The sequence below is a fragment of the Ischnura elegans genome, chromosome 5 (genome assembly GCF_921293095.1).
Source record: "Ischnura elegans chromosome 5, ioIscEleg1.1, whole genome shotgun sequence".
NCBI classification, from domain to species: domain Eukaryota; kingdom Metazoa; phylum Arthropoda; class Insecta; order Odonata; family Coenagrionidae; genus Ischnura; species Ischnura elegans.
Genome location: NC_060250.1, coordinates 63500513 through 64331175, shown reverse-complemented (window position 1 = coordinate 64331175; position 830663 = coordinate 63500513). Strand labels below are relative to the sequence as shown.

The 830663-nt window shown below is 37.5% G+C and overlaps 5 protein-coding genes across 7 annotated transcripts; 3 read left to right on the top strand and 2 right to left on the bottom strand.

Annotated features, from left to right (window-relative positions):
* The first annotated feature begins 32547 nt into the window (after positions 1–32547).
* On the top strand, positions 32548–54292 carry LOC124158981 (snRNA-activating protein complex subunit 4 homolog). Its single transcript, XM_046534432.1, has 14 exons — positions 32548–33010; positions 36643–36845; positions 41084–41276; positions 41487–41749; positions 41844–41951; positions 44684–44890; positions 45663–45910; positions 46127–46280; positions 46384–46506; positions 46792–46957; positions 47052–47270; positions 47360–47666; positions 50275–50409; positions 51408–54292. Exons 1-14 carry the CDS (start codon positions 32872–32874, stop codon positions 51622–51624), a joined length of 2682 nt encoding a protein of 893 aa, XP_046390388.1. The 5' UTR covers positions 32548–32871; the 3' UTR covers positions 51625–54292.
* Positions 53674–67841, bottom strand: LOC124158982 (isovaleryl-CoA dehydrogenase, mitochondrial). 2 transcript variants are annotated; one of them, XM_046534433.1, is made up of 10 exons: positions 67755–67841; positions 67179–67427; positions 67013–67102; positions 62780–63001; positions 62511–62672; positions 60771–60936; positions 59511–59604; positions 58047–58137; positions 56717–56885; positions 53674–54736 (listed from the first exon to the last, which is right to left on the bottom strand). In XM_046534433.1, exons 2-10 carry the CDS (start codon positions 67323–67325, stop codon positions 54603–54605), a joined length of 1275 nt encoding a protein of 424 aa, XP_046390389.1. In that variant the 5' UTR covers positions 67326–67427; positions 67755–67841; the 3' UTR covers positions 53674–54602. The 2 variants fall into 2 exon arrangements, with proteins under 2 accessions (XP_046390389.1, XP_046390391.1); XM_046534435.1 differs by lacking the exon at positions 67755–67841 and adding an exon at positions 67518–67613.
* LOC124158983 (40S ribosomal protein S5) lies at positions 67833–71317 on the top strand. The gene is made up of 5 exons (XM_046534436.1): positions 67833–67945; positions 68189–68349; positions 68679–68888; positions 69706–69834; positions 71073–71317. The coding sequence occupies exons 2-5, from the start codon at positions 68191–68193 to the stop codon at positions 71238–71240; spliced, it is 666 nt and encodes a 221-aa protein (XP_046390392.1). The 5' UTR covers positions 67833–67945; positions 68189–68190; the 3' UTR covers positions 71241–71317.
* A 17859-nt stretch (positions 71318–89176) lies between these two features.
* LOC124158980 lies at positions 89177–101585 on the top strand. Its single transcript, XM_046534431.1, has 5 exons — positions 89177–89330; positions 97328–97560; positions 97791–98019; positions 100525–100676; positions 101387–101585. Exons 1-5 carry the CDS (start codon positions 89210–89212, stop codon positions 101396–101398), a joined length of 747 nt encoding a protein of 248 aa, XP_046390387.1. The 5' UTR covers positions 89177–89209; the 3' UTR covers positions 101399–101585.
* An 8848-nt stretch (positions 101586–110433) lies between these two features.
* LOC124158979 (diuretic hormone receptor-like) lies at positions 110434–643225 on the bottom strand. Of its 2 annotated transcripts, none has more exons than XM_046534429.1 (12): positions 641058–643225; positions 537014–537100; positions 443671–445035; positions 265046–265241; positions 257143–257236; positions 253920–254013; positions 242280–242360; positions 221246–221313; positions 151441–151581; positions 147178–147363; positions 118540–118700; positions 110434–110989 (listed from the first exon to the last, which is right to left on the bottom strand). In XM_046534429.1, exons 3-12 carry the CDS (start codon positions 444197–444199, stop codon positions 110716–110718), a joined length of 1824 nt encoding a protein of 607 aa, XP_046390385.1. In that variant the 5' UTR covers positions 444200–445035; positions 537014–537100; positions 641058–643225; the 3' UTR covers positions 110434–110715. The 2 variants fall into 2 exon arrangements, with proteins under 2 accessions (XP_046390385.1, XP_046390386.1); XM_046534430.1 differs by having other exon boundaries at positions 118594–118700.
* Between the last annotated feature and the right edge of the window lie 187438 nt (positions 643226–830663).

The following is an 830663-nucleotide window of genomic DNA, read 5'->3' as shown; positions in this document are numbered from 1 at the left end:
TAAAGCTATTCTGTGAGTTTTCTGGCTGTCGCTCTGCAGTGCACTCTTGGCAGGAGAATCTATTGAGGCAGTGTAGTTAAGGAGATTGCTACTAAGCTGGTTTCTCCCAGCAACTGCAAGATGTCCAATGGACGTTCATTTGACTTCCAGAAGTCTCTTATCGACATCCTTTGGATGTCAATCGGAAGCCATTCAAATGATATCCTATGAAGGTCACTACTGGGACATCTATACGGAAGACATAGAATGATATCCAATGGACACAGGGGCGGATCCAGGATTTCTTTCTGTGGGCTCACGCAAGGCCGTATCCAGGATTTTGTTCTGGGGGGACACAAGGATACCTCGTAATACAAAGCAAACGCAAAAATCTAGATCCGCGTATGAATGGGCATAATGTAAAGTAAGTGGTAAATAGTATAAATTAATGAATTCACAATTTCTAATTGGTACAGAAGCTTCGTAAAAACTGATTATGCCATTTGTTATTTGATTTTCAATTTTTACATTATAGTTGTAAATGGGCTTGAAGTCATATCCAAGTAGTGATGAATGTCGGCTGAATATTGGCTTCAGTTCGACACATCAGCCCCTCATTGCCATCATTCAGCAAATTTTGGCCCGATAATGGCAGCCTGCATTGGGCCCACATCATCTGCTGCTGTCACGTTATGAGTCGTAAATGAACAAAGCTCCGAAAGCTTCTTTTAAAAACTCGATTCATGAACTGAGGAACCTTTTAAACATAAGATTAGGTGAAAGTTTTTTTTGTTTCACATACGATTTTATAATTATCTGTCAACGTTTCACAAATTCTACTTGAAATTTATGTTAATACCCTCGTATAGCGCTGCATCGTCATATTCCAGAATTTGAGCAGTTAATCACTCGATGATAATAATTGACAATACCGTTATCTAAACGACCGGAGGGAGTATCTTTGTGCCTAAAAAATACTCTTAGATATGTGGTTTTAAAACTTTTTTGTGTATCAGTGCATGAGATGTTTCTCCCAGCCGTAAATATCTCTCAAGTCATCAGTGTAAGTTTTCCGATTTTTGAAGGCCGATTTTGGAACTACCGCCCGTGATTTACAGCTATCGATCAATGGAGTATAATCGATTACCGTCGATAGAAGATGTCCACCGGCAACATGTCACGGGGTTCACGGGCACTGTTTCTGGCGTTTCCTCCCTCGGAAGGGTATCAACCGCTGAACGGGTGAGCAGATTGTTTAGTATTAAAATTCATATTAGGCAGAATTTATACTATTCGTAGTATTGTGAACCATATTTTGCCAGGTAGAGTTCTTGAATATGTGTTGCCTACGCAAATATCTGGTAGAATAGGGTTTTAATAATAATAACTAATCGGATGTTACCATTGTACTAAAATGAAAACACGGTCTTAGAATATGAGATGCTAGAAAAGGTGATGAACTGAATGAAAAGCTAGTTGTGCTACCTTAGCCCAAACTTTTTCAAACCCAAGTTATAGCAATGATGGGTACCAACCGCCGACGCTGTGATTCTACGAAAAGTACGCGTGGATTATAATTAGCAGTACTCAATAATTCGTCCATTCAAATGGCTGATTAGGTAGAGAGAGTCGGTGGAGAACTAAGATAAGATGTCAATAATTAGGAATACCTTTACATATTTTGCGAATTGTTAATAATATCCAAGTTACAGGTATAGGAAATCATAGTATTTCCACACCTCGACGCTGTGACTCTACGAAAAGTATGCGTGGATGATATTTAGCATTACTCAGTCATTCGTCCATTCAAACAGCTGATTTCTGCAGAGGGCGCAGATAAGACATTAATAATTAGAATTACGTTTACATATTTAGCGAATTGTTAATTATATCCAAGTTACAGGCACTGAAAATACGAGCTATTCCAGCCCTCGACGACGACTCTTCGAAAGGTACATGTGAATGATAATTAGCATTTCTCAGTTATTCGTCCAGTGGCGTAGTTCGTGGGTGGGTTCAGGGGGTCCGAACCCCCCCCCCCCCCCCCCCCCGCCCCTGACATATAAAAATACAATTATTTTCGTTCATAAAAGAAAACAAAATATTGAAAATCATGGATTTACAAATTATTTATTTAACAAATGAAGTTTTTTCGATAATGAAAAGTGTTAAAATTAGTTTAAAACCCATTACTTGGTACCCTGTTTTTTTAAAATGTCCCCCTACCCTGGTTTTGGACCCTCCCCTCGAACGAAATTCCTGGCTAAGCTACTATATTCGTCCAATATATTTGCTGATTTATTATTATTATTATTATTATTATTAAAATTGTTACAAGTAGGCATTTAGCCTGGTGGTAACATGTACATATGATGAAAAAAAACCACTAGAAAACATTGAAAAAAACAATAGAAAAATTGAAAAAAAAACAATAGAAAACATTTGAAAGAACAATAAAAAACATTATACAAAGCCCTTGGTCCCTACTTTTTCAGCCGGTTTTTAAAACTATGTAAATTTTTCGGGAAGGACTCAAATAGTTCTGCTGGTAGGTCGTTCCAGTCCCTTATGGTCCTATTTAAGAAGGAGAACTGCTTCGCATTTGTCCTTTGTGAACGGCACTTTATCTTGAACTGGTGATCGTTTTTACCAACAAAGCTGGGTTTTGATATGTCCTTCCCAAATTCTTTCCATGCTTTTTCCCCACTTATAATTTTAAACATGCCACATAGCCTGCTTCTTTTCCTCCTGTCTTGTAAACTCTCCCACCTTAGAACTCCGAGCATTTCTGAAACACTTTCCGTTTTTTTATGCTTTCCCAACACATACCTAGCAGCTTTTCTCTGCACCCTCTCCAATTTCTTGACCTCTCCTTTGAAATGAGGGTCCCAAACAAGAGATGCGTACTCTAAAGTGGGTCGTACTAGAGTTGTATAGGCCATTTCTTTCGTGGCCCTGGTGCTTCCTCTGAGGTTTCTCATCACCCAGTGCAATACTTTAAAAGATTTTTTGGTTGTGTGCTCGACGTTTAAACCCCATCCCAAATTCTTTGATAAATGGACTCCTAAATATTTAAAGCTGTTAGATTTTGGAATTAAACTACCCGAAAATTCATAATTTCTATTTCCGCATTTCCTTCTTTTGCTGAAGTTAACATACTTGCATTTATTTGGATTTATTTCCATCCCGTTACTAGATACCCAATCCATTAATTTGTTTAAGTCATCCTGAAGAGTTTCCTGATCAATTTTATTTTCTATTTTCCTATAAATAATACAGTCATCCGCAAAAAGCCTTATATTAGAATTTATTTTTTCCGGGAGGTCATTTAGGTATACTAAAAACAATAAAGGTCCTAAGACGCTTCCTTGAGGAACACCGGACGTTACCCTCGCTGTCTCTGAGCATTCATCCCCTACCTTAACTCTTTGCGTCCTGTCCTTGAGGAATTCATCGATCCACAAGATGACTCTTCCATCTATTTCCATTGGCAACTGCCTCATCTTAAGCATAAGCCGTTCATGATCCACTTTATCAAAGGCCTTAGAAAAATCTACTATTACCGCGTCTAATTCTTTTCCCGCATCTATTAAGTCGGCAATTTCATGGCAAAACCCTAACAGTTGGGTTTCAGGTGAGTGGCCTTTTCTATATCCATGTTGGCGGTTATACAACCAATTCTCGCATTCCCATAAATCCCAAAGGTAATTTGCTATGATCTTTTCTAACAATTTGCATACTACAGAAGTTAGGCTTACCGGTCTATAATTTTCCACTACTAGATCTTTATCTCCACCTTTGAATATTGGTATTACTCTGGCCTTCTTCCAGTCACTTGGTAAGGCATTGTTATTCATTGTAACATTGAATAAATGGTATATGTAATTTGAAACGGCCAAGCCACCCAATTTCAATAAATCGATAGAAACTCCGTCGGGTCCCACTGACTTATTTTTTCTCATTTTTCTAATGTTGCCGAAAATTTCTGACCTCGAAGTTTTAATCAGTCTCGAAATAACCAAATCTTTGTCTTCCTGTTGCCCTATTGTTTGGGTTACATCAGTAATTTTGTCCGTTCTGGTTTCCATCCTTGAGAAAACACTAGCGTACCAATTATTGAGGGCATTGGCCTTCTCTTCGTCATCTGTGGTTATGGTTCCTTTGTCGTTTTTTAAAACTTCTATTGTTCCCTTATTATCTCTCCGCTTCCTCATGTATTTAAAAAACATGTTGCCATTATCTTTAGAAATTGTGTTTTGCAAAAAATATTCTTTGGCAATTTTCTTTTCCCTATTTAATGTGCGTATCAGCATTTTGTAATTTTTTAGCGAATCCGAACTTTCGTTCCGTTTCCTATGACTAATCCTAACTTTTCTCTTTAGTGATCTGATAGTTTTGTTGTAATATTCGGGATCAGTACTTGCTTTGATGACTTTTTTAGGAACAAAGAGGTTTAATCCTTCTTCCATTATCTTCTTAAAATCCCCCCAGATTCCTTCTACGCTTTGACCACCGCTCACCCACTCAGGGTACCTGCTCCTCAAAAAAGACTGGAATCCAATACTGTCCCCACGACTATATTGCCATATTGTCTTTTTCTTTTGTGCCGCCTCACTCTGGGCTTCTTCCCATTTGAGATACGCACACACGGCTAAATGGTCGCTAATTCCCGGAAGGACATCGGCTCTCCTCACCCAATTGTCTGGCCTTAACAGCATGACGTCTAGGGTGTTTTCTCCGCGAGTGGGTTTATTTACGACCTGTACAAAACCCTCTTCATTTATGAGACGGTTGGCTACTTCCTGTGCCCGCCCACCCCCTACTGTGACCTCTTCACCGGACCACCGAATACCGGGAAGGTTTAAGTCTCCTGCTATGAGAATGTGCCCCTCTGGGTTTTCTGAACAAACATCTGCTAAAATGTCGAGTGATCCCATTCCTTCGTTTGGGCTTCTGTACACCGATATTACTTTAAAATATTTCCCTTCTTTCTTATTTTTTACCCGGACACACATCATCTCGCAATCGTTTCTAACCCACTCCAGAGAGCTTATTACTTTTTTACGAACACAAATAAATATACCTCCTCCTCGTCCATCCCTATCCCTCCTGTAAACGCTAAAATTTTGTGGAAAAATTTCGTTTGTCGTAATATGATCACCAAGCCAGGACTCCGTGCCGATCACAATGTCGGGATTACATGCATCAATCAGCGTCTCAAATTCCCTAACTTTATTTATAATACTACGACAATTAACCAGCAAAACTTTTAAGCCCTTACCTTTATTTTCACCAAGCTCGGCCACTTCCCGTGATTCACTCCCTTCACATCTGTCAAGCTCGGGAGTTCCACCTTCCGCACGCGCTACAAGTTTCCCTGATCACAGAGCTTATGTGCAATGTTTTTAAACAAGTTGGCCATAATCTGCGATCCTTTTCTGTTTAAATGCACTCCATCACGGCCGCAGAGGGCAGAGATGAGACACTAATTATTAGAAAGACGTTTACAAATTTTGCGAATTGTAATTAGTATACAAGTTACAGAAAATGCAAATCAGAGTATTTCCACTCGTCGACGCTTTGACTCAAAGAGAGGTACTCGTGGATAATAATTAGCATGACTCACTTCACTTTAGAGGAGGAAGGTGCAGGGGAGGAGGATAATCTTGGGCCGGGGATATTAGATTCAGAAATAGATAGAGCACTTTGTGATACGAAGGCTAGGAAAGCAGTAGGTGTGGACAGTATTCTGAAGAATCTAGGGAAGGATAGTAAGAAAACGCTTTTCGAACTAGTACGCAGGATCTAAGAGGAGGGATATTGGCCGTAGGATATCGTGAAGACGTTTTTAATTCCGCTACCGAAAAAGAAGAAAGCAGTGGAATGCGGAGATTAAAGGACTATCAGCCTAATATCGCATGCGACGAAAGTGGTACTAAGGATATTGAACAGACGAATGGAAGCGAGGGCAAACGAGTATTTGGGCGAAGATCAGTTTGGTTTTAGAAAATGCAAGTCAACTCGTGATTCAATTGCAAATATGAGGTCCCTCGTGGAGAGGAACCTAGAATATGATCAGGACGTATATGTCTGTTACGTGGATTTTGAAAGAGCGTTTGATAGGGTGAACCAGGCAAAGTTAATGGATATCCTCGAGATAATAGGTGTAGATTTGAGGGATAGACGACTAATTCGTAATCTGAATATGGCCCAGACTGCGCACATGAGGATAGCGGACGGAGATTCTGGGTGGACAAGCATTGGCCGAGGTTTGAGGTAAGTCTGTCCTCTATCGCCGCTGCTTTTTACGTATACGCTGAGGAGATGGTAAGAGAAGCGTGGGACGAGTTGGAAGCTGGAGTGAAAGTGAGAGGAATGATGTTTAAATCGGTAGGGTTCGCGGATGATCAGGCGCTGATTAGCCAGTCAGCGAGCGGACTGCAGGCTCTAGTGGATGCGTTGGACGAGCGGTGCGAGGAATATGGGATGTGGATTCATCACAAGTAGACTAAGGTAATGCGGTTTTGTAAAGCATTGCGAGCGAGGAATGTGAGACTCAAGATAAAAGTAGGTGGAAAAAAAATTGCAATACTTGAGCAATGCAACTATTTAGGCAGCACATTAGAGGAAAACGGACACAGTAGCAAGGACATCAGGAAGCGAATTGCACGAGCAAAGGAGGCGTTCATGAACAGGAAGGGGCTTCTGAGAGGATTGTTGTGTAAGAGGTGAAAGAAAAGGTTAGTGAAGCGTTTGATCTGGAGTATTGCTCTCTACGGTGCGGAAACGTGGACACTGAGGAAAGAAGACGAGAGAATATTGGAGGCATTCGAAATGTGGATGTGGAGAAGAATGGAGAAGGTGAAATGGACGGAGAGGAAAAGGAACGACGAAGTGCTGGATATGGTTGGCGGGGAGTGGCAGCTTTTAGATGAGATACGGAGGAGACAGAAGGTATGGATTGGAGGAGTAGGTACTTAGCGGGGAGGGGATGTTGAAAATGGAGTTAGAGGGTAGAATGTTAGGGAAACGAGGGAGGGGAAGGAAAAGGATAGGATTTTTTTTAGATAGATTGAAAGGGAGTAGGCCTTAGAGGGAATTGAAGAAGGCAGTGCTGGAAGGAAAGGGAGGCTCCCAGGTTACCTCTTTAGTACTCCATCGAAACCTACCTTAATTTGTAGAATACTATAATAATTCCCCCATGATTTTGGATCACACCCCCCCCCCCCCCCCCCCCCCCCCGAAATAAAATTCCTGGCTACGTCACTGGCAGACATGTTCCGTTTAATACTACAGATTCAGCCACCCAGGAAATTTAATGAACATTGACCACTCACGATCGGTTTACGACGCCCGTCGGATGGTTCATGCCTCGGTATTTTCGGTCCATATAAGCAAGAAAGAATATTTTCACCTAATTTTGTCGACACAGACTCTTGAAGTTTTTACACAGGATGAATGTACCAATAACTAACACAGCTGATGAGTTTTGATGATTTTTTTTGCTGTCACGCGCAATAAATTGACAACGTCCTCCCTGTTTGCCATCTTCAAATTCACTGGCACTACTGGCGGGGGAAATTCGAAGAGCGGTGAGAAAATTGCCGCTCGTATTGTAGCCACCGCTGCAGCTCACGTGCCGTTCGCCGCCCGCGGCTCGTATCGTAACCGAGGCCTACTTCGTAAGGGCCCCATAGGATAGCAGCATATTTTAAGTGAGGCCTCACTAGAGTCAGGTAGCTTATTTTATTCACCTTTTTTGGGGGATTTACCGAGAATTCTTTTTTTAAATCCCAGTTTATGGTTAGCTTTCCCGCATACTTCACGTATGTGTTTACCCCACGATAGCGACCCACAATTATTTAACGAATTCGGCATTTGATAATGGAAACCCGTTAGCGGTGTACCTCCTTCTTGAAAATGTATCCTTTTCCTAAAAATTCATCACCATACACTTTTCAAGATTTAATTCTAACTTCGAAGTACTGCACCAGTCATTTATGGAAACTTATAGTTTTATAGGCATTTTTGGGAATTTATAGTTATTTGCAACCAGGATGGACTTCGCCATGAAAATGACTTCACCCGTCGGTCGCCTCCTCCGAAAACTTTACCAACACCCACGCCGAGACTCACATACGGAGGTATGACAGGGTAGTTGAGGTTAGAACCAGTGGCGGATCCGGGTTCAAAATTTTTTAGGGGGGCACAAGGGACTGATAGGCAAATGGGCTCCTCATAATTAGCATCTAAAAGGTTCGATAATTATTGTACGAAATTTTCTCTTTATTTTAATATGAAAGTTATTAATATAAAATTAAATAATTTGAGGCTCTGTAAAACACAAAACGAAACGAAAAGAATGAAAACCGTATAAAATATCTCGTCAATTGTCGATGTACATGCGAGTGTGTGCGAGGACTCATCACTCGCGCTCGGACCGTCTCGTTTTCTGGCTTGTCACTTGTTTCAAACATGTGCTTTAATCTTAAAATTGTCCCTGTTGTATACATTAACAACTCGTCAACATTATCCTCTATCTCAAATTTGAAATTTTATTCGGCTTTTTTCTAATACGTATTTTTAAATTCGAGGCACAGGCAAAAAGCTGAAAAATGTGATAGGTGAACACAAGGATGACGGCCGTTTTTAACGAGAAATACGTCACGATAAAAGGAATATAAAGGGCAGTCAGTCTGATTTGCTCTAGTATGTCCTAGTTTTCCGCGTTTATTTTTGCATTAGATTTCAATATCCAGAAGTAACCACAGCGTAATTAAGAAATGAAGCACCATAATGAAATTACTCTAATTAATAGACCTCATGTGGGCAACAATAGTCCATCACTATGGAGAAATATATTGATTTGCTTCGGCGATATGAAATTTTATACGAGCTTGAGATACACGCCAAATGTCTGACGTCAATATCGAAATTAGATTATCTATATTTTCTAATCTCTTTCGGGACAGTCTCGTCCACATCAAAGATTGGTGAAGTTGATTTTGCGCGAAAAGGCGAGCCTCGCGACTTGGCCTTTTACTCGATAAGGATAACCATGGTTACCGGTATGATCGGTGTTTATGTACCTAATTTTTCACCTTTATTGTTTGAGGGCGGCGTGGCCTTGGTTCTGCGCCCCAGTGGATGTCGGAGGATTTCAGGCAGGTGGGAGTTCCCTGAAGTCTTCCGCCCCCCACGGGGACGCGCTCCAGGGAATTCACAACTTGTGGAACCACGTCGTCGTCACCCTTTTCATTTCTTATTTCATTTTCATATCTTATCATAGAAAACAAATAAACACACTGTCAATGCGGAGGTCAACGGATCGAGCCCCGCTGACAACCTTTTTTTTGTTTTTTTTTCACCTTTTTCTCAGTAAAATATTAATGATAAGTCATGGTAGACAATTATATTTTCGAAATGAAACTTAAAGACATTGTTTATCGCAAAATATTATTCGAGATCATGACTGATGCGTTGAAGGAGGTAACGAATTTATAGTCATTTTTTCCTCAGTTTTTCATGTATCTTAAGAAAGTTATCTTTAGTTGTTTCTCAAAGCGGATTTAGTGATTTAGGAACTGTCAATATTCATTGAGCATGGTATCGATGATGCGATCGTGGTTCGGTTATTTGGGTTTTCGGGTATACTCCGTGCACTATGCTCGAGCTGGTCAATTTATGCATCTTATATTTTGTATTTAAAATACACATTTTTGGTATACACCCGTTCTAAAATAAAAAATTAATTTCTAAAATACTTTTGAAGTTGCTCTGATAACACTTCTGTAACATAATGCTTCATAGATTACTTTATTTTCGTTAGAACCGTTTTTTTTTTCATGTTTGCAACTATCCTTAACGTGCCAAAGCAGGTTATATTTTTTTGAGATCTCTTAGTATCCATAAAAATGTATTTTGTTTTTTAAAATGTATTTAAAATAGTATTTTGTGGTTCGTTTTTCAAATACTCAAGTCTAAGGAATTCTGTATTTTGCATTTCAAATACATTTGGAGCGATATTTTGAATTTTGATTTTCAAATATCTACTCGTCGGCCTGTATCTTGCCCAGCCCTGTGAATAGATCATCTTTCCTGTGGAGTGAACTCACAACCCCTCACGGAAGCATGTGATATAAAAAGGTTGCAATTGTGGTCTGGCCAAGTCGGTTTGTCGGCAATCGCTGAGGGCCCCCATAACTCATACGTCTATCGTGAAGCGCGTATGAAATGTGCAATAAAAAAAGACTCAGATTATTGGAACCAAAGTTTTTTTGTAATTATCAAATTCTAAGTGTTCATTAGTTGCTTTATTATAGCATGCTCAGTGCAAACATTTATATAAACAACAAATTAAATAAAGGTGGTACAAGATTAAAGAGAAACTGATGCGTTTTTTGAAAGTGTTATTCCAAATGGTAATTTTTATAGTTTTTTTCGATTTTAGTCCAGTTTCAGGGAAAAATTCACTAAATAGATAATAGAACCGTAATAATCTCTATAGTCTCTGGCTCAACTTTGTGGAAGTTCAATTCAATAAAACGAACAAAATTTGTATTAATCCACTTATTTATTTTCGTGGTGCGACTAATTTCGACGCAGAGGCGTCTTCCTCAGGTACAAAGGTTATATTAAAGCAATGAAGTCACTTCATGAGGGTCAAACACTGTGTCGGAAAGATTAATCACGGTGTTTTGGAATATCTTGAGTGCGTTTTTTTTCGAGGTTCCTTATGGGAGCTCAGTTTTTTCTCTCGGAGGCGGCTCAGTTTTCCATTTATGACTAACCTCTTTTTATCTGTCGATTCGCTGCTTCTCTCCCGCACATAGTCCTCCAATAATGTCCACTCCGTCCAATGAAGGTCGCGCCAAAGTTCTCTATACAGAAGGAATCTGTACACTTCAATGCTGTTCCTTTTTGCGTACCAACCTTGAAGTTCTTTTTTCACCCGCATCCGTTCTGCTGCCTCAACTGCGTGTCTTCCTCTTGATGATCTGGTGTTAGTAGATATTCTTGAGTATTCTGGAATAACTCCTAAGGCTAGGCATCTGCTGTTGAATTAGATGTTCATTGACGCCATCCTTGATTTGATAGTCGCAGTCCGGTAGAGTTATTAAAACCGTAATATATTATTAAATGTTATCAAATTAATTGAAATTATCACTTTTTATTGTATTTTTTCTCATGGAATTGCTATTTTCATAAGATTTAATCCGTTCTTTTATGAGCCAAAATCAAATGAGAAAAAAATCAAAAATTTTTACGAGTCAAAAGCCGTCTCCGGGTATGCAACTTCCTAAAATTTTCCTGGGAAAGGACCTCCGAATCCCTCCGGTAAAGGGGGCCCATAATGAGCCCCAGCCGAGTGCCCCTAGCCATCCCTGCATAGAGGCAGTGGCGGATACTTGGCGGGGCCCCCCCTTGCGGGGCCGCCCATATTGCCAAACGTTGCAGAAACACAATTGCAACCTTTTTATATCACAAGATGACATTGCCTTTTATATGTGTATAAGTGTATAATTATATAAATTGAAACTTTATTTAACTTTGCACAGTGGCGTAGCGAGGGGAGGGGTCCGTATCCCCCCGAAATATAAAAGCATAATTATTTTTTTCATAGAATAAAATATTGAAAAATCATGAATTCACCATATATTTCTTTAACAAATGAAGTTTTTTCGATAATAACAGTGTTTAAATTAGTTTAAACCCCTCTACTTAGAACTCGGTTTTTCGATAATTATCCTCCCTGCTTTTGGACCCCCCCGAACGAAATTCCCGGCTACGCCACTGGTTGCAGCTAGTGGGGGAAAGCCATGCCGTCCGCCTGGGGAAGGGGCTAGGCTATCCCCAAGACGGAGGTAAGTAAGCATTAATTGTTTACTTTAAAGAATATATTTCGGAAGGCCTTGAATGTACTTTGTATTCACACTCCCTTTCCTTCGCCCCAGGATTTCCCCGGTGGATTGGTCCGGCTAGTAGGGGGGCCGCATCCTCCATTTGCTCCAGGAGGTGGTGGTGGCGAAGGAGGTGCTAGAGCGCACATTAATAATAATAATAGGGTCGAATGACTGAAGGAATGTGAGTTTTTTACAATCACTCTATAATAAGCAATTTTTAACCTCAATAATTACAACGAGTTATTCATGCCGCATTTTTCTATCTCCGCAGGGAACAAGCATCCGTCGTATGAAGGCGGCATTTTACAGCCTCATTCGGGAGCTTTTGCGGCCTTGATATCGAAAAATTGTTGTAGTAGAGGATTTCCCGCCTTCCCGCCTAACGGAGACAATAGCCTCTCGAATGAGGCTAAAATCTTTTAACAGGTGGTTGCGTGGGTCCTAACGAGGTAAGTCTAGCTTTGTTTTCCCCCATCACTATGTCTCTGAACATCAGCATTACGATTTCCTTATTAATAACCATAATTATGGGGAGTACTTGTTTTGATTATAAATGTGAAATTCCGTGTTAGAGTGTAAGTCTTCACATTTTAATCTATAACATACGGGCTCATACGTATACGTATTTCGGCAACAAAGTAGCCCTTTTCAGCGTGCTGAAGGAAGAATCAAATGCACTTACAACACGAGGCTGAAAGTGCCTTTACGTATACGGGTTTTCCTCGTCCCCTTGCTGATCCTCGACGACGCTCTCTTGGAGCAATATTTTTTCTCCCGGAAAATTGAAGCCATCTGTAGGTGAGTGAATATGTGGGTGACTGCTTATTGAGTGCGTGTGTTTCCGCCAATCACTGGTTATCCCTAACAGGCCCATCCTGCGAAGATTCCCGGTTTTTTGCGGAGCAAGAATCCTTAGTCGAGGTCCCTACAGCCCCCAAAATGAATCTTGTTGTGTATGTTTGTTATGAGTGAATGTGAGTGTGTTTTGGGCTTTCCGTTTGAGAGGCTGGTGTTTGGTTCCTGCGGTGAATTTCTCCCCCTTCCCGCACACCAACACAGAGACAATTTTGACTTGCAAGGTGGACGAGCCGTGGGAGAATTATACGGCCATTTGAGTATTTTCCTTTCTACAGTTCCGAGGCCGTAGAAGCTCAACCCCCATTTTGCACCGTATGTGTACTAAATTGTGTAGGGCAACAGTTTTTACTTGGTATCCATTTTTAAATTCAAAGAAGGACTGGAGGCGTTTGAAATGTGAGTTTGGAGAAGAATAAAGAAAGTAAAGTGGACAAAATGGAGAAGGGACGACGAAGTGCCGGGCATGGTGGGAGAGGAGAGGCAGCTTCTATATGAGATACCGAGGAGACAAGAGGTATGGATGGAACGAGTACATAGCGTGAAAGGGAAGTTTAAAACAGTGTTAGAGGGAGAATGTTGGGTAGAGGAAGGAAGAGGATAGGATTTTTAAGTAGAATGAAAGGGAGTATGTTATGAATTAAGGGACCTTGTTATGAATTGAAGATGAGAGTCCATAGAGGGAGGGGAGACCGCCAGAATACTTCTTAAGTCATCATCATCACTGGTCACCAATCCTAAAGGCCGTTTTACACGTGGCACGGAATTGCGCAGGTTAGAACTGCATTAATATCTAAAATGGCGTGGAATTGCGCGAATGTATGAACGAAATATGGACAGGGGCTATTTTGCCATGTCACGGCCACGCATTCTCGCATGTGTCCTGGCAATTTACCGCTTTATCGACGCAATTTTGACTGCGCCTTATTACACACGTCAGATTGTGCAAGTACGTGCCCCGTGTTTTTTTAATTAACTATTTTTAACACTATTATAATCGAAAAAACTTCATTTGTTAAAGAAATATACTTATGGTGAATTCATGATTTTCAATATTTTATTTTCTTCTATGAAGGAAAATAACTGTGATTTTATATTTCGGGGAGGAGGGGGGTCCGGATCCGCCTGGTTACGCCACTGTGCAGACTTTAAGAAAGTTTTAATTTGTGTGATTTCACTGATTTGACAATTACAAAAGGCAATGCCGTTTATGATATAAAAATGTTGCAATTTTGTTTCTGCAACATCTGGCAATAAGGGCGGCCCCTCAAGGGAGGGAAGGGGTGCACACTATGTATCCACCAATGTCTCTATGCAGGGGTGGTGGAGCTCATTATGGGGCTCGGATGGAGCTCGGATGGAGCTGGATGGAGCTCGGATGGAGCTCATTATGGGGCCCCGTATACCGGGGGGATTCGGAGGTCCTTCCCTGGAAAATTAGGAAGTTGCATACATGGAGGTGAAAAACTTTGGTTCTAGTAATCTGAGTCTTTATTATATGCACATTTCATACACGCTTCACGATAGACGAATGAGTTTTGGGGACCCTCAGCGATTGCCGACCAACCACAATTGCAATCTTTTTATATCATATGCTTCCATGAGCGGTTGTGAGTTCACCCCACAGAAAAGATGATCTATTCACAGGGCTGGGCAAGATGCAGGCCGAAGAGTATTTGAAAATCAAAATTCAAAATATCGCTCCAAATGTATTTGAAATGCAAAATGCAAAATACCTTAGACTTGAGTATTTGAAAAACTTTTGGGTTTTTACTTTACTTTGTGGTAGAATTACTTAGACTCTGCACTTCACTAGGAATCCATAAACATTTATTTACTTCACATATAAACATTATTGTTGTCAATTACATAGTAACCTGAGAACATATTTACTTTACTCTAACACAAACAGTTTTTTTTTTTTTTTTTTTAATAAACATCAGTAGTCTTATTTCATTAACAATTTCCAATTAAAAATAATATGCTTCATGAAAACAAACATTCAAATGTTCACTGAATTTTTACATTAAATATTTGTTTGATGACATGTGAGAATAGCATTCCTGCATCTCTCAAATCTAATGCTTAACAATGGTTTTGTGAGAATATCAGCCAATTGGTTTTCTGAGGGACAAAACTGTAAATCAAATAAACCTTCCGAATATTCCCTACTAATAAATCTGTACCTCACCTCAATATGCTTTGTTTTTTTTACTCATTTGGCCGGATTGTATCATTTTGATGGTACTCTGGTTATCTATGTTTAAATTTATTAACACCGGTTTGCCTGTTAACTCCTCAATTAAGGCCTTAGCATTTTTAATTTCTTGACAGCATTCAGATGCTGCAATGAATTCTGCCTCAGTTGAGGATAGTGCCACAACACTTTGTTTGTGTGAACACCACAGGATTGGTGCACCACCAAACAGAATAACATACCCTGTTGTACTTTTTCTGTCAAATATATCTCCTGCAAAGTCTGAATCACAGTATGCCTGCAGCTTTATTTGTTCTCCCATTTCTGTTGGGCAGAAATGTATTCCTAACCCTTTTGTTCCTTGAAGATATCTCATTGTTCTTTTTAAATTCTCCACATCTTCTTTGGCAGGGTTTTCCATGAATCTGCTCTCATAATTAATACAAAATGCAAGGTCTGGTCTAGTTTTGCATGACATGTATAGTAAACTACCAATTGCTTCCCTGTATGGATAATCTACCCTTTCTTCTCTTCTTATCTGTTCTAACTTTTCTTTGGTGTTCGGCATCAATGGAGTCTTAACTGGTTTGCAGTCTTGCATCCGAAATCTTTCCAATACTTTTCTTGCATACTTTGATTGTGATAAAAATATGCCATTGCTCGTCATTGATATCTCCATTCCCAGATAGGAGCTTGGATTATCCATTACTGTTATCTCAAATTCTTCTGTCATTTTTTCCAGTATATCATCTATTTGTTTAATGTCCCATCCAATTATAATTCCATCATCTACATGAATTCCTAAATACAAACCTTTTGTTACATCTCTAAATATGCATTGATCACTTTCTGTCTGTATCAGCCCTTCTCTTCTAAAGAATTTTGTCACTCTCTCATTCCATTTTGCTGGAGCTTGTGTGAGGCCATAGAGTGCCTTTTTCAGTAAGCACACTTTATTTTCACTCTCTTTGTAGCCTTCAGGGACTTTCATGAAGATCTCTTCATCTAGTTGGCCATTTAGAAAAGCTGTTTTCACATCAAATGTCTTGATTCTAAAGTTCTCTTGTGCTGCAATTGCAAATAAAATCCTCAATGATGTAGTATCTATTACTGGACTGAAAGTGTCCTTGAAATCTATATTTCCTTCTTTCTGTTGACATCCTCTCACCACCAGTCTTGCCTTGTATCGACCATCTTCTTTCCTTTTAAATATCCACTTGTTTGTTAATATTTGCTTTCCTGCTGCTCTTTCTTTTTCCACAATCTCCCAGGTATTGTTCTTCAATAATGAGTCTTTTTCTTCTTTGAGTGCAAGCTTCCATTTCTCTTTGTCTTCTGTTTCCATTATCTCACTGTAAGTCAGTGATACCTCATCTGATCTCACATCGCATAGCATAGTTCTTGTATCTTGAAGGCGTTCTTAAGTTTACTCTGGGTCTTAAATTTCGTGTGGTTGAATCTCTTTCTTCATCTCTTACTTCTGGTTCATTTCTTTCTTTATTTCTTGTTTCTTCCCTTTCATTATTTTTTCTCATATCTTCATCTATATCTTCTTCACTCTCTCTAGATTCTTCTAAATTCTTTTCTTTACTTTCCTCTACTTCTTCTTTTTCCTTGTCTAGATTTTCTATACTATTACAAATTCTAACTCTCCCGACATCTTGCTGATTTTCACATATATGGCTTTTATTTTTAGTTGGAGATTTTTCAAAAATCACATCCCTAGAGACAAAAACTTGCCTTTTTTCTGGATCCCACAATCGGTATGCATTTCTGGCATATCCAATGAAAATACATTCTCTTGATCGATTGTCCATTTTCTTCAAAGGCTTCAAAACTTTGGCATTGGCTTTGCAACCAAATATCTGAACCCCTTTCAGATTCGGTTTATATCCAAACCACAGTTCCACTGCCCAGACGGCACAGAACCCTCTGTATCTAATTCGTATGTACATAGTACCCATTGACTAAGGGGATACTGTGCCGCTCCGTCGCTTTTCGTCAATGGATAATTTCCATTCGCGACCTGTCGACGAAGCGCGTACGCAGCATGTGAATGTCCGCTACTAAGCACGTACGATTGGATACGAAGCGCGCAGGAACACGGCACTCAGGCTAATCTCAATCGATCAGGTCGAAATGAGATATATCGTAACTCGCACGATCGAAAAATGTATCGAACGCAACACAATCGATAGCTACCGACCGTAGCGAGAACCTTGATACGAATCATTATGAATTGTAAGTTCTCAATAGGTAAATAACACCATATCATGAATTCTAATTACCATGAAAGACTCACGACCGACAAAGTTTTTGTCGGTTGTGAGTTTTTCATGGTAATTAGAATTCATGATATAGTATTATTTACCCATTGAGAACTTACAAAACTTATTCGGCCACTTAAATAACTGCGAAAAATGAGATTCTCAAGGCTAATTCACGCATCCCCAGCATCCAGCATTCTTAAGTGGCTCGTACTTACTTGGAAACCTTGAGATGTTAATAAGAGTAAATTCTTATTAATTTTGACACTAGATAAGACATCACATAGCCCACGAGCATTAAAAAGCTTACCCTAAAGCCTGACGAAATAAAATTTTTAAATAAAAATTGCCGATGAAACAGGATTGCTGACACATCTGCTGTTAGTATGATCGAATTCATCAAAATGCAAGCAAAAATTAACGTATAGTTCAGTCTCAGCTACTAAAACTTACCCATATCAGGCGCTAAAGTATTTGAAAAATTATTTGGGATGAGTAAAAGTCTCCAGGTCACTGCAGTAAATGTATCAACCTATTAAAAATATGAAAGTCCTGCCAAATCACCAGCATAAACACGTGTAAAATAAAACATGGTATCTCTTAGATCACACCTCCGATTTTATACTTACTTTGCATGAAGTCACCACCACAAGAAATTTTAAAGAGGCAGGAAAGAAAAAACCCACAGAAATACAATACATATATTATGTATTTTCTATTGTCAACCACAATAATATTTCCAATTTTCTCTTCTATCCCACATCTAATTTAGCGAAACAATTACTCTTATTCTCTTTCGAATATAAAATTATTTAAAAGAGGACTGGTCGATACATAAAAACTATCTTCAATACTTTCTCCGATGAACGTCCACTATCACAGCATCAACTTGCACAAATCAAATCCACATCCACAAATATGTCACTTCTGCCACAATGTCTGTCTTCTTGGCGACAGGTAACAGTGAAGCAATGGTACCTTCCTTCAATCTGGGCACCTTCAATTCAGCAAGAATTTTCTCCTCGTCTTCTCGTCCAAGGCCACAGATTACTTTCTGATATCACAATGGTGCGATGTGAAGGTCACCCCATGTGGAAAAAATTTCTGGTCCAGTACTGGAATTATACTGGTCAAGTACTGGATTTATACTGGGTCAGTATTAATCCAGTACTGGACCAGAACCGGCCAATACTGGGCCAGAACCGGCCAGTACTGGGCCAGTATTAATTCATTACTGGACCAGAACCGGCCAGTACTGGGCCAGAACCGACCAGTATTGATTCAGTACTGGAACAGAACCGGCCGGTACTGAGCCAGAACCGGCCAGTACTGGGCCAGAACCGGCCGGTATTAAACCAGTAATGGACTAGAACCGGCCAGTACCGGCCCAGAACCGGCCAGTACCTGCCCAGAACCGGCCAGTACTGGCCCAGAACCGGCCAGTACCGGCCCAGAACCGGCCAGTACCGGCCCAGAACCGGCCAGTACCGGCCCAGAACCGGCCAGTACTGGACCAGAAACGCCAAAACTGAGCCAGAATCTCCAGTCAAGATTGGGAAATTAATGCATGTACAGAAATTAAACCTTCAATTTTTGCCATATAATTTTAAAAACATGCTTCAACGAAAAGTTATAAATACACATTTTTAATGTATTTATTGCGTTTTCTCAGAATAAAAATTATCAACAATTTTAACTAAGATCTTACAGTGAATAATACTATTTTACATATTTCTTTCATGGAAGTTTGGTCTAGTGAGGAAGTTAAAGGTTGATGAATAGTGTATTACGTCATCTGAATCATTCTTTCATTTCCATGCGCGTAGCGCATTGTCTTTTGTCATTGAGCTCAGCGCCATCTTGGATTCTCTGGACTTCGAAAAATTTCACTCCCGTACGCTCTCTAGAATAACCATAGAGCGTTCGGGAAAATCACTTTTTTTCAATTTTAGAGTAAATGCCCTATGGAAGCGTCAGTTTCCGGTCCTTATCCCACTCCCACTTTCGAGCCAGCGTCGCTACTTCCGGTGTAGATAGATCGTTCAGTCTCGCTTGTGGTGTGCGTGTGTCAACATGGCTAGGTATCGTTCTCAAAGAAGAGAGGCTCCTCGGAGACCCGTGGAGAAAATCATCAAGGATTGCACTCCCGTAAATATACCAGTTTGCCTTGTGAACAAATTCTTCCAGCTGGAGCTGTAAATGTGTGGGTTGCTGACACCATTGGACCAAAGTTCCTTAGAAGTAAGTTCTTTAAAACAACTGTAATCCTATTAATAGCTGGGCCATATGCCATTACTGGTGCTTCGATGAATCACCTAAAAGGCCTTAGTCTAAAAAACTGCCTTTTATAAGGTCTTAAATAATTTTCTTGGGGCCGATTAAGCTTTGGACAGAGTATAATTACAGGTTAGGTTAGTTATTGTTTCGTTGGTTATTGCATACACAGTAATCTCAACACTAATGAAAGAATGAAAGTCAAAACAATAGTGATAGTAAATTAATGGAGAGGATAAAGATATTTCAATGCTTTTATGCTTTCTCCATCCTTCATTTTCAGACTATGCAGAACACTACGCGAGAGCAGGAAATGTAAAGGTGGGAGATCACAGTTTGTCAAGAAGCAATTGTGCACGAGATTGTGCGAAATTCGAAATGCGGCAAAGGCAAACTTAAATACGTCTATTTAATGAAATATTAATTCTTAATTACTATCTTTTTTGACCATATATCTTTCTATGTAACCGAATTACATGACTTTAAATAAACCTTTAAAATGTTTTTTTTCAATTGCGATTATTTTATTCAAATTTGATTATAGCACTAGGCCGGAACCAGCCCAGTACCACTTGGAGCTGGCCCGGTACAGGCCCAGTAATGGCCCAGAACCGGGCCAGTAATGGCCCAGAACCGGCCCAGTAATGGCCCAGAACCGGCCCAGTACTGGGCCGGTACTGGCATTTTCTTGCCAATTTTGGAGGTATCCCAGTACTGGGCCAATACTGGCCCAGTACCGGGGTTTTTCCACATGGGACACACCTAAAATTAATAAATAATAAAATACCATGTAACTTATTAGGTCAAATCATTTCCAATTTTTGGTATTTCTGCATGAGAAATCAAATTACTAGGCTCGTAAATATTTGTATGCCTGATATTTTTATTGTTTTACACTATTGCATAAGATAATTTGAAATGATGAAAGCCGACGTGTAATACACCATAGGGCAAGCTAAGAAGCAATATTCGATCCTATAAACTTGGCAGCTTATTCCTAGTTTCTCCTTTCAACCACACGTTCACCGAATGAATTAATACAAAAAAGACAACTAAAATGCAAGAATTTTCAAAAGAATTGCTGCTACAATATTTTCAATCACCATTTTTAGCACTGAATAGTACTATAGTACTGAATAGTTCGGGATGTTGATGCATCAACATCCCGAAGCCACTTCTAACTTAAAATTACATCCAAATAATTACAGCGAGAAAGAGTACATACCTCACAGCTTTTCGTAGGGGTGAAATGTTTTCTTCTTATCGCCCAAATTCACTTCTTCTTCAACTCAGGATCTTTTGGAAAGCTAAAACTAGGGATGAGTCGATTCCACTTTTTTTCGATTCCGATTCCAATTCCGATTCCTTCAAATCGATTCCCGATTCTCGATTCCGATTCCATCGATTCTTATTCCTTCTAACAGGTGGGATTTTAATTTATCTGTAGCATGCTATCATAAAAATTTAAGAATTGAATGGAATAAAATAACTAGGGATGGACGGATCCAGGATTTTTGGAGCCAGATCTTTCGAATCGGATATTTTTGAATCCAAAGGCATTTTCAAATTCCTGTCATTAAACAAAGTCATTATTCAAGTTTATTCTGGATACATACAATCAATGGAATGATTTTTAGATTTTCATACACATTTTAATATTTTTATAAGTTAAAAATTTTTTTATGGGATTTCAAGTTTTTTTTCAAAACATCTTTACATACTCAGGGCCTAAACTGTTACACTTGGGTTTGGAAATGAAAATAGGAAAAATCTTAGGATGAACCACTGACCAGTGGCGTAGCAAGAGGACCCCCCAAAATATAAAAACACAATTACTTTCCTTCATAAAAGGAAACAAAATATTTAAAAATCATGAATTTACAAAAATGAAAAATGAGAGAAAAATGTATCTTTGCTAAATGATTTTTTTTCTTTTATGAAGTGTGTTAAAATTAGTTTGAAACCCTCTCCTTTGTACCCTGTTGTTTAAAAATTTCCCCCCTGGTTTTGGACCCCCCCTTAACAAAATTCCTGGCTACCCCCCCTGCCATCGACTGAATTCAAATTTTCCTCACGCACGTTTCCCCCGAATGTTACTTTCTCATCGCATACGGACTTGTGTTTCACCCGAAAATGCTTAAGTATGGTGAGGTGGATTTAGCACTTCCTCGCGATAATTTACGCCACAGTGCACACACACGGTTCGGTTCGGAGTCATATTTTGCTTCAGTGACGTCGCGTCGTTGCCTTGAAAGCGAAGCCGGGCGCACTACGTGATATATGTAGGTAGTTGGCGTTTCCAATCCGTCTCTAATTGTTTGAGGGATTAATGTTGCGCTTGTTTCTTTGAAAATTGTGCTGCTTGTACAATGTTGCATATCAGTAAAGTCTAATAAGATAGAAAACTGAGCGGCATTCAATTACAGCTGAAAAATAAACAGAACTATCGTCAGGAATGCGTCTCGTTTGGTCTAATTCTTTTTTAAATCTCGTGCATGTCATCTTATTGTCGAAGCTATCAAGATATCTTCGGGCCCAGAAGTCACTCTCCTAGCATTTTTCGTCTAGGAACGGAGAATTGAAGCAGGTAGCCCTTAAAAGGTCAGTTGGTGCGACGAGGTAGGGATGAAATACGCGTCAATTGTTTTCGTGTGATTTGATATTTTCCTTAGAAGACAATGATTTATGATCCGTTTGATTTCGGATACGAAAAAACAACAATAGAGGCACGGGCTGATGGACGGCCAAAGGTGGTTTTCTGAAATCCGCGACGTAGTTACTTTTGACGTGGTTATTACGTTATTATCCTACGGCGCTGAGATTCCCCCGATGATTGTTTAATCTCTTGGGAAGAGTCACACTATGTGCCAGTCGTATTTTGCCTTTTTTATTTTCTGGCTGAAAATTCTGGCCACGGCTGAAATTCTACTCGTAACCTCTGCGAGAGCTTTCAAACAAAATGGTTCATGAGTAGGACAAGAATCGCATGCGACGGCGCATTCGAAGAGGGAATCGGAACTCTATCCACCCTGATGGGGCGTTGCATTCACTGAAGCTATTATTTAAAATTTCGGATCCAGATCCGATGTCTTCCGCGACTTTGGATCCGATGTATCCGATGAAGGGCATATATCCGCAGATATTTGGGTCCGAGGTATCCGATCCGACCATCCCTAAAAATAACAGTAGCCGCGGTGGCTAAACAATAATGTAGCGTTCATTACGTCCATACATACGAGAGCAGCCTGGCGGGTGCGCGGTGGCGGCCGAAGGCAACCTGTCGAGTCCGCCCGGAGGCCGCGGCGGCTTATGCCAAGCAAGTATCAACTTGGTATCTCAAGGGTTGCATTGATGAAACTGGGCTATACAAACGCGAATGTCTAAATTTTTTATTATTGACGCAGACGCGTGTTAGTCTAAAAAAAGTTATATATGTAAAACACCCGCTCTCAGCGCGTATTTATAAGAAACGTTTTCACAGGAGAACTCGCTCTCTGCACGTTTTTATTATCATCAGACTACCAATACCATTCAAAATATATTTCGATCTATTATACTTTAAAATTGGTGGTCCAGATGAATTCTCCGAATGTGATTCATAATGCCACTCTTGCCGACATTTTCATGTTTCCGAGGCCTCTTAGGCATGCCCGTCGCAGCACCCGCGTGCCGGGCGTATCCTCCGCGCGGGGAAGGCTGACACCGCGGCCGCTTAGGTGTGTGGCAGCCTTTATGCCCCAAACTTATAGTCTATGCTCAAAACATTTACCTTCCTGGAAACGATGGAATCGGAATCGACTTTAGGCGATCGATTCTCGATTCCGATTCCGTTCCCGAGAATCGGTGGAATCGAGAATCGACATTTGGAATCGACTCATCCCTAGCTAAAACCTTGAATAATGTCCCGGAGTTTCCATTACGTCATCCCGACAATAAACACACGAAAGGCATTTTTAACAAAAATATCTCACAAACACGTTTCTGAAGCCCAGTGAATGGAATCGACATTTGGAATCGACTCATCCCTAGCTAAAACCTTGAATAATGTCCCGGAGTTTCCATTACGTCATCCCGACAATAAACACACGAAAGGCATTTTTAACAAAAATATCTCACAAACACGTTTCTGAAGCCCAGTGAATGAAATTAAAGAATAAGGGAAACTTCACTATTACCAGACACTCTATTTTTCACAAACTTAACCACAAAAATCCCTGAAATGTGGTAAGACGTTACGTAAACGACGCGATCTCCAACGCTCCAACGGCTTGTGCTAGCTTGTGAAGACATGTGATCTTTCTAGGAGGATATGGCACGATGGCACCAGATGGCACCACCCGCGAAAGAAAATAGTCCCAGACCGAATACAGTTTTATCGATGAGATACAATTTTATCGATGCATATGAATTTGCCAGTCCTCTTACATCTTTTTTCGTCATTATAGGAAATAAAGAAACAAAACCTTTTTAGTAACTTCCTAAGCGCGATTTTTTTATCTTGATGGTCCACCCTCGTATTCAGGTACGAAAACTTCCTGTGCCGTCTGGGTGGTGTTCTGTCCACAGTAGTGCTCGGACATCTATTTGTAATGTATGCTGCGGTTAAAATGGCATCTCCCCACATTTCCTTGGGTAGGTTTGCATCAAATATTAATGATCTAGCTTTTTCAAGAAGTGTACGATTCATTCTTTCTGCTTTACCATTTAATTGAGGAGTGTAAGGCACTGTATACTCTAGCACAATACCCTTGTTCTTACACCATGACTGTAACTCTAAAGCACAGTACTCTCTTCCATTGTCACATCGTATCACGCTAACCTTTTTGTTAAATTGATTCTCAACAGAGTTTACAAACTGCTTCAGACATTCAGACACTTCACTCTTATATCTAATAAGAAATACTGTACAAAAATGTGAAAAATCATCTATCATAGTTACAAAATATCTTTTACGATCATGAGTCTCAATCTCAAATGGTCCGCATACATCAGTGTGAATTATTTGTATTATTCTAGTTGCTCTCATTCTTTCAGTTTTAAAAGGAAATCTGGTTTGTTTAGCATTCACACAAACAGCACAAAAATTATTTTCGTCTATATTAGCAATTTCTTTTGGCACACCATCACATAATGATGCTATTTTCTTAAGACTTTTAAAATTTAAATGGCCCATTTTTCTGTGCCAATCCATACCTACATTAACTGTCTGTGTTAACATGGCTTCATCAGTTCCATTGAGATCAACTACAAACATTCCATTTGCTCTTTTCTTACCTTCTATTACAATATTTTGTTTTGGCATAGGTATTTCACCAGTTAATATTTGAACTCTATCCTTAGTAAATAATACGGTTCCATTATTCTCTGTGATTTCAGAAACAGACATTAAATTTTTAGTAAGTTCCGGTACACACAACACCTCTTTTAATTTACATTTATTTAGATCTAGAGTTCCTACTCCTTTGACTGTCATAGTTGAATCTTTTTTAGCAACCTTTACATTTTCATTGCACTTACGCAAATTTTTAACCATTTCGATGGAATTTACCATGTGTTTCGTTGCGCCACTATCGATCAAAGATATTATTATGATTAAGGTTAGCCTCAGAATCCGCAAAAAATGCTAATTTATCTTTTCTTGAGTCCCTGTCTCTATACCTTTTTTCATTATTCTGACCCTTATTTTTAAAAAAACAATTTTTTTCGTCATGATTTGTTTTCTTACATATTTTGCAAGATTTTTCTCGAAAGAAACAGTCCTTTTCATTATGATTTGTGCGTTTGCATATTGTACACCCTCTTTTAGGACATCTGGATTTTACATGACCCTTTTCTTTGCATAAAAAAACACACTGTATCTATTTTATAATTAATTTTACCGTTTTTGTAATTTGCCGCGAATGATACCACATCTGTTTCGTTATCCGTCTTCAGCTTCGACTCTTCTATTTGAAGACGTGCGCAAAGGTCCTCAATTGTTTTATCCGGTCCTCTCACGGAATCCCATGCGCTCGAGAAATGCCGGAAATTGTCTGGCAGGATGGACATCATTTTCGTCATTATCATGAGATCGTCGACGGGTTGTTTTAGTCCGTTCAGTCTATAAGCAATGTTTTGCAGATTGCTCATGTTTGTCATGACGTCCTTCGAACTGTCATATTTGTATGCGTAAAATTCTTGTAGGAGTTGACATTTCTGAGTCTCTGTGTCCTTTTCGTATATTAATTTAAGTTTCTGGAACATTTCTTTAGCTGTTTTACAGGTCATTATATGGTGGACCACGGATCTATCTATTGTTGAGACTATCCAATATTGGGCCTTGGCGTCTTTCATGTTCCATCTCCGCGTCTCTTCTTGATTCATATCTTTTTTCTCCTTTAAATCTTCACCTTCAATTACTTCTATCATTTCCTTGGCTCGGAACAGGATTTTAATTTGGAAAGACCACATAGAGTAAGTTGTTGTGTCCTTCAATTTTTGTATGTGCGTAGTATCTTCGCTTGACATCGCCATCTCTTTTTTCCGTTTTTTTTCCTTCTTTTATTCTTCAAATTTTCCTTTATTTTTACTGCAATTCTTGCCGTGAGCCCATAACCTTTTGGGTTTTTACTTTACTTTGTGGTAGAATTACTTAGACTCTGCACTTCACTAGGAATCCATAAACATTTATTTACTTCACATATAAACATTATTGTTGTCAATTACATAGTAACCTGAGAACATATTTACTTTACTCTAACAAAAACGAACTACAAAATAGTATTTTGAATGCCTTTTAAAAAACAAAATACATTTGTATGGATACTAAGAGATCTTTAAAAAATATAACCTGCCTTGGCACGTCAAGGATTGTTGCAAACATGAAAAAAAAAACGATTCCAACGAAAACGAAGTAATCTCTGAAGCTCTTTCTTTTGGCTATCGTGATACCAAGGTAAAATAATAGGGAAAAAATAAACGAACCACGATCGCATCATCGATACCACGATCAACGGATATTGACAGTACTTACCTAAATCACTAAATCCGGTTAGAGAAACAACTAAGGATATATGAAAACCTTAAGTACCAATACACTTTAAATTCGTTACCGGCTTAAACGCATCAGTCATGATCTCGAATAATATTTTGCGATAAACAATGTCTTTAAGTTTCATTTCGAAAATATAATTGTCTACCATGACTTATCATTAATATTTTACTGAGAAAAAGGTGGAAAAAAAAAAACAAAAAAAAAAGGTTGTCAGCGGGGCTCGATCCGGTTACCTCCGCATTGACAGTGTCTCAATTTGTTTTCCATGATAAGATATGAAAATGAAATAAAAAATGAAAAGGGTGAGGACGACGTGGTTCCACAAGTTGTGAATTCCCTGGAGCGCGTCCCCGTGGGGGCTGGAAGACTTAGGGGAACTCCCACCTGCCTGAAATCCTCCGACATCCACTGAGCCGCAGAACCAAGACCACGCCGCCGTCAAACAGTAAAGGCGTAAAATTAGGTATATAAACACCGATCCTACCGGTAACCATGGTAATTCTACTCGAGTAAAATGCCAAGTCACGAGGCTGGCCTTTTCGCGCAAAATCTACTTCACCAATCTATGATGTGGACGAGACTGTACCGAAAGAGATTAGAAAATAAAGATAATCTAATTTCGATATTCACGTCAGACATTTGGCGTGTATCTCAAGCTCGTATAAAATTTCGTATCGCCGAAGCAAATCAATATATTTCTCCATAGTGATGGACTATTGTTGCCCACATGAGGTCTATTAATTAGAGTAATTTCATTATGGTGCTTCATATCTTAATTACGCTGTGGTTACTTCTGGATACTGATATATAATGCAAAAATAAACTCGGAAAACTTTTACATACGTAAGCAAATCGGACTGACTGCCCTTTATATTCCTTTTATCGTGACGTATTTCTAGTTAAAAACGGCCGTCATCTTTGTGTTCGCCTGTCACATTTTTCAGCTTTTTGCCTATGCCTCTAATTTAAAAATACGTATTAGAAAAAGCCGAATAAAATTTCAAATTTGAGATAGAGGATAATGTTGACGAGATGTTAATGTATACAACAGGGACAATTTCAAGATTAAAGCACATGTTTGAAACACGTGATAAGCCAGAAAATGAGAAGCTCTGAGCGCGAGCTATGCATCCTCGCATATATTCGCATGTAACATCGACAATTGACGAGATATTTTATACGGTTTTCATTTCGTTCGTTTTGTGTTTTACGGAGCCCATATCATTTAATTTGAATTAACAACTATCATATTAAAATATAGAGAAATTTTCGAACAATAATTATTGTATGTTGTTTTTTACGTCAATTATGAGAAGACAGTTTGCCTGTCAGACCCTTGTGCCGCCCCTAAAAAAACCTGGAAGCGACCCTGGTTCTAACCTCAACTATCCTATTATACCTCCATATGTGAGTCTTGGCGTGGGTGGTGATAAAGTTTTTGGAGGAGGCGACCGACAGGTGAGCTCATTTTCAAGGCGAATTTCATCCTTGACGCATATAAGTTTGTATCTTTGCGCATGACTGTGTGCAAAGTCACTTGTTCTATGCAGTGCTTTGAAAATCGTCCGTCATGGTATAGCGACTAAGATGAGTTTATTCTCCGACAGTGGTTTGGTAAGCACGATCTCCATCGCTTATGCCACAGTGTGGACACGACAACGACATGTACGGTTAGCCCAGTTTGAGATTTGCCTTGCAAAAAAAGAAAGGTCTGGTTGTGTGGCTTATAGGATAACTGACCGGCAATCTGTGGTATCGATATAGCATCCACTTTCGATCCCTGGTTAAGTCAATTGATTTTTTCATGGCGAATTTCATCCTTGATAATATGAGCTCACTTTTATCTTCAAAAACTAATCAGATTCAAAAAACATCATGGAAACTCATCTGCTGTGTTAGTTATTGGTACATTCATCCCATGTAAAAATTTTAATAGTCTGTGTCCTCTAAATTAGGTGAAAATATTCTTTCTTGCTTATTTGGACCTCACCGAAAATACCGAGGCATGTGACATCCGACGGGCCCCGTAAATTGATGTGAGTGGTCAATGTTCATTACATTTCCTAGGTGGCCGAATCTGTAGTGTTAAACGGAACATGGCTGCCAATGACGTAGCCAGGAATTTCGTTCGGGGGGGTTCCAAAATCATGGGAGAAATATTTTGAAAAACAGGGTACAAAGTAATGGTTTTTAAACTAATTTTAACACTTTTAAAAATAAAAATAAACTTTATTTCTTAAAGAAGTATTTTTTAAATTCATATTTTTTCGATATTTCGTTTTCTTTTATGAAGTAAAATAATTGTGTCTTCGTGTTTTGGGGGTGTCCGGACCCCCCGGAACCCTCACATGGCTACGCCTCAGGGGAACACGTCACATAATTATGCTATTGCTTGAAAAATAAATATGCACTTGGCCAAAAAACTAAGTTGAACAACGTAATATAGACTGATCTTTTTAATAAATGGGCATTTGTCACTGGAGAGCGAGTGTAGTGGAAAATATCGCATAAACGGTATACTCACAACAGGAGTGATGAAAATATCCAATTTTGAAAAGGCATAATTAACGACTAATGTATATACAGGTCACGCGATTCACTTTAAAAAATACTCCCATACTTTATGTACATGACAAAAGCGATAAAAGTAATCACAGATACGAAGTATAATTTTAATTAATTTTTATAAATCTGTTCTCGAATGGGAACATTGGACTGTAAACGATTAATGTTGTACTTGTTTCGGGTTTTCCACCGGTTAAGGTTTTCATGAGGCTTCTCTTCTCTCCAACTCTCCTTAGGACTTCCTCATTACTAACTCGGTCGATCCATTTGATCCTCATCATTCTTCTGTAGCACCACATTTCAAAGGCCTCTATCCTTGCTTTCTCCGCTGCTGTCATTGTCCATGTCTCACTCTCGTATAGGAGCATACTCCAAATGCAGTTTCTTATAAATTGTTTCTTTACCTCCATATTTAAGTTTCTCGCTGTTAGCAATTCTCTCTTTTGGTGGAATGCTCTCTTCGCTTGGGCTATTCTGTTGATAATTTCTTTCTTGCTTCTCCCGTCACTAGTTATCTTGCTTGCCAAATATTCGAATTCATCCACCTCTATCGGTTTTTGCTTCCCTATTTTAATGTTAGTCTTGACTTCTTTTCTGCTGCGTACCTTGGTTTTCTTCGTCCTTATTTTCAGTTGATATTTACCCATTATCCTACCCATATCAACCAGAATATTTCTCAAATCCATCTTTGTTTCTGCTATGACGGCTATATCATCGGAAAATCTAAGCATGCTAATTTTTTCTCCATGGATATTCACTCCCGAGGCCTTTTCTTTGATTCCATTCATTGCTTTCTCGATGTAAACATTGGAAATTACGGTTGAAAAAGCACAGCCTTGTCTCACTCCTTTCCTAATTCTTGCCTCTTAACAGCTAATTGCTGATTTTATCACCACTATTTGGTTTTTATATAAACTGTGAATGTTTCTATTGTCATTGTAAAGAACTCCAATTTCTTTTCCAATTCCTAGCATTTTGATCCAATCCACGTTTTCCAATCCCTTCTCTTAGCCCACGAACGATACGAGCGTTGGCTTGTTCTTTTCCATTCTCTTCTCTATGAGCGTAGGCGGATTAAGGGGGGCACGGGGGCACGTGCCCCCCCAGACGCTTAAAAAAATAGATGAGATTTTTAATACATGTATTAATAAATGTTATTAATATTTAGATAATAATAACATTTATATTAAAATGAAAAGTATATTTAATAAGGTAATTGTTGCATGCAAGATAAACTGGCGGCGAAAAAGAAATTTCCCTTAGGCAGATTTATTCATTTGAATCTGTGAAAGCTCACCCCTGGCGGAAAACTACATTGGTAGTGTTTCTCTAAGAGTAGGTAAATTTCTAAATCATCTTGGCATCAAACCAGCCTTCCACAATAGAAAGTATATACTAATAGTAAAATATTTGCTTCCCAGTGTAAAAGACGCTGTCAATATCAGGGACCAAAGTGGAAATTATATGCCAAAGTGTGGGGATTGTATGGCGTCTTACATGGGACAGACGGGGAGAAGTTTGAAGGTCAGATCAGAAGAGCATAAGAGGGATGTTAAAGAGAAGGAAGGGAAATCCCAGTTCGCGGTTCACCTCTTAGAAGATGGACACCAAGCGGATTTCAACCCAGAAATGCTGTAACGGGTAAAAAAGGGGGAAAAATGGACATTTGGGAACAATTGTACATTGTTTCGGCCGTTAGTAGGAGAGATATTATTACTAATGACCATGATTTTCCCTTCCATTCTCCGCTCCTTGACCTCCCTCAGCTAATGGGGGAAAAAACCATCCGAAAACCTGAAAACAGTCACCCCCCTCCTTACCTCACCCCATACCAACGGTCAGTTTAAAATTCCCAACCCTCCCTCCTTCCACCCCCACCTTCTCAATTGTTTGTGAGTGTGTAATTTTGTATTTATATTGGTATGGTTAATTTCTTGGTTTAGTCTTGATAATGCTGCAGTGCAGCGAAACATGTCGACTGTAGTTTAATATATTTTTATGTGGAAAGTGCAGTGTTTCACTTAATATCTCATAATGGATCTCCACAAAGTATCTACCTCATCCATTCCATTTAGTACAAATCTTCCAGATATTCCTTCCATCTATTCCCTTTGCCTTCGTTTTCGATAATTAGTTCTCCGTTTTTGTCCCTAAGGGTTCCATCTTAAACATGCTATATGTAACTTGTTTTATATAGCATGTTACACAGTGTAAACGCACCTTTAGGAAGCACTTAGTTACGTGAGGCGTTTCGGAGGGGAGTGGGTCAAGCCGATTCTCTCCTATTCTCACGTAGGGGAGAGGAGTGGTCTTAGCAAATATCACGTAATTTCATTTACACAAGAAACAGTGTAAAATGTGATTCTAGGCGACGATCTTAGTAATCTTAATTACTAGTCTTAATTAATCTTAAATTAAAATAAAAAACAAATTGTCTTTTTAATAAATCCATCGCAATGAAGCATAAATTAACGTAATTATTTAAACTGAAAATACGCATTTTGAACAATCTAACGTGAGATTAGAGGGAGGGAGAGGGTGTCGAGCCAAATCTCACGATATATACGAATAAGGCGGAATGGACCAAAAATCGCCAAAATTACCTCACGTAATTAATGGAAGCCCCTTAACGAATATAATATCACGTGTTCGAAGAGGCCGATGTCTAGTTGTTCTCGATGAGGCCTAACGAATCCACTGCTAACATTTTTCTTGGTTCACTCATCGTTGGCAGCAATTGAATTACACGGTCATCAAATTTTAATCTCTCGCAACTCCTCTGATGTATTCTAATGACAGTTGTGTACGCGGTATTATTATTAGCGTTGCATATCATTATTAAATTAAAAAATAAGCTTTTTAAATTTATCAGTAAGGTTTTTGTGAAATAAAATCTTGGTGGCGATAAGATATTATAATACTCAACCCCGCCACCAGGCGATACGTTTTGCAATATTAGCCGCGTCGTACTACGTATGCAGATTGAAAAAATCATATGTGACTAAATAAAATATATTTTTCTCTAACCCTTATTGCTAGTGATTAACTTGAAATATAGAGGAAAAAATGACACAACCACTGTGCCTTATGTCTGGGACTTGAATTTGTAAAAAGTCAATTTCTCCGTCTATTTTTAATAAAAGTGCATAGTAAGTACATTCAAATTTTCAATTTAATGTTGTCATTTAATTGAAGACTTATGTTACCGATAATAAAGCGAAATGGTCCATATCGGTCGAGAGCGACATCACCGCTTACGATATGTTGGTTTCTGACACCTGCCTTAAAACACTCCCTCCCACACTTATTGTTACTCCGCGGGAAGATCTCTTATTTCATCAAGTAGTTCATGATATCCTATATTCCGTGATATCATAGTTCGCAGTAACATGATCAGCAATATCCTTTTTTTATCCTATTGTATTACAGACCAAACCACTGAAGCAAAACAATGTAAGGTCAGCTTGGGTTGCCAAACTCCTTTGCTGGGTTAAATAACTTCGCAATATGATCCTGTCTGAAACGCGACGCTGTCCCACAGCCGTCGCCGCACAAGAAAAAACATAGTTGCGTCAAGGCGCCCATCAGTCTGTCTCCGTCTCTAGTCCTCCTCCTCCCCCAGGCTGTTGCCTTCGACGCTAGACGCTACCTCCTCGTCTGCCAGTCTCCTGCGGTCTCGTGGAAGGCGTAGAGGTGTTCGTAGTGGTCGAGCTGAGAAGCCTAGTGGAAAGATTGATCCCGCATTGTGTGATTGTGATTTTCGCTTTACCTTCGGCGTGTTTTAGCGGTATTCTGAACATGAAGTCAAAGGAAGTCATGAAGAAAGTGAAAAGTGACTCTACCTTGGAGCCGCGAAAACAAGAAATGGTTATCTCTCCACAACCTGAATATGAGGATTTAGAGGAGTTGGAAAAGGAGCTGAAAAAGTGTTTGGCAGGTTGGTGTGCTTATTCTTTCAGTCACTGTCCTTTTCTATCACTTTCCTATGAACATGTTCACGAATTTTTAATATTATCGATTGAGATGTAGTTTCAGAAATAGGTAAAGACACCCGTATTTTGTCCTTTTTTCGGTACGTCATTGCACAATCTGTCGTATATACGAAGGCGCAATCGAAATTGCGTCGCGTAAAGCGGTGAATTAATTGAACACATGCGAGAATGCGTGGATGCGAGTCGGCAAAATAGCCCCTACTCTAATTCCAAGCTCGCATTCTCGCAATATCGACTCCTTATCAGTGCTAAGTAACATGCACATTGACATACCCTGTGTACAAGAATTCTGAGGGTTCAAGGCGAACCCTGCTAAGGGTACAACGCACCGGGGCCCGGAACCAAGCCCGAGGCTTATACGCCAGGACACCCGGGGAGGGGCTGGAGAGGAAGGGAAAAGGAAAGAGGCGCCGTCGCGATCGGAGCCCGCCGACGCCTCCAGGGAAAGGAAAGGAATGGAAGGGAGGGAAATAGGGATTAAACACTCCAGCGCTATAGAAGCGAAGGAGGCCCTACCTAGCGAAACCAAGCATACGCAATTTTTCTTCTACCAATTCTAGCATAGGCGGATCCAGGGGGGGGGCACGGGGGCACGTGCCCCCCCTAGACCCTTAAAAATATGATAGATTTTTAATACGGTCCCATTATAATTTCGTTTGTTTTGTATAAAAAGGTATCCTTGTGCCCCCCCCTGAACAAAATCCTGGATACGGCCTTGCTTGTGCCCCTCCCAGAAAGAAATCCTGGATCCGCCCCTGAATTCTAGTAGATTTTCCTATGAGGAAGAAAAATCTATCGATCGAATCGGTGTACAGTGGCGCCGACTCCATGGGGCCTGAGGAGGCCCGAGCCCCCTCAAAAATTCTTAATGGGTATGAGGAAAAAATGTGTCAGGCTTGCCGATTTTCCCCGGAGTGTTCAGATATCGAGATTCGAGTTATCAGGGTTCCAATGTTGATCATATGACTCTTCTAAAATGCTGAAAAAACTCAAAACTCACTACTTATAAAATTTCCCGGTACAAGAACCCCGGTTTGGGCCCCCCCCAATATTTTTTGTAAGTCGGCATCCCTGCCCGTGTAATATGGCCTCAAGAAAAAGAAATTTCGGGGACTAGAGGGGGGGGAGAGATTTATTTAGAAAGCTCCGACCTTGACTCCAGTAATGCTTCTTCACGTCTTCTTCCAACGTTTAGATAAGCGATTTCCGACCATGTTCATCAAGGCTCCTAGAATTCGAGTGGTCTTCGAATCCCCCTTGGAATCCTGAATCCCTTGGGCGATCCGCACGTCAAAAAAACTTGAATAGAAAACGATGAATCTTATCCTAGGATCAGGGGCGCAGCTAGGAATTAAGGCTGAGAGGGGTTTTAGGCGCAACTAATACTGGGGTGTCTGGGGTTATGGCATACCCGCCAGGGTAAGCGGGAGGTGCGGGGGCCCTCCACAGAAACATTTTAGGATAAAGAGTGAGTTTTACAGCTTTCTGAGGGATATTTTATGAATACTTACACTATTCTATAAGTTATATTAATAAAATTAAGTAAAATGGATTTAACTTAAAACATTTCTGAGCTCTGGGGGGGGGGGGTTATCCACGAAAACCCTCCCTCGCTGCGCCACTGCCAAGGATAACCCGAGTTTGGGATGGGCTCACTCGGAATGGGAATATATAATATCGTTTACAATCCAAGTATTTGGAAGGGATTTGAACTTAAGGTGTTCGCCGCCTACACGAAACACCACACCGCGGCGCCGACACTGTCATGAATCTGCTTGACATAAGGCCGTGAATCTCTCGGCGCATACTTCGTAGTAGGATGTATCCTGAAGTATGAACCATTTTCGGGTGTACCACTGCTTAAAATGAATAACTCTCAGCCTTTCGTTCCTCACGCTGGGAATTCGCATCGTGACGCGTCGTCAGGAAAATCAGGCTGTGCATTTGAAGCTCATTTCACGCAGCAGCTCCCGCAGCCGAAAATCGTGCATATAATCTCTGCGAAAATAAAAATAAAACAGCATGCATGTTCATTATCCTGATTAATATTTAATCCTAGTTGTGCACTACTCAGTCGCAGGAACTCGCTTTTTTTTGTGACGTATTAGTGCCGTAATAACCATCGACTTAGATGCGGACTTGAACGCCTTAGGATTTTAACTGCCGGCCGGCGTACACGTCTTTTCGACCCCCTTCCTCCCCGTCCCGCCTCTTGCTACCACCGTGACCCCGGATAATAATTATTCATGTCATCCTCATGGGCGTACCCACTGTGGCGGATAGAGAAAAAACTCAAGGGGGGGGGGGCGCAAAATATTTCTTGAACTACCTTTACTTTTATCGGAATGAAAAATAAGTCGCATGCAAAGTTTGAGAAAGTTTCATTTGAGCTGCTTTTACAATTAATGCCATCTTATGATATAAGAAAGTTACAATTGTGGTTCTGCAATGTTCAGCAATGCAGGTGGCCCCACAATGGGGGGGGGGGGCGCGTCCCCTGCGCCTCCCATATGTATCTGCCACTGCGTATCCTGCGGGAGTTTGAGGGGGCAGCTGCCCCACCAGAAGCAAAAGTACCTAAATTTAGTTTAAAATGAAAGTTTGGAAATTTTTCTTTAAATCCAAGAAAATTGGTTTTTAGTATATAATGTGTAATTAACGTAAAAATATTTTTTTCAGAGCAAATAATTTTGAAAACTAATGGAGCGCTGTTATTATTTCTTGAAGTTTTTGTTTCCATAACCTTTTCTAATTTACAGCTCAAATGAACTCTGCTTGCCCCTCTAGTTTTGATCCTGGGTACACCCTTGGTATTCATCCAACATTTTGATATGCGATTTCCGACCATGGTCATTATGGCTCCTAGACTTCAAGGGATCTTTAGATCAGTGACGTAGCCAGGAATTTTGTTCAGGGGGTATGGGGAAAATTTTTGAAACACAGGGTACTAAGTTGATGGTTTCAAAGTAATTGTAATGCCTTCCATAATCCAAAAAATTTCATTTTTCCAAATATTTTGTGAATTCATGATTTTTCAATATTTTGTTTTATTTTATGATGAAGCAAAGTAATTGTGTTTTTCTATTTTGGGGGGATGAAGGGGGGTCCATACCCCCGGACCTTCCCTCGTTACGCCACTTCTTTGGATCCCCCTTGGATTCCTAAATCCCTTCATGGCAAAAAACTTAATTAGTGACGAAGAATCTTACCCAGTGACCTGGGGTGCTGATTTACAAAAAATATTGGGGGGGCCCAAACCGGGGATCTTGTCCCAGGAAATTTTATAAGTAGTAAGTTTAAAGTTTTTTAAGCATTTTAGAAGAATCATATGATCAACATTAGAGCCCTGATAACTTGAACCTCGATATCTGGATACTCCGGGAAAAATCGACAAGCCTGACACATTTTTTCCTCACGCCCATAACAAAAATTATTTAGGGGGCTCAGGCCCCATGGAGTTGGCGCCACTGCCAGTGACCCTGAATGATCAAAATAAAGTGAATCTTACCCCAGAGATTTTCAACCAGATTATTCATCATGAAAGCACCGGATCTAACGCAGATTTTTTTGTTCACAGATCCAAGGATGTCTCCATCCTGGAGCATAGGTACCTTGGAGGGGGATGGCTTTTTTGGCGATGATGAATCCACGCAAGAAGACGATTTAGATGGCTCCAAGAGCCCAGAGCCATCAGAAATGCTGGATAAATTATATATATCGGAGTTGAAAGAAATACTTAGAAAAATAGACAACGAACTGAAGCAACTGAAGGAAAAACGGGTAATTAATTTGCTTAAATAGCGAATTGGGCAATGACCTTCCACAATATACTCAAGTATTTCAATTTTGAGTTAATTTTCAAAAATTAATATGGCAGTGGCAACAGCAAGGGGAGAATCCTTGTACAGTAGATTCCATTTAATTGGTCCACCGGTACTTGGGGCAGCCGCTTAATTGGGGGAGATCTTGAAGAACAGAACCCAATAGAGGAATATCCCAGAGCATTCTCCGCTTAATTGGGACAGCATGCCGCTTTACTGGGCCATGAGTCGGCGACATAGACTCTATACTAGCGACGAAATTTTATTTTTTTGTTTTCAGAATACTATTTTTTTAATTTTCCTCCTTTGATTTACTCTTATTTTTCACAAATGTTCTTATTCTTGCCCTATAGGACTTTTCTTTATTAGGACTAAGTAAAAGGCATTCACTCGGCGTCGCCAGAGGCTGTGAAAAATATTTTTAACTAACTTGTTATGATTTTTAAAAATGATAATAATTTAACTAAACTTGCTGATTTATTAATCAAATTAATGGTTTAAGAAACTTAGGTTGCATTATAAACGTTCTTTAGTCTTCTTTCTACCATTTCAAAGTTCTTTATGCCCATATACGAGAGAGTTCGCGTAATTGGGGCAGCCGCTTAATTGGGGCAAAATGCATAAGTTCCGATATGTCCTAATTAACCGGACTCTACTGTATTTGGTCCCCCATGGTGCCCCAGTTCCCTTAAAATTCTGCCCGGAGTAGATTGATTTTACCAAATCTCGAAATAATGATTATTCCATTAAACAATTACCTGAAATTATGAGGGTTGTACCAAAAGTAAGGTTCCCATATTTTTACCTATACAAAACTTTGTTTATTGATATTAATTTTCACATCGTTGAAAAGCTTACACTTTTGCCTATTTTTCAACGTGGTCTCCATTTTTTTCGACACACTTTTAAAGACAGTGCTCCAGCTTTTCTATCCCTAAGTTGAAGAGGTCTCCCGCCAACCCGTTGAGGAAGTGTGTGACCTCTGCTCAGACTTCATCGTCGCTCTTGAAGCGTTTGCCACTTAAGAGTTTTGTTTCGGGGATATAATGAAATACCCACGCTTCGCCTCCGGTGACGATAGAGACCAGCAACTTCTCCTTGTTGCCCCCCGCCTTAAAATTGTGGAAGAAATTGCGAGCAGTGTTAAGGCGTTTCTCCATGAGTCCGTCAGTCAGCATCCGGGGTACCCAGTAAGCACACATCTTGCGATAACCCAACGTTTCTGTTAAAGTTCTTTCAATTGTGCCATGAGAAGCTTCAGAAATGCATTAAACAAATTCAATAACAGTCACCCTCCGATCTTTGAGCAGCTCTTTGTTGATCTTCTGGACAATCCAAAGCCGGCGGTCTTCCACTCCGTTCCTCATCGTGAACTTCCGTGCGACCCTCAGCAAAAGCCCTGCAACATTTGCGGACGAGCTGAAAGGACATGCACTCTTCACCATAAAGTTCAGTCAGTTGCTGATGAATCTCCAATGGCGGTAACTTCCTTGCAAGGAGAATTCGGATTACTGCTTGGCCCTCACACTTAGCGGGAATGGGGATCATCACTTTCATTGTTGACAGTTGCTAAGCCAATAATGAGCGACACAGTGAATTGCAGACTGGCAAACTCGAGAGTAGAGGAATCACTGTGCACGGCAATGTTGTGGGATTTAGCCTAACACCTTCGCTCAACATTGTAGCTCATTGGGAACCTTACTTTTGGTACAACCCACGTATGTTGGATAATCAAATATTCAACTTTAACCGAGCTCACCTGTTGGAAAGTCAAAATTTTGTTTCGAAGAGGCAGATTAGGGTCATTCTTTCTGTGGTGCCTATGTGGTATACAATGCCTCTGTACAATACCGCAGGTGGATTTTTAGATATTAATCTATTAATTTTGCACTGTTCGTGAAGCAGGTGAAACAAAAACTTTTAATTACAGAGCTGCCACAAATATTTCCATATTTTCAATTTTTCAATAATAACGGATCTTCAGATCGAACCTTTAATCTACTGTCAGTTATTTTACCCTATCTACACGAAGTGCTAAATTTGATCTAGTTTTTCCCCTGCTCACAGATCAGGCTCGTCAAGGGGGTGGAGGAGGGCAGTAGGCAACTTCTCTGGGCAAGGGTGCATTGGCACCAAAGTCACCAGGATTCTCAAAGACCATTGTGTGTGGGATGTAAAAACTTCTTATATATTTTTCAGGAGCTCTTGACCTTAAAAAAACAGTTCATGACAGTATATCAGGAAGAGGATTGTGTCAGCATTGGATGTGCTTAAGAATAGGAAAGAGCTGGTGAAAGGATGTTTGAGTTAAAGTGTAGAAAAATTTAGTCTCATGAAGAATAGATATACATATAATATTTTGAGCTTGGTGATTGAATGGCAGTGAATATAACAAGAATTAGCATGAGAAAAAATTACCATAGACGGAGAATGGAAGTGCAGACCTCAGACTTTCTCAACAACTTTACATATCACAATGCCGTCCTGGTTCCTGAATTCCCTTTTTGTGCCGGGCGTGCCGGCCGGTCGCCGAGAGTCGCCTGCGTTCATTGAAAGAAGGTTGAAAAAGCTAGCCGGTCCAGATCCTCACCTTCATATAATTAATAGTAGCGGGTGTAACTTGGTGGAAATCCATAATCACAGGAATAGAAGGATCAACAACTTTGCTATTTCCACATAGTAATTTATTGACACCGACCATGGTTTCGTTACAAAGTAACATTATCAAGGTGAAAATTCAGGTAAATTGACAGTATATATAGCAGAAGGTTGGGTAGGGAAAATTACAGGGAGCCGTTGGTTAGGGGGAGGTAAGGGTTGGGGTTGGAGCTGGGTTTGGCATTACTGTGGGTGGGGTGGGTGGAGGGGTGGATGAGTAAGGGGGAAAGTGGAGGAGGGGGGGGGCGAGAAGGGTAAAGGTAGTCGTTAACCAGGTATGAGTCCCTGTGGCTTAAAATTTCCAGCTCTTCCAAGGCGTCTAATATCCGTCCTTTCTTCTCAAAGTGCAGAATAGTAGGGATGAAGTCACTAATGTGCCCCATGTCGATAAGGTGTTTTGCAAATTGTGAATGATCATATTGCCTGTCGCCCAGTATGCTTTGTACTATGTGGAATCACTAATAAACCTTCTCGTTATTCAACATATTCTTTCATTAAAATTAGCATTCGCACTAAAACAAAATCAAGTCCTCTTCTGGATATACAGACAGAAAAAGTATGCAAGTACGAGAACTACAGAAAAATAAATACATAGGAAGTGTTTCAATCATACACCCGATGCCCCTCGAGAATCCTGGCAGATAGGATCCCCATGAACTCTTGGCCTGAGAAGTTACAACCCCTCCACCATCTTCAATAATAGGAACAAGGAAGTGTTGGACGAGATGGGTGCGGATAGGAAACTGCTAAAGGAAATGAAATGGGGTGTTAGTTGAATATGTAGTACCTATTAAGGAGAGAGGAAAAAAAATGTGATAGAGGAAAGCTGTGGAATGCGGAGACTACAGCACTATTAGCCTAATATCTCATGCAGAAAAAGAGACACATGATGATTTAAACAGATGAATGGAGGCGAGGGCAAAGGAGTATTTTGGTGATGATCAGTTGGGATTCAGAAAAGCAAAATCAACATGGGATGCAATAGGGGTGATAATGTCTCTAGTGGAGGGAAACCTATAATGTAACCAGGAAGTGTGGATTTTCTAAAAGCATTCAGTTGAGTGGACTGGGTAAAGTTAATGGACATTCTCAATAAAATTGGCGTAGATTGGAGGGATAGACGACTCATTCATCATCTGTTAAGACTGCACAAGCGAGGGTAGTAGACAGAGAATCGGGGGGGTAAGCATCGGCCAAGGAGTGAGGCAAGGCTGTCCAAGTGGTGCTAATCTAGTGGTATCATTGTGCATAGTGCTATCACCATTACTTGGAGTTGGATGACTAAAAATTTTACTTGAAAAAGGTTAAGATTTACTTGCCCTGCATCACATTTTTTATATCCAGTAAAAATCAATATTTGGTTATATACTTGTAATCATGAAGTTAGAAATTATGATAATACCTAGTCTGATAAAGTGAGGGAATATTTGTTTGGTATTTGAGTGGTCTCTCTGAAAAATCCCTCAGTACATACTGCATGAAGCGACTCTCAGACTAATAAAAGCACTCCTAAAATGAATGCACTGTACGCTTTTTAAGGAAAATATTGACAGACGAGCTGCAGAATTGAGTCAGTCCAAGGACAAACAGCCAAGGAAGAATTGGTACCACCTTTTTGGCTCACCGTATTTCAAGGACAAATCTTTTTTTCCTTGCCCTGGAAATGAGGACTTTTATGAAAAAATTTCAAAGAATGAAATTAATTACCATGAGCTACCTCCTATCCACCGGTGTAAGTACTCTTTAACAGTCAGATAAGTAAATCTTGCAAACAGTAGAGCCTCAATTAACAGTCATTCGAATAACCATTAAATAACCATTGATTGGATTATCCTTCTATTAAGTACTAACTTATGAAAACTTCTTTTTACTGATAATTGAAGCTTTATTTACTGTGTTTTATCCATGAAACTTATTTATGACAATTTTAATTCCACTCAAGGGAAAAGAGGTGACCAATCTAGATTAGAAACGGCAGTAAGGCATAATTTAATTGATATTGCAAAGAAAAAACTGAAAGCTACAAAAGAAATGATTCTCAAGAAATTTAAGGTGGGTAATCTCACCCAAGAAGAAGAAGAAAGCTTGTTAACTGAGCTGGATGATAATGAGCAAATGGAGGAAAATGTTGAGAATATGAGCACAACAAAACTATTACAGAATAATGAGAAAGATTTGGACTGGCTTCGCATTTCAGTAGTTGATGTAAGTTATACCTGAAATGTTAAAATAGACCATTGATCATGTCATCTTGGCTTCACTTTTCTACTAGATGATGATTTCTCCAATATGGTATTAGTTTGATGGGCAACGAAGCTCAGAAGAAATCCAGGCAATGTGGGAATTATGCCTCCACCCAACAATATGCCGAAAGAGCTGGACTGATGCAGAGAGCAAAAGACTGGAGGTAAGACTGAAAATTTCATTATTTTATGAATTTATTACTTTCATTAACAGGTATTCATGCATAGAAGTACAAACACATTCATTGTTGATTAGCTGCTCCAATATTCTGGTATTGATAAGGGTGCACAAAGTGAGATCTTTTCTAATTAATAGGGATGAGTATGAGTACAAGAGTATAAGTATGAGTAGCGGACAGAATGGATAAATTTTAGGTTTTTATTACCAAAACCTTTCTCTTGGGTTGCAACCTGCTTGTGATGGAAAGGCTTGCATGTTCCTATAACCCCTAGAGCTGTACTGCCCACATAGCACAAAATATCTTCTAGATATCTAGAAAATATCTTCAATGTCTTGGATATCTTAAATATCTTCTAGATGTCTAGAAAATATCTTCAATGTCTTGGATATTTTAAATATCTGCTAGATATCTAGAAAATATCTTCAATCTCTTAGATACTTTAAATAATATACCCAACTCTATCATGCCTTGAATATTCTTGTGTTGCACAGTGGGGACCTCCCCTACCCCCCTTGAAATATTAAAATACATTTACTTTGCTTCGTAAAAGAAAAAAATCATTAATTTTTAAATTTGGGGGGAGGGGTCCGGACCCCCTTCGACCCCCCCCCACCTAAATCCGAAATATAAAAACACATTTAATTTGCCTCATAAAAGGAAAAATTAAAACAATCATCAATTTTTATATTTCGGGGAGGGGGTGGGGGGTCCAATGGGTCCAGACACCCTCCCCCCCCCAAATATAAAAACACATTTATTTCCTTATAAAAGAAAATAAATTTTAAATTTGGGGGGAGGGGAAATTGGGGGGGAACCGGACCCCCCAGACCCACCCACTTTCTATTCCACTGATTGAGGCTCTTCAATACACAAAATAAAACGATCATAATGATAAACTGTGTTGAAATTCTATCCTAATTTTAAACCATCTGGGGTGGGGCACGTGCCCCCTTCCCCCCCCCCCCTCAGAAATCCTCCTATGTTGGCTGGGATCATTAGCGAATCATTTACCCTGAATTTTCCCAATGGATCCAATTTGAATATGAATGTCTAGAAAATATCTTCTTGAAGATATCTTGTAGATATTGGAAAAGCGGACATTCAGATATCTACAAAATATCTAGAAGATATTACAATATTTTCTAGACATTAGCTGAAGACATTCTAGATATTTTCTAGACATCTAGAATATATTTTGTGCTATGTGGGTGATGGGAGTGATTCTCTATTACTTCCAGTAGGGCTACCCGTGCCAGATAGGTTAAAGGTAGGGCCACCCATGCTAGACAGAAGGTAGTCAATATGATGGTGCAATGTGACAAACACGTGGAATGGAAGTGGAAACCATACCAACTATATCTTCCCTGAAAAAATGGGGTACAATCAAATGGGCCTCAGTAACAACTGTGCTGGCCATGGTGAATGATGAGAGAAAGCTTCTAGGCTAGATACAGAAGAGACAGAAGGTTTGGTTTGAGTGAGTACTGAGTGTGGAGAGGATGGAAGGGCTGGTCGGAAACTTGAATGGAAATTATTAATAAGATGTTGCCTGGCCTCGTAGGATTTACTATTACGTATGTGCCTAGCATTTTATTCAGCAGTGTAATGAGATGCCTAATAGTGTCTAGCTAATTATAATTTGAAGTCATGTGAGATGCCCTGTGGTGGCACACAAAGTGCCGTGTTAAGCAAACTATATTAACGATAGAAGGACCTGACACATCGTTTTGACGAATAACCTCTGCTTACTTGCCTACAATTGCCTTACTTGCATATATTACGTGCAGTTATTCTGTCGCCTTAATTTTCCCTGGCTATTACATATTATTTTTTTACGGTACGTTTTCTGTTAAAATGTAATTTAATTTTTTTCACTTAGAAATGAAGTTATACCACCTGCTTACCGTGAAGGTGGCATTCTGTTTTCTTTTGTAACAGTAACACATGTTTTATTCAGGAAATTACTACTCTATATTAAATCTGGCCATTTTGATGTTTTTGTTAGCATATTTATGCATTTCATATATGTATTCCTTAAAACATTTTGAATGGAAATAAGCTACATCTGCCATACGGAGTGCCATGTGATAGGTCAGTGCAGGGGTAGCAGGAGCAACGTGTCCACTGATCATTTAAAATGTTTATTGTAAAATCATTCATGGAAAAGTACTAAGTTTCATTGATAAGGAAAGAAAAAGGTCATATTTACTGAAGTTATCAATTAATTTTCCTTTTAGGTAGCCGTTCAGTCCCGGTATATCTAGTATTAGTGAAAGGTATATTGCTGTTGGTATAATTTACATTTTGTGCTCCATAGGGATTTGGGGGTTTTTCTGGGCACTATTTCACATCATTAGGCATCCATACAGATAAATGGCACAGAGATCAAAAATCCAATTGATTATATCTGTAGAGTCAATTACTTCATGAATATAATAAGGTAAATCATGTTCTTCTTTGCTTCTCCTTGGCTGAGGAGACATGATAGTTTTGGCAAGGTCCCTTATTGGGGTAGGGCTGGAAGATTGCTTTAACAAATAGTGAGCCATCTTGAGACCCAGTTCTTTTATAGCAAAAAACGTGTTAATCAAATTTGAGGTAAGTGAGAGATACCTGTATACCAATATTTATCAGTGATCTTATTCAAGGCTTTAATCAATTTTGAATTGTTATTGTGTATTGTTGAGAATTAAATAATATAAATAACTTTACAGGAAATCGCTACCAAGTACAATATAGAGGACTGGGATAAGATTGCCAAGGAATTGAATACAAATCGCTCCAGCTTCCAATGCTTTGTGCAATATCAGAGAAATCTGAACAAAAATTTAAGGAAAAGCAAGTGGACAGAAGAGGAAGATATTATGCTGAAGAAGATAATTCAGGAGTGTCGAGTGGGAGACTACATTCCGTGGTCGAAAGTAAGACAGAAATTTTTAATGTGTTATTGACACAAGCTCATGTAAAATTATATACTGTATGGGTTTTGATGTGGAGTCAGGCACTAGGGGTGACCAAAATGTGTTTCATTTTACCTCATCAGGCTAAATATGGCCTATGTCTGACTGCTACAAGGCTCAGGTGGACAGCATGCTGCTACTGCATGATCTAAGGGTCCTATTTTTTCTCAAGGCAATTCGTATACATAACCTACATGATGTCGGAATCACATTGTATTTTGGCTCATGCTTTTATAAGTGGCACATGGATAACTAATATTTTAACTCTTTCAGTCCAATACAGTTGAAATCGCCATTTTCTATTGTATAGGCATTTTTTACTTACATATTTCAAAAAATTCGTGGTTTATCATTAAAATTAAAACAATATGTATCAGTATTTTGGTATTTTAGGGTGCAGTGAAATTTTTAGCACCTCAAATCCATCTGCCCTTGTATCTAAAATCCTCTGAAATCGATTGCATGATTGATGTGCAATTTGAGCCCTAATCGGTAGAATGATTCACCTATCGGTCTGCATTAAATTTATTACGAAGTCATTTTAAGGTAAGCTGCTGATGATTTTTCTTTGTGAATTCTTATTTTTTACAGTTCTCTTCACTTGGTAACTCATAAATTTTATTGCATAAGATTTTGAAAATATCCATCTACATATACCCAATTGAAAATGTAAAACAGTCGCATGATAAATGCTATTTAAACAGAATATGTGATAATTTTTCTTATTACACAGGTGGCTCTTCGCATGCATGGCAGAACCAAGGTTCAGGTTTACAATCGCTGGACTTACTCGATCAATCCCATGATTCGCAAAGGTCGATTTACTCCGGAGGAAGATTGCTTGATAGTGGCCGGAGTTCAGCGCTTCGGGAAGGATTTTGCTCGAATCGCTCAGTTTTTGCCTGGTCGGACCTCAATTCAAATTCGTGACCGCTTCATTGGAAGCCTTCATAAGGTTGGTCCGATAGGCAAATGGACAAGGTGAGTTGATTTCCTATGTCTCAAACATTCATTCAATCTTTATATTTATTTAATATTGGATTTTCAATGGAAGTAGTCTTCTATTGTTCTCTATCTCTATCACACCTATAATTCACTTTTGATATAAACCTGATAATTCTTTTATTGGTGTAATATGTTGTGTGCTCTTATTGTATTAAAACAGAGTGAGAGACTAAGCAACTAGAAAATTTTCAGGGAGGAGGACAAACTATTGCTAGAACTGGTTGAAAAATATGGCACCAAGTCTTGGAGTAGGATTGTTTCCCATTTCAGTGGTCGCTACAGATCTCAAGTTCGCCATCGTTATTTAACCTTAAGACGATGGATGGCTAAATATCCAGAATTGTCAGTAAGTGTGGAAAATTCGGCAAAATATAATGAATTTTTTTATGGTTATGTCCAGTTTATAAGCTAATGATAAACTTTTGTGTTTTCTATTTCACCTTCAACAGGTGCAGTATGCACCCAGCAGATATCATGGAGAATACTGTAACCGCCAAGCAAATATTTGGTCCCAAGTTAGAAGTGTGTTGAGATCTTCTCTGAAGAAACCAGATTTGGGTATTGAGGAGGAGGTAAGAAAAATTTTCACAGAAGTACAAGGCATGTGGACAATGTGGAGTACAGATTATTACTCAAGGGACAAAGATCAATTGATAGTGAGTGCATGAGAAAAATGATGGAAAATTTTTATCGGCCCCTTTCATTCCATAAACACCTAAAATTAGATCAATGTAGATGAACTAGTTTCAAGTGATGTAGCATACTTTATAATTGCAGCCTAATTCATATTTTCATTTTACATTTTATTGAAATTTTCTACTCCTTATAGTTCCCTAATTTAATTTTTTGGACAATAGGATGTCAGAGATGACAGTCTACTAATTCTCAAGAAGAAGCTTAACATGGTAAATCCCAAAAGATGCGGACGGAAAGCAGGCTCTAGAAAGCCTTTAACAGAAGCTGAAATGAAATTGATGGAACACGTCAAAAGCAACCACATTCTCAGATGCGGAAGGAAAAAGTGTATGCATGGATTAAATTACATACCATATAATACTAAGTTTAGCATATGTACTTTCAATGAATTGTATTTAATAATGGGATTTTCAATATCCAGTCAACTTTGATGAAGAGTACCACCAAAGGAGGAAGAGCACTGTGGGACTTCTCTTTGATCTATTGAAAGTACGACTAGCTTTTCCTTTTGACAATAAAGTCATTGAAGATGATGATACACTTGATACTGCAGATAAGTTTGTCCTCCTCAATTTAAAGAGAATTTATGATGCACGCACAATGGGACGCTCCTCAGTAACCTCATCACTCAACAATGGCGGTATGAATCACTCTTCAACATTTGCTCCAAAGATCATGAGATATTCTATTGAAAAAATTGTATATGAGATGTGTATTTGAATTTGACAGGTACCGTGAATAGGTGGATACCTCTAAACTTCCCAGAAGTCACTCCAATTTTCCCAATGGCTGGAGATATTCCTCCATCTGTTGGCACTGTGTTGGGACTTCGTACAGCTTTAGCTGTTAAATCAAGGCTCGCAGAATATCAAAACTCTCCCAAGGAAAAAGTAATTGCTCTTCCTGCTTGGCGACCCCCTAATCTTGGCCCAGGCGAAGAAAGAGTGAAAAGAATTTCTCCAGAGGAGAGTGAGAAACTTTTTTCAGAACGACTTCTTATTTTGTTCAGGTGGACATATCATCTAACCCAAGTGAAGTAAGTAGGCCAGTCCAAAATTTTTTCCTAGAGCGTAATATAATGAATTTTGCTGGTTTTGTTAACACAGGATTCAAATTGGTCTGGGAATTCATGCAAATTTCAAGGAAATTGGGTCATAGGTGCTACAAATTCCTTTTTGGCCACGCAAACATCCACCTGGCAGTGGAAGTTTGCATGGCTAAAAAGGAACTTATAGCACCACTTACAAATGTTTATAGCATCCATGCATTTTTCACCATAAACCTCAACCAATTGCCGATTAATGTCAATAGGTGCCACCTTTTTCTTGGTCAAAAATCGTATGACAGACCATATTTCAAACGTGAGGGCACTAGCGGATGGTGGTTATATATCCAGGGTGTGCATCAGAGAAGATAAACAATGATGAGAAAGGACATGAAGTTCAAATGAATGCTGCTTTATGGCATTGAATGCATTGACAGACTAGGATCCTGAGCGCAGGCAGTGTGAGTGGCAGCTACACCGCTACACTACCTGCGAGTTACTCACCAAATATGCGCGTGCGCACTCGCGTCATGTTGAGTCTGCTAGTCAGCTCCCAGCACCCATTTGAATAGCACATTCCCCCTTCTTACCTCGTCCCACCCGAACACTCTCAAGTGATCGCATAGACCGAAAATGCACCCAGTGCGATGCCACAGGATCGCACGTTTGCAGAGCGTTGAATTCGCCAAGGAGATAGCTGTAGTGTTTGGAGCTCAATATTTCATCCATACGTAGACAGGAGTTTTATCTATAATTTAGAAGTTAAGTATAAATTAAAAGTTTTCTTTTATAATTCATTAATGTTTGGGTGTGCACTGGCTAACATGCGTATATGCATGCGCCGCCACTGCGTGAGGGGAGAAAAAAGGAGAGCACTTGAAAAATAGTGACAATTTTTTAATTCAGAAATATAAAAATATATTAGCTCTATACTTTAAAATATTTTTCTGCAGATCTTATTTTTCAAGCAATTTTGGCATATTTAACAGAAAACTAAAATTCCATGCTAGAATATTGTTTCAAATTGTAATCGACCACTTATGTTCCCTTTACCGAGGCAACGTTTAATTTGTTTCCCTCATTAGTCCGCTGAGGTAAATTAAGAGAAAGTTCCCTTTCTGCATTTGTATTGCGCCCTGGCATGCTGAGGAAATAGGCACTCAGAAATTTGAGAAGGTCTGAATGGCTATCTAAGGATTTATTACAAATTCATAGGGTATGAAAGAAAGGGATAGGAACATATGTTTGAAAAATGATGTGGACAACGGTATAAGAGTATACAAATTCAAAACTGCACCCATTGGTTCTAGCCCTTTTACTGTCAGCCCATTTCAGGTGGGATGTACAAAGACTGCCAAGGCTATTTTCTGGAATTAGCAACATTTTAGATTTAAAAATTTTTCTGCTTCTTAGTATTATTTAATACGTCTAGATTTTTTTCCCAATTCTTAAGATATATTTATTTATCTTGTAACCATAGATAGATTATGGGGGTTTACATAAATTACAGCCATTGGGGAAGCCAGAAAAGGCCACAATCACGAAAAAAAGTGAAATAATATGGGCCGATAAATCGGCCCCTGGCAGTTTTCGCTCAACCAGGGATCCCTGGTTAGGTCCTCGAGGGCCGATATATCGGCCAGGTGGCAGTAAAATGGGTAGTATACCGGTACTTGCCATGTTTATACCAACTTTATGGAGTCACTCGCAATGCACTAATATGTGATATTCCATTTAGGAAAAATCACTCTCCTTGACTGAGATTTGAGAGACCTGGGATTCGATTTGGGATCCTTAGGTACATAATTAGAAAAGGATGTTCTTAAATATCCTTTCCAATTTTTGCTTCAATTTATCGCACTGCAATAGTGTCCTTCAGTGACATGCATTTGTGCCACCTTTCTTCCAACTTTCACTAAACATGAATCTTTAGGTGCAAAAAGGAAACAAATTCACTCGCTACGCATGCAATGCTGTTATGACATCCATTATGATGAGGAGCAAGTTTGAGAGATCCGACTGCGACTGAAGGAAAGAATGAACTGACTGGTCATGAGCAATGTGCATGATCTATGTTTCATTCTCAACTTTACCTTAGGATTTGATGGAAGCAAGCGTTTCTTTTCAAGGAAAGACAATTTAACCCCATTTCAATGGCCATGGCTGGCTTCTCTCCTTGAACCACTGACCTAGCTCTCATATTATTTTCAAGTATCAACATTTTTTATTGAGTAAATTTGTATCTGTATTTTAATGTATGCCTTTGAGGAAGAGATAATATAAGTCATCACTAACATTTACAATCACACTGTAAATTCATGGTGAAGAAAAAATTTGGAAGCTGAGTAGTTTTAAAAATGCGCTAAAGCAAATTACAGTACATAGTGGCACTTACTTGCCACTTGGAGCACTCCTAACCATCTACTACACAAAACTTTTAAAACTCTTTAAAGAGTCTGTCTTTTCATGGCCGTATATTATTATATACATTGATGGTAGACCTTTCAGAGTAGCATATGCATGTCTTTTCTTTCTTTGTTAAGTTTAAACAATCTGCATACTACATAATTGTGAAAACTTCTTTCCTTTTTAAATATAGGCCTCAAATCCATGGAGATGTTTTTGCTAAAAACTTGGAGGCACCAATTAATAAAGGAGGAACTCTAACACAACCACTTACTGTTGCAGCCTCAAAAAATTGTATTCATGTAGTGAAGAAAGTGACTTCTAACAAGTAAGCTATTTTGATTACAGCAAAAATTCTTGGTCACTGCTGAATAACAACTGACATTTTCAAATGGTTTACTCATAAACCCTCATATTTATGAGTGGATAACAACTGATGGTTTCCGTCTTATCCGTAAGTCTAATGTGATGCTACAAATAATTTGATTGTTTTGCATTCAACTTTTAAACAAAAGAATGCATATCACCTAATTAATAATGAAAAACATAATTTCAGAGTATTCAGCTCCTGCTCTATTCATGCACATCAATCAAGCTAATACTCAGTAGATAATAATAATATCTTTATTTGCCCAACGATTTGCAAAAAGCAAATATAGGGAACGTCAAAATAGTAATATAGTGAGCATAGATACATGGGCGTATCCGGAATCAAAACTATGGGGAGATGGAGGGGGACAAAACTAGCCATGGTCATTCAAGTTGTAACTTTTTTGTACAGAAAAGATTAAAGAAACCAAAATTTTAAGGAAATTATGACAGCAATTTATTAGTTTTTATAATTATTTGCTTGAAAAAATAATGATTTTTATTTTAGCTCCATTTCTGTACTTATATAATTTTTCTTCAAAAGGAAAATTAGTTCATAACTTTTGTTTCGAACTAAATTTATTTTCGCTTCTAGGGTGGTAGTTGCCCCCCCTGCCTCCCGCTAGGTATGCCCATGCACAGATAATATTTTTGGGGGAGGGGCAATACCAATAATAAGTTATTAGTAATCACAATAAATGCTTTACATTATTTTTTTGTAGGTAAATTCATAAAGTAAATGAGAATAAATAATAAGTTGGTTCATTCTTGAAATACTTTAGTTATAAAAATTTATTATCCTTCTTACCAAGGTCAATAGCAAATTGCATGCCTAATACATGGCTTAGAAATTGGGGCTCTTACGGATTCAAGCATCTAGATATTTTTAGTATTTTATGGAAGAATGATTTCTCACCCTAATCTTTAATGTAAATACGTACTTTGCTTTCAACACAGGTCACTTTTAAGAGCTAAAAAGAAGCAGTCATCTGAAGAGCAAGGAAAGCAAAGGAAAAGAAAAGAGAAACCAAATGTAGAAGGCTGCAAAACATCTGTAAAGGAACCAAAAGAGAGCAAGGCAAAGAAAAGGAAAATAACAACTGATGAAAATGTGCCTCGCAGGAGGAGTGCAAGACTTTCTAATGGCAATGATAGTGGAACAAATACCTCATGAACTCTGACAAATGGAAAATAATGTCCTTAATTTCAAGCCTTCAATAATGCGGCATTGTCTGAACTTCTCTTCACATCCAATTGCTAAGTACACAATGCTGATTAAAGCAGCATTTATTACTCAATGAAATTTCAATGTTGTAGCTCAACATTAAAAGGTATACTAAAACTTAGATAATGGCTCTTTATCTGAAGTATTAATTTCAAGTGTCATGTTTTTAGTGTTTAGCCCACGCAACAATAAATAAGACTTAAGATAAATTACTTGGTTGTGACTGAAGAAAAATGTAGGTACATAGTAGAGATAGGCTGTCTTGATAAATTTGTAGGTGGTGAACACTATTTTTCGAGAGTCGTGCCATGGTGAATTTGATGACCTGGTGCTGTGTGATGAGGTGCTGGTGGAAGTCTTGCGGAAGTGTCTCTTCGTGCAGTCTAGTGACAAAAGTGTCATCAACATACTTGAGCCACATTTTGGGCTTTCTGTCACGTGCTGCATAGGGGTCCTATATGAATATTAGGAGCAACTTGGAAAATCAGTTCAGCCTCTCTGCAACTGCAGAGCATGCTTGGAGTGGACCCAGCCACAATTATCTTCTATGAGGTGAGATCTATGCATAGAGAGAAATGCTACTAACCCAGATCAATTTAAGACGCTTTGAAATTGCTAAAAAAACATAACAACACGAACCGATAGGCAAGGTATCCTCTCCACCAACCATAAAAGAGTACTCGGAGAAGCACAAATCAGTGTATACAAAAAGGCAGTGAGGTAGGACTATATTAAGACCGAGAAAAACTCATATAAGCACCTTTGACCTGAAGATACCAGGAGGATCTCTGGCAAAACTGTTACCGAAAGGAAATCTGGATAGGGCACAATCCAAAAAATGGAAAATCATGAGTGACTCCACAGAAACATGAGAAGCAACATTACTCACCTCAATGTGGAGGAGACTCACAAGAAAATAAGGTGCCTTGAGAATGTGTGTGTAAAGAAGATCAGAGCACTCTCCTCTCCAACCCTCCTTCAACATTACATTGATTCCAACACCACTCCACCATGCATAGAAATTAAACACTAACTGAAGACCAATGCTGCCAAGAGGATATTACAACATACTTGTAATACATTGCTGAGAGAGAGATCATTTGTGCAGTGAAAATGAGTGAATGTAATTACTGTGGACATTATGGTCAGTTTTAACTTGGGAGTCGTTAGTGACAAACATCCCAATTGCTGAGACAAGAAATCATCAAAGAGCTTGAAACAAAGGAGTAACCGATGGATCTACTCAGCCTGGTAAACTTCTGCCTTTGAAGTTCATTCTTGCATAGGAAAGGCTGTTATTGTGAACGATTTAAAGGGGCAGTTATGAGTTCACCAGAGTTCACCACTTTCACCAGTAATTACGTAAGTTATGACACTTTCGTCATGTAGCCAGAGGGAGTGACATTTCTATGAGACTTTCTTCAGCACCTAAACGCAGAGCACTATGCAATCAATCAATATGCAAAAATGTTGTCAAAAATGGCCAACACACTCGCCAAGAACCCGAAAAAAAGAGGAGTAGAAATCAGCTCTGCAGAAATCTCATTCGCAATGTCAATAAAAAATTAGGATAATGTATTTGATTAAAAATTTATAGTTACCATAACTCAAACGGTTATCATAGCCATTTTTATATTTGGCCAGGACATATGACAAAGGTTTATTCCTCTCACAATATTAAAAGTTCATCAGAGCTATGAATTAAATTTCTGCTCAGACATTAGTTCATGATAAGTAGTTAAATTTTCATGAGATAAAAAGTTATCATAGTGAAGGAAGCAAGGGATTGTGGGCTGATTTCTTCGTGGTTGTTCAAGTAAATAAAGTTTGACTTCAAGTTTATGAAAACTATGAAAAAAATATTCATTCAAAGGTGAAATAGTGTCTGTCCTTATAATACTGATTTTTAATAACTAGGCACAAAAATTTTGCTTCAATGCATAAAAAGGACTAAAAAATTAAGTAAAAACTTTGGTGAAGAGTGGAAAATAAAGCTACTTGGCTTTTATCATGGCTTTTATTTAACAAATTGAAATATTAGACAGGTACAATAGCAATGTAAAAATATTCAAACAGTTCATTAGATCAAATCAAAATGACATTCCTAAACAGATATGTACATAATTGCTTTTACTAGATATACATATCTGCAAGGATGTTTATAGAATTTACCAACTTGATTTTAAACAATGAACCTTTGCCAAGAAAATCATTCTCCCAAACACCGAAAAAATAAAAAATCTACAAAAATGACACCTCTGAAAAATTCATGATGTAATAATAGTATTAGGAATGTTTGTACCTTGTCATGGTTTGAGGCTTAACTACACAATGGATGAACATATTTGATTTCATGTACATATATGTATATGAAATATGTGTATATGAAATTTATTCATGCTCTGAGGCACATGGATGAGTACACATAAATTCATTCACGTTTATCCATTATGTAGCCAAGCACATTGACTCACTCTTGAAAAGAGCATCTCCATTCAAAAAACTCAGTGCAATAATAAAGTGACTAGCTACTGCTAAGCGTCTTAACTCCGACATGAAGACTCCTTCAATATTCTAATCAAAAAGCAATGTACTTAATTATATCTTTCAAAATATCTTAAAAAAGTTATCAATATTTGCATATATGCTCTTAATAAGCCAAGATTATAAATTCATTTCATTTTACTCTGAAAACATTAATGTAGCTGTCATTATTATGTGTAAATATACAATCTACATAAAAACTAATTTCATACAAAAATATCCATCTATCAAAGATCACAATAAAACTTTAGAGGGAAACATCGCTCAGAATATCATTGAGCAAGATTTGTTAGTTACAGCAACGATCCCTTCCACTCACCAAATCATGAGTATTCATTTTTCACGGAATTACATATTTGATAATCACATTGTTTTCAAACCAATTACTTGTACTCTTCATTCAAAGCTCGACCAATTACCAGTCGCCTCACTTCACTGGTTCCAGCTCCAATTTCATAGAGCTTGGCATCTCTTAGGTAGCGACCTGTCGGATAATCATTAATGTAGCCATTTCCACCTGAAAGAAAGGTAGGAAATGAGAAATGTAGTCAAAAGAGTTAAATATCAGCACACCATATTAACTACAAAGATGAAAGTAAACTTGATATTAAAATACCATATGGTTATTAGGACATAGAAGTGCAGTAGGTCACATCTGATTTTTCAAAAATCTGAAAAGTAATAGCTCCACCCACCAAAAATTATGATAAAAACATTCAGGTTCGAATGGGGTGTAATTATCCTAAAGAGGTCCCACATGATCTAAATGACAAGGTGGCTGCAATTGTTGCAATTTAAAATTTTTTTATCACCTTATAAACTCCAGCGTTTAGAGTAGCTTTCTATTGATTAATATTGTGTCCAATGGCAAAGTATAAGCTGTACAAGGTAGAAATTTTAATTTACCACGATTACTTTTCCTTTCAGTGCACCATTTTCTTTTGATAAGGGAACAGAAGAGGCTGTGTATGGTCTACAAGACTGTACAAGACAAGTCTGAAATAACTTTTGGGGGAATTTCTACTCTGAAAACTTTCATCTCAAAACTTAAGATGTGGTAGTGGGCAGCAATAAACTTAAAGTAATACAGGATACCACTCGCTTGCACATTTTTTAAATTTATTTTCCTTGCAGTTTTCTTTTGGCCTATGCGTGACCAGAAGAGCCCAACACATGACCTAAAATATCTTACCACTGCAGGGCTTTCAAATCATCTTCATCACCTGAATCTAATATCATCATCTTATTTGGAGCTCGAGTTGTCCTTTACAAGTCACGTTATAAGCTTTCTACACTATACAGTACGGTGTCTGCATTTTTGTGAGCACATGGAGCCCTTTGAACCAGCCTTGCTGTCTATGCTTACACTCTCCATTGAAATGCCAGTGAATAAAGTCTCAACACATGAAGTAGCCGTTGACCTCATAGCCTTGTATTTAAAATATGATACACCAAATTTATTTTTGTTATCAACATCAATTAAAATGCAATTAACGGTAATTCATTGTATCTTGTAATTTCATCCTTTTAAGATGTTACATATAAATTGAGTGATATAGTGGAACATGTGACCGTTTTTCGTAGTACATGAAGCAATTTATTTAGAGAGACTGTCAGGCACATAGAAAATTTATTTTATTTTTTTTTGTTCAAGAGAAAAACGTTTTTTATAAAAATTTATTTTTATATAGTACATATTTATATTATTTTCATGTTTTCCTACAGTTTCTGTAGCGATAAATCTGTTGATTCTTTGAAGCATACTTTCATGCCATTTACAATGAATTCTCTTGATGGGAATGAAATGTACAATTGGTATAAAATTGTGAGCATCATCAGGGGGTGTATGCTCAAAACCATTTGGTTTATTGTGTGCTGGGCGGCAATTCAAGTGAACAAGCCAATCAGTCGCCCGAGTAGTGCAGATAACTGTGTATTTAAAATAAAAATTGAGTGCCACATAAGATGCATAAGGAAGATAAAAGTAGGTTGCAACATCACAAAAACACAGGCCTTCAGCAAGGAAGCAGACACCAGTTTCAAACACTATCCATTTCCTCGGCATAAAAAAGCAAAAATAATTGATTACACAGGAATATCAACAATATATATTGCCATAGTAATCTAGCCCTGCGGAGTGATGAACTATCAAGCTGTGTAGTGTTGCTTTCCATTTATATTTTTATGATGGCTTACATTTTTTTAATGCTAGGGATTTAAATTATGCAGTAAAGGAGCTGAATACTTAGTTATTCTTATGCTTGTAACTTTGAATCGCATACTTTTTTTTTACTTGTCATTCAATGTTACTTGATAGCCTATTAAACTGGTAAGGTCCACAGGTTTATTCCTGGCCATGTTGGTAACTTAGAATTAGTGTCAACACATGACACCATTTGAAAAAAATGAAACCATTAGGTAGATAGACACGTACAAATTCATGACATTAGTAATAATTGAGGGATAATACAGCTGGAAAATATTACAGATGTCTTACCTAAGCATTGTATAGCATCCAGGGCCATTTGTGTTGCTTTTTCTCCAAGGTACAGAATAACCCCAGCACAATCCTTGCGACTCACATTACCCTTGTCACAGGCTCTTGCCACACTGTACAAATATGATCGGCATGCACTCAAGGTAGTGTACATATCAGCTATTTTACCCTGCAATACAGCGTACATTAAGAGTTAATATTGATTCTCATGCTACAATTACACATTGGATTCAATCACTATTACACTATGGAGTTGTCAACCTGAACCCGAAATTGCAATTAATTAAAATAATTTGTTAAATGGTTGGGAAATATAAATGATGACAAATATAAGGTCTCCCTCATTCTACCATTAACTCCAAGCTTAAAAATTAAATGATGAAACTTTCGCATTGATTTTTTTGCTGTGAATATCTCAAAAAATAAACAACAGACCAAAAAATAGAAAAAAATGTCTACATATTTATTTTTCAAACTCTACCACAATAGGTTAGTTTCCTTCATCACAGAAAATGACAGGCTTCAGCTTTTTTTGCTGTGAATATCTCAAAAAGAGCAACAGACCAAAAAATGGAAAAAAAATGTCTATTTATTTTTCAAATTCTACCACAATAGGGTAGTTTCCTTCATCAAAGAAAATGAAAGGCATTGATTGCAATTCGTTACCCACCATTAGTGCATTCATAATACAGAAATTATTTGGTTTTAGAATTCCCTGTTTAGACGAATGGCAATGGTCAATTTTAACTGTATTTGATAAAGGCCAGATTGGCGCCCATGCGATGCCACTCCACATGATGTCACAGGGACATAGTTTCTATACGAGTAGATAGCAGTTTTACATCGTCTGAGATGCATGCATGAGGCAAAGAGCTCAGGGAAACATGTCTTAATAATCACCTATTAAAACTGGCCATGGTCGGAAAGTTTCCTTCGTTTGATAAGTTTGATAATCCATAATTAAGCCAAGCGCTACCTGCTAGCAGGGTACTCTGCTACCTGCTAGTAGCCTGCATCATATCAGCGCTTAAAGCCTTGCCCCAAGGTCACCTCACACGGTGACAGCGGGAACCAGAATGACGTCACACGGCGTTTTCCCGGCATTCATACTTAGCCATCACGTTTTCGCGCGCTTGAAAATTTTCACTTTTCATTTAATCGCGAAAAATGGATATCGTCATTAAAAAATCTAAAAGCGTGAGATACGTACTCCAGGAGTAATAATCTTTTGATTCAGGCAATAAAAAAATGATAGGAAACCACCCTATTGGCATTTGTAAAAAAATTGCGAACTAGCCCATTATGTCAAAGCAAATTAACATACACTCACCTGAATAAGCTGGAACTCCCCAATTCTTTGATTAAACTGCTTCCTTACATGGACATACTCAAATGCAGTATCGCAACAGGCTTGCATTATGCTAGAAAACCAAACAAAATATGTAGAGTAAGGATATAGGTTCGTTATTCAATAGTTTCCCACCCACTGAAAACAAAAGCATGTTTCACGCAGAAATATGATACTTATATTTTTATAGGCTATTCTTATAAACCCATAAGTTATGTGAAATGACATGTATTCTAAAATAGCATCTTGAAATCTGTGGAGTGATAGAAAATCAAGATTCTTGGTATTTAAAAGGAATATCTTTCTAGGCAGGAGTACTTGTAGTAGCAGTAAACGTCAGTTTCCCAAAGTTCTCAAGAAAATAAAGAGCAAAAACTATTTTCATACTATTGCTGCACATTCATTTGTACAGGCATGGCACTGACCACACTTGGGACTGTCCTACATTTATGCATACTCAATGAGAATCTTGGAAAAAAGGGATTTTTCAAATAAAGGAGTGGAACCTGGACACAACTGAAATGCATGACACACAAAACAGGAACGTGTGCATGAAAACCTCAAGAGTATTTCCACACAGAAACTGGTATTCACTGCTGAATTTCCCCAAAATAAAAAAATTTACCAACAAAACATATGTCCCAGACTTGACGTACAGATCTACATTAAAATAACCCACAAGTGAGCCAAATAATGCTGTTCAATCTCCAAAAACCTTCTCCTCACATGCGGCGTAAATGTTAAAATGAGTTTTGTTGGGCCATGGAGCAGGTACTTCCAGGACGGGTGTGGTACACCCTCCGTAGGGTCGCTAATCCAGAACCCTTTTCTCGACGAACTCACCTTCGCAGGCCCGTCTCTTCGACCCTCCGAGCGAGGGGCCTCCCACCCGAAAAGTGACTGCTCTGACTGCAATTTGAAAATCAACCAATCAATCCGATCATAAAAAAATGATTGTTTGCATCGGTTTCCAAGCAATCAAGTATGTCTTTGAACCGTGTTTCTGTGATGAAAAATAACGATTTTATTAACTTTGCTAAAACTGTGGCTGCAGACCACTGGAAAATGGCCATTTTAGCAAATTTATCAAAAAGAGGAATTATGGAGGGTTAAAGAGACGGGCCAGTGAGGATGAGCTCGTCGAGAAAAGGGTTCTGGATTAGCGACGTTGTCGGTGTGGCCGAAGCTCCTATTGGACTTTTAAAGCTACTTATTTCGGTTAAAAAACAAATTTGAGCTCTGAAAATTGGTCTCTGTGTTTTTCATTCATATCTTTTTGGTTTTAAATAATGAGAACCAATTTTTTATTCCTATTACTCAGTCAAAGTGAGCAAAGAAAATATCATTTTTTCAAGCTCATGTTTCCATAAAAATACAAGGAATTATGCACTTTCCTTGGTTTAAATTAGCTTATTTATAGATTGTATTCAACAGATGTCACATTACCCCAAAGGACCTCCAGCAAGGACCAATCTTTCCAAATCCAGTCCACTAAAGAGAATGTAAATTCCTTTGTTCTCTGGTCCCAAAAGATTTTTAGCTGAAAAAAAAACAAAAATTACAATTTACAGATGCTGTGAACATGAGGAGAGCAAGTCAGACAAGGAAACAAAAACAAGGAAGCCCAAACCCTCCCCTGGCCAATTCCCTCCTACAATGCACAGCCAATAATTTTACCCCAACGGTTAATTAGTAACTCCAGGCAAGAAATTATATGAAGTAGAAAATAAAGAGGATGTTGAATATTTGAATCCTGCAGCATGTAGTGGTGAAATTCAAATTAATTGGCATGGAGAAAAATTTCCAATGGCAATTAATGTGGAAGTGAATGTTGATCTGTAGCTTTAAGAGCAAAAAGTTTTGGAGAGGATCTGAAATGAAACTAATCATTTCTTATCTTTTAGGGTTATGTATTAAATGAATAATTTTGGATAGGATCACATCTCTGGTATCTACTGGAGAAGCCTTAGCCAGTTCCGTTACCAACTACTATTTCACAAAGCTGGATGAAACTTGAAGAAATAAGACAAATCCAAAAAGTTTTTACATTATTTAAAGCACTAAAATAAACTGACCACTTGTGCCCTGATTACATGAAACGAAGTAGAAATATCCCACAATTTAAAATAAACAGATTATACTTCTTGATTTGACCATGCACTGTCTCTTTATATGTGAAGCAATACTTAAATTTGCATTAAAATCATAACCAGCTTACAGTAGCCTTGTTTTTGGAAAAAATTATCTACTTTTCTTATTGTTATTGCCTACCTTTCGTTATATACTTAGTGATATTTTTTTCATACCACCCTAAATTTTTTGCTTAAGCTATCTTGATAGCTGCTAGTTTTTCTATTTTCCTGTATCATTTTTCTACGTTTTCCATTTACATCTAAGCTATTACACTTTCTAGCATTTTTTTAAATTTTTCCCCATGATTGCTAGCGCAATTAATTTTATGTTCTACGGGGGAATTGCCCCAGAAAAATAAAACTATTCTATTATACTCATTTGGATAGTTTTCAGGACTTTTTTAGCTCTAAAACTTGATATTGATTTCACAACGTACCGTACAGCTTTCTTAATTGGTGATTGCATGCCATGCAAGGTTGGCAGTGTGGCATAAACAGCAAGGTACCCATATCTACTAAATACACCTTCATGAGAAATCAACTGCATAACAAAAATCCCACTTTTTGTGCATACCAGGTACTTTGCAGTCCTCAAATATGAGCTCTCCTGTATTTGAACCTCTCATTCCTAATTTATCCAACTTCTGAGCAGTTTTAAAACCTTCCATTCCACGTTCCACAAGAAATGTTGAAATTCCATGCTGAGGCTTAGGAGCAGAAGGGTTGGTTTTAGCATACACCTGAGAAAATGAAGAAGAAAAAGAATAGATTTGATTCTGTAAAGGCACAAGGCACATTAAATTTGCCCATGGACATGGTAAAGTCAAATTAAATTAACCAGTTTTCACATTCCTCAGTACATACAATTACTCAAGACCAAAAAATTTTGATTTTATGGTTTAAGATATCTTGGAACTATTATCACTAATTATGTACATCAATAGAACTGACATAAAAGGATAAAGTGCACTTGTAAAAGTTTCCTCTGGAAAAGTAAGCTGTTTAATAGATCATGGAGCAGAGAATCGAGGAAGAAAATTGTGTAGTGCTACGCAAGAAATGTGAAACTGTGGGTCTTAGTCAAGAAAGCGAATCTAAAGGACTTAAAAGTTTGCAATATCATTAACGAAAAATATGGAAAGATGATTATAGATGAAGGATGACCTGGATTTGGCTTACGCTAAGGAGACTAGTATAAAAAATGAAAGAAAGGAAACTGAAAAGAAGAAGGAAAAGAGCTATCGCGTGAGAGGGGTGCTGACCCTCTCCAGCTTTCTTCTGCCAAACAACGTGTTAAGTCTGATTTTTAAAAGCAAAACACCTTAGACTACATGCTGTGCTTCACAGAAGTGAACAATATTAGTCAAACAATGACTAAAAACAATGCACAGACAACCTATATTAACCATCGCTACCAGAGACTTTAAGTATTAAATTTTTCAAAGAATCAGGTGTATTCTGGAAAAACATGCCTCTCAAGACCACACCATAAAACCTAGAGCCATTTTGGTCAAATGTAACAATGAATATAAATTCCAGCACTACAAAAATAGCCAATTTGATAAGGTATACACTTTTTCACCGTTTATAAATTGATAGTGAATTGCCTGTGTAGGCAACCCACATAACACCAAACCAACCCCTGAGGAAAATTTCTGGTGATGTTCCGCCTATAGGGGCCATTGAAATGCACAGGCCTATGGCACCTTGAAAAGATTTTAGCCTAGTGTCGTCTAGCTACAAAGACAATGTGTATTTATTTTCAGGATTAGATACCCCAGCAAAGTTTTCTAAGGTCATGCGAAGGTTATTCCACATAGTGTTTCCCACCAAAAATTGACAAGTTTTAAGAAAACTCAAAAGACTGTAAAAGAAAAGCTTGATAGAGTTGCATATAAAAATATTTTCAATTTAACATAAAGCCAAGTGTATTTCACACAAATTCTATCAATGAAGACTCCATTTTTTCAGTTTTATTGATGGGTCAATTTCTGTTAATTCAATCATTTCCATGATTATTTTATCATAGTCAGAGCCCATGAAGCCCTTAGGAAAATGGATGTCTCAACCATTGATATGTTGGCAGAGATGTTATAAACTACCCACTGGAAAACCACAGAACCATAAGGCCTTTCCAACTTTCGAATGGCCGAGACATCCATTGTCTCAACTTAATTATCTCTGTGCACTATGACAAAATAATAGTGAAAATTATTGAATCATCGACAGAAACCAACCCAAAAGAATAGCTATAAAAATCTTATTCAGAATTCTGGGCAACACATTCTCAATCTTCAATGTTAGAAACACTTACCACTAAAACATCTGCATCAGGTCCATTGGTTATCCAAAACTTATTACCATTCAGGACATAGTAATCCTTGTGCTTTTCTGCCCTTAAAGTCATAGAGACAACATCAGACCCTGAGCCAGGCTCAGACATTGCTAATGCGCCAATGTGTTCTCCAGAAGTAAGCTGAGAAGAAAAGATTTTAGTGCACATTAAAAATCTGACATGATGGATAATCATTACAGTGAAAATGATTTCATTATAAAAGATACTTTCAAAGCAGTAATCCTTACCTTAGGAAGGTACTTCGTCTTTTGCTCCTCATTACCATTTCTGTGAATTTGGTTTACGCAAAGGTTAGAATGAGCTCCATAACTCAAAGCAATAGCACCACAAGCTCGAGATAGTTCTTCCATTATGATAACGTGATCCAAATAAGATCCATCTGTGCCTCCGTATTTACTTGATATAGTTATTCCCAAGAGACCTAAGTCGCCCATTTTTCTCCAGAAAGACTGGAATAAGAAAATATTAGAATATGATCATAGTAGGGTGAAAGGGATTAGTACCCAAGCTAAAAATGTGGGTGTTATAAGAATAACAATGTAAAAAGAAACTGTGTACAAAGCACTGTGGTTGAAATAGTAATGATTGAAATGCCTTCATCAATACTTGAAACAGGTGTAATTTGAGTAGTACTCTACCCATACAGCACACAAGGTGGAATACACATGTATTGCATCTGTAATACAGTCAAAATACACGAAGACCGGATGCTGTATTCAATTGTAATACAGCAGTAATTTCTGTGTATTTTCACTGTAAATATGCTTCAAATGTCCTCTAGTACACGTATAATACAGTGTAATACATGATGTACACTAGTGTATTTTTCCATGAAAATTACATGATGTACAGTAGTGTATTTTTCCACGTAAATTACATGATGTACAGTGGTGTATTTTTCCACGTAAATTACATGATGTACAGTGGTGTATTTTTCCATGTAAATTACATGGTGTACCAAAATGTATATTTCCATGACAGTTATATTGTAACAATTACATATACAAGCTGCCTTCAACCTCAGTAGTTCATGTAAGTGAACGTCTTTTCCTAACAAATTCACAGGGGATATGAGGTGCAATACTTACTAACCGATCAATACAAATAATTAAAGCATAGCTTGGAAGCTTAACATTTTTGTTGCCTTTCATAAAAGCTAATAATATCTTCCTCATGACCCCTAAACAAAGCAAATGCATGCAGTCAAGAGGAAAATCCATAACCATCCTAATGCCAGGGATTGCTAGTAACGGGTTGTAACACAGCCACCTAGAGATAAGGCTTGTTCCCAAGCGTGTGTGGCGAGGCCAAGCATTTGATTAAACCTGGTTGCATTCCATGCACTTTCCTTGGATAGATAATTTCTTTCTAGCAGGGTAAAAGGTGTTCACACAAGGTCCCAAATGGTTCTATTAATTAAGAGTAAATTCTTCTTCAATTGTTCACTGAATTAGACATTGCATGACAGATGGGCTATGAAAATCTTACCCTAGAGCCTGAGTAAATAAGATTGTTCAATGACAATTGCCAGTGAATCATAACATCATTGACACATCTGCTATTATTCTGCTCGTATTCATCAAAATGAAAGCCAAAATTTACATATAGTCCAACCTCAGCTACTAAAACGTACCAGTCCCAGGCGCTTATGCATTTGAAATATTGTTTGGGATGAGCAAAAGTTTCAATGTCACTTTGCAGTAGATGTATCAATCTAATAAAAATTTGAAAGTCCTGCCAAACCACCAGCATAAAAATATGTATAAAGAATATGATATCTCTTAAATCACATCTCAGCTCTTACCATGCATGAGGAAATCACCACAATGAATTATAGTGGCAGGAAAGAAAAAAACAATTAAAATTCAGATATTTTATATTTTCATTATTCAATCACAATAATAGCTGCAATCCTCTCTTGTTACCATGAAATGCTTTGCTGAAACAAATATTGTCATTCTCTTTTGAACAAAAATTATTTTTAAGTACATTGACAGAAGCCATACTAACTATCTTCAATAGTTTCTCCAACGAATGTCTATTGTCACATCATCCACTTAAAAAAATCCACATCCACCATAGTTCTATACGTCACTTATACCACTGTCTTTCTGTCTTCTGAATGATAGTTTGGTAACTGAAGAAATGGCACCTTCCTCCAGTCTCGGCACCTTAATTCAACACGAATTATCTCCCCATCTTCTCGTGCAAGGCCACAGATTCTTTTCTGATGTCACTCGATGTGAAGTGCAGCTCACACACCTAAAATTAATAAATAAGAAAATACCAAGTAAATTACTTAGTCTTTTCAATTTAAGGCATTTCTGAATGAGAAATATATCTAATGACTTGGCTGGTAAATACAGGAGATAACTACATACCTCAATGATTTTTTTTATAAAAAACTAGATATAAGCATAAGATAATTTGAGATGATAAAAGCCGGACACAGCTAAATTCCGGTTCATTGCATCACCCACGATTGTAAGAGAAAAACGCGTATCTCCATTCACGGCGGTTCATACACACTAATAGCATATAAGTTACTGACGAGACTCAATGAATTTCTCAGCATTGCTTTCCATGAAACTTATTGAGTATCGCTGGTCTTGCGAAATGATACATAAGCTCAAATTAATTCGAAAGCATGAATACCTTAAAAGGTATGTGTTTTCCCCCGTAATATACGGTACTACGCCAAAAATATAATGACTCAGGAAGCTTCATCGAAAATACCCTAGTATATAACTTAGGGCGTAAATAATTCAAACAGCTTTTCAATTCTAAGTTAAATAAGTATTTTTAACTGAGTACAGAGTTTCAGACGCATAACACACCAAAGGGCAAGCTAAGAAATAATATTCGATACCATAAACTTGGCTGCTAAATTATAATTCCCAGTAACTCCTTCAACCACACGTTTACTGAACGAAATAATACAAAAAACAACTAAAATAAAAGAATTTTCAGTCGAATTGCCGCTACAATATTTTAAATCACCACTTTTAGTATTGGAGACATTCATCAACATCTCCAAGCCACATCTAGCTAGAAATTACATCCAAATAATTACAGCGTGAAAGGGTACATACCTTACTGTTTTTCGTGGAGATGAAATTGTCTCTTCTGATCGCCCGAATCCACTTGATGTCCAGCTCATGATATCTTGGAAAGCTAAAAACTTAACTTTGGGTCCACTCCTGGAGTTTTCTTCGCACTCCGGCACTGAACACGTGAAAGGCGTTTTTAACAAAAATGTCTCACAAACACACGTTTCTTAAGCCCAGCGAATGAAATTCAAGAATAAAGGAAAATTCACTATCATCAGAAACTTCAATTTTCAATAACTTACACCACAAAAATCCCTAAAAAGTGGTGAAACGTAACGTAAATTCACTCGTAAACAACGTAGGGGTTTCAAGGATATCACTACTTCGCTCAAAGATGATCTTATGAGTGGACTCATTAAAACCGATAATGTGCTAGGCAATTATTAGTTTTCAGAGTGAATATTAATCCACAAATATAATTTTCCTCGGCAGTGTACTCTCTTATATGTTACATTTATATTTTTGGTCGCTAATATGAACTCACAGGTTTATGCATTATACCGGTATGGATACACCAATATACTTAATGTAAATCCCTACATATAATAACGCTGTAATACAGCAATAATACGTTACAAAATACATTATGTATAGTATACATCAATTTCCTTAGTAAATACATTATGTACGCGAGTTCTTGTGCTGTGTGGGTATGGACCCTAAAGGCTGGTTATACAGTACATTAACACATACCAGTCAATATGTAAATGCATGAACGATTTTGGTGGAACGGAACATGTACGAATGCTTCAACTAAATTAGAACAGGTTCTATTTTTGTTCATTGGTTTGCACATGTTGGGTGGTTATATGGAGTATTTTTGTGTCCATACATTAACTCGTACATGTTAATTCACTGTGTAGCTAGACCTTAAAAGCCAAGTTACACAATATATTGACTCGCGCAATTTAATGTGTATTTGCCTGACAGTTTCAAAGAAAATGAACTTGGGATAAATTCTGGCACTAAATTACAACAGCTCCTATAATTTTTGCAGATTTATTTGCATATATTGGTATGATTAGTCAGTGAGTTTTTGCGCTCATGCATTAGCACATTGAACGGTACAAATTAAATTATGGTGCAACCAGATCTTAACAATAGGGCAAATGACCGATTGAAGTGAAAAAAAACTACTGTTGAAACTGCCCAGCTTCAGTGTTTCTCCAGTACCTTGGTATTCATTCAAACTTTTTAGTAAAACAGTTGCCAGCGCTTACAACCAGAATATAATTTTTGAGTCAACAGAGACACTTCTCGTTCCAACTTTCAATGGAACTATTCGGTAGCTCGAATACCGTTCTCAGCAGGGAAAAATCGATCTAATGATTGCTCTGCAGGTGAACTCACTCGGATATTATCAAATCCATTCTTCTTGTCTATTTCTGCTGCAAAGGGTGCCAATTCTTTTTGAGTGAAGTTAAAAACAGTTTGACGAAGCTGGAACAGAAAAAAGTAAATATGAAGTTAAAAGATTCACGACAGAGAAACAATCAAAAGTGGTTATATATAACACCTGTTGTTGCTCGGGCGTAAGACCAAAGATTTCTTCATTGATAGGATAATACTGCGACATAAGTCTGATTTGTAAATCAGGCTTCATCAATCTGGACAGGCATTTTATATTATGCCTTAGGGATAGCTTTGTCAATAAAGACGTCATTCTGAATAGCACACCTTCACTGAAGCTTGCGCATCAAAGAATGGTGGTAATTTCTTTCCGTCACCGTGGCCCAGTTAAAAATATTGGTACTAGACAGGACTTCTGTGAAGGAAAGAAAAAGAACAAAACCATTTTAAAACATTTACTTGTATCGTGGTAACATCGATAACAGGTTATATTGTACAGCTTTACTTAAAGTCCTATGATGGAACGCAGATTGAAAAACGTCTTTCGGCGAAAAAATAGCCAAAAAATACCGAAGGTTATCGTTAAATTAAGTGACGTAAATAGGCAAATATTTTATCGGAATGATAATAATCAATCATAAAACAACCTTTCCGATAATTAAGGTAGTGGAATTAAAAATTAAAATGGTCAAAAGTTTAGAAAACGAAAATATTAATTAAGCGGACTTAGAAACGCACTTACAATGATTTTGAACGTGATTTTGAACTTCATAAAAAGCAACTCGCGCAGACAGCCTATTTGCAAACGCAACGATATTTTAGTTACAAGAACTAAACGGAAGTAGTAGGTGGCGGACTTGTAGTCCGTCATTTAACGTATGGAAACCCCTTTCCGGTCACGGTGTACCACGGAGGATCACTGAAAACACAGAAGTAAGTGGTAGTAATTGTCAGTAATAAATACTGAAGTATATATCTATATTTTCTGTTTATTAAGAACATATTTTCGAATTGATGTTACTTGAGTGGCAGTTGTGGCTAAAGTTTAATGTGTTTTGAGCATATACGTGACACGTGATACGTATGTTCAAGCAGCATGTTTTCCCTCTCAATTTGTTTGCGAGTATTATTAAGTAATATTGTGGTAATCGTTTAATATTGCAATCCGCTTTATAGCTATGGCAGAAGAAAACTACGAAATGGAAGGCGAGGCCGAGGCTGTGGAGGTAGAAGCACCTCTTCCCATGCCCGTGGCACAACCGGCTGAGCTTCCAGAAATTAAACTTTTCGGACGATGGAGTTGTGATGATGTCGAAGTAGCAGATATGTCACTGCAGGTTGTTATGGGTTTCTCATTTGCTTAATTTGGCCTCCAATTTTCTTTGCATTTAGACGTTCGTGGTCCCGTTTTCACCACGCTGTATAAGTATCCCAATGTTGAGGCTGCTCACTATCTCATTGTCATAATTGTTCAATGGATTTGATTTTACAACAGGGGTTTATTACTGATATTTAGTTAGTTCGCCGTCACTATGTTGCTTGATAGTTTTAATTAATCCTCGTCTGTAGTCGGTAGTAGTGTAATGTATCTGATGATTGCTTATATGAAATTTGTACCTATTGAAATGTTTTTAGGGTCTTTAACTATTGCATTTTAAACTTTCAGGATTATATTGCTGTTAAAGAGAAGAACGCTAAATATTTGCCACATTCAGCTGGACGTTATGCCGCCAAAAGGTTTAGGAAAGCCCAATGTCCAATCGTGGAGAGGTTGACCAACTCACTAATGATGCACGGCCGAAACAATGGAAAAAAACTAATGGCTGTTCGCATTGTTAAACATGCATTCGAAATCATCCACTTACTCACTGGGGAGGTATGTACTGATGATATTATTGTCTCTTAGCGTATTTTTAGTTGTATAAAAAGTCAGAGGGGTCATGATTGATACAATGCAAGTTCAACTTGCCATTGCAATCCATGGGTATTGTTTACTTATTTGCATTAGGTGTACAGTATAATTATATGTGTGGGTGTTCGTATCATGTTGTTTCCTTAAATGTCTAATTTCGATAGACAATAACTTAAAATGCCAGTAAGGCCTATTTACACTGTACGTAAACTCATACAATGTGAATGCGTAAATTATTTTCGCGGACCGTAACGAATTGGAAGAATGTATTAGTCAAATTGAGACAACTTCCTGTTGTGCATGCTTGCGAGTTGGATGGTTACTCCGTGCATTTTCGCCTTAATTATCGTAAGTGGTTGCTCTAAGAAGCCTTGCCTGAAGAATTGGCCGGGCGCTTCTCTTGTAAAACTCATTTAAATATGCAATTTAATTTCTTATATGGTGAAAAGTAAGAATTTCTAATTATCAGAAAACCTTTGATGTCTTAGGTCTTCCGGTTTGTTAAGGTAATACCTTAATGCTAATTTGGCACCTTCAAAATTTCTTTAAACTTATTATTTTTTGTAAGTTTATGCCTAACTATATTTTTTATCATCGTGATAAAAATTTCCAGAAATGAAAATCACAGGTATAAATGAGCTTGGCTGAAAATTTACTTGGTGGATTATTCTTAATTGGAATTTTTTGGGGCTTGCGAGTTTATTTTTATTTTTAAATTATAAATATCTTTTGATGCCTTATCAAATCCCAGTTTCTAAAAGTATTCTAAAATTTTATCTAGAACCCCCTGCAAGTACTTGTTACTGCAATCATCAACTCCGGTCCCCGTGAAGACTCCACTCGTATTGGAAGGGCTGGTACAGTCCGACGTCAAGCTGTGGATGTGTCTCCATTGAGGCGGGTAAACCAGGTAAGATGAATCTTTAATTTATGTCTTCCAAATTCAGAGAACGTGATTCAGGTTGCAAACTGGCCATTGAAATCATTTTTTTATATTGTAATAAATTTTGGTGGTAATTACACTGTAATGGAAGCCGCTAATATGAAAAGTGTTGGTGCACATCTCTTTATTTTAGTTACCTGAATTCGTTCCACTACTGCAAGCGGCCTTTAAAAGGCCTGTTCTAGTTATGCAATATTTTGTTTAGTTAATGTAACATTCACCTGCATTTTCCTAAAAATTGGGTTAATGGTTATGTTGTGGTATCTTGAAGTTTTTACTCACCTATTTGTAAAAGGTCTTGCGTCTTGACAGTCATCTGATGACACCAAATCATCCGATGTTTTTGCACTCGGCACTGAAAAAATGCTGCAAAATAATGTTTTGTTGTTGTACCCTGTAGTGTAAACAAATGACACTTGATATGTGATATCAGGAGTTGAGTGATGTGCATGGAAAAAAAATTTTTACTTTTAAGATTATAAAGTTGGGAGGTATTGTCTTTCATTGGCCTGTAAAAATAGTTAACAACTGAGTTTGTTGTTTGAATGAAATTTTCTCAAGGGAGGCTTGAAACTTAGGAATATTCACTAGATAAATGGCAGTGTGTAACTGAGATCGTAGTATATACAAAGGTCATGTAACCAAGGTTCTACTGTGTGCACTGTTAAAACCTGAAAATGGAAAAAAACCTGATAATGCAGTTCATGAATTCCACATAGTGAGATGTTCATTTGTATGCATGCTGTAGAAAGCTCTGCTTAATCCAAATATGTGCTTAATGGCATTTTGGTTCTTTACGATGGAAACATTCATAGACCCATGGAGTATTATTGTAGTGCTTATATTGAATAGAGTATATTGATTGCTCATCACCAGCATGCCTTATTTTCATGCGGTTAAGGATTAGTGCATTGGGGAAGTTACTTTGATAGAAGTTGGTGTACCGATGGTGTGCTCATGATACATTTGAAGGTTGAATTCAAAGTAGCTAAAATATTCCTTGAAGCATTAACTTAAAATGGCAAACATCATAAATATTTAATCCTGATACTTCCTTATTGTTGTCATAGCTCTTTGTTTTAAAATCTGAATTTGTTGAGACCTATAATCATACTTCCTTTCCTTGAAAATTTTCTGAATTTTCCGGATTACAAAGTAAATGGGGGTATTAATGAGTTAGTGATTGCAACTGTTTTGCATTTCAGGCAATCTGGTTGCTGTGCACTGGTGCTCGGGAAGCAGCATTTAGAAATATTAAGACAATTGCTGAATGTCTTGCTGATGAACTTATCAATGCTGCTAAGGGATCATCAAATTCCTATGCCATCAAGAAGAAAGATGAATTGGAGCGTGTAGCCAAATCTAATCGTTAAAATGAAAGTCACATTTTTTGTACCATCGTGATTTATCATTCCAAGGAATTCCATAATAAAACCTTGGGTCAAAGTTACACTTGTTATTGTCTAATCTACCTGTCTTACCTTTGGAGTAATGGTCTGTGTGTGTACGCATACTATGGGATGGTCACGTCAATGGAGACCTGGAAAGTCAGGGAACATTGTTTCTGGGAAGTCTCAGCTGGATTAGGACTTGTAGTGTACTTAAGTAAATTTCAAATGGTATCAGCTCCTCAGATATCATCTATTTTTCAAGTTTGAAAATTCCTTTCCCTAGTGACGTGTAGGTCACACTGTCTAGGAAGTAGCATAGAAGTTAGCAATCTCAAATTTTACAGGTTGTGAAATGGGTGTTTCCTCCTAACTTCACTTGCTTTCCATTAAAGTCATCTAAATCAAGTCATTGCCGGCTTCGGTGGTGGCAGGGAAACGTCCTTGCTTGTCAAGCAACAGGTCGCTGGTTCAAGTCCCACCTGGCTAGGTTGCCCCAGGGCATGGTTGTTAGTGTACGTTTACTTGTTACATTTGTTGAATACCGCGGTATAAAATGACCAGTGAGAGCTGTGATTTGAGAATAAAATAAAATTTCAAGAGCCTCTGCATTATGCCATGAAGCTAATACCCTCTGGAAGTTGATTCATTTTATAAATTAAATATTATATTTCATTTTTGAACTGCTTGATAATATTGGTGTTGACTGTTACAGGGCTTCCACTCAACTGTGAAAACCGTAACACAGTGAAAAAGCAATGAATTTCGTTTACCGTGAAATAAACCTGGAAATTGCCGTGAAATTCATCATAATGCCTTAAAAATGTCTCAAACTCGATTGTAAAACTCTGATTGACAGATTGATAGAAAAGTTGATATTTGGATCATATTTCAAGGTCGAGTCATGTGCAGACACTGCACCCATTTCTGTGTGTACACGTGTATTCAAAGCGCAATTATTGGTCTGTGCACCATGATAGCACATTGACCTTAAGCCTGTGATTGGAAGACTGGAAACCGGTAAAGTTTTCATTAACCCAGGTGAAAAATTCTTATTCACTTCCCTGTCACCCTGCTCCCTCCATTTTCCCACTCACAACCTTGAGCCAGACCAGAATTTTGCTATCGATTGGTGACGTCATGAGAGCACTTTCATTGCTGTGTTTGCACTCATGGTATCTGTCACGGTTGATAAATTTTTTGTTAATGTGCAACTGGGGATTGTTGCATGATCAATATTTCTGTCTAAAATGCCTAATCTTCGGACCGTGAATTTGACAACATTTAGACCGTGAAAACTTGGAATGAACTGAATTTAATTACATATGAAGTTAGAGTGGGAATCCTGCTGTTAAGAATTCATTATTCAGTGAAAAACTTAATTGGGAAAGAAGTCTGAGAATATCAGCTTGAGGTGTGAGAGGCCACCCTGGATTAAGACATTAGTGCTATCCACATGAAGAATTATTTAATTGCCCATTAGTTTCCTTTTTTACCTTGCCCTGAAATAGATTCCATGGTCTTTTCTTTTCATTGAGTACCTTGTGTATCACATTTTTTGGAGTGTAAGGAAAGTTGAGGAGATTGTGGGTGAATCAAGGAAATTGTCCTGGACATTTCAAAGGCTGTATGTGATTAATTGTAGAAATCGCGAGGTCAGGGAAGGGTATGTCGTACATATTTAGCCTAATATTATAATAATTTGCAAATTTGAAAACTATGTGTAGTTCTCTTGAATAAATTCTGGCTTGCAGTTGATTGCTTGGGAGTAAAGTTGCCCAGGTCAATTTTCTCTGTTGATTTATCATTTGTTAGGGGGATTGAAAACCTAGTGGATAATTTATTGAGTGTAAAACTTGTGATATCGCTCAAGGTCACAAGCTGAAAGATAGCAGATGTTTTGATGTCCAACTCTGTCATTGTCATTTTAACTGATAGTGTGGAGTTGATTGTGAGCTTCTCATTTAGTCACTGTGGTAGTCATGTGTGCATCTGTGTGTTGTTTCTTCATCTGGAAGCTGAGAAATTTTTATGGTCACTCAAACCCACTGATGACTGGATGTTCCAGAGTGATGCATTTTACAAATACATACATTTCTTTGAGTGACCCATTCCCCTCCTATTGGTGACCCCTTTTCTCATGTTCACCACTCTGTAATGGAAAAAACAATGTTGTCTGGGGCATTGTGAATGTTGTCATCGAGTCGTCTCGTGTATTCTCATCTGAGGATGCATTCCTAAACTTGGGTGGCCAGTCCACTAATCAGTGTTTTAGTGAGGTGATAGAGTGTAGTAGTCCAGGGGGTCCGGACCCCCCCTCCCACAAAAAAATAATTTCTTGTGTAGAAGAAAACAAAATATTGAAGTTACAATAGATTTCTTTTGAGAAATGAAGTTTTTTCGATTATGTAAAGGGTTAAAATTAGTTTAAAACCCTCTTTGTAGTATCCTGTTTTTCAAAACTTTTCCACCCTGGTTTTGGACCCCCTTCCCGAATGAAATTCCTGGCTATCCCAGTACCACTAATCCCCTCCTTCGTTTGGATGTACTCATCCAGGCCCATTCATCACATTTTTGTACAACTATCCTTCTATATTCCATTCTTAGTTGTTGTTTAATCTTCCCCTTAGTCTGTTGGACAGGATTTGTGCCCAAATTCGAACGATTCAATTAATTAACTGAATTAGCTTTGAATCAGTTAATGTTCAAGTTTAAGAATGAAAGTTAATTTTTATATAAAGTACCCATTAAATTATAAGTACTGAGTTTTTAACTACTAATTTTAACTATTATAAGCCCAAGTATGCCTGCCAGAGCTTTTGCATAGTGATTGAAGGCCCGTTTTTTAGTACCCGAATGTTGTATCATAATTACTAAGCTATGAAACTCTTATTTGCCTAGTTAGCAGTAGATAATCAATTGATTATGGAAATGTAGGGGTTTCGTAATTGGTTATTGGATGTTTCTATGCACAAAAGTAATATTGTTCCTGAGAATTGCATTTATTCAGGTATGATTAGGTGGAATTAACTATTCATTACGATAAAGTAACATTAATTAATACCTTTTTAATTCCATGGAATCTTGACATGCCACTATTCTGCAACCTATGTGTTGAAGATGATTTTTCATCATCAGGCCCATTGGACATGGAGGAAATTGGAAGTTGCACAGACTTTTTATGGTTGCACAAACTTGTTGATTATGGTTAGGTACATAGACCCCCATTGGAAGTATACCCATGTAAGGGAGGAAGTTGCATAAGCAGGGAGTGGGAGGTGTACAAAAAGTTTTGATGACCACCTTGTCAATACAGGCACTTTCCATCTTCTCTTATGCATCCAGCCTTGGCTTTGCTTTCCACATGCATAATCTCTGCCTAGAAGTGACTGTGGCATCCCCCTTCAAAGAGATGCTTGGCAAAGAAAGATTACAGGTTAGAAGACTGGCCAAATGTTACTATTAATTGAAAACTTTTGTTACTGTTCCTCCAGTCTAATCGACTTGGGTAATTTTGTACATGTGGCTATGAATCCTCATGATGTGGCTGTTTAAAATCTTTTTATCATTTGCCAAAGACTCCTCCTTTCTTCCCCTCTTCTGAGAACTTCGTCATTGCTCTGTTTGTCAATCCGTTTGATCTTCATTTTGTGGTTGCTCTACTTTTTGAAGGATATTTGTGCCTTTCTACATTTTCATCCTTAGCTCCCTGCACCAAAACTCAGAAACATTTTCGAAATGATAATTCTGTTGAATGAATTATATTTCCTTACTTTCACATGTATGTACTTATGATGTTACCTGGTGTATTCTTCTCTTTTTTGGAATCCCTCTGCACCTTGGTTCTTGCTTCATCTATTGATTGTAACTTTGCTTTCCTGGTAACAGAACTCTTTCTCCTCTTATTATTTTGTTAGATTATTGCATGCTAATTACCTTAGCTATTTAGTGATGCCCAATTGTCTTAGCATCAATTTAACCATCTAATACCTTGTGCCATATTAAGTTGCCTCTTATCATGGCTCTCATTGTGACTCGTTGTGGGACTGATGTGTAGAATAATGGAGTAATCCTCACTTGCCATACGTTTCCCTAAATTAAGAATTTCTTTTCAAAATTTATAGTATTACATAATTCCAAATTTTAAGTTAGTCTGCTTAACTGAGGGTTACTAAACACTATGGCATTGATTTTTTAAGGTCCAGCATTCACTTTTCACCCTCGAAAGTAATTTTTATCAATGCTAATACTGGTGCTTGTTTTCCTTCCACCCCTGGCTGGTGAAAACCTTAAACACTAACTCAGACTGTTTAGCACGTTCCCTGCCGTGGGCTTTTACACAACCAAGCGCCGATGTGTTTTTCTTTTTTCTTTCGTTTTGATACTTTGATCCTTTCCATTTGAGTGTTCGTTTGCATTCGGCTATGCACGCCACGTCATATACGCGTCGCTGAAGTAGCTGTGATCAATGATGTGCTATGAGTGGCCAAAAGAAAGGCTCATTCTTCAGTCAAAATGACTGAAACGATGTGGAGACAAAGTACATGTTTCGGTCATTATGACCGAAGCGGCGCTGAACATGTTAAGCTTTTTGATGCACTTGGCACAACTCTCACCCTATTCTCTTTTAGCACTTCAGTGCCTCTTTAAAATCCTATTTCTAGAGCTGTTTGCCTTTTGTTCCTCTTTTCTTAGGGTGATTAATTGTCTGGATTTTGCTGAACATGTCCTGCTTTTTTTTTTGTAATGTGGAAGTATCTGCATGGCTTTTTCTCCAGTTTTCTGCCTTTAAAAGTACATATTATGTAAATTTTTTTTACTTATTGCTGTCATGTTAGGTGGTCTAAGAAAGCCATTATTCCTGTTGTCTTGATTTCTCCTCGACATTGTTGATGATAGTGCTCTTGTTTTTCCCCTCTATTTCTTCAGTTATAACTGCTGATATATGTATTGAGAATGTGGCCTGCCGTCATCTTCAGGTTTAATGATGTCTCCTAAGTTAGTCTCTTGTAAAAATTGTCTGGTGCTTCATGGATGGCTGTGAAAGGCTCATACTATCTGCTCTTTATTCAGCAGTTTCAGAGATGGTTTCCAAGGATTACTAAGTTGATAACCTCTGTCTCTGTTCAGGGTCTGTGGTCTTTTATGCTTTTGCATGCTAGCCGGAGATCCTGGTGAAGTAGTTTGTTCATGGTATTGTGGCTGATAAATGCTAGAGTAATGTCCCCTACTGCTGTAATGAGTACATTACTTTGGTATTTCCTTTCATGTTGTGTGAATGATGCAAGATCTCGAGATTTTCTGTGAAAGCATTAGTTAAACTTTTTTTTGGTTTCCTGCTGGGTATGGCAGTTGAAACTGTTCAGGCATTTGTGCGTGGGTTATTAGTTTGGAAATATTAGGTTCCCATTTTCATGTTCGGTTGTACTATTTACTGCTAGATATTTTTTGTGTTCATTATGAATTGTAAGATAATATTTATCGGAATAAGTTCTCCAAACTTATAGGCTCATTGTCACCTTATCTGTAATTATTTCAGCTTCCTACCAATCTTGATTTTCATGGTGGTTTTACCTGTGTTTGACCCTTCCTTGTTCATGCTGTGAACAACAAGTGGGAGAGGAGGGGGCCCTGGGCCTCCCAAATTGAAATTTTTTGTGATTTACAATATCACCTCCTGCTTAGAGCTGTCGTTGCACTAACCACCATACTTTATGTTAAATACTATCATACTTCCTCATTTTTTTAAATGTCACCATTATTTAAATAAAAATATGGTGCATTCTTATTTAACATTATCTAATCTAATCTCACATTCATCTTGCCCCCATTCAAAAGTTATTACATATCTACATTTGCTGCTATGAACAGTTGTATGCACAGGTACCTGTGTACATATCAGTTATCAATGTGAGAAAAAAGGCCCCTGCATCAAAATTCATTCCCTAGACTTTCAACTTTAGAGGCTGCTTTACAAATACCAACGTGGACACAAAATGCTCATGGACGTTTTATGGGAGTTCAGAGTACCACATCCGATGGCTAAGTTCTAACGGCACGTATCTGAAATTTGGCCGGTTTGAGACTGGAATCTTAATTAAAGTGTAATAACATTACAAAAATAAAATACAAGCAAAGAACAACTCTTTATTCGCAAATGAATGCTTCTTTTTCAGTTTTATGAACTTATGGTTTTTAATTTTAGTGTGCAAGTAAAAGAAATAAATCGTGGTTTTGCTCTCCTGAAAAGTTGCTATTTTTGAGGTAAATGTTGTTAGAACTTAGCCATTGACATGTAGTATTTGGTAATGCTTAGGTGCATGGTTCTAATCCCAGTCTATTTTGAAGGCCTTCATTTTTCTAATGGCTGTAAATGTTTATTTTATTCTACAATAATGAATCGTTCTATGGTAAGTATTTCTCAACTTTTGTAAATAAATATATTATTATTTCCTTTGGCCCATTAAATTATAACTCGCATCTTTATTGCTTTAACAGTGTAATTTTGCTGCAGAAAACGAATGTTCCATTAATGAGCTTACTCTGACTGGATTTCGCTATCACTGCATATGTTGAATAGTCCCTGCAAGTGGTCCTTTAATGTACGGTGAAGAAGTGCATCTCATCTCCTTTCATGCTGTATAATAATTTAATTATATGAAAATGACAGGACAAAAGTTCAGTTCACAGGTGAGTTGATGGCAGTTGAATTATTAGTAAATTAGACATTTTTTCTATTTGAATGATGTATCTATTCAACAATTAAAACTGATATTTAATCCTCTTAAATTCGTGGATTCATCAATCTCTCTTGTATGAGTTTAACTCGTTAATTATTAAAAACTTAACTCTTAGAAAGATTTACAAGGCATATGCATTCATATAGTGTACTAAATAAAGGAAAAAATGATGAAACTAATAAATTATTGGAATCAAATCAGACTTTTATATCATACATACTTTTACAGCATGGGGTTCTCATATGATGTAATTTCAAGTAAATTTACCTTAACAGTAGTTTCGAGAGCTTGAAAGTAGCTTTAATCTAAATATGTTATTTCCCACCGCACATTTAAATGGGTTTACACAAGTTGCTACTCGCCTTGCTGACAAACAAATTATTGATCCGAGTATCAAGGGTAAATATGGTATAATTAGGGGTATCAACCAAAATTTACATTCATGATCATGTGATTTATCAGATTCATAAATATTCAATTCTATTCCTTGCATTTGTAAGCATTATACAGAAAATTAGTGGAAAAAGTGGATCGACATGCACTCATCACCACACTGTGGATATATTTGAAAGCCGATTAAAATGTGACCGAAGTGGCCAAAGAAATCTATGTGATTTTTCAAAGCATCACATTTCTCTACACAGTTGTGTTACTTTTCACATTAACCCTTTCACTGCTGTGGACGTACCTAGTACGTCCGCACGGTAGACTGCGGTGGACGTACTTTTTCTTCCTCCCTGCCATGCGGTCAGCACTTTCGCCGAAGCACTTCGAAGGGACCCACTAATCCAGGACCCTTTCCTCGACGAACTCACCCACGCAGGGCCGTCTCATCGGCCCTACCTCCGGAAAAGTGATCGCTCTGACTACAATTTGAAAATCAATCAATCAATCCGATCGTCACAAAATGATTGTTTTCATCGCACACCTGCCAATCAAGCAATCAAGTACGTCTTTGAACCGTGTTTCTGCGATGAAAAATACCGATTTTGCTAACTTTGATATAATGGCAGTTTTCCAGTGGTCCGCAGCCACGTTTTGTTGCAAAGTTAACAAAATCGTTATTTTTCATCGCAGAAACACGGTTCAAAGACGTACTTGATTGCTTGATTGGCAGGAGTGCAATGAAAACAATCATTTTGTGATGATCGGATTGATTGATTGATTTTCAAATTTTAGCCAGAGCGGTCACTTTTCCGGAGGTAGGGCCCCCGCTGGTAGGGCCGATGAGACGGTCCTGCGAGGGTGAGTTCGTCGAGGATAGGGTCGCGGATTAGCGACCCTTCGGAAGGTGTACCACACCCATCCTGGAAGTACCTGCTCCATGGGCCAGGAAACGCATTTTAATATTTTCGCCGCAGGTGAGGAGAAGGTTTCCGGAGATTGAACAGCAGTGAAAGGGTTAATGTCCTTGTACTTTTTTTAGTTATTTGAGGAAGCTAATATTTTTTTCTGCTTTAAACCGCTACTATCTAATGAGTGTAGTAGTATCTAAATACCTAGGGTAGTTTCCTATATCAAAGAAAACGAAAGGCATTGATTGCGATTCGATACCCATCATTAGTGTATTCATATTATACAAATTATTTGGTTTTATAAATCCCACTTTAGATGAATGTTAATGGTCAATTTTAACCTCATTTGAAAAAGACCAGATTTGCACCCATGCGATACCACTCCACTTGACGTCACAGGGACCTAGATGCTATAAGAGTAGATAGGAGTTTTACATCGTCTGAGAACACCAATGCGTGCACGAGGCACAGAGCTCAGGGAAACATCTCTTAATAATCACCTATTAAAATTGTCTATAGTCAGAAAGTTTCCTTCGTTTGATAGGGTAATAATAATCCTTATTTAAGCCAAGCACTACATGCTAGTTGGGCACTTTGCTCCCTGCTAGCAGCCTGCATCGTAGTGGCGCTAAAAGCCTCGCCCCAAGGCCACCTCACAAGGCAGCAGCAGGAACCAGAAATACGTCACACAGGCTTTTCCCAGCATTCATATGTAGCCGTCATGTTTTCGCACACATGACATTTTTCACTTTTCATTTAACCGCAAAACATAGATATCATCATTTAAAAATGTAGTAGTGTGAAATACATGTTCCAGGAATAATAATCTTTCGATTTAGGCAATAAAAAATTAATAGAAAACCACCCTATTCTCAGTCTGGGATTCTCGCTAGCTATTTTGGGGTTTTCAACTGGGTGTGGTTTTTGGTAATTGGTCCCACTATTTTGAAGGCTGAATCTGCCATCTCCTTTAGGGGTAGAATGAGGAGCGAAGTTCTTGTTGGTCTCTATACCCTCTAATTTCTTTCAAGTGTGCCCTGATTTGTTCTTTCTCAATTGGTGTTGTTTTAGTATGTACATAATGGTTGATTATGCTCTTCCACGTATTGCTTAGCTGTAAGCCTTTGTCTCTATTTATTTTCCTTTCTCCTAGGTTAATTTGCATTGCTTCTTTTATGATGCAGTCCCAATAATTGTTTGTGCAGTATATAACCTATGTAATTATTAAATTCATTCTGTGGCCAAGGTCCAGGAAATGCTCTGCTACTCCTGATTTCATTGGCTAGAACAAGCATAAGTATCTTTCATGTTCTGTCAGCCGTTTTTGATTATGCAGCCTGTTTCCCCAATGTAGGCATGACCTCATTCACTTGCACTGTACTCCCAAGATTTGGAGGACCAAGTCATTTTCTGTATCTCATTACAGATTTTGATCTTGGTGGCAAGTTTATGAATGGCTTCAATGGTGTGTCTTCAAAGTATCCAGGCTTATGCTTGAGATGTCCAGGAGACTGGCTCTAACTATCAGTTTTTCTTTTTCTTCTTTGTCAATGCTATTTGACATGGGTTTCTTTAGAGTCGCCTGGATGTCATGTTGACTGTATTCATTCATTCGTAAGGTGGACTTAGGGTGTGCTACTTCTTTGTTCAAGTGGGCTTAATCTGATATGACTATGGCTCGGTGGAATAAAATTATCAGAACGTCTTTCTTATATCTGCTAGGTGATGATAGCTGGAGGCATTTCGGTGCAGCTCCGTCGGGTTGGCATCCTGCATACACTGTCCTTTATTCCCATTTTCTTTCTGTTTGATGAGGATAAACAAGATGGGGAGCCGTCAATTCTTCTCAACTCCCATTGTGAATTTTATGTGAGGGTGTACACTGTTCATATGCTCCAGGAATTGAGGTAATATCTCCAATCAATGTGGCCACACAATGACTGTACCATTTGTCAGCCATATACCAAAGAAAATGTTTTGGGCATAGTGGGACTGTGTGCAATGCCTTCTCCTCTAATTTCTCCATGAACTGGTTAGCAAAGGTAGGTGAGAGAGGGAAACCCATAGGGGCTCATTCAATCTGCACGTAATATTGCCCATTGCATAGGAAGTATGTTGACTTCAGCACATGATGGAAAAGCTCAACTGTCTTCCAATCAATACAAGTTTTTACGAGTCCCATGGTTTCTTTGAATGGAACCCGCGTGAAAAGGGATTCAACTTCAAAAATGGCTAGTCTATCTGCCTCTTTAAGTCTTATGATCTTCAGCATCTACAACAATTGCTAGGAGTTTGTTACATTGGAAGGTGCGAACAGCAGCTGATGGATATTATGGCAGAAATTTATTGTAGGACAATGCTATTCATAATAAGTGATATCATAGAGTAAGTATATACAGTGGAACCTCGATCTGTCGTTTTTCAGGGGGATGGATGAAAAGAACGATGAATGCGGGAAAACGATAAATGCGGGAATGGTTGTCCGGGTTGCCTATGTCCCAGGATCCGCTGGATTTTTGCGAATTATGACATTCATTAATGGATTCAAACGAGATTTCAGCTGATTACAGGAATGTTATTACTTTATCGAAACACTTAGGTCATATTGTTGATTCGACTTATCTCTCTTTCTAATATCCTAAGGGAACAAGCCGCCTTGCTAAAAAATTTTTGAACTCCACTCGGAATTTTCACTGCTATTTCACTGTAAACATTCTTATCCATCAAATGCCATTTCAAGTACACGTATTTACGCGAGAAATGTGCGTGTTATGCGTCAAACAACTGATTTCGCCGTCGCAGTGATTGGCTATGAGATGGATCAAGAAGACCAAAAATAGTTTATTATTGGAAATGTTCCTTTCTAGCAATGAAATTTTTAATATGATTGAGGCAATGTGGCGTTAATCGTCAGCGGCACGCCCACCTGATCCTCGGCTTCATCCCACTTCTCGTTTTCACCTGGGATTTTTTCGCTCTACCCCCACCCCTGCCGTGATGTGCTACCGGACAAACCGAGGCGTTCTGCAATATTCACGCATTCTAGCCCGGATTCTTTCCTTCATCATCAATTATTTTGAGTCCATCTTTTAAAGTTCTCACTTGTATCTTCGGAAGGGCCATGGTCCGAAGACGAATAAGAATAAAACTAATAAAAATGAAACCGGACTCCATTGAACCCACACGGAAAACACTCGCTGGTTTTAAGTCAACCCACCCCGGAAAGTACGGAATCACTCGTACGAGGTGAAGTTCGGCACTAATGCTATCGCGTACGGCGTAGGCAGAGCTTACTGCAGAGGGTGAATCATGACCATATGACTGCGCAATTAAATTTTTTATCCTATAGAGAAGGCAACTTACCCACTCATTTCTAACAATAAGTAGCGTAGCTCTAGATGAGCAGATGTATTCAGATTGCTAGTCGAGAGAAACAAAATATCCTTAGAAGACATCGCTTCGTTAGCAACTCAGACAAGTGAAACTTGTAGCATAACTCGTAAATTGTAACCAGACTCGTAATTGTTTTCGAAAAAAATCGCATCAACTTCCGTGAAGCTCACTATCAGCTGCGAGGATATCGGTATTCGCCAGAAATCACCATCGTATTATTCCAACTATTTCCTTGCTTACAATGCTTAAATAACGTTAGAAATACGTCGTGTTTGGTATCAATCTTTACTGAATTACGTGCACATCACTAATATCTCAATATAATAAAAGTATAATACCATTTGCCGAAATTCATTTTTAGATACCTTTTGGGCTAATAGGTGATTCATGCAGCAGTTGACCTCCACCTTTGAAGCGAGTCGGCTAAAAAAAAGTTAGCGGTCGAGAGAGGGGGAGGCGTGAAAAAGGTTTCTTTTGTTCTCGAGTAACTTGATATTTTCTTTCGAAGCTAAGGCCCCTTTTAGACGGGACGGCTTTTCGCCGGCCGCCGTCCACGGCTTCGCGCCGTGAAATTTAGGCAGCTTTCAGACGAGACGACTTTCCGCCGGTCGCCGTTCACGACACGGCGCGCCGTGAAATACAGAGAACAGTACTGCGAGCAATCGGCATGATCATCAGCGACATTTATTCACTATTTCTTGAGTCGTTATCATGTACAAAATAATAATTTAAATTATTATAAAATGTTTATCTATGCTGCTGATATATTAACTTTAGTTTAGGGAACCTCGATACAAATATGAAATCTTTTAATAGCCAATGAATAACTCATTTAAATGATCAAAGATCAATTGATAGGTTATTATTATTTACTTTCATTTTAAAAGTATTTATGCTAGCATTATTTTTCACAAAATTATTTTTAGACATAGGAAACATAAAATATCATTAATAAAGAAAGAAAATGTAATAGATCTTAACACTTTCATGTGAAATGGAGAGTACATCATTATGATTTTTTCATTCAGTCCGATTTTAGAATTTTTTATTGTTTACTTCTCAAAACATTATTTATCAGAAATTCTTCCCAGTCCTTTCAAATATTTAATGAAATCAAGCAGGAAGAAAAACAAAAATTCAAAGAAGTTTAACAAAATACACAAAATATTGATAATTAAGTTGAAACCTTTCGCTGCATTCCAAATCCCAAAACACTACCACATCTCTCACAGAATAAGTTGACTGGTTTGACGGCGTATAATTAAGTGATGCTGGGGAATGATTTGATCCTGCTAGAGGAGAAGAAACTGCTCGCGACTGCTCCTCTGCAGAATGTTCAATACCTCGATTTGGAAGTTAACTGTTTCCGCATCCTTGAGGTTATGCAGGCTTGGTAGAATTCCTTTAAAAAAGTTTAAATGACTATCCTCAGGCTCCACTTTTATGTTCATGTAGGATTATAAAATAGGATCACCGAGTTACCTCGAGATATTTACATCACAAATACAACAAAACCTATAGAGAATGATACCAAAAGGAGAATTGCGACCACCCGCGACGCCGATTATTATCTTATATTAGTCTTATTGTTTACTTAATAGAATACACATATTTTAGCCTTTTTTCTCTATTTCTCCATTTAAATAAATGATTAGCTCTAGATAGGCTGATAGCTATTGGACATATCGCTCACGTAATTGTATGACTTGGATTCGGTAGAAAAACAGTCCCTTCCACTTCCATGCTGCAGAATGTCATACCAATCCACTAAGAACAAGAGTTTATTCATCAGTCCAATCGGCAAGCATCGGGATTTCTTTGTAATTATCTGTGCGAGTTCGACATTAATGGAATACTTATACTTACGATATATGTCCATTTTTTCGGCCATTTAAAAATATGGGAACGATGAAATATTATTCACGTCCGTATTTCTTCGCTGATCAAGCAACTCTGAATTCTATAGGAGTACACGGCGGACGGCAGAAGTCGACGCGTCTGAACAGTCCAATACACCACAGTGTTCATTTCACGCCGTGGACGGCGTACGCCGGGCCGGATTGAAATGGGAGCCGTGGATACCACGGCGGCCGTCTACGGTACCGTGCCGTCCACGGCGCGATTCGACTTGTCTGAAGACACCCGCCACCTATGGTTATTTAAAGTCACGGTGCCGTGCGGTGGACGGCGGCCGGCGAAAAGCCGTCCCGTCTGAAAGGGGCCTAAGGTCGTCGTAATACGATCCCTGCTCGAGCTGGGACCTTTTTTTATTTCGGAGAAGAAGAAAGCTTCAACCAGGGGGGGGATGCCGGATCTTGGGAAATGCGCTTATGTAACAACTATCCCACGGCACTCTGCTTCTCCCTATTGCATTTCAATCTCCTGGGGAAGATTCAAACTGTGTCTGTTGTGATTAGCCATAAATAACACGTTGTAAACACTTCGTCTCATTTTTATCAAACGATGAATGCGGGAAAATTATTCGACGGGACCGCGATCTTCAAACGATAAATGCGGGACAACGATACTTCGGGGAACGATAGATGCGGTAAAAAATTACATTGTCTTTATGGAACTTAATTTGGGACCAGGAGCGGCGAACGATGAATGCGGGAAAACGACGAATGCGGGAACGATAAATCGGGGTTCCACTGTACTTACTCTATGGTGATATGTAGCAGGACTGGTACAAAGTTGGTGGAAAAGGGAGGAGGGGAGTGTAAGGTGGGGGAGGTGTAGTGGATGCATGAAATATTACCTTGATTCTGAGAAATGGAGAATGATTCAGTAGAAAAGCTTAGGCCAATATAGAATTATGCGATAAAAAAGTTTTAGACCCAGAGTTTTCATTTTGTGGGCAAAAATTTTGGTTTTTCCTATAAGTCCTATTTTTCTGTAATTACCCCTAATGAGGCACGGGTTAATGAAATATTATTGTGTTAAAACTATACCATTATCATTCTTAACCTAATTGGCAACATTTTTTGGGGTCCTAGGCAGGTGGTAAGGAAAAAATCCCCAATATACCTTGTGACCACCCTATACCACCGACTTATACAATGGTTAAGTCATGAAGACATTTTTAAGCTTTCTTTTAGTTTCTTTTCCAGACTTATTAAACTTTCATAAGGCTGGTTTGTTTACTCTGCCTCGGAAAGATTGTGGCATGAATGCTTAAAATATACTCTCTCACCTGAACCCCCCCTCCACCTGCTATACTCTCCCTAAGGGAGCCTCCTCCCCCTAACTTCTTTCTACCCTATGACCAAAGTCTTTCCCCCTCCCTCATCTCTGTTGACCAATCCGTTCAATCTAGTCAACTTCCTCCTTCCCGCTCCAAGCCTGGTATAAATTGATGTGATGGACCTCCGTAGAGTTCACCTGATGACAGTGGCGTAACTGGGAATATGCTTTTGGGGGGGATGGAGAGGTATGGGAAGGGGACCCCCCAGGCAACGGAGGTAGCGGGGAAATTTTTGAAAAATGATATGCCTGGAAATACATTTTACACCATTTTGGCACTTAAAATTTAACTTTAAGCAGATGCAGTTATTATGCAATAGATAGTTATTTAGATAGTTATTTAGACTATTTATTTAGGTCTTGAATAAATTGAGTGAAAAAGTACCATAACTATTTATTGTTTACAATGGATTTTCACAAAGTAAAGCCTGAAACAATTGAGCTTATCAGTTATTATGCGTCAAAAATAGACAATAGTTAAAAAAAGATTATTTGTGTGAGGGTTTGGGGGGGGGGGGATCTACCCCCTCATAGCTCCCCCATAGTTTTGCCACTGCCTAATGATCAGTGGCGCCGACTCCATGGGGCCTGAAGATTCGTTTGGGGGGGCGGAGCCCCCTCAATGTTTCAAGAAAATAATTAAATTATATTATGCTTTGTGAAATCACGAAAATATATTGGTAATTTTTATTTCCCATGTTTGACAATAGTTACCTTTTAAAATAAATTCAACAATGTGTTGAAACAAATAATTATAAGGTTAAGCAGGTTAACTGAATCAGGTGGTGTGAATCATGATAGTGTTTTGGTGCTGCGACACACTTTGAATTTAACCTCTTCCCGGGGCAAGACCTCGGATATGGGTCCCCCCAATATTTTTTATAAGTCGGCGCCCCTGCCAATGATGACATCTTATGTTGAAACCATGGTGGTGTAAATGTGTCAGTAAATATTTCATGTGAAGGCACATAGTTTCTTCTTTTTCATTTTTTGTAATGAATCACTTTCACAAAGTTACACCTCAAACCATCAATTTGCTTATATTATGTTATTGCTGCCATTTTAACTTTTTTGATGCCTGATTTTCCAATTAGACATGTCCAAGGGAAGGGAGGTTATAGCTTTATTTTCAAGAGGTAGGTACTCAAGGAAAATTATGCTAACCTTAGCTCAGCAAAATTTCCCAGTGTTCACTTTTTCCTTAACGGCGCACAAAAGTTATTTTTTCATCAAATTTGGAACTCATGTTCACTATAGGTTTTCCTTTAGTTTCCTGCCGTTTCCCCTGTATTAAAAAACTATCAACACATCCTATGTAGAACCTTATTTTGTGACGAATTAGCTTTTCCTGATGCAAAGCGTTAGCGAGCAGGGGGGATGTAGTGGTTCAAATCCTCCCGAAATGTTAAGGAGCCAGTGCCAGATTTAGCACTAGGTGAGGAAAGCGGCTGAGGCCTTTGGGGGCCTCTGCCTCAAAGGGGATCTCGCAGGCTAAAGAAATAGAATTGAAATTTAATTTGAAATGCTGAGAAAATTTATTTTCAATGTGGATTTGCAAATGTCATAAAAAATAACTTGGATTGGTGAGGCAGGACAAATTAAAAAGCACACTGTTTGCTATAAGTAATCCGGGAACACAGGATGATGGGGTGGGGGGGTGAGAAGTTTGGTGGAATGGAGGGGCTAAAAGTTTGTTTGGGGGGACCTCTTTGACTATCTTGCTTTGTGGCCTCAATGTTCTAAATCCGGCATTGTTGGGAGCTGTATATGTACTTGAATGTACCCACACAAAATCTGCTAACCTCCCGAAAAGATTTTTCAGCTGCAGCCTCTACCTGTGAATTTAAGATTAACTACTTATTTCTTCAATCAACTCGTGTAGAAATTCCTTTCTTCCAAGCCTCAAGGGTGTTTGGCTTCATATATTGGGAGGGAAGGGTGATAAACCTCTTGATCCCACGTATAATGAGATACTAATCAGAAAAATACTTTTCTGTTACAATGCGACAATTTTGTTTCTGAAAATTTGAAAAACTTTTTGACTCGTATAGAACTTCCTACCCTCTAAGCATCGAGGGTTATTTGGGGCCTCCAAAAAAAAAACAGAAGTTTGAAAGTTGAGGGTGCCTCAATTTTCCTCTGCAAGTGCATGAGAAATTCCTCCAAAAATTCAGCTCAATTGGACAAAATTTGACCCTTTGGTAGACGGAAATTGGTGAACTAAAGAGTAATTTTTGGCAGGGTCAAATTTTGTCCGATCACACTGAATTTTTAGGCCTTTTTTCATGGAGTCACATTGGAAAATAAAAGTGCCCCCTCAAATTTCGAACCTAGGTTTTTTTGGGACGCTCTATGTGGGGGTGTAGAGCTTGTCTCAGGAGGGGAAGTCATGAAGTCCCCCCTCAGTCCCCCCTCTAACCACATGCGGCCACACACTGCCAGGGTGAGAGAATATTTATCTGATACAATGGAGACTGCTATTACATAGGCGTACTCAGTGGGAGGCAGCTGAAAGCAAAAAAAGCGAAGATGGAGTATGTTCAAAACGAAAGTTTTGAACAAATTTTCTTTTTAAAAATAAATTATATTAGTTTAAACACATGGAATTAAAATAAAAATAGTTATTTTTTCAAGAAAATTCTTTTAAAAACTAATAAAGCGCTGTCATTATTTTTTACAATTTTGGTTTCATTAAGTGTGCTAAAATTTTACGACTTGAACGACTACGGCTTGTCCCCTCCCAGTTTTGATCCTGGGTACGCCCTTATGCTACTACTTGTGGTAATGCGTTATTTTAGCAGTAATTCTTTCTCAGTATCTGAATCTCCTGACGAACTATAATTATAATGGAACAATTTTACTCTAATTTTTCATACACTCCGATTTCCGACTCCGAGAAGATTTGGGTCGATCATGAAGCGATGACGCGTTGTTGTTCCCACATTTAAAGCCTGGATTCAGTATTGAAACTGACCTACAAATTCAAGCCGACCCAATTCTTCCAAACATAACTTTTCCGAGGCGCGGTAGCGATCTAAAAGTTTGGTGCAGGTCATTTATGAATTAAATTAACAGTGACGATTCATGATTGCTCTCATCGAGAAGTAGAAGAGATTTTGGCGTCGGGCCGGTAGTGTACGAATCAAGGACGGGGACTTCATTATTATTGACGGGTTTCAATAAGTTCTCGCTCATTGGTTAACCTCTCGTTTGGCCTTATCCTCCTTACCGCGCTCTCGATCACCGACCAATTCTGGGATTGAGGTTTTCGAGACGTCAGTGCATGCACATCTACATCCACCGTCCGAGGCCCAACATGGATTTCCTTAAGGCTGGGCTAGTGATACTTTCCATGCTGTGCCTCCTTCCTTCGATGTGCCGGAGCAACTTGACGTACAGGAAATGTGAGTTGCGACGTTTTATTTCCTCCGGTAGATACATCCACTTCTTTATGGCATGCTGTTTGATCATTTCCTGCCGTGACGTAGAGATTTGGAATTTTTTGACCGGTTAATATCGCTGATTTATGATAAAATATAATATTGCTACAATCCTGTCGTAGTTTAAATGATTTCTCCAGTGTGCGTCATCTGAATCTCTTTTCAAGACTCCCGATTGGGAAATAGCTCCTGACGTCCGTATCGTAGCTAACAATATTGATTTTAACAAAGATATATTTTTACTAGGTATTGATATTTTTTTCCTCTACTTTGCCGGACATGGCTAATTATGTTATATTTGCTAAACAGTGGGGATATTGCGTCGCGACGTGTCAACGACGAAATCTGTCAACTTGTGGGTGGATATAATTGATGAATCCATAAGATGATTTCTTCTCATTGAAGCATTGTCGGTGGTGTTATACGATGAATATTTCCCGAATTTTACCCCGAGAACTCTGCATTATGAGCTGTCAATGCCGGCAAATCTGTGATTCCATGTTAACTGTGCTTTGTGCAGGGATTTCCAGTTCATCCATTGCGCGCTTAATAAGTGATATTGAGTTTCCGAAGAAGAGCTGTTGCGAATAGGGAGCATAGTATAGATACATAATTGGCAAGTGTTGATTTAAAAAATCGGAATTTGGCATTATTGTTTCCGGAATATCCACCGTAGCCCTACAATGAATAAATAAGCGGATCTCCAGAGCGGATGGGTTATTGGGATGAGCTCTCGCCAGCCGCATAAATGCGAAGAGTTTGAGAGTTTATTCTTTTATATGAAGGTGTCGTGTGTTGCCAGTGAAAGATACATATGAGGGGCGCGGAGGGCGACCCCCTCGTCTTGCGGGGCCACCCGCATTGACGAACATTGCAGAACCACAATTTTTTTCTTTTCGCAATCGCTTTTACATCGTGAGATGGTATAGTCCAGTCCATGTGAATAATCAGTTTTCTTTCTTTAACTTTGAATGTAAAATGGATTCATTCTTTTTTTACGATAAATGTATAGGTAGCTCAAAGATATCTTTTGCGCCCCCCCCTCCACCCCCTGGATTTTTTTGTATACGCACGATCGAGTATTTCTATCGCATCTGGTCAGCTTTTCCACCCTAGGTCTGAACTTTAAAAGGAATTAATTAAATGGTAGGTTGTTTTAATAGCAGTTAGAAAAAATCATTATAGCTGTAATTTAGTGAAGATTTTATTACTCTCAATTAAGTTTTATCATCTTTCATTGAACTTTCAATCAATCTTTAAGTCTATAGAGGCCAAGCCAACTAGTTAGAAATGAAGCTCTCTATTTCGGATGCTTGTGTGCCGTTCAGGACATATTTCAAAATATTTCTCGATTCGACTCACCCTTGATGTGGCTTGCTGGTTAAGGAGATGTATCACATTAAATAAACGTGATAAGGAATCACATTTTGGTATGTAGCGAATACGCAGGAGGGAAAGCGGAGCGGAGAAAGGGAGCGGTTGTATAAATGTCAAAAATAGAGATTTGATGCCGCCAAGATCAGCTGACATTGAAGGAAATCCTTCTCTGTGAGAAAATACGTGCGGGGACGTTGTAGGGTCTAGCGTTTCGTTTCACCTTTAATTGTGTCTCCGGAGTAGTGGCGCAGCGAGGGGGGATTTTGGGGGTTAAAACCCCCCCCAGAGCTCAGAGAAATTCTTAAGTTTAATCCATTTTACTTAATTGGATTGGTATTACTAATAGAATAGCGTAAGAATTATTTAAATATCCCTCAGAAAGCCGTAAAACTCACCATTTTGAACCGTCTCTCTTAAAATTCTGCAATTTATTAATCTCGCTCCTACCGCTTATCCTGGTGGGTATTCATACCCCCACACACCCCGGTATTAGTTGCACCTAAACCCCCCTCAATCTTAATTCCTGGCTTGGTCCCTGCTCCGGAGTGAACAGCAGAATTTGTCCACTACTACTACTGTACTAGTAAGTACTGGTCTCCGTACGTGAGTCCTACGTTCGCCAAAAATCCCTGGAATGCTAGTCCTCTTGGATTCGGGCCCTGAGGACTTCACCCCACAGACTCAAATCCTTGGCATAACAGTTAAAGGAAAAGAGGAATTCTCTCCCCTTCATACCCGAATGAAAGTTTTTAATCAGTTCTAATAAATTATTTCCTTGACAGAATATCGTCTATGAAAGGCGTGGCGGATCAACGTGTTCGGAAGCAACCACTAAATGAATTTAAAAATTTAAAATAAGTCACTCGGAGAGCAGTTTTCAGAGTTAAGACAGTCGTCATCTGGGGCCTAATGACGCATTTCATGTTGTCTATTCACCCTGTCTATCCCACCTCAGTTGTTTTGACCCGCCTATAGCAAAAGCATAAATTCTTTCCCTCCTTCGACAGTGATTATTGCAGTGTTACATAAGATCATAATTTTTTTCAAAGGCCAATGAAGCGTGGTTTACACAGTAAACAAGGTTCTATTAGAATCACGTGCTCAATGGGACTGGAGGATGATTACCACCCAATATCTTTGAGGGCGAGTTCTGCAGAAATAAATCTAAAATTGACAGGGTTTGCGGTTAACGTGAGACAAAGGAGGCAGAAACGGTCTACATCACTTCAAACCTAACCAGATCACTTCGTTCCGGTCTACACCAAGTGATTGAAGGAATACTTTCCTTCTTGATATATAAAAACGCTCTTCGCTACTGCATGGTAATTTTCTTTATTGCGACGAGTGATATTAGTTCACCATAGTAAGGGTTTTACAATTGCTGTTCGTTGTACCGTGGAACGGTTGAAATAAAATAAATTTCCCAAGGCCGTACTCTTTGGTGGGCAAAGTGGGGGGTGAGTAACTTACAAGACTGACAGGGGGTTAATACACGGAAAACAAGCTAAAACACAATGAAACTAAAGTACCGTGGAACTTATCCATCCATTATACATGCTTATGTTCAGGGACGCCGACTTGCAAAAAATATTGAGGGGGCCCAAACCGGGGATCTTGCCCCTGGAAATTTTATAAGTAGTGAGCTTTAAGTTTTTTCAGCATTTTAGAAGAGTCATAAGATCAACATTAGGGTCCTGATAACTTGAATCTCGATATCTGGATACTCCGGGGAAAATCGGCAAGCCTGACACATTTTTTCCTCAAATCCGTAACGAATTTTTGAGGGGGCTTGGGCCCCCTCAGGCCCCATGGAGTCGGCGCCACTGCTTATGTTAATTTTTGAAACTAAATCAGCGAGAAAAACCTTACGCAAATATACATTTTACTCTTTTGGTTTCATAAAACTAAGTCAATACCAGTCAATACGTTTCTCTGTGTGGGTAACATTAAAAAATTATATTGGATGTTAATTTGCTATCCAATACCTTTTATTTTTTTAAAGTACGTCTCATTTAGAGGCCTGAAGATGGTCGGAAACCCCGAGCACGTCTCGTCCGTCACCGTTATTGCCAATGCCCGCCTTCACTTCCGTCCGTTGATGCTGACAATCACATGTGATCGACCGCTCCGTCGCGACGCGTCGTTCGGGCTCCAACTATGTTAGGCTAGGGAAGGGGATCTTCTAGAGCAGTGGTTCCCAACCCTTTATGTCTAGCGACCCACCTTTTAATTTTTTCCATTTTCGCGACCCACCCATACCCCACCCATGATTACACAAACACATACAAATACGTATGTATGCATATTGTATTGGTATTCATACACATTTTGTCAATCTTTAATCAATATTTTTTATGTTAAAAAAATAATAAAAATGAAACATGCATAAAATTAAAATTATCTGGTGAATCAGTTAAATTTGGTACATTTTCAAGAGCCACGTCGCGACCCACTGGTTGGGAAACGCTGTTCTAGATTATCGCTTCATTAGTTTTAAAAATGTAATCTTATATCTGTAAAATTTTAACCCGCAGGGCCAGGGCAGTGTGGCTTATTTTCTTCTTTTTTAGTTAAGATAAAAACGTGGGTTTTTAAATTAATTTTTTTGTAATATTTACGACAGTGTAGTGTTCAGAAATTAACCATTTCATTCTACCTGTAATAGAATTATGATTTTATGACTTTCAATAAATTTCTTATTCAAAAAAGTTGGCAAAATCACCTGTAAATATTTCATGAGGAAGAGACAACAATTATTGAAATACCTTAGGTCTATTTATCACTTGAGGCGAATTAGGCGATTTTTGGTCCCTCCCTCATTACTGTGATATCGTGAGATTTGGCTCGACCCCCTCCCTCTAATCTCACGTGAGATTGTTCAAAATGTGTTTCAATGTAAATACGTTAATTTTTGTTTATTTGTAATATATTTTCATTTAAGAATAGTTGAGATAAGTATTTAGGACTACTGAGATGGTAATTTTACACTGTTAATTGCGGAAAAAAATGACGTGATGCAATTGGCAATAGCAATTGCCAGGACCCCCCTTTCCCTTTCGTAAGATTAGGTGAGAATTGGCTGGGCCCCCTTCCCCCTAAACGCCTCACATAATTAATGGATGCCCTCTTACGCGGATAGCCAGACAGCTCCTGCTTCATGTTTAATAACACTATTTCCTTGTCTAATTAGATGTTCGACTACTTTCCCTCTATATGCTCTCTTGACGAAGTAAATAGCTCCCTGATCAAGTGGTTGCACTTATTCCTTGAACTAGGGGAAACATGAACGACTTTCACGTTCCTCAGTTTCAAATCCGAAGTTAGAGAGGTGGAGCCATCAAAGAAGAGAAGAATTTTTCTATTTTACCTCCCATGATTGCGTCAGGCCCCTTGCTTAAACCCCGATTTTGGACGGCCGGTAAAATAGCTGCCCCTCGCTGGGTACACCCATGCCTCTGTAGATACGTGGAGTGCGGAAGGAGAATATAAAAAGGAGTTAGACTTATCGGCGTTAAAAATGTCTTTGGGTCTCTTCCTAGCCAACAAGAAAGTAAAACTTTTCTTCCACGCCTCTACCACGATCACGTCGACTGCCTCTTTCTCCCCACATACTTTGAGATACGTCAAATTCCATTGACGCTTAAATTTCGGATCAAAGAATAGAATGCTTTCAGGGATACCCGTCTTGCGCAACGTATTCACTCAATCCGTTGCCACAAATATAAAAATTTCGTGCAATTAAATTTCAATTTTATTGACGTGAATCCAGTAAAGCTAAGAATTTCTTCCATTTGGATCCGATCCTCATTCAGCTATGGGCACTCCACATGGTATGGTAAATGCGATGAAGATGTCATCCTCAATTCATAGAGCGAAATGTTTGGATAGGGTGGAGAGATTACTCCATGTGGGGATGGGGACAGAGTACCCAAAAATTAGTGTTCATTGGTTGGAAAATGAGCCAATGAAGTTCTAAATACATCGCTCTTCTAAGTGTTTAAGATAACTGTCCACCTGCTTCTCTAAAAATGAAATCCGATATGGAAAGGTAATATTAAACCATTTTAGAGGAAAACATGGAGCTCCCCCGTCATCGGGAACGTAAACCAATACAGGGAGTAATTTGATACGATTTACGAAAGGAAAATTGAGCTCCATCTTCACCACGTGCACTCTCGCAAGTGTAACCCAATACAGAAAGGTAATCTGATGAGATTATCGAAGTGACTATTTAAGCGGAATTGGGACGATGAAAAACTACGATTTTAGGCGCAGACACTCACCACCTTTCGTTCAACTTGCAATGGTGAATCAAATTAAATGCTGAGATTTAATTCAAATTATTGCACACTGTTGTGTAAGGACTAAGCAAGGAAAGCTGGTTGTGTGTAAGGGTTTCTAAGGGTTGTGCATAAGCGACATTTAATTTAAAAAGAGCTGTTCCGCGGATTTTCAGTGGAACCATTTCGATTCGTGAACCGCCTCGGCGGCGGTTCTGAGGGGAGCGCTAAATTTCCAAGCGCTCCTGCTCTGAGCGGAGCAACAGTCAGAGCCGTGCGGGGCGGAACTTCGGGGCGGAGCGGCTTCTCGTCCACTTTTCTTATGGTGGGAACTAGGGGACGAATGGAATGAATGCGGGACTGGGGCTCATGACGGGGCCCTCCTAAAAGGGGATTTGCGGGTCCGCCCCTGGAAAATTTTAGACAATGGCATGCCCGGCAATGGATTTTGACGCTATTCTGACTCACAATAACTAGATTAAAGTTAATAAAAAAATACCAATTTCGTAAGAAAAGATACAATGAAAAATGAGAATTTCACAGAATATAAAACTAATGATGTATTATAGTTCTAGTATCTATTTAGTGAATTGGTCACTTGAAACTGCTGAAATCCTCTGAAATAACCCTTTCGAATAATCCTTTCAAAAAAGCATCAGGTTTTCTTTTCACACCCGATACCTTTATTTATTTTTTATATAAAACTTTGCACAAAATATGCTTTAAAAAATGCAATTTATGAAAACTTGGAATTTTGTAATAGCGGAAAACTTTGGTTCAAGTAATACTTATCTGGGTCTTTTTTATTGCACATTTCATACACGCTTCACGATAGACGAGAGCCCCCTAAGCTCGGTTTTCTCGGCTATTGCCGACCAGCCGACTTGGCCAGACCCGCCAGACCACTCATAGTGGAAACCGTCTGAGTTGACGAGGGCTTTCACGGAGACGTCAAGTTCCCTTCGTGCCCTCCGCTCTGTAGATCTCGGATGTGAACCTCTTCAAATCCCGGAGCGGAACAGTTAAGATGCTACAGTTCTACTTCCTGATTAATACATAAATATCGATGGAAAAATTACCTGTATATGCGAAATAATAAGTTTTTTCCTCAATAATTCGTTCCAGAAGGCATGGGCGTACCCAGCGAAGGGCAGGGGGGAAGGCGCATAGGCGCCGACTCCATGGGGCCTGAGGGGGCTCGAGCCCCCTCAATAATTCGTTTGGGGGGGCGGAGCCCCCCCATTAATTCAAGAAATTAATTAAGTTATATTATGCAGTGGCGCCGACTCCATGGGGCCTGAAGGGTCCCGAGCCCCCTCAAAAATTCGTTATGGGTGTGAGGAAATAATGTGTCAGGCTTGTCGATTTTCCCCGGAGTGTTCAGATATCGAGATTCGAGTTATCAGTGTTCTAATGTTGATCATATGACTCTTCTAAAATGCTTAAAAAACTTAAAATTCACTACTTATAAAATTTCCCAGGGCAAGATCCCCGGTTAGGGCCCCCCCAATATTTTTTGTAAGTCCTGGGAAGGCGGCTGCTCCCCCTTGAAGCAAAAATCGCATAAGTCTTTAAGCGAAATCAGTACTGAATTTAAACGAAAGCATTCAGCAAATTTTCTTTAAACCCATGAAAAATGATATGTTTTAGTACAAGATATGTAACTAAAATGAAACTATTTTTTTAAGGAAATAATCTCATAATGTCACAACTTGGTTTGCCCCCCCCCCCCTAGACCATGGTTTACCCCTCCCTAGACCATGGCTTGCCCCCCCTAGTTATGATCCTGGGTATGCCCTTGCCAGAAGGGTAATTTTCATTTTTTGGGCCCAAGTGCAGACTTCGTTGTAGGGAGTTTTCGTAATTAGAGGTGTTCGTTACGAAAGTTTTTTTTGCGTGCATTGTCCATTGGAAGGGTCCAGGACCAGTGGGGAGGAGGTCCGGGGGGTTCGGACCCCCTCTGAAAAATAAAACATAATTACTTTGCTTCAGAAAATATAACAAAATATTGAAAATCACAAATCTACAAAATATTTTTATGAAAAAACAAGTTTTTTTCGATTATGAAAGGTGTTAAAATTAGTTTAAAACCCTCTACTTAGTACCCTGGTTTTAAAAAATTCCCCCCTGGCTTTGCCCCCCGGTCCCCCCACACCAATTTCCTTGCTTCTCTTTTCATTGTATAGAAGTTTTATTGTAATTGGCATTTTATTTGTTTTCTTACAGGAAGTGTCTCATGCATTTTATTGAGGTCTGACTTTATTGACTATCTATCTTATGTTTACTCTACTTTTTTATTTCCAGATGACATTAGGAACAATATTTGCGATACATTGAAAGATACTGATATAATATTGTCATATGATCATGCAGTGATTCTCAAGTATTCCCTTGACAGCAAGGGACTGGACTATCGTCCAAGCTTCTACTGCAGGTATAAGGTTCTTTCACGGGAAAGTAACATGGGAATCATTGCTATTGTTCAGAAGATGAAGTTTAGAAAGTTGTCTGAAGAAATGTGTATTGATTATTTGAAAGTAAGTCTAACTTTTGTTAACATTTCCTTTCATGGGAAAATTGCATGCTCATTCAGGACTTTTTGAATTCCCTGAAATTAGTTCTCCCTCTCCTGTTATGCATATCATTCAATTTTTATTTTTCTTCATCTTTTTTCTCATGCTGTACTAGCTAGAACTAAATATAGAATTAAATCTGTTTATTGCATAAATTTTAAAATAATCATTTTGGTATTTATTTCCCATTTCAGATAAAAATTGATGGATTACCAACTTGTGGTCATATTTTGTTTGGTAAAACTGTGGACAAAAATGGCAATATTACATCTACATATGAAAATTACATAAGGAATAAGTACTGGACCCAAGGAACTCATATACAAGGAGATAACACCCTAGAAACAGAGATGTCCCTTAATAACCACAGGCCTCAAATAAATGACACATTGGAAATGGAAGTTGCATATACTGGGTTCCGAAGTAAGATCATTATAACTTTTTTTGTTGAGCTTTTTAGTATGCATTCCAGAGGTAATATTTGATAATGTAACTAAGGGTGAATACGATGCTATCATAAATCAGGATGTTACTATCTTTTTTATTTCATATGTATTTTGAATCATATTCCTGTGACCTTGATGTAGGTATGTAATTGATTTTCAGGAACACAACTGTAAGAATGGTTCTTTAAAGCTGGATTTCTCTAATATTTCGAGAATTGTTATCCAAAATGTATTTCTAGATTTCCTATTTCTAAGACATTTTTTAGATAGTATGTGTTAGAAAACCGAAGTTCAGTGTAGTTCAAAATCAGTGTTGGGGCCGGGCTAAGGTTGGATGGGTACCTAACCATTCGTATTTTGATGGTGGTATTATCCCTGTCTCCAAGTGGCACTCAGCTTAACTTGAGGGAATCAAGAAAGTTCTAACTACTGGGGCACCTGGCAAAGGTCTCCCAGCCAATAAGGAACCAGCCCACTAGTTAAAGTCTTGACAGGAATGTAAGTGGTGTTGGTTTTTTCTATTCAGATTGGGATTTCAATCATTTACCTTAATAAGGAGTGCGAAAGATCCACAGAGAAAAAATCATTCGCCTTGACCGGGATTAATAAGGAGGTTTCCTATTATTTTTTATTGCCTAAATCGAAAGATTATTACTCCTGGAGTACGTATTTCACGCTTTTAGATTTTTAAATGACGATATCTATTTTTCGCGATTAAATGAAAAGTGAAAATTTTCAAGTGTGCGAAAATGTGATGGCTAAGTATGAATGCTGGGAAAAGCCCGTGTGATGTATTTCTGGTTCCTGCTGCTGCCTTGTGAGGTGACCTTGGAGCAACGCATTGAGCGCCACTACCATGCAGGCTGCTAGCAGAGAGCAAAGTACCCAACTAGCATGTAGCGCTTGGCTTAAATAAGGATTATTATTACCCTATCAAACGAAGGAAACTTTCCGACTATTGGCAATTTTAATAGTGATTATTAAGAAATGTTTCCCTGAGCTCTGTGCCTCATGCACGCATTGGTATTCTCAGACGATGTAAAACTCCTATCTAGTCGTATAGAAACTAGGTCCCTGTGACGTCACGTGGAGTGGCATCGCATGGGCGCCAATCTGGCCTTTTTCAAATGAGGATAAAATTGACCCTTGCAATTCGTCTAAACCAGTATTTCTAAAACCAAATAATTTGTATATTATGAATTCACTTATGGTGGGTAACGAATCGCAATCAATGCCTTTTGTTTTCTTTGATGAAGGAAACTACCCTATTGCCAATGGCTGATGCTCAGCTTAAGAGTATATTTTTAATGGAAATTTTATGCATACTTTATCATTTTTATTCTCCTTTGTAATATACTACATACTACTGGAACATTACATTTATAGGACAAAAGCAGCATACAAATTAGCATATCCGTATGACATCCTGTCTGCTCCTGGATTTCCCTCATGAATGGTTGTTTATTGGAGGGCAGGCTTTCTCTGGGGTCTGGGAGAGGTTAGGAAATTCTGCGAAATGGTTAGTAAATGAAATAGGTTTTGAGGAAGTTCCATTGTAAAACAGAGGAAAAATATTTTTTGTCAAAATTATAAAATATGGTGCTCTTATAGTTCTTGTCCTTCAGCTGAGGAATAAAAAATATCCTGGAAATCGATAGTCTTACGTTTTGAATAGGAACTTATGGACCTACTGGTCTCAGCTGATAAATAATTATGATTTCTTATAATAAATTTTTCCTCTTAAGGCAACTGTTTAAGAGGTGCATGGTTGTATGTTTTGGTGCATTTAAAACTGAAGATTTTTATTGGCTTCTTTGATGATATTTGCTGTATCATAGTAAAACTGTAGCTTTCAAGAAGGATGTACATAAATGTTATTTTGACCAGAAACTGATGTATCACACATCATAAATGAAATGTTCATGGTAGGCATCTCAACCAACTATTTTTAAGTTACATATTTGCAAATAATGCGTTAGCAAAAGCAAAAGTACCTTTATACCTTAGGGATAAGTTAAAATGTTAAAACAGTTTCCTCAAGTAGGTACCTGGGAAATTATAAATTGTAAAATTTATTTGTATACTGACCTGTATGTTTTATGTCCAAAATTTACTTTTTAACATTGATGATTATCACATTTGACGGTAGTATTTTTCAAAACAATATTTTCAAGAAATTGGAATTAAATACAATATTTTTTGTTGTTACTAGAGAACTTCCCTAGTTTTAATTATTGTGTATCAAAATCAATACAGGCTGTTGGTGGAAGTATGGGCATCCTCACCCAAATTTAGTAGAGGCATATTGCTAGTTCTATACAATCAGAATACATATGTATGTATTTACTGTGGAGTAAAAATTCAAGCATGAGAGATATTGATTTTTTAAAAATCTCTGCAGACATTGAGGTGCGATGCTGAAATTATCAGTCATACATGCATCCATAGGTACTGCAACTATCTTCTTACATTTCTTTCCCAGGATGTTATGAGGGAGAATCCAGTGAATGGTTTGATTGTGGTCATAATGTTTGCATCAAGTCATCTCTTGTCAATGATGGTATTGTCAATTGTCCTTTTGGTGATTGCAGAGATGAGGGGAACTGTGAACTTGCAAGAAGTCAACTCGATAATGTGAGTGTTCAATTGAAAAATTCGAATTGGTTATGTTAATAATTATTTTTTTTCTGTTTCCATTAGTTCTGGGGATGATAAATGCATAATCAGTTCAAGAATTACGGATTGAAATTACTTTCATTTAAATTAAAATTCAAAGCTACAATATCTAGCATCAAAATTGCACAAAACTAATCTTGCAGCGGTTTGAGGAAGGTAGCAAGTATGTATGTACAGGATTTACAGGATCACACATAGAATGCTTAATATTGAATCCATCCCCTCCCCTTCTATATCCACCCTTGATTTAGTGACTGTTATTTTGTCACTTTGGTGATGGAGGTATTGCCTATTTCATCGTAGTTACTCTGGGAACATTGGAATAAATTGGTTCTTCTTGTATGCTGCTTACTGAAACATCTTTTGATGATATATATGACCTATGTTACTTAAGAGTTTATGATACTTGCATTTTTTAACCAATTCAAAATACAGATTTCTTTCATAACACATAATGCATTTTAAGACTGTATTGTAAATGACTTTTTAAATGCATTCATGTGATGTTGGAGTATACCATATTAAATATGTACTCAGTTTTGAGTAAGTGTTTGTGGCATAAATTTTGATTAGGCATTAAAATTAGAGTTCATGCTCATTATTTATAAACAATGATGAATGAGTCCTCCATGTATCTATCTGCTAAAATTAAATTTCCATTCTTTCAGGAAACTAAATAAGAGATGCAGATTAACATATGTTGACTTATGAGATGCTCTTGAGTGATTCTCCGGCTATGGCTTATGAGATAATACACAAATGAGAAATATTAATAAGTGCATCAATTTTGTATATATGAATACATATTTGTGATAAAGATTTTTTTAACCAATATAATTTAATAAATTTTGTGATTATAAAATTTCATTCTATAATCATTCTTGATAATTTTAAGGCTTTGGGCAAGCCATCAAGAATTGTAGAAGTTTATTATTTGGTTTTAATCTTGTCATAGAGTATTGGGTTAACTAATTGTAAGTGGCACTCAGGAAATAAGTTACTACTAGCCAGGGACACAGCTAAGAATTAAGGCCAGGGAGGGTGTTAGGCGCAAGTAATACTTACGGGTGTGGGGGTATTGTATACCTGCCAGGCTAAGCAGGAGTTGTGGGGGTTCTCCTCCGAAATTTTTTTAAGAATAATGGTTCAAAATAGCGAGTTTTACGGCCTTCTGAGGGATATTTGATTAATCCCAACACTATGCTATAAGTAATACTGATCCAATTGAGCAAAATGGATTAAACTTAAAAATTTCTCCGAGCTCTGGGGGGGGGGGGGGTTTATCCCCCAAAACCCCCCCCTCACTGTGCCACTGCTACTAGCTAGCTACCCAGATAGCACAAAGTAAGTGAGTTAACCGTTTCTTATGGTTTTCTTACGGAAAAAATTGATAAGCAGCTTATCGTAAGCTAAGGGACTTATATAAGGCAAGGGTAAGACGTTAGGGACGTTTAGGTAAGGATTGCCGTCAAATATCCTCAGGCAATGTAAGTCACTTCTGTTGGAGCGCCAAAGGCGGCTGAACAGCGTACTAAACATGCTACGCGGCTCATCTTGACATGAATTTAAAGGCTATTGGGGAAATTTAGCGAGTTTTTATAAGGGCTAAACAACTGATAACAGATTTTCCCGTAAATAGAAAAAAATTAATAACTGCAAGCAACCGGCTAGTGAAGATATAAAGTATAGTACAAGTACTCTATCCATGCGGCGGAAAGAGAAAAAAAAATAACATCAGGGTGGAATCGAACGTGCGACCCCCGGAGCCGTAGCACTACACGCTGACCACTACACCACAGCAGTTGTTGAGATGAGGGAGCGTAGTTTCTAATTAAATATCCAATTATGTAAAAAAACTTGTTTGGCATGTGCATGAAAAACTGAATTTATTCAAGGTCCATACATTTTAACATTTATGAATTTTAAATTATGGTTTGATAACCCGATGACTACAATACGTATATTAGATGTTCCTTCCGGCATTTTCATATTATTCTACGTTGGTATTCTTGTGAAATTGTGTTTTTCTTACGACCTTCGTTAAGCTATCAGTTCATAAATGTGAATGATTTTCAAATTATGGTGGTATGATGTTATTTCTCCTCATAATATAGAAGCGCCAATAATAAAAACATTGTTTTAATGCATAAAGGCCTTAATTAACATTCTGTAACGATGGGATAATAACAGCATCTACGGAAGTGCTGAAAGTTTGGCATCCATTTTGCCATTACTCTGGATGTTTGTCGCCCTGGCCGTAAGAAACCCATAACAAGCTTACTTGAGAAGCGACTTCCTTATTTCTTCCTTTCACCTTATCTCAATGACTTATAATGTGCTAGCTGGGTACTATGTTGCAAGAAATCCTAGTGTTAACTGATTATGATGCAGAGTTCCTGGATTTGTAATTTGGGTAGAGTCTGAAGGGAGAGGATCACACGATCATTTTTTTTCGTCGCGAAAGTGATCATTATCGAGATCACTTTTCCCGTCGCAAAAAAGCAATCGCACTAGTGATCATTTTTCTGAATCACACGGTCACTCCCGCCGTCGCTTTTCACATCATTTCCAATATCACAGCTCGTTGTCATGTGGACCCACATCACGAAATTATATAGCGTGTTTGTTTATTTATGTCGTTCCCACAATTGTCAAACGTTGCGATGCAATCGCTCCATAGGGGAATGCGTTCCGAATGGCTGATATGGGGTTTTAGTGACGGTTTTAGCGACGGAAAAAGCGACCGGACGAGTGATGAAAAATAGCGATGGGAATCCTCATCGCGATCGTGAAAAACAATTGCCGGCGACGATCATTTTGCGCAGTGATCGCGATAGTGATCACTTTCGTGACGAAAAAAAATGATCGTGTGATTCAGGCTTCTTAGGAGCTTATTTCCCTTTCCTGCCGGCACTTACAATAGGTAAATGTTTACTGTGCTATGAGTAACATAAGAATATTTGAAACCTCTCTGTGCGGAGCTCTTTTTAGGGATGAAGTTACCCTGGTAGTTTCTTCCCTCACAATTGGGACCTAACTCAATGGGGTGCCCATCCCTTACCTTGGCGACTAGACTATAGTATATAGATAGATATCTATAGATCCTCCAACCCTATCTTAGCACGAATCCATGGCCAACTTATTGCATTACCAGTGGTTTTTTTTAAGCCAAACATTGCATTTGATTTTCCATAATTTTCTCTTCTATAAGAACTACTAACATTTATTTAAGCATTGTGGAATTTTAAACATGTTTCTAGCGTTAATAACAACAAAGTTAGTGAACGTAAGGTACTAAGACTATAGTTCACAAGTCCATTATTTTTAATGCTAAAATTTCGTTTGAAAATTGCTTACACACAGAAAAAAATAAAGAATTCATTTCAAAGTATGAAAAACTTGTAGCAGGTGAAATATCCATAGCAGCTATACACGACGTTAGGTCTTCTGATTATGAAAATGCCCATTGGCTCCACCTGACGTTTGGTGCGGAAAGGTTAAGGGGGTGTAGTGAAATACATATGTGCATATGTCTGTTTCCTCCACTGAATTACCATTAGCAGACCATCCCATCCTAGTATCTACAGGCTAAAGGCTTTAAGAAAACTTTTAGTAACCAGCAGGAGTCCAGTCTTATGGTGTTTATCCTGGGGGTATAATGGAGACACAACTCAGAAGATGTGAATTGGAAAAGGCTCTTCTTCATTCTGAGGAACTCGTACTGCAGTTTGTGAAGGAAAAGATTGGATAAGATTGTCATGAATTTTTTTGCAGAATTATATATACTTTATTGCAAAGTGTTGCATGCAAAAAATTAGTGCAAAGATGTAGTCGTGAAATTTGCAAGGCATTTGTTTTATCAAAAAGCTGCCTTTTTTATCGGCAAACAGAAGTCACTCTGGGGTGGGAGGTCTTCTTAATCATTAGGGGTGAAATCATTATGAAATGAATGTGTGATAGTTGGTATTTTATGATGCTACCTTTTGATGTATAATTGGCCTCATGAGAAAATGATTTAACTTTTCATTTTCTTGTGCTTTAGGGCAATAGAATTGGGTATAGCAAGGTTGATGAAATTACTTTTGATGAAATGATATTTGTTTTTAGTAAACAATATTTATTATTTACTTTTCACATTTACAGTACATAATTGCTTTTCTTTGTGACAGGATGGAAAAAATACATCTGCTTTTACAACAAATTTTGATGAAGTACCGCATACTCTATTCACATAAAGTAGTAGATTTGAACATTAATGAATACCATATCTAGAATTGACCAAGTAACAGTATATTTTATTTTGATGCAACAGTTCACCACATCAATTTAACTGTTAACTTTATTATAATTATCTTCTTTCATGTAAATAAATATATACACATGACTTTACTTGTGGTGACGCTAATTAATCATTGCCAGTTTTTTGCTTTAAACATTCACCAAACAAAACTACTATGATTTAAAAAAATACATATATCAGTAAATATAAAGATTTTCCTAATATGGGAAAGTTAAGAAGTGATTGTACATTTTCACATGAAATGTTTTCATATATTAGCCACAAAAAGCTGTCTGATGTCAACCCTTGAGATGACTTCTCAATCTTTTTCTTTGAAAAAGCCTTTTTTGAAGCAAGTTGCATTGTATCCACTCCTCCATATTACCCGTAGTTTGTCAGCAAATAATTTATGTCCCATGTATCATAACAGCCATGGTTTTTTCTGGCAGAGTAGTACAATACTCTATACCATCAGCTATATCAGCCACTGAAAATTGCTATGGAGTATTAAACATGTTCAATTGGAACCTTTCACTGAATTAGCTGTCCTCTTTAACATAGAGAATACAGATCTAGTTTCTATAATAGCCAATTCACCAGTTGCTGTATGTGTAACAGTTGTGGCCCCATAATAATTTGTTTTATATAGGTATTGATTAGGTAAGCATTCAGTTGTACACTTTTTTCTAGAAGAAATTTCAAGAATAAAACTATGCAATGGGTTCAGTATATATTAGTAGAATATTGCATCAACTTAGAAATATGAGGGGACACATTATGATTTAGCATCAGGCGATCATAACTTGCTACCGCTCGCTGGTCACTTTCTACAATGCAACACCGTATCTCCCTCAGTTGTTTAGGTAATAATTCTTGAGATAGTGAAATTGCACAGCTTGGCCAAAATTTAAAAATTGGTCTGAAAATTGGTTTCTTGATGTATCATTTGGTCTAGATTTGAAAAATGACATTTTTGAAAAAAATCCATTTTTTGACCCCCAAATGCCCTCAGAATATAGAAGCAGTTGGCAACTCTATCATGGATAGATAATCGAAAATTTAATGTTTTATCAATTTTTCCTAGGGTTTCAGATGATTTTGGGGTGGGGAGTCAATTCTATGATTCTTTGTTGTATCTCGCCTTGTTCACCCGAAACATTTATAGGAGTGAGTGAGTCAGTCAGTGAGTGGTCAAAAGTTGGTTTTGTGGTGTATAGATTCAAAACACGAACTTCATGAGAGAATTCAAAATAAATTTGATTCGCATCTTCGGTAGATTGCTGTCAGTGAAAAACCCAGAGGTTGGTGAAGTTTGATCATGATTAGCGGTAGCGTAACTAGGAATATGCTTAAGGAGGAATGGGGGAGCATAATGGGGCACCCACCCTCCCAGGCAACTTGGGTGGGGGGGTTGCACCTGGGAAAATTCTTGAAAAAATGTCATGCCAGGAAATACATTTTTCATCAATTTGGTACTTAAAGTTTGGGTTTCACTCGTAATTTGGTGGGAAACCATCACACCAGGGAAAACATTAGTATACTATAAAATTTGTCTAAGGCTTTGGGGGGTGATCTATTTATTATCCCCCTTATTTCCCCCTCCATAGTTACACCACTGATGATAAGTACTGTTAAAGGTATTCTTGATTCAAGCCCACTTCTTATGCTACTTTATTATGGCACTCATAGGCAGATCTAGGGGGAGGGGGCATGAGGTATCTGTCCCCCCAGACCCTTAAAAAAAAAGCAAGAGTTATAATACAGTCCCGTTATCATTGTTTTCATTTTGTATTACCTTGTGTGCCCCCCAGAAAATTCTGGATACGGCCTTACTTGTGCCCCCCCAGAAAGAAATCCTGGATCCACTCCTGATGGAACTCATGTGAATACTTTTAAACACACAGCTGTACTTCAGTTGTGTAACACACTTCAAAATTACAAAAAGGCACTGACATCTGCAAGCTTTAACTATGGAAAAATGAGCATACCTAAGAAACTATGGCAAATAAAAAAAATTAATTAACTACTGACAATTTGCCTCATCCATGTAAACCTTTGAAAAAATATTTTTCCTCGGTTGGCTTAAAGAGAAAGTTGGTTTAAAGCTTTCTAATCTCTCTCACATCTTTTTATTTTTACTCAGTGTGCATGGTTCAATACAAAATTATCCACATCAGATTAATTCATTAAGTCTTTCCGCAATTAACTGTTACCTAATTCCCCCAAATTAGTTGATGTAAGGATGTTATCAAAAAATTTTAATTCACATGTGCAGTAAATCATAAGTATAGGTATCTTAAATTTCAAAGTAAATGAAAGATTAAATGGGAAGGAAGTGAGAATGGGTCAGCCCCTCTTTCTTGTTGGTTCTTGGTCTCTGTTCTCAGTCCCGTTCTTAATTTGGTAATTTCTTTTCATTGCGTAATGCTCTATTTATTCATATCATCAGGGTTCTATGAAAATTTCTTATTACAAAGCATCAAGTTATCTCACGAGTGATTGGTTCCATAACATCACTCTATGAACAGTATGTAATGCAGATTATACTTGAGGAAATTTTGGTTTTTGCACACATTTTTTGGAATCAACGGTTTTTGGCCTTGGTTCCAATTCCATTTCTAAGCTTGAGAAGCTCTAGAACTGGTAGAATTGAGATCCAGAGAACAAACCTGACTCATCCCTAAAACAGAATTTTGTAAAAGAGTTGTAGCATACAAGTGCATGGTCAGCAGATTTATGTAGACTGTATTTAGGATTGAAAATTAATTATGTCTTCTTCAGTAGTATTTATTTCTTGAGGCCAAAGGGGGATTCATATGGTCAGACAAAGGAGCTTTACCTACGTGAATTCCGCCTCAATACATGGGAGGATTTTTTTCATTTCAAATGGCCTGAGTCTTCGTCGGGTTTTTCCCTGTCTCTACTTATTTCTTTATTTCTCATTCTTTATTTCCTACCTTTTGAATTTCCTTCATAAACTATGGATCATGGTACATATATTGACATCATTCTTCATTGACATCAGCATTAATCATATTTAGAATCACCAAGACATTTTAAGCAATTAATTTTTTGAGTTTCATCTACATAAAAAAGCGGAGAGTTTCAATGTAAGATGGTGTATAAAACCTTAGTCAAAATCCCTCTTTTTTCAAATTCAGATATCAAATCATAATCCATTTTAGCCTAATATTTATGGTTTTATCAACAACTGTTTAAAAAAATGTTTTTGTGTGAAGTAGAAAGTGGCAGGGTTAATGTTGTTCATTTCTCTTCCCTGTGTGTGGGAAATTTCATTACCTTTAGAAGCTAATTTGAGTTGGCTATTTTTTACATGTGCATGCACTTTCTGAGAATGCATTTTCTGCAATTTCTTTCATTCTTTGAATTTGGTCAGGCTTCACTTCTAAGGGGCGATTTATTTCTGGTAGAAATGTGAATTGTCCTTCAGCTTGAGGTCTTCATCATTGAGGTTGGATGGGGATAGGATAATTGAGGGTGATGTATTTTATATCATCAAGGTAATGTTCAAAGTTAAGTTGGTGGTGGAAGAAAGAGAAATGTACCAATTTTAATGTGAACAACTCGATTCAAATGTTCCAACAGAATTGCTCAAAAGAGAGAGTTTAGCCAATATTTTTTTTTAGTTTAAAGTAACGGAATAATAAAATTATGGTATTGGTTATTATTCAAAGGCTTACTTGACCAAACATGAGGATGAGGAAGTGATTGATTTCCAAAAAAGGGACTCAGGTGTGCTAACGAATATTTGGGTTCTACGAGTGTTAATGAGCTCTTCCTCACCTCTTCCTCATCTCTCCTCACTATAAATCTCTCCACCTATAAATTTAGTCTCTCATATAAATGATTATGAAATAAGAGTTTTAATGAGTATAAAATTGATTTAAAAAATGTACTATCTATAATTTAGAAGTCATAGCTTTTGTACATTTCACATCTTGGGTTTTTATAATTGAAGCTACATTTTATATTAAGTTCTTGGTTTTCAAGGCTCTTTTACTGCCTCTTGTAGATTGTCCTTGGGTGCTGTGGCATCCTCTGTAGACATGCTATGCACAGGAAAGAAATAAGAATGGAAACATGAAAAAAAATATAAGGCCATTGTTTGACCTTTTCGTAATTGTGATGGAACCGCTATAGTCACTTTGTGCTAGTCTTTAGTCGATTGGAAGATAATAACACAGAATTTTGATCAAATATAAAACTTAACTATTTGCACTTTTTTATTTTTTGTCACAATCTTTCTTTTTTCTCTGAAGATAAGCCAACTATTACCTCACTTTCTTTGATTTTATGAGAGTGAAGGGGTTACTAATAGATCATTAAATTATTTACCTTATATTTTCTCTCCAGCTTAGAGTACCTATTTGAGGAATAGGAGTTAAAGCAGCATTCATATTCAGAGGTATGGATCTGATTCTTTCAAGTCTCTGATATTTAACTAAATTTTTATTCCAAAGTTGCTTTACTATGAACTTTAAAACCCATGATTTAAAAAAGATGTGCCTGAGGCAATTTTTGCAATGAGCATAGCCCAATTGAGCAGTAAATAGCTAAATTTTCTTCCGTAAAAATGAGGCAAGAGATACAAGCTGTATTCTTGTTCCCTGATTCAACTAGCTACATTACATAAATATAAGTTAAATTGGAAAGCTTTCCAAGGGAGCTCTGACAAGTGTCCCTTAGTAAAAGTATACAGCCAAAGAATCTGAAGTTAGGGCATCCAAGTGGTGATAAAGTGTTCATCAGTAGCTGATCAGTAGTTGTGAAGTTGGATTTTGTCTCCTCATTATTAAAAATCTACCTACCTATCCCAAAGATTCAAAAGATTGGCTTAAGTAGCAAAAATTCTTGATCACCTGCTTGGGTGTAACTAAGGGGGCCCCTGCAAAAATTTGACTAATCAAAAAATCAAAAATTTCAGTACAGTACAAAAATGTTATCAGAAAGTAGGGTTGGTTTAAGTTCTGAGAAGGTTAAATTAAAAAAACAATTGGGGAGGAACACCTCCCCATGAAGTGGGGGTAACTACCAGAGGGTGTGGGTCCAAAGGCTCCCCCAGCCAAATTCTCTGGCTATGCCCATGGTTACCTGTCATCTCTGCAAGCAAACAATCAGTGGGGTTTTGATTAAAGGAAAGTAATTTTAAAAATCACTATACTTTTCCCCTTTGTTGTTTGTAGCAGAGATGGAAATTGAAATGCAAATTCATGACCTGTTCATGTTATTGACCTAGGGTTGCTTTCATCTCAGTGGATGGAAGTGAGAAAAAAATTTCAGAAGAAGTCCCTATTACTTTACTGTAAAAATAATGAGTGCCAATGTAGAATTATTAATGAGAAAGTTGTTTACATGTGATCTAGATGATACCAATGTATGTATGGATCTCATAGTAAAGTTTATAGAATGTCCAAATTCATTTTAGTAAAGAGGCATGTGCTTACATATCTTTATTCACATGTAGGTTGTAGCATTTCAGACAGCTTTACACGGAAATACAAGGAGTACAACAAGTTCATAAAAAATTAACTCTTTCCCATAAACATACCAGTTCTGGGAATCATTTGGTGCTAGCTGGGAACTACGTTGTTCCATGGCGCTAGTCTCTGCAAATAAACCACCAATAAATAGTATGTACTTCACTGTGGTTTAAATCTTCCTCTGTTCATGAAATGTCAATTCTTGGTAACAAGGACTTCAAACAGCATTTTCCTTGCTGAGAAATGGGGTGGTGACCGAGCAGGCTGTTTGACCAGCTGCCGCTGAAAATGAAGAACCTCCACTGACGGAAGTCGTGGGACGGCATTCCAAGCTTATGCTCCCTCCTCCACATCCATTGTTGAAGTTGGTGACTCCGACATACGTGGTCATTGTTGCCTCGCTGGCTGAGGATTCCCTTTTCCTGTAGTGGCTTCCGCCGCCAAAACCACCACCAGCTCCTAGACCACCAACATTTGGTTGACTATAGAGCCTGCAAATAAATATTTATAGAGTGAAATTGGGAGTAGCATTTGCAGTGAAAATGAAATAAAGTAAAAATGTGGTGGAGTTGAAAGTGGTCGAAAATAAAGGTCGATGCACACTTGTCCTAATGCCTTCAACGTATTTCCTTCTACCCTCTCCCTTTGATTTATATCGGTGTGCATCCTGGAGTGCCTACTTCTGGCCATCAAAATCGATAGAAAGAGTTGCAGACAAGCCAGAATTTCTTCATGCATTTTGGGGTGCATTTATTTGTAAGGAAGAATTGCCTCATTTGACATGGCAATCTGTCTAGAATATGGGATTTGCAAAAAAATGTTGAATTTTAAAGTGTGACAGTGAAATTGGTATTTTTTATCTGAAATTGTACATTTGTCTATTTGGCATCCAGATTGAATTGTAGTTTCTCCATAAAATTCACCTTTCCTCAGTTTTTGGTAGTAATAGCTGTCCTGCAAGCCCCTTCTCCATATGTAATCTCTCATGTAATCCTTGTTGAAACAATTAGTTAATATTATCAGTCAATATAATAATGGCTGTCTTGTACAGTCCGTGCTTTGAAGGAGACTTAAGCTACAAAGAGAAACTCACTTTCGAAGGGACCCTTGGAAGTAAGCATATGTGAGAGTTGTTGAAATGATTTCAATATGAGAGACAATTCATTACTAACCAGGATATCAGTTCACCACGCAATTTGCCATGGACTTGGTATGCATGGCTAGTGCCAAGGGTTTCAGATATCTCTCTCATGTGAAGTTTTGTGAGGACAGTTTCAAAAGAATCTTCCCCCAATAAAAACCTCCCCTTTATATTGATTCCTCCTAAAAAAATACTGACTACAGCTGTTTGGGCACCTATGCATGTACAGGTGTGCCCATCCCCCCCAATGCTGATGCATCCCCCAGAAGTAACTACATATCCTCACCCCTGCTGATATAATCCTTGCATTTTAAAATCCCAATTTTTTCTCTCAGAATATTTTTCTATGGCACAAATTGCACCTCGTATCCCTCATGTGGGTGGCCCTATATGCTTATAAAATATTCTCAACCAAAAATCCCTCCGATTGTGGACAGAGTTGAATGGAAGTGGAGTAGTATATGTCCAGTGACGTTCTTTTGGTTTATTTATGCCATGACGTAAAAGGCCAAAATGTTGTATCTGCTGTTAGAGACTTCATTGGTGCTATTAGCATGCATTTATCCCCATTAAATATCTTTCAACCAGATGGAAAAGAGTGGCATAGCTTTTGAAAAATTGAGCCTAACATATATTTCATTTGGTCTAGTGTTGCAATAAAGTAAACCAAGATGGAAGGACATGTGTGCACAGGCCTCCATTCATAACTTAGAGGTGGTGATAACCAGTGACCCTAAATGTCAAGAGAGAAAATACCAATGGATGATACAGGTAAAAGGTCTGTCTTCCTTTGATTCTTCAGTCAAAACTCCTAGCTTTTTTGTATTTTTTTACAACTTTTGAGTGGAATTATTTGAGTATGAAATACACAATGTATAAGTTTGACATACAGTTTCCATGAAGGATTACTATAAATAGTGTAATTATCTATAAATTTGATTTGTTCAATATTTACAATTATATGAAGAACATTCATTTCTCCTTAACCTGCAACATGCTGAGATACTTCTGGACATTAATCAGCTAGGTACTGTTATATTTGGTCATTGTTCTACTATCCTATAAAAAAGGTATTTTGATAGTCGATTTCCTCTTATGGATCTGTATTAGGACAAAATACATATTTATGTTAACCGTGGAAATCATTCTTAGTCATTCAAATGTGGCCCAGTACAATATTTTGCTGCAGGAATTTTTGGGAATTTATTCTTCTGTATTTACACCTGTTAGTTCTGAAATCTATTGGTACAGCAGCAGAGTTTCAATGGAATTTTGTGCTCAATTTAAATGACTTCTAGTCAGATATTTTAAAAATTCAGTGGTGTCTACGTATTGATTATGAGCATGGTGGGATTTTAGTCTATTGGCCCCTTTTTGGTATATTGATTTAATTCCTGATGAGGAATATCAACAGGGGCGGATCCAGGATTTCTTTCTGGGGGGGCACAAGGATACCTTGTGATACAAAATGATCGCAATGATAATGGGACCGTATTAAAAATCTTGCATATTTTTTAAGGGTCTGGAGGGGCACGAGCCCCCTTGCCCCCCCCTAGATTGCCTATGAATATTAATATAATGAAGCATTCAAATTCTCTGATTCTTCTTAAATCATTTTATAATGATTTATCCTTCATTTATTTTTGTCCCTCGTCTTGCCATCTCTTGTTCAATGGCAAAGACTGGGAACTGTTGAAGTTACTATTGGATTTTTAGCTTTTTTAATAAAATAGGTAATTTACATACAAAGGCGGATCCAGGATTTTTTTCTGGGGGAGCATAAGAGTCTGGCAGACAAATGGTCTTCTCATAATTGAAATTAAAAACTACACGCAACTATTAATTTATGAAATGTTCCCTTTATTTTGATGTGAAAGTTATCAATATGAAAATATTAATAAGTTACATAAATAATAACGACAGTTTTTAAATCCCTTTCCTACTTGGGCGATGCTATTTTTTCGAGTGCGTACTAGCTGATGACCAATGACCGGAAAATCTGCCTTCTTGACTTGTGCTCAAGTCTTAAACGATAGAGACTCTGTAATACAGAAAACAAAACAAATTTAATGATAATCATCTTAAATAGTATCTTGTCTATTTTTTAAGTGTCATGCACCCACTCCCTAATTTAGCCTATGTTTACATCCAAAATGAGGTTGTGATTATGCCAAAATCAGCCAATGCTGCTGCGAATTTGGAAGAAAGCAGTGGCGTAACAAGGAATACGCTTTGGGGGGGGATGGGATGGCCTGAGGTGGCGCCCCCAACCCCTCCAGAGAAATCGGGAAAATATTGGAAAAATGACATGCCCGAAATACATTTTACATCGTTTTGTCACTCAAAATTTAACTTTAAGCTGATACAGTTATTATATGTCAAAACTAGACTATATCTTTAAATATTTTTTTTGTTTCTCTCAGGCTTTTGGGGGCGGGGGAGTCTATCCACCTCATCCTCCCCATAGTTACGCCACTGGAAGAAATATTAATGTAGGTACCCTTTTTTGATTGGTTACATTCAAGGTGTGCTGCTCTGATATAAGACCTAGGCATAGATCTAAGATCTTGCCAATTGGATGGCAAACAGGAAGGCTGTATTTGATGACAATGGAGAGGCTTGAGAGTTTAGAATACTGTAAAGCATTGCAGCAAGGCTGACGAGGTCTAGGAGAGGGGCATCTTAAGGTTTGACGTGAGTTGGTATAGTAGCTTATTTACAGAGTTATTTCGGCAGAATTCATAGAATTATTAGCAGTATTACTTTTTAAAATGGTATGATTAAGGCATACTTATCTATAAATGCTTAGGGTAAAAATTATTACAATTGGATCTAGTAGTCCTTCCTTCAGTTGCACAGCTCTTGGCCTAATCACAGGAGAGGGTACTCATCTTGCCATCCCTTGAGAACATATGTGTAATTGCGCATTTGCACCTAAGCGATTGGTTCCTGAGTTATTAAAATCAAAGTTGCCTCTAGGGCAAGCTTGACAATGACGGCTGGGCAGTAATGCCGATGGCCCGGGGCAGCCATTTGGACTCCAATAAATGAGCAGGGGTAAGAACGCTTCGTGCTCCCGAGGGCGTGTTAGTGACCCCGAATTAGCTGCCGAAGACTTACAATTGGAGCCAGTGGTGCAGCGAGGGGGGGTTTTGAGGGATAAACCCCCCCCCCCCCAGAGCTCACAGAAATTTTTAAGTTAAATCTATTTTACTTAATTGGATTACTATTGTTTATAGAATAGTGTGAGGATCAATAAAATATCCCTCAGAAGGCCGTAAAAATCACCATTTCGAACCATTTATCTTAATTTTTTTCCGGCGGAAGGCCTCCGCACCTCCTGCAAACCCTGGCGGGTATGCAATACCCCAAGCACCCCAGTATTAGTTGCGCCTGAAACCCCCCCTAGCCTTAATTCCTAGCTGCGCCCCTGATTGGAGCCAACCAATTAATTAAAATTAAAATTAACCAGTTGCTAATTAGGCTGAGGTTGCAGCCGCCTTTTCCACCCAGAGCGAGAGCAAGAGAGATTAAGCACTATTGGTAGCAATTAAAAATACTGATTTCCAGCTTTCGTAGCGATTGAATACTCTGGATCAGCCAGTTCATGGCACCCAACTTTCACGGAGAGCATTCAACAAATGAGGTACGTTCAAGAGTCAACAGGTTTGATGATTAACTCTCGAAGGATACCATGAAAAGGAACAGGTTTGAAGAAGTACATTTTTACGATTTGGGGACAGAAATATTTATGTGGCGCATACTCATCATCATTGAAACTCCTAGTTTTAATTTCCTTCACCATTAGCGTTCGTAAATTTTTCCTCGAAATACAACAATCGATAGGATCGATAACTTCCATATCAGTCTACAGAATCGAAAGTGCATGATGATGATGATTTGCGTTTTTATGTTGTTTGGTGGCGAAGTTATTGACTCGTTAAAATCCTACACCTTTTTCTTCCATTAAGTGAAGACAGATTAAGGAGTAGCCAAGAACTTGGACCTTGCTTTGAGCTGTTTGAAATCATCCTCACCGTTCTCAGGTAAGTTTGTGTCGAATATGTTCTGTGTCGAGGTAGTTCTGCAGTTTATACGTCGGGAAATCCAGTTTTTCAACGAAATGCAAGAACTTACGTCGGCGGAAGTTTGGGTAATCGGGCCAAAATCGTGTTGTGATGTATTTTGATGAGCTAAGGAGGGTAATTGAGACAACGACTGTGGTCTGTAAGTGATAGGATTTCAGGATAAGCCCGAGGTTAGTGCTTTCTGCTTGTTTGCCACTCACGGACTATGCGTAAGTTTTGGTCGGAAAGGTACCGTTTAAGCAAGTGTCGTCGTTGGCGGACTACTATCAAAGTGAGAATGAGGATGCAGTTATACAGTTTTCTGAGTTGTTGGCTTTTTCTTTTGGAGAGTTTTTATCTTTCTCTTATCTCCCGTGAGACAATTTTTATCGATATCGGGATTTTCGCTCGTGAGCACGATACGATTGTTCGAACGCATGAAGACTTATTCCGTGAAATTCCTAAATTTTCATTTTTTTAGTGTGCTGATAATAGTCTGACTGCGTATGTAAAATGCAATCAGAGACTATAGTCTATATATATAAATATGGGCGGATTTAGGCTTGCAAGTGGCTGCTCTCTTCCCTCAAAATATGACCCATGTGTCATCAAGCGCCTATCACAATATGATAAATATATAGATATGATATAAGCGCCTATCAAAATATATCCTACGTTCATGAGGAATCGAATAACTTGTTCATGGCAAGAACGCGAAAATAGCAATCAAGCAATCGGAAAGAATTTGAGAAGGAACTAGTTCGATAACATCGTTGGGTACGCAACTTTTCATCAGATTTGGAATGTAAAAATACTTGATCAGATAGTGAATTGAATCATGGCTAGTAATGAATTACCTTGTGGAAATTGCTGTGCAGTTTTCTAGTACTCCAGGACCGATGAGGGGCGCCTATGCTTAGTAGCTGACAGTTCAGTTATGCAATAAGTCCGAAAAGGGCACCCCATGGCTCCTTAATGTTTCGAGCAGCTGATGACTCTACGATCTCTGCCTGTGTTCAAAAAATGGGGGTCTAACAGCAGAAAAAGATACCTCCGCAGTTATTTCGATTGCCCTGGGAGGCTATCATTTTTTCCGTGGGTGCCATGCAGAGTAGGCTGGCGCTTATTTCACAAAAAAAAGATCCGATTTAAGGAATCGTGGTCTCGAAACGTGCGAATTGGTGAGAAAAAATTATAAATTAGTTTCAAGTTAGTGCGACGCGGGATAACCGTGCCTTAGGCGCCTAAAGGGCGCGAATGTAATTATTTTAGAGTTTTTCGTCCCGGATGAAACACTTCCTAGGGTAAATAATACATTATAGATTTCTATGGACAAAAATTTCAACCGTTTTAACGTATTATTTAGCCGATTTCAGGCGGCTTGTCATTATTACTCACTGTAGGTCCACTCAACCAGCATGCAAGGGGAAGGAGGGAAGACCCACGGGACGGAGGAGTGTCGCGCGAATAAAGAAACGCGCAGCGCAGCTTGTGGCAGGGAGGCGGGGGGCGTGCGGCGGGCACCTTTGAGGAAGCGTTTCGGCATGAATGAATCAAGATACGTAAAAACGGTTGGCATTTTTGTCCATAGAAATACAGAATTTATTACCCTAGGAAATATTCCTACATGTATTACCCTATATTATTTACCCATTTATTACGCATACTACGTTTCCCATACCCATATTACGTTTCATCCAGGACGAAAACCTCAACATTAAAAATAACTACATTCAAGCCATGGCGCTTTAGGCACGGCTATCCAGCGTCACACGAATCTGAAACTTTTTTTATAATTATCATTCTAACCAATTCGCACATTCGGAGACCACGAATTCTTAAATCGGATCATTTTTGAAAAATATGCGCCGGCCTAATGTAGAGTTGATCCGAATCCATTCATAACATTCAACTGTTGTCACACGTCCTGTGGAAGTTACATTATTAAATCCTGGTTAATGTAACAAAGCCTAATTATGGCTCCTTTTTGGTTATTTTAAATGCCGTTATATTGTACCGATTTAATTCTTTATAATTGCACCCTCATTTTATAACCCCAATTGTTCGACCGGCTCTTGAGTATCCCTGCGGAGCGGGTAGCCTATTACGTAGTAGTGGATAGAGCTATCCCAAGGGTTCTCGATTCAAAGCCTGGTTGAAGTTTTCAGATATCCCTAAAACAGAAACCTCGAAGTGTGAGGAGGCCCAGGGAAAGAAATTTTTAATTGAAAATGTACATTCGCTGGAAATATAGGGCGGGGACATTTTTAGCGAATAGCAGAATATATGAAGTCTCCAATTTTCGCAATTGGTGTCATTTTACGCATCGTATGTATATGTAGCCATGTTTTTAGATGCAAATCACACATTTATTACTATAATATTGATAAAATTTTCCTTTAAACCAGCGATAGTGAAAATAATTACAAGCGATTATGAATATGGTCAGTAATTGGTGTGCTTGAAATGTTATTTAAATTCTATTCATTTTGCGTTGAGTGATAGGAGGATAGCTAATTCCTCTTTGGGTTAGTATTTTGACATATATACTGAAGCGAAGATATTTACACAGGGAGGGGGGTCAGCCGGGTTTTTCTAGAACTATACAACGTCAAATGTGGTGCGGGGCCATGCCAACCATTGTGGACCTCATCTAGCGCGACAACACTCAGCATGCAGACAACGTCGAATTTCCACAGAGATCTAGCAAGAGCGTGGAGGGTTTAATTTTTGCCAGAACTTGGTGATTTTTGGGATTAGCTCATTCCGTTGGCGTTGGGAGGAGAGGTTAGCAAGCGCTCGTCTACTGTTGGAGATGCGCATTGACTTCTACCGAATGCTCTCCGTGCGAGACTTGGGCGACCAATCCTTGCTGTGGCCGTAGTACCTCCGGGAGCCGACGCTGCGTGCCGTCTTCCACCTCTCCACGTGGTGCCGCATAGTGTTTTGCACCTCCGTGTTCAAGAAGCAGTAAAAGAGAGCCACCGTGAAGCCCTGAAAATAAGAGAGAGAGAGAGAGAGAACATTTGAGATCAATCCTAGGCGTCCGGCCGGGAAATCAGAACATACACATATATTTATAAGAAACATAAAAAAACCCCAGGTTGGGCAGAATAACAGTACACGAAAAAAGGTAAAAAACACTCACAGTACTAAATTTTCGGTGGCGTATTACCACCTTCCTCAGAGTTAGGTAGGAGACTGTAGGTAGAGGATGAAAGATAGCTGAGGGAAGGGGAAATAGTGGGGAGGTAGGGTCCAAAGGGGGGAAGGAAAGAGTGTGCTGAGACAGTTAGGGATTATCGGTTGATATTTAAGCCGGGCGGAAGAAATGCTTTAAATAGCAAGAAAGTACTGATAGATCTATAATACTATTATTTCCGTCTTGGCACAGACGGGAAACTGCAGGAAGCACAGAATACACAGAAGATGGGAATTTTATTTTATAGCTAAGCTACATTTTTAAAATTGTATCTGGTAATAATATGTTTACTGTTGATTCAGAGTTGTTTTGAAGTTAAATGACCTTATTCTTTTTGAGTTTGAAACAAGAAGCAATTGGTAATTCCGTCACGTGTTTATTTATGACTGTGATAAACATATTATTAATTTGTAGTTTTGACGAATTGTGTTATCATAAGCGATGACTCAAACATTGTTCAGAGCCATATTAAAAGTTTTCAAATTCCACTTAGATTCACAGAGTTTGAAGATGTTTGACATCATTACACATAAGAGGTTGACCTGGGAGTAATTCCGTCACATTTTAATTTTGGGCATATTTAGAAGGTATTTATATAATTAATTTTGTTTCTGTACATGAAAATCACCTTCAGAAATGTTTTTTGATCATGCACAGATAGAAATTTTACAATTATTATGTATTTTAAAATTTTATCGAAATATCCAATTGCATAGTTTTCTCTAAAGGTAATTCCGTCACAAATGGAATTGCCCAGATGATACTATTGTTTCCGTCTTGGCACTTTCAATTTCGCTGTCGGAACCAGTAGCGTAGTAATAAAAAAAGAATCGAGAAGTAGTCTGTGTGCTATTCATCGAGACTGTATCCCCAAACTGATTGAGTCAGTGGCGTAACTAGGAATATACTTTGGAGGGGGGGATTGGGATGGCCTGTGGGGGTGCGACTCCCCCCCCTGGTAACGGGAGGTCTAGAAAAACTTATGAAAAATGACAGGTCTAGAAATACATTTTACATCGTATAGGCACTAAAAATTTAACTTCAAGCAGATGCAGTTACAATAAAAGTATATACTTGACAATAGTTTCAAATAATTTTTTTATTTCTCTGAGGCTTTGGGGGGGATCTATCCCCTCATTCCCCCTTAAGTACGCCACTGGATTGAATTAATGCAACCGTCCACAAAATTTTGTCCCAGGTCTTACATGTGAAGTTATTTTCAACGCTATTTTCAGAAAGGATGAGATTCACCACAAAAAATTATTTGGATTTCCTTGCTGGGTTTCGAACCCGGGTCTTGCAATTGCCATTCGGTTATGCTCGCGTCTTGGTGGTGCTGCTGGTAGCATACCTGCCCGGTAATAGGAAAATCCGGGGTCCAAATCCCGAATGAGCCATATGATTTTTTTCATAGTGAACTCCATCATTGGCGTGAATAGCTTTGCTCCCGTTCACATGACCGTGTAAAGTAACTTGCTACAGACATGGATTTTGAAAACGTCCGTTATATTTAGGCTAATAGTTGAAACTTTATTCAGTGTGATCTTCTGACCTGCAGGTGCTGGGGGATGGCCGCCAAAACTATCGTCCCCAGACAATAAATTTCGTGGAAAACGAAATCGCATCGACCGTTTGCCTCGAAAGCCTCCGTATCGTTGAAACTTCGGCATAGTAAAAATATGTGTAATTTATGCGTAGACTTCATTTTATCATAACCCAGTTCCGTCCAGTCACGTCTAACGCAATCAACGTTCCACTCATTGTTTGCAGAGGATCGGGTTGGTGTGGCGGCTAGAGTGTTGGCTTCCCACCTCGTGAGCTTGGGTTCAAATCCCGGGGGTTGTAGAGAATTTTCAGGTATAATTTTTTAAAAATCCCTGCTTCACTGTTGTTCGGAGGACATTTCATGCGCAACACTCCGTGTGGTGGTCGTGCTGGTGGTACCTTTAAGCCGTGGTTCCCTGGCCATCTTTCATTAAGAGCAGGCTAATGCCGCCTAGTAATAAATTTCGCTTAACCTTTCCTTCCAAACCTAGTGGCAGTGGCGGATACAGATGGGGGGCGCAGGGGGCGCGCCCCCCCCCATCTTGCGGGTCCTTTTGTATTGCCGAACATTGCAAAACCACAATTGTAACTTTTTTATATCATAAGATGACATTGTCTTTTACATGTTTATAATCACTTTAAATAAAATTTTCATATACTTTGCCCGCGACTTGATCATCTTTTATTACGATAAAAGTAAAGACAACTCAAGATATGTTGCGCCCCCCCCTTGAGTTTTTTCTGTATCCGCCACTGCCTAGTGGTGGATGTAAAGGGGGAGGGATATAGCCTCCCATTGGGTTACCTCTTTGTACAAAAGTATTTAGTTATATTTTCCGACATATTTACCTATTTTAACGAATTGAAATACAAATTAGCTCTAAACTGAGAGCCTATTTTACACGCTCTTGGTTTGTTACAATCCAGTGGCAGATCCAGAGAGAGGCTATGGGAGGCTTTAACCCCCCTTCCCATTGGGTATTCAATTTGCGCTACTTAGAATGGTATCTTTTTCGAACCCCCACTACTGCTGGGAGGTTACCCCCAAATTGTCTCCTCCTTGTCCCTATCCTGGATCATAGAGTAAATACAGACTTACTGTATTTGGATCTGCCACTGGATTGTAATTCACCAAAATCGTGTAAAATAGGCCTCAAGTTTGGAGCTAATTTGTATTTCAATTCGTTAATTAATAGAGTTAAGTACAGACTTACTGTATGCCTGTATCCGCCACTGTCCATAGCCTGCCATCATGACGCAAATGACATCAGCTGACGATCGCCTCCTCCAAATACCATACAGTACCATACCATCATTGTATGCAAGGGGAGCAGCTAGGAATCAAGGCTAGGGGGGGGGGTTTCAGACACAACTAATTCTGGGGTGCCTGGGGGTTGGTATACCCGTCAGGGTAAGCGGTAGGTGCGGGGGGCCTCCGATAGAAAAAAATTAAGATAAATGGTTCAAAATGTTGAGTTTTACGGCCTTCTGAGGGATATTTTCTTAACCCTCACACTATTCTATAAGCAATATTAATCCAATTAACTAAAATAGATTTAACTTAAAAAATTTTCTGAGCTCTGGGGGGGTTTTATCCCCCAAACCCCCCCCACCCCTCGCTGCGCCACTGATTGTGTGCACCTACGCTTTAAACTTCAAATTCAACTGTGTTCGTATGCGATGAGACTGCTTACTCCCACGATCTACGGTAAAATTTCACCTCGTGTAACAGGCGTTTTCCCAAAAGGAATTTTGGCAACTGAAGCGCGGGGATTACTCGTCGGCATGCGTGGCGCAGGGCGCCCTTAGCTCGGGTTCAGCTGTCGTCGCTCACAACCGCGCGCCTTCTCATCCCGTTGAATACGTTAAGGGCTGCCAGCGGAGCTTCATCCGAGAACGCCCTCCTCAGCGCCGCCTGTCCATCATCATCACCACCCACTCTAGTTTCTCTTCTCCCCAAGCTTTTCTCCATGCTCCCAACTCATTCCGTCTCTCTCTCTTTCCCGCGTCGGCTGTTAAATGAAAAAAATAAGAAGGTCGTAAAGCGGTGCGCGTAAATCTCGGCTCGAGACCTTGGGATGGAGGTATTGAAAAGGAAGGTGGTGTGAGATTGAGTGATCAATCGCTATCTAAAACCTCTCTCGCGTCTAAACCCTTCCCGTCGTCGGATCGTATAAGTAGTTCATATTTTTGGAAAGCCACTTATATCTTCATTCGCTTCGTTTTTTTTGTGTAAACTCCTTGGGAAAGTGATAGGATGGTGCGAAAATTCCTGAGGGGGTTAAATAATTCGCCTTGAGCTTGAATGAAGTATGCGTACTATAATCACATTGTCTCTCCCATTTTTGATCTCTTTTTATTACAAGCACCAGTATGCATGCATACTTGCCTATTGGACCTATTCAAGAGCATAGTGAGTGTGTGAGACATAATCTATGGAACATGAATGCCATCTAAAGCTATCCAGAAATTCAGTGGCGTAACTAACTAGCCTCTGAGAAATGAAAAAAATATTGTCTTGTGTTGACATATAATAACTGCATCTACTTAAAGTTAAATTTTTAGTGCCAAAATGATGTAAAATGTATTTCCAGGTATTAAAAAAAAGTTTTGAAGATTTTTTTGGTCCCGGATTTTTTTTTAATTTTCCCGGACCCCGTTGCCTGACCGTTCGTCACCCCAGGCTATCCCATCATATTCTAAGGCTAAGCATATTCCTAGTTATGCCACAGGTATGTAGAATTCCTACCCTTAGAAGCCACTCTCTACATAAGATACATCTAAAAGAGCAGAGTAAGATTGATTCTCGTTGATTATGGCCATTTAGACGATAAGCTCCAGTCTCTAGTCATGTCCACCTTAAACTGAGTTCTGCACTACCCCCATATCACCAACGACATGGGTTCAATGTGTTCGAGTACCAAACAGAATAGAGTAATACCATGGTAATTTCTACTACTTTCATCGAAGTGAATTTTTCGCACCTTTGAGCATTACCACCCTGGAGTCATTTTTTCAAGGCAACAAATCCCACTCAAAGCATATTCCTAGTTACTCCGCTGGAGGAATTATTTATGAAATGGCGATAGTCTTTTCTGTATTGCTAATTTACAATAACTTTTTATGCTTGTGATTTATGACTTACCGCAAAATTTATGGCGTTCTTGTACGAGCAATCAATTTCGGTTTGTATGGATACCGATGTACTAATGAAAGTGTTCACAGCTCTTTCTTGATTTAAATTAGTCTAGCAATATATGTTCTGTTTTACCTTTCGAGCTTTAATTTAATATCTGGTAAAGCCAAAGTTTGGCTATGGCAACTCGAAATTTTTTTTTAATTTATCTGTGAAGATAAATAGCGAAAAAAATCATTCGGCTACTTCGAATTAATATATCACGTCAGAAATGGACTTTGAAATTATTAAAATAATACCTGGTGAAAGGGAATTATAGATGAGGCTAGGGAATGGATGAGATATTTGGAGGAAAACGAAAAGTTTTTGGCAGTTGGGCGGATGAATATTGAGGGTGAAGTGGCCATATGCTGGTCTTCTCAAAAATTTGAATTATAGAGGCGGAATGGAAAAGGCTTTTAAAATGAGTACCTACAGGATAAAATTTTTCGAAACTTCTAGGGATTTTTAATAGCAAAAGTCAAGGTGTAGGAACTTGGGGCAAGAGTACACACAGCATATATGGCTTCTGAAAAATGCCTCATTAACTTCAAGTTGAATTTCTCTTGTTTATATTCATGTATAGCCTAATTATTATTATTATTTTTATTGATACACATGTGAATAAATGGCTAACTGAGTTTAGAATTGTGTTAAATCACAGTGTTATCTTAATGTTTTGGTTTCTTTTTGAAAAAAAATATTGTTTTGTTTGACACTAATGTCACCTTAGATTCTTGTAATTAGTCTGTTATATCAAGGTTTGATTTTTTTCTTTTGTTGAAAATATTGTTTTGCTGCATTGTTTTCATGCTATTGGCGATCTGCAAGGGATGCATTTGTCTGAAATTTTATTTATTTCTTTTCTTCTTTGAATGTACCAATGCTGAAAATGTAAAAAGTTGTAATTTATTTTCTCATGGACCTCAGTGCTCACGAAAATAAACGAAATTATTATTATGAAATCTTGATTCGTCTCTCGAAAAATTGCTTACGTAAAGAATTAGAGGTTTAAGTACCTACGCCGCGAAATATCACGATTAGGGAGTATGTACTGTATGACGTATCGCATCGCGACACGTCGGACGATTGGCTGAGATTTGTTTTACGTTTTAGGTGTTCGGCTTTGGGGAATTAATTTTCAGAAACAAGCCATTTGGTTTGTCAGGATTTATAGGGAAGTTGCTACGGGATGAATTTCTTGTTAAATGAATGAAAGATGAAAGGACCACTAATGGCAGCTGACGTAAACTTTTTTCGCGTAGTAGCTGCTGATCAGAGAGAAGCACTTTCTTCAGGGCACGCGGAAAAGCATCATGGTAATAGTGTTGCTTGTCTTAAACCCTAGACTGCGGGTTGGGAAAAACCTTTAAACGACCGTATTGGCTCTCTTAATTCGTTCACTCTGCAGTTTCATCAAAACAGATGTATGCATTGTTCAGATTTAGCTTCATCAGAATTTCTCTATCAATTTTTAATTATTCCACAATTTTCTCTCATTGTGAACTTGTCTCATGTCTTGCTCTATCGACATAACTTTCATTGTAGGAAGAACTAATGGTTAGTGTTAATATTTTTTAAAATTTTAATAATTATGTGATTTTCCGGGTCGTTTTTGGCAAATGAGATGTCATCAACTTCTTCTGCGAATGGCTTCAACATGTGGTTGGTAATTTACGCAGTGCATTAATGTGAAGAATTGATTCGATTTCGCACCAATTGCTCAAGCCACTGACGAGTACGCGATCAAACGCAATCAGATATGAACTCGTGCATATTAATGTATCGAGTAAACAGACATTTAGCGAGGGCTGGTCACTTAATAGGAGCGGTTGATTAGAGAGGTTTCACTGTACCTGGAAACATTAACAGGTTTGGTAATTGTGCCACAAATTGTCCCAAAATACAAGGAATCATGGAAATCAGCAAAACGATGACCTTTCAGATGAGGAATGATCAAGAAATCTCCCCCACTTACTGTGTGGCTTAGGTATTCTAACGTTACGTTCCTCAGAATGCGTATTCTCACTCTTCACAGGATCCGGTGGGGAAAGCGACCTTTTCCCCTGTACCCACCTTTCCCTTGTCTGAGTTCCTTGCCGAACCCCTTCCCCTCACCGCACCGCTTGTCCTGCGACAGGGCCGTGTTGCTGTGGATGCGAGGGCTCTCGCAGAAAGCTTTTAAGGTAAGTCTCCCTTTGTCCCGTAATAACTTCGTCGAATCTCCCTCGGGCGTTCCTCCCTTCTCTCCCGGTTTTTATTTTTCCAGCCACTTCCACATGCTCCATTTGCCCATCCCTTGTGACCCGCCCTTAATTCTCCTCCCCATATCCTTCATGTGTTCTCTCTCCAGAACCTCATGTTTTTTCCCATCGGCGAAAGCTCGTAGATTAATCTTCCAGGAAGCGGGAAAGGGAATATTTCCGCCACTCTTGCTAGTTCAATTCAAAGACAAGGGTTCAGTTTATTTTTTTTAAACTCCCGGTGAAATAGTCTAAAATAGCTTTTTTTTAACCTAAAACTTATCTTGTGGATGACGAATTTCTTCAAGGCACGCGGAAATGGATCATGATAGTAGCCATAAATAATCTCCTTTGCTTGTCTCAAACTCTAGACCACGGGTTTGGAAAAAACTGTACTCGACCGTATTGGCTCTCTTAATTCACTCACTCTTCAATTGCATCGTGGCAAAACAGAGATACTCAGGGTACAGTTTTAGCTTCATCGGAATTCCTCACATTATTAATTGTGATTATTTCTAAACTCTTCTCTCATTTAGAAGTTGGATATCTGGCACTATCTAAACAACTTTCGCTGAAGGAAAAACTATGTTCATGTGCTCTTGAGTTTTCATTAAGGTTCAGGTGTTGCTATGGATATTTGCTATGTACCGAACATGGTATGGTTTCGATCCTAGGTTGCAGCACTATCAGTGAAGACGATGGGGATCACCAGCACTTAGTGAGAAACGTAATAACTATTCCAATGTTTTAATCTGCTGAAATATGGTGTTCATCCCAACGAAATACTATGTGAGTGTTCAGGCAAGGGATTCTCCTGCTACCAAACGTATCTGTTCATTACCTTATCCGTAATTCCTCATCACTCTGCTCACTTTTTTGGTCGTTTGTTGAACAAGTATCCCTTATTTTTGTAAAGAGTGGCGTCTTACAAAATTTATTCTGACTGTACTTAGATATATACACGTGATATGCATCTATCTGACCTCTCTCTTCACCTTTACATCTTGCTGTCCCCCTAATGCCTTACGTAAAACTTTCGTCTTCTAAAAGTACCCCACATGTATCCACTCAGCAGCAAACTATCTGTAATATTGGCGTAACTTAAACACTTGTAATAAAGTATGTACTGATTTATACTGCATCTTCCTCGAGGCTTCTATGTTATTCAGTTTGCATGCGTAATAGAAAATTCCAGTCACGCGATAGCACGATCGATTTAAGGTTTGGCTGACAATATATTGTGTTTGACCCAGAGAAATCTTTTTTTTGTCTCTGCAACGATGAGTACGGTATCAATTTTGCATTTTTCGGTTTTTTAAAAATTTCCTTTTACGTAAAAGGTAAGTTTTGGTTTAAGGGCACCGGGAATATCTATCAATCAAATAAGGTAATTTTATTTTTCGTTCAAATTGTAATTCATTCTTCCCTTCTTCATATTATCAGCAATCAAAGTTATCTTTCTTTGTCAGCTTCGTTTTTTAGAGGACCCTTGCTCCTTAGTAGCTTTAATATTCTCTCTTCGGCTCAACAACACCACCAATATTGCCAATATCCTCATCGTTCATTATTGGTATCCGCCCATAGCGTCTCCTCAGGGCTCAATTAGAAGAGAAGTGCTGGAGTGTGATGGTAGCCATTGTTTGAGAAATTGTTTCAATGCAGCTTTTCAATTTATTCATCTTTCTTAGCTCTACGACAGCCATCCATCAAGGTTATGTTCTTGTTTATGTTCGTTTTCATGCAAGTATTTTAATTACGCTTATGAAAATTCTATGAATACAAAATATTATGTTCTCTTTTTATTTCGTCATTCATATTCACATACGCTCTACCTCTCTCCATTCCAGCTGGCAGCCTGTTCATCGTGATCTTTTTCACTATCTATTCAACATCCATTCTTCTGTCACAGACTCAAGTACCTCCTCATCCCTCACCATATCTGTTGGCCCCCTACTTCTTCCCATCAATCGCATCTGATGGAGGTTTCCTCTTTTCAACGGCGATATTGGGTGCCTTATCGTTAGTCTCACCCAAATCACTTCCATTCTTCGTCGCACCCACATCTCGAACGCCTACAAACTGTTGTCACCCTAATCTTTCCCCACATTTCCACACCATTTCACGCTAGCTCCATCTTTACCCCTCTGCCAGTCTTTTCTCTTATTTTTTTTTCCGCAAGATGCGACTGCCTTTTTTTACTTGAAGACCCTCATCTGTTTTCAAGTCTAAAATCAAGGGGAAATTCAGAGGAGGGCCAATTTTATCACATAGAAGGCTGATTTCTCTTGCCACTTCGGTTGCATTTTAATCGGCTTTCAAAAATGTCCGCGGCGAGGTGATGAGAGCAATGCGATCCACTTTTTTTTACAATATTTTTCAGTGTAGCAGGGGCGGATCCAGGATTTCTTTCTGGGGGGCACAAGCAAGGCCATATCCAGAATTTTGTTCTGGGGGGAGGCACAAGGATACCCCGTAATACAAAGCGAACGTAGTGATAACGGGACCGTAATAAAAATCTTGCATATTTTTTAAGGGTTTGAGGGGGGGGGGGGGGGAGCACGTGCCCCCGTGCTCTCCCCCTAGATCCGCCTATGCAGTGTAGTTTTTGTAATTGTGAGGAATAGCATTGAAAAGTTATGAATTTGATAGATCACAATCATCATGTGTATAAATTTCGATTAATACCACTAATTATAACTTATTTATCCGTGAAACTCGGATCAATTTGTCCGTCAGCGACAGGAGTGGCAACTTTTTGTAAAAAAATTTAAATTCGTTTGTGACAACACATTTGGAGGCCAACTTGAGGATCCTCTTTTGTAATATTCATGCCTAAAATAATCCTTCCTCTATTATAGCCCATCGGATTCACCCATACTATTCTGAGGTCGGACCAACTTCCTTTTCTTCCATTTGCTGTTCTTTCATGGACATTGGTACTTCTTTAACACTTTGTGCCGTCATCCAATGGCGCAGCGAGGGGGGGTTTTGGGGGATAAACCCCCCCCCCCCAGAGCTCAGAGAAATTTTTAAGTGTAATCCATTTTACTTAATTAAATTGATATTAATATAGAATAGTGTACGGATTAATAAAATACCCCTCAGAAAGCCGTAAAGCTCACCATTTTGAACCATTTATCTTAAAATTCCGCAATTTATTAATCACGCACGTACCGCTTATCCTGGTGGAAATACCATACTCCACATACCCCTGTATTAGTTGAACCTTAACCCCCCCAACCTTAACTCCTAGCTGTGCCCCTGCTGTCATCTACTATTCATTTCCTTTCCTTTGAAATGCTCGCGACCGATCTCAGCTCTTCCGAGTACCTTATTATATTCTCCTGCTATATGGACTCCATTATTCTTCTCATTTTCGCGTGGGAACGGATGAATTGAATCGGACGAAAAAGCGACCTGGTGCTGATTTTGAAATTAATTTTGAATTACGCGTGGGCAAATTTAGAAGTTGGAGAGAAATGACTTCATATGAATTTCGCTCGATTCCTGTAATTAAAATCGCATTTCCTGTCGATATTAGTGAAAAGTTTCGGTGGTTAAAATTAAGTAAATTTTCTGAATTATTTAGTGCACCTGAATTATTTATTCGGTGCATGACAAGCACCAAAAAGATTTCTCAGAATAACCTGCTCTAGCTCTGTGGAAGTATCTTGAAAGTAATGGTATCATGCACAAATGGTATAGATTGTAATAAAATAAAATATATCTGAATGACTTGAGAAAAAGTATCTTGGAATCACAGAGGGAATGTTTTTCTGAAAGAGCCTATATGTACGCACAGGTACCAAAATGGAATAATTAGAGAAGAGCAGTAGCGAGATATTCAGCTTATTAAAACAACTTGTCTGTTTCCACACTATTTTATTTTCACCGACCATGGTTTCGGCAACTTGTACCATTGTCAAGGTACAAGGTACTTGACAATGGCACAAGTTGCCGAAACCATGGTCGGTGAAAATAAAATAGTGTGGAAACAGACAATTTGTTTTACCATTTTCAAGGTACAAGGTACTTGACAATGGCACAAGTTGCCAAAACCATGGTCGGTGAAAATAAAATAGTGTGGAAACAGACAAGTTGTTTTAATAAGCTGAATATCAAAGATTTCCACCGCATCACGCCGGACACTGTATCTTTTATATTTAGTAGCGAGATATTTTATTTTTTGTCGAATGCTGATAAATTCTTGACGGAGGAGAATAATTACAACATCATTTGTAAATAGAGATAGGAAAATGTTTGGTTAAATAAACTGAGAATATGGGAGTTATTAGTACTTTGAAACGAAGAGTCAAAGCGAACATTTAGAGTTATATTTAGTGGTACCAAAGGAAGGAAGAGGTGGAGAGGTAAGGAAGGTTGCCAGGGACGTCTTGCGCAGCTGGCGTATGTATTGGTTTGGAGATAGTAATGGAAATAATAATTGGATGAGATTGATGCACCTGAGATTACAGGTTTATATTTGGAGGAAGGAGAGGAAAGCCTCTGCGTCTGCATAATAATTGAAGAGTGAAAAATACTACTTAAAAGAGTCGATATTAGGTTGTTAATTAATATGCGACGAATTCCGGGAACACTTCCTGTATTCCTTGTATTTTTACAGTAGATATCCATGATGTTGATCACCTTGGTATAAATTACTTTAATTTCCTTATTTAGATAGTGCAGTCATAAGTTCCCGTTTCACAGTTTTAATGGAGTTGGATAAAATTTATTCCCCATGGAATTGGCTTATTGGATATGGGATAGAAGGAAGTATGCCGAATAGTTTGATAGAGTAGGCAATCGATAGCTGAGCTCTGTAGAGGAAGCTCGTTTATCGTATGAACATAACATAGTACAAACTAGTTGAAGTTCCCCTATCCTGTTCCCTCTGAGTCACATATTTGTTTTTTATTACTTCTGAAGAAGCCGGAAATTGAACTCGGGTGCTGGGAAGAGTGCCGGCTCTCCTTGCGAAGGATATGGGTTCAAATCTCTGGGTTGGCAGAGATGCCTTTTAAGGATATGTGTTCCCTACTTGCGTGCGTACAGCATTATAAGTCCATCACTCCGTCCGTCAGATGGAACGTTGAGCTATGGTCTCTTTAGTTGGCTAATACCGACGCTGAGTTTCTCTTTAATATATCATCCTAAAATATCCCCTTGCAAACAAATCGTTGCTGCCGTTGTGTCATGTAAGTAGCTGGTTTTCAGGATTACGATAATTGAGATTGGTCCAGGGTATGAAGAATTTTTCCCGCTATCGATGAAAGGTGCCAAGTGGGCACATTTGTATGACCCATTCGATACACTGTATATTGTAACTGAACGATGTGTATTGATTTGTGTGCTTGAATTTCTGTTGGGATCAGGATTTGGAACGCTGCGAATCCTAGACACGATCCTAGGCTCTTGGAATGGGAAGCTAGAAATCCAGCGATCGAATTAGCCAGATTCCCAAGACTCTTTTCAGTCAATGAATAGAAAAAAAGCATTTTCATAAGCCACACCCAGTGGGATATAGTGAATTCGGCATAAATAAATTGAACTATCATGTAATGGAAGACAAGGTTGTGAAAGGTAATATCATCGGATGTGCTATGCCTCGTTTTAAAAGACTCAAATTATTCGTTGATGATCTTGCGTGGTTTTACTCTATTTCATTCTCTTAAGGCCGATATACTCGGTGAATGATCATAAAAATGATCATGCTGAATGATCATGAGAATAATCATGTTGATCGGTCGTACGAATGAAATCATTCGCCTTGTATAGCGGTAAAATTCGCGGATGAACCGTCATGTGCATGATCATTCAATGAAAATTAGAACATGTTCTATTTTTACTCGCATTATCCTGTGAATAATGGCATGATCATGCAGCATGATCATTCGTATGATCATTCACCGGGCATAGCGGCCTCTAGAAGAGATTTGTATATCCTAAGCTTGTTTCAGGGCTCGTATAGATGAATCATGGCATTCCAGGGGAGCTCTTCGCACCCTGAGAAGGACAATAATTCTTTGGAACCGTTCTCCTAGCTCCGAATAAAAAGATAAGCCTTAGCGTATACTTAAAGGGCGAAATAGGCTCTACATTTCCCGTTGAAAACGCTTTTAGCGAAGGGAAATGTTCTCACGTGAAAAGAAAGAAGAGGTGTGAACTTATGCATGAGGAAAGACGAATGTGGGTACATCTGCTAGTGCTCCCATGAAAGAATGCTCTCGTTATCGAGAAATAGGGAATCCTCTCATATTGCGTTTTACCGTGTGAACTGCAAGCTCGAATATATATTTGCTGTTTCGTAAAAGTATTGTATTCGAGATGCATACACAGTTTCACATTGTAAATCATCTGTTAGAGGTCATTTTTTTATTATTCATCTGTCATGCTCTTTATTTTTTAGTTGTCTATTGAAAAGATTGTCACGAAATTTATTGAAAGTTTTTTGGTGAAGAAACAAGTACAGGTTGAAGGCTGTTCATTTTCTGTCTTATAGATGTAGTTTGATAATTTTATGCTAATCGATTCAATTCACATTAGCTAATAGGATACAGTTATCGTTGTTAAATTCATTTATCGATAAGCCTACAAAAATAACATATTTTGTGAATCCTCCTTGTCTTGTAAATAACTACAGGACGGCTTTGCGGTCAAGGTAACATCCGCAGTTGTGGGCCGATTCTAGTCAATATTTAATTTACTGATTTCATGTGTTCACTTCTACGAGGGGTGCGTATGTGGGAGGGTTTCACTTAGCGGTGGTTCACTTTAGACTGTACTCTACAACGATATGTGGGGGTTTGCCTTTAACCTCTGATTACGGCCTTCATTGAGACCAGGTACTTCCATTACATTGCTCAATTGGACTCAAAATGCAGTCGCTCTTCGAATCATAGGTTTGTGAAGTCAATTTTTGTATTACCAATTCCTGGAATTTCTTTCGACGATAAATGCTAACACGACGATTTCGTTACCACTCAAAATTAGTAATTTTATTCTTGAAAACACGAAGAAGCCGTATCTAATGATTAATATTGTAAGAAGTAATAAAGTGGATAATAAAATAATAAACAAATTCTTGAATAGATATTGTAATACCTTCGTAAATAAAAACGAACTAAATAGTCAGCTGAAGTTAACATGAATCGAAGTTGTGTATTTAATCTTCCTATGTGTCCATGATCCTGTTACGTAATTATTGCGAGAGTGTTTTTAATAGGAAAAATAAAAATATGGAAATTGATTGAATTAACTGTCATCATATGTTTTAAAAAAAATTGTCTCCAGCTGAGCCGGAATGATAAATACGTGAGCATGTATCATCAGATTTTACTGGTAAGGCCCCTAGCATGTGTCAATGTCATCATTTATGTGAGGGAAGCCCTTGAGAATTTTTCACTTGCTGAGATTCATTTGGCGAGCGAGGTCCAAACTCATTAGTTAAGGCTTTTTGGAAATTAAATCGGAATAATTGTCGCGAACCAATCCGTCACTTTCACTCAAAATATCAAATCAAGATTTTCCATTTTTCTGGAAAGGACTAAAACACTCTCTCTCCACCATTAATTCTGAATGTCTCTCTCCTTCTATTCATTGCGATTTTTTTTGGGAAAAATTTATTCCTTAGGTAAAAATTTCCTCCATTACTATACGTTGTCCAGGATGAAATAATAATTGAACCAACAATTAAACGCGATCACTGGGGTAATGAATCATTCTTCTGTAATCATTTTTGAGTAATATTGAAGCTTTTAAAACCATTCATTAATTTCCAAGTGCTGCTTGGACGTCCTGCTGCTACCTCTTGGACGTCCTTGCACTTTTCCATCAATATGTCCACCCGTAATACTTTCCTAATCGCTCTTTGTTATTATCTATGCTTGAATTTTGAAACGTAGTTACCTATGATAATTTACGAATGATAGCCAAAGATATTGCAATGCCTATTAACTTTATTCAACAGCTCACAACACGTATCAGACTGATTGCCGGCGAGTTGACTTTGTGGAAGTCTAATGATAGTAATAATCGAGACAACTATAGTAATTTTCAACACTTTCTAAATCTTCAATGCGCAAGCAACCGGTTGAGCAAGATCAAAAAAGTGCGTAAAAATACTAAAGTTGTCTCAATTATTACTATCACAACACGTGTTTCGATTGCCTTGCAATCATCATCAGGTTCTATAATGACTGCAAGACAATCGAAACACTTGTTGTGAGCTGTTTAATAAAAATAAGTGGGCATTACAGTAACTTTTTTATGTGTCGATATGCTGTTCCACTATGTCTGCGGAAAGAAAGTTGACTCTACCACAATTTACCTCTGATTCCGTCTTCGTTGTCTTCGGAGTCGTGGCCCGAATTTGTCACTCACCGTCGGTTGTAGGCGAACAGGGAAGTGGCACTCGAATGACAAAGGAGACATATATTTCCTTTCGAATGCGAGTGCTTTAAAATGAGCTACGCTTTAAGCGGAGGCAATTCTGCGTGTTCTGCGAAATGGCTAATCGCAAGACGGATTTCGCTGTACGCCCAACCGTGGCGAGATACCTCTTGACGGCGTGTGCGGGCGCTTAATTTTAGATCCCGCCTCTCTGTGCCGAGAGCTCCCGTGCACGTCCAATATATATCGGGTCGGCCCCATCTTGCTTCTTCTCCTTCTCGAGTCAAATTTCCTCCTCGCTTTATTTACCCACTGTGGGCGCGAGGATTGCGCGAAAATGCGGGCTTGGAGTCGTCGCGCCGTCGAAATTCTTCTTTGTCAATATGCAAATGTATGCGTGAGGGTTGGGAAGACGTGTGAAAGGAGCCAGAGGCGGTGCAGGCTGCCTTCCCTCACTCTCCCATCTCTTTATCTTTGCTCTCCATTACAAGGCTGAAGCCTTCCAGAGTGTTTCTCAATCTTTCCTCGCACCACATAGCTGCCTGGGGAAAGTAATGTTATGTTTAACTCTTTACTGCATTTTGTATCATGTATGAGACGCTACACTTATTGCCGATTATTTATGAAGGGCGCAATTCTTCCCCTCTAACGCATGGTGTATCAGATGCGATACACCCCGTTGTTATACTTTTTGGTTCTCGAAGCAGTCATTAAGTGCCAAAGGCGATCAGTTTATAATTATGTTAAAGAAAGTCAGCTCCCCGCATGAGAAACTAGTAGGAGAATTTACCCGAGAGATATCTATTCACGTAATTAGTGAAAGCATGGGCGCCAATGAAAAGTTTTCAATGAGTATGTAGAATGAACTCCTTTTTTGCAAAATTGCCAAATCTGTGATATACATCAATTTAATGTAAATGTTGTCTGTAACCATAATGTGTCATATGTGATAAATGAAAAAAAAATTACTTAAAAATAAAAAATAGCAGAAAAAGTTATTAAAAGTAAGTAATTGAAGCGCTTCTGGAAATATTTTATCAAGAAAAACTTTTTTGGCGCGTATTTAGAAATTCATGCAGTGAAGGGTTGAAGGTCTTGGGTATACATGCATGAAGGCTTTGGCGACGTATCTAAATATCTTAAAATGTTTTGATGTTTAAATGAATCGGTAATCCGATTTAGAGTTTCGGCAGTTGGCCAAATATGGCTTTCTGGTTAACGATATGACGCTCTCTTTCTTCACTCTCCCATTTTTAATCTTTGCTCTCCATTACAAGCCTGAAGCCTCTCGAGTGTTTCTCAATCTCACTCGTATCACAACACTGTCTAAGAAAAGTAATGTTATTGAAATCAACTGATTTTGGCGTGTTTGTATTGATAATGACGCTATAGCTGTCGAAACTAGTCGACAGCAAATAAAAGTTTGTGGAAATAGTACTGGGTTTTTGTTTCACAATGAAGTTAATGTTATATATAGATATATAAAGATCTTGATTATACATGTATGTAGGCTTGGGCGATGTATCTAAATATTGTAAAATATTATGATGCTTAACTATAACGGGAATCCCATTTTCAGTTTCAGCCATTGGCGAAATATGGTTAAATAATCGTGATAAATCGCCCGATTGCACAAATCAATTACAGTGATCGATAAAAATATCACTATAAAATATCGTGATGCATTATCCGTAGTTATTCGATTTCATGATATATCTTTCCATACAGTGGCGGATCCAGGATAGGGACAAGGGGGGGGAGGGGCTAAGTGGGGAGTTACCTCCTAGTAGTAGTAATATTTCATCGGGAGGTCATATTTTATGTTGTGAATCATCGTGATATTTTTGCCGGGCCCAATGAGACGGTGGTTATCGTCCTGACCTTATGGATTGTAACAGCTAATTTTGATGTTAAATAAAGTTAACATTACTGGAACCCTTACTTAGATATCTCAATTTTCAGTTTTATTTTCTCTTCGTAATTTGCCCCGTGCGTGACCAGCAATCAGTGGATCCAGGTTCGAATTCTGGTAAAATAAAATGATCCTTCAACCTTTGTTATGTTATAAATTTTCACCTTTCCGTGACTGCATCTGGAGTCCCTTGATTATGCGGTGCTTTAAAAATTTAAGTTGACTTCCGGTTCTATCCTATAGGTGTCGGTCGGTGCGGAGGTATTCGTCGCTAGTAGAACATTAGCTGTTGTGATTTTGATTCGTAAGATTTGGAGCTGCGATCAGTATATCGTAGGTTTATGAGTGGTCGAGTGAAAATAAAAACCAACGGCAGCCATCGATACTAGTTTCATTTCTTGACCGACCATGATTTTAGCACCGTGTGTTTATTGCCATTGAAGCGATGGATTAATTATCGAAGTCGCTATGTCAGCGACTTCGATTTAAGACCGCAAGCTCCTGCTACAAATGGCCGTCGCTCGATTACACCGAATGCCATTGCCATGGTATTAATCGTACCTTGTTAATGGCACTATAAACACAAACCTTGGTCGGTCAACATACAAAATGTTTTTGGAAAATTAAAGTTGGTTTTTAATAGTGACATGGATGTTACAAGTACCTCAAGTAAGTCTGATAAGGATATGTGTGTAACACAAATTACTTTCCAGTCGTTAGGTACTCATTAAGTTGATAAGTTTTTTATAGTATTTTGTGATTTTTAATTTTTTGAAATAAAAGTTTCATCGAAAGAAAATTTTAACTACGTAATACAGTAATGCCCGATATAGGACCTAACACGAAAGGATGAAAATTGGCTTAGAGGTTCCCAGTGGTGGGCGAGAAAGAGCATGGAAAGAGAGCAATGGTCGTGGAGGAAGGGAAACTAGGAAGTGGAGCGCATCATTGGAATCGAGAGGAAACTTCGTCAGGAGGAGATGAGGGGAAGAGGAAGTAGCTGTCGAAGAGAGACAGAGTGGTGAGGAAAGCAGAATTCTGTGACTGGGGGACGAATGTTAGCGGGGAAAAGGGAGAATGAGAACATGATATTTTAATTGAATGACAAGAGATTGGTAGTATGCTGAGTTGAGGGTTGAAATTAAACTGGGATAAGGGATTATCTTATTTATTACATCGGAAGTATTATTATTTTTCTCCTTTTTCTGAACATATTTTCATAGTGGACTTTATCCAGCTGTGGAATTAGGAAGTATTTGACCTTCACAAAGAATTTCCCCATTCGACTCGATTTCATTTTAAGTTATTATTCCGACTTTCTTTTATCTGATCGTTAAAGGAACTTGTCCCAAGGAAGAAAATGGCTCTGTTAGTGATGATTTAAAAAAAATATTCCCTTTAGATTTGTCGTTTAAGGAATTTCAATAGCGTCTTTGTGTTATTGTGTTTTTTTTCAGGGCCAATGTTTAAAGGATTAATGATACTCGTTTTTCTGTTTCCGAGCTCTCATCTCATTTTCAGTAAAACGTCGACAAAGCGGTGAAAACCTGTCAACATTGCTTTATGCCGTACAACCTAAGCTTCCGTGGAGGTTCGTGAAAATACACATTCTAATAACTCAGAGGAGAAATAATTAGCTCGTGATGGCGTTCGAAATTGAATCATTTCATGAAAGTGGAAAAAAGTAGCCTTAATACTCACCGACCATTTAATGTATTTAGGAGGTCCCATTAATTTCCTCCAACCTATGTGTATTGTGGAAACAGATTTAAAAAAATTATATACGCAAAGGTGTTCCTTTTACAAAATGTCTCAATTTTCATCAAAATTATAGTTGGGTATTGTTACAATTATGAGCTAATGCCATATAATTGACCACATGAACCGCAAGTAACCTACTGCTATAAAGTCAATAGTTTGAGGTGTCACTTAGTGAAATTCCTTCCTTTTAAGGAAAAGCTTTATAAATTTCACGAAGATAATCTAAGCAACGTCGCACCGTAACATAAATCCGGCATATATCTAAGTGTTAATAAACTCTTCCTGTACCTGCCTTTGGCATCATCTTTGCCTGATATTGGGTTTCGGTTAATCAATAATTTTTATCGCTTACACTTACACATTTTGGTAAACTGATGCATTCTGACCTTATAGCCCGAGTGCTTTAGCAATAACACTATTATTTTTGAGAAATTGCGGCATACATGTGATTAGTTAATTTTTAAAGTAATACGATCCGGACAAATCCCGATAACATATTGGAAAATTATTAAAAATTTCCTGCGGATTTGTAAGGTTTCTGGTACAGGAACTAGAAGGCATGCCTTAGTATGTGATGGCCCAGGGTTACATTTTAATGTGAGAGTTGTTTAAGGAAGACTAAAATTCTTCCTCTGATGGAACATTATTTTATCCCTCCCGCCAGATGTGCTCCCTTGAGTTTCAAAGCAAAGTCTCGGCCGTTTTTCGGCAAAATAACGAGCGGGCCTTGTTATTCCTCAGATTTCCTCTGGCAGGCTTACGGTGCAGACCACAAATCCTGAATCTGGGAATAAAGGGTTGTTTTCTTTGGGAAAAATAAGGGTTTGAAGTTCCTTCATGACGCATACCTGATAATGATCATATTGAGTTTTATTATTATTCATTTGCTGTCATTCAATAATGGCGATTTGGCAGATCCCTTGTTTGAATGCCTGTCGCATTGATAGAAGTCGCTGTCTTTCAATCGTAATTATTCGGTTACGTCATCGGTAAAAAAATTATCGAGAAAAACCATGTTGATATTTTTGATAGTAATTTGTGTGAGGCAGTCGCAAATTTTTGTAAAAAATACGATGTTTTTTCCTCAACCGTAGAAATTTCTTAATTCATTTTGATGCGAAATTGAGACTTAGCGGCGTGGTGCTTTTTAACGTATATTTATCGAATCCTTGCGCAAAATATAAAATAAACCAATAGTATTTGATATGCCTGCATAACTTGCTTTTCGAATTTGTTGGTGTCTTACATCACAGTTTAGTCTTACGCTTTCATGCAAAATTTATTTTTATTATTTTGCAAACTTATCTGAGTTTAACGTTTAAGTAATGCGAATCTTGATAAACTTCAGATGTCTCTTACGAGATTAATTTTTTTAGTCTGAACGCAAATCAACATTCTTAAAGCGAATAACTTATTGTTAGACCAAACATTTAGAGAAAGTAAATAAGCGAAAAACATGGTTCCAGAAATAGAGTAAAGCTTAATCAAGTTTATAAACTAAATTTATGCAGATCGAGATGCAACGAAATATAGTACCTGTAGAAGTCACAGCATGTTGTGATTCTTTGTTTGTGATTGTGAGCTGTCGATAAGCAATCTCCTCATTGAAATAAACCATTTTCATTTTCCTGACACCGGTAATCCACCGAAACTTTTCGACACCTGGTTTCCTAACTACGCGACGGTGAAATATGCCGAAACCTTTACTGGATTTATACACTCCAAGGATTTAATTCTCCATAAAAATACCATTTGGCTGAACCGGGAAACGAACCTGGACATCCCGGTTGACAGTCAGTCGTATAATACCAACTACATCACCAGGCCATATTTTTTCACGGTGAATATGAGACTTGATTAACTGAACAAAGCATTGACGTCTCAAATCCACTCTTGTATAATACTTGTATATTTTTGCTCTCGTGCGCGTGACTGCGTACAAAGTTACTTGTTCTATGCAGTGCTTTACATAAGGGTGAAATACAAGGCGGAGTACAAATATACTGATGCTAATGGCGCATTCCATTTCATACTATTGAGCGGTAACCATATGATGATTCCTCAATACTGACAGCTCAGTCCCTCCCCAAAAGCCCCGCTGGCGTAGATATAGAATACGTTTCAAAAATCACTCAAATTTGTCATTCCTTGGTTAAGTTTGAGAGCTCTTTTCGCCTTCGTGATCTCTCTTGAATTCCCCCGTCATTAAAAATGGTGACGGGAAGAGTGCACTTCTTCTTTTTGCATAGCCTTTTCTCATCACCTTATGACATGCACGTGTTGTATTAATTTTGCCATCCACTCGGCGCTCGTATGGTGAGCGAGACAGCCCACATGCCGCCGTGGTCGGTCCCTGCGTGTTCCTATTCTCAGTGTCACTCATGTTCCTGTGCCTCCCTCTCATGGCGCGCCGCCGCGGCGGGTTCGGGTTGAGGTAACGGCGCGGCGCGCCGCGCCGTTACCTCAACCCGGAGATTAGCGCCTGTGCAATGTCTTTCCTCTCGGCTGTCGTTCCTTAGCAGCCAAGGTAACTTTCTCGTCGTCTTTCCCGAGAGATAACATAGAGCTGTGGCCAATAAGTGCTGTCTTGGTTTCCGTACGGCTGGAAATTTCGCGACTCGTATCTTTCAAATTTGTGAGCTGAGAGAAAGCATTTATACGGAAATTCGAGTCAAAATAATTTCAAGATAATGTTGCTGAAGGATGTTAGAAGTATTTTTTCAAATGAAAAATTATAATTTTTGGCACAGAATCCTTTGTTCACTGTTTTTTATTTAAATAAAATAAATTGTTACTTAAATTTCGATTCATTACAATTTCAGTAAAACTTTTAATCTACTCAAGGAGTCCTACCCTGAGCCCTGGACTACTTGTCCAGGAGAGCAGAGAAGGATTATCCAATAATTTTAATAATTCTAATGAGTACTTACAGGTAGTAACTAAACGGTTTGAGAAATCATAAACGGTGGTAAATTCACCAAAATTACAATGACGGGAACGTAAGCATAGAAAAAGCTTCTTGCCTGGAAGTAATTGTGAGAGGATAGGTCTATGATAAATGATGGAACGATGTATTCTATGGTACTATGAATGATTAATTGAATGATGCTATCCTTAGGCCTTATGTTTAATCAGCTCGTTGCTATTTTATCCTGTATTCTTCATATTCTGCTGACTTTCTTCGGCTTTTTTCTGTTTCCGCTCTTTCAGCGATCCGACGGCACCCAATGCACGTTTACTGCTCTTCTCGATGGGCGTGCCACGAGAACAGCATATTTTTATTATTATTATTCCTTTTCCGCGTCATTTTTTCTCCGCAAACTATTTTTCGTATTCCGCGAGTACACTCCTTGCTTCATTCAATTACATTCCGTTGAGTGCTTCTTTCATAAGTCACATCGCGGATATCTTTCCCTACTGCTCCGTGCATGACGTACGACCTTTCACGTCTCCGTCTATACGTGGCCTCTTATGATTTCCCTCCTCTGGTGATAACCGTAACTTTAACTATTCAGGCCGAATGATTCTTTATTCTCCACTATTGGCGAGCACACTTCCTAGTCTCATTACTTCACTCATAAATATTTGGATATTTTTCGAATTTCTCTTCATACAATTACCATTAATTTTTCTCACAACGGTTTCTATCTATATTAATGATCTGACTTTTGTAAAATGTGTTGATTTTAATTTACTTTTATTTTATTATTCCCATACCACCGAAAACAGCACATATTGGCCTTAAACATCGGGGTTTTTCAGCATGTTAGTAACTACATGTGTGCTAACTACCATGTCCTGGATAGGAGAAACCTACCCAGGCGTGACTCGAAACCGTGACATATTGTTTGGCAGGCGAGGACTTAACCCTGCTACCATCGAGGCCGGAAAAATTGGAAAAAAATGTTGATGATGTGTTGCTCGCGTCCTGGTAGGCGGTTTCTTTCGTGTCGATTGAAAGTCGTTACTAGTAATAACCTCAATGATTTCTTCGATCAAATATCAATTGCCGCCGTGAATTCTGATATAGCACTAGTCTATTCTGCAATGATTGAAGCGAACAAATTTCTCTGTAGATTCTCAAACTTGAAACCTATTGCCCAAAACTTTTCCCCCACGAATAGGTATCTCACTTTATTTAATGTCCATTCATACAAATATTATCCAAGCTAGAGCTCCAAAATGATGAAAATATTATTATTCCGAAATTCCTACGTAGCTAACTTGTGCCGTTATGGAAATCATGCATAGGCGCCGACTCCATGGGGCTTGAGGGGGCCCGAGCCCCCTCAAAAATCCGTTATGGGCGTGAGGAAAAAATGTGCCAGGCTTGTCAATTTTCCCCGGAGTGTCCAGATATCGAGATTCGAGTTATAAGGGTTCTAATGTTGATCATATGACTCTTCTAAAATGCTTAAAAAACTTAAAACTCACTGCTTAGAAAATTTCCCGGGGCAAGTCCCCGGTTTGGGCCCCCCAATATTTTTTGCAAGTCGGCGTCCCTGAAATCATGACCTAAGTTTACTTAGACCCCGATTGAAAAGTCAGTTTTCAAAGAATGATATTGTTACCCGGCACTACCCGTTATCTTCTGTCTTACTCAATGGCAATGTGAGCGTAATGTCACCTAACCCCAAACCCCAGCGTTAAGTCTCAAGTCATTGAAATTCGGCACTGTCTCATGTGATTTTCATTTCACTTCCTCAGTATTGGCACCTGACATCGCTCCAAGTTAAGATACCTCGCTGATATGAATAACAAGCACCCGACATCCTCCGACCCCGTCTTGTTTGATATGATAAATCATCAAAGGTTTCCTTCCATGGGAACCCGCCACAGAGCCTTCCCTCTTTCCACCTCAACCTTTCCACTTCTCGTCACTAACTCATCCCCTTCCTCGCTTTTTTGGAGTCCCCCAGACTTCCTAGTTCCCTCAAACGTGACGAAAAGGTTCGCCAATCGAACGTGATAAAAGTTGAGCCAAAGGTCGTTTCGTCGTTGATGGACTGTGAGTGTCCCGAATGGATAATGTATCCTGGGTCAGGGTTGCCGGACGTCCTTTGCTCTCTGAGAACCCTTTTGAGGGTAATTAGAAAGACTTGTACACGCCTGCCTCTGGCCCTCTTTCTCCCCCTCTTCCTGCTAAAGGACGGTTCCTATAGTTACAAGGGGTTTGGGGAATCGGGGGATGAAAGAGAGGTAAAGTGCCGGTGGAAAGATGGGGCTGTGAAGTAGTTACGAGGGTCGTTCATTAAGGCCTTGTTCATGTTGATGCTAAATATACGAATTGATAGATTTTAAATTCCCTTGAAAATTTTTTGAGCAGTTAGCGCCTTTCAACCCTGTTGCATATGTAAGAGTAAATTTCACTCTCACCCATATGCGTGAACAGGTTTTTATATCGTTTGCAATCAAGATTTTATAAATACCAAATATACGTATTGATAGATGATAAGTTCCCTTGCAAAAATTTTCAGCAGTTAGCGTCTTTCAATCCTATTGCACATCTAATAGCATATTTCACACCCATCGCATATGTGTGCATAGGTTTTAGAATCTTTTTCAATCAAGTTTTTGTCACCGCAACTCTGTTTATCCGTCTTTCTTTATCAATTTTAACGGGCGTGGAATTATACAATTATTTCCAATTGATATCTTCTTCTCCACATCCAAAAACTTCGGCTGTTAGTGCTCTAAAAATCTAACTTCGGGAACTGTCGTGGCGTAATCTAAGAGTCTCTAGTTCTTTCGAATCTTATCCTTGTAAAAAGTTTTGAACTCTCGGAAATTTTTTAATTTGCGTAAAGCCAAACTGTGAAAATTTATTAAGAAGTCCTCAGAATTTCCGAGAGATTGCACTATTGATATCAAAAATTAATTTTTCCCAGTGAGCAGCACTTTTAACCTATCAGTTGTATCCATTCCAAAGTTTCATTGGCTTCATGAATACTCGAAGAAATGGCTTGGCAAACAAAGTTTTAAGTCTTTAGGTGACGTTCATCGCCCAAAATAATGCCTATTTTGAGGAGATTCCCCAGAAAAATGCAAATAAAAATTTATTGAGCTTTAAGGAGATAAAGTTGAAAAATATAAAAGAATCCCGAAATAATTTGTTTGTTCCTCTTTTTAAAGACTTATTGAACGACCCTCGTATGATAATACCCAGAAATTATAAATTGAGTTTAATTCCCTGTGTGGTTACCTGGAATAAGGAGTCGAAAACATCATCTGGGTAACTGTGACTCAAACTTGGTACATAGGTAGCCTTTTATGGATCGGTCTCTTCAATATTGCCACAAGAGATAAAGCGATCCGTTTGGCTCAGTTGACATTATCAGAGCGATGTTATTCATAATAAGACATATCAGTTGAAAGTTAAATTTTACCTTAAGAATTGGTTTCGAGTTATTTTACAGAAAGTTTATGTCTGTTTAAAGCCCTATTTGATCAATATATTTTCTGAATCGTAACTTGCACTAATTTCTGGCAATCGAAGGGTTGAAGCCCATAATTGATAGACATTCTGAGTCCATGCGCAAATAGTCGAATGAATGTCCTCTTAAAATATCCTGCTTACCATGCATATGTCAGGAACTTATCACCGAAACGGAGCAGAATCATATAAGTTGTAGGGCGGAAATTATACCAGGAATTGGAGTTCATGGGAAGAGGATAATGGGCTTATGAGCATTACAGCAGAGAAGCAGTATGGAGGAAAAAATATTAACGACACTGTGGAAGGGGAAAACGGCTATTTCGGTGGCAGTTCTTTGGAAAATTACATGCACGAGTCCAAATCACATTGTTCCAAGAATGAGCCGCTACACAGAAAATTCAATGCCAAATAGAGTTTGTAGGAAGTATATTACTGAAATAGGTTTTTCTCTTGTATGGATGGCTTGTGTGTCGCACGAACTGCCTTTTGTTATAACCGAGCTTCTTCATACTTGAATCAATATTTACGCGCTTGTTAGCAACTGGACTAGCTTATGTGTAGGAGAATGAATATTGGCTTAGTGTTATTTTTTTAAGCGTAAAATTGAGGGATCATGTGATACTCGATTTTCAAAAAATGAGAAAGCATCTCATTAAAATTTTTCTCGCGTTTATTTATGGTGGTATTATTATCTATGACGACTTTATTTAGAGGGTTCTCATGAATTTCAACAAAGCCCGATCACGATTGTGCTTTCAGCAACCTCTAAGTAATCATCTTTGTCCATTACGACTGAGGTGTTTCCCTTATCAGATATTAGGGTAAACTTTTTATTTTTAAGTTCGTTTAAGTGTGCCCCTACGTGGAATAAGGAGTACTTACGTGAATTTTTTGTACTAGAAATGTTATTCTCTGTTGAAGATGGCTTGTGTCTACATAGCCATGTATCGGTCTGGCTCACTAAGGGAGACAGTGCTTGAGGCCTTAATTTAGCTAGTTCTTCTCCCTGTGGGAGAAGTGTTAAGATGTAATATGTAAAACATTATTAGACTTATGGGAAGGTAATCTAGTGGTCTTGCATAAGGATTTGAATTTGGCGTCCTGTATTTTCAATTTATTGTTCAGCCTTTATTGTATGAAAATCGAACAAAAATGAATCCACCTTACATAGCCCCCCTTTGAAATAAAATCAGAAAGGTCTTCCTAAAGACGTAGGATCTTGTAGCTGTGTACATTCAAATTTTAATTCCTGTTGTGTTTTATCGAGTTGCCTCTTCCACTTAATTAAAGTATTTACACTCATTTCATTACTTCCAACAGCTGAAACCTTGGAGTTTCTCGCAGCCATTTGTCTTTCTTAATTAATATAAAAAATTAAATTCTAGGCTTACAATCGCCTCCATTTATTGCTCTTCAAACTGACCTTTTATGTAATTTGGTTTGTTATGCTATTTGAGATGCAGAATTCTGAATTTTTCCCGTTGATTTGACTTACGATCTGAACTGTTGATCTGTTTTGAACTAACGGGACTGCCTGGAAACGCCAGAAATCCAAAGTAAAACATCTACTTCCGTGAAAAATATCCACGGTGCATGAGTCTCGGCAAAAGGTGAAGGCCCTTGTCTGCCGTCTAAGCGTTGATTTTTTTCTAGGATGCAACTAAGAAAAAAGAAATTCTCACATTTCCAGTCCTTGTTTTTTCGGGACTCACACTGAGTACTAAGGCGGAAGTTGGGATTTCGTAGAACATTGCCAGCCACCGCTGTAGCCTGAAACCGGATCTTTGGGGCCTTAATGATTTTTTTCTGGTAGTATTAACGACTCATTTGTGAAAGAATACCTTATCACGCAGAGATTTTAGCGACTTGTGTTATCTTTTTTATGTGTGGATTCTCATTATTCAGCTGCTATCGTTTGTTACCTCGTAATGCCTTACAAGCTTCTATTTTCTGGGTATCGGATAGGAAATTGGTTGCCTGTAACTCAATATCGTGGTAGTGGTTATTTATAAGGAGATACACATTTTCCGCGAAGGAAAGTAGGTTTTCTTTGTAGAGATGTGTATTGCGAAAACGATTCATTCAAAATAACTAAATGAATTGAGCCGCAGTTTTCCTTAAAAAATATTAATTTGCCACAGATTAAGCTCGCATACAAAGCTAAATCGTTTCAAGTCAGCGATTAGTATGCTTGAAAAACTCGAGCGTTGATTTTGGGATTTTATTAGACACACGGAAATATTGATTCTCCACTTGGCTGATGAAAGTCACACTTAAATTGTTGAGGATTGCATGCTGATGTCAGTGGTTTATAACTAAAATGAACCATAAGATTTTCAAGACATATTTAACGATTTAACTCTGGAATTAAGAAATGTTAACAATTTATTTTATTTATGTTTTTTTTTGGAACCAATTACACATAAATATTTCTCCGAAGTCCGCCCGAATTCAAAGATTCCGGAAGAATAAACGAAAAATAAATGCATTTAAAAGTATTCAGGGCCATGGAAGAAGTTTTCTACCGTGAGAGTATTTGATGTCAGGTTAGTGTCAGGTGTAGTGGGAAAAATTATTCCATTATTAAGAGATCCGAATCCGGAAATATTGCTAATCTCCCGAATTAGCATGATATTTTTCACGCGTTTGTCCGAATTCATGGATTAGGTTTATTCACGAAAAATTTGGATTCGTGGATAAGGTTCAGTACATTAATGATTTAGCTCTCATAGTTCATTGCGAGCAACGTAATATCTCTTGGATTTTCGAATCATCGAAATGAACTGACATTCCAATCTCTACTCACCTGGGTTGAGAGTAAAAGTGCCCTGATGCTTGCGTATACCCTTGCTGACAGACCGTGTGTTGGTCCAGCGATGACCAGGATGTAAGTTATCCCCAGGAGTGGGATGAGCACCAACAGGGCCTTGGTTGCTTTTCTGTACTGTTGCGTTTCAGCGTTGTTGGCCGAGCGGAGCTTAGTTATGAGAACCTGGAGAAGAGAAGAGAATGATTTAGTTGTCAAGAATCGATTTCGCAGCTTATTGTTCTCTAGAATTGAGTGGTAACCTCCAAGTGGAAAGTTTGTAAGATTTTTTCCTGAAAATCACTATGATTTGAGAGGAAAATGAAGAAAACCCCGAATCGGACTGTCGTGTTAAGTTAAAGAAAAGGTGGTTATAATTTAACGGGTTACGGTAAGTGGTGCTCTTCTTGGATAACCTGGGACTCATCGTGTATCGCTTCGGTCAATACTGAGCTATGGATGATGTAAGCCGGACATGGAGAAGAATTATTGGTCGCGGTGGTTTTATGTTATCGTTGTAAAGAGGTAGAAAAAGAAAAAAATACGCAGCATGATTATTTTGGAATGGTAAAAGATTACTCAGTCTTGCAGACGAAAGGTAGAGCTTTTGACAAATATTAGAACATATTTATTTCAATGACCACTCTGTGGAAGTCTACGGCATGGGACAGGAAATGGCGATGTCTCAGCAAAATTTTAAATAAATGAGAGTAATAATTTGCTTATCATCAAAGAGCACATGCCTGTCCCTAGGCACAAAATTACATGGAAATTCGTGATGGTGGAGTGGACACCACCAGAATACTTGACATTGAAAGCTATGCATCTGTTGCTCACTTAAAAATAATCCTAGCAGCTCTAGTAATGTCTCCAATCTTAATTGGCGAGTAGACTTTTGTATCCCGTGCGATGCTTGTGGAAATAGAAATTAGGAAGGCAATAACACGTGATATAATTTTCGTCTGAAGACTTTCACAGCTTCTTTTATCTATGTTGCTGGTGGTTTTCGGGTATTGCTGTGTAGAAAACATTTTAACTCGACCTTTATTGGTTTATTGGTTTTTTAAATGGCAATTCTCTTGATAACGCTCCCAGTAGGAGGAGTGAAACGTCGAGTTAAAATGTTTTCTACACAGCAATACCCGAAAACCACCAGGAACACGTGATATAGTCTGCTATGGATGTGCAACGGGATAGTTTGGGTTAGTGAAACTTACAGGCAGACGAATCGCGGGTTGACGTCAGTTGTAGCGTGGAAGCAACTCCAGTACATCTCCACTTAATGCAGGAGTAGGGGTAATCGTTGACGTTCAGTTTGACGCTTGTCGTAAACTAACCTCCCATTTTTTTTTGCTCTCGCAAAACCTCAAGTGCTCATTTGGTCTCTATCCCACGTGAAATTGCGCTGAATTTAGACCACTCTCCTCCTGCGGATGATTGCGGCAGAGAAGAGAGTTTTATGACCGGGACTGCGTGATGAAATTGGAAGTGAACATAGTTAAACACTTGGTTTAGAGCGAATTGGGGTTTTAGTTCAATCCACCGGATGGATGTTAGGATAATCAGAAATAGTATTTTTGAGAAAAAATACCGAAATACATCAATTGGAAGATTAATTTGCGCGAAAACAACACCGAAGAAATGATATCGTCGAAAAAAAGGTGCAACCTCGTTAGTTGTTTTTTTTCCGGGGTGTCATGATATCATTTAGCTTATTATTTTTGATGGCTCTTGTGTCAAATTGTCACTTAAATATTTGATGCAGAACGGGAAAGGTTCTATTGCCTAATTAATAAGTGTGAAATATGAACGTTTATTAGTTAACTAATTATCAATTGACAATCCTTAAAATATTTTGTGTATAACAATATCTTGCGTTTTTATTTGATTGACGGGGTGCTATACTACCCCCAAGTGGCAGTCAGAGAGTTATGTATAATTAATTTTTACTCTTCATCCTGTTACAAAAACTCATGTTTGATGAACATGCGTGGTGGAGGAATGGTATTTCTCCTAGGTATAGGGATGCTCCACAAAGTATGTGCAGTGAAAACTTAAATGCTAAAATTCATCTCATAACACATTATTAATGTTATGGTTTTCTTACGTTTTCATTAAAGAATTACAAATAAACTGATCAATTCAAAGGGACTTCAGAGACATCAGTTTTTTTTAAATTGCGATAAGTAGAACAGTTAACAGTGGTGAAATTAAAGAAATGTTTTATTTCTATTTATTACTGGCGCTCATATTGGAAATATGCCTTCGAACGATGCTTTATGCTCGTAAAGAGGTGGGGAAATAGCAGTCTGGGGCAGGGCCGGAAATAGGAGTTTTGTCTGGGGATCGGTTTGCCGCCCCTCTCCCCTGATCTCTCCCCTCTTTACCTCCCTTTTTAGATGCGGTGGCTAAAATTACACTCTGCATGCTTGCTATGAAGAAGTTTTATCAATATTATTCTTAAATCATGTATAAATGAATATTATTTCAAAATAATTTAATTACAAAAATTTAGCTGACTTTTTTTAAAATAAAATTTTCAAATTTTACCACTCCCTGCAATCGTCCCCCCGGATCACGTACCCATCCCCGCCATAGTTCTGGTCCTGGTCAGGGTTATTTGGTTTGGTTTAAACTTCTTGAATACATGAGAACTCCTTTTTATAAAACTGTTTTGCAAAAAAATAGTTAAAAAAATGCCCCGCTACAATTTAGGGTGTTTCTGGCTAATTTTGGGTCGCTGAATCCGAAAATGACCTCCGTTTTTTTCTATCACCCTCCATTTTCACGCAACCCCTAAATTGGGGAAAACAATCCCTTTTCTAAACTTATCGCTTTTCAAGGGACTTTTACTAATGTTATCTGCTTCTGATTGAAAAAAAACTGATGTTTTAAGGCTATCAGGGTCAAGAGAGAGAGACAAACTTCACTGGGGTTGAAAAGATATAGGGGGTGAAAATTGAAAAAAAAACAAAAAAACATTAAAATAACCATTTTTCTTCGTTTTTTATGACACATGATATGGTAGCTAATGGAAAAGTTTTTACGGGATGATCTGATCACCCCCCCTATTTTGTAAGGGATTAATATAACATAAAACATAAGAGTGGAAGGGGGGTATACCAGTGGTATAGGAGGGTGTTTAGGAGGTGGTATAAAGAGCTGCCACAAAACTCTGGAATGTGGATTTCCTTTAAAACAGTGGCATATCCAACAGGAACCGAAGGTAAATCGTGGCCATTGTTCAGTAAAACAACCATTAAACTTGTCTTGCAAACATGGCATGCATTTTAAGCAACGTACACTATAAAAAAGCGTGGACTGAGAAGAACTGCGGTAAGATACGAGAGAATTTGCTCGTCGTGGAGGGAAACGGCAGCATCATAATCAGAGAGAGGCCTTACCGCATTCGGAGCAATCACCGCGAGCATATTCCCTCGCATCTTACCGCAGTTCTTTAGTCCACGCTTTTTTGTATTGTACTTACGTTGATTACTATGCATACCATACTACTTAAATAAATATTTTTGGATAATAATAGATTACGAGCGTGCTGCGCCCGCTCCCAGCGGGCTTCCCCCGCTCTTTTCAATGCAGGTCCACAGAGGGATAGGCGCATTTCTAATTTTAAAATGTAGAAAAAAAGGCAGGGTCTTATGTACAAATTTAATTGGAATGTTCATGTACAAATTGAGGTCAGAGGACCTCTTTAAACACAACATTGGAAGTAATTACACTATCCTCTGTTAAACGCACATGATGACTCATACTTACGTATCAACAGGGGACTTGAATGTGGAATCAGCCGCATTTTGATAAAAGTTATTTAAAGAATGCGAGATATAATAGCAAATGGACAAATGTATCAGTTTGTTCGCCGTTAACGTCAGGAATATTTACAGTTTTTTTTAATTATTTAAAAACCAATTTTAGGAAACAATAGGAATATTTAGGAAGTAAGATATGCCGTCGCATGTTTTCTGATAAATTCTGTGCATTTTGGTACCTCATTTGTAGAGTTTGGTTGCGTATAAGTTGAGGTATCTATACAGTAGAAATAATATAGAAGATGGAATCATAATTTACTCTCTTGTATGGGGATCATGAAGGGGAATTGATGGATGAAATTAATAGCCGGGGGAGGGGAGCAACGTGTAGTCGCAAGAGGAGGATTTTGGGTGTGGGAGAATAGGTTTCTCAGTGCGTGTGAAAGCACTCGAGTGCCAAGCGAATGCGCTGGCTCCTCCAAGGAAGTCAACTCACCCACATGATCATGACGAGGAAGACTGCGTTCACGCACAGCAGGCCGATGACGGGGGCCTGGTGGATCCAGTCGAAGCTGTGCGGACTCATCCACGGGCAGTGAGGCATGAGGGAGTCAGCCGTCGAATACACGGAGGAAACCTGTTGATACAGAGAGAGATAGAAATGATTCATTGAGCCATGCCGTCTGTCAAGCACCGAATCCCCATCCCTTGTTTGTTAAACGTTCCACTTTGCCAGTTCTACGATTGCATTTGTATATTAAAGTCCTTTATACTTACCTCAAGTGATAACATTAATGTATCTCATAAATTTTCTGTGCTTCAGCAAATATGTTGTATGACTTAAATGCGGTTATGTAAATGCTCATTAGATTGACAGAGCTTTTACTCTCTTGAGAAATGGTCATAAATGGATGTCTATTTTTTATTATTTCAGTTACCATTATATTTAAACGACTAAGTGATTGCTCGATTTGAAAATTTATTATTTAAATCAAATTTAAAAAAACTCACCAATCAAATTATAAAGGTCAAATGCAGGTAAATGATCTCAACTGAGGAATATGTTACGTGAATAATTTAAAGAGAATGATGAATTAGGCGTTTGAATATGAATTATGCAATCCTGGTTTGAGCAGGTTTATTAATTAAAGACACGGAAGATTGCAGAAAGAAAAGTGTTTTGTCAAATATTTGGCAATCCACGATGAGAAAGCAATTGCAGTTAAAAACTCTACATGTAATGAAAGCAAAAACAGGAGACAAAGGAATAATAGAGTAAATAAATGAGCCATCAGACTTGGTCCGTAACCTTAAAATTGGTTGGAGGAAGCTCTTCGCTTGATTCTCCTATCAGCTAATTTTGTCACATTGACGTTCTTTCTCGCCAATTGCCTCGATCATATGCGTTAGGAGATATGATCCGTTATTCACTCAACCATTTAGGCATTTAGTCTCAAAATTATCCCGAACCACTAAAGTCACACTTTTTATAAGGATAGTGCATGCACAGCGCGACTCATGAGGCGCGTGGTGCTAGTAGACCTGGGAAAGCCCCTCAGGAATTTTGGTTTTTTAAGGTTTCTGTAGCGATTAGATGCACTATTAGTCTATTTTTCGGGTGTACATCTGCGTGCTTAATATTTAACTCGACGTTTCGTCAGTCTCTATCTTCAGTCACATCTTCAGTCTCCTGATGACGCTCCCAGCAGGAGGAACGAAACGTCGAGTTAAATATTATGCACGCAGACGTACACTCGAAAAATGGAATTAATAGTGCTCCTCAGGAGTTCTTACGAAAAAGTTGTGATACAGGGTTGTTGTGATACCAACATTTTGTCCTACTAATTCATCTATTTTACATGATCGAAGATCAATCATCACCTGCTCCATGTATTTCCTCGAAGGATAATAGCTGGAAGCATATTTCGGAAAGCTAATATGGGCGTTAATAAAAAATAATATTCAAAAGTCAAAAGAAATATGGGAGTATGATGTTCAACGGGCGGGGAAAGAAATATTGCAATGAAAGGTAGTTGCACTTTTCCGCAATAATTTTATAATAATTATCACAATAATAATACATAGTACCAGATGTACTAGTACCAGACTCTGTGGGCCGAAACGCGTCGTACGCATTAAATGATTGTGGAAAAGCGCGTATACCTTTCAGTTCAATATGTCGAACTTCCACTATATCACGCCTGAATCGGTTGAACTTATGAGGCAAGAAATATTTAGGTGTATTAAGTGGGATGAAATATGAGCCAAAGCTAGTCACAGGGCATAAAGAAAACTCTGACAACTAGTTGTTTAGCAGCAGAAAAGTCAGATACTGATAAAGAGGTTTGGGTGGGAGTATGGGTTGACAAAAAGTTTCCCTGGTACCTGAGCTAAGTGGAATATGATGGCGGGTAAAGATAAACACGGTTTTGTTGAAGATTAGGGTCACAGGGAGCAACGTTTGTGGGAAAAGAGCAGAAAGGGGGGGAAAATAACAGATGGGATTCTGTGGAGGTAGCCTCTTTAAGCCTTATACGCGGCAGTAAATGGCCCCTTACAAGGTTACTTGTCGGAGTACAGCAAGGGCTACTCCCTGGCATCAAAGGGCATGAATAATCAATGAGTTTCTCGCACGTTAGTGAGATCAAAGGAAATCTCCGCCATTCACCTTGGAAATAGTGGTCAGATTGTCTAATATCTGATGAGTGGGCGGATTTAGCGTCTTCCTGGTCTGAAACGCCCTGGTGTGATAATTATATCAATGGTCACACGGGGTTATGAGGTCTGCCATTTTTAATTTTGTGAGTTAAAATAGGTGAGAGCTAAAATGCATCTTTTAATGCGATTGGTGCCTACCGTATTGAGTTAATTTCAAAAGTTCAAAGGAGAAGCATATTGAATTAAGTCCAAATTAGGCTACCTTTTATGTGATTAAAGGGAATTAGTAAAATTAGAGCTTTCTGCTTTCTGGTACTTTTCAGAGCATAAATAGCTTAAGAGGATAAAGGATTCGTTTCATGAAAGAGATAAAAGACTTAATGTGTAATTAATAAAAATTATCTAATTGAACTCGTGGAAAAAGTAATTACTTTGCTATGGGTAGTGATAGTTGTAAAATAAGAGATATCACACTCCAGAAATCTGAAAAAAAAATCGTTGAAAAATGAAAACTTTTGTTGCGAGTGAACATTATTTTACATATTTTAAATAAAATATTGAATCTAGTATTCTACTGATGATGATGCGGGGATTTCATTAAAGTCATAGTATCCAAGCGAGTGTTTTACATGTAAACAGCCTGCCTCTCTTCCCCTTATCCGTAAAGTATATTCTTCTTTCTTAATTTAGCTCACTGACGATTTTTTATAACAGATTTCAATTTATACATCCCCATACTAATCGTTGTGCCCTGATATTGTTTACTGTCGTCTTCTCCTTCCCTCTACTGGATTATTTCCTCCCTTCGCAGACCATGCCTAGCAATACTTCCCATTTTCAAATCGTCTATTTCATAGCCAATCTTTTCCACCGGTTCTAATGTTTCTAACGCGTATTACTCGTCTTGGCTTCGTAAAAAGTGACATCCCGCTTTAAACACTTTTTAGTAACTTAATCTTCGGTGTGTAAATGTAATAAATCAATTTCTTTCATATGTATTACATACCAAGCACTTATTTTTCCTGTCAGTAGTTTAGAGCAACTTCTATTCACTCATTAAAGTATTAACTTTAAGTTATTAAAAAAATCCTCATCCGCTTTGTAAAAAAATCTTATTATCATATTACTTAAATATAGTCATTTATCTGTAGAAAGTAAATGCTTTATAAAGATAAATTATTTTATAAGGCGAAGGAATATAAAATATCATTCATTCATGATATTCCTTTCGGATCACAAAATCATTTATCTTTAAACGACTATTATTTATATGAAATAATCTATATAAAATTAATCTACATAAAACAATTTGTCTCTATAGAGGTTTTAATGTCACATAGCTACATTCATGGACACGATGGTTAATTTAGGCCTGGCAGTTTGCGCCACTTTATGTTAACCCGAAACCGTGAATCGTTGAGAGAATTGCCAGTGCTTACAAATATTTACAGGCACGTTTATACAGGTACTTAGGCATTCTTAAAAGTAATACTTCGTTTTGCGGCAAAAATGTAGGAATCATGCTTGTCTCATAGAAACGATGTACATTTTTGGTGTAGAAAGTGTGGCTACGCCCTAATATATTCAGCAGTAATTGCATTAAAATAATTTCCAATTTGAGAGTTCATTATCTAATGCAGGGGTTCCCAAACTGGGGTGCGCGGGCGTGGAGAAATTCCAGGGGGGGCGTGACACCCAAATGAAATAAATAAAAAAATTACAAAAAATATTTCCTCATATCTTTGAAATAAAGTCTTTCTAAGTTTTCATAATTGTTTTTGTAAAGTTTCAATAAAGTTGTAAACTTTATCAAAGAAGGTTACAGGTAATTATATTCGTTTTTCATGTAATACTTGTTTTAATTTTCATCATACGTACAATTATTGAATCTTTCCATTCTGCGTTACCGCATTCAACAGTGAACAAAAAAATCTACCTACTCACCGTATCAAGTAGGCACATACTTGTACGAGTACAAGAACTTGTACCAGTAGGAGTTGGTATGTATGGCACCGTGGAAATAGGGTATTGCAAAATGGAAATCTGATAAGTGTAGTGGGGGGGGGGGGATAAGTGTAGGTGGGGGTGGGGGGGCGTGGTACAAAAAAGTTTGGGAACCCCTGGTCTAATGAGTACCAACGTTTTTTATCTCAAAAATATGCATTGACCGACTGCCGTGCTGGGAATGAGGCTTTAATGGTGACAGATATTGAACTGAAGTTATTTTTAGCATTACCAAAGTACACATTTACCCCATGAATGTCGCTCTGTTGTTCACTAACGTATGCTTTTATGATGAGAACTAATCTCTCCTTAAAATCCTATTAGTGACAATACCCATAATGTTACGTAATGAATGTTTTTATTGACTTCCATTCCAATTTTCTGCTTGCGTTGGAAGCTGTATAATTAGCGCTATAATCGTTTGTGATGTGTTCAAAATTAAGTCAATTAGTTAATTCCAGCTCTCTGCCACTTATTATTAACTGCGGGGAGATTTCATGTTAAGTGAATTTCCGTCGGAAAGTCATTCATAATACAGAGTGAAGGGAATCCGAATGTAAATCCTATTTTTTTAAAATTTGGCCTGTTATAATTTTTCAATTTCTATTCTTGGCCTTATATATGGATCTAGCGGAGTTATGCGCTGCGATTATTTATAATGTTATTAAAAATTTGAAATTAGCTTTTACTTTGCTATGTCAAGTACATTTACCTAATTACACTTTTACAATTACAAATTAAAACAAAAATTCGCCGTGTGCGCTCTAGGGTGCATATTAAAAAAAAATAGCCTCCCGACAATTTTCACGATCTACTTGCTCAAATTTTGACAACTAAAGCTGAGAAAGTGGTGAAAAACGGAAGAGAGATACAGCTAATCCAGGTAAATCCGAAATCCCCCGAAACTGCGCGGAAATGTTCAACTAGAGAGTGTTATCTGTCGAATTTATGTCCAAGGCATTCGATGTCTTCTTTGTCTTCTACATCCAACTCCGTGTGTTTTGTATTCTGTATTTCGCATTATAAGTTTAGCCGTGGTCCCCTTTGCATCTTTCGCATAAACGATGCATCCCTTCTGCTTGACGGTCTTCTTCCGCGACATATTGTTTGCTAAGCACTCATGAAATCATCGTGAACCTTGCAGGGTGCATATAGTAGACCTCTCCTGTATCTCGAGTTAAAAAAATATCAGTATTTTCTCAGATTTAAAATTATTATAATTGAGGTACAGTCAAATGTAGACAGAAATCTACTGTGTGTCCATGATTTCAAATATAGACAACAAATGGTAATCTATACACTTTAATATATAACTTCACTCCCGACCATGGTTTCGATACTACATCATTTTCAAGGTGTCGAAACCATGATTGGTTGGTATTGTACTTATATATTAAAGTGTAAAAATTACCATTTGTTGTCTATATTTAAATCACCGTATTTCCACCACTTCAAGCCTGAAACGATTTCATGCTCTCTCTATTTGTCCCAGGAATTTCAAAATGAAAAATTAAGTTTTGCATGAGTAACTATTGGCACAAAAGACAATTTAAAGATGACGAAGTAAGATTTTTATGAGTTATTCGTCGCGAAAAAAGACAAAACTCCATAGGTCGAGAGGAATTGATACGTTCTCTTAAGAGCAGGCCTAAGCTAACGAAATTTTCACATATACTTGTTGCTTGAAATTTCACTAATAGGGTGTATTGTATATTTTTGTATTTTAAACTTTTATTTACCGTTTTAAATATGTTTGCATCGACGCTAACGAGGGGTTAGGTAGAAGAGGGGACTATTTAGTTATCAACCTCACCCGAATAAAGGCATCTATTATTATTATTATACGATGTCGCTGGTTTTCTCTCATCCGTATCATCCTAACCATTCTCTAAATTACCCATCAAGTGCATTCATTCATTGGATCTCTCCTTTAAATCCAAAACAAGCCAAGATTTATTTTACGGATTGTTCAGCCAGGCAATCATATTTATAGTACCATTGCCTTGTCTATTTTACTTAGGTTGCCAGTAAGTTCTGACATTTGCATATCAGGCTATAAGGTTGCGGCCGCATATGTGTTTGTTGATCCAAAAGTTTCGCTAGATCTCTTGTTGGGCTCTTACTGTTGCTTCAAATAATAAGGACGGTGCCTCAGCCTTAAAGCCTGAGATGTTATCCCAAAAATGCTGAGGGAAACCTGAGATAAAACAATACTGACCCATAGCCCTATCATCTTTTTCTATTTCCAGTGCACGAAGATCTGTTAGAGGAATGCATCAAAGGTAATGACACCATTGGAACATGGACGCAGAAAACGAAGAGAGAAAGAAGACTTGTTTGAAGATGTAGTAGACAGGCGTGAGAAGTGAATTTCATATTTAGTGATCGTGTCTCGCGTGTGAAGTTTTTCTCTTTCCTGTGCTTGTGTTTCCGTGTGCATGAGTTATGTTTTAGTGGAAGCGTTTGTGTGTATTTGTGCCTTTGAAGAAGTGAGGGGATGATGGGAGAAGAGATGAAGAGGATGATGAAGTATCTTCGAGGGCATGTGACGCAGAGGGTCCTAATTCCATCCTTTGGCAATGCAATTTCAGGGCATTCATGGAAAAGGTGAGAAAACATATTTTTTCGTAATTACTACCGTGAAATCGGACGTAATTTATTAACGAAAAAAATATTACGTGAATCTTGCGTAACAATTAATTTCGTAAAGAAATCCTCGTTAACTATGTCAGTTTTTTGACTTAAAAAACCATATTTCCCAATCGGAAAATTTTAAAGAAGTTTGTGGTAAATGTTCTTGCCATTGCTGTTTTTTTAAATCGGGGGTATCATACTCGTGATATAATGTACTTCATCCTTGAAAACGTAGTCTTTAATATATTTGTGTATTTTATTTTCATGGACTCGCTTAATATAAATATCTCTCTCTTGTTTTCCCAGTCGACGTTATTGTTTCAGGCAAAAGGAATAGAGTAGAAGTTTAGTGCTCGCAGCCACAGCTTTATGTATCAATTTCGCCAGTAGAGTATTTTTTATTGCTTGCTTCTATTTTTTCAATTTCACTAGATTGATTCACGTGATGTAGATTAGTCTAATAGGCTAGTGGTATTGATCAGGACTGAGCCCTTCCGCGTATATTCAAAACAGGGTTTAAATAATATTCCCTTGAAATGTGCCTCAAGTTACATATGGAACTCTGGTTGTCGACTAGTGAAAGTTATTTTCGTTTGCCTACTTATAGCCCGTTCAAAATAGACATTGACCCTTGCATAAATTGCCAACAACCTGAAAATTCTCATGAACCTCAAGGATACCTCTCTCATGAAATCCTGAAAAGTCCCCATCGATCCCGTGTGTGCAAAAAATTTTATTCAAGGTCAAATGTCACAAAAATGAGTTTTTTGCATTTTTTGGCCAAACGGTTAGTTTTATGATAAAAATTGCTCAGATCAAAATTGTAGATCAGAAAACTATCTATAAAATTGTTATTTCTATTTTTTCTCTTAGATTTACCGTTTCTGAGAAAAAGCCTTTCGAATGTAGGCTGGAGCTGTACTCTCCGTAATATGTTTGACTATATTGTTGCGTTCTCCGAACATTATTGGAACATTATTCATTATTATTTAAAAGGTTTTTTACTATTATTATATTACATAAAACTAACCGTTTGGCCAAAAAATGCAAAAAACTCATTTTTGTGACCTTTGACCTTGAATATAATTTTTTGCACACACGGGATCGATGGGGACTTTTCAGGATTTCATGAGAGTGGTATCTTTGAGGTTCATGAGAATTTTCAGCTTGTTGGCAATTTATGCAAGGGTACCCCTATTTTTTGGGCTAATTTGACCGGGCTATTAATTGATAGACAACCTTAATGGAAACTAGTATAGGTGTATTTAAAGTATAAATGTTGAGTTAAAAATATTCATTTATTGAAATTAACCATTTCTTCCTCCTTGATATTAAAGATCATCTCAAAGCCTTGAAATGAATTGGCGAACTTGGTATCCTAATGGATAGAGCGCTTGACTGCTCTTAAAAAGGCATGGAGTTGAAAGCCTGGGGCTTTTGGATCCCCTTTAACAAAAATCCTCGAAGTCAGAGAAATTGGTACCCCTTACATGAATGTGGGAAGACCACACGCCTTAGTCCGAGGACTCTGGAGTAATCTCTACCCTCCTAATTAGTCTAAACAACCAAAGGGTCAAGTACCGAAATTGTGTTATCGGTATGCTTCTTTTCAACTTAATGTAGCACGTTGTCATTTAATCCAGCTAATCCCTATGCTTGCGCTAATCTTTTTCTTTGTTAATTTTTGAATGAATGACTCTGTTTTCCTTTACTTCAGGTTTGGGCATCGCTGGAAGTCCGACGATAACAGACCGCAGCGAAGGTAGGGATCGTCGCAAGTGTGTGTCCGAATTAAATTAAAAATTAAAGTCTAACGCTTTTGGTGGAATAGCATATGTTCTTTGGTACATCTTACACTGATCCCGGTGTTGGACGTACCCTTTAAAGCCGATAAGTCGTTAATAGAATATGAATATCTTGTAAATAAGTCAACAATGCCGCGTCAAAAATTACCTTCAAGCCATCATGGGTTAAAACTTCTCGTTTACTATTCCTTGAGGCCATTGTGTGTGGAACAGTAATCTAGGTAAATGGACTTCATGGGCAGCAGGAATAGGGGTGTCAAGATGACCGTAACCATCCCCTTCGACGGCTCCCTCCTGACGTTCCCCAGATAATTTGATTCATTCATGTATGATGGTCAATGTGAAAACAAGAATGGAAGTGAAGAAAGAGATAAGTGAAAGTTGTGATGAAGAATTGGTTGAGCGGATGACTATAGATCGTTGGAGATTGAGCATATATGAAGCGTATTTGACTGGAGTAGTTTGTTTGGAATGAAGCTCCAAGCATGGGAGATAGCATAATCGGTCCATTTATTCTCTCATAATGAGGTTGATTTACTTGGAAGTAAATGAAACGGATCATGGAAGGGTACTTTTTACGTAACATTCAATTGTTATGACCCCTTTCCAATTATTCAAATGCCGGGTGGCCTAAGAATCTTGGCGGTTTTTATTGGGAAACCACTGGAAGAAATATGAAAATGTGACTACCAAAAACATAGCGGAAAACTCATCGAGTAAGTGAATATTTTCGCGCAAGTTGCTATTAAAGTAATTGCGGATGGTAAATGTGTGGTGTGACAATGAAGAAGAGAGTGTATCGACAAAAAAATCCCATCTCAACTATTCAGGTGCAGGGCAATGGCTAATGATACGGTTTTGTTGACTTTTTCGGGATTCCGCGTAATTTTCAAATACTTTTTTTTTGTAAATACTCAAATTTTCTGTCACAATCAATTTGGTGGGTTAGAATTGTCGGATACACTCTTGCTTATCTCCCTCCACTTTTTGCATGTCGTATATTCCATTGTTTTTTTCTTTCCTACCTTTTCAGGTCCACGATAAGCCATTACTCTTCTTCTACATATTTTTTTATCTTCGTGATAATGTTTATTCATTGAAATTCCATTTAAGGGGGTAGGAAGACGCAGAGTTGAACTAACTTTGCGTTATAATCCGTATCGATTCGGAAAATAAAGTTAGAGGGTAGGAACTTACTTGAGTACATACCCGTATTGGATGTATGATAATTTTTATTGGACCAGTTTCATTTGAATTTATTTTCATCATTTTATATATCTTTTGTTTGGCTGTTTTTCTAGTATGTGATGCTACTAATATTTGCCACTATAGTGAGCATTGCTGCCCTTTGATGAGATACATTTCAGGAGAGGTATGCTGGAAGATTTTAGGCGACCTTGGTAACCTTCCTGTGACTGAAAGAATAATGATAATGTGAAAAGCCTTCATGGATTTATGGTAAATATTCCTTTAAATAACTAATATATTCTAAATTTAGGCATTGGAAGAACTAAAAATCCTACTAATGAAATAACCTTACTGAAGAGGATGAGTAATTTTTAAGTAAAGTTTTAGGTTAAATACGTAAGCTATAATTATACTCTAAGCAGAATTTGTGTATTCACTGTGGAGATATGATCTGCAGTGTAATCTTAGCCCTACTCTGCGGCCTTGCTTGTGGGATTAAAAAAATATTATTTCGTGATGTATGAGGTAGGCCAATTAGTTAATCAAATTCACCACGGCACGGGCGTGGGAAGTAAGTGAAAATATGGCTCTATCTTTCAGGCTCACTGTCTAAATTTTGATTTAAGGCTGCCTTTATTCATAGACTATTTGTTGTCGGAGTGGACTGGGTACCTAACGCTGCGGATAAGGTGAATGTCAGAGGGCATTGGTGTAGAATGGTGCAAGTCGGCTTAGAGTCCAGCTGAATGCAGAAATTTCCACTAATTTTTTTTTCTTCTATAGATGCGTGAGCATTGATGGTTTCTCTCGGCGCCAACACATTTTTTCCACATTTTATTAATATTTGCTGCCTTCTTGAATAGTGCATGAACTGTTATAAGTTGTATTCTCCCATTTTAAACAATTACCAAGGCAACGTAGGTGAAGTTGCCTGGTGTTTTTAATTTAATAACTAATTTAAAAGCTAATAAGAATAAAAACGTCACCACGTTATATGTAATAATTTAAGAATTCAACCTGTCAGTATTAGCATATTTTTGGCCTTAGCCGAAGGACCATCAATATCTTCCTTTGGCGTAATGCCAGTTAATGGCTTATATCCTAACTACAACGCGCTTCATTCTCAGGACGACATGATTTCACGTTGAAGGTGAATACTTGAATGTTTCTTCCTTCTTGTGTTTGTAATTACAGTTTCTAATTAAGATGGAATTGATTACATGAGTAATACTTGCCTACACGTCAGTATTTTCTTGTGTAGGCAGCACGTGATATTATGTTACGAGTATCATATCCACTTGGTGTGGCGTCTTGGCCGTCGAAACTCATCGTGAAACCCACATGTCGTCTATAGAGCTCAACTTTGGATGGTACGGCCTCTTGAAAGAACCTTCCTAGGGTTATGTACGAGTGAGCTTTCGTAACGATACGAAGTCGTTTTGAGATTTATTGGGTCCAGCGAGGAAACCTTCCGGGACCTCTTGGTCGTTACAATCCAGTCTTGAGTTACCCCTAATATGGTTTAACTAGCCGTGCATGCTTGGCAAATGGGCCTGCAGCATTAGTGTAATGGTCCCAGACTCATTCTTGGGGTTATCTATTGAGTCACTGCTTCCGGGATATGAAGGTTCTCAGCGACATATGGTAAAGTTAAAGTTTTAAAAATTCGAACGTACCGTATCTCTGCTAATTTTTCGGCTTTACTGAGTAGAATTTCGTGAGGTAAAATGTGGAAAAAGTCACATGACAAATTTTCTCTCATATCGTGATATGAAGGCGCAGAAAAAATGCCATTCAATGTATTTTAATTGGCTGTAAATATTGCTGAAAACTGTCATGCTTTAAAGCATAGACTAGAACGTTGATCCCATCTAACATATTTACTTCTTCATCAATGGCTAAAAAAAAACATATAATACGTGAAAATTATGATACTGCATCTGACTAGTAGTAAGTAGCCATTACTGAAACTAATAAAAATACAGACTAAATGTGAGGTAAACTAATATGTTATTAAGATAGGGTGAAAGTTATCTGTGCTTAAGGTATTGCTGATTTATATCAAATTGGACATTAAACCAGCCTTGCGTTACAATATAAGAATATCTCTTCGTTATTCAGTTATCTCGACTGTGGATGTAAGTGATATCCAATCAAATTTTATTAAAAACCAAAATTAGTGATTCCCTTTGTCTTTGCGTCAAGTGCATGGCGCCTACTTTTTTCTCTGGGGGCACTCCGTTAAACAGATTTTATTTTACTCTTAATTATCTGTGGAAATAATCCAGCCTCTGAGAAAGTTGTAGTTGTTTTTTTCGAGACGAGACGTTCCGATACCATGAGTGACATGCTGTTTCATATCCGAGCCCATAATTGTGTTGTTGCACAGTCCTGCTTGGCATAGTTAATGTGCGTGAAAACGCTCGGACTTGTTTGCATAAACAGTCAATTTGGAGTGATAGGTGCATACATTTCAAAGGGGCTTCCTCATCACTGCCTCATGCGGTGTTTTCGCTGCTCAAACATCCAATTTTGCGAGCTGCGTGCGAGATAATTACCTTTGTTACTCATGCGTATAGCATTTCGGAATGTTTAAATGACACACATGTATCATTTTTGATCGTGACCAAATCCAGTTATTAGTAAGTTTCATGGGATGAAAATATCGATTTTAAAGCATTTTCCTGGCATAAGTGTTTTTTTTCGTTGTATTATAGGGTTTAAACTAAATTTTGAAAGTTCCAAACTAAAATTTTAAAAGGAACCGACTTAGTTTTTGGTGGTTACGCACGCATTTTCGTGGTTGTAAATAATTTATTGAAATTTTATTCCACATAGTACAATCGCGCGAGAGAGTTATCCGTCATCAAGAGCGTATGAAAAGGAAGGGGAGGGAAAATTAGAGGGTCCGACAGTGTCGGAACAGCCCCTTCTGAAATGGGGATAATAGAGAAAAAATGAGCTGTCTTGATCTAAACAATAAATATAATTCAATAAATAATACGCATGGGTATGGATGCGGCATGTCGCGATTGTACTTCCTTTATATTATTGATCATCACCAGTCAACAATCCTAAGATTGGTTTGACGTAGCTCTCCACTCAATTCTCTTATTACTAAATCTTTTCACACCTACGTATTTCTTCTCTTTCACATCCGCCTTTACCTGTTCCATACATATCATTCGAGGTCTTCTAATTTCGTTCTTGCTATCTACTCATTCCTCGATGACTGCCTTCATCAGGCCATAATGTCTCATGATATGGCCTATAATGTTGTTTCGTCTTCAGTTTGTATTATTATTGCTCATTTCTTTATACAGAAAAAAGCAGTGAGATTCCCTTGCTTAAAATGGGTTTATCGAATTACACTGATCTTGCCTCCCTATTATTATTGATCAATAACCTCATCTTATTGCTAAGCATGACACGCGTGAGATAGTGTGATGTATCTCCCAAGGGCCGAAATCACCAAACTAAATACGATAAATATTTCCATAGTCTCCTAACAGGCGCGGTCGCCTACCGTCAGCGAGGTTACGCTCCGTATTTGGGCCAAACCAATATATACAGCTCCTATTGGTTGTTCCCTCTAGGGCGAGTACAAGGGAAGGTGCGTCCTTCTTCCTTGCTCGAAATGAGGATCTATACACGCCACAGTAATTCATCATTCATACTTTAATGATACGATTGGATGTGGAATAACCGCATAATAGTAGTAATCACCTATATCATTGTTGTCATCACTTGCTATGTGTAAAGTACACCGTGAACATTGTGCCGTGGTTTTAGATCTCATCATCACTGGTCAACAATCCTAGGATTGGTTTGACGCAGCTCTCCACTCTATTCTCCTATCAGCTAATCTTTTCACACCTACGTATTTCTTCTCTTTCACATCTCTCTTTACTTGTTCCATATATTTTGTTCGACGTCTTCCTTTTCCATTCTTGCCCTCCACTTGTCCTTCGACGACTGTCTTCAATAGGCCACCATGTCTCAGGATGTGGCCTACAAGGTTGTTCCGTCTTCTTATTAAGGTTTTCATGAGGCTTTTCTTCTCTCCTACTCTTCTTAGGACTTCCTCGTTACTAACCCGGTCGATCCATCTGATCTTCATCATTCTTCTGTAGCACCACATTTCGAAGGCCTCTATCATTGCTTTCTCCGCTGCGGTCCTTGTCCATGCCTCACTTCCGTATAGGAGCATACTCCAGATGTAGGCTCTTATAAATTGTTTCTTTACTTCCATATTTAAGTTTCCCGCTGTAAGCAGGTCTCTCTTTTGGTGGAATGCTCTCTTCGCCTGGGCTATTCTGCTGATAATTTCTTTCTTACTTCTCCCGTCACTAGTTATCTAACTTCCCAAATAACAGAATTCATCCACCTCTATCAGTTTTTGCTTCCATATTTTAATGTTAGTCTTGACTTCTTCTCTTCTGCTGCATACTAAGATCTTGGTTTTCTTCGTGCTTATTTTCAGTTGATATCTACTCATTACCCTACCCATATTAACCAGAATATTTTTCAAATCCGTCTCTGTTTCTGCTATAACGGCTATGCCATCGGCAAATATTAGCATGCTAATTTTTTCTCCATGGATATTCACACCCAGTGCCTTTTCTTTGATTTCATTAATGGCTTTCTCAATGTAAACGTTGAAAATTACGGGTGACTATGTACAGCCTTGTCGCACTCCTTTCCTAATTCTTGATTCTTCACAGCTGGGCCCTGATTTTATCACCGCTACTTGGTTTTTGTATAAACTGTGGATGATTCTTCTGTCATTATATAGAACCCCAATTTCCTTTAGGATTCCAAGCATTGTGCTCCAACCCACGTTGTTAAATGCTTTCTCTAAGTCCACAAACGCAACGAACATTGACTTGTTCTTTTCCATTCTCTTCTCTATGAGCAGTCTTAGGGCCAATATTGCTTCTCTTGTGCCTTTGTTTTTTCTGAATCCAAATGGTCCTCATCCAAGTTCTCTTATGCTTTTCGTTCTATTCTTCTATAGATGATCCTTGTCAGTATTTTCGACGCATGTGTAGTAAGGCTTATGGCCCTAAAATCTTCGCACTTCTCCGCTCTTTTCGTCTTAGGAATAGGGATTATAATGTTCCTCTCGAAGTCCTTTGGTATCTCACCTGTCGAATACATTTTACTAATGATTTTGTATAGCTGGTTCAACGTCTTCTCTCCTGAATTTTTAATTAGTTCTGCAGGAATGTCATCAATGCCAGACGCTTTATTTATCCCGAGGTCTCTTACAGCCGCATCAAATTCCGATCTTAAAATTGGGGCTCCCATGTCATCGGCATCCACTTCCCTCTCGTTTTCGATAGCATTCGTTCTGAGGCTGCTTCCTTTGTATAGATCTTCCAGATATTCCTTCCATCTCTTCCCCTTTTCTTCGTTTTCAATCATCAGTTCTCCGTTTTTGTCCCTAAGGGTATTACATCTTACGCCCCTTTCCTTAAAGTGGTTCCTCACTATCCTATAAGCGGCCTCTACTTTTCCATGTTTAAGATTGTTTTCGACGTCTTCACAAATACTTTTCATCTACGTTTCTCTAGCCTTCCGCGCTTTACGACATATTTCATTCCTTATTCTCTTGTAACGATTCTGTCCTTCCTCTGTTTTCGCAGCCTTGTATTTGCTCCTTCTTCAATGAGATCTAATACTTCCTGCGTGATCCATGGTTTTTTCATAACGACTCTTCTTCTACCAAGAACTTCCTCAGCTGCCGCCTGCAGACCACTTCTAATGGTTTTCCAACTCTCTTCCATTGGTTTGTTGGTCGTATCCTCCCCTATTTTACTTTCTACAGCCTCTTTAAAAGTCAGTTGATTCTGAACCTCCCTCAATTTTTCAACCTGCCATATGTTTTTCACGGCTTTCTTCAACTTTTTAAATTTAAGGTGGCATTTCATCATAACTAAGTTATGGTCACTATCGATATCTGCACCTGGATAACTTATGCAGTCCTTCACCTGGTTCCTGAATCTTTGTTTCACTAGAATGTAGTCGATTTGGAATCTTCTACAGTCTCCTGGCATCTTCCACGTGTATCTTCTTCGCAGGGGATTTTTGAAAAAAGTGTTGGCAACCACTAGCCTGTGCTCCGTGCAGAATTCAAGTAGCCTTTCTCCTCTTTCATTTCGGTTATCTAACCCATATTTCCCAGTTATTATTCCGTCTTGACTTTCGCCGACGACGGCGTTCCAGTCACCTAAAATAATAAGATTTTCTTCTCCTCTTACCTGCTTGATAACTTCCGCTATATCTTGGTAGACATCTTGTGCTTCTTCATCTTCATAATCTGACGTAGGCATGTAAACCTATACCACTACAGTAGCTACGGGTTTAGTATCTATCTTCACCATTACTATCCTTTCATTAAACTGCAGGTAGCTTTTAACACGCATCCCGGCGCTCTTTCTAAGCATTATGCCTACTCCAGCATTACCATTCAGCGATCCTGTGTGTATCATTCTGTAGCTTCCACTCCAAAAGTCTCCTTCCTGGGGCCACTTCATTTCGCTGATGCGTAATACGTCGAGGTTCATTCTTCGCATCTCCACCTTCAAGTTCTCTAGCTTACCGCAGGTACGAAGAGATCTGACGTTCCATGTTCCTAGCCGTAACATTCTATCACCTGTGACCGATGTACCCTCTCGAGTAGTCCCCGCCCAGAGTTCCGAATGGGGGACTAGTTTACCTCCGGAATATTTTACCCGAGAGAATTCCATCATGTCATTATATAAATTGAGTGGAGTAGCTGCGACTCCTCGGGATGATAATGTGCTGGTTTCCCCTTGCCTTCCACATCGCAGTACTACAGCCGTTAAAGTAAATGTTACCACGCCCTTAGTGGACTGTGTGTCGCTGTACCGACCAGTATGGTCTCCACCTTCGCACATGTGAAGAAGAGCTGCTGCCCTCTCCCCCGAGTGATGAGAGGCATAATTGTTGGCGGCCCCCAGTCGCCAAGTCACGGTATCTGGACAGGTTTTGATATCATTTAAATGGTCTACCTTACCCAATGGTAGCCCTATACCCCCTCAGAACACCGCCGCTTTTTGTCCACGACTGCTTATTCGACGAGAGAACTCGCTTATCTCGCAGCTAACCTCTATATCTAAAGGTCGACCCACCATCCGCAACTCGGTGGACGCACTCGGTGGCTTTAAGCTCAGCCGCGAGGTTTTAGATCTAAACTGTTTTTTACTGGTGAGTTTTCCTCCATTGTGTTGTGAATATTTGAAGCATTCATTTAAAGCAATAATGCTGACTTTTTATTCCAATCTGATACGGAGTTACGAGTGTAGTTTAAATTCTCCGCACGTTCACGAAAAACAAGTCTAGTCTTAACCGTGTTACTTTGGGTTATCACCGCTGACGTTGGATGTGGAAAAGAAAGTTTATTTTCCAATTTAGAAGTTGACCTTTCCAGTAATTCTCCCAACTCCCACTCGTTGAGGTGATTATTCGAGGAAAGAATTTCAGTACTCATTCGAGGAAAAAATTATCGAAATCAATTTTTTTTCATTTAAGTGGATTTGTAGTCTGTGATACTGGTATTACGATTTTTTACCTTCATACAAAGTGAGGTTTATTTTGGTTTGAGGGCTCCCGGGTCTTCATATTTTGCCAGACTTATAGAATGACAAACTATTTGCAGGTCTGTATTTTTATTTTCTAAAAAAATTAGGCAGTGGGAACTTTGACTAGGATTTCGACCTTAATGAGAAAAGTTGAGATAAATTAGTGGTTATTTCTTCTATCGATAAGTCCAAATCATGTCATCGAAAGGCAGCTTTTTTCTTCCTCTTCGAAGTTACTAATCGGCTTGACAGAATTAGCCAATCCTAACACCAGCGGATATTATAATTCTAACTCTTGGCTAAGATACCCTCGAGTTACCTTACATTAAAGGATTCACAGGTAGTTGGGCATATTGATCCAAGAGAATAATTTTGTTGCCTACTAGACCAGCGTCATCTAAATGATAAAGATGAAAGATATATGTGAAAGTTGCTTGGTAAATCTTTAAGGGTTTATCCGTCAAACACTATTCATCGCTGCTGGAGGAGTGAGTCTTACATGATTGAAGGAGTGATTATTTGCCGAGCTGACTTAAATCTTGGACGTATATTGATCATTTATCATATATTCTGTGAAGTTATTTCTCTTTATTATGTCTGGCAATCATGGTCAAAATTTCAGTATAATTCCCGGGTAGTTATTTTAGCTACAGGGCTGGCCAACTCTATAAGCGGGAAACATTCTGTGAATGGCAGCAGAATACCATTATTTTGGAATCTCGTTGACCAATTGAATTTTTTTTTGCGATGCATTGAAATTTGACTGTTTCAGGGTCAACAAAATTTCACCGAGTTAGCTTTGAAGTATCAGGGGCAGATTAAGTAAGGTCGAATAGGGGGGGAGGGGCATTACTATCCTCGGCTCCTGGTGTTATGCAATACCTCCGAGCGATTATGTGCCTGATGCCTAATATGCGCAGACAAGTGGCGTTTAGGCATTGATCAATGATTAAAAAAAATACTATTCGTTAATCTGGTGAAAAGAAAGCTTTGTCAGTGAAAATTTTGCTCAGTATTTAAATCGTAAAAAGCGTTTCTGTCTGTGCACAAAATTTTCAAGTTGTATTTTAGTTTAGATTTATTCTAAAATATGACATATTCTGTGGTCATGTTAAAATATGTGCCTGAATATAAAGGAACTGGCCTATATTACCCCGTTGAGCTATCAGTTGGTATTGTTTTTGTTTTTACTCGCAAAATTTCGCGGGAAAATCTGTGCGTGGTCAAAAATTGTCCAATACGCTACAGCTATAGCAAGGATAGGTTCGTACAGGAGAAGGGGGAAATGATCCTTGAAAACGAGTTAAAAAAGGAATTAGTGGTGAGTTAAGGTACGACGGAGTTTACGGGCCGGAACTTGGAGGTAGAGTTCAGTCATTTGGAGGGAAGGGAAGAGGTTTTGTTCGTGGAAAGAGCTACGTAGGGAGGGAAATCGGAGCTGAACGTTTTTCAGATGGTCCAAGGAAGGTCGAAAATTCTCCGGGACTTCCTCTATGGAAGGGGAGAGGGTTGGGGCACCATCACATGGGGTTGAGTTCTCCTTTTTTTTTGTAAAAAAGAAGAAAACGAGCAAATGGCCTGTTGGGAGAGACGTAATAAGGGATTAGGGACGAAGGGTTATGAGCGCGTAAAATTATGGGGCTGAGGTCATCGCCGCATGAGTCAAGGCGAATGAATGGCACAACGTTTTGCATACATAAACCTAATTACCGGTTGAAAAAGGTTATCCTGTCCATGGTAAGGAACCAAATCAGATTTAAAGTTTGAAGCGATGCATTTAATATGAAAATTAGCTGAGGCATACGTTTTAGTTTCTACCTTTTGTTGGTCGTATCAGCTCGGGGTCGACTTTTATCTAACACATGGTTTATAATTATAATTGAAAACAGTGACTTATAAAGCTTAAAAATTAGATTCTCTATCCGTGATAAAAACACAAGTGGAAATTTATCATGAATATATCGAACTTCCATTTAATCAAGCCTGAAACGATTTTATACGTTAGATTTTTTAATTAAAATCAATCTAATCAGTTATGGTAGAATATCGGACGATACTTATATAATATTCATTCCAGTGGCGCTTGCATATATTTATCTACTTTTCATTTATTGCTTGGTTATAACATAAAGTATCGTGTGAAAGTGTTGATTAAAAGAATGTTTACTTTGACAGTCTCGCTGATTTTCTTAAAGCGCAATTGATTAAAGAAATCAGTCTTGCGTATATTATCTCGAACACCTCGTTTTTGATAACATATTTTGCATGGTATATTAATTAATAAGTTATTTTAAAATCTCTCTATTGAAATCTTAATTAATAAGTTTATTTTACTATCACTTAAGGTGTAAGAATATTGACAAAGCGTTGCGGCGCTTTTTTCATGCTTACTCTGTAAACATTTTGAAAAAATATGACTTTCGAGGAAGTTTGAATAGAATCCCCGGTGAGATTTTGGGCGTAATAGAATTTTCATTCCAGTCGATTTGGAGTAATTGTTGGCTTAATTAATCGGTACATCCTTGCACCCTAGATTGATTTAATTTTCACATTAGCTGTAAACTTTTATAGTCCCAGAGGTATTCACCGATATTCATACCTCGTTAAATAAATTAATTTTCTGCAAGCCGTTTAATTACCCAGGGATGAATTGCAGTGATTTAATATTTGATGGCGTCGATAATCAAGGCCTTCTACCTGTCCTAAAGCCGGAAAAATGATCAGTTACCATTATTTGTTCTATTGAGTTGTCCTATGGAAGATCTGCTGATGTATTTCTCTGTACAACTAATTACCTTACCTCAAAGGACATTTTTTTCCTCGTGCAAACAAGAAAAAAATATTGTGTCCTATTCTTTTGATACCGTTTGCCGTTTCTCTTTGGGGTATTTAAAAGTTTTGGCTATAAATTAGAGCTGAATTTCCTTTTATATCTCTGTATAATTAATTCGCTCAAGCCCTCGAAGGATGGATTATGCTTCTGACAAAAGGTCGTGGATTTAGATTTAATCCGAGTGCCGTTTCGCATAGCACAGCATTTTTGCTATGGAGCGGTCGTAACGCGAACGCTTTGAGGCATTCGGAGGACCACCACTGCAGAGATGTTACCAGTGATCAAAGAAAACACATTCGTTTTTGTCAGGATGGTTTGGAGAAAAAACACTGCAATTACTCATGTAGGATCTATAGGTCGCGAAGACCCTGCTATTCTGTGTAACTTGCTGTAAAATTGAAATCATCATGAGAAGTCTTTAAGTTTTCCTTTTTCTCGCCATTTATGAGATATTGCTCTTAGTGGATTTATTAATAATGTATGTGTGTTTTATGCTCTATTGGATCGACCATGATTTGAGTCTTTAGAAGAATCTAAAATATTTTTGCGTACATGGCTAAATAGCTATAGTGGAAAATTTTATTTTATTTATTTTCTAATAAGTCGAACTTTTACATGTGTTTTTGCGGCCGATGGAGGATACCTCATTTAGGTCAAAGTGAATGTTTTATTTGCATTGAATTTTATTGATCTGGGATGTTAATTGGGGTATTATTCTTCATATTCACCGGATTCCGTTGTGGCGGCATATATTTCTTGGTGGAAGAGTGCTCCGTTTTTAGGGCGTTTTAGGAAAGAACATACAGTTTGTGAACTGACCGCATAATGGATTTGTTCAGTCGTTTTGCTTCCGAAATAACCTCAATTTTTCAACGATAATATGTGACTTACTTTTTCATGTTGTATTTATCGTAAAGAGTTTATCTGATGAGCATTGCTCTGAGTTGAAAAGAAAAGACTACCAGTCTTAGTTGGAACATAACGTTGTACCTTTCAGGAAATGATTACGCGAAGGAGATGTATGATAACAGACTAAAGACGTTCGGTATAAGTCGACGTGAGTACAACCTAATTGAAAGGAGATCAGTCTTTCCACCCACTTATTGAGTTTCTTTGCCATCAGAAGAGCCCGTCTATCCTCTTAAGCGACCTGTTTCTGGCATGGCTGTACTAAATTTCTAAACAAAAAATATATTCTTGAATGATCCTGCCGTCATATTAGGATTTAGGATGCGTGAGCTTAGTCACGCATCCCAACCATTCCCTCACCAACCCTCCCACTCCTCCCCAAATTTCCCCCCCTGTATAACCCTTCTCCCTCCGGCCCTGCCAGAATTTGGGTATTTATTGGATTGTCGATATTATAAACAGTTTACTTGAGAATGACGCCTCAGCGTCGAAACGCGTCGTACCAATAAATAATTTTCCAGTGAAAAGTTACCAAGGTTGTGTATTTTCATTTCAACATGGATTTTCACAAAGTAAAAGCCGAATAAATTGAATTCATTAGTTGTTGCCCTTTAATATATTCTCCGTGGTTCAGCGCATAGAAAAGATCCCTATGCCACTATTAGTTATTAGAGCAGGGAGGCACTTCCAAACTTTGATCTCACTAAAGCTATTCTAAATATTATTTTCACTCTTGCCAATGGGGGCGCCGTTACCAATCCGTGGTCAGAAGAGCCGCCTCCGTATCTTCTGCTGATCTTTTCTTCCCGTCTGCTTTATTTCGGAATAAAGGCAAGGAAGTTTTGGAAAAGTTCTTGGGGATTTCTGAAGTTTGCATTCATCGCCGAGTGTGTAGGCGGGCGTGAACAAAAAACCCTTTGAAATGCGAAGCGAATACGCGCCTGGGGAAGAGGGAGGGTATTGTTTTCGAGCGATTAATTTCGAAAGCCTATCCGTCATAATATTTTTGTTTATTCTTCAAAGATATCTTGGCATTCCTTATGCGGAATATTGAAATAGTAGGCGTCTTATGTCCCGGTATATTTATAATTGACCCTAATTAGCCTGATCGCGCTTCTGAGAAACGTGTTATTTAAACACTTGAAATGTTGTAAGAACGTTAATTTGTAAAAGTGCACCGGCGTAAAGTAAACTTGCACCGGTGAAAATAAAATATTCAAATACTGGATACGTACATTATTCATGCGAAAGATAAGGAATCAGTTATATCAGCAAATTTATTGTTATGACTGATCCGGGTTTAGATTCATTTGGCCATTTTAATTGCACATTGTTTGGCCGATTTTTAAGAATATGGCGCGGAATTTCCATCAACCGCTGGGGCAGCTTTTAAATTCCAGTTGCATACCTGGTGTATTTCGAGGGAAAAGGATTCAATGGAAAGGCGTCATGTAGAGAATTTTCTTAGGAAGGGAGGAATTCATGGGCAAGAAAAGGCTGTGAGAGGATCGTGATATGACAGTATAAAGAAAAATCTAGTTAGATCACAGGAGTAGCACTTTGCGATGCGTGAACGTGGACACTAAGAGAGGAGGACGAGAGAGGACTGGAGTCCTATGAGATGTGGGTGTGGAGGAGCAATAGTAAAGGTTAGGAGGACGGATCCCAAGAGGAACGACGAAGTGCCAGACATGGTGGACAAGGAGAGGAAACTTCTGGATGAGATACGGATTAGAGCTTTGAGCGTGACGGAGATCTTTATATCCATTTTAGGAGGAAGAATGTCCGGTAAGCTAGGAAGGGGAAGGTGGAGGATAATATTTATTGATAGAAGGAGAGGAAGTAGACATTATCGTGAATTGAAGAGAGAAGCTCAATTGGGGCTTGCTGAGCTAATTCGGGGAACGCTCCATGAAAAACTACCTCAACTGGTAGAATACTTCGAATATTCGTTGTGTGATTTATTCAGGTCCGAGCAAGTCCTACGATGTTTTTATGCTAGAATTGGCAACTCTAAAATATTACAGTCCCTGCCTTCTCCCTTTACCCTGCGTAAAATAAGTGTGCCCTTACCACAACCAATTTTGGCTTTGTTTAAAAGATATTTTTTGTACGTCGGACCAAAGGTTTTTAATTTGTTACCCCAGTCACGCTTTATTTCAAAGTCTTTGAAAAAGTTTTTGCAAAATGCATATTCTTGGCTTCTCACTAAAGAAAGTGTAGAACAAATATTGTCATAAAATATTGATGTAAATGAATTATAAATGCTTCTTTAGTTGTTTTTTCATGTACGCACTTAAGCTTTGCTAGCATAGATTATCAAGGTAACACAAAATGAGCTACACTATATGTAAAGCATAATGTATTATTATTTTGGATGGTAGCCTCAAACAGGTTATCCTTCGCGGCTACCTAAAATTACTCAATTTTGCTATTTTCATGTAATTTGTGTGTGGAGTAATAAAATGATTCATTATTATATATCGAGTTCACTGTAATTAAATCACAGATAGTATTTGCAGCCGTAATACTGTTTAAATTTGAAACCCTATGCTGGAGATCATTCTGCTGGGTACTTCAATCATATCAATCATAACAGGTGCGAGAAAGCGCGACCGAAAGTAGTAATGGAGATAGCTTTTTCCTTGGTTGTCGGAATTAAATTCTAAAATTGAGATTTGAAAAAGATATTGAGGTACAATTAATTTCCGGCAGTGAAAGGGAGAAATAACATCCTTTAACTTGGAAAAATTTGGCAACGAACTTTAAGAATAAGGCATGAATTAAAAAAAAACATTTGCATCGAGATTAATTCAATTTTTATGCGGTAATGTGCGAAAATTGAAAATTCAACCTGTTATCGGAGTCAGCAGCAAAGTTTTTGGATTAGCGTTTACGCAGAGTGACGTGAGAGGCGCTGCTAGTCTTTCGAGATGTCCTCCATGTCTTCCGAAATCTTCAATCATAGTTTCCTCGGCGAGGTATGAAGTGATATCAGACAAATGCCTGCTGAAATACCGAGAAACCCAAGTAAAACCAAAGTACATGGTTTTTGGCTTAGAGGGCGTCCCGTAATACGAGCTGCGCTAGTGGCATAACTAATGAAAATATGACTTTAAATCATGTGTGAGGTATGAATTTCGTGATCACATTCACAGCACGTTCTCCCATGCGTCGTCTAGCGGTTTGTCACGAATGCATCGTCGTCTCAGGCGTGACTCACCTGGATGTCACGCTTCTTACAACATATTGGTAAGCGAGGCATGATAGGTGTACTATTTCGAGTTTTCCAGCCGGGTTTGTTACCTTAGGGAGAGACGTTTCGAAACCATCGTGCTTGCGTCTTCTGCTCAAAAATTTCAGGCCATCGCAATCGCCGCGGGAACATAAGAATGAATATTATTATTACATATTATATCATGTGAAAGAGAAGAAATATGTAGGTGTGAAAAGAGTAGCTGTTAGGAGGATAGCGGAGAGCTGCGTCAAACCAATCTTAGGATTGTTGAACGATGAGGATGATATCGTAGAGGAAGTTTGGTAACATTCGCAAGCTGACTTTTCTGGCACCAGATAAATAAATACACCAAAGAATGAAGTTCGCCATGAAAAAATATTTGACTCAGCCGGAATTTGAACCCAAATCTCCCGATTGCCGGTCAGGTGTGTTAGCCAGTTACACCTACAAGCCATTTTCTCAGAGTGAACTTTGCACCCGTGCGCGTGTCTGCGTATAAAGTCACTTGTTTCTGCAGTGCTTTGACCAGATGAATACTTATCGTGTGATCAATGATTAATGACCTACTCGATCTCCTTAGAGCCTGCATAGATTATCATATTAGTATCTACACACATCAATAGACGTGTGAAACAAAGAGAGATAGGACTACATTGGGTTTGATTATAATTTGTTAAAGCCCTTTAATGTGCTGTGGAAAAACGAATTCATTTACGGTTCAATTAGGGAAAATATCCCTCGTATATTGTATTTTATTTAGGATCTAGAAATATAATGGGGTTGTAAGATGATGTCCTCCGTGTCGCTCAGAAAGATTAATGTCGTTCTTAATTGCTCATATAATCTAAGACTAGCGTATACCCTCACGAGTCTCTTGCGGCTCCCACCCTAATTCGTCGAAAAGCTGTGTAGCCTGCGGAACGCTCTCCGTTCGAGAGTAGCGGCTTTCGACGAGCCGTGCAGCTTTCCAATATATTTTATAAACTTCATGGCTTAAATAGTAAGACGGGGTTGACTGAATAGGAGTGTCATAGGCATACGAGCATCTTTCAGAGGATTGGTTGTAAATGAAATCAAAGTTCCCCTGTCTCCCGTCTTATATTCTATTCTAAATATGTTGATAGGTTTGAGGCGAGGCTGTGATTTTATCTCGGCATCTGAGATAGCGTTTTAATTTTTAATGGGAACTTCTTTTCCTCAGAAGTGGGGAGGATGCGTTGCTTTTACAGCTCCAGATCTAAAATTCAGCTCACCCTTCAAGTGAGAGCCGGAGGGGGAGAAATGAAAAAAAAACACACACACGTATGCTCGATGGAAATGCGACAGGAAAAATGGAGGTGGAGGTCCCATGGCGGAAGTTGTTTATGGCTTCGAGTCGAAGGACCTTTCGGGAAGAAGATGAGAGAAGCTCTACTCAGCAGGCAAGAGGAAATGAATTATGTCTGCTGGAGTTAACATGTAAATTGGTGACCCTTTTCTTACGGAGTGGTAACGAAAATCTCCTCTGAGATTCTGGGATACTTCTTCCTTATCGTTTTTGCGTCGTCTCCGCGTTTGTCTTCTTTCATTAATGAGTCTAACAATGAAATTATGAATATTCCATCTTAAGAGGTTAAGTGAAATGGAGTTCATTAGTTTTAAACGTGCGATTTTGCTTTTTTGCCGTGGAAAAATAGAGTAGTATCTGCGTGAATACGCATCATGAATACTTTTTCCATGTTGGTGTTCTCTTCTAAATTACTTGTTGTACAAGCCTTGGTGCAGGCACTGCAAAATGGGATTAAAATGCAAGTTATGTTTTTTGATTGGTTGGATTTTGCTAATGTTTGTAACCAGCTATACTTGCGATATGCTAAATAATATCAGCAATATTTCATAAATATTCATCTCTTAATTTTTTAATGCATGTGTAAATCGTAATTTTTTATCGGAATTAGGCCACCCAATACAGTTTCATGTTGGATGTGGACAGATATGGGCGTTTTATCTGTTATTTTTACAACCTACCTGAATTCATGGACCATATTTTGGTAAAAATAGCGAGTTATCATATGTACGTGAGCATTTGGTTTAATATTACCGTGGTTAACGCATCAATTGAGTTGTATAAGTTTGATATTTCACTTTAGGTGGTATTAGGTTTTGTTTTAATATATTTGTCTGAATGTGTTTCGTAGGAATCAATATAGACTGTTTTTTTGTCTGAAAACCACGTTTATTGGGTCATATTTTTCTGTCACCATTCATCAATTTCATCCCGATAGTATAATAAATTTGGCTTTGAAATTTATCCTCTATTTAAGCGACGTATATTGGAAATGAAAGGGGTAGTGAATGCCTTGGGGAAATAATGAATACGGTGAAAATATATTATACTGTGTACCTGGAAGTGAGACACATAATAAATCGTATGGAATTAACCGTAAGCTTTGAGATATTAGTTTGTGGAACTCTTATTTTAATGAAAGAAAATACTTTGTGCTGTTAGATTCCCTCAAAATTAATACTCCATTCCGGATTTCCAGAGCCATTTTATGGGCGTTTTCAATTACTCAGTATATTGGAATAATTGCTTTGAGGCATATATTGAGCGTGTTTCTCAGAAAGTACTTTAATTTTATACATGGTATCTATTTTTTAAACCCGATTATCTGGCCTCATGCATGGATAGTGTCCCATTACTAGAAAAACTGATCTGGGCTCTTTTAAAACATTTTTACCCATAAATCATTATATTTGACTTACATTTGCGTCAATTTCGAGAATATTCCCTTCATTGTCAACGTTTTTACCACCTACACACGGAGAGCAGCCATTGCAATTTGTCTATAAGCTAACCAGCATCATTTCACCAAATTTTTAAACCATCATCAGCCAATTTTTTACGTCATATATTTTAAGAAATTTGCCAAAAGAATTGCCTAATATATCTTTGATCCGTTCTTTCAATTTTTTTCCTTCTTCGAAGGTATAGTTACTCCTCTTATCTTGAAAACACTCCCATTCCATGAATTATTTTGTAAGAGGTAATCAAAATAGTTTCATTACAATTATGTGGGAGGTGAAGAAACTAGCTAACCCGCTAGAAAATTGATTTATATTGACGGAAAAGATATTTTCATTTTGATTATATGAGCACGTTATGATTTCTGTAAGTTGCCAACAAATATACCCTTCACTTCCTTTACTTTTCTCACTATCTAGGCCAGGTAAGATTATCATCCAATGCCAAGGTCTTGCGGTTATCGATTCGCTCGCCATATTTTCTCCTTTCCTACTCGACTGTATTAGGTGTGAAAATCGTTTCTGTGATGATATCATCACCTCTAAACTCTTAATTTACTTTCGGAGTGTTGTTCAAAGAATCATCCGGCCATAGCCTTACCCATGGGATCCTAATCTGTTCCTCCAGGCCTTTTGTCTCACGGGTTCAACTTCATCTCTCGCCTCCGATTCTAGCGGTTGAGTATGGTTTTTATCCGGGCTCTAGATACGGTCGGCTACATTCATCACTTCGGATAAGGCACGGACTGTCATAGAAGCGTTGGAGGGGAGTGAAGGAGATTATATTGGAGGGATGGCTTATTTTTTAAATGCCACCGTGCCTCTGTCCATCGATCGCTTCTGTTTTCTTAATTTTATACCCTTTTTTCTGATGAACAATTTGAGTTATTACAGCGCGAACGTAGACGTTGGAGTTTCTACGCCATTCTATAGGTAAAGCAACCGAATGTTCGCGAACCGGCTAAAAGCTCGCTGTTCAGTTCAATGCGCATTGCCACGATTGGACGCAGACTATAAATATAGGTGAAGGTCATGCAAAAGTTTTTTATTTTGTACATAAATGAAGCCCTGAATTCCAAAACCTCATAGCTTCAAACAGTAGAGTTTTTAGTCAAACCATTTTCTCCTTCCATCTTTAAATCTATCAAAGCCTATAATATCTATGCGCGAAGGAAAGCGTATCAACAGCTATGGTGGCCTTGAATATAAATAAAAATCTTTTACCATAATTTCTGTTAAGTGGACATCTGCTGTTTTGGAAATCAGGCCCTAAAGTGGAAATAAATACTGTCATTATATCGCTTTAAGAAAGTGTAGATTAAACTATAATTTTTCTGGAAAATTTCTGATCCAAAAACCAAACGTTACATGCACCATGGCGATCACTACGCAGCTAGTATGGCACTAAAAACGTCTGTCAAAGGTTTTATGCTCCCTTAAATAACGTTAATTAAACTGCATTACTCACAAGGCTCCTTGTCCTTTCTGCCTACTAAAATGAGCTTGTTTTAACAAATAGCGTGAACAAACGGGGTTATCCGCGACTACCTGAAGAGGCACCTACAAGAAGTGGGAGGTTTTTGAATAGCTACTCAGATGTAGAATATTTTATTGATGACAATCCAGTGTTTAAATTTGAGGAATAAAGGACGTCAAGGGGTTAGTTTTTGTGCGAACTTGTACGTATGGCCTTTTTTTTGTATCCTTAATCCCATGCATGAACCTGCGATGTTGACTGTTGAACTTGGGTAGAGCGAAGTGGCCACACAAGATAAAGGGAAGTGGTGTTAGTGGGGTAACATTTCAATTAAGCTAAAACGTCTCGCTATGAGCTTTTTCTAAGTAATGACTGAAAACTTTAACGGCTTTTGCGTAAACCGTTTATTACTCGGGGAAAACTATAAATGGTGAGGGTGTAGGCGGTCCTGAGCGAAGAATAGGGTAGTTTACTTCATTAAAAAAAACGAAAGGCATTGATTGCGATTCGTTGCCCACCATTAGTGTATTCATAATATAGGATTGCCAAAAGAATTGCCTAATATATACAAATTATTTGGTTTTAGAAATCCCAGTTTAGACGAATGGCAATGGTCAATTTAAACCTTCTTTGAAAAAGTCCAGATTGGCGCCCTTGCGATGCCACTCCACGTGACGTCACAGGGACCTAATTTCTATACGAGTAGATAGGAGTTTTACATCATCTGAGATTACCAATGCATGCATGAGGCGAAGAGCTCAGGGAAACATGTCTTAATAATCACCTATTAAAACTGCCTAAGGTCGGAATGTTTTCTTCGTTTGATAGGGTATTAATAATCCTTATTTAAGCCAAGCGCTACCTGCTAGCAAGGTACTCTGCTACCTGCTAGCAGCCTGCATCGTATCAGCGCTCGAAGCGTCGCCCCAAGGTCACCTCACACGGCGACAGCGTGAACCAGAATAATGTCACACGGGGTTTTCCCAGCATTCCTACTCGCGTTTTCGCACCTGAAAATTTTCACTTTTCATTTATTCGCCAAAAATAGATATTGTCATTAAAAAATCTAAAAGCGTGAAATACATACTTCAGGAGTAATAATATTTCGATTCAGGCAATAAAAAAATAATAGGAAATCACCCTATTATCCTTTAGTCCATTTCGCGCCCGTATTACAGAGAATTTTAGCGCCAATTTCAGTGCAGGAAAATTTGACGATACAAAACGGAAAAAGTGATGATTATTCCGGTGTTGTCTAATAGCTGATCGACAAGAAAAATGCATGTCTGTAGAATATGTTTTTACAAGTAGACTTTTGTGGCAGATATTCTTGTAATGTGCCCAGTTGTCTAAGCCTCTTACTACATATAAATAACCCGCAACTATAATTAACAGGGTATCTTTGAGTAACATGCTATTCATCCCCCGCCATTGACTTAATAATGATAAGAGGTTAAGCGATGCGGTTTTCATGACAAGAATTTTTACGAGGGGAGGGTGCCATTCATAAATGGCATTTATTCATATTCATTCATAATGGCATATATAATGGATTAAAAAAATGAGGCAAAAGTAATTTATGAGACATTCTTTTGTCTATTTTTAATCTTTTTATGATAAATATGATACCCTACCCTAAGAAAAGTACTTCCTGGCTCTAAAACTCGGAAATTACTGAATATATATATATTTTTTTAAAGGCATTAAACGTAGCTTCATCGGAATCTTCTGGATGCCTCTCCAAATTTTTGCCTCTTATGCCTTGACTATTCAATTGAGGAATTTAGGGAACGATGCCAAGTAGGAGAACCAAAAATTTTTTCTCTGGGAGAGGACCTTGCGAGAAAATGGATGTATGTGGTAGGAAGCGGGCGTAATGTAAGAAGGGAAGAAGAGAAACGACCTCGTTTAAAAAATATATATATACGTGCGTATGATGGCTAGTGTGCACGGGAGCGAAAGTGGATTTTTGGCGAATAACGTCCGAACCGGGAAGGAAGTATTAAAAGGTAGAGGTCGAACGGGGGAGATTGTGAAGAGAAGGTTGAAGAAGCAAAGGGAATAGAGGGTGCTCAGAGTAGTGGCGAAGTGGCATGGGATCCTCTACGAGGACCAGCGTCTTCATGCGAAAAAAAGATGCGTTTTATATATTTTTTTTTCTTTTTTTTTCTCGGCCCATCCTCTTTCCGTTTTTTTTCTCCCCCTTGAGGAGGGAGAATTCCTTGCGGAAATGTTTTTTTAGCCCACCACCCTCCCTTCATCTTTTCCAACCGTGGGGAAGGAGGTGGAAATATAATAGGATGACATAAAGCCGGACTGAGTGGAAGGTGATGACGTCCGGCTGGTTGGAAGTGGAGGATGCTCCCGGGAACCTCGAGGGAGGATAGGTGACGCTTTGTGTGTGCGTGGGTTGGGGTGTATGGTGTTAAGGAAATTGAAAATTGTGCTAAAAGGTGTGGGGGAAGAATTGAAGGAATCATTATAAGTGGTTATGGTGTCCTCGATGGCACGGGGTAGAGGGCTTGTCTGCCAAACTCGAAGGTCGCTGGTTCGAGTCCCGCCTGACTAATAAATATGCACCTTGGCCTTATAAAAGTACTTTTTAGGGCTAAACCTCGGAAATTCTTGAATATAGTTAATGTCTTTAAGCATTTAACGTAGCCACATCAGTATCTAGTGGGTGGCTACGTTATCTACCGGGCATGGTTGTTTGTGGTTTTCCATTATTATTTGTAGTAAACCCCCGAATTATTAGCCATATAAAACTGTTTTCGAGGTGATGGATTATTAAAGTATTCTACCGATTTTGGTAGGTGTGCATGGTGTATTTAAGAAGTGGGTACTCTCCTCTCCCTTCATGGACTTTTCTTCTTCAAATCAAAATAAGGCCTACTCCCTTTCATTCTGTCTAAAAAAACCTATTCTCTATATTCTATTAATGAAGTTTGCTGGATTGAGTCCCTCCTGGGTAGATAACGCTGATCAGAGCTGGGTTGTTTGCTGTCTTCCATTGTTATTTGTAGTAACGCCCCGATTTAATGGCCAAATTGTGCTGTTTTTCAATAAATGAAAATACGTACGTAGAGCGTGTGAACTGGTTGGGCAGTAAAGACAGTAAGGCAGTTGGTGACATCTTAGCCCAAATTAAATGGACGTGATTTTGTAGTGTTTAAAGATTCCATGCTTTCCCGGCAGATGGCTTGGGCGAATTCTTTCATTGTGTTCGCCAATGTTGGCCGACGTTTCGTTTGAGTTATTTATTAGCATCCTCAGGGTCGAGGTAAGATGCCGCATTTCTGTCTCATCGGATATTTATCTGATTCTGTATCAACGGGGTCGTCGTTGAATGGTTGTATCCCGGCCAGTAGCGGATGCAGAAAAAACTCAAGGGGGGGGGGGGCGAAACATATCTTGAGTTACCTTTAATTTTATCATAATAAAAAATAATCAAATCAAAGTCAAATTTTAAGAAAGTTTTCATAAAATTTATTTCACGCATACACTAGACAATGTCAGCTTATGATATAAAAAAAGTTGCAATTGTGGTTCTGCAATGTTTAGCAATACGGGTGCCCACGCAAGGGGGGGGGGCGCACGCCCCCTTTGCCCCCATATGTATCCGCCACTGGTCCCGGCCAACCAGTTGCGCTCATTTTAGTAAAATTTATTTGTGAATTTATTGCCGTGGGAAACGCGTTGTCTCTACATAAGTCAAGGAAAAGTAATAGTCAGCATATAAATAACAATTTCCCCGATATTTACTGATATTTAGGAACTGCTCACGGATTTCCAACTAGGTTTCAGTGTCTCATTTGCATCCAACGATTCAGCTGCCGACTCGGGAAACGTCTTCAGGGAATGAGTGTAGAGTGTGAATTACCGGCTAGTATTTATACCCTCTCGTCTTCGGTAGATTCTGCATGATTGGTTGTGGTTTCATTCGACGGTGTGAAATTTTTATGCTCACGATATTTGCGTAGAGTGAACAAGACAGGTTTTCGGGTATCACTTAATGTTAGGCGTGAATATCGCTTGATGCTGTTTTACTCCGAGATAATGACTATGCGTTCTTTCATGAATCGTCCCCAAAAGCCTGAGGAGCGGGTGAATATTTTGCTATTATCATAAATATTTCGCCGTTATTTAATGAAGTTTGGTTTCTACCTATAAGCTTAAATGATTGGTTGTGTAAAATAAAATATGCGCAAAAAAGCTAATATGTGGAAAAAGATGTAAACTTTCCATTTTCCGATCAGGTTTTTACTTATACGCTCCCTTAGGCATACCTTTCGTTCATCCTAGGCTAGATACGTTTCTGAGATGAAATAACCTATGAGAAGATAATCTCGTAGTAACTAGTGGTGTAACTTTTGGTAGGAACTTGCAAGGGAACGCCTTCATCAGAAACAATTACCATCATACACTACGTGGTTACATCCCTACGTACCCTACTTTTTGGTGGTCTCTCTGGACCAAAATATCATCTCATATTTGTGACGTAAACTTTTATTTACTTGGGGGTTTACATAATATCGAGGGGCTTTGCTTACTTTTCCTACACCCTTTGCACCATATATAGTGGCTAAATTCACAGGATAATTGAATCTCTTCTGAATCTCCAGCTTAAGTTATTTGCCTCAGACCCAACGAAAGAGAAAAAATCAAAGAAGAAGAAATTTATCTGGGAATAACTATCCCGGTGCTGGCGTAGGTAATGGCATTGCGTCGGCAAGTCCGAGTTAGTTGTCCCTAAAGCTGTTGAGATTATAGGTATTTTGATTAACTGATGGAGTGTCGAATGGGAATTAAGGGGCAGCATTATCGAGTTAATTCAATAAACATCGTGTTTATAGCTGAATCTTCCAGTATTACTTATTTCCTATTGCCATCAGTACCACTCAATACTTACTCTCAAATTTTAGAAGCGTTATTCAGCAGATCGGATTTATGGCGTAGTCACTGAAAATCACGGTCGAAGTGAAGCTATGCCGATGCGTTTAGTCATTGATGGATTAGAGCACCCATTCTCACGCAAGAGAGGAGGGATATATTGCCTGTTACCGTGCCCATTGAGAATGTCTCGAATGATTTCACGAGTGTTTTCTGTGGAATGGAAGCGATAGCTCTGGGATAAAGTCATACCCGTGTCCAGGCTGAAGCAAAGTTTTTCTCGCTGTCAAGTGGAAAAAGGGAAATTTACACATTAAATTTTATTGATGATCATACGGCACATGAGATCCCTCGAGATCCCATGAGATCCGCTTATCCTATTTCGTTTACTCGTAAACTTATTTTTTTTGAAAAATGTAATTTTTTTTTGTAACTTCGAGTCTCGGTTTTTTATGCGTCACACTGCATATGTTTCTCGTGGATCGATTGGAGCGGAATGATGTCATTGTCATTTTGTTTACTCTTCGTGTGCTCGGGAGTTTTTTCTTATTTATTTATTTCAATTTTTTGAAATGTCCGCGCCGGCGGTTCATCAGCTGGGCTGCCCTCTTCGTTTCTCTCCCTGCATAAGCGAATCGTCCTCATCCTCATTTTCCCCTCTCTCCCCTTTTCCCTTTGCCACATGCGGATTTTGCGTCCGTTCACTGACGAGTGAAATTGAGTTCTCCAAACCGCTCGCTTTTTTATAATCCCTCTCGATACTCTTTTGTGCATCAACTAGTGGTCGTATGGCTTTGCGAAGACGTTAGCGAGCCGTCGGTGGATTGGGCTAAGAAGCATCCCCTACCACACGCTTGTGCGTTTTAAAGGAGAATTGGGAAAATTCAATATGTAATTACGATAGGAAAAATGGTATAGTTGCATGAATCTCAAATAACTTCCCTAAAATGCTTCGTGAAATGTAGTGTTCAGTAATTAAAATATTTACCGTTATTTTTATTAAAGGAGTATTATTATTATTATTATTATTAGGAAAAATATCAGACTTTGATTTCTACAACTCAACCTTTAATTGCCGACTAGTTTCGATGCGCTATCATTTTCAACTTGTCTTGAAAATGATGATGTATCGAAACTAGATAATTATTAAAGGTAAAGTTGTATAAAGCAAAGTTTGTTTTTTTTCCTCACTTCAAATGGAATTCTACAACAATGCAGTGAATTATATTATTTTCCCTAAAGGAGATCTATAGCATGCACATTGGACAGGAAATTTTCATTGTTTGTGTCTTTACTTCCTTAGAAGTAGGCGTATAAAGCAGTTAAAGCGTGGGAATAAGTGAGAATCCCACGGATAAAATTCGATCACAACATTGCTTCCTCTTATGGCACTGTATGCTCTAACTCATTCTCAATCTCATTGTATGGCAAAAGTATGTTGAAATAACATCTATTTCATCGATTGTTTTGAGGTGATTTCAAAATGAATAATTAAGTGTATAAATTGAAGTAGATATTTTTCTTGTCCATTTCTGAACTATCGAAAGTTGAACGGAAGTTAGTACCAATGCTTGAACATTACTCACTGATAAGTGTTGAGGAGTTAGATAGTTATATCAATCACTCCCTAAATTTAATAGGCTCCTTTGCGTAAAATTTACTGCTACAATTTTAAAGCGCTTAATGTGTTTATAATTTCCGAGCGGAAAATATGTTTTATTGGAGCGAACCTTCAATGATTAGTATTAATGATGAAAATTATGGAAATGCGCTTTGAAGACTATATTTGTGGCTTATAAATTTCACGTGAATGATAATACAGCCGGTATTACATAATATTATAATGTAATACTTATACGTTATATTCCAAAAAGGCAACTGAATCACTATTGCACACCGAAGTCGGTACTATCCAATTATACGGTTGTCTGTCGGATTCAAGGAATTAAAGCAAGTATCTTATTATATATTTGCGTAGGCAATAAATTCACCACGGAAAGTCTCATTGTCATCATTTGATGTATTTTTGCATGAATTGCACGAAAGTTTATTATGTGCTTTCAAACGTGATTTTACCTAATTTTCAATCCATCTTTTAAAAACAAGGAAAACATCGGATAAATATTTTACTAGACTAATTCAAAAGCTGCTGTCCTTGTGTGAATTAATAGAATGGAGTATACTTGTATAATTATTCAAAAAAATTGAAAAACGAGATTCATCTGAACAGAAGCGTTAGAAAAAGAATTTTGTTGATGTAGAACGGCGAGGGATTAATTATTTATTCTATGTCATTGTTACAAGGCAGTTCCGTCACCGTAATTAATAGAGTAGAGTTGTATGAAGTATGTTTTTATTCACCAGTACACGCGTCGGTTCTTGTTTTGAAATTCTAGCATGCGTCTCATTTTTTCATGAGGGCCTTTTTTACTTTGTTCAGGGATGCTCACGAGCATATGCGCACCAAATGGACAGCATTGAACATGAAAAGTTTAAGAGACGTTTCAGAAGTTTATTTCCATGAATTTTTCCTCTATAACTCTACGTGAATGCGAAGCCGCAATGAATACAGGAAAATCTTGATTTAAGTACGCATGTAGGTGGAATTCAATTGGAATTGTGTCGTAGGTAAAAATCTATCACCATTTGAGTGCTTCGTTGGAATTCAACTGAAATCGAAAAATTCCACAAGAGCCATAGAAATTGTCGAGAGTTGCGCTCATGACCGAAGCCTGCACGCTATCATGTCTTCCGATCTCCTTTGATTTTATTTCAACGGAATTCAGTGGGTACATTGCAGCATGCCTGAGTCGTTCTGATTGCCACTTTGTGCTGTTACAGAAGCGACATTGCTGTTTGAGAATTGGTTGTTTATGCTGATGGTATTTGGACTAATACTTGAATAGAGAGAATATAGAGAAAGTAAAATATAATTTTGTGGTATATCTATAGGAAAAATGTTACTTAAACTCTCTTGACTCAATTCCGGAACTAAAAATTATCATTATTGATACAAATTAAGGATCATAATTCCGAAGAGATTATTTTCACAAAATATCATTTACATGTTATGTTACCTATATTGATTTTTCCAAATATTTGTACGAAAGTGTTCTATATAACTGACAGGTTTGCATTATCACTTAAATAAAGAGTTGATAGTATTTTACTTGGACGGGATGTGGTGCATTTTAATTTTATTCTTCTGATATTTCCTTCATTATGTATCCGTAAATTACTTTCACGAATCAAACGAGTATATCAAACGAACTTGAATGTGATCATTGGGGAGTTCTAAGATGTTAGGGACAGAGAAATATTTGTGTACATTCAATACACCGGGCCACGAACGCGCTGGTCCCTAATCCTGGAATACATCAGAAGCTAAAAAATTGAATATCAATGAATATTTCTTTTCTTTTTTTACTCTATCGAAATTTATTTTCTTGGTCTTCCATTCTCGTAGTGGAATTATCAACACGAATACCGCGGCAATGGACGATGCGTTTCAAAATCGACATTGTTTAAAGGGTACTTCTGTATAGTACCCTGTCAGTTGCTCCTCCCGTGCGATATCAATGAAGAAAGAGGTGAAAAGGTTGTGTGCGAGTCGATAGAGAAAAAGATTCATCTCAATCATTATTAGATATTTCGGTTTCTTAAATTTTCCTTCGAAAAAACGAATTCTAGAAGCCACCAGCTCTACAGAAATCATTTATGATATTTTTGATTGTTCATAGTGTAGGAAGTGTTACTTTGCCAAAGGTTCATTGCTTCAATGTCACGCTGTTCGTATGAGTTCATTAAATGAAAATATACAGCAATTGATTTTCCGATTCCCTTCGCTTAGCATAATTATATTATTTTACACTTAGGAAAACAGGCACTTTTAGTTCCAGTCTTTTCAGTAGCCTTCAGTTAAATCTCTGCTTACGAACAAACTATTATAGAGTATGCCGCGTTGATTGCTTTTGTTTATCCGAGAATGGGTAAACTGTAGCATATGAGACATCTCCCACGATTATAATACTAGTTAATCACAATAGACAATATGGTTTAGGCATGAAAAGGCTAGGGCAACTTTAAAATTCTTCAAAATCGGTCCCAAGGGTTCTGCTTCCTTTCGAGATGGTTCCCCAGCACTATTTTCAGGGGAGAATGATGAGATAAGCTGAAGGTCGAGGTAGAATGCGGTCAGTGTTTATGCGGGTGAAAAATTGAAAATAGGGAAGAGAGTGTAGGGCCGTGCGTGCCTCAGGAATGGCCCCTCGCGGCTACCGATTCAATCAATCAATCGCTTCTCCCAAAACTACCAGCGGAATCTTGGTGTCCATCGCCCCAGTATAAATTGTCTCCCTAACAAATCGCGTGGTCATAAAACCTCTCTGGGAGGCTTGAAAGCGCTTTTCTTTACTGATGCGGTGACGCATTATCAAATACCTTTATGCATCGAAAGAATAAATTATATAAGTTAAGCCTGGAGTACGCACCTCAGAGTAAACATATACATGGGGGATAATCAGTTACTTCGCATGCCACAAATATGAAAAGGGCTAAATCCGTTATTATTTCATGGATGTGATGGGTATTATTGGCCGACGGCGGCGCGGTAACGTGTTTTCATGTTTTTTAATAAAAAATTTTGAAATTTACAATAGTATTTATATTATTGGTATTATGTTTGCAATTTTTTAGTTCTATTGCAATTTTAACTTTTTAATAACTGCATTTCATCTTTAACGTTTGATCTTTATCTATATAAATAGACATTTAACAAGGCTTCCATAAAGGAAATTTTATGTTGTGCGAACCGTGGTTTTTGTTTATGCTTAATTATTTGTTTGAGGTCTACTAAATGGATATGTTCTATGTCTCGGTTTTATTTTTTCGTGACTTAAAGTGTTCTTTTTAACTTTGTTCCGTAATTCAATGTGACGTCGGGGAATTATATTTATTTTTGAAATATTTTTTAAATTTACTGTAGTTATCCTGAATTAGAAGTAAATAAACCTTCATATGGGACAAATTGCAGGTGACTTTAGCTGCACGTCAATGATATTAAGGGTAACTTGAGTAAAATTTTTAAAAGTTGAAAATCATGGTAAAACCATAAGTTATTGTGTTAGAGCGTAGGTTTCCGCGGCGATGGTCTGATCTCTGCATTTCTCCAGGGTTTTCTTCCGCGTCAGGTTGTTGGTTGATTGACAACAGTTTCGCTGGCTGTCCTGCCAGCGTCTTCAGGTCGAAGGTGTCGAAACTGTTGTCAATCAACCAACAACCTGACGCGGAAGAAAACCCTGGAGAAATGCAGAGATCATAAGTTATTGCTTTGCAACTTTTCATTCTTGCTTTTACTGCGAGATGCTTAGCTCTGGAAACGCATAAAATACCCGAGATGATTGTGATGTGTGAGTTTCACAAAGGACTTTGAAGAGCATTGCCTTTCTTTATGCTTATTTGGGGAGAGATTCCATCTTCACCACACGGTTCCAATACATTTGATATGCTTGAAAAAAAATAATTCTCTAGAGGTCAGTATTTCCGCCGCACAAACATGTTAAGACGTTTCTTAGTTTGTGGCACTCTCATTTTAGTCTTCGAAGTTTTCATGAAGTACTTTAGTCTTCGAAGAGGCTGTTGATAATCAAATTATTAAAATGATAACGTAAACATTTCCACAAAATTAATGGGGATGGATTCCTCAGATTTCATTTTAAATTAAAGATTAAAATTGGGGATGACCGATTCGTTTAGTGAATTGAATATTGGCGTTCATTCCGAGGACTCGTATCATTTATGCGTTTCTCGTTCGCAGAATAAGCAGCGTTTCACGATGAAAAATTTGGGTCTGAACTTTTACGTGTCGATTTGACATTTGAGGTACAGACTATTTGGTATGTAGAATCACGAAAACATTTATAAACAGTGGAAATTATTCCTGATTTAAATGCCCTAAAATAAATTGGCGATCGTATTTTTCTCTCCAAACTTGTAAAATTGCAAATAGGCAGCCACGAATTATTTTTCCCCAACGGCCATCTTTTTTGTATCACAAATTCTTTATAAAATGTATTGTTACTGATGAAAATCAGTTATCATATTACAGTAACATGAAGGAATTTAACTCTTTATGAATGAAATGGTTAATCTATTGCATTTGAATTTTTCAAGTGGCATATTCTTTGAAAGGTGACTCCTGATTGCTTTCTTATTTTGGTACCAGTTGTAGTTATCTTTTGAAAATTCATCCTATTTCATAGATTCATACTTCGGTGATAAACTTATTTGTTGATCTCAATAAGGTTCTAAATGTAGGTACCAGTTGGTCTTCAATTAGTCAGAATTGAGTCGCCTAAAGGCTACTGCTTTAATCATTGCGATGGGTAACGAGCATCAACTCTGTAAAAGCGGTCGCAGTAACGCTACACGCGCAGCAATGTAATTCGAGCATCAAAAGGCAATAATGGTTGTTCAACCTGCGGAAAGTTTGTGCAGTTGGCATGTTGCATACGGCTTCTCTGCATCTCGCACTGCTTGACACGTGGTGTTGAATATCACGGAACTCCTTGTCCACGTGTAAAACTGCTCTGACAATGCCAATTTAGTTGATTAGTCTGATCGTAGTTAGGGGTTAGATGGAAGATGGGACTTTCTAGTCCCAATCCCGCCCAATAAAGGCGAATTATTATTATTAGTATTACTATATTATCCTTGTGGGGGGTTAGGGGCGTATTCGATTGATCTGCTCTGAATTTAGCCGGGATAAGGTGAAGAATGAGGGGTAAGTAGGGCAACGTGGTTTAAACGTTTCATTAATTTGTGTATGAATTATGACTTTTTTCTGTGCAAAGATCTTATATAGAGAATGGAATTGAAAGCTGTTTATTCATTCACTCTCGGAGAAAATTTCATAGCTTAGAATTTGTCCAGCAAAAACAGAGAAGTCCTAAGCAAAGTACAAAGCAAAGCAAAGCAAAGCAAAAAGAAGAAATCAAAGTTAAAAATTGGATAATATTGACAATTTAATGGCCTTAATGTAATAAGTTCAATAAGTTTTATTTTGTGCTTCGTTGGGCAGAGTCTTAAATAATACATTGTGAAATGCATAAATGAAAGTGACTATCTCACATAAAATTTAAATTTTCTAGTATAGAATTCCAAAATTTGGAGGCGTCAATTGAAAAAGCATCACTATCCTTTCAGCATTAGATATAATCTGCTGGTGAAATAACTGATGTGTGTTCATTTTGATGCCTTTTAACAATATTCATTCTTTGAACACCCTCTAGTCTCAACGGCTGCGTTAAAGAAGTAGTACCGTGTGAGACGAGTACTTTCGAATACGTATGCTGATATTCGAACACTGAACCGGAAATAGGATCTTCCCTAATCCTAATTAGCCTTGTGCACATTATCGGAGTAATCGAGGACAGGCTTCAGGAAGTTTGAGGGATTGGATCAGATGTAGGTCATGCCTTAATGTTGTAGGCCTAAAATGCCTACTTATTGCCGGTGCACAGCATTTGTACTGGCTGGTGTTGCCATTTTATTATTGCTACATTATTGCTTAGAAACTGACATTTCCAATGGCTTTTTTGAAGTAATTTGAAATTTTCTAGCTTTGGGCCTTGAATATTTTACTCAATTCATTTGTAATTGTTTTACCCACCTCCAATAGAAAAAATATATAGCATGCGAAGGTATTGAAGCGCTATTTTACCAGCGCTTTTTTTAGTATAAAACAATCGACGACCGAGTAACTATATTCATGTCTATTAAATATTGATGATTAACGTACCGTAGCCACAGCGGGAAAATTTAATTGAAGAGTTAGTATTAGGATTGGCATTCGTCCTTACGGTTTAGGATCTTTTTCCCAAACTCCTAGGTTGGAATTCGGGATAAATTTTCGGGAATTCTGACCTGAGAATTCCTTGTAGAGTAGTATTATGATTTTCTCAGCCTTTTGGTAAATTCTAGTCAGCCTGCGAGTGGAAATGAACTCCCACATATCCGTTGCAAATGAAGTGTTATAAAGTGAGGAAATAGTTGCAAAGCAGCTTAGCGATTGGCCAATCCAATGGAAGCTCAATTATGATTTTGTGATCAATAGGAGTATTTTTTAAAAAGGAATCGTTTTCCTCCGAGTCTAAGTAAAATGCCACATCTCGAGTTCCTTCTTTAGGAGGTCAATTGTTCAATAATATTGCTTCAATCCAATATAAGAAATTGCTTTTGCATTGCGTTCAGTTAATGAGATAGTTTGCCTCTGTACTATGAGAAACAAATAAATTTCTCGTTTGTCATAAAAAATGTCTCGCCACGGTAGACGAATCTTGTTACCAATGATGTGCTATAATTCAAGGTGGTGAAGTTTCACTTACACCATTTATTGGTCATTAAATAACTCAATGAGTAGTCCGTAAATATTGTAAGTGTTAATTTTTCGCGACCCTCAAGGTATAAAGAAATCTTTATCAGTTTTTAGTCAACAGGTTGTACCTTTAATCAACATTTTTTATATCCGCAGACCATTATGCCCATAAGAACTTGTATAAAAAATTGAATTTTAACATCCTAATTCCAGAAAATAATGCACGGAAAGCCTATTTTTGGTGTCCATCCGTCGATGAGGTAAAACTAGCTGAGCATATTTTAAAATGTTTATGACAATTATGTAGGGCTCGTTTCTCCCACCTACCTGTTCGGACTATATGTCAATAATTAATCGTCCGTTCATCAGTAGTCTAGCATTTTACTCTTCAGTGCAACTCTACTACCCAACTTCAGCCGGTGCGTTTATGCGCGGTTGAAACTGTTATAAATCACGCACCTACGTTTGCCTGTTGCCCAGCTAATCCCGCGTATCGACCAGCGTTTTATTTTAAAGGGGATAGATCTGGAGTATCGCCGTCGTGAATAGTTAGGTGTATCTAAGTCACATCCATGTAAGTACCCACCCCTCTCCATCTATCTGCTTCATCCCTTCCCAAGCGGGCGGTGTTCCGAGAATAGACGCCGCTCCGTGGTCGCGAAGGAGAGGAAGGGTCTTTTTTTCCTTATTCCCCTCGGGGGCAAGGGTACATGCTTTTGCGAAAATGGCGGAGTTGGAGGGGATAGGTTGAGAGGGCTTTGATTGTGTGAGAAGGGTAAGGATACTTGTCCAGGATTGGGTATGAGAGGGACTCAAGAGGTGTCTATTCACGCGCAGTACCCGTCCTACCGCCTTAACGGCGATTGACGGGGATGAATTTTTCGTATTCATCCTCTTCACCTCGAGTGTCTGAAACCGATTTTAAAGTGAATGCGTAAAAGGGTTTTTAAGTAACTAATTGTTAAAAAAAGTTTGGTTAAGAGGTCGTGTAAATTTTCCCATTGTTACGGTGGTAGTCTTTAGTTTCAATTATTTAAATTTGATGCATATGAATTCCTTCTAGGGAGCGTGGTGACTACACGTTTGATTTGTCGCACGACTTAAACTTATAAGATAAAGGACTTGGATGCATGGATTCCTACTGCCATCACCGAATTGTAAATATGCTCTATGTAAATCTTTGAGAAGAAGAGGAAGTTACTATATTAATTAGACAACTGCAATTCGGCAACTGCTGACCGATATAATATATCACCAGATAAAGAAAAAGATTTTAACACTATTTCAGCTTTCCTTCATTATACACACATGAGCTGACAAATATTTTGTATAATGAAGAGTGATGATATTACATATACATACTCAACCCGTGGAAAGACATCAAGCCACTATTATGCCTTGTAGTTTTTTGAAAGGAAACCGTAATATATCCCTGCGTATTTAAACTTTATGTTTTTGCCGCGGAGGAGCATATTTAAAGTTAATTTCATATTATCTCAAATCTTTTTTATTGTCAGTTTGCATTAATTTTTTACGGTAAATCAATTCATCATAATCATACTACCTAGAATAGTCGTAATTTATTTTATCTTCATATCTCTATTAGGAATATTGCTTTTTGTCATACAGACCGATACAATACATGTTCTCTAAAGAATTCTCGTTCATCGGCATCGATGCATTGCAATGCTGCTTGAAGAAAACCGGGATAAAAGGTTGCTGTAGGAAACTTCGGTGTTCTCGTGAGGATTGGACGTAGAGACGTGCTCGAGACGTTGAATTGGGAGTCGGGGTATCTTGAAAAATGTGGGGAATGGTTATGGTGAGTGGAGTCGGAGCTCAGAGGTTTCCTCAAGGTTTGAATGAGCGTCCATCAAACACGATTTATAGCGCTGCATCACGGAACAAACAACGCTTTCCATCTTGTAGAATTGGCATGTTTCCATTGAATGAAATAAAGAAAGAACAAGTTCGAATTTTTTATTTGTATAGCGTCAGTACGTGTGAGGAGCAACAGTTGATGAATGTGCCTCGATGGGCAGCCGTATCTCCTGGGATAGGTAGTGAATTTTGCTCTAGTGAAAGGATGCATCAGTGCCTGTGAGCTTAGCCAATTGTAATTGTGAGTGATTTGAAGAAAATGTTAATGTTTATAGCTTTGGGATTCAAATCAGCGTGAAAATTTTTACATGTTTTCATTTTTTTTCCATTAGCCAGGCGTCATTACTTAGGATGAAAGGTAACGGTCTCTCTTAGAGAAAAAAATAAACAGCAAAAATTTAAGTACTTCGTACGAAATTTATTTTCCTCCATGATAAATTTGGATTTAATCCAATAGGCTATGGAAAAAATCAGCTGAAACGTGGGGATAAGCTTTGTCTACAATTAAAACCTTGGGATTTTTTTATATTCCTCGGCTTATTCGTATTCCTGGGATTTGGCGTATGCCTGGGCCACATCCCAGGTATATCACTACCAGAAACATGCAGTATTTACAGTGGATTACCTGTATAACTATACCTACATTTTATTTCCTGCCCTTCTTAATTAATTATATCCTAAATTCTTTCAACTAAGACAGTCTGCGCTTTTTTACATAATCGTGGTAATTAGCTTTGTAATACTTTTTTAAATGGTTACTAATTTTTGTTCTAGCTGTTACATCTCGTTTTATAACTTTGTACTCACTTAAACTTATTTAATTATCGAAGTTTAGGTTGAGTCCGTCGCATATCTCTTATAAAAGACTGGATGTTGGTGGTCAGAATACCTATCCCTTTCCACGTGGCTTGGTTTCCCGAGAGGAACGGAACCGTAAGGGTTCATTGCCGCGAGTTATTGCGTAGTATCACGAAAACCCATGGGATTCAACGCGCGATACATCGCTCCGTGTTTCCAATCTTCGCAAGAGTATGCTCCTTCTTGTCATCTTCCGTATTAGCCGCTTTTCCTTTTGCGTTCAGGTTTGTTAAGGTTATCTTTAGTACCTTCCACTGCGCCTTACTTCGCGGGATACGGGGTCTTACTTGATTTTTCTTGTTCCTCATGATCTCAGAGAATTCACGAGCAATTGTTTCCTTCACATTCGTTCATTATTTCCTCGCTTACAAATTATAACCTCCTCTTTTTGTAATGGGGATGTATTCGGAGGAACTAGACAATAGGTATAACTGAGAACTTCAGGCTTGACTTTATGAAACCTCTCCATATAACTAGTAATAAAGGAGTAAAACTTGGTCAGGTTTAGGATTATATTAATATGGGCACGACCCGGGTTTCGTAACGTAGTTACATCTTACATCTTAACTACGTTACGAAACCCGGGTCGGGGCCTTATTAATACGATAGTGAATCTGACAAAGTTTTACTCCTTTATTTCCAATAGACAATAGATATTTATGGTAATAACAAAGTAATTATGCATTGATAATGAAAATAATTCTGTCGATCCTAAGACTATGTATTTTGAACAAGCAATTTAATAATTTTTGCAGCATTAGGAATTGAAATGAAATTGAATACACTGATACTCGCTATATTGAGTAAGGATTAAGCTTTGAAATGATTTTGCTCTGCGAAAATTCTGAATAAAGATAAAATAATGAGTAGGACCTTTGCGTAAAATTTCAACAATAATGCAATTTTCTTGAATCGTGCAGGTAATTTTTACGAAATGGTATTAGAATGCTTAGTTCGAGGTAAATAAATATACATCACTGTACAAATGTTTACTAAAATACGTGCCCCAAAGGACAGTCATTTGCGGAATAGAGGGAAAAGGACATATAGTTGTGTGCATGGTATTTGTTCTAAGAATTTCCCTGTAATAGATTTAGGATGTAACGGTGATTAACGGATTATAATTTTCTAGATTCGTCCGTACGCCTGACGTCACATAACATGGCCCCTATCACATACCCGGAGTGTATTTCTTGCAATTAATTTCCACTCTAAGTTTCATAATTTTCTTCCTCTTTTTCATACTCCATTCAGTTTTCCAGTGTCACTTCTCTCGGTTTCTGTATTTTTTAATGATTATATTCTCACTAACGTATAAAATCGTATCCGGCTCGATTTTGTGGAAGTTCTTTATATCCATGATAAAAAGAAGAACACAATGGTAATTTCCATACTTATAATGTCACAACTCAGCAACCGACCATGGTTTCAACACGTAAGTGTCATTTTCAAGGTGAAAAATCCAGTACTCTCTCGGTATTTATACCCAGGCCAAGGTGGGAGGTGGGGGCATATGTAATTAGGTGTGGGGGAGTGGGAGGGGAAACGGTTTTGGTGAACAGTGAGTGAAGGACGAGAACAAACATCGAGTGGGTCGGAGTGAAGGTCAGGGTTTTGACGTCATGGGGATGCATTTTAACAAAGGAGAGTCATTACAAAATAAAACATCATTACAAAGTCCATCCGGGCTATTGGCAATTTGAATTTTTCCATAAAATCTAGTTTAAGCCCTTTGTCAATACAATGTAAAATATGTATGTCAAAATTGCTAAAATGGTTACAGAGGCATAAATGATTAGCGAAACAAGATTTCCCGTCATTGTATATAAAACTTCTTCTATGTTCCTTCACTCTGTCTTTGAACCTTCTTCCAGTCTGACCAACATAACAAATTCCACAATCGTCTCATTTTAATTTATACACTCCACTTCTGTCCATTCGATCGTATTTGTCCTTAGAATTAAATAAAATCTTGTCAAGGCTTTAAGTCTGATGAAATTCCAGAAGGAATTCAAACGCCACCTTTTATATGCAAATCTTTTGAAACAGCACTTTTGAATGGTGATATTTTTAACAGCAATAGGTTTTTCTTGCCTGCAAAGGATATTCTAAATTACGTTTTTGTAATAAAATTATTAAAACAATTCTCATTCTGAGGGGATGATGGAAATTTGATCTTCTTTTTGGGAGAGAAAGAAACATATCAGGCGTCCAGACACACTGAGTTAAAATGATGATTATTTGCTCAAGTGTGTCTTTTTGGTCCGTCTTGAATTTAATAAACCTTTTCATATCATGTCCGACTCGCTTCATTGCTTTGCCAAAGGCTTTTGGAGTGAGAAGTCATTTAACAAGGAATTTCGTTGCTCATTGTCTCAAGAAAATTAATTTCGTCTAGTTTTCCTTTCCCTTTTATTTCTCTTTCTGTGCTTGGATCGTTTCAGGCTGTGGATCTTTGAAACTTGTTCTTCGATATAATTGAGTTGAGAAAGATTATATCCAATGACGACTAATTTTATTGGAATTTACTTGCGGAATGAATGAAACTCATTCATAGCTGTTGCTGCTATCTACGTTTGCTGTAATAAATGTACTAGCTATATGGAATAAATAGCCAACTAGAATGACATTTTCAGCTACACGCAGAAGATATTCCTCTCTCAAATCCACGAAAAAATAATTTTTTTGTAGCTAGTAAATATTTTTGAGATGCGGGATGTAATACTTGATGCTTCTAAGTAGATCAAATTGAATAATAAAGAAATCTTCAGATATATTCGAAGAAGTTGTAAGTGCCAAGTCCTGGAAATTGAAATTATCGCTAAGTTTTTGCGTACAAATTTGTGAATTTTTATCAAATACTAGCAGACCACCCGACGTTGTTCGGGAAGGATAGTATCCATAGGAGTGGGAAACTTGGAACTTAGATATTATATGTAATGAATATTTATGTTTTCTCTCTGAACGCTTCAAGAGGTGTGCCTACCCTTCAGGATGTCCAACCGCAGAAGTTGTATGATATGTTCAAACGGTTATGGAAAAATGACGCAAAGGAAGCATCGGACATAATCGTAAGTACCACACGTAAATACACTACGGGGTTTGAGAGCATGAGATGCACTTCTGTAGTGACTATGGTTGCAATCCATCCAGCCGTATGGAAACGCATCTGGGACAGACAATCAGATATCCTCTTTTATGTGTAGATGAATGACCATGACAATAAAAATAAAATGAGGCTTATTTCTCTATTTTTAGCATCAAGAGCGAATTATAGTTGCTAATTATCCGTACCTCTAGTGCATCTTCATAATACCCTGCAAACCGACATATAGGCGTGTGGCAGGGGGTGTTAGGACACCAATCGTTTACAAATAAAAAGGAAGTGCTCTAAGGAAATTACGACTAGCATTTGTTAAAATCCTTTATGGTTCGGGGGAAAAACGAATTCCCATATCTATCCGCTCGGCAAAACATCTCTCTTAATTTATCGCTTCTGTCGGACCTGGAAGTATAGTGAGGCTCTAATATTATATTCTCCGTGTCGCTCTTAAGGATATCCATTCTCAATTGTTCAAGCAATCTAACCCTAGCGCGCAGCCTCCGAGTCTCCTAGTAGATGAAAATGAACGGCGTACCTTCGTACCGTATCACACTCAAGACCTCATCTACCCAAATTCGTACAACGGGGGCTCTGAAACTCCGAAAATTAACTTGTATAAAAGAACTATCATCCTTCGTCCACTGATATTAATCGCTGGGCCTGACTCACCGCCGCACTGTCATGGGGATTTCTGGAAAGTTTTGTCTCGAGTTCTGGAACGGTGGAGCAATACCCACAGTAGCTCGTGGTACGGTGATAATTGCATTGTTCAGCGAGCCACAGTTCTTCGCTCCAAAAAATTGCGAGAAGAGATGGAACTTTATAACGCGCTCTTGAAGGATTCCTCTCCTTCGGCCCCTCCGGCCAAATTGGTTCATCCATCGATGGCACGAATTAAGCGAGTGCGTATCTGCTGCGAGTTCCTATCGCGGAGCTACTAAGTGATTCGGGTGCGCCTTTGCGAATGACGAACTTCATGACACAATCAGCGGTTTGAAGGCGGTGAGGAACAAACTTCGTCGAATCGAATATCCCGTTCCTTCTTCTTCCTCTGTAATTTCCACCTCCTTGTTCAGAAACAAGTTGCGAAACTCGGGATTACTGTCGGTGGGATAAAAAAGTAATTGCAATTTGAGTGTCGAGGCCGTCATTGCCTAATTACTTGAGTGTTTTGTCTTCTCCGTCTTCCATTTAAACAAGAGGAAATTTAGGCTTGATTATTTGTTTGAAAGAAGATGATGGGCATTATTTGATACCACCGTTTCATATGTAAAAATATGGTTAATTGACCAAAGTAGTTTTAAATGAACGTCTATTCTTCTGAATTCGGTGTTACTTTGGCTTTTTCATGTTCGGCGTGGAATATAAATTGAATCGCCATATTTGGTCAGGAAACTATAAAAAAAAATTTCCACCTCCCTCATTAGGCAGTACACCAACTGTGCATTTGGGGAGGTAGAATGAAGCCGTATCCTGGTAGTTATGCGACGAAAATTACAGGGAAGTGCCGTGTGGTACATACAATCCAGGGTAGTAGTGTAAGGCGAAGGTCATTTATGGAAGAAAACTTAACTTTGAAAATCCTATTCCGCCTCAGATTTTATCTTCTAAGGATGAAAGACAACTGTCTAACAACTTAGAAGAACTTAACTAAGAAATTAGAATTTGATTAATTAATTTCGCCAGAAGAGGAATTTTAAGTGTTAAATCATGGAGCATAGTGGATTTTGGGGACTTTTGAGTTCGGCACGGTGAAGTATCTTTGAGTATGCAGGGTGGTATAAAAATACATAATTTGATAGCAAAGATCCTCGAAGAAATTGTACTATCAAAAAATTGTTCTTTATTCGTAATCTCAACTAGGTAATATTATACTGCATATTTTTTTTCTGCAAGCTACTGAAAATCTATTTGAATTAGATTTCTGTCATATCCATGAAATTACACTTTTTCTTGCCCATACTCTTTCCATTTCGAGTTTTTGCGTCATTTATAAAAAAATGGAGGCAGTAAAAGAATATAAATAGCCTTCATATTGATCTTTATACTTGTTTCCCATATTATTGAGCAGTAAATGTGAATATTCTTCTCAGGGAAAATGATGCTCCCTCTCGCATTTTGCTATACCGAAAAAAGAATTTTTTTAGGATCGTCTGCAGAAGTATGATAACGGAGTGTACGGGCTGCGTCGTGTCAGAGACGTATATTTGCTCGTTTTCCTGCTAGGGGAAGAATCCCCTTCAAATTTATTTCTCAAGTGCCTGAAGCATCCTTTTCGGAAAAGGAATGGAGAGAAAAATATGTATATGGGAGGATGAAGTCGAGCTAGGTGAGGTTGGCCCTAAAATTTTACTACACTCTTTTGGACAAAAATGACTGACCAGAGGGATTGCATTTAAGGATTCACAACGGGAATCAAACGGAGTGGATGAATCATGAAGTAGATCATTTTTCGAAATTATTCTCGTGGGCCACCAGAAATTCATACTGAAAAAGGGATAGATATTCGATAATTCCATGTTATTTTTAGGATATCTTCATCTGCTTATTTGTTCGCAAGTTATTTTACGTTTATTTAATTAATATTGTGATTAGGCCACGCAATATTTTCATGTCCAATCCATTTGTAATATTGGGGCTTTATAACATCATATCTTCAATTTTGTTTTTAATTAATCAAAAGAATAAATATTCCATGATGCCTAACGGAGAAATGTTTATGCTTGCTTAATGATTATTTTGAGAAAACTCCCATAATTATGTGATCAATGTGTTCCAAATTTAAGAAGTGGATCAGAATGCACATTTATTGAAATTAATGTTTATTAAAGGAAATGTGATGGGTTTTAAAAACATTCTGAGAGAACATTTTCCAAAATGGGCGGGTCAAGATGCTACTTTGGATGAAATTTTGGATTCTTTTAAGAATATTTTGCTCGAGAGTACATAAAAATTCGTTCCTAGGAGAAGGCTTAAACACAACAGAGATCCAGAGTATTATGATGTAAATATAAGAAGACTTAAAAGGAAGGCAGGGCGTGTGTATAAACAAAGAAATTTAAGCCCTAAAAACCATGAAATTTATATAAATATAATTAAAAGATTTAATATTGAAAAAAGGGAAGCTCGGGAGAGCTATCTGTTGAATATGCTAAGCTTTACTATTCTCTCTTAGACATATAGCCCGGTCAAATTAGCCCAAAAAATGGGGGTACCCTTGCATAAATGCCAACAAGCTGAAAATTTGCATGAACCTCAAGGATACCACTCTAATGAAATCCTGAAAAGTCCCCATCGATCCCGTGTGTGCAAAAATTTTAATTCAAGGTCAAAGGTCACAATAATGAGTTTTTTTTCCATTTTTTTGGCCAAACGGTTAGTTTTATGATAAAAATTGCTCAAATTAAATTTGTAGATCAGAAAATTCTCTAAAAAATAGTCAAATCACTTTCTTCTCTAAGATTTACCGTTTCTGAGAAAAAGGCATTCGAATGTATGCGAGTTACACGTCCAATAATGTTCGGAGAGCGCAACAATATAGTCATGCATATTACGAAGAATACAGCTCCAGCCTACATTGGAATGGCTTTTTCTCAGAAACGGTAAATCTTAGAGAAAAAAGTGAAATCATAATTTTGTAGATAATTTTCTGATCTACAAATTTGGTCTGAGCAATTTTTATCATAAAACTAACCGTTTGGTCAAAAAATGCAAAAAACTCATTTCTGTGACCTTTGACCTTGAATAAAATTTTTTGCACACACGGGATCGATGGGGACTTTTCAGGATTTCATTAGTGTTATCCTTGAGGTTCTTGCAAATTTTAAGCTTGTTGGCAATTTATGCAAGGGTCAATGTCTATTTTGACCGGGCTAATAGACGAGTGATAAGGAATCATTTAAGGAATCAAAGTGGTAATCGAACGGAGTGGATGAATTATGTTACACGAGAAAGGTCAACTTACGAATTTATTGCTGTGGGATCAGTGCTTAACTTCTAAAATTTTAGGTGCTGGAATGCACACCCATCACATTTAACCCACACGTTTTTTCAAATATAAGACCCTTCCATCCCAAATTTTTCCATTTTTAAAAATTTAAATAAAACTTACCATAAGGAAATATTAAAAAAATGATGAAATTTTTTTAACCTAAGCTATATTTCCTGAGAGGTGCCGGAACACCGTTCCGACCGGAATAAAGCCCTGAGTGGGACACTAGAAATTCCTGTTGAAAGAGGGATAAATTTTCGATTTATCCATTGTTTTTTTAGTACATCTTCATATCATATTTATTGCGCGAGTTTTTGTGACGCATATTTTATCAATATTTTAATTAGACAACACTATCTTTTCAAGTCCAAATCATCGATATTTATGGAGCTATTTTAAATCATATCTTCGATTTCGTTTTTAATTAATCAAAAGAAAATATTTTACGATGCATTTTGGGAAAAATTATCTTAACTTGATGAGCGGTTTTAGAAAACTCCTAAATATATATGTGTTCCAATTTTAATGAGCGATTTACGTTGTTTTTCCGAACTATGAATGAATCGTTCGACAATCTGAAAACCCATTTTGTAACCCAACCAATATATATGTATGGTATTCCACCTACACATACAAAGTCAATATGAAGCATATTTCAAAAGTTAATTTTTGCCTTTTCTCTCTTTTCTCTTAGTTTTTTACATAATTAATCTTTGAGAACTTTAGTGGGAATGACTGTTGTCCTTAATTTTTTATAATTACTATAATTACTGTCAATGAAGTCAATAATGAACATCCATCATAGCATTTTTCATGAATCTATCAAGCAGTGTTCTTCATTGACGATCACATATTACCTTTAACGAAATGGAGCCTTCATCAAATTCGGGATCGAGGGTGATGAGGGAACACATACAGTGGAATGTATATTCCTGGGAGTGGAATTTATCAAAGTTCGTGGCGTGAAGTTCGACTTTAAATATTTAGATGCTCAAGTTTATGTGGTTGAAGAAAGGAGGAAGTCACTCCGTCCAAAATTTTATGCTTTTTCTTATAGAGTTAACCTCAAGGAGCATCAAGAACGTTCCACCAGTAAATTTTCATGTATTCCACTAAGTTATACCTTTTTTTTGAGATATTAACGGATATATGAACGTTTTTTTTAGTGAGGAATGGAAATTTTGGTGGGTTTTAATGTCTGGTATGACAATGATAATTCCAGGGTTAATATCATCATCTTAGTCAAACCGATTGGTCGATTACTGCAATTATAAGCATAGTTTACCCGTCAAAGAGATGTTTTAATAGCAGTAGACTATTATGCTCGACTTGTACGTGTGTAGAGTGATTATACTACTCTCTTCGCAATACTTCAGAGTCCCCGTACACGCGTACAAGTCAAGCATAATAATCAAAAATAATAATTGCCAACTTCGACGTGTAAAGCAGGCTTTAATATCTTTGAGTGGAAAGGGTGAGTCCGAAGTTAGTCGGATGTAGTGGAAATGATATTGCCAAGTGGTCCTTGATGCCTGACGGGCAAATGTTTTCCTAACGGATGAAGGTAAAGCGCGTTATTTTTTCTGCAGGTGGGAGGGTTGAATGTTAAACTCAGGAGATGAATGTCTGAGAGCGGCTAAAGGTACCGGAAACGGAAGGACGATGGGGGAAAAATATTAAGAAGGGGAAGAAACGCATTGGCATTGAAGGACCTCGTTTTTGTTAATACTCCCTTCTCTTTTGACCTTCTTGACTTATTCACTCCCTCGTGAAGTTCGTTATTTATTCCGCTTTCCTTATGTCTCAGCTTCCTCCTGCTCTTTCCTTTGCCCAAAAAGAAGGAAGATCCATTTCGCGAGAGACGTCCATAAAATATGTCTTCCTTTTCGCCCGTCTCTATGTCAGAGAGAATGGAAACTAATGCTGAGGCAAAATAAAATGTTTTTTTTTTAACTCTTCGTGCTTTGATACGCATGGAATATTTTTCACGTTCTTGCTACCCGCTGATTACCAACGTAATATTTATATTCTCTAATGTATTATTATTATTACGTTTTTTTGGCATTTGAACCATTTATTACTAATTTTTATGTGCATCTGAAAACATTTTTTTTGTTTTGTTTTGCTTTCTATTCACCGTCGTTTGAATTGGTTTTCCAAGGCCTTATTTTCAACGAAGTCAGCGTTACCCCCATCCAAGTAGCCTTTTTTAAGTTGATATTTGCTCCCCATAAATGTCAGATGATGTTGGGTATGGCGTGCTGAGAATAACAATGATGTTTACTCGAGACAACATTTTTAAATGTCGCAGTCTTATCGGTTGTCATGGAGAGATGGTATTAATATATCAGGAGAGATTATGTTATATGTTATTTGGCACAGTTACGGGTACCCGTGCATGGAAAAATGGATGCTGTGATTGTTACTTGAAGATAAATAAGTAAAAAGTTATCCTAAGAATCCCTAAAAACACAAGAAATATATTATGGTGTAGTAGATTCAATCTGTTGACCTGAACGTTGATGAGGTCAAGGCAAAATGAGTTTATTAGATGAAAACGGCCCTAAAGTCACGTATAAAGCTGGGAAATGTAAGAAACTATTCGTAGACTAATACGATTGATATGTGTCCCAGTTAAACGTTTTAATAAGCGAAGATATTCCATTGAATGAGTACATTTTTGATCCAATGTGCTCGAAAAGTGGGAAGTAGGCGTTCGTTCTGAATTAGGTAGCCGCTGCGGAAACTCCTTCTGGTCGCATCACTTAAAGCATGCTGATCTACGGATCGAGGAGCTTCTGTAGACCTATATTGGGGGATGCATGCAAGGCTAACGAGGAACGAGGAAAAAATGGGTTTATATGTGCGCGAAAAAAGTAGCCGAAAAAAATGCAAAAATAATCAGAGAGTAGTGTCGTACAAGAATAGGCACCTGTAGGCACATGCTGACTTCAATATTAACTCGCAATAAGCGGTAGATTACTTTAAATTATTTATTAATACAAATATAAAAATGATCTCTTGTGATCAGGTTACTTATTTATCGTCTACCGATTTATTTTCATATTAGTTGTCCCTCAGTCTTGTCTTCGCCCAAGTCTATTCATATTATATCCTCGTTTTACTTTTTATTCTTAAGTGATACTATCCGTTAAGTGTGAGCATCTATTTTGTGCCATAAATGTTTAAAAAAAAGTGTTTGCTTTGAATCTAGCATGCTTTTGGATTACGCGTTTGATGTAGAAAGTGGCATATCGAAACATTTCGTACCGTAAAAAAAACCGTTGACGAAAACTGTCTTTTTTCTTCTTCAACTTCCACCTAGTTGAAATGCTTCCGCATTGTTGAAATGTCTTGGAAAGTAACATTAAATGGAAATGGAATAACAAAGACATGAAACCGTGAATTACCCACTTACACTCGTGAATTAATCTAGCTATATCTCGCGACCATTACCTTAGGCCCCACCCTTCGGCGAGCCTCTAGCAAATGGCCCTATTCATGGCCAAGCCTGTTTGCGAATCTCCATCGAGGGAAGGCGTGCCTTCTCTATGGAAGGAAGTGATTTTGTGTGGTTGATAGATTTTACGAGAAAGGGTTTTTGACTTTGAGAATGTTGTTTCGGTTTCCCGAGGAGTAAGACGGATGCGGGCTTTTTTTTTGAAGGGGTGAGGACTAGGCAGGGGCAAGATGGATGGGTTTCGTAGCGAGATTCCTCAAAGGCGTAGATGGGCCCTTCGTTGCGTACGTCGCGGCGTGGGATGTGGGGTAGAGTTTCCCGGCTGTGCTGAATTTATATGCCTCGTATTCTTGGCAGTTTGTGCACTCTCAGAACTTATGCCTCTGTAGTTTGGAGTAAAGGGAAGAGTGGAAGATTTCTCTTGTTAATGGAAACAAGAGAAGGATTAAAAAAGGCCTTGGCAAAGCAAAGAAACTCGGAAATTACGAGGAAACTCGGACAAACTCGGTTTAGAGGTGGGCTTGACATGTAAATGCCACATCAAATTAATTAATAGTTTGAGTAATAGAATAGTGATATGTCCGGTGTATCTTCTTCCATTGCTCAGGGTCAGTATTGATAGATCGTGGTTTCTCTCAGGATCACTTTTGAGCTGTGCGAAATGATATCGCCGCTCTTGAGGATCAGCATTCAGGTTACTTTTTCCACGATGCAACACATACGTATGATTCGCTAACCGTAGTAATGATCTTGGCGGAGGATATGAGAACACCATCCGGAAACATGTGCAGAAGTTAGAAGAGAGGCCGATTTCTCTTGATAAAGGGGACAAGAGAAGGGTGGAGAAAGGTCTTGGCGCTTCAAAGAAACTCGGTCATTAGGTTTATGGGTGGGAATGTTTTAGGATATTGTAAATGCCACGCCAAGTTAATTAGTAATTTGAGTAATTGATTAGAGATATGTCACGTGTTTCCTCTTCCGTCGTCAAGGAACATCAAACAACCTCTATTTGACTGTGGTTTCTTTTAATATCCCTGTTTAGCTGTGCAAAATGAATTCGCCGCTCTTGGAGATCAACATTCATGCAACTTACGTCACAGCACATCGAATTGTAATTTGCAAACCATAGCAATTATTGTGGCGTAGGATATGAGATCACTGAAGCATGAGAAAGAGAATATTGTCAGATTTCCCTTGATTAAGGGAACAGGAGAAGGACGGAGAGAGGCCTTAATGGTGCAAAGAAACTCGGTAATTAGGTTTAGAGGTGGGCGTGACGTTGTAAATGCCATACCAAATAACTTAGGAATTGGGATTTGTCAGGTGTATCCTCTTCCATTGTTCAGAAAAATCAGACAACCTTAAGTGCGAAACAACTTCGCCGTTTTTGAAGATCACTTTAATCACGGCACTCCTACGTATGAATCGAAAACCATGGTAATGATTTTGGCGGAGGATATGAGATCACCATCCTAAAACCTGTGTAGGAGTGAAATAAGCAATTTATGCGTGTATTTTGAAAACAGTATGGGAGAGTGTTGGTCCAAGGCCGTGTATCTGGAGCATCGAATTACTGATCCAAGGGCCCTCGGATTAATTCTTGGATGAAGCCATAGGGCTCCCAGGTCCTGGGAGAAGATCTGGTCCCTCTGCTCTGAATTTGCGAATCACACACGCTTATGGCTTAGCCTGCTGGTAGCTCGACCCTAATCTATCCAAATCAACCTTAGGGTGGAATCAGCGTGCGAGAACATATAGTGGGTGTTATGGGAGTACTTTAACTGTGGCTGAATCTTTACTTTGTCCCCATAGAGTCGTAGCGAAAATTGTATTCCTAAACATATTTGTTTGAGTGTGCATCCATGTTTTTGTACGTAGATTTTCACAGATACTTTTGTCAATGTTGGTGGTTGCTTTTGGGAAATTCTGCGTAGGTAACATTATCTGCTCGTGACGTAAAGAAGTAGAATTATGTAGGTGTTTAAAGATTAGTCGATGGGAGAATTGAATAGAGAGCTGCGTTAAATCAATTCTACGATTGATGGCTGTTTATGGTCAATCTAAAATCGTGTTCGTGATAATAAAAATCTATCAATTTATAAAGTTTCAATGCTAATTTCCTCGAGAGAAGCAAAACATTAAGGCGAAGTCTGTGAATAAATGGTCGCTCCCTCCCATTCTCTTGAAAACCCTCCCAGTAGGAGGAGTGAAACGTCGAGCAGATAATGTTACCTACACAGCATTTCCTGAAAGCAACCACCAACATTCCATCCATGTTATTTTATCTTTTCTGTTACACTTGGAAGAGGAGTAACTGAATCATAATTAGTAAATAACAGGTGTATTGACTTCTAGAACAATCTATTTAATCACCGAACTTGTTTTTGTATTTTATTTGTTGAATTACCATATCTTTCTCGTATCACTTGTTTACAGCTTATTCCAAGTATGTAAGCGTTAAAATTTATCATTGTCCATTTTTTGGTTTGACGAACACGAAACACCCTGGTCACAGCTACTCTTTCGCAATGCATTGGTTTATGGGTATTTTTAACGTATTCAGAGTGTATTTATAAATATGGTAAGTTCGACGGTTATCTATGGTAATATGGGCTTTGGTCAACGTTGTAGTAGATTTTTATATTAAAAAATCGTTTTCAGATGTTTTTATCCCGGACAAATTTGGGATAGTATCTTGTGAGATTCCCTCGCTCAATTGCAAAAGCGAATGTTTAATTGCAGCCAGATAATGTTATTCATGTGAAATAATTTGTACTTAAAAGCGATGAATGGATTTGTGATAGCTGACATTTACAAAAAGTATTCGCAGTTCGTTCGGGCGACATACGATGATGAATTGTGTTTTTGTTTAATTTAATTTTTTGCAATATAGAACTTACTCCGGGTATTTCAAAATTTAGGGTGATACATGACTCACAGTGACATTAGATGTTTTTCCCAAAGCACCAAAATAACAGGAATATTTTACTATGGAGGGAATTATTACTCCTTAGTATGCTCATGCGGCAGCCTGTGAGTGTGGCAGCGGTATTCTTTTGCTTGCCTCACCCTTTGATACTATGGTGTGGAGATATAATCTTCCTTGGCGTCATTGAAGTTGAAATCAAACGCCCTAAAGTTCACTACTGCGGTATCGTGAACTAAAAGTGACTCTATAGGGCGGCGTGAGCTTGCTTTTGGTGCATGAAATCAAATCGTATTGCGATTCGGTCTGTGATGTGCATCTTCCCTCATGTCACGTTGGTGTCATGCATTAATCACTCACATTCTGCTTTCAGTTTAGATTTCGTTGCAATTTTCAATCACTGTGATTCAAATGATGGACTCATTGGTTTGGAAATGGTAATATCTACTGGTCGTCAGTAATCTTGTTTATCATTAATACTTAACGCCTTATTTTTTTCGTCTGGACTTTGAAGTCAACATCTTTTTAAACCATCATATTTGTATTTGTACCACCAAGAGAATTTACATGCCAATGTTATTTATTAATGTTATGCCTATTGATCGATTCGATGATAATGTGTTGAAATATTCTGAAATGAATGAATATGCTATTATATAAATTCCTACATGAGGTTCTAATCTGCCCATAAATACTCCGTTGGTGTAAAAACTGTCCCTTTTTGGTCAGTTAACTAACCATCTCTGTTTCCTAGGACTTTTTAGTTCATGGGAAATTTTTAGGAAAATGTAGGACCTTAGAAGACAGTAATATATGTAAAATGGCATTAAAATAGCGTTTATAGATTAAAATTTAGCTAGCCTATCAGGAAATAAAAGTCATCAGAATTTAGAGTGTAATGTGGTAACTAACAAGACAGCATTGATTTAGGAATTCTTTGGAAATTATCTCTTATGTTTGTTCTTTGTTTGGTTTCATCGATTTTTTTATCACTTAATTTGGTTTATTTTAGATGGTTGTGCATGCCTAGAATTCGCAAATTCGGAACATTCGCAAATGGAGGTTTGAGCGCTAGTTCTTTTCACTGGACATGTCAACGCGAAGATGAAATAATTAGGATAAAAGCATTTCGAGGATATGGCTTTGAAAATAACAATGGATGAGCACTGTAGTTTATTCCGTAATCATCCGTGGCAACTAATCTCGAGGAAATATTTCTCAGATTCTAATACCATTATAAAGAATTTGAGGAATGAAAGAGCATCATATGGAGAAAGCTGATCGCCCTCCAGCCCTTCTAGTTTCATATCCATATGTTTTTGGCTAAGAGAATGTTTATTTCGATTATTCCGGAGACAGTTCTCTCTCTCGTATATCTAATGAATTTTGGGCACTTATCTAGGAGCCAAAAATTATATTTTGTATTCGTATAGTCACAATCATTTTGAGTGAAAGTGCTTTACCGTATTCATGAGTACGAGTGATAAAATGTATATCATTTTTAGCACTTTCGCATAGGAGTTGGCGAATTTATATTTCGTGTAACTCAATCTCTTAGAATAGAGGATTAATTATCAGAGGATCACTACAAATAAAAAAAAAACGGATTACTTTAAATTGAAATCTCATAGTGTGTGTAATATTTTAGCATAAAGTTACATTAAATCAGGCCCATCAAAGGGAGGACATGAAAATTATTTCTCAAATATGCCTCAAGCTATAGTTTTAGTCTTCTTCTTAATATCTAGAGATTGATTTGTACATATTGTAATTTTTATCACCCAATAGGGGATGTATTGAGTGCTTATTTAGTTGCTATAGTGTCTTGAACTTCTAAAAGGAAAGTTTCTAATCGATTCAACCAATGGGATAGCACGATTTTTTCATGTGAGATGCCACGGTAGAGAATTATATGAAGCTGGTTGAGGTATTGGTGCTAGTGACTATTTTGGTTTCTCTTACAAATTTTTTGAAAGCACTATAGGTAAATATTCAGGGTTTTTATAATGGAATAAGTAAAAAAAGTCAGGAAAATACAATCGACTTTTTCTTGGTAGTCAGGCACACAAAGCGTCTTTTTGGGTAAAATTTACTTGCATGGCTGAGTACGACGACGCACATGGTCTCATGAGCGCAGCTTTCAAAATATCCTCTTGATTTAGGAACTCGGTGAAAGGCGCGTGAACTGGACGCGAGATTTTTTCGGCAGAACATTTGTAATTACTTCCAAGTTAAGCTCTCAGTGAACGTTGTTCTTCGGGCACATAATCCCTGTGAATGGGAAAAGGGAAGACTTTGAGCGCCCTTGGCAATCATCATCGCGTCTTCATCACGTCCTCTTCACTTTTGAAGTGTTAATCCGCCATTCTTAACCTCTCTCCCGGCCGGAGAGTGGAGGCCACATTACAGTTGAGTTTCGCGATGGCTCGCGAGGAGGTGTGTGAGGGTACCTACTCTGCCTGTGCCCTTTGCCTTCAGCTCCAGCCGACCGTGCAACCTGCTTCTCTTGTGACAGGGCGATTTCGGAGCACTGGGAAAGGGTCGGGAGAAATTCCGCGTGGTCGCTCCGGAAATTCCGTGTGTGAGCGGAGTTCGCAGATGGAGTTCTACGCTTTTCTCTCTCTCTTTCCGGCCAGCGCGAGGTCGAGTAGTGCGAGGCTATCGAAATGAAAACGGCCCCCCGTATGGTTTTCAAGCGTCGAAGAATTCCCTACGACTTTGAACCGTGGAATCCATGATGTAGAGAAACGGTACCTTTTCGAGATTAACTCCTCTGTCATACGAATTCACGTATTTGTGTAACTTTTTGTTATTTTTCTATTATGAGTTCTATTGTGTTGTGTAACTCCACAATGATCCTTATGGATGAGTCCAAGGACAATAAATCATATTATTATTATTTAATTTTTTCACAGCAGTTTTGCTGGTTTTAGGCGAGGTATGGGAATCACCAAGCACTCTCGTCTTTTTACTCTGTGCTGAAAAATTCTTTGACAATCCGACAAGTATTTAAAATTGGTGTATTTTTATCGTAATGAACAAGTTTTTCGGCAGTCCAATAGTTTGAAGACCTTGATGGATTGAATGAGGCACTACTCCTGTGGCAGAGACAATGATTGGTATTATATGTACTTTATCTGATTTCCACAATCTATTAATTTCATCTTTAAGTTCTTCATACTTTCCCATTTGGTTGGTGTAGGCTGTCGTGATACTATGCGAATTAGGTACGGTAATGTCTATCAAGTACGTTTCATTGCGAATTTAATGATCAGGTCTATTGCTATGGACTGTTTTATCGGTAATAATAAATCTTACAGTGATCGTCTTCAAGGATGGTCTTAGGTGTGTACTTATAATAATTATTGTTATTTATGTCTTGGTATATTTGGTTTCGTAATGATTTTTAACCTAGAGCACGCTTGGGAATGCTTATATTGAACCAAATATTTTTAAGTTACCGAAATATGCTGGGTTCTTGGATTATTTATCTTTTGAACTTGCGATGATGAGCATAATGATGGTAAGAATTAAAAGCTAAATTATTTTGCTAAGACTATGATAAAGTGTTGAAAAATTTCAACTCAGTAATTTGTTAATGTAAATAAGCATATAGCAACGATTACGGCAAGGCGGTGAATTCTTCTTCCAAGTGTTTGTTATAGGCTACTTTCGAAGTGCATTGATGTAGGTAGTTATATATCGATCTCTTAGATACTGAGAAAATGTGCGGTTCTGTCCTAATAACCATATCACTTTGTGTATAGAGAGGCAGGTCAGTCTGTAATTTATCGTAACTTATAGCGTTACTATTCGTCAACTTGAGTATTATGAGCGAGTCATATAAATATTTAGTCTGCGGATAAAAAAATCGGAGTAGCAAGTTATGAAAATTGGGCTATGATCATGTGGGGCTGAAGAGGCAGAGAAAAACTTGAAAACTATTGAGGAAAAGTGGATTTCATTGATTGCTAGTAAATTTGATGACGTCTCGAGTTTTTATATGGCCTGTAAATTCCTTAGAGAAACCCGGTTCATCGTTCAATTTCGGTTACCTTAGAGCAATACCATTATAATAATTCATTTCCTTAATCATTTTCTCTGGTAAACATTGCTCTCTTAAGGATTTTTTGAGTAATATGTACTCTCAAGCTTTGTTGATAATAAAGTTCTGGTAAGTTGTATTTCTGAAGTCATTTTCAGCGATCCAAAGTTTGATGCCGTTAAATTAACGCAAGAAATAGTTTCTAAGCACATTCGCACGCAAATGTAGTGGCAGTGTACTTTGTGGGGTAAACTGATGTAGTGACTCTTTGTATGCATTAAAAATCAGTACTTGTGTGCACCACAGTTGCTATTATATTATAAGAAACCTTCCAAGGAATTGATTTATAGTCGTAAAACGGAGGTCTTGAATAAACGTTCAGGAAGCAATAAATTTTCTGACTTCGTGCTGACCTCTATTTAATCGTTATGGAGGAGTTATCTGTAGTTTTTAAACAATTGAATAGTTAAATCTGCAAAGGATTTAGTTTCTTTTTTTTACAACAGAGGAAAAAACAATTATAATTAATGTAGAGTGGTCATAATTTTGCAAATAGAGGGATATGTGCCGTCTGAGTTGAGAGAGTTGGGTCTTGAGCCTCAAGCGTTTGTTAATAATGCGTCAACTGGAAAGCTCTGTTTTTATGTTCATGCATCACTGCACTGCCTTTCGTAAATCTCATTAATACATCCAATGAACGATTTTGTATCCATTGGAGGTTTAATTCAAATCGAAGGAATGCCTTTTGGAGCGTATTTTACGCTTTGGCTTGTAAAAAAGGCGTCATTCCATTAACTGATAGCGATTTTGATGTGTAGCGTGTTCCGTCGTTATTATGAGCTTGCACTCTCAGATTTAGGCACCTCGTGTGAATTAACGTCGTTGGTAATACTTTGATGTGGAATTCTCTGTTTTTACTTAATTCTTAGCTCCCGGAATCATGTCTGATACATATTTGATGAGGAATTCAGATTAATATTGCGGCACCTGACGTAGTGACGGCGTTTATTAACACGATTAAAAAGTCAGTCCGCCCTGTTACTTTGTTTTTTTTTTATGAAATGTGATACAAAATTTTACATAGCCCGTGGTGTATCAATTAGAGTACCTTTATAAACTAGCACCTGGAATTTTGGTCAGTTCAATCTTGGAATTGTTGCGTTTTAAATATGAATGACGTTTTTGTTTTATTCCTATTAATATGCTTAAACTATGCATTTAATAATATTATAGCATAATAGTTAAGATTGTGAATAATAATGGATTTAAAAATGAAGCATCAATTACGCCAACATTGTGTAAATGACCGTTTCTTCATTCGCCGAGAGACATCGTTGCGGTAAGTTATTTAAGTACAATAAAAAAGAGCTTTAATTATGAATAGGCGTAGAAAGTAGATTTTCCGTCGAAATTATTTCCTATGTTACCTTTAAAAAATACTATGCAGTTTTTCACTCCCTGCCAAACGCCTCTGTTGGTGGCTTGAATGGTATTATGCAGATGTAGATATCACTAATGGGTACAAATGTTTGTCTTTCACTGATTGCTTATCCCGAATGTTAATTTGAATGGGATATGGTAGAGCTCACCCAAAAATAACCTACAGGCGTGTGAAGGCAAGGTCCCTTCTTTGTTCCGCCTCGCAATTGAAAGGTGTTATCTTAGGAACGTCTGATAGCTTTACCTGGGTTTTGAACCAAAGATTGTTTAATCAAGCCTCTACCCACTAGGTCAGCATGGTCTTCTTAACATTTTTATTTCCATTAAACATACTTTTATTTTAAAATTCCTGGATATATAATATTCCCTCGTGAGAAAGTTTTCTTCACGTTACTTGAGTAGTTGAACTCTTCATTTATCGATATTTGCACAGCCTTATTTTATAAATTTGTAACTAATGTATTTTGAAGCACGAGGAAAGGAGTACTACGCCATTTACTGCTGCCATGATGCATCTCTGGCATCCATCTTTGTATAAATAATGGTTTCAGTGATTTATAATGCATATTATTTTCCGAAATTATCCTTGAATTTCAGTCGATATGTATGTCTACTGGGAACGGAATGCTTTTCAAGGCGTTCTTCAGTAATTTTTGAATGGTGAATTTTATCCGGACACATTTGATTATCTCATCAAATTGACCGCGCCATGAGAAGCATGGTCCATCATTAACAGATGAATGCAGTAATTCGTTCATTCTTGTATTCCACCAGTGAATGGATTGCCAAAGAAGCCAACGAAAGGAGTCAAAAGTGAGTGGTTTTTGTCTCCGTGTCGGTCTGTCTGTCCCTCTTTCTTCGACTCGAAATGTGTGTGGGGCGTTGGAGTGTCCCTTTTGGAGACAATTCCTCATTTTTCACGTTTATCTTTAGTTTCTCTCCGTTGCTTAAGTTTTCCGAGCCTTTGCATCCGCTTTGAAAGGCTATTCCTTTGAGAAAGGGAAAGTTTAAAGAGGCTGGGAGAATAAGGCGGACTTTGGAAATTGGTGAAGAGTAGAGGTAGAGTAGAGGTTTGGGTTTATTCCTACGAGGGACTAACTTATGCTAAACTAAGATTGTAACGAAAGAATTTCTTGATTATTAACGGAGTCCTGCAATGAGTAATAGAATAATGGGGCAAATAGGAACATGGATTCTATGATGATGCTAGAGCAATGCCAAACTATATGTATTCATTCATCATACATGTGGTTTTGTTAAATACATGAATCCTCGGATGATTACTTGAATATCCTCGCGAAAGCTTACATTGACCATAAGAGTGGTGTAGATAATATATACCAAATTTATTTATTCATTGTCATTAAATTAGCTGAACATGGAAATTGGCATGGGCCTACCCAGCGGGGGGCAGGAAGGGGCAGCTGACCCCCCTAGAAACAAAAGTAAATTTAGTTCAACGAAAGTTTTGTACAAATTGTCTTTAAATCCAAGAAAAGTGATATTAGTTTAAAACATGTAATTTCCGAGCAAATCATTTTAAATATAAATAATAGATTTTAGTAATAAAGAGCTGTTATAATTTTTTGAAACTTTGGTTTCCTTAACCTTTTCTGTGTTACAATCTAAACGAACTTGGCTTGCCCCCCCTCTAGTTTTGATCCTGGTTGCCATCTTTGTAATTGGGATGAATAAATTCTCAGTATTTTGTAGGACATCGCTTATATACATCTACGTATCCGTTGTGGATTCACTTGCGCAGTTTTGGATCTTAGTGAAATAAAATAAAATAAAATAAAATAAAATAAAAAACCAGGATTCCAGCAATGTGATATATTTAGATCGTTTAATGGACGGAGTTACGCACAGCAGCAAACAGAGCTGAGTGGTGTTGATCTTAAATTATCGACAAAATAGCGTATGGTTAGAATTAAATGCCAAACATTGAAGATCAGACGCGCCAAATATAATGAATTTAATTTAAAAATCAAAATGTATGCTGTAGAATTTAAGTTTTTTCCCGTGCATATATGTTGAATGTATGTTGTCCCTCGTTGGTTGATTTCGGACCCCGTAGTATCCCTCCAATTGAAAAATATAGGTCATCCTAACTGCCGTCCTAAAATAACGTCTTGGAGTACTTGAATGTTAGTTGATAGTACTCGGTTGATACCACTCGTTGAAGCTGATACATCTAAGTACTGCTGGGCATTAGGGTGCCAATAGATGGAGTGAAGTTTGAAGGGTTGTGTCAGAAGCGGCAGGAAAACACTAGAGAAATGGAGAAAGTGTGAGAGTGTATGAAAAGGGTCTGAAAAGTAAAGTTCTCAGAGTACAAGGGGAGAAGGGAGCCAAGTCCCAAGAGTTTTCCGCCGGGCGGCGCGGCGGGAGTTGTAACTTTTGCGAGTTTTGGAAACGTCTAAATTGCGAGAGGAAGCGAGCGGGCGGCTGGTGGCTCAGCGAAGAGGAAGTGAGTGAGGAGGATTTGAAACGGACGCATTCGAGTGGTCTAGGGGCTCAGAAGACGTCCATCAACGGGGAAAGGAGGCGAAGGATTCCAGAAGCTGAACGGAATTATTATTTCTCCGATCCCCGGCGAAAGACTTCCCAAGTTTTTAAGGTTAAAAACCACTCTTCAAGCGTCGTAAGTGCCAAGAGAGTTTTTAAGGCGACTAATTCGAGATGGTCTAATCCAAAAAAGACACGAAATCACGTCTCCTTAATCCTTAGTATATCAATCATGCCATATTTTTGAGTAGATTGTGGTAATGAAATTCGACTTCAATTAATTACTCCTGTATTATTATTGGCAGGTTTCAAACGTACTAAATCATAAAACAGGGAATGACTAATGCAATTTTTGCTATGTCATCATATACTTACTAATCAATAAGGAACAGTTGATTGAACAGCCTGGAAATATCTTCAGTCAACTTTAAATAAAGCCCCTATTGTATTTGTTATAATATTGAATTTCTAAAAATGTGTTGAGGTCAGTGTGAAAATGAAATTATTTGCCCGTGTATCAAGACCAGTATTACTTAACTTTCAGACCTCTAACAAGTTCGTTATTTGAGCCATTTTACCTACTTATTTATTTAATTGCCATTTAATATTTGAGGCATGTAAAATATTTATAAAACAAGCAAGGAAAATGTTGAGTATATACTTTTTGCGGTTTAGAGTTTTTGTACACCGTATTATCTCTATATTTACCTCTATTGCTCTATATTATCATGATGGAGGAAAAGTATCATTCCAGGGAGGATTATTTTTAATCCGTAAATTATTTCTCTTGTTTCAAAGAAAGGCCTCTAGAGCAGCAAGTTCTGCAATATGTGCTGCTGGGACATACTAGTATCTTCCTTTGATTGAGGAAAGATAAAAACTAATGTAAGATATATCGCTATATTCATTACATAATGAAAATCTGGACCAATCTGCTACCTCAAATGACGCCTAAATGACTCAATTACTTAATCATGGGCGTAACACGGAACTCGAGGATTATCCTAATTACACAGCCTACTGTGCCTGCTTAAAACATTTTTCGAGAATTTATTTATTTACCTGGAATATCTATTTACATGGAATTTTTTATCTAAAATTTTAATTAGCTGACGTCGAGTTTGATATTCTACTCTTCAGTGAAAATTTTATTATATTTTTATTTAATAGTTACTTAGAAATGTTCCTCGACGAGATAAACAACATAAAAATACCCCAGGTTGGGCAGAATCACAGGACACAAAAAAAGATATGAAAAACACTCACAGTACCTAACTCTGAGGAAGGTGGTAATGCGCCACCGAAAATTTACTGTGAGTGTTTTTTTATATCTTTTTTTTGTGTCCTGTGATTCTGCCCATCCTCTGGGGTATTCTTATTTAATAGTTTATATTCCTAGATATTACCTTTTATGTGAATACATTCAGTGCGTCTTACCTAACCAATGATACCGTGATATAAATATGCTTCGCAATGCATAATAATTTTTCTGAATCTCACTGCTAATGTAAGGAAAATTTCAGACTTGTTCATTCTTTCTCCGCAAGCAATGCCGTTATTCCTCGAGGAAGAGAAACAATCGGCATCTCACGATTTCCGTTCCCTTTGGGATTATCATTGGATGAAATTAGCTCCTCATTCATCCGAGCGGTGGCTTGCGAAGATGGTTTCCGAGGTGAGAGGTTCGTGGCGCGAGTTTTTTCTCCGCCTCGATATGAGATGAAAGGATGAGGTGGATGAGATATTAGTGGGGGTATTAGCGGAGTCGGGACGTGATGAGGTCTATTCATTTCGCGGAAGAATGGAGGCGGAGAGGAAAAGAGGCTCTCTTCTTTTCTCCGCCACTTTGGTGAGAGGTTCGGCCTCCCTCGTCGTCGAGCGCTTGCATACGGTGGATCTCCTCGTGGCCGTATGTACTCCAGCACTTAACGTTCATCCTCCCAGGGTGATGGGTTCGGTGCATACTTTTCCCGAATGTCACCGAGGTACGTAGGATGTTAATGCTTTCGAAAATATTTTCTTTTCCTCCTTCCCACCTTTTGTGTCAGCGGAGGAAAAGTACGCATTCAGTGCGGAGTTGGGGGGCGCACTTCTTGATTTTTTTAAAATTTCTCTTCGGAAGGGAATTTTAGCGCCCACACTGATGAAAAACATCTTCGTGTTCGCGCATTAAGCGGAGGAGTCGAATTGAAATGCATTCATCAGGAAGCTGAGAATCCTGTTTCTTGGCCTTTTTTGTTTTATTTCGGCCTTAAATGCATGGTATTAAGCATTTTCTAGTTTTAGGTCATTGGGAGTCAGTTGAACGCATTTTTCTGTTTCAAAACTTCCATATTTTTGGTGTATTAAAGTTCCTATATTTTTTATTAGTTTGGAGGCATTAGGAACTTTTCGTGTTTCAGGAAATTACGCGATACATTCATTTTATTTGTTGGAATGAAAATAATTTTAAAGAATTTGCAGTATTGACCTCCAGTTCAATATCACCCTGATAATTTTTCCTCGTTTTATCGTTGCTTGAAAATTGTTGATGTAAACAGTCAATTACGCTGGAAAATGTAGTACATAAATATACTTCTTCCAATCGAGGACCAAAACGGCCAAAATGTATTAAATATAATGTATACGAAAAAACCAATACTTCTTTCGGTTGACGATTTAAGAAGAGGCTCAGATTATCAAAATGAACATATCTGGGGCAGTATATGTTTAAAGTTGGTACGCCCTTTAGTTCAATTATGAGTAAATGCTCCCGTGATACCCTAAGTGTTCTTGGTATATTAGTGCAAAATATCAAGAAAAGTTCATTTGGTTGAACTGGAAAAGTGTTCGAGTGAAATGTTGCCATCACTGAGACAGTGATGAGAACGTTAGAAGTACTAAGCTGTAGACGAAGATCAATTTTCGTAGAAGTCTCGATTCCTTCTTGATCCGTTGTTTCATTAGCCTTTATCAGTCACTTTTTTTAACAACTAGATGCATGTGGTAATTTATCTAATACATTTTATCCAAGAAATAAGGCTCTGCAATAAGGTCACTATTTTAAATATGTATTTATTTACAAATCAAAGGATAGGTTTGAAAATATCGAGCAATGAAGTACCTCTTAAAAATGAGCGAGCTTAAATGATCGAAATTTCTGATTTTTTATCAGCATCGGGAGTTTCATATCATTTCTACGAATTTCATTACTGATACGCATGCTAAAAAAATCGTTAGTCTTATCAACATCCTTCTTAATCCCTATGGTAAATTTATTGTCTTCAATCGTTTTAATTCCCTTGTATGCCAAATGCGTGACAATGGATTTCCCGAAATGGATCTGGTTCCTTAACGGATCCAGAAGGGTTTCGTCATATTCTACAACACATATTTAGGAACAATATTCTATTGCACGTCTTTAGGTATTAGGACGGTATGAGTATGAATAATTTTCTTTGAAAAGTAATATTAAGGAGGTGAGTCGTTAGTCCCGCTTCATTTCTCCAAATTGGGCGGAACCCTTTTCCTCTCTGTGTCCGTTATCCTCGTCTTGTATCTTTAGCTTTGATAACGACGTCTCAAAGGATGAGCCGGTGCTCTAAGAGGCGGGGATGTAATAGCAGAGGAGGTGGGTCTTTGAAAAGCCAATATTTTAAGCTTCCCTCCGATCTTTGTGCTTCCGCTACCAAGGGAACATTGAACTCACCTGAGAATCGGGAACGGGAGCGAAAGATTTGGCCATCACCCATGTTGCCACCACGACCATCGGTACACCTGGAAATAGAGAAGAGAGAATATTAGTTGAGATTAATTGAGGCCCAAACTAGTGGTGTAATTAGGAATATGCTTTGGGGATGGGATAGGGGGGCCTGGGCCCGGGCTCCCCACAGGCAACGTAGAGTCCGGGTACGGGGGACTCCTTGGTCACCGGTCGGTATTCATTTACTCGTCTCACTGCCTTGGTATTAATCAATGATCTTGTCCATAAATAACCAAACAGTATGTTCATTCAATGAAATGCAATCCTAAGATTGCTGTACTGCAGATCTCTATTTCTATCAATTATAAACTATTTCCTTGTTTCCAGACGTTAATCTTCTTTGTGCCATTCTCTATCGGTACCAAATACTATCTCTAGGCCTCTTTCACAGGAATTTCCCTGAAAATTGCCGGCCTCGGTGGCCATGGGGTAAAATCCTTGGCTGCCAAAACGTAGGTCGCGGGTTCAAATCCCGCCTGGGAAGGTGGTTACTATCCAGGGCATGCATGTTTGTGCCATGCGTTTTTAATTCCTGCGTTGTAAAGGCCTCTATGTACTGTTTCAGAGGAAGTACGAAAATAAATTAAAAAATATTCCGTTCAGTGTATTAATCACGTAATTGCTATACGTCTTATGTCATAGCCATCCATCGGGTCCTTCTCTGGCGCATGACGGTCCTTTCTTGTCCTATTTTACCGCACATCTTGTTCCTCTTTCTATCCGTCCATTTTGTCTTCAGCAACAGTCGTCAGCACTAGATCTCGGAGGATTCCATTCTTATCTAATCAGTGATTCAATGGTCCAAGTTTCTTATCCACTGAGTGGCATGGCCCATGCCAATGCTTCGATTGTTTTTACTTGCTGCATCTTTGGTTCCATTCTAATGCTCTGAAAACAGAGGCGATCTTTTTGTCACAAATCGCGTCTAAGCTTGGACTATATGACACTTGATGTCTTTTTTGCCACCTTCTTTACCATCTAATATGAATAGAACGCTTTGGGAGCTAAAGTTCGGTATCTTTGTCAGTAGTCCTATTTGACAACACATCTTATTCGCAGGAAATTTAGGAGATGCTTAGAAGATCAATTGTTTTACTATGAATTTTTAACGAACTAATTTTAATATAACGATACCATCACAGTATTGCATGTAGTGAATTGATGTGCCGCTGTGGAAGCACTAATAGTTACATAAACACCAATCAGATGCCGTTCATTATCACTCATTGAAACTGTGTCAATATAGAGGAGCTAAAACTTACAATTTGAAAACACTTGAAGTCCCCGAAGGATAGGGAAACCTACAAGCAATCACATGTAATACAACTTTGAAAAGGGTGTTCGGTCTGGTAGGATATTATCAATCGGGATAAGTTAAGTAATATTTGCGTTCAGTGTCAGAAGTAATTTGAAGTTAATATTCTGCTCGGTGTGCTAAACGTTTAGAGAATCCGTTGGTTTACGGCGCGATGTGACGTACCTACTGCCTCTACTATTACTGCTCCCACAGTTATCACAAATATTATTTTTTAATCGTCGGTGACCGATTTGCAATTTATTCCATTTATACGGCATATGATTCCTAAAGATAATTAATATTCGCTACTTCTTCGATATATGCATAATTAATTAAAGTCACTGTTGCCCTTTAAACATTAGGCATTCGGCGTGAATGTGTCCTGCGCGGAATAAGTTGATTTCGAAGAAGGTTGTCCTGGAAAAAAATTTATCGAGATCGCAATAATTTAGGAATCTTAAAACTTCCATCATAGGATGATTTAAAGTTTATTCTAATTATGCTTGACACAGTATTTATTATACTATTAGTGGTTATTACAAGTTTTTACTGAACAAAAATAAAATAATGTTTTTGTCGATGTCACCTATGTGATTCTTGATATTTTCACTATGATGAAAGTGGCGTGATGTTTGGAACAAAGACCCTAATCTTGTTGGTATTTAAAAATTTGGCCATGAGTTCGTTTTTAAGTAGGCGCTGCGGTGCGTAGCCGTCGGTAAATAAATGGTTTGCGTTGAAATACCTGAATGTCTGTTGTGACGTTTTATATGTACGTAATTCATTATAAAATTTTGGAATCGAATTTGTGTAGCATTTTATCAACGTAAAGGTCTTTTCTTCATTGACTAGTTTGCAGATTCATATTCTGTAAAATTCGATTGGAATTCCCTCTTTCGTGAAATTTTATCCACGAGGCAACGTGGCGCCCGTCCAACGTCAAAGCAAGCGTCTGTCTACCTAATTTACTGCATAATTAGTATGCTTTTCCGCGCTTCCATGCGAAATAATTTCATTTTGATTCATAGAGTCTGATTAGGCGAGCTGATTATGCCCATAGTTTTTCCTTTGAGGCGAAGCAAGCTCATTCTCCCAGGGGAAAATTTTCAAATCACACCTCCATGCCTCGATTTTCTTTCTACAGTCCCCAAAATCCTGGGGGTTACGTCCCTTCTTTGAGGCTTTTATACGATAGCGTGCAACCTTCGCTGTTAGCATTGTTGATGATTTCCCTTGCGGCTATGTCGCCCAGAAAGGAATGAAATACTACCAGAACAGCTCCAGAAATGGCTCAACAATTTTCAGGATAATAAGTTGAGTTCCTACGTAATAGGGGTCGCCTATTTTCTCATGCTGTACTGTGCACTATTCATCTTTGGGGCATCAGTTTTTGAATTTCTGTTGGTCTTTTTCTTACTTGACGTTTGGGTTATTTAAGTTTTCAATTGTTTTGTACATTGCGAATGAGCTCAAAAGTTTCCTTCCTAAGTGCATTTAATTCTATCTTTTGTACCGAGAGAGCCACGGCTAAAAGTAACGCCAAAACTTTGCGTCCAGACCCGTCCTGTATCAAATTTAAGTCGTATTGCAAGTGATGCATCATCCCTGAAAGTTCGGTAAACTTGATTCGAAAGTTGAAGCTTTTCCTGGGCAACGTTTTTAGGATCCCGTGGCATTACCATGCTTTGTGGGAATCAAAATATCCAAGATACTATCTCCTTAGCATTACTCCGTAGAATCCATATATGAGTTTCCGGTGAAGAATTTGAGAAAATCCTGAAGTCGATGGCTGTCTGCGAGACAAGCAAGTAAGTGAATAAGTCAGTCTGTCTTTAAGATGTGGGGTATCTGCACTTACTAAGCTATAATGCTCTTATGGAAATTCGAACAGAGGTCAGATAAAACCTTTGATGAGGACAAGCCTTGCGAGTGATCATGTATCTATTATTAATTCTACTCTGTGGAATTTCTCTTTGCAACGAAGTGTGCGTGATTTTTTATAATTCTCAGTAAATGTATTGTGAGAGGGCACTGTAGTGCCAGAACGGGTAAGGGCCTTTCCTTTCATTAACAATCAAATTATCTTTTGAAGCAACTCCTTTCTTATATAACCTTTTAGTATAGAGGAGAATGGATTTTACGATATATTTAAAAGATTAAATCTGAAAATTGAAATGTAAGTGTAAAAATAAAGCGTTCCGGTATTTTTCGAAAACTTCGATGCCTGGGAAAAGTATTTTCGCTGATCGCGCACAATTCATTTAAAGCCTAGATACATGTGGTAAGATTCAAGTAAATTTTGACGCAGCAATGACTTTTTTTAAACAACAGAATTTGCCTGATTTTTTCTTGGATGACAGAGTTCAAGTTTGTGACGTCGATCGAAGAATGACCGATTTGTAATCTAATAGATTTATTGTAATTATTCCTTTATATTAAGTTTAGTCCTTAAGCTTTATGCTAAATGGAGTATTTAGAACCTCCAAGCATAAAGTAGGTGTGATAAGTTATCTTTAAACCGTTAAATCTTTTCGATAGAAAATATAGGTTACTAAGTAGGCATTATGTTGGAATATATACTGTTAACTTTAAAGTTTTACCTGGATATGTATTAGATAAATTAAAAAATGCCTAAGATGTAGCGCATTGAAGCGTGACTTGTTTAATTTTATATTCATGTGGCAATTAAGAATGGATTATTAAGTGAAGCAGGGAAACAGTTCTACTTGAAATAAACATTCAGTCACTTAAGGTGGTAGATGAATCCTCATCAGGAGCAAATTCGGATCCAGTTTACATTCGTCCTCCAGGTCAGTAAGCGTGAAATTTGTTGTAAAATTGAAGTGTTTCCGTCATTAGGGGGAAATATTTAATCAACGTTCGTAACCAATTATTTTGCTTTCAAATTATCTTCACGAGGTACTCAAGGAAGCAGAGCGAACGTCAACAGCCACGAAATGACTCTGCGTAATGAAATGTTGATGTTGATTTAGAACCCTCGCTGAGGAAATTTGAGCATTAATTCGAAGAAACGAGGTTTTATTAATTATTTCTTAATTTATGTATTCGTTTAACGGTTATTTTCGTTTTAATTATTCAAAACCCGGGTACGGAGGAAGGGTGTTATTGAGTGATTCCAAAATCTCGTACACTTTGAACTTGATTTAGACAGCCTTATATTTGTAATTATATCCATGACACAGAATTTGTACGCTCGTATGCTGGCGTTATTCTTAAGAAGTATTAAATTTTATATTGCAAGCATTAAGTAATCTTGGCTGTGCCGTATTTATAATATTACTATATGTGTCTCTTTGTTTTAACATCATTTAAGGAATGATTGACATTCAGAGGCATAGAATGAAATGACGCAGCCATTCTTTGCTATATTAACGTGGTATCGTTAGAAAATGCTGAGAATTACAGACGTATCATACGTATTTTTTCATATTTTTACTCCTCATCCTGTTTTAAGGGTGATAGCGTATACTTTGAATGTAACTGTAGAAAAGGCTGTTAGATAGGTACTTCTCAGATCTGTTAGAAAGGCCTTTTTCTTTCGGAAATAAAAGCGTTGTGCGGGAAGCTAACCCTTAAAATGTGAAATGAAAGGAAATATTTTATTGCTGTTTATTTAAAAAAATCCTAATGAATACGCTTTTTGTGACATCCTTCCAGTTAATCATTTTCTCAGAATTAAATCACAATCGTATTCTTTTTTAGTCATTCAGGGTGTAATTCTAGAAAAATCGTTTTGTCATTCGGTAGTTTTTTAGCAAGAAAATTAGGAATCGTTTTGGAGGAATTCTTGGAATTAGATATTGAAGAAATGGCCTAAACGCTATGAACTTCGTAGATTTGCAGGTAGTTATCACCAGTGATCTTGGAAAATTTTATTGAATGATTGTACTCTGGGTACGAAGCACGTCTTTCCTAAATAGGTAAGATTTAATTATTACCTTTATCTTCTGATTAGCATCATCATGAGTGTTTTGCCGTTAGCATATACACATTTTCGTCATTTCAATATTGGTCTTAGGCTAGTTATAGTGCTCTACAAACCATAATTAGGAATATTTTATTGTAGCTACATGTTTGAACCATTTTAATTCAAAATGTATTGGCTATAATGCTTTAAAACTTCTACACTACTACTTCAGGTATTAGCGCATAATTTCTGTTTTCCTCAAGGTGCCTAAAGAGCAACTAGTGTTTCAAGGTTAAAAATTCGCGTTAAACATGAAAATTTTCCTTCTTTTCCCAAATTTTGTTTTAATTAATAAGTGTTGCTTTTCCAACCAAGGTGTTTATTTTAAATACTTTTCATGAAAACCTTCGTTAATACCTTGCCGTAGCAGTCTTTGCCCAACGCAGTCTTCTTAAATTTTCCTGCGTATAAGCATCTATAAAGATGGGTCGTCTCACTTTTTCCTTATGGGCTCCATATCGATAAGGACTCTTATAATATGGCGTATATGGTACTGGAGAACCTTTAATCAGACTGTTCTCGCCATAAACACCATCTCGGCGTGAATAATCTTCCGATGGCCTCTTGTCCCGAACGGGCCAACAATTCGTCGCAGTATTGATTCAAGGCGAGCGTTGGGATAAAGCAATTTTCTTCGCAAGGGTCGTGTTACGCGAGGAATTGGGGTCGGAAAGAGAAAGGGTTTGGATAAAAAGGGGATAAGATGGAATAGTGAAAGAGGTCGAAGGGGTTTGCGAAAGGGAGAGTCATGTAGCAGCGAAGAATCTGGAACACAGGCGATGCGAATATCTGGATGCGAAACGAGAAAAATATCTCGTTACCTGTCTTGCGTTCTCTCAAGAAAGAGCTGGGTACTGCCACTTGTCACATCCCTAATGACGAGCTGGTTACTCGTAGGTCGCATTGCCTTACGCTCCCCTCGCGCCTTAACGAGAATCAGTGGAAGGAGGGAGGAGTTACTAAAATACTTGCGTGGTTTTACATCGTTATAAATTCAGGAGACTGCAGTGCATTCTCTTGAACGGTTATCGCGGAAAGAAGTGTGATGAATGACGCATAAGTATGCTATGTTTTGCCGTGATATGTTTCATTAATATATCAACAGATTCAGGCTTCAATTGGTGGAAGTTAGACATATTTAAATTATTAAAAGATAGTAGCACCTTTCCACAATTTTTTCTACTGCATATAACGCGTTTTGGCTCACAGAGCCATCATCTTATACCAGACGGTGACTCTGTTAGCCGAAACGCTTAACTGGCCACCATGTAGTGTGTGGCTTGCACCAGATGATGGCTCTGTCAGCCGAAACGCGTTGTACGCAGTAAAACATTTTGTACGAAAGTGTTACGATCTTTTATTAATTTAAAAATATCATTAAAATATCATAACTATGCCGGGCTTGGTGGCAGCGGGTTTTAGTCCTCACCTTGAAATCGATGGTTGTGGGTTCGAGTCCCACCTGCAGCTCGATTCTGTAAATGTGATATGGCCGTCACAAGCGGATTTCGTCAATGTATTCACGGCTTTCACGCTGGAGCGATTCTGAAACTTTTTAGTGACGTCACTCTCACTGCCGCGTCCGTGAAAGTATTCACGCCCAAGAGGGCCCGTGGTAGCTTCGTCGCGGCAATGCGCTCTAATTTTTCATTATGAATTTACGCTGTGATTGATAACTAATAGCACATTATTCATTAATTACGATGGTGGCTATTTTATATTGTCACTTCCCATAAATAATATGTATTAAAAACAAATAAAAGAAATGCGTAAAGTTAAATTTACATCCACGTACTATTTTAAATGATTGGCCTTTATTGCGATTGAAGTTGGTGAGAAGTTAAACTTTGCGCTGAGGGTTTGACAATTATCTTATATTTGTGCATCTGCTAGAATGTGGAAGTCAAACACTCTCAACTTAAGCTCATTAATGTTTAAGTTAATTAATGTTCATAATAATTTGGAGTAGAACCAATGGTAAAAGTATTGTACGGTATTGAATGTTAACAGATTTATTTAATATTTGTTTCGTAAGTTCAAGCCTTCGATTTGTTTTTATTAAGGAGAATGGAGGCTCTTTACATAGCTCCGCTACTGTTGCATGAGCATCAATGTCGACGGAAGCAATAGATGGAAGCACATACTTCAGCGGCAGATACGCGATACCAACTATCCCTTCGAGATGCGGGAAGAGGATTTAAGTGGTTTGTCCCGCGTATCTCGAGGATTGGTGATGGATATTGTCACTGAGCTCACACCACTATTAATTCGTAGACGTTTAGGTGGCTTGCCGGGGCATGATTTAGTACGTTAAGGTAAACATTAATCATCCATTTCATCTCTTCCATGCATTATTGCTGCCGACGTTCAGTAACACGACCAGCATGATTCTTTTTTCTGTTGACATAATAGAAATACTAAGACATGTAAACATCTCGTCCTCTAGCAGAAACTTTTAATAATCAACTCGTATTTGCGCCAGAAACATTTTCACCAGTATAAATCGTGAATAGTGGCATGTGCTTGCACAATCAGACACCATGCGCCATTTTAAATGCACCACAGCGCATTTAAAATTATGTACTGAAATGATGAGAACAGCTCAAACGCAAACGAGAATGAACTATTATTAAATAATAAAATAACACTTGTTCTCATTCCGCGTAAGCATTTGCTCCATATTATGAGAAAATTAGTGCTAATTGTGCAATTACGAGCCTGCTACGTGATAACTGGCTCTGGTACGCAGCACTTGGCAACATATAAAAGAGGTAATATACAGTTAATAGCTATAAAGTAATTAAGCAACCGTAACTTACCATTAATAGGTACTTTTAAAAGAAAAGACCTCACTCAAAATTGAGTAAAGAAGTATTATTTACTTTGGGAGTGAATATTCCACGGCATTGTATATGTTTCTCTATGGTAACTGAAGTTGCAGTTGGCCGCTGAAGTAAGTTTGTGTCGTAGATTCTGATTCGTTCCTCGCATCCGCACCGCTACCAACATAAGAAACTGAAGTGATCGTTCGCAATCCGTCAAACATCTCACGACACAGGCTTGCAGGATCGCTTGAACGTCTTTCACGGTGAGAGGCGTGAGAACTCCAATGTGGTTCGAAGCACGCGAAGCACAGATATCACATTTACAGAATCGAGCTGCTGGGCATGGGTGTTTTTAAATGTGCTGTCCAATTATATTAAAACGATCGTAATTTGGAGAACCTGTGATTATCACAGACATTATTATTATTAACTTTAAGAGTCCACGCGTTGTACTGGGATGTAATCTCCGAAGTAATGACGAAAAATGTGCGTGTTTTTGTCAAAACGGTGCAAAAATAATTGATTTTTATAATCACATATTTAGTATTAAATTATTAGTAGTATGAAATTCAAGTATTAACCGTTCTTCAAAAATAGTTTGGTTTGATATTTGGAAGAGGTGATTGACGCGTTGGGGAATTTGAAAAATACATGCTGCAGTGGGCTGGAAATGTGGAGAGAAAGCCGGTGTCGGCATCAACGTGGTCTCAAAGAAAGCTGCCAAGGTGAAGGAGGACCATGGCTTAACGTCCCATTCGACGGACGGAGTGTTGTACTTGTTCGAACGCGAAGGAGATTGATGAGTCACTCTATGGAGTGGTACATTTTGGGAATCTTGCCAGGTTGTTAGCTGGCTAGAGAGATTAGGAGCACTTTACTAAAACTTTTAAAATAAGTTTTATTGCTTACACAGATTCGCAATCACAAACAACCTTCAACTCACTATCGAGCGTAATTATGACTCTCCAAAAAATCCCATCAACAACAACAGCTCCGTTACTAGCCAACAATAGCCATCAATAACCCCTTGTCTGACTGTGGGCTTCCCTTATATTTTACATGCATTTCCTTTGCTCACAATACTGTAGTAGGAGCACCCTCCGCAAAACAGAAATTTGGTAAGCTCTGATAAATCTCCGACATCGCTGGAACTTGAGCACGGGGTAGGAAGCCGAAACTCGAGACACTTTACCAATGTAATCCCTCTAAGCAATTTAATTGCAAACTGTTAAACGAATTTTTCTACAAAATTGACCTTTGGTCACTCCCTTTGGCATCCAAATGGACGGGTGGGGTCAAATTTCAAGGAAGTTGATGAATGTTTTTGAGGTCAGCCAATCAGAGAATCCTTTTTCCGTTCGTTCACGTGTACGTCAATAACAGGGCACTTTGAGGAATATCGCTGCTATCAATCGCTGCTCATCACACTGGCGAGGATTATACTTTACGTTTTCATTACACATGAGCTGCTACGATCGCATCCATCTCCATGGCTTACTCTCAAGGCAAAGTACCGGATACAGCAGGTTCAGGAAACTCGCGACTATTCTTAGCAGGTATGCTAATACTCCAAACCAGATATGAACCATGGAAAAACGAACGCATTGTACTAACGCTGATTGTGCGGGCGCAATGTAATGACGGAACTCATTGTACGGGCGTTGATTGGGTGATGAGATTCCCCTTGAATTTTGCGGTTAAAACTAAGATTTCGCCCATACTTCTCCTATTTTCTTTTCTTTCTCTTAGCCAATCCCGTTAAAAAAATTTATATGCTCCCTTTTCGGCAAAATAAGTAAATATCCCGCAGTATTGATAAGCTTGGCATGATGCTCAGCCGGTAGTAGTGAGTGAGGGCATATCAGACGTCCGCTGTAAAAAGAATTTCCTCGCTCCTCTTGGTATTCGGTGCGTCGCGGCCTTCAAGCGGAGGTATCACGCTGAGTTAACCTCGGGAAAAGAATGCTGAGGAGATGGTGCCTCCTTTCCTGCTATTTTTACGAGGATGGGAGACTGTGGAACGGGACACTAGATAAGGGAATATTAGAATTCCAAACATTCGTGGTCAGATGTTGGCGCACTTTCTCTTCCTTTGTCTACGTCGTATAACACATTTTAGTATTTTTTTTCTTTATGTCACGTTTGGATATATTAAAAAGTGTTGAAGGAGATATTTTCGGATGTATTCCTGATAATTTCAGTATGAATACAAAATTATTTCATCTCCTAATTAAATTTCGGCCTCAGTTAACAAGAAAGTGTCCTTGTCTGATACAGTTTTGGGTCAAGGACAAACCACCTTCTTATACTTGAGTTTTAATTACCCTCTTCTGTCGTAGAGGAAAAAGACGATGGAGTGTTGAAATTGATGGGCGAGGATAGGAAACTTTTTGCAGAGATACGGAGGAGGCAAAGTTTCTGGATGGATCGCGTACTAACCGCAATGGCGTACTAAAAACCATATTAGAGGGGAAAATGATAGGTAAGCGGGGGAGGGTTAGGATGATTTATGGTTGGAATAAAAATGATGCTCAGTTAGCCTTATTGTTAATTAAAGAAGGAAGTCCAATTTGGGAGGGAAGACCGGACGATGTCTCACGCAAAATCCTACTAACGCTGTATAACATACCTTATCTACCAATCTACCGTAACTGGTACAACAGATTGATCAGATTTGTCGGTTAGAAAATTGGTTGTTAAAGTGATTACGTGAGAGGATATAATCAATTTTAACGCGAAAATGTAGAACAAACTGGTCGTAGTTACAGCCCCGAGTTAGCATAGTGACGAGTCAGAAACAATTTAATACCCAATAAAGTACCTTGGATATCGAGGTATGAGTAACGCTGCGTTTATTTCTGGGTGTGTTTATTTATTATTTGTTTTTGGGCCATTTATGATTATTTTTTGGCTTTATTTACCATTTATATTTGTCTTATTTACGGTGAAAGATTTCAAACATATCATTTTTCCGCCTTCTGTCTTTTCGGAAAAGGATAAATTGACCGCGTGGACTTGACAGATCGTTGAATCGGCGCTCTTCTGATGGACCAACATCTCCCCCGCACGCATTGTGCGCGGCAATTGAACTCCGTCTCTCGCTTCCATCTCCGTCATGCGCCCGAGGAATCAAAACCCGGCAGCTGACGTTTTTTTAGCGGCATTGAGTAAGATATCCTCGTCGACTGTGAGGGAAAGTGGTGTGAGCGGTCTCAGTTTTTTCATTCGATCCGCGAGAATCGGAGAGATGGGGGGAAAGGCTTGAGAGGGAGAGAGAAATGGTACTTTCAAGGTTTGGGGAAGATTTTGAGGAGGAATGAGGTTGGCATGCGGGAGAATAAGGTTGAGCGTGGAATTATTGGTAGAGTCGAGGAGGAGGTGAAGGGAGGAATGCATGACGTCTTTTGCGCAGGTGTTCGTGATGGTATATCTATAGCTCAACTTGTTATAGCTGAGTTGTTCCCTTCGATTAAGGAAATATTACTCCTTTATGTTGACTGTGCTAGTGAATTATTGAAAAATAATGCATTCATCGACGACATTTCAATATTCCAAAAAGAAAATTTCAGCTCACAAGGAGTAATAAAATAGTAATTTTATAATATAAAATAATAATTTTATTTTATCATGTATAACTTCCACGAAGTTAATTCACCTGCCATAAACTTCAACAAAGACAGTAGATGAGTCAATGGAAATATTTGTCTTAATTCACTCCTTTACTTGCATTTATTAATTTAATTTCATATCAGATACAGAATAAATCCACTGCTAAGGGAAACAGTTGCAATTTATAATGGATACCGAAATATTATTTTCCCCCATTCAGCCACTTGCGGAATTGACTCCTTGCGGAAGAATGTGAAAAGACATGATTTTGCTGCTAATATGAAAGAGGGGTTGAGTTGACTTTTTTAAAGTATAATGACATTTAGGTTGAGATGGGCGGAGCTGTCTTTAAAAAGAGGCGTGGGCACGCGTGCGTGTGCATTTTTTTCATCGGGTGGGTGTACGTCTCTTTTGAAGCTCGCCTTCATCCAAGTCTCGGCAGCTGGTAATTTAGCGTGTACTACAAGGGAGTGGTTTGGGCCCTTTGAGGTTGCGTAAACGCTCGCTTATGACGGTGCCAAAGGGGATGTGGCCCCACTCCCTCTGCCCTCCATTCATTAGCTCTTCTTGCCTTCGTTTACGCATAGATTGAGTTTCAAAGAGTGATTGGAGGAAAGCTGAATGATCGGCTCGCGTGGAATAAGTTTCGCCCGTTCCCGAGCGTGGTGCTTTTTATGTGACTGGTGGATATTTTCCTTGATAGAAAGTATTATGAAAGAAATGCGCTTCAAGTGATTTTCGGTGTGAATGATCTTTACTTAAAGATTAAGTTTCATATTCGTAATGGAGGGATTCAGTCGGAAATTTCATGATTATGCAAAAATAAGCTCTCATGCTATGGCTGTTTCAGTTTTCCCTATTCGCGTATTTTGAGAAAATCTGCGTCAAACAAGGTAGTCGTAGAATGGAGTTAAATCGATTAAGTATAGTGCTCTAAGTGAGTCACAAGCCCCATTTTAGTGCTCAGAAACCTTTTCACAGCTTCTGCATCAATATGAATTTGAGGAGCCTTTGATTTCAAGAGATATTTTCTTATATTATTGATTAAAAATGTTAATTTTGTTAATTCAAGTATTTCACTCGCAAATCGCGAACTTTCTGTCTCAGATTACTGGACCTTCGTTTCCATATTCTCTGATTTGGGTTCTTTAGTGGTCCTGTTTGCCATGTTTTTCCGTTTTTCCCATCGAAAATCATACCGTAAATATCGTCCCCAGTATCTTTTATTATCCCCATAAACTAGTCGTCATCTAGTCTTCCTTGCCATGTTTCACAAGTCCCGAAAAATATCTCTCCCTAATGTCCTTTCTCGCTCGTATTCGTAATTCTCGGTTATAGTCCGTTGTTCTTCATTAATTTTACTTGTGTGTTCCTTTTATTTACTCTCGGAAGTTTTTTTCTCCAGTCGCTCATATATGAGGAAAAATACTAACATTTTGTTTAAATTGCAATATTGCACGTTGAAGCGGAATCCGCTTTTTCCATCTATTCGGAATTCAACAATATATTCATTGTATCTTAATACCTTTTCAATTAGTTAATTTATCCATCGTAGCAAATGGAGAACTTTAAAACTGAGGATTATCTGGGCGGCTATAGTGGTGTGCCTGAAGAAGTCCTAATATTCAGCACAACTAAATAAAGTCCAAACAATTTGGGCTCACCCTAATTTCCTTTAGGCTTTCCTACACTGTGAAATCGCATATTGTTCAGCTAACACAATATCTATACTTGAGGTAATTAACCAGTTCTTGTAGGTCGATGTGAGTCACGGCTCGCTAATTTTACTCAACATCCGCGTCTATTTCCGTTCCTGAGTATTATAGTGTTTTTTATTTAATTTTGCGTAATGCCTAGATCATTCTTAAATCGTTCATGTACCTCTATCGTATAAGTTTATTTCGCTCATGTCACATGTGTAGACGTAGCATGATAAATCGAGTATTTTGCATAACGTTACCGCGAACAGTTAATTTCGTTGGAAATATCTGATTTAAGTGTATTGAGGGAGGGTGTTTGTTAGCAGCTGCCACCGTACTGATTTGCGTATTCATCGAAAGGGCTTCGATCTTTGTTGGTTATTCCGATCTTGCGCTGTTTTCACCATCATATTTGCATCCTCACCCTCAAGGTTGAGTGAACAGCCGCTGTCGTTGGATGCTGTTGCCTTGTTGAATGTCAAATTTACGAAGCAGCAAATGCTTTGGGCTGAAGCATCAACTGAAAACTTCTGAGTTGGCACGTTTATATTGTTTCTACAGTTGGAACGGATGCAGGCAAGCCCCTAATGAATATAAAAATAATATTTATTATTAGTTCCATTAAAAGATACTGCATGTATCTTGTTGACGCACCAAAATATGAAATATTATGTGGTTATAGTGAAGGTTTTTATGAGCTGACTATTCATTTTTTTTCATTTCCTTATTGTTTATAATAATTGGGGCCCAGGTTCCCTAATCCTTAACTCTCTGATTTAGAATGCAGGTTTTTGTTTATGAATGGAAGTGTATCGTTACCTTTAAATGTTATTGTCCTGCCGGTTTCCTCCAGGTAGTTATCTAGTTTAAGCTTACCTGTGCTAGCTTAGAATTGAATTCCGCGATTAATGAGTTTTGCTTGTACAATTACAATTCTATTAAACTATTAGTATAGGTGTTTGAAGTATTTTTCTGAAAGCGGCATGGAATTTCAGGCTATCTTTGTAGCATTGAAATAATTTTTCGAGTTTGTTTTTGAATATGACGATAAGTTCACGTTTTTGATAAATACTGGCGTCAGTTTATCTGCCGGACAATTTTTCTTCTTTTCTACTGCATATACCACTCTTTCGTAGAAGACGTGACGATGATGTTTTTTCATCATGATTATGCGATTTTTATGCTTAGAATCGAAAGATTGCACATACTGCTTAATTCATAATATGTTGTGGAGTTTTAAAATGATGAATGATTTTTACTTTTCCAATGTATAGATGTTCAACTTTTGCTATTGTCATCCATGCCTTTACTCCCGGTCTTTACTATTTTGACTTCAAAGTTTAAGTTCCCAATGTAGAATGATCCCTATAAAAGTGTACTAGGTACTTTTAATTAGCCACACTGTCTGCTTCATAATTAATAGAATTGGTTTTCGGTGAAATTATCAGAAACAATTTACTTAAAGTTTTTCAATCTAGGAACAAAAATTCGGGCGTAATGGAGTTTCTTGGTAATATTTTTGAACGCTAAAAAGCTCGCCGTCCGAGAGATTAAGAAAATATTCTTTTGAGATGCCCCGTTTCAGTTTTTGAAACTCATTTCCGTCTTCAGATGGGAAATATTTATTTTCATGGAATGCCCCTAGGCAATTTTTTTCTCGACTGACCTTTCAGCTGTACACTTTGGGATTATGGAAATTAGAAGTGAATTTTTTCACAGAAAGTTTCGCAGTCTTCGGGTTGACATCCTCCGAGAGCTCGAAAGGTGTAATGACTGACAAATTATTTTGGATAATAATGTCATGGTATACTCTTTTTGAAGTTCTATGCATAATATATTAAAAAAATTGTGGGAATTGCCATGTTGTTGATTTATAGTTTGGTAGTGGAACAATGAACACATGCCGATGGTGCCATGAGCGTAGTGCAGAACTCAGTTTGCGGCAGACATGACTAGAGATTGGAGCTCATCTTCTAAATGACCATAATCAGGCAGAATTAATCTTACTCTACTATTTTAGGTATAGCTTATGTAAAAAGTGTCATATAAGGGTAGGAATTCTCCATATGAATCCGAGGAAATCGAAAGTTTTTAGCTCTCTGCAAAATAGTTGAAAGCATGTATAAATGGGTAGGCCGAAAAATGACTTTTATTCAGGATCAAATCTGCCCCACGCGGTTAAGTTGCGAACTTATACAAGGGTCTCAAGTAGTATATAAACCGCAAATACGGCTTCCAAAAGGCAAAATGTGAAATACCATACGCAGCCAACGGGTTTTGTGAGCTCAAATTTTTTTATCATTCTCACCCATCGTAAAATCATAAAATCCTTTAGATAAACTTTAAACTTCGTCTTCATAAATCACCACATTTTAAATGTTATATTCATCATTGGTTTTTGGTAAAACGAGCTGAATGTTAGTTATTTTTTATCCATAGGTGTTCGTCTCGAAATTCAGCCTGAATTTCCGCAAAAGTAAAACCTAAGGGCCCGGGAGGCAGTGGTTGACAATATCAGATTTTGAAAAAAAATTCTAATCTGAGACCCTGATATAAGTTCGCAACTTTCCCGCAAAGGGAAAATTTTATCCTGAAAAAAGTAAATTTTCGACCCACCCTAATTTATAGATCTCTGCCGAGAGATGTTTAAAGTTACGCATAAATGAACCGAAAGTACCTACTTCTACACACTGTACATATTTGCTTTCTTTTTATTCTGGCTCCTTCCATCTCTCCCATCATTGAAATGAAGGTCAATTTCTTAGGTTTATCATCATCAAATTTCTTTAATATGAATCTACCCATGTACCTCCGTAATTACCCAGGCACTAGTTTTAGACCGATTCCTTCCGTTATTGGGCGCTGTTTTTGGTCTTCAAGCGGCCCATCCAAAGTGCTTAGATTTTACTCGTTCGTCAGGACTACGCAACTTTACCGAAACTGCCGGGACCATGAGTTCCCGAACTGAGAAACTGGCCGCAAATGTATGCTCGACCTGAGCATCTAAGTAGCGTTACAAGCTTCTCTAGTCGCTGTCCGAACTAACCAGCAAGTTTTAAGTTCACGTAGGAGTTAGTTTTATAGTCCATAGCCACCGCAATCCTCAGCATCTTGAGTGGAAAACCCCACTTCCGAGTCGGGCTTGACTTACCTGTTCGGATTAACCATCCTTGCTCAGAAGGGACAAGTTGCGTAGTTTGTTTTTTTTGGATTACGTAAGCCTTCCTAGATCTTTCCTCAACGCGAGAAATCCGCTCAGCTCCGATGTGACCGTAGCGAGCGGAGGCGGGGAGGGCTTAATCTTCTATGACGACTAGGGCTGAGATTGACGTTCATCATCATTTATATTCTCAGCGGTAACGCAAGATTTTTCGACGTAGCAGATTATTCATTATAGTATACATTGATTGGTGCGATGAAATTCAGTTTCTCTTTGGATTAGTGATATTAAGTGATTTAAGTCGTGAATAGTAATGATACAAACAGCTGTACCAATTCTCCACACTTTTTAATTTGCTCAATCGGTTCCAAAGTTTTCACATCATTGTCAAGAGCTGAGCAAGCGTCGAAAATCAATCTGATTTGTAGTCGTTGATTTCATAACGGGACAAGTCCATTCAGCTAAGCTATTTCAACAAACTATCTTCGAAGCTGCCGAATCCATCACTTCAAATTATCTCCGTTAAATATATTGTACACTTTGTATTATAAATACTTGGAAAAAATCGAAGCCAAAAGCATAGTAGTCCCAATAATGTGCCAAAAGCTGTTCGTCGAAAATCTCACAACAAACTTACTCCGCTGCGTATCTTCGAAGCTGCCGAAGCCATCACTTCAAATTTTCCCTATAAGAATATATGCTACACTATACATTATCAATACTTGGAACAATCAAAGCAACAAATATATTAGCCCTTATTATTCGCAAAAAACAAAATCACACCCGCCTGACCGACTGAGGTCTGCAAACAAGGGTCACTACACCCTAGCTACTGGCGTCAATGGGTTGCATTGCCTTGAAAGAAGGCAAGGGACCCCTTTGTTATATACAAGGAGCGACAGAAGAAGATATTCTGGTCGGCGGTGGTGACGGAGATAATTTCAACTCCATCGTGTATCTCTCATATAATTTACAAAATTAAAAATAGTGTTTGAAAGGGCCTCATGGATATAGCCTTGGGCCTTTTTTCATCTAATTCCGGCCCTAACTTAATCTCTTTTTTTACTCAGCTGTAATGATGTCTATATTAATGAATTATAGTGCTGACAAATGTGCACTCTTTATTCTGAGGGCATTTAAAGGTGATCGCATAGGTTTTAAATGAGTAAACTGTCGCGGAAAAAGAAAGAATCACATCGGTAGATAGCGATCGATGCGTCCTTTCGCCATTCGCCATTCTTGAAAATCACAGCGCGGGGAGGAATCAGAATGTATCTCCAATAGCAAGGGAACTCCGCTAAAAGAGGCTCAATAAAATGGCAGTTGAGCGATGTATCTTTCGCCGTTTCTTGCGCATACTATTCGGTGGCGCCAGTAATATCTCGTTCATTGTGACTTTCGCCATTAACCGTTGTAGAAGTGGTATTCTTTAGTTGACAATCGTCTCGCATTCTTTAAATGTATGGTTTATATGATTTATTGACCGAGTTACACATTAAAACCGTGTTTTAATTAATTGAAAGTAGGTATTTAAAAAGTATAGTTTAAAAGTGGATATTTATATATTCAGTTTTGCGGGTCGGTTCGGATTTGAACCTTTGGTTATGTGAGCAGAACTCTTCGGCTGACCGTCACCTCCCTGAAATTTCTATACTCATTTACTAATAAAACATTATTATGTTTGTTCATTAGTGATATTGGGAGAATTTCTCCTTGTTTTTGTTTTAGGGTCTTAGTTTCACTCTTTTCAGAATAGTGTAATTTTAATTTTACTATCATTTTGAATGCAGTGGTTTTTAGTGGACAATCGTCTCGCTTTCTTTAAATGTATGATTTATATGATTCGGTGAGTCAGTTACGCGGTATCCCTGTGTATCTCTTTTGTAGCGCCGCAAGTAGCGATTTTTAAGTCTGATTTAAATCCGTGCAGAGTGACACAGAAATTACCATGGCGGACTTGAGAATTCTCCACTGTGATATTCCTGTCCGGTAGAGTACGAAAGGCCAGCTAAGCCGATCCTCAGTAGTTTACTTGCTAAGCTATCTTCATGGAGTGGGTGTCTCATATTGAGTGAGTGGCCACAAACCTACGGTTTTGAGCGAAAAATCCACAGAGGAAAAAAAAACCGATTCGGTCAAGGCGAATGATTTTTTTCTGAGTGAGGGAACTTATTTTCTCTGCTAGTTTCTTATTTTGAACGTATATTCTTCCTGGAAGACACTGGTTAAAGGATAAATGAATAATTAAGACTTCAATGCGATTCGATTGAATTTGAATTTAAAAGAACATAAAATGAGAAAGTATTGTTGCTGATATTACAGAAATAAATATGTTTGGTCGCCAATCAACGAGGTCAAAACATTAGCGATAAAGAACGAAACAGAACAAAACTGAAAATTTCAAATGACAACAATTTTTCGCACAATTTGTGCACTGCGGGTGACTCTATTAAGTGTATCACCGTGGCTAGGCCCGGTATAGCACTTAAATACGGTTTTGAGGGTCGGTTCGGTTTTGAACCTTTGGTTTTGTATACAGACCTCTTCGGCAGACCGTCGCACTCCCATAAAACTTCCTTTTTCTGTGGGTCACATGTGTTTTTGTTTGATGCGGAATATGCGTCGGAGGGGCTTGCCTTGAAAAATGCCGGAAGGGGACGATGACGGTGTTAATGAAACCGCCTTAGGTGCGGTGTACATGTAAGAGAGACTTAAAAGGGAGATCTTAAAACATTTCGCTCGTAGCATGCGCTAAGCATTTGGCGGGAAAAATAGAGCAAATGCGCGTTGTGGAATGCATCCATTATTCAGGAACCTCTCCCGCCGACACCGGCAGCCTGCATTTGACTTATGCTTCGGATTAACATGCCTCCGGACGTCTCCGCTTGAAATATGGATATAAGTTTGCCCGCTAAGTGACGTTGCATCTTTTTTCCGCTCGCTTAGAATACCTCTTAAAATTTATAGCCCTGGAGTGCAACATTTCCCTTGCAAGCTTTTGAAAGTGTTTTTCGGTGGAGGAAAAATTATTTTACGTCCCTTGTATGTCATATTTCTCCACCAAGTGCGATGCAATTTTCCGTTATGTATTACGGTCAATCACTTATCGAAAGTCAACACATTCCATTTTATGACTTAAATTATTCATGTATGATCGTGGCAATCAATTTTTGGTTCATTAATGAGAAGCATAATCGTCGTGAGAAAGGGAATTTCTTCGAGTTGTTTAACATCTAAGTTTTTACGCTTTCCCGGTGAGTTGCAGTGATGGAATCTCCTCGGGTTCTACACCGGGTGAGTAAATAAACGTTGTCTCACTATATTTATTTCAGTAAATAAGTGAATATAATTCCGTTATAAATTTATCAGCCCGTTTCATAGCTCGAGAAGAGGTCATGAATCCAAGTTTTTGTTTTTCATTTTCTTAGCAAGATGCCTTTTATCTTTGTCTCACAAATGGAAAAGATGATTTGAAGACTAGATTCATCCTAGAGTATCAATTACGCTGGATGTTACGCTGTAAAAAGTATAGGAAAATTCATTAAGAATAATTGGCAGTATAATTGACCATGTTTTTTTGTCGCTTTATCCTATTACAAACTTTGTACAATGTTAGATTTAAAAATGAATAATGGAATAAATACGACAGAAATCATTATAATATGCGGCTATTGTGATATTGATTATTGCTGTATTTTGCGAAACTTTGTTTAGAGTGGAGTAAGCATTGTGCACAATCACTGAATTATTCGTGGAAATGAGTAATCCCCGTTTATTTCCAGGGATTTTAATTTAATGGGCGTATTGGTACTTTAGAACACGTTTTAAATATTCCTTCTCGTAGGTAATGAGATTACCAACTTTAGAACGTACTCAGTAAAGTGTTAATTTGTTACATTCGCTTTAGTTGTTTTGAGTAACTGTGTTTCGATATTTCATGTTACAAACAGGAAGATGAAATAGCGAAACCGTGGCCTTATGGTTACGTTTTCCTATTAATTGACGATAGTAATATTCAAACACTATCAAGTTGATGATTGGCTGCGTTCAGGTTCTCTCCCGCGCCTGATCGTCTCAGGCGACGACATGTTTCGCAAACTTTGCAGTTTGCTTCTTCAGGTCCGAAGTCACTTGAGAGAACCTGAAAGCAACCACTCATCGACACCACTCCGCGGAAACCTTTCCAAAATTCTTAAGTTATTACTCGTGGTATTTATAAAAATAAAAAAATTCAATTCATTGCACCTACCTGCCTAATTACAACGCCCAACCCGCAATAATAGCTGTAGGTTTGTTGTACAATATAATTAAACCTTTTTTCGTAGTTATAATAATCTCATTTATTTAAAAATGATTTTGGGAAGGTGCCTTCCGCATAGTACTTAAATAACAATCACTTACCCCAGCCAATGATGACGTAGACCCTCAGTTTGATGTTCTCCACCGTGAATGTCTCCACCACTAGCATGTACAGGTACAGTCCTATAAAAAAAGGTGCAAATATTTGAAGTCACTACGTTGTTTATTAAATCAGTGTTCGCTATTCAAGCTTTTACTCGATTATTTGATGCTTCATTATCCTCTCTGAGTGATTAAATTCCCGAAAATTCAAAGTCAAAAATATGTGTACTATAATTTAAATATTATTTTTATTAATCTGTTGTGATGACAGCTGTTCAATAAAAAGTTTGGTATTTCAAGGTTAACCTCTGATAAATTTTGCTAAGCCCTGATGAAAATATCCCTGAGGGAAGAAAGATGCTCGCGAATTACCAGCCATGTCGATAAAAATGGGGAAATATGAAAGACGGAATTTAGATAGATCTGTTACAGTTCCGTGAGCCCAGCTTTTTCGAGTATCGGAAAAAAAACACGGCGCTGTCGTTGGATTCATGTGGAGATAAGGTTCCATGAAGACTTTTCGGCCTTAGTTCTTTGGAAGGCCTCCAGCTGTACAACGTTCCCCATACTCTTAGCCTAGTGGCGGGAAGGGGATCTCGCTGTAATCCTTCTTGGTAAGGGCACGATGCTATGAGGAAAAGAAGCGAAATCCAGGATTAACGATTTAAGCCCAGAGTAGTTTCATGTTTGGAATTTTTATCCTTGAGAAAAATCATTTCAAAACAGGGAAGAGCCACCATTTCCAAATAACTATTGCTACAAACCAGAATTCACCATTATTACTTAGTTACATATACAGGTACTACAAATAAATAGCAATAGCTGTCATGCTATTTTAACCCCATATCGCCAAATTAAAGTGTTTTTCTAACCAATTTTATGTAGGTTTTACTCTATGATAAATCGTATACTAACTAAGGAGTCCGCAATTGTTTAGCTGTCTCAGTAAAGTTGCAAAAAGGTTCCTTTTCCACTTCTGTTAATGGGATAACTTCACTGATAAGGCGCCTTGGGAGGAGGTTATATCTTGCTAATTTAATACACCCAAGTAATTGAATACTGTAAAATTAGCAGTTTTTACTCGATTTGATGACAGTACGAGACCATGATGATAAACATATTATAGTTCCGACATGAATGATAAAATGGGAAAGATATTATTCCTCCGCTCGTGGTTCGTTGATTTTTTTACCATTTTGGGGAATCTGTCCATTTCTCGCTTAAACATTCTTTCTGAGCGTTATAATAAACCAGAGGTTTAATAAATTTACTACGCGAATTCGCGACTTGGGCGTTTTTTTTAAATTCTAAACTTATAAGAGGATGGTTGAATGAGGAGGATTAGCTTTCTCCTTGTAACCTATCTTTGTCTTCCATCTACCGATTTATTTTAACGAATTGCGGTATGAGGTCTGAGTGAACGACCCCAATTTATTTTCTATATTAAAACATTGCCGATTCTTATGTATTAGGGCGTTAACCTCCACCATCATGCTAACATCTTACCTGTCTCTGGAGTAGTTGTAAACCTAGAGCATATGTGAGTGAGGGGTTTAAGAACGTTTACAAAACGACGGCTGACTGTCAGAGAGATCCCCTGTCCTCGGGTTCAATAGCTGGGAAAACCTCCCTTGACCGTTATGAGGTCGAGGGATATCATTCAACTCACCGCTTGAAACTTTCCGGCTTCCCCATTTTAGTAAGAGCTCTTTTCGGCCGTTTTCCTTTTGCATTTCACGTTTGTGAGGTTATTCGAAGATGAAGAATAGTCTTACTCCCTTCCCAGTTTTACGGGTGGATAGAAAGAAGAAATATCTCGCTTGAAATCCTTAAAGGGGCTTGTTTGCATGCCCGCGTTGCCCACGGCGAAGAGCGGGCGCGGAGAAGCGTTATTAAAAATCCCTGCGGAAGAATCCTCGACCCCTGTTTGGTTGGATTCGCCTAAGACCTTTAGACGTGTCTTGTAGGATATTTTAAGCTGAAAGCTTCGAAAAGTTACGACATGTCGCCAAGGTTGGTGAAGTACGAAGAACGTTCTATGATCAGAGATACTCCTCATCAAATACTTGATCTTGGTCGTCTCATATTGTATGTTTAATTGAATTGAATGTTTGCGAAATAATATATTTTAACCGTTAGGTGTGTCGATATCACGTTCTCTGCTGTCTCATTACAAGCTTATTAAAATGATTTCAACGTTATATTAACATTTATCATGTTTTTTATACATTTTTCTTTTTTAATCGATTTATTTGATTTCCTAGTGACCAGTGCAATAGGTAGTTATTTTGTCACAGTAGGACTAATAGATCAATGATGAAATATGTAATTCAAACTTTATACTTCACGACCCCTTATTATATATATATATATATATATATATATATATATATATATATATATATATATATATATATATATAATGTAGATTAACGTGATGGAGTAATACAGTGCATACAATATTTTTTGAAATGAGGGAGAGTTAATAGGATTGTTGGAATTCATCTGTGTCTTCAGCTTTAAACGCTGGTTACCGTCCAATTGGCCATTAAAAAAGCTGAGGGCGGCGTTACACCGAAATGTTCACTATTAAAGCCTTGTGGAATGCTATTTTAATCTTTTATCCTAATATTATAGTCATTCTCTGGCATTTCTCGTCAAAATTTCATCTAACGTGTCTGATTTATTGATTGTTTTATTTAATAATTTTTGACATAATCCTGTGGAAACTGAACTGATTTAGTACACACAATGTACAAACAAACTAAACATTTAGATAGTGGATTATATCAAGTAACTCGCTTTGCTCGCTGGGGGGGCTCTACCCCCCCTAGGTCCCCCTAAAAAGGCCTGCGACCTGTTATGCTCACTGTGGGAGGTCTTACACTTTTTGTTTGCTACTTGTTACTTAAGGATCGTTTACTTTTAAACTGGCTAGCTTAGGTATAAGCAATATTTCGACTTTCACGTAAAACGAGCGCATGGTACGTAGGCTGCAATATGAATGTAAATATTTATATAGAGAAAAGTTTTTCTGAGGGGCTATAAAAGTAAAATAAATTTCTACGAGTTTCTGTAACTTATTCATTTCCAATAAAAAAAACGTTGAGACCACGTTCCACTGTAACACCCAATGCACACGTAATATCATAACATAACGACTTTACGAATTACAATGAAAAACACGTTTATTAATTATTTTCCACAAAACTCAACCAAATTATTGATATACGAATAAGATGTAACAGCTGTTCCCCTTCGTAAGCGAATTACGTAGGGACTGAATATCAATATCTAGAAACAAATGCGCCTTAGCATGAATTGGGGCTAGTATGACGAATTTTATCGAAATATTATTGATCGTGATCGCAAATGATTTCACTTCAGAAATACCTGTATTTAAAGTTTTAATGAATCGGGATACACAAATATCTCAGATTTAATAATCAACGCGATGCGCAATAAATCTGGTGAGTAACGGATTACAGCCTTTGGTGTACAAGACATTGTGAATGTCAAGATTTCGATAATTTTCACAGTTGAATAACTTAGTCACTCAAGGAAACGTGATTTTCGCAAGACAAATAATTGAATAAGAAATACCTTTATTTGCACTTATCTTCTATATTGTATTTTTCACTGCCTATTCACTCCTACAGCTCACGGATAATATTGTACATTAAAAAGGGCATTAACGGAAAAAAGAACGTAAACAAAAATAAGTTATCACCATCACAAAAAATGAAAATAAAATCATTTTTACCTACCTATATTATGTAAGACTTGTTTAAAAGTCTTTCTACTACAATCGTGTATCGCCAACAAGATACGAACTATAGTCAACAGCACGAATCATATTTCTAAATTGGCATTTAGTGCACTTGTTAACTTTGAAATTAATAACCACCACACTTTCGATGTAATATAGCAAAAACAACAACTAATTTCCTACCTTATACTTCTCCGCTTTTCATTTGAATGCGCTTTGATTTAAATAGATGTTTGTTCTTGCGGAAAGAAGACGCAAAGAAATAGACACTTCAAATATTACTTTCTTAATTTCCTTCCTTATATTTATCAGTTTTTTGTTTTAATTCCTTTATCTTCTTTCCCAATTTAGCTCCTCTTGTTTGCATAAACAAATATGTTGCTATGATTGTTCGTTTGTATGACTGCCGCGCCGCCATTGGAATTTGGTGGCCATTTTTTTAACTAACCCCCATGCTCAATTTTATATGAATAGACAGATAAATAATTGTAAACTTAGTGTTTTCATAATTTTTCCTGGGGTTTCAGACAATTTTAGAGGGGGTCTTCATTAGACTTTTTGCCGTATCTCGTCTCGTTCACCCCAAACATTTGTATGAGTGAGTGAATGAATGAATGAATGAGTGGTCGTTAAGGGGCTTTATGATATATAGATTTAAAGTGAAGCTACTTTTTCTTTCAAATTCTAATATGCCACCCACGGAATAAAGTGTGTTCAAGCCTTTTTTTTTCGCTATGGTTCTAAATGTACACTGAAACCAGTACGATGAAAACCAGTACGCTGTCCAGAATTTTCACTTCTTGTGGTAAGATTGACTTTTTTCATTGGTTTCCGTATTGTGGGGATCGAGTTAGTGTGCTGGCTAGAGTGTTGGCTTCCCACTCCATGGGCTCGATTTCTTATCCCGGTGGTTGCAGAGAATATTCAGAGATTTCCCGAATCCTGCTTGAATGATGTGTGAAGGGCAATTCAAGCGCGATACTCCGTCCGTCGGATGGGACGTTAACCGTAGTTCCCCGGCCAACGCCGAGTTTCTCTGCATCCTTCATCACCTACCCTTCCCATTATGGGGCAAATGATCTCAGTTGTCCGTCGCCTCCTCCAAATACCATGCCCGACCACCATTTAGCCCGGTAAAATTAGCCCAAAAAATAGGGGTAGGTACCCTTACATAAATTCCCAACAAGCTGAAAATTTACAGTAATGTTAGGAATACCATTCTTTGAAAATCCTGATAACTCCCTATCGATCCCGTGTGTGCAAAAAATTTTATTCAAGGTCAAAGGTCACAAACATGCGTTTTTTGGCCAAACGTTTAGTCTAACGATAAAACTTGTTAGTACCAAAATTGTAGAAAAGGAAATTATCTAAAAAATAGTTATGTACTTTTCTCTCTACGATTTACCGTTTATGAGAAAAAGCCTTTCGAAAGTTAGCCAGAGCTGCATTCTCCATAATGTGGATCTCTATATTGTTGCGCTCTCCGAACATTATTGAACTGCTCCTGCTAATATTCGAATGGATTTTCCTCAGAATTGGTAAACCGTACAGAAACAGCACACACAATTTTGTAGATAAGTTTCTGGTCCACAATTTGATCTGAACAATATTTGTCGTAAAATTTATTTCTCACACGGGATCGATGGGGACTTTTCAGGATTTCATCAGAGTGATAATAGTAACGTTCCTGTAAATTTTCAGCTTGCTGGGAATTTATGCAAGGGTCGATGTCTATTTTGAACGGGCTAATTGGTTTCCAAATCTTATCGTTATTCCTATTGTTTGGCGAAAGATAGGTTACGGAGGCAATAATTTATTCCTGGTACGCGATGTGAAAAGCAAACCCTCTAATAACCTCAGTTTGGAAAAATAATGTGAAAATTAAGATTAAAAACATGTAAAAATGAGGGCTATGCAAAGGAAATAGAATGACAGTAGAAAATGAGATAACTTGCAAGAGAATGCCATTTGCGTGGAAAAGTTACGGTGCTGGTTTTTCTGATTTATTCAAGGTGACGCTTTATGTTTTGTTAATTAACTTTATTATTCAAAATTACGGCTTCTGTTATTTTACTTTTCCTTTAAGTATAGCTTTGAATAATACCCACCTGGGCGATATGAATGAAGGATGATCTCGAACGTAGTATTTTTTATGTTTGATTTCTTGGTGATTATGTTAAGATGGATGGATTTATGTAGAAAATGTGAGTAAAAAGGTTTAATCAAGCAATTAAATCTTTGGGAAGAAATTTTATTCGATTCTTTTACTGCATGTGTCGAAGTATCTCCATTCCGTGGTGATTATAGTAGCAGTTATAGCGGTGTAACTATTCGAAGATTGGTGTTGAGATATCAATACTTTTATGATATAAGAAACATAAATTTTATGATGCAAGAATTTTTTGGTGAAACATCGTGTTTACGGTTTAAACTTTTAAAATTGAAAGTTCTCGAGAAATTATTCGCTGTTACCGATGTAATAATTGTTTTTCTTAAATTACCTGCTTGTGTGCGAGTAAGTATTTCGCAATTGTATGTAAACATAGGCCAGAGATTTGGTTTTAGTTTGACATGAAATGTAAGCTTTTCAGTTGTAAACCATTGGTAAAATTGTTATTTATACTCTACCTCCAAATTTTTGTAGTTTTTTGGCTCAACCTTCTCTTTGCTAAAGCTATAAGGGAAAGATGTTAGAGGAATATTATGCCGTTCCATATTTTTTCCCTTCTTGGCTGCATATGTGTTTGCCTAATCTAACTCGTGTTTTTCCGTCTCCGCATATATTTTTTCATACGCTTTCGGAATATCTTTTGTTCATTTTGGCGATACTTAGTTACGTGAACACGGCCACCGTGAGCTGAACAGGTTTTCCGTTGCAAAATTAGCGCAAATATTGTGCTAACTCATGCGAAGCAAAAGCGGGAATCTGGTAATGCTTATCATGTCGCCCTTCCGAGCCGTGACACATGATGAAGATTTAGGTGGTAATGTAAATTTTTTCACAAGGAATTATTCAACTTGCGAGCCACACGGTTAGCACATAAACTATTCTAACTTTCTCTACACGAACGCAGGTAACGAACGACCCTCCAGCTAGAACATGCATATCACAGCATGTAAAACTACTCTTGTACTGGGCACATTGAAATGAATAATGCCGAATGGCGGAGGATTACATTGTTTTTAAAATCATCGTCGATGCTCTGGGCATAATATTGTAGTGTGAAATCTCCAGTGTGTGGATTTATGGAACATACTATATTCAGCGAGTATCATTGTATATGTAGGCTCGGTGGAGATTAAAATAGTAATAAAATACCGAAAGTACCATCCTTGCATTTACAGTTTGTTACTTTTTTTCTCACCATCCCCGAAGGTTTAACTTGAAAAATCATGCTCTTTAATTCTATACGCAACAATTGATGCATAGCATTGTGACTTATAGAGTAGGGTTTCATTTTGTGAATAAATTGGTAAGAAATCTTCATTCAGAAAACTTGACCACGACCACACTAAAAAAGTAAATATATGTTGATTTGCGTAACCAGCTTGATGCTAATAATACCGATCTACGTTTTAAGTTAAATAGAGATTAGGGCTGAGTCTCGAGGCACCAATAAAAGAATCTCTCATCGTAAGGTGTTAGGCAAAATTCGTTTGGCTATGGGTCGTACTTGAAAGTAGTTTTTGCGGCATTATTATTGAGAATTAAATTTTACATGATGGTGAATTGACGAATCTTCTAAATGATTATGAAAACGCTCAATAACTTTGAGTATTAATGTTGCCATGGAGGAAAAATAATTAAGTTGCTGTTAATTTTTGACGGGGAAGTAAAGAAAACGAAAGTTCATAATTTTTGTGCGTCAAATATTAGGGGAAAACATAAAGAAAGAAACATAATTAACCGTAAGTAGCGGTCAGAAAAATTATTCAATCGCGAATACGACAGAATGAATAATTTTAAGTCAAGGAATTGTTTCGTATATATGTCTTTTGTTCTTGGCTTCTTTTTTATTATTATAAATACGAGTCTTGAGGTGTTGGTCCTTTAACCTTCGGTCAGGCACAATGGATCTGATAGGCACAGCACGAGTGTTTTTTTTTCATTTCTCCGTGCCACTATGCGGCATAGACTCATGGCGCTTATAGTAGCCGTTCGTTTTGACATGGTCTATGCAGCCTTTTGCTTTTCACATTTATGCCGACAGATCAGTGGCGGATTATTTAGTATAGTAACACAGAATAATGGCACAATATAGCAAAATAAAAGCAATTTTAGCTAAAGAAGTTGGATAAATAAAAAACACTGATCTTAAAAAAATCACATGCTAAAAACATTACACATAATTATACTTAATAGCGTAAAGAGCATGTTAAATCGCATCTTGCTGGATCGGTCCGGGGCCGTATGACGGTGTGTGAAGTGCTATATGCATAGCACATAAGACAATATTTAAGTGTATGACTACACTTATAATGGCACTTTAAACGTTAAAGGTGGACCATTTAGCCATGCTAAGAGTTAATAATGCTTTTTCAAATCTGTGCCTGTCAACCACCTTGAACCTGAAGTCAGCAATTCCAGTATTGCGCCTGACGGGAAGTTAATATAACTAGTAATTAATTTTCCATTTGAAAAGCTTATTGAATGAAAAGTTGAGAGGTAAAATAAATACAAAAACTGGTCAAGTATTAAAACTTAATTTTACAGTACCAAAATATCTAATTAAACATTTGAAATAATAGCTAGATTGAAACATTTTACAACAAATTAAGAAAATGTCTCATATATAACAATATGACGTATAATTTGTATAGTTGTTTAGCTTGTTAGTTTTATGATATAATCTTATACTTATATTTACAACAATTTTGATTTAATAGATTACAATATATTATGCTTATATATAAACTACCTATGTCAGTTCTTTTATCACATTTTTTGTGTATTTGCATGTAAAAAAAATTCTTTAAATAATATCATTTATAAGTCACATTACGTATCTAAAATTTCGGTGCTGTGAAAATCGGAAATGTGGCTTTTACTAATTGTATGACTAGGTCCCGCAAAGGAATTAATGCTGTTTTGAAAAATGATTTTTGTTGTAAAATACTTTTAGGGGCTGAGATGACTGTAATCTGTAACGGTACTACAAAATGTTTTATGTTCTAAATTGCGTGTCATATTTTTAGGGGTTATTGATTTAAGTTTCGTATATAAAAGTTAAGATATTATTTAAAATATTTTGATTCTTATGAGCTATTTGTAGTATTTTTTAACTATCATTTCAGATAACGATTTTTTGCAATTGGGTACTTCCTGATTATGGGGAATTGGATGGTTTGATTTGATGGATCAGTTTTTTTAGTGAATTTCGAGTATGTTGACATAAATTGTTTTTAGAGTAAAGAATGGAATGAAATAGTTGTTTGGGAGAGACATTTTTCAAAAGTGTTTTCGAGTCTTTGCTCGTCTCCTTTCTTTGGTGAAAAACTTTTTTTCTTGTATTTAAAGCTCTAAATTTGAGTGCTTTCGCTGAATTTATTTTGTATTTTAATGGGTGATGAATTTGGAAATTAAACAATTTGGTTTTCTTGTAAATTTCTATCATCCATCAATATATAGAAATGGATCCATCAGGATTTATTTTATTCAGCATATCAAGCGAAGGAAGTTCATTATATTGTTCATATTCTTTTTTATATTGTATTTTGGGTGTAAGCTTTTTCATTGATCCAAAATAGTATTTTATAGCATTCATCCATGTCATCCGGTAGTGATAAGAGCTTAATCCCTTCCACTTCCATTTATTTCCTGAATATCGTGCACCTATCCTCAATTCATTTTTTCTGTGGTTCTTTTTTAAACGGAATGGTAGGAAATGAAATGATATTCTGTACCTTGTAATCAACATAGAACAGTGAAATAAAAAGTATTTATTAATTAATATTGTTCACGAACGAACCCTCTTCCCGTAAGAACATTGAGAACACAGCTATTGCATCTGGTATAAAATTCATCATTCCTTTCAATTCAATATTTCATGAAATGTGAGTTACTTATGTATGTTATTATGGATGTTTTAACATAGTTTAACTTTCAAAATATTTATATCGTTCCCCCTAAATAGTGCTACAATTATGAAAATCTGATGACGAGCTACACTCGAAAGTTCATGACGAGCTACAGCCTTCATTTCAGCGCACGGGGTTAACTCTTTGAGTGCCGGCTGCTAAATTAAAAACCCTTCTGAAAAATCCAGCCAATTTCGCTATATTTGTACATTTTTTAAAACATTAGCAATGGACTTTGCTCTTCTTTATGAATGAGTTGAATAACATTTATTGCTAATTTTTAAACATATAATTTAACAATGAAAACATACTTTTTTTGAAAAATAAAATAGTTGAAACAAATGCTGTACCGCCGTAACATGCCTAATAATTTTTTAAATACGCTAAATTTGAACAATTTAAAGCATGGAAATCATAAAAAAGCATTGTTACAAGCAAAGCATTATAAATCCTGGATGACAAAAAGGGTCAATGCATCCTCAGCGAACGGTCCATTGGCCCAAAGAATTTTCACACTAAGCGGCCTAAGATGAGGATGCCGGTAGCTACAGAGGACTTTTCGTCCTCAAGACATAAAGTGAACTCTTTTTCCATCGAGCAGTTGATTTTTAAAAAACAGAACCCCTAAGCAGTAAACTGGAAAAGTACCACGGGCGAAATATTACGGCTTCACGCATACAAAGCCAATTAAATGGAAAGACGTAATATTACGTAATATTACGTTGGCAATCCTCAGAAGGATTAGCAGGGCGTAATATTACGTCCGTGGCACGCAAAGTGTTAAGTATGCATTATATTTTCGACACGTCGGGATATATGCTTTCAAAAGAAAGGACCCAAACCTCAAGATTCATCTTTATAAAATATAGTATTTCACTGCTTGAAAATGTTTCTCCTCATTACATTTTCTTTGGCCCTTTTCTATAGATTTTAATTTTATTCGTGCTTACCGCCAGTGTAGCCCGTGGCACCAAACCTTGCCGAAACTCTCGATGGCATTTTTAACCAATGAGGATGCTTCATCGGAGTTACAGATGCTGTTCGTGACATTTATTCATCCTGCTGAGAATTCGAATCTCGTTACGCCTTAATGGCGGATGTACTATACAGTGTAATTATGGTTTTCTGTCAATAGTGCCCCCGCTGCTATAGAATTTCATTTTTGTATTGAATAGATTTTGACTCTCTTTATCTGAGAATTCCTTTCAGTCCCAGAGCGAATGTGATTTTCCACCCGTGAATGGTTCCTTTCTTACGCAAATATCATTGAAAACATAAATTTTCAACTAATATGAGGTGCTAAGGGATGTTTAGTGCAGGAAGGACTTGACTTAGTAATCTTTGAGTAAGCTAGATAGTTCTGGTAATTAGATTCGTCAATTATCTGGTGTTATTAAATTACTTTTAGGCTCATGATCGAGAAAATATTACGTGAAGCAGACGAAACGGCTACAAATTACGTTAGTTACATAGCTAATTTCTCGCATATCTCGTTTCAATGGGATAGTCAGGTATTTTGTTCGGGGGAAAGGGGTGAGTCCAAAACCAGGGGGAACATATTTTAAAGATGGGGTACTAATAAAAGGGTTTTAAACTAATTTGAACCCTTTTCATAATCGAGAAACTTTATTTTTCAAAGAAATCTTTTTTCAATTTCAGCCCACTGTGAGGCGTGTTCAAGCCTTGTATTAAAGGTATATTATGATATAGGTATATTAAAAGCAGATGTTTCTTTCCTCATGACAGCTCGCACCAATAGGATTTATGTTTTGCATTTTATATGCTTTACTTACCTTCTACAAACATCCAAAAGAAGTTGGTCAGGTGGAAATAATGAAGGAGGACCAGAAGTATGACACATGACGTCGTATTCGAATGAGCTGATATCTGGAAAAGAAAGAGTTAAAATATTATTTCACTTCGGTGAACCATGATTGTTTATCCTGATAAAAAGCATATCGTAGTGGAATTGATAAAAATGCTACTTCAATTAAGTAACCCGTGCGAAAATTTCGCACTTTCTCTTAGATTATATTTTTAATATTTTTACCTGATTATGTTACGTTTATTTGGCTTAGTTATGGATTTTTACGGATTTTTAATCCTTCTTTTGAAGTTTAGAATAAAAAGATGTACGGAGTCGATATATCTAGAGTGAGTAATCGACATGAAAAAGTCGAAACATTTAAGTCAAATTAATGGGTTGATTGTGAAATTTGAGATTGAGATTATATTCTTCGTCAGAAGCAGGCGATTAAAAGTTTGAAATGATATCGCATTTATCACTATAAGTGCAGTATTAATGGAGGTTATCCGGAATGACAAAAAAAGACCTTTCGGTAATAATGTATAGGATGATCGAGAGAGTATTAGTTAAGAAATATATTTAGAGTTTGGTGCAACCCCCTCAAGTTACTCCGTTGAGTGAAAATTTAAAACTTTGTGAATTATTTTATTTATTTGAAACGATGTCTGTAATATGCTTCTCTAATCAATTTGGGGTATTGTTGATTTGACTTAACTCGTGCCCTTGGATATTAACTCTGCATTTAGGGATGCATAAAGGAAATTGCTAAAATTGTTTTCGGAGGGAAAGGAAGAAAGGTAAGTTTGGGGTTTGGAATAATTTACGAGAAGGGCAGCGTGATTTGAGTCTGTGATTTGGTGGAACGGATATTGTTAATTTGTTAGGAAGTACTTTGCGAGTGGTTGATGGTATGTAAGAAGAATTAAACGTAAATCTATTAGATATTAAGCATAGCATATGAGGTGCATTCAACTTCTAATTCCTTCCATTGTTTTTCTCCAGACTTGAGACAAAGAGAAGCATGTGTATTGTTTTATAATGAGGGCACATTCTTTGTCAATATGTGACAGAGATGACTGAACTGTAGGATAGATAGAACTCCTTCGGAAATGCCTAGAATGGGAACTGTTTTAGATACGTGAAATAACGACGTTTTCCCTACACGAACAGCGTGCAATCATTCGTTTTCTGGATTTTCATGGTATGTAACCATTTGAAATTGATCGGCAGTGTGGATGTGTCGAAAGTGCGTTCATTAGTGCGACAGTTTAAAGAAGGCAGAACATCAATTGTCAACAAACCAATATAATCCAGGAGATTTTTCAGAGGTCAAAACAGGCTCCTAAAGTAGCCTTCGCCGTGGCCATGGTGTCGACATTGTAAAAAATGTGTACATTTTCAGGGAGATTACGTTGAGAAGTAATAACAGTTTCGTATTTTTCGGGTGAGTAGCCAGATAGAAAAAAAATCGGAGACCTTAGACCTTGAATGCCCTTCGTGGTGACGACATGAATCATTCCTTTACTTTAACGTTTCTTGAATAGTTCACTTTTAACTATACCACTAATTTATAATTAAAAGTGAAAAATCCAAGAAACCTTATAATGGAATGCCACACAGTTTAAGAATGAGTTTATGAGTTTCGTTCTTTATTAAAAGCTGAAGGGATGATTTCGAAATTATATTAATGGAATGGTAAGACATGCAAATATGGAATTAGTCTTTGCTATAGCCTTGGTGGTAAAATGTTTAAAAAAAGTAGAATATAACTTAGCGTCTTGACCTGCAGCGATGCTTCAAATTACACGCTAGATATGGGAGTTTAATTATAACCTAAAAGTTTTGGCTGGTGCTTCTTCTCTTAATACTGTATTCTTTCAACCTATATGTATACAATCCTGCTCTTGACTTGCAGTCTATTTCCGACCTAGGCCTCTGGGTGCTTAAACCTTCACGTGGGATTAACTGTGAATCGCTTTGTCTCAGCGCTGACTTCACTGAAGAGTTCCCTGCCTCTGGGCCTCTTCTGTTTCGTGAGCAATGAGAGTTTCCCAGTCACTCGGCATTTGCACCGTATCCTAGAAATCATTTATTCGCGTCAGTGGTTGCGTTTGCCTCGACATACGCTACTTGTATCACAGCTTGTTTTCAGTTTTACGCTGCTTGTTTTTGTTTTTACTTAACTAATCCTTCGTTGTTCAAAGAGTTCCGACGAGTTCCTGTCAAAATTGCGTCACTCACTGATTTAATAAAAACAAAAAGATCAATAAATATGTAGACCTAGTTCATGAGCAACGTTATTCATAGACTAGCTTAGAGACCATAAAATATCGTGATATATAGTACACCAGGGTATCTACTGGGCTTAAAGTTATGGTATCTTTGGGTAAAATATCACGTAATCAACAAACGGAACTGCAGTAATGCATCCTAATGCTTTTGCTCCTTTAATGTATTTAGGAAAAAATGACTAAATACGTTGGAAAAAAACTATCTGACCCTTCAATGAAAAAAATATAGTTATGAATAGGCTTCAGTTAATGAACTACTGTGCTGTTGCAAATATCAAAGAGAGAAACTTCGTTTAAAAGTTTTTTCACTGTCCTGAAATGATAAAAATCCTCACGCAACTTTCCTTATGTTCTTAATTTCGTCCATTGAGTAGAGTAAAACTTTTTCTTTTCGAGGTAGGTGCTAGTAATCGAAGAGAACCTTCGACATTGATAAGAGTAGGAATGTTAAAAAGTCAAAGCTCTCATATTGAAATGACGCTGATCCTCATGAATTTAACCGAAGGCTGTGCCTTTGATTTTCTCCATGCGTCTCGTCATTTACTTTTTTTTCTATGAAATCCCGTCTTCCTCCCCATTTTGTTTTAGCTGCGAGCAATATCCTCACACTCCCTTAAAAAGGATGACTCCATCATCCTTAATTATCCCTCAATAATTATCGCAAACATACCATCACGGAAACGATTTTTCAAAGTTCGAGTAGTCCTGAAAACATTTTTTGAATGTGCATCGTAATGACTCCGTCATAATTGCCTGTAATCAGTGGGGGATATGTATGAGGAAAATGAGCCACTTCGGATAGCATCTCTCTTTGGTCTTAACCGGGGGCGGTGGAATAGCGTAGGAGAAATAGCATCCAGCAGAAGGTTACGGATTGGAAGAACGACCCCTTAGGGCGGTTACCGTTGGATATCTCACCTGCAAAGCGAAAGTCATGATCCACATAAAGTCAGCCAGCATGTAGGTGGACATCAGGTTTGTATGGATCGTGTTGCGTAGGCATCGGAGATCCCTTTGTTTGCCATAGGCCCGGAGGTCATCATGGAACATGAAGAGAATGTATTTATTAGCTTCGGAACAGAACACGTTAATTAATGAAACATTTGTTTGTTTAACTAGTTTTACATCTTAACATTCGTTAAATTTATTTTTAATCATGCAAGATACACATACTCTGGGAGCTCTATGGACAAGTTATAGTGGAGTGATACCCTTTTTCTCATATTTTAATTACTTACATTGAAAGCAAATGCTTTCCCAATAAACACACACAAATATATAAATATATACATACACACGCACGCACTCTCACAAATTTCATTGCTGGCGAGAAAAAAGTTGACTCATTATTATAAGAACTTCCTTCTTATTTTTTGAGGTGTATTGGAGCGACATTACTGGGCTTCATAGTAATTTGCTTGAATAGTTAAAAATTGCTCAATTCAGTTGGAGATTCATTTGTTTTATACACTTGTTTGCCATTAAAATTATTGTAGCTCGTTGGGAAATGGAAATATCAATAAAGGCTAAACAATGGATTATATGTGATTAAAATCTTTGATTTCGACGGCTCTATAGGATCCAAATTTTAAAGTCGGCGGGAGTCATTACATCAGCAATTTTATAAAGTTTTTAATGTGTTGGCATTTGGGACTTGGGACATCGATTATAGATTATTAAGATAAGAGCTACTTTTTTCTAAACTTCTTTTTGGAGAGGCTCTTATTTTTACTGCTCACAACTTTTTGTACGCACTTAAGAAGCTTTGGGAGCCAATAGTATTATCTCTCAGCAAACTTCATTCAAGTCCCATAGTTTCATATCGCAGGTTTGACCCAGTTATGAAACTTGTCAAAATGCGGATTAGTGCTACATCATGGATCTACCTATAGTTTCTTGGCCATGCATTTTAAAGCCTTTTGCAAGATGATATCGTCGTTTTATGGCTGGAAAATCGGGTTATCTCCGTCTCCAGCGATATTCGAAAGCTATCAAGTGTCTGAAATTTGACCCAAGTTCATGAAATAACAGTGTAATTCGTACAGCATTAGTTCTAATAATTTTTACATGTTTTTTGTGGAAGTTTTTGTGATTTATCTAACCAGTTGTAGCCAGTGATATGTAATCAAGTTTTATTTTTCTATTTTAAGTCGTATGCATGTAAGCCCGAGCAGCAATGTGTTTCAATATTAATATAGTTAAGTTATGAGTGCTAAGTATAGCCTTACGTTTTATTGTGTTTTCACTAAACTGTTGTGATGATGTCCCGATGAGAGAATGTTGTGATGATATTATGCGAGAAAATTGCTTCTTTTCAAGAGAATTATTATAGCAGTAATTCGGAGAAGTTGTATAAATCAAGTGTGCAACGTTTAATGATTTACTTTGATTGAAAATGTGTGCGAGCTATGTGAGGTTTGAATAATATCTGTGAGAGATAGAAATAAAATTTATCCCCGGATGTGTTCGGGGAATAAGCTCACTTGCTACGAATTTCGTTCAAGAGCAGATAATCAACATTTCTTGTAGCAAAGTATATCATTTTATTACCTCTTATTTTATCAACTCATAGAAACGCCTGAAGCAAAGCAAAAAAATAGCTGTTCCTGAAAATGGGTCCGTACGTAATGAACTCTCTTTATTAGTGAATTGGTGAACTCGATAAACATTTTTTTACCCGATACACATTTTTTTATACCTTTTCTCCTTATGGAAACCTTACCTCTCTTTCTCATCGTAATAAAATGATACATTTCTAAACATAATGCTTTACTTCGGGAGGATGTCTTGATTTTCTGACCGACTTAGCTACTGGAAGAGGTGCTAGGAAACCTAAGATGAATCCTCTGAGTCAGTGCCTATGAAGTGTCATAATCGCGAATTGGGAGGCTGTTTCTGGCCATGTTAATTCGATAATCATCGGCACAATTGATATATTCCTAAATATTTCCTGTGGATTCTTGGTAGTATGCGTTTTCATGATAGAGTCAGAAAGAGTGTGTTCACCCTTTCTTACGTCGCCAATTGACCTGCTTAATGAAATACGAGCGAAAATTGATATTCGCTCTGGGGAATGCTAAACACATTACGAGCCATTAGCCATTCTTTCGCCTTTTAAGGTATTCCTGGAAATGAGGAATTCGAAGAGGAATGGTGTCGATCGTGTATTCGCTCCACTTATTTTTTTCATTGATTAAATGAGATATTATCGATGAATGAAATTTTCGAGAGACAAATATGGAAGCTATTAGCAAAAATAGTTTCATCTGACTTTTTTCTCGGAAACCTTTTTTTCTTGAAAAATTTTTCTCGGAAAGGTTTTAGTATCAGTAGTGATTTAAGTTGATGGTAGTATAGGTTTACCTGGTTCATAATCAGTTGTGTCGCTGTGGACAGGGTCTCTTTTATACGAATGCTATTACGTTTACCTCATTCTTGCCTGAAAGCCAGATTTGGTGGACTTTTTTTCTTGAGGGGATTTAAAATGATCTAATAATGTTGTTAATGAGGCAAAAACACGGTTTATACCTCACAAGTTTATTTTAAATATTTCAATATTGATCGGTTATATATTTATCAATCGCTATTTAGTGGCCAAAGAATCTTACTCTTGAGAGCTCACTACGCTATAGAGAACGAGCTTGTACATTGTAAGGTATCCCACCGTATTATTCAATGTGAATTAAAATTTCAATAATCATGGGAATGCGTTGAATTATTACTGATTTTGTTTTTGAAGCACCATCAAAGAGAGCTTCGGGTAACGAACCTCTTTGATAGGTGAGGAACGATTCTCGAGGTCTCCACTCTTTGTATTTTCAAACACCAGTGGATATTTCTCTCAATTTATTCAAAAAAAAGTATATTTTAAGCACCTTTATTTGTAAGTAAGTGCATTTTCCCCCAATAGTTTTATTAAGCGTCTTTAAGCGACTTCGAATAATTTATCTTTTGGATTTCTTTTTCATTTTCCTTTGTTGTGGAACTTTTACATACCTAATGTTACATACGTTGGGATCCAGAAATTTGGAATACTACTCATCGCTGTATTTTTGGGCTCTGAATTTAGAAAATAATAAATGGAAACTAATGTAAACGTCCTGTATAGATGAGTACTGTATTACTTAAAACAGTTTTTATATAAGTGTATTTTGACAAATTTTAGGATTTTCGTACTGTATATTTTACATACTCAAAAGTACCATAATAGCTTTACTCTTGCCAAATTTCCTCCGAATTCGCCATGCAATTTCCAATATCTATGTTACTTTTCAGTAAAATTTTAGAACTGTAGAAGTTCCTTGTAGTAGTTGTCAGAAGGTCACTATTTATATAGTTATTCACGTATTTTCTATAAATTTATTATATTTTCTCAGCACTTTGATATTACTTTCACGTTACAAATACCGCTATTATTGCGGTTGACCCACGTTACTCGAATCACTCTCGGCCACAAAAGACATTTAATCCAGCTCTCGAAACTTCTGTCGATTAATTACTTCACTCTAAAGACAATTCAAGTATACTTTACCCGTCAGAAAAAATAATACTTTAATGAATTCATATGCTATCCATGTATAATTCATATACCATACAATGAATATAAATATGTTATATTATAATATGTTATTTATTTTGACATATTAGAATAATTTCCACCTATTAATAATTGTGGAAAAGTGCTATTAATTTTTTCAATATGTCGAACTTCTACTATGTCACTCATCAATCGGTTGAACTTATTCATAATCATTTCCTTCATGAGTCTTAAGAATAGTGAGCACGTTGAAAGGGTTATTATACTGATTAAATTAGTATTGAATGAATAAACTTCGGGCCAGCCGGGATGCTTTTTTAATTTCCCGGCTTGTGGTTAAGCACCACGTGTTATCATTCACTCCGCATCCCGCATCACCAAACTGGAAAACTGATGGATACTTTCTTCCATTAAACTGCGAAACAAAATTTCGTCCCCGGTAATAAAACCTTTATGAGTGGAGAGAAAGTACTATTTGGTTACTGACGACGTCGATTGGATAGCTTATGGGACACTTTCATACCTTGAAACGACGTCTATGGAAAGAGAATGTTTTTTTTCTGTTGAGAGACCCCAGAACCCTTTCAGCCCTGGTACTTTTTAAAGGCATGAAATGCACCGGTACCTAATGCTTTATTTTAGGCCGGTCGTCGTTGGACCGTCGTTATTTCTCCCTTCTCCGCAGACATCCACTTCCTTCGTGGACCGCAAAAAAACCCGAGGTCATTCTCTCCCATGGGCCTTCCGTCATTATGCGACCCTGAACTTCTCAGGGGCTACGAGGCCTTTACTTCCCTCCTTCCGTTTATGGAAACTACTCTCCTTTCCTTAAAAAACTCCTCCCTTAATTTATTTTTTACACGTTTCGCTACTCACGCGGAGCACACTCTCCCTTTACGCCTCCATCTCGCCCAAGCTGATGGTCTCCTCGAAATGCGATTAAACGCTTCCTATGGTGGAAGCTACGCAGAAGAAGGTTTACAATAAAGAAATGCGATAGTTTGCATATTAGGGAAAACTAAAAATATTGGGAAATAAACGTGAGTATTTCAATAGTATAATGAAGGAAATATATGAAAGTAATAATAACAAAGAAAATACACGTACCTAATTAAATGCTTGCGTAGCTAAATTATATTTATTTGCGCAGTATAAAGACAGAATTCATAGAGTTGTTTTGCTCACAACTTTACTGTCTTCCCTCTAAAGGTGGAGATGACAGCAACAATAATAAAATAACTGTTTAATTATAACAGCTGCCACTAATCCTTCCAGCAAATGAATCGTGAAGGTTTAAGGGAAGTGCAATAAAAGAGGAGATTGTTAATGAAGTAGGTGACGATTTGTCGGGTTTCACACCGCGTTATTTTCAGTTTCATACCGCATTAGTTTCCCCATGTGTTCTTCCAACGTTTCAAAGAGCGACTCGCCCAATATCATCAAGAATTGAAAAAGATTAAAATTCCAGGAATCCGATGATCTAGGGTCATATTGGTTTGCTGCAATATATTGTTGAATCGCTCGTCAAACTTTGGAAGAAATATGGAGAACTTAATCTGGCGTGCAACCTATATACTTCACCAGGAAAGGACCAGACATTGCATTACTAGCGTAGATGAAAAAGAGAAAAATAACATTTATTGGACATATCATCAGAGATATCGAATTTATGACATATTCTTCAAGGGAAATTATTAGGAAAGAATGAAAGAAGTTGACTGGGGAAGAAATACTTGAACGAGCACAAAAGAGAAGAAGGATTCACCAGCTATATGGGACTGAAGCAAACGGATAATGACAGAAGTGAATGGTCGCATCAAAAATGCATCAGAATATCAGAAATACATCGTATTTGCGGTGTTGGCGACGAAGACTTTCGGCGATCATCGTACTGGATTAAGAACTTATAAAATTAAGTCAGTAAGTGAGTAATATTGGAAAAAATGGAAGTAAGTAATCGATGTAATTGAAATAAATGACGTAATTATGTTTTGAAAAATATTTATTTTACCATACCGTAGTTTCATAAACATCTTTTGAAGTTTTTTGAAGTGCGGTGATCTAGGAGGAAGAAGGTATTTAACAAGAACTACCCACTATGAAATGGTATTTTGCTGGAAACTGATAATTTATGTTCCCAAATGTATCAAAGAGTGAATACTTTCATTCATAATATCTAAACGGTAGCCCAATAAACTACATTAATCTGAGATACGAGAGAAAACTGTTAACATGCATTTCTTTACCATTAAAAAAAGTGACATTTAAAGTAATTCATTTTCCTTATTTGTTATTTTAATTCATAATGTGAATTGTTATTATTTTAGCTTAATGGATATGAGGTTTACAAAGCTGCTGATATGATTGCCTTTTTATTTTAAAAATTATATGAATGGGACTTATTAAAATTACGGACTTATGTAGATCCGTAGATTTATATGTTTCTTGAAGACTCGTTTTCTTTCTTTTTCTCTGAACTGACTGCATCCTGATGAACTACATGCGATGTTCAGAAGATTATCAGTTGAAAAAAGTTCACCTCTGTGGGTTATCGTGAGGAACGAATATCGGCGGGGTTGATGGTTCATAATTTAACCTGTAGGTCATATAGTCTGGATCTGTCATTATACCTCAGAATTGTATCATAAGCCTATGGTATATATCTCCGGTAGAGGACTGGAACGCTGCGCCGAAAAAAATTAAATATTTATATATTAAAAAAATCCTTTTATGATTTTCCCCTAAATTTTATTATTGGAAGAGTAAGTAAGATGCTTTTAGGCTATAAAATACAATTTTCGCTCAATTCTGAGACTGAGTATTTGAGAGATGGAATTTTTTTCGAGAAACAAACATTTAAATATGACAGTGATAGGAAAAGGCATTTAATGATTTTTGCTCATTCAGTATCTCACAGAAAGTCGCACTTCAAAAATAATTCATCCATGGTGACACTACGGTAATTTAATGGTGAAGCAGAAGGAATCATATACGATTCAAGGAATGATTATTTTAGAAAAAAATACAAAAAATATGAAATGCGCAAAAAATGCATCAATTTTTTCTTTCTCAAAACGGTCTCGGAGTATTTAGTTTGAATTGTGTATATTCATATTCCTTTACAGAAGTTTTCATAAAAAAATTGAGACCCTACGGTGCAAACGTTTGTTGATTTCAGGTGGAGGGACCCATGTAAAAATATGGATTCTGAAGTTGCTATGGTGGTGATATCTACATGCTATTATGTCATCAATGGAATAACTTTTAAATTTAAATGAAACTCAAAGTCGAATGTAAGGAAGCCTGAAGTCTAGGCACACTATTGTAAGAAAGTATTATAACCAATGTCACGATGAATGGAATATTCTCGAGATTATCTCCAGATGAGAAATTAAAGGTCAGTCTTTCGGGTTCTGACTCCTCTCCCATTCTCAGTTGTATTGGAACTAGACAATCTCAAAGGCGCCAAGTGAGAACCCCCAAACGTCGGCTTGCCTTAAAATTCTCACCTGGTGGTAGGATAGGGATAATTTCATTCACATCATTCTACATTAAACAGTAAATCACACTAGGCTATTTTCACACTATCCGATTTTGTACGGCCGATAAAATATCGGCCGTCCACATTCCAATACTGAACAATTGGAGGGCATGGGGGCTTGTACATTGAGCGACCACGCACCGAAACCGATAAAAAGTCAGTTAGCAGCCGTCCATTGCCACTGTGGATCACAACAACCAAGCAAGTGATCGTTCGACCGGCGAAAATTCTGCGCAAGCAGCGCTCCACCGATAAAATATCGGTTGGTTTTTACCCGGCGTCCAAAAGAGGTCACATATTCACCTAAAGCCCAGAATATGATTGTATGTAATTCTTATGCGTTATGAGAGAAAGTGTGTTATGATAGTATGTGTTAAGAAAAGTTATCCATGTGTAAATTACTGTAAATTCACAATCGAATGCAATTGTCAAGAAAACAAATCACTCAATTAAACGAAAAAAATGTATTTTTTTAAATGTATGTTAGCACCAGTAATGTTCTCAATAGTGTATGATGGTAGCCCCAAAACCTTTTCACAAAGGGGTACCTATATATTCCACAATTATTACAGGGTTTATTTTTCTCGATGTAATGTATTGAATATGAGTGGAATAAAATTATATTATTCTGTTATTCTTATATAGCTATGCGAGTCTGCTAGCAAGCCCTTAAGGGGTTCTTAATAGGTTTCGACTAATCTAAGAATTAACAATATGGAATGGGATGGTCACTCGTTACTCACTTGAAATAAATGAAGATGGAAATGGCGGCGGCGAGTGCAGCAAGGGAGATCGCGTATCCGGACAGGTAGAGTGTCGTCGCCAGCTCCACGCCTCCTCCATAAATGGGTACACTTCCTTGCGCCATCTCCTGACAGTCCGTGTAATCGGTGTAAGCCGCCCATGTACCATTTGCATGGCAGAAGCGAGTAGCGTTCTCTGAAAGTATAAAGTATATTGTTAGGGGTTAAAGGAATTACTTCACGTATTTTGAATTGCACGAATTAACTCTTCCAGCAGTAATGGTAACGAATGCCATCATCTATTTAGAAGTTATGGGTTAATGTGATTGCATTAAAAGGTAATTTGATAATGTTTTCTAGCTTTAATAGGAGAGATGTAATGGCAGTACGGTATATCTTACTGAGATATAATCCGATAATGATAATTCATAAACTAATATAAATAATGAAAGCGCTTGGTTTCTATGCAGGAGATTTGAAATATTTTCACCATGCTACTAGAATATATACTAAAACACTACTACTTTACACAATATATGTTAATTACCCATAACCATAGAATAAAAAACTCTTTCGTTATGTATTCATAACTAATTAATGCAAATTTCTGCTTGAGACTTTCGTAGCGCTGGATTGCAGTCTTCACCATTGTTTTCGCGTCTTAGCGTCGCGAAGTTGGTGGTTTCCTATTATTTTTTTATTGCCTAAATCGAAAAATTATTACTCCTGGAGTACGTATTTCACGCTTTTAGATATTTAAATGACGATATCTATTTTTCGCGATTAAATGAAAAGTGAAAATCTTGAAGCGCGCGAAAACGCGACAGCTAAGTATAAATGCTGGGAAAATTCCGTGTGACGTCGTTCTAGTTCCCACTGCCGCAAGTGAGGTGACCTTGGGGTGAGGCTTTGAGCGCTGATACGACGCAGGATGCCAGCAGGTAGCAGAATACCCTGCTAGCTGGTAGTGCTTGGATTAAATAAGGATTATTAATACCTTATCAAACGAAGGAAACTTTCCGACCTTAGGCAGTTTTAATAGGTGATTATTAAGACATGTTTCCCTGAGCTCTGTGCCTCATGCATGCATTGGTTATCTCAGACGATGTAAAACTCCTATCTACTCGTATAGAAACTAGGTCCCTGTGACGTCACGTGGAGTGGCATCGCATGCGCGCCAATCTGGCCTTTTTCAAATGAGGATAAAATTAACCATTGCCATTCGTCTAAACTGGGAATTCTAAAACCAAATAATTTGTATATTATGAATACAGTAATGGTGGGCAACAAATCGCAATCAATGCCTTTCGTTTTCTTTGATGAAGGAAACTACCCTATTGTTATCTGCGTCGAAGTTGTTATCAAGATGAAGTTTTTCGGCCAGTATTGGCCATGAAACGTCATTTTTAGTGTACATTATGTAAATAATGTATCAATGATAAGAGCGAACTTTATCTCATCCGGAAGATACTAGAAACCAATTAATACAATTCCAAAAAAGTCATGGTTTTTTTTTTACAAGCACGCTCTATTTCAAGCACGCATCGGTGGATCTAATAATTATTAGTAATAAGAGTTTTGGTGGTATTTTTTGTCCATTTAACGTTAAATTATGGCCCATGCAGGTATTAGGAAAAGGGAAAGCTCAAAAGTTTTGAAAATATTTTACAAATATTCATTTTAAAGTATGATTAACTTAGATCCCGGGTTATAAAAATATTATTGGCTCACTTATTGATAAAATATTTGTAAAATACTTCTCATTATGTGGTGGTGCCTGTAAAGCGTCGAACGGCATAATCAACAGGAAAATCGTGGTTTACTACGATTCATCATCATTAGTCAACAATCCTAAGATTGGTTTGACGCAGCTCTCCATTTCTCTCTCCTATCCGCTAATCTCTTCATAGCAACATATTTATTCTCTTTTACATCCTTTATAACCTGTCCTATATAACTCATTCGGGGCCGTCCCTAGCCCTTTTTCCCTTCCACTTGTCCTTCAACGATTGTCTTCATCAGACCATCGTGCCTCAAAATGTGGCCAACTAAGTTGTCCCTTCTTCTGCTTAATGTTTTTAGGAGGCTTCTCTTTTCTCCCACTCTCCTTAGCACTTCCTCGTTACTCACACGGTCAATCCATTTTATCTTCATCATTCTTCGGTAGCACCACATTTCGAATGCTTCCACTCTTGACTTCTCTGCTGCTGTCAACGTCCAAGCCTCGCTTCCATAGAGAAACATACTCCATATGTAGCATCTGATGAATTGTTTCCTTGCTTCTATGCTGGTATTTTCAGCTGTAAGAAGATTCTTCTTTTTGTAGAAAGCCCTCTTCGCCTGCGCTATTCTACTGTGTATTTCTTTCTTGCTCCGTCCATCGCTGGTAATTCGGCTTCCCAAGTAAGACGATTGCATCCAATAATTATTTTTAAAGTTTATTATTGCGTTGATAGAGAAGGTATTTTTGCAGCATTTGAATTCCCAGTTCTTTTGCGAATTATGTTTACTAATTCATTAAAATAGAGACGTAGCCTCTATGTAGGAGATTATCAATGTTTGCAAACTTTAGGAATTATTTATCTGAAACCATTGCATTTAGAATTTATTAGTCTCATCCATCATTTCAATTAGCTTGCGTGTTAACATTGTCCCATAAATCTTTTATACAATGATTTTTACAATTTTTCTTTTATACAATCTTTTATACAAGTGAATTGATTTAATGGTTCCATATTTAGCCAATTCGCTGGATAGCTTTGGAACTGCATATTCGTACATTATTGGAAGCACATGAGTGCTGTCCCCATTTTTGTCAGGTGGTATTACTAAAATAATAATGGAAAAAAAGTAAAGAGAATGTCAATTTCATTTGTTTGTCTTTTGTCTCATTTCAAAATCGACAACTATTTAGTGCGTATTAATAATTCCGTTTCATGTCTATCTGCCATGTGTTTTTCAAATAACTTTATGGACATGAATGAGACGCATGTACATTTAGTCTCAATGTATTAGTTTAATTAACGTTCCATATGTCATAGATATTTCATGGCTACGTTTATTTGTATTTCCCTATCTGTTTACACGTATTCAGAAGTATTTGGACTGAATTGAATAAATTGTGGTATGGAATGGTATCATCAAAAAAACGAATTTTATCGTCGCAACATATCTGTGTTTTGGCTCTTTAATTTGAATAGAAATGTTTCGAATTCTCTGTAATTTTTAGATTAAAAAATGTGATGGGTTCCCTAAGCCGAATTTATTCGTAATATGCATCGTTAATTCCCTTTTAGCTGATTGATTCATGAATGATGATTTCGTTGAATACCGAGCGCGTGCTGACGTTGTTTGCTCCGACTCCATCAGGCATGCAATTTCAAATAATCCGGGGGTATTCGTCTGTTGAGAGGTTTTTCGATATTTTGATTGGGCGCTTGTTCGGATGAATTTTCCTCATTCTTATGCTGTCATCGAAATTCTATCCATTTGTGTTGGAGGGATACCGGTTGAATAGATTTATTCGTGTCATTTGACCCAGAGAAGACGAAGTAAATTTCCATAATGCAACTTTCATGAAACTGATACAACGGTAGTTATACCGTAAAATTAACAATAAAAAGAAAATTTTGTATTTACAAGGAACTATTTTTTGAGTTATTATGAACTTAGTGCTGTAATTGAAGATCATTTGATTAAATTAAATGACGATAGTGCTTTGGTATTCACAAATAGCTGAAAAAAAAGATTGACTTGAAATTATTAAGATTTAATAATCCACAAGCTTTGTAATATTTTTTTGCTATTGAACCTCGATGGATGTCGTCAATGGCGGCAAAATTTCTTAAAAATGAACTACTAAAAATAATTCGATTTGTATCACACAGTCAAGTACATAACTACTGTAATCCTCCCAACCATTGTCATGTGAAGTACTACCTTGTGACTGATTTTGAGGCACCATCATGTAAAAATGCCCTGCTAATTGTATAATATTAAAGGTAACTTTGTTGCAGTAGTTTGGTGGTAAAGGTTTTCAAATGATATGATGGGATAGAGGATTTTTATATTTGACATCTCAATTATGTAAGTTTGTATATAGTAAATGTATACCACATTTTATAGACATTTCATTGCTCTTATCTTTGTTTGTATTTAGAAATGAGTCAACAGAGTACGATCACTTTGGAATAGAAGACTAATATCTAACTACGAATGTTTTTTAATGAATTTAAGTATACCGGGACTAGCCACGGTGATAACTTTTACGGAAGTCACCCGCAATGCACAATTGTGCGAAAAATCCACAGAGAAAAAATCATTCGCCTTGACCGGGATTTGAACCCGGATCCCTCGATTTCCGGCCGAGTGCTTTAGCCAGTTAAGCTACTGAGGCGTCATTCTTCCATGTGGAAATTTGTGGACTATACCGGACAAGGTGGTATGGACTGCTGAGCATATTATGCACGCACGGCGCCACAGCCGGAGAGTAAAGTCCGAACTTTGAACACATATAGGTGTTCTCTCTTTGACGAATTTAAGTATACCGGGACTAGCCACGGTAATAACTTTTACGGGAGTCACCCGCAATGCACAATTGTGCGAAAAATCCACAGAGAAAAAATCATTCGCCTTGACCGGGATTCGAACCCGGATCCCTCGATTTCCGCACAATTGTGCATTGCGGGTGACTCCCGTAAAGGTTATCACCGTGGCTAGTCCCGGTATACTTAAATTCGTCAAAGAGAGAACACCTATATGTGTTCAAAGTTCGGACTTTACTCTCCGGCTGTGGCGCCGTGCGCACGATTTGGACTGCTCGTCGCATAATATGCTCAGCAGTCCATACCACCTTGTCCGGTAAAGTCCACAAATTTCCACACGGAAATCGAGGGATCCGGGTTCGAATCCCGGTCAAGGCGAATGATTTTTTCTCTGTGGATTTTTCGCACTACGAATGTTTTGTTGTAACTTTTCCCACGGAATTTTTTCTCGCGCATAATAGTCCTGCTCACCAAATCCCTAGCTTGGCACTTTTTTCACGAATACCATAATTGGAAAATAGCCAGTCACTAAAAATTGACGAGTGATTGTCATATGAGCTTAATCGATCGGTAAGGTGACGACAGTGAACATTAAAGAGAGCACATTAACGTTCAATAGTGGAATTCATGATGTCGTCTCTGGGTCAAATTTAATGGAGTTATTCAACCGGTGTCCTCCCCGCACAAATGGATAGAGCTTCGATGACAGCCTAAGAATGAGGAAAAATCGTCTGAACAAGAGCCTAATTTATATATCGGATCAGCTGGCGGAAAATATTCTTCTGCTTTCAGCAATTCTATTGTAAGTTAAAAAGAAAAAAAAGAAGAATGTTTCCTCTTTTGAAAAATTATTGATTGGCTCAACGTCTCAGGGTATAGTGATAGTAGCGGAACGCTACGTAGATGAGAGCAGAATGGCACAACTTCCCTAGACCCTTTACTTGAAAGAGTTAAGAATGTTGATATTTTTCTATGGAAGATATGAGAAGCATCTATTTGTAATGATCACGGGTCGGGAAAAACGAGGAATTCAAATTTTAACGGAGATTAATGCATCCTCTTGAACATACTGCTATTAACTTTAACTCTTATTTTTACTTTACCCCAATCTTTGTGAATTTTGTGAACTTTTTCCGGAGAGATATCGTGGATCAGTATATCACATGGTACACAAAGATAACGTACCTTCCACTTCATCATCATCATTAGTCAACAACGATAGATTGGTTTGACCCAGCTCTCCATACCTCTCTCCAATCCGCTAGCCTATTAATAACGATGCATTTCTTCTCTTTTACATCCTTTATAACATGTCCTATGCAACTCATTCGGGGCCGACCTTCCACTTAACAATTTAGTAATTTTTACGGTGTAGTGAACAGTACAATATATTTGGTTATCATTTGTGAAAAGCACTGCAGAAATATTATATTTTTTTTCATGGCGAACTTCATAATTTGGTGTATTTATCATTTTTGAAGTCTATTTAAAAACCGATAGTCGGTTAGTTGCAGGTCTCTATTTTATTTACAAAACAACGCTTAAGAATGAAAATAAATTCTATGAAAATAATAGTGATATTTAAGGCAATTAATGGCCAGGAGCTCAGTTTTCGCATATAAATGAGGGGTTAACTTGGAAAATGTGCGTATTTTACGGATATTATCTCTCGCAAACCCTCTTCCAAATGACGAAGGCTGTAAGAGCGGACTGTAGGGCATCAGTTGAGCAGAAATAGTCAAATTTTTTATTCCAACCCAGTCTTTGTGGAGTTTCTATTAAAACGGATAGTCGGTTAGTTGCAGGTCTATATTTAATTTACAGGACAACGCTTAAGAATAAAAATCAATTGTTTGAAAAAAATTGTGATAGTATAATATTTAAGGCAAGTAATTGCCAGGAGCCTAGTGTTCGCATAAAAATGAGGGATTAACTTTGAAGGACATCATCTCTTTCAAATCTTCTTCCATAAGCCCAAATGACGAAGGCTGTGTTTGTTCTGTTCTTTAAAAACGGATAGTCGGTTAGTTGCAGGTCTCTATTTTATTTTAAATTCTATGAAAATAATAGTGATATTTAAGGCAATTAATGATCAGGAGCCCAGTGTCCGCATATAAATGAGGGATTAACTTGGCGGGACATCATCCCTCTCAAATCTTCCCCCATAAATCTAAATGACGAAGGCTGTCGGGGCGGACTGTTGGGCGTCAATTGAACACACATAGTGACTGCATCCGTTTCTTTACTCCGAGATGGTCTCCTCCTTGTTCGTCTTTGCCTCTCACCCCTTCCAACTCTGACTCGTCTCGTAGGACGACTGAGCAGTAATGGAACGGTCCAATAAAAGCGTTGATTACACTTGAAAGGAAAGAGCCACTGTCATCCGTGTGGAGCAGATAGACGTTCGTTGGGAGGCGGAGGGGGGTTGTGACTCTATGATGGGAGCAAGGCTTTAAGTTGCCCGCGGCAAAGAGTCGACATGAAGGCAGAGAAGGAACGGGTCCCGCGCAACAGTGGGGTGTGGGAAGTTTTTTTCCCTCTCTCTCCGTAGCACCGTGGGGAAAGGTGGGAGCAAATAGGAGGTAAATGTAATTTACTCCGTCTGCAAACCTTGGTTTTCTCCAGTGTCTTTTGTGTGCGCTCAGGAGCGGGGGAAACGTCTTTATTCACTGCATCACAGGCTCCCTCCCCCCGGTTGTCTTACGTGGAAGCACTATTCGACGTCCGTGCTCGTATTTTCCTGCCGTCGGCCACAGATAAAACGGACATAAAATTGTTTTCCCCCCCGGGAAATTCGTTGAACTTGGGCTTGGTGACCGTTCAATGCAATGGCGGCATTTGCGGGCAAAAGAAAAGAAGTGGGGTTTGTCCGTGTTCATTCCCTCCGGATCTTCGGACTCTCGGAGTAACGCATTGATCCCCTTCCATTTTGACGTTTCATCCTTCTTCCTCAGCAGCAATGATTGAGGTCTTGAGGGTGATTTCATATCTCCTTGATGCAACTATCATACCGCGGGGTTCACATCTCGTGGAATTTTCATCACTTCATTGCGTCCCGATTTCTCATTTCAGTTGGAATCACTATTTCTAGGGTTTCACCACCGGCACGACGAATCAAATAATCTTAAATATAGTATTTATTAATTGCACTTTCTCTTTGTAAGATATCTGTATGTGTTTTTTGAAGGGAATTTCGAATTAAATGAGGCTTTCTACGATGGAGAAATATAATTCTTCATAATTAATGATTAACGATCTGTGAAAGACATGAAGAGAAATTTTGGAGAAAAAGGTTGTTGGATTGATTACAGCATGTTTTGGAGAAATCGGAAGGAAGGATTGGTAATTGCTTTGAAGTAGCGATAATTTATTTTTAATGGTATTAATGATTCTACCAATGTGAATACGATCGATATGTTACAGATTTAAAAGCATCAATTAATGAAATAAATTCTTTTTCGAAAAGATGCTTGCTGAAACGAGGAAAATGTATATTGCGTTATGTTTTTCAATTATTTAGTCATTTTTATTTCCTTCAAGAGGATTAGCATTAATCCCTTCCATTTTGATTAATCCTAATTTACACTTTGGAGCAGGGTTTGGAGACCTCAAGTGAGTTAGGGTCTGGGGTGTATATTGGCTAGTAATTAACCTGCAGGCTGAATTTTTAAATTGGTAAGGCTATTTGGCTTGATTTTTATTTAGACTGAGACCTGGTCCGAGCCGTGGGAGGATAAGACCATGTCTTCCTCTATCCAAGGGATTTTATGACCTCGGAATATTTACAGTACAGATACTTTTGGCACGCAGGTCTTGATCATAGCGTCGTAGTAGGTACTCGTTCGTGTTCTTTTACGCAGTCAAATTTCTTCCCTTTCTGATCATTCGCGAATTCTGTCTTCTTCGTTTTTTTCAGTTTGACACTTACTGATTGTTATTAGGATAGTAACAACGTGAATGAATAAATTTATAAAGAATGGATTAATGAGGTTATTAAACATAGGTCTCATATACTTGTATTTTCTCAAGATATTCTTTTGCTAATTATAGTGATCCTACCTAACTTTATTAATTCCCACTCTCAAATAGAAAACTCGTCATTACGCGGTTAAAGTTATTGATAAACATCAGTTGTGCGTACCTCATGAAATTGTGTCTGGTGCCCCGTTTAGTTCGTAAACTGCGGGCGGCAAAGGCGAGATCCCTGCTGTAGAGTGAGGGCGAATTTCGTCTTCTATCTGTACCTCAGTGCCTCATTTATAGGCGAATTTCGGCAGAACGTGGGTGAACTTTGAGGCTTCATTTTGACGATTACACTCATTACCAAGGGCGTCAAAGCCTGACCTTATCTAGTTGACTGAACCTTACAGGGGCTTTCAGTTGCCTGTGAACGCCTAAACACCTAGTGATATTGATGTCATCTTCATCCCGATGTCATCTGAAACCCACGCAAGAAAACAGACCGGAATATCCTGTGGAGTCACGGGTGGTTTTATTACCTCTGTTTTGTTTTCGTCACCCTCCTACTGAGCTGCGCATCAACGCGGTCTTTCGGAGAAGTCGGTCGGTTGCTGTCTCCCCAAAGTGATGAATCCGGCGCCATGCTGAGGCGTTCGTTAGAGGCGCGATGTAGGTCACCTCCTCTGATATTCATTCGTTTCCTGCTCTCGTAAGCGGTCTTTAATTCATCGTGAGGGCCACTGAATGTTAGTGGCAGGTGATGCGAGAACCGGACACTCGCTATTGCACACAGATTTCCTGACACTTTTTTCCATGGATTGTTTATGGGGTTATCTACCACTTTAAGCTCAATCCTAATGGAAATATTACTTAATCGCATGGTTAAAAATGGTTATACCTTCTCGCTCCATCAATTAACCTGTTTCAGAATTAGTTTTACCTAACTTTTCTTTCTAGCACTTCTCTGTTTGTTAAAAACGGTCTCTTAATATCTTTTCAAAATCCTCTCGTACCTTAGCCCACACCGCATAAGCAGCTTTTACGTACCCGTTTATTACCTTACGTGGCTGCTAATCACCGAAAACTTGTACGTACTCCAGAGCCGGCGCTGAGAGTACTAAAAATTAAGATTATGTATCTGCCAGAACATAGGCGGATATAGGGGTGGAGCACGGGGGCACATGCCCCCCCAGACCCTAAAAAAATATGCAAGATTTTTAATACGGTCCCGTTATCATTGCGTTAGTTTTGTATTACGGGGTATCCTTGTGCCCCCCAGAACAAAAACCCCTGATACGGCCTTGCTTGTGCCCCCCCAGAAAGAAATCCTGGATCCGCCCCTGTGCCAGAATATGGTCAGCACTAGGATTCAAACTCGATATTTATCTTAGTTAAGTGCGTATTTTTTCTCGAAACTCCGTTTTTAATCGCTAGTGACCAATGGCGAGTGGACGCCAAACGCCGTTAAAAATAAGTCCGAACGCCGTAACCATCAGATTTCTTTGTAAACGCACATGCTTCCTTAAGCATACTGTCGAGCCTTTCTGCCTTTTCGTACATCTTATCCCATGTCCCTCAATGCTATGCATTATGGAGCATGAAGCATATTCTCATCCTTCTTCCGTAGTGTATTTGTATCAATGCCACTTTACGCTTAACTCCATATCAGGATATTCGTCAGTTTTTTGTTTTACCCTCATTTACAAGGCTCTCGTATTTTACTTATGCCTTTAGATTTCTTCAGTGAGTTAACAGTGCCGCAGTTAAAATTATTCGGTTGTTCAAGTTATAAGTCTCTTGCTTTTTTATTTTCATTCGTAATGACTGCTCAACTTAGCATGAAACGCCTTATATATAGAGTTAAATGTATCAGTATGCGTTGGATACAGCAGCATAAGTGGATTGTTTTTATCTATTTTTTTAAAAATTTGTGGGAATAAGTTCGAGTTTTAATGTAAAAATCTCAGGCATAAATCTAATTTCAGACGCAGAAGGCATCAAGAAAGGGAACTCAAACTAAGGATTTCTTGAGAGCTAATTACCTATCTTCATTTAACTATATGATTTAGGTAACGTAAGGAATAAAATATTATCTCGAAATGAAGTTGCTTAGATAATGAAGCGAACCTCTTTATGTAGCATATTCCTGAAGTTGATGTGTTGCCTGTGGCTTATTAACCTTTCGGCTCAAATAATACTCACACATTCTTAAATGCATTCACCTCGTTACTTAATTAAAGTTATTAATATAAATATTCTCAATGACTTTGCCCTTTATATATGTGTATACAGATTTTAAGCGCCTCCGAAGCCTTTATTTGTTCTATTTAAACATTTAGGGGTAACCCCGTTTATTTTCGTCCCATATTTTGTGCCCATGGTAAAATATAAACAGCAAACGGTAATTTCCACACCTTTATATCGGTAGTGGAGTTATATACGTAACGTATACATACGTATATATAACTCCACTACAGACTAAGGTTTCGACGTATTTGAAAAGTTAAAATATCTTGAAAATGACATCGTGTGTCGCAACCGCGGTCGGTAGTGGAGTTATTTAAGTTTTTAAATAACCAATTTTGTTTATATTTGATCATGGATGTATCGTATTTCCATCATATCAAGCCTGAAACGGTTTCATATGCTCATATTCTGTGAATTAAAATGAAATGTTTCTTTAATAGGGCCTCCGTGCGAAGGTATAGGGGAGATGTGGATGACTGCTGCGTTTTGTTCCCAGGGACGGGGATACGGATCTCGGGAGAATAGGTATTTTTCATGAGGTGGGGACCACACGTGCGCGGGTATTGGGACAGGTGGATGCGAGGAAACTTGCTTCTCGGCAGCTCTTGAAGCGGGTTCATTCCCATGGGTAAGGGGCGGTTGTGGCCGCAGAAACCGCGCTTTTGCGAGGACTCGAAAGAGGCGGGATTATGGATGATCACAGACCCTCTGTGGCGCTAATGTGATGCCCGAATTAGAATAGATGAGGAACTTTGGATTCTGTTTTTGGCAGTCAATAGGAGTCAAGGTTACTCTTGGACAAAATCTGCTCTAAATATTATTGCCTTTACGTATAAAATCATTTCTGGCTTTTTTTAAGGAAGTTCGATATATCCATGATAAAAACACAAATGGCAATTTCTGCACTTTAATACAAAACTCAACTACCGACAATGGCTTCAACATATCATGTCATAATGACATTGAAAATGACATAATATGTTGAAACCATTGTCGGTAGTTGAGTTTTGAATTAAAGTGTGGAAATTTCCATTTGTATTTTTATTATGGATTATTCATTTGATCTAAATGAAAATAGTTCACTGAAAAATGTGGATGCATGGGGAATAGTTTTCTTGTACCGGAACGAAAGTTAGATAGTGAGAAAGTTAGAAAGATAGTTCTTGTACCGGGTTCAGAAACACAAGTTGTTTTATGTATCAACAATAAAATTCATGGCTTCGAAAAGGTCGTAGGTTCATAATAAGTATCGAATATACAGGATGGGGAATGAATGAAGGTGATGAAAGTTTTCTAATACTTACCTATTATGTACCTTACCTCACATCTGTCATGTATTTATGGTAACTCTATGATGTCAGAGATGGTAGATATTGGGAGTGACAAAAAACAAGCTTTCGCGTCATATATAGTATACAACGGAGGGAAGGCTGTAGGATAATAATCGAGTGTTCCGAGGTATGTAGGGATATTTAATTTTTGTCGGGCTAATATGATATGCTGAGAGATTAGGTTATAGGATAGGCCAAGGGTCAATCATCTCTCCAGGCTAGTCGTGTTTTTGAGTTACGCCGTTCTATGCTTCCTTTTTTCCACTGGATGTAATGTGATGACCAGTTTAATTTGCGCCGATAATTTTTCAAATTCAATTTACATAGAACAATACGAAATAAATTACGAAAGAATAATAAATAAATTAAGGCTTCTATTTAAGTTGGCCTTAAGGTATAAATTTGTTCCTCCTCTGAGAGCAACTCTGTTTCGTAAACATTTGAAGACGAGCCTATTATTTCTGGCCTGTATTTCCAGGAAATAGTTTCTTGACCTCAAAGCCCTCTTTTTATCTCAGGCACGCCATAGGTGGTAATTGAATTGACCTGCATGAATACACTATTTTTCATCGAGCTCTTATTTATTTCATCCTATTGATTTTCATGATATCTTAACAAAGTCTTTCATCTATTTAAAAGAGAGGCTACAAATTCCCCCCAAAACCACCTCGAGCATCGAAAAATGATTTCTGATCAACTAAGCGGTTTTTCACTGATCCTTGTCATCTCCTTGTTACTGGTGGTCTTTCCTACAGTAGGTCATACTGATACTTATTCATTCGCCCAATTTTCAGTCCAATACGTTTATGGAGGAGTTTGACGTTTTGTAAGATTCCCATTGTTCTGGATACTTAACGATCTGAGAATTAGTCGCGTTAAGAGATAAATTCAGCCTTAGCACTATTGAAGATCTGTTCTTTTTGCTATTATCGATTGATATATACTTTGCCCTCAAAGAATAAGGATAGTATTGTATTTTTGTTTTTAAGTCGCTCAGTTGTTTCAAATGAGGGAAGGTTTTTTTACAGGGACAGATACATAAGAGGTAATAATTTAGTTAAGTTTGTATACCTAATTCTTTTTTTAGTAAGATAACAGCACACTTTAATGATTCCTATAAAGTAAAAATTTTCAGAAAACTTCATTATGTAAGAAATTGAATTCTAATTATCAATTTTGGTTGTAATTTCCAGGTAGCCTTCAGTCCTCGAGTGCGTCAGAGTTAGTATTCCTGGAAATGTAGCATCCGCAATGCGACTTGCGGTCAGCGGTAGTGTAAGGAGGGAATGTGGCGGAGATGTAAAATAAGAGAAAGAAACATGACAGAAACAAAGAATTGAATGCGGAGGTAGACGGCGCGGCGTTAATTTAAAATCTCTCCTGCTCCCACGATCCTTTCACTGTTTTTTACTTAAAACAGCGACACATTTTTTTGCTCTTTACTTACATACTTATTTCACACTCCGTTGTTTGGCTTCCTGTTTCCGATCACCGGTTGCGCATTATTCCCAGTGTTACTTCTCGTTTCCGTATGTCCGCCCTAGACCAAGTCTCCTGAGCGAGTATCCTAGCGTATCCTTCCGGCCTCAATCCTAAGACGAGCCTGATGCAGACTTCCTCCCTATGCGTTACTTCCCTAGTGTACGCGACAGTAAACTCAGTCCAAGTTTTCTCATTTCTCTTGAATAGGCTAGGAGAGGATATTCTAATATTCTTCGAGGTTTTTTCTCACCGTTGTTATTGACTATGAGAATATGTTGTTCTTAATATATACACGTCGGTATTATTTCCGTAGAATAAGGAGTTAAATACTTTAAGCCTCCATTCAGGGAAAAGACCTCGATCTTACCTTCATCGGAGACATCCAAAAGTGCTCATTACTTGCAAACCACTCAAAACTCCACAGAGAATAAAGCATTTACCTTGATCGGCATTCGAACTCAATCACTGTTAAATACCAAATTCAGGGTATCCGAGTTCGAATTCCTGTCAAGGATAATTTGTTTTCCTCTGTAGAATCATCGCACTGCAATGCCAGCTTTGAAAATTTAATATATCCATTACCGTTGATCTTGCAGTCACAAAAAACTCACTTTACTTTCAATATTCGGCCTTTAATTAATGTGACGGTAATGATACTGTATTTTTTATCGGTTCAATTTTCATGAGATCTTGCCTTATTTGTATTGGACACTTTAATTCGTAATATTTATATAATAAGCCAATTCAATATTTGGATTGATACGAAATGATGTTAGTTCTTTCTGTCCACCTCCCCTTTAGAATATATTTTATTCTATACACAGCTTTTTATGGTAGTATTACGCACGCGAATATCATTTATGTCTTCATAGTTGAGTCGTTATAATTATGTCCCTCTGATTAAAACTTTTCAATTAGTCTTTTCAATTAAAATCTTATTTATTTGGTGTTAAGTAATTATTTTTGGACAGTTTATAATCTCAGGAAGTCGTTTTTAAATATCTTGTGATTAAAATTTTCTTGATTGTGACATTTTTTTCTCTACCCATCAATTAGTTAATTTGAGATATTGTTTTCAAGTGTCTCACTTTATAACGGATACGTGTGCGGGAGGGTTTTGATCTTTTGCTCCTTTTAGCTTTTCTAGAGATAAATGGTGATGAGAGCGTCCCAAAAGTCGTGGGCATTCTTATCGAGGTGTTCCTTTGAGTGAGGTTACATCAAAGGATTCATCCAGGTTCTTTCTATAATATCTCTCTTCTTTTGAGTGCATGGCGGCATTTTCGTCCCGAATAACCTGTGTGTATGCAAAAGGCTTCATAAACAAACTCAGAATTGAATTAGGGGCATGGAAAGAGAAATTAATTAATTGATTAATTTACAATTTCATTGGCACTGTTAAAAGGGAGGGACATAAATCATTCGTTTGGTTATTTTATGTCTACATAAGCGCTATGGGACCCCTCAATAGAAATAAGGACACAACACGCCAAAATAAAAATCACCAATATATAAACTGAACTATTTATTCAATTTCAAGAAAGTCTAAACGACAGGACACACAAAAATATTTTGATTTAATTAAAACTCAGTTCACCGTTGCAGGCTTCTCAATTAATGCAATACAACATTATTTTTAAGCTATCTGAATGAGATTGATACAATTTTTCCTACTTTTAAGTTATGATGGAAATTCTCGATGCCTATCATTTGATCACGAGTCCTCGTGGGGTACTATCTCACGGTAATCAGCAATGCTATTTAACGTTACTTGTAGTGTGTTGTTTTCTGAAATTGAGATGATTTTTGTAATCATGTTGCCGTGAGCCAACTTATGGTTCACTCGACCTATCCCCTACTTCACAAGGTTATTTTTATATATTACCCGCACATTACTTTAGGAATAGGTATTTACTTGTAAGAAATTTTAGCGCAAAAGTTTTACAAATATAAGGATAAGTGGTTCATTTATGTTGTACCTACCGTATTTATTATTATTACACATTGCTGCAAGTAGACTATTGCCTGGTGGCAGCATTAGATGTATAGTACACATGAATAACAAATGTACCTATCTAATACAAAGTTTAGAAACAGAAAAGACACCCATGGTAAAACATAATACATCAATTCTAATCTCATACTACTAAGAATTTGACATTGTCTCAATAAACCAATTTCAAATAATCCATTAAATACATTAATTCTAATGTAATACAACTAAAAAATGAACATTTACCCAACTAACCCAACTTCACACTCTCGCTTTTAACCCACTATTTAATTAACCAATTAGTGATGAGCACTTCTCCCTAAAAATTTTCCCATTTTCAGGGAATATCTCAAAAATAACATGAGGTGGGTCGTTCCACTCCTTTATTCCTCTGTGTAGGAAGGATTTTTTCAAAATGTGTTTTCTGTTTTTTTTTAAACTTAATTTTGAATTTTTGATCTTTCCTTCCTATGTAGCAGGGTGAGTCCAGCTTCAGACCGATTTCTTTCCAACCCCGCTCATATGAGCAACTAAATTATAATAACGAAAAAAAAAATCGCGTGAAAATGTCCCTTGAAATACTGCTATAAAATCAAAAGTTTCAGATTACAAAGCGGAATCGTAAACAGCAGCCACAAATGAGCTTTCAAACTACGCAATGAACTTCATTCGGAGGAATGCGAGTTTTGAAATTCAATCAGCATCTCGTTTCGTCGGAAAATGTCGTCGCTGCCGCACGTGTGGCTGTCTCTTAATGAACCGTCATCAGAGGCATTTGTGGAACGAGATTGGTGAATCTAATACCGTCGAGTGCAAAATTCAGATTTATAATCAATGGTGACATGAAAAAGCTCTAGTTGCGTTCTATCTAGAGTCCCAAGAAAAATAGCGGTCGAACGGAAAAACTCTTGAAAAGTGAATATGAGAGGCTCGGTTAGCTGTGGTTTTGATTTTTTTCAGCCACATTGCTCGCCTGGGATCTGGATATTGAAGTTACTGCGTACAATTTTTCTCCTCTCGGAGAAACTCTCCGGGCTGTAAGAAGGCTATCAGGCTGGGCACTTGTAGCATCACTGCCTGGCCGTTCATTCTCTCGTATTCTGTAGAGCTTGATGCAAACTTCTGAAAACTTTCTGAAGGACTTACTCGACTCCACCATCCGCAACTTCTAATCAGATATTCTTTTATTTAAATTATTATATGAATTATTCAAGATAAAAATCGGTTATTTTACCTTCTCCGTTTTTCTGTTTTAATGCATTAGAAGTATTGGACTAATAACTTGTGAATGGTCTCTTGTAATGAATATTTCTTTCGTGGAAACGTATTTAGATCAATGCACTTTTATCATTAGTTTCTAGGCTTATTTGCTGGTGTGCTATTTTATCTTTAAGTAAAATTTGTCGAGTAGGCATTAGTTTACCATTAATGCATGAATTTTCTGTTCAAATGTTGCGTTTTGTGCAACTGAGCCAATGTAACAGATGCTGAGAGGACATGGTTTGAAGTAAAAATGATGAAGTCAGTGGCTTTTGTTAACTTACAATAAGTCCGTCCCTTGTTAATTAACTTAATGAGGTTGAGTAACGCTTTGATTAAATATCAATGTTGTTATGGTATAAAATATAGGTTATAGATAAAGCTGTATCAGACTGAATTTTCCTGCTTTATTAATGTTCAGAACTTAACGAAACCTGATCGAAAGATCTACCTTTTTATGTTTCCATTTGATTTGTAAAAATTATTTTCAGCTTAATTTTATCGCATGGAGAATTTCAGGGGTCTATTTGCATTACAAATCGATTTTTTAGGTATTCTGAGGGACTAAGGGATAAAAATTCCCGTTACTCGCAGCTGTAATTATTTTTCACAGCGCTGCGTCGTTTTCGATCACTCACACCTCTGTCAGGCGCATGCTATATTCCGCACCGCCAAAAGTTCTTCCTTATCTTCCTCCACCCTCTGCCCTTAGCTCTCCATTCCTTTGTACGTGCAGAAAAATTCACAGTCGGTCCTCGTCTCGATATTCTTCATTCCTTTCATTCGCGCCATCCGGAGACCTCTGTGCATCCGCTATACCCGCCTCTCTTGAATCTCCAGCGCGCCACTTTGTAAGTCCCTTTGTCATCTTTGAGTCTACGTCACCGTGGTTTATGTTTTATTCTTTCTGCACCGGTTTTCGGCTTGTATTTTCAAGTGTTAGGACCGTGTCCTTCTTACTTTTTTCAATCACTCTTTCATTCCCGCCTATTTTCAGCGCTCTCTCGCAGCCTCCTACCTCGCAATGCTATGGAAATCAACGCAAGGCTGAGTGACGAAATGTCTCAACTGGAAATTCATTATCGAGGGAAAGAATGCATTGAATCAGGAAAGGATCTCGAAGTTTGACCTTTGACGTGCCTTTTGTCTCTGTTTTTGTCGTCATTATTCGGACACAAAAGAGAATGGTGTGACGGTATGAAAGAGTATAACTTTATCTCACTGGTAGATTTGATACATTCCACGATTCTTTCTACCATTTAATATTGACTTTAAATGTTGATCTGGTGGCTGAGATTTTCGTATTTTCAGTCCGTCCCTAAGTTACTATGGCTTCTTTAGTTGAAGAGGCCATGGAAAATTGTTTGCCAAACTCATCAAAACTGTTCAAATTTGCATTAAATACTCATACCTTGAACAGGTACTTGAACACTGTGTTCAGAATTTTTATATAAGTTTTGACTGAATTCAGAATTCAGTGAACTTATATTCAGCTGCAGTTACTGCTTAAAAATCTTTATTGAGAGGAAGGTTTTAGGAATACGCATGACATGGACATGTTAACATGTAAATCCATTAATGAGAAAAAAAATATTTTTGGGATTGTGGAGAGAGAGAAAGAAAAATTATTTTTGGAAGTCTTTGGTAGTTTTACAATGGAAAAAAATGTCTGTAATGAAAAATGAGTCCACCTTCTCCTTGAAAATGCGTAAATAATTTATGGTGTTGTGTTACATCTCATGTTTTTTTATGATTTTGTGCCGTATAACTTTCTATTTTTAGCTCGTATTCTTTACAATAATATGCAATTGGAAGTTTGACACCTTAATAAGGGCATGTTGCTTAAGGAAAATTACAAGTCAGTCGATTTGAACTAGGGGTACGAAATAATTTCAGACTGGTTGTCGAAGTCATTTTTGAAATCTGCTGACAATCGTTGATCTTGTCGTATGCCTCTCTTAAAACAGCATATAATATAGTTAGGAACTGCTGCAGAATAAAAGATTAGAGTTTCAATGGCTTTTTGCAGCACGTGGCGGAAGTATTGCGAATGAAAAGGGAATTGTTGAAATACCGTAACTCGGCTTTGATTGGCCGACGCTTCTACAAGATCGCTGGACAGACGGCACTGGAGATAATTTCGGGTTCCCTTTTAAAACTTTCACTGATGCTCCCTTCGTCTCCTAATCTCTTTCATGTCATCTCCTTTATTTGGAGCATCTCTCCCATTAGAGAGCGCATTATTTTTATTTGAATCCCCTTCGTCTTGCACTTGCCCTTTTGATTTCCCCGTGGATAGGCGCGCATCACGAAAGGGATCGCGTAAGCCTTTCATTTACCTTTTCATCTTAAGCTTAAAAGGTAGCGCGATATGAATGCACTTCGGATTCTCTGTCGTTATTTTAGCTCATCTCTCGTCCTTGATGTGGCGTGTATGCTATGCTGGAGTACTCTTCTAGAGCTTCTAGCCTAGTTGGGATATCCCAAAATATCGTGCAGTTAAGCCAAGCTAATGGATTTTTATCTTTTCTTTTGAAGAAACGCCTCAAATTAAAGGCATATCTCATGATAATATCAAAATCATTACGGTTTCCGAGTATTCTCTTTGCACAGGTATGAGACGAAATATAATCCAGTGTAACAAATGGCATTTTCTCAAGTTTAATTTTAGTATCTATAAAACATTTTTAAATGTACAGTCTTACATGGAGCCTAGGTAACACAAACTTGGTAGAATTACTATAATATTATGTTTAATACTATTCTATTTTTTATTTCATAGGTAAATAAATCAAGATGGTTTCTCTTCTGGAAAACTTGGAGTCATGGAGTTAATTTTTTGAAGGAAAAGGCTCGGAAAAAAAATGAATCTGGAAATATAATAAAATTGTAGTAAAAATCGAACGGTGATTATTTCCTTGTCACTGTACGATAAGTATCGATGTTGTAGGTATCGATGAATGTCGATATATGAAGCAAATGTAATTACAATAAAAAATCCAAAATTGAATTTTTGCTTAAGAAAACTCTTGAAATTTTACAAATTTAATTTGTAGTTCATAGACTGGATATCCACAAAAATAGGCTTTCCGTTCAACATATTATGGAAATCAAATTTATTACGCATACGTACCTTTATAGAGGATATTATGCCGATATATGTGTTACTATTCGTAATCACACGACATATATTGATTTTTAGTGCAATAAAACTGTCGTTTCGAAAGAAAATGTCATAAAGTTCTTTGTACTTTGAGAATCATGGTAAATGTAAAATTTTCGATGGTCGCTGGATTACTTTTTTAGCTATTGGAAATGAGTGCTGGAATTGAAGCCATATATGGTAAATTGCATGGAAACGGTGCAAAGAGCGACTCAAATAGCTTTGGAGTTATATAAAGATTGAGATATGAGAATCTGTGCCCTGATTTAGTTTTTAGCTTGGTGGAAGGCGTGCCTTTATAATGGAAAAAAATATTTTTAGTAACGCATGTGAAAAGTATTTTTCTTTAATCGTGCAGTCGCGATCCTTCGGCCTTATAGAACGTAATACTAATTTTTTAATTTAAATGGTGAATGAAATAATGATTGTGGCACAGTTTATATCAGAGTTCATCTAGATCACCCTACCATAACCATAGTTGTCACATCCTTTATTGTTTGGCTCATCCCTAATGTCTGACTACATTGAAGCGTAGACGTCGCGTCGGGACGTGTGTGGTTTGTTTACTTTCAAATTTCCAATGAAAATCAAGGGAAACGGACCTCAATTCCTCAGCAACAAGCATTTCTTATAACTCCAGATTTGAATTTAAGGGGTTTCACTTCCTTCCCGAATATCCCATCGTTGTCACGCTTCAAAACTTTGTAGTTATGTTTGTGCGGGCTTCGGAAAAACATCAACTTTTTACGAATGTCCGATGGTCTTCATCCTTTCAATGAACCTTAGGAAAAAAAAACGAAATCTGCCCTTTTTCCGAATTTCCCGGGGCGTCCATTCATTATGTGAGGTGATTTCGGCGATTTTTGGGCAACCACTCCTCCCTCAGTGAGATATCGTGAGATTTGGCTCGATACCCTCTGATCTTCCGTGAGATTGTTCAAAATGCATATTTTCAGTATAAATATGTACGTTAAAATAAGGTAAACTGCGTCGGAATTATTGCAAAAAAACGTTTTGTCTAATAATCTTTACTTGAGATTAGTTAAGACTAGAAATTAAGATTACTAAGATCTTATTGTAGATTCAGAGTGAAAAAATTGAATGTCAATCAGAACAAATGAAATTGGTAAAAGACTATTCGTGCTAATTCAGTCCACAGGGACTCATGTACGGTCTCAGGAGTGAGTACCGGAACCAAAATGTCCATGTGATTTTTAATAATAATTCCTTGCGAAGACTCTTATTTCACTGCGTGAAGAGTTCTTTTCGGATCGCCACCGGGTTGGGCATATCTCCGGGAAATCTTCACGCAGTTAATTCGCCGGGAAAGCACTAAATCTTTGATATTTCTCTGTTTCTTGCAGAAAAAAGTATTTGAAACTTACCAGGATCCCCCGCGTGGGTTTGGGTGAGAATCAGTTTGACCCTCTCCCCCTCCTAAACGGCTCACGTAATTATTGGATGCTCCCTAAGACTCCATGAGGCGTTCAGCTAGCTAAACAGTGGCGGGTACCGTCTTTCCCATTGTGGAAGCATATGCTTGTGAATTGATGACGGAGTAGTGCTGATAGTGTAATCTTGGAGAGTCTGGTTAGAATGAAGGAATCATTCTAACCAGACTCTCCAAGTCAACAATCCTAAGATTAGTTTGACGCAGCTCTCCATTCATCTCTCCTACCCGCTAACCTATTCATAGCTACATCTTTCTTCTCTCTTACCTCCTTTATAACCTGTCCTGTGTAACTCACTCGGGGCCGGTTGTTTATTATGAACTTCTACGATTGATTATTATGAACTTTCATAGAATTACTTCTTCTAAACTTGCTTTTAAAGACAGCGCTACTTTCATAAAAGTAATAGACTTGTTTTAAAAGAATATTTTTCTATAAAATAATTAAAATTTTTAAAAATTTCACCATCATCATAAGTTAACAATTCTATGATGTTCGTTCTGACGCAGCTTTCCATTCCTCCCTCCTATCCGATGGATTTTTTATAGCTACGATTTTCTTCTCTTTTACATCCTATATAACCTGTCCGATATAACTCATTCGGGGCCGTCCCTTGCCCTTTTTCCCTTCCACTGGTCCTTAAACTATAGTCTTTATTAAGCCATCGTGCCTCAAAGTGTGGCCAACTAAGCTGTCCCGTTTTCTGATTAAGTTTTTTTAGGAGGATTCTCTTTTCTCCAACTCTTCTTAACACTTCCTCGTTACACGGCCAATCCATTTTATCTTCATCATTCTTCGGCAGCACTACATTTCGAATGCTTCCACTCTTGACTTCTCTGCTGCTGTCAACGTCCTAGCCTCGCTTCCATATGTAGCATCTGATGAATTGTTTCCTTACTTCTATGCTTGTATTCTCAGCTGAAAGAAAATTCTTCTTTTTGTAGGAAGTCCTCTTCTCCTGCGCTATTCTGCTGACTATTTTTTTCTAATGAGAGAATAAAGTGGATTTTTCAATATATCTGTGTAGTGTGGTCAATTTCTCGTTTTTGTTAGGATCTTTATATTTTTCATTACTCATATTGCTTCTTTTTCTCCTACCATCACGCTTTCCATCTTCAGTGCATAAAGTTTTAGTAGAGAGTCCGAAAAAGCCACGGCGGCGGCGGAAATCTCATCACCGGGCAAAAATACCCCTTCAAATTGACCCTTAGTCTGGGAGGAGTAAGGAATACGTAGGGTCTCTGGAGGTAATGAAAGTTTGGAATTTCTCGCGAGGCAGGCAGTTTGAAAAACTTGTTTATTGCTCGCAGAATTCTAGACTTGGAGGATATGAAAAGAGCCTTTGATGGGGAAACGTGAAGTATATGGAATGACACTTGGTATGGTGGAATAATGAAAAAAGTCTCGCAGAAGGTAAGCGTAGTTTAAATAAAATACACTTAAGGTTTTTATCGTCTGAAAATTACATATTTATTATAAACGTAACTTCTATATCCTAGAAGTAAAATATACCCTTAGTTTAGTATGAAATACTGCGTGCCATCTCGAGTTATTTTGGTTGCTAACTTGAAATTTCATGGTGTCCAGGACATGTTGGAGTGCGTTACATGGGGCTAAGTGTAGATTTTCAGCCAATAAAGATATATTTATGTGTATAGTCTAGGTAGAAGATTGTCATAAGTTTGCGTTGGAGCCTCTTCATTCGTATTTTTCTAATGCTCAGGTAGATTATCGTTATGTGAATATTATGTGAAAAATCGAGTTTTGATTTTTAAAATGTAATCTATGGAATATGTCAGACTGGTGTTTTTATTTATGATGCTCCAATCAGGTGCGCTGATATGATTTAATTTTTATGTTTAATGTATTTGTATTATAGCTATCTGATACGCTTGGTGCTATTGATGCGCCGCTTTCATAATTTCGTCTCCCTTTTAAGCGTAAACCTTTTTATGGTTTGTAAATTGGACTTGATGTGTGGAATATTGTTAGCTGGTACCCCTTGCGTTTCTTTTTGGTAATGAAAGCACTGTATTTAAAAACGTGGACAATGCTAAATCGTTCTTGTGGAACAACTCAAGATCACTTGACTGTATTCGTGACAACCAATTATTTAGCTCTTTATACTCGACTGTCTTTGCCCGATACAAAATTCCAATCCACTACGTTATTTCGCATCGTTTAGTAAGCAGCAGCCCTTGTTTTTCGATCTTGAAAGCCTCATTACCAGTAATTGCCTTTTATTTATCCTCCAATTTGGGATCCAAAATTGCCTGGGTAATTTTGTTTTCCTTTTATCCTACTAAGTCACTTCCTTCAATCGGTTTTCTTTGCTCCTATCTGCCTTAATTATACTTTAAGTTTTCCCATCTTTGTCTGTTTCGGTCAAACGTAATTTTACATGTGGCTTCGGCGTAGCAAGGAACGTTTTACTTGGACTAGATAGGAAAAAATATTCTGGAGAAATGTCTCTCTGAGACCATTACTTAATTTTCCTCAGTAAGGGTTCCACGGACTATTTTAATTGAGTATGCTCTTTTATTTTTCTACAAATTTGATTTGATTACAATTTTTATTTAATAATAGTTTTCTATTATTTTATTCTTATTATATTTTGCAATGGCTTTTTATTCACATACTTTTTTAAATAAATTTTATTCATTTAATAGGGACAAATTTTACAATGATAAATCATAGATAAACTGCTTTTTTTACAAGTATTTTTGTAAGATCTACTGCCGAGTATTGCCTTATTTTCATTGAATAGCAACCCCTACAAAATATTTTGTCTTCTGAGGTGCTTAGTTTCACTGATTTTCTATCTATAAAGATGTAATTTTTGTTCAGTGAAATAAACATCTTTGTTGTTATTATAAATGAATCAACCAATTAATACCCATTGGCAACCTGAGTTGCCAAAACTTTTGCTCGCTTCTGAAAATCCCTTTCTCCCCCAATATGCGTTCTACATTACCAGTTGTTTCCTTTCTTTGCACTCTACACTCTCCTTTATTGAGCAAGGTCGGCATTTTACCTTACCAGTAAACCTGACCGCATTTATGATGAAGAGACTGTGAAGTGTACACAAGTGTCATTCTCGGGCTTGACATTAAAGAGTTACCCCGTGCCTCTCGTGATATATTCCGCATATTTCTAAAGGTTGTTGTGGTATGCGCATACGTAATATACGTTTAATGCCACTGTGAGAAAGTTTTCCTGTTCTTGTATTGTCCTTGTGATTTTTTTAAGCTGTGGATCGTTGTGGCACCTTCAATTGACAGCAGACAAAACATTGTTTCATTTGTGTAATATTTAAGAAATTATTTTCCCGATATAAGGTACCGATTGAGAGAGACATTCTCAATTTTGTGTTGAAAAAAAGTCAAATTATTTCTCTGGACATAAATGGGTTAATAGGTTTCTTTGTAATAGTTTACATGTTGGTATATAGGTTTGTCATTAATTTATTAACAATGGAGAAGCAAAGAAATGATGTGGCCTAAATGATGCGATATTGAATGGGATAAATGAATGGGAAATGAAGATTATAGAAGAATGCGCGAAATTTACTTATACCACGTTAAAAAGGCAAGGCTGAAGGTTCAACGTATTGCGGTGGGGTGAAAAGCTATTTTCTGAATTGCCTCCACAGCGCTCCCTTGCTCGTTCGATATCGGAAATGATTCCTTCTAAAGGCCTCCTGGCCGCCAACCATATTCGTGGCCCAAGAGACTCCCGTAGTCCCTGCTCACTTATTGGTATTACAATGAGTGCGATCCTCGCCAAGAATTATTCGGAGTGGCCCTTCGTTGGAAGATATGGAAAATGATAATAACTTGAATAAAAATCCTGTACTTTTTTTTTAGTAGTACATCATATCATCAACCCTTTTTATGGTGTTCCGTATCTAGTTCTGATAAAGATCATAAGTTTTAGGAGTGGAACGGTGAAGTGAGTTTTGTGCGTACAAATTTTGTCTTAAAATTTTGAGCTCTCAGTCTTTGTAAATTGAATTTGTTTGCAAAAATTATCAATAACCATCGTTTTATTGCCTTAAAGCCTTTACTTTTGTCCAATAAAGGGGACTCTTTTATTCAGGATTAACGTTTTTCTTCGTATTTGGTTGATGAAATGGTAATAAGGATGTACCATTAGAAATTATGAATAATCATTGAAAAAAGGCGGATTATTAACATGATAATGATGTGCGGGACATTGGGATTCGGAGACAGAAGTTCAATTCAAAAGCTGTAGAAAATTTTATAGTTTTATTATTCAACATCACCAAACCTATCCTTCCAGCGAAAATATCGAGTAAATGTTTTTACTGGCATGGAACAAAATTGTTTGCATATATATAATTATATCATTTTATCGATCTCCTTACGAATTAATGTAACATATTCATTGATAATAGCATTATAAATATAGATATTAAGTGCCTGAGTAAGGAATTTGAGCCGGTAGTGGACCTATCCTAGGTGATAGATGTCCAATGAATATAATCATTTTTACCATATCCCTTTGTTCAGCGTTTTAGTATGTTACAATGAAAGAAAAAAGAACATAATATGTAGCTGTGAAATGAATTAAAATATTTTACAAAATGTGGAGGATGTTAATAAATTAAAGCTTAATATTTCTCATTGTTTTTATTGATCCAATACTAGTCACGCTTTGAAAACATAAGTCCATGATTTCATGAGATGTATGGGTTTTCTATTGATTTGAATTAGAACTTTATCATATTCGCAATACTGTTGAAATTTGGATAACCGGTAACCTAGTATACCCTGTTATACATGTTGCGTCGGACTAACGAATGGGTCAAGGGCATTGTGTTATCTGCCAACGTCAACCGAGGACCTTGCATTTTAAATTCTCTTACCTCTCGCTATTGTAAATACATTTGGCTATTCATTCACTTCCGTTCATGTGTGACCCTCGTCGTGTAATTGTAGCTATTATGAAAGACTGCGTCTTTTCCACAGACAGGATACGAATTAGCCTTTTTTGTTCGTTTCACGGCTTTCGGAATGTTTATTTTATGTTGACATTGTAATTGACTGGGAAATTTTGAAGTGTGCTTGATGCGTTTCATGATTCGTGAAAAATCATCAGCGCGTTGCTTTTCTGAACCCTCACCGTGGAGCTGACGTTGCTCCATGAACAATCGAATAAATTCAAGTGATAGTAAGTCTTACATCCGTCAATAAATAAAGCTTTTAAGAGATTTTTTTAAGATTTAAACCGGAAAATGATACCATTGAAGACTAAGGCAAGCGCTAACAAATGGCTGTACCTTAGTCTCTAGATATTCCTGTAGTAATGATCAGTGTAAAGGATCTACCTCTGCGAAGAGTATCTTTTCTTTGTGGTAGATAGTTTCCAAAACACCCGCAAACAATAGGTTTCTTTTGTTCATCTATTCAGTAGCATTATGAACGAATTAGTTTAAATTGTATAGCCAATGGTGTTTAAAACATTCAAATTCTGAATCAGTGTCGGTATTTTTTATGTAGTTTAGAAAGTTTATACATGAAACCACAAAAACTTCGTATGCATAATTGTAAAGTCTACAATAATAACATTATCGATTATCTACTACTGAGAAATAATTGAACTAACACTACGTAAACGCTTGGCTATATAGACTTAAATAAGCTTGACACTCTTATTTTACTGCCAAATAGATGAAAAGTCCTACTAGTTGTCAGCTGTATATGTGATTGCGTATACATTTTAAGTCTGAGCAATAAAAAGATACATTTTGTTAGAAGAAATTGAGAATCCAAATTATTATTTATTAAGTTCAGCAGTATCGATGAATTTCTGTCTAGAATTCTACTGTTAGTTTAGTGGGAAAAGTTCTTGTGAACTTAAAAAATTGAACCGTCCAATATGCGCGTATTTAGCTGGGAAAATCTATTTCAAAAGCGAGGTTGAGGAATTCGATATGTCTTGTGAGCGATAGAGCATATTGACCAGAGTCAAACATTAATGTAGATGTCCAACAGTAATTGTCTTAATATTTTCGTCATCACGCGTGGTATGATCCTAAAAACTCGGATGAATTTTAGTATGGATAGTTGAATTTTCCAAGTTCGTCCGAAACTTTTCCTTTTCATCAGAATGAGGTGTCCCATTGCTTGGGAAAAAAGCATTTCATTTTGTCGTGGAGGAAAAAATGTTGAATTCAAGTTTGAGGGAGCAGAATATAGAATGTCTTTGAAAGGGAGAATTCCCCAGGGGAGGGGGGGAAAAACCTTCCTGAGAACTGAAATGAGGAGAAGCCGGATTGGAAAAAAGTCAAATTTCTGTATTTATTTCCGTTGTTCTCCTTTACGTTTTTCCTTCTTTGGTCGCTGTTCGTGGGAACCACTGGTGGTCACATTTAAGCTAGTGGCCACATTCAAGTAAAAAGAAGTAATGTAAACTTTTTCATAGATAGCATTCAATAGGGAACGGATGGAGATGCGGTCATAAGAAAGGAACCTTTCCTTAAGTTGAGGGAGCATAAACATAACCATTAATGCAATTATGTGATTCGGATAAATTTAAACGCATTAAACGTATATCTTTATTTATTGTTTGAGAATGGAATGCTGACCGATTATTTTGAAGAAGCCGATTGGATTGTTGGAAATCGACAAGCGTGTCGTAAGAGACAGATTTTTTTAAAATGATTCATTTAATCATCCCAGGCATCATTTATCAGACATTGATTGGAACGCAAATTTTTCACGACACTTCGAGGAATAATTGAAGTATTTTCATGATGCAATTTAACGATGGTAATGATTGGAGTTCTATTATAACAGATTTCTTCAGCTAATTTTAAAAATATAAATTGGAATTTATTTCATTGGTTCTTTTCCTCCAACAAAATGCATGAACTAATCTCAATATGTATTATACGAAGATATTTATTTTGTCAATGCTTCTATCAAGTAAAAGTTGTGTCAAATGTGAAAGGTGTCATGAAAGGGGAACAGTTCCATGAATTGTCTACAAAATATTTTATGTGACTTCCTACGCGATACTTAGCCGTAATTTCTCTACTTGTCAGCAGATCTGCCGCTTACCGAATACACTTTTAAGTGGAAGTTGATTTTTTTTATAAATGCGATAATGAAGGACTTCAATTTTACAAGCAAGAGCTACGAAAGCCGATTTTCAATAAAGATTTTTCATTGTTTATCATATATTAAGTTTAATTAACCAGGAAGGTACATATGAATTACTAATAAATATTTAAAATCAGCCATAATGACTCTCTGAGAAAGCAATTATAGGATGCTCGTTCTCCGTGCACATTGAATTAAAAATTCATTTCATCGACATTTAAAAAATGTTGCTTTTTTCAAAGTGTTAAGATTTTTCTAAATTCTGATCGGAAGTCGCGGCATCGAAAATTATTTTATAATACAATAAGGAAAGATAAGTCAAAATTTAGATTCCCAAGTTAAATAACCATAGTAATAGAATCAGTTAACCAATGTAAATATTTTGAAATGATACCGTTAATGAATTTGTTTTTGTAAATTGTTGACTCGTTATTAGTGTAGGAAGTTGTTAATTACTCTCCTTACATAAAATATGTATTTTGTCATAAGTATTATCAGAAAATATTACGATATACACCATTTTATGCTCAAATAAATTACAGGAAGGGACATTATTTGTATAAAAACTAAACTATCAAGTGTTGTTTCAAATCCCATTTTATTTTGATACACTGTATTTTTTGCGGTTTTTATTGAACTGAAAACTTGGAAAAGTGTTTTCGATACAATAATTATATTGTAAAAATGTAATGAAATGGAAATAAACTCATTGACTCATTGCATTGCTAGCTAATAAAAATGAAATAGCAGTTAAATTCCACGGAAGGTGCTCGATATTGTAGGGAAATGCGAGAATGTGAGAACTTAATTGGTGACGGATTTTGAACTTCATTCAGCGTCATGTAAATAAATTAGTATTTTATTAATTTAATGAGAGTGATGTATGTAAATTAATATGATTTTTTATGTCGATTAGAAATATTTTTTAATATTTTCAATGATCTCACAGGAGGTCTTTGTGACGGGTTCTTCGCTTACTATAGAAGACAGATTCAAGGAAATAAAAAGTTAATATTGGAATAAACCCAGTGGCAGTAAATATCACATGCATACATCTCCTATGCCGTGAATGACCTACCTTCTTATTTGACTACCAATGTAAGTAAGATAGTTTATCATTTATCGGCATAGTAACATACAAATAACAATGCAAATGAATTTCGCATATAATTTCTTTAACAACCATTTATTTACTTTGCCTGGAAATGTATCGATGACAAGAATTCGTTTTGTCCTTGCGCTTTTTCTTTACATGACATTTTTGGATTCCGCTGGGCGGCATAAACCGCCTAGGCTATAAGTGTTGCAGATATAAAAATGCATAATATTTACTCGCAATATATGATCAAAAATATAGCCTCATGAGTATATATCCGTGTCCATGTGACTAATGCATGTCCATATGTAGCTGTATGTCCCAATGGTAGCTTGTCTCATGCGCGGAGCTAGCTGTGGGTGGTCCCATCTCACGCAAATGAACCGATTTTCCCACGATTTACGAGTCATAATAAAAAAATAATTATTTCTATAAGATAAAAGTTCCCTTGCACAGTAGTAATTCACTTATGCTTGCCTCTTGGGGGTTGGATATTCCTGAGATAAAGTACGCTGAGAAATTACGTTTTCCCCAGTTTTACAACATTGGTATATTAATATAATATCGATCCCAAAAAGTTTTGACCACGTTACAGCGGCAAATATTGGCCTTTTATTGTCGAACGAGAATAAAATTATTAATATCATGCATGAATAATGAGCAAATTAATTTTTAATGCTTAAGGATATTGATGATGTGTGCTCGGCGTTATCGGCGAAAGTAAAAATATGCTTTTGTGTATTACAAATTGTGCACTTTTATTTTGAAATCTTTCCGTATTGCACAGATTTCGCGCTCAAATAAAGTAGTCCAATCTCTGCCTATACTATTCGAGAATCACGATTTCCACCAAGGTAATGTCCTCCTGCCTTTTATGCTTGAAGATTTCTCTGTTTTAACCCCGGAAACTTCGCAGTAGTGGCATTGTGTTCACTAAATGTGTGAAGTTGTTTTTTTCGTGTATGAATTATTGTAATTCGTTAAGGCATATGAATGAATTTCCCCTCAATAATTTGTCTTCTATACTTGTAGCGGTGAGCTATCAAAAATTATGAGTATTTTCTTTCCATACTAATACTCTGTTTCAGTTTTTGATTGTTAAATACAGTACGCTGCTGTCGTGAAGCCTTTGAAAGCAATCGAAAAGATTGGGATAGGATTGGAGACAGGAGTTTTCCCCTAATCTATCAAGCATTTACATTTTTCTCTATGAGGGGAGCATTGTGTAAGACAGTGAATAAAAGGCTGGATAAAAGTGTTATATAAATCGTAAAACTGTTGGTGAGGAGGCACGGATGCGGAGAAGATAGGATAATTAACTTACAGCTCTCTCGATTGATGGCAAAGAATGGAGGTGAATAATTAGCGGTGAAGGAAGGTCGATGGAGGTACTAGACGTGGTGTATGAGGAAAGAAAATTCTTTTGGTGAATTAAATCGGAGACAGAGAAATGGATGGTACGACTGTCTGAGTTACGTGCAAAAGGGAAGGATGTTTGGTCACTGGTGACGGGTGAGAAACTAGAGTGACGGGGAAATGCTAGTATTACGCAGTATGAAGTACTGTAGAATCAGATGAAATCGCACTAGGAATCGTCACTTTTAATTTTTGCTACCGCACTACTAATTTACCGCATCTGTGGCACCTTTAAAGCATAAATTATTCAGCAACGATGAAATTCACGGTGAAAAAATTATTTTTTATTTAATCCTTGGTGTAAGTTACACCCGTACGCACGACTGTGTGCAAAGTTACTCGTTGCATGCATTAGTTTAAAGTACACCTACCATTTCAGTGAATTTGAGAGAGCTGTATGCGTAAAAGTCGTAGATTAAAAGCTTCTTGTATACTCGGTATTACACTTGAAGGATATATCTTAAATAATTGCTTGTGACCTTGTCGCAAAATTTACTCTGCGATTGCATGTTGTCCCCTCTCCCTCTTGTTCATATTTACGAGGATCTGGATGAAGATTGGTAATTTGAGAAAGTTTTTGAGGAAGCGTGGGTAGAGCTTTTGAATGTCCTGGGATAAAATATCTGGTGTGACCTGCGCACATCCGCAAACTAAATTCCTCGAAGAATGAGTTGGCCCTGGGAAAAGAACTGCTCCTGTAGGTACCTACGTAATTTATTCCGCTTTCTTTTGCGCATAAATTTTACGACCACGGAATAAGGCTTTCCATGAAAGATAGTTAGGAAAAATATTTAATTTACTTATGCGACATTATATTCAGTGGCCTAGCCAGGATTTTGAAATAGGGGAGTGGGTTTAACAGGAAATTTCGGGGCCCTATGGTAAACACCCCATGGCAAAGGTGGGTCCTCCCCCTGAAAATTTTGGAATTTTTGATGCTGAAAAGGTGATTCTTAGGACTCAAAAACAGTAATTTTGTACGAGTATTTATTAAAATAAAGTACGTAATATGTGTAAAATAAAGTAATAAAGGCTCTAAAATAAAGTTTCTAACCCGGAAAACTCCTTGACTATGTTTAATCTTTATCAACTGCTTGCAGAAATTACTTTTTGTTACAAATGCACTTCTACGACGAATGGTAGCCCATCTCAAGTGAACCAATTTATTGAAATAAATCATGAATCAGAAATATGTAGCTTGGTAGTACCGCGTAAAACTTGCTTGATAAGAGAAAAAGTAGGAATTCACGCGATGTTCTTTTTGGAGCGCTAAAAAATTCGCAGAATGGAGTTAAAAATGGAGAGCCTTCAAAGCGGAAGGTTGATGTAAATTGGCCCGTAATCACCTCTCCGTGGAAACCCGCGGTGGATTGTCAGTGTCACGTCAAGAACGCAGACATCCAAGTCGCGTCCTCTTGATGTAATTTTCCCGAGGAAAACCCTTTCTCTCTTTAGGGAATCGCAGAATTGCCGTATCTGCTATATTCCTTCACCATCCATCAGATACGTGCACCTCAACCCCCGAAAAATCAATCCATTTCCACGAGGCACTGGAATGGGATGGTTAAGGGCCTTTTTGTCAGTCTCTAAATGGCTTTTTGTTAATTGGAGATGTGGATAATGGGGTAGTGGTGACCGAGCCATCACAAAAAGTCCAGGGAAGCAGATTTTTAAGGTTTCCACTGAAAAGTGCCCCGTCAGAATGGAAATGACGAAGAAATGCTTGGGGTATCGATGGAATGCCAGAGAAGAGAGTAATAACGGTTGAAATGAAAGGGTACTAAAAAAGGGAGGTAAAAAAAAATTGAATACAAGAAAGATTTTTTTCGAAGGGTAAAGAAATGAACGAGTTTTCTTGCTCCTTAAAGTTGTCGAGAGGAATTTTTGATATCAGTGTTGGAAAAATAACGAAAATATATAGAATACGGAAACTTAAACGTTGCTCAGAAAATTTGATTCAGCGAAAATTTGCCTGAATTAATTTTATTCCTGACTCTTACCTATTGAAAAAACATGTCTTTCTCCTCATTGGCTTATTCCTGGTACAACGATCTTTTAATTGCACTTAACAGTCTAATTTTTGGAGCAATAGTATGGTACGAAGTATGATGCGCTGCTATACTTTGCTTTATATTAAATTAATTCGTTTTTTTATCAAGAGCTGAATATCTCTGGTGATATATGTGATATCATTTATTTTTTCCGATCTTGGAAAACTATTTGATTCGTGTAGTCAATCATTTGAAGATGGTCATCGCTAAATCTGATTCCTCGGAAATATTTTCCTTCGGCATTTGTTAGAGGTGGTGGGATTGCATATATGATAGACGTGAAAGTGAAACGGATGTATTAAATACTGTGTTATCTGTATTTAACCACCGTATTTATGTATTTTAGTGGATGAAATTATCATTATCATCATTTAATTTAAGATGAAAAGAATTATCTGCTACTGTTTAATTTGTTGGTAGCATCAGCTTCTCATCACTATCTATTCCCGGATTCTATATCAATTTAGGCTTTTTAGCCATTATATTTAGTTCAGTAAGTTTTTTAAAGGATTATTTTCAGATGAATGGGTATCAAGGAATGGTCTAAGGTCTGTTAAATCATGTCCACGTTGATAAATCGTATGTAAGTAATCTTCTGGTCTTCGCAAAGTAAAAGTGGTAGATGTATTTAATCATCCCGTCCGAAGATATAAGGTACATAAATGGTAGCTGTTAGAAATTGTGGTAAATTTTGAATACCAATGAGGAACTTGCATGGGTCGTAGATTGCTCTAAAAACTATTTTGAATAAGTCAAATGGATACATTAGGTCGCAAAAATACCTTCTGTTTCTCCATTCAACATCAAAAGAAATAAAAAAATTGCATTTAAAATCGAGAAAAATTTCTCTGAGCCGACCACTGCGCGAAGACACCCGAGCGTTGCCGAGGCCAGGCGTGACGTCATAGGTGCCTAAACAACCGTAGGGAGTAGGGAAATACGCTGAGCGCATGGTGTAAAGTTTGTTTTGAGGGAGTATTTAGCCGCTCATCGTCACTTTATTTTGTTCTGTTATTCTTGGGCAAGTTTTCCTATTGCTATTGTGCCTATATTATTATTTGGGATATTAATAATGCGGCATCGGGATGATGAAGTACAAGCGTTTCACTTCGTGTGTTTTGGTTATCAGAAAAATGGATGATAACGTTGCCACTCGTTCGAATAGTACACCTGAAATTCATCTACGTCTACATAATACCCCGCAAGCCGCCTAAAAGGCGTGTGGCATGGGGTGTTAGGACACCAGCCTTTTTTTAGGACACCAAAAATTGATGCTAGGACCCTCATGGAAGACAAATTATTGCTATACGTCGGCGGCAAATCGAGTTGTAAAAGAAACTTGTAATACTGGAGGATAACGATCGTAAGCTGTGCTGTTGACATTAGAGTAAGCTGTGCTGTTGAATTTGGCAACGCCGGATTAACGGAGAAGGTAGTCCTATCCGCCCTACGGTACGAATTCACAGCAAAACAGTATGCACACAATCCACATGTGAGATCGCGAATCGGTTCCGCTGCCAACACACACACAAGCTACAACCTATTTCAATGATATAGGTAAATCCATAAACAATATACTAGCATATACCATAAAAATATAGTGGGAAATAGGCAAATACTCTTATAAAAAACTAGATGTCACTATCACATTCTTATATTCATCACGTACAACTTACAATAAAAGAACTCGTTATGATGAAAACAACTATTTATTCACTGATTTAAACCCTTAAATTAGCCCACACAAGTGACATTTCTCACTACTATTCGTTGAAATAATGGAATAACAAACTTCACACACAGTTTTTATTTCAAAAGCGTGATCGTGAAATGTCATATCTACGGTGAACAACGGAGATTAGCACGCCACTGACAATTTTTACACTACTGTTAGACATTTATCGATAGCGTAATAGCACTTTTTATAATTCAATCACGATGGAACACTGATAACTCTAATATTTTTCAACCATGTCAAACTTTGTGCATTACAACCACTGGCACTGTGATTATTAGCAGTAGCTTAACGGGAGATGTCACGTTGAAAATAACGCTATTTTGGCACAAAAATGTTCCTAGATGTCTCCAATCAGCGAACAAAAGTTGCATTGTCTGGAATTCACCCCATAATACAAGCACAGACAGTCCTAAACGACGAATTCTCCGGTACCTACGAATAAACGGATGAAGTTATTGTATATAAAAGCTAAGCGGACATTAGTAAACATCAAAATCGTTCTAATTACATACTCAAAAGAATGATATGCCGTCGATAACATCAACTTACAATTGACGTATCCCCCTTCCAATGGACGTGGCTCAGACTCCTACAACGATGTTATTTAGGTATTATCAAATTTTTGGTTTAACTGCTCCAGTTTTATATTTTATGCCCTTACTCAGATATTAATATTATAAATAATGCAAAATACGAGGGCTTCCAAGCCTCTATCGTCGGATATTTATCTTTAAATACAAAATAATCAACACGTCTAACAAACGAAGCTCTCACAACTGCTGGCAACTATTACAAACAATCACAACAATAGCTTCGCGTGATGCTTAGGCACCTTTGACGTCATCGAGGCTTCGTCGGCAGTGGCTTGGGGGGTGAGAGAGTTTTTCCCGCGTTTTAAAATTCGTTATATTTATCATTAAATAACTCGCGAAGGAAAACTCAGATTTACATGCGGTTTTCTTTGTTGTATTCAGAAAATAATTTTCTGTCCGCCTATGAAATAAAAAAAATTCATGCAAGTTCCCCATTTTAGTGGAGATTAAGCACTTTGGTACAAGAGTGTTTTATCGCTATGAAAATTACTGTAACCTGCCGAAATGATCAATTACGGACTCGAGGCGGCGGGTTAACGCCTTTGCCAGCCAACTGAGAGATGGTGGGTTCGAATCCCGACTTATTTGGATGGATAAATGCATGATTTTCGGATCCATGTGTGAGAATGTTAAAACTTCTTAAATGTAAAAACGGAGCTCATAGTACTAATTTCGTAGGAATAATAAAGTCGTCAATTATTATTTTCCCCATAGAGTTTGATATTTGAAGCTGAACTTCGATTTATGGACTGTAAACAACAGTTGTTTGCGCCTCCAGGTTTTTGGTTTATGTACTCCACTTGTTGAATGATTGATGAAAATATTTAATAAAGATGATTTGACTACAAACACTCATGTTATTTGCCATTTGAAACATTAATGAATTGTTGTTGAGTTTATTTCAACCCAGAATATAACAGAGGGAGTTAAAAGAGAATGGCAAAATGTGAGAGTGGAAGGGACAGAAATACTGAAAATGTTTTCGAAGCTGGTAACTGCGCGCTCAGAAAACACGAGTTGACATTTTCCATTATTACTCGAGGCTGTTAATTTGTTGACAGCTGTGGCTAACGAAAGCCGTCATGAGCGCTGATGCGCAAGGATGAACAAATGCGTAACAATTGGAGAGATGATTTGGGATGAGGATTCTGAGGGCGGAAATATATGTTAAGAATCCTGAATTACTTTTTTCACATCCACGGCTACTCGACTCTATAGACTCACCGTATAGGATGGGTTAACGCGATATTTAGATCCCTGTTTTGTTCTTGAAAATGGAAAATGAAATGACAAGGTGTATAGATGAATTTTGAGATTGCTGTGATTGCTGATCAAGTTTTTATAAGGACGCTTTGGTCGCATAATTTAAAATACAAGAATATTTTACGGAAATGGAAGAATAGTATGGTGTTAGATTATTATAAATATTCTTCTCATCATGTTGACACACGTTTCATCGAAAGTTCTCAAGTATCGAAATTTCCAAATTCTATTGAGAGATTTGAAGCACGTTTTAACCACCCATAACGTTTTTAACTGTGCACATGGATTTCATTTTCTTTCATTCCCGTTAACATTACTGCCCCAAGAGTCCCAAATGATCGAGGCATTTTTCTAGGAGTAGTTATAGCCTAATTAGAGCGAAGTAGCTCTATGGTATTGTTTTTTCTGCTCAATTAGGCACGCATAACCGGAAACCACAGGTAGGATTTTGAACTCTTCTCTCGTCTGGTATTTTCAACCAAGGTTGACGCTTTGCGTAAATAATCTCTTCAGTTCTATTCTAATGTTCAATTATTCGACTGTGCACGGTAAATATTGTTCACAAGGTATGCTTTGCAAGTCCTATCTTTTCGCATTCAGGATCATTTTCTACCTTCACCTTCCCTAGGAATTTACTATTGGGTGTTTCATTTTTACCCCTTGTACAAGCTTGTAGAAAGTTTTTGTAGACTAGTTTTGGAAGTATTCTCAAGTGGGAGATAATTAGTCTTTTTCTGAGTAACGGCGTGTATCTTAGCATACTCGTCTACCAGCATAGCAAAGCATCTGTATGGGCTACTGCAGCGATTGAATAACGGTAAACAGACGTTAACGGTAATTAGTTACTATATTTTTTGAAGGCGATTCGGGCTGTGAGAGTTGCCAAAGTTAATTTCAAATCAAGGAAAAATTGGCGAAAAACTCCTGGCAACTGTATCTTTAGGCAATCTTCTTTCTCAAGGATCTGTCAAGCTGGGGCTAGAAAACCGTTGGAGTTTAATCATAGAGGTCTAAAAATTGTTTCTACAAGGGAGTTGTGGTTTTATTGAATACTGTTTAAGCCCATTTAGAGGTTTAAAAACGAATCAATTTATTCTATACCCCACGTTTACTTTCAAATTTGTATTTCGTCGACGTCGAATTTTGATCCGCTCAGCGTGGAAGGGAAATACGATTTAAAGATTTTATTTTTCCGACCCTTTCGGAAAATATTCATTTCCTCTTTGAATGAGTCAGACGATCGGTCTATCCGATTATGTTATGAGATGAATTTTAAGATACATGTGGGGTGAATCGTATTAGAGCGGTTTGGCTACGCTATTCATCGTGCGTATTTTTATCCTGAGCCTTCCTTCTTTCATGATTTTTTAGGAAAATGTTTCATGGGATGATTTTGAATTTTTCTTTACGCCAAGCGGCCAAAAAATGACTTCGCCTTCTCACGAAAAGACTCAATTTTAGGCAAGACCCTGCTGTGTATCGCGTTAGAGGCTGCGGGTGCAACATCCATTTTACTTTGTGGGCAAGAAATACTTTTAACTTAACATTTCATTTTCTTTTTAACTTCTCCATCTATTATCCTTCTAAGTCTTCATTTTATCATGACGTTGAAAACGGTAAACCAAATCGCGAGTAACTATTATGCAATGCTTTTCCTCGAACTTAACTTTTATACATGTCGTTCATAGGTTACTTTAGTGTCATCTCTCGAAATACTCGCTCAGAATTATTTACCGTTGAGTTGCGGTGAATATTATCTTCACCTATAAAATGGCTATCACTGCACTTAGCCGGTATTTCAGAATCCATTCTGTGTACCAATTCTTAATGGATTTAAGAAGGTGGAATATTATTAAGAGCATCAATTATCTCTGAACATAATTTTGAAATTTTCAGAGAGAAATGATTGAAAATGTGTTAATTTTTATAAAATTAATTCCAACGTTCTTAGTCAGTCACGTTCTTAGTCACTTCGTAGGTAATTCAAATGCTGAGAAACGCAGTTATTTATGCACGATTGTTATATCACATACTGGAATAAAGTTTCACGAATGTGAAGTGGTTTTATAAATGATTAATGTGGTTTTTATAAATCTAGGTTTAAAAAATGTACCCTTAATATGTCATTACGCGCTCTAAAATGCAAGTGGCGGCTGTCAAATGACAAAAAAAAGGGAAATATCTCCGCATTACATTGTGAGTCCAACCATGTCGAAACTTAGGCATAATTTATTGAATAAGCATCTAAATGAAGTTACGCTGCCAGAAAAGGGATTACAGGGGTTTCAGCACCCTCTGGAATATTTGTATTGGCATTATAAAATGTTATTTACGGCTACGCTTAACACTGACAAATTATGAAAAAATCGGTTATTGAGAAAATGCTTAGAATCGTCATTGATGTGTGGGAAAATTCATATTTTATGTTTCCCCGTCGCACACGATAAAGATATTATTTTTTTATTGCTGCTGGTATTTTTAGTAGTGTCTTTGTTGCAAATATGCTGGTTTGCGTTAGAAGTAGAGGAAGCTTCTCTCACTTCGTTTTTTCTGATATTCCTCACTTCACTAATTCTCATGGCACGGGTAGTTTTTCTGATATTCTTATAGAAACGATTATCGGCATTAATACTGTTAAATCTTTTTAAATTTTGCCTGTGATCAGTAAGAATTGTTTGATTTAACTATTAAAAAATCACATATATATTTTCTGTTTTTAGAAGTGGATGCTTTCCAACTCATTGCAAGTGTTCTTTGAAATACTTTTTTTTCGAATGAAAACATCCATTAAAAAAAGAATTTTCGTGCTTGTTGCAGATTTGTTTTTAGACGAACTAAGTAGCATAATTAGTTGAAAATTTTTCTTTCTGTTTCATAACTGGACACAGTAAATGGTAACGCGTCCCTTAGAATGGGTGGAGAGATCATCTGTGCCCCGTCCGGACGTAACCCTTGCGTGGTGACGGTGATGCTATTGTCAGCAACTGTCCCTTGTTGGATTGTTAAACTGTCAGAGACTGTCCAAAATCTCGAGGAACGCTTCGAGCGTAGGTGTCATTCGTATTCGGGGAATTTAAGCGGGGATCGGGTAGGGGGTCGACGCCTTTCGTGTCGAGAGCGCAGTGGGTGGTTTTTCAAAACGTCAGGGTGGAGGCAATGTTGGTTGGAGAGGGAAATCAAGCGAAAGGAATGCATGAACAAGGGAAATTGGGATTGGCGGAACGGTTGTCTTGGACCGGAGATGAGCTTTACAATCGATGGAGCGCTACCGGAACCTCCTTGTGCCTAAAGTATGCTCATATCCATCGAAATATGGGAAGCAGAGGTTTTTGAATGGAGCGATATGAAAGGCTTAGTGTCAAAAAAGCTGGAAGATCCCTTACCGGCCCATCGTATGTAAATACAAGTTTCTTTTAAAGCTTCACCGATTTTTTCGTGCACAATTACCATCAATCAAAATTTCTCCTTGCTTGTATTTCTCGTTTCGGCGTAGAAAATTTATTTCGTCCCGATAGTTTTATTGTCAATGTGATAGACTGCTGGATATTTTGAATTCCTGCGGATGAAAACATATTAAATGAAATAATCAAGGGTTTGATTGTATTCTAATGAATTAAGCCAAACCTTTATTAATTTCAGGTTCTTAATATAGTTTTCTCTTTAAAAGTCTGTGTTTACTCGAACAAGCTATTGACTAGCAGTTTGTGGGTCCCTCAACCTTATGGAAACTTCGAAGACAGTTCTTGCCCATATTTATTTTTGATGTGTACGCATAGAAGTTTTCAAATCATGTCTCAAGCGACATCAATTTTGATTGGATGTTGCCTGGAAACGGGTGCTATTTTAAATGACGCATTGAATTCAACTCTTGTATAAATGCTGGGGAAGATAGATTTACCTTGTGAAAGGAACCAAATACTAAAACTTGTTATTAAGAACTTCGTCCTGGGATTGCTACCAAGTTCAATTTCACGGCGTCATTTGCATTTATGTTAAGTGTGGACAACAGGAAAGCCAAGTGGAAGAAAATTCCGCATAGGAAGTGTGACTTTGACGTAGGATGGAATCATGCAAATTAAAAGTGAGTTTATAGGGGTAGTATGACTAGAGAACTGAAGTAGAGTTACACACGCGAATTCAGAGAAATTCAACTACCAAATAAGGTTGGAATGGGGTATAATAATATTACTTCGGAATATAGTGAATTATGTAATTAATGGAACAAATATTGTAGCTGGAATATTTTATAAGTAAATAATAGACACTTTAATTTAAGTTTTGGAAGTATGTTTTAGAGGCAAATAATGAGGAGATCCTATTTTGCCTAAAATTGAAATTTACCGGCGCGTATTAAGTTTTGGGAGTTTGAAGTATTGCTAGATAGGAAGCAAACTGAAGTGGGGAAAATAATCATCTATGTTATGCTCATATTCTTGTACAGTATCAGAATTAACATAAATACGGTGTATTTTTAAAAGTTATTTTCCTTAAAAGCGCTGCATTAAAGTAAAGAAATAGTAAGAAACTTTTAGTATGTCTCTTTACATTATTTTTCAAAAACACTCGTCTGACCTAGGAATTATTAACCTGTATTGTCATTTGTTATTTTAGGTAGGTAACAATAAGCAACATTTCCAGAACCATGCAAGGCTGGGGTTTTTTATTTAATCATAGCTTGTACTTTACCGTTAATATTGTATAGTACGTTGCTCATCCCTTTCCATTTTCATCCACATCTCGAACGCTTCCAATCTCTTCTCGTCTTCCTTCTCCAACCTCCACGTTTCTGATCCGTAAAGTGCAACGATTCTTATCAGAACTCTTCACTTTTCTATCATTCGAACTTTTTCATGACGGCCCTCTTGAAAAATATTTTCATTAACGCCTCCACGAAATATATTCTCGTTCTGATACTCTTAATGATACGCCCGTTTTCCACCGGTGAGCCGCTCTAATGTATTAATTGTTCCACTGCATCCAACTTGTTACCATCTACATGTTTAGCTTGAGAATTTTTGCTATAAATGCTTGACCATCTATATTTATGCTTGCAATTATTTGCTCTCAATGCTCGATAAAATCTTATTTACAGGGCTGATATTTATATTGGATACTCAGCTATTTTATAGGACCGTTAGAAAATATTATTATCCTCCTCAAAATTAGAAATAACCATTGAGATGTCTACCAACAGGACGTTTATTTATTGTGTTTGAATATGAATAACAAATTAGAGCCTTTTAGTGTTGGGCTCGGTTTCTCTGTGACGGGCATTTGATTTGATGAGGTAAAGATCCGGGCATAAAATATCACCGTTATCATCTGGATTTCTGCCTTTGATTGGCTGGTCCCAAACACCAAAGTCATCTCCACCTCCTTCTGTCCAAGGCCTTGTCTTTAGTTTCCTTGTAAATTCTTCCTTCTTGACCTCACTTCGTCGATCTTCTTCAGCCTTCTTCTTCCTCTTCTCTTTCCTCCTTCCTGCCCGATCCAATTCCCCTCTCTCTTTAATATAGATCTCAATATTTTCTTTCCTACTCAACTCTTTCCATCACTTCTTCATTCCTCACTTTATCCTCCCAATTCACTCTCTCCAGCCTTATCCACATTCACGCGTGGGCCACGTCTCAAAAGCCTTCTCCATTTTTTTCCGCAGCATAGTGTTCTGTTTATATATATATATGTCCATTTTTCTATGGAGTACTTAAGAAGTATTCTGAGAGCCTCTCATTCCTTCAATCACCTCCATTTTCAATTCACGATAAGGCCTACTCCCTTTCATTCTATCTAAAAATCCAATTCTCATCCTTCCTCTCTCTCGCTTAACTAACATTCTATCCTCTAACATTGTTTTCAACATCCCCTCCCGGCTAAGTACTCGCTCCATCCATACCTCTTGTCTCTTCCTATCTCATCTAAAGGCCGCCTCTCCTCTCCTCACCCACCATGTCCAGCACTTCGTCGTTTCTCCTCCTCTCCGTAGGAATGTAGTGAGAAAATATAACGGTCTGGAGTGTTGTAGGAAGGATGAGAAGAGTGAGGGTTTCAAGCATCTTGAAAGAGCCTGGCAGTTTATGTATCGCAGCACCATCGAGTCGGCAGAGGTGGAGGAGGGGGGAGAGAGTGAGGGTTTTGGAAGGTGAATCGGAGATGTACGGTGGCGGATGAAGGATTGGAAAGCGCTTAGTGAGTTGAGCGCACCATGGGAGTGACAGGAAGTGATATGAAAAGTGAAATATGCGAGAGGAAATGGAATGCGTACGGAAAGAGAGGGTCCGCATTGATGGCGAGCCCAGCGAGATGGAGAACGACATGACACTTGGTGAAGATCTTTTCCGAGATGAATATCTCGTGAATATAAAAAAAATGGAAGTAGGAATCGCAAATAGGTTAGGATAGTGCTGTGCGGCCCCCTCTGAAGGTGGCTAGATTTTGACCGCCTAACATCGATTTGATCTGGAAAAAAGTTATGATGCAAGGACTTACCGGGACAAAATTATAGCATTACTTCGTTATCACATCAATTTTTTTTAGATATTGTTTGAGTCGACGAGGAGAAAAACTCACCAATCTATGTGCAACCCTCCTCCGTAAATAGTAATTTCTGAGCCCAAAGACTGTCTTGAAATCCTTATACTTCCATGCGGTGGAGAGACGATGAGACGTCACTCGACAACATACTCAGCAGTCGCGAACTCTCGTCGCAAGTTTTGCAAAATGCAAGTAGCTTTCATGCTCCACTGATTTTTCTTATACAATTACCATAAATAAGAATTTCTCCTTGATTGTATTTCTCGTTTCGGCGTAGAAAATTTATTTTATCCTGAAACGTTTTATTGTCAATGTGAAGGAATTTTGGATTTTTGGAAATTCTGCGAATGAAAACGTATAATATGAAATAATAATCAAGGGATTTATTGTATTCTAATGGATTAATTCAAACCCTTATTAATTTCAGGTACTTCATATAGTTTTCTCTTTAAAAGTCTCAGTTTTTTCTCGAACAAGGAATTGACTAGCAGTGTGTGGGTCCCTCAACCCTATGGAAACTTCGAAGATAGTTCTTGCCCATATTTGGCCGAGAAAGTGTCAAATGTAAAATGGCACTCACATTCTCTTCCTAGGTCGTGAAAAACGGTTTTCCCGAATTTCAGGCCTCCACAACGCCGAAATCCCCTTCCTCTACATATCGCCTTCCCTATTTTCCATAGCCATTGTCCCAAATCCCGTGTGGTCTCCCTCCAGTACAGCGACTCATGCCAGTCCGCCAGGCCAGCCATCGGGCCAAGTTTATGAGTGGAAGGGCCACAGCAGCCGTACTTTGAAAAAGCCCAGGTACATAGTTTTCTTTAAGGCTCCCAGTATGGATACCAGCTCGAGAACTCACGGAAATGACGCATTGGAATTTAAACGGCCCAAAGTCTCGGCCGTGTCAGAGCACTGCGGTCTCTTCAGTCACCGCATGAATTCCAGCAGGTCTACGAAGTCTTGAAAGTAAATCAGCGGAAGTTGGTGGTTGTTTTCGGGAATTGCTGCGTAGGTAAAATTCTCTTACTCAACGTTTCACTCCTCCTACTGGGAGCGTTATCAAGTGAATGGGAGGGAAACCGTTCTCGTCCCGATCTTATATACGTTTCGTTTAACGCTACACGGGTATTGGCGAAGACGGAAGAATATCATCCGCGTCTTATACGTGAATCCGTCGAGATAGCGAAAAGGCCAGACAACTTCAATAGGGAGGATGGATATAGCCTCAGCCGCATATGGAGAGGGTTCCTGGCTCAATCTAATGACCAACGGCTATCGCCTTTCGTGGAAATTCAAAATCGGGTCAACAATCGGTTTACGAAACCTATATAAGCTCGGGACGAGAACGGTTTCCCTTCTATTCTCTTGAAAACGCTCCCAGTAAGAAGAGTGAAACGCTGAGCAGATAATGTTATCTACGCAGCAATTCCCGAAAACAACCACCAGCATTGATAAAAGAAGCTGTGAAAATCATCATACGAAAATTAATCAGCGGGCCCTGAGAAAGGCAGCATCAATGAAAATTGTGACGTCGCCGCCACTCTCTCTGTGGTGGTTTACCTTCATCTCTTCCATTCCACGCGCGCGGTATCGAAATGTATCCCACGGAATCTAATCGTTAAATTCGGCAATGTGTCGAAAGTCACCGTGGAATTATTAATCCAATTTTTTGAAAAATGTTTGCACGCGTGACCGGGAGATCTTCGAGCGGCGGAATTTTCGCGATTCCCTGAAGCGCTTCATTAAGCGACGTTCATCTGAGACATAGGCAACTTATATCGGCGACTTGAAGTATGCGCTGAGCAGTGTTGGAAGCAATTTTGATCCACGCTGGGGCGGCATAGCCGATGATTGGCCGTCATCTTGTGCAGTAAAATAAGCGGCAGGCTGACAATATTAAAATGAAGGCTCAAACCGACTCGGAAGAAAACGAAAAAGGATAACTCCAGGGAAGTCTGACCAATCAGAAGTCTCCTTCTTCCTATATGGACCAATGAGAATGACTTCGACCGATGTGTATAAAAGAAGGCCGATATCACCTCTCTACCCTTCATCGACCTGAAGAAGGCGATACCAGTAGCATACAGGCAATAATACAGGCAGAATAATACAGGCAAAACCAGTAGCGTAGCCAGGGGTGGTTCGGACTCCCCCCCCCAAAATATAAAAAAATAATTATTTTCCTTCATGATAGAAAAGAAAATATTGAAAAAATCAAGAATTTACAAAATATTCCTTTGAAAAAATGAAGTTTTTTTCGATTATGAAAAGTTTTAAAATTAGTTTTGAAACCATTATTAGTGCCCTGTATTTCAAAATTCCCCCCCCCCCCCGTCGTTATGGACCCCCTCCCGAACGACATTCCACTGGGCGAAAGTGTTGTCAACATAGAGAGAGCGTGCATATCTCAAAAACAGTTTTCGTTGAAACTTTCATGAGTGCATGTTGCCTCCTACATTTTCCTCGAAACGGCGAATCTGACTCCGGTCAATACCAGCCGTCCAGAGCTAATAAAACCTTTCAAGGATAACTTACCATTTCATTTTACATTGGCGTATACGTTTAAAAATGAAATTCCGAGAAGAGGACAAGGACTTCATTAGCCGTGCCCCTTATCGTCCTTTTCCAGCTAGACTTCTATGGTACGGGGAACTTCGGCCACAAGCAACAAGTGGAGGGGAAAAAATTTTGATACTCAATAGAATCGTCAGAAAAAAATTAATAGATATAAGCAACGGCCGATGGCAAAATCAAAGAGCGTGGAATCCCTGCAAGTAATTAAAGTAGTTTCAGATTTGTATTTTTGCGAATTTAAAAAAAAACTACTCAAGGCTCACCTTTTCTCAGAGCTAAAAATGTTTGAAAACAATTGAAATTGGAAATAAAATCAATATCATCGCTGTATAAAACGAATGAATTTTAATAACATAACGTATTTTATAGCGCAATAATTCATCCTTTGCATGAAGAAACACTACTTTACCCATTATAACCCAATGTTGCTTCTAAGAAACTTCAAAAATGTATAAATTTCCAGCTCTATTCAGGAAATATCTAAACTACGTATTATTTTGTTGTGTAAAGTTTAATGAAGAAATATTTAGCTGCCTCGATAGTTATTATCGAGAGCAATGTTTTCAATTTTTCAAAATGAAAAATCTTGAAATTTCATGTCTCCCAGAAGCAGCTCTGGGTTAGAAAGGGCTAAATTAAAACGTAATGAAAAAGAACTCTTCATTTTTTTCCAGCATGATTATATTTCAAGAAGGGGTGAATTGAGCAATAATAAGATTCCTGTGACTACGTAGATTTCCGCGGTGTTCAGGTTCTAATTTCTCCATGTTTCCGGTGCAACTGCGTCGGTTTGTTGGTGATGACAACAGTTTGGCACTGCTGCCAGCGTCTTCAGGTCGAAGATGATGCCGGTCCACGATTTTCGTCCTCCTTATATAGGGGGTCAGTCCCGCCAGTTGTGGCTGCCGCTCTCTTATTGGTCCGCCTAATGAGCCTCCTCCAATGGGCATCCAGATGGTAGCCGTCGTCTCTGTTAAACTGAAACTGTTGTCATCACCAACAAACCGACGCGGTTGCACCGGAAACATGGAGAAATTAGAATAAGATTCCTACTTAAATAAATATCCATTAGTTGCAACGGAAACCTATTTGCGCTATTAATGTAAGTTTCAAATAAGCTACAGTTTATTTCGTTGCAGTTAGACTGATATCTTCCTTATATCTCAAGATGTAGTCTCTCTTTGACTAATCAATTCATTGTTAGGGTTGAAATAATATCCGGGTCTCTTTTTCTTACTGGGACTGGGACTTACTCACCATTGACAGTACGAATTATACGATTTTTTTCTTGATAATCAATTCCATTACTTCCACTTACTAACACCTCTTGTCTATTTGGTATAATACGAGACACGGTTGACGATGTTTTTTTTTGCTTTCATATCGCACTAGAACCAGTAATATTGTTAGCATAAGCAAAGCATATTTGACACCATTGTAGGTAAGAATGCACAATGTCACACAAGACGCCATGGTAAGATAAAATGTGCGTAAGAATTTGTGTCCACCCATAGTTAATCGCTCCAAAGCAAGAGAGTTATTTATTAATTCATGTCAAATTACAACGTATTATTGAATTCTCACCAAATATATGAGCTGCAAAATCAATAGAAAAAAATTAAAAATTTTGATAATTTATTTTATTGTGTTTGAAATGAAAAAGTCGCGGCACCTGAAAACATAATTTCATATCGAATATGGCCCCTAATGTTAATAATTTCTCCCTGAAATGTAACAAGATAAATAAAGTGACCCAAATGTTTTTGTTGGTGGATGTTTTGACTGTATTTTATGAAAATAAAAGCAATTCAAAATATGGCCCAGTGTGGGCGAAGGGACATCCATAAAATCAATGACAGTGAATAAACAAGAATACGTTTATTTTCTGCCGCGATACAGGAAGAACTGTGTTTTTTCTTTCGATCCATCGAACGCAAGCCGCGGGCCGTTAACACAGTCGAGAGACTGAATGATAGAGGGTGCAAATTGGATCCTAAAAAAATTCAACTGTAAAGATGCGAGAAAGACAACTCGTGTGACAATATTTTTCTGAGGAGCATGCAAAGGGGTAGTATTTACACTCTCGTCTTCTGCAACCACAGCGAAAGCAAGGACCGTATGCGCTAAAAAAAAGACATAAAAGACTCCCTGAATTCGCAGACGTAATAATGAAAAGGTATCTGGATCGTAAGTGATCCAAATGTTTCAACGATTGTAAACACGACGACTAAGGATCACGTATTTGATCACCATATTCAGTGAAGATTTCTGAGGTTTTGCACCGGGTCAGGTCCTCCATAGCTCCTTCCGACTTGGATTGCATTACTGAATCGCTGATTGAATTCCAGCATAGGATTCCTGAAGACCTGATGACGACGGTCGAGTTGCTTGTCGAAACGTTGGAAGGTGATATGGAGGACCTGACTCGGTGCAATATCCGAGAAATCTTCACTGCTATTGTTCGCCGAGAAAGAACCAAACATTACACCATATACAGCTTTTAGCTCGTGATCACTGTGAATAGAAAATCAGACACTCGAGGGGCTTTAACTTAAATTATTACCGTTTTTAATGGGAAGGAAACTTAAAATTTTGAACCTTTTTGGAACTGCGATTACTTTAGCTGCTGAGGTGGAAAGGATTGAGTTTCTTCTTACATGCATAAGGTTGATATTGGAATTGTGGCTCTCATTTAGTACTCGTATGAGTAACCTCCTGGTGAGAATATCCGAGGTACATAGGAAAAAAATTAATGTTCCAATATTAATGAATTATACGGTAGCCACAGTCCACTTTCCATTCTGTTTTATATTGAATTTTTCATGAGTAACCGTAGGGTATTTATTCAAATAGGTGTCTTGTTTTATTCATATCTGTATCTGGAGAAATTTGATCGTATGGAGAATCAAAAATTGTTTCTTAATGATTCCTGATGATTCTGGGCATCATGGCAGTATACCTTTGAGGGAAATAAAATTTCAACTATCAGCTTGTGAATGAAATGTCACCGTGATATCAACAAAGTTGGTTCATTTTTTTTTGTTCGATAAATTTTTAATTGTATTGCATTGTATAACTTCCATTTTTGTTCTTGGCATGACATGTTTGTTGATATAATAATTCTTTGCTTCTTGCGTATATTTTTTAGATGTCCAACGCATCAGCAGGAAGTTAATTGCCAGATCTCTGTTTGTAATTACTCAGAAATTTATAGCACGAAGGTGTTTGCGGAATAAACGCGCGAAGAAAAATACGAATGCATTATTTGGATAGCTGATATCTCTATTATAAATTTAAATATTTTTCAAGCTTTACGTCATTAATAGCTGACTTATATTAACATTAAGTTATATCTTGCCAGCGTATCGGGTTGTTTTAAAAACTTCATCAGGGCTTGACATAAAATTCAGATCAAAATATTTTAAATCTGCAGTTCAGCGAAAAAATCCTTACAAACTCCAATAAACAAGAACAATATTCAGAAGTTAAATTCAGAAAATGGTAACATGAAAAAACTGTTATTATTTCATAAGCAAGCATTAAAATATTATAGAAAATAATGACAAATATTATATAAACATAAAAATTATCTTCTTTTTGGGAGTTTTAGCGATTTTTTTGTTGAAATACCGATGTAAAATATGTTAATTAAAAGTTTCATACCCAACGCTGATGAATGTTAAAAATAAATGGAAACATTTACAAGGCTTAATTTCATCTCAGTTATTGACGTAAACCTCAAAAGAGAATTAAATTTATATTCTATTGAGGTCCATAACCTGAAAATGTAGATAATATACTGTTTTTTTGTAGTTCTTTGCCAATAAAAGGCACTGGTTCCTAATTATTAAGACGTAATAGAATGACATATTTTAATATCAAAATGTGAAAGAAAAGTGAAAATCATCTTCTGATATTATTAGATATTTCGGAACGAAATCCAATGATTGTTTTCTCTTTTGAACGTATAATTCCATTAAGTGTTCTTGTCGTAACTCATCCACCCGAATATTTGAGTGGGTACTTCCAAGAGATTTTTATTTGCATCCATGTGGAGTCGATCTCAAAGGCAACGGATTTACAGAAGAATTCGAAAGTAGCTGAGAAGGAAAATCAGACGAGCGTGAACGGCGCTTGGAAGTGTTCGGAAGCAGAGGAGGGCTCAGGAGAACTGAAATATCTTTTAGGAAGCTATAATTCTCTTTTAGACTGTAATGAGGTTGGATCTTCTTAAATCTTCCGCGTCTTTCTACTTGATTGGAATCGTCTTTTAAGAAAAGAAAAATCTGTGAAGCTTCATTTCCTTTACGAGAAGATAGTCATGTAAGTTCGATTATTTTTAATTTTAAAATTTATATATTATCCATTAAATTATTAAAATCTATCAATTAAAGCCATTGAAATCTTATTTTTTAAAAATAAATTAGGAAAGATTTTCGGACCATATCATATAGTAATACTTGCCCAAGTATGGGGAAAAACGGGAACAAATAGAATAGGAAACTGAAAAAAATTATCATGGGCAAGTCAGTGAAATAAACTTAAGCTCCACTTAAAATTTGATCATAAAAGCAATTATTGCTAATATGCCATGAGGTAGGTATCTTTATATTCATGCGCGATACAATCTCCGAAATTCACGTTCTACTAAGCATAGAATATATATGATACATCAAATGTTCAGCCACTAAAGGTAACTTGAGACTAGCTTTATTTTTCCTTTGGAATTTCGATTTACTTGTTTCAAAAATCTACTTGTGAGGTTAATCTTAGAAAAATTAATTTTTATTTTGGATGTTGAGACTACTGGGGGAAAATTTTATGGTATTTTATCCATTGAAATTCTCATTCAATTGAAATTAACATTGAAATTAACTCTCTGATACCAAGATTTTCGCAAGAAGTATGAAAAAATACTTATACATTCTACTCTTTTTTCGTATATCTCAAGAGTTCCTAGGGAGCACGGCGGTGAATAATTCCATACATTTGATAACTATTCTATGTTCTCATCAACCACACTTCTATTTTAAAAGTAGTTTTTAGGAGGCTCGCATATGATTGAAAATACTCTGGTGTATCTATGCATAATTTTCAATTTATAGTTCGCCATAAAACATTTTGTTTTTTCAATCATATTCCTTTCCCTTTACATTTGATTTTCATCCCGCAAGGGAATATATATCGTATTGGTTTAAAGTATTTAATTAAATGTGTGATCTATCCACATATCATGATGTTGATGTTGCATTACCCGAAAGCTTGCCTTACTGTTTACCTTTCCTCTCTTCACCAAAAGGATAATCATTGTACGTTAAGCTAATTTTTCTCAGCATTTATCTGCTAAAAATGCATCTACGAGAGCGTTTTTTTGTATCCAATGACTTTCAAACAAGATCAGTAATTGAGGAGAAAAAATATTTTTCAAATAGCTTATTAATATTAGCTTATAGTTATGTAGTGAATATTTGATCATGTGAAAATAAAGCGTTTCAGCACGTAAAAATCTCTTTAAAAAACACGGTCTTTTGCCAAAACATGTTTATTAATGCAGTCATTTGTGCCTCAAATTGAAATTGGTCTTCGACTGTAATGACGGCGCTATTTTACTATTTGTTTCTGTGTTTTTTCCCATCCTTTGGCGAGTCAGACTATTTGATTTCGTCCTGAGGGTGATATTTTGTCGGGCGTCCAAAAGAAACATTCCCTTCCTCCATCCACTCTTGAAACAATAAATCATTTCGCGTCCGAGCGAGCGCTTATTTTTTTTCTGTCCCTGCTCCGACGAAGGGGAAACATAAATTAATTCAATCAATTAACCTTCCTCCACTACTCCACTCATATTCTCTTCTTTCTCTCGCGACCTCTGCCTCTCGCATTCCGCTTTATCCCTCCCACCTTCCCGGTACCTGCTTCCCCAGGTCTCCCCATGCGAACATCATCTGCTCGCTCGACCCATCCCGACGATGTTTGCAAGAGCTCCGGGTGTAATAATATTAATCAGCCGTCGGGAGAGAGGGGCGGTGCTCTTTTTGGATAGTGGGTGGGAGGGAGTTTAGGGTAAGGGGGACCCTGGACTCCCTCCCTCTCCTCGCCCGTATTTCGCTCCGCAAATGTACTAAGCTCCGGCACGGCGCGCCTCGAGGGGGTTTCAAGGGAACGAGGAGGGCCTGTGATGTGGAAATCTGGGTAGGAATTGTTTCGGAGAGGATAGTATGGGCCAGCGAAAATGAGGAAGCGGCTCAAAGGTAGGGGTTGGCGGGCCCCGAGGGCCGTGGAGGAATATCGCCGATGCGTCGGAGGGCGTCGATCAGTTTTCCGTATGAGAAGATTGTTTTTGGTAGGTTCTGCGAAAATCAGTGCGTAGGCAAGTGTGCTGTGTCAAGTGGCTATTGGAGTCTGGTATTTTGGTCAGTAAATTCACCTCAATCAACTAGGTTCTTGTATTTGAATAGTTATACTTTACCATGCTTTCTCACCTGCACCTAAGGCGGCCGTTTTCTTTCTCTGTTTTTAAGAGTGAACAGCAGCGCAACGTAATATCGCGAATTTTAATTTTTTTAATTAATATTTTCCATGGTGCTCTTAATTATTTCGCCATAATGAAAGATAAGGAGAAATGTTTGCTATTATTACGATATTCGCTCATTACAGCGTAGGAGTTGAGGGAAAATGGAGTTTTTCCCCAAGTTTCATTACATGTATTTCTGCGGCTTCGAACAAAATAAATGAAGATATGAATAAAGATAAAAATAAAGCTGTAAAAATTGGCCCTTCATTATGAAATGTAAACAGCATTAACTAATTCATCAATGACTGAGAAGATACATTATTTAAAATTCTCACGAATATTTCTAGATGTTCACGGATGTTTCCACGGTGTTATCAACAAAACTCAAAATATGAGTGAATGTATTCTACAACGTACACTTGTTATGTAAATTAAATGATGTAAATATTGAAGATAAATGGCTGCTGCTAATTTTATAGTGTTTTGCTTTTTGCCGGGGTAATGAGTCCTCTTACCAGCACTGTGCAAACTGTGCTTTTAGTTTTGTGTGTTATCGAAATCTAAGTAACACCGCGCGAGTCGGTCAGCGGCAAGGTTGCCAGGTTACTAGATAATAGTTGTGTAGATGGAAAATGGTTGCACATGAAAAGGCCAAAAGCTCAACGAAATGAAGGTTGGAATTGGTACCGGAGGAAAGAACGTGTATGAGACCATTCTTAAACGATTTGGTTAGCTTTGCCACTCCTAATCCAAAGTACACTTTTTCTTTTTAAAATTGTCTTCTTGGACGAGAACACGTTCTTCTTTTTGCATTTAGGCTTTGGCAAGGCATTAATATTTTATCAATTAAGTATAGGTTATATTTTGGTTGCTATTTATGCTGATAACATTGATATTATATTTTCAGCTACTAACCCTTAAATTTACATTTAGAATATATACTAGTAATAAATTAAGTAATCAGATAATTACATTAAAGTTACTCGTTATGAATATAACTTCATGCGATATCTGAGATGGAAATGATGTTCAAGAATTCTGTCTCTCGTTTAAGATTTCTGCCATTATGTAATGGTATCACAAGAAGAACTTGCAGTCATTTCATCTGAAACGCGAGTCTGTGCTCTATCATGAAAACGGCTCATGATAATACTTGTGTAACTGAACCAAACACTTTGGTATCCCTTTTTATTCATTCTTGTCGAACTTGTATTACCCGAATTACGCTTACTTTACTCATTCATTTTATCGGTTATTTTTTAGTGATTGAAACCTAGTAACTTCATATTTATAGTAACATCCTATTTCTCATGCATACGTCTCTTCATCGGCTCCCCATGATCATTTAAACGTCCCAAGGTCCTTCATATTGGTCAGTTTTTGGGAATGGATCTGGAACACTCCTGGCTTTGTTATCCTTCGGCTATATCCCCTTTAAAGATCCCAAACAATTCTTGACTGCCTGAGAGCATCGACGATCGGTCGTAGTCTGGGAATATCTAGGAACGGGCGCGAAAGGGGCTTGTGTGACCGTTCGGGCGAGAACTACCAAAGCTTATACACATTGTTCCACTACTGTTGTCTGTTGCTAGGATACATATTTTAGCCACTTACCAAGATTTGCAAGTGCGCCATACACAGTCGAAAAGAAGCCGATTGTTCCATGCTCTACATTGGTGGCGAACTATTTAGGGTTTTAAAGACCACCCCAGGTTAATGCTGTAATACTGATAAATCATATTTCTGTTTCCGTAAAAATAGCACTGCACTGTTTTATATACTTGGAAATTTCTGTGGTGACTAGCAACATCGAAAAAAGTACCTACTTGGTTTTAATTTGACAGCTCGGCAACTGATTGACGGTTTGCATGAAAGTGGTGTTTTTTTTATAAATATGCACAAAAAGAATGTATTCACAGCAATGACTGGAGAATCAAGTAATATAGAGATGCCTTTTAATGATTTAGGGAAATATGAGAAAAGTCAAGGAATATGGTCCTTGGGCTCAATGGAAATTAATGCCGTAATCGATCGATCGATTGATCGGTCGGCTGTCCAGTTGGGCTTGCATTTTTTTTGACGGATTTACGAGTTATTTTTTCACGTGTGTTACTTGAAAAGAAATAATTTTTAAAAGGATTTGAATATGATTTTAAAAGCATATTCAATTTACTAGGGTATTCCAAAAAAATTATGCAATTATTTAAAGAATAGTGTAGAAAATTCTGGGGAAATGATGATTTTTGTTGGTTAAAACTCTGGTAATGAATAAAAAAATCATGTAACGACTCTAATGAGATATTAAAATTGAGCCTGAGATAATTATAGAAATTAATAGTAAATGTCGTGGCACAGCCTCATAGCATGTTGGGTACTGAAACCCTTCAAGAGCATTATTGGGTTTTCCATTGAGGTAAGTTTAAATCGAGATTTTCAAAAGCTTAAATTGGGGTTTGATATTAGAAAAATCGGGGCACTTGTAAAACATAGTCATAAAAATGTATTCGCGATCATTAGACACTCATTCATTTATTTCTCATACTGTAAATGCTATGAGCAAACGTCTTAGGTAGAGTTTATAGAACTATTCTAAAAAATACCTCATTATCTGGCTGTACCTTTTGTACGTATTTTTACCGATCGTAAATTCTATTTTCAGGTACAACTTTCTTTAGAGTATAACAGAACGGTGCTTATGCTCGTATCATCGTCAGAGTTGATATTTTGTTTGAAACATTTACTCCAAGTGACGCATGGAGTCCTCTATTTTACCCGTTAAAATAACCCTGCGGTCGGACTAAATCTTGTAAAACGTAAAGTATTTGTAGGCAATGGACCAATACTGCATCCTAAGTTGGTATGTAATTTGGATAAAATACTGCGGTCGGTGTATATGGCTGGAAACAGCCGTGAGAACATTATAATCGTCGGAAATTGCCTGTTTTGTGAATAAATGGTCTTTTAGTTACCAAATCTAGTGATCAGTTTAAACGGTAAGTATTATGACATTGATAGGTTTGAACGGATTTGCAATTTGGGTATGATGAGAACTGTCATAGTAGAGAAATATTCCAATAACTGTACTCAAAAGTACATTAGCGTTGGAAATATTGCTCGAGCTGGATGGATGGAAACTGGGTGAAAACTGTATTTATTACAAATATAATTTTCGAATTGTATGCTCTGGATTGGTATTCTATATTTTAGTAGGATTGTAATTTCAGCTCTTCGTATGGACATTTTATGATGCGCTTTAAAATGAATTTTACGGTGAGAATCAAGTGGTTGAATCTATTGTTTGAATTAATGCACATAATCGCAATTGCAGTGGAAATGCCAATTTGAAAAAAAACAAAGGAGCCTTATTTAATAGAGTATTGGCTATGAGTTATTGATTTTAGTAATTATCCTTGCAACACACTTATATCAAGATAATGTCACTGCAATCGTCTGGATAGAGTCTTATTGATACTAGTTCCAATAGATAGGATTATAAGTGCAAAGGTAGAATGTATAATAAAAATGGATATAGATAACCAATTAAATGTACTCAGCCTTGAATATTTTTAATTTTTTAATTGTGAATTGCAACGTTTGAGTATCGGTGCAAGTTGGATAGCTTTTACAATTGAAACTTAGCGATCGAATCTAGCATTCTCAGGAAGATAATAACTTCCAAGCCGATTGGAAGTTCCGAGTTCGTTTGCGTATGTGTCATAATAATTATTACATTCCAAGAGATTCAAGATTTAATTTTTAGCTGACTCGGCCTGTTCTAGCGTTTGGAGTCATCAGCGGAGAACTATCATGCATCCTCTTCTATTAGGTCTAGGGTATTGTATAGAGGAGGCAATAGCTTGTCCTTTCAGCTTTATATATACCGTATCTTTGCACGTTTTTATTGAGTTTCAAAAATATCCGCAGCGCAGCAATGCACGCATAACGATCCATTTCTAGAGCTACAATTCGAGAGGGAAAAAAAATCGGGGAAAATTGGGGAATCTGGCTTCGGATCCCAAGCAAGGCGAATAATTTTTCTCGGAGAAATTTTCGCACATTTTGTGCATTGTGAGTTAAATTAAAGTTATCACCTTGACAGGGTCTGGTACATTTAAACTGTTACATTCATTCCCAATCTATGAAATTGAGCATTTACACTCGCAAAGAAAAATATTGAGAAGCTATGAGTTGAATATATTTTTTCATCCCCAGTATATATTTCGGTATTAGCCCCACGTATATTATGCGTCATCCCAAAAGCAGCACTTTTTGGTCTTTATATCGGCTTGGGTCCTTTGTATCGGCAGCTAATAACAATTGTCGACCACAAAATTCATGCCCGGGTAACTCCGTCGCCACCGAATTGGGCAATATTGTTTACCTATTTATTGTTTATATCCGTTTGAAATTCCGTGTTCCCGACAGCGTCACGAGTGGTGACCTTCTTCAATCCGCTAAAATGCACTGTGGGTGGCATCACATTGAGTGCCCGACCGGAGAATCCTCCATTGTAATATTCCCCGTGGGAGCGCAGTGAGTTCGACGAAACATTGACGGTGGTGCGGGGGCGGCGCGGTGTGGTAGCGGGAAAGTAAATGGATGGTGCGGTGAATGGGGTTAGGGGCGAACTTCGCGCGGCGCCACACTAGGTGCGGTTCTTGATCTAATTTCTGCTCCCTTTCTCTCTCCTCCTGTCCCGCCTCTGCCCTCTTTCTTTACGTGCTGAGGTCTGCACCTCCCGTCTTCTCCCCAACCCATCCACTTCAGTGATCTTTATGCTTCACAGTTCCTCTTCATTTAACCCTTGGTTTCGCTCTCCATTTCTCATTCCGCTTCCTCATATTGCCAGTGGGGAACCTTTTTCGGTCTTGGTACATGAGCGACGGTATCAACTGAGCAAGAAGAAGCTCGATGTTTTCGCACGAAGTGACATAAGATTCATTGAAAATGTCCTATCGGATGGTTTGCCGTAGCTTAAATTCACCACAGAATGACGCCCAAACTTTCTTCGTATTTTTGATGTATGGTTCTAAAATTTCTTAGCATTTCCTACAGCATGTCTTGCATTTTCATTCTTCAAGGAAAGACTTCCTTCGTTAGTAGTTGCCAAGTTTTCCCTTTACACGCATTCGGAAATATGATTTTATATGGCCGTGTGGTCTGCATGTAGGAATCCTCTTGCATACCGCATGCTGGTAATTTATCACCCCTTGAAAAACGTTCTAGAGGTGAAGGATTGATTTTCGAGTTCCCCACCGGATATGGTTTTGGTTAATAGGTTCCAACGTTTCGAAGGCTGAGTCATCCATCGTCTTCAGGTGTAGAATTTGGAGTCAAATAAAGGAAACCCCGGGAAAAATTTGCGAAACACTAATTTTTTACGCATCATATGTATTCTATTTTTAAAATGCGTAAGAGCCTTCACCCTAGAGGTGGCTCACAGGGTACTATGCATTACAGGGCCGCCAATTTCCTCTGTGCCTCTACGTTTTGGCGGCATTTTGGGGGCCAAAAATACGGTGGTAATGAGGAAATTGAAATCACGGAGAAGCTTGTGGGAAAACCAAGAATTATTCCTTAACACTATACGCCGGGAAAAACTAAAATTCTGCAGAGCTAAATGAATCACTTTGTAATATTCCACAAAAAATGTTATTGTTCCAACCCTGGTTTACGACTAGTACATAGTCATTATCAAGGTGACTATATACTAGCCGAAACCCTGGGTCTGAGCAGTAATAGTTTTTGTGGAGAGTTACTAAGTGATTTATTTAGCGCATTAGATACGTGGCTCCACCCAGTGAAGCCCAAGCACGTGATATACAGTAGCGGATCCAGGATTGGGGCAAGGGGGCGGGGGAGCTAAGTATGGGGTAAACTCCCAGAAGTATTGCGAGTCCGAACAAAAATTACCATTCTAGCGTAAATTGGATGTCCAAGGGGGGAATTGAATATATATTTTTAATTTTTAAAAAATATATTTTATATTTATATATAGAATATATACAGAATTTATATGATCTCTGCATTCTATTCGGGTTTTCAACGCGTCCGTTGTGTTTTGGCGACAACAGTTACGCTGACATTTCAGTCAGCGTCTTCAGGTCGAAGGTGAGGTAACTCGGAAAATTTTCCGCCTTTTACAGGCCGAAATTTTCCGCCTTATATCGGCGGCGGCTCCTCATCCCGCTGCTGCTCTCTCATTGGTCGGTGGTTGTCCATCTCTCATTGCTGGTCTCCCATAGGTTGGTGGTCGGAGAATCCTTTTCCATGCGATATGCAGGCGGTAGCCTTGATCCCTGTTGAAATTCGCCGGCGTTTTTGCTATCTCAATAGCGTCTCTGATAAGGCCGAACATGCATAGAATTTATGAATAGAATATATTTTTTTATTTACAAAAGGTTTTTAGCCCCCTTAGCCCCCCCATAGATCCGCCACTGATATATAAAATTCTACACCCCAAAGGTGGCTCACAGTGTATTACGTAGATGTAGTTGAAGAGTACTTTAATAAAACATCTTAACTTATAAAAAAGTAAAAAATCTCCTGAATAAAAACATCTTACTAGGCAATGATTTGAACTAGTTTCTCTTCTGTATTCTCTTCATCCCTCCGTGTACTATTACCACTCTTACCACTGGGCGCACGTTCATTTCGCCTCCACCCATTCTTTATCCTGTTTTCTCTCTTTTCCGCTATCTCTTGCTCTCAACTCTCTCGCCCCTCGTATATTTCTCTTCCCGCCTCATGTTTCCCACCATGCAAAACTCCCCTCCTCTGCTCTTTCCGCATTCCACCCCTTGCCAATTTCTTCTTCCTGCCGTCGGCCTTTCCTCCAGCTTCAATCTTGCATTCTTTTTTTTTATTTTTTCATTTCGTCTCCATTATTTTTCTTCCATTTAACCCCTCTAGTACTTTTTCTCTTCCCTTTCCCCCTTCTTTCTTTCCATCTTGCCTTTTCGTCAACAATACTTATTTTTGCGCAGAAACGAATCGTGAATTCCTCATCCTGTGCCTTTCTCCGCATTTTTGAAACGCATTTGTTTTTTTTCCTCGTCGTTTTCTTAATGCCTTCCTTTGCGTTAATTTGTGAAATTTTATCCATGCTTTCCCTTCGTAATTGCTCTCTTTTTGGAAAAGATAATAATTTTTCTGTTCCTCCCTAGGGGCTCATTTCGTGTCTAAAATTACGTGGGCACGCATACGTAAAAGATTGGACGTATTAACCCGCCAAATTAGGCGGTATTTTGTCGGATATCAGACCTTTTTTATCTGGGTCCTTTCATTTGCTTCATATACACGTTTTTACGCCATGAGAGATAAACTTAGGTGCGACTGGGTCTTTTTTTCGAAGAAGGTGAAGTGTTTATTACACTTAGTTTTTTGTTCAATTACTCTACCATTTTAATTCTAATGACTGCTTTACGGATGAAATATTGTGTGTTAAAACTGAAGCTCTTTGGTCTTCATTTATGTAATTTTCTTTTTTCGATTTCAGTGAATGTGTCAGTGGTTATTTTACGGGACCTTTTTTATGAATTGAACAAATGGAGCATGAAATTGATTGAAAAATGAAGCATGAAAGCAATTTAAAATTAAAGTAAGTATGGAAAAAAAACGGAAGGTAATAATTCATAAATATATGCTATCTATACCGACGTGCATGATTTTATTTGCTATTTGTATTCCCTCGAGTCCTGATGTCTACATCATAACGTGGGGCGCGTGATGCTGCATTGGTTGTATTATTTTACTGTTATCACCCTGCATTCTCGCATACATCTGTATCTGTTTTCGGGTCGTAACAGTGGTTTGAACAAATACAAATACATGCCGATTAATTCATTACAATTTCGTTAGCTTTGGCTCAGCGAAAGAAATGTTTACGTTTATAGACACTATCTACTTTTGGACTTGCAGCATTTATTAGCTGTTACTATTTGGACTTGTAGCAATTACATAATGAGATGAAAGAAAGATTTTAGTGGTATTCCGCAAAGCTAGTGACGCTAAGAATCCGTATGTGGCATTAAGGAAGTTTAGGTGTAGTCCCTGAAACATTGTTATTATTTTTTGACTAGATGAATAACATTAACTCTTCAATAACCTTAAGTTTATAATGTGATGAGAAAATCATAAAAATATGTTGCTTCCTCTTCGTTCGATAGCTAATGGCCTTGAGTGTGGTTGAAATGGCGTGGTGTGATAAGATACGTTAACGGTCAAAGGAGTACCTTGGAATTTAACCAGCAGTTACCAGTTGACAGTAAATAACGATTTTACCTTTCTCTGCAACGAATTTGAAAAATGGTTCAATATTTTTTATTATTCGCCGATCAATTCTCGCTGTTAAGAACATCGGTTGCTTCTTCATTCAAGTTAAGGACTGCTAAAGTTTAATTCCAATATTCCATCCTCTTGGAGAATTCAATTGTAGGTTCTTCTTTTAAGTGACTCAGAAGTACAACAAGAACGAATATTTGTAGGCTGTAATGATTCTCGTAGTGTTCATGAACGTGTGATATATGTCTCTACTCATTTATTTGTAGTTAATTGCAATTCATATACCTGTAATAAAATGTTTCTCAATACTTGAATGATTTTGGCTCTGTTTAATCAAAGATAACATTGATAACATTTAAATACCTTCCTGAGAACCTAATTGAAATATCATGGGAATATTTTCAATTAAGCCCTGAGGATTGACATTTCATGTTCGAAAATTTGGAGTGATTCTTCCATGCTTAAAGAAATTTTCTGCAAATTAATTATGTAAAGTCCATGAAAATTTAGCAATTTATTTTTATTTCTTATTGTATACTGCGAGTGCTTTTTTTGCCGGCATTTTCTCTTGACTTGCGTTATTTGGGACGAAATTTACTTTTCTTTTTCTACGCTAAAAAATGCCAATTTTGCTGCGTTATTTTTTCTGCGCTTGATTAATAGTATCTGTTAAATAATAGGGATAATCTTTTTCAAATCCTGATGAGTATGGTATAAAAAGACGTACGTTCATATTGTTCTTTTATGTTATTATGTGTCTATAAAATTTTCATGCTAGTTTATAATGGGATATGAAGCGGGTTGAATTGCTTTTAGTACTAAAATGTCAAAAATTAGCGAATTTTCCTCTCGTGTGTAAGAAAAATTGAGAAAGCGTCCGGAAATTGACTGTCAGACTTTGAAGATTTTGAATACCCCTCCAATAATTAATTTACGGCTAAAGATTATTAAGATTGACAAACACAATATTGAAGATTTAAGTTCTATTCGTCTTTTTTTGCTGCATAATACATCAGTCATATGGGATAATTGGAACCTCAATTTGGGGCAGAAGTGTGGCCTGAAATTGGAGACCAAAAGACAATTCTATGAATGGTAATTTTTTCTTTGTTAAAAAATTCAATTGCTTGGCTAAAAGATACCTAATATAAATTGATTAACGGGTTATATATTCTTTATTGAAAAAAATCACGAAGGAATCAAATTATTCCCATAATTTGGGTGAGGAAGGATGATATAATTTCTCGTATCACATGTATTTTAGTTCTCACAGCCCTAGCTGGTAATGAACAATGGTCACAAAATGGGAGGTCATGATTTGTGAAGAAAACTTGGCATTAAACCTTGATCGTCCCAGCTTTCTATACACTTGCCATTCCATGGGCTCTACCTCTTGACGATCTGTATACAACCTCATATCCCTTTCGTTTCAAATTCCTTTTTCCGTTTCTACCTCTCGAAATCAAAATTCCGGGATGTTCGATTTCTCAAGTTGAGGTCGGTCCACGGATTAATCTGGAAGGATTTCCGTCGGCTGGCTTTTGTTTTGCGTGGGAATGTTATGAATTCAGGTGGCGGCCGCCGGAAATATTTCCGCATCCATAGCTGTGGGAAAGAGAGATTTTGCTCTGTTACCGAATCCTCGGGAAGTTTGAGGAACAGCATGAGCATCAATGTGAGTTGGTCCCGTTATTGCGGTAAACCGGGAAATATATGCGTGTAGGCTCTCAAAATTACCGACTCAACGTATTTGAATTTGTGTCGTGTATTTGCCGTGGAGAAATTGGTAATGGCTATGAAGGATTTGCCTATAGTTCTACGTAGCTGCCGTGGTAGTTTATTGTTTTTCAGATTTTTTAATTTGCTCTGTGGAGGAAATAAGTGAATATTAAAACTCCTCAAATAAATATTTGTGGCTGCGTGTAACAATTACTTATTTAAATAATTATGCATGTGAAAACATTTTAATTAATTTTTTTTCTAGTATGAAATGGTGAAGATGTAGTCGGCACTTGAAAGAAAAACATCCTAGATTTTGAATATGTATCTTTGTGTATTAAATCCTGTCAGTCAATCGAAAATAGTATAGCAAAAAGAATAATGCCAAATGGAAAATTTAGAAGAGAATTGTGGTTGCAAAAGAGTGTTAAACGGAATTAATATTTATTTCAAGAAAAAACCAATGACTCTGACTTGTATCCGTCAAGATGAAAAATTTGCAATGGAAAAACACATGAAAGGTATCTTCAGTTCATGAAATAAGTCGGAAATCCCTAAGCGAGGGATCATTAGTTTTTCTCCAAGGCTTCTCGTGAAGAAATGAGAAGAGTAATCTCGACTTAATCCCATTTTTCCTTTATTTTCAATATTTTTTCTTCTTCGGAAACTTACCATAAGGCTGCCAGTTTTAATTCCTAGAGTTCAGTTGGCAGTTTTTGTCATTTTCCCCGTTGTTTGCGGTTTCGTCGTTGAAGCCGCTGTCGCAAAAGATACCAAATTTGACAAGGGGTATAAAAAATTGTGCTGTGTCGCCAAACTTCTTTCCTTTTCTTTTCTCGCTCTGAGAGTGGCACCTCGATTGAAAACTTCATTTGAATTAAGGGAAGTGTAGTCGCTGCTGAATTTTCCCTTTAACCTCCGTTTGGAATTCAAAATTTCGCAGAATATCTGAGGTGTAGTATAATACGGGAGAAGTTCGTTGAATTGACATCCATGTAAATATTAAAAAAATAATTTTGTCGTTTTCATTCTTATGAATTAAATGTTGATACTTTTAAGAACATTATACGATAATCTCTAATATCAAATAAAATTTTCTGCACTTTTTTCCGGAACTTTCTTTGTTTATAGTTTCACAATAAGAGGAGGCAGTGACAGATGATTGATGCCAATTGTTACTATATTTTTGAACGGATAGAGTAATTTTATGCCCTTCGTCCAAGAGGAAACGTATCCCCAAGATGCACTAAGGATACACTTAGTGTAATCGGATAAAATAATATTTTATGAAGGAAAAAATATAGTTAGTATGAATTTCCATTAATAGTACGAAACTCCATCAAACCATTTTTTCTGAAATGAACGCTAAAAACTAATATGTTGCTGCTTAAAATAATCATTCTGCAGGACTTAAAAACACGATAATTGCGTGGAAAATTATTACCTTAGGTGAGAGTGCATCATTTATGATAATTGAATTCAGCGTTCATAATGTAATGCCTATCACCCAATGCGATTCGTAGTTGTCTATGTAAAGGTCACTCCTGAAAGAACTCTATAACAAAAGAATCGAGGATGGGGAATATGTGGAATACGGGGAATTACTCTCAGAAATAATGATGGGTGAATAGCTAAGCCTAATTTAAATGCAATATCTCTTTGTTTGAGGTTATGGACTGCCCTAATTATGCAAGAGTATCTTAACGAGTATCTTGTGCTCATGGTAGTTAAATGAGATTAATCATTATAAATTAGAGAACCTATAAATAAAATGGGTTTTCTGGGTAAAGCGAACTAGGAAACTCGAGATTTATGACCTTTCGCTTTCTTCATCTCAGATCCTCTGCGGTTTTTGCGGTTGGTGTTGCCAATTCTTTTAGTTGGATATAATTTTAGTAGATAAAATATTAATATTTCTTGGAGTTTTAGGTCAATGTAAAACAAGTTATAGCCAACGTTTCGATTTATTTAAAATCATCCTCAGGGCTATGAAAGAGAAAACATGAACAATATAAAATACAAAGATGACAACGATATACAATATTTTTACATAAAAACGTTACGATCGCGTTTTTCTGTTCTTATATATACATGTGTATATATATGTATATACTTTAAATTATATTACTGTATAAAAAACGCGATCGTAACATTTTTATGTAAAAATATTGTATATCGTTGTCATCTTTGTATTTTATATTGTTTATGTTTTCTCTTTCATAGCCCTGAGGATGATTTTAAATAAATCGAAGCGTTGGCTATAACTTGTTTTACATTGACCTAAAACTCCAAGAAATATTAATAAATGTATTAAACAAGGTTAAGAATAGAAGAGGAAAAAAATAATGATAAAATTTTGTATTATGGTTTATGACTTCCTTGATATTTAAAGGCGTTTGAATCAACTGGAATGCTGCGTTGATGTGCGTTGTGAAATTATAAGTTGGTTTTACTTTCCAAAATAAGTAGGTTATATAATTATAGCTTGCATACGATATTCATTAACAGTGGATGATTCTCTTGGTATTTCAACACTAACCACCGAATATTTCGCAATGAACACCTAAGACGCTCTCTCATATTGCCGCAAGCTCACGTCTGCAAAGGGTAATTTAATAGGCGTATGATGAGGTAAAATGAATACACGTGGAGCTCTTCCATGAGATTGGTTGAATAATTTACAGGATTGCGACCATGAACCATGCATAAACATCCCAATAACTTCGCAGACGGAAATATGAGTGGATTATCTTTCCCCGTTGTAAACTATTACACAGGTGAGTTGCTACTAAGTAAGCGGTTAGAAAACTTTCCTAATCCATTAATCAGTTACGTCTTCGAGACAGATCGTTAAACATGTCGTTGCTTATTATACAGGGAGAGCTTATCAGATATTATGGTGAGGAGTTGAAATTTCTTCTCAGTTTGATAAATATCCTCCATTTATTATACCTAAACCTTTATTTACTCGCTCAATCTCAAATCTTACGTGATTTAATGAGCATAAACCATGTGTAACATTTATGCAATGAAACAATTTTACTGAATTCACTCATGGGTAGCATTAGCCTTATGCATCTTAGCGATGTGCTGCAGGCTCTCTACTCAGTATTCATGACATACAATTAGAAATTCATTAAAAAGACATTCAATGACATTCATTAAAAAGTCTTGAGGAAATTCGAATAGTAATATCTGCTATATAATGTAGTAGCGGGCGTGACTTGGTGGAAATACTTTAACGTAGGAGTTAATGGAATAAGAACTTTGCTTTTATCAACATGGCCATTTACTTTTCCTAAATAAATGGATAATAAATAAAAAGGAAAAAAATAAGTCACCATGAGGAAAAAGCTAAGTTGTTATTCCCTCAACTCCTCCGATATCTATTATAGTAGTAGCGAAAAACTAACCGGTGATAAAAAGGTAGTTAATGGATAGAAAGAATGCTTAGAAAAAAATGTCAGTGATCTCGAGGTAAAGGCGAAGGTGTAACGCCGAAGTGGAAATGGAAGGAAAGAGAAGGGAAGCGGTAAGGAACACAGGAAACTGATTTCAACTTTAATTAAAAAACTCATCCGGAAAAAGACTGTGGGGAGAAAAAACTATCGTCGATGTTGTTTACCGGAGAGGAGAACATCGGTGGACATTCTCACGTGCTTTCGATTGCGTGGGGAGAATGCAAAGAGGACGCGAGACGAGCCAAAGAGGCTGCTGCAAGAAACTAAGTGTATGTCAATTTCTCGAATGTTTAAAATTAAATTTCATCGACTATGAATATAGAAATTTGGCTTTTTCGTGAACTTTTCTGAAAGTTCTATTTCCAAATGCGCAATTATAAAACTGTCTCAAACGGGAGTGCTTGTTTAAGCATATGAAAAATGTTGATTAAGGTAAGAATATGTTTTTCAATATGAATTAAAACGAATATAATGTTAATTATACTATTTGGATCACGAGTGAGAAAAATCTAGCTTCATAATCGTGTAACTTATTGAGATGTTGGCAGTTTAATACTACAATTGAATTCAAATGACGTTATTTTGGTAATAAATAATGGTGCAATCGTCTCATCAGCTCAAACTGCTGGAAAATGTATCGAATAAACTTGTAAGGAATATATTACAAATATGCTTTTGTCCCGAATTTGCTTATCAACCTCGATAGTCGATGTATTAAACTATTGCAAATTTGTTTTAGGACAGTGAGCGTGAATAAAGTAAATGGATGAGAATTTTGAGAATGGATATCTTTAAGAGCGACACAGAGAACATAATATTCAAGCCACACCATATTTCCAGGTCCGATAGAAGCGATAAATTAAGACAGATGTTTTGCCGAACGGATAGATAATGGGAATTCGTTTTTCCCCCGAACCATTAAGGACTTTAATAAACGCTAGTCCCAACTTCGTTAGAGCAATTCTTTTTTTTTAGCTATAAACGGCTGGTGTCCTAACACCCCCTTCCACACGCCGTTTAGGCGGCTTGCGGGGTATTGTGTAGATGTAGATGTATCTGTTGTGGATAGCGCAGTCGCGAACCCACGTTCTTAAAAACAGCAAAGCACCTGTAGTTCTCGGCAAGGGATTGATCCCCCTGGCCGAGAGGTTAGGAAAGCTATGGTCGTTGGTGATTGCCAATAAAGAGAGCAACGATAGGGTTTGTGCGTGATTTAGAGGCTGCGTTTTAAGGAGTGCGTTTGTTGCCGTAATTTCACGATCACCGGTGCTCTCTTGCGTCACGTCTGTTAAGCGGGGAATGAAACGTCTGACTGGCTCTCGTGCTCGAATGCTCGTGATTTGCCTCGTATTCGTAGCTGTGGTGATTTCGCGTGTGTGTTATCGGCTTGTATGAACGCACTTCGAACTTTCATTAATCGCGTGAGGTGATGAAAATGGGTAAGTTTGGGGGAAAATTCGCGGAGCATTCCGTTGTGTTCAGTTCTCATCTGGCGATTTAAAAATATTTTTATCTGACGAATGGAATTATTGAAATCTTAGTGTCACTATTGTAAATATAATTGATTTAAAATGGCGTTCTATTCAATATCTAATTCGTGCTAATTCGTAAAACTGGCAGGCAATAGATTTTAGGAAAAAATAATCGCGTCAAATTATGGGAACATTTTATTTCCCTCTTTTTAATATCAACGACTACAAAACCCAAATCAAAACTGTAGTAGTTTTACAGCATATCATTGCTCTTAAAAAGAAATATTAATGATTTAACTTATTTTACCGCATTCATGCTCCTCAGAACCTTCAATTCTCTTCCCAAATTATGCGAATATCTCACACTTCTATGTGCAATGACTGACTCAGCCAAGTCGAGACGGTTGTCATTCAGTTGTCTCCTAATATCACAAAGTAGGGACGAGGCAATGGAGTAGTCTATAGTACGTCACTTTATCAGTGGATACTCCCCAATTCGGTCTATGAGTACTAATTGGCCGAAAATTTTAAAATGATCTCCATCTCCTTTTCCTTTCAAATGGTTCTCCTTAACCCACATTACCCCTCCCGACACCCTTAGGACGGAAGAGAATAACTAAATATGCCGATATTTTATAATGATGCATGAAGTGAATACGTTTTGACGGACTAAAGGCACATTGACTTTTGAAATTAATTGGCTCGGGTACACTTGTGCGGAATTTTTTTACTGAAATAGTAAATTATTATTTATTAAATATTCATTGCTGTCATACATTCCGCAATTGATAGATATCTCAGTATTTTTGGCTAGCGCTTCATAATATTAGTGACAACGATATACAATGAATCTATTTTTAAAATTATGAGAAAAAAACGAGTAGTAATAAGCAAAGAGTTAAAAATATGTTGGGCATTAGAATAAAATTATGGCAGTGCACGCATAAGTATGTTATTAGGTGATCAAAGATAGCACCTATTTCCAGGTATTCCCCGGACAGCAAGAAGTAATGATTTTTTTTGCTTGATTTAATGAATTCATAGAATATATTTATAAAAGCATCTAACATGCATGGAAACTATTGCGTAGTTGATATTTATGTTGGAGGCACTCTTCAGTAAGACAGTGGTAATTAGTAATAAATATTCCTGTTGGTATAAATGTCCTTTATTTGGTGTTGAAGCAGTGATAAATTGAATGAATTATGTATTCATTCCATTTACTGTGTTGTATCAATAAGCGTCAAATTGTGATGTAAATGAGTACTCCAAGTACAGTGTATTGATGCTAGGTCATGTTTTGAATAATGAGTGGACGAAATTCTAAATAGATTGAGACTTAAAATGGGCAACCATTTCGGCGAGGGAAACCACCTTTGACATGGCATGGCCATTAATGTGACGTATGCTAATAATGGTGGCAGCATTAAAAATAATATTTTATGCATCAATTTTTTATACTACGAATAAAGTCTAAATTTATTTTAATTTTTTCCCACGCCTGGCGCCAACAAAGCCTCAAAAACCATCCGTGGATGCTCAGTCAAGCTGATATCAACTCTACCTCTTATCTGTTTTATAGTTCGCTGGATTCTGTGGATGGACTGGAATGAGCTGGTTGTTAACAACCCAATAGTGTCTCTTGGGTGGCGCGATTGTCCTGGATGGGAGGCTGCTCCCGAAAACGCCTGGTCACCATCCTCGTCCTACTTAACTTGCTTTGTGTTATCATTCTCGACTGACACGTGTTATTTTTGGAATACCTTGGGCGCCGCATAAAATCGATGGGAAATGGTCATTCTGCCCTCCGAATGTGTTGGGTCCACGGAATTGAGCTCCATATCAGGTAAGTTTATCGCCAGAGAACCATAACCAAACGAAATTTCATGCTGAAGTGTGGAATGCCTTTGTAAAGTATTTGCAGGTGATAAGGGTTCTAGGCGTCAATATGGCTCCTCGTGACAGTCTTAAAAATGCCTGTAAAATTAAGTTTTTGTGCCTAAAAAATTGTGAAATTATCAAGTGCATGTTTTCATAGAAAATTATTGACCATCGGTGCGAAATTTGTTTTAGGTGGGATGAGATCATATCATCATTCGAAACATTCGAATTCATATTTGAAACAGTAATACATTATTGGTGGTTATTTTTTGATGACGGAATAGATAGGCTTTAGGAATAATGAGCCATGTAATGCGGAGATATTTCATGACTCGACAAAATCATCAAAAGCTCAACGACGATGAAATAAAAAAAATGTAGCAAATTAAGATTGTAGTAAATATAAGAAATCAAAGGTTTCCTTTGTGTTATAATTTGGCTGTAGCTACGATCTATTTTATGGAAAAAAGTATATGTGCATGAATGCGATGGTGGGTGGCATATTTTATTTAGCGGAACAGCAAAGTCTTTTTTTCCTACCCTTTGTGCATCAAGCATTTGTGCATCTCGTTACCAAACGTAATATTCTATCGGTTCTTCTTGCTTGCATTATCGCTGATATTTTTTAAATTTTAAGTATATTCTATCTTTTTTTTAAAGGTCTGTATGTAATGAACATGAAGCTAGAAATTATCGTCACTTTCAGTCACCCACCCCGTGCGATTTTTCCCCGCATTCCATTCTACCCTTTGTGCGGGATGTGTGTCACAGTCTTCAGTTTTCGGTGGATGCAGGAGATAGAAGTGGCCTATGTGTTCCTTTGCTCCTAAATTGATCTCTTCTGTGAAGTGTTTTGCACGCACCAATGGCAAAGGTGGAAGTGGAACATGTGATAGGAAAAGGTTAATGAGAGAGGCGACAGAGAAGGGAGAATTGGTTCCAAGCCTTTTTCGGTCCCGGCGCAAAAGTTTTACTCATTAAGGCGTCTAATGGAAAAGGGTGGTCAGTGTGCGGGGGGAGAGATAGATTGAAAAGTGAGGTGGAACACCGCATACTGCCTATTCGAGCCAAAGCACGGACTCATGGCTAGGGATATGTTACGTAAAGAAATACGATTCCTTATAGTCTCTTACTTATTACCCTTCCTTTGGTGCTCGAGCGCAAGATGGTGTTGTTTTTCTGTCACCATTTGAAGTGATAGATTGAAAAATAATCTCTGTTGTTACACACACGGCATTTATTTTTAAAAATCTCGGCCAGTTGCGGCCTTTTCAAGTCCATATTTGGAGTTGAAACATGTGTTTTAATAAATATTATGTGGAATGCAGCAAAGTTTACTTTTTAATTTATCAATTCAAATGGTGACAGCTTTCATACGTTTATAAACACAGAGAGGCCATTTTTTCAAATCTGCCATGTCATAATTCCACCAAGTAAACTCGTAAGCCATTGATTTCATACCAATTGAAGGGTTTGAATGTGCGAGGGTGAATATTATCCTTGAAAGTGCCTTCAAAAGAAAAAAGATATATTATATGTATCAACTTTTTAAACGGCTGTATTACTCTTCCGATATTGTGCCCTAAAAGAATTATATTTAGTCCACTTACAACAGAGCGCACGAAGTGAAAAATTCCCTTCGAAAATATTTGTTACAGGATAAGCGGTCACTGGTGCGCCATTTGGTGCCCTTCTTCATGGGTGTGAAATTTTTCTTTACGTCACCCCTTTGGAATGGAGGATTAACGCATCTTCCCAAATGGTAATGATGGGAGGTAGAGAAATGCATGTTGAGATTAAAAGAAGTAACATTGGCACGTTAAGCTTGCAGTTATTCTATATTTATCATATGTTCAAACTTGAATTTCTATTGGATTTAGTTTTATTTGTAATATTGTTAAAAGTTGGATGCTGGCGGTAAATGAGGAAGTTATGAAAAAAGAACCCGAAAGCAATAGAACTTAGTTTCAAACCAAATTCTTAAATAAATTTAAAAGCTAGAAAATAACGAAGCACAGCAGGTAAATTTCCTCTATCCAGAGTGAAAAAAACGCTGAAAATCGATGGAAAGCTTTTTGAGGTTTTTAGGTATGGCGAGTGAGGGTTTCACAAATCAGGTTTTGACGAAATTACGCCATTCGAATCAAATTGTTAAATATTGACCGTCGGAATGGTGTTGCAAAATCACGGCATATTTCCATACTTCATTCACCTACCAGCTTCGACTAGGCTAAGGCACACCAAGGCGCGACTGAAAAAGATTTCATGCTTTGGTTGCGTTCGATTCATGTGTTTAAATTGATTTCCGCTGCGGGCCCATGCTGAATTTTATTTTTAAGGCTCCGCTTGGGTCAGGCAGATATGAGGAGGATATTACTAGGAAATCGTTGGCAATGTTATGATTTTTTATTTATTTTGCAAAAGGCAAGAGCCTAAAAAAATCACCATTAACACCATTATCAACTGCTGGAAGAGGTATGAATTAACCGGCTGACGGGAATACATTTTCATGGTTACTTTTCCCCATGGAAAAATATTTGGACATATATTTTGCTGTGAAGATTGCTGATTTTGATGCTATAATTATTTTATGAGCTGTTAATTGACAGTTATGATTGAAATGCCACCTTTTGCATATTTTGCTAAAAGCGTTGCCGTTTTGTCTTGTAAATATAATGTCATGGTCTTATATCACGAAATCAAATTCAGATTATTGAATGCAAAGAAGCTGGCAAAAAATGGATATAAATGGTATTTATTGCAGCATACATTAATGAATAATATACATGCAATTTATTTTTTTCCATTAAAAAAGCACACATGAAAAGTGCACTATTTAAAATACGATTTCAGGTAAAATGAGTATTTTTTAAATACCAAATGTATGCGGAACTTTCTTAAAGGTAAGTTTTCCTTCCCTCGCTTACACTGGCATTCCTTCAATGTCATTGCGCAACCCAGAAGGCCACGCCTCATCCCCCGCCTTATTCAGCGTTTGAGCTATAGCCCTCATCCCCTCTTCCCTCCCATTCGTGTTGCCTGCGTGGTCTACCACGCTCCCTCCTTCTCCACTATCTCCTGAGACCATCGATTTTAATAACCACTAAGCATGACTGCTGCGCACTGCCGTCAATCACGCACTGGTTGACATCGTGGGCATTACCTTACTCTGCGGGAACCAAATATTACCGAATAATCAAGGTAATCCTTGAATCCTGAATCTCACTGAGTTGTAACACTTGGAATTTTCGTCAATTTATTTACTTTATCCTCAATAATTTACTTGGTTTTCATCAATTAATTTACCTTTGGGTTGTTCTCAATCATATTTTCCCGATTTATACCATTAAATTTAATGAACTGACTAGATTCCTGCGATTTTTTAATGAAAAACGTATTATAGTGACATATCTTATAAATTAGTCTTTATACACTCATCTGTGTCGTATATGAAAGGCTTTTAGTGCGGTTTATCGATTCATTCCTATCCATCAAAATATTAATCTGGATGTCGCATCAAAGTTTTCTGAGGTGGCTCATTTACGCGTTTATCATTTGTTATCTAGACGAGAGGTAAATTCATAATTTTTTGTTTTGAAAACTAAGAGGATGCACTACAAAACATGTAAATATGCCAAAAAAGATTTAAATGCTGTCTGAAAACCGATTTGGTATGGTAATGGTAATGGCGCAACCTCATAGTACATAATAAAATTTAATACGATATTGTTTGATGACCCTGATAGATTGGGGCATTGTAAGTGGCTAAGTGGGTTATTTAATGCTCCTTCCCTTTACCTTTCCTTCGGTTTGCATCGTAAAGGTCCAGTATAACACCAGTTACCAGGAGAATTAAAAGAAAGCAAATGAAATCGCTTTGTCATCATGGAATCTGGTGTATAAATTTGAATCCTCACCGTTTGTTTACTCTGAAAAGCGTAAAATACCTAAAATAATCCACTCTCAATTTGAATTTGGAATGAATTTCTTTGTTAATCCTCCCACAACTACCTCACAGCGAATTACTTTGATAAATGTCTATAAATGGCCATTATTTCTTTTTTTCTCGATCAATATTTTTTTATAATGGCAGGGCATAACTTTCTTGTTCTGCCCCGTTATAAAAGAACCTTGGAGAGAAAAACTGACTCACTGCTTGCACTAGGGACGACAGCTCAAGTTATTTACAAGCTGGTGACGTCGACAGTTTATCCGTGGAGAGTTTTAGACTGGGGGAAAATTATGGTCCAAGAATCCGTTGCAATTAGGGAGTCTTGCGGCTATTAAGCTGGTGGGTCCCTGAGGAAGAATATCCTCGAAACGCTTGACATTTAATGGAAGTTCCGATTCGGAAGAATCTTCTTCCTTTCTCTTATCTGTCTGTCCTTTGCTTAACCTTTCCCCGAAAGCACGTGAAATACAGCGTTCCACGCCATATTGGTGGCGGGCAATTTTAGCTGCTGTCTCCCCGGTGAGGGTATGGCCAAGACCTTGGGTCGGTAATTCTTGAAATACAACCAAATCGATGCTAATAATTTCGGGTTTTTCCTGTAGATAATATTTTTATCTCTCTTTTTCCATGAGAGTGGTAATAATATGTCAACATTTTTAAAACTCTGAGCTGTTATCTTGGATGAAAACCTGAGGGTCAAACTTACTCGTTTCAATTATTTTACTTCGCTTTCGTTGGCGCTTTCCTTTCGTCTCATATATCTTAATTGATGACTCAAAGTCAATGGCTTGCCCACTATAGTTTTGTAAGCAAATGATTTTCGCAAGTTTCTCATAATGCAATTTCAATGTATGATTTATTAGGTTTGTGTATTAATTTATCCTTCCCTTTAACCTACGTAGCTTTTCTTTACATATGATGTAATGGGTCGAGCAGGTTAAGGTGGTGAAAAGTGCCCCCATATATTTTGAAAAAATAAAAAAAAACACTCTTAAAGTCCATCAAAAATTATGTATTTTCCCTAAGTTTCCGGCCTTGGCAATGAAAATTAACAAAAAAATTGAAACACGATTTTTCGTTTTTTAACCTTACCTCCTGTTTTCATTTTTGTAAAATCGTTTTCTTGATTACAAAATACATATTCTATTACTGTATACAATCCGGATTTTTTTCAAAAGCCTTTGATCGAAAACTAAACTTTTACATAAGTTTGAAAATTTCAAAACTTAATCAAATATTTTAGGAAACAATTGACACGCCGAAAAAATATGTGTTGTTACCCCTATATCAAAGTATAGCTCTAATAAAAAAAATTAAAGTTGGATATAACCATATTGGTAATCAGGAAATAAGTATGCTAAGGAAATTGCGATTGGGTTTTAAATGGAGAATAAGGTGCCTCATGAAGTACTTTCTTTATACTTTTCATAATTCTAAAAAAAAAATCATAATAAAATCTCACTCTTATATATAAACTTTATATTATTCATCCACGTACAATCACCGCATGCGAATTTCGTACTATTATAATTTCTTGTTTTCAATTCCCGTTTATAATAATTATTGAATACTTTCAACACGAAATTTTTATTTATTCGTGATATAGGTACGTAATCTTTTAAGTACCTTATACACCTGTTGTCTCTTTTAGAGAACGTTTAATATAATTCCTACCTCTTAAATTCTATTTTTAATATTTTTGCCGACTTATGTTACATTTCTCCGGTTTAATTATAGAGTTTACGGTTTTCTAAAGATGTGTGGAGTCGATATTACTAAAGCGATTAATCGACACAAAAAAATCGAAACTTAAGTCAAATGAATGGGTTGATAGTGAAATTTGAGATTGAAATTGTATTTTTTGTCCGAAGCCAATGATTCAAAGTTTAAAATAATACCTCATTTATCATTTTCGGTGCAGTATTAACGTAACACATACGGAATGACAGAGAAAGACTTTTCTGTAATAATATATATGATTTAGAGATTTAAAACATTAGCAAAAACAAGATTATAGTATATTGAGTATGCAATTATACACACTAGCATATGATCGTGGAGGATCAAAATATTATTTTAATGGAACTAGGTAGCAGCATCATGGTTTGGATTTGTTTTCCGTGTCGGAGGAAAATACCTAAAAAAAACCTTTGACTTTCTCCTGATAAAGTTTTCTAATTAACAAAAATTTTCACGCCTACCATATTCGTGCATAGTGAATTTATAGCTTTCAATGTACCTGCAAAATCACGTCCATTATATCCGTTGAAAGTAGTAATGGCTTATTGAGAAGCTTTTAGTCGTTAAAGTCGTTAATCGCACCTGTCCTAAGAAATTAACTTTTACTTTACCTCTTTCGGATATTTTCAGTGACTTCCTTAACTTTTCATGTGTGGCTTGAGGGAACCATTTGATTACCTCGTTGAACACCAGCTGAGTTACGGAAGGGCGAAAGTTTCAAGTCTGCGGCGCGTGATGTTACTTGATCCCACGGGAGCAAAGTTTTGGGAAGATCGACCTTGGAGAGATGTTCTTTTTTTGCGTTTATTTCAATTTAATGGCTTCCCCATGCCTTCTCACCCGCATCATCGATCGTTTTTCGCCCTCCTTCCCGTGCTACGATCTCGAGAAACCTTTGCCTCTTGTGTCAACGCGCCTCCACCTAGTCTCCTGAAACTCCCTAAAACCTTGACACGAAATTTGGGGATACAAAAACCACCCACCCCCTCGCTTATCGTCCTTGTATTAACCGTCCTCTTCCCATTTTACGCCTAGCTCGACCTTTGGTGTGAGCTGGGTAACTACTCAGTGGCTAGGGTTTTTATAAATGGTTGACGATATCAACGAAGTAACATGGCTGAAGATTAAATTAAGAAAGAAGAACTTTGTACTTTCACATTAATAATAAATATTAATGTGAAAGTACAAAGTTCTTCTTTCTTAATTTAATTATGAATCGCTTTCACCAAGTTACGCCTCAAACAATTAATTTTATGGCTGAAGAGGCAAATTTTGGGCATTCGATTTCATATGTAACGCATGCCATGCTGACCTTATTTATTAATATACTATATTTTGACATACTGACGGTATTTATAAATAGTGGACGATGTATCGTAAGTAACACGTTGCGTACCGGAGTATTGAAGCCCTAGGAACGCCAATTCTGGGTGTAGGTGTCGAGGTTGGAAATATGTGCCTATTAGGGCGTAATGCCTTTGGTTTAAACATGGTTAAAAAGCTAATGTTTAGAATATAACTTTACCCAATCAAACGTTATGATGCATCAATTCATTATGAATAACGAGCAACAACTGAAAACGTACTAACGAATACGTATTGTACGGTTTAAAATTGTTTCGGTTGACGCGCCTGAATGACGAGAATCTTCGTCATCCGTCCGGAACGTTCGGGAAAAAAATGACGAGAATTCTCGCCATCCGTGCGCAACGTGGTAATATGGCTTAACAGGGACATTTTGGGCGTTCGATTTCATGTTTCACTTGCCATGCTGACCTTATTTATTGATGTATTATATTTTGACATACTGACGGTATTTATGAATAGTTAACGATGTCAATTAAGTATTATAGCTGTACAGGGAAATTTTGGGTATTCGATTTCATATTTAACTCTTGCCGTGCTGACCTTATTACTGTAAATCTCTGCGCCAGTGCTGGTCATTTTCAATACTTTTGTGTTATTTCTAAACAGCAAACCTTTTATGCGAGGAATAGGTGTTTGATATAATTTTAAAGAATTAATTTTTATTTTCTGAAAAAAAAGAAACTTTTGTTTTCTCTACTTGTTAATTAAGAGCTAAGTATCTCTTTCTTAAAAAATGGCAAAATACAATTTTTCAAAAGACGGATGGCGTAATATTACGCCCGTTGCAAAAATTGAAGATTTCACGAGGCGTAATATTACGCCCACAGCACGCCAAGTGTAAATTTTTGTTATATATTTGTTAGTATATTTGTTTTCAGCCTTGTGAAATAAATTTTGAGAGTCAAGGGTTTGAGAGTTATTTGAATCATGGGTTGGCTTGGTTTGCCATTTATTGAAAGTGTATTTACTCATATATTTACCCCTTGTGCTCCTATGTATGCCCTAATCAAAGGTAGGAAAATGAATTTAAAGGAAGGTCCCAATTGAGGACCAAGAAGCCAAGGGTACGTAATTTCAATTTTTTTATTTTGGAGATTCGTGCAGATAAGTGATGGTGGATACAACAGCAATATGGTGATATTGCTGTGGCAAAAGGTTACTAGTGAATCACAGAATCTATATACATCTGTTTATCAACATTTCGCGTTTATTCCTGTGCCATAACAATATTGTGTACCTCACCAAACATTTTCTACAATTATCTTTAAAATTATAGAAATTGCACATCTATCCATAGGCTCCTAGATTCCTCGATTATACGAAAGGTACATCCTATGGAAAGGTAAAAAAAGTTATTTTTTATTTTAATAGTATTAGCAATAGGCAATATTTTTATGATTGGTTGATTAATAATTACAGGATACTGACAGTTCATTGTATTTTCGATTGAGCATTTACTACTTTATAGAAACATAAATGTCCGTTATGGATGGTATCCGCCCATGTTAAAGTCTACTTACCCTTTGAATCTCGCGTTGTAGTACATATTATCTATCGCCGCTGTATGTAAGGTTTTTTTCTGTTATCACCTGCTTTGTCTTCCAATTAAAAAATACTCGGTAATTTAAAATACTTGTCATTCACATGAGATCTTGCTGAGACTTGGGCTGTGTACCTGGCTGTATTACATCTCTGTACTCACCTTGTCTTTGTTAGCTCACATTCAGTCATTTCCGTGGGCATCAAATTATTTGTTGATGAAGACAAGATAGTGAATAATAAATAAAGCAGCAGCATTGTAGCAACTTTACGCTTTTATTCATTCCCTCTCCTTGGTGCCTCACCGTTACTCATTCTTTCCCCGCACATTCGGACGTATTTTATGATTTATGCCCATTGCCCAGTCCCCAACTGGAAATTCCGCTTGAAGCATTCATCAACGGCTCGTGGTTTTCCTTTGAAGCTGCTTTTTTGTGGAACTCTTAGAGTTTTTCGTAAATATTTATGCGGTCAATTAGTGGTGTTGAAGAGATTTTAAAAGGAAGCCTCTAACGCCGTTTCTTTTCCTTGATTTTTTTCCCTCAACCCTCACTGCCGAAAGTCCATAAGCTACACAATCGCTCGCTCTGCTTCCATGATTTGTTACAATGTGGCCCCACAGAAAAAGTTCGTGAAGTCGGCTTCTCTTTCGTTAATGGGCCAATGTATCCCGTTATTTATTGTTTCGTGATCGCTGTACTTTCTTGGTTTCTGCTTTCAACGATGTGTTTCGTCGCAAGTTTCCATTGATTACAAAGGGCGCCCTATATTTCAGCTATTTGAATAATATCGAGCATTGCTTGGAATGAAGTTACTGCGTGGAGAGTACTGAGGGTTGCGGTAGAGTTTTAAGTTTTGTAAACATTTGTCAACGGATGGTGATAATGAACTAATTAATCTCAGTGTAGATTTTCCGTAATTATTTCTGCAGTGAGTGTTTCATAAATTTGTCTTCGTGAATTCTTTATTGGGGATCTCTGACGTCAAAGTTCAGGTATATCCTTTGCGTGCTTGGCGGGTATGTTGACTGATTTTGAGCATATTTTGCGCTCAAACTGGTTAAATATTCCCCAATCTATTCTAGCATCGTGTCTGCGGATAATCATTATTCGTGCGTTGATTGATTTAAACGAAAAAGTTTGCTCGTTTATGCCCAAAGCAGGTGTAACTGGTGTACCGAAAACAGTGTTCTTATCATGTTTAATGTTGGTGTTTTTTTAGAAAATAAATGTGTAAATGTTTCGTTAAAGTTTGCAATGCTGTCCAAGAAACTCCGTCATTCCTTCTAATATGCAAAGTTTAATGGTAGAAGTACAATTTTTTCCTCATGTATGTTAGCTTTATTATAATATGAAGAGTATCGGCGACTTATATCAGTTAATCAGAGGCACCAATTGACATGGGTGTATGGGGCCTAATTACCTTTATTATTGGGAGGTAGTTATAAATTTATAACAGGTGTTTCCAATGTATTCAGTAGACTTTCGATGGCACAATAACTACAATATAAGGCATTTAATTGCTTAGGATGTCTGCGTAAAAATGCTTCGGAGGCTTAATGCAAACCGCGAGCAGCAGTATTGATGAAGTTTGTGTTTTAACGATTTTGTTTTAACCTCTTCATTTTTTTAAAATAATTAAAGGAATGAAAAATACTCAATGTATCATTGTCTTAAAATCAGAGTTTTTTATGAAAATATTTTTGAGCAGGGGCAAAAATTTGGTCTTATAGTGCTGGTTATCGGATTTTTTGTCATTACTCACTCTTAAGTAAAATCCTCATATGGCGGCTTATCATGAAATCTGATATATTAGTTTTTATGGTAAAATATGCAGAAAATGAAAATAAAATGAAATCTTCAAGTCATTTTTGGGACTTCAAGCCACACATGCGAGTTAATAGTTTTAAAACCTGCTGATTGAGGAATGCATTCGATGCAGGCGACAAAATTTAATTTCAGTCAGACTGTCAAGCCTTTCAGTGGAGGGAATACTAGATTTTGTTTACCTGATTAAGAGGAGCTCCCTGTGATTATATCTCCGAAGAAAAATAATAATATCGCTCATGCTCATCATTTTGATTTTTTTATTGAAAATATGCCATCAGTTTGATGCGATGTCAATTGAAATTATGAAGTGCTCAAATGCTATTGGTCTCGAGACCAGAATATGTTTTACAACGAGCGCAACGCATCGAAAATTATACCTAGTCTTTGATAATAATTGAGGAATTTTTTCACGTACCTCAAAGCCGCTATCTTTTCATTATCTCCTCTGCGAAAAAATTATTTTCAACATACGTTCTGCTGTTGGATCGTGACGTTTTATCACCAGAACTAATCAAATTTTAATTTCCAAAGGCTGACGATACCAATAATGAAGCTTAAAACGAAGCTCGCGAATCTTTTGTCTCTTAAAATATTAAAATTTCCAATAGATTGGATATTTGTATTGATTTGACGAAATTGTATTTTGACCTGTACTTGGTATGAATTTTTCTCATTTGAACTCCATTTTCATACGCTATTAACCTCAATTGGCGAATTATATTTAAAAATTTTTGGTAAATTTTATCTTTTTGCGGGCTTACTCTTTTTGACTTACACTATCACTCACTTAAATATATTTTTATAGATATTTTTGCCGTATTTTTACAAAACATTCGTTGAAATTGTGCAAAATAATCAAAAGTATACGGTGTAATCTTCTTTTAATATCGTCATAAAATGCATGGATTACGCAGTATTAGCTCTTTAATTTCTTTAATATTCTTATTTCAAGTTTTGATAATGGTATTTGATCCTACTCATTAGAAAATCACAAGGCAATAAGCCTGTCTGTTATTTTGAGAAATTTTCATTTATGTTCCTTTTTATGCATCTGGGATTAGAAATGAGGGTGCCAAGGTTAGACAGCAGGATAGACATAAAACACAGGAACGTGGCGCGAAAAGCTATTTTGTGAAAACCGTAGAATGTTTTTAAGAGCTTGGATTTATATTTTCACAGTCTTCTATTCAAGCTCGTTGAACCAAAGAAGGCCTGTGAAACGCAATCGGTCTTTCCCAAATACACTCTTTCACTCTTTTTCATTCCGTTGTGAATGCTGTCATAATTTGTTAGAATCTTTCTCAATATATGTCCAAGGAATTTTTTCGAATGAGGTGTTCATGTAAAGGTAGATTGTCACTGAAAACGAGACCCATGATCTTGCGGAATCCTTAATGTAATTTAATTATCTTATCGTGTGTGCCTCAATGTATTATCTTAATGTGCATTTTGAGATGAGTCGTACATAAAGGAAGAATCAAAGAAGATGGAGGGGATTTTTAAATAGAAAAGGATCATTGTATGAAAGGCCTGCAATGATTTCCACCTCTACCAAAATGATTTAATTTCGATGAGTTTCGATACTGTTCGTTCTATCGTTAGGAGTTGAAGATGCTACGAACTGCATGGAAACTTGTTGATGTGAAATGAATTAGGTTTGCAAGTGCAAGTCTCTTGTACATGTTAGACTTCCAGCGAATTAAGTCTGCGAACATAATCTATATGAGGTTTGGGTGATAGAGATTTTGAAAATTTTTAGATTTGCAGTAAATTTGCTGCGGATGAATATGAATTCCCTCGTTGATGAAGGGTCTAGATATGTATGCATGGTTTCGATATTTGCTGGTATTGGAAAGAAATTTATCCAAGTTAGGAGTTGAAGGAATAACAACTTTGCTTTCTCCATGTGGTGATTTATTTTTTCCGACCATGGTTTCTCTACAGCGTAGTATTTTCAAGGAATGTTTCAAGGCATTAGATCTTGAAAAATGTTTCGCTGTGATGAAACCATAGCAGGAATAAATCACCACGTGGAAAAAGCAAATTTACAATTCCCTTAATCTTATCATTAATGATTCCCACCAAGTCACGCCCGCTACTATTTCCTATTTTTCCAATTCTTTCCAATTTGTACGTAAATTTTAGGAGAACCACTTAGAAACCCAAGCTGCTTGATGCTAGATGCAAGAAGTAGGTGTGAAGTGTGGAAAGGAAAAGGGAACATTAGAAAATAATGAAAGATCTTCCGAAAAATTGAAATAATATCGGCGCAAATAAAGGTAGAACGCTGAAATATAAGCATTTGTACAAAATCCTGTTACTAAATAAATCAAAAAGACGAAAATCGCCCCACGGCATCGCACTCTACCAAAACGACGATTTTCGTACCTCTGGTTTATTTTAAGTAAGGGGAACAATATAAAAATTACCTTGCATGAATAGTTTATAAATATTTTTTACGTATAGCATACGTAATTGCTATATTCATTTTCTTTTCTAAACCTCGGAAATTGATATTTAATTTAAAATTTAAAAAACTCAAAGATGGGTAAAATTTAATTTTAAAAATCTACTTGCAATGCAGAGACATCGCTCTCTCTATAAAAAATGCAATAAAGTGCACCAATCAAATGTTTTGCCTGTGACGAGATGGAGAAGATGACCGTTTCGCCGCTCTCATAGTTTTTTGCATGTTCTTCATCACTCTTACGACCGTAGAAGCCAAAAGTTTACGTTTAATTTTTTAAAATGATTTATTGTTGTAGCCGAATAAACAATGCGTCAAACGATGAATGAAAAGACCCTGTGGAGCTTCGGAAGGATTTTTACAAATGAGTAGCGTGGTCCGCAGAAACTCATACGAAACTAAAAACGTGTGACTTTGAAATTTCTGCGTCACCTTGTCCTATTATGTCACCCTTCTCCGTTTGCCTTCTGCGTCCTCCTTTCCTGCGATTATTCGGGCATCTCCAGGTGACACCTGCCACGGCTGTCTGATTCCTTCTTCCTTTCATATTCTCGTTCTCTCGCAAAGAATCAGAGATTCCGGAACCGAAGTCGTTATTTTCTCTTCAGGAAAATGTTCTCGCTTCCCTGTTTGGTCTGCTTTTTAATTCATCCCAGCGAAAATTTGTCCGTCGTGTTCTTCTTGTTGAGTTGAATGAGAAACTTTCTCTTCCGTATTTTGGGAAAAAAAGTTTCGCATTCAATTTTACGGAGATGGGTTTTTCCATCGAGAAATAATGTGAGGGATAGGCGAAGGGAAATCCTGAAGGAATATATCTTGCTACGAAAACTTGCCAGTAGCTGCACAAGGTTAATGTATGCATTATATTAAGACATTTAGTGAATTGATATCTCCCTACTATTTCCCTACTTCCAAGTACATCCAAACGTGACTGACATGGTAAAATCCTGGAATTTTATAACTAATTTCACAGTTTCAATGTAATATATGAGGGTTATTTTTACACTCTATGCGCTAGTAGCTTTAAAAGTAGGTTCTGAACATCCTTATCAACTTTCCTCGCCTCGAAATATCTGCTTTCTCTTCTGGTTGGCCTTTACGTATTTTCTGCTCCTATCTTTCCTGCCATTGAGGCGGCGGCGGTTAGAGACACGAGTTAAGGCGGAAGGGTCAGTCTAGTTCATCCTCTTGGTTCATCTACAGGGACCACTACCGCGATGTGCTTAAGGGAGCACGGGGATGGAATTATTCAACATGTGGTCTCCCGCGAGGTGAGCACGGTCGATGGTGGCTAAATGATTCAGCGATTACAAACTGAGGATTCTGGATCTCAGGCCTCTTTCCCTTCCTAAATCTGCGACCTCCCCATTAAGATTTTCTCCAGGATGCGGAACCTTTCCCTGTCCCCTGGGTTCCTGAGACGTGAAGTCAGACGATGAGGCCCAACGAAAGGAATATCTGCTGTCCGCGGTTGAAAACGACTTCTTTTTCCGCAATCGTGGGATTTTTTGAAACCATAATTCTGGTGCTTAAACATGATAGTCTTAGTTGGAAATCGAGCTGTAGAAGACAGGGCCTTTGAAAAGTGGAAATCTATGTCGTACCATGATTAAGTAATAGGTTATAAAATCATCTCACATTGTCCCTTGAATTTTTGTATGGTCAGAGAATTTTTAGTGGTAAAGATTGTGGTAAAGTAAGTAAAATATTTCTTATGTAAATTTAATAATAAGTAAGTTTCAGGTTGGCCAAAATAACTATATTTTTTATGCTTTTATCGGTTTGGAACTAACATATGTTTTCCCTAACAAATCTTTTCTATTAAGGGTGGTAGCAATGAAGGCAGCAAGAAATAAATATAATAAATTAAGATGCATTCAGTAACCTCCGGAATCAATAATTTTGTCGACATGAGGTGATAAATTTTAAAAGGAATTTTATGTGTAAATTTTAGTTTTTCATTGCATCGAGAAAAATGTTAAAATATTTCTTTAAGATAGTAGGTAATTAGTATTTTTAATCTTGTACTAAATTATTCGATTCACATTCTCGAGGTTTCTGATATTAGAAATGGTTTACAGGATAATTTGATGATAATAACAATTTTCGAGGGGAAATGAGTACAACCATAAATATTTTCTACATGCATTGCATTGTTTATCTTGGAAAAAAAAGTGTAACTCTTTTCAGAGAATCGGCCTTAATGACATATCTTCCAAATAATTTGATACAGTCGGTTTTATTTTCTCTTATCATCCGGAAGATAGAATGTATTTTGTAATAAGACTTCTAGACTGTTCTAGGCAAATAGAATGTGTAATTCAATTTGATCTCCATCGCATTTGAGGATAATGCCTAAAAAAATAAGTAAAAATATTTCAAAGGTGGAATTTCATAATGACAATGCGCTCAATGTACTTAATCATTATTTTTTGTATATACCTGAAATTTCATAATCAAAATCAATACTTTGTGGAAACTTATACCTAAATCCCTTCCCAAGAATTTTTTAAAAGCATCAGGGCAATTCAAAGACTAGTTTTTTAATATTCGCTTACGTGTCTGATGCTTTTTATCTTATTATTTTACGGAGATAAATTAAAATATAGATAATTTCTCTGGCTTGAAGTCGAATTACTTGCAGTTACCACATTTATAGTTACTGTAATTAGGAGCCAAAAGTTGCTCACTGAATGAACATTAAAATACTCTAGTGACAATACGTAGTAACCTCATGCTAACTTTTTAATAATTTCTAGTTTCTCACAAACTGCCAAAGTCTTCGCCATCTTTTCAATTCGCGGTAAAGAGACAATTATTTTCACGATCTAAGCTTTATCCTCAAGCATCATGCCACCTGCCGGCCGTGATTTCAAGAACCCTTTTGAAGGGTTTTACCTTTTCTTTAGAATGGTCTTCTGTGGTAGTCATTGAATATGACCTTAATATTGTATTTACTCTATTTCTATATTAAGTTATTTACTTATCTCGCAATGCTGATTGGCGACCAGCATTCTGCTGAAATCAATTGAGAAAATTCAAGTTCTGAAAATTGTATTCATAATAGATATGATTTAACTTGTGAGGTTTGGAACGATTTCTATAGTTAATATGAAATCGATCCAACGGAAGATAACAGTATACTTGACAAGGATTGGTCATGATATTTTATTTTCGATTAATTAGAACATAGCAATGTAAAATTTTTATTACCTACGTGGCAATGAAAACTTTTATTCATTTATTAAGATTTTCGATATCAGAGAATACCACCTAAGTCGTATATGGTTCATATTCACTTCCTACGAAGAGTTTGAGTGAACTGCATAATAGACCATGTTAAATTTCTACTTCTTCATGGATGAAGGTAATTTATGCGTTTGGCATTTACGAACAAGTTTTCCGTATTATGTTTCACAATATGTAAGAATTAGAAATCACTATACTTGAGGATGGAGCTATTTGGCATCCCTCAGATAATTATGAGAGCATCTCATGATTTTCCTCTTCAATATTTGATCGAGAATGTGAATTCATTCATGTCGAATTAGAATATATCATTATAGATGAGAGTACCCATAGGATGCACACTGTAATTTATCCCATTTCAAAAGATATATTTCAATTGAGAGGGGAAATATATCAGGCATTCTTACCTCTCCCTTTAGTATCCTTGGTTCAATAATTTAAAATCCTACACCATCCCATATTATTGCGCTAGGCATATTGATGCAGAAATTTGAATTACTCGGGCGAAATGGGAGATGGTGTTATTTGTAACGTGCGTACGATACGGCTTTCAATATCTACCGCCGAGAAAAGAGGGGATGGTCCCGCTAGCAGTGACGTTTATAGTATCTTCCCATGATGTCGCCATGGTGAAGGGGAGAGACTAAGGTCTCGGTTGGATGGGGGCTGGGAATTCTCGGGAAAAATTGAAATGTGGATTTATTTATTTTCGGACTCATCTCCCCCATGGCTTGTGGGAGACTAATATAACGTTCTTCAGGTCTCCATGCCCATAATAAAGAAATTTTGTCTTGGAGATTACAATGTCGAGTTCATGTGAGAATGTGATTCTTTTCCTTCATTTCTGAGAAGCGGGTGCCCGGTTAACAATAAAAAGGTGAATGGATCGTGTAGAATAGCACGATGGAAACATATTTAGCACGAGGGAACGAATCCGCATGAAGGGAGAATGGACGAATAATTGAAAAAAACTGAAAAAGTATTTGAGATTAACTCTCGGAACGCAATTAATTGTTTAGCCGCTTTAAAATGTGCTCTTATTTTGCTGCTGAACATCATGTTTAAGCGCGCTCTTTGAAAGAAGAAAATCATTTTGTCTTTTTCACTGATCATTGAATAACCAGGTTAATTTTACATATTATTTCTTAAACGACTCTTTATTACCGATTAGTAATACTGACTTATCATAGCCGTATTTTATGGTAGTTTGCCAAGGAATGGAAATTTTTCTTTGATATGTTGTCTTCATATTCAGAAAGGTTTTCAGTTTAAAATAGGGCTTCGAGTCTCTTTTGGATTAGGTATATATAAATGGTGACGAGTTAGACATGGACTAATATTATGATAGCTAATCTAAATTGAAATTGTGCACGTATTTCTCATGGAGTCATGCCTTGTGTTAGCATACACTGACAAACAATACGTAATCTTTGTCTACCATAATACCATCATGTGTAAACCTAAGTAAAGGAAGTTCAACAATCTAAAAATATATCACTTCTCCCAAACTAGTAACCTGCCATTTAATGTACATCGCCTCTTTTCATTAATTTCTTTGTAAAATTGACTCAGTGTTCTAATACCATTCTCTGCTAACTTGGCTGTTATCTTCACTTTCAATTGATGGATGCAGTGAGTGATGCTCTATGGTGGCTAGATTTTAATCAAAATAGATCCCATGCTGTTTGGAATCCAAATATCTTTTGTTTCACCCCGTCTGTTTCTCTCGAAATACTCGTTCCTGCCAAGTCATTTTTAAATCTCTCTGTTTAATCCCAGAGGCTCGCAGCGTATTTGATATGAGGCCGAGATCGAATTCTCATCCTTCTCCTCTTACTTTTTCCTCGGGCGGGCTTTCCCAAATCTCTTGATTAATCCGTCCCTTCAGCTTGGTGCCAGGGAAATGTAGGATGCTTTTTCCTATGCGGTCGATCGATGTCGGCGTCAACTCCGCATTTTAATTTGCCTTCGTCTCTTACTTTTCTCGGAAGAAGCTGTAGGGTCCCTACGCATACGCCTGATTGAGCGAGAAAAGTTTCACCTGCTATGTGCATGTCTATTAAGAATATTACAAAACTACATCGTTAGGCACCGCTTATTGAGGCAATCTATTAGTTATAATACGAGCCATTCTATAAATAATAATGTACGAATATTCGCTTAAAAGTTGGATGTTCATTCATACCCAAAATATCAATTCATTCGAAGAGTTCGGTAGATTGAAGGGACGGATAAGTTACAACGAAAGTAAAAATAATCACCATTACATTTACTGGAATCCATTCTCCTAGCTATGTTTGAAATAAGAAAACGCGAAAGTTGTTGGTAAAGAGTTCTCGGGCTCACAGCCCTGAGGACGATGACCGAGTCGGACATCGAAACGTTGGCAGATATGGAGTTCCTGACCCGGTGGCGATCCCGAGAACTCTTTACCAAGTCCATTCGCCGGGAAAGCACGAAATCTTTCTTCGCGAAAGTTGTTTCCCACTTTTCGTGAGTTGGTGACGTATTTATAATTCCAGTTCGTTAACTTGTTGAGGGAGGAACGCTCATTCAGGGAGGGGTGTTATGCGCAGTTTTCTGCGAGGGAATTGCCCGCGGTTTGATTCTAGGGCAAGGTTTTCATTCATTGCTAATTAATGCGATTTTTAGCGAAATTCAAGCGGTAGTTTTAAATTAGCCAGCGTGGGTATTTATGAGGGTATATACCCCATCATAATCAGTCGTCAACATTGCTAACATTATTTCACAAAGGTTACCCCTCAATTTCATTATAATTTATGCAATATTTTTTTATTTTACGTAGATATCGATCTTATTTTTTTACGTGTTCAATAAATGTAATTAAATAAATGCATCCATGGCCTTGCTTCATAAATGTTTAAGTCTACTCCTGGGTTTTATGTTTTACAAGATATATTGTGGACGTGCTTATGGTCCCTTATATTCATAGTGGAAAAAAATAGATTAGGAGTGGCGTTATTTTTTTCCAGTCCACTAATGGCGTATAATGTTTAGGGTCCCACTGTGGGGTTTCAGAGAATTACATATATTTTTGATGAAGTTGACCTATATTTTCACATATTCCCTTGTTCATTTTATTTTTCACTTTGATCGATCTCGATTTTAATATCCGGGGTTCAATCTCGTGGTTTCATATCCTGCGCTGAAAATTGTGGAAGATAAAAAGGCTCTTGAATTTGCTCCTGATGAAGAGAAATATGCGATAGGATTTCCTAGTTGATTCGGAAATCGAAATTCATTCGCTTCGAAATACATTGAAGGTACATTAAGTAATGCTGTTGCATTCCTTTGCACTTATTTTTATTCAATGCATCACTATTAGTTGTATCTTTTCTCTTACTGTGAGAAATTTGGCGGTGTGCTACCTTTGAATTTTATTTTGCGAAAATATGGCTTTCTCTGCATAATGCTGCATGTCTATTGGACGTTTTCATTCCCTTCCATTTTTTGTGGATAAAATCGCAAGTACAGGCCCTGAATACGCAAAATTTGGTGGTAACCTGCTGCTGCTGAAAAATAATTAGGATGAATGAGAGATTAGTTTTAAAGATGAGGTATTTCAAGGGATAAAAGAGCATTTTCTAACTCCCATGTAAGACGTATATCTTTTGCAAATTAAAATGTTATCGTTTGTGACACTCAAAGCATACAATTTTTTATCGAAGAAATTAAGTATTATTTCGATGAATAATTAATCCTTGGCATTTAGTCTTTTGGGAACTTGTAGCACTGTATTTGAAGACGAAAATAGAGAATCTGAGCTTTTCCCGGTGAATAGCGTGGATGAAAGCTTCTTGGGTTTCCAACCGGGTCATGGACTGAATGGTGTAGGCCGACGTTTCGTTGGGAGACTTTCCCAGCATCATCAGCCCTGAGGATGTTGGGAAAGTCTCCCAACGAAACGTCGGCCTACACCATGCAGACCCTGACCCGGTTGGAAACCCGAGAAGCTTTCATCCACGAAAATAGAGGTTTTGCACGTAGTCAGTAGATTTAAACTTTCATTCAACTTGTAAAGGTGTGTATACAGTTACATTTTCATTTTTCAAGGGGTAACACATTTGAATATGCTTTAACCGAAATTTAATTCAACTGGATAATGTTTCTGCCCATTTTTCATTCTCATCTTTTTTCTCTCATTGGACGAGCGCCCTTACATGGCAGTACATCTTTTCGTTGTCCTACTTGCTCACAGCGCCGGAAACTCTTATCCGGCACGAATTTGGGAAGCGTTTAAACACTCATGCTTTTGGGTGCAGCTTGAAAAAAATGCGCCTGCTTCCAGGAGTTGTCGCCTTGGAATTCTTATCTTTATGAGGATTTACAACTGCATTTCATCGTCTGCACTTCTGCAGCACTTTATTTATGTCCATTGAGACTGGTCGACTGTTTATTCTGTGAAACTAGTATTAAGGGACGACGGAAGATTGCAACGAAAACTTGCCCATATAAGGAGTAGTCGTCGGATTGGGGTTAGGTGTTCCGAAAAGGGTGCATCCTTGAATGTATGTTAACACAAATGACAGTATAATCTGATCTTTTGTAAGAAAAGTGTAATGGGAACCGAGTTTGAATATGCTTCCTAATTCGTAGAAAATTTCTTATGGATAGCTTCTTCTATATGGATAGCTATTTCATTCCATATTTCTAACAAATTTTAAAGATTTCTACCGATTAAGGTAGCTTTGCATGATGTATTTAAGAAGTATTCTGGCAGTCTCACCTCCCTTCATGAACTTCTCTCTTCAGTTAAAAAATAAGGCCTACTCCCTTTCACTCCATTTTAAAATCCTATTCTCCTCCTTCCTCTCCCTCGTTTACCCAACATTCCACTCTCTACCACTGTTTTCAGTATCCCCTCACCGCAAAGTTCTCGCTCCACCTATACCTTCTGTTTCCTCCGTATCTCATCTAGAAGCTGCCTCTCCTCATCCTCCATGTCCAGCACTTCCTCGTTCCTCCTCCTCTCTGTACAATTTACTTCATTCTTCTACACAGCCACATCTCAAACGCCTCCACCCTTCTCTCGTCCTCCTTCCTCAGTGTCCATGATTCCGCACCGTAAAGCTACGACCAGGAAAGCTACACTCCAGATCAGATTCTTCCCTAGCTGTTTCTTTAAACTCTTATATAACGATCATCTCACAACCTCCTTCCTGTTCATGAAAGTTTCCTTTGCTAACGCAATCCTTTTCCTCATGTCCTTACTGCTGTATCCATTTTCGTCTAATGTGCTCCCCATATAGCTGAAGTCCTCCAGATTATCAAGGTTTTTACCACCTACTTTTACCTTGATTCTCACATTCCTTGCGGACAATGCTTTACAAACCGGTATGACCTTGGTCTTTTTGTGATTAATCCTAATAAAATTCTTTAAATATACAAATATATTTAATACGTATGCCGCACTGGAAATGATCACTCTTGGCGATCACTATCATTACCCAGTGAACAGTGAAGTATGTCTATATTAAAGTGCGGATGGAGAATATTGGAAATTTTCTCTCCCCAGTTCACATGCTCGTGGCTATTGCAAATGGCGAGAGAGAACTTGCGCTTCACCCTTTTTTTTTAGCAGCGTTTCTATTCACCAAACAGAGGGAAATCTCCTTCCAAGTGGTGGTCATTGGTCGGAGTGGTCGAAGTCTTTGCATACGAGTATTGAATATCCTGAACCTTATGGGCACAGCCGTGAAAATCTGGTTTTTAAGAGGAGTGGTCACATATAGGAGTGCTCATTAAGATATGTTTTACTGGATCTTGTTTCTAATACCATAAATTGATATAAGAAGCAAGATACGGTAGTTTAATTATGAAATCGGACAGATTTTAATTCTTACGATACCGTTTAACTAGGAATTTTAAATGGGTTTAAACGTAGAGCACACGGTCATACAATCCTTTTAAATGTTAAACTGGGTAATGAGAAACCTCAGATGAAGCATCAGGACTACTAAAGAGAAAGCCTATAAAACTCTATTACGACCAACCTTAGAGTACGCATCTCTTTGTCGGGACCCACACAGTATAGGAGAAATAACGAGATAACTTAGAGAAGGTACTGTGAAAAGCTGCCAGGCATGTGTTGGGAAAGCACGAGAAAACGGAGAGCGTTTCAGAAATGCTCAGAGTTCTGGGATAGGAGAGAGTACGGAATAGGAGGAAAAGGAGCATGCCATGTTAGATGTATAAAGTAGTGAGTGGGGAAAAAGCATGGGATGAATTTGGGAAGAACAGAATAAGGCCAAGATTTGTTGGAAAAAACGATCACTAGTTCAAGATAAAGTGCCGATCACAGAGGACAAATATAAAGCACTTTCATGAGCAGGACCATACGGAACGACCTACCAGCAAAAAATATTTGAGCCCTTCCCGAAAAAGTTAAATATGTTTGAATATATATCAAAGAAGTAAGTTTCAAGGTTTTCTTATAATGTTTTCAATTGTCTTCATCGTATTTTCTTGTTACCACCAAGACTATGGTCTAACTGTAACAATTTAATGATGTAGGCCTCTCCACCATTGTTTAATGTGCTATTTGCAGCAAGTGTCGGTGCTAAATGGGCAAATTCGCTTTGGGAAATGCATTGATGTAAATTTAATTTAGCATAAAGAATAGTATCTTCTCCGTTCCAAACAATAAGCTGTTCAGTATGTGGAATGAGATAAACTCTCAAACCAGGTTGTGTTTAAAAAAGTCATTATATTATTTCCAGTAAACTTGAGCTGAGAAGGAGTGTAAATTTTGCTGATCCATCGGAATTCAGCCGTAAACTGAAAACTTCATGGGCGTTTCCTTGATAATGATTTTGGACAATATACCATCAAAGTTAGTCATGATGAAAGAAGATATAGATAAAGGAATTTCATGTGATGCTCACTCGAGATCCGAAGGGGAAAGGGAGAAGGGGGGTGACTGGGTAAGTGCCCTTGTTTTATATGTCCTTTACATGAGCTAAATTTATGTGACATAGTCTTGTGAAGCGGACATTTTCATCCTCCTTTCACATGTCAACATAAACAGGAACAGGATGAATATATCATTTTTTCTCTACCAAATATCCGTAAACTATGTAAAAGATAGGAGCTGAGCAGGAAAGTGAGATAGTAAAAGTACCATAAAACCAAATTTTAGTGCCCATTTCCTCCGCTACATTTATCTTCTTGGTGATACTAAACATTAATGGAGCATCGAAGGATTTACTTCACAATAGACTCATTGCAGCATCACGATGTCAATGAAGAGTAATGTGGCAATGAGTTTGATATGGTTTATTTCAAGCCTCCCGCGTGAGATTACGGTGAAATTCACATCAATTGCTATTAGAAAAATTTCCCTGGACCGGGAGTCGAATCTTTGGCTTCCCGGGCCACTTCACTGAATACTACGCCAAAGGTCCGTGGTCCGATTCCTGGTGCAGGGAATTTTTTTTTCTAATGGCAATTAATGTGAATCATTTTCCTGTTCAAGTTTGAAATCTCAACCATTTAAAGGCTCGAATTCGAACATGTAGTTACGTGTCAAAGAATAAATACGTCATTAGACTCTTCTTCAACTGCAAAAATGTTTAGAGGCCGTATATCTGAAAAATAGAAGCGACGTGGATATAATGGGAGATTGAATGTAATCGGAGCATCCCGTTTCATAAAAATTTAAATGTATCATTGAAATTCAACTGGAATTCATTTGCTACGCATGATGTGCAATTGTTCGTGGAAGGTACCCAAAAATAACCGAACGGAAATCACTGCGCGCGTAACTCTAATAGTTTGAGATTCTCCCACTACATATGTGTTGATTCATCCTTACTGAGTCAATGTGCGAGGAGGACTGGCTTTTCACGGTTGTAGCGAGCCCCAGTGACAGTTTGCGTTCGAAGGATTTTTCGATCTCTTCGATTATAAAAAATGGCTGATATTCGAGAGCAGCGTGCAGCAGCGAAATTTTGCTTTCTACTCGGTAAAAGGGCGTAAAACGCGGTTGATATGTTGCCTACAGCTTACAAAGAACATGCCTTGAGAAGATATCGAATTTCCAAGTGGTATTCGAGATTCAAACGAGGCAACATGTCAATCGAAGACATTCAACGCCCTCTCCACGTCCAGAACAGATGATAACGTGAAAAAAATTCGTGTCCTTGTGCACGAGGATATACTGTTGAAGGACTCGATGAACAATCTGGCCTTTTGTGGAGTTAAGGCAGCGCACTTGAGCTGAAGATTTGCAGATGAGACGAATCGCGGTGAAATTCATCCCCCGATTGCTGTCTCCTGATCAAACCGTTTATGGCAAAAAACCATATGGCATTGCTTCCTCACCCTCCCCAATCACCAGATCTCGCGTCGTGTGTTTTAGTTTTGTTCCCTCAGATGAAAATGTCATGAAAAGGAAAGGTTTTTTATGACATTCCGGAGGTGAAAATAGAAACGAAGGCATTGCTGCAAGGTAACGGAAAGGACGAGTACCAAAGGCGTTTCACGTAGTGAAATAAACGTTTGAACCAATTCATCAATGTTAATGGAGAGCACTTCCTAAATGAATAGCGTTTGTAACCCAAAAAAATAAAGTCTGAATTTTAGACAAAGTTCGTCCGGTTATCTTTGGGTCCCGCCTCGTATATTGATTCTTACTACATGACGTATGTATATTCTGATTGTGATATTATAGGTAGTAATATTGATTAAAGGACCCGAGAAGTCCATGTAAATTGTCTGTTATCGACTGAGGAATCGTAAAAATTAGTCTTCCTTAGATGTTTGGAAGTCTTAAAAAACGTCCTACCAATCCGTTAGGACGAATTGTCGGCGATAAATTCATTGAGGAAAGAGCAGAAGAAAATATTCCGTGAGTGGAGAATCTTGTTTATGCACCACGTATAAATGAGACCATAAAATGAGGAAAATAGGAGCTTCAAATTTATATTTGAAAGAATTATACTTTCGAAAATACTTACTTCGATTGCAAATTCAATACAAGAGGACATTTTAGGAGAGGAAGCTTCAGATTTCAAGTCGTATTTTCTATTTTGGTGCACAGATACCCGGTGAATGAAGGAATTGAGGGTATTGAAGGTAGAGGCGTCGCGGCATCACGGTACCTTGCATTTAAAGCAAGAATATAAATGAAATCCAAAGTTTGTATATATCGGTTAATGACAAATGTCTCCAAGGTTTTGCAGCTAAACTTCTCTGCGCAATAAGTTAAAGTATCATATATTATCTTTACATTTGTATCTGTCTTAAAGTTCTGCAGTTATGGTTGGTTCTGGCGGATGAAATCTTTTTGCTTTCTCGTTGGATTTTCTGAGCCTAATTATCTCTATTCCTATAATTTCGTCATTGTGATTTATTCCAAACCCTCCAGTTCTGAATATTGATATTTTCTTGGAAAGGAATTCATATTGTTAATGAGAAAACGGAGCTAATTTTTGCTTCTGTTGACGCGGGAGAATAATGTATATGCAGAGTCCCACACGGTAATAAACACGATTTATAGTTTCAAAGCTCCAGTGACGTCATGGCAAAATTAGCAGTGCCGGGACGCTCTTTCTTTAACTTACTTTAAAAGTGAAATATTAGTGTTTTTTTAATACGAGACATTATTTACATTTCATCATTAGAGTTTTTGTTTTGGTTACGAATGTATGAATTCGAAATTTTGAGGCAAAAAAATTGATGAAAGTTTTATTAGACAATTATGTATTTTGTTAACCGGTGCCAGAAAGGCGTTCCGGCACAATGACACTACTGAGGCTCATGGCATGGCATTTAATTATATGGTGATAAATTAATACTTACTTTATAATATTTTACCTTTTCAAAACGTTTGAAATTACTCAAATTAATTTTTATAATTTAATTTGGTTTCGAACAACGGTAAAAATAGAAAAATTAAAGCCGTTTATTAGGAGGATATACTTTTTTTAAATTTGTCTAAAATAATTCAAATTGTTTTCTTTTCTTTAATTTACGACGCAATATAAATCCAGCCTTACATTTTGATCTTACTGTGGACGTTCTCCTATTCCCTGTGATTTAAATTGTTTCTCTTCTCACGTGACCGTCAGTTAGAGGTTAGACCTTTGCAGTTATTAAGCGCTTTAAATGCCCGCGTGACTTGATTACTGGTCTTGTTTATTTGGCTGATTTGGGCTCTATTCCCGTGGCGCTCTGGAAAATCCGTACAACCCTCTTCATCTCTCCGCCAACGTCCGCCAGATTCTCCGTATCTGCTGGGTGTGGCGTGGTGTAATAACTCTGAAATGACGATTAATCTTCTCCGCATTTTGCCGTGTCTCCCTCGTGGAAAGACGTTCATCTTATAAGCTTCATTTGCGGTTAACGTAATTAGAAACAAAATCTGCTCAGTGTCCTATATTACATTGAATATATTGTCGTAGGTAATTGAAATGAAAATTCCATGTGTCTATATTCTTGACTTAAGTATTAAATGAATGAATTGTGTTCTATTTATTTCCTCAAGCAATTTTAAATATCTTCTCTTCGGACAACGGTCCTCGTATTTTACGCTTTCTATCTCGGAACTGTGACGCTCCTAGGGAATATTTACAATAAGGTATATTGCCGTAGAGAACTGGCATGAATCTTATGGCTCGTTGCAGCCAAAGGTAATTTATTTGATCACAAAAAAAGAATGAAGATGAATGGTACGAATGCCTTGTTTTGACTGAAAGAAGTGTCTAAATGAAGCATTATTGGCGGCTTGTTATGAAAATATGAATGATGGTCCTGATTTTTGTTCAGTGCTCAATTATTATTTCATGTTTATTAATAAGCATGTGACTAAGAATTACTTATTGACGATGATAATAATCCAAATGTTTTTGACGCGTGAGTTTCCGTGTTTACCTCTCAGCCCTGGAATTTCGGTGTTCAATTAGTTAAAATTTTTTTGTTAAATGCGAGCTCAAGAGGTACAAATGGGCCATATTAATTATGCTCACGAATATTATAGAAGAGGATCCTAAAGTCGTCTTCTAAATGTGTCGTCAACTCCCGCGCAATTAAATGGGTTTACAAATGTCGCCTCTCGTGTCGCTGATGGACAAATTGATCCAAGTTTAGCGGAGATATAAGGTATAATTATGTGCATTTCCGAAATTTATATACTCAGGATGATATGTTTTACAAAAATTCATTATTTTTCAATGCTATTACTCACAATTGGATCGCATTGCACTAATCACCGCGTAGCGGAAATTTTTGAAAACCGATTAAAATGCGACCGAGAGGCAACAGTAATTAGTCTTCTATGGCATGGAAATAGGCTTCCTCTATGCAGTCCACTTGATTATGCCAAAGTTTTTTGATGCGTGAGTTTCCGTGTTTACCTCTCAACCTTGGAATGGCGGCAGTAAATAGCTATTCGCTTGATGTCCCCAAGAGGTTACAGGATGGGCGTTTACCCCCACTGACTGAAGTTTAATCTGCATCTTCTCTTATCTCCGTTTCAGTCGCATCACCCAATTTCTCTCCAATTAGGGACGAAATTACGTCTCTCGAGATCCATCGCCATTGCCTTAATTTCCCACTACCTTAGTGCGTGGCTCGATGCGAGCGGAAGAATCGTTTCTAAACTCTGGCGCATTTAACTCTCTTGGGAGCGCGAGCTCAAATGGAAGTTGCCGTGGCACCGCTTCAACAACACAATGCGAGCCACCAAAATCCGCCCTATTTCGCGGGAAACCTCTTCCATCCACGCCTTATCGATATTGTTTGCCCCTCCTCCTCTCCAGAACCAAAAGGTTGGTAGTGCATGCCTCATTAATGCTTGCAGTTGCTTTTTTTCTGGAGGTTTTCAGTAGGGTTTCGCAGGTTTTTCACGCCCATTTTGTGCCCTTTGGGCACATCAAGCAAACTGTTATTTAAAGCCGCCACTCCACGGCTGAGAGGTAAACACGGAATTATACGCACCATAAACTTTAGTATAATTATCATCACCAAATCGTACCCCTCGAGCTCGTACTTAACAATAATCATGAAATAATTTAGCAATGAGCAATAATCGGGAATATCATTTGTATTTTATTTCTTCTTGTTTTTTCTTACTTTCATCTTTTCTTAATTCTTTTTCTTTTCTGGCGTTTTCATGCAGTGGGTTTTTACAATAAAGACAAAATTCAATGTCTTAATAACTTAATAACCCACGTATGTTCACATTTTTTTACACTTGGTAAATGTAACTTTGTTCACTTTTCATTTGTTGTTATTTTTAAAGCATGCTTATACTTATGTGTCTATTGTTATAATTTGCATTTATTTCAGAAGTCACTCGAAAATGTATTCCTCTACAAATATTGATTGTATGACGAATGAAATGTGGGACTTTGCAGTCCTAATGTCTTCTAATAAACAAGAATAATATTAATAATTATAACCTTTAAGGATTTACGACGATGGCACAATGAACATGCTCGTTCACCAATTGATTCATTTTTCAATTGCGATAGTGCTTGAAATATAAAGAGACACAATTCTCCCGTTTTTTGATCTGTCGTCTTCTCCTCGACCTAATCGCGGCGAAAAATCGACGGCCTTAAACCCTTCTCACATAAGTTGATGGTGTCATGAGCACATTAAACAGGTGGAATAGATAATTATTGGTTAATATAAAAATAAACTCTAACAAAGATTCAGGTAAGTTATCTCCCTCTACGAAAGATTCTGATATCTTAATATGTTGTCATTCTCTCGTCTAAAAACCACGAAAGCTGAAAAAATTGCATCTACATGGTGATTGGACCTGAATGCAGCAAGTGGCATGAGTGACTCTAACGACCCGGTTGTTTGATAAAACCATTTGATATCGGTTACGACAACTCGTCTACTTATAACGTATCATACATTACAACGTCTAATACATCAAAATGACAAAAAAATAGAGAAGGAGCTCGTTGATATAATTTAAAGGATGAAGTGTAAAGTGGTCAGTTATGAATTTGAAGATGAGGAGCAAGCCTGTAGCAAGACTGCTCAATGTTTTATCCAATGAAATATTTTCTTCTTCTTGTTAAGTCAAAAATCTCCTCTCTGCTTAAGCTTTAGGGTGTTTCGATGTGAGTAATATCCATCTGTTCCTTTTCTTTACTCTGGATATTTTCGTGTCTAACCCTCGTTTTCAAAATCGATCTTCGAAGGTTATCTCTCAGTCAACAACGAAGATTCTCCCAAGTCAGGTTACTTTCTTCCAAGAATAAATTTATTGTAGAAATCGTGCAAAAAATCAAATCTCTCCTCTTCCAAAAGTTGCTCTCTGAGGCCATTTAGCCACGAGAAATTGACAGTAATTCTCAGTATTCCGGGTGTGAATGAATGAAGCTAGGACTTTTACATTTACATTCCTTGTCAAATTCATATTGAAGACTGCTCTTCCTAACTTCCAGCATTATTTCTAACCAATTCTCTCTTTTGAGGCAGGAGCTCTTTTGCTGGACTCTATTTTTTTATTACGTGATCTATTAATCATATCTTGAGTTCTCAGTCCTAATACAAGAGCCAATGTTTTGGAAAACGTTGTTTATTTTTAGTTCGGCTTACGTTTTCTTTGCTTTCCGACCGCTAAGCTTATTGCCATTGATTCAATATTTGCATGGATTTAATTTCGTATTGTCATCTCTTACCAATATCTCCCCCCACGAAAGATTCTAATGTCTTAATATTTTTTAGTAAAATATATAGTACATGAATGTGTTCGGGGGAGTGGTAAAATACAAAGTACAAGGTTTCTTCCTTTTACAGTCTCTCATTAAATATCGGCTCTGCGATTGAGCTAACTGACGTGTTTGCGACTCCTAGTTTAGACCGGAAGTAATCGTTTAGTTATGGTTGATTACATTTTCAGTGACGTACCTACTTTGAACAAGTATCATTGGCAGTCGAAATTAATGCAAACTGGAGCTACTAGGGTTGAATTACCACGAATTCAGAGAAATATACCCAAATGATAACCTCTATCCTGTGGCTACATCCATTAGCGGCTTTTGTTTCCTGTAACCTATGTAAAGGGGCACAGCGCACCACTCTCTACAAATCTCAGTTTTATACTGCCTGTAGTTGGCCTTATCTTTATTCTGGCTACGTGGGTGTTGTACGGCAACTCTGCTTTGCTTGTTCATATGCACCCCTTATGTATTACTGCCTAGTTTTCTTGCCTACTACCAAGGAAATGGTAGCGTCATGATGCATTTACTTTCTTCCGCACTTAAACGCCTCCACGATATTTATTATCGCAAAATTCTTGGAAATATTGGATGTTCCAAAATGAAAGCGGGGCTTTAAAGCTTTCTAATATGTATTTAGCTTAACCTACAGCAACAAATCATAAATCAAATAAAAGGGCATTTCAATCAGTTAAATATCAAAGCCTACAAGTGACCGATGTGAGCACCATTCGTCTTGCAGCGCACGTCAAGACGATGTGCGATTTCTTCCCAAACGTTGATTAATGTCTCTAGAGTAATTGTTGCAACATCTGCGTCAATCCTTTCCTTAGTAACGGACGGAGGCACCGATGTTGTTATAATCTCGAGGATCACAACCGATCTAAATGCGGAACGCACTTAACTACAGATTCCGTCTTTGCGAAATGTAAAACACTACAAGTTTTGTGTTAAACATCGCCATTCAGTCACCTTAAATTCAGCGATTACATTCTTAAGCGGCGATTTTTCTTCAGCCTGTTCGTTGGCTTCTTAAGACATGTTTAAGAATATCTTCAAAAATACGTCCATTTTTTTTTTTGGGTGGAATGCAATAAAAGATGACCGCCTATGGATGAAAGAAAGAAATCTCTCAACGCGCGTGCCCTTTTTTTCAAGATGCTCTGGGGTCAGGTTGGGTTATATCTGACCCAAGTCCATAGAGCATCGATATAAGTCAGGGCTATTCATTTTGAAACACCCGGTACCTAGTAGCCCCCTATGAGAATTTTAAGAACTAAAAAAATACCACACCTGGTCCTTCTTCCCCTAAAACCTGCAATGCTTCATTTACTCCCCTGTAAATGGCATTTATGCATGAATTTTTAAATTTGATGACTCCATCCAAATAAAAATTCCAGTTATAAATAGGAACCCAACCAATTTTTAATAGTATTAGCGCCAATTCCAGTAAACCGCACATCCAACACTTCCATTCAGCGATGGTATTCTTGAGCGGCAATTTTTCTTCAGCGCGATCGGTGGCGGCTTAAGACACGTTTCAGCATACTCCAAAAACGGGTCCAATCTTTTAAAGGGAGGAATGTGATAAAAGATGACCACTTATGAAAGAAAGAAAGAAATCTGCCGACGCGCGTGCCCTTTTTTCAAGATGCTCTGGGGTCAGGATGGGTTAGATCCGACCCGAGTTCATAGAGCAACGGTATAAGTCAGGGGTCGGGCCACTTTTCCTCCTCCCACTGACCCCAGTAAATCCTTTCCATTTTGGATTTACCGCTCCCGCGATGTTCCCCTCTGACCATTCTCATCTTTTTCGGGGCTATAAAGTCGGGCACGCCTACGGCCTCCGGGGTCGGCGTCACTGACCTCCCGTGGTCTTGATGCAGAGCGGTGGCGGTGAAGTACGAAGTAGTGTGTGCCCCTGTAGGGCCCGTGTTCTTCTGAAAGGGTGGATTTACGGATGGATAGGAGAAGGCATTTTCAGTCTCTCGACGTTATAAAATGCGTGACGAGAATATTTTTTTTCGGAGTTTTTACAAACAATAATTTTAAAAATTTTGTTATCCCATTACAAATAAACTTTTGTCCAAGAAGTCATCTTTGGAATCTTTTTTCTAGTCTTTATTCCTATACCTAATTCGCTTATTCGAGACAATATTTATTTTTATTTTTAGGAGAGTTTGGGTCAATAAAATATGTATTTGAATGATAATATATTTGGTTACGTTTCGGTAATTATTTCTAAAATAATCCTTCGTCATTTCGATTTTGCTCTGAGTGGCGATGTATTAAAATTTAGTCTTGGTTAAAGTAATTACCTAACATTTTAAGATCTCTGTAATGATTGGTCATTAATCATTAATTCTTGTCATGTCTTAATAATGTATTCTGACGTCATACAATGCGTGACGGGAATGATTTTTTTCGGAATTGAAATAAGTACTTAACTTTAAAACTTTTGTTATTCCGTAATAGATACACTTTTGCCCAAGAAGTTATCTTTAGTCTATTTATTTTCTATTCCGTATTCCGATATCTTTTACGTGTAGTTTCGAGACTACTCTGTTTTCGTTCCATGAGAGTGTCGGTCAACAATTAATGTGTTTGAATAATAGTATATTTGAAAACTTTTCATTGGCGCCCATACCTTTTCTAATTTTATGTATAGATATCACTCGGGTAAATTCTCTTACTCGTTTCTAATGTGGGAAGCTGACTTTCTTCTACATAATTTAAAGCTGATCACCTTTGGTGACTGACTGCTTCGGAAACCACAAAGTATAACGGCGGGTTGTATCATATCTGATACACCATGCGTTAGAGAGGAAGAATTGTGCCCATCAGAACTAGCCGGTAATGAGTATATTGTATCATAAATGATAAAAAATGCAATTAAAGGATAATAACCGAGCGAGTAAGCGTACATTTCAAACAAGAGATGCGTAAAAAGGAGAGACTGGCAGAGTGGTAAGAACCGAGAGAATAATGAGTCAGGAAGAGAGCGAAATATTGAGTCATTATCATAGCCCAAAAATCCTAACATTGGTTTTACGCAGCTCTCCATTCCTCCCTCCTATCTACTAGCCTTTTCATAGTGACGTATTTATTCCCTTTTACATCCTTTATGACCGGTCCTATGTAACTCATTCGGGGCCGTCCCCTGCCTTACTTCCCTTCCACCTGTTTTCTACGATAGTCTTCATCAGGCTATCATGCCTCATAATGTGGCCAACTAAGTTGTCCCGACTTCTCCTTAAGGTTTTTAGAAAATTTCTCTTTTCTCCCCTTCTTCATAGTACTTCCTCATTACTTACTCGGTCTAATTTATATTTGTCATTTTTCGGTAGCACCATATTTCGAATGCTTCCACTCTAAACTTCTCTGCTGCTGTCAACGTGCAAGACAGGCTTTCATTGAGAAATGCTCAATGTGTAGCACCTGATGAACTGTTGCCTAACTTCCCTGCTTGTATTTTCAACTGTAGGAAGATTTTTCTTTTTGCAGAAAGCCCTCCGCCTGCCCTAAGCTACGGACTATTAATTCTTGCTTTGTCCATCGTTGGTAATTTTGCTTCCTAAAAACTTAAATAAAATATAGGGTAAGGATAAGAAATGCTAGAAGATAGGCTCTGATGACGCGAGAGAGGACCAGAATAATGAAAACGTTCCGAGGGGTGATGAAATGCTTGATACCGCAGCTGAAATGCAATTGAAAGTGAATGGGAAAGGGAGACGAGGTGAGGTTTATGAATGTATTCGAAGAGGAGATAGGTTTTCTACCTATTCCGATGCTGAAATTAAGAAGCCTTCATTCTAAATGGATGCGTTCGGCTTAGTGGTGTCTAATCAATCAGTAGAAGCTGAGTTGAATGGGTGAGCTGCTTTGAGGAATGTCGGATATGGTTATTATGTTAGACGGTGTTGTATCAAGTGGAAATATGGAACGCTGAATTAATTGGATTGAATATAAGGAATGTGTTTTCCTTATTAATTTGATATCAAAGCTGCTTGATGGAGGATGTTGGTATAGAATACTCCCTTTCACCCAACCTTGGAAGAAAGGATTTGAATTTCAATTCAAGTGAAAATGTCAGTGCACATAAAAATCTTACCAGCAAATCTCAAATTAACAAATTTTATCTCAGTATTCTCTCCTATGTAGAATTTTTACTCTTGAAATAGTCATGTCAACTCTATATGACCTGAAAATGTAAAAGATACCATAGTTTGTGTTATGCATACTTACCCTCTAGGGTTTCGGCACTTTCTTAGTTAGATTTTACGCTAAATTGAGAACATTACCCATCCTTGCTTCACTAAAGATTATCATCTAATGCGTGCTGCTTTATCAAATTCTAGAATTCCATTACGAGCTCTTAAAATTGTGATAATTTTGTCTTAACTTACATCATTAATTTTAATTTTAAGCAATGATTAGTGTGTTCTTCCATTTCCCATTATAAATCAACATTTCAAGTTTTCTCGAAGTTAAGCTCACAGGCGGGAATGTTCACGATTGAAAGTGATGCAGTGAGAATAACATGCGTAAATGGAAGCACTTCAGCTTTTCAGATATCCGTGGTGGTAACAGGAGTTTTAGCTATCTGTAGATACTTTAGGATTGTCTCTTGGGAACGAAGTCATCTGATAGTGGTCGAGGAGGCAGTAGTGTAGGACGAAGAAATTGTACTTGGTGGCTCTGTAAGAATACTTGCTCCCTTTTTCATTTCCTATCTCCTGCCCTTTTAAATTCTGAGAGACCTGAGCGGTATCTTGTGTGGCTCCAGTGTTCAAATTTCCAGGAGACATTCTTACTTATGAACATGCTCTTCATCCTCTCACTTGAGCTCCTCATCCCCTATATGAATGATTTATGATTCCTCTTACGGCTCAAGAGATTGACAAAAAACATTCCATCCTCTTCTTATGCTATTGCGTTTTCGTTAGCGTAATTACTCGTGGGACGTCAGAAAGGCTTTCCCGAAACATTAATATTTAATGAATATTATTTTTAGTACGCCATTAAGGTTTGAGAGGATTCGCTTCCGTGAGATCCTCTGAGAGTATTCATCGTGAAAGCTCCTGGCTTAATGGATGGTGAATGGAGGAGGAGTCTTCTATCTAAATATTAGTTCTCAATCTAATGTCGCTGTCTACATGCATGGTACAATCATGGAGCATTTGAACCCTGTGACTCATAGGCGGATTTCGGGGGGGGGGGGGGGGGGGGGGTTACGTACCCCGGTTATCATTACTTTCGTTTTATTTTGTGTATTACGGAGCCTCAACCATTTAATATATAAATAGCTTTCATATCAAAATAAAGAGAACATTACCATAGTAATTGTGGTATTTTGTTTTAAATCTCAAATATGAGGAAACTTGTCAGATCCTTGTGCCCCTCCTAAAAACAAATCGTGGGTCTGCTGCGATGTTTTGGTGTTGAATTATAGTGGACTGTATTAAAGTTAAGTGCTGGTTTGGTATCAGGATTCTTTTAATGAAATTACACTAGTAAGAAGAGCACAAAGTAAACTAAAGGATCTTGAAAGGATCGGGAACTGTCCCACACGTCCACCCGAGACGATTGCGCGAGGCTGACTGAATCCCTTGGCCGGCCAAAGTGAGCGCATGGATACACAAAAGAAATAGTTCCCCAACAGCGACTACTTCTAAAGAATGCAGTAGGAGGCTTAAGTTTCGGAATAAGTGCTCAAATAGTCCCCGATATGTGTATCCTACTTTTGAAAAGTGTGCATTTCATTGTCATAGCACATGAAGTGGCATGACATGAAGTGTCGGCCTGAGGATGACGCAGTGCGTTTAAACCATGGTAGCGATCTAATAAATATTTTATGTGGAAAATCATAGTTTCATTTTTTCATTCAATATGAATAAATTCCATAAAGTAACGCCTAAAACCATCAGCATGAAGTGGCTATGAGTTATGAAAAGTGTTTTTGGAACTTCTTTTCCGATTATGGTTTTGACTTGAGCGTCCAATTTTTTCGGACGTCATGCTATTGATCTCCGTCTATCAATATATATTAAGCTAGTAGCATGTTAGTCTATCTGAATTTTGTGCAGCAACAAATTAGAATCTACCTCAGTGGTACCAAGTGCCACAATTATGGGGTTAGCGCGTTCGACGCAGCAAATCTGCACGCACATTATAGACTTGTTCCTAGCGGAGTAACTCGACATTGCGCAAAGTTGCAGGCCAAAAACGTGCAAAAAACGGACCAAAAACAGCCTGCCCAAAAAACGGGAGGCAAACAGTGGCAAGCCGCAATTAATTCCTTTGTCCCCACTGCCGTGGTTCTCCTTTGCAAAACCCTAGCAAAGAAGAGCCAGGCACTGGCATGCCACAATATCCCTGTGGCGATTCCTCGCAATTGGCCCGATATGATCTCATGATTGGGTCATGATGCCAAGATGAAATGATGATGAAATAATTGCCATACAACAAGGGAACAGAAAGATCTGAGGTTTTCCCGGCATATGATGTTGTTGAAGTTATTTCGGGTTTCCCACCGGATGAGGTTCTCCATCTCTGCCGACGTTTCGATGGTCGTGTCGTCCATCGAAACGTCGGCAGAGATGGAGAACCTCATCCGATGGGAACCCCGAAATAACTTCAACAACAAGGGAACAACCGGTAGTCCAGTAAGGTCAGCCTGGGTTCAGAGCACGCAGGGGGACTCTGATTGTCGTTTAAGTTTAATTATCAACTTTCATTGATTATTTCTTCTGAACTTGCTTTAAAAGGCAGCGTTACTTTTTGCGTTTTTTTTTAAAGCAACAGACTTGCTTCAACAAATATATGTTTGTATTTAATTATTATTATTTTTTTTCTAATTTTTTAAATATAATTTTTAACTTTCATAATTTTTTCTCCTTGCAGCATTCCCTGCATTCCGATCAGTCAGCATGTGAATTCGAAATTTGAGGTCAATCATGGTCATCTGTGAACCCGTGATCGTTGTCTGCTGACCAGAATTAGAGGTAAAATTATTTTATTCGAACTCAGTGAAGTTTTTGGATTTTTAAAACTTTTTATGCATGCCTCTGTCAATCAATTTTTAAATTTCATTTGAGCGGTAGAAGCATTTTTTTTTAGCTGCAAATACATCTCTACTTTAAATGATACAGAAGTGTGTCGCTATTGGTAATAGCAATGTATGCATGCGCCAACAATTTAGTGATATCAATGTACTATGTATCTGGAAAGAATTATCTTTGTTTCTAAAAAGCGACTCAAATTTTGAAATAATCGTTTCTGTACTAATTGAGCTCAATGTAGAGCAGGGGTTCCCAAACTGGGGGGCGCGCCCCCCTGGGGGGGGCGTGGAGAAATTCCAGGGGGGGCGTGACACCCAAATGAAATAAATTAAAAAATTACAAAAATAATTTCCTCAGATCTTTGAAATAAAGTCTTTCTAAGTTTTCATAATTGTTTTTTTAAAGTTTCAATAAAGTTGTAAACTTTATCAAAGAAGGTTACAGGTAATTATATTCGTTTTTCATGTAATACTTGTTTTAATTTTCATCATACGTACAATTATTGAATCTTTCCATCCTGCGTTACCGCATTCAACAGTGAACAAAAAAAATCTACCTACTCACCGTATCAAGTAGGCACATACTTGTACGAGTACAAGTACTTGTACAAGTAGGAGTTGGTATGTATGGAACCGTGGAAATAGGGTATTGCAACATGGAAAGCTGATATGTGTAGCGGGGGGGGCGTGGTACAAAAAAGTTTGGGAACCCCTGATGTAGAGTAATGGAGATTGGGAGATATTTTCGCACATGATGCGGGAAACACATAATTTCTTTAGTTCTTACCATGCATGAGGAGTGAGACTTAACTTGTAAAATCTGCTTAATAAGAAGCTTTGGCCTGGAGAGTCTCTAAATAGCCTATAACATCGTATAAATTGTATTTATGAACATAACTATGAGTTAGTGTGTGAAAGTTAAAATTCAATCCCAAACCAAAAACCAATCCACCATCCTGTTATACCTGTTACATAAATTTATATTGGTAGTTCAAGCAGTATATTTAAGACAGTCATTGTCCGTTGATTAGTCTAAAATTTAACATTGAATTCAAAATTACTTTCAAATAAAATGATGAATTATTTATATGAACATAAGCGTGGGTTCCTCAAAGGTATTGGAACTACTGTGTTGACTAGTCATCAGGGAAATAAATAAAAACTTCCTGATAAGTCGAGACCAATAGTAGTGGAAGATCAACTTAACATAATTTTAATGGATTACTATGAATTGATTTCCTTCAAAAACTCAAGTAACCAAGCTTAATTATGTAATACATTTCAGTGTTTTCAAGGAATTATTAAAAAAAAGCTTTTGGAATCCAGCTTTTCGCAGATTAAAAACATTGGTTGGGCATTTGATTTCTTTTGTTGGTATAACTAGCGTTCCCTGCGTGAGCGATAGTCAATTTTTTCCTGCGTGGATGCTGAATTGACGTTACTCTGTAGCCGCAATTCCTCCGGGCCTTCCATCAATTGGATCCATTCGGCGTAAAAAAACGTTCGACCGCCTACGTGTTTTTTTATTCCTTTCCCTAAGGATCAAGTGGATGAAAAATTAATCTTGCGTTATATTGGCCGGGGTAAATTGAAAAAGGAGAGCTTTCGAAGATTGAAAAAGGAATGGGATGGGGAAAGTCGAGAAGGTGGAAGTACAAAGAGTGACGGCGATATACTGGCCACGCTCGTTCTCGGAATGCGATCCTCTGGGAAAGGAATGCTTAAAAAGGCGAAGGGAACGGGAAGGAAAAGAATCATGAGATTCCTAAATGACCACGTACATTTACGTCAAAACATTTGTTTCACTTGTGTGGGAAATCTCGCTATCCGCTATAAAGAATTATTAACTAGAGTGTCATTAGACTAGAGTGTCATTTAATCTAGTAGATGTAAACTATATTCATTTAAATATACAAGAATTGCCATGAGAAAAAATTCCCCTGGACCGAGAATCTAACCACGGACCTTTGGCTTTCCGGGCCACTGCGCAGACCACTACGCTATCCAGGTTCTTTAATTCTCATCGCAATTATACCGAGGTACTAGGTGTTAGGCCCTCGCGGTCCATCAAGTATCAAGAGCCTCGGTATAATTGCCATGAGAATGAAAGAACCTGGATAGCGTAGTGGTCTACGCAGTGGCCCGGAAAGCTAAAGGTCCGTGGTTTGGTTCCCGGTCCAGGGGAATTTTTTCCCATGGCAATTCTTGTATATTTCACCGCCGTTCACGCGGCAGGGTTTGAAATATTGCACATATATTCATTTAAGTTTTTCCGGTCAGTCGCAGGAAAATCTTGGATTACTAGGAAAAAAGTTTAGTTTATTTTATTAGATGCAAGCTGTGTTCGTTAAAATTCTTATGATTAAGTTGGGAAAATCTAGGCTCATGTGAAAGTTTTCCTTCCACTAATTTACCGTTGTAACTGATTGAATACTAAGGTCTGAAAACTAATCATTTTTAATTTGACTCGCTATATTAATTGCAACGACCATTTTAAAATCTCATTGACCCGTGATAATTGTCTTGCTCACGCACATATATCTTTCCTTATTTAAGTGCTAATATAGTGGGATGTGGAAATGTAACGGCGAAGTGAAAGAAGTATAGTGATAGAGGTAATAGCCAGCTTACTGTCTTGCATTGTTCTATAGCTCTTGAAAAACTTGATCTTCCGATAATTGTCACAATATGAATACTAAAATATCACTTACATTATAGTTGAATACCAATTTATAAGTGCGTTACATAAAAGTGACCACTTCTCTAGCACTTAACGATGAAAGCCCAAAACACTGTTATCACTGTGTTATTTAGTATTCCATTGCACGAGATATCTTATCAAAGGAGTACCCACGATCAAAGCTGGAGGGGGGCAAGCCGTGGTCGTTAAAGTTGTAACAGAGACAAAGTTAAGAAAACCAACATTTCTATATAACTATAGCTGCGCTTTATTGGTTTTATTCAATTATTTGATCGAAAAAATATATTATTTACATGATTATTACGGAGGCTTCCGCGGTGATGATTAGTTTCCGGGTTATTTCCGCGTCGACTCATTTTTGGCGGACGACAGTTTCGGGGGCGTTCCAGCTCCCGTCTTCGGGTTTAGATGATCTGACAGAGCTGCAATCCGTTACATATAAGGCTAGTCAGGTGCCCGTTGATTTGAATTCCATCGTTGGAATAGCCATTTGGATGATGAAACTAAAGGATAGTCGTCCTCCCTATTGAAGCTCTTTTCATGACTCGCGACTTCTATCGCCTCCCTTATCAGCGGAGGGAAATATTTATTTTCCGTGGCGATGATTTTTGATTCTTTGAATAGTATGACGTGCCCAGGTTCCGACCATGCATGCTCTCTAACCGCAGAAAGGCGAACATTTTTCTTTTCGGTGGCCTTGAGATGTTCATTTATTCTGCATTTGAGGGATGTTTGCCCGATGTATGATAGACCACAGGAACACGCTACTTCATACACTCCTTCATAAATATCGGATCGTCACTCATTCCACACAGTTCGTCACCTGTTCCAAAATTTCGTTTTCAATTTTGACTCTAGAGGGGGCAGCTGCCCCCTGCTGTCCTCCGATGATAACCATTATATGGTTTCAATATTAACTAGTGTGATAAATACTATAGCTAGTGTGATACACATAACCGTTGTTATAGCTATTTAAACTTTCTGATATTTCTTCATCATTATAATTGCGATGGAGAAAACTAGGCGATAGGATGCTGCGAATATTAATTATTGATTTGTTTGAACAACATTAAGCCGAGATGAAGGGAAAATTAATGATTTATGAATGGAGTCATGAATGGATGTGTCGTGCTTAATGTAACACTATCATTACTTTTAGACTACCTCTATTAATTCAAAAGGCAGAATGGAGGTAGCCAGTGAAAAACTCCTGAATCTCAGGAACTGAAATAAAATCGAAGCTGATTAGCAAGCAAATCGTGGTCCATGCATCGCAATTTTTATCCCAACGACCAAAGAAATGTTCTGTGTAGAGTAAAGCAGTGATTCAATACTGTTCTATTTTTGAACGAAACTAAATGAGCACTCGTTTTTTGTTTGCTTTAGGCATCTCGTCATCAAGAGATAAATTTAATCTGTAGTGCCGTGTAAACAATTTTTTGTGCTAATAGAAGTTCACAAAAAAATAAAAAAAATTAAGGTTTTTATTAATTAGCCTCATAAATAGAGTACATATTTTTCAGTGCCTATTAGCCGTTCACTTGTCCTTAATTACAACTAATGATTATCACATGAACACTAGAATATCTACCTGCTTCTTAGCGATCATTAATCATCCCACTCCACTCTTTATTTATCTCTGCGTTGGTTTCATCATCGGCATGCTCTAAATTCTTGCGACATACGAAGGGAGATAAAACATCCTTTTACTCCATTCGCTCTTTTGGAATCCCTGAAGTTCCCCCTTCTTCTGGAACGCGGTATTATTCCTCTTCTATTTTTTCTCGTTACGTGAATCTTTTCCTTTATTGCGTACCATTAAGGACTCCTTTTCTAGAAGAATATAGATTATCCGATGTAATTTGTAGGCAATGAAAAAGTTAATATCGTATACCTATAGTATCGTATAGAGGCTAGTTTTTGTTAATTTCCCTGACAAACTCGAACATTTTTTCCTTTAATTATTTTATGTTACTTTAAAGGAGTATTAGAAAATTTTTATCCTTCCAGGTGAAGGTTTTGCTTTGAAACGTAATTGGTTGTGTGAATATCTTTATATATTTTCCAGCTGTGATTTCTGAATTCAAATGTTTGCTCTTCCGATTAGCATTAATCAACCATGTTATCACCAAGAAGCCTTTATTATTATTTGTAGCTTGTATCTAGGTGTCTTATCGCCTAATATCTATGCACAGATCTTAAATATCATTAACTTACGTCATATATTCTTTTGAAACTTATGTTTGCATGCTTTCGGCTTTTAAGGGAAAGCCTTAAACTATTGAAGATTACACGGTATTATGAATGAATTTGAATCGATACATTTTCAATTCTGCCGCAAGTACATCATCGTTAACATTAAATAAAGCTATGCTTTATTAGAGCTAATAAGGCCCTTTACCTGATGTACTCTCGCCAAATGGCTGCGAATTTGCTAAGTATTCCAGAATTAATTGCCTAAATGCAAATATATAGCGCATGTTGGGAATTGCTAAGTTATTAATCGTTCGTAGAATTTAGAAGCTCTTTCAAGCATCTGCTGTCTTTTATTGTTTTATTTTTTCGAACCTAGAAATATAGTGGTATTCCAGCGCTGTGCGATGATATTACATGTCTTGTTGAAAAAATATTAATAAAATATCAAGTAGAGATCAGCTATGAATTAAGACGGTATGTTTAACCAGGAATGAATCCATTTCTATGCAAGATTTTATTATTATCATCATTGAAATCATGACCAAGTTATCCACCTGACATGATGTTATATAACATGTTAGTTTTAGTTATGTCTTGTTTATTTATTTCGTTCCTTCTACATCCAATTTTGCCCATCAAGTTTTCCAATCTTTTTGCCGGAACTTGAACTAGGGTCGTGATTTCTTCGATTGCTCATACTCATTTTTCATAAATAAGTTCCATGAGAATTGGACTATTACTTAACTATATTCATGGTGAAATAAAAACACAGTACTATTCCACAAACTTATATTTTTGCAGTCTACTAGTTTCGACGTTTACACCGTCATTATCAAGACTACAGTAAGTCTTGATAATGACGGTGTAGACGTCGAAACTAGTAGACTGCAAAAATATAAGTTTGTGGAATAGTACTGTGTTTTTATTTCACCATGAATATTTCATCGTTCCACCAAGTAACGCCCAAATCTGTTGATTTTTTTTACTTTAATATATATTTTGACAAAGTAAATATTTATTTCAACTAATTTTCTTAAAACATTCAAAAGCTGCAAAAATAGTATCGAAATCTGCAATGCATGGGTTGTTGATAAGGCTCTGTAAACAACTGCCATATGCTATCATTGGAGCAGAATGGACGATTGGGAAGAAGCAGTGTGGGAAGGAAAGCTTGGTGTTCCCGAACCCCTTTATTGATTTCCGTTTAAGGATCTTTAAATGCTCCAATTATCGTATTTGAGCGAATTAAATCCCATCAAATGGTTATATAAGCCTAATCATGGAATCCTGGAAGCCATAAGGGTTTCCTATTTCATGCCTGGTACAGTGCCTGTAACGGTGATAAGCTATCCTTGAGGATAATTTGAAAATGTTTCACAAATATACGCGAATATAATTAGAACATTGCTTATTATAATATGAATTTTCCTGGATGTTGATTTAAATTGTTTTGCTAGGATCTATTTACAATTTCTCTAAACCGTAAGGAGATTTTAAATGTTGTACTAAGACAATTTGAGTGAAAGACAAGTAGAATCGGGGTGTAAGTATCTTCAAAGCTTGTTAATTAACAATTGCCCTGAAAATATTTCGTTTTAATAAACATGTCTAAATAGATAGGAGAGTTAAATGTGTTAAACCTTCTGCATTAATCGAACCAATTTTATTATTAAAAAAAAATATTTCATTTCCTCTTAAAAGCTTTGGTAAAAAATTGTGACGTTAATACATATATGATAAGTATATAATATAACGATACATGTATGATATCATAAGTATAAAATAAAAAAAAACCTTTTTGACATTTAGCCAACCCTACTCTGTGGTTAAGTCACGGCTTATGTGGATTAACGTTTCAACGTTACATTTAATATTTTTGAAAGTAGTGCCATTTCAAACAGAGTTATAGTCCCACCTATTATAAATATATTTTTATGTGTATATAATTGATAGACGAATTTTTGATTTTCCTGATAGTTGTATGAGCATGTGATCCAGAGTCATAATATACTTTTCTTCTTGCTGGGTTATAACACATCTCAATGAAAAATGGTCCCTAACTCAATGAAAAATGTATGAGTTTGCTAAAGATCCATTCGCAACTCAAAAAGTATTATGTGAGGTTGTTCACGTAATTGTTGCGGCTGTAGGTTTAATATGAGGTTGCGTATTGGAACAATAAGCAAGTTAAATGGCGTGATAGTTTTGAATCAATTTCCAATAATTTTACTGTAGTTAGCGGTTTCCGTATGAATTCAAATCATCTGTCATTTATGCACGGAATGGTTTGCTGTTAAATATAGGCTGCACATATAGCGCGCGATTGTATTCGCAAAACGACACTCATTACCGAGTGAATTGTGCTGCCCCCATTCCGTCGGGTTTTTCCATGACCGGATGCTGCAACAAACGATATAGCTATGAAATGGAAGGGAAACGGTGGTTCAGAAAGGAATTTTTATCCATTCACCGCCAACATTTCCTGAGATGTTTGAGAGGCGACGCAGGCGGGCAGGGAGAGAGAGAGAGAGAGGGCTGGGAACGAGGCATTCAAATCGAGCTCTTGGAGCGGGTCGTATTGATGTTGACGTTTAACCTTTTCCCGCGAATAGCATGGGGGAGTTGGGCGGCCGCGGAGACATCGCTTCATCTCACGCAGTGTAGGGGTTATGTATGCGTGTGCGGTCTCCCTATTCTTTTCTGCGTGCCAACCGAAGAAGCAGAAGTGGTGTCTCTCTCCTTTAAAAAATGCAGACAAAATTGAATATTGCTCAGGGAAATCCCCTCGACGAAGTAATTTTAAAAATCTTATATCACCACCAAAAAAGGAACGAAGGCTTTTACATTGGTTGTTCTCCATAAAACAGAAAACAAAATAGATAAATTTGAACATAAGAAGGGGCATTATGGATTAGGCAGTAGTGAATGAACAAATCACTTCTTATGTTCAAGCATTTTAAGGAGGATTTGTGAATGAAGGTGGAGGAAAAGAGGTCAAAGGAAAGAATTTTTGAAGCCATGGAGTTAAGCGAGGTGGGGATTCGGTAGAAGGGAGAAGAATAGTTCTGGGAGATATTGAAATGAAGCATGATCTCGTTGTTTCCCGGCGAATGCTTTCTTCCAGTTGAATTCGGGCTGTCCAACGGGTGAAAGTCTCAAATGATGCCAAAGTTTCGAAAACCGAGTAGGTTTTAATCTACTGAGCGAGTGACCTTTCGTTTCAGGGCGAGTGAACTTTCGTTTCAGGGCGTGTGAATTTTTGTTTCAGGGGAGTGAACATTCGTCTTCAGGGCGAAACTCGCTTTTCTCAATTCTCGGGTTTATCAACAGGCTATTTCCCGCATGTCTCCCGACGTTCGAAGATCCGCTGAGAATCAAGTCGTTCCTCGAAACGTCGGGAGACATGCAGCCAATTATCCTTTGGAAAACCCGAAAATTCTTTTTTGCACTTAATACGCCGGGAAAATCTAAGATACAAAATGATTCAGAGGTTCACTAAAATGATCTTCGACGTTACTTTTTCCGCACAGACTTGGTCGCTTTATCGTGAGGATTATGAGATGATTAGCAAGTGCAAAAATGAGGAAAATAACACAATGTGATGAATGCAATGCTGGCATGTGGTAAAATAAGTAATATGTCGCAATGTTGTTATTTTATATCGCCACGTGGGTGTATTGCAACCGACGACAACAATATTTCCGCCATATTTGCCCTAATATCTTCATCGTAAATACAATTCAAGGAATGTGGCCTCTCATCCAGGAATTGAAAGTGTTATTACCGGTCAGGAGAACTCTGGTATATTAATTCAAAGTATCAGGACATGAGAATATTGATGAAGAGACCAACCAGGAAAGATTGTCCCATCACCAACACGGTAAGTTCCGGACGTGGAGGTTTCTAGCCAGATTGGAGAAATCTATCAATATATGGTGCTAGAGGCTGATATTATAATTCCGTGTTTATTTGTATGCTTATTTTTATCCAATGAATATCAAATGTACCCGAAAACAGAAAGCATCATTTAATAGTGATTAAATTACATCGAAATTCACCAATGAAAAGTATTAGCTTTACACAGCGGCCCCTGCACAGGTGAATGGCAAAGAGTTTCTGAACTGAAAGAAATTCATCAGTTCATAATCCAGAAAATGTTTTTGTGTAATCATTAAATATGTTGTGAACTTTCACAACGTAATCCACTTACCCTGTAGCTATATACAGATTTTAAATGAGACTTCGAATAAGATATCTTTGATTTCGTATTTTTAAGATAAATACATCCAATTTCCATTCGCTCCGAATAATTTTGAGTGTTCACCGATTTACACTAATGGAAATGTTTGAGCTAAAATATTTTAAATAAAAATTTCAATTATTTTTTACTACCGATATATTTTTCTCTAATGGTAGGCAGTTTTACCTAAAACATCAGATTTGAAAAAAATTATTATTCCATTGCATTGCGCAAGGCTTTCCTCTCACCAATTTATTAGGCATTTGTCACTAATAATTCATAAGAAAGAGTTTTGATACATTTTGGCTGGACTTGCTCTAAAATCGCTAAATATGTAAACCATGATATAGGTATTTACGTTCTTTTAAGTCCCAGTTTTACGGATAGGACCATTTCAAGGAGCTTCTGTAGGTTCAGTTTGCCGGCGTTATCCGCTAATAGAAGGGTAGGAGCCCTATAGGTATTGGATTTATCAAAAGGAAAGGAAAATATTTGCTGAAGCAAAGAAAGTTGAGTTTGAATATACGAACAAAGAAGCGAAGCGGGAGAATAATGAGGAGAGGAGTGAGGAAACAAACTTTTTTAATGCGGCCATATTAATTCAGACGAAGGGACGGAAAGAAATAACGAGATGGTATAAAGTAGCGCCGCATGATGAAAAAATAATTTAATTTCTTATTATTAATTATTTTTATTTTTTTTCGGTCCAGCAGTTGAAAGACTTCGAGAGAAAGACGCATGTAGTTAGTTGCAATATCGCATAAGAATCTAATATTTTAAACCACCATGACGTGAAATGACCGTTTTCCTGATCGTCTTAGTTGATCGTCGGATGCTCTTTAATCTGTTTTCAAGTCCTTTAATATGCTTTTATATAATAATGAACTTTTTGCAAGAAGTATGTCCTAATATTTTGACTAAGCAGACAAAGTATTGTAAATGTATTGAAATATAGTCTACATCACATGCAATGTTTCAATAAGATTGAGGCGCTTTTCATTTCATTTACCCCATGATGTGCTATTGGATATTTGTGTGATTTTAATGTTTTTTTGTTATTGTTAATTAACACTTTTATTTATCCTGCGTAATGCGAGAAGACCTCCAGTAGATATGAAGAACTCAGTATTCTGTATCCTCACAGGAATCATGCATATTTCCCCATAGGTCACAGTCCAGGGTCGGAGTCAATGGCATAATAGTCGCCATCAGGAATTCCTTCGCATACACGCACAGTAAACCGTTTAAAACGGGGTCATTCGCCTCCCCACTGTCGTACCATTTGCGTCCCCCAATAATTTACGATGCCACATTTTTTTCTCTGCCTTATAAAGGTGGAGTCCGCTCTGCGGCTCGTTTGTCCCCCTGTGCCCTGTTGTCGGACACCTCTCGAGGGCGGGTGAGGTTGCAAAGTCCAGGGCAGAAGGGGAAAAATATAAGCTCCTTACGGAATTGTGTACACGCTTGTGAGGGCGCGACTATTGTTTAATCTATTGGGTGGACCCCAGTGAAAAGAAGGACTGTAAAACAGTGGAGTACGTTAGTTTGGAGAATGCTATCTCAAAGCCCTGGTCATAGGTTGGTAGCTGAGTGATAGAAAAACGCAAACTTGAATATTCTTAAAGAAAATAGAATTTACATTGTGAAAGGCACAGAAAAAAGAGATGATTTGACAACATGGGTCAAAGTTGCTGAATTAACTGAGGCAAATGAGAACCAACGGAATGAATGGTGGTTAAATAAGTTAAGGAGTGAATAACGGACAATATGTAAGCAGACGTAAGCAATATGTAAACGAGTAATAATAACAAGAAGTGAATTTGATAAATTATTATATCTAGCAAAAGCAGACGCTTGTCGGTATTCTGGAATGAAATAGTAGGCCTCCGGAATGTGGGATAGATAAGATCGCTTATGAGATTACTACATATATGTAAGGGGAAACTGGGAATTTGCTAATCATTGGCTATGTGGTACTTAATTGGCCTTTGTTTACGGTTTTTCAAGGCTTTATCTTGATTTAAAACCTTTAAGATTCAATGAGTAGCCAAATTCCACCATTTAGGCTTCCTCTCTCCTTCAAGAAGCTCTAGCTCCTCTAAAAATCCCACATAACCAGTTAAACCTAATTTAAGTATTGAGCTTAGCTATTGACGAGCTTGGAAAGGAATCTGTTATAATCAGTAGTAGGATAAGACGGAAGGAGGAGGATTGAATGTGGTGACAAAGTTTTTGCATTATTTGAGGCAAAAAAAAACTAATGGGATGAATGAAAATTAAACTAGTTACAAAAAAAAACGTGCAGTAATTAAGGTAGCAGGAGACGAGTAACATTACTTATAAGTGAATTTTATGAATTAATGTGTAGTGTAACAAACGCATGTCAGTATTCTGGTAAGAAATAGTAAAGTAGGAACAGGAAATAAGAATGTAGGCTAGGTAAGGGCGTATGAGCTTAATATTTGTTAGGTTGAACTGAGAATTTTCTTATCCCAGGCTATCAGGTTTTCGTTGGCTTTGGTTGACGGTTTATTCAAGGCTAAACCTGGCTACAAAACCTTTAAGCTTCAATGAGTACCAAACTCTACCCTGTAGGCTTATTCTGTCCTTATCATAGATTCCTTTCCAAGCTCTTCAATAGTTCAGCTCAGTATTTCATGGAGGTTTGGCTAAATTCTTGGGATTTTAGAGTACTTGTAGAGAGGAACCCTGAAGTACATAGTTTGGCTTCTCATTGAAATTTTGTATCCAGGTGAAGCCTTGAAAACCAACCTCAGCAAAAACCAACGGGTAAGGGCACGGAATATGCCACGGGTGTATGAACTTAATATATATAAGGGTAAACTAAAAATTTACTTGTCCTAGGCTTTCAAATACTTCGTAGGTTTTTGCTTACAGTTTTTCAAGGCGTCACCTGGATGCAAAACCTTTAAGCTTCAATGAGTAGCCAAACTCTCTTCTGCTATACTCCAGCTCCTCTAAAATCCCACGAATTCAGTTAAACTTCCTTGAAATACTGAGCTGAGCTACCGAAGAGCTTGGAGAGGAATCTGCAATAGGTAGGAGTAAGAATAAGTGGAAGGTGGAGGATTGAATGAGTTGGATACAAGGTACACCGAGGGCGAGGCGGTGGAGGGAAGTGAAGTGAGCGATAAATAGGAAGGCGATGCCGAGGGATCGGGATAAGAATGGGAAGGTCGAGGCACCGAGCACATAAAGGGAGGGAAAACATGGTTTCCTCGCGTGGGGTCGGAGATAAGGGCGGAATTGCGAGGTGGGTGAGCTACCGGCGCGTTTGTTTGCGAGGAAAAAGCGTGCTACGGAGGGGAGGGCTCGGTCGTATGTACGAGAATTGGGTGGGAAAAGGGTGTGGGGGTTTTTGAGAAAGGGGCCAACGTAAATACTCGTGGTGTCACAACTGGAATGAGCGCCACCTGCGTTTCCACATAAAAGGCAACCGAGAGGGAACGGGCAGATAAGGAGGGCGCTTTCTTTTTGCTCGACCGACGGAAACTTCCCAATCACGCCCCCTTCTCTTGCCCGCCCTGCAATTATTTCTCCCTCCCTCAGGAGTGGAGCGCTCGGCAGTTTAGGCGATCGCCGAAGAAGAAGCCGTCGACCCTGCGTTCCCTTTTTTCCTGTTGCTGCGTCCTAGGTTGAATGTCCCCTCCTGATGACCCCGCCTGACTTAGTTTCTGACATCTGTTCTTCGCTCGTGTTACACTTTTATGATGCTCCGGCACATTATTTACTGTCGACGCTTATCGTTTCTCGCTGTTTGTTTCTTCTGGTAATCTGTTTTCGCTGAATAATTTTGTTCTAATTTTTACTCGCCTCGAGAAAAAATTTCCCTCCACCGGGAATCAAACCATGGACTTTTTGCATTTCAGGCCACCGCGTAGAACACTAAGCTATCCAAATTCCTGAATTTCATGGCAATTGTAGCGAGTCTCATGGTACTAGATGTTATGCCCGTTTAACATGGACGTGGAAGGTCCGCGTTCCGGGACCGGGCGCGGACGAAATCCGTCCGCATCCGACTTAATGTCAGCTGTCTGTAGCTTTCCAAGTTAGAAGAACGTCATACTGTCAAGTGCAATTCAAGCAACTGTCGTATACCAGGTTAGAAAAAACGTAAGAAAAGTGCCCGTCAAAGGAGGTTTTGGGCGCACCTTATTGTGGCACGAAGAACATTAATAGCCGCTCTAGTGACCGTATTTACTGAACTACGTGCTGATGAATATAATTGTTTCAATTATTTTCTCAGTATCAATTTAACTATTCTTGGCGAAAAGACGCACTCACACTGTCATCTCCAAGCTCGGTCAAATTCTACTGACAAATCTGCTTGGTCCGCATCAGCCATCCGCGTTCAAGTGTAAGCGCAAACCTATCTCTGTGGCCCTTACACGCCCGGATGATCCGAGGGGCGGAGGGTCCACGCGTGTGGCTCCTCCGCGTGCGGACGGTCCGCACTCATGTGTAAGCTTCCATTAACGTCAGTAGAACGTTATCCGCGCGCGTAGCGCGGACGGTCCGCGTTCATGTGGAACGGGCCTTAGGCTCTCGCGTTCCATCATGGTCTGCCAAATGTCTGTGGTTCGATTCCCTGTCCATGGGCATTTTTTCTCATGTGAATATCAACGCCAATCACGCGGCGGAATCCGGAATAATACATAATTTTTACTCATTCATGAGGAGATAGCCTGTGTTCTATTAGCGTATTCTTAGGGCCTTCTATGTCACTATCAAAAGAGGATTGTTCATGATTTCACCACTTTAGTGCTCATTCCTCCACGAGATCACGGTGGTCCGGTGGGTAGAGCCTCTTGCTGTAGGTGGAAAGGTCCCTGGTTCATATCCCGAATGGAGCCTTTGAACACAGCAAAAAAAACTGCGAAGCGCGAGGTTGCCCAGGGAAAGGAACTCACCCTCTACCCTGAATGTGTGGAATTATGCCATGCGTCTGTGGCATAGTTCAGGGTGAGATTCGCCCACACTTAACCATAACAACCTTAGATTAAAATATTGAGATTTTTACGCTCCTTTCTAAGCAACGATTTCGCCGATTTGATGAACAGTGTACATGGTACACAGTGCGGTTTTACCGATAAATTTCTTTACTAACCGGCTTATCACTATGTTACCCAAGGTTCCTTCCGGTTTTAACCGAAAGTGTCGCTTTAATATGCTGCTACGTATTTACTTTACGACATTCACGGTGAAATATTGTTCTGAAATTATTGTATTCATTTATATAGTTATTTAATAACGGCCAACATGGCCTTTAAATTGAATACAAAACTTATAATCTGCAGCTTTACCAAGTATAAAATATAGAATAAAAACAATAAAGATTCAGTAGAAGACGGCTTTTTGGATCTACCTATTGAATGTATTGGATAAAAAAGACGTGAAAAGTATATTTTATTGCGTAAATAACAAATTTTTGTGAACATAGAAAAGCCCAGCAACAAGACAATTATTGATGGACAATTTATTGCGTAGCAACCCAAAAAAAAAATACTATCCTAATCTTAGCTCTATCTGTTGGAGAGAAATTGAGTGACTTGCTTGAAAAAAAAAGGAATTTGTGAATTATTTCATGCCGCGTCCATGGGATCGATATCATATCTTGGCGATGACCTTTACCAGCTTCGCTTCCGACCTTGGCTCTCATACCACACGATTCTGTTTACGGCATTATTCAAACTTTTTTGCCAGTGTGTTTTTACTTGAATGTTGTGGGTAAAAAAACAGTTATATTCAGGATGTAAATTAAGTTGAATTTTTTTCATTATTTGATTCCTTTCGTTGAATCATTATTTTTTTGGTATCATTTTTGAAGAAGTGCGTGCCGTCAATGGTGGATTGACTTCGGAGCCAATTTGGAGGGAAAGTTTGGAGGTATTCATGGCGGTGGAATTAATCCAGTCAGCGAGCATATGGAGTGGATATGGCAGAACAACGCATCGCCGGCGGGCGAATAAGCTTTTCAGGTTAGTAGAATGGGAGATTAATTACTTAATTTGGAAACGGACGGGGTCGAGTCATCGATTACTCTTCTTTAGCTCTTCCGAATGACTACTCTGAGGGATGACGAAAGCGTACATGAATGCGCTTCAGGCATGGGCGTAGTCCATATTGTAATAATTCCGGCGAACCGGAATCACTTCTATTCGAAGGTTCAGAGCGACGGAACGCCAAGAATCCGTTTTTGGCCTTTGAGCATAAAATCGATTTGGCATTGAATTTTAGAAGGTAGATTCATTAACGTACTTCTTGCAAATGGTATTTTAAAGACGATTTTCATACACAGAGGAAATCCATCGAGGTTCAATCAAAATTAAGGTAACTTGAATTATAAAATTCAATTATTATATTTTTGAGTGAATCCTTATTTTCAGGCAATTTGAGCCGATCACGGCATGGCGTGTTTTTTCATGTAATAAACATGATTCGAATTTTATTGCGGCATAATTTTGTAGATTTTTCAAATATAAATAAATTCAAATTCAAATAAAATGACACGAATAAGTTTTTTCCCATGAATACTTTTTTAATGAGTAACGAATATTTTATCAGGTTTTTGTCAAAATGGCATTATAATATTGCATATAGGTGCAGTTTTAGTAAACCTAGACAAGTGTAATATTCCACACATTATAGATTGTAAAGCACGCTTTTTTTGTGGCCATAGATATATGAGGTACATTAGAAATTGTTTATTTTGAAAATTCGCGAAAAGCACTTTGTATTTCGGGCCAACCTCTCAAGGCTAAAACGTAGGGAAGTTTGCTGTCATTTATGCATCAGTTTAGACCTGACCGGATCATAATTTGCCATAGCCAGAGTCGTTGTTACCAACGGTACGATAACGAAAAAATGCAGTTCTATTTATAGACCTTTTTAGTCTTTTCTTTATTGCAATGAATCTCTTAAATGTCCCTGTCAAATCAATCTATGATTGTGACAGTTGAAATGCTGTTGGTATATCTGTTACTCGTGTAATTCTAGTTAAAGGATAGATTATGTTTTTATATAATTGTTAAAGGACGATTCTTATAATGACTTTAAATGATTCTTTGATGTAATTTTTTATCGTTTCAATTTTTTAAATTTGCGTAGCTTGGAATTTCAATGAGATTTGTCACTTAGCCAAGTCGTTATATTTTGGAAAGACGTAGTAACTTAATTTCCTTTCATTTTGCTGTGTATCACTGTTTCTTCCCTGCATTTGAGTACTTGATATTGTTACTCTTAGAAATTAGCTGATGTGTTTTGAGGTTTAAAGAAGATTTTATCCCGATGAGTAAATAGTATTCTTCAATACTGCTCAATCTGATGAAAAGAGCCGTTTTCAGTCTTATGGCAACTTCGCATTTAGTTGATAATGGTGTTAATTCTTTGTGATTTATAAAATTACTTGGATTCTTGTAAAATGCACCTTACGAAATTATCTTTTAATTAGCTTAGATGATTCGATATCACATATTTTTATTCACTTGGCCTATTTTTGCCCATGAGAATGTGGGTTACCGAGTTTTTTCGTTTTGAACGTATTGACCTGTAACGATTATTATTTTAAGGTACCTAAGAGAAGTTTTAAGAAGTTCCAAGAGTCACAAAAGGAAAAATGCCATATTTCATTAATCACCCTGCCCTTAACTTTTCTGAGGAAAATCTAATTATTCCTCCGCTGTGGCAGGCTGCAATAAGAATGCAAATCACGAAGGCCTTTAATTAACGCCTAGTCATCAGGAATGGGTATTCTTTTAAGTTGATTTTCCATCACAGCAGTGCATAATTAGTTATGCTAATACAGCTTTGAATATTAAACATCACTGTATACGTTAGCCTGATCTCAGAGTCTACCGGAAATCTTGAAAAACCTTTGTAAATCACTGCTTACCTTTTTATTTGCTCTAATAATTTGTTTTTCACGCCTCTTATGCCTAGGATACAGTTAACCATGAGTCACACCTCTTCTTTTGCATGTTTACCAATTTTCTTGTCCAATGCGTCACGGTGTAATCGCATTAAAACTATAGAAATTGTTTCGCAATACATGCTGCAAATGCTTTAGAAATTCTAAGGGTGATGCTCCGAGACACCGAGAAACAAGCACCGAAATACCACCCATTCGGTTTAATTTTCTGGTTGCCATAGGCTTTATTATAGATAGTGGTTAACTTTATTAATGGCCGAAAAGAAGTATTTTTCGAAAAATACAGACCAAACTCCTCTGAATTCAGCGAATGCCGGTGACAGAAATCCAAGGATATTATTGCCATGGTTGCTTTTATAATTGAACCGAAAGAAATACGCAAAATACAGACGACACACTTTAGCATTCCAAGGATATTATTGCGATACTAGCGATTTGCTTTCGATAAAACAAGCATAAATGTTTTTGTTACCGTGAAAATATTTCCTCTCGTGAGTAGACATATGTTTCCTCTTCGTTGTCTATTCAGATGGACACTCTTTCTCTTTATTCACTTAATAAATATTAATTTCTACCGTTGATGCTCCAGGCTTTGTGAGCGACGCATAACTTCATTTTTCAAGTGTGAAAAAATATACCATCTAATATTTCTAAATTAAAATTGTTTATGATTTAAGGTAAATTATTGCATTTGAATTTAGGAATTAACACATGTCACTGACTTATTTTATTTGATAGAATCACATATCCTGCATATTCCTGATTGTTATAAAAAAAGCCCAGCTGTCAAGGTATTAAGATGATTCGTGGCCTTTGAACTTTATTATTTTATTCGAATACACAATTATTCTATGTAGATTCAACTGTTGTGGTTAAAGATCGGGCATTTTAAGGTCATTGAGAAATTTTAAAGTCATGTACCGAAAGTCGTGTTCATTGCTCTCACAGGTGAGCGTCACTGGAATTGACACAGGATATTCCCTGTCATCCATTTTTTTCCGTGTGGGCGGATGACCGTTGTCCATCCCGACCGGGTTTAACAATTTTTTCGACGCTTCGCAGCATTCGATCGCAAGGTCCATTTAACCTTGCCAACCTTCCGCTTTTAGCTTTTCCCATCAAAGCATAAAGCAAAAAAGGAAAAGACTATCCACAGAAGTCAATGCCGAATATCCTCCGTCGCTTCCCACGCTCACCAGCTTGTGAAAGTTACTTTGCTACTTTTTTTCGCCGAGGCAGGAGTAAATAATGACGTCTTCGATTTTCCTTCTCCAGTATGATGCTGCACCGTAGCTTAAAGTTGGATTAACGGCTAAAATTCAGAGCCTCACCTTAGGAAGGATAAGTTTTGGACCGTGCGGATCAAGTAATTATAAAAAAATTCCGTTGTAAGTGATATGGTTAATTCTCGCAAAAAGAATTGGGGAATTTTGAGCTCGATGCATTTTAAAGTCGGTGAAACTCATAGCAGGAAGAGCGATCAATTTTATTTGCGAGAATTTTTTTGAGGGATCTATTTAAGTTTGTTGGAATGTAGACTGTAAGATGTACGGCATACGAGAGAAGTAGATGCATAATTTTCGTCTAAATCTCGATTTGTAGTTTTCTGCTTTCCATTTTCCATCACACAAATCTTAAAGTTTATTCTCATGCCTACATATTAATCATTGGTCATAAATTATCTTATATGTAACTGAGTGTTGTATATGCTGGTGAGTTGGTAAAACATTTGCATATTATTGCCTAGGAAAAAAATTGCTACGTTGAAATTAGCACTTCCCCAGCTCATGAATAAGTGTTATTGAACTTTACAAAAGTGTTAACAAAGTTTTGTGATTGATTTTTATATTGCCTGATCCATAATTATACTCTCACCTCAAATAGCGTTGGAAATTTAAAAAAAAATTGAAATCATGCAAATATGGACTTTTGGGATTAATGTATCCAAGATCAAGAATTATAATAATTTTTAAATTCAAATACGACTATTTATAAAGTGGCATGTTGTATTTTAAGATAGAAACGTTCCTTGCATTAAACCTTGCATGATTACATGGTAAATTGCCACAATTGGATGTAAGTGCGAAAAGAAAGTAAAAACAAGTTGAAGCCGTCATTTACTCTGAGAAAATTTATTGGAAAATGCACTTAAATGTTTTCTAAAGTGTCAAATGTTGATTCAGAGCCACAACTTCATCAAAACTTGCAAGGGATAAAACAATGTTTCTGCTTCAATTTGTCAGTGACATCTTACTCCTCAGTCGCCATTTTGTGCTTTAGCTCAATCGCCCCATACTGTGTCATCTCTATGCCTAAAATATTCGTTTTCCTACGTTAAATGAAATTTATACGAATGAAAATGTATGTAAATATTACCAATAAAGTTCCAAGATATTATAATGGAGTAGCAAATCGCAGAACAGAACATTTCTTTTGCGGACTTCATTGAAATGCTGATAACACATGGAATTCCATTAAATCTCTGAATTTTTCGGGGGATGACCGAAAAATTGATAAGCGGCATTACCTGCTATTTTACTTTTACATTTTTGAAGTTGAATTCATGCACCATTCACTCCTACTCACACTCCTATGGTATGAACACTATATGTATGCATGTCTGGAAGCACAGGCTTAGTAATCACTGAATTAAATGAAATAAAAAGCTTTTTTTTCAATTTATGATTACTAATTTTGAGCACTAGTGGGTGTATCAGATTAACACTCGATTCTAATTCTTGCTTTTAAGGCAAACTGTTGAGTTAGGAAGAGCAATAGATTCGCTCCATTTTTCTTATCCTATCAGTTTTTTTCTTTGATATGAAGATCAATCTCAATTCTTCGGCGGTGGCCGTATGAAAATAGGACATCAACTTAGGAATCGCTATGAAATAGCACAGAAATATGCATTGACTATACACATGTGTAGCTTACGTTATGAATACAATACTAGTTTGAATGGAAGTAAATTATTTGCTTACATTTTGTTTTTTATTTCAAATTAATGCATTATTGGAGATAGAAACATATATTCAACGTTTTCGCTTAAAAAATTTCTTGCACATATAAGGACGATAAAGCAGTGGAATGGGATTGGTTCTTCATTTGTTTTTAAATGCTGTAGTGTTCTAGAAATGTTCTTGGATTGTTCGCTTTTTTTACGAAAGACCATCAATTTCACACCGCTCTACTGTTGTCTTCATCAGACTAACTGGTTCAATAATCGCATAATACAAATCATTTTCACCATTTCGTAAAGGTAAACTTCGAAAATCTAAATAAAAAAGTTCCACTATTCGCTCATGTACCCACGTGGATACATTTATCGTGTAAACGAGGCTCTAGAAAATATCCTATGCATTGTCTTATTCTTTGTTCTTCGTCTTATTTTTTCCGTGTTTAGTTTTCAATTTTCTGGCGCTTCGTTTTCATGGTGGCTAAAGAAGTCGAATCGATAAACGAGTCTGTAGGGTATAAAACCGAGAATCCGTAATGATGCTTCCCCCTCCTCTATTTGAAAGCCATTTTATGTCCTCCAGAAGCGTTCTTCTTTACCAGAAGGCCTGGTTTCATTCTGCTCGATGGTCCTAGAACGGTGGCACTATCGTGAGTCGTAAACGTTTATCTTTTTGTATCTCGACGGCGTGGAAGTGAATCCCAAAACACAGCTCCTGTGCTGGAGTTCAAAGGGAAATGGAAATGATTGGATGGAAGAGCGGTTGTAACAATAAACACAATCACCAAGTAGTAAAAAGTGCAATCATCACTTCGCCGATTTAGTATTAAACTGCAGATTACTTTTTCACCGCGTAAGAGTTTGTTTTTAAATGAATATTGTTTACCGTAAAATAGATTTTGATTCGTTTATTTTTAAAGAGTCGCTGATATTACCCACTCACGCTACGAATCTCAATTCATATCATGGCTGCCTTGATAAGTCCAATTATTAAGAGATTGAGGAAGAGATCTTATGCTGGAAGACCAAACAAAACATAGTTATCGAATTTGATAGATAAAATACCTACGAAATTAAGATGCAAACCCATCAGGAATCGTGTTTTGATATTAACAAGATGTGTGTTCTCTAATACGAGCATATACTCATTGGCTTCATAAATATGCTTTTTCATAAATTCCGTTTCTCTGCCGAGAACTACCTAGACAAGTATTCCGCTCATGTGAGCAGTACTTACCATTAATTTCCATCGAGTTACGTAAAAATCATCTGAATGATAACATGACACCTCGCCAAAATAATTTGATGACGGAGGGGTTTATTTATATGGAAGCTTACACAGTTACAATTTTTGGGCGGTATTTCAGCTGACAGGAAGTCGTCAATGAAGGCCATGGCCCCAATGAAAATCTTGAAATTCTCTTCCTTGTCTCGTTTACATTGATGCAAGCAATGATACTGCGTGAGACAGGTGCTAGGGGCACAAAATATATTAATAAGACCAATGAGCTTATGATCGTATTTGGGAATTCACAACTTGTTTATATAAAAACGTGATACCTAATGAATTTACATCTTGACGTTTTAGGCATGTCATGCATCATATCCGATTAGTATGTTTTATTTTGTCTTAAAGAATAAAATTTTTACCTCAATCTGTTAATAATTGGACTTACCAGGGCATCGTGATAGGTAATGGGGATTCATAGTGTGATTAGGCATTATCAGCGACTCTTTATAAAATACAGGAATCAAAAACTATTTTACTGTAAACAATTCTTAAAAGAAAACTCTTGCGTGGTGGAACTTGTAGGTGGTAAAAGTTTTCTACTACTAAGGCTAATTTCTAAAAATATAAGTGCCTCTCGGTGATTTACTTTAGTTGATGCCGAGCTTAAGATTTTTAACTCGGGATCCACTTGCAAGGGAAACGCGAGATTATTCATCTCCCGTTGATTGCCTTTTGCGAAGTTTATAGTTCCTCCACTGCCTTAATGGAAGCGATTTCACGAGCCTACGCATGCAGGCGAGCGTGATCTAATGGTTCAGGAAAGGCTCACGCCCTGCAGTAATCTCGTAGCTGAACCATCCCTACCCTGTGAATACGCAGCCACTTTAACGCCGCTGTGTTGCGTGAAAGGAAAGTCTACGGCGCGGAGATGGAGAAAGATTTTCGGATTATTGTTAGTTCTCATATAGATTCAGTTCTCATATGGATTCGCCTTAGCGGCGCGCTCGTGATTTTAAAATTATTGTAAAACTGTTCCATTACCATGGATATTTTTGAAGATTTCAGTTGTGCATTTTCTCTTCTTTCTTGATGTACAAATAATTTTTTGTTGGAATTGTATCGATAGATTCTATTTTATTGCCCTCTAATGCAAAATGTTACGTCGTTGGATTTATGGCGCCGCTGCGGCGCCGAGAATTTCCTCTTCGCTCTGCCAGGGACTGCACTCTCAATGCTAATTCCAAAGTTTTTATGTTTCCTATAAAATTCTTTAATCTATTTCCAATCATATCATTTAATGTTTTAAACTTCGTAAAAAATGAAATTGTTTAATAAAAGAAAAATATTTATATACCAATTTTGCTTGGTTTTTTTAGCTAAGAATCATCATATTTGCCTCTTTATGATATTCATGGAAAAACTTCATCTCTTAGCAAGAATTATTCATCGAAAGCTAAGGCAAGCCAAGGATGTTTTTTCCATGGCCTCCGACTTAGTTTTGCTTGAGTACCTTCTCCGCTCCACGTCCCTCCTCCGCCTCCAACGTACCTGCTGTGGTGATGGTCACCTTTGGAGAAATCTAAGGGCCACTATATACAGAATTATACCAAGCTGCAATTCTAAGAAAATTTTAACACAATTTGTTGTACGAATTCGTAGAAATATGCTTCTTTATCTTCGCGTGGAAATTTTTCGTTGACTGAGTAGCTGTAACTTGGCTTCAAAAGGGCATTCTGAGGTTTCATCGATCACCATGAAGAACAACTCGCACGGTTGCTGTCATGCGTCTGGTATCTCTCATCTGAATGTATTCCTTTGCGGATGCGATAGTCTACACCGAATTGCTGGCGTAAATATTTTTCCCATGAAGTTACTGTTTACCATTGGAGTGAAATCAGATAAGTGAAATAACTATTTCTCGCGACTAAACCGTTCATATTCTTCATGAAAAAGTTGTTTTTACGCGAATGAGCCGTTAACCGAATTGCTTGGTGATGGACAGTTCCATTGAATTGGGCTGAAACATTTTGTAATTTTTCAAAAGCACGAAAGGAATATGGATAAATCTAGATTTAGGTGTTCTCAGTTTAGTTTGTACTGACATATCGGGGTTTCGTGGCAAATCCGAGGTTATAAATGAATGACATTTGCCGTATCAAAATATAAGTGGCCAAACCCTCATCAATCCATCTACGGCTTGCTCTATGAAGTAGGAATTTCTATTGAAAGATTTTACCGTAATCTTTGCCAATTATCTGAGATAAAGGTGCAAATCATCACCCTTAGCATTAACCAGCGAGAGAAAAAATCTTTGATAACATTTCTGAAACCTCGCGCAATGAATCCATGTTGCTTATTTCAAATATGTGGGCTCGAATCTCCTCAAGTGTCCTCCGAGTGACGTAAATAAGTGAAGGATTTCCGAGAAGTCTCTCATATTTTTCCCACCGGCAAGCAGGGTTTATTCAATGTAACTCTGCGGTGATGTTGAATTATATACCTTATACCTATATTTTAGTACTGAAGACTTTCATTGCGAACAGTTGGCGAATTAAATGCTAGATATATAATTCTATCGGTGGATTTCGTTTTATCCGTCAGAGGTTGTTTTCTTGAAGTAGTCTGATATTCTAAGACGAATTTGACCTAAATGTTCACACTGCCTTCGTTCGCAGCTCTCTTACGGGCATAAAAAGGATGTCGTAAGGACTTCGGAAAGTTTCTATTTCTTTCAATTTATTTATTTCTTAGTGCTCCTTCGGCATCGTTTCATGGTTACTCCTCAAGCATGGAGATGTTGAGCGGAAATGTGTATATGTTTCACATTTAAAGGGAGTCGTTATGGAAAATGATTTACCTACGACAATTTTATCATTAATTTGGCTGCGTAATTTGCATTTCCGCGTGACAATGCTTAGTTTTGGGGTAAAAATAGGCTTATTTTGTCTTAATGTTCGATTAAATCGGAGAATTTCGTCACCAGTACTTCACTCAACTCTTCCAAGGTGGTATCACACCAGTCTCTTGTCTTAGCTACAGCTCAGAAACTGTTCACGCCTTGAGATAATATAAAGTCCAGAAGCCAGTTGGCAAGCACAAACAAACATGTCACCCCAGAAATTACCGGTATTGGTTGAACATTCGGCGAGTAAGTCATTTTAACTCAAGTGGCACTCTGCCAGAAAGTGTCCGTGTGGTACCGACCAGAGGAGGAAACAGATGTATCTTTTTGATCGAGGTGATATCCAGCAAGATTAACTATATGACACGATGACTAGCTAAGGTGGTACGGGTCATTAAATACAGGTCAGACATTTTACCTACGAGAACAGGCCAAAATATTTCTCTTCATGCTTTTTATACCATTGAAATCAATTACTTTTGGGACGATTTGTATTTTAGTTGATGGAATGGAAAAAGTTTTCTGCTAAATTATACTATGATTTTAGGCTTAATTTTAACGAAATATGTGAAATTTTGTAAATCAGCAATAATTTTTTAATATACTGGTAAAAAAACAAGACGATACAGGCAAACTATGACGAAGAAACATTACGTTACAGTTGTTACTATTTCAACCTGTGTAGAGGTGTTTGATTTTCCAGGTAAATTCTCATGAATTGTACGATATTTTGCGACTGCGTGTGCCACCATCGCATCATGAATGCTAAATGGATTTTTATTGATGAAATTGCTAAATGATATTGATTAAAACCTCATTACTTTTAAGGTATCAATGATGCCAAATATATGCTATTACACGTATTTTGATAAAACTTTTCCTCAAATACAGGCCGCGCGGAAACAAAAGTGTCTTTCCATAAAAATGTAATGAAGTGCCGTTTCGTGGGAATGGATGCAGCGAAGGATCTCCCTCACTTGTCGACGGCACGAAGTTGACCTATTTTTCACCCACTGCCAACATGCGTACGACTTTTGCGGGTGTTTAACTGAAATGGTCGTAAAACGTACGGTGTAAATCCTTTCTCAAATGAAAAAAAAGTCGAGGGAACTGAGAAAGCGAAGAGAACTCGCCTTGAAACCTCGGAGTCCTTATATCCCTTGGCAAAGGCCGTGTATTAGAGCGAAATAAGTACATTAAAATATTGTAGTTTAGGTGTCTACCTAAGATTGCAAAATTCATTTTCTTTAACATTGGATGCAAACTTTAGCCGTCATTTTTAGTCGTACTCTTTTTTCATGCTTCATGTATTTATCTCGATAGCTATTTCTTCATCTGGGATATTGAGTATCCGTATACATCATTGTAAGGTAACCCTTCACCATTTATTATATTATATATTATTCTATCCGTTATATATGCCCAATACCTTTTCTGGGGTACCAGAGCAATATTTTATTTTTTGCCAGTGGTGTTTTTAAGAGAACATTTTCCTTTATCAAACCTGCCGTTGAAGTGAGCTGGAAGTGCTCGGTCGAAAAAATTAGTGTTTTGTACAGGGAGAACAAAACAACCATTACCTTAACTGACAGACCGCGTGGTTACCTCATGTACACCATATGTGTGATGGCGATACTGTCACTTCTTTTTTCATTGTTTTGGCCTTGATGTTGACGTACGCTTCCTACTCCTGGCGCATTTTGCATTGTCCTAGCCCCGTGGGCGATAGAAAACGAAGTAAGGATAGGGTAGGAAAGCCTTCTGGTGCTTATACACGATTCTTATATAAAAATTTGTCATCCATGTGCCCGAGAAGAGAAAGTAATTTTCTTGCTATTCGTCACAGGCATCAACATTTCGGCGAAACATTATGGGTTTTTCGTCGTGCTTTGTATTTAAAGGGAGTCAGATATTGGCAGCGGATGAGTCACATTATCAATGGCATAGGAGAAGATAAGAGAACTCTTTTAATTATCCGCAATTTGAAATTAAACTATTCGGACGCTTCAACGGAATGCCAAAAAATATTAGCGAGAAGAAAGCGATACAATCATAAATGAAAATATTATGTTATTTTCAGTATTGTGTTATGCATTCTAGCTCGTTAACGTATTTTTGAGTTGAAAGTTAGGCCTTGATATTTCGAAATCTTATTGTTTTTAATTCCAAGAAATCTGCGAAAAAATTATTGATTCTGTTTAGAACTTAGACCAGCATCTTGAGGACTAGGGCCAATCTCGTTGGCAAAGTATACGACAAATGCTATTTTATATGGAGAAGCGTGGTGTGCTCTGCCCTGAATGTTTCAAAATCACATGCAATTGGTCTTGCTCTCCCCTAATCTGTCGAAAATAACCCTCGACATAAGAACCGAATGAATATATGCTTGAACCATATGCTTTGCTTTGACAACGGTTCTTCTTCTCTAATTAGGATGCTCATATTCCTAGAAACGTTATTGGCTTTAAAGTGTAACGTTATTATCAATATCTTAGCATTGATTTTTTACGGTACCTAGCTTATTAGTGCCATTTTAAATTCTTATTTATACTTAATTTGTGTGTGATCCACTCGAAATAAACTAGTATTTTTCCTTGCGAAATTAAAAATTTATATAAAACGTATCTTTCGAATGCTATTTGCTTACTTTTGTTTGCAAGCCACCTGTAAAGAAGGAAATTACTTCAGTCAGGTATTCATTGTGAAATCGGATTGTCGAAGACGGTAAGGGTTTGATTGAAAATTTCCCCGGCAAGACTAATGAAACATGAGTGTCCTAATCTTGTGAGCCGCCTTTCCTCTTGAAATTTCACATCTACTAGTCATTTTTGTTTGTTGAATTGATGCTGATGGAAATAATTCTCGCTCACGCGACGGAATTATATCACGTTACCGTATCTTTGCAAAGGGCTTTCTTTGTGGCCCCGTCGTTTCTAATTATTTATCATTCGGGTCCGAGAAGGATATAGGGAAAGCTAAGTAGGGAAAGGAAAGAAAAGGATTAATGGGTATTATGGCTGTAATGAAAGGCTCTAGGTAAGTTAATCCAAGAATACATGTAAAAATACTTCAACCGGTGGACTACTGAGAAATATTAATCATCGTTTAGATAAATTATTGGCGGTCTCAAATCTTCATAATAATTTCAGTGATCGTTTGAATTTTGATTTAACGTTGGTGGGATGATTCGAAGCTCATTTAGGGGCGGCGCATCCAGCAAACTTTCGCTCTCACTGAAAGTATAATATTGCTTTTAATCTTCTTATTGATGGTTTCTCAATTGGTATGCTCGGATGTGATTCTAAATTCCTTCTCTCTAAATTCGCAGGCTCCTCAAAACTTTTGTTTGGAGAACGTTAGACACATTTATAAATATACATTTTAATTATATTTGAACTAAAATTTAAAATTGCCCTTTTACGATTTTGAGTCACGTCCAATAATGTTGCAAAATAACTTGAGCCGTAAATATTAGTAATTGAACTGCACGCACTTCCGTCTAACGGGTTGGGTGATTATTCGATATTTTACTTGGGAGGGAGGTAATTGGCATGCGCCTCTGATGTAAAGTGCTCATGGAATATTCAATTTTTTTCGGCATTGTTTTGCTTTTCGGTGACTTAAGGCATAATATGCGTTAAGATTTTGGGATTAAGTGGTACTACTGTTTTCTGTCGCTTTTTATGCGAAGACTTCAGTGCTCAGCCCTGTTTAAGCTTTTTGCTTTATATTTTTTGGCTTCCTTTCGCATGGATGAAAAATGTATGGATACTGAATATTTTAAAAAGATGTTCGTATATTTTTTATCTTCGAAAAAAAGGAAAAGAGGACCACTGCAATCTCTGGAAAGAAACATCCAACATAGAATAAAACATGAATTGATTATTCTTTCACAAGAATGGCTTCTCGAATAATCCCAGGTCTCTCTGTTAACCTCTTGAGAATCATGTAATATGGCCCTTATGCATTACCATTGCCCTATTTCCCCACTGCATGCTATTAACTCTGTTTTTTTTTCTGCTCCATGAAAGGTTTTAAGTCTTCATATTCTAACATGGGTGTAAAAAATTGGAAAAGAATTATTTCTCTCGTAGAAGATAAAATAACATTATTCATTAAGTGATATAATTTTTTATCCCATGTCATAAAGTATTACAAAACGCAAAAGTGAGCGCAACATAAGATCGATTGACGATCCTGGTGAAACATATCTCACAAACAGACGTAACTTATTTGATTAGAAACGTGAGGCTGAAAGATGAAATGAAAGTTAGCTTTAGTCGTTTATGTCTTAAATTTTAAAGGGCTCTCTAAAATTTTCTGGTGTAGCCATCTTTTATAACCTTTTCTCACGATAAGTGATAAGAAGCTACATCTCTTTACTTGATTCAGATCCTCATTATATGAAACCCTCTGAAAGCGCATCCTCCGAGTTCAATCCGTTTTCAGAATCCTTTCATTCAACCTTTCCAATGTTTTCTAATGGCATAGCGCTTCCCTTATCCATAAGGTAACACCTTCCTTTATTTTACGCTTTTAATAATATCCCAATTTCTTAAAGGACTATGAATGGCTTCCTGTATGCCTAATAAAACGGAAGCGATTGGCTTCAGGTTCGTCGACCTCTTTTGCTTCCAGGGATCAGGGAAGAAGTTATTGCCTGCCTCTGCATTGCCGCAGGAAAGGGCCTCAATTTTCTTTTCAAATCAATATAGGCGTTTTCAATACATCAAATCTTTTGGCAGCGTCGTTACCTTGATAAAAAATTATTTCGATATGTTCTATACAGCAGGCTCAGGTTAACCACGAAATACTCAGAGAAAAAAAATCATTCACCGAGTAAGAAGATGGACTCAAACCAATTTCTGTACCGCAGGTAATCAAACTAGTATTTAACTGAGAATGGTTGCTGAAAACCGTTATGGATATGGGTTAGTGGGGATGAGTATTGTTCTCGCTCAGGATGTTAGACGTTTTGCTGATATTACAGGTGGAATTCCATATAGGATGACGGAGAGCCTGATGTGAACAACAAAATTCTAAGTACAGGGCGTACGTCATCCTAAACCGGTAGAGATAATCAGCTGGGATTTCATGCAAAGCGTCAAATGAAGGTAGGTTGAAACCTTAAAGAGAAGGGCTGCTCAATATAATTACTTTAAGTTGGAAAAGTTGATTGAAAGGGTTTTGAACGCGGAGTGAACACGCAGGGTAGGCTTTTAGAGGGTTGCAAATAATAAGGAGGATCTGAATTAACCCTTAACCTGCTCAAATCGTCTATAAGCGATCGCCTTAGCAGACTGCTCCCATCATCTATTGACGATTTTTATTGATTAATATATTTTGAAATTATTTTTCGCATAATTATAATACATGTCCTAAAGTTCATAATTTGAAGTAAAATATGCAGAAAATTAGTCAATTAAATATTTTTGAAACATTTTTTCCTTAAGTAAAAAGTTATGATTAATAAAATTATGCAAAAAAAATATTATCATTTTTTTGCGCCTGTGGGGAGCTCCATTTCAGCTTATTTGCGCATTTAAAGGAACTGAAATAGAAGCATGCGTTTGCAAACAAAGAGTTGTTTTTTGCATGAATTATATTTTTTATTAACAGCATTAACACTATTATCTCAGACCGGCCAAATTTTAAGATACGTGTTGTTAGAACTTAGCCATCGATATGGATATAAGGATCGAAGAGGCAATTCTTCGGTCTACCTAGGTGTCAATTATTATTTAACTATTTTGTTGATTCATTAGAACTTTTCCGTAAATTTTCACAGCACCTCACAGTGACTGAAGTAACCTAATGCATACTACTAGGCGTCCTTGCTTAAGAAATATCTTCGACGTCGCTCATCTGTTAGGGCGTGTGATATCTTTCAGTTGATCCTGCTGCTATCTTGCGAGTTTTTTTTGTAAGGTTTTGGCCAAATAGTGTACCTGATATTAGCTGCTGTCTGGTGGCTATTTAGAAAAAAATTTCCATTGTAAATCGTCTTAGAAATATTTAAATCAAATGTAAGAGCAGCTAACTCTTTACAACATATAAAAAGTTGGTGGAAATTAGTCAATGAATACTCTTATTTGTCTTGTCGAATGTCTTATTCAAACCAACACTACAAATGTGTTCAAATTCTTTAAAAATCAAGTAATTCCCTCTTCAATTCAAAATAAGGACTACTCCCTTGACATCTTATCTAAAAATCCTTTTCTATGCCTTCCTCTCTCTCGTTTACCCCACCCTCTAACACTATTTTCAACATCCCCTCCCTGCTAATTCTCGCTCAATCCACACCTTCTGTCTCCTCCGTATCTCATCAAGAAACTGCTTCTTCTCAAGCTTTGAAATACCTCTAGAGAAAACTTTTTTAATATTCTGAGGAGTTTTATGCTCAAATAGTTTCCGTGTTAATGATTAACGTAATTTTATTTATGAAAACAAGATCCAGCCATCTTTGCTTCACAAATATCCGCGCAGCTTATCTGTAAGGTCCAGCATGGAAACAGCAATAGCCGCATGTTTGCGCGGAAGCAGGCCTTTCTGCGACGCGGAATACCGATTTCCTCGCCTCGCATACGAAATGCAGACGTGAGTTGTATTCCCGGAAGGTGAAATATGAAACGAGGCCTCTTCTCCTCCGTGTTACTCGGACGTTTTTCGCACTCCCCTGAGTGACCACTCCTTTCCAACGCTATCCACGAGTCCCTTATGCCTACTTTCTTGGACTTCCTCACCGCTCGCGAGCGCTGGCTCCGCTTCTCCGGGACCCGGCGACGTGAAATATTAATGCAGTCACATCAAACGGGGACGTGTCCGGCAGGATCGACCTCGAAAACGGCCGTTAAGAATCGTGCGTATCTCCGTCCGGGTTTTTCGATGGGGAGATTCCCTTCGTTAATCTTGCTTAATGTATTTTGCGATACATTTTCGTTCGTATACCCCGCGGGAGGAGTTTATTGAAATGATGTTTCCCTTTCCTCGTCTGCGCATTGTAAAAATCGGTTGCGGCTGATGGAAATGCTGCAGCAATCGTTTGATGTGGAACAGAAAAATAACTGAGCCCACTGTCGGATTTCGAAGGTGGAGAGGAATTCCGTTTTTTTTATTGTTTCCAGTTATTGAAGATGGTGTTTTCGATCTCACTTTAGGGCTGTAACGATAAATATGACGATTGCCTAGTTATGACAAATATGGGATAGATAGTAGACCGGGATCAATGATAAAAACTGCAAATAGAGATTTTCACACTTCAATATAAAACTTCTCTACCGACCCTAGTTTTGACATCATATGTCATTTTCAAGGCATTATTTCATTTTTGAAATTGGCCTTGAAAATGACATAGGGTGCCGAAACTATGGCTGGTAGTGGACTTTTATACTAAATTGTGGAAATTACCATTCCTAGTTTTTATCATGGATATATCGCAATCCTAATGCAGCCTAAAACGATTTTATAAGTAAACTTAGAGCATCAAAAAATCTCGATGTCTAGATAGCTACTGTTTGTTCCACAAAAATCATTTTTGTATTGTATTTACGGATTATCACATTTCGTGAGATGTTGGATCTTCGATGGGTAATTAATTACTCGATGCAACAATGATAACACGATGGAGAAGAGCTTTTCCCATGTAAGTGAACTTTCAAAATTAACCGCTACCAGCGCGCCGCAGGTTTATTACCTAAAACTTATTGAACTTCCAAAGAATACCCGTATTTCGCTGACGCAATTTGAATTGGAATCCAAATTTGGAAAAGAACAGAATAACCCCCCGGATGGGTTCCTTTGATTGCGTTGACGTCACTAGTACTTAAGTCCTAGCTTAAGTTACTCTTTGCCCTTACCTCATCAAGTCATCAATGTATCAAGGATATGGACCGACTATTAAGTAAAAAAATTACCATAACGTTGGAATCGCGTAGTGTTTTTATTCCGACGGATTACACGATATTTAAGCCTTAATTATATTTAATTAAATCCTTAATAAAGTTGATAAATTCCTATAAAATTTCCTCGCGTTTTTTTTTAGCAGGAATTACCAATCCGTTGAAGTTTCTGGTGAACATTTTCTTTTGGCGAGAAGTTTTAGTGAAGCTACCGACATGTTTTGTAAGATTACGTAAAAATAGGCGTCGTAAGCCTCTTTTCCTAGCGTTGTCAACTTCCGATACTTTTAAATCTAAATAAATTCCGTAGAGAAGAAAATAATTCCGCTTGAACTGGATTTAGATCATGATAAAAGAGTTTTTCTCCATGTGAATTAGTCATTCAAAATGATATCGGCGAACTTCACAAATAAACGATCGATCCTGTACAACCAGTGACCTCAAGCTTTACAATGGGAACCTTTTCCAATTTAGGGAAAAGGAATAAACATTGTAAAGCTCACTGGTCGTAAATGTAACCAGTGAACTGTTAAGAAGCGTATTTTTTCTCTTTACTTCGAAAGTACGTGATGTGGAAATTGAGTTTTTCACAAGGAAAGAGCTGGACAGTTCGGAAAGAAATAATACCCAAGCTTAATCTGCAGAATGGCTGAGTACGCTTAGCAATATGGTGATATAAATGAATGTAAAATGGATTTCCTATTGCTACTGATGGTTTAAACGGATTATAGATATTCTAAATTATTAAAATTTTTAAGATGAGCGTGCGTTATCTTAATAAACTTGGGTAGATAAATCGATGACCATTGGCTTTGCGAGATGGATGAAGCCACGTAAATTGCGGAGTCCAATTTGTAAGACCTTTTATGAAGGTCACGGTGTAGGACCTGAGCGCATCGCTCTCCAGGTTATGGACCCGAGTAAACCAGGATGAAGCATATAGCCTTCTATCCTTGGATTCCGAAGACCCTCTTCTCAGATATGAAGATGAAAAGTGAGTAAAGGCGGATTTATATTTGTAATTACCATACTCTGACACTCTGTAATGACTTGGAATGTTTAATTTCATTTGGCTGAAACCAAATTAACTTCACCATTAATGTCGTTAATTTTCACTGTAAATGGTTAACCAGCTTTAGGGCTTGATATTTTTGTTGATATTTTTGAATGAAGACCAAAGTTTTCACCCTATTTCAATGGATTTGGAAATTAGTGGAGTTCTTAATAATTTGAAGTTTTCACAGCTGAATTTCAGGAACCTAAAATAGTAGCTATTGAACTGCTTATAAATTTATAACGAGCGTGCTGCGCCCGCTCCCAGCGGGCTTCCCCCGCTCTTTTCAATGCAGGTCCACAGAGGGATAGGTGCGTTTCTAATTTTAAAATGTAGAAAAAAAGGCAGGGTCTTATGTATAAATTTAATTGGAATGTTCATGTACAAATTGAGGTCAGAGGACCTCTTTAAACACAACATTGGAAGTAATTACATTATCCTCTGTTAAACACACATGATGACTCATACTTACGTATCAACAGGAGACTTGAATGTGGAATCAGCCGCATTTTGATAAAAGTAATTTAAAGAATGCGAGATATTGTTGCAAATGAACAAATGTATCAGTTTGTGCGCCGTTAACGTTAGGAATATTTACAGTTTTTTTATTATTTAAAAACCAATTTTAGGAAACAATAGCAATATTTAGGAAGTAAGATATGCCGTCGCATGTTTTTTGATAAATTCTGTGCATTTTGGTACCTCATTTGTAGAGTTTGGTTGCGTATGAGTTGAGAAAAATGTATCTATACAGTAGAAATAATATAGAAGATTATTGCTTTAGCACAGCTTTATCACGCCAGTATCACGCACTTTCCTTGTCTAGAGAGTCGAACCCTTTTGGAATGATTATTGACCGAATTGTAGTAGGGCTGTTTTGCTGCCACACCAGGGAATAATATACCTTATAGAATAATTAAAATCCAACGCATTTCAAATCTCCGCGGGAATCTTAATTGCCAAAAAGTGCAAGTGCTCCTCTTCGGGCACTCCACTATTATTCACAATATTGTTGTGGTTTCGTAATTACCGTGTGGTCTCCGGAAAATTATCGAAATGTATGGCTCGAATCAATTTTCACTTAACACTGAGGGATGGAAAATTTAATTGGCCAGAGATATAAGCGAAACCCATTGATTAAACAGCATCTGATAAATCGGATCTCAATGGAAGATTACTAAAAAAATGTAATGGGACGGTGGGGAGCGTATTGGCCTGATGATTTGCCGGCCCCGGTGGCGGCGGGGCAAAGTCCTCGCCTGCCAAACATGAGGTTACGGGTTCGAGTCCCACCTGGGTAAGTTCCCCTATCCAGGGCACGGTTGTTCGTGTACGTTTTATTGTTAAATTTATTGAATGCTCCGATATGAAAGGGCCTATGAGAGCTGTATTCGGTGGTTTGGCAATAAAATCAGATAAATTAGTGCGCTTGGATACTGATCGGGGGAGTTCCGGGATCATATCCCCGTTGAAGCATTTGGGGAGTTCATGTTTTTGGTTAAAGACAACTCTTCGTTCTATTTGAATGGGTTTGGAAATAATTAGATTCGTCTTCTACTCAAGTTTCGCATAAAAATTATTCAGATACCTAAAATAGAATGAAATCAACTGATTTTGGCGAGACCTGGTGGATCGGGGACATATTCATTGTAGAACAGAAAACACAGTACAATTCCACAAACTCTATGTTGCTGTCGACTGGTTTCTTGTTGCTGTTGTTTGTCTTGATAATGACGCTATAGCCATCGAAACTAGTCGACAGCAATATTAAGTTTGTGGAACTTTACTGTGTTTCTTTTCTACCATGAATACCTAACATAGAAGTTACCGAACCCCAACAAAAATATCCGTAACGACGCCACTGTGGGCTAGAATAAAAAAAGCTGGTCAAAACCTCAAAAAAGACTTTTTTCGAGCTAGGAAGTTGAAACTTTGAGTCATTCGTAGCAATTATTATTGATTTTACTTTCTGGTGATTATTTTTTATCACTATTACAACTATTATCCAGATATGAAAGTGAATGAGACCATATTGCATGCCGCGTCGCCGTAAGAATATGCATGCGAAGTTTCAACTTCCTAGTTATAAAAAAAATCGTTTTTGAGGGTTTGGCCAGCTTTTTTCGTTTCTAGCCCACTGTGCGACGGTGTCTACGGAGAAGAACCACGCCTACTCTCCTTAAAATATGAAATCCCACTCGCCTGGCATAGTTCTGAGTGGTTATATTTCACATGAGCATAAGTACTAACGCAGCCGATCTCTATTCGGCCATGACACTTAATTTAGTGCTGTCACCTTGATTCCCTTCCGGATGTCAATAGTCATGTAAAATGATGTATCTCCGGGAAATTGGTCTACATACGCGCTTGTGGATTTTTTAGAAGAGAGCATTACCTTCATCTAATCAAACCAACCTTCAGGTCGAATCACGAATTGTGAGTGAAAGTTAATGAACTGTATCGGCACCCAGCATTACGGCTTTAGGCGTATGCAAGTAATCATTCCCTGCGAGTCCAATTTGACAATAGGGTGAACAATGTGAGTTGATCAGTTCTTTGTGAAGCATCTATATTCATCTAAAATCACCTGATTTGGGATGTGTATCCGGGAAATACATCTACATACGCGCTATAACTGGGTTTCATTTGCGCCCTTTGCCAGAGGGTAAAACAAACACAGGAAAGCGGACCAGGGGGATGGAGATTTGCCGCCATGAAACGATTCCCGGGAACTAATGGTTTGTTTTCAACTCTAAAGAGGATTTATGCGAGCGAGTGTTCGTGCGTTTGAATGCTAACGTTTCGCGTGCTTCGTGATTAGTTATTTTGACCTCTCTCCATCGGTGCGAAAGCCGGCTGAAATGCAATGGCTTTACTCATAGAGACGGTTGGTCAAATACTCCATTAATATTCGATCGGTTAGACGAGCGGAAGATATGACGTTGCCCGCTGGTAATCTGTAATTTAGGCATGCAATGTGGGATCTTAATCCGCGGTCAAAATTTATCTCGTAATAAAACCTTTAAAAAATACGTTTCGATACTTTTTGGACACGATTGTTAGAAATATTAAAATGATAATTTTAGTAAATTGTTCTCCCTTTTTTCCGTTTTTCGCTTTTATTAAAATGATACGAACCATTCTGAGATATTTTTTTCGCAATTTTATCTGTGTTTTTGTATCTTTGGTGTTTTTCTCCTCGTGGACCTAATTAATAGAAGGTAAAGTGCCAAAAAACCATTACGTCGATCAAAAATTGAGGAACTGATATTGAGTTCAAGCAATAATACCTTTTCATGTAGATAAATAAATAAAAAAGCAGATATAATTCGATGCATAGACTAAATATTTTTTCTGCGTCAGTCTTCCTCCGTTCAATGTCTTATAAAGGTCATATTTTCGTCGCGTTCAATTTTATTTCCGACATTTCATCTTTGTATTATTCTTTCTGCGTTATTTCAGTACCGGTATAGCTGGGTTAAAAGGATAATAGGTATCTTAAGTTATATTCTATCTCCAAGTATTAATTCATTTAACTGTTGTAAAAGAACTACGATTTAAGTGGACACGTACTATAAGAGCGTGTTATGACAGACATTGTTCTCATATATGCGTAAAAAGTGGAGATAGATCAATAAAATAAGTGTCATACTATGAAAACCAGTAATTAATGTGATTTATTAATTAAATTATTCTACTGATTAAGGTAGGTTACCCATGGAGTATTTAAGGAGAATCCTGGGAGCCTCCCCTTGTATCAAGTACTTCCTTCAATTCACAGTAAGGCCTACTTCCTTTCATTCTAAAAATCCTATTCTTTCCCTTCCTCTCCCTCGTTTACTAAACAGTCTACCCTCTAACACTGTTTTCAACATAACATCCCCGCATCCATATCTTCCGTCTCCTCCGTATCTTATCTAAAAGCTGCATCTCCTCACGCACCATTCCCAGCACATCGTCGTTTCTCCCTCTCTCCGCCCACTTCACCTTCTCTATTCTTCTCCCCACCTACAGTCCAGCCGGCGAGAGTTGTCCGAAGGAAGTTCAAAAGGAGGAGGGGATAACCTTGCGCCAGCACGGTTTGCAGCCAATCGCAGTCCCCCAAACGCATCTCACACCCTCGCTAGTCATACAACGTTGCCACGTGCATATGAAGTACTGAAACAAGCCTGAGCCACCAAAACAAGCCTTTCTTCGAATCACCAAAACAAAGGATTCTTTCTTTGGATCCTTCATGCTCGTCGCCCCTTATGGTTCCTTTCTTCACGGAACCCTTTTGTTTAAATGTGAGGTGGGCGTTTCCCTTTCTTACCTGGCAACCTTGCCCTCTACCCCCAAGTAGACCCTTCTAAATGTCATCGGACAACTCTCGCCGGCCGGACTGTACATCTCGAATGCCTCCAGTCTTCTCTCGTCCTTCTTCCTAAATTTCCATGTTTCTGCACCGTAAAGCGCTGCACTCCAGATCAATTCCTTCACTAACCTTTTCTTTAAATTCTTACATAGCGAACCTCTCATGAGCTCCTCCCCGTTCATTAACGCCTATTTTGCTGATGCAATTCTCTTCTTTTTATCCATACTACTTTATCCGTTTTCCTCCGACGTGCTGCCTAAATATTTGAAATGTTCTACATGCTCAATTTTTCCCCACCTACCTTATCGTAAGTCTCACATTTTAATGTTAAAGATCATAAAAGATAAATTCGTTAATCGCACATTAACTGACATTCTGATCTAAAAATAAGGAGTAAAAAGGTGTAATTGCATCTTTCGAAAGAATTTTCATTTTCAAGGAATGGTAATGTCAATCCTCTTAAAGCTTAAACAGCGAAATTCCTCACAGAAATATTTCCACATGGAATTGACAGCCAAATTAAAGTGGGCATCATGCGTAGACAACTGAATTTCAGCTGAAAAACTTCATGAATATAGTTCACAGTTAATGCTAGTTTTTAATGAAAATAAGTCAATCAGAAACACGGGAAACCTAATAAAAATATTTTCAAATCAGAAAGAAGGTATTAAAAAAGATTCTTGATTATTTTGTTCAGTTCCTTATTAATACTAGTTGTGGTAAAGAAATATTAATCCGGTTTGTGGTCTGATTTCGAACAATCGGTATTCGAGCTGTGCATTATACTCGTAGTTTCCGGCCACAATATTTTCCCATTTTAGGAAAAAATTGTATTTCTCCAGCACTTTTTATTATATCTGACACTGTGGGTTGGAGTATTTATTGAGTATTTTTCACTCTTGGCCTCCCATTAGGTGAAAATAATATTCGGTTATTCCTACATATTTATTTATTTCCAATATATGAGAAGAATCGGTGTATTTTTAAACATAATATTTTATCTGTATTCTCAATATCCTGATATTGTGATTTAAAGATAGAATTACACCACTGTTGCATGTCAGGTTGCACTTGTGTGTGCGTATTTGACTCAAAGCCCCGGGATAAATTGAAGCTCATGTTGTAAATGTCGAAGTACTGCTATTGAATCCATTTGCTGGAACTTACCAGTCGGTTGCGACGCGAGCTCTCAGCAACGACTAAGTATATTTGCCAATGCCCACGTTGCAACCCACGGTTTGGTGGTCTGTGTGTCGGATAGGATAAATATCGTCCTCCGCGGTTAAGTTTAGCATATATAGGATGCCGACCGAGTCCCGGCCAAGTGGATGTATGCGCTCAATGATGGAGCCCGCGATTCATTCCTGGGCCCATTACTAAACATGAAACCCCTGTGATTAATATACGCCGAGGACAGAGAAGGAGAGAGATAGATGCATGTGAATGGGGGAGGGGAAATGCGAATTAAAAAAGAAAGGGAGGAGAATACGGCTTGCTAAATGTTACAACAGGTGTTTCCGGTGACCGTTCACGCGGCTGATTCGCGCGAGGCCATCCTGTCGGGGGTCAATGCTTTATTCATCAGGGTGCCGAGAGGCGGCCCAACATCCAACGCCGGGTCCGTGCGAATATGCGATCAAGGGGCTGGGGAATAGCTCGAGGCCCTATGTGCGTGGTCTATTTCGAGCTACTCATCTGTGCCCTCCTTTGTGTACGACAGGCTTGGCTGCATTATACGGGAACGATTTGATAAATATATAAGCATCCAGTTGTCTATTATTTTGGCCTTGCTGGCTAATTTATTGGTGTTGAAGGCCTGGATAGATTTTGCCAAATTTTGTTCGTATAATGAATACACGAACCAAATCATCTTGTTTTATAACTCGTACAGTGTCTATACTTAAAAAAATTAATGTTGCATAGGTTGGACGGGAAAATAAATGAAAAGCAACAAGGTTTACGGGTAAACCGTTTTATAGATGTTCACTTCGTTTTTCCAATATTCTCAATGATTTGAAGGCAAGGGATTTCGTTAGCATGGACGCAACGCGGGGGTTATTATTCAATTCTTAGAACAAATAAATAATAGTTGATGGATTGAGGTAACATGTAACTGATATTGCATCCCGAAATTCCTCTGTTATATTAATTTCATGATTTCCGCATTTTGTCCTCGTATATTCATTGTATCCAAAAGCCATGGTGGGGTGACGGTGTGAATGGTATTTAGTTGAACGAGTGGAAATATTGGGAGGGAGTGCTGGCTGCTTGTATAATAATAATAATTTTGTATTTATTTAGCAACCGAATTTCGCACAATTAAGTTGATGGACACGCACATACATCCTGTCTGCCCTGGATGGGAGAAAGTTTTCCCAGGCGAGATTAGAAACCGTCACCCCTGGATTATTAGGCAAGGGCTTTACGCCGCCGCCAACGAGGCCGGCCATGGTAGACAAGGACATAAAGTACTAAGGAAGGTAACCGGAATGGATATAGGGTGTATTGTGTACTCTGAGAAACCTGAGGATAGTTATTGAGAGAAAGACATCTAGATTACCGAGAAAGAAGGGTGGGAAAAGATTCTGCTGAAAACAATTCCTTTATTTATCTTTTCCTATCCATCCCTCTGCCTCAGTTGGGATATTCCACTCGTGCGTGTCTCAGGCCATCTGGAATACAGCTTTTCCGTTTGCGTTCGAAAAATCTCCCTGCTTTGCATTTTGCACCTCACTGGAGTGTATCAATTGCTCAATCATCTCTCTCACCATTCCTCTCCGATACGGCCTAAATGTAAAGTTTGGATCAGGTATTGGAAACGTCCGGTGATGCTGAACCCACGGCGTCAGTATCCATAAGCATATCGCTTCCATCAACCGCTGATATTTTTGCGAGGAGAATGTAGTTGAAAAAGTCATTTGCTGCACCCTAGAATTCAAGCATTTGGTGATTTTCCGGGAGCATAGCTTTATCATGAAAAATTTTAAACACTCCCTGATTGTATACACATAATCGACTGACAGCCAAAAGCCATTCCCATCTATAAAATAATTCAGTGAACGTTCTATTTCTGGAACCTCCCAAAGTGGCCGACCACTATTTCTTTAAAATTAGATAGTGTGCAAAATTCAAAATTGGGATATCAATATTTCAAGTGCTTAAACTATTGCACAGGAACTCATAATTATATTACCAAAATTAAATTTCTGACTGAATAATATGAGCTGAGAAATGATTCAAATTATTGCTATTTCCTTACATGGTGATGTAGGTTTTCTTTGATTGTTGATAATTAAGGGTATGGCCACCGAGTTTCGTGGCTTCAGTGTTTTTTGCCCGCGTGAAGTTTTTTTAAGCTACAGTAAAAGTATAGAAATTCTAAAATTATTTAATTCCTTTTAGCTTTAGCTTTACTGGCATTATCATCAATCTCCAAGGAGAAACATCTAAATTAACCAATGACGGTACTTAATGTTTTCACCAGAGTCTATTCTTTTACACGAGATGAATTTTTTTTAGCATCAACGACATCCTTCCATATTTCTGCAGCCATTCTATTATTTACCTTCAAATCTTTTTGTTGCATGATCTATGCCATCATATGCCAACGAGAAAATTAACGGAAGCGATAAAATACCTTCTAGTATCTCTCTGATATTTCAGTGGTACGGTTTATTCGTAGCAAAAATTACTGCGCGCCCTAAACTGTAATTTTGCATGTCGCTGCTATATATGGCCCTGCTCTGCTTGCTATTTTGACTCTGATTCCATTTGAATCAATACTGCGTTGAAGACCTCTCACAGATGAGCCAAATGGGTTCACTTTTCTCTCCCGGCATTTACTCCCATTTGCTATCTCTCATTTTGTTTTATTCCTTTCCATTACCGCCGTATCAATGCGAACTACTTTTATTTCTGTCCAGTCGTTAAGAGATGGGTGGCATGAAACCAGGGTATATCTGCCTCATTCATTTTCCATTTCCAGTAACGTGGCTCGGGATAAGTGATCAGGTCCTATACGAGTTTTTGATTGCTGCCTTTCTTCGATTAGTCGAACTCCTGATGATATCTGTGAGGAAAGTGCAAGTATTGTATCGTGTTTTTCATTTTTGCTACGTTTATACAAAAATATTTTCGGAATGCAATTGGTGTAGAAAGTTTATATGTGTAGTTTATAAAATATAGTAACTTTTGTACATGATATATTTTAATCGTCGTTATTTGGTTTCGTACGAATGAGTATGATTAATTATGAAATTAGTCTTGTGCGACAGAAGTCGAAATTTTAATTTGATAAAACTTGGTAAATTATGATTGATAAGAAAGAGGTAAAATCTCTAGGTTAGGGAAACTGTTTCGTAGGTTTTCAGTTTGAGATGAATAGGAAATATCTCTGCGAAAGATCTTTGCTCCAGTTAGAAATGGGCTCTTAATTCAGAGCATAACAGTGAAAATAATGATGCTTGTGGACGTCAAGAATAGAGTATCATAGCTATTTCTAAGTATTAAGGACTCCCTAACTTCTCAGCGACTAATAAGATTTCATTAAGTTATGGGAAAACAATTCCTAAACTTTTTTTTGCTATTTTTTACTATTTTAGTTATTAGGAGTTATAATGTATGTCATTGTTTAGGTTTAGGTAGAATAGAAGCTGTTTAGTGGTCAAATATATATCGCTTTTTATAAATTTGCAAAAAGGTGAAATATTCCGGATTCGAGGGGGAATTTTTGGATCATCCTATTTTTCTTGCTTATTACATGCAGAAAATGCATTCGAGTTTTTCAGAGAGTCATGTTTGTGGAATCATTTAAGATGCATTTTTGAATTGCAATCTTTCAATTCATACCCCGAAGACGGTGCTGAAGAGGAGCATTGAATTTCAACTAGCTTTTACATAATGCGTCGGTGAATGGGGCAATAAGAATTTACCTCGGCTGATGAAATTAGCTCGCAGGCGCTTGAGAATAGGCTTTGTAGAAGTGAGACGTTTTGGCGAGAAGGCAGACGGGTTGAAGTGTGCTCGAAATTTGGGGTGAGAAAATTTATGGAGGCTTGAGGAGATAAGTGTTTGAACGGAATAAAAGGGTATGCTGTAATTCTTGCAGGAGGGTAAGATGATTGGTATACAGCAGTTTGAAAAGACTGGTAAATACGGGTTTTGGAGAGAGGAATGAAATTCGGGCAGGGTTTACATAATATAAATATCCTAAATATGCTATTGACTCAGATATAGTAAAATGTGCAGAAAAATGCCGAAAGCATGGTGAAAATTTGAGTTGATTGCCATTATATGATATTATTTTGAAGCCCTCTTAATGAGTAAATCCCGAGACCAGTAAAATGTCAATGAAATACAGAAACACTTATATGATTTTTGATTAAAGTACTCTGATACCTTATGCGCATAACTTCAACATAATGTATAAAATCGTATCCGGCTCGATCTTGTGGAAGTTCTTTATATCCATGATAAAAAGAAGAGCACAATGGTAGTTTCCACTTTTAATGTCACCTCAGCAACCGACCATGGTTACAACACGTAAGTGCCATTTTCAAGGTGAAAAATCCAGTACTCTCTCGGTATATATACCCAGACCAAGGTAGGAGGTGGGGCCATATGGAATTAGGTGTGGGGGAGTGGAGGAGAGGAATAACATAATTGAAAATGGCAGCATTTTGAGAATTTTTAATAATAGTGTGGATAGATTTACTTTAAATATCGTGTTCAACCGCAAGATGCCTATGTTATCAAAATTATGACTGATTGAAATTGTGAACAAACTTACGCTCTTATGTTGCGATTTTCGCAAGTAGCTGAGTTCTTCTGCAGAAGCACGAATATCCCTTTCATAAAATTAATTGCACCTATTCTTACACTTCGCTAGATACCTGAATATGCGTTTTGATTTCGTTTTTAGTCATTATATCGCTTTTCAATAAGATGCCATGGCATGTTTTCATTTATCGGCCACCTAACAGTATTTCATTAGGGTCTGTGCATCTTTCACTGTTCCTCATTGAAAATTTTATTTAGACTTACGATATTCTAAAGCTAGCTGGAAAGGAAGTATCAAGGTTTAAAGTTCCTTATTCATGACCGTGTTCAACTCAGTTTTGATAAGCTATGCCCCCAAATACTTTAATTTTCATCTTTCGTGCGGCTAAGTTTTCTTGCAATACCTCGTGGGAACCTTAAAATGCAATGTAATTGGTACTGTCAAATCTAATAGCCCATTTGAATATCATTTTATTGCGTGATCGTAAACGATATTCATATTCTATTGCTATTGATCTAGTTTATGCCTTATTTTATGCGGTTTACATATTTACTGTTCGGATTATTTCTAATTCACTTATTCTCCTTATGAAAAGTTTTAATAATAAATGCATTAATTATTAGCTCATTCATGCTACAGTTCGCAGACGAATACTAGGTAACATACAAGGAAGGCGTAAAAAACGGACTTGAAACTCAAACAAGTCTGCAAATAGAAAAGTCATGGAAGGCTTGAGTTTATGTTTTTATCTCCTTATCACTGTCAATTGAATCCAAGCCGAAAGCACTAGCAGATCTCACGAACTTACAGGCAATGTTTTTCTGCAAAATAAAATACGCATATGATTGTTTCGGATACAATTATATCGAAAGTCATGCCGAGCCATTTCTTTGTCTTTAAATTCCGCGTTTAATCCTCTTATATTTTGGACGAATAAAAACTATCTTAATAAAATAAGAAAAGTAATTTATCAGGATAGAGACTTAGAGTTGGATATAAATAGTATTTTTCGGTGAAACATCTCGAATAGTGTTTGGAATCCGTTGGTGCAATCAGCATAGTAGTTCGCAATTGACCTCGAGAAGGAAACTCTTCCATTTCCTCGTCTTCTCTATTAGAGAAGGCAAAATTTTCTTCTTTCTTTAGTCCACTGAGGGCTCATGTAAATCATGTGCAATCCCTCTATAACAATAATGTAGAAAGAATTTTATGATTTTTAAATATCGTACCACTCTAGAATTTGACCTAAAATTCAGACGTCACACGTTGATGAAACTTATTTTTTGATGGTTTTGCATTCCGCAATTCAACCAGATACTAAACCCATTTTTATTCATTTTTCACGTGGCTTTGCAACTGACTATCTCCTGTCTTCGTTTAAAATACAGAAGTGTATGCTGTAAAATATTGTACTTAGTCATTGTTTGAACAAAATTACAGATCTATCAGCGAATGTAGTCATGAAGCGTAATGTCAAGGATCCAAAAAGGATCACTAATAGATGGATGTAAAATTATTAAAGAAATCATGACTAATGAATATAATTTTTCCGTAAAAAGTTTATTGTAAGCCTTAGTTCCTTCACTGTATACTTTTATGGCTACAGAAAAGTGCTAGTATCTCTAAGAGACATGTCCATTCTATAGAGTCTTCCTACTGCCACAGAAGGTGCGATGTTTTCTGGCGTGGAGTGGAGTGAGCTGCCATTTCACCTCGTCTGAAAATCGTTAAATGCGAAGGATTTTTTTACTCTGTTAAAGGCTTCTCGTATATGGAAATCTGTTGAGGTTTCCCATGGGCCTATCTTTATGTCCGCAACGGTTGCGGACTGACGATAAACGCGGTCTTGATGGGAAAAGTAGAGTTTCATATGATGAAGGGCGCATGTCGGCGCGGTCTTCGGTCCGATGAATGCCCGCTGGGCGTATTTATGAACTCCGTTAGATGAGGATCAGAAAGTAGCGAGAGAAAAGCCGGGGTCCGACTGGCGTAAAACTTATACTCGTTTTAAGGCAGACGCGATAGATACGGTGTAGAAGAAAGGGGTGACTATCCTCCACATGAATTTTTAACGCCTTATTTTGGCACGTCATGAATTAATAATAGTACGAGGTAATTATATTCGTTATATACCTACCATAGTTTTGAGAACCTTCGTCGAGGTGGGATAACACCGAGCATCGCTTCACATAGCAGAGTAAGATGTATTGTTTTCTTCATTAAAAAGTTGTTGTGTACGCTTTATGATACAAGTTTGTACAGAAAAATTGGTGCGGCCAATCAAATTCGAATTATGTATAGCATTACCATCTGAATTAAGTGCTAAGAAATACCAATGAATTTTATATTTAATAAACACGATTATAAACTGAATCGTTCAAATTGGTATTTTCTTACGCTCATGAAAATTAATTTTAAATGCTTTGTTTTAGGCTCAGAATTTTTTCTTATCATAAAGAATATTAGCATCATTTCTAATTCTGGGTATAAAAGTGACACATGATAATTGTAACTGTTATTGTATGTTATAGGATTTAAAAATTATAATATACATTCAAATTGGCACAGTGAAATTATAATTGAACAGTTTTAGGTTATTTTTCTGTGCATATTACTCAGTGTTTATTTTCAACGAATACCATAAACAGTTTGATGGGCAGGGTTAATCGCAGTCGTTCAAAATGGTCTCTTCATGCCTCATGAATATCGATGTTTTGTTTAAAGCGAGATTCACGTTTCGTCGTATCGAAACCTCGAAATCCACAGCGAAGCGGTGGCTATTTTTAATTCGCCCGTTCTCTCCGCACCTATCATCCAACCCTCGTCCATTGTTGGCCATCGAACCGTTGCGAAAGAGCAGTTGTGGTGGTAGGAGGCGGGTTGGGGGGCGCTCGCTACGAAGTGGCTGAAAGCCGCCGGAAATGGAGTTTATGCATAATTTCGAATCGGAGAGTGGAACGCTGAGGTATATATGTACGGGAGGGTGAAGTAAGGCGAAATTTATTTTTTTCCGAGCACGTATTCGTTTTTTTCTTTCTCGTTGCACGGTCCGGAAAAAGTCGAGCGGAATTGTGAGGGACGACTGTCTCGTTCTCGTGCTTTTTCCAACATTGCCGCCATACGTCCGTGTGCGATTTAGAATGGACGAGGCAGGGTTTCTACGTGTCCATTAGGAGCAGCTATCACGGACTATTATTGTCTTTTTCATCCTCTCGCGAGTCGGGTGACGCGGGCGGTCAGTACCACCGCTCGTTGCTTACTTCCCTTGGGTTGAACGAGTAAAAAATCCGCAAAAAACCCTTGAAACATGTGTCGATCTTAATTTCGGGTCGTTTCCGATGCGTCAGCGAGCGCGTTGACGGATGCGGTGGCTGTGAAAATCACATTTGGGGGTATCAAAGGAAGTTGTGGCCATGTGAAGTATGTACTCTGCCACCGCTATGTTGTAGACGCGTTGGCGCTGAGGTAAATAAAACTTATGGATGCTATGAGTACACACGAGTCCTCTTGATGTTGACGAAATGATGATAGCCATGCTGGTTGAGTCAAAGTCTGTATAATTAAGAAGGCTTTTTATTCCTTGTATAGACTTTCACGGGTTTTCACTACATGGGTGTACAAAGTTAACCGTATAAACTCCGCTTATTATTTGTTTTCAACAGAGTCTCCAATGTTGTAGCAGGAGAATTCAGATCTCATCAGAAACTGAAGGCTGCTACTGCTACGTTGGAGAAATTTTTGACCTTGAACATGAACGTACGAGGAGCGAATAGCAAAAGTTTTGTACGCGAATTAACGTTTTTGCCGTTGTCATTGTGTAGAAATTTTACTGAGATTCCTCACTGATCGAGTTAATAGTGACCAATACCTGAATCCTAGCTATACATTTTATAGAATAGAATGCTGATTCGAATGTTGTTATCTAGTATTTGTTATCAAATTAAATTAGGAAAAAAATGTTTACAAGATCACAACATCGCACAAAACAATCTGTTGCTGAAGAAATGAAAGTTGACGTTAATGTGTTGAAACCTGGTTCTGGTGATATTTATGACATACTGTGCTATTTTAAAGTTTTTGTTATTGTCAATAAAATTTGTGATATGCGTCACCATCAATTTGATATGAAAGTTTTATTTAACTTATATTTAGATATCTCGAGGGGTCTTTGTTTGGTAAACTTCCTTGTGTAACTTAAAAGATGCTGGAGAAAATGATGAAACTTGGAGTTGGGAATACAAAAGAGTGATGGGGTTAATATCAGACAGGTGACGTGACCAACAATGCGGATAGGTCATACCCGTAGACTTAGTCATAATGATTGCAGTAGTATTTTGTGCAGGCAGCTGACAGTCAAGGTTTTTTTACTCCATAGGATGAAAGTATCGAGAAATGCCCAGAATCGACATAAGCTGTCTCTTAAGGAAAGGCGTCGAGGAGGCCATGATTTTTCTTCATATTTGGCGGACGGAGTGCCATGCTTGAAGTGCCCTCCCCACAACCAGCAGAGATCGTTGTATTTCTAAAAATCTCTGTCACCTACCCGATTGGAGTTCGGTCTCATGGGGTTTAAGTGTGAAATAATGTCACCACAACTAATTGTGATTGCTGGGTAGCAATGGCGCAGGTACATTGGCTCACGAAAATCAGGTTCTTTTGGAAGTGATTAACCTAACCAATGATGAGTAGACATTATTTGCAATGGATAGCTGGTACTTGAGGAATATCCACTGGTATACCATATGGAGCCAGTTTCTTTATTCAAGCTTATATTATTATAGCAGCTTAATAAAAAATGCGGCCTTCATTTGAGTGACTCTAAATTCTAACCATTGCTTATTGTGTTAGTTTTAATGCTTATTTATAGAATCATTCCTATTGGAAGAAGTTGAACATGATTGTAATGAATATTTTGCACCTGAACGACATATCTGTTGTCCTACAAGTTATTGATGATGTTGATTTTTCTGACCGGTGAAAGCTCCCATTTAAACTAAAATTGCAGATTAATATTCAGGTATTGGAACCAACTGAGGATTATCTATAAGACACGGTCTCAGGCGTTATTATGTGGAATTGTTTCATTGTTGAATGAAATAAAATAACTTTGTTTTATTCCACACTTTATTTTAAATAGTACGACCCGGGTTTCAGCATCTAGTGATATCATCTGATGATAACACTAGATGTTGAAACCCGGGTCGTGCTATTTAAAATAAAGTGTGGAATAAAACAATGTTATTTTATTTCATTCAACGAGGATTATCTATTTAGGAGTATTTAATTCTCTTCAACAGTTAGAGTGATAACAATTTCTCAATCCAGAGTTATTTTTATGCTTCGATGTTTTGGGTGAAGTGCCTTCCGTGGAACTTCAGATATCCATTATGCTTAAGGATCCATCGAAGGCATTATATAATTTACCTGTAGAGACTATTATGTACACTATAAGCGCTGAATAATTGCCTATAATTCCGTCTTTATGGTTCCAGATGACGGATATCTCACATTGAATTTCAGCATGAATTTTGAGAGGATGAGTTGCCATTTTGTAGTTGTTAAACTTGTCATTGTTGTCTCTAAAGCCTCCTGTTATGAACCCTTGTTTCTTGAATAAATTAGTGCATATGGAGATAAAATGTATTTATCTACTTATAATTATTTATTATTTATCCATTGCGTCTTTTTATTTTTATTTTGTTCGAGTGTCTTTCTCTGCATAGAAAATTGTATTTCCCTTCACGAAAGTGAGTAATGGTCTCGTGTTTAAGGGTTAATGGAAAGTCTTGTTTGTTTCCGGTGCCCAATGATAAGTCAAACTTGACTCGCGGAAGTCCGAATAAAATTTTTTCGCGGGAACCGCCCATATTTTATTGTTTTAAGCCCTCTCTCAGCTCCTGAAAATTACCTCTGTTAGCTCCCAAGGCCATGATTTAAAAGTGGAAAAATAAATTAATCGGTGTGAAAAATCCATTAAGTTTGCTCGGCCTTATCACCGTGTGAAAGCTTAGGGAAAAAACGTTTTAATGTGTGGTGATTTTGCTTTTTCATGCAGAACTCTTACAATTTTATTTCACCGTAGACTTTATATCATTATCTTTCCATCGCATTACAGTGAGAAAGGGGAGTATGGAGTTAATTTCATTTTATTTCGTACGCGGATTAATACCTCTTGTGTTAAGTGTGGATTTAAATGAAATATTAATAATGTGGTTAGTATCGTTCATTCAATCAATTCAATCAATTACTCTGTCGGCTCTCTATAAGTGTGAGTTGATATTTGGATTTTTTTACATGATGAGTGTTCACTGACATTTAATCAATAAAGAGTACAATTACAAGGGAAATGGAGCTTTAGGAAGCACGAGGGATGCTTTTTTCGGTATCGTTTTTGTAGTAAATTCTATCGTCAGCAGTGTGGCTGAGTTCTCAGATTTCTAGGGAAAGTTTTATTTCGCAATCACGGAAATCCTTTGCATGGTGAGGCAGGTTTCTTATTCAGTGCTCAATATCGATGCTTCCAACATTATCAAATTTCTTAAAATATAATTCGTTGTCTCGCGCGTGACTTCATGGAATCGACATAACACCGTGGAAATTAAAAAAATCTTGTAAATCCACATAAATTCACGAAATCACGATCTAGTTTTCGTCGTGGCAAATAATAATTTAGTACATTTGAATAGATTTAACAGATGATATTGTGCCACGTCGGAACTTAGGCCACATTTGAATGAATTTAGGTGGAATTACCAAGTTTTTACTTACCACTATTTCTTAAAATATATTAAGTCCATATTTCCTTGGGACTACAATTTTCCAAGTAGTACTTTTATTACGTCGTTTGAGTTGTTCATTTTTTGTAATGAAACGTTGACATGGAATACTTTTCGTCATACTCACTGATTCCACAATACACCTATTGGGTGTGATATTATAGGCACTCAACTTTGGAGAATATCAAGATTAAGGTTTTCATTCACTCATTTACTCACCAAAATGATATAAATTTCTGAGGGAAGAAGTTTCCATAGTAAAATTACTTTTCAACTCATATTGCGTGATAGTGGGTGATCCAGGCAATCGGAAGGCAGTGTTCACCCTTGAAAAGGCCGCGGTCATGTGTATTTTGCACATTTTTGGTATCAGGTCTGGTTCCTATCTGGTGAAGCCATCGGACGCCCCCAGAAAAAAATCCTCGAAGTGCGATGTGGCGCAGTCGGTGCCAGCTCCAATACCCAGAAAATGTGAAATCCACATGGCCGTGGTCTTTCATGGGCTGAGATCTACTATAACCCATTCATACTAAACTTTGAGTCGAATCCCTGAGAGAGTTAGGGAGCTGTTTTCATTTTTCGTAGTAAAAAACCGCACTGATTCTAAAATATGCCTATTGAGTGTTATCAGACGTACGAATATTTAGAAGTTTCAAATTTTCGCCAACTCATTCCTTCTCCACAATTATGCCACAAAATCCTGGTAACCGAACAAGTCGTATAAAGCTAAATCTTTTTCAACTGCTGCCCCTAAGATGAATTTTGTGGATATGAAGTTTCATCATGAAAAATTGTCCTTAATACATCTTGCGTTTCAAGTAGAGAGCGAATAATTTTGGTGTCGTTTGGTTTTGTAGGAAACCCCTCTTGTTTTTGCGTACTGCTATATTCTTTTTGGATTGCTTGACTCTACATATTTTTCTGGCAGGCACTGTTATCTTCGCTATGAGGCCATGTTTTATCCCTACATAAGTTTTTTTCCTCGGATGGAAAATGTCTCCGACATTTCCCATTCCGTAGATTCTGTCTACCTCATTATCCATGTTAACATTCGCGGCACGTTTTACGTCGCGCTCATAAGGCGTGCCCTGTATATCCCATCTCATATCCTACGCCGCCTCTGAAAGGATCTTGAATGCAGAATGGCTATCATAACCCCATGATACGTCACTCGTCATAGGAGTGGTGCAGGTCACGAATCGTGCTCTATTCATCCGCTGTCTTCTTCAGTGTCTCACACAGCGCGATACGTCAGTGAAGGCAACGGAATGTGGCGGCTAAAGCCTTCTTTCTGCCGTTTTTCCAACACGAGGAATTTTCAGATTGCAAGAGTTAGGGTGACGCTTGCGAGGAGTGATAAATAGTAAGGAAAAAGATGGAGACACTGACTTCACGTCCAGTATCGGAGTGAATAAAAATTTTCATTTTCAAAACTTTTCATCCTTCTCCGATGTGGATACGGATAATTTTAGGGTAAATACCCAAATATATGGCCCTGATAATTGGTCAGAAATCTATTTAAATGGAAGGAATGATGAGGTTTATCTCTATGGAGAGCGAGGTGGGAAGAATTGAGCATTGCCTGGGCGACTGTAAATACTAGCCTCACTTCGCTCGATGGGGGACTTGCCTTCACAGGCCTCTTGCTAGTTCTTACAATTTTTATTGAAACCTATAACGCAGCACCGTGCATCCCACCGTTGTTGAGATAATAGTTCACGAAGTACCTACTGAAATTGCGCGATTTGGTCAAAACTAAAAGTGTTCCGAACGGTCTGGAAATTGGTTTCTCGACTTAACACGTTGTCTTGATTCGAAAAATGACATAAAAACATTTTTTGACCCCAAAATACCTCCAAAAAGTGAAGGTATAGAGAAAATTGGAAATACTGCAATGGATAGAAAATTTAGAGTTTCGATAATTTTTGCTGGGGTTTCTGACGATTTTAGAGGGCGTCAATTATATGCCTTTTTGTCGTCTCTCGTCTCGTTCACCATAAATATATGTATGAATTAGTGTTTTTACAATATATAAATAATATGTATTTTAATCCGAGAAGAGGGCTGTTTTATGAGCCTTGATCGCCTTATTTCCAATGTTTTACCTCATGAAAAGTTCTCGGAACTCCCACGTTTACTACAATTATGATATAAAGAAAATTTATTGAGCTAGTAATTGGGAAAGGAAAACCCACCAGGGAGGAGAATCAATAATGTGGGAGTCCAGAATTTTAACTTTCGTTTTCTAGAGTTGTATGAATGCTAGCGATGCGAGAATGTAGTGCGCTTCGCACTTTATTAAGTTTTTACGTTCGCAATATGACGGGTCGGCCGCGCTGCGATCGCCAACTCGTAACTTTGTTATGGTAACGCGTCAGTTTATGCGGGAATCTCGGGATCACCCTAGAGTCGGCGTAAAAAATCCAGTTTATCTATTCGTAATGCATGAAGTCAGTCGTTTGCGCCTTTAATGCTTGAAAAGTGTAGAGGAGAGAGATATTCGTCGGGACGCTTTGAATGGGTTCTTATTTCAGCAGAAAGCGTAGCTGAATACCATTTTAATATTAATTTTCGTGCCACAACATTGATTCATGGTAACTTTGATTTCACTTTTCAAAACATTTTAACGAAAGAAAGCGTCTGTATTAACCTCGTGGGTAGTGCACATGGCAGACCGAAGGGTTCAAAGTTTCGATCCCGGTTTAAACCTGAGGGCATTCCAACCCAAAAAATCCTCGTCGCTCGTGGTGGTTCAGGGAAAGCAACAAACACCTATACCCTGATTTTGTCTTATGTTTACCCCTTGGAATTAGCCTTGAGTAGTCTCTACCATAACCCTACCAATCCAGCGTTCGATTGTCTTTGATGACGGAGTTATAAAAAAATAAATGTTTCAATGGAATTGCCTTTCCTAAAAAAATTCATTCATTGTATTCAGGCATACCTTTTATCGCTTTCTCATATTTATGATAAAGTGGGAATAAAGGAAAGATTATTAGCCCACAAATTTTGAAATATTTCTGAAATGATGTGGGATCTATCTTTAGCCCTTTCGGCGCGGTTCAGCAAATTGAATTACCTCGAGTAGTGGTGAGGCCCTCTTTTTCTTCGCAGGCGGAAAATGAGGATTGACAGTGGGCAGCGAAAGAATTGGTGTAGATAATAGCAGGATCTGGAGGAAATGCACGCAAGATTTTATTAAAGGAATTATTAATTTACCTCGTAAAACTTTTTTCATTTGTAAAATCGTTATTCTATAGGTGCAAGCAAATGTCGATTGAACTCTACTTAATATTCTCGAAAAATTCTCAAGGTGATGACGCATGTTTATAACAAGTAATTCTTCGCGGAAAAAGACAGGAATTTTGAAGGGAGAAGGGTTATGCGTCCTACCAAGTTAGTAATACCACATATTAGCCTGCTACTAATTTCTTCTGGCGCGATGATTGGTATGTGTAGGTTAAAAATATTTTTAGCCATTATATTTTTTTGATGCGGCGTTATTCCAGTTTTCACATCTTCTGTACAATATTAGTTCTGGTTAAGATTTTGGATGTTCGAGGATTTTCGCGGCGTTGATCAGATCTGCATTTTCTTCGGGTTTTCACCGCGTCCTGTGAAAACCCAAAGAGAATGCAGAGATCATCTTTTTAAGATTTGCTGTCAATTCCATGATTGTGATTGAATTCCTTAGGACTTCATCGACCAAATCCGCGAAAGCTCTTTCTGAATGATCTTTTGTCTAAATCCGTTGTTGTGGACATCCTCTCGTCTTCGGTGACGTCGAAAGGAATGACTTATGTATATGGAGCGATTCTGTAAATATTCATGAATGGGGCGCGCGGAGGGCAAAGATGGAGTCGTTTCGAGGAATTTTCATCTCATTACTACTCTTTTTTGCCACTTGGAGGCAATGCTAATGTGTGCAGAGCCCACCCACCCCCTCCGCTCTGTGTCGTACTCCTCACTTCCGCCTTTCTCTCCTTATTGTCCTTTCTCTCACGAGAGACGGGTTTATTGCTTCTCCTGCGGCTGAGACGGTTTCTCTCTTTTTTTTTCCTCGCCAAGCAGCGCTAAATTGGACTTTTGGTTCCTCAGTGGCCCATCTTCGCCGCCGTCGAGTGGGCTTCCGTGCCAGTTGCTCTCTCGGACCGTTCTGTCTTTCGAATATTATTTTTTAAGCTTCGATTCTCAATGCGACGTCTTCATTTCCCACGAAATTTAACCTGAATATTTCTAGTTTCATTCGCGCCACCTCATTTTTTGTTGTGATGGGTAATTTTCTACGCCGAGTTATTGAGATTTCAAGCAAACTAATAACTTACTACTACCGTAATCACTCGACTCATCATTACGACGAACGTATTCACGTTTTCTTTCGATGTGGCTGTCAAAATTTCATTCTTTCTAAGTATTTAATGTTAGTTAAAGTTTTGTTAAAAGTGATATTAATGATAATACTTATTTTTTTTGGCTTTTTTTCATTTCTATTCCAGTAATTTATTCATTTTTCTATTCATCATCACACGTAGTTTTTGCAATCGTTAGCGGTTTTTACTCATGGTGTAGAAATGCCCATGAAATAATATTCCCAGCTACTATTATGATCGTAAAGTTTATTTTTACTTCAAACAAAGTCACACTTTTGTTATTCTTCATGATTTACCTATTAAACTAATAAAATACTTACGTATTTTTTATGCTACTCGAAAGTAAGAGGGGCATTTTTATTCCAGGATGTATTTTGTACGAGGGGACGTGAAATAAAACTTCTGCCGTTTTGAGTTAGTTTTTAGTCTTTGATCTTATTTCCTTTTTTTTACAGAGTTGCGTTATGTATTCAAGATTCCTTAGATGATATTTACCTTTTATTTAGGCTTTGTTTGATTCCTGATGTCATATTGGTTTAATTTAGTATGCAATAAGTACAAAAGATGGTGCTAAAAATGTTCACAGCTTTACACTTGAAATAACTGGCTTAAAAAATTATGCTCATCACAATCGCCAATGATATTTCAGGAATATTTTGGACCCAATAATTTTGTTTCATATTAAACGAATATTCAAGTTGTACGAATATTTATTTAAAAAATTAAGTTTCCTTACTAAAAATATTTTACACAGCTAATTGGTCATTATTATGCATTAATTCATTCGTTGGATTTGGAAGTAACATTGATGTGCTCAATTATAAATATCTTCATTTTCATTCAAATAAGTCATACAGATTCAAAATCAATTAATTTACATCTGGGAAAACCGGACTGCTCCGACTATGCATTAGTATGGGGCTAATGTGCCAAGGGTGCTGTTGATGATATTAGGGTGTACTTATCCTTGAACTCACTTAGAGGATTGGCTCGTGGGTCTTTTCTATTGACGGAATGACTTATTGTTAGCCATTAAAAGTATTATGCTCAGAAGAGCGTATGGAGGGACGATATTCGATACATAGAATTTGATTTCCTATGTGTCGTTTATTATTTTACTTACACATTAGCTATCCGTTCTCTTTATCCCGTTAACGTCGAGTTTATCTTCGAAGGTAATTGATATAGCCAATTCATAGGTCAAAGGAGGAACAAAATAATGATGTGTAACTGATATGTTGCACTTCTTCGATCTTCTGTGTTAAAAATTTTCCCCAACCTGGTATGGCATTTACACATAATTTAAGATGTTAAAGAATAAACGTGAAGCTAATGGCTCACCCAGTTTGTCATCTTAAAAAAAATATTGATAAAAATTAGCTTGATGGAGCCTAAAAATAAGCATATATTGCACCCTATTTGTGTTATAAAATGCCATGTAAAATATCTCATCCTATAATTGAGTACATACGGTGTTGAGTATATTTTATTTTATTAATTTGTTTCTTGAGGCTTAACCTATCAATTAACTACTTCAATGATTCTACTCGTTAAATTACGTAGTATGAGTTTTAAAAGCAGTCGACGTAGTTCAAAAGGACTCCAGTTTTTCCTCGAGTACCTATTTGAATGACTATTAACTCTACGTAAATATCCACATCCTTCTGCAACTGTATCCCACAGACTTGCTGCAATCAACAAGGCGTCTGTAACAATCCTACCATCCTTTTATCACCTTAATTTTAATTAAGGATACTCCATGACCTACAAAACAACACACTGCTTGATCGAATATCAGTTTTGTAAATATCAACTGTGGGGCCGTAAAGAATTTCCATTGAAAGCTCCTGAGAGTTTTTTTTCTATCAAAGGCAATAAGCTTGAAATTAAATCGCGCTGCTTTATCAACCCTTTCCGGTACCACGTATTAAGTGCAGGTTTTTCATCAAATTGACATTTTGCTCTTTGAAGAATCATTTTTCGGCAGGAAGTGAGACAAGTAGTAATCGGGACATCAAAGGCTGTCAGGGGTGGATAGGGTGTTAACTCAGTCGCCCTTTTGTTTTCCACCTATCTTCGTTTAAGGGTTCCAATTAGTGACCTAGGGGGGGTCCTTCAATTTCCTTCCTCCCCTCTTTTGAGCCCACGCCTCTTTCCCGTCGTCATCCCGGCGAGGCCCTTGCCTATTTGCCCGCGGGCGTCGGGTGGCAAAAGTGGTCGGCTCCATTCGGGTGGGTAAATGCTCGACCGATGGAGTGCACGCACGGACAGCCGCCGGGTCACAGGGCGTGCTCATAGTGTCCACTCTCCCGCGCAGATGGCGGTGATGCTCGTTCGAATCGAGCGAACCTTGGGGGCAAGCGATCGTTTGAGAGCAGCTCACCTCATTCTGATCCATTTAGTCCCGTTAAATTATCCTCCTAACCTCCCATTACCTATTCCCATGTCCATAAAAAAAGGATTCTGGATGATTTTCCGGGAATAAGCAAGATTAAAACCTATCTATAAAGGTATTCCAGTGCGAGTTCTAAACTAGTTTAGCTTTTTTCGACAATTCCAGTGAGAAAAAAATCCTTCGCCTTTACCTGGATGCGAACCCGGATCTTTCGATTTCCGGTGGAAGACTTTAGTCAGTTAAGCTACCATGGAAATTCTGTGGAAATTTGTGGACTACTCTGGGTTCGAATCCCGGTCAAATCGAATAACTTTTATCTCTGAGGAATTTTCGCACATTTGTGCATTGCGAATGACTCCTTCAAGTTATCACCGTGGTTAGTTCCGGTGCACTTAAATAAGATGAGCTTTGTTTCAGGAAACGAGCTAAAATCTATTAAAAACCCTGTTAAACGTATTAAAAAGGCTGTATTTTTCTTTCGGAAGAATGTATCGTGCGATTGTTTACTCATTTTCTTCCAAGTACCCTAACAACTTGCGTGTTTGCCTGCAGCAAATACGGCAGTCGGGCATTTCTACCGATCTTTCTCTTATTGCTTTATTTCCTCCGAAAAGTCATTAACATGACACAATATTATATTTTTTGATAAAGTTAAATTCGCTGTACCTAAACTTAATATGAAATGATGGTTGTAAGTTTATCTTTATGATGTGAACGAGAACCCCGATTCTTTATTATACAATACCAGCGGAATAAGTTCGAGGTCGAAGGAAACAAAACTACAAATCCTGATTTTATTACTAAAGCATTCCCAATTTCAAATAGGTGGGTGTGAAGTGGGAATTTGAATGATGATAATATTAATTAAACAAACTGTCCGAAGAAAAGTAGGAGAGAAGTCTCAGGAAAACCTTGATAAGACGATGGAGCAACCTCAAAAGCCATACTATTTTTGGGCATGTTGGCCTGATGAAAACAATCGTTGAAGGACAAGTAGAAGGCAAGAAGGGAAAAAGAAGACCTCGAATATAGTATATGGAACAAGTAATGAGAATTGATTGGAGAGCTTCGTCAAACCTATCTTAGGATTGTTGACCGGTGATGAAGCAAAGGGTAGAGTATATCGCTCCTGCAATACCAGCGCAATAATTTCGAGGACAAAATATTTTTGGACGCAAGGTTTGTTTCCTTCCTAAACTGCATAACCTGGTTATACGATTAAATATCCCTATTGCTACTAGACGGGTATGAGGCGTACATTTTAAATATGGTAATCTTAACTAAACTAACACCATGGTAGTTCTTTGTATTGGAGTCAACATAGAGAAAACCGATTTTCTTAGTTATACTCAGATGTTGCTGCAGTAGATGTACTGTGGCTAGTGTTGAAAACAATATAGCCCTGGTATTTACACTCTCATTAACTATTCATGATAGTGAAAAATAATTGGTTTTACCTAGTTCAGAATAACTGGAAAGCATAGTTTTGGTATTAATCTACCCGCTTAATTTTCTAACGCGGTATTGAAGGAAGGAGATACTTCAGTCCTGAAATCCGTTTACTCAGTTGTGGTCAAAATTATCCGGAATTTATTTTTAATTTTGTTAACTATAGAATTAGAGGTCCAAATTTGTCTCAGTTGTATTTTATTGTCAAATTCAAAGGAATAGAAGTGTAAATTCACATATTAAATTTAATATTAATTGGTGCAAGAACTTTTAGCAAGCTACGTGTTCTGTTTTACATTTTATGCATGCAAAAAATCCTGGACCGTTTAACTACCAATGCATGGTACTGCTAACGTTCCTCATATAACAGTAGGAATGAAACTGAAGAGCGTGGTAGGCTAGTAAGAATCAGGCTCTTATTTCTATTTCCGATCCGCGAGAGCTTTTCATCATGGTCAATTATTTTATCACCGTTCTCGCGGCAGACTTTTGAAAATGCCATAGTTGCGGTGGTTATAATTGTTAAGCAGACCATGCGGGCATCTGAGCTTCTTTTTCCGTGTTACTCTCTGATACACAATGCATGAATGTTCCGTATTCGAACACATCGCGGGTTCCGAATAACAGGAGGGCATAATTTTGTTTACGAGACACGTGACGATGTCTCGACCGCCAGGAGTAGATCCCCACTTCCTCTTCGCTTCTGCATCGCATTAAAACCTCGTTTTCAGAGCGATATGGTGATTGCATGCATCTACGGATGACGGAAACCATTCGTCGGGGCCAAATAAAAATAGGTACCCGGCGAATTCGAATGTGATTCACAATGGAAAGTCAATTCACTGATCCCGACAATCGAGGGGAAATGCCGGTGGCTCTCGTATCGGGAAGATGTCCTACAATACTGCGAAATGCAAGGGTTATTTTTTACTCTCTCCGAATACGTTAATATTGATATGTTTGTAGGTAGGGAGTCGATTGGTGATTTGATGGGGCTATTTCTGCAAGATAAATGCGTTAATAGGTCAAACTTTGCTCATCCGTATCATACATCTTCATGAGCTTCCAGATGTCTTTAGAGCTACCTCAGTGCACTTGCGGCGACGGGAAGAAAAATGCATAAAATTGAATATTTCTTTGCTCCTTTGACATTTATCTATCATAGGTGTATTATTCATACTTATACAGAAATAATATTGAAAAATATATAGTACCTAGTATTCGCAAATTACTTTCATGGTGAAGCAAAAACCCAGTACTGTTCCACAAACTTATATTTGCTGTCCACTATTTTCGACATAAATATAAAAATTATTCTGTTTGTCTTGATAATGACGCTATAGCCGTCGAATCTAGTCGACAGCAATTTAAAGTTTGTGGAACAATGCTGGGTTTTTGCTTCACCATGAATATCTCATTGTTCCACCCAATCACGCCAAAATCAGTTGATTTCATTCCCAAATTACTTATTTGAAGTAAATTTCTGAGCCAGTGGTACAGTCAGGAGCGGGGTAACAGGGGTCATGACCCACCCCCCCCAAATTTTGTCAAAATCATTTTACTGTCAATAGTTTTGTATTCTTAAATATCTAAATTTGTTCAATTTCATATCCGTTGTTAAGAATTAAAAAGAAATTTTAGGCTCCAAAAATACGTTAAAAATGGTATTCTAAAACGTTTTTCATGAGAGAACGCCCTTTCTTGCGTAGAGTAATCCATACTACGCGGACCCAGGTCATGACGCTAAATCCACCCCTGGGTACAAACAGCGTGGATACTTAGATAGAGGTGGAGAATAGCATTTTGAATATTTTATCATTATTTCATCTACCATTACGGTTTTATTAAGCTTTCGTTGGGTTGCAGTGACATTGAAGGAAGCGATATTTCGGGACCTTCAACCACTAGAATCCTGTTTCGACAGCCTAATTTACTTACACATGAAGAGGATCATTTTAACAGGCTATGACTAGTATTCTAATGTGGAGAATCTTTTATCGTTCACGGCTTGATAGTGGGTGAATTAAGACGGCTTTTTTTACAGAGGCGTGACCAGTGTTTGGATTTACACCTATTTTCTTCCTTGACCTTCGCCCGTGTTGGTTTGAGTGGTGACCCTTTCGAAAAATGACATTAATGCAACCGCCCAAAATGGGTTTTGAATCATTCATCGAGGAACCGGGCCCGTGCTGGTGAGATTCAGGCGGCGGATACATTAGTCTCGGCGACTCGGGAGCATAACGTCCCAAAAATATAGTCGAAATCGTAAAGCGGTCACTATTTTTATTTTCTTCGGAGCGATTTCGCCAACGTGCTCCTGTTGCCAAAAACCAGCAGAGTTATTTGCGCGATAATGCTATTCAGATTGTATATATCAAGCCCAAACCACCCAGGAGTGATTGCTTTGGTTTCAGTTTACCCGTAATACATCTGAAGTAATTTGTATCTACGCAGCGTCAACAAGTTAAATGTGGTGTGAAAGCCTTCATTGGTAAAATTAAGTGGAGATATCAAAGCTTACTTGCCCGAGGCATAGTAAGCACCACGCTTTTCAATACCCGAACCCGGGACCAAGGAGGATATACCACTGCTTTTGAAAAGGTTATCCTACAATTGTGTATTAGTGGAAAAAAGTTATATTTTTATTAAAACGAACTTTTTAAGCACGATGCACAAACTTAAGCAAACTTTAAATCAAACTAACAAAGCTAAATATTTTAACCAAACTTAAAAAGAATGATTTACAGAAAACGGTGTTGTTGTTTGTTAACATCTAATTAACCAGGAAACATGAAATTCAGGACTGAAGGGGGTATTTCACTGTTTTTTAATAGGCATTCTATAATTTTCTTTGAGTGGAATTAAGTTATATTATTATTAAAATAACGTTTTTCACGAGCATGTACTCTTTTAAAGGTTTATTTGTTGCCAATGATTAGATATGCATATACGAACCATCTTGGTTACCATCGACACGTGTAAGTTGACTATCGTTGGTCATACGAAGCATCTGAATATTTCCGGTCCTCTTTTGTGGGGTTATATCGACCGGAAAGGTATTTGCGAGGCTAACAACCTCCTTATGCTCAAGAGAGAAAATAGCCACCTGGACGGCCGTGCAAATTCAAATGAAGGTGGCGAAATATTTTCTCTTTGCCGCCGAACGATTATTCGAACGTAATGAATTCATTATCCGCATGATCGGATCGAATGATGAGAGTATTTCAATGGCTAGAACAGCAATTCATATATTCCCGAGTATTGTACTGAACTCATATCCAGCACGAGAAGCGTTTTCAGAATACTGAGGTTGGAGAAACATGGAGTTTCCTAATGATTAAAAAAATATCTTGAATTAAATTTTAGAAGTAAAAATGCACTATTTTTGAATTTAAAGGGATTAAAGTCGACAAGACCTTGTAAAATTTGAGCTAAGGGAAAAACATTCCAGTTTAACTATCTTAGAATTTCTTGCTTGCGTAAAAACCAGGATAATGATTCGTGTACCTGTTTATTACTGAGGAACTTTTCATGACTCAGTATGGAGATAATACCATGGTTACTCAAATAAAGTCAATGTTTCGAGCTTTGAATGAGGCCTTGTATTTATTTAATAAAATGATTGAGAGCACATGAAAAATTCGCTCAGTGGAAGGAACGACAATACATATTTCCTAATTACCAACGCTTAGTTAAGTAGAAAACGTCTTCGTTAATGATTTATGAAACTACCGTGAAAGCTACTTCTCTCATAATGGCTGAAATGGTATCAAAAAACTTTCAAAGGTCTTTCGTCCAAATTTTTGGAATCGAATTTCACCATTTTCAATTTTAAATTGTTTTCAATGGCCCTGATTGAAAGGAGAGTAGGGAATTACAGTCTTTAGTACTATGTTATGCTAAAAATATTAATTTTGCACATTTATTCGTTTTTCTTGTCATTTTGAGAAAAACTCCAAATCTTTTAGCATCCAAACAACTGAAACAGTTATTCACGAAAATGAATTACGACATGCTTTCCGGAACAAAACCGGATTAAGAAATAAATTTCAAATAATCGAATCACTGTCATGATCAATCGCTTTTTTATTTAGGGGAAATTTCAATATCCCCTAATTTTTGGGCAACAACAAAAATATCTCATTTTTGCAAACGCATATAGGCAAAGTAATGCTAACTGGTTACAATTTATACATGCAATCCAAATCTGAAGATTATTTTCCATTGGTTTCGCTGGCATAAATACGACTGTTGCACTAATATTATATTTTCATCACTTCATTGACCAACCGATAATGCTTAAGTGCGGCGAAACTAGTCGTGAACCTATGCCATACATTAAGTAATGAAATTGTGTATTGTCATTTGTCACCATGTCGCCTTTTATCGAACAACATTTAATATCATAAAAAATTTCCGAACCATTAAATTAATCATCTTATGTTATTGTTTCCAAATTCCTACTATGAAATAGTGAAGGAGAAAGTTATGTTTACTCTTTTTTGATATTTATATTATTTATGCGCACCTTCTCCCAGGATAGAGTTCATTTTTCGATCGGCAATTTTTAGATTGTCCTATTCCGACGCCAATTTTGTTTGATACCTACCTTGAAAGGGTAATTGAAAGCCATTTAACCATGCATAGCGACGAAGAGGTCAGCAGAAAGCTTGTATGTGGGTGTATGTCCTCTGTGCGGACTGTTGGCGGTCGTTTGCATATCGATTTTTGCCCAAACGGGGTGGACTCCGTAAAGTGGTTCATTAGAGAACCGCTCTAACCTCTTGTATAGTGTGTGTCCGGTAAGCATGGATATTTTGTGCCTATAAATTTCACTTTTGTCTATTTTTCAGTTTCTGAAACGAACTCGTTACCTACCAAAAATATCTTGGACGCTCTTATTTATCTCTTCTATATCCAAATCTCTTCGCATGATACGTTTTTGATACCTGTCATATTTAATGATATATTTTCATAATGCATTTAACATAAAATTTTGGTGCGACAAGAATTGCATTAAATTTAAGGATGATGTTTTTACCTTTACAGTGATGTTTTTACCGCTGAAGCTCCCTAATGATCCTTCGTTTTTGTTACAAAAGTTGTGCATTTAAGTAATTTTCAGTAATAAATTTATTACTATACATAGATTTATAGGTAAGTACAGATTGATTCAAAATTAGGTCTGGTGATATTTTGACGGCTGTTCACCCATTAGTAGCTAATTTAGTAGCAATAGCGGTATTGATGGTTTTTATTGCTTGGAGAATTAATTCACGTATTATTCGTGGGACGACAAATTTTTTATTAAGTTTATAGATACTGTGACATTTTTAATGAAGAAGGAAGTTATTCAATAACTGTTCTAAGTTCTCATATTGGTAGCTTTAGGTTTTTCTCCTCAATCCGCTGATATAATGCTTCACTATCGCGAAAGTCGTAGGATATAACGCAACTTCCAGGTGTTAAGGGACATATCGGGCGATTAGATTCCCAAATATATGCAAATATTCATACCCATAGCTGTACAGGTCACCATTAACGGTATTTTAGGTATTTTTTAAAATTTACCCCCAGCAAACGATGTAATCTTTCCCATTCGGGTAGGAGATATCTCACTTGCTTGTGTATGTACATGGTTAGCGACGATAGTATTAGGTGAAGCTTTGAGGCATGACCGTACACCGACCCTGGCAGGTATCTCGTTTCATAGCGGCTGAGCCCGGAGGCTTTCCCCGTACACAGCGTGCTAGTCTTCGTGTTAATCGCCGGGCGCCCATCGCAGCCCCGCGGCTAACGACCGTGACAAGTTTGTGCCCGGGGCTCAGGCATGCGACAATCCCTCCACAAGTGCTTCCCGCCACGGGCACGGGAAAACTCATGTTTTGCGTGTGGAAGTGATCACGATTTTTGGATGTTGAGGTTTCCATCAGAGATGATCGGTTCGGTTCGGTTTACATTGGATGAGATCAAGATAAAATTTCCTATTACCCGAACAAGCTCGTATCTTCATATACCAATTTTGTAAACATGTGAATTAAATACTAGGTGCACTTATGAAGTATTTATTTTTCGATTTCAACGGCTCTACGCTGATAGAGATCGTTAGGCTAATAAGTTTGGAAGAGTACCAAGTCATTCATTAGCATGGTTATTTTTACTTAACTACCCGATATAACTCCATCACTTTGCTAAATCATTTTTTAACACTATACCATCCTTTCCACCCTGACCACTAACTCTGCTTCTATCGAATACTGCACTACTATTTATCTATGGCTCTATCTTCCCAAGCCTCATCTTGTGCCGTTTAATCGAGGGTGAATATGTCCTAGATTGAATTTGATTCTCGGGTTACAATATTTTGCGGTTGGATAGGATTGTTGAATTATTGCCAAGTTTTGTAGCAGTAACCTTAAGATAAAAGGAGTGTCGATTGCTAAACTAAGATGCATTGGTAAGGGAGAGTGGTGTACCGTGAACCTATGCATACCTTGTACCTATGCTGTTTTCAGCAATATGATGTAGGTAAAAGGAAATAATCTGAGCGGTAGTACACGGCCTTGCCACTAGAGGTGACTGTAAGTTGGCGTTTGTCTCGCAAGCCACACATGTTAATTTGTTAAATTAAAATAAAATGTTTATCCTCAAAAAGCAAGTATTTATTCTATACAGTCTGTGCCTTCTATTACAATGGCTCATAGTAAAAAATGGAATTTAAATAATATCTTAATACCACTCTTTTAGGTTATAAGAACACGTGTTAAGATTGGATTTTTAGTTAAGATATAAATTGTGGTCAATAAATAATGTCATGCAACAATGTAACTTAATTCCTGGAGTCATGGTGTACCTTGAGCCTATGTCAAAGGTGGAATGCATTGCTAAATTAACTCAATGCAGTTGGCAAGTTTCTTAGTAAAAAGGAAGTTAATGTTAATGCAAAAATCGACATTTTAGCGGAAGGTGACTTATAATACATTTACCTTTATCATAACCATGCTGACTAGATTTTAAAACAAAATTTTATGTAACATAAAGAAACTTTTGTATTTATTCATTTTAATTTAACTTATTCGTGTGTTTCCTATTTCATATTTATATTATCTTTGGCCCTATAGACTTGTATAAATCAGGCCTTATGCGAAAGCGATGCCCCTAAAGGTAACAAGAAAAGGAAGGCCAAAAGTTGAATCGTGTATTTCAACTGATAAAACTTATTACTGATTAACGCCGTAGTTCAGTTGGTTGGAATGTGTTATTAACTATTTTTATGCTTGCTAATTTTGGAACTGCTATTACTAGCTCCTTCATTTTTTCTCTGTAAGGGTACCGCATAATGAATAATGTATATGCATGAGCAATGGCAGATCTAAGGGGGCAAGGGGGTAATAAAGCTCCCCGCTTGGGTAGTCAATTTACACTAGATAGAATGGTAATGTTGTTCGGACCCCCACTACTGCTGTAGGATACTGATGTAGGATAGGACCCCACTTAGCCCCCCCCCCCCTTGTTCTTATCCTGGATCCGCCACTGCTAATGTGGTAGAGCGTCTTGTCTTCGGTCTTTGAAGATGAGCAGAGAAAGTGGATTATTTCACTCCTTTTCCTTTCTATTCCCAACCTCTGTTCACTCCATTTTCCCCCTCCTTTTCCCTGTTCCCTCCTGTTGTCTCCCCCTTTCTATCACCTCCGTGTCACAAACATATCACCGTGGACTATTTAAGGCTATCAACGGTCTTGACTTCACCTTGAAAGTGACACATCCTGCATCGAGACCCAGTAGGTTTTATAAAATATAATTCTTATTCTTTAGGAAGCATATCATATAATTTAACAAACATACTCTGACAGTTAAATTTAATGAATTCCGTAAGGCCGTGCTTTAGTGGGTGGGCAAGTTAAAGGATTTGGTATAGGGAAAGGTTTGGTAGAAGGAAAGCCAAATAAGGACGTCATTGTGCATAATTCCGTAAACTTTGAATGAAAACCAAGGGAAAAGAAAAATACGCACTCGATCACTCACTCACGTAGAGGCTTCACCTAACAAACTGATTACCACGCTTGTTTGCTTGTATGAAGCGAGCACCTACTGGGGTTTGCGAAGATTTCCCTCACATTTCCCCGCGCAGATCATTAAAAATGCTGAAAATACGAAAGAAAAATTACAGTCCCATCACACACCTCTCAGATAGCTTTAAGAAAAAAATTACGTTTCAGTTTGCTAATTGCTAATAAGGATTTTTAAAACTTTTTTACCATAGCTGTCAATTTTCCCTTACCGTTTCCTACCACCTCAATGGTCTTTACAGCCAGTAGAAAATTGATCACATTTGATCCATCCCTTTTGAGTCATATCCGTGAAGAGCACGCAGCTGAACATGGTGTTAGGTAAAATAATATGGTTAACTTGACAAAACTGCACCAATACTTGGTTTCATACGCTACACAAGTGATAAGTGCTAAATGTAGTTGTGTCGCTTTGGAATCCGGTCTTCTAAGAAGGAATGTAGTCCAGAATATTTGTCCTTTTTTTTGGGTGATTTTTTCCATCGCGTAAAGCCTCTTCACCGAAACATCTCACGAAGAAATCACCTGCCAGCAAGGCGTCTGGATCTCGGTTCGCCGTGGGCGTGGGTAACAAAGCGGAATACGAGGGTGATATGAAGGCAGAGAGCGAGAGAGGATGAAGAGGCAACACGTGGTGGCTCTGCTGTGGTCGAAGACTACAAGGCTACCTTAATGACGTGTCGGCGCGGACGTGTCCTGAATCAACGCCACGCCATCCATCCTTTCCCAGCTGGCTTTTCCTTTCACGATACAGTGTCAAACCACCCCTTCCGCCAGCCTTATCTCCACACCTTCTCCCTTCCGCTAAGGGTTTCTCTCTCCCCCTTTCATTCCGCTGTACCCTGAGCAGCTCACAAGCCTCTAGACTCTCCTCGTAAAGGGTTTGAGGGAATCGCGTGCGTCAGGAAACGCGAGCAACATCCCGTCCTTAGCCCAGATCCCCGAAGACAACCGTTGGAATGTTGTACGTGATGATGAATATGTCCTTATACACCATCTACCGATTTGATCCAAAAATTTTACTTCCTCATAGGAAAATCTACTAAAATTGGTAGCATATTAATTGCGTAAGCTTGGTTTCGTTAGTAGTAGGACCTGCCCGCCTTTGTGACGGTGCAGGATTCCTCGTCCCTTCCTTCCTTCCCCGTCCTTTCCCTGGAGGTGTCGTCGGGCTCTCATCGCGGCGATGCCTCCAATCCTTTTTTCCTGTCTGTCCTTCCCCTCTCGAGAGGCACGGGCGTATAAGTCTCAGACTTGGTTCCCGGTCCTCGAGTTGTATCCTCGCGGGGCCCGCCCTGGGAACCCCGAACCCACTGTCCTTATACACCTTATATAAATCGGAGGGGAAAATAACAAAAAATTCCAGATGCACCGCGTTATTTTTTACTAGAATGTTTTCTCAACTATTGTGCGCGTAAATGAACGTATTGAAAGCACACATGCTCCTCGACCGGCACATGTTTGCCTTTTTATAATGGGCCATTACTTACTTGTAATTTACGTTATCATCTCGAAATCATCACGTTACAGAGAATTTAATCTAAAATGTGAACAATTTCCTCAAATATTATACTGTGATGAAATGTTTATGTTTGATTAAGTTGATCATGTTCCGATTCCCTGACAATTTCCGCAAAATGGCATGCGTTTTTAAACTAGTGTGATGGTAGGGGAAAAAATTCGGGGCTGTAAAAGTTTTAGCAAATTCTGAGTAACTAAAAATATACGATAGATTCTGGGGATATGTCATGCACAGCATGAGCTAAATCAGGTTTCAGCATTTCGCGGGCCGTATGCGAACCCCGGATAATATAACACGTGTATTTATTCTTAATAATACTAATATTATTATTTATTTGTTACAATGTCTAGTTAAAAGGCTGGTATTTCTTTGCATGCCGACTCCAATTTGATTATGAGTGAAGCTCGATCCCTTAGCATAAGAGGTGGGTGTGACTTGTTTATCCCAGACAATGAAAAATAAAGTATTCCAGCCAACCAGTGCGCCTTTTAGAAAATTTCATTCTATTCCTCGCCTTTATTCTGAATTCTTATTGCGTATTTTCAGTTTTTATGGCTACTCTGTACTGTAATGCAATTTGCAAACAACTTAATTTTGTGAATCCATTGAAAATAAATTTCATAACACTCGAAAATATTAAACAATTTTCAATGCGTTGGTCATACTGTTCCCAAGAATAATATCTTGAATTTGTAAACTCTTATGTCACCAACAACGTTCGAAAATAATTGTCCGCCCGTAATTCACTGTCGTTCTTTTTACTAATGATGAACAAAAAAGTGGATGATTTAATGTGGAATACGGCGTATCCATTTTGCTAATTATACTCGCCTGTTCCTCTTATTCTATTAAATTTCCTTCTTAAGCTCGGCAAATTCCGTATTCATAATATCCATGACCCTCATCTGATCTAACGCGTGGGTAGCCTGCTTGCTTTAAGTTGACCGATATTTAAGGGATAAGGAAAACAATGGTGCGAAATGCAGGAAGGAAAGAAAAACTCGGTGGTCGGTGCGGATTAATAAATAAATAAAATTATATCCAAAAAGGTACGAACCTCATCTGATCTAACGCGTAGGTAGCTTGCTTGCTTTAAATTGACCGGTATTTAAGGACGGAGAAAAACAACGGAGCGGAATGCAGGAAGGGAAGAAAAACTCGGTGGTCGGTGCGGATTAATAAATAAATAAAAATTATATAAAAAGAGACACGAACCTCGATCTTCGCATCTGCACACGTCGTCGCACTGCGTCATGCGGTGTGTATTTTTTAAGAAGGGAGAAAGTTTTGGGAGGTTATTGAGAGCGGTCGTGGAGTAGGGGGAAGGAATTGGGGAAGGGTGGAGAGAGGAGGAAGAGGGTGGGTGAACATCAAAGAGATTCGCCCCGAAACTCTCCGAGGGCGCTATGCACGCAAGGAGGTATTCCGCTGAGGGAAGTAATATGGCCGTTCGCTCGCTAGGAAGGAAAGGATGTTTTTTTTAATATTTCGGTAAAGGTGGTAGCTTGGCTTGGGTTTGCTTCCCTCCCTATCTCACCGACCTTGGGTTTGCGCAAGGGTTGGTGTTTGTCTGAGGGTGTGATGGCCCGATAACAGTCGCTTAATGGATAGGGAAATGTTGGGTGGGAAAAGAAAAACGCTGGCCAAAGTGGGTAAACCCGTTGAATTATCGTTTAGGTTGTGATAAAGGGGACTGCATATAAGAGGCCCAATTCCACCCCATAAAAGGGTGATTTCAGTTGCCTCTTCGGTCCCATTTCAATCAATTTTCAAAAACGTGATGGTAATGAGTGCAGTGCGATCAACTTTTTTCGAATATTTTGCAGTTTGGTGTTTGATATTGCGAGGAATAGCATTGTAAAGTAATGAGTTTGATAGATCACATCAGCATGCGAATGAATTTAGATTGATACAGCTTATTATACCTCATTTACCCGTGAAACTCTTTGTCCGTCAGCGACGCGAATGGCGACCTCTGTAAACCCATTTAAATGCGCGGTGGGTGTCAACACATGTAGAGGCCGACTTGAGGATCCTCTTTTGTAATATTTTTGGGTGGTAGGTTTGTTTCTCTCTATATCTCTCCAACCTTGAGTTTGCGCAAGGGTTGGTGTTTGTCTGCTGGTGTGATGGCGCGATAACAGTCGCTTAACCTTTCGTCAGGCGCAATTTGCCTGATAGACACAGATGTGAAAAAACATTATTATCGCTCCGTGGTACACCTTTGGAATTTAAAGCACCATTATTAGTGCAAAAGAACACTTAAATGATATCTTATTTTCTATGTATATACCCCTTCACACATCGCCATACGGCTTCGGACGGATCCAGCAAGGTGCGATTTAACGTGCTCTTTAGGCTATTAAGCATTATTATATGTAATACAATTTAGCATGTGAATTTTTCAAGATCAATTTTAATTCTGCTAACTTATTTACCCTATAATGCTTTTATCTTGCTTTATTGTGTCATTATTTTGCATAACTATGCTAAATTATCCGCCACTGATCTGTCAGCCTAAATGCGAACAGCAAAAGGCTGCATAGAGTGTATCAAAAGAAATAGCTACCATAAGCGCCAAGGGTCTATGCCGCCTAGAGGCACGGAGAAAGATAAAAAAAAACACTCGCGCTGTGCCTGTCAGATCCATTGCGCCCGACGGAAGGTTAATGGATCGGGAAATGTTGGGTTGGAAAAGAAGAGCGCCAGTCAATGTGGGTAAACCCATTAAATTTACGTTCAGGGTGTGATTAAAAATACTTCGGCCAAGTCTCCGTGCCGCTTTCTCTTTCCTCACGGCTTGCGTGTGAATGGCGTTTCTCTGCTCCAACCCATTCCGCGTTAACCTTATCTCTGCTCAAGGACGAAGGATTTTTAAAATGACTTCTCCCTTCAACAGCGGAAATACGTTCTACCAAAATCGTGTTAATTCTTACTTTGAAAACACCGGGCTTATAAAATTGAGAGATTTAATGATAAGTTCGAATTAACATTTTTGTGCACTGTTCCGTTTAAACTCCAGTGTGGCTTTTCGGATGGAATGACTCATGCAATATTTAGTACAAGTACGGAGTTGAAATTCGATTATTTTCATATTAACCATGAAATTATATGAGGGAATGTATAGTTCCAAATAACGAGAGAGATGACGTTAACTCTTTAGCAGGCGATAAATTTGTTAACTGGTTGATATCAGGTGAATCGCTGCTATTTAAACGATTTAATTATGTATTTTGATTAGCGATGAAGTTTGCTTCCTACTGACTGCCAGTTACCACTACCACTACCAGTTGACTGCCAGGCCACGTGCCCCCCAGACGTTTAAAAAAATAGACAAGATTGTAAATGCGGTTATCATTACGTTCTTTTTTGTGTTTTACGGTACCTCGATAATTTAAGTCTTTAGCCCAAGTAAAGGAGACAGATTTGGTTGAGAAGTAAAGTCAAGAGAACAGCAGATTTGTCGGTCATTGATCATTCGGAAGTCAGCGCTCTTGGAAAAGCATCGCTCAAATGGAAAGGGGCTCGTAAGCTATCGTTATTATACATATATGTAACTTACTAATAGTGTCATATGAAAATAAAGAGATAATTTCGTACAGTAACTGTTGTATATTGATTTTAATCTCATATTATGTTATTTGGAGGAGGCAACCGAGAGCTAAATGCGCTATGAGGGAAGGGTGGAGAGAAACCCAGCGTCGGCATTAGCCTGCTCTTAAGGAAAGGCGCTAAGGGGACCACAGCTTAACGACCCATTCGACGGACGGAGTTTTGCGCTTGAAATGCCCTCCTCATACCATTCAAGCAGGGATCGGGCTGTCTCTGAAAGTTCTCCTCCACCGCCGGGATTGGAACCCGAGACCGCGGCTTGCACTCAAGCCAACACTCTAGCCACCACACCTACCCGAACCCCTTTAATGTCAAATATGAGAAGACCGTTTGCCTGTCAGTCCCTTGTGCCCCCATCCCCCAGAATAAAATCCTGTATCCGCCCTTGACCTAGCCATCATACCAACCCGATCCTCGAGAAATTCATCCAAATAGGGTAGTTTCCTTCATCAAAGAAAACGAAAGACATTGATGGTGATTCGTTACCCTCCATTAGTATATTCATAATGTACAAATTATTTGGTTTTAGAAATCCCACTATAGACGAATGTAAATGGTCAATTTTAACCTCATTTGAAAAAGGCCTTTTTGGTGCCGGTGATATGCCACTCCACGTGACATCACAGGGACCTAGATGCTATACAAGTAGTCAGGAGGTTTACATAGCCTGAGATTGCCAATGCATGCATGTGGCACAGAGCTAAGAGAAACATCTTTTAATAATCACTCATCAAAGATGCCTATGGCTGGAAAGTTTCCTTCATTTGATAGGGTATTAATAATCCTTATTTAAGCCAAGCGCTACCTGCTATCAGCATGCATCGTAGCGGCGCTCATAGCCTCGCACCAATGCGGCTTCACACAGCGGCAGCCAGAACCAGAATGACGTCACACGGGCTTTTCCAAGCATTTATACTAATCCGTCGCGTTAAGCGCGCCTGAAAATTTTCACTTTTCATTTAACCGCGAAAAATAGACATCGTCATTTAAAAATCTAAAGGCGTGAAATGCGTACTACAGGAGTAATAATCCCTCGATTTATGCAATAAAAGCGAAATAAGAAACCACCCTACTCTCCTCTAGAAAGGAATTTAAGTTGTAAACAGTTCAAAGATAACTCACGTGTGGTGTCGTACTTGATCCCGTTGAGCTCCTCGAAGCAGGGCAGTACAGCGAGGGTGGAGGCTGGCGTGGTGGGCCAACAGAGGAGTCGGTCCCAGCTGCGGTTGCAGAACACCGAATCTTCCCCTTGAACCCCCTCCAAAGTCTCTCGCCACAGCAGCGTTGGATACGGCTCCACCTCGAACAGAATCATGCAGTCCAGCTCCTTTTCATGCTCATCGCGTGCCTCAACATGGTCCGCTATCGGCGGCGGCGACTCGGACGCGTTGGGGAAGGACAGGGGCAGGGCCACTGGAGGCCTCTGGGGGCCGTGGTGGGAGTGGTGGTGACCGTGGTGATGGTGGCGGGAGGTCCTGGAGAGGGCGTGGTCCCTGTGGCCCACGAGGGCTCTGCTAGCCGAGTGGTGGCGGCTCCTCACTGGGTACTTCCCCTCAAACCCATCCTCTCCCTGTGCCAGCGTGGGGGAGCACATATGTAGGGCTATCGCCACTACCAAGTACGAGGCTATGTTCAGAGAATTTGGCCTCATCTTGCCCCAATTTTCTTTTCATAAACGTCACTATAATTGGGTTTTTAATAACCCAGAAAATTGATTGGGGTATGTAGTCGTTGCCTATGTGAGTAGATAGTTTTCACTTACACGCGAACTTGTCATACTGTTTGTTTTAAAGAGAATATTGACCAACTGCGCTCTATAGACGAGATTTTGTGTTTATGGTGTACTACTCCCGGTCCATGTTCTTTGTTTATGCGAGTTGGTTTCTATATAATACCTGTAAATGTATTAGTTGAATTCGTTCTCTTGCTTATCAAAAGTAACTTCGGATTTATCCTTTTACACTAGTATGCTTCTTGCACTTAATAAATGTACTAACTGCCTAAATTCACAGAGCGTCTGTATTCCCGATGTTTGAACCGTTATTGTGTCCGTTCTGGCCGAAGTAGTCTACATTAATGTGCACACGAAATTTTCGTCACTGAGAACTCTGTACTCCGTTATTTTTTCGAGTGTACATGCAGTCTCTATACACTGCCGTGTTTGATTGTAACTTATGGTTCCCTCAGGCAGCCAAACTGTTTTCTGTTTAACTCTAGTATAGACATTGAATGAAAAATTGGTTTTTAAATGGTACTTTGTTCTGCTTTTGGCACATGTGAAATTATGTTTTCGTCACTGTCCTCTATGGGTGACGTACGTGTCTCCCTTGGGTGAATAAATACTTTGAAGTTTTTGTAAGGGTCAATCAGATAATATCCGCCAGCGACGGATGGAGTCATTTGTTTTCCATCACCCTCTTCCATATTCCTCCCAGTATCCTGAAGCGTTTCGCTTGTCCACCTGTTGCGGGCGATTCATCTGTATACCTGCAAAAGAGAGAGATTCGGGATTAGTCACTCTCGAAAAGAGGCAGTGATTCAAAACTGCGCTTTTAATTATTTATCACCACCTTAAAAATCTATAGGTATATCCTTTGATAGTTGGCCTTTGCTAAAATGAATATTTTATCTACCATTACTGGTATTTTCGCTATGATGATATGGGTACTAGGGAGACATTTTTCTAGGGACGAGACATAATATCTGCTGTTAGAATACCATTTTAAGTGCTAACAGGTATGCCAGCACATCAAAGACGGATGTCATTTTAGAGAAAATCCTGTTAAAATGCAGAGAAATGGTATGCTAAGTATTTTCCTCACTTATAAGGTTAAATAAAAAATCCGTTCATGGAAGTGGCCTCCCGTGTTTCTCTCCAACTATTGACTTGTTACGGTTTTATTTCAAATGTAGTAAGAATAATAGCAAAATATGATTCGTTTTTGATAGAGATCCGTGTTCTTATTTGTATTTAAGGAACGGATTATTTTCTTGGAGTGGCGGGCTAATTCACTAACTGCATCACTTAACATCGCGTAGTCCATACCAAAGGTTGCAGGACCTTGAAATTTAAAATATATGCTATATGTTGTATCACGACATACTGAAACGATTTCGCGGGATTCTATTATTGTGTAATTTTTTGTAGAATTTTTCCTATTTTAAAAAGCATGTCTTTTCACATAGAATTTTTTTGTTTATTCAAATTGATTTCTCACCAAAAAATATTTGGGATGTGCAATTAGTCTTTCATTTTTCTTTTCGATATACCTCTTTAATTTTTTTATTTGCTGGTTTTTAAGTCAAATATCATTATTCGAAAAAAAGACGAGGCAATCAGGGCCAAGAATTTTGTAGCATATGAAAGTCAGGTTAGATAATTATATTTGGATTAGGCTCTCGAAAGTTGATATTTGTTTTTATCTTCCATTTTGATTTTCAACGGTGAGTTCTAGAGGCTAATGCGCACGTAAAAACATCTTTCTCTTATTTAATTTCTATTTAATTTTCAAATGGATAGGCTTCAGAGATTTCTTTGGTGTGTAAGAACTAACGAAAGGTCCTTGGCACATACTTATGCATACACATACATAGTAATGTATAACGAATCCATGCTCGAGTTATCAATGACATCTATATTTGTTTAATAAATGATTACGGAATTGATTATTTACCTTCAATCGCGACCTTAATATTTCGACCGATAAATACTTGAATATTTTCCTACCTACTATTTCGTATTGTAATTTTAGGCCTTAATTTATTCTTGATTACAAATATTTCCTCCATTGCCAAAATCAGGCGCCTTTGTTTAAACTAAACATTGGCGTTTGAAGATGCTCGAACACTATTATTCACATTTTTCTCTTCACTCGATAGGTTGTTAATCATTGTGCTGATGAAATAATAAAAACTGGAGGCTGTCCTTTGTGGGATAAGCCCCATAATTAGCTTCAACAGATGCTACCATATGATTCGATTTTCTTCCATGGTCTTCAGGCAACAATGGTGCGAACTAAGTGGTAATAGCATTTCGAACTTGAGCGGGAGCTTATTAGCGCACTTTGGGATGCAATTCATCATCTTTTGGTAAGGCTAAATGATGAGATTTAGCCTTTTCGCCTAAGGGGTGGCTTAAACTTCTCAATTGTCGTTTTCTCGTATTGAACGTTGAATGAAGGAAGTGTTGTAGCACCAGAAGCTACGTAAGCTAACAATGTTAATCGTACTGTGGATACATTTGAAGTGGCAGGTAACCGTAAAAAACCTCCCCAGCGACGATAAGTCATGCATGCCGTAGTTTATACCCAAATTTAGTAATCTTAAATGTGTTACGGTTGATGTGGCAATTATTTAAAGAATGTTTGACTTTCATTTCCCGATGCAGTATATTAGGTAACATATTTCAGATTTTGCACAATTCAAGATGCAGTCAACGGCGGGGTTTATGAAATATTTTAGGTCGAGAAGCAAGTTATCTTATTATTAGTGATTGATTCTCTTGGTTATTATCAGTGGTGTTTAACATCCAGTAAAATACATTGATTTGATTGTGTTAAGGCGTTGGATATTCTACATGAATTCACATACATTGAAAATGAGCATTTTAAACGAAAATAAATATTTTTAAAATTATAGTTCCCCAAAACTGCTTAACGTTATCGTAGAGAAAGGTTTAAAAAAAATTCACCCATGGCGTTTATATTTTAAGACCAAATTCCCTTATAGTTACCCTTTTACTCGCGCCTACTCAGTTTATATGTATAGATTACATATAAAATTTCCAATACTTAAAATTTTATTCCACGAATCGAAATCCCCTACAATCGAGCAATTAAAAACTAATGGGATATCATGAAGTGAAGGCAGAATATATCATTTGATTTTTCAAATGTGTTGAATAATGTTCTGGTTCTTTGGTTTTCATCCTCTGTGGCCGAGACACATGATTGGACGTTCTATAAACAAAACGTGTGCACAATGAATGGTCAGAATTGGATATTCCTATGGGAGTATTATCAGTTATGATATTATGTTATGGTCAAATGCATTAAGTCCTTGACTCCTTTTCATGCACTTAAAAGGTGTGCTTTTAGTTGCCTAAGAAATGGTGGGAGTCCCCTGAGACTAAAGTGAAATATGGTGCCATATATCACCCACGAGTATCTTATCAGATTAATTCATATGATTTATTAGCGGGCACCCCTGCCATGTTTCCCTGATGGACCATAAAATATTCGCTACCGGAAATTTTCGCGCATTTGGTGATGCTATGCTATTTTTGAATTTCTACCTATGTAAAGTTGCGGCCATAGAAGATGCTGCTTAACTAGCTTAATGGGAATATGTACGATAAGTTTCGTTTGATGAGTGAAATTTTTTTTCGGCTTAATACGGCCAATTCATCGATGGGGTTCGATGTCAGGTATAGGCATCGATTGTAGAGAACTAGCTGGTCCGATGTCGATATTTCTTTTAGGAGCAATGCTATGGAGGGACATGCACTCCCTTTAATTCACCATTGACTTTGTCGTTGCTTGGGTGTCATAATCATCATTTGATATACTTAGAACTCTCGGAGATCGACAACGACTGCGGAAAAAATTTAACGAGTTGCTGATTGCGGATGAAAGTTGACGATAGGAGCTCTTATGGCCAATTATGAAACCTAGCGAATATTATTTACATGAAAATTGACTAGGTGTATGGAGTCCTCATAAATATCACGCCAGGAACATCGAGCTGGCTACAGGTTAATATTTCGAAATGTTTTCTCACTAGTATTCCCCTTTAAATCCGTATTTCGAGATTTTACAGGGAAACAAATTATGTGCTATTATTATGAACATTTCAAATTATTGTCTCCTGGTTGTACTTCATCCACTGACGATAAGAATTGCTGGACGTTCTGTGGTCCTTTTCTGGAGAATGCGTTTGAAATTCATAAATATTGAAATATGATCTTATGGCGGCGATGCCGGTTTGAGATTAGAAAACTAAATAAAAATATTTATAACTGAAGTAAATTGTCTCGAATTGAGGAAGGTGGACGTAATGGCGGATGATGAAAGACGCCAGACATGACGTTCAAGAAAATGTTTACTGTATGCATTTCATAGTGTAGTTTACCAACTGATTGTCATTATAATTGACTTTCCCGGCAAAAATTACTTGAAATTGCATCAAAAATTCCGATTTTTATACCCTGGCTTTTATATAAATGCTTGCCTAAAAATAGGAAAAAGTGTAATTTTATGTTGGAATGTACTCGTTTTTTTGTTAGGAAACCTTAGATGCGTCTAAATGTGCCATGAGAATCTTAATGAAAATAAGACTTTTACGCGAATCGACACTTTTTTGTTCAGTTTTGAGAAAACGAATACTGAAATTGAAGTCAAATCATGTAATTTACATGAAAATGGTTTATCAGTCTCTTCATGAAGTTTGAAAATGCATCAATACATAACCATTGAAATGTCCCCCTTCTGAGGTTATTTTGCTTTTTAATATCGATTGATATCGTGAAAAAAAATCACAGTGAAACCTTATCAAGTAAATTATTCGGTAAAATGTCCACTAAATATTATTAATCACAAATAAATTTACATATCCATAGTATTTATTTAAAATTTGGAAATATATATTTTTCTTTGCACCATATGAAGAAATTCAAATCAATTGGTGTGACCGGGATTTGAACCAACATCTTTCGATCGTCAGTCGGGTATGCTACTAGTAACACCACCAAGATTTTTTATGTTTTCTTCATCTTGTAATTTTCCGTTTGAAGTAATGAATGTTGAACTCTATAATACATTCTTATCCAAACAATTTGATTGTGCCTTAGGATTTTACCCACATAGGAAAAAGTTGAGGCAAGCACGCTGTCCCTTAACGTTAAATAAAGGCTACACGCTAGATTCATATTTAGAAGCTTTGTTTTCTTCGGAAAAATTGGTCGCATCGCCTTTAAAATATCAATCTGGGTTCATTTTCTGGCATTTGACAGCCTAGGTAAAGAATAAAGAGAACTACGACCCTTCGTGTTTAATCAAGTAATTCATTATTTAACTAATTGAGTAACTATGATAACAGAAGAATGTGCTCCAATATATCACGGACGTTTTTCGACTGAAGACATTAATCTTGTTGTTTATATCCTTTTCCAATTTGCCTCAGTATAACATATCAGATATCTCTGTGTTGACTTCCATATAGGCGGATTTCCTATTCATACCATATCTTTAACTCGTCTCTTACCTTTTTTATAGGCTAAATGTGAATGCATTCTCGTACTTTCACTTCTTTTTTTATTTTATTTTGTAAATGAAAATGGGTTTAACGGCAAACGGAAAAATTAGGAGATTTCCTCATTTTTACCTTTCTTGTTTGCTGGAAAATGATTTTAATCCCACCTTTCAGAAAAATGAGATTATAAAAATGGAGAATACAAATATAACCCGTTCCATGTTTTCATTTTCATTAAGTTGTTTTATTATTACTTGAGTTATAATAACATGATTTCCCGAGATAAAATTTTTCGAATTTGCCTTTTAATCTTGTTATCTTGTAGTATGAGACGAGGGCTTGGGAAATTTGTACTCTGACTCTGATTTGAGATGTCATTTCTTGGCGCTAAGGGTAATGTGTTTTACACGGAAAGGACCGAACCTCTACCATTGGGCATGTATTTAATCATTAAGTAGCCCTTGTATGAGAACATACGTTCCATTTTAGGATAGAATGGGCATAGAATCCCATTAGTTACAATTCTTTTCCTTGTGGCATAGGCGGTTGCGATGGTATGCCTTGTTCGTTTTTGGTATCAGAAGGATGCTTTGAATGTTTAGTCTTTACCTTCATTCGAATGACAGAACCTTTTCACAACCATCCGCACTATTTCGCTGTACACTTTGCATTAGCTACTAATTTAAAAATTTCCATGCTTTTCAAAAAATTGATTTTCCAATATTTTTACGTTTACTTAGACTATTTGTTTTTATAAATATATTTTTATAGCTTTTTCACAGTCTTTGACTGACGAGAAATGGCTTAAGCCCCTTAACTCCTTTAGCTTAAGTAGATGAGTAAATAGGTAATCCAAAGCATTGTTTTTCATGTGAACATACTAACTTTGAACCTTACATGCTCCTAATTCTGAAGTCAATTGGATTTTATATCTCTGTAATCGTTTTTGTTTTGTCGTTTTGATTCTTATACCCCTCTCAATTTGCTGTTTATCTTTAAGCTACCGTACGTAAGCAAGGAAATTTGTTGTTCCAATATAGCTTTTCTTTGAGCAACATTCACTGAGAACATAATCTCTTGGCCCATGGCAACCAATCCTAATACCCTTAATATTTATCACCTTGAGCCTCTGAGAAATTTTCTCCCATATATCCGGCGGGGCTTACAAAACCAAAGACCTCATTAAATTTAAATCATGAGGAAGATATTCCTATCTTCTCGGTCCATCTTCATCCCAGTCGGCGCCTTATCCTCATCCTTATTCTATCCTCCATCATGCAAGACGCCTGCTACGTGTTGGTCCCTCCTTTAATAATTGCCATGAAAAATTACGCCAGCGATTCCGTTTTGAACCGGCATGTGATAATACAACCGTAAGTTTCGTATTTAAACTTTGTAAAATTCTGCTTTAAGAGCCGGAAATCATCATCAAATTTCATGCTAGGCCTCTTTGGATGATACAAACGGTTAAATTAACTTCGTTAAGTTTGAAATATTAGTGTTTAAAGAATAATATTGAAAAGTAAATGTCGGTATATCGAGTCTTTAATAGTACTTCAACATTTAATCCGTTTATATTTAATTTTATAAATAAATGCATAATATAATGCATAGTATTGGACGGTTTGAATCCAAAATATCCTTGCGTCACCGTAATAAAATAAATTGTATTTTATCGTCGAAATGATCATTTTGGGTAGTGATAGAGAGGTGTACATGCATTATAAACAACGAATAATTCGCGCTCAGACCTTCTTTCTATCATTAATGCTTAAATTCCAAAATTTATTTCTTCAGCCTACAACGTTGGCATATGTTATTAATGATGGGGTGAAAAGTTACGCGGTATGTTGGACCACAGCCCTTGTTATCAATTCTACTCATGGGGAAGTATTCCCTTCCACTCGGCTCCCCTTCATTTTCTCTACCTCCTATCGCTTCAATCATCTTTCCTTTCTCTACCATACCGTCCGCCTGATGCTTGTTTTGTCGAGCCAAATTCCAGGTCCGAATATTAATACGCGTCGGTTCACGTGTTAGACGGAGTGGAAAGGAAGAATATGAGAAAGTAATAGGGAAAGGGAGTGAGGGAAGACATTGAAAGACGTGCGGGAAAGAAGGTTCGATGTAAAAAAGCAGAAATACGAGGGCCCCTTGGGTTAAGGAAGACGATAAGCGTCAGGGCGAGGAAGGGATGGGAGGAGATTAAGGTATAGATTGTCGGAACGCAGCGGGAAACGGTGAGGGAATAAGAAAGTGGGATAAGCAAGGGGATTTGGTCCCAGTATAAGGGAAGAATGATGAAGTTGGTAGTCTAACACTATACGCGAACCCAATTCTCGTTGCTATTCCCTATGCTCCACATAGCCAGTACCTTTTAGAATGTATTGTAACGTTTGATATTTATTTTTATGTTTAGTTAATACTTCTATTGATTTAATGCTTATGTTAAAATTGATGTTTATGTGCAATGAAGAGGAATGGCAGATTGACAAGGGATTGATGTGGGATGAGAGGGGATTGTTGTGTGAAAGCCATTGAGAAAATATTTGGAAGGATGGAGACGAGGAAAGAAATTGTATTAGAAAAGAAATAGAAAATGTTTTGGAAGAAAAAAGTGTCTGATGTTACAATCTACTTTTACTATCAATCCATCTACAGGAGTTCTGCACGCGTTTATTGTGACCTATTGTTATTATAAATGTTAAATTCTTCTATGATCAATACGCTTTAAAGGAAGCTTATGCGCTGAAAAATTTGCCTATAATATAAATTTAAATCTAATTTATTTCTAGATCAGTAATGAGCGAATACTTTTTTCCGATTACCATGATATTTCCCTTAGTCGAACCGTGGTTAAGAGGCAGTTCTAATATCCAGTAAGATCCTTAATTGGGTATTAATATTTTTATTCTGATTTTGCCGTTCTTTTGATTTTTTAGTGTGATGAGTTTTCAATACCCTATGGAAATTGCATGTATCATAAACTATTGAGTTTTTGTATTTAAGGAGGCCTAAATAATATAAAGCTCAGCAAATAACAATTAATGAGAAACTTTGTAGAAAGCTGTGTTTTGCAAGATCCGAGGGAGCTGAATACATTTTTTTTCTTTTCCCTTTTGCATTGCCTTGTTTTCAGTTTAACCAGGTATTGATTTAAGTTTCCAGCATAAGATTTGTTTTATGTAAAATTCTTTAATTGCATCTAACACCGGTCAAAATCGTAACATCACACAGGCGTTTAGTGTCACTAAAGTGGAATTTTAAAGTAATTTATTTTACTTTACACCTGTTGCATGCGATAAATAGTCTACTTGGTTTTCTATCCTTAATAAGGTATTATTATATCTAAAATAACACTGAAATACGATGATAGCTGTATATTTTTCGACTATTTTTACGATTTAGGTGAATATAACATGATACGAGTGATTGTATGAAACAAAGTTTCCTTACTTTTCAGGCTGAATAGAAATATTGTACACAGTGTACAATCCGTCATTTCCGACAAACTGTAGGAAGAGTTAACTTAGCGTGTCTTGAACGAATTAGAGTTGTACTCGCCATCATATCGCTTTCAAATGCAAAAGTGGCCGGACAAAATTACAAATGAGGAGTTGAAAAGCCAAGAGATATGACTGATTTTCTTTCTACATAGAGTTAAGTACAGAAATTGATAGATGAAATATATAAAAACTTGGTGGCCAAGGGAGACGAGTGAGTGCCTGTTGTGTGCTGTTATCGAGTGGCAAATCAAATGCACTACTTAATATTCAGTCTATATAATATTTTTTCTTTACCGAATTTCTGTACCTATCTCTGTTCAGAAAAAAATCACTTGTCCACTTTGGCTTCCAATCCCCACATATCAGGATGCACAGCTTCAAAGTAACGCGACGTGAGATGCTGAACGACCATTGCCAAATCCTGTAAGTAATAAGATTCTCTTTTCTCAACTTCCTGCTCGTCCTGAAAAGACTTTACTGGTGAAAGGTCTTTGGAAACGTTATTATGTGTTGACGTTCCACGCTATCTTGTCTCTCATTTAGATTATCAGATCTGACTGTAGCTTATCTCCATACATAATGGAGTGCGTTAACATAATGAAGGAGACATAATGGATGGTACGGAACAAAGCTAGAAGTAATTATGGAGATAACCTTTTATTTCACGAAAAATGGATTATATATAAGGGTGGGCAGAACTCCATGGTGTTTTGAAAGATCGTCAATACATTTCATTGATTTGAAATCACCATAAATCAATGGAAATGCTTCAGTTTTTCCCTCTCCGTATTTCAGATATTCGTTTATTTCTCGTTTTCCAAATGTTTTTCGTGTTTTGTTGTCATTATTTTGTTTTTTCTCCTAAAATTGAACAAATGCTACATAACGAAGATTAAACCAGGCCAATTAATTTGGAGGGGGGATTTCTTTTGAATATTGTAAATTGTCGCTATATCCGTGAAAGTTGCTCACGGTTCTTTATATCGTCATTACAGAACCAGGCGAGTTTGAGTGGCACGCAAGGGTGAATACGTATCGATTTTGAACGTTTTCGTGTAGACAGTGCCGTTTAATGTAATCAGAAGCCTTACATAATGTAATGATGTGGTATTTATCTATATTAATTTTTGCTTTCGCAATTATGTCCCATCAACAGGCGATTTCTATCCATTCCCCACATAACTGTGATCGACCGCAAAATCGGCTTCTTTTCTCTTTTCTATAGTTTGAATAGTTCCTACTCCTAACGTTGTCTGGCAATGCAGTAGAAAATTGTACATAAAGTATTTTAGGAGCTATCAAAATCATTCCTATGCATGGCTATACATGCGAAGAACATATTAAAAATTTTATCACGTAACTCTTCTTCCATTGCTCTTCCTAGATATTTATTTTCTGTGATTTTCCCTGTTTTTAATATACACCGTGGAATTTTTATCTATGGAGGGTCCTTCATTTATCCTTGTAGTTATTCCTTCGTTTTGATGCTATGCAAAGTAAATACTTCTCCGAGGTAGCTTCCCAAGAGAGAATCGCTTCTCTATTCTGTTGAGGATCGGTGTTCTGTCCCTCTGCATTTTCATCTTCATCCATGCGAAATTCAAAAGTTTTGTTTACGCATTAGCAAAAGGAAAATAAGGGGAAGGAGATGAAGGTAAGACAGGAGTTGGGATATTTTTGTGTTCGAGGTGGTAATAAACTGAGGGGTTGCACTACTTGCGGGCATTCTCAATATCCCTTTTCATTGGATAAGATTAGTGCAGGAATAGCTACTTATATTTGAAACATATTCATAGGAGTTGCTTGACATATGTGCGGTAGTAGTGTGGTTGGTTAGGTGATGATGTTTCAAAAAAGAAACATTACAATAACGTTCTTTCAGCATTCCTTTGCACATTTTTTGGGCCCGAAAAGTAAAAGATGACGTAATAGCTACAACTTATGTCCGTTATATTTGCCTTGCTGCAATTTTTAATGAACCAACAATTGCTAAGGAGAATTTTATTTTTTTTTTATGCTGTATGCAACCATGAAAAATTTAACCCTCATATGGATTCGCCGCGCCTTTGCGGCGCTCGTGGTTTTAGAAATGATGTAAAATTTTTCCATTCCAATTGATCATTTTGAAATTTTCTGAAGTTTAATTTTTTTCTTTCTTAGCTTACAAATCTATTTTTGTTAGCATAATTAGGATAGTTTTCATTTTATTAGCCCCTATGAAAAAAGTTACGTCGTTCGATTTACTGCGGCGCCAAGAATTTCGCCGTTGATACGTCGGGCACTGCACCCTCAATCCTAACTTCAAAGTTATTATGTTTCATATTGAATGCACTAATCTATTTATAACCATATTATTTATAATTTTGAAACTTTATAACCAAAATTAAATTGTTTAATAAAAGGAAAATAATACTGCACCAATTTTTCTTCGTCTTTTAGCTAAGAGTCATGACGTTTGGCTATTTATTATGTTTATTGACAAAAATTCATTTCTTTGCAAGAATTAAGGCTAGCCAAGGATGTTTTTTCCATGGCCTACGACTTAGTTTTTTTTCGGTACCTTCTCCGCTCCGCGTCCCTCCTCCGCCTCGGCGTACCTGCTGTGGCGATGGTCACCTTTGGGGAAATGTCAGGGTCACTATGCATAGAATTATACCAAGCAGCAATTCTAAGAAAATATTAACACAATGTATTATCCGAATTCGTAAAATAATGCTTCTTTGCCTTCGTGTGAAATTTCTCGTTGAATGAGTTGCGGCAATTTGGCAGGCAATTCAGAAGTTTCACCGATCACCGTGAAGAACACATCGCACGGTTACTGTTACCGTCCTGTGCCTCTCATTCGAAAACATTCCTTTGTGGCTGCGATAGTCTACTCAAAATTGTTGTCGTTAATATTATTTTCGATTATGTCACTGTTTACCGCTGGATTGAAATCTAGTTAAGTAAATGATTGTGCGATTTAAGAGAGTTTCTTTTTCTAGAGAATTAGTTGAGTATTTACGTGAAAAAAATCTTCTCATGGTGAACAAGTAAATAGACCAATTACCACGTAAATATATTTCACCTTTATTTGTGTATGCACAGATTTTTTTCGTCCGGTTTTACCTAACGTGAAGGGGTGAATGAAGAGGAGACAGGTGGGTAATGCTAGGGAGGTTGTTTTGAGGTGAATGGGTGGAGATATATGGTGATGTGTCGACAGCCAAAGATCAGGGATTACCGGGATCATTAGTGGAAGAAAATTTGGCATATTCTTTCCAGCTTCTCTACTCTAGGTTTATACTCATTTATGCAGAGCTGCGTACTTTTTCATGAAAAAATAGAAAAGAAATCGCTGCATTAATTTTTTTGAACTTCACCTATACCACCGATATAGAGAGCATCCTTTAAGAAAACAGGAATAAGAGGTGGAAAAAGTCATCATCTATGGTTGAGGTGGGAGGCTGGACGTATCCGAGGATCCAGAGATAATCTTCAAATCCCCAAAAGGGAGAGACCACGTGATGTAGGGTTCCCGCGTTGTTGTGAATGTGTTGGGCAGAGAGGTGGCACAATATATTTGTCGTAGTGAGAAACCCTTCTGAGGAGTGGAGCCGAGAGGTTCTTTAGGGAGACTAGAGTTTCGGAAAGGACTGACTTGGGTCCCTCCGATCGGAAAGAAATATTATACCGAGGAAACCTTTTTTTCACGTTTGTACCTATCGCTCGGAAATGGATAGTAGGTTCTCACCTTTTGCTAAAAAGATGAATTATATGGATTTCCTCGAATGCTATAATGCATGAGATGTTGAGGAGAACGGTAGATGAGGCCATAGCTGTCATCGCGGGAGAGAAGGGACGGGAAGATGCATGAGAACCAGGCGTTAGCCCGAGCTCTTAACAAAAGAGTCCTGGGGAACCAAAGATTCACCAGTTATCCGAAGGATAGGCAGTGGGCACCAAGGTGGGGTTGTTTTATAAAAGTCATGCTATCGCCAGCATTTATTTTCAGAGCTAGTGACTTAGGAACTACACTATTAGGTTGCCTAATACCCATAATTTAAATGCAAGATTACGTATAGTCATGAACATGTTCAGATGAGTTCGAGAGTGGAATGTGCCACCAAGACGTCGGTGCAGCTGAAGATAATTAATTGGTCCCTGCCTACACCACATGAGTTCATTGAGGGCTCTTGGACCATAGACTCTTGTTATCTAATGACGCTTGCCATCTCCTAGTTCCTCTTTTTACTACATTTCATATTCGAATTTACAACCACATGTTCTCTTTAACTTTTCATTTTTTAGCCTGTTTCCATTATATTATTTAAATACGATTTAAACGATATAAACGATTTTTGTGATAGAATTACTCTGTAAAACATGGAAAGAGCGGGAGAGATTTTAGGATATCCTAGGATTAGGATATAGGGACTGAAATTATTTCTTCTTGAAAAGTCTTAACGGAGCCATTTTTTCAAAGTGAATTTATTTTATTGAAGGTGTATTATTACATTTAAATATAAGAATTGACTCAAAATACCTCTTGTCTCTAAAAAATAAATATATACGTTTCAAATTGAGCTTTTAAAATTAGCGGTTAAGAAAATAATTGGACGCAGTGGGTGAATTTGGATCATTTGGGTGAATGAAGATTTTTTTTAAACACGAAGATTAAGAAAAGGTTATCCTGCGGAATATGTATCCAGATTTCCTGGTATTTGAAATGAGAAAGGAGAACTTAAAGGAATGATTGCCAGATGTCGTGCTTTGCGGTCGTAAGTCATTCACGAAAGTTGAGCGTCAGTAAGCTGGTTTGACCAAGGTCAAGGGTCTCCTCGGAAGAACGCCCTAAAATACATCTGACGGTCGACGGAGCGTCAAAAGCGTGCGAATGAGGAAGTACTTCGTTTAAAAGAATGTGCGTGGAACATGCCGCTATGCGGTAAAGCAAAATGTTGCCAACTGCTGAATGAAAAGGAGGCCTGAGTCAATGAAAATTCGGTCCAGGAGTTATAGAATTGGAGTGATGGAGGTTTACACCGGCAAAGATACCTACGTGATGTTGAAGTTCAAACTCGAAATACGGGGGAAAAGGGAAAAAGAATTTTTTCGACTCAGAAAAGGATATTTTTCGATAGCTGAGATGAATGGAAATAATCACCGGGCAATAATATTGAATCATATCAAATAACAGTGAGCCGTTTGAGTCCTTAGATGCGTCAAGACCCAGCTATGCGTAAAATGTATTATTTTATATCTGATATACCGTGTGAGGTAAGGTATCCGATGAATAATGTATATGGCGGTGGAATTCATTTTCAACTTTACATGCGTAATTCTATGTGGGAAGAGCGTTAGTCAATGGTTTTAAGTACATTGTTCCAAGTAAGCCGATAGAACTCGGTAGATAGCCTTCAATAATATTTGAAACTCAATCATCTGTATTTTCAAAGACATTTTGTAAACAGAATAATTTATTTATTTAAAATTTTAGGAAGGACAGTCCATTTGAAATAATTTTATAATATTTGAGGTGTTTAATAAACCAATAAATAATAATTTCGGTAGCTGCATGAAATAGTTTTGACTCTCGCATTTGGGCAGAGTTTTTTGGCCACTGGTATTAGTGGGTTTTTAGGACATCCCACTTATGTAGGCATAGTAAAATTAGCTTTGACTGAATCATTACTATTCTAAATACTATTTCACATGAAACGAATGGATTAATTTCGAACTATAAATTGAGAATAATTTATTTTTCTCGCCATATTTTGCTCTGAGTTCATTTGAGTTCATCAAAAGTTATGTATCATTTTAAATAAATGTATAGTGTAAGCTTCCAGAAAAAGAAATATTTTGTTGTAAGACTGAAGAGCGAGATAAAAACCACTTATCCTATTGATAATTTCGAGGTTTAAAAGAAGTAGTTATAAGAAGCAATCATTTAATGCACTTTTCCAATTGAGGGAGCTTGAAAAAGAATTCTAGGAAAAAGAATGTGACATATTCTGAAAATGTGGGAAAATGCCACTTATGGTATCTATTAATTCATATAATGTTCATTTTTGTTACCTTGTATTTTTGTCATGATTTTTTCTCAGCTGTGAGCCGAGTTTAGAAAATATTGGATAAGTTTATGTAAGCATAAACTGCACTGTGGCAATGGTGTAAATGGTTTAATTTTATTTTGCAGTGTTAATATTTAAAAAAATGGGTGGCAAATCTGACAAAGAGGATGAGATATTTTAAATTTGGTGCAACACAAGGTTGCTGAAAGTTTTAATAGATGTTTGACAAAAAATTATGCAGCGAAGCCTACGAAAACGCTGGTATCTTATGGAAATCTGGAGGATTCAAGCTATAATAAAAGAAGTGATTGAAGGAATAGTGTTTGACAATGAGGTAAGAACGATTTGGAGTATATTATTTATGGGTAAATTAATGAACATTTTATGAAGGGTAATTATAATTACGTAAACCTGCGGACTTGTAATGACATTTTGGGTGCATTGCTTGTGGCAGTATTTTATTTATTCTGCCAGTAGACTTCGTGTCCGTTCATTAGAATTAATTTGAATTTGTGACTACCTTAACTTGCTGTCATAGAGATCGAAGGAACTGTTCACCAAATAGTTTTATTCCGAATGTGATGTAGGAAACTGCCGCGGTTGATTCGGATTGGATAGCGTTTATTTCCTTGTTTACGCAGAGGTCAGCTTTATTGGGGTATTTTTTCCCAGATGGGCAGAGGTATTTTCTGGGACTGTTAGTGAACCTTTCGTTTCATAAAGCGAATTCTATTCCGATAGAATTGACCACCTATTGTCTAGAATCCAATTGAACTGCACATATTCTATAACAAAGATGTCTTCCGATAGGAATTAGTCGATTATTTAACATTCCTGCTGGGGTATTTTATTAGTTTCCAAATTAACCGGTGCTTTTTATGGCCCTATCTTTTACAGGGCTGTTATTTACCAGTAATAGCTGTTTTTAGATTTGTTCCTGTGACCCTCACCTCGTTTTTCATTCGTATCTAATCGATTCTTTTATTTTATTCCTAAGTGATTTCCGTCGATCCGAGTGGGCCAGGTCACGCCCTTTCACTTTGAACACGCAATCCGCTCCTTTAGAAAGCTTCCTCTCCTTATCGGTGGCTCCTTGTCTGACACGCATTCAATAAACCTATCGCATCAAATGGTATTGATCGAGGGAAAAATAAACTGAGACACTATACAAAGAGCTCAAAAGAATTTCGTTTAATCACATTTAAAAGGAAAAATTTCCAATGAACGTTGGTTTCCGCTGGGCATGTGAAATCCCTATATATTTTAGATTTTTGAACGCATTTGTCACTTCCATCGAATAATTTTGCTACATACCAACCGCGCGTATTTATTGAACTCAACACGGTTTTGCCAATGTTCCAACCGGCGAAATTATTGACATTTTTCAATTTCAATATTTCAGCTCTTAACATTTCAACTTTCGGGTAGGCATCACGCTGCAACGCTGGTGAGGCTATTGTCTCCAATCGGTATCACTACTACTGCTGCGTATTCTATCTCATAGTTTTCTCTGTTCAGTTCTTATCGTCTGCTGTAGGCTTCCCCGTGTTCCCGGGGAAGGCGCTGGTAGTCTCCCGGCGTCTTCCTTCGCGGAGACTCATGGCAAAACCAGAGCAGTTGACGAATAAGTGACCCGAGAGGCAGTCTCGCTTATCTCCCTCCCCGGCGTAGCTGAGTGTTCCGCCGGACTCTGCATGCTGCTCGACTACCCCCTGCATGCTGCTCGCCGTTTTCAACGCGTTCTCACCGCTGCACGGCTACGATTCTCCTGACCTGTATTTTCAGGCTTCTTTATTATTTTTTTTTCATTTTAATTTTTCATTATTTTTTTTAACTTGCTAAACCGCATTAAATGTGGGAACTGTCTTTTTTACCCTTTATACAGTCCACTTGATTATATCTTTTACCCCAAAACTACGGCACCCCAAAAAAATGACCAGGTGAGATACAGGAACTTCGCGAAAGTCTTCCAACCTTCTTCGAAAACGTTATCACTTTGAGTCCGCACCACTGAACTCAGGTGCGTAGTCACACTGGTGAGAGGTTTTACTCCAGCTAAACTCTCTTGAGGGGTTGTAGGGCAGCCATAGCGAGACTTAGTAGACTTTTTTGAGACACCGACACGAAATTTACTCTCGCGAGGCTACTATACCTGTTGTAGGTACGTACAACAGAAAGCAGTGAGAGGAAACATAATAAAGATACACTTTTGTATGTTCCACAGAAGTTTTAATAACCGACCCAGGTTTCGACAGTACACTATGTCATTATCAAGGTGACAAAGTGTACTGTCGAAACCTGGGTCGGTTATTAAAATTTCTGTGGAACATACAAAAGTGTATCTTTATTATATAACCTGTCACCAAGTTCCACCAAGTATCGCCTTCCAGCCTTAAGTTGATCAGTAACCAGTGATTTTCTGATACCCACTTCCTTAAGAAAACCATGAAATTGTTTTGAGTTTAGCGGTCTATGAAAGCGATGAAATAAATATGATCAGGTACCATGCCGATGACGTTCGTACTTCCATATTCCGGCATAAATTTAGTATTTGTGGAAACGCCTTCGGTGATCTCGAAATTGGCCCTTAGAACTGCGGACCGTTTAAACACGTGGGATATCCCGCGAATTTCGATTTTCTTAGCTAACATAATTCTGATGAGAATGCTACTTGGAAGGCAAATTAATATGATCTAATCAGGCAGTTGTTGGTTCTCAAAATTTATTCTCCTCTAAATCATTTTTTGCACTTTTAAGTGGGAGTTGACCTAGTTTGAATGGCCCGGACATTCCTAAAGCCTGGCTTCAATTGCTAACGAGCGCGGTGCATAGCGATCAGCATTCCATTGTTTTGAGTTCAGCGGTATATGAAAATGATGAAATAAATATGACCAGGCCCCCTGCCGATGACGTTCGTGCTTTCATATGTCGAAACAAATTTAGTAATCGTGGATCAATCCATCTTCCGGATTATTACGGTGTTGGTTGTCAAAGGTTGACGACAGTTTCGCTGAGATCCCACCAGGCCTTCAGGTCAAAGTACAGATTTGGAAATTTTGGTTGCGTTTATATAGCCCTCGTTCCTGCTCTGTGATTGGCTGGTTCCTGGAAAACTCTCTTCGAAGAGTTTATCAGATGATATTTGTCTTCCCTGTTGAAGTTTCTGGCATATTGTTGACCTACATTGACTCCTTTATCAACCCGATATAATTTATTCTTTCCGCGATGATATTTGCTTCGTCAAATTTTTGTGTCTTGTACGGCTACGCTTCAGGCATGCTCGGCGGCAGATAATAGGCTGATTTTTTTATTCTGTGTTGATCTCTTGTGTTCCTGTTGGCGGATCTTCATGGACCTGCAAGTCTAGCCGATATAGGTACAGTTCCGGCGAGACTATCGTCAACGCCAATGCGGTGAAAACCCGAAAGAAGAAGAGATCCACTAATCCAGAGCACCACGGAAAATTACGAGCCGTAAATTCAGTATTTTCCCGGTGGCAAACCCGAATAGCTTAGTATGAAAAGGGTAGCAACGGCTAAATTACAATATCTTACTTCACTTTGATATTTTTCAATTTAAAAGCGGATCGTTAAGAAATGCTATCGCCTTCAAGAATAATTTGCCCTTGGGTGAGGAATTCTGTCGGTTTTTTTGTATCCAAGCGTTTCAATTTTTATCGTTATAGCAATATTATCACATTGCTTATTTAGGTACACGCTGCGGAGTGGTAGTGGTGACGATTATTACCTCGAATGACAATAGATTTCATTGTGACAAATATTTCTCGGGTTTGCATCCAGGTTAAAGCTTTTATGTAAGTTTTTTTTTGCTTACATAAAAGCTTTAACCTGGATGCAAACCCGAGAAATATTTGTCAGACGTAGTCACCAGGAAAAACTTAAATCGTTTATGATTTCATTGTGGTTATTTTTAATACGCCTGCGAATATGTTTTTATATTTTAGAATAAATCTCTTCCCTTTATTAGTTTTATCACTCTTTATAGTATTTGTTTATGAAAAATACGAACTAGTTTATGATGACTATTAATCTAATTTATAGAAAAAGTTATAACTCAGCGGTGATTCAATTTAAGCAGCTGGAATTAATGTGTTTTTATTATTGATTATTAATGAATGCACATCGTTGTTTATGTTTGTTAAAATAATAGGTGAAATTGAATTTTTATGCACGTTCAAATATTTGTCGACTATATTTCTATTGGATGTCGTTAATGAAATATGAGGTGAATCTGCTTTACATCAAATGACTTCTCGGTATTGATGGCCATACTTTTTCACTTAATACGTTAACAATAATTGCTATGAGGTGAATTTCTAGAATAATATCTAACTACCTCAAATATTCCAATTACGTTAGCAAAATAAATTTACCACAGCCATGTTACCGATAAAGATTTAACAAATACGCTGCTCATTCTTTTGTGTACAAAAAAACAGATGGATTGATATAGAACTGTAGGGCATGTGTAGAGCATGCTTTTCGCATTCAATTTTATTCCACCTCGAGGGTAAATTCTCGTTTATGGGAGCTATAAACGTAGAGGTACTGTGGAATATAAGTCGCATGCCGGATAAGGTAAACGACTGTCGTTTATAGGGTGTAGTGATATTAAAGTATCATTTGGCTTGAGGTTTTGTATATTTGCGCATTGTCTTGTACTGCAGTATTCAGATTTGATGAAAGGGTTATTGTTTGCATTATTATAAATTATTTAAATAGTTTAAATTATATTCACTTGTTTATTTTAAATTATATTCACTTATTTATTTTAAATTATATTCACTTGTTTATTTTAAATTATATTCACTTGTTTATTTTAAATTATTCATTATTCAGAATGTCATACTAACTTTGCATGCCCTCACGAGCATTATGGTGCTGCATGTATCGTGCGGATAATATTGCCAACCTCATATGCGTATCATACAAACTTCAGCTACATCTACATAATACCCCGCGAGCCGCCTAAAAGGCGTGTGGCAGGGGGTGTTAGGACACCAGCCGTTTACAACTAAAAAGAAATGAAATGCTCTAACGAGGTTGGGACTAGCGTTTATTAAAGCCCTTTATGGTTCGGGGGAAAAACGAATTCCCATAATCCGTTCGGCAAGCATCTCTCTTAATTTATCGCTTCTATCGGACCTGGAGATATAGTGTGGCTCTAATATTATGTTCTCTGTGTCTCTCTTCCTATCGTAACTCCCAGGTACTTCACTTCGTCTGTTGCCTTTATGTTAATACCATCCACTGCATAAACATGGTTAGAGTTGGACGAATTCCGCAGGAAATGTACCGCCATGCATTTGCTCAGATTAAGTTCGAGTCCCCACTCTTGGCTCCACAAATGAACGTTGTTTAAGTCAGATGATAGAATATCATAGTCAGAGTGATCACTAATTTCGCGGTAGATGACAGCGTCGTCAGCAAATAAACGTATTTTACTACTAATGCGGGAGCAGAGATCATTAATGTATATAATGAACAACAGGGGGCCGATTACGCTTCCTTGTGGAACACCTGATGTAACTTTCACAACATCAGAGCTCATTCCGTCATGAACTACTTTTTTTTTACGATCTCTGAGAAAGTCGCGTAACCAGTTTACAACTGTTTCGTTTAATCCGCCTGACTGTAATTTGGATAAAAGGTTGTTGTGAGGTACAGTGTCGAAAGCTTTCATAAAATCTTGAAATAGTGCGTCAACTTGTCTTTTCGATTCACTAGATTTTATAACGTCGTGAAGAAAGAGCGCGAGCTGTGTTTCGCATGATCTACCTTTTCGGAATCCGTGCTGACAGTCAAGGAGGAAGTTACGTCTGTCCAAGAAAGTCATGATATTGCTAACGATGATATGCTCAAGTATCTTGCCTATAATCGATGTTAATGAAATCGGATGGTAGTTGCCTGGGTCATGTCTACTGCGTGGTTTACCTATTGGACGACGAAAATATTGGTGGTAGCCAGTTGGAACACTAGTTAAACAGGTACTGTCGAAGAAGCCAAAATTTTGTAGGAATTTCCCCTGAACAGCGGAGATCTATGAAGTTAAAATTTAATATTGGTGTTTAAGTGGGATTTTTACATCTTCTGAAGTTTCTTTGCCGAAGTCCTCCGGCCATACAAATTCGGAATGTATATATTATTTAATGATTTCACTGTCCTTTAAAAACTATGGAGCAATGACTTCATAGCCATCGCTTTCATATTAATTGTGGTAGTGTTTTGGTGAAAATCCAATATTAGCCGATTAAAAACTTGAGTTCTTCTGATAGAAATTATAACAAAGTTCATGTCTTGGCTAATTCTTATCATCATTCTTTTTACCGCCAGTCAAACCAAAGTTGAAATTCATAGTCTCGAAACAATCCTTGATTAATACTCCAATACCGTACGAGTACAATAGCTCTATTATTTCTGCTTGCAGCAGAATAGAAGCGTTAATATTATGAGCAATGTACGATATCGGTAAAAAAAAGTTAGCTAATCAGTCGTAGGAAAATGATGGACGGGTTAATGATTGCCTTCATGATGGGTTAATGGAAGCGTATTCATGCATCTAAGAATGGTAACCAGAAACATTTTCAGGAATTATTATGGTGTACTATCTAATATGGAATTGTAAATTCTTAAATCATGATTAGCACAGAATAACTCATTATCATCTTACGTCATTTATTTGGTTTAACGAAGCTCTCCATACTGCTAGCCTATCTTATTGACGCATTTCGCACGCATTTGAGAAACCACAAAAATAGTCTTTGGAAGCATATTTTTTAAATGGTAATGGACCTTACTTAATAATAAGTAGTCCCCATGAAGTGGAGGTATTGAATGTACATTTAAGACTGTCTTGGCATGAGTTTATTATTTGTAGGATTGTAAAGATTGATAGTTACGGGAAGTTTAACGAGTAAATGGTGGAGAGAAACCTCACATCGGTTTACTGCTGCAAAATTTGTACATGGAAACTAGGGGTGGAATGCGAATACCTACTCTTGCTTCCCAACCCACGCAGTTCGCGCATTAAACTTTTTAAACAATTTTTGAGGGAAAAATATTATTATCAAGATATGGAATGCCACTACCACCTCGATATAGTGTGGTGAAAATGACATATCTTTCGAGTACATGATTGTTAACCTTATTTTTGAATGTGTATACTGAAATATCTTTTCTAGAAATGCAAAGGTTGAATAGTCGCCTTCGAAATTATGATTAAGGCTCGTTTTCGGGTGCATGGCTTTGCTTTTCTGTTTAAGGTCGTGCCTTAGATTTGATCTTATTTTTAGCGATTAAATAGAGATGCGGGAGGAATTACGAGATTAGGAAATAGAGTGATATTCCTGGGAGACTAGTGGATAAGAAGATTCCATTTGGGTATATGTTACAGTAGTGATATTGAATTTTATGTAATTTACCAGCGTTTTTCATTTGTATTATCGGAATTGACAGTGTGAACGAAACCCTTGGGGCGGGCTCGCGGGTTACACTCCTGGGGCAGGGTCTATAAGCGCGAGCTTTTACCTCTGCACCCAGAAGGGGGCGGACAGAAAGGAAAAGGGATTGGAGGCATCGCCGCGATGAGAGCCCGACGATACCTCCAGGGAAAGGACGGTGAAGGAAGGGAAGGGACGAGGAGTCCCGCACCGTCACAAGGCGGGCGGGCCCTACTATTAGCGAAACCAAGCGTACGCAATTAATATTCTACCAATTCTAGTAGATTTTCCTATGAGGAAGAAAAATCTATCGATCGAATCGGTAGAATCGGAATTGACAGCTTTTACTGTTACTTATAATATTTGTTCGTGAGTAGGAAATCATTTCCACATTAAAACAGCATCTATATCTATAAAAGAGGATGCCCGGTTGTCAGTTATGCTTTTCCATACAGCTGATTGTATTGCGACCAAACTTAGTTGGTAGATGCATCTCGTGCTCCCAAACCCCGTAGTGCTACTTTCGGTTGTGTCCGACGCGTCCTTGGCGTCGTTTTGTTATTACCGTTTGTTACGTCACGCCATACTTCTTTGGTTCTACATCCTGTCAGGTAGAAACATATCTTGACACCCTCAAAGAGGAAAAAGTTGGAATCTACATGATCATGAAATCCGAGTTCCAAATTTCCCACTTCTCTGGGTACTTACTATTCTTCCGAGCAACGCCGGAGGGCCTGCTAGTAATAAATAATAGATAAAATTAATGTTTTCTTTCTTACTTCATCATTATTCGGTATCGAAATGGCTGTAACAGTGGAATGAATGGTTGGTTCTCTTATTTACAAGTTCTTATTTCTACTGAAGTGCGCAATTGAAATAGCTCTTTTTTTTACTTCAGGCATTAATATAAGTCAACAACTAAATATTGGGTTGACGCAACTCGCCATTTTGATCTCTTATTTGTTACCCTTTTCTTATTTTTCTTAGTATGGTTGAAGTATTGAAGAAAAAAATCTGGGCGTTTTGCATGGTTTCTGTTTATAAAACACATCAATAATATATTTTCGCTCAACATGCTACTTAGTTGAATAATGCATTGCAGTTCAATGTCAAAGAACATAAGAATATTTCGTCTCGGAAATCGATTGTAGCGTGACAACGCTTGCCATTTAGGAGCAAAAGGTGTTGATGGAAAGTTCCTCCATTATGTGTAGTGACAATGGCATAAAGCGTTTTGTGAAGAATACCGTACGTTAACTTTGAGCAAGTAAACGATCAGAATTGTATCGATTCTTAACTCACCCATGTTCGTGCATTTAATGTTTCCAACCATGGTCGATGTTCAATATTATTTTCAAGATATGGGATGCCATTATAGCCTCGTTATGGAGTGGTAAAAATGGGATGTTTTTACGAGTACATGTTTGTTAAACTCAGTATCGAGTGTAGTAAATCAAATGTTTTTTTCTGGCTCAATTTCTCAGTGTAGAGCTTGGTATGTTTCACCGAAAAATTCCGCAAGTTGAGAAGCCGCCTTCGAAAATTAGATTGAGGTGCTCACCTACAGTTTACCTTCTGAACGTACCTCGAAAGGTAAAAGATTATATTGATTTATATATAATATATTTTTTTATAATTTTAATATAATTTATATATAATATCCTGTTAGGTTAATGAAAGGCATTTTAAAATAGGATCAAGTATAGTTTTCATTTCTATCAGAATATTTATTGGAATTGAATGCGATTTATTTGGTGACGGTGAACCTAACAATGTGACACATTTTCCTATAAAAGCTAACTAAAATTCCTTGAATGTGATTTATGGACTTGATGAAACTTAATTTACACTGCATAAATCTCCTTTACGTAAACCAATTTTATGATGGTTATCATTACGTTCAAATGGTATTATTCATGCTGCCGCCTAAATAATATATACTTCAATTGTTCACTGCAAATTCTAATGGTCTGGTTCTCAAGGTCTGTCATTTTGGACAAAAAATACTTGTATTTTGGTCTACGTATCGCTGAAATTATAAGTGTGAAAGTTGCTGTCCTTTGCTATTAAACCTATTTCCTGGTCTAGTATACTATATTTTTTGATAATAACTACTTATCTAATAACTTTCATGTTACCTATACGTTCTGTAATATCCCTCTCTTGCGTCAATCTATATCGACCCCAAAATTTGAGATTTAGCTTAACGTTATCATAAGGCTAAAATATAACAATTATGCATACAATTTCAAAAAATTGTTTTAAATGCAGATTTCAGTGCAAATTTAATAACAAAATCGTCGAAAAAGTAATTTTAGCACCGAATGAAAGTCCATATTCATGGTCGTGATGTAAAGAGGTAGCCCAGCTTTCGTTACTTCCTCCACCATGCTTACGTACAAGTGAGTCTACAATGGTCTACCATTTCCGGTGTCTCCCCTATCCCTAACATTTTTCCCAGCCCATCCGTTTCCGAAACCTTGCAGGGTCCTTATCCTTTGACAAAAGAAATGGGATATGGCCCATCAAAAACGCCGAGTCTCTAACCCTGCCTGATCCGTCCGCTTTATGCCTGGACACTTTCCGGGACTCCCCACAGCCCAATTTCGGTGGATTGGTTTTCGCGGATGTCGCTGTTACTTTCCTGTCGACCGGGAAAAAGTTTTCGACCGATATGCAGTGATTCGTAGATGGTGAGTAAAGGGAGCGATCGCTTTTCTCTTCTCAATTAGAATTTTTCTATAGAATTTTTCCATTTTTTAAATTAACATCATTTAAAAAATCATGTCGTGGCCGTAGTTCTTCTCGATTAGTATTCCAACAGACCGCTTTGATCTGCTCGATATACCTTCTACTTCGTATTAATTCTATAGGTATTTTTTAGTTTGCCTGTCAAAGGTGTAGATGATTTAGTTTTTACAACAGTTGAGCAATCCGAATCTGTAAATCCCTTATCCAGTAACTCTGTTTTTATTGAATAATAATCTAGCAATATTTCCATGTCAAACTTCGTAGAAATATACCTTTTTATGAATTACTGTTCTCAACTCCATGCTTTTGGGTACAAATAATGTGCTATAGATAAAAAATGCTATTGAATCATTTCCAGTGATCTGAGAAAAAATTAGGGTTTTGTAGGCGGATGGTTAGAAATTTGTCGTTTTTATTTCTTGCAAACCCTTTTATCCACTTATCCTGCCTAGGTTTTTTTCGTAACCTTGAACATTGTTAGGTATATGATCAAATAGCTTAACTCACGCAGCTTCCAAGACTTAAGGTTTAATTGGGATTTTAAACTTGACGTGCTATTTCCATGGCGAGTTTTAGATAGAATCGGTTTGAACTTTGCCGTAATCAAATGAGAGCATAGAAACTTCTCCTTCGCTGTAAATACCGTGTGAAATAAAAAGTAATTAATACATTTTCATGGCATATCCCTCTAGTACTTAAAGTACTACGTAAGCCCTTGCTAAGAATTTTGGATATCTGCATCCTATTAGAGATTTTTCACTTTTTCGAAGTCGATTAGCATGTGTGTATCCATTCTTAAATAAAATACTTTTTTAAATAATTTATTCCTTGTTGGCATTTTAGAACGATGTGTTATTAGGGTTTCAATTGAACGAATTCCTATTTTTTAAAAAATAAATATGCGTCGTTATGTATATAATAGTGATAATGCTGTATTTGGAAGGAATTCTTGAGTAATCAGTGGATAATATTTTGAAACACGGATTACGTGTTTTTACTGTCACGTTTATTTCAAAACCTAAGAAAAAAATCATTCTTTTAATCAAATATATCATAGAAAAATGCATATGCTTGTAATAATGTCTAATGATAGTAGGTTGCGTAAATTTAAATTGCTAGAAAGACGTTTTTGCTTCTTCTTTCGTCTCTTAGTGAATGGATCTTACCAAAGAGCGGGCAAAAATTCTTTTCTAAAATGGACATGGAAGCCTAATTAGCGCCTACCGAAATATCAGCAGTACCTATGTCGTCAAAGGTAATTTTGCTTTTCTGAGTTTCTTCTAATTATTAATCTTTCGGTGCCCGTTACCTATATAGGAACAAGAGAACATAGGAAGAAGAAAGCATCTTTTGCCGCTTAATGGAAAAGCCTGTAGGCTGCTTGGCTCAGTTTCCTTCTGCTTTATTTTTAAAATGCGGCTAATTTTGCAAGAGGAGTTTTATAAATTAGTTCTGCCAAACAACTTTCACGCATCATGAAGTCATTGTGTTTAATTTTTTTACTTGCGGAATTGTTTGGCAGGTTTTACAATGGAAAATTTATCTTGGTGAATAAAATTCTCTTTTCTAAGGCTTTATCATGGCAATTAATCTATATAGAATTTGTTGACATATTTAGCATATTATGGCAATTTTCTTCTTTCTGCTCTTTTTATAAATTTCTCTGCGATGTTTATTGATTGAAATAGAATGAAGTTTGGGAATGCTGTGGTTTAGTGAAATTTTTTTTTACGCTTTTTCAAATTATTGCTATTTTCAAACTTCATCAAAGAGTGACATCCACTAAGACGCCTAAATTGTAAATAGTTATTGTTCTCAAGGTTTCTAATGTATAAATGTATGTATCAAACGGACTGTAAAAATTCAAAACGGTATTAAATAACCCATAAAGGTTCAATTTTAAATTTCTTTGCATCACCTCAAAAATTAAAGAACATACAAAATACATATTAATTCCTATAAAATTAAATTGCCGGGAAAAAGCATTAGAGAGGGAAATACCATAAAAGTCACTAGAATATAATTTGCATAAATGTGTGAATAAACTAAGGGGAAAACGGATGATCTTGTTTCGCTATTAGGACTAAATTACTGGGTGCAGTGAGCATGAATGACTGCATTTCCTCATCCCATAGCCTCCATTTGAGGAGAAATATTGAAATGAACGAAAGACCGCCAATTCCCTTGGGGAAAGGTTATCCCTTGGTGTAGCGTTGAGATTTCTAGGTGGAGATATGCCGTTTGGAAATGAGTGGGCGGTCGGGAATCTGGAGTGAAATAAAAGCGGACCGAATCCAAGGGTTAGAAAGGGTATCTCCTGAAAATAGGGTACGGGATGCAAAGGGTTTATAAGCTTGGGCGGGGCCGAAGGTAAGGGTTTTTAAGGGGCGCGTTTGGGAAACTCCATCCCCCCTGACGCGCATGAAAAGGCTGGCTCTAACCTTTCGCCCTGTGGAGATTGCTGCGCAGGAGGAAAAGGATTTTTGCGAGGTAGTTTGCTCCCTATGGTAGATTTCGTGGGTCGAGTCGTGCAAATGAAACTTAGTGAATGAAAAAAAAAGAGTGCTGTGTTTTCATTTTATCTTTTAAAATCGACGATACTCTCGGGCTGGATTGAAAGGCGCTGGATGGGTTGATGATGACGGGGCCTAAAGGAGACCTTTATTTAAGGGTCGAGGTGAGATCAAACTCTGTGACGAAGGAGGAGATACGGATGAGGGATTTTCGGTGAATGTACAGTGAGATGAGGAGCGTCTGTCGCTCGCCCTTATTTTCGCCAGGTACGGCGGTATCGTCTGCGCGTTCGACCTTTGCTTCTGGGCGGTATCCCTTGGCTCAGTCCTGATTCGAAGGATTCGGTGATTATCGGCTGCGGTGTGAAAGGGAAAGGGACCATACGGTCGAAAGGCGCACTCACTTAGAGCCATAGTCCACCCTATATATCCGGCCCTTTCAGGGGAGCAGCTAGGAATTAAGGCTAGGGGGGGTTTCAGGCGCAACTAATACTGGGGGGCTTGGGGTATTGCATACCCGCCAGGGTAAGCGGGAGGTGCGGAGGCCCTCCGCCAGAAAAATTAAGATCAACGGTTCAAAATGGTGATTTTTACGGCCATCTGAGGGATATTTTATCGATCCTCACACTATTATATAAGCAATATTAATCCAATTATGTAAAATAGATTTAACTCAAAAATTTCTATGAGCTCTGGGGGGGGGTTTATCCCCCAAAACCCCCCCTCGCTGCGCCACTGGTCCTTTCATGACAAAAGGCCCCTACATGCGTTTCTCAGTCGGCCCTGCATAAGTGGTGGGGGTGATTCCGTCGTCAAAGTTCTCTGAGATGACGTAGATGATGGCGCAGCGCCAATTTTCCAATCTCGTTGCGTAATGGGACCTACTATGAAACTAAGTAAACACGTCCGATAATATTCGGGCGGATTATTAGGGCAACGGCTCAAGGTAAATAAACAATCGGTATCGTCCTCCTGGTCGGTACATTAATTATCGCCACAAATACTCTCATATCGATACAAATACTTCAAAACCGGTCTGTACAAGACAGTGATATGCTCGAGTCAAATATAGTATTGGCGTGGGAACTTACGTTGCATCATCAAGGTTCGTCGTTCACTTTTACTTTCCGTAGTTAAGTTTATTATGTGGCAAATAGTTGCATGAAAAATACGTTTTCCATGGATATATGTAAACGAAATATTGGTTTCTCAAAAGCATACAAAGTGCCAAACGTGAAAAATATTACTATACATTCGCAGAAACAAGGTGCATGTAAACAAATACAATGTACTTATTTTACTTTAGCCAATTTTATTATTTATTTCAATTGATGGGTATAATGTGGTAGTATTATTAACTCTGTGCTGTGTTTCGGTACATTTTAAAATGGCACGTGTGAGCTCGTCTCCCTTAATATGCATTATAGCGTAGATTCTTTAATCGAAGTAATCAGCATACGAAATTTTGCCGACATGTTTTTGTAGGGGTGTAGGGCTGGTTCAAGTACCCTAACTCAAGTAGGGACCATTTACTTCCATAAACGGCCACATGTAGGGCGTGTTATGTCGCATTTAGGGCGAGATCGGTTTCTGTTGGGGCTGATGACGTATCTAGGGTTTGTTGGCCTTACAGGGTCGACTGAGAATACGGTCCTTAGGCTCTGTTCATGTTATCTTTGCGGGTGAGCTAATATGACTAAAGCGACTAGGGAGAGAAAGTTTCTCGACACGTAAAATTTGCTTTGCTAATTAGAAGGCAATAGGCGTGGCCTAGTGCTTCGTAAATTCAGTCGTTCTCAGACCTCCGGGTTTGAGAGAAGAATCCTTTGGAAAATGTTTGAACCCGTACAAGGAAAATGGAGTTTTAAAAAGAGGAGGACGTCCACGCCTAAAATGACCAGGGGTTGTATATGATTTCGGTGGGCTGCCGTGTGCCTCTGTAGCTGACTTCGGCTTCTTCAAGGCTCTAATAAGTAATATCACAAAAGACATGCCTGTGTTTTAGTCTGAGTAGAATTTATTTGATGGTCTTCTATATGAGTTTGTTTCGATCGCTGCTCTCTTATTGTTGGTTGTTCTTAAGTTTTCAGAAATAATTGCGAAAAGTGACCAGACTCCTCCAGCCTCATAATATGACGGAATTTTTACAATGTGTCGAGAATTATGATGATCCGTTGAGGGAATATTTTTTCAATAGTCTGTTGATATCGATACCTAGAGCGAAATCCCACTTAGAAGAAAATCACTGTATCATTTCAATTGAATGATTATCTATATCGGAAATTTTTATTTCCTTTCAAATATTATTTTCGATTTTTATCTTATTTTTCTAATCCGTTTATTTATTTTTTGTAGAGATTTTTGAATTTAAACATACAATATTTTGTCAGCTGGGAAGGCCTGTGGTACATGTTAAATTGAAATAATTTTTTTTAAATTGATGAGTTCATTAACAAAAATATTGTTTCAAGCCTTTCTGAGCAGGTACAGATCACTGAATTTAAAAGGAAATAAAAATCTTTAAAAATGAAGGCATTTTCCTCATCACACGGAGTGTATCGCTAAGAATTTGCTGTTTATATTAGGGTAATTTTCAAGATTTTAGGATTTCACTGTAATAATCAAGAAATTTTATAGAGGAGGACCAATTCCATCCCATAGAAGGCTGATTTCTGTTGCCACATCGGTCTCATTTTAATCAGTTTTCAAAAATGCCCGCGGCGCGGTGATGAGTGCAATGCGATATAATATTTCCCATAATTTTGCAGTATAATGTTTGTCATTGCGAGAAATGGCATTGAATAGTAATGAATTTTATAGATGACAACATAAAAAATGTAAATTTCGATTTATACCCCTAATGATACCTTATTTACCCGTGAAAGTTGGATCGATTTGTCCATCAGCGACGCGAATGGCGACTTTTGTAAACGCATATAAATACACGGTAGGTGAAAACACATTTAGAGGTCAACTTGAGGATCCTCATTTGTAATATTTGTGGTGGTAATTTAGCCATTCAGAGGCTGTAGTGTTGTGCCTGCAGACTATTCGGTTGCGAGAGTGCCTCCCATTCGAAGAATTGATAGTTTCTCTCTTCGTTATCCCTTGAAATCGCACTTCGACCCGATAGAATCGCCGTTATTCGTGCGCTGACCGCCTTTGAGCGCGACCGATTTCCGAGTGCCAGGATTGCACTTCCGCGAGGTGGACGTACGGCTCGTGCGTTATAGAGCGCTCGCTATTTCGGGCTAGCTGTTTCGGTGCTCTGGAGGGAAGAGCGTTGGAGAGGATAAACGATTTTTTGTGCGATCGGAGAGTTGGCGTTGGAATGGGGTCCTCTGCGCATCATAAACCGCCCGTGGCTGTACTGCTCTCTTTTCCACCTGTGGCTAGCTGTAGATGGGGCGATGCAATTAGAGGTGTAAGAGATGGGGCCGCTTTTTTTTTGTTTGCTTCATCTATCGGCTCCGTCGAATCGAAAGAGCTGTCAGTCGGAGATCGACTTGTAACTCACTTTTTCCATCGCCCAAATTATCTTGATGCCATCGTTTTAATTACTACCGTCAGGAAGGTTACGTCTCTTTCCACTGGGGATAAGACATATTTATGTCTGTTCAATGATATTAGGTACGATTGCATTGTATTAACAATTGGCTAAAATTTCACTGACGTATCATAAGTATTTGGGCAAGTATAACATGTGTCGATGAGTGTGCGTGTTAATGCTTTATCTTATTTTTCTTTAAAATTCTTCAAATTTAATTTTGTGGTCTGTTCCTGAAATATAAATGGTCTGATTCTACTTTTTATGGGTAATTAACTGAAATATGAAGAAACTTACCCGAAATTTTGGCCCATTCACTCCTCACCTTGAGTGCTAATGAAATTTCATCTAAGCGCATTTTACATTTAATGATAATAGCTGAGATTACTGTTTTTCTTGCACCATCAAATCAGATACGCTTAATAAAATTCCCTCTTTTTAACTTATACTCCGATGAAAACATGTACGAAGTTAATCAGAAGCACTTGTGTAAATTGGATTTAAATGTTGTTTTTATTTATTAATTTCAATTGAATTTTTGTTATGAGGATAATTATGATGAGGAGCGAAGAGTATTATTTTGCCTGTTGAATGTTTCTCTTCGGTAAAATATCAGTGAAGGGGTTAGCAATTATGATTTACAGGATAACTTATTTATGTGGTATGGGATATCATTATAGTATTGATTCACACTTATAATTTAAAATGTACGGAAGAAAGGTTCGACGGTTGACCGTTTGGCAATTTATAGGATGGATAGTAGGGTTTTATGGGTAATAGTAGGTAGAAGGGTAAAATATTGTGCTATTTGTTCGTATAGAAGAGTAATGCTTAAATTTATTTTGAAACATACCATTTTGCTCGACGAAATTGAAGTGATAGTTAATTTTATTATTGCTTAGAATCACTTTAGCCATAAAAAACCAGCATTAGACTTATATCAGGAGTCTGCAACCTTCTCATACCTGATAAATGCATTGCTGCAAGGAGCACACATGCCTTACACTGCTTTCTCTAGACAATTAATAAAAATAATGAAATTTATTTCAGCCATGAACAGCCTTGTGCACACAGTACATAAATCAATGAAGTATTTATGGGTTACGTACTACGTGGTTAACCTTAAAAGATTACGTTGCTTGCTGCATATGATCTAAGAAAAGGAATGGATACACAAAAAGGTTGCTCTATCGGCCTCGATCTTAGTGCGTTCCTGCGCGATGTTACGTAGATCGTCTGACCTGCATTCCACAATCATCCTCTATTCTCAGAGTGGTGGTTTCCGTCAAACCGATGGAGTGAGCTGACGGAATGTAAACTTCTGGAAGCGTTTGCGAAACACCGCACGAAAGTGGGAGATAAACAGGCCACTTTATTGCGGCTTCCATCGCCGATGAACCTTCCTGAATACATTTTCAATAAAATTTTGGTGTTCGCGAGTTTAAAAAATTATATTTCAAAAGATGTTAGACTCAAGGCAAACGCGAAATGCTGAAGCCTGTATGAGTTAATATAATTATTATTTTTTAAATTATTGTCACTAATTATTATTTTTTTCCGCTGAAGCCTTCCATTTTCCGCTCTAAGACCTCTATAACTTAATTAAATTTGATACTTAGGCCAAAAGACTTCATGTAAAAATTTTCAACATAAAATATGAAAGTTAATAAATTATAGTTGAACTCTGAAGTTTAGTTGAAATTTTATCAAAGTTAGGTTTTAGCAGTATAAAAAAAGCCACACTTTCGTAATCACTTCCAAAAGATGACCTTTTAAACAATCTCGTAATGCCCTTTCAGGTGGCTTTGAGAGTAGTGAAAACATGTTAGTTAAGTTAATTTAAATCTCATTAAAGTCTTAATTTCTTATAATTAGTGTTTAAGTAACCTGAAACTCCCAACAAGAAGTATTTCTTTCTTTAATATCCACCCCATGGTCTATTATATTTCAAATTTTTATTAATTATTTTCCATAAATAACCACCATTGTCTTACCGCCTCTGGCATGTGGTTTCTCGTGTACAGCTGATTGTTTTCGAAATAGTATAGGGACGTTAAAAGGGGGAGGGAGTTTTATATGATTATCACCAACTAAAGAAATATGAGTGCTGTGCTTACTCGTGACCAAAAATTACGGAAAATGATACAGTAATAAGGTATTTCTCTGTGATTCCACATTAAAATTGAACGACAAAATTGCTGAACACATTTTTCTTTAAATTCTGGAATCTAGGAGTCACATTGAAACTAATAAAATCAATGATGCATTAAATATGAGTTGAGATGGATTTCATATTCTAGAGGATTAAGGATTAGTTTTTAATTTCTAAAATTTCTCGCCAGTTGTCGTTTTTGATTGGAAAATATGTAATTTATAATGAATTAAGAAATTGAGTTCTCTCATTGGAATACACGATTCCCGGAATATTTATTGTATCATCACTGGTTTTAGAGTTTTAAATGTTTATTTTGAGACTTTAACTCACCGCGCTAAGAAAATTAACCACTTGGTGGCTATCAGCTTCAAGTAAGTAGATAACAGTACAGTCGGACTCATTTTGATAATATTTCATCAAAAGAATTACATATGGTTTTATTATTATATAGGTTGTTGAACTATATATACACCTGGTTTATGCGATAATATCTAAGAAACGAAGACATAAATTCCTCATGCCAAATATTCAACTCCTCAAATATTTTGAATATCTCATGTCAGCATTAGACAATGATAAACCTATTCTATAATTTGCATTTTGTTACAATTTTTATAATTAATTAGTAAAAGTATGTCGGTGATGACTGTAGTAATGAATCAACGTGGCTGTATTTCAAGAACTAATTAACGGTGTAGTCTCCTTTATATGGCTGATGACAAGAAGGGTGTGGAAGAGTTCCATTTCCTTGAAATGACCTGATTTCTCTGGTATTAATTAATATGCATGACGAAATGATTTATTTTTGGGCCATTAATAACAAAGGCACCTTCCCAACTGCGCGCTGCTGGTTGCTACCTAATTTACGACTCCACGTCAAATACGCTTTTTTGTAATATTTGTGCGAAATTTTTAATTAAACCTTGAAGAAATACTGATCCATATTTGCACTTTTGATTACGGCGTATTGAAAAAAATTCTTATATCCCCAGTAAAATAAGATCATTTACAGATTGAGTCATTTCTTTCAGCAGCTTGATATTTAAAAAAATGAGTAGTGTTCTAGATCTACCAGTTGGAAAGTAATGATTCTTACAGCTCTAGTAATTGTCCAACTTTTTTTTAATTTTCTCAACCGATCTCAATGTTTAAACACCAATATCAAGAACTGTCACATTGTCATTGTGTTAACATTAAAAGCGATTGAGCAAATTAAAGTGTGGAAAATTACTCAATCTCTTTGTGTTATTTCTATCGATGAGTTTTCACAAAGTGAACTTGTCAACAATCAATCTAATACCGGTTGGAAAATAGGGGATGAGCCTCTTTGTATTGTGATGGTCTCCAGATCCTTGCGTTTTTCATTTTTTTCCCGTTCTTGTCCTTGCGTACCTTTTTCATGTACCGATGTATCCCTCGTGAAGTCTTTTCGATTTCTCTTTCGATCAAAATATGGTTATGGAAATGCTTCATGGGGATTTTAACTCAAATGGAATAACTTGCCTCTATGCATTGAGTGTCTTCCCTTTCACCCCCTGTTAAGCATCGGAAAAGGCATTACTAATTTAAGTAACATATACTCCTGTTTTAAGGTCGTAACACTTTCAACGTCATCACTCATCGGTTTTTGATTTTATTTATAGCCGCTCTCCATCTTGAAAAATTTTCTCTCAACAAAGACCTTGCTCTCGTACATTCTTTTTTTCCTTATGAAGGGGCGTTATCTTTCGGACTACCTTAAACAGGTGAATTGCAGATGACACTCTTGAACAATCGACTACTATATTTTTCTTGTGCAAGTCATTGGACACGTGAGTCTAAGATATCGTTTTGAAAATCCTGTATCTTTTCGACCGGTATAATTCAGAATCTTATCGAGCTTCCTAACCATTGTGAAACGGTGAACCAGAACGCTCGATGTGGCTGAACAATAATTAGAAGCCGAGACCAAATTTAAACCTCCGGCGTATTATAATGGAAAACTCAAGTCGTGATTAGAAGGAATGAAAATGTTCATGCGAATGTCAACTTCCCTAGTCAAAAAATAGGAGATTTTGGAGAGCTTTTTTCCGATTTCAGCCTACTGTGCGAAGGTGTCGGGTCCTTTCATGCTGATGAGTTCCATAGTAGAAACCTCGGGGGTACTTATCGAAACGTCTCGATTCAGCCATGATTCAGATAGTATTGAGCTTGCTCCTTTGCCTAGAAAACTTTATCTATTGCTTTAGAGATAAAGTTGGCTTTGCGATAAATTTATTATGGAACAATTATTATTTTTATTAGAAAATAGTGAAAATTGTGAACGAAAATTTCAAGCAGGCGCCAGGATAGAATTTAAAATTAGAGGATTAACTCCATTAAAATCTATAATGACAAAAACGAAAATTAAACTTCGTAAAATTCCGCTGGATAATTGATTAGCTAACCAGCCGTGCACACTCCGTGTACATATTCCACGGATTGTACCCCTGAATTTCAACACATGAAACCATGGTCGCTTGGCTCCAGTACAATTTTATAAATTTGAACACTCATTTACGTCAAACCTCAGCAAAAAGCTGTCCATGCTTCGCAGAATATTACTTGCCTAATCCTCATTCGTGAGATCTTTGTGTGCCTATCCTGGTTAGTGCGGTAACTTTATTATCGATTTTTATTTCCTCATGCCTTTCAAACGCGAAAAAAGATTCTCATAAGAGGAGTTCTTATCAGGGTTGCAGCATCGATCCGCTCCGAAACTCTTTCGAAACCTCCCATTATTTTGTCTCCAAACAGAGCAATGTTTTTAATACTGATTTCAGCACGCTGTCGAGCGCCTTTTATCCCAGTAGAAGATGGGCCCGCGGCACGTAAGTTTCAAAGGAGAGGGGGCTTCAGAGGAGGCAAACTTGGTCGGGAGGAGAGGAGAAGTGTGAGATTCCGCCAGAGGGCTTGCTTTCAGCCTGGGCTTTCACGCGTCAGCACTTTCTACTAGAGGGTCGACCGGGAAGGAGGGAGCAGGAAAACTGTTTCTCCTTCTTCTTCGCCAATAAGGAAGAGCTTTCTCGCGTCAAAACAAAAGGGGCTAGAACCGATAAATGTATAAGGGTTGAAGTGGATAGGAAGGACAAGAACGAGCGTGGTAAAGGAGAGAGAAGGAATTGGGGAGGAAGATCGTAGGACATGGATGTTTGGATGTTCTCTCACTCATTCAGTGGATGCATTAAGTTGCACTTACCTCAGTGATCACGTGGATGAGAGCAACTTGAACATGATGTCAAGATCACAGGCAGTGGCGGATCCAGGATAGGAACAAGGGGAGGGGGCTTTGAGAGGGTAATCTACCGGCAGGGGGGGGCTATAGCCCCCTTAGCCTCCCCCCCCATAGATCCGCCACTGATCACGGGGTAAGAGCGATCGATTCGCAACTTGAATCTCACTTGATAAAAGATTTGATACTTTCCCGGCGAATTATGTGGGTAAACTTTTCTCGGGATTCCAACCAGGTAATGAACTCCAATTTTGCGGGCGTTTCCAGCTCCGACTTGGTGCTCATCCTCAGGGCTGCTGAATTTATCCATTCAGCAGCCCTAAGGTGGATTTCTTGAGAGAAGTTTACCCACGTGACTCTCACTTGTTTTCCTCCATTCTGTTCCGTGATGATCGGATGTGGGAGAAGGTTTCCTGGTACACTGAACTGGAGAGTGATTAGTTCCGTGGCGTCTCGTCGCTCATTAAAATGATGTTAACTACGTGAAATCAAGATAGAGCTCATCCCGGACTAATTCCTGCAACTCGAGATGCAAAACACCCTTTGAACACCCTTACATAAAGATCCTCAAATAACACAAGGATATAAATTAACCCCTTTACCCAGACATTGTGAAATTCAGTCAGCTCTCGCTTAGTGTGGATTGAACTCTGTCCTCACCTGTTCAAGTCAACCAGCGGGTTGAATCACTGAGTTTGTGAGTTGGCAAGCAAAGTCATCAGGTAGTACTGCGTTCATTCATTTTGTCTGTCAGCAGTAACGTTTGCATTCCAACAAGCTTCTTTATATTTGAAGCTAGATCTTTGGTCTCACCCAGGCCTGAAAGTTTTTTGGAATGCTAGTGCAACTTTCATCGAATTATAATTGGACGTGAAGGAAACCACGAAGCCATTTAGTCTTTTCAACCACTCATCGGAAGCCTTTAGTGCATCTCAGTTTTCGTAACGCTATGTACTGATTTTGATGCACATACAATAATGCCATTTTTAGGCTGATGTGTGCTTTTATCGTTGGAAATATACGTTTTCAGTTAAGATCAAAAGGTAGTCGGTTGTTGAATGTCAGACTCGTGACATATTTTCCAATTTTCGCATCATATTTATCTCTTAAAATCAACAGCCTGCCATTCAATATACTATATTCACGCCTGTACCATTTCACACGAATCTCTTCAATTCCGTTTTTCACTAACAATTACCCTTTGTGGGTAAATGTTGTTCCACCACTCACAATCTTGGCCTCGGAAAATCTAAGGAAATCTCTTGTACGTATAAGTTTTAGCAGGCAATCCATAAAATCAGGCAGTTGAACCATTTTCATATTTTTATTAGCATAATTATTAAAATTAAGTTGATTACAACCCGCAATTGCAGCCGAATGAAGTGAGATTCTGTGAGACGAAATCTTAAAAATTTTTCTATCGGTTTGTTTCGTCACATACCTATCAGTGATTCTGAAAAGAAACAAAAGAGTCAGTGAAAATGATGTCCACCTGGCGAAACCCGTCATGTGAGTGTAATTGAAATGGAAAACTTTTTGAAATATTTTGGCATGCCATAATTAATAGCGGGTGAAATTTAACCAAAGTTAGCTGTTTTGGCTGTTTGGCTGGCTTCCCTTACATTTGCCTAGCCAGTGCTAATGGAGCGTGTAGAGATAGAAAAATATCTTTATGCATCACCTGCGGACAAAGCGCAGGAAATGATAAGGATAAGATAGCTGTGGTTTTGCGAGATAAAGTAGTGGTTGCTGCAAAATAGTAATTTCGGGAAAAGAAACGATGGTACCGTTTCGCTAAAGAAGAGAACCCTCGAAATTATTAGGGGCTGAAAAATATTGAGGTTTCTCATTATGGCGCGAATTGAAAAGTTGACATGGAGGAAAGCGGAACGATATGAATTGAAGATCTCATTCTTTCACTAGAGCTGATTTATTCCTTTCATGAAAAGATTAACTTGAGATCGAATACGTCTCTCCACATAGCCGCATAATACATCATTATCGTCTTATCTCTCTTTTTTTTAGCATCATAAAAGAGCTAACCACTTAATCTCTCTTTATTTTTACCATTCAAGGTGAAAATTCCATGGAAATAAGTGAGTATAAAACGTCTCTCAATTATTTTTTAATTTCTCTCTGAGAGGGGTAAGATACCGCTAATGAAGAAAATGACGGCTTTCTCGCGCGAATGCTGATTCCCAAGATTTCGAAATTAAAATCTCGGTTCAGTATAAATGAAAAGAAGTGCCAGTCCGCCTTTTGTCACGCGCGGTGCGGGCCGAAAAGAATTTTTTTAAAATTTCAATTCCAGTCCAATTTAAGGTGCAGGTACGTACGCCCTCGTAAAAATGTTCAGTGGAGAGCACTAGAGACGCCACCTCGCTCCTCGAGAAATGGCGGGAGCGCGGAAACAAAGGAGTCGTGAAAGGCGGGGAGACGGAGGGTTACAAAGGGCAAGTGGGAGGATATATAGGTACAAGTGGGGGCGAAGTGAGCAGGGGCCTCGGAGCGTGTTTGTGTGCGCGGCGACCTTAGAAGCGACAGAAAGATTTCTCGCCCGCTTCTCTTCTCACGATTTCATCCGCAGTCTCTCCTCTTTCATCCTCTTTCTTACGTCTTCAACAGATTTCCTCGAAAAATACTTCCTTTTTTTCAACCACTTTTTCCATATTGGAATATAGTTTTATGCATAATAATTTTATATTTAAAAACTATATATAATATAAACTGTTATTTATAAAAATTAAAGTACAAAGTTTATTTTATTTGTTACTATTATGTTATATTATTGGTGTATAGTTTTTTGTATACCTAATATATATTTTTATATTTACTGTATAAAATACACAATATCGTCTAAAAATGATGTATGTAGTAGGTACATGATTATAATACAGTAGCGAGTCACTAGCGCTAAAAAAAGTTCACATGAGAATATTTTTTTCCGGAGCTTTCGAAGCCAATAACGTCAGTATCAAAGTATAGGGAAATATTATAATATATTTTATATAGTATAACATATTTTGTGTAAAACAATAAAAATGATGTAATACAGTTTTTAATAGGGTTTTGTAATGAGTGAATTTTCATTCTCTGTCTAATCTCTGAATACATTTTTCCTACGTGGATATAAAAAATTACTTACGCTAAAGGTCCAGGATTATCTAAGCTATTTCGCAATTATCATTTTTGCCTCCCGCATCACACACACAATGTGTAAAAACAACATTAATTCCGCTAAAAAATAGAATCTTGATAAATAATTTTTTCTCCATATCATCTATTAAGTCACGTAAAATCGGCGGTCAGGTTATTATCGGTAACAAAATGTGTTAGTTTAATACCTCTTCCATCTCCTGCCTGCTTTTTCCTTCTCTTCTTCTTTTTCCTTCCTTTCTCTGCTTCTTCCCAGATCATTTAAGAAAATCCTTCCTCCCATTAGCCATCTCTTATCTTTTCCTATAACTCATTCTTGACTTTCCCTTAGAAAAAAAATATTTTATTTCTCGTTGATACTGATTTTTTGTGGAAATACCATTGGGTCATGTTACACCAACCTATTGTTGTATTTGAAAGTCATAATGTATGTACGGGTAAGTTTCCCCTACGTGAATATACGAATGACTTCATGTTAATTATCTAGGATTACCCCATGGAGCAGATAAATAACCCATTAATCAATATTTTACAAATTGTAAAATGACAATCCTAATTTTTAATAAAACTAGGCAAAGAGTGATTGAATTAAATTTCCACAAAAGATACCCATCAAAAAATTCAGTCACACATAATCGTTCGCGGCATCATCCGTTACAAATTATGGTTAAAGCAAAGCCTTTTAATATGGATAGTTATTGAAAGAGAGAGGAAAATGATTAATGAAAATTCAAAACTGTTGTCAGAGCGCAGTTGAAGATTGGCTCCTTAAAATTCGAATTCGTACTGAAAAAATAGCCACCCATCGGTAGCTTAAAGGTTGCGATTGATTATTTTTAATCTTTTATGATCTGGAAGTCTGAATTTTAACTCTTAATATTTTAATACGAATTAATAACCGTTAGGAACTGAATGCGATTAAATTTACTTTTTCGCGGTGGATATTTTGTGGCAAAGGTTTAATTCATCCATTTACTTATTATGATGGTACCCCTTTATTTTGCTGTGATTGACCAGTGAGCTAACAAACCCTTCCTCCAAGTGCTTATTCATCTGATCGTATTTTTGCCTTGTGCATACGCTACGTACTGGTTGGGTTTCCACGTGTCTCCGAGATTGAAGGCGAAAATTGTTCTTTTAGTCTTCTCTTCGCTCTGTGGCATCTTTGCTTACACGCTCCAGAAACCTTTACAGAGGGAGACTATTTATATTTTTTGTTTCCGGTAACGAAATCGAAAATTCTTCTTTTTCCGTCCGTTCCACGGTGCGGGCTCCTCGCTCTCTCGGCTCGGAAGATATTTTTTTGTCGTTCTTTCAAGTTACGCCATTTTCCCCCGTGTCCCCTGCTGATTTTAGACTTTTTTCTTTGCATTTCCCCATCGCGTAAGGCATCTTCAGCTGTTCCTCTTCGTGCTCCTATGACGATGTTTTCTGTCCGTTTCCCCACCGGGAACACACGGCCAAATGTCTCGGGAGCCTTTTTTTTATTGATTCCCTAGTGTTTCTCAAAGGCGTGTAGGACAACGGGGTCGGGTATGGAGGCAGGCGAAAAAGGCTCTCGAGAGAAGGGAAATGCCCATGCTCCATAGGGTTCGAGTCGTTTCCCCATACGCTCACTTCACATCTTCTTCTTCTTCTTCCTACTTTGTGAAGTTTTTACTACTGTAGCCACGATGATTCTGGAATGGCTGCTATGCAAAGTGGTAGGGTAAGGTTTTCAACCATTCATTTCAACCAGGGTGACGTTTAAACCATTTTTCAGCCTCATCTGAACTCACGATTCACATTAACTTTTATTTAATAAATCAATATATCACATTGATATTCCACAATATTACTTCAGGTTCAATCCAATATAGAAATCTATAAGTGCTTCAAGAATATTGCTACCAAAAATTTATATGGTTAATTGAAAATATAAATTGAATCTGTAAAATCTTTTCCTATTTCGTCTTTTCCACATTGCGACTTTTTCATAGTACTCGGAAATAGTTTTTTAGGCATACAGTCAACATATTCTAATGATAATTGAATCAGTACAGTCGAACGAAATCAACCGTTTTGCCGTAAAATCAAATTCCTCTGATCGGAGAGGGAATACCTTTTCACGATTCTGAAATAGTTGCTATGCAAGGGGTTTTCGCCCGCTAATGCTGGTTTCGCGGGTTCGACTCCCGCACATGTGGCTTTCTCACCACTCCGCGAATATATGCACGGCGTAGGTAATGTTATATTGGTACGATTCGAGAAAACTTAAGCACTGGTCACGTCTTCTAGGATTCCAGGGATAGATTCGTCTGGTGAAAGAATTTTGGGAAATTCGTTGATCCTGAGAAGTCGCTTTTTTCGAAAGTCGAAACGTTAAGGAAGAAATAAAAAATTCCTTTTTATATCAACTCCCTAGTGTTTCTCAAAGGGGTGTAGAACAACGGGTTCGGGTATGGAAGCAGGCGAAAGAAGGGTCTTGAGAGGAGGGAAATATCCTCGCTCCATAGGGTCGGGGCCGCGTCCCCATTCGCTGGCTCCGCATCGCCTTCTTCTTCCTACTTTGTGAAGTTTTTGCTTCTGTACCGTAGCCACCTTTCTAGAATTGTTAGTATGGTAATAGTTAATAGTTGCTATGCAAGCAGGCAGGGTAAGGTTTTCGCGCATCTGTAGGGTAGCAACCATTTTGGAATAGTTGCTATACAAGGCGATAGGGTACGGTTCTCACCTGCTAATACTTGTCTCACGGGCTCCACTTCCACCCATGTGGCTTTTTCACTACTCTACGAATGCATGCACAGCGTTGGTGATGTTCTATTTGTTCGACCCAAGAAAACTTAAACACTGTCCACGTCTTCTAGAATTCGAGGGACAGATTCGTTTGGTAAAACCATTTTGGGGAATTCGTTGCGCCTGAAAAGTCGTTTTTTCGAAAGTCGAAACAATAGGGAAGCAATAGAAATGACATTTTTTAATTAGTTCCCAAGAGTTTCTCAAAGGCGTTTTGAACAGCGGGGTCGGATATGGAGGAAGGCGAAAAAGGCTCTTGAGAGAAGGGAAATACCCTTAATACATAGGGTCGGGGTCGTTTCCCCAATCTCTGGTTCCGTGTCGTCTTCTTCCTACTTTGTGAAGTTTTTGCTTCTTTAGGGAAGCCACTGTTCTGGATTACTTGCTATGTAAGGGGGCAGGGTAAAGTTCTCACATGATAATCCTTGCCTCGCAGGTTTGAGTCCCGCCCCGGTGGCTTTTTCACCACTTCGGGCATGGATGTGCAGCGTAAAATGCTCTATTCCTAATTCCTAATGCCCAAGAAAACCTTTCGTCAAAGCACTTGAAAAACACCGGCCACATTTTTAACGTTTCCTGGGACAGATTCGTTTAGTAAAACAATTTTGGGAAATTCGTTGAGCCTGAAAAGTGGTGGAATTTCATGGGAAAAGGCGAAATAATCTGGAAAAATGATATTTGCCGCTAGAATAAAATGATAATTTATCTTCATATACGTACTCATATCCTTCCTCATGATCTGGAAAAATCATATTCGCTGCCGCTGTCTTCTGCTTTCTACTTTGTGAAGTTTTTGCTTCTGTGCGGAAGCCACTATTCTGGCATAGTGGCTGTATAAAGGACAGTGTAAGGTTCTCGCATGCTAATCCTAGCCACCACATCACCGCTGTCCTCGTCCTTTTCTATCATATGTTCCTATCCCTTTCTTTCCTTACCTATGAATTTATTTGTATGCCTGTACTTAAGGCGCCGTGTGAATGAATAAAGTATATCGGCCATATTGGCTTATTTTACTTGGGCTCAGCGTGTCACTGCCACTAGGGAAGCCACTGTTCTGGAATACTTGCTAAGTAAGGGGGCAGGGGCAGAAGAAGACGATGTGGAGCCAGCGAATGGGGAAACGGCCACGGCCCTATGGAGCAAGGATATTTTCCTTCTCCCATGAGCCTTTTTTCACCTGATTCCATACCCGACACCGTTGTTCTACACCCCTTTGAGAAACACTAGGGAGTTGATATAAAAAGGCGTTTTTTATTTCTTCCTTAATGTTTCGACTTTCGAAAAAAGCGACTTCTCAGGATCAACGAATTTCCCAAAATTCTTTCACCAGACGAACTTATCCCTGGAATCCTAGAAGACGTGACCAGTGCTTAAGTATTCTTGGAACGGACCAATAAAATATTACCTACGCCGTGCATAAATTCGCGGAGTGGTGAAAAGTCGACACGGACAGGAGTCGAACCCGTGAAACGAGCAATATCGGGCGAAAATCTTACCCTACCGCTTCAACTATTTTTTTTAATTTCACACACCACCGAAAACAGCACTGTTCGGCCTTTACATCGGGGTTGATAACATTTAAAAATCACAAACATCCATGCCTGGATGAGGGTAACTTACCCAGGTGGGGCTCGACCCTGCGACCTTCAGTTTGGCAGGCGAGGACTTTACCCCGCCGCCACCGAGGCCGGCAAATCGTGAAAATCAGAATCAAAATCAGAATCGTGAAAAGGTTTTCCTCTCCGATCAGAAGAACTTGATTTTACGGCAAAACGGTTAATTTCGTTCGACTGTACTGATTCAATTATCATTAGACTATGTTAGCGGTATACCAAAAAAACTATTTCCGAGCGCAATGAAAAATTCGCAATGTGGAAAAGACGCAAATGGAAAAGATTTTACAGAATCAATTTATATTTTCAATTAACCATCTAAATTTTTGGCAGCAATATTCATGAAGCACGTTTAGATATCTATATTGGATTTAACCTGAAATAATATTGTGGAGTATCAATGTGATTTATTGATTTATTTAATAAAAGTTAATGTGAATCGTGAGTTCAGATAAGGCTGAAATAATGGTTGAAGCGTCACCTGGATCGGGGCCAAGGTGAACACAGGGGAATCAAAAACACTCCCGTAAATGCCGAATGGAATGGAAATATCGACACGGTGAGCGGAAGGAGTTTTTGGAAGTCGAAGACTTTTATTTTTCCTTATGACTGAGCTTTTTTTCCTTTTATGCTGTTTTTTCATCTTTTCTTTCCAAACCATCGCTAAGGTTATCGTTTAAAAAGAGTTCAGTTGCCTCTTGAATTTTGCTTCATTCTACCGCAATGATGTTTCCTGCATCATTGTATAGCTCATTACGATAATATGCTTGAATTCTGCCTCGTGGTTATTTTAAACCACTACATTGAAATTGCCTCCTTCAGTAATTAAAATGTCACTTAAAAATATGGGTTTGGGTGTAATAGTTACATTGATGTATTTCAGTTCTTGGTGGTTTCTTAAGGAAAAAATCGAGTTTTTTACTTTTTTCTGGATCAACCGTACTTACCCATTTATTGTACCTTTATATATGAGTTTCGTTTGACTCAATATTTGATCTTATTGTTGAAATTCTGCCTTTCTCCAATACTGCGCAGTCATGAGTGGCCTACTCTTTTTTTATTTCCAAAATAGTTTCGTTAGGAATTTTTCATGGCCTATGTTAAATGTCGAATTGGTGCACAATGTTTTACTCTTTGGCACTTAGAACATTTTTTATTTGAATGAGATTTATCGAATTAAAGGGCGAAAAATTTATTTTTTATTTACTTAAAAATGAATTACACTCCTATTGATGTTCTTTTTATTTTTCGTTCCACCTCACTTCCTGACCAAGTATATCTTTTTTGGCTTTCTTACCAGTATATTTATAGATAATTCATTTTCGGTAGTGTTGTACCACCAATAAAAATGAGGGCTCTCAGCCGTTCATTATGGATGCCTTACCGTTTTAATCACTTTAAGACGACATATTGGTATTTGTATGAAACTTTTCGGTTAAAATTGAATAAAAAATTTTTGATGTTAAGTAAAAGTTATATTTTCTCTGAAATTGTTGCCATAAATTGCACTCCCTCTCCAAATATACCAAATGCACATCCCTTAAATGAGATTACACGTTGTCATGCTTCATCGATCATGACATTTCGAAATCAGATTCCCGGGAGAAATCTTCTTGCTTTCACGGTCGATTGATAATGATTGGACATTCGGAAGAACCTCAAGCACAGAACATAGAGACTTTTTAAATTCCTGCTACTCGCCTCGGGTATAGTGCGATAGATTCCAGATGACGCGGTCAAGTCACCTGGAATCACCGATGAATATGACACGACTTTGAATTCATCGCAGATTTTATAGGCAAGCTGATTCCAATGTAAAAACATATTATTAGAATTGAAATCACTTGCGTTGGATCCTAAGAGTGTGAGCATATATTCGAAACTGTGAAACTCCGTTATTAGCGGAGGTTAGATAAATGTAGCCTTGATGTAATGCCAACACTTGCTCACCAGCTACGGGAAGTGGTACCTCATGCGTTTTAATATAATGAATATTGTAATAAATCGGGGAGATATTGAAGCAAAAGAATCTTTGTAAGATAGAGCGTATTGTGTTGTGCAATAGAGAACGATAACAGGATGAATAGGCGAAAATCAAAGTATAAAATAGGTTCATAGAATTCAAATGAATGATATTAAGTACATTTTGACTGTGAGTGAAAAACTGGTGTAAGATTTCTGTTCAGTGTACGAAATATTTTAGATGTTTCGTTATCTAATTTTATTTGATGATAGCAGAAACTATGATAAGACAATTGTAGAAAATTTATCACGGAAAAACGCAATTACTGGGAAGACCTATCCGTAATACCGTGCTAAACACGAGGAAACACTTTTAAGTCAGCAGTGCGTTCAACACAGGTCGTGACATTCCGAGATTTTGCCATTTTCGTGAGGAGGATGTGATATATAATTTTACCCAGCGGAGAATATGCAAATGATAAAAATGATACCGAAGCAAATTGTAAGAAAAATCATATATAAATTGTGAGAGAAATATTAGGATAAGGTACATACAAGACAATTGGTCGCAGATGTACTGGGAGGTGAAAGTAAATGACTGTCGGAAACAATCACAGTGAGGAAAAATTTGAAGAGAATAGAGGAGAGAGAATGCTTGGATAGTGAGGATGAGAGAGACGAAGAATAACAGTTTTGGAAGGGTGGGCGGATATTACGTAAATGGAGCTAATGGCGCGTGAAGAGATTTATTTACGGAAGAACATGCGAGGGTCGTGCGCAAATTTGATCTATCCTCAGGCTATCTACACTGCGTATAGTAATTGTTTATTATTATGCATACTGGAGTGTAGTGGCGTAACTATAGGGAGGATAAGGGGGATGGTTCCCCCCCGAAACCCTCAAAGAAATTAAAAAGTATTTAAAACTATTTTATAGTTTTAAATACTATGCACCGCTGCAATAATAACTGCACCTGCTTAAAGTTAAATTAAAGTGCCAAAGTGATGTAAAATGTAGTTCCAGGTATGCTATTTTTCAAATATCTTCCCTGACTCCCCGTTACTTGGGGGGGGGGGGGGGGGTGGCCTCCCCCAGGCCAATTCATTCCCCCTAAGCATACTCTTAGTTATGCCACTGCTGGAGTGTAGTGAATGTTTAAATTCTCTTCGGTTATGCGTAAATGAGTAGCGTAATGGATTATTTAATCCCAAGCATAATTATTTGTAGTCATGATTTGTACTCACTGCCTAATGGGTGCGAAAATATTGATGCGAGGATATAATAATCTCGTAGAAATTTTATTGGAATTAATTTGCCATTGAATTTTAGTTACCTGGTGGTACCGATAATTATTTTTGTCATTAAAAAACACGAAGATGCATTTTTAGGGAATCAAATTATACAGAAGGCGAATGCAAGTTTGTTTTGAATATATCCTCGGCTGAATTCAACTTCATAAGTCTAATTAAAGAGAGACATGTTTCGAGGGACATTGGCCATTAATGATTTTAACGACGTGGTGGAAACCATGAGCAGCTGTGCACTCTTGCAGACATGCCAAGCGGAGGTCTAAATCACAATTATTTAGCTACCTGTCACCGTTGGGTCTAATGAACTCCCCAAATTTAAAGCACAGGCAGGAGGCTTGCTATTTTGATGGAATTTATTACTCATTTGTTATTTTATCAATGCTCCAGATGATTTAATACGATCGTTTGTATTCGTTAACGCTGAAATGGAGGAGAGGAAAAAATATATTTGGGCGACAAATCACCCAAAATAAAGAAAATGCAATAGAGACTTCAGTGAAGATGGTGATATTTTTTGGCCTGTTTTGGTTTAGCAGTAATATGTTGTTCACCTTTATTTTTTATTGTTCTTTCTCCAACCATGTCAAATTAATTGAAGTAAATATTGTAGGAATAACTTGCGATATTTACTATGCGAGGTATGGGTCCAAATAATCTCCTTGACACTCCATGATAAATATTCGCCATGACCAGATAACATGGATTGCAATGGACCTTGATTTTTTCCATTAAGTCAGTCGACGCATTTAATTGGAATAGGTTTAGGGCATCTTTATAGAAAAACTATGTATCAAAATGCCAAAAATCAATCAATTAATATGACCACCATTATAAATAGTGTGTATCCATGCTGTTACTTTTTGCAGGGTGCTATTCCATGCCGTATCAACTAATTAAGTTATGGCAGCCTGTAATTTATTTAGCAATATAATCACAGAACATTAATTTTTTTCTAAACGTTTCCCGATATAAAAAAAAATATTTCTTTTTGTTCTAATTAATTATCAGGGCTCCTTTCGCGAATATAATTCGTGGCTCCGAATGTATGGCATTTTTTAATACAATTTTGGCCGTTTATTGGGTTATTTAGGATTTCTGATGGTATTTTTTCATTATCTTACTGCTTAATACTTACGTACATATATTACTACAGCAATCAAAAACTGAAGCAATGATGAGAACTAGAAAATTCGCATTCGCGGAAAAATCGTTGAGCCCATAAATGAATAATTAAAAATAATGTAAAGGGACACCTAAATGTTTTCTCCCAAGGGCCATCACGGGATCATTTCTTTGGTGGATATCGTGGATGACGAGAGTAATAATAAGAAAAGACGAATTCGCGGAAGAAGATGCCATCTTTAGCCGCTCGTCGTGAGGAGTCCTGGGAAAGAAAGTGGAATTGTTAATGTGAGGCGGAGAGAAGTCATTCTGGGAGAGGCTTTTTGGGATCTGAGAGGAGTTGACTCCTTGAGTGAACTACCCAGAGAAAGAGATGAGGAAGAGTGGTACAAATGTGAGTAGTGGTGGAATGGAACCCTTCAGTGGCTGAGGCGAAACGACGACGAAACGCGAAGCTGTTGACAAACCTGAAAAAAAATGCTGAAATCAAAGAAAAAAAAGCCAAAAGCTCAAATACTGTTATATAAAGAGTGGGGAAATTGAAACTTCTAAGTGATTATTACAAATAATTTTCACAAAAAATACCCCTTTTATTTTACTCGTGTTTTCGCAAGGAAGCGAAATTAGCTCATTAAAGTCGAGCGAATTTTGCGTGCACACGCCCTCCTTCGATTTCCATGTTAAATTACCAAAATGTAGAGTACATAGTTTTTGTAGTTTTACAAGTGAAATTATGGGTTAATTATCAGGTCATTTTATTTTATTTAGTTGTTTCTTATTCAGATGAGTGTTTTTAAAATATATCGTCGTGGTGATGGATGGTATTAGGGAATGTATTTTGGGGAAATCTTACGTGCTATGGCGCTCTAAAATATTCTTCAATGTACTAAGCTACTCTTATTTTTAGGTTATTTTATTTTTATTTTTCTTGGCTTTTACCTTTTATTTTATCACGAGAAATGGAGTTTTTATTTATGATTTAATTATTTTTTTCAAGCTAACGCTCGATAGTGTTTTAATTACACCTTCAGGGGTTGACTATGGAGTTTTTTTTAGTGCCTTAAAGGATTTTTTATTCGAATAAATCAATAGTTTCAAACGTGTAGATCCCTTTAGACCTCCCTACGACTTTTATAAATGGTACGATCCACTACCACCCCAATCATAAACTCAGTAATACAGCATTTTCTAAGCGGAAGTGGAGTTTGATTAGCAAAAATCTTGTTACAAAATATTAATACTTTTTATGGGAATCGTATTTTCAGTACCTTATTCATTGTATCTCCGGAAGTATTGTAAGTATCTCCGGAAATTCTCTTGGACTACGGGCTTTGAGCCTCTTGGCTGCAGGTACCAAGGTTAACTGGTTGTAAACTTGAGTGCATATCGAAAAAAAAAAGAGTATTTAGAAGTCATTAATAATCGAGGAAACATTTCCAAAACCGTGTTTTTGGCTGATTTACGTAGGAGTCGCTTCGGATGGAGATTTATGTGTAAATACGACGAGAGTCATGCTTTTAATACTTTCTTGCTCTCACAGTTTCTACCCATAAATATTCTTCATTTATCAATGAATTCTTAGATAAGTACGTAACGATGGGGGGAATATATTCCTCCCAAACCCTCTAAGAATGACAAACAAATTTTATAGTATACTAATATTTTCCCTGTTATGATAATTTACCGCGGAATTGCGTGTGAAACTTAGATTTTAAGTGCCAAAATCGTGTGGAATATATTTCCAGGAATGTCATTTTTCAAAATTTTCCCCGAACCCTGGGAGGACCCCAAAGCATATTTATAGTAACGCCACTATCTTACAGTGTTGCTAGTGTTGAACGTAAGAATTAAATGTATCGAACAAGGTTTATCAAGGTTAGTGACGAGTCTAATCCGGAATGTAGCTCTTTGCGGTGCGGAAACGTGGACACTAAGGAAGAGGGATGAGAGAAGACTGGAGCCATTCGAGATGTGGGTGTGGCGAAGAATTAAGAAGGTGAAGTGGACGGAGGGGAGGAGGAACGACGAAGTGCTGGAAATTGCGGGTGAGGAGAGGCAGCTTTTACATTAGATACGGTGGTAACAGAAGGTATGGATGAAGGGAGTATTGAGTTGGGAGGGGATGTTGATGACAGTGTTAGAGGGTGGGCAAAATGCTAGGTAAAAGAGGGAGAGGAAGGAAGAGAATAAGATTTTTAATTATAACGAAAGAGAGTTAGCCATATTGTGAATTAAAGAGGTGAGTCCACGAGGAGAGGGGAGACTGCGGGAATGCTTCGTGAAGCTCCTTGCAGACCCACCTTAATCAGTAGAATACTTTAATAATAATCTATCAGTAAGGGTCTGGTAGCGAGAAATATTGACTGAAATGGCCAGGCCTGAAACGGGCGCTAAATAAGTGAAGCGACGGCGGAAAAAAGACGGCTGGTAAACAAATCGGCGCCGGTGAGAAGTTCCAAATCGAAAAATTATTCCAAGGTCCTCAGGAAAGTGATAATTTTATCCGAAGTGAAAAGGCTGTGGCGTTGACTAATGGAGGAAGTGATTTCCACATTATTGAATACATTTTAACCGGTGAATGAACGAGGAAAAGCTAACAGTCATTCGTATAACGATCAAAGAAACTTTGGATAAGATGAAGGTGTATATTTGACTATGGAATTAATTCACTATTATGCGATTCAATATTTTGGTTGAAGTTTTCACGGGAATTAAAATGCTAATACTGTCTATCGATTTTATAACTTCGTTTGAATTCTTACTCTTCCGAGAAAGGGATCGGTACGAAAGGAATCCAGAGGCCTCAGAAGTGTCGTCAACAGCTGTCCCTAAGGCAAATGACATTTATTTCCTTCATGAAATGTATTCCGATAAGTGTTCTCTATATTTTAATCAAATTATATATGATCTCCCACGAGGCTCTATTAGACGAAGAAAGCAGTGGAGCAATAGTTTTAAATGTTTAGGATCTATTTTTTCAATTAATTTGATATTTTGAGATTCTTTTTTTCTGCCATACCTATTGGATAAACATAGTGATACATTTTATTTCCCTTTTGTGATTCTGCCGTAAGCCATGCTGTCCACACTGTACTGGCGTACTCACGGAACTTTGCTGGATTTAAGTGTCACATAGATAGCCTATAATTCCCATACCATCTCGGAATGCAGTTGCTTCTTCTCCACAACTGCATATTTGACGAGTAATCTCGCTTATATTGCTATGAAAAGGCTAGCAGATGGGAGAGCGTAATTGAGAGCTGAGTTAAATCAATTTCATGATTGTTGACTTACGATGATTACAGGATGCGCATACACTGTCCACTATTTATCCCTGCTCCAACAGTTAATGCAGGCACATTGGGAACCTTAATTATCATATCCGGTACTGTAATGACATTTCTAATAGCCGTAGTCACTTTGTTAAGTAAAATAGTAGGCACCAACAACTCCATTGTAATTTTGGAACGAACTATAAATAATCTTTCATTTTTAAATACTTTAATACTAAATCAGGTATTCACATTTTTCTTTCCACTTATTCACCGAACTTGCTCCTCGTCTTCTCCCCCCATATTTGCTTTGAATTTACCGTTATTTTGGAATGGGATGAGGTGCGGCTTGCACCAAGTCGTCCATTCATTGGAATATATATTCATTTCAAATCCTATTTACTTTTTCTGTGCATATGATAAGTGTAGGTTTTGTTATACGGATTATATATTTGCCGCCACAGAAACTATCTCATTTAAATCCTTAGGTTACTGGGTAAATGAAAATGCAAAAATATCCCTGAATTTAATTTTGGGCTTTTACGTGCGGTATACGATTATAAACCTCCGTTCACACTGACTTTGCCTAGTGATATTAAGCTTATTGTGGCCGAAATCAAGAAATTATGTATCTGTGTAGCCAGTCATGTCTCACATTGCGTTACAATCAAGAACTCGACTTTAGTCTAATTTCGTAAGTTTTTAGCCCTATAGATAGCGACTGCCATCCCCCATGCTAACGAATATAATTGTTGTGCGCACGCGACGTGGAATTATGAGTCACTCCATGAAGTCGTACATTTTGGAGATCTTATCAGATTTTCAGCTGACCAGAGATTAGGAGAACTTTATTAAAGTTTTTAACATATGTTTCATTGCACAAAGTAAAGCTCGCACAGACTCGCAATCATCAACAACCTCTAATTCACTTTCTACAGTAAGGGCCCCCGCGCACTGGCAACTTTTACAAAGCAACTATTTAGTTGCTTTGTGGATGTTCAAATGAAACACACGAAATTGACTGTCGCCCCGCGCACGGGCAACTTTTTAGTTGCCGCAACTGCCGTGTGTTCCATAGGGACTTCCTCAAGCAACTAAATAGTTGCTTTGTAAAAGTTGCCAGTGCGCGGGGGCCCAAATGGCAACTCTGCTAACAATCCCATCAACAACAATACCTCCGCTACTAGCCAACAATAACCATCAATAACCCCTTGTCCTTTTACTTTTCAATCATCCCCTGTGCTCAACATAGTCGTGAGAAAGTTGAGGTCTTCTCAACTAATGGTCATGCTAAGTCGATCTTTGCCGCTCGAAGGTTTCAATCAGCTTCGCTCCTCTCTTCAAAAAATCAACTCTTTAGACACTCCAAGTGAAATAAAGTTACGCTGTTGTGAGCAAACCTTAAGGGCATTAAATTCCTTGATTGGAAACTGTATTTTTTTCGAACCGTAGGCGTTGAATAATGTGAGGATTCCATTCTGCGGTCCTAGGTTTTTCGCAACACCCTTGAGGGCTTGCAATCCGGCGTGGCGAAGAGCCCACAACCAATTGGGCCGTAAAAGGGTGAAGTCATGCGTTTGAAGAGCATCCAGGAGAGGGATCGAGTTGAAGGAACTGAAAGGGCCGAAGAGAAAGACGAGGTCCGATAAAAGGAAGATGGGAAGATGAGGATGAAACCGGAAAGAATCCACGAAAATAAATTGAGGAAGAGGTTACTGCGTGATGTTAGTACAAGGTTGGCCAGAACCAACGACAAGCATTATTTTGTCGATTTGATGGAGAGGGCCATCATTGACGAGGATAGTTGTAATACACACTTTTATTTTATACATTCGAACTTCATCCCTTCGCATTGGGCTATCAATTGGTTTTCACATTTTCCGTCTTTGGTTTCGTATTAGAATTTTATGGAGCTTGAGGTTTTGTCTCTATAAGGTTTTGTAGCTGAATATCCCCCAGATAACGTAATTACCAATTTCATATGCGTAAATCGGAATGCGCCATTACATGCACCAAGTAACCAAGTGATGTAAAGAAATGCTCTCTCTGTAACAACTGAGTAACTTTTTAACTGAACTGGCCAATATCATTTCCTATTTATTTACTCAAGCCTAAGTGAGTTTTGGATGTAGCAGTTTAATTTCTGAGACTGCGTTTTATTCGAGCGGATTCTTTAGATATTTGTATGCCTCTGCCTACATGAATGCATCGAATTTGTCTAGTTTCAAATAACAATTACCTTTGGCGTTAAGTGTGTGAGATGAGGAATGTTTTATAAAATTTTAATATTATTATTCCCACATACCAACAGTGTTTATATTATTATTATTAATATGAACTTAGAAACTGTCAATGCATCATGTCTTGGTTTGGTTAAATAAACAATATTTTCTTTTTCAACCCACAAAAAATTAATGGCTATTAGTCACTTTCTTTGGTTACCTAATTTGCTATATCAGATAATTATCAACTCAGTACACGAATTCATGCCATATTAAAACATATTCATTAATTCTCTAGTAAAGGGACTTTCAATCATAACCCGTGTCGTTTTCTAGTACTCGATGCTACATTAAAATCAATAATTCGTTGGAAGCTTAGGAATTAGAGTTAAAAAATTACCACCTTTGTGGAGAAATATTTTGCTCAGGGAATTAGCTGATTATTTTACCTGTGATTATGAAGTAATTTTCATGTGAATAAATGGATCTTAAAGAGTTCCGAAACAAATTGAATACATTTCTTTGAGCCCGCTCGAGTGCCTACGTACCGTCTGCGGCCAAAGTGGCTTTTGACGTCGCGCCTTCCGGCATCTTACTTCGTACAAAGGACTCACCCCCCGGCGTGTAAAAGGCTCTGCGATAGCTCCTTTGTATCACCCTTAACACCGTCCATGAGGCGATAACTTGTTGAATCAGCCCCAGGGCTGTGATGGAGGCGTACCACAAATAAATCCCTCCCGTCCCCACACCGGCCGCCGCGCCAGTGCAATGGACTGGCCGCCCGTCGTCGTGGGACATGCCGGGAGGGAAGTGATTTGTAAAGGCGTTTTTGTGCCATTCGGACAAAGAGAGAAGGGCGGGGTTTTTGGGGCGGAGTGAGATGGGAGCAGTTAACGGAGGGAAAAAGTTGAAGAGGACTCATCACTCCCCCTCGAGTAGTCGTAATTTTTTCCTGACGTATTACTTGCCTAAAACTTATCATATCGTCTCGAAAATTTCAGCATGTGCATACTACCCAGTAAGTTTACTCAATTGGTGTTTGGAGGTAGGTATTTGAGGACTATCCATTTACCTGTTTATTTACAAAAAATAACAGGTATGCGTTGATGAGATGGTTTTTCTACGGTCTAAAATTAGTGGAGTTCTTCCGTGTTCGATGAAGAGGCGAATACCTAAGGATAGCCGTTGGGCAAAATATTTCTCTTATTTTCTGTCTATGGTAGATCATCATTAGCAGTGGCGGAGGGGCTTGGCAGGGCTATAGCCCCCCCCTTGGGTATAAAATTTTCACTAGATAAAATGGTAATTTGGTAATTTTTTTCGGACACCCACTACTGCTAGGAGGTTACCCCCCAGGCTCCCCTCCTCGCCCCCGTATGGTCATTAAAATGGATACGGTGCAGATCATTAGTAAACAATCCTGAGATTGGTTTAACACTCTCCATTCCTCTCTCCTATCCGATAACCTTTTCACAGCAATTGATTTCTTCTTTTTTACATCCTTTATAAATTGTCCTACGAAACTCATTCGAGGTCGTCCCTTGTTCTTCTTCCCTTCCACCTGTCCTTCTACGATTGTTTTCATCGGGCAATCATGTCTCATAATGTGGTCAACTAAGTTGTGCCGTATTTTGCTTAGTGGTTTTGGAAGAATTCACTTTTCTCCCATTCCTGTTAGCACTTCCTCATTAATTACTTATTTTCATCATTATTTGGTATCACCGCATTTTTAATGCTTCCACTCTTGACCTCTCTGTTGCTGTCAGCGTCCAAGCATAGCTTCCATAGAGATAAATGCACCATATGTAGCATCTGATGTATTGTTATGGTAGATATAAATAATAATTTTAAACTTACTTTCGTAGGAACTTTTTACAGTCATAATGAAATGCGACTTTGTAAAACCCTCACATAAATCGATAAGCCAACTCTGATTTATATCTGGGACTAGGTAAGGGCATTGCTACTGTTTCTTCTGGAGAAGTTTGTTGGGACGGTTTTTGGATTGAATGAAAAAATAAGAGAAATAGGCCAAAATAAAGAAAATAGGCTTAGAAACACAATATGCATGTGGTTTATTTAAGCTCTAGATTTGGTCATGCTCCATTATGTGTCCACTACTAATCGGTGTATTAGCCGAAATTAACCCCATAAATAGCAACGGTAAGTTTGTTGTAATGATGCGTAGGTAGGTATAGAAGGAGGTGACCGTGAGTAGTTAATTAAGAGTAGTTAATTTGTACCATAGGGGAAATTATAAGAAAAATCGGTTTAGGCATCTCTCTTCTCTTCACGCAAGACGCCAAAGGACCTCGTCACGAGGGATGGAACCCTTAATCTTGCTCGATAAGTGAAGTTAAAAATATCAAACCCAGTTACCACTCGATGAATACTCTCCATCTGCCAAATATCCTTTTACAGACACTCAAGCTCTCATGTAGATGTAAATGTAGGACTAAAATATTATAAAATTGCCTGAAATTAAATTTTCACCATAAAAATAGAACTTCTTCGTGAGAAGCTTTTTTCAGTCCCAAAAGAAATAACAATCTAAATGACTATACCCGCGGGACGCCTTTGCCTTGGATTACTGGAGTCCTCCCAATGTTGCGTGAACGCAACACTTCGTTTATTCTTTAATAATTTGAAAACCACTTTGTCAAAAACGTCCAATTTATTGCAGTGTCCTTGAATAGAGCATCATTGCATTTGTAGAGAGATATAATCATCAAGAGCCTCAGAATTTACGTTATATGTAAACTTAGAAGATAACCTAAAGTAATGACTAACCTTTATATAAAAAGGTCATTGTACAAATTATAAAAAATTCATAAAATTTAAAAAAGCATTGAGCTACGCTTGTTAAAAATGTAAAATACGTATTAACAGCGTTCCATTCACGTAACGTTGGGAAGAAATGGGTTCACTTCAAATGCCCTCCATGATACACTCGAGAAGGGATCGGACTATCTCTGAAAATTCGGTGCTTTCACCGGAGTTCGAGCCCACGATGCTGGAAGTCAGAATTCTGGCCAATACATCAACCTGAACCCCGCTTCTATTCTATTCAGTTCGTATACAATATACGATGGGAATGATTAGCTTGTTTTTTCGAGTGAGATGATCGCAGGTGAAAATGTTTACTATTTGTATGCATCCGTCATTATAAAGTAGAATTAGGTTTGTAGGATTAACCTTATGGAAGGATTGAATAGTGAAATAGTATGCTGTAGTGACTTCCACGGGAATATAATTTTCTAAATAGATTACTTTGGGCCATGATTTCGGCTCCTAGTGTCATAATAAAGGAAATGGGAAGTATATTTAAAAAGTATTCGAGTAGAAGGCAGTGTAGAGCTTGCAATTTCATTATGGATGAATAAGCGTATTTTAATTATTAAATCGAACTAGTTTTAATTTAGCTAGGCCAGGAATTGTATCTACGGAGTACAGCAAACGTCGGCTTACGTGAGCTTAGTTCTCGTAGGAATGTCTTCGAAAGAATTGGTATGAAATGGTATTGAAAGTGAAAAGGAAGGGAAAAGAAATTGGACGGAGGGAGTGGTCGGTCGCGAACAAAGGAACCTGCGATATATAAAGGACGAATAGAAAGGAAAGGTCCGGAGGAATGGACTGCGGTGAATCAGAATGGGAGCTAAGGGCTAAGGAGAGGAGGAAATGGGTGAGAGGAGAGGAGAACTAGAAAAGTGGAAGATTGGCATTGTGAGGGAACGGATGGGAAGATGGATTGAGTTAGTGAGGGAGTAAGAGAGGCTCCTTTTTAGCTTCCATCGAGGTAAAGGGAGGCAATGGTGCGAACAAAACTGGAGAGGATAGCAGGGGAAGATAAAGGTGGTGGAAATGGGGGAGGCAGTAATTAAGGAGGGGATCGATATTGGGGTAAAAAACGTCGTCTGACCAATCAAGGGTGATAAATGAAGGGAATTGTCTTCGTGGTCTGCGGGGAAATAGAAGAAAAACACTGGAAGTTTGTTTTAGGATTGTCGGGTTTGATTACAACTTTAATCTGAGAAATTCATATAAGAGAGAGAGAATTTCGTTTGGTCAATTCTCCTCTAGTTTTTCTATCCCGAGAAAGCCATTTGGTATAGATAAATCCGAAGATCCAAGCGTGATGTAGAGGAATTTTCCACTATTATATCGTGGAAATCGTGGAAAATTGCAAGTGGATATAATTGTGGAAAGTTACGAGTGTTTATTTCAATACTATTTGATGTAAATATTGTGTGTACATTTGTGTTTTAATTTTGTTGTGCTCACCAATGTCGTGAAATGAAAGGAAATAAACCATTTTTATATCCCCTAAAGTAATTATTTGTAGTTCATTCGAATAGAAAAGCAAATGATTCGCTGGTTTATTATTCTTTGTCTCCTTATTTTGCTATTGCTATAATATCGTGTAACACCGATGAAAAATTATGAAAGTTATCTCTATTGAAATATGACTTCAGTGAGACTTCAGTTTTTCGTTTATTTAGCTTCTGACATTTCAGCAACGTGGAAAGTTATCCGGGCCATGGAACCTAAATAATAGTAGTATTTTGTAAGCCTTTTATGCAATTTAGTAACTTAAAGTATTTTGCCATATTGGGATGTAATTTTGAAGGAATGTTACGCTAGCTATTGCCCTTTTTCCCGCTGATTTTTATAGTTTTTGTAAGTAATATTTTTATTGAGGATTTTTTTATCCCTCACTATTTTACTACGACCTCTTTAAATTATAAATTTGGAGTATTTAGTGACTTCTAATGCCTTGAATAAATTCAGATGCGAGTTAGATATCAGTGATACAGAAAGGTTACAGAAATTTAGTTTTTGTACATATACATATATGATTAAAATGCATTGTTGATCAGTTTGTGCAGACTCAGAGGGTCATAATATCTAAAGGTAAAACTTTTCTAATTCTATGGTGAAATATTTCAAGGATAAGCATCGGCGAAGGCTTTGGTAGATCTATAACTTCGAAAAAAGTCACTTTGTATCCCATCTTTTTTCCTCGTAGATGCTTAAGCTGAGTAGGAATATGAGATGCGGATTATTTCCTTGAGCAGAATGCTTGAATAATGGTAGCCCATGGAATGAGAGAAAACCGCGCGTGACAGGAATTCTGAACTGGGAATTAAAAAAAAAATTGCTGATCGAAAAGAATTGGGAGCGACATGATTCCATGGTTAGATTTTTTCCATTATTTGATGGAAAAATTCTAAACCATTTTGTGCAGCGACCAGCATCAGTCGGGAAACGTTGGGTACATCCAAATATTAACGCGGCGACATAGCCCAAAATTACTTATTTATCATACGAGTACCCGCGAATGTTTTAATGAAAATTTAGATATTTTTTGAAAAGTGGAACTTTTCCTTTCGATAATAATCGATTTCTTGAAAAGTCGATTTTGACCGACATTTTACCATCGATAACGGAGATGACCTGTTGTTGCAGTGAAGCTGGCAATAACGAAATAGGCTAACTGCTAACGTCATTCCCAAGATCCTGAGTGAATATTTTAAAAATTGCTCACCGCCATAAAGTATTTTTCATAATTTATTTCCATTGACCTTTGACTAAACCTGCTTAAATTCTACGAACCTTTATAACACCAAATTTTTCCCCTCCTCTGCGACTCCAATGTTATTTTTAACTCATGTTTTGGTAATTTAAATATTTGTGACTTTAGGTGCTTGTAAAAGTAAGTTCTTGGACATTGTTTTTTCGTATTTTTAGAAAAATATTACTTTATTAATGATTAAAGAGAATTGAGGAGTAAATTGCGCGATATATGTTTATTTTTCAGTTCTACTACTAGTTTATACTGGAGAACATTTTTCGAGCCCTGAAGATGCTCTAAAATACGTGCAAGATGTGAGATTAATAGGGTATTTAACTGCAGATCAATCACCAATGGAATTTTCTACCCGCCACAATCGGTTTATATAATATTTAAGCATATTTTACGTCGCTTTTTTTTGCAATTTTCATTTTTATCCGGCTTTATGAAATATGTACAAAATTTTTGGTTTTCTATCTCATGATCATAATTATTGGTTCTTGTTATCGTTCATTCCTCGCCGCTGGAAGTTTCGGTGGAAATAAATTGCATCCTCTTAAGAACCCCCTTAACTTTTACGAGTAAATTTTGATGTTTGGTCATATTAAAAGAAATTAACTCCTCACATTGTTGAAAGTAGTAGGTGGTGAAAATATTTATGAAAATGACAGGAAATAATAATAGTTTTCTGAATTTCGCGAAAAATTAAGTGTTTGGATATTGTAGAGCGTGTGCTTAGCAAATATTTCGTATTAAAAAAACTATTTTATTATTATTTTTATTTAAGATAAAAGGTCATTAGAGTAAAACTTATGCTTTATCTGTTTATTTTTCAGCGATACTATTGGTGTGCACTTAAGATTCCTCTCCGTACTTCTCTGTGGCCATCTTAAGGAAAAAATTCATGTCATTCTTGCAATTAGTCAGTGGTACTAATATTTACTGAAAATAGCAGTTTTCTGTATTTCTTGTGACAATTGCAATGTGATGAAGGTGAAGTACCTCTTGTTAGCAGAGATCATGGCATGTGACGGCTCGAAGTAGTACGGCTGTCTGTCGGAACGCATTTAGAGACCGAACCTTGAGTTTGAATTGAATTAGGAGGCTTGGACCAGTCTAGTAGTTTTCAGCTTCTGCTGCGAGGCACCCACCGCAGCGTGCGACGGACTTAAATTTCCCAAAGCGAGGGTTCACCGGAAATACCAAGGGTTCAATGCCTGCGCTCGGGGTGACCTCGGTCGAGCTGAGCGGGTAATGAGAATAGTTGGAGTGTCCGATGGTTTTACGTGAGTGGTTCAGGCCGTTGCGCGTGGTGGCTGAAGGAAAATGGAATGACGGTATGATACTTTGTGTTTTAAATTTTGTCGATGAAATACTTGTAAACTCTGTATACAAACGCAGTAAAATAGTTAATATTGGATTCTCCATACTCGTAAGAAAATCAAATATTTAGTCCCCGTTATTTTCTGAACACACCTCGCACTTCAGTATATTCTATACTAGTATCCTTATAAGTATTATCTCACGTGATGAATTCGAATGTACCCTGTACATTGTGCAGTACCTTCTGTTTTAATGGTGTTGCAAAAAGCATTCTTGTGGCACTCATATGGACACAGTTTATGAGAAGCACAATGGTTTTATTTGAGAGGTTCAGGCCTTTGCACTTGAATGAATGTAAATGGAATAGTGGTATGAAGCCTCGTGCTTAAAATGCTGTCCATAAAATGCTTGTACACTGATAATTGTGTGCCTTAGCTTAGAAAGATTAAGATTACGGGTGGGGTAAGGATTCTAACTGATATTATTTGTTAAACACTATTGCAAACTTTTTACATTTTATAAAAAAATACATTCAGGTGTTTCTTTTAAATATTAGATAATTATTTTTGCTACTCTGGGTTAGTGATATTGTATAAATTACTCGTAGAATATTTTCTAGATTTACTTAGAATCATCTCTAATCCAAAATTGTAAGTTCTTATATTTCATGCAACTTAAGATGAAGCAACATGTTTACTGATACCACTGAGTGTTAATTGAAGAAGGCAACCGATGTTCTAATTTTTCTTTCAAGCCCTTCTATAGCCTTTTAAACTGCTTGCTATCTTTTATAGGGTTTCAGTATTGTAAACTCCTAATTGGCTATGATATAGTATGAATTAGTCGATGCCCTTTGTTTGATAGTGGAATGGTAATGGGCTGGAATGATTATGACGTAGAGATTTTGGTTCCTCAAAATATGGTGATTTTGCATTAAGTAAAGCTGGGAAATTGCACCATAGCTAAGGTGACATTTTAGGCTGAACTTTGGAATCCGAGTCAAAAAATGCTATTTTCTGATGATTTTCTGTTTCTTTTTCGTTTATTATTGAACTACTTTGGTGAGAATTATTGAACTACTTTGGTGAGAAAAATCCAAGAAGATACAAGATATTTAAAAGGAAGCAGAATTATATTTAAGATGTCAGTTGTGACGTACATTCAGTTAACCATTATTTTACTCCAACGATTATCACATTGTGCATTTTCGTCATATCCTGTATTTGGTATTGAAATAATTAGGTAGATATTTTTGTATTCCAACATTTTTAGGTAGTTTTGACGTCGCTTTGGTATGTATCAATGATGTAGTTTTGACTTCATCACAACAAATCGACGCCAATGAAACCGATCTTAGCTGTCCCTTCCGTTTTTTTTCACTACTTCGATCTGTTATATTCTCAGAGAGAATGCGTATTACTTACAATATGCTCTTGAATTGGATTTTGTAGGGGAACGAATCAATGGAAAAATAATCATTTTTCGTAATACGAAAACAGTTATGGTTGAGGCAAGGGAAAGGAATCTTTGGTTGGAGCGATGACGTCTTGTTATGGAAAGATGAGCTGAGTAAGAGAAACAGGAGGTTAAATATTGGTGCTGCATGCTTTGAGGAGTTACTTGAGGATCTTCTCAGGGCAACATTGGCTTTATTTGCGGACTCTGGGGAGGGGAGGAAGGAGTATGTTTAATATCGATTAAAGCCGCCATTATTCTACGTATTATCTGATGGATACATGGGAAAATTTCTCTCGGGATTCCCACTCAAATTCCATTTCTGCCGACGTATCCAGTTCCGACGCGGAGCTCATCCTTAGGGCTGCTGAATGTTGTTTTGTTTTCTGGTTGCTATGTCATATTGTTACAATGAATTCGGTCACAAATTACAATCAAACTGTAACAAAATTACAAAAAATAATAATTTCAGCTTCTTTTACTGCATGTATTTATATTTTTTGAAGTATCTATTTCCTTTTATATATTATTTCCAAAATTATTTTCTGAACCAAGAATTCGTTTCGAGGAAATGGGTCAGGTACCTCAGGACATAAAAATACTATTTTATGAATAGGTATATTTGCGCAAGAAAATAATATCTGCGCTGAAGTTAGAAATAATGAATTCAACTTTTATTCTAAATGGAGAACAATTTCAGAACAATGATATACATTCCCCGGCCATGTTAGTACTTAATTCCACAATTTGCATCCGGTGTAATAGCATTGAAATAGGAGATTCATACCATATTTTGAATGAATCAGATTACGGTTGAATTTCCATGCGTCAACTCCTGAAATAAAGTCCTTTGGTTTTTAACACTATTCAATGAATTCTTTATTGAAAAAATCAATTTTTTCTTTGAACTGTATTTCGTTTCTTGTTGGATGCTCCCCATTTTGAGACTGCACTTCGTATTTAAGTCAAAACATCATTAATTCTCAAAAGATAATTATGTGCTGAGCGTTTGATGACTGAGTATGACAAGCTGAGCAACATAAAGGAGACTTACATATTCATTTACATAAGTATACTTAGTGTTTGCATTCTATCTATATGGATGAATAATTGCTTAACTGTTAGTATATGTCATTTGGACGTTATCATATAGCAATTGTTCCTCTTGATGATACATTATTTTGCAATATAATATAATTGTTTATCATTGTTTTTATATATACCTTATTCTTGCACCTTTTTGTGAACTTAAATTTGCTTTTACTTGACCTATAAATAAAGTGTGGTTCCAAGACTTTAATCACCAAGCCTTACGTATTTTATCACGTGATAACATCAAATATACAGGGTCCCCTGATTCAATAGGTACTGTTCCACAAATCATCATGATTGCACTCATACGGCCACAGTATATGAGCACACGTGAGAAATTTTACACTCACGGAATTAGTTAAAGGCGGAATTAAGGAAAGTAGCCGTGCAAGAACCAACGTTGAACCGGAAAATCGCAATTTCACGAATGCTAAAGTTCTTGTTTCAAGTAAATTCCTAAATTCTAACAATTTTCCTCCTGAAAAATTAGAGCTCTAGATCTCTTCCTGATGACTATGGATAAGGTTTACCTCTGACCAGTGCGCGTTAGTTAATGAAATTTTTTATGTTCTGAAATTGTTGAACAATGTATTTTAATAATATAACTAGCCAGTGACTGAACCAGGGCCAAATAAACGTGCGGTTAATATCTGTTTGAGCATTTGAATACGGATATCACTCTGAATACAACATAAACCCTTTCACGCATTGAATTACCCGCGTAGTGTATAGAAAAACTGCAATGTGTTACTTTTTCTGGTCCTCAAATTATAAAGACAGCTTTTGGAACCCGGAATATCCTTTTTACTTGTAAATAAAAGGTGTAGGTATTATGGCAAGGTTATGTCTTCTCTCTGCAAACATGAACGCTGAACCGTTCTGTCTCCATAGCCCAGAGGGCGATGAATGCTTCATTCATCGAAAGGTGTGCAAGGATGGAAAGCCAATCCAGGTCGGAAGCCCGGGATACATTCAATACATATACGTTTTATTTTTATTCGCGTACGCGTAGGTATGCACAAAGGTCACGATCCCACAGAACACGATCGGCACAGCGAGCGCGCAGCCGGCCGCGCGGGGGCGTGCTTTTGACGTGGGTGGCAGAGTGTGATCTGTGCGTGTGTTCGTGCGAACGGGGCGAGTGTCGACCGGGGATAACGCCTTCATTAGAAATGCATTGAAAGGGAGTCGGCGGCTGACAGACGGGTCAAGGAAAGCGGAAGGGTTTAATGTGAGGGGAAGGACGACTAGGGTGGTGTTCGGAAGAGTAAGGGGTGCATAGCGACGGGGGATTGGATACGCGTCGGGGATGTTTGGGACGGATAGCGGCAAGTGTGAAGAGCTCCGGGATTGAGTCGGTGTTTACTTGCCTGTTGCCTCAAGCGAAATCGTGCGCAGAAAAGGGGAGCTCCCAAGTTGGGATTGAAAGGAAGTTTTCTCGCGAGACAACCACTCACGTTCTCGAGGGAAAGATTCCAGTGAAAGTGACATTGGCTTTTTCGAAGGCATGCATTCTAGAGCCCCTTTCACTACAACTAAACTTGCCGTAACTTTGCTTATTATGATGCAGGCTAGTACATAGCGTATTGTTTCAGCCGAAGAACGAATCGCGGCGCTTCAATCGTGAACTCAAATATATAAATTGGAAAACTTACTTTTTTATACCTCTCAATCGGAAAAAAATCATCCTTGCTACTGGTTAATTTCAAGCGCAAATGACCCTTGGTGTAATTTCAGATTGTTTTCAAGTAATTACCATGATAAGTCCAGCTGCCGAATTTTTAGATCTTTTTTGAACCACCGTAAGCTCTTTTTAAGTGTTCGAATCAAAAAGTGCTTAGGTTATGTTAAATGGTTTGTTTAATAGTTTATCGGGTCAGTCAAGTGAAGCTGTTATGACAGTCGGTTCAAGTTGTCTAGTTGTTACAAACATTATCACTTTTATGCTAAGAAATTACTTGCAATCTTACAAGGAAGAAAATAGATTATCAGTAACTACAAAAAGTAAATATGACTTCCTTTACTCACATCAAGGTTGAAATTCATCGCAAAGAAATCATCTGGTTCAGATGAGATAAGAATCAAAATATCCCGCTTGCCGTTCAGGAATGCCACGGGTGAAGGAGAAGTAAGTACATCCAAATTTGCACCAGTGCGGTTGGCTATGTAAAAAGTTTCTTGCTACATGCAGTAATTTGAACACATTCTATTGTTTTTTATGTGGAATTCACTCGAAGTCTTACTCTCGGGGATTATCGATTTACTCTTCTAGTTTTGGTTCGTATTAATGGATGCCTTCTTCTTTATTATTTATGTTTTGCACAAATAATCTCCCAGCATTTATAAGTGAACCATTGAGTTTCTAACATAAATATTTCTTGTTAATGTTTGTGACTTTGTACTGTTTGTGACGGGGAGGAAATAATATTGATAAGGACATGTTGAATGATCATGTTCAATAGAGATAAAAATAGATGGGGTTTAGATGTATTTCGTTGAAAGGAGGGTGCCTACCCTGTTAGCTTTCCTCATAACAATATTTCCAAATGCGGGAGTATTTCTATTCATTTTAAGTCTAGAAGTTACTATAACCCTTCGTAGCTGAAGATAAAATCGTCATTGCACGAGATTGGAGCTCGGAGACAAATAAATACTCATCGTAATTGGATATCGATAAGCAAACAGACGGATAATATTCTATGAAGCTCATGACGGTTGAAATGGAAAAATAATTTTGAATAAACTGGAGTAAAAATATTCATCGGTACGATTTATTTTAGTGTAACTTACACTAGAACCTGTCATGAAATTCATTTCTTATTTTATATTACGTATAAAAACTCATTCTTTTTTATATGATTCTCTAGCGAGGATGTACAGCGAGAATTGATATCTGCCGGAAAGATTGTCATTAAATTTTCTCACTCTATGTTTACGTTTTATCAAGCCTCTCTACTACCTCTAAGTTTCCGGTATGAAATAAAATCGTAATCTAATTATCTATCGATGGTAAAAATAAAAATCATGTATTTCCTAGCAATATAAAATTCAAAATTTGTAATTATCATTCGTTCATAGGTCACGTTAGGATGAAACATCTATTCTGACATTGCTGACGTTGGCCTTCTTGTTGTAGAATTCTTGGCGAACCTGAGCATGTGTTTTCAAATTGAAAGTTAAATTTATATCATCATAATTTACTGCCTTGTCAGAATTCTGTGGTTTGATAACTGACACATTGTAAGTCAGTTATGCTCGTATGGAAACCTTACCCAGCTTTCTTCAGTATCGTTTCCTCTAGCCAAACAATATGCAATGTGCATGGAATATGAGGTTATGGACCCTGCCTTTAAAAGGTCATATTATTCTTGCAGCAAAGTTATACTCAGAAAATCTCTAAAAGATCATATTGTTACTTCCGTAGAAAATACACAGGCCCAACTACTAGCATAAAATGAGTCTTAGAATCTTAGGAAAGGGCAGTGAATAACAGATGCATAAATAATGGAAAAATGGTATTTTGATAGAAAATTTATCGATCAATTTTAATTTATTATTCTCTCTATAGTCAAACATTTAAACTAATGCCATATGCATCCGGAGAGACAAGATTGGTGCGACTATAGTTGGCTATGCGATATATCGAAGGTTTGCTGGTGTATTTTATCTCATGAATGTAATGTTATGCTTTGGGTTAATAAAATACATTGAGCCTAAATTATTCGGTAAAAGATAAAATAGAGGCTAGGTAAATTTGCAGGTTTGGTCATTTTAGTATTACAGAGACGTTCCAAGTGTTAGAATACTTTTTATTTATATTGATTGCCAGACTTATGTTCACCTGTGGGAGCTGAGTTGAACTAATTTCAAGAATGTCAAATCATGATCACAGTGTTTTCAATAAAATGGTATTGTGAAATAATTTTATTTATGAACATCATAAAATATGTAGATTACTTTTACCTCCGTTTATTGTAATAATGTTTCATGTGCATTCATGAAAGCAACAAATTTACGTTGTACTTGCCTATCCGGACCCGTTCTTCTATTTACTCCTTTCTGTCATATGATAGACCGATGGACCTTGCAGGAAAGGGGTTTGACCCCTTCCCTTCACTGCGCTGGAGGGTGTAAGGTGTCGGGGGAAGGTGGTCCGGTATGGGACCGAAGTCAAGGGTTGCTCGTATAGTAGCCTCCCCCTCTCTCTCATGGCTTTCGCAGCGGTAGGGCGCAAGGGATCGAGACGGCCTGGGTACTTAGTTATCGCGCCAACTTGGATCTCAAGTTCCTCGAGGAGGTTTTCAAGTCCTATTCGCTCTCCGGTGACCTTCAGACGAGCTAATGAGTGGTCACCCCTTCCCTCCTACCACACAGTCCGGTCGACTGGTTGGTTCCCGTTGTACAATAGATGTCTGCGTCGAATTTACGGCGGGAGTGGATTAAGCGTCAGGGATCCAGTGATTCAACCGATTTAGTTTCCCTGACAACCCAGTTTTGAGGCGGAAAATTTGTCTTAGGGTCGAGACTCCTAACCCTTGAGTTGTGACCCAAACGCATGCTACATAGAAGGTGATTTCTATTTCCTGAACCAATGTGGAATTTGCGTAATAATGTAGCAATTTCCTTAATTATTGTAAAGCACATTGATCTCAAATAGTTTTAAATTGAATTTTTAAAAAGATAAACAGGTTATTTTCATGATGAAAGTATGTTAGTTGAGTTTTTAATTATTTGCGGCTATAACCTTATGGCGTCGCGGTAAAACGTGTTGAAAATGCGACTTATCTTACTGCATCGTAAAGGAAACATCAAAATAAGGTTCCAGGTAATGAAATACGTTTACCAATTTTATGAAATATCAGATATTAGTCATCTGTATGTGTGGGACCGAAAGCATCTTGATCAGGGCAAATTCAAATGCTTACGCGAAATAAAAGTTAATTCCGTAAAACGGATTAGAGTTTTAAAAAATAGGAATCCTCTGCATAGTATGGACTGCGGCATGTTGCCCTTCGTCTGCATTACCAGATAAGAAGATCTAAATGTTGGTTGAGAGACCAGGCTTCCCCGATTAGGGCTAACTACGCTGTCGTTCACAATGTGCGTATTGTCTCGTGAATATTGCAGTTAAATCTTGTATTACTTGGTTCAACGCCCATATTAAACACCACACGAACCACCGCACTATACTCACGGGCGAATTTTACGAAAACAGTGCTTTTAATTACTAACGGTCTACTTTTCCATCATTAACCCAAATTTATCGAATGTCTTCTATGTTAAAAGCAGTTCCAGAATTGTATAAATTATAAATATATCACGGAAACTATGGAATATGGGTGACCTTATTAGTTTCACATTATTTTAAAGAAAAGTTTAAATGTCACGTCGGGGATCGGGTTGGTGTGGTGGCTAGAGTGTTGGCTTCCCATACCGTAGGCTAGGGTTCAAATCCCGGGGGTGGCAGAGAATTTTCAGAGACTGCCCGATCCCTGCTTGAGTGTTGTGTGGAGGACATTTTCAAGCGCAACACTCCGTCCGTCGGATGGGACGTTAAGCCGTGGTCCCCTTGGCGCCTTTCGTTAAGAGCATGCTAATGCCGACGCCGGGTTTCTCTCCATCCTTCTTTCCGTACCCTTCCCTCATGGCGCAAATGACCTAAGCTGTCGGTCGCCTACTCCAAATACCATTCCAGATCGAGTTTAAATGTCACATTTAATTGAACGTTATTACCAATAAGATTTAACACTTAACTACTAGCTCGGGGTGATGTGAGATCCAACGGGTGAAAAATTTGTTGTTTACTTCCAGGGTGATTTGGCAACATCGCTTAGCTACCTAGTAGATTCAAGTCTTCTCCCCCCTCTCACAAAACTGGTTTTTGTCAGTCTATCTCACCCTTGTGAAGTGTAAACATTATGAAAAGTGATCTGGGGACTCGGTACGTCCCCGCACCACTAGTTGCGACTATTGTGAAGTAAAGTGGTGTGTATTACTTTATTTTGCATTTTCTTATAATAATCGAATTACGAGTACACAGGACCTGAATGAAGAGAAAATTAAATATAATTTTATGTTTTTACAAAATGTAAGTTTTTTTCTAAAAATAGGAAAAAAAATATTATATACAAAAAATATCAAAATCTAATAAAAACACAAATGTCGAAAATAGTTTAAACTTTTAAAAATTCATGGTGGTTCTGACAAAATATCAGTAGTTATTAAGAAATTAAATAAATAATATGTGGATCTGGTATGTCTGCACGCCAGTACTAACGTCTCATAAACCCGCGCCGTAGTTAAGGGTAAAGGCCACTTTGTGTGGTTATAAATCCTAGAAGATCAGTTTCCAAAGGACGATAATAAGATAAATAATAGCAGTTGAAAGTAAAGCTTGCAGCAACGGAAGGGATCAAGTTTTTGTAGGAGAATGGGTTCAGTTATGAAGTATGACTCTCAAAGTTTTTCCTGCTTTGTAGGAGGGTCTTTTCAAAGAAATCTGCAATTAAACTCACGTGAAGAGGATTGTATCGGAAAGGGGCGGTGAGTTCCCAGGGAAAAGTTAAAAGATTGTTAAGCCCCGCTTTTAGAAAGGCGAGTTTCAGTGAGATTCCGTAGGGGCACTAAATTTGAAGGAAAAATGCGGAAACTTTCAAAAGTTTGGCGTGAGGGTAAAAGAATGTGTTTTTTCTTTATTTTTCCAGGCATTATTTTTAGACAAACAATATCGGTCCTTCCTTTTTTGATTTATTCGCGTTAAAAAATTCAGGAATATTGGCAGACTGTGGGAATAATCCCCTTACTTTACCATTTTATTTCCTCACAGTGTGCTCTTAGTTTTTTTAATATAAACTAAGTCATCTACACTTATGAGGTATTTCATAGGGGATAAGAAACGTCAGCTCTATTTTAACATCAAGACGTTGGTAGCCCTAAAATCATATAATCATCATTCATATCATCAAAAAACATACTATGCATTTTCATGCCAATTCTTTGAGATCAGTGCTTAGATATGAATTATCTTTGCGTCGTAGAATTTCTTTATTCACATGGATTCCTGTGCATTACTATGTATTCAGAACTTATATTATCTTATTTAAAGAGTAGCTTTCTTTTTCATCATTTGCAATCTTGAACTTAAGCGCACTAGTCGTAAAAAAACCTGTTCTTTTTCAAGCGTTTCTGTACATATTTGTTTTTTGCTTTGATCTTTATTATTATTAAAAAAATACAAATCTAATGATAATTCAATCCTGGAATCACTGAGTGTCTATCAATTATCAGCAGTTCAATAAATATTGAGAGATTGTTGACAAACAATTCTCATTCCAAAATATTAATAATACGGCTCAAATAAGTTTAAACAAAATAATTATGAACGCATTATGCCTTTAGGTACATCAAGAGACATATTATAAATTACGTATTTGTGAATGAATTTTAATCAAGTCGTAAAAATCATATCAAACTAATTTTGATATCATTAGTCTATTTCTCATTCTTAGCATGGAGCATTTATTGTGAGGTGCCGTTAATATTATAATTGGACATTTAATAATGTAATTGAACATCCGTGGAATAATATCAGGATTTGAGTCTCTCGATAAATTGCTCTTCTTTCAGCATGCACTGGAAAAATTAAATTTATATTTATTAATATATTGCAGATAAGTAATCATCTGTAATATTTATTGTAAAATACTCGTAGTTAAAATATATCGGTATTATGAACCTTTTATTTCTTATTTCCGCTTATTTTTTTATGAAATCTTAAACTTTAGCACTTGGGTGGCAGGTTATTTCCCTGGAATCATGCCTTTGTCAGGCAATACTTTCTATGCTATGAATCAACTAATATGAAGATATTACGCGATTTAAATGGAATTGGTTACAATGTTAGAGAAGAGACGTGAGAATAGTCAGGTCAGTCTTAAGTGAGTGTAAGCTTTTGAGTGCGAGAGTTTGAGTGCAAATTTTGAAGCAAAAGTTTAATGACATTACTAAATGTAAAATGACAGTGCAATAACCTGGAAACAAAGGAAAGTGCTGGGTCCTAGTCAAAAGAGAACGGAATGATGTGGTTCGATGGTGATGAGAAAGAGGAGACCCGTTGTGGAGAGATAGAAGAAAAGTAAGAGAAATGGCCGGAGTGCGTGAGCACGAGACGTTTTGGAGGCCTTGTTTGGAGAAATTGACCTTCAGGCGTATATTGGCAGTTTGACTGAAACTGGAAAGAGCGTTCTGTCTGGTCAGTCATCCGGATTCCAAGGCCAACCCTGAAGAGACTCAGTAGGGCCACCTAAACCAACCTGCAAATCCTAATGATTTCTCATTTGAACCTGAGTGAAAAAATTCTCGTCGGATTTAGGGTCTTGTTAGGGTTAGAGTTATACCTGAAAGACAATGCCGTATAGCACTGCTGATACGTGCTTAGGGCAGGCTCTGTTGATTTACTTCGATCTTATTGCCATATTAGAAATAAATGAACACATGCGGTAACCTCTTTCATGATGTTAGATCTGATTGAAAAACCAATTTTCTTGCATGTTGGTGGAATATTATAGTAATTGGGCAACACTAATTAGTTAGTCTATTAATTCTATCGAACTTTATTGAAATCTCACATTGGAAGACAAAATCATATTTTGCCTATGCGATGTAGTAAAAACTACTGTGTGTTTACACCAGTCAACCTTGTGTACTGTGTAGGCTCTATTTTTGTTTTTATTTCTGATGCTATCCATTTGTTTTATCCCCTCTACTATAGTTAATTGTCGTCTTGCATTTTTAATATTAATTTTTATTTTCTCAATCTAGCTCCATACTGTATTAGGCTGTATAATATTGTTATTATTTCAGGTCATTAACAGTTTATTAAGGTTTCATAGAATGCAAATGATGTATTCCGCGAGCTAACCTCGCCTCTCCCTACTTCCACAAGACTCAGTTCGTATATGGGCTATTACCTATCATTCTATCCAAGAATCCCGGTTGCCACCTCCTCGTATCCGGGCTTAACTCTATATCCGCGACCCCTCAGGTCGGCATCGAATGAGGGCTCAAGAAGGGCCCTTTAAAGGATACAAAACACCGCGGCCGGATCCCAGTACTTCCACTGGTACTTCCCCCGATCACCCGGGGAGTGGAATGGAGTAGAAAGAAAAGAGGAAGGCGTCGCCGCGATAGGGGCCCGTCTATGCCTCCACGGAGAGGATGGCGATGAAAGGTAGGGGATAGGGAAAAACAAACGCCACCTAAAATAAAATTAAGCCACTAATTTACTTTAGGAGGCGTTCTTGAGGAGGGGAGGAGGAAAAACAGATTTCCATGGGGTCAACTGGGCCCACTAATAGCGAAACATTACTTGATTTACCAACGAAATTGGTAGATTTTTCTGCGAGGAGAAAAATCCAAATACCTCAGATCGGCAGTGGATTCGGGGAACCCAGGGCGGGCCCCGCATAGGATGCGCTCTCGAGGGCCGGGAACCAAGTCCGAGACTTATACGCCCGTGCCACCTCGAGAGGGGAAGGACAGAGGAAGGATAAGGATGGGAGGCATCGCCGCGATGAGACCCCGACGACCTCCAAGGGAAGGATAGGAAAGGAAGGGACGAGGAATCCCGCACCGTCACAAAGGCGGGCGGGTCCTACTACTAACGAAATCAAGCTTACGCAATTAATGTGCCAGGGATTTTAGTGGGTTTTCCTATGAATAAGAAAAATCCATCGATCAAATCGCTAGATCCTCAGATCGGCAATTCGACCTTTCTGAAAATGCCAGGCAAAGAAGGTGGCATGCTACACTCCAGACTCTTTAGTAGCTTCTTGTTTCAAACTACTTCGCCGCTATGTGGTCTTGAGTTTTACTTCTCGTAATTATTAGGACTAATCGAGCTACTTTTGGTCCCACTACTCGGCAAACATCACTTCCACTTTTCATTTTCCCTGTGGATGATGACATGTTAAAAATATAGGTACTACATGATATCCGACATTTAACGAAAATTTGGATTGTTTTTGGTTTTCTATAACCAAAATTAGGCGGATTTTTACGATTCAGTACAAGTAATTTCATAACATGTTTTACTGCGAGGTCACCGGTTTCTGGACTTGGAGACATAAAAAATTGATCACCCTACTGAGATGTCAAAATTTATCGATTCTTCCACCGGTTGAGTTATTCCACCTCCGTACGGATATCGATTTATTCACTCGGTGTCATACCCGAGAAAATGTCGCGCAATTGATAATCCGGAAAGCATTTCTTCAGCTTACTTTCATAATGAAAATGAGCTGTATTTATTTATAAACTTTCAATTGAAGAGTATTTGAGACCATTGTATGTTGGACCAATTATTGATACTATTTTTATATACTTAACTGTGACAAATTATCCATATTGATCCAGGAGAATGATTTCACTGTTGTTTACGTCATCGCGATAGGGTTACATCGCGAACTCCCTTCATTTTCGGGTTTTGGTATCCACTCCACGCTTTGTGTTCAGTTCATACACATTCTTCTTTTCTCTCTCCTCCTCAGCTCTCCTGTAATCTTCCCCTCTCGCAAATTATCGTTTCCAGTTCTTGAATGATTGGTTCTTTCCTAGCTAAATTTTCAATTGCAGTGGATTATTTTCCTACCCCCTCCATCTCATTTAATCCATGCCAGGATATTGAACATTGTGAACCTTCTTTCATCCTCATTAGATTAGGCCGAAAAACAAATTTTTCGAAGTTATTCTTGGACTAGAGATAAAGGTATGAGCATCATGGTCCTAACGATCCGTAATAACCTCAATCAGAACGGACTTTACCTTCAGGTTGCACTTTCAGTCGAACTTAAAAGGTTTACGAAAAAAATTAAAATTTCAATTATTTTAGTATGTATATGTGAGCGATCCCATCTCTCAGTGGAAGGTGATTTTTGATCCAGTAGACGAATTAAAAACTCTAATGATCAACTCATGAAAATTTGGCGGCAACTGTCATGTTTAATTATTAACAATTTACTAGAAAATGGGTGGGGGAAATTTTTTGGTCGTAACTTGTCTTCTATTGCATCTACCGAGCTCTATTAAGTAGTCGTGATTTCACGTATTGATTGTGCTACCCCACACCTCCGCCCTTCATCAAACCAGCCGAAGTGGTATTATAATTGCTATGAATGTTATAGATATGGCTACATGTATGTCAGTGGAATGCCGATATTTCTTTCGTTGATGATTCCTTTTAATTTTTGATGATATTATTTTTATGTTGTTTGATATTAGTTTCTAGCATAAGTTTTGATCCCAACTTAAATTTCAACTTCGCATTGAAATCAGCCAAGATTTCCGAGCGGGAAGAAAGTGGCTGGGCCGAATAAATACACCATTTGGTTATATATGCGTTCCTAGGAGAGTTTGTTTTAACAATAATTGATATTTATAAGCCTAATTCTATCTCTGCAGAAACCTATTGTAGCTAAGACCATTATATCTCACTCTGGACTCACTTAACTTCTGTTTCAAGCTTGTTACATTAATAGATCGATCCTATTTCCCTTATTTTCGCCGTTAAATGTAATCGCCCCTGCTCCCACATACGGTGGATAATCACGCTCACTAATTGCGTCCATTCTCCATTAGCCCCAGTGGAAATACGCCAACGTGTAGAATACGACTTCTATTTCCTTCATTAACTCCCTTCCTCTCCTCACGGTTATACTCCCTGCGGGGGTCATCAGGGGTCAGCGGGTGAAGGAGTAATGTGGGAGGGGGGGGGGGGACAAACTTCCCCCTATTGTTGGAGCCCTGAGGAGCACATAATGGTAGCGTATTCCCCTTTGGTTGCTTTCGGAATGTCCATGGACTTTCCAGTTCTCCTCCGAGAATGGGAGCGTAATCTAGTGTATATTCCTGGCGGGACACGGCCCACGCGCTACGGCTTGAACACTCACTCCAGGATGGCAAATTAAATGCAAACAAGAGGCGAGAGCGTTAAAGGAAGAGTTTCAATTTGGTCGCCTTGCCGTTCCGGAAGTTTTGGTTTCTCTCTCGTAATTCCTGAGATTATTTCATTTCCCAGGCTCCACTTATGGCAATGAGACCTCTACCTTGGATTTATATGGGTAAATGAGACGTTATTGTTATTGATTGCTATCATTTAGCATATCTCACTCAGGGATAACACCTATGAAAATTTTCAAATCCTTTGGTATCACGAACTAGTTATTCAGCCCTCAATATGGATAAAAAGCCCAATCGCCGCCTCCTCCTAGCCACTTATCCTCACCTGGATATCTTATAATCCTCGACTGGCTTTGGCTAGCTCCCCCACCACGTTTCATATTTACAACTGCTCTCCTTGATTCATGAGTAAAGCTCCTTTATTTTGAAAAATGCGAATTTCTCAGATACTATAGTTGCTTGCAGTTATTTAATGTGATAGTGAACAGATCACCATCCAAAATTGGGCGGTGAATTCGTAAATAAGACCACGGATAATTAGCATTCTGTAAAAAATATTAAACCAAAAGCGATTTTATTCAAGAGAATGGAAAAAAACCCTTGATATCATCAATAATTTTAAAAGGCTGCAAATGACTTAATGGAATAAATATAGAAATTGGTAGAAAAATATAAACCAGAGATATCAATCATGTGGCTTTTTGCATGTTACATAGCATAAAAATGTTACTCTGTGACTGAAAAATCGTCGGTTTTAATAAATCTTAATGTGGATCTTAGCAAAGTTAAATTATTCATTTTTCAAAAGTTCCGAATTCCAAAACCACAGTTTATGCCGGAAAATATTTTAATAGATTTGGGAATGAAAAGCGTCATGTGAAATCATGAAACTTCCAGGTCCTAATCCATAAATAAAAACTAATTTGTTATTCTAAATAAGCAAAGCCGTCTCTTGCAACTGATTATTGACGTCGCTCATATACTCGGCTATCAATCGTCTCCGTTGAGTCCGACCGACGGAGCCAATTCAGATATTCGTACACATTTTCTTCCTCTTTGCTGCTAAGCATTCGAGTACGTCTACATTAAATAGTATTGTTTGCTTCTTCAACAATGTTAACAAGTATTTAAACTTTTATCGCCTATTTGTTCTGGGGAATTTTTATGTTGCTTTTCCCGCAGTTGGTCTAAGATGAGGTCCCCTACAGGGTGCCATCCTGCTGGAAAATATTACGAATTCCTTTTGTAACCTTAAAACCTGCGTTTTCCCCATGATGCCCTTACGAGAACAGTTGAACCAAATTATTATAAACCGAATGTCATTACAGCTTAAGAGAACGCATTACTCTCGCTCAACTGCTCTTATTCGCGAAATTTTAATCGTTGAAAAGTTAGGCTTGAAATTTTCTTGAAATTTTCCAGGTGTATTGAATCTAGATAACATTTATGTGCACGAGGCTCAAAAATTTCACCTTGGTATTTTTCCGGATTAAATTTTTTTTCAGATACAGTCGAATTTTAACGGATTATAACGTTCCCATAGAATTTGAAGATGAAAGCTTAACTTTTGGAATTGTTCTAATCACCAAAATGGTAATATTCGAACGTTAGGGCGAGTGTGCTTGATCATCGCAATCAAGGTAGAAACAATGCTAGCTGCACTCCACGCTGAATGGTATTTTTCGCATTTTGTTAAATATGAGGGACTTATACGTGCATGGCCGCCAGGAGTGGGGTAAGACATGCCAAAAAAATCATGAACTCATAGACCAAGGCCGATTATTCTTTCATATTAGTTCTATTGTACGTATAATAGCATCCATTGTGATGAAACCTCATGGTTGTCGCAAACCATATTTATGTAACTATTTTGTCATTACCAACCCTCGAGTAGAAAATTAAAAGGCAAATCCTCTAGATGTTCGACGGGAGTAAATTTAATAAAAATATAATATACACAAATGTACAAAGATATTCATTTCACTGCCCAAATATTAATCATAGATGATGGATAAACAGTGAAATTGGACACTCCAGAAGATTTAATCTTTTGTAGGGGTTGCCACTCAACGAAAATAAGACTGCTCGGCAGTGCATTAGAAAAATAAAAAAAAAGCAGTTCATCTGTGATTCATCACAGAAACAAGTGTCCATGTCCAATAAATAAAATGAATGAAAAATATGTGGACAAAAACCATTAAAAATACATTGAGCATACGATGCTTTAGTAAAAGAAAATACTGTTTTTGACGTGGTATATATTTAGAAGATTATATTCTGATAATGCCAACAAAATTTATAAAGAAGGAGCTTTTTTCACTTACAAAGGAATACCATTTATTAAAGGTGGGAAGTAGATCCTTCCCCGAGATAACAAATTTAAGTGGAAGTTGAGGTGTGGTCCCATGAAATCGTCCCATTCATATTTAAGAGAGCGTTATTATTTCATTGAATATGGAAATGAAATCCTACGATAAAGTTTTAAAAGTTGAAGTGAATTTTACGAAAGGAAAAGTTTCTCATCGCTCACATTTCTGCTACTTTTAGGCAAAAATGAAAATGGGAAAGCAAAGTGAATTAAAACTCCATTTAATCATCAACATCGGCGGCAGTGATGATCGTGAGATTGTAATTTGATATCTCTTGGGGACTATATTTTTCTTTCCACCAGATTAAAGTTTCAGTTTTGGGAAAACAATTATCTCGTTAATTCATACCTATTTAGTTTTTCTTAGAGTTTTGTTTGATCCCGATGGGATTGAAGCCCTTTAATATCTGCCTTTGAGATTTGAATACCTATCTGTTTGATGGATTTTCAAGTCAATTAACTGTCAAGAGGCATTGATTATTTGAAAAAGGACACTATTATTTTTTATTACATTTTATCATTAGGGAAGTTGCTTTCTTTTCCTTTTTCAGTAAATCAATAATGCCTTACTTTCTATTTCTTTATTGATCTCATTTAATCTCTGTTTGGGCAGGAAAACTAAGATGATACAGCTGAGAACCTGATTATTGTATTCATTTTTAATCAGTATGTCATCCTTTGCTGTATTTAAAGCTATTCAATACTGTAGTCATCCTACCTTTGATATTTGGGCAGCAGGAATTGTTGAATTGTTATAATTGAACTTATTGAGCGGTGAACAAATATAGTCATTGGTCATATGCGTAGAGCAACGAAAGCCCTACTGGTTGTTTGAGTAGAAATATTGGAATGAATGCATTTATGGTGCGGTCTTGGTCAGTATTTTCACTTACTCTAGAGATCCTTTAATTCTTTATTGCCCTTATGGCATTGATACTGCATATGTATTTTGAAGTTTTGTGATGACTGAATAGTTTTTACCCTTATTCTCGATGTCCTCTATGACTTTAATTTATTTTCACTTTGATTTATTTTTTGCATTTTCTTTTATATACACTTTTCAATCAGTTATAGCTAATTACTTCTTATGATGTTTGGGTTCAACTTTTTTCCAAAATCCCTTTTCTATTCGCTTTTTTCCGCAAGTTTAATTTTTACATTCTTTTTCATTGTCATACTTTTAAATGTAGTAATATTTAAACAATAAGCATAAATATGCGATTTTTCCTTTTAACTAACACTTTTAGCTCTTACATCTAGGCATCTAATCATTAGATTCTTTAAAATTATTTCATCAACTTACACGATGCAAATCGAGCAAAGTCGCTCTATTTTGACAGAATACTAAGGAATCATACTCTCAGAATTGCCTCAGTGAAAGGCTTGGAAACATATTCAATAGAGTAAACGTCGTCAAACGTAAAGGGCTATTAGAATAAATTAAAAGTCTTTTACTTCAGCTTCTTCGGAAAGCATTTGTTTTAATGGGAAACTTCAAACAGTATCCTGAATATTTCAGTGGCGTATTCACAGAACGCCAAGTTGAATAGAACTTGCCTACTTCCGATTTGCACAGATTATTCGAGTGTTCTGGTTTTCCATTTGTTTTAAAGTATTAGAGGGGTACGTGCAGTGAATATGTGGAAAGTTAAGTATCAGTGAGATGTGAAAGATGGGAGCTGAAGAGTTTGAATGTTTATTATTATCATTTCAATTTAATTATTTCCTTTAATTCCGTTTTTTTACTTCCTTTCAATCTGGGAGTTGCCAGTTCCTAGGAATGGACCTGCGAAAGGGATTGATTACCACAGTCGTGAGTCCTTAGCTCCCTCGCGCATGAGGTGTTCCCTTCTTTCTATTGTAATTCCGTCCCCTTTTTATTATATCGTGAATTAAGAGTACCTAATCCATTTTTTAAATTGCGCACAATCCCTCCTATAGCCCTCGTTTTCGCCCTTTTCGAAGCCCGTGAAGAATGTTTATTTGACGTGTTTTGTTAAAAAAAAGCAAGTGGTTTGCGAGATTTTCTGCAACTCGATGGCTCTTTTAAAGTTTGTAACCGATATGCAGGTCCTGTATAAGTCTTTCCTATCCGGTTGAATGTCAGCACTCCTTTGAGCAGTTGTGATTTCTTCGATCGGAAGTCAGAGGGAATGACCGCAACTGCTGCATGACTCGAGTCCCCTACTCGCCGATCCAATGTTTCGGCCGCGAAATAACCTTTCTCGTCTGTCCAAATCGTTTGCACACGTGCATTTTGCAGGTCTAGCAAGATTACTATTGGATGCCTAAAGTTCATACAGGTTTATGACCTCTTTTATGTGGCAATTTCCGTATTGAATGCTAAAAGACAGAGAGAGCAAAAAGAACAATCTTACCCCGTATGAGTAAAATGCCTTGGAATGGTACTTAATCATTCCCAAAAAGAGGAATTAGATTTGCAAAAGGCTATAATAATTGGAGCTAGGTCACCATTACCCGCAAAAGCACAGGGAACAAATATAATTCATGAAGATTAGTTATACCGTACAATGTTGAAACAAGTCAAACCACCGCATAGAAATATGAATTTGTACGCAATGACGCGTACGGTGCAATACATACCAAGAATGAAATTCGCCATGAAAAAAATCATTTGGCTCAACCGGGATTCGAACCCGGATCTCCCCGTAGCGGGTCGGTTAACCCAGTCTGAGATTCACATTGGAAGAGGATGGCTTGGTGGTGTAACAGGCAGCATACCTGACTGGCAAACGGAAGATCCGGTTTCGAATCCTTGCTAAGCCAAAAGATTTGTTTCTCGGCAAATTTCATCCTTCGTGCGTATTGAAATAACTACGGATGCATTTTTATTTCGGGTTTCATTATTAGTATCATTTGATCTGATACCGATAAATCGTTAGAGAAGTCCATTTATATAACCTTTCATCTATGTATGCATCTAACACACAAGCCTCCTAAAAAGGCGTGTAGCAGGGGGTGTTAGGACACAAGCCGTCTTCATATAAAAAGCAAATGTTCAAAGAAAATTACGATTAGCATTTATTAAAGTCCTTTATTGTTCGAGGGAAAAACGAATTCGTATATTTATCCGTTCAGAAAAATATCTCTCTTAATGTATCGCTTCTATCGGACCTGAAAATATAGTGGGGCTCTTACATTATGTTCTCCTTGTCGCTCCTAAAGATATCTTTTCTCAATTGTTCAAGCAATCTAAAAGCCTAGCGCGCAAAGTCCGAGTCTCTAGCGGTTTCAAGCCTAAATTGCTTAACATCTGGATAACGCTGTCTGCACGCCCGCAGCAGTTTTTGACGAATCGCGCAACTTTTCTTTGAATTTTATTCAGACCACAGATTAAGTATTTTTGTACCGGATGCCATATGTTCGCTGCATATTCAAGGTGCGGTCGGACAAGTGCGAAATAGCACCTCTCTTTTACTTTCTCATCCGAAAATCTTCCAACAATACGCCTTACGTATCCTAACTTCTTCAGGGCTATGCCTTGCTAAATATTCCTTATATATGCGTTCTTTACGAGAGGATCGAAGTTGTCGTAACTCACAGGTACTTCACTTCGTCTATTGGCTTTATGTTAATACCATCCACAGCATGAAAAATGGTTATAGTTGGACGATTTACACAAAAAAATGTACCGCCGTGCATTTGCTCAAATTAAGCTGGAGTCCCCTTTCATGGCTCCGTAAATGAATGTTGTTTAAACTTGATGATGGATAACCTTTGTGAGAGATGTTCGAACCAATTTAATTTAGATAGCTGTAAAGTCAGTTGGTGTTGCTAATATTAAATCTTTGAACAACTAAGGGTTCATTTCTCAATAGTTTATTTGGAGGGATCTAGTTATCCACAGAGGACCCATAACTACGGTCTTTCTTATAAATGAAAACCTTTTAGATTAAAAACATAACGTTTAAAGATATATTTATACTTTGTGTTTATGGAGAGATGTAGGGTACTTTCTAAAATCGTAACGTCTTTACATGATGACATCCCATTAAGTGAAGGTGGTACGACGATGGCAGGTTAATCGGAAAGCTTCATAAGTCTCCTGCTGATCCAGTAGTATATTAGTGTATATTAGAGCTTTTGGTTGTATGTTTCGACCATTTTCGGATGACATAATGTGGATTTTGTGGCATTTTTTTGAAGCACTACCCCTCCATGTTGGCGCATTTACGATTTTCCAGGAGTTCCAGTTTCCTGGAGTTCCAGTAAATCCGGAAAATGACGAGAATAATTCTCCAGAAATCGGTTGATGGGAATCAGTCATTCATCGACGATGAAATCTCCCTGTTACCTAATTCCCCGGTCTTGGACCCCTAGGGAAGCAAAACCTCACCTAATTTCTCCTCCTTTTCTTGACTCACGGAGAATCAACTTCCCTTCATGACCTTAAATCCCTTTCGTACAAGCTTGAATCGTTGCAAAATACCGAATTTTACTGTTTTTCAAATGTAAGGGTTGTCATTTTTTAATATTGGTTTGTAACATTCGTTGTTGAGAAATTTGAAAATATATTGCGTAGTTTATTTTTATATTTGGTTTGTTTGTCTTGTGTGAGATTTTCCCTCATTTCTTGTTCTTTTTCTCTTCAGGACGTTCGTTAGTAACCTCCAGTTCAAAAATGATGCCTCCAAATTCATGGAGTGTTCTGCTGATCAATATATTTTTTACAATTTAAACGTTTAAAAAATAAATGCGAAACGTTTTGCTGTTTTATTCCAATTCACTATATTATATTTTGGTTCGCTTCTTTTACATAATACTATATCCACATTCCAGACAATGAACAGGATTGGTGATGGTTTTCCGGGTTTACACCGCGTTGATACCGCGTACTTTCTAAGATTGTAACGTCTTTACATGATGACATCCCATTAAGTGAAGGTGGTACGACGATGGCAGGTTAATCGGAAAGCTTCATAAGTCTCCTGCAGATCCAGTGGTATATTAGAGATTTCAAATAAGCTTTTGGTTGCATGTTTCGACCATTTTCGGATGACATAATGTGGATTTTGTGGCATTTTTTTGAAGCACTACCCGTATCAACGCGGTGTAAACCCGGAAAACCATCACCAATCAACTAACCGCGGAAGCCTCCGTAATAATGAACAGGATTAATTGGCCGTATCTAATTTCCGTGATAGCACTCTGCAAATAATTACAATGTGGAAAAAAGTGATACTAGAGAAGTCATTTTTACAAATCTCAAATGAACACACCACCACTGGTATTAACCATTGATGGTTTAAGTTGAGATTGCTCTCATGTGGATTCTACGGCTCAAAGTTTATATTTAGCCTTGCCATAATGATGACTCAATTAAGTATAATTGCACTTCAACTTAGACAGTTTCACAATAAAACTTAGTGTTACATACAATTGACATCAAAAAATTTTCTGCAAGAAGCAAATGCGCTGCAAGTTTGTTTTGAAAACTGGAAATGGAGTTCAAGAGAAGGAATAGATAAATAAGCCTTGCGTCGAATCCAAATAATACTTCGGTATTGGAATCATGATTTAGATTAGGAAAACGAACACATTCGGATTACAAATGGTCAAGCTAATCGGCAAATATGGCTTTGCTAAAAGCGCATTAGGTAAATTCGAAGCTTAAGGCAGTAAAATTCCCTAGATCCTGTTTCCAATTATGCTTGCGCAATCACTAATTTGGGTGTACGTGAGAGGATATTGGTAGAATCACTTCGTTAAATCCTGTTCCGTAAACAGCAATAATGGGAGTTAAATATGTATGGATTATAGGACTTGTGTTGGTGATGTACTTGAGACGCTGAAACAGAAGCAACGTTAGTCGAAGTTTAAAATTTTAGCTTATGCGATGGGCAAAATTATCTAGCAGATTTTTTTTCCAGAGATTTAAATATTTTGCTTGAAATCGGAGCTCTTATGAAACAAATATTTTTTCAAATATAGGAAATATATAAATAAAGCGAGACCTCGTTTATGACTGCATTAGCTGCGAAGCACCTGAATTGTAATCATGGATACATCGAATTCATATTCCGGCCGTGTTCCTATTTACCGCAGAAAGCACTTTCCAATGTTTTTGTTTCCAATGTGCTTGTTGGTGTATAAGTAAAACACTAATTATGTGTAAAGGCTTAAATTCATTTTCAATTATCTTATTTTCTGTTTGTTGGAACAATTTTGGCATCTGAATTTTTACAATTTTTTGCATGATTGTTTGCCCCAGAAATCGGAATTTCTCCTATTTTTTGTTTGATTTTTCTACTCGTTTTGGTAAATTAACATGGCGAATTTTGCAAATTACTTCCGCCTGCCTCCGCTCCCAAATTGGAATCGACGATTCGAATCCCATGAGGCTTACTACAATAATATACTCGTCTTTCCCTTCCCTCTGTTACTTTTGGTTCTATCCTCCTCACGGATTTTTACCTCCACTCAGTGCTCGCTCTACCCAAACCTTCTGTCTCCTATTCATTCGTATAGTTATGTACCTAAAGCTTAATGCTGTGATTAGGCTGCCTCAGTTGGAGGAACATGCATACGTAGGTACTCAGATAACGAAAACGACCTACTTCATGAGTCGCGCAGTCAGTGAAATGGTTTATTTCATTTCATGGTATTTTATGGGAATTCATTATAAGGTGGTTCCACTGCAAGTCGAAGTACTTGCATGTGTTAGACATGCAAATTTTCTTGTTGTATTCCATTGAAGGCCTAAATAATAGACTTTCCTTGTTATTCTTCCAGGAAATTGTGAAAATCTGCAATATGCTTCAAGCATTCATGATGGTGCTTGTACAATCATAGCTGGAGTGTTGATACTTGAGTGAATATGGAAATAGGCTTCGGTGGTGTCAGGGATAAGTCGTCGTCCACCGTACCTAAGGGCACGGGTTCGAGTCATACGTGGTTAGGTGGCCCTTACCTTAAAAAATACAGAATTGAATAGTTTTCATGTATAGCTTGGAGATACTGCAGGCGTTTTTTCCATTTTATTTCTGTGAATGAGTATTGTAACGTATTAATTCCTGGAGAAAAGCTGAAATGATAGATTTGGTATATTTAAAGATGTTCGGAGACGATTATTTTAACCGAAAATTGACAATGTGACAAAGCATAGTAATCCTGGCCAAAATTATTCTTTAGCTCGCCAAAATTTTTGGAGTCATTTTCCAATGACGGCGGTAATTCATAGGCCGTCAAGTTAGTACCCTGTAGTTGCCCCACGGTGAGCTTTAAAGGATCGTTTAAGTAATAATTCACTCATATAGGTATTCAGTCATCCCCATTCTGTTTACCATTAGTTTGATTTTTAACCACGATACATGTACCACGCTTTTGTAGGCATAAATGTTTTAGTAGCGCACACAAAAATATTTCTTTCGAATCACCCAGTCATAATTATACCTCCTTAAAGTTTTTTTTTTTTTTTTTTTTTGCAAAATTTGGTTTGTATCATATTCAAGAAAATTTTTAAATTGCTCTCCAACTTGTATATATTTGTCTCTTGGACTGACGGGCTCAGTAAATGCCTTTAAAAACTTTGTTTTCTGAAATTTTCATTTGGAAATCCCTATTTTGCATGTATGTTTTTAAGGGAATATTCCTTCAAGTGTTAATGTTGTGTTTACTAATGTTAGGATACACATATATGCATTTCTCATAACAAACTTATATATTTATTTTCGCAGCCTATGAATCATGAAAAACACAAACATTTTGATCGTCATCAGAATAAATTTTGAGTTATTAGCAAATTTTGCTGTAATTGAAGTCAAATGACGTAGAAGTTGGGGGCGGGGTAAGTCCTCATCTGCCAAACAAGAGGTCGCGGGTTTGAGTCCCGCCTGGGTAAATAACCTCTATCCAGGGTGTGGTTGTTCTTGAACGTGTATTTGTTAAATTTTTTGAACACCCCGATGTAAAATGGCCAATATGTGTTGTATTCAGTGGCATGGGAATAAATTAATAAGAAAGGCGCACCGGTTTCCTTGTATTTCTGGGAAATGTGGATAATTAAAAATATTCGGATGGGTTTATTCAATTTTTCTGTTTATCAATTTGATTTTTTTTACCCCAATAGATATCCCATATGATGGAAAAAATGATTTTTAATGATAACATATAGGAAAAGTACTTTCTTTGATACGATTACGGTCAGTAACCGAAATACCTCCTAAAGCCCATCCATGTTTGCCCCGCATGGATCGCTCCCCTTCATCAAACGCGTCGTCTGCCAAATCTTCCGCCGGGGTTATCAGCCTGTGAGAGCCACGTTCGGGATGACCGTATTACCCTGCTTTTTTTCTCTTCATCCCCCTTTTTGTTATTCCGTGAATATATCCTCCCTCCCTCAATATCGGACAAGAACAAAGAGGGAAGTGGGACGTGGGCTACGTCATCGTTCGACAATGCCCCAGCGAAAGAGCACTTATCCCCCGCGTTTTCCTTTTTTTTCGGACGGCCTTAGCGCTTCGAAGAATGGATGGATGTCACATTCGTTTTTTTTTTTAAGGGCTCGCGAAATTTTATTCTGGATCCCCGTGGAACCATTTTTACCCTCTCAAAAAGGGTTTACGATGCTCCCATTCGCAGCGAAACTATGAGCGTTTTGTTTATGCATTAGTTTTAGCACGATCACCCGACCCAGGTAGAGGGTTAGGGCAAGGATGTTGTTTGTCACCAACTCTGTTCAATATGTATGTTGAAGACATGATAAGTGTGACATTGGATGAAAGAGAAGAGGGAATAAGTATTGGTGGAGTAAAAATATGATGCATTACATTTGCTGATGATATGGTGGTTTTAGGACACGGAGTCATTTCAGATATTGGTAACAGCGTTGGAGGGAGGAATGGTAACATATGGAATGAAAATAAACGTTAAGAAGACTAAAGTGATAAAAGTGAGAAATGTAGATGAAATGAGGGTGAAGACAAAAGAAGGTGAAACACGGAATGTGAGAAGCTACAGCTACTTGGGAACTTTGTTAACTGAAGACTGGAAAATTATAGGAGGAATAAAAAGAAGGATAGGAATGGCGAAAGACGTTTTCAAGAAGAAGAAAAGATACTTGTGTAACAAGGCACTGGAATTAAAATTGAGGAATAGATTGGTGAAATGCTACGTGTGGGGTGTGTTTATATATAGATGTCAGACTTGGACGATAGGGAAGAGATACAGGGACAGGATTGGGGCGTTTGAGATGTGGTTTTGGAGGAAGATGGAGGGAATACGGTGGACGGATCAAGCTAGGAATGAGCAAGTGTTAAAAAGGATAGAAGAGAAAAGAACGTTGATGGACAAAATAAATAAAAGGAAGGGTAACTGGCTGGGAAATTTGATGAGATGGAATGGAATTTTGAAAGTAGCTATGGAGGTAACGGTGGAAGGGGTCAGAAAATGGGGAAAGAGAAGGCTGAAGTTCATTGACAACATAAAAATTAGAAGATATGGAGACTTCAAGGAGATGGCCGGAAACAGGAGAGAATGGAGACAGCATTGGCGCAGGGGACCTGCCGACGGGCAGAACACCACAAAATGAATATTCGACCCAGCCTCCCATCTTGTTTCGTTTCGCTCCATCTTATGCTCGAAACCTGCTTCCAATCGAAATGCATTTTCACCGCGCTTGGCAACCGAAAAATTAGGCCAGTGCGATGTCAGTCAGTCAGTGCAATGAGTCATTGGTGGGATTGTTGAGTCATGAGCTTAGATTTGTAATGGGCACTGTGATTATCTGTTCCCGGACATTGCCACTGACTGGTAATAACTGAGTAATAACTGGTGAAGAGTCATTTCATTTAAAAGTTTTTGATTCTAATTTTTCAAACCTTAAGAACCACGTTTGTAATTATCATCATTAAGTTTCTTATTTCGATTTTATTTTCTCGATATGATATCTTATCAAATTTTTATTAATGCAATAAATTATAGCTATTTGCGCAACAGGAAAATGAGTACTAGCAAATATTTGAAACGTATCAGCTTGAATAAAGCCTAATATGAGAATTACCATAAGTTTTCTCTGGCAAAAAGACGGCCAATCCAGCGGGCCACTAATTGGTATGATTTTTCCCACTAGTTGAAGAAATTGCCCAAAACGTTAAGATATCTTATTTTTAAGCGCTGGAAACAGATATCCCACAATACCACATAATTCCATCTCAGCGCATATCTTCTTTATCACACCTCTCACCTCTTCTTAACCTGAAAACACGTTTCCAATCGTGGAGGCTCGCGAGGGATATTTAAATAGTTTTTTATCTGCTCTCAGATTTTTATAATCATGTTTATAATATTTCTTCTCTTCGTCATGATTGTTTATTTAGACACATAAACGATCAGTATTTAGGTTAAAATCTAATAAGTCTTCTTTTCTTCATTCCGACATCAAGGCACGAATATTTAGGCAATATATCGAATATATGGGACAGCAGTTTATATGAGGTTAGGCGTTCCGGTCCGTTTTTGTGCCTATTTACCAAAACATTGAAAATAAGTTATTTGTTTGGCTAAAAATTAAAAATTTTGCACATAACGTTGCTTTTGCGAGTGTAAAAACCAGTTATTCCCCTCCAAAAATGTTTTTTTTTCCTGCGGAAAACTTTGACTTTTTCTTAAATAATGAACTAAAAATAGGCCCTTTTTTCCATTTTTTGGCATTATTTCCTTCTCAGTAATTGTTGTCAAGAATGAAATAAAATATCTTTATCATCTTTACTTTATTTTCACTTATCTTTACTTTACGAGGAAAAAATAATGTTTAACTTTTGATGAATTAAAACTATGATCTTCCTATTTCTGGCTACTACGAGTTCTTCCACGACAGCAACAGGTGATTTATTTATTTATTTATTTATTTATTTATTATGTTTAATGTTCGCCCAACATGTACATAATTATAGGGCGAACAATACATGATTATAACTACAAAAAATAGAAAATAAATTGGTCACAGCCACAAAAAAAGTAACAATCATGATAACAAATGGTAAAAATATTAACTAAATACTATCACAGTCGCGAAACATATTCTTAACATCTTTTAAAAAGCAGTTTTTCTTTTGATACAGGTCTAAATCATTGAAGGTTTTGTTATATAGTACACAGATCCTTCGTATTGGCGTATTGGAACAATAATTTGTTTTAACCTTAGATATGTAAAATGTTCTTTTGAACCGGCTATTAACATTTGGTACTATTATTTTTATTTCCTTAAGCAATTCATAACATTGACCCTTATTAATGACATCATGCAGAAATAGCAGGTCGTTTATGGTTCTTCTATTTTGCAGGGTATGGAGACCAAATACTCTTAACAAATCACTATAACAGACATAATTCTCGAAAAGCGGATACACATGATATAATACAAAATATAGAAATCTTAAAAATCTCTTTTGAACTTGCTCTAGCAGTACAATATGTTTCTTTAAATAGGGATTCCAAATAACTGACCCATATTCCAACTTACTTCTTACATAAGAGTAATACAATGTCTTAAGTACCATCTCAGAGTCAAAATATTTTGACATACGGTGTATAAAGCCCAAAAGTTTACATGCAGTTATGCTAATATTCAATATATGTGTGGTGAAATACATTTTGCTATCAAAGGTGACCCCTAGATCCTTCCATTCGTTAGTCCTATTCAATTTGGATTCTTCCATATGGTAATTGCATTTGATTACATTTTTTCTCCGTGAAAAAGATAAAACAAAACACTTATCAACATTAAAAAATAGACCATTTTCATGAGACCAGGTGACTAGACTGTTTAAATCTGACTGTATCTGGAGACAATGTTGTAAGTTGTTCACCTTTCTATATATTTTAACATCATCTGCAAACATTAGGCATCTTGAATGATGGATACATTGTGGCAAGTCATTAACAAATATCAAAAACAGAAGTGGACCCAGGTTCGAGCCTTGAGGCACACCAGATACAACAGAGTATTTGTCAGACACCACGTTTCGATACACTACGTATTGTTTTCTTTCATTTAGAAATGAACTCAAAAGAGTTAACAAAGAGCCTGCAATGCCAATACTTTTCAGTTTGCTTAGCAATATGTTATGTTGTACAGTATCAAAGGCTTTTTTAAAGTCTAGGTAGACTGCATCCACCTGAGAACCGCTATCCATGGAATTCATAACATAATCAGTTAAGATAGCTAGGTTGGTCGTTACTGACCTATTAGCTATAAAGCCGTGTTGTGTATCACTTATCCGATTTTTTAATAGAAAGTTAATACGCTTACATAAAATACCCTCAAATATTTTTGAAAAAACAGACAATATACTTATAGGCCTATAATTTTTTATGTCGTTTCGTTCTCCCTTTTTAAAAATAGGACACACCTTGGCAGTTTTCCATTTTGTGGGAAATACCCCACTTTTTAAAGAGTTATTAAACAACTGACATAAAGGTTGAGCTAAGATCTCTTTACAGCCTTTCACAATATACGTAGGGATATTGTCAGGACCAATAGATTTTTTGGTATCTAAACTTTGGATTGCTTCAAGCACTTCATCCATGCTAATACTAATAATGATTATATTATCATTGTTTTGGGCAAGGGTTTCATTAGCATACTTTATCTTAGAGGGATCTACTTGAGTAACATAAACAGACATAAAATATTCTTTAAATGCATTAACTATTTCTCTTGGTGAGGCAAATTCACAACCATTTAGTGTAAGCACTTCAGGGATATGACCACTAGCCTTATTTTTTCTCACAAATTTCCAAAAACTACTATAGTTCCCGTTGACAACTTCATATTTGATATTTTCCAAGTGAACACTTAGAGCTTTATTAATATCTTCTCTAACTTCTATTCTCAAAGTATTGTATTTTGATTTGTGATAACTTGACCCAGTTTTCTTGAACAGTAGTCTATGTCTATCTTTCTTCTTTATTTTTTTAATTACCTCGTAATTGTACCACGAAGGATACTTGTACTTTAATATTTTACATTTTGGAATAGATATATCAATCGCTTCATTTAGGTAACTGTAAAACATTTCCAAACCAATATCGACATCACTAGTAGATGAAATTGCGTTCCAATCTTTACTCCGCAGCTCCTCATATAATTTCAAGTAGTTACCTCTTTTAAAGTTATATGAATTGGCAAAATCATCTTTTGTTTTTTTTTTAATACCACAGACATAATGAGCGGTTACTGCTGGGTGATAGTGATCTTCTTTAATCACTGGCAACGTACAGCGAATCACCTCAATATTACTCTCGGCCACATTAGTAAGAACAAGATCAAGAAATTTTCCGTAACTGTTTTCCACATTGTTCTTCTGTTTCAGACCCAATAAGTTCATGAACATCAACAACTCAATACATAATGGCGTTTTCGTCTCAATAGATGACATGAATGAGGGGGTGATGACCTATTCTGCGGTGCTGGGCCAGGATATGAAGACTTTCATTACGAACGCTTGCCATGATTTGAATGGAGGTCTTCTGACTACTTGTGAATGACTCAGGAATTTGAAACAAATACCTACGTTAAATGTAGCTTGGTCGTTTCCCACCCGGGTTTAAGTTGCTAAAAATTAACGTGGCTCCAGAAATATCAGCAGAGGCAACGGTGCGAATAATTTTGCTTAATTTTGGAAGCGGAGGTCCAAGGTCACATCTAGAGAAAATGTGGTATAGAATATTTTGCTGTGTTATAAATTGGATGAATTAGTTTTTTGTGAGTTTTAGTTAGAACCTTGTATAGAATTATCATGACCATATGATACGTATCCATTAGGGCGTTTCCCTTGATCTGGATGTGTAGGCTAAATATTATAGAGAAAAACTGTGCTGTATTAATGACATGCAATTAATTTAAAAATATATCTTGTAATGAGATTTTGCGTAGAAAGAAAATATGAAATCAATTATGAACAAAATTTTTATTCCATGACTTTATAAAAGTACTGCTATTTATTTAGTTGTTTTCGTCATATTATTATATCAGGTGAAGGAGTAATGCAATCGTTCGCAATCGTTCGAAAAGTAGTTCAGAGTTTATTATTTTTGGCGTATATACCTTCGGAAACTCCAACAAAATTATTTTCAGATTCATTTATTTTATTCATTAATGAAATTCATATTTATAAATATCCTTCTGTGATGTTCCTCCAATTTATCGTCACTCTCATTGCCATCTAAAATTCAATCGATTATGTTTACCTATACCAAATCATACGCCACTCCATCTGGCCTTCGTTTAAGCAGGCATCAATGCGCATCTTGTTGAAGTAGGAAGGATTATTGTCGTTGTAGAGCTAAACAGATTGGTTGGAATTGCGGTTCAAGAGCGTAGGATATGAAGTGGACTGAAAATAGGATTAAAGGGAAGCGCTTGTGTGTCCGAATTCTCGGTCGACTATTCTGAAGCGATGCTATGGCAAGTACTGGCATCCCAAGGATTGCATAAAATTTAGAGAGGGTGCTGTTCATTACTAAAGCTGAATCAGTTTGGCGATGGTATTTGTTTGGAATTAGAGTGACAAAGTTTAGAAACAAATTCTCATGCCTTTAAATTTATACACGAACAAAATCTTAAATATTAGAGAATACAGTAAACGCTTGCTGAGGTCATTTTTTTCTTTTCAGATGCTCAGTCAGCAATTTCTTAGGGAAAGTTCTTGGCTCGATGAGTTATCCAATAGCATACAATTTTAGTATTATTTATTCACTTTGCATATTGTTTATAGAAAAAACTTGAAGTCAAGCTGTCAAAATTAAATAATGTTTTTACTCACCTCCGGAGTAACTAAGCAGTAGCTTTGTTGTTTAGTTACGATGCCTCATTTCCTGCAGGTTGCCTTCGGCATGCGGTATTCATCCTCCTGTCGAAAAATAAGATGCATCATATTTAATGTTCTTTTTCAAATCACAATACCTAAGTAGCATCAAAATTCCTCAAATATGGCGACAGTTAGAGTTAATTTCTCTTTTTATTGACGCATCATTACATTGTTTATCTGTTGCTAATAAGATGCATGGAGAAAGTGAATCTTGTTTTTACAAAGTATCGCGTTTGATATTTATCAGTGAGGTTTATTCAAGCATTGGGGAATTTTGTTTTAACTCAGTTAATTTTTATCCAACCGTGATGGGTGTAAGTCCTCTGAGATGACATTGAGATAATCATTAATCTCTGTTATTTACTTGCACTTTGCAAATTTTGCAAGTTTTTGATGAGTCAATGTGTTGTGGCTAAGGTTTCTCTGCCTGATAGGTATCGTAAAAGATCACTATTCACTCATGCTACTATTTAGTCATATCAATATTTTACCTGCAGATGGTCCTTACGCGTACACCTAATTGTAGGGCATAATAATTTTATTTACCATTTACATTTCCGCGAAATCCTATTTATTCAGTTGTTTTTTATTTTTAAAGATAAGCGCCATTTCTACTGATCCTTGAAAGATCTTTCCTTTCTTTGCCTTTCAATATTTTTATGTAGACAACCATCTCAATCCTTGGGGGACAAGAAGATACCAAAATCGGGTAGGGAAAATTTCGAACAAAATATGTGGAACAAGTAAAGAAGGATGTGAAAGAGAAGAAATACGTAGGTGTGAAAACTACCACTGATGATGGCACATCTTTTTCTCAGTAAACGCCTCGAAATAATACACCAACTTATTGTTAATCTGTCTATCATTGCGGTTTTTCCTCAAAAATCTTTCTTTCATGATCTCACCCAATATTTGAAACCCGAATTTCTCTCTAATCTTGGTCTACTTATTCAGTGACCTAGTTTCCGAGGTTGTATTGAATCCAGCTCCATGCATGTGCTTTGATGTTATGCATTTTAACGCTCATACTTCCGAAGGTACTTTCTTTTGTATGCCGTCTTCCTCAAAGAATATCATCCTATTATTTACACTAGCTTCATATATGTGATAAAATGTTATCTTATCCAGGTGAATCTTCATTTACTACTAACCTCTCATTTAAATAAAGATTTACCATCTATCAATCTCACCTAAAAATATATTACACTGAAGTTAATTTTTATTGACTTAACTTCAAGTTTTTCAGTAATGAAAATGTATAAAATACTCTTCAATCATTACCTTAAACTTTCCTCTGAATTTCACTTCCTTTTTCCGCAAATCAAGTTCCATGACGTTTGCCCAAAATAAATTATGATATGGTTTGATTCTATCGTTGTTGATAAAGATCTCGTTCTGGCTATGGAAGTCAATGCAGCAAGAGATAATATTTTTTTGAAGTATCATCAGCGTTGATTATCAATCTATCGTATGGCATGTTATTTTGAGTGGTCCACGTTCAATTTAGGCTTAATGCGCCATTGAAAATGTGAAGGAAGGCAAGAAAGAGCCCCCACGACTCCCTGAAGCTAAGAAAAACGCGTATAAGACACGAGTATTTGAGAATGAGTGCAAGAAAATGCTGCATGAATATACTAAATGGCCCTAAAGGATAGACTATTAAGTATAAAAATTTTGGAGTGACTAGAGATGCAGGTAATGAATAATTTAGGGCGAACAGGGGCAGAGTAATGGTACACGAAATGAATAAGACCTTACGATATCGCGGAACTTGAATGAAAGGGTTTTCCATTCCCAAGCTTTTACCTTGTATCGCTATAGCGTTTGACATCGATATCGCTCGCTTTCCTCCAAGTGCCTCGAGGTTGAAACGTTAATTTTCCAGCGAACACAATGAGCATCTGGTGAAATGCCGTTTTTGTTTAGTATGTCAATCATACTTTTGGAATTAATTTCCTTTCTTTCAAGAAAGTCCTCAAAACAGTGAAAATACTTTTTGCACCGAGGGCAGATTAACTTCTCAGGCATGTTTTAAACCCGCGACCATTAGGTTGGTAGAATTTACCAGGCAGGCGGTTTTCGCCGTCGCCATTAAAGGTGGGAATGGGCCTTCTTAAAATATGAATTAATATATAAGTATCATACCGGTTAAGATGGCTTTACATGGATTTAATTTTTCGAGACACCCAGCCTGTCTCCCATCTCCAAGTCGACTATAATGGAGAATTGTTGTCATGGTAGACTTTTTCAATTACGAGCAAGGCCTAGTCCCTTTTCTTTCATTTCAAAATCCTATTCTCGTCTTCCGACTCCTCATATTACAATAGAGAGCTCATGAATGAAAGACGCTGTGCAGGTTTTACCAGATTTTTTATTTTATCAGAATCTAAATAAGGTTTCATTCATAATGGGACATTATCTCCAGATCGCATGTGAATCAACCAGTTTTACTTCAAAACCTGTTTATTTGGAAGCATGGAACAGATGAGTGAGGGGTTGTTACTACTAGAACAAGCGAAGTAACCTTACCCAGATAGGTTTTGGGTTATTGTACGCAATACATCGATGTTAAATTCATTCTTGCTAAGTAAAATGTCGTTATTGCGACTAGATCAGTGATTCTTCGGCGATAACAGCATAATAAAGAAGCATGATACACAGAAATCGTTAACTTTGTTTGTTAACATCTATTTTAACCAGAAAACACGGAATTAAGATCAAAAATAACGTTAGATATGCCCAAGGACGGAGGATGTTTACAGTATCCAAGCTAACCCTACGCTCGTAACCTCTTGAGAAATCTTTCTGATCTCAGGTATCTCATGAGTGCGTAATCTCGCATTGCGTTCAGCTAGAACTAGATCGGTAGCCGTGCATACGCCAGGTGCACAGACAGGGAGCATTTATTGTGCCGGAAGGCCGCCGTTTGGTTATTAAAGCGTCCGCGACCCGCATTCTCGGGGAGTATGAGCTGGAATATTCATCGGAAGCGTGGGTACCTACACAGCGGCGTTGGGGGGCATCCATTAATTACGTAGGGCGTTTAGAGGGGAAGGGGGTCAAACCGATTCTCACCCAATCTCACATGGGGGAGAGGGGGGTCCTGGAAAGTATTACGTAATTTTTTTTCCCGCAAGAATAGGTGTCAAAATTGCGAGAAAAGTAGGTTTAATTGAGCAAAACGTTTATCTCTCTTTCACCTTGACTGAATGATAATGGATATTCTTTTACCAATTTCATTACCAGTTCTCATTAAATTATTTGATTGCTCAATTTCATCACTGATTCTAGAAAACGATCTAAGTAATCTTGAATACCAGTGTTAACAAATTTTAAATAAAAAGAATTAAACAAATTCTTTTTTTTTCAGTAATTCAACGCTGTGGAGCATTGATTAACTTATTTTCACTGAAAATTAGTATTTTGAATAATTAGATTAGATTTCTTCGAGCCAAATCTCACGATTTCTCACTAAGAGGTAGAGGATGTTCAAAAATCGCCGAAATAACCTCACGAAATGAGTAAAGCTGATTTCGGGAGAAATTGAATTTCAAGTCTTTTCATTTAAAAAATATGAAAATTTTCTAGTCAATAATTATTATTGTGGCACTTACATATTTCGTAATTAAACTTTACTGCACAAAATATCACATACCTAGTTCAAATCATTCCTGAATAGAGCTGAAAATGTATACATATATGATGTTGCTTGAAAAGAACATAAAGTTGTAATGGTTAAAGGTCGGGAGAGGAGAGAAGAAGGTAGATCAAGGTCTTCTTCTGCACTGTGTGTGTGTGAGCACTTTGAGTCACCAATTACGTTGGCCGGAGGGAAAATGCCCACAGTTACAGGAAGCGGGAGGGTTTGAGGGAGAAATGGCGTAGGGCTTCGAACAAGAGCGCGCTTTCCCGAGAAAATTTCCATGGCAGTGGAGTGGACGCATCCTTTTATTTAATCATTCTCATTTTTTTTTAATTTTTTAGACCAGTCACCCGCATGCGTGCGATGCTTTTTGAGCTCACATTGCCGCGGTGTACGCTTATACGGGGTCAAGGGTGGAATATTGGTGGAAGGATAAAAAATACGTGAATTTTTTCATCAGGACCTGAAGGACGTCTTTTTTTTTGTTTTTCGTCATTGTTGACTCGATGATGCAACCGTGGGATGCTGGCGATTTCCAAGATAATTGAACTGTGGGTGCCTGGTGTGGATTATTTGTATGTGTACGGCTTTAAAGTAGATTTTTATGGAGCAGGGTCACCACTCCACGTAAACGGGCAACCCAAAACATTCGATGTTTGGAGTACATGCATCTGTCATGCGGATTCTATACGTATATGCATAAATATTTTTACGTTAAGAATATTTTCGTTGGTACTCTGCAAATGATGGTCCGGTTATTTAAAACATTGTGATTCAAGGGTAGATATGTTTCTTCCATCTTTCATTGTTTGCCTAGTGAAAGTATGAAATGGTATAGTGAGGGTAAAATACATACATGCAATGAATAAATTACACTCTTTGCAAGTTTCTGTGTCGTTACTTTTTTACTTCCTTTGCTAAGGGCTGATTCAGCATTGAGCCAAAGTCATTCCGGCCAAGGTGAATTATTTTTCCTCTCTAGAATCTTCACGCCTTGAGCAATTTTGGGGGACTCCTTACAGGAACCTCTATGGATAGCCTGCAGTTATATTCTTGAATGAAGTCAGTCCTGTTGCTTGTCAGCCTTGCTGGGGTTTTCCTGAAACCTTTAGTTTGCATGAACATTTATTCCAAATTTAAAGTTTTTTCCTTCTCTGAAAAAATATTTAACTACCTTATTGGCCACAGTACTTCCTAAATAATGATTGATGACATTAATTCGTAGATTAATCAAGTTTAGAACAATTCGGTCTTTACTTAAATTTTGGAATATTATTGGGAAAGATTTTAATATAAGATGTTAATTCTTAGTCAACGATGATCGTTTTCACGGCTTACCATGTCGAAGTTATAGTCGATGAAATAAGAGTAGATTTAACTATGTGAACTGCTTAATTCAATTGCGTTTAGGCTCAGGTGAAATTCAAAATTTTTTTCTGATAAAACTGGGTTCCAATGAGGCAAGCCTAATTTTATGGCGATCGCTTCTGATCAGATTTGGAGCTACATATTTTTGTTCTGCGCTGGTTAGCCATCGTGCATCGCTTAAGTGTGAAATGACTAGCTACAATTTATCATTGACATAACATTTTAGATAACTTTTCTGACAGTGAATATGCGAAGCTGATGATCCAGATTCAAAGGATATTTCACCCCATCTTATTTGTTTTTTTATGCCTGCAGTGACACGATAAAATATAATTACAATGGTTGCATAATAATTACGGTATTCTTATTTCCGCTTATACAAGCGCAGTGATATTTAAACTGTAGAGCTGTAATTGTTACGCTATTTACGTATGCATCTCTATAAGAATTTTGAAGTCTGTATTTGCCTCTATGCCTAACTATTATTGGAGTCTTCTCTAACTTATGTGATATATTTCCACCAAGTCTATACAACTTTTTTTTGGCTCTTCGATTTTTTCGAATCTCTTGATCTTTTTATGTCGGTGCATGGAGTTAGGCAGGGATGGCAAAACATTCCACCTATGTCGGTAATGCATTTGTAGACGTCTGTTCTCAGAGAGATTGATTTCCGTACTATTTGGCCACTGCAAATGCTTTGCTAGAGCGTTCTAAGCGATTTGAAAGGGCAGTTACGCACATTGAAAGTGCTTTTAGGACGAGGGATGTCTGTGATGGCTGATCGCCGCCTCTCTCTGGCCCGCCTTGGTCGTTGGCGTTTATTTGCACGACTGGCGTTGCAGATTCCGGAGTTGCAAAAACATGGTGGATGTACGAAGTTCAATTCAGCGGAAGGAAAGCGGGGTGGGGGTTGGTAAAAAGAATTTATCGCCAAACGATGATCTTGGTATCGAAAAAGTCTGTGATTCTTTGTCTGACATTTTTAATAGTTTTTATGCGAATATTATTGAAAATTTTTATTTCCGGTGGAAAAAATATTTTTTCATCATCCCATTTAAGGTATTTTACTTTCCATCTTTGTTTCAACACGGCTCGTGGTATATATATATATATTTTTTTTTTAAGAATGGGTTTATACAGTCAAGAAGGTTTCTATGTGTTAAGGTGCTATAAGTTAAATTTTATGTGATGACATCACCCTCCCTTGTTAAAAATGTTTCATTCATTTTCGGACGAATTATTCTAAAATTCATATCCCTGCGGCTTAGAACGCGATGAGCTCTACCGTCACCTATCAAAACTAGCCCTTCGGAATGAAGTATTTGAGACAGACGAGCCTGCCAACCAATTCGAATATTCATTCTGTTTATTTATGGCACTGTCTAGAAGTAATCACTTATGTTTCGATAAGATATTTCTCCACGTTGACCCTACCTTTTAAATGTGGAATCCGTAGATTGATGAGGTACACAATTTTTTCATAAAATTGTAAGCAAATCAGGTTTCAATTTGTGGAATCTGGCTATATCTATATCAAAATTAAAATAATCGTATGTTATCACTCCTAAGATTGGTTTAACGCAGCTCTGTTGGTCTGTTTGGAAGATACAACTGGTACTATAGGCATCGCACTTCAACTTATACGGAGATTTTCTGTCTTTTGGGTCATACTTCGCATGTTTCTGTCCATTCGTTTACTAAATTGTTTCTTATTGTTACTAGACACGAATGTAATTAGCATAGTTCTTTTTTACGTTTATCATGGTTTAGAAATCAGTCAATAAATATTAAAATATTCATTTTAACCTTTCTGTCTTGCGAAGACATAGCATTCATTCCCTGACTAATTTACAGGTGATAAGATGGCTTTATGACTTGAGGAATAAGACATTTCCAAAATAACAGTAAATGTACAGATGGAATTTCAGTTGTATCTATCGCAGTAGTTGTTATCTTTAGACTTTGTCCTTCATTTTCGTGCCAACCTTAACGATACTTCGTTACCTTTTTCATCTCGGATCAAAACGCTTTCTCTCTTGGGCCATGAAAAAAAATACTTCTTTCCTTGGGGACGTTCTATCCTCTTTTCGCTGAGTGTCTGATAACGGAAGGGTAAACGGATCAGCAGACGTTCCGAAAAGCTTTTTGAAATGAAAGAAACAAAAAAATCCATTATGAGTGTTCTTGCGGCTTCCCGACAGCTTATCTTTTCTTCGCACATAAAGACTTCAGTGCGAGTGTTCTCCAAAAGTGTCATTGTATTCTGCCATTGTCTTCAGAATGTGTATTTATTTGTTGCAGGTTGATTAGTTACCCGTAGAAACAATCGAAGAAAGTGGTTCTATCTACCCTTTCAAAAGGCTTGGCAAAGAAAACAATTGATTCTTCTCGGGTTCTCAGCCAGGTTAATTCTTTCGTATAAGCCGACGTTTCGAGAGACGACTTGTCTCCCATCTTCAAGGCCGTGTTACTCTTTGAAAGTCCAATTTCACACTGAACCAATACGACCGTTTACCTAGGGCAGCAATGCGGCTCAGGTGTCGTCCGATTAGCTGCAGGTCTTTTGAAATTCTACATGTTCTTCCGTTATGTATTTCATACAGCTGATTACAGGTCTCCATGAATTGCTAAGATGATTGCCGGTGCCCCGATTGAAATCTTTGGGATCGAGGCGGGTCTACACGGCTTCATTAATTATGCGGTCCCAGTAACGTTGTGCGTGGAAAATTATTTTTGTATGTCCCCATTTAATAGCATGGTCTTCATTAATGATGTGTTCCGCCACGGCCGACTTTTCTGGTTGCGCTGATTTGAAAAATCTTCGGTGTTCTTTTAGCCTCGTCTCAATCGTTCGGCCCCCACATATATTTTGCCGTATTCACTATGAATACCATAAACTCTTGGTGTCTTCAGGCCGATAGGATCTTTCGCCCTCACCATAGAGCGTCTTAACTTAGGTTGTGGCAGATGGATGATTTCAATGTTATACCGTCGTAGAATTCGGTGGATTTTACCTGATATAGTTGACATATATGGGATGAAGGCTTTGGACAGCGGTTTTTCAGGCTGCTTATCCGGGCAACTCTTTTGTTTCATGTTGGATCTACTTAGGGCCTTAAAATTTCTTGGTGCCATAGCCATTCCGTAAAAATGTTTGCTTAAGGTGGTCTAACTCGGCTGAGATGCTTACATTATCTTATTATTAACTTCGCTCGATGGGCCAAGGTAGATTATTCAGCGGCTCGAAACGTCAGCTTATACGACAGAATTAACCTGGCGCAGAACCCGGGAAGAATTCATCAATAGTATTCACCAGGAGAAATTAAAATCGTTTAAAACAATTATTATTTTGGAAATAAAGAAATTACGCACGTTTATCCAGTTTGGATGATTTGTTTGCACACAATGAGTCAATTGTAAATTATCCAACGAAATGATCTATGGATTTTTTTATCCTCATAGAAAAATCTGCCAATTTCGTTGGCAAACCAAGTAATGGTATCGCTAGTAGAGGCCCTGTTGTCCCTATGGCAACGTGGGTTTGTCCTTATCCCCTACCTTCAACTCCTATCCTCTCCCCGGAGGCGTCGACGGGCTCCTATCGCGGAGGCGCCTCCTTCCTTTTTCCTTCCCATTCCCACCCCTCCCCAGGTGACTGGGCGTATCAATTGAATTACTGGGTTCCGGCCCCGGTGTGTTGTATCCTTCAAAGGGCCCCCCATCGGGCCCTCATGCATTGTAAAAATACCTTATTGTATGCAACCCTATTATTGTGTAACTACTATTGGCGCAAAAAAGGCAGAACACTGCATTTTAAGCAGTTGCACGAAATTCTGCTAAAGCTCCATTGGGTCGTTTTATGTATCGTTCTACTCATTGTTTATTCGACTACAACAATAAAACGTTAAAAAATGTTTAAGCGTTAAGGTTTAGCTTATATGGTCGAAAGACGGAAGATTTTATCCATTTCAAAATCAAAGAATGGGACAGAGAGCTTCTTAAAATTTAATTTTTATTAAATTAATATAAATTAAAAATTAATTTAATTTAATTTTAAGAAACTCTATGTAATGCGAATATGTCGTCCTCTCTATGTAAAATACAATTACGTGCACCAATGAAAGATTTTGCCCTTCACAAGATGAAAACGACCGTTTCACCATTTTCATAGTTTTTTGCGTGTTCTTCTTTCGTCCTTCAACCGTAGAAGCTGAACATTTACGCTTAAACGATTTTTATGATGTCTTGTTGTAGTCGAATAAACAATGAGTAGAAAGATATATAAAACGATCCTATGGAGCACGATGGCACGATCCTATGGAGCTTCGGAAGTATTTTGTAAAAATGCTTAAATTTCAGCGTTATACCTTATTTTCGCCAATTATAGATTGTGTTTCGTTCAGAATAATTATCCACGATGCGGAATTTTCGAGTCTGAGATATCGGGAATTTTAAGGAAGGTGCATGTATATGAAAATATATTCATTAATATTTATAACGAGACATTCTCAATTGGTTTGAATTGTTTTCTTGAAAAAATTTGGTGATATTTTGAATGGCCATCTGTGCATTATGTTGATGACGGTATTATATTTCTCTGGTGAGGAAAACATTTCATTGCTACGTGTTACCGGTCATACCTAGCGTGAAGTGTTTTAGTATTTGCGTTGTCTCATTACTATTGAGTTTGGCAATTGAATTGGGCTAGAAACAATTCAATTAAGGGTCAATGTCTCCTATCCATTCTGCTGGTGCTTTTCATGATTTAGGTAAACAAACCCTATTTATTGAGAATATCTAGTGATTTCAAGACATTATCTGGGAGAAAAAATAAAACAGTAAACAAGGTAAATAGCAAATTGGTATTTTTTGGTACAAAACAATGATTTAATTAAATTTAATCTTCTTTTATTGCATAATATGCCGGGTAAAATGAAAAATTAACGATGATCAATTGAAAGAGGAACTTATTTGTCATATTTTAGGTTTCAATAAAATATAGTATCTCATCATTGAGACGGGTGATCGCATAGCAACAATATGTAGCATTAGTATATAGCCCAGTCAAATTAGCCCAAAAAAAGGGATACCCTCATGTAAATTTCTAACAAGAAGAAAACGTACAGAAATGTCAGGAATACCACTCAAATGAAATCATGAAAAGTCCCCATCGATCGCGCGAGCGGAAAAAATTTAATTCAAGGTCAAAGGTCAGGTCACAAAAATAGTTTTAAAACATTTTTTTGGTCAAACGGTTAATTTTACGATTACACAAAAAACCCATTTTTGTGACTTTTGGCCTTGAATAAATTTTTTTACGCACACGGAATCGATGGGGACTTTTCAGGATTTCATTAGAGTGGTATTCCTAACTTTTATGTAAATTTTCAGCTTGTTGGGCATTAATGCAAGAATCAGTGTCTATTTTGACCGAGCTAATAATATGGATTTCATCTGCGCAATTCAATACTTGACATCTCGACGCGTCACCGTTTCTATTGTGAAATATGTTTTCTATTCCTACTGCTAAAATCTTTTCGAGAGTTAATGATGACTTTAGTGATAGTCGCATTTGGCTTAAAGCATTATTAAATTCTCAGAACTCCATTTTTGCCTCAATGTACTGCGTTAATGGAAATCTCGCCCTGGAAATGGAAGTCTCCTCACCCTATTCCTAGAATATAATGGGAAGTGTCAAATAATTTGGCGAGGAGTAGTGGATCCTGGGATGAGGCGAATAGGTACATCCGGCAATTAAATGGAGAGGAATATTTTGCTGGTAAGATTTTTATTCCTAATAACCCTATCGGTGGGGCGTACCCAATTTTTATTCCTATAAATAGGTCACCCTTAGATTTACACGCTTGGTTTCATTCATCGTCATCACTTCTGTGTGGAAGTGATATCGATACCACCTATCTTTCTTTTTCATTCATTCACATTTAGAATGAGTTTCTATTCTTCGGAAGAGGATATGAATTATTTCTTTCTGGTTTATAGATTTTGTATTATCCTTAACTACCCCATACCAGTTCTCAAATAAGAGTGTACTAAATTGGTTTGAATGAACATAATACCTTTTTCAACTCAATTATAATTTGTAACATTTTGAATGGTTACCATGGAGAAATCATTTATTTCCCTATTGTGTTCTTTCTTATCTATCTAAGAGTTTTTTTTTTAGATATGTGACAGGGATGTAATGCAAAATAAAGATATTGCATCTTACTCCGGAAGAGTGTCATAAAATACATAATAAAGTGTGGTAACTGGCTAAAATTGTGAAATGTTTGTGGAGTGACATACGGGTGATAGAAAATGTATTGTCTCAAGAGAAGTATTATATGTTTTGGACGGAAAAGTTGGCCGAAAAATATTTGTAATTCGATCAACCAAGATATACTTATAAATCGATGCATTTCATGGTGATGCGAAACGAATCACACTATAATGACTTACTACTTTACCCTTTAAATGCAAGTTTTAAATTTAAAGGAGAGGTAGATTCCCAAACGGAATGCTTTTCTTAAAATTGGACCACCCTAAAACGGGGAAGACTCGCACACTGACATAAACCTTGGAGATGCATTAAGAAATTACCCGTCTTTCTTTATCACAATCTCAGTCGTAATTTCTGCTACTCTGCGAGCTGGCTCTTAAGCGTGAGCTCAGATTCCCCAAGGATCTGTGTTGATGAAAATTGCAAATAGTGTACTTCGGGGGTGCTTCGTTTGCGGATAAGTAGAAAGTGGTCTGCCTTCGGAATTATCATTTTTAGACTGTCAGTACCTTCAATACTAATTATTATTCTTGCGCATTTTAAATTATATCATCGACTTTTTAACCGTGAGCCAGAATCGTCTCGTGCTATTAATTCGCCTACGAGCACAATATAAATTTCATGACAAGCTCATTTTTTTTTTAATCTTGACGAGATATAACCTTACCAGTACACGTTGAGAAAAAGTTTTCACGGTGTCCCACTGAGAGCAATAACTTTGCGGACCCCTTTTTGAATTTTTAACATTGATATAACTATTGTAAACTTTCTGACCTGAGAGTTTTTTTCCAAGATACATAACAGGTATGTAATGAAAACAAAGAGATTGCATTTAACTCCGGGATACATAGATTTAGGAGGGGACGTGGGCATTTTCCCCCCTCCCGGCCGCTTATAAAGGTAGACAAGATTTTTTATACGATCCCGTTATCATTACTGTAGATTTTTTTTGCGTTACGGAGCATGTAGATGAAGAATATATCGTAGAGTAATTGTTGTGTGTTGTTATTAATCCCGAATATGAAAGACCCGATTGCTTTTCAGACCCATGAAAAACCCTTGATCCACCCTTGAACTGTGGAAGAAAGCCCTTGAAATATATATTAGAATGTGGTAAGTGACTAAATTTTTAAATATTCGAGGAGTGGCACTGAGGTGGTGGGACATTTATAGAGTGAAGGGAAGTATAATACATTTGGAACAGAAAAATTGAAACTGTACTGCTTTGCACGTTCACCGGAACAAGTCGTGATGAGGCGTCTGCTTGGCCGTCGGCCGTCTTCCCTCGCCTGGGCTTTACCCTTCGCTCCTCACGGTACACATGACACCCCAGTCCCGGGAGTTAGCGAGCAGAGGCCTTTAATTAAATTAAACAACTCCCCAGGCGGAGAAATCGCTATCACATTTCTGTGGTGGCCCTGTGCTTCTGCTCCTATGTCTTGAGCCCCTGAGGATTGTAGGAAAGATGGAAATGTCCGGCCGGTTAGTGTCTGAGGCTGTTAGATGCATGTGCCGGTATTTACGATGATTCCATTGTGTTCCTACGTATGGGCTGAGTCAAGACATGTGTGAACTCCGTAAAAGATTGGATGAAAATAGAACCTTACTACCCTTACATAATTTATCAAGTATATATACTTTTAACAATCCAATATATATCTTTTTCAAATGTGAACTCTTTAAAAATATGTTGAGGAAATGATTTCGCTGTAATGGTTTAATCCTGGGTGATACTCATAATTTTTGTAGGCATTAGTTTGTAAATAGTCATTAACTCTGCAATACATCCTTTGGAGAAAAACATTTGAAGTTTATGGACTCCGTAATTCAATGCTAATCGTTTCACAAAAATCCCTGAATTTTAAAGGAATTTCAGAGTGAAAAACCCTTTCCTCTTTTCCATTGAACCTCCCCAACCATCCAACAACCTCAAGCTTTGAGTATGCGAGTCTTGTCTGCTAAATATTCGAAGACTTAGGAGGCCTTGATGACGTCGCATCAGCATTTAAATTAGTCATTTGTTACTTTTGGCAGTTTTAAATATTGCGTGGAGTGTAAAAAGTATAAGTTCAGAATCAAAGAATGTCACATCCTACACCAGGCTTCAATTATTTGTGTTCCGCCACCTTATGGGCATCATCCCTTATTGAACGGGAGGATCTCGCTGTGAGCACTTGGTCAGCTTCCCAAAAGTTCCTGGAAAGTGAAAACAGGCTCTCAAAACATCGTGCTTGCTAGATGATTGTTGTGGGGACGTTATGAAGGATGGGGAAGAGGGTTTGAGGAAAAGTATGGGCTTGAGGAGAAATGTGAGGAAGTGGGGAATTTCGCGGGACTTTTGGCTTTCCTGAAGGCGGTTACTGAAGCCTAAACAGTATGGAACTTAGTTGGGAGTCGTATTCCCCTATCTCACCGTGTTCGCCTGTGCCCCCACATCTTTCCTTATTCTGAAATTTATCCGTTAGGCAGCATCGTGCTAGTAGATGATTGCCTCGGCTAAACCGTTTTGTCATCAGCGAGGTCATCATCTCACGTTAAAACCCCCTTGTAATCTTTATGAAGGCAAGGCCGGAGTTTCCGATTTTTCATTCACATAAGTTTTAATTGGTTTCAATTTTCACTTTACTTAATGCCAGCTGCAATTAGTTAAACTGGCTAGTAGATTTGCTGGCGAATAATAGCTTCGGATTAGTTATGGAAACTATTTTCTCCGATTTAATTAAGGTCTGTGCTTAGGTATGAACAAATCACTAACATAACGAAGCTGTTCGTAAAATTTTAACACTTCCACTAATGTGAACGAAATGCAAGCATTCCCTCTGAATAGGCCGGAGGAAAAGGTGGATAGTTTTATTCGCTGGGATAAATTAAATAACAGATGTATGGGTTTCGTCAAGCTCTTCCCATACAACTGAGTATTCTAAAATAGATGAGGTAATATTGTAGCTTTTACATTGCTCTTAGTTCATCCCCTTTGTACCTATTTATATCATTTTAAATATTTTTGCACTTTATTCATGTCTACACCTATATTTTCCTACGAAGGATAGTAGGTGAAGTACGTTATTTTTGGAAATCAAGAATTTTTTAATTTGACGTATTGATATCCATCAGTGGTAGTAACTGAAATATCGCAGTCATCATCTCCTTTCTTTCATTAATTTTCATGTGCCTTACTGTTTCAAACAATTCAACTGTTTTCTCTTTATTTAATAATTTTTTCTGTAAAATTACTGTAAATAGAGCTTTATTTATGCATGGATTAATTTTTAAATTATATTTACGTAGGTATCCATCATGTTAATTTTTAAATAAGGATAGAAACCTATAAGTTTTATAACTGGATGTGGAATTTCGAGGAAAATAATAAGAGTATTTTCACTACTACAAAACTGTGAAGAAAGGGCTGCGGCTGAAGCTGGTTTCAGACGGAATAGGTAATTGATAGGCAGCATTTGAATAGGAGTCCATAAATTAAGCCTTTCTGAGAATCCCCGACCGCGCTTTTTCCCCTCTATTTTGGAGAGAATTAATTATCTCAATAGGCATTTAGAAGATTCGTTGTGGCGAAAATTAAGGATTTCCAGCGCCTTTCCGAATCTTACCACTTTGAAAATAAAAGAACGGACCAGTTTCCACCTTTCCACGACGTTGAGGTGTTTCCGATTGTCCAAGGCCATGCGATCCATCAATCATATCGTCGAGAACACCTAGGATATTGATGCTCTCTCAAAGTGGCCGAAGTCGGTGGGGCGGAGGAAAATTCATTTGTTATATCTGTCCTGCGGTGAATGATGGTTTTTCGGTTCCTCGTAAATCCTTGGATAGAAATTTTGACGTCGGGAATAAAATTAAGAGCACCAAAAAAAAAAAAAAATGACGTTGCATCCTAAGAATTAAGTGGAGTTATTCATCACTTTCTTTTTCTCTCTTTTTGTGTGGAAAGTGGCAAAAAAGCGTAAAAGGGTTTTTAGTCTAGAGCCGAACGTTTAAAATATCTTAAGAAAGGTATTAAATAAGGTATAATACAATCATCAATGCTTAAAGGGATAACTCACTTACCTTAATTGTTTGCACTTTGTAAAATTACTTACTATTTTTTCACTTGAAAGACAGAACTGGTCGTATTAAAAAGAGCAGGTAGTGATTAATGAATTTTTTGACTTTGGTAATAACCTACCTACCACGATCCATGGCCCTCTAGAAATAATCACGTATTGGTATACCTGCTATATTAACATTTAAGAGTATTAATTAGTATTTACATAATATGATTATCGTTCATGGAACAACTGAGCATTTTAGTAAAACTGGGTGTTATTTCAGGAGCATCTATTCAATTGATTTATATGCTAAAATGTTGGCTTTGATGATTTTTACTGCACCAAACTAATATAACCCTCAATTCTTGGGCATTCGCCTAATTTCTGTATTCTTTCCGCTAACTCGTGTCTTCATGCTCTTATTATTCCTTCTATTTGCGAACAGCCTTCTGTAATATCTTAGAGAAACCATATCCGATGATTTTCTTTGCCTTAAGATTAATTATGTCGTCCCAAGAAACTGCAATAATTTTTGCGAAGGAGATTTATTTTAAATTTTAATTCCAGGTGGTCTGAGAAGTTTTCAATGTCATCTCCCTACTGGATCGTGTGATGAATGCTGTGCAACACCTTCGCCGGAAAAGGATGAGAATCGTTTATAGCATGAAATTGGATGGTGATGTACCAGGAAATAGAGGTAAGCTTGGATAATCTACCCATGTTTTACGATTCAAAATTAATCGATGCCACGAAAATACATCCGCATTATTGCTATAAGATTCATTCAGTATCATGTCAGCATGAGCGTGCAGCCACATTTATTCGTAACAATCTTTATTATTTTTTAATTTAACTCATTTGCCAGCGATCAAAGTGTACTGAAATTATCATTACCGTTAATCAGGTGGCGTTACTATTGAATGATGTTGCCTTGTTAGATAATCCTTAATTAAATTAGACCATGACAAAACTACATGGATACGGAAAAGGTATTAATAGGTTGTTTTCTCTCCAAAAGTGCTCTTTGAAACGTATAAATTGCGTAAAGTTAAGGGTTGAAGACGTAAGTTTGCGAAATTTAATCTCAAGCCAGATGAAATAATTTAATTTGCGTAAAACCTAAATTACTAAGAGAAGCTTTCTGTAAAACTGGTGAAATTCTTAAAAAAATTGCTTTTGACTCAGGTTCTGATTGCAAAGAACCTTATAATCATGAAATTATCAATACCGTTAATCAGGCGGCGTTACTATTCAGTGATGCTACCTTTAACGTATAATCCTTGATAACATAAGGCCATAATAAAAACATATTGATGCGGTGAAGTTACTTAGTAGGGTACCTACTTAATACTACTTAGATAGGTGTTTTTTCTCTTTTAATCACACATCAAAATCTATAAATGCGTTAAATTAGTGGTTGAAATCGTAAATTTGTGGAATTTAATCGCAAGCAAGACGAAATAATTTGCTTTGCGGCTTAGTGAAACTTTATGTGAAACTTCTGTGTCACCTTGCTTTTGACCCAGATTTTCATGGCACGGAACCTTGAAAATGATTATTGTGCAGTTAAACCTGGGTCGGAAGTGAAGTGTATTAGCCTGGAAAATGTTTAAATAGAGAATTCTTTATTAATGAATTTATAAAATGGGTCTCTTGTCCTTTTTCTCCGATCTAAAATTTACTAAATATTCGGATCACTGTCGTTCCATTTCCTCCACATGGCGCACGAAGTTATTCGGTGAGATAAAAAAAAACGAGGGAAAAATAATGGGATGCTGCACTGTCCATGGGAGACACTACGGTTGAAATAAAGAACTCTCCTCTTAAGACGACGAGAGTGGAGAAAAATAGGGCGAAAATAATTTGAGGGAGTTTACTCTCGGAGAAAGAGAGAGAGAGATTCAAATCCCTTACAGCTGCTCGGAGAGAAGGTTGAGGATTAGGGCGGGATGATGCTTCCAAGTGGTGGGTCGAAGAGAGGAATGTCCCGGCATTCAGGATATCTAATGACTGGAAGGATAGGGGGACTTGAAAGCTTTGAAAAGTGAGTAGATGCCCTCGAAATAAGCGGCGGCTCCTTTTCACTGAGATGCTGAGTGGGATGTCGCGGAAGGAAAATGTTTCAGAGGGCGCGGAGACGGAAGATACGGTATGATATCCCTTCCTTTCTTCTCTCTCAAAACGATCCCTTAGTCGGAAAAGATGGAGCAGAAAAAAAAACATCATCCTTTCCTTCATCTAAGACGTGGACTGTTTCTTCCTCGGTCATTTTCAGAGGTCCATATATTTGAGGGCAAACGGCGTCTCATCATCTCATCTCCTTGGGGATGAAGCTTTATCCTCAGAAATCTCTTCCTTTTAGGTAACTGTTGCAGGAAATATGGAGTGAATATCTAGAAATTTGTGTAAGTTGTATGTTTTGTGGTCAACTTACGTACATTTTAGAAGGTTTAGCTTCCTACTTTAGAAGTGGCATGGTCGGAAAGCGAGTCAGAGGTGGAGTAGGGTTTGGAAGAGTTTTTTTTATCAAGATAAATGAACTCTAAAATAATAATATTCCTGAATGTTAAATGTTTGGGGAAATTAAAATATTTGATTTGAATTGTTTTCAATATTATTTCCTTATTTTTTATAAGAACTTGCTTTAATTTCCTCGATAGAGCATAAATTTATTAGGACCTTAGTGTCAAAAAAATTATGGTTTGGGGAGATATGGGGTTATAGAACTTTAAAGCCACCGAATTTCCACATTAACTCTCCCGTGACTGTGCCTATAAAACTTACGTGAACGACTGTGTGGTGTGTCTCAGGTACCCTATTTATAATTCATAAATTATGCGTTGTATTCTAGTATTTACTGTAACACCATGGCTCTTTTTTAATGATAGAATATCTTGTTTTGTATAATTTTTAAATACATTGTAGGGTATATTTAGGTTTTTACATTGATTTTGTGCAAAATGGCAGGAATCTTACATATTTTGCTATTGTAAATGTATATTGACTAACATGATATGAAAAAACAAGTAAAAAAGCTGCCATCATGTAAATTATTGGCGTTATTGAAGTTATAATATAGTAAATTTATTGCATTCAACTTTTATCCCACACTCATATAACAAACAAGTTTTTTTTTCACTAATGCCGGCTAACTCAGTTATCCCACCAATAAAAATTGAACTTTTCAGAAAAATTAGTATAAAAAACACTTAAATTAAAAAAGTGGTTGAGCTCAAGTACAAAAAGTATCAAAGGGACGAAATGAAAAATAAAAAATATTCAGCATTTACATGATTTGGGAACAGGGTTACGCCGCAAGTCACGGAAGGGTTAAAAGTTGCCTTTTTTTCCTGTATCTAAGACGTGGACTGTTTCTTCCCCGATCATTTTCAGAGATCCATATTTGAGTGTAAATGACGTCTCATCATCTCAACTCGCACGGCATGAAGCGTTCTCCCTTTCCTTTAGGTCTTTTTTGTAGGAAATGTGAGGTGAATATTTCAAAATGGTGTTTTATGTTCACTTTGAGTACATATAAGAAGTTTTCGCTTCCTACTTTAGTTGTAGCATCGCCATAAAGCTGCCCAGAGTTTGGATTTGGAAGAGTATTTCTGTCATGATCAATGAGCTTCAAAATAATAATATTTATAGGCATGAAATTTTTTATGACATTAACTTATATGATTTAAATAGTTTTAATGTTATTTCCTCAAACGTTTTGTAAGAATCGCAATAATTTCCTCGATGGAACCTCGATGGATGATGGATGGATTATTGTTTCGGGAAACATGGGGTAAACATTCTTATAAACCATCGATTTCCCAGTTATTTTCCCGAAATTTTCATTTTTATGTTGATAATGATTCTCATCTAAGACGGGGTTTGATTGGCCATTTTCAGAGATCCATATTTGAGGGCCAACGGTGTCTCGTCATCTCATCTCTCTGGTAATGAAGCTTTTTCCTAAGGAGTCCCTGCCTTTTAAATCACTTTTGTAGGAAATTTGGAGTGAAGTTTTCGAAATATGTGTGGGTTGTGTGTTTTGTGGTCAACTTGCGTGCATTTTGGGAGTCTTTGCTGCTTACTTTAGTGGTTGCATGGTCAGAATACGGATACGAGGTGGTACAGGGTTTGGAAGAAATTCTCTATCATGATCATTGAACTCCAAAATAAAAATTTTCAAATGAAATGCTTGGGGATATTAATTTAAATAATTAGAATAATTTTCAATATTATTGCCTTAAAATTTTCACAATAATCGCGATAATTTCCTCGATGTACTCTAAGTTTATTAGAACCGCAATGTCAAACCAGTCATGGTTTTGGGAGATAGGCGTTACAGAACATAAATCCACGGATTTTCCACTTTTTTTGGAACTTATTCATTTAGATATTGTGAATTATTTATTGCGGCTTTTTAATATTTATTGTATTAGACTTCTCTACAGAGCATGTACGACTATCCTCCATCGTCGAATTGGACTTCTTTTTTCGACTTGCTGGCGTTCAGATGCTCAATCTCTGAATAGCCTTATATTTTTCTTAATATTTACTAATTTTTCTTCAAATAACATTATTCTAACTTACATTTCATTTCTACGACTGCTTATCTTCAGTGTAATTTCAAATTAATGGAAAAATTGAGAAATAAATTTGATATTTGGACATTATTCTAAGCATTAATTTACATCCAAACGACATGCTTTCCAGAGACTCTGAAAATGTTCCCCATCTCCATGTATTTTACCTATTTCCTTCTTTATGTGAAAACAGAGAAAGGAAAGAGATACTTCAACGGGAAACGAGCACCTTTAATCCCGGTCTCAATGATACTGGTGACTTCCATGGTCGGAAAAGCCAATTCTTTCTTTCTCGTTAAAATTCCGGAGTTTATACAAAAAGTCACGTAGCTTGAAATTCGATTCGGTGATCCGGAAGGCTGTAGGTGCACACGGACGATATTGGAAGTGTGTCCAATATCGATCATTGGAAAAAATCGTTCGTAGTGTGATATGCCAAACACGTCGGACTTGAATGCGTAGTATGAATCCCTTGCAACTAAAACTTGGAGAGACTTCGTTCAAGAGAAAACTCAACATCGTTGACGAGAAAACCTTTAAATCCCTTTAACTAGCACACTAAAGTAGTAAATACCACCTTACGCCAACTAAGAGACAGACTAGGTAATTTCTTACGCATTAAAGTGATTGTCAAGAAAATTCAAAAGTGGCTTTCAAATTCGGTGTTCAATAGGTACTTCTAACCGTCTATTAGCTGAAATAGAGGTTTCTCTGTGAGTACCTCTGCAAAATTCTATGCCTTTGAAAGGATTATTCGGCAAGATTTTTCTCCTTTACGCAGACAGAATCAGTTTTCTTTCAAAATAACAAGGCATCTTTGGAGTGGAACGAAGCTAACGTTGATCTACTCATCCAGAATTTACAAGTGCATTTGTATGCGTCGAACAGCGATCTACAACTGTATCTGAATGGATGTCATCATCCCGTTGTATTAATACGTTATGACGAATGTCGCTCAGTAAATTTTTTTTTGCAATAAAATGGTAATTTTTTTTCCTCCTGCTACAGAATTAATTCATATAATTCGTAATTTACATTGCTGTGTGCATAATGTACCAGAAATAATGACCAGATTTTGCTGTTTATTTTTTAGACATAACGAATGTTCAAACTGTAGGTTTATAAGTTTTTGAAATTCATTTTTATATTATTGCCATAATTTTATTTAATGAAAGTGCGAAACAGGAGAGCCCAAAAATATGGATGATTATCATTATAATATCTATGCACATTAATTATAATAAAAATATATTCCTTTTGTTTAGTTTTTGGTCTAGTGTTGTATTAAAGCGTTCCCCTAGAGCTAAAATTACTTCTCAAGCATTTTTGGACTATTTCATCGCCGATGTATCTATCAGCTTTCTGGTATACCTCTCCGTTTCTTATGTCCACCTTATTAATCGATTTTCACTGTAAATGACCGCTTTATCCAGGCGTATGATACTGAATGGTGGAAGCATATCTAAAAGCTGCTCAGTTAAAACGGGCTCAAAAGGCTTAAACACCTATGGGCGTTCATTAAAACGGTGGTTTCATGCACAATGGATCTCCCGTGGAAACAAAAAAGCGATTTTTGAATATCTATTCAGCTCGGATTAAGTGTATTAATTTTTCCAATATATTTTATTTAGGGTCAGTTAATTAACACTCTTCGCTTTTCATTTGTTTTAATTAACGAGAATTCCCTATAAATATTTTAGAGATTCTCATATGGAGCAGGAGGGATTTCGGAAAAAATAATAAAATTCGCTACATTGTGGAAATCGCATGAGAACGTTCAGGAAAATTAATTTGATGAAACCTAGCAGTTGGCATAGGCGGATTGATGAGGTGGTTTGGGGGCAGCCCCCTCCCGACGGTTAAAAAATAGACAAGATTTTTAACACGGTTTTTCCTTTTCAACCAAATTGGCACCCACGCTTAAATTTTTTGATTGATAATAAGCTAATTTTTTTATCTTTTAGCACATTCTACGCTGATTTTGGACCAGGGTGTTTTTATGCATTTTTAATTATATTTTACTGTGGTTAAGGGCTGCTAAAAGAACGTCAGTTTATAAATTATTTCTTCTTTAATAAGTAATGTTATTCATCACCTCTCGTTCTTTTTAGTGGAAATTCAACTTTTTTAAATGGTTTACTTATAAAACTAGTATACAATAACTTAGGTTTCACTTCTTAACCTTGAGGGCTGTCACAAGACTGGCTGTAAGTTCTTTATTAATTTAGAATTTTTAAAAATTATATCCGCTTAAATTCCTTGTTTTAAACTCATTTTCCGAGGTTCAATTTACCACCATTGTATTCCGCGGGAAAACCTTTTCACCTCTACCTCCAGAGAACTCTCAGATTGCTTTCGTTCTCCGCTCCCTATGTCCACAGCTACTTTTGGCCGTTCTGAAAAGCGAAACTTTAGTGAGACGGGGAAATATGTAGCCTTGACCACCCATCTATTTTTTTCCCCTTTGTTCACGTATTTTCTCGACGCAGTGGGATCAGATAGCGCTTGGAGTGACTTTTTAAGCTTTTGTTTTTTTATTATTTCTCTTTTACTTTTATCGGCGGAATAAAGCGGCAAGGTAGAATACGCTATGCTCCCTTGGATCCCTGAATGCTTTCCAGAGTATGAGGAACACGTGCCGTGGTGATCGAAGTTATAGCTTATATCGCGTTAACTCGCTGCCAACTGGCAGGTGATTCGTTTTTCCGCATAGCGTGCAGATGCTCGCTTCGAGTGAGTCGCACATTTATTTCAGTGCACTGCTTAATTATCGTGCTCAAAACTGCCCTCAAGCTTTCTCGTGCACAAAAACTTGGGAGTAAATTTCATGCACGCTCAGTTCATAAATGCACGTTTTGTGCCTGGAGTTTTTATATCATAAACTATAACGTTTAATCATCCGCTGACGTCTCATGAAAGAGTGAATATCACCTTATCTTGCCTCGGAAATTTTTTTTCGACAGCCGCACTTCATCGAGTGCTGTATTTTTATGAGCAATGCGTGTTTATGTCATTTTGCTAAAACTAGGAGTTAATTTTGCTAGCTGGGATAGAAATTGTTCTGCTTTTCCGTGGAAAACGTTAGAATTTCAATTGAATGACTTTTTAGATTATTTTTTTTTCACTTTCTTGGATAGATTGAAAATTAAGTCCCTACAAAGTTAGAGAACTGGAAAGTTTAAATGCGAGACTAAGCATTTTATTTTTCCCGCGTACTATAAAAGACAACAGCAGCTGTCGACATGACTAAAACGTGGTTTTTCAGTTCCATTCAATTCGTTTTTAATCTTGCGACTTTCTGGCCCACGATATACTTTCCAATAATACTGCACTTTAGGAAAATTAATTAATACAGGTACAACAATTATAAGAATAAGGTGCACTCGCTGTAATTAAAGTAAAAAGAAAAACAATATAAATATTTAAACATATATAAATACATGTACATATTTCTATCCCGAATGTGGATACTTGGGAATTTAGATATCCAAAATACCCACACAAATGAATCGTATTGGAAACATTTTTATTGTTCTTTACACAATATTTGTAAAAGTAAAACGTAATGCCAGTAAAAGATTTTTCATCGGGGTGTGAATATATTTTGTGGACTAATTTTTTATTTACTGTTATATGATTTTGTGTTAGACAAGGTGTGCCATAGGAGAAACGCAGGAAACGCAGGAAAGGAAACGGAGAGTAGACGGAGAGTTTGGGAGTGCATGGTACTAAGTCTTCAAAGCCCACCAAGGTTTCTTCGGTAGCTTATTTGAAAAATTTTTCTCAGATATTTTGTCATCCCTCGTGACACATTTCATGCTTGAAGCTCAATCTGTTATCTTGAAAATTTCTGGGTACAAAAGTTAGACCCATGTAAATATGTAGACCCATGTAAAATATTTGCTTTATCCCGAATATGAATATTTTGCAACGGAGGAGTGAAACCTTGAAAATTTTCTAATGTCAAACCCTGGTCCAAATGTTCTTGTGCCTAAATGGTCCGAATTTTCTTGTTTTATGCTAAATTTATGCATCTGAGAATATAGACAGTGGCGGATCCAGGATAGTCAAAAGAGTTCGTGGTTACCTCCCAGCAGTTGAGGGGGTCTGAAAAAAATTACCATTTCATCTTGCGTAAATTGGATGGAATCCTACCACAGGTGGGGCTAAAGCCCCTTGCCCCTATCTGGATTTACCGTTGTACTGAGAAGAATTTTTCAAATGGGAGACGGAAGAAAATGTTGAAAAAGGTTTGCATATTGTTAACGGAAAGCTTTAAGATAATAGGTAACGTTTTAATTGAGTAATATTTCACGAAAAATTAGACGGGCCGAGCAGTGTAATAGTGGCCATCTTATTCCTTTCCTTTCTAACGTTTTGAGACGTCCACGATGAAGATACCTTTCACGTACTCCAACCTATTTGTACCAACTCATATTGTCTTGAATTTGACGACGACCGCCTGCTTCAGCCGATTTTATGTTCGTATAGAGCTCTTTGATTCCCGGGCTCCCGGGGCCTCCACCCACAGTAGTTCAAAGGTGGGTTAACGTCCGTACATTTTGTTTTGTATTTCTTAATTTTTGGCAAACACGCATGCACTTGGGAGCCGAATTTCGAAAAAAAATCACAGAGACAGTTGATCGGTTCGATTGGGACGACACACGCGTTCCGACGAAGAAAACAAATGAGAAACGCCGACTGAGTATGCTTTTTTTTTCTAGGGATGTATTTTTTCATTTGACGAGCGAAATGAAAACAGCACTGTTCGCGGCGGACGCCGGGAAAAAAAGGGAAAAGCGCCATTCGTGTTGGTGGACGGAAACAAATGGCGATCTGTGGGGAATGAAAGGTCGCGGGTCGCGTGAAAAAGAAAACAATGTGGAAAAAGTGGAAATGGCGACCGAAGAAGCGGCTGCTGGGCAACGCGCATGCGCAATGGCTCCACTGCGCATGCGCGTTAGCTTTGCGTGCCGAGGATTCCCCAATCCGCGAGGGAGGCGTGCTTTATTCCGCGGGAGTGATTGAGCTGACTGAGAGTAGCGGTGTTATGTTTGGTATGCCCCCCTGGGGAGATGTTCATTTGGGAATGTTTCTAATTTAGACCCGGGAAATCCGGATATTCTCTCGCTGGGGACAAATGATTGCGTGCGGATAGAAAATTACTTTGAGAGGATGGCACTTGGCGAAAATCTTTTTCAAACTCAAAATGAAAGTAAAGGCGACTCCACGCTCTTCTTAAAAGACGGACCTAATTTTATTTCTCGTGAATTTGGAAATGGCCCTGGCTGTTGTGCTTCCTTAGCTGTCATGCGTGCCTACATTTGTTTTTTTTTCAATTGAAATTATTTTTTCCGAGCAATTCCATGAATATGTTGCGAATAGCTGCTATGGATGACATTTAGTTTGGTAATTTTTGCCATTTCATTAAATTAATTTAATTAAATTCCATTTAATTAATCATTGCCCGTAAAAGAGTAAAAACACAATATTTAGCACAGTATCGGTGCAAGTTTCTGTATGTCTGATCCAGTGGAGGATACCGGTAAATGAAACATTGCGCTTCAAGTCAAATTTCTACCCTCAATTAACGGCTTTTTACATCCTCCCTCTCACCGTTGTCTTTGTATTTAACGTCGGGGGACTTGGTAGCCTACGCAAAGGGTGGAACACTTGGCTGCTGATCCAAGGGTCCAGGATTCCAGTCCAAGGCGAAGACTTCGGGCATCTCCAAAATAAGTTTCGCGATGTTGCTTAGGGAAAGTAACTGAATCTTCCTATCACGAATAGGATAATACACATTTCTGTGGCTCCTATACTCACCACCACTATATACCACTCACTAAGTAATCCAACCATCTGGTTGAATTACTTAGTTAGTGATTGAGTTATCCCTTTAATTATTCATTAGAATATACTTCGATCCTTGGTTTTCAAATATTATTTGCTAACCCTGAATCAGTGGCGTAAACGACTGCAGCTAACTTCGATTGACTTCGGTTTTGTGAACCAATATTGTTTGCTATGCTTGCCGATATTAAAATGATTTATTTAATTAGCATAAAATGCAATTCTGTCAATTATTTTTCAATTTAATGCTAAGAATTATGAGCAGTGCATTTTTATGACGAAAGTAAGGCAGTTGAATTTTAATATATTTTAGACCAAATCCCTGTGACCAGTCGATGAAACTTATTAATTTTTCCAATATTTTTACTGAACTGGAAATAACTCCAATTGGACGCTATAAATAAGCGATCCGCATTTTCATTTGATGCCGGTCACTCATGTGTGTTTAGCATGTCATCATGCATGGGGTAAATTAAAGCCGCCAGTGATGACGCTCGGTTTGTGGGACTTAAAGTGGCTCTATGATTGTAATTACTTACGGGAAGTAAAATTATGCTCACGCAGCGGAGGAGAGGTTTAAATAGGAATCGATTAAATAGCATGGACTACAACATTCATGATGAAACAAAAACCAAGTACTGTTCCACAAGCTTTTTTTTTTGCTGTCAAATAAAAAAATAAAAATAAAAAAAGCTTGCGAAACAGTACTTGGTTTTTGTTTCACCATGAACATTTCATCGTTCCACCAAGTAACGCCCAAATCAGTTGATTTTATTTGGACTGCAACATGTTACCCTTAGCGTGCATGATTAAAAAAAACCCAACTACCGGTTCGAAAGATCGGGCGTCACCAATCCAAGATTAAAAGAGGATGAAAAACCAAGAGGTATAAGTGATTTTTTCTAACTACAGTAAGGTACGGGAATTGATAGAAGATACACACGATAATTTGGTGACCAAGGGATACGAGAGAGTCTTTTTTCTGTGGAGACATCGAGTAGAAAAGTCAAATGCACTACTAAATATCTAGTTGATCTCGTTTATTTTCTTTACCCGATTTCTGTACCCCGCTCGGTTTAGAAAAAAAACTCACTTGTACCCCTCGGCGTTTTAAACGAGTTTCTTTGATTATATACCTGTTGCATACGATAAATCGCCATCACAAAAGCTTTATTCTTAATTAGGTATTTCTAAAGTAACTTCTAAATACGATGATATCTGTGCATTGCGAGTATTTTCATGATTGAGTTGAAGAGACGTTGGTACGCACGATTACATAAAATAAGGTTGTAATAGTTTTCAGGCTTCCTGAATAAAAAATAATTACATTGTGCAATCAGTGATTACAAAAAACGGCGGGAAGAGTTAACGTAACGTGTCTTGAACAAAGACTTATACTCGCTGTCATATTGCACTAAAGTGCAATAATGGCTCAAAAAATTAAATTTTTATACAATTACGCATTTTATTCATCACGTGCCGTAAGTTGAAGTTGAGTCCTACTGAGCGAGTTACCGTGTCCGAGTACTGTGACGGGGCTTGCGTTGACGTGCACGGTTTAATGGGAAAGAAGTTGTGGAAGATGAGTAAGACGGACTACGGACTCAGATAGCCTGGCAGAGATGGAATGGAAGCTTTTACGGGTGGAGAGCGAGCTGGAGTTGATGGTTCCAGCGTGCAGCGAGGTCGTTTCTACCTCTCAACCCCTTCCCCTGTCCTCTTTAAACCTTCTTACTACCTCCCCGTTTTCCTCTACCCATAGAAAGATCCATGGAATGAAAGACCACACGGCCTGCGATGAAAGCAGAAGAAAATTGAAGGAAGGCTAGCGGGAAAGTTTTCTGGGACCTTTAAGAGGAAGCCGGATTGAAGGAGAAGCGTTCGCTTTCACCGAAAACAATGGCTAAAGTTTGATCTCGGCATCACCTAATTATTCTTCTTCCCTCATCCACAGGCGTGTAGTCAAGGATGGTAGGAGACTTAAGCACCGATATTTTTCAATTTTTCTTGAGGTTTTCTTATTTTAAAGGCTTCTCAAGGACCGAATAAAGTCAACTTCTCTTCGAGTGCGATTTTTCATCTTTAAGTTTTTTCTTTGTAAATGCATACATGTGCAATTGTTTGTGAATCTCTACAATTGGCGGAATAGAGGTTTTAAGCGCTTCTCGATATTTTTTCAGCTTTGAGATTTATCCTCTTGAGGCTTGTATACGGCCGACTAAACTTACCTTCCGTTAGAGTACAATTGTTTATATTTAAGTTTTTTCTTTTTAAAGGCATATATCTACAGTTGTTGGTAAATTTATCCACTAGGTGGTCTCTCGGCCAGGGGAATTTGTTCACTCTCGGCCTTTAAAGGGAACTGACCGAAAGGTCTTTCTTTTTTGACAGGTAGAATTATCCATAGTCCTTTCATTTAGTTTAGAGACCGTTGAACAGTCGACTTAGTTTTGCATAAGTTATTTTCCTCAACGTTTTAGCTCTTTTCCATATTTAAAGTTATGCTTGCAAGCAGAGATTGTTAGATGACGGTGAATATGATATTGATATGATAACTTTCTGAGTCACCTCTTGAGAAAACTGTTGGACATAGATTCTCCATTAAGTTTAGCTCTGAATGATTACGAATAACTGAGAGTAATTTTAAGAAAGATTTTAAATATACTTATCAGCAATGGACTAGTATTTTTGTTTACTTATCCAATTATATTTTTTGTGGATCTTACCATTTTCTTAGATGGTATGCATCAGAATGTTATATCGGATGCAAAGGCTATGAGGTCCTGGTTAAAATGCGCAGTACTCTCTGAGCATATGGTTTGGCTTTAAGTTTAGAGGAGCCTCTTTTGGAATTAAGGCTTCACGCGTGTGCATTCGTAGAAAAATCGATGGACTCCGATAGTATAGACCTTTTGAGAGTAAGACCTTTGCAAAGAGAATTGATGTGGATGTGTTTCTGTGGAAGCGTAAGGAAAATTCTACAGAAGTTTCCTTTGGTCCCTCTTGGAATATTATTGTTCTTATTGTTATTGAGCTTCCGTCGCAGGAATCAATTCAGGTCATTGGGAGGAAGAAATTAGTTAATTTTTATCCTCTGTGTGGTGCCTCTGTAACTCGAGTATGAATTTAGGCTTTTTTATCCACATACTACCCCGCAAGTTTCCTGAATTTGCGTCTACGGGCGGAAAAGGCCATAAGGTTAAATTGATAATTTTCTGTGATCAATTTTTTTGTTTAATCACCGCATGGGGAAGAGAATATCTTTTATTTATGATGATAGGCGTGAAAATACTTCTTAATGCGACCAAGATTTAACGTAGGTTTCCTATTTTAAATAACATCCCCTCCTGTATTTCTAGCATTGAGCAACTATGAATTGAGATGCTGATTGAAAGGTTGAAAACACGCCATCCGATTGAGGGTAATATTTTTAGAAAATGTCCGGAGTTTTCTGCAGCTTTCCTCCAGTAGGGCAGTGAATTATTACTTCTGATTATTACAAATTATTTGATTATTACATTAGTTAAATATTCATTGCTCCTAATACAGTATCATGTGTTGTTTGCCATATTCAGTAAGGTCCAAAACATTCAGGGCACGCAAATGACGAAATATCGGTGTCACCAGCTCAACATTTTCGACGAATGCCTTTCAAAAAAGTTCACTTCGTCGAAGTTGAGGCGTCATTCTAAGGAAATAATGGAGGCAGCGCCACGCCAATCATACATTCTACATAAAGATCCGAAGTTCGTTTTTTGCCGGTTTTATTTAGTTTATTAAATTTACGCCGTGTCTGTCACTCCGCGAGGAAGTTTCTTTTCGATGTTACGTCTTTTTATTCAATGGCAGAGTTATCATTTTCTTCCCTCTCTCTCTCTCGCTCCGCCCACAGGGGGCTGATAAGCTTCTGTCTGACGCGACTGGAATAACCTCAATGCCGAGTTTCTCGTGGGTGCCGTAAATTGGCGTGGTGTGAGCTGCTAACGCTCGTGTTTACTTTCGTTGTGTGCGCGCGAATAGATGGCATTGCTCACGAGTGCAGAGAAAGCATTTAAGTCTGTCTGAAGGAAATGAGTTGATTTATCATCCATGCCGCATATTCATGACTCACATAATTGTTGAGTCGTCGTTTTCACGCAATTTTCAGTATAATGTTGTTGCTGTTGTCCGTCGCACGAATGATTAAAGCTCATCTGAAGGACGAAAATGAGTTAATTTGTCGTATGTCGTGTGTTCATGGCTCGTATTGACTGGAAAACGGAGAAACGAGCTCTACGGCCTCAAAGATGCGATATGGAAAAAAAACACAGTTGGTCGTGTAATATCTCCCAATCCTCGTCCACCTTGCATAACTTAAACAGTGTGTTGGTGTGCATTAATGGGAAGAGTTTCACCTCAGGCACGAATTTGGGCTTTTTTCATCTACATTCCACCATGAAAGCCACCTGAGTTGGTGTTTAAAAATTATAGCTGTTTGCTTAAAAGAAAACAAGATATGCTTTTGCACATTTTTAAATTTTAAAAACGTTTTTAGCATGTATTTCTTAGCATATAAGCTTGACTTACCATCATGTAGGGCTAAAATAGTCCATTTTCTGGGATTAATTTGTTCATTAGACAAGCGAAAGGAGAAGAGAATGTCTACGACGATAGGTGTTGAATTACTTCTTAACGGCGACCAATGTTTAAGCTATATCTTTCTCTCCCGTATTTATGGCAAATGAGCGATAAAGAATTGAGATTCCGATTAAAATATATTAACGCGCGATCCGAATAAGTTTGACATTCTTAGAAAATGTCCGGATTTTTTCCCGCAGTGAGCTCCCATACGCTAAGTTATCGGAATCCTCATGATGATCGCATCAATCTTCATGGAAAACGTCAATATTTTTATCACACTCTATAATATCAGTAAATTATTGCTAACGTTTTAACAGATCAATCATATTCTGGAAAAATCCATCAAGATCCACGGCCTTTATTGGCCGCGATGGCGGCGGGAAAACGCCCTCGCTTGCCAACCTCAGGGGTTCGAACCCTGCCAGGTTGAATTTTCCGGGCTTAGGACAAGAATGTGTGTGAATTTCCAATGTGTTCAATTTGAGAGAGGACCATACTGTCCTAATTTCATATGTTTAATTTGTAGCAATGCATGCAATACACGGTTGAAAACAGCTCATCTTTGACAGCATCCAGAAAATTGTCTGTAATAAAATAGGGAATTAAATTAGCCGTTAAGTTGTAGCTTTCTGAGAATAATACCTCTTTTAAATAAATAAAGAGGATCTTGTAGAGAATGAATTGACAGTTAGAATGAGGTGAGAAAAAAAGTTGCTGAAAAAAAAAAGTTTTGAAGTGCCCCAACGTTTTTAAATTTTTCCAGAAAAGTGAGAGCCTTTTCATGAGAGGTTCACGACTTAGAGCGAATTGTAATAGAAGTTACTATCGTAGCTATGCAATTAACCCGTGGAAATACTATCAAAGATTTCGACACTCTTAGAAAAGCATGCAGAATTGTTCATAGTTCTTCATTGCCGCAGCATTATTCTATTTTTTTTTGCATTTTCTGTACCAAACAACCGCTCATTACTGTGATTATGCTAATATATACGAGGATAGCCGGCCATCCGGCGTTTCTCGGGAAGGATAATACCACGGGATAATACCCAAAGAAGTGGGTAACGTGGAACTTGGAATTTTGTGGTCACGTAGCAGGATTTTTGTTTTCCATTTGGCCGTGTCAAGAGGTGTACCTAACCGGCAGGATGTCCAATCGCAGATCGGTTGTATCACATGACGTAGCAAACAGTAATGAGAAAACGAAGCGTCGGACACAACCAAAAGTAGCACTACGGGGATTTAAATCGTGAGTTTCACCTTTGCATCAACTTTGGTTACAATCCGCGCAGCCGTATGGAAACGCAAAGCGGATAGACAAACAGATATCCTCTTTTATATAAATAATTTTTTTCTCAATGCGGTCTTAGCTTTTTGAGTATTGCGTGCAAGGTGATGATGAAGTGCCTACTCTCTTTTGAAACAGCGCTAATGGAATGGGCCTTGACTGCATTAGCATCACTCATGTCTCATATTTCCCCATCCCCTCAAAAAATATTTTTATCTTCCTTGACGACTATACTATAATGTGGCTGTAGTTCAGAATTATCGTTTATTCTTATTTCAAGGCGATAGCTTGGCACTATTTTTATCGATCTGGGGTAAGCAAAGCTCTTTCGCATCACGCGAAACGGTGAATATTTACTGTTTTCACAAAGGTTTGTCCGCCTCATAAATGATTTACCGCAAACGAGTTGACGCGTAACCACCACCGCAACGGGGGCCGAGGGCCATTGTAAGCGGAGTTGACACAGGCCACGCTGGTCCTCCTCTCCCTTTTCCCCCAAAAATCAACCTCAATGACTTATAAATGGGGGGACACGCAACTGGGACTAATTTACGAATGAAAATGGCGGAGAGTGTGTTCCGGTGCAATACCTGCCGATGGTAGATTTCCGAGTCATTTGACTGCCCTGTTGAGGCAGATCCAACGTGTTTGTGCTCTCATGTTACACATAATGTCTTTTCGGCGTCGTCTTATCAATCATCGTGATTTAAATTATATTGCTGAAAAAAATGTGGCAGGTGTAAATTAGAAAATAAACTGATGCCGATAATGTCGATATTTGTAGTATTAAGCGCGAATTAGCCATTAAAAATTCTTGCTGAAATAAAAAAATAGGGCAAAAGAACTTTTTTAACATTCCTAAGGCTATTTGTAAGAAGCCTCAAATAGCTGAATGAGAAATTAAACTTTTAGATGTATTCAGCCACAGATGATGCTGCTACAGTTTCATGTGTTCTCAGGAGACTTCTCAAATTTGTGAAAAGCTATGGATATGCGTATAGCTTCTCTGGTACTGGTGGATTATTTCTCATATGTTTCTTTAGGAATATGTAAATAAATTCAAGGTTACTCAATTTATTTATACTTCTCACTTATGGGAATCTTTAGGCAGCAAAAGGAAATTCGCTGCGAAAAAAACATCTTGTGACTGGTCCGAGATTTGGGACCTCATCTATGATTATTTGGCGATAGCTTGTTGGTTAAACGAGTTGTATACGTTACCGACAACCGAGAGATCCTGGCTCGAATCTTGACCAAATAAAATGTTTTCATGAAGTAACTTTCCTCTTTTGGTGATGACATCTTTTATCCCTGCAACTACTCGCGTGGATTCTCGGAGGCGCTACTCTGAACAATTCTTTTTGCGCTCTTAATTTCCAACCTCGAGTCAGGGCCGTTTCTCAATTGGTGTGCGTTACAGTTGGCGTTATTCTTACTCTTATCTCCAAATCACCTTTTTATGCAGCACTTTGGTTCATTAGTATTATAATCATTATTTTCGACTTTTTGTTTTTTCGCTGATAGTTTAGACCAACTGGAAATATTCACCTATTCACACGGATTAAGCTCGAATGTTAAGGAAAAAAACTCACCCTATCCTATATTGACCCATCAGTTATCGTTATTGTTATCATTTTAGTCCGTGGATGTGAATATCCAGTTCCTATGAATCAAATCATGTAATTCAGATGATTCAAATGATTCCTATTTCATCAATTCTCATTATTGTGAGGAACGCTATGCTTAAATCAAAAATAGTTTGTTTATTTTTAGGTCGTTCAAAATTTTGCGGTCCATATGTTGCCAATAATTAAAACTTTTGGCTTTACCTTGCAGCCAAAAACGTCGACGACTTTTAAGCCAAATGACGCGAATTAACCCCATACTTTTAATTCTTTATTTTGCTCATCCATTTTTGGAATCGATAATTTAAGGTTGTACCCCAAAAAAGGTAAGATGTACTTCTAATAGTTCGTTAGAATGGTAGTTGCTTTCATCTGATTTTGGAGCCTTAACAAATTTTGACTCGGTATTCCTATTCATGCACCCATTGATCATTCATGCGCTCATAAGGACGACGGAGGATGACACGGTCACGCTCGACCACGAACGCAGTGGGTGATCCGCTCCCAAAGCAAGCGGTATTGCCTCCGCGAGAGGGCTTCTGCTTTAAGGGGCGAGAAGAGTGAAGAGAGGGCCTTAATGGAGAATGAGGGTCAGGCGACTCCGAACCTTAGCTGATGAGATTTTCTTCGTCCGTTCATCCCTCCCCCCCTCTTTACCCTTCCCGTATTGAATTGGATGTGAAAGTCAACCGCAAGTCCCGCAAAAGGACATGGGGAGTTGCGGAGACCGAAGGTAGGGATTTGAAGTGGTTAGGGGCGAGATATTTTCGTCTCGAGTTCGCTAAAAAAACGCCTCTGTTGTGCCCTCCTCGTCGCGATGGCAATTGGCGGGGGTGGTGACATGGGCGGGCTACTTGCGCAGACGGCAGAGCTATTATGAATGGGTATTTACATGCGGTGTAGTTATATAAACATCATGAAAGCATTTTTAGTTCAAACAAATTCGGTGCGATCATGCATGCCACGACTTTCCCTATTACTAACAATATTTTTCTTTTGTTTACCAACTATTATGTTTTATAAACCAATATGGCGTAAAGGTTTGCCGAATCACATTGTTTAAGCTTGAGCCTAATACGTTGCGGTATTTTTATATAAGATATGTATAATGATTTCTGTGTAAAATGTCACATTTTTTCCATTGTAATGCATGAATATCGTAGTGTTTACCTTTATATACCTTGATATTCTTCATTACGCTCGTAATTATTATTTACGCGACAAACATTGGCCATAATGAAAAAAATCCAACGTAATGGGAACAGGCATAGCAAAGTGGTTACAAAATTTGGCATTTATCATAGAAACAGATATTTGGGGATGAAATTCTTTTAGTTTTTACAGTGTGCGAAAAATGGAGATAATTGTAAACATAATTATAGTCATTTATGTATTATATGAGTTATGATTGTCTTCGATTATCTATTACTGTGTAAAAATATAAATGATTTCATTCGTGAATGTCCGATGCTATGATAATACCCTATCTCTGTAACCCTCTTCGGTTTGCCTGTTCCCAATACGTTGAGATTTTTCCACTATGGTCCATGTTTATCATATTAGTCAGAATTACCTGGTCATTGAAGAATTCCAGGTATTTATCAAGGAAAATACGGCGATATTTATGCATAATAATCAAAAGACCGGATTTATGGACCATTTCAACAGTTATGTAAAGTACCTTGGTATTTTAAATACTTTTAGATGTGAAAGATAGGAAGACTCAGCATTGGTCAATTCCAAAGGGAGTTTCCTCCTCCAATATTCCTTCGTCCGGCCGCACAATGTCCTTGCCTTAACAATGTGACCACGGACACCCGAATCCTCACTCTTCCCAGCGTCGCTAATGACTTTATCCACGGACGTGGGTCCGAAAGAATTTGATTGGGTGGGTTCTGACCTAGAAATCAGCTGAATGGAAGCAGCAAGCTTACACTTCCTCGAATCGCTAAAAAAAGAGTGACTAAACGTTCCGATTTCTTGGTGTATTTTTATTTCCTTTATGCAGTTAAATCAATTAAAAGAACACCATTAGCAAATAATTTTTGAGAATGTACTTTAGTGGACGTTTTTCTATTTTCCGTGAGTTTTATATTTATGTTTTCCCAACTTTTAGAGAAATGTAAATATTTTTAAGTGAAATAGAAGCAACTTATATTTAAGCACCCAAAGGTGTTACTATTGTAATTTTTGTGTCTCATATACCCTTTTATCTCCGATGGCTGCTTGTCCGTATTATGTGAAAGAGTTCAAAAACATATTATCCCATTTTAATAGATATATTATCCTATGCCCCTCAGTGTATTATCATTCGACCTCACCAAGCGGTTATTTCGTATTCAAAATCATTTCCTAAGACGTTAGTGTGGCATGCTCTACATTTTCTATACAAACTACATAAATAAGTCGCTTGTCTGGGTAATTTCGAAGGAGAAAGGGAAAATTTGGGTGTGATATAAAATTAGTGACCGTTCCACTCAGCATGCACCGATTTTTATTTATGACAACAAAGAAGTGTTAATCGAACCCAATTAAATCAAAAGACAACATCAATAGGATACGTGAAATTGGTTAGTTCGATTTTTTGGGTAATTAGACGACCCCGTTAACTGTTAAATCATGTAGAGACTCTTAATTCTGCTCGCCAAACCTCATTGCCCTCCCAATAACCTTTAACCTGTGGTTGAATGAAATATTATCGCAGGGGCTTTTTTTATGTTTTTGGCTCATCACAAATACAGTGATGGGATATCAGAAATTGTAATGAACATAAAAAATGGTTACGGGGTTAAATCCTATGATAATAAAACAACGTGCTATCCGTTGTGTCGTACGTTATTGGAGTCAATAGTGTTATCACATAGATTTGATTCAAGTAATGTTTGTGAGATAAAATCCATGATAAATACCTTAAAGTTTGACCAAGTTATTTTGTTTGTGCATGGAATATGATTCTGCATAAATATAAAACGTGCGCTGTATTATTATCAGTGTTTGTAAACCCTTCAGTTGTATTGACGTAGCTATTTTTTTCTCAAGCTATTACAAAAACCTGCCCTAAAGCTACAATGATAACGTTCAAGTTCACAGCATCATGTGTAGTATTTACTTCCTCGAATTGGGCTTAAAAATGTGCACTTACAGGATAATTTTGACAAAATCTGTGTTATAATCTAATACCTTTTGTCACCATCAGGTTACTTCCAGTTTTTCAACTCTATTGCGACGCAAAACCACCCATAACCACAGATAATGGTGCTATAGATCATTATCCCGCTCAGTTCCACATGTACCAAGTAATGACCATCCATTGCGGTGCTGCGGTGATGTCATCCCTATCGTAAGATTTTATGACTGTGGCTATATTCATTCACGCTGGAATTTAAAATTGGATCCAGGGGTCAAAGCTAGTGTTTGATATCCCTCATGACAGTTATATCTGACTACTCATCTCAATTAGCTGGAAATCACGGCAATGTTTCTAAATTCAGGCATTTTATGTGGCAGATAGAAAGCCCTGCTAGTCGGTTTTTTTAAGAGCAATTGAACAGCCGTGAGCGCTCCATGACATGTAGATTTTTTCGTACACTCTTTCGTGTTCTTTTTTCCCATTCTCGAGAATGGGAATTCCGAAGATTATTATTAGGGCTCAATATGGATCCCTCAAATCACCTTCCGCAGAACTTTCGTTGAAGGGATGTAGTACCCTTTTTCATGTTGATTTTTTATGTGTTTTTAGTTTTTTATCTTAAAATTTGCCTCCCGCTAAAGTTTTCCGGTCATACATTATCTTGTTCTTAATCGTAGGCTAGCTTGAATCGTGCTTAAGAGGCTACTGTTTTGTACTTATCACTTGTGATATACTATTCAAGTATCGTCGAAAACCTAATTATTTGTGCACAATAAATTAAAAATTTCATGACAATAACTATATTTCTACATCATATTTAATTGCATAAAGACATTTTTTGTACCAAATTCACGAAGTTAACAGATGAAAAAGGTTGTTTTCAATAATAGTGGCAAATAAAAGTAACGAGTAGCTTCGTATTCCTATAATGCTTGGTTATATTTCCATCTGTAGGTTGAAATTTGATCATTTGTTTCATACCTTAACTACCCTTCACTTCCGCTGCATTATTTTCAGCAAAGATATTTGCAGTTTCTCATTGTACTTCAAATATTGCGTGTATAGCTGGATTACACGGGTAACTTAAAGCGTGTATAATTCAAGCAAAAGAGAAAGAAACGTGCCTCTGAATGTTTGCATTATAGCTCCGACATATGTTCCTAGGTATGAACTTGGAATACAATAAAGTTCTATGTAGGATTCGTTTAATACTCTGTGCGAGGACTGTTAACATATTAACAGTCCCAAAATAAATTTCGTTTAAAATCCTTAGTCTATAACCGCCAAATATGTATCCATCAATTTAAGAGGCAATGATCACAGGATTGTTTCCCCGGTCCTCTCTACTCATTTCACTCATGAGCTAATTATTCATCTCCTGTAAAATTCTTGTCTTTTACATCATTCACCATCTTCTAAACGTATCTTATTCGTGGCCTTTGCCTTTCTTCCCTACCACCCATAGCTCGACGGTTTTCTTCTTCATACCAGTATGTCTCCTGATGTGGACTATTGTCCCTGCAGATTTTTTTTCCTATATCGGTGGTAGCCAATTCTCTTAAGATTTTTTTCCAAAAGCGTTCATATTTTTTTCGCATTTCGAATACATGTGCAAATGACCTTGCTGTCGACGCACCCCAAAAAACGCATCAAACGCATCGAATACATTACAATTAATATATGGTTATGGATAGATATATTTCGTGTAATAGCTTTTTTATTATGTTTTTCTAGTAAATAATTTTGATTTTATTTTATTTTTAAGTTTATTGTCTTGTGAATTTCGACTTTAAATTGGCTATGCATTTTTCAATGAGTATTTAATTTTTTTTGTGGAATCACGCGTTTAATGGAAAGGGGACTTGCAAGTGTAATTAATCCTCAACTAAGACACATTATTGTTATTACTTCAGTAAAAACAAAGGTATCTTTTGTTTCCACGCATTAATTTCCCTCATGAACTCTTTTTCCTATTATATTGTTAAATGGCCGGTAGTTTCTAGTGCATTTGGAAGGACGTATGGAGGGCGCGTCTGTCGGACGTAGCGGTAGAATGGTTAACGGGCGGGTACGTAGAGGCGAGGTTATACGGGCAGGTTGAGGTGGGAGTGGCGCCGAGTCTGCTGACGGGAATGATCGAGTGCTTGGGGTCGGGATGAGGGTTTTTGGATGGGATTTTGGTGCACTACGGTGGTTTCCGTGGAAATGAGAACGTTGTTGGACGATCCATTCGGGTAATATACGTTGAGGCATGTCGGATCCACATCAGGGTCGGTCGTTAGGTATTTGAAATCTCAGTCCACGCTTGGTCAGGCTAGCAGATTAACCATTTGCCATATTGGTGGCTAAAATTTAGCGTTTTTTTATACACTATAAACGGTGACTTTAGCCTTGAAAATATGCTGGATTTAATCGGGATACAAACCTGATAGTTCCGATTCCCACATGACAAAGAATTCCGTAAAAAAATTTGAATCCATGTTCCTGAGAAGACAAAATAGTGGGAACCGATACTATCTTGGTTAATAATGCGGAAAACGTGGTGCTAATGATTGAAGGGACTAATTAGGATGCGGCTAATACCAACTCTAGTAGCGGTTAATTTGTTTCCAGGAAGGAAAAGTGAGCTTGGGATGCGATTGCGGTAACTTTGTCTAGAATGTGACCTCAAATATGACCAAAGCGTGGTTGGATGTGTCGTGGACATTATGAAAGAGTGAAGTGGGTGAAGAAAATGGGAATTCTTAACGAAATGGTAGCGGATTGAATGGAAAAGCGTCTCATATGTGAATAAGTTCACACAATTCAGGCTTGATATTGTGGAAATTCTACTTATTGAATTACAAGGTAGGTGCTTTTTTCCATAAATGATGCGTACGACGCATTTTAACTCACAGATTATGTATCAGATGATGGCTCTGTGAGTCGATAAGCGTCGCTCGCGTTAAATAACTGTGGGAAAGTGCATCTACTTTTATTTCAATTCGTCTCATTTGCAATTTGAAAACCCGTGACTCTTACGGCTCAGACGCCTTAGGATGAATATTTCAACTTATCTCAGGTTTCAACGCGGGTTGAAAATTTTCGGGTTCCGACTCGTCACCCATTCTCGCGGCTACTGAATGTATATTTGAAGTGACCGTTGAAGCTCAGCAACAGAAGGGGCGGGATTGGTCGAGTCCCGATTGCTGTCGCCTTAGGATGAAGTTTAACCCGCGCTGTCAGCAGTATAGACTGAGATACCTGAAATACTTTGAAAAGCCTATCGGTATGGGAATTAGTTTAATGGAGATGAAGTCATATGTCATGGTAGTGGTTGATGTGTAATTTATTTGGAAAATGTAATTGGTGAAATTTGGCGGCATTTGACAAAATGGTGAGAGGCGCATAAAAAGGGAAGAGTTTGTCGGGACGTAAGCAAGTGGATGAAAGTTGGCATTAAATGGGCGAAGAAGAGGTTGAGACGGCATTTAAAGGTTATTTATCTGAGGTAAATAAAATTACATTTTATGTTTTCAAGAAGAGAATAGGGGTAATTGGTTGCTTGACCTTTATGAATCATGTAGAGTGAGTGTGGATCTGAAGTTCCTTTTTTGTTACGAGTACCCAAGAAAAGGTTTTTGTCTTCGAAGGGCCAACTAAATACGATGGAGACTTCTGTTCAATTTTTTTAGCAAAAGGAATATTATTAGCAATATTTTTTGTCTTCAAGCATTTTTTCGAGATCGTGTCAGGAAAGTTTGTTGTATAATGTATAAATATTCTTTTTATAATTTGATTACGCCAAAAAGAGCGTAACTTAGGGAGCTACTCGTTGTTTTTTTAAGATAAGAGTATTCATTAATGTACCATTTCGAGTTTAATCTTAGTAAATCATGCCTTTTTGATCTAAAAAGAAATTTGTGAACATTTAAAGATATTTTTTAGCAAACGAAGCGCGATAAAGTATGCCTTCCGGCATTTTTACGAGGTATATTTTACGATACATAGTAGATGCGTTCTGCGAAACCATATTGGTAATTTTTTGTTTGATTGATAGCATTTTCTTTGCATCAGTATCTAAAATTTCGTGTACTTCTCCTATTGCATCATCGATTGTTTTATAAAATATATTTTTTGATGGGTTTGAATATCGCGGGAATGTCCATTTTCCACATTTTGTATTTTCTAAATTAGGATTAATTTATTTATTATTTGGTACATTTAGGTGCGTCTGATCTGCAAGTATAGGTAAAATTTTATGAAGGGCTTTTTAAATCATTTATATCATGCATTACTCTTAAATATGGGTGATATCGCCTTATACGTCATTTTTAGAACGAAAGAATATTTTTTTGAGAATTAATCGGGAACCCAACTGTAGGTTCTCATCTTTTTAACCCCAACGTAAAATTTTGTGTAGTGTTTCTTCAATCATTTATGCCCTATCGTACTCCTGCATGTATTTAATTACTTTTTTATTGCTAAATATTTATTATCATTACATTATACAAGGTACAAATTGCCACGTGGTAACAATTAATACGTAATGAAAATGGATTAAATGAAGATGTATCACTGAAATAAAGCTATCTCAGAGAATTTGGAAGTTTTAAAATTAGCAATGAAATTAGTTTTCCATGATAATTTTTTCACCCATTCTTCAAAATTTTAAGTTGCTAGGATAGGCTTGAATCAGTTGGGCAGGGAGTCTATTCCAATCATAAATCGCCCTGTTGAGATATGAGAACTTTTTTACGTTCATTAAAGTTACACCTCTTCTTAAATTTGTATTTTGGAAAGATTTTATCGTTGAAATACATCGTGCACCAACTTATATGAGCTCTCATCTTTTTAACTCCCAAGTAATCCACCCGGGTAGCAGTCGTAATTAAGAGTGCCTCATTTTTTCCGGCAGATGAGCTTCCACGCGCCTTTTGTGTATGATTCCTGGCAGGACAGAACGGAGTGTCGGGTGGAGATGAAAGGTTTGTCGTGGAAAGAGCACTCTGCCTCGATGGAGATGAGGATTAGTATGATAAGAGTGTGAAGGGAGACTCGCGGGACGGATTCGTGTGCAGAAAAAAAGGAAGTGCCGTGAGAAGAGTGAAAGGGAGGCGTTGAAAGAGTGTAAGTTTTGATAAGGCTCCGGGGGTTGGAAGTGTTGGGGGGTGAAGAGAATGGACGCCTGTAAATGGGAACGAGGGATCGTTTAGGTGGTCGATGCGTGAGCCACGAAGATGGATGTGGATATAAAAAAGTAGGCGCATATCCCAATGCCACCTTCTCGATGCAGATGTATCGATGCGAGTATTAGATACAGGTAACGTTACTGGGCAGTGATCCCAAATTGGAATTGGCTCCGCTGGGTCCGATTAGTTCTCGGAGTGAAGGGGTGGATGTGAAGTAAATTTAGTTCTAACGGCAGTGTATTTCATATATTTGTCTGATGAATAAATAAATAAATGAATGAATGAATGAATAAATAAAGTAATGAATGTATGAATAAATGAATTATTCACTAATCTATTTATTCTTTCATGATAAATATCTCATGTATTTATAATAAATAAATAGTTACCTATTTAAAATATATAACATAGCCTTCCAGTTGACAAAAATAATATCGAAATCATTGTTTTTTATGTAGTAATGCGAAATTATTTTCTATCGGCTGTGTTTGTCGTTGTATACTGATAGTTGGTTGTGTTGTGTGTACTATAGTGGGGCATTTATAAAACGTATTTGTATTCAATTCGTTATTTTTGTGTTACTTAATGAGCGGTGTGAATTACAAGGAATGAATCCCCGCGCCGTATTTATTTTTACCGGGATAATCTTAGGAACTTTCTTTTTACATGATCACTTGTAATTTGTTTATCAATATTAATTTTTTTGTAATAAATTGCATTTTTTTCTTGTGAAAGCATGGTATGGATAAATTTAATTAAAAATGAGAATTAGACTCTTTGTATTAAATATGAGTCTACTAACATTGGGGAGTTTTTTTCAGTTAGCATTATGAAATAGAAAAAAAATTGTTATAGTGTCTTCTTGATAAGAATTTTACGATTATATTTGGTTTTTAGGTGATGTTAAATATTATGACCAACCGATAGACTGATCTATAATTACTACACATTTCTAACCTTTCTTGACATGCCACACGGGTTTTTGGCTGTAACTGAATCATTAAATTTTTATGCATAAATATTTTTCACGTGCTGACTTATTCTCCAGCTATACAGTTAAATACAGCTTGTTATAAGAATGTTCCCTATATAGTTTTCGGTAGATTTCTTGGAGCAAGCTGATTACATTTTCATTTTTTGGAGTATTGGCTATAGATATCTTATTCTGACCAATAAGCACCGAGATCTATGAGGGAATCCCTGCCGGCTTATGACAGCAATGGTTTCCGGTCAACAACCTGCATCGCTAGGCATTGGACTGAAAATACTTATGTTCAATTATGAGATAAAGATAGATAAATCTATGTTTTTTCTAATTACTTAACCAAGCATTCGGGTAGCGGTGATGGCTATTTCGTGGACAAAAAATGCATCGGCATGTGGAGAAAAAGGCCGATGCGCGAAGCAGTTTTTCGGTATCGCCACAGGTATAATAAAAAGGACGGAAAAAGGAACAGCACAAGGCCAAACATAAAAAAATATACGACGCACCTTGAAGGGAGAATGGGTGGGAGATGGTTGGGCACGTGTTTAATGGAAATGAGAGATTGAGGTAGGGATGATAGCAGGGTTGGCGGGGGTGAGGTTTTTTTTACTAAGGGTTTGCTTGAGAACAGGGAGAGTGCTTTTTGTGGAAGTAGGGAATGGAGGTGTGAGATTTGAGATCCCGACCATTGAGTGTGAGTAAGTAACCATGGAAATGGGGAGAAGAACGACCCTGGAGATTGGGGAAGAGCATATGTCCGAAATTAAATTTTGAAGGTGTCAAGAGTTTAGTGTTCATCTTCTCACTTGAGATTGCGTTAATTCCCAGAGTAGGGTTAAGATTGTGGATAATCCTCACAAGTTTTTGTTTCTGCCTTTTAATATTTTTTATCAGCTCCCTAGCTGTGATAAAAAGTTCTCAATGATCTAATTTATCGAGTCGAACTGCCTATCTGCTACAAAATAAAAGGATTATCTTTTAAGATAAACCTTTTCATCCATACTCTGGGTGTACTCGGTGCTTATTTTGATGTAATGGCTGCCAAAAAAAAAAAACGTTTGCATTACCATTTCAAATTATATCGGTGCTTATTTTTTGAATGGATCTATGGATCTTTTTGAATTTAACTTTGCAAAATTGAACCCAAAGATATCGTAAATTTGTTTAATAAGTACCTAAATATTGACGGTCGAAGATAATATACTCATCTACGGAAAACTATTTACGAGGCCGTATTACCCCTTTTTCGGAGCAAAAATTAATGATACCGCGTTGCTTTTAATTACAAATATGTGGGTTGAAACGAAGTTATGATTGAATTATAAAAATATTGATAAGAAATGTGATGTTACTCAAATTGAGAACCCCCACCCTGAATGTGAGAAATTTGAACTCCTAGGACTTGGTGCAGGGCGAGACCTACCCTCACCTACCCAAAAGCCTTCGAAATAGAGCCCTTAGTTATCGAGTGAATGTTATGCCCGTGAGTTTAGGTTTGAGTCAGGTTAATAAGCGTCCACGAGTCACATTTTGATTGGGCTCCCAGTTATTATCACATTCATTATATATAACAAAAATTGTCAAATGAATGACATCAATTTTTTTCTACAATAATTACTAGTCAAGACTCCTGAGGATCTATTTCTAGTGACTCCTGCAGAAATTTATTCTATCTTTTAATTTATTCTTAAACACGCCTTAATATTTGAATACTAGTTCCATGTAAACAATGCGAGGTCTTTATTTGCCGTTGTTCTAGTCCACTTGCTCTTCGATAGTTATCTCCATCGGAATCAATAATGGGAATTTACATGTCCCTTGATAACACCGTACCAATTAGGTTTTCGCATCGTCTTCTTAGGATGCTCAAGAGGTTTCTCTTCAATCTCACTCTTCTTAACACATCCTCGTTACTTATCACAATCACCAAGATTTAATGTTTGATAACGTACACGGCTGTGGTTATTTTGCGGACAAAATATTAAAATAGTGTTATGCAAAACATGATGGAACATATTCATTATAGCTCAGAAAAGAAATGCAATTACAACCATTGCCATTGCTTTTCCTTTCTGTACCATAATGAAGAATTCGGTTCTTCTCACTTGGTTATCTGATAGATGTCGCTCAAACGGGAGTGAAAGGGTGGTATTGTTTAATAGTGGACTCCAAAAATAATAATGACAGGAGTTAAATTTCGCAACGGCTGTAGTTACCGATACCAAAATGTTTTTATTTTCTCTGTGATAAGTTTTAAAACCAATTACGTTTATCAGTCATGGACTACTAGTCCAAGCAAAAGATGCTCAAAGAGAATGGAATAGAATCTGACGCGAGGGATAGGTACATAACAGCGAGGTATTTTTAAATTTTTATTCATAATTTCATTAGTTTAATTATTTTTATTTTATTATTCTGTATTAGCTTTTCTTCAAAAAACCGCTAATCACTAGCGTTATTAGTTTTAAGAACAATCCTCAAACCCTGGTAACATTATTTAGTAAATATTCCGAGTTTGTGAATTCAGAGGCAATACGATCCAACCTAATTACTGTGTACAGAGAACTGAAGGTACAGCACTTTCCGTTGAATGGAACACTAACGAGACCGTCGTCACCTCGTCGCCTTGTGCTTTGAGCTACATGCTGATACGGTATCTCTCTGTACCTTTCATTCATTGACCTTCTATCAATGGTAGGAATGGCCTCAGCTGCTGATTACCTCTTCTTGAAAGGTCATACCATTCCTAATCGACCATTCGTATTTTGACTTGATTTCCTGACGCATTATTTATATAAAATATTAGCTTTCAAGAATTTATGTAAGATAAAGAATTTATCAAGGTGAAGCTGTTTTATCCTTGGCAATATTAACATATGCATTCAGTTTAAAAATTAAACTTCTGAGCAGGTACTGAGACACCATTATTGTGATTTAATTGATTCTTGTTGTAATATGAAGAGGATTTAAAGTTAATGGTGGAAGTTTTGAACAATCATCGCGTCAGAAAATCGTAAATAAATACGAACAAGCAAGCGAAAGTGACAGTTCCGCTTTGTAAAATTGCACTGAGCTTCAGTTTATCCTTTCTTAACCAGCGCTGCTTCTGGGCAACGTGATATTTAAATGTCAGTATTAAACTGGTGACTTTTAAGCTCAATTAAAGATAGGTCTGAACAAAGAGCTGATTTTGTTGTATAAAGTGAATGGTCAAATAATATAGGTAGCTGCCGTGATGATAATTTAAAATGTACATATTTTAAAATACCAAATATTAAACTTTTTTTTCCTCAGAAGAAACCTTGAAATATAAAGGAATAATATCGATTTAAACACTTAATGCTGGCAATAAATTGTTACCCAGGTTTTTTTACGTGTTTATTTGTGCTGGATGGGAGAACTCGGGTATTGCGATTTTCGTAAGATGTAAGATAGGGATGATCCGTTAAAGCGTGATTGAGACCTTATTCTTCGGAGGACTTATGAATCGGCGCCAGTCGTGAGGAAATATAGATGGGAAGGGTCAGGCACTGCTAGGAACCAGGTAAAAGAGTGAGATCCAACGTGGCTGGGTATGGAAAGGTCAGATTTGAACCCTTAGGGTGAGGAAGGGTGGGTGACAGGAAAGGGAAAAGGCAGGAAATGAGACTGGGATAAGGGATCGAGTTGATTTTTTCGACCACTTAGGCTCTTTCCCTTCGAGTGGCATTTAGGGGTGTACGACGCCTTGAACTTTAGGAAAATTCGGGAAATCGTGTAGGCTTCGTGGAATGATTTTGAATCCAAATGCATAAAGGTGGACTTCACGATCTGCGAGTTAAGGAAGTGGCCGTTCCTTATGCTGCCAAAATGGAACATTTCAAAGGAACTGAACTGTACATCCGAAAGCTAATTGGACTGAAATGGGAGCCTAATTCATTGATGAATTGAATCGATGAGAATATTCGTTCACGGGGAGCATTTTATGGTATTCCTAAAAACCCTTTAAGCCTTAATTAATTTTCCATAATATCAGTATTTTTTCCAAATAATCAAAATTTTAGGACGCGGTTGCTAATGATGTCGATAAAATATAAAAGTGAATATATGCCAAAATTTGCAAAAATAGTTTGAAAAACCGGGAATGCGTAGTTAGGTAAAATTTTTGAAATTCAAGCTTGAAGAGGCTGAGAGATGGCTTGCTATAGCTGATTAATCAAGAAAAAACTACCTTACCTATGGTCGTAAGTGCGAGCAGTAAGTGTTAATATTTAAAGTTTGGTTGTTCCCAAAGAAAAACAATTTTTATCGCCTGAAGCATGGAGCGCTTCATAAGGATTCAATCAAGATACATGTAATTTTGCGCTGGTTTTTGAAGCAATCCAACTTTTACAGGGGTCAATACCTGTGAAGAAAATATTTGGAGCTGTATTCAAGGGTGCTTATCGATGCGGGCTGGATAGGTCACCAGTGAGTAGAAAACACACGAATGGAAAAATAAATGATTAGGGATTTTATGAAATTCAGTACTAGAAGCGTGACATAGGTTTAGATGAGACATTGGTCATAAAAGGACTTTTGATAAGCAATTAAAAGTCATAAAATTGAATTATCTGAAACTAAAGTGATAAGATTAGGACCTTGTGATTAAAATCCACAATGATAAAAATCCCCTGCTATACAAACCCATATTACCTTACCTCTTGCCTGGTTTATGGCTATATTTTAGTCATAATTACCTTTTATTGCATGAGTTTAATGTATTCTCCAATTGTGTCTTTATCAGGTATATAGTTATATGTGGTGCTATGTGAATATAGCATTAGAATGTTTGGTTGGAAAAATCCTGGGAGGTAAAAATTTGAATTTTTCACTTTCGATTTTGTACGGATTTTTTAATGCCTGTGTGAGGATTTTGGTGCTGAGCTAAACGTGGGTTTTTGAATAATCCTAGGAGGCAAAGAGAATGAGGGTTCAAGGGGAACCCTTCAAGGATACAACACACCAACCCGGGAACCAAGCCAGTGACTTATACGCCCGATCACCCGGGGAGGGGTTGAGAGGAAGGGAAAAGGAAAGAGGCGACGCCGCGATAGGAGCCCGTCAACGCCTCTGGGAAGGGATAGGAACGGAAGGGATGTGACGGGGAAAAACACTTCAACGCTATAGAAGTGAAGAAGGCCCACTTGATAGCGAAACCAAGCAAAGCTATTAATGTTCTAACGACTTTGGAGGTTCATTCTATGAGAAAGAATAATCCAACGATCAAATCGTTAGATAACACAGGCCAACAAAAAAAAACTTTTTTTTTGGTGCCGGGAGTTTTTGAGCTGATATTAACAATGTTAGAGGTGCTGAATCCAAATATGGTATCCGTTTTTATGTAACAGCTCTACTTTTTTAGTTACGGCGCATTTTATGGTTATATTCTTTCAAATTTTTGATATATTTCAGAAAATATTTTTCAAATTTAAATCAATCTATAAATAAACTAATTCATAATCACTCTGCAGTATTTACTTTGAAAATCACCTTTAAACCTTTGAGAAAGGGGTTGGGGAGGATTTGGCGTGTTTGAAGAAGGGGGAGACAGGCGTACAGAGCGGAGGCAGTGGGAAAAGATACAACTAAGGGATGTGGGAAACCCACGGTGGAAAAGGACTCTAGTCATAACTGTAGAATAACGACACGTGGGAAGAATTACAGATAAGTGGAGAAGAGTAAAGAAGGGGGTATAGGGTAAAGAGAGAGTGTGTCTTTGAAAATGGAGAGGCGGGAGTAAGTAAGCAGTAAGGGGATTTCCGAAAACAAATGGTCAAATTCTCAAAGTTTTTGTAAAGCAGCCTCTAAAAATGAGCTCAATTCGAAGAAGCTGTGTAAATCATTGTGATGTGTTTTGTTACATTTGTGGGGAATATACTTTAAAAGAAAATAGGAAAAAAATTACAGACTTTGTGAAACGTGCATACCTAGGATATTTTGGTGTTCAGCTTGGTAACCAAGGTAAAAAATAGGCACCGCATGTTGTGTGTAAAACATGTACAGAACATCAGCGGTATTGGACTACAGGAAAAAGGAAAAGTTTAAAGTTTGGTGTGACAATGGTTTGGAGAGAACCTACAAACCATATTGACGACTGTTATTTTTGCATGGTAAATGCTTCGGGAATTAATCGAAACAATCGCCACAAATGGAAATATACAGATTTGCCTTCAGCTAGACACCCAGTACCCCATTCAGAAGAAATCCCGATCCATGAGCCATGTGAACACATTCCTGATTCTATGGACGATAGTGACAGTGACTACGAGGCAGTATCAACAAATCCTCAACTATTTACTCAAGATGAACTAAGCGACCTTGTTAGAAAATTGAACTTACCGAAGGAAGCATCTGAACTACTAGCTTCAAGGATGCATGAAAAGAATTTAATGGAACAAGGTACAAAAATTAATTTTTATCCCACAATTGAAAAAGATCTGCTACCCCTCTTTACTCAAGAAGACAATCTTACATTTTGTTTAGACGTTAGAGGTCTTCTGAAATGAATGGGACTACCGCAATATGAAGCTAGTGATTGGCGTTTGTTCATTGATAGCTCCAAGCGTAGTTTAAAATGTGTTCTTCACAATGTTAACAAGTTTGACTCAATACCAATCGCTCATTCAACTGAAATGAAAGAAGAATATGATAAAATAGTATTGGCCTTACAGAAGATAAAATACTAGGGACATCGCTAGGTGATTTGTGTAGATTTAAAATCGTTGAACTTTCTTCTTGGGCAGCAATTTAGCAACAAAAAATATCCTTGTTTCTGGTGCCTCTGTGCTAGCAGGGACAGACAAACCACTGGATTAAGAAGGAGTGGTCAAAGAGAGAAACTTAATTATTTGGTAAAAACATTATTGCCGAGTCTTTGGTGAACGGGAGAAAATCACCTTACCGCCCCTTCATGTTAAACTAGGCTTAATGAAGCAATTTGTAAAGGTTCTTGACAAGGATGGACCATGCTTCGGCTACTTAAGAATAAAAATGCCGCAGATAAGTATAGAAAAACTTAAAGCTGGTAGTTTTGATGGGCTACAAATCAGACAACTTACAAAGGATCCTGCTTTTGTCAAGCCATTGAATGAGATTGAAAAAAACAGTTGGCTTTCATTTGTAATAAAAAAATTTCTGGGAAATCACAAGCGAGAAAATTATCTCGAGCTGGTAAACAATATGCTCTCCAACTTTAAACCACTTGGATGTAATATTAGCATAAAAGTTCACTATACACAGTCACTTGGACTGTTTTCCTGAAAATTTAGGCGACACAATTGAAAAACAAGGCGAATGATTTCACCAGGAAATCAAAACGATGTAAGATCGCTACCAAGGAAGATGGAATAAACATATGATTGCAGATTACTGCTGGTGCTTAAAACGAGACTGTTTTAACAAAGTGCACGCAAGAAAATCGCGCAAAAGAAGCTTCCGTAGTCTTGAGTGACGTTTTTACGTCTTTTTTTTCTTTAAATTGTTTTATTTCAGTAAAAAATATTACTATTTGTATTCAATTGTACTGTAAAACTATTGTAATTGCAGGTGATTTAACATTCCTATAAATAAATCAAGTCTTTATATTTTGTGGGTTTTATCATTTATGTAATATCATCATACTGAACATTTTTTTACGTAAGTAACAACATATCTGTATCTGGAAAACTAGAGCTGATAGGAAAAAACTAATATCATATTTGGATTCAGCACCCCAATTATACTTAGAATCAGCTTTAAAACCTTCGGCACCAAAACCACTGTTGACCTGTGTAATCCTAGGAGGCAATCAGAATGAAGTTCTCAAACCCCCAGATTTGTCGTCCTCGGTGAAAATAGATTATAACTTAATGGAATGATGGTAGCAGGAAACGCCTGATTTTGTTTGGCGTAAGTCCATGCATATATGTCTGATATAATTAAACGTAATGCAATAAAATATCCTTAACTTAAGTCTTAACTTTTCTCTCTTGTATTTATCTACTGTTCACAATTTTTCAGTTTAATTTCCAATTATGTCGTTCATCTTCAGGCATGAGAAAGGATAGTCGCGTCGAATCAGTTTAAACTCTCAAAGCTTTGAAGCGAGTCTTCCCACTCATCATTACGATTATGTCCTTCACATTTATCATGCTCGTCTTACTGTTTTATTCCTTCTTTAGTCATAATGTCCCACCAGTCATCTTTCTATCAGTCTTATTAAAAATCACGAACAATTTTAGTTCCTTTTAGGGGGAGTGTTTGAGATTTTGATTGGACAAAGATATCCTAACGCTGATACTGGTTAAAAATTGTTACCTTATCTTCCTTTTCGAGGGCTTCGGGAATTTATTTTCCATTGGATTCCTCTTCCCGCATGATGCATCTGTGACTTATTAATTATTAAGCTATAAAATACGGATAAAAACATAAATGGTCCTTTCCACACTATTTAATTCACCACTCAACGACCGACCGTGGTTTCAACAATTTGTGTCATTTTGTATGTGTCAAAGGTTGTTTCAAGTTCAAAGGTCAGAGTGGTGATTGAATATTGTGGAAATTACCATTTGTGTTTTTATCATGGATATCATGGATATCATGGATATCAGAAGAACTCTAAAGAACAAAACAAGAAAAGAAACACAAATAAAATTTTACAAAGTGATGGCAGTCCCTACTGTACTCTACGGATCAGAATGTTGGGTAACAAAAAAGAAGGAATTAAGACAGATAGAATCGTCTGAAATGAAATTTTTAAGATCAGTTAAAGGTTGCACAATATTGGATAAAATAAGAAACACTCAAATAAGAGATGAACTGGGTGTCCAAGCAGTCACTGACAAATTAAAAGAATACAAACATAGATGGAAAGAACATTTACTTCGAATGCCAAATGAAAGAATTCCAAAGCAAGCAATGGAATATCAACCATTTGGCAAGAGAAGTATAGGAAGACCAAGGAAAAGATGGTGATGTGGAGCCGGAACAGGCTTAGTAGCCTAATCCTGGAAGGAAGAAGAAGAAGATCATGGATATAGCAATATTCCACAAGATGAAGCCTGAAACTATTTCATACGTATAAAATACGGATAAAGGTGAACACAGGCTCAACAATGCAGAAGTCTGCGATTTTTCGAGTAAAAAATGGATTGGAAATCTGTAATTAAAAAAACTCGATGATCTCCAACTAATGGCGATGAAGGCTCTCGGAGCATAATTGTCCTAAGAATTTACCCAGATAATGCATAATTGTGTACCACTTACTATCTATAGTGAATAGGCATACATTGTGATTGCTAGATTGTATAGATTGTGTATAATGCCTGTAATATCCCATTGTAATGAGTACGAAATCTTGACTTTTCATTCTTGTTGAGAAATATACATTAAATAAATTCATATTGAGAGTGCTAATGGTGCAAATTTCTTCCAGGATTCGCCAATTCTATTGTTTGAAATTACATTTTTTGATCATCAAAAGAAGTGGAAGCCTATATATGGTGTTATTATTTGTATTCTCTCCAACAAGTGTTGGCGGGAATTGCAGGGTAAAACATAAAGACAGTCTAATTCGTATTTTCTCCTACAGTATGGATTCGAAATAACAGAGGAAAACTTAACCATCGTTAGATTGGCATTATTTTGGAGGAAAATCAATTAATGAGATCCCGGAAGAATACATTCAAAACGTTAAGCTCTCTATTGTGTACTCCACAAATTAAATAGAGAGCGATAATGTTGGGCCGGAAAAGCCGAAATGGTCCCCAACACATTGGAATGGTAAGAAAAGTAGGATTCAAAGAATAAAAAAATGCTGGATTTCTTTTGCTTCTCGCTTTTTATTCCCTCAGTCCGCCTCTAAGTTCCGTTCGCTACATTGTCTTCCATATTCATTTTTTTTCCGTTTTGGCGGAGCAAAAAAAAAAAGTGGTTTTGGTTCCAGAACTCAAGCGTCCAATTCCGTAGGATCCCGGGAGGACAAGAGAACTGTGTAAGATATGGACGGCTGGAAATTGAAATGAGGAAAAGGGTATCTGAGGAATTGGGTGAAAATGAATATATAATGGAAGCGTCCCTGCTGGATTATTATTTTTTTACTTTTTTTATCGGAAAAATGGTAGAAATATCTAGTATGGAATGAGAGAGGTACCTATGTGTCCCGATAGACTTTTTAAAGAAAGAAAGTGAGACTTTTTGGATAGCGGGTGAAAGATAAGATTGTTGGCGAAGAAAAACCCTTTTCAACTTAGACGGTTATGATCACATTATGTAGGAATGAAACTCTCCGTCGATTTATGCGGTTTCAGTCGATGGAATTTCATTTTTTCTCAATTATTTTCATCTTTCATTTCATATTACGGGGAAAATGCATCCGGATCTTATTTACATCTCTAACGGGTGTAATATAAGTCCATTTTATTTATGAACTCAAAGAATGAAATTTTTATATTTATTATGTGTGGGTAGGGTGACATTCGTCTGAAATCGTTGAAATGATAGTGGGCCGAGCATACCAACTGCTTTTTGGATGGAGCGCTCTTCTATATATTGAAACGAATTAAATATTCGCGAAGTTAGACTAAAATCACCTGATGCAAAAAGAATTTTTATGTTTCGGTCGCTAATTGTTTTCAAGATCGAGTTCATTTTAAAAGATGCTATCAACAATTCATTCACATGATGATTGTTTTTCGGGTTAATTCCAGCTCCCGTCTTCGGGTCCACGAGAAACCCGACAAAATTCAACCCGAAAATGAAAAATTGAAACCAATCATCAATTTAATCAGCGCGAAGCCTCCGTCATAATTAATTCACGCATTTGCCGGAAGATGATGAGGCGGATGGCCATTGATAGCCCTGTGGCACAAACTACATTTCCTTCTCCGGTAACCGCTTAAGATTTTTATGTTACGGAATCAGTTCGAAGTATCGTGGAAAAATTAATGTTAATATTCCTGATGCCGTTCGGTTTACCCAGCAATATACTTTTGGGACGGATGTGCAATTTTGAGGAGGAAAGTGAGGGTATATACTAGTGTAGAAGTGCCCGGAAAGAGAATGTATGACTCCAAAATGATATAAGCCTTGATAATGCCAGATGTTACAAATGTATGTAAGTTTTACACTAGATATTATTTTTGAGATAGACTTAAGAGAAAGATAGGACATTGAAGAAGTTCCTGAAATGAGTGGTGAGAAAAGAGTTTAACAAAGAAAATATGATTAAAATGATTTATTTATTCATTATGCGATTTACAAGGAAAGGAAATTACAGGGAAAGGAATCTTGTATAATATTCATGTTATATAAATCTGTTTTCATGACCTGATGTGATTATGCGGTTTGGCGTATAGCATGAATAAATTATTCATCATTGAATTGCTGCAATTTTTTCGTGGAACTTCCTGATGGAAATATTACAACGTGTGTCCCCTGATACTTTCCATGTTATAATGTTGTATCTAATACCTATAACATTCAACAGGATGAGTAAATGGTGGCTAGGAAAGGAAATGAACAAAATAGGTACTGCCAAGCGATTAAGATGAGGTGAAAAATTAAGGTAAAAAAATCAATAAAATTTAAAAAAATGCACTTACCAGAAAATAGTACTACCATGTAATAATAACTTGTCTTCAACGCAATCTATATTTTTAGTACGCAAATGAACAAAAGAAATTTCTTGATGCATAGATTTGGTTCTAATATCTGCTATACATTGACAATTATTATTCCATAAATTGCAAAGTCCCAATCATTTCCAATCGTGATTAAACCCTTTCGAATTCCCACTTTGTGCCCATTTTCCTGATCCGTCGTGCTCTAGACAAGCCTTGTAACAAAATTGTTATTTGAATATTTCTAGGAGACAAATTTTTCGTCATTATATATTACCCGAATATCGTTCATAGTTTCTAAAACGGTTTTTTTCTGATTTAATTTCCCTAAAACTTTCATGACATTATTTATGTTTTTGTATGTGCGTGTCTCTTAGATATGGGTTACAGCTTATGGAGCTAATATGATGGCTTGACAAGCCAATTTATCCTCATTGAAATTATCCTCATTGAAATTTGTTTTATATGAATATGTGTTTGAATGCTTGGCAAACCATTCATACATTTACTCACTGGTAAATTATGTAATTTAAGATACAAAGGTTTTGGTGTAAAATATTTTCTATTTGCCGTTCTATTAACCTTGTTTTTTCTTACTTGATGACGATTACGTGGATCAAAAAAGGAATTGTCGGCATCAAATCCACATAAATATGTATTGAGAGACATTTTTCTTGGACGATTTAGTTTCTGTAACATTTTGAATTCGCATAATGTCACTTTAGAAATGGCAATTCAATTCATTTGTGTATAAATGAGAAATCTCGTTTTTTACCTTTGAAAGGCAGAAAAGGTCGCTGGAGGAAGTTTCCACGAACGAAGAAGGTTAAGCGGTTGTTTTTCTTGGCCTTCCAGGTGTCAAAAGTGGAAGGCATTTCAATTTTTAAGGAGTGTTTACTTCTCAAACAATAAAAGTACTCATGACGATTGAGAAGGGCTCAGTCCACGATAATGATGCGCAGTGAACAAAGATTGGCCAAGAAGTTGAGGGAAGAGTCGCGGGCTTATTTATCTTTCTGCATCTTTATTTTATTTACGTTTTTTTGTATTTCCACTCCTTAGCTGCTCGAAAAAATTATTTGTTTCGCAGTACGATCGTTGAACATGCATTATTTTGCCTTAGAATGCTTTATGTTCTTCGCTAATTTTATTAACGTAGAATAAGTGAAATATTTTATTTTATTAAGTCAGTCGCTGTGGATAGTTTATGAGATACATGAGTGGAATTTAAGTGCTTCACACATTTCAATTTTTTAATATTTTTCGGTTTCACATGAAAATTCATCATTGTATGTAATACACCGGAGATAGGCTTACCTCTTTTCCTGCTTTGAGTTCCATGTTCTTTCTCAATCTTAAATTAGTTATGTAAGACTGTAAACATGTCCTTTTTTGTTTTAAAAAGCATATTTTACTAAATAACAATAGAAAAGCTGCATTACGCTGTATTATTTCATTAAATAATTTTTTCTCTGGTTATTCAAATACTCAGTGGGCATGACATCCGACTACAAAAATAAATACGTTTTGGAAAATATCTACTGGTAATTACGGCTAGGTATTTTTGTCCTGTTACATTATCCAGTTTATTTCTTGTAGCAAACAGCAATAGGATGCCTGAAATTTCGCTTTCTCGATTTGTTTTTATAACTACATAGACATGATATGTAGTTTCACAATCCATGATAGTTTTTCTGTTTTTAACGTTCTCAATAAAGGATTTAAATGCAAAAGCGACAGTTAGAAAGTAATCTGATCGAACTTAACTGATGGCTGACGATACAGCGGCCGATATTAAGTTAAATGATCCTAGTGTACAATTCGAGATTCGCTCGAATTGCTGCAATATTTCATTTAATGGAAGAGGAACTTAAAGTGGATTATTGCTGATTGCTTTCAAGGTGGGAATTCCTTCGTCACCGAATAGCTGAATATTTATGCGTAGTTTTGCAAGGAAATGGGATATAAATTCATTGCTGAACTTAAATCACGTTAGAGTTTATCATCTCGGCTTGTAAATTTTAATGCTGGGATGAAAGAGCGAACGAACTTACGTGCTTACTCGTTCAAATTACCATGCCTTCGCCTTAATGCGTTAGACATATAAATTGTATGATGCTTTTAGTTAACCATGAAAGTTTGGTGCACAAAATCACCTTGATCTACTTCTGCTGCTGATTTTTCAAGAGAATTCATTTCTCTCTCCTGAAAAAAAGTCTTGCTATGTTAATGCTAACCACTTTAATGAATTTTAATCTGCATAATAATTTATTGTCATGTTTTAAAACTTGGAATTGATGCGATACTTGAACGGAGGAAATTACGAAGTTTATCTTAGATTGGCAATAAGCTTTTGATGGCTTATATCAGCCATTCGTGCTAATTCGTATGTCGCTAAATCGTTGAATTACCTCAGTTACCAACGCGAATTGCCGGGGAACCAAGAAAATTAACCGCCATATTTCTCTGCGTAATGGATAGTAACGTACCAATTTTGAATGCTCTTGACTCCGTAGTTTCATGTGCATCAATTTATACGATGCATTTCTCCGGATGCTGGATTCATTTCCGAATGAGACTTCCATCAACGCTACGTATGCTTTTATGGCACAATATGGACTGTTTTAAACTGTTCCTCTAGTTCTGATCTTTGATTTGACAACCCAAGGCAATATTTAAAGGTCAAAATGCCTTAAATCTGCATTACGATTCTATGTTCTGGTAACATCCGTCCATGCGGCAATTTGTGTGCAGTCAGGATTTCTTTTCTTTTTTTTTTTTGCTTTTTATGGCTTTCCCAGGGGCTTGCGATCGACGCTGATTTTCCATTTATTCCAGGGCCGTGATCCCTGTTATCTCTCCCCACAGAAAGAATGGCTCCATTTACTGGAGGAAGCAAAGAGTGAGTACTCCAACCTTTTAAGGATTACCGCCCGAACGGGTGAAACATTATAGACACGCCAATTTCCTACCGAATTTTTTTACATACTATTTTTTACATTACCGCATTGAACTTAATCCTTTGCAGTTTATGTTACTTAGTTGCTTCGCATTTAGAGCGACGTTTTTATTTGGGATATTTACCGTTTCGAGCTGTAAGGAATTTAAGTTTCAAGTGATTTTTACCATGTTTTATTATACTCAGTGTCTTGATTGTCCTCCCGGGAAAATCTTGCAACTGAAATGTCAAAAATTTTCTGATTACCTAGAGCGCTGAAATTTTTGGGATGAATCAAAACTGGATGAAAATTAAATGCTCTTACACTTTTCAAACGTTCGGAACTGTAACTCGAGTAATATTCAGGAATGAAATTTAAATATGGGGTTCCAAATATGGCCACTAAAATCCTGGCGCTGCATTCATTAAAGGTGCAATAAAATATTTCTTTGTGAAGCTTAAAGTATCTGAATTAACATTCACTATCGCTAAGAGACAAGTCTAATATACATGGACCAGCAAGTCTTAAATTTATAACCTAACATTCGCACCAAGTTTTTCGTTTTTGATATCTTAAATGCTCTTCTAAAACTTATATTAACTTTTGTATATTTGATATTTTCAATAATTTTTAGTGGGCCGTTATATTCTTATTTTATAAAACATATTTTTAAAGGATATCATAATGTTTTTTTAATATTTTTTATATTATTATTGTAATTCATTTGGGTGAAAAGTGTCCACGATGATTTTCATATCTCCGCTCAGCTTCTGTCTCAAATGTGCGGACTCGAATATCAAGGTGTGTTGCGTTTGTGAGTACATCATCCTTGATTTCCTCACGTTAGCTTATGGAAATGTACTATTTATTTTATGAGGAATTATATATCTTTGTTTTATTTCCTCAGAATTTATCATGATTTCTTATCGTTTTCTAAAAGGGTGGTTTCCTATTATTTTTTATTGCCTAAATCGAAAGATTATTACTCATGGAGTACGCATTTCACACTTTTAGATTTTTAAATGACGATATCTATTTTTCGCGATTATATGAGAAGTGAAAAATTTCAAGCGCGCGAAAACGCGACGGCTAAGTATGAATGCCAGGAAAACTCCGTGTGACGTCGTTCTGGTTCCCGCAAGGGAGGTGACCTTGGGGCGAAGCTTTGAGCGCTGATACGACGCAGGATGCTAGCAGGTAGCAGAGTTCCCTGCTAGCTGGTAGCGCTTGGCTTAAATAAGGATTATTAATACCTTATCAAACGAAGAAAACTTTCCGACCTTAGCCAGTTTTAATATGTGATTATTAAGACATGTTTCCCTGATGTCTGTGCCTCATGCATGCATTGGTAATCTCAGACGATGTAAAACTCCTATCTACTCGTATTGGAACTAGGTACCTGTGACGTCACGTGGAGTGGCATCGCATGGGCGCCAATCTGGGCTTTTTCAAATGAGGATTAAAAGTGACCATTGCCATTCGTCTAAACCGGTATTTCTAAAACCAAAAAATTTGTATATTATGAATACACTAATGGTGGGTTACGAATCGCATTAATGCCTTTCGTTTTCTTTGATGAAGGAAACTACCCATTGTAACAGCAGGCTAAATGGTTAAGTCTTTACGATCTTGAGCGTCTACAAAATAAGTGTTTATTATAATTACATTGTATGATACGAGAGAGACTATAGAATATGAACTGATATTTGATTCCTGTTTAACTTTTTCAATCTCTTGGCTTCATTCCTTGCGCCTGATCAATTAAAGATATCTTGGATAGCGACCTTGCACGAATTCCTGTATTACTTTGTCTGAAATTGGACATATCTCACTTTTTTTTTAGTGTCCGAACTCCAATGTTAAAATTTCTCAGCTATGTCAACAGCGGGGAAAATTGTGTCAAACCCTTCCGGCATTGCTTCCATATTTATACACCTCCCTTGTCCAGCTATGATCCCCCTCATTTTTCTTTTCATAATACTTAAACCGCCATACACGTGCTGAATCTTAGCTTGATACATGTGCCAAGGTAAGATTTCATCGGCAGAAGAATTAAGTGGAAAACCACGTCAAACCAATTGGAGATTGACCAAGTTACGATTGTTGGCAAGTTATGATATATGGAAAAAAATGTATTTTATGGGATAGAAATGCTGAACTATTTGTTGCTTAATAGTATTTGAAAATTTCGCGGCTTTGAAGGTCCGACTGCCAACATTTTTTGTTACATTGGTAAACATGTTTCTGGAGTATGATAAAATTTTCTGCTGTATTCATTGTTCACTTTTTCTGTGGCAGCCGCTATTAGTAGACGTGTTTTGTTAAAAGAAATGGATCAAAGAATGATGGAAAGGCAAAAACGGACTAGCAAATGAAGTGTAACAAAGGGTGTCATACGTTTAAAAAGGCCTAACGTTATTATGATTTTTTTATAAATCAAGAATTTTTGAGTGTTATAAGCGTTTCCATGATGGTCGTGAAAACTTTGAAGGTGAGGCGCATTACAGGCGATGAAAACGTGTAAAGAGTGAAAGAAACGGTTATCAACATCTAATCTAGTGAATATCTAATGGGGGTTGTTTAAAGGCAACTAAATTAATGTATAGGTACGAATAAATAAATATTTTAAAAAGATTAAAGCTCTCGTTACTTTCAGAACTTTTCTCGTAAAAGAAAGAACGGAAAAAAGCGTTAGGGTTTCTCGAGATGTTGCCTTCGAGGTTCTTTCTTGCCTTTGAAAAATGTTTACAGTAGCTCTTGACATTTGAATGCCAGAGTTCAATCAAATATTGTTCAGGGGAAATGTTCCGAATCGTGATCACTATTCTCTCCATCATCACATATTACCATAATTATCATGTATTCCAATGTCAAAATCCGTCCGCTTTCACTTCACACAAATTAGATTACAATTGACGAGATTTCACAACTTTGCGGTGATATAGGTCTCCACTCCAGGCCCTCTCTTGTCTAAAACCACTGCGAAAATAAACCTCGTACTAGTAAGATTGATACCTGGAAAGAGTTTTCAGATGCCATTATTACTCCTAATTATCATGTATTACAACTCCAAAATCCGTCGTTTACCGTCGGTGAATTCATCACGATAGAATTTTTGAGTTGGTGTTCTATCAATATGAGTGATTTTTATCCGTGATGAAGCTTAAAAGAGTGATATTTCATCTTGTACTAGGCAGACATTCTCGCAAAACATCATATATCCGCATAGGCATAGATCCGCAGCCTGAATTTATGCCAGAATAGCATTTCCTGACGGGATGCCTTTGCGTTAAGATAGCTAGTTGTATTAGTTATTGCAGTATTTATTATATGATCATAACATTACTAACAGGATTTAATATATATCTCGATGTTATCTCGTGGCAATTGCTATGCATTTCTTCTCGGAATTTCATTTCATTTTCTGCTCTGTCAGAAAGAAATAATTATCTGATTTATAACTGTAATGCGGAGAAAAAGTTGGAGTGAGGTATACGAATAGATAAGTGTTGTTAATAGTCTATATTTATGTATATGATAGTGAGAATAACGAACGAAAACGTTTAATTAATATTACGTAAATCATACCAAATTATGACTTCTTCCGATATCTGATGCGCCTGACGGGATCCCTTTGAATATAGAAAAAAATTGCTGTGACAACATTATTAACTCCCAATAGAAACCACAATATCATCATATGGAACCTACCATACACTTTTCCTCTGAAGTCAAATGCCGTTCTATGAAATTAAAACAATGTTGTCGAACTTATGTACGTGATAAGGTTTAAAATAGGCATTTGGAGTATTCACGATAACGAATGAACATGTTTCGTGAGCCTACTAGCCCGACCATTCTCGCTAAACACAGCGTAGCCCCTGTTATGAATTGTTTCCAATGTTTCATCGCCTGACGGAGTCCCTTTGCTAAGTTCGCGCGTGTTTGTAATGTATGTAAGCTTGTAGCATTCTGAAGTCAAAGGGATACCGCTTACAGTGCGTCGACCATCCATATTAGATGATTTTATCGGCGACCACGCTCGCCGGTCGCGGCTTCTATTGATCGACAAGCTGTATGGATCCGACGAAGGGATTCTCTTGTACTCAACGAGTGATAACCAGCAGTACAGGCTATTATTTTTTAACTATCCCTATTATGAGGATTATTGTGACATGCTAATGCAGCGGTGCGATAGATCCTGTACCGAAATGGATCCCCGAACGAAGGGCAATGCTTCCAATGGGGGAGGAGAATAAATTGAAATTCAACCTGCTATTTTACTGTTTTCACAATGTGATACCCAATGACGGCACTGTTAAAGAATCGAAAATCATGCCCTTGGGTCGTCCGAGCATTATCAGCCACGCAGCAGGTAGGTTTTATCTGGTTTGCGACTCAGCGTAAACCTATTTCCATTGAGCGAGAAATCATGTTGAAGCCAATTTAAGGCTGCGTTTATCCCGCTATCCGCTGTTTTAGCCGTAGTTGAAGCATGACGCAATTTTGCCTCCTTTTTTCATCTGAAAAAAAAAAATCAACTCGAAATGAATTTCTCTTGCGCTGCGTTGAGCAAGAGGTTCACGCAGTTACTCATCGAACGTGTGTAATGATTAGTTCCAGTTTTCAAAACTTTTTGGCTCTCTAATTATTTGTTGGCTAGCTCAGTTTGTCATCTTGTTTCTTAATCTGACAATTACCGTAGTTCATACCTATACCATTTTAAAATTTAAAATATTTTCATGGTGGAGAAGTGAGCTTACATTGTACCGTTTGCTAGTCATAATTTAATCGAGAAATTTTCTCCCGTATAATGAAGCGTTATAACAATGAGTTAATGTCGAGTAAATGATTATCGGAGCATCAAAAATATTCATATGAAACATGGTAAATGGCTAATTTATTCGGAGGAAATGATTGGTTGAAATAAGATGAAGACATGATGAGTAATAAAATATGTGACCATTATTATAACCGTATTTATTATAATTTTTATATTAAAATCATGAGATAGATTTCAAAAACTCAGGTAACAGCGATTATTATTATAGTTAATTAATCTTATTATTATTAAAACAACACACCACAAACCCCACAAGCACAAACATGTTGTTTGGTACTATTGGTCTTATTGTTAGTTGATAACCTCACTATCACTTCAAGGTAAAATAGCAATTAAACTCCCAGTGTCATCGCATAATATATTTGCCCCTTTGCCCCTTACATTTTGCAGCCCGCATTTCTCCCGCTTTCGACGTGCTTTTAGGGGTACAAGTATTAATAAGTACTCATGGCCTCTTCTGTTCATTTGTGAGTTAATAGACACAGTGCAGTTCACCTTACTAACGTAGTATTATGCTATGATTATTGCTCAATGATAGCAGCGGTGACGTATAAGTTGACGGCTCTGAGCTCGCCACTGTGATAGAGAGAAATACCTTAATAATGTAATATGAGACGTAATGTAATGTAAATATAATTAAACACATAAGTAATTTGATAAATTTAAACGTAATTCAAGTATCAGTGTCATTATATAATATATTTGCCCCTATTTTTCTGCGGCCCGCTAAAAATGCTTCTGATTTCGTGCTTTTAGGAGTGAAAAAATAATCAGATCTCAAGGCCTCTTGTATTCATTTGTGCCCTTATAGAGATATACTATACACCTCACCTTAACCTTCCTAACGTAGTATTATGATAGGATTATACTGAACGATAATACCGTTGGCGTATAAGTGGACGGAATATAGGACAGTGATCTCGCCACCGTGATAGGGATACATGATTTACGTGGCCGTATCGCGCCAATACGTCTACCAAGCGTCAAGTGGCCCTCAAAGAGCTCCTTCCATTTGCGTGCGGGTGGAGGCCATCTAAGCTGAACGACGAGACCCTTGCGAGCATCGCAACTCTTCCCCCTCACCGCGTTCCGAGACCCCCCACCTCGCCGGACAAGTGGGCACTCCAGCGCCCACAGTCACACTTGATAATAATTCGTCACGTTCGAGCCGGCCTCCTCCACTCGAGTGCCGATGAGCGTTTAGTGTCGCCTCTGGCCGAGAAGGCTGGACACTGGCCGAAGGAGATAGCGGAGTGCCTCATTGTGTGTGAAGAGCGCTTTATTATTGGGAGGGCGAATTTTCGAGTGCCGGAGCTCGAGGAGGAATCGCTCCGGGTGAGGAGTGTGGGATTGGGGGAAAATAGTGAGCTTGGATAGTCCGTGTGCTGCCCGAAAAATTCCTCTCCTTCATTGGCGAGGTTCAAAGTTTTATGTTGGCGTGGGCAGAAATCCTGTCGAAGGTTTAGGGGCTGTCGAACATCCCTCAAAGAAACGGTATTCCATAGCCCCTAGGACCCTAGGTGTTCTTCGAAATTTTTCACTGAAAACGACATTGTAAGTACTAGTGAAATAAGACATTGCAATATTGACACTGGCTTTAACACGACGCGTTACGTTGCAACAAACAACATTATCAAGAACAACAATTAACAGAAAAGCGTCGTTTTAAATAAATCAAGTGGAAATATTTCATTGCCTCATTTTACTTCCACTGTATCGTGCCGCATATCGTATTAGATACTTAGACTTAAACTTTTGATGCTTACATTTCCACTGTACTTGAATTTACAGGTTTTGTACTTTTTTCGGACGAATTACCATTTAAGTTGGGGTGAGGGGAGAGTTAATAGAGCGAAGACGATTATATGGTACCCCTCCGACTCCCCAAAACTCCGCCCATGCTCTCCTCCCTCTATCTCTTCTCCCTCTTAGTCCTATCAGTCGTTTAATAAGTGCTTAGGCAATCGTAGTCAAATCGATGCCCTTTATAAATTGTCGCACTTGCGCAATTTGTGTTTTAACCCAAAAGTTTGTTTTGGATATTAATATTTGTTTAAAAATTTGTTTGTGGCTTGAGATCATATTAACGCGCCTTCTGGATTTTTTTTCTTGTAGCCTCGTTCACAACTACTTACCTTGTGTTACGTTGATGTGACTCTTCAATTGAGAATTCGGAAATGTGAATAATTTGTCGGCCCCGGTGGCGACGCGGTAAAGTCCTAGCCTGCCTAGCATGAGGTTGCGGGTTCGAGTCCCGCCTGGGTAGGTTTCCCCTATCTAGCTATCTAAGGCATGGTTTATGGGCGCGTGTAATTGTTGAAATGTTTAATAAACCCCAATTTTTAAAGGCTAATGTGTAATGCTTTCGGTAACATGGAAGTAAATGGATCAATCTATCAGTCACCCAAACCAAACTTCGGGGAAGTTAAAAAATAAAGGAAATAATACGTAAAATGATTTTCTAAGCATGAAGACCCTAATAAAATCTGACTGTGCGTAAGTGATCCAAAATATTTTGAGAATTATTGGTAAGCTATTTATGAATGCTTTCAATCTTCTCTAATCTAATTTATAGGAATAATTTTTTTGCATTAGAATTCATAGGTTTGAGTTTTTATTGATATTCTTTCAACCCTTTTTCTCCGTGACACTCATTATTAATTGAAGTACTATTAGAATAAATATTAGCTGTTGTGGATATTTTTAGGAATTCAGCATAATAGATTTAGAATTTAATTCTGGTTAACTTAGATGAGTAATTCCGTAAAATACTCTCATGAAACCATTTCAGAGGTTGAGTTAAGCTCCGTTTTCATTTTCTTGGAAAAGTTTAAAATGCTCACTTAGCCTTTTATCGTAAATCCTTACTCATTTAGTCACAGAAAACACGAGCAGCGGCTCATTGGCGTACTCGGCAGAGCGGGACAATCCGTATCACCTGCCGGCACGGCGTCGGCTCCCCGCGTATCTCTGCCCTGGATGTGGGTCACCCGTATGCATCCGTGCGTCGTCCCGCGGCACCCGAAGCGTGGCGTCCAATGCTCCTTTTGCAATACGGCGATCCGTGCCGCCGAGCCTATGGGTGCCAACGGAGTGATAAGGCGACGTGAATAGCCGGCGGAGAGTAACAGGGAGGGAAAGTTGGATGCACACGCACGAACGCTATAAATCAACGCAACGAGGATTCGCAATCGGAATGCGCGAAGTTATGATTGCTAGTAGGGGTTATGTAATGAGGAGGTTGTATGAGGGCGTGAGGTGGTAATTTAAAAATATTTTCCCACGAACAGGGTCACCCAATATGCGTGTTTTTCATGCTCACGCCCAATTTGGCAGAAATTTAAGCTTTAGACCGTCCGAGCATTTCAGTTCATTTCTACTCGGGCCAATGAAACGAGACACACGTGATTAAACTCTTCATTAGATTAATATTTAGGAACGTAGTAGTTTTTAATATTTTAGCTTCTTCAAGGAAATTTAGTGTTGTTTTCATTAGTTTCGTTTTGATATACTTAATTACTGCATGAAAAACGATATTTTTTCGAATAATCTTTACCAAAAGTAAACCAAAAGGTTGAGTTAAAGCAGTTGTGTATAAAGGGCTTATTTAGTTTTCATAAGATTTTTCATATTTTTTTCAGACTGAAATTTAAGTAGAATAATCATAAGTGATGTGCTCGCAAAGACGCGTAACGACTAAATGGATTTTTTAATGAAAATGATAATTGTTTCATTGGAATATCCTTTAAAAAATGAACGTTTTAAGGCAAAGAATTTAAGGAACTGTGTCTCAGATACTAATATGCTTGCAAATGGAAACCAATTCTTGAAAAAGTGTGGAAATTATGAATTATCCACTATCCTATCGCTGGTTTTGTAGTGTGCATTACCGCGGGGCGATTTTCTTCTTTGTGGTTTATTTTAAGAGAGAGGACTCATAAAAATTTCTTTACATGTAAAGTTTAGAAATATTTTTTACACATATAGCACACGTAACTTCGATATTAATTTTCTTTCTACACCTTGGATATTAAAATATAGCTTTTGGTCATTTATAAAGTCAAAGAGTGAGTAAAATTTAATTTCAAAAAGCTATTTGTAAGGCAAAAATGTTGTTCTCTCTATAGATATTACAGTGCACCAATTAGATACGTTTCCCGTGACAAGATGAAGAATACGACCATTTCGCCGTTCCCATAGTTTTTCGCGTGTTCTACTTCACTCTCATTGGTCATTCTTGGGTTCGAAGGTTATTGTGTACGTTTAAACAATATTTAATGATTTATTGTTGAATTCTAATGAACAGTGAGTCAATGTATGAAACGACCTTATGGAGCTCAGGCAGGATTTCATGGAAATGCTTAAAGTTCAGCGTTCCACCTTTTTGGCGATAATAGTCGTTCTTCAGGATTAAGGAAGTTAAATACGTGCTCAGAGTCTTTGGGGCGTCGCGTCGTCGTAGCGAAATTGTTGGAGATCTGGGATGAAAACTCTGCTGCCAAGTTGCTGAAAATTCGGCTGAAGATAAGAGTGGCGAAAAAACGGATGCATGCGCCGACGCAATAAATCAATTCACCGGATTCGCTATCGGAGTGTGCCAAGTTAGGAACTCGTCTGGTTGTGAAATGAGGGTGCTTGCATGAAGGCGAAACGGTGAGCCAATTTGGAAGAACTGTGTCATAGCGATGCGATCGGGCGTGTTTATGTAGAACATGCTAATGAGGCGAAGGTCGTGGGTTCGTTCCCATCATAATTCAACTTTTATAAAAGCAGTGGTTGAATGATAAATATTTTTTTTTACATTCCAGTTTTGATTTTTTTCTGTACGGCAATTTTTTCAACCATTACGATGTTCCAAACATTATCAAACATTATCCGGGTTTTACCAGTAAACTTGAAAATTTATCGTATTATATATCACCCGACTCTTATAGCAGGCCAACCGACGTTTCTCCGGAAGGATAGTACCCAGTGGTAAACTTGGAACTTGGAGTGCGATTATGAAGTTTTGCTTCACAAAAGAAGTCAAATTCAAGGTAGTACGGAGGCAATACTTGAAGCTTAATTCTTCAGCCATTGAAATCTCGAAAGGGTCCATAATATCCTTTATGCTCTCCTTTAATAGCGCACGACTTTATCGATGTACCACTGATGGCTATAGAATCTTCTAAGTTAAACCTCTCTTCGAAGTATACACTGATTAATGCGAATGAAATTTATTTTTCCTGCCCTAAAATTTCATGAATACTCACCATCTCAGTTTAACGGCGGAGCAGTAGTTTCAAAAGAGGATTATCTGGTTATGTGTCATCGGCAAATCAACTCAATGACTCAATCATCGGAACCGTTTCCGGCAATTCCTTTTGCTAATATGCTGGTTCTCCATATCTCCAAGGATTTAAATCTCTTCATCACCAAAATACGTCGTTTATTAGTAAATGTAATGCCTGAATGAATAGCTCACTTATTTGCTTCTTTTCGAAAAACCGTGATCTATTGTAAATTAATACAGTAATAATATTTTATATTCAAATATGGACTTGAAGGAAATTGTGATCTTATTTGCTATCTTTACATATTAGGAGTCACTAAAGATGGATATACTGATTATCGTTCTTAAATACCTCTCTGTAGGTATCAAAATGTATACTGTATTCGTCTATTTTTTCACGTGCTCAACCAGGACACTACTTCCCGCTTCAATTGAAGGTAGCTATTTGTTCAGATGGTGCTTGTTGAAAAAAATAAGGAAGTTTCGAAAAAGATACATTTGAATTCAAATAGATCTTTCAATTACCCCCTCAACGTGATAGCCATAAAGTCACTTAGTGACTTAATGAAGGTTACAGGTAACGTACTACACGGGTTCATAAACTTGCCAAATCCAGGTATAGAAGACGTGATGGAGTCTCTACTCAATATCTAGTGATCTTCGTATCCTGTTTTGATTCTCAGGCAGGTGGATATTTTTCAGGGACCATTAATTTGGAGAAAACTTTGGAATGAAGTAGCGAATTTGATTAATACTTCGTGAATATTGTTTTCTATCCTGGATATTGAAAGGGTAGGTAGTTGCACCATTCCACAATTTTGGATATTAAAGGTAACTATGGAATTTTATGTAATAATTGTGTAGAGGTGCAACTGCCTTCATTTCAAAATGTCAAACTTAAACTAAATTGCGTCTCAATTGGTTGGACTTGGAGTTGATATTGGAATTCAAAAAATATCCAGTGTATATTATTGTAATTCAATCAATACGTCTTAAGACCGTTTTAAACGCAGCACGTCATTGCACGACATTGCATTCATTTCTCAATCTTGCGCGCGATAATTACACTGTTCTGCAAAAAAATAGTTTAAAAAATGCCTGGCTACAATTTAGGGTGTTTCTGGCTAATTTTGGGTCGCTGAATTCGAAAATGAGCTCCATTTTTTTAAATCGCCCTCCATTTTTACGCAACCCCTAAATTGGGGAAAACAACCCCTTATCTAAACTTATCACTTTTCAAGGGACTTTTACTAATGTTATCTGCTTCTGACCGGAAAAACTGACGTTTTAAGGCTATCAGGGCCAAGAGAAAAGACAAACTTCACTGGGGTTGAAAAGATTTAGGGGGTGAAAATTGAAAAAAAAACTTTAAAAAACATTAAAATAACCATCTTTCTTCGTTTTTTATGACATATGATATGGTAGCTTATGGAAAAGTTTTTAAGGGATGAATACACTGTTCACCCCCCATATTTTGTATAGGTTTAATATAACATAAAATATACGAGGGGGAGTGATACCACTCGTATACCCTCTATACCTCTAGTGAGTGGTATAAAGATCTGCCAACAAAATCTGAACACAAATCAGATTTGTCAAAATATTATCGTAACAGCGTTTGGGGGCTCATGATTTGACTTCGTTGTCCTACTTACTTTTAAAGTTAGAGCTGATACCTTTCCATTAAATACATTGGAAAACGTTGGGAAATACACTGTAAAAGTTATTCACCACATGTTTTGACACGCTTGGACACGTTTTAACGTGTCTTCGTGTGTCTTGGCAGTCGCACTTGATGATGTTCATCTATTAAATAAACCAGTAGTCTATTAAATACGTCACACTCTTTCCTGCGTGTCGGGTTATAATCTTCCAAGTTCTTCCTTTATTTCTCTAGCGTGTGTTCGATTTATCGTGTTATTTTGCGGGCGATAAAGTGTTTCCTCGCGATTATTCAGCGATCCTGCAAAAATCATCCCAATTCATTTTGTAACACCTGTGGAGATTTTGTGTTTAAAGAGCAAAGGAAAGCCATGACTGAAATTGTGCGAAAATCTTTTGAAGTTTATTTCGGGTGTAAAATTGGTGACCAAGACAAATCTCGGGCCCCTAATTTATGTTGCAGTGGATGTCATAGACGTCTTTGGGAATGGCTAAACTGGGAAAATCGTTCCCTAAATTTCGGAGTGCCAATGGTTTGAGTTGAACCCACTTGCCATTTAATGAATTGCTATTTTTGCGAAACCGACACTATGGGTTTAAAAAAAAACAATCTTGAAATGATTTATCTGAATTTACCGTCAGCAATTAGCCCGGTGAAGCATACTGATGCTATTCCTATCCCTAAAGCTCAAGCTACTAGCACCTGGATGATTCTTAGTGAACGAAGCTACACCGGAAGTGGAAGCAGGTCCTAGCCATCGAGATGAATATTACAGCCCTGATGCAGAAGAACCCCAGACTAGTCAAAAAGGGCACCTCATCCCATAACACGAGGACCTAAGTGATCTAATACAAGATTTAGACTTACCAAAGGGTAAAGCACGACTTCTAGGCTCGCATTTGCAGCAGCGGAATCTTTTGGCCGATAGTGTGAATGTTTCTTACTACAGAGGCAGTCAGTCAACCCTCACTCAATTTTTTTAAACGGATGATGAAAATGATGATGTGATTTTATGCACTGATATTGAAGGACTGATGAGGGAATAAAGAATGATCCAGACCAATTGAGGCTATTCATCGACTCGTCGAAGACAAGTTTAATGGTTGTTTTACTCAACAACGGCCACGATTTACCTTCTGTTCCTGCTGGATATGCCACTGTTCCAAAGGAAGCCCATATTCCAGATTTTTGTGGCAGCTCTTTATACCACCTCCTAAACCCCCTGCTATACCACTCGTATACCCCCCTTCCCCTCTCATATTTTATGTTATATTAGTCCTTTACAAAATAGGAGGGGGGGTGAACAGTGTATTCATCCCTTATCGCTCACCATAAACCACGCTTTAAATTAATTATTGTTTTGGTAACCGGCACAAGCCCAAAAGGCTTAAAAATCAGAAAACAAATCTGATAAAAGATCTCTGGACCAGGACCCATAATTTAGCCTCACCTGAATCTAGTTAAAATAAATATCAAAATCAAATCAGTAACATAACCACATTCAAATATGCACATACGATGCTGAGGTTAGGTCTCATCAAAATTTCCCTTTCGTCCCATTCAAAAAGTAATTAAACCACAAAAGCCGCATCCATTTCAAAACTAAATATGAAATTTCATTTGATTTCGCATCGAAAGTTATATCAGATGAGTTTAATTAAATAATTTTATTTGGATCCAACAGTCACTGTCCATCAGTTTATCATATGTACGATCAGGGATTCATAAAATGCACGTGCTTTGGGCTACTAGGCTCAGCCTTGTGTATTTATTTATATCCATTAGAAAAAGTTAAAAAATTCTAAAATTTCACTCAAAATAACACAGCCATTAACAGTTTTTTATACATTGAATTATAAATATACTACGAAATGATATTTAATGAATTTTTAGAAATGCATTGCCTTACGCAATGTCTCAGCTTTAAAACAGACTATAAGATATGGCTTTATTACAATTTGGTGGTGAAGTAATTATATAATTCAGGGCACGTATTATTGGTCAAAACGTGAAAAATTAGAATGTGCATAAAACGCACAATCTTTTCACAAAACGGTCTCGACATATTGAGTTAGAGGTGGATAGACGCATATAATATTTTTCATCGAAATTTTTATCGAAATCTGAGAATCAAAGGAACAAACTTTAGGTGAATTGATGTGGAATTATCCATTGATATAGAAATGCTCTCACAGCTAATAACTTAATCGCGTGAGCCATATGATGCTTCGTGTGCATAATTAGCTTTTCTATGATGCTCATAAAATATTATTAAAATAATTTTAACTAAATCCGAAGCAGTGTAAATTTTATGGCATTCTACCGTTACTACCACCACTCAAACGTGGTAATAATGCATCTGGATACTGGGATTTTGATAGTTTAAGTCGGTTTCAAATAGCATTAAATTTACCGACAGTAAAGAAATGTTTCTTAATGCTGGATACTTCCTTCAATCAAAGGCAAAACGTGGGCTCCAAATAAAGTACTTTATGATTTGTTACTGATTTACTGATATGATTTACTGATATATTTACTGATTACTAATATGCTACTGATTTGATTTTGATATTCATTTTAACTAGATTCAGGTGAGGCTAAATTATGGGTCCTGGTCCAGAGATCTTTTATCAGATTTTTTTTCTGATTTTTTAAAGGCTATTGGGCTTGTGCCGGTTACCAAAAGGACAATTATTTTAAAGCGTGGTTTATGATGAGCGATTTGAACTCACCTCTGCCTCTAGAAGCTCTAGAGTTTGGCATTATTTTCAGTCAATTTTCTGAATCCACCTGAAGGTATGCATTGTATGGTTTGATGTACAAGTAATTGAGTCCCAATAATCAAATGGTTTGGAAACTCAAGCTGTTCTGGTCATGTTACTAAGGGAATGCGTAATGCAATGCGTTTCTAAAAATTCATTAAATGTCATTTCGTAGTAAAGTTATATTTCAATGATTAAAAAACTGTTAATGGCTGTGATATTACATATTTTGAGTGAGGATATTCAGGTTATCTTAGTGGAGGAAGTGTACCGAAAATGTAAATGTGAGTGCAAAAATATTGACGGCGGGAAGTCTTTTTCGATAATCAATTATCGAATTAAATATTTTTTATGAAATATCATCGTTATTTTTTTTCCTCGTGGATATAAAGACGTGAAAAGGAATCCTAGTAGCCCAATGCAGATAAATTTTATGAACCTTGATCGTACTTCTAATAAACTAATAGACTCTGAATGTTGAATTCAAATAAAAAAAATGAAATCGGCTTGTCCACCAATTCAATTTTTGATCGGATTTCAATAGTAGAGACACACATTTTTCTCCCGTCTTCGACCATTCTCCTACTTACTTTACTACTTATTCTCTTACTTACTACTTCTCCTGATCTCCTCGGAACGAAAAAATCAACGGGCTTAATGCTTCGGCAGCTATCTTGATGGCTTCCGAAACTCATGCCGAGCGTGTCGCTGCTTCCCTGCTGTTACATGGGCTTGCGTGCATGGGCCACGAGTCGTTCGTTTTGGTTCTCTCTCTTATTTCCCTCAATGAAAGGATTTCCCTCAAAAAATTAATGAGCCAGGTCTCTGATGACGTCGCAAAGTCATAGAAATTGGGCGGGGCCTTTAAAATGTTTATTAATTTATCTTAAATTTATAAGGGATATGCCTGAATACGGAGGATTGTTTATCGTTGCTATTTACATTTGCACTATATCTACGGCACATTTAGCAAATTAATGAGCCAGGTCTTTAATGACGCCACCAACTCATGAACATTAGGTGGGAACTTTAAAATAATATTTTAACGAAAAAGCTATTTCAAGTCATTGTGAACGACCCCTTTCGCTTTCCCGTCGACGAAATTGGTGGATCATTGATGTTCAAATTTATGTATTTTGCTTTTATAAAGAGTTTTAGCGATAGAGTGAACGTCCTTGTCGCCTTGCCTTAATGGAATTGACATCCTTAGGACATGATTGTGATACGATCAAATATTCCAAATGTACTCAGGGATAGAGGAGTCGAGGTCCCGGGCGTCTATTATCAGCATTGACATGTGTCCTCGGGACGACATTGAGGACGTCTTTCGCAGCCATTTCTCGTGGTCACGCGTGGACATTAAGTTATGGAGAGGGACTGTTCGTAAACTCTAAGCTATGTCAACTTATGAAATACTTTCCAGACAGCGATGTGCCATAGCTCTCAATTATAAATAAATTTTATGATTTTAAAGAGTACATTTCACACTTTTAAAACTGTGCCTCTTCTTCAATGGTGTTACTTCCCGACCAATTTAAACACTTCGGCGCCATTTTCAAGGGATTGAGTTCGAGCAGATGGATTACTTTAGCAGCATAGTGCACCACAACGGAAGGGGAAGTTAATCAGAGAAGGAATATATTCCTGGAGGTTAAAAAAGGTAAAATCATATGATAATTGACGCAGTAAAAATTTAAAAATATGAACCAGTCGAGGACATCACGAAAGGAGAGATTTTGAATATTGAGAGGATAATGGGATTGAGTCAAAGCCAGCGAAGTTTGTATCGGTGAACACATCGTTGAAAGAAATATCCTTGCGAGGACTCAGAATCATGAACACTACTGATTTAAGCAGACAATTGTAATTATTCGTTGTCTTCATAATTATTCATAGCGTATTCATTAGAGGAATATCTATAACTCTATTGATGTCGATTATGAGTAGTAATCTTCGTTATAAGTTTAAAAGAGCCGTAATTTTGATAATAATTGATGTTTCAAGATCTTTATTATAAGTCACCAATTCCATTTAGGGTTTGCTAAATCTTGTCGCGATGCACCGCTGCTCACCCGCGTTTAATCTTCGACGTATAATGCTCATTTTTTTCGTTATTTATTTTTATGCAGCATTTTTTATTTTAAAATGCAGTATTTCATTTCAAAGAGTGTCAAAATTCGCTAGATTATCCCAGAGGAAGGAATTGGCCAATTTATGCTGCGTGATTGGAGAGAGCGAGCCTCCGTTTTAGTCTGGGATGAACTCTATCCTCTCCTGTCCAAACCAACGTAATGGGCAAAGCATTGAGTGAGTGCAGGTATTGACGCGGCGCGAGTTGGCCCAAGAAAAGTAACTGCACATCCTCTACTCTCTAACGTTTTGAGTGAAAGTCTCGCACCTGTGGCTTATTGTTTCTTAGTCTTCGGTTAGCTATACGCTCACCTATCCGAACCAACCTTAGTTCCTATCGGATCTCTACACTTTGAGAGTGTTGATGTCGTCGTGACCCTAGTCATAGCGTTAGTTAGCCTTTTTAGGTAGTATGAGTAGGAATCACACACCTCCATTTCAATCAGGGGTGAACCCTACCCTCACCTGTGCAAACAAACGTAATGGGCCACGTAATTGAGAGAGTGGAGATATTGACATTCCATTGTGATGGATCTCAGGGTCTTACGCAGTGAAGTTTAACCCAGATTCACATTCGTCGCCACGTTCCTCCAGCCGTGCGAGTGTATAAGTGCGGACTGGCGATATTGGTTGAAAACGCACGACCCGCGCGCTTTGCAAATGGCGATCGCGACGACCGATCCCCCGCGTGTACGCCTCGTGACATCGCTCGCTGTCATTAGGCCGTGATTAATGGCCGCCGTCCGGGATGCGCAGGAAGCGATCCCCTACCGTCGTCAATCCGAACCGCTATTATGACGTCCTCCCCGTCTGCGCTTCCTCTGGCGTCCGCGCGGCCACTCCGAGGCGCGCTTTCTCCCGCGACAATCACGTCGTCGGCCCGTGAAGCATTTACGGACGATTATGGCCGCGGGGATGGCCGTTGCCCGCGGGCACCTCCGTCGCGTCGTCCGCCGCGCCGGCCTCTCTCTCTTCGCAGGGGTTCGGAGAATGAAATAAAAAAAACGGGTAACCTTCGCAGTCGTCGGTTGATCACCTACGGTGCTCCCTCATCTAATGAATGGTTAACTGGTGGTCCTTGGATGTCCTCTCATTTAATTTTACTCTCGCATCCCCTTTTGGAAAGCATTCCTAAATGCCAAGTAAAGAATGCTCATTTTTTCCTGTTGTGCAACCGTAATTAGCTGTCATTCATCCAAATTTGTCCACCTTGATATTAAATTATGTTAACCTTCACAGTAGTCGGTTGATCACATGCGCTGCTCCGTCTTCTAAGGAATGGTTCACGGGAGGCCCTTGTTTATCCTCTGGTTTAATTTTGCTCCCTTAACCATTTGAAGGCCAAGTAAAGAGCGCACATTTTTTTCCTATTGTGCAACACTATTTCGCTGTTTTTCATCAATATTCTCAGACTTGTAAGATTCTTGAATGTCAATGATTCATTCTGTTTGTGGCCTCATAGAATTTCATCCTATCGATTTAAACAATCTTGATGACTTATTAATATTTACGTCAAAGAAGATGAGTCAAATTTACTCTGAAATTACTCTTTTAGTCGCTGAAATTAAGTCCTTGGGTTAATTGAAAGATGTTAAAATGTGCGTTGTTTTTCTCAAAATCTAGTTTTTATCGAACGTATTTCCAAAGCTGCCCGTCTCCCTTTCGTCGCAGAGGATAGGAAAATTAAAATTAAGGGTAACCTACGCGTTGGTCTGTTCACCTGATCACCTACGGTGATGCTTTTTCTAATGAATGGTTCACTGGAGGTCCTTGGATATCCTTTACTTTGGTTTTACTCACCCATCCCTTTCTTGGAAGTATCCCTCTTGCCGAGCAATGAATGAACATTTCATTCTTATTTTGCGACTCTATTTTGTTGTCTTTCATCCAAATTAATGAGGAACCGTGAGTAACTTGATGAGAAATGAGTTTATAGATTTCCATCACACTGATTTCAACAATCCCGATGGCTGCTTATTGATAATTAGCAGGTGTGGATGGAGCGAGTACTTAGCGGGTAGGGGGATGTTGAGAACAGTGATAGAGGATAGGATGTTAGGTAAACGAGGGAGAGGAAGGAAGACAATAGGACTTTTAGATGGGATATGGGGAGGGGGTCTTATTATGAACTGAAGAGGGAAGTCCATGAAGGGAAGAAAAACCCAGATTACTTCTTAAATACTCCATGCAAACCTACCTTAATCGGTAGCATACTTTTATAATAATGACAGACTATTATCACTAAGGAGACGAGTCAATTTTACTTAAAATTTCCTCTTTTGGTCGCTGAAATTTTGTCATTAGTATAATTCATATAAGTTAACATGTGCGTTGTTTTTCTCAACCCTAATTCAACGCGTGTATTTCGAGGTCTCAGTCCTTTAAGTCTATCGGCTATAATTGAGAGTGTAATTGAACTTCTTTGTGTTCCTCGCTTTTAATTATTGAGACACATGCTGGTAGTCGATGCAGGTAGGTCGCGCCGCCTTCGGAAGCCTAAATGGGTATACTAATGCTTAGGGATTAGATTTATGCCGGATTCTGATCATCATTCTCAGTATCCAACACTCTCACTACTTGTAAAGGTGAAAACTTTTTACAATTTTTTTACTACTTCTCTCAGTTACTTATGTTTAATTCTGATTTGCAAAAATTATGAATATAATTCCAATTGCTCATCGACTCATAGCTCAAGCATGATTCAAGAAAACGACTGCGGACTACCCAGTCACGTACCCCTCCCATGTTATCTGGAAGTGAACGTATTGTATATTATGCATATGACCAGTGAACTTATTGCGTGTAACATATGCACCTTTTCCTATTAAATCTAACGTAACCCCGCAGGGAAAGAAGATGCCTTAGTTGTCCAAGTGTCGTAATATCTGGCTCGAATCCCGGTCTAGCCTAATGATTTCTCCTCTGTGGCTTTTCTCGCAACAATTTAATATTGGCATTCAAGAGTTGCATGTTTCATTGAAGAGCATACTGTTGGCATCACTAATTGATGGGAAAAATGGAACTGAATGAAATCCGATTTTCTTGGCCTCCACTAAATTGAAGGTCTTAGAATCAATTAAAAACTTAACCTTGTGTTTCCTATGTATCACATAAACGGTATCAGTGATAAGTTAAATTCTCTAGTAGCTCTTATCTTAACATTAATTTGTTCTGTGACGCTGGCTTTTTGTTTATTTTGTCTCGGTAGAGTGAAAATAAATTTAAATTGTTGTCCAACAAGGCATGAAATCCTACTACTACTTTTCGGAGATGCCTTCAATTATCCGTCTTTAATAAAGAAATTAGGTATTATCTGTTTACGGAAGAATCAATTTCAAGGTAATCATATGGAATCCATTTGTACTGCCTATCAAGGTTTATATTATTTACCTTTAGGGGTTATTAAAATTAATAGGTATTGTTTCGGGGTTAAATAAGCGGTTAACCCTAACCTATTCAAGTGTTTAATTATTTATTTCACCGTTTATATAATTAAATTTGACTCCATTTAACCTTTTGCTTGATCATGTGACCTGCTTAAAATAACCTCATATTTTTCTCTTATTCGCGATTAATTAATTAATCTGAAGGTTTATTTATTTTAATCAGTAGCGCAGCATTAATGTTGCGAATTTAATGAGTAGTTTGATTCAAATTCAACCGCTATCCCACTGATCAATATCCACTTCCACAAGATATAACGAGATGCGCGTTGACCTCGCTGTGAAGAAGTGTTGAGCCTCGTCATTGTCCGAAGGTTGACGCGAGTTTAAGCTATCACAATTCATGTCACGTTGCGGCCAGAAGACTCTCGTACCATCGCCCCTTGCTCGGCAAATTTATTGCAGATTTAAAAGCTAAGGGTGTCATTCTAGTGCATAACTTCTATTTTAATGAATAATATTTTTTTCTTTTCCTTGCAGCCCATTGAAGAGTTGTTTGAAGGCCTCTTAGGGCCTCATTTCTTTAGATGCATAGTTATCGTTGTCATCAATCATAGGTTAGTTGTTAAAGCATGAAAACGATTGGGGTGCTGATTTTGCTCATTTATTTTGTATTTATTTTGTACTGGTGCATACCTCACTTTCATTATTGGAGTAGTCTTCCAAGGTTATTTCAAGATGACCCTTAATTTGGCCTTATATGTTAATATTTGGTATAATTAGTCAATGGAAAGTCCGCTTGTTTGATCTTTTTGCGTTAGTCGTTGATCCTAGTTAAGTGATGAAGATAGTTCATTAGTTTCATGTAAAGCTACTCATCATTTATTTTAATCAATAGGAAAAATGTTTTCTAAACTTTATCAAGAGTGGAGATGATATTTAACTGCCAATACCTATTACGTTTTTTAGCATTTTTTCTGCTTTTCCTCTTGGAAGAATTTTATAAATCTTAGTTTAGGCTTTTAAAGCCTTAATTACTAAAATAGCAATAATTCTCTTTAGCACCAATTAAGGTCTAGGCCGCATCACGGGAATTGTCGTTTTCAATAGAAGTTTCGCCACTCTCTTCGAATTTTTAGCAACATTTGTCTGTCTTCTAAATTATTGTTGAAAACATTCATCACTTGCTAAAATAAGTTTAGTATTTCTTTTTCCACTTTGTGATTTATCAAATTATTTGAATTCAATTTCCAAGGCTTTTAGTATGGTAATTTGACGGAAATGAATACCAAGATTGTCTCTTAAATTGATAGGCAATAGTGTATTATAAAATAAGGACAGTGAGTAAACCTAATTCCTTCACATATGGTGGGATATTGGTTTAATATTCTTTCCTTGAACAAATTCCATAGATTAAAATATTCATTCTATCGGCGGTAGTTCTATTTGCATACGTATGTAATACCTAAGCTCATGCGTGAAAAATGAGCTCTCCAGAGGTTTGTGGTAATTTTTATCTACCGTCCCACTCAAATGCATCTTCTGTGAACATTAATAATGAGCACAATTGGTCACTAAGACCAATAATCTCAATTTACGTTCTACTTATAGCTCTCTTCCGTTGTATAATAGCGTTTTAGCTGCATACGCTTGTGCCAGAGCTTTCTTGCAACAAAATTGGCTGATTTATACGTTTGAATATTATTTGATTGTATAGTATATATATGAAAAATGAAACTATTTTGCGCACGTGCAATGTAGAAATATCCTTTTATAACGTTCAAGTGATATTTTTTTGCCATAATTTCAATTGAACTGGTCAAAAATTTGAAATGATACATTCCATAAAAAATCCTGTTGTCAGACAAACGTTTCAGCCACCTACAAATAAATTAGACATAACCGTTCGTTTGAATCCACAGAAATGTTATCAAATATGGCCTCCATGAGCCAAAGTAGTAATTAATCGGAGTATTAATTGAAAATAGTAATGTGCAGTACCAGTAGGGTAATTATGGGGAAATGAGGGGGATGGATCACCTCTAAAGCCTCAGAGAAATAAAAAATATTTAATACTATCCTTTGGTTTTGATATTTAATAACGGTACCTACTTAAAATTAAAGTTAACCTTAAACTTAAGTTAAAATGTTTTTAATTTTATTTCCATGCATGCCATTTTCCTAAACTTTTCCGGACCCCCATTTCCTGGGGGTGGCTTGCCCCCCCACCCCCATACCCCCAGAAGCATATTCCAAGCTACGCCAATGTACGGAAGTACCATAAAACAGTAATACCATTTTCCCCTATAATAATATAACTGTGCTCGTCTTTTGCGTAAACATATTCTTACGCTAGATTTATATTAATCGCCGAAAGCGTCTTCTGCTTTAAGTTTGATAGTATTTCGATTTTTTTATGTAGATAGCTTGCTTCCATATTTTTTATAGGGTCACCCTGCGTAATCAATCAAGGTTTTTCTCCATTTTTTACGAGATATCCATCAAAGTTTTTCCGCCCCATATCCCAACTCTAATTTTGCCCTCAGGGTCGCGTTTCGATCAAGGACGAGGTGGGTAATATCTTCCGGGTGTTCGCATCTTCAAAAACTCCCCTTTTTCCCAGCATACACCTTGCGCCATCGTATTATTTAAGGGACCTTTGAGATTCTGCTGCGACCTTCACCTTCTTGTGTGTAGTCTTGCGTCTCCTGTTACTACCTTCCCCTGCTTTTCTCCCCATCACACCTACTCCTCGCCCTCGAAGTGTCAAAGTTCTTCTCTCAAGCTCTCGTTCCACTCAATACTTTCCATGTGATAGATATTCTTTCGCACCACTCGGCTTAATACTCTTTCTGCTGTAATTCTAGGTAGAGAGATTTTCGTCCTTGGAATCGGCCTGTCCTCAAAGATTACCTGCCGTGAGAACTAATGGGGATAGTTTCCTCCTTTCATGGTAACTGTATTTCGTCATTTCAGATAAAAGAAAAATATAGCAATGAATTCAAATTGGTTATGAAAAGATTCGCTTCTGTGGGTTATCTTATGGGTATTCATTATTTTAGAAAATAAGTTGGAAAATTGCTGAGTACGACTGTGGAAAGTTTTTTCCATTCATAGTTACTATCCTTCGTCCATTCAAGATAAAATGAGAAAATACGTAAAAAAATCAACATATTTTACATAAAAAACAAGTTCCAGTTGCCATTGTATCACCTTGGCTTTCTTGCGGTTCGTATATTTACTGAGGAGCCCATTGACCATCAACGGGGGTGGTAAAATTAAGGAAGGATATATTAATATTTTGATATCAAGACAAAATTATAAGGCCTTTCCTATGCTGGAGTTAAGATAAAATAGTCATAATCACACGGCAAAAACGGTACTCAAAAGATAAAAGCAAAAATCGTCCCTAGGTATATTATGCTTCATATAGTATTATAATTATTTCCCTGATCTTCAGAATACCTGAAATATTAAGGGTTTTCCGGCTTCTATAGTTCAATATTTTGTAGACGGAGGACCTCTGCTAAAATGCTCATTGAATGCTTAACGCTAATCAGTGGTAAAACTATAAGCGGTCATCGCATGAAAAGATTTGTGAATATTTTCATCAGTTGCAGTCGTCATTTATTTCCTCGATGTATTTTTTCCCAGCGTGGTATAGAAAATTCATAAGAGCAAAAATTGCTTCTCTTATGCCCTTGTTTTTCCTGCATCCGAATTGGTCCTCATTAAGGAATTCTTCACTTATTCGTTCTTTTCTCCTGTAGATGAATCTCGTCAGTATTTTCAATGTATGGATTCTAAGGGTTCATGCCACTAAAATCTTCACTCTTCTATGTGATCTTTTTGAAAATAGGAATGCTGATGCTCTTCTCGATGTCACTACATCTTCGGATGAGTACATATCGCAGTTTGTTTTGTAGAGTTGATTTTCAGTCTTATCTCTTGCATTTTTGATATATGTGAGGAAAAAGTCATCTATTGCACTCTGTAGTCCTTTCTTTTAAATAATTTCTCACTAGTCAATACCTTCTATGTATCCATTATAATTTGATAACTTTTGTGCAAATAATAGCTCTAATACCCTCCCGCGCCGTCAACAACAATAGGGTAGTTTCCTTCATCAAAGAAAACGAAAGGCATTGATTGAGATTCCTTACCCATCATTAGTGTATTCATAATATACTAATTATTTGGTTTTAGGAATACCGGTTTAGACGAATGGCAATGGTCACTTTTAATCCTCATTTGAAAAAGGCCAGATTGGCGCCCATGCGATGCCACTCCACGTGACGTCACAGGGACCTAGTTTCCATACGAGCAGATAAGAGTTTTACATCGTCTGAGGTTATCAATGCCTGCATGAGGCACAGAGCTCAAGGAAACATCTCTTAATAATCACCTATTAAAACTGGCTAAGGTCGGAAAGTTTTCTTCGTTTGAGGAGGTATTAATAATACTTATTTAAGCCAATCGCTACCAGCTAGCATGGTACTCTGCTACCTGCTAGCATCCTGTGTCCTATCAGCGCTCATAGCCTCGCCCCAAGGTCACCTCACTTGCGGCAGCGGGAACCAGAACGACGTCACACTGAGTTTTCCCGGTATTCATACTTACGCGTCGCGTTTTCGCGCGCTTGAAAATTTTCACTTTTCATTTTATCGCGAAAAATAGATATCGCCGTATAAAAATCTAAAAGCGTGAAATACGTACTTCAGGAGTAATAATCTTTCGATTTAGGCAATAAAAAAATAAAAGGAAACCACCCTATTGATCCATTCCCCTCTGCTGCTCATTACTGCCCGCTTCATTGTCCTTCTCCCATCAATCGTCACAATACATTAACATCCAACTCAAAACAACTCAAAATTAAGTGTTACGATATAGTATTTATTATCTTGCATGTAGCACATAAAATTTTCGCAACAGTATGCTTCCTCTTTCTCACGGTGTTAATTCGAATAAAGCTTTTTCTTTAACTTTTCGAAGGAATTACATGCTCTTAATAATTCCCTTCAATGGATAAGAAATTTAGCTTAGATATCAAAGTAATTTACTTGTCATGTTTTCACAATATTTATCTTCGATAATGACGCATATTTACGCGGCAAATCCCGAATATGCAATATTTTTACCTGTATTAATATATTAGCTCAAGCTATCAAAATATCAGTTAATCTAACTAAAAATCAGAGATTCATTGTTTTTATCGGTAGTGAACAACAAATGGACCTAAAGTCACCTTTCAGAGTTCCAACGCCATGGTTACTAGTGGAGTAAGGCATTTTTGACGTCAAAGAAATGAGTAAATTTTTCATTAAAATCTTTATTAAGGAAAGTAACATCGTAGAAGATAATAAAATGGGAAAATGTTATTTCATCCCCATAGCTGTTAAAATTTCGAAATCTCAATTATATGTATGTCAAATTAACAAATACAGATGCATTTGTACCTAATTAAATGCTTTTATTATAGGATAGCTTTTTGGGCCTTTTATTGCCCCTAGGTATTTGTAGAATGAACTTTTGCCATTTTCTCTGTGATAAGGCTATCAAGACGATTTGTTTGTTTGATTTTTCAGATAAACTACAAGCAGCATTAGGTAAGTGATATAGTTTTTTTTGTGCAGAGAGTCACCTTACCCTAATGTCACGTAATCAAACGCGAGCATGGATAAATTTAGGTTTTTGCATTAAATTCCATTCCTTCATAGGTGCAAATAACAACGAGGCGTGCTAGCACATGCTGACCGAGGCTGAATGATGGCGAGGTTGACTGTGTGCCATAGCGTCATCGAGAACTTTGAAGTTTAAAACGCCTTTCCATTGTAGTTCTAGAAAAACAGGATTAAATTGCGATTAATTTTATTGTATTGACTCTCCTGCTTATATTTTTTTTCTTTGTATGCAGAATTAAAGTTTGTAACTATGGGAATGATTTGAAATAAAATGTAACATTGAAAATTTTTATGAGAAACAGGAATTTGCGAGCCATATTAATTAAGTTTGGCCGTTTGATAGATGGTTTGATTTGATTTAGATATTGGCGCATCAAAACCAAGTTTTACTCCTGAAACGTCATCTACTGATTCATTCAGAAGCTATAGCAGCATTGTTTTTGCTTCAGAAGTCGTTTGCTTGCCCGTGCATGGAAAATAACTATGTTCGTGAAAGTCGTTGATCCCTCCAGCTTTGAAGTGCGTTCTGTCTTACATTTCATGTATGCAAAAGGATTGTCGGCTTCTGAAATTCATCGGGAGTCATGCGTAGTTTATAGACCTATAGTTATGAGTGGAGGAAAGGTTAGGCATGAATTGGACAACGTATACGTTACGAAACCGAAGAGGAACTCAATGGAGTTGTAAATTGGTTCAGCTCTAAGACGGCGAGCTTCTATGCAGAGGGGTTAAAGAAGCGAGTGCAACGGTAAAAAAAATAATTGGACGTGAACGGAAATTATGTAAAGAAGTGAAGTAGGTTTGTAGCTGTTGTTTCCTGTGACCAAACGGCCCTTACGTTGTAAATATTCCTCATATTTATCATCAAAACTTCTTTTTTTTAAATCCTGCTCTTCATTTTGTGTGTAACCTCATTAATTTTTAGTCCTTTTATATAAGTTAGAGTTCGGATTTTGCTTTGCCCATATTAACAACTACAATGATTTTTCTCCCGCACTGGAAATTACGTACTCCTCCCTCAAGATCATCAACGAAGAGCGGAATTCTAACTTCACGCATGCGGCGCTCATCTGGTGCGACATCCATGCGGAAAGGTTAAACGTAAGATATGATGTGAGGGCCGCCCTCATGGCTGGCGTTTAATTACATCCCACGAGATCCTTTTTCGTCAACTTGCTTGCTTTTCATTCTCTAGAAATGTTCATTCTCTCCCCTATGACTTTCGCCATATAAGCTCGCTTTTTTCCTCCACGGTGGACGATGTTTTCTCATTCAAAATTGGAGCGATGGAATTAATTGTTTCGCGGCGAGGTGGAAATAGCTCGTGGGACCACAATGGACTTAGTGTAATTTGAGACCTTTCATTCGCGTGTAATTCCTTGCCAACCTTTCTCTCTTTCTCTTGTTGCACGGTTAGACTGGGATATGCAGCGTAAACCATGCGGAATGAGCTTTTTTCCCAACTGGGAGTGATTAACTGTGTAAACACCCGAAGTTTGCCCCGTTTTATTGAGTTGCTGCGAAAAAATTAGGATTATTTTTTATCCTCGCCTCGTCCCTTGGTATAATCCTTTTGTTATTTTGAAAAAAAAAAGCTCTCCGTGCGTTTAATTTCTGTTTGTATTCTTTTTCCGGACGCAATGTGCCCTGATAGTTGCATTGTTTGAGAAGATATTCCAATTCAAATTCCCATTCGTGCTGGAAGGTATTTGGAATTCAATTCTTCCTTTTATTTCCATGACATCGATGGACTCAGCCGTTGAGTGATAGCATCGCAACCAGCCCAGAAGGTATTACGCTTTGTAAGGCGAATCTAATATTTGATGTTTACGCTCTGTTGCACAGCAAATCAAAAATATGCTACACGGTTTTACTAAATAAGCAAGTGGGAGTCACGCATTGCTATTTGCTTAATATTTTACTGTTTTGCTGTTTGTGCTCGGATTTATCTCTCGATAAGCTTCGATGGCTTTGTCGTATTTCAGTGGAATGCTCATTTAATTCAAGTAGTACGGCTTATGATGGAACATTTTGCTTCAAAAGAATATTTGAGATAGTAACACGACATTAAAAGTCGTAGTTAGTTGTATTTCAATAATTCAAATTCCCTTAGCGTCATTCCTAGTGTTTTGGTCAATCACTCTGTCTCCGACTGAAAATTCACAATTAATCACATATTAAGGTGGAAATTACGTAAACAGCACTTAACTACCTTAAGTTTCCCTAATGCAGAAGAGCAGGGGCGGATCTAGGATTTTTTCTGGGATGGGCACAAGAGTCTGACAGGTCTCCTCATGTATGAGATTAAAAACTAAATACTACAATTACTGGAAACATTATTCTCTTCGTTTTGATATGAAAGTTATTAATAATAAATTAAATGATTGAGGCTCCGTTAAAAATTAAATAAAACCAACGTAATGATAACCGTATTAAAAATTTTGTCTATTTTTTAAGCGTCTGGGGGTAATCGGGGCACCTGCCCGAGTGTCCTTCTCATAAATCCACCTATGCTGAAGAGCGTAAAATCCAGTACTATTTCCAAAGGTTGACATTAAACGATTTTAATTTCTCCTAGTGAATAATATTGATGAATTCCTCTCGGGTTCTCAGCCAGGTTAATTCTTTCATATAAGCTGACGTTTCGAGAGACGACTTGTCTCCCATCTTCAAGGCCGTGTTACTCTTTGAAAGTACAATTTCGCACTAAAATTAAAGTTAAATTAAATTTCACAATTTGACATTAAAGTTTGTTGATATTTTACTATGTAACCGGTGATATCTTCATTCAACCTCTTGTTGTAAGGATATGTTTTTGCAGAGCATTCATAAAAAGCGTAATTATGAACTTTTACTTTACCCGTTAAGGTGAAAAGAATTCCTCCCCGGGTGGGGGGGATTTACTTACTTAAAAATCACTCTCCTCTATATTTCACTGTCTAACCAATAATGCATTTATTAAATATGTCGTCGAAAGGAATGGTTTTTGAAGATCATTCGTGAAAAGCGCAATTGTGAACTTTTACTTTACCCGTTTGTATGAAAAGGATTCCCCCCTGGGTAGAGATATTTTCGTAAATAAGTATCACGATATTTTTCTCTTTCCGCGTCACAGTATGGCATTATATTCACCTCTCTCTACTCATTGCTTGCCTTCCCATAATGCTCTCGTTGGTTTTGGTTATCTCTGTCTCCTACGTGCATGTTTCTCTCCTGGGCCGAGGTAGCAAATCTCTTTACCATCACGCACCCTCAAAGGGAATACTTTGTCCTCCACGGGAGTCCCAATGGGACTGTCACTGTACCCGATTACGAATGCTCAAGGCCATCCACACACTATTCTTTCCCTTTGCGTACTTTCCTCAAAGTCAACCCCTGTTAATTAACATACGCTTTTATCATTTCTGATTGCGGAGTTAAGCCCAAAGAATATTTCCAAATCGTGAGGTATATAATCACTGCTTGTAGAGTTCTTTCCCTAGATCGTACTTACACCTTGAAGAGAGGTTTCCCATTCTAAACTCATGATAAGTAAGGGTAAGTTGCGCATATCCAGGGAATGGGCGTTTGTGAATGTCTTTCTTCGTCAAATATTGATTTCCCATTGTACAAGGCATGAATGTGCTGTTTACGGGGAGATGAAAATGAAGAAAAACCTTGTAGATCACTACTTCTAACGCAGCGCCGCGAAGTATGATTTTTATTTTTATTACATGATAAATTTCTCCGTCGGAACTCACTGCGCGATTCATCCATCTGTTTCCATTTTTTAAGCAGATTAAAATTGCATTCACTGAGCCACTCCCTTGCAGTTACCCGCAAAAGGGGTGTATCGTCAAAGTTATCAGCTTGTCAAGTCAAGTCAAAGTCATGGGATTGAACCTTGAAAATGGGGTTATACGCGGAAACCTGGGTCGGTAGAAATAAAGAGATGTGTAAATAGACAAGAGCTTTCGTAATGTTCAATTATAATCATCAGATTGCATTCACAGAGTCGCTCTAGGCTTTGTTGATTGCTATTAATTAATGCTGCTGTTAGTTTTTGCATCTTCGATGCCACTTCAATTCTTTCTTTGCATCAAATGACACTAGCGATTTAGTCATTTATTCGTATTGATCCAAAAGCTGGGTGACTCAGCTGAAAAATAGGCCTAATCTCCTCTGATGTTTTTTATTTGTAGACGAATTGGTTTTTTGTTGGCGTGTTTGGGCGTCATATACAGTATATGCCCTCATCATCCCGATTGTTCCCACCCCAGCTGTAACAGGTGTATATTGGGTACTTCGCTGGTTATTTTCCTCAAAACTGTACACATTACTTAACCGTATTGCCATTTAGGATTTTAGTTTCGTAGAATTATGTGTCAGAAATAGGACGTAGTTTTGCTATTAGCGAAGAAATAATAATTCAGTTTATTGTTTGCAGCACCGGCAAGTACCTTCTCACTATTGATTTACATTTTTGAACAATTTAAGTCTTATTAATTGATAGTTTTGACAGCCATAATCATCCCTTATCTTATGCAAATATATGCGATTTTATTAGTTGTTTAAGATAATACTTATTGATTGAGGCATCATTTCCTGTAAATGTATTCATGATTACGAAGAGTCACCAAATCTCCTACTTTTTTCGTTAATTGCTCTTTTGTAACTTTCAGTCAAAAGTTTTGGAATTTTCCCGGTTCGCTGGATGTTTTTCTTCGTCACTTCGCTTGACCGTTGCTTTTTTCACCTTTAAAGATCTTCTTTAAAAATGAGAACGCGCAAATAATTACTCTAGACATGCATCGTGGGGACTCTCCAAATCAAAGTAATGGCTCTGAGATACATTTTATGAATCATCTTTTAGCCACCCCGTTTAATTTTTTAATTAGGGCGCACCCAAAGGCCGGGGAATTCTCAAAACACCGAGTGATAACTCACGTATTACTTGTTTTTAAGAAAAATATTTTTCCAGTCACTCTTCTTTAAGTTTAGAAATACCATTTTTTGAGAAACAGCTAGCCAAAAAGCCTGCTTTTTTGTTTCTGTTGGCAGAAAAGAAATCTAAGTGCAACTTCTCGGCGAGAAGGAAGAAATTAATACCAACCAGAAAACTGGTTTATTGAGCCTATCATTAGGCGCTAATATGTGTCATTTTTTTGGTGTCAGTCCCAAACTAATGTGGATATTTGCATGAAATTAGAGTCGTCTCATAAAATTCTTACTCAATGGATGTTTATTTTTCGTGGAAAGGAGTGACATGTAAACATTTGCTTGGATTTAGAGGACCACACGCGTCGGGTAACTGTCGGAAATTATCACTTTCCTAGGTTTGCGAGACAGCTGTAATATCGGACCCAGCTGTTTCCAAAGCAGGAAATTGTGAAAAACGAATAAAAAAACACTTGCTCCCCAGAATGCTTTTAAATGTTTTTATACGTATTTAAGGCTTAGCATAGAATTTACTCGCGGGCTCTTAATATTATAAGCTCTTCATGGATAAAGGAGAAAAACTTATTATTATGGACTCATTTTTCTGAATATTTAGTAGTATATTCTTTGTTTTTAGAGTTCCTAGCAGCTGAGACAACTCATATATGAGATATATAACGTTGGAAATGTTTGAAACTGCTGCAGAATAAAGTGATAATAACAAATTGAATGCTAACATCCTGTGGACGCAATCATCCTTCAATTTTTTAAGTTTACAGTGGTTTTGTTCTATAAGTAGTTGAAGTTGATGTCATTGAATGATACCATTTATGATGTGTTGCTATGATTTTTTCCTGGCTTTTCACGATCTTTTAATGCTTTTTTAAGTTTGAATTCAACAAGAAAACATATCTTATCGGTTTGGCCAAACGGTCTCCGTCCACATAAAGAGGTACGCAATGTTTCGAAATTTTAAAGGTGACTCGACTAGATATGATAACGAAATCCCTTGCAATAGGTACTCTTCGTATTATTTGCATTTAATATTTTTTTAAAAATTTTTAGAATTCTTTTCTTATCCACATTATTGTTCAGGGTCCTTTAACGTCAGAGGAATTGCAATAAATATATTAACTGCATTGATACGTGCACCTGTTTTTGTTTGCTCTTGGTCGTACTGAGGAAAGCCCTGAGTAATCTTTTACAGAAGCCGTCCCCAAATGTTCAGACCGTGTCACGATAATCAAAGAGGAAGAGTGGTCGGACCAGATTCGGTCCGTTTTAATACCGGCACTGGCCTCAGGTGTGCCCGTCGGTCACATAAATTTCTTCGGGAATGGGCCGAAATTCGGGTCGGAGCTCCGGGCGCGGTCAGTGCTGCCTTTTTATGTCCCAGTCCTTTGTAGGCATGCATGGGGCCATGTAGTGGCTAAAGGCTCTGAATCAGTAGGGCAGCGGCGTTGGTGCGACACTGTCTGAGAATGGAAGCTAAGCTTGGAGGAACGCAACGCCCATTAATCACGTGAAGTGTTAAGGACTTTTTGCTACTTTCTCTCTTATATTTCTCGTCGTTATTTTGTAGATAAGGCTTTAATTAATTCTCCCTTCTCTTGGGGATAAGGTCTTACATCAATCATTTATCGACAGCCAAGTACCTTGATAGGCAGTGTTATATACTTCATATCGCACAGATTTTGAAAGCTACTTGAGGTGAAATTTGATTGTGATAAAAACTTTAACGATAACTGGCGACAAATGTTTTTCAGCATATCATGAATGATTAATCGTACTCAGGGGATGGCGGCGGCCCCCTGGATATAGAATTTGGCTTCTTAATTGACGGTGGTGGGATCGTAGGGCCCAGGGCTTAAAATGCGTGGGCAGTTGAGGTGGCCTAGGTAATTGAATCGGTATTACATGCCCATTGCTTGGTCTGGAATGATCTATACCCCTATCTATCAAATCAAAGCGTCTCGTTGAATCACTAAGAGGGTGAGTGAGGCTGTTCAGAAAACGTTGGTTTCGACTCCTTATGGTTTGCAGAATTACTTCTTTATCTTTACCCTTCCGCAAATATGTTTCCATTCCATTTTTCATAATGCATCATAATTTCTGTATTTCATTATTCTGTTTGTATTGATCCACCATTTATTGTAAGTAAAATTGGCTCGGAGATACTATCAACGCTAAAGTTTTCGCTATAATCTGATGTAAAGTAACAATTGTTTGAAAAATTGGGATTATAATTCCTTTGAGACAATTAAATTTACTATTTAAGGTAAATTATAAAATTGTAGCCTTAATTAAAAAAAACTTTGCCCATTCCGATACGAGGAATAATTTTATGAGTAATCCTATCATATTTTTTTCGAACGTTTTTTCTTTTATGGGATCGAAAAATAATAAATCGAGAAAAATTCCCCCCTAATTTATTGGAAAATATTCGAGTCCTGAACTATGTAAGGAATAATTAAATAAATCATTTTCAGCTAACAATTACATATAACTTTTCCATTTTGTTTCCTGAATCATTGAAAAGTCAGAGGAAGTCCTCAATTGGGGGGCATAGAGCTGGCGATGAACGATGTAAAAGAGAAGAATTATTTTGGTGTAATGTACCTAGAATGTATGTACAATTATGCTGATTGGAGAATTTAGTGTTGACCTGCGTTAAACTGATTCCCAAAGTGATGAGTGATCATGATGATGATGATGGGAAACCAAAAAATTATTCATCGTCATTTTTGAAGACCTTAACTCTTTAGTATTGGGTATTTATTAGGTTAGTGAGAAAGGGATCCAGCTGGCACCTTAACCGCTTAATTCCCAATACATTTTCCGTCGTCACCTGCTCCCATCACTTCGCGTTCGCACACCAGTGTTGGGAGCGAAAAGGCATTTTTGTCGCGTGTCTGAGTGGTGGAAACTCCTTCCTCCAACCACTCGGCGCCGAGTAATTAATTTGCGTCCTCAGATTCCGATTTCCCTTTTCCGACAAATTAAACTCGAAGCACTACGGCTACCGCCGCCGAAGTTTCCGAAGACGAGATGACGTGATTAATGTCTCCGTGGGGCGAGTGGAGTGAGGCTAGTGGTATTTAGAAGGAAGGGGTGGATGTCTCCTGGTCGTCCGGGAGATAACGAGGGTAACCGCGGAAAATTAAAAGGTTTTTGTGGGGTGCTTTTATGTCTTCCTGGAACGGAACGAATATCCCAGGGCGGCATTATTTTCTGGTAGTATTGTTTCCCTCTGTTTCCCTTACATTGATAAACTAAGCACTTTTCTTAAGGTCGCTTTTTGCAACTCTTGTGCCTACATTAAACATCGGAATTAATATCTAAAATGGTTTGAGGGTTTAAATTGTACAATATCGAATTTAAATATGATTATATGTGAGGGTTGCTTTATGCGACACTTGTGCCTACACTAAATATCAGAATGAGTATCTTTAGTGGTTTAAGTGTCAAAATTGTGCAACATCTAATTTAAACTAAGTATATCACTTAAGGTCGATTTTTGAGATTACCGTGCATGCAATAAACTTCAGAATGACTATGAACAATGGTTTTCGGGCGTTTTAGTTCCAAAACTTTGGTGAATAAAATCCAGCGGTTTTATTACCTCTTTGTCACTGCACATGATCAATAATATTTTCTTCAAATAAATGTACAAAATTGCTTCGAAATACTTCCTGAAAGTTATGAAACTGGGTGTGGGTTTTTTCGTTTTAGAGTATATCAAATATTGAACGGTTGGTTATGCTATAAAATATCACTACAATCGGGATGAGTTTTGGTTCAGTGGTGGTGTTAATGGAAATTTTCCTCTCTACTTCTTTCTGGAGACTTCTTTTATGCCCTTGTAGCAATGAAAAAGGAAGCAAATATATTAAGGGAAGCTGAGAAAATTTCAGCAGGAGAGTAAGCGTATATTATTCTCTCAGCTTACATCAATTGTAGCCCAGAAGGTCATCATCATGTGATTTTGCCCCTCCCCCACTTTCAACTGCAAAGATCTGACACAGCTATACTTCGATTTGTGCCGTATGGTAATTGTGATTTAAATGGCTAATTACGGAGTAAGGTTTTAATCGGTCGTGAGCTTGGTATTTACAGAAAGGGATTTCATTCCCTTCTTCTTATGTGGTTACACTGTACTACAGGCTGGGTGAGCAGAGTAGGGGAAACATGTGATGCTTCCCAGTCGTTTGACTTAAGTGAAGGCTACTCTTGCATCTCGATGAGTGACACTTCACTTTACCACTGCAGCGAGTGTACTAACGAGTTCTGCTGAAGCGAGTTCCTCATTTTAAGGTACGAATGAGCATGACATTGGTCTTTCATGACGGTGAATCGAAAAATAATTGCGAACATTACTTGGGCATGACCTGAAAAGTTACCTCAAAACTTTTTCGTTCATGAAAGCCAGGAAATTTCAATACAAGTATTAAATTTGAGGTGTAATGAAGCGTTAGTTTACGAATTGGCCATATTATTGAACTATGCAAAGAATTATTGAGTTACGTTTTCTACATAATTTATGTTCATGACACGCATGTTGTTTCTTGCTTTATTAAGTCTGAAAGTATGCAAAATGGTCATTTTACTTTCTAAGGTTAGTTTTCTCTCTGGGAAATAAGTTTGGAGTTATGAACACTTTCACTGCGTTTATAAATGTGATAACTGTTTAAATAAAAGGAAAAATCAAAAATTTTTGGAGCATAATTGGAATTATCTCAACTTCATGGGCTTGGGGATGCAAAAGCAGTGACTAATATTAGAAAAAAGTTTATTTATTAAATAGAGTAATCAGTCCATGGTGGAAGAGCAAGATGAAAAATGGTGGAGCTCAGAAGATGTTGGGCTGAAAAATGAAGAAGGTAAAGTTCAGGGAAAGGTAAAAAAACCGAAAAGAAAGAAATTTGATAGTATGGATTTTGGAGGATCGATAGGTAGCTATTACGAACTTTGAGTTTCAGCTCTGTTTCCTCAGGAGAATCAAGGGTGTGAATCGTGTGAAAGTGGCAAGCTTGAAAGGAAGTGCTGATTTAATAGAATCTGTTGGCTATTCCAATGCGACTTGCGTACTTGGATAAACGAAAATCTGTATTTCTAAGAGAAGGTAAGAAGTGATAGGGTGTAATGTAAATTATTAATTCCTGTAAGTACTTATAGTAAAATATAAGATAATATTTTATTTAACTGCCACCAGATTAACTACCCTAGGTTGTAGTACTGCCATGCGTTGCAATAGCTGAACAAAATATATATGTGATGTGCCGGTATGTAATAGCAATACTATCGCAATCACGTGTACCGTAAAATCTGTTGCAAATTATTCAGTGAAAATACAGCATCTATCTCTCTGCCTTGATGCCGATGAACTTAATACTGTATGCATAATAGAAGCTTGACCTTGCTTGTAGCTGAAACACCAAAACAATCAATCCAACTTATTATCCATGATTTGTTATCTTTAGCCACGATGATAATTAACTGCATAGGTTATTTTCCACTGCCTTATCTTTCTTTCCGGGAATAGTTAATGGTGTTTATCATGACGTGTATCATGTTATGCCTCCAAAATAAAACGGCTTGTGGTAACAGATGTTAATTTTTGAAAGATGGACTTGGGGTATTAGCACGATCGTATTTTGATGTGTGAGACTATTTTAGTGATATCAATCGTAAAATTTTTACGGCCTCAGCAGCTTGGTCCCAGTTAAGTGGAGAAACAGTGGAAAACACAGTCTGCTCTGCTTTGACTCTCCAAGGTCAAACCAGAGTTAGTTAGAAGAAGCTCAAAATTTTCCTTTTTGGCTCCAATTATCGCGTTCGTTTTCTTTCTCGGTGACGTAAGCGTATGTCTAGTTGTGGAAGCTATTGTGTGATGTAAGCATCTTAACTCTCCCTTATTTGTATATGACCGAATTTCTCTGCCTTCCTTATAAAAAACTCGAGCGTATATGGAGCCTAGTCGTAATTCAACTTTTTTTATCACGCCTGCGTCACGGGGAGGTAGTCATAAAATTTACTTCTTCCACGGTCATGGGTATGGACTTGTTTTGACACGTTGTTGATTTTAACGGCGAACATTTCTATAAAAATCACGAGAAATATTATTGCATGCTGATGTTTAGATATAATTAGTATTAGATTGCAATGGTTAACATCTTGATTTTGATGTCCATCGTATGTTTTAAAGTAAGGCATCGCAATGCATAAGCAACAGCTGTGTTTTGAAAACTTGTTATAATTTTCTTGCTCAATCGATCCCTGGTAAAGGCTGTTATTTTGAATAATGCTTTGAATAGTATTTAGGATTTTGAAATTCATCATAAACTTATATTTCTATAGAAAAGGAGTTGCTATGGCGACAATATAAAATAAGATGACAGGGTTTCCTTATTAAATGTCATGCGTATAGGTAAACCTATATGCAGTTTGAGGATAACGTTTCTTTTCCTGATAATGTGGCTGAAAATAGTTTGACTCTCTGGGTGAGTTATTTTTCTTTTGAGAATAATTGAGTCTGAAACTAAATGGCTGATATGGCTAATATGGCAATAACGGAAACATAATATTTACTTTATAACAACACATTTACTTTTAACATTGTGATCATAGTATATTTCATTTAAAAAAGAATGCTATTCAGTTTATTTAACATATGCCGAGAGTTGAATTCGGTAATAGTAAGTGTTAATGTCGGATGAAGTAAATAATAAGTAATGTGTTTGTGGAAGGGTAATTAAAGAAGTAATGTGTTGGAAGTTAACGTTCCATCAATAAACTCGCCACACAATTTTTTACATTATGTATGATATTCTGCAAGCCTTGCAATAAATGGTTGGTAGATGTAGGTAAATATCTTGGCATAAGACAAGGTAAACGATCGATGTTTTTACTGGCGATTCTCAGTGTTGCCTCGTATGTCTTGTCTTGCAACCGTGCGATGCTCCTGGGAAGAAAAAGGTCCTGGGATTCTATCCGACGCGTCGCTCTGTATTTTCTACGTTCTTCTTCCGTTTTTGCACTGTTAATGAGAAGAACGCGTTCGTTGCAATCCCGGAATTGATGTGATTTTAATTTTTGCAGTTACCTTTACCCTGCAAGTAGGTGATACGCACATCGAGGAAGGCCTTGACTATAAAACAAAACATCGGAATATATCACGTTATTAACATGCATCGGAAGTGCATTATTGAATTTTGACGTTTACGATACACGGCTGTCCGATAATGGGGAACACCAATGAAATTTTTTCAACGTGCTAGTAAGTGTCCATGAGTAGACAATTTTCTCACGAGTCGAAATATATATGCCAAAACTCTCCTAGTACTCCACAAACGCCATTAAATGCTTATTCAAAGGCTCGAATATCACGTGACCTGAAACGCCTTCCGACGTTGTCGGACGGCACGGCACTTCGCTAAGAGAGTAGAGCGGTAGAGCCTTGAATTCAAGATATGGAAGCATAAATAGCTATTATTTTCGCCAAATTTGCGTTTGAGCCCCTGCATAGACCGATTTTCTATCCATTTTCTCAGTCTTTCGTCTGTGGATACCGCACCATACCGTCACGCTCCGATGACGTCGTATTTTCAAGCAGCCGATGAAGACTAATTTTTAAAGACTCATTCCTCAGCTAAAAACATTATTCATCCGTCATATTTTCTGCGAGTACATTTGAGGTAGGGACCTTCTTGTTATGGTACTTTCAAAAATTGTGCATGTTACCCATTATTGAACCATATCGCCCGATGGCACGCGTCATAATATCGTGCCCACTTATAATGTCGTGTTAACAGTCCATATCCTAATATGTCATCCGATATATCGTAATATTTTATGAGGAGGCGAATTTTTTATCAGATGGTATCTCACGATATTTTATCTTGATATCTCAACCGTCTCTGATTATAGGATAATTACCCTCCCGTTGTTAGTAATCGCAATCACTAGTTACCGATATAAAATATGCAAAATAGCCCAGGCCTTCATCAGTGGGATCTTACCCGAGTCTTTTCAATGCGTTCTGTCCGTGCATTGACTGAGAAAATTACTATGCTATGGTTTGTTGTTCCTTTGTAGCATACCTTGATTATTTCCGCCAATGCCACTTAATTTCACACTTTGCGTGATCGGTATAATTTTATGGATAGGTCATATATGGCCTTGCGTGTACTCACGTACACTTCCAACAATAATTGTCCTCGTTGCAATGGTGCTATTTCTCCGAGCCGGTATAATGTGTACCGGTCGTTATGAATCCCTTTACCCTCACATGAGGGACACGGAACTTCTAAGTTTGAGGTCTTGGCTCGCCATGATCAAATAACGCCCGTAGAGCTGTGTCTTTCCTGAATATTAAGCGATTTTAAGTATTTCGCCTTATTAAGAGATGGGATATAGGTTGTGAAATTATGTATGAAGTCCTTTACCAAGTGTTTTACTATAACCGCAACGAAGATTTGTATTCCCGCGTGTAGCACTGTCGCACCATCTTTTTTATAAACAGTATCTAGTTTCAAACTATAGACTACTTTTTGCAGGGTATCTTTATATCAAGGAGAGCTGATATAGTATCTTTGGCGCGTTGATAAAATGTTGAATCGGTGAGTTGCTCCTGTTATAAAGGTATTTTTGTCATATAGATACTTCAATGTGTGCAAATCAAGATAATTTCTTATGTTAGGATTCCACGAATTGAGTATTACCGCAGTCGTATTAAAAAGAAATTCTGGCCGAAGTAAAGCTTTGTCATTTGCAGTAGCACGTGAAATGAAACGCAAATATATTGCAGAAAGAATAAAAGCTTCATGCACGACCAGTTATGTCGATTAGGGGTATTGTTCTGGTAAAAATACTGGATATATCATGCATATTGGTATTACCTTGGAACTAGGGGTTAGACTACTGATAAAGCAGGGAAGAGGTTGGATTGAAGGGCATTTGGAAGGAATATTTTTCTCAAGCACAGCATATTTCAACCACCATAACAAATTTTTGCTTCAACCTTCATGCCATGTATTCAGTCCGAGAAGCATGATTAGCACACTTTGCTATCATCACCAGATGGCCTCTTTCTTTCTTTGGTAGGTTCCTAGCACCAAAGCTCCCTACAGCATCCCAGGATTATTTTTGTTTTCAATTGATCTCAATATGTTAATTTAAGATTGTTTGGAAGTAAGGAAATAAAACTTTGTAAGGTTCACTGTTATTTAATTATGGGCACGACCCGGGTTTCGTAACTTGGTTACATCGTCAGGTGACTGATCTTGCATGCATCATACATTTATACACAAAGTACAGAAGTGACAGTGAGGACATCCATCGGAAAGGAAAAGGACTGGTTGAAAGGGCGGGGGTGAGGGTTAAACACGGAATGGAATAGTGTAGTAGAATTAACCCTCACCCCCGCTCTTTCAACCAGTCTTTTTCCTTTCCGATAGATGTCCTCACTGTCACTTGTGTACTTTGTGTATAAATGTATGATGCATGCAAGATCAGTCACCTGACGATGTAACCAAGTTACGAAACCCGGGTCGTGCCCATAATTAAATAACAGTGAACCTTACAAAGTTTTATTTCCTTACTTCCAATATGGAGAGGTTTCACAAAGTAAAGCCTGAAGTTAATAGTTATATTTAAGCTTGTTTATTTAGATTATCCTTCATCCCTCCACTTCTATTCCTATTGCTCTATCCAGAATCCTATTCCCTCTAAATATGTGTGCGAATCAGTTTTCCTTTCTCTTTTGGAAGACTCCTTGCACCCTAGCTCATTAAGAGCCCTCTCAAGAGGGGACTTTCTGATATAGCTAACACGAGGAATGTGCAGAGGAGCCACCCGTCCGTCCTACAGAAGCCTGATGATATCAATTCATTGTAATCGGTTTTCAAAATTTTTCATCGCGCACTGATACGGTAACGATCGAAAGAGTATACATGTGTTCCCATACTCACAATTTATGGTGTTGGCATTCGCGAGAAATAGCGTTGTTAAATAATGAGTTCGCTCGATTATATAATTTAGAGTACAGATTTTGGTTGGCAGATCTAAATATTATTTAAAGCATATTTTCACTTGAAATTCGGATCACTGTACCATCAGCGTCGCGTGTGCTGACTTCTGTAAATCCATTTGAATGAGCAGAGGGTCGATAGCACACATGTTGGACAGGGATCTTCAACCTTTTTCGATACAAGGGCCAAAAATTGATTTCATATCGTCCGGGGGGCCATTATGCTCCACGTCACTTTACCACCACATTGGTAAAACAAAATAAAGAGCATAAAGTTTCCATGCGCAATAATCTTTTATGGTTAAAAAGTTTAATCAAACAATGTCATTTTTGATATTGTTTACTTTTTTACGAGTCTGTCGATATGAGTGGTTTGGGAGCCAAGGGGTACAAGTGATTTCTTTTTTCTATACAATGTTAGGTACAGAAATTAAGTGGAGAAAACAAACGAGATGAATTAGATATTTGATAAAGCGCATTTGATTTTCCACTGTTTGTCAGCACAGAATTGAGACTCACTCGTACCACTTGGCAATCAATTCTTTTGTGTTTCTTCTAACAATTAACTTTAATATAAGACACGGTCTCAGGCGTTACTTTGTGGAATTGCTTCATCATAGAATGAAATAAAATAAAATTACTTTGTTTTATTCCACACTTTATTTTAAATAGCACGACCCGGGTTTCAGCATCTAATGCTATATACAGGTGCTAATGCTATCACCTGATGATAGCATTAGATGTTGAAACCCGGGTCGTGCTGTTTAAAATAAAGTGAGGAATAAAACAAAGTAATTTTATTTTATTTTATTCTATAATTAACTTTACCTAACTCTGTTGAGAAAAACATCACCTGTACCCCTTGGCTTCCCATGCTTTCATATATTTTACATTGTGTTGCGCGATGCAGTAATTCCATTAACCTCTAGGGGCCACAAGAAATAAGCCGGCGGGCCGCGGGGTAAAGACCTTTGCACTGAGATAATACTCGTGGCTGCCGTATTTCTTCGTAGGGGTTTTACGCGTTTATTATCAAATGATAGCAGTGGTTCCCCCTGCTGTATTTCGGGGGACGCAAGTGACCACGCCCTTCCGGTTCTCCTCCTCGTACCGCAAGAGCAGCAAGAATTCCGCTCGCCCTCCCATTACAACGAGTTTCCCACCCCGTTTCGTTGAGATGCTCGCGTTTTGAGTTACCGCGCAAATACTCCGCCCGCGCATCTGTCTGGAGACGGCATTTTTCACCCGAGACGTCGGGAATCGTCCAAACAAACGCCGGCATGGAGTATTTCCATTGAAACACGATCCCGTGAAGCGTTCTTGCCGACAGTGTATTGTTTACCTCCGTATCTATCGGGCTCCGTAGAGAGCAATGCCGCATCGAAGCGATAGATACGTAAATCCGCGCGAGAAAGCGAAGGAAATGGATTGCCAAAGAGTGGTATGGTGGTAAAAAATAAGGAACGTTATCGGAGAGGGCAGACGAAGAAATTCTTGAGAGGCTCTTTCCCGTTTTGGGCTACTGTGGAGACAGGATTCCATCTGTTAAAACGTGACTAATTACGGACAAATTTCTGCGGCAATTCGTATGTCTTATAGGGTATATTAGTCCAGCTGAGGCAGAGAAAGTTATTTCTTTGAGTTATATACATAAGGGTAAAATTTGGGCGACAGAACTTTAATTTACGCTTCACATGGTCTTTTACCGCGACCTTCTAATGCATTCTATTTTCCTAGCCGTCTCGTAGTAAGTAACCGCTTCCGTAAGCGGTTACTTACTACGTTACGTGTGGATTATACTGACCCATTACTGTCTCTCTGAATGCATGCGTTTCATTTTCTACCGTTTTAATGTATGTAGATTCGCGTATATTATTGCTTCTGTGATTTAATTTTTAGTTATTTTGTACGCACAGATTACGTAGGTCCATCATTATCTCTCTTGGTGAATTATATATTATTTTTCTTTGACATCGTAAGGGATAGGTTTTTTACTTATTCCAAAGAAAATATTTCTTTTATCTAGTTCATATTTTCACAATGGAAAATGGAATTTAATAGAATTTACAATGAAAAAATCAAAAGGAATTTTTGTATTGGCCGATCTTCTCTCTAATTCGTGCAACCAGTGGTCACAGTGGGAACTAATGTACCATCTGTCAAGCGTTAAGTGAGATTTAACCGACGAGATTTAAATTAACTTAACACGATATGAGAGAAACCAAAACTCCGAGTGAATAATTCCTAAACTAGCAACGCTTGATTCTTTGAAAAAACAAGGCGGCCCATCATTTTCGCGTATTTAAATCAGTTGGGCCAACATTGAGGTTCGCCAAAGCCAAATAAAGCTTTGAAAATCGGTCACGGGAAGGGGTCTCCCGTTTATTTATTTGGCTTCCAATTTATTTTTTTTTTTAATTTTTGGCCCACCGCTAAATTCCTGACTGAGGGGATTACTTCCGTAGATGGGGCGTCAATTATTGCACCGCAGCGGCCGAGTTGTATAAATCGGGGTAGAGAAAACAGACTCCCGAGGAGGAGAGGGTAAGATCCAAAAAAGGAAGGTCGAAATTTATTTGACGCTTTTCCTTGTTTTTCCCGGCCGCGTCGCGCAGGTTCCTGTCTCCGGAATGGGATGCGACTTTAGCCGCCCACTCGGAAGGAAGGACATAAGGATGGTCCGTGGGCGCTCTGGGTACATTGAACGAGCCAAGTGATGAGGAAGGCCATAGTAACCGCCCACTCACCCTCCGCGAAGTCAGTGAGTAGTCAGGTATTTTACATCCAAATTATCAGTGCGCCTGTTTACTCAACTTATTTTTTGTGAGCAAAGTTTCGATGTTGATTTTTGCTCGTTGCCTCGAGAAAATGGCTTGATCTAAGTAAGTCAGTGTGTCACAAGAAAGCGCGTTGCTACCAACTTCGTGATATCAATCGTCATCAGATGGTAGCATACTATAAATATTACTCACCCGGTAAATTCGGCGAGTAATAAATAATTGTTTGCCCAACTTCTTTTTTTTTACAAGCGGAGGTTCTCATGCTGGTTTTGTTCGTTGCCACGAGAAATGGCTTGATCGAAGTAAGTCAGTGTGTCACAAGAAAGCGCGTTGCCACCAACTTCGAGGAATAAATTGTCATCACAAGGTATACTACCTTCAATATTACTTGCCAGGTGAACTAAGTAAAAACGAATTTTATGCGAATAAACTTAGGTCGTGTTAGCTCACACTAACCTTGTGTATGCGAGAATTCAGTGTCTGCGTTATCAGCTGCATCGAAGAGTAGTTTTATCAAAACAAGTCAGGGTGTCGCAACGAAGCTACTAAATTCGTCGAAGGAATTGCCATCAGCCTAGTTCGCATGTAAAGTAACTGGTAAAAATCGGGTATAAATTCGCGCATTCTAAACTTTTTGTTTCTAAGCTTTCTGCATTGATTTTGTTGGTTGGCTCAAAGAATAGCTTGATCAAGGTATGGCTTGAGTACTCCAAATCACCTGGCGATGTATGTGTTCACATGTCTTTTAGCATGCGAGTTTATCCTATTTTTCCCGTTGGCTAAAAAATTCGCATGGTCAGTGTAGGCAAATGAGCGTTTGAAAAGAATTATTTTCGGCCCTAAAGGAACTTTTATCGAGTTTAGAGCCGGACTACAGATTGCATACCTTCCAGTGACTATATGCACCACTTTTATTTCGAAACTTCAGGTATTCATTATCAATAAACCTGATTTGAAACCCATCGAAATCGGAAAAAATGTTCCTCCTATTCATTCCACAAGGAACTATTTAGCTTTATTCCATATTGGTTTTGCCTTCTTGGAAGTAATACCCGTTGATAACCCAAAAAGAAACATATGTTAAATTTATATACTTCTATTCCGATATCGGCAGTGATTTCAGCGCGTTATCTATCCTAAATATTTCTGTTCCATCTAGTGTACTGAATAATTTTTCTCGGGAATATTGCTCACTTGAGATTTAATTCCTTCATTTAATTGTTTTGAATTGGAAATAACTGTTTTACTTTTTATGGTGCAATATCCTTATGGCCTGAAACATTCTGTTTAATATTTTAACTATGGTAAAAATCATAGTTTGTGGAAAAGGAACTATCCACAAGCATATTAGCTCTGGCTGGTTAAAGCCAATAATTTTAAGAAAGATTAGGGATCGTGGAAAGATTTTCAGAGAAGTTGATTCATCTTGGACGTCATAATCAACAGACCCCACCCAAGCTGCGGCTTCTGCTCGAACTATCTTCAGTTTTATGTCCCATTGTCCACTCCGCCGCTAAGCCCTTGACCCTGAAAACTGAAGGTTGAACTTGGGGGTATAGCTCTGTTCTAGAACTCTCTGTTTTATGTGCTTCAAGGTCTTTCTTCTGTTAGAAGCGCGATAAGAAGGAAAATATGCCGCTCTGCCGATATGAAAGTGTTCAGCTACAGCAGGAAGGAATTTTTTGAATGAGCTGATACAAATGAGATATGAGAACTTGAAAATTTTTTTTCTCCCTCACAATACTTTTTTCCTGGACTGTGATAACATTATGCACTAATGTAAGAACGTAGTTTTCCGCGGCAATGGTTTGATCTCTGCATTTCTTCAGGGTTTCCTTCCGCGTCAGCTTGTTTGTAGACAACACCTTCGACCTGAAGACGCTTGCAGGATAGCCAGCGAAACTGTTGTCTACAAACAAGCTGACGCAGAAGGAAACCCTAAAGAAATGCAGAGATTATGCACTAATGACAGTGATGTTGAATTTAATTATTGGAGAGGTAGAGAGAGATTTGATGCGAAAGAATGACGTTCCGGTCAGATTAAATTCCTAATGATGGAAATGCAGTGTGTTTAACTCCGTCATCTATATCTCCTGAGGTAATTTTCAAGCCTAATTCAGGGAAATTATTTAAAGTTCGTATTAGTAGCAAAAAATCGCTGATAAAGGAACAGAACACAGAACTTCACTCGATATCCCAATTTTTCCCTACACATTCCCAAAGTGCTTTCTTTGACAATTGCAATGGAAAAATATAATTTTTGCCGGTAAAGGTTGGCGAAATAAAGAAATGTATCTAAAATTTCCATCCACCGATGATGTTACTGCCATCATGTAGCTCCATTATTTTTCTTGAGCGTTTTTTTAAGAAGAGAACATTTTAAGAATTTTTAAGCGGCCTTTAATTAATATTGTACTTAAGGAGAAATGATTGATTTACAATTAAAAAATTTCAAATGAAGTTCGGAGAAAAATATTGCCAAAATATTATATCATTGTCAAATATATGGAGGAAATTTTAGGTTTCTAGACTGCCTCAAGCGTGATTTAATAGCCGTTTGAAGCCATGGATTCCAAAATGGGACTGGTTCACAAAGTAGAAATTTGGGATGGTCAGTTTTTTGTCCATCCTTGGGGCTACCAGAGCTATTATTTCAATTTATCAATTATTAAATGGATATTGCACATATATAGTAATTTATTAATGGTAAAGTTCCGAAGTGGTGGCTTTATCATATTTAAAATGCACGGAAGAAAACCGGATTCCGTGCGCTTTGTGACGGCTTCCGTGATGTTCCCAAAACTTGATCGTGCTGAGTGCACTTGTGCTGCTTTGGAATCGACGGCTTCATTCATAGAATGCGGAATGGTGGAGTTGCGAACTATATATTCACGTTGTAGCGGCAAAGTACGGTAATTCCGTCTTATGCCTTCTAATAAGTTCAAAAATGTGCGTGTTTCCGATATCTACTTAGATTATCATAAATTTTCAACCAATTCAGTCGTGATATAGTGGAAATTCGACGTATTGAAATGAAAAATAGCTGCACTTTTACTTAATCATTAAACGCATACTTATCAAAGTGTGCTAATTAAATTTATGTACACATTAAATTACCTACTGTGGAAAAATTCACCTACCTTTCATTTCCATACCATAAATAAGATTACCTGGGCAAATAGTAGCCCTGATGATGACTAATAGGTATTTGAAACTTAATCATAATGAAAGAATCGTCATGCATTGAAATGGTATCACTTTTTGTAGTATCACTTTTCATGGTATAATTGATTGAGGCTCAAAATTTCCACCCATGCTTACGGTAGATGGAAGTGAATGATTTCCATCTTACGAATCTTTTTTTTTCACATTACGAAAGTAACATGTTCTTAGATATTCCTTACCTTTACTACAGTGATCCAAACGATAAAACGCATTCCCTGAGCCGACCGCTTCCGTTGATTGTACGGTTTATCTCCGTACCCGGATGAGACAAGGGATGTGTCGTCTTCCAGGGCAGGGGTCCAATTTTGTAGAAATAGGGTGGGAATCCTCAATATCCTTCTCCTCCCGATGGTCTTCTGGAAAAGTACGGCTAGTTTTATCTCTCCAAGATGGCGTCTGCGCGCGGAGAACGAGTAAAAGGGGAGGTATGTCAAATGTCACTCGCCTCGAGATGTTATGTGTGTGTGTTTTTGCCAGCGAGACGTCCACTTGGGAAAATAGGGTGGGTATCGGTAATGGGAGTCCTTCACTCGCTCACATTGCTGTTTCCAGCTTGGGCTCACTGTATCTTTTTTTATTACACTCACTCCGGTGTCTCCGTCGATTTCGCCTGTTCCGTGACGGCCCCCGTGATGTTCCTTCACGAAATCCTCATCTCAAGGATCCGAGCGCGCATTTAAGTCCTCACCGCCAGAACACGAGATAACTTCCTCCACTCCGGGTCCACAAACACAAACTTCCTCTGAGAAATCAACCTTTTCTGTTCTCCCTTTTGTAAGATCACTTCAACACTTCGCTGCAGAACTTGAAAGACTGTTCTCTTTTTCGAGTTTGCGATGTGATTAGGCTTTTTCGCCCCTTCTGTTTGCTTGATCCTCCTGTATCGAAGGTGTCTATATCGTCCTCTTTCCTTGGGGATTCATTAAATTGCACTCTTAATGTAAAGAGTCTACGTACCGTCTCCCGTTGCTGTTCGCCAAGAGCAATATTATCCGCGTTTCTTTAATAATGAGATTTCTATGACCGAGACGAGAAAATTATGCCATCTATATTCACATCTCTCAGGGAGGCGCTGTGCGTGCAACTTGTTAGCACCGGTTACCGGTGGTGATTTTTTTCGTGTTGCACGTGGGAAGCATCAATGAACAGTTGCTCTTTGAACTTGCTCCTTTCTCTTAGTAACAGAATTATTATAAGAAATTTGTTAGGATTAAAGGGCTTTATCTTTAAATGGGAAATATCTAAGGGAAATAAGGACTTGGTGAGATAAAACGGCGATGAAATTGAAAGCACTCGAAGAAAATAGATCGGTTCCGTAATCGCCCAACCTCGGATATCCTTTTCGGAAAGAAACCTTGAGGGACTCCTTTCCTAATGCACTGTTATCATTCACTCACTGCTCCTGGGGTATCTTGAAGAATCAAGTGCGCGGAAGCCGGCTCAAGATGTGCAGAATGGCCCTATGCCAACGTGAAGTGGGCTCGAGAGCGGATGTCGAAGCTGTTTTGTTGCTTTTCATCCTTTCGGGTTTAACGGCTCTATTTTTATTTTTTTAACGATGGTAGTTATATACTTCTTGAGAGTAGTCTATCATTTTTTCTAGGCTCTCATTTTTTTCGTGAGCTATAACTCCATGACGAAATAGTGTTTCATTTAAAGGTCGCAACACCAGTGGTTTTAAAATAATGCGGTATTTTTAACTGTAGTTTTTGCTACAAGGTCACTCATAAAAATGCAGGAATACACTTTTTATATGCTCTGCGGACGTTAATAAAAATATAGCACGTCAAATGCTCACATACAAATCTGAAATTTACACATAGTCACTCCTTATCAGCGAACACCAAACACTTAGCTTCTGGTTAGACGTGAGTTAGCGTGGATATTTTTGTATTTTTTCAAATAATTGAAACTAAACCAATGGAAAATAAGTTTACTGAATTTTTTTCAGCGTTTCATACATATTTCAATAAAGTTTTGATGAAAAAATATTTTCCACTTGTGGAAGGTTTCCTTAATGATTAACTGGTTACACAGCGAGATAAACAGTTAAAGAAGGTGCACAAAGCGTTTTGACGTGAATTGTTTTTTTTGTTAAGTTTCTAATAACGAGAAATGATGAAAAATAATGTTCACTTTCCACCGATCTTACCGTCTAGCCCACTTTGTTTGCCCGCTTACGAGAGGCGAAATAAGCCACCGGTGACGGCAATCGTAGTCGTAGACGAACTTAAATATCTTTACGAATCGGTATTTTTTTTCGCAAAGCAACACCTTTCTCCACTGGACGTGGTTGGGGAAGCCCGTCGAGAGTCGGTTCACACGGGACGCGATACGGCTCACCACCGCGCGGCGACCCGGAGGAGACTGATAACACCACGCTCTGCGACTACACGCCACAACGCGGCGCGCGACCTTCCCCCCACCCACTTACCTCCCCTCCGCCCCCTCTTCACCTTCCCCTCCGATTCAATGCTCTCCCCCCGCCGCCGCGGCATTTTCCTCTCCTACTCCCTCCGCCGCGAGGGCCAATAGGATCCTCCGAACTGTCTCTCCTTCTCTCTCGCTCCTCTACGACCTTACTCCTCCTACTAAATCTCTCCCATCTATTTCGTTCTTTACTTTTTTTTAAACCTCTAACTCTTACCACCATACTGTTCTTCCCTTTGTTCCCGAAGACAGTTTTTTTTTCTCCGTGCATTATTGTCTCCCGCCTAAGGTAATTATCAATCGGCCACGATGAATTTTGTGGCACCTCCATGTGTCCGGTATCTGGAACGTCTCAATTCTCGCCTCCCTGCGCTTTTGTATGGGAGAATGAAGAGGCGCTCGCGGTAAATTAACTTGACGTAACTCTGTCAGAAGAAGAGTGTCTGCTAGCAACGCAGTGCAAGAGGATGCATTATTCGGTCGACAGGTATTATATGTTTGTAGTGTTTGAAACTTATGCTTGAAAGTTTTTAGGGTACTAATGAAGTAGGCCCATTACGAAAGTGGACTTTTTCTCAAATTTGAAAAAAAATTACTTCATTTTTTTCTCAGGTGTAATTTCTTTACACTTGATATAACGGAAGATCTTTATAGAGTTATTCTCTATAAAATTCTTCAATGTGATGACGTATGGTTTTAACTTGTAATTCGAAGCAAAGAAGGACAAAATATTACCGGCCAAGAGGGAGATTAGCGTTGTATTATTCGTTAAAAACTTAATCTATCATCTAGATAGTTTTCAGGGTAGTTACAATGAAAGCAATTTTCAACATCCATGTGTTTCTCAAATTGGAAAGCTTAAGAATTTTCTCGGACGTAATTTCTTTATATTAGAAATTAAGAATGGTCTTTTCAGAGGATTTCTCTACAAACTCTTTATTCTTCAATACGATGATGCATATTTTTAACGTTTAAGTCGAAGCAAAGTAGGATAAAATACGACCAGCCTAGGAGTGTAGCGTATCGTAGCCTTTAGCGGAAATAGCGATTAGTCAAACAAATCTCAAGTTTAATTCTAGTATTATTTTAGTCCAATATCAAATAGGAAGACAGATGCATCCATTTCTCGCGGGACCACCAAAAAGTAAATGATAGTTCAGTAAAACCGAATAATTAATTTATGTGACGTTGTGATTGATCGAGTATTTCACTTCTGGTTTATGGGTGTTGGCGAGAATGTGCTAAGCAATCCCTTTTCTCAATTAATGGTGATCGTATGCTTTGGGGCGAGTAGCCCATATTTATCTCTTTATAAAAGCGCCGTGGTATGTAGAAAAATGCGAATGGGGTAGCTACAACCTTTGACTGCCGTGAGCAAAGTATAATATGATGTGAATTAATCTGGCGACGCACTGGGGAGCAATTTTTTCCATAAAAAATATCTTCTTTTCCATAAATATTGTTTTTTTTTAGAGCTTTAGGGTGCCTTTTTATGTTTCTTTAGTATACAGAGGGATTAAAGAAGAATAAACACGCAAATTTTATCTTTTCAAATATATATTTACTAGTTTTAAGATACGTCGGTGGTCTTCAGAAGGTCCTTTTGTTTGTCTAGCTTAGTTCTAACTACAGACTTAGTAATTATACTGAATATCTGAAGAAAACGGACGCGATAAACCTGGAATTAAGCGGCTCAGGACCAGTTACGATTCCAGGATAGGGACGAAGGGGGGTATACCATGTAACCTCATAGCAGTATTCATGGTGAGACAAAAACACAGTACTATTCCACAAAATTTATTTAGTAGTAGTAGTATTTAATAGTACTGTGTTTTTGTCTCACCATGAATATTTCATCGTTCCACATAGTAACGCCCAAATCAGTTGATTTTACTCATAGCAGTAGTGGGAGGCCCGGGAGTTACCGAACATTTTAAGAATTTTGAGGTTTAGAACAACACATTGAGGATGTCACGGGTGTCTCCTCTCTTGAATATATTCGACAACCAAACAATTTACGGTTTTATGTAGTGTAAATTGAATATCCAAGATATCCACGAAAATATGCATTATCTCAAGCTTAACGGGAAAATGTTTAGTGAGTATTTAATAAATGAGCAGAACAGAAATTCAAAAAAACATATAATTATCATCGCACAATGAAAGGCTATCTTCAAAGGCATTCGTAATCAAATATCTTGGATGTGCGAGTATCTACTCGAAAATTCGAGTCGAGGTGATTTAGTTGGTACTCAACTCGAGTGATTCGAGTAGCATTACGAATGTCGAGTCGAATAGTTTCGATATCGAAGGTTTTCGATCTGCCACTGCAAACTCAGGGGCGAAATTCAGCCGCCATGAATTGGGAAACAAGGAAGGTGTAGGTTGTTGCGAACGAAGCCTAAAGTAGATAATTAACAGTTAAGAGGAAAAAATATCCGTTAGGTAGTTGAGAAGACTTCCAGTGATGATACTGCGTCGGTAAGAACTGAGGCTTCAGAAGAATTCTCCGCGTAATAAGGCTGTTGCGCGCTCTTGTCGTTGATTTAGCGGTTCTCGACCAAGTGAAGCGAAGGAATATAATGATGGATCTAGTTAACTCCAGTATGGAATGCAGGAAATTTTAGGTTATATATTTGCGGGTGCTGTGGAAGACTGGAGAATTTGACTCTTGAAGATTTTGAAAAATGATTATTTTGTCGTGTCTCAGCAGGTTGGTATTTGCCAATTATTATTGCAATGGGTTCATCTGAAAGCCTAGGTTTCTGTTATTATTATAACAATGGTTGCATGTGGTGTTAAACGTATGTGACACGAGTTTTTTCACGTGAATCTATGAATTATCCTCCTCTTTCTTTGTTAATAGCGCTAGATATTTGATACGAATGTCTGAAACGATAGTATTTCATTATTTGATGACAATTATGTTTATTTGACTTTTTAGAAAGGTTGGTCTTACAGGTATAGTTTGCCTGCTGATTATTTAAATGCCCAGTTAGGCATCAAAACAGTCATTAAAATCGGTAGCTTCTGTTTACAAGGTTTTCATATTGCCCTTTCGCATAGTTTATCTTATTAAGTGCTGAATTGAGGGTTGTTTCATGTGTTTTTTTTCCCATTTTTGGCCAAGCGTTTCCACAAAATAGTGCAATACATATACAGAAAATAACATAAATAAAAAATTGTCTATTTTTTGTATACCTTCTCTGGTTACCTAGCGGGGACCCCAAACTCGAAATGTTTATATTTTTATTTCACAATTTTATCTTAAAGTCTTCTAAATCGTCAAAGTATCTCCAGGTATGTGAAAAATATTTTACAGTGTTTGTGGCCAAATTTGGAAAAATGTTATTTACATTTAGATCATGTATTACGAAAACGATGACCCCCAACGATCCCCATATCACAGACTGATTTATTTACCATTTTTCAAGGTGAGAGAATATCACTGGCTCAGTTGTTAATATAGACCCACGCAACACTAATGCAATCGTTCAAGGCTACCAGCAAATTAGGTAATTTTACTTGATGAGGCGTATTGTCGCACAGGATAGGTGAGAACGCTTGAGCGTAAAACCAATGCATTTCTAATTGAAAACCTTTTGTGGCCACATATATTAAAAACCTACGAAGACGTGCTATAACCCATCTGATCACTCTTGCGTGTTTACTCTCACTGACGGTAAGAGACCTTCACGCACACGGTACAAACTCCTTATACAGTGAACGAAAAGAGGGTAATGGTTAAATTTCCGTTTTATCAAAGGAAAGCTAAGTTGTTGGCGAAGAAAACGGAATTACTGCGTCATAGCCTTCAAGTTCCACACCACCTTCAGCTGCAGTGGAATGTTCGCAATCCGTAAGGCCTCATTACCCTCGGTCTTGCGTTCTGCATGAGCCCGGATGCGTTATTTTTATCACTTTCAATGAACTAGGACTTAGATGAGTAACACGGGTGATGAAATCTAGGAGAAATGTAGCCGTTGTCCAAAAAATGAAGATGGCTTCCAGTCAGTAATATTAATGAATTATTTAATTAAAATTGTCATCCATCCTTCGGCTTGAAGTTCTTTTATTAAATTATTTGTGTTCTACGCGGAGTAAATTTATCCAAAATTTGATGCATACTATTTTGAAAATTAGCTTGAACATATGAAGTCACCCTCAGGACTTACTCAGGACGGATAACAGTACCCAAATATATTGCTTAGAAAAATTAAATGCTTTGCTATGGAATTTTTTCCTCATGTAATTAACTTTTGATAACTCAATGCTTGCTTTTTAGAAAATCTGCGACCTGCGTTTCAAGCATTTATAGCAAGTGAAATGTCTAAGTTCTTTAATAACTTGTATTCTATTTGTTAATTTTAATGCCTGCGTTTTCATCGCCAGCTATATATATTTTTCTAGTACATTGAAAATATTTTTATTATGTTGACTCAAGATTATCATCATATTCACCTTAATTTGAATGGTTGAATATGGTGATTTCTAATGCCATATTCCTCCACGATAATCATTGTTTCTATTCGCTGTGGGTAAAACTAAAATCTCCACAAGTTTTTCCTGCAACGTTGTCCCATGTTCTCTTCATTCTCTCTCCTCTGTTGCATAGTGCTACTTTGCTTTTGTAATGCGAATTCTACGCGCATTATCTCCTTTGAAGTACTATATTTTCTCAAAAACTATTTTGAATATCATCTGACACAGATGCATCAGTGCTAGAAAGTACTTACCGAAGTGCATTCAAAGGTTTTATCTTTTTCATTTCAAATTCTTAATTTTATTCGTTTTTTTCTGATACCACCACCTTGCACATAGCCTTGGGGATCGTGTTATTGTTTTGGGATGAATTTGCGTTTCGATACTAGATAGTAGGTATACTTCTGTATGAACGGGATCATCCGGGAGTTTAACTGTTTAATTAGTAACCGCATCGGGTATACTACGGAAAATGGATACTATATTATTGCGATCATAAGCTCCAAGGAAATTATTTGGAAAATGGAGTTAATTTCCAAAACGTGCCTGAGCTTAGTATTTCAAATTATTCTAATGGCTAGGTTGTAGTGAGATAACACGAAGCCTGAATAATAATTACCTCTAAACAAAGCATTAAATGATCATCATCTGCTATGGTAGTTAATAGCTGTAATACAGTTCAAGCATTCAAAAATATTAGAGAGATATGAAAATATTCCAAAGTGGGTTATCATCCGAACTTTTTATTTGCATTCATTCACTTGTCAGTTTCGTAGTTTATTCATTCGATTGTAGGAAAGAGAAAAATCTACTCTAAGGTGGGTTGTATCTCAAACAGTACTGCTCATATAAATTACTGAGGCAGGCAAGAGAGTTAAGGCAACCTGAGCCATTTAAAAATATATGGCACTTTTCCACAATACTCAATGGAAAAGTTCACTCTCTCTTATTTTAACTCACTCAATAAATATGAAGATATATGTTTTGAAATCCTATCATATTTTTTTCTACTATAGCTGTTTTTGTATCCCCATCGGCTGTTATTGATACATTATGCTCACGGGGACTGCATGGATGAGGTCCAAATCCATCCCTTGGGAGGCTAATTTCTGTTTCCACTTCGGTCGCATTTTAATCGGCTTTCAAAAATGTCCACGGCGCAGTGATGAGTGCAATGAGATCCAATATTTTCCAATATTTTCTGTATGGTCTTCACAGAAATCGAAGACAAGCATTGAAGAGTTATTAAATTGGTTAAATAAAATCATAATGAATGTAAATTTCGTTTAAAACCCCATATCATACCTTATTTCCCCGTGAAACTCGGATCAATCCGTCCGTCAGCGATGCGGGTTGCGACTTCCGTAAACCCATTTGAATGCGTGGTGGGTGACAATACATTTAGAGGCGGACTTGAGGATTCTCTGTTATAATATTCGTGGTTATGCTATTGACTATGTCCGTGATGGTTCCCTACGCTTTGTTGGGGATATTATCTCATTTTAGGTTGCGCTAATCCCCGTTTATGGGTCACATTGGGAAATAATGACGCATTGTATTGGGGCAGAACGTGGATAGCTGTGCCTAGAAGTTAAATTTATTATTATCATCTCAGCCAATAGCTTTGATTATGCCTCGGTTATGCCTAGAATATTAAATTAGGTGGGACTATTATATAACCGTTCCTATTATTTATTAGAAAATCAAGACCGTACGCGCTTTGTAAACAATTGAATGCTGCTCGATATGCGTCTCGCACGGGATCGGTTGAAGCTAGATTAGGGAATAAAAATCTCTATTATTTTTGCTGAAGCCAATCCTGACCCTCTCCACTCGGTCGGATATCATGTAATGTAAATGGGGTGATTGTCATTATTTAGCTGTGGGATGAATTCCAAATAGTGGATCTGATTAAAATCCCTTGCAGGCCCTTAGTATTTTATAAACCAAGTAAAAGTTCAATTAAAATTATGTAAACTGATAAAGAATTGAAAGCTGCGTTTCCCGTGCATTAAAAGGAGAATAATTTATTTGGCTTACTTGGACAGGTAGCTTCGCGATATCTTAGAGAATATCCTTTCGCTCTCTCGGCAATTTCTTTTTTCACTCTCAAAAAGCTCGAGTTTTTAAATTTTCAGGCTTTCAAAAAATACTTACATCAAAGAATCTTAAAATATAATGCTGGCATTGTGACTTGTTTTTCAGAACATATTGATGTTTCAATAAAAATTAGTTTGAATTTTGAAATAGTAATGTTTTTCAATAGAAAATAATAGAACAAGTATTTACATATATATCGGGCCCATATATCGGCGCCGCGAGCGTTATAAGCGAAAACAGCAAGCCAACACATGGGCACCTTATGTATCTAAAAGCTGGGTATCATCGGCTAGTATTCAAGCTAGCAGATTCGCAGATCGACCAACTTACTTTTCCCCCTCAAACACATTAAAACCGTTGATTACTTGGCAATCATAACTTTGTCTTAATTATATGAGATATTTGCCGCACTGACAATTTTTTAATCTGCCTTGGTAAAGTTAATTCTGCTGCAATAATCCAGATGTCTTCAGTCCCTCTTGTTCACCTCGTTTAGATATCGCCAGCAGGTCACTGAAGAAACTCTCTTCAACCAATTATTACTTGAATGAAAATCCGGTTTGATATACCGTCGCTGTTTCACTGTACAACATTTAAAATAACGCGTGGTATTTTCCATGGGTTTCCATTTTTTCCGTGGTTTTATTACTTGTGGGTTATTACCAGAAGATCCTGTCACTAAGTAACATTCGCTACATTTTGAAAGTTAAAACTTAAGCATTGGCAGATAGGAGACCGGATTGAGGAATTTCAAAAATTGTTTTTCATATTAATTTATAAGGTGATTTTACTTAAGTTTTTAACTGTATGCATACACTGATGCTTGGATTCATTCGCTTACTTCAGAGTGTCTGAAAAAATATTGAGCATGGGACTGCTTATCCTGCTTGCAACCTTACCTTCGTGCATTCTATTTTGTAAATTATCACTTGATATAGTACAATATGCACGACAGCTCTTAATATGATTGAACGGCGACAAAAACAGCCTATATGCATGACTAAAAGTGACCTTATGAAAGCAAAGTCAAATTGCTTGCATAAAATTGAGGTATTCAGCAGTAGGCGATCAAAATAAATGATTTAGTATCTCGGCAGCAGTTTCGTAGCCTACTGCTATGTAGCGTGATTTTTGGAGAAATTTAATAAAATTATTATTAGACATTGCATAAAAAAATAAGCGCGATATTCTTGTGCAGAGGGTTTTTGCCTCTTTAGTACAGTGTTGTTTTTCGTGTATGATTATTTACAAGTATACTGTTAATGATAGTGTACTTAACCCAGTGAAACTGCAAGTTAATGAGAATTAAAAGCAAACACGTACATTTTTACGCATTTTTTATGATACAGGTACAGGTGGTATGGAAACAAATAAAATTATCTCAGCAGTGAAATGGTGATGAAAGTACCGTTGGAGATTTGTTTACCTGAATTAGTGCAATTATAAATTCGTGAGCTTTTTGGAGTTCATTGATTTAATTTCCTAGTACAACCACTGCATAACTGACGCTGGTATAAATAAGCACCTTCTCTATGACTGCTCAAAAATTAATGGTTTAGAAGAGCCGACTACGATAGTAAGTGACATACTAAAAAAGTCTCTGAAACGCTGCTTTAAATAATTTTTCAAAAACCTCCTAATTTAAGGATTATTTAAATTGTCATTAGTACCCACTAATTTTCATCCTTGCTTTATTAAATGCGTTCAAAAAGAAATGAACCATGAAAAACTACTTACAAGGTAGGAATGCAAATATTTTCTGCATGGGAAAGGCCATGACATCACCGACGCTGTACCCACACTGCGCTAAGGTACGCACATTTCAGCTTCCCGTGCCGTAAAACTGTCGTCCTAAGGTATGCGGATTCCAACCGAATACGAAATTAATCCCGGGCAATGCTTTCTCTTTCTACTGCCGGCCGTTTCTGCTCCCCTTGGCATCCAAAGCTCAGCCGCCAGTCGCCTCCATCGCACCGTAGCGACGCGCTTGCTGGGCCTCCATCAATATGCTTCATCGTTTAGCTTGGCTTAACTTTTAGTGATTATAAAGTGGAGGAGTTGGATTTATCTTCTATAATATTCCATCTAAACGAGCCCTTGGATTAGTGCAGCATGTTAATTAGTTCTCTTTTTTGCTAAACTCGTTTGGTGTCTCTCGATTTTGCGGATAAAAAAATTCATTTTTTCATAATTTTAGCCTGAACTATAGGAATTCAATGTTCACATCGATTTGGTTTGATTAGGGTAGAACTCACACGAGGCTAAGGCACAGTCGTGTGAATATAACTCAAACAGGGTTTGGGGCGAGCTCCTTTCTCAGGCTCATCGCTTACCTCGAACGGACTCTCCAACCGTTAGGCTACCACGCTTTTCCAAAAATAAAACTGCATAAAATCCTTTAAAATCATACTCAAGTAGCGGAGGAGAGAAGGAACTTAGAGCACCAGAACTTTAGACGAAAAGCATGAGAAGAACCCGGAGGATGGGCCAGAGAAAATGTAATAACGGGAGAAATTAAGTACGGTAAAAATTATGGATAAGTCCCCCAAGGAACTCAAAGGAAGATTTACTAAAGATAAAAAATTACTAAAGGCTGACTGCATTAAAAAACTATTTCGACAAAATTGTAATTAACTTCACGCAGGTTCCTAAAAAAATGGTCTATATAGTAATGAAATTCATAGTTTTAACAAATTACCACTTTCATTCTCAATGGATTCCAATATCATCAGTAAATACAGATACTGGATTGAAAGCAATCACAATTTGTGCCAGGGTAAAATTTGTGCTAAAAAGGCAAAGAGGCAAATGAATAAATACTTAAAGAGACAATGTAAGTAGAGAAATGTATGTTAAAGTATATAAATCGTAGGATTATAGCATTATAAATAATAAATGACGTATTTCTGTACAATATGAGGCATAGTTGAGGGAAAGTTTCTTTTATTGGTCTGCGTTGCAGTTTATAAGCCACCTCAACGTAAGCTTTCCCGGGCGTGAATTTACTCCCTGAATCCCCCGACGGAATATCTTCCGGGTTGGAAATAAACAACCTTTACACCCACCCACCCCCCCTTAAATTCGCTTGAGATATTAATTAATTCTCTCGCTGGGGCGATTAACGTAGCTTCCGGGCCGGAATGTGTGAGGGGACGTTGAGATAGCTTTAGCGCGAGAGGGAGCAGAAGGCGAAAGGGTCGCCTGATGATGGTGTAGCGGCACGGGACATGTGCTGCGATATGACGTCCGGTCCGGAGGAGTGTGGATGAGTAAAATGTTGGGGAAATTAGGCCAGTGGCTCGTGAATTCCGGAAAATACTCAAACTGCTGGATGGAAATTCTAAGTGTCATCTTTTTCTTTAATCCATCCTCTTGGTTTCGGTGATGAACGTAACATGTTTCCAGGAAGGTTTGGGCGTTTAAACAGTTGCGTAGAATGTGTAACGTTCGGTATTTATTTTTATGTTTAATTAATAATTTTATTGACATAAGTCTTATGTTGAATGTGATGCTTATGTGTAATGAAGTGGAATGATAGGTTGCCAAGGGAGGAGAGGGGATTGTCATGAGAGAAGCTATTAAGGGAAGATATTGAAGGAAGGAAACGAGGACAGAAACTATTCAAAAAAATAAAAAGGTTTTGGAAGGAAATATTGTCTGGTGTTTCATATTGAATAAATGGTTAGAACCTTCATCAATTTGTTTGAAAATTTGTGATTGATTTCACTCCAATACCTGTATGTACCTATGATATTGAAATTCATTCACATAGAATGTGATATTTGGTCAAAGATAATTCTTTTACCACCATGTAGACCGTTTTTTGCAAAGGAACTTAAGTGAATTCAATTACTTTTTTGTCGAAATAGTTTTTAATGCACTCAACCTGTAATAAATCGTTCTACGTATTTAAATTTGCAAGCAATGGAACTCCCGGAGGATTCAAACTTTATAGTTATTGTATCTATTCTTTCAAAAATATTCATAAGAGTTAGTCTGCCAGTAAATTACTTAAGCTTCAAGGGTTGTGAATCAGGTTCTTGAAAAAAAAATCTTTTTTTTTCCTATATATTGACATAGCAAGAGATAAATAACAATATTCTCTTCTCTCTCAATATTTATTAAGATAAAAGTTTATTATGTAATATTTTTTATTTTATACGGCTTTTCACGTTTCGTCAGGTAACCGAGGAACATTTTAAATGGAGGTAGTAAAGGCTCCTATTCTTGTGTTTCTGAGGATGAGCTGCATATTGTAGTGTGAATTGGAATTTAAATTTGAGGAATTCATATTCATTGATTCTATTCAAGTTAAATATTCGTCTAAGACTTTTCGTTTGGCAGATGGGTTAACTCTTGTATTTTTAGTGCCAAGTATTAATTCAAACTTACATCAATGCATTTAATAGCATTCTGCTATCAATGTTATAGCTTACGCGGAAGCTGGCCTCACCAATTCTCTCAACCTGATACATTCTTGATTTATCGGTTTTAAAACTAGATGCGCTCACACTCGTTCATGCCACAGGTAAATGTTTTTAAAACACAAAAGCAAAATACATAATAATATGATACTAGTATCAAAGAAGATGATTGTTTTATTACCCCTGATTAGTTAGGCAAACATTATTTGCATTTTAGCATGTTACAACCATGCCGAGTTTCACGACAAGGCTTCTTTGTTTGATACGAATTGCGATTCCCAAAAAACTTTTTGAAACATTTTGAAGAACAAAAATTTATGCACAAATTATCTTGGCTAGTGTTAGGGCGGTGATTTTCAAATGAATTCATTGTTCCGTATGTTGGGTTTGTTTGCTCAATTTACTTTGCAATGTGATGCTGGGGCCTCTTTCGGTTTCTCGTATCTAACATGCAACGCTTTGTGGCGCAGGGATATTTCTAATCATCAATGTAGAGATACGTTCACTTCGACAATTACATTTAATTGGAATTGAAGTCATCATTGTATTTCAGAACAGAATTTTAATGTCATAGGATAGCCTAAATAGCTGAATTGCAGTTACCCAATCTGTATGAGGAAGTGTAGGTGCATTATTCTAGTGAAAGTACCTTCAAATCTCCCTAAGGCTGTCGCTCTCTAAGCGACAAAATGGCTGAAAATAAGAAAAAAATTTAAATGATGTAGTAAAATGTTTTCGTTTTGAATTGTTTTTGTATTGTGCATTTAATATTTCCCATGCACTTCTATGTGCTTGGGATTCTATATCTACCATTTTTAACGTGATTCCGCTCCTTCCCATGCTTCCTTTATACTGGAGTTTTTGTTTTGCGAAAAAAATGATTTAATTACCATTGCAGTTATGCGAATTTTAGTTTAATATCCAGCAATTTTGTTACAATTTGGAAGAGGAATTTCGCTTGAGCATGCTATTTCGAGACTTATTGATGGAAAAATGAGATCCCTGTTTTTTGTGTTATTGGAACTACTATTTCGCTTGACTGAGAATTTCTTATTGAATCTAAAAATGATAAGCTGAGCATGACTTAATCTGATCATGCAGCGTAGGACTCCGTCACCCATTTCAAGAGGATATTATGCGACTCGATAGACTAGTAAAACAGTTGAGGTCTATAGAAAAAAAGGGTTAGCCGCACGTGCAGTGAGGACTTCATTTGAGGAGCCGATAGGGAAAAAGCATGATTAATAGTCACTGGGGTATGCACTAAATACATTCACCCTAGTAAAATGGGGCCAAAATAAAGCATTTTATGCAGAAGTATTAAATGAAAAAATGAGGCTAGAGAGCCAATATCAGCTAGATCTACGCATCTTGCAGTTGCGAGCCGAAAGCTTAATTTCATTACGCGAGACGGCTCCCACTCCCGCGGCGAATGGCGAAGGTGTTATTCTTGGACCGGGCGGGAGCCCATCTGATTCGCATCAAGCCTTGAAGCACCACCCTCATCCTTTGAGATCTTGCGACGTCGTATCCTGAGCGAATAACAATATATAAGGACGATTTCCGTGGTCTAATCCTGGATCCTCCTCACCCACAGTCTCTCATACGTGACTGAATGTCGTTGGAGTGGATATAATCGGGAAAAAAAGAAAGGACGTTTATTCCCAGCTCTCCGTGCCTTAAAATTAGAAAGAAATGCGTGGGCATGTTAATTTCCTGTTGGTCAGGTTAACAGGTGTATTTTCGCCAAGGTTGGGTTAACGCAATTTTTAAACGGAGTAACATATTCCTGTTCAAAGGATTTCATAGAAATTTAATTATAATTTGGATCTCAATGGTATCTTAAAGTTATATTTTGTGATTTTTACTTTGGAATTGCTTCAGAGTTGCTCATTCGAAGTTAATTTTTGGCCTGGGAAATAGTGTAAGAATAAAATAAACTTTATTTATGAAGATATTCTTTCAACTTCATTTATTGTTATCAACATCTGATGTACGAAATCCCTTCAGAGCTACCGTATGGGTGTTTGATGAGAATAGGTAATGGTGATTATTATAGGAAAGTCTGTATAGAAGTGATTAAAATAAAATATGTTTTCAGATATGAATTGCAGTTGCTTATAACGGCGACTTTATCGGTATGACTGAGCAAGAAAAACTTCCTGGCCCTGATAATGTGTATTGTATCATTTGGTATTCTCTAAAGGGCAACTGAGTTGCTGTGATGAGCGTGATATGTCTGGAAGCTAATATAAAGCATCCTCAGTGATTACGTATCTCCTATTGTAATATATCCATATAAATAGAATCGATTAATCGTGCATGTATCGTGTACTGTAGGAGCTGTATGTCAGGTCTTAGGGGTAATACATTATGCTAGCAACCCGTGTTGTATAAATGAAATACACCCATGAGAAGTTTGTTTGGTAGAGTTTTGCGGTCCGTCATGATATATAGAGATTTCGTACAAAAGGAGATAGATAGAGAACTAATAACACCATAAAATTCTGCCCGATAAACTTAAATATATCTCATTCTTGGCATAAATGTTTCCAAACACTCCCCTCCATTGAGATTCTCCCACTATTGCAATGGAGCTCTCTTGGGGAAAATTTTTCAGTTTCCTACTATTCCGAGCGAAGGAAAAATAGTTCCCGCAAGTCTACTCTACTTAGGGGTTAAAACTTTTCTTTGGGATAAAAATCTCGTAAACTTTTCACCCGCATGCACGGGAATAAAATATGAGTCGCCTGGAGTGCCGTAAAGGGAAGTGTGCGGTAGCAGCAATTTCCGTTTCTAGACTGCGCCACCCTCACGGTGAGGACTTTGCTGGTGCCGAAACTACGCCGGGGAAATCCTTTTTCACCACTTTGCACAAGCTACTTCCTCACCCATGCATCTGCATCGTCTTGGTGAACTTGTCCGATCCTGTTTGGTCGTGCGTGGTTTGATTCCTCGCTTCTGCGAGAGATAGCACTGCCTACCAATGTGCTGTGGGATTGGCGATTTCCTTGCCCTATTGCAGTTTCAAACATGTTTAGTGTTACACTATGTGTTACCTAGTTTCCTTATCCGATTGTAACGTCAGAATATTGTTTTTAACCTAAAAATCTCCTTATTTACTTCACAAAGTGCAGCTCTTTAACGTCTCTATTTCTTCAAGCAGTTTTCTCCTTGCCTTATCTTCTCAACAATCCCACTTTCCTGTTCCATCTACAGTTACTTGACAACAGTGTGAACGAAACCCTTGGGGCGGGCTCGCGGGTTACACTCCTGGGGCAGGGACTATAAGCGCGAGCTTTTCTCCTCTGCACCCAGAAGGGGAAGGACAGAAATGAAAAGGGATTGGAGGTATCGCCGCGATGAGAGCCCGACGATACCTCCAGGGAAAGGACGGGGAAGGAAGGGAAGGGACGAGGAGTCCCGAACCGTCACAAGGCGCGCGGGCCCTACTAACAGCGAAACCAAGCTTACGCAATTTATATGCTACGAATTTTAGTAGATTTTCCTATGAGGAAGAAAAATCTATCGATCAAATCGGTAGATAGTTACCTGACAACAGTGAATGGCATTAAATTTCAAACACTACAACATTGTGCACCGAGCATAAATTTTCTCTTCGCCAAATCTACCGTTAGTCCTTGTCGCTGACATTTAGACGCTTGACTAATTGAGATTATTCCAGTCTTTATTCGCAGTGTCTGTCTCAATAAATTTCTCTCAGTCGCACATAAGATGTATCTATAAAAACCCAAATGCTCCCGGCGTCTACAAATCAACTGTTTATTACATCAGACTATGCATCGGTCCAACAAGTAAACCGTATCACCTGATGAAAGAGTTGCACCGCCGAATTTCCGGAAAATTCATGAATATTATTCTTCGAGAAGTACTAGTTAAATGTACATATTATTTCCCATTTTACATTTTTACCCCCGCTAAACGAAGGAATGGAATAAGCCATACACAAACTGTCTGGTTTTGTTCAGTGCTATTCCCTTTTATTCATATGTAAAGAATGCAAGGAATATCTTATATTTAAATCTAAGTTTAAGTAAGTCATTTCATGTTTATATCTAAATTTAAGTAAGTTATTGTTAAGTATTAAGGCCTTGGAAACACGATAGATCCTCTTTGACTCACAAACATCATAAGACCTCTGAAGATTAAGTAACTTAGGGAAAATATTCTCAGGAAAAGTTGTTTGTTTTTATTCCTCGTTGAGTTATTTGCAGTTCATAACACCAGTAGTTTTTGGATGGTACAGCTTAGTGTAATTGGGATGACCAGACAATTTTTGGTGCTTGATGTCCTTTTTTGCCACTGTATCTCTGTGAGTGTTCGTGAGCCTATTTTTCTACAGGATTGGATACCTTTAGGATTCACTTAGGATTGCATCGCGCGGTTTTTGGAAATAGAAATCGATCTTTAGAAGATAAGTGTCACCAGAATATAATGAAGTTTTTCTTATGATGGAATAGGATAAAAATATTTTAAGAAAGAGCAAATAGCTAATGTAAATAAATTAGAAGGAAATGAATTTAAAATTGATGAGTCTTAGAGCCATTCCAGTATAATCTGTATTTTTTTAAGTATATCTAAAGGAAAGCGTAAAGGGACCATTATGATCCGCATTTTTATTTGAAAATGGTCACCTGGAAATCATTCCAGGTTTTTAAAGAGGAGAACTTTTATTTTGAGAGTGTTTCTTATGGAGCTGCTGAAGAGAGACGTCGAAAAGAAGTGTTTCACTCGCTCTTTTTTCGGAATGAGCTTGTATCTCGTATCATCTGTGGATGGGTGAATTGTGACCGTTGAATTTACTGCACTCTTGAGGGTCACGTGAGCCGTTTATAAGAGGCCTCTTTTATCGTAGGTTCATTGTCCCCGGCGAATGATAAGTTTTCTTCTGAGGTGGTGGGCGTCGCTCATTTTTTCCGTGGACATCGGAGTCGTAAATATTCCAGTTTGTAGCAATAACTCCCGGGAGTGCCTCATTAATGCGTGTGCTATATGTGCGTTTCAATGATGCTACAGTAGGATATTGTGAGAATAGCTTTGCACTGCCTTAGCAATATAGAGGTGAATTTTTGAAGGCTGGTTTGTGTCCTAGACAATTTTGTTAAATGTAAATTATTCAGGGGTATTGGGTGATACATCAGCCTGTGGTCGAATCTGATCTCATGTGTTGATGATGAAGAATTTTACAGTGCAAATGATATCAATGTTGCCAAGTAGTAGAGATTCGAGTATTTTTATTAGCTGGGCTATGTCACACTCTTTTCTGTGCTAAAGGCTGCATGCATTTATGGCGAGTTATTTAAATTGATGAGAGCTAAAGGCGTCCATTAAACAAATGCATGCATTCCTCATATTTTGCAAAAGTATGCTATCCGTTTCAGTCAACTACACTATTATCCAAATAAAATTGGATATGAATCACAATTGGATTAAAGCAATTGAACGCTTGTAGTGCTCTATTATTTTTTACGGCCGCCTTGTATATTTAAATTCACTGAAACTTTTCTTGTGTAACACAACCTATATTTTGATATAGTTCCTCTTGAGCCTGCATAGCACATTTTTTTCACCCTCCGATCGCTCAGCAAAAACACCATACCAGTGACAGGCGGTTACTGTGCCGATAGGGCAACTGCGCGTCCTCCGCACCACACGCTCATGTCACTTCTGATCGTAAGTTGTTTGTTTAAGGTTAGTAGCAATCTCATTAACCACGCTACCTCAAGTGATTCTCCCACCAAGTGTCACCACGGAGAGGCAGCCAGAGAACTCGCCGAATGGCTTTAGCACTGACGTTTCTTGATTTTTATGCCGATATAAGAGAATTTTTATAAATCACTGTGGCTAGAGTGTGAAAGACTGTGAAAAATTAAATCCATTCCCATGAAAAACAAAATAAGAGATATGCTGACCTCTGAAAGTGTTCTGATCCATAACAACGCTCGTCATCTCGGCGCTGATGCAGCCCAACTGTCCATTGAGCAATTTCAATGGGACACTTTCGACCCGCCTAGCAATACCGACATAGTGCCGTGATACTTCCATATTTACGCTAATATGACGATGTCGCCAAAAGGGAAGCGTTTTCAAACAGGCGATGAGTTTCAGGACAAAAGCAACATTCCTTGGAAGTTATTGGCGGCAACACCCTATGAAGAAAGTGGAGTAAAGCTTAACCACAGGCACCACCAATTCCTCAATCGCCGAGGCGATTACGTCGAAAAGACACCACAACTGTGTTCAATACTTAGCAATGAAATAATTTTTAATCAATCACTTCGTCTTCTGTTCATGACCCATTGGAGGTTGATAAGAAAATGGCCATCGTATTTATAATTTGTGGCAAGATGGTGAATAGTGCTTTCCTAATTTGATGCTATCGTAATTTTGCTTCTTGCTTCATAAATCAATTTCTTTGTGCTTTTTTTGTATTCCTTTTGAGGTTTATGTGTTATTTTTCCTTCCTTGTTGCATATCAATGATACCTTGTAGCGTTTCCAACTCTCATTTTCATTTAGTTTCATGCTTCTCCCGAACTTTCACTCTTCTCCCATATTCTATTGTAAACTTCTTCGTTCAGCATTTCATCTGCCCAGTCGCCAATTATCGTCGTAAATGCTAAACCTATGTTGTTTTTGCTCTGTTCTGTTTTACAATTGTGTGATTTTTTTCAAGAACTCTTTATGATCAGGTCTCGCTGCATAAAATTGTTTGGCGAATTTAGGTGAAATTTTGATGTTGATTGCTGAACGCAGCGAGTACCCCAGATTGATATTTTGGAACCTGTTTGTCAGTAAACACGCAATTTACTTTAGTATGAAAATGCTCTTACAGCTTATTATTATAAATATAGTGGTGAAATATAGTGTTTCTGGGGGGTAATTTTGGAAGATTGTTCATATTTTTTCTTGAGTATCGGACTAAGTTAGGAAGTGTTAACGGCTAAAACCTCTGCTTTTGTCTTGAAATATTTTGGGTGTAGATAGGAGATCCTCATCAAAATAAGATGTTTTGAATTAGGAAAATTGAAATTGTATATCATTCATGATAAAATGTTTATGTCTGAGGAGCAGATAATTGATGATATAAGTTCTATACACCCTAATTATTTCAAGATTGATTCACCACTAATTCGTGCATACATAAGAAAAAATACAATACAAAGAAGCAGAAATAATTATTTGGAAGCTTTAATGTGAATATTAAGAGGACGCATCACTTTCGCACTACTGCTCTGATTTATAAATGAATAACTTGATCAAAACGCTCCCTGTCATCTTGAAACTTTCACGGATTACAGAGTGGATTCTTCTAAGACATTATTTGTATGTCGAAGAAAAAAATTGATCTCTGATAAAATGCTACGATAAAATTATTAGAACTCATCTTTCCTGTTCTAATGGTCTGATTCATTACCGATTAACTTGTTCTAAACGCACAATATTCACACCTACAGGGTCAGTTCACAGAGTTGGCCCGTGTCAGCCATTACATTTATGGCAAAGAAAAATATTTAACCTTGGATAAAGTGCTGAGCTAAAACTTTTATATCTCATACGCAATTGAATTGTGGCAAGGGTCTTTTACGTATAAAATGTATTTTAAAATGATGTTTTAAATTTACAAAAGTATTTCATCACGAAATCAGAGAATGATATTACCGATGAATAGCGGAAAATGATGCTTCTTTTAAGCGCGGGAAATTATACGGTCAAGGTTAAATTTCCCCCGGTTCAATGAAGTAACGCAGGTTACTGTCCGCGTGAAATAAGTGCGCTCTCTCACGGAAGTGGAGTGGCAGGCATCGAAGAACAGAGCGCGAGATCTCTCGACAAGTGTAAGCGGGGAACGCACGAAGGGCTTCGCGGGCGGGAAAACACGAGGAGAGGAAGGGTTTAGAAGCAGCCGAGGGGAAGGGGTTGGATGTACGGGGATTCGAAAATATCCGGTGGCTCAGCCCGTGAAAATCCCCCGGGGGATACGAGGCGAAAGAGGAAACAAACACACGCGGCAGCGGAGAGTGCGACAAGGTCGCAACCTGGACCCTGCCTGTTTCTTTTTCTTTCCCACGAAGATATTTTTTTAATTCAAGTGTGATGAAACGCATTGATACGTAAAAATTCAGGATATTTTCGTGTCCTTTTGAAATAATTCAGAGGTTTTCGTGCTGTAAATATGTTCCACGATTTAAATCTATCGACTAAACGTCCATTGGATCTCAAAAAGACCATACTATTTTTTGCCTGATTTTAGTATTCTGGTTCAAATTGAAATATATAGATGTAGAAAGAAAAGTTTTATGCAGCGTACGTATGCTTATGGCGATGCATCCTCTAACTTTTAGAGTGTGGAAAAAGTAAGCGATTGCTTACAGCAGTGATTATAATTTTTATTGATTGGAGTTCAGCGTCCCATTGCAGTTTTTTTTATCTTTTTCGTTGTATTATTGATAATTCTGATACGCTGTTGAGTAAATTTTATTTGTGAGACGTCAGGTGGCATTTTTTAAATTATGAGAAGCTTACAAGGTTCCTTAGCCTTTGAAAATTAATACAACTTAAAGGCACCAAAGGATGAAGTTCGCCGTGAAAAAAATTTGACTTAGCCGGGATTCGAATCCCGGCTAAGTCAAATTTTTTCACGGCGAACTTCATCCTTTGGTGTATTTAACTTTGCACCCGTGCGCGTGACTGCGTACAAAGTCACTTGTTCCTTCAGTGCTTTGACAACTTAAAGGTGCGAATATCGATACAAACATTTGTTTTTCGCCTGACCCTTTATATTAATTTCATTTCCCGTCGTATCATTTGCAATACTTTATAAAAAATAATGACTTTCATGGTTTTTATTTCATAATTTGAATGCTCTTTGACATTTTTAGCCGTAAAATAAGGAAATATTTTGAAATTTATGAGCGTAGGGCCTTGACTTCGTCCTGCAAATATCTTTTAATTACAAATCGAAGGAAATTTGTTTTAGGAATTTTTACTGACTTTCAGATATAAATTCTTACAAAACATCACCTCCATGATTATACCTAAATAGTGTAATTAAAATGGACAACATATGCCCCCAATTGAATAGGAAATACAGTCCAACAATCGAGGCCTTGGACTAGAGTGCCTTCTTCCGTTGGATGATACATGGAATCCAATTTTTCTGTATTTGTTTGTTAGGCAGCTATCAGATTATATTGTTTCAAAATAGTGTCTGATAACTGTCACTATTTTCGAAAGCAGTTTCATCATATTCTATTATAATATTTTCAGTCACATCTCACGGTCATATTTTTTATTCATTAAATTGTCATTATCGTTGCAAATATATTTTTAATAGCCAAACAAAAATTCTAAAAAAAGTTATCTCTTTCAAAACATTGCTGTCAAGATATTGCGTTGATCGTTCACAGAGGATATCATGGTGCTCAGTCTGTGCCTGTTGTTTTGAAAAATATAAATATGCCGTGAATGCCTTGGGTAAATCGACAATGATATGTTACTTCAAGATGCTCTGTTGACTGGCCCTAATCAACAAACCCACTTTATACTCATCTATATAGGTAGTGGTCGCGTTAAAATTATGCCATCCTCACGACAAATAATCAATAAAGGCCAACTGTTTCTTTCGTCTGTTTTTGCTTGAGAGACGAAACGAAAAGGTCACACAGCCTGAGGAATTTACGATGCATGTTTTGTCTGTCTGTGCGGTAATAATAACTATCCTCTCTTTTCAGCACTGAAATATCGAAGCAGGATATTCTTTGTTTTTCGAGGAATTTTTTTTGCTGAGAAGATCCAGCTCTAGTGGAAGCCTTGAAGATGGGATTTTGTTTTCAGTCTCATCCGTTATCCAAGTGAAATGTTTTCGGATACATTGAATTCTGCTAGCGTTTCGAGGTGAAAACACCGTAAATTCGGGCTCAAGTGCTTCAAACAACCTTGGAAAGGTTCAGCCCGCGCTTTACCGCACTTGCGCCTATTTCAAGCAGAGGGAATACCGAAGGCAGGATTTATTTTTTCTAATATACCACATTTATCTGCATATTTGAAATTCAAGGCTCACATTTTCAGTTTTTGGTTTCAGAGTTTTGGTTATTGGCTGATTTCGTTATTTCTTAATCATAAATGATACAGAATGAGCGCTGTTTTGGACTACAGTAACTCATGAAGGATATTGTTGCATGATGTCTAGGTTTCTTTATTTGAACTAAATCTTCATCATATTAATCAATTTTTAGTATCGTAAGATGCTTAAGATGCAGTGAAAAATGGAAAAAAATGTGTTTAATAATTCGGGAAAAACTAGAAACTAATTGTTATCCATCAGAAAATATTCTCATTCCCCCTTTGAATGAAATGTAGTGCATTACCAAGGGTTAAATTTATTATAAATAGTTTTGATTATTTATCACTCATCAAACAAAATTTCCTCATCTAAAAAGTGCGTCAAAAGATAGCAAATAAATATATTTGAAATTGGATATCTTTGGGTGCATCATTGTGAACAAACGACCATTTTCATTGACGACATGACCAAATTTCGTAATGAATACGGTTTGATGCTAAGACGTCCCCCATGCTTGAATGAGGCTTTTGTATAATGGGTGAAGTCTCTACGGGTGCTAATGCTTGGACTACTCTGCATTGCGGTCTGTGATAGAATTAATCCTTATAAGATTCATGAAACAGTATTTTTCGTAATGGTCCATCGTGATGAATGGAGAGTTGGTTTAGTACGAGTTCTGTTGGCTCTTCGGAAATTAGGTCTTGCATAGTCTGACAATTATATTTTCCTTTAATCATTTCACGTGCCTTTGTCATTATATTTTTTTTCTTGGACATGGTGTCGGTTCACTCAGCAAGCATAAAACCTTATCTAAAAAAGAGTGTCAATAGATAGCAAATAAATGGTGTTAGAGATTATTTCATCGTTTCACTCTGTCATTTGATGTATCCTCGATAGTAAGGAATGATGAAAAAATAATAGGATATCGTATATGCCACGTTAACATGAAGGGGTATAAACATTCAGAAAATATGAACAGCGTTGGCAAGCAAGGTAGAGATCAATTGACTATATCTCCTAATACTATCTTAAGTGCAGTTCTACATACGGTTGTTGGACATAAGTTGCGGTCAGGGGTTAAGGTACAAAATTTTCATTCATCTAAAAGTTCGTGAACTGTTTTCATCGAGTTCATCCTATAAATTTGACTATTTTATTATCAGAATGTTAATAGATAAAATGGGAAAAAAATCAGTCTACACAGGAGATCATCCGCGCAAAATGTATCAGTTTTTTTATTACGGACTACAATTAAATATGTAGATTTCGTGCTGGTAAGTTATTTTTTTGATTTTTAGTTTTTTTACTGGACTATTTTCTACTCCAAAAGTTACCAGCTTTTTTGTGCCTAGAATGGATGTATATTTAGGTTTGCCTTGATAAAATAAAATGCTTATGATTGCCTAGAATAAGGGAGCGGTATGTTCTATTTAATCAGAAAAAAAGGAAGAAAGGAAGTTTTTATCCTCCCCTTTGGTCGACCAAGTCTTTAATGGGAGCTTTTGTATAGCCATCTAATTGAAAGAAGAGAAATGGGATTGTCATGTTCGCCTCGGGAAATTGGGATGTTTCCATTGATTGCAGGCCGGACGGTGTTATTTTCTTGATGAGTATAATTTGAAATTGGAGGACGGAGTTAATAGAAAGAAATGTGAGAGAGAAGCGAATTTTTCAGAAGAAAAATACCTTTAGGGATCTGTGGGGAGCAGACATGGAAGCTTAAATCAGGAATCAGGTCAAATGTTTCGCAGTAAACAACAATAGGAAGAGAAATTGCGTTGACTAACCTTCGTATTTTGGCGTGAAAATTTTAAGCCCGAAAAATATTTACGTACGTCAAGTTATATGTCTGCTCTTGGTGGTAGAGTTTCATTGAAAACTATTGGTCGCGAATAAATATTTTTAGTGAGTATTCTGTGTAGGCCTGATGGTTTTTCCTATTAATCGCTTAGGTTAGAAATTATAGAAGGTTGGGTTATTAATGCTAGCTCAGTAAAAAAATATGTTGTTGCAATGAGTTCCTTATGAGGTAAGATACAGCAGAAAGGTTTACAGGTTACTTCGGTACACTATACACTTATGTGAACAATGGATGAGGTAACTTCATCGACCTGAAGAAGCCAGCTCCTATGTAAGCAAAACTGTTGTCTACCAAGATGGACACGCGCAAAGCATATTGTTAACTTATCCGTTGAAGTTACTATAAGTGATTACCGGCTAGTGCAAGAAAATTTGCGGGTTGTGCTTATGCTATCCTATTTTGGTAAAACGTGTTTAGCTGACAATCTTACAAATGACATTATTATGTATGCATGGAATCTTTACCATAGAGTTTTTATGAAGGGTAGAAAATATCTATTCTAAATTTTTCACCTTATCTTACACCATAATTAAGTCCGACCGCCATCATTTGAAAAACAGTTGATATGCACAAGTGGTGATCATTTTGGATTCAGGACGGGATGTATAGGATACGCAAATGAATTTTGGCTTTGAAGTTTCTACTTATCTTCAGTGAAAATCAAAGTTTCCTAAAAAAATCTACTATAGCACAGTAAATCTAGCATAAGCGTCAGTCTATACATACTTGACCCTGCAAAGACTTTTGGCTCATTACGCTGAGAAAATGTTCCAAATACTTTATATATCATTGAATTATAGTAGATAAATTTATTTGTATGTGATTAGGAAAAACCCATGCCTACCTATTGGATGATGGTGGTGTTGGCACTTAATATCAATGTTTGTTAAGGTTGTATTTTTACAGCTGGGTGAAATTGAATATCGCGGCGAATTTCTGTAGGCACAATTAAATGAGATTCTCTGATGAAAACCGTGTGTAAGACGAAAGTGAGCAAGGTCTGAACTCATTGATAGGTGGAACAGACGTTGTACGAACTAGAGACGCAGGGGAACAAGGGAGAGAATCATTTTCCTTATGTAACTATTTATTTACAGCTTACATATATTCTTATCAAGAAGGAATCCATTTCGTGGGATAGTGTTGTGTTTATATGGAATTTACTCTCTAATAAGAAAATGAAAATTTACAAAAATTAGCCGCTCATCTTGAATTTGGACACTTGAGTCCCGTATTCTAGAATCTTTAGTACTTAAACAATCAGGCAACAGCCTTGTTGGCAGCATTTTTAAACACTGCCTTAAAGGTTAGTACTTCATATGCCTTACATCAGTGATTCATGGAATTCCCCGAAGACGAGGTCACAGTTGACCGGGACAAAAAAAAAACGAAAATTACGAAGTCTAATTCACGTTCTCATTACTTAATCATGGGAAGATTTGAATTTCAAAAGATCAGCGAATAAAATTTCCTCGAGATCAAAATAGCCAATGACTTCTAACGGTAGTGCCGTAAATATAATGTCACCAATTCAAATCAACCATTCCAGACGGGAACGGCCCTCAACGTCCCTCGAATAGATTGCATCACTGATATTTTATGGGATAGGGCGACAGGAATCAAGGTGCTGGGAAAAGTTTGCAAAATATATATATCAAATCTAGGCAGTTATTACAGCAAACCTCCTTTGTTAGACCAACCAGAGTATAAACAGCTATATCAAAAGTTTCCTATCCATACTTAGTACCGAATGAATTAAGTTGAAGGTAGATTAAGAATTTACTCTTCGCCTGTCGTATTCGGCCTAATTTGAAATCATTAGAATTCCATCTAAGAATTTTTATACGATACGAATTTTACGAAGTTTAATGTATTAATGACCTTCTAAGCGTGAATTTTGCGTGTTACATAGGTGCATGTTTGTAGTATTTGCGGCGTAAAATATTGAATGATTACATTTACCTCATTCACCGAAACCATATTCTCCATATTGGAGTTTTTCATCTATTCGTTCGTTCGTTAATAATATTTTTAGAATGTCAATTAATCAGCATCTCCATTTCTTTTATATGATTATGAAATTCATGAGAATGAAGCGGCTTTCATAGAATGTTTATTATCAAAATTCTTGCCATTGATATTACTGTTTATATCGATATTAGCCGACACTTATTGATTTAAAAAAGCTGCAAAATGAAATAAATCATTTTTTATTGTTTATTTCGTAGTTGATCACGTCCATCTATGAATATGATTTATGTGATTACTCTTGAGAATTGTAGAAAATGCCGAATTTTATGTATAAAAAATTGAATTTAGTCCCTATATTTTGAGCCAGTATGTTACCAAACTGCAGCTTATGTATAAGTAAATTTTTGATTGTATTAATTTATTTTTTCATTTTCTGGTAAATCATGGTAATAGGTACACTTTTATCAAATCCGTAAATAGAAATTAGGTTGAAAGATTTTTATTATTTTATTCTAACTATTTTATTATTATTATTAGCTGAGCTTATGCTGTTACATTATGTAATAATCAGGAATTTATGCTTAACTTAACAGTAGCATTTAAACAAAATACAATGAGTGAAATAATATTCGCTCATTGTAATTTTTAGAATGCCAAAATGTAGCCGATGCTTCTTTGCCTTTCAAATGTATTGTTGATGGCAACTTTCTCATGTAAATGATGACCTTTTTCAGTCAGTATTTCACTTTCGTATGGAACTCTCATGTTACATTATTTTTATCAAAAAAATGTATTAAAGAAGGAAAATTTTAAAGAAATTAATCATAAGCCTGAAATATTATATTTTCTTAGGATTTAGAATACATCCCTTTCATTTTAACAGGCTTTTGACGCAATCCAAGCCATGTTTATTACTCATATTTGGTAAAAACTTGATTTAAGATATGTAATAAGAGGAAATCAAATAGGAGGGAGAATGCCTCCACTCTCTTTCCTTTACCTCCTTCCTAAGTGTCCATATTTCCGCGCCGTAAAGCGCAATCATTCAGATCAGAATCTTCACTAGCCTTTTCCTTTAAATCCCTTCACAAAGATCCTCTCATCAGCATCATCATTTTACGCCTCCTTTGCTTACGTGATTCTCCTCTTGATGTCTATACTGCGTATTAATCAAAATAAATCTAAGCAAGGGTTTAAGTTTGGATTAGGTGCAATTACATGTATAGTCTTTGAGTCTGTAGGTGGCCACGATTTACTTCTGGCATTGACCGCAGCAAAGAAAGGGAATTGTAAGATAAGGGGTGGTAGGGAGCTAAGCGGACAGGACTCTGCCCCTGCATCGGCTTTGTTTGTGCCCGTATCCCAGACTGAGAGAATCCTTATCTCTTCCCACCTCAGACGCCCTCCTGGTGACCGGATAAAAAGGAAGCAATCGATACCAGAAGCGAAATGCGCCCACAATGCTCAAGTCAAGTCCTCTCCTGCCCTCTCCTTAGTCTGGGTCAAGGACAGCCTTTGAGCGTCCGCGTGCCCTTTCAACTAGTGTTTAGCTATACTCTCATTCTTACTACATTGAAAATACTTAGATGATGAGCTGCACGCTGATGAAATAAAATTTCATTTTCCATCCTATGAGATACTTTAAATACGCATCACTACTGGATGATTGGTAAGGGGGCATCCACTAATTACGTGAGGTGTTTAGGAGTTGGGGGGGGGGGAACAAGACGATTCTCTCCTAATCCCACGTGGTGGGGCGGGGGAGGGCGCTTGCAAGTATCACGTAATTTTTTGATTCCGCAAGAAACAGTGTAAAATGCGATTCTAGACTGCGATCTCAGCAATCTTAAATAGAAGTCTTGACTGCTCTAGGGGTCATAGGAGCTCGCAAAACCTTTCCACTGCGACAAGGTTGCAGCCCAAAGGAAAGGTGACTAATCTAAAATAAAAATATTTTAAATATACTTAGTTTTTTTATAAATCATACGCAATGAAGCATATATTAACGTATTTACTCTGAAAACCCGCGTTTTAAACAATCTCAAGTAAGACTAGAGGGAGGGGGAGGGGGAAATCTCACGATATCTCACTAAAGAGGAAAGGGGGGGGGGTCCAAAAATCGCCAAAATCACCTCATTAATTAATGGATTACTCCTTATCTCAATCATTTCACGTGCTCGAGCAGGCCTATGGGTAGTTGGTGGAATTCTTGTCGAGACCTAACGAATCATTCGGTCTGGGCTTTTTTGACTTGTGGCGTTATAGGATATAGCCACCAAAAGTTAACCATTATTCCCTCAAGCTGAAATAATAGACTTTGATGCATCTACAGCGATGTTATCTTAGTCACAGATTCAAATATATTAGGTTTAGGCAAATATGTACTGTTTTCGGTGATATGGGAATAAAAAAATAGGCGATGGATCGAAAAAAGGATTAAGTACGGGTTTCTTTATTTATGAAACTACATCGCACTCGACGAAAGGTATTAAAAATTGGTGAACATGCTCATTGTCTATGGGTTTTGCAATTAAAGATTACGAGGGAGAGACTCTCTTCCCTACTCTTACTGTATTCCTGGATCCGCCGTTGTTCAGGGCTCAAATAACACAAAATCGTCTTAAGCTAAGGTCTTTCATCGCAAGATTAGGGGATTTTTCGAAATCGGGAGAAGAAAATTTATAGGATGGGATGTTTTTAAATATCTTTGAAGAAACGAAATATTTTTTGATGGGACAGAAGCAACAGGTTCTAATTTGGGCTTCAGAGAGGTCACTTCAGATAGAAATCTAAAGGTAAAATACCTGGCTGTGACAGAAATTGAAGTCGGTTATCCATATAGCATATGACAATGATTATGAAAGCTATAACACTTTAGAGCTATCCATCACGCGCCCAAAAAATTTTCAATAAAAATAAGGAGAGATTTTAAAATGGCAAAATAATTCAAACAATAAAGAAATTGTTGAAAAGCATGGCTCTTAAGGAGGAACCATCATTTCAAACATGCCCGAAAACCTCCCCTTATTTTGACATATGTTGTTGCTCATTATTTTTTCTATCGAATAGTGAAAAAATATTATTATGTCACCGGCCATTTAAGAAAGATTTATGGATTTGAAAATGACGGATTTCCACCTTGAAATACATTGTCTATATGGGAGAATGATGACCTTCCCTTGTAAAACATTTTTTATCTCAAATTTGGCCCGAAATTTATCGTTGAAAAATTAGCACAGCATAGAATAGACATCGATGCTTAATATATGTATTTTTTTAGAAGGGGTTACCGATATGTTAGCGCCAGTATTTAAGTTTAAAGAACATACTTCCGGTTTTCTGCAGAGCGAGCAGCCATTATGCGGCGGAGGTAGTGGCAACGTTGCAAATATACGGAGGTTAAATATGAAGAGCGATATTGCACCTGTCGACCGCTGCATAAATCCAGTGAATTGGATTTTTCGGAGTCATTTTTATACGTATTCATTAAACGAATATTCAGTTCATCTCGAAACGTGCTATACACCGAAGTATGAAATTTATCTGTGCTGGTTGTTAAAGTAATTCCTATATGCGACTACATTTTATTAAACATGCGAATAATCATGACCGGAATTCAATACATCCCTTGAAATTGTCGGCGTATCGCTTCAAAAGCGAAAATGATAGAATATAATGAGACTTGCGATAGTTTATCTGTTCTTCTGAATACTACTTCAAATTTTTTTACGTTTATTTCGAAAAATATGCATCGTTTTCAACTTGTAGAAAATACTTATTTAAATAGAAGTTCTAAGCGTAAAGTAGAAAATCTAGCGCATTACGTATTTAATCACCAGTTTAATTGATATTAAATGTCTAGAATAAGGTGTACAGGTAAATGAATATACCACGAGACAAGCATATTGCCGTTGGGTACCGACTATGTAGTATTTGGAAATACAACTTCGCGAACGTACTAATTAATCGAATACTCACCCATGTAATTCTTCGAAAGTATAAAATAAAATAGACAAGAGTACTTCCTTTTTCACTGACCAAACAATTTACTTTGATACGTTTTCCAAAGTTCCAATTAGCATAATTTGAAAAACCAACAGTAAATACATTTACCTATTCATGGAGTCATTGCAGGAGGATAAAAATTAGGATGCATTCCTGAACAATCGATGGCAGCTGACATAAGTGAGTCCGTAGAAGTTGCAATGCCAGCCTTCCAAATTTACTGAAACTTCGGCACTAGGAACAAGTATTATTTAATTATCCTGATACTAATGATTCGAATAACATTTGGGTTATAACTGACACATTAGTTTCTAATTTTCACTAATCAACTCCTTATTAATAGTATGGATGAGGCTATTGAATGGAAAATCTACAAAGAAATAAACATTAAAGAGCTTGGTGTCAGTCATTCGACAAGGACTTTAATCTTCATAAATCAAGACATAAACATTGATTATTTAAACAATGATGGACACTTTATGTTGGGAAATATTGCAAAAATTTCTTAAGAAATTAAAAATGCACGTAAACGATTCGGTATCCTTCAACAGATGCACTCGTTGAAATCGCTTCGATGGAATTGATGGATTCACTTTCGGCCACATTTCGTTTCCTCAAATAATCCAAGCTCTTACCTTTACCTTCAGACACAAATTTGCCTTTAAATCGGCATAAAGACGCCATCACTTCAGCCCAAAGGTATATTTAATAACTTAAGGCTAAGTAAAAGGGATAATAAAACGAGTAATATTGTCACAATGCAACGTAACTCTACGAGGTAACGTAAACAAACAAAGGTGCTCAACCGCTGTGAAACTACGATATGTTGGCAGCGTTGTCAAGTTGGTGGTCAGCAATTATAAATAAACCATTTTTCCAAATTAGGTTGAAATTAACCGAGCGAAAGGTCTCACTAGTTAAGTTCATTTTATTCATCACAAATGATATAGTTATAAAGCTTTACTGTATTTCCCGAGAAAGTATTTAAATTCTTCCGATACCTAAGAGTCAATATAACAGCCATTCTTCATATCACAGGATTATTCCATTTTTAGTAAAATTCATGCATTGTGCAGCTATTTTGATTGATTTAGCATTACTTTTAATTTTTATGAATGACAAATTTAGCGATTATAACTCGTAGTCATCGAGTTTATCTAACTAATGAAAGCAGTATTTCGAAGCGCAGGTTCCTCCTTAACTATAAAAAAAAACGATTGAACAGGTAGCAGTTGAAAAGTAAGGAATTGGACATTAAATAATGTAGAATCGTGTAAGATTCTCCAAGAATTTCCACCTAGTATTTTGCTTTGCAAAAATATTTCTGTGAAACTCGAATGTAAACTAAAAAAAGCTATCTTTGGAAACAATGGGAATGATAGAGTACACAAGGGAATAAGAGGAAGAAAAGGAGACAAAGAGCTTTCAAATTAGGAGATAGTTGCGAATCAGAAGGTATTGAACGTCGTTCGGGGCGTTCCGCAGCGCGGTGATGCGTGCAAAGAGATCCACTTTTTTTTACCAATATTTTGTATTATTATATCATTTCGAGGAATAGCATTGAATATTTATGAATTTGATGAATAAATTCACGAATGTAAATTTCGGTTAAAAACCCAAATCATGCATTATTTACCCGAGAAACTCGGATCAATTTGTCTCTCAGTGGATTGAGTGGCGACTTTTGTAAACCCATATAAATGCGCGGTGGGTGACAGCACATTTAGAAGCCGACTTGAGGATCCTCTTTTGCAATATTCTTGTATTTAGGCATCGCTTTCTTCCTATTTCATCATGATTGCAATGAATTTTGTCTGTGTTCCAGCTTCCAGTTTTGCGGTGAGTGGGGTCAGTTTATCAAATCATCGGAGATCAAAAGGTCCTAATCTTCCATCATCGACGCAGGAAATGTTCCGGGCACGTGGAGGCTTTTGACCTTGAGTCGGAAGGATAAGAGATACTCTCCCTGTGCGTAGGCCCCTTTTTCATCTCTATGCGGCTGTAAGACTTCTTGAATACACTGCCAGAAAATCCGTTATCACGCCAGTAGCTTACATCCTTGCTAACAGCTGCAAGGGCGCCAGTTTTGCTATCAGACATTTGATGAATATCGATCTACAATCTCTGTCAGTTCACTTGTTTGCTGTTATTTTCTCCCACCTTTTTACTCCTCGAGCAACTCATCTATATTCTGAACATGACATTGCTGAAGAGAATAATGTTAAGCTAGAACGTCTACCGAATACGTGTAAGGTTTATCTTTAATCTCAAGAAAGATGACCATATTTCCCCATGAAAAATGGTCGCGTGTTTCAGACTTTATAAATCTTTCTTCTCTCTAACATTAAATTTATCATCCACTCGTCGCTTTGAAGTCTTTCTATCCATAAGAAATGCTAAGATAAATGTTTCAATGCACGAATTTCTTTTTCGTCAATTTTTGGTGCATCGTTGTAATGAGCACACCTTTATCGGATCCGTAAATTGATATTAAACTATTCTATTCTTGTAGTTATTAAACAATTCTATATTATTCTAAATAACTGCATATTGTACAATCTGAGATCATAAAGTTATGCAGGGATGGGTAATGAGCGGTTAAACTAGATGCCCACGCGTGTCGGATGAGAAAGTAAAAGAAAGGTTCTTGGGCCGACGACATGATGGGAATGTCTCTTTGGTTTTAGGTAAATAAAACACACCTGTTAATCATAAATGGTTCTCTACATTTCTACCCGCATAGGCAAAATTGATTTCATGAGTATCCTTATATCTAACGGACACTTTTAAAAAGTTACAAATATTTAGGCATACACCGAATCGGGGGGAACGAATCCAATATAACATGAGGGCAAACATCTTACACTACCAGCGTCATCTAAAATTTTAAACAACTCCTTATATTGAGAATCGGAGGTTAAATTATCAGAACATTTTAAATATTTCTTACAACCAGGGTACAATTTAAATACAGCATTTACTCGACGAGCATATTTAGAGTTATCTATATCTGTGTAATTACCAACTTCAATAGCAGCTGGGACACTATTTTTAACATAATCTGAAGCACTGTAGTCCCTTGACATAAATTTTGTAAACACCGCCTAAGTGTCTTTTTCAATGAGCGACATTGTTGTACCACCTTGAATCAAGCGGAAAGCTGCGCGATTCGTCAAAAACTGCAACCGGTGTACAAACAGTGCTACCCAGATGTTAAGCGTTTTAGGCTGGTAGTCGCTAGAGAGTCGGATGCTGCGCGTTAGGCTTGGAATGCTTGAGCAATTGAGAATTAAGAGATATCTTTAGGAATGTCACGGAGGCATCATCTTATCACCACACTATAATAGGACCAATAGAAGCGATAAACTAAGAGAGATATTTTGCCAAACGGACAGATACGGAGATTTTAAAATTATGAAAGTCTTCCTCCGAATCATAAAGGACTTAATAACTACTAGTCGTAATTTTGGTTGAGCAGTTGCTTTGTATGCGTAAACGGCTGGTGTCCTAGCACCCACTGCCACACGCCTTTTAAGGCGACTTCAAGGGTAGTATGTAGATGTAGAAATCTGATGTAATCAACAAGATTAAGAGAACGCGATATGTAATCTTCTGAATATCGTCCACATCCAAGACTTGAACCTGAGACCTCGAGATGGGAAGCTAACACTAGCCGAACCCCGCTCACATTTAGGTGAAGTTGTTGAACAGCCGCCTTCGTGATGGAAAAATTGAATTATATTAAAATGGAGTTTTCATATAAGGAAATATTTAATATAAGGAGCTCGAGATAGAGAAATCTTCTGGAATCGATCCAAATTCAACTGTTCAACATCGATCTCGACCGTTCCGTTTGATCTCAGCTGCGTTACCACCAGCCTATGAGAACGTCATCCTACCCACGTAAAAGACTTTTATACGGCCGGTCAAATTTGAAAGGTACGGCTTCTATCATCAATAGAGCATACAATAGCAAAGCAGCTAATCTTTGTTAAAAGTTTTAGTAAAGTCGAATGTTTCCAAGTGATGATCCCAAAACTTTATTTCATTGTGAAATTTTATTACTAATAATTCTAGCATGTATTCTAAGTAGATATATCTTCTACTCAGATGTGTTTAGTGATTGTTCTTCAAAAGAATAACTATGATGTTTTTGTACAAGAAGTTTTTTTAAAGAAACGTCAATTATTTCGATTAATTGATATTTTGGTTCAAATTTTGATTTTTGTTTAGAAGTCCTTGTACCTTGTTCAGATTTCGATTGTTCCAGCTATCGTTCGTTCCATCTATCGTTCTATCAGCGAACTGCCGTGCATTCCTACTACGACGGTCAAAACCTGTGCTTCCCTCCTGTATTGAAATCAAAAGTGAACAAGAAGTTGACGATTAGAAAATCTGTTGGGGTATGTTCATAATATTACTATGTTCAACGTGTATTTAACGTATAATTCTTCTTGCATCCATACTATCCTTTGCTTGGACAAATCCGTGAAAAAATAGAACGATGGGAGCTCAAGAAAATTTTCACCCTTCTCCTTTCGCTTCCTCTTCCGATTCCGTAGCGCCTAGCCATCGTAAAGTGGCAAAGTTCGGAACTGCGTGAACTATAGTCCGGACGTGCATTTACACAACTAGTTCTGCCAACTATCGTCAGGAAGATCGCTAGGACAACCGTAATCTGACAGGGCATTATTTTCATTTCGATAAGAAATCGATTACTCGAAAAATCGATGGGTGATCCCAAAACTTTAGTGATCGGGAATTCATTTTAATTTTCAATACCAATAATTCGAGTATGTATTCAAAGTAGAATTTTCAATTATTCATATGTGTATTTTGAGAATTTTTGTCAAATGAATAATGAACATGTTTATATATAGACTTTTATTTTAAAGAAGCTTCATTTTTTTCGATTAATCGATGTTTTGGTTCAAATTTCGATTTTTGTTGAAAATTCTATTTTCATTTCGATAAAAAATCGATTAAGTTTTTTGCAACCAATAATTCAAGCATGTATTCTAAGTAGAATTTTCCACTACTCAAATGTGTATTTTGAGATTTTTTGCCAAATGAACGATGGACACGTTATTGTATAAACTGTTTTTTTAAAGAAGCTTCAATTTTTTCGATTATTCGAGATTTTGATTTCGAAATAAATTCCGAATTTTGTTTAAAAGTAACCCGATCAATATCCCGCGTTTCTCGTTATGCAAAGCTTTGTTGGAAAAAATGTTCAGCAGTTCAAGATAAAGTGCCGATCACAAAGGACAAATGCGAAGAAGTTCTCCTTCTTGAATAGGGCCATAAGGGACTGGAACGATCTACCAGCAAAACTATTTGAATCCTTACCGAAAAATTTACACAGTTTTAAAAAGCTGTTGAAGAAGTAGGGACGAAGGGCTTTTTATAATTTTTTCTTTGTTTTTGCATAATATTTACATGTTACCACCAGGCCAATGGTCTACTTATAACAATTTCATAATAATAATAATAATAATAATAATAATAATAATAACTTTCTAACTGAGAGAGGGTAAACTGCTGGTTTAGGTCAATGTTAAAAATCCACCGCTCTCCGCCCTGTTTTTTTTTTACCTTTTCACGTCAATGGCCTGGAATACGTTGGGTTCCAACCGAGCTAATCAAACCAACTGTTGAATGGATTCGCTGAGAGAATGGCATATGTCCAAATATATTTTTCATTTCCAAGTAATACAATTTAAATAACTTGGCGATGCTTTGGAGTCAAATTAGTTGGACGAATAAATAAGGACATAAAAGATTCCTACAAAGTTTGGTTCGTGCAAAGAAACTTGGCATATTTTCTTGCTTGTCGTAGAGAATTTTTGAGCATGCGAGAGTCTGAAACGCATTTTCAGCTTTATTCGTTGTCATCCAACTCTTTGATTGTTTGCCAACATTTGATTCAATCCAATCGAATCTCTTATCGTGGTCTGCACTGGAGAGGTTCTTTTTTTTGATTGGATTTGTATCGAAACGACAGAAATGCGAGCTACCAGAGAAAATGGAAGAACGAAGCCGGAGATAGGGAGGAGGGTATAGTTTGACTTCTTTGTTTTTTCACGGAAAGAGATTTTTTGTGTTATGTTCCTCAGTCAACCCCTCCTTCCCAGTTGGCACTTACGAAGAATCCACAAACACGCATGATTACAAAGAATCGCGTGTGATACTACTCTCACATTATCTCCTCGCTGTAGAATTTACGGATGAAAGGCAATTGTGAAGGCTACATGGCGGAAATTCGGTTTCTAGTGCATTGTGTAAGTCGCCAAGACCCTCTCGTCGCAGTCGCCAGGGTGTTGATAGCGAAAATTGCACAGAAGAAGGGAAGAATCCATGTAGAGGAAAAATTACACTTGATGAAAGGCATTGTGGTGGCTACATGGCCGAAATTTGGTTTCTCGAGCATTGTAATGTTTCTACTCTATCTAATAATATAGTAAAAAGTCCAATCCTCATAATTTTGAAGGATTATCTCCTTTGAATTAATGAATCAGTTGAGCTGCGTGGAATTCTATTTGGGTGTTGCACTAGGTCGATGACGATATGGCAGTCGACGTAGAGAGGGTTCAAATCGAAAATCGCCGGCCTAAATACAAAATTGCTGTTTTTTGGGATGAATTCTTGAAATACGCACAGATAATTGGGAATAGTTAAGAAATTTAAAAGCAAAATACGATTTTCATACATTTCATCCGTTGCAGAGGCTCAAAGAGAACCAAATAAAAAGGGGAGGGGGGAGCGTTTGACCTCTCTGTTCCAACGGGAAGGGAGTTTTATTTGTGCTATAATTGACTCGCGTGGAACTTACGGAGAATACACATTCACGCAGTGGCGGATCTACGGGGGGAGGCCTAACAGGGCTAAAGCCCCCCCCTCCATTGGGTCGAAACACACACTAGGTAATATTTCGAAGTATTCGGCGGTTACCACTTTGCACAAAAGTGTTTAGTTATGTTTACGCATATATTTACTTTCTTAAATGAATTGAAATACAAATTACCTCTAAACTCAGGGCCTACGTCACATACTTTTCGTATACTACAATCCAGAGGTTGATCCTGAAAGGGGCTATAGCCCCGCCCATGTGTATTCCATTTACAGTAGATAGAATCGTAATCTTAGCCCCCCTTTTTCCCTATCCTGGATCTGCCACTCCTCATACACGTATGATTACAAAGAATGACGTGCGATACTACTATCGTATATCTCCTCGCTGTGGAATTTACAGTTGAAAGGAGATTGTAAAGGTTTCATTGCGGATTTTTTTTTCGTGCAATAAAACGTTTCCACTTCAGCTGATAATTTGGTAAACAGTCAAGTCTCCACTGTTGAGAACTTTTATCCTTAATAAAGTATGTAGCAGTCAGGAATGATTGCTGCTTGGGTTTTCCATTTGGCCAATGATATGGCATCCTCAGGACGAAGTCAAAAATAGTTTTTTCAGATAGGTTCTAGATATACGCACATATAATTGGGATTTATTATGAAATGAAATGAAATTAAAAAGCCAATTTATGTAGATTTCATCCATTACAGAGGCTCAAACTGGGCCAAATAAAAAAAATTCCGCTCCGACTTTTATTGGAATATCTTTAAGTTTAAGTTAAGCTGACGTAGGAGTGAAGAAAGGATTTTCATTAAATATATAACATTTATAAACAGATAACTAAATCTATACTATGAATAAGGTGCAGGCATTTTTCTATATTTAGCGCGATAGCGTTACATGATGGCGGCAATTTTTTCAATAAAAACTTTACATGAATTGGACAAGACATTCCTCATTCAGAAAATGTATTATCTTTTAATACATCTTAGTATTGGCTAAAGGTAACAGTTTTACTTATTAATTCCATATTTAATGATACGTTATTTTTTCTTTGCGGAGAGTCTTCTTCCGCGATTCACGATTTAAAATAGCAAAAAAAGATATCACAGCGTATGAAAAATTCAATAAGTACTATAGTTTCACGCTTACTTTCCCGTCAGTACAAAATTAACAAAATCCCATGCTATTTTTGCGCTAATTTCACCGTATTCCGCGATAATTCTTTCTACGAACACAGAAATTGACTTATCGGCACTGTGATCTCACGCCAAGTACTGCATACTGATAATTTACTGCGCTTGAGGAGGTTCTCGGGTATTGCTGCGTACGTAACATTTTCACTCAACGTTTCACTCCTCCTACTGGGAGCGATATCAAGAGAATGGAAGGAATTTATTCTCGTCCCGAGCTTATATATGTTTTTCGTTACCCATTGTTGTGCCGGATTTGAATTTTAGGCGATAGCCGCTGGTCATTATATTGGGCTAGGAACCCTCTCCATATACGGCTGAGGTTATACCCATCCTCCCTATTAAAGTTATTAGGCCTTTTCGTTATCTCGATGGATTCACGTATGAGACGCGGATGATATTCTTCCGTCTTCGCCAATACCCGTGTAGCGTCAAACATTATTCTATGCCCAGGGCTGGAGGCAAAATGTTCAGCGACAGCTGATGCATCCCACTGATGTAATTTTAACGCTCTTTCGTGCTCTTTAAGCCTTTGGGAGATTGAACGCTTGTTCTGTCCCACGTAGCTTCTGCCGCAGCAGCAGGGAACCTCATACACTCCCATAGATTGAAGGGGAGGATGGCTATCCTTCGGTGAAGGTAGGATATTTTGAATTTTCTTCACGGTGCAAAAGCGAGTCTTAATGTTGCCTTTTTGAAGGATTCTGGCGATTCTATCGGTGACCCCGGAGATGTATGGAAGTTTAGCGTAGGTAAGAGGCTTCTTCCCCTTGTGGCCGTCATCTTGAGGAGGGTGTCTTTCTTTCATCGCTCTTTTTATGAAAGAGACACTATAACCATTACCTTTCAGTGCCCACATAAGGTGTTGCATTTAATCACTGATATACTCAGCATCACACACGATTTTGGCTCGGTGGGTTAGCGTTTTAATAACGCAGGCCTTTTGTTGTGGGTGGTGATGCGATGTTGAATTCAGATACCTGTCTGTGTGGGTCCTCTTTCTGTACACTGAATGGCCTAGGCTTCCATCCATTTTTCTTTTAACCAGTACATCTAGGAAAGGGAGACAACCTCCTTCTTCAAATTCTTTTGTGAATTTTATGTCTGGATGTACTGTATTTAGATGAACGTGGAATGCCTCAATTTTACTGCTAACTTACTGCTAATTTGCACTGTAAACCTGTCTTTGCCCACCCATGATACTCCCTTCTTTGAAATCCTTCGTCTCAACTATTTCTTCCGGCCTTTTATTCACTATTAATTTTGTCAGGGTAATCCTTGCTTAGATTTTCCCTTTATTGCCATCTCACTACCACGGTATAAATAAAACGGTGGGTAAACCTTAAAATATATTGGGCATGGCAATATGTCGGGCTCTTCGATGGGGTCATCCAATTCATTCCTGTCGTAAATATATTCTCATGGTTATTCTGAAACGTGTATTATATTCCATTATGAAATAAAGGAAAGGGATCATACTCAATATTTTTGCTGAAAGTCTTGTCTTTCATGTCAAGGATTTTGCTTCAATAAGAGCTTATTTTTCCTTTATGGTTCATTTTTATGTGCATATAATCCATTAGAGTGTATAATTATATCAATCTCAATTTTTATTCTATGATTGATTCACATTCATGCAAACATCATAAGTCCAATCCATCACCCCCAACGGTTTTGCCTACTTCTTAAAAAACCGTTTAACCGTATAAGTCCAACGTTCCCTCTTGGGAAAAGATTTATTAAAATCCATGGAAACTATATTTCGTACCTGTGATTACTATTATAGCTTTTTTATGTAAATAAAGTATGGAAGTATTTTTTTGAAGTGAATCGCATGATTTGTGTATACATCGGTCGTTAATAAAACCTTTTCAAAATTGTTTATTTTCATCACCTCTGTGGTGAGTATGCAGTTTATTCAATGTTTTCCACTACACTCGCTCCCCAGTAAGAAATGGTTATTTATTTAAAAGAGCAAAGAGCAATATGTACTAAATTGTTAAACTAAGTTTTTTGGCTAAGTTTATATGTACTTTTCAAGCAATAGCCAACTCTTGTGGCGTGTTCCTATTTGGGAATATGCTTGAAAACGCATTTAAATTTTTTTTTGTGTTTTCTAATAATAATAATAATTTGTGTTTTAATATCTCTTATAAAGTTGTACAATAAATAGGATATGCAAAAAATAATAAAAACCAGTTGGTAAGTTAGTTCGATCTCGAAGGGGTTGATACCATCAGTGTCTTCGTAAACTGAGTTGCTTACCTTCAGGGACGCCGTTCGATAAAAGAATATTTCAATCGATGTATTCATAAAACGCCAGTCGAAGTTTCTCCATTTGGCAATTGCCTCACTGAGATTCAACAGTTCTCTTTCTTTTTGCATGATTTTTTAAGCTCACTAGGGCAATGTGGTTTCTTTCCTTGAGTACTTTATGCCTATGGCTGCCGATTATGCGAAAATATTGATGGGATTTTTCCCCCCCTAAACTCAATTCCGACTCGAGGGCAAAAATTAACTAAATCTTGATGTGCAACATCATTTGTTGCGGCCAAGGGTGACGGTGTGCTTTTAATATTAATTGGCCTGACCTTTTCCCCTGTCTAATTTCATTCACGTAAATATCATTCACTTATGTGATAATTTCATTAAAATGGGGTTTGGAAATTATTCTCTTTTGAGGTCAAGTCTACTTTTGTTTGGCCGATATCGTGTTGCGAATGATTTTTTCTGAAGGAAGTCTTTTGGAAGCTTTAACTTCTATTTTCATCAGCTGAATGTTTCAATATGGCCTAATCATCAGGGAATTTCCCCTGCAAGGGCAGGTAATACTACTTGGCAAACTTAATATTAGGATTCCTAGTCTGTACCTGGTTGATAAACACCTGGGCTAATGGATTGCAGAGACACGTAATTGAAAAAGGGGTCATAGTATTTGGGCTAATTGTAGTAAAAACCCACATTTTGCTAGGTGATTATTTAAGCCCTAATTTATAGGCAATTATTGGTAAAAAGAGTTTTTTTATCGTATCATGTATTTCGCTGAATACTTTCTGCGTACAACTTTTATTGTACTTGAATTGTCTTGCGTACTCCAGCATCAATTAATAATGAATTTCATAATAATATTTACCCAAAACCCCGGTCGACTATGTCCTCCGTTTACTAAATTAGTTAAATAAACTACTTGTAAGTATTTGATAATGTGTAGCAGAAAATATTTTCAACTCATAAATACGGAAAATATTTTCTTAATATAGAGAGTATTTTATCTTAAATACTCTTTAGATGTAGCTTATTGTATACACTTTTCAAATTTTTATTTTACTGAAAGATACAAAATGTTATTTCCAGAAATATGTATTGAGGGATTGCTCATATTTTAGCTTTTTCTGTAACTGGACATAAAAGTCATCTCTGTATGTTTCTTTCTTAATCAGAGCCCTTATTAAAATTACCTAACTAATTCATTTCTAGGACCTTTCGCATATTTTTTTGGAATCCTTCCTCAACTGATATTAATTGCCTGCATTTTTATTTAATATTGTTCGTGGGCATTATTCACAGCGTAGGCGTATTTCTGAGGCTTTCGTGTGGGTGTCCAAAGGTCGCATTGCGATTTAGGGCTATTGGGTGGGGTCATCCAAGTCACTTCCATCGGAATCGTACACCTCACGCTAATACAAAATGCTATATTCAACCATATACTTGATTTAGAAATTAAGAAAAGAGATCACACTCAGTATTCAGCTTAAGATCTAGTCTATAATCTCCAATTTTTATATTTTATTATGAATTCTATTTTTCCTTTCTGGTTTCAGTATTATAAGCAGATACAGTATTATCCGGTTTATAATATAATCATTCCTCTCTATTCATTAGGTTGATCCGCATTATGTTTTGAGGAAATATCACTTATAGATAACAGTTTCGCAATCATGCACTTGATATCCCATGATATCCACTTAAATATTTTTTTCAGAAATATTGTAGCATACCCACTCCTCACCATAACAGACGGGACGTAATAGGAGAAGGTGTAATGGCATATATATTAATTGGAATAAAAACTCAAACTTTTTTTCAGCTGGCTATGTTGGCCCTGACGTGAGTTATTAATAAAAATGCCTTTAAAAAAATTAGAAGCATATGCAGTTAGAGTTTTTTATATTTGGAGCATAATTTTTGTCCTAGCAATTTATTTTCCTAAATGTTTGGATCAGTACAAAAAAATAAAACTATGGGTTATCCACTATAAGTAGCACATAGTAGCCACTATTTTTGCCACTGGCTTTAGGTGCTCAAAGAATTATGGTTAAGAATAAACATGGGCACCTCACTGCGCAGACGTCATTCATTCGTTGTTTACAGTCTTGTGAGCGATACATTTCCTAAATGAGTGGTCCGATCCGTACGAGTCAGTGAACGGGAACTAAAAATACGCCGCTAACGGAGGAGGAGGACTGGGGACGGAGTGGGTGGAAACTTTCGATTTTTATCGTTTTACACTTATGAGGGGTCGATTCATCGCTTAGTTATTTTTCGGTAATTATTATTTTTCATATATTTACCGAATTATTTCAATGCATTTAGATTTCTGGCCTAATATAGTGAAGGCCCTTATATTTTGGAAGCTTTTAAGAAACGAGTAATGGTGTTTGATTATAGACGAGGAAAAATGTACAAAATTTGCTTTTACAGCTTAACTTTAATTCGTCAACCAGTTTCGGTAAACTGCATCGTTTTCTCAACACACTCTCAGCACTTGTGTTGAAAATGATAAAGTGTATCGAAATTAGTCAACGATTAAAAGTTAAGTTGTAGATAGGGCCAGTTCTAGATATTTTTCTAGTGTGAGCGTACAATATTCCACCCCCCTCCCTCAAAATAACCTGAGAGGTAATAGGGTTAAACTGGACATTGGACAGATCGCTTTGGCACCGCCTTTTGTTTGGCGCCCTTCGCGGCCGCGTACTTTGCTTACCGATTCAAATGACCCAGGTTTTAGAAAGCAAACCGGCCCTGGTTTTTTTCATTTGTTAATATTCCTAACTTAAAATGCAATTCTACGACGCCAAGCCACCCAAAATCCGATGCATCATTGATTAATTGAGCCATGGAACATGTTTTACACGCTAAAAATTCTCTGAAAAATTACGTGATACCAAGTAGCTCAGGGTATGAAGTCTGCAGTTTGGGAATGAGGCGGCAAAGTTAGCCGAAACTGGGAGATTAGTCTGTAGGCTGGATGTAATTGAGAGACCGGCTGGAAGATGAGTTACTTGTATGAGTTTCGGCGGGTAGCGGGGACTAAATCGGAGTGGAGTGGGAAGTAGGTATAAATGCCTTGGTGCGTTTCGGTGCCCTAAAACTTAAATGGGCGGTAATTGGATTTTGGAGTGCGTGGGGAAGGAGATTCATGTGGGATGAGGGAATGCTCCGAAACCCTTTTTGCAGGGGTAAGGTGGATCCCTAACCCGTTCGTGGGAAGAGACACCCTGTTTTACGTCCGGAGAACAAAGGTGGCTCTCAGAATTCGGCTCGCGATGTGGTCCTCATTGGTTTAGCGTATTTGTGATACATTTATATAATGTTATCGTTGCGTTAGTGAGCGGCATACATTTTTGGTTTAGTTCGACTTTCGAGTTTGGATATGATGGAAATAAACAACTATCAAACTTTTGAACTCCAAAGCAACCGTTAAAAAGCTATTTTCTTGCGACATATTTGGAGCTAAACTTTCGTATTAAAATATGTTACAACCCATTTTTACAACATATTTTTTTTAACGGCTGTTTTCGACCTTTTTCGTTTTGTAATCTTTCAGTGGCCGTCATAGCTCACAACTATATACCTATGACAAGGTTCCCACAGTTTTATAGATCAGGAAAGTCAGCGTCAACTCAGGGGAAAAAATCGTGGTGCTCACTATCCCTTTTTAGGGTTGAATTCTAAAATCTCTGTGATGTAGGCAAAAATTATACGAGAGAATCCTAAGGAACTTTCACTTATTTATGAGCTACCATTAACGACTCGCTTTTTATTTAAGTTATTATATTTAAAGCTTTCACTTTTTCATGCTCCTTTATCTTGGCATCTTGCGAATGATTTTTGATCATTTTCTTAGGTGTTCAGCAAAGTTTCGATTTGTTGGAAATGATTTGAAGATAAACTAAATTTTTGTTTTAAATTACGATTTTGGAGTTACGGCTGCTTGAAAATTTGTTTTTCTTTGAATGCATAGATATTTTGAAAATAAATAATTGAAATTTTCTTAAAGAATATTGCATTATTTCCATAAAATCGTGCTATTTGTTGCTTGTAATCCTCGGAGAAAACAAGGTTTTGGTTAGGACATAAATAAAAATAATGAGAGAACGTTCAAAATCTGTTGCATGCGTGTAATCAAGATTTTTTTGCATTCTTTGGGAAAAGTTACATCCTCCAGATACATGCTGGGTAGAATGTGTGGAAAGGGTATCGGGAAGGTGAGGACATTGAACGCACATTAGCGTATATGACATGGAAGATAAATAAGTTTAAAAATACGGTTCCTAGTGGAGCTGCGTCCCGATAGCCGACCTCTCCCAGTCGTTCCCGTCAACTTCGTCAAAGGGACACCTGCTACTCCTTAGCACAAAGCGGCAATTTTCCGAAGGCATTCAGATTGATTGAAGGCATGTGACAAATTTCAAAGTTGACGACGAAAATCGTAGAAATAAGGTCGTCGAAGCTACTCTTTCATCCGCGACTAGCAGTTTAAAAAAATGTCGCTACGAGGCTCAAAATCGTCCACAGCGCAGTGGCGTGAACTCCCGCTTGGATTACACTTTGGATCTTTGCCATGAATAGGAATGCTATCACGCTGCTTGCAGATGTCGAGAATGTTCGTTTTTCATATGCCAGCGTTAAGGACGTGTTACGATAATTCTCGTTTTTACGCTTGATTCCTTTTATTTTGCCGGTTTAATTTAATTCTTCATGTTTATTTAATGTGTAACGGGAGTCTTTAATTATATAATATTGCAAAATTTGAACCCTTTTAGAGTCCCTGCAGATGCAGTTCTCTTCATATTTTCCGAGTTAGCTGCGTCGAAGTTGATTTTCGATGACGTTCCGTGGCATATGCTGGCCCAAACTTTAGATCTGGTCTGTGAGAGAGACTCAATTAGGTCTAAGGATGTGGCCAAACAGCATAGGACACGAAACTTCATCGAAAATAAACTTCGACGCAGCTAATCCGGAAATTATGGAGAGAAATGCAATCCAGCGCTGCAAAAGTCTCATACAGAAATGTATGCAAACATTTTTAATTAAATATAAAATTATAAAGTAAATTAAAATTAATAGGTAATTAAAAAGTTATGTTTTCGAAATTGCTACTATCATGCATTTGCATTACACTAAAAAGGGTTAATATTGCCATACCTGAGTATGTACAAAAATTCCATTAATTATTTAGTAGAAAAAATGAATAGTGGTAGTTAAAATAATTAAAATTAAGTGGAAAAAATTACCACTTTAAAGAGAAGAGTGCATATTGAATTGTTCCGGTTTAAATTACGGCCGAAACAGAGGGATTCGAGGGATTTAAACACGGCCGTACGAAATGTGTTAGGCGCCCACGTCGGTACCTCGATTTTAAACAGAGGATTAAAATTGGGCTGCATTAACTGTCGTCGAAGCCTGAAGTTTAACACTTACCGTGCTGACGTTAGTGCCGAAAATCTGCACCCCAGTTATGGCTATTTTCAATACTTTTGCGTTATTTCTTATCAACCAACCTTTTACGCGAGGAACATGCAGGGATGGCAATCGGCACTAAACGAAAATCAAAACCAGTGAAATTTCAATTGTTTCCTTCGTGGGAGCGAAATGTAGAAACGAAAAGAAATGCATTTAAACCCTTTTGGAGCTAAACACGTATGTCAAACGTAATGGGTCTAAACTATTCCCTATTTTTCCCCTCCACTCAAATTCTGGGATCGAAACATTATTATGAGCAGTGGAGTTTCGATTAATTTAGTTTCGTTCCCGGGAGTAAAGTTTCATCCCAGACCGAAACTAAACTCATTGGTTATTTTAATTTCGTGCGGGAACGAAACTAAACCAAGAGCTCGTATTTTCGTATCGTTTCATTTGCCATCCTTAGGAATAGGTGTTTGGTATCATTTTAAATAATTAATTTTACCTTTATTTCATTTTTTTACTTAGAGGCCTGTATCACTTGGAAAACTGATTTCTCAAATCGTGAATGGCGTTAAATTACGCCCGTGGCAAAATCAAAGTTTTTCACGCGGAGTAATATTACGCCCATAGCACGCAAAGTGTTAAAAGTTTACTAAAGTTCAAGCGCAATCTCTAGAAGGCCAATATAAAAATTTAATTGGTATAGTTCTTATTTTATCCTTCATTACCTGCATTGTGTAATATTTCGCGAACGTGGTTCCCCAGTGGGTGGAACACGTGTCCGTTGATAAGAGTCCTGGATTCAAATACCGGTTGAAACCTTCGGACATACCCCAATAGAAACACATTGATGTGTGAGGTGACTGAGAGAAATTATTTGGCCCCCATGATGCCAATAAATGAATTTGACTCTCCTGTGGCGAAGGCCCGTATAAACACCCGTTCCTACGGCAAATTCCCTATGGAAAATTGGCACTCGCCATCATCTACGTCATCTCAGAGAACTTGACGACGGAATCACCCCCCACCGTTTCTTTAGGGTCGACTGAGAAACGCATGTAGGGACTCTTGTTATGTAGGGACGGATATGTAGGGTCGACTAAGAATACGACCCTAAATCAAGGAGGGCCCATTTAGTTCCAAAAACGGCCACATGTAGGGCGAGATCGGTTTATGTAAGGGCAGAAGACGTATTCAGGATCGGTCGGCACTCCAGGGTCGACTGAGAATACGGCCCTAAGTTTACGCTGAGCTCTTTCCTCGCTTATTAAACTAGAGGCTGAATCACACGATTATTTCTTCTATCCCTTAGAATGATAGCTCCAGCGATAGGTTCCCAGGGATTCCTAGCGTTCCGGCGATGCTAATTTTGCCATGACGTCACTGCTTTACATGAGTATTTTTTCGCTATCACAGTGTGATCTTTGTAATTAATGTGTCTCAACAAAAATTTACTCAAATATTGAATGTAATATGTCTAATAGTTTAGAGATATTTACGTAGTAAAAGTACTGCTTCAATCTGGATTTTTATAAATGCGGCTGTCAATGCTCATTAGATAGGTAAAACTCTCGTAAGCATCGGTGCGGCTACGTGCTATCTGTTAATCCGTGAAATGCCGGCTAAATAAAGCGAGGCCCACGAGAAAGGCCCCGTGAAACGGTGGATCGGCTAAAAAGCTTTGGCCGAATGCAATTTTAGGATGCCTACTCCAACCGACCCCCCTCTATCCGGGCTCGATACGATCCCGCCTACTACCTGGTGTTAGTCACGTGAAACGGTGGGCAACAGGAAATAATTACTTCTTTTGAGCGACAGCGATCCAATTACGCCTCCCCAGTCTTTGTGTTTTTTTTGTTCAACTTCCCAATCCTTTTGTGGAAGTTGGTTTTTCGTTTTGGTCGTAGTCATGGAAACGAAGGAAACCCCATTTCGGGCCTCTGTCTTTTTTAATCTCTTTTGGATCTCCACTTTTCAGGACTCGAGTCCCGTCTTATTCAAACTTAAAATAGCCCCTATAATGGGGAAAGGCTCCATTGCCTTTCGGGGTCCCACTGTCTCCAGAAGAAAGGGTTTCTACACCTATATTTCTTACTCTTGGATTGTGTGAGGATATCTATGGAATTAACTCCTCATCACTAATTTCCGCAAATTTTGCATGAAAACCTTTTCCAACCTGTTGAGTACATTCTTATTAGGAAAATAAATATATATTCATCCTTTCGATCTAAGTACATTCAGTTTAATGTTGGCTACGGGTTGATTCAGGGGTGGTCAACCCGCATTTTTCCGTACCGCGAAACTCATCACCCTTACACCAAATATATTTTTTGACAAATTTAGTGAAAACTAGGGATGTGCGAGTATTCGAAATTTCGAGTCGAGTCGAGTAGTTGGTACTTGACTCGAGTGTTTCGAGTAGTGTAACGAATGTTGAGTCGAGTCGAGTATTTTCTAGGGATGTGCGAATAGTACTTTTTTTATCTCGAGTCGAGTATCGAGTCGCGTTGAAAACTACTCACCATTATCGAGTTGAGTATCTGGACCATGCAATGCAACAATCCATGCCTCAGCATGTTCTCTTTTTTCCAATCCCCTAGCACACTTTCTATTCGGAATACTTATTCTGATGTAAAAAGGAAAAAAAATAATGAGGAACGTTGATGATAATTGTGTCAGCATTAGGAGATGAATGGAAATTGTGGGTCTTAAGCAGTGGAAGTACAGATTAAATAAATTAACCCCAAGTAAATCGAATACCAGTCGAAAATTTAATTCATATGTGTATCCAAACGGCTTGGAAGAGCCCTGAATGAAGGCATTTGCACAATAGTAGTAAAGTTTACATGCGTAAATTAATCACCGGTTTACTGGCCTCGATAGCTCTGTAACAGAAACTACTCGACTCGACATTCGTTAGACTACTCAAAACACTCGAGTCGAGTACCAACTACTCGACCACACTCGAAATTTTGCATTCTCGCAAGTAGTCGTCAATATTGACGCTCACGTCGCCTATTTTATTCTAGACCCGATAAATAAAGATATATATTATAAATTTTAAATTTTTTGAGCTCAAACCGAGAAATCTTTAAGATGCATCGTGCTTTGTACTTTATTCGTTTATCTTCAAGTTTCCATTTGCTCTGTTATTCATAACTCATGAATTTATATGCTACATTTCGCTGGAGTTGCTGAGACATGAGTAGGAATCCTTTACCGATGTCTAACATAAGTAAGCATTTTCTTTTAGAAGGAAAGATGAACATTTGGTGTACATTTTAAGAATCTTGCCCCAAAACTTTATGCATGCTTCAATTTTTTACCTGAAATCAATCTTTATGACAAAACTATTGGCATATGTACCTTCTGTGGTCGCTGACGCGATAAAACGTTGCATTATGGCGCCAAGTGATTTACTCCCATGGGAACAGATCTGGACCGAACCGCCAGTACTTTGGGCCCGCATCTAACTTGATATATCGACCGAGAAGATGCTTGGAGTCGCCATCTCTTGATCACAATTGGAAACATTTATGTCGTGAAGGAGGAAGCTGTTTGATTCCAGTGGCAGAAGCGTGTACTAGGTGGCACTGCGAGACAATTCCGCTAACATCAGGAAAGCGAACGGTTTTGGCGGTTTGATTACTATCGCGTTTGGCATCGGAGTGTTAAAATGTGAAGACTTCAAATATTTCTTCGTCCTATTAAAAATTATCGTCTTGCAAATGTTCCGAGTCCGATTCTCCAAGTGAGAAACATCATGACTATTATTGGTACCTCTCAATGCCATTGACTTCAATGGTAAAATAATAGTGATTTAGTCATTTGATGCAGAAAATGCAGAAATAATGGAATAGTTTATTTTTTCAAGTGGCGTTAAATTTTAACTAATGTTATGAGGCTCACCATAATTTTTGTAAAAGTTATCATGTTTTATGCGATATGTAATCCACTGTAATAAATAATGAGGGCTTAGCCATTAAAACCGCAAGCAGCAAGCTTTAACGTGTATATTAAGTTGGAATATCGTGAGGCTGTGCTAAAAAAATGAGAGAGGCTACTTTCGGGACATTATGCCAAAATTAAAAATTAATGCGTTGATACGTCTAGGTGTCCTCCGTTGCAACCAGGTACATATGACTACTGACTAATAAAAATAAAATTTACGTTCCACACTTGCAATTTATCATCCACAATGTTTTCTAAACTTACGTCATTATTATGGTAAACGATTCATGAAATTAAATTCCTTTACTGCAGAAGGATCAGAGAGGAGAGGGGTGGAGTAGAGAATGGGGAGGAAATTATGCTACTTTTTATGGAAATATGAGTATAATGTCTGAATTCACTTGAGATAAACTGTGACTGTGTTGTTTTTAGATACTACATTTCTTCTTCTTTGACACAGTTGTGGTACCAACATTTTCCCAGCCAATATTTATGATGTATAATTTTCTATGCAGATCTATGTTGGTTTATCAAGACATTAATATCCAAATATATGTTGCAGCGAAGTTTAGCTATTAGTTAATAGAAAGTAAAAAAATATTGAAAAGTTAACAATCCATACTTTCATATTTAAATTGGAAATGTGTTGGAGAGACTGTTTGAAAGTAGTCAAAGCTTATCCCATTGTACTATCCGTTGTTTTCTCTTTTTTTCTGTGATGAACTCTGCTTTTAATATCTTACCTATTTACTGTGACACATGGAAAAATTAAAGTTTATGTACTTTTTCAGTTTAATGGGAAGGCCTGTTCACCGCATTTATAGGTCTCTAGTGTGTCGTTCCAGTGTTGGAAACTCACCTTTATTGTTATAATCTTTCTATTTTCCTAATGGTAGGGAAGATATTTCTCATTTCCTCCAGCTTCTGTGGTCTGCCTGTGTTTTTAAAGGCAATGAATGATTCGGCAAATGAAAAATTCTTATATCAATGTAAAGTTTACTTCGGTCAAAAGAAATATGACTGCTTACTTGTACGAGACAAGAACTCTTGAGAACTTACAATAATTTAAAATAGCGATACGTTCTGCTAATAGAAGTAGTTCTCTCCTTATCATGGTAATGGATTTTTATGAAAAAACGATCTCGCAATCCTATTTAAGAGAATAAAATTTGAAAAATAATAGCAAGAAAATTGCGCCTCAATTGTGTGCAGAATCCTTTCCATGTTTTTTTTCTGATAAAAATCTCTAAAACGTGCAAATATTTCCATTTTGTATGCATATCCTTAGATTTCGAGTTATTTCCATGGATTTTGTATATATATATATTTCTTCCATTTAAATCAAATTTGTTTGGTTTCCGTAATTTATAATAGTGTAAAACTCAGTCATCGATATTTATCTTTTCCAAGCGGTTCTCCGATTGCTTTTGTCCTGTGTGAAGTTTTTCTTGCCATACTAACTACGAAGTATAAGCCACTTTTATAAAACGTGACGAATCGAACAAGCTGTAACAGTCTGTTTGCATTACCGACGCACAATTTTGTTACCAATAATTAATCGCGCAAACCCCATTAAACGTTCAAATTAAGCATGATTGGAGTGAGTAAATCCTTTGCGTGCAACCATTAATGTGGATTACCAGTTACTGAATCATGAATGCATCTTTTTTACCCAACTATCCATCATCGTCTAATTTATTATTATGGAGAGTTTAATCATTATTTTGAGAATTTAAATTAAACACCCTAAATATTGAATCATGGCTTTGCATTTGAATTGGAACGGGGATATATTTTTTGCTTGTTCCTACAATGGGTGTATAGACAGCCTGAGGGCCTAATTTTTGCCTGGAGTTTATGTTCGCAGCTAAATGCTCAACGAAGCATGCAGTTATTGTACACAACGTCACGCTAAAATAATCCGTTATCATATTATTTTGAGCATTTCCCTCATATGTCTGTGGCATTATCGAATCATTTATCTTATCCCTGTGTTGGGAACAAATTTCTCTCTATTTTTTTGTTATTTCTAGAGTATTACACGTGGCATTTAAATATAAGAATTGCTTTTATTAATACGTAAGCTTAATTTATGATTTTACGTATGGACTTGATGTACTGTGTACTTGTTCACTGGATACCTCATATGCTTGTCCAATTAAGACTACTCAGCTGTTGAAACCGGGTGCGGAATATTATTTCATTTTTGTTTTATCTTGTGAAAATGTATTACTTTAATCATAAATAGAAGCAAAATGTCTCTCATTTACTTCTAGAACTAAATAAAACTATGAAAATCAATCATCATGTTTATGATCATTATTTTTCTCATTGTTTTCTTTACATTAATTTATTTTATGCATTCATAGCACGTTCAAAGCAGTTGTGTAATGGAAACACCGAGGACATTCAAACCATCCACAAAGCTGCTATTTTGAGGACTGGACTTAAGGACTGGATTTAAGTTTCACCTGATTGGCTATACTATTAAGGTTGAAGTACATTCTTGAGGTGACGTCATTGATTTTACTCAGCAATCGCTCTAGGTGATTCACGGGTTATTCCTCGGGGCTATAATACCAAATGCTGGTTAATCATTCATTGTTGGTTTTTTTATTGTCATCCCGCATTGAGCCGCATCCTTTCCACTTGGCTTGTTAAGGTTTGGCGCTTTATATTTGGTGAAGGGTTATTTGTTTGGCGTGCTTGTGGTCAATGAAAGCATAATTCTGGAAAGCAGCACTCTTCTTAATGAAAAGCTGTGGAGCTCTTATTCATAAGGTTTATTGGATTGGAACTTTTACTTCTATACTGTCTTTGTCCGTGGAGCAAGTACGGATTCTTAAGCAAAGTTATACGGGAAGTTATCCATCAAGAAACGGATTGCCTCTCTCAATATCTTCTCTTATTCCTAGTTTCCTTCTTAACCATTTGAGAAAGAGTAAAATAAGAAAATTCATGTTCCATACGAAAATTTCAAAATATTCGTAAGACTAGAAAACCTGTAGATGCAAAGGTTTTCAAGGACTTTAATTGAGACTGAAAGTGTAAATTCTAACAACGTTGAACATTCGACCAGTCAAATAAAACCTATTAAATTGGAATTTTTGCTTAAAATTGTAGCGGTTTTACCTACCTATTAACACTCTATGCTCGTCAACCTGTCGTCGTCTGAGTGACCCTTGAAATAAAAAAACTTAATATTGAAATGTTGAAGTTACTCTCATGAGGAAATTAGGGAAGTGAAGTGCACCAGGACATTAATTCTGTAATGTACCACTTTACCTGTATATGGTAATTCATATTTATCTTTACTGTTTACACCTATATAGTAATTACGACTTATTTATCATGAGGACTACTTGTTGGTAACTTTTTCCGCAGACATTTACAAAATTAGTAAGTGCTTGATACCGAAGTCAACATGATTTCTCTCGTAGTTTATCTAATGAAATTGTTTTTTGAAATTGAATTTAAATGAAATTGAAATTTTAGTTTTAACTTGAATTTTGAAAATAAGTGTTTGATATTTAAAAGTATTTGAAAATTACTGATCCTGAGATGGAGGTAATAATTTAATAAAGCTCATTTTACTTGTAATAATGGAACGAAAAAATTTTTTACTCATTTTCCAGTAATTTTATTTCAATTTATGACAGCATATTTCTTGCAAGAAATATCCTTTTCATCTGCCATTAGACAAGAAAATCCCTTTTCTTGCCATTAAAGACTACTGATTGGCTGTCTACACTTAGGATGTTAACTGTAACACCAATTCATAACCTAGGGTGTGAAAATGAAGGAATTCATGAGCCATTAAAATATCATCCTACATCTCAAAACAGTCTAAATGAAATGGAATTACTGGAAATTAAGCCACTATTTAAAAAACCTCATAGTTTATGAGTTTTAAACACAAAGAAAAACAATATATTACTATGCAGCTGAAGAGAAGAAGTAAAGACCAACATTAAAATAGGGAAGCAAACACCGGTGGAAGTGGATGAATTCTGTTATTTGGGAAGCAGTATCACTAGTGACGGTAGAAGAAAGAAATTATCAGCTGAACAGCATTCCACCAAAAGAAAGCCCAGCTAGCAGCGGGAAACTTAAATAAGTAAGGAAATAACTTATAAGAACCTACATTTGGAATATGCTCCTGTATGGAAGTGAGACATGATCAATGAAAGCAGCGGATGAAGCAAGGATTCAAGCAAGCCTTCGAAATGTGGTGCTACAGAAAAATGATGAGGATCAAATGGATCGGCAGAGTTAGTAACGAGGAAGTCCTAAGAAGTGTAGGAGAGAAGAGAAGCATAATAACAATCTTAATAAGAAGAACTGAACAGCCTTATAGGCCACATCTTGAGACATGATAGCCCGATGAAGACAATCATCGAGGGACAAGTGGAAGGCAAGAACGGAAAAGGACGACCTCGAACAAAATATATGGAACCGTAATGCCGTATGTATAGTGTGTACAACCAGTATGTACTAATCCTGTATGTAAATAAAGATGTGAAAGAGAAGAAATACGTAGGAGTGAAAATATTAGCTGTTGGGAGAATTGAGTGGAGAGCTGCGTCAAACTAATCTTCAGTGATGATGATGATCTTAACGAGTACAATTAGCTTTATTGAATTACTAGCTGGCCGCCCGGCGTTGCTCGGGAAGGATAGCACCCAGAGAAGTGGAAAACTTGGAACTAAGATTTCATGGTCACATAGCAGGATTTTTACATTATCTCTTTGAGCGTGTCAAGAAGTTTGCATACCCAACAGGATGTCCAACCGCAGAAGTTGTATGACGTGACGTAACTAACGGTAATGAGAAAACGGCGCAAAGAATGCGTCGCATGTAACCAAAAGTAGCACTTCGGGGTTTGATAGCCTGAGATGCACCTATTTACCAACTTTAGTCGCAATCCGTGCAGCCGCATGGAAACGCATAGCGGATAGACAAACAGACGTACTATTTTATATAGGTACATGGATTTCGACCATCGAACGTACAGTAATTTCATAAAAGGAATAGTTTTAAAAATTAAAACATTATTTTTATAAAACATTATTATTTTTTTTACAAGGATTAAAAATGATTTTATGTTTTCCTGACGATCATAGGGGTAAAATTCTCCCGGGATTTCCACCGAGTTAGAAAATCCATTTCTGACAACGTTTCGATCTATTATTGACTTGAGGATGATCCCCGAGTTGGAGCTCGAAGCGTTTGCAGGTATGGAGATTCTAACCGGTTGGGAATCTCGGGAGAAATGTTTGTCACGAAGCTGGGATAGGACTCCTATCGGGCTAATTGTAGGCATTTCAAAACCTTTTTCCCGTGCATAGTTCAATGCCCTTCCTTTCACAAATGAAAGTCCTCCCCACGAGACACCAGTATCTTTTTCACCTTTTCCGCTAAGATTCGACTTCAATTTGCATAAAAGGGTCTCTCTCACGGTCTTTTCTTCGGCGCATTCTTAGTTTTCCTCCCACTTTCTTTCGTTGAAAGCTTTTTGCGTGAATATAAGTTGGTGTCGTTGGAACTCTCTTTTCTCTTAGGGAGGAGGAGATGAAAAGGCCATTCCGGAATTCGGAGAAGTCTGTCCAAAATGCTTAGAAAAGAGGAGGAGAGAAGATTTCGGAGCGATCCCGAAATTGCGGGCCATGCCGATTTTATATAGTATGATTTTCCTTTGAGGAGACAGAGAGTGGGAGAGACAGAAGGAGATATTTGAGTGTGACAAGGGAAAGATAGCGATCGATATCTGAGGTTTGGTTTTTGGCTGCCGAAGAAATTTCTCACAAATATGGATGATGGTTTTCCTTCCGATGATGGGGATACGCCTCGGTGGCTTATTACAAAATCTTTCATTCCTTAACATGAGACCTACATCATTTTAAATCTCCTTAATGTTCACATCGTGATGGAAGTTGAACTATGTTAATCTTCTTTAAACTTCTTGTTGGAGGCTCTTAAATATATATACTAAAGTAGCCATCCAGTAGTGTTCACTAGTTAAACAAAAAAGTAGAAAATATTTTGCAGTCTCTCATCCCTTCAAAATCTGCCTCAATATGAGATTTCAGACGGTTTTACTGCATTTCTGTATGTGCGGTCAATTTTACTCCAAGGCAGCCTATCTAAAATGGTCTTAACATACATTTCGTATGCATTAAAGTGTATTGGGGAGATGATGATCGTTTGCGCCATTTGGCTCGGAATTTTTCGGATTTAGATACTGGGTTGGCGTTTAAAATTAATTCAATGTCAGTGAAAATGGAACCTTCAAAATGTTTTATGTTCCGCCTTGGGAGGGTGTGCAGTAGGAGTGCTTGATGTAAATTTAGCATCACCCTTCATTTTTCAAATTGTCCTAGAAATGAAATTGTTCTGCCAAACTTATTAGCAAGTATTTCTGTACATATTATTATAAATCTTTGGTGATGATACACTTATTTTTCATTTTTAAAATATCGAGCGCGATTATTTTATTCGCCATGCCTTTTTTAAGAAACTATCATCTTCCAAAGCATAACTGATAGCAAATATTCGTGGAAAATATTTCACTTGTCTAATCCTTTCTAACTTTTGATGATAAAAATAAAAGGATCATGAATGGCACTGTAAATGGCATTGTTTTTTTACCACATATATCAGGTGCAAATTCCGTGAAATTAGCTAGAACCATATTCATTTTATGCATCTCATGCATATAATGAGTGATCACTGAAGTGGAAGAACAAGCCGACAGAGCGTCATCAATATTAAGGAGATAATTTCTATGGGAAAGACCTTATTGATAATTGGATTGGGAAGTTCTATTTGAGAATCGGGGACACACAGGGTTATCGAGGACGAGGAAAAACTGGAGGCGTTTGAGATGTGGGTGTTTAGAGGAATGTAGTTGTTGGATTGGAGGGGGAGGAGGACTAACGTAACGCTGAAGTCCTAGGAATTTTTGGGTTATGAGAGGAAACTTATACGTAGAAGATACGAAATAGACTAAGGGCCTGGATAGGTCTCGTACTAATCGGGATCGAGATGCTAAAAACCGCGTTTGAGCGAAGAATATTAGGCAGACCGAGTAGGTAGAGGAAGAGAATAGCATTTATAGTTAGAATGATAATGAGTTGATCTTAATGGGAATTGAGGAGGGAAGTTCAAATCCGGAATGTGGGGGAGAGCGGGATGATAAAAGGGATAAACCTGCGGAAAAATACCATTGATGTTATAATTTTTCATGCACTGAAATACTTGATATATCAATTATAATACCTATTAGTTTTTGTGATATATAAACAAAGCAAAGGAAATAAAACTTCTTTTAATCTAGCCGTTCGAGTCTGGGATTAGGAACAGATTAGGAACCTCGAATGCTTGTACCCACCGAACCCCGAACAAATTGGGACATGGTCCTTGAAAACGGAGTTAAACCATTATTTTATGTAACCTTACTGTGCCAAAATTCGACACAGACCTAGAACTCAATGAATTACACGTAATGCAGGAGTACCCTCTAAAAAAAGGTTTTTCATTCAGACCTGAAATAGCGATTCATTTAAAGAATTTGGCAGATAGAATTAAAATATGAGTTACGGCCAGCAAAAAATCTTCCCCGTCACAATATTCTTTTGAAAATTTGAAATAAGAAAGCAAAAAAGTTGCCACCTTGTTTTCGTATTTGCGCCATGAGGAAAGGTTGGGGTAAAAACCAGTGTCTTCATTAGCCTGCTTCTAACGATAGACTCCAAGGGGTTAACGCCCCATAAAATGGACGTACCTTGGTCTGCCCTCCACAAGAACTAAAGCAGAAATCGGGCAGCCCTTGTAGAATCTCTTTCACCGACAGTATTTGAACCCAGACCTACTGGGTTGAAATCAAACACTAGCCACCTCACCATCCCGATCACCTAATATATGGTTTCCTAGGGTGGTCCTTATTTTTAAAGTTTTCGAATTTCTTTTGGAACACCCCCCAGATTCGTTCCGTTTGGTGAGAAAATAAATCGTGTAAATTAGTTTTAGCAATCGGATGCCGGGAAAACGTGCCGCATCGCACTTAAAGTTTAGAAATTTTGTGTTTTTTGGGTGTTTTCGGACATAACTTAAGATAATGTGTCGGATTATTCTATCACTTTTCTGTTTTTTACAACGTCTTGTTAGACATTTTTATTGTATCACCTCAAATATCTTTCATTTCTCTCCATTGATTCTCGGGATATCGCACCGAGAGTGAGCGCGCGCCACCCCAGGCAACACTTTGGGTACCACGAGGGTTGCATACTCTCAAAATGTGTTGATCGTTCTCACCCATCGTAAAACCATAAAATTCTTTAGATAAACTTTAAACTTCGTCAATATAACCTTGAATACTACATTAATCACCATTGGTATCCGTTTCGGAAAAAACATTAAGGAAAGGAATCGGTCGAAATAGTTAACGGCAATGAACCACTAGAGGCCCATGCACATTGCACAAGACCAAGTGTAGCTGAGAACCGGTAACCAGCTCGGGATGAGTTGGTGACGTAAACAGTACGTCTGAGAAAGCTTTCAGGACGTCGATATTTTGTCACGAATAGGTAGAGAAGTAGGCGGCTGATAGAGGAATGGAGAAATGCGTTTATTTTTTTCTGTTAAACACTACCACTATCGACAATTTTGTGAACGATTCCATTGGTAATTGCTTGCCATCAAAATGCCAGCGCTTAAAATACAGCATCATCTGTACAGTCCGCTTGGGAAGCTCTTATTTCGAGATGGTGAGGTGTATCGCAGTGCTATCAAAGTTCGACTTTGTTCCTTATCAGAATGTATCAGGCGGATCCGTCGTGCGTTAATAATTGAGAATCCTGCGAGCTGAAGGCTGAAGTGAATGGCAATCTACGTTTGCCCCCCCGCGAGAGGCTGGCGAATTCTTTTTATCCTCCCCGAGGCGAAAGCAATTTCGAGATCTCACCGGCAGGTAGTCCATATAGGCATGTGTGTGCGCATTTGCTCCTTCTTTTATTTTTTCCCGGGAAACTTCATTCGTCGTCCTCCAAATCACCGTCGACCGACTATTTATACGAGATCCCGTTGCTCCACGCGCGTGGTCTCAGAACCGAAAGGTCGGGGTCTTTCATATCATTTTTATTTCTCTCATCTCAACGTTTCGCGTGATTTATGAGAATGACGGGGATATTATTTTTGGACATATTTGACGCATTCAGGTATTTCAATTATGATGTCATCGAAATCAGCGTCGGTCGTGATTTTTCCAGTTGCATGTCAATTTAATTCTTACCGCTTACTAACTACTCGGCATTTTTTTCGCACTCACAAGAGCGCATTTTGTCTAATGGCTAATGTAATAAACTTTAAGTGTTAGAACTTTTAGTTAATTTTTAAATTTGGTTTTAATTTGTTTTTTTAGTTATTGTTAGTGATTAGCGGATGTTCTTTGGAGCGTTCTTGTAAATAAGAAATAATTGGGAGCTAATCTAGCTGATCTTTTAAAATTGATATTTTTAGTAACTCATAAGCGCCCCTCTAACCTAAGTGCCAAAAGCTATGACTTGCATATTTTGGATTTTGAACCGGCTGTGAGTGCTAAGCAGAGTCAGTTATAAAGAACATAATTTTCACCAAGCAAATGAAACTGTAAATGTGTTATCCGCACTAAATTATTGATTAAGATTCATAATGTTGCAAGCTAACGAAATATTTCGAAGCCGAAGATGTATGTAAAGCACATATTGATGATAGGGTGCCAGTTCCCGGAACCACCTTGCACTTTGAGGGTATTCCTTTCGGGTGGACAAAGGCTTTAGTAATATAAGGACAAGTCTGCCAGGGGAATAGTCTATCCATTAGCTCTGTAGAAATATCACATTGTTAAGACTAATCGTCACTGATGATCATTTACGAATTTTCAACTTGGTCACCCAAGCCTGAATCCAATGTCTCACTACGCTCTTATCAAGAAAATGAACGGTGAATATCACGCATACGGATGTACTATGGATTTGAAAACATATTCTCATGTCTTTTACGTGAATTTACCAATGCGTAATTTATTCTTATAGTTGCACGGAATAAAGCATGAAAATAAAAATTGAACTTTGCCAGGAAAGCGATCGGTGCATGAAACTTTTCATCCAATCATCTCTGTCATCCGTTGATGTCGGCATTTCATCGACATTTCGCGCTGTCCGACTGCACGCCGAAAACTGGTATTCCACGCAAAATTTGTTCTCACGTATGGCATGATTTGAGGCTGATGACGGATGTTTCATTTGTTGCCTATTTTTTTAATTGCTGAAGCGACTCCAATCATTTATGATCGATGGAAAACGGAACGGATGGCCGTAGGTCTTCATGAATGTCAGGGGTGAATTTGAGTTCGATATTCTTTTATTTTTCACGGAAAAATCACGGTCTCTTAGCTAGTACTGCATCATATACGAGCTTTTTATTAATTACCCAATTTATTTTTGCACAAAATCTAAAAGCGTGGTCTCCTAGAGGGTAAAACGTTGAACTACATATCGAGTCCCAGGTTCAAACCCCGACCAGAGCAATCGGACCCTCCATTGGAAAATCTCCAAAATGTGAGGTGGCTCATGGAAAGGAACCTGCCCACGTATCCTGAATGTGTCATATCTCACGCCTGTGGCTGTGTCAAGTGAGCCCCACCTTCCAAAATAACCTTAAGGTTAACATTCTGAGAGATTTAGCCTGCTAAAGTCACTAGATAACTTTTCATAGGAATTTAGTATATTACCATCATGTAACCTAAAGCTTACTTTAAAGTTTATGGGTTTTAGTGCTTCACAAGGGCATACCCAGGAGCAGACTAGGAGAGGGGACAAGCCATGGCCATTCGAGTTGTAACGTTTTAGCATAAAAAAGGTAAATGAAACCAAACTTTCAAGAATATTATTACAGCGCCTAATTAGTTTTTAAAAATTATTTGCTAGTAAAATGATTTTTATTTTAATAACATGCCTAATACTAATATCATTTTAGATTATTTATATAAATTTTGTTCCAAACTTTCTTTTCAAACCAGTCCTGATTTTCCTTGAGTAATTTTGCGATTTATGCTTCTGGGAGACATCTGCTCCGTGCTGCCCGCCGCTGGGTACGCCCTTGGTGCTCACAAGTCGCAATAGAAGAAAAACAGTTGAAATTTCGAGGAATGAGCCACACCTTATAATTGCGATGCCAATCTAAAGAATTTAGAGCAACCTGGGCCTTTTACAGGTTTGGGGATCACAGCTATAGATAGCTTCTTTCTTCTATAGATAGTTGCTTTAGATAGCTTTTTACCTACATAGTCTCCATTCCGCTACCCATCTCATTTGATGCGATTGATGATATCGTTAACTCTATATTTGTTCGGAATTTATGCTAAGTACTCCTCTAAAATTTTACGATTGGAGTGCCTCAAAGTGGAAAATAAGAACGAAATGAACGAGTAATATATATGCCACACAGAGAGCTGTGCTCGAAAAAGACTCCAATTCCCGCCATTTTCGACCAATCGATAATGGCAGTCACGTAGCGTGGAAAATGATCAAGAGATGGCCTTACTGTCTGCTGATTGAGATACTTTAGGTTTTAGCGCTGGACTTCTTCAAATTACTTTTTCTTTTGAATGCACTGTACTGGAGTGTTTAATTCTTTGATTGCTATGGCGTACACCGAAGCAAATCATGTTGAACTTACTGCCCAAAAGGTTCCCAAATATTTATGATTAAAAAATTACTCTATCTCTTAAAGCACTCATATTTTAAATTGTAAAGATAAGAAAGTTTGTCTGAGTGACAAGCATACTTAAAAGATATGTTTCGTTATCTATTTATTCAACAACCTGACCACAAACTATTTGGGCCGTATAGGATTTAAGTGTGATCCTTTTACTACTTGTTTTAATTAAAATAAATGAACTTCTCCGGAAACTTTACCCTGAAGGATTGCACTCATGCCTTGAACTATAAACTAAGTGAATTTCGAATGCCAGTGTGGAAAAAATGGTATCCTCATTAACCTTTTTTTCCCCTTCGAAAATTTGGTATGCTTCAACAATGACTATTTGCGATGTTTTGTGAGTATAAAAAGATCGCGTTACGGCCGTATAGAGCTGTTTTTGGTGGTATAAAAAAAGTCTTTTGCGTAAAATATTTGCTGAGAAACATACCAAAGACATGTCTATTGTTAGCAATTAATATTCACACACATTTATTGAATGGGAAAACTTTTTTGGGAAAAAATGCAATACTAAAGTTACAACATCACATTATTTTAAATGTCCACAGTACCTCATTTAACACTTGTCCCATGAGATTCCAGGACGTTAATTACTTTTTTTTTGGATATATTATGTTGCGAAATCGAGTGCCTTTAGCAAATGGTGTAAAAATAGTCTTGTTAACCCTAGAAGGGCACACTGGGGTCCAGTGGACCCCAGGAGTTTTTTTCTCTGCTGTAACTTTTGTAATGCACAAAATATTGAAAGCTCATACCAATGTAAATTTCCATTCATATCTTAGTAAAAGTTTCATGTGTGTGGTGATTTTTTCAACGCGCTTATTGCTTTATAATTTAATGTTGAAAATGGTCTGGGGTCCATTGGACCCCAGTGTGCACTTCATGAAATTTTTTTGAAATTGCAAAAAAAAATTAACACATTTGTTTATTGCTTTTTTTGCTGCAAATACATTTGTTATAATAGTATTTATACGTTTACAGTAATTAAAATGTCATTTATCATTTTTTATCACTTTGGGATATTTGAGGACATCAACTTTTTTTGTGAAATATCTTGGTTTCCTCTTTTGCAAATAATTTAGGAACTTCGGAGTGAAAGACGTACGAGCAAACTTCAATGGAATTGATTGTAGAGCAATAGTTTGAACATATATTACTCATAATAGTAAACTATTCATCAAACATTGACGTTTGAAATCATTTGGAGATCGAAAGAGAGAGCGAAATTTGGTTTCGGATGTGCCTGGATCAAAAGGAGCAGCGCGCGACGTCAAAACTCCCCGGCAAGCTTGGGAATTACTGTTGGATAGCGCTTTATGAAATAAAATAATGACGCACACAATTGAGGAAATACAACGGCAGCATCAAAATGTCACAATTCCTCAATCGTACCACGGTGATGTAGATGTTGAGGAGATTGAGGCTTTTTTTGGACTTCCATATTTTTCTGGGGTGCAGAAGACGTGCCACACAAATTTGTATGAACTGTGGTCAACTGAGTTTGGATCTACGTTGTATCAATGCACCATGTCTCTTCACCGATTCCTGTTTTTGCTGTCAACCTTGCATTTTGATGATAAAAACACGAGAATTCAGCGCAGAACGATCGATAAATTTGCGCCACTTCGTAAAATTTGGGAAGGGTTTGTAGATAATTGCAAGAAATGTTACACTCCTCATGAGTATTGTACAGTAGATGAACAACTTCTCGGTTTTTGAGGCCGTTGCCCCTTTCGGATATATATGAAAGGAAAGCCATGTAGTATGGCATAAAAATTGTAATGATGAATGATGCAAAAACGTTTTACATGGTAAATGCCTATCCTTATATAGGAAAAGTAGTTAACAATCCAGATGAAACTGTTCCGACATATTATGTACGGACATTGTCAACACCAATTCATGGCACGAATAGAAATATTACGTGCGACAATCGGTTCACTTCTGTTGAGCTTGTAAAGAAGATGCTAAAAGATTATTCAATAACGATGGTGGGCACCATTCGTAAAAACAAGCGTCAAATCCCAGTGGATTTTACAAGAAGCTGTTGTTCAATCTTCACGATTTGCCTTTGACCCTGACATGACCCTGGTGTCTTTCACACCGAAAAGAAATAAAATAGCGCCTTTGTTGTCATCTTTTCATTTGGATGGAGCTATAAATGAAGACAATGGAAAGCCTGAGAGTATTTGCATCTATAATGCAAACTATATAACTAAAGGAGGAACAGACACATTTGACCAACTGTGTCATGAATATACAACAGCCAGAAAAACCCTTCGACGGCCAATGCGGATTTTCTATGGCATGCTAGACCAAGCTGGTATAAACGCAATGGTTCTTTACTCTCATATTGATAGGAATGAAAAAATAAATCGGAGAACATTTTTAAAAAACTTGGCATTGTCACTCATCAAACCTCATTTGCATCAACGGATTTTGAAAAAAAAACCTGCGTTCTTCAATCAGGAATACTATTGCGGAAATTTTAAAAATTGAAATATCAGTAATTGATAAACCTGAAATCCTTCACAGCAAAATACGATGCAGCTCATGCCCAAGGAATAGAGACAGAAAAACAAGAATTATATGCTCATCGTGTCGCGCTCCGATGTGTGACGAGCACCGAAGTTATCTGTGTACTACCTGTACTGGAGTGAGAAATTAACAACAAAGCATTTTTTTCTAAAAATTTATATTTTACCTGTAAAATAAATAATAGTAATGTGCATTTTGGAGCAATAGGAAGTCCTAATGAAATTTGTGAAAAAAATAAAAAAAATACACTGGAAAATTTTGTTGTTCAATTGTTAAAATAAATACGTTTTATGGAAAGAAAAAATATGAAACATTTTTTTACATGAACTACACAATGTAATACTTAAGCTGTTAAAACTATTTGTCTGTACATCTAAAGCATTCGTAAGAGTAAATAAAAGTAGGATTGGTGACTTTCTTAAAGAATTTTTATGTCTTTAGAATGAAAAATATTGTTCTACTTTCATTTTAATGTGTTTAAATAACTTATATTTACATATTTGTGTAATAAACACTTCTATTATTCATATTTACTATATTAATAGTAAAAAAATATCAGGGGGTTGAAATTAAAATTTTTTAAAGTTATGGGGTCCGCTGGACCCCAGTGTGCACTTTATGATTGAAAAAATAAGTGTGCACTTCTAGGGTTAACTTTACGACAGTATGTCCAACACCCAGTACGGAGATGACTCCTGAGGAAAATGGAAAATATTTCAAATTAAAAGTAAGCATATGGTCCAGCTCTCTGTTTACAAAGTATTGGACTATTGGCGGGATGATTTGAATTTAACTTTGAACTATGATCATATCTTTTTCGTTTGGGGTAGCAATTTGTTTGGTGAAATTGGATGAAAGTGAAGCGAATGTATTAAATGGTTTCGGAAAATAATATTATATATAATTGTTTTATTTCCCGGGGTATTATCCTGATTACATCTTCTCGGGCTTTCCACCAGGTCAGTTGCTTGTAGGCCGACGTTTCTATATCGTCCTCAGGGCGTGACAGTCCGAAAATTGTGCATTTCTTATGCAGGTGTCTGTTTCGCGCCAAAAGTGTTAAGGTTCCTTCTGATTGACTCGCGGTAATTTTCTTTCTTTCCTCATTGATGTTTCGCAGTGCTAAGTTTCAAGCGACTCTTGACGCGTAGCCAGTGTCACGGTTGAAGTTTAGCATATCATTGACTGTTTCACTGTGGTACCCATCCCGAAGTTTGCTCTGAAAAAATGCCTTGGTGGTGTAACTGACTAACACACCTGACCAGCAATCGGGAGATCTGGATTCGATTCCCGGCTAAGTCAAATATTTTTTCATGGCGAACTTCATCCTTTGGGTGTATTTTCCCATTCATTTGAATGGCTAGCATATTCTTTCCTAAGTTAATAGCTTATATTTACGCACTTTTCGTAAACGTGGTGGTGTTTTACTAACGGGAACTCTCAGAAGCGTAAACATTGTAGGAGGAAGCGATTTAAATTATCGTCTGACCTTCGTGCCTCGCTTTAAATATTTTCTAGTTAACGTTTGAATTTTTGAATTAATTATCCCTTGCATGTCACCATTTGAGGTCTTAAATGTGACTCCAAGCTCATCATTATCATCATTAATCAACAATCCTAATATTGATTTGACGCATACCTCTCCCATTGCTCTCTTCTATCCGCTAGCCTTTTCATGGTGACTTATTTCTTCTTCTCTTTTACATCCTTTATAACCTGTCCTATGTAACTCATTCGTTGCCCTTCCCATCTTCCTCCTGATCTTCTACGATTGCTTTCATCAGGCCATGGTGCCACATAATGTGGTCAACAAAGTTGTCCCGTCTTCTGCTTAAGGGCTTTTTAGAAGACCTCTTTTCTTACACGCTTCCTATAATTTCCTCATTACTTACTCGGTCGATCCATTTTAGCCTCATATTTTAATGATAGCACCACATTTCGAATGCTTTTTCTTTTGATGTGGTGGCCGCTAAATATTCAGGGGCCACTGGATTGTACTTCTGGGACTTTTTTCAATGTTGCTTTACATGGGATTTGAGCGTCGAACCTATTTATTAATACCTGATTGCCCTACCTACTATCGATTTGATCGTTGGATCATTCTTCCTCATAGAATGATCCTTCAAAGTCGTTAGAACATTAATAGCTTTGCTTGGTTTCGCTTATTTTATATTTGAAGACAAGCAATGTGTCTCACTCACACTTTGTGATTTAACCTCTGCCTTTGACTGCGTCAATCATTCTGCCCTCCTGAAAAAACTCCAATACTATGGCTTTCATAACAGTGAGCTGAAATTCATGACCTCTTACCTCACTGATCGAAAGCAGATGGTACAAGTAAACTGTAACCAATCTAATTTTCCTCCAGTGAAACATGGAGTTCCTCAGGGGTCCGTCCTTGGTCCTCTCTTGTTCCTTATTCTAATCAACGACCTACCTTACAATCTTTCTATGGACTGCATGATATATGCTGATGACATCACTCTTGTGCAGAAATGCAATACTCCTAGCCAAGTCAGACTTCTTACAAAAAAGGCAATAGAAGAATCTCAACTCTGGTTTACAGCCAATAATCTTTTTCTGAACAATGACAAGACACAACATCTTACATGCTGTCTTAAAAGCACTGAGATAAACAATGATCCTGTCAGGCTTCTAGGCTTTAATATTGACGCTAAATTGACATGGAATTCACATGTTTTCCTAGTCAGCAAAAAACTCTCTAGGGCTTTGTACTTATTGAGGAAACTTAAAACCTGTGTCAATGAAAAGTACATGAGATTAGCCTATTTTGCTTTTTTTCATAGTATTCTTGCCTATGGTGTTCGACTCTGGGGACATGCACATGAAACCAAAGAAATTCTAAAACTGCAAAAAAAAGCAGTGAGGATTCTGAGTGGTGCTGGGTCCCGTGACCACTGCAGGCCAATTTTTAAAAACTTTCATTTCCTCACCATCTACAGCCTCTTTGTGTTTTGCAGCATTATGCACATTAAAGATAACTTAGAAACCTACCCCATACGATCCACCATCCACTCTCATGACACCAGGGCTAAAAATAACCTAAATATTAATTACTGTAGGCTGTTTAAGACCAACAACCAGTCTGACAATTTGGGAGTAAAATTATTCAATAAATTACCCAGCAAAGCCAGATCAGTGAGCATCACAAGACTGAAAAATGTGCTGGAAAAGTGGCTGTGCAATTATCCACTGTACTCAATTCATGAATATTTTGAGCTGGACTTTTCTTCTCTTTTATTATAAATGTAATCTTTGTAATGTGTGTGTTTCAAATGTTTTGATCCAATGTACATGTTTTGAATGTTTCGTTGTATTGAAAGTTTTTATAAATGTGTTGTATATGATAACTTGACAACATCTGCGAGGGCCAATCCTCGCCGTGAATGAATAAAGATTATCATTATTATTATTACAGTATTCGCTTCGCTTCTATAGCGTTGAGGTGTTTTCCCCGTCCCGCTCCTTCCGCTCCTATCCTTATCCCAGGGGCGTCGTCGGGCTCCTATCGCGGCGGGGCCTCTTTCCTTTTCCCTTCCTCTCCAGCCCCTCCCCGGGTGATCGGGCGTATAAGATACGGTCTTGGTTCCCGGCCCCGGTGCGTTGTATCCTTGGAGGGCTCCCCTTGAGCCCTCAATCCATTGCCCTACCTCCTGTGCCACCAGATTAACTCTTTTTCCCATCCAAGCATAATTTCATAATGTTGTAATCAAACCAACGAAGAAGGTAACGTATCAGGATTATGATAAAATATAATTAATTGTCTCATCTTCTAACTTTTCCGATTCTAATTTCCGCTAATAATGTTGAAGTTTGTGTTCCTATGTTTGCCATTGGTTCCGGCGCTACTTTGCCACCTGGAGCGCTTTTGTAAACATTTTATCTAAGTTATATACTCCAAGGATGAAGCTCGCTACGGAAAGATATTTGGCGTAGCCTGTTGCTGGTCAGGCGTGCTAGCCTTATACTCCACCAAGCCATTGACAATACCGACAATCGGCAGATTTGGGTTAGAATCCCGGCTAAGCCAAATATATTCTCGTGTAACACTTCATCCTTGGTGTATATAACTTTGCACCCATGCACGTGACTGCGTACAAAATTTCTTCTTCGATGCAGTGATTTAATCTGCGGTTGATTCAACCGTCCCCTTTTTTCTTCTCCTGCGGGTTACTTCCCGCCTCAGAGTCAAAGGCACGGAGAATAGAGCCATCTGTCCGTGCTAATAGACTACGAAGCAGAGATGTCGTTTCGAATTTATAGTGTGAATGTGCCGAATAGGTAGCTGTAATGGGTGCATCGGTTCAGCGCCGAACAGAAATAGCTTATTCGAGTCACATGGTGGAGTAAGGTGTGAGATTGAAGGTCATGTGATGGTGAACATGTTCGCACGTGTCTAACCTTGAATCTGCCACGTGAAGTTAAGGTTTCGTGACATAGTTTACTTTTTTTTAATCGTATGACGACGGAAATGCTGCATTTTTATTCGAGCTGATGGTAGTTTCTCTCGAAGAACGTCGAAAATGCGAATTTTTAATAGCTGAGTAATAATTCATCTTAATTACGTATTATTTCATTCGTAACTCTGCGTGCCGCTAATTGAGTTAGAATCGCACACCGGACTGTACCGGGATTAGGCTTGTGCATTTAAAATTCTTTACCCGCTGTGATGAAACAAAGTGTTCCAAATAGAATGAATATAATTTAGAAAAAAAACGGGAATAAATTTAAGGGCAAAAAGTTTTATCATGTTTATGTGCACCATAAAAGTCTGCTCTGTTTAATGGTGCTAACATCTGTGTAGGGCTTTGTAGCTTGCTGCTTTGTCTCCGTGCTATGGAGAGCTAGGCAAATATTTTTATAGCTTACTGTGGAAACCATAAAAACCTAATTTTTTTGAATTGGCGATTTTCGAACGATTGATGGCAAAGTTTGGATACACATATTATGATGCAAGGTAGTAATGAAAAAGGAGATGAAGTATTTATCACGATAAAATAAATATAAGGATATAAATTTTAGGGTTTATTTTATCTGGGTATTTGAACCATTGATCACTGAAATTTTCATGCCGAAAATATAACTTAGTTCAATTTTATTTTAGAACTGAGTCGAATTACTAAACGCGTTATTTGAAACCTTTACTCCATCATGTGCCATATTACAGTTCATCGCTTGTAACGCTTGGGACATTTTGTGTGAACTTCCTTCTCGGCTCCTGACAAGGGATTTTGTCAAATGAAACACATTCTCCTTCTTTTTTTGGATGCGTCCTCTCAAGAATATGAGGTATATAATGAAAGATCTTAATCGAAAACGTATTTTCGTTATGGAGAAAGTAATTCTCAACTAGAGTTCTGCATGGCCATTCTCAATGCTACTCATACGCATGCTATAGGAGACTTTTGCTCCTTCCTAGCAACCCCATATTTATGAGAAGGAACACTCGAGTAAGAAAAGGGAAATTTTTTGAGTATTTATTCACTCCTTGTATTTAAACATAATTAACCTGGATGGCGATGGGAGATACTGAAATACTGTTCAGTAATCAATCATATAGTTAGTATGTACCGTTGGAATTACTATGTTAGATGATCATTGAGTTTTATCATTTTCAAATTTAAGTTCATGCTAACTCTGTAGTTTCGAAGAGCATGTATTGAGAGTTTTTGAAGCATGCGCTTTCCACTTTTATTAAGATTAGACAGTGCAATGTTTCCACTGAGTTTTATTATTACACAACGCGGTTCGTCGTTACAAACAATGTTATCAAGTAACGACGAAACGCGTAGTGTAATAATAAAGCTCAGTGGAAACATTGCAATGTCTCATCTTAATAATAGTAAGTAGCTCTACCATATCGTGCGCAACATCACTAAAGTTTTTCTACTTTTGTTTGCAAGTCATTAAGATCTCTAAATGCGAAATGGCTTTCCACGCTACCGTGTTAGCTATTTCAATGAAGGCTAATGCTGTGATTGCTTCATGAGTTTATTGACTGAATTTTTTGAGATCGATAGTCTACATGTTAGTCTACTCTCGCTTGTTTCAAGCAGCTCCTAATTTGTGAAAGAACTAATGAGTAAGAAAGAGGAAACTCCATGTTATAATATTTGTTCTCTCCTTTTATACGTAACCTGAATTGCGATTTAAGATTCGAAGCACTGATCAGTAGCCATTCATTTGGTTTTGTAGCGTTGGTATTTCTATGTTTGGTGATCATTGAATTTTTTTCAGTTTAGCATTTAAGTTTATGCTAACTCTGAGTTTTTGAAGAGATTGTGGTTAGCACTATTGTAGCTAGTTTCTGTTTTAATTCTTTAAGAAGCAAAGGTTTGGAAAACAAAATTAGGAAACTCTAAAATTGCTGTAGGATAAAGAGGGACTTTCATTTTCGCAATCGAATCAATTACTCGTGTAATTGACAGAGTTGACTGGGAGAGACTGTGAAGAGAACGAAGGTTGAAATATATCTCCTTCGATTGTCACTCCACTTCAAAGAAACTTCATTTAAAAATAACAATTTATAATTATTCTCAACGCTACTCCGTCATTAGTTATTAAATGGAAATCTAGAAGACTGTCAGTGTCGGTAAAAGTACAGAGAAAATGTAAATGGGCTAAATTACAGTTACTTTGCACAAAAATTAACCAAACTAATGATTTTAAAAGTAATCAGTGAAATTAAAGCTAAAACTCCAATTGCTTCCTGTAAATTGTCCTCTCTATAGATCACCTGGCAACTGCCGAATAATGCAGTAAATATGTGGAATAATTGAGCAATAGAAATTGATAATTGCAGTTTCACTTCCGATTCATACAATTAAAACCTGTGTAACAACAAAAAGGGCTTCTTTTTTATGCTCATCAAAAGTAGGCTACAACTTAAAACGAGGCTGAGCCTAAACTAGCAAATTATGGTACTCAAAGACTCGATATTATGCGTTGGCCTAGGTAAATCAGTAAAGTAATCTCCGATTATAAGAATGTAATGATTATAACTAAAGTAAATGTAACTCTTCTCCCGTAAGGATTAAATTAAATATGAAAATTAATTTTCGTAAAAAATATCGTTTCAAGTAAGGATTACATCAAAAGTAATCGCAACTAGTAATCCAAATACTTCTACTCATTTATTTACCATTGGTGAACTCTGTAATCAACTAGGGGTGGGCCTGCGCGCCGCCAATTGCGAAAACGAGTACACACCGCGATGACTCCGCCAACAAAATTGTAAATGAGATACGAATCTCCAAGAACATTATCTGTACTAGAGTGAATACCCCATATTCAATGATAATTTGGCACTTCTTAACCATTTGAACGCAATGTTTTAATCGTATGTGACTAATTTACGCTATCGAGGCCACCTCGCGCGGTGTGGGCGCAGCTCGCCCCTAAAAATACGCCCGGACACTGAAAAGAAAAGTTTTTATTTCAAGAACTTTTTCACTTTAATCCCTATGCAAGGGTCTCGAAAAATTGTGTACCAACTTTTGTCAGCTCCTGACAAATTACACTTTAATTGCCATCGCAAAAATTTTTCTAGCTCCTGCTCGGCACCTTAGATACAAAGCCCCGTAATTCCTTTTGGAAGCGGAGTAGCCTTGTCAGTGAAGACTGGAGAGCTTGGCTGCTGATCCTTTGGTCCGTTGTTCTAAACCACATGTGTATCCCTCGGAGGCGTGAAAAAATTTTTAGGGTGCGTGGTGGTCCAAGGGGGGGAAGGGAAGGGCCCGCCTAAAGATCCACACATATGGGATATTAAGTGAATGGTTGACTGGAGTACCCTATATAATAAAAATCCTCGTCGCCTACTTCCATCGCTCCAATCTCTCACCTAATAAGTATTACTTTCTGGGTGCAGCGTATAAAATTACAAATTTTGGAGATATTTTATCGTACGCTTGGTAATTCGCCAGGTGAAAAGAATTACTTACACTATTTCTCATCACTTAACAGATACCAGAGCAAATTCAAGATGCTTGTACATTTTCGAGACACAGGCCCGTGCCATAGAATTTTTATCCCCCCTGCCCACCTCGGTGGGCCGCTCGCCGCTGAAAATGCACCCGGACTCAGAATAGAACGGCATTTATTTCAAGAACCTAGTCTTTCGGACTCAAGGTTCAACATATGTTACTGATATGATAAAAATGCACTCTCCTGGTAAAAAAAATACCCAGCTACATTACTAAACAGCAAAGAAGACCATTACAGAAATAAAAAGGGTGCAAATTTTAAGTTGATACAATTTGGAGGCTGGATACATTATGGTACACTTTCTTAATTTCCATGTAAAGAATTACTTACACCATTCCTCATCACTTAACTAATTCCAGTACTATTGCAAGAAGTTTACTCACATTGGAGACACGCGCCCACGTGTTGAATTTTTACTGTTGGTGACCACGTCTACTTTGACCACTTCCCACCCCTCCATGGTAACTGGACTCAGTATTTCGATTTTGCGATATTGGTCACCGTGGAAACTTGACCTTGTTATCATAGTTCGCCCCAGCATCTGTGCCGCCCTGCGTGCGTCGTTTGTTTTCGTTTCTTTCTCCGACGGAAGTGGACTACACTCTCTACGTCCATGAAACACAACCCGCCGCCTCCTTCCTATGCCTCCGGCTATTCCTGGATGGTTCTCTTCACCCACGAGTGAGCCCTCAAGATCGAACGCACCAATAGTTGTGGGTGCAGCAGTCAAGCTGTCAGGGACAGCGTCTCCAGCCATCGGATGAAGTCGAGAGATCGGATGAAGAAAGGAATCGGACTATCTCCCGCTGCTTTTCCTCGATTCTGCCAATACGCGTTTGGATAACCAATCGGGAAACGTTTCCAGCTGCGTTTCCATCGCTTTTTATCTTGTCCAAATTTTGTCAGAGTCCTTCACCTCGAAATTTCCCGATACTCCGATCTTACGAGCTCTACGTCTGTAACCTAGTCAACCATATTTCATGCTCACTAGTTTATGATTCGCTTGTGCTAAGCCCCCAAGTGCATTCGTATAATGAGTGCAGTGGAGGTAACACTTCACCATCATTCTTAAATGTATAGATGAATTTGAGTTTTGATTTGATTCTATCGTCACATCTTTAAAGAAATATTTCTTATTGACGCCGCCTGTCTGAGATGAAAATTAGCATAGCAATCTTCAGTCACCCTTAGATTTATATTCCTCAGATTTTTATTCATGCATTTTTATATTTGTATTTTGTATTTTTCCGATTTTTTTAAAGGTCAACTCGTAAATGATATGAAGTTCACTAAGTATATGAATATTTTTCGATGTAAGCTGGTCATTGCTGCCAGGAAAATAACATACACGAAATGATATTTTGACAGCTAATGATTCTATTTTTTACTTCGGCATGGATAGTTTGGATAGAAAGTATAGAAATGTATGTCGGATAGGAGGCATAACTGAACAGTAATCGGGAGATCCGTGTTCGAATCCCGGCAAAGTCAAATGATTTTTTTCATGGTGAGACTTTCAATTATGACCTTCTCCCGGGGTTGTCCGGTGAATGACACTCAATAAGGAACTGTCGATACTCAATGGAAGCATTAATGGATGAGAGACGTATAAGTATACAGAAAGTATACAAAGTATACAAAAATAATTATACAGAGGGTATAAAAAGTATACAAATTAAGCATACAAAAATGTAACAATGCTAGTACGTAAAAGTACGAACATTAATGGGAAACATTATAAGTCAATATGCCATGTAAACAGAATTCTTTCGCTAGTATTTTGGTGAGAAGAATGCATATTTTTTTCATGTTCACACGAGTCGCTTTAACATAACATAGATCGAGAATCAGCGGTCATCGTCATTCTACATTCAGGCATGAGAAGGGAAATTCAATCTTGTGTGCATAGGAAAAAATCGATTCCTTCTCAATTGTATCCAATGAAATTTCCATCGATTCAAGGGTGCCGAGATGTCCACCAGTGGATTAATACATCCACACAATACCCTACGAGCCACATCTAGGATGTTTGGCAGATGATAACTAACATGCACACAATTATAATAACACGTATATATTTATGCAAAGAAAAAGTTTGCCAACAGCTTGTAATACATGTAGCTTATCCATGCAAGAATAGAACAGTGGAAAAGGACCAGAAATAGTTATCAAAATTTGTGATGATTCACTTCTTGAGTTATTTCTTCTCGATCCGCGGGTGCAACATTGATATTGTGTGGCTCATCACATAGTGGTGTTGACAGGTGATGCCACTTTATGACGAAATCTTGGTTGTGATTACATAGCTCACTTATTTGAGAATCACAATCATTTTTAACGTTCTCTTCTGGGGAGGTTCTGCATTGTTTAGCCTACTGTTAGTTAGCTTAGGGGTGGCCGACTAATTTCGGAATTGATTTACAATGAACCCAATTTTAACTTCAGTAATGCACCATATCGAGGTAGCAGGAGAGATGCTGATTTGAAATGTTTTGACGTAAAATACGCAGAATGTAGCTCGAACCAGGGGATGAAAGGATAATTAATTGGGGATTAATTGAGTGATATCAGTCTTCACTTTTTAACTACTTATTATCACAATGCCAGAAACAATGTGGGAAGCAAAATACGAATTATTGGGATGAACCCACATGCGCTCTTTCCTGAAATTGATACATTTTCACTGAAAGTACGTAATTAAGACTTAAATTTCTTATTTTTTCCCAGTTTTACTTCATTTCTCACTGATGAACGCACCACGTATTGGATTACCGCAAAACTGGGAAAGGTGATTCGACGAAAATGGGGATTAACTATACAATGAGGAGCGGTGACATCCGCTAACAGCATCACCGAACGAAGGGAGAGTGTTAGCCAGCTTTTAAGGGGATTATGGTGGGAGCCGCTAGAGGCTCATGAACTATAACACACTCGGCTTAGATGGCATGAGAAAAACAATAACAGACATGTTACAGTGCTACTGGATGGTTTATTTTAACATCGTGTAATAAGATACGACATATATGGTAAAAAAATGCTATTAATTATGTTACATGATTTATAATTATAATTATGAATCATCTAACGCAGAAAGATAATAATTGTATGCCACAGGTTTACGATTATGTCTCGCCAACGGTAAGACGAGGCAAAAACTTAATGTTGCAAACAAGGGATAGATTCAACATATACTTACACATTAGAAAATATTTTCACAGTTAATTGATGGACATTATTGTTGAAAAGAGGGAAATTCGAATTCATTGAACAGTATCATTAATGGAAAATTTATAAAATCTTACTGTATTTTATTCATAAGGACACATAACTGAAGTAAATGTTGGAATTTAAAAATGACCATCGAGCGATACAAACTCACTAATAACTAGGGGACTCTTTAACAATTTCGTCGGAGGTACGAGGTTTTGGGAAGGAATTTTTTAAAATTCATATACGTTATGCAAAAATAAATTTGAAAAAATTAAAAAATTTCAGTTAACCATACCAAATAGGATCTAAATGACTCTATTGATGGTTGTCTCATGGTGATTTTACTCCTTGGTAGAAAGTAGAAGCACGGAGTTAAATTGGATATATCTTGACAGGTCCCAAGAATTCATTTCCACCCTCAAAACATAGTGACCTCTGTAAATATTTAGTTTGAATAAAAATACTCTCAATGAAAACTTGCTTCACTTCCGTATTATAGTAGAGGAAAATTGCTTCTGGAATTTGATTATGTCATTTAATTATTAAGTACTTATTGGTCCACAAGAGTGAGGCTAACCTACGGAAGTCAGTTTCCGGTGTTTTCATCGTAAAAGGTCTCAAGACCATCACCACAATCAATTTTCTTCTCCATCATGCGGTTGAACGGGATGAGCATGCGGAGAGGATTGGAAAATCAGCGGCTTCCTCCGGATCAAACCGCACAAGTTGTGTCATGCAAACAACCAAATCATATAGATTGTGCGATTATTAAGATAAAAAGCTGAAGGATGCCATTGATTGTATAGATGGTTGTTGCATGGTAGCGTTCCCCTTCGGTTGAAATTAATAGCACATGATTGAATAATAGATGCCTTGGCAGACCTAAATTTCACTTTTATCCGCAAATCATAGTAACCTCATCAAATATTGAGCTTGACTCATTTTGCTCTCATTATAAACTTGTTTCGCTTCCCTATTATAGGAGAGGAAGATTGCCCTTGGAATGTTTAATGACTATGGCATGTTTTGGTGTATGTTACGTTACTATCAGGCATTTATTATGTCATTTTATTATAAGATATCTATTTATTATCATGGGTCCACAAGAGCGAGGTTATCCAACGGAAATCAGTTTCCGGCATTTCCATCGTAGAAAGTCTCAACACCACAATCAATTTGCTTCTCCGCCGTGCGGTCGAACAGGATGATCATGCGAAAGGGGAAAATAAAAACCAGCGGCTTCCTCCGCATCGAACCGTTCACCGCACAAGTTATGGCATGCAAACAATGGCCAAAATTTGTTACTGATCGAATTAACGAATCCTCAACCGCTGCAATCAGTCTGGAAATCCGTTGTAAACCCCTTCGCATTCCCATCGCATGTAATCCTCTCATCCTGGTTCATCCTCTCCGACCCGGACACCAATACAAACACGCGACCCTTTGGGCCTTTTCCCCCCGAACTCGCTGGGGTCTCGCCCACTTTTGACCTTGCCTTCTGCAGAATCTCGTCCACCCAAACCCTCGCCGCGTTAATTAATCTTCGGCTTTGCAGACTCCTTTGTTTGCGCCCTTCTCTTCGGACTTGTGTACCGAGACCACAGGACGCGTCGGACTCGGAAACGGTATATATCCAGCCTGAAGCTATGGGTGCGTGGAAATATCACTACTGCTCAAGTGAGGCTGAGTATGCCTGCCGGAACGGTGTAAAATCGTACAATCCCTCAGTGATATCTCTTCCAATCTAATAATATTCTTCCCGTCTTGTAGCGGTTCTCACTTATGCAACCTCGAAACAATTTGATGAACCTATAGAGTATGGGGATTATTTAATTTCATTCCATGAAATTCCACGTTTTTTGCGGTAGTTGCTTACCTTTTGTAGCAAATGGGAGAAAGAACTATTTTATAATAAATATCTCTTTGCTGTTTTTGAGTTCATAGTGAATCATATATTCTTGTGTTATCCTCTAGCTTATTTGAACTCCGAATGAACAAACCGTATTTTCTTATTGTAAACTTCTAAATAGCCATTTTGTTAATTCGCCGAGAATATTTTTTTGTGTTCTCATCTAGATTATTTGAGCTATGAAGGCTGCCTTTTTTTTGCAAACTCCTGAACAGCCCTTATATTTCGCAGGTTCAGCTTGTCATGCTCGTCATTTATAGCTCTCATAAATATTTCCAGTAGGTCTCTGGGCATGTATATGTCAACAAACGTATATATGATCAGTTAGTGCGACTTAGAAGTTGATTGTGATTTCTCTAGCATTGAAATATAAAAATTTCTGTGTTGCTAGTAGGCAATATAATATTAGGATAGTCGGCATTATAATATGATAATATAATTTACGATACAGAATAGTTCCTATGCGGTCGTTATTTCAATGCATTAATGCAATGATATGATCCGATACAATAATTGGATAATATGCTATTTTTTTACTTCTCCAGATGTATCAATCAGTCAACAGTCAACAATCCTAAGATTGGTTTGACGCAGCTCTCCATTTCTCTCTTCTATCCGCTAATCTCTTCATAGCTACATATTTATTCTCTTTTACATCCTTTATAACCTGTCCGATATAACTCATTCGGGGCCGTCCCTTGCCCTTTTTCCCTTCCACTTGTCATTCAACGATTGTCTTCATCAGACCATCGTGCCTCAAAATGTGGCCAACTAAGTTGTCCCTTCTTCTGCTTAATGTTTTTAGGAGGCTTCTATTTCTCCAGATGTATATGTATAAATTTAAAGAATGGAAGAAGAGGAGCTTAGTACTATTGATTATTTGAGAGCAGAGAGAGATTATTTGAGGATGAACCTTACCATTCGCTCCTGTGTCTGTCCCTTAATTTATCAAATGTTTTGAATTTTCATGCATTAATTTTCTCTTAATTTTGTGTTCAACCGATGTTTTCCAAAGAACAGCATGATCATACTTTGTAGTATTTTGGCAGAGTTTACTCAGAGTATTGGTGAATGGAATACCATGTTTTTATCTTATATTTTTTTACATGGTATTTAAAAAAATATATTTAAATTGAATCCGATTAAGATATATTGCAGACTAACGAGGAGTACGATCTCAATTGAAAATACTATTTAATTGGGAAAATAATATTCATTGATGATATCGTTGTTAACCCAAGGTAAGCCAGGGTAAACTAATGAAAGCGCGTTGGCGAATAAGTCCAGATTAGAAATCAAAAAGGAGTTGACGGTAGCTTCATGTAGAATAGGATTGGGCTCAGTACAATAGGTATGCTATTCAATAATTGCAAATAAAATTCATCAATGTTATCCATTTCATTGAAACCTAACTTTGGTTTTTCTAATGCTGTACGATATGAATAATACATGCAAGGGTGAACTGATAATTACGACGAAGTGACACTAAAATTGTGGCGGCAGTGAAATCATTGTTTTTTGCTATAATTTATCATGAGGGTACCAAAGGATATCAAATAATGATGTTCTTTTACGCTACTGAAAACTGTCTTTGTGTTCAACGAAGAGGGATACAGTATCCACACACTCAAGTGAAAAAAAGGCTACAATCGCCCCGAGTCCAATTATATTATAGCTTTTGATTATTCTGACCTCTGCCTGACTTATTTCACGGGAGAGAAATCAAAAGAGTCAGAGAGAAATTTAAAAAAGGAGGCAAGGGCTTGAAGACACAAGTAATTATTATACATAACATTGTTGCCGTTGTACCCAAATATAACCGGTAGATTTTTTTACCAAATGACAATTATGGCGAATGCCTTTATTAATTCTTCATCAATTATCTCGTTGATTAGGAAGTATTCTACGATATACTTAAACTAACTACTCATACTTATTTTATCTCTCCGTGAAGACTCCGGTAAATGTTTGGCAAAAAGTAATAATTATAAATAAATTAGCATAGTTTTTCGGTAATAATTCAGTGCAGATTTGAAATTTTTATCTGATTTTTCTAATGTAATCGTTCATGATAGAGATCGAGGTACATAGGGATCCTCCCTCAGTATGCATTTACGTCTGAAACAGAGTAAATTTCTTTTTATTTACTTTATTAGAGGTGAAGTTGCCACCAAAGCCGTTTCTGGTAAGCCTTGAGTGATTAATAAAGAGTGAAACATTTTCCTGGTTGGAATTATGGAATAGATTTCCTGGCTTTTGATGCTATGCTACACAGAGTTCACTGAATAGCGGATAGCATGTTATGCGGTGGCAGGTATTTCAACTTCACCAACAGCATTGTTCATCCTCCTCGTGCCCAATTAAACTTTGTCCACCAATTCCGACAGATATTATAATACTCTGTGACGGAAAGGCATTAAACCGTCATGGACTCCGAGGCTCCTCAATAAAATCATCCGTGGAAAGAACTAGGTGGACTCTAGATCCATTGGTTTATTGGTGTTTTGGTTGTATGTACCTCATCTCAAATGAGTTATTCGTTTAACCAGGAATTTTGATAATGAAAATATCTTGCGGGGACACTTCTGTTTAGGATTCGAAACGGGTTTAAAATTCCATTTATAACAACGTTTCCAGCTCCGACTAGGGGATCACTTTCAGGGCTGCTAAATGCCGTTTCGAGAAAATTGGCCCTCTTGTCGTGGAATCATTTGTTTTTTTTTATGTCTATGTCACATTTTTAAAGTTAATTTGGTGTATCAAACTTTAAATTAATAACTCAAAAATAAATCAAACCAATCATTGCTGCCGGCGGTGGCGGTGGGGTATAGTCCTCGCCTGTCTATCCGTTGGTCGCGGGTTCGAATCTCGCCTGGGTAGGTGGTCCTTATCCAGGGCATGGATTTCGTGATGTTCTATTGTTGATAAACGATTTTAATTTTTCCTGGTGAATACTTCTGACGAATATTTCTCGGGTTCTCAGCCAGGTTAATACTTTTATATAAGCCGACGTTTCGGGAGACAACATGTCTCCCATCCTCAAGGCTGTGTTACCTACTTTATGGAAGTCCAAGTTTATTTCACACTATCTAATGTTGATGTTGAAACGCCCGTCGTAAAGGCCGTCTTGAGCAGTTTACGGGAAGTGGGAAATAAATAAATAATTTATTAAAATGCATAATGTCAGTTCCTTTATCGCTAGTATTCGTATTAATTTAAGTATAATCTATTTTATATATATATATTTTTAAAATTTATTTTTCATGCTGACTTTGTTCTAAGGAAATTGGGAATAAAATTCCATGTCATGTGGGAATCTCGAGAGAAGTTTACCCTCATAAATCGCTGGGAAAGCGTAAAATATATTAACTGTCTTGCTTGCTTCCATAGCTTTAGTCGGCAGGTTTTTGAAACGCCGGAATAAATTCATATAGAGTTTTTAAAGTTTCCTTGCCATAATGTTTTTATATTTCTTTCTAGGACCTATAGAATATTTCCCTGTTGCTCTAAGTCTTTTTTTTTTACAATGTCGACTAGAGAGCCCAGTGGAAGGTTTGCAGGCTTGCGGAGGGATAAGAATCCCTCCAAAAGCCGTCTTGATATCTCATAGCAGCAGGCTTGAAAGACCAACAGGTGTTTCCCGTCACCCTGCCCGCTGATTCCCCAAAAAAAAGTATGTGCAGTAGTTTAGCCCAACTTCCTCCCTTTCCTCGTTCGGTTTCGAAACTTCGACCCTTCTTCTGAAATCAATGGCGCAAACTTTTTCACCAATATTCTCTTCACCACCAGTATTCTTTTTGTTTCTGACGTGGAGATACCACCGGTGTTGACTCCACAGCATCTCTCAAGCATCTCCACCATCTCATCATCTCCACAGCATCTCACATCTTCTACATCACGTTCTGTACTTTTCCTTCTATAACTAGTTTCCTAAAACTATTGTAGTATCACATTGTCCTGTTTACTATAAAATAAATCCATGGTTTACTCAATGTACATAGTATTTTCTCGATATAAATCTGTTCTTAAAGTACTCTGTTATGTAATTTCCATGTCTTAAGTATACATTAAAAACGGTCATTCCTATAAAGATGTTCTGTACGATTACGTTTGCTACCCTGTGCGCAGTGCGTGTCTTTGAGGCAAATTCAGGTTGGGTTATGAAGTAAAATTAGTGATAAAATTCCAACTGAGGGGTATTTGAATTCTTTTATTTTAGAATTCGGCAATAGAAATTCATTTTTGCTTTTTCAAAAGATGTTTTTATCATTCCTGGTTTCGAGTTATTAATTTAGTAAAGCTCCTTAGGAATAATAAATGCTACAGGATAAAAATATTTGATTAAAACTATCAAAGTGGTGAGATAGGGAGTTTTTTAAACTTACCTAAAATTTGATGAAAATAACTGAGCACTTGATTTATTTTATCAAAATCTATTTATAATTTTCATCGACCATTTCGATATTTCATAATTTAGAAGGTTGTACGAAAAAGTTCGGTAACAATAACTGAATCTTGCACTTCATATGGATACGCTTCAGAGTATGGTTACTTTCATCGAAGTTATGATTAATTTTACGGTAGTGCTTGCTTGTTTGGGAACAATAATTATTACTTTATAAAAAATTGATTGATTTTAAAAATATAAACATTGATTATAGTCAAAATCTATTGCTTGGTTTGATAGAATTTACTCATCGTGTTTCGTAATCTATCGAACGGACTGTCGTTACTGTTTTGTTTATACCATTACCAATTGCACTTGAAATATTTCTGAACAGATCTCACTTAAAAGATAGGTTGGTAGAAATTAATTTGTTTTTATTATTTTTGTAATGGAAAGATGTTTTAATTTGGTTTATGTTCATTTTTCTTTTTATTTATGTTTTGTTCTATGTGCAGTGTTAACGGTAAGCTGGTGCATCAAAGACACTGATTACTAGAATACGTAGGATAAGTGTAGCCATTCCATTTTCAATTGTTTGCATTACGAAGATAACGTTTCATTTTTGTTTATCAAAGATTGTCATCGTCTACTCACAAGATGATTTATTTGCGTATTATCATGGTTAATAAAGGTGTAAGGAGAGTTTGTGTATCCGACATATTAAACATAAATTTTTAGTATTCCTGAAGTATTATTCGCGATAATGATGAATTACCATGTGATAAAATTCGTCCTTGTAGATCTAATTCATGGCAAGGATCTCACCTAGCACGTTATAGTCAACCTAAATCAATGTAAAAAGCCTGAAAAAAAAGCTTTCTTGCACATATGCACTCTATATTGGTATTGAGTATCTAAGTAATGCTAATGTGTGCATCATTATTCCTCTAAAGCTTACGAAGGGAAACTGTAGTCACACCTTAATCATATTTCAAAACAAAGTTTTGACGAACTTTTAGAACCAACAAATAATTAGAATACTAGTACTATATTAAGGCATTTGTGTTAGCAATTATTATGGCAACTGGATTGTTGTTAGTTGCTACCGCGCGGGGGGCCAACTTTCAATTCCTTCCTGAAGTCGTTTTTTATCCCCTTTTTTGTATTTATTTTGCGGAAACTTACGTAAAACTACAAATTTTATGATTTTCAATCAGAAAAATGTTTTTATAGGTGGAAAATCTTTCATATGTGCACGATACGTCGGTTTTACTGTCCTTTTGATTTAAGTAGTTTTTATCGAATTGCTGTGGCCAGTAAGACAGAATTTATCAAACTGCATCTATCAAACTGGTTTGGTAATTGTTACCGAAATATTAAATGTTGCATATAAACCGAAAAGTTTTTAAAAAATTCATCAGAATTAGATACTTCTAACCAATTTCTGTTTTTCAGCGTAGCATGGTATTTTTTGCTGCCAAAATTAATTCCGAATTGGTAACTACGCCGGCGGCAAAGTTTGAGATATTACGTCGAACAGAAATGAGTCATACCTTATTAACCTTGGCGTTATTAAAGGTTGTTCAACCCACGCCCTTCAACTCTCCATGGTTTGATTTGGAAGCTACGAACTCAAATGTTTCCTAAGAGCGTTCCCTAGTGAACTTTTTTACGACATCCCGGCCGAGATTGACACAACAACGCTCGTGAAGTTGAGTTAAATTTGTAATTTAAATGGCTCTTCCCAAGCAGTCCCAAAAAATCGTTCCGCACTGAATAAACTAGGGCGTTAAACGTTGGGAAAAGGCGACTACTGGTTGGAGCGCGGATTTCGGCGGCGGGTGGTGGAGAGCCGAAGGGATGTACAGACGAGGACGAAGTAGAGAGAAGGAAAATTCAATTTACATCCAAAGGAGAACGACAAAAGAGGGTCTACTGCCGCTACTCTCACTAGGGAAAGAATAAATTGTTCTGGGAGGGGATACATGTAACCCAATTACGAATCGTCCGAAGTTTGACAAGCCAGAACTGAATGAAGGAGTTTTTGGCTGATCCCGAATCAATCCTAATTCCAAAAATGTGAAATATGTGTGTACTGAAGAATTCTCGCTCCTAACCAAGTGTCTCAGCAAAATGGGGTTCATGATAACTTTTGAGGTTGCGGTTTGGTTCAGTTGGCATGTATTTTGTATTTCATTGAGTGGGACACTGGGAGATGGAATTAGGTTATTCCAGGGCTTTTCATATAGAGGAACGGGCATTTTAACTGGCGTATTTATGAATATATTAGTTTTTCTGGTCAATGAATAAAAAAGAGGCCTTTAAAGAAAAAAAGACCTTTAAATCGGTGATTACTAAACTGTATGGTTTGGAAAGTACCTGCCGGTTTTTACGTCTCGAAATCATCAGTTCTTTCAAAACACAACTACAGAAATATTTTCCGTCGTCACATGCTAAGAGGAAACGCCTAGATCTAAGAAAGCATATATTTTCAGGGATTATTTAAAAACTAAATGAAGCTTCAATAATGCTATGTTATTATCTCCAGAAAAATAATAAACATGCTTCTTCATACTACCCTGCAAGTCAATTTAATCTTCGTGGGTTGGGAATGTAAGGACACCTGCCGTTTTGCCGTATAGAAAGAAATGCTCTGACGAGGTTCTGCCCAGCATGGTTCCGAGATAAAACGAATTCCCATTCCTACCCGTTCGGCAAATTATCTCCCTAATATATCGTTTCTGTCCGACCTATAAATATGGTACGGTGGTAGTAATATGATATTCTTCATGTCCCTGTTAAAGATATCTACTCTCAATTGCTCCAGCAATCTTATCTTAGCGCACAGCCTCCGAGTCTCTAGAGGTTCCAGCCTAATTCATTCAACATCCGTGTAATACAACTCGACTTTCAAATACTCTGTGTTCCTTAGTGGCCCACTAACCTTTCCCCGTTGAAAACCTTATTATGCGCAGATGACATCTTAGAATAATAAGAGGCAAATTAATTGGACTCTAGCGTTAATATTATAACTTAAGGACTTCATAACTGGAATGTTTTTCACCTTAGTAAATAATGTCATTTTATGAAATGAAATTTGAACCGCAGCCTTGCAGTAGAAAGGCTTTAGTTCAGACTATGAGATTAACATTTGAAAATGATTCCATTTTCGTTCTGCTGGGGCTTATAAACTGTTAACGACCCTAGTTAGCAGTTTAAATCCACGTGCTGACAACCATGACATTGCAAAGGACACCATCACCTAATAATGCTCTGCCCTGTGGAAAATCTTCCTCCCTCCCTCCCTTCGCGAAATCTCTTGAAATTGGTGTTTACTAAGGATAAACACCTAATTTAACTACTCATCCTTCCATTGCGTTATCAATTAACGCTTCAAAACTGCATTACGTAAACATGGAAGGGGTAATCTCCCTTATCTTACAACCACCTCTGTCCTTGTAGCAAATGAAAACACTTCAGTAAGCAGTGTACGGGAAAATGAAGTCCAGAGAAATTTAATTTCTTCTTTTCGCAAGTATCAATGCATGCGTGATATTTTATATCCCTTTCCTAGGAAATTTATTTGAGATTCCCATAATTATAATTTCGAGGAGTAATTGAAAAACATCGTCAAAAAATTCTCACTATACGAAAAAGTGAGTTGTCGTTGACTGTCAAATCCATGGAGCTTATAAATCGTTTTTGTTGCATATCGAAGCGGTGATCGCGTGATGGCGTTGATTTACTTATGATGTTATGATTATGTTTATAACATTTGGTATCAAAGACATTTTTCATTTTCTCTGTAATTGAATCTCTCTTGGTCATATTCTCAGCGGGGTATGTAAAGATTAGTGTGTACTAAAGTCTAAATAGTGTTTATAATTGATGTAACCTGAATTTTAAATATACTCTCACGATTTAGCTTTAGATTAAGCTCCAAATCTGATCATTAATAAATCCTGGATTTTAATGCGCCGAGTACTTGACACTGTGGGTCCAAGATCGATTTGGAATAATTAAGTTTGGGTGACTTGAAATGATCGGTGCGTATCGTAGAAGCTTTCGAGGTATTATGTACCTATACAACTAATGCTTGTATTCAAATGGAAATACTTGAGGACAAGACATGAAATTGAACCACATAATTACTTAGGATTTACCATCGATTATAATTGCCACAGAAAACAACGAAGTAGGAAATAAAGGACGATTTAGCGATTGATCCATGACTTATTTTTTGCTAGAAAAAGAATTCCGCGTGAGTCGATTTTTATTTTTCTCTTATTAAAGCCAGAATAGCATATGAGTTGACATATTGGGGAGGCACGAAGTACTTTTATTATTCAGCCTATTCTTAATTTACGAAATAAAATGCTACTCACCATTCCGAGAAGTATTTCCAGATACATCCTTCCTATGTGCAAAAAATAGAAGTAATACCTATTTGCGGATTAGATTTCCATTAAGTGTTTGAAATCTCAAAAAACAGTTCATACTTGTAAATTATATACTTACGACATCCCTTTAAGAAACGACCATTTCCAAGGACCGTGAGCCACATGTAGCATTCCGAAATAATATTTTGACCTTCGTGCCTTGTAAATTTGTGAATGAGTTCTTTGTTTTTGTTCCTTGTGAAACTTAATTCATGACTCTTTTTCTCGGACAGTTGAAACTTTGATTACTGGAGAGTAGATAATATCTAGGAAATATTGCGTGAACATTATGGCGGAATGTGTGCTTATCATCATGTGAATGATGTTCCTTTTGCTATTTCCATTTAAGTTCCTGTTATGTCAGTGCACACTTTAATCAGTCTGAAGCCAGAAAATATTCAAATTTGTTACCTTTTCTGAACTGAACTGAAAACATTCAATCTCAGGAATCGCAAATTCATATCAAGATTCATCTGGGGTCTAAATATCCCCTTTACCATCCTTAGACTTTTTTTTTAGTAATACAATTATTTTTTGGCGAAATCAAGTTGTATTCTCATCTTCATCTGCGAATTCCAATCACGGCTTTTAAACTTCATTCATCTTGCCCTTTACCATTCTGGGAAAACGCACCACATCCCTTTTGTCATTTACATCATCAATTCCGTTTAATATCAGATAGTGAAGAATCATAATTCCTCATTTCCATATCTCTCGTAAAAAAATTGAATGCCTCTTGCTCGCTTCTCCCCAAAATTGTATACCATCCCATAACATTTTTTTATTCGGCCAAGTTTCAAGGGGACTTGCTCGTTATCGGCCGGGAAAATCAATTTGCTTCCTCTTCGGTTGGTTCTGGAGTGGAGTTTTTCAATTATAAATTTCCGAATACTTGAAATCTGGTAGCCCAGCGGTGTACTTGTAAAACTTCAACGAGTCTTTACTCTCGATTGACCATGTGTGAAGGGATGGTAAAGTGTGTGAAGGGATGGGAACGTGAATGACGATTTTTTTAACCACTTTGAATGTGCCGTTTCATGCATTGAGTTCATATCGTCACGTAATGGGTTAGAGCATGGTATAGCAATGTCCGTGAAGACATGACTTTTAGTTACTGTCCCTCACCTGGCCCATGCCTCATCAAGTCTCTTGGGAACTGAATTGCACCTGCGTTACATGACAATTTGGCGGGCGTCTTCCAATTATTTTACTCCAAAAGATGGGAATATTTGCTTTATTGAGTCTATAACTCTGAAAAGTGTATGGTTTTAATTGCTATCAGAATGAATTGCCTAGAATAAAATGCGAGAAACTGTAAAAAAAAATTACATTTTACCCTGCCTCACTCCTCGGCCCATGCTTGCCCATCCAGATTCTCCGTCGGCTACCCTCACTTGCGCAGTCTGGCCCATATACAGATCACAAATCAGCCGTATTCAACAGCTGTCTTCTTTTTCAGTAGCGGAATTAAAACCATCTTCACGAAATCCTCCGGCCAACATCCCTCCTCATAGATCCTGCGTACTAGCTCGAAAAATCTTTGTTGATACTGTCCCTCCCTAGATTCTTCAGGAGCTCACACGGGATATTGTCCACACACATTACTTTCTTAGCCTCAATATCACGAAGTGCTCTCTCGATTTCCGAATCTATGATCCTCGGCCCAAGATTGTCCCCCTCCACTGCACTTTCACCCTCTTAGGTCTCTCTCTACGGCCTGTTCCTTCCGTCATAGAGATCCTCCACGTATTTCTTTCATCTACTCTGTACCTCTTCTCTAATGGTTAGCATCCTTTTATCTTTATCCTTAATTTTAGGCATGGATTGCCCTCTTTTGCAACCCGATAGCGACTTAAATTTGGCATATAATGCGCCTACCTCTCCTTCCTTCTGAAACTTTTTCATTTTATCACACTGTCCTTTCCACCAAGCCTCCGTTGCTCTCTTAGTTTCACGCCGTAATTGGTTATTAATTTTTCTATACATTCTTTTACCCTCCTCGTCTACATTCTTCCACTTTCTTCTCTCATCCATTTCTCTTATCATGCTATCCGTTATCCACGGCTTCTTTATCCTTCTTCTGCCAACGTATCTCTATATACATCCACTCGCAGGTGCAATTCAGTTCAACATAGCTCATATACATCCACTGCTAACTTACTAAACCCCTTGAAGTCTGGCTTCCGTGGTCGACATAGCACTCAAACTGCACTCTTAAAAATTACCGAGGACATTCGTGAGGCAATGGACAAACGCCAGGTGACGATCTTAGTATTATTCGATTTCACCAAGGCTTTCGACTCTGTTTGCCATGAATTGCTCATCCGCAAGCTGAGTACCCTAAATTTCTCAAAGAGTGCTGTTGACTGGCTTAGATCTTACCTCAGCGGTCGCACTCAAGCAGTGGTGGTCAGCAGTAACCTACAGTCAAACTGGATCCCTAATCCCGTGGGGATGGTACAAGGCTCAGTTCTTAGCCCACTTCTTTTTTCTCTCTTTATAAACGACCTCCCTGATGTCCTCATGCATTGTGACTACCACCTTTACGCCGACGATTTTCAAATTTATCGTCATTCATCGCCGTCCAATATTATTAATTCAATCGCACTTATCAATGAGGACATCGAGAGAATTAACAGTTGGGCGCAGGCCAATCATTTGGTTCTCAATGACAAGAAAACAACAGCAATAATTATAGGGAGCAATTATTTCTTTTCCCAACTAGACCATGAAAATCTACCAAAAATAAGACTTGGTAGCCACAATATACCTTATGAGGAAACGGTAAAAAACCTTGGAGTCATATTCGATCGAACCCTTAGCTGGAAGCCTCAAACAAATTATGCGAGGAGTAAATTTTTGGGATCACTGCATCAACTTGTCAGAGCCAGAGAAATACCTACACCCGACATACGAATTTCATTAGTTAAAACACTAGTCTTCCCTCACTTGGATTATTGTACAGCCTTATTCACTAACCAAGACGACGCAAACAATAATAGACTCCGATTGGCCATGAATTCAGCTGTAAGATTTATTTACGATTAAAAAAAAAGGACCATATTAGTACCTAACTATTACAACAGCCTTAACTGGCTTAAGTATAAAGAGCGTCGCAACCTTCACATAATAACTCTAGCCTTTATTGTCTTAACGACCGGTTACCCATACTTGTACGAGAAATTCGTTAGAAAATCTGAGGTTCATAATACACCTACCCGTAATCATAACATTGACCTCCATATTCCAAAACATCACACGCCTCATATGAACAAATCATTCATAGTAACCGCCTCACGAATATGGAACTCTCTCCCAGCCCAAATAAGAAGCAGTACAAATATCAATAGGTTTAAACACAGCACATATGGGTTTCTGAAGAATGCCTCCTTATCCCCAAGTTAAATTTCTTTTGTTTATATTCACTTTCTTATGTTCATATTTCTTGTTTATATTCACTTTCTTATGCTCATATTTCTTGTTTATATTCACTTTCTTATGTTCATATATCTTGTTCATATTTCTTTTGTTTGTCACCTTAAATTTTGTAATTAGTCTGTTATATCTAAGTGCGATTATTTATTTTTTTTGTCGAAAATAATGTATTGTTTTTTTTCATGCACTAGGCGATATGCACTGTTCACATTTGACTGTATATGTATATATATTTATTTACTTTTTTCTTTTATTTATCTGTCTCAATGTGAAATGTAGAAAGCTGTACTTATATTTTCTCATGGGCTCCAGTGCCTACGAAAATAAACGATATTATTATTATCTAAAAGACTTCTTAGTCGCTTTGACTATTCCAGTTTTTATTATCCCATCATTCCTCAACAGTCTTTGTACTTTCAATCTCTGGTATGCTATTTTCAACAATTTCCTTATATTCTCTCCTCATACTCCTCTTGAGCACTTCTACATTCCATTTATTCGCCTTCCTAAGTTTCATTAGTCTTTTGAATCTCACGCTGTATTTCGTAATTACTAGGTTGTGGTCTGAATCCGTATCCGCTGCAGGGAAGCTGCGCGAGTTTTTTACACCATTCCTCTTACCATGTTCTAGCCCATCGGATATCTCCCCACTTTCCCTGAACTTTTCCATGTGTACATTTGCCCTTTGTGGTGATTGAACCGAGTGTTTGCTATGAATAACTTGTTTCTCATGAAAAATTCTGCCTGTTTTCTCTCTCCTTTCGTTCCGAATTCCTTATACAAATTCTCCTACTTCGTTTCCATTCCTCCCTTCCCTGACTGAAGCGTTCCAGTCCCCCATCACTACCAGATTTTTCTTACCCGGAATTTCTCTAATTATTTCCTCGAGCTGTTCATACACCTCATCTACTTCTTCCTCTCTATGATTACTGGTGGGCATGTAAACTTGAACCATTACGAGGTTGATGGGTCGAACCTACCACTAGAATCCTATCGCTTGCCTGGTCTATACATATACCTGGTCACACGCTTATCCATCTTCCCGTTTAATACTAAAGCTACCCATCTCTGTCTTTCCTCCTCACCAGTATATGTAATCCTATAACCATCACTCAAATAGTTCCTCCATCCTTCCACCTCACTTCTCATAATACTAAGATATCTATCCTCCCTTTCTGCATTTCCCTTTTTATATTTTGTAGTTTACCCGCCCTAGGTTTGTCCTCATATTCCATGTCCCTACATTCCTCGATGCCTTCGTCTTCTCCATCCTCTTGGCCTTCTTGTCCTCCTCCATGGATGCTGCTGCTGATACTGAATGAGATGATGATGAAATTTGTAGCCCAAGGGTATGGGTAGTTTATTATGCATTCAATATATCATGTCTCAAAATAAATGGAATAAATTTTTAAAGTGACCAGTAATTTTGTATTCAAGTGAAATATTTGTTTTTATAATTATTTATTTCTAATTTTACTGACATTAATATTCACCAGGAATATGGTAGTTAGCAGTTTCCATCAATTATTAAGTTTGTTGCCGTTTATATTGGTATGAATTTACTTTTTGACTTCAAAGTGTATGCCAAATTTACATGAGGATTATGAATGATTTAAGATGACGCAACTCTACCCTCGACCAGTCCTTGTTCGTGACGTATTATTTGTGTTAAAATTAAATATCGTTCGGGGTACATTTAAGTAGCCCCACGTCGCCATGTGGCCTCACCTCAAATTTGAAAATGTTACCTCGGTATTTTCCCAACGTTAATTTTTATATTTGTGACGTAGTCAAATGTTGACAAAGAATTCCTCTTTACCTCGCCAGAAACCTCAATATGATAATTTGAGTTTTAAATGAATGATTCTCGATGAAAGATGACTATTATTGAGCCTTTAATAGGAATTGATACGTACTCTTGAGACTACTGTCGGCGTCAACATGATATGCCGCTGTACTTATAATTGCAAATTTATGTATGGGCTTGTGCGCATTATAAAATAACAACCAATATAATACGTCATTTTAAAGATAATTGTATTCTAAATTCCAATGTATTATTTGTTTTACGAAAAAAAATTAAAATTGCAGACGCACCAGTGCCAGAAGTGACTCCGCGTATCGTAAAATTAGCCCTTCTTCATGAACTTTGTAGCTCAACCATGGAAAAACTACTACGTCTGCAGCATTCATCTTTCGCAATAAGTTACAAATATTTATATAGATCAAGAAAATGGCTTATACGTATTTTTTAACGCATATTTTGTCGTAAATTGATCTTTATTTTTTTGTTACTTGATAACTGTGCTGTTTGAACAGTTTATATTTCTTAAGTTAATATCCACTCTTTCATCATTTACTGGAACTTAATCGCAAAAACACACTCCTTTAGATAACCGGCCTTCAGTCTTCGAATTCTATCGTATAAGTAATTTTCTTCTTTGCTCCCATTCCATTGTAGGTCGCGGGAGGGGCTTTCACAAGCACTCAAGGCCGCTCTTAGTGGGCACTGTGCCATTTTTGAGGTGGTGTACGTAAGAGATCAGGCATTGCATTCTCAAGTTCCCACTGATCCGAGCCGCGGTTGCCTCAGAGCACATTTTTTTCTGACATGGCAGTCCAATATCATGCATAAGAGTCGTTGAAATGCCGCCGTCAAAACTGAATCCCGGTGAGTGGACCTCCCCAATTTTCTGAGCGGGTCGTAAAATATCTCTTTTTCCCATTGATTTAGTCGATCGTTCATGGGGAGTATGTTGGTGCTTCTTTAAGAGGTCGCATCGCTCCCACTTGAGAGTTCGTTTTTTTTATTCTTGCCACGAATCACTTACTTAAAGCCATCATCTTGAAATACTCAGGAAATAGAGACCGGACCATTTTCAAAATCATCTTGAAACAAATTTAGTGAGGTAGGCGAAATGAAATGGAAATATTGGTTGAAGTAAACAAATAGCACTTTTTCCACAAGTCATACTGTTTTACTACCCGTTTCAACCGCTAGATGCCCGATGGTAAAACAGCGGTTGACACGCGTTATGCTAAAATAAAACTTTTGGAAAAATGCTTCTTTGTTGTATTCAACCAATCATCCTGATTCTCATATATAAACGTTTTTCGTTTGAGAAAAAACAGATATTATTTTGAAATTTGAGATGCTGTTAGTAGCGCTAGGTAAGTTTTCGCTGTTTTTATTAATGAAATCACAACTTTATTGTAAAAATATTGTTACAAATGAATCATTCGAAGTATTTTATGGAGCTACAACTATTTCGCATCTTTGTGGCAGAGCTTGAATACCGTTACGGGAAAAGGTGTTCATCTTGTGAGTCTTTCCACGAATCAAGCCATTTTTGGAGGTCTTCGTGTAGGTGAAACTGCTGTTCAGCCTGTCCAAGTGCCATCGCACGGAACAAGTGATAATCGGACGGTGCAATATTTGAGGAATATAGCGGGTGGCTTAGGACTTCCCATTTGAGTGTTTTCAGGTAGGATTTAAAGGGGTCTGGTAACATTAGGTGGAACGTTATTATGCTGTGGAATCACTTTGTCGTGCCTCTGCTGGTATTGTGGCCGTTTTTCGCACAGTACTTAGCTCAATCGCCGCAATTGAAGTCTATACCGTTCCTCAGCATTGGTTTCCTTTGGTTTTGGCTGTTCATATTAAATAGCACCGACCTGGTCCCACTAAATACACAGCATAAAATTCGCAGCATGATTATCGGCATAGCTGATGACGTAGAATTATGACCAGTCATTTCCGAAAACTGTCTGTCTCTGTAATAATCTATTTTTCATCACTAGTTACGATTCGATGAAGAAAGCCCTTTTTTTTTACTGGTGGAGCTGTTGTTTACAGGCGACAAAATGACGCTCAACGCCTCTCGCCTTCAAATAACAAGAAACACAATTTTCTTATGTTTGAATCATTTCTAACACTTGCAATCGCTTGATAATGGCTAGATGAGTAACTCCTAATGCTGAAGCAAGCTCTTCTTGAGTTAGGCATGGATCTTCATCAAGCAATGTCTCCATGTCAGTGTCTTCCTTCACGCGGACGGTCGTCAACGTTGAAATGACTGACTTTGAAGCGTCAGAACCAATCAAGGCACTATAATTATCTTATATCAGCATCTCCGAGAACGTTTTGGAGATTTCGATGCTCTTCAACCGCCGTTTTCTTCAAATTAAAGAATAAAATCAATTCTTTCCGTAAATGATGGTTACGAACGGCTATAACCACGACCACCGAGAGAGACCAACCATTCTCTCGGTGGCTGTGCTACAACTCGGAAAATTTCACGCAACAATAAGGATATTACGCCAAAACAAACTCACCATTGTCATTTAGCGGTTTTTTAACCAAATGTCTAAGCTTGGGTCATGACGTGTCTGATAAGTCGAAATCGACCTGCACTCACTGCTCGAGCCATCTATTGACAAACAGCGGGAACTTAGTTCCGCATCTATTAGAAAAAGGCCCTTTCCACTCACAAACTGTCCATGTTTAAGTTGACAGAACAAGATTTGAGAGAGTAACACGAAAAAGACCGGTCTTACGGGGGTGATAAACCGTAGACGGTATAGCGTAATTTCCAATTGCTTACTTTGGTAGCCCAGTGTACCTTTGATTGCAGTGGACTTGTTTACCTTTTGTCGAGAATCATCGAAAATATTCGTTTGATACTGTTATGTGAAATCAAGTTTTACTTATCTCTAAAGCGCACCTCGGTAAAGGCCAAACATATATCGCGATCGGTTACAAGTTTTAGGAGGTTAATGGGTCGTTCAGTCATATAAGTAAACAGACATGTCCTCTTATACACGCAACTATTGAGGTAGTCCCAAAAATACCAGACTGGACAACTTGTTTGCGTTTTCATTCTGGAATTATATTCGCAACGTCGTTTTTAGCTAAAAGAATGATTTGTAAATGGCATAATTGCGGATATAATGTTTCTAAAAATGTTTAAAATAGTGCTAGTCCCCTTTTGTAATGTTTTTTTATGCTATAGTCTGAAGATGATCATAAATGCAGAAACTAAATCAGTACACCTGGTCAATGGCCTTTACTTTCAATTGCGTAGATCATATCTTTTTAAAACGCTGAAAATAAAGTCGGCTCATTGAAATTTGAATTATGAAAACTGATAAATTACTTGACAAATATATTTCCTCATTTTCCTACAGTTGGCTGTTTTTAACCACAATCCTGCCGCTGCTCTTCGAACGTCTGCATTTTTTATCACATACTAAATGGCTGGGAACTTGGGAGCATGGAGTGTGTTCTAACCTGGTTGGAATTCATAGAAATATTCATTCATTAGATGTCTCAGTAGTCTATTTTAAGCCCGTTTTCCTTCAAAGCCTCAAACCATGCTTTTAAGTGGGATGTATAATACCCTCAATGGCTTTTTCCGGAGCAATGTTCAGCGTGTTACTTTGGCGAGGCCCTCAGTTGGCTTCTCCTTTGAATGTGTAGTTTAGTATGAAGTCGATATTTGGAGTGCGCAGAATTTCCTTGCGAAGAAGTGGCGTAGCTTTCAGTAATATGGGATACCGCCAGAAATATAAGTCCATCCATACAGTTAAAATTTTCCTCTTTTGTTTGCAAGTCATTAAGATCTCTGAATGCGACCTTGTTTACTTTGCGACGCCACCGCATTAGCAATTTCAATGAAGGCTCTTGCTTTACTTCCTCCACGAACTCTTTGACTGAGTGTTTTGAGATTAATGGGCCAAATACTAGGCTCTAGGAGACTTTCTCTTGTTTCAAGCAGCCCTAATTTTTGAGAAAGAACTCATGAGTAAGTAAGGCAATTCTCATAACATATGTTCAGTCCTTGTAATCATACATTCGTAACCTGGATGGCGATTCAAGTTGTTCAAACACTGATCAGTATCCATTCAAATAATTTTGTAACGTTTAAATTTTTTAAGTTAGATGATCATTCCATTTTTATCATTTTTATATCCAAGGTCATACTAACTCAGTGGTTTCGAAGGGCATTTACTCAGCATTGTTGTAGGCAGTAACTGTTATAGTTCGTTTAGAAGCAAAAACCGAGGATATGCGGGAAGCTCTATAATTGCTGTAAGATGGAAGAAGGAATTTCATTTTCGTAATCGTTTCTATGACTATTGTCATTGGTAGCTCAGTGTGAGAACAACTTAGGGGAGAACGGAGGTTTAAGTACACCTGCTTTTGATGGCTACAGCTCTTCCAAGGCAATTTACTTTCAAATACCATTTTATTGAGGTGATTATGCATGGAATGTTTAATAATAATATTTGAAGTGAACTTTAACGCCTTTCTCGATTGAATAGCTGGCTTTACCCCTGCCTGGGACTACCCAAATCCCCCACAATACACTGCTGCAATCGTTGCTATAAATGATCATATTTTAACACTATGTATTTCTATACTTTTTCATTACATTACCGTACTAAAGAAAACTCTTTAGCCAATGGTAAACAAGTAAAATTAAGTTAAATCAGACATTTAAAGAAATCCGATCAACCCGTTTACTTTCCCTACGGCAGTTCAAGAGCTTATTCAGACATTCAAAGAAGTTAGCCTTTTCCTTTCCTTCCTCGGCCCGTCTTGAGACGCTATTTGAGGGGCGGTAGAAGATTACAATGGAGAGAAAAGATGGTTTCGATGGCTTCTCGTGCTGAGCAGTGTATTGTGATAGGCTTGATATGATTTGTATTCATCCTTGGCTGAGTGAATATGTGTTCGTTTTTTATTAAGGATTTGTGAGAGTCAAGCACATCCACATGGTACCTCCAAAGCCACGGCTAGGAATTTTTTTGACAATGCGTAGAAACCTTCTGGCTCTCGTATTTTGTAATAGTCTAAGAAAAAGGTCTTACATTCCTCTTAACACTTTGAGAACAGTTAATCATAGCTTTCATGATGGAATGTAAAAAAAAAACTAGTTTTTAGTTGCGATGGGTACGAACTTAAAAGATAATGTGATAATTAAATGATTTAAGGTGGCGTTATTATCTTTATTTTAGTTGCTACAATGTAGCGTGAGTTTTTCAAAGGCGGAGGTAACTATGAACTTAAATTTATTTATGCCAAAAGTGAAAAGATATGATATGAACATTTTACAATTGGCTTCCTTTGGTTATTTAAGGAGTCCTCAATTTCCTACGCAATACTCAAATATAATGAATTTCCAAAATATTTCACATTAGTTTACTACGCTCATCTGGCGGAATTATCTACTTATTCTCGTCAGTTATTCGTTTAAAGGCTACATTTTTTAATGTCCTTACGTCCTGTTTTTCCCAATCGTGAAATTTTGGCTCCTCATTTTCATATCTTCAGTATCTAAAATTGGCTTAAATCGTCTATATCCATGATTGGAAAAGGAAAAATCCAATACAGACTGGGATAAAAAATCCCAATGTTTAACACGGGAGGACTTGATCGCTCCTCATCGACCGATTTAGTATCTAATATCTGCAGTCTATCGGTATATAGGATTCGATGTAGAACACATTCGAGATGAGATTCCAGACCGCAATTCACGATCAGCCCACATCCTTCACGCCGCAATCTATTTGGCTGGGTGGAGAGGGGAGCACAATTTTTTTCCCACGCAGATAAGCACGGTGGTTTGCAGACTTTCCTCCTCCACCCAGCGCACGCAGCATTCGCCCGTTTCCTCCTTCTCTGGTGATTCCCTCCAACGGCTCCCCGCCCACCTCCGTTCTCACCTCACACGCTCCTCCGTCTCCGGGGGTGAAAACTCAATTTCCTCCGCCGAAAATACGGTTTCGTGGATTCGTTTTTAGGGTTTTGAGTCAGAGGCGCGTTTTAGTATGCATTCATTCTCCCCAAGGGATTCCCGCCCTTCGATTTCTCCCTCGTCTTTTCTCCCACGCGACACTCGCACACCTACCAGTCCCATCTTCTTCCTTTCTCCGACCAATACATCCTTTTCCAGTCTATCAAGGTGACGTCTGCGACTTTTGAGTCGACAAGAAGGCCATTTTTGCCTCATTTAGTTTTGAATTGATATGTACAGACGTAATGTAACGATGTTGAGATTGTCATTTCAGTAGCGTAGCCAGGAATTTCGTTCGGCAGGGATTCAAAACCAGGAAGGAAAATTTTTGAAAAAACAGGGCACTTAGTTGACGGTTTTGAACTAATTTTAACCGTTTACATATTCGAAAAAACTGCATTCGTTGGAGAAATATTTTGTAAATTCATGATTTATCAGTATATTTTCTTTTATGAAGGAAAATAATTGTGTTCTTAATTTCTGGGGTGGGGGAATGTCCGGACCCTGCCTACGCCACTGAGTCAAATGGACGTAATGTCGATATATTAAATAATTTGCACAGGACATCACTCCATGGGGAAAACATTTTATTTATTGTGTAATAATAAGTTATTATTTTTTTTATTTATCCCCGTGCCATTCAGCTCTGTATGGCCTTTCACATAGGGAATTTTAACATGCTAACAGTGTTAGCATTAACGACCAACCATGTGTTGGATGTGGGGTAACTCACTCAAGCAGCACTCGAACCTGTGATCTCTTGTTAGGCAGGCGAGGACTTTACCCCGCCTCCACCGAGGTGGGCTAATGGAATGAGAATTTGTTCGCAAGGGTCTCTATCATTTTTCTTAATCCCTATTTATTTTTTCCGGATCGCCTCATGGCTACAAGTTATGGAGAGTAGGTGCTCCCTCAAGAATAAAATTCAATATTTATTTTTCATTTTTTTTCTATTTGTGCGTGCATGCTCATCATTACAAACAGTTTTCATCTTTTGCCGTACATGATGTCTCTTTCGGTGTTACTTTCTCATGCCCGTAGAAATTTTGCGTCGGTTTGCATTTGAAAATTAGGATTAAACTGAACATACTCTAATTTCTCTTGCCATTTCCTATGGAGGGGGATTTTAGTTATTCCCAGTTCACTCAATCAGCGAGTGAACCCGAAGGTTGATAGTTTCAGTTTTTTAATTTTAAATTTAACTTCATTTTCTGGGTTCCATTTCATTCTTTTTCCATTCTTAATTAATTTATATCTTTGCTCTTATATTGCTTCTGGCTATTATTTCCGTAAAATCTACTTCTTACACGGATTTTATGACTTGTATAAAATTTTAACTTATCTGGGTGAACTCTTCACGGGATTCACATGGCTAACTCTGCCATCGTTTTATGGCGCTGAGGATGATGGCACATCTACCCATTTAAATGTCGGCTTTGATAGAACAGCTCTCCTGGTTGGAATCCCGCGAAACATTCATCGACATCGTACGCCAGGAAAGTACAAAGCCTTGCACATTTCACTCGTTCATTCCTAAACTTTTTGAAACTAGAAAAGCAGGTGGGTTCGGCCCAGCCACGAAGTCTGTGGAATTTAAATATTGATTTCTAGAAGAATGTCTCTCACTTTAAATCCTGGCTGACAGGGTTCTAGCGTGAATCACATTTTATACTCCATATTTGTCCTTGGTCTCATTCGAAACGGGCGAGGGAAATAAAGACTCCGCATTATTAAATTCATCATCCTCTCAAGCGAAGTATTTTCATCTTTTCACTCTAATTACTGCTATTTACCACCCCTTAAATTTATTTTGTAGCTGAAACTGTATTTTTGTTACTAGGAGTGGCTTATGATTCAGATATGACTACCTTTTTTGTGGAAATTTAGTTCTTCCAGTTCTCTTTTAGTTGATTGCTGAAAATATCATCTACTTTTATTCTGGGTATTTTTAAATCTCGCGAGCCATTTATTCCCAACCAGTATTCAGCTGAGAAAAGCAACTAACCAATGCAGGATGATTTAAATTTTTAATTATTCTGGAATATTTAAGGCGCTGGTTAATTCAATATGCTCGAGAAATTAGATTCTGACTTCGTTACCACCCAGTGTACCTATATTCCTACAGATAATCCTTAAGAATAAGTCTAAGTATCACCAAAATATTTCACTGGGTGACCAAAGACGACCATAGGAGCAACTTACATGCCTAAATATGTGCACGATCACCAGTAGAAGTTTTCTGGGTGGAAACGGGTTAACCGGATAAACTTAGAAATCTCGTCTTCAAAGTTGCGGGCATTAGATTGAGTTGGTAGGCTTACGTGCGAAGCATAATTTTTTTCCTCTTTATCTTGCATGCATTTATACCATACCCATTTCTTGTCAATTTTATGAAAGCTATCATTGATTGTTGATTTTAATAGATTTATTTATAAGGAGACCAACCCATATGTATTTTCCCATTATTAATTTCATATACTTTTTTCCTTTCAGTACTTACGTGATTTATCTTATCCTTTACCCTTAAACGTTTCCTTTTCAGCAAAAGACACTTCCGTCTCCCGGCCAAAAAATTCCTAGAAGTAGTAACTGTCTCAAAATGACATTTACTCTGTGTGTAAATGTGTCCATCAACAGTTATGTTGCAGCTACTTCATTGCTCATTGGTTTTCCTTCACGTGTCCCGTCAGTTTTTCGATTGTGATTTTTTTCATGCCCTCAGCTGTCAATGGCGTGGAAAAGATATCTATCCAACTCAACATTGCGTATACCTAATCGAATTGGTACGGAGTCTGCTGTATAGTGGCGTCTTATGGTTACCTTTCTCCATGCGGAGATTGGTTATGGAAATGAATCTCGCCCTATTGGAATGGAGACAGATGTAGGGTTGTCAAACCGGTGTAGTAAGGAGATGTCTGTGGAAGACACGATGAAAATATTTACTCAATGTCCTTGAAGGAGGTAAGGTCAAGGTAAAGCAGGTCAAGGGAAAATTTATTCCTTGACACTGATGCATTAAACTAGGTATACATTTTGGGAAATAGTTCGGTGCTCGATTTTTTCTAACAGTTGGGCGCGCAATGCTCTGTTTTCAATCCAGTTTCCTCCCTGTAGCTGAAGTTATGACAGGGGCTCGGGTGTAGTTTGAGTATTATGACACATAATTTCAAGCTCCTGAAATAGAATATGAATTGACCTCGTCTTTTTCACCTTTACGTGGACATGCAAACTAAAATTATACAAAACGATGCTTCTAAATAAATGCCGTGATGTATGCTTGGTCCCATAAAGTAGTCTAGTGTTTGTAAAATTACCTTATTTAGCTATTTCATGTTGGTTTTTACTCCGAATTATTCTTTATTTACAGTATTTGCGATTGTATGGCTCATTTTGGAAATGAAGTCAGTGTGAAATTTTGGAAGAAGCTTCCTTTAAAGGCATGACCTTATTTAATCAAAATTACTCACGCTTTTGCGCAATGGCTAATATGTTTATTGTCCCCAAAATAACTCATTTAGAAACAATGCTTAGGTCCTCAAGCATGGTAGTCATGTTTTTAGTCGTAATAATAATAAAAACTCGGCGAAGAGTAAGAATAACCGCTGTTAAGGTACTTTTGTATAAAGGTGGGAAATTATGGTCTGCATTTGTATGACCTGGCGATTAGTTCTGGTGTTTTATGAAGTGAACATTATGATTTGGGTCATCGAATACCATTACACATTTCCCATTTCACTTTTAATTTATTTATCGCATGCTGGAGGGGGGATATGAATGTCTGTGCCTCTAGAGAACAAAGAATTTAGCTAATAAATAAAATACAGTACCTAGTGTAATTGTAAGCAGTTCAAATGCACTATTGAAATCTATTTTTATGATCTGGGAAGGAAGTTATTTTTAATTGGTAATTATTTCTGCATTCATTTTATTTTAAAAGGATTCTTTAAAAGACAAGGGGCAAAGGAAACATGCGTCAGAATCAGCATATTTATAAACTAGAGCTGCATAGATGAGAAACATTACTAAAGTATTCTAAGCAAGCACCACACCAGGAAAAGCGATTTATACTATAAAATAGAGGAAGAAAATCTTGTTGACTTTCCTTAACTATTTCACTTCAACCTATTTTTATAGCTTAAAACATAGAATATGTTTGATTAAGCCCATATACTCTGCTGTTAGTAGGTTTAAACGATTTTAGCGCAGATTTTTCTGTAGAAAGCCTCAAGGAATGCCAAAGGATTTCAAAACCATTCTTGGGGAAAATTTCTCACATTACTTTCGTTAAGCCTATTCCCTTGCGCATGGGAAATAAGTGGTCTTAGCGATATCCTTTCCATGGAAACTATCAAAGTACTCCTCATCATCTCTTCATCCAGTTTTGCCATTTTCTTAGAGTCATGGGGAAAATTTGCTTTCCCCGTTTGACCATAGGTTATGCATATTTGGTGTTCACCATTTTTTTAATTTTTAAGTACTAGTTAGGGTAAACTACCCAGTTATTGGCACTTTAAGGACCTTAACGAAGAAAATTAACTCTTGTGACCGTTGTGTCACGACTTCAGTTTATTTATAACTTGCCTTAGATCTGAGAGACATGTTGCTTTAGTATTCCCATGTTAGCGATTTATATTATACATACTACTATTTATTAAAAATAATTGTTTAAAAAGTACCATAATCCCAGTTATTGGCACACTTTATCCAGTTATTGGCACACTGTATTCCAGTTATTGGCACACCAGATTTTCATGCACTGCTTAGCACATTTTCTTTTAAGTTATAATATAATAATGAAATATAGCCTTTTTCAGCTACTGAATCGATAATTATCTTACCTGTAAGTATATTAAAACAATGAGAGGTGGTTAAATATCTTTAAATGAAAATCCAATGATTTAACTCTAAAATTTTGCGTTTTAATGATTTTACGCTCAAAACAAATTATTTTTGGACCGTAAAAGTAAAACTTTACATGTTTAGTATTTATTTAGATTAATATTTGTTTTGTCTTTTCAAAATATCTATAGATCACTTTGGGAAGTACTGTCCTCAGGAAACTCATAGCATTCATGACAAATATATAGATTAAAGACAGTATCATCTGAAAGATGCATTTGGTGTGTTTTTGGGACTCAATTTAGGTGATACAACTTCTTGCAACTACTGCATTCAATTCCTACCTTCTTTTGCCCCACAGTGGAGTTACACATACCATTGGTAAATTCCTTCCACTGACAGGTGTGAGTACGACTTTTCTTCCAATGCCAGTGAACGATGAGATTCAATGGCGAAAGACTTTAGACATTGTTTTTGTGATAGATAATAGTTGGTGAACGGGGGAAATGATCTCTACGGCCTCTATAATAGAGGATTCAAAAGGGGGTTCTCAATTGTGTGTGGCGCAGCAGGAATTTCAGATAATGCTGCCTCAGTCTCCACAGAAATCTATCGGTAGTCGTATATTCTGTGTTATGCTGGTTATGTACAAGTACAATTACTTTCTCACCCGTTCCTTCTTCCTCATTCTCCATCAATTTGCATTGTAATTTGATAGCGCTCCCACAATCTATATAGAACTCTGAATTCCTCTCCTTTTCCCAAATTTTGTTGAATACTTTAAAAATTTTCACTTTGCTCTTCCCCAACCATCAAAGAAAAATCATCTTATGGAAGTGGATTCATCTTACAAACTGAGATATTCACACTGACTTTGGATGAACGCTTTCCTAGGCACTTAGAATAATCTATTGCGTCGGCATTCCATGTATATAGACCTAATGCCCTGAAACCATTCTTAACTATTCTAGACAAGTCAATGTTGTTCAATATAGCTTAAAGAATGGGAACAAAATCCTCTTTTTTATCGGCGTTAGGGTTTTTGGTCTATTCGAGTACGGCATCCTTCCGCTTAGTCTTTATTGGCCTAAAGGCAGCCACATCAGCGGGTTGCAATATTTTTGTAGAATTTTGGTACAGAGCAATTAGAATAATTTGAGATTCTTTGCATAGCGAACTTCGGTGGCATAGCAGATGGGTTTTGTGGCCATCTACAAACAACACTACTGGTAATGGGATTTTATTTTCCAAAAGATAAAGATGAAAAAAATTCCCAATAAATTTAAAAAACACTTCTGACCTCATCCACCCATTGTCACTGCGCCCTATTCCCCATTTTTTAGGAACCTTTTGGACTATTTTATTAGGGATCCTCTGAAGAAGGTAGATGACCATCGGAGGACACGTATTTCCTGAGGATGAAAAGGTACTTATGACGGTCAGCGTTGCCTTCACGTGACGGTGGGGGTAACTTCATATACATTTTTTGATTCAGAGGGGCAAGCACTAAGTTCTTTTCAGGGCATGACATGAAATAAGTTTAGTCGCCAATTAACACGCTATTCAGATCAGAGAGGATATCAAACTTGCTTTGTTCTTTAAGAATGTTCTCCACAGTTTTAAACCAGCCTCTGATATATATAGGATATCGCTCACGCATGCACTTGCATCAGTTCTTCTCCTTCAAATGAACGGTAAGAAATTTCAGAGTATCTGCGCAAAAAGCCATGGTACCACTTATTATCGGGAGTATTGCCCTTAAAAAGATTTCCGTGATTATTTTGCTCGAATTCTTTGACATTATCCCTTATCAATTGTTTTGCTTGGAATTCTTTGAAAGTATTAATTTGACTATATCCAATTATTGGCACCCATTTTTCTAGTTATTGGCACCCATGCCAAGTACTGGTTGCACTCATTTCTATGAGCCAAAATATAAAATACACATTTATACTAGCAGTACAATGCATTTGGCGAACAAAATAACTATATAACTGTAGTTGATGAAATTTCCAATACTTGGCACCCAGTGCCAATCACTGGAATATAACAATATTTACATACCAGTGATTGGCACCCCATAAAAATCAATTTTAATTACGATAACAGGCTCTAAGTAAAAAACATCCTCATTGAGCTATTACTATCACTACAAATATCTAAGTTTCATACTATTTAATGGTTTGATATTGATAAAAAACGCATCCAAATGAAGTAACATTCTTAATTTTCCGCTAAGAAAACCTCCAATTTCTCCAAAGAAAATGCAGCACTTGGTTATATGGTCCACAGCCACTTCTCAAATGGTGTAAGGTGGACGGAACCGCTGACACATATTAAGTAAACTTCTTTGCTTCTAAATACAGAAGCATCCAAAATGCAATGCATCTCTGTCTCTTAATATCACACAGTTAATTAAAGAGTGCCAACAACTGGGGGGGTGCCAACAATAGGGCGTTCTACCCTATACCCCACATACGAATTGCTGCAGAAAGGCATAATGTCCAAGTTGCACGATTTTTCTTTTTTTCTTTAAGTTGTTGCTAAGTGAAAGACTAAACGTTTCCTACTGAAAGGAAACAAGTCCGCTCGGTGATAATAGCATGACATGTTCCCTTTTAATAGGAAACATTGAGTTTTGAGCCTAGCAACTGCTTAAAGAAAATAAAAGAAATATCGTCCAACTTTGACATGATGCCTTTCTGCTGTTAGCGATTCAAATGATACTTAGCATTATCTTTATATAATTTTTTATTCTCTTTTTATAATTTTATCTTCCATAATCCTTGAATAACTATTAACCATATTTTTGCTTGTTTTAAACCTAAAGTTGATAATATACACTGCTGGTCTCATATTATGAGGTGTTAATTGGAGATTTCATTTTATTCAATTGGGAGAGGTCGGAGGAGGTGAAAGTAAGGAATGGAAGAGGGAATTGGAGAAATTCTTGGTATTACTGGGCTTCATTTGTACTCTATCTTCAATACGGTGTCTCTTTTGAAGTGCTGTTTGTTTTTCTTGATCTCTATGCCTTGACGTAAGGGGACTGCATTAAGGATGCCGAATTCAATCTAATAGAAGGCAGATTTCTGTTGACATTTCGGTCACATTTTAATCGTTTTTCAAAAATGCACGCTGCTCGGTGATGATTTGTAATTGTAAAAGGATCGCATACACTTATAGATCCACTTTTTTATAATATTTTTCAGTATATTGCGTGTAATTTAGAGAAATGATATTGAAAAGTAATGAATTTGATAGATCACATCATCATGTATGTAAATTTCGCTTATTCACACCCCTAATCATACATTTCCCCTTAAAACTAGGATCAATTTTTCCGTCAGCTCTTCACGTACGAGTGGAGGTTTAACAGTTTCCCGCCACCCACGATGGCTTTGGATTTATCAAAGTCGATCACGACTCTTGTGTCTTCGTGTTTCGTTTCATAGTGCCCCAGTCAAATGGTCCGTTTAGCGCTTTTCTAGTAGAGCTTCGACTGTGCTTCCCTAAATGTATTTTTTATGCCGAAAATTCCGCAGGGACCTCGTGTACTACTTTAACACGGCGTCCCGTCCTTAAAGTTTCCCTGGAGGTACTTTACTTGCACGTGTAGGATGAAAATATTTTCAAACCTACGAAGGATGCTACTGATTTATCGATCGTTTGTTTGAAGGAGGATGGGTTTCTTTGCATAGTGACGTCCTTAGTTTCGGATGTGTTCCTGTTGCCATTGTTCCGAATATTTTAAAAGAATTTGGGATGTAATACGTTATCGCAGCCATTAAGACAAAGAATAGAGGTCAATTTCTATGTTGCTTGAAGTAAATTTAGGGAATAAAACTAGACGGTCCACTCCTATTAGACCCTTTTGTGTACCTTTCTCGTAGGGAAGGCTTGAGGCACCAGGTGGTAGCAAAGTATGCGTTGGGTGGCACCTTCAAATGGACTTAAAAGCAAAATGTATTCCTTTACGGTTGTTTCTTAATTTTCCTAGTATATATAACAGTATGTTTTGCACATTCTAGCTTCATGGGCAGATTGCTTTCGTAAGTATCCAACGATTTGATCGATAGATTTTTCCCTTTAATAGGAAAATCCACCAAAATCGTCGGCACATTAATGGCTGATGCCTGGTTTCGCCATTTAGTGGGCCCTTTCCGCTTCTATAGCGTTGAGGCGTTTACCCCATCCCTCCCTTCCAACCCTATTCCTATCCCAGAGGCTTCGACGGGCACCTATCGCGGAGGCGCCTCTTTCCTTGTTCCTTCCCATCCAAACCCCTCCCCGGGAGCGCGGGCGTATAAGTGTCGGACTTGGTTCCCGGCCCCGGTGTGTTATGTCCTTCAGAGGACCCACCTAGGAGTCCTGATCTCTCTGCTTTCATTAGTAGGATGCAAATATAATCCATATCTTACATGACATACGCGAACATGCTGCGTAGTGCACGTTCGCGGAAGTAAATTTTAATCCTCTTGTGCGTATTGGTGATGGTTCACCCCCTGCCAAATACATCTGTAGGAGGGTTTGCTGGATAAAATGTAGATGCAGTGTGGCTTATTGGGCGTAATTAACTACTTGAGATGTTTTTGGCGATTTTTGGCCCCTCCCCTCTTAGTGAGATATCGTGAGATTTGGCACGACCCCCTCCCTCTAATTTCACTTGAGATTGTTTAAATGCTTATTTCCAGGGTAAATACGTTTATATAAGCTTGCTTGTGTTGGATTTACTTAACTATTGTTAAAACTATTGGTTTAGTTATTTTCTTAAATATTATTTAAGACTAGTATTTAAGATTACTGAGTTCACAATTTGGCACTGTTTCTTGGGGAAAAAAATTACCTGATACTTGCCAGGAACCTCTCTTTCCCCCTCGTGAGAATATGTGAGAATCGGCTTTACCCGCTACCCACCTAAACGCATCACGTAATTAATGGATGCCCCTTTATCAGAGGACCATGTCGCTTTGAATGCATTCAATGCGATTCATTCGGGAAGCCATTGAGATCAGAAAAAGCAAATGGAAATTTAGTGGGACACCGGATTAAAGACAAGTGACACGTGGAACTTAGTCATTCGAAAAATTTGTGTACCTCTCCCTTCCATTCCTCTCCCTCTCCCCACCTCCACATCATCCTTTTTAATACTGAATACCCAGCATATCTTTTTTCCACGTTTATAAGAAAATAAGCCTCTGATTCTAGAACTTCTTGAACTGACTATTCCCACCTCCTGCGTTCTATAACTCGTATAAACACTTATCTCAATTCTATTCTCATATTTATTTGTAATTGGAAATTCCTTGCCGTCACTTATGAAAGATCCCTTTTGTCTATCCATTTTCAATGATAAGCTTTCTATTTATCACCTAAGAGAGAACTTAAGTCCGTAAATTATTTTTCTTTTTATGGCTTCAATCATATTTTTAGGGTGTAAATTATATTTTAAGTTAGATAATTAAATTTATTTTTATAGTCTGCTATCACAAGCTATCTGAAGTATTTTTTTCTGATTTTTCTCTTCCTGTTGTTCGATTCTATTCCTATCATTTACTTGAGGTCATATTTTACTTGCGATATATTATTTTTGCTTTTTGTTGTAAATAGGAATGTGCCGGGAGTATTTATTTTTATGGAATAAATTATGTTTGTGTACTATAAATTTTTTTAAATTTATTTTTCGTTTCTTCAAAAATTGTTGTATTTTGCATTTGCTCTTATGGGAAACGCAGAGCATAAACAAATGGTTACTCACTCCCACCCCTCCCACTTGAAATAAATATAAGCCAGCATCCCTAGTTAACATCATTATAATATACAGGATTTTGCATCCACGTACATAGTTGACCAGGAATTTTAGGGTTGATGATCAAAGACTAGAAGTTAAATCAATAGGATTGCGAATTTTCAGTACACGAGTCAGTATACTTTATAATTCGATACGATAATGATAGCAAATATGCCAAAGCTATTTTGGAAATTGGAATATCTTGAGAATAACTATTTTTTAGGACCAAAGAAATTTGGGGAATCGTTACAATTTAGTATTTTACATACTGCATTATGGACACATTTTTTGCGAGTGGTATATCTTTATATATTTATCTAAAGAATCAGCGTTTCATTTTCAAGATTCGCTTATCACAACGCTTATGGACTTTAAGAGTTGAAAATTAACCACACAATCATCACACTCTTGAAATTTTTAAAAACTTATTCCAATTATTTCTCAGTGCTAAACTTAACCTATCCAAAGAATGAAATATCCGTCAAATTAAATCATATTGAAAATAACAAATATTTTTAACAGTGAACGATTAAGTTCCTTACCCTTTCAAAAACGGCGGGGAAATTTTTGAATATTTAAACCACTTATGGACACAATACTCGACAACACGTGACACAACTATGTTCCCACCCCCCTAATTACCCGCTTGATGCATTCAAGCGCCAATATACTCGTTTCCCTTTAATAATTGACAATCAGTCACGAAACGCTGGGACAATCTGTAAGAGTATTACGCGCCAAGCTCGTACACTCGTGCTTCAGTTTAGTCCTCATGAGCGGCGAGAGCTTCAATTAAGAAACATTAACATGAATTGCCCTGTGGAAAAAAGTAAATTAAAAAGTCATGCAAATTTCACCGACATTTACGCGGCAGGCTTGAAATATTTCACAGATCAATATTAATATTTTTGTGGTATTATGCAGTCGTTTAAAAAAGCAGAAAAGTTGCACCTTCATATTTTTTCCGGTAGCCGTGGATTTTTTTCTGGAACGTTACTCTATTTTTTAATAAAATTTCCGTGTTATAGTGCACTGAGATTTTAGGCTTTCGTAATAGCGTTGTAATGGGTTCAGGCTGCCTACATATCCCCTGACAATTGAAGACACCCAGTTACTAATGATTAATGAGGGCTCCTCGTGTGTATCGTACACAAGTGGGATATAGCGGTATTGTGGCTATCAATATGACCTTAGAACCTGTCACACGCCTCGCGTTACGGATTATTTACGGCGTCGTAACATTTTCCATGCGCGTTTTAAGTCTTCTTCAACCACTTCCCGTCAGTATGCACGTAAACATCTCGGATCAGTCTGCAATGCATAACTCATACGCGTGCATACTTTTTTGTCAGTAACGGAGGCACTGAGTTCTGGGAATGCTTTATTGCGGTAGTTTAACAGTACTGTAAGCAAACATTGAGGGAGAGTTATGCAGTAAGCCACCTCAAGTACGCATCGATGAACACAAATGCGATTCCTTGTGGGCGTCGTGTGCAGATGTGTACTTCATTTCTACACTTTAGTTGTTTGCTTGAAGTGCTTCGTTTGCTGTAAACGCAAGTGGCTACTTCACCGAGATAATCATTCTCGTAGACGCGTAAACACGAATAGGCCCAATGATTCATCTATCTGCGAGCCCCGTGTAGTCGTGTTTAAGGCAGAATTTTACAATTACATGCTCAGAAGTAGTGCAAGGTTAGAGTGTCATTATTTAAGTATTATAACGATTAAGGTAGGTTTTCATGAAGATTTTTGTGAATTTCCGCAACTAGTCGTCCTTCCGAAATTTGAATTCCTTTTTTAATTCACAATGAGGCCTCTCTCCTTCTATTCTAAAGGTAAATCTTACTTTCTTCCTGCACCTCCCTACCTAAATTTGCATTAAAAATTTGCCTCTTCATTTCACAATAAGGTTAACTTTACAAACCTACTGTGTCCGCACAACCTCCTTTAGGATTTTCTTCGTCTGATCCACCATGTCTAACACACCTTCGTAGCAATTCCTCCCCGTTCACTCCACCATCTCCATCTTCATACATGCCTAAATCTCGAACGCCTCCTGCATTTTATTCTCCTCCATCCTCAGCGTCCGCGTTTCGTAAATCTTTACATCTCAGACATACTTTTCGCCAGCCTTATCTTCAAACTGCTATATAACGATTCCTTCATCAGCTCTTTCCTATTCATAAATGCTTCTTTTCCATATTTAAAGTTATATACATGCAAAATTAAGTAACTCAACGGTTTGTGGAGATTACTAAATGCCTTTTCATTTTATTTTAGAATACATTACTTCCACGAAGTTAATTCACCCACCATTAACTGTCCTTGATATGTTTTCTTGTAGCATTGCCTGGTAGTCAAATTAATATTACAGCAGGTTTTTTTAGGTAGTTTAAGCTATTTGATTAGATACCAGATATTAATCGCTCAAAAGTTTATCTTCTGCTACGCTTACTTTAAAGTTCAGTGTTCTCGAATGTATGTGTGTATATGGAGCTGGAACTCTTGCGTTCAAAACAGCTGTCAGTCATATGAGAGCATGATTCAAGACAAGTGCTTTTCGAGCTGCCTTCTCGTTCGTTTTTGGTGTACCTAAATACATCCCGCTGCGCCAGTAGTCTACACAAAGCTGGCGGAAGTATGGATGGAATTGGTTGGGTTAAATGAATATATGCCATTAATTGCCCTTCGGCAAAAGACTTGAAGAAGCTGGTGGATGCGTATTAGTGTGAACAAATCTCATCCAAGTTTATCGCTGATATGCTGCCTAATGCTAAACCAACGATGGAAATTCTGTTTGAGAATGCGAACTTGTGGTCGTTGTTTACAAAATTTTACGTCATGCTACGCATAAACATGCGTTTAGCTCGTGATAACATTTTATCATAATTCCCCTTCTGGTGTCCACGCTTCAACTAATTGCACTTACAGAGACATTTTATTCGTAATTTTTGATGTGCTTTTTCTGTTTGGCGCTAGGTCTACTGATTTTCAATCTATCCATGAGTCCTCTATTCTATCAACATCTATATAATGTATTTAGAAATTGATAGGTACCTCTATCACGACTATCATTATTTAATATTCACCTGCCGCCGGAGAATTTAAAATAGTCGGCTTTTGCGTATTTTATATGGATTGAAGTAGCAATATCTGAGATTATACAAGTATTTTGGGCCTGGGGTTACTGATTGGCTAATTATGACGATAGCGTTTGTTTTAATGTTGTTTAATTTCAGCTTTAAATTAAATGTGTATTTAATTGAGTTCTTAAGAAGAAGGAGAAATATCTGGTTCTTTTTAGGCAAACGATTTATTTTCATTAAATTTGATTACATTTGTCATTTACCACAGCAATCCCGAAGTTAAGAGTTTCAATGTTGGCTTCAGTTTCGCTGCCGCCTTTAGTGCGTTTGTAGTTTTGCCTCTGAGCTTAGCACTCGATTCATGCACTCACTCATTTACTCCATTTCTCTCTAATCTCTTTCAGTAGATAAGATTTTGGTCGAGGTAAGGAAATGAGTAATAGGTCGTCGTTTGTTAGAGACGTAAGTGGCCTCATGAGGCCATCGATCAGTTGGAGCTACGCGCCTCAGTCATGGTGCCTTAGGTGGTCACAAGATGGGCTGAGGTCAAATGGCATGAAGTATGGGAGCCAGGGGCGGGAGTTGAAGGCACGCGTTCTTTAAGTTGAGTGTTTTTCGCGAGGAGAGGAGGGGGTGAGTCACACTCGCTCTTGAGAGGGAGGGACTGGAGTGAGTGAGCGTGATTTTTGCGAACAGTATGCTTAGCTGTGACTACATAGTCTCTCGTCAATCTCGAAGTGTGGAAGTCTGTGTGAATTACTGCTTCTGACTGCTGGCTGGCTTCTAATGGCTGCTTCTTTTACGCTTGATAGAGTACATTTTTTAGTGCTTAATGCCTTCTTACTGGGATTTATGTGTTTGCTGGAGTACTTCCAGCGACGGAACCTACCCCGTGTTATTGCACTTCTTTTCAGTGGTGAGTTCTCTGGATCCATTACTCGGATATTCGATTCTTTTTCCAATGCACTTATAGCATATTATCGATTTTATGGATGATTTATTTCTTAGTATGCCCAATCTCTGTCCATGCGGCGGGGATGGTTTTTTCGCTGTGTATGGCAATTTAAGAACTCTCTTGCCCCTATTGAAGTGAAAATATGCGCTCCATAAGTGTCTGCCCCCGTTTCTTTATTCTACCAATCCGAATAGTGTCCGTATATTCTTCGTAGTACATCATTGGACGTCTGAGTATTTTTGAGCAAACACTTCAACCTGAAGATTGTGAGGCCTTGTACTCTCCCAGTGTATAAAATTCTTTGTAGCTTTCATCATAATGACGAGATGAATGGTAGCTCATATATATTGAGTTCTTATCATGTACAATCTTCCTAAATTGAAAACCAAATAGAAATTCATCCAGATAGTTTAAAACTTAAGTGGTTGTATTGTGTGTTCTTTGGTTCTCATTGCTGGTGATTATATTTGTTGTCCCATCTGTTTGGGGACAATTAAAAATAAGGATGGCTGGTTGTTGAACGTAATCTAATTCCTAACCGATTATTAATAATTCAATAGTAAAGTTATCGCGATGATTTTAAACTTTACTTGATTGCTGGACTACTTGTATATTAATGCGACATCGTTCGTTTATTAACGTGCTAATTATGCGAGAGAATATAGCTTATCTTTAAGTGGCGTGAATTTAGTGACGCCCAGGATTCTTGCAGTCACCTTCGGTGGTGATGTACGTGAATTAACTAGGTATTTCATCTACTTTAATGAAACTTATCTTCATCATTTGGAGTAATCAAAAATGGAAAATAGGTATCCATGTATTTCTTAAGATAAACAACGCTGCAGAAGCCACGAACTCATCTACAAATGACCTCGGCGACCAGAAGAAGCCTTCCTACTATACATAAAGGGGATGTCGGACATAATAGAAAATATCCTACGAAAACTCCATGTAAGGACAATCTTCTCTTCTCACGTGCAGAAAAAACATCTCTTAAAACCGTCAAGGGTAAAACTCCACTGCAAGTGGAAGGGGTCTACTGAATTCCTTGCCAGACCTGTGCGAAGAACTACATCGGCGAAGCAGGCAGGTCAGTCATAACACGCCTCGAGGAGAACGATAGAGCGATTCGACTGGTACATAGTCAAACACCGAGTACAGTGGACTCTTTTGACTAATTCTTTCTGTTTTCACTACATAAAACACCAAATATTTATCATTACATGTACATAGTGATAATTTTATATTATTTTGACAATTCAAACCAAATATTTGTAAAATGTAAATTACTTTTTACATTTCGTGCAAACAGACTCACCTTACCTGGTTTTTTATGATTGATTTTTATGATTGATTTTTTATGATGGCTCATTGATTCTTTTCAGTAAGGAAACTTATTGATTTCTGATGAGTGCTTTCAATAAAAAGGGTCCTCCTATAGTATGAAAATTACAAGAGTGTGATTATGCCCATGTTCATGATATATTGGATTACATTATTGATTTTATCCAGATTACCCTTAGCGGTTCGCATATCTTGGGTTTCAATTAGTTCCCTACGTTCAAGAGAGTATTTCATGCATTCTTCCAGAACGTGCCTCACAGTAAGATGGCAATCACAGTTATCACAGCGGCATGTGTGAGCGCGGTATGGCCTATTCTGAGCCTAGTGAGGGCGACCTCTTCCCTACGACTGTTCCTAACTCTGTAGCCAACAGTGTGAGGTGACATGCTGTGGAAAAAAGTGATGTAAAATGAAAAGTGCAGAGGATGTAGCGCATGTCCACTTCGTTGCCGACTCGTGCAACTAATTTCGACGCATTTATTCATCGACTTAGGGTACTGCTGAGTACAATTTGGAGTACCTAGAGATGACGCATGAATGCGTCGAAACTAGTTGTACGTGTCAAAATACAAAAGGCCTTATACAACATCCTTTGCATGTTTAATTTAAATATGGCTGTAACGTTACATGCGAAGGCTTTTGAACGAAAATAACGAATTGGCAATAATCAAAGACTTGCCTATAGTGCCTTTTCCCACTTGAAAAGTTAATGACGTCATCAGATGGCCAGCATCAGGTAAAGCAATTGAAAATGAGTACTGGATGCTGCTGATTGGAAGAAAGCAGGTGATTTCGTTCCCATTCTCTCCACCTCTTGCTCTATAGGGACAAGGGGTTCCGATTTTCCGCTGCACGAAACTCAGAAAATAGGAATAAAAAATACCAATGAACAATAAGGCCAAATTTTTTTCCCGAGCCTCTCTAGTGATCGACCGTAAAAAAATTGGCAAACGAAGCTATTGCTATTGATTGACCGAGGTGAACCGTGGCTCTGGAGTGATTCGTGAAGGCGCATTTGCGTCGCCAATGATTCAATTTCCTTTCATTTCCCATGGGCGCGAGAATCCCATTATTGCTTTTTTTTTTAACAATCTGGCCTCGCAGTGATTCTGGGTTGATCTCATTGCACCCTGTGGAACGGAAGTGAGCGCCCTACGGTTTTGAACGCTTGAGGATCATTGAGACAAAGCGATGACGGTGCATTAGCCCAAGGAAATGGGTTTTTGGGTTAAAGCCTATCCTGCCCGCAAACGATATGAAAACGCTTGATTGGGAGAAGCGACGGGGAGTTTAAAGTTCATAAACTGAAAAAATTGGCTCAGTGAGCTGCAAAAGCGTGAGGAAAATTTTAAGGTCAATTTTTCTTTATGATAGCTTTGGTTTATGCTTTTATTGTTTTTTTTTCGTGTTGCTGTCGGGTTTGGTTGTCGAATTGATTATTTTTTAATGTTTTAAATGCACTGAAGTCGTATATGATACATTAAAAAATAAACTTGTTACACCTTTGCTAACCTACGGTATATCTTTCTTAAATAGTAATTTGGCATCTATGGTCTTTAATTTATAGTATCAAATGATTTTCTGATTGTATTTTTCGGCTAGACTGCGTTTAAAGAATACGCTGGCAAATTGCACGTATAATACCTCATTATGTTCCCACAGCTAAACCGTATTCTTTCTCTTTCAAGGAATTTAAGATTCCATCATTAAGTTTCGATTCTCATGTACACCGTCAAAATGGTTTGAAAACTTTGTGTGCAATAAAAAAATTACGGTTGTGGCAAATATTTCTGCAGTCTATTTAACCATCGCGACTAGCGGTGGAAATCCTAAAGCGTGTTCCCTTTGAAAACGTGAAGGACTCTGAGCGATAATGAGTAACGAAATCGATATGAATCCCAACTGGCCCACTGTTAGATATCATTTTAATATTTTTCTGATGTTAATCAAGTCATGAGTATGGTCTCATTAAGAATTCCTGTTTCTGATTGATAGATTGAACGATTGGACATTTTATTTTCTTCACTTACTCAATAGTGTCATACTGCAGTTGATGCATAGATGCATTGCATGGCTGGGAAATTATTTTACCTAAGGTATTTTTTGCAAGTAATTTATCGATCTTGTCATTCCCTCTCCTTCTAGTTTTACCATGGATGGGAAAGTTACATAACCTATCAAGTAATTAGGTATAAATCTAATTTTTCGATTACCTACACTTCATTTTCCATAGTATTGCTTCGTAAGTTTTGCCATATTTACGTATTGTATTTACATTATCTGTAGCACATATTGATTCAAAGTTTGTGGTAGGCTCCATTGAGAGTTGATCTCATCTTGAAATACCACTGCTTATGGCATTACTTCATATACGTTGGTAGAATCGATATATCATGTAATAAATGGATTCATTTACATTTTACTCAAACATATTGTTACCTGGCGCGGCATGATGTCTGCACACAGGAATTTGTGAAAGGAAGTAGTTGCGTGTTACATAAAACTACTGTTCATCTAAATGTTTCATGTCCCATGAGGTATTTAGCATGTGTCTATGGTTAGTGATTTCTCAAAATTTAAATATTGACACTGTTATGCACCCAGTCGTAGCAAAATTTATTTAATAACGAATCAAAATTAGACTCCTCACTTCCGATTGCGATGTAGCTATACCGGAGTAGCCACAGCTTTAGCGGACAGATTAAGCTCTATTCATTCTTGTTAAAGAATTGGAGAAATTTTTGGTAGTGTAGATATATAGGGTGGACGCTATAGCTAGTTTCACACCAATCTAACTAATTATTAGTTATTCTAATTAATCACCAGCATTCTAACATTTCTCGTCTATTTTTTTCGTGTGATATTGTTGCCGGATTCGGCCAAATAAATTTATACTTCATTCTTTCAAAAAAAATATGACGCAGTGAATTCCTCAATATTTCACAGACGCTCGGTATATCATAAAATGCCCTTACATTTTTAAAGTTTTAAAGAATTTCAAATAGTTTGCCATAATTTCTGAGAAGTACGTTTTTATGAGAAGTATATTTTTAAATATGAAAATATGTGAACTACAATATCCGGCGGTTATATGCTAAAATACTAATACAGATACGGGCATCGTTATCGAAGAGAATATTTGTAGGCATTTCAAATGCAGTGAGGCCGTACAATATTTAATAAAGGAAAAATTTATACCTTTGCTAACCATACGTTATATCTTCCTTAAATAGTAATGTGGCATTTTTGGCCTGCAATTTCAAATATTAAATGATTTACTGATTATGGTTTTCAGATACTGTGCGTTTAACAATATGTATGCAACTTGCTTCTCACTATATTCCCAGAGGTAAACCGACTTAATTTTTCTTCAAGTAATCATATGTTTCAGTATTATTATGCACGGGTAATTCGAAAACCATGTATACAATAAAAATTCATGGTAGTGGAAAGTATTTCTGCCGAATATTAACACATTGCGCTTAGAAAACAGTTTAAGTCCATAGTCGTATTCCCTTTCGTGACATAAAAAGAAAGACCAAAGGGCTAATGATTAACAAAAGCGGTATGAATCCCTTCTGGCCTATTTTTAACTATCATATCTATTTTGTTCCTATCTTGCTCAGTTAATGGTAATCGTCTTATAAAGAATTCCTTCTTCCATTTTGCAAATTAAACAACTTATTTGGCAACTTAATTTTATTCGCATAATCAATTTCGTAATGCTGATGCAGAGATTCGTGCTACGTTTCTAGATAGCCTACAACTGGGAAATGATTTTACATAAGTTGTTCTAATGCAGCTTCACCGGTGGTCACCTTGTTGCTTTTTCTCTGCCGCTCCTCATCACTTCTACACATGTCTTCTTAGCTCCTTCCTTCCCCGTGTCCACCTTGTCTTCATCTCACGAAAGGGGAGAGAACCAATTTCCCTTCCTCGCCTGGCTTTCCTCATCTCCCCTCGTCAAACTCCTCTCTCAGCCCCACATCAATCCACTCCAGCGTCCGACTTGACCCCTGACCCTTTCTGGACCACCCCACTCGCTGGTAACACATCTCGCGAGCGAGGTCTTCCCTGCAAGCTCGTCTCGCACCCTCACATTTCTTCGCACATCTTTCCCTCATCCGTTTTCTCCAATATCCCTCAAGACGCTCATTCCCTCGCACGTGAGCTCTCGGTCAAGGTGTCCCCGAAAATCGTGGCCATTTCCATTCGTATGCTTTGCACCGTCTCATCTCGACACTTCAAGAGGAAAGGCGTGGAAAAACGGATGGACATGGTGGCGGAATAAGTTCCCGAAAAACATGTCAGAGAAAGAAGGATGCATCCAGATACAAGCATAAGAAGCTTAAATTCTTATTCCTTGTAAATGGCCTATCTTTTAAATCAAAACAGTGTGGGCATCCAAGGTATTTTTTTAGGATTAAGAATTTTATATCATCGCAAAAGCGGCAGTATCTACGTGGATGGTCGATTACTTAAGCCATTTGTGTCTTTAAATTACATATTTTTGTTATAATCTATAATGAATGAGGTTAAAATTCGAGAAAAAATCTGTAATTAGGGACTTCTAGAATGAAAAAATCACGCATTTTCTTGCTCGGTATTCTGAGACTGCGAAGATGTGAACATTGCATTTGTGGTTATTTAGATACAGTCAAGCAGATCTTATTACATTGCATGAAGTCATTATAATTTAATCTTAGCTATGAATTGAAGTCAAGTATGTTTGCTAGGCACAATTAAAAAAATAATTAGGCGAATAGGTGTGAGCGAATAATACTTATGAGTTACTTTGTGTAAGATAGCAAAAACTGTAGTAATTTTCCACAAGTCTGTTTATATATCTCAACCGGTTTCAACGTTTATAAACATGCCATATTCAAGGGCTGTCCAAAAGATAAATAAATAAGTGCGGAAAATTATTGCTGATCTTACCATCCTGTTAACTGAATTTCCACGAAAAAAACTCATCGAAAGTTGATCGTATTTCTTTCTACAAGGCCAATTTTTTCCTTCAAGGTCTCAATCGATTACACTACTTATATCTCTATAAGTTTACAGCAATCTCGTGTTGCATGTGCAGAAATTCAACTTACGCAAGGGGAAGAAGGAGAGGGGTTAGGTTTGTTTGGTATGGAGCAAGGTGTGAGAAGTATATCAACTGGGTTTATCACGGAAGAGGGGAAATGTTTTTGATCGACAAAGACAAGGCCGGATGTTGCGTGTGATAGGATTGTATATTTCAGCGGAAGAAGTCAGCTTTTCATTTGGTTAAGAAACAGTTGCGACAAGTCGACTTCAGTAACGTAACTTGCAGTAAGCTTATTAGGACACTGATTCTGTTGTCTCATCATTCCAACCTTTTTTAAATGTGAAGTTAGCAGTGCGAAATAACACACTTTTTTATGTTCCACAAAACTTAAATATTCCGACCCTGGGTTACAACTATTAGATATATCTAGTCATAGTAAAGACAAGATTACAAAGTGAACGAGTAAAACGTGTCAGACTTGACTTGGTGGGTGAGTGCTGGCGGTGATAGGCCTTAGTTGCAGACCTATTCCCATCGAAATTTCGGCAGGTAATTTTTATTGGACCATAGATTACACCATTCTAATAGGCTTATCTACATGGGTAACAGTTTATTTGATAGTTCTGGTAAATTGAGATTGGATGTTTGGAGACATAAATTTGTTTCAAAACATTGATGACTAGGCTGGTGATGTTTTGGAAATCACGGCTTCGATTTCTTAAGATTCTACGTACGTTAAAAGTTTTTATTTTGAATCGTTTAGTCATAGATCGATTCCCATAGAAATTCCTGTTCCACTATTCGTATCTTCATGGGTAACAGCGAATTTGATAGTCGGGTTAATTGACAGTAGATTTTTGGAGACAAATATTTGTTTCAAAACATAAATGAGTGAATGGATGAATAAATGTATTTGTGATGCTTTTAAAATCACGGCTTCTATTTCTAAGCAATTTAGATAAGAGAAAAGTATTTATTTTGGATTGCGCAGTCGAAAACCTGTCCCCATAGAATTTGTGGCAGGTAATTTATATCGGACCATGGAGTAGGCTGTTCCCATAGCCGTCCCCTCGTCACGTTACTTCTTTCACGTATGGGCGACCCTGACCTCCGATTGCCAAGGACGTGACGGGCGCTCATGTCCCGTCTCCGAAGTTCTTCCCTTCCACCTCCGGCCCTTTCCACCGACCCAGAGGCGGCGCGGCAGTCGTCCTCCCTTGGGACGGGTGACGTTGAATAATGCGTGATGACGTTCGGAGATGGCGTTAGCGGAGCATTAATTTCGATTCTGAGTGTTGGTGTGGTCGCCGTCAGGGATTGAGGTCGCTCCGGATTAATCGGACGTGTTCACGGTTGGGAGAAGCGTATAAACAAGGTAATTAGTCTCTCGCTTCCGAAAGAATTGAGCAATTTTCTGCGTCGTGGTTTCCTTGACTTTATCCATCGCCGGATCCGGATACATGTATATTTAGGCTCAACTATTTGGGAGTGTGGAAAGCTAATTGAATTTAAAAAAATGTTCTTCCGGTTGACCGATTTGGCATCGCGTCTTTTTTTGGGAGAATTTATCCGAAAGGGAATTTATTTTATGCTTCAAAGGGCTAAATTATTTCCTGGAAGCATACGGTGGTGAAGCTAAAGAAATCAGTATTTATACCCATTTGCTACTTCACACCAGGATGTAAACTTGTAGAAAGCGAATTGAATTTTAAAAATGTTATTCAGGTTGACCGATTCGGAATTGCGTATCGGTTCTTTTCCCGGGAGAAGATATCCGCCAGGGAATTAATTTTGCGCTTAAAAGGCTTAAATAATTTACCGCAGCAGGAAGCATGCGAAGGTGGATCAAAAGAACTCAGTATTTTTTCCCATTTGCCATCACCTGGCCGTAAACTTGATGGGACTAATCCCAAAAAGCAACTAGAAGTTTTAAATATATTATAAATTCTGTTTAACTGCTTCACCATTTGCGATATTTTATGAAAGTTTTATATCAGCCTCTCTGGTTTCCCCGCTCCTTTTTGCCATACCTGGATCATTAGCTAAAACATTGATGAGGCTTGTATTTCGGCATTCAATTGTTTGATTGAGTTGAATGCAAGCGCGTTAGCCGATCTAAAATCTTATTTTAGGAAGCTCCATTTACGTATTGCATTTGAAGACTGTTTAGTGTAAGTTATTAGGAATTTTGAGAAACAAATTTATTGAAATTAATGTCCTTAAAGTCGGGGGTGATTCGAAAATTTATTCTTAAACCAACTTTATAGGATCAAGAACGAATAACTTTGGCTTAATTACCTTAAATAACGATGAGAATCTTTCATAATGAGGATCATAAATTCCCGTCAGTAAATAGTCAACTTCAATTCAATTTAACACCTTCCAAGTGAACCTGTAAAATACTGATCTACACCATCCGTGTTAGATACTTGGCATTCAGTATGACGGGTGGAGGTGAGACGGTAGTTGTCGTACCATGAATTAGAAAATCTCTTGCGTCTAAATTAATAGCAATCAAGCTTTTTTAATTTTTTTGGAAGCTGTTGAATAGGCTGAGAATTAGCCCTTAGCGGTCCAACGCCGAGGCTGGCTCGACAGTCCTGGTGCAAGCACCACGCCCAACGTCAAGTTGAGCTCAGCACCACAAGATTATATTAGGGGTTTATGCAAGGGCAATATTTCATGGTGTCACACGTAGATCATTTTTAAATAATAAACTCTTAAATTTAACCTATAGCATAATATTAAAGTCATTGGAAGTTTACTTTAAAGAACAAAATAAAACGTCACAGTTCAATTATTCCATTAATTCTAAAAATTAATTTGGACCAGACTTTTTGAATTGAAAAAATGGACCGCAAAGGGTTAAGGACTATTACCATTATCTTCATATCGTTTTCATTCGAATTTTTTTCATATTTCCTTCGCCTAATATCTCACTTGTCTAGAGTTATTGATTAACACGACTTTTTTTTCAATTTTATGACAGAATATATGCTTTTAACAATAAATTTTTTTTAAATCAACAACTCAATGATTAATTCACTGACACATGGGTTAAGTGAAAGTATGCCGAAATTGGATGAAAAGGGGAATATATCATGCGTCAGCAACTTTTTCTATAGTGATATGGACCATCCTCTTGAGGAACTTATCGTAACCCCTGATCTCTTGAGGGAGAGTCTGAGCGTGAGCTGGAGGGAAAATTTTAAGTAGTGGTAAAACCATGCCTTTTCATAGAATCGACCTTGGTCCCCCAAAGCTAAAGCCAATCGCTCTAACCACAGGCAGTAGATGTTTTATTTCAATGAAAAAAACATTTTTATGTCAGTTGTAATTAAATTTTACTTCAGATGTTGATTTAATACCGTTAGATTTTTCAAAGATTGCCAATTTTATCTCCTCTGTTGCAACTAAACAGCAAAACCTACGAGAATAATATGTTATTATCATGTAAAACATATTACCCAGTTGAATGTCGTATTCTTATACCGTTCCACTGGTAGTCGTTGTTTTCGATTTATTCACGAAGAAACTGAACTGGTGAAATTGGAAAATACTACTACAATGGTGAAAATAATACAGAGTGATTCACACCAAGGTAAGAGACATCTATCAGGAAAAATATATTGAGGACATCTATGTACAAGAAGATTCAAAATGCAAACAGTTATAACTATGGAAATATACAATGGCATGATAATAATTAATTTTTGTGTTTCCTTCCGGCATCGGAGTGGAAAGCATAGATTAATTTTATTTCAGTTGATTGGTTTTTGTCATTTCATTCCAAGAAAGAAGTATACTAAATAATGCAGGCTCTAAAATGTTAAAGTTAACCGTAAATTATTGCGTACGTTTCCACATTGATGCTCATGTTGCTGTTGCCCAAATTGCAGACTTTCCAGGAAATCCACAAGAAGCAATATAAACAGAGGCCATGGCTACCCAACCAGCAACGTGTGGAAGAGATTGCTGACCAGTCAGCACTCCGCGGAAAGACAACCAGTGCTTCATATGCGGCGGAATATCGAGACGTCTCACCTTTGACCTGAAGACGAAAAGCAGCATGGCTTTCGTAACTGTTGAGCATGAAAAAGACTAACGCCGCTGAAGAAACCGGAATTCGACTGGCATCTGACAGGTAACCTGTTTATAGGATTTAAATGTTTTTCTCCTAAGCACACAAATCCATGATTTGGTGAAATTACTTCTGATTCAAATTAATTTCAATGTTAAAAAACTCTTCTGGTCCGATCATCGGTGTCAAATATTTCACATTCGCTCCTCTTTTTTTAGTCAACCCACTGCGTGATGCTTCCTTTTGGTGATTTATTGACTTATTCTTAACGGTGTCAATAATAGTCTATTGTCAATTATATTCTAATTTAATTCCATTTCAGATGTCTAGTATTTTAATTTTTACTATCTCTAAAATAAGCGACTAATATATTTGCGAGCCTCGATTTTTTTCCACGTGTGAAATAAGTTAGAAATATACTTATCAGTAAAATGATAGCGTAACTTTTTGTCTGAACAAATAACACTGGTGAGATTTTGTCAATATTATGGCTCTCTTCTAAATCTGTTATTTTTTCACCTTAAAAATATTGCAACCAAAGGGCAATTGCAACTTTACCTCTTACAGTAAATTGTGTGAGGGGTAAAATCCTATTTTCAACCTCTTATTTTGTTCATGGATTTAAGTTATATTAACAAAAATCCAACTTTAAAATTTTGTCAAAGTTGTTTATTTTACAATTTATTTTTTCAAGTGTGTACGTTTCATGGAGAAATGGCAAAAGGCACTGGGTTAAGCTAGTGCTAAGGTCTAATTGACGTTTACCATCGGAATAGTCGGTAAATACCTTCATTTTTCCTTTTCTAACGGGGAGATATTCAGGTCTAAATCTACGCTTGAATAAATCGTAGGAAGTGAACGAGGCTGCGGGCTCCAAAATATGATGTTTTAGCGGTGGATTATCGTCGAACTTGATTGTGAGCAAACATCGACTCTGTGGGAGTTCCCCCATATCACGCGTTGCATAGCTTGATGATTACTGGGGGAGATGAGGTCACGATTCATTATATCTTCATCGGCGTCGGTGATGGGGAAATCGCAGTGAAACGGGATCAGCGGAATGGGATTTAAAGACAATCTCCGGTTAACTGAATGGTTGGGCCACGCTCGTATAATAACTCTGCGCATGTTAGCTACAAATACATTTAGTTCCTTTAAGTCTTCGTTGTACGCACACTCTCTGACCTCATTTTGGAAAAATTGTATAGAGTCGATTTTTTTAAGATCATAAATTTTTCTTATGGGTTCTCCAGTTGATCAGATTATATAGAGACTGTCGGAAAAACGGAAGGAAATTAATATAATGACGAATGTAATCAATGTTACATGTAACGGAGGAGGAGGGAAATAGTAACAACTGTAACAGTAAGTTCATTAAGCTCAAAAGATAGTAATAACCGTGTCCTAAAAAGGTATTTTTATTTTGCTGAGGTAGATTCTCTAAAACTAAAAAAATTGAGTATCATCTATTCATTAAAATCAAAATTCTCCCGAGGCACTCTGTAAGGAAAAAATTCTAAACGATAGAGAAAATATGTTTTTTTTTGTTACTCCTCCTTCATTAAAACATAACTAATGGAATGGAATTCCCTGTGAAACCTTCTGTAGCTCTCCAAGCAATGTATCTATGGATCCGCCTCTGAGTTCCGGATAGAAGAACTGAATGAAACCCAACAAAATGGCAAAATGTCAACTCTGATTGTAAGACATGAAAAGTAACAAGGTCCCATACAGCTGTTTCAACGTATTTACCCCGTGAAAATCCTAGTATTCCTCCCTCTTTTCGCTTAATGGTCACTTTTTAATCAATTCCATTGACGACTGAATCATGTGGCCCCCGGCCAGTCATTATTAGTTATCAACTTAAGGCTGGATGGGGATACTTGGTGGAACTTGGTGACATGAAACATAATAGATACACTGTTGCATAGTCCAAAGAAGTTTACTTAACCAACCCAGGTTTCGACATTGCAAAGTTACCTTTGAAAATGACATGGTGACCTTTGAGAATGACATAGTGTAATGTCGAAAACAGGGTCGGTTAAGTAAAATTCTGTGGAACATACAACACTGTATCTTTTATTATGTTTCCATTATTAGTTACTATAGATCCACTCGGCCCGCATATAAGGGAAGGAGGGAAGATCCACGGGACTAAGGAGTGTCGTACGAATCAAGAAACGCTCGTCACCCCTGGTGGCAAGCAGGCGGGGAATTTTTGAGGCAGCGTTTCGGCATGAAGGAATCAAAGCACGACTAAAAGGTTGAAATTCTTGTGTTATGGGCTCTGTAATATCAAGTTTACCTAATAAAGCGTTTCATCAGGTTCGAAAAACTCAAAATTCAAAATACCTGCATTAGGCCATATAGACGCCTTCAGGCGCCTCAGGTACGTCGCACGAACCTAAAAAAAAAAAAAAAAAAAAAAATTCTGACCATTTCGCACATTTTTAGACCACGAATAATTAAATCGGATCGTTTTGAAAAAATAAGCGCCGACCTAATGCATCACCTCCCATCAGTCTCCCTAACCGGTACTTTAGCTCTGAAATAGAACACATTGACTGCTTCCGAAGATACTTGCCATCGAATAGATACATATGTATAAAAAGGAATGCAAGAGTGCTATGTTTAGCGTTAATGATACATTAGAGAAGGTTGTTTCGCAAAATGATTCACTTGAACCTACGTTCACCGATAGAATCCCTTTCACATTTCATTGTAAAATAGAATATTGGTATTTGTCTTGAAAAATTCCCCATTCATCGTTATCTTAATTAAACTTTTAATAGTTTTGGTCCAGTCAGTAACTTTTATTCATGCAAAAAATATGAATATGCATTTAATGGGAGTCTTTTTTTCTGGTGAATCAAATTTATAAACGCCTAAGATTCTACACCCTGCTCTTTCAGAATTTGTAGAGTAAGGAGAAGAGAGATTTTTTCGTAACGTGGATAATATTACGATGCAAAGCCCGAGAAAGTTATCTCATTATTAATATGTTAATTATGACTCACTCAGTTAAATTTGGACGTTTTCTGGCTAAGCATTCACCGCAAGATGATCCTATCTAAAAACAATTTTTTTCTCACTTACGTGTCTTATTCAAAGTGATAAAACCCATAGTTAATAGTATTTTTATTCATCGCATCGGCTAGGCTAAGCTTTATTCTCTTGAAGTTTCTCTTTGAGTTACTCCGCCGTAAAGTATTTTTTTAATTTAATCCTTTTTAAGCGCATCTCAGGCCCCCGCTTTGAAGTCGACGCCTATCTTCACCACGAATATTCGATAATAGCCTCTGTTATATCGTGGAGGCGTCCAAAGGGAACCATTTTCCGCTGAAGTTATAGGAAAAGTCATCTGAAGCAGTATCCAGGGAGCGGTAGCCTTGGGAGCGATAGGAAAGTTCGTACGTGGACCGCGCGTTGGGAACCCGTTCGCGTCGCTTACGGCGATTGTCAGCCAACCTTATTCGCACGTTAATTATTCCAGGAAACGATCAACTCCGAAATATTCCGTAGCTTTAAAATACATGGGAGTAGTTTTAACAGTTTAAAAAACTATTTTGTACTGAAGCAACATATAACTGCTATAGATTGGATATATCATTTCTGAAACTTACATAGAATTCTTTATTAGGTAATTGAAATTATATTTAGGTCATGCGATTTGCGATTATGTGTTTTGAATTTGTAGTTAATAATTTTTTTTCGTCGTATTAGTTATAATTTATTCTCTTTAGCAGAAATATACTGTGGTAAGTGCAATTTTCATACAAATTTTCAAACTTTCACATCGCGATAGCAAAATCTGTGCATTTTCACAAAAGCTGACATTTATATCGTAAAATAATGTTATTCATGAAAATTATCCTTGCAAATGACGCAGCAAAACTTAGAAAGCACTTGAAAGAACAATGAAAAATCAACTGAAGAAACCAAGCCTTTCAATGCGACAAGTATCGTGTTTAAAGTGCGTAGGAATGATGTCTCTCTCCTTTTTGTATCCTTTTTACTTTCTTTAAGCATAGTTTTGTGCTTTTTAGTGGAATTTTCAGTAGAAATTAAGGCTATGTTTACAAAATATATCAGCATTTTTTCAATATGATTATATCTTTTTAAACGTTTGAAGGATACGAGCATTAAATTGCTGTATTTAATTAATTAATTGACATAACTAAACCTGTACTTTGTAAACCTACATTATTGTTTAAGTTTAGTAGATAAGTGTGCACCAATTATTCTTCTTCAAGAACATAGATATCAATATATCCGAATTACTTATTATCATTGTCTGTGATGTGACCGCGTTGAATAGTGGAGGTGAATATATATTAGAATTTCCCTTATCTGACTTAAGTGTTCTATTCTTCAGATTCTGCATAATACCTCATGCTGATAATTGAAAAAATTAGATTAGCAAGCAGAATAACATGCGATTCTTGTTGCCCTTGTTTTCTCTCGTAGAGTTATAAAAATGTAAATATTGTTTCGTTAATCTTTTATGGAGCTAGCCAAGAAAATTATTGGGATATTTATGGGGTTCTGTATCACAATGATTACTTCCTTTTCATTACGTTATTTTTGTGACGCTAAGTGCGATTAAATCTTAATTGCGGAATTACAAACCTTCAGGTTTCGTGGTATAACTCTGGTGTAGTTGTTTCAGCCAAAGTTGTGCATAAAGCAGCCAAGTTGTAAAATTCCCCTTTGGAGTCGGTGGTTTTTATGCGGATAAATGTGAGAATCTTCATTAAACTGTTAGTGGCCGTAAGAGCGTCATAGTGTTCCAAGATAATGCTAAAAATTAGTTCTTCTTTATGTTATTGTTCGGATACAAGACGGCCGAAATAATCTAGCAGAATCTTTAAAGCGGACATATAAAAGAACTTTGTTTACCTCCCGTCTTAATAATGGAGTAGTAAAATCTCATTGTTATGACAGTAATTGCGAAAGTAACGAAAGTGCAACTACATTGCTAAGATGATTAACATAATTTTCTTTACGAGCATATTTCTCTTTTATTCTTATTATTCTCATTTTACTCTTTACCTATTTTGCATTCTTACAACTATGGCGTCTAAATTATGATAATGCAGGAAATTTTATAAATAAATTTGAGTTAGTTAATTTTTGGTGAAATATTGTCATTTATATCGATTTTATATTTGAGGTACTTTTGAGAAAATTATTGAACTCTCCAATAACATGAAAGTTAAAATAAATTGTTCGAATGAGAAATCTATTTCACATTAAAAAGCGTGAGGAAGTAGTACAATTTATAAAGATGTTTTGGTTTTGAGGGAGAATATAGGAGAAATGCTTTAACAATACTTATATGATTTCTTCATTTCTACTCGAAGTGAACTGATACCAACGGATATTACAATTTAAAATTTTATTGTGACTGTATGTATTTTTTCATTTTTGTGCATCTCTGTAGGCTAGGAGAACGCAGGAATTCTTGATAGGTATGGAAAAATAAAATCTGTTTTTTTTTTCAAAAACATTTTTGTGCATCTTGGCAGCTGTCCACCTTGTCCCACCTTGAGAGAATAAAGGGAAGGAAGGGAGTAGACTTGGGAACGTGAGAATTCAGACGGGGACAAAGCACCTTTCTGAATATTTTTCGATGAGAAATAGTCGGGGTAGATTCGAGCGTGGGAAGCTTCAGCGGATGATTAAGCGGTTAACTGTATGCGGGTTGAGGGACGGGACGTAGTGGCATCTCAGGAGAGAAGTGTTAACGGCCCTTTAGAATGCATTGCATCGGTCGCCTGTGGGGAGGCTACGGAGGAGGGTTCAGGGTAACAGAACGGGTCAAAGGACAGAGAAGGTGTGGAATCGGGTCAAGGGTAGGCGGTCCCAGAGAAGGGGCTGTGAGGCACAGGGGTGGTAAGGAGGGCTCAATCAATGCCGACGTGGCGACAATTTTGCAAAGATATTGTTATACATTTATGCAGATGTGGTCGAAGGTTGTTCTTTTTGAACGTATATCAGTGTGATTAATGGAAATAACGAAATGTAACGCCTCGGTGGCGGTGGGGTAAAGTCCTCGCCTGCCAAACCGAGAGTCGTGGTTTCAAATCCCGCCTGATCCTTATCCAGGGCATGGATGTTTGTGTTGTACTTAGTTAATGTAGAAAAAACCTCGTTGTAAAAAGCCGTTATGTGCTATTTATGGGGAAGTTGGTAATAATTAAAAAATATAAAAATTTACATGGCCAATCTATTGGAGAATTATCATTTTCTATCTCTATGGATTAATATGCTATCACGGCTAACTCAGTCAACACTTCTGAGCATATTTATGTTTACCTAGCTATCCTCGTGAATTTAATTTTATGATATGAAATTAATATGATTTTTAATGTGACGATTATCATAATTTATCTTAATATATTAATTATCTCTTATTAATTTATTATTAAGCCCTTAATAATTCCACTGTAGATCGTTGACTTTTTATGCAATTTCGCCTCATAATTCCGCAACGGCACGATATTTATGTGTTGATTATCCTTATGCGTATACTTCTCTCATCTCTCCTATGAATTGCATGGTGGTGTATTGCACTCGGTATGTTTGATAGCGCTTTAACTTATTATTTTACATATGGTTGGCCAAAAGAAAATCAACTGTCGGACGTTGCGAAGAGTGCAATAGATTAAATAATCGTCATCAGGAAATTATTGTCATCACGAAATAAATTTGACTTTTTGTATTAGTTAGGCATTTATTTTTTGTGGAAAACGGAAAAGCCAGAGAGGATAATAGGTTTTTCTTGAATACGCATATATATATGAAAGGCACAGTTAGTTGATTGCTGTGCAAAAGTGTGAAGACATGGAAGGCATAAAACGTTTGATGACTCTGATTTTGTACAATAGCATCAAGCGTTCTACGAGTCAAAAACGTGGACGCTTAGGAAGTAAGATGAAATTAGGCTGGATGCGTTCCAGATGTGGGTTTGAAGCCGAAAATGGAAACGATGGAATAGATTAGGAGGAACATAAATTAGGAAGTGCAGCACATGCTTGTTGAGGAGAGGAAAGTCCTTAAGGACATTAAGAAGCATAGGGTATGATTGGAGCGTGAATTCATGGGGACAGGAGATAGTGAGAACGTTGATTGAAGGAAGGATATTGGGTAACACCGACCTCGGTGGCCTAGTCTACCAGTCCAGAGGTCACAGGTTTGAGTCTCACCTTTGCAAAGAATATTTCATTTTGGTAAGAAGTACTTTTGGCATCCCTAAGCAATAAATATATTATTTCAACTATAATAAGAAAAAGATGGGGAGAAAGAAAACGGAAATCATTGACAGGGCGTAAGCCGAGTGAAAAAGAAAATCTAGGTTGGGTAGGGGGACAGTTTGGAATGATTTGTTTACGTACATAACTTAAGTAGCCTATGACCGAAAATACAGATGTAGTCATATATACGACATAAGTACTTCAAATACGTCAAGATACCGGTAAAGTTGAATAAATATTTATAAGTCATTGCGTAAAATTTAATAATGTCGCAGCAAATTTAAATCAATTAAATAATATTTTTTGGGATCACTACCGAATAAGAAAAGTCAACCCTACCGACGTGTCAAGAGGTTTTAACTTCCGGCTCGATAGACCACTTGCCTCGAAAATGAGAGAAAAGATGGTACCGGAAACGTCGGCTAAATTTAATTTTCTTCCCCGGTCACAAGCTTGAATAAAAATTCGTTCATTTTATGAAATATTTGGACAAGGACAATATTTGGACAATTTAATTATCAGGAAGCATTTCCACCGCATAACATCAAGTGATGGGAAAATTGGTTTTGATCAGAATTGAAAATTAAGTTTTAATAATCAAAGAACGATAAAAATGATATCAAGCCATGATTTTCGAGTTTCGATACAACTCGATTTTTCAACTTCGATCTAGGTCATTTCGTTTAATCTCAGAAGCGTCACAACCAAATGAAAGACTTTTATCTTAGGCCCAAAAATTGGAAAGGCATCACCAAGTAAGCATATCAATCAGTTAACCTTTCTAAGAACATTTCAATGGAGCGGAATGGATCCAAGCTATTACCCCAAAACCTTAGTGTGCTTGTATTTAAAAAGTTTTACCGAAACTTTCAATCTTGTATTTTGAGCTGATATTCTGTTTTTTACACCACCCAAATGTATATTTTTAATTTCATTCGAACAAACAATAAACATCTTTTGTACAACCTGTCCTAAAGGAATGAACTGATTTTTTCGATCGATCGATCTTTTGGTTCAATTTCGATTTTTGGTTAAAACGTCGACTTTTACACTTCAATTAAAAACCGATTTGACCGACATTTTTTCATCACTAATTACATCCTTTTTGATTTTCCATTACAAAGTGAACACCTTTCTTCCTCTATTTCCGATATTCTCAAAGGAAGCGATTGGCGTCCCACGCGACTTTGAGCGGGGGCGAAGTCCAGAAAGCCACCTGGTCCCTTAGCGGCCTGGGGGCCCGATTTGAGCAGGTGCCACATCCGCCTACATCTCCTTCACCCGCTCGTGCGCTGCGCCCCGGGTTACCTTCGCTGGAGCGTGCTCCGCCTCGGGTCACGGAAGCGACCGTGCGGTTGTGCATTTATCGCCGCTCCCTTTCCGGGCGAGGGATGCACGTGTTGGGCAAAAGGACCCTCAGGGGCCGCGGAAAGGCATTTCCGCACGAGAGCAGTACTCTGGACTTCACTCTCCCTTTGGATTTATCCTTTCTTCAGCGAGAATTTGTTCGTAGTGAGATGAGTTCCTTCAAGATAAATAGCCGCAAATACCCTCAATTAAAGGGCATAGCAGGATAAGAATAGGAAATTGGCTCAAACGCTGGCGATAAGGTCGTGGGTAATAAATTGGAGCGCGCATTTAAAAAAATCATCTTCGTCATACTTTGCATTTCTCAAAGCTTGAAGAAATTAACTGCATGGTTAAAAACATTAATTGCGAATATCATTGGTGCGATAGGCATTGTTTTTGTTAATATTAATTCTCTAAATTTGTAATTTAATTTTGAAAGTTTCGAACTCACTTAAAATTTTTGTTTTCGGTCAAGAATTTTTGAAAAAAATCAGAATGGTAGAACATAATATTGTATACATTTTTAAGTCAGTAAAACGTTTTTACAACGGTAAAAACTGGAGATATCGTTAAAAAAACAAAAATCGTATTTCAATTTTTTAGGGTATATTTCAATTGTTGAGGCCTTAAACTTTGCGAAAACACTTAATTTTTTATTTCCTTTTAGTGTATATTTTTTACTTTTCGAAATATCTGGGGGCACCTTTTCACCATCTTAACCTACTAGATACTTTAATTATTCATTTTTCTTGTGTGACAGTGATATCTGGATGTGCAGCGATATTTTAGCGGAATGATCATTTAATAATCGATGCTAGGTAACTAAGTTTATTGCGATCTAAGCTAAATATAAAGAATGGGAAGTTTGATAAAGTTGTGACTTAGGTAAAAGTAGTATAGGCTCTGAAGTTAAAAATTCAAGCAAGGTAGAATGTGACAGAAAATAAATAGAAATTTCGTGGAATTTAGAAACACGAGTACAATATGTTTGAGATGGTTTGAGAGTGGTTGAGAATTGGTTGGGAGGCATGGTCTGTTGCGTCGTTGTATTCAGAATGGCGTTCATTCATACTGAGAAGTAGGGTAAGTGTGTTTGGGTGTAAAAGGCATGCCTGCGAGTAGACAGTGGAAGACAGATAACGGCAGAATACATTGCGAACAGATATCATTCGCGAATAGCTGGCGAATAGCTGGGAAAGGGATGTTAACTTTTGGTGGAGTGTTGAATATTTGACGAGAACATCCTGCTGTGACTGCTTTAAAGACGATGGTGAATTTCAGATGCATGCAAGCAATATTGTTAACATTTGTATCCATAAGTCCTCAGTTTTCATCAGGAAATCATTATATTTGTCATTAGGGTTTCTTGAAAGAATTTTTGGCTCAAATTTCTTAAGAATTTCACTCTCACCATCGTAATTCACTGGTTATTTTATTGTTTGGGAAAATCAAGGTGATTTCATGCCTTTTATCTAAAGGTTTCATGTATTAATCTTTCAGTTAATTTTGAAAAGTTGTTTTGAAGCATTGGATTTAATTGATTGTCGAAATCAGTTGAACTTCAGCCTTCTTAGTATTAAATGCAATTGCAATCAATTTTGATGGCGTTATATTACACCATCTTCCGACCTTTCTAAAAAACTTAAAAATGCAGAGCTTTCGTCGCATGAAATTGCCTTGAAGGGTGATTCGTTTTCAATAGTAGTATACGTTTTTTTAAACATGTTTAAACTTTTCATCGTTAACTTGAAGGACCTTAAACGTATTTTGTATAATTTAGGATTATTTGGAATTTGTTAACTCTGGCATGACCAAACATGATGAAAAGTAAACCTTAGAAATTCCACGTAAATTTTATAAAAAGGACGACGTGGATTTTGACGCGACATCTTTCACTTTAGAGGGAAGAGACCCATCAATTTTATGGTTAATCTCTACTTACCTAATCATATTGCCTACATTTTTTTCTGCCGTCTTAATTTTTTCTGACTTTTATTTATTGTACGTACTCTTTTGAAATATATGTTAATCCACCCGTCTGACTCAAAAGAACAACATGTTTTCCGTTTCTGTTTTATTCAAAACGGTAACGCGTATTTTATTCCGGAAATCACTGCTCTATATCACGTCTGGCCATTTTGATGTTTTAGTAAGCACATTTATGTATCTCACATATCTTATTAAATTTTGAATTGAGTAGGTATGGGCAGTGTATCTGCTATACCGAGTGGCGTGTAGTGCGTCAGGGCTGGGGAAGAAGGAGCGACATGACCTTTGTTCATTTTAATTTTTTTATTGCAAAATAATTGGTAGAAATTACTAAGTAGTAGTGATAAATAAAAAACAGGTTATATTTAATGAAGTTATCAGTCAATTTTAGCATAGACGAAGAAATATTTTAAATAATTACTACCCTTCAAAATGAAGTGTAATAGCTCTAGATAGCCAAAAAAAACCCTGTCCTTCAAGTGTTAGTAAATTACTGTGAAATTTCAAAGTTTTACTTTTCACTATACTTTTCTGGGGTAAAGCCGTCGATCTCTTCAAATACTACCAACGGAGATCAGGACCCAGCGTAATAATTGAGCGCTTCTGGACTATCGTAGTGTCGGTTTGCGTTCCAATAGTGGTTAAAGGTAGGTCGACCAATCAGTAAAAAAGGTTCAGTATTTAAAAAAGTAACAATCCACTCAAAAGCGCACAGAACAACTTTATTTGCGCAGTTACGGATAATTTAGCAATAATGTATCCTGCGGGAAAATGTACTCATCGCATAAAAAATAGTTATCAAATGAGAAATGTAACATACATTTGTAAAACTGTAAGATAAATAAAAATGCCACTTGAAGGAGATAAAACAATAATGTAGAGTGAATTAGTAGACACGCCAAATAGAACGCTACGTCGATATCTTAGTCGCCACTTAATAAGTTTATGTGGAATGACCAATTTTTACTCTATATTACCCTTTTTTTGGATTTAGCCGTTGCTCTCCTCAAATACTGTCAACGGAGATCAGGGATCCGACCTGAATAACTGGCAGTGAAGCGAAACGCTTGAAATTCCAGAGCTCGTGCTCATGTCCGTTTTATGAAGAGCACTCGGAACGGTAAATAGTGAATCAAAATAGCCATCCCGGAGGTCGCAGTTTCCATTGAAGGGCAGGAGGCCAGTAATTCTGGGCCAACTTCCACGCTCTCACTTTATTGCTCGCCATTAAACGTTGCTTCATGAAACGGAGGGACGCATGTAGTGGAGGGCGGTAGAGCAATGGAAAATACCTAGAATCAGAGAAACGGCCTAGAACTTGATGAAGAAGAATTCCGATATGTTGTGAGTCTTATTGATTTTTCACGATAAAATTACGGCGTCGAATATCTGTTCTTATTTTTTTCCTTTCTGATGAAAATTCCGACCATATAATCTAGGTGAACTTTGATGGCCACTTAAGCCTAATATACGCGAGTATGAGATTTGACTTTTGTTCATGCCAAAATTCAACAATATGGTCGATTAAAACTACATATTTGTGGTAAAATTTTATGTGCTTATAATTTTGGGATAAGAGTTTGACTATAACATGCTATTAATTATTTGATTCCATTTACCTTTGATAAAGTTTTAAAAGAATACGAGTGGATCTTAATAAACTTCACCCTCTAAAGCTTTGGTGCTTGGTGATGGTGAGATTTCGCCGTATGTGTTGCCTGAAATATTGTATTGCTTTAGAAACTATCACATATAAAATACAATAACCTGAAGTTATCTCATAAAACTAGATATCTCGTCCATAGGTTAGACTATGTAACTGTGCCGTCCCTCCTTTAACACTATAAGACAGGTCGAACAAAATAATGAGAAGGATAAAGTAATAATTCTATATTTACGGGCGTGAAAATCTGAAAATTGCTTCTTTGCTATTTTGAAAGATATGTCCATAAACAAATTATTCTCATATAATATACTCTATTCTAAGATTTAAGAAATAACAATTGAGAAGAAAGAATTAAAAATTAAGATATAAGAGCTAAAATTGACTGCTTCTGTTTATTAAAGACTTTTATATATAATCTGCTATACGCATAGTGGTATTTTTATCTTCTTTTGCTGTCCATTAGAGACTGTATTATATAATGTCATGTACGCATAGTGTTTTCTTCAATTTTTTGTCTGGGTAACGCATGTTTTTGTTCTTGAAAATATTCTTACTTCAGGAATAACCTTATATTCTACCTAAATCTTTCATTTCCGATGTTAATGTAGTTGTGAATATTATTTGTTGGAAAAATTAAGAATATAAAAATAAAAAGAAAGCAATTAAATTATTATTTTAAGGTGACTTAATAATTCAGCACCTATAATCAGTGGAGAGCGGATTTAATGAGGAAAAATTTGAAACGGTTTGAAACTAGAAAACTTACCCAGTTGAAATTACGACTTAAAATTTATAACGCAGCTTGTATTATTTTTTTGGTTAATTCGAACCTGATTTTGTACGCATCTGACATCTTTCTACTTTCTAAAGTGCTAACGAGTCGTATTTAAACTGCTGTTTTCCCCTAACTAATACAAGGATCTAATTTTATAAATTCTTTTATACATGCATCATGTCAGATTTCTTCAAGCCACATCAAGGGCTTTCGAACTCTGTAAATGTTAACCTCTGTATTAACTAATGCATAATTTTACGTAGTCCACACAAAAAACACTTGTGCTTGCGTTATTAATTTGCAGGTGAAATATCTTATGAAAAGAAGGTACCTAATTTCCGTGTATTTCTTTGATATAATTTTGAAGGATCCTTGTGGGTATTATAGTTTGAAGTAGAATATTTCTTAGTATTTTAAACGATGTTAAGTTGGTTAGTTTTCTCGGTATTTTACAATTTGTCTGATTATTATTCTTATTATAATAATAATATCGTAGCCGCATATATTTTTATAATAAAAGATCGATGAATTGGATAAAATTTGTGGAAAAAATGTGCTCATATTTTCAATGCCAGAATTTATGTCGGTATATATTCATCGAGGGCCATATTTATTAAAAAGTGACTCCGCTCATTCAACGAAATGTGTCGCTTCTTCAGTGAGAGGGACGAAGCGTCGTTCCAATTTTTCTCGGCGGGAGTGTGAAGATAAATGATGACACGATTGATAACGTCTGCCGGGTCGGACTTCCTCAGTCGAGATTTATTTTATTATCCGACCTAATGTCACAGGCTGAATTGTAGCTCGGAGAGATATTGATTTTTTGGCTGGAGACACTCTCGTGGGAAAACCGTTGCCTGATGCCTTGCCCTTGAAATCACGATCTCATCCAGCATCCAAGAACGAATAAAACAGGGCAGATGGCGTCAGAGATCCCATATATGTACAAATAAGTTAAACATATACTTCGCGAATTATAAATATGAATTTCAAGAGTGAGATTTATTTTTGATTCTATTATATGTTGAATCGTAAAACCAGAAACGTCTTTGCTCATGTAGAGTCTATTCAAAATAATGTCCCTTTTATGTTTTCCTTTGCTGGAAATCTATCCTAATCTTGGGGATGGTAGAATGATCACGATTGATAATTTACTCATCCCGGGATTCTTGCCTGTATTCTCCCTGGGAGTAGCCTGTGTGGCGCTCTAAAGAAGTATTTTTTACATCATTAATTTCATTTCAAGAATGTAGCATATTTTATAGCAGAATATACCCTATATTTCTTTAATTATAATGTCTAGTTTTGTCAAATAACAACATGTTGTGTAAACATGATTGTAGCAAAAATATATTAGCTGGGTATGCCAAAAATTTATGAGTGTTCTGAGAACACAATTCAAGGGCAAGAGCTTGAGTGGTGTTTGAGTCTTAACTGATCTAATAATCTTCTTAACAGTTGTCAAGAAAAGATTTCTAACAACATTGAATGCATTCATCATATGGAAATCTTTTATATATAAATAATGGAGAGAAAAATAGAATGGAATTCTTAACTAATGAAACGCTTTTAAAAATTTGCGTACGAGCGCAAGGATGGCATAGAATGGAAAGAAGTATTATTAATTTATTTTATCTTTCTCTATACCGGTAATACTGATTTCATGCGGATAATAAGGATTTTAATTATGTTGTATTTCTATCAAGCCATGAAAATATACCATATATCTCTGAATAATTATCAATTTCACTAAAATATTTTCATGAAAGAAGTAATTTAATTTTTTTATAGTTTTTTAACTGTCTCAATATTCTAGCATAACTTAATTAAATGCGGAATTTTGAACATCATTTTATTACGATCTCAATGGTTTGTGAGGTTACTTTGGGGGAAATATTGATATGAATGATTAAAAATTAAACTTTTTTGGATTCCAAATAGATTTATTAAATAACTCGACCGGTTTCAACCTTTGCAGATCATGAACTAGAAGTGAAATAGATAAACAGACTTTTGGCCACCCTGCCAGTTCTTACAATTTTAGTCTTCGGTTTGTTCCTTAAGGATAGCTTTCCTGCGGTAATATCGAGCCTACTCAAATTTATGCCGGGAATTCCCGCAGTTATTGGCTTCCAATCTTTGTGATTGTTACAAGGTGTGAACCAATGGCTGCCACAATGAATTAGGGTTCATCATCAAATTTTTCCGCGATGTTCAATTTCCTCATTCCGTTCCATATTTTAAACTCAACACGCTTTCATAAATATGAGGCACAGAGAGAGTTGGCAACACTGTAACAGATAGGGAAGTAAGTGTTTCAACAGTTTTCCTTAGGGTGTCAGAAGATTTTAGCGGGAACTGAACCTATGCCGTATCTCGTCTCGTTCACCCTAAGCATTTGTGTGAGGCAGTCAGTGGTCGGGAGTGGTTTTTATACTATTTAGATTTGAAACACAATTTTCTTATTACGATTATTGTCCCTTAAGATATGGTATTTATGTTTAAAGGGGAACTGCACTAGAGACTGTGATGTTCTCTGCTTCTGCTTCTCGGCTAGTACCTTTTGCCACTCACATTGGCCTTTGGCAGATTCCTTGTGCGGAGGAAGGATATCGCCGCTGGCGAGGATGGCCCTGAGGAGGACAGGGTGAGAATATCAAGCAGAATCCATTCGGATTAGGGGAACATATTTATTTTTCAGATAGTAAACTACGTGTGAAGCAAATCAACCGCCTGCGTTGCCTCCCATTGTGATATTTTGAGTTATGGGAGTATCGCATGCGTTAAAGCAGGGCAGTATCTATCGCAATGTAACCACGATGTCATTGGAACATGCGGCATGAATGTAAAATTTGATCTTCGATAAGCTTTAGTCATAAAGTACGCGTTTCGTGTGATATGTGACAGTTTTATGTTCTCATTTGATGTGACTGGAATTTAAGTCCGGATGAATCAACCGTTCCGTTTGCTGTTGATGTTGCTAAAGTAGATACCATTGATTTTGAGCAAGTTGTTTTGAAACGGACCAAAGTGATTCATTTTTAATATTTGTTGTTAAATGTATTTATGTTTTTCAATGAAGAGGATAAGCTTCTATGCTATTTTTGGAATGTTCTAAGAAATCCATATATTCGTAACTCCAATCCTATCCACGGACTATGAATTTATACCATTCTGCGATTTTACAAACTTCTATCAATCTATGTTTAATTGATGAGAGCTTGATCTAAAGTTCTTTTATTGACTTAGTGCTACTTATTTCATAACATAAGTTTGCCAAGGCCATAAAAATACACCGAATGAGATGGATATTTTATTGTAGTTCCTTTATCCTGGTATCGTTAGATTTTACAGCAGATGGAAAGATATGCCATTTTTATTTGATTGAAAAATTGTAGATTACATTTTCTGCGTAATATTAGCTTATAAATTACCTAAATATTGTCTTCCAGTTCTATTTCTACTTTATTGTCCAGTGCTTTGATTTCTTGTAATAATATTTCTGTCATCAAATACTTCATTGATAAATTGACCATATATCCTCCTCATAATTTCACCGCGGTTTATAGCTTGCGACTGCTACTGGTTCACAAATCCCAGCTGTTTTTGACTCGGCATGATTGTTAAACACAGACGAGACCAACGGTAAATATGCGCTGCGGTTAAAGGCAACGCAAACTCTCCAGAATGACAAATGGGAGTTACCTCTACACCTCAGTGCAATGTGTCATACATGTAATTATTCATATTTCGGTCAAATTTAACAATTAGGACGGAAATTTTCATTGTTTTTTGCAATATAGGTGCTAATAAAAAGATATTCATGCCGTACTGGTGCTTCAATTGTCAGCATCGGCTATTTTCATACCACTCAATTAACAAATATATTATGAATAACTTCTGATATGCAATTTTTTCCGGTTAACGTGATATTAATTAATACCTTCTATAATATAACTTGCTGGAGTATAGAAGTGTGACCATGATTTATATTTTGAAACGAGAGGTTTACCAACACATCCTATACTTTTCGAAAATGATTTGGTATGCCTAATTAATGTGGCAAGTCTATAAATATAATTTAATTAATTGGAGAGTTTTGTAAGAGAATTTATAAATTATAATAAAATTATAAATAAAATAAAATTAATTTCAAATAAAATTTCGTTTCAATGATAAATTTATTCGAAATAAAATGTTGATTCTAAATTTATGCAACTCCCAGTAGCATTTGTATCATTTAGGTTGAAAATACACATTTATTTCTGCTTTCGTCTTCGTGGTTATTTGATTAAACATTGGATATTGCGATAAGATTCATTCTCCAAAATTATTTGTAATTGATGAAGTAAATATTAACATTCTCTTCAAATGTTCTGGTTCTCAAATTTGGAAATATCCATCGTCATCTCTTGCTTGATTAAAATGTTTGTACGAACATGCTCCGTACTATGAGAATCTCCTCAAAGTTTTAATAATTAGAATTTTTAGCGTATACCAATATTTGGCCTAAGCGTCATGGCTCAGCAGGTATAGCATTTGGAAATTCACTGAAGAGTTCCAGGCTCCGGTAGTCTTCGGACACCCCTAGCTAATGCTCCTAGTCTATCCAATCCTGAATGTGTGAAAGTTGCGCAACTTTAGCTTAGTCTGCTTTGAACTTTGGCTTCACAAAACCAAACTTTGCGTTGAAGTCCTTAGTATTGTCTAGCGATTCATATAATTAAAGTCTTTCAAAACAGCCTGGCATGGTCGCTATCTCAAATTCCGTGAATAAAAGTTATCGTTGTTCGCATTCTCCCCGTTAGCATGCTTCGGCTTACTTTCTTCTCACGCGGGCTAGTGTGTTTGCGTCTCACTTTCATTTAAAAAATAATCCCTTCCCTCGCGAGCCAAACTGGATCCACTTTCTCTCGCGCAAGCTTTGTGGGTGCGACTACTGTGGCGGTAAATTATTCTGAGATTAAATCCCTTTGTATAACTTTTTGCGTGCTTGGCAGTGAGAAACAAATCTCTCACTGTGTGAAAGAGAATTGCCGATGAAAGTTAAAGGTACCTGGAGATAAAGGGTATTTTTTCATCAAGAATATGTTGACATACCGCGTCTTTCTTCTCCAATTGTGAGTACGAAGTAATAGTCTTCACACAGTTTCTCAAAAGAAGATAGTGTACATTTCTCCATCCTCTCATATTTGGGTTCATCAGACCTTCTTAAAACTAATTCGCTTGATTTTCCTTCTCTAAAATAAATTCAAATTGTTAGCAAAGCTAAAATGGCACTATTCTAAAAACAGTGAAAACTATTATTTACTTTTTATAAAGGTTTGCACCAATCACAACATGTTTCATATTACCTTTGACGCATACTCATGACATTAATATGATCGTTAAAAGCTATGAATAAATAAAATAGCTTAAAATGAAATGTAAAATAAAGTTCAACGAACTGAAATAAAAGGTAGCCTTTTCCTCAGTTATATCACATCTTCCACAATACTTCCAGGGGTAACATTATTTTCCCACAATTTCTGCAATAATGGTAGAAAGTGCAGCTACCTTTTACTTCAATAATACCAACTCTGGGGAACGCCTGAGGAGTAAGAGATTACAAGCCTATAGGGGTTGCAAATATCATGGTTTCCACGGAAGAAAAGAGAATGGATAGACTGGAGATGGAAAAGAGAGAGAGGAAGCGAGACAAGAAAATACGTGGGAAATACCCCAATCGTGGGGTTACACAAGGATTCACTTTCCAAGAAGTGACTTAAGAAAAACAAGGGCGCAGCGGCGGGAAAGGGTTGAAGCAAAGTTTAGGGAAGGATACGATATAGGAGGGGTAAGAGGAAATTTAATGAAACGGAGAAAGGGAAATACGATTGACGTGTATGGTCGATTAAAAGCCGAAGTGTGACGTCATTTGATCCGTTTTAGCGACGCGGCACTAAATTAAACCACACGATCAAAAGAAGAATATTAAGAAGAATATTATATATCTTATATATCCAATATGTGTACTATACTTAAAAGTAAATATAGCAGAGTATGCGTTCAAGAGGAATGTTATTAACGTTTTTATGATATACTGTTATCTATTTATCCATAAACTACTCTTACGAATTGGTTGAGCATTAACTAAACTATTTTCATTATTCCGAAAAGTAAACTTCTCGTAAAAATATCGTGAATGATGTTCGTACGCAGGTTTCCGCGGTGATTACTTGAATTCAGCATTCTTTCGGGCTGCATCCGCGTCCGTTGTCGAAGAACCACAACAGTTTCGCCAGCTCTCCTGCCAGCGTCCTCAGGTGAAGGATGAAGTGAAGCTTTTAGTCCTCTCTTACATAGTCAATTTTTGGCGCCAATTCGGTGGATTTCTTTCGAACAGGACGTTCCCTGATTGGTCGAAAGAAATCCACCGAATTGGCGCCAAAAATTGACTATATAAGAGAGGACTAAAAGCTTCACTTCATCCTTCACCTGAGGACGCTGGCAGGAGAGCTGGCGAAACTGTTGTGGTTCTTCGACAACGGACTATCGTGAATGATTTCATACAAATTCTCATCATTCATCATTTTTATTGAAGCTTCGTGTTCTAAAAAAAATGGAAACATCATGGGCTACAAGATTGAAAACATTCGCTAAATTGTGAAAATCATTGTCTTAAATATGTCATGGTCATACAGTCATGGTTGAGCTTCCACGCGAGACAGACGTGGGCTGGTGCTTCGCTCGAGACAGGCAGGTGCCTTAGTGATGTGTTCAGTTGCGTCCAGAGTATAAGTGCATTCAATTACGAGGATAACTTCCTACTCAATTTAGAAGCTCGAGTTACTAATATTAAGTGGAAACCGCAGTTTAAAATGGCTAATTGCAGTGTATGTAATGTGAATGTTCTTAAGCGCCAGCTAAGGATTACCTGCAGTGAATGTCAAACTCAGTGTCACGCTACTTGTGTTCACTTGTCCAAAGAGGATATCGAGTATATTGGCGCTGAAAAGCAAAGTTGGCGTTGTCCTACCTGTGCTGCGGAAAAACGTAAGAGCATGTCAGTAGTTCCACTGGCGGATACGGACACTGCTAGTATCTCTCATATTATAAACCTTCTAGAAGAAGCTAAAGAGGACAGGAAACGCATGGAATTGGACTTGAACAAGGCTATTGAGTTTGTGCACAATAGATTAGATGAAAATACTAAAGTGCTTCAAGAAAACTCAACGCAGATTGCTGAATATTTAGCGACAATAGACTTACTTAGGCAAGAAAATGTTGGCTTAAAATCTCGAGTGAGTGAATTAGAAAAGAGGTTAGACGACCAAGAGCAATATTCTCGCGTTAATGACCTTGAAATACACGGCATTCCCCAGCAACCAAATGAAAATACCTTAGAAATCGTGAAAAGTGTGGGGGACGCCCTTGGTGTTAAAATAACCGACGATATGGTGAACACATGCCACCGATTGGGAAAGAAGGGACACGAAGGCGGAACGAGAGGTATCATAGTCAAATTCGTCCGTAGGTATACAAAAGAAGAAATTCTTCAAAAGAGGCGAGTGAAAAGGACCTTCTCCACACGGCACCTGGGCTTGGCGACCGATACTCCGGTGTACATAAACGAGAGCCTGAGTCCAGGTCGGAGGAGACTCTTCGCTGCTGCGCGTCTTGCGAAGAAAGAAAAGGGATACAAATATTTATGGCTAAGGCATGGGACAATACTTATGAGGAAGAAGGAGAATGATCAAGTAATCACTCTGAAATCCTCTGATGACCTGGAGAAACTGTAAGCATTCTGTGAGTGAGTTATGTATGTCTTCAACCTATCTTTACTAACAAAATTCAGAGTACTGTTAATGATAGTGAATTTAATGGTGGCAGGTTCCTTGTCTTGCATCAAAATATAAGAAGTCTAAGAGCTAATTTTGATAAATTTGTATTTCAACTAATTAATCTCGATATAAAACCCGCTGTAATTGTTTTGACAGAAATTTGGGTCAATGACACTGAAGTATCTATGTATCAAATAACTGGCTATCGGAGTTTTGATGTGTGTAACAATAACTATAGGGCTGGAGGAGTTATTGCATATGTAGCAGATACTTATGAGTGTTCTTCTATTGATCTGGGTGAATTAAAAACTGCTGATATGGTTAAAATATCAGTAGGGATAAATGATTCTTCTTGGATAAGCATTATTGGTGTATATAGACTTAATTTTAATCCTGTTGAACATTTTTGAGTGAATTGGAGAATGTATTAACCATCTCTAGTGAGAGGAATTTAATTGTAATTGGTGATATTAATTTATGTATATTACAACCCAACGATATTTCCTTTGAATATCAAACCCTTATGGCTAGTCATGGACTGGACCAGCTTATTCGAGTACCAACTAGAATTAGCAAAACGGGTAGTACATGTATAGATCACATTTTTTGCAGAAGTAGAGATAACTATAAGTATGAGGGAAGAGCGGACGATTGGGGTTTAACAGACCATCATGCTGTATCATGTTCTTTAAATATTAATGTACCCATTAATATATACGAACGAGTTTATCGAAGCCATTGCCGGATAAACTTTAACCATCTAAATAATAGTTTGCTAAGATGTGACTGGAATGATGTTTATTCACAACAAAATGTCAATGAAGCCTATGCAATATTTATAAATAAATTGAAATGCTGCATTGAAAAAGCTGAATACGTGTCAGACAGTAACAGATCGGGAGGAATGAAGAGGCCATGGATGACTTACGCTTTGTGCGGGAGAATTTCTAGGCGAAATTTTCTGTATAAAAAAATGAGGAAACACCCTGAAAATGAAAAGCTAAATAGGTACTACGTATCGTACACGCAAAGATTAGAATATGATATTAAAAAGCGCAAAGAAAAGTATTACAGGGACCTATTTGATAGTAATGTCAATAATACCGCTGCTCAATGGCGCATTTTAGATTCACTCACGGGAGGAAAGCAAGGAAATGAGAATTGTGTAAAAATTAGAACTAGTAATGGTATCGTTGTCACTAAGTGCCAGGACATTGTAAACGAATTTAGTTCACATTATGGTAAAGTAATTCAAGAATTGACCCAGAACAATTATTTTGAAAGTAATACGAATAAATACAAAGAAATATTCCCAACCTCCAATTCAATTGACTCACTGTTTTTTGTTCCTACTGATGCGAAAGAAATTAGCAGCATTATTAAGGAATTAAAGTCTAAAAAATCTAAAGGTGTTGATAATATTTCCACACAAGTTATAAAAGAAGTAAATGCAAATATTTCGGAGGTCCTTGCCCATATTGCTAATCTAAGTATGTATACTGGAATATTTCCTAAACAATTAAAAACTGCAATAGTGATACCAATTTTTAAAAAAGGTGATAAAATGAACGTAAATAATTACAGACCAATATCCCTATTATCTGTATTTGCTAAAATAATAGAAAAAGTTGTTAAAGTCAGACTTCTTAAATTTCTAAAGCAGCATAGTTTTTTCAATAAAAACCAATTTGGATTTATGAGTGGTAAGAGTACAGAGGATGCATTATTAAAATTCTGTTCAGAGCTGAACGACGGACTGAATAAGAACTGTAGAGTTGCTGGCTTATTTGTAGACATTACCAAAGCCTTCGACTCCATTAATCATAACATACTAATGAATCGATTATGGGAAGCGGGTATACGTGGAACCGCATATGATTGGTTTCAAAGTTATCTTTGTGATCGAGATCAATGTGTGCGTCTCAAAAATTGCTACAGTGAAAAGATTCGACTCACCTGTGGTGTCCCACAGGGTTCTGTGTTGGGACCCATACTGTTTTTAATATATGTAAACAATTTATGTGCTGGCAGGTTTAAAGGTCAATTAACGTCATTCGCAGATGACACTGCACTAAGTTACTCTGTTAATAGTGTTGATGATCTATATGAACACATACAAAGTGACACTCTATTCTACAGTCTATTAACACTCAATATGTGGTTTTCGGCTAATTATATGTTGTTAAGTGAAAAAACGAAATATATTATGTTTAGCATGAGTAAATCTACCTCAAACAAAAGTAAACTATACTATCAATGTGCAAATTGTATAAAAGATAATGTTACTTCCTGTGATAAATGTATTTTGATCGAACAGGTTAGTCACATAAAATATTTAGGTATATATTTTGACCAAAATTGTAAATGGAAGTCTCACATAAATAAATTAAAATCAGAAATGATTACTATTGTAAGAAAATTCTACTTCCTCAGATACATATGCCCTGAATCAGTGTTAAAAATGGTATATTATGCTCTCGTTAATTCAAGATTGCAATACGGAATAGCCTGCTGGGGTGGAGCATATTTTATCAACATTAAACCATTGATAGTGGCGCAAAAAAGGGTTATCAGGGTTATAACACGATCGTATAGGAAAAGCCACTCATTTCCTCTATTCAAAAAATTAGATGTCCTCCCACTAAGGCATTTATTCATTTATAAAGTCCTTAGAATATTCTATAACCGTAGTGGTGAAAAGGCCCGACCACAAAACTATGACATTAGAGCTTGGAGAAACTTCCATATACCTAGGCCGACGACCGAAATTTATCGACAGTCATACAATTACTTAGGGCCTAAATTGTTTAGCATGTTGCCGAGTAATGTAGCAAACTCGGAAAAAAGATGGGGATTTAAATCCGCAGTTAAAAAATGGCTTATGATGTGTGAGGAAGTAGAGTTTCTACTAAGAAAGGTGGGTTAAAAAGTTTACAATAAAAGATATATTGTATATTCTATGTATGTAATTATGCGTTTATATAAGAAAAATAAGAAAAATAGTTATCCTTGTCCAAATATTTGAAATACGTTTTGTAATAATGAATGCAATCGGCAATAGAACAAATAACTGAATACAAAGAAATTTTACTTCTCATGTGTGCTAGCTCCAGACCTATGTAAAAAGTTTATGATGGTAGCCCCAAAACTACTAAAAGGGGTACCTATATATTCCAAAATATTTAAGTATGTTCTAAAATGTAATATTTGATTGTAAATGGAATAAATTATATATTATTATATTATATTATATTATATTCAAATTCGCAATTTTCCACAATTACCCTTCACTCTTAGAGAGCTTCATGACTGAATACACATTCATAAAAGGATATCTTCTACGTGAAAGCATTCAGGATTCAATCATTCTTTTGCTAAATGATACCCATATACTTGTAATCAATACGGAATTAGTTAAGCTATTATCTGCAACCGTAGCTTTTAAAATATTCTCATATTGGTGATTTTACATTCCTTGGGCATGATAAGAGAAACATCACGCACAAAAATAATGATCTTGCATATGTATGGAGTTTTTGAGACATCCCCCCTTTCAATATTTCTTGGTTACATGCGTTAACTTTTGCACTCATAAACTAGCCCGGTCAAAATAGACATTGACCCTTGCATAAATTGCCAACAAGCTGAAAATATGCATGAACCCCAAGGATACCACTCTAATGAAATCCTGAAAATTCCCCATCGATCCCGTTAAAAAATGCGCCTCGTGCACTACCACATGGGTGGCGAGGAAACGTGTGCATATTATGGAGAATACTAAACCCTCTGTCCCGATTGTTGGCGAATGGACAGGTGAGAGCTAGTAACCAATATGCGAGTTCCGCGTCCAATAATGTTCGGAGAGCGCAACAATATAGTCATGCATATTACGAAGAATACAGCTCCAGCCTACATTCGAATGGCTTTTTCTCAGAAACGGTAAATCTTAGAGACAAAAATGAAATGACAATTTTGTTGATAATTTTCTGATCTACAATTTTTATCTAAGCAACTTTCATCATAAAACTAACCGTTTGGCCAAAAAATGCAAAAAACTCATTTTTGTGACCTTTGACCTGGAATAAAATTTTTTGCACACACAGGATCGATGGGCACTTTTCAGGATTTCATTGGAGTGGTATCCTTGGGGTTCATGCAAATTTTCAGCTTGTTGGCAATTTATGCAAGAGTACCCCTATTTTTTGGACTAATTTGACCGGGCTAAACTACCATTTTAAAAGTATATTTTATCCGAACTCAACTTCACGGGCTAAAGATGCGTGGGTGATGTCAGTAATGCGTGGATTTCTCGAAGACAGAAGACGAGCTGAGGGCGGAATAATGATTTTCAGGTGCTTGGAAATAAGCTGCGTGATAATTTTGCGGTTGGATAAGGTTTCCGCAAAGGAAACGAGGCACTTTCACTCCCATTCAGCAAACTTTGCCAGCATGCTCACCCGCTAAAGGCAAACGTATGTATGTCTATATAACTCGCGCAGATTTCCTTCTAATTTCGCGCACAAGAACATTATATTGATTTAAATACGTGGAAATCTAGAAAATTTCGCTCTATTCCGTCCTTTGCAATAATGTTAATCCATTTGTCTCTGTAAAGCGCTCAATTATACCATATGGGACCACGTTACAAGCAATTCAAAGTTACATTATTTTCTGTCTCCTTCTCAGCACCATTATGAGACATCTGAAATGCTGTAGCGGCGTACCCAATGCTATAAGACGTTCAAATAGCAAAGAAAAACTATCCATTGTTACGCTAACGTTTGATAAAAAATGAAAAGACATTCCCAGAACTCTGCCTTTCGGTATCGTCTCGCAGATAACTTCCAGCTTTCATTGATATACATTCACCTTCACTTCAATCCAGGAACCGTCTCGTTATCCCTCTACAGCCATGAAGTTCCCATGCATGCAAATTAAAGTTTTGATAGTAATTGAACAATCATGCAGTATGGGAATTAGACGTATACAACGAACTCTGAAAACATTTGAGAGTGTACTGAAAATACTACTTCTCTGTGTGACACATGTTTATTATCAAGTACTTACCGCAGAAGGTAAGACGCAGAAGGTAGAGCGAATTGTACCGGCCAATAACCTCAGCTACATTCAAAAATTTACTATTTGACCTAGTCTATTTCAATATATTAATAAATCCTATTCAATTCCCTCCCCTTCTCCAAAATTTTCCCTTAATACGGTGTTTGGTATCTCCCTGTAAATACTCGCTCCATCCATAACATATGTCTCTACAGAAACCCTTTAGGAACTTCCTATTCATAGGCCACCCTTGACAGCAACTTCCTCGTCCATTTCCTCCTCCCGTCAAATTCACCGTCTTCATTTTCTCCCATACCTAGATTCCAAACGCATCCAGGAAATATGAAATGAAAAATGCACTAAAATCTCTTGAAATTCCAACGTGGGTGCTCACTGACACCAAAATCGCAATCATTTTGAGAATGCAGTAAATGGAAGGGAAAGATAGGTTTTAACCAAGGTTCTTAGAGTAAAGGTTGCCTCATTCGCGACTCGGGCTCCCATTGGCTTGACGTCACTGTAGACCCAACTTCCAGCGCCATTTCAAATTCTAGCCTTTCCGCGGGCGTAACTGCTTACCGCAGCGAGTTCTTCTCTATCGAACATCGAAGCCGAATTTTAAATTGAAGGCCGATTTATGAAAATAATGATGTTAAGATTTAAAAAAAGATAAATTCGTGTATTCAAACGCTATAATTTCCTGATTAAGTGATGAAATGGGAAGGTGTGCGAGTTAATTCCGTGTCCACACTTCCTTCCTGTAACTCTCAAAACACTGTTTTCCTTGCTACTTCCGTAATATAATTTAAACTTAGATTAATATGGCTGGGAGGAAAATACGCAAAAAACGAATTAGTTGCTTCAAAAATTACAGTTCTGCCACTTTTTAAATAGAAATTATGCTCGTTTTCATTCCTCGCCGGGCTTTGAAAATATATAAGATATAGAAAATTATGCAAGAGGACATTGAAATCCTTTACTTCAATGGGAAGGAAAAAATAAGCATATAGAGTGAAAAGAGTTGTAAATTTACCGTTATTACCATTTTCAACTCATTCATAGGAATTCAAAGTGATCATATGTTAAGCAAAAAATAATACAGATGAAACGGAACTAACTTCAATATTATGCTGAGAGAAATAAGAATTCCCCGGTAAAATAATTTCTAGAAATGGAAAATGAACCACCAAAAATTTCCGTTATCAAAACAGCACTATAGTTGCCCGCTTGAGTGGAGAATAGCCCTCGAATCAGAGGACTCTTCTCTATCTTAAATCTCACAGAAAGTTTCCTCTGTAGCCTTTGGTAAAAAAACCTAAAAGAAAAATGTTTCATGGCACCAAAAAGCACTGCAGGAAACAAATTCGATAATTTTCAGTGACAATTGCTGAAACAAAAACTTAGACTAATGCATATCAGCTATTTGGTCGATCATAAGTCTGTTGTAGAAATTTAGCTCCACCGTCAAGGTTCATTTTGAAGAGGGTATAAATAATAAGACTCAAGAATTTATGTAAAAGAATTTAACAATTTTTTTCAACTGAACAATGTTTTTAATCCTTTTAGTGGCACTACCAAAGTTGCTCTTCCTTGTTGCATTATTTTGCTCAAACATTTTATTCTTGTGAAGACCCTCTGCTTGGCGTAACATTTAATAATCGCTTTGTCCAAGTTGGAGACACAGCACAGAACATTGGTAATTTGTCGAATTAGTCCTAATTAGAGGGTAGAGACTACTTCATTACAGTTTGCAGGTAAATGTAAACGCGAAAGAGTACATAAAAATATTATATGGTTTAACTCAAGTCAACATTTATAAGTTTATAAAGGCTATTCTTAACCAATTTACTAGTTCGAGAGAAAATATTATGATTAAAAATAACGTAAGTTTCTTTTATGTGAACTACGATTTAACACTTGATTCCTGATAATTATTTTTATACATGCTAAAACTTTTCTGTCCCTAAATTAATAAACAATTTTGCGCAACCGTGGCCTCGAAAATTTCTCAATAGCTCTCAAAGGCATGCGAAAGGACTCAGATTTACAGACTTAGTACTAGAAAGTTGTTTACCTGATATCTTACCATTGGCACACGATGTTTCTCATAGCATACGAGTTTAACGATGAATTTGCAAAATAGTCCCTGTATGAATGAGTGCGCAAAATATTAAGTTTAATTTGCCTTAAAAGGGAAGAATTCCTCATTTTCCAATGCAATAGGGGCTTCTAAGTTCTTGATTACGAAATCTTCAGCATATCCACTTAGTTTGTCTGACCGATTCACTTTCACCACTTTTTTAACATTGTGGGGGGCGAGACACGGTCAATGATTCGATTAGTTAATATATACAATAAAAAGATTTTTCAATTTAGGCATCCACCTGTGATATGAGACATTCCGTCCAGCTTTCTTTCTTTTTTGACTTTCTTTTCGTTTCGATTTCTTCGTTTTTGACAAGCTCTTGGAGTACGTTGCCACAGTACAACGGGAGCCTGGCATATCCGACGATTAAAGGCGCTCTTCACCCACAAAAAGTTCGTCTTATGAGTAGTGGATTACAAAGACAATTTCCAGTGAAATTGCAGGAAATGTGTTCAGATTCGCGTTAAACACAAGGCGGCGCAAGGTCTCAGGAACTTATTCTCTCTCAATTTCTAGCGCGGAAACAATGTAATGGCTAGGATCAGCTGGGATGCAGGGTCTACAGTGACGTAACGGGACTTCTGCTGGCGCATGCGCAGTTACGAATGAGGCAACCTTACAGTCTAAGAACCTTGGGTTTTAACAATCTTCGCTACTATTTCATTAATTTAAAATAAAGAAAGGTGAAAGCTATCACCCATGTTTCATGAGCTGGTGGCGTCATTAAATTTCCGTTTCTTCAACTCACTCAGGGAGAACCGGAGGATTGACGAAAATTATAACTTTGAAACAGAATTGAAAACAGAAACAAACTACGGATTAATTTCTCATGGAAGGGAGTAGCGATAACCTTATCGCATGACGTGATCAACTTATCCATGGAAGAGGTAAGGACGCTGGAAGAGGTAAAAGTAAGGACGCTGATTATTTTGCCGTAATTATCTAGAGAAGTAGATATCGGGTCGAAAAACAGATCAATTTATGCCTCCTCATTTTTCAAGTTCCATCATATTATGCAGTGAAAGTATTTTGAACGAGCCCATGGGCAATTATTCTCGAGCGTTTTTCAGCGTTCAGCGCTTTGCTGAAACAAATCATCAATTGCTCATTCCCATTCAAATTTTTAATTATAACTTGACCGGTCACAACTTTTCTTTAATTAATTAGTGGCTACACCGTAAAAGTTGGAACACGGGGATACAGTATATTTTATTCAAGCTACTTTAGTTACTCTCTGTCCTTTTTTTCAGCCTTCTAGCAGTCCATCAAATAATTCTAAACGAAAAGTCGAGCAGCAAATATTTTCGTTTGAGACATGAAGTTAAGCCGAATTCACACTGGCTTCATACGCTAACATCATTTGAACCTTACGTCATTCTGACATGAATGCAGTGATTTTGTACGGACAATTTGACTCGGCGATAAAAGATAAGGTCGTGAAGAAAAATCGATTTCCGTAAGTGCCACTCTCTCACTGGAAAACTGAAAAAAAACACCTAATCATACGCCGCATTCGTCAGGGGAGAAAGTTAGCCCTTTACGTGAATCAAAAAACAATCATGGAGAATGATACCTCACGCGACCCTTCCATTCCTTACTCCTTTCCTTAATTCTGAACCATAATTACACTGAAGAAACCTGACCTCATTCGCAAACGGTCGCTTAAAGGCAGAGCAGAAGCTTTGAGGAGAGTGGTAGAAGGAAGCGAAGAAAATGGTGAGGATATCAAGATGAAGAGGGAGAGGTGGATGAGGGCGATTAAGGGAGTAGAGTTTTTTTTGGGAATAATGAGAGGGATTGTTAAGAGAGAAAAGGGATAGGGAATTGACGAGGGAAAATGAGAGCATGCGGGTGAATTAATTGAGAGGACGGAATGGGATGGGAACCGACTCAGAAAAGGAATTAGACAAGGGAAAATGCTGTGGAGGCCCGCTAGTGGGCACGAGATAAGACGGTCGGTCGACCCTCACTTTGATAGGATAAAGAAGTTCCCATTTGTCCACCCCGCGTCTTCTTTCGAAGAGCTATGTGAATACGCATTCTTTGTGCTTCAAATCGGGGAAAAGAGAAGTCGTATACGAAAATTTTGGATGAATAAATTTAAACTTTGTTTTGCCGCAGAAATTTTTATTACCAAACGACCATGGACTTGACGGTTATTTTCGTCATCTTCTGTCGAGGAATAGATTGGTGCTTTAAAATAAATACTAGAGGGATGACACTTGATATAAACGTAGATTTAATATGGTGTACCATTATATTGGTATCCAGAAGCTGACGTTAAAGGCCGCTATACATGGTGAATGATCATGCTTAATGATCACGTGATCATTCACAGGATCATGCGAGCAAAATAGAACATGTTCCAATTTTCACTGAATGATCATGCGAATGAAGGTTCATTCGCGAATTGTTCCGTTAAGGCCGTTTTACACGGTACACGGAATTGCGCAGGTTAGAGCTGCATTAATTTCTAAAATGGCGTGGAATTGCGCGAATGCATGAAAAAAATTAGAACATGGGCTATTTTGCCGTCTCGCGTCCGAAACCGTCGAAACTATGGTCGTATTTTTTGTTTAAATTATTAACATTTTCTTTAATTGTGGAAAAGCAAAGTTTAAATTTATTTATCCAAATTTTTCAGCAAATTCCGCTGAGTATCGCCGGAAACAACCAATTTCGTACACGAACATACTCTCGATGTAAAAATACCCTATACTCCCAGGTTCCTAAAACTTTCATTCCCATTTCTCTTTCGTGCTAGAGAGATTTTTCCTCGCTCGGGAATCGTTTGTATCCTTCTCGCGGTATCGGTGATATCGAGTTTGGTATCCAACTACGACCATCCGCTCAGTTGCAATGTCTCCTAAAGGGAGATCTAATAGGCAATGAACATGGAGTGGGGTAGCTGATAACAAATTAATTGGCTTACTAATCATTCGGAGAATACACTTTCAAATACGACGCCTTCTCATTTAGCCTGCTTATCGCCTTGAGAAAAAGAAATATAGCTGAGGATTTTTAATCTTCTTCCAGCTTTCTTTAAGACTACTTCCATGATGGTGACAACATCGCAGGAAGACGTACTGCCATTTCTTTCGATCTTGAAGTGCACGGCCGTATCCTTAGCATGGAATATCGCGTCATGCCTTACTGATTCACTCACCCATCGAAGTGCAGCCCAACCTACTAAAGATGATATATTCATTGTTCCATGCACAGGCACACTAAGAATAAGAAAGGATTTGCGCGAGAAACCACATCTGAGGTAGTTTTCCACCTCATTAATATAAACATTTTCTACAACCATAAGAATGACATTGGATTGGATTCCGTGCAGACACGTTTGCTTTTTTCAGTTAGTTGTAATTGCGATATTTAGTGGATTTTTGCATAGCTGTGTGGGAAAATAGTGTCTAATTCTTTTGTTAAAATTTGTTATTTGTTTAGTTCATTCTAATACATGTGTTTTGAATACCACATAAATACACCTTTCTCTTAATTAACCGCAGACATTAGGCGTTTACATGCATTCAAAAAATACATCAAACACACCTAATTACACTACTTCTACCAGACCTACTGTAAGAAGTAAATAAATGTTTCAAGAATTTCAAAGAATATTTTAAGTTCTTACAACCCGTAGAATTCCACTTATGAGGCCCTTTCACCTCCCATTTTTAAGCTTATAAATTATTTTATAAGTATATATATTAAATTAACAATGTGTGCCTGGACAGGTCGTATCAGACGCAATGACCTTTTGCGTTTAATATAAATTCATTTTCATTTATTTTCAGTTAATTTTTTAAGTTGACCCGATGTTACTTGTGAATATTTTTTGTAAATAAATCACTTAATCTAATTAAGAATTGTCCGATGCATCCCCAAAATGCAATTTATTAACCCCTCTAGCCCAAGAAATGTTGCAGACGAGCGATTCCCATTCATGCCATCTGAAGCGCTTATCTATAAAATTGAGATATAAATGTTTTAGCCATCTTCTCTTCTTCTTCATCCTAGCGTTTGTCACGCGCTATTGCAGGGTCCGCTGTTCTGCAAAGTCTTCTCCACTTGGCTCGATCCAGGGCGTCTACTGGCATGGCGTTGATGGTCCTCATGTTCGCCTTAATTTTGTCGAGCCAACCAAGAAAAATTCTTTACATAAATTGGAACTAATTTTCAATTTCAAAACCAAAAGAAAATATGCCAAAAATGAGTATCATATATTTTGCAACAAGATTTTTGGCTGAAAAATTTGCGAGCTACTATTAAAAAACAGTGAAGTTAATTTAAATGCCTTGGATTTAGGCAATGGACATAAATTTAACCTCAAGTGTTAAAGTTAGTGATAAATTTTAATAAATGAGATAGTTTAATAAATATGTACCCGCAATAACTCCAAGGTGTATAGACGACTTCTGCCATTATCCAAATTTTAAGATGACCGCTTTAGCGATAAATAAATATTTGCGTTGATCAAATATTGCTCTTTAGATTTTTTGCTACATAGAATGAAAAATTATTTTAGACAATATACCAATACCTTAGAGTCAGAAATAGAAGTGTCCGGTCATCCAGAAGGAATTAATCGTAACCATGTCATTATTTTGCCCCAATTACTTTTTTGATAATAATATAACATTAATGCAACTACTTCAGTTTTTTGGCATTCAAGTTATACCACATTATTGTAATTTTCTCTAAATGCACTTGATTTGAAGATCCAATCCCGTGAACTTATGGGTGCTCAGCAACACTTAGGCTGTTAATAATGATTTTCGGGTGCGTTTCGTTATTGATGGGACCATATTTAAGTAACGAAGTCTCTATATAGAGTTGAGACTTTCGGAAATTACACAGAAATGAAGCTTTGTCTATATGTTACTGTTATGGTTCCATGGGCTTACACTAATGGTAAATGAATGCAATCAGAATAACATATAAAGAGAAAGTGTATTGAAGTGCGCGCTAAATATCTTTCCCTATTCAATGCAAATCAAATAAGTAAAATCGCATAAATATATAGAGTGATCAACTCGAGAATATAATGTTCCCCATGTGGAAATATATAAAGATTTGCAAAATGAAAATGGTAACGTTCAGCAATGCATTCATATTCCTGAAGCATTTCTTGTTTATTCGGCAAATTCGACGTTATTTCAGAATATTAAGATCGCATTATAGCAAGAGATCAAAGGAACAGGACGGGTGGAAATCATTGAAGACGACAAACGAAAGGAAAATAGGAAAGTTTTTCATCTCGGAAAATTTCATCAAATCCCCAATTAACTGCAATCATTTGGGAATTTTGATCTCATTAGCGGCGTGGCTGCGACGGAGCGGAGAGGTGTTGATTGATTGACTGCTTGCTGTCTTTATTAAAACCTAGGCGTGGAAGTGGGACACTCAGCCCCCCAGCTTCCAACTTATTTGAAATGGAGGGTGAGGAATATAATGACGAAGAGGATGTCTTCGGCAGAGAAAGGAGTCTTTGAAATGAATCGGGAGGGAGATGGTAGTGACGGGAAAAAGTGATGGAAAGAAAATGAATGTTTTTCCATAACTCAAATGGTTAAAGGTTTGAAAAGCTTAATCATTTTTCATGATTGTGATTAAATATTATTTTTACTTTTACTTTAGCTCTTCCGTTTTCTAAAAGAAGTACACGTAAATATCTTATAACTCTGGGTAATACATTGTTCGAAATATTTTAGATAATTTTTTGAGTTTCATGATGAAAAATGGGGTTTTCACTAACTACAAAATAGCCTATATTCAGGAATTTTTATCTTTCCACATCACTGTGCAGAATGCGTCATTATTTAATGCATACATAATGTATGTGGGCCAATATCAAAAAAAGATACATTTGCTACAGGCAAAATTAAAAAAAAATTAATTTTTGTTTATATAAGAACCAAAATTGTGTAATAACAGTTTTTCAATAATGCAATCTAATGACGTAAGTGGCAGAGATCGTTAGTATTATTTACAGTTTTTTTTTATTTTTACTTTTGTGCTGTCTATGGACATGATATATACGTCCACGGACACCGCAGAAGAGGAATATTGCGTTTATTCACGAGAAAATTTTTCTTTTATTTGTTATTGCACTTTATGTAACTAGACATAGTGTATCATGATTTCCGTTACCATCTGGCGTGTCCATGGAGTGCAGAGTTCACGAACATGATGCCCACGGACATGACGTCCACGGACATGACGTCCACGGACATGACGATTTCCTCTAAATTAAGATATAGTTGGGATTGACAATAAGTTAGTACACTGTCCTTACCAAATTGAACTTAGTTCTTATAGCTGTAAAAAATATCTCAATTGTAATTAGTAAACGATTTTACTTTTACTAATTTTTACTTGTCCACGGACATGACTGATGATCTTGGCTCTTTCAAAAAACTTAAGGAAATTTTTTTTCCAACGTTAAAACGTTCACTAAATCAAGTTTAAACTCAAATAGCTGACAATCTCCTTTTCTACACATTGGTTGTTCAGGGCTGCCACCATCTACTATGAATAATTCCTCCTTTTTCCTGTGTATCCGCGGATATTGCTTTTCTGGGTGGGACAAATGATTTTTTATTTTATAATAAATATTATGAAATAAAAGCAACCTAAAAATACTATAATGGAATTTTCATGATGTTGAAACTTGTTTAATGATAGATTTCATGAGAAATTATTTCGTAAATGTTGTTAACATAAAAAACACCTCTTTGAAAATCTTTGTAGGACTGTCCACGGACATGACGAATCATAGTTTGTGGACATTAAATTTGGGCAATATAGTTTTTTTCTTTACTAATTTGTCGCTAAAATTATTAAATGGGTACATAAAATAACAAGCCATTCTAGCTTTGATTTAACAGCTTTGGTTTTTTTATGGCAGTCCATGGACATAATTTTGTACGATTATGGCCCATGTATACTCGACACCATACCTGTTATAACCTCTGAATTCGGTTATTTGGAAATTATTATTTTTTTTTGGGATTGAATACTGAATATATATTAGGTGTCTGGTAATCCAAGCTTAACTGGAATATAGACTATTTAAAGACCCTCAGTGACACCTCTTTTTCTGGCGTTCATTGTATAGTTTGATGTAGATTAATTTATTAGTGGCAGTCCAAAGCGCACGTTTAAGCCATTTTTTGCAAAGCAGTAAGAAATATCTCATGGCTGAAATGGTGCAGAGAACTTTAAGTATGAAGTTGATACTGACTATTATTTATAAAAATTAATAATGTCTTAGAGGCCTTTTGATTGTAGATAGATTCCCCTTTAACGGGACACTGACCCCGTTAAAGGGGAATAAGATAAACACCGCAATTAACAGTCGATACAAATCTCTCAAAGACTAGAAAAGCAGCCTCCCGTAAATAAGCCCACGACTTAAAAACGGGAGGGGTGGAGGAGGGTCTGTGGGGGCTTTGCCCCCAAATACAGTGTAGATAGATGCCATTCTACTTCATTACTTCATTTATTTTCGTCAAAAATCAGCATGAGGGTGGGAATGAAACATTTCTGATTATTTATATTAACTGCTTTTATTTCAACCAGTTGTTCACAGGATTGTTTTCTGTGAAACAGCCATGTAAGGAACATAAAATGCTTATGAATCGTTTGTTAATATTGATAGACAGCTCAAGCAAAACCGAGTATGACCGTACTGTGAATAGTCTAAGGTACTTGAAATGGCAGACAATTTAACCTCAGCCATTTCAAATAAGTATGTTTAAAACGTAACCACATCTTGCGAAATTGAAATGGGTTGTGGCATTCGAAATACGTTTGGTCTCATCTGGTCGTTGTAAAAATAAAATCAATGTCAATTTTCCTTCTCAGTACTCCAGTACTCTTGCTAAGGGAGGATGGAGTATCAGACCTCAGGCATCGCGGCTCAATAATAGGAATCGGGAATCTTTCGAACCCGAGATGATACGCGATGTAGAGGTCATGCTTACAAGTCTTTGGACTTTTTTTTCACAGGATATGGACATTGAGGAGGAATTAGGTTACTCTTAACGTGATAGTCTCGACGAATCCTGCGATAAAAATACGCTCAAAAGTTTCTATAATGGGGAACGCAACGCCCTAATTGGGACGTCGCGAGCTGTCAGCGACATCGAGATGAGCGAGATGTTTGGGAAGAGAGTGAATCACTTTGCGAAGCAAAGCAAATTCAGATTTTTCACAACTTAACATCCCATTAGATGTTTATTGTTCAGAGTGGTACAAGCGAATTCCACTCTTGAATCGAATGAGAGTTAAAAATGCTCTCCGTCTCAGGAGATTTGAAGTCCCGCCTTCAGGATGGAAAGCCAACACTCTTAGGAAGCATACCAACATAATATCTTCCTTCCTTTCTTTGCTCAATTGCACAAATAACTTTAGCGCAGTCTCCTCCTATTTATAGCTAAAATAAAGAGAATGATCTTTCCTTAGGATCTTCGTTTGTTGGATGTTAAGAGGATTAAAAGGAGAAAGGAAGAGGCTACTAATTTTACGCCCGGAGATGAAGATATTTTGGCGAGAATGGGTAATGGGAAGCAGGAATTAAGGATTGGCTAAGTGGCTAGTGGATGGTGTTACCATTTGTTTCCTTTCTTGGTCTACGAAAATAAGGATATAGCTGCATTATAAGTGCAGTGTGGGAATGGGGAGGCTATACAAGTTTATCGTCATCTACGCTATCATCGGTACTTTCGTCTTTAGATAAGTTTCATCGCTGTTATTAACTCCTCAATATTTTCCTGGGACTCAGCCTTAATCTCATCGAAATTTCTCAAGTCTTTAGCATTGATCAGAATTCTCTACTTCTTTACTCCAGTTATTCCTCTTCTATTCATCCTCATAATTAATTGATAAATATCGATGCTCTCTTTCTTTATTTAAAATGCTCAACCTATGCAATTGCGTCGAAATTAGATGTACGAGTGAACATTACAGTGAAAATCAACTATATCCTTAGTATATTTCATTTGAAAGCACTTTTTTCTTCTTCTACTCCCTACCTCGTCATTGTTTTGTTGCCCTATAGCACTCTTATGCATTCTTTGCTTTCGGAATATTTGGCATTTTCGAAATGTATACATGTACGTTTATTTTCTTATACACTAATTCATATTTCGCATACGACGAAAGCTAGTCCAAATGAAGTGTTTTAGAAATACTTCAAGAATTAGATCATTTTTGCTGTCATTTTCTCCCTCATTATATTGATTACTTCTATTACTTATGACTCCTTAAGGATTATTTCTAGAAAGTTTATTAGTTTATGCTACTATACTTCCGTGGTACTTAAAAAAAACGCACTCCGATTAATATTTTATCATACATTATATCCTATATTAATGGCTCCCTCTGTCTCCGTTATCCACAGAGTCTAGAATGGGTGCTAATCACCTTCATACAATAATCATCGATTATTAGAAGAGTATTAGCGAGAGTGGGGTGCGAGCAGAGGGATCTGAATTGGGCCAAGCGATCAAATACACTAATTATTTCTGCTTATAAAACTTTGGGAAGCAGTATGGAGTACAAAATCATATCGATGCATTGGAATAATCTCTAAAAATTGCTGAATTTATAAAATAATCTAATTATGTTGTTAATAAGGAACGACTTCTAAACTTACCTTAAAAAAGTTGTAAATGTCACTAAATGACTACCCAGTAAAAAACAACTTATGTCGAGGCACGTGTATTAGTATAAAGTCGACCATTTTCTCTCGCAGGGTGATTTTCAAATGACAAATCCAGGTTTTTGATTGGGCATCACACCTTAGTAGATGAATAAAAAGTACTAGTTCTCTATTTTAGGCCATAAATAGTGATATACGCATTCAATCCGTTAAACTTCCTTGCTATACGTAGGAAATATGACTTTTGGTCAGAAGTTTTGACCCGAGAACACATTGTGGCGCCGCCTTTTCTACCCTTCCTTGATCAAGGAAGAAGGAAGAAATATGAGGAAGCCTGCCAGCGAGGGATGAGTGAGAACAAGTGGGAAGCAAAAATGCACTTTGGGGTGCGAATAAGAGATTTTCACTCTTTCTTGAGTGGTGAAAATGCGAAGGAGAGAGACGAGCGACGTTAAGTGTTTAAAGTGGACCTGGGCATCGTTTGGTCTGGAGGAATCAGGATGAGGCAAATGAGCGGGAAAGTTTTTGGCGGAGTGGACCGAGTTTTCGGATTCATTCCATTCCACAATCCTCAGAAAGTAAGTGCTTCGCAAGGACAATAAGAGGCTCAGATTTTGGGAAGAGGAGAGGAGAAAAAAAAGGAAATGAGAGGAAAAAGACTCCGTCAGTACTTTCACTCCCGAAACACGAAATCTCTCTCCTGCTCGTTGGAAAAAGAATACGGCGAACCGGCGCTAAATTAGCATTTTCCTTCAGCGAGGGGTCTAATGAAGGAATTAACGAAGGTTTCAACCCCATGAATTTTGCTGAGCCGTCAACGTCCCGCGACTAAATGAAACCCTAGCTCGAGGATAATGTCCTCTTCCCCACGTCCACTACCCCATTGTAGAACACTCGTGCGTATCTTATTTCCTCTTTTTTTTATTCGACGGGAAAGTGCTTAGAAGAACGTGATATTTCCACTATGCGTCGTTGTATATTTTGAGTTGAAAAATTTATTTAAATAACGTTGATACATTTTTTAAAAGTGAAGTAATTTTTAGAGATCTACTTGTTTTGGCGAAAGTGCGTATGGGAACGTGATATTTCCACTGTGCGTCATAGTATAATTTGAATCAAAAATTATTTACATATAAATTGCCGAGATGTTTTTTTTAAGTGAAGTTATTTTGTTAGGTCTTGGTAATTTTTGGTAGTATGATATTGTTAAATTAAAGAGCAAAATAGGACTATATGCGATTTAAAGAAATAAATATTTTCTACATATTGCTGGTGTATTACATTTTCTTTAGTTCTGATTGCTTACATATTTCGCACGTATGGTTATGTTTTGAAAAAGAATTGAAATGTGAAAACACTCACATTTGATAGAACACTCGAGCGTATTTTTTCGTCTTTTTTCTCTTCGTGGTGAAAGTGTTTAGAAGGGCGTGACATTTCCACTATGCGTCATTGCATATTTTAAGTCAAAGATTATATTTATATCACCTTGATATGTTATTTTAAAGCGAAGTTATCTCGTGAAGTCTGTTTGTTAGAAAACGCACGGCCGCTAACGGCGATTTCAACTCCACGCTTGGCTTTAAATGAATAACTGTTTTAAATACAGAAGGTGACGAAATAAGAGACGGTGGTAATAATTTCTACCGGTCAAACGATCAATTTACCCATAATCCTCTGAATCATACGGTTATAACCGTTCTCACTCACATATATAACTCATCATCACCGTTAGCGGCCGTGCGTTTTTATTGGCTAGGATGGTTCCAGCGATGGTTTCAATGTCGGAAAAAGGGACGTGCCGAGTTATGAAAAAAGGGATGGGATTTCTATCCCACGAGACATCACTGAAAATGATCGAAGGAAAGTTAAGATTTTTTCCTGCCATCATTGAAGCGATCGCTGAACCTGTCCCTCGAAAAGAGTGCTAAATATTATTAAAGTACAAAAATAGAATTTTCATAAAAAAACACTTTTTATCAGAAATAAGCAATAAAAGGCCTACAGCATCTTAAATTATTGAAAATTTCAAATCTGATTTATGATTAAGTTAAAATAAGTTTTAGAAGAGCATGTCAGATATCAAAAGCAGAACACGTGGCGCGCATGTAAGATTATAAATCTAATACTTGCTGATCAATGTGTACCAAACTTATCTCTTAGTGAGTGGGAATATGGAATTTAATTTTTGGAACTTTGGTCTAGCAATTACTCTTTTGGTCCTTGAAAACTTTTCGCTTGAGCTAACATTCTGAGTGACGGAAAAAGTGATCGTGTTACTCAGGCTTATGTTTAGCACATAACTTTAGGCCCCGTGAACATACACCGATTTTTTACCGCCGGTAAAATATCTGCCTTCCACATTCTAAATCCACATCTAAATTCTAAATTCACATCCTAAAGTGAATAATGGGAGGGCATGGGAACATGCACACTGACCAACCACGAACCGGCAAAATGCCGATTAGCTGCCGACCATTGTCACTGTGGATCACGGGCGCCGGCACAGCAACCAAGCAAAGTGATCGTTTGACCGGTAAAAATCTGGCGTGTTTGTAAGTAGCGCTTCGGGTGTAAAATATCCGCCGGTACTTTTCCGGCCGTCCAAAATTGGTGTGAGCAATTTTCTAGAAGCGATTTCTCCTCGTCAACCTGAAGGCTCCATGCATTCTTCTCCGAGCGTACGACGAAAGCTAGTCCAAATGAAGTGTTTTTGAAATATTTCAAGAATTATCGTAGATCATTTTTGCAGTCACTTTCTCCTTAATTATATTGATTACTTGATTGACCGATAAAAATCTGGCGTGTTTGCAAATAGCGCTTCGGGTGTAAAATATCAGCCGGTAGTTTTCCGGCCGTCCAAAATTGGTGTGAGCAATTTTCTAGAAGCGATTTCTCCTCAAGGACCTGAAGGCTCCATGCATTCTTCTCCGAGCGTACGTCCTGTGTTTAAGTGCTCCACCTTAATCCGTGTCCCCTTCTATCCCCTTGTTTATAATTCACCCTCACCTCTCGTTAGTGTCTGCCTTGTGTCCCACATCATTCCATCCATCCACATTGTCTTCTCCCCTCCATCCTCGCTGCTCCTCACCCGTTGACCTTATTTCCTCATCCAATCCCCCTTTCCCTTTCATTCATCTCACTTCATCTTCCAACGGCGCCATCAAACCCGAACTTTTGTTGCTCATCTTCATGAGATTAAGAATGGTTGCCCAAGCATTTTAATATGTATAACAATTAGGAGTATATATCTTCATCTGGAAACCACCTCTCTATCAAGTTACACACATGAAATAGATTACTTTTTTTTACCTCAATTATATGATGAGGAATAACATCTTGGTGCGTAGGTGTGAGAAAGAAATACAAAATTGTTTGCCAACGTTTCGTTATGTATCTTATACCTTCTTCACGGTTATGAATCATAATGATTGCAATAAATTAATACATGAAGGCATGAATGATTTTTAAAATGTAAAATGTTTTTTTACAATAGTAAAATAAAAAATATAAAAAACAATTTTTCATTTCAATCTTAGGCCTTCGTTCCAAGAAGTTAATCCTCATTATATAGTTAAGAACCAGATGAAGAAATCGATTTAATATGTGATAGAAAGGTGGTTTCCATATAAATTAAGATGAATGAATTTGGATTTTGGGGTCGAATCAGTAACTTTGGAATCCTAATCAATTATTATTGCATGACTGCGATGTCTATTTCAAGAAAATGTGCCCACCAATTTCTTACTATTCACGACATTTTGACCAGTTAAAATTATTATCAAAAATTAATTATTCAGTTCAAGGCTAGTTTACATGGAGCATTTTGCGAACTAACCAATCAAGTCTCCTAAATTTGGCTTTCCTTTATAAATTCTCAATATGGCCTAATCCATTGAAAACTATCTCCAAATTCTCTTCTCTTCCTTCCCTTACCCTACGTGTCCTTACATTCTTCTCCCTTATGCGGATTATAGCATTCCGTTCCCTTTAATGAGGCTATTCATGGAGACAGTCTGTTTTTCTCCTATCTCATGAGAAAATTTTCTAACCTCGACCACCGGATCCAAGTCTTCTCTGGTTCATTTTATCTTCGTTGACTTCACATTCTTCAAATGGAAATGCGAATATCTCGATACATTTCTCTGTATACTAGTCGATAAGTGAAATGTTTCCAAATAAACTTAGAGGAATTAGTTTTGGAATGGAAGCAATAACCTTGGAATGCTATCTATATTTGATTGTTCTGATTTAGACCGCTAAAGTAGGTTGTAGTGATATTACTTGTAGATTCAAGTCATATTACTTAGCTCTCAGTTCCTATCAAATTGAAAGTTATCCTTTTAATATAGCTAATATTTGAATGTTAGCGTGGTAGCTCTGTGGGTATAGACTTGGCTACTGACGGACGGGTTTCGAGTATAATTCCAGGATGGACTCAAAGGACACTCAGGAAGTGCGAGTTAGCTCTGTGAAGGGAACTATCTCCCCTACCTCTCATGGGCGTATGAAATTCACAGACCCGTGGCTTGGACTGGGGTGTCACTTCCATCACTTATCGATACCACCATTCGGATTGCGTCATTGAATGTGTGAAAATTTGATTTTTCAAAGAGTAGCTTCAGGTAATATCAAATTTTATATCTAGTTTTGTTTGCAGAATCAAAATTTCTGGTATGGTATGGTATTTGAAGGAGGCGACCGACATCTGAGGCCATTTGCGCCGTGAGGGAAAGGTATGGAAGGAAGGGTGTAGAGAAACCCGGCGTCGGCATAAGCCTGCCCTTAACGAAAGGCGCCAAGGGGACCACGGTTTAACGTCCCATCCGACAAACGGAGTGTTGCGCTTGAAATGTCCTCCACACAACACTCAAGTAGGGATCGGGCAGTCTCTGAGAATTCTCTGCCACTGCCGGGATTTGAACCCGAGCCAGCCAGGGGGGAAGCCAACACTCTAGACACCATACCAACCCGATCCCCATCAAAATTTCTTACTTCATTTAATATTCCATTGAGTTTGACGCGGAATATGCAATTATCGACAGCCCTTCATGTTTCATATTTTTCTTGTAAAATGGAAAATGTTTTATATTTTTCTTGAAAAATAAAATGGAAAAAATTTCTTTTCATGTAAATTTGTCCAAATTGCTAAAGTTTTGCTTCGACGCGAAAGGGTCAAGCATTCATTGTTTACACTATGGAGTAAAATTTCTATCCAAGTCCTCGCTATTCGTGTGTGCATTTTGTAAACCGTGCTCCTCGTGTTATGAAAAGTAACTGTTTCTTATTGGTGCATAATTTTCATGCTCGCTCCATTAAATAGGAAAATTTTCCACCATCGTAGTTTTTAATGGTTGCTGGCGACCGAGTGAAATGTCATCCATACTTTCCTCGAACTGCATCAATAGAAGGGGCACAACAGAGATAATGCCGTTTTAGATGGTTTTTGCTGGATACTTTCACTTGGGTATGGGAGGGCGGGACAGTAAAAAATTGGCAGTGTTATTCATTGCGTACCCTTCTCCTCTGCACATTTTTGGGGATGCAAATTTAGAAAATAGGTTTTCTCAGACAGCTAAGCGCCTATAAACTTTTTTGTTTCCATGAGGCCTTGAAATTTCAATGGACCCTATGAGCCGTCGAATGTTGGTCGTGCGTCCCTTAAGCGGTGAATAGTATCTGTCCGTTATTCGATGGCGTTACACTCCAAATGTGCTGGTACTTTCGTAAGGGGAGATTGGGGGTGGTTGGCTATTGCCCCATCCCGCTATTGACTCATATGACAGGCTTTAGTATTTTGTTTACGGTTTTAATAGCTCAAATTTATTTTATTTTTGTAGACTGTTATTTTTGTAAAAAATACGAATTGAATCTTAAGATAAAAAGTTGAATTCTATTTTTAATTTTGTTGTTATTTTCGTGTATTTTATTTGAATTTGATTACTTTTATCGCTTTCATTTGAATTAATAAACATTTACGATTGGAGACTAGTATGTACAATTCATATCCTGCGATGACGTAAGACCACGAAACGCACCACTTTCATAATAATAAGTCAACAACCGGGAGATTGGTTTCACGTAGCTTTCAACTCCAATCTCCAATCTGATATCCTTTTCATATTTAAGTATTTATTCTTTTTTAATTCCTTGATAACTTGTCCTATGCAACTCATTAGGGGTCGTGCTTTGCCTTTCCTACCGTTCTTGTCTTTCGGAACTTTCAAAGATTTCGAAATTTGAACTATGACACAAACAAATAAAGCATATGTCACATGAGACGATGACGAAATGGGGTAATAGTCCACCACTTGTCTTTCGGAGATTGTCATTATCAGGTCATAGCTTATGATGAGGCTGATTCAATTGTCCTGTCTTCTTCATAGGGTCTTTTGAAGACAAGGTACTTTTCTCTCATTCTTCTTAGCACAATGCAAATAAAAACTACAATGCCATTTAATCTACCACGATTATAAACGTATTTAGTTACTGACATAAATCAAATTCAATGTGTTCACTTTCATTTCATGATCTAAACCCTAGGTTTCCCCGTTTTTGCACGTACATCATGTTATCGCCAAAACTTTTTAGAATACCTTGAAGGTCATCTTCAGCCGTCTTGCCTCTTTTGAAAGCAATACATCTTCTTCTGCCATCCTGCCGAGGGATTTTCCACCTCTGTGGTTCCATTCAGAAACTCCAACTAAGAGAAGGCCACACTTCGGACAGACACGTGCTCGTGAGAGCTGCTTAAAATACCTACTCAGACCTAGTCCCGAGGTACAGTGCATTCACCGGCGCTCAACTTGGGGAAAGCATGGATTTATTGCTCGCCGTATTTCCCGGAAATACAAATTCCGGGCTGAGCTCGTGTTATGAGGTTGGACGCTGAAATGGACGAGGAAAAGTTAGGTAAGCGCAGGCCGTGGAACTATGTCTGGGTGAGTTAAGGCCACCGGCTGCATTTAACAGGAAGTGCTTTTGTGTGAGGAGTATTTGCGGTATAATCACGCTTTGCCATTCTTTGCATGCTCGAGATTTTTAACGGGGTCATTTACCACGAAAAGACTAATTATGGAATACGATTTTAATTTTTCCTGGTGAATACTTGTGACGAATATTTCTCGGGTTTTCAGCCAGGTTAATGCTTTTATGTGAGCCGAGGTTAATCCATTTTAATTTTTAAAAATTCGATTTGAAACTTCATAAATAGTGACGAATATTTCTCGGGTTTCCAGCCAGGTTAATACTTTTATTTAAGCCGACGTTTCGGGAGACGACTTGTCTCCCATCCTCAAGGCTGTGTTACTTTATGGAATTCCAATTTCACGCTGAACCGGATCGACCGTTTACCGAGGACAACAATACGGCTCAGGTGTCGTCCGATTGGCTGTAGGTCTTTTGAAATTCTTCACGTTCAACCCTTATGTGAATTGGACTTCCACAAAGTAACACACCCTTGAGGATGGGAGACAAGTCGTCTCCCGAAACGTCGGCTTAGATAAAAGCATTAACCTGGCTGAAAACCCGAGATATATTCGACACTATTTATGAAGTTTCAAATCAAATTTTAAAAAATTAAGATGGATTAAATCCGAATACTAATTCTTCATCTGGCGAAAATTTATTTGGATCCTTTTTGGATGGTTTTTCTGGACTTCCACCTTGAATGCCCATGCACATATTTACCCTGCACATTGGATAGGACCACCTTTCCTTTCCTTTCCGTGAAATAAATAAGTCGGTGTCTTGCATCCAAATGCACCAAGCGTGAACCTTATCTAAAAATATTCATTCCTCATACTCCTCCGGATTCTGTAAATATTATTCATTTGACGAGCACTTATTAGCAATGATTGTGTTCCGTATTGGAAAATTCATGAGACACCTTGTACAATTAACATTTTTTCGGCATTAAATCTCAGTAGTATCTTGAATTTTCTTGCCTTATGCCCATGCTATTTTGGAGGACTTGATCGAGGGAAAGGACAACGAGGAACTTCTCCATCTAGCCGGTGAAAGGAGGAAGCTTTTGGGTTAACTCAAGAGGAAGGACACGGCTTTTCGGAGCGAAAAGCCACGGGTCATGGGAGCTGAGACGCATCTGCTGAGGGATGTTAGGCCAGCGGACTTGGAGCGGACGGCTTCTCTATACATCGTAGTAGTGCATGCAGAAGCGGTAGAAAGGGAGTTCCTGTGAGGATATAGAGCCTCACATGAAATCATATCGACCGCTGTTAGCTGCAAAGTAATATTAATATCTCGAAAAATCATTCAATTCATGCGTATCTTGAATTTATAGTCCAGAAAATTGTATGAGTAAATTTTGAGCCATATAGTAGCATCCATAATTTGGTCCATAAAATCGTTATGTCAGAATATCGATCCACAAAGCTTAACTTCGAAAAATAAGTCCAGTTTGCTGTATCTTCACCAATTATTTAATTTTATTCGTGGGATCTCGATTTCCATTTTCGTCAACAGCTATCTGGACTGATTTTCCAATTTTCTGGATTAGAAATTCAAAATACTCCTGACTCGAGGGATTTTTTGGTATACCTCTTTGCGACTTGGAGCGGATGATAAAAGGTAGCTTTAGAAACGGTTGTGAGAATTTTAACCTTCGTTCGTCGAGATTTCATGGTATGATGGACCATTTTATTTTAATTTTCTGAGAACCAAGACAAAACCTGATATGAATTAACAATGAATTCCTGAAGTTCCCTGATTTTTTACAAACGATCCAATTCATATGTTTTATCACTTCTTGCCTTATTAGTCCAATGAATACACCCGTATAACCACACCCTTAACGTATTTCGAGCTAATACAAAGTAACGTAGACATATCGGAAAGAATAGAGGATATGCACTTCTCTGAATTTGAATAAGGGTTATTCCCAGTGACGAATCATAATTTTGAGTAGAATAGCACAGAAAATTTAATTATTCTTTTAAATGCGTAACAACGTGTATTGAATTGGGATACGTATGAGCTTATTCTCTTGATTCATTTTTTGGAACGTTTTTTGGTGTTAATAAATTTACGTTCCCTACTCTGAATTGCACTTTATCATTTTGACAGTAGTTGAGATTCTAATAATGTTTTATAATTTTTTTCCAATCAATTCCATTAACTTAGGGGATCAATTCTTTATTTTCAAGTTTCACTGCAACCAAAGGCCACTTGAGTTTACTCCAGAAAATGAGGATAAAGAAGCTTGATTTTGTTGAAAATAAAGATATGATAGCGGAAATCACAGGAAATATCAAGTTTAGCGCACTGTGTGGAATGGTTTATCTTGTACGATAGTAGATCGGAAAGAAAAATATCTAGGAAATATGGTGCCTTGGTTAAGACTTCTCATTCGATCATTTCCAGGTAGATTTTAACGGGGTTTTTAAAGTGCGATCGAGCGTTGCCATGCTGTACAACCATTTTGGCCTTCATAAGGAACCCAAATTCCTTGACTTTGCAATTTCCTAACGCATGCAATCGCTTGGAAATGGCTTGGTGCTTAACTCCTAATGCATTAGAAAACTCTTCCTCAGTTTATCAAGGACCTTCATCGAGCAATGCCTCGAATTCATCTCCTTCGGAGGTTTTTGATATTCCTTCACCCGGACGGCCGTTTGACCGTTTTGAAGCAACGGAACCAATCACGGCACGTTGTTTCACTTAAAGCCGCATCTTCTTAAACTTTTTGGAGCTCTCGATGCACTTCAGCCACCAATTTATTCGAATGAAAGAAGAAAATCAACTCTTGCCGCAAATAATCGTTGCTTGCCAACAACTCAGACATTTTCACGCAGAAATTAGGATATGACGTCAAAAAAACTGACCATTGTCGTCGAGCGGTTTGTCTACCAAATTTCTAAGCTTGATTCATGAAGTTTCCGATACTTAAAAATCGATCAGCATTCACTGTTAGAGCCATCTATTGGTAAACTGCGAGATCCTTTGCGCACCTAAAAAATCTATATATATAAAAGAAAGTCGAAAATCGTGTTAGTTAGAACACTTATAACTCGAGAACGGCTGCACCGATTTAGTGACATTAGGCTCTCTGGATTCGTCTCATCCCCGCATAACATATAGGGCATTAAAAAATAGGAAAAGTTCACAAAAAAAATTCAACTTCATCTTAGAGATATGTTTTTAGGAGTTGATTGTTAAGACGGTCAAAAAAATAAGATTTTTTTCGTTTTTACTAATGTATTGACTGATCTTTTTAACAATATTTAAAAAATTTAAATGTTCAAACATGTAAAATATTAAAGTAATATTAAAATAGTATTAAAATAATTGAATTAGAGGTAAGCTCAGCTCGAATTGAGTTGTCAACAAACACATAACTACCGTGTGTGTAAACAAATATCCAAGCAATTGTTGATTATCAGTAATGTCCGTGTACTCTGCATGAATTCAAATCTTTTAACTTTGTAATAAACGAAGACGAAGTCACCAACTATCTATCTGAATATTTAAAGTCCTTGGACGCACCTGGCTTACCACGGCACGATTTACAGCTAAAGGTAGGCTCTGTGTTCATGATCTTTCGAAACCTAAACCAACCAAAACTATCCAACGGAACGTGTTTGGTTATTTAAAAAAACTGATAATGAAAGTTATTCACGCCACTATACTCAAAGGAAAATTCAAAGATGAGCAAGTTCTCAATCCGAAGATTCCATGATCCCAACTTATATGCCCTTTTGAGCTTGAACGTATTCAATTTCAAATTCGTGTTGCATTCGTGATAACGATTAACAAATCGCATGGTCAGTCTTTCAGTTTTTGTGATGTTTGTTCTCATGTGTCAGTGAAAACCCATGATTTTCACATGGTAAATAATATGTGGTATGTTTACGAGTCGGTAAACCATCCGCTGTATTTCTTCCTTCGCTTCAAAGGCGCAGCTAGGAATTAAGGATAGGCGCAGCTAATACTGGTGGGTCTGTAGGGTATAGAAAACTCGCCAAGGTAAGCGAGAGGTGTGGGGGCCCTCCCCAGACATTTTTTAGGATAAAATGTTTAAAATGGTAGGTTTTGCGGTGAACAGTTAAATATTTTGTGACTCATCCGACCCCCTAATATCATTCACTTTATCTTGCGCCTAATAACAAAACAAAAACTGTTGATTATCAGAAGACATCAAACCCGAATGTGTAGGGCACACCGCATGCAGCACGTTTACGCAGTGCATTTTTTCCAAACAGAGATACTATAACTGGCGCGCCTAAAGTCATTTGATACTAATGCTGCTTCATAGGGTCTTTTCTTACACTATTTTGAGCATCAGACAAGCGTCGGTCTAGCGTTGCGTTAACCTGCCCCGTGAACGAGCCAAGTTTACGCTACGGACTTAGACCTAAAAACATTTTTTTACGGTTAATAACCCAAATAGCCAACAACTGAATGCTTATAATTTTTATTTCCTCAATATTTTCTCATTTAATTTATAATAAATCAAATATGATTAAAACGATACAGCCGCTCTTTATTTATAAATGGTGCGACTAAACTATAAGTTCATTAAATGTTAGGCGGTAAGAAGTTTGCCGGGTCAGCTAGTAGAGTATAAAAATTGAAATGAAATCAGTTATTCTTATGGGGATAAATATTCGGCGTGTGCCTGGGAAAACTCTGCTTTAAATCATGGCTTCAAGAACTTGGGAATGTATTAGGAATATGGTGTGTTTTTTGATCACATAAGTCGCTTTGGATTAGGAAGGGAGGGGAGGGTTGTGGTCGCATTTCAATCCTTATCTTGCAAAGCCTAAAAAAAATGGTTCTGGCACTTTGCTGTTCCGGCTCGTTACGGTTTGCCCACTGGCGACGGCGGATGTCGCCCTCGGGGTGCGTTCGTCGTGGCGAAGACCATTCGCTCCGGCTCTTTATCTACAACTCCTCTGCTTTGCCTGGTCCCTTTCTTCCTTCCGGTCGCGCGTAACTCATCGTCCATCCCCGCCCAGAGAAACTCCGAACCCTTGGGCGAATATATATACTGAGCCGCATCCCTACGTTTGCCTTGTTCCAGAGACTGCTCCCAATCCCCCGATTTATTGAAAATCAAAATTTGATTCTTAAATCCAATGTTAAAACGCGTTATGTTGTCGACGTTCGAAAAATAATGTCTCCATATATATTGCATGATATTTGGAATTATGTAGTCGAATTTTTTAAATGTTTATTATTTAACCTTCCCTTGGTCACGTGGCACCAGACGCCCGTCCATTTTCTTTTTTTTGCCTACATTGTACTTTCATAGTTAGAGAACTCATATTCATTGTGTCTTAATACTTTTATGATTCTGAAACAGTAACCAATATGATCATATCTTTTGTCATCTTTGTTTTTGGAGTCTGGTAGACGCCATGCGACAATTTGAGTTACAATACGTTACATAATAAGAGCTTCGTGATATTCATCGCAAGGTTTTTAAATAAGTTTGTTTTTTAAACTAACAACTATTGTAAGCATTGAATTTTGGATATGCCTTTTAATGCTACGATTTCATCACTGTAATCAATTTAACACCTGACTAAAACTATTATTGCGAAGAAATGCCTATGGTTCTCGCATTATTTGACTGAACTTTGGTGTATTATACACCGTTTTCCCCTCTGGTACATAAGTTTATGGTGGCTTATTACGTTGAATAAGCTGAATGACATTAACCGTAAGCACACACATAACAATTTTGTGGTTGCATCGAATAATAACTTTCAAATCTGATAGGAGATATTTTGGTTCAATTTCATTTGAACGCGCTATCAATATACATCGTCTCCAAAAACATTTATACCCCCTGTAGTCAAAATTATTCATTAGAATATATTAGTAAATTCCGTACTGTGAAACTAAGAAAAATGTGTTGCAATTACTGCTCAAATAAAACATATTGATATAATTTCGATAAAATAAAAACTGTAGGAGACTTAAAAATAAGTACTATTCAGTCTTTAATTATTACATATATCCAGGGGCGGTCTTGCGTTATTGGGGGCCCTCGGCTAGGGCTCATGTTATGGCCCTTCTTCATGGGGGATTCGGAGATTCTTTTCCGGAAATTTTTAGGAAATTGCATGCCCAGAAATGGATATGTCGCTATTCTGGCACTTAAAAACTGGATGAAACTTAATAAAAAATTGCAATTTCGTGAGAAAAAATACTTTGAATGGTGAGAATTTCACAACTTATAAAATTTAACTCCTTATATGGTTATTTTATCTTTTTTATTAATTAATTCCAATTGGAACTGCACTGAAATATAAAAAAAAACCTTTCCGGATAACCCTTTCAAAAAGTATCAGGGTCTCACTCATCTTCTGAAACGTGTATTTTGTTTATAAAATCGTTTAACACTGGTTACGTTGCTAATAACTTAGCAAATGGAAACGTAGACTTTTATAATTAGTAAAAAGACTTTGGTTCACGAACTCGATTTTTTAAAACTCCTTTCATATGGTCTTCACGTGCTCGGGGCCCTCGGCGATCGCCGTCCAGCCGACCTGGCCAGATCGCCCCTTCAAATATCTCCATCATTACTATGCATATGTTTTTGTTGTCCATTCATGAAATTAAGTTTTCTATGAATATTTACTGCATTTAAAACATTTATTTCTACTTCCATACATTTTGTTTTACCATTCCAAAATGATGTCTGTTAGACGCAGCGCGACCAATTGCGTTCCAAAATGTGACGCGACTGACGTTGGGCGAAGGCATTGCAGTAGGTACTTCCAGTGAATTTGCTGAAATTGAAATTAGTTGGTCTTTAGTTGAAAGATTCAGCGGAATTATTGCAATGCCTTATTTAACTAATATGTCTCTCTCTGATTTATCATTGTCGAAAATCCCTACCTGCATGAGTATGAATTGTTTATTGTGTCAATTCAGTCTGTATCCTCGTAAAATAATGAATGTGGATAGTAGATACGCCCACCATAAATTCGCCCCGTCGATGGTAAAAGACTCCAAAATTAAGACATTTTCCAGCGCTGTCGAAAAAGAATAATTGCTAGGCAAATATGGCTAATCTAAGCAATTCTCTCTGAGTAAGGGACTTATGGTAGCTTAAGTCAACAGCTCGGGAGAGCTCATGCACTGACGCAGCACCGTAGAGAATTTAAATAATTTCTGTAGGCCTAAGTATTTCTTTACTTAATTCTCCAGAAAGCTTATCGTTATTAATTATAACTGCATTTTCCAATGAAAATTCATTTTGAATGAATCCATTATAAAAAGTCTAATAGATTACCTTAATCCTTATGATCCGGTTTAGCATATATACGTAATTATTGCATGAATGAGTTAAAAAACGCCTTTTCATTAAAGATTGATAGAGGAAGGTGTTATTATTTCAATTTAAATCCAATGTATTTAATTATGTATAATACACGTCCTGAAGCTGAGCTATATACCCATAGATTCGCTGATCCGTTACCGTACCGCGACTAATAGAATTACGAGGCAAATATTCTCTTACCCCACATCCGCGAGCCTGCTATAAAACTCTCATTCGTCATCTTTTTTTTCTTCAAGTACGTTTGAAAGTGCTTTAGTTAAAATAATATTATTGTAATACAGGTGTAATTGAATACATTGAGTCAAAAACGATTTCAAAATCACACCAGTATTTCTTGTAGTGAAGTTAATGCGTGGAGACCTAATTGATGAAATGGAAATGTATTAAAATTTAATAGAAAAAAAGAATTAAATTTATGTTATAGGAGGGAATACTTTTTGCATATTGTTCTGCAAAACATTTCTTGTTGAATCGTTTTCAAATCATATGCAGATTTACTCTCCCTTTTCATTATACGTTTAAAGAGATTTGTTGTAATTGTTTTTGAGAAAGTTTGTTGCTGATCTGAGTTCACCCTCTGGGCACATGAACATCTAGTCTTTCCCCTCTCTGATGGGGGAGGGTTTGCATTTCCCCTTCCCTTGCCCCACATTCGTCCGACCTGCGTCGTCGTCCGCTTCCCTATTTACCCCCCCCCACTCTCGGGTCATTCGATATCTCGAACGCCACTCCCCCGCAAAGGCCCCCCTGCCATTGTACCATTCTTCATCCACTCTTCTCTTCCCATTTCCTTGCGCCTTCTATCATCTCCACTACCATCATCATCTTTTTCCTTCCAGTGTCCTCATTTTGTGATTCACACTCTCCATTTGCCGTTCTCCCGAGCCACCATAAACCATATTCAGCCCCTTCAGCATACCCGCCAGGAGTTTCATATCCCCCATATGGGTTCAGGATTAATGTTAACTGATTTAAAATTGTCGAAAATCCCTATAGGCTGTGAGAAGATACTAATTATACCTTTCTGTATAAGACAATTTTCGAAAGGAAATGTTTTTCAGGCCACTTGTGTTAGAGTTATGCTCAGATCAGCAGAACATAAGAATTAGTCTTTATGATCACGTTTATTTTTTTGTTTTGTCATGGAGAGGTTAACACTCAAGATTTTCTATGGAGGTATGCAGGAACCTGGCTGAGTTCATACAGTGCTGACATACCAAACGGACTCACCCAGGTTACTTAACATCTTCAATCCAGTGTTCTTTTTTGATCTACCCACCCCATTTAATGATCTTCCTGAGCATTAAAATACCTGTCAAGCGTCTACAAGCTTGTGAGGACGTTCCTCTCTAACTTGTTAATTAGATGACATAAATTGATAAATTTTATAAATATTGATATTCTAATGATAAATAAAAATTATATTCACCACTGATTTCTTAGCTTTGAAAATAATCATTTTGTTTCAAAACAGCCTTGCGCCTATTTTTAGATAAATATAGAGGTTGAAATGAATGTCTTAGGCTACAAGCGCTGTTTAGAGCAGTGTACTTATATAAGATTTCTGCCTGAACAACTTAAATTCATTGTTTCCTAAGATGCTTTTTTGAACCTCTAGTAAAGTCATTCAGTGCTGTGTTATGTCGGGAGCACAGTTTGCTACTCAGGTGATGTGTACATGGATTTTAAGGTTTTATGGAGTATTTACTAGAGTCTCAACTATAAAAGATTAGTGTGAGTTACAAGCGTTGGATATGTGGCCAAGATTGGAGGTGGTGAGATGGATTTAATCGAAGAGCTCCGTGGGGATTTTTAGCGAGATGAGAGAGAAGGCCTTAGAGGGATAAGAGGCAGTCATGCGGTGATTATTAGTGGATCAGCGGTATTTCGGCAATTCTGATGGAAGATGAAGTCTCCATAGAGAGGAAAAAAAAGCATTGTGATTTAGAGGAAGAAGGGCAATAACCTCGTACTTGTACTGAAGAATGAAAGAAAGGTAGATGGATAGGATAAGGAAAATATTTAAGAAATAATGTTCAATGTACTGTAACAATTCTTGTTGACGACATGATGAAACGTTGAGAGGAATGTGATAATGAAAAACGATTGTAGTGGACTACACGAAAAAAATAACCAAAAAAAGGAGAATTCTAAGGAAAATAGTGTCGTTCGTTTGTATGGGTCTTCGCTCCCGATTTTCTTCTTGAAGACTAGTCCTGGGCAATTGTATTTGAAACTTAGCTAATTAATTTTGTGAAATAAAAGTGCGCGTCGTCGATCCTGTTTTTCTTCGTGAGTACTTATCCTGGGCAAGTGTGTTTGTAAGAAGTGAGTTCATTTGATATGTTGAATTAAAAGTGACCGTTACAGTTCATGGGTCATATCCGATGATGAAAGTCATAATTTGGCCATTGTTTTTTGGTCCGATTCTGCGCAAAATCGATTTTTGAGGGTGTGTGAAATATTTTCTTTGCCATTGTTCATGGGTAGGCCAAGTTCGCCGTCATCTAACTGTTGCGTTCGTTTTTCAAGCCCCGTTTTCCATGTCATGCCCCATAAATTAACACTTTAACGCATTCCACACAAAGGAAAACCCATCGTCCATTGCTATAAATAATTCTCAACTGGCCGCAACGCATCGCTTGAGGTAAATCTTCTGCTTGGAAAAATGGGTGTCATATCTCGTGGATTTCGCCACCGAGTTATCCGTGCGCCATATCGTTCAGTCCCTCCCTCATCTTCTATCCTCCCATCTTCTATCCTGAAAACTGAGAAAGCTCACTCCGCCTCTTTTTTAAATTGCACCAATTAGATAAAATTCCTTCTCATTTCAACATAGTGAGAAAGTAAAACTGATGATTGATTGCGTTGTTGACTATTGATACAGACGAGATGAAAAATGCACTGAGTGTTGTCTAAATGTTCATTAAATTTAGTCTTATTTTCCTGCCCCTGTACAAATTGTTAGCGAATATCTTAGCCAGAGTTATTTAACCATCTGTCGGGCGCAATGGATCTGACAGGCACAGAGCGAGCTCTTTTTCATTTTTCCGCAACACAAGGCGGCATTGACCCTTGATTCTCACGGTAGATTTTTGTTTGGATACACTCCATGCAGCCTTTTGCTTTTCGCATTCAGGCCGACGGATCTATGGTGAATTATTTTGCATAATTAAGAAAAATAAGGACCAAATAAAAGCATTATTAGATGAACAAGATAACCAAATAAAAAAATGATCTTATAGAGTTCAGATGCTAAAATGCATTGCATATAATAATATTTAATAGCCTTAGAGTAGAGTTATATCGCACCTTGCTCGATCGGTCCGGGGCCACATGATAGTGGGCAAAGGGGTATATGCATTGAAAATAAGGCATCATTTAAGTGTTAGATTACACAAACAATGGTGCTTTAAACTTTAAAGGTATATCAATGAGAGCCATGCTAAGAGTCAATAATGTTTTTTCACATCAGCACCTGTGAGACTCATTGCAGATGAACCCAGCAATTCCAATATTGTACCTTATGAAAGGTTAACATAAAAATTCATAATTCAATCTTTCAAAATTTTATTTTCAGCATAGGTTGCGACTGCACAGCAATTATTTTCAACGTTAATTTACCATATGTGCGATGTTTTATATATGTGCTAGGAAGAGAGACACGGTTGTGAGTGTGGGTGAGGTTATGGTGGTTGGGCGTCAATTAATCATTCCAACTCCGCCTCCCCGTCACCCTCCTCCTTCCATCCATACATTGACTTGACACATGTGTTAAATGTTCCATGAATATAATTGCTGTGAATTCTAGTCCTGGGTTGGAAGCATTTGTGCTAAGTTTAAAGCATTCTAAGTTGTTTTTTCTTTACAATGGAACGGGGATATTTAGACAATTAACGGCATTTATGCTTAGTTTAGATTGTTTATTCAATTTTTTGTCTCAAAACTCTGTGGATAAATTTTCCAGTGCATAAAATATTTATCAGCATTATAAACACTCTTGTAATAGAAATTAAATTTTAGTTTTATCTATTTTAAAAATAATTGCACTCGTAGAAAAACAAAATATTAACCTGAATCTTTATTCTCAGCATTATAAACGCTCTATTAATAGATATTAAATTTCAGTTGTACCAATTTTAAAAAGACTTGCCCTCAAAGAAAGACAAGATATTAACCTGAATCTGCATTCGTAATTGCTCAGCCCGGATCATCAAGGAAATGCTATAATTCGAGTATCGCTAAAATAAGTAATATTGGCGTTAGAACCCAATATTACTGGAAAAACTCTACGCCCTTCAATGAAAATGTAGTTAGAGTTATGAGATTAACTATTTTATCCATGTAACTATGCGAATTGCACTTTAATGTCACGAGTTATGTAGTAGCCAACAAAATTCTAAAACTGTCCCGTCAAATCCAGTGATTTTCTCACGTTGAAAGTGCTTGATATCTTACGAGCTTATCTCAAACCTTTTTGTACTTATTGAGGTGTAAACTTTTATTTTTACCATACGTCAAAATCTCTTGGCAAAAATGTAATTAAATCGGATGAAAACTGTTTTTATTCGAGTAGAAAAAAATGGACCTGCAGACGCACACACCAGAAAAATACTGTGTGTGTATGCCTATGGTATTTTTCCGCCCTCTGGGCTTGCTCAGTAAGGGCAACGACCGTGGCGGAATGAATCAGTTAAGTTAGGAGCAACCTTAATCCTCAGTTCCTTTCATGGAGTGCCACTTATTCTCTTTCTGTTCCACTCACTGGCATCCTCTCCTCTTTCGTCGAGGATATTTCCACCCTTCATCCTGTGATGGACGAAGAAACATTAGAATGGGAGGTGACCCAGTATTTTTCCATGGGTCCAATTATTATTATGTGTCTTCTTCTCTTCAATTTTCTTGCGTTTTTTATCGTTATCCAAATGCATTAGCTTCCGTACATATAAACTTAATGTTCCCATATGCTGGAATGAGTTGGGGGAAGATATGAAATACGCCGTCTTTTGTGTGAAAGTGCAGTCAATGCCTATTATGGTCTTCATGGTCGGTCTTCAGTTTTTGAGTTTAGACTATGATGAGTGTTCGATGCCAGGAAGAGAAAAAACTGCGAGAAATTGCAGCCATCCTTGTAGAAAATGATTTAATAGTAGGTTTTGTGTTAATATCAGAATAAAGAGTGTAAAATCTCTAAGAAAAGCATAGCGTTAATACAACAATCATTCTGTGAGGTAAATTCAGCTTGTTATTTTTGTTAATTACTAATTATTTCCTTATTTCCTTATAATGACTTTATTATTTCTTTTAAATTTGCTTTCAATCGCTAATGTTTCGGAAAGATAGAGCTTGTCTGGCATTTTAAACGAGGTAATGGACTCCGTATTATTAAAGAATGGTAACCTGTTTTCCCTTGTACAAATTTATTCCAACGGAGTGTTGAAGAACTGGTGAAAAAGGGGTAAGAAGCATTAGAATAGAAAATGTAAATGATTAATCATCGTAGTTATGACTCTGGTGATAATAAATTATTTAAAGTCTAAATGTGAAAAACATCTGCAGTTTATCTCGCTCGGTATCCAGAATCGCAAAAAATGAGTGTTTTGGAAAAATCAATGATAGTCGTAAATGCCCGGAAAACATGCTATGAATAGCATGAGTAGTTCTCATCGTCATTAAATCAACTCTTTGTTCGCATTTCGATGGTCAATTCTTGGTCGCATTGAAATTGGAAGTAGGACTTCACCATTCGAGTTAATTATTTGGTATTCAGAGGGCTGAGCAATTAGTGAATCCAAACCTAAAAATGTTCATGGCTAACGTGAATGCTCCGTAAATAAAGCAACGATTTAACGACCACCTCGTTCCATTAAAAGCGTCCTAAATAACCTAAATATTTGAGTTTACTGTCCAGAATGCATTGAGATTTTCTTATTTGGGCTTTGACCAATTTATTATCAGTAGAGTCGTAACTACGATGATTAATTTTGTTGGATTTCCAATTCGAATGGTTTTTGACCCTTTTTCGCCAGTTCTGCATCACTTCACTAGGATAAATTTGGACAATAGAAAACAGGTGACTAGTCTTAAACGCTTAAAAGACTATTTACTCTCTTAAAATAAAAAAAAATTAAAATATTTTTTATATTTTTACTGTGGCTTAAATTTTTTTATGGCGAACGTGTCAATTTTTACTGTTCTAATCTGTATAAACGCAAAAAAACGTGACCTACCTTATTAAATTCATCAAAAAATTGTCTTTGCTTGATATCAGAGTAAAACCTGATGTTAGAGAAATATGAGCTTTAATAAAGTGCCACTACTTTTACTTGCATGAGTTTAAGGGAAAAAGCGAACATTTTGTACCTTTCAATCGTGCTAAATATTGTAAAAGTAGATAAAAAATGATGATATTTATATTTATAACACATATTTATATTTCATTCATGCAAAAATTTTGCAAATAAGAGTGAAATTGCGTGTATGAAATTGATTTCTTATATTTAATTCCCAGTAATTTCAGATGCACGCAGTTAATTTTCAGGGAAACATTTTTTACTGAGTGTAGTAAATGTCGATCGTCGAATGTGACGCACACGTATGTAACCTTTACAGCTGCCGACTTACTGTTGATCGTAACTAGTACCGGATATAGCATTTTTGGTTCAAAAATGCTATATCCGGTTTGAATTTTCTTGGTTCAAAAATGGATCATGAATATTTATAAAAATCAAGGATGTAAAAAATATTGTTTAAAACTATTTTTGAAACAGAAATTTTAAGCTTACCTGTAGGCTTGTCGTTAATCTGTTTAACTTTTCTGTTGCTCCAATTTTCATTCCATACCTATGGTTGATATCCGAGTGTCTGTTTCCCTAATTCATTATCTAAAGATTTTCCTTTAAGTAACTGGAAAGGTGGCGTCTCAGTTATCGTTTCCTTAGCGCATGAGATACTTGTAGTACGTACTCTCCTCACGTTCTTTCATAGAAAAGCTGCTTTGTAACATTAGAGTTTTTCATCGTCCACACGCAAAATGGGCAAAGGAGACTTATATGGTGAAAAAATTGTACTAAAATAACAGGAAAAAATAGTGAATATATTAATTCGAAGACAATCTTTTCCACCCAGGGTGTTTAACTATTAATACGATACATCTTCTATTCCAGTCGATTCATCTCCTTCCCTCATGCATTACCTACTTATTTTAAATTTACTCCAACAATTTCGTAAAAGTTTTAAAATTTCTTGAAAATGTATCAACGTCCTTCTTAGAAACGTCTTTGGGCATTGTTTAAGTGAGATCAAATAGTGATGCATTTTTACTGGGATGAAGACCTCACCGAGACAGCGGAACTTGGAGGTCGTTTTAAGGCAAAAGGTGCCGAGCACTGTTGCCGTCGTACCGTAAGGAAAAAACTATCATAAATAGAGCCGTTAGGAGTTACGTGAAATAAGCTTGTTAAAGATAAATAAAGCTCATTATTAATTTGAATTTATTCATCTGCAGTAGAGAGACGTTTTTGTACGCGGTAATCTGGATTAATTGTTTGCCGCAAGACATCTGAACTTCTATCTTGTTGCGCTATCATGTTGAAACAGTAAGGGTATAAAGAATATACTCTTTTTCATACCAACTTGCATCTTCTTACTATATTCCCTGAGGGCATTTTCTTGTATTTCCTTTGCAGGTAAGGTCTGTTATGTGTATGAATATTTCAGCATAACAGCTTGAGTTCTAATTAATTAATGCATCAAAAGATAAAGATTACATATAGGTGGTATAGTGGAGGGGATGACTTTTTTTGAAATGACATTTTATAATTAACCCATTTTAGCTCAGAAAAATTGTTCGCAAGTTTTACGGTATTTCGGTATTTTGCTCTAACGTTCACCCTGATCAAAGGTAATAATTTTGGTGATGCATTGGTAAAACTCTTTCCTCATAATGACTTATGGCCATATAGCTGAACTTATGCTTAAAGGTGTCAAAATCTTCGACTCCTATCGTACGTACTATACGTTTCATTTACATAGAGTCAGCATCCATATTAAATTCTGCTTCGCACCCATCTCTTTCTAAGAGTGCGATTATTTCCACTAGCTTCACAAACAAATTGATGCATTATGTGAAAAAACCTTGAGAAACATATTTATATTTTTACATTTGGCTTTTTAACATTTTAATTTCTGGAATATATATATTTTTGCTGTTTGTTATATCCTGATTACCAAAGGTGTCACTGTACCCGAACTCCGTTCCGGCACTGTTTAACAAAAGGCATCAATTCATCAATTTTGCTGTCACAAAATTTCTAATTTATGCATTCGTATCCAAAACAAATAATAATAATCTTGTGATAAAATGTAAATGATAACTTGTAAGAAAAAACACCCAGAGTAATATTTCACTTCAAAAAAAGTTTAGGAAAGTGCGTTCCGGAACTGCTAATTTTGCCCTGACGTCACTGCTTACAACATGATATCTATGTATTTATTACATATGATTTTGTATTTTGGACTATGTTTGGTGTTGATGTTAGCACCCGACCACATGGTCGACTTCTAACTATTTGTTTAATAATAATAAGAATCACAACATATTTTTGACTATATGAGAGCAAAACAGTGCGTAGTTTTCCTTCAAGATGTTCGTGTGCTCAGCTTGGTTGGGTGTATACACATGGCTACCGTTGGCGAAAAAGGGTTAATTATTCTAGAAGTTAGTTGCTCCTCAATTGCAAGAGCCAAATGACGGTAGTAAATAGAAAGCGGTAAATTGATTGCTCGCGGTCATTGTAGGTAAAAGCTGATATTTCTCATGACCTGATTTTTTCCCCCAAAAAATATTATTTGTTTTAAAATATTAAAAGTAAAAAATCTCAGCGTTATTAATCAGAAAATAACGAAATGGTGCGCGTAAGAAAAACGAGAACCGTCAATTGACCGACCCCGGTCATTCTAACGTTAAAAGAAGAGTTTTTCACGTCTCTTTAATTACAACTTGCTCCTTAGGATAATATGGAATCGGATGTAGTCACGTCTTCACTCTCCTCTTGTTCCCTGTTACATTCCTCGAACATCATTTGCATCCTCGAATGCGTGACTCAATTTCCCCCGTGTCTTTTGTCCCATGTCCGATAAACACGTTTGCCTTCCTTTCACCAACACGTCTGCTTACGATAGCATACCCCTTATGACCACCTTCAATCTCGTCATATAATCCTGGTGCAACCTTCTCAACATTCTCATCGCTGAAAACCGTGGCCTATATCCCCGAACTCATCTTGGGTCTGTGCTCACCAAATACACGTCTAGATTTTACCTTCCCAGCTTCCCAACTAAATGGTGTTTGTCAAAGGTGACCATCGCGACATGAGTTGGCAACAACTGAAGTTGAATTTACTGAGTGTATAGGATTAGTTCTCTAGTAAAATTCTCATTTGTTTTCTGAAGGCCACGAATACTTTCTCATACTATTACATCGGTTCTACTAAGCTAAAAATGTCATGTGCATGATAGATGTAGAATTTTTACTTTATCTGCGATATTTATTCACTATTAGTATGTAAATATAATGCCTTCAATAATGGTCAAAACTGATAACTGTGTATATTAACTTTATTCTAAAACTCGTTATGAGAAAATTTCGCGCACAGCCTCCTGAGAAGTTTAGGGAAAGCTTAACAAACATCTGATCAACGATACTTGCAACTGTATAGTTCCCCTTACAAATTGCTGTTGATTATTTAGAAAATTTGAAGGTTACTTAAACTAAGTGAAGTAACTTTTTTTCGGTATCAAGCCATCTTTTTTCTCATACATGCGCTGAAATGGAGTTTTCAGTTAAATTTTGCTTACATATGATATTTTAAATGCATGCTCACTAGTTCTCTCTCCTTGACATTAGCAACGGTTCCTTCAACAACAGTCATTACGTAGCTTGCCTTTCTGTATTCCTATTGTTCATTCACATTCGCGTGTCTTTCTATATTTTTGTATCACACGGGTTAAAAAAAGTTATTAACCCTCCGTGTACTTGCAAACTTGTCCTTGCAAAAAATTCGAATTCATTCCTTAGGTTTTCATCCAACGTTTTATTCCACGATTTTTCTACAATCCTTTGGAAATTACAAAATTTTGCCATGCGTTAAATTTATCTCGTTTAAATATCATATTCATTGCTTTTAGTTCCTAAACATATCACCTTTTTAGGTGCTTCCTACTTTTTTGCTTCACCTTTCCGCAGGCATAGTTAAACATTTTCGGAATCCATCTTTTCCTTAACATCGGATTTCCGTAATTCCCTAAGCCACATTTAATTTTCAGCATTCCAAATTTGCACTTACACGTGTATTTATAAATCCTTGTGTAGCTGTTACGCTATGGACGATTATATTCGTCACTGTGGTCAACTAAGCGTGGCATAGGCTAATTAGACCCCTCACGCAACTGCTTTCCATTAACTCTGAGGGCGCCCGCATCAATGTTGATGTTTGAATATGGAGCTAATTTACTATTAAACCCATCCACCTGCCTAACTTTGTGGTTTTCCCTTCGCCGTCATTACTTATTTCAAGAGCGAACTCGCCTATCTCAGCTCGGTGTACTTGCCTTCAGCTCTTTGACTAGAAGTAATTACACTAAAAAGCGGGGATGCTGCAAATATATTAAGAAATTTATTTATTTTGCCTCCAGTTTATCTAGAATGTAAATGTCTTTCGTTAAAGTTATTTCCTAGAATTGGTAATTACCTAGACAGCCTCTATGCATTATTGTGCATCCTTTTTAATCTTTTTTAAATTGTTTTCTCAGTAAGTCTAACGTTATAAATATGAATTGCATTTTAACTCCGTTTTAAACGTGAATAATGAAAAAGTCGTTAGTTTTATTTCAATTTCATGGAAAAGGACTCAACTATCATATTATTTCAACCGTGAAGTAATACATTTTTTTGTGTAAAGAGGAGGTCAACAAAATAAGTAGTTTATTAATTCAGTTTTTGTCCTCGTTTTTGTATCGTGAAGAAGAATTATAAATCCCTTGCAGGCTGTAACTATGCCAACGAAATAAATAAATATTTGGCTCATTATTAGAGATATATGTTTAAATTGAATAAATATGGTTTAGATTTATTTAGATAGACGGTATATATGTAATTTCTATCGATTTTATTGAAATTCTATCTATCGATGACGCAGTGCTGGACCAGTTATCATGATTTCAATTCATCATATTTTCGCACAGTATGCGAAACGACTGTCTTTTAAAAAAAGGAATCAAAAATTGCCTTATGATTTCTCATGCTACCTGCCGCCTGATAAAGAGGTTTAGTACGCATGATATTTGCTTAAAACTGAATCCACTATTATTTTTCTCTCAACGTTTAAGAATTTGTACCGGAATATCATTGAGTATCATTTATTTGCCAGATGCTTTGCCTATTTTACGGAAGGTAATAACTTCAATCCAGCATTACCATTGCCAAATGTGTGATTTCCTATCTCCTGAAACATTACTCGTCTTCAATGGTATTTTTCACGTCTGAAGAGAATTTAAGTCTTTGCCATTTCGATTTTCCACTTTACAGTAACGGATACAGAAAAATGTCATAGGTGCAACAGATATCTTGAGCTACCTATACTTCTTTTGAAATGAAAAATAGTCAAGTTACATACAAAGGCTAATAAATTTTTATTTAAACTGATTGTATTGAAAATAATTCCATCTTATTTATTTATTTTATTTATTTATTTTATAATTATAATTGCCTTTATTTGCATATACAAACTTGGTCCTCCTTAGCCATATGGCTTGTCAGAAGGCTCCAGTTATTCAATACAACATGTGGCACATTGAGAGCATAGAATTTATATTACAAGTTTCAACTTCAACTTCAGGGGCTTTTAAACAGAACTATGATAATTTAATATATTTTGTACATTTCAAATTAAAATAAAGAAAACATAAAATGTTAAAATTGTGATTCCGCAATGCGGGCGGCCCCGCTAAGGGGGGCACGCGCCTCCTCCGCCCCCATATGTATCCATCACTGCCACTTTATGCCCTTGGTATATATTACCTTGGTAGTACGTTCATTCAATGAAGCTGTGCCATTTAATTTTTTTCTGACCTCTTTCATACATCATCTGATTTTGAGTCACATGAATGTGTGCAATTAGTCTGCATGTGACAGGTAAGCTGTGCTTTGTCTTGCTTTGCTTTGAAGTGACAGGGTGGCCGTGTGGCGAAGCAAATGAGCTCCGAAATGCAGCAAATTAATTGGAAAATGCCAAATTCCTCGGTATCCTCCTCCTGTCTATCAAACGTGGATTTAAGGGATAATCATAAGTTCTTGAGAATTCGTAGGTCAGATTTCTCAGTCAAACTTGAATAAATATTTTTTATATTATACTTTAACATATATTTTTTGTAGAAATTAAGAGCACAAAAGTACGATTTCTTCTGTTAAACTCTAAAGAAAATAAAGAAAATATCTGGGTATTTCTGTGTCTAATAGTCGATTTGGGATTTAATAATTATCTGACTTTTTTCCTATGATTATTTGTTATATAAACGATCAGGGAGTCGTAAATGTAATTGTGCTGCGCATTGATGCTTGCATACTCATTCATTAGAACCTATCATGCAATGAATTTCTTCTTTATTTTAGTGTACTTTTCCTGACAATATTACCTGTGCTAATCAAGAGAAAAGAGGATGGTGCGCTAATTTTTTTCAACCTGGATTAGAAAATTGGCCTTATTATAGCTAGAGAAGGAAATCCTTCAACAAATAACTTAATTTCATTTAACAAAAATAAATAGACTTTTGGAATATAATGTCACGTGGAGTTGTGTGGCGGGGATAATTATGTCTGAAATTTAAATTAAAGACAGCTCAATCATATTTGAAATAGGCCGAATTGTTTAAGGGAGGAAGCGTTCCCTACATCATTGCCGCTCCTTTTGGAAATTTCCTGAATATATGAGTTCCATGGAACGGTAGGCATTTAAGGTGTATTCATCTGAATGAACGTTTGTTTGCATAAAAGGTATAGTCACAGAGGAAAAGATTCAAATTAAGGGTAGCCCACCAGGGGTGTTTATTGACCATGCCTAAATTTTTGTTGCGTAAAAGTAGATAAATGCTGGAATAAATTCTATCTCGATATTTTTTCTGGAATGAAATACGAGAAAAATCTTATTTTTATGAACGATAAACTTTCCTCCCGCCAGTTACCGAACGTTTGAAAACGTCACGAGCATTTGTACCCCGTTGGAGGTGTGAAGCTTCGTCAAGGGTGTATCCGGAAGGCGGTGGTGTTGGTCGGAGTGTGATGAAGGAGCTTGTCGGGAAAAAGAAGAGGGAGACCGTCCGTAAACGAGGAGGATGTACTCTATCTCGGCTCGGAAAGCAAAGAAACTATCCCCTCCCCTCCTCGCCAACCCTCCCTCCTATTCCGTTCGCGTAGCCATGACAACAGTTCCATTATGCAGATACGTCGCGAGAGGTTCTCTCTTCCACGATGATACATCCCAAGGATATCCAGGAACAACCGTGCTGCCTGGTGAGGAAGCATTCTTGCCTCTTTCTCCTGACTTCCTCCGCTCCCCTCCGCTTTCTCGCACACAGAGAGAAATAAGGCCACCATGTTGCACCATTGAAGAAGAGGTCTTGCCCCTCTTTAATGACATTTCATTTTGAGTGAGACTCTGCATGCATCGCGTGTCCCTGTATTTTTCATATTTGACCCTGGGGAAGGAAATGTGGGGCTTCTGGCGAGGAATTTCTATTTAGATCTCGTTTTCATATTTTTTTCCATTCTATTTTTCCTATTCTTGCTTCCCTGACTGCAGGAGGTTTCAATGTTAACCCCGTCATCCGAGTTTCCTTCTCAGAAGGAGCTTCAATTTTAGTCTGTGTCTGGTTATCCCGCGATGCAATGTTTTGTTCGCTCTTGTGAGGTCGTTGCGTAGTTTTCCTCAATTCCTTTGGCGCGTCATGTAGACTTGCTGTCTAGTGATGCTGAAAAATACCAGTTTAAGTATGTGCAATCAGTATTTCATCATTCAAGTCTTCATGTCGGC

Bases quoted from the DNA above. Each gene is read 5' to 3' on its own strand.
- LOC124158981 (XM_046534432.1), top strand. From the start codon at position 32,872: ATGAAGTCAAAGGAAGTCATGAAGAAAGTGAAAAGTGACTCTACCTTG. The intron at 41,750-41,843 runs GTAAGTTATACC...ATATGGTATTAG, and splicing joins TTCGCATTTCAGTAGTTGAT to TTTGATGGGCAACGAAGCTC. The intron at 44,891-45,662 runs GTAAGACAGAAA...CTTATTACACAG, and splicing joins ACTACATTCCGTGGTCGAAA to GTGGCTCTTCGCATGCATGG.
- LOC124158982 (XM_046534433.1), bottom strand. From the start codon at position 67,325: ATGACGTCTTTATTGACAAAGCTATCCCTAAGGCATAATATAAAATGC. The intron at 62,673-62,779 runs GTAAGGATTACT...TTTTCTTCTCAG, and splicing joins AGACGAAGTACCTTCCTAAG to CTTACTTCTGGAGAACACAT. The intron at 56,886-58,046 runs GTGAGTGTATGT...GCTGTATTGCAG, and splicing joins GGGAGTTCCAGCTTATTCAG to GGTAAAATAGCTGATATGTA.
- LOC124158983 (XM_046534436.1), top strand. From the start codon at position 68,191: ATGGCAGAAGAAAACTACGAAATGGAAGGCGAGGCCGAGGCTGTGGAG. The intron at 68,350-68,678 runs GTTGTTATGGGT...TTAAACTTTCAG, and splicing joins TAGCAGATATGTCACTGCAG to GATTATATTGCTGTTAAAGA. The intron at 69,835-71,072 runs GTAAGATGAATC...TTTGCATTTCAG, and splicing joins CATTGAGGCGGGTAAACCAG to GCAATCTGGTTGCTGTGCAC.
- LOC124158980 (XM_046534431.1), top strand. From the start codon at position 89,210: ATGCACATCTACATCCACCGTCCGAGGCCCAACATGGATTTCCTTAAG. The intron at 89,331-97,327 runs GTGAGTTGCGAC...TTTTATTTCCAG, and splicing joins CAACTTGACGTACAGGAAAT to ATGACATTAGGAACAATATT. The intron at 98,020-100,524 runs GTAAGATCATTA...TTTCTTTCCCAG, and splicing joins TGCATATACTGGGTTCCGAA to GATGTTATGAGGGAGAATCC.
- LOC124158979 (XM_046534429.1), bottom strand. From the start codon at position 444,199: ATGAGGCCAAATTCTCTGAACATAGCCTCGTACTTGGTAGTGGCGATA. The intron at 265,242-443,670 runs GTGAGTTATCTT...TTATACTTTCAG, and splicing joins GATCAAGTACGACACCACAC to AGAACGCTACTCGCTTCTGC. The intron at 254,014-257,142 runs GTGAGATATCCA...TTTCTTTTCCAG, and splicing joins TCATGACTTTCGCTTTGCAG to ATATCAGCTCATTCGAATAC.